This window comes from Penicillium diatomitis (genome assembly GCF_028827545.1).
Source record: "Penicillium diatomitis strain IBT 30728 chromosome Unknown utg000010l_segment0_segment0, whole genome shotgun sequence".
Classification (NCBI taxonomy): domain Eukaryota; kingdom Fungi; phylum Ascomycota; class Eurotiomycetes; order Eurotiales; family Aspergillaceae; genus Penicillium; species Penicillium diatomitis.
Genome location: NW_026623182.1, coordinates 74,274 through 1,163,142, shown reverse-complemented (window position 1 = coordinate 1,163,142; position 1,088,869 = coordinate 74,274). Strand labels below are relative to the sequence as shown.

The following is a 1,088,869-nucleotide window of genomic DNA, read 5'->3' as shown; positions in this document are numbered from 1 at the left end:
GTTTACCAGACGTGGTCATTGACCACATACTGCAACTGTTTCTATTCTCACAATGCGCTCATTCTTCAATAAGCCAGAATGGGCAACAAAAGCAAGTGATCCATCAAATACTGGTTTCTACCGTCGCTCTGGACAGACATTCTCCGATATTGTCGCTGCCAACCGCGAGGCACGTCGGAAGCAGAAGCTTGCGGTCCATTCGTCTGAAAGTGCATCCCCCAGCCCTTCAGATGAATTTCGAGAAGCAAAGCGACCGCGGGGATCAGACGAACATGAGGACAAATCAGAGTCCAAGAACAAGAAGCCAGAGGTGACAGTGGCCGTGGCAGACGAAGCCGACGCCGAAACCGAGGTCGAACCCGAACTTGCGCACACGGCGCAAGAAAGCGAGCCTGAAGCAAAGACGAGAGAACGCACTCCCTCATTTGCACATCCGGACCTCGATAGCCATGTCGGCAGTTTCCAGACCAGTGATGGGATCTCTCGGCCTGCAAGCCCTCAGCGTCCCATTTACATTGACGATTCCGCAGACGAACAGTTGACTCCACCCATGTCCCATCATACCACAGACATCAAAACAACAAGTGTTGATAGCCCTAGAGCGCAAGGACAGAAGGATCATAAGTCGAGCGATTCCTCCACGCTCTCCACAATGACGACTACCAACACCACTCCACTACCCCTACCGACGCCCCCTCCAGTCGACGATCCACGTGTGCATATCCTTATCACATCAGAAATCCCAAATACAAACCCCCTGATCATCCAGCGCAAGATGTCGCAGGCGCTGAAAGATGCCCGACTAGCCTGGTGTGAACGACAAGGGTTCACCAACCAAGAAAAGTCAACAGTCTATCTGACTTGGCAAGGTCGCCGAGTGTTTGACGTGACAACCTGTCGCAGTCTTAATATCAAACAAGAGAAAATGTCTCTTTTGGACATAGATGACGAATTTGATGACGAGGAACCTCCGTCTGAGCTCCAGATTCATATGGTGGCGGTCACCCAGAATCCAACGCTGTTGAACCGTCGCGGTCCTTCTCCCGATGCTGGCGCTGGCGCTGGCGCTGGTGCACGTGGACAAGATGCATCGCCAAATACCCAAAATGATGCAGAGGATGCGCCCATGAAGCTCTTACTAAGAAGTCCCGGTCTGACTGACTTCAAAATCAAGGCGAGACCCTCGACCACAGTGGCCAAGATTGTAGCGGCATTTCGAGAAAAGCAGAACATATCTAGAGATAAGAGCGTGGATCTCATATTTGACGGTGATCGGCTTGAGTCTGACTCCTGTCTCGGTGACCATGATGTATCTGACTTGGACATGCTCGAGGTCTTGATTAAATAATTCTCAGTTGCATGAAGGCTTGGGGTTTTCTCCGGGCTGTTCTTGATACACTTGATCTTTCGTTTTTCCTTGTTTTCAAGGCGTTTTTCACTTTTGAAGCGTTTCTCGGCCTTCTTTTTTTGGAATTCCAGCCCGCTTCATTTGGAGTGTCTACACTTTACTGAATAACGCTTTAGTTATGTGGTCTCTCAAAATGCTTCCAACCTGGCTCTTCTCTTATCTTGACGGGGCTCACATGGATCAATTGCATACTATCATCTATAGTGACATGGCCTCGCGGATATAGATGTGGATCTTATCGATAACAAATCACCTGACGTGGGGCTCCGCGGGTATTTTTTTCTTCTCGCGGCACATTCACTTTGATATCGCAGAGATAAGAGCCAGTCGAAAGAGCGATTATTCGACCTCGAAACGCAAATTCCAAGCTTCCACCGTCAACACAGCTTTTCCGCTCCTATTCACGACCTCCAACTTCAAATAGCATCAAACCAATCGCAACATCTACCCAACAACAACAACTACAACCTCCTCCTCCTCCATTACACCCACCATGAAAGTCATCACAGCCAACTTCGTCACCTGCGCCGTCAAGGAATGCAAAACCTCCGCGGCCTCTTTCCCCCTTCACTTCCAAGACGCCGAGCTCGAACAATTAGAATTGGACCTGCAGCCGGAATTCATCCGCAATGTTCTTCCCCGCGTAGACTGGGACAGTCTGCGAATCACAGCTACAGAGGTATGTCGATTTTCCGATCCTGCCCACCCCCGGAGTCCAGGGTGTCAGCACTTCCCATGGAGTTCTGGACGAGGGAAATCAACCAGAAAATAAAAGACTGATTCCTCGGTGTTTATTTGTGTGGTTTTACACAGCTCGGATTCCCTGCTCTTCCTGAAACAAAGCCCGAAGGCGACGCATTGAACGACGAACAGACACTCAAGGATCTACACCGACTACTGCTGGAGACCTCGGTCGTGGAGGGAAAGTTGGTCTGTGGGAATTGTGGACATCAGTATGTGATCAAGGAGGGAATTGCCAACTTCCTTCTACCGAGTCACCTGGGTAAGTCACTTTCTTGCTTCTAGCCTTCTACTGCACCTTTGATGTGCTGGTTGGCATTTTCATGTTCGACTTGACCTTATAACATGGAATGACTGACTTTGATTGCGCCTGGCTTTGCCAGTCTGAGGCAACGACGTTGAATTCATGTCTCAATTCATCAATTATATACGGCTAGGGCTCATACATCCGGGAGACCACGATTCTTCGACCTCGGTGATTCGAGTCGGCCATTATCTTTCTTTCTTGCTGGACATTCTTGTCTCCGGCTTTTCTAGCTTTTTTTTTTCCGAACTCAATAATACCCAATTCGCTTCGCGGAAAGGACGTCGGTTCTGCATCTCGTATGGGACCTATAAGTCTAGGGACAAGCGCGACGAGACACCCATCCGTTGGTCTACAGCCATCATGTACATCCCGGAGCGCGGTCCCACAGATCAGAATCATAAAGTGTTCGAGGCAGGCCTCATTATGGCAAAGTCTTGTGGAATTCTCTTTTGCATATTGTACATCAAGGATGCCGCCCTTGAACTCAGGATATCCCAACCATATAGGCCCTCGAATGCTCCCAGCCTTCAAATAGAAAAGAACGCCGAAGCAGCTTCCCAACGCCGGTCCGGTGATATGAGTGTGTTAAACAATAGGGAGAAATAAAAATCCAAGAGGATTAGATGTTTGTTGAATAAAAAGCCCGCCATGCAGATGTTAGCTAGAAAACCCAGGGCGAATTGGGGGGGGGGGGGGGGGGGGGCGATAGATGAAATCGTTAAAACAGAGGCGATTGGTGATTAGGTCACTCAGTTGAGGAAACCCTTGCATCCCGTGGAACCACAGAGACATGGGATGCGATCGTCACTGTCCCATTCACGTTCGAACTTGTAATCATAAGTGAGCTCTTCGTCTGTGAGATGATGGGCAGTTAGCTCAAATGTTCATAGTTCAAAGGTCAAATTGCACAAGTCCCGGTTCGTTTCGCGCAGTTCTAGAATCTTAGCCTCTGGTCTCGCGTCACACGTACCTCTTTCGATGTCCCGGAGCGCATAAATGACGATGCGCTTACTACCATCGACCTTGATGATCTTGGCCGTGCAATTCGGCGTGCAGCTGTGGTTGATGAAGCGCGCGATACCGCCACGTTTCGTGGCATCAATGACCGTATTCTCATCAATTCGGAACAGGTAACTGCTACCAATCCCACTCTTGAGATACCGGCGTTCGCGCATATCGGCCACCTGCTGCCGAACTTTTTCACCAACGTATTCAATGATCATGTCGTTGGCAGTGATATTTTCTTCGGCGTAAAGCCCCCAGTTGTGAATGGCGGATCGAGCAAATCGCACAGGCTTCTTCCGCTTCTTAAGCTGGTTGAAGCGCAGGACGTCGCCGTCACCACTGGATGTGGGCAAAGCTTGTTTCTGAGCGTTGATGTCGGCAATGAGCCGGCGATTGTTGACCCGATTTGATCGGGACGAGGACTTGGAAATAACCTTGGCGGCCGCCACTCGCGCGGCCTCTGCAGCGGCAGCCTGCGGATCGGCCTTGGCCAGCGCCTCTCGCTCCTCGCGGGCCTTCTGGACCTTGATACGATGGGGGAGGTACTTGGATTTTTCAGCTTCCATGATCCTCTTTCGTCCTTCTGTTCTGGCCGCGCCAGTAACGTTGGGCACATAGTAACCAGGAATCCTAATCACATCACGAGTGGGACCACTGGGTTCTGTGGAGTTGAGAGCCTTGATCTCCTTCTGGCGCCAGGCCCAGGCGCTTGGATCCCCAAGCTTGGAGGCAGAGTGGTCGACCAAAGCTTCACGGAGGAATTGAAAGTCCTCGTCATCCTTGACCAGCTGTTGCCAGCCATCTAGGTCGAGGATGATGCCATCATCGTCTTCCACGGTAGCTCGCGGCTCATGCTTGGACACGCCCCAGTTGATCTCACTCTTGGGCTTGCCCTCAACTTCTGTCTCCGGAGGCTCGGTAGCTGCGACTTCATCAGCCACAACGGGTTTGCTATCGCCAATGTGAGACGAATGATCTTCGAGTAGCTTGTCCGAAATTGACAGCTCGTCCTGGGCATCAAGGGTCTTTGATTTGGTCTCCAGTAGATCCTCAGTAACAGCAGCCGGAGTCTCTGGGTGTTCATCCTCAAGCGTGTCTTCTGAGGGACCGACGCTAAAGAGCTCTTCATCTTGCCGCTGCCGTTTTCGAGAATCATCTTCCCCTGGCATACGCTTCCTCTTCCGCGAAGTGGGTGAAAGTACATCATCCTCCAGTAATGGATCATCACCGGTCGCAGCTCCGCCTTCGTCGAAAATGTCAGAGGGGTATTCCTCATCCTGCTCTGACGCCGAGGAAACGGACGTTGCGCGACTTGGAGGCCGACTGCTCCGGTCCTCTGTGTAGCGCGTGAGAGGGGTCCTTTGGTCCTCATCAGAATCGTCGTCATCGTGCAACTCTTGCAGGCGATGGTACAGAGGGCGCACTTCCCTCGGCCGAAGAGGTTGCCGGCGGCGCTCGTCCACGAAGGCCGCGCCTGAACGGTCCAGCCCGTGAGCTTTGCGTATACGCGGCAGAGCAAGGACATCGAGTCTGGCAGATCGCGAATCCTCCCGAACATTTGAAGCTTCAGATCGAGAATCTGGGGTGGCCGCTGAGCTACTCATACCAATTCGGAAAGTTGGCCGTTTTGAGCCTTCAGGGCTAGCGATCCCCAATCGTTCCCGGCGAGCTGCATGGCGTTTGGGATCAAGGTAATCGTACAAGGTTGGTGCGGCGATGCGAGATTTGACATCTTCGAGCAGCTTGTCTCGAAGATCCCGAATGATGACCGCCAACACCTCCCGACACGGGTCCAGGTCCAGCGCGCGTTGTTTCTTCTCCTCCTCCACATCGAGCTCGGCCTCTCTTTTCGCCCGGTCGCGGGCAGCCTGTTCCTTTTGTTCGGCGAGTAGACGTTCGGGACTCGGACTGCGCACGTAGTTGGGGTTTCCGTAGGGCTGACTTTCCATGTTCATGATGTAGGTGAAGAGCGGTTGCATATGGCAAAGTCGGAAGCATCTGTCGGTTTCCTGCTCACCAGCTCGGGAGTTGTGGAAGATTACGTAGTAACCTGTTCTATCGCATCGGATAGCTTTGTAATCGAATAGTTTGAGTCGCTTCTTGAGATGGGGGACAGTAGTGCTGAGGACGGGGACGTAGCAATGGGCGATGAAAATGTAGGGTTCGCGTTTAATTTGACTGAGAATCGGAGTTTCCTCGACCAGAGATGGGACTGTCGGTGGTCGAAGGCCTGCGCGAGGCCCTTCCGGAATGATCATTCCTGGTCGCATCGCAGATCGACCGGAGGGGCCTTTCGGGGCAGTTGGAGGTGGTTCATTCTTCTTTAATGGGACTTCAGCCGGCTTGGATTCGCTGATCGGTACGGTAGGGGGGCAGTCTTGGAGGCGAGTCGCTGCGACTCAATTGCGCGCGAGGCCATGCGCTCCGAAACTGCGCCATCTCGATCTAGGTCAACTCTGATCCGGCGGGTACCAATGCGCTGCTCTTTTTTGCATTCCATGTAAGCACGCCGCGCTGCGGCGGCCGCTGGAAGTGGCCCAGTGCCTCGGAATGAGACGCTGTCCTTGTATCGTATTGAGCAGATTCCTAGAAATCGGCCAGTTATCGGATCCGTCCGGTTGTTGATCTCCGCGATCTCGCCAAAGCTAGAAAAGATTACGCTGATAGACGCAACGGGTGTCAGTGGATCAAAGCCGGTCACAACTACCTGCGAGGGAGGGCCTGGTCCAATGCTTGTTGCGCGATCGTATGGCCATGGTTTCAAGGTGTAGGGCATCGGTCGATATTTTGTCTTTTGCTTGCAGCCTGACCCACGCGTGTAATTGGGGATCGCCAATCGAGGATCTGCAGCCTTGTTTTGAGGATCTGCGACAATCTCAGCATATTCGGGCTTGCGACGCTTCTCTTTGGATGGTCGTTTGTCCAAGTCCGGATCATATGTGATCTTACGCCCTTTGATCACCATTTCCGGGCGCGTTTGTGATTGAGGGGTTGGCGGAGTGTGAACAGGTGTCACTGAGGGTTTTGTTGAATCTGTCTTGCTTCGACGGCTTGAAGATTGGTCCGCCGCCTTGGGCGAAGCCGCGGCCTTACGCGGCGAAGACGATTCTGTGTTAGTGAAGGGGGTCAACGTGTCGGTTTGAGATGGGGCATGAGGGTCGGCGATGGCTGGTGAACAGAATCCATTAAGCTCTGCATGAACATCCGACCTTTTCGTTGGCGCTTCCGATGAGCATTGAGCGATATCTGTCTTCTCAGCCGGTTCGTCATTGAACGATGCCCCGCCCGTCGCGGCTGAGCCGGGCACGGTGGACGTTGGAAAGTCGAAAGGCAAGATCTCGTCATCGCAACTCTTGCCTCGGCGATCTCTGACCTTGCCACGCTTCTGCGAGAGGACTGATGGCGCGGTGGGGAAGAAATCCGCAAACCCGGCCGAGGCGCGTGACATGCTGTGAGATATGGCTACACGCCCGGGACGGCCTCGCGACGACTTGGCAGCATCCTTGACCACGGGTCTTTTTTGCGAGCGCAAAAGACTTGGGGCGCAGAATGCCCTGGCGAATTCAAAGGGGACTGAGGAATCCGTATGAGCAAGACGTCGGAAGGGAGATGGTGTTTTTGCAGAAAGGGACTGGAGCAGCACGATAAAATTGACCTGGCCCAGCAACCCGTGAAAGGGTCAATTAATTTCAACGCGAAAGCGAGTTTTGCAGGGAAGCCAGCCCATCAAAGAGGTAGGCGGTATGCGGGATCACCGGTGGGCGGTCAGTTGGGGGTGGGGGAGGCTCGGCTCTTCTTTGTTCCAGCTGCGGAGCAGACTGATGGATGGATCTTGAGAGACTTCACGAGAAAGAAGTCCAAATTTGAAGGTTCAAATTCAATCTCATACCTTACCACTCAGATGTCTCTGAATCTATGGTCCTATAATTTCGTGAGTCTATTGCAATGATAACGCTACCGTGTCTTCCTCATCTTCGACTTGGGGCGCATTTATCACTCTACTACCATGTCGGTAAACTTGGAGAACCTGTCTCTTGAATCTATCCATCTTCAACTGAATACCTTACTATATCCTACCCTTTTCGGTAGAATTATTCTTCTGAGGGATCGTTGCCTGAAGTGCAAGCTCTGCGGATGTCACAACACGACATCTGAACAAGGGCCAAAGTAAAGTAGTAGCGGGCTCGATTGAGAAGTACATCGAACCAAAAACACGAGTTGCCTATTTGGGACTCCTTCTCTTGAAGCTCTGGGGGCACCCCAGGTAATTCGACTGTAGATACGATATGTCTGACTCATCGTGCCGTATGATTGAGGTACTGGCTTTTAATGCCTATACGAGCCCAGGTAACTAGATGTCTGATGCGGAGTTTGGAGATTCAGCCTGGAACCACGACGCCTCAAGAATAGGATCTGCTTGACAATCATTTTGAACGATTCGCTGGCGAGCGAAGTTCCAATTCGTAGGTAGATCGGAAATTGTGCTTATCTTCCATGCTTCTTCCGGGATTCTGTCTTTACCAGTATACGTGAAGTGCGACGGTACAACGAGGCATTGTCATAGACTCATTAGGTAGTAGATATTCGATAACTACTACTAGAGGGCCAGAATGTCACAGTCCGCCTGTCCAGACAAGGGGTCCCACAGGCCACCAGAGATGTGGCTGTGTAGCAGCCACACCGACTCCCGCCTCACGTGGTTGAGAGACGGAGAAGAACCACTAGGTTCATTACATGGTAGTCAAGTCTAAGTTATAGGTCTTGTTAAAATGAGAAGGACGCCCAGTACCAACGCCGCAGCTTAAACCTCGTACTGATAAGGCTCGAGCCGTCGGCAGTGAGGTCACGACTACGGCAGTCGGGGTACAGCAAGACAGATAGGACTAAAATAGAATAGAGTCTGATCCCCGGTTTTAAATCAACATGTTGTCAAGGAAAGATTGTCCGGGCAAGAAAAGTGGATCACCGTTCGCCAGCTCCATCCACTGTCGTGGGCTTTCATCCTCATCCTCATTGATAATGATAAGCCCATGTACTTCTCTACCAAGTCCCCGGGTGACCTAAGGAAGCTATTGTGGTTCGGCAGGTTTTGCGAAAGACGAGGGGCCTGAAGAATTTTGGAGTACCACAAGGCGTTCTGATATGATTAAGGAACAAGTTCAGACTAGCAGTTGGTGCAGGATGTCTATTGACTCCCGTCCACTCCACCTCCCATAGCCTCCCTGCAGGGATCACCAGTGCGATAAACAAGGAATAGGCTTTCTTAGTGCATCGCCACTAGCTTCCCAGAAGGTGATAACGCCACTGGACAGGTACGATATCCGCGACATTAAAGAATTTAGAGACCCCCAGATGGGCGCAAATTTCCTCGCTCACTGGACCGGGGCCATTGACAGACTGACAGTCCGTGTGGTGCTTCCGTTCGCCGCAGGGGCAGGTCCGGGTATGCGCGAAGGTGGAGGTCTCGCTTTGAATCTCATGAGTATGGGATCATGAATGATTGTTCCATTCTTGTTGGCTCCTTGATTGGAAGAACAGGATCCCTTTTGCAATCCACGCATGCACGTTGGAGTCTTGACTTTGACAGATGGTCTGCTGTGGTCGGTCATCCAGGGAAGACATACCACCAAGCGTGCTACTAGGTAGGTTTAAGCGGCCAATGCTCGAGTCTGATGGAGAATCATCAATCGTCCTTGCAGACAAGCAGGCGATCATCCAAAGTCAATTTGAACGAGCTGTTGTATGACACCAATGCTGGGTACCGTGGTGACAAGTGCTGGAACCTGTCGATTGTTTACTTGTTCATTCGGTAGATACGTAGGTGCCAAGTGGTGTATTGGCAATTGAACTCTGACTGGGCCAGATGTAGTAATCCAGCATCAGTACTATCCCCAACAGTCGAGTCGCAATGTGGTGATGACGACACGGGCGGCGCAGTTGTTCTGGAGACGGGAAGTAGAGTGGGGATAGCACAGACTACACCATGACCTAGTGTTCTGTGGTGCCCTGCAGGTAGTCTCTTCCAATGCCGGTGGCTAATGGCTGTGTATCGGATTTGGTTGTCGACTTCTGGGATGTCCACGACTCCTTGGTCTCACAGGGCGAGGAGCCGATCAGGCCGACTGCCAGGACAGGACTGCCAGAGAGACCGGGCAGACAGGAACTCAACCATGCCGCGATGGAATATTTTTATTTTTAAATCCAGCGTGGCCAAGACAGGCCTGGGTGGAGAGCGCCATGGACTGCTCGTCAACCCAATTGGCCTGGCCCTGGACCAGGTCGCCCCTCTCCGTTGAATCTCCAGCGAGCTCAGCCATGGACGAAGAAGCCGAGCTGAGACATGATCGGTGACGGCAACGATGCGTGGGCCCAGAAAACCAAAATACAGCCGCCTGTGGAAGTGGATTCGAACTGGAAAAAGGAGGAGAAAGGGTGGACAAGAAAGGAAAACAACAACAACGACCCTCACACACACTAGCCCGGATGTCAACCATGGGACCACCTTGGCCGTTGACAATTCGGAAACGACATAGCCGATGCACATGACCTTGGAGCCGATCTTGGGTGCGATTCATTTGGGTCCATTGGGTCTGATGTGCAGTCCTTACTGCAGAAGACTAGAATGTAGATAGTACTGTAGAGTGTAGACTGGTAGTATAGTACTCAGGGAGATCCCCAGAGCTTGGCTGAATGGCCTGGGAGATGCTGGGTGAGGGTCCATGACTCGCCCATTGATGGTGATCTTTAACCGACCTAAACATGTCAAAGTGCTGGATAGGCTACTATTTGCACCAAAAAAAAAAGAGAAGAGAAAAGTGCAAGTCCTTGGGAAAGTGCGATAGGATCATCATCACCACATCGGCGCTGAACTCACTGATCCACTCTCACCATGTCAAACTGGCCGAGTATGACCTGTCGGACCGTCGGCTGGGATAAGAGCTCTGACCATCGGAGCTCCTGTATGGTGGTGGTGGACAATGCAGTAATGCACATCCGAGCAAGAAGAAGCGACTTGAGAGAGAGATTAAATAGGCGGTGGAGTGCATGTGGGAGTGGACTGGAACGCTACTGGAACCGGTGGAATCGGGCTGCAGAAAAGTACCCGCAGGCTGAGGTGTACACAAAGAGCAAGTCTCGTCAACGGCGACAGGTGGTACACAAGTACACGACGATTACACTCTTACAAGATACTCAATCGTGAAGAGGGAATACTAGGTACTACTGGCAGTTCGTTGATGGTGTATTTGGTAATACTTTCGAGTCGAGAGAGCTTCCGAACTCGTTTCTTGTGCCAAGAAATAGCCCACAGCAGAGTGAAGCTCATATTGTCAACATTATGAGACTTGATAAAAGTCGTCGGGGTGTGGCTTGCAACAGTCATCCGCAAGCCTCAGTGCTGCGTGGGCGACAGTGGTAATGGACTACCTTAACTACCTTCGTACTTCTGCTAACTGTCCGAATTGTCGAGTGTAGAATGGATGGGACTAGGATGGGAGACTAGTCCTGAAAAGGACCTTGCGGTGGGGTTGTTTCGCATTTATTTTTATTTTGGTTCGTCTTTTCTTATTTTGAGATCGGAGCTGATTCACCACCGCCCCTCCCTTCCCTGCAGCTGTGCCCTTTCCCCTCTATAAATACGATTTCCAGACATCGCTCGCTACTTCCTGCATTTCTGTGACTTCTCCTCCTTGCTCCTCCTTGCTCCTTCTCTCTCGCTTTCTGACCATTGACCCTTCTCCTTTCCTATCTCTCTTGAAGCAAACTCCCACCACCAATTTCATCAGCGTCCATCTTTCGGCCTCCATTGACCTTCAATCGCTTTCTCATCCCCGCCTCTCTTTTGTTACCCCGTCAACATGTGGTACGTGGTGGCTGAAATCCAACCCTCCCCCCCCCCCCCCCCCCCCAGAACCAACCCCTCCTTCATGCTCTCTAGCGCTCGGTGAGCCTGCAACGGCGTGGTGCCTATACTGACTGGCAATCCCAGTGGAATCTTCGGTTACATCAACTACCTGGTCGAGCGTGACCGCCAGTTCATTATTGACACACTCCTCAATGGTGAGTCCCCAACCTGCTCTGGGCCCAGATTGTTGACAGACACGGTTGGTGCTGATCCGGGAACAATGACTTTTTAGGCCTGTCAAGATTGGAGTACCGTGGTTACGACTCAGCTGGTATGGCCGTCGATGGCGACAAGAAGAACGAAGTCCAGGCGTTCAAGGAAGTTGGCAAAGTCGCCAAGCTGCGCGAACTCATTGCCGAGACCCAGCCCGACATGACCAAGACCTTTGAGTCTCATGCCGGTATCTCTCACACCCGTTGGGCCACCCACGGCACCCCTTCCCGCCAGAACTGTCACCCCCACCGGTAAGTCATGCATCACCCTGCACTCCCGTAGAATCGGTTGAGTCCATTCCAGTATCTCTGACCTGGTTGCTGCGGTATGTCCTTACCAGATCTGACCCCTCCTGGGAGTTCTCTGTCGTCCACAATGGAATCATCACCAACTACAAAGAATTGAAGGCGCTGTTGGAGACCAAGGGCTTCCGCTTCGAGACCGAGACCGATACCGAGTGCATTGCCAAGCTGGCCAAGTACTTGTACGACCAGCACCCCGATATCGAGTTCACTGTCCTGGCCAAGGCGGTCATCAAGGAGCTGGAGGGCGCTTTCGGTCTACTCCTCAAGTCCGTCCACTACCCCCATGAGGTCATTGCGGCTCGCAAGGGTTCTCCCTTGGTCGTCGGTGTGCGCACCACCAAGAAGATGAAGGTCGACTTTGTCGATGTCGAATTCTCCGAGGATGGTCCTCTTCCCGCCGAGCAGGCCTCCCAGAATGTCGCCCTCAAGAAGTCGGCGGCCAGCCTCCTCGCCCCTCCCGACAAGTCCCTGCTGCACCGCTCTCAGTCTCGTGCTTTCCTCTCCGATGACGGCATCCCCCAGCCCGCGGAATTCTTCCTGTCCTCCGATCCCTCCGCCATCGTCGAGCACACCAAGAAGGTTCTGTACTTGGAAGACGACGACATTGCCCACATCCACGATGGACAGCTCAACATTCACAGACTCACCAAGGATGACGGCACCTCCAACGTGCGTGCCATCCAGACCATTGAGCTGGAGCTCCAGGAGATCATGAAGGGCAAGTTCGACCACTTCATGCAGAAGGAAATCTTCGAGCAACCCGAGTCCGTCGTCAACACCATGCGTGGTCGTTTGGACGTCGCCAACCAGATGGTCACCCTGGGTGGCCTGCGCCAATACATCTCCACCATTCGCCGCTGCCGTCGTCTGATCTTCATTGCCTGTGGTACCAGCTACCACTCCTGCATGGCTGTGCGTGGTGTGTTTGAGGAGCTGACTGAGATTCCTATTGCCGTGGAGCTGGCCTCCGACTTCTTGGATCGTCAGGCTCCCGTTTTCCGTGACGACACTTGCGTGTTCGTCTCCCAGTCGGGTGAGACCGCGGACTCCCTGATGGCTCTCCGCTACTGCCTGGAGCGTGGCGCCCTGACCGTCGGTGTCGTCAACGTCGTCGGTTCCTCCATCTCGCTCCTGACCCACTGCGGTGTCCACATCAACGCTGGTCCCGAAATCGGTGTCGCCTCCACCAAGGCTTACACCTCTCAATTCGTCGCCATGGTCATGTTTGCGCTCTCCCTGAGCGAGGACCGCGCCTCAAAGCAGAAGCGCCGCGAGGAGATCATCGAGGGTCTCGGCAAGGTCTCGGATCAGTTCCGCGAAATCCTCAAGCTGAACGAGCCCATCAAGGAGATGTGCGCCAAGTTCTTCAAGGACCAGAAGAGTCTGCTCCTGTTGGGCCGTGGTGCTCAATACCCCACCGCTCTCGAGGGTCAGTTGTTTCTCGTGTCGGCCCCAGCCATTCCACTCGCATTGTGATACTAATACGTCGGTTGCTTTGCAGGTGCCCTTAAGATCAAGGAGATCTCATACCTTCACTGCGAGGCTGTCATGTCTGGTGAATTAAAGCACGGTGTCTTGGCCCTGGTTGACGAGAACCTGCCCATCATCATGATCCTTACCCGTGACAACCTATTCACCAAGTCCCTGAACGCCTACCAACAGGGTAAGTGGCTCGCTATCGTTTTCCCATTCTGTCTTCTTGTTTCGTTCACCCCAGCTGACAAGTCTTTGTTTGGTAGTCATCGCCCGTGGTGGTCGCCCCATTGTCATCTGCAACGAGGACGATCCCGAGTTCTCCTCGGCCCAGACGGAGAAGATTGTTGTCCCCAAGACCGTGGACTGCCTCCAGGGTCTTCTGAACGTCATCCCTCTGCAGTTGATCTCCTACTGGTTGGCTGTCGGTGAGGGTCTGAACGTCGACTTCCCCCGTAACTTGGCCAAGTCCGTCACGGTGGAGTAAACGGACACGCATCATAAAAAGCGTTGGGAGGGAGTGAGTGATTCCCTGGGAGGGATTCAATTAGACGACTGCAATGATCTCGTTTTTTGTTCGTCGCTTGGTGTTATTGGCCATGTTTTGATAAGGCTTGTTTTGCATACTATAGTCTACATACTTTTTTTATGGTCTACCTCCCTGGCCACAATCTAGGATTTCATTACTCTTCATCACTTGGTTGGCCGTTTCGATCTTCACTGTTCAGTAAGGATAATGAAGCCGACGCAGTCCCAAAGACACAGTACATGTGGGGAGTTTGTACTGTGTACGTTCTGCACCGCTCGTTCCGCTCATCGTTGGAAGGCTTCAGATGCTCTTATTCCCGTGTCTGGCCATTCATTGACTGAGCACTCCGCCCTGCCCCGCCTCGGCTCGAATGCGGGACCCCATCCCTTTGATGTTTGCGTAGAGTTTCATGACCGTAAACTTCACCAGACACCCCCCGCCAATCCTGAGCTTTACGCATCTCTCACTCTCGTCTAAGCCCTTGCCAAATACTTTCACTCCATCCACCATGACCAGCATCAAGGGACCCGGTGCGCCAGAGACCTTCGACGGTGAGTCTACACCCTCACGTGTGTCAAACACTCGCCAGGCACGGCGCGGCGCTCTCGGAATTCCAGCTCAGGAAAAGCTGGTCTGACCCAAACCTTGGCCCTCCGATCAATGAGCGACCGACTAATTGATGGATAGGCTCTGATCTGCGCATTGCTATTGTGCACGCTCGTTGGAACACCAAGATCATCGAGAGCTTGGTAGCCGGCGCCAAGAAGAGCTTGTTCGCTGCTGGTGTCAAGGAGGAGAATATCACCGTCCAGACTGTTCCGGGCAGCTACGAGTTGCCAATTGGTGTGCAACGGTGAGTCCACAGACAGATCCCTCTCCTATCTCGAGCAAGTCCAGGGGGGAATGGAAGCGTGGGAGAAGGAAGATAGCAATCGAGAGGCATTTTCCAGCTCCCGACTCCCCTCCTCCTTCAGCAAAGACTTTGATTTCCAACGAGACCAATGGAGGACTAACCGATGCACGCTATCACTCTGTCTCTTTCCCTCTCCCAGCCTCTACGCCGCCTCCCAAGTGCAAGCCAGTCAGACCGGCGAAGGCCCCAGCGCCACAGACCTTCTCTCCGGCTCGACCTCCGATCTCAGCAAGACCGCCACCAGCCCCGCGACGACTCCCAAGAAGCCCTTTGACGCGATCATCGCCATCGGCGTCCTGATCAAGGGTGCCACCATGCACTTTGAGTACATTGCCGATGCGGTCAGCCATGGGCTGATGCGGGTGCAGTTGGATTCGGGGGTTCCTGTGATCTTTGGTCTGTTGACGGTGTTGACGGAGGAGCAGGGGTTGGAGAGAGCTGGGTTGGGGAATGGGGGTATGCATAATCACGGTGAGGATTGGGGGAGTGCGGCGGTGGAGTTGGGTGTGAAGCGTCGGGATTGGTCTGAGGGGAAGATTCTGTAGAATCTTTCTGGTTTTTTTTTTTTTTCGTTTCTAAAGAGGACTCTCTCAGTGTTCTGGGGTTGGAGACAAGAGGAATGATGGGACGTCGGGTGAATTGATAGTGCGCATCTCCAAGGTGGTGGCCTTATTGAGGAAAGAAGAGCTCACCGAGCTTCCTGGTACTCTGAATTTACTCTTGTGTCCCACACTCAGACGGCAGTAAATGACAAGGCCTACTCGGTCGAACAGTTCCAGAACATCCACAATATTGGAAATATCGTGGAACATGGGGGGGGGGGGGGGGGTGCAAGAGGTAGGTAGGATCTGTAATTTGTATCTATTGCGCAAGAGTATCACCGCTCAACACACAGAAGGTTTACTCCTCCATCTGCTCTCCGGAAGGCTTATCTGCTTCTTCCTCCTCATCATCGTCTAACGCCCGTCGTGCGGCTTTCTCGGCTTCCTCGAGAATCTCCCTGGGCACCTCCTCATGACGGCCCTTGGTTGGGCCGTCCATGGAGCTAATCCATGACATTTCCAATTCAAAGTCCTTGTCCTTGCTGTCCTCATGGGCCACGTAGATGATACGAGCCGCCTCCTTGACACCCTCCATCAACGACATCTTCCCCGAACTGAGATCCAACTTCTCCAATTCGGCCTTGGCCGCTTGTCGTCCCTTGCCGGTCGCAGCGCCATAGTATCCCTGTAGGAAGCCGTCGGAGTTAGTCACCGAAACTCATCCAGAAAAAACAAACACTTCAGCGGATTCGTTGCTGGGGTCCAAATCAAACATACCCAGTACAATCCACTGGGTTCGACCATGTACAGACCAGGCCCGCCAGCCTTTGCGTCCTGAACCTTGCCGCCGGCTCCTGATTTGGGGCCCGAGCCCACCTGGCCATCGACCGGCAACTCGGCCTCACTATCCCACCCGGCAATAATGGATGTCACGCCAAATGGCCGTACACTGGAGTACAAGGTGTATGCTTGCGCGTAGCCACCGAGACGGTTCGCAAGTGCGGACGTGGGAATGGGACCCTTGTACGTGCTTCTCCACGAGGAGGCTTCGTCGCGGGCACGGGAGACAAAGTGACGACCATCGGGGATCAAACCCGCCGATACCTAGAACGTAGAAGAAAGGACCAGCAATTAGTATCGGGATGTTTTCCTTACATCCAATCGACATTGGTGGATTGAGGCCAGGGTGACTTCTCATCAAGAAGCTCGGTGCAGCCTAAGCTTTTGGAGGAAGCACCATGGTGGGAAAGTGAAGGAGATTGACGGGACGTTTCGCTTACAATGCCGACGTGACGATCAACAGTTGCGATTCTCTTGTTCGCCCCGGGCTTGAGGAGCTTGCTGCTGATGATCTTCTCCACAGCCAAGACGACACCGTCCTTGCATCGAATACCAATCGCTGTGCTGCCATTCTCAACCGCCTTTACAGCATATTCGACCTATATGGCGAGACAAGATGATCAATGTCAGACCCACACGTCTTCAGAGAGCTTGGGAAAGATTTCAGGTCCCCAAATGTATATGTTGCTCTCGGGGTCAAGGGATCGGTACCTGGAAGTTACGGCCATCTGGTGAAAAGACCGAGTTGGAAAGATCGTAACCCGTTCCGATTGATGTCTGTCCGTTCGCTTATGAGATTAGCTTGCTGGTTGATTGTTCGTTGGGGGGAAAGGATGACAATGTTCAATGTCTCTCGGGGAATGATACCATGATGATATGTGATTTTGATCCTGTTTGGGAGCTCCTCTCAAGGACAGGCTGCTAGCAGATTGGGGGAAGAGAAGTTGATGGGGAGACAAGCCGAAGCGGGTAACTGTGGACGCGATGGAGGGAGAGCTTCCTCATCGGAGCTGAAGCTGCGTCACGGGGGCAGTTGCCTGGGTCACATGATCTACATCAACATGGGCGGACTGGAGTGACAAAATCAGTGAGAGGCGAAAGTAGTCAAGGTACTACTAGGTACTCTACTACTATCAAGTTTAATGAGTGTCATTTCTTTTAAGTTGATCTGAAATAGATAGTAATTCCCACTACTAATTGATTCAAGGTAGGGAACTCCAGAATACTGGATAATTTTCAGAATCATTCTTTGATGCACTCTGCTTAGCAGTAAGGTCCTCGGCACCGTATCATTGCTGCAGAGAGTATCCCACTTGCCTCGGAGCAAATACTCAATGGTAGCTTCAACCCTCGTGCTGGGCGTTTCAGTAGAGAATTAGTCGATCATTTCCACTCGATTTGACCGTAAATATAGAAAGTCCATCTTATAGAGCACTGACTGATGTACATGATCTTGATCTACAGCCTGCGGCGTCCAGCGACTGCAGCCCAGGTGATACCTACCTGTTCCCATGGGCCAAGCTTATGACCCGATCGAGTATGAATATATGGATACTTCCATCTCATTCAGGTAGTGGAATGTCCATCTTTGCGCATGACGTATCAGAGACGGGCTCATTTTTCTATATTGAAGCACTTTGTACCACTTCCAAATGTTTACTACTTACATGGTTCCTCTTCGATAAATAGACAACTCTGTTCGCTTGCATGTGACTGGAAACTGGAGCTCAGAATCCGTTCTCTTTATCCATGGGAATTCCGTCGAGATCGTCTATAAGTCTTTTCGAGACAAGACTGAGCGTGCATGGAAATCAACGAGAGATTTGAAAATTTCTGATGGTTTAGTGTCATTCAAAAGTTTATACTCCGACACTTGTAGGCTATCTGATGAGAACCAAAACAAGAAAGTGCTGTAGAATAATAAGGAAGATGGAATAGAAAATGATTAAGATAGGACTTCAATATGCTAACCCCCTGGATCGCATACAGTCCACCAATATAATAGTCCAGAAAAGATTCGCAGTCCCGCACCTCTACCACATAGGTAGTAAAGTCATAAGAATGAGTCCAAAACACCTGCGGTGCGGCCCAACTGATCTCTAAAATTTCTTGTTTGGGCATCGCGGGGTCAGGTGCACCACTTTTGGTGAGAGAAGGGGGGGGGGAAGGCAAATGATTAAACATTCTGTTCTCGATCCGCCCTGTCTCTCTCCATTTACTCTTGCACTGAATACACTGCTTTTTACTCTTCTTTCTCTCTTCTTGAAGCATTCTATAATACAAAGTGTTGCTTTGCCGGAGCTCATTGCTTTCTTCCACTTCGAATCGCGGTCTTGCCGATCTGCTCTCAGAAACCCGATCCCAAATCCACTCCTACTCCCCGCTCCCCGCATACTATCGACGAGCTGGTCCCCTCCTTCTGCTTTTGCGAAAGTTGTGGACAATATTCTCTCTCTCAGGGGTTGTACAATTGTTGCCTGGATTATAAAGACCTATTACTCTCTTGTCTGGACCGTGAATATCTAAAAAATCCCAAGAACAAGCACAAGATGTCATCATCAATCCTTCACCAGTGCTCCCTCTGCGGCCATGTCTCGGACATTTCGCTCTCGTTGGCCGCTTTCATCGAGAATCCTCACTGTGTTCAGGTAAAGAAACACCGTGTACTGCGCTCACTTTGACTCACATTGTTTCTTGTATATCCTGGGTTTCCATCGAGGTTGGCCATACGCATAATGCGTTCCGACTAACTTCGGGATGTTCCTGTCAATTATAGTGCGGTCTGTCTGTCCAGGAAAGCAATACCAAGATGCAAGATGAACTTTCCTCTCTCTTCGATCGCCAGATGTCCATGAACCAACAAACCACCTATACGCCTGCCCAACCTCAGACTCAGCACCAGCTTCAGGTGAACCAAATGATCAGCCCGGAGCCTGAGCCAGTCCCGCAGCCTCAGATCACCTACAGCATCACCCAGCACTACCACCACTCAGCCCACGTCGCGCAGCCCACCGCACCCGCCAGCAGTCCATCGCAAGCAAAAACCCAGCGGTTACGCGGCCTCCTCCTTGCGCATGGCATCGATCCGTCCACCTTGTCCGCGGCTCAATGCGAGCTCATCCAGAATGCTGATCTCGCGCAGCAGCAACGCCTGCTGCAGACATGGCAGGTCTACGCTGAGCACGGACTGGCTCAGAGCGGATCTCCAGACACTGCGATGGAAGACTCAATGGACGAGGACTCGGTGTCTGCGGTGGAGCCGTACATGGCCATTGGATATAGGTCTCCGAACATGACCCATTCCGCCGATGGCATGCCGACGGAGCCCTCGACCGGTGAGCCGTATGCCAAGTCGACTGATTCGGTGTACAACCGCCAGTTGAGTCAGTGGTGGGAAGTCGGTTCAGCACCGGTCGAGTCGCAGTACGGCTTCTTCGAGGGCACGAGCCGGCGGGCGGCCATGCCTAACTGCGCGGGGATTCAGATGCCGCAGTGACTGTGAGGTGGGAGAAGGCCTGATCAATTTGAATCGTGTTCTTTCGGGAGGAGTCAGGCGTTGGAAATGATGCTTTGGCGGAATTGGTCGGCGCGGGTTGCTCTTTCTTCTTGCATAGTCCCGAGAACCCCGCGCAGTATGCATTATAAGGCGCCAATTCAAAAGATGTGCTTTCTTTCAACATGCTCTGCATACTGCAGTGGGACTGACAGGAGCAGTTCAATTCATAGTAGTACGTTTGAGTCCCCGTAGTATTGGGAAAAGCGAGCATCTGCTCATTCGAAGTGAGAGTCTCGGTAATTTCCCTCGATTGAGTGATGCATCGTTGCCTGGCCGTGATATCGCCTCATACACTAGAACTTCGGAAGTAAGAAACGACAAAGTCAAGGGATTCAACAAATGTCTATTGAGATAACTTGCCAAGGGCGGGGGAACATCGTGAGCTAAATAGAAAGAAAGATAATACATAATTGAGAACTCTTCTCATCATCCCAGATGCTGTTGCAGTTTATTGCACAGGCGGAGTGATGAAGAATAAAAGCCCCCAGTCGTAGCGGTCAGGTATAGAACAGATGATGAGGTTCAAATTTACAGAGAAGACTCCATCTTGTCCAGGACAGCACGAGTGAACTCGTGGGTGGTAGCCTGACCACCCATGTCGCGAGTGCGAGTCTTACTGTGGCTAAGGGTCAGTAAAACTCAAAGAAGAGTTACAGGAAAGAAGTCAGATGGAAGAAGCACTTACCCCTCGCCAATAACATCGTAGACAGCCTTGGAAATGCGGTTGGCGTGGTCATCGAGACCGAGGTGGCGCAGCAGCATGGAGCCGGACAGGATCAGGGCGCTGGGGTTGGCCTGGTCCTTGCCCTTGATGTCGAGACCGACGTGACGGCAGCCGGGCTCGAAGACGGCGACGTCACGACCCATGTTGCAGCCGGGAACGACACCGGGGCCACCGACGAGAGCAGCGGCAATGTTGGAGAGGATACCACCGTACAAGTTGGGCATGACCATGACGTCGAACTGCTGGGGGCGGGAAACAGCCTGCATGGAGGCGTTGTCGACAATCATGTCATTGACCTCGAGGGTAGGGTAGTCCTCAGCGACCTTGTGGAAGGTGCTGCGGAAGAGACCGTCGGCAAGCTTCATGATGTTGGCCTTGTGGATACAGGTGATCTTCTTGCGGTTGTTGGCGAGAGCGAAGCTGAAGGCGAACTTGGCGATACGCTCGGACTTGGCGCGGGTGATGATCTTGAGAGACTCGACGACACCCTGGACGGACTGGTGCTCGAGACCGGAGTACTCACCCTCGGTGTTCTCACGGATGATGCAGAGATCGACATTCTTGTGGCGGGTCTCGTAGCCGGGGATGTTCTTGATCAGAGAGATGGAGGCGTAGATGTCGAGCTCCTGACGGAGAGCGACGTTGAACGACTGGTGGCCGGAGCGCTCAATGGGGGTGTGGAGGATACCCTTGAGACCGAGCTTGTTGCGCTTGAGGGAGGCCAGGGACTCGCGGAAGAGCTCCTCGGAGTGCTTGTTGCCAGTGTCGACACCGCTCACGTCGACCTGCTCCCACTCAATGGGAACGTTGTCGGCCTTGAAGATGGTCTTGACCGACTCAGCCACCTCAGCACCGATACCGTCACCTGAAAGGCCAGATTAGTTCCAATTCGATTCGCTCGGCATCGTCGGCACGAAAGAGGAGACGCCGGATAAATGGGCCGATCGAGGAGGATTGGCGACAGAGAGCATACCGGGAATCAGAGTGACCGTGTACTTGCCGCCATACTTGGTGGGCTTGAAGATGTCGGACTGAACGGTCGCGAAAGCTAGATGCGCCAAAGAAAGTCCGAGTCAGCGATCTCAATCCATGTTATGCTCAAGCGAGTCTCAGAAAGCAACCAAGACACCGCTTCCATGCTTGACAGGGGGTCAATTGAGACATACTTCTCGCGGGGATGGAGCGAGGGAAGGAGGAAGCCACGGAGGCGCTGCGAAGCAGAGTCTGAATTCGGTTAGCCAAGGAACATGCGCCCACGAGGCACGGGGAGATGCAGCTGGGGGATTGCGTACCCGGGCAGGCTGGGCCGTGCGAGCGAGCATGTTGACGGAATTCTTTGACACGGTGAGGAGGAGGGAGAAGGACGAGAGGGGGTTGAGGAAGTATCGGGAACCGGGGACAGACGAGAGGCTGGAGACCGAAAAATTCGGGGAAGAAGAGGGGGGGGGGTGGAGGTTTTGGGCGGTGGAAAGGAACGCGAGGTAGAGACCGAATGGGTAACGGCTGGAAAAAACGGGAGAAAAAAGCACGGGCGGGAGGGAGATTGCTGGCGGATGGGCTCGGCATCTGCGGTATGCATACCGTAACGGCGTAACCCTTTTGGGGCAGTTTCTGGCTTGTGTACCAGCTTGGCATTGGCATTTGCGGTAGCGTCGCCAGCGAGCCCATTGTCACGGTCGTTGCGGTACCCACTGCAGTCGGGCACTCTCGACTCACGGGTCACCATAGTATATTAGAACTCGACCTTGACGCTGTAGACAAATATACATAACCGCGCTGCAGCCTCCACACTCCTAGGAACCTAGGTCAGCAGATGACGTAGTCCCGAAGCTGTAATAACGCGCCCTACTTTCCTAACGTCGATTGACTCGATTCTTTGAATCTTGCCTAAGAATGTGAAAATACCTCGTCCCCACGTACTCTTCCACTTACTCTCTTAATGCTAGTTTGAATGACAAACACTGTGAAGTCGTCGCGGTCCTCGCAAGACATGTACAAAACAGCTTTTGGCAGACCGATCAAACGCGCTGGCTTGTCAAATGTATCGTCGAATTCGGCGACACTGTGAAAATCTTCCAAATCATATGAGATCAGCAAGCTCTGCGCAAGCGGGCGAGTGCTTAGCTGTTTGTTATCACCGAGGAAAACCCGGCGATAGTTGGTATTGGAGACTGGGAAATCCTCGAGCACGATATCGTCGATTGACGGTACGGTGTTCTTGTGCTGGTCGATGAGCTGCGCTAGGATGTTGGAGATGGCATTGAGGACGGTCGATTGGACGAACGTCACCGTCACTTGGGAGGGAATGCTCAGTTCTTAGTGCATGGGAATATTCATTGACCCCTGGCCCCTCCTCTTCTCTAGAGGTGAGCTGAGAGTGAACCCTTTGCAAGAAGGTGGAAGTCGAGAATGGAGACGGTCGAGATCGGCGACTGCCAAGACGCGTCGTGACCACTTTGGGACCGACTATCATATACTTTATTCTGTTTTGGCATTCATCTATGAGGTAGATGAGTCGTATGAAAATACTCGTCTTGTTATAACTACTGGTCCTCTCCAAGATCTACAGTCTTGGGGAGACCGGAAGACTCCATCGAGTGCAGTCTTTGTATTGCTAGCCAATGTTCAGAGAGGAATAGGTGTGATTTATTTCTGACAGCTCTTATCGAAAAGACCCCATTCAAAAGTTCAGTCCTCAGGCCCAGACAAGTCACCTTTATGTCCAGTCTCTCTAGCGCGCGGATCTCCAGGAGCAAAGCTTGTACTGGAGGCCTGGCCACTCCTCTGACCGGTCTCTCTGGCTCGGGAGTTCACCAGCTTCGAAGCTGGTCACTGGATGCGTGGCCGCCTTGGGATGGCGATATCCCGCTGCCGGGTTGATTAGCTATGTCTCGCATACGTACGCTCGAGATGTTGCAGGCCTGCTTTTGGGCGTCCATACTGGCAAAGCCGTCCTGGTAGTACTTGGTTTACTTGCATGAATACTATATGGGACAATGTCTAAGGCACTAGAAGGCTGATTAAAATAAGAGAGTACCATCTTATTAGCATACCTAGCCTCTAGGATAGTCAAATGTGAATCTATCTATCTATCCTCCATAGACTCGCGAAGTTCACTTCTAAAGAGCTCAACTATGACTATCCTCCTAACCTAACAAGAGAAACTGGCCGCTAAATGGGCTATAGTTAGATGCTGAAATTGCTTCTCAATTGCGCCTCCAGTAGAGGTCTTATAATAGTTTAAACCAACCAGGTATTCTAGGCGTGCCAGCAAAGTAGCCGCTCTAGCAAGAACTGCAAGGTAGAGCTTTTAGTCACTAAAAGCGGAGATACAATATTAGCTTTACAAGATAATATGTCCACTTAGGAATCAAGCGCAGTTGAGGTATTTGCCTATGATCTGGTTAATTTGTGTTGAGAGAGCCACAGACTCGGTGAATATTTTTTGAGAAAGCCCTAATTGTAGCGAAAGAGAGACGTCATTCTCACGTAAATGCGAGGACCACTGAACACTCACTTCTTGATCACATAGCGCATCACCTCTTGATCACATCTATCAGCATTTCAAAGCTCATCTTCTCGAGGAGTGCAAGGCAGGCTAGAAGGGCGAGCAGGACTCGTTTTGGGCGCCGCTTTTCGTGCCCAGCAGCTGGACCTTGTGCTAGGAGACTCCCGGGGTGCCTTGCCGCCGTATCGTGGCTACTTGCGACAACCCGATTTTGTCATGGAGACTAGTTCGGACGTAGCCAAGATCGTGGGAGAAGGCAAGACCCACTGGATAGATGAGCATGACCTTGACAATGCACTTTGGAACTTTGAGGCTGGTCTCGATGGGAGACTCTTTCGGCACCAACTAGGTCAGACTTAAGCCACCATGTTTGATTCTCGTGCTCACACATATATAGGCCAAATTGCTGAATACATGTTTGACATGCGTCTCAAGTATGGGTTCATGACAACGTACAGCCAAACAATATTCCTTCGAAAGGTCGATGTCGGTCGTGCATGGGGGCTAGAGTATTCTCCTGTAATCCTTCACAGCGCGGTAGGGAATACCACGGGCCAGCAGGTGTCCGTTTGTTAGAGCTTTTTCCATGTCGGGCTCTTGGCCCTAGCAAATTCGGATTTTGATACGAGTTCGGGTATACGGACGCAGAGGTGGACAGAGAGATTCTCTCGAGAGGCTAGACTCGTTCATCAAGCAAATATGCAATATTGATCAATCAATCGTCTCTTATTGAGACCAGTCTGAATGAAGTGATCCTCAGTCAGAGCTCGACGGCGTGGAAAATAATGTTCACCTTTGTAGAATGGGAGCAAAGAGATGCAAAAAAATATCCATTTACATACGCACCTGAAACCCGTGTATTTGATCTCTGCTCACATCCGTAGCAATACATTTCCCCAATACGAGACCGTTAAGCAGCTCGGCGCACTCAAGCATTCGATCGATTCATCACTGAACTCAATATGCGCCTTAGTCACAGCCTAAGCACCATTGCCAGCAACCGACTTATAGTCTCCTCGTTCTCATGATCAATGCATTTGCGAGGGAATCGTCGATACGTCACGTCAAAATCTTTTGTCATAATTAGTGACAGCTTTGGTCAATAGTTGTCGTTGATGTCTTCGAGACTCCGTCTGCTGTTACACACTGAGCTTTAGGCCTGAGAGTGGGCAGTGAACGCTTGATTTTGCTCACCTTTTCCTGGATAGAGGAAGCAGAGGATAAAAAGAAGACTGTGTTGTTGACTATTAAAACAGTCCCTGGTCCGTACACAACATCAAGAGCGTGCTGTTATATAATGATCCGTTCGAATACCACGGCTGGGTTTCTTCTGTTTTATCCTTGCTCGATAAGAGTACCTATTGATAGCGCCTGAGGCACACTGCCAGGGCCAAGGGACACAATAGGAGCTCGGCTTTTCTGTTGCTTTGTGCTTTCTCCTCTGGTACGCTTCGACCTGTCTGCTTTGTCAGACTACTTCGAGCATACCGAGCCTCCCGCTTTAGAAAAGCAGACAGGTCGAAGCGTACCGGTTGGCCAGCTAGGGCATCAGTAAGGTGATGAACGTAACTGCCGTGGCTAATAGTTGCGTTTCTTGTATCTCGGTGTGTTGTGCTGGACTGCTTCAGCCGTGGCTTGCGTGACTGAAGGGAGAAGTACAAACATAACAAACACTCTTAATGTGTCGGAAACAACGAAGGAGTGGATATATGCCTCAACCAATGGAATCACAAAAAGGTTTGAATTGTTATGAAGCCACTAGAAGTGGCAATTTATGGGGGCAAGCTTGACGGGATCGAGGAGATCCCAGGAGAGGGAGGAAGCTGGAGAAGCCAAAGCAGCGATCTAGAAAACTACTGTGTAGTACGGGGAAAGCGGAAACCGAAGGAAAAAGCTGATCATGAAGCTATCCCAAAGGAAGCAGAAACAAAAGCAAGAACAGAAGGGGGAGCACCTGCATGGGTGCCCGAGGCACCTAAGAAAACTGCGGGATTTCGGTCTGAGGCATCAATCACGAAGCTGACTAACTACAAAACAAGGCAACAAGGCATAAATCGAAGCTTAAGCTTTGGGATCCACAACCTAAATTCCGACACCATGAATGAGGTGCAAATTAGACTTTCAGCCAGCAGTTCCCCACCTACAGCAACCTAGTCTAGGAAATAATACCTACTTCTCCTGCCACCTTCTGTTTCTTCCTTTCACCTCTTTATTCATTCGCCGTCTCTAACTCAGGACTATTCCTACCGCAACATTCTCTTTCTTCAACTTTCTCTTCAACCTTCTTACAGCAATGTCGTCCCCATCCTCGGGCTGGTTCCCCCAAGGAACAGACCCTGGCACAATCATCACCCTCGATCAACCTGTCCCTTCGCAGTAGAAGATCCTCGAGAAGCTCAATGAGCGTAACTTCCAGGCTAGTGAAGAAATTCGTCGTCGCCATGGCCACTACTCTTACGCTACAGCTAAACTCCTCTGTTGCGACCCAAAGAAGCCCTACAGGAGAGCCTTTATGCGAGTTTATCTTCAGGTTCCTTTTAAGGACACTGAGATACAAGATCCAAAGACCAGATCCCGCCAGGCCACAACATACGCACCCCTAGAGTTAACTTCCTACCAGAAGTTTACTCAGCAGGATTTCAGCAATGTACCAAAGCTCCTAGGATACAAGGTCAGCACTCAAGATAAGTCAGGGCTGGTCCCAAATGGGTTTGCGACCTGGCTGGCGTGGGAAATGGTCCCAGGTCTACGCCTCGGTGACAAGTTTGGGAATGATCCCTACTGGACTTTGTCCGCTGTTGAGAGGGAACATGTCTGTATGGCCTTTATGAAGGCTCTTCCGTATGTCGATCCTCCCGTTTCCCGATCATGCTAACGGTAAAGTTTAGTCAGGCGCTCGAGAAAGGATATGGACCTTATACGCCCAGTCTACTTAAGCTAGTCTGGTACAGTTAAACAGGCACCCTGTATGTTATTACATGTTGCGAATTATGTCAAATAAGTGGACCTACATTTTCCGGTCTCTTCAGTTACTTCATCGGTTACTTCTACGGCATCAATGACGAACCTAAAGACCGGAGATACATCAAGATCAGTCTTGAGGCCCTTGCGCGCTATGGCCTCGCGAAACCCTCTTCAAATGAATGGCGCAACAAAAATTGGAACGGGGATACCACAGGCTGGAAAATGTAGCTCATACAGAGGGGGAGTCCATCTAGCACATCCCTTTCCAGCTTCATCATTGCTCATTATAAAGTTACTTCTTGAATCTAATGTGAATATGGTTTGCCAGTACCTGTAGTGACTATTGCATAGAGGACAATACCTTTCTCCGGTTGCTGGCGACGCCGTCGATAATACTCGGGGCTGCGGATTTGCTTCTTCTTTGAAGCAGGATAGTTCAAAATAGACATGCCTCAGGAAATAATATGTTCGGCTGAAGATCATGGGCAAGTATTGACGCCGCAGAAGAAGAACTCAATGACGAGAACAAAACTGTAAAGACTGGAGTTCAGAAGGACCCAGAGAGCAGTAAGTCACTTCTCTCTCTTTTGATGCAGGCCATCGAGCAGTGTATACTGCTTAATGTATATACTAAAAGTGGGTCGTGTTGGATCACGTGTATTATGGTGACTAAGATTCTTCGTAAATGGACGGGATGGACGCTCAAAGTGGCGTCAGAAGTAACCATTTTCAACGCCCAATTTACCGTCACCTAGCGTTGTGCTGGAAGTTTCAAGTGACACGGTTTCCAAATGGGTGGAAGCACGATCATGAACGTCGTTCGGAGCATGTACTTGATTTGACTAAGCACCATCCGATGAGCCCAATGCCAAATGCCAATAGCCCCGAATTATGTACAGACTACAATTACTGTAGTTGTACAAGTGTACATCCGCAAACCAGTTGACCTTCCGACACATTACCGTACGGCGTACATATCAAGTCCTGCCGCTGTCTGCGGTCCGATCTTATCGCAGACATACCAATCTAGTCATCCTGAACAGCGAACCCGATAGCACCGAAACATCTTAGTCTGGCCATAGCCATATGCATGTGGCCTCCACCTGCTCGTGCGTTGCAGGTACTTCCAAGTACTGACTCCTGAAGATTTGGCTGCAGCAATTATCTCCCCTGTAGTCATGCTAGCCGACAGCAAAATGGTACCAAATCAATATGACTATGGAGCGAGTCACGAGACAAACACATGCGCGGGCTCCATCCCCATCTCCAGCGCTCCACAGCCACCAGTCCCCTATTGAACACCCTTTTGGGAAATCGGTCCCGCGCTTGCCCCACAATTGAGTTGGTGGCGTTTCCTATTCAACCATCTTTTAGGAAATAAACAGTAGCCTCACACCATGTGGAAGCACCATGGACCCTGCAAACAAGGAATACTTAACCTCGAGGATCGCCGGGCTCTCTGGTCCGATTGGTTCCTTGGTGATCTATACGCCGCCTCAAGATCAACTACACACACAGCAAGCCTTGTTTGATGCCCACTTGAAGCGCACATCGAGGACCATCGAAGACAGTCTAGATGGTAGACTCAGCCAACATTACCATCGCCTCGTATCTGCCTGACTCAATGACAAAGACTATCCATTGCGGAGACGACCTCGAAGTCCGCCGGGGACACAGGCTATCCTGGCCAGGATTTCCCGATTAGGGTTTGAATAGAGTGCCCCCAGCCTACAGAGTTCTCGACGGCAACCAAGAGTAGCCTCAACTTTGACAAGGGACAACATCGTCCTGGGATGACCGTGAATGAGTATTTAAATGCTCTTCTTCCCTCGATCAATCTGCTCTTCATCACGACCATCATCGATCGATCTTCGTCTTCACTGTCAATCTCCGGCCTCCAGCCTCCAGCCCAAACCAAACATCTTCATTCACTTTCCACTCTTCAATTCCCCAACCTTCCCCTCGCAAACCGCTTCTCAAAATGAAGTTCGTCTCCATTGCCCTCGCCCTCATGGCAGCCACTGCTGTCTCGGCCGCTCCTGGTCGTACCATGCAGAAGTGGTGCGGCCACCCCGGTCAGGGTTGCGTCAAGCGCTCTGCTGAGCCAGCTCCTGTTGCCGTCGCTGAGCCTGCCCCCGTTGCCGTCGCTGAGGCCGCGCCTGTTCCTGAGGCCGGCCGTACCATGCAAAAGTGGTGTGGTCACCCCGGCCAGGGCTGTGCCAAGCGCTCTGCTGAGCCTGAGCCCGTCCCTGCTCCTGGTCGTACCATGCAGAAGTGGTGTGGCCACCCCGGTCAGGGCTGCTACATGATGAAGCGCACTGCCGACGTCACCTTCGAGGTCAAGCGCTCTGCTGAGGCCCTCGCCGAGGCCATGGCCGAGGCTCACCCTGCCGCCCTTCAGAAGTGGTGTGCCCACCCCGGTCAGGGCTGCCAGAAGGTCAAGCGTACCGCCGATGCCGTTGAGGAGGTCAAGCGCTCCGCTGCTGCCCTTGAGGAGGCCATCGCCTCCATGGAGGATGAGGAGTAGAGGTGAGGATTTTCTTTTTCTTTTTCCGCGAAAGAGTCCTACTTGATGATGTACTAACTTTATGGCCGACAGTATCTGCGATGCTCTCTCCTGCGCAATGGTGCTGAGAACACACCCAGTCAATTCAATGAGTTGACGGTGACAGCATTGAGATGTCCACTTGTGGAGATCTCCTAGCTTGAAGCTGGATGAGGATCTGAATTGCTGATTGCTGTCTATGGCGGACACTCCTTCATCATTTTGGCCATAGCAAGCGTTTCTGTCTGCTTTGATCTTTTTATACACCCCCCAAAAAAACCCCAACGACACCATCTATCCTTAATCTGGAGGCTGGCCACTCTTTACATCTAGATGAATACAATTCAGCATTATTGTGCTTCGCAGCATGGTCTTGCTTTTTGGACTTGAGGATCTCCAAGGCTTCAGCTGTATCATTATTTTTAACTGACATTATCATCTGCAGTATGAGATTAGCTGAAGTGCGAAATTGAGTTCTGTAATGCTGACCGGTTCTCATTAAGTTACCATGTAATCCTTTCGCCTCAGAGTATCAAACTTTTGGAACGATGAGACTCCTCGATGAATACAACATCCCTACACCTCTGGAGTTACTGCCAGAGAGTAGGCTGATCCTTATACATCTATTTCGAATCTTGCAGCTCTCTTGCTCAGTCCTGTCTTGCTTGCTTCCAATAGGAACGATGAGGTTCAGTCGAGAAGCTGGAATGAGGGCACAATTACAGTGTTTTCGGGAGAACGAAAAAGCCTGTTCAATACGCATAGCTGCGGACGAATCTTTATCGCCTTCATCCCACATGGTCCAGCGGTCAGGATCACCCGCTTTCACCGGGTAGGCCCGAGTTCGACTCTCGGTGTGGGAGCTTACGTTTTGCTTCCATTGCAAATTTCACTCTTTTTGCTGTATGAATGAATCTATTGGGCGACAATTGTGGTCGTTGACTATCAACTTGTTCATCGTACTTTATGTCTCCATGACAGTTTGTTTGAGCACGTGAGTGAATTTCATTTCCTCTCGTTCCGTATATCCGCCGCAGTGTTAGGCATTATCATAGTCCTTCTAACAAGGAGTAACTAGGGCTTCTTCGGAGGTGTTGTATGTCGGATAGCGGAGCCGCCGGAGCGCCACTAACCAAAAGCTCCTCGTACAAAATGGTCCAGTAGGTTTTGTACCCATGTTCATGGCGCAGATGCTCTATTAGTTCTTCCGTGCCAGATAGGTTGACACGCAAACGAGGGGCATTGACTCGAGTTCGCAAAGTGAATACCGTTCTGTGAAAATGAATATATACATACACCAACCAATAAGTTTTCTTAGTATTTCAAGCCTTCGACGCTTTTGAGATAGGGAACTGCGCACGCCGTTTGCGCCTCACTTTGCTCTTTGTATGGTAGGGGCTGGTTCACTACAAGAAAAACAAAAATGAAACCTCCCACACCGAGAGTCGAACTCGGGCCTACCCGGTGAAAGCGGGTGATCCTGACCGCTGGACCATGTGGGATTTGCATACAAATCTTTCGTCTTTCTGCCAATATATACAAATTTTGTTGGTAGATTCGAATCTCATGACCCAGTTGATTTAGACAGGGGCTTAATATGCAGCCAATTCCCATACGTTTTGATCTACCTCAAAACTATCTAGAGATCTATGACGATGACAGTAGATTACGAGGTTGACAGGTACTGACGAGCCATGACGCATCTACCGTCCGGCCTAGCAAAGTTATTACAAAGTGCAATGGACATCAACACTTTCAAGTTGTAGCTCTACTGTGAGATATCGTGAAGCTTCGTTTATTCAAAGAGCAATGTCATCACTGTCCCTTTCCAACACGGCAGGCCATTTTCTGAGTGGCCTGACCGACAAGTCAAGGTGCTCACGGACCAGCCAATAAATCTTTCGATTCGAGGTGACGATTTGAATGGCCCGATGGCTCGATGAATATCACCGCTACCGAATGAAAAACGATTGGGGCCCATCTGCTCCAGGGAACGACCAGAAGAGCTTGCTCAACCAAGGGTGTCTCGAGCGTGCAGAGCACGGTTTGCTGGGAGATGGAGTACTCCAAGGCCTAAGGTAACCACCAACCTCTCGCTCGCGGGTGCAGTATGTGAGATTCTCGTCATTGAACCGGGGGTAGGGGGTATCATTAATAACGTTCATGTGATGTAGTCATGCATGGGAAGTGGCCATGGCTGACTGAGCTGGATTGATCAAGGCAATCGCAGTGAGAAGGGGGAGGAGAAACAAGGTTCGAAATGCACAAGGCACAGACGGATCAGAATGCAATGCGTCGCTTGCGCCCAGTATACTTGGAGTTAGCCTTGACAACCTTGCCCTTCTTCTGCATCTGTTCCTTCTTCTTCATGATCCACTCCTTATCGCCCTTTCTTGGTGTACCGCGCGCCTTGTTCATTTCCTGGGCCTTCCTCCGCGCGTCCAGAACATTCACGCCGTCCATACCGTTGACGACACCGGTGATATCGCCTGAAAGACCACCACCACCTACCGTCAGAACCAGGTAGAGCTTGCTGTTCTTGGTACCAGGGTCATCCTCCAGCATACCAGCGCCGAATCCAGCCTTGATCGCCGCACCGCTGATCATGCTGCGCTGGATGTCGTTCTTAGGATAGAACTGGCAGACGGCACGCCCACCACGTCGGAGACTGGCGTACAGGCCCTCGAAGAAGCGCTTCAGGCGGCCTTCGGGACTGACATCGCTGGTCTCGGCGTTGCACAGCCATTGAATAGCACTGATACTGATGGCAGCATCAAATGTACCTGGACGGAAAGGCACGCCTTGTCCAATATCTGCGAGAAACAAATCACCCTCGACTTCGCGCTGGAGGGCGACATCCAGCATGCTGGGTGCAATGTCCATGCCCACCCATGTGTGTGGTCCACCATCTTCGGGAGATACTTCGGACAACATTTCGCCAGACAGTCCTGAGCCGCAGCCGAGATCGAGGATGAGTGATGGAGACTTGAGATCGAGCAATTCGAGGGCACGTTGGGTCATATCGGCCTGGATATTCCGAATACGGGAGGACGTGGTATATTTGCGGGACTCATTGTCGTTGTAGAAGAGATCAGGCGGGCTTTATAATTTGTATTAGCAAGAGGCTTGCCGAGTGATTGAGACATTGGATAAGGTCACTCTTTGAACATACAGAATATCTTCAGGGCGCGACATGGTGGGCTTTGGGTTCAGTGGTCGTCAAATTATCCCAAAAAGAAACGACGATAAGAAGTAAACGCGGAAGCGGAAGATCAATTAATTTTTTGAAGAGCGGGGTGGACACCTGAGAAATCTGGCCTCCATAAGTTCGCCGGGAGCGTCATCTGGGTCTAATTTTGGTACTACCCACTCACGCCTTATGTGGCTGTCGCCAGCTCTCCGCAGCTCTACATCTTCTTCATCTTTCCTCGCACATTCAGTGGTCGCAGCCCTCTTGTCAAAATGTGGATATTACCTCTTGTAGGCTATCTGGGGGTGATTGTCGGATTCTGCTTCCTGACACTTGCAATCGGTGAGTTACGTTGCGTCAAACCTCGCCATTGTTTGCGATCCTCTCAAGGTGGACAAAACATGGAAATACGCCTCTCACACCACTTTTAGCATCCGGCTTGTACTACCTCTCCGAACTAGTAGAAGAGCACACTGTCTTTGCCCGCAAACTCCTCAGCCGACTCATCTACTCCATTATTTGCATCCAAATCCTCCTCGTTCTAATTGATCGGTTCCCCCTCTCGCTATCCCTCCTCAGCATCATCTCGCACCTCGTCTACGCCAGCAATCTCCGTCGCTTCCCGCTCGTCAAGCTGACCGACCCGCTCTTCATTCTTTCCTGTGTGCTGGTCATTCTCAACCACTGGCTCTGGTTCCGCCACTTCTCGAAGCCACTCCCCGCGACGAGAGCGAACCAGGGCAATTGGCGCCAGCCTTACCAATTGGACTACAGTGATGTACCCTCCTTCTCGGAGGTTGCTTCATACTTTGGACTATGCGTGTGGCTGGTGCCCTTTGCGTTGTTTGTCAGTCTGAGCGCGGGGGATAATGTCCTTCCGACTATGGGCACAGAGTACGCGGGTGGTGCACAGTCTGGCCACGCCCGCAACGTATCCGACAGCAAGGCCAAGAACAAAGGAATGGCGAAGGCCTTGGTGGACAATGTACGGGAATGGGCCGGGGAGACTGGGGAGCTTATGGGATTCTGGCGCGGCGACCGGACAAGGCGGTTCTGAGAAGTAGAGAAGTATGAGAAGCGTGTATGGCAAGGTGTGAATTCCTTCCCCTACGTTAAATCATGATTAGTTGTCCGGAATCAAATGCTTCTCCTGATAGAGGCCAACTAGTGATTGTACGATATAAGTTCATCGCGATCAGAAAATTCGTCATCTTTATCAGCAGGTAGAGGCAAAACCGCAGCTCAATACTAGTGTGTAATATCAAAAGAATGGTTAAGAGACATTGGAATAACAAAGCATTTCGTATGTGAGGAATCGAAGTGCGACGGGGCAAAAGTGACAAAAGTTTAGCCATGGCTAATGTGAAATGGAAAAAAAGTTGAAATAGAAAGAAAAGAGGGGGTATAATGGTAGATCGGTACCAGAATCGATTAGTACACATGAAGAAAAAGGAAGAAAGGTAGAAAAGTCGTTCGGGAGAAATGCGCGCTCGGCCCAAAGGCAAAGAAAAAGAGAATGGCGCAAGCGCTGGAGTCCCCATCCTGATTACCATTATCATTAGATAGCATCTCCGCAGAATTTCGGTGGTGATAAGTGGGTGGTCCAAGTCGTCGTTCCGCGTGCAAATCGTAATCAGTGAAAGAGACGTTCAGAGGAAGGATAATTGAAAGTGAAGGCGTGATGGCAGTTGAACAGTGACGCTGACTGCGTGACTGGGTATCGAATCAGATTTGACCAGGTGGAGCGGAGAAATCGCCGGGAGCTAGATGATCAGGGAGTCAATTGATGTTCGCCCCAATTAAGTAAAACGAATTTCACGTACTACTTTCCATGTAAAGCATGGAGCTCTCTCGTCGCTTCGCCTTGGCGGAACGAGAATCATTCGAAGTTGGGTTAAGCATGTCATTCATTGAATGGTATTGACTCGAGTTCCCCGGCATTGCGCTGTAAGTCTCGCTCTTATACGTTGGCTGTTCATAGGACGGCTGCATAGGGATGAAGCCTGTGTCGTAATTATGAACGGGTTCTGTAGAGCCCGAGCCGCTATTTGATCCATTGAAAGCAGTTTTGTTGTATGACGGAGTGGGGATATCCGAGAACATTTGATGGCGTGGTGAGCGGACATCGTCAGGAGAAAGACTGTTCTCCACCGTGAGCTCCACGGTAGGCACAACGGCCTCAGCATCGCCAAAGATGCTATCAAAATCGGTCAAGAACATCGAGAAGACAGGAGCTGGAATGTTCAAGGTCGGCGCGAAGACGATTCCCACGTTCCGGACCGTCATCTTGTTGACATCTGAATTGTTCACGATCTCGATCAAGAAGAGCGAGAGCGCTCGTAGAAGAGAAAGGTTCGGCTTGGGTAATTGATGCACAAGCGAGTTGAATGCAGTCAATTTCTTCTGCTTGTCATCGAGTTCTATGTCCAAGTGAGTTAGTTGTGATCGAAACAAAACGCACAAGGATATCAAACGCCGATGCTAATTAGCGGCCACGAAAACTCACCCAGAACCCGGAGGAAATCCAAATGGAGCTCTCGAGTGAGAACGGTTGTCGGAAGTTCACGAAGATACTGTTTGAAGAGAGAGGCGACAGCATGAACATCATAGTACTGGTCGCCGGTCAAGAAGTCAACATCTCCTTCGTTATTGAAGCGCTCCTTGAGCGCTTTGATCACCACGTTCGAACCACTCAAGCGGAAGATCCCCTCTTCCAGGGCTGCGTCTTTCGAGTGTAAATATTCGATGCAACGGTACACGACAGCAGGGAGATCGGCCTCCACTCCGTGTGGGCCACAGTCTTTCACAGCTTCTGCCAGAGGAATTCCAAAGACAGGCTTGACATTTTCCCTCCGCTCAACTGGTGCAACAGAGGAATCGTTAGCTGACCCGGCGAGGTCGAAGGAAGAGCGCGTTCTGAACCCCCAAATACTGCGCTTTTTCTCCTTGACCGAGGTAGTAGTCGTGGGTTTGTTACCCCATGCCCCGGCATCTTGAATCACCGCTCCATTGGTGGGCGCCGAGATAAACTTTGGCGACTGCGAGGCTGGGTCGACATGATGGTGCTGATGATATTCACGTATCTCGTTTGCCAAAGCTTGAGGGATACGTGGGGATCTAGAAGCATACTCAAGAGAGGAACCGATGATAGGAGGCTCCTCTGCGATTGTATCATCAAAGCGAATGCCTGTCACGGAGCTCCTACCATCTTGATCAGGGCTATCAATCCCCCGGCCAGTGCGCTTGCTCCCACTGTGAGACAATTTTGTCGCCTTGGAGCTGGTTCCAGAGGACCTCGACTGACCTTGTTGGTGCTGGGTCTTGGATAACGTGCCGCGGCTATCTGCGTCTGAAGAAGAAGGCTCCACGTACTCCATCAGCGCATCGACCCATTGGTCGCGCTCCTCATCACTTTCGGCGCACAAGACATGGCGAACAAGGGCAGACGAGTCTTTCTTCTTGGGCTCTAGAATCAAGAATGCGTGTCGATATTGGTTATCATAGTCTTCCTCTGAAGCTGGCGGCGAATTGGCGTTCTGGGACTGCTTGCCAATCTGCGCGTGGAGAAGCTTGATATTTCCCATATGGGCGCCACCGGGCGACTCAAAATACCTCAGCTCAGGCCCGTGGAGTACGAAATAGCGAGCTTTCCAGCCACCGAAGTTCTTGCCGCGCTTGGTCAGGTAGCCTTCCTTCCTGGGCTTGCCATCAGGACCCCGCGGCATCTCGTGTTTCGTATGGGCCGATCCCTTCAACAGGCTGGTCTCATCGTCCCTTGGCTCAATTGCATCATCAGTGAGGAATTGACAGAGCACCAATGCCGCTCGTTCGTCCATCTGGATATCAAGAAGACTATCGAAGTACATGTTGAGCGCGGCACGACGCGCATCCACTTTTGCCGGCGAATGACCGCTGAAAATGCTGCGATCCGGCAACTTGCCTGGAAGAGTGACTGACTGTCGAAGTTGCTGGTCTAGAGTGGGTAAAGCTCCAATGACCTTCTCAATACGCCAAAGCTCCGCCATTTGTGAACGAGAGATCACGCTCAATGTGAATACCGGCTCTTCGTCCAAAGGCCTAGAGGCCATATAACTGTTCCTTGACGGACGCAGACGGGAGGAGGATACACGAACTTGAATCAGTGGCAAAGCGTTCGGTGGTAGAAGAAGGCCGGGGTACTCGTCAGATACCAGGCCTTCGTAGATACTCGTTTCCGCGAACTGGGGGGACTGTGGGCTGTCAATCTTGACGTTGGGATCAATTGAAGGGATCTGGCCGCCATGTCTGCCGCTGGTCGATTGTGATTCCGTATTTGGGAATCCGACGGGGGGCCTCCCCGCCCTCGGAGAGGTGGGAAGACCGCTGGCAACCAGTCCTGTTTGAGCTGCAAGGTCACGAGGCATTCGAGGAAGAGGGGATCCAAGAGGTCGATCTTCGGGTCTGGGACTCATCGGCAGACCGGGGCTCTTCGGCATCGAGGCAATTGACCGATTGTTTGGCGCCAAGATGGTGGAGCGGGAGTTGAGCATCGAGCCCAGAGACTCAGTGGCGCCAACATTTGGCGGCGATCGCGTCACGAGCTCACGAGGCAGCTCAGCTGGAGTCCCACCAGGAGACACAATGGTAGTGGGTGCTCCATAGGGTGAGCCATTCACGTCTGCGCTGTCAGCACCAGGCGCCTCGATTCCTTGATGTAGTGCGTTTTCACGATCGCGATCATCCTCTTCTCTGGTCTTTCTTCTTCCTCGACCCAAACTGGAGCTTTCGTCCGCATCAGCCTGATCACCGTAGTCGGAGTCGGAATCGGCATCGACTATGTCCTCACTGACATGATCGAACTGCTGCAAATTCAAGGGGGCGGGTGGTGGCTTGCGGACCGGATGAGGAAGCTTGCGCTGGCCTGGACTAGTAGGCGAGGAGAAACTCCCTGCAGAAGCAAGGTCAGATGCTGTGCCACGAGGGAGGCCTGAGGTCGTGATCGAGGGAAGAGCTGCCCGCTGTGGTGCTTCTGGCTTTTCATCGTCGCGACTAGGCATCACTGTCGATTCACTGCTGGCCGGCTCTGCGTCGTCCAGGAAGGTTTGCGAGACAGAGGGATCGACCGGAGGAACGGGAGGAGTCGCGTCTTGTAAATCCTTAAGCTTCTTCTTGTATTTTTCCTTCTCTTTGAAGGCGCGATCCAGATCTTTATTGAGCCCTAGGATGAGGGTGCGCTGCTTGTCAACCAACTTCCATAGCTGGGAGTTCTGCGAGGCCGCATGATGCTTCTCCTTCAACAAATGTACTATAACTGCCTCCGCCGACCCTGCCGCGTTGACGAGGTTACTGATATCGGCCTGGCTTATGGATTTGACGTCGAAGTTGGATTTTTGAGAGGCGGAGGATAGGGAAGAAATCGCAGAATCTATAGACGATGTGCGAGGCATTGCACGGGGTGTTGGACGGTCTCCGGATACCGACAGATCAGAGTTGGCAGGGGATGATGTCGGCCGATCGGGTTCGTAGCTCCCGGTCGGTTTGGTAACGCTGCCTCCCTCGTGTCTGGAAGCCATCTCTCGTTCGTCTGCACTCGTCGTGTCGGTGGACTGGTACATGGGACGCACCGTGTTCGAGGGAGGCACCGGGAATGCCGCATTGGCTACACGGGACGCAGGCGATCGGCTCTGGGTAGGGGACTGGTTCGCACTCGTCTTGGGGGAAAGCGGGCTTTGCGTGACTGGAGAGCCTTCGGATCGATAAGACAGCGGAAGTGACTTCGTGAAAAGAGGTGAAGGCTGATTGAGCTGACTTCCAGGAGGCCCCGGGCGCGCAGCCATGTCTGATCGCGCCCCGAGATAGTCTCGAGGAATGAGCCCCGTATTGAGAGGAGGGTGTGCCGAGGGCTGAGGCTGATTCCTGGAGAAACCTGACGGATCCTCTTCATGTGCTCGCTGATGCGACATGGTTCCGAGATCAGCAACGGAGAGCTCTCAGGGAGGAGAGAGTCTCGGTCGAGCAAAGGCCCAGGAGGGGGAGGCGTGACCCTGAAGCGTGACCTGTGAGGCGTGAGCGGCGGGATGGCGGGTCCTCCCAAGGAGCCGAAGCTTTGGGCTGGGATGGCCACCAGAGGAGGGAGAAAAAAAATTAATTCCAAAATCGAAATTAAGAGCCAAGAAAGGGGGCATGTCTCGGCCAACAGAGCCACCAGATTAGCCAAACATTGAGATCAGTTGGTGGAGCAATGCGAGGAACTTAAAATTGGAGATACAGAAACGGCGTGAAAAAGGGGTAATCCAATCTTATGAGCATTCATGCTGTAAGGTGTTACTGTACTAGGGTAAGGTACTGGTCGTTTGTAGTTTGTACCAAATTGGCAGAGAGGCCGTTCAAGGACTGGCGCTTTCGTCGGAAGAAGATTATCTGATGACTACATCGTGATATCCCTGAAGGATGGGGTTGGACCGTGACAGAAGCACGTTCCCTGGTGGAGACTGGAGCCACCGCTGACGATTGCGATCATGATGAGGACATGACTGCCTCAGCCAAAAGCCTTATGGCGAACACCCGAATAGGAACGACCAAATCGGCAGAGAACAATCCTTGTCGCCGCCTTAAACCTGCTTGGGCTAAATAGGTCTTGACTAGGGGAGGCAAAGGCCCGAACAGTGCGCTAATCGGTCTGAAGGAGCAAACCGAGGTAAACTTTTAAGTGACGATGTCTCCGAGAACCGTAGTCCGTACTAAGTACATAGTGGAGAAAAGAAACTATAACTTGTGAAGAGATCTGGGTATCCACGTGATCTCTCTTGGGCGACTTGAGGCCCCCTCCAGCTCCCGTGTTTATGAGGCGGAAGACGATGTGAAAATTCATCTTTGCTCGTGGCATGCTTGTATTGCTCACGTTGTGGATCGTTGATTGATGTCTCAGTTGTACCAGGGATGAAGAGGGGAGCGAGCGTTTGCCCATGCTCGAGGACGTGGCTCCTCGAGCCAACAAAACATGGCTCATGAACTGGAAAATAATACACGAGAGGAGGGAAATCTATAATAGGTTGCGCCAGACCCCAGATAATGCAATAGACTGTCGTGATACACTGGAAACCCGTCAACGCCTTGATGACTGCATGTTTTTTTTTGCACCAGATGCGGAAAAAGAGTCGTGAGTGATCGGAGAAGATGGTGGAAATGTACAAGGTTATGCAATGTTACCGGCCATGCCCATAAAGATGGCCTGGGCGGCCAATTGGAGGGACCAGAACCCTACTTTCTTGAAACGTCGCTTGCGCGCTTCGTCATCAACAATGTCGCGCGAGAATGCGTCGTAGGTCTATATGGAGCGTCAGTACGATATCGGGGAGCACAAGAATCCAGAGATAAGCAGAAGTCTTACCGCAGCGGACAGATCATCCATGAGACCACTGTCAAATATCGTCCAGCTTCCGTCAAAGTCGCTGGCGCGCTTGACCAGACGGCAATTGATGGGAATGAAAGTGCGCTTGGAGTTGATATATGCGACGATCGGTCGAATGAGCGCGTTGTTGATGTAAGAAAGATCGCGGGTGAAGATCGGGACGGCAGCCCGAACGTTGTTGAGATGAACGCGCAAATCCATAGCAATGAAGCGCTTGTTGGCTTCAGATAAGGAGGAAGGATCGCCACTAGACTCAACAGGCATCGACTCGGAGTACTTGTTCGTCGTAACGGTAGCCTCCAAACGATCATAGAAGTCTGCCATCACTTTCGCGATGCTCTCGTCGTTCTCCGCGGGGAGCATAATGTCCGCAACGATATCGACGGTACCTTCATGGATCCATGAGAAGGGACCCTGAACGCCACGATTGAGATGATCTATATTTAGACCATCCACTCGAATCCGATTATGTTTTTTCCATGGACTAGGCTTGCCATCTCCATCTCCCCCCTCATCCCATCGAGCGCCAACGAAGCCATGACTTTGGCGCGGATGAATGGTGAAGAGCGAGTTGTCAAATGATCCCGACATCATGTTCGCGGACAAGAAATCGTAGAAAAGCCATTGCTTTCTCAACTGAGGAAGATCGCATGAGAATATGCTGACCGAAAAGGGTCGGAAATTGTCCGGCTGGTAGATGGAGACCAGGACATCATGCATTTTGAACGAGTCAATCTCGAAGTCACCAGGGTTGTGCTCATGACGATAAGACTTCGGGTCGAGATCTTCGGCCGGCCAATGAACATGACGGCGGTCGACGACACCGCGGATTCCTCGAACTTCAACATCTCTGAGCGGGCCCTTACCATTGAGCCATTTAGCAAAAGACAAGGTCACGTTGACGGTCTCGATAGAAAGGTCAAATTGAGTGTAGTTGGTATCTTCCTCCTCGGCCATGGAAGCCTCTGTTGCTTGTTCACCTCGAGCCGCGGCGGCCGCGGCGGCCGCCGCAGTCGTGGGTGAGCCTTTGCTAACATGACCCGTTCCCTGACCGGGTCGCCGTGAGACAAAGACATTTTTGAAAGTGATTACGCCGCCTCTCCATTTCGGGACGATGGCGGATTCGAAGACTACCTTGACCCCAGATGATTTGGTCAGGTAATTGCCAACCCATCCAGCCAGCGTTTCTGTCACTTGTGAGCCTAGATCCTCAAATGCGAGGGGAGAGGGGCGAAATCAGATGTCATACCTTGGGCGAAGACTGTGTTGATGGCGAGGATCAAAAGCGAGAAGAAGGTTGTAGTTCCCACAACAACCCAGACAACGTGGCCTAGAAACACCCACGAAAACAGAGCTGCGATTTCATCCAAGTTAAATGGTCGCACGCTTCGAATGGAAAACCACTTGAACCGAACTTTGAGGCGGGACCAGAAACCAGTAGCCGCTGAAAGAAGCTCTTCCTTTGTCGGCCGGTGTAAATGCGGCATGTGAGGCAAACGATCCATCAAGTGGTGGCGATGGGGAGGGGTGAAGTAAGACGATGACTGTTGGGAAGGGTCTGAAATTTTCGTGGATGGTGTCTGAGTACATGCGCCGTTAGGCTTCGCAGTCGAGGTCGGCTGCACATGTTCGTCACTCTGTGATGGTTGGGGGCGGCTAGAGGGGGTGACATCGTGTTGAGCATCGTTCGACGAGTGCAACGCTCGCTTCCAGATGTATTGAGCCGTGAGTTTTTTATTGGAGATAATGCAAGCAGCACCGGTTTCTGCCGCTGTTGAGCTCTGAGAGGCAAAGACAAGAAGGCCACCAGAAGCGAAGCGTCGTGTTAGTTGATTTGATTTGAATGTGCCTGATGATAGACGTCTCCGGCTGGATATAGCTGAATCGAACGTGTTTCGGGAAAAGCAATCGAGGCGGGATGTGCGATGTTGTCGTATGCGGCCAAGGAAAGGATGTGCGAAATCCCAGATCTCGGCATAAAGCCGACGTCCGAAGTTTGCGGACATTTCGATCCTTCACATCCTGTGTAATGGCGAAGAAAGCAGAATGCGAATCTAAGATGAGGGCGAGAGGTCGAGGCGCGGGCGGCCAAAGCTTAGGAACGGGGACATGAAATCATCAGAAGTTTGTCTCGTTTGCACCGAAAAATCCATCCGCCCACACTTTCTTTTTGGTCGAGGGGTCCGCCACTGATAAATTCTGCGATAACAGATTATTATCATTAACACCACCCGTTGAAACCGACAATTTTTCCTCTCCGCTTGGCGATCTGCAAAGAAAAACTGGACAACCTCTCACAATGCCTGCCCCAACTGCTCTTCGCCAGCCAGTGGAGGACTCTGTTCCTCAACAGATCGACACTCCCATGGGTTCGTGCAGCGTCAACGCTTTGTGGGATTGATGGAGGACAAACGAGGCGCTAACCCATTTTCCAGATCAGGATGATGAGATCTTGATCGATGCCCACGGAACTACGCAGCCAGATGTCGCCAACCCTGTCACAGAAGCCGCGGAGGATGCTGAGATGCGCGTGGACGAGGAAGGTCGACCAGTCTTCACGCCAGCAAAGGTGACAAGCAACGCTCTGCGCATTGAAAGCCGCAAGGTGCCTGTTCCTCCGCATCGCATGACACCTCTCAAGGCGAACTGGGCCAAGATCTGCCCGCCGATCGTCGAACATCTTAAGCTCCAAGTGCGCATGAACATCAAGAGCCGTGCAGTCGAGCTGCGGACGTCGAAATTCACCACCGATACTGGCGCTCTCCAGAAGGGTGCTGATTTCGTCAAAGCTTTCACTCTCGGCTTCGACATTGACGATGCTATTGCTCTGCTTCGATTGGATGATCTGTATATCGAGACTTTCGAGATCAAGGATGTGAAGACGCTGAACGGAGAGCATCTCGGACGTGCTATCGGCCGTATTGCTGGCAAGGACGGCAAGACCAAATTCGCCATTGAAAATGCTAGCCGCACTCGTGTTGTGTTGGCTGACCAGAAAATCCACATTCTGGGTGGATTCAAGAACATCCACATCGCCCGTGAGGCCATTGTCAGCCTCATTCTTGGCAGCCCTCCTGTAAGTCTTGCTTCAAAGGATTCCCGGCTTATATTCTCATGCCAATTTTCTAACAACACATAGGGCAAGGTCTATGGCAACCTTCGAACAGTTGCCTCTCGGATGAAAGAACGATTCTGATTTATGCACCCCTCTATATCGATTCCCGGCATGGTAACGGCGTTCAGGAGCACCTCAACATCTGAGGGTATTCTTTCATGGTAATTTGATATGCGTGATGACATCAAGATCCGTAGAATCTTGATTTGAAACCTTTTGTTCCACAATACCCTACTTTATCTGCACAGCTTGCTCTACCTTCTTAACCTAGAACAGTAGAATGCTTCCATTAAAGACTATCGTAGCCGGAGCGATCTTCCATCATCTAGTCCTTCTTCAGAGGATGGAAAGTCTCCTGGATCCCATCCTTGGTGATGATAAGCATTTGCAAATTGTCACCAACCTCAATGTGTCGCTCGACCGCGCTTGTGAAAGCATCCCGTACGAGACCCTTGACAGTCTCTAATGGAAGAGGCTCGGGCTTTCTGGCCACGAGAGCGTGTCCCTCTCCGCTCCCGGGGATGTATTGATTCTTGAAATTGACCTGGTTGTCCAAGAAAGGCATGATCAAACTGGAAGCGGCACCGGCAGCGCGACATTGCTCTCTCTCATATGAGCCCACCGGGTCGTAGCTGTACAATGCTCCCTTGCCCTCCTCATCCAAACCAGCCAAAATCGCGTGGACATAGTAGGGGAAGAAGCGCTTCTCGTATAAGATTGTCGACAATCGCTGGGCGCAGGCGGCAACAGACATGGGTTTCCCGTGCTTGTACTTGTACATTTTCACCATGGCATCGAGTCGTTCTTTCAGGGCTGTGCCATCTGCCGCGAATCCGACCACAGAGAGCATGATTCTGGCGCCCTCACCAGTCTCTTCATCACCACCAATCTTGAAGACCTTGGGGACCATCCGTGAGTTGATGTTGTAACCAGAGGTGGAGCGAGTGTCCCCGGCTAGGATAGCGAAGTCAGATCCTGTGATGCCCAGGGTTGAACCGCCATTGTCTGTGTATCTAGCAACCGAAAGCTTGGTCAGCTGAATTTCCTGAACTTTGGTCTCACTGGAGTCCATACGGGTAGAATCCATGTTGCTTAGCACCAGCAGCTGTAGCCTCTGAGAAGGAGAATCCAACAGTCTCCCGAGCGGAGTGATCCACAAGGGACGTCATTTTGATGATTGTTGATGGTTTTCGGGAGGTAAGAGTCTGGGAGAACTTCAGGCAGATGTAGTAGACAAGGAGGGGAGAATGAATTGAAGAGCACTTCAAGTTGATAGAGGTGGATGGTGATAGGCGGCTGTCGGTGTCTGACGCGATGCTGTAGCTGCCTCGCTTATGTAATACCGCGGCCGCGGGAGCTAGTTATGGATTTAGCATTGGATGGAGGTACCCAGTAGACGCCGCCTGCCCTCCCGAATTTGTACCATTCCTTACGTGGGCTGCTAACTACGTAGCCAAGCGGAGCTCGATCGGTCGAGTGCCATTGTCCTACAAACGGCCTGCGCAGCATTGGCAGGAGCCTGAAACTCAGTGGAGGGTAGACTGTGAGGCAAAATCACCTCCGGACTATTCCGAGAAATTTTCAATCTCAAACTCGAAGCCGCGCTCAGCCTGCCGGCCCGCTAGCGACATGCTCGGCCTCGGCGCATATGAAAGCAGTAGCGAGGATGAGGACAGGGTGAGATCCTCGCCCGAGCGATCATCAGCGGTACGTACGCCTCGATCATGGATGCAGTCTATCTACTGAAACTTGATCTGCAGACCGAGAGGCGGCCAATTGCCCCACGATCGCCAATTCAACATCAAAGTCAGTGACACGATTGCGACTTTCTCAAGCACCCCTAAAGAAAGATTCAAGAAGACTAATGAATCAAAGACATTACGCATAGAGCTTCGAAAGACGAATCGATCCCGGCACAGGCTGATTCGACGATCTCTGAGCCCCCCAATGGCCCTGTTCTTGGGCCCGAATCTGGTCCTGTGCCGATGAACGATACACAATCGCCTGGAGGTCGTTCAGCAAGTGGACGTTCCTCGCCTTTCTCATCGACAAGGGCTTTGGTGCACGATCTGACATTGCCTCCAGTTCCCAATCTGAACATCCCACCGTCTCCCCCTGGGTCACCGAACGCAGCTCTGAACGCCAAATTCGAGCACTTCCTCGCGCTCAAGAAGCAGGGCGTTCATTTCAATGCCAAGTTAGCATGCTCCTCCTCCTTGAGGAATCCCAGCCTGCTTAAGAAGATGATGGAACACGCCGGAATCAAGGAACACGAGCAATACAATACATCTTTGCCGTCGGATATCTGGGATGTGTCTAACTTGCCCCAATGGGCTTTCAAAGACGAACTTCTCAAGACACAACAAGAAGTTCGGCAGAGCCGAGAAGAGAAGAATGCGACTGGTCAACGCTCATCCATTGATTTTGTATCCACAGCCGCCACAAACAAATGATAAAGTTCTCGCGATCAGGAAAATTATCGTTAGGGTTCTCCCTGAGAGGTGCATTTCGCACAGGGCAAGCATCTTGAACACCGGAAGAGAGGACTATGGGGCTGGATTGATACCATCTTCTTCGACGACGATTCAATCAACAGAGCAGACGCTTGTGGTCGTACCCAGGATACCCATCCAGTCGTCATGAATCAAGTGCTGATTACGACCCAATCTGGCCGGATGACAGGCTCAGCCCACGGATCGCTTATGGCTGACTTGCCCAAAGGCCCTGGCGATGAGCGCCTTCATGGTGCCCACCGCGACATTATTCTACGCTCATCGATAGACAGAAAGTACATCACTTTATATTGCTCGGGCTTTGTGCAACCTTTCCGCTGTCGGCATGCAAGTCATACAAGCTTCAATGTCAGGGAAGCTCGAGCTTTCAACGCTGGTTTCAAGAGACGGCTGTTCCCAAGAACAGAAGATGCGAAAACTGCTAACCAGTTGTGGCGATGAGATGCGCAAACGTCTGTTCTCCTGCCTGAAGCCTACAGCAGCTGATAACTCCAGCTGTAGTCTCTGCGTCGCATTGGAAAATTCGGATGCCATGCCTGACCTCGCTGCTTTGTCCGATGCTCTCATACCTATCCATTAGCGCCGACCCGTCTCTTTTCTGTTCAGCATTTACTTATTTGCATATATGCTTTACGCAGAAGACTTTGCCTCATTGTGAGCCGTTCCGTTTTAGTCCTTTGCATGGGGATGGGTATTTGATCTCGATAATTAAATTTTCAACGCTGGAGGTCCCTCCATAGTCCATAAGTTAGGTAGTTACTATGGCCCAGGGACAGGTAAGTCAGAGCCGGGCGGCGCGGGCGCATTTGGAGGCTGAGTCAGCAAGAGCTCCCGCCCGCGTCAGCTCGCCTGCCTGGTGAGCTCTCCAGATTCCGGCGTCTCGTCATTGCTCAAGTCCAACATCTGCGGCGCTTCTTTTATCCTCCAACGCATTATCCATCTCCAAGCCGTCAGATTCTTCATCGCATCTAGTCAATCATGGATCACTTTCCTGGTACCTGGGGCCGAGTAAGATCCCTTCTGTGAGCAGATTCAACCGTGTCGATGCACCTTGCTAATATTGCTTCTACAGCCCCGAAACGATGTCTACGGAGCCTACGACCCATCATACCTCCAGAGCACTGGACCCAAGACACATACATCGTCTCCTGCTGTGACTGGTACATCAGTGGTGGGGGTCGTATTCAATGGCGGTGTCGTGATAGCTACCGACAATTTGGGTATGTAGATGTGATTCCGATACGATTGATCTTTCTAGCAAGTCTGACACCGTCCTTCTTGCTTCCTCTACGTACAGCTTCATACGGTTCCTTGGCACGATTCACGGACACGAAGCGACTGCGGGTTTTCGGCGACCAGGCCGTGGTGGGCTTTGGCGGTGATGTGTCCGATATGCAATACATTGACCGGCTCCTTGAATCGATCGACATTCGTGAGAACTACTCTTCTCACGGCAACACATTGAACGCCAAAAACCTGCACACGTACCTCGCCAAGGTCTTCTACAAAAGACGATCCGAGTTCAACCCTCTATGGAACCACGTGCTGGTAGCCGGATTTGACAGCGCCGGCAAGCCATTCCTTAGCTCTGCGGACCTTCTTGGCACCACCTTCTCTGCACCCCATCTGGCGACCGGATTCGGTGCTCATTTGGCTGTGCCTATTCTTCGTCGCTTGTTCCCCGAGGAGAGACCTGTGGAGGAGATTAGCCAGGAAGAGGCGGTGGAGGCGCTCAAGCAGTGTATGAAGGTTCTCTTCTACCGCGATGCACGGAGTACGGACAAGTACTCGATAGCCGTGATTACAAAGGACAAGATCGACCTGAAGGAGGACGAACAACTGGAGAAGCAGAGCTGGGCCTTTGCTGAGAAGATCAAGGGATATGGACGCCAGACGGTCTAGACTTTTTACAGGCACATCTGCAAGCTCGGTTCAAGTATACTTGGTTTCTTCTCTATGCAACTGGTCAATGGAATAAGTCAATGAATATTTCTCTCTATATAGACGGTATGCGAAATATCCTGTTTAGAAGTCGGATGACCACAACAGTGCTTCATTACTTGTTTGGTGACGCACGCCATGTATCTCTTCAGACATCGGCCGGACCGAGCTGGGTCTTGCAAATTTGTATATACGACGCTTGGCTCGCGCGATACCGCGCACCTCAGCATTAGAGCTTGGATGTGGCCTTGTCAAAGACCACACGGTTGCTGATTGTTCCCACGCCCTCCAAGGAGATATCGACTTGATCGCCATCTTTGAGCCACAGGGCAGGCTTTCGGCCCATGCCCACACCTTCTGGCCTATGATGAAGTTAGCCACCAGAAATCTCGACAAGCCACTGTACACATTTCCAACTCACGTTCCAGTAAAGATCAGATCTCCGGGAAGCAGCGTAGTGCCCTGCGACAAAAACGCAATCGTCTTGGCCACATTGAAAATCATGTCCTTGGTCGAAGAAGACTGCACCACCTTGCCATTCAGCTTGGTCCCGATATGCAACGCATTCGGATCCCGAATCGACTTGGCCGACACAATTCCCGGCCCAAACGGCGCCCACCCATCAAACCCCTTCCCCAACCCCCATTGCCCTCCTCCCCGCTTGATCTGCCAGTCCCGATGCGAAACGTCATTGCCCACCGCATAGCCCAGCACATAATCGAGCGCCGAGCTCTCCGGCACATTCCGCGCCTCTTTACCCATTACAATGACCAGCTCGCATTCGTAGTCGAGTCCCTCGCCTTCCTGGGCGATTGGCGCCACGGGGATATCGTCCTGGGGACCTGCGATGGCTGTGACGGGCTTGTAGAAGAGCACGGGGTATTTGGGGATGGGCAGGTTGGACTCCTTGGCGTGTTGTTCATAGTTGAGGCCGAGGCAGCGCACGGTGCCGATGTCCTTGCGCGCGAGCGGAGAGAGCAGCATGCGCACGTCGGCGACTTGATCGGTCACTCGGTGTTGGCCGAAGAGGTCGCCGTGGATGACGCGGGCTTGCGCGGCTTTGGCTAGGTCGGTGATGCCGTTGGGGAGGAGGGCATCGCCGTAGTAGACGTGCCCGTCTTTGGCAAGGAATCGGATGAGACGCTTTGGAGGAGGGATTTTGAGGTGAGTAATTAACTTGAAGATTTTGGAGGCTTTTCGGATTACCTCTGGATTTGGATAGGAAGACCAAGTGGGCTGTGTCATTGTCTAGGGGAACTGGTCTTGAGACGTACCGTGAACGAGGCCATTCTTAGTGAGGTCCTCTTCTGGAATTATCAAATTGTCAATGGCTGGTGTCCAGTATCAATACAGGTAGATAATTGCGAGCTGCGGGCACCTGGGGTATTGTCTACTGTAGGCTGATTGTGAAGTTGGAGAGACTTAGGTTGGTATGGGGGTAAGAATATGGGTCGAAAGGGGAGGGGGATATTGAAAGCAATATATGTTGTCCGTTGAGGAGAAGGTGGAACGGAGAGCAGATGGAATATCTGGGGCTGAGCGGGGATGAACCGGAGAAATACAAAGGCTTGAGTGCGGTGTTTGAGAAGCTGACGGCGATCCATTACCAAGATGAATAGCTTGAAAGACCATTGAGTTCTCATGAACTTGGGGTAGTTCCATACCCATGAGGGAGTAGTTCTTCTCCAGGAGAGCGGCGCTTTCTCCCCGAAGTTGGACCGGATCTCGATCTTGACACCCAATTGAGATGTGTCCAGGTACCGATACCTGAGAGCAAGCATCCCAGTGTGCAGTGCCTTGAGTCAAGGTACCTCGAGAGCCGCGCTCCCGCCGCCCACTCGGCCGGGAAAATGACGACACTTGTGCTCCGGCGGAAAACGGAACTTTCTCACTCCAAGTCAACCCTTCCATCAACGCTCGATACTAAGAACTACCACCAAACGGCTCAAGCCAAAGGGTACTGATCAGACCAACATCAAGTCACGGTCATATTCGATTGCTTGGCTCCGAACACTGCAGCAGCTTAGGACAACGCTCAGATCGCGGATCTTCGAAAAAGGCCCGTCTGAGCGTGCTGCGTTCTCGGCTATTCGTCCCGTCAAGCTCAATCATCGCTTGTCTTGTACCTGTCGGTTCCTATGGCACGGCTCTCGGGTCTACAGCGAGATGTGCTCTCTCTATACAGACAGTGTCTCCGGGAGATTCGCAAGAAACCTATTGTAAGTTTAGATAGTCCAGTCTCTTCTCAGTTTATCACACCATATCCCAGCCTAAGCGCAAAAGACAAGTGCTACCAGAAACAGGGTTGAGCACCCTACCATAGCCACGTATTGTCCGCAAGGATCTCAATTCCTGGGTTTCTTTCCTCCCCTTGAATTCGACAGTGATCATTCTCATCGCTTAATTCGTTCATTCAACAGGAATCACAACCCAATTTCAAAACTTATGCCCGGTATGTCTTGTACCCTGCACGCTTCATTCCTGCTCATCCTTGGGCCATCGGAAGCCTCCGACTAACCGGCAGACGTGGGCGGCGAAGCGCGGAATTCCAAAAGCACCTCTCGGTGAATAAGAAAGACTTTAGTGCGATAGAGTATCTCTTGCGAAAGGGCAATCGTCAGCTCGAGATGTATGCTTCACCGGGAATTCGCAATATCCGATGAGCTTCGACCTGTGGGACAAGAGCCGGTCTCTTGGTCGAGAATATCATTCGTCTCCATGTTCGTCTTTCGGGGCCCTTTTTTGACAGGGCCCATGGTGACAGAGTGAACTTGTCCTCTGTGATGGTGCGTTTCCGACCAAACTCAAGTGCGCGTGCTTCTTTTTATGACCAGGTTTATTTGCGCGTCCCGGTAGACTGACCTCATCGTTGCGACTAGTCACTCTACAGGCTAGTTCTATAGGGTGAGGTGGGAGAGATGATAGTGGAAGGGGATGGCCGTGTGAGTCTACTAAGATTCACTCCGTTGTACTACTAGTGTATAATACATCGATTTCTCTTCTCAAATCGTAGACCCGATTCATGGAGAACGGTAGATGCTTCAACACGCCTACAGGACAAGTACATGAGGTACTTTGGATGGCGGGTGGTGGACGGGAAATTAGCCACGTCTTTGCACACCAAGTCCTCGACAATGCTCAAACAGTGCTAGTAGGCATTGACGAGTTGACCCGGATCCCCTCGTAAGCAACCATCTCTCCTCACACATTGAGAGCAAGCAGTAGATACCCTGTTGAAAATTGAGTAGTGCTACCCTTCGGTGGTATTGCTATTGCGTAGAAGGCGGGCGATTTGGAAGCGACTGGCTTACATAGCAAAGGGTGGACCACAGTGCACTAGAAGCAGCTCGAGTCGGCCGCTTGGATGTGTAAGCCAAGGCCGACAGACATGATCAAGCAAGTTCACCAGGGACGAAATGCATCAAATTGGTCAGGACTGTCTGGGTACCTGACAAATTGACCGTCATGTCTCGTCAATGACCCGTTGGGTGTGCAGCTTTCCATCTTCGGGTGGCTGGAGGATTGGAGAAGCTGCCAGAATCGCCTTGCCGTTTCGGGAACTTGCCGCCCCACCCGTGCGCGCTCGTCCATCACCAAGTATATATAACAAGCCTCACAAGCAGACAACTGTGGACCATTCTTATTCTCATTCTCAGATCAGATCAGACCCTTGGCTACAATCGCAATCTCAAAATACTTTCCAAGCCTCATCTATTCCTCGCAGAAAAACCTCCCAAAACTCAACCACAGTCAAGCATCATGGCATTCCTCTCCTACGGCTCCGACTTCACTCCACTCTTCCGACTGCTGGACGACTACGAGACCCACCGGTCCCGAGCCGCACCGTCTCCACAGTCTACATCCGCTGTTTCGAAGTGTACGAAATCCACAAACACCGGATCTACTACACCTTCAACCCCCACTCGCCGCACCTACTTCTCTCCCGCCTTCGATGTGCGCGAGCTCAACGATGCCTACTACCTTGATGGCGAGCTGCCGGGAGTCGACCAGAGCAACATTGAGATTGAATTCACTGAACCCCAGACCCTCGTGGTGAAGGGTCACACAGAGCGCAACTACTCCTCACTCAATGCTCCCGCGACTGGCCTCACAGAAGAACACCGATCCAACGCGCCCGACGACACGACTCCCAGCTCCAGCCGAGCGAATTCTCCACACCGCTGGCACCAGCCCACCGTGGAAGATGACGACGAGGATATGGACGGTCACCAGTCCGATACTCGATCCACCACAAGCCACCACTCTGGTGCGACGCCTTCAGCGGCAACCGTGCAGAAGAAGCAGCCTGCCACGAGGTCGGTGGTGAAGACTGGCAACAATGACAGCTCCTCATCTGCATCCTCCAAGACTAAATTCCACTACTGGGCCTCAGAGCGATCAATCGGTGAATTCCAACGGACATTCACCTTCCCGGTTCGCGTGGATCAGGACAACGTGCGCGCTTCCTTGAAGAATGGCATCTTGTCCGTCATTGTGCCCAAGGAAGCTGCCCCCAAGACGAAGAAGATTCGCATCTGCTGAAGATAAGAAATGAAGAGTGAGGGATCCGATCATATATTCGCTCGATATGATTTCTTCTTCTTCTTTTTATTTGTTCCACGGGTGAAACTGTCTTTTCTGGTTTCTTGGCTTATGAGGGACTTCCCAACGACCTCGAGAAATCTATGATATTTTGCTATGATTTTTGCATTATGGGTCTTGTTTTGGCGCGGAATATTCGGGGCATCATGGCAATCATCACCCACTATATGGTAAAGGGTCAATTGGGTCTGCGTATGTATTTCAATCTAACTTTTGAGACTTTCATCAATACATTGAGTTTATGAAGATCGATCACATTATTCAACAACACCCTAGTAATTGAGACTCCCGGTCACTTTCATAACTTTCACTCTCCACACCGTAAATATCGCAAATTGACAAATCAAAACTTTAGATTGCTTACTTAAACCTCGACAGGTCCCTAGGCACCTACCTAGTACTTTCTCACTGTGACTCCAGGGTTTACCAGACTTGTTACTAAGACGAAGCCACTGGAGGGATATTCCGTCGTGTTACACATAACTAGCGAATCGTAAGGTAAAAAGGACCTTTGAACATGAACCTGCCTTAAGTACCTAGTAGATGACTAGATAGTAGATACAGAAACCTACCTAAATCTTGGTACGAACACGCCCGCTGACGATATACCCTCGCCAACCTAACGCACAACTCCCGATACAATAATCGATCGCCGCCCGGACCTCTACAACTCTATAGTAGGTACTAGGTAGTAGGTACTAGGCTGAGGTAGTCGGTCCTCCTACTCGGTAGTCGATATTCGGTAACCCCCAATCCCATGATCCATCTTCTCGTCCCTTTCCAGCCTCACCCTCACCCTCACTCTCACCCTCACCCCAATATCATGAGCTTTTACCCGAGACCGGGCCAGACGAAGCTGCTCTGCTGTGCCCCTGATACCCCTGTTCCTCCCTTGCGTCACAACACTCAGCCCAAGCGACGCGATGCATACACTAGGACCTGGACAACGGAGCTAACCTACCGTATCCGCATGAGCTCCCAATGCACCAACGGACTAATGACAGATCGTGTAACAGTGCTAGCTTCGTATAAGCGAGGTCTTGAGAGTTCCTGCGGTCTGCACTCTGCGGGCTGCGGGCTGCGGGCGAAAAAAAAAAAGGCCTGGAATTTCCAATTAAACGTGGATCGAAGCTACGTTGTTGGATTTGAAGGGTGTCAGTGTGACCGAGTAAATTTCATCGTTGTGCCGTGCTTCAGAACCCCGACATGAAAGGAGGCCTTGCGGTGAGTCGAAAGATGTAGAGGGACCGGAGGGAAACGCTCAATCGAGACTAGACCCTTTGAAGCCCGAGGATGTTCCGACTTTTCTGGAAAGGTAAGAGAGCAGATAGAATCCACATGGTTTTACAACGTCCTTCCAGCCCTTCGGTCCCAATGGTCTGGGCTCTGGACTCTAGACCCCACGATTAGGCCGATCTCGTCTTTGCTTGCTGGGAGCGGTCTGATGTGGATTATATTTGCGGGCGATACAGCAACGTACCTACCCAGGAATGAAGTCAAGTGTCAAGTCCAGGGAAAAATTCAAGACGAGAACCATCCAATCTGATTTGATTCGCATGAACGAAATATGCATTCATTGTGACCAAGTAGATGACATGGGAGCTGAACCTCGAGCCAGGCAGTTGCTTCGCCCAGTCACTCGCAAGCTTCATTGCCAAATGGAGGCAGATATCAAGGATTGGAAAGTAAAACGAAGGCGGAAAACACCCCCCCCCAAAAAAACAAAACACACAGAGTATTGAAAATGAATGACAATGTATGACGCCCAGCAGGTTGATAAAATGAGGGTATATCTTGATAAATTCAAACAACTCCTGACCCCACGCATGTCAGGTTCACGCATTCAAAAAAAATGGACAGGCCGGGGAAATGATGGGATAGATCCCTACTAGACCAAAGGATAGTCAAAGTGCACAGACTGCAATCCGGCCACAAGCAACGCCGAGATCACCAGACTTTTTTTCCGCCAAGGCGAGGGGTGTTTAGACATTAAAATTCCTCCTGGAATGCAGCCAAGCCTGACTTCATAACTGAAAATGAAAACCTCAAGAAATAAATGTAAGGCGTTGATGGAAACAAGAAGGAAAGAACGAAGATCGACGGATGGGGAAGAAATGGTAACGACGGTATGACCGCCCTGGCTAACCGCAGAGCATAAGCCTCGAGAACACTCAGCGTTCTAGTCAAGAAGACCTTCAGGCCTGAATCTCATTTTGAGAAGTCTTGGTGAGCTTGCGACGGCGTAGGTCTTGACTGCGACTTCGGGGCCGACCACGTGCAGCCTCGTCAATACAGCACTCGCCAGCCGATTCTCCATTCTCGAATAAGGAATCAGTCGACTTGCTTGAAGGCAGAGGCGGGGCCTCAATTCCGGGCGTTTGGCTCCAATTCCGACCACCATGTCCGCTGCGAGACCGTGCGCGATGCGCCATGAGCTCATGCTTCGCGCCGAGTTCAGGACACCGCCCCGAGGTTGATCGATGCACATGGGTCTGAACCCGCTCAGTGCTAATACACAGCTGCTGCAAGCTTGGCGGCGATTGTACGCCGGGCGCAGTTTCCGGGTTGATCACGTCAGAGACGGTAAGCACACCTGTGGTCAAATAGCGGTCCACCTGCAAAGACCCTCGAGACGATGAGCCCCGTGGCTCGTGGCAACCAGCCGCCCATGAAGGTGAGGCGGTTCCTGCGGATACGAGGTCAAACTTCTGCATCTGGTACTCGCTATAACGAGGAGCACAGAGCGTTGACCGACGAGTGCGCGGGGCAGCAAGGGATGACGATTGGGGGGCTGGACCCATCGTATCGTACCAGCGGTCAAATTGAGGATGCAGCTGCGAAAAGTTACCCATATAGGCGGTCGCATCACGCAGACCCACAGGATGCTGCTGGATACCCTCGTTTGGGAGCTCAATCGGAGGGTGGTCATTGGCGACTCGACCTTTTCGCGCGTGATTGTCGACTGCGGAGAAGGAATCCGAAGCTTGCGAGTCAAATGAAGCGCGCGTCCGGCTGCGGTGATGAGACGCGACAGATGCTGCAGAGCTGTAACCGCTGTCGGACTTGTTGAGTGAGCAGGAAGTACTTTGATCAGCACCAGAATCGAAGGTTTTCTTGTCCGACTGGCAAGCATTGTCATCGTCGAGGGCAATCCCTTCGTCTTCTACCCCAGCCCCCTCAGCTGGAAACAGAGACCGGGAGGAGGCTGGATAAAACCCCATAGGGGATTTCTCAAAGGAGAATGGGCTATCTGGATGATCGTCAGGCTCAGTGAGACTGGAGATCGCGGAGATCTTCAAGGTTGACTGGACGCGGTCGGTCGTAGTGTCAATATGACTCAAGCCTAGACCAGGCGATTCCAAGGGGATACGATCACTAGAGCAAGGCGAGGTAGAACCATTCACGACCCGTAGAGAACCGAGTTTCAAGGCCCCCAACTGCGTATAGCGACTGTCGGGAGGGCTCAAGGGCCGCGTCACCCGCGTATCTTGATGGACAGATCCTGGGCGCGACAGTAGCGGCCATTGCAATGTCCCAAAATCGACTAGATCGTCAAATGAGTCCTCCGCCAGAGCAGGAGGCTCGCCGATTGGGGAAGGCGCCCGTCGTCCGGATCTAGTCGATCGTCGTGTGGCTACACCCGGCCGAGTAAGCAACGAGCGCCGCCGAGTCAATGAGAAGCGCTGATTGTCGACCATGAAGTGGGTGTTGGAGGCTGTGGCGCCCTCATAAGCATCCTCGTAGATCGTGCTGCTCTGTCGGGTCAGATTGGTCTGCATTGAATTGGCTCTTCTGGGAGGCTCTATCACTCGGGTGCGTTGCGAGGAACCATAGGTGCCCGGTTGATAAGACGCTCTGCGCACCGAGCGACTTGTCAGCACCCGACTAAACACCGGCAGTTGCTGGTCGGTGTCTTCCGCCGTGGGCGCGGGGGCCGCATGGGCGGTTTCATTCTGTCGTGTGGGCGCTGAGCGTGAATCAGTCGCGAAGACGATTGGAGGAATCTCCCTCGCTTTCGACCGGACGCTCCTGGCGTCCGATGCGAGGCTCGATCCCACCCACGGATTCTGCCACCCGATCAACCCTGAATTGAGTTCCTGACCTTCAGTCTCGTGGCGGGAAGACCTGGACGAGCGGGTCGAGACGGTTGATCTTCTCGACAGTGGCTTGGAAAGGGGCTTGGAGAGTCGATTCGCTCGGTGTGTATCCTCCTTGGTCGAGCTTGACTGTAGATTACCTATCGCCTCGCATAGTGCCGGCCAGCGCCAAGGCGGCATGGTGGCTGTTCCAAAAAAAAAGAAGCTAGATCAATTTGGTAGGAAAAGGGTCACAGCAGGTGTCGGGGAAACAGGAGCTTGAAGGACGCCCAGGAGAAGGAAAAGATATACTCGACCAGCGAGAGAGCGCGACGACTTTTAACGGCGTGAAGGACGGAGCTCTGAGCGACCTCGAGCTCGCTTGTCACAGCTCGCTGGAGGAAGTGCTCGAATGGGACACCTCAGAGGAGGAGCAAAGTGTTGACGTCAACCCACGCTGGGATTGCTGAGCCGTCAATCCGGGCGCTCCAGAACTTGTGCACCAGGCGAATTTTCAATTGGACGCGCGATTGGCGGCTGAAAGTGAACCGTGCGGAGGTACTGGAGATGAGCCGGGTTTCAGATTGGAGGAGAGCGTCGGCCACGGTTGGACGAGCGAACAACGTGTGAGAGTGAGGGGAAGAAAGATGCAGATAGCGGGGAAAGTTGACGTTCTCAACCCCAGGGCAAATGGGAGGATGAGGATATTCACAGTATCACGAAAGAGGATACCTGACCGAGTGATTTCTGGAGTTGAGCAAAGCATAAGACACCCTTTCCACCCAGAACAAACAGAGGTCACGCAAAGGTGGTCTCGCGGTCACAATTCAGCTGTCTTCTGCGTTGAGGTTGACTCTCGTGGCTGTGCAGATGTCCGTTCATCGACGTCGTTGAAAGCGTTGTTGACCCCGAAAACTTCGGGGAAATTGGACCCGAGGCGAGCAATTAGATCCCAAGAACCCGATTTCAAATCGGAATGACCGGTGACTTTGTTGAGGACCAGGTGAACAGACCCAATGCACTGGTGGAAAGGAAACAAAATCTGGAAAATGAGGACTGGAAATTGGACAGGGGGGATACACTTCTCCGACCTGCACTGATTTTCTTGCACAGAGGAGTGGACACTCGAGCCACTCCGTCGCGACAGGGTCAAGGTCCAGGGAATCGCGGAGGAGGTAGGGCGGACACACGACGGATATCGATTAGAACCCTGTGGAGAGAGAGAGCGAGGGAGAGAAGGAGGGAGGGAAAGAGGGGGAGGACACAAGGACGGTTGCAGGTGAGGACAATTATTATGGCATCAGGCCATGACCGCGGCGGATGCTTGATACAGTAGACAACAGACAGGACTGACGAAAGCATGATGGACGCCACCCACCGGAGGTGCCCTGATGGTCGCAGCCTCTTTGCTGTTTTGTGGGTTCCTTCACTTTGTCCCTGTGGTTCCAGGCTTTCAGATCAGGGTGGGCCGTAATCGAGAAGAGGCTCGAGTCCCCTCTCCGACCATGCAAACAAGCGATCAGGACATGACACTACTTGCCGCACACGGTGCATGCGCAATTGCTGGCCCGTCTCGATGAAAGAGGAGACAAGCGAGACAGGACAGCGAGTGGCCATAGGACCCGCCGTGATAGGCTGTTTAGCAGACGGAAGGAGCTGCAAGCGGAACAGGACAGGGTTGAGCTCTGATACTGGCGTGGACGGTGGACACCTGGAGTGGGAATAATCATTGTGGAGAGAGAGAGAGAGAGAGAGAGAGAAGAGGGAAGGAAAGGAAGTGGATCGTGGGTGGGGGGAGAAGGAACATGGAACATGGAAACATGGAAACATGGGAAAAAGGGAAATTACTGAAAATCGGCAAAATAGTACATAGGAAGTTACTACTAAGTCAGTTGGTACTACTGTACTCCAGTAGTACATTAATATTGCTCAAACTACCTGGGGGCAGGCACGTCTCTTCTTCACTAGCTTATTGCAAGACTGCATCGCTTTGTGAGTGGTGCAGGACTATAGAGACTAGAGATCATAGAAAGCAGCTTTCTCTTCTTGCCTTGCCAGAATCATGAGCTCCTCCGAAGCTCCTGAATCAAGCCATAGCTCCTCACAGGAACCGGGCCTCGAAGGCAGCTAACCAAGGATGGCGGTCATGACGACCAAAAGTACTGCTCAGGTACTTCTGCCTACCGTGGTTGACTCCATGGCACGACCAGTCCTCAAAAGGTACCCGTCCTCTGTGGAATACCAGTCGTGCTCTTGTTACTCGGAACTCCTTAAGTTCCCACCTAAACGCCGAGGCGCTTTCGCCCGCTTGCGGCACTAAAGGAGGACCCGCCCGGCATTCCAACAATGAAGGTCCTCAACGGTCCAACCGATTATGTCTACGATAATACTCAAGTAGTCAAGTTCTGTCGTGCCGACCTGCCTATGACAAAAAAAAACTGGAAAATCATCGGTGGCTTTCTTCGTTCATGTTCGGCTGGTCCTCAGGGATTGAGCTTTCAGGCGTCATGGCGTGTATTTATCGAGTTCTATTTCACAATGCAGCTGTACTCAGTACTGATTACTTCGATCTCTTTAGTCTCTTACTAAACCTGTTGTTAGGATGTCGCGAACGGTTCTGCAACCCCCATCCTTGTCCAATAATTCAGCCAAGGTGGTGAGTGTCCCGAGTCCCGAGTCCAGTGAGTTGGTATACTGTATCAGTGAATTTGATTCTGATCCCTGGTGTACAGGTGACAGGTGTACACCGTACAGTATTACCCCAGATTATCACCTGGAGAAAAGTGCCAGCTCCCGGAGACAACCCCTGACTGGGAGCTCTCTTTTACTTCAGCATCCTCAAAATGTCACCTAGAGGAGGCACTGTCACTTGCATTTCTATCTTGTACCTACTGAATCAGTCCGATCATGTTGTTCTCCACGAGCTCTCGAATTTCCATATAGTATGAGTATCGATGTCCAGAGCATGTGAATGATTTAAAAAATCATGAACTTCGACCTGATGAGTAGCAGAAGTCATCCCCTGTAGATCCCCCCCGGCAAATAAAGCTGATGTGACGTGACTGATCCACTTCTACTACCGAATCCAACACAACTGCATTGTTCTAAGGTTCGACTTGACCAAAGTATATCCTCGTCTCGTCCATCATTGGAATATTTAATCTATTTTCCAATATTGACAGTCCTTCCACCCCCGCCTTCGGCAATCCTCACCCTCTCGAGACCAAAATGCCACACCTCTCTATTGGCTGTCCCTGCATCTCTCACCGCGTCTATTGTCATTGATCGATCGGATCGACATGACCTGATCGACGGATCGCTTTGGAACTGTCAAGTGATCCCAAAGCAGCAGGGTGACAGCCAGACCGGCCAGACCAGCCGTCACGGCTGAACCGCCTTTTGCTCCACAGAGTCCACTCAGGTGGAATGATCAATGGTCAGGCTGTGGCTGACTGGCGAACTGAACCTCAAGGTTGGTCCATCGGGCAGTAAGGTTTCTGCGCCACCAATTTCTCTAGATCGTCGAGACGGATAGTTTGTGGCGGTAGGCGGTGGGCGGTGGGCGGTCGACAAAGTTACAGCTCGCCATTTCGGTTCGTGATGCTGCGATCGAGTGGAGACGAGATGGAAAACGGGAGGGATTGCCAAATCCGGTTGACAGGACACTGACAGTAGGAGTGACTGTGGTGTGCAACTATGCATCAACTGGGGACCTTTGAATTTGAGTGGCTGCGAACCGTGTCGAGTTTCAATGGTCTAACAATAATGGTCTCATTGTACTTCCCTTCGGATATACATTAATCGTTGCAGCGGTTGGGGAACAATAGCTGTACTTCCAACTGCTAATGGAGAGTCTGTCAGTCTAGAGACTGTAATCACTATTCAATATAAAGTGAAACTACCAACTCATCAAGTACAAGTGGCTAGAGATCTCATTTTCCGAACCGTTCCGTGGCCGGACAACTCGGGGGGTCCAAGTAGACGAAACGACCGGGTCCTGCCTGGCACAGGACCCAGGTAAAGCTACCAAAGGTATCTGTTTCCTTCCCCAGCCTCGTCGGAGATAAAGTAAGCCACCTCATATATCCCAACACAGACTGGTCATCCATCCACACTCACTCCCACATCCACACCACCTCATGATGCTCAACTGCGATGCAGTCAAAAGTTCCGCCTCCCCGCTGTCCGCTTTTCCCTTCCTCACAGCGGAAGAGTTCAATTGCGCCTGTCACAAATTTGCCGAGCGAGCGCGCAGCTGCACGGCCGCCCAAGAGGATGGAGGATGGTCGTCGGTGCGACTGATCACACAGGTAGATCCCTGCGGCTGTTGTTGTTTCACCGATGAGGGGAGAGAATATTGACTTTGATCCTCCAAAGATCTTTGCTTTTTGATTTTTTGATTTTTTTTTTTCAATTTTTGGGATAAATTTCCCCCCAATCTATGAAGATACTACTGAGGAATGGCACTGACCCTTACCCGTGGGGATGGATGTCCATGGTGGTGGCACCCTGGCCAGGCCATCCCCGTTCGGTTGTGTGTTTTCTTTAGAACCATGACCTTTTCAGCCTCAGAGTGACCAAACATGTCGAGGTCCAAGCTCCTGCATCGGAGGATGCAGATCTACGCGAACTGTCGAGACCTACTGTGCCAGCTACGTCTCGGTCTATGACTGCATCGACGCAGACAGATGTACAAGTTCGCGATGCACAAGACGCGGACGAAGAACCCGAAGAAGAGGAAGCAAAAGATCCGGTCTGTAGCCCATTGTAGGGAGAACTTTCGAAAAAGGCAGGCATCCAATGCCGAGTGGAAGGGGGATCCAGAGGGCGGACACGCGGGCACACAGCACATGCAATGAATATACGGAAAAGAAGGTCTAATTCTTTGAATCGAATACCGCAGGAAGCATTGATTCGCACCAATCTTCGACCGACTCTGCAGCTGGATTATGACATTGTGTTATCCCAAACGTATCAAGTTCCCGTCTTGTATTTCACGCTCCGATGGCACAATGACTCCAGCCCCGTGGGTCTCGACACGGTCTATCAGTATGTCGTTCCGCAGCAGTACAGACAGCAGTTGCAGAGTGTCGGTGTCATGGGAGGAATCAGTCTCGGGGTAGGTGCATATCATGATTCATTGCCCCACGCTTCTCTTCATTTCACTTCCTCTCTTTCTCGTAAACTTTTCGAGACAAGGAGGGAGACAAGCTGCTATTGTGACTTTCTTTTCTTTTTTGCTGCTGTTCTCAAAAGATGCTCATTAATGGTTTCGTAGTATCATCCAGAGTCTGGGGCCCCGGCTTTTTTCGTCCACCCGTGCAACACCGCAGACGCCATGACACATGTGGCAGATGAACGGCTCATCACGGGCGAGACATATCTTCTCGTCTGGCTCGGCCTCGTAGGTCAATCCGTGAACCTGCACGTTCCCCGCGAGATCGCGCTTGGGAATGGGGCCAGCTCAAGCTAAGAGAAGAAGCAATGGGGTGGTGAGTCCTGCCTTGCAGGACTCGAAACGATGATTCTGAAGATCAAAAACTCTCTTCTTTCTCGTGCTTTTTCTCCATCGCAAGCGACCCAATCTTGGCCGCACCTTGGTGCGCATCTAATCTTCATCGGAAGATGCTTCCATGGACACATCGCTGTCCTCTTCCATCGGGGCTTCTTCCTCGTCGCTCTCATCTTGACGTGGGCGCTTGGTGCCGTGCGCTTCCCCATTCGTCTCCCCAGCAGGTCGAGGCGGGATCGCACCGGGTGGGCCATTGAAGATTGACTTTTGGAGATCTGTTGAGGCGCCAACAGGCGCAGCACCGAGAGTCGGAGGATTGTACGTGCCACGAAGCTTGGCCAGAATGTCGGAGGAGCCCTTAGCATAGACGATTTTCTACAAGGAAACGGCAATATTCATCAGTCGCAGCTCCACTTTGATAGATGAGGAAATACTGGCATGCAGAGTACTCGGGCGAGGAAAGGTCGTGAACTCACCATCTCTTTCCCGAAAAAGTTAAAGCCTTGCAAGGCGCGCATTGCTTGCGTGCTAGCTTGAATATCCTTAAACACGATATGAGCCTGACCGCGCATCTTGCTCGTCTTCATGGCCACGACATCGAGGACGGCCCCGTAGGTGGCGAACAAGGAATAAAGGGAAGTGCGGAGATCGTGCTTGCTGATCTTGTCGGGGAGATTAGTGCAGTATAATCTACAGCACTGTCAGTACGCGAGAAAACATCCAATGGCATGTGCAGGTTCAATCAAGCTCACGTTTGATTGGGATGCCCTGTGGCCTTGAGATCAGGCCGGGAAGCGGTGGTGGTTTTGGATGCCATTTAGACGGTTGCGAAAGAGGAAAGGGAAGGATGGTAGTTTCGCAGTTGTGGAGTGGGTAGAGAAATGCAGGTTCGCTGGTGGACAGGAGCTTTGGTGAATACGACGCCGCCTCGGGGGCCATCGCGAGTTCGCGAGAAAAGAGAGTCTTCACGTGACTTTGTCCCCGGGCTTGGGTGCTGGCGGTCTGCGTGCGAGATGTGGGAGACTGCGGGTATTGGCCAACCCAGCCGTCAACCGTGGGGAGCATCGTCACTTGCAAGAGACGCAGGATATTTCAAGACTGACATGGTAGAAACTAGAAAGATATGAAGTAGAGCACCGTGAAAGGCCGAAGCTTTTACCGAACTTCAAAGTACTGATATCAGCTTTGGTACAGGCTCGAAGAAGGGGAACAGCTCACCTTTATAAGGTTTCTATATCGATTGTCGATCCCAGCCATTCTAATGTGTACCAATTTGCTACTAGATTGACTCGAGATGTGTATTGGACAAGACTATATTTTCAAGGTTCAACATTCTCTCATCCGGTCGAACTAAGATCGGACGGGAGGGATTGGGCTTGGATATGTAACTGAGACCAATCTGGAGTCTTGGTGACCCCCCGGCCTCAGTTCACCATCGAAAGGACATACGGTCTGTCCTGCAACGCTTCGTCCCTGAACTCCGGGAGTGCGGTGGACGACGGTAGACCCAGTTACCTCCATTGCGGCGTCGAGTGAATTGGAGACTTAAGGTATGCCTGGCGGGTCTTAAACACAATGTTCCTCTCCAATGCTTTGTTGCTGACTAGCACTGATTGTTCGAGCTTATAGCGGATCGTCACTCTGTTGGATTAAGGGTACTATGATAAGGTACTAGAGAGTGTATTCATAGAGAAAGAGCCATGGAAGATTCAATATTGCCAATTCGAGTTCCAAATCTTGTAGGACTCTGAAAGTTAAGCACCTAATGAAGAAACGAGGCAGTGCGGGTAGCAACAGTTCAGTATTCATGATACTCGTGCTCATAAGCCCCGGGCAGCGTCATCGCCAAGACACCCGCCTAAAAGTAGCTTTCCCCGTCTCCCGCTCGCAATTTCCCCCTCATTCATCGCCCACAAGCCCACCCACCCCCCCCCTATTGACTAACCCCCCACTCATCTGCTTGACAGTAGAGAGCTCCTCCTGTCAAACACCTCGATCATGGCCGTTCCTCAAGTGCACCACCTGTTCCACGCTCCAATTGCCGATCACTCCTTCTCGTCGGACCGCCAGACCCTCGCAGTCGCGCGCGACAACAATGTGGAGCTCTACCAATCATCCGGCAACAAGTTCACCTTGAGCGACGAGCTCAAGGGCCATGATAAGACTGTCACGAGCGTCGACATTGCCCCCAACAGCGGCCGTATCGTCACTTGTTCCCAAGGTCGGTGAACACTCCCTTCGAGAACGATTCCATGTGCCGGCCACATAACTGACCAATGTTTGTTTCCTTACCCGAAGATCGCAATGCCTACGTCTGGGAAAAAACCGCATCAGGTTGGAAGCCTACACTCGTCCTCCTTCGTATCAACCGCGCTGCAACATTTGTGCGCTGGTCGCCCTCTGAGCAAAAGTTCGCGGTCGGCTCCGGAGCCCGCGTGATTGCGGTCTGCTACTTCGAGGAAGAAAACGACTGGTGGATTTCGAAGCATCTGAAGAAGCCAATCCGCAGTACCATCACCACCTTGGCCTGGCACCCCAACTCTGTCCTCTTGGCCGCCGGTTCCACCGACTCGCATGCTCGCGTCTTCTCCAGCTTCATCAAGGGTATCGATCAGCGGCCCGAGCCCAGCGCCTGGGGAGAGCGTCTTCCCTTCAACACCATCTGTGGTGAATTCCTCAACGACACTGCCGGCTGGATTCACGGTGTTTCATTCTCTCCCAGCGGAAATGCTCTAGCATTCACTGGACATGATAGCAGCGTGACTGTGGTGTACCCCAGTGCACCGGAGCAGCCCCCTCGCGCTATGCTGAATATTTCCACTCGTCTGCTGCCGTTGAACAGCTTGATCTGGAATGGCGAGAACGAGATCATCGCTGCTGGACATGTATGTCACCCCAACCCCCCCCCCCCCCCCCCCCGCCCGCACGTAGCCATTCTGAGTTCATCGAACAAAAAACACGTGCTAAGTAACAACTCGCGCAGGACTGCGAGCCCTTCCGTTTCCAAGGGGACGAGAATGGCTGGCAGCTGACCGGCTCCATGGAGAAACAAGGTGGTGCCGGAGCCGCCGGAGCTCGCGAGGAGTCCGCCTTGAACATGTTCCGTCAGATGGATCTCAAGGGCCAGAGCTCCGTGGACACCAAGCTCAAGTCCACTCACCAGAACACTGTGAACACAGTTCGTGTGTTTGAAGAATCGAACGGACAAGTTCGCTCTTTCAGCAGTAAGTTTTGAGTGTATCCCTGCATAGCGTCAAATTGGTGCAGGAAAGCTGAGCTAAACTATTTAATTGCAGCGAGCGGCGTTGACGGACGTGTTGTAGTCTGGTCTACTTAGATTCTACCACGGGTCGCATATACAACAGTCAGATTCGTGATGGTCCTTCGGTCTGCATCGACACGAACTACAGTCGTCTTTTGTGTCTCGATCGAGGGATAGCGTTGATAGGAAACCAGCGACAAAGACTTTCACGTGCAATTGAGTATCGGAGTGAAGTTTATGCATGTGTGTCTTCGCCCCATCGAATATTAGTGACAAATCGTAGCAAATCACTCGCGTAAACTGCACATTCAGGCCAAGCTCTTGCTTTCCGAGTTCGAACACTTGGACTAGTCGAAAATTTTTACAGATCATCATTGAGAAAGAAAAGCCAAGACTTGTCTGTGTCATTGCATTGAATTATAGTCATTATCCAACATTGTCCAGTCATCTTCCAGAAGTCAATTTGATCACGCGTGATCTCACCTTCGAGGAGGTCCAGCCTCCAACAACGCAAGGCTCGAAACCCTTCACTCATTCCCACCTAGCCTTGCGCTAGCAATGACTCTGGAAGATACCGCATCATATCCATGAAAAGCCCAAGATTTCAGAGGGGAGACGAGATGTATGTGCTCGGCCAGCCGTGACCCTGAGAATTGATGCTGCCTCTCCCATGTGGGTTGGGGTTTGGGATATCATCAAGCGGTCAGTGGCCTCGGGTCACATTCATCTCCACGAACTCATGGTGATCTCATTCTGAATAGATCATCGTATGTTCTTGGGAATTAGGGTTCTCCATCATTGACAGATTGCTTCAAACAATCTCCTATCTGTCTTGCTTCATACTTCTCCAGTCGACCTCGCCGATCACGGATTCATATGCTATAGCCTGAAATTCGATCCCATCCCAAGTCTGTAATGACCCGACGAGAGACATCGGGCGAGGCGACTTTTTGCTGTCGTGATGGTGGAGTGGCACGCTGAAAATCATCATAACCTGATGTGTCAAGGATACGTTTGCAAAGGGCACCGAAGAGCGGCCAGGAGAAGCGTGTTTTTTCTCGGTTCTCAGTTCGGAGCCAAAAGAAAACAAAATAAAGGGGGTTGGAATGCCAATTATCGTGTATGGATTGGCATTCAATCACCCGCAGGGGCAGCTGGGAGATCGGTCAGGTCGCGACCGCGCCGCCGAAGTGATCCAGAATTTCATAGTATCTAGGGCCATTGTCAGAGATGCAGCGTGTGGTTTTTCGAAAGGAGATCTTACACAAGGGTCTTCCACGTTTCGAGACTATGGTCGACGTCCAAGCTCGCCCAGTCAAACGGGTCTCGTGCTATCGGCTCATCCGCCGGGTCGTGGTAAGCACTGAGGTATGGGTGGAGCAGAGCTGCATCAGCTTTGATCCGTTTCACAGGATCCCACACTAGCAGCTGCTCCAGCATATCCAGAGCTGGAGATAGAAAGTCAATAGGTTGGCTCGCATTTTCTTTCGGCAAGGAAAACAAACGTACCATCGGGAAAAGCTTGCTTTATCTTCTTCTGAAAGGGAATTTTCTCTCGCTCCGGCAGACCATCAATATAATCGGAGGTCTAGGCAGTCTTATCAGCATCGGCAGCTAGTGGTGAATTCTCAACGCTGTCAGACTCACACTTTTAGAGCAAATGGTCTTGATCACCTCGGATGGGATGGATCCCAAAAGATCCGCAATGATCAAGAACTGATCCGTGTGGTTGCGGCCCGGAAAGAGAGGCGATCCTTCAATCATCTCGGCCAAGATGCAGCCGGCACTCCACATGTCAATTTCCACATTGTACTTTTGCCATGTGAGCATGGTCTCTGGGGCACGGTAGAATCTCGTTGTGACATAGCCAGTCATTTTGCGGTCTACTGTTCGAGCGAGACCAAAGTCACAAATCTTGAGATCGCAGTTGTTGTCGATCAGGATATTACTCGGTTTGAGATCCCGATGTACCACGCCTGCGGAGTGGATATACTTGAGAGCACGCTGCAAGAGCATGAATGTGTTAGAAGATCGCTTAGTTGGCCCGAGAAGCCCGAGAAGCCCGATAAGACTTTAGGGTCCATCGCATCACAGGCAGGAATGAACACACCATAATTTGATAGAAGAAGTACTGCACAAACTGATTCTCCATAGGCTTCGCGCGAATGATATGCGCAAGGTCCGTGGAGAGAAGCTCAGTGACCAGGTATCTGTCATCGATCCCGTCAGCCGCCGTCCTGCGCTGACAGCAGTATCTGCTGACGATGCACGTACATGTCGTTCAGCGGCGAGACAAAAATATCTCTCAAAGAGATGATCTATGAGACCATTTTGATTAGCCGTCTTCGTGGCAGATGTAGATGTTTTCAAATCGCACAGCCGAGTCCCTCACATACGTTGTCATGAGAGAGACTTCGTAAAAGTTTGACCTCTCTGATGGTTCGTTTGGCTTCAATGGCCGACTGAAACGGCCTGGGGATTTTCTTCACGGCGACCCCTTCTTTCGCGAGCAAATCTGTGCAAGCGCTGTATTCATCGAGCGCCCGGGTCAGATGAGCTGCTTGTCTATAACACACCTTCTATGGCTTTCTCTCTTATGGAGCAGGGGTCCCCAGAAAGACTTACCAAACGATTCCATGTGTGCCAATTCCGAGGATTCGCGGTTCCGAGTATCTGGGAGCGCCCAGTTAGTATTGCCCCATTCTGCGCGCACGCGCGGCCGTGCAATGGGGACTGGAAAGTGGCGTGGCCAACCACATACCTTCCGGTCAAATCAAAAGTACAGGCCCCGACGTGATGGGTGCGGATCTCAAACTCGGCCATGACCGCAAGCACATCTGGGGAAGCTGAAGCAGGACGGATGATGAGAGAAGCATGAGTGATCCGCTCTAGGATTTTTTCACGGCTCTCCCTGCGGCTGCCGCGTTGTGTGTATAAGCGCTGGCATAGCTGTTTTGGCGAGATGTGGTCCAAAGCACTGATATCAGGAGAGGGGGGCCAGAACTACCCCACCGGGCTGGCGGCAATCGGTGGATGAGCGAGATCGAGCCCTTCAGGGCACATCAAAACAGGTTTCCGTGGATGCTCCAACATTGCGGCCAATCGTGCTACCCGGCTGAACTGCCCCGGCGCCCTGGCCAAAAGCGAAACCCAAGTGATTCGTCCATTTGGTGGACGCGCTGCCTTTTGCTGAAGATCAGCGTGCAGTCCACTCCATTCCTGCTCCCTGCCCGGGTTGCGCTGGTTCGTCGGTACTTTGGAAATTTGAATGCACGAGGATCGTGGGTTGAGCAACCTAATCTGCTGCTTGAGGATGCCTCTCTCTCTATCTCTCTCTCCCCCTCTCTCAGTTTGCCTGTTCCCGCGGCCTTTGTGGACACAATCAATGCAAGAGAGTGAAGCAGATCCCGAGCCGCAGATGGAAGAACGGAGCTCCGCTGACGTCATCGACTCCGTGACCCCCGAGCCGCGGAAGGGATTTGGCGCAGAATAGTGGACTCGCCCACCTACACTACACCAGCGTGTTTCGTTGAGCTACCAAAAGACGAAGAGGAAGGAAGCCTGACCGAGACCACGAACGGTCATCCTTGCAGGATCTAGTCCATTCCTGCTGCACTTGGCATGACAATGGCCGTTGGGCGTCCGACGAGTCGCAAAATCCAGCGACATGCTTGACATGGAATAAGAGCTTAGCGAGCGCGAGGGCTGATCCTGTGTCCCTTTGATTGGAGCTGCGAGCGTTGCCCTTGGTTACAGTCGGGTCCCCGGATTGCTGCCATAGACTGCCATGGAAAATGGAAGATCCATGGGCATGGCGATGGTTTGATAGCGTACGAGTGGACTGGCGCAAATGATCCTGGTCGAAGCCGCCATATTCTGTCGCCGGCAGCACCAGACGAGCGGAGAGCGTGGCACGGTCGCCATACCAAATTGGGTGGCCAGTCGCCACTATCACACCCTTCCACGAGGAGACCCCGTTTCAAGCCTCGCCCGCGCAAAGGAAATCAACGTGATTTCGAATATCGAAATCCATTCAGGAACGAAAGCCGTTGCGCGTCTGTCGCTTAAACGACAAGACGTTGGTGGAGCCCTTGTCTGCACTCTGCTCAGCCTTGTTGCTTGACTCCATTGCCGATTCTCATCGCGATCGGGAACAGGCCAATCATCGACCTCGAATCGGTGCCGGTACAGCATTTCTTTTCACCACCGTCCCGATCCGCTGGACCGCTGCACAGACATGTGGCGCCCAAGGTGATACTCACATTTAAGATTTTCCAGAAGTATGGAGAAGGCTCAGGAATTGAATGAAGCCTAAACTTGATAGCCTGACAGGACCATTCTCCACCGGTGGGACGCCTGCATGGGAAATATAAACGTCACCTCACCCCGCAGCCACCGCCGTCCCCTCCCCCAGCATCACCAGACAGGTACCAGTGAACGACCGACGATTGATGTTTGTTAGTGTTCAAAGCGAGTAAAAACAGACCAATCTAGTGTACTTGTGATCCACGCTCAACCATTACACTGTGTTCTTCGTCCAGGACGTCACGAGGTCGCTCTACAGGAGCTCTGCCGTTGTAGTGCATACGAGGTCTTTTCCCTTCAAAAATTAGTCCGGACCGCACCGCGTACAGGCAAGCGGGTATGTGAGTAACCCTACAGCCTTCGGTGCCTCCGTCACTTTCGTCTGAAAGCGGACATACATGGGCAGAAGGAATCCCTCGAGACGTACCGACCGGTTGGATGCGACCGACGAGCCCGTCAAAGAGGCGTCCCAACTGGTGTTGCCCCGGCAAATGGACACGACAAGCTCCTCGTCGAGTCCATACTCAGCGATCGAAAACAGCCTGCCGACTCCTCGCTCAGAGGAATCACCATCTGCGGAGTCGGGATCGGCTCAAAGTCGTCGGGTCTCCATTACTCACCCAGGCGCTCCAAATGCCAAGATCGCCATTCCGCGCGACGTGGGCAGTATCGGTGCATTGACGACAGGACGGGTCTCACGAGCGTGCAGCTCCTGCCGAGCCCGTAAAGTCAAGTGTAGTGGTGAACAGCCTGTGTGTCGGCAATGTCGTGATCTACACTTGCACTGTCACTATCCCCTTGGGTGGAATGAACGAATGAAAAAGTAAGCTCCTCTCTGACCGACTTGTTGAAGCAGGAGCCAGACAGAGAGACTAATGAAGCACACAGGGAAACACACGATCTCACGGCTCTGTTACAAGAGTATCGGAGTCTTGTCAAAGATCTCGTCGGCAGCGACAGCCAACCACGCCGCCCATGTGGCTCGGCGTTGATACATAATGTGAGTACTGAAAGGAAAAAAAAATAAATCAAATTTAACGGCCAGAACTTAGTTACTCGGAGGGCGATAATTCTCTTGGCTGACAACATATGACAGTATCCGTTGTTGAAGGATGATCTGGGTGATTCGATCCCAGCACTGGAAGCTCCTCAAGACTCAACCTCCTCAAGGCCATCAGCTCCATCTGTCGGCCAGACCAGTCAGTCGTATCTGCCCGCGGACATTCTATCTCAATTCGTTAATATGGCTTACGAGGTTCCAGGTGTTTCAGGCCAGGGAGGGAGTGCCGAGAGGCCCTTGGTCACAGACGACATGCAAATGGACACGGCTGAGCAGCCCGTCAACACATTGTCATGGGACATACCGCAGCCGATCGACAAGCATGGTCTACCAACACGCGAGTTGGCGGATTATCTGTTTGAACAGTATTGGTGCAACGTGCACCCGTTCTTCCCCATGATTAACCGACCGCTTTTCCGTGTCCAATACCAGAATTTCTGGGATCAAGGCCAGCAGCCAGGAGGCAAGTGGCGTGCTATCCTCAACGTTATTTTCGCCATTGCAGCCAAGTACACGCACATGATTCAAGCACCTTCGCGAGGTCCAGAAAACGATCACGTTGTTTATTTCAACCGAGCGCGGTTGCTGAGCCTGAACGGGGAAGAGCTATTCAGCCCGCCCAATCTCCAACAGGTGCAGCTTGAGGGACTGGTCGCATTTTATTTGTTGGCAACTGACCAAATCGGCAGGTAGGTTTGGACGAACCATCTCATACACTTTCCGTATCTCCGGATCTCAGACTGATGCACTAGTTGTCTTCGCCAGAGCTTGGAGGATATCTGCCCTGGCTGCTCGTTCCGCCATCACGCTGAGTGTCAACCGCAGCCATTCCAAAAAGCTTCCCGCAAGATTAAGAGAGGCTCGCTTCCGCCTCTGGTGGTGCTTGCACACCCTTGAGCAGACGCTGAGTCTGATCTCCGGTCACATTACTTCGATCCCAAAGGATCGACACGCACCGCCTTTGCCGATCCCGTTCGAAGAGGAGGAGTTTGAGACGAACTCGTCGGCGTCGGCCCTTCTTCAGCACCCGAGCGTCCGAATTCAATGGCTTCAAACTCTGATGCCAAGTTCCAGAAGCTGGCCAAGCGATGGTGACGGCCGACCTGCTCAAGAAGAAACCAGACCCAGAGATGAAGCCTGGCTCAAGAGGCTTGAACCAAACGCTGGCCTTTTCTATCTATTCTATTGCGACCTGGCGGTGATTATCGAAGAGATCATCAACCAGCTCCATGTTTCCAATATCTGGATTGATAAGGAGAGAAGGCTTGACGACCTCCAATCTCGACTTGAGTATTGGAAGAATAGTCTTCCGTCTTCCTTGGATATTACCTCCATCGATCCACAGTGTCCAGTGGAGCAGATTCGATACAAACTCGGCCTCGCATTACACTACCAAAGCGCGCGGATAGTACTTGGGCGTCTCTGGTTTTGTCGACGGGATGAGCTTGGGCCCGACAATTCGCTAGTCTTGAATCAGTCAATGGCGACGATGACACTCGACGCTGCCAAGCAGATTCTCGACTTGATTCCCGACCAACTCGATACGACCCAACTATACAAGATGTTCCCATGGTGGAGTGTGCTATACTACATCTCGCAAGCAGCCAGAATCATCCTGTTCGAGCTGTCGACGGGATGTGTACACATGCAGGACAGCACCGCACACCTGATCTTGCTATCTCAAAAAGCCCTGCGCTGGCTGCACGCCATGTCCACACGCAGTCCTGGTGCAGAACGAGCATGGCACTCATGTGATACTTTCTATCGCAAAGCATCCGAGCAGAGAGGATACAATACGGACAGCATTCCCCTGCGAGACGTCAAGGCAGAGAGCATGTCTTTCGTGGGGCCTCAAGATAATGGCTCGATGAGTGATCTTGAAAAATTCGATTTTCAAATTGACGAATTTGAGTTGACGGACTGGATACCATGATTTGTTTCTTCTTTGTTTCTTTCTTGTTTGTTCTTTTTGATTGGGCTTGAGTACCTTCATACATACGAGAGATGCTGCTTATGAATGATGTATCATGAACATTGCTCGATGTTGATGGGTCATTGGTGAGGGGATAGACAGGATCGCGTTTTCATATTTTAATTCACCCAATCAACACTAATGTTTATACCTTACTATCTGTCTTCCATCCATTCCCAGTTACACCAAGGCTCTCTTTTTCTTGAAATTTCAAGATAGGTCAAGGTGTCAACACGAAAAAGTCTAATATTCATTCAGAGCTTAAACCAGGAAGATCCCATTCATGGAAAATAAGTCCTCGATGGACCCCCCCCCCCCCCTAAGCTCAAGGCCACCAAATCCCCAGCCTTTTCATCACAGACTCTACCGCGCCCATATTTTCCGCGCTGTCTTCATAGATCGCCGCCAAAACAGCCTCCATAGCATCCGCCACCGGACCCGGTTGAGGACACCCATTCTGACCTGGCGTGACTCGAATACACGCAGCCAGACCAGTTGAATACCCCCGCTGACTCAGATGCGCATTCGAAGCCGTTTTGAGAACCTGATTGATTCTCCCTGCCAGCTCATCAGCGTTCCAGTCAGATCATTTGGGGTTGATCGTTCGTGGCGTTCGCGCGCGCGCGTTTGCTTTCGGGGGCCCTCCCATGCTCAACTTACCTCTCGACGCGTGGCGATGTAGACCCTCTTTTACGAGGATATGTTGGATCAGCGCGTCCCCATGGAGAGCAAGGGACTTGTCGGCGCTCAGCGCCTTGTGAAGGGTAGAAGGCTTGTGGAAGTGATATCCGAGAATTTGTTGGGCTTTTGCCGGATGGGCCTCGCGGGTTGCGGATGGGCGGTGGCGAGGCATCGTGCTTGACCTTGATGACTTGCTGACTTGATTTCTCTACCGTCCCATCCCAGATTTTGAAGTCCTTGTACGATGCGGAATCCAAACTTGACGTCCTGGACCGAATTGCGTTACTGACTTTGTGGGGGACGCGATTAGATTCCACTTGTCATCCTCGTTTTCTTTTAGGGGTTCCCGAGGAGCCATTTACATAGCTCTTATATGAGGCAATGGCAAATTCAACACGTGGTGTTGAGGTCATCCCGACGCCCCATATCAGGTGTTTTCCTTGGGTATGCTTTTAGAGGTTATCTTCCATGGGCTGAAGATGTGGTTCAGCGGAGCTCCCTGATGCCGATATGGATACTGTCAGGGTTTCATTACCTGAAAAATTTGAACCCGACAGAATCCGCATCGGGACTGTGGTGGCAGACGACCATTTTGAGGTCATGAGATGCAGCTCGCTATTTCAAATCGGTTGGTCAAGGAGCATACATGGAAAAAAGCGTGAAGGTAGCTTTACCGATGTGATACGACCCGGCACCTGCGGGAATCTGCGATGCTGCATGTGGTGGAAGACCAGAAAATATGCCAGTATCATACATGATTAAGAACTATTGACAAACTGATGAACGAATGTGCAGATTTACACGGTAGGTATAAGTTCCCCAAAAAAAACACATTTCCGCCGTTCCAATGTGAATATGACGGCCGCCTGATAAGAGGTCGCATCCGACTTTTGAAGGACCGCTCTCACTGGGCACGCTGTCCAAGGGTAGAAACATCATACCCATGAGCTTCCAAGTATTCACGGAACTCACGATCATGCTTGCTGATTGTATCCTGGAGAAGAATGTATAAGCCTCGAAACACGACCAAGTAAGGAGAGCCGACCGATTGGAGGTCGGCGAACAGACGCCGGATGGAACTTTACCTGTCCGATATGAGGAAGCCCGAACCAGACAATCGCAGACGCAAAAATGCATAGCGAGCTGGCAACGAAGAATGGATTCTGGCCAGCGGCGATCGGGTCGGGGTTGTTCTGAAGGATAGGGAACACGTAGGTGCCGACGAATGCACCGATTTTTCCAATAGCTGCCGCGATGGCGTAGTATTGACCTCGAACGGCAGTGGCGCTGGTCTTGGATGCCAGAAGACCGATGTTGTCGCCGGGGCCGAGCTCGCCCAACGAGAGGAAGATACTAAGGTACAGACGTGGTGTTAGTAAACGATTGGCTTCTTGATCTGGAAGATCCAGCGGTTGCTGGTGATGCAAACTTACCCGTAAACGACAACAAATGCGGCCACGTTCTGAGGCAATCTCAGGTACGCGTAGCAGCCTGACATGATGAAACCCACGACGGCCTGGGCGGTCATCCCGTAGACCAGACACTTGCGGGGACCAATCCAGTCACTGATGAATGCTCCGGCCATTGACCCGGGCAAGTAGAAGAGATTGACGACCACGTTCCAGCCAAAGGTGTGCCACAGGGGGGCTGATTTGCCAAGGATTGTCGACAGCCAGACAGAAGAGTAAGTGCCGAACGCGAAGACGGAGAAATCATAGATGAACCAGACGAGGGAGACGATCAGCTATGGATATGTTAGCGTTGTTCCTCAACAGCCCGCCCCTCCCCGTACGGAGTCGGGAGGGGTATCCGTTGCCAAGGTAGGGGAGATATGGCGTAACTCACGAGGTTTTTCCAGTGATACCTTGGTGAAAGTTCATGTTAGCCCCCAGAAGACGGTCGTTGGGTATTCAGTCGCAGTGTGAGAGACTTACTTGATGATCAGACCGTAAGGGAAACGACGCATACGCTCCTGGGTGAACTCCTCCGGCTCTTCCAGTTTCAGACGCAGGTAAACCAAGCTCAACGGCGGCAAGACACCCAGCCCAAGCGCAATGCGCCAGGGTGCCTCGAGGCGATCTTCACCAAAGATCAGGACCAGGACCATTGGCACGAACGCGGCCACCACGAATCCAAAGTCGATGATGAAGTCGGTGAAAAAGATGAACCAACGGTTACGGTGACCCTCCTTGAGTTCGTTTGTACTTTCAGCTGCCGCGACAGAGCCCGCGGGGTATTCACCCCCAATGCCGATGCCCATCAGGAAGCGATACGCGGTCAGCGCGGCAAAGAGACCGTTGGGGCTGCCGTTGGCACCGTACGAGCCAGCACTGAGCGCAGCGAAGAGAATGACAATGACGGTCGAGGCCATCAGAGACCATTTCCGCGAGAAATAGTCACTGGTGATGCCAAAGATCAACATGCCGACGACTTCGCCGACAAAGACGAGGGAGGAGACATTGCGGAGCGCGGGGGAATTTTTGTAGCTAGTGGGGTAGATCCGCGATAGCATCGTGTCGACGGAGCCGATGACCTGTTTTTCATCAGCATCGTGTCAGCCACTTGTGGGATGTCTGGGCTGTCCAAGGATAGACTGCGCGCAAGTTGGGTCAGTCGAAGTGTCGAGAGGGCAAACGTACGCCATTCAGATACCCATCGGAAAAGAGGCCAGCACCACACGCAATGATAGGCCAACTGCGCTCCCATCGCCCTTTTTGGACGACTTGCAGTTCTTCCTCGACTGGGGAAGTCTCCTTCCCGGGCTTTTCAACTTGAACTGCATCCATTTTCTTCGGGAGATGGCTGCAAGTCACCACGGAGTTGTTGAGCTACCTGGCACGAAGTACAAAGGGAAGAGAGTGACTGAGGTGAAGCCCGGGGGCTACGGGCAGGATTAATATAATCGATTGATCCTACTCCAGCATCCTTTCGCACCGTTGGCCACGAAATGCAATCTTCAACGCCACAGGGTCTGATCGCGCGGACACGAGTCCAATGCTGGGCTCCAAAGTTTGACCTCCACCACAGGCAGCTTTCCCTGCGGGCAGTTGAAGAGCGGCAATCAAGTTGTCTCGTGGGATTCCACGCATGGCGTGGACTTGTGGAGACTGGAGAACCCCCGACTGTTCGCCGACTCCAATGCGACGGTGGAGTACCTTTTGAAGCTTGGCGTTCCTTTCGCGGTTGAGCAGCCTCTCCGGGCGGTCCTGGATGCTGAGGCCTCCACCGGATGGGCCATGGAAGGTACGACGAGGAAGACAGCAGAATCATTGCGACGACCAGCGTATGGAAAGATCCGGGAGGTGGCGAGCTCCAGCAGGGCGACAAATCCCCAGGCACACGGCATGTCGACCTCTCACCACGTGCCTCTCGAGACTAACCAGGATTGGTGCTTGATCAAGCGTGGGAAGACTTGAGGTTCGGCTACTCCATCCAAACTTCTGGTTTGGGATTGACGTACTGTCGAGTCACTAGAGTGTAGTAGTGATGTAGTGATGTAGTGATGTAGTGATGTAGTGATGTAGTGATGTAGTGATGTTACTCCCTTACTACTCTGTAGTCTCTAGTCTCTAGTCTGTACTCTGTACCACTACCTCGGTCCGCGCAGTGGCTTGTCTCGTTGTGTGCTGACAACGACTTTTCATGTCCAATTCAACCAGACGATGCACATCACCTTGCTTTATGTGGCAGGCTTTACTACTACCGGGTGGCCGCACATTGGTGTTGCTGCATCCTTCCTCAAGAAGTGCGACTTGAAGAGTCTGCTGCGCCGGAGATCAAGATCAGAGCGACCGATCAGGTGCAAATCTGTGACGGCTGATTCGAAGTTGAAGTGGGGTTCCGAAGTTCCGAGTGACATTTTACCGTCGTCGGTCGAAGTACACTACGACACTTCCAGTAGTTAGTAGTGTACCTCTACTGAGTCTGTATTTCCTCGCGAGCACGTGGCCCACGGCAGAGGGAGACCTCCGTATGGAAGATGGTCGAAACCCGAGTCTCTCGTCACACGTGCCCTTGAAGTCTTTGCAGTTTGCACACGGCTTACGACGCACCCTGGACAGGACCACACCAACAGAAAAAGGGACCGACCCAAGAAGATCGAAGGAAAACAAGATATGCCGCCAATCAGTCCGTTGGGTTTGAGGATTGCCTTGTCCCAAGATAAGCTTTGCTTTTCCTCGCGTCAAGCTTTGATGGAACCGAAGAGGGCTGCACACGAGCTGAGGATGGACCCCGCTTTCACCCGGATGGGTGTGGCCAATCCCTGGCTGGGAAATGTCTCAGCCGAGGGCACGGGTTGGGGCCACCTTCCCAATCGGACTTCACGTGCTTCTTTCGCGCAAGCCTGATGGGATTCCGATCATCTCACCGGCCCACCGCGGTACCAACGGTCACGCCGAGAACCGACACAAAGCGCGTCTCACCTGGCCGAGAGGCTGAATCCTTTGGTCGTGGATTAACCCCTTCCGGGCGAAGGCGCCGGCGATACTCTGAACTTGGGAAGCTGGGACGGATCCCATTCTCGGCGGTCAACAGTGCAATCAGGGGCTGGAAATATGACCCTCGAGAAATCTAGCGTTCCAAGTACCACTGTGGCACTACTGTCAAGGAAGGAACCCCCTCCGTGGCTATTGAGTTCATCTAGAAGCCATGTGGAAATTTGCATTGACCCGTCTGAAAAGCGGACTGTTCTGGATAGAGAAACCTAAAGTCTGATGAATCGGCGATGAACGTGGCCTGGAGACTCAGGAATCTCGAGATTCATGACGAATCACACTGCATGCGTGGTTCCATTCGCCCAAGTTGAGGCTCACAAGTGTCAGCTCTGCAAACGACATCATCATCTGAAGTTATGAACTACCAATCGATACCCTCGTCTCGATCCTGGTGCAAAAAAAAAAAGTCCGACTTCACAACCCCCTTCCTCTTCAAGCCCAGACTCGTTCGATGGGTCAACCTTACAGGCATTGAGAATACCATTCTGTCCATCGAAAAAGAAGATTCCCAACGTCAGTACTCTATCCAATTAGGGAGATCGCAGGGCAAGGCAGGTCAAATCGAGGCACACTACTTAGTACTTACGGTTCTGTGAATGGCAGGTCGCCGGCGGTACACATGCCGTGGGTCCGGTCCAACCCTGACCGCCGCATTGGCCATACTGAGTCTGTTGAGGACCCTGACCTCCCGCCGTGGTCGTCGTGCCGGCTTGAGTGGTTGTGGCCGTGGTCTTGGCGGTGGTGGTGGTCGAGTCTCCCACGGCGCGAAGGCGGAACATTCGACAGCCCAGGGCCGGGACGGACTGAGAGATGGACCCGGTGGCGCCGGAGACGGTCCCCACCGCGGTGCCCAAAAGCTTGGAGTCTGCCTTCTCCAGTCCGGTCTTGTAGCTTTGCTGACTAGCATTGTACAACCACGACGAGTGAGCGGCAGCACCGTCGTTGAGGACAGCCTGGGCTTGGCTGCTGCTGAGTCGGGATCCCCAGAGATCACGAATCTCAAACTTGCCATTCGGCACGTTGGAAGAGCCGAAGATGTCGGCCAGACTGGCAGATGCGGTGGTACTCGAGCCGCCGTTGTTGTAGAGAACGACCACCATGTCATCGACTGAACTACCGGTGGTAGAGGCCAGAGGGCCACTCCACAGCTGCACGTTGTTGTGCGTCCATCGGTAGAGGGCGGCTTTGCCCAGCGGATCTTGATTGACCGCAATCACTGCAGGGTTGGCCAGGATCGACCAGTCACTGGCCTTTAACTTTCGCATGTCGTTGCCCATGATGAGGGGGCTCTTGGCGGCGGACCCTGCAAAGCAACACACAGAGGAAACGGGTAAGTCTTGGCCGTGGAACTGCGGACATGAGACGCGGCCTTCAAAACTTACACATGCTGAAATGCGCCACATATTCATCGTCCGTCATACCCCCGTTGCCAACCTCGAGCATGTCCAAGTCGTTCCAGCCACCGGGACCGGAGTAGGATGCAATCTGGGCTTGTTTGGACAATATCTGGGTAACGGAGCAACCATATCCACCAGAGTTGGGACTAGATGTGTGGTCAATTCAGAGGCACCTGGGAATCCGGCGTCGGCGAGCAGGAGTCAAATGGAACTTACACGGGGCAAGTCGAAGACTGAGTGTTGAAGCGATCGGTGATATCACCGGTGATTCTCCAGGAATTTCCAACCGAGGGACCCCAGATCCAAGGAGAGTCTTCACCCCAATTACACAGGGAATAGAGAATCTTGCGACCAGTTGCTGCGAGTGCCTTTTCCATGGCATCGTATCTGTGCCATGAGTGAGACAGATCAGCAAAGCTCCCTACCCGGCAATGAGGGTCTCGAGATTGCACTTACCGAGCGGAACTGACGGCTTGGCTCCCTGACTCGCCTTGGTTGTTGCAGTTGTCATATTTCAGATAATCCACCCCCAGCTGGCGAAGGTGTTGGCGTCGGTTGTCTCCCTGCCGAGACTGGCGGGATAACCAGCGCACTATTGGAACTCACGTGTGAGAAAAGAAGTAAGGGGAAAAGCGGAAAATCCAGCAAAAGAAAAAGGAAAAAAAAAAGAAAGAAAGAAAAGAGCGCCCATCAGGGAGACGCCAGCAACACGATACAGAGCAGTGGAAGTGGTCATACCGTCTTGGTACCAGCGCTCGAGTACATTCCAAAGCCAAAGCCGCTGGCATGAAGCTGGTCACCCACGTACTTCATCCCATTGGGAAACTTCTTCGCATCGGCAACGAGCTGTCCGCTCGAGGAGCGTCCAGAGGACCAGCAATCGTCCAGAATGACGTAGTGGTAGCCCAAATCTCTCAGCCCGGTGTTCTTGATCACATCGGCTGTGGCGAGGATTAACTGCTCGTCCAGATTGCACTGAAACGCATTCCAGTCGTCTACAAATTGCTCACATTAGCATCGACTGGTCACCCATATGTCATGTAACGGAGCTGTGAACACAGTCCAGACTCCTGTCGATCCATTGAATATTATTGTGTCTCGTATTGGTAAACACACTTACTCCAACCCATTTGAGGTGTCACAGCAAGGCCATTGTTTAATGCCGAAACAACATAGGCGAGGGAGATCGCACTCCCCAGCACCTTGGAAAAGACAGCCATGATTCGGTGCAGATTTACCCCAGGCTCAAGGAAATAGAAGAGTGCCACGAGCAGTTCCTTCGAGAGACCACGGATCTTCTGCCAAGTATATACTGTAGGTTCTTCAGCGGCCCCGCGATGCTTGATCGACTCTGAAACATAGCTCCGGTGGAGACGGGATGTGTCTTCTGAGGAATGCGGAGGCAGTCCAATGTGGCGTTTGATCAAACATTGTGCCAGAGGAGATCAAGCCAAGCACAATGCTACACGGTGTCGGAGATTTACCCGATTAGGGATGGACTCTAAGTTGTCTGATACTGCGGAGTGTGGCGACCCCGCCGACTAGGAAGAAAAGATCATCATGTTCCCAGGGGGGGGGGGGAGGATACATATACTGAATTCATATTTTCTTGGGACGAGGTGCGTACTTTGTTGAAACGAGCACATCGCAAACATGCTAACATCCATACCTTACAGAATGCTATCAATCGATCCCATGGAAACAGATGGAAAAGAAACGATAAGTGATGGCCTATCGTCGAGTCCGACAGCTTCCAAACGATGGTTTCAACGTTGCTTCACCTTCAAAAGGTTATGCTTGCACAAGATTACGAAGGAGTCGGAAGGACCCCCTTTCAATGTTCTGACCCGCCGAGATCTCCACATCACGGCCCGTTGAGCCTAAATACCGAGCAAGGCTAAATCAGGACATAATGATCCTTGCATGAAATTCTCCCGAGACATCTATGCGGAGTTCTCCGGTCCATTCTTGTTCCCCGAATGGAGAAGATAGTAAGACACCGGTTCATCATGAACTGATCAAGTGCGATCTCGGAATCAAAAGTACCACAATAAAGATCAGCTTTCTTCACGCCTCGGACTTGGAAGTCAAAGGGACAGAGGTACGAATTCAAAGACCTAATCCCCACACCAGAGTGTCAGCAAGCTTTTTAGAAGTCTGCTGTCGACGAAACGTCGCATTGTAGACCTGATCAGTTGCCTGACTGTGACACAGGTATATACACGCATTGACGGTAGTAAGCGTACGTTACAGGCCTCTCAAATGGGCCGGGCGAGTTTTTACTATAGAGGTAGTACCTCAACCTTTGCCTTTCTCAATCTGGGACGATTCCCTTTTGATTTGAGAGAAAGCAATCACGCTGTTAGTAAAATAAGGGTTGAAGATCGATTTCGGCTCATTATACTCGACGATAGCCATCAAATGCCTGGTCATGGTGTCATGTCACTGTGAGCGTGGGGTCTTCCCACCTAGAATAGCGAGAAGGGAGAGACGCTGACGCCCGTATCTCTCTCTCTCTCTCTCTCTCTCTCTCTCTCTCTCTCTCTCTCTCTCTCTGGACGAGTCGTTTCTGTCCGTTATGTCTCGTGAGTGGTTCAGGAAACTGATCAATGAAAACCATCACAACTCGGAATAGCAAATGAGTCAGAATTCCCCATTCATGATGTCGATTCGAGAGCTACTACTTTGCCATCGTGGAAGAGCTCAGTAGCCTTATATGACACAGGTCTGTTTCACATGATCCGAGCCCAGTAAGCCCTGTAAATTCATGTTTATGTGTAGGCTATCAGGTTCAGCAGCGCAGGTGGACGATGATCGCTGACTACCACGTCCATTCAGGGTACCTTAGGTAGGCAGAAGGTTCTTGAGACTGAACCTTGTACCGCTGAGTTGGATTTGGTCTCTTTGTTTATCGACTCTTTCTCCAAGCTCCAATCCAGGACGATTATCGTCATCGAATCAACATTCGTTCATCACTCTCGTGAAGCGCGAAATATATGAACGGACACATCGAGTCATCACTGTTCTGGAACCCACGTGGAGTCAATGGCGACTTGACCTTGCTGTGCAGATGAGATGATTTAGGAATTGAAACTGAACCCTTGGCTCATCGATACAATATTCACTGAGATTCTTCAATCGCAAGTAAAGAGGTTCAGCGCAATGCACAACTAACAGTAGACACAGGGTTGTCTCGTGCCCTGGTCTCCGAAGGCCTTGACTGATGATGTCAATCTGATGTGGTGGAGCCGCAGGTCACGGCTGCACCTTGACCCCAGATCCACATGACGCATTATGTAACTGTTACTGGGGTCATCAACCTTACCACACCGTCTGTGAACAGTCTCCTCACAGAACGGGACGTGCATCCGTGTCGGCGTGTACAGGTGAACGAAACATGTGGATTGCCCTCCCTCATCTTCCTCAAATCCACTCCAGTAGTACAGTACACATTTAAGAGTCCTTGATTTGACCAGCACCTAGCGACCAGCATCCCCCTCGACACAGTCCATGCCACGATGGTCCACCTGCAGAGCCCCCGGCTCGCACTCGGTTGGATCGCAACGTTAATGCTATGGGCCGCGTCCCTCGGCGCAGCAGAGCACGAAACTACACCCGTCTCAAGTGAACTCTTTAACTCTCTCGAGGAGTTATCACGACTTGTGGATATATCCTACTGTGTGGGGACGACGGGCGTGAAAAAGCCATTTCAGTGTCTAAGTCACTGCGCCGAATTTCCAAATCTGGAACTCATCGAGGTTAGTTCTTCAAGCGTGAAGCATGGCGGCTGCGCTTACGCTCACGCTCACGCTCACGCTCACGCTCATTGTACTCTGACCACTGACTCTTTTCTCGCGACTCGTTCGACTATCAGACGTGGAACACGGGTATCTTACTCTCCGATTCCTGCGGCTACGTCGCCCTGTCACATTCACCGGGTCCCAAGCGCATCGTCGTCGCTTTTCGAGGAACGTACTCGATCACAAACACCATCATCGATCTTTCCGCATACCCTCAATCCTACATTCCTTACAACGGACAGGAAGACGACCATAATCAAGACGAGAATCTCAATACTGGCCACAAAGACCATACCGACGGGCACGACTCCACACCAACAACCATTCCCCAGTCCCTTCGCTGCGACAACTGCACTGTCCACGCCGGCTTCATGAAATCATGGCTCCACACCCGCCCCATCATCCTCCCCATTGTCTTCGGCGCTCTCCAAACCCACCCAGACTACGAAATCGTCCTCGTAGGCCACTCCCTCGGCGGGGCCGTCGCCACACTCGCCGGTCTAGAAATGCGACTGAAAGGCTGGGATCCACTCGTGACGACCTTTGGCGCGCCGATGGTGGGGAATGCGCAATTCGCACGATTCCTCGACGCAACGTTTCAGATTGGGAACTATAGCGACAACGGCAACGACAACGACGTCGGCGACGTCAATGTTGAGAAGAGTCGGATTCGGCGTGTGACGCACGTGGATGATCCGGTGCCTTTGCTCCCATTGCAGGAGTGGGGTTATGCACCGCACGCTGCGGAGATCTATATCGCCAAGTCTGGACTGCCGCCGAGTGTAGAAGATGTGCGAATTTGCAAGGGCGACGAGGACAGGAGGTGTATCGCAGGAGCCGGAGCCGGAGCCGGAGCCAAATCGCCCGTGGATTCGTTGAAAACGGACCTCCATGACATAGACATATCTCTCTCGAACGACCTCAACGCAGATGATTGTTCCTCTTCGCCGACCAGCCACGAGAACCCGAACGAGAATCACCAAGCAGGCGAACCACCCAAACAAGCGATCCTCGGAAAGCAAAAGCTCCGCAGAGTCTCACATTGCCGAACACCCTCACAAGACACATCCGCCCCGTTATACCCGCGATCCTGGAACTGGAATGTTGTCCCCGCGCGGTATCGGTTATGGGAGCTTTTCTTTGCTCATCGAGATTATTTCTGGCGCATTGGGCTTTGTGTTCCCAGTGGAGACCTTTTTAGTTTCGATTAGATTGGATTGAATCGGATCGGATCGTGGGAGTGGGAGCGGGATGTTGATGGTTATTTTACGGCGTTGGAGGGATGGTTCAGAGTTATACTGATGGAGCGGGGTGGGTAGGCTCTGCTTTTTTGTTGTTGTTGTTTTTTTTTTTTTTTTTTAATTTTGAGCGTGTTCTGAGTTCGCGCGTGTATATAACAACTTGGTTCTGCATGGGGAGAGCTGCTTAGCTTTTATACCTGATTATTTCGCTTATCGAGTACATCAAGTCCTACACAGGACTTTTGCGTGACGCTTAAGAGATGACATCCATTACCTTAGGATTGAAGGATTTTAGAGACGGGAGAACAGTGATATTTCCAGAGGACGGAGTCCATGGCCTAATTGAAGGGCCAGAGAGAAAGGCACGGATTTCAGAAAATCAAGAGATCGGCAGGAAGCCGAGTCCCATCGTACCAGACGTCCAAAACCCTGATGTCGAGGAAAATTCAGTTGACCCAGAATGGAAAAAGTAAGGTATTTACCAAGATAAGATATCGAAATAACGCAGACGCATTCGTGAAAAGGCCCTCGCTCCAACGATGACGATAACAAGAGCAACAACAACAACAGCAAAATGAGGCACGCATCCTTTCCTAATAATAATAAGCACCCTTGCCACCCTTCACGTCTATTGACCCTCCTCCAAACTAGGCACAATGACCGGCCCGAACTTGACCACATTTGCATAGGCACCATCACCCTGGACCATGAAATCTGCCGCCAGACTCAGCTTGGCCTTTTGCGCACTGAAGGCTTGATGCTGCATTCCAAATGCAGGGGTGGAGACAACATCAGGATCATACGCCACGATGGCGACATAGTTGCGACGGGCCATCAATTTCTTATGCTCACGCGCTTGTCCGTTAACATCCGTCTGAAAGATCTCCATCATGTCTTCTTTGGTGTCTGTGGGTTGATTGGTGGAGCGATGACCATTTGCGGGCACGTAGAGGGGCTTGGAGCTGCCGTGGAGGATCTTGACAATATATGATGGGGGCGGGTTGTTGACCACGGGCGAGGCGATGAGCTGGTACATGGTTTTGTGATTGGATGGGTTTGATGGGTCATGAACGAGGCCTGCACCACAGACGTTGACGGCGCCAGAGAGGAAGGTCATTCGGATGGATTTTTGATGGGCGATTCCTTGGAGTGTGCGAATCAGATATGTTCGCTCCAGGTCCTGCGCATTGAGAATGTTAGCACCATCCAACATCGCAACAACATAATAAAGCTCTTGGAATAAAGAGCTGAAAGTGTCTAGATTGGTTACTGACCTTAGACTCATGCGTCCACTGATCACGCAATTCATCCATGAGGTCAAACTCTCCAAATGGGCTCAGAATACCTCCCATCAATCCGGACTTTCCAACAGCACGCTTGACAGAGTCAAAGCCTGATCCAACAAAGTCCTTTGCTCCCACAACGCCTGCCACAGAGCTGGTCACTTTACCCAACACATTGTATGCGCCGGTCACGGCCCTCTTTCCGGTCGCGACAGTTTGCGCAACGTGCTCTGCCGTCACCAATCGGGGGTAGATCAATGGCATAGAAATCATCCACAGGCAATGCTGCACGCTGGGGGTAACATGGCAACTTTGGGGAACAGTCCTTGGTACGTAGGCCCAGCCATGACTTGGTGCGGATTGCGCTCCGAGCGACAGTCGGGTCCGACGACAACAACACCAGGTCCGAGGAACTTGACAAAGTGCCACCCTGTACCCGTGATGGTGAACAGGTCTGTGTCGTTATTGACATTACGCAAGATGTCGAGCGTCGTGTGATGCTGGAAGAGAAGATACATCTCGATGCCGATCCGGCCAATGTTCTTGAACATGTTTGAGAACTGCATGTGCTCGGGGTATGAGCCAAACCCGTCGAAGCTGGAAGTCGGAGGGAAACCAGAATGTCAGCTCCATTCAAAGATCCAAAGACTTTCGTGGATTCGGGGTCTCTCGTTTCGAAAACTCACATATCATGATCGTCAATTTGACAGATGTAAGGAATCTGAGCAAAGCTTTCCCGCAAATGTGGCTGATCAAAATGACTCGTGTAATAATGAAAATACGCGTGCGAAACATCCTGCTGATTAGCCGCTGTCCATGGCGCGTTTTTTCTGGCATCTTTGCCACTCATCGCAAGCCACTGCTTGAGACATGGAATTTCCTTCCACATACGATCAGCGTAGATCTGGCCTCCCAGGCAAAGTTGTGCGTGGAAACCACCAATCTCGTTGTGCTTCTGCATAATATCCTTCCACATGAAGCCCACCCCACCGAGGCGAGCGCGCTCGTTCGCATTCACACTCAGTGAGAAATCGTTGCCGGAGGTCGCAATGAAGCGCCAATTGGTCTCGTGGCGACCGGCGACTAGGAACTCGTATCGTGTGCAGCCAAGGTGGGAGGTGATGGCATACGTCCACTTGGCAGGACCTGCATCATCCATTTGCAGGTCAATCTCGTACTTGTAGAAGGTCCATCGTTGGTGAGCCGCGATGTTCATCGGCTTGAGCTGTCGCGGGTTTGGAGAGAGATCCACACTTTGATGAAGATGGATCGTGGGCGGCTGAGCGGCATCGGTCACGAGGAGAATAGAACCAAGCCAGAGGCCGCGCTCGATGTCCATATTGGTGTATCTCAGATAAGGTCCAAAGTACACTCCGTTAGTGGGGGCAGTCTTGTACAAGTCCATACCACTGCTGGGTGGAGGGCCCGAGAAACCTGCCAAAGGCGATTGAAGACTCTCAAACCCGGGTGTTAAAGGCACACCAGGAGATGCCAATGGTTTCCCAAATGCGGAGAGACCGGGGGATGACAAGGGGTGACTACTGTATACACTCCCGACGGGCGAAAGAGGTGTCTCATTCAAGTTTAACGGAGTTGGACCCTTGGGGAACTCCCATTGCGTTGACTGTGTGGCCAAGTGAATGTAGTAGTACTGTCCAGAATTTGGGTCCAAATGCGCGATCCATCCTTCGGGCAAAGGTGGCGGAGATGCAGGAGGTGGCCCCGAAGGCGCCGGGGAAGCAACCTGGCCCGGGTGCTGTTGCTGAAGTGGTTGAACATGCATTTGTGTCTGCTGCGGTTGGAATTGGGAATGCCCATTTGTAACTGCACTCTGCGGTGACTGACCTGCACCCGACTGCTGTCGAGGATCGTTTGCAAAAGCCGGATGTCCTTCGGTCGAGGTGGTAGGTGCAGGAGATGATGCGGAGGCCATGGCAGGATGGCCCTGGTTTGCAACAGCGGGATGACCGGCCATCCCAACGGCGGCAGCAGCTGCCGCACCAGTGGCAGCAGCCGCTGCTGCAGAGCCTGGTTTCTCGTTGCGATACCCATTGGCACCATTTGGACCTGAAACGCTGGAGTACGCAGGAGGAGGCTCATCACTTATACGCATGCGATCCATGTCATTCTCCAAGGCATTGGAAGGAATCCTGCCCGGCTGCTCGGATGACCCTGGTTGTGCCTGCTGCTGGAGCTGGGGCGCAGGACTACCGTATTGACCAGGGTGCTGAGACTGAGGACTGCCATACTGACTGGTCTGAGAAGGCTGAGGGGAACCATATTGACCAGGATGCTGTGGCGGAGGGCTACCATATTGACCAGGATGCTGTGGCGGAGGGCTACCATACTGGCCAGGGTGTTGTTGTTGTTGTTGTTGTTGTTGTTGTTGTTGGACAGCAGGACTGGCATATGGCACTGAATGTTGTTGTATCGGAGGGCTTCCATAACGACCAGGATGCTGCTGTGCAGCATGACCAGCATATTGCGCTGGTTGCTGCTGCTGTGCTCCACTCACCACTTCCGCACCTTGATAGACGGTTGGAGGACCATGTGGCTGGGTGCCTGGTAATTCTGTCGGTGTCCAAGGTCGCTGGGAATCTTGTTGAGCAAACGTCGGCTGCTGGCCCATATACTGCTCTGCTCTCCTCTGAGCGGCCGAGCTCTGCGACTGTATGCCCGCAAGGGTACCGGTTCCCGCAATTCCCGCGGCCGCATAGCGAGCCTCGATATCGGACCCTGGCTGCTGGCCGGGACCCACGACGGGTGTTTCCGGCGGTGGAGGTGATCCCCGCTGTGCGCGGGTCGTCGATGTCGACGCCGTCGAGCTGATGCGATTAATCCCCGATGACGAGGGCGCTGCCAGACTTGAACCCGACCGAGTGGGCCGGGAAGTCGAGCTGACCGGTGGTGGATAGTACTGCTGGCGATTGTCGTAGCGAGCTTCGATCGTGTCGCTGGGGGCTGCGTTCGTCGGCGGACGAGGATACGTCCGCGCCGCGAGCGCCGCAGCATCGGGCGCATCGGGCCCCGGTGACTCGGGGAGCGGCTTGGGTGCCGCACCGCGACGCTCTGCCAGGGTTGCTACCCGTGGCTCGCGGCCATCTCGGGGACGCAGTGCGAGCGGATAGTCTGCGGGACTTACTGACCCCGAGCCTGATCCCGCACTGGCAGGCGGCGGTGAATTGTACCGCAACGCCGCCTCTGCCGGGTGCACATCTTGAGAGCTCGACGTACGCAGCTGCCCGGGCCGCGGACGATCTTCGGGATATGGAAGTGGGATGTTGGGTGGACTTGTTGCTGAGTGCGGGCTGGCCGAGTCTCTCTTGTTGATGCGTAACGGTTCAACCATCTTCGATGCGCCGGGCCTGCCGGAGGTGGTCTCTGGATGAAAGTTGTTGGTATTGATGTTGGGATTGTTGATGGAACTATTACCAAGGAAGAGTTCCCCCTCCGGATGAATAGCACGGCTCTCGCCAGGATTCATGGTGTACACAAGATGACGCCGGGGGGCTTCTAGGGAGAAAGAGGAAGGGAATGGTCCTTTTGCGGAGATGCAGATCTCTCAACAGGCAGAAGAGAAAAGTTGCAGGATGATACTACTCCTGCACCGCCGCCACTTCGACTTGGACGACTGCTGCATGCACCCAATCACGGAGCCTGCGACGCGGATCCGTGTGATGGCAGCTTTGGGTGGATTTTGGTGGTCCGAAACTCAGAATGAGGGGCAGAGCGGGCACTAATTAGCCTTGTGGCGGGTATCATCAGGTGGAGGAGACCGTGGGAGGAAAAGGGGAAGCGGAGGAGGGGGAAAGAACGAGGCTCTAGTCAGTTGCACAGACCACCGAAAGATAGATGAAGGTTCAAGGTACCGCAAGAGATCGAAAGAAATCCAAGCCCCGGAGAGTATTAAGAGAAAGATGAGATTCGCAAAGGGCCGAGAAGAAGAAGAAGAAGAAGAAGAAGAAGATGTCGCCAGTATGCAAAACGTTCCGCGGCTAGTGAATTCGGGAGAGAAGGGAGGAGGAGGAGGAGGAGGAGGAGGAGGAGGAGGAGGAGGAGGAGGAGGAGGAGGAGGAGGAGAAGGGGGTAGCTAGATATGGATGTCACCTCTTGGGCAACATGAACGGACCTCCAGGGCTGAAGATCTCAACGAGATGCACTGGGCAGCACACGGTCTCCAGTATTCATTAGGCGCAATGCAACAGTCCTGTCCTGCCAGGCTGCCACCTGTCAAAAGACGAGACAGACCCAAGACCGAGAAGACACTTGGCGTCCTAATGTTTCTCGGATGGACTCCCAGTCTCACGCTCGTGATAAGCGCCTGGGCGGAGCCCACGCGCCCCGCAGGTGATGAGAAGGCAGCTCAGGAAAAGACTCCGACTGAGCGTCTCAAGGGATCCACAGAACACAGTGATCAGGGGAGTGTAGACTACTGTAGACGCTTGGTAGAAGGAATAGAGGAGGAGGAAACAAGTATCCTCTTGGGAGTACACCGTGAAACACAGTCCGATAGGTGGAGATACTACTACTTACTACCTTGGTACCACACTACCTTGTGCCTGACTAAGAGTCCATTGGTCCCCGTCTACTTGATAAGTAGTTCAGACTGTTATACTCGGTCTGTATAGATGCGGGAAACCATGGATCCTCTCGGAACAGTTCCACCTAGGATCATCCTGCCAGCGGTGCTGCCAGTCCTGCACCCCTCGACGATGATCCTGAGATCATTGTCATCTTGTCGGATTCGGCATGCAACGAATCTCCGTAAAGACACGACTCTCAATGGAGTTTCTATAATCATTGCAAATACTGCAAAATCCTCGCCAAGTACGAAACGAAAATCGCTGATTGGTGGGAATCAGACAAGGAAGAATTATTAACAGTCGTGTTCGTGTCTATACATACACCGATCCAATCCGTCGTCACTCATGCCCATGGTACAACGCCCTGCTTTCCCGAATGCCGAAATGAAGAACAAAACCGAATCAAACCACGCGAAGAAGAAGAAGTCAGTGGAAAGAGACAGCGAGAATCGGAAAAGGGGAAAAGAGCCAGCTCGAGAAGTAAATCAAACAGAGAAGTGAAATGAAAACATGAAACCTTCCCAGACAGAAACAGGTGAAAAGATCAAGATCCCAAGCACATACAACGCAACAACGCTCAATACGATCCAAACAGCACAGGATCCTGGAGATGGTAAGCTGGGGAAAACATGATTAAAATAGAACCAACAAGAAACGGAAAGACTGGATGGGTGACCACAGGCCCGCCAGTCACGACTTGATATAGACCCGGCTGAGGATCGAGGGCCGAGTCTTGGGAGCCGTCTTAGAATCCAAAGTTGACCATTTGTAGGCCCTGCTGCGTCATAAACTCGGACCAGTCCACATCGAGAGTATGACCCATCCGCATCAGAGAGTCCATTTGTCGCTCATAGATCGTCTGCAGAATCGCTCGAGTAGTGGCAGTGTTGCGTCCCATTCCATCTTCGTCATCTTCCATGCCGGTCATCAACTCCATGGCCATCATCTTCAGGCCACTGTCCGATGCTGTGGCACCGGCTAGAAAGAGCGGAAACACCAAGAAGTGACGGTCGGCACGGCGATTGTGCGTGGTTTCCTCCACGATGCGGAGGATTTCGCTAGCGTGGTGGTCGATTTCACTGGCCGAGTCAAAGTCGGCTTTCAATCGCTGATGGGGGAACATGCTACTGTAGGAGAACAAGTGGCTGAGATGGTACAAGGTGGCCGACTAAAAATCGGTCAGGACTGTTTCCTTGAAGATCAAAATGACAAAGAAAAAAGCTCACCTGCTGCAAGATCTCTTGCGATCGCTGCGGAAGACTTTCCCGGTGCTGAGACCAATAAGCCACATCGGATGCCTCCCATAGTCGTGCGAGGGTCCGTCGAAGTTCAGCAATCTCTTCGGTATGAGGATGGAACTCCGAGCGTGCAGGAGAGTGCTTTTCCCGCCGCAGGCGAGCGCCGAGAAAGCCAATTTGGGCGGTCACAGCGAAGCTGTTGGCGTAGAGGCGCATTAGAGCCGGAAGACTATCGTGCTCGTCGGAGTAAATCACGCTATATCCCTCGGTCCCAGACGGGTATAGCAGACTCTGCCAATCTGGAAGCATCCGGTGGTCCATGAGGGTGCGCACAAACTCTCCCTGTCCGGCACCGCTCAACAAAGCGTAGAGGTCAATATGGCAGATCCACCACAGGATGAATGGATGTGGCTCCCGTCCGAACTTGGCGTGACGGAGGAGCGCAATGTGTAGAAGACGAGAGATGTGATGAGACCACAAGTTGGATCCGTGGGGCTCGGCGGCGGCCACCTGGAAGAGATGAGCCCAGAGAAGTCAGCATGCCATTCTTTCGGGTGTAGCCTCCAACAGGATACGGATGGCGAATCATGTGATGCGTACCTCGTAAATCAGCAAGAGGAAGTGAGTGAGGAAGAGTCCATCCGACACCAGGTCATCGTTGTTGCGAAGACTGATCTGAAGAGATGGGAATGCCTGCTGGTAGTATTGAAGTGCGTCGACCTTCTGCCCAGTACCACTATGAGAGAGACTGAGGGCCGATACCGTCATGATTGCATGGGAGAGCTTCTCACTCGTCAGCATCTGCATGTTTTGGGAGTAGAAATCCAGCCGGGGACGGAACGCGAGCAGCAGCTTACAGGTGGAAAACGCGCCGCCTCTCTCTCTAGGAAGTCGACACTCAAGGTCATGCCATTGCGATCGAATCCATAAGTGTCATCCATGTCACGGTCATGGGGGAACAGTTGTTTCCAGACCACGTGTCGAAAATGTGCAAATAGCGTCAACTCCTGTTGCTTCTGTAGATCCTGATGGGTCATCTGCGGCTCTAGACGGAAAGAAGACGACCCCTGAGCCTCGCCCGGCACGGGAGACGGAAAGGCATCCATCGCAGGAGAGAGCGACAGGGAGCAGAAGGGATCTGAGATCTCCGATGTAGGTGAGATACGGGAGATACGACCCGTTGAGACGGAGCGTCGAGTCGTATCCTCAAAAGTTCGCAGAATGACTACATTGGGATCCTCCGTGGCATCGCTCTCACTTCGGGTTGTTCTGACGGGGCTCGCAGTCGCAGAGTGTGAAAAGTCACCGGTGAATCTGGAGTCATCAGTCTCTTCGGCATACTCTGGGAGCGAGCTGAAGCTCTCCGGTACCATGACCACATGGTAGGTTCCGGGGGTCGAGCTCTCTGCTTTCTTCTCGCGGTCCTCGTCAGAGGTCAACAGTGAAAAGTCCGGGAGCTCCTCGGACAAGGAGAAGTAGTCGCCGCCGGTCCGACTCCCGGTCGAGCCCGGGGAGGAGACTAACACTGTCATTAGCTTTCCATCACGCGGTGCGGGTGGATGCAAGTATGCATCGAGAGGAATGCTCACGGTCCCAGACCACATTGCCCTCGGTCTTGACGTCGGCCATGCGGCCCATAATTCGTGGCGTGTCATCCCGAAAGGCTAGACGTGGTCGATAGTCGCAAGTATGACCCAGTCGCGTACATTGCTAAGTGTGGGGGAGAGGACAAAGGTCAGCTGGAGGTCGTTTGCCCATCGGCCATGAAGGACCCGCGGAGCCGTGCCGCAGCGGAAGAATGAGCCCTACATTACACTGTGGGTGGCCCTCATCGCATTTTACTGCAGGAATGCCGAGTCAGTCAAGGGCGCCCATGCACCAGACAAGGGATTTTTTGGGGGAAGGGGGGGGGGGGGGGGTGGTGGACTCACCTTTTCGACTCTGCATGCAGACACGGAGAGAAGAAGTCAATTGGACCGAACTTGGAAAGCCTGGAACGGTCTTATTCTGAGGGATCACTCACCCGACAAGTCCTATATCACGGAGGTCAGAATTTGTCAGTCTCGGCGAATTCTCACCATTTTGGGGAGTCGTCTCTCATCGATTGATGGCTCGAGGAGGGTGGAAGCACTTCAGGCAAGGAGGGAGATCAGGAGACGTACCAACATCCCGTCCGCGATCGCGGTGGTAGCCGAATGCGCGGCGAAGAACCTGGGATTTTGTCCAACCTGCCTTCCAGAACCTCTTCCTTGGGAGCAATCATGGGAAGATGGAGGGTGCCTTTGGCGGAGGCATGGCCGCGGCGGTTTTGCATCACCAAACTTGTGACCGTCATGAGGCGAGCTCGACGGATGGAGAATCACTGGACTGGGGGACCATTGATTTGAATGTTAGATCAGACTGATGAAAGGCGTGAAAACATGGGAAGATTCTGTTTCGTACCGAAATGCTGGTTGAAGGGCACAGTTGGGAGATAGTCCCACCCTTTCTTTGACGACCGAACTTGCGCGGGGGTTCAAATGGAAGATGTGGGCAATTGCGATGCTGCTGCTGATGATGATATGTCGATATTCTTCGAGATTCCGTCGAGGTTTTGGAGGGGGAGGACACTGTTGAAGAGGAGCAAGAATCGACGGCCTTGAGCGTTGTCTGGGTGTATGGTATATAGTGTCGATCACTATCCGTGATCGAATGATCAGCGACGGAAGGACGCGGGGGTGGAGAGAAGAGAAGTATAAACGACAAATAAACTTTCAGGCCTAGAACTCGAGCGCCCGGGACGAGAGAGTCGAACACGACGGTCCTGACGGTCTGGGAATCTCGGGGAAATGAAAGGCTTGAGGGAGGCCTGCGGGCAGGGAATGTAGGAAGCGCAGGCGGAGAATGAAGCAGGAGAGGGCGAAAGTGGGTAATGTATGGAATCGAGATGGGGTGGGCGGATGAGTGTAATGGGGGATTGACTGGCGATGGTCTAGATCGCTGGCGACCACAACCTTAAAGAACCACGGCCGGTGAAGAGCGGAGACCGCAGACGTGATGTACTGTCCTTGTCGATTTCACATCATCGGCAGGGAGGGGAGGGGGAGAAAGAGAGGGGACCGTCGATGCCACATTCGGGGCATCCACTTTTTTTTTTTTTTTCTTTTTCTTTGGTGCTCGATCAGAGAAGGGGACCCGGTGGCCTGGAGAGGCGCAGCCCTGTTTGATTCTGGCTCGACGGGTGGCGGAAATCTGGGATCGATGGAGGAAGCTCGGATGCGACGACAAGGCAGCGACAGGAGACACACGAGGATGAGGAATGATGGGATCATGGGACCCTGTGGACGGGAGAGGAGAGACTTTCCATCCCCGTCGACCAGCGAAAGGTACCGTCCCAGGCATTCTCGAATTTCTCTGATTTCTACGGCGAAGCGACACGGACACGGAATGCAAGTGTCGAGCTTCGAATTCCAGGGAAGATTTCACAAATTGGAGGATAGATAGGTTGAGGGGAGAAGAAATTTAAAAAAAAAATAAAAATAAAAAAAAGCAATGACACAGAGACCCTGCGGACCTCTCCCATTGCGCTGTACAGGATTCGAGATGCACTAATTGGTCCGAAGGAAGCGATGCAGACTGCAGAGTGCAGAGGACAGACAATGCAGACTCCAGACTCCAGACTCCAGACCAGACTAGTAGTAGACCAGTCGTAGACGACAGAAACGAGAGCCCTGGAGAGGCAAAAGAAAAATAGATTTCCAAATTCAAATTCACGGACGAACAGGTCAGATCGGATGACGCTGACTGGCTAACCGAGTGAAGAAGCTACCACAGTAGGGAGACTAGGCCGATTTAGGGATAGACAATCGGGACCACCAACGAGGAGGATGTCCGTTCTACACTGACACAGAACACAACTTGTGACCGTAGTATCTCGATAACCCAGCAGAGACAGCACACATGGAGTGTACTACCTGAGTTTGATACACGCATCTTCTTTGACACCGATCGAAACGGTGTCCATGCGTCACGCACAAAAAGACACGGGCAGCCAAAAGCTGAGCGGAGAGGCGGAAGACCAGACAGAAATGACATCCAGCCCGAAACACCCTTCTTGGGACGGTCTGGGAGTGGGGGACGCTCAGACGGGACTAGCAGCTCGGGTTGGGGCCTCGGGGTCCAGGAGTGCGCCGAAAAGAGGGACGATCCGCGATTGAGAGACAGCCCGGAGCAGCTGAACCAGATCATGTCATTGATGATGGAGAGCAAGACCGCAAGTCCATCCCTCTTCCAATGGGTCCCAAGATAGAGGTGGAAGAAGTCATGGATGGCCCCGCGTAAAAGCTTCGTGCCTCCGAGACTGCGGGCCAAAAAGAAGAAAAAAGAGGAACAAAAAGAGGAAAAACAAGAGGAAAAAAAAGAGAGAAAAAAAAGAAAGAAAAAAAAAGGGAAGAAACGGAAGGGAAAGCGGAAAAAGTGGACAAAAAGGGAAGAAAGAGATAGAACACAAGTGAAAAACAAAAAAAAAGCACGGAGCAAAGGACGAACAAGTCCGGTCTCATACCTGGAAAGGAGATGGCGCGATGCGCACGCAGCCCAGTTTACGCAGCCGGACCTTGGATCGAGTCTCCAGCGGTCCACTCAGTCACTAGAGACCTACCGACCGTACCGGTACTTGGTCTGAACTTTGGCAAACCCTAAAATACTGTAAAGAGGCCCAAACCTCGGATGGCATGCAGGTGCCAACCATGTGGCCTTGAGGTGGATTGCTATTCTTACCTACTTTACCCACTTCCCAAAGAGGGCCGGGTACCACTCGAGAGAGAGAGAGAGAGAGAGAGAGAGAGAGAGAGAGAGAGAGAGAGCTCAGAGCACTGACCGGCTCATTTTCAGGCCCTAGTACTCGCGAGAAAATGGACACCGGAGTGCCCCGGTGGAGGGGAGTGCCATCCGTCGGTTAATTGATGGGGGATGGCGCAGAGGAGAGAGAGCGGACTATCATCTTATCCCAGCCTCGAAAAATACTCATTAGAATGGATCACGGCTGTGACACGAGGCAGAATAAAAGGAATCCAAAGAATCACGTGAGTATCAGGTCAGCATAGAACAACTTTTCAAATTCCAACATCCAGCATCCAGCATCCAGCAATGACCTCATTTATCGATCAAGCACCCTAGATTGAGGGGTCTGTACATTCAAACATTGTGCAGGAGGCCTACCCTGGGCCTCAGGACTCCCAGGGTCCTGTACAGCCGGCCCCGCCATCATTTTGACCCAGCAAGTGCAGTTGCAGATGCAATCCGTCCTGCCTCAGGACCAGACTGTCGGGTAACCAATCTGCACGACCCGGTGACACAAAGTGTGGAAAAACACGCCTTGGTGAGACCGGGGCCACCTGCCCGTTTTCCATCCTCGAGGCTCGTCACATGATACTTGTCCTTTGGACTCCAGTATCGAGTTTACAGGTACGAAGATAGTGATAGTCGTATCACTATCAATTTATCAAGATCCACGATGATCTGCACTTCTACAGTGCTGATGCCACAGTTCGATTGCCAAAGCCCTGCCTGAAGGCCAAGCTTTTCAAAGTCCCTTGCACTGGAGCAAAGGAGCCCAGAGGACAAGCAGCAGCCAGTACCGGCACTGCTATTGCTATTGCTACTGCTACTGCTACCGCTACTGCTACAGCCCTGAGCCTACTAGCCTACTAGCCTACTAGTACTGCCCACTCTCATACAGTCCCTGCGATAAGTAGGTACTAGGTACTCATGGTCCAACAACGCCAAGTCCACAATCCACATAGTACCGTATGTAGTGCGTCATGTCGCGATAATAACCTTTTTCTCCCACCCCCCCCCCCCCCCGCCTTCACCCGTTCGTCATTCACTTTCTCATGATCTACGGGATTAACTCGTCTGGGCGAATGACCAGATCCGACAGGCCTTGAGATCGCTCGTCTGACCATTCCCGCCTAACGCGGGCCCCTTTCTCCGGGGACACAGGGCTGGCTGAAGGATACGTCGAACTCGACGACTTCACACGGGGATTGGGTTGGTGGAGGGGTCCATTCAACAGTCCCACGCCACATTCATTCCCGCTGGGGGCGCAGGGCCGGCTCCGGTGAGATAGAAAGTCAAGCCTCCATGAGTCTTAGCGTCGGGTTTGGGGGGGGGGGGGGGGAAGCCACAGGGGAAGAGAGGACTGGGCTGATGCGTGACGGGACCAGGAAACATATCTCTTTTGGAGCAGCTCGAGGTTGGAAGTATAGTAGATACTAGAGAAGACCCAAATTTCTGTAGCTGCACTAGTGGAATGTGTGGAAATCACATGACACGGTCTACACTCTACAGTCTCCGAGTCTACACACTAGACCGGATTGTACTGAAAACAACGGCTGAACTGAACCAGCAACTATATTGGACATATTTCAGACATTTCTCTTTTCTTTTTTTTCCCGGACTGTGTCAAAGGAGCATCAACCTGAATCAATAGTTCCTTTTCGACTCTCTTGACTGGGGCGTTTAGTCTGCGGTGTCAACATGCAAACGCCGAAAGAAGGGGGAAATCGACAAACAGACCTAGTAGTCTACTGTCTCGTTCTACAAGTCTATTAGTCCTCGCCCACCAGCCTTAGTTGAGTGATCAACCCAGAGAGATCCGCCACACTCCTCGGAGCCGAAACACGGCATGGGCGCAGCACTGCCTCAGTGCATCATAGCTGGGGGGAAAAAAGCAATCCATGGGCCACACCATTTCTTCGCACACAGAAGAACCGGCGAAATCGGACCAACCTGAAAGGGCATCGATTGTATGCGCAGCCAGCGGTTGTTGGGGGCTCTGGTCGATCGGCCCGCCCAGGCCCGTGTGGACTTGTTCGGTTGGGGGAACGTGAGATCGCTGGATCGTTGAACGGAATGTCGGGTCAGTTGCTGCATGACTGCATGAGTCGACGGTCGGCGGGAATTTGAAAGTAAGCTACGAATATTTTTTTTATCATGCATGTATGCATTGCACAGTATGCGTATACCAGGAAGGATTGAGGATAAGGAAAGCACCACCTCATCATACAAGACATCGCCGATGTGGGAGATGCTCGATCTTAAACTACTGGGGCCAGCTACATCCATCATGATGAGGATCAAAGGTCCGGCCTTGCAAGGCCTAAAAAAAGAAAAAACAAAAACAAAAAAAACAAAAAACATCGTGTCCCCGAGCTCCAATCCTCGTCTGTCGTGAGGACCTGTCGAAAGTCTAGATAGCTGAGAAAAGGAAGAGGAGACTCGGTGATTTATCGATGGATCCGAACAAGGACACATCCAACGAGCCTCCCAGTCGGAACGGGTGCGGGCACGGGTTCTTTCCCAAGTGTCGGGTCCAGTCTGATGATCTGATCACTCATCTACAGTTCCACACATCCACCCGTCGGCTTTTGCAGATTGAAGTTTGCAGGCGGGTGGTCGATTGTTCTTTCCTTCCTGTTCGGGAATATAGTACGGTACATCCAGATATTATCATCATGCATCGGCTTCTGCAGTTAGTCGACCGGTACAGGATCGCTGCAGACTTTTCCGCTGGGCTGATGCGCGGGAGTCCCATTTGGGTCAAAGGTACATGTCCACTCGACGTGGGCATTGGGAATGGGACGATGATGTGATCTCGATGTAGCAGCTAAGCAGGTATCATCAGGGAGAAGGGATGATCTGTGTTGTTGTTTCGTGTTGACTTTGGAGCAAGTAGGATAGTACAAGTCGTGTTTGAGCTGACACTTCACAGCTTACACGGTTTGGTGCGTAGTGTTTACTGGCAAGTCTATGATGTGTCGCGATATCTACTAGGCTAATCTCATCTTATCTCACCAGCACAACCACCACACATATACGGTCTATGTTCATTCCTGGTGCTTACTGCTTACTTATCGGCTGTCCTGAAAAGGTAACAACCGAGGTAGTCTGGAAATCGTCTTCTTTTCGGTCGCTGGTCGACCGCCGATCCTCGAAGATAGCATCATCATCGAAAGGTGAGCATCCATCCTGCATGGCCCCGATTAGGAGTCCGGAATTCGAGCGTAGAGTACCATAGAGAGGAAAGGGTGTTCAACCAACTATCACGCTTCCGGACAGAAAAAGGAAAGGCAGTTAGTAGTGAGAGACTGAGAGAGGACTTCATTCTCCACCGGCAAAAGTACCTACAATCCATGATTCTATACTCTCCCTCTGTCCTGGGTACTCTATCCGTCTATCGGTCTAGTCGATCCAATCCAGGTCAAACCCAGCCCGAGCCACAGCCCAACCTGTCGCTCAACCTCCCAAGACTACTGGAACCACCCTGTCCAGTCTCCCCGAGGAAAAGGCAGGTCAAAGGGTGGAAAGCCACCATCCGCCCCGGGCGCATCCTCCTCACGGACATGACCGATGCTTAAGCGAGTGGCGTTTCACTAGCGTGTCGTTTGCAGAAACCGCCGCCTCTCTGACCTATTCCCAATCCTCAGGCCCCGGCCAGAAACCTCGTCGAGTTGGTCCCTAGCGACGTCGGATTTGTGAGGCCAGTGCCTTCATGCTGCAGTGGCCTCATCCGCTGCCCATGCTAGGCCATGGTGGATATAGGGAACCAGAGCGCTAGCTTCTGCCCAGAACCTCCTGGTTTCGGGCTCGCGGTTTGAAGTCATTTACAGTAAGGGCAGGACGTAGTTCTGGAGAACCCTGCGGACCATTTCCCTTTCCCCTCCCCCACTCCTTTGACGAGCGAGAAGCGATCCTCGCCAGTCCGGAGATCCGAGACACGGACCATAGCTTTGGCTGGGACCGCCCTACAGTACTGCTTCTGCTTTGCTTCCAGATGTAATGGGCTATGCGTGTACTTTGTGCGCTAATTGTTTTTTTTTCCCCCCCTTTTTCCTACCTGGTATTGATCTTCCAAACGAGATTGGAACATGTAGATGGGTTGGAATTATAGTACTGATGTAGGTCACAGTATGTCTAACGTCTCTGCGACGATGCATTTTGGTCGCATGGCCCGACACTCACCATATCGAATACGCTGCTCTGCGTTCCTACAGTACAACAGCGACATCACTACTCTTCCACCCCCTTCCAAACAGAGCAGACTCTCCCCCGAAGACAGAAAGAAATGATACTCCCGTGGACCCCTCCACGCGACGCCACGATCGAGGCCATTCGAATCAGGGAACCCACCTCTGGAGGGTTGCCACTCCCACTAGCACCTCGACCATCCCGAAATCGGGCGCCGTTAATTCGGTGACTTTTTTTTGGTTCCTTGGGAACCCATTCTTTTCCCAAATTAACCCATCCCACACAATCCGTTCTCTGAGCCAAACAGATTCCCAAAAGTGCACCAGAAAAAGAATGGACCCATGTCGATCAGCCACGTGGTCAGGAATCCGTCCTGATTTGGAACAATCCCGTCCCAGCAGGGAAAATAAAACACACAAAAAACAAAACACAAAAAAAAAGAAAAACAGAGAGAGAGAGAGAGAGAGAGAGAGAGAGATGTGGATGGCGATGAGACCAAGTCGTCCCCGTAGAATAATACCCGAACTTGAATGTTCTGCTGGAAAAGGCCCCGACTACTTGAGCACCACTGCTCCAGTCTAACCTGTTTTTCATTCCTAACTCTGTCTTGCCTCGCTGACTTCCACATACAGTATGGTAGTGAGGTACCACACTTCTCAAGTCATCAGCTAAACTGCCCCCTCACCAGAGGGTGTCTTCCAGTGATGACCTGGAACTCTCGATCCGCTGCAGGTCAGTTGTACAAGTCAAAGAGGCCAGCCCGAATGGATCATTGGATACACCCTTGATCCCCTACATTGCACATGCAGGGGGACATTGTCCCTTTCGCGGTCTGAAACACCAGCCTGTGGATGAGATTCATGGGAGTTCAATAGATTAGTATTTGAACGGCTTCAACTTTTTGCTCACAGTCACATCCCCTCCGGCGGTCCTGTAGGACGCTGCTCCCCAATGGCATCGAGGATTGCTTATTGGTAGACGTATCCCAGCTGGGAAGGTGACCCAGTAGCTAGACCGATCCCTCGGAAAGCAGAGAAAAAGGGGTTCCTCTGGGTTGAAGCTGGCGAGTTGCATCATTGCAGGATATTCTCCATGGCTCATGTCAGCATCATCGTACAGTACGAGGGCGGACGGGCTGCAGTGGCCAGTCAGGGCTGTGGATCTCATCTTCCTTCCACTTCCTCCAAGCTCCGGAAGCTTCACGGTCAAGATTTCCAAATGCCCGAGGTCAGTCCAGGACTTATCGAGGATGTAGCTGCGCACTTACAATTCGCTCAAGTGCACACTCGTCTACTGTACAGTGTACACTGCACGACCATCTTCTTCATCCAATCGCCCACCCAAACATCCAAGTCTCACCGAGCAGTCCCGTCTAGCGTTCTCCTTCGCCGCTTCGCTTTCGAATCCATTGCCCAAAGTTGTCGCAGTGCTCAGTGCCCTGTGCCCACTGCCCAGTGCCCACGATTCAGAGCCGTTTCTCCTCCTCCATCCAGTCCTCGTCCCCGTCTGCGCATTAAGCTTTCTTGGTCTCGTTCGTCTCGTTCATCGGCCCTCATCTAGTAGTATCTACCTTACCCTATCTCCTATCCTGGCATGGTACCGAGATTCCTGCACAACGGGAGACACGCATGAACTGCGTCAAGGCACTACTAGTAGACTAGCCTTAGTCTAAGCGTTCGCTTAGATTCAAGTCGGGTCCGCTTAGAACGAGCTATATTCGGTCCTTGACTCATAGGGCGTGGTCGGTCACTGCTGATTGCCCGCTGGACTACCCAAGTCTTTTTTGGACGGTCGGAGAAAGGGTCGCCTGCCCGGGCGGCATGAATGGGGAGATGGGAGGAAGAGGAAGGTTTTCGGTCTTGCCGATACGCGGGGGGGGGGGCGTTGTTCTTTCGTGGGATCAGTGGACAACTGGACACCGGACAAACGTAGAATGGAATCCCGGTGGATTGGAAATGGGGAGAGTTCACGGTTCTACTCATGGGTAAGGTGTTTTAGAACCATGTGGGTGTTGGTGTTCGTGCGCATAAGATGGGATTGTTCTATGTGATCGATCATTGCTCTGCTTCACTTGCAGGTGCTTAGTCTACCACTGCAATGAGTATACACCCAAATGGCCCCCAGGACGCCGCTTCATTTTTTGAAAGTGTGCCGAGTCGCTGGAATACAGATGTCTGTACCTTTCTAAAGGCGAATGGAACAACTATCTCAATCCACCCAAACCAGGGCATCGATACGATGGCGCTGCAAACAGCGGCCCCAGACAATGACATACTCCAAACATGAGGTTCATGAGTAGTAACTTGACTACCCTGAGTACCCTCCAGTGAACGAGGTACTTCATTTCGACTAGCAGTGCTATAAGTACAAGCAAGCACGAGTAACTTACTACTGGATGAAGTCATGACAAGTGGGACGATCAGTAGTCACCTTTCTAAAAGCCGAAATCTCTTTCCAGCCCTGTCTTCTTTATCCAACGCACAGGGGACAAAGTAAAATCTCTAGTGGCTGGAAAACCTCAGCTGGCCAATGTCAACGCCTCGTCCAACAATCGTTGCACCGCATTCGATCGCTCATTCGTCCTCCACCCCTGCAGCGACTGTTTCAGCCGCGCCTCAGGCAAGCCACGAACTTCCGGCCGAACCTTCAGATACGCCAAAATGGCCTCTGCGCGAGCCTTGCGAACCATCTCCACTGCGTCACCCTCGCGCAGGAGCACGGCCGCCATCGATCGCATGGGCGCTGCCAGCGCAGCGTCCGACTCGGGCGCGACTGCACTTGCAGACCGGGGTGCAGTCGTCCCCAGTCCGTCCGACCCCTCGTTCAGTCGTGTGAACAACGCTTGGAGCTCCCGATAGACCGTGCTGACGAGCTGGCGAGCCCCATGTGTCACAGCCTGTTCCAACGGACGGATCACCTCTTGCATGTATTCTCCCAACACTGTGGTTAAACTTAGCAGGTGAACGGACGCTAAGGGGGCTCCCGCAGGAAGAAACGACCTAATCCGGCTCACTTTTCCTTCTCTTCTTCTCTTCCTATCTTCTCTCGCCAACTCGTCTACCAATTCCTTCGGCCTTCCGCATCTCCGGCAAGGTTCTTCTTCTACCCGAGATGGTCCGAGATTCCCGAGGAGAAAAGGCACCAAGAAAAGGGGAGAGAAGATAGAGAAGGACGAGATAGAAAGGAGCAAAAGGTGGACGGAGAGGGGCATCCAGAGACTAGAAAAAAAAAACACAACGATAGCAAAGTAAAGTGAACTCACCTTTTGATTCTGTCGTGGCTGGGTTGAGACACTGCAACAAACATTCGATGCCTGCAGCCAACGTTTCGGATGAATCCGATCCTTTGCCGTCAATGTCCATTTTGTCTCCATCTTTGTCGTCATCCTCTACGATCTCATCGATCACAGGAATTACAATTGCGAGAGCGCTCGGCATCAGGTCTACTTTGCGTGCTTGGGCGATCTGGCCCAAAGCCCTCAGCCCATGGGGTCGATAGGTTGCATTATTGCGTTTCGCTTCACGCACCGCAATATTCTAGTAGAGGAAGAAAATGAAAGCAGGGTTAGTCTGAGTCTCACCCCTCTTCGAACAGGTTCGGAGTGTTCACGACCGCGATCATATGACGGCGAAGGAAGCCGGGGCAAGTAGATGATACGTACCCTGAGCAAGTCAGCCAAAGCTGTTTGTGATTCCCACAGCACCCGACCGGAGCTCGCGAACTTCACAAGCGCCGTCAACACCACTTCTTTGCCTTCCCAGGTTTTGCCCGCAAGAGCTTTCTCCAGAACCGGCCATACCAGCTGGGCCGTGGGGAGATCCAGCTCTCCTTCCAAGGATAGTACGGCCTGAGCAATCCCTCGTGCCGCCGTGTGTTTGATTGCCCAGCGCGCAGAGTCGATGTTCTCAGCAACAAGATCAACAATCTCCCTCAGGTAGAGCGATACAGCCCGATTGCCACCCACGTTATCTTGCCAGACCTTTTCAAACTCTTCTTTCACGTGGTCATCCGCGTCATGTTTGCACATAAAGACGAAGGGAAGTGCGGCAGTGGCAAATGCCATGAAGCGATCGTTGGAGAGCTTGGAAGCCGAGTAAAGGATCTCCGCCGCAATGTTTCGAGATGTAGCGTCTTCCCCGTTGAGATAGAGATTCTTGGCATGTTCAATCGTCTTCAGCACCTGTTCATCAGATGCCAGTCGTAAGAGATAACCCATTGACGTGCAGTAGGAGGCGCTGACGGTCTCATTTCGGTCCACCACGTATTTACTCAAAAGCTGGATGAAACGATCGGCGTAAGGGCGGAAAAGCAGTGTCTTCATACTAAGCAGCACTAACACTCGGCTGCAACCAACTTTCGAAGGGAGACCGACAGCAGTGCGAAGGGTATTCTCGAGCTTGGGCGACAGATCCTTGACGTTGTTCTCGTCGAGATGGTCAATCAAGTGTCGCTCAATCACTTCCATCATCGGGGAGGTTCGAATACTTGACAAGCGCATCTTGTCGATATCTTGGCCAGTCAGACCATATTTCTCAGCGTTCAAATGAACATAGTTAACTGCTTGAGGTTCCAAAGAGCTAAGAGAGCTGAGGAATTTCTCTAGAATACTTGGCACGAATGGATGCAATAGTGTACCCGGACTCTTCTTGATGATCTGAACGAGTGCACCGATGGCGTACCCGCGGACTTCTTCAACACTAGAATCGAGGCCCTTGTCGCTGAGCAGGAAGGGAACGGCACTGCCGAGAAGGACTATTGCTCGTTTGTCGGAGCCATCGGTCTCCAGCGTACGGATCACCGAGTTGGTAACGGTTTGACACAGTTTAAGTGCAGCCGTTCGCACAGACTCTTTGATATCATCCAAAAGCTTAAACGCTCGACTGTAGATCTCGTCAAGATGCTGGGCGTATTTCTCAGGTCGCTGTCCGGAAACGAGGTCGGCCACAGCGGCGCAACTTGCCTGGCGTACACGCCACTCGCGCCCCGAAAGCATGCTCTTGAGCAAGTCTTCCATGATTTGATCAAAGTGCGTATCAACCACCACTGTCGGATCTTTGACGAGAGCCTGCCAGATTGAATTCATTGATCGCTGAACATTGGGGTTCGGATCGAATCGGTAGCGGAAGAGCTTTGGATAGATTTTGGGGTTCTTGGCCAAATATCCGTCGACGCTGGAATCGGAAAAAATGGTACTAATGCCAAATCGACCGAATGCGGCACGGTTTGTCCAGAGTGCATTGTTCGATGCCATTGACATGAATCTGTAAACAAGTGTTGGATCACCGGCCTCCGCAGCTAAATTCATGATGTCCTTGTAGGTGTTGACTGAGGATCCTTCACCAGTCGGCAGAGCTCCTGGTTCAAATAGTTGAGTATCCCCAGTGACATTACCACCGCCGAGATTTGAGCCTGTTGCGGTGAAGCTGTCCACCAAATCCCGTACGAGATCATCCTTCAAAGATTGGTCGCCAATCTCGTAGACGAGGCTCAGGCCGTGGGCGCCCGTCTCTTGTACAACCTCATCCCTGCCGCTCAACAAGCTGGAGAAAGTGGCTTGACACTGACGCAGACGTTCCTGCATCTCCGGAAGATGTCCACAATTTTTGACGAGAGAGAGGAGCCAGATAGCCGACGCCTTGCGGAGGGACGGCTTAGAGGTACGACAATCCTTGATAAGTTTATCACACACCTCAACAAATACTGAACGGGGCACGTCTGAGCCTGGGAATTCTGCATCCACGTCGAACTCCTGGATCAAAGCCCGTGAATCCCATCCAGCGGCCACATTACTCAAAGCGTCGCCAATTGTGAACTGAACTTCTGGACTTTTAATCTCATGAAGCTTGTATAGCGACTCGATAAAATCGCCGAACAAGGCAGAATTTGGCTGGGCCCGAGAAAATGTAAGTGTCAAAAGGCCAAGCGCAGAGATAGGTGTGCTGTTCTCGGTCTTGGCATCGGTTGCCAACTTCATCAAAAGTCCTTTCCAGCCATCCTCATCCAGCGTCTCGATTGACAGAAGGCCCGATAGACTGAGTTGACCGAGGGCAGTTTCAGCCGTTCGCTTAAGTAGAGTATCCCGTGAATTACTGATGATGTCAATCATTGTGTCAACGTAGCTCTTAAGAGTTGAGTCTGGAACCCGACGAGAGGACTTTCGATAGGAAAGGCGGCTAAAGATATAGGACAAGGCCATGATTGCGCCGCGCACACGAAGTGCTGCTCCTCCAACAGCTGATTTCCAGCCGTCAACCGTGTCCTTCATATCAGTGTAGACACCTAGCAACTTAGTTTCATCAAAGGATGGGTGGGACGCGAGGATCCCCAGAGCTCTAGCAGCAAATTCTTGAACGTCCTGATTGTGGCCCAAGACAGGTTGCATGAGAGTGGGAGCAAGGACAAGGAGCTTCTCGACTGCATCGTTCGGCGACAAGGCACAAATCTCAACGAAACTTGAACCGCTTTGCCGTAATCCCGTGAGTGACTCTTTGGCGAGCCCCCGGAGGATCGCAGACAAAAGCATGACCACGGGCTCCTTCGCAGAGTCGCAAATATACTGTCGCACGGCAGATCGTGCCTCGTTGCTGCTTGAGAGCTCAACTTCCAGCTTGTAGTCCCAGTCCTGCTCAAGCTCCGTGGACATGCTAGCGGCATGAAGCGACTCTGCAAGGAGAGTGTTCCGTAGAAAAGCCACAGCAGGGACGAGGGCTCCTTCATACGGACCTAATAAAAGCTGGGGCTGTTCAATGCCTGGGACGCTGGAAGCTCCCTTGCTGTCGCCCATTCCCAGGAGAAATTGAGCCGCATGAGCGAACTTGGGAAATTCGAACCACGCGTCCACAGTTTGTTTTGCATTTTCCCGATCGATTTCCCACTTCTTGTCTTTGGCGGGGTTGAGCAACCGGAACCAGTACGGGTGAAGACCTTTTGTTCCTTCTTCAACAATTTCATGTTGTCTCTCTGATCCATGTGCCACTGCCATCAGATCAACCCAGCGCGCCACAACATCGCTATACGGAAGGAATCTGTTCGCAAGTCGGACTGCCGCATACTGTACGCTCCGGGTGATGTCAAACCCAGTATCAGGGTCAGTGTCCCCCGGAGTCAATCGCATCTGGCTCACCAGGAAAGGGCGCAGTTGAGCCTGGAACTCTTCATTGTAGTTGTCGAGGGAAGAGTTCAGGATACTGCCCAGGGCTTGGTCAATGCTCACAAAGATCTGCGGGCTAGAATCATCAGAGGCAAGAGATGTGAACAGCCATCGGATGAGGTCGAATTCGAAATTCTCTCCGGTCTCGTCACGAAGTTGAAAATCAACTTTGGGTACCAAGATACCGATGCTCTCGTATGCAAGACCCCGTAAGCTTAGATCTGTTGCGGGCAGTCTCTGCCCACTCGCCCCGGGGCTCGGCCAGCCCTGAGACTGGATAAAATCTCTCAAGCCAGCAATCAACTTTGGAGCAATCTGTTTGAGATTCGATGGTAAGCCCATTCGCACTACCCATGTCGTGAAAGTAAAAATTTGCGTTCTCAGCTTCGATGCTTGCAGTCCATGCGCCGACCTGGCGGCATCAGAAAGCAGCCCTTCTTCGATGAGTCGGTAAATTCGTTGCGTATTCTCTGTCGCCTTGATGGATTTCCCCAGGAACGTCAAGATTTTGATCTGCAAAGCCGGGCGCACTGGTAGAGTGCCTTGTGCTTCCCCCGCACCGAAATAGAGATCGTAGAGTTGCTCTACCATGAAAGAGTCTTCAAGATCAACAGCGAATCGCTTGAGGGTCTCATCGCCCAGATCAGCCAACCGTGAATTGGCGTCTGCCGTGGCAATTAATGAAGGCAAGAATCGCTGGGAGTCCTCAAAGGCGCCGCTCCCAAGAAATCGAAGAGCAGTGACTTTCGTCTCAGTCAAATTCAACCCTCCTTGGGATGCGGGATTCCACGTCTCGGTGACAGGCGCATCTTTGGTCAGAAATTTGTACTCGTCCACCGACAAGCCTGGACATGTCTGAGCATTGCCTGCTGCAGGCGAGAAAAGGAGGAGCCTTGTCAGCCAGAAGACAAGAAAACGACTATCCTCATTCGAAAGACTCAGAGTTTCCTTCAGCTTCTGGTCGGCCTCGCTGCCCTTTGGTGGGATCTTGAACAGTGGCAGCAGTCGTAGGACGAGGTTGAACACAATGGCACCCTGCGATGGCGAGGTGCCAATCTGCGCAATGCCTTGTAGCAGAGGGAGCAAGATATCAATTCTCGCGTCAGCCCCCAGACGATCTATTCCTTGCTGAGCGTATATGAGGTCAAAGTGACGAATGAGCTGTGACTTCTGTTCCTTGAACTGCTTCAACAGGGCCGCAACGGGCAGTTGAATGGAGGGGTTCTTGACACGTGTGTTGACATGCTGGCAGACTGAGATGACTTTGTTGCGAACCGCGACACTGTCTGATGACAGTTTCAGCAGCAAAGGAGGGAGATATGTCATCAGCAAGGACTCCAGTTTTTCGTCTGAATCAGCCATGGCGATTCGAAACTCAACCTTGCCTACGAGGCTCAGTTCGCGAGCCTCGAGGCTCGGTGAGTCTGACGCCATAGTGTGGGCTGTGGACTGCGTAATTTCAGTGCAGAGGGGACATGGAGCGGTGGAAGATATGATTATGCTTCACGAATCTTAAGAGGTCAAGTATTTAATTAAATCCTGCAGGCTCCCTCGCTACACGTAACCGTAGCCAGTCAGCGGATGTCTAAGTGTTTAGGTTGGATGCCCGGCGATTCGCCGCACTCCCAGAGGGCGTCCTCCACCTCGGCCGGCAGGTCAGCGGGCGGAGTCCGGGCACCGTCTTTGCTTAGTAACACGGATCGAAGTCGGGTGAATTGCTGCCTGAGGCCGTCACTTAGAATGTCGAGCATCGAGTGAAGAAGACCTCAGCATCTGAGCACACCGTGCTGATGTAGTGAGATGTGAGGAATATTACACACAAGTAGGTTCTTGCTCAACAGCGTGGTTCTAACTGTACTGGATACTCCGGAGAATTGCATATACTACCTCCGCGTGTATTTTATCATTTTTACACAGCCAAACAGTACTAGGAGTAGGAACTGGTACTACATAATTGAGGAAGGGAAGATAAGGTACGCTTTTATCATAATCACGTATGCACTACTACGGAATGGATTAAGTTTAACATCACAAGGCAAGATCGCCGCGATCGTGCTCGTGGTGGGGTTGTTGTCATAATCTACCAAATTCGCAGATGTCAGTCTCCCCTTCTCTTCAGTTTCTACGTTGAAGCCTAGAAGCTACCTATCAGCTAAGGCTACATGAAAGGAATTCTCGCATAGACTTCTAGGGTCTAACCAAGTACTGAGATCCAGGACTGATTGATCTGCTGGATATCACCTGACTGAGCGACCTTCGTGGAGTCCTCAATACTCCAATGATGTCCGGTCTTCACGAGCTCATTCACAGGCAGCGACCAGGACCATGGCAGAAATTCTGGTCTCAGCCGTTTGTCTATCTTGCACGAACGCTATATGCTTGGCACAAACCTCTCATAGCCATGCCGCTTCGAGAACCGGTCGAAATTGTCTGTATTTCCGATACACATAATGCCCAACCTCTGATTCCCGACGGTGATATCCTCATACATGCTGGGGATCTAACACAGTCTGGCTCTTTTGAGGAGATTCAAACCACACTCAACTGGCTACGCTCCCTGTCTCACCCCGTCAAGATAGTAGTAGCAGGAAACCATGACTTGCTGCTTCATTCCATGCCGGACCGCCCACGTCAATCTGCGTTTCAGAGGGCTCAGCTCGAATGGGGCGATATCATTTACTTGGAGAACAACGAGATAACAGTTTCGTGCCCGGGAACCAGTCGCCAGCTTCGAATTTTTGGAAGTCCCTACTCTCTAAAGCATGGAAATTGGGCCTTCCAATACCCCCGAAACCAGGATGTATGGACCAGCTTGGTTCCCGAAGGAATTGACGTTCTGATTACACATGGCCCACCACTCGCGCACCTGGATTTGCAATGGGGATGCCCTTATCTTTTGCAGACGCTGTGGAGAGTCCGCCCCAAACTACACGTATTTGGCCATATTCATGAAGGCTCAGGAACCGACGCCTTGTCATTCAACAGACTTCAGAAGGCATACGAGCGTACAATCGTTTCTAAAGGAGACTGCAAGTCCCTTTTATTGACGGCATGGGAACTGGCTAAAGCTTGTCTTCGCCCAGCTGTGGAAGCAAAATGCTTACTTGTTAATCCTTCTATTCTTGGCGGCTTACGAGACGACGAGCGGAGACAGCCTATCAAAGTTGTCATTTGAACCGGATCAGCTGATAAGTTCAAACTGGTCAGCTACGTCGAGACTTTGAATCTTGCCGTGGTCGGAGCTATGGCTGTCAATTTCATAACAGCCTTAGAGCACGAGACTTACTGTGTATCTGGCTACAGTACCAGCAATTTGAAGGCCGTTTTAATCTTCATGGTCATTATAGGCCTGCTAATCCATGAAACATGTTCAAGAACGGGCCAATGTTGACGGAGATGCTCAGCAAATGCATCGGCTTTCAAATTGCTCTCTCATCTCGCCTTTGTTCAGCAGCTTCGCCGCGCAAGAACCGGCTGACTTCCCTTTCTGCATCTGTTGAAAGGCCACGGTTCTGTTTCCCAGCAGTTGCTCCAAAGAGGCACTGCCACAAGTCGTCCTTTTTGACTAGTTCGCCGCCTGCTGTTCCACTCGTCATCAGGTTGTTCAGGGTCGCGCCCTCCATCTCCAATGAGTTGGCGGAGTCAATTGCGGTTTCCGTGAGATCATTGATCAAAGACTCATTTCCATGACCCAGATCAACATTCTCCTTTTTCACTTGTTTTTCTTTCTCAAGTATGTGGGCAAGGCGGCGAGTCACCGATAATTCATATATAGATTCTTCAACGGTTCCCGATATGAGGTACATCCAGACAGTCGTAGGGCGATGCTGACCGATTCGGTGCACTCGCGCAATAGCTTGAAGCTCAATGGCAGTGTTGATAAGCGGCTCACACAAGAACACATGGGTTGCATTGACCAAAGTGAGGCCCGAGGATTGTGCCTTGCCATGTAGCAAGAAGCATTCGATCTGAGTTGCCGAATTAACTCCAAGGTCAATCAAGAAAATAATATGACGTTCTTCACTTACCGCTGGGTTTTTCTTGAATTGCTCAATTCCACCAGGGGTATCGACGCTGCTACTAACGATGCCGAACCGCTCAAAGGCTTGTTTGAGGACAGTCAAAAAGTTTCGATATTGCGAGAAGACAATCGCTTTGGACCCAGGATCGTGCTCGCGGAGCCATAACAAATGCCGTGCCAGGGTATCGACTTTCGTGCCGAAAGATCCATCGAGACTGATAGTATCAATCTCTTTCAAGAGTCCAGAACTGATGTCTGTGTAGATCGCGTTTTTGGAATGTTTTCCATGCTCAAATTTGAGTGGTGTCTCCTCCTCCTGTGCAATGATTTCTTGCGGTTTGTACGTAATCTGGTGAAAATCCTTCAGTTTGAGAGGCTTCTTGCAGACAGGGCAGGTTCGGTGTTCGCGCCACCACAGCCGAAGGCAGTCCGAACAGTATTTATGACCACAGACGGTCAACAGGCCTGATCGAGCGTTAATTAGCATGGGGATGCAGGGGCCTGAAAGCAAAGCGTCGCTAAATCGTACCTGTTTCAAAGTTTGACTGACAGATGATGCATATCCGAGCACCATCTTCTTCTCCCGACTCGTCTCGTAGATGGATCAAATATCGCCTTTTGGACTTCAAAGAAGAGATCTTGGAGTATATCTTTTCTTCTTGTTCTAGTTTGGACTCGAACAAATTCTGGTCCAACGGCTTACCCGCGCTTTCCTCATCGTACGGCGCGACTGTGTCGGAAATCTGCTGGAGGTGACGATAATATTCCAATCGATTGTTCATTGTGTCGCGAAACAATTCCACTTCCCTCTCGATCTTAGAGCAAGTCCTCAACTGCTCTGTGAGAATCTGGCCAGCATTCTTTAAGACCAAAGTCACCATCTCAAGTTCGGCACCCGCGCGCGAGCTGCCTCCTGAGGCTTGCCAGTCCAGTGAACCAACAAGACTGCGGAGTTCACTGACTATTCCGCGGAGCGATCCGAGCTCAGGTTTCGGCATCAACTCACTCCGAGTGTTCATAATGGAGAGAAACAATTCCGGGGAAGGACCCTCCCCCTTTTTCGCTTGTGAAATGCCAGCCCTGGTTTCGTGCGAAATGAGGATGTTCTTCTGCCCTGTAAGAGCATCGTGGCGATCGGCATACATGGCGCGGAGAGCTTCCATGTATACATACATTTCGTCCTGGTGCTTCGTCGAACGCTCATACTCATTACCTTCTAACTCGGCATCCTCCTCTTGGTCAATGAGTGACTGGGAGATTAGGCGAGTCATGGCCTCTCGCCAGACTGTGTACTGTTCTGCATGCTGGTTCAAAGCAGCACAAAGGTCTTCGAACTTGTTGAGAAGCCTATAGGACTCGATTCCTCTGCTGTAAAGGTAAGGCTTCATGGTCGGGATGCGGACAAAGTCATCGTTGCGAGCCTTTTCCCGGATTCTTTTCAAGTACTGCTCAACCTTCCGGGAGATGTCCCGTAACATTTCTTTTCGAATCAGCTTCGCTGCCTCGTATGCTTCTTCCTCCTTCTTCTCCAATGCCTTGTATTCCTCAGAATCTGGCGCGGTCAATTCAGGGTCGCTTTTTATTTGGTAGTACGCGTTGGCAGTGAAGAAGACTGCAATGTGTTGCACTTCCAAGGACGCGCGAAGTCTGAGACGACATTTTCCGATTCGACTGTTTTTGTCAACTTCCCCTTCGCTTTCGTCGTCAGTCAGGTCGGCAGATATCCCCGCCGTGGCTATGGTGCCATTTAGTTGGCCAGCTGCCCCTTGGATTTTTACCCTCTCCAGGCGCAGTTGCTCGCGACTCTCGGTTGCAAGCTTTGAAGCATGGTCCAACACGCTCTGCCAGAGGGCTAGAGCTTCTTTCTTGCGCTTCGCGTTCTCCAGTAGCTGACCACGGCGAAGCTGCGTAAGGAGCAATGTGCGTTCTTCAGCTCGAATGGCGCTGTCGTTTGTCTCAATCATAACCTCCAGTACCTCATCAACTGTTCTCAAGGGACCATTCCCTGCGCCCAAAGCTCGTCGATTACTTCCACTCACTTCTGGATGAAGACATGTTTGGCGGAGTCTTGTCAACCAAGCACGCATCCTCTCGATAATGACTGGATCTTCTGGGTTCCAGTCTCCAGTAAGAGGCGCACCGAGAGTATCAAGGCCACATTGGTCGCACATCTCTTCGAAAAGTTGACCATAGTGCTGCTCTTCAATGGGTGTAAAGGGAACCGTTATGACGATCCTTTTTTGAGGCGGTAATCGCAGTTCGTCACGAACTTTGTCTTTACTGTGCCGAAGCGCAATGGAATTTATAATGCTGATCAGAACAGGACCAAAACGCGAGTAGAGTCGCTTCCAAAGGGAGCTCGAATCACAAAATGGCCTGTACTGGAGAAAGAGCAATAGACCAAATAGGTCGTCTATGTTCTTCCGCAAGGGCGTGCCAGTCACAGCCCAGGCATTTCGCCGAGGTATCAGGCGAGCGACTTTTGCCGCATTGCTGACACCGCTCTCAATCATCTGCGCCTCATCCAGGCAGACTCGCCACCAGGCAATTCGGACCAAAGGTGTTTTGCGAGGTTCGAATCGTTTCTCATGACGGAGGCTCCGTCCCGGTGTAGCGCCTGCATAGTGAATTTCTCGCGAGATGACGTTATAAGTTGTGAGGACAATATCAAAATCAGCAATCTCCTCGACCATCAAATCGTCTGACTGCTCCTGGCTACGTTTGATGCCCGTATAGTGGTAGACACGCAATTTTGGGGCATGCTGCTGGATTTCTTCCTTCCACTGCTCCAAAATTGCCGGAGGAGTAATGATTAATGTGGCTCCAGATATTCGTAGACCATTGTGATCTGGTTTCAATGAGTCTTTTGCAGGCCGTCGATTCAAGTCAATAAGCGCAATCATCTCAACTGTCTTTCCGAGGCCCATCTCTTCCGCAAGGATACCCCCATGTATCGAATTTGCAGTATCGCCCCAATCATATAAATCAGTAGTCACTGTCATGAAAAGATGGCTGAAATAATAAATCTTCCCGTATACGTCAGTCATTTTCCTGAATGAGGCTGAGATGCCATTCGGTGACTGAGAAGCTACCGTGCCTATACTTCCGTCCTGCTGGATCTGGAAGCCCTCCCTCCATAGTAGCCATCGAACTGCGCGCCGCTGGAACGGAAACAGGTCGCATTCGAGGTTAGGGGATTTAATGATGGCAGAGGACTCTTCTGTTTTTCGAGGAACGTGCACGTTTTCGTAGAACTCACGCGGTGACCAATCACGTGAAAATCCCAGAAGTTGTTCACGTCGCTGACGCTGTGACTCTGCTTCAAACGTCGCATCTTCCTCATGCAAAGCGTACTTCCAGAAGAACTCCAACGCAGAGTCTGGCAGATGATTGAGATCGGGGATATCGAGCGAGTCTGTCCACAGCCCAAGCACCTCAAGAAGTACACAATTATCTTCCATCAGCAGCTGTACACTAGCTTGGTAGCAAGCTGTCGGAGGACAATTGTAGTACCGATCGGCAGGGACAAGAGAAGTCACTTGTCGAGCATGGCTGATGAATTCGCATTGTTGTGTATAATCGAAAGAGCAAGATAGCAATGGCTCTTGATCTTCGTCGGTCGTACTTAAGTGTACGGTATATTCGAGCTGCTCGCGAGCACATCCATCGATATTGTCGGCGTGATTCAAGCTTGGCGATTGCGCGCTCTGCAACGCGACAAGAACAGGCAATCTTCCCGAGTACGTCACCAAACCGTCGCTATTGAGGGGTTTGGCATAGATCTGCACGAAGGGGCAAAATTTAATGCAATTTCCACGACACGACAGAGTATGGTATTCGCTTACCAGTCGCAATGACAATTTGGCCAGCGGAATATAACCGATAGGCACATCATTTGAATCGCATCCAAATTCGTATCTCACACTGGAAGTACGGCGCGATTTCGCGCCTCTGTGCCGTTTCCTGGGACGTTCGTCTCCATCAGCTGAATCAACTTGCGCGAATGCGGAGATAAGATTCTTGGGAATCTGCCCTAGAAAACGGTTTAAGAGTCAGTACGTTTTCTCTCGCCATCTTCCAGCCATTTGTTCAAGATCTGTACGTACCAGAAATAGAGCATGTCTCTGTGACTACACTCATGCTTTAAACGAGCGTCAATCATCAGATTGGTCTTGTGCCGCCACACTAGTGTCAGATTGCAAACGTCCCAGATAATGCGCCCGGACTTAGGTTCTGGTAAGCTACGAGGCCGCGGAGGTCTCTTATCGATAACGTCACGTGGCAATTTGTATCAAGATCCACATGTTAAGCTCAACACGTGTTGGGAGGTGGCAGACGGGTCCCACTGACCCGCCGAGTGCTATTCAGAAATATGTCTTCAGCCGCAACTTTGTTCACCTGTACTTCTCCAAATCGTCTTGACGTACTCGCAAGAGTCGGGTCTATCGCGCACACCGAGGTCGCTTCGCCATCGGTCACTCGCAGAGACCAAATATGGGATAGTCTCCTCTAATGAAAATGCTCTAGGACCATGCGAGCGCCGTCATTGCAGATTCTGGAGTTGCACAATTGCGGTGCTTGGCATTCCGACTGACATGGTAGTAAGGGCTTTGATATGGAGCTTGAGGTCTGGCATCGGGTCTTACAATGTCAAGCAACACTTGATATCATTGCAAGTCAATGACTGTCTCCGAATCGCTCAGTCCCTTATTATAAAGACGAATTCTAGCTTGGAGGATTTCCTGGTCCTCTTCCCAGCATGCTCCGGATATTTCCTCGGCCCAACCCTTTCTGAATACCTCCGGGGGCAGCAGATCTCACAGATCCAGGCTCTGAATCACTGACCACAGTTCCATTCACAGCTTCCACACGTCGCGAGTAAGCCACTCCAGCTGAAATGCTTGAGAATTCATCACTCGTAGAACCATAGGAAAATGAACCTGAGCCTGTGACTGACTTGTAGTGTGCTGAGCCAGACTGCGAGGTGTGAAGCTCAGATGGACCTGAGACAAAGGTGTAGGTCGATATGCCAGGTCCCCCAGAGGACTTGATATCCAGGCCTCGTGTCATCCAAGCGTCTATTGACAAAGAATTTGGTGTGATGCCATAGGTCGCATTGACTAGGAGAGGATAGTCGAAGCTGGTCGAATTTACCTGATGGCCATGTCCAAGCTTGGTGATTCTGTTCACTCCCGACGTTTTTTGATCGTTGACTTGACTGTAGCCTTGCTGGTTTAGGTAACCAAAGTTGGAAAACGAAAGTCTTTGCGACCACGTATAATCCGGGGATGATACGGTAAGTGTGCGCTCTGCGGTGACAGAGTAAGACAATGTGTCGTTGCCTCCGGTTTTGTTCTGTGCCAAGTGTCGCTTAACAGAGAATATCGGAGCTGGTGTAACAACGTGTGGAACAGACCCGCGACTTTTATCCTTGCTCTGCGAGCGAGCCTGCTGACCATTGAAAAGAAAGATGTTGCCGGTGACAACCCAGTATGAGCCAACGCTTTGAGTCAGGACGGCAGTTCCACCTGCAGTGATGGCCACACCAGCCACTCGAATCTCGAATGAATGCTGCCGGCCGTCCTGTAACATGGGGAGAAATGGTGAAATGTCGATTTCAGACTGTCGCAGATCGAAGGCATCGATACCAACAATGGGACGCCAAAACCCAGGTGCTACCCCCCCAGTGAAGATAATAGGAAAGGGCCAGACAACTCCAGCCAATATACCATCGATGTAAAGCTGAATCTCTCGGAATGGCGAGTATCCATACAGTTCCCCAACCGTACTGTCGAAGTCATGCGTATCTTCTGTGAATACATTGGACCACCAGAATTCCTCTTGAGACTGGCCGCAAGCTGAGATTGCCACGACGGCCTGCTTGACAGTGTTTGGAATACCGTAGGTAACGGTGGTGTTATCTGATGGCACCGTAAAAGCACTGGCTGAGTTTGCTGCAGATCTTCTGGCGGAAATTGGAAGGATAATGTCCGCACTTGGTGCTTTCTCGGTTTTCGAGAAATGTGCGGTCAATCTGACATTGAAAGGACCCGTGTACACATCATTGATGATATTACCCAAGTCGAAAAGAAGTTTCTGTGGTGCCTGCCAGAGCGCATTGTACTGAGACATCTCTTTAATGTATGTCCATGCAATCCCAGTGGAAGTCGGCTCAGCTGTGGAGGTGCGAAACACCTCTGCATCGCCAAGGTACATCAGCGCCAGTCGATCATATTGACGGCCACTTGAGGTCACAGTCATGTTGATCCGAACGGTGTCGAAGCTGCAGCTCGGTGGTACGTAGTCCCCTGTTGATTTGTAGTCAGACTCAACCCTTAAAGACACAATTGGGAATTCACGGTGATTAGGTCATGTCCTACCGACGAAGGGCTGACCATAGCTCTCGGCGAAGACATGGTACATCAGCAGGACGTTTAGGTCACAGTTGTTGACACTTCCTGGCTGGTAATTCACGGGTTGATAGACTTGGAAAACATCGAGTATACCGCCAGGTGATGCTGATCCATCGACCAGTCTCGGTTGCCCCAGAATGGCAAGTGCGACTAGAATTGGCACAAACATGATAGTAACGACTGTTTCGTCAAGCGCTCAACCACCTGGAAGAACAGCACAGGCGCTCGTGTGGTCGATTCTACTCGAGTAGATAATGATCAGGGCCAGAGACGCCCCGTGGAGTGCTAGCACGCTTTTTGAGACGGAAGTATAAGGATGATCGGCTTGACTGAACCCAGTTCCACTGACCTACAACACAGGGCAGGTAAAGCTATACAGCTGCACAGACATTTGCTGACGAGAAGCCATTCTTATGGTCGTAGTCAAGTACGCTGGGACCTCACAGAGTCATGTGTGATTGGGACAGCGCCTTCATAGCTTTGATTACTTCGCTGCTAACGGGTGTTTATTCAAGCGCTAAGCATGAAAACTGTAACCCTGAGTGTCGATCAGCCAGTAGGTATATCAGGTACACACCACCCACTTGCACCCCCTCAGATAAGCATTCTGAAATAGCCCGGCTGGACCAAGAACACCGCGCAGGTGTTGTATGAGCACCTCTTATAGTCACCTCCTTTTTGAGGCTATTGACTGAAATATCCTCCAGAGAATTGGGGGCGAATTCAGTCCCGATTGCTTATTGGTATACATGGCAGTGACCATGTCGTTGAGAAACTCCCAAGGATGGCAAAACCGTGATTGCTCTGCTGGAGAGAGGTTTGCCGAGAGCCGACTGTCACAATCACGCAGACACGCACCGCATCAGCTCGACTCGACTAGCGTTGAATGAGGTAGTCACCGACGGCCTCCGGGATTTACACCACCAATGGCTTGTATCGTATTTGTCCGCTATCAGCAGTCGCACAATGGCAACGAATAATGAGCCTTGACAACGTTGTTCTGCAGAAACATGAAACTTCTGAAACTTCTGCAAGGTGATATTACTTCCAAGACTATCGTGGCTGAGACGGTCTAGATTGAAGTCGCTCCTCATTGCCTTATAAACCTCTGTTTGTTGGTCTATCATCAGGCCTTTGTTCCGAGGTAGACTCGAAACACTCTAGTCCACGGTCCACTTTCTACCGGGCTGATCGGCAGAGTATTCCCCATCCTGTCGATATATTTTGAGCCATACATAATAATGGCCAACGTAAGCTGTATTTGATATAAGTATTGTGCCCTCCCACTGTAATCATGTTTGAATGACGAGCAGCTTCGTGTAGAGATTCAAACATTCATGGGGCAGGCTAGAACAGTGAATGATAGATTTATACAGATCAGTAAAGACTCGTCTTGAGAAGAACCCCCAGCGAGCAAGTAGAGATTAATGATACAAAAGACACTCCCAGCCCGGCTATGCACACTTTACAAAGGTCACGACAACACAAATCACATGAAAAGACGCCAAGCACCAAGAATCAAAGCAGCGGTACCAGTGCATACACCCCTAGAAGCAGAAGAAAAGTTAGCAACAATCCCAGGAAGACTTGATCGGGTTCGAAATGCATACATCAGCCACTGCAGCGTTGAAAACTTGACAGCTTCGACACGCTCCCGCAAGCCAGCAACTTCTTGCTCAATACGTGTCTCGGTCTCCTTGATTCGCATCTCCTGGCCATTGGCCTCTTCACGGATTCTGCCTTTCTCGAGGTTCAGATCTAGTCGCACAGATGCCTGCGTGCGACCGATTTCGTCACGCATGCGAGAATTAAGCTTTGCAATATCCGCCGCGATCTTTTCGTGCGATGAACGCGTGAGCTGTGCTTCGGTGGAGTCGGCGTTCAAAAGTTCAGAGCGCAATTTAGCGAAGTCGACTTTTTGTGTGTAGATCGATCGTTCCGAATCTGTAAAACCGAAGCTTGATCAGAAATGCGCGTTCCGCGACCACATCGAACTCTGGCTGAAGTTGTATGTCACTCACCCTCGCGAAGTACCATTGTCCGTGTCAAATTCTGAATCGACTCTTGGATGATATCGTTGAGGACGCGCATCATGGCCACGGCCTGCTCTTCGCTGAACCCCTCGGCTTGAAGTCGCTTCACGAAGCGGAGGGTGTCGAAATGATGCTCTCGGGGCCGAGAAGGGGTTGCGTGAAATGCGCGCTGGGCAGGCTTAAAGGCTGCGACATAAACTCCATTGTGTCTGACTGGACTAGTGACGGTTTGCTGTGGTGTCAGGGTTGTTTGAGCAGGGACCGAAGGTTGACGGAGACCGGCAGAGCCACGTCGTGAATTTTGTACGGCCGTTGAAAAGGCTCGGTATTGAGCTTCGATCTCGTTTCTGTGCGTCTGGCATGAGAAGGACGAGCGGGCTTGAGCATAGTGGTCGTATGATGGCCGTTTCGCGATCGCGGCACAATGTGAGGGTGTGACAGCTGGGCGAGACGAGGAGCTATTCCAAGTCAGGCGGGGGAGTATGCTCCGTGGAATTTCCACGAGAGTCTTCTGAGGCGCCATGACTGGCTTCGTGACTGCGATCGTCGGTGCTGTGGTGCTGTTTGTGTACTTTCCCCTGTGCGATTGTTTGAGATTCACCCTCAAAGTTGATTGCAGCTGGTGACGCACGCAAAGCCCGACCACCGCCGATGACTAAAGGTGGACCGGGAAACTTTCCATACAACGTTGGAAGATTAGACAGGCCCTGGCCGTTTCCCCGAGGCGCCCCGCAAATTTCCGGGAAACCTCGTCCCTCATCAATTCTAGTGCACTCAACCACACCGCCACAACGCCACACTGCCACACTGCCACATATCCACCGTGGACGTTATCGTCAATTTGTCACTATGTATGTAAATCAGAGAGACATGGGTACATCATTAAAGAGGGATCATCTTCCGGGCGAAATCACGGCTATTCCATGTGGGTAGAGGGGATTCAATTAGTCTCAAGATCTTGTTATTTATAGGGGCCTCGATTGGTCCATTATTTTTCGCTCTCAATATGCAGACGCTGTATCGCAACACTATAAAACTCCCTCGACAACTCTTCGTCTGAGGTGGTTATGATCTAAAGATCGAAGATCTCCTTCAATTGCTTCATGGTGTCTTCCGGTCCCTCGACGGCATGGCCAATAGTGCGGGAATCCATGTAAATCTCGTAATCGTTACCACCGGGGAAGCACTTGTCACCAAAGAAGTGGATGGTCTTATACTCGACACCAGTGATGTCCTTCTCAGCCTCAACGTGCTGCAAACAGTAGGTCTTGTCCCAGCCGGTAGGGAAGACATCGAAAGAGATCTGGCCTCCAATGGAGTAGCTAATCACCGCGAGGGTCTTGTTAGATGGACGCATGAAATAGAAGCTTCTACTAGGTTGGAGTCACTCACCTGAGACCATAGTCGGGGAATTCCTTCTTCAACGCCTCAACCATATCCCGGCGAATGTTGTGAATCTTGTCGAATCTGAAGTTGTCTCGTCAACTTGCGTTCAATCATATCTGATGCGCCCCTCGCCTCATGGAAAGAGGTGTCGGGAGACTTACGCCTCGAATTCGTTGCGCTCTTCCACGCTGGCGTTACGTCCAACGGGGCTCACGTTGATCATGCCATTGCGAAACTCGACAAAGGTACCACGCTTGCGGGGCAACTTGACGTTGGAAATGTAGCGAAGACAGAAGTCCGCAAGCGCCTGGTACTTGTCCTCACCAAGCCACTGGATGAAGCTGTTGCTCTGGAGGGGCTTGCCGAGACGCCATGCGACTAGACCATTCTCGGAGAAGCAAAAGTCAAACAGACTGGTAACTTCAGTTGTGGCATTACCCAGCTGCTCTTGTTGTTTCACGTAGTTGGAGCCGCCAACCTAAATCATGCACTCAAGTCAGGACTTGGACACAGAACAGAAATATCGCGGGGCTAGGGACGAACGTAGCCGATGGCGCACTTGTGTCGCAGTCGTGAGAGCAATTCGTGCATCTCAGGGGTGGCAGACTAGATTTAAAAATGGTCAGACCAGCTCATGCTCCGTTTCAGGGGGCACTGCCGTCGCAACTTACACGCCGAGCCTTGCTCAAGGTCTCGTCGACATCGAAGAGGACAATTGTGTCTTTGAGAGGGCGATCCTCCAGGGTGGGGTAGACAGCAGTAGCGGTAGTCATGGTGAAATAATGGACAAGCGATTCAATTGACAAGACGAAAGATGTGATCAGAGATTCGCTCGGCAAGAACAAATATACATAAGTGCAAGGTAGCCCTCGAAATGGAGGGGTGTTCTTTTCAACCGCAAGCGGTGAGTACATAAGGGGGTGGGGAGAACGGACACAGCACGAAGTTTATCTACATTCTGAAGTACCTTGTTGAACCCTCAAGAGCACGGCCTTCTGACAATTCCAGACACTGATCAAAATACATTATGGTTCAGTGATTTCATGAGACTCCTCGAGTGCATTTTTCATTAATCTGATGCCTATCATAGTCTGGAAGCTTGTCAAGTCATCACAAAAAGCCAGATGCATCTGGAGGCAGAGCTTCTGGTGCCAAAAATAAGCACCGTTATCGATAAGCAAGTGGAAACGTGCCTGGTCCCAGCGGGGGCACTCTGATCACATGTTTCATGGTTAAGAGACTACTATGACCAGTCATTTGTACACGACATTCAATATTCCCTCGCTCGGGGCCTTGCATTGAGTCCTTCTAAGATATAGATCTTTATACTAACAGACTAAATACTTAAATCATACAGAAAAGTGATTGTCTTGCTTCTGCGCCCGTGTCCCTCGAACATGACTAGCATTATTGAACTGAAGAGATCTGTCCCAACCTTTCTTCCCCCGTCAAGCCCGTCTACCTTCCCATGGTAGTCTGGAAGACCTTGGCTGCGAGCTCACTCAACAGGCGCGCTCGATCCGGCTGCGGTAAGTCCAAGAAGACCTCATAGACGCTCTTTCCCTTCGCATCACGGACTGCACCGAGTCGATTTCCAGCCACCGCTCCAGCCAAGGCCCCGGGAACATTACCAACAATGAAGCCCAGTGCTCCTCCGCTAACTCCACCAACGATCGCCCAGAACCGCCCAGTGGGTTGAGTCCGTCGGTTACCGTTGTCGCCCGTTTCTTCGGCCAGGCCCTCCTCGCGCAACATCTCCTCGAAAACAGACCCAAATTGATCATCGTCTCGCTCCTCGCGGCTGCCGAAGCCGAAGGCAGACCAAGGGAAGCCACGACCGCCTGTGGGGATCTCTTCATCTGCTTCATCCTCGGCTTGTTCAAAGGCGCGGGTTTGATCGTATTCTCGGCGGCGAGTGGGATCCGATAGAGTGTAGTAGGCGTCGTTGATCTCTTGGAACTTCTTGGTCCGCGCAGGCCGCTCGGGGGAGTCGGCAGGTACACGGTCGGGATGCGATTTTAGCGATTCCCTGGGAACCACTCGGTCAGTAATCCATGACGCTTGGACCGGGAACTCTGCTGCTTCACTGAAGTGTCATTCAGCATGTGTTGATCGCACCTCTTGTATGCGCTGCGAATCTGCGGCTGTGTCGCATCGCTAGATACGCCCAGGATTTTATCTACGAACACAGTTAGTGGGGAGTGCGCCTAGTGTTCGGTGGTGAGATAAGTACTAACAATAGTCTGGAGTTTCTGCATCATGGAACGGGTTAATTTTAAGTGACCAAGCCTTTTTGAATAATAAACTCACTGGTCATCTTGGCGGTTCTGAAGTGACTTAAGTGCCGATCAAAAGTGAAATGTACTATCAGCCTTGAAACTTGGGAAGCGATTATGAACGGCTCGAGTATAAGAACCACGGCTTGACGCCAGTGACGTCGTTCAGCCAGTCTACAATGCCTCAGGCAACAAGATTTCCAGCATCATGATCCTACAAATCGAGGTACTGCTATTTTCAGGTGTCGAGGCTTGCAAATCTTCGGTTCGGGAGTCCGGGCTAGCGGGGTCACAGGCTCACAGCTCATGGGGTGGTACTCATACAAAATAGTACAACATCCGACCTGACACGCGTCCCCACACATGAGTATTGCGAGCTGGAATCGAACCGCGCTGGGCACTGGTGCATATCTGGTACACTGCAGACAGAATAGTGCGACAAGTGACTCGGCTACCTGCTATCTCCGGAAAGTTGAGCCGTGTACTCGGGATTGAATCAGTACTAAGTTTGAGTAGATTCGTACATTGTATGTAGCCAGGTACATGAGCTCTGGGTCAGCCCATTCGCCATTCGCTCTCCAGCCACCAGCTTCGTTTCGCCAGGGGCAAAGTTCTCAATTGACCCCTCTCGAAGCTCGATCTGTTCCACATCCCTTCCCCTTGGATCTAGAGGTGTACCACATCTGTTTATATATCGCTATTGGCAATCGCGAACTAATACGAAAGTGCCAGCACACAGAATCCGTCTCTTGCACATGCACGACAAACCCACCCTAGTGGAGTCATTGAAGTACAGCGCGGCCTAGACCAGACAAAGTACCGCATCGCCGCAGCATCTAGCGGCTTTGACCTGCGCTGTCTGCTTTCGCCTGCGTCCAACCCTTGCCACACACTGCTCGGCTTCCTGCAGCATATGCGAGTCTGAGGGGACAGAGCAGAAAACAAAATCTTCTTCTTCATCGTTTGCAGATTCTGCACCTGCAAAGCATTGTGCCATCCTTGAAAGTCAATTTACACGACCGCGAGAGTCCGAAGAGCTCTTTGGCTTTCCGCAATCAATATCGATCGCAACAATCTCCTCATTTAAAATTGTGGTGATCGGAAACGCCGCGAAAGGCCCCATTCAGGAGCTCCACTTGCGAAGGTCCTTGGAACAAATCGATATCTTTACTCGATCGCACACGCCCAGACAGTAGATACTCGGCGCGGGTTACTTCAAAATCATTCACACTCATTCTTTTCGTCCAACCCAACCGCAAACATGGGCTGGTTTGAAGCGCCTTCTTCGAACAGCAAGTCCTCATCCTCAGGAGGAGGGTACTATGTCCGCCGCCGCGGCTCTCCCACGCGCAGCCACAAGGGCCACTCATCGTCCTCCAGCCACAAAGGCTTCTCAACTTACCATGCACGCCATTCTGCGCCGTCGATCTTCGGCTTCGGCCGGTCGACCACTGGCCGATCCACGAGCCCTTCTGTGTTCTCATCCTACTCATCTTCATCTCGACGTGCCCGGCCACGCGAAGGATTCGTCCAGCGCATGATTTACTCTGCAAAGAAGCTGCTGCGGGATATCTGGCGCTATATGCGCCAACACCCTGTCAAGGTGTTTTTCATGGTGATTGTCCCACTGCTGACCAGTGGAGTCTTGCCAAAGCTCTTGGCGATGGTGGGATTGAGACTCCCTCACGGGGTCGCAAGTGCGTTAGGTGCTTCTTCTGCAGGACACGGCTACGGGGGCATGAGTGGGGGTGCTGGAGGTGGTCTGTCGGAGGGTATGAATGGGCTGCTGAGTTTGGCGAAGATGTTCGCTTAAGCGACACACTGGAGGTAACAGCGACCCTGAGCATCGAGTGACATTGGGAACAATATCCCAGCACTCATTTTCTCTTATTTCCGAACAAAAAAAGCGGGCGTCAATGGCTGCGAGTTTTTCACTCGGAGGACCCGAATCCAGTGTCGGATCTTAAGAGCGATATTTTCCTTGGTGTTGGTCTAGTCCCATCTGTCCCCTGTTTTCCACTTATTATGACCCCTGATGAATAGCCTGTTCTCAGTCAAGGGATCCCGACTTGACGAACCTTTGCCTTGAAGCCCTCTCTCAATGTTGCGCTCAACGATTCATGATACTCATACTCACCGCGTTGCTTTTGTCTCTGTGTTGACACTTTACTCCTGGGTGGCCTTTTGCAAAGTGCAGACAATAAACAATAGACTTCCAAATCCCTCTCGAGATCAGGCCCAAAGTAATGGTGGACAAGTAAATTCGAATCGAAGACCATAATGAGACGTGACTAACATTGGTGTCTCTTCACTCTGTAGGCTGTACTTTTTACAAAGTACAAACCCACTGGCCAGTGGCCACCATCAACTGGAATCCACGGGGTATGCAATGGGCGTCAAGGAAAAGTAAGAGCCCGGCAGTTGGCCGAAAGTCCTCTATTTAAGACTGTGTGATACCCTCTGCCAGTGAAGTGGACCATGTTGGTGCCCAAAGTGGGTATTGATTGTGCTCTGGCAGATTCGTGGTCGACTATCACTGGATAATGATATATGCCCGCGGATCATGTATATGACAGGCATGGGAGTATAGTTAGGACTTTGCGTAGCGTTTATGGCATTCCAATCAAGGCGATGGAATTCCAGTCGAATTTCCTTGCGAGGATTCGCGTGTCCGAGGCGAGTTCTGCGAGAGAGCTTGCTGATGCAACACCACATCGGCCTCATCAATGTCGCTCAAATAGTTTCAAGTGTGAACGGACACGGAAAGAAAAGAGAAAAAAGTCTATTCTAGATTATTCTCTGCGCTTTTGCAGCATTTATCATAGCATAAGGAGTTGTACAGATTCACCACCATCTCATGTTTTTTGTGTGACCGTCACTGACCCCCAGTTCTCAAACACGAGGCACAATTTATGACCGCTGATTGCGCTTACCGCGACGACGTGCAGATGACTTGGTCTTCGCAGTGGTCTCGGCAGTATCCTCGACAATTGCCTCGGCAGCAGACACTTCCTCCTCTTCCTCGAGAGTCTCTGTAGAGCCAAACAGGCGACCAACGACCTTGTTGTAGGCCCAAACGGGCAGCTTGCACACGATGGTGTCCCGCACAGAGGGACGTTGAATCTCCTCGATATCCAGCAGGAATTCTTGCTTCTCACCTTCCTCATTCTGTTCCTCGAGGAAGACATTACCAATTGAGTCCACGATCAGAACCTTGCCATTCTCGGCAACCACGCGCTTGCGCTCGCCGACGGACGTGGGCTGCTCGGTCGGGGTCGAGGTACCAGAGGCCGGGGCGGAGCTAGTAACGCCACGTCCGTTCGCCCGGCCAGTCTTCTTCTCCTTGCGATTCTCCTTGTCCATCATGCGCTTCTGGCGGCGGTTCATGGCCATGGCGCCTCCCTCGGGGGTCTCAGGAGCCGGGGCAGGAGCCGGAGCGGGGGCAGAGACCACCCCGGGAATTCCGCGCACACCCAACTCGTCACCCCAAGCAGCACGGCGTGCGTGACGAATATACCGGTCGACAAACTCACGCTGACGCTTCCAGCCCAAGTATAAGGCACCATAGTGGGCCGCGCCACCAAAGACCAGGAAGAGTCCCAGCAGGACCGATCCCAGACCGGGGCGGAAGCGATCGTAGTAGTAGCCGGTACCCTTCCAAAGCGGAAAACCATTCTTCAGGAAGTGATCGTAACGCTCACGACCGGGTCCCTTGAGCACATTGGCGACGAGGTTCAGTCGTGCCGAGCGAGCATTGGCCGCCTTGACAGCAGCGTCCACCTCCCGCTTCGAGGGGCCTTTGTTCACGTTGACACCGTTGGCGGACTTGGCCTTGGACTTGTCCTTGGAGTAGTTGGCAATGAAGGTGCGGCGAACCTTGTCAGGGTGCAGGTTTCGCGACTTTTGGCGATGGGCCTTGATGATTTGATCTTGATTGGCATTGGGACGAATCTCGAGGAAGTCTGGTCATGGTCACCAACAAGGCAATTGCGTCAGTCTGTTGTGCTTCTCCCCAGGACTCGACACACACAATTCTGAAAGAAGAAGTACACGGAGCGCATCGTGCGAAACGACAGACGTTGCTCCAGCTCAGGGGGAATTTAGGAGAGGGAGGGACCGGGGTAGTCTCGTACCATAAAAGGTCACGTTGGCACCTTCAGCAGTGACCAGCTCATCGCGGAGTCGGAAGATTTCATAATCTGCAGAGAAAGGAAGAGTCAATGGTCTGCTTCGGCAAGCATCAGACTGGAGCGCAATTTCCCATGAATGCGACAGCAGTACTCGAGCCACGGGGGTAATCAGCTGAAGTGGACACCTTACCTTCTTTCGACCAAGCCGCCGCGAGACCAACAAAGACCAGCAGGAACAAGGAGAAGAGGGCAGTCTTCATGATTGCCAATGAGAGCGGTCAATCCCGCAAAGACACAAAGGCGATGCAAAGAAGAAAAGACAAGAGGAAAGATAGTGTCCAAGGAAGGTGGGCAAGGGTTATGTGCTGGTGGGGCTCATTGGAAAAAAGATCGAAGCTCTCCGTGAAGTGGACAACTGGGCTTTAGTTTTTCTCGGGATGGAGATACTCAAAATTGTGGGGGAGATTTTCCCAGTCTGAAACAGTCGCGCATCACACCCGAAACCCATTTCCCTCGGCCTTGAGGATAACTGTGTGAGTACTCAGTATTCACTATTCAGTACTTTGACTAATTTCTACGTACTTAGTCCTTTACTACTTACGACCCACTTAGTACTTACTGTTATCTGGAGTGGGGGAGTGTATCACTGCGAACTATTCACGTGCTCTAGAGTTCAGGCTTTAGAGGCGTTCATCATTGTAAACTCGGATCATCTTGTAGGGATGACTGAAGTGTCAGCGATATCACACCAAGGGCCCGGGACCTGTGGAAAGGCCACGCAGGTACACAAGTCGAGTGCAAAAGCTCGCAAGGAGTACTCTTCAGTCTTAAGGAGTTCGTACTCCGTACCCACGATTGCGGAGAATGGACAAACGCGATCGGGACCAAGTCGAATGCGTCTCTACCACTAAATGTAGCGCTGAAAAAGGTCCACTGCAGTGCTGAATAGACTCCATAGACCGGACGGTCCATACACGGTCCCTCGACGTGGTCCAATGGATCTTGAACCCTTATGCAGTGAGTGCAGGCTGCAGTGGCAACCGAAGTGATGACTCTCATGTATGTGACCGCCATTTCGACGTATCAAGAAGACTCTTCAACATGACGGTCAACCTCGAAAGTCTTTCGGTACCTGATAGGCATTGATGGACCGCAGTTACAGTATGATCATATGATGAGTATATAGCCTCTGTGACGCCCGTTTCGAAGAAGTCTCACCCTCCCATCTCAGACCTTCACCTCGATTGATGGCCCTGATAGCCATTGACGGGTGGACAGTCCATACTTCCTAGTTCCTCCCACTCGCAGATCAAGGGCGCAGTCCCATATACGCCTGGTATTACCGACCGCTGGCACTTTCCTCCTTTTTGGTTCATCGCATGTGGTGATTCAAAACGCCAAAAGCCCAGCTCGCCTCCAGACCTGTTTCCAGGCGGACACCACCACACATCTTCGAACGGCTCTATTGAAGGTGTGGCTGAGTCGTCTGAATAAGCGGCTCAGGTACAGAGCTGGCATTCAGTCATTCATTCGTGCTGTTTCCGAATATAGCAAATCCCAGATCCACTTCAGGCCCACGGAGTCGACCACCGTCCGACCGAACGACAGGTCAACAAACCTGGCCGCAATATTGAAATAGGGCTGCCTCTCTGCGCACCGCAGCAGGTGATCAGAGGGGGAAGAGAAAACACGACTCTCGCGGATTGGGAATACTACCGCATGAAGAATCACTGCGGGCCTGAGCTGCTAGGGTGGGTCATCTCAAGGTTGAAGTCCTCCGCCGACTTGGTATGAGGAGGAGTGGAAAAGTGACTGCCTGTGAACTTCCGCCCTGGCCCAAGTGCCCCGAAGCGGCCCGCCACACGCCTGCGCTTTGCCCCCTTTCAGCAGACTGAGAACTCTTCACCCGTTGTGGCTTCGTGTTATCGTGTCTGCCCCGTCCTTGCATTAAATCCCCATCTTCAAACCTTGTCAATTGCTCAACTCTCCCTCTCCCTCTTCCTCTCCCTCTTGACCCGCGTCAGTCTCTTTTGAGCTTCTTTTGTTTTCCTTCTCTGTGCCCTCCTTCTTTGCACGTTCATCCATTCAGTCCTTCTTGTACCTTTGACTCCGTCCCTCCTGTCACAATGGCGATCCAAATTCCTATCGAGGTCATCACCTCGCGATTCGGCGACCGTTTCAACAGCCTTCGCAGCCAGTCCATGGGCTCCCGCTTCGCCAATCTGCGTCCCATCTCTGAATTCTTCGATCTCAAGCGTTTGTCCAAGCCAGCCAATATTGGGGAAGTGCAGAGCCGTGTCAACTACAACCTGGGCTATTTCTCCAGCAATTATGCCGTGGTCTTTGTGATGCTGAGCATCTACAGTCTGTTGACCAACTGGCCGCTGATGTTTCTGATCATGCTGGTTGCTGTTGGTCTCTGGGGAATCGGCAGGCTCAACGGTCGTGATCTGGACCTTGGCTTCCGTCGCTTCAACACCTCTCAGCTGTACACGATCATGGTCTGCATCGCGGTCCCCTTGTTCTTCTGGGCCTCCCCGATCGGCACCTTCATGTGGCTGATTGGTGCGACCGGTGTCACCGTCTTTGGCCACGCCGCCATGATGGACAAACCAATCGAGAATGCTTTTTCCGAGGAGGCGGTCTAGGTGGTCGGCCGCGAGCTCCTTATGATATGCCCCGATGGGGAAGACCACCTGGGGCACGAATGGGGAGACCAAACCGGGGAGGGCGCGCTCCGTGGGACGAGTCCAGGCGCGTCGAGGAGATTGAGAGTGAGGAAGAGGAACAGCAGGAGGAGAGTGCATATGGGCGGCAGCTGGTGCGCAAGGCTCGCGTCGGATATGAACGGCAGTTGCAGTATGACAGGCGCGGGCGATACGACTATGAGGACCCATTCGACGAGACTGAATCGATAGAGGGAGGGGAATATGATTTGTACGACCATGAAGACAGCACGGTGGCCTACGCGGTGCAGTTGGCGATGCGGGACAAGGAAGATCATTTGGTGGATCAAGCGTTGGAGCGTATCCGTCGGGCACAATTGTTAGGCAGGAAGAACGTTCGGCTTTCCCAGCGTGAATTGGATGCTCTAGAGCGAAGACGACAACAAACGGACGAGGGCAGGTCGAGCGGCGCACGACGCTCCAGGCAGAATGGTGCGGGGACGGCCTCGCGGCCAGTCTCTCGCCGCAAAGACGCTGCGGTCCCGGAGCAACAACTGCCTCCATACCCTTCATTCGACCCCGAACCTCAGTGGAATCCCACGATACACGGTCGGTCCGGCAACTCGTCCGCTGCGCGTCCGCGAACCCCAACCACACAATCCTTACGGCCCCAACAGTCTGCGTCCCCTATCCGGCCAAGGTCTTCTTCCCATTATATGAATCTCGATCCGAGCGGTCATCCCCAGCCATTACAACAGCCACCGTATCCACGACCGCTACCAGACGACCCCCAGTGGGCCCCGTCATCATACTACAACCCCATGCAGATGGTTCACTATGGTTCTGGCCAGTTCCCGATTGATCGATCGATGCCGCCTGACACGGGCGTAAGCTCTCAATACCGTGGAGATTATTCCGCCGGTATGCCGATGCCTTATGGCCCATCTCGGCCGTCAATGATGGAGCATCGTCAGTCCCTGGACCCGTCCTCGACGCGAGCGCCTCGTCCAGGTCGAGCGGAGTCTCCCGCACGAAGCGCCAGCGACGAGGAGAGAACGCGGGTGGAAATCAGTGACGATGATGAGGATGAGGATGATGATGTGCAGATTGTGAAGGTGGTCGAGCGAACCACTCCTACGGGCTTCCAGCGCAAACGGGTGCCCGGCACGCAACGAAGCAGTCGAGCTAGTCGGACGCGGAAAAATCGTTAATCATGGTCATGACCGGCGTGTGGCTACATATACATTCTCTTCTTCTCTTTCTCTCCAAAAGCTTCCTATTTGCCTCTTATCTTTTAGGCTTCGTTCTAATTAATGGTGGTGTTGTATGCGTACCTGATCATTTTCTTTCCATTGTTGCTCCTGTTGTGCGCGAGTCCTATCAATCTCCTCGTAGACTTGACCACTTGCTTCGGACGAGAAGTGCTCTCTCATTTCGGTGGTGGGTAAGAGTTGGATTTATTGGGTGTGAATGGAGATCGTGGTACATATGCGGCAGGCGACATGCAAAATCTCCATTCCCAGCCCTCACTTTTCCGTTTGATCCAGATCCCTACTATAGAATCTGGATGCGTCTTCAATCTTGGCAACTACACATCATTAACCCACCACGAGGCCCCGACGATTTTGAAGTGGAGTGTGGCCATTCGGCCATCAGCCACATGGCGGAGTATTGATCGGTACTATGCATGTTGATGACTACCGCCATGTCGGGGGGAGGCTGCCGTTTTACTATGGTATATACTATGATACTAAATATAACTACTACCTACGTAGTACATAAGTTACTGAATATACAACCCTACTTGGTATCTTCCTCAATATTGAGACCACAAAGTCTTCACATCCAGCGTTGGTCTCGTCCTACTGTGGTCAGTCGGGGTATCGTACCCTCTGCGCTTACGCTTCTGCATTAGGATAGTCTTTCAGGTCTCCAGCAGGCAGCAGTATCAAGTCCGCTTCATTCCAACTTTTATGCACATGGTTCCTTACTAGTAAGTCACAGCCACTAGTTCGTGATCGGAGTAGTGCTACTGTAATAGCGGAATGCTTAATCGCCCAAGGCCCATCTTTCAAGGCTCGGAAACCTGCACTGGCACCCCTTTTCATTCGTACATGTATTGGATCTATCGCATCACTGCATGATCTCGAGAAGAATCGAGACTTGGCTCCCATGGTCAACGTCATATCCAAGCCCCAGTGGGTCTCGATCTCACTCGACATTACAACGGAGGACTTACGCAGCGCTCGTCACGACTTGCTAAAGTCTGTTGCGGCAATCGATCAATGGATCATCCTCAGGTCGATGCGGCGCAATCGTGTCTCCATTTTTGGTTCGGCTCGATGACGTCGGCCGACGATCCCTACGTCTTTTGTTCCCTTTCTATTTGCATGGCTCACCCCCAGCCCTTATACATCCTCCCATCTACTCTTTCCCCTACTTGACACTGATCTTTAAAAGGTGTAGCTCTGGTTGAGAGTGTACACGCGATCATTTTGGAAGCCCAGTCTGACGCTTTCCCATCGCCTTTGTCAGCTTACCTTCTCACCCGGTCTTGACCCTCTGTGCACTGCTCTCGATTGATAATCACTTCCCGAGGACAGAGTCTCCCAGAGAACCCGGCGTCCCGAACTACCCGCAAACGCCAACGTGAGAGCGGGCTTGGGCTTGCGCCTCTTCCGTGTGAAAGTGGAATTCCCGTAGTAGCCCTTCCTTGGTTGCTGAAAACGCCACCACGCGAGATCGAATTCGAAGCGTTCATTGACGCTCTGCATCGACGCGCGGAATTATTGATATACGCCGCCAGTCTCTACGTCGAGGTTGCACGGTCGACCATTTGACGACTGAGAGACTTTTGCTCCAGCCTGAACGCAACACGGCTTGGTCTCGATCAATCACTATCACGGGTGAGTTTGCGCGATGTCACGAATGATGAAATGCGGCTTTCGCGATCTAGCGAACGTGGCTTGCGGCTCATCAACCAGGTCCCTGGTCTGGGTTGAAGGAATTCACAGTTGCTGACCAATTCAAATCGTGCAGCCTCAGAACAGTATTCAGTATCTACTTTCTGGCAGATACTTATTCCAACACACTCCATCATTTGCTCATTTGCAGTCTTGTGCGAAATTTCATCCCCTTCTACATCACGCCTGAGAGTTGAAGTGACACGATGTGGATTATCTCATTCTGGGTGTTTCCTCTCATTTCAGCTGGCATGTGGGTTGGTAAGTACTGCTCTGTCTCCTCTCCTGTCATTTGTGAAGAGACAAACCGTATTAACAATAATCCAGCCATGCTGATCGCGATGCTCGGGACTTGGGTGCACGATGGGAAACCAGTCTACCCGAGTATGGACCAAGGTCAGACCATTGCGTAAGTCAAGCTCACTTTTTACCTTTCATCTATCAGGCGACCTGCCTCTTTGTCAACTCCCGTGCGATCCAATACAGCATACTCAACTTTCTTCATAGATACATCTCCGATGTGGGCGCATTTGGTCTCAAACCTCTCTTCATCACCGGCAGCGTCATCACTGTCGTCTTTCTGGATCTCGCATTCCTATCCGAGCGATGGCTGCGTCACGCGGGTCAATTGGTCCCAAACAAGGGCCTCTTTGATAAGCTCTGTGCTATTGGATCCATCATCTTCTCGATCGCCGGTGCCGCGGGCTTGATCTTGCTTTCGATCTTTGATACCTATCGCCATCCACATCTGCACGATGGATTCCTGATCCTGTTCCTGTGAGTGATTGGCTCCCTCTTCAACTCCTCCCTCCAAGTTCCGCGCAAACGTCGCGCACTAGACGTGCATCGTGCACAGCATCCCAACTGACACAATCTTCTTCCTTACTCTCCTAGTGGCGGATACATCGTCAGCGCAATTCTCATCTGCGCCGAATACCTCCGTCTCGGACTCTCCTACCGCCGCCAGCACCGCATTCTCCTCGCCAGTTTCGTCGTGAAAGTGACCTTTGCCATTATCGAAATCGGTCTGGCCATCGCCTTTGGTATCTGCACTAAGAGCCAGTCCTCCAGCAAGAAGAACACCGGTGCCATCCTCGAGTGGACCATTGCCTTTATCTTCACGGGCTATGTCCTCTCCTTTATAATTGATCTGTTGCCATCTGTTCGTACTCGCAAGCATGTGCCTCAAGGCGAGAAGCAAGCGAGTATGATGAGTACTCCGCACGACAGCATGGATATTCCTCACCACCATGCCTCCCTCGAGGAGCCCTTGACGACGGACTCGACTGGACCGAATTATTATCGCGGTCAGCGAGTTCAAGTCTAAGAGAGAAAAGAAAAACAATCATCATGCATGGCAAAGCGGTTCATCATGCGGAACGGAGAGATAAGTCGGTGAACCGAGCGGAAGAGCGTGAGAGGTCAAGAAATCATGAAATATACCCTGGTATTGGTGGTGCTCTACTCATTGCATTTGTATATATTTAATTACGACTTTATGGACTGCTAATTACTGGCGAGTTTGCTTGGTGAATTCTTTTTTTTTTTCTTTTCTCGTTTCTCTTCGATTCGTTGGTCTGTGTTGCTTTGCTTTGCCTGGCCTTGTACCATTACATACAACTGCGCGAGCCCAACAAGGAAAGTGTATAATTTGAAGTACGCAACACCAATGCAGTTCCTTCCTAATTCATTCGACCTCTCGTCCTCTGGCAACAAGCACAACTTGATCGAGTGATTGAAATATCTGAGGTACAATCTGGTCGGGCCATACCCCAACCTCTAGGGATCCTACTAAGTTACGACCGGATAAGAGGTAAATGCCTCCCTCTTCCCTCAAATAGGTATTTAGCTTACCTACTAAAGTATTAAGGGAAATTGGATGTAGGATTCAACACCAACCTCGTAGACCTAGACACTCTCTATATGCCGTTACATATCCATTGATAGAAAGGGGGAATGCAAGCATGACCCATTGCATATCGAACGGCCTCCGCGATCAAATCTACCATTTGTGATACCGCACATTATTCTTAAGGAATCGCTATGTAGTGAATGGGTACTGGTCCTCAGTAGGTGAGAAAACGGTAGGTAACATGATCCATGAATGACGGAAGCTGACGACAAGCTGGAAGATTAGGTCCTGTCTGTTCTACGTCCACGTCCGCTCGCTCTTTCTGGGCTTCCGTCGTCTATTTTTAGGGCTCTTTCGATTCGAACCTACATGAGTAGTATCACACGAGACAGATACTTGAGGGTTCAGTGTTGTACATCGAGGTACCGCAGGCATTGCAAAAAGGACATTTTCAATTCATGTCAATTCTCAAAAGAGCCCGACATTACGGAGGGAGGAAAGCGAATCCTCCGAAATGAAGGCGGAATCATGAAAAAAATAGCAATGGGAATCATAGACAAATCAAGCCACAAAGGTTCCAAGTAAGGTGTACGGTAGTAGAATACGAGATGTGAGAGCGAAAAGGTCGATGAACGGAGACAGCTTGTATGCTAAAGGACAAGGAGCAGAGGGAGAGAGAGAAGAAAAAGAAGAAGAAAAACAGACAAGAATGAAAAGGGGAGAAAGAGAAGACATCTCCGAAAAGAAAGAAAAAAAAATAAAAACCACCCCAAGCTCCAAGACTACTGTGCCTGTCCTGTCCGTCGTTTGGGAAGATTTCAAACCTGATTCATCAATTTCTGTCGTATCAATTCTTGCGTCACGCTATCAATCCCAATCTTCTCCAAGTACCCTTTCACGCCCCCGTACTTCTTTTCCAAGAATGCAATCATTTCAGGCACGTAATTCGGCGGACACCTCGTGTATTCCTCGCCCAACCCCAGCACTCGAATCTCTCGCATCCGTTCTTCGAATTCCGGCACGAGCTCGAGTTCCGACCGGCCGTAGTCGTCGGCGACTGCGTCCATGCGCACCCCGACAAGAAGCAGGAGCAATAAGATGATGATTCCGGTCCGGTCTTTGCCTTGTGTACAGTGGATGAGGACAGGGTATGCGGCGGAGGTGGCGAGGGTGGTGAAGATGGTGCGGAGTTCGGACATGCTGGACTCGAGAGAGTCTTGGGCCAGACCGATCAGCCCGCGGGGCTGCATGACGGTCTCGCCGATGATACGCACGGCATCGGTGCGATAGCCGGTCAATGCGAGGGTGATCACTCGGCTGTTGATTGTTGGTGGTGATGGTGTTAGCAAGTCACTGCGTCAGATGGCAACGCGGACATCCATTGATAAGACAAGGAAATGCTGAGGGGTCTCAAAAGAGGGGGGAAAAAGCAAAACAAGCCAAGCGACTGATAACACGGTCTATGCAGATTGAAAGGGACCTCGGTGAAGATCAAGCTGGAAAAAAGAAGCACTCGAGTTTTTTGCAGAGGAAGAGGCAAATGCTCCGCGGGTACGGCGCAAGCGCAACCGCATCCACGGCGATGTCTGCAGTCCAAGGTAATAATAGATGGGTGCGATGCATCGCATTTCCAATGACGCAAGGGTGTCCAGCGCCGGGCTCACTTACAGATAGCTCATCCAGTCGAGTCTGCTGAGGAGTGCTCGTTCAAAGGATTTGCCCGTCAGGCTAATAAACATATGTTGCGATTCAGGGATCTTGCAAATATGCTCGTCCGGGTCATTAGGTACGGGGATTTTGGTCAAGTCGGCTTCTTGCGAGGTTGCGCCAGCGCTGACCAGTTCTGTGCGCCGTTTTCGCGTCGCCATTTGGTGTTCTGTTCTGTCATGATAATGAATGTATGAGCTTTGGGGGCAGGAAATCACAGACGAGCAGGTGCTTCACCGTGCCTTCAAGCGCACATGTCAGGGACAGGTCAGGTCACATACTGTGATCGTAGGTCGATGACGGTAGCGATGTGGAGCTCATCGGCGAGACGCCGTTTGTCGCGTTCTGATGCATCATCGGGCTAAATGTGTTATGGCAATCCAGCAGTCAGTGTCATCGTTTCTGGACATTGCCGTTGTGGTATAGCGCGTTTGTTCGGTCACCACGCGAGCTTCCCAGTTCGGGTCGTGTCTTTCTTTTTTGGCGCTCGAGCTCGGAGCTTCGACCACGGCTCCGCCGGCTGGCTCGAGCGGCCGGGGGAAGGACAGAGGATTCTCTCACCCTCGCACTACGGTACAGGACGCCTTCTTTTAGGATTCTAGGATTTTTTGTCAAAATTAGCACAAGCTCTTGGAGGTTCAGAGGTAGTTGGAGCATGCTTGAGCTCCAAGCACCAAATAAGCCTGTCGGTATACCTACTCGGAACCACAGAAATGATTGATTGTCCGGCCGACATCTCGGAAGTTGATGATGTTATCGAACGGGCGATCGGGCGAATCTAGATCGATACTGGATTGGCGACCCATGACTGACGCGGTCGGACGACCAGAAGGTTCACCAGATTCTGGAGATACTGGAGCAGCCGAGGTAAAGCGCCCACGAGCTTGGGGAAAAGAATCTCCTGGCGACAGACGGCGGCGAAGATGAAGAAAGATTGAGTATGCGATGGTCGATGAACAACGATGCAGCGCTAAGATAGGGAGAGAGAGAGTGAGGAAAAAGAGAGAGAGTTTTCACAGGAGGAGGAAAGGAAAAGATCAAGACCAAAGAGAGATCTGAGAAAGCAAGAAAGCATGAAAAGGTGAGCGAAACGCGAGTCAAGCCAGAAGTAGTCCAGAAACAGTAGTCTTGCCAGTCTTGCCAGTCTTGGTCCAAGTCTAATCGGTCTCTTGCCCAAAGCATAAGAAACCAAAAAAAAAAAAAAAAAAAAAAAAAAAAACACCACATCCCCACGACCAAACAAAGTCGGTGCCCGTCAAAGGGCAAATCCACGCCGCGAGACTCAAGTGGATCCGCCGACGGACCTCGTTCCAACCGGTGCGCAAGTGGGTAAAATGTCATTAACTACTGTCATGATCATTTAACTTGTGGACAGTGCCCAGAACAGAACCAAATCCAAAGAAAAAGTGGGCATCGGGGAATGGAGTATTCATGCTTGACCGGCATCCGACCCAACAGGGCTGGAAGCACGCCGCGCGATGATGTCGGAGGACTTCTGGAGGACTGCCGACCCTGGTCGATGATGGAGGGACGCCCCCGCCAGGGAAGGAGTCGGTTGCAAGTCGTCTGGAGGTAGACAGTACACATTGCTCGATCAACACTGGCCAGAGGGAAGCAGTAGTTCCTCTCGGAGGCCAGGGAATGCAGTGCAGCAGATGAATTCAGGTACACGCAACACCACATACCCTCCGCCTCCCCCAAAAGAGCCGCCAAAGCACCCGTCCCGTGAGGATCGTGCTCCAGCATCCCAGATTGGCCGAGCAAGTGACAGATACCGTAGGCTCCATCGGGTGGAGATGCAGAAAGTCAGAATCCATGCAGACGACAGTACAACAGCACGGTACGTGCAAAGCATGGGGCCCGACCTAGAGCGCGCAAAGACCAGTTGACCCTCTCCAGCCGATCAGTGCCGGAATGGCAGTCGTGTTTTCGTGTCTCGGCCATGGAGGAGGAAGGTGGAACGAATCAGACTGCAGATCGATGGCTCCAAATGTCTAAACCAAACTGCAGTGTGTTGTTCAACAAGCGTAATCGGTGGGACTCTGGCAAGTGTGTCAGCCGAGTGAGGACGTCAGAGTTGGCAAAACAAGTAGCGGTGGAGGTTGGGCAGGAAACAGGAAAAAACAGTCGTCAAACCCAAGCAGAGAAGGTCCAGTGGAAGAGACGGGCCGGTCGTCAACTGCCAGATAGGAATTAATCATAAATAATTGACTGAGTACTATGCAATCAATGATGGGATGCCAGCAGGAAGTACGGAGCAAGAGTGACCTAATTGAGAGACCAGCCTAGCACCACTACCTTAGTAAGTTAGTACAGTCATGTTCCATAAGTTTTTAACCCCCTGCCCCACACACCCTTAATTACATAATATACTGCCGGTCGCAAAACCTCCACCAAAACTCCATAATATTGATAATTCTACCAAATAACTAGCTAACGCACCCCCATATGCCCTAATATGGCGTATACCACCCCTGCGATTCAATGATTGCTTCAACCCTGTTAGGCATAGTCTCTGAAAGGTGTTCTAGGTGCCGCATATCAATGTTTTGCTATGCAATTTGCGCAGTTTCGACCAAGATTCGCTTAGTCTCATCGTTGTTCTTCATATGCAGAAGATCAGGCCGAATCTTATAGATTTCTGCCTTTAATAGGGCCTATAGGTTCTCAATTGGGTTAAGGTCAGGCGAATAAGGCGGCCAAACTATCACCTCGATCTCCATATCTGCTAAAGCATCGCGCACAACGTACGCAGTATACGTAGGTACGTTATCGTGCATAAAAATCCCATCTTTAGTAGGTAGTAACGTAGGTAGAACCCGGCGATATAATTCCTCGATAACGAAACGATTGACACCGCTACGCTCTGACTCAGGATCGCTAAATAGAGGTATTAAGCCCGTACGACGCGAGGCCGAGAAAGCAGCCCAGAACATCTGCTTAACCTGCTTTCCACGCTATGGTAAACCCTGGCATTGACCCTCGCGTGCTTGGTCCCGAGGGCGTATAAAAGTCTATTCACGACGTACACCAATTCCTCGCTTAACAGTATATTCATCAGACTAATAAACACGGGCCTAATTATCAGGTGTAAATAAGCGATATTTGAGAGCCTATTAAAGTCGTTTTACCGCGTGAATTTCTTCAAGGTAAGGTCGCCAGCTACAGCGCCATTTGCGTATATTCTTAGCGTTGAGTAGTCGTCGAATTGAGGTATATTTCACTTTATGGTCGACCTTAGTAAGTAGATCTTCCTATGTAACGCGAGGGTTCTCATGAATAACCTGGATAATTCGGTCTTTGTCGGCCTTAGTGAGCTTCTTTGGCCGGCCTTTGCGTGGCTTCGAGACACCATCTTGTCTTTCTCGCTCTTTAATGATCGTATATCGAATTGTTGAGAGAGGAATCTAGGGGTAACGCTTATAAATACGCTTATAGCCCCAGTTGATTGTATGTAGTTCGCATATACGCGCGCGTAGCGTAGGTGTAAGCTCCTTCGATCGAGCCATATCAATACAGTAGATAGTAGAGCGTGTAGAATATATGTAGATGTGTGTAGGATTAGTATAAATCTATCTACGTGGGAAATTTTGCGTAAAATAGTAGCTGTCTCGCGACGCGCTGGTTTTAGCGTGTTCTCTAGTAGCGCGTATAGGGTAGGCGGTAGGCTAACCTAGTAGGCGGTAAGAAAAGTGGGTCAGCAGGGGGTTAAAAACTTATGGAACGTCACTGTACTACTACTGCGGTACGAAAGTTCCAGTTTCATACAACCAACTACTACTACTACTACTACTACTACTACTACTACTACTACTACTACTACTACTACTACTACTACTACTACTACTACTACTACTACTACTACTACTACTACTACTACTACTACTACTACTACTACTACTACTACTACTACTACTACTACTACTACTACTACTACTACTACTACTACTACTACTACTACTACTACTACTACTACTACTACTACTACTACTACTACTACTACTACTACTACTACTACTACTACTACTACAAGAACATGTTTCCCACGCAAGATGAACCATCATCTTCCCCAACTTCCACTCCCGGTTGAGCAAGTCGATCCCATCTGCTCACGATCTGATCGTGACGATGATCGAACCTCAAGGGCCCCTTGGGTGAACATCACGAGGACACTTGATGACATTCTTCAGAGCTGTCCAAGTCATCTAGGGATGATCAAGCCTGAACCGAAGTGATTCGATGAAATTTACAATCGATGGAGGTATAACTTACTTGTACAATCATACAATGACAGGTCAATGACAGTAGTTTAATAAATCGAGTATAACCGTCACACACACTCTTTCTCTCTCTGCCTCTCTCTCTTTCTCTCGGGCAGAATTCACTAACGAAGTTCAGACCAGTGTGCTTGATTCCTTTCAAGGTTCATGACTCGATCACTCCGTCGTACATGTGCTGGACTCGAGCGATCTCTGAAGGGACACAGTCGAGGGGGGGGGGGAACTTATTACCAGCAGTTATTGACAGGTGACCCTACCTACTACCTACTACCTACTTTACTTCGTATTCAGATAGTTTTGGTTTCTAGTCTTCTACTATCGACAGTATAATACGCGAGTCTCGTTGATCATCTTACCACTAGTAGTATAGTTACTGACTGGTAAGTACTAATCATATCCAGTTGTAGTGTCACAGTGCCCATGTACTAGTAGTAGACTAGTTATAATAAGCAGGGACTCACGTGTACCTTTTAGGCTTGGACAAGGTTATCTGCATCTCTCACCATGGCCTTTCGACTCGACACAAGCCACTGGAGATAGCACACCTCTACTGCGATTACCACTCCTACTGGAAACCCCGATTTTCATTAGAACAGACTTCTTCCGTGATCCTTCTCCACTTCCACGGCCACTACAATCGCACTACAGACGATAGAGACCTAGTGTATGTATTTTGTCTCAGCGGTATCCCCGGAATGTATCCACTCGTCCACCGCTTCTCTCTGATGGCTCCAGTCGAGACCATTCCATGAAGCTGTCGCTCTCTCTATCATCTCCACCCCTCAAAGATTTGATGTGCTTCATCTGGCATCCCCACACGATGCTTGCCCTCCACCCACCTCTGACCCTCCCAGCATCGCCAAATACGGAAACGACGCTACCCCTCTCGTCTTGCTCGTCCACCGCTACTGTAATGGGTCCATCAAGGGGACTGGACGGGACAAACACAGACCCAAGTCCAACTCAAGGCCATATCATCCATCCCTCATGGATTGTATGCTATGGAGGTATGAGCACCTCCAACTCTACCGTGGACCTCTATACATACAACCCCCGATCATCCTTCCATCGCGGCTGCAGGTACGACCAATCCTGATTGAAATCAAAGCCCGTCCGATATGCCCCATACGCAACCAATTCCACCCGATCCAGCGCCGCTCCCCGGTCTGTCAACGCCCACAGACTGATCGCCAACGTATTCTCCCCGCGATTGTTGAGAATGCCCGGCGGAAATGGGAACAGCGTCTGAGGTCCTATATGGGGCAAGTAATGACCAAACTGGTACCCATTCATAAAGATCTGCACCACCGCCGCCGTGTTCGCCGCAGCCCCCAGTTGCAGTCCGATCGGCACGTCCAGATCCTCGTCCAGATGGAGCTTGAACGTGGTCGTGTAGAATCGGCCCGCCGCCCCGGACACCCCGTCGAGTGGAGATGAGGGGTCCGCTTGCTTGGGCGGCGTGTAGCCCGGGAGATGCCAGCCCATGCGTTCGCCGAAGAGGCCTCCTTCGTTCATCGGCCCGCGGACGGGGTCGATGTTGGCTTCGCCGCCGGCATTGCCTTGGAGGCGCCAGGATGAGAAGGTGCCTCCGCCGAGGAGGATCGCGCCCAGGATGCCGCGCGGGTTCTGGGCTCCCGCCGGTCGGACATTGTCCTCGTCGTGGCCGGTGTAGTCGGTCACGATGGTGAGGACGTTGTCAGTCTCGCGGAGGGAAGATTGGTTGAAGAGGAGCTCTGCCGAGGTCGACGCCGCGCTGGGCGATCCCAGAGCGCCGCCGACATAGGCGCCGTTCAACCAGGCGGTCCAGCCTGCGACAACGCCATTCTGAACCGTCACGTTGGCTCCGGTGGCATTCCGACCGTCGAATCGACCACGGTAGATCTTGATTCCTGCGTGATAGCCGTAGTCCCCAGAGTACAGAACGGGCAGAGAGAGCGGCTTGACCGAGTTGACCGAGCTGCTCTTGTTGCAGACGGTCCAGCGCGAGTCGTCGTACTTGGGCTGAATCTCCGGAAGCGTATCCTGAGACTTCCACGAAGTCAAGGAGGGCAGAGAGATGTGAGCATCTTCGGCGCCGGGAACAGTCCCGATCAGACTCCCGTAGGGTGTCACTTTGGTGGGGATGTTCTTTCCATTCCACCTGATCTTGCGGGCTTTGGAAGATCCAGTGTATACCCTGTAAGGGAAAAGGATGTGTTAGCAGACGCACATCCTGGCAGGAAATGGCTTCTAATGTCCAAACACTTACTCCACAGTCGTGGACTTTGCATTATCGCCAGTCAGAGCCACGCGGTCATGCGTCAGTTCCGCCTCTCGAACCAGGTACGGCCCAATAGCAAGGATTTGCTTGCTGGGAGACACAATTGGGTTGGACGTCGTTGGGACGGCAAAAAAGTTCCACGCGGTTTCTTTATTCAGCAGGTAGAGAAGGACACCGTTGGAGAATTGCACTACCGTCGTCCCTTGTCCCTGGACGTATGAATACTGAGTCTCCTTGGTCGTCGTCACCGTGGAAGTGAGGTTCGAGTTGCCGAATGTTTTAAAGGTCAGTTTTGCAGTGGGATTCTTGAAGGCAAATACACCCTTTTGCCCAATGTTCAGGTAAAACACAATCACATCCACGTCCAGCGTCGCATATGTCGCAATCTCGGCTGAAGAATACAGCAAGCTCGAGGTTTTGCCGACCTCGTAGTCTGTAACGATGATCTTACTTTGGCGTCCGGCCAATTCAATATCGGGGATCGTCATTGAACCTGCCAAAGAAGCAATGGCCGAGTCAGTCAACAACCTCGAGCTCCATTCGCGCGCGGAGGAACGCTGAGTGTATCAGCAATTGGGTTCATACCGGCAGATGTCCGTACATTCAAATCAAAAGTCGTCACATCACGAGATTGACTCGAGTCGTGAGCCAGCACATAGAACCCAGCTTGAGTTTCAGGATTGCGCAACGCCCAGGTGTAGATGCTTTTATCGCTCGTATACCCAGTCCCGTTGCCTTCCATCTCCGTCTGCAAAAGACCCGACGAGACTCGCGTAAACAACCCAATCAACTTGGTCTGTTTGAGCTTATCCTGGATCTCGCGAGTCTCGCGCAACGGCGCCGAATAGTCGTACGAGGTATACACCACCGGCGCCGCGGAATGGCCCCAATTGGTGCCGCCAAAAGCCATGTAGAGACTCTGCAGCGTGATCCTCGATCCGATATTATTCTTGTAGTAGACGTCGGCAAATTCAGGCGAATGTTCCGCGGCACACTGATCGTAGAAATACCCACCCCAGGGCTGGAACCAGCCCCCCTCGAACTCGGGGATAAACTCAGGCTGCGTGTATGAAAAGTTCTGGAACCATTCGTAATACGTCCTGACCAGACGGAAGCCAGAGTCCGGGTTCGTGCACGACAATCCACCAGGATACGAGTCCAACCCGTACACATTCACCGCACCGCCCACGTCCTTATAATCCGTGGACCAGCTCTGCGAACGCATCCCCTTCTCGTTGTGCGTGCTGGGTACCACGATCCCGGCCTCGTCAAAGGCTGCGGTAATTTGCTCCATGTATTTGACCACAGTGTTCTCCGGGTCGTGGTAGTTCTCCTGGAGTTCATTCTCGTGCTGGTTGAGGATCACGGGTCCTCCCTTGGTGATTTGATTCTCGGCGATAATGGCCCCAACCTTTTGAATCCATGGGTACCATGCCGCGTAGTATCTGGGGTCGCTGGTGCGCTCGGAGCCCATCTGTCCATTTGCTGCCCAGAGAGCAAAGCCCCCGGCTGAGGCCTCGGCGTTGACATAGGGTCCGGCGCGGGCGATCACGTATAACCCGGCTTGTTTGGCGTAGTCGAAGACTTTCTGGATATCGTGGGCGCCATTCTCAAAGTCAAAAGTGTCCTTGGAGGCGGAGTGGAAGTTCCAGAAGAAGTAAACTGAAAAGACGAGTTAGTCACGTTTCACTTCGCCAGAACTTAACTGCTTGTATTCCACAGGCCCGCATCGACTTGCTGGCTATCCCCCCCCCTACATCACAACCATTTAACCCGAAGTGCCAATAGAAAAAAATAACATGAACTCACGAGACACGGCATTAAACCCATTCGACCTAAGTTTCTGAAAAACATCCAACCACAACTCTGGCACCGGCAAACGCAAATAGTGAAATTCGCCCGCAAACACAAACAACCTCTCCCCCTTCACAGACAAACTATACTTATCCCACGTCACATCAGTCGTCTTGCCATTGTCCGTTGCCGAAACCGAGACCAGACTCGACAAGGCTCCCCACAGAAGTAGAGGGAGATGAGCGAAGAACCGCATTTCGACTCAGAGTGCGATCCGATGAGATGCGGAGCTTCCAATTACACAGGGAAATTCGGGCTTGACCAACTGCTTTTAAGAAGACATTTGATTTCATTCAGGCACTGGTCTCACATGAATCTTTGTCCTGTCGACCTTCGGTGCTCGCGGTAGTGATACCCCGTTCAGATACTGGGATTGGTGGATGTTTTGAAGGCGGCTGTTGGACTATTTAGGCAATTCTCCTGCAGATTGCGGGGGCCATTTCAATCCAATGTGCATGTTTTGGTGCTGGTGGAGGGGTCTGCAATCTAGAGTGCGGGGATTGAGCTCCAAATTATCCTCGGTCGTCAGTCGATCGAGTCGGCCAGAGGTCTGTGAGACTGTGACTGCTGCATCACATCGTGGTCGACCTGCATGTGGTGGTCATCGCATCAGAATAGCGAGGTCCGGTCTATGCCTCTTATGGACGGCGGACTCACATGAGATGCACCTTATGCTTTTGGGCATAGAGGTACTAGTATGCAGTTCTCGCCGGCTTACGGGCTTTGAAGTCGAGGGAGGATTTTGATAATATAAGTGTGAACAGAATTCATCAAATAAAGTTCCTTGTGAAATCATAGTAATTAATCAAGATATTATTAGAGATCCGTGTGCGATCAAGAGGAACATCAACATGAACATCAACTGCGTAAATCAAAGTTCATCAAACCGGGCCCAAAAATCATTCCTCCAATCCATGCGCCCTGCACAAACAATCCATCCGCGAACATGAGAGCGCGTATAAATCACAAGTATTCGAACAAAGGCCTCCAAGGAAAGATGAATAAAAAAGCGCAGAGGAAGATGGAAATCGTACAAAAGAACAGAAAATCAAAGTACGGAAAGAACGGGCCGTCATCAAAACTGTTATGTCATGAGTAGATCTAAAGATCTTCGGAAAATCGAGACTCTCGGTGACTGTGAGAATCACTCAAGACTGGAGGCACGGGTAGACCCTGTCCGGCAGCACTGTCGCGGAGGTTCTGTAAATCAGCATTGTACTCGCCATTGCCATCATCACGCTTGTTAAGAGAACCGTTCGTCTTGCCATCCTGAGAGCCCCGAGTGAGGGTGTTCTTTAAGCTCTGGCGAAAGCGAGACTTTTTGGCTGCAGTACCATTCTTGCCATTTTGATCGATTTCCTCTGTAGATGACAGTCCCTCTCCACCTTGCTCCGTCGCCAGGTGTTCATCACCGACAGACTGAGACCGGGGGATGCCAGCACTGGTCTCGAATCTTCCGGCCAGGGCGGCACCACCGCTGAATCCAGCCTCCCCATCTGAGCTATACTCTGGTCCGGGCTGGTGAGGGTAAAGAGGCTGGGGCTCGCTTGTACGACGCAACAACCTGTCGCGGAACCAGGTCTTCAGCTTGGAATCCGCGCGAGGGCTGGCGACGGGCTGCGATTCTTGCGCAGAAGATGAGCCCCCAGTAGCCGCGGCATCTCGCAACTGGGAATGACCAGGCTGAGCACCACCCGGGCTAAGATCAGCGGGCCCATGTGAGATGCTAACAGGAGGTGAGATGGGGGCGGCGTTGTCAACCTTTGTGCGAGACGCGTCAGGGCTTGGGGCAACGGGCTCGGTTATAGTCACTGGCTCATTTGACGTGACAGGCTCTAGAGAACCGACAGTATTGTCGACTGCAGCATAGGGCGTGGTTTCGTGGTCTAAAACCTGCCCTCCGCGTTCAGAGGCAACAGACTCCCGTCGGTACAAGTCATCTTCGTCCGCTGGGCTTGCTGCAGCTTCATTCTGACCGTTCATGTCGTCGTCACCTGCATAGTCCTCTGTCTGCTGCTGCTGCTGCTGCTGCTGCTGCTGCTGCTGCTTGCTCTTCCTCTTCCACATGAAGAGCTTCAGACCTTTGCTCCCGCGTTTCTCGTTATTTGCTGTTCATCGAAAGGTCAGCACGCCGTTGAAATGCATCAAATTCAGGTGACCTAACCACTCACCCCTGTCAAAGTCTTGTTTCTGAGCACGAGTCAGACTGGCCTCACGTTGACGCTGGAGGTTGGCCTGTCGCTGCCTCTCCTCGGCGTCGAGACGACGTTCCAATTCATCTGCTCGCCTACGCTCAGCCTGATCTGTCATCTCATCGAAAGTGGGTTGCAGGCGGGATCGTGCAAGGGCTTCGACATCAGCCATGTCCATGTACCGCGAAGACCCGATGTTGACCTGCTCGGTCGGGTGACGCTGCGACTCCGCTGCCTCGGCCTCTTGACGAACACGCTCCTGTGCGACCTCGTCCCACTGCCTCTGGGTGGCAGGCGGTGCGCGGCCGGTATCAGCCTGTATTTGCATATCCATATTCCGCATTCGCGCATCGACATTCCGACGTGCTGCCTCCATCAGCGAGTCCCGGTCCTTCTGTCGACCCTCGTCCACCTCGTTGAGTTTGTTTCGCAAACTGAACATCTGGTTGCGAATTTGGCGTGACTGTTCAGCGTCCACCTGCTGTGCATCTGCGTCACTTGTAGCTCTCTTTCGTCGAGAACCCAGCAGCGAGCGCGATTGAGTCTGAGGTGCGGTTCCGTAGTACTGTTGCATATCCGCGTGCTCGTCACGCATTCTCGCCAGCTTCTCGGCAGCGCGTCGTTGCGCTTCCTCCTGCAGATTGACCGCCTGTCTGCCGGTCGTTCCATGGGTGCCGCTGACGCTCTTCGATGCTCTCAGTTGATTGTGTCCATTTCGAGCGGCAGCAAGCGCCGGACTCATGTCTTTGGTCTCGCCAGTTGGTCCGGTCAAGTCATACATGTCCCGCGCCATCACTAACGCTGCTGCGTGCAGTGAGTTTCTGCGGTTGCGATCCTGAGACTCCAGGTCGACCGAGGGCGTGGAGGTGACTTGACGGGCGTTCAGGTTCGCATGCTTGATCCGGCTCGCTTCCATAGCCTTGTCAAGATGATCCAGCGGATCTTCGTTCTCCGGTCTGGTGCGGTGGGAGGCTTCGGCTGCCGAAAGCGCCCAATTCGAGTCTGAGCCGATGTTCGGTTCACTGGGTGCTGAATCTGCCCGCTGGCGTTGTCGAGCACCGAATGCGCCCGTTGCGGCGTGGCGTGCTTTAGTTTGGAGATCATTCGCCCCGGTATTTTCTGGCTTCAGAGGAGACTGCTGGCCTGACGACCGAACAGCAGCAGCTCTTTGTTCTCGCACTGCCAGGGTAGCTGCCTCGAGACCCCAGGCACTGACCCCCGTGTTGGGCACGAGGCTCTCGGGGGAGGGGACATCTTTTGCATGATATGCTGCCTTTTCGGCGTCGGCGAGTCTGCCCGGGCGCCAGAGTTCAAAAGGTTTCTGGTTGGCATGCGCAAGGGCGGAGGCCGCTGAGGCGTGACTCAAATCACGGGTCGCGCGGGTCGCTGGAGTATCTATAGACATCGGAAGGTTTGATGAGCATGCCAAGTCATACAGCCAGATCTCTTGCTGGTCGATGCAGGGAGATGCTTGTCATCGGGGGGTCAACTTACTCCACGACTGAGATTCGGCGGCAGGGGCCTCTCGTGGACGGCTTGCGCCGAGGCTGCGTCGCATAGAGTGCAGCGGTCGCAGCTATAGTAGGCAAGCCTCATCATGTTAGCCATGGGCACTTTTGCGCTTGAAGTGTGGGCGTTCTTGTCGCACGATCCACCAGCAGATTGGAGCTTACCGTCGTCGGCTAGCCGACCCGACCGGGGGCCCGCAGGCATTTGCTGCGCCGTTGCCATTCCGGAAGATTGTGCAGATACTCGGAGGACAGACCGATCAGTCTCTACTCCGTAAAGCAGTGGGTTGTATGTCTTTTCTCGATCTTTGTGAGCTGCTGCGTTTCACCGTCCTGGAAAAGGTCAATGAGGAAGGGAGGGAGAGGGGTTTCGTGGTAAATGGTGGACATGGGATGGAAGGCCGGAAGCTTCGCTAGGCGTGACGTCGTGGGCTGCGGAGGGTTCGAGAGCCCAAGTGTCGGACGCATTGCATCATTGGCAGCGAGCCCAAATCGATCGATGAATCAATGAGTTCCGGGCGTAGGCGTATGCGGGGGAAGGCGCACGGGTCCTGGTTGGGGGTACGCTGGGTACTTACTTTGGGAGCGGGCCAGTATGGGGCAGTGAGTACCTTTGGGTACTCGGGCGGATCCGCGCTGGGAGTATTCGGTACCACTACAGCGCACTAGTTCGTCAAGGTTTCGACAATCATCACTCAGACGATCTTCGAGGTCATTCGAATCACAATTCGATGCTCCTACTCGGTCAAAGTTTTGAGATGCTCTGACTGAGAAAGTTTGTATGGAAAAATATCACGGGTCAATGGTCATCCAAGCCGATTTACAGGGACTCGGTATAACCAGCCTGTTGAACAGAGTGTGTTCTTTTCTTGCCCGCTTCCGGAAGACTCGAGCGCGGTCGGTTCAGAGGTCAGCACCAGGCAAGGCCCAGCAGGTAGTGATACTACTACTACTACTACTACTACTACTACTACTCTACCTCTGACACAGTAGGTAGTAGGTACTGACCGCAGTCAGTAGTAGCGTAGTCACCAATTCTTCGACTTGAAAAGTACTCCCCCTACCACGGCGACAGAGTGCTCTCTGTCCTGCGCATCCGTCGTAGGCAGTTGTAGTAGTGACGTGGGGACTCATGACGAGATCTCATTCGATCTTATTTGATCTCAACTTTTCTAAATGCTACTTTCCCAAGTTCCCTCTCCTCGAATCTCTCCACTGAAAGAGAGAGCAGCATCACGAATCAGCTCGCAGGGCTGGCCACACTGGTGAAAGGCTTAAAAAGCGAGTGTGGCTTGAAACTTGGCCGGTTCGAGCTAAGAAGCGAGCGCATGGTTACGTTCTTCTGGTCTCAGCTCGAGTGCAGAGTGGACCCCGAGTGACGATCATGTTCGTCGCCCGCTCTGCTCGGCTTTCATCATTAGTTTGATGGATTTCCATCTTGTCTCGACAATACTACGCAAGGGAATGATGGAATATTCGGCTTCTCTGGAGCGGATCTGTAAAACTCATCCGACTCAAAGTCCAAATTTTCTGGAATGGTGGCTTCGGACGTGATCCTTCTCGTGAACGTATGTAATGACAATGGATCACCCACCTACCACTGAAAATCATGATCCAACCTCCGTGCGCATCCAACAACTTCTTGGAGCAAATTCATTAAATCTAATGATCCATCGACCGGCTGGTCCGAGCTAAGGATTTGATGACCGATCGTGAAGGGATCCGGAATCCGAAGAGGAAAGCTCTGAAAGAGGAAGCAGGCGTGCTCCCTTCATGTACAGGTAGTAATACCTGCTGTCCGCCTCAGCTGGGCCACCGGCTGAGGTCCAGCTACCCACCTGGCTGCAGACCGCCCGTTTGAATAATGGGCAAGTCAATGGGGATACGACTGTAGTTCCAGGTATGAATCAGTGTAGGCCTGTGGAGTTGGCCCCGATGATTGGAACGAGCACCTGCACGGCCTCATTATACCCTAATTCAAGGAATCCTCACTTGAATTCTTTCGATATGGCATCGATTTGTAGGACGAGGACTCTACTGGAGTAGGTAGGAAACCCGACGAGACGTGTGGACCGCTCACTCGCTGCAGAGAGAACCTACGATAGGTAATGAACTCGAATTCGTTGTCTGACCACGCTCAACACCTTTGGTGCAGGTACATTTACCGTGCAAGCAGGAGTCACCGCGGCGCTGGTGCTGGCTTATCCCTTCAATGCCCAGTACCTCCTTGCTTATTTATGATTATGATTAGCTGGGCAATCACTAATCTATTTCTGATATACGACTGCACATTGTACCTAGAGCTACTTACCTGGTACTTTACACTTGATGATCTCAAAGTTAGGTAGAGTTGCCAAGCTATCCATAACTGGAATTGACTTGTGGAACCCATGTCAATCATTCAGTCATGGAGAGCACTACCCCCTTCCCGCCCGTCGCATGCCCAATGCAATACTGTAGGTGGTATACTACGGCTGTCAGTGTCACTTTCACCTGGTCCTGAGCAGCATTGTTCACGGGTACTAGTCGAATATCAATATATGTCGAGTTCCGGTGATTAGAACAGACCATGTTGTAGTCTTGGCATATTGTGCCACATGCTGACAAACATCCTCATCTCCTATGTACTTCTTTAGTAGATAGTCTGGAGTCTAGACATGTCCAGGAAATCTCTTATCTACAAAGCTCGTCAATCATCGGGCCACATCAATGCGTTATACCTTTGATGAGCATAGCAGTCACCGCACAGAAGATAGTCATGTGAATTGTCTTGAACTGCCAGACTATGACTTTAGCCACAGTGCCTGCGAGGTACCCCGTGGGGAAACAAGAGAGACACGACCCACAAGTCTTCGAGATCTGGGGGTGTCCTGGAGGTCCTTTCTTCACCGACGACAAGTACATTTAGACCTCACGAGCCTGACAGAATTCTCGAGACAAAAGTTGTAATTGAGCATATCCCTCGTCATCGCCGTCCAGTCACTGGGCCCAACTCATAGGCCGAAAGCCGGACACCAATCCAAAGGACATAATGGGGTTCGCCCGGTACCATGGCTGAGCCCGTCTATGGATGCCTACAGTACTTGTTCCAGCCTCTTGAAGCATATAGGAGTATCTGCATGGAACTCAGGCTTAGCTATAGGTCAATTCAATCATGACACTGAAACACCCAAGCGACTATAGTGATATAGTCAACTCCAGCACGACTAGCCAATGGCTGGCATGTTCAACACAGTGGGCCTCCAGCAGGTCTTGTCCGAGCGCACGGAATCGACAAACACAAACCGCCAAACCAGATATGACCACATGGTCCCGGGAAAGTCGACGTACCCGAAGCTGACGGGCCAGTCAGTCCCGAGCTCCAAATCAAAATAGCCTGAGAGGCCGCCTCTAAGACGAGCGGCAGTCAACCCACGCGAGGGCCAGTGCGCATAGCATGACGTTTTGAGGAAGGGACCGTGACCATGCACAAAAGCTTGGCGAGGCTGTTTAACGATCCTCGTCAACGGGTTTTCTCCTTCACTTTCAATCTTTTTCAATCATTTCCTTGCTCTTGACTTTCTGTGCTCTTGAGTTTTCATGGACAACAACTATATGAATTGCAACTTCAAAAATCGACCTGCCACTCCGTCACCCATCAATGTCCCGCAATAAGCATTTCTCACCGGATCGGGAACCTCTCTCGCATCATCAACATCATCGTTCCATGTCAGATCCCACGCTCCAACCACACCATGTATCAGGCCCATTTGCCCTCCTGAATCCCACCTCGGCGTACTATACACCAAATACAAAAGTCGATCATCCCAGTCTTCACTCGCACGAAGCGTCTCAAGCCAAAACCAACCAGGAAAAACAAGAAGACGCGCACTCGCCCACCAACACACCTCCCCCGACCCAGGCTGTCGAGCATATTTGGCGCTCGCGCGATAATCGCAAAGGGAGACACGCGATCCGTATCGATTACAATGCTCCGCCAACAGACACCGCGCTCATCGCGCCACATCCCACGACGACAGCCAAGGCCATTGCCCAGGGCATTCTTCGCATGTTCACGCGTGCGCCCGTCTGGGATGTCTCGTGGCTTGTCGCATTCACCTTTGTTGTCGGCTCGATCATCTGGATTGTGAATGCGTTTTTCGTCTGGCTGCCGCTTGTTGATCCGTCGACGGAGTTCTCGGGAGAGGTTTCGAGTGGGGGGAGGGATCACGGGATTCATCGGTGCGACGGTGTTTGAGTTCGGCAGCGTGCTGCTCTTGCTTGAGGCTGTGAATGATAATCAGACGGGTTGTTTTGGATGGGCTTTGGAAAAGGAACTGGGTAAAGTCCATGGGGATGGCGATGCGTCTCGACCGGTGACGAGGTTAGAACCGCGGATCGAGGAGTGCACACATCACCACATCAACCGGCGGAATCTCGTTGGACAGGGATTGAAGAGAACAGCCTCTGATCCCCATCACCATCACCATCACCATCATCATGACTCATTGGATTTCTCCAACGGCTACACGACGACATCCTCGTCCGGAAGCAAGTCCTTTCGCTGGCTCCCGTCCTGGGACGAGCTAAAATCACACTACATCCATGAACTTGGCTTTCTCGCCTCGCTGATCCAATTCCTCGCCGCGACAATCTTCTGGATTGCCGGGTTCACGGGTCTTCCGGGGATAAACAACCATCTCAGCCAGCCCGTGGCGAACGGCGTATACTGGGTGCCGCAGATCGTCGGCGGTGCAGGATTCATCGCCAGTGGATTACTGTTCACGCTGGAGACTCAAGAGAAGTGGTACAAGCCGGCGTTCCATGTGCTCGGCTGGCACGTCGGGGCGTGGAACTTTGTTGGTGGGATTGGCTTCACGCTGTGTGGTGCTCTGGGCCCCGCGAGTAGTAGTCACTCGGGGGTGGAATATCAGACAACGCTGGCGACGTTTTGGGGGTCGTGGGCTTTTATGGTCGGATCGACGTTGCAGTGGTATGAGAGTTTGCAGAAGTATCCTGTGGAAAGGAAACGTGGGACTAGAGGGTCAGCTACGGACAGCAAGGTGTAAAGCTCGGAGGGCTGCAGGTGGAATGGACCAGCGCTATGGTTGGGTCTGGATTGGCACCTAGCGACGTTTCACTTGTGATGCGGAATAGACGGTGGCCATGTACAGTCTGGGAGAAAGGGTGTAATGTATGCATGTGGTCAGTAGGACAATGTCGTATAAGAAAACATTATTGCTTTTTACTATTCGAGGATGAACCATAATTAGACAAGCCAAACAGCGACCTTCCTCCTGCCATCAACGAAGACGACACATCTCCAGAATGTCATGACGCGCAAAGAAAGCGCGGTTCCACTTGCCAAAGACATCTATCAAGCGTGAGATGTGGTTAGCCATGAAGGTCGAGAGCATCAACTGGGAGCGAACCACTTACACATTGGAATACTTAGGCAGCAGATCCCCACCTGGATGCTGCCAAGGATGATCATGGTGTGTTTCGATCCTCCACGAGCCATCCAGTCATAAGCATAGAACGTCAGCACAAAGCTGAACATGTTCTTGAAGATGAGGAGACAGGTGAATGCCTCAATAGCGATTTCACCTGGAAAGTATTTGATCATCGTCAGCATTTCAACCTCAAGGATCATTTCTATTGTCAGGGATTGACGTACGATGAGCGTCCACAATATAGAGAGATGCGGCCACTGCTCCAATGACCATGCCGATGATCAGGAGTGCGAAGAAAACATCGGGCACGACCCAATGATATTTCGTCGTGTCACTGGCTGTGAATCCAAACCCATACAGCCCCATGCACGCGAAGATCAATTGGAAAACAACCAGCACAATGCGGAACTCGGGCTCGTATCGCCCGTGGTTGAGTTTCACCATGGACTTGGTAATCAGATCAGTCAGAAGACCTGCAAGTATGAGGCCGATGAGAGAGCCGATGAAGGCACCGCTGTACAGATAACCGACCTGGTCCACGTGGAACCAGAGTGGTGGACCTTGGAAGACAAGCGCAAGAACCACACCAATCAATACCGTCCAGCCGATAACCACACCTTGAATCAGGCACGCCTGTTACTGATCATTAGTAACTTTGCACCTTGAAACGGATTCAGGACCAATGTATGTCCCGAGCTGTGGTCACTCACCCATAGAATTCCGGGGTGGAAAAACAGCGGAAACGGTCGAAGAAGGAGCTTCCAGAAACTCTCATCCGTTTTTCGTCCGGTGAAGGGTCGAAGGGACCGCAGGAATGAGTCCTTAGGAGGGATAGGAGTCGTGTTGACTTTGGTGTTCTTCGTGCTGGGATCAGCTGACAACTCAGGGTCGAGGGTTTTCGGTTCATTGCGCAGCGCCAGATTGGATTCCGTCGATGCTCCCCTGATTGAATCGCGCTTGAGATCAATGTTCAAATAATCCGGCCGGCGGTACGCTGTCTCGGGAACGAAGAAAATCATCAGCGGCAATGATGCCGCCAAAAAGATGGCGACGAAGTAGAAGGACCACTCCCAGCCGATCGTCGCCGTCATTTTTCCAACAATGACGGGCGTCAGAAACGCAGCGCCAAAGAGTGCGACGTTGGAGACGGCCATCCGCTTGCCACGTTCCTAGAAGATTGCTGATTAGGACCGGGTCGCTCTCACAATCGTTGAGTGCTTCTTCTTACATGGACAAAGTAAAGGTCTCCGACACAGGCATTGACGAGCCCCTCGAAGGGCGCCAGAGCCACGCCTTGGAAAATCCGAGCCCATAGCAAACTTCCATGATTGCTGCCACTGGCGCCGGCCCATACACAGCTGGCAATCATCAAGACATGGCCGAGAAGGAACAGATGGCGTTTGCCCCAGACCCGCGCAGTGGGCACGATGAGGATTCCGGCGACACCAACACCACACAGGTGGTATCCTGTGAGTAACGCAGCGTCGACGTAGGTGATATGCTGGATAGCTGCAATATGGACAGTGTTTGCGGCCAAGATGGAGCTCAGGGTGGTGCATAGGACTGTCACGAAGGAAAGGATGGCGAGGATCATGTCACGCCTCCATAAGGGCCAGTTCTAGCCATCAGCGATCGCAGGGTTAGCCAGTGGAACCATCTTTGGAGCAAGCATACATCTCCCGTCAGGGCCGACTCACCAAAGGGTCATTGGGGTCATCGCTCGGCTGGGGCACGAGAATCGTGGGCTCTTTGGTCGTGAGATCATGTTTCAAGCTTGAGAGATCAACATCGCTTCTGAACGAGGTATCATCGCGTTCGTAGATGTCGGAGGTACCTGGGTGGTCACGCAAGAAGCCAAAAATGTCAGCGAGACTCGAACGCCGAATGGGGCTCATGGACGAGGTCCTCACCGGGCACATGGGCGTCCTTTACGTCTAATACCCCAAGACCCATTGTCACGTAATGTCTCCCCGAGACACTTGGGAATGGCTCGAGGCCAGTGTGAGAGGTCTAGATGATTATTGCGAGAATGTGAAATTCATGCAAGTCGAGAGGGGGACTAAGAATTGATCGGGCGGAGCCCAAGAGCTCAGGAGCTCATGGCCGGGTTCTTGACAATTCAGGTGACCCAGACGGAGAACTTTGCTTACGCAGGCGGGTTTGAGACATCCAGGTGATCTTTCCACTACTTTACTACAGTACGAAGAAAGCTTGTTGTCCAGCACACTTAACTAATTATCATTCCCTGGGCATTGCAGGTATTAGGTCGCCTGTCGCCTAACCCTCACCAGCAATGCGATTAGATCGGGTCCGTTCAAGTCCAAGCCCGCTAGGCCGGGCTGATCATTGTCGTTTTCTGCATAGCCTGGCTGATCCCTCCAGACCGAGCGCTGGTTGAGATATGTGCTGCTCGGCTTCCTGGTCTTTGCCCCCCTCGCCCGTGCCTGCACTTTGACATGTGCTGGACTGGTCTTTCAATAATCCATGAAGGATCCCGTCTGCGCCCGCCGGATTGGCGGAGGCATGTAGATTCGGGGTACCCTTCATCACCACACTTACTACAACTATACGGAAAGGTACAGACACCATGTGATCACATTCGGGATGGCTGCATCTCCAGGGGGTGGATAGAAGATCGACATTCCACTGATTCCAGTGATTGCACCAGGTAGTACTTCTGTGCGACCCTCCCGTTAGCTTGGAGTAATTTCTCGCCATCATCGATCAATGATTGATGATCATCCATCCCAGGATTTGGTAGACTTTGCGCTATGTCACAGGATCAACTGACCAAGTGTGTTCTGGATCGTCTGTCTTGGTAGCACACTCCAGGCGAATACCACCAACCCCCTGGAGAGTTGAAAAGGTGTCCCCATAGAGGCTATATGGATTGTGGTTTGAAGGCCGTCCAGGCCCTCATGAACCTTGAGCTGAGCGGTTCTCCTGTCGCTCTGACTTGACGACTCTGCGCACCCAGTTCCTCTTTTCCAACCTTTTGAGCTGGTGGAGTCCTGCACGCTGCCGTGCACTGGCCGTATTCAGCCGTACTCGGCCATCGATGAGTCGAAGCCTGAATGATCTACTAGTAATAGTCGCCCTCTACTCGCCAATCGCTTCTGCTCACCATGATCATCTAGTACAGTAGTGAGTAGTGAAGTCATCCGGGTGTTGTATTACGTATCTGGCCATCTCTCCTGCTTATTTCTTAGGGGTGAGATTGATGCAACAGCTTCTCCAAAGGGAAGGTGCTCTCTAGTTGACCAGTCGATGACTCGACGAGTTCCAACTATCGCTCATATCTGGGTATCTTGCGGTGGCCATATGCTTTCTAGTGATATATGAATACTGGAAACTCAGACTACTGAATAGTGAATAGTCTATTAGGTATATGGTCAAACGGTTACTCATTGCCGGTCGACCCATGAGCCTAGTGGGGGGACTGGAGAGGCCGAGGAGGCCACAGAATCACGGGACAGTGGGTATACGCAAAGCCTCGGCAACACTGCTGTAGTCGTATGCGAACCCTTTTTGAGTTGACACGAAATTGTGTTTTCGTCGGCTCCAGGAGCTTTGGATTGGAGAAGGCTGAGGTCTCCTGCGAGAGTCCAGAGTCTCCACATCTGGGGAAGGTTCAGCCATCGGTAAGGCTATCTTCTTCGGTACCATTTATGATTCGTCAATGGCGGCGATAGAGACTCGGATCCTGCTGGTTCGAGTGTATATCCCTGCCGCTGCTGATCGGCCGTGGTCATAGTGGCGGAGTAAAGCGATCGATATTGGCACGACCTCCAAACCCTGGGTCCCTCATCCTTCCCGCGCAGCACAATAAGCTGGACAAATGTTGTCCCTACCGTGTCAAAGAGCCTTGACAGTAGTGAATTCCTACGAGCATTAGTGGCTAAGTAAGTAGGTAACTAGACAGTCTACTTACCAAGTTACTACTAGTACTACGTTGGATTTTCGACACAATCACTCTGCAAAAACAGTCTACATTGGAAACATCTCCAACGCACCGTGATCTGCAGTAAAGTTCTGACGATAACCTAAGGTACCTCAGGATTTCAGTAGGTATGTATATCCACACCCTGGTGCTAGATTCCTCCACAGTCGACAATATTACCACCACTCTTCAACACCTTGCCTATATGTTAATCAAACGTATAAGGCTCTTCTGCAGGATTCAAACGATCAAGATCTAAAAGGATCCACTTAATTACCACACGGACTACTACTAAGACCGATAAGCCGGTACCTTCTTGTCTCAGTTATGCAGGATCACTTAGTTACTAACTTACTAGTAGTAGCCTAGTAGGTAGCTTTCCCCACTAGCGGGACCCATAACGCAAGAATAGGAAAGGTCTCAATTTTATGACTATCAGACGGCGGGAACATCTATCGGTGGTCCCCCATCTTATTACAATATTTAGATTGAGGTGAGAAAGTGTCGCTCTACGAGATGTGTCAAGCGTCGCAATGATGATTATTATAGCGAGTTGGAATTGGAAGCTGGAGATGTTTGCCACGTTAAGAAAGGCGACAGGCTAGTATATTTGGTTTAACACTTTGTCGGCATTCTCGCGAAACAGCGTATTGCTTCAGAGTGGATGCTTGATCCTACTAGACCAGACACGGCTGGTGGCCAGGAAGCATCTGGAATAGACAAAATCACAAAAGAGCCTCTGATCGACAGTGATGACTTATGTCTGTTATTAGCCATCATCTGGATATCCTGACGGCCCAGATCCTCTATTGATGAAGAAGTCTTATCTGATGCCGACCTCAGGTACCGGCAACGAGCTGTTCAAATTTGAGGGATGCAGCCATGTACTAGAAGAGACATAATATCAAAGAATTCCGACCATGATACTGTTGGTGGCGGTGCACACAGTGGTATTGTACTACTAAGCGCCAAGACCCGTGATAGGCATTCATTGATACCTAATGAGTCACTGTACATAGGGTCATACAGCTCGTTCATGTGCAGTATAAGTGCAGTGAGTGTGTTGTGGAGTATGGACTGTGCAACTGCACTGACTGCACTGACTGCAGTACTGCACCAGTGCTTCCAGTATAGTTATACTACGCAGCACACACTCACTTAGTATCATTATACTATCTATCTATTTAACACACCCATGAAGTAGACACCTCCTCCTCTCTCCCGCGGACTCAGGTACTCCAACATCTACAAATAATACCCAATCTTGTGACTTCGATAGCGTGGGGTCTCAGGTTGGCACTATGTTTCATCGCCTACTTCGTTCCAGGCTCCACCGGTGCGATGAGCTGGTATCCGGATTCTGGATCCGTTAGACTTTATAATTGGCGAAGGGGTGGAGGATGGTGGAGATGCGCAAACTGTGTTGGCTAAAGACCACGACCTAGACAGGTTTACAGCCACAAGACACCTTGGAGAATAGATGTCCAGAATTGCCACAGTAGTCCCATGAGTCCAGGCCCAGATCTTACAATACGGCATTTACCAGCAGTGCCGAACTTTGGATGTCCCAATGATCATTTGGTTCCATTCCAAGGGAGCTGAGGTGAACGGAATCTCCATAATAAAGTCAAATAATAATCACAATCGACAGCGGCAATAGCTCGATGTATGCTATAGAGGCGTCAACTCAGGCTTCAAGCCCCTTAGTCCGCGGGTCTTCGAGACCCTCACTTGCTTGGGCCTGGATCGTCTGGTGTACAGTGCTCGTTGTGTACCCTCTTTCCCATCGTCGGATCTTCTGTTTAAAAAGGGTGGGGAGGGCTGTTCGCGCCTGCCTTACTCTCTCTCTCTCTCATTCCACATCCTTTAGTGTTTACTTGTCTTGTCCCGCTCTTTACTCTTCATCTTCTTCATCTTCTTCCTTCAATCACTTCAACTTCTTTCTTCAAAGAAATAATCACCTTTTCACACCACAATGAAGTTCACTCACTTCACTCTTGCTGCCGCTCTGCTGGCCACCGTCTCTGCTCAGGGTCTCGACTCTCTGCCTAGCTGCTCCGTAAGAATGCTCTCCCCTCGCTGGAAGACACACTCTTCCAGTTCCCAGACGACACAGCATCACTGACACCTGAGACTTGCCAGAAATCTTGCGCCAACAATGCCATCCCCGCCAGCTGCGGTCTCGACATCAAGTGCATCTGCGCTGACAAGTCCTTCCTGAGCAACATTGCCTGCTGTGTCGCCAACAAGTGCTCCCAGGCTGACCAGGAGAGTAAGCAATGTTCCATCCACCCGACTTTTACAACACCCGCGCGAGCGAGGAGCTGACCCCTTCTCTTCTTACTCTTTTTAGCCACCCTCAAGATTGCCCGCGGTATCTGTGCCAGTGGTGGTGTCACCGACCTCCCCACTGCCATCTCTTGCTCAGCCACCTCCTCCGGCACCATGACTGCCACCTCCACCGGTACCATGACCGGTACCTCCTCCATGACTATGACTGGCAGCGCCATGTCTTCCGCTGCTTCCAGCATGAGCTCCGCCGCCTCTTCTGCCTCGTCTGTCGCGGCTTCCCTGTCCTCGGCTGCCTCTTCCGCCGCCTCCTCTGCTTCTTCTGTTGCGGCTCTCCCCACCAATGCTGCTGTCCTTGGTCAGACCCGTGACACCTCTTTGATTGCTGCTGCCGGTGCTGCTGCCGCCTTCGCCATGTTGGTTTAAGTTTCACCACCCGGGCACAACTTGCTGCAGTGCAGTTGCCGATGTGGAAGATAATGCTAAGGCATGACGGTTTGGAGGTTGTCATTGACGGGCGTTCTATCCATGTAACTATTAGGTCAGAGTTCAAAAAGCTCTTCTGCAACAAGGAAGAATGCAAACTCTATTATTATTCTATTTTTTTTGGATCACTCAGAAGTCCCGAAAAGACCATGTAAGCTCTCTATATAGATAGATGCATGCTCTAGTTAGCCTCCTCTCGCGCATCCTCTAGCATTTTGGACAATCTTTGCTGACGCTCCTCGCGGCACGTGAAGAACACCTAAAAAGACATGAGGTTAGCTATCTCATCCTGACTCGTCAATAAGCCGAATGGGCGAAGACAATGCCCAAGCACCAGACCATCCACCGGCACAGAAACCACATACCCAGAACCACACCATCATCTCCATAAACGCAAAAGTAAAGACCACGCGGGTCTTCAACTGCGCCAAGCCCGTAGGTGCCGCCTTGGAAGCATATGTCGAATCGACCAAGTTTCCTCGAGCCTGATAGATATAGAAAGACAGAGCGCCGTAGAGCGCGAATCGAACCGCGGAGACAGCAATCCAAATGTTCCAATACATCGTCAATGACTTGGTGATATACTCGGGCAATCGCGCCAAAGCTTGCAGATCCTCGGCTGGGAGGTTGGAGTTACGCAGAGGTCGAATGTAAGGCAGGGCATCGTTCAACGCTTCGTGGAAGGGCAGACTTGTGAGAAGGACGAGGTCGACTGCAGCGGCGGTGAAGAGGAGGATGGAGCAAATCACGTAGGGTGAGGTCGTTGGGTTTGTGGATGGGGGGAAATCCTGTATGTCGGTGGAATTGAGTCGTGAATTAGTTCGGTTGAGTTTTTGAGTTGGGCTTCTAGGAAGGTGGGATATGCGTACAATTCGGAGGGCCTCGCCCATCATAAAGACAATGTCGGAGTCGGTGATGGTGGCGGGATTCTTGAGCAGATAACCGGCAATTACCACCAGGAACACCGCATGTGCCTGGATCAGAGTTTTGGACGAAAGGAGCGGCATGGTTTCGGGGAATCGGTAGGGAGTCTCTGGTGAAGAGAGATGTTGATGAGGAAAAAAAAATGATCACTACTTTGAATTCTATTTTCAAAAGATGCAGGGAAGGGAGACTCGACGCTTGCCCGAAGGATCCGCCGCCAAAGTGTCCACTCCAGGCCAAGTGGGGAATCGACTCGAGCTTCCACCGCGGATGTTCCGCTGCGCAGATTAAGGAAAGCAACCCCCGCTAACTGCCCACCACAACATGCTGCCGGTACCACCAAGCTTGTTCATGTCCTCTCTTGAACAGATCTCCTACCTCCAGTGTCACTCCATGTGAAGTCCGGTTCTTCACTACCCCTCGACTTTTCAAGCGGATATTGACCAAACCCCCTGAAACGGCTCTGGATTTCAAACATGGCCGCTCCGATCTTCAACACAGAGCGCCATGTGAAATACTACCTCCGCTGCCTGAAGACATTCCTCCCCTCGGCCTACACATCCAATGACTCGAATCGCATGCTCCTGGCTTACTTGACCCTCGGGGGTCTCGACGTGCTCGGCGTACTTCACAGCAAGACTACTCCCGAGGAGCGGCAAGGGTACATCGACTGGCTCTACCATTGCCAAGTACCCTCGGGGGGATTTCGCGGATTTCCAGGCACAGACTTTGGCGACGAGCGACGAACATCCGAGAATGAAGCCTGGGACCCGGCAAATATCCCTGCGACGTTCTTTGCGCTTGTGAATTTGCTTATGTTGGGCGACGACCTTAGCCGAGTCAAGCGCAAGGAGTGCCTGGAATGGTTGCCAAAACTACAGCGTGCAGATGGCAGTTTTGGAGAGACAATAGGGGTACGAGGTGCTATTGAAGGCAATCGGGATCTACGATACTGCTGTTGCGCGTCGGGCATCCGATACATGCTCCGAGGTCCATACGGAAAAGGCGTGGAGGAAGTGAAGGATATTGATGTGGCAAGGCTAATTTCATTCATCGAGCAATGTCAGGTATGCTAATGTGTCGAGCTGTTTGCTTTCCATGTGGTATCATTCTTGGGGTTCTTCGGGTATTGACTCGTCATTTTCTGAATGAGCAGAACTACGACGGCGGAATGGGCGAGTCACCATTTCGCGAATCCCATAGTTGGTCTTCCGATCGTCCCCTTTGCTGCGCGACACTTTTCTGACCAGGCGATTTAGGTGGCCATACATATTGTGCAGTTGGATCTCTGCACTTTCTGCGTCGGGGAACAGATAAAAGCCGGTCCTCCCTGCTGCTGTGTCCGGGTTCGAAAAGCTTTGAGTCCTTGGTTCACTGGCTGGCATCGCGGCAGACAAACAAGTTGCTTGGGGAGGGCGACGAGGATGAAGTGAACGAGGACGATATTGAGGAGGAGCAGGAGGAGGAGGCGGCGGCGGCGGAGGAGGAAAATATGATCAAATGTGATGAGGAGACACCAGAGTCAGTGGTTGGGATGCAGTCCCACAGGCAAAAGGAGCGACCGGTAGATGAAGGTCACCAAGAGGTCAAGTCAACTTCGAATTCAACAGAGGACGAAATTCGTGGGCTGTCTTATTTGACACCAGAGTCTGGCGAAGGAATGGCGTGTGCAGGATTTAATGGCCGATGCAACAAGTTGGCAGATACATGCTACTCCTTTTGGAACGGAGCAGCACTCATGGTACGTGGATAATAATGAGGGCTGAGCGGTTAGAGCGAGAGGCTTACCACATATATGTAGATGTTGGACCGTTATTCTGTCATTGATGACGTGCGGAACCGACAATACCTTTTAGGAAAGACCCAGCATCTGGTTGGGGGCTTTGGAAAGGGTGTCGGAGACTCTCCAGGTAAGTCGATAAGCTTTTTGTGAGATATCGGAGATCGAGGTTAGAGTTTCGATCGCGGACTGATCTAACAAACATTGAAATCGCGCAGATCTCCTGCATTCGTACTTTGGTCTCGTATCGCTCGCATTTCAGGGCGAAGAGGGTCTCACTCGGGTCGAACCTGCTCTAGTTGCGACCGATCGCACAGTGGCGCATTTGGAGTCCCTGCCATGGTGGTCATTTACCACCGATAAAGTTGAGATCTCTGAGATCTGATCCGACGGCGGGCATCGATGTCGAACTACGTCATGGGATGGATGTCACTCCCCGAGACTCTGCCCGCGCGCACGTGGCGGACTGGAGTGTTCGACCTCAATAGGCATTGTAAAAGAAGATCAACTGCTGTGGAGTACAGTGCAGATAATTCAGATAGCAGTTCTTACGAACGAACGACATTTCACATCGAAAGAGGCATACCTCTGATCTGGGATCGAGTGACATTTGTCTCCGAAACAAGTCGCTGGACTCAGTACAGTGGCGGCAAAGCAGATGGTGGTGTGCAAGGGATCCGTGTGTCCTTGGACTGAGTTCACATTGGAACCCTGCTGCGGCGAGACCAAGGAATCCATTTCCGTCCGTGATCAGTCAATGGGTGATGCTCGATTCCTCGGGACAAATCTCACATGAGAGGCTACTGTGTCCAGCATCATCGGGACTGGGGCTCTGTATCAGAGTTCTGGAGGAGATGTTTCCCCTGTACGATCCATAATGTTATATACGTCGGATATAGGTGTCTAACAGGTGTCGCGCTCTCACTAATATGTATAGATAGCCACAGACCTATGGTAAGCCTTTCCAGGCTTGGTCTTATTGGATGAAACGGGGTCTCGGATTCCGGGTTCACCTATTGATCTCGCTCTGGAGTTGTCCAGGCCTCCATATAAGTACTGAATATGTGCCTGGCCGCCCGGAGAACTAAATAGGCGACATTCCATATGCATCTTTTCAACCTAGTAGCCTCCTGCACGTTATGGCAGTTGGTGAGATAGAATGGTACCTCGCACACACATAACACAGTATTTTCGTGGACCCCACAAACCCTGTTTCCACCCTACCTTTAGATCTCTGTACAAGACCGCGCCCGTGGCCATAGATTCAGAATCCGGCTGGCAGGGTCGGGAGTATCGCAACATCACGCGGGCCCCTAGTTCGTCGTTGGATCTTGGAGGCGATCAATTCAACCACTGACCTGAAACTCTGTCATGGTGCGGTGGTACCAATCCACCACGCCTACTGTGATCGTTCATACCGAGGGTGTCAAGGGTGATGGAGACTCGGATTGAGCTTTGCGGGTTTCAGGCGCAAAGGGGCTCCCAGGGGATTTGCAAACCTGGTCTTGTTGCGAATCATGCTGAAATTCGACTGGGTCCTGTGGTATACCAAAGGGCAGGTCCTAAGGTAGGGTTCGCAATGATCCCTGGATGAGGTCATGCAACGATGCGCAGAGCACGCGAGTCACTCCGTGTTGTTTGGGCTTCAAGTACAACCAAATCGAGACGTACGATTGGAAACAATTCCGTCGCGGGCATAGAGCGCTGGATCTGGGGCAATGATGTTTCACCATCACTCCTCTGCCGATTTGGAAGAAGACTAAACAACTACCTAAAGAAGTGCAAGTGTTGTAAACACGGATGTCCGGAGTATTCACTTCATACTTTACACTTCACACTTCACAGTATACACCAGGTAGATCTATCTCCCTACGACTAGTAACTAGTGTGGGCTTGTAGCTGACAAGCTGCTATGCATCTGCGCCCGCGGCGAGCACTACTTACTTAGTTTGGTAAGCTCCCGTGACGGGCTTGAAGTTGTCTCACATTTCGAAGCAGAGGCGGATGTTCCAGAATCCTCAACACCATCACAGGAGTCCCAAGACCGTTCGAGTTCAAGCCCCCTCGGCCAAACTCCACCGGTCCGCATTGGCACGTTTCCCTTGACGTCCGTCCAAGTTTTGCTGGACGGGAACTCCAGCAAAGTTTAGTGAGACTGGACATCTGCATTTCCCCGTGCTTTCGTCCCCAATTGAGCATCCTCGTCACCTTCACCTTTGCTGTCTCTCCCACCCCCTCGACATTACTCTCCTCCTCATTCTCTCACGTCTGGTCGCTGTTCTTCGCTACGCTTCCCTCGCGGTCCTCCTGAACAGTGCATCCCTGGCCTGCGTTGGCCCGCGCACCCGCCACTCCTCCCGCCCCGGAACTTGTTTCCCCGACAGCCCTGACTTGTGTCTGTTTGAATGGCCAACACCAACACAAAGTCCGCCTCTATCCCCCAGTCTCGCTTTCCGACACCCTCCAGAGATCTCCGTGACCGACGGCAGTCTCGGAGATCGGTCATAACTCATGCCGCCCAGGACAAGAGCGGGAGCGCAGAGCCAGAAACAAAAGGAAAAGGTACGTCGTGGGGAGTCGCGCCGTCGCCGTTGCGACCACCACCAAGAGAAATCCCACCCCCTGACCTGGGCCCGGACCCCCCTTCTGCAGAGGTACCAAAGGCTGACACAAGGATGGACTCGGCTCATAGCTTGTGAATTCATACAATGAACTGTTCGAGTAAGTCTTGCTTGACCTTTCCACTGGGGTACAACCCTCGGCGCCGTTGGTTGACATTGATGTTCTTTGGCAGGGAGTTTTCGTCCAAAGATTTGCGGAGTGTCGGAAACTATACACTGGGAAAATTGATTGGCAAAGGCTCATTTGGCAAGGTCTATTTGGCATCGCATAAACTCACCAATGGCTCCAAGGTACGACTTGACACCCATGAGCGATAGATCGCTCACGGGTGGACGGCGACATCCACTGGAAACCGAAACGGCCAGCGCACTAACCGTTAATCAGGTAGTGCTCAAGTCCTCCAGCAAGGAGGACACCAATCTAGCACGGGAGATTCACCATCACCGCCAATTCTTACACCCACATATTGCGCGCCTGTACGAGGTCATCGTCACAGAGAACCTGGTCTGGTTAGTTCTGGAGTATTGTCCAGGTAGGTGGAGAGGCTACAATCGCGCAGGATGATGAGAAAGTCGCGACCCCGAACTGACCTTCTCAGGTGACGAACTGTACAACTACCTTTTACATCATGGACCCCTCCCGGCCGACAAAGTCAAACGCATATTCACCCAGTTGGTGGGCGCCGTGGCCTACGTTCACAGCAAGTCTTGTGTACATCGCGACTTGAAGCTGGAAAACATTCTACTTGATAAGCACGAGAATGTCAAACTGTGTGACTTTGGCTTTACCAGAGAGTATGAGGGGAAAGCCAGCTATCTTCAGACTTTCTGCGGTACTATCTGCTACAGCGCACCAGAGATGCTAAAGGGAGAGAAATATGCGGGCGAAAAGGTCGATGTCTGGAGTTTGGGTATCATTCTCTATGCGCTGCTGGCTGGAGAGCTTCCGTACGATGACGACGACGACCAGGTGACGAAAAAGCGAATCCTGTCCGAGGACCCCCAATACAACGACAAATTTCCAGAGGACGCCAAGGCTTTGATAAATCTGTTACTTTCGAAGAGACCCCTGATACGACCAAGTCTCAATGATATTCTCGCCCATCCGTTCCTCGCCGAGCACGCCCCGGAACAGCTTGCCATCTTGAAAATTCCCAGGCCGTCCCCATTCACCACACCGCTGGAGAAGACGACCCTGCAACGTATGAAAAGTGCAGGCGTGAACATCGACGAGGTGATTGAGAATGTGCTCGCCCAACGTTGTGATCCTTTGGCGGGATGGTGGGCTTTGTTGATCGAGAAAGAGCAGCGCAAGGAACTGAAGCGTGAGCGGCGCCGCCGGGAGCGGGATGCAGAAGCGAAAAATCTCCGCCGACTGAGTGCGGCCAGCAGCCGGTTGGAGAAGCTGTCATCGGCCCTGGTCGAAGTAGATGAAGAAGGGCATATGCAGACTGGTTCGCTGCAAGACCGTGGGAGACGAGACAGGCGAAGCCTGCCATCTCAGCTAGCGGTGCCGGAGCTTCCTGCCTTGCCTGAACCTTTGCCAGTCCCTTCACCTGATTCGAATTTGCCGCCGACGCCCCTCGAGAATGACTCTACAGCCGCTGACAGACGCTCCATCACATCAGCTTCAACGTCTGTTCGTCGTCGCCCAGTGCCTCCGCCAAAAGATAAGAGAAGGTCGCGCCCCAGCGTGCTACATGCTAGTGCGTCCCAACCAGAACTGACGCAGCACCATGGCATTTTCCGACGCCGCGCGTCGCGCCGTCAGCACCCGATTCTTAGTCAACTCGCCTCCCTGAAGCACTGGTTCCTCGAATCTGCCAAGCGAGCAAAGTCCCCCAGTGCCAAATCTGGCAGCTCGCGCAAATTTCTGTCTGAAAAGTTCAGTCCTGGTAAGAGCCATGATTCTGGGAAAAAGGCTCCCGTGCCCTCTATCACCGGCGACGTCTCTACAGATGTAGCCACGCCCACACAGACCAAACGCTTCTCCAACGCCAGCAGTCTTGCGCCAAGCAGTGCTTCATATCAACAAAATCGACACTCTTATCCACGTCAACCTCGCTCGCTGAATACGGCCCACTCGAGCCATCGCAACTCCCTTTCGCCATCTCCCATCACACCTCGCGGCTCCTATCGGCGGTCATCAGCTGGACTGCGTGGCCGCAAGTCAACTTCATCCTCGGTTTCCTCTATTCGCAGCATCCATCACGCTCGAGCACACTCCAAAGCCTCCTCCATCTCATCTAACAGCATCGACACTGTGGCAACACCTACCGCGCGAATGTCCAAGTCTCCACACTCATCGATCAAGGTGCTGCCGACAACGCCTGGTTCATCTGCACGCTTCCCAAGCAATATCCGTTTAGTGCGCGGGCCCAGTGGGCCCCAGCGCGAACTGCCTGGGAGTGAGGATGATCTCTCGGCGTCTTTCCCGGAAGCTGTTCCAGGTCCCATTCTCTATTCTCCGTCTTCAAATTTGGTTTTTGCTCGCCGAAAGCGATCCGCGTTCAAGGGACCGATGCTGCACACGTCAAATTTGATGACGTCGGGTACCTCGCTCCACTCCCCGATGCCTGGCCAGGCTGTGGAGAGCAGTGAGGCGATGCCTGCCATCAGCCGCTCCACTCATCGTCCTGCGGCTCGTAAGAGTCAAATTATCGAAGAAGAGGAAGACGACGAAGAATTTGAAGAGGACGTGGAAGAAGTGGACGAGTTTGACGCACCGGAAGTAGAGCCACGGACTAAGGGTACGGACGACGATGAAACGCCTCGAGTGTCGGTGGCCATACCGCAAGACACTGGATCTCCATCATCTGACTGCAGGCCAGCACTGGAGCCTGCTCCAGAGCTAGTTTCCAGCCCTGGCAGACCTCCACGGTCGTCCTCGCTGCTTTCTCCGTCTAGCGAGACAGCTGCAGCTCTTGCGGTAGTCACTGCAGAATCGACCACTGCCGGCGGCGACACAAATGCTGAACTAGGCTCTGGAGCAGATACCGAGGACCTTATGAAGCCGGCTCAGACAGAATAGACCAGGAGCGGACGTCTTCTATGGTTACTTTTTTTTCTCCATTTCCGCCTCGACTTTCCTTTACCCATTCTTCCTTTTGTCCATTCATTTGCCCTCTATTTCACTCTTCTGTTCCGTTTCCTTGTTTCTTTGCCGTCGACTGACTGGTCGATGATTGCTTATTTCTTTGGATTGCCCCGGCCATTTAGACGATAGAGGTTGCTTGCATCTGTAACATGCTCCGATTTCTTTTGCATCACCATGTTTGATTTACGCATATACCCCTTCTGTGTTCATCGCGATCTCATGTACGTCATGGGACATTCTTCTTCTTCTTTTTCTTCTTCTTCCGCTCTATCCTTTTATTCCCCACGCTAAGCATCTGTCTTGAAATTATCCATCGCGAACGACGGTCTGTACTCGAACAACGATGCAGATGGCTTGACCCCACACTCTCATTTGTCTCTTTTCTTTGCATCCCTTACTTGACGCAAACTTGGTGAACTTGCTTTCTCCCGGCGCATCAATACCCTTTAGCATCTGCACCGTTGCATCTCTTTCCCAGCTGAAATTCCATGGTCGTCAATCAAAAAGGCCACATTGCAAGTCTTATCGAGTAATCTTATTATGGTGGTTGATCCTCAGTCTTGATCGATGAGTAGTTTCATTTGATTGTCTCATTTGCAAAGCTTCCCGACTTGCTACCGGCAGGGAGTCCACAGAGCGACCGTTTCTGCTTCGAGATAAATGAATGGCGATTTGTTCAGGCGCCGTGGCAGTATGACTATGGATAGCATCTGTCTAGATTCATCAAATGAATTTATGCCATGTCCTTCACCGAGTCAAATAGTCATACCATTGAACCGCCTGTCCATGATACAAAATGGATGTAAAACTCTCAACAAGACCAAATGAACATCACGCACCAAGCATTTTCTCAATTTCCTGGCCTCAATCATCAGCCAAAAACTGAAACGAGACAACGAAGAAAAGCCCCTAAAAAATTTGAGAAAAAAAAATCAAAGGATAACAAGGCACAATCCAAGTAGAAAATTATCTACAACCGCTCAACATGAACCGGACCCGTTCCCTTATCCGCTTCAACCTCCTCAGTCAATATCACCCGCTTTCTCCCTTTTAGCTGGAACCACATGATCCCCTGCGGTCGTGGAAGCAGCTTCTATATCCTTTGCATTTTGATCCTGGAGTCCGACCCGGCTTGCACCGACTTTGTCCACGGTTGATTTGTACGAGGGGACAAAGTTGACTGCCACGGCATAGGTCCATGCGACGACCATGAACTGTGAGATTGTGTAGGAGTTAGTGATCAGTTCTTGCTTCCGAGGGTTATCCATCAGGCCGTTTGGCTTGCAAGAAAGGCTCGCTTTGAGAATATCATATATCATAGTGTCGGGACATTCTTGCCGGCCTTGCCTTGTTTGTTGATGTGGACGGTGGCATAAATCAGGGGAAGGAGGGGGGGGGGGGGGGGGGGGGGTTAGCTTACCATGGTTGGAACGATAAACGCGAAGCCGGTGTTGTTCTTCATGTCTGCTACATGGCCCAGAATCGGGGGAACGACGGCACCACCACAGACACCGCCGATGATCACGCCTGAGCCACGCTTGTAGTGGCGGCCTAGACCTCGAATACCTAGAGCGACGATGGTTGGGAAACAGACGGACTCGAAGAAGAGGACTAGGTAAAGCATTGCTGAGTGAATTGTTAGTTGGGGGCTATTACTCCATTTCAGATGCTTGAGAGCGAAGTTCTTGAGTAGTTTGATGTTTGCTGCATCTCTCCCTCTCCCTCTCCCTCTCCCCCCACCATCTCTCTCTCTCTGTTTTATGAAGAAAGGGACAAATGACCTACCAACACCAGCCTGATTCCTCTGAGTGACAGAGGTGGCCAAAAAAGCCACACAGCACGAAAGATAGATACCAAACACCCAGCGTGCCTTGACATACTTCATGATTCCCGAACCCAGGAACCGGCCTGCGGCAAAGGCACCCTGCGCACCAGCAAGGAGTTTTGCACCCTTGGCACCGGTAGTTCCAGGCCAGGTATCTTCGGCATAGTTGATAAAGTAACCCGCGATAGCGACTATGAGTGAGCAGAAAAGGCAAGATTGGTCAGTACTCCGCATTGCTGTCTTCAGCTGTTGCCCTGCTTGAATGATCCGGCAAGAAGTGAATTGATGGAGCGGAAATACCTTGGGCTCCGGTGTAAGTGAATTGCGCCAGCGCAGCATGGAATAGCTTATATTGCTTCCAGAAGGGCTTCTCCTGTTCATCCACGTGAGTCTCTGCTACCTGGAAAGCCATATCCTCGTCCGTGACTTCAGGGATGCTTGAAACGAAGAAGACAGCAGCGAGACAGAAGACGAAAATTCCGATGGCGAGATAGACCCATTGAACGCGCTGAAGCGCAGTGACGGTATCGTTTGTGCCGGTAAAGAATACATAGGAACCGAGAACAGGTCCGACAACGGTTCCGATGGCGTTGAAAGATTGGGCAAAGTTGATTCGAATCTCTGCATAACGGGGAGGACCGCACACTGTTATGATGTAAGAGAGTAAGTGTTAGTGATTGGTTGCTATGTTTCGATACCTTCGGTCGTCCGTCCTCCTCCTAGCGATGCTTTCCATGAGTGGATCGACGAATGTTCTCTTCCTTCATTCAAACAGAACAAGAAACAAAGCATACCGGTCAAGTATGGATTGGCTGCGGTCTCCAGAGATCCCAGGCCAGACCCAATAACAAATGTCGCACCGCAGAATCCACCAAAGGACTGATTGAGCCCCGCTGGCCACATGCACAAGGCACCGATGCCGTACAAAGTCAGACCAAAGATAAAGACGGTTTTGTATCCATAATGGCGGAGAATCCAGTTGGCGTAGCCGAGCGAGGCCAGTGGGTAGGCGCTACATAGAGCGCTCGTTAGTCGACATGTAAGCGTTACCAATGGAGGACCGATTGGAACGTCAAAGTCTCCTCGCTTGGATGTGAGGCAGTCTATGAGCCATGGATCAGGTGAGCGCATACCCAAAATATGCTGCTTGGAGACCGGCTGATCGTGTGCGATCGATATGTAGCGTATTTTGGAAGTGCTTGTTCAGCGTGTCAAGGAGTCCATATGCAAAACCCTAGCAATGTGTTCAGTACACGTATCAAGCTTGCGGAGCCGACGTTTGACATGTGTCTAAAGCAAAGTCGAGTCACTACATGGATTGCGTACCCATAGAAAGAATAAAATTGTCACGAGACTGAGGGGCCAGAGGCTCTGACGCAAGGTGAGTGTTGAGGCGGACGTTGTCTTACGATTGTCGATCCGTAGACCGGAGCGGTTTCTGAAGACTTCTTTGAAGCCCATCGCGACGTGGACGAAAAAGGTGATCGCCCTCCTTGTGTCCTTGGAATAATGAGCTGAGAATGAATTTCTGAAGTGAATTAAATTGCGCGAAGTTTGTGTTTTCTGAAATCAGTGCACTCGAGTTAAGCGCATGGTTATCAGGTCGAGGGTTGTCTATGACGGATTGAAGGAGACAGATTTGTTCGACATCAGGTAGAACATCGACCGTGTTTTGTACAGGGCGTTGTCCCGAACTTCCAGAAGACTCTGGGAATTGAAGGAGTAATGAACATTCTATACTAAATACCCGCTAGTTAGCTGAGGTTACATTCCATCGATGGCAGTACGTACCTCAGATCAGCAGTAACTCACCCTCAACCGGCGGGTCAACCCCCTCCCCCGCGATACTTGCATTCCTTGGACGAAGAAGTGGGAACAGAGTATCTCCTGCTGTACTCGCTCGCAGGGAAAGAATCAAACCCGTATAATGCCATTCGTCCAGTCGAGTGACAGCCCGAAATAGTATGGGATCTGCATCACATCACATTTCGAAAAGACCCGTCGCATCGCCTGCGCCGCCACTTCTCTGGTCATGGTTCCCCCCATTCTCCTTGAGATCTGAACCCTTTCAGTGTCACTTTTCAAGGAGAGCATCGTCGATTGCCCCGCTTCAACATGATCAATCTTCTCCGCATTCTGTGAGTCGAACGTGGCCTGGGTAGTCACCCCACTTGATCTTCAAATCCGGGGAAATGCCTCCCACCCGCGAGCCAAGCGCGGAGAGACCTTTGTCGATCACTTTCTCTTGGGTTGCCGCGACTTCGGAGGGTTCCATGGTACATTCGGCACAAGGATCACGCCAACAAATGGACCTCGATGAACTTCGCAGTCGGACGTTCACACCCAGTCCCAGTCGCATGCAAAGGAAAGCCATCGTCTTGAATCCTGTCGACACGCGAGCGAGTAGGATAGAGTAGAGAGTAGAGACTGCACTTGAAGTCACGAAGACGGAGAGTTTAGACTTTGTAAAGTCAAAGCCGGAGAAGACTGGAATTTGCGGGGCTGCAGAGCCAGAGCATTGCCGGGAATCAGTTTCATAGACCATCGAAGAGTCGCTGATCTTCAACCACTACTCTACTACACTCCATCCAGTCAGCATCGGCATGCAGCTATTGGAGAAAAATACCCAAACCCTGATTCGCGGGACTATGTGGCGTCTGCCAAGACTGAAGTCGCATCTGGTACGTAGGAAGACGAGGAGAAGAGGAAAACAATTGAAGCAAGTCGGGCCCGTATGTAGCTGTCGGGTAATTGTTTCGGGTATTTTCAGCATTACATGACTGTCGCTCTCGCCATCGAACGCAAATGTTCGATCAAGAAGACAAAGAAGATGGGGGAGTGGGGGGGGGGGGCTGTCGAAAAAGGAGATCTATAGAATTAATCGGATCCTGTCTTGGAATACTAATGGACCAATTCTGGTAATGTTCGACATTGCGGCTGTTTTAGAAGAACCATCACCGAGGTCAACTGGGTCTCTCATGAGCTTTGTCTAGATAGACTTGGGCAAGCCGTGGTGAGGCTGATTAGAAGATCAGACTTTGAGGACCATCATTCCTCGTCTTGGTCGATTCCGCCACGCCAATTCGGCCTCTTCGAAGACCAGGGGAGGAACAGTCATTAGAGTGATGAGGGTTTTCTATTCTGAGTTTTCATCTATAAAAGCCATGCATACTCCAAAAAAGACAAGTGCTCAATCAACACCAACATGTGCCTCGTAGATGGTGCCCAAGGGGCCCCCCAGGGCATCAATCAGCCAACAACACCCGCTGTATTCAAAATCTACAATGACTCCAAGAATTCCTTCCACCCCAAGGTTCATGCTAGACTGCGTCAGTCAATACGTGAAAAGCCCCGTCGGACTCTCCTCTTCAGGCCGTCTTGGGCTTGCCAACACTGCCATTCTGGGCAAGCGGAGCCACGGTGACCTTTTGGTTGTACAATTGACGCTCAATGAATTTGAGGCCCTCATCGATGATACTACAAGCAGACGAGATTAGCTCACAATGTTTCCAAAATTTGCGAATCGCCGCGCGCAAGGAAATTGGGGCGAAGGGCGAGGAACTTACATGACAGGAGCGCTGATCAAAAGAACCGCCTTCCATTCCGTCCAGTCCAAGGGCAGAATCGCAAACAGCGTCTGCAGGAAAGGGATATACAGGATAGCAAAGTGGAGGACCATCGACAAGGTGATGGCGTAGACCAGCATCGGATTGTTGTGGAGGAAGAAGGTGAACAGCGATTCGCTGGAGGACAGAGCGTTCATAGCGTTGAACATCTCAATGACAACCAAGATAGACAGAGAGACCGTCGAGGCGGACTTAGCCATGTCATTGCTGAACATTTCGCAGCCAATCTCTGGGAAAAGCGCAGAGCACTGATGGAAGTGAGACTAGATTGGATCGAACGAGTCAGCATAAAACTTGGTCCTTCTATGGTGTCTTATCATGTCTAATGACTTGGCTTATCGCGCCAGAGAGGGAAATTGAGGATCTGCCGCAATGCAAAACTTACTAGATGATAGTAGGAGATCTGAGGTCCCTCGGGGTTATACATGAACCACCACACGTATCCGAAGACAGTGGCAGCACCAACATAAGTACCAACGACCATGTAACGGAACAGTAGCCAGCCACCGACAAGAGGTTCGTCACGGCGACGGGGAGGACGCTTCATGACATCGTGGTCGGCAGGGTTGAATGAAAGAGCAGTGGCAGGAAGACCGTCGGTAACCAGGTTGACCCACAGAAGTTGCACGGGAACCAAAGCTTCCGGCATACCAAGAGCGGCAGTGAGGAAAATCGATACAACCTCACCGATGTTTGACGAGATCAAGTAGCGAATGAACTGTTGGGTGTTGCTGTAGATCGAGCGACCTTCCTCCACGGCGACGGCGATGGTAGCAAAGTTGTCATCGGCCAAAACCATGTCAGCAGCCAGCCTGGCAACATCGGTACCGGTACCCATGGCGACACCAATGTCGGACTTCTTCAGAGCAGGAGCGTCGTTCACACCGTCGCCAGTCATGGCAACAACGTGGTTCATAGATTGGAGGAGATCAACGAGTTGAGACTTGTGGGTAGGCTCCGTGCGCGAGAAGAGGGATGCAGTCTGGACGGCCTTTATCTTTTCGGACTCGCTCAGGCTGTCAAACTCACGACCAGTGAAGCTCTTACCCGTCAGGTCTTCGTTGGGTCCAAATACACCAATTTGGCGACAAATAGCTTCGGCAGTGTTGCGGTTATCACCAGTAATGACAATGACACGGATGCCAGCATTGTGACACTTCTGGATAGAAGCAGCGACTTCAGGACGAGGGGGGTCCAGCATACCAACCAGACCGATCAGAGTCATGTTCTGCTCAAGCTTGGTGTAATCTTCAGTAGTGGTCGCCCTCTTGAGCAGCTCATTGCCGGAGACATTGTCCACGCTAGCGAGGGCCATGACACGGAGACCACGGTTGCCGTATTCAACAATCTCTTCCGTAATCAATTTGGCGTGACTTGCGGTCATGGAGACACGAGAGCCTTCAGAGCCTTGCAGAATGTGAGAGCAGCGCTCCAGAATTGACTCTGGTGCACCCTTGACGAGGAGCCTTTGGTTGTGGCTTTCACCAACGAGGACAGACATGCTCTTGCGGTCCCGCGAAAATTCATAGGTAGCTTGGAGAGCAGAGCGTGCCTCGTAAAAAGAGGAGGAATTATGGAGACGTTCGGAAGCCGGCTGGCTGAAAATCTTCTGGTTGATAGCCACATCAGGGGTACCGATCTTCTCGACCAAGCAGCGCAAAGCAGCCTCAGTAGGCTCACCAATGTTGGAGAATGTGCCAGTCTTCGCATCACAAGCCAAAGTGGCCGCATTGCAAAGGGCCGAGACCTCTGCAATGCGGGCGACAGTGGACGAAGTTGCAGCGGCATGCTCGATGACCTTACCGTTGCGGGTCAACTTACCCTCCGGCGCAAAGGTAGTGCCCTCGACTTCGATTTCCTCCAGACCGGTACCCAAGCTGTTAACGTAGACGATTTTTGCCACACTCATCTGGTTGGTGGTCAGGGTTCCAGTCTTGTCAGAGCAGATAACACTGCAGCTACCCAAAGTTTCCACAGAGGGCAAGGAGCGAACAACAGCATTCTTTTGGGCCATCTTGCGGGTTCCCAGAGCCAGGCAAGTAGTGATAACAACGGCCAGACCCTCAGGAATGGCAGCAACACCGAGCGAGACGGCAATCTTCAGGTAGTAAATAGCACCCTTGGTCCAGCTGCCACCAAAAGAGGGGTCATTGAAGTGCTCAATATTGATCAGCCAGACGAGGACGCAAATGACGGTGATGACCTTAGCAAGCATGTCGCCGAAGTCATTCAGCTTCTGCTTCAAGGGAGTGGGCTCGGAAATTTGGCTGGTTATGCTATCGTGAATATCGCCGATGGCGGTCGATGCTCCGGTCAACACGACCAGTGCGGTAGCATGGCCAGTGACGACAGTGGTGCCAGAGAAAAGCATATTGATCTGGTCCTGCTTAACAGCCTGGACATCCTGCACAACCTTGGTGTCCTTTCCAACACTTTCACTCTCCCCGGTAAGGATAGCTTGGTCCACGCGGAAGCTGTTGCTGTCAATGGAGATCAAGCGACAATCGGCAGGAATTCGGTCGCCAACAGCGACGATGATCACATCACCAGGTACCAAATCCTCAGCCTTGACCTTCTGAATTGTGCCGTCACGTATAACCTTGGCCTCGTTGGCGGAGTATTCCTGGAGAGCTGCAATGGCTTTCTCGGCGCTGCTCTCCTGGGTCACGCCAACAACCGCGTTGAGGACCAGAATGGTCAGGATCTATGAGCGAGAGGTACTCAGTTAGTCTCCATTGCCAATGTAGTCAAGTTCGAGTCCGGAAGGTATGAACTCACAACGACAGGATCCACGAAGGCAGTCCAGTCATCACCCTCTTCAAAGAGAGCCAAAACAAACGACACAGCTGCCGAGCCAAGCAGTATCAGAACGAGCTGGTCCTTGAATTGCTCCAAAATCAGCTCCCACATCGGAGTAGGCGGTTCCTCGGCGAGTGCTGTCAATCGGCTGTCAGATTTATATTCCATCGCATGCATGCCCGTAGCGTAGTTTGGTAGTTCCGCGTTGCTTACCATTAGGACCGTACTTCTTCCGGGACTCGAGCACGGCATTGGCACTGAGACCATCGTGTTCGGAGACTTTGAAGTACTCCAGCGCCTTCGCTGGAGTCTGCAAGAACGCATTCTCCATGGCTGCGGTCTCACGGCCCGCGAGGGTTGCTGTCGTGTCCAGAGAATATGAGAAGACTGGGGAAAATGCGGGAGAAACGGGGGTAGATCTAAAATGTATTGGTACAAAGAAGGGAATAAAGGAATAAAGAGAGGAAGGACCGAACTAATGACGGCACCTGAAAGTCAGCCGGAAGTCAGCTGCGAACAAGAAACAGCGACGCCGAGAACAAGCGAGGGACAGGGCGTGTTGATATAGGCGGGCCCTTTTTTCGGCAGATAGGATCCAACGAGCGGAGGCACAACGTGTTCTCATCCAGTGGATTCCATAACATCCTCCAGTCTCCTGCTGATTTAGCGGGTACGTGGGTACTTCCAATCGGGGAACAAGCTGACTCATCAAGGGCCCGCGCGGGCAGGGCTGATGGGGGCTGAGTGTCCGTGTCCCGTGACCCAGTCGGCTTCCGGAATCTGCAATCAAGCAGGAGAGCTACGGTGCCTCGGTGTATACCTACGATAAGGCTTCTTTAGGACACTACACTGCGCTGCGTGGTAGCATAGAGGTTCCTCGGACCCGTACGCTGCGCACCTTGATCAGTCGATTTAGATTTACTGGTGATGACATCGTGATTGACGACCTTTACCTAGTCAAGGTCTCTGGAGCTTGACCGCACCGCCAAAAAGAAAACGAAGCACATCCATGATGGAAGCTGCTTGCAACCGGTTATTGTTGTCTTTCTGTCCGGAAAAATCGACGCAAGCTACGGGCCTCTTCTCTAGGCTGCTTTATTTTTAAGCCTATTGCCTACGATGTGTGGAGCTTCTCAGTGCTCTTGGCAAGCAGACTGGACTCCGCCCATACCGCATGGATTGAAAGAGGAGTCCAGTGTCCTCTGGAGAGCTCAGAGTATCTCGTTCCTGATAGGGCTGATGGAGTCAGGTAGGTCTGTCTTGTCAGTGCGTCTCTGCTGATCAATACTCGAGTCTGAGTTCCAGCTCTCTGTCAATCTCCAATGCTTTCCAGCAGAGCTCTCTGGGACTTCGTACTCGCTGCCATCGGTCCCCACCCAGACTCAGCAGTAGTGGCTCAAGCGATCGAAAGTAGGACACATATGCGTGAAGTGATTGAGGTCAGCGCACGATATTTGTCCAGTGGAACGCTCGCATGGGAACATCGAGCTTGTCTAGCGAGGGCGATTCCTCTACTCGATCGGTGCCAAGCTGAGATGGGCACTGGGAATGAGCCAGTATGCACAGGTTTTGACGATTAATCATTTTGCAGCCAGATTCTGCTTTTTGAAAAACAAATAAAGATCTGCTCTCCTCAACAGGCGGCCCTTTGAATGCTGCAGGCTTGACCATGAAGCTTTGGTCCTCTTAGCATGATCTCGTGACTGTAATATAACTGACGATAAAACTGCCATCTCGAGAACTGATCGGCTCCTGTGACCCAAATTGTGTCAATCATCCGGCCGCCCTGAGCAGGAGCGGCTTCCTGAGCTTGTTGACAGGTGCCACGTTGCCGCGTGGTGGTGGATGCAAGTTTCGTATGCTTTGCCATCATACGAATGATAATGAGAAAATGACCAACTTCCTGACAGCTTGCCCATTATGGGGTTAAAAAATTTGAATCCCGAGAAGGACATTCAGACACAAGGATCGATTGAAGGGCCCTTCTTTTCAAAATACGTTGATAACGTGCTAGGGAGTTAAGCACAGCCTCGAGGCCACATCTTGAGCAGTCAGGTCCACCCACTCGTTGGTTGTGTTCTCTCCATCATGAAAAGGTGGTAGCAGGCCGCTATCTATGAGCACAATCCATCACTACACAGACCATCCTGCAGAATAACAATTGTACTTTGGTCTATCAACATCGATATCAATCCTCCATCTAAAGGAAGTAGGAAGTGAGAAGCGACGAACATCTTGAAGAATCCTCAACCTCGCAGGATTGGGTTTCCTTGCTTGACTAAGAAACGTATAATCAGGCGTCAATTCAGGCGACTCGACCAAGTACCCTCCCTGGTGGAGAATCTGTGTCGTAAAAGCGATTTCAAGATAGAGTCCGATTGACAGTACTAGTCTCGAGCGAGTGAGCTTTCCCATCACTCAATAGTACTTCCTGCACATCTTCTAGCACCTTGGCGAAGGCTCGGCAGTAGCCCGACGGCTTCATGGCAACATCACCAGCCCTTTGATACACAGGAATCCCTCATTTCAATTGAGATGATGGAATTTGCCACGTCGCAAAGCACGTGCTCATGTGCGGCATCGACCTCCTTGTCAATGCTGGGTTCACGCATTCTGTGTTATCTGCCAGTACTGTTGGATTATCGCCTCACTCCACTCGCAGAGAGTGCCGTTGCCCGGTAGTTCACCGATGTTTTCGGGGGAATTGGTGGAGGAGCAGGGCACAGAAGTGGCAATAATAGCGTCAGTGGTAATGTCTGCGTCCGGGACCTCTCCCCTGCTATCCGAGTCTAGTCCAGTGTGAGCCGTTTCTGGTCCGAGACGTGGACACAGAGTATCCCCGGGAGATCGAATTCCATGATTTACGACGTATTTACGAGTTTCATCAACAAATGCAGATAATTGAGCGACCGTTGTGGGTTTTGAACAGGGATCAGGCTCTGCTGGCCTCTCCAAAGAAGAATCGGGGCATGTCAGCTCCCTAGCCGTCAACACTTCGCCCCAAAGTTTTTTGACGTGGTGCCAGCGAGAATGATTTGAAGTGTCCATGCCGGTTTTGAGAAGTTCGTAAAGTCGATGTGCTGACTTCCGCAGTGCCCCTCTTGCGTCAATATGATGATTAAGACACAGCTCCAACATGAGGTAGGCTAGGGCATCCATTTCAGCAGAGACCGGAAGTTGCCACTGCCACCGTGCAGTACTCTCAACTTTTCGCAATTCCGTTGCCTTAAGAACGATACGCATGCAAATGTCGTGATAAACAGTTTGCATGTCTGTCAACAACTCACCGTTCGTCCTTGGTTTTGTCACCTCGAGCCTCAGTTGTTCAATAGCAATATCAAAGAAGGCCACAGTGAAATAGCCCAGTGGTCCTTGTCCGTCACATGAACTGAGGTATTGCCTCTCCAATTGTGCTCTGAACTTGTCGATCTCGTCTACCTTTTGTGAAATATCCATGCAAGGATATGAATTGTTCCGACAGAATTGGTCTGAGAATCGGATAGTGCGCGCAAATCTTATAATTTCAAATCGAGCGAGGGTGAATGTCATTTCTGTTCGCCCAGGCCGTGCCTGCGGGGCTTTGTTCATTCCTGGATCAAGCTCCGTGTCGCTAACGTTAGAGGGCAATTGGGTTGTAAAGGTAGAATCCAAAATGGTAGGATCGAGCCCCTGGCACTCGGCAGTAAGAACGTCCAGTACATAAATCTGCCACCAGATTCGTCGTCGCATTTCTATTTCGAATGGAGAGAGGTTCAAGGATGCACCGTCGTCATGAACGCCCATCTTGAGTGCAATTCGAATGGCGACCCCAAGAAATGCGTAAGCATCAGGACCACGAGGGTCTTTTTGACCACAGATCTGTTCTTGTTGGTCAGTGCTTACTTGATTCGAAATGCAAAATGATCCATACCAAGTAGAGAAGGAATGCTTGTAGAACAGTAATATTTGCTGACTTCGGAAAGCCTGCTTGTCCGAAGCCCTTCTCCACCCAGGACCTATAGCTACAAAAAGATCAGCTGGGTTCGTCCGTGAGAGCACTGCTCCCTTACCGGTCAAGCAGTAAGGCCCTGCTCTCTCCCCATTGAAATTCGCACTCGGTTGGCGACAGCGTGGTGATCGCCGCGTAACACACTGCATAGACCAAGCATAACGTAGACGCGTCATGTGCGTATCGCCCACTTAGAATGTGGAAGATGTGCTGCTGGACTGTCGGAACGTGGATTATCTTGAGGACCGGATCTATCCGGCCCAGGTATATCTGCCATAAGAAAGATAATATTGAAGCAGCAGGTTGCGGGAACTCCTGCGGCCGAGCAGAGTCACCCACAAACGCCCAGGACTCCCTTTCACTGGCGACAGATGAACCTCGCTGATCAGTCTATTGAGACACATTCAGCTCGGCCCTCAGGCTTCGTTGTGTGAAATGAGAAGATTCCCCATTCCGAAATGAGATATCAAATACCTACGGACAGATGGCGACGAACTTCAACCAAATCCTCCTTCAGAGATCGAATCTCTGCTTGTAAACGCTTCTCCTGGATTGACATTGTACTATCATTTATGGATCTTGAAGGGGGATACATGCACTGGACGCGAACCCGAGTGCAGTACCCACACGGAAGAGACCGATCACATCTTATCTTGCGGCGACGACATTCCAAGCAAGACCGTCCCGCGGCGATGGCGCGAGGCGACATGAGCGCGCACGAGGCCCACGTGAGGCAGCAAAAAGAGTCGGAGGCCGGTAATAGAGAACAGACTCAGGGTAGTAGTGTCAAAGAATGAGAAAAGGGTGAGATTGCTGGGGGGTGGGGAAGCACCCAGCACTGTGAGTGATGAGAGCGGAGAAAACGGTTGTCTGAATGCGACACATGCCGTGACTCCGATTAGTTAGGGCGGAGGTGCCTCCGCCTCCGCAGCTCCGCCGTGAGCTATACGTGTATAACACCGGATCGATCATGACGATGAAGGTTACCATAGTTGTGCCATCGAATAATGTGATGCTAATTTTTAGCGTCTAGATTACCAACCTGTACGTACACGATTTCTAATCACAGATGATCCAAGCATTGAATAAGCCAAATAGCTGTTATTGCAATTCCCGGGTGAAGTGGTATAAAGACGGGAGCTCTGTCTCTTCACGAATGATTCCTTGATAGGAGCCCAGCTCAACGCATATCTTGCTCAGGAACTATCCCTCAACCCTCATCTACTTCTCTCACATTTTTGCCAATTCCCACAGTTTACCCCTCTCAAGGTCTTGTTCTTGAAAATCTCAGTCGTCACAACAATCAATAAGTGATCCAACAGCGCCTCCCAAATGCCTGCCTACAAGAAAGTTACCATTGCCGGTGTAAGCTCCATTAACGTGCATCCAGTGAGACTGTTTCTCAAGTCATATGATCTAATCAGGGTCGATTAGGCGAGTGGAAGCATTGGCTCGATCATTCTTCGCGGTCTACTCGCCACCGGCGACTTCAGTATTACTGTGCTTTCCCGCAAAGACAGCGCGGCCTCATTCCCCGACGGCGTCGCTGTTCGGAAGACCGACTTTTCTGAGAGTGAGCTAGAGACCATATTCAAAGGGCAGGAAGTTGTGATCTCTGCTCTTGGTGCCACGGGGTTCGGGGAGCAAAAGAAGCTGATTGACGCGGCTCTTCGCAGTGGTGTGCATAGATTCATACCATCTGAATTCTCTGCAAGCAGTCAAAATGAGGCAATTGTCCAGCTGCTGCCACTATTCGGGGCCAAGAAGGAAGTCATTGAGTATTTGAAAGCAAGTGAATCGGCGGGTCTGACCTGGACGGGCATTGCTACCGGACTGTTGTTTGATTGGGTAATTATTCATCCGAATGAAACCTGGGAAAATCTTCCACGGTGGGGACAAATACTCAACTCACGTGTGGTCTAGGGTCTGCTTAACGGCTTTCTTGGATTCGACATCCCCAATCGAAGCGCAACTGTATGGGATGCGGGTGAGGAAAGCTTCACCCTTACGAACGAGTCCCAGCTGGCCAACGCTGTGATCGCCGTCTTGCGGCATCCCGACGGAACCCGTAACAAGTTTCTACACGTCGCGTCGGTGCGGGCGACTCAAAGTCAAATTCTGGCAGCACTGGAGGCGCAGACAGGGGAGAAATGGACGGTGCACAAGACCACTACCGAGCAGGAGTTGAGCGAGTCACGCAAGAAACTCACGGTTGGAGACTTTTCCGGCGCACTTGGTCTCGTTAGGGCTACGAGCTTCGGCAAGATTCCAGGTTTACATGCAGACTATGTAAAGAGTGGCCTTATCGCTAATGATCTTCTGGGCTTGAAACAGGAGTCTGTCGAGGGAACAGTCAGCCGACTTCTGACTGAGCAGGAAACCTTGAAGTAGGACCGCTCACATGTGAACATAATCATCAAGCCTGACTGGCTCTTCATGGACTGGGCTCAAGACCTTAATTGAAATTCATTATTTTGAGGCTTGTCAACTCTCGAGTACCTACAGTTGGGCCATTTGAAACAATTCGTCCAATCCACTGATTGGAATTCATCTTTAATACCATCGTATCCATCGACTGTCCGCATCTGATTGCCCAGATCTCATTCTCTTTAATAGTTTTGGGCTCCATCAGGCTACACAATAGATTTACAACGATTATTTGTCGATTCTCCTATCTTTTTAGGAGAAGTATGCTAAATAGAAGCCACTGTTGACGGGGGCCGAGTCAGTCTTTTTCAGGTATTGGAAGAGTCTACCGCTAAACAGCCTGATAAGTCTATTTATTTGTGTAATTGACGACCACGACCGGATGATATGAACAGACAGACATGATGACGCCTTTGAGGGACTATCCTGAGCATCCTGAAGTGAAGGGCCAGCTTGAGTGCTTAGTGAGCAGTCCATGATCATAGGTATAAGGAGGCAACGGTGACTCGGTGAGCGAAATAACCCACCTGGAATCGTCGTGGGAAATCGATTATTAATGACTGCAAATAAACAATGGGAATGATTCTCTAAATAGCGTCAAAGGTAGCCTTTCTTCAGCGTTGAATTTACTGCTACCTATTATGGTGGTGTTGGTTGAAAAATCATTTCACTGATCTCTTTGGTTTGAGGGTTAGTTTAAATTTTCGTGCTCATGATCTTGCCAATGATCTTGCCAATGCAAAGTTGTCTTCAGTTTTATAGGTAAGATTGAAGTCACTATCATTCCTAGATGCTTCTCTCGGTCGTCGTCTCGATATTGCGCAGATCTACAGCTCTCATCCATTCGCTAGAAAAGTCTGTTAGCCCCTGTCACCCGTTGGCCACCTCATTTGTCGAGGGATGGATTCCTTTCTTGGAGGTTTCTAGGCTTCCATCCATCTTACCAACCGAGGTTCAACTTAGGTCCAAGATTCTATGGTGACGAAAGCTCCGAATCCGATGCATGTAAGGCTGAGCCATGGCCATCAGAATAATGGATAGTATCTAGTAGATACTATCTACCTAGCATATACAGCACTGGGTATGGCTTCTGAAGCTTGATCTTTCATGTACACCCATACTTACTGTATATTGTTTGATAGACGTTACTGTCAAGTACACTTCCTGGAGGGCAGTTGTGTAGATACGGTATCTATGTAGACATTCGTATATCTGACAAGAATTGCGGCCGCGTTTCACGCAGCCTAGCAACTCATTAGAGTGATTATACAAAAACATGCGAGTCTCAAGCCCATGAGTCAGGGATATAAACCAATAACGGAGCCATTTCAATATGGTACGTGGGCTATGTAGGGAGACTTAAGAACAGGATAAGAGCCTATAGGAACTTTAAATTTTGGTAGGGTAATGTAGCAGAACTACCCGTAGGCCGACCGCCCGAAGACCTAATGAGAAGGGAGAATAGACGTTGAAGAATAGTAGACTGAGCAACACACAAGTAAGTATACAATAAGGATTAGGTAGGTACCTCGATCAAGTGTGGTATCAAAGACCAATGGACGCTCCCCGCCTCCGGCTACATTTAGATAATTCATACGGTCGGATCGATCAGATAAGGTACCATCCGTTGATTTATATACATTTAAGCAGCCTCCACCTACCTAGGGGTTTCTGTTTTTTGTAACACCGAGCCGACCACATCCCCTTTTGACGCTACCCAAGTGAACTATATCTGTTAATAAGTCCATGGAGTTGGCCCGAAGTCTTCTGGTAGTAAGGTTACTGTTCACTAAATCCGTTTAGATATTGAAATCCGAAGCGAAGAGACATCGACAGATGAGGGGAGAACGCAGGTTCGGTTCATTTGAAACTAACCCCCGGGGCTGTGGGCTACATACTAGGCAAGTCGCCTAAGAAATTCACGATGAAGAAGTCATACCAATCGATGTAGGTACACTGGACCGTACGACTGCGAGGCAATAAGACTCGGCCATAGGTATCTGACTGCTGGTCGGATTGTTATGTACTTTGGCACTCAGTCTGCGCCGCCCACTAGCTTTCGAACGAGTCAGTCTCCGGGTAGCTGAATCATGTGCTGGTCCTTGATGGTTGACGGCGCCTCTGATGATAGAGGTGCACGCAAGGGTATGTGCACTACATCATCGGCACGCGCCGTGTCAACCTTGCTCGTGCTGGAAGGTTCGATTCCGTCATTGTCGTCTCTCGACTTGGTTCCCCCCTGCATGGACCCAATGACTTCCGCCATGCCGCGGTTACGGTCCTCAGTCACGTCCGACTTCCTCATAATATCATGGCGGTATCAGGGCATATCATCCAATAGAAGAATGGCGAACAACTCACTTGGTCAACTGCGCTGATTGCGAACGGGACCTCGACTTGGCTTCTCAGATCCTGGTAAATTGTCCGTAAACTGACCAGCCAATAGCCAGGCCTAGTGCGCGAGGCTGACTCGGTAATTTGTTTACGTGTGTTGTGTGCCGAAAGGACTGGCCGACGCCGTGGTGGCCGGTCGCAGAAAGAGGTGATTATGCATATGTACATCCCAGGATCTTAGGTCTTGCTCCACAACAGAGCTGATCAGTACCTAATCCCTACTGTGAAATGTTATTTGCACACACTTGCTTGACCTGAGTAGATCGCAGAGTGATGGGCTATAAGACCGTACAGCATTTACCGTCATCAGTGTGGGCATTCATAGATGATACTGATACTACGTCCGTTTGCCTAGTAATCGGGTACACAGTGGACTGAGGCCCGGTTGAGGCCCAGTTTGAACATCGGGATGGCAATCAGGCTGCATGGCTGTAAGCCATGGGAATCTAATAAACGACATTGACGGTAGCACTCTGACTGTCTGCCTGTAAAGTGTAAACATGGAAATCTGTAATGTGCGGTATGGCTGCTATGGCATGTCCTTGATCTAAGTCCCTGAAACATGGCCAGATTACAACAATCAGCACGGGCACACGTGAGGAGAGGAAATAGGAGACAAGTTTTGAGTACCTCGTAAGATTACTCACCTTCCGGTATTGTGGATACAATTGTTTTGACAGCCGTCCTTAAGGTGATACCGAGCGGGCAATAATACACTGGTACAGCGTAGTCTCGGAAGGGTATTATTTGTTATGGTGGTCAACACCCGTTCCCCCTCAGACTCACTCACCACATCGACTCCATCCACAACTCTCTCCCTCTTTCTTTCCCCCCCCCCACTTAGTCTTCATCTAACCCCCATTGCACTTCCTCGCTCCATCCTCCTTTCTTTGAGATCTCCCATTATCTACCTTTTTTCCAACCACCCCCCCCCCCCCCCCGTTTTCAGTCTACAAAACCCCCTCCCATAAATATCAGCCGTCAACATGGGTTCTGAGGTATGTTCTAGTTTAAGGCGTCTCTACCCCTCCATCGGGCGCTGCCTTAGCTGTCACCGCCATCGCAAGTCCATCACGCCTCTCACGGCGTTTTCACTCTCGTGCCTGTCCACAGGTTATGATCAGTCTAAATAGGAAGACATATGCTGACGGATGCCTTTCTTGATTTAGCGTGAGAAGTAAAGATGGCCACCACTTCCCAGCGACTGTATGGTCAACACAACTGACACTGTCAACAGCAAGACATTCCTTGCGAGGCTCTGTGAGCAGGCCGAGCGCTACGATGGTAAGAATTGAAATGGCGATTCTCGATGAGGATGCAATGCTAATATGCTATTATTTGTCCCTGCACAGAGATGGTCAGCTACATGAAGGTCAGTTTTCTAGAGGAGTCGTATTGTCTTGCGAGAAGGGATCTTGATCGCTAACCAACTGAGTAGGAAGTCGCCAACGTAAGCTTCCACATTATATTGCGTCAAGGTCTTTTGTGACTGTCGTCGAGCTTTCTGATTGACATTGCTTCTACTTGCAGATTGGCGGCGAGCTTACCGTCGACGAGCGCAACCTCTTGTCTGTTGCTTACAAGAACGTTGTTGGTACCCGCCGTGCCTCCTGGCGCATCATCTCCTCCATCGAGCAGAAGGAGGAATCCAAGGGATCCGAGGAGCACGTTTCCATCATCCGTGAATACCGTCAGAAGATCGAGACCGAGCTGGAGAAGGTTTGCCAGGATGTCTTGGACGTCTTGGATGAGTCTTTGATCCCCAAGGCCGAGACCGGCGAGTCCAAGGTCTTCTACTACAAGATGTAAGTTGGCCAGAGCGCGCCTCATATCACCACAAGTGTCATTAAGGAATGAGACTGACTTCTACTGCAGGAAGGGCGACTACCACCGTTATCTCGCCGAGTTCGCCTCTGGTAACAAGCGCAAGGTTGCCGCCACCGCTGCCCACGAGGCCTACAAGGTATGTCTTGCTATCCCCTCAGACTCTGCATTCGATAATCATGGCTAATGCTTTGTCCCTTTTCTCCCTCATAGAACGCCACCGACGTCGCTCAGACCGATCTTACTCCTACTCACCCCATCCGCCTCGGTCTGGCCCTGAACTTCTCCGTCTTCTACTATGAGATTCTGAACTCACCCGACCGCGCCTGCCACCTCGCCAAGCAGGCTTTCGACGATGCCATTGCCGAGCTTGACTCTTTGTCTGAGGAGAGCTACCGTGATAGCACCCTCATCATGCAGCTTCTGCGCGACAACCTCACGCTCTGGACCTCTTCCGAAGGCAATGAGGGCGTCGAGGGCGCCGCCCCTAGCCAGGACAAGCCCGAGGAGGAGGCAGCCGCTGCTGCTGCCGCCCCTGCCCCCGCCCCCGCTGCTGAAGAAAAGACCGAGGAGGCCGAGCCTGTCCAGGCTTCCTCTTAAGCTCTGTCCAGGGGACTTCAGCACCGCGCAACGGGTCGCAATCAACCGTTTTGCCAAATTTGTTACGGGGGCGTTCACAAAGTCTTCCCAGACGTGTGGTTTGTTTTAGCAAGTCGCTTGTTCGTTACTGCAGCGTAGCTTGATCGGGACCGGCATCTTCATCATTTGCACGTATTTGGGAAATCGTGTTGGTCGGCCGGCGGAGTTTGATATTCGGTTGAGGGCGAGCGCAGAAAAGGGGCTGAGTGGAAATTTCTCTCTCTCTTTTATTGTCTCTATTCCCACTCTAGCAAGATTCAATGTGTTTATTTTCCAATTTCATTCGGTCCCTTGTCGCAAACTGGTTTGCTTTTGATCTCCTTGTTTTCCTTCAGTAAGATTGCCTTTTTTGACTGGCAAGTCGGTGGATTTTCGGACATCAATCGTACTTAGAGCAGCGACACGATGTCTAGACATGAGCTGCACCATCCGCTCTTGGTGACATTGGGAGCCGTTTTTTGTTGGGCCGCCAGTCTCCTTCCAATTTGAACTATTACAAATTTTCCCTCTGCAAATACGAACATACAGGACCTGCTCCAAGATGAGCACCTACATCTAGCAAAAGCAATGACAGAATGAATCGGGCCCTCTCCTCGAATGGCCAATTTCCCCGATCTCGAAAGCCCCATGACAGAAGGCAGGATATCGGTCAACATCTTTACATCTGCCCGAGTCCGCGCTTGCCTTGCTTGTGATCCGAGGAATCGACCGTACGCCTCTATCTCTTGCAAGCGCCGACCCCCGAGAAAAAGAAAAAAAAAACAAAGTGGGGGGGGGGGGGGATAAGTAGGTATTCCGACCCGAGAAAAGCATTCCATATAAAACAGGTTGAAGAATCGATTGAGGGTGGACGAGTTTCGTCGAAGCGGTGCCATCCATTTGGACATTAGGTAGTCTTTTCGGTCGATGGGGTTCTGTTGAGCTCGTTTAGGGAATCTTTCGAACGAACTTTCCTTGCTTCCTTGGACTGGTTTCAGCACCGTGCAGATCAGGTCCAGTAGTCTTCATTGTACTGCATTGGAACTTCACATTGGGGCATTGGAGAGGAATCGGTGGAGAGGTACCGAACGACCTCGCTTGTCCTTGAGATATTGAGGTCTGTGTTCAACACACGTCCACTGCCCCGGACAAAGTGAGTCTATAAGACTTCCATGGAAGTTCCAGTCACAGGGAGATCAAATAATCGAGGGGGTTTCAGGTGGTGAATGCTTAGGACACCGCGGAAGAAAACAAGTCCAATGGGTGTGCTCGACTATTTCGTGCTTACTGCCTTGGACACGTTCGACGTTCATGAGTGGGTCTCGCGTCTTGATTGATACTTGGAATCATGGAAGTATGAAAAATGATCTGGCTTTGTCTGTAATTGAATTTCTGTGAAGGCGTCTGATGTAAGGGTGCTAGAATCGAAAGAAAGATGTACACGGTGACAGGTCACGAAGCGGATTCCTTGCCAGGAAGAGGGCGCTCTGAAATCATGAAATATGCTCCTCGATATGTCAGAAAAGAAGCATGATTCGATGACGAAATTGTTGCTTAAGAAGATATATATCGAGAGACTTGCGAGTTCCCGAAATACTGTGGGATCGCACAATCAATAGCGAACATATCTGGGAGAGGCTAAATAGAAAATAGGAAGAAGAGGAGGAAGGTTAAAAAGATATATGTCGTCGATTGGTCCATTACATGAAATCATCATCACCAAGACCGTCTTCATCACCGTAGGCAGTGTTGTCAATCTGGCTGTCACGGTTGGCATTGAGAGACACTTTGGTCTTGGCAGCCTTGGTCTTCTTGTTACCCTTGTCGGCGGCACGCTCCTCGCGCATCTTCTCGTTGCTAGCGGTAGTCAGGGCGCTAGCAATCTTCTTGATGTCGGCACTGGGGAGTTCCTTGACGAGCTTGCGGGCGAAGTCCTGCGCCCACAGGGCGTAATGGGGCTTCTTGGACTGAGGAGTGAGCAAGGGGATGAGAACATCAGTCAGGCGCGCAAATTGGTCCTTGGTGGTAGGCTTGAACAGCGGCATGGAGGAGAGGTCGATCGAGTTGGTGGGGTTGGCGCTGTCGGTGATGACGACAGCCTTGGGCGCTCCACGGTTGCGGTTCATATCAATGTCGGCGAACAAATCGGAGGCGTGCTGCATGTCGGCGTCCTTCTCCGTGCGACGCAGACGCTCACGACGCTCGGCCTCGGTCTCGTCCTCGTAACCCTCCTCGTCGCTATCCTCGGCCTCGCGCCGGCGCTGGTCGCGGTGCTCCTCTATCCGTTGAGCCTTAGTCTTCTTGTTGGCAGCGGCGGCAGCCTTGGCCTTGGCCAACGCCTCCTCGGCCTTCTTGGCCTTCTCTCGCTCTGTTTCGGAGTCGTCGGCGGCATCCCAGGAGTCAAGGACCTATGTGGCAGAAAAGGCCTATCAGTGGTGTGGTCTTCATGTCGTGGCGGCATGTTTCTGCGCCTTTGTTTCGCTAGCCTTTGGGACAATGTTTTCTTACCTCTTCCTCCTCTTCGTCGTCAAATCTCCGACGGGCAACGGGCGGAGGCGAGACGCTGTCCTCCTCCTCATCTAGTTAAATTCAAATGATATCAGCCTTGATTTCATGTGGTTCGTCGTGCAAGGAGACTTCAGGCGCATATTGATATAGTGTGGTCACGATAGCGGCTCAAGTATAGAAGGCCTTCCTTACCCCACTTTGATGGCGCCATGTTGGACTAGTGAAAGGCTTATCGGGCGCAACAGAACAAGACAAACAGAAAAAGGTGCGATATACGCAAGACCGAGAACAGAGAAACGAGGGTAAGCTCGACGATTGGATGCTGCTCCGATACCTGTCAATGGAGGGGCGAGGATAAATTTTATGTGGGACAATCAATGCAGGAGGGGCGGTCACGTGCAGGTTCCTTGGTTCCTTGGTGCCCAACACGGACGACCCTGACGTCGAAGGCAATCAAGTCCACGAGTCATTGTTTAGACACATGCCGGAAAAAGGCTTCGGATGAAAGGGGTAAATGAAGGTGAGAGCTTAGATACAGTTTGCTGCTGGATCTGAAGGGGTATTTCCCGTCAGACACTTACTGTTCTTCGGACATTCTTTTTTGAAATAAATTTTTATTAAATTCATAATCATAACTAGTAGCAATTCCGTCACAACAGAATCAGCTATCTATTTTTCCGGCTTCCTTTCACATCTCTGGGTGTACTCATTGGAGAGTTACACTTTACAGGTTGACAGAGGTGCGGAAGTGCTTGCCAGCGTAGATGGCGTTCTCACCGAGCTCCTCCTCGATACGGAGGATCTGGTTGAGCTTGGCGAGACGCTCGGAACGGGCAGGGGCACCGGTCTTGATCTGGCCGGCGCGGAGACCGACAGCGATATCAGCAATGGTAACATCCTCGGTCTCACCGGAGCGGTGGGAGACCATGACACCCCAGTTGTCGGCGTAGGAGTCCTTGGCGGCCTGAATAGACTCGGTCAGGGTACCGATCTGGTTGACCTTAAGGAGGAGAGCATTGCAAGACTTGAGCTCGATGGCCTTCTTGATGCGGATGGGGTTGGTGACAGTCAAGTCATCACCGACAATCTGGAAGTCGGAGGTCTTGTAGAAGTAGCTCCAGGCCTCCCAGTCATCCTCAGCGAAGGGATCCTCGATGGAAACGATGGGGTACTTGGCAGCGAGCTGCTTGTACATATCGGCAAGCTGCTCGTAGGTGATCCACTTGGTGGGGTCGCTGTCGGGGTTCTTGAAGTCGAGATCGTACTTCTTCTCCTCGACCTTGTAGAACTCGCTGGAGGCAACATCCATAGCAATGGACATCTTGCCAGTGTAACCAGCCTCCTCAATGGCATCGGTGATCAGGTCAAGAGCCTCCTCAGCGGTCTGAATATCGGGAGCAACACCACCCTCGTCGCCGACGTTACCAGCGGACTGACCGTAACGCTTCTTGGCGAGAGCCTTGAGCTTCTGGTAAACCTCGGAACCGTGGCGGAGGGCCTCGGAGAAGGAAGGAGCGGAGCTGCCGGTTGCGAGGTGAGATGTTAGCCGGGTCCATCGGGTTGCAATGCAGACTACTTGATGGCAGCCTCAATTGAGACGATTCACATACTCAGGGACAATCATGAACTCCTGGAAGGCCAGACGGCCACCGGCGTGGGAACCACCGTTCAGGACGTTCTGGAAGGGAACGGGGAGAACGTAGGGCTTCTTGGTTCCGGCAAGGTCGGAGATGTGGGCGTAGAGAGGCACACCCTTCTCGGCGGCGGCAGCCTTGGCAACAGCCAGGGAGACACCGAGGATGGCGTTGGCACCAAGGTTACCCTTGTTGGCGGTGCCATCGAGCTTGTTGAGGAATTCGTCGACCTTGGCCTGGTCCTTGACATCGATGTTCTCCTTGATGAGGGCGGGGCCAATGGTCTCGTTGACGTTCTTCACAGCCTTGAGAACACCTATGGTTGACGAGATTTGGGTCAGATCTCTTGCTCTCGTCTGTACACACGACAGTCAGGAGGGGGACCAAGAGAGATGCTCCTTACCCTTGCCAGCCCAGTGGGTCTTATCACCATCACGGAGCTCAACAGCCTCGTGCTGGCCTGGTTGAGAAATTCGGCGTTAGCATCCGTTCGCTGTGGCACCTTGGGAGGATACGAGACAGTCTGATTACGTACCGGTAGAGGCACCGGAGGGGACAATGGCGCGGTGAAGGCCAGTCTCGGTGACAATGTCGACCTCGACGGTGGGGTTACCACGGGAGTCGTAGACGGAACGAGCGTGAACCTTGGAGATAGGCATTTTGAATGTGAGAGATCTGACGGGGAAGAAAGATCAGTGGAAATGAAGGTTGAAAGAAGGAGACTACAAGAAGCAGCGGGCAGTGGCCGGTCGTATATGGCGGCAAAAAAGCCGTGACTAACGGCGGAGGGGAGCAGCTTCACCGATGACCCCAAAAAAGACAGGCCGAACGGGAGCGCAGGATGGGGGGAGGAGGGCGCCGAATTGGACGGAGCTCAGCGAATGTGGATAAATGGGGAGGGGCAATTGGCCACAGCCGTCACCGAAGCTCAGGTTGGGTTGTACCTTCAGATTGTCTAATGCAGATTTGCTGACCGGGGTCGATCAAAGAGGGCGCAAAGTTGTGTGGAATCCAGAGGAGTTGGGTGGGTTGTGACTTGGAGGAATGAGAAAGGAAGCAGAGAGGAGAGGAGGGGAGGGAGGGGCAGATGGCGGGGTGGGGGAATGACCGGATGAAGGTCGAGGGTGAGGTGGGTGGAGTGGCAGCTGGTGTGAGGTCGACTGGTACATCACGTCTTGAGAGGTCCAATCATGACCATTGACTACCAAGAGGAGCGCTTGTTCCTTACAATTTATGCTGCTGGTTCTCTTCTCCGGTTGTCCGTCGAGTACACAAGCGCACGTGAGAACGAAGGTGTAATACAGCAGGTGGAGTGAGATATAGGTAGTTGTCGTAGTAGTGACTCGTGAGAGCTCGATCAATTGATAGAAGAGCTGGATGTCAGACCCTTTGCTTCCAACAAATCCCTCCCATGACGGAAACATCCGATGCTTTAAATAACCTCCACTGCGAACACCCCCCGGGAAACCGTCACAGACGCATGGCTCAATAGTAGTGAATACACTGAATAGTCCTCCGATTCTTTCCAATGCAACAGTGGGGCATGGACGGTCGTCGACGAGACAGCATCCAACCGTGTGCCTCAGTGGATTGGGCCTGAGTTCGATCCGACCCTAAACTCTGACGCTGGGCTTTGCATGTTGCGAGATCTCCCGTCACCCTCGGGATCACCATCAATCGTGCTGGATCCTGATTGCCCGAGGATGCGGAAGTGTGGATTGCCAGATCCGTACAGGTATGGAATTCCAGGGTACAACTGCGCAACGGAGGTCCTCTTTGGAAAGTCCGGGTCCTCTGAGTACGTAATTCCTAAACTTCCAGATCGAAGGGCGCTAAAGCGGCCTTTAACCCTTTAACTCCCGTGCTCGTAACGGCGCTTAGGTCATGTGAGACACTTTGGACCAAGCACTGTGAGTGTCGAGCGTGGGCAGCTATACCTTACCTACCTGCAGGTGGTTCGTCAGGTACATCGTGCCCATGGAGGTGCGACTAGCGGCAATCCAGAATCCCAGATACCACCATTGGCCCAACTGGAAAGATTTCAGAGGCAGACCTGGAATGGATAACAGGACATTTCTTGTTAGCCACAAGGTCCTGGTAGAGAAGCATGGATGGCCGTTCCATCCGTCCTTATCGTCATGGTCGTCGTCGTCTGGTGCTCATGGCAAAGCTTAGAGAATGGGCCCAGATTAGACAATTTGGTATGGACGTCCAGCGACAGCATCGAGTAGCACTGAGCACTGCAGGGTCGCTGCGTATCCATTTTGGAACTGTAAGCTACCTAAGTACTAAGCAATAAGCTTAAACAGCACCCTCGGAGCTGTTCCGCGTGATCCTATCCTATGGTGGGTGGCTCAATGTCCTGCAACATGAATTCATAGTCCATTGCCCTGACCTCCTCGAACCCGATGAGCAGGATGGGTACAGATGAACGCATCTAGGATCACCGAGTAATGGTGCATCAACCTTGGTACATTCGAAGCCGACTGGGCTAGATATCAAACAATTTTTCATCTACAACGAGAGCGTTCCGGGGTCTCTAGCGTGTTCAAAAGACCAGTAAATTGTTTGCATTCGGTACTATAATCAACAGTAACGCACATCGAGTCACTTCCAGAAGTGGGAACTGTCGAGCACAAATTATTTTGAAGGGCCCATTTCACGTCTGGACCATCTGTGATCTCGTCTTATAGATGATCCGAAATGATTCGGGTGCCTGAGGTGGACACTGCGACGGCATCCCGGCGAATGATGCAGATCACATGACTGACGATTACTTTGTCAGGTGACCTTACCAGCAGCTCCTCGACCGGATGCTAGGTAGCTCAACCAGCTTCACTAACTGAGCATTTCCAGTTCTTGCATTAATCTATTATCCGTTCATCACTCGCGCGGCCTTTCTTTTCTTCCCATTTTGACGTCTGGCAATAGTTGACTGTCTCAAAACACTTGGTTCGCGATTCAGCCAATCGACCATCATGAACGGCGGCGTCGACCCGGAGCGCGAGCAAGCGCTTGAGGATTACAAGAACAGCTTGTTGGAGCTACGAGAATGGGAAGCCAAGCTCAAGGGTCTCCGGATGGGGATCAAGGACCTTCAGCATGAATTCGATGTCTCAGAGGACAACATCAAAGCACTTCAAAGTGTTGGTCAGATTATCGGCGAGGTGTTGAAACAGCTGGATGAAGAACGATGTACGTCTCTCATTTCCCGTTGCGGTTGACTCTGCTCGCCACTGTCTAAACCCTGTCATCTGTATGCAGTCATCGTCAAAGCTTCCTCGGGGCCACGATATGTTGTCGGTTGCCGTTCCAAGGTCGACAAAGCGAAGCTGAAGCAAGGCACGCGAGTGGCCTTGGATATGACAACATTGACAATCATGCGAATGCTCCCTCGGGAGGTCGATCCCTTGGTTTACAACATGTCATTGGAGGATCCCGGGTCGGTGAACTTCGCCGGTATTGGTGGTTTGAACGACCAGATCAGAGAACTGCGAGAGGTTATCGAACTACCGTTGAAGAACCCCGAGCTCTTCCAACGGGTGGGAATCAAGCCTCCAAAGGGTGTTTTGCTTTACGGCCCTCCAGGCACGGGTAAAACCCTGTTGGCCCGGGCCGTCGCTAGTTCAATGGAGACGAATTTCTTGAAGGGTGAGTCCCAAGTGTTCCCTTGCGCACAGTGCCCTGTGTTGCGACCGTCTTTCCTAACGAGATTGTCTGAATAGTCGTTTCTTCTGCGATTGTTGACAAGTACATTGGTGAATCTGCGCGATTGATTCGTGAAATGTTCGGATACGCCAAGGAACACGAGCCCTGTATCATCTTCATGGACGAGATCGATGCGATTGGTGGGCGACGTTTCTCAGAAGGCACATCGGCGGATCGTGAAATTCAACGTACGCTGATGGAGTTGCTAAACCAACTGGATGGTTTCGATTACCTTGGCAAGACAAAGATCATCATGGCCACGAACCGACCGGATACTCTCGACCCTGCGCTGCTCCGTGCTGGTCGTCTCGACCGCAAGATCGAGATTCCCTTGCCCAATGAGGTTGGTCGCCTTGAGATTCTCAAGATCCACTCAAGTACGGTGCAACTGGAAGGTGAAATCGATTTTGAGAGCGTGGTCAAGATGAGCGATGGTCTCAACGGTGCCGATCTGCGCAACGTGGTGACGGAAGCGTAAGTTGAATTTGCGCTACTCATTCGTGTGTGTATGTGCCTTGGACTAACAGCAAATACAGGGGTCTTTTCGCAATCAAGGATTATCGGGATGCCATCAACCAGGATGACTTTAACAAGGCCGTACGCAAGGTGGCTGAAGCCAAGAAGTTGGAGGGTAAGCTTGAGTACCAGAAGCTCTAAAGTTTTCAGATGTAAAGAGCGCACGACGGTGAAGCTTGCATCCTTTATGGACGCTTCGATATTTTAGAATACCATGCATCAGAAGTACCGGCAAATATTGCCTGCCCACAGGTGCTGGCAGTCCTCAATCTTTTCCTACTTTGTACTCTATTAGTCCTCAGGAGTCTGATGTACCAGAGAAAATGGATTTGGCTGGCCCGCTACGTAGCGCCCTCGTACAGCATAACTCATCGAGAGCATGTAGAAGAGTTTCCCGTTTTAATCTCTCATCATTCTCTCGATACTGAAGTGGAGGCTGCGGGATAGGGCTTGCGGCGGGCACCATGGTGGAGACTCGGCCCGCGGGCTCAATCCTCGCAGGTACATCCACATCCACGTTCACACTCAGGGCGAACTATCTTTGGCGTGGCACTCGAAAACTGTTTTGTTAACCGGCGATTGCATAGCGCCGGAGTCCCTGTCAAGCCTTACTCGCACAACCAGACTGGGTAGACTGCTTTGGTGCGACAGCGCTAGCGCTAGCGCAATAATACTGGACCTTAAGCACACGTTGGCACCTCGAACCGTGTCTTGTGATTGCGATCTAGCACGACACCGTGAGTCTGCCACGACGCCTACGCCTACAGTTGGTTGTGGTATGAGAACTGGGCTGCTCATGATGACTTGTCTATATCATAGCTGATTTCCCCTTCTTAATCTGATAGCCCTCACTTCACCGAGTCCTTCCCCGCATGACCTGCACGACCTGCACGACTGTCTCCACGCCACGATACTCTCGAACGTACAGCGCGCTAGCAACAGTCTACCAGTCAATGCTTTCTTGAAGTCTGAACCGCCAAGTATTCACACATTCGCCATCGGCGCGTAAAGAGGCATTGATTCGGGGATCATGTCCTATCATGGGAGATCCTTCAACACGAGCCCATTTCCAGAGAACCGTTACCGTTCCAACGAGGGTCTCACTGGACTCGGCCTGTCGACCGGTCCGACCACAGGCGCAGGATTCTTTGAATCAAGAGATCGAACGTTGCCCATGTACAAGGACAAGCCATACTTCACACCGAAGCGAACGGCTCCTCGAAAAAGATGGAGACCGTTGTTCGTGCTCGGGGTTTGTGCGCTGACCTTGTTGTGGTACTACAAGTCATCGATGCCTACGTGGCGGAGTCCGACTGCGTCGCGGGATGTTGGTGTTGAGCTTTGGAAGTGGACGCAAGTCATGGATGACGAAGGCTCGTCAAAAGCAAAGGCAGACTGGAACGAGCGCAGGGACAAAGTCCGCGATGCGTTCCTTGTCAGCTGGCAAGGCTATGAGAAGGATGCCTGGGGTGAGTGTGACCGCTGAACGCATTTCGATGCGAATTGGAGGAAACCAGCTAAAAGTCGAGGTCATTCTAGGTTCGGACGAGTACAACCCAGTCTCAGGCCGGGGTAGGAACATGATCGAGGGTGGCATGGGCTGGATCATCGTTGACGCACTGGACACGATGATTGTCATGAATCTAAGCACTGAAGTGCGACATGCGCGAGAATGGATCTCTACATCGTTGAAGTACACCCAAGATCATGACGTGAGTACCTTTGAGACGACGATTCGCATGTTGGGTGGCCTGCTTTCAGCCCACTACTTGTCGACACAATACCCGACCCTTGCTCCAATCGCGGATGACGACGTCGGCGCTTCTGGGGAGGACCTGTACATCGAGAAGGCGACAGATCTCGGGGACCGCTTACTCGGCGCATTCGAGTCACCGTCTGGAATACCTTACGCTAGCGTGAACCTGAACAAGTCCGAAGGCTTACCGTCCCACGGAGATGGTGGCGCCTCCTCTACCGCTGAGGCTACGTCGGTACAGCTTGAATTCAAGTACTTGGCCAAGCTGACAGGCGAGGCTGAATATTGGAAAGCGGTAGAGAAAGTCATGGAGGTGATTGATGAGCAACACCCTCAAGACGGACTTGTCCCTATTTTCATCGACCCCAGGACGGGCCACTTCCAAGGCCAGAACATTCGTCTAGGGAGTCGTGGAGATTCTTACTACGGTTCGTCAACGGCCAAAAAAAAAAAAGAGGATGCGAACATGAAGACGAGGCTAATATTCCAATCTTGAAATGCTCGCAGAATACCTCATCAAGCAGTACCTTCAAACTTCCGGACAAGAACCCGTATACAAAGAGCTTTGGGATGAGTCTCTACGCGGCGTTCGCAAGCACTTACTCGCATTCTCCAAGCATGCACAATTACTGGTCTTGGGTGAACGCCCTGACGGGCTGCGGGAAAGTCTGAGCCCGAAGATGGACCACCTGGTCTGCTTCCTGCCTGGAACGTATGCTCTGGGTGCAACCGGAGGTCAACCTCTCGCCGAAGCCCGCAAATCGGCAGACTGGTCTCATCAACGCGAAGACGAGATCTTTATCGCCAAGGAATTGATGAAGACCTGCTGGGCCACATACTTGAAGACCGCCACCGGCCTCGCACCCGAAATCTCCCACTTCGTTCTCGATTCCCCGCCCGTCATGATGGAAGACAAATACCCCGATCCCAGTACAGGCCCGGAAAGCACGAAACCGCAAGAGTACAAATCAATCTCAGGACCCCTTTCCCAGTCATCCGATGGCTCGCAAGTCTGGCGCGAGGACATTGAAATTCACAACCTGGACCGTCACAACCTACAACGACCCGAGACCGTCGAATCCCTGTTCTACATGTACCGAATCACCGGCGACGAGACCTACCGAGAATGGGGCTGGGAGATGTTCAAGTCTTTCGTCAAGTACACCGCCGTCGTCGAGGTGGAAGAAAACGAAGTGGTTGACAATACCAACGTGGTCAAACGTATCAAGGGGTTCACGTCTTTATCCAACGCGGATACCCTTCCACCGACTACGCGCGATAACATGGAGAGCTTCTGGATGGCCGAGACTCTCAAGTATTTCTACCTGTTGTTCTCTGACCGGGATTTCATCCCCCTCGAAGAGCATGTGTTCAATACAGAGGCTCATATTCTGCCTCGTTTCAAGCCGACTGGCGAGTTGAAGACTGGTTGGCAGAGGAAGGCCAAGGTTGCAGCTGTTGAGGATGCTGCTCAATAGGTATCTGGCAAGACTTACGGACTTTTGATGGCTTCTGAGCGACACGCTGGCTTTATTTCCATGTATTGTTTTTTTTCCTGGTCCATGAATGACCATCACCGGCAGATGGTAATCTTTACGGCGTTTCTCCTCGTGTCTTGTCTTCTTCCTTGAAACACTGTCTTTTAACTGGAACTACCAAATTCGTGTCTATAGTACTCGAAGGAAAGAAAAAAAATGGAACGAGTGATGGTGGATATGATGTACATTCACAGGGTTCAGTCTCTTCAGTGCCATATTGTATGTACGATATGAGGCTTGGTTTCTGTTCTTCTAATCCCGTTCCAATGCAGCGTCAATGAGCTTTTTGAAACCCTTGACCGCCTCCTTCATGTCGCGGACTGTAAGGGCCTCGTCGTCACCATGAGCCACAAAGATGCTTCCCGGACCGTAGAGGTATCGTTTCACACCGTCCCGCACAGTCAGATTGGGTACGTCGGTGCCGTAGTTCACAGGCATCACCTCGAACCCATCCACGTCTGTATCGAGGTCTTGCGGCGAGTAAGCTTCATTGTGATTGGAAAAGTCAACCTCGACGTCGGCCTCGACTTCGCGCGTCGCATCCTTCACTGCCCGGCGGATGATTTCGCGCGCCTCCTCGGCAGTACCGGCTGCCAGACGAACGGCAACATCCGCACGCGCCGACGCCGGGACAACGTTTGTCGCCACGCCAGCTCGAATGGTTCCGATATTCAGCGTGGTATTTCCATACTTGTCCGAAGAAGGCAATCCACCTTGACTGACTGGGAGGTTACCGAGTTGATCCACGCGGCTCAAAGCGGGTAAGATGGCAGAGACGGCACTCTTGCCCAGCCACGGGTAGCCGGAGTGCGCCGCTTTACCGTGGGCCAGGACCTCGAAGCCCAGCATGCCCTTGTGTCCGGACACAAGCTTGGCCTCGGTAGGTTCACCGAAGATGACGGTGTGGTAGGCGCTCTTGAAGTTGATTTCAGACTCGGAGAAGGTCTTCATACCGTCTCCACCGATCTCTTCGCCGACAACGAAGAGCAGGCCTAGCTTGGCATCTGGGTTGGCCTCTAGAGTCTCCAGGACTGCGTAGACCTGTGCGGCAACGCTACCCTTTGCGTCGACCGAGCCTCGACCAGCAATGACATGGTCGTCAACACTTTCAGATCGTGAGGTCGCCGATTCAGGCTTGTGCACGGAATAAGGGATGAACGGTGGAACGGTATCAATGTGACTCGTGACTAGGATTGAAGGTTGCTCTTGCAGAGATGAAGGATACGCGTAGATATTATATCTTGTCTTGGGTGTCTCGTCATCATTATCCGGGACATCTCCCTTCTTCTTCTTGACCGATGCAACTTTCTGCTTGACGACGGTGAAGTTCTTGGCCCTGAGGAAGTCGGCGACGAAGATGCCGACGTCATGCTCATTGCCGGATATCGACTCAATTGAGACCAAGTCTCGGTGGAAGGACAATAAGGGATCGTGTTGGAGCAAGTCTTCAAGAGACTGGTCGGCTTTCTCACCGACAATGGTCCGGTGAGCCTCTTGCAAGCTTCCCAGGGCCTGTTGCTGGTCCAGTGCGGGGTGCGGAGAAGCATGGGACACAGCAACAACGGCCGCAGCCGCTAGCAAAGAGGTGAGCTTCATTCGGGTTCAATGAGAGAGAGAGAAACACCGGTAAGGAGAGGCGATCATATAGAATCGAGAAACTGTTTCCCCTCGTCAATGTCAGCCAAATCGGACGTGAAGGACTGTCGAGGTTGGTGAGTAACGTAACTGCGCGCTATTGCAGCCGATCACGACCTGCCAGGTCATGGAGCAATGTCACGTGAGATTGTGTCACCTAGCGTCGATGGAAAGCAGTCCTCCTCGCATCGCGATGCAGATCGCGCCAAAGCTTTTGTATAACCAGCAAGGCCAGATGATGGGGAAGTGTCTGATCAGAGATCTTATGGCTCTCTCTCTCTCTCTCTCTCTCTCTCTCTTTCTAGATCTCGTGGGCGTTGACCTGAGTGCTTGTTCAGGGGTACCAGGTGTGTAGGCAGATGGATGTCATGCGCTGTATAACAGTAGCGCTACCAGGCTTCCAACCACTTGGTCCAAGTCGTAAAGCAAGTGGTGAGACTTGATGTGCAGTCCAGGCAATAGATCCTTAGGACTCATCTCTCGAGAATGTGCTTGTCCGATATGGATGCCGTGCAATTGCACAACCTGCAATGGCTGCCGCTGAACCCCCTCTGGAAAATGGCGAAACTTCAATTGCATTCGATGTGGCTCTCCAAAGAAAGAAAGAAAATTATGTGACTTTTCCGAGAGTGCGCATCACCGCTGATTAGCGATAGATTGAGTGTTAGCCGTCTGCGAACATCGCGCGATGGAGACCATTGGTCGCACTCATCGCTAGTTCTCGAGGCTGTTGGCTGTAGCGGAGCAGGGACAAGTAGAAGACTTGAGTTATCAGTTTCACAAATGGGAGGAAACTTCCACCATTTCCCATCAATGGAATGGAACTCCTTCTACATAGCGGGAAATGGTATGTGTCAATGTCTATACTTTATGGTCTATACACAGTATCCGTATGGACAAGAATTATCTAACCATGTCCGCGTCTCTGTACAATGCTGGGTAATCGGCCAGTCCGCTCGTTGGGTCTCATTTCATCTTTGTGCAATCTTCATCCAAATAGGCTGGTTCATGAGATTGAGACCATGTTGCCCGTCGAGCTAAGTATCATATTACTTCGTGGATGAGTCTGGGCTTCGAATAGATTTTGATCCAGCCCGCGCGAGAGTTGAGTCCCGTCACGAAGCCACCTAACCTCTGCCTGATGTGTCCCCACGCCCTACGCATGTTATGTTTGTGCTTGAAAGAGCTTTCCATGACTCATGGATGGAGGGGATGGAGGGGATGGAATGGGGGGTGACTGGTGCTATTGGCAATTGGTCTAATAGACCACGACCCGAGGGGGTAACGGAAGCGAAATACCTAATCAGGTATAAACGTGTAGAAGAAACGGATGCCTAATCGTGGATATGGTCACCATCATAGAATTATAGGCAAGGTCATCCTGAGACTGCCTACCTACCTACTTAGGTAGGAGGAATGCTGTCGCTACTAATTACATGACGATGGCACGCCAGTGGAATGGCTTGGATCCGAGAAAGAATACTGCTTGGTGACATGGTAGGAGCCAGGGCACATGGCCTAGCCACGCGAATGGATGTATGAATGCATCCGAGAAGGAATGGTGTTGACCTTTCAGATATCCGACCCAGCCTAACAACGTGGGCACATTCCCCGACTTTGAAGGGCGCGCTGACCTGTTGACACTCGGAAACCCAGCATTCACCTCGAATATGCGACAAGTAGTGACAACCAAGCATTGTTCTATTGGCTCCGCAATTAAACCTTTGACCCTGAATCGAATGCGAGCCCTGGAACGGAGAGAGGGTGCCACAGATGTCAATGGCAGAGTTTAGAAAAGAAGCGTCTGAGGGTTCCGCTACCACTACCAAGTTCCAACTACCCAACTACCTGGTTTGAACTTTCAAGGTTGGAGACCATCACCCGGCGCGACATCTTGATCTCAGTGACTCTTTAACTTTCTGATTCTCTCAAGGATTGCAAAGTTCGCAATATACTGATCCTTGTAACTCAATATTGATTGATCCGTGCAAACAGACGGTTCTGCTTTGGTTTCCTGCTCGGGTTCTCTTCTCCGAACCAATATTGTCTGATGAGCCGCGATCCACGGGATGGGACTCATTCACGAACCGCCGGATGGATGATCCTCTCGCTTGCACATCCTCACGTAGCAGATGCAATTATAACTGGATGAATTGGCCCAGTAAATATCAGTCGAGGATTTGGGGCCACCAGGTAAGTGTTACTGGACCTGAGCGCGGGACAATAGCAGACCACACAAGTATTCTCGGTGTCCAGCCTGTGGAGGCTCGAGTCTGAAATATGGACAGGTGGATTCGGGGAAGAATTTGACAACGGACTTGCGAACGGTTTTGACGGCGTCTCCACCGACTTCCACAGGCATGACAGGTGAGAAATTGACTGGACTCCGGAGAGATATGTCTAGGTTTGGGATCCTCCGTGACAGGGATGGGCAGTCAAGAGATCGTGAGGTCGAGCTCTCGCGCGACAGACTACATTATTCTGACGTGAGGAGCCACCAGTCGATGGGTAGGATCAGGATGAAGGTCAGTCCTAGTACTGAGTTCTGACTACTGAGTAGTAGTCTTGACTACCGAGTCTACTGACTAGGTGGTACACTTTGGACAAGTCATTTTCGTCACTGTAGAATGGACGGCGACCCAAGCAGAGCTGTCAAGTTGAAACTCGAGCGACGAAGAAGCTTCCAACTGTCCACCGGGATGACACCGGACTTCTTACGTCGGTGAGCCAGTGGAACAGCCCGACCTGACACCCGCATGAACGATCTCTCGCTTCCATGTGTATGTGCATGTTGGCAAGTACAGGATCTTCCTTGGACCACCCTTGGGCCCGGAGAAACTCTACCGGAGTGGTCTCGGAACATTCCATCCCGCCCACCACATCCACTCGGTAGACTCAGTAGTACTGAGTCAGTACTATCATTGAAAAATCAAATCTCAAACTCTTACAGATCAATTCTGCAGTGTACTGGGTGTAGACTGTAGACTGTAGACTGGACTCTACACGAGTCGACCCTCCGGGGGCCAACAACCGCCCAGCCGCGTCCAGTGCACGTACTGTGGACTTGGTACAGTAAATGTCCAGTACCAAACTGGCAACTTGTCCGATTGCCAGATTGCCAAATCTGTTGGTCCAAACAGATAGTCAGCTACTACGAAATGGTGAACACTAAACGTGGGCTGGAGATATGACCAGACTGTGCATTTACTATTTAGTGCATGCCTAGTGCCTAGTACCTACTACCTAGCAGGTAGTACCTACTACTATCATATCATGATCAATTTGATTGCAGACCCTCTTGCTGCACGGTCGACTGGGCGTAGCGAGCCGGTCGGGGGACCAATGCGAAAGTTGGAGGTTCCCCTCTAGGTAGCTTAGTAGGTACTGGGTACATGCTAGCTAGATACCTAGTGAGCGTGTACCAAGGTAGAAGGTACTAACGCAGTACCTAGGTAGCCACCACGTCATCCTGTCGGGTCAACACAACACGCTGGGTTCCTCTTTCTTTCGGCCCTGCGCTGACGAAGGGCGCACCCACGAGGGACCGGAATTCTCGTGAGTTTGTACGATTACAAAGCGTGCACTATTTCTGGCGAACTCGCCTCGCCTACGAGACCAGTCCTGGAGTCGGGAGGGAGGTGTCAAACTGCCAATGGGGCAGTGGTACTGTGGTAGTACCTTCCAGACTCGGTAAGAAGTATCCAGGATTCTAGTGAGTTTACCGAGCTCAAGATCGGCCATGACAAAGGTCATGATGAATTCACGGTGATGAAAAAAAAAATGAAAAATAGGGTTGAGACGGAGTTGCTTGTTGGAGTAAATGAGTGGTAGTAGTGGTTCAATGTGTGAAATAGCAATCTCTTGACTAGTAGCACTTCCTTTTAACAGGTAACTAGTATAGTACTGATTACAGGACTACTGTACAGGTCGGACGTTAAACCGTCGCATTGTAGCAAAGTTTCGTCGCAAGGCGGAGCCTGAGAGGGATCGTTTGTTGAGTTCATCCATGATTTAGGCGAGGTTCTAGACCCGGAATACCTGACAGGGATGTTTGTGAGAATCTCGAAGGAACAGGGATTGATCGGAGGACTGTTCAAGTGTTCACTTGTTCACTTGTTCACTTGTTCACCGGCTGGTGGGGGTCGTGCTGCCTCGGCTTGGTCGGGTGTTCACGTTTAGTTGACATAACTCAGTTAGTCGTAATATACTTGTATACTTGTACACTTGATCAGTTGATATGATGGCATATGCTCAAGGCTGACTTGGATGCATGTGTGTCCGAGGGAGATTTACGATCGCATGGCCCTTCCAGTCCCACCACTCGTACTCCTATCGACCGGACTAGTTTAGCGGCCATCGAGACACGGGCGATATGGTAGCGCCCGTGCTCAACTGTCTCACCTCAATCAATACTTTGGAACGGCATTGCATCATCGGTGTTGGTCAACGGCCAGGACCATCTCCGACCTGATCCAGGCGCCCTGGACGGGACCTTCTGATTGTAGCACGGCACTGAAGCATATTCAGCATATTCCCGCGCAGAATGCAGTAGCGGCGAGCCTTCATCATGTCGTGCGACTGGTCTGACTTTGGGCAATCGGGCAGAATTTTCTCCATGCGTAGTCACTCGGCCTGATTCTTTCCGGGTCCCTGGACTACGACGTTTGACTTTGTCGAGTGTTGTAAACTTTGGACTAGTCCGGATGTCCTATCTGGAAGACTCTTCAATATGTCCTATCTGGAAGACTCTTCAATTGAGTCCACGAGTGTTCAAACAAGTTCACACTGTGTAGTCTCACTAGTCATCACAGTGTCCAACTTGTAGTACTGTTCAGTGTCGAGTGTAGACGGTATCAGGGTAGGGTGTAAAACCCACAACCAAAAGTACAATCTAGGTCGGGCGCTAAAAATCTCAGCGGCTTGAAACTTCCAAACCAAAGTACCGGGTAAGAGGGGTGTGGCTCTCTCGGACACCTCAGAATTGAAGCAACACCAGCAAGCTGTTGGGGAGGGAAGCACAGACGTGTCACAGTTGCAATGACGATGGCCCTTCTTGGCGTGTTCCACGACGATCCTTTCCTCTCTGCCACTCTCCTCTCGAACCCAACATGGAAATCATGATGAGTGAGAGGCCCCAAGCTTGAAATCTTTGTGTACGTGTTCGTCCAATCCCAGCGGGCGGGAGAATCCCCGCCCAGTGGTTCCAGCAGGGAAGAGCATCACATCGTATGGGAGGAGTCGGCGAGGACGATCGCATGAGTTCTTAAATGGGATCGGCCGACTGGGGCTGCGCTGAGCAACGGTCCTCCACCGAGCGACTTGTCGAGTCTAGACGCTGCTGATCTTGCATCTCACCAAAACAATGGCCAAGCGGAGCTTCTGTCAGGGCAACACCCTGATTCCACTCGACCCGCCCGTCGTGCTCGTCTCCACGACACGCGATGAGGTACTGATAGTATTGACTTGACTGAGAGTGAGAGGAGCACCTCGGCATGATCATCATCCTAGTCCGACTACTAGTCTACTATGACTGACTCTCCTACCACGAAACCTACAAAGAATCCGGCCAAGTAGGCGTAGTACAAAGGATCAGTGAGAGACACCAAACTTTGCGGCCGTGGTGCCGCTGCTGTGATGGACGAGTCAACGATGCGAATATCAAATTGATCGGGTGCAGAGATGATCATGGTGGTGGTGGTGGTGGTATCACGGCAGTGTACAACCACCGTACATAGTTGTACTCCATGAACGTTCATGATTGTCCTGACATTGCTGAGTGTCCTGACTCCTCAGTCCTGCCTCCTCAGTAGTCCGTAGACGACTAGACTCAGTAGTCAGTACTGATGTCCTTAGCTCGGCTCTGGAGCGTGTGTGCAAGCCCTAAAGAGCAGGGCTCTCTCCCCTCTTGGGCCTCTTATGGGCCTCCACGAGTCCTCCCGTCATAAGATCAAGACCCTCTCGGTGCTGTGCTCCTCTCCGGCCCTGTCGTCAGAAGATCCACCGTTGACATTCCAGAGTCTTCTGAGTGGCGTTTCCCTGGATCGGGGCTCTCTCGAGGGAGAGGCTTTGTCAGGCTTTGCTGAACCACCGGACCGGGACGGAGGAAGAAGGTTCTTTCAGGCAAGCGACCGAGGATCCGCCTCTCGGTCGCGTGGGAATTTCCGTCGGTCGTGCATCTGGGAAGGAGTCGCCGCAACCACCAGCCGCATTGATTACTCCAGTACAGCTGTATCCTTCTTGCACCCTGTCGTAGTTCCTCCTTCCTCGCTTGAGTGCTCAACGGGTAGATCGGAAGAGCGGGGCGAAAGTCACGAGCATTCGGAAGGCCAAAAGTCTTGATCTGGGGGAAGTATGATCGCAGTTGAGCGTCTCGGCTTCCATCTCGAGGAATCGAGACCTCGACAGTGGAGTGTGGACAGACAGACGGCCGTGACTGGCACTCACACGCTTGACTCTGCACACTAATCACACGTACGTTTCTCACGAGTCCCAAGGCCCCAACGAGACTAGCCCATCGCAATTGGGGTTCGTGAATCATCATTGGGTGCACCACCGACCGAGGTGGAGGTGGTGGGCAGCACAGAAACGAAGCAAGAGTTTCACAAAGGCCCTCTGGACTTCTGGAGAGCCACAACGTTCACTGGTGACTTTCGTCAGAACTCCGACTTGCCCGCTCGGCTCGGTGGATTCTGGGCCCCGGTGGAGCCCCCGGCAAAGAAGAAAGGCAAAAAAGGGCCTCGAGTGTCGAGAAGTCGAGACTCGAAGAATCGGGTTCTCTTTCACGCCCTGAGTCTTCAGTCTACCACTTCCAGTCCCTCCAGTCACGCCCAGGACTGGCTTTTCCCAGTGCCGTCAACCCAGTGGAGAACCTCGATAGACGGAGAAACGCAGTGGACACTGGACACTGGACAATACATTGGCCACGACCAGACCAGAGTGAACATTGCATACCCAACGGTGTGGAACGTGGATCCCGAATCACTCAAAACAAAGGCTGAACCATCGTGACTCGGAAACCACACTTACACAGTCTCGCCTGTCGGGGCCATCTTTTCTCTCTGGCACCTCCTTCCAACACGCATTCACTCGCCCTCCCACTCTCACTTTCACTCTTCACCGATTCCCACGACCAGTCCAGTCAGAGTTTCTGATCCCTCGCGTCACTCCTCTCTCTCTTTCTTTCTCTCTTTCTCTCTCTCTCTCTCTCCGTCTCTCCGGCCAACACGCTGTCTCTCCCGCGCTCGATCTCTCACCTTGGAGTCCTGCCAACTACCTGATAGCCTCGTTCTCTGCATCCTCCAACTTGCTGCACCCGGCCTTCTGCTCACCTGCAGGTTGCACGATAGCGGGGATTCCCTTGTCAGGCACATCACCACTGGCCCGTTTGCTGATTCTCAGTATTGGCGAGTCGTCCTAACCACCCGTCTCGCGGTCGTTCCTGCCCAGCCAGTTGGCAAGCATCGTGCTTGTCTTCCTTTTGAGCTTCGCTCCCTGTCAGGGTCCACGTTGGTTCGATCCGTCCTTTGGTCACTGCTCGCTCTATCCCATTCGACCCGCTTGCCATCTCTCTCTCTCTCTCTCTCTCTCTTTCTTTAAAAAAAAAAAAAAAAAAAAAACACTCGCGCCCATCGGGCTTGTCCCCTCGGTCCACTCATTAGTGGCGCCCTTGTGCTTGGGCTTGTCAGTTCCTGCATCACACCGCCACGTCCCGTCGGGTGCTTATCGTCGATCGACCCTTTGTCATCAGGCAATCACAATCAATCTTGCTCAGGACTCCTTTGCTGCCGCCCCGCGTCCGTCGTCGGCGTGGTCGCTCATCAAGTGAGCGACACCATCACACTCACGGTCCCTGCGTTCCTGTTCAATGCTGTGCAGCGACCTACCACCACCGTTACTCCAGAATCCGCGACGCCCTACGGCCCCGCCTTATATTGCGCGATGCACCAGCTGTCTCAGCACCCCGAGACGCAAAGACCGTCCTCAGACACCATGGACTCTCCTCGCCCCTTCCAGTCTTCATTAAGTATCAACGCCTCATCGCCCGTCTCCCCCGCCCTCTCTCTGTTCTCGGCCATCGGACACAGCCGTGTCTCCAGCTCCGTCTCGTCTCTCGTGCCCCCCGCCGGATTGGGCAACATGGAGAGCTCCAGTCGAAGCCATCTGGCCGGCGTCAAAGAAGAGCTCCCGGCGCGAGACTCGATCGAAGATCAATATTTCCGTATGTGCACCTGCTCATCATAAGCATCCGGCCTTCGGGGCATCGCGTGCTTACGGGCAATGATCATAACACTCGAGGAATTTTGCGGCTGACCATGTGCTGCGTGACTCTTTCTAGAACATTTCGAATGCAGTGTCCCCACGACAGACGAATCCTACTTCCCCATGGACGACTCGGCTGGATACACGATGAGTGACTCGGGGTTGGAGATCTGGGACTCGCCTCCCAAGCGTCGCTCAGATAGCTTGTCCACCAAGTCCATCTCCCGCGTCGGGTCGCACGTCTCGACCGTATCGGCCCGGTGGAAACCCAAGCGTGCTTCGGGGAGCCCGGAACAAGAGGCGCCAGTGGAAGATTCGCGAACGCGCGCAGACTCCGCCGCTTCTATGGCTCTGGCGAGTTCTTTCATCGCCACTCCCATGAGTCGCATCAACTCTCATATCCCTCCATCCCCGGCCCAGACCATCTTCGAGGAGCGCGTCAGTAATTCGGGCGCCCGACCAATCGATATCACTCGCGCAAACAGTATCAGTCAGCAGGAGAATGAGGAAGAGGATCTGCAAGCCACGACCCCTCTGCTTCCACCACTGTTAGGGGATAACCACTCCAGCACAACCACCTCGCGAGTTCAGTCCCCACTTCAGTCGCCGTCAGTCGCCGATGTGAGCGAGAGCACATCCCCAAACATGGGCGCGGAGCCTCGCTTCATGGGCGTGTCCGGTATTCCTTCCCCGCCGCTCTCCTCCAAGCCTTCCTTGGCATCCATCTCCCGAGCTCGCGCGGGCACAATCCGCACCGTCTCCGGCGAGGCCGCCCCCTTCGTTCTCACGGATCCGAACGATGTGTGGGCGGCCAAGCTGGGTCATGCCAATTTCACTATCCAACCTGAACCGTACGTCCCGGAGGTCTTTGATCTGAAGCACTTCCAGCAACTACGTACGGACTGGGATCTCGCGCGGTGCAATTTCGCGAAGCACCTGGTTCGCACCGGCGAGCATTACGGGGTGACCTCCAATATCTACAAATTGACCAGCCTCAAGTGGGAATCGATTGATCGCGAATGGCGCACTCAGCACGAGGCCACTCTCAATGCCCTCGGATCAGCGGACGGCGTCGCATTGGCTCTGACTCACACTGAGCGACGACCCTGCGAACGCGTCTGCGTCCCGCGTCTCCACGATAACGCCAAGTTCCCCGATATGGGGGATGAAGACATTGTCGGACCGATGACTGTCTCCCCCGTGGCGGAAATCGCAGGTCCCTGCCGTCCCAAGTCTTATAAGAAGCGCAACTTTTTCCGTTTCTTCCAAGATTTGGTGGGTCGATCGTGAAAACTGATGCTTCAATCGCCACAGCTGATCATATTACACGCCCCCCCCTCTCTCTCTTCTTTCTTTGACACTTGTTTCTGAGCGATCTTCATTTCCTATCATAATGACCTATAGACATTGCTCGCAGCTCACGCCCCCCAAGTCGTCCTTCGATTCGGTACAGTTCCCTGTGCTGTGGCGGAGCTTGCAGCCTCACGACTTTAACGTCTTTTCCTTTCTGTGTTGCCTTCAGAGTTCTGGATCCTGTTTGATGATTGTCATGACTCACGGCGTCGAGCTGCGACTACTGCTCTCGCAGCCGCGCCATGCCTTTCCTTCGTCTTGTCTCCCCGTCCAAGCCTATCACGGCTTTGAGGTGTTGGGCATTCTCTACCAGAGCTGTCTCATGCCTCTGGGGCTGGGTCGGTGACCCGTTTCATTCCCTTTTTACGATTATACCCATCTGTCTCGTTTACTGTTTGCATACATCAAAACCAGTTGAAAGCGTTTTATAGATTTTGACACTGCGAGACTTAGAGAGCGCCTCTTCCGACTGTACATAGAATATATAGTGTGCTCGAGATAGCGCTACTGCCATGTATCCACAGCAGCTGCGCAAAGCACTCGTGCAATGTGTTCATATTAGACTCGAATCTTGGCTCCAGCATCTAAGCGGCAAAGTAGTGGTGCAAAAGGAAATTGTCCCTGCGCGTAGAATGTCCGGGATATCATCTCCAACCCAGAGACTCTGAGGTGACCTTGAATGTAAAACGTACTTTACCTACCTTCCTAGTTGATCTCTTGCGAACCGCTGTAATTCCATCTTGACCACAACTCCACGTACTGTCCAACTACCTCGAAGTTCCTCAATTCCTACACGAGAACCTTAGTGCATCACCTTGAACGCCAAGGTAAAAACCAGGCGACATGGACAAGGATCCATCCAGACGAGGAAAACAAGACAGAACCGCAAACCAAGCCGTGTTGCCCTCCCCCCCCCCCCCCCCCCCCCTCCCGGCCCGTCAAGCAATGATATGATCTGGGGTGTTCGACACGAGCCTTTCCACCAACTGCAGGTGGATTCATCTTACTTTCCCAAGTGCCAGTTTCAAGCTGAGCTTTGCCCTCGCCCAACAAGGGAGGATGCTTCTTGAGAATTAAGTAGTTGGAGAGTAATCTCGGGCAGTCTTGCACTTGTCGATGGCACATGAGCGGGGTTTGGGGTGGATATCGTGATAAATATCCGGGGTTTCGCCAGGTTGGACTTCATGTCGTCTTTTGACTGGGGGATCTGTGTTCTGCCGTTTTGATTTCGTTCGAAGATATCCGGTATCAACCTTAATAGGCCCGGTGTTGTACTCGCATACGGTCGAGGCTATGAGAGTGCGTCACACAGACGATACGCGCTGCTTATACGCTGTAAGATGGCGAGTCTTGGGTTGTAGAAGAAGGTGCGCGAAGAGTTCCAAAGGCCTTCCAGGCTTGCTGAAGCACTGGTATGATCTGAAACAGATTTGAAATCTCAACAGAACACATCAGTGGGAAACAAACTCGGAGGCTGTCTATCTCTTGACCAAGATTATATCCAGTACTGACTCCATAGCTTTTTCTCTTCTTCTGTTCCCTTGAAGCGGAATTCCACCGGTGTAATGTCCTCGAAACCTTCTTCCAGAGTAGGTGGTTGGTATCTACGCGCGTAGTCTATGAACGCGATGCCGGGGAGTGTTTGTCTAGATTCGGGGTTCTGGTTGATAGTAGACAGTCAATGTGAGCCATGAGATATATAAGTTTCAAGCGTAAGAGAGGGAAGGTGGGAGGGTGTACACGTACAAGTTCCTTGTTGGATGCCCGCGCCGCAGCGTTGTGCTTGCAAAGCTCTGGGGATGCCAGGAAGTGTACACATCGGATGGGGATTTTAAACTCCTTTGCGAGAGCAATCCAGTAGGCTCGCACTTCTTGGGTCGCGTTGGTATTATCTGATCGTGTGACGAGATTTAGTTTCGTGCAGAGTGGTCGAGACTATGCCACAAGTACTGGGAAAGAGATGTGGTTGACTCACCCACAGCGACGGATTTATTGGCCTGCAGAAGCTCCCGCGCGACTTTGAGACATTTAGGACGCTTGGCACAGTCAGTGGTCATATACTGGGAGAGTTGTGATCAGGTGAAACGAACAGATCCTAATATGTCTTGATTGACTCTTTCATACCCAAGCGGCTCAAGATTGTTCCAGAAGAAGGTGGATTTTCCAGCGGCCGGGCTGCCGCAGAATATCACGAGGTCCAAGGGATGCTTGCGGGTAAATGACGGAGTGGCTTCAGGGCACGATCACAGAGTATTAGTACCAGTTGCCAACGCACAGAAAGTTCAAATTCCATCAAGGAATCACACACATTGTAAAGAGACCTCTGGTCCAGAGTCTGCCTCGATGAACCTGGCGGGGTTGAAGATGCCCGCATCTTGAGGCGGCTCTTGCTCTAGGAAAAACTCCTCTGGAGTCTTAAATGCCATGCCGGCATTGACGGCGAAGCCCCTGCGAAATTATTAGAAACCGTGTGATTAAAACCATCAATCACCGGCAAACTCTTACCGATCAACATTGGAATGATCCTGGGGACGCCCAGCAGCATCGCCGACAAAGAAGGACTCTTTGAGATCGATGCCCGATACATCAAGATCATAGTCATCTTGGAACTCACGCCACATGCCCAGTCGTGGTTTGCGATACTCGGTATCGTTGGTGGCTGCGTACACGCTCAGCGGAATATCCAATTGAGCCATGATCGTCGACAGCTTCTCCTTGAAGTTTGATAGACTTTTTGATTCACTTTTGCCATTCTTGATGTCTTTCTGAATTTTGATCATCTTTTGGTTGGAAAAGATGACCACTTGGTAGCTGAAATTAACGGGGGTCAGTGCGATCAGCTACCGATATCATGACTGTTTGCCGGAGTGGTCGAAAACACGTACCCCTGCGAGCTGAGCTCTTTGACTTTTTGAGGGACTGAAGGGTCCCACCATTGCCAATCTTTGGGGTCCTTTGCAAAGACGGCCCCGGAGCGTGTTTTGATCAGCGTAGAATCCTAATGATCATGCATTAGCTCTCGATCACCTTCCATTGTCGTTCTCTAGATCATTTCATAAACCAAAGAAGTTCCATGGAGCCCAGACTGACAAGATCAAAAGAAGCGACTTTTTGCGCCCTTTCCGAAATGCTGTGAGCAACACTCGTCGAGGGGGCATATTTGCCAACGACCAGGCTAGTACCTAGCACTCGCCACGTAATTGCCTCAGGCTTCTTCTGTGAAGCTGGTGTGAAGAAGTTTGCCACGGATTTCTCTACAGATTGCATCAGTCCATTGCTCTGATTGTCTCATTTTCATTACACGAGGTTGATCATAAATCTCGACGTACTGGTTACAGTTGTGACTTTTCGCCGAAGCGGAGGTGGGGAAATTGACCGAGTGGGGGAAACAGCACGCTTCCCTTCCCTTCCGGACATTCTGATGAGCCGATTGAGCGCAATTTTGAAAAAGCTTTCAAGATATCAAGAATGAGGTTGCTGCGATGATCGCTGAAGCTAATGGTGCAGTTGAGGGTCGGGTGTGCTGCCGAGACGAGTGGTCCTCTCGAGCGGTTTGACGCGCTGGACCGCGCGGCAGGCTGCACGAAGTCACATGTTCTATAATTGCCTAATCGGGGGCTTTCTACGTCTGGGCTAGCTTATGTGCATTGTTCAGGTGCCACCACCCAAGGAAACTACAGCTATCAAAATATGTTGTCTATGATGATTTGATGTGCGTATGACAGTAAGGAGCTTGTTCATCGCAAGTACAGGCTAGCAGCAGAATACTGTCAACTTCCACATCAAGCTGAACTGATTTGTGGAGGCTGCCTCTCCGGGTATCCATTGACAGCCAGCACGCGGACATCCGTGCTGAGAAGGGGCTTTTCAGACACCACAGCGAGCATCACTTGGCTCGCGTGTCCAACGACAATCGATCAGCTGGCTCCAACCGGACTGCAGACTTGAGCTGCTCCCGTAGTCCAAGGAGGTGCTGCGATGCCGTCTTCATAGTCTCTTGATTGCTGCCATCTTGAACGGCGATAGACGCCTGAAGTACGTAGCTGCCGGTCTTCTCCAGAGGTGCCATCTTCTTCAAGCTTGGTAGAGATCGCCGAGGCTCTCTCGGTTCTTTCTCATCTGAGGGATAGTGCAGGACGCGATGCAAGAAGATGACGATGTCATTGTGAATGAAGATATCTCCCTCAACGACATACTCTGTCACAAAGCTGCAAGGCGAACGGTCAGTTCTCAATATCTCATGAGTCCGGATTGAGCCTGCATAGTGATACTCACCCATAGCCCCAGGCATTCATGGACGGCTCGATGTTCCCGCGAGGCAGAGCAGCACTGGCCATCACCCGTGTCGTGACGGCTGATCGCGTCGCCGCTTCGGGGATATCTCGAAAGTCCAACTTCCAAGGTTGCCGGTCAAAGTCGTAAGTGGCAGCAGTGTCAGCCTGCACAGAGGCGGATGGGTTGGAGAGCTCCATGCCAGCCATCTGCGTGTCGCTGTCCAGCTCCGACGCGGTCACCTTGACGGGCGCGGCCGCAAAATCCTTTTCCGAGACCGGCCCCACGACTTGGGTGTAGAACATGCCTCCATTCAGCATCTTGTTCACCCGTTGGAGATCGGCCGCATTAGCTTGCTGCAGATCTTGACTACCACCCACGCGACCAGTATTCAATCCAGGCTTGCGAAAGGCCTTGTACACGAGCCGACGCTCGAGGGCGTGGCGAGGTTGCATGGCCGTTAGGCCCGCCAGCTGCTGCAGGAGCTCATGATGCTGATGGACCGGGACCGAGGCGAAGAGGAGAAGCTCGTGCATCGTTATCCAGGGGACTTCAAGGAATGGGCAGGCACCGGTACCAGCCTCAGTATCAGCCCTACCGCGCTGCGCTTGGAGAATAACCTGATGATGAAGACGGGGAGCGGGTAAGTCCGGGACGAGTTAGTCAGGGTCCAAGCTTTTCCCATGTGGTGCCGCCTCCACCGCTTATCAGCTTATCTGAAGTGATCAAGTAATGAGACTGCCGGCAATTGGGTAATGTAGAACTCTTGATGATATGGGTAGTTGGGTACATTGGGTGCCTATTCAAGACAGGTACAGTATTACCCTTCCAGTTTCACATGTGAGATCACGCTTTCTGGCTTCTTATATGTACACACACTGTGACCGATGCCCTACTATACTCGCTGGTTTCTCGGAACAAAAGGATTGTCATACTTCCCCGTGGTAGCTTTGAGAACGAATAACCGGATTAATCAAGGTCATTGCCTAGTAGTATACTAGCGCTCGCAATTATGTCTATGGAAGCGGTGGTGATCATCAGATTCATCACAATATGGTCTGCTCCATTGAGGCACGACTCATGCAATATTGACTGTGACGGCTAGGAGGCAGCGAGGCACTAGGCACTGGGCAGTAGGTAGTAGGCACTGGGCAGTCTCTCCCTTCCCTTGCATATCAAGCGAAGAACAAAATCTGCGCGCCAATTTTCTCACCCACGCTCTAAGATGGGTTATGATACAGTAGCGCTGTTCCGAACCGAGTCTCACAAGAGGCAAGTCGTCGCAGGTCGCTTTACGGGACGCAGCAGAGATCCGACCTATGAGCCTGAACAGGTTAAATTGGCTCAAATTACTGCACAAACCTCAAGTAAGCGGGGGGAGAAAACACCTTTTCATTTGGTCACAAAAACGCGCTTACTCAACCGAGGCTTGGCTTCTGCGTGCCCAACACAGAGTCACAGAGTGATTGGTGTATGATCCTGGTCGCGGGGCTATCGGAGATCGTCCCGGAGTTTGGGGCGACGCATCGCGCACCGGTTGTGCACACTGCACAAAGTACAGTCAAGTTGGGGAAGCTTCACCGAGAATGCCGAAATAGGAAAGGAGGATCAGGAGAGGATGCGGAGAGAAAATGTGTAAGTGAACAGGTAAGATGAGGAGACGTGTCGATGAGGGGATCAATCAGTGAGGAGATGACGAACAGCGTGACTACTACTCGTTACTGTTCTTAGTACTACCTCTACTTCGGGTAGTCTCTAGTCTCTAGTTCTCTTGATGTAAGCAGTGTTTCTTTTTTTTTTTCTTTTTTCTCTTTTTTCTTTTTTCTTTGCGTTGCATGCACTCAGGCTATCACTAGTCTTGCGCTTTAAACGAGCTCAATAGTAACCTGGAATCTGGACAAGGCCATTATCACCTGATGTTGACCACTCGCTAGTCGGGCCCGGCGTCCGGTGATACCTGATTTCATTCTGTATCTCGTCCAGGACGCAGGATCGGATCAGGACAGCAGCAGGGCACTTTCGATGGCGTGATGATGTGTATCCTGTGAGTATGATTCTGTGGACCTGCCAGTGAATAGATGGCGTGACTCGGAGTGAGAGGACATGATTCGGCACATCAGTCCCTGTGAGGAGACTTGGATGCGGACTTGACATGGATCTAGGATTGTTCTTCGCGCCTTCGCGGCCTCGCGGTATTCCTCAGAGTCAAAGGCGATCATTCAGAATCAAGTCCACATGTCTCGCCAGTCTGCAAGACCAATGCGGAGACTCATCTCAGTGCCAGCTACTTGATTATGTACTCCCCAGATCACACCACCTGCATCGAGTCAACTTTGAGTCGGCCGTGGTTCTTACTCCACACTTCCCCAAATGAGGCTCCTGCACCCCACTTGCACAGTTACATTCCCGCTGGACAGTGGAGTGTGGGCACTGGAGTGCAAACTCAGTGCACTGTATAATTACAAGATACATCCTCGTAGGAATGGGAATCGTGTTCAAACCCCTATGCGAGAGACAATACACAAGAAGCGTGGTAAGTCCTCGGAGACGACACATCGAATGCGTATCACAGGCTTGCCAGCCCTGTTCGCATTGTGAATTCAAGATTGTGCCGCACTGCCGCAGTAGGTCATACCATCATACCGGCGGTTGCTCGGGTCCGAACGGACAATACCACCTTGGGTTCCGAGTCCCGACTGCTCTGATTCCGCCGGGTGTGATGGCGGCAGACTCGATGAAGTACTCGGGTGCTCACTCACGACTCACGACTCACGAGTACCTTGCATACATTAGCGCTCCGTGCTCAGTTTCGAGAGATGTTCCTTTGAATATCCTTCTCGATGAACGCACTTCCTATACTTGACTAGTGACAACCACTGACGAGTGTAATCCCCGCCTCCTCCTCAAATTAGGTTCATTCTCGAGGATCAAAGTTCAGGGAAGAATTGCCTAACCAGCTTTAGTCCATCAGGGCACCTCTCATCATTGGCGACGAGATCCGTCGTCGGTGTTGGAGTGTCCACATGCAGTCGGCGCCGGGTGCACTGCCGCCCGTGCTGTCCGCTGTCCGCTGTCCGCCCACTTTCTCCCCTCCGCGGACTTTGGCTGGATTACATGATCACCGGTCACACTCCGACCCGGCCTGGCTACGCGTCCGCTCTTCATATTTCTTTTCTTCCCCCCCCCCCCCCCTCCTTCTTCCCTCGACCTCGTCACACCTTATTCTCTCACTCCCTCAAAATCCCAGCCATCACTCTGTCACTTCCAGCTCGTCACCCACACATTCCACTCACTGTGAAGTCGGTTGCTTCCTTTCCAATTACGTTGCCAATTCACACGCTGCCTGCTTGTCAGTCGGTTCGGATACTTCCGGGCCCGTTGGATTTCGCACACCACACTCGGCCACCGTAACCCTCGATCGGACCACCCCTCTCCAAATTTCAATCTTCGACTGATCATCTCCTGTCACTACACCGACAAAATGCGTGCCTCCATTGCCCTCTTCAATGCCGGCCGGACTCCCCTGATCCGCTTCGTGGGCAAGCGATCCGTCCCCAGTATGTGAACTTCCCTGCGGATGGCTCCCGGATAACTCCCCCTGGATACTTCAATTTCCCTCTCCGAGTCAATCAAGAGTGATGTTCTGATTCCATCTCCAGAGTCAATTGACCACACACCTCGCGTGCATCCGGCCTCCCCCACCGGCTCTCTGCCCGACTCGTTCGCTACATACCGCGCCAAGGCCCAGCAGCACGGCCCTCTCGGCCGTGCTCAGTTCAGCGGTCGCGTCGGAGCCCAGCCTGGCTCCGCGCTGGGTCCCGTTGCACCCAAGGCTGGCGAGTTCTTCGATCGCGCTGAGCTGCCCGCACGTTTCGGTCGCCTGCCCTGGACCGCGGCAGAGATCGAAGCCATCGAGACTGGCGGCGCGAGCATGTACGCATAGACGTACCCGCCATGGCGACCTGATACATATATATTGCATATATTGCCGCATTGATGTCACCTACGCCGTGAACGATGGAGTACGACCACTTTTTTCTTTCTTCGTTTGAGCGAAGCTGGGCCGTGCTCGGATCCCTGATTCGGCACTGCTGGCCGCTCGATTCCATTTATTTCAACCAGAGATGCAGAAGCCTCGATCGAGCCCGTGAGTGTGCGGGAGTAAAATCTCCAGGTTGGACGAGGTTCGGACTGCATTCTTGTCGCATCTCTCGCGTCGGGTTGAAGTTTTTTCGATAGAGGGCCGGATGAACCTCGTCAAGATAACAGAAACAACCGCGCGCCCTAGCAAATGGTGCTGATCACTTGTTCATTACTTCCATACCCCATCTGGTCCGATTGACTCTCGATCTTTTATTTCCAATATTGGCGCTGGTGGTTATATTAGCTGGTGCTGTCCTTTTTTGCCAGCGCAAAAGCACTTGTGGGCTGTTTCCTCGTCGCTTTTCCTTCATGCGCACGGTTGTCCATTGGCCCTGAGAAACGGCAAGACAACTGTCGTGGAACCTGTCGTGGACATATTGTTGGTTGAAAAACTTCGTTCTATAGTCCCTTTCCTCCGGCGGGCTTTGACACCGACTTATATTCAGCTCTGCGAGCTGTCTTTTCAATTAGCATATAAATTCACTGTCTCGGTCAAATCACTGCCTTTGTAGACTGCCGCTGTGTAAAGACAAGATTAGTCTTCCTTCCATTAGGCTCGCCGATACTGCGAAGCAACGTGGTCTTTCTTCCCCGCACGTGCTCTATCGGTTACTCTCAAACCCAACCTCAACCCTGTCGGTACCGGCTAACTAATAGTGACCAAGCACGACTGTGATCCTCATCAACGCATGTTCATCCCCGCACAATGCTATCGGGCATTGACTGTAAGAAGTCGAGACTAATTATATCTGACTCCGGTGAACCGAATAATCGCTTCGTGGCGTACATCTTTCCAGAGAATGACGCGAGCGTCTCATCGGGCAATGCAGGAGGCCGAGTGTATATGAACAGAGTATGTCAGCTGGCTCCTTTCTATATCATTCGAAACGACCAAGACATCGACCTGACTAGAAATTTGAATTCTCCCTTTTTGGCCGTTCATGGACCGGTCGGTCCGCTTGACCATACGTTGGCTTGCCGAGATTGACAACTGTCAGTCTCTGGGAAACGCAATGCTGATTTCATACTCTCGGGGATGACAGAGAAGGACGCCCGAGTGGTCTCTTTGGTCCTTCAGGCCTCTCGTTGTCTACCTTGGCGATGTATTTCTTCCATCGGGATATCCTCAGAGCGTGAGCGAAGACTATTTGCCGTGAGTAGTCGAAGCAGGGGCTTCATTTCTTGAGCACACACCCCTTCTTTTGGACGATCTTCAAGTTCGCCTTGCTAATTGCCCGCTGACAGATACCAAATATTTGTGAGATCCTATCCCCAGAAAACTCGAGACTCACAGTCAGCTCTTTACACTGTTACCTAATGGAGACCTGATGAGGCGGAGAACAAGTCCCTAATCGAATTATGGATAGGACTCACTGCAAGCATTCTGTAGCTCAATAGCCGGTCTTCTCTCATCTCGAGCGGTCTTACAAGGTATGTACCACGGCTTCTACATCTTCCTTACCAGAACAACTCACGTCCAACACTATCTTCCCTCATGTACAGGAGTCGGCGTCGGCAATGCGGATGCCTCCCCAACTTCTGCTCTACTACTGCACATCTTGCAAGATACATCTGGACGCATTGCCACGATTCTGTTCGCCCACCGCGTCAGCACAGCCCTGGAGCCCGAATGCAAAACCTACCGACTCGCCGCGGACGTCTTCAATGATCTCGCAATGGTCCTAGACTGTCTTTCGCCCATGGTGCCCGCTGGCTTCATGCGTGTGTCTGTTCTCAGTACCGCGGGTGTTCTTCGTGCCCTTTGCGGTGTTGCAGGAGGTAGTTCCAAGGCTAGTCTGAGCGCCCACTTTGCCAGATGGGGAAATTTGGCAGAACTCAATGCAGTACGTGTTCAATGGGAGGTTCATCAACATGCCTGTCTCAATGTGGTTGTGATGAACCAGCCATACTGTGGGGCAATAGCTGACACTGTGGTGAATAGAAGGACTCGTCTCAGGAGACTGTCATCTCGTTGATAGGGATGCTGGTAAGCAGATGTTTCTTCCCGGAGCTGAGCAAAGACTGACTCGCTCGTTCCCCTCGTACAGGTTGGTTCCGTTGTTGTGTCGCACGTTACAGGGTTCACGTCCACCTGGATCGCGCTTCTTTGCTTACTCGGTCTACATCTTGGCATGAACTATGCTGCCGTCCGCTCCGTACAAATGACAAGTCTCAACCGACAACGCGCCAACATCGTCTTTTCTGCTCTCTTTGAATCCGACTCCAAATTGAATCAGTCGATAGGCAGGACTCGTTCATTGCGTCATGTATCAACTGGCTTGGACCCCGCTATCAAGTTCAGCCCTTCTCGACACATATCTCAATCCTCGAATTCCCCGATATTCCTCACGCCCGCACAAGCTGCCTCGCAAGAATACATTTTCCCGCGTCAGGACACACTGACATGGACATCCCCTTTCGGTGTCAAGCAAGAGACATGCCTCGGGAGCGCCGACATCGGTCTCTCCCTTTGAATGCTTTCTCAAACAAGCCCGAAGACACGCTTCATCTTTGACAACCCCGACCACAAACCAATCGCCCTCCTCCTTTCACACCACCGTGCCAATGATCCAACTAGCAGAGCTATACGCAGACGAGAAATACCTCATCTACTTATTTCCCCGCACGAAACGATCTCCTCCCTCAACCCAGACATGGCACGCATCGATCCTACTAAAGAAGGACTGCACCATCCCTGACCAGCTGAAGGCCTGGGCCCACGCACTTCTCGCGGCCCGTGTCTTGAACATGGACTGTGAGAAAGGCCGTTTTCCAGGAGGGTACGGGGCTGAGAAGAGCACTGTGTCTGTGTCTGTGTCGAACACCACTGACTTGGTCATGAGTTGTATGGCTGATACTTTGAGCGTGTTGAACGAGGGTGGTCGGTTTGGCGAATATCTGGACGTCATGCGAGCGAATGGGTGGGACGTGGATATCGGGGCCTTGGAGACGAGAGGGGGAGAAGAGTTGAATGTGCGTGAATGACAGGTCGAATGCTGACATAGTGTGCGTTGAGATGTTGTGCTGGGGGTCGAGGGTTCTCGAGGTAGGTTCTATCTTGTAGCACTGCCGCCCAGGGCCCGGGTGCATGGCCATGGAGAGGCTTGAGTGCTAATGATGAGAGGAGATCCAGTATACTCGACCTATTTATGTGCGAGGTCATCGCCGAATGGCTTTTTTTTTTTCTTTATCAAGGATGTACATTGCCTGAAGCTCTCTAGGCAGGCCCCTGCTCCTACTCGAGAAGCCCGATGGAACTGTGTTTGATGTGCCAGAAATCATTATCTGGGATATATTCAATAGCTTTTGCGTGAATCTCACCATCCATGTCCTTTTTTACACTCGAAGCTTGGAGCACCCTATGAGACAAATGAAAGGAAGAAAAAAACGTGGTTGATCGGGGTATCAAGTCTAATTCGTATTTGATCCATGGATAATGAATATCAAAGGACCATCCTATCGTAGCAAGCAATTGACACATTACATCATGCATAAGGCAGACAACAATGTGGCCGAGAGAAGGAGCAGGTGATGATCCACGGGGGTGGGTCCAAAAATGCAGGAGAGAGTCGAGACGCCTTCGTCAGCATTTTTCTGGGGGCGAAACATAAAAAAGAAAGGTCCGACCGAGATGTCTATTTGTGATGATGAGGGAGCAAGAAAGGGAGACTGAGAACATGAAATGTGGGACGAGGATCTTTCTTTCCGTCCGTCGACGCGAATTTGAAAATGAGCGACGTTGGAGGAGACAGAAAGAATGCATTGGGATGCGCAGGACTCGAGTGGGACAGATGCTGTGGGTAAATATCAACAGAACAAGGTGGCATGGTAACTGTAAATGAAAAGGAAAGGAAAACGCCGGTTCGTATGCTTTGTATGCATCATGCTCTCATACACCGCCAATGAACGCTAAAGAAATAGAGTCAAGCCGAGTCGTCTGAGATGCGTTTCAGGAGATATTTCAAGGGGTAGGTGATGAAAGGATGGAGGTGAGGAATCAATTTTGAGGAGAGAAGGTTGTGTGAGGTTGAGGGTCGATGAGGCCCTTGGGGCGGAAACGTTGGATGGATACGCCGCGTCAAGATTCGGAAAATCTGGGAAACGGTTGGATGAAAGGATGGCAGGCTCATTTTAATCATCGATGCTCAAGATTTTCGGATCCCGGGAATTGCCGTTGCTTCCTCCGGATCGTTTCTTGAATCCCAACTTCAGACCCATCTTCTTCCACGGGTTCTCGGTCCGATATTTGGGACTGGAGATAGGCTGGTTGAGATCGCTCGCAGGAGGCGTGGTGGGAGGCGTCATAGGCTCCTCGGTGGTTGGGCTGGACTGGGAGATCGAATCGTCCGTGAGCGACGGCGTGTAGGAATCTCCAGATGGACTTAAGAGAGCCCCCGACGCGCGTTTTCCCAATGCCTGCATCGCGCTGAAGGAACTACTGGAGCGGCCGGCAGTCGTGGACAAGTCCTTTGTGGAAGATTGCGGCGAGATGCGTTTCGTTCGAGAACGGAAATACTTCATGGAGTGATCGTCACAAGATATGTTGGAGAGGTCCATGACGTCGTCGGGGCTGATGGGTGAATCGGCCTGAGCCTCCACGGACGGGGAGACCGCTTGGCTGTTGAGGAAGGGCAAGAAGATCGATTCCTCCATCAAGTCATGGATCCGCTGCACCGCTGAATCGAGGGTTTCGGGAGCCGGTGGGAGGGTGACATTGCCATGTTGAAGTAGAGCGTCCCTAACCTCACTGGACAGATTCACTTCCCGAGGCGCACCGGGCAAGATATAAGCCGTCATCAATCGCTGCCAGAGCATGAGGAGATGTTGTGATTCCCGCGAGTCCGGCCGGGTCAAGACTTCAGGGCCGAAACGCGACGAAAGGGTGTGGTAGGTCTCCCGGTAGCGGCTGGCCTCCATGGTGAACTCCAGTGTTTCGAGACAGTGATTTTGTGACAGGTAGGCCATGAAGGCCGATAACGTATACGGGGGAGCGGCGGTGTTGGCCAGCACTTCTTTGAGGGTGGGACGCATGGGACAAAAAGGCTCCCGCTGAGACGGCCAGGCTGACCGGCCGGGAGCCGGACGATTCCATATCCTCGTCGGAGTCACTGTCCGACGAGGTGGGAGAGAGTTCGGGGGTGGTGGATGGGGAGAAGTTCCAAAAGAAGGCCGGAGCGAGAGATTTCTTTTTGAGCATGGCGCTGAACTTTCGACGAGCACCGTTGAATTGGAAACGTTTTCTCACCAAACCGTTCCGAGGTGCCAGACGAGTCTCCAGATTGAGCCAAGTCCAAGGTGAGCGACGTTATTGCTGGGGGAGACGACGAATGGCGTATGATCTCATGAGCGAGTTGACGTGTTGGGGGGGGAGGAAGTGAAGACGCCAGGAAGGATCGACTTGGAGCGGACTCAGGACGTCTGGTGTGTTGAGCGGCTTGATTGTATATGGGTTGCCGGACGAGTTGAAGAGAGGGAGGTGGTGCAAGTAAGAGAAAGAAGGTAGAATGGCGATCAACGTGGAGACCGCGTAGAAGGAAAGAATGGGACAGGGAAGAAAGGTCGAGTTGATTCAGGTTGGAAGAGTGGAAGTGGAGTGGAGGAGTGAGAGGGAGGAAATGATGGAATCGATATAGTCAGGTCGTCGTCAGGATCAGACACGCAGTACACTGAGGGTACTCTCTCACGGCCAGGGCAAGTGACCAGTCAGGGAGGGGGAGACCTGCCCCCCATCTGTCCCAGACAGGAAAAGGGAGGAAAACGGGGGTAACAGGTACTACTGTACGAGGGTACCTCTGAGTCTGAACCAAGAAAAGAAAATCAAATTGGGAAAAATCCTCAGTGGGGTGGAGATGGGACGGATTGGAATGGAAGCAGAGAACACCCAGAGTGGGAGAAGATAGGAAAAAAAAAAGAAAAAAAAGCAGAGAAAATGGGTGAGTGGAGCAGTCAGCCCCACTCCACAGGCTTGGTGACCCACATTGGCGGGAGCTGTTCTGGAATCATTCGTCGATTGGCCGTCGTCGAAGTTCCAGTGTTTCTGCGCCTTTTTGGGGGGTTTTTCCTTTTTTTCTTTTTCGAGATCATGATTATTATCTGCCTGGTGAATTCACTAGTAGGCGTAAGGCGCAGACGTTATCTCCCGTAGCGGTGGTCTATCGGCGGTTTGCTTCTCCCCCCTTTGACTCGGGGGACATCTCTCCAGGGTGATAAGGTCCGCTTCATATGGAAGTACTGTAGTAGTCACTTCATGGCTTACTTCCACCGCTATCTGGACCAGTCAAGGTCCTCGTTCTTGTTCGACTTTCTGTGTCTGTATCACCAACAGGGACCCCAGTAGAAACACGCGACACAAAGGACACTTAGGACAGTACAGGATCTCAGGTCGTATGGAATCTATATGGATGTCAATACGGAATACTCAAAGTTACAGTATTGAATGCCAATGTAAAGTTCAGGTTTTATACTGGTACAGTAATCTTCGATAAGGCAGACAAGATCACAAGAATATCCCTGCCACCTGGTGTACCCGGTGCTAGAGTACGTCTGGCCGGAGATCTGATTGTGGAATGTAGGCCACATTGTTACAGTAGGGGCATTGTATCGGAGCCTAATCGCGACTCCGAGTCCATGACAATGTGGTATCATTTGAAGTTACAGTCTTCAGCGGATCGACATTCGACACCACCGATATGCAGTCCTCAGTAAGCAACTCATCCGGTGACGTGCGGTGGCGAGATCGACAAAAGGAGCATTAGACTAGACATACTTTTCATCTCGTCCACGATGGAAAAACCTTGACATCGGATGCGTTGATCTTGGTCGTGAGCTTCCAGACGTGGAGCTGAACCTCATGATCGGTCAGGAACAAATGGCTCAGTCGCATCGCTCCTTCGAACTCAAGGAGACGCCATCCGGCCGATTGTAATGGAAAAGGCCTCCAGGCGCTTATCACTCCAGGACCGAGTCCCGACTGAAGAAGTCCGGCAGACCAGGACCGACACACATGTTCAATTCGACCATGGTCCCACCCTCCCGACTCCCACTTGTTCCACGGTACGGTAATTTTGTTTTTTACATCTGTGTCTCGCGGGTGCAATCCATGATACGACTTTTAACGTCTCAGGTGATCGGTTAGTTCCTTTGCAGGTCAGACACAGCATGGAATGTGCGACTCCAAGTGCGCATATTCGAGAGTCCAGAGACTTTGGGCGACGACGATCCCGATCGGCCAACGAGCTCCTGCGCCCTCTTTCCCAAGGCTGCGACTCCTTCCAGGCGCGAATAGTCAGACGCAGTTGGTGGCTTGGTCTTGGTGCATGACTAGTACAGTAGGTACGATCATAGGTTGTTACACATTTGTACAGTACGTCAAGTACGGTCTCATTACCAGCGCTCTTCACAAGTTCCCAAGTTCTCCCTTCTCAGGCTGCAAGTCCCTCACGTCGTGCACGTCGTTGCTCCAGACTCAGGCATGAATGCGGGTCACCTGTTTGCCTGCGTCCTTTCGAGAATGTTTCCCGTCGATTCTGGAAGGGCCAAATGTCGAGGCAGGGATGGGGATCATCCCTGTCCAGTGCAGGGTGCAGAGACAGATTGAACGTTGGACGTACAATGGACTCATCATCTGCGCGTGGCAACCGACACAAGGGCTCTCCTCCTCGTGGCCTCGTTCACGATCTTGGATGCCAAGTCAGTCGAGAGTCTGCACCTAGAATGCAGTGATGCACTCTGCAGCCGATCAGGGAGGAACTGGAGTCAGCTTGGAAAAGGCTATCCCTTCTTCTGCGAATGATGAATGGTCACCCGATTCAGCAATCAACCACATACATATCTAAGCTTACCTCCTACTGTAGTCAGTAGTGTCTCTCGGTCGACCTGTGGCACTGGGTGGTGGTCGACGCCTTTCTGGTACGCCGCGGGCCCCGGGGCCTGTTCTCTCGTAAAAGCCTGCGATTCCCGATGGAATCATAGGATCAACGACGAAGAGGACTACCCGGATCCGCAGAATCAGGATAAGCACAGCGAGGCTCCGAGCCAATCTTGGCTCTCGGCGAATCCACGGGCCCTTCAGCAGCGTCAATGGGCTTGAGGGCTCAGGGCTCAGGCCGACGCTAAAACTCCGCTTGAAGCCGGTGGGAATGCCAGGGAGATGCGGACCCATGGCCTGACGGCGCTCGGCACCCAGTCAGACTCAGCATGGCTCTTGCCCCGCATGCTTTCAGCGCGAATCTCTGCTCCCCTTGCGTTGGCCTGGAGGTGCCAACTGCCCACTGCCAACTGCCCACTGCCCACTGCCCACTGCCCACTGCCCACTGCCAACTGCCAACTGCCAACTGGGAAGACTGCCCTTTCAGCGAGTACGATCTTGCAAGTGGCTGGGCCAGGAGACCTTCTTGAGTGGTCACGTCATTCTCTCGGGCACTGCCACGGTCCCCCCCCCCCCACGCCCCGCGGGACAAGTGTAACCGTACCGTACATGTACATGGCTACATGCTGAATCGTGCAGAGTCAACGCTCAAACACTGGTACAGCAACATCTGGAACGAGTACCGAGGAAAGCTGATCTGCCAACTGGACTCGATGTGGACAACGACTGAGATGATGATGATTGCTCATTGCAGTGCCCAGGATTCAGAACTGTCAAGTCGCGACCGAGAGCTACATCGAGTGAACGGTCAAAGAGATTGAGTTTCATTCTCGTCCGGTGGTAGGAATCACTCGACGGCCTTGAGGTCCCGCTTCTACAAGTGAATCTACAATACTACTAGACTTCGTAGACTACCTACCTGGACAGTACCCAACTACCCATAACTAAGTAGTAGTGAGTAGGACAATAGTACTAGTGTACTTTACTAGGTACTTTGGGTAAAGTTACGAAGTACTAACTTGTAACTACAGTACAACCTCTGGTCTATCATGAAGTTCCATCGACCAACGTTTATTCCATCGAAGCTTCTGATCGACACCCTGTGAACCAAGAATCGCGTGGGTCACGAAGATCCATTGAAGGACTCGCCTCCCGACCATTTCTGCTACGCCAGCTTCTTCAAACCGTCGTCCCTGTCGAAGAGAAGCAGGTACTGTACAATTATATACAGTACACCCGCTGTCCTTTCCAGCACCGCAAGACAATCACAGCGAGTTTATTCACTGTACCGTGTTGTAAAGGCGAAATCTGTGGCGAGCGCGTATCGTCTCAGTCTCCCGCGTATCTGACAGGAGGTGGCGAACTCGGGCGAGAGACCGGGCACTCCAAGATCGTGCAACCTGACAGAGTTTTTCTTCTCGCCTCATAGCTCCCGCCAACTACTACGGTACTACCTAACCTCATCCAATGTGCCCAAGCCCCAAGGACCCCAACCCGGTCCGCCCAGCAGTAGACTGAAGACTCCAAGCGTTGACCGTGCTCGTACCCCAAGACCCTCTCCATTCAGAAGGGCAGCCCACCGAAGAGGAAAGTGAAGCACAGAGAGGCACGTGCCTCGAGGAGAGATGGAACCTCAAGCGCCACGAACACTCTACGAAGGTTCGTATAACAACGAAGTATAGACTACGGACTATGGGGACCCGATGTCTCTCCAGCCATCGGCAAAAGCCGACCGAACAAACGCGCGATCGAGAGATCAACCCAACAAACTGACCAATCACAACACGCTGTGGCACAATCAGGATCACCATTTTCCCTTTCTGGCAAGGAACCGAGGCCCCAAGTCTTTCTCGAAGTCTGTTGGACGAGATTGGAGGACGCCAGTAAGGAACCGGGAAAACAAAAAAAAAAAAAAACTCTGTCCTTCTGATTGTGTATGGTTGTTCACTACGAGAGAATAAGGTCTGATAAGTTGCGGCTGAAATCAACAGAGTTGAAGATATGCGGTTTTCCTTTTCGGGAGCGTGGTCGAGGCATCAATCTCCGATGATTGATCGAGTTTTGGTGTGACCTTGGGAATCAAAGTCCTCTATGCCATCGCACAATACAACTACGCACTAGACACTTCTGGAGTAGTCATGACTACAGTGCGGTTCGCGCTCTTCACAGACCTCCGACCCGGTCAGTCCAATGTTACCCCAGCCGGGAGCGGAAAGAACCACTCCTGCCTTGTGGGATTCTAGAATCTCCGCCGAAGACCGAACTCCATCCTGGCTTGCTCAGGGCTGTTTGTCGCGGTCGCCACAGCCGTTAGTGCTTTACTAGTCTAGACTCCAGGCACTACTATCATCGATTTCTTTCGATCGAGAAGGTGCCTCCTCATGCACACTCTCCCTTTTTGCCGACCATGGACCTAATCGCGATGCCCAGGTATCCTCCGATATGAAGAGTATTGCTCTTCACTGTGGAACAAGGGACATTGACAACTGGACAGTGGCTACGGTAGTGGACTAGTGATACCGATGACCATGATCGTGTAAATGATTGCTGTAGATTTAGAATAGTCAATCTCCCGCTTCCATAGTCTTGGGTCTCTGATCTTCGTGTATACCTAGTCAATTCTCACGAACGGAGACGACTCCACTGACCTGATCATTCATACCTAGTACATGGAGTCATGTACCACGGAAATCCTGCGCAAAGTGATCAGTCTCTGACAGGCCGACACTGCAAGAATGGTCTTGCCGCCCGAGAATTCCCTGAATGAACGGTATGCAGTTGCACGGATGCAGAGTCTGGCCAGGATCGATCAAAAAAAAATGGAATGTGCCCGTTTCACAATCCCTTGTCAAAGGGCAACTCGACCTCGGAAGGATCTCAAAGTGAGACTTTTCGAGGACGAACTAACTCACTACGATCGGGTGAAGAGCCCTTCGAGACTCGGTGTACCTAAGTAGATCCCCCGGGCTACCCACGTCCGTGCCTGACGCGGGCGCTTAAACTCTTTTTTTTAACAAAGGATCCCGCTGGCGAATCGCCGTGCTTCAAGCGAGGAAAAAAACTCAAGCGAGTCAAAAAGATAAACAACAAAAAAAAAAAAACTCTGTCTGGGAGTTTGCCACCACGAGATAGGATTTTCAACGTCCTGTGCTCCCAAAAGTATATCGAGCACTCCACATGCCAGGGCAAACAAGACTGCCTTCCTGTTTTGTTCTATCAGATCGTTTAGCCTATTTATGATTGAGTAGGCAAAATCCCGTGTTTGGCCTAGATGTCTGCGAAAAGTGCACCGATCGGTTGGAATTAGAATGTATCAATGTATTGCCCACTGCTCAGTGCCCGGTGCCCTGTGCCCTGTCAGTCTTGCCGATATCGAAAATGGAACTCCCTGTCTTGGCTCCTTCCAGACCTTGCGCAGAGATTTTTCTTCCTTTCATCTCGTTCAATACTACCATCTTGAGACTAGACCCTTTTTCAGCCTCGTCCAGATCTATCATGACTAGTTAGGAGTCATCCCACAGATGGAGAGGCTTCGGCCTACGGAAGAGAATTGAAAAAAAAAAAAAACCAATCCCGACTCCCGTCAATACGACATTTGTCTTGGCTATTGATCATCATGTTGGTCCTTTTCCGGGTCCGTGGATGTTTCCCGCCCGGAGAGGGATGGACCGGGTTATCCTGTGACTATCAAGATGCGCAATCAAATGCCAATGCCGCACGGCTCTCGGGTGAGATTCACTCGTGGAGTCGTGATAGCCCACCCCGATGACAGCCGGCACCAGCGACGATCGGCCGACCGGTCGGGCTCGGAGGGGTCCCGAATCCAACAAGATTCTTCGGACTGTCGAACAATTCACTCCGAGACCAACTGCTCAAATGCTCCCTTAATCCACCGCACTACCCATAACTGAGTCAGTAGTAGGGTCTGTCAGTCCGATTTCACCCTAGCGCGTAGTCTACCAGTGGATGCCTTTCCTCTTTTTCTCTCTCTTTCTTTTCTCCACTGTTGCGCTGTCGTCAAAAGGCCTACCTATTCTTGAGAGAGCGGACCCTCTCCGTGTCCACTATTTCCACTTGGACTCAAAGACCCAAAGAGCGACACCTGATAAGGAAGTCCGAAAGCGGGACCCCCCAGTCTTGTCCCGTTTCGCAGTATCTGACTCGACTGGTCGAAACGCTGTCAAAAAAAGAAAAAGAAAAAAGAAGGGGAAAAAAAAAACTATCAAGAGGCTATGACTCGTCGAATCATTGATTGACCCGTACAGTCGTGCTGCTTTTGACAGGAGTCAATTTTGGTATGTCCTGTCACTTGTTTTCCATGGATCAGGGACGTACTGTAGGAGTGTAGTCCTCGGCTTCTCGTAGTGATGTACTGTATTAGGACACCGGAGAAAAAGCCCAACGGACCGAGACCGAGTAATGCATATGATGACTCTGGTGGACGACAGACAGGACCCATGATTCATTCCCCCCCCCCCAAAGATGAGCACAGAAAACACCTGCAACCTTAGCACGAGGGGGGGTCGACTACTCTTGGCTTTTGCGTGGGCGAAGTATAGACTTGAACTTGTTGTTACATAATTAATTTGCGGTCTTCATAATTAGTTATCTACCATGTATCCCTTTACTTAATAAAAGTCTGTGTTTAATTGTTTACACAATACACAGTCGTCGTCTGTTAGTCTGTTACACATTCTCGAGACCGTTGTCGTAATGTTAAATATAGTGTCTTACGTCCACATGGATCTACATTCGAAACTCGCGGCTGTCGTACAAGCTAGGTTAGTTACTTAGGACGCCGCTCTATTACATATCGACTTGAGACGCCCTAGGGTTAAAGTGAGGCAATACGGGACACGAAGCTAGATTGTGATAATCCTCCTCGACGGTTTCGGCAATCTGCCACCTGTAACACGGCTGGCTGCCGATCATTCGTCGTCAGTCCAATAATTGATCGAGTGCCATTGCGTACGCTTTACCCCAGATGATCTGACCACGGACCTCTGTAGACGAGCCAAGAGAGAAATCTAGAGTGCCTAGTGAAATCCTGGCCTGGATTTATCTGAACGGTCTCCAATCGTATTGTTCCAAACCCAACGCCTGAATCTGTGAGCTCACTGTCTTGGCTGCATACGAGCAGTAGCAGCACCCGAACCTACTGTTGACGCTAATGCAGCCAGCTTCCAAGATAGCTTCATACAAGCTACCACGCACTGCAGCTAAAGAGAAATCAATGACCTGTCCAGTTTTCAGCATGAACCTGCCCCGACTTTCAAGGTATTGATTTTCAGAGGCCAGGGACTATTGGTACCTATTGACGTACTCTGTAATCTGTACTCTGGAGTCTTTACTGGAACTGGGTAGATTATTACGATCATCGAGCTGTCATGTCCATCAGAGTCAACATTCCTGTTGAGTAATACGGACGACGGAACTCCAATCTCCCCAGTGCGATAAACACAACCCCGGTGCAGCAAGGGGCTCATTCCCTCCCTTGACCATGTACTGTACCCCTCCCACAATCATGCACTCCCTCCAATAACATACCGACAATCATCACGATCACGGTTGACAGCGGGTAGACAACGTCTGGTCTCGAATAGGTGCAGTGCCCAGACCATTTGACCAAAGTCAAAATCTCGGACCACTTTCTCAAACTCAAAATCCTTTGCCTGGCTGTTGACTGCACTTGTCGCGATGTTTACCTGTCGCGACTCGCTAGCGTCACTTTCAAGTGTCTAACTCTACGGTCCTTCAGCACTAAACCCCACATCATCCAACGCATTCTTTCCTTTCCCTAGTCGGTACCCGAGACTTTCGCACAAGGCACCCCCTCCCACGACATCCCTGCTTCTTCTCGCTTCTTCCTACAGGATTTTATTTTTGTTATCCATGCTTCTCCAACACCCCCCATGGCTCATGCAGCCAAGCCAAGCCCCCCTGTCTGGGGGTGTGAGACTTCGGCCCGGGATAGGATTAGTGTCTCTCGTTATCCATGAACGTTCCCCGTTCGATGTCAGATGAGGAAACGCGACGTTTTTAATAGAAATTGTCATAGCAATGTCATCCGCTACTATATGCGAAGGCAGCAAGTGATACCCTGTTCCTCTGCATTATTCGCATGGCTGTGAAGATGGCCCTGACCTTGTAGCAAATTCGCTTGAAAAGAAATTCTTCAACTGCGATCATGTACACAGTTGTAGACACTCAAGGGGAGAGAGACCGGGGAAGATGGGGAAGAGTCCATGCTGGACTCCTGTTTCCCCCAGACAACATCTTCCTGTTTCGGTCATTTCCCCACAATTTCCCCGACCACGGCCGCTTCAGCGAGTCGGCACGCAGCGCACCCGGCTAAGCAGCCGACAAATTACTTTCCCACTTTACAGCAACACCAGTTGTTCCATCCTGCGTATCGTTCGCTCCATGTATTCCCGTGAAACCCCCCCCATCAGTCAGTCAGTCGACCAGGATGAGGTATTATGCCGAAGCTGCAGACTCCAGAGCAAGGGAGGGGGACACAAAAAGTATATTCCTCCGTTTCTCCACATCAAAGAAGCTGCACCTGCCACCTCAGAGCTTTTGGAGCTGGGATCATCGCGCTATGACGGTTTGTTTGAACCTCGCATCCCCGTGGGGGAGGGATGAGTTGACGAATCGTCAGCCACTGGGATTTGAATAGGGATTTGAGGGTGTGACCTGGACGGGGGATTTCCGATCATTAACAAAGTCAAGGAAGTCCAAGGGACTTTTCGAATTCTTCGTGCCGTGCCCGTGTCTTCGCTCATATCTTGACCTGTACGGATGATCTCGTCGTTGCTGGGATAGTAACGATGAGATGTGGATATTTAGTACAGTATTGATGTCTAGTTCGGGGGTATTACACCCAGGCCCCTATGTGTTGATGGAGCGTACTGGTATCAAGGAATTAAACGCCGTTTGGTTGACTATGGTAGTAGAAGTGACTTTGGCCTTTGGCTTATCTCAGTCTCTGTACTCTGTACTCTGTGCCACAAGCTATGATGGGCAGCCAGTAGCCAGTAGCCACTAGCCAGAGCTAAACTTACAGGCACTGGCGTTGGCTGGCTAGCTCGCTAGACTAGGAGCTCTCCGCTCCCAATCACAAAACACAACTGTGAAGAACTCCAGGTTTGTCATGACTCGGTCAGCAATCTCTGGGCATCATTTACGCAACAGAAACTTCTGCTTCATGGCATATCAGTAGAATGTAAATGGGGTGATACTGCATGGCTTAGTCTCTACACAAGACATACTGAACTGAACCCTCTGCAATCTCAACACAGTACAGATAGTGCGCTATGTAACCCCGGATCGCCGATCGTCCACAAGATCATCCTGTGCTCGCAGACACAACACGTCAGCATACCCAGGCTATATTACGTTCAGTAGAGTCGGATATACTGTAGAGTGTAGACTGACGGAAAAGCCCTTGCAATTCCATATCGACCACTGAGTCTTGACAGGCTGCCACTATTGTGTTGAACACCGAAGTGAATATAGGGTTTCCCTCTGCGTAAGTGCGTAGACTCCCTCACAATGACACCGATCTGACGGGAGTCTCGGACGTGACTAACATCTGAAACAGGTTAGTAGTAGTCTCGTCTCGACTCTCGAGACGAACCGCAACAAGCTTTCTGGGGAACGGCACTTGAAAATCGCCCGAGTTGCCGCCAAGAGGTCGACATCCCCATTAAGGATCAATGGTTCATACTAACAATTACCCAAAACACAAGGGAAAGTAATGAAGCATGCCAAACGATGAAGTTCGCCCCCTGCTTGCCTTGCGCTATTGAAAACACACTATGACTGCATTATAAACGGATTCTGCCACACTACATCGCCTCTCTCCTCTCCTGGTAATCGTCATTTACAGCTGCAGATATTGATGCGATACAATCCCTGTCTTCAAGGATCAACAGTATGTACAATTGTATACAGGGGCTAGTCAATTTCGTCGTCGACTTTTCATGCAGAAAATGTATTGACCCAGTGCAGTATTACCGAGACGCACACTGTACGACTTTGTACATTCCTAGGAATTTCCAATCCAACCTTTCCACAAGCCTTCCATTCTTCTTCAGCCTGTATCACAAGAAGCACAAAACTTGCTCCAGCCGTACAGTCCATCCAGTCCATGTACCCACCAATTTCAATTCTGTACGGGTAGAAGATCCACCATTTTCATCATCATCCCTACTGTACTACGGTACTACTGTACTGTACTGCATAGTTGCATCCATGATCCACGATCCAACAGATCTGCAGTGACGACTCAGAAGGACGAAACCACCCTCGTCTCGAATCTTTTTCAACAGAACCATGTCTCTCTAGAGAGGGGCACTCTACTAATTGGCTATCGAGTTGTCGATCGACGTAAGTCTGAACAAGTTGATCATCATTCTTTGTTGGTCCACGGACCAGAACGTTTCACCCGGTGACCCATCGCCTCATCGAGTAAATGATCCACGCGTCCATCACATCATCCGTGCGAGTGGCCCAGTGTTTCTAGTCTGCAACGGTAGATCGTGTGCGACAGCGAAGGGTCTCAGTGTACATGTTTACAATTGTATATATGCCTGTATGGCTATGCCATGGTGTACTATCATAGTCATACAATATTGAATACTATAAAATTCGTAACGTACTGTATGAGGTTGTTGCCGTCACCGGCGGGTCCCTTGCGCATTTTTTCTGGTTGCAATGAAATGCTTCTGAGAATGTTCTACTCGTCCCGGGTATCTCCACCTGCCGATCTTTCCTCGACAGGCCAGAAATCAAACAGTGAGGACTGAGGACATCCAGGCGTACGGAAAAGAACTCATACTATAGTTATGTATGCGGGCAATTCCAAGGCAAATCGCGAACAGCATGGTATCCTACCTTTACGCCGTCTATGAGACTACACATGCAGAAATACCGTGTCAACTCGTCAAGCACCAGACAGGTTGAATCTCGACTCCCTAAGCTTTACTCAACTGAAACCAAATCAAACCCTAACTTCCAACCGTATCCATTCTAAAAAGCAATTCGTAAGATTCGAAAATCCCTCAACCCAATCGCCCCTTAACCCACTCACCAGTCGATCACAGATGGAGCAAAGACGGTACAGCCCGTCGCGAATGACCTCATTCAGACCCACAGCCCCTAGCCAGAATCTTGTTTTCATCACTCTCTGCTAGTGGAGCTGTCGACCAATTTTTGTTTCCTGTGTGAACTTCGCTCTTTGTGCTGAGGGTGCCTTGTCAGTGGAATAATCATGCGATCGGTTTGTTGTTTTTTTGTTTTGTTTTTTTTGGCGGGTGTTTGACGGGAGAAAGTGTCCACACCTTGCTACGTTGTCTAGACCGATTAAGTGGCCCAGATCTGACGGGCGAAGTTGGGCGCAACTAATATGGTGTTGGGATGATTGATCCGGTGGATATTTTCCCCAACACGTGCGACAGTCGACTGATGTAGAGATTCTCGTTATTTCCCCCCCCCCCCCCCACCTTTGTGACTCTAGCCTATATTGGATGGTATGAGGTGTGGATTCTCTGTTGTGGTCAGGATTATGATGCCGTGGGTCGCATTTTTAGGAAAGACACAGAGTTGTTTGTCGTGATGCCTCGCTTATCTGGTAGGATGATCGTCGCTGCATCAATATAGAGTCTAGAATACCGACACAGGGTACCACCTGCTGATATCTGAGGGAGCCACAAACATCGACCTCGTCCACATAGCGTAATACAGCTCCATCAACGACCTCATCAAGGTGAAGAATGTCAGGCAGCTAGGTACCTGGGAAATCTCAATCGGACGCGCTAGATCGTGAACCAAGATCCTGTAGGCCAAGCCGTAACGGGAGTGGCTCAGAGTAGTCAGGGTCGGGCGCTACTCGAAACAGTCTTGGCGCTTCCATTCGAGACTAGCTGGAGAACCTGGAGGGAAAGGCATTCTACTCTGCTTGGTTGCGCATAGTTGGCGTGGGAGTTATTTATTTGATTGTGCAATGCTTGTTTTTCAGTCTGCACCGCGGGTTCCACCCATTTTCTGGCGATGATATCCCTCGAATTCGAAGAACATGGCGTTTACCGGGGCGGGACGTCATGGGAGACGAGAGGGGACTCAGTGCAGAGTCGAGACGGCGAAGAAAACGTGAGTTCCATATAGTACTTGCCAGACCACCTACAGAAGATTCGAACAGTTACATCGTGCAACTAGTCCCGTTCCTCCCGGTAATGTTATCAGTGCTAGGAAGCTGTACGTGAATAATAGCCCGTCGCAGCTAAGAGTAGTCCAGTCTATATCGGCAGCGTCTCTCTCACATGCATCAAGTCGTTAGACTCCATCAACATGCAGATCAAGTCCTCATCAATTCCATCCCCAGGCATCTATCTCTCCTCTCCGATTCCCTCTCTCCAATCGCCCCGCTAAGATGCACGAGCCCCTGAAGGACTCAATTTCCTTACACCCCTTGTCCTGGGTTCTACTTTTGGCTTTCTTTCTTAAATAATTTCCACTCTTCATGCAGACTTTATGCAGACATCAATCCTACCCCCTGTCACGAGCAACTGTCCGCACGAGCCAACGTTGCTCTCGGTCAACACCCTTGCACACCTGCACAACCCTACTACACATATTCATAATGTATATCCGTTGAGACGAAGTTCATCGTATGACCTAGCACGGCGGACCTCAACCATGTCTGGCTGATATATGCAAGAGGACGGGTAAATTCAAAGTCAAAATGACGGCTGGCGGGCTCTAGTGCTCTAGACTCCGCGTGCCTGGGCTCGCCTGGGCACCGGTCCACCTCTATTGTCTTCAGCATCAGCCGTGCCATTCGGTACGCCGGTGCGTAGGGTTGCACCGTAGCTGGAGGTGAACGTACCACAGGAGGCATGGAACGCTCGATGACGTGGTTCGTCCACAGGTAGGTGCAGGTGAGAGCGAGGTCTAGCGACTCGACGCGACTCGACTCGACATGACTCGACACGGAAGAGGCTCCCTGTCCATTTATATACTAGCTCCGGGTCTATTCACCCACACTATTGCAGGTGGACGGGTGAGATCCAATCTGTTTCTTTGGAGATTTCTTGGCATGATGCGCTTTCGGGCTTATTACTTTTTTTTTTTTTTTGGTGGATTGCGTTTCTTCAGCGAGTGTCGGGTCTACATCCATGTAAATGGAATGATGGACAATGTAGAGGTACAAGATGAACATGGTGTGCCCTCGGTCGTGTCCAAAATCGGGAACAATCGTCGAATGACTGATCACACTGCCCTTGTGAAGAAGATGATGAGGATTTGGGGGAGCAGGGTAATATGAGAGATCCTTTGCTTTGGAGGCATGCCTCGGCTACAGGGGGCCTCAGATCTCCATGTCATCTTGTTCTTGTTATCCGATGCATAAGTACCTGTAATAAGTAACTATATACAGTCCACACTCATTGCACTGTGCTGTATCTGTTCAGTAGTTCCGTGTTCCCCGTTCCACGGCCATCCTAGCCTTTCCAGTCCACATCACAGCTTCACTTTTTGGTCCACGCACTCGAATCATAACCGACCATCAACGCCGTATACTCGGGCCCGGCGGCCGCCCAGCCTTTGATACCGCCTTCCAGGATCAAGCTCTCCATAGAGGTATCTTGTTTGAGTGCCAAGTAATCCGCAAACCAATTGGCCGTACGTGGACCCCGTCCATTTGAGGAGCCTACAACCAACACCAGTCCAGGCAGTTAGGCTCGCAGGCTTGATACTCGACGATACAATGGCAACAACTCGGTGGTCGATGGAAAGAAATCCCCACTTTGATGAACGAGAGTACTCACCACAGTACCAGATCACGTGTTTCACCCCGGTCTGGGATAGTAGCGAATATACTGCCGGTAATGTCGGGTAGAGACTCTGGGCGGGGAGGTTGATTGATCCCTGAATGGTGCCTCCCTGTTTGATCATGCAGAGGATTAGCAGACTCTAAATTAAGAGGAATCTCCGGGGGTTTCGGGGTGGGGAGAAAAGGAACGAATTCATGAATTGCGTGTGAGAAGGGCGGCGCATCCAAGCAGCTATCAGTCCAGTGCGTGAAGGGAGTGAGGATCAAGCCTTGCTCCCCCACGGGTGATCATAGTAGTACTCTCCAGATCGCCCGTCACCGCGCCTTCCCGACAAGAGGACACTCATACGGGACTGAACAGGGGGGGATACGAGACGGGAGAGGACTAACCTCGAAATCCGTGCGTCGCACATCGACCAGGACGAAATCCTGGCCGGGTTGTTTCCCAGTCTGGAACCACTGCAGAAGCTCATTGCGGGGTAAGGACCGCACGGCAGACTGCGGAGCGGGATAAGCCGCGTGCCATGGAAGCTCTGCAGACGTCGTGGAAGTGGTGGTCGCGGTAGACTCGGCCATGTTGCCAATGGTCAGGTGCTGTAGGACTAGGGCCTCTTCTGGCGTCGAACCCAAGGGATACCTTATTACCTAGAGTGGCAGGATTGAGCAGCCTGATGCTGGGGATGAGGTTCTCAGATTGGGGAGTGAATGACGGCCAGGAGAGGAATGGGCCAACGTCAGACGCAGGAGGGTACCACTACCACGTATGTGGGATTGTGTACAACTGTACAACTGTACAACTGTGTCGGGTAAAGTGTAAAGAGTAGAGTGTGTCAGTGTAGTGTACAGCGATGGACAGATTAGGTGGTTAGTGCGCGGGACAGGCCTCTAATCCACCATGATATCGTCCAGTCATGTGAGACCAGCGAGCGTTATCGGCTCTGAGGGGCTTATCTTGGCTTGTGCCTCTCCGACCTGCTGATTGGGTCCCCCGCCCTTTTGGCCAGTCTCGGGGGATCCACCGCTGCAGCAGACGGTCACATGGTCGATCGCTGGATGTTGTGGGGGCTGTTCGCGGGACGAGCTGGAAAGTTTGTTCGATCCTGGACCACGTTGGACCGCCTTGGGCCGCCTGACGTCCACATCGGTCAAGAGGCTGGAAAGCATCGTGTCCCAGACGATTGGCTTGTCATGACCCTGCGCTTACGACAGGGCGCCTTTTCCACCGCGTTGGGTCTCTGCTTATCGGACCCGGTGGCCCAGTTGACGATGAGGATCGGCTTCGAGACTTCCAGTCCCGAGCGACCCAGACGGACACAGGCCGCAGTTCATGACCCAAAATGCCTTCACCGTGCAGGGATCGACTGCGGGAAAAAAAAAGCAAATGATGACCCAGTCGCGGGTCTACTTCACTTATCTCCCACTTCAACCACTCGAGAGCAGGCGGGAGACGAAGAGAGGGCGGGCCTGACGACTTGATCTGAATCCCAATGAGGCCAGATCCCATCCTCTTGTCGGCTGGATTCAAGGTTCAGTCAGTGTGGACTGTGGAGAGTGAGACCAGACCGAGAGGAGCCGCGCGCGTGGTCCAGCGCCCCCGATGCTTCGTCGAAGCTGCGCAGGTGCTGGTGGAGTTGAGCATCGGATCAATGTCCGAGTGGGACAACCCAGTGCCTCGGCTTATGGCGATATGATTCCAGTCATGACACTGATGTGTCTCTATCGAGACACGGGGAGGATCCAATCTCTGCCTCGTTCACTGGGAAACGACACCCAATGTGTTATCGTGTGGTCCATTCGCTAGTCTCAACGTCGGCCTTCTTTCGGGCATTGAATTGTCCTCCAAGCGCCACATAGCTAACATTGAGATCGACCAGCCAACGGGATTGGTACCAGCCTATAGCCCCGGATGAGCCAGGAAGTGGAGGAACTGAACCGAGCTTATCCTCATCTCATGACGCGTCGAGATCGTGATCATTCTCCTATCCGCGGAATGAGCATCACATTGAAAGAAAAAAAAAAACGCTCAAAAATTCCACTTCTCCAACCATACGGATTCAGACTCATCCGGTGCGGCCATCAGTCTGGTCCGGCCGGACGATATCTCTGTATCCGAGGAATTTCCTCAAAAATCTGCTGTAGCCTCGCCCACGTCAACGATGACCATGATATCCATGGTAGAGAGGTAGAGAGCAAGGAGAGACGTCTACAAAAAGGGACCAAGAAGGCCCGGTCTCGTTGATTTGTGAGCAAGAGCTATTCTGTCTGCTCACTTGGGAAGGTGGCCTGGCATGGATTCTCTGACCAAGGCTCGATTGATGCCGAAACCAAGAAGATCCTAGCCACCCCCAGCCGCGTGATGAGGGACCCTCTACAACAGGCTGTCGCCCAAGTAAAGCTCAGTAATAGATCAATACTGTGATCCTTCAAGTGGAGTCGAAGTTTCCATTCTTGAATCACCACCCCGGATTGCGGGGAGATCGGCCGTCGGGACTTTGCTCGACACGATCGCCGAGCAAATGGCTCGGGTCTACCATTCGGGGCGTCTTGGTTCGAGGCAAGATAAAGACGGGCGTGGTTCATGGTCTCCTATCAGCCTTTGTCGGCAGCGTTTGGCTGGGAGAAAGAGTTTCTGTTGTGAAACGATTACAAAGCAGCAGTCATGCCCTCTGACATGGCTGCAGATGACCTCGTGACAATGCCTAGCGCTGGACTGGAACTGCAAGAATCACCACCAGAGCCAGCTTGAGGTGTATCCAAGCCCGCCGATGGGAAAGATTCCTCCGACACCGCCAACCCAATGAGAGGTTCAATCAGTTAGGCGGACTGCAGCACATGAGTTGATCGAGTTCTTCTTCAGCCTATTGTCTGCGTACTGAAATCGCCAGGTTCGAGAGCCTAGTTGATGGAGAAAACTGCTCGACGTTGGCGACAACGATATCCAACATATGAAGGGTCACGCAGCGTTCGAAAGATATACTGAAACCTGCGACCATGTCAGAACTAGACCTTAGTTCAAATGTATGTATGCTACAAGCTTTGCTGCCTGGTCCAATCAAAGGCATGAATTCGACGTTATATTTCATCCATGAGCGCATAGACAAAACTTTGCCAATATGTACCTACTTACTATAGTACCTTCTACCTTCTACCTCGTGCGTATCTATCCGCAAGTTTAGAAAGCGAGTAAGATAACAAATGACGACTGTGGCCACAAGCATGGCCTGGTCGCATCTATCTCCCCGCATTTTTATCGCTATCTCATGCAGGAGACATGCACGTTCCTTTCAAGACGATCAGACATCGCGTACTTGGCGTATATCTGTAGCCCAGCCTGACGGTCATATGATGCCTCTCCGCAGATTCGCCACTTCATCCAAACCTTACTTCACCCTACCATCGAACCTAAGTTTGCAGCATGAACCATTCTTGGAAAGAGGAAACTATCAGCCCTAGACAGAGTTTCCGGTTAGGACTCAGAAGAGGTTTAATAAGTTGAAATGAATCTTGAAGCAGACTGCGTTGAACTAGCAGCATCCTTTTCGGCAATTGATCAGAGGTACTGTTTGCAAGTGTTGGCCACCAATCTGGAGCCCCTGTGATCATATTTTTGAGTTGTTGCAGCTGTATCTCCATACATCCTGTATCTCCATATATCCTTATTACTTTGTTAAGTAGTGATCTTCGACCCGTTGTGAAGATTCTGCATCAATGCACAGTGGGATTAGTAGTGCTAGTAAATGGTTCTAAGAGAATCAAGTCCAGCATAGCCATCCATCACCCAGTTCCTATCTGGCCACCTATACCTACTCCTTGAAGTATGGTCACATATCATATAGTCCATTAATAGCATGTAAACACGTGCCAGTATATGTTTGCAGATACTACACAAGTGCCTTGGTACATCTTGTATCTACCTGGTACACAATCATCGCCACAACCTGCTAAACCTCACGAGTAGGTAGTCATGCCAAGTACCTGCGCCACTGTTGCCAAAGCACGTACAAATGTACACAGATAGTACAGACTACTGTATACAAAGCCACGTACATCCAGTCCACAGTCCACAGTCCACACTACTGCAATACAACAGCACTGATACAAATATCTAGTCAACCGTGAAGAGGGAACTATTAAGTAGGAAGCAGTGTTAAGCAGATTCACAGAAACGTCTTTGCCTAGCCACAATCCCCCACACAGTGGAGAAGATCTGCAATTGTATGTTCCAATTTGACTGACGCCAGCGCGGACCAATCTAGGACTTGTACATAGCACATAACTACTAACTTCGTTAGTGACAGTCTACATACTGAATAGTGAATGCCTGGAACCGGGAAGAACTTTGCCCATGGACATTTGATATTCATGTGGCTTGGCTTTTGAGATCAAGTGGGGAGGTAATTGGATCGAGGAGCGGCTTCAATTGGTTCTGGTAAGGTTGAAGGTACGACACGCCGATATATGAAATCGCTCCACGTCCACTCGGACGCAGGGCGCATGGACGAGGCTGCCGTAGAAGCAATGTGAATTTCGCATATCCTGCACGCCCTGATTCTGCCGGACTCAGCGATGCCAATCCCAGCTATAGAGATGTAAAGTGCAGATGCGCTTGACTGGTAGAAATCGATTCGACGTATATCTTTACACTGTGTCGGCCAAGACAATCTATTCTACCGGAGTAATGGCTAACTGCAAGGAAACAAATAGCATTGAAGCTCAGTACGATTGATTCAAGATAGCCCTAGAGTGCTCCGGTGATGCTATAGGCCAGCGGTGAATGTACCGGGCATCATGGAAAAAATTGATGTGGAGATTCGAAGACACCGCATCAAGACTGACGCCATTCAGGTCCATTAACCGTTGGCCTTGGCAAACTCCCAAGAAGCTACCTGAGACGTGACCTGCCTGGAGTAAAGCCCGTATAATCCAATGGCCAAGGCACCATGCTGGCGGCACATAGGACACGCAAAAGTATCATTTTGCATCGCCGTCGCCAATTACCTGCCTACCCTCCATCAAGGAGGAATGCATTGACTTATGCAGAAGCAGCTCCTAAAGCAATCAAGGCATTACATGTAGTGACTTACCGAGTACTACCGATATATTCAAAGGCCACCCTGTATTCTGAACTGATCCCATACAAGAATATGGAGGAAGGCGGAGATAGAAAGAACAATGCTGTCTTAATGCAAGAGGAATATGAATAGGCACGGGAGGTTGGAGACAATCGCTTCTCAGACAACGCAAGCAACACACACGACAGACCAAACACGATTATAGACAGAGCCAATAATTTGAGCGGATCACACCGAAAAAGCAAAGCAAAGCTTACAGAAAAGCATCAAGACAGACACGCAACAAAACGTCAGACAAACCGAAAAGGCCAGCAGAATATATGCAACAATGCAGCCCCTTCCAGAGAGAGCAGATTTATTCGCGTAGCCAATGCAATTAATCAAGAATGCACTTATTTCTCTCACACAAGGATGATGCCCCAAGAGACAACCTCGAGAACCACACCCGAGAGAAATAACAGCCCGTAGAGTAGCACCCAGCCAAAGACATTAGAGAGATTCCATACCGAGCAAACTTGAAGCCGATCAAGATTCACCGAGGTGCTGTTGTACGCCAAAAAGATCGAACATTCATCAGGGCTGATGAGTGCCCGGAGTTCTTGGTCATAGGTTTGCGCTCGATCAACTGGTCCAGCGGGCGGGGGATGGCAACCTTTCTTTCTCTTGACTTCCCATTCTCGTGGACCGGCTATTGCATGTCCACCTATCCACGAGAGAACATCGCGAGAGTTCGAGTCAGCCCGAGAAAGAAGAGGAATGGAACAGCCACGCCCGAGACCGAGCAGAGTCTCGGTGAGAGCTTGAGATTAATTTGTAGATGCAAAATGTCGGACAGGCAAAGAGACGAGATGACAGAAAGACGAACAGGAAAACACAGGAAAGCAAGGACAAAAGATCTTTCAAATTCGCCGTTCCGAGCCGTAGCACCATGAAAAGATTGAGAAGACGTCGCATGAACGAGAGAGATGAAGGGAATGTGCTCCTTCCCACCAGGAATGTGGATGTCGAGGACACCAATGGATAGGAGGAGCAGACGGTGAAAATCGACAGGGGAGGAGGAAAACAACCAGACAAAAGGCCAAGCAGGTCAGGTGGCGGGGAACGACCCGCACCAGTTCGGCCTGCTTTGGGTTCCAGGCAAGCATGGCCTGGATAGGTCAGGCGAGGGAGTGACCTTGCTATCAAATAATTTTAATTTCTTCACTCAATGCTCTGACTCAATCTGGGGAGTCAAAAAGAGCAAAGCCACTGAGAGATGTGGGCATTCAATCCAAGAAGAGAAACGGATCGTAATGACCAACCATGAATGGAGTTTAGCCTGTAGAAAAAAAAGAGAAACGGAGCGAGAGAATAAGCTAAACCACCCAACGCAAGTTGTACGGATGGAGTGGTGGTTGAGGAATCACCTACCGCAGCACAGAGCCTTCATCATTTTTTGGACAAAGGTGGGCTGCGGGTCACTGTTCCCTTGCCCACCAGCTGGCTGACCGGTCATACCAGGATTGCCAGGGCTTCCCATGCGAGCAGGAAGATGAGCATTGGAGTTTTGGAACTGAGCCTGCGTGGACGCGGCCGGGGTATTGCCTTCCAAATTCCCGCTCTGACGTTTGGGTGGCACGCCCGAGGCGCTCTGTCGCTCGCGTTGCTTGCCAGCTCCGGCTTTGTTGGCTGGGGATGGGGGGGGGGCTGCGCCGCGTTAAGACGGTCAGTGGTCACGCCGGGCCGTTGGCTGCTGCGGATCTGACTGCCCTGCAGTTCTCGACCCGAAGAACTTTGGTGCTGGTTGTGGAGGTGAGCCTGAGATGGGTACGACTTGTAGTCCCAGCCACGACCGTTGTTCAGCTTCATCCAGTCATATTCTCCATCCTCCACCTCGCCGGCGTTCTTGAGGGCCTGGGTCAACAGGTCACGCAAGTAGTCGTAGTCGGGTGTATCCTCGAAGCCGAGGTTGCGAACATAGCTCAAATACTTGTTGAATTCCTCTGCATACCGAGAGAAAAAGAACAAAGAGTTAGTGACCATAATGACTTGATTTGGAAGGGTAGAAGATCTGTTTCATACCTGGATATCCTTCACAGAGATCCTTGATGGCAGTTGTTTGCTTCTTCTCGCCGATTTTCTCATACTTCTGCTTGTTAGTGGCAGCTTTCAGACCCTGCCAAGGAAGACCACCCCTCAAAAAGTACATGAAGACGTGTCCGAGGGCTTCCAGATCGTCGCGACGAGATTGTTCACGGCCCAAGTGAGTATTGATACTCATGTACCGAGCAGTACCGGACAGTGACTTCCGCTCACGGTAAGGAATGTGTTGCTTGGTCTTAGGGTCGCGATACTGCTTGGCCATTCCGAAATCGACCACATGAATGACGTTGGCGGCTTTGGTAGACGGACGACCGATAAGGAAGTTGTCCGGCTTGATATCGCGGTAGATCAAGTTCTTCTCATGGATTGTTTGGACGCGCGACAGCTAAATAAGGAGACGCGTTAGCGACCTGAGGAACTGAGGACCCTTTCGTACGTGTTTCCCTCACCATTTGTTTCGCGACCATAACAACGGTTTTGGTAGTGAACCGGCGGTTGCAGTGATCAAAGAGGTCTTCGAGACTGGGGCCCAGAAGGTCGATCACGAGAATGTTGTGCAGGCCCTCCTGGCCAAAGTAGTACACATTGGGAATACCGGCTGAGCAACAGGGTTAGCAGGGACAATGCGGCTCGGTAGAAAGCGGCCTTGAAGGCGCCGTCGCCAAGCACTTACGGCATCCAACCAGAATCTTATACGTCCGGTACTCATCGCGAAGCTGGGGAGCGTCGCTCTTCCGAGGTTCCTGGAAGTTGTCAGTCGATGAAGCCAGGAATAGAAGTGTCAGAGATTGCTAATACGAGAGCCGACGCACAAATTTGATAGCCACTTGCTGGTTGTTCAGGAGGTTGGTGCCCTCAAAGATGACACCAAAAGAACCCTCGCCGATCTTTTTGCCCACGCGGTAGTGGACGCCCACCACGTTCGAGGAGGAAGAAGCCATCGCGACCACGTTTTGAATACGGTAGGTCCAGAGACGAGGCTTTCGATCACAGGGACACTGGTTTCAGGAGCGCAGGCACGTGATATCACACCGTCTAACGGCCCGACGTCAGCACGATCTGAATTACACAAAAGCTATCGACCAACGCAGAATATTCGACATACACCAAACACGATGGAAGGAATGCCAGATGGTGAGAACAAGAGCCGACCGTCGATTCTATCGGGGAATATGGTTTCCTGGGTCGGCGAGTTGACGGATCACGAGAAATGTATCGAATAGGGGATAACCAGTAATTGATCGCGAAGAGGATGGGACTAAATGCTGGAAACCGCGTCGAAGCAGAAGAAGCCAAGCTGCACAGGCTGTTTTGAGGAGAATCGACGACCGAATGGGGTTGAGTCGGTGTCGTGGATGGGCGTTCGGAGCGGACGAATCTGGGCAGATGAGAGTTGAGCAGAACCGGAGGCAATTGCCGAGACACACAGCGGTAGCGAGACGAAACCCAAGTCGTGAATGAACCGCAGAACTCGACTGTGAGGCACGTACAGCCGTACCGGACTATGAAAACCCGTGGTGAGGGAGAAGGAGACGGGCAAGAAAGAGGGGGGAAGGAGACAGGAGAGGAGAGGAAGAGGGAGAAGTTGCGTGCAGACAGGGAGTGGAGAGAAGGGGAGCGGATGAGAGGGAGGAGAGAGAGTATTGGGGGCGTATTTGGTACCCGTGGAGGACGGTCCAAGAAGGGGCAGTGCCGCCGGGACAAGCGGTCACGGATGGTCATAGCCGTGTACTCAGTACCGTATTGAGAAACTTACCAACCGTTGGGCGCTGGCTCGGTCTCGGCTATACGGGGGGGGGGCGCCATCTTGAGACAACAGCAGACCAGCACTTCGTTTACCGCTCATGACAGGTGAAGTGATTGAGTGGTATATATTCTTGCAGCAATTTCAGCTCGTTGGTGCATGGGGTGCTTAGTTGCTTACACCTGCAGACTGCCTATCATCCTTCGACAAAGAGGTGTTATGGCTCACTGGTTGTCAGTAGATGTGGTCAACTCCAGAACTTGGTAGGCATCATCATCACTGCATGCTACGATCTACGATCTACGACGGTTCCCTATCACTAAAGCTACCAGGTCCTTCTTGATTCAAACGAAGACGTCCTTTTGATGATGAATCACAACAATGCAATCTGAGCATCTTCATGGGCCGAGATACTCCCTTTTCGCTCCCAGTTCGAGATCGACCTGTTCATCTCGGGTTGAGGCTTCCAAAGCGCCTAGTGCCCCATCGGGACGAGCTTTGCCCTCATCGACTGTTGACTGTGGTGCCCATAAGCGCCTCCTCTCTCCATCGCATGACCTTCCCAGAAGACGATCGTCCCGTACGCTGCTGCAGGTGCCAGGCACCCCTACGAGGCGAAGAAACCGCCCCATTGACTAGACTCAAAAAGAAAGGAACTAGTCGCTTGACTGGGTCCGAACAGGCCATCTCGGATTAGCCTCATGCAGGCGTGGAGCATCTCGGTGTTGACCCAAACAAGACCGTCTTCGCCGAGTGAAGTGTCCAAAAATTTGTCAAAGAAGGGATCGAAGGGATCCATAATTTCCGCTCCCGCTTGGATTAGTGTTGACGGTCGAGCTTTTACAGTAGCAGATTAGCAGTACTCCGAATGAAGGAGGCTTGTGATTGCACGTCGCATTGATGGAGCTCTCGTCCCGTCATTGAACCGCTTCCCGTCCAGTTGAGGCGGGCGAAACCTTCTGAGATGCCAAGTTTAAGTGGTGGAGTCGACCGTCCGACGATACTACTTCTTGCGAAAACCTTGTCGCTAAGAAGACTGCAGCCACTGCGCTGCCCCGGCTACGGCTAGACATGTCCATGGTACTTGAGGTGCTTGGGATATCTTTTCAGACCATAAGACGCCAATGCAATGCCCTGCGGAGTTTCGTGAATGCCCCGATTTCATAGCTTCAACCTGTACCTTGATCTCATTGCAGGGCTCCATCATCTATCGGTTCTCGGGTGATGCCGCCTTAGCGACCGTTGGCATTGAAGACGAGTTAGGCTAGTAGTGTCTCTGATGGAGTTTTTGCTACTATACCTCGAAATGGCGAGAGGCTCTGGATGTACTCCATCCCGTGATGTAAGCAATCGTTCGCTGGAAAACAATCTTGCAATAGATAGAAGTAGGAATTATTCAAAATCATCAATAATGAGACGCCTTGTCCGAAAAGGTCTCTGTTCTCCGATGAGAAATGCAAACTATAAGGCTAAGCCCGAAGACACACATGTGGATACTAGGACCCAAGAGACGTCCACCTGAACCCTCGTTGACGATGATGATGATGATGCAGTCAAGGAATTCCTCGCGTGCCTTGGAAGCCGTGGATCGGCTTTTCGGAATGAAGACCCTGTGACCCACAGTCACTCAGTCTAGAACGGTTCGAGATCCGAAGATCAACAGTCGCAACCGTTCGAAGACCCTCACCACGCGGGTGCAACGCATAACGAATCCAGAGTCTCATTGACTGACGCAACAACCATATTAGCAGGTCACACAGACCTATTTACTTTGATGAACGGCGACTGGGCCCAGATATCTGTCTACACCACGCCCTTGGGAATGCTTGCGCTTGTAGCGTTTGTATGATCATCTTATGACCTTGGAAGAAGGCGGCAACTCCATCTTCCTGGGAGTTAAAGGGCTAGAAAGAAAGATGTTTTGTTCCTCGCGTGCAATTCTTGCAATTTCACTGCGATACTGGTAGCCTGTCTAGACAGTCGCTCTTAGGTAACAGGCATTGCTTGCAGTGGAAGAGATGTCGCTTTGCAGTACAGAGTCGGTCGGCACATCCGATCAGATTCACTGCTTCTCATGACCAACGTCCTCGGTTTCGCTTCCGAGTTCATGTTTCACCAAATCCCTCTCCCCGTCACTGCCCGCCTCGTCGTTCTCATCAACTCCTTCGTCGTCATCGTCTTCGGAATCTTCTTCGCTGCTGGAACCACTGCCATCACTGCCATCATCACTGCCGGGATCATAGTCCTCTTCATCCTCGTCCTCAAGATCCTCCATTTCTTGCTGAGCCTTCTGCAGCTCACTCTCCTCTTCGCCCGCATCTCCAGCACCAGGAGCGCCATCCTCGCCCTTGTTGCCGCCATTGACGTTGTACTTCTTCGCGCGCCGAGCCTCAGCAAGACTGGCATCTTGGAGGCCATGTCGCTTGATGTAGGCATCGATTCCATCGAAATCCGCCTGGTCGATCATGGAGAATTCGAATTCTTGCGTCTCCCCTTCAGCGTCGCCACTACCACCATTGGGGCGCGCGAGTATATTCAAGTTGAATGTTCGTTGAAGAACGGATGTGTAGGAGACGGAATCAATGGTGTCGAAGGAGAAGAATAGGAGCGGCTTCTTGAATGCGAAGAGAATGCCAGTGGAAAGGAGGAACAGGTAGCCTGGACGATTCATGAGCTCAATGGTCGCGGGACACCCGGGAATTGCGACGCTGGCACGAAGATCACAGTATACATACCTTCTTTGCTGCCCCGGAATGCCTTCACATGATAGGCTTTCTCATTTTTGCGGTGTGCTTCGGACATCGCGCTGACAAACTGCCTCTCGTCAGGCCGTACCACACTAGTGGTAGTCAGATTCTGGTTCAGAATCTTCCGAAGCAGAGCTTCGCCAGAATCGCCGGCCTCGTTTCCCACTTGTTGCCCGGATCCATCGAATGCTGCCTTGGCCGGCCCATCAGGGATCATAAAGACCATCGGTTCAAAGGCAGTCATGCCTTCAGGCGGCGGAGTGACGCCATCGGCAAATTCAGGAACGATGCAAAAGTTGAATTGCTTCTGCGTTTTCTCGGGAACAGGGAGACAAAGGGCATGACCTAGATTAGGCGACAGTAAGCATTAGCATTTCATCTGATAAACCCCGCCCATTCGTAGACCAATGCACTCGAGAGACACAAGTCAGATTCATGACACTTACGAATGCGATTCATTGGCACTCCGAATTCAACCTCTTTGGTGGTTTGATTCCTCGCGCGCAGGTAACTGTATCCAGCAGTCACCTCGAGCGTGAGTTTTTTCCGCTGAGGGATAGCGAATGAGACATCCTGCACATAGAATTGAATGGGCACATCATCCTTGACATTGACTGGCGCCTGCGCCAGTTCCTCTGCCAGTCCATTTTGTATTTTCCGTTTCTTCACTACTGGGCCTTCGCTGGGCGGCGGCACTAGCGGAAGCGACGTGGTTTTCACAGTCCTGGCCAGCAGGGCGGATGTATGACGAGCAAGATCCTCGAAGAGAGGTGTATGCTGTGGTGTAGATCCTGCAGATATTGATACAAAGCAAATATTAGGTCTGGACATCTTTCATCAAATGAATGAGATCATCAAGGTCGCCGATAATGAGAATCAGTAGACCAGATGTTTTGCGGACGTACCGATCGCATCATAAACTCGTTTCTTCAAGGAAGGCTCAGTCGCAAAAGCCTCCTCAATCGCGGGGATGTGCATGACCGCTGAATTGATTGCAGCAAAAGCCATGATGGATAGATTTGCCGGTTTGCAACTGCTGAAATGAAAGTGAAGCAGTGCAAAGTGAGCCTCTGTCACGGGAAGAGAGAGGAAATCAAAGATGAGGTAGAGAATAATAATGATGGTATGGCCCCAGCGGCGGAGCCACCCTCCCCTGGCGGCCCGCTTGACTAGAAGTTTGATAGACCCGATATTTCGCCACCGTCGCTCAAACAGACCATTACATCGTTATTGAAATCGAATTAGGCATCTCTTTCAGACAGCTGGAGGGAAGAATGAACCTGGTCGCATTCGCTCCCAAATACCGGACTAGAATACAGTGTTTATACAAATCGCTATCTTGAAACGAGTAAGAAATAATAATCAACAGCCTTGCCCATGCCCTGTCAATGGTATCTAGGCAGTCACTTTGGCCTTGCCTGTCTTCTTGTTGGGCTTGGGGGCCGCGCTCTGGCTCATAAAGCGTTCAATGAAGTTGGCCGTCTCCGAATCCAAGATCATGTTGCCATTCTCATCCGTCCGTGCCTTTCTGGCTTGGATGTTTTGCTCCACCTTCCATTTCTTCAGTTGACCTGCGGGGGTCAAGAGTGCCTGGCTAGCAAGGAACTCTTGGCGGTATTCGTCCAACACCTTCTCTCGCACGTATTCTTCGTCGTGACGTGTTCGGAAGCGAGAGTATTTGTTTCGCAGTTCATCAATGATGGTGGAAGGGAAGGGAGGGTTGTCCAATGAGGGAACCCAGGTGCTTTCTTCGACTTCCATTCGTGTTGTGTCGAAAGCTCCGTCCTCGAATTGGGGCTCCTCCTCAGTAGGCCAGGGAATTTCGATGTTCAGACCTGCAACATATCGGGTGTATCGAGGCATCTTACTCCAGGTCGGTCGCTCGAGGTAGGGCCTTCCAGCATAGGCGTGTTGAACAATGTAATCCTTTGTCGTGTTCCCGTCGGTCATGGCGAAAACCAGTCGAACATCGTCCATTGGCACGGGCATGCTCTGGGCGAGTACGTCGCTCTTGATGCCCATTGAGGCCTTTGCCCATTCGGGCACATTGATGTCGGCCTTGAGTGAGAGAGAGCCCGTTAGTCCGCCGAAGCCGAGCCAAACCCATGAAACTGAGCAACCGCAGGAGCAAAGGACGCATACATACCTCATGAACATTCTTGATCAGTACAGTCTCGCTCTCCTCATTCACTTGAGCAATTTCCTCAATCTTGCCCTTATCACGACCACGAATCACGCACACTCGATCTCCGGGTGCGAACAGGATGTGCTTTCGGCGAAGGTGTCCCGGCACGCGAGGAGGGTGCATGAGCGAGGCGTTGAGGGCTCCATAGGTTGTAGCTGCGAGTCCGCTGTCGCGTTTGGGGGCGAGTTCGCCCTTTTGCCAATCCTCCCAACGAGCCTGCCGGGCCTCCTTCAATGTGGTACTCAAGGCCTGGTTGTATTCCTTTCGCGTCCGCGCGTTGTCCTTCTTGCTGGACACATCCTCTTTTCGCTTGGCCCGGAACATCTTCTTCTGGGCCTGCTTCCTGGCCGAAGCCGCCCTTTGAATAACCTTCTGCATTTTGTGTGGAGGTGGGCCAGCAATGGCTGATACGCTGCTTCTGGTGATTATGTTGCCGTGCGGACGGAAAATTGCGGCCGCAAGTCAAGGCACGTGACCAAACCCGAGACCCCTGCTCGCGGAGGCCAGCGAAGCTGGCTACGGGACCAAAATTCCCGGCGCTTTTGGAGGGGGAGTTGAGCATAACATTTAGCGATTCTACCACCAACGCAAATTTCGATCGTTTTTGAAGGCAAAAAGCGTCTCTGGCAACTTTGATCAATTCTAAAATGGTTCCAGAGATCTAGGTTCCGGCATTTCTGTCTGAGGAGCCATCAAGGGAAAGTTGTTGTCTATATTGCATTCTCACCGACCGCGTGATCCACAGTAAACTGCTCGTCGCCCAGGATCATCAGGTTATCCCAATATTTCTCGTAAAAGTCAACAAGCCCGCGGGATCCCATCAAGGATGTTTCCATGGTGCTTGGGATTATGTCTTGCCCGAAATAGAATGTTGCATCCATCAAGTCAACGTCTAATGGACTTTGTTCGCTGCTTAGACCTGTCGAAGGTGGTTGATAACCCGCCGACATTGGCAGAAAGGGCGCTGAATTGGCTAGGAGGACTTGTCAGCTGAATGCTGAAAAATATATGTAAGCTGGACAACCTCAGGCTAACTGACTGTAAGATTGGGTAGTGTCTGTTCTGTTGATACTGGTTTGGGACCAGGAGGGCTGCTGCGTCTGCTGAGGCGTCGCCCCATGCTGCAGGTGGTGATTCGTCACGGTGAGCATGATTTGGAGAGCATCAGCGGTCTTTGACGCCTCCTTCGACTGATGTCGCAACTGGTCCCAGATACTGTGAGCTCTTTCGATCTCATTGGACAGATCCTTCCTTTGATCCAAGATTGCCTGACGTTGCTCAGGAGATAAATGCTGTTTAAGATCAAACCGTGACTGGCAAGAGATTTCCAAACAAAGGAGCATGGCAGCTGAGCGAAAATGAACTGCGACTATCGGGGTGAAGAAAAACGAGGCGAAACTCAATTGGCCGCCTGCGCTACCTGCTTCGAAGATGTCTGACTGATGTTGAAGGACTGCCTTTGCGGCAGCAATGCAAACTTTGCGCGAATATTCGTAGGCGGGATCGAGACGGTGTTGAACCAGGTATCGGCGATGCAGGTCACACAAGCTCTTCTGATATATCAGATCGATGTTGTAGCGTTCTGTGATTGTACTCGGACTGTCTGCAATTGCTTCACCCAAAGACCTTATCCTCAACTGGGGAGGAATTGAAGCAGAGATTGCTTGGAGGTGACCATCCATGCGGAGAACTTCATCATAAGGTAAACCTTTGCCAGAGCAATTCTTGCCGATAATCTCCGCATCCGCAACCAAGACTCTTTTGAGGATGATGGGAAACAGAACTGCAGTCTTTTCACTCAGAGGTCTCGATGGTGGCAACACAGTAGCGGTTGGAATCAAGTCATCATCGGTCAAATTTCGAGGTTCCTCGATGTCACATTGATCTCGAATTATTGTTGGGGGTAGGCCCGCCTGGATTGAGACATAATAGTCCAGCAAAGAGAGGTAAGTCCAGACCCGCCGACGCATCTCTCCGTCGAATACTGAAATATTCGCGTAGTACTTTGGATCCCTGTGATACCCAGCCTGAATGGCCAACCGAGTTGCGAGACTTATGAGGACAGACGGGCTGCGGTGGTTTTCTGGACTTCGCAAAATCTCCATCGCTACATTGAGAGTCAGGGTCTCAATCGTGTATCGACCTGGTGAGGTGTAGCCGGACATTTGGAGGCACTGGGATGAGATTTTGTGATATTCTGCAAATGTCTCCGCCAGGTCACCGTTGGATCGACCGGTAGTTGAAAAAAGCTGTAGTCCCGCTCCTGCGGAGAGAATACAAAACAGGTACGCCAACCAGCCAAAAGATTTCTCCTCTGGAGAATGCCAAAACTGAGCATACTTAATAGAGTAAAGACATTCAGCTTGTTGAATGGCAACCGATGGTTAATCTTCACTTACCTCTCTAGTGAAAGTTGGTATGTGCATAAGAACTTTCTGATCAGCTGCAAATCATCTGAAAGCAGGACACTGCGAAGGAGCCTTACTCAGGGTCGATTCTCTCGAATTCAGGTATAGAGACACTAAACGGTCTGCGGACTGCCGGGAAGGCAGAGCAGCAATCAGATCTGACTTGGTGTCAGGGAACGCGTGGCCAAGAAGCAGCTGCGGGCCCGAGTTCGGAAATATGAGTGAATCATCAAGCGGCTCATCGGTGCTGGTATCGGCATCCTCTGTTGCCTGAAGATACTCTTTGACTTCGGCAATCTCCAAGTTCCAGTCAGTATGGCCATTTATTTATCTTGCAAGGGAGGCTCCTTGGATTGGGCGGATCAAGTACCTCATTCAGAATAGATTGCCAATGTGTAGAGTCTGCATATTGCGTTCCATTCTGGTCCACTGTTATGTTTCCTGTCAGTGTAGCGGCGCGTTCTGGCTGTACTGGTTTTGTGTCTAGACTAGCTGCCCCATTTCCAGTGATAATGGCAGAGCCTGACGGGTGTAGAGAGGCATTGATCGCATAGAGTGCTTCAACGCGACTCTGTATTGCGCGAAGCTGGTCTCGAAGTCCATGTGACTGATTTCGTGTCAAGGTATGTGGACCTGAATAAAGGCAATCGTACGCTCTGTGATGCTTGATACAGTTGTCGCATGGTTGTTGACGGTTGCATTTGAGTCTAAATCATGGTGTCAGTGATCAAGTTTCGAAGCTACTTATTCGTCAATTGGCAGTAGAAATGGCGCCCTAGCTATGAGTCCCTCCCAGCTTAGATGAGGAGGGGATCGCAATAGCCAGAATGACATGAAGTGCGCCGTAGCCAGAATGACGTGAAGAATAACAACCTGCTGGCTACTGCAATACTTGAGTCATGTCCAAGTGCGATGATAAGCATGGTCGCGTCAAGTGGGGTACAGACTTCTTCTGCCGGCAGCGAACACAAGATAATTTCGCTCGAGGCTTTCGCTTTTTAGCCGAATGCGCGGTTGAGCTTTGATTCACCTCGTTCTCTGTATACTCCATCTCGACCGGACAAAATCTCTGGGCCGCTGCACATCCCCGGGTGAGAGAGTCTCAGTCCAGTAGTACGTTGAGGGGCCACGCAGTACGAATGTCCTTCCTTGTGCCAAGTTCAACCTGCCGCCTGCTCTAGCCCCCTTGGGTTAGCTTCCAGCTTGCTTGTATGTGCAACGACTCGAGCCTCATCCGCAGGCTCCATTGAACAGGGGCGATGCTGACCCGGCCGCTGCTTAAACATACAACGTTGTGCAGCAGCTACTGCTGGAGATCAAGACTACGGTACCACTTATTTTGTTTTATGAGTATTATTCTAACGTTGTACACAGGAGGAATGGTTATTGCTCAGTCATTTTGGCTGTCAAGTATGTGCGCTAGGGAGAGATAGTGGTAATGTGGTACAGTACTTAGTTCGACACGACAAGATCACGAGCGGCACATGTACCCGCTCCACCCCAAGATACCCGTGGGAGGGGAGCCGGACATTCTGATTAGCGCCGGAGATATTTACGCTAGTCTCGGATTTGACCCCGACGGAAAGTCTTCGAGTTCATGGATCACAGACAATGGTCAAACACCATTGGATTGTTGATGGCCGTGATTCTCTAATGCCGATCGCCGAGATCTTTTGTTCTTAGGGCCCTCAGTCACATCCGAGTATATAGACGGACGCCCGCGTTGAATCTAATCACTTCAATCTTTCTTATCCAGACTTGCGCGGGAAACTTGTGTCAGCAGCAAAGAGGACGAAGCTGAAGCGCGAAGCCTTCATTCGAATACACCCCACCGTCTTGTCATCCGTCATATATCTCTCACTACTCGACCACATGGACTCACATGTTCAGCCCCAAGATCCTCCTTCAGGGCAGATTGCTGCGAAGGACAGTATCAGTCAGCAAATCTGCCATCCAAAAATCAGATCAGATACCATGACCACACCGTCTCACACTCCAGCTTTCGTGTCACGGCAGGCTTGTAATTCCGTTCAACCCAGCACAGCTGATGACATGCTGTCTACACGTTTTGATAGAACGAGCGACAACAATACAGAAGCTTCATCCATGATGTGTCCAGGTCTGGATCTTTCATCGGACACACTGCTTATGGACTCGGCATGGCTAGAAAGTATCGCATTCAGCCTCGAGCAGTTCCCACCCGACGGTCATTTCCTTGGCACAAGCCTGCTACCGAATGGATTCATGCCAGAGACCGGCTCCGAGTATTCCCAAGGCGACTTTTCTGTATATGGCGCCGCCTCTGCCATCAGCGGTGCATACTCGCCAATCAGCCACGGATCGATGTCATCCTTTGACGCTTCGGCCTTTTCTCAGTCAACGAGACCGGGTTCGAATTCCCTGGGCTACCAGACAAAGGTCCCCTCTTTCGATTACAGTGGACCAGGGCTAGCTTCGCGCGATGATCCTCAAGATTTGACACGCCAGACACAAGCCCAGCATTCGAGACTAGTCAGAAGTGACTCGCCTTCTTCGCAAGACTCCGATGAGGGTCGTCTCCAGGAGAAGCGGCGGCGAAACAAAATTGCTGCTCGCAAACTTCGACAGAAGAGGGCAGATCAAGTCAGCGACCTCGAGTCAAAACTGGAAGAGATGCGAAAGGAAAGAGATGATTTAAGAGTCAAAGCTGCCAAGTGGGAAGGAGAAGTAATGATATTGAGGGAACTCCTTGGGAGAGGCAAAGGCACATGAGGCTCAAGGGAAGTAACACAATTGAATAATGTATAGTCTACTTTGCCGTTCTTCACGGAAGTTTCACCGGGAATGTACAATCGGTTGAAGTGTCTCTCAAGTACACATGCCTCTCTGTATGTCTCCGTCCATGATCTTAATGCAGGGCTGCTATTTCAGAAGCTCCATTGCTTTCAAGAGATCGGACAGTATTCCCATTGCTGTAATTTCACCACCACCCCCCCACCCTGCAAGATTAAGGGATGGGCACCGTACCGCTTGGTATAGATGTTCACGATCTGGCTACCTCTGAGATTCGCAATCGCACTGCCAGCTTCGACGAATTGAAGACCCACTTTGATAGCACCGCTGAGTACATCAATACTTCCGGTATAGCGCAAGATTTTGCCTTGCTTTTTAGCCTCTCTTTTAGCCTCCTCCATCACACCATCATATCGAGGTAGCTCCTCCATGAACCTGGCAATCCCAGCCGATGAAGAAGGCAGTCGCGAGAGCTCATCAGGCACAAGAGACTCCACTGGGAAAGAATCATGTCGGCTGACATTCATTCCAATGACCCGAGCGATGATGGTAAGCTTTCGTGCAAAATCAAGACCATTGAGATCATCACGTGGGTCTGGCTCCGTATGTCCGATCTCCTTGGCGTGCGAAACTAAGGAGCTCCAAGACGCTTCTGATGTGCCATTCCCCGGCATGAAGTCACCGAGCAGGAGAGACAAAGTCCCCGATAGAACGCCTTCGACGCGGGTGATCTGATCACCCGTTGCCACAAGATCCCTGAGCGTCGACAGCACCGGGAGCGTTCCGCCTACTGTACACTGGTGGTAGACAGCTGCATTCCCCTGTGCAGCAGAGCTGAAGATCTGATTGAAAAGAGCCATATCTTCTGAGAATCCTTTCTTGTTTGGAGTTACTATCGAGACACCCCGCTCCAGAAACAGTGGATATGCTCGAGCCAGCGTGAGATCCGATGTGTTGTCGACAAGAATCGCCTTCCCTGGCGCAGATGACAAGAAGGCGGCTATCTCAGCTGGTGGTAGTGCATTCGAATGAACCAACTGTGGCAGCTTGACGGCTTCATCCCAAACTGCGAATGGTACACATGGGGAGAATTCTGGTGCTGGGGCGGAAACGGTCTTGGAGGAACGGGCGAGCAGAATCAGTTTCGGTGGGTATGGTAATCTTTCAAGCTGCTCAAGAAAAGCGTTCCCGACAACACCGACTCCTATGGTATATATTGAGCGACATTTTCCAAGCAAGAGAGGGCGAAAGAGGAAGCATAGATGGTCTTTCGCGTACCTATGATCCCAAGAAATACCTGACTCCCTGCTGCCTTTGTCGATTCCATCGTGACGCGACCACGGATCAACAGCGAAGTGGGATAGTCTCAAATGATTGGCAACGCCTTGACCCGATCTCAAATCGAACAGTGACAGGGACACCTCAAACGCTTGGCAAACCCTCTCGATGCACAGCTGCACAGAAGCATGTATAAGTGCCCAAGACTCGATGGTGGACCGCTGAATCACTTAGGCCTCCACCTTGGCTGAAACAACTCTGCCGTTGACAAGGAGAAGCCTCGACATACGCGCCCAGCTCAGCCCTACCCCAACAGATAGCGTAGCATGCGAGACGAAGTGCCACGCCTCAAAAGTTGGCAGGACTCAGGCATCAACCTAACCCAAAGTGGATTAGCCCTCATGAGCCTCGAGGCTCTTTCTCTGCCGTTTCCTATGGGGATCTACCTTTTTTGCTATATTGAAGGTGAGAATACATGGCCTCAACGACCCTTGTAGGTTGGCTTGCAAGTCCAGCTAAGATTTTGTCCTGGGAGTAGTTGCTGTAGTCTGTGTCGAGTGGGAAGTCTCAAGTTTTCAATCATTCCAGTCTTTGACTTCATTGTCAGGGGAAGATCAACAAAACATGGAACGCTACAGAAGTCAAACTTGAGCTGCCTACAGGATATGGCTGAGTTTTAGTCGAGAAAGAAACAAACAGCTGGTGGAAGAGAGGCTCAAAGTCCGTATGCTCATTGGACTAGGGCTGTCGAACAGGGACCTATTACCTTGGCAATTCAAGCTGGTCTTACTCCTCTTAGAGAAGATCATTCTCTTAATACCTATCTCTTTGGAGCTTTCGGACAACAACTTAAAAAGCTACGTCTAGTGGTGTCTCGTGCCCGACATCTCTACTATGTGCGATTCCATGTGAAGTGTGCACTAGTAACTAGGTACAAACTGGTAGGTATTAGGTGGTGACTCACCTTCAAAATTGGTGCAGGTGGATTCCGCTATCTCAGTCCAAATCGTATGATCTTCACTCTATTCGTGCATTTGCGACAAACCCTATCATTATGACTCGAACATAATGCGACCATACAGAATAGGGTGCGGAAATATGCAATAAGTGTCCTTGAAATATCCCCTGACTTTCCACAATCTAAGGTTGAACGACCTCGCCTCTCTGAGCCATTTCATCAGCGAGCGGGCAGTGGAGCTGGAGGTCCAGAAGGGGAATACGCAACGTAGCCCTCTCGTTAAGCTCGAGAAGCTAGAGCAGTAGGACCAAAGTTCTCCAGCGAGCCGAGTTTTCCTGAAGACAAACCTTGGACGTATACCCTTTATTTTTGGATCCTCCCAATTTCATGATGGGAGCAGGCAGAAGAAATGTATACTGTTCAGCTTCTGAGTGTACACGTTATAAGTGGATCTAGAAATCAAGATATTGGTCTGCTAGCACAAAGTATTGGACGAAAGAAAGATTGAAAGGAACTAGGTGGAGACGTGCCATTCTAGAATTGCAATAGTACGGCACGTCCATTCCGGGGTGGAGCTTTGAGGCGCTCAGGCTGACCCCTTTCTGAGGTCGTCGGGAGACGGATAGTCAAAATATCGTGAACAACGTTCTGGAACTACTTGAAAAGTTGGAACTAACAGTATCATTGTCGAATTTCAAAGGAGGTCTAGCCTAATATGAAACATACCGTGATTAGCATCACATCTTTGCGTCATGAAGTCTCCCTTAAGGCATATATACAAACCCTCTTTTACTGGTTCATTATGTAGGTAGTTAGGTACACATTATTCATTATATCCATATCGATGCGGTGAGAGTTGCGAAAATGCTGTCGTGAGGGTACACGCACCTTATCTTCGATCGGCAGACACCTGACTGTCTCTCAAATTTAGGTTGCTGCTTTACACCGTGCTCCCTACGGCAGTACTTCGATGATTGAAAAATGTGAGAGTCTGCGAGTTGGCTGATGGAATCAGTTTTACGGAAAACGAGCCAGTTCAAGTTAAGGATATCTTCCAGCGAGCATCATACATCTATAGAGTCGGCCATGGGGTCTCACCTAGCTCTACCGCTCTTCTTCTAAGTGACTGTCATTACAATGATGCCGGGTCTCATCAATGTACGCCTGAACGTTCATATTGTACCTGGGTGGAAGGTCAATAGAATATAGGTACTACTGTGATGGTGTATTTTAATATGTAGTTATGCACTATGTAGTATGTGCTAAGTAATGTAGGTCCCAAAGGGTGCCTCGAGCGCTGGGCACCGGCCTGTTCACAAAATTGAAAGGGTCACACTCTCCGTCTCATGATTGTCTCATGTGGCAGATCACAGTGGGTAAGACGTGAGATTGGCTTGCATGTCATGATATCGCGACATGGCCTGGTAGCCTGAGAATTATAAGACATTTTGAGTAGCAGGCTCGATGTGGCTTTTGCGAATGGGCTCGAGCTCACAAGTTGCTGTTGTTACAACACTTCGGTTGACCTGTTGGTTAAGAGACCTCATTAAAAGAGACAGTTGAAAATGTACCTGAGTCAGAGAGATGGTCCATCACTCGAGGTCACAGTTAATGCCAAGGTCTTGTATTTAGAGCGCTCGCTTTATCTCCAGAGCCCGACACTAACAGTAAATATGAAGTATGTACTCAGGGTCTTTCGGTGCTCAAGCTCGTCCTTCAAATTGATAGTCTTCTTACGAACTACCGTGGCTATGATAATAAGACTTTGCTAATGCGAATCGATGTGGACCCAGGTGCACTGCCAGTGACGACTCCTCCAGAATACAGGCTTGCTCAGCCACAAGAACCGTACTGTATTGTACTGTATTTTATAACAGCTATGTACTCTGTAAGTATGAGACTACTATACCTACATATAAGTACTTTCAGTTTCCAGTGTAACCACTAGCCGTATCCACCGATGCTATTTCCCATCTCAGAATAAGACTTACACTCTTTACCTGGATAACGAAATCGAGGACTAGAGCGCGGCCTACTCAGTGCGCTGGGCAATCTCCGCCAGACTTTCACAGCTGCATGTGCTTCATAAATAGCGAATCAAACCCGCAGAGGCCAGCGACTGGTTGTATGGTTGTATGACCAAGCATTCAAGCAATCTCCTCATTTCGTGCCAGGAGGTACCGTATCCGTGATTAGCTCAACGGTATGTAATAAAATGACCATACACTGTGAATGAACTGAGGCGTGGCGCATGCTGGAAGTTACGCATCAACAATCGACAGTAATACGTCAGATCAAGAATCGCTGACGGGCAACTTGCGAGAACCGCAATACCAAAACAAATAGTTCGATCGAGGACAAGGAGGCCTCCTACCTACCCGTGTCACCTCACTTCAGCATGACCACAGTTGGCCGGCCATCCCCGCCTACGTATCAATCATGGTATGAGTGCAATAATTGTAGATATACTGTGTAAGTGTACGTATATTTAGTCAGAAGGAAAAATTGGTAGCGTAATTTGAAAGTACAAATACCTTCTCCTCTGTCTTCTATCCTGTCAGGCTGTCACCCATGTTTCATCAATACAGCCCGCACTTTGAACGTCCTTCCTTAGGCTCCCGGCAGCGGAAAGTACCATCGATTACCACGAAGTACCGCCCTTACTGCCACCGCCCAGATCGTCTGGCCTCTGTCTCTCCTCTGCCTCCTCCAGACCATCAGAGATTCTCTTTCATTCTCCATCAAAAGACCCCAGCTTCCACTCTTCATACTTCTAGCTGTTGCATTTTTGCACTAGCTGACCTTGCTTCTGTTACTTGCTTCTTGAACGCACGCACGCCGCCGCGCCCCTTCCCATCATAGTACGCCAGACCCTTTCTCCCTCCCCTCTCTCACTCCCCCCAGCAACCTGAACTTGACCCTTTCTCCAAACCTCCTGACAAAACGTCCGGTCCTCCATTGCAACCCCCTCCCCGCGCTCCTATCCAGTCCTTGCGTGCTGGTCTGCCCTTCACAATATTACCCCATCTCAGCTCACTCCACTACTCGTTTTTGGAACCTACTTTCATATCTCGGCTAACCTCTCTTTGCCTCGTGTCCAGATGGCTGAGATTCGTCGCAAGCTCGTCATCGTTGGCGATGGTGCTTGCGGTAAGACCTGTCTGCTGATGTAGGTTCTCCCACATGGAGACAAGCAATTTGACTTCCATGCCCTTTTGAGCTCCTTACGAACGAATTTCTGACCAACCTCCAGTGTCTTCTCCAAGGGTACTTTCCCTGAGGTGAGCCCTCCTCCTAGGCTTCGATTTCCTCGGACCAGAATATCGTCCTGCATCCTCCTATCGCTCGTCTACAACCTTTGTTGTCGTGGCAAGGGGCCAATGAGCCTCTGTCTAAGTGAATGACGAGCATGCTTGTGTTCACCCGGCATCCGCTGATGCTGACTGTCGTCGCCTTAGGTCTATGTTCCCACTGTTTTCGAGAACTACGTCGCCGATGTCGAGGTTGATGGCAAGCACGTTGAACTCGCTCTCTGGGATACGGCCGGTCAAGAAGATTATGACCGTCTCCGTCCCTTGTCATACCCCGACTCGCATGTCATCCTGATCTGCTTCGCTGTCGACTCGCCCGATTCCCTCGATAACGTTCAGGAGAAGGTTAGTTTGCATCCTCTATTTGCCGTTTTGAAGTGGCCTTTCTTCGAAGGCTTTGCTTGTCTACGGTGACGAAAGACTCACTCAAGATTACAGTGGATTTCCGAGGTCCTCCACTTCTGCCAAGGTCTCCCCATCATCCTGGTCGGCTGCAAAAAGGATTTGCGCCATGACCCGAAGACCATTGAGGAGCTCCACAAGACTTCTCAGAGCCCCGTCACCGCCGAACAGGTATGTCATTGCCAACTTTCTTGTCCAAATACCATGTTTGTCTGGATTAAGAGTGTATGAGTCTGACCCTTCGATGTACAGGGTGAGGAGGTCCGCAAGAAGATCGGTGCTTACAAGTACCTTGAATGCTCCGCCCGTACCAACGAGGGTGTTCGTGAGGTCTTTGAGGCCGCTACCCGTGCCGCTCTACTCAAGGTCGGTAAGACCAAGACCAAGAAGAGCAAAGGTTGCTCGATTCTGTAAACCATCCCTGCCGCTTTCGATGCTCTGGGGCTTGAATGAAACAAATCAACTCAGAGTTTGGGTTTCGAGGTCAACCTGAATGGTCCCATATCATCTTCCTCTGAAGATTGAGCAGGGAGGTTCGGGGGATCGCATGGCTTCTGCAATCCGTATGTGACCATAGTGGATAGCGTCGACTCCGGGCCGAAGGGGCCATGGAACTCTCTGTGTTGTTGGTTTCCCTGCTTTTTGTGTCTTCTCCAAACTCGCAATTCCCATCCCTGCAGAACGTTCCGTCGTTGGTCGCAGACTTGTTGTGTTACCTCTTTTTTCTGCCTTTGATTTTACAGAATTTGTCTGGGGAGGCGTTGTCTCTATCATAACCCTTTGGGCTTTTTTCCCCTTTTCCCGTTGTCCTATCATATCCTTGCCCGTCCCGCAGTCTATTTACCCTCTATTTTCCTATTAGTCCGTCTTCGAGAATTTCGGATCGCAATGATATCGTGCCCAATCCGACGCTTGTGGCAGTATAAATTTTGATTTCGGCTTTTCGGTACAAAAAAGCGCTGGATTTGTAGCATAATGCACAGTAGACGTGGGCAGTCCTAAAGTTGGAACACTCTGGCTGCCGAGTGTGTACGAGCAACAGATGTTCGGTGGTCTTCTGGACGTATTCTCTCCTTTGCTTCATCCATACCTACATGACAGGAGTAAGCCGGAACGTCCTTGTGTAACCAGGCCTCGTGAGGCTGTCGAGCTTCGACTGCATGTAATTTGAAGCCGTCCAAACTCCAAAGGTTTAAGATGGTCACCTGATTTTGGGACAGTGGCAGCTATCGATGGCAGTACACCTCCGTGCCGGGGCTCACATGGGGGGAAATTGTGTCGCATTGAATCTTTACATACTAAAGCATCAAGAATGAGTGACGGCCCCGTGCCACTCGAGCTGGTATTATAGCTGGTCATTGATGTTTCGTTTGATCTGTGTATTACGTACCCTGAAAGGAGGGATGACTGTACATGTACTGTGCCAAGGTAGACGGAAACCTCAACACGATGTTCCCTCTCAAGAGGACTACGGTATTCATCGATTCAAGGACATCAAGCCTTCGATGTAACGGCGTGCATCCATGCCCAACCCCTCTACCAAATTCGAAGGCTTGCTCTCAGCTCTCGACGCTGTCAATTTGGACGACGAGACGCCACCGAGGTCTCGGAAGAATCTTGCACCGCTGCTCATTCGCGCATGGCCTGGCGACGACACATGATCACTTGCTTTGCGGATGACGAAAGCCTCATGAGGCTCTGGATGACTTTCAGAATACGCTGATGTCAAGTGTGGAAGGGGAGAGTCGTTGGTTGGGTCCGGTGGCGTGGTGGATGAGGATGCGGTTGAAATTTGGTTCGACCGGTCAAAATCATTCTTTCTGTGAGGCATACGCATCCAGACAATCCACCATCCTCGGTTCACTTTGTAAGTCCGCTCAAGCTCCTGTGACCTGGAGCGTGTCTCAATGTACGTGGTGAGAAGTCGCTCATGAATCGCCAAGCTTTCGAGGCGAGATAGGGACGGTAGGGTAGGTACTCTGGAAGGCGATGCTGACGGAGACGAAGATGGAGACCTCAGCGCCGCAGAAGTCTGTGGTAAAGCCTCCAGGTCGCCAGAATCAGGGATATTGGGAATCGAGGAGCGGATCGTAAGATTTGATGAGTCGTATATGATCTCGCAGACAGGTTGGTCAGGTGCCGATGACTCATTAGACGGCCTGGCACCAGTCTCGAGGGAAGAGAAGCGCGAGGCAGCGCTTGCAGGCGATGTCGATGAATTGAGAGATTTCTGGAGAGGGCCCAGTTGATGATGAATGCTGGAATAGAGTGAAGGTGACATTAAAGCCGGCGTGTCCGGTTCAAAGAAGAAAGTAAACATGAATGGTTGATGCTGGGAAGTGTTAGTGAACGAAACAATCCTAGCCAAAATCGTAATAGACAGACGAACCACGTATATCACCGCTTGCAGCGTCTTCGATACTCCGTCACTTAGATGCCCCAAGCGGATATGCACCGATCGATGGATAATTCGACTAGTAGACTTTTGACGCTCTGCGGCAGGCTCAGGGCTCCCTTCATCAATACCATCCAGGTCATCCAGATCATCGCGAGGCCCGAGTACAAAACGACCCCAGGTCGTGGGCTTTGTCTTACTTGAAATCTGTTCGGACGGTGGCGTTTGTGAGCCTTGCAAGGAACTAGCATTACCCTGCGACTCATTCTGCCTGGTCTTGCCATTGGCAGTCTCATTGGGATTTGAGAAAGATGTGTCCGGAAAGTGCGGGCCAGCCGATGATAGATTGTCAGGTTTCTTGGAAAAGCTCCACGCGGATCCATACCCTAATGTGAGGTACTTAATGACCGTGTCTGTTGCAGATGTTTGCTCCGCAGTTTCCTGGTCGTCACAGGTCAAGGTGGTCTTCGCTCTCTCGGAGTCATTGCCCTTGTCAATTTCTGGAATGGGCTGCGGTAAGGCCATGATGAGGGGTGGCGGTATGCCGGGCGACCCTGTTCTTTCTGGCGTTACATGCTGCTTCGAGGGGCGTGCCTTGTTTTTCCGTGGGCGCCTTTGGCGTGTTGATGCAGGATCTCGCCCTATCCCGTATGCCGTGTCGCCATATCGGTAGACCCATTCCATCCAGTGAGAAACTCGAGCAAGTGAATGACGGTCTATAGCGCCGATACCAGAGAAGATGACACCGTCTGAAGGTCTCGGAGCTTTATCTGAGCCGAGCCAGGTATCACCAGTAGTATTGTGAGCGATCAGCCGCGGTTCATCAGTATGGTGAGGTGGATCTCCAAATCTTGAGACCAGCACATCCACCAGTCCCTCTGTCCTGCTCACAAAGTCTTCGAGTACTTCTCTCTCTCCGCTGCCCCATTCTTCCTCACCGACTCCTATACCTAGCTCGCCACCGGCAGCGAGTTTGATGCCATTGTACATGTCAACTATTGGGTTTCCTGCCAGCAAGAGCTCCCAGTTCCATGTGAACTTCTGCCAGAATTGTTCTAAGAAGAGCTTGAAGCTGGACTTCTCGAGGCGATTGTAGAGCTCGGCCATTGAGAAATCATGCAGCAACAAGAAAATAGAATGTGCGCGACGGAGCTGTTGAATGAGAAATTGGGGAGGCCCCATTTCTTTGGCTGAATATTGAAACGAAGGAACGTCGGCATCGGAGCTAGACGAAGCTTGGTTTGGACGGGCCGGTAACCGAGTGAGGCATATTGACTGCGGCACGGTGAGTGACAATCAGAATGAGCTTGGAGCGTACAGTGAAACTGACAGCGACGATCCACCAGTCCTTCTCCAGTTCTAAGACGATAGTACGCGCCCTGTCGGTCTCGATGCATTCTAAGGGTTTGCCAGATGAAAAGTTACTGGAAGAATGAGTATGAGCGCAGGTCGCCAGCAGCGGGGAGGAACATTTTCATACTTGGCAAAGCTCACCATCCCCTGCGCCAGACCGATCTGGCGTAGCATTTCATTTTTATCATTCTCAGGCAAGTGACTATCTTGTCTTTCAACGGTTACATCGTGGGAATGTCGGTAGTCACTCGATACCGAGGTGTAGAACACAATCTGCTCCTCCAATGTCTCGTCGGTGGTGCCCAAGGTAGGATTGTATATAGCCAGGTAAGATAGATGCGCGGGCACCACGGCTCCTTCATCTGCTCTTGGCATCGCCTCACGAGCGACCACCATACTCTTTCGTCGATCGCGAGCGGCCGTGGGGTACGAGGTGACTGGGATGGGAGCAATAGCTCGATATCGTTGACGTCACGTGCAGCCCACCCTATCGATCAAAGGGGTGGGTCGTGTGCTGATATCAGATCAGCCAGCCGTGACGGGCGGAAGCGGTCTCCTTCTCAGCGGATCTGATAGCCACTGACAGACCTGAATTGCTCGAGAATGCGCATCGTTAGCCGGAGTCAGAGCTTGGGGCTCTGTAGGACCTTCTCAGGAAGTCGATGGTTGAATAGCCGGTGCTATGCGACGCGCTCGTTCGACCCGCTCCGTATCCTTTTTTGCGGCTCCGACGATTTCAGTATTGCTTCCCTCAAAGCGCTTCATGAGTACAAACTGAAATATCCTACGCAAATATCGTCCATAGATGTTGTCTGTCGGCCGGGAAAGCGAGTGGGAAGGGGGCTGAAGAAGATTCGCGAAAGTCCGTCCTGTGGCACCTTTTGTACAAATGCAGACACCCAGCACTAATGACAGCCTGCTACAGTGCCGATCAAGGAGGCCGCTTCTGCGCTTTCCCTTCCAATCCATGAGATTGACACATTCAGAGGGTGGACGGTAAATACGACGATTCACGTTCAAGGGGTCCTGCTGCTGACCCGTTGACCAGCCTCCAGAGACACCGTACGGCCCGATCAATCTCATCATTGCGGTGTCATTTGGACTTTTTGTCCCTCCGCGACTCCTCAATGCCTCCAAATACGGAGGCTTGAACGTGCATCCATCATTGCTTCCGGAGTAAGCATGCCCGACTTTTGGAGTTCAAAGCGAAAATACTGACAACCACTTAACAGCTTCCGTGGTCCCGCACCCATACATCACACACTCTTGGCCGGAAGAACCAAGACCGGTGTAACACTTCAGACGCTAGATCATAAAAGCTTTGATCACGGCACAATTCTAGCTCAAACACCGGACCCTGGCTTTGATATACCCAATTCTGACACTTGTACTGTGCCTGAGTTGACGAGCTTAGTCTCAGCCAAAGGTGCACAGCTGCTCTTCGACGGTATACAGCAAGGTCTCTTCGTGCCTCCAGTTAAGGATGCTGGATGGGCCAAGGAAAGTGAGACCCGGAGTTTTATCCATGCAGCCAAGATTCAGCCCGAAGATCGCCATATCAATTGGGAGGGCTGGACGTCCGTTGATCTTAACCGACGCAATCGCGTTCTCGGGAATCTATGGAGTAGGGCATTAGTGGCGAGCAAGTCCGCAGAGGAGCCTGTTGTATACCAGCAGAAGCGAGTCATCCTGACCGATGTTGAGCAAGTCGAACCTCCGAAAGGCTCAGAGATCTTCGCCATCGTACCGGGGCTGCCGTTTGCCAATGCCACGTGCCCTGTTGAACCCAGAAAAAGCAGGTCCCTCTTTGTGTTCACTAAAGACGGCAAAGCGCTTTTGATCAAAAGTCTGAAGGTAGAAGGGGAACCTGTTGCAGAAGGCCTTCGTGCCGCGGTCAAGGCTCGCATGTTCGGGAACCGCTCGATTACGTCTGAAGGGTTCGAGTTCACCCCGTTTCGCAACCCCTTGGTATGAGAGGGCAACTGGCACAGTTGAACATCATGGCCATTGGCTATGGAATCTCGACCTGCTCAAGTCCATAGCCCCGGACCGGCTAGGCCTGGTCGTACCGGAGGCAGCACGTTGTTCTCAACGCCGCTTGTCGAATGCATACCGTTCATCATTCTCGTGATGCACAATCTAGATACCCGTCAACAAGATTGGGAATGACCTCATTGAACTTTTCGGTGCATCCACATCTGCGAAGAAAACTTCCACCTTTCCCGTTGAGCTGTTCAAGGCTTACGTTGTAAGGCTATGATTACGCATTCTTCACTTCTAGGCAGGAATGACAGGACCTGGACCGCCGGATATTAGACTCGAAGCCCTCAACTTCGCGAACGGGTCCGCCATTAGAGAAACCACTCGAAATTTTGATATCCATGACCATACTACTAGGAAGCGTAATCAAGCGTGTCAAATGACGACCCAGCCGCAAAAGATGGTGGGCCTCATACCCCACCACGCCCTCAGTCCGGCCAAAGGAGCCCATTGAACCAAAAACCTATCGGCAACTGGAAGCAATATGCGTCCAGACATGCTCAGTCTTCTCACGCGAGCCCAGGACTCAATGTAGACTGTGCGAAGTTTGAGAATCTCGCTGTCAGGATCCTGCGTTCGAGTCCACTTGAAACAAAAAATGAGGAACCGGAGACTTTTTGCTGCAAGCATCATACAAACGGCCACTGCTGGACCGTTTGCAAGGATGATATCTGGGAGCGAGGATTTGTACTCTGCAGGCAATGGATGCTGTTCCGGGTGACGCCCAAGAAGCACCAACAGGCAAGCCCAAAAGCATTGAAGCGTCGAGAATGGTGCGGTCAGATACGATTGGTGTACTCGCCTCGCACGTGGAATTGTGACAACGGTGTAATCGTGGTTTTCCTTCGGCGAGCTGTTCTTTCCAGCCATGAAAGCCTCGAAGTCTACCGCCTTTTGTGCACTGAGCGCATCCCCAGAGCTCACTACGTAGGTGCGGTAAGTGTAGACCGAGAAGTTGAAGTGCCTCTCGAGAATGGCTATCATTTCGGCAGTGTGTCCACCACTGCCAAGCACAACAAGGAGATGTACTGGGGAGCCCCTTCTGCGAGCCTTGGGTAGCTCCGAGGTCTGAGAGATCATCAAAGAAACGATGACGAGCTTCAGTGATAATCGTCAGTCCTTGTTAGGTTGTATATCAATCTCCTACGCTAGTACGCTTCGTTGGGACTCACAGTGAAGAAGAGACAGCCAACCGCAGCTCCATAGCAAAAGGTAGTCACCAAGAGGGCCCCAATGGCCTCTAGCGTGAGAGGCATGACGTCATCCGAGGTAGGATCTCTGGTAAAAGAATATTCGCAGGAAACAGATGTGGCTCTGGCTGCCGTTATTACTTGATCAATGAATATGTAAGGCCAAATAAGGGGCAGTCAGTGTTGGCATGGGGGGTCGATAAGCTTTTGATGGTTTGATTCGCTTTGGGTAAAATTGAAGCTGTCGCGTCCGCGCGACACGTGCCGATAGAGGTCCGTGCGCCCCTGCGGCCTGCGGAATTCTTGTGTTGCACTTCAGGCCGAAGCTTGTTGTTTTTATCCCCTTGCGACCGAACACAAACTTCGCATCTACCACTCGGGGCTTCGAGGTCCAGGACATTGGACATGTCATGGCGCTATTTTCGAAACGTTTGACCTGTTTTTATTGCGGTCGACGGGCTGCCCAACCCTTTGATGGGTCTATCCGCAAATTCCGTTGCCGTCATTGCGAGGCTGATAATTATCTGGACCAGGTACGTTCGGAAAGAGCGAAGCACGCATTCCGTACCAGGGTCTAACCATTTTCATATTGTGCTTCAGAATGGAGATATAACAGACCCTCCAGCGGAAGATATCAACCGCTTCAGCAGCGATGGATCCATCTCTAGTCCTCATGTGGAATCGACCGAGTTCGCCGGATCGAACACTTTCTGTTCCAAGTGTATTCGAAATCAACATCTATTCAGATCGTCGCTCGCCGCATACTTTCCTCCATCTGACGATCCTACCGATGCTGAATACGAGCGTGGCTACGCGCAATTCAAGAAAGGTCTCGAGGAAAGATATCCACAGGTCTGCGAATCATGTGGACCTCGGGTACTGGAAGAAATTCGCAAGAAGGGCTACGAAGCAAAATCTGACCATCTTCGTCGGATGATGGACCGCAGCAGAGCGAGTAAAACCCTTCGGCAGGCCAGAGCCCGAAGTTGGCAAAGCCTGCTCGTGTATGCAGGCGCTTTCGGATACTGGACCAGCATCTTCGGGCAGCTTACGTGGGATCTGACAAACGTTCTGACCCGACAGACAGTAGGGGAAGATTCAAATCTCAGTCCGCAAATCTCTGCTTCGCTATCGTCTTGCTTGGTTCAAACAATGCAATTTGGCCATATCCCCGAAAGATGTTCTGTTGACTTCGCTCCCCATGCTGGATTCGCCCTCATCGTAGGTCTGATGTCGATCTGGTGGAATCCGAAGCTGAGAATGAGGATCGAGGGTCGCACTGGTAGGTTCTCCGGATTCGCAGAGTACTACCACGTGCAGCTCATAACGCTCGTGGCTCGTTGCTTGTTTTGGGAAATTTTGAAAGATCCATCGGCGAGCGCCCTGAGCAAGCAACTGCCCCCAGCCCTTCATTCCTTTATGATTATTTTCACTTTGCTCTCGGTCATCGTGTCTCGTCGGGTTGTCAAGTTCAATACGCAGCCTTTGGTTGACTGGTCCGATAACTCCTGGGAACAGCCCTTGCGGAGTGGTGGAACGTCGCCGAGAATGAAACCAAGCAGCGACCCTGTCACCGCCCCTAGAACAGGTAGCGAATCTATGAGCTACAGATTTCCTGTAGACAAGCTCGCTCCTGTCACTTCTCCATCCCGTGAACCAACGACGTTTCCAACACCACCTCCGGGGGCTGACGAAATGGAGTGGACGCCCTCTGTCGCCAAGCCTGTGCTCCAGCCCAGAATTCACGCCCACCAAGTACAGAATATCTCCCCTGTGAAGGAGCCTTCGCCGTTCAGAGGCAGCTTGCCCCCTGCCCCCAGGCCGCCGGCATGGAACCTCCGTACACAGTCGTCTACGAAGCCCATTGAACAAGTTGTTCAACACAATATTTTCCAACAAGCACCCCCTCGACCTGGTGTCCAGTGGCGGTCAAAAGACAGTGGCCCTGAGACAGTATTCAGGCCCCCCTCATTTTTCCCAAAAAGCGATTTGAATACCGCTACGGGGCTTGAATCTCTCTTTGAGCGCGCTTTCAACATGGACCGTGAAGCCCCGGAAATAACCTGGGCAGAGCAGAACACAAATGCAAGGGCTGGGGCTTCCCTGCCTAAAACCTGGGGGTTCAAGTATCTTAGACTTGCACTGCTTTTAGGCTCACTCTTCGCTTGGATGCTTTCTCAGAATCATCTGCTCTCGATCCCGGGTAATTACATCGAGGCGGGCGCCCTCGGAAATGCCAGTTTGATTGCGGGCTTCGCCCTTCTCGAGGCAGTAAAGTCTCCGCTGATCAACTGGGATGGTATGGAGATCCTCGTCTACATTACGGAGCTTGCAGCAGCTGTCCACCTCGGAGCTCATCTGCCTCGAGCTTCCTTTGAGCGGGAATATTTTGATAGGTACGGGAAATTGCTTCTCGCATTTATGGCTTTGCAAGAAGGATTTGGCATGATCGGGCCTTACAAGAGACTCTTGACCTCTTCGAGTCCTGTGGTAGCCCAGGCCCAAACTTGTGCAGCAGGCGACTCATGTCCAAGCCAACCTGCATCCCCACAGCTGTCTCTACCGGCTTTGAGTGCAACCCCCTGGTCTCCTACTCAATCTTCATTCAACAATTCACCTCCGGCTCCATCAGTTGCTGGGAACTCCGAAGCTCCATCGCTTTCATTTTCATCGACTACCGATGGCTCTAGCTTCTCTTCGGCGCTGTCCTCCGTCTTGCCACCTACTCAGCGCTACCGGATTCTGTCCTCTCAAAGCTACAATACGTTCCCGGCGCCGACGTCGCAAAAGAATCCGCATAGCTTTACGATGAGTGACTTACAAGAAAATGATCCTCCCTCCGACTACGATCGAGACTCAGACACAGAGACCGTGGCTACAACAGCCACGACTCTGACAGATGCCACGGCACGGAACATTCGGTACGGTCGGTTCTCCGAATCTGACTTTGGCTCTGCTTTCTCCCCTCGCCGAAGTGAGCTTGGCCCAGGAATCAGTGGGCTCAGCCTGGAGGACGGACCTGCTCCTCGGCGTGTTACACGGAGTCAAACAAAGCAAGGCCTCGCGGGGCGTAAGTTCCTTGGTCGCACGCTTCGCTGAAATCCATCGACCGCTGATGTCCTCTTTAAACTCTTCAAATGCCCGTTCCTGCTTGATTTATGAACCTGATCCTGCGAAATGCCTTCCTCATATTTTCCAACTTTATTATGTCTAGCCCACAGCAAGAGAGCCTCGCGCTCTTTCCGCAATGCGTCTTTTGTTTCCTCCTCAAATTGTACTAGGCGAAAGCGAGCATCATACCACCCACAGCAGTGGTCATTTTTCATCAGTTTTGTTGTTCATCTTCATTGTTTCTTCTCGTTCCCCTCCTCCAACTTTCCTCCGTTTGATTTCTCCTGCCGTCTCCTCGCATTCAGGCTCGATACTTATGATGTACATGATTTTACGACACAACCCATGTGAATAAAATGCGGCTTGATTGTAACTACCAACTACCCCAAGGTCTTCCGTTGTGGCCACAGGTTCCCTATAGAAATCTAGCCCAAGAGGCGTCCGCCAGTCTGAACACATTTGCAATATTTCCAATTCCAGGCAGGTATCCTAGTAGAATGACGTCCGTTTCCAAGTGCTAATATCGACGGCCGTGCCCAATCTTACGCCCTTTTCTAGAGCTCGCATTTATGCGAATGCACAGGGTAGACGGGAGTTCCCATTACCTGGCGACGGAGTTCAGGCTTTCATGCGCGATGGCTTTCGACGTGCTGCGCACGGTTGACTGCGGGTTTGCTGGAATTTTTGGCGATGACGCTCTGCTCCGCATCGTCAATCTCTTGTTGAGCTAGATTGGTGACACCGAACAAATCGTCCATCTTTTCAAGTGATAATCCTTGGATGATAATCAGTATATGCACGTCAGGTATCGCGATTATCGAATCATACCTTTCGTCTCTGGGATAAAGAACCAGACAAATACAAACATCGAGAAGCAAAAGCACGAGAAGATGATGTACGTTCTGTGCGTTTTCAGATCGACCTCAAGTTAGTTTGAATCGAAGTAGCTCGTGGCTCGTCATCACCGACACACTAGGATCGAAAGCTCACCCATATCCATTAGCACCGACTGTAGTCAGCATCACCGGCACAGCGCGAGCCACCACAAAGTTGAACAGCCACTGGGTTGCAGCTCCGATGGCCACATTGAGCGATCGAAGTCTGGCACTTGGTATTTCGGATATGTAAATCCAGCAAACGGGACCCCAGCCGAATTGGAAGAACGCCGCGAATAAGAAGATGCAGACGAGGGCAAAGTAGCCAGCTGGGATGACTGGACTTCCTTCAACTGGAGGTGCGATACGCACGTATAAGCCGATGTACATCATCGCTAGGCCTTGGGCTATAGATGTCCACAGGAGGGAGCGGCGACGTCCGAGGGAATCGGCGACAAATACAAGGAAGACACCACAGCTGACCATCTTGACGATTCCGTAAACGCCGGTTGCAAAGAGATTGGTTGCTTTGCCCTCAACACCTAGCTAAAGACCGTCAAGATGGGCAAGTTAGTGACCAAACGATGGACTGCTAAGGCGCGCGGCATCAAGGCGCTCAGGAAGCCGAGGTTATGTGCTCACATTTTTGACTGGGTCTCGTTAGTGACAATGCTTGCGACTTCGTCAATCGTATCAAGCGGTAGACTCACAGATCTGAGGACTGTAGTAATTGATTGCATTGGTACCGGTCATTTGCTGGCATATCATTAAGAGCACAGATATGATGGCTCGTTTGCGGTTACCGGGAACAAGCCACATTTCTTTCATCAGGTCCAGAAAGCTTGAACCTCCAATGAGAAGTCGCTCTTGTTCCAATTGCTGAGCGATGCCTTGGAACTCTTCTTCCACATACGGGTGGTCCGCAGGGAGTGCTCGGACTTTGGAAAGAGTGGCGCGCGCTTCTTCCCATCGATCCTGCTTGGCCAACCAGCGGGGCGACTCATTGCACATAAGCATTCCTCCAAGTAGAAGCACAGCAGGAAGTCCTTGCATAGCTAACGGTACGAGATACATCGTAGACCCCGTCAGGTGCAAGAGACTGCCGTAATTGATCCAGAAAGCCAGCATGATTCCCATGGTGATAAAGAGTTGGTATAGGCCGGTCAGACCACCCCGAATCGCGCGTGGCGCATTTTCCGAGACATAGAGAGGATTGATCATTGATGCGGATCCCACACCGAAACCAGTAATTAGACTAATCATACGCAAGAATCTTCGTTAGAGGGCATCGACCCAAAAGAGCGATTGAAGGGCGTGAGATACGAAGAATCACATACCGACCGATATACATCGCTTCCAGGTGACCACTCGCTGCAGTTTGCATGACGACACCGATAATACCAAGCAAAGCAGCCCCAATCAGCGCATACCGTCTTCCATATCGATCAGCCGCTGGTGATGCTAGCAGGGCTCCGAAGAAGCAACCTGCTTGCAGGGTTGACACAATATTGGCGGATAGGTTCGCCTGTTCAGTTTTGTTCAGGCCCGACAAGCCATACTTACTGGAAACGAGAAGGGGAATAGATCAGAATTAAGAAGACAGACGACGGCAAAGACACGGGAAATATGACTCACTCTTCAAAAGGTGTCATTGTGAGGACTCCGCCAATGATACCAGAGTCCATCCCGAAGAGCATGCCACCAAAGCACGCCTACTCAGATGTTAGAATTTTTACTGGATCCCGGACAGAGAAGCCATAGAGTAGAGAGCCACGAACAGAACACGCCAGTGCGTACACTCTCCAACCATAAACCTCCTTAGGATCCGTCTTCATCGCCTCATTGTGAACGATCTTCTGAAGCAACCACGACATCTCGGTGGAATATAGTCTGCAGAACCAATGTCTCAAGTGTAAGTCGAGTCTTCAGGGAGCACAGTTCACCTGTCAGAGCGACGGTTGGATTTTAAGGATCGACTCGTAGGATTTCAATTGCCGTCAGTCACGGTCATGTGTGAGCAACCAGGCTATGGCGCTCTCGGTTTGAAGACATCAGCTGCGCCTAGCGTGGTCTTGGCTGAGTTGCTGGCCTGTATAACACATACCACGCTTGTGAGCAAGCTACACCTTCGAGGGGGAAGGTGCTCACAGCCAAGCGGGAGTCTCAAAATCTGGCTGCTGACAGGATACAGTGCTCGCTGTTGGTCGCGGCCGATGGTTCACACAGGTGGAAAATTCCTGTGAGGCTGGCTTGGCTGTACTGGAGTTCTTTCATCGGCAGGTCTGACGCCGTAAGCTCGCGCGCGGGGTTTCTTGGAATTCTCGAGACGAAAGATGGCCTTGCGGGATGCCCTCAAGAAGGACATGCCGAGTCGCAGACATCGTGAGAGCAGTCGTCGGAACCGGTGTCAGCCAACCACGAACGTCACCAGATATGCCAAAAGTGGGAAGTGTGGCTAAAATCTCACGTCGAAGAGACAAATAAATCGAATCAAATCAGACGGGCATCGAGTTGGGGATGTTACCAGCATGAGTTCTCGGCTAATTGTGATTGATCGGCGTCAGAATGCGGGGGATCGAGACCAGTCAGATCACATACACCCCGACGGGGGGTCCTTGGCATGTTAGAGCTTGCCAGGATTGGAACTTCTGAATGAGGATCAATTGAATCGCTCAACAGGCAGGAAGCTGTCTGGCGTGCTCGTTCGAGGCCAAGTGAGGGAGAGAGCAGCAGTACCACGGCACTACCGCCTGGTCCGGTCAAGCTCGTCTCCCTGACTTCTACATCAATCGAGGTTGCATGAGGGGGTACCAATAGCACCAGATGTCAACTGCTCTGTACGCTTGGAGGACAAGACATCCTAAACACACCAGTCGCGGGTGATGGAAGGGATGTGCTCGCGGAGCAAAAAGTTAGAGAGAATATTCATGAATCCGTATTGACCTCAACTCTGTCCTGAATCAGCTTAGGTGTGAGTGCTCAATTCTATATTTCTCCCCGTTTGTTAAAGCCAAGCTCCCAAGACTCCCAACACGTGATTAGATCGAAGATTGATCATCCAGCAATGACGAAGGAAGGTCCCCGGCATGAAGGAGCATATCGCGCTTCAGCGCGTTGTGAGACCTCGAATATCATGCCCTTGACCACGTCTAGCTAGGTATTCAGGGCTAGCATGTGTGTTTCGGGACCGGGGGCGGCACTGCAGAGATTTACCCATGATGGAGGGCGTCCTGTAGGATGTCGCAAATACCGATAGATCGATTCACTTTAATTGTACATGAAGTGGACAGACACGATTACTCGTGTCCAACAAGCAGGCGTCAGAGCATGATTCTACTGGCCCCCTAGTAGATCGCCCAAGTATTCTGCAAGTTCCTGCAAAAGGGCATCGTCAACGTCACTAAAGTCTGAGAGGCCCTGTCGGAGCATCTCTGTCCAGCGCTCGGTAGTGATTTCATGCAGTTTCTGGCCATTTAATATGTCCTGCATATGGCTTGCCTGATCAGACGCAACTGCACCATCTTCTGACAGAGAGACATTGCTCTCGATGATGGCGCCATGTTTGAGGCGGAGAAAGACGCGAGTCTAGTGCAAAGTCAGCCATTCTAATATCAAAACGGTCAATTCAAGGAAGATGAAGAACCTACTGATGAGGGAAGTGTTGCAGGTAGCGGGGGACGTTCACGCGGATCATCCTCCGTGGGATAAGTGGAGAAGGTGAATTGAGGTGTTTGAGTATACTTCCATTCCAACGACTTGAAACACATTAGCAAAAGCCTGGTCCCAGAGACTCGAAGCCATGATCCCCACTTACCCGCAACTCCGCAATTCCCTTTCGAATGTCAGGCTCTTGCTCGCCGTGGGCATCACTCACTGTACCCATAACCCAGCTGTTGCCAGCATACAGGTCAGGTTCGCCAGCAAGCGCACGACGTGCGCGACGGACAACATCAGCATGTACTTGGTACAGAGAGGCAAACTCTTCGACGATGTTATCCATTACAGTTTGCATGGAAAAGTATGAATCTGCTAGCGCACTCGAAACATTTCCAACAGGCGAGCGGACGCTGTCTACGCCTCGCGCCTGAATGTAGCCACGGGCAGGCGAGCGCAGGAATCGCCCCAGATCGTAGATATTGGGTGAATCGAGGAGGCAGGTGCCGTGATGTAGCGCTCGGTGACGAGTCAGCTTGAAGGCCGACCCAGACACTTTTCGAAACTTCGGTTCGTCGCTCGCTGGACCAGTGGCAGGCGATTTCATCACAATGTCGTGTCGTTCATTGACACTTGTGTTGACTGCGCCAACGCGGTGTAGCGCTCGAACAACCATCTCGGCATGCTTATCGCGAGTGAATGTGGTGCGCGGCGAAATCACGCTATAGTTGAGGTTCCCTTCATCATGGAAAACCGCACCGCCCCCTGATCGTCGCCGAACGTAGACAGCGGCATCGTGGCGGCCCGAATTGAATCGGCGATCATTCTCCAATACGCGCAAATCAGTCTCCAGCCATGGGTTTTGATTGCGACCGATCACCACGCACGGGCGGTTGATATAGAGAAATAGTACGCTTGAGTCGGCAGGCGCGTTCTCCAGCAGAAAGTGCTCGATGGAGAGGTTAACGTACGGATCAGTCGAGAGCGACTGATAGATTTGGTGCTGGGATGACGGCCGGCGGGCGAGATCCGAAAAACGTTCAAGTGGGTAGGAGGAATTGTGGCGTACCTGCCTAACACATCCGCGGAGTGACCAGGCAAGACATGGTCGGAGTAGCATTTGGAGAGAGCGAAGAGGTGATCTGACATCTCTGGAGAATCACCGTAAACCCGCGGAGGGCCGATGGTCGGTGACGCTAGTCCGAGATAGGAAACTGTTGATGAGTCGATTTTTGGGGGCGTCCGGATTCTTTTTCTTTCCTGCTGTGCTTCTTTATCTCATTTCTTCTAATCTAAGTATCTTTCTGGACAACTTACGATTACTCGACATCTGCAATTGGATTTCGTTGCATCTGAATAGCTTCCGTATCCCCCAGAAGACAACCCCTCAGAATCCGCAATAATGTCGACGTGGGGTGAGCATTTCCGTGTCACTACGTAAGATGCCCCTCCAAACAATACTGAAATCACTATGCTGATAACATTCGTTTCAGCTATGGCGAGTCGCACTGCCGCTCTGTCGGTTGTATCGTCGATGGTGTCCCTCCTGGCATGGAGCTCACAGAGGCAGACATTCAGCCTCAAATGACTCGTCGCCGTCCAGGCCAGAGTGCCCTTACCACTCCCCGCGATGAGAAGGATCGCGTTGAGATTCAGTCAGGCACTGAGTTCGGTGTCACGCTAGGCACACCGATTGCCATGATTGTGCGCAACGAGGATCAGCGTCCCAAGGACTACGGTGGCAGCACAATGGATCTCTACCCCCGCCCTAGCCACGCCGATTTCACTTACCTTGAGAAGTACGGTGTGAAGGCCAGCAGCGGTGGCGGCCGTAGCAGTGCCCGCGAAACGATCGGTATGTCTTACAACAAGCCTGGAGAATACCCATCTATAACAATGCAAGGTCACAACTAACACCTATCCTTTCAGGTCGTGTCGCCGCTGGCGCAATCGCCGAAAAGTACCTGAAGCTGTCCCACAACGTCGACATCGTCTCCTTTGTCTCTTCCGTCGGCAACGAGCACCTCTTCCCTCCCACTCCCGAGCATCCTACCGCTTCCACAAACCCCGAATACCTTCAGCTCCTAGAGACCATTGACCGCCCAACGGTGGACAAGTTCATTCCTGTTCGTTGCCCTGACGCTGATGCCTCCGAGCGCATGACCAAGGTGATTGAGAAGTTCCGCGATGCGCACGACAGCATCGGAGGAACCGTCACCTGCGTCATTCGCAATGTTCCCGTCGGCCTCGGCGAGCCCTGCTTCGATAAGCTAGAAGCTAAGCTTGCGCACGCCATGCTGAGCATCCCCGCTACCAAGGGCTTCGAGATTGGCTCCGGCTTCGGCGGCTGTGAGGTGCCTGGCTCCACTCACAACGATCCATTCGTTGTCTCCGATGATGGTCGTCTCAAGACCAAGACCAACAACTCCGGCGGTATTCAGGGCGGTATCTCCAACGGTGCCTCGATCTACTTCCGTGTCGCTTTCAAGCCTCCTGCGACTATTGGCCAAGCCCAGAATACCGCCACTTATGATTTGCAGACGGGTACCTTGGAGGCCAAGGGTCGCCATGACCCATGTGTTGTTCCTCGTGCGGTGCCAATCGTCGAGGCCATGTCTGCATTGGTCATTATGGATGCCCTGATGGCCCAGTACGCGCGCGAGTGCGAGGAACATGCTGCCTACGTTGACCACCACTTTGCCCACCAAGCCTACCACTGCTCCTAAGGAGGCATGAATATCTGGAGTCGAAGTGTTGACTACGCTGTTACAGCGATCGGGTGTTTAACCCGGGAAAAGGGCACGCGAGGGTTGGAAAACCTGTGGGCCTGCACCTGGATCTGTGGCATAAGTGCTCCGGTGCCTCCCTTCCACCCGCAAGACATTACATTTTTTTTTCGGTTGTGAATCTTTGGTTGTGAGACTTGAATGAGCAATGTTTAGAGTGGGCTAAAATCGAAAGTCCCTGAATGAAATGCATGAGCTACGATTAGACTTCTCGTTATTTGCCCAGTCAAGCAGTCTACCGTCTGCCGTTTAATTGAAGACGTAGCAGTATACTGAGCATAAAAGGATGCTCACCATTCAGCAGCAGCTAGCTGACAGAGTCTTTGCTACGGATTAGTTAAACAATCACCTCTAAAAGTGATGAATTCTGTATTCGAAATATCATTTGGCCTATAACTAGACTCCAGCTGGGAATTTGTGCGCCCCAAATTCTTGACAGTAAAGCATCAAATCAGTGATCATCATAGGCGTAAAGGACATCAATCAAGAGCCCACATGGGCCAATTCCAGTGAAGAGAGATCTCCTCACGGAACGAGCTAAACCACAAATTGTACAAAGAAGAGAAACAATCAACACGATGGCGAGAAATCACGGTTTAAGCCGTAGAAAGTACTCCGGTGCGATCAACGGCTTACACGCCGGCTGCTAATCGAGTCGCTGACGCGTCGGAACCCACCGCTAATAGATCGTTCAGAAATACTATCCATATCTCGTGCCGAGGCATTAACGACGCGCAGCTTCTCACGGGGGACTGTGTAAGTCATCTGCACACTTCGACCCTCGGCGGCACCTTCGACGTCCCAGTCGTCGGGATCGTCACATGTGTCGTCGTCACCAAGATAGCCCGGTGCCCCGATGAACAGATCATCGCGTGTGCCACGAGGCATGCTGAAGGGGACTTCGGAAAGGCGTTTCCTTGCGTTCCAGTCTCTGGCGCCTTGCTTGCGGCGAAACAACTCGGCAGAGGCACTTACAGTTCGGCGAGGAGAATTGGAGCTGCTTCCAGTCGGCGCGACGCCCAAGCCGGCGTAAGTGCTATGCTGGTCGATACCGGAAGCTCGATAGGCAGTGCTATCATCTTCACCATCAGCTTGTGAGTACGCGCCACCGCGTCGTGTCAGTGTCAGTGCGCGACGGACAGTATCCATCATCCAATCTGACGCCTTGGGTTTGGATCCCGGGGGTAATTTGGAGGGTGAGGCGCTCCTTGGAGTGATGGGGCTGGTGGAATCGTTGTTGTTGTGAAGAAGACCCTCAATCTCCGCCTGCCGATGGGAGAAGTTTGTCTGAGCAGTGGAATAGGACTCCGTTGAGGATTTCTCCGAAGGAGCAGCGGGTAAATCTCCGTCGCTATGTGGCGTCGATGTGATGAGATTCTCGGCACCATGGCTTCCCAGACTTGAGTGATGTTCCACCAGGACAGGTTTGGCCTGAGGGACTTGTCCAGTCGGCTTGGCTGTGGCCGAGCAGAAGGAGAACCCCGATGAATCAGACAGGTTTGTGGACGTTCTTTCACTTTTCGTTGCCGGTGAAGCTCGACCATCCGAACCAGAGCCGTTATCTTTTCGGCGGGTGTAGAATGGACCGAGGCCCACCCCAAAGATGGTTGGACGAGAAGTAGACAAAGGGTCATCTCTGAACACGTCCTTGGTCTCTTTGTTGACTGTGCCAGGTTCATTACGAACTTCCGACATGAGTCCCTCGCGAGACATTGCTTCATCCTCGTCACACTCGTCGATGGGATGGATTTCGCTCAGCTCGCTGCGGCGATACTCGGCGAAGTTCAAGGGTCGATATGCCCGTGGCTGACTCACTGGGGACGCAGGTTTGGTAGGGCTCGAGGGATCAGCTAGTAGACCTGTTCGTTCGGCGGTTCCATCACGGTGTTCGTCCCAGGAAAGAGGTCGTGAAGCGCTACTGCGAGTCGACGACCAGGGTTGAGTCACAGAGACGAGGTTTTGTCTCTCAGTCATTTGCGAGCTTCTTATGCTGCTTGACTGGTGGCGCTCCTCTCCGGTCCAGAAGTGGGCACGCTCAGCCCCGAGAGCCAGATCGCGTAGTTGTGAGTCACGCCTGTTTCGTATGGCGCGCTTTCGAAGGTATCCGCATGCACAGATAGCACTCACTACAGCCAGGGGCAGACCAAGCCCGATCCCAAGACCGAGGCTCAATTTCTGGGTTGAGGACAAGCCGTGATGGCGAGACGTCGGTGGTGAGATCTTGAAGTTTGGGTTCGAGTAGGAGGTAAGCCAACTGCTCGAGGAAGTGTTGAAGAGATAGACTTGTGAGTTGCGCTCAGTGAGGGATGATGCTCGCTTGGATGACGAAGTCTTTGGGATAATGTAGCCACCGGAAATCATCAAAACGTCTCCCGGAAGCATCACGACTGAATGACCAAATAGCCCTGTTCCCGCCGCAATACCTGTTCCTGTCTGAGAGGGTACTGTCCATGTCCATGGCCCAGTGCCACCATACTCTTCGCCAATGTTCAAGATCGCAAGTTGTGGATCTGCTGGGGTCGACGTATCCCCCACCCAGCCGCCCACAACGAAGACCTTTGTACCGTCTTGTGAAAGGGCTACTGCATGACCAGATCGGGGCTCTACCATGTGTGTATCTCTAATGGCAAGCTCCGTTCTCGCCGTAGGCTCTGAATCCACCGTGACGAACGTCCAACTGTTCTGCGGCACAGAGAAGATTGCCAGCTCGGACATGTTAAGAAAAGCCTGCTGAGTATGACCACCTATCAACAGGAAGTCTTGCTGGGTCTGGGTGCGAGACTTGGTTTCGAGCAGTGCCACAGCGGACATTCCTGCCTCGGGCACGGGGGGTGCACGATTCCCGGTGATCTGAGCAGAGTACTTGGAATCTTGTGTCGGGTCCTGATTGATCATCACCATGGACTGTGAATAGTTGGCTGCTGAGACCCATCGGTCGCCCGTACTGTTAGCAAACGGACACATGCCTCCAAAGGAATAAAAAGTCGGCGCGCCAGACCGGCTGGAAGTGAAAGAGAAGCTGGCCGCCAGGTATTTCGGCTTAAGAAGACGTTCTGTCGACACTACATCAAATTGTGTCCAGGACCCATTTCCGATTGCGCTGGTGTTGTCTGGCTGGAATTGCCAAAGAGTATCGCGTGCCGTCGCCTCATCCTGGCAATTCCCCGCATAGATCGAGATCACACCACTGGCATCGATGACTGGAGTAAATGTCGAGTTTTGTTCGGCGTTTTGAAACGGGACCTTGGGTAGCAAGGTCTCATATTTTGGAGTTTGGACATCAAGGTCTCGGGAGACGTTTAGTGACAAAAACTCAATCCCATGGTCAAGGGTGGTGCTGGGCTGCAATACGTAGACCACAGCATTATCATGGAATGGAGAAAGGAAAGCTGATGAGGGGGTGTAGACGAGGGCAGTGGTGGTCTTGTTGAAAAAAGCGAAGAGAAGTGCGGCGTGCAGAATCGGGCTGCGTTGGCAGCCTCGACGGAGCTTCATCGCGTGTCTGCGAGAGTAGTCTGAGACACCAAATCAAGGATTGCAGGGCATTCCAGAATCGGCGAGCATGGTGCCACGCGGTTGACAGGGGCAAACAGCACGTTCGAGACCGTGGTGGTTGAAGCTCGTATCTCTCCCAGCGACCGCTACTGACTTGTTGAGATCTTTCCAATGGGTTTAGGTACACAGAGCGTTGATACAGACGTAGGTCATGCAATGAAGGAGAGTGGGTGTGTCAGTCACTCGAATGAATATTTTAGATCTCTACTTTTGTGACGCGGCTCCGGAACCCGATGGCGCCCAAGTCATCTGCCTCTCTCAGTTTCTTCCCCACCTGTATTCTCCGTGCCGACCACACCTTTGCGCGTAGGTAAACATACTTTCTCGATCCTCTCGTCTTGACTCCGTAGTCATCGATGCAGATCCGGCCAGATTCGAGCCGAGGTGGATTGTGGGCACTAAATGCGGGTGACTGAGCCAATAAGCCAGCTGTATGATGTGATGGGTGATGTCTACACTGCCCCTCAGCAAAGATTAATAGAGTGCCCGGCGGCGGAAACGGTAAACATTCCATCAGCGGGTGATCACATGTCGGTTACTCAGGCAACGGGCCAGATCACGGCCAGGTGGGTCACGCGTCTCTTTCGCAGATCGGAAGAGATTGAGCCATTGCGATAGAAATAGTCTGCTATTTTGACTCAATGTACACTTCGTCCGAGGTTACTATGAGGAATTGATTTGGAGATAAGGCTTTGACTCTGCAGCATATCGCCAGCCACTCAGTCAGTCACTGAAGTAGAGACTGAATCACTAGACCGTCTGCTCGACAGGAGGACTTCTTTCCAATGCAGTGGAGCGTGACTTAATCTAAGATAAAGTGGGAGGCGTACCAGTAACAAGGCATGTAGCGGGGCTAGATAATTTTAGTGCTCTTTTTGTCTTCCTAGATATCAAGTAACTTTACTCGCGCCGTTTCGCACTTGCCTGCGACTGCGTATTTGTATACCACCTCTCTTATCTTATGCGATTGTGAGCGTCTGCGGAAAAATGCGATTAATTGCGATCGAACATCTACCATACGGGCTCGGGAGTTTATACAAAACGTTCGGCGATTCTAAACAGTCAGGCGATATTGCTAACGCCTGTATGTGATGATTGAATTAAATGGGCCTCCGATACCATCTACGCGTCTGCGTAAAACCTATTTATGCAACTAATTTGCCGGCTACTCCCCTTCGACAGTAGGTCTACTAGGCCGACCGTTACATTGAATACGCTGCAACAGCTGAACATGCCTTACCAGTGGGCAATGGGGGCTACCTTGACAGTATCACCGCGGTCCCGAACGTCCCATTGCCGATCTGCTACTGATTTTCCGATGCACTAAGATCGATCATCCACTTTCGAGGTACTGTAATCACTTTTCTATTTACTCAGCCGAGCGTTGTCAGGAAACAGCAACCTACAGGAGAGCGTACACAGATGCGGAACTCCTACTAATAACCTTCAGTGCTATTCACCGCAAGAATGAGGGAATGATTGTCCTCGTGCCTGAAGCCGAGGCGACTCGTTCATCTTTGCTTGATGTGAATTGAACGACAGATTTCCCACACCCGATAGAAGATGGATCACGCGAGTATATAGCTCATGACCAGTAGTCAGTGACTTACACTTTAATGGAGATCGCCAACCGACCTGCGCCATGCTGGGAACTAAGAGAATTGGAGCGACGTGGATAAACTCGGATGATTTGAGTGATTACTATTCCTGAGCCTCGAGTTGCTGAATCTGAGAGGTGTGCTCATCTCCCATTCACTGAAGGGTAGGACACATTTCTCCCCTTCTTGGAGCTTGCTCGAACCTGAATGTGTTGATGGATAAGAGTTATATCCACCTCCACCTACGGCTGTCATAACTGTTACATGGAAGGTCGTTCGTCCATCATGATCGGCCTTCTCGGTATTCAGCGCTAGCACTTATGGGAATCAGAGGAAACCCCGATCTCAAAGATCTTTTGAGTCTTAAATCTCCTCTGGGAAGCGAGCTCGTCAACGGTGTCGATCTAAGAAGCCTTCACACCCTTGACCACAAGAGCATGAGTGAGTGGCATATGTGCTGATATCGCAGCCCACTCAAGTGTGTTTCTTTGGCGATCATTTAAAGCGCTTGCGAGATTCTTGCCCGTTGTCGGCAATATAGCAGCGTACTCGAGAAAAGTCTTTAATTGCCTTTACAGGGAGCAGAGTCATGATGAACTTCTACATTTGAAGCTCTCATGTTCGGTACAACAGCAATAGTCAGGTCTTCGCATTTGTGTCTACAAATTGATTTTGGGGGCTTATGAATTCAATACCTGGATGGTTCGGCATGTCGGGCTTGGAACACCTGCTCAACTTGGTGCATTCGTCAGTCGGTAGACACATCCTGTCCTCGGGGTACTAATGAAAGCAGGTGCCAGTCATCTCGTTATGATAATTGCGCCCATGATCCCGAATCACATCTGGCGACTGGCTTTTGCTTTTTAAGGACTATGAGGCGTAAGATGAGCAATTACGGTGAACTTGCGGCTCTTCCTTGATATTAGACCCTGGAGGTGCCACCACAAGCTCATTGTCAGCTCCCTACATTCGATGCCTTAACAGACCACGACCAAGCATGAGCCGCTCCCAGACGATTGTCACTAGCTACTTGTGATTGAAAGTAGTCTGTGCACTTTGGGCCTATATCAAATGGAATTCGTCGATACTACCTAAGGCTTGGATTGGGCCTTGAGCTGGGTACTGGACTCTGTCTTGTGGTCGTCAAGCTCCTCAGCCGCAGCGACACGAATCTACACTTATCTTCTTTGTAGCGATGACATCGATAAGTCTCAGTTGTGACTGATTGGGGTTTGTGCAGCAACAGGGCTCGGTTCTATCGATATTCACAACATCAATGATCATTCTGAGAAATGGTTGCCCGCGATGTAAGTGACTACTTTTTCACTGTCCCACTCGTCACTTCTTAGTCAATTATGGCCTCTAGTGGGGACTTTACCGCCCTATGAAACTGGAGGAGACGAGAAGGCAGAGGTGTCTGATGCTTTAAGGCAGACAAGTTCTCCCTTTAGTGACCATATGGACTTTGATCTTGTTACCATCCATTCTGCCCAAAGCTATTCGACGTATGAAGAAGCGTGAAAGTGGACGAAAGTTGAATGTGACTACGAAAACACACTCTTCATACTTTCAACGTAGAGTGTCTATAATGCGGATATAGAGAAGGATGGATTCAAGATGTGGTGCACCAACAGTACAGATGCGATATGCTCTTCTACTACACACCAAAGCAGGCAGACTATATCTCAGCTTGCAAACCAAACAAAATGAGTAGAGAGGACGTTTCTGTCTGCGTCAATAGGCAGTCTCACCAGAAGTATCAACCCCACTCACTTTCATTACTCATGAAAATGCAAGACTTACACCTGCACGACTTGGGGACGGAAACCTTCTTTACCCCTGTTTGGCCTTTTTGAGTCGCAGGCGTCTGTGCACTTAATCGCTTCTTGCACGGTCGTTGGAGAAGCCCCTCGGGATTCAACCTTGGGATCAGACTGGTCTCAGTACGTATCGAACCATGATCCTCAGGAATATTGCCATACGAGTTCCTGTACGAATGTCACTGCGTCTCCTGACCCATCCAGTAGACTATGTACACACCGAATTCTCCAAGGCTCTGCTGATGTGGTTCTACTTTGTCCCCGTGATTTGCTTCGCTTCCATTCCTGACGGATGAATGGAGGCAGTAAAATACCTATTACCTAGTAGATATATACAAACGAATACCAATGTGAGAATTGACCAGTGTTCCAAAGCTAAATGGAAACAAACTAGAGCTGACCTGCATGAAGCGAGTGGGGTAGTCAGTCGAATAAGAAGCCCGCATTCATGGAACTGATCAGTGCCCGTGGGGAGTTTTTTGAGGGACGCTTAGGCCCATCAAATAGTAGTAGTGCAGTATTGTAAGTTCTTCGAGGTTCGAACTCGTATCCATGCAGCCTCGTGTCTGGTGCCAGACGGGAGCCGCCTACATTCACAGCTCATCCCATATTGTGTGGTGATATAGTAGGTCAAGGTCATGTTCCATACCTTTTGTTAGATGATAATGAACCACTAGAACCTTATAGGTAAGATGGGCAAAACACTTTTGCCGAGGACCATGAATCTTGTTATGAGAATCGAACTGTGTGCAGTGTACACTGGTGCATTACCGTCAACGCCCCTGTGAATTGCACACTTGGTGGGCATATTTGGCGAGTATGATATAAATGTCACATGTCCCTGTGCTCAATTCTTATATACATAAAAAGAGGAAGCGATTTGCATGAAATTCATGAATATTCGCGTTATGCATTGCCCATGCTCACTGCTCAGCGGCTGATATGTACATTGTACAATGTACATAGCAAAATCCCCGAGACCAAGTAATTCTCCGCCCCCGCCCGCCGACGCCCATGCCCATTGCCCACAGCCAACAAAGTCTCAGAAATCCATGCCCCCAAGTCCCCCCTCGTGGAATATCTCCGAATAAGCCCACCGTGAAGCCTCGAAGGCTCCAGATGCGCGAGAATTTCTCCGTCTCCACCCTCAAGGCAATCTGTCCAATCTGCCCGTTGGGATCTCGCTCATCTGCACATACATTGTGATTGTACACTTGTACTGTACTGTAAGAACGACTGACCAACTCATTTGACAAGGTTTGCGCTTCCGAATTCTACTGGAATTGAATTGTCTGTGGGGTTGCGGTCCACCCGGCCATAGGCCCGGCGAACCTACCAGAAGTGAGGAGTAACCACGTCGTGATGGGGGATGGGTGGAAGCCCGATGTGGGCCACTGCAGGAGATGGGAAGTACATTAGATCGTGATACTCATGGTCAATGTTGCCGAAATAGGTAGATGTTCAATGGCTTTACTAGATAGTAAACTGGGATGCACTGAATTATACAACTTCGAATGACCTTGTCAGAACAAGAAAGTGTTACAACTTCCAAATATGAAACGGGACGAACAAGCTGCCACCTCATGAGTGCCTGTGGGAAGGTTTGTGGCACCAGTTGTCCCGTGCCTCGGAGAAAGTGTATTCGATGCGCCAATCGCTGAAACAGGTACATGACTGTAGCTACTGTAGCCATGGCCACTACTGACTGACCGAGTACTGAGTCTACTGACTGACTCTACTCTCTACTGAGCAGTGAGTACTGTAGGTTTTCCACGAGGAGGAACCTGCGGGCGAAGACAACCTCAGCAGTGCGCCCATCCGGGAGAGGCTTGAGAGTTTGTGTCTCTGTCGAGCCTACTAGGGCTCTTGGTCCTCGCCGTGGCTGTACACACGGACGTGCAAACGTCCGCTTTGGGAACGAGTTCGTGTTCTGATGCCCTGCCTACTGGCCCGGGACATCTGACCGACTGCCTAATGCGTGTTGGCAAGCCTTTTGCTACAGGAGTACTCAGCGTCGCACACCCTCTACTACTGGATGAGGATGATTTCGTGTGTCTCATGCACATCACTTGAAAGTGTGGCTTTTCATGTCAGGCACCCGTCTGGAATTTGTTTTTTTTTATTTGGGTTGATTTTCAAGGGACACTTCTGCGAGCACGACGGAATACCACTCGCATCGAGTCATGTCTGCGTTCTACTGCTAAACGCCCAGCGCTCAGTCTTTGCTGAAGTTTGAGCCCGGCGGAGACACCACAATAACTGCATCACAGTTCGGCAGGCTGCTCTTAGAACTCTGACACGAAATATGCGCGGTTGATAGTCAAGAACTCAACATTAAACACTCTACAATGGGGAAAGCGAGCACCCGTCAAGTGGCCAAGCGATATCGGCTCGGTGGGCTGAGTTTCAGTGAGTGTGTCATTGACCCTCAGCGAACTACCGAAGTTTAGTAGGATCGATAGTATGTCACTGCTCCGGTGCGCAACGCCGTTAGTCGGTGCGCTTTTCCAGTGCCACTAATGCCACCTGGAGCGATTTGGAGCTGGAGTTGTTGGATGACCCAGAGCTGATCCACCTAAGGTTGATTTCATTGCGTTTCGCCGTTTGTTAGTGATCCCCCGCCCAGAAGAGGATCGTGTTCAGTGAGTAGTATGCCAGTTTCTGGCCCCATGGACATGGACATGTGGTATTAAGGTCTCGCTTCGCAGAGACCTCTCTATATCGACCAGAATGATGAACAGAGAAAGTGGCGTACAATAAGTTACGGCATTATCGGGTCGTCTGTGCCCATTCCCCACACAGAAGCCCCATTGCGCTGCGGGTTCGTTCAATTTGGGGTCAACTTCACATGTCGCCGCAGTGCTCACTGCTCAGTGCTCACTACGTAGTACGTACTTCTAAATGGGATGGTCGTCAGAATATGGATCATCAACTTCAAAGACAGACAGACCCAAGGAATGCCCGTCGGGATAGTCGCGTCTAGATCGTCTCTACTGTTCTGCCTGCATCGACACCGGCTGTGCAGACGACGGGGCGTTGGTCGAATGATCACGGAAATAAGAATTGGCAATGTCCATGGGAAAACGTCGAGTCCGGAGCATCCTCTGCATGGATCACCATGGCCGGAGTGGAAGATAGCCGCAGCAATCCCGGCGCTTACCAAGCCAACTAACATTTTGACTGAATTGTGCCCGCAGCCATGAACCACAAGGTTTGGAGGTACGGTGAAATCAAACGTGCTAAAGTCACTACTCGAGCCAAAAAACGAAGCAACAGAATGCTGATCAGCCTGGGGGCCAGATCTTTTCGATCCATGGAGTGACGTCAATGCTTCCCCATCCGGTGGCCTCCAGTCTGAGCGGACCCCTTTCTTTTTCCTTCTTTTTTTTTCTGCTTTTCGCACGGACGCACGGATGACGCTCGGGCTTTGCAGGCGGCGACAACATCAACGATTATTTGGGCCATGTAGGCATTTTCAATACTCAGTGCTGGCTCTACTACTGAATGCACGGCACCGGACTGACAGGGCCAGGTAACGAGAATCTAAAGAGTCTTCACTTCAAATATTTTGTTCACCGTGACTTGTGACACTAACTACGTATTTTTGAGTAGACCTACTTCTTCTTGACTTCTTACTAGTGCAATTGTCGCAGTGTCCGAGTCGAGTTGATATACACCAATCGGGCAAATACGCCATCGATGGGATGTACCTGCAATGACGGGCCATTCTGGGCAAACGCGATGACGAAATTTGGTGGACGGGCCGTGGTGAGTGGCGATGCACATTCCCGATTCCTCGAAAGGTGCCATGTTACACAAACACTTCCCAATGTCTGTAGTCCTGCACTGTGTATGAATCTCGAGTCCAGTATCTGTCTCCAGACCCAGAAGGAGATTAAAATTCATTACCACGTACGAAAAAGATGTGTAGTACAGAATAACTTATGGTAAGTTTTATGACTTGTCTATGTGTTGATGTTCACGCACGCCGGGTAATTGCCAGCTAAGACTCGAGGAGGAATCACTTTACTTCGGTCCCACTAGACTCAGTCCGCAGTCTATACATGTTGGGTGGTGGCTATAACTACAGCAAAGGAAAGCAGAGAGAGAGTGACACTCCACGAGATGTACGAAAGCTCGACAGCCTACGCTTTTGTACCTCGCCGGGATCGATCAGTGAGACTGGCGACTGAAATACGCAATTGGATCTATTATGCGGCACGCAAAGCGACCGGCGGGTTCCTCTCGCGAATGATCCTTGCTATGTACATTTGGGCGTCCTTCATTTAACTTTTTTTTTCTCCCACCCACGACCTAACGACGGACGAAGGGGTCGCGGCGCTGCTGCCAAGAGCACCCTAGGGCATCGACGGGTTCCCATAGGCTCATCCGTCACGTCAGAGAGCCAAATGAGGGTGAGAGGATGCGTGACGCAAAGCAAGATTGCTTGCTCATATCAGAATCGTCGTTTCATAGTATATGCCTATATGGTCGAATCGATCAACGTACGGTAGAAATTCAGGTAAGTATTGGTGGTCGGGTACTATCCGTACTGAACAGTGAACCCATGGACAGAGGATGTAATATTTGTCCCCTCGCTACCGTGCTAGTACTACTGTAGTACTACGGTGGCTCCAAGGACCATGAACCTAGTCCCGACCAGCAATGCTCGTGGCCCAAAGAGGCACCTGAGCGGATCATCACCTCAACTGAAACAGGGTTGTCGCTGAATTAAAGATTGATCTAACGGACGCAGCGACCACGGTCCTGATGGTCTCGTTGGGGACAGGAGCCGTCCATATAGCAGCTTTAACAGAAAGCAGCCGAAGTAGACTCGTTCCAAAGACGAATGTGCGACCGTCCGATTGGAGCTGTCGATTTGGATATTGTTTAATCTTGTTCACCAATGTCCAAACGTACTCGTAGCGACAGACGCGCAAAAAGCAACCATGCTACTTTCTCTCGGACCGACACGCCGTCGAGAGGGAGAGGCCCGTCCGGGTCAGCTTTGATCTCATTCGTCTTTCGCCCGCGAAGTAACCGAGAGCATGCGCGATGGGACTCTGGTACAGCGGAGGGTGCAAGGGTGCAAGGATGCAAGGATGCAAGGGTGCAGGTACAAGTGTATGTACAAGTGACCAAGCGTACGTGATTGGTCTGCAGGAGGACGACGCAGTCGCACTACCTGACTCGCCGAGGGCAAGTGCGGTTCTGTACATGCGATGGGACCCTCTGGCTACCACATAACCAATGAACCACAGTGAATCGTCGCCAGCACCGAGCAGTAGCGTAGTCATGGATATAGTTCGTAGTTTAGGAATTAGTAGTGTAGCGAGTGGTGAGTCGTGATAACCCGCCGACGCACAACAGCCAGTCAGGCCCGTTCGAGCAACTGGATCATCGGCTGCTTGGCGCTGGGTCAAAATTGCCACTGATAATATGACTATTTCGATGGGACTGCTCCATCACATCGATCGTTGCACTTGGCACTTTGCACGCATGACGAGCGAGTCGTGAGTCGTCAATCCTCATGGAGTGTATGGACTATGGAGTATGGACTGCAAAACTATCATCATCTCACAAGGTCTCCACCCTCTCTCTCCACCTAGACGCCCGGGTAAACTGCACACTGGCCACACTGGCCACACTGCGTGCCTGTCACCGGCTCGATGCTAGGGGAGGTCGTACAGAGTCCACAGGCAGGAGAGTCGATCGCAAGGACCCGACGGCAGAGAAACACGGGTCCGTCGGCGAGTCGGCGAGTCGGCCGAAGCAGCGGGACCTTCGCGCCATGACCGCCTTCTCTGATTCCCAAGAACCTCCAGCTACAGCACGCCGTACGCTGAGTTCGGTTGGGTTGGACACTGTCGAGAGCCGTGGAAGATGCAAAGCTCGGAGGGAGTTGATGATGATCTTGGTCGGGGAGAGAGATTGGCCATTCGGTAGAGTGTATTGGACTGCTCCGATTGGAAAACGACTTAGCAGTTCATCAAGTCCATACTGCGTGAGTACGCTGATGAAGTGGTAGTCATCAAACCCATCCGGCCTACGAAGGGCAGACCAACTGTGGAGTCGGACCCGACAAGTGGACTTGGACCGGGTCCCAGGAAGGACTAGTGGCAGACTGTCTGCAAAGTCAAACCAGATGCACAAGTCATGACCGAGTGTAATGGTAGTACGGTATCTACCGGGTCCGCCACGACTCTGACCAGGCGCTTCTCCGAGAACTTGGTAACAGTACGCCACCAGTTTTCAATACTGGACGAGCCGGACCCACCAGCGCGGATCGCCCAGTCAAACTGGGTATAGTGACTAGCTCGACTGACTAGTGTTGAATCAGAGGGGGCCATCAAGCAAATATTGCCAGAAACAATCCTCGATGATCGGGCACATCTATAGAATTAAGAGGGTCTCCAATATGGACATCTACATTGCATCCTCGAGAGAGATCCGAGACCAAATCTCCAGACCGAAGAAGGATCATTCTCATACGAACAACATCCCCTCCCCCCCCCTCTCTCTCTCTCTCTCTTTCTCTCGTCGGTCGCGCGATCGTGACAACAGATTGGCCGACGTGCATGTCCTAGTACAGTAGTGTTGCCCGCTTGCATTCCCACTAGGCCAGAACGATTACCCCCCTTTTTGCTCAACGCTGGAAGGCGAACATCGATTGCTCCCACGGTCTCGGTGGTTGTCCCTCTGACCGGTTAGGACACGGCGCGGATAACTGGATACGCCCAGCCTGAGATCACCGCGCACTGGGCAGAAAAGCCCTCGGGGCTGTCGGCGCGCTCCATATTGGGCCAACCCGAGTCCCACGAATTCACGTCCCCCCCCCCCAAGTCACTCTACCGGCGGTGGGGACCTCCCCAATTCTTGCGGGCAAACCACTCTTCGACATCGTGACAATATTCCTCCACCCAACCCAACCCAACCTTCGACCTCCCAACCTCCCCTCCCTCCCCCCTCCCTCCCTTGTCGACTCATTCTGGCCTTTCCATCGTCTCGTTGTCGCTCCCAGAGCCTGTGAAGAATCCTGTTCAAGAACCTTGTCATTCTATGTTGGTACATTTCTTCTGAAATTGTTCGCCTATCTCCGATCTCTCCGATTTCGCTACAATCCCTCCCACCAACCCCCCTCTCCCTCTTTCTCTCTCCCCGGACGGGCACGATTCGACCACATCCCTCACGCCTCCCCGCCTATATATAGCAGCCGTCGGCCGGTCGCAGATCACTGGGGAATCTCACCTGCTGTGTCCCACGACGTGCCGAGGGGAAATTCCCGAGTCGCTCGTGCGGTAGCCGGTCTACCTTGATCGCCTCTGCATCATCCCGAGCTCGTTCGACAACTCGAGCCCCTCCCTCCCTCCCTTCGGCGGGCCTGTTGTCCGGTACACACGGCGCCCGCACATCACAGCTATATACCGTTCTGCCCTGCGCTCAGAGTAATGCCGGTTCATTCTTGCGTGCTTCCATGAGCTATCAATCAGCTCCTTCTGAAATCGACGTCCAGACCGACCAAGTTATTCACACATGTGTAAGGAGGACCATGCTCAACTGTAACTTCGGTAAACTCGGCCCGCATCCTTGAAGCTTTCCTTTTCTATCAGAAGGGCGATAAAATTTCCATCCAACAAACACACAACCCTGGGAGGGAAACACCCTGGACTTGGTGATGACAGATCAAACGAGGTTTACGGTACGAGTGGATGAGGCCGATGAGGCGCCGCCTCGGCATAGCGGCGCCAGGGACTCGAAACTCGAAGAGATTCGGCCCATTCAGTCGCAATCAACTGCCGCCACCTGCGCGGCCGACGACAAACCCGGTGTCGGTACGAAGACACACAACGCGCCTTTGCCCTTTACCGCCGCCGACCTGTCCGAAGCCCAGAAGTCCCTGCGCCAAGCATTTCCCCACGTCTATACGACCTCTCGAGCCGCGTCCATTCGCTCATCGTCCAGCTCACTACAGGCACTCAACGAAGATACAGTGGTAGATGCCCGCTCTCATCTGGGCAATCTTGGACGTGTCTCTCGGCGGTCATCACGGCACTCGGATCATCAACCGGAATACCCCGTCTACCCAGATCAGTCTTATGCGTCACTTCAATCCCAAGTTCATCCCACATGGGGGCTGCCACCCCATCTGCGCTCACAAAGTACACACTCGACCCCCGCTTCGGCGGAAGCAGTGCCACGGTTCCCTCGCGCCGCTCGCACGGCCGGCAACACTCCGGTCTCAAGCCCTGGGCTCTTCTCCATGAGGAGCCCGCGCACAACGCCTCTCGGTTCTGATGAGGAGGGTTCGGTGGGTAGTCCCTACCTGCACCCGTCACACTTGCAGCCACCTAAAGAGACCCATACCGCCGAGGTAGACCGGGATTCGAAGACTGGCAATAAACTTATCAACCAGTATGAGATCTTGGAGGAGCTCGGTCGTGGTGAACATGGCAAGGTCAAACTAGGTCAGCATGTGGCTACCAAGCAAAAGGTCGCAATTAAGATTGTGCAGCGATACTCCAAACGCCGTCGCCTGGGGAAGCTCGGCAATCCCGAAGACAAGGTTAAGAAAGAGGTGGCCATCCTCAAGAAGGCACGACATCCAAATGTGGTCAGTCTGTTAGAGGTCATTGATGATCCGAATCGACAAAAAGTCTACATCGTCTTGGAATACGTGGAGAACGGGGAGATCGTATGGCGAAAGAAGGGCCTTCGTGAGATTGTTCACGTGGACAAACTTCGACTCGAGCGAGAGAAAAACGGTGTCCCCGACACGCCAGCCTTCCTCGAGGAAAGCCATCAGTTCATTCGGACCGCGCAGCACCTCCGCCGTCAACGCGAGCGAGCGAGAGAAAGGATTGAAGCGCAAGCCGCCGATGCCCAGCAGGGGCCGATTCCTGCATGGAGTCTAGAACACGGTGCCGAGTCGTCCGATGAGGAGGAGGACGACCTGTTTCTCACTATGAAGAAGACCAGCTCCCGATCCAATCAGTCAAATGCACTCTCTGACGAAAGCTCATCAAATCATCTGTCCGCACAAGACGCCCTTGCTGCGGTTGAAGGAAGCATGTACGGCGCCTATATGGACTACCCCTTTGAGCGGCGCTTTAGCACGGCATCTAGCAGTTTTGGGTACCCTCCTTCGGAACCTGAGTGGTCAACTGACACCGATGACCTTTCCTACGTCCCTTGTCTGACTATCGGGGAGGCGCGTAACGCTTTCCGTGATTCTGTCCTGGGGTTGGAGTATCTTCATTATCAAGGGATCATTCATCGAGATATCAAGCCTGCCAACCTTCTGGTCACCGCTAGTCACCGTGTGAAGATTTCCGACTTCGGCGTCTCTTACTTGGGTCGCCCGATGCGCGATGAAGAGGAGGAACAGGTAGGGGAAACCGACGCCACCGAGCTGGATGATGCGCGGGAGCTGTCCAAAACTGTGGGAACCCCAGCATTCTATGCCCCAGAACTCTGCTATACTGGCGATGATTTCGTCGACAATATCGGGGCTGTACCAAAGATTACGGGCGCTATCGACGTCTGGTCCCTGGGTGTCACCTTGTACGGAATGATCTTTGGCCGTCTGCCTTTTCTATCCGACGATGAGTACAGCATGTTTCAGACTATTGTCAAGAAAGAAGTTTTCGTTCCGAGAAAACGACTTGTGCCCGTCAAGGACGACACCTTTTCCAGTTCAAGTCATCGGTACTACCGGCAAACCGATGAGCTCACGTACGAAGACATTGACGATGAGTTGTACGACCTTCTCCACCGACTTTTGACCAAGGATCCTGTCAAGCGAATCACCCTCAAGGAGATCAAACATCATCCGTGGACTTTGAAGGGACTCCCCAACCCGCAGGCCTGGGTGGAGGAGACCGATCCTGGGTACCAGAGCAAGGGCAAGAAGATCGAGGTCTCCAATGAGGAAGTCACCAGTGCCGTCAGTAAGGTCCCTTTTATTCAGCGTGTGCGATCCAATGTGGCGAAATGGTTCTCTGGCCGGTCCAAGGACAAGGAAGGCCATAAACACGGTTCAAACAATTCCTCCGATACCTTGTCATCCATCTCAAGCACAAGCACTTTTGGAAAGACATCGCGAGAAAGCCGTCGCTCCAGTCTACGGGGTGATGAGGATATCCACCGGTCATTCAAACACATCGCACACGGGGAACACCCTCTCGCTCAGAGTGTTACTGCCAGCCCTGTCGAAGACAACGCACCGTGGGCTTCCTACTTCGATACTCTGCCTGGCGCAGCCAGCAAGCCTAGTACACCCACTACGACAGCACTGCCGACCAGGCCAGGTCCTCCCCGTCGGGCCAAGTCATCCATGTCTACCGCTGAATCGACCAAGACTGTCAAACAGGGCACGATAGATTCCGTGCACTCCCATTCGCGCACAAGCACGCATTCGATCATCGATGCTCTGGGCACTACCAATTTTGGTAGTCTGTTCAGTGGTGCTAGTCGGCGCGTCTTCACATCAAGCCGTAGTAGACGAGGCTCGCCTTCGAGTGACGCGGCCGCTGTGGCTGCCTTGGACACGGAATGTCACGCAGAACCGACACTTGCCTTGAGCAATGCGTCTGCGGTTGGTCAGGTGCGGACCTCGGGACTATGGCATACACCCTCTGAATCCCCGAACGAGAGTTCCGCACCGGCTGGTCATCGACGTAATCAATCTCAGCAACTCGCAGGGAAGACGTCTGCGGAGTCCTTTCACTTGACCCGCGACGCTTTGATTCGCCGTCGAAGGAGTGATGCTCATGCTGGGTTGGACGAGGTCCATCCTTTGGCTCATCGTGTTGACTACGCAATGTATTCAACTGAGTCACTCGCACTTCCTCCCCACATGACCCCCGCCCCTGCTGCTCATGCGGCCCTTCCAGAATCAGTATCCTCTGCCGACGCGGCAAGCACCGTTCTTAATAAGTCGACGCCGTCTGCAGGGACAATCTCATCCTCGTCGGCTGACGACTTCACCAGTGGCATGTCCCAAAGTGCCTCTCATCCGAGTATTCCGTCTGTGGTATCTGGTGCCTCTTCCCTATCAGGCGACGGGCTATATACGGGCTCTCGAGAGAAGGAAGTGGAGGCCAAAAGCCCGATTCCGTCCATCTTGCGAACTGGTGAAACCGTCAAAGCTCGTCCGCTAGGGTCACCGCGCCCTGAAGAGGATGAATCGAGGTACTACTGCGATGATGAGAATGAGACGGATTCAGATGACGAGGTTCTCATCATTGGCCGCAAGAAACCTCTTCCCAAGCCAGAAGCCAAGCCCACAGCTCACTCATGAGCGCGCCTTTGCTATGCACTCGCCTTTCTTCTCCCTCGCCCCCGTCCTGTTCATCATTTCACCTTTCCCTGGCTTCCAGGTTCTCCTCGACAGCACTTGTCTTGTGAGGTCAAATGTACATCATATCTTACCTTTTATCTGGACTCCCTTCCGCCAGTCAATGTTGCCCTATTCATCAGGGTTTAGAGACTATTTTCAGACATCATATTCTTCACGTCTTTGTACATTTACAGACCTGTTCATTCTTCCAAACTTGCACCACCATGGTCCTGACCAATACGTTTATGGTCGGGTTGGTCACAGCTCGGCGTATGACTTACCCGCTTCACTTTTTATCTTTGCCCCCTTCTACTTATATGTAATGTTGTTGAGCTGGAGTTTGACAGAAAGACCTTTACGGACATGCGCTATATTTCTGTGCAGGGGCAGAATTACTGATTGCGTGATACCAGACTGGATTTGGAATTGGCAGAGATCCATGGGCATTCGGCTTTTCTGCTACGATGATCGATATATGATGAATGACACCGGAAGAGAGGATTGATTGTTTTTCAACTTCTTGCCTATGTCCCTGAGTACACTTGATGTTCAGGAAGCTGACTGAATACCTGGATTGTACACTTTTCAATTACTAGAGTTGTATAGTCAACCAGGCCCGAGCCAGACCTGCTTGATGTAGATATTTATGAATACGGGAAGCCACACTTTCTTTCCACACATCCTAAGGTAGCTGTGTGACTGTGCACTATGCACTATGCAGTACCTACCTATCAGTGATGCTTGCTGCTCGAGGCGTGCATGTGTGAGTATAAGGTTACGGGCTGTCTGCAAAGAAATCTCACTACCATCTGACAGTCTCCGTGAAAAGGCACACGTGGAACTAGCGGTCGATACATGGAATCCTTTATACTTTTTCTAACTCGTGCCAGTAGACTCAGGGACAGCAAAGTGAGTCGATCGCAAATTCGTGACGAGCATGTGACCCTAGTATTCGGTCAGATACCAAAGAGTGGAGCGCGCAATTTACTACTATTACTCTGTACTCTGTAGTCATCACTGTTGAGGCTTTTGCCTATGAAGATATTGTGTGCGCCATCAAGAGTCCTTTGCCATACGTCACATGGTCCGCAAAGTCGGCCTCTGTGTTGACTATCTTCCACCAATGGCAATAGGAAGTGTTCCGAATCATGGGCTAGAATGCGGATTGACGACGACATATGAGGGCCCTCGTGGAGTGCTCAGAATGACCATGTGATTATGGCTTGAGATTCACGCGAGGTTGAGTCTTCTGTAGAACGGCGGTGAAAACGACCGACCTCATCATCCCGATTTCTCGGTAGAGTGAGGACTATGTCCTCATCCGCTTGGAGCTGACCCGAGAACATCACAGAAACTATTCGCATACAACAGTCGGAATGCCAGACAGAAACACCAGTCACCCTGTCGAGGAATTCTCTCCTGCGATGATCTTTCTCCGGAAGGAGTCGACTCCAGTGAAAGCCAAAAGGCAACCTGAGGCATATCTCCGGCGGACGGTTTCTTCAGCAATTCTTCAATGACAGGGATTATCCACTCTACCCCGCGGTGCACCGGTTGTTTCACGATGCAGACTAATCCTATCCAGGCCCGTACCTCAATTTCTCTATATTCTGCCGAGAATTATGAGAGGCTCGGTCGCAGTGCAAGCCTAACAGTTCATCCACTATTCCCAAACTGCGCAATTTCGCGGTGGGCACGCGCCGGAGAGCGCTGGAGCAAAATGACCCCATTTCTTGTTCCGGCTTGACCAAACGTGCCAGTTCCACCTATAGAAGTGACTGAGACAATACGGAACACAGGCTACTTGGTGGCCAGGCGAGGTAGATTGGGTGGGGATCTTTTTGACCCTTTCTTTACATCAACGATCAACGGAGTGATAGGGAGAAGAGAGTTTGGGATCCTCTGTCAGTTCTCTCAGTCTGAGCTTTTTCCCTTCCCTTTACACCTGCTCGACCTTGTACATCAAAATGCGGTTGACAACGGTCTTGCTAGCTGCAGCTCAGCTGCTGGCCCCGGTCGCGGCCAAGTTGGCCATCCGCGGTGCGGACATCTCCTCGTTGCTGGTGGAAGAAAGTGCCGGGTACTCGTATAAAAATCTCGGTGGAGCGACGCAGAAGTTGGAGGCCATCGTGGCTGGTGCAGGCATCAACTCGGTCCGTCAGCGAGTGTGGGTGAATCCCAGTGGCGGCACTTATGACTTGGACTACAATGTCAAGCTTGCAAAGAGGGTCCAGGCCCAGGGGATGAGAACTTACTTGGATCTGCACTTGAGTGATACATGGGCTGATCCTAGCCATCAGGTACGCTGTGTGGTTTTTTGCATGGAAAATGAAAAGGGAAAGGCCGAAGACAGTTTGATATATGTGCTAATCTGTCTCATGACATTGCTTTAGGCAACCCCTTCGGGTTGGTCCACGAGCAGTATCGATGACCTGTCATGGCAAGTGTACAACTATACCAAGGAAGTCTGCGACACTTTTGCCGCGAATGGCTTGACGGTTGATATCATCTCCATCGGCAACGAGATCCGCAGCGGTTTGCTCTGGCCTCTTGGCGGTACAAGCAGCTACTACAACATCGGCCGCATCCTGCACTCCGGCGCATGGGGAGTCAAGGACTCAGAGTTGGCCAGCAAACCCAAGATCATGATCCACCTCGACGATGGCTGGTCCTGGTCCCAGCAGCAGTACTTCTACAACTCTGTCCTCAAGAGCGGATCAGACTTTGTTCTCTCCGACTTTGACTACATCGGCGTGTCATACTACCCGTTCTACAACGCGGGCGCGACCCTATCGGCATTGAAGACCAGTCTGACCAACCTTCACTCCACATATGGCAAGGAGGTCCTGGTCGTCGAGACGAACTGGCCTTTCTCATGTCCTTCCCCCGCATACGCGTTCCCATCGGATCTCTCGTCGATCCCGTTCTCGGTCGCTGGGCAGCAAACCTTCCTGCAGAACCTGGCGTCCGTGGTCGCAGCGGTTCCGGGTGGACTGGGAGTGTATTATTGGGAGCCGGCTTGGTTGAACAATGCCGGCTTGGGCAGTAGTTGCGCGGACAATCTCCTGTTCAGCTGGAGTGATAAAGAGGAGCGATCGAGTTTGGTAACGCTTGGATCATTGTAAATCAAGCATTGTCTCTTGGCCGGTTGACTTTGTTCGAATGATGGTTCGTCGAGTCTGACATCATCATGTTTTATTCTTTGTGACCCCTTACTAGGTGTCGAACCTTGGCTGGCCCCTACATAGTTGATCGAATTCAATCTGTAAGGTTGATCCATTGTTGTAGGGAAATACGATGACTTCCTGCGCATGTATTCCAGCTAACAGAGCGTAGATTCGAATTGGATGTAAGATCCTTGAAGGTGTGAAATCTCCCAAGAAAAAGCAATAAAGTCCCGTCATCGATACCATCATGCTACGTTGCACGCGCAAGGCAGCAGCTTTTCCATTGTCTATAATAAGATTAGGCAACGATGTTTGGGAGCAACATAAGATTTGAAACTCTTTTGGATCGGGATTGAAGCTACTTCCATTGCGGTTGAGGCTGAGATCGCGCACTGACGGTAGCTCGAGAAGTACTAGATTTCCTTGCAGGTACTCTACGTTCCACAGCATGTCTACCTCAAGACGGATTTGCGGAAGGCAACAAGATCTTTGATGGCTTGTTGGTCGATCAATGGCATGATCTTCGAGTCAGGTTAGATTGAATGAAGGATACAGGATCCCGATCACGTCCAATTACTGCAAAATTACTATATATACGTAGTGTTACAGCCTACGACCTACGTTACTGGTGGCTATAGACCGCCGTAGCCGTAGCCGTAGCCGTAATGTTATAGAGTACTATGATATCTACCGATGACATCAATATTCTCGACTCTATATATGGGGGAGACCCCCATATACTCCCCTTCGCGGGGGACATCCCCGTGGACCCCAATCAACGTAAGTTAAATCGTACATCTACAACGTGAGTCAATACTATATAAACGCGAGTCACGTGATACGTCATCCGAGAGTCGAGACAGAAGGACCACGTGACATGAGCGGAGATTAAGACTGATCACGTAGTCGGGACAGAAGCAAACATCTTGGATACATCACGTGATGTAGTTTGGGGGCGGTCAATTCTGCCACAGCCAACCAATCAGAGCACAGGAATAAAATTCCAAGCACTTACATGAGAAGCAACTTCTCGTTCCACTCCAATTTGCAATAAGATTGCTCCATAGTTATACTAGCTTCGCTAGTAGAGGGCCAAGTAAGAAGTATATCTTCTGTAGCTATGATCAGTAATTCTTTCAAGTTCGGTACTTCGGTCGACGGTAGGAGATCAGGAATTTGCCGATTCGGAGACTCTTTTAAGTGTTACGACGGATGGCGGACTTGGTAGCTACGCGTAGCCGTAGCTTCCCGTAGCTTCCCGTAGCCGTAACGGTGCGATACTAAGCTACCTGATCCTATCAGGCTATCACAACTATACCTGCCTCACCTCCTCCCTTTTTGCTCCCTAATGCAACTTTCATGCGATTGCTCTCCGAACCCGTTTCTCGGGATCTCGTCGGCGAAGGGGAAGATTCGGGCGCATTTGGCCCGAAGACTCCACTTTACGGATATCACAATCTCGTCGGCAAAGGGAAGATTCGGGCGCATTTGGCCCGAAGACTCTACTTTACGGATATCCCGAAGTCGCTCAGCCATTCGCTTATGAACGAACACTTTGAAGTGGTCTAGAGGCTAAACATGGGAGCTTTACTTCCACATTTCTGGTAGCTGAACTTTGTCCAGTCACTCAATCTGACAACTGTGTTACAAGTTTCAAAGATATATACACCGTTCACAATGCGAGTCACCCGCTGTGGCATTCACGGATTCCATGAAGTCCTCGGTGTCGATACTGATGAGCTGCGCTTCTACTGGGCACTGGAGAGCAGTGTTGAGAATTCTGTTCAAGTCGCTTACCGTATCGTCCTTGCAACAGACTCAAAGCTTCTTGAAGTAGCTGAGCCAGATGTGTCGAACCTTGCATGGGACTCTGGTCGCGTTGAGAGCAATGAGCAGCGCAACATATTGTGCAAGCCTTCTCATGGCTTCAAGTCCACATGCAGCTACTACTGGCAAGTGAGAGTCTGGGACAATGAACAACAAGTACACTATGGCCCCACTCAACACTTCTTTACGGGCTATCCTCGATCCCGTCGGCTGCCTCCGTACAGCATGAACCAAACATACATGCCACACTCCAGTCTCATTTTCCGCACGTGGTTCGAAGATGAGGCAAACAGATGGAAAGCTGTTTGGATTGGCGATGGAGGTGATAAGCCCATCTATCTCCGAAAGTCTTTTCAACTAGCAAAGCAGCCCACGCACGCTATTCTCTTTGCCTCTGGCCTGGGTCACTTCAATATGAGTCTCAATGGTCAACCCGCATCTGATCACCGTCTGGATCCCGGTTGGACCAACTATCACCGAAGAGTTCAATTCACATCTTACGATGTGACTGCCCATCTCAGCTTGGGTGCGAACGCCTTGGGCGCCCACGTAGGCAACGGATTCTATGCCGGCGACCAGGGCGAGGATCGCTTCTTCTGGCCTATGTATGAGGACAACACTTACGTCCGATACGGCAACGAACTCTGCTTCTTCTGTGAACTTCATCTCTTCTACGGGGATGGAAGCCGTGACACACTCATTTCCGATCCCACTTGGCGAGTGCGGAAGAGCGCAACAACCCTGGCCAATATCTATGCGTCGGAGAATCATGATCGTCGACTCTACCCCACCAATTGGGATACGCCATCCTTTGACGACAGCAACTGGGCTTTAGCGAAGCCTCTGACTGGCCCCCGAGGTCACATCTTTTATCAGACACAACCACCAGTAGTGTTACATGAAACCTTTCGTCCTGTCAGAGTCTACAGTCCCAGCAATGGGGTGGTTTGCTTTGATCTCGGTCAGAATGCCTCGACTATGGTTCAGTTGGTACTCGAAGGTACTTCAGGCTCTGAGGTCACTGTCAGATATTCGGAGACGGTCAGTGAAGACGGCACCGTGCTCATGCCCGATCCTCTATTCAAACAGTTTGAGACTGGTGTCTTCTCCCGAATCTATCTTGCTGGTACTGGAAAGCCTGAAACGTGGGAACCCGACTTCAGCTTTACAAGTGCTCGGTATGTCCAGGTCGAGGGGGTATCGTTGACTCCTGGAGAAGGCCTTCCTATTGTTCACTCCGTGGTGGGTCGCCATATTTCTTCTGCTGCCAGACGACTTGGCACGATGAAGACCGACAAGGCGGACGTCAATGCACTTCTCAATGCGTGTTATTGGACTTTCAATAGCAATCTCTTCAGTTATCATACCGATTGCCCACAGATCGAGAAATTCGGCTGGCTGGAAGTCACACATCTTCTCGCACCTGCCACACAATATATTCGCGACATGGAATCTCTTTACACTAAGATCTTGGATGACATCCTTGACACTCAAGAGCCCAACGGTCTCGTGCCAACCATGGCTCCCGAGATCCGCTACATGTGCGGACCACTTCATGACACCATCACCTGGGGCTGTGCGCTCTGCTTCTTGCCCGATATATTACTGAAGTACTATGGTTCCACCCACGTCTTTCCTCAGGTCTATCCCGCTGCAGTGCGCTATATGGAATACATGAGAACAAAGGAACGTCTTGGGGGGTTGATCGAGCACGGTCTAGGTGACTGGGGCCGTGACATTGCCTTTGGTAACCACCAGGCTAACATCGAGACTGCCATCTACTATCGATGCCTCCAATGTGTTGAGATGATGGCTAGAGAGCTCGGCAAGGCAGACGAGGCCGAGAGGTTCCGACGATGGGCATCTCGGATCTACAACGTCTACAATCAGCACCTCCTCGTGACTGATGACCCGTCTCGTCCATATGCGTATTATACTTCCCTAGACAACTACCCTGAACGCGATTGTACTGCCATCAGCCAAGCCATGGCTTTGCAATTCAAGCTTGTTCCTGTCGAACATCAAAAAGATGTCATGGCTGCTTTCGTGAACGATTGCTCTGACGGGAGAATGCGCGCCGGTGAGATCGGCCTGCGCTTCTTGTTCAACACCCTTGCAGATGCCAAGCGGCCCGACCTGGTCCTTCAAATGGCGCGACAAGAAGAGCACCCTTCATACATGCGCTTCCTTCGTCGGGGGAGACAACGCTCTTGGAATTCTGGCAGGATGAGTGTCGCAGCAAGTGCCATGACATGCTAGGTACCATCTATGAGTGGTTTTACGCGGCGATTCTCGGATTGAAGCCCGTGGGCAATGCTTATCGTACCTTTGAGATCGAGCCTCCCTATGAAGCAGAGTTTGACTTTGTCGAAGGCGCTGTGGACAGTCCATATGGTCTGATTGAAGTCAAGTTCCAGCGTGACGCTAAGAAAGTGGTAACTGTCAACCTTCGTGTTCCCTTTGGTACTTCGGCAATCGTAAAGAGGCCCACCAACTCGCAGGTGGAAGTCACCAGAGAAGGATGCACAAAGACTATGATTGGGGATGACACATTGCAAGTGCAACATGGCAATTACCAGATAACCATCCAACCTTCTTCATAGACGATATAGGTACTATAGTCCTGTCATAGGTCAAGCTCTCTACCTTATTGAAACTCATGCATTTGCCCTTGGAGTCCGTTTGTAATTTCAATCCTTGTTGTAGATGTGGGCTTCACCTTTACGCTATCACATTTCGTGCTGTGTCTCTTAGTAGGACCTCGGCAGTTCAGAAACGGCGACCAGGATAATGAAACATCTCAGGCCCGTTTTCGCCGAGTACGACGGCCGTGGCATGGTTATTCTTTCCTCAACACTTCGCCCTTCGCTTCACTTCGGCACTCGCACTCCATGAAGTGCCTGCTGGGGGTGGAGCGAAAACCTCGGCCGTCCAGCTGATCGGGCATATTTGGTGGTTTGAACACAAAAGCAGTCTAATCATGGACTCGACTTGACTCAATTGGCCCGCGCTCACGACCACCGGCAGTCAGATCCTACGGCACCTTCGAGTCCTCGATATGCATCATTCGGGAATCTCGGGATTGATTTACACCGACAGGGGTGGTGTCCGGGTGGAGCCATATTTGCTAAACCTTGTCAACATTGAGCATCAGGCCGTTGGGTCGGGATTTCCGCTTTTCGCACGCAGCCTCGAACTGCGTGACCGCGTGAACCCCAACTGGACGCTAGACTCTGACCTGTCTTGCTTCCGAATCCCCGCTTGATCATGAAATACTGCAGTCGACTGGTGTGGAGTATAAAATATGCCCCGTGGGGAGACAAGTCCGGGGAGATAATCCTCATCCCACGTCTAGTTCATCATCCGCGATTCCAAGTCTACAGGTCATGAAGCTCACTACGTTGCTCTCGGCGGCGTTCCTCGCCATTGGAGGTACATGAATTTCTCGATCATCCCCCTGTCTAAAAGCTTTGCATCATCTTTGACATTATTGCAATTCCTGCAGGTTTCCTGTTCGGCTATGACAGTGGTATCATCACTTCTACCATTGGCCAGCCCGAGTTCATCAAGTACTTTTCCTACCCGAGTGACAATACGACTGGCGGTGTTGTCTCTGCATTCCAAGGTGGCGCTATCTTAGGAACAATCATCAATGTCTTCGCTGGTGATCGTCTGGGACGAAAGCGCTCTGTCTTTGCTGGAGCGTGCATTTCGATCATCGGGTGTGGTCTGCAGGCCGGTGCGGTCGACATGGCCATGCTCATCATTGGTCGATTCATTGCTGGTGCTGCCGTAGGCATGCTCACTTCCGTTGTACCGATGTATGCCGGTGAGATGGCTGAGGCTGCCTCGCGTGGTATGATGTCGGGTCTCTTGCAGTGGATGCTGAGTTGGGGATATCTCGTGGCTCAGTGGCTGGGTTACGGGTGCTCCTTCATTGACACCCCCTTCCAATGTACCAATACCCTACTCCAGAGGTGAAAGGATTTTGTATGGGTTGCCTTTACTGACTACGTTCCCCAGGGCGATTCCCTCTGGCGTTCCAGTGCATCCCTGGTATTGTCCTTGCCTCCGGCGTGTGGTTCCTCAACGAGTCCCCACGCTGGTTGATGGAGAAAGACCGTCATGATGAGGCCCTCGCCACCCTTCACAGACTTCACGGTGATGGTACCCCTGAGAAAGAACAATATATTGAGCTTGAATTCCAGGAGATCCGCGAAACCATTGAGGCAGAGCGTGCATCCACCAAAATCACCTGGTCCTCGATTCTGACTAAACCTACTTGGCGTCGTCGCTTGGTTCTGGGCTGTGCGGTTCAAGCATTTGGTCCTCTCAGCGGCATCAACGTGATCAACTACTATGGAACCCGAATATATGCTTCGTTAGGCTTCGATACGCACACCACTCTCATGATTATCGGTATCTCTGGTGCTCTGTCCATCCTCTACTGCACTGGTGGTCTGTGGGCCCTTGAACGGGTCGGACGAATCAAGCCTCTCATTATTGGGTCCGCTGGTATGGGTCTTGCACTTGTCTGCAATGCCGCCATGTCCCAACACTACGACGAGACCAACTCCAACCAACTGCGTGCCATGGTCGCCATGAACTTTGTCTTCAGCTTCTTTTACACCTTCATCGGCATCATTTCCTGGGTGTACCCGGCGGAAATCTTCCCTGTGGATATCCGAAACCAGGGCAACTCCATCACTACATTCACCAACTGGTCTATCAATCTGGTCTTTGCTCAGTTTTCACCCACTGCTTTGACCAACATCGGCTTCCGGTACTTCTATGTCTTCTTCGTGTTCAACATTATTGCCATGCTCTGCTACTACTTCTTTTTCCCAGAGACTAAGGGTAGGACCCTTGAGGAGATGGACTTGCTCTTCGGAGACGGCCATGTGGTGCCCTCCGGCACAGAGAAGCAGGAGTTAACCCTTGTGGAGCACGTGCAGTGAAGCAGCTATCTAGCTTGTGATGATCTATTCTGAGCAATGGCATTCTCGAAGGACAATCCAGTCGATCAAGTAATCGCATGTTCATATGTCGACAGTTGAAAATTTTGCTCGGCGCTGGGGACAAATGCGTGTCAATATGTAATTGTCTGCAATGGATAATGGGTTATTTTGCTCCTGCAAGGAATACCGACGGAGTTTCCAGCCGCTTGCTTTCGCGGTGGCAGAACCTAGTTCTAAATTGCCGACATAAATACCAACTTTCGCTTAAATACTATGTTTTCGTAGATATTCTACGAGATTCAAACTCGCAGCAATCTTACTGGTATTCCAAACCCTATTCCATTCATGCGGTCTCTATGGCCTAGAGCCCTGGACCTTACCCAACGAGCCGAACGAGCCGAGGATCTCAAGCTCGCACCCGCGTGTTAGGACTATCATGAATGGGTGGTCCGAATCAGATTGAGGTTTCCAAGATGACTCCTCGAAATGATAGAGATAATTGCTAAGTTTGAAGGGATACTAGTGTCCGTGTTTGCTACTTAAGTCCTGCGGCTGCCGCTCCTGCGGTATAGTAGGCGCCTGCTACAACGTGTCCAGTATCATTACGGCGGTCTAAAGGGACCGGGTGAGTAGTGGGTTTGGATCGTAATACGAGTGTCCCGCGGGCTTCCTCCCCCTCGGTAGGAACTTCGGAGTGAAGCAACTGCTATAATTAATCCGTTGACTGCCGTCGCAATGCTTCATGTTCTACGCTGCCCGTGATTGAGAGAGACGCTGGACGTTATGGGCATTAGCAAAGCTGGGGAAATCACATGATTTTAACACGTCTGGACCGCCCCGAACAGCGAATCAGAGGTGGAATCTTCCGCCGGAAGTGAAATTAAGCCCCCCTTGGGTCGGGATATAGTGAAGGCATTTTAGAAGATATGTCACGTGATCGGTCACCTGATTTGAGCACAGCACCACCCTATCAACCAATCAGACAGCTAGGATTTTGCCAGAAGTTTACCGCTGACTCCGATGTACAGTCACGTGATGTTTTCACGACCTTACGCATTAGTACTCTCCAGCCTCAAGTTCTCCACTGCCCAGTTTCACTGGTATTGGTGCTGTTGATGAAAATGAGCGCTTCGCAAATTGACAAGAGTCAAGAACCCAGGAGTCTCCCCTTCTCATCGATACTCCTACATCGTCCAATTACCCTAGTGCGTACATGCTATGTTGGGGCAATTCAAGGCAGAGTCGCCCTGTGGCTCCACGAGTCTGCCTTGTCTCCTCGGCCAGCTTAGCTTTCGTCCGTGGCCACGCAAAAAGCAGCCTCGGGGGCCATGGAATGTCCAACCAAGCCAATGACCACCGCCGACTTGCAAGACCGGAAGACTTGGCTGTGAGGCTGTGCAAACATAAGCTAAAGCCGGCCCCAGTGTTTCTCCCCCACTACTAAATTAGTACGGTCCAGTTCTGTCTACTTGGCTAGTGGTCTCCTCTAAACAAAAAGTGGACTCGTAGATTGTTGATGGATCCACTCCGCTGTAAGTCGAGGACGAGTCGACGATAAACCCTCGTTTTCTTTTGGGACGGAGTTCCACGCTAGGAGTTCCTCGCCTGATGAACTCGGTCGTTCGATGACGATCTTGGTCCGCTTCGGCTGAGAGGAATCTAAAAGTACAGTATGATGCTCCCAAACATTGGTGACTCGTGAGAGTCTGGCCCTTTGGTACTGTTCCCCTGACGTTGGGCACCTCTATGTACTTACACTACTTGGTACTGTACCTTAGTACTGACTACTGAGTCAGTGAACACTGGGTACATGGACACTGGACAGGGGACCCTGAGCACTCTGACAGCAATGGTGGGAAAGAGGGGCTCTGCTTGCTGGATTCCGTAGTCACTCGTACTGGTACAGTAGTGCCCGCCTGCTTTCTGGTAGTCGCACTAGTCGAAGTACATGGAGTCCACCCCAAAGTGGGGTGACCAAGTAAAAGGAAAGACGAAAAGGCATAAATATCTGTCAAGTTTCGACTATCCGGATCAGTAGCAAAATGGCTTGCTAGATTAGAAGCAATTTGCATTCGCCTGGTCTGTAGTAATAGAAATTCTGGTATATTCCTCCTGCTATTTACGAAGTACTACAGTACTATGATGTGCGGTTCCAGCGCCGCACGTCTTGATGCTAAGCACTTATGTAGCATGCATTCTATTAGGTAGGTACCTAAGTAAGTGAAAATCTTGAGTAGATCATATCAGTCAGTCCAAGCTCACTCAATGAGCTCTTTAAACTACACTCCACGGTGCCGTGCATCGATGTAGAGTCGTAAACATCGCATACTTCCAAGTCGGGAAGCCCTAACTTAGTAGCATCGAGGCTGCGTTGCTTGGTACAGTAGTGCAGTCAGGTTGTCAGCACTCAACGAGTCAACACTGAACACTTAACAGTGCTGTTCCAAATTTCAGTTAGCGTCGGTGGAGGCTGACTGACCCGAATACGCGCCCAATGTCCACACTGGACTGTCGCATTTCTCGAGGGTGGACTCCTGGAGTACATCCTGCATTATTATTGTACCAGAACTGCGCACGCTACGTGGTTCTAGTGGGCTTTGCAGGTGCCGATAATTGCAAAAGGGTACAGTTCCTTCTAATCTTGTGTCCACTCTCGAATTCATCGCCCGTCCCTATCGCCAACCCCTCCGAAGGCAACCCAGACGCGATAGATTAAATCATCATTAAAAGCTGAATCCATGTCCAACTTGCCCGTAGGCTTGGAGTATGCTGTATGTAGATACGAATGTTGAGTGTGGTAGGTAAGTGTTCCCCCGTAGTACAAACTACGAATCCGTCGACTGTCCGATCTTATGGTGCTTAGACCGCCTTACGCACGTGCGTTGACCGTTCAGATTGGGGGTTCCTCCACAGTACGGGCTACTATCACCACCCACTCTCCTCCATCGGTACCAACCATTATCAATCTCTCCGTCACATCTCCATTTTCCCCCTGGCATTTGCATCTGCTTCGAGGCTCCTATATGATGCGACCTCCTTGCTGAGTCTGGGCGACTTTTGGATCCACGTGTGTACGCGTTAGCCTCTCTGCTCAGTGCTGTGCCTTCTTGGTGCTCGCAAGTATATTGCGCCCTATTTCGTCGGGTTAGCCGCAGCTTCGATTTCCCCGATCTTTTGTGCTCCGCTTGCGCCGGCCTCCCGTGTCGCGCTCTTCACCGGTCCCAACATTCGTGCGCGTTGGCATACAAAGTTACCCTGCCAATTTTTTCTTCTTAGGTCTACTTGGCTGCTCATTATGGCCTCGCACGACCATAGCCAGGGGCTGGATGCCAACGCGGCGCATGTGAAGACTCGCAGCGTCAGCCCATCGCCCCATGCCCAACCTCACTATCACGACCCAACTTCGGGCCTAGCATTGGACCCCTCCATGTCAGCCAACTTCAACACCAACCCACCCTTCAACCCTCCACAAGGAGACTGTCACATCAGCAACCTCGCGGGTCAGGATCTATATGGATACTCCGCAGATTACTCTTTCGATGCGTCTGCGCCAAATCAAACATTGGCCCCTTCCTCCTCCTCCAGCCAGACCTTCCCACCTCTGTTGGACACAACCAATATGTCTTTACAGCAGACATTCGATCCAAACATGATGACTCGATTCGACCCTGCATCCTCGGACCTGCAATCGGGCCAAGGCACAGAGAACTTTTCCAATTTACTCAATTCCAACCCGGGCGAGCTGGATTTCTCCGCCTACCAAAACAATGGCGCAAACGGCGCAAGCGCAACGGATTACAACTCATCGCTCTTCATTGATACCCAGATGCAGCCGGTACAACAGGCGGTCAACTCCACCATCAGCCCAGCAGATATCGTCAGCCCAATATCCAATCCTTCTGCGTCTTCACACCCATCCACCCACGATCTACAACAGTCTTCCCCCGGTCCTATGTCACCCCCAGGAGGAACTCCAGGAACGTTCTATACTCCTCAGCATTCGCGACATGCATCTCTAGATCCAGCCACCGCTGCATATATGGGTGCTCAGGCGAACGCCGACTGGCCGTCGGTCATGACGAATAACACCGCGTTTCACGGCCATCGTAGAGCTCCGTCGGAAGTCTCCGAGGTCTCATCAGCGACACATTCCCCGTACTTGTCACAAAATGAATTCGATAACATCGACAGTAACGTATCTCCGTCGCTTGCGCCACAAAGTGATCCAGCTTTGTACGACAACGCCTTGGCTATCGAGCAATTCACACTGTCTGAGCAGCATCAACAAGGCTTCAGTCCGGCGCACAGCCCGTACATCTCGCCTCGTCTCATGCCTCAGCAAGGCATTGACATGATCCCCAGCATTCAATATACACCTACCGGCAACCAGTTTCCTCCTGCGCCAACCGAGATGTATGGCTACCCGAGCGATGATTTGATGGCAGCCCGTTCGGGAGGCGACATTGGCCAGGCATCCCAGATGGCGCCTCCTTCAATCAACGTAGAGTTTGCGCCTCCGTCTCGAACCCCTAGCTTCGGACCCTCGAAACCAATGGCCGACTTCGACTCGTTGAGTCCTCCGGCGATGAGTGAGTTGTTCCTTTCCAAAGAAAATCGGCTCGCCTTACCGACGCGTTTTGCTCATTCAAGAATTAGGATCGCGAGGGCGCAGCAAGTCAGATCCTTTCGCACACCCAGCCTCTCGTCCAAGGTCGCCAGCAGCCTCGGCGTCCAGCTTAGAGCCAATCCCACCTACCTCTCCACGATCATTGTCACCTCAGTCGCGTAGTAATCCTGGCTCACGTGACGCTTCTCCGGCTCGGTCGAATCGGCGTCTTTCGACATCATCCATCGAAAGCCGTAACTATATTTTGGACTTGGCTGATCCGGGACGGCCAGGCGCGGCACCGGGCGACTCGAAGCGTGTCCAGAAGCATCCCGCAACTTTCCAATGCACTCTGTGTCCTAAAAGATTCACACGCGCATACAACTTGCGATCTCATCTCCGTACGCATACCGACGAACGTCCGTTTGTATGCACAGTTTGTGGCAAGGCTTTTGCCCGTCAGCATGACCGGAAGCGCCACGAGGGTCTTCATTCTGGCGAGAAGAAATTCGTTTGCCGCGGTGACCTGACGTTGGGCGGCCAATGGGGCTGCGGTCGTCGATTTGCGCGCGCTGATGCTCTGGGCCGCCACTTCAGGTCCGAGGCTGGTCGCATCTGCATTAAACCTCTCCTCGATGAAGAATCACAAGAGCGCGAACGTGTTGCGGCTCAACAACAACAACAGCAGCAGCAGCAGCAGCAGTCCGCCGGTGGTCACCTACAACCTGTTCCCCAGCAGCTCGTCATGCCAGGTATTCCCGGCATGGATGGTCAAGCCTCGGGCACTTTTGTCTTGCCAGCTGCCCTTCTCGCGCAATACCCGGCTCTTCAAAATCTGCAATGGGACCAGCTTGCTGCTGGAAGTGACGACCCGAGTGACATTGGTGGTCGAAGTAGTTTTGACGCCAGCTCTGGAGGAGAATACGGCTTTGATGAGGATGAATCCAGTCTCAGTGGTGTCTCTGGAATGAGTAGCGGATATGCTTCCAATCAAGCCAATCTGTATCCTGATCAGATGCTCAACTTGAATGCAGGAAGTTCCGAATATGCCGATCAAAAATGGCTTTAGTCATGATACGATGCTCCTTCACTCGTTTATACCCCCTTCGTGTTTATGTTGGCAAGAATATCGTGGACCGGAAGAAAGGAATTCAGTCTCCCAACTTGCCACAAGACCAGTCCTTGTTTCGTCTCTATTTTGCCATTTTTGAAGTCTAAACCTTGTGGTTTCTTTTAATGGCTTCTTTTCGATTCTTCGTCATCTTGTTCATTTCGCGGCCGATTATCGGCCTTGTTATTCCCAATTGTCTTTCTCCAGGCAGGATAAAATTTTATAGACTCGGTATTGGCGTTCTGAAATGGTTGATCAACTCACTTTGGAGCCTGAATATTACCTTTTCTGGTGACCGAGGTGAACTGAATAACTCGATTATCGTGAGATCACACTTACTTTCTAGACGATATCCACTCAGCATTAACACACTTATATATGGTTCCTTTGGCTCCCATTGATTGACCTGGTCCTATATTATGGGCTGAATCGCAATTGAATCATCTTCCTGATTATACTTTCCTCAGACTAAATGTGCTGGTAAATTTACGATCAATCTAGCAACGTCGCATCGACGTTCCTAAGCAAATGACCTTAATTGGCAGAGTGTTTTTCTGTCTAGATTTTAGTACACTCAAAATGGCTCATTGAGGTTTCGTGAGCTAAGGCGTCGTTTCGTGGGACCACGACTCTTGTCGCAAAATTGGGTATATCTCCGTGGGCAGGCATAGGTTCTGCTTGTCGTGCCGGTGATTTTATGCTGCTTGTCATTCCATTAGGTAGACGTTCTATCGACCCTCGCCTAGATGCTAGGTCTCTCTGGGCGGTCGTCTATTCCTATCTTCTAATACTAGGTATTAGGTGCAATGCTGAGATAGATATTGGTGGCTGATGCATGTAGACGAGACGATCTTTCTCGACGATGAAGGTGCTCTACTTACTGTCGGTACAGGAGGTGAATACAATCGATACATTGCCTTTCTTTATGCCTTTCAATTTGTCCAATCCTAATTTATCAATATAGACTTAATGTGATGCTGAGCGCCAAAGATAAAATCAAGGGTCACAGCCATTCGTAAAGGAAAGAACGAACACTGCCGTTTATCGCGCGGTGTCGACCAACTTCTGGATCTGTGTCAACCACTTTCGAGAAAATTCCGCCTCTGTGAACCTTTGAGCCGACCGTCTAGCCCGTAGCCGCATTGCAACCTTCTCGGACAGAGGCAATGCCAAAGCTGCCTCAAAGGCAGCTGCAAATTGCTCCTCTGTCTCGGCACGGAAGCCCGTAGCTCCATCGCCGAGATCAACGACAATGTCTTCGCGCGGACCACCGGAGTCGTGAGTCACACAGATCAAGCCAGCGGCCTGGTACTCCACGACACAGATACCAAAGTGCTCGTTCCACATTGCGTTGACGCCAACAGAGGCCGTGCCCAAGTGAGAAAGAACGGCGGGCCAGCTGGCGTCGCAGAGAAATGTGGTGTGGTCGCGTATGCGTAGCTCGTGAGCTAGTAGACGGAGGTTGTAGATGTGAGTCTCGTCCGGGCTGGCATGGCGAACTGATCCTATCAAGACCAGTCGCGGAGATGGAAGGCCCTCGTACGCGGGATTACGCGCACGCTCTTGCAGGAACCTGGCAAAGGAGCGGAGAACAAGTGGATGATTTTTCTCAGGTCGAAACTGGGCAATGTACAACAACGTGGCGTGGCGAGTTCTCTCACTTTCTTCGTCGACGGTAATGGCTGATTCGAGTTCTGCGACGGCCGTAGGTGGAAATACGACTGCTGGTGACGAGGGGTGCCCTCGCCGGCAGCTGATGAATTATTGTTCACATTGTCCTTACCGTTGCCCCAAAGCTTGCGAATATGGGCCGCGGTCCATGAAGAGTTGCACATCACCACGTCAACATGCTGACCAACCCAGCCGTAAAGCCGAGCAAACAGCTGCCAATATCGGCGTTTGAGAGTCCCTTTGAGACCCTTTCCTGCTCCGGCATTCAATCCTTGTATGCCACTTTGATCATCGAGCGAGGCAAGCATATCCGTTGAAATGGTCGGGTAGTGGACATAAGCACCCGTTCGTACCGTAGGGAAAAGCCATTTACAGAAGGCCAATGTAAAAGCATAGCCCATAGTGTCAATAAAGACATCCGGTACAAGTAACGTGAATGCATCGTACGCGACGACCAATGATCCCAGGGACTGCCCCAAGAGTGTCAGGTGTGAATAAGAGCTGGCGACAACATATTTCCGAGTGCTCAGGTACAGCAGCACTACCGTGGGGGCGTGCAATCGAATGTTGAATCTGTTCTCAACTCGTTCGAGCATACTCGTCTTGTTGACCTCGTGATCGCCAGTGTAGATTGCGCAGACCGCCTTAGGCCAACGCTTCTGTGTCGCACGTACTGCTTCCCAAAGCACTCGTTCTCCTCCACCACCAGCATTACTGCGATCGATGTTAGAGTATTGAAATTGACGTGAAACCACACCGACACCCATCAGGTAGATATCCCTTACCAAAAGGGGTGGAAGAAGCCGATGATACCGTCCCAGTCGTCGGGCCTTTGTGTGGAATCACCGCCCGCGCTGTCACTTTTGCCAGACGGTCTGCCTGCGCCTGCGCCCGAGTTACTGTCCACCTGTTCCCAATCCTCATCCTCCGTCGAGCTCCGGGCTGGTGTGGAGGTCAAAACTGATTCACACAGCGTCTTCTGGAGTTCCTCCTCGTCTGATCGCGCCCGCGCAATTACATAGTCACGACGAGATCGAGTTCGTCGGCGGATGAGCCACCCCGCACCGCGCAACAGCAGCCCTAACAAAGTACCGATGAGCCGCGGAAGCAGGAAGGCGGTCGTGGCAGCGATCATGAGCGCCGATATGGCGGTGGTCAACATGGCCATATTTGCGTCTGTCTCTTGAACATCAAGAGCGACACATGGTATCTGGAGTTCTGATGAGGATCTTGGACAGTGCTGACTGGGAGGAGAGGAAGGGTGAGTCAAAAAGGCGGAAGCCGTGTTTCCCATCAATAGATTGATCAACACCCCAAACGGGCTCAGATCACTTGACGTGGTGAGGGTCACTTTCCCATGCACGTGTCACATGATTCGCGGAGAGTCCATCGCCCTCCGCTCGGAGCTTCTTCAAAAACCGTCAGTTGATCTATGAAGCTCCACCCCTGTGAGCTGAGGGAAGAACCTCTGACAATTGCACGAATACCCGATCACCATCGTGACTCTTTCTTGTCGCGAAAGTCATGAACTCGCTTCGATTGAGGACGATACGAATTCCGCGCAGCACGTTAGCGCTGACGTCTCGCTCACATGTTCGAAAGTTCCACCCGACGAAACCTACCCCATGGATCAATGAAGCCCTCGACGCTTCCGCGGTGGTAATACACGGGGTCCACGATATTACTCATCTACCTTGGGTTGCGTCGATACCTCTGACAGCCTTGCTGGTGCGAACTGTGGTCGGCCTACCCTTACAGATTTACACCAAATACAATGCACGTCGTGAACGAGACATTGCGCCGCTAAAACAAGCTTGGGCAACATGGGCAAGTGCCGAGAAGAAAAAACAACTCAGGGGCACATCAGCTCTCACGAAAGCCCTGAGGAATGGCGACATCAACAAACATTTCCGAGAAAGACTCCAGGCCCTCAATCAGGATTGGCGCATCAGTTTATTGTATCGTTACCTGCCTATCGTGCAATTACCCGTATGGATCGTGTTCATGGAAAGCATCCGAGGCATGTCTGGAAACAAGAATGGTTTGCTGCCGTGGCTCCTTTCGCTGGTCGAGGGGGAAACGAGGCCACCAACTCCCTCCATCTCACAGTGGAGCCAACCTTCGCGACCGAGGGGGCACTCTGGTTCCCTGACCTGCTGGTAGGCGACAGCACGGGCATTCTTCCAGCGCTTCTCACTGCTTCTATTCTTCTCAACGTTCAGGCTGGCTGGAAAATGACACCCCGTGCTGATATTGCCGATATGCCTCGACGTGAGATGTTTCAAGCTTTTTCGCGAAATGGACTTCGCGTGTTCATTCAAGTTCTTGCACTTAACGTTGGTTTGTCCAGCTGGTTCTATGACATGCCAGTGGCTTTAATGATCTATTGGATCAGCAGCTCCAACATTGCCACTTTGCAGAACTTCTTCTTAGAAAAGAATTTGTTCACGAAGCCACCCATGCCGCTAGCTTCGCGGCGCTATGTCGAATTCCACAATCCCGATGCTCAAGATCCATTCCACGTTAAGCTGCGCTGAGCTGCTTCAAAGGCCTGTTCAGCAGAGCTCATGTACTTCGCTGTGGCCACTTCTTACCCCTCGCCCGGTACGACAATTGATTCTCAAGAAGGCCGCACCCCAAAATCAACAGCAACTAGCTTACCGCGCGCATTGTCATGCAAAAGGACTAGGATGACAGGGTCTGATTCACAGAGATTTGGACAAAATCCATTGACACGCCCACAAGGGTCGGGTTGAGCATGGCGGCTTCCTGCGCTAGCCTGTCAAAAGGAAGAATGCCAACCCAGTCCCGCATTCCTATTCATGATCTCTTCGAAACAATTGCTTCACCCTTGTAATCGCGTCTTTTGCGGAGAGCATGCGATTAGTTCGCAACACTGAGAGAATAGCGCAGGGATGATGGTCTACACAAACGAGACCGAAAGCACTCAGCACTGCTAGGGCCTCTGCCTTCTCAATGCTCGACCCCAAATCACGCTTTTGGCTTCATATCATACGTTCAAATGAAGAAAAGTTTGCTGTTCGATAGCATTGAACTCTGGTCGGAATTTTTCTGTGTTACCGTGAGAGTAAAGTCTACGGCACCTAGATGCGATTCAATTTACACCACTTTCATAGACATGTATAGCGGTCGCAACCCCAGTCGGGCAGTATGGTACATGGTCAGCTGCATGTAGGCATTCGCTGGCGTCAAATCACTACGATTTGCTGCTGCAACAAGACGACGGGAAATTGTCTCCAGATGAAGGTCATCCAGATATTATCAACATCATAGGATAAGCAACGCAGGCTTCAAGTCTTTGAAGTTTACCAGTCGGTCCTGAGCCAATTGTACCCACTTAAAGTTTGGCTTGAAGGGGCTCCTCGGGTGCCGTGGCCTCCTGGTTGATCTCAACGGTGCCTGACCGAGGGCCTGGACCCTTGCCGAAGAAAATAACCTCAACGGTAATATCATCGCTACGAGCATGGTCAGCAGACGAAGAGAATCAACAAATTGACGAAGAGACAACGTACCGGTATCGACGGGAATATGGGGACGGCAACGTCAACAAAGCGCAGACCATATCCTTGTCTTTGCCACCCATGGCATTGCGAACAAGATGAGTAGCAGCGTTCTTGTCCTCCACGACGAATCGACTCGCTGCGTCAGGAATGTCATACTGGCGTTGGCGGATAGGTTTGCGCTGGCCTTCTGAAGCTTGATCCTTGGCTGGTTCTACAGGTAATTGCTTTTGGGAGCTGAACCAGCTTTGCAGCCAAGCCTTTGAGCCTCCGTTACCAGACTTCTGGTGCTCCAGCCACTCGCCGACTAACCCGACTACTTCTTCATTGCTGAGCATTTCCCAAAGTCCGTCGGTGGCCATGACAATGAAGTCACCTTTCTCGGGGTCGATCTTGGTGGTAGTGATAATAGGTTCGGCGGTGACATATGGAGGAGTCTGGAGAAGAGGATGAGGTGTGCGGCCGAAGAATTGCTGTTTGATCATGTCTTGAGTTCCTCTACTCCACTTGTAGAATGCGTCGCCAAAGGCGCGACTTGGCTCGAGGCCACCCAAGATGCGGCCGTTTCGCGTAACATATGGCTCGCCTGGGTGTTCCTCCTGCAGGCGCTTGATCTCAGAGGGAGTTCCACCCGTCAGATCCTCGGACAACGCGGTAGCGGTCCACTTGCCATTTGCCCCTCGGCGACCCAGGACAGCGCGTGAGTCACCAGCGACGGCGACCTTTAAGTCTTTGGACTTCGAGTCGTAGAAGCTGAGGAGTGCACATGATCCTGATAGAGCGGGGGCAAGGATCTCCGCAGCCATGCGACGAGACTTGGACTTGACGACCTTGTCCACGCTCTCGTAAACAATGTCGTTATCAAGGCGAACAAATCCCTTCTTGATAGCTTGGTCAATTGCTTCAGAAGAAGGCATCATAGGTTTTCCGTCGGCGGCGGCTGCCTTGTAAGTGGAATTCAGCTCTCGCGCCACGTATGAAATGAGCACGTTTCGGAGCTTTGCGGAAGTGGTCCAGCCTCTAATCTCCTGAGGTTAATTAAAGTCAGAGCAGCATTTTCGGCTAGGACAAACTCACGAGTGTCCGTCGAATACCGCCCAAAACATCCAGTCGCTGTTTGGTTCTCCGTCTGTCTGACCCAAGGTAGATGACGATACCTCAACAATCTTCTCCGCGTGATCATCTTCGATTGGAGAGTTACTAGGCACCTGGACTATGTCGTACCGGACGACACCATTTCCCCTGTTGACAAGATACGATTCCTCATTCTTGCGCAGCTTCTCTGTGGCTTGTTCCGGGGTTAACATCTCCAGCCTCCGGCGATCTGAGTCGTCTGTATTCTTCGACAATGGCTCATCCGCTGTCAAAGGTTCGGTGTAGAAATTGTTGTTGCTGACGTGAAGTGCACGTCTGGCCGGACCAGACGGGGATTCAGCATAAGCTGATGAGATCGCGCTTGAGGCGAATCCTCGCACTTGGGTTGCCAATGATTGCACAGTTCCGTCCCCTTGATATGCGTACCAAGCCCCAGAGGCCACCACAGTAGAGATGGCTGCGAGCGAGAACCTGCGAATATGCATGGAGTTTTGAGGAGACGCCGAAATGATTGTCGAGCGTCGACCTCCTGAAAATGACCGCAGGCTTCGGACCGAGTTGTGAGTGTAGGAGAACGAGCACGGCCGCTTACTAGTAAGTTTCCATGCTGGAACACACCGAGCCGCACGACACGTCTGCACAGCCGCCCAACGCATCGGTACGCGACGATAGAAAGCTTCAGGTTAGATTTTGGTATCCCGGTGTTTAATGCCTGAGCTTCACTTCGAGATAATGAAAGCAGAGTTGCACGATAACAACAAAGTCCTTAGAGAATGCGTACGCTATACGACCCGATAAGGAATCACGTGTAGACGTGCCGAGAAGATTACGCTATTCCATATCAGGTCCCCTGTCGTCATTCCCCGCGGGAACTTTTAAAAGCTACCATTCGAGTCTGTGCAGCGCATGACAGGTGCTGTACTTTTCTGACGCACGGAGTACAGAAGGCACAGATTTCAAAATGTCTTCACGTGCTATTCGAAAATTGCAGAAACTGCGAGAGCAAGAATTGCAACAACAGCAAGAGACCGAAAATGCATCAAGCGACGACGAACCCCCACACCCCGCCAAGCCGAAGTTGAATGCTTTTGACCTCCTCAACATGGGCGACGATGACAACGACGATAATAATGATGACGAGACGGAACCAGAAAACCCTATGGAACAATCTATTACGAGCGTGCCTGACTCCGACACTCCGCCCCACGAGACCAAGAACGCGAGGAAGAAAAAGAAGAAGAAGAAGAGCAAAGCCAAAGCCGCAACTTCGATAAAAGTGGCGCAGTCAGATGAAGAGCTCGATGAAATCGATCGAGCTCTGAGAGAGCTTGCTACAGACGGGCAAGCGGGCAATACTGCTAGCGCAGCGCAATCGACAACGGACTCGCTGGACGGTTCGTTCGCGAAAACAACCAGTGAACTCCTAGCGATTGATCCCAAATCCTTGAACGCGACCAACGAGATGAAGCGTCTGTTTGGAAATGTTGTTCTGGAGAATTTCGATCAGCCAGCCGGTACAGGCGCTGGTCGGCGGCGTGATCGTAACCGAGAAACGGTCGATCTCGGTCAAGCTTTAACCGGACGATACAGCCCAGCCAGTCGAGGACAGAGTTTGGCGGGAGTCACACTACGACGGAACATTCTGATGCAAGGAAAAGACGAGTGGCCTCGAGCGCCGAGCGGAGGACTGGGGATGGAATTACAAGAGAAGCTCGCTTCTGGCGTAACTCTGTATCGCATCGTGCACAACACGGGCTACCAAGATGTTCAGAGGCAGTTCGAGCTCTGCGTCGAGTCCATGGATCCTCAGCGCCTAATTCACCACCTTCAATACAATCCCTATCATATCTCAACCCTGCTGCAAGTCTCAGAAATTGCCAAACATCAGAGCGACCACGCAGTCTCAGCCGACCTATTGGAACGTGCGCTCTTCAACATCGGACGATCGGCCCATTCGTCATTCAACGCACGTCTCAGAGAAGGCCTCGCCCGCCTCGACTTCTTGCACATGGAGAATCGCGAATTATGGCTGGTTGGCTGGAGATACATTGCCAATCTGGGCATGAAAGGGACGTGGAGAACTGCATATGAGTGGGCAAAACTCCTTTTGAGTCTGAATGACTCTGATCCCTACTGCATGAAGCTCATGATCGATCATCTTGCATTGCGTGGTCGAGAATACGCTCATTTCGTGGATCTCTGCACGCAAACGCGATTCAGTCGCGATTGGGCCGAGCTTCCAAACATTCAATGCTCGCTGGTAATGGCATACTTGCGCGTTGGTAAGCCTCAGGAGTGTCGCCGTCAGCTTCGTCACGCCATGGCCCGTTGGCCATGGATTTTCAATCGGCTGGCTCAAGAATTGGATCTTCAGCACATCCCGAAGCAGATTTGGGGCAAAATGCCTCCTCCTGGATCGCATGAACTTCTCACAGAGCTGTACATCACACGTGCCAAAGACCTTTGGAACACTCCGGAGGCAGTATCACTCATTGTGGAGGTGGCTGATACGCTGGCGGGTGAACCGCAATCTATCGAGCCTCCGGAGATCACTCTGGACATGGCTCGACATGTCGTTCTGTCGGATATCCCCAAGGTGACCACTCACCTGCCGACGCGGTTTGTTTCCGGCCGCATGTCCGCATCAGATCCCCTTCCACCCTACGAATCGGACGCCTACCGTCAGCAGAGCGATCCGTCGCCGTCCTATCTTGCACAGGTACCACAGGGTGGGCGACCGCAATGGCTGCGCGATCTCATGGGACAGCTGCAGGACGGCGGTGGTATTCGGCTGCCAGAGCTACAAGGTGACGAAATCGCAGACAGCGACGAGGAAGATTATAGAGAAGGCGGCAACACTGACGAAAATGGAACTGGGGATCGGCCATCAGGCGGCCGAGCTCGTCCATTGGCTGGTGATCAGCAAGTCCTTGAGCAATGGCTTGTGCAGGATGGACTTGAAGCCTTGCAGATGTTCTTACACGAGAATGGAGTAGACCGCGGAAACTGGGGGGATGTGGTGGACTACGGCCCACTCACGGATTATCTCGAGGCACTCGAGGAGATTCAGCCTGGGACTGCCCGACAACGTCTTCTGCATGGAATAGTCCAAGAGGTTATTGGTGACATTGCGGTCTCGGTGCTTGAGGATGAGCTAGAGATGATGGCAGACGAGCGGGGTGTTGATTCTGGCAACTAATCCGGTTCTCAGGCGGAGTGGCCCTGTGATTATGTTCCATCATTGTAATTGTAGAATATAGCGAGAATGAAATGATTGGGTCTCCTCGACGAACTGAGATCGGAAACTGCGTTTCGACAGGAAAAGTATGAGAGAATTGGGTTTGTGGGCCAGACTGAGCCTCATCGAGTGTACCGAGTCTGAGTTCTGTTGATTAGAAACACCACAGAGGACTTCCGTCAACGTCAATCATCACCTCAAGTCGAGCTACCTAGATTGGTCCCGTCTCATTGGGGTCAAGACAATGATATCAGTAGCTGCACATTAGCAGTACTGTTGGTGGGGAGGTTTGCAGTGAGTATACGAGTCATGCTGGGTAATAGGTAGAAAGGCAACAGAAAGAGACGTGACAGCCTGGAGCAAATCAAAACTTCCAAGGCGGTGGTCACCTGATTCAAAGTCACGAGTCTGGTTGATCTTGAATAACCTTGTGCTCGGGCATACCTACGGTAGGTCGGTACCTAGGTGTTGGGATGAAATCTTGGATGGAATATGTTGCTCAGGCTGGCAAGGGTGATATGGGTGCTTCCATAGCATTGTGTCGCAATTACAGGAGTCGAGAATGATCCAGAAGGTGCGTGAATGGTAAGGTAATGGATAGGCTTGCGCTAGTAGTCTTTTACTGATGGACGATGAAAATTATATATAGTCTCCTGACCATGGGTATTAACACTAAATAATATAATAATGTATATGGTGGAAACGGTCTTCTATATAGTATATACAGGTAAGATAACCTCCGTCTTCGATTCGGCCCAGACTGGAGTCCTGGACTAATTCGGCTGATGACCGCATCAGTCACATTGCCTCCAGGTTGTTTGGTATCGCAAGTGGTTACAGAAATGTACAGCAATAACAGCTCCAAGTGAATGTACCTGACCGACCCGAGTGGGTTGCTGGGTTGAACGGAGGGGAGGTTGAAACAGTCATGTGACTTTGTTGCAGTAAGTCACTCTTCATTGCCAACTACAGTACAATTCATAATCACATGCTCAAGAAGATTCGACATAAGAAGTTAAAGGTAACTGAGTTAGTTACTAGAAAGCTTGAGATGGGGACTGCGGACTGTGGAGCACATCTACCATCGTCCAAGCTGTGGTGAAGTCGAGCCCCTGATCAAAAGGGTCCAGTGCCCATCTGAGCAAGTCTCTACCCCATGACAGTTCTGGTGATGTCAACCTTCATGCTTCAGGTGGTTGAGAGCTTGAGAGGGACACTTCAGCGGGCTGACTCATGATTTCGAAGTGGGTCGAGCCAGTACAGTAGTAGTTAGAACATACTACTAAAGTAGTAAAGTAGTTCACAGGGAAGCAGTTTTGAGGCAGCTCGAGTGAAGCGGGCTCCGTGCCTTCCCCGATGCAACACTAATTTAGTCTTTTTCGTGGGCTTATCTTTCTCCCATTTGACTTTTCACCCCCATCCCTTCCTTCAACTTGCTCTCGCTCCCTCTTATAACACGATCTTCGCATTGCCATCAATTCAGGAAACTTTACCATCCCAGACTGACTTCCTGATCACTGACCGCGGTATTCATTTACATACCTACCCTGTTGCTCTCGATCCCTTCGGAGGCGCCCGACCCGCCTCGCTCCATTCCGTCATAGGGCATTCTCCGATCGCATTTTTCAGCCTAGCGCAGCCCGCTGCTTATCGTCAAACGTGCCCTGTGCGGAGACTGCACTGGTGCAAGGCACACAATGGTGCTCAATGAGATCGTCAGCAGGATGATGTCGCAGGATGCTGTTCCTCTGACGCCGCGAGAGGCGGCGTCTGGCCTGTTGGGCTCCGTGTCGATGACCTGTTGGATCTTTTTGCTGGTATGACTCGCATCACTCCCCGCAGTGTCATCGGTGTCTCAAGCCCGCGCCTGTGCGGGTGCCAGGGTATCATATGCCTCTTCACGAATGTCGGAAGGGAACAGGGCTCGCACCTCAAGAGGTCGATACCGTTTTGCGACTAAACGTCTGACTCAATTCATCGGCAGGTCCCACAATTGATAGAAAACTACCGCAACGGCAACGCGGAAGCAATCTCTCTGCTGTTCGTCGCTGTCTGGTTCGTTGGCGACATTGCGAATCTCCTCGGTGGCGTGCTGGCAGGCCTGGTCCCCGTTATCGTTGCAATCGCGGTATACTTCTGTATTGCCGACGGTGTCCTCATCTCACAATGTGTGTACTATAAGCTGCGCAATGCGCGTCGCGACAGCCTACTCCGACGACGGCGCTCGTCTACCGAGACCGCAGACCCGACGACTCCACTTCTCGGTCGGCGCTTCAGCGATGCCGTATCCCCGCATACCCGTCGCAGGTCCTCGGCCTCGCAGCGTGGTCATCAGGGAAATGGTCGTCGTGAGAGCCAACCTGAAGATCCATTGGCTAAGATCGTCGAGGAAAACGAATTCGGACGCAAAGCATGGGCCAAGAACGTGATCAGTGTACTGGGTATCTTTGTGGTGGGCATGGTCGGCTGGACAATTGCCTGGCGGACGGGAATGTGGGCGCCAGCTCCCATGGAAAACGCCAAACCCGTCGATATGGCCACCAGTGGTGCTGTGCTGGGATACTTCAGCGCAGTCTGCTATCTAGGGTGAGTGGGACTTGATGAACATCTGAAAACAGGTGATGTGAACTGACAGTTGTTATAGAGCGAGATTGCCCCAGATCTATAAGAATTATCGGGACCAGTCATGCGAAGGTATGTTAATGGGTCTCGACCACTACGCTAGCAACCCATACTGATCGCATCTCTGAAGGTCTCTCACTTCTCTTCTTCATTCTGTCACTCCTTGGTAATCTCACTTATGGCGCCGGGGTGAGTGTCTCCTGACTCCACAGACAACGTAGTTTCGGAAACTCACAAACAACTTCAGATTCTCTGCCATTCGACCAATCGCGAATATGTGGTCACCAATCTGCCCTGGCTGATTGGCTCATTGGGCACTATGGCCGAGGACGTCGCCATTTTCATCCAATTCCGTATGTACGCGGCCCAAGACACCGAAGCGATGATCACCTCATGATCCTCGCGACATGATCTATGTGTACAACTACACAACCCACAAAGCTTGAAACGACCCAACGAATGCCCCAATTGTCCGACTGAAATCAGCCGACGACGAAAAAAGTTTACAGTATAGCAGGCGTTTGTGATTATGTGATTGAATCTCCATGGATTCACGGTTATTGAATGCGTGAGCGTTTGCATCCTCGGTTGCCTTTTTGCTCAACGAGGAGAGGTTGACAGAGAATTCGCCTTCCGGTGGATACGCTCTGCATGTCTCCTGGCGTTTTGCCGTTTCAATTTGTATTTCGTGTTTTGGCTTGTCCTACTGCTATTGCATCGTTTCTGTCCGTGTCTGTATCTTCGGGCTCGTCTCTCGTGCGCACGCACAAAGTTGAGCTCGGTCAGAAACCGCTCTCGTTTACAGGGTAGTTTTTTGCTCTGACCGAGCAGTGCATTGTACATTATCTCACTACATTTCTACACTGTTAAGGCCCGAGCACCATTGCGGTCAGTGACGATATCAGAAGAAGTAGTGGAGAGGAATAGTGATGGAAATCTGCAAGATTCTCACAGCTTTGAAATGATTTCATCTGATCCTGGTCACATCTTGATCGCATGGGAAATAGCGTGAACAGAAGAGACCATCTAGATGCGGAAAACGACTGTCATCAAATTTCCCTGCATACATCTCTACTCGCCGGACCACTCATTTGTGAAATGGCGACCGGGGGACAGCCCAGAGGAAGATAATTTGTGCCAAACGTATTGTCTTCAATTCCCCTATAATCCTGGAAGCAACCATGGTATCGGCATCAAATCGGCAACCGACTGGGTCCAGCCCCGGTCCTGTGCGAATCGGGGCAGGCCCAAGCACCCAGTCTCCATTGAATGTCCATGTCCGTTTGAACCTTTTGCTATTTTCTTTTTTATCTTCCCCGTGATTTAGGTCTTCGTAGCAGGGGTCGTGGAGTATCGAGTACAAGAGAGAATCGTCAAGGGAGCCATGTGGCGGGGGCGGAATGAGAGGTGAGGGAAAGAGAAAAAAGGAAACGACTTTGAATTCGGGACAATTAAAGCGCTTAGTCGAACAGACCGAAGCCCATGTCGTCGTCAGACTCCTCCTTCTCTGTGAGGGAGTTAGCGATTGTATCACGCGGCGCATTGAGCGCATCGCATGTTTCATGAGAGAACTTACCCTCAGCCTTCTCCTCAGCGGGAGCGGCCTCGGCGGCGGCGGCACCACCAGCGGCGGCAGCGGGGCCGGCGGAGGCAGCGGGGCCAGCAGAGCCAACGTTGGTCAGGAGGTCCTTGACATCCTTACCCTCGAGAGCCTGGTGATTCAAAAGTGGTGAGTATTTGGATTCGACAAAGTGGTTGGGTTTAATCAGGCTGCCCGCATGGATCGCAAGCGCAATATCGCAGTCTGAAAGAACTTTGGATTCCAAAGATTTACCTTGGCGAAGATGGAGGCCCAGATGGGCTCAACCTCCTGGACCTTGGCGGCGGTCAGAATGGTCTGGATCTTGTCGGCCTATGAAAACATGAAATATGTCATTAGTCGCGATTCTCCAATCTTTTCCCTCAGACGCGCAGCCGTGCTTCAATTTCGATTGACGGTCATTTTTTTTCCATCGCAATTGCGGTCGAACGCGAGGATGAAAGGCAGAAGTGCGCAAACGAAATATCGGCCTCAATGCAACGAATATCGGGTTGTTGGGTTGGGATATCACGTACAGTGATCTCAATGCCGTCGTCGGCAAGGATCAGAGCGGCGTAGGAGACAGCGAGCTCGGCGGTAGACATTTTGTCGACGGGGTGATGTTGACCGGACTGGGTGTCTTGAAGATGAACAGAGGAAAGAGAAAAGGGAAGAAGTGTATCGTCAAATGCCTATCCGAACAGGGTAACCGGCCCCAGCGGTGTGTGGGAAAAAGCCCTCGCTTAGGGCTTTTCCAGAAGTGGCCTAGCTCACGGTCTGTACCCGGGACTCAGTACCTACCCTGCGCTAGTCCCGCTCAGGACAGGCATGGTCGTTGATGACATAATCGCGGGTCTGGATCACTGGACTCCAATTGTACCGTGCTGGTTTTTCCTTCTGCCAGTGCAACTTCAGTATAGAAACGGTCACTAGAAATGCGCACGAGGAGGGGGACCCTAATGATACGGGTTCTTCTGGTGATCGGGAAGTTTCGAGTTCTTCAAATCAGAGAATCGTGTGCGTTTATTGTTCGCTCGTCTCCCTGGAGCCCGGTAATTTGTTTACATCATTTACTTTTTTATTTTAAGTAATAGCGTAATAATCAGCAACGTTGCAGGTGTATCCAAAATTCAGAATCTGGGTACGATTTATGAAAAGAGTTTTTTTATAAACAAATCGTTGTTCTCAATTTGTTTGGTTCTAAATTGGGTTCACTACTCGACGCTCGTGAATTGTGACTTGTGAGTCGTTCGTAGGTATTAGGTAACTTGTAACTCGTCCATACCTGGTAAGTTTACCTGCCATCGTACAGTCATACCTCGATTAGTAGACCTACTAACCTTATGTATATAACTATGTACTATGTACTTGTAGTAGTCATCTACATTCAGTTCAACACAATCTTCTACGGCTCCATTCTATACAAGCTCTCGGTAACCGACTTCGGGATATCGAAGGTATGGTGGAAGGAGGAGAATGTTTCGAGGGGATTGGGAACTGTCGCGAGAATGGAACAACATTGTGTACTTTCCCTCTATACAATAACCCAGAGGTGGTAGTCAATTCTACGGAAGCTGTGTACCTATCCTCCGATTCTCGTGACTTTACCTTGACTATTTCTTGTGACTTTGAATCTCATGCATCACGTGATGTCTCCGCTCTTGCCGCCAAGTTGCAGCCCGTGTCCGTATCACTGGGCGGGTGGCAGAACGGATATCAATGCTATCGATTCCCAACTGACATCACGACGTGTGGGGTCACAGTACTGATAATCTTTAGCAGCATTCTTCCCTGGTCAAGTACCCAGATCTTTCGGAAATCTTGAGCATCTGCGTCCTAATATTGACTGAACTCGAACCCGAACAAAACTTACTTTGAGATATGGAATCTCCCGCAGTCACAACCCCGCTAGATCCGCGAGAGCAGCCCATTCTCGAGCGCTTGCTCCGGACCCGGGATGCACTTCTTCTGCTGAAACAGGACAAGTCGTCCTATATCAAGTCTCGTGATGTCCTCCCGCTATACGAAGAAGTCGTTGAAGAAGTTGATAAACTCAATGCTGCTCGCAGAGAGACGGACCGTCGCTTGAATCACAATCGATGTGAGGAACAATTCCTTGGCGCGCGGACTGCTCGGCATATTGCTAAATGGTGTCCTTTCTAGTGGACTATGTCCTGGATGACTGCTTCCAATTGATCTCGCTCCTCTTTTTGACCGTGGGCAGAAATAATGAAGCCCCTGCAGTGTAAATTCCCCATTCTTCTTTGGATTGCTTACTTCAAAGCTTACCCGTTGCTCAGGTACTCGCTTGCGGCTACAATTCAGGTATGGTGCTCAAAGTGCGTCTAGATTGGGACTATGTTTAACGAACTCTACGTAGCGCCTTCTTGATCATTTAGGAGAGGCTGGATTCTACAGCTCGAAAGATTTGAAATCGATCACAAAGACCCTAGACTCGATGCGCGAGACACTGGACCGCGGACGCGACACTTATTCACCAGCCCTTCTCACTCTCCTTGAGAGCAGGATGGAGCACTGCAAAATCTCATTGCAGAGATTGGAAGACGGTCTTCGAGTCCTTGATCCGGCTCTTGTGCAAACGCACGAAACGCTTGTCTCTATTCTGCGCTCTACGGCTGCCGTGAACACTCGCTCCAAAGTACGTCATTCACCAACCATCTACTGAACCAACTCGAGACTAATTTCTCTCCCGTTGCACAGTTTTCGGCCACAGAAGTCAACAATCTCCGCGAGCAACTGAAAAGGATCGAAAACACACTGAAGGATGGCAAATTTGTGGATGCCGATGGCAAAGTTCTGGCTGGATCAGATCGCCTGAAGTATCTGATGGATCGATGCTGGAAATGGACTGAGATAGTCCTCGAACGGTAAGCCTTGCAAGTATGGAGCGTTGGAAGGTTTAAGACTGACACCAAGGTAGCGAGGGCAAGATCGACGAACGCTTCCAGGATCAGTATGACCGCCTCCTCGAGATCCGCAACCAGCTCGATCGCCTCTCTGTCACGCAAGCTTGGTCTCTTCGTGAGACGGACTTGTTCGGGTATCAGCGTAAGTTGGACCGAATCGATGAGGGTCGAGTCAACGGAAACTTTGTCGATGCGGAAGGCCAACCGGCAGATCTTCATGCCCAACGTGTAAGACATGTCATTGTTTGATAGTCTCTCGATGGACCCCGCTAACATTATGCCAGACACTACTTTATTTGATCAGACGCAGCTACGCATACATTTACGCTCTCCTGATCTCTTCCGAGCCTGTATCCGAGGCACTTCTGCCCGTCTACAACCAACTTCAGACTCTTCGCAGATGTCTCGTCGAAGTTAAGGAATCCGGAGGCGTCTCCAATTCCCGCGAGCTGTACCCCTACAGTATGAAAGTATGCATCACCTTCCAGCCATATTCTGAAAAAGGGTTCTCGTAATGACTGACCGATCTTTGCAGCTCAATTCGATCGATAATATGCGTGTGGATGGAAAGTTCTACATCGGTCCCGATATTCCTGAGGGTCAAGGCAGTGTAAACTCCCTTCTAGCTGAATGCTACGACCTCGTTTGGGAGCTGCGGGCAGCCGTTGCAGATGATGACACTCAGTCATGAATTCATGGTCTCGAGGCTGGTTCTATTTGGTTCCTCCACATTCAATCCCTTTCGAGCACTGCTCTGGGGACATGTCTTCCTCGAGCCGACCCTTTTCAATTTGTCTGAATTCTCTCTTGTACCTGATGATTTCCGTTCTTAATTTTGTGGTACTGTCGATTACCCCGGGGCGTTACAATATGGAGGTTTTTCGTGAGCTCAAATCATGATCTCAGCATTGAATGGTAGTGGAATGGCTTTGATCTTTTCTTCCCATGGAACTCCTTGAACATCCAATTCAAGGGATGCCTGTCACCAAACACAGATATTTCATACTTTGAATCTTTACCAGGACCGCTTTCAGGATCTGAGGAGTTTCTCCAATCGTGTGGGCTCATACAGTACGACTTGAAATGATGCGCGAGCAGGTCCGCTGCCAAACAGGAGTATTAGGTAGATCGATCGGCACGCTATGCGAAAGGCGGAAACATCACTCTCCGTGGCAATGTCATCAAGTATTGCCCGGAACGTTCGTCCTTGGCTTCTTTTGGCTTATTCATGTTTTGAAAGAGGAAGCGAGATACCAAAATACTCAAAGGAAATGGCGTTTCACCAAAAAGCGTGCATTGTACAATATGCACAACGGAACTGTTTACTTTTGGTGGCCAAGTGGTTTCCCCACACTCTTGGCGATCCCGGTATCGGCAAACGGGCGGGCCAATGGCCAGCCCCGGAAGTGACAAGGTTCGAGTCATCATCCACGCCAGTAACTTTCCTTGTCTCCCTGACCATTTTCTCTTTTCACTTTCTCTCACTTTCCCTAGAAGCAAAGCCTCTTGGAGAATGGTGAGTCAGCTAGTTTGGAAGCAGGCTGCTGCCTCACGTCGGGTAAGTAATTACGTCGTTGAATTGTGGTCCCTTATTTCCCTCCGCACCTGTGAAGCAGAAAGACTGACTCATTTGGTGAAACACAGGTGGCTGCGCGCCTTTCTCCGCACCGGCTCTATCGTGGCCTAGCCACTGAAGCCACCTCATCTCGCATGCCCCCGTATGCGAAGATTGTCCGCAATCTTGAGACAGTGCGCAGAGTGTTAGGATCAGAGCGGTCACTCACGCTCGCTGAGAAGATTCTCTACGCTCATTTGGGTAATGTCGAAGAATCCCTGCTCACCGGTACAAACAATGGTCGTGATATCCGGGGCAAGGCCAACTTGAAACTCAAGCCGGATCGTGTGGCCATGCAGGATGCCTCAGCTCAGATGGCTTTGCTGCAGTTCATGTCCTGTGGTCTGCCCTCGACTGCCGTGCCCGCCAGCATTCATTGTGACCATATGATTGTTGGTGAGCGCGGTGCTGATACAGACTTGCCTGCTTCTATCCAGGGCAATGCCGAGGTCTTTGACTTCCTTGAGAGCGCAGCCAAGCGCTATGGTATCGAGTTCTGGCCACCAGGCGCTGGTATTATTCACCAAAGCGTGCTGGAGAACTATGCCGCCCCTGGTTTGATGATGCTCGGCACCGACAGTCACACTCCGAATGCGGGTGGCCTGGGTGCCATTGCCATTGGAGTTGGTGGTGCCGATGCCGTCGACGCGCTCGTCGACGCTCCTTGGGAACTGAAGGCTCCCAAGATTCTAGGTGTCCGCTTGGAAGGCCAGCTTAGCGGCTGGGCTTCTCCTAAGGATATCATCCTGCACTTGGCGGGTAGGCTGACCGTTCGTGGTGGCACTGGATTCGTGATTGAATATCACGGTCCGGGTGTTGAAACCCTCAGCTGCACGGGTATGGCTACCTGTTGTAACATGGGCGCCGAAGTTGGTGCCACTACCTCTCTTTTCCCCTTCTCGCCAAGCATGGTGCCGTATCTTGAAGCTACACACCGTGGTCACGTCGCTAAGGCGGCTGCTGAGATTGCTGCATCAGGCCCCGGCAATCTTCTGCGAGCAGATGATAAGGCTGAATACGATCAATTGATCACCATCAACCTCTGTGAGCTTGAACCTCATATCAACGGCCCTTTCACGCCCGACCTCTCTGTCCCTCTCTCCAAGTTTGCCGATACTGTGCGGGAAAAGAAGTGGCCCGAGACCTTCGGCGCCGGCCTTATTGGTAGCTGCACAAACTCCTCTTACGAGGATATGACTCGAGCCGAGGACTTGGTCAAGCAGGCATCAGCCGCGGGTCTTAAGCCCAAGGCAGATTTCTTCATCACCCCCGGCAGTGAGCAGATCCGCGCGACTCTTGACCGTGACCAGACTCTCAACACCTTCTCGGAAGCCGGTGGTGTTGTTCTGGCGAATGCCTGCGGACCCTGCATCGGTCAATGGAAACGTACCGACGGCGTTCCCAAGGACGTGGACAATGCCATCTTTACTTCTTATAACCGCAACTTCCCCGGTCGTAACGATGGTAACCGAAAGACCATGAACTTCCTGGCCTCGCCTGAGCTCGTCACCGCCCTCGCGTACTCTGGTAGCACCACCTTCAACCCAATGATCGACACCCTCTCTACCCCCAGCGGCGAGACCTTCAAGTTTCAAGCTCCTAAGGGCTCTGACCTTCCCAGTGCCGGATTTGAGGAGGGCAACCCCAAATTCCTTCCTAGCGCCGCCGTTCCGGACCCCTCCCAGGAGGTCATCGTTTCCCCCACCTCGGACCGCCTTGCCCTCCTCGAGCCTTTCGCTCCTTTTCCCAATGGCGACTTGACCAATCTGAAGGTACTCTACAAGGTCAAGGGTCAGTGCACTACGGACACCATTTCCGCCGCTGGCCCGTGGCTGAAGTACAAGGGCCACTTGCCCAACATCTCTGCCAATACTTTGATCGGGGCGGTTAATGCCGCGACTGGCGAGACCAATGTCGCTTATGACGAGAATGGCAAACAGCACTCGATTCCTGAGCTCGCTGAGCAGTGGAAGCAGCGCGGTATTGAGTGGTTGGTCATCGCTGAGGACAATTACGGTGAGGGCTCTGCCCGCGAACATGCTGCTCTGCAGCCTCGCTACCTGGGTGGTCGTGTGATTGTATCCAAGAGCTTCGCCCGTATTCACGAGACCAACCTCAAGAAGCAAGGTGTGGTCCCCTTGACTTTCGCCAACCGCGAGGACTACGATCGCATTGACGCCTGTGACGTCGTTGACACCGTCGGCCTCTACGATGTTCTCCAGGCCGGTGGCGAGGGCAAGGTCCAGCTACGTGTCACCAAAAAGAAGACCGGCGAGTCCTTCCTGATTCCCGTGCAGCACACCCTGAGCAAGGATCAGTCGGCGTTCATCCTGGCGGGCAGTGCGCTCAACTTGCTGGCCAAGAAGGTCACTGCAGACGGCCAATAGCGGGGATTTCCTCACTATTTTCGTTTTTTTTTTTTGCCAAAAGTTCCCGAAATCTGGGTGGTGATCTGTTGAAAGGGTCAAGTGAAGGGCCAATCGCCCGCCCTTCCTGTCTTGTTGCCTTGATTTGAGTCTTCGGTCCGCACGCATGTATTTGTAGAGTTTTATAGATTTCAGATTCTTCTGTCTTCCTGCTTGGCTAAATGATATCCATTGTGCTTCTTGATTCCGTACTACATATACCAGTCTCTCCTTGATAGTCGGAAGTAAATCGCTAGCGTACTCCATCGCAGTACCCTTCATCCTTAGGCAGTTAAGCGGCTTTGGGTACAATTTACGCATCGGTAGTCGTACTTTAGCAGTGCAGTAGTACCACAGTGTTGAATGCACGCCCTTCCGTTGACATATGCACAAAGAGGCGAGGTGGAGATTGGCCCTTCCAGTCACTGAGCGCTACAGCATTAGCCTGGAGGTCGCCTCGTGGCCCCTGACAAATCCAGCCGCCCCAATTGAAACTCTATAAAGCTTCTTTAGGAAGCGCCTCTACTTCAATCCATAAGAGATCTGAAATTTCGCATCGGGACTTGCTTTTCCGCAAATGTTCAAAATTGCAAAACATGAGTTCTTCAGACAAGAAACCTTGGATTGAGACTCCTCTCATCGAGTCTTCTACGCTCTCCAAGCACGCAGGATGGTAAGAGCTGGAGGCACTCTGGTCTTGGATCGTATCTGATTCCACTTGGCCAAATTCAAGTTCGACATTGCTGACCTGTGCAATTTTGGATTGCAGTCGCATATTTCTAAAGTTGGAGCTTCTACAGCCATCCGGCTCGTTCAAGTCTAGGTGAGTCCAACACAGCGACGAAGGCCATGTCCCCAAGTATGAGCAACGACAATGGCTGCGTCAACATCAATATCCCGCCCTTATCCCCGCAGGCTAACCATTTTTCAAAGGGGAATCGGCAACCTGATCCTCTCGGAGCTCCAGAAGAATAGCAACAAAGGCAAGACCGTCCATTTCTTCAGCTCGTCCGGTGGTAATGCCGGTCTCGCTGCCGTTCACGCCGCCCGCGACCTGGGCTGTCCGTGTACTGTGATTGTTCCACATAGCACGAAACCAATGATGATCGCCAAGTTGCGAGATGCAGGGGCTTCAGATGTGATTCAGCATGGCGCTAGCTGGTTCGAGGCAGATTCGTATCTGAGGCGAGAGTTTATCGAGAATCAGGTCGTTTCCGACTCCGGCTCCGGACAGGAGAGCGCAGATGCGGGTCTACGTCGTGATTCAGTCAATGTTTACGTGCCGCCATTCGATCACCCCTTGATCTGGGAGGGTGCTGCAAGCATGGTAGAGGAGATGGCGAGGCAATTGCCTCCTCGAAGATCCGACAAAGAGGGTGCCTCGTTCCCAGCCGACGTGGTCGTATGTAGTGTCGGGGGAGGCGGCCTATTCAACGGTGTTGTCGAAGGAATCGAGCAGCATCTGAAACGAACCACATCCATGATGTCAGGCGACACTGCTCGCCGACATCAACCAGTGCGCGTGCTGGCCGTCGAAACAAAAGGCGCCGATTCACTGGCATACTCTCTTCGTCAGGGAAAGCTCTCGTCTCTAACCGAAATCACATCTCAAGCGACCTCGCTCGGCGCTCTGCAGGTTGCACAAAAGACGTTCACTAATGCAAGCTCCCCTCCGTATGGCATTGAAGTGATCAGTGTCGTTGGATCTGATGCCGAGGCTGCCAAGGGGTCCTTGCGTTTGGCCGATGAGACGAGACTGCAGGTGGAGTTGGCTTGTGGAATCGGACTGGAAGTGGCGACCGGACAGCGGCTGCGAAAAGCGATTCCCGACTTGAAGCCAGAGACCAGGGTGGTGGTGATTGTTTGTGGCGGAAGTAATATTACTTCGGAAATGTTGGCAGAGTATAGAGCGAAGCTTCAGGGTGGCTGGGAGTGATCTCGGAAGAAGCATAGAAAGAAGTATAGACAATTAGAGACATTCGCATTGGTCCCTTTGCACGAGATACGTTCAGATCATTGTACGCAGAAAGTGAGATTGGTAGGATATTGAACCGCTACCTAAGACCGAGCCTCGAGCAAAGGCTCTCGTTTATGGTCTGAAATTTCATCCCTTTTTATTGACCAGCCTGTCACCGTTTTTCGGGCACTTCAATCGAAGCACTGCGCTCCCGTTTGAGGCTAGAGATGTCGTATAGGTCCTCGAAGGCTCGTCACTCTGTTTCGACTTCAGCGAATGCAACTAATAGATCATTATTTCAAGCACATGCAGAATTCGTAATCACTGTCTCGCCCGCACCGGTCGAATCCTCACTGCAATATCCACTAGTGATCATTGAACAGACGATGCATATACACAATCCACAACCCGAAATCTTGAGCTCACTAGGTTCACGAGCACCTCGATCACATTTCGATGGAAACATTTGGCTTGGTTGCATAAAAAGTACACTCGTAGTCATCATAGCTTCAGGAAGTGGCCAACGTGTCAAGCTCAAGTCTAAGATAGAAGCAGGAACGTGTATAAGTCAGAGGGCAATGTTGGTTGGCAAGGTTGCCAAATGGAAGCAAAGAAGAAGAAGAAAAAAAAAAACAGGCAAACAGGCAAACAACATGCTGGCAGTTCTCAAGAAATTTATGAAACGCCTTGCTTCCTACTATTCGCGAAGTCAAGGCTCACTGACAGAAGGGGACTCTCTCTCTTGTCGCCGATCAATCACTGTCGCTCGCGCTTCCACCATCCGATCCATTGCCATCGTTGTTTTGAATGCCTTCCGCCAAAATATACTCCGCAGACGCAAGCGTTTGCTTGATTGCCGCATTATTATAAACTAGGTCGGCAGGCTTCTGACCGTGTTTGTTGCGAACCCGCGGGTCGCAGCCGGCCTCGCACATCATGGCGATCATCTCGGCACCCAACTCGGGGTCCTTCTCATTGGCGTATCGAACGGCTGTGTGAAGAGGCGTGTCCTTATCGACGCGGGTCAGGGGATCACACTCGAAGAACTGAATATCAAAGAGGGCATCCATCACGTCGTCTGACGTTTCATAGGAAAGTCAGTCATGATTGGGGTAATTCAAGCCGAGGCTACAATGTAGGACAGGCCGGGAACCGACTCAAACCGCCGCGGGGGTTATTAACGTGAACGTACAGCTGCCGTAGGTTGCGCAGATATGTAAGGCGTGGTTGCCCATACTGTCCGTGACTTCGTTGAAGAATTTTGCCACGTCTTCGTTGGATTGATTTTCCATGTCGTGTAGAACTTGTTCGATGAGATGTGGTTGGTCGCGACGGCATGCTTCAACGACAAGCTCGCGGGGAGAGGCACCCTAGATGAAACCAGAAAGATGAGTGAGAAAGAGCCCGTCGGAGAATGTTCATTAAGCTGAGTGATGCCGTACCTCGTCGTCCGCCATGATCGTTGGTATAGAATGTAAACGAGGATGTCGGGGGCGGCTTAGGCGGAAGTATGTTGCGCAAAAGTCAGGGACGACAGTTTGGAGCTTGAAACACTGCACACACGGACGACAGCCCACGAAATAGCAACGCAGATGGGTTGGAAGATGACGGTGGACAAGCTGCAATTTTCAAGCAGCGCGATTTTCACGAATCTCAAACAGGCTCATTCAAACGAATCCACAAGCTTCGAGCAACCACTGACCTCCAAACCCGCCGGGCGCTGCTGTCCCCGGGGGGGCATCCCACATGCTCGGAGGATGTGTTGTTCCGATCACTCCCCCGCCATTGGCGCCGATTAGCCGCGCGCGTAATTGATTCCGCGCATTCGAGGCTCGCGATACCGAACGGCGATTTTTTTTTTCCTCTGGTCGCAAGGGAGGTCCAAGGACGCTGCCCTATTGTCGCGCGGTCTCAAACCTGCCGTGCTGAGGCGTTTACCTACAGAAACAGAGATCGAGGGTATACCGAAACTCACAGGGTAGCCAACATCATGCCACTCGTTTGTACGTATAGCACCAAAATGCATATCTCCAGGTCGCAGAGGAAGCACCGCTCGCGATACCCATCGTACCTGCGATATCCGATGATTGACCATTTGTTTTATGCTGCTCATCTTCTAGTTTGTCCCAACTGTAGCAATGCCTTGACGATTTCCCGCGCCGATGGCACGACGCAATACCCGATGGGTGTCAACCGCTTCGAATGCCGCACTTGCCCGTACGAAGACATCATCGGAGACCGGTCATACTACGAGAAGACGGAGATGAAGCAGAAGGAAGTGGAAGACGTCTTGGGCGGGGCCAACGAGTTTGCCAATGCCGATAGTGTTGCGAGTAAGTGGCCGAGTGGTCTTAGTGGACCTACATTGATCGCTGTCTTTTGGAAGACGTCACTAACGATGCGGTCTTCTTTCTTTTTTTCCTTCTTCTGTTTACAGCTCAATGCCCGGCGGAGAATTGCAACGGCGATCGTGCATACTTCTTCCAGCTGCAGATTCGCAGTGCGGACGAGCCGATGACCACATTTTTAAAGGTTGGTCTCCTCCTCCCTTACATTCTGCTTCCCTCCTGCGTGCATCGGACATGACATGACTGACAGGCGGGGAACAGTGTACTAGCTGTGGTGCTCGGTGGAGAGAGAACTGAGGGGCAGTGCAGCAAGTGCGAATCTGCATGGAGCTTACTCCTGCTGTCGTTCTGCGGTCGAGTTGACTTGTCAGATCATACACAGTATAACATATCTTGAGGCGTTTTTGGTTTTTTTTTTTTTTTTTTTTTTTTTTTTTTTTTGTTGTTGTTGTTTTTGGAGGGGGGAAGGGGGGTCGATCTACCAAAGTGTGTTTTTGGGTCTGTATTCGATCCTGCGGCGTTTTACCCCTCCAGGGCTGAGCTCACGCATCTATTCCATTTTGATTTTTTTTCCCTTCATTCGCTCTCTCATGCTGGGCTGTACTTGAGCAGCTGGGTGATCCTGTCGAGGTGGGACCCTGTCGCGGGTGTCTTCGAGTCTGCTCTTTATATTCAGTCATCACCCTCAGCGGCATTGTGCTAGAGTACATTCAAGTGACATCTGTCAAGATCGAATTCCGTCGAGAATGGCACATTGGCAACTACGTTTTTTTGGGAGATGATCATTGTGGAGTCACTGGGTTCGTTCCAGCGTAACTGAACCCTTTGGAGAACAACACAGGAAAGCTTAAGCTAGTTGAGAGCCTTTGTGGGCACTGGGCACTGGGCACTGGGCACTGGGCATTAGGCTGTGGTACTGAGTAAATAAGTGGACGCTGGATCATGGACACTGGACATTGGACAGTAGATTGCAGGATCTACTATCTAGTATCTACTGTAGGGAGGTAGCTGCCTTGAGTCACTTCAGACTTCCAAGTTGTGAGTTGAGCGATCGATAGATCATAATTGGGAGGAGGGTGCGGCCGATGTCGATCTTGAGACGTCAATCAGCGGGCCCGATGATGAGTGAGACGGAGAGTCGCAGTGGAGGGTTGGGTGCTGTAGTAGTAGTAGTAGTAGTAGTAGTAGTAGTAGTAGTAGTACCAGCCTAGTCTTACCAACTACTAACTCGTAGTAGCCTTAAGCCTACCAGGTAGGACGAGGTACGGTACTCCGACAGAGACACCGCATCATCCAGGCAGATTGAGTTTTTTTTTTTTTTCTCTCTTTTTTGGATCTTGGGGAGATGGCAATAACAAGGTCCTCCTGAGAAGCTCTATTACCACGGAAGTTGACCCGCGGCCGGGTCATCCTGCCTGACCATTCCGACCGTCGGGATCCTGTGGCTGCATTGACTTTTATTCTCTGGACGAAACAGGCTGAAACGACTCCCGTGGTCTATCTACCCTGGACAGTCAAGCTTCATCCACAGTCGTGAGGGTGGTACCCTTTCTCCTGATCATGGTGGGTTCATTGGGTTGTGCGTCGTCCACATTCTCGATGCCCTGTTGATGCAGAGACATGGCTGGCATCAACTTCTTGGGGACCACAAGACTTGAACACACGCCATTGATCTTAGCGCGACAGAGATTTCCACCTGGAGCCCACGCCGCCATGTCTTAGAGTGGCAAAAGGCCGTGGAAGAGAACAACCCGAGAGAGAGAGAGGGGGAGGACAAGCAGAGGCTTGCTCCATCGACACTGCACAACATGTCTGAAGTCATCGATGGTGGGTCCCAATTTGTTTTTCTGCAATTTGTTTGCTTTTTTGGGGGGGGGGGGATTTTTTTATTTCTCACTTGTCGGGCGGTCGTCAGTTTGGCGGTGACGGGGTGCCCCTCGCGGGGTTACTTGGGCCCCTCCATCGGTCATACTCTCTGCAGGAGTGCAGGCGCAGATGGAGGGGGAGAGAGAGAGAAATAGACATTCTGTTCGTATATCGCTTTCACCAGAGTAGTATAGTGTATAGCGTATACTGTATAGTGCATACCAGTACCTGGCCAAAATTGATTTTTGAGAGGATGTGGACCAAGTACAGAGTTAGGTATGATACGATTCATCCTACAGAGGACAGACGACAGAGATAGTGGGACAGAACCAGGCAACCCCTTCCAATGACCTCCAACGTCCAACTACAGGAACGGGGTCGGATGCGTTGCTGCCCAGTCCGAGTCCACCAGCAACAACAGCACCCATGGCGAGGGCGCAGACAGGCCAAGTGGGCTGGGCCGTCGGCGCCTAAGAGTCGGGATGCAGTAAGAGGGCGACGAGAGGCATTCTCTGAGAGCCAACGGACGGAGGGCCGACGATCGTGAGAGGAAAAGACTGGAAGGTGAAAAATTCCACTCAAGTGGAGTCCCCGGCAGAACACAGAACCAGGGAAATGGCCACTGGGGGGACCGTAGGGAATACCCAGACAATACGTGTAGTCGGCAGACTGAGCCAAAGTCTACAGTACAGCCCTCTCTGGTCGTCCGATGAAGATTTTTTTTGGGAGGCCCTTCTTGCAAATGCCCCGCCTGCGGGACGTCGGACAGTTGGACTCGTGTTCTGACTGCCAACCCCCCCACCTGCCCAATGGATGCACAGCGCGGGCAAATCGAAGTCGCACACGCACCAACCACAGGCCACGGCCACTGACCCCACCCAGAGTGGGGTCAGTGGCCCCGAAGCGGAAAGGGCTAACCCAACTCTCGCCTCTGGCCTGGGCTCGCTTGCCCCTCCATATAAGGATTTCCCCCTCCTGCCGCTTCCCACAGAATTTTCTTTCCCCTCCTCGTCCGCATCAGTACGTATAACTTCCCCCCTCCATCCTTTCCCTCTCTCCTTCTTTTCTTCTCTCTAACCCTTCCTTCTTTTTTTTGTTCAGTACCTCTACGCACGCCGTAGTCTCTGAGCAAATTTTCCCTTTGGAATCCTTCTAGTATCTTACAAAGAACTACAAGAATTCATTCTTGATCAACCGTCACCATGGGGTACGTGCTTGCCATTTGGTCGCCCGACGAGGATGACGATGGGCTCCGTCGATGAACAGCGGTGTCTGCCCGGCTGTCTCGTTGACTGGCGTCCTATTCTTCCTCCTCGGGACCGGGACCGGGATTGTGACCGTGACTTGCTCCACTTGAGAACAAGTTGCTTGCTACATCCACGAACATCGCACTGACTTTGTCTCGCAGTAAGGACGACAAGCTCCACATCAACATCGTCGTTATCGGCCACGTCGATTCCGGCAAGTCTACCACCACTGGTCACTTGATCTACAAGTGCGGTGGTATCGACTCTCGTACCATCGAGAAGTTCGAGAAGGAAGCCGCCGAGCTCGGCAAGGGTTCCTTCAAGTACGCCTGGGTTCTTGACAAACTGAAGGCTGAGCGTGAGCGTGGTATCACCATCGATATCGCTCTCTGGAAGTTCCAGACCGCCAAGTATGAGGTCACCGTCATTGGTATGTTCTCACTCGGTTGCCCATGCCCACCATCTCCGTACCTCGTGCTAACAACCTCCCTCCCCAGATGCCCCCGGTCACCGTGACTTCATCAAGAACATGATCACTGGTACCTCCCAGGCCGATTGCGCTATCCTCATCATTGCCTCCGGTACTGGTGAGTTCGAGGCTGGTATCTCCAAGGATGGCCAGACCCGTGAGCACGCTCTGCTTGCCTTCACCCTCGGTGTCCGCCAGCTCATCGTCGCCCTCAACAAGATGGACACTTGCAAGTGGTCCGAGGACCGTTACAACGAGATCGTCAAGGAGACCTCCAACTTCATCAAGAAGGTTGGCTACAACCCCAAGAGCGTCCCCTTCGTCCCCATCTCCGGCTTCAACGGCGACAACATGCTCGAGGTCTCCACCAACTGCCCCTGGTACAAGGGTTGGGAGAAGGAGACCAAGGCCGGCAAGACCACTGGCAAGACCCTCCTTGAGGCCATCGACGCCATTGAGCCCCCTGTCCGTCCCTCCAACAAGCCCCTCCGTCTTCCCCTCCAGGATGTGTACAAGATCTCCGGTATTGGCACAGTTCCCGTCGGCCGTGTCGAGACCGGTATCATCGCTCCCGGCATGGTCGTCACCTTCGCCCCCGCCAACGTCACCACTGAAGTCAAGTCCGTTGAGATGCACCACCAGCAGCTCAAGGAGGGTGTCCCCGGTGACAACGTTGGTTTCAACGTCAAGAACGTCTCCGTCAAGGAGGTTCGTCGTGGTAACGTCGCTTCCGACTCCAAGAACGACCCCGCCGCTGCCGCCGCTTCCTTCAACGCTCAGGTCATCGTCCTGAACCACCCCGGTCAGGTCGGTGCCGGTTACGCGCCCGTTCTCGACTGCCACACTGCCCACATTGCTTGCAAGTTCTCCGAGCTCCTCGAGAAGATCGATCGCCGTACCGGTAAGTCCGTTGAGGACCACCCCAAGTTCATCAAGTCCGGTGATGCCGCCATCGTCAAGATGATCCCCTCCAAGCCCATGTGTGTTGAGGCCTTCACCGACTACCCCCCTCTCGGTCGTTTCGCCGTCCGTGACATGCGTCAGACCGTTGCCGTCGGTGTCATCAAGTCCGTCGACAAGTCTGCCGGTGGTGCCGGTAAGGTCACCAAGGCCGCCCAGAAGGCTGGCAAGAAATAAATGATTTGCGGATGACTTCCCTAAGCGATGCCGTGATGAATTTTTCTCTACCCTTTTTCTTTCACAAACAAAAATGTTTTTTACTGGGATGGGAGCTAGACCTCGCTGTGTAGTTGAGACAATACTACATACAGTTTCGTGACTCATGTCAATTGTTTTTTTTTTTCCTTTCGCTTTGTAGTCCTGTAGTTTTTGTTCGTGTAACGTTCGTCGACATGGTGTCCTTGCGTCAATTCTCTTCCAACCGCTGTCTTTGTAGTGTTGTGTGTGTTCGACCTTGTCGCAGGACCTAGCGATTGCTGAGGTCGTTACGACCAGCACCTAGCGGTCGCTCGGCGTCAGGTAGCCATCAGGGTAGTTATGAGCCACGCTTTCGCGACCGTTCGTCTGGCTTGGTTCGGGATAACAGCTTTTGTGGCCTTCAAGTCCTCGGGACCTGTTGGTCTATGGGACCGGGTTCTCTTCCATGGCCATCACTTATGAAAGTGTATGACATCGACCACTTTAATTTGGACTTCAATCCATGAACCTGAATTCCCCTGCGACTACGAGTAACTTCTCATACGACCCTCTCGTTATTCAGAATTTTCATGACGGGCACCTCATCCGCGCGGGAGAGAGCTGAAGTAGAATATGTACAGGGCTGAGAGCAGTACGTCATGGGCTGGTCCTGGACTCAATGCCATCTGAATGACTTGGACATCTTGTTCTTCCTGTAAAGCTGGGTATTTGTTTCAAGGCTTGTCCCATGTGGTATGGGTACCTGGGGATGTTGATTCCCTGGAGATTGGGGAGGGGGGGGGGAGGGGGGGGGGGAGACTAACATGAAGTAGACTGTACAGTGTATAGTGTATCGTGTACATATGGATGTAGACGGGAAGGGGGAAGTATTAGATAGGTAGACTGCGTGTAGAGAGTTCAGCGCTACTGGTGCCAGGTACGGCGCGATTCGATTGAGTATGGCGGAGATTGAATTGGTTGTAGGTAGCTAGATCTTGTGTGGATGCGAGCACCTCACGTACCGAGGTTCGCTTTTGAGGGCCCTTCTAGTGTTTCTCTGGATGGAGGTCGTGTGTTATCTCCAGTCCAGCGGCGGCCTTGGAGGTGGTCTGGATATATCTTGGTGTTGGGGGGCGCTCCATGGAACGGAGAAACCAGCCCGGGCTTGAGGGCGTCCCTGGAAGGAGCCGATGCGACGCCGTCTTGTTCTCAGGCGCCTCTCGAGGTCGATGGGGGTTTGAATTGTACTATGTACTATGTACTATGTACATCGATTAACTGTTTTGTAATCTACAGACGATTCTCTTTTTCTTTTGAGGGAAGTTTCTTGCGTCTTATTTTCATGCGAATGTCTGAGGGGGGGGGGGGGGGGGGGGGGGTTTGGTTGCTTATCAGTGCCGCCTGGGCGAGCTGGGCGGGAGAAGAGGTATGCATCAATCACTACTACCTAGTACCTACTGCCTAGTATTTAATCCATTGATACGGTGGGATATATATGGCCTCGCTATCAGACAGCACTCTTTACCACGCCTCGAGGCATACATGTGCCAGCAGAGGCTTGAAGTAACGGAGGGTTCGCCACATCCTGAAAGGAAGGGCGCTCTTCTTCACTCGACTTCATGGGGGGTACGCTTTCAATCTATGAGATTGAGCAGTAGACTGGCATCAAAGATGCGGTGCTTGCAGGGAAAAAGAAGAAATGTTTTGTTAAAAAAGAAAACGGTGTCAATCAGTTTCCTCATCCTCATCTTTGATCGAACCGTCCGAGTCATCTGTTTCGTCTTCTTCTTCTTCTTCTTCTTCTTCTTCATCCTCATCCTCTTCTTCATCATCTGACTGCTGTGCCGTTGTGGCCCTCCTTGACGACCGTCGCGGAGCTTCACTTACACGGGTCGTCCGAGCTGCGTCTCGAGTCACCTCTCGAGTAGCCACTCGCTGCGATTGTTGCGGCTGTGATTGCGGTGGCGGCGGCGGCTGCTGCTGCTGCTGCTGCTGGGTTGACCTTGCAGCCTGCCGTTGCTGATCCCCATCTTCATCATCTGCCTGTTGCTCATCGCGCATACTGACAATTCCCAAGCTCGTCCGCAATCTCGATTCGAATTCCGCTCGTGCTTCCCGCTCCGCCTGCGTCAGGTCATCATTATCTGCCCCTCCAGTTCCAGTGCCGGTTCCACGGCCATGCCCGTACACTTCTCGCACCATGCCCGCGACACCCCCACTGCCCACCTCGATCTTGCCTCGCGGCCCAACCATGAACTCGATGATCTCTTCGCCGCCGTCCATCTCCCTGGTCCGGACCAGATATCCCTCCCGACAGAGTCTCGCGAGTAATTTTTCCGTCTTGTCAATGGGTGTGTTCTCATCGGCGTTCATGCGCCGCAGGTACCGGGTGAGTTTTTGTTCACCCAGGGAGCCGCCATTGAGTGCGATGACGGCAATGATGAAGCTGTACAGGGCGGTGTAGGTCCCTTCTGTGTTGGTGGAGGGTGCTCGTGTAGGAGGGAGGATGACCGGAGTGCGATAGGCCGCGGGCAGTGTACTGGTGAGAATCCAAGATTTGGTGCTGGTAGAGGATGGTTTTTCGGTTTTTTGAGCGGCTGTCCAACGACCACAGTCAGATGGGTTATATGATTCGCATGCATCGTATTGCAAAGTGACGGGAACCCGCGAATCACCGTGGCCTTGGCAAAATTCCAAGAATACTCGTCTCTCCAGAGCAGCTGCAGCTACACCCAAGATCCTACAGGACCAACATGCCAACAAGAAAAGGACCGGGCAACTCACCCCGTCGTTGCGAGATAGTCACCTTCTCTCTCGCAGGCAACTCCACCATTTCCATTCCAAACTTATTGCGCAAATGGACCTGCGCCGCCTCGAAGACCGTCTTGAACTGCCGCGCACTCTGTTCCCCAAAGACCTTGGTGCTGATATCGGGGCGGCGAATCGGTAACCGCGCATATTCGCTGGCCAACGCCAATCGCACCATCTTCTTCACCAGGGTTCCAAAATTCGAGGACGAGCCGCCGTTCTCGGTATCGCTGCCGGACATTTCGGGCGATGCGGCGTCGCTGTCGGGACGGGGTCGCTGAGTCTGGCTGGGTGCGATGTCGCCGTCAGGCTGAAGAGGGTGATGGTCAGCGGGGTGTATACGATGACGGGATGAGCCCAGGAAGGTACTGGTGTAGAGATCATAGTACGAGAGAGAGAGAGAGAGAGAGAGAGAGAGAGAGAGGGGGGGCACGTGGACGAGGGGCAGATGGACGAGGGGCGAGTTTCTTCTTCCTTACTGCGCGGCGTTTGCGACCTTGAAACGACATGTCTGTAGATGACATTGAGGAATGTGTCGGGGTGTGGATCGTGTGCGAGGACGTTCTTTGTGCCAGACTGTCTTTGTTCTTTGTGTATGCGCGGTATCTACCTGGTGTTCATAATTCAGGCTCGCATCGATGCGGATGATCATTCAACTCGACTCGACGCGACGCGACAAGATGAGAGACAATCGGCAGTCCGATAAGCCCGACGCAGCGCAAGGTGGTCCGTGCGTGCTCTTATCGATGGGGTGGACCGCCACGAATCTATGCGCTTGGTAGTCTACTGGTAACTTCGGGACCTCCATGTGATGATGCATCATTGAGGAAGGACAACGTGCGGCAGCTCTTTGCAGAGTGGAGATGGATGATTTGCGAGCTGATGAGCGTCGCCGTGAAGCTTACTGAGGGACCCGTAGAGTATGTTCGGGACGATCGTGAATTGTTGCAGAGCGCGTGGTAGACTTGATTGGTGTCGATAAGGAAGGGAAAGGGAGGGTCTGGGCCTGGTGAGCTCGGGCGATGCGCTGGCGGAGGTGAGGGGTTGGATCCAGGCCGTTCGATACCGGGAGACTCGAGGAAGCGGAGGGATGGCGAGAGATACTGCAGTGATGCAGTCATGCAGTGGTATCGGTGTAGTGCTGTCTACTGTCTAGTTCTACTGTCTCTGAATTTATACACCTGCCACTCTTGTGAGAATTCTCCATCAGACTCTAGCTGTTTGTTCTATCGATCAGTTGGATCATCCAAAGGGGCGAGGAATATTGTGAAGGTATCATTTTATCTAAAACGGACAGAATCCACGAGGAGAGAGAAAACTTGGAACTGTCATCCTTTGGCACAGCAATGACAAGAAAAGAGAAAAGAGGAGGAAACCACTCATAAAAAAAAGAGAGAGAGAGAGAGAGAGAGAGAGAGAGTCAAGATCCGGGGAAATAGGTAAAAAGTAGCACACGCTTCCGAAAAAAAGGCCCAGACCCCATCAAGCTCCGTGACTGTTGGCCTTCTCGTTGATCACGTCCTTGCTCTCCTCCTTGGCCTTCTGGAACCAAGTCGTCAGGTAGGTCAGCGACTCGGTGGAGAGCACCAGACTCGTTGTGATCACGGCCTTGCCGGAAGCAACCACGCCGTCCCCACCGCACTTTTTGTATTCCGAGCCATAGGTCTGGAATAGATGCTGCTTGACATCACCAGCGACCCGGATGGGGAGTCCGGCTGTGTCGTAGAGGGTGCCTCGGATCTTCTGGGTATCTTCGCGGATGATGGGGAAGCGCGAGTCAATCTCACTCAAGCCTTTCTCGCCAATGGCGTCGGCACGAGCGAGATAAGGAGCGAGGTAGCTGTAGGGCGTGGAGAAGTAGGGCAGGACCGGCTTGGCAAAGCGCGCATACGCCTGGTCGCTGAGCTGCAGTGACTTGGCAGCGTACGCGTTACTCTTGACGAGGGAGATGGAATCCGAGACCACGGGGTAGGATGTCAGATGCTGGTTCAGGTGGTCAGTGAATTGGGACTCGCGAGGAGGGCTGACCGAGAGCGACCACACGATGAGTCCAGAGTGTGAGATGTCTTACCTCGAGGAATTGAGAATGAGCCTTCTCTCCATTGACCATTGGTTGACCCATCGTGTCTGACTCGGCGTGGGGCATGTGGAAGAGAGGGGAGATACGACCGAGAGGTTAATGGAAAGAGGCAAAGTCTGTGAGCTGTTCAAAAAGTCGATGGAGCGCTGTCGAGCAGACCACACCTCAGTACTTATGATCGAGAGAGTAAAAAGGGAGAATATATAGCCCACAAGAGGAGGCAGCAAAGAAAAAGGCAGGAAATTAATAGAGAGGATGGAGGAGTAGAAGAAGAGGAAAAAAAAATAGTACGGAATGAGACAGGGCGGCCAGTCCAGTCTGGCAGTGTCAACGCGGTCGTTTTCACATGTGATCGCCTGATTGCGCGCGCATTATGCAATTGGCCTCCTCCAACGGCCTCCAAGTCCCTCAAACAGTTGGAAGGTCCCTGCACCATCGCATCATCTGTGCACCAACGATGCACAAACGTCCAGCTTTGAGTACACCCAGTACTCGTGTTTCCCTGCCGAGTCCTTTTGCCATCGCCCGGGGGCGGTTCTCTACTCAGGGATTGAATTTTGGACAGTTCTACAAGCAATCAACGCCGCCTGGAATTGAATTTGGTCTTTGCTTATTCCGTCATGTCGCTGGCCGCCAAGGGCTTTCCCTCCCCCCTCTCTTTTACCCTTTTTCTCGACCATCGATCATATTTTGTTTAGTCTTTCATGATGACGCCTTCTTTCTATTAAATGATCTCGCAATTGCATCTCTCCACTGAAACACATCTTTCCAACTGAGATGCCGGAATTGACTGTGCATCTGCGACTGAGAGCACCGGTGTCCTATTGTCCTAAATTCCCAATTCTGTCCTCGTCGCACGGCAGGGCTTGATAAGAGCAAGAGATTCACATGTGATTGTGGGTCTCCCAATGGCGCCTCGACCGCGTTCATCCGTGAGTTTGCCCCACTCGGGGAAGAAATGCGATGCTCAACGCTGGCTCTTCCTCCTTCCGAAAAGCACAGACTACTGCTACGTTACTACGTTCGAAGTCCTGTGCCCAAGCCTTTGTGTACAGAAGCCGTGATGGTCGATGTATCTGTGCTAATCTCAGACGTACCGTATCTCTGATGCCGTGCTACTACCTGCTTGAGAATACTCCTGTCCCGTCTATCAGGAGCGAGTCAGAACCCGTCGATCGAAGCTACAAACCTCCTACGGAAAGAGAAAAGATCCCCCCCCCCCAACCTTGTAACCCACTAAACCTATTGTACCACTACTTGGCCGCTCGTTCGGCTTCACCACCACCGGCTTCCCGTGGAGGTAGCCGTGATGTTCTCTGTCCACCGCATGGACTCGGCATCACCTGAAAGTGGGAGACAAACGGTGCCACTATCACAAAGTCCAAAGGATGACACTACCTCCATTCTCTGCGCTCCTCGGCTCGTTCGCAGGAGGGTTATCTCCTCGGGGGCTTCTTTTGGCGTTCTCTCGGAATGTGTTTCATCGTGTTCAACACACGAACGCATTGCCCGACCCGGTGATTGGGTCCAGATCCCTGCATCCCCCGTCCCAGCTAGCAGACAAGATTCATGTCCCGCGAGATTCCACGCCCGGATGGTTGGCGCTCAGCTTAGACGGGGACGTTCCGGACCCTTTATCACTGCAGTAGCTTGTCACAGGCTGGCAGTCCTCACTCCTCTGACTCCTCACGGTCTCACACAAGTGTCGCTTCCTCTGTTCATGGAAATGGAGTAAGTACTAAGTAGTGATGCTTAGCTCGAGCCGCCTCTGTCCCAGTGCCATTGTCTCTCTACGATTTGCCCTTCCCATGATGACAACTTGGTCGCAATCTTGATATCTGTTCCCGGTTTCTCCGTCCACTTCCCGGCAACAGGACATGCCAAGAACTGCGGACCATTTGATTACTACCCTTCACAAGTTCACATCCCTTCTATGTCTCCCTCCGCTCGAATGCTTAGATTAGTGTGGCTATAAGCTCTGGGCCTTCGCTCCAAGTCCCCACGGCACTTAAGTACATACGTTGGGAGGTGAGACCAGCTTCTCCCCGCCAGGCCTCGGAAGGCCTTGTCACCATTGTCAGCCCTTGGCACTCGGCGTGCAAGTTGCACGCCGAGTGATTCGCTCCCTACGATGAATCTCCGGTTCTCGGCGCAAAATTGAAGGGTAGATTTTATGCTCAACCACTTCTGTACAGTCACTACAGTGTACAACATAGCTATAGCACTTAGGGACACACGATCATTTGCCCGGTCCTAGTCGTCGCCAAATAATTCGCAGAGCCTGATCATTTCACATGATTTTGCCGCCACGCAGCCCACGCTTCCACCGACTAGTCTCCTACAGAATCTGGCCTATGAGGTCGTGGCAGACTCGCGGAAAGATTCCGTTTGTAGGCATCGCTGAGTTGGTCCGAGGGGCAAAGCATGTAGTAGCAATTAAGCCATTCCAAAGCTGTACGCAAGACGGGATGCTTGAACCGCACGTGATTCTCAGTCGATCTGCCGCGTATTCTCGATCTCGATTAATGTGAGGTGATTCCTAACGTTCGCCCAATCAGCACTAACAAAAGTGCGATGCAAGAAGGCTCAGTCACATGAAAGACAAGACACCGCAACAACCATAAGCACGAATCTTCCCAACACAAACCCGCTCGCGAAGGTCGAATCCCCATGTGGTTTCCTCATAACGTCTCTGTACTTGTAGTCACTGGACCAGTGGACACCAATCCGCTCAGCTCAGGGTTGAACATGACCTCGACAGCTCCCGTCTGTCTACCACATGCAGTTCTCGACCTCAGTATTGGGCAGGTTCAAGGCGCTTTGCAATCAACTAGCATTTGCCGGATCATTGGGGATTTGAACTCGTATCCCAGCTTGGATCACCAGGGTATCTACAAAGCATTATACAGGTTGAAGACTACCTAAGTGAGTGAATGCAGGTGGTGTGAGGTCCCGTGACATCTGAGCATGTGAGCTGTTCCAGCACTATCAGATAATTCAATCGGCGACGCGCGTGGCGGTAACCGAAGCGCCGTGAACAGTCCTCGAGAGCACGACTGTTTGGATGATTCTGCCGCCTCACCACCGAGGGACCCACAACCCATATTAGATAGCCTCACTCTTCCTCCCATCTTCTTTACACCAATCAACTGTGTTTTCTCCTTTTCTCTTTTCCTTCTCGTAGTTCACCTACGAATAGGTTATAAGCCCTATTTTAGCGCGCTAGTAAGGGTATTCGCATATCCTTACCATCCTACAGCGCTGCTTTTCGAATACGCCGCAAAAAGCACGTTATTCGATGCGTTCTCAACGCACTTTAAAAACAGCAAAAGCACAATCGCAAATCCCCAAGACTCCGCGTCTTTTTAGAACAGCTAATCAACGGCTATAACGGACCCAGTATCTAATAGACTCCGCGTCTATTTTTGCAGTTATCTAATAGCTACAAAGGGCTCCGCGCCCGTAGGACTCCGCGTCTAATCACCTTTCGAAGCCTAGGACTATAAGCCTACCGAAGGACTACAGATCCGTAACGGGACTTTAACTAACCGACTCTATCGAATTACCTTTAACGAATTAAATTCACGATTATAACTATTAGTATAAAGGGTTAAGATAATATTAAAACGATCCTTAAGGGGGAGTCTAACTTTACTATTTAGCGAAAGAGCCTTTAATACTTCCTTAAATATTAAGACCCTAAATTATAGCTTATAATAACTAGAGAGGTCCTTCTACTAATAAGTAATTACCTCTAGATCCCTTCTAAGTAGGAAGTCCGTTTTAATATTACTACCGACGAAGGAACTATCCCTAATAAGATATCGCCTAGCTAAATTAAATCTTAGATATATATAAATATCTACGAAAAGAATAAGGCTTTCGCGGACTAGAAGAAGCTAAATAGTAGCTATCTTTACTTCCTACTTAAATCCTTAGATAAGTCTATTAAGATCTTCCTTAATCTATTTAAAATAGCCTTATCTACGTATAATTATATCTACGAAATATAGGGTTAAAAGAATCTATAGCTTTTCTAGTAAAAGTATAATAAATAGAATACCTTCTACTATCGCGAGAGGGGTAACGTAGCTATCTTCGTTATAAAGTAGAAGAATCTCCTATAAGAAGTATAGAAGTTAATACTATATCCTATTTATATTATATAGTAATAGGCTTAATTTATATTTACTATTAAGTAGTATCCTACTACTAAACCTTTAGTAACTCGGCTTTAGTCTAATATAGATAGTAAGCGCGTTTTAGAAGAGGTTATTACTTAATTCCTATTATTTAAATTATCTCGCCGTTACTATTCGGCTATATCCGTCTCTACTAAAAAGGAGGGCTATTTAAAGGATAATAAAAAGAAGGATAATTCGAAATTAAAGGAAAAGGACTTAAAGAGTTATAATAAGTAGTATACTATTTATAAGAAGAAAGGTAATTATACTACTACCGAATACTTTAAGAATCTAAAGGGGAAGAATTATAAGAGTCTATCTAAGAAGGATAAATCCGACGTATCTATATCTACGGCTACGACTAGTACTTTAAAAGACTAGAAAGCCGTTAAAATACCTACCGTATCTACCGTCTTATTTAATAGGGACCGTTTCTTCCTAAATATAGCTTCTATTTAATCTATTTAATCTACCGTAGTAAGCGTCTAAAGTAATAAAAACTAATATATTTAGATAGTTAACTCTAGTACGAGTAATTATATAACTCCTTTTAAATCGTATTTCGTTTCCTTTAAAAGATACTATATTCGCGTTAGTCTACTAGATAGCTCTAAAGTAGTTACAGAGGAATACGGAGATATCTGTTTAAACCTATTAAATACCGAGACTTCTAAGATCTCTAAGGTAGTCCTTCAGAAGATATAGTATATACTATCCTTTACTTATAACCTTATTTTAGCTACGAAGTTAACTAATAATAACGGTATTACCTCTATATTTAGAACCGTTAGATTACTTTATAATACAAAAAATACTATTCTTATATACGCGGAATACCGTCGTAGCTAATATTAGCTTACTACTTATAATAGTAGCGGTTAACTTAATAAGCTTTACGCTTCTATAGTATATATACCTACGATATAGCTATCTTTCGCGCGTTCGAATTCGAATACAGATATAGCTTTAGCTTTAAAGGATTCGAAGGTTAAGCCTATCCCTATAGACCTAGCTTATTGCTACGCCTATTACGTAGGTAAATAAAAAGTATCTAAAATACCGTCCGTTTCTAAAGGAATTACCTTTATTAAAGAGATAGGAATCAAATATCCCTATAGTCCTTATATTTAAGATAAGGGCTATACGCTTCCTTTTAATAAGGGAAATCTAATTACGACTCGACCTAGTAATCGGTTATATATTAATATTTAGGGTCTAATTTCCTACTCCGTAATTAGAGATTATCGGTATTTTATTACTATCACTAATAATATATCCCGCTTCTATTAGATATATCTATTACGGTCTAAGGACTAGATCGTTAAAAAGATTAAGGAAGTTATTTAGTATTTAAAGTACTAATTTAACTATAAAGTAAAATTAATTATAGGCGATAATATAGGCGAGTATACCGGTATCGCTAATTTTTGTAAGACGGCTAGTATTACCTAGGATCCTATTCCCCTATATACTAAGTAGCGTAACGGTCTAGCTAAAGTAAAAAATCGATAGCTTATTAAGCCCCTTATAGCGATTATAACCGAAAATTAGCTACCTAAATACCTTTAGGATAAGCTACTTCTTAGAATTAATTTTATAATAAACTACCTTTAGTATTTAAAAATTAGTATAACTCTATACGAAATATTCTATAGAAAGAAACTAAACGTATTAAAACTATATATACTTAGCTACTAGGTATAGTATTTCGTTCTAAAGGAACTACGCTAGTTAAAGCTTTCTCCTTATATATTAGAAGCTCGTCTTATAGGCTATTCGTAAGCTAGTAATTATCGGCTATATAATATATATTTAAGAAAGATTATTATATCGCGTAATATTATATTTAACGAAACGCCTATTAAGGTACTCCTAAAACCTATATATAACTTAGATACGTTACGTTTTCCCGTAGGAGATACCTAAAGCGCGGCTAATTAATACTACTATATTCTAACCGATTTTTTAGATAAGGATTTTCCGAGTTAACGCGGTCCTTAAGATATACCTCTAAATTATATAAATCTACGTCCGTAGCTAGTAGTTCTAATACTATTTTTAAGTTAAAAGGACCTTCCTCCTTCGGAATATACGAAGCTACCTTAAGTCCCTAGGCTAATACTAAGAAGCGAGGTTAAACGGATCCTTAGTCTAGATAGTAATAGCGTTCTAATCGTTCTAATTACTCTAATCGTTCTAGCCGTTCTAGCTATTCCGACCGTATAGGCTATCCTAAATCTTCCTATAGATTTGAATACTACGTAAGATAACTTATTTTTAAGTTAATCTATTAAGGATATTTAAGTTAATACGTAATATAATATTCTAAGTAATATTCTAGATACTATTTAAAATATAGTCTAAGACGGTAGAGAAGGTTAAGATCTAGAGGAAACTATTCCTCTACTAAGACGCTCTACTCGTATTAAAAAGCCTTCTAGAGCCGCTATTAAATCTTAGCTCTATTTAAGTAGCTACGCGGTTTTAGCCTAAGAGGCTTATAATAGTATAGATATACTATACTATCAAAATATTATTAAAGGATCTTATACGGACCTTCCGCCGAGATAGAACTTAAGTCTCCGAGTTTTTCTCTCGATAATTTCAGAACTCGATAAAATAGTTTCGGAACTAAACCGGATTACTTTTATTAATAGTACTTCTAGGAATACTTTTGTTAATAGTACTTCTAAACTCTTTAACTCCGAGCCGAAGTCTTAGAAGGAAGCTATATCCTATCTAGAAAAAGATAAATAGGAAGCTATAATTAATAAGGAGCTTAAAAAGTAACTAAAAAATAGTATATAGACGGTTATAAGCCTACCTAAGGGTAGAAAGCCTATTCTACTTCGATAGGTCTTTAAAGTTAAATATAATAGGACCTATAAAGCGCGTCTTATAGCTAAAGGCTTTAAATAGCGCGAAGGCGTTAACTATCTCGATATTTATATATTAATAGCTAAGGCTACTAGCTTTAAGCTTTTTATAGTAATTATAGCCGCGCTTAGCTAGAAATATTATACGATTAATTTTATATCTACGTTCTTAAATACGGAATTAAAAGAAGAGATCTATATTAATCTCCCTAAAGGAATCCGCGAAGAGTATCTAGGGATATATAGCCTTCTTATAAAGACGCTCTACGGGTTAAAATAGAGCCCTAGAGAATAGTATAAAGTAGTCTTCGATATATTTACTACGCTTAGATTCGAATAGTCTAAAGTAGATTACTATATCTTCTATTTAATTTAATACCTTAATTAATCTAATTAGCTACCGAAGCGTATCTACGTTTTAATCTACGTTAATAACTATCTTATTATTTCGCCTTCAGAAGACTATATTCTATAGCTAAAGACTATATTATCAAAAATATTTAATCTTACTAATAATAAGATCCCTAATCGATTCCTTATAATCGATATCGTTTAATAGAACGATAATAGTACTATCTTCTTAATATAGGAATCCTATATTAATTAAATCCTTAAAAAGTTTAATATATAAGATATATATACGGTTGATTCGCCCTTCTTTAAAAAGGAAGTCCTAAAGCTATATAATAGTATAGCTTCGGCCGCGGACGTCCTTAATTACCGTAAGAAGATCGGTTCCTTAATTTAGCTAATAGTTAATACTAGACCTAATATCTAATATTTAGTTACTAAACTAGCTAGATATTTATATAATCCTATAAGCCGCTACTTTACTACGTTAAAACGCGTTTTTCGGTATTTAAAAGGTACTAAAAAGCTATATATCTATTACCGCTATAACCTTAAGCCCCTCTACGGCTATATTAATACCGATTAGGTAGGAAGATATATAGATAGCGCGATATCTACGTCCGGCTTCGTTTTTAAGCTAGTAGGAGGACCTATCTTATAGGTTTCCAAAAAGTAATCTTACGTTACGCTTTCTTTAACTAAAAGTGAATATATTACGGCCTTATTAGCTACGTAGGAAGTTATATAGCTATATCTCTTCTTAAAGGAGCTTTAATTTAATATATTTCTAGACCTTCCGACTCGTATTTTCGAGGATAATAATAGTACTATCTGTCTTACGGAGAATCCGGAATTTCACTAGCGTACGAAATATATTAATATAAAATATTATTATATTCGCTATTAAGTCTCTAAGGGTATCTGCAAATTTAAACGCGTTCCTACTAAGGAACAGGCTGCTAACGGCTTCACAAAACCGCTTAGAAAGATTTAATATAGCCGATTTCTTATACTCTTAGGGATATAAGATGCCCCTAGGTAAGGAATCATACTAACATAAGGTGTTTTTACCCTATTAGGTGCTTTCCTTTTCCCACGAGCATAGGTGCTTCCCTTTTTAGGAAGGAGGCATGGTTTGTTAGTCCAGGGGGTGTTTGGATGATTCTGCCGCCTCACCACCGAGGGACCCACAACCCATATTAGATAGCCTCACTCTTCCTCCCATCTTCTTTACACCAATCAACTGTGTTTTCTCCTTTTCTCTTTTCCTTCTCGTAGTTCACCTACGAATAACGACAAGCTTCTCCGCTTGCCACAGGAGTTAAGCATGGGCGTGTGACGAAAAGAATAGACTTTGCATGTATGGCCACTTTCTGGCGATTGGCACGTTTTAGAGGTTTGTAAGTAGTGAAGATATATCGAGGGGATCTGTGATAAATAGAAGTGAATGCTTTATAGACTAGACTGTACCTAGGTAGTAGGTACTAGCTATTGCTCATTGGTCTTTCTGTCGCAAAGTTCAAAATGAAGCAGTTACCTATCATCCGGCATCCACCGGCTTCCGGGTTAAATACTATGATGATACCTGATGCTATCGAGCTGACAGGCTCATACATGTACCTGTCTTCTTGATCTACAGTGCCTCTTTCTTGGAAGATTGGAGTTCACGTCGCACAGGTACAGCGTCGATCATCAACAAAGTTTTATTTGAAGGTATTATTTGACATTGTACATGGCACACGGCAGTAACCGTCCAAAGTCAACCTGCACCACACTTTCCTCAGAACCTAACTAGTCCTACCTATCACTGCTGCATCCGCCATCCGGCCGCGTGGTCTCTTCATCGGACGAATGGTGTTGGCCAAGATAGAACCTCGGAAGCATGTCAGTTCGCCTCTGTCATATGCTGGGTCTCCTCTGCGTGACATTCACATGCAGAGAACCCCGTGGACACGGGCGTTGTCGTTCGTCAAAAGTAGGCTTATGACAGGAAGACGGAGGTGAAGATGTGCAAATACGGTATACCCGAGTGTCGTCGACGCTGTTGAGCATAGACGCATGTGCCATCTTGGCCCAGTTCCTGATAGCCCTGATGGGAAGGCATGGCACCTCTACGTACTCAGCGGCTTGCGTAACGAATCCCATGATTCCCCGAGTCATGTACTACACAGGCACATACTGTAACCCAGGCGCTGCTATGCGTAAGAACTTACAGGATTTATGCTACATTGCAAACTCATCGAGCAGTTGGGAGTGGGATTTCGACACCCCCACGCTGGTTCCATTGCCTTGGGTCTTTGAGAACGCAGACTCTTCGTCTGAGAGCAGACAACCTACAATCAACGAAGATGGCGCATCTTCCACAAAGTCCAAGACCGCTGCTCGTAGCATGCGCGAACCCTCAACAATTGGGCGTCGTGTCTGCATGCGCTGAAGCATTGCGCAATTCATGGCAAAGGACCGGCCGGCTTGACCACATCGTTCATATCGACCGGATCGATCACAAGGACTGGGAATTAAAGATGGACGCGCGCGATTCAAGAAAAAAAAATAAATGTTCATGTTTTGCATTTCATTGAAACGGTCACCATTTCTTTCTGGCACCGTCTTGCAAACTGGACTTCATCGATACATTCCCGATTCTGTTTCCAGCCAAGGTGTATGCCTTCCAATCCATTGCAGGGACCGAATGTGCTCGATGAATTTTTCCCCTCGCCTTGTCCCTTGACCCTTCGCGCTCATAAATGACAAAACGCCCGAGTGAAACCGCTTAGAAACCTGCCCAAACAAGATTATTAGCGAGATTGTTGGTGAAACGAGAGAGAGAGAGACAGAGTTCTGGGTCGTAAGATCCGATCTGAAATCGATCGAATTGCACGGAGTAAAGGACATACGCAGAGGAGTGAAGAACCAGCGGTTCTTGCCGGAGGTGTAGCGGTCCTCAAGAGCCTTCTTGACAGTCTTCTTGGCGTCCTCACGCTGAGAAACCTCCTTGAAAGTGTCGTTGGAAACGGCACCCTTGAGGCCCTCAAGCTCGAGAGTGTAGCGAGTGGGCATCAAGTGGTTGTAGTTGACGACCTTGATGAAGGGCTTGATGCGGCTGCGGCGGTCGACGAGCTTCTTGCCCATACGGCGGGTGACCTTCAGGGGGTAGCGCTCGATACCGGCAACGATGGCGTAAGGGAAGGGGTGCGCCTTGGAGCCAGAGTCGTTAGGCTGGACAATGACGACCTGTGGAATCGAGCAAAAAAAAATCGCAAAGTCAGCCGTTTTGGTCCTTCATTCGCCTCGAAATCGAATATCCGCTATCAATCGTCTTCATAGCCCCCGCAGTCGTTGATTCCGGTCGCAGTTCCCCAATTCTATTCTGGTATCTCTGATTCGGCGCTCGGGTGGAATATTTCTGGTGCTTGGAAAAAAAGACTCGGAATTCGTCGTACCTTCTTACCGGCGTAGCGGCCACGGGTAATGATGGCCACACGGCCAACTTTCATGACTGTCGCACCATCTCGTTAGTGCGAATTCGAATCAAGAGGTCGAATGAATCGGATACGTACACTTCATTGTGAAGGTCCCGGTGGCGGCGAGGTTTTGGCGGGTGGTTTGTCGAGATGCGGAACAGTCGAGATCGAAGTGTTCGTTTTTTCGCGTGGGTGGGCGAAGGGCTCAGGGCAAGCGGCATTTGTGTGATAGGCCGTGATTGGATCTCTTACCGACTATGGGGCACTATGCTTCTTCAGGAACATTTCTCCATTTGGATGGATGACATCCCTTCCCGGCGTATCTTTGATCCGGCCATGGGTCGATCCTGCGTTCCATTAACCCACCGCCTCCGTTGCCGCCCTGGCAGAAAGCGGATACCAGCAGATGATCTTGTTTACATGACGACGGTGTCCGTGCCCGTTGCCCCCCACCGGGTGCTTGTTGCTATGGAGCCATCAACTAGCTCCATGATGTGGTGACCACCGAGTGGTACCCAACCTTGAACTCCACCTCCACTCTTGCTGTTATCAAAAGCAGATCTCCGGTGCTGGCTCTTTCTTACTCACCGTACTTTGCCCTCGTGTTATCTTCATTGTTTTCTGAGCGACGCTGCTGCTATTGATATGACCTGACGACCCTTGATTTTGATACCTACAAGCATTCTACCCTCACATTCCGGCATTGACCGTTGTCAATACCTTTCTGAAACAACTTTTTAAGCTTTTTTGCTACTTTGAGCCACGACAATCCACAAAATGCCTTCGCAAGACCGGGAACTTGTTCGGCATTCTGGGGTGCCTACTGAATCCAGACGACCTTCGATTCCAATGTATGTTCTAGCCACCCAATACTCCCTTGTTTTCTCGAGCCTGTTAAGCTGCTCATGGCTGCTGCAAAAGATTGGAGATTGTCACTAAGACGTCGAAAACACAGGTGGGATAGCTCTGATCCAGAGCGAGCACCTCCTCCTCTGCCACTGAATCCACGCTCCATGAGTCCTGCGACGAGATCCAATGTCTCTCCAAACATTCAAGCTGTAGCGGCCAAGTTCGCAGACAAGGCGAGCGAAACCGCCCCCAGCAATTACACAATCAACCCAATGCCCAACAAGTCCTCCTCTCCGGAGAGATCTCTCGTCAAGGGCTATCACAAGCGTATGCAATCACTTCAACCCGCAGATACAAAGAGTGATGCGCGTTCCGAGTTCCTCAACTATCTCGAAAGCCGGTCTCCTGAACGCCCACTCCGCGCTACTATCCTCGATCCAACCGAAAAGGTGTCCGATGCGAGCATGACCGCAGAGCCAACGAGACCCAAGACGGCGGATCGCGAGATGCCTAGCTTCATGTCGAGTCGGTATCTCTCAAAACCGATTCTTGGAGAGAGCACACCTCCTTCAGCCACCATGTTGGCTCTTCAAAATATGCAGATTCCTGCCGAATTGGATCCCCCATCGCCATCAAAGCCACCGAAAATGATCGCCGATCGACCTGCGGCGGAACAACCGAATCATACGATAAACACTCTCGCATCTCAAATCCACAGCCTGACCGACATCGCGAGCAGTCTGCAGCGCGAGATGGCAAATCTAAGTCGACGAAGTAAAGACAATGCTACCGACTTAATCAGCCTGAAGGCTGCGACAAACGCCAGAGACGAGGATATTCGAAAAAGTCTAAAGGACTTGACTTGTAATTTGACTACTAAGCTGCTGGATGGCGAGCTGACAAGGTTAGATCTCAGCGCACTTCTGAAGCCTGCAGAGGGTCCTAACGCGAGTGAACCGGATAGTTCTCCCAAGTCCAAGAGAAGCTACTCTGCCGCTCGACTGCCGAGCCCAAATCCATTTGCCTTTGATCGTGATCTTTGTGTTTCGCCCACGCCAATTACAGACGGCTCTGCCAGCATTGCTTTGCTTGAGAAGGTCCTCCGTGAAATGGCGACCAAGGAAGGAGAAGAGCGACTTTTGGAGCTTGTTGATGAAATCAAATCACGGCCTGCCGCAAATGATTCCGACAAAGACACCAACTCTAAGATTACGACTATGCTGGAAGAGATCCTGAACTTGGTCAAGGCAGATCCCTCCAAAAACGCGCTTGTTCGATCCTTGTCCGGGCGAGGCACCGCTCAGGGATCTGGCAGTGGTGGTGATGTTGCCCGGTCAGTCTCTACAGGATCTGTTGCTGGCACCCCTGCATCTTCCAAGGCTCTTGATGTCGCCAGAATCGATGGCAGGGTGGCAGCCACTGAGAACATGATGCCTCTCCTCCAAAGCGTCAAGAACAGTGTTATGGAGAGTGGAGGCATGACCAACAGCGTCAAGACACTGGTGCGAGAACTGCGAGGTGAAGTTCTGGGAATGGGTCGCGACATTGCCCGGAAGCTGGAGGCAATCGAAGCCAGTAGAAACACCGAGGACTTTGAAAAGCCGACACCATCTGCGACCCCGGAAGAGGTGGCTGCAGTGGTGAACGACAGTCTCCATGATCTCCGGGATCAGCTCGCTGCCACGATCAATGAGAGCCGCGAACATACTACCGAATTGTCACAACTTCGCGCAGCATTCAACTCCACCGAGATCTATGCTGCTGTGAAAAAGGCGCTGGACGAATTTGAGATTCGACAGTCAGAAATTTCGCAGCCTCGTGGTCCGGTGATGGAGAAGGAGGACATTCTTGAAACCGTTCGTGAAGCCTGGGAAACCTACAAACCAGAGATTGAACTGCAGAACTTTGGCCTGGAGCGTGATGAAATCTTGGAGTGCCTCTCGGAGGGACTGAAGGACTACCAGCCAAAGCACGAACAATCTGTGACCTACGAACAGGTTGTTGGTGCCATTCAAGCCGGCCTTCAGAACTACGTACCCCCTCAAGTCGAGTTGCCCCCCATGATCACGAGGGATGAGATTATTCTGACAATTCGCGAGTGCCTGGAAAAGCCTGATACAACTGCGCGGGCCGCTGAGGATGAGCAATCCCATCAACTCAATACTCTTCGAGAGGATATTCTACAGGCAATCACGGAGCGAACCGCTTTGGAATCTACCCCACGCCAGCTAGACGAAGAGCACCTGCACTACCTCGACACGATGAGGAATGACATTCTTCAAGCAATTGCGGACCGGGCTGTTCCAGAACCCCCAACCGGAAGCGCCGACGAGGAACACACCCAGCATCTCAACATTCTGCGGGACGAGATTATCCAAGCAATCATCGATCGTATGCCAGACAGTGGCCCTCGGGAGGTAGATGAAGAGCAAATCCATCACCTCAATGCCATGCGAGAAGAGATTCTCCAGGCTATCGCAGAGCAAACAGCTCATGACCCTACCTCAGCCCATGTCGAGGATCATATCCAGCAACTCAGCTCCTTGCGAGAGGAAATTCTTCAGGCTATTGCGGATCGCATTCCAGATCCTCATCCACGGGAATTAGATGAGAATCATCTTCATCACCTCGACGCTATGCGAGAGGAGCTTCTCCAGGCTATTGCTGAAAGACCTCTCGCTGATGCTTCTCCGCGGGCAGTGGACGAGGAGCATATCCACCACCTACATGCTGTTCGCGACGAAATCATACAAGCCATTACAGACCGTGTGCCACCTACCCAGAGCCCGCCAGGCCTAAATGAGGAGCAATTGCATCATCTCACTGAGATTCGCGATGAAATTCTGAATGCTCTAGCTGGCTCATTGGCGACGCAAAGCATGGTCAGTAAAGAGTCATATGACTCAGGGCTGGGCCGGGATGAAATCGCTAGCGCGGTATCCGATAGCTTGGAGGCCCATTTCCAAAACTCAAAGAAGTCAGAAGAGCCACGCATCACCCACAAAGACGTTGTAGATGCTGTCAACGATGCCTTCAGCGCTCAGCAGACGGCATTGGCTCTTCCAATGTCGTCTCATATTACCCGTGAAGAGATCATGGCCGCCATAGCCGACGGCATTGAGATGTCCCACAAACCTGATACATCGACCATCTCACGAGAGGACATCATGTCCGCGATTGCTGATGGCATGGAGATGTCACACCCGCTGTCGGAGCCGACCATCACAAAGGCAGATATCATCTCTGCTGTCGCAGAGGGCATTGAACTATCCAACAAGCCTGACGAAACTGCCCTTGTTCCCGCCGTGCAGCCAGTGCTGACACGTGCAGAAATCATCGAGGCTGTCTCCGAGGCCCTGGAAAAGTCGCAACAGGCAGAGAAGACAAGTCTCAGCACCTCTGTGCAAGAGCCAGGCATCACACGTGAAGAACTTTTCCATGCCGTCGTGGATGGAATTGAAAGCGCCAATACAATGACTCGCGAGATCGAGCTGAACAAGGATGATCTCATGGAGGCTATCAGCGCCGGTCTTCAAGAGGCGAACAGCACCGCTAATTCTAACATTGGTGATGAGGTGATGGTCCGTCTTCAGGAGGTGGTCACTGGAATGAAGGAAGAATTCAAGCAGTACTCCGCAGCGAATGGAAAAGATACCGAACAAGTTCTGGATGCTGTGAAGGACGGAATGGAGGTCGTCCGCCGTGAGATCGAGTCTTACGTTGCAACTGCTGCAGAAGCCGCAGGGAAAGACGAGATCATTGTTACCGTAAAGGAAGGATTCCGACTCCTCCAAGCCGACCTAGAGAAGACCATCAATGATGCGTCCGTCAGCAACGCTCCCCTTGGCAATCCTGATACAACAGAGCTTTTGGACGCCATGGAGAAGGAGTTTGAACACTTGCGTGGAACAATCAGCACACTCCTTCTCCGCGACAGCGCGACGAGCGACAAGGATGAGATACTGGATGCAATTCGGGATGTATCTGAACAGCAGAAGGTCCAACCGGGAGAAGTCCAGATTTTGAGTACACTGCGTGCAGAGTTCGAGAGCCTCCGTGAGCGCATGGACATGAGCATCGTCCCCGCTAGCTCTGGAAGTGAAAAGGACGACATCATTGCTGCAGTCCGCGAGCATCTTGATACATTCCGTGAGGAGACAGTGCTGTCTCGAAAAGATGGCGAAGAAAGCACCCTATCCGCAACCAGCGAGCTGTTGGACGCTTTCCATGACAGCATGGACGCCATTCGCGACGACCTTAAGAAGCTAATGGAGCAACCAGCCGCTTTTGATAGCTCTGAAATCGTGGACACCCTAAAGGAAGGCCTTTCCGACGTCAAAAATCAGATCGAGTCAATCCGGGTCGCCCAAAAGGAAAATGATGACGCGGAAACCGTTCGTGGAAACGAATTGATGCTCGCCAAAGAGGCCTCCCTTGGCAACGAAATGGACAGCCTGAAAACCCTGATGACTGAACTTCAAGCCAAGATTGAATCTATCGACTCCACTCCACGTATGGCCGAGCTTCCTGCGGATGCTCTGAAGCAAAGTCATTTTGATGAGCTACTCACCGCCGTACACGAGGTTCAAGTAGCTATGGGTGCACTCGGTGATCTGGGATCATCACCTGATCTACACGAGGCCGCAGCTCGCAAGGAAGATACGGATGCCATTCAAGAACTTCTAATGAGCACCAAGGCCCAGATGGATGAGATGAAATTCCCATCCCCAGACGAGTTGGCGTCCGCACAGCACATCGCAGCACTCGAAGCGACCGTCAAAGAGGCTAAAGATGGCATTACGGAACTGTCCTCCCGTTTCGAAGCGGATGGCCCTACCAAGGCCGAGATTGGCGCCCTGGAAGGTCTGATCAAGGATGTCTGGGTGACTTTGGAGGACCTCAAAGCCAAAACACTGGAAAAGGAACAAGAAGACCCAGAGGCTGACACTGATAAGCTGATGAAATCGGACCTTCAGACAGTTGAGGCCATGATCTTCGAAGTCAAGACTCAAATCGATGAACTTAAGTTGCCTGACGTGGAAACTATTCCTTCTAAAGAGGAAATCAGTGACCTTGCAGCCCTTGTCTCCGATTTTCGCGAGAAGATGGAGGCTAACAACGAACTGACGGCTCAAGGCTTCGAAGCTCGCAAGGTCGAGCACGGTGGGCTTGCTGAGAAGATTGAGGAGGCAAAACTCGTTGTTGGTGAACTCGGAGACGAGCTCAAAAGCAAGCTCGACGGCAGTGCCGAAGGCTTGACCGAGCTCAAGCAACTTCTCGAAGGTCTCGCACTCACTGCTGAAAGCTTCAGCACTGTGGAGAGCATCAGGGAACTTACAGAGCTCATTAATCGCGAGTTCGAACGTGCTCGTGGTGAAGAGGATGCCGGCAAACTCGAGAAGGAAGAGCGCGATGCGGCTACTTTGGTCAAGCATGACGAGACTCGTGCAGCGATCATTGTTGAACTCGGTACGAAAATTGATGAAAAAATCGCCGAGGTCCTCGCCAAGTATGAGGACGCACATGCCTCTCTCCACGCAAAGCTCTCTGAAGGTGAAGAGCGGGACTTGGCTCATACTGAAGCGGTGACCAGTACCAAGGGTCTCGCCGAAGAAATCAAGCTTGTTATAGGAGAAATGGGTTCAAGTGTCACCGAGACTTGCGAGCGGATCGGCATTGACACCAAGGCTCTCTTTGAGAAGGTGGACGAGTCATACAGCCGAATGGAAGAGATGCAGAGTCAAGTCAAATCCCAACACGAACAGTCTCGAGGCGAGACTGAGCGAGCTACTGCCGCCACTGAGCGCGTGGAGAGTAAGCTTCTGGAATTCCATCCTCAGATTCTCGAGGCAGTGAACGAAATTCTCAGCGTTGTCAACCGCCACTTCGACCACTCACAGAAATCCAGCGAAGAATTCAAATCTGAGCTATCCGCATTGCCGAGCACTATACCTACCATGCTGCCCGCTCTGCCCCCTGCAGAATCTGATGACCCTGTTCAATCTAAGCTCAACGACATCTTGGAACAGACTAAGAATAGCCAGGTCCAAGAGGTTCTCAACACACTCCTCGATCATTCGAAGAACGACCAGCTCCACGCCAAGCTTGATCGACTCCTGCAACGGGGCTCGGGCAATGAAGAGATCTATGACAAGCTGAACCAGCTTCTTGACCATGTCACGAACGGTAACAACTCGGTTCATGACAAGCTTGATGCCCTGCTCGAGCGTCCTGCTCCTGTGTCGAACTCAGAGGACTCCGTTACGCAGATGATGAAACTGGACGAAATGCACAAGGACATTATGGAGAACACTCGTCGCATGAACGAAATGTTTGCCATCCAGTCAGCACTGGTCGCGGAGGACACTGAGCGAAAACGTCGCGAAGCAGAAGATGCTGCGATTGCCCTGGAGCGTCGTACTACCCAGCGAGAGCAGGTAGAAGCCGAGATCATCGGTTTGCACGAGGAGAAGGACTCCCTTTTGAAGATGATCCATACTCTTAAAGCCGAGAAGGATGAGCTCGTCAAACAGCACACCAAGCTCAACAAGGAGGTGTCTGGTCTTGAGACTGCTTTGGAAATTCGTCACGAGGAGATGCAACAGATCATGGGGCAAGCTGACGAATTGGAGAAACGCATTCTTGAGGGTGTTCTCGATCACGCTCGGTCTGTTCTGTTGAGTCGGTCTAATTCGGGACAAACCATGGGCCTTCGACGCAATCGAAGCGCGCGGTCCTCTCGTGCTCGTGCCCGCAGCCCTAGCGTGATCAGTATTACCAGCACTGCTCGTGACTCCCGAGATGCACGCAGTCTCCTCGGAAACGGCGTCGGCATGGCTTTGAAACGCCGGACCCCCGCCACTTCCCAAGTCGGACAGGCTCCTACTCAGCCCAACATTGGTAAAGAGCGCCGCATTCTTAGTCTCAGCCATGTCATGGGAAATCGCGGGCCTGATCGTCAAGTCAGTGCCAACAGCGGAATCACTAGTCTGAAGCGCAGCCACTCCGTCAAATCTAACTTCTCGCTTCGAAAGACCTCCATGCCCACTCGCACCTCTGTTTCCAACAAAGAAAACGAGGCTTTCCCGGAAGAGGATGAAATTGACGGTGATCTGGAGAGCCATGCTAGGACGGAGCGCCGATCAAGCTATGCACCGACAGATCGCAAGACCTCCTACGCTGAGACTTGTACTGACAGCATGTGCAGCGGACCCACTGGAAGTGTCATTTCACGAGAAAGGCGCCCGAGCGGAATGAGTGTGAACAGCGCCGATGTCAGTACGGTCGACGGACATGACGACCATGGCCCAAGTTTCATTGCTGGGGATGACCAAGACTACATATCTGGCAGTTTGGTGGAGTCAGATGATGGAGAAGATGCAAAAACTGCTCGTGAAGGGGACGGTGATGAGGAGGAAGAGCGGGAACTGGATGAAGGGTTGAGTGTTGATCAATCTAAGATACATGTCGAGGCGCCAGGTGTCACTCAGCAAGCAGACTTGGAGGCTGAAGTCATGGGGATGCTCAATCCTGCCGGGGACAATACACCAGCTGCCGGGCCACCTGTCAGCGTCGCATAATTTTTCATTTGTTATTCTTACGACTATGTTTATGAGCCCTTGCGTGTGTTTCAATTGTATGTTACTCCTCTGCTGGCCTTGATTTTGATTTCCTATTCAATGCACTCGATACCAGAGCGTTCTTTTTCTATTAGTTGTGTTCTGTTGGTGCATACATGCCTCAACAAGAACCGATGTTCGATGCCTTACTTAATCAATTCAACACAATTGAACATATGCACCATATTTAACTGCCTGCTCACACCATTCCTTTCTTAGGGCTAAAGAGACTTGCATCTGCCAGCGGCCCAGCATACTTCCTCAATCAAGTGACACATGAACTCGTAGTAATAGTCTCTTGAGATCGTGCTGGTCACCAGAAGCAGGCCATGCTTGGTCTCGTGATGGACCAAGTCATGTGCGCTGATCCCTAAATAATTTCTGCTGCCTGAGGCCGGACCGAGGCCGCATCGCCTCGGTTGAAGCTCCGCTTCTATTTAGTCTTTCCCTTTTGTCTATCCGTCCACTTTGACAGGTGCTGTGCTCTTGCTCGTTCGGTGAGCCAGACAGCCTCCTCGAGCTGCAAAGTGTCTGTCAGTATTTTGAAAGATCCTTGTCGCTATACTCAGAACCGCCTGTGGCCACTTTGACCTTCCATTTCCAACTGCAGTGTCGGAGCTCCCCGCATCGATAAGATCTCACCAAAAGGGGGGCGCCCATCCAAATCGTGAATATGCTGGACCCTTTGGGTGCACCTCCAGCCTGGCTCAGGGTGCTAGCTGAGCCGTACGCACTCGCCTTGAAAAGTCCGACATTATCAGAGCACGTTCACGAGGTCATTGGCAGCTTCTTGTTCTACCAATTTATCCACTCTGTGGTCTCACCTTGGTTGTCGCCAATCCTCTGTCCCCGCTCCTACCCGGCTCTGAGTCCTCGGACCAAGTTGAACTGGGACATCCATGTAGTCTCACTCGTTCAGAGCGTCGTGATCAATGCCGCCGCCCTCTGGGTCATGTACTCCGACGAGGAGCGGCAATCTATGTCATCGGGAGAGCGTATCTACGGATATACCGGTGCATGTGGCATGATTCAAGCGCTTGCTGTTGGATACTTCATCTACGACCTCATTGTCAGTGTGCAGCACCTTAAAATGTTCGGCATTGGGATGTTGTTTCATGCTGTCAGCGCACTCTGGGTATTCAGTCTCGGATTTGTACGTGTCGCACCCGACCCCAATCCCTGCATCATCTATTTAGATCCCAGTGACTCGTGCATTTATTTACACTGACAACATTTAACGTGCCACAGAGGCCCTTTTTGAATTACTATGCGCCTGTTTTCATTCTTTATGAGCTTTCCAGCCCGTTCCTCAATATACACTGGTTCCTTGACAAAGTCAACATGACCGGAAGTCGGGCCCAGTGGTATAATGGCATGATGCTTCTTGGTGTGTTCTTTTGCTGCCGCTTGGTCTGGGGAACCTGGCAATCAGTCATTGTGTATCAGGATATGTGGAACGCCCTTCAACACAAGTGGTCTGCCGCCTCATCGTCTCCCCTTGACACACCCGTGAATATCGGAGCCCATGTGTTTGCGATTCGAGACGGTGACATGTGCGTGGACGAGACATGTGCTCGCGCCAATGCCGAAATTTCTCGCTTCAAGGATTTCACCGCTGGTGGGGTACCGACTTGGTTGGTTCTGACATATGTGACCTCCAATATCATCCTGAACTTCCTAAACTATTTCTGGTTTTCAAAAATGGTCGACACGGTTTTGAAGCGTTTTCGTGGCCCGCCTGCTGACTCTGCCGAAGCTAAGAAGATTGATCGAAAACCCGCGAACTTTGACAAGCTTGCCCATGATGCTGTTCTTGACGCCGCATCAACACTCAAAGACAATGAGGATGCTGCGTTGCAGGGAGAGAAAGTTTCGTCTGCTCTCGATGCCGAAGTGGCAGATGATTTGCGTCGCCGGCGCGGCGATCTGGTCGCTGACTTGCCGGGTCCAGGATCATGATTCGCGGTCAATTTTCAAGCCACATAACCGAAACCAATGTTCTCTCCGCACATCTTTGTGCGAATAATTGGAATCGTCCCTGGCTTTCTCAAGTTCCCTTAAATTGGAGCGCCCTTTCCGTGACCATGCTGGCATTGGTCTCTGCACCAAAGCTAATGGGAGCTCTTTTGACGGTGATTTTACATTTTGTGTCAGCCTGAAACCAAGACATAATATTTCAATAATGTACAAGGCACGATTGACTCAGACGTCTGAATCTCTCACACGCCTGGTGCTATAGTCTGTTTGTCTTTCTTGTAGGAATTTGTTTGCCTCCAGCCCACTGTAGCAAGTGCCTCCAAATCTGGAAGCTGTTTCTAGGTGCACCGTAAGTAGATTTCGTTCGGAGGCAGAATTGCGCCGCACTTTCAAGCACACATTGAAGCTCTATCCTACTGTTCTTGCCTGGTTGTCTTAGCAAAGAACTAATTACAAGCAAAAAAGCATTACCACGATGGAGATGAGGAAGGGTTGCATCTCCATCCTAGTCATGACCAGGCCACGTTACGAAAGCTGACATTATATGCCTACCCTTTGCTAGCCGTAGGAGGCCTGAGGAAGTAATGCAAAACATTGGAAGAAGAATAGAAACTTGGAATGTCCTGGATAAAACATCGACGCGAATATTGAGCCCATCTGAGATCCTTGCTAGCCAGACCAAACACCTCGGAAGCGCCCCAAGCAAAAAGTCCCAGCATATTAACCATCGCTACCCAATATAAATCACAGGACAATGGAATCAACGCGGTGCAGCAGCCTCGGGTTTGGCCAACATGTAGCGTACTGCCTCCTTCGCAACGGGAGTCTCCCACGCGCTTTCCGGGCCCCCACGACGGAACTCAGGACCACTGCCATCACCCACACCATTGGCGTCGCCGATGATCATCTCAAGATCCCGGCGCTGAGAGTTGGTCCAGCGGCGGAGGAAAGTAGCAGGATCGTTGCCGAGAGCCTTGTAGAAGGCGTGGCGCGCACGCGAATGGGTGAGAGCCTGGATGATTAGTGCAACCTGGTCATCCAAAGCGGCAATTTGTCGGAGACCAGCTGTGTATTGGGGATTTTGGGTAAGAGCCATCATTTTCTGGCGCAGGGGGTCTTCAACGGCGACCTGAATATCATAGATGGTGGGAGTAGGGGATTTGTGAAAGTCTTCATCGACGCGAATGGTGTAAGGTAATTTGATTGGGTCCATAGGGCTAGTGTGAGGCCCTATGCTTTCGGGAATCTGAGGAAAGAACATTTGATCGCGACCGAAGATCTGGCGGCAATCGAATTAGCTCGAGCGATCACACAATGACCAATCTTCGTGTAAATGACGAGCAGCTTTGACTTACAGCTCGAAGGCGATGGTCACAGCGGACTTGTCGCTTCTCCTCATCCTCCTGAAGTCCCATAGCACGGATATAATCCCAGATGCCAAGTACGATCCCGCTTCGAGTCTCTTCTTCCACGTCCAGAACTTCGGAAAGCTCCTTGCTCAACTTGTATCGCTCGGGTGTCTCGTCCCGCACCAGACTGATGGTGACATTAACATTTTCTTGCGAGCTGCGCGAGAATTGGATGCTGTCGAATTCGGCATTTGACGGTGTCGTCGAATTACCGGATGCCTGGGGCTTATTCCATGCGACAGGCTTGACCTCACCGGCATTATTTGCCGATTTATCGAAATCGACAGTGATGGATTTAAAGAAGTGTGACAGTCGCTGTGAGGGTTTCCTGGCCCCGGCTTGTGAGGAACCGCCTTGACTATCCCTAACCCCATCCTCGTTGTCGCCCTTTGATGACTCATCTTCATCCTCTGGCACAGTAGGGTCATTGTGATCATCTAGTAGCCGACCCTCAATGCGCACCTTGAAGCGCCCAGAACCAGGGTTGCCACTTGCTCCTTGCCAAGGTTGATTTTCGACAGTGTTCGTAATCCACACCCGAAGAGTCCGATATTTCTTCACAGTTTTGCTGATGGAGTCTTGAATATCCAAGCGCTTTCGAACGATCGCCGCATCCAATCGCTTTTCCAGATCACGAAGGTTATTGTATTGCCCGACACCGTCGCCAATGACTATCTCGTCAAGACCCTCGGGCATGTTCTTGTCAGTTGGTTTGCGGCTACGGCGAAGAGCCGCGTCATTTGGATGGGGGATTGTGCGCTGCGCGGCCAAGTACTGTGGGTTCATCGCATGCTGAGGCATTGGGACTGGCATTGCGCCAGCTACTTTGCGGTTAGTGAGGCCTAGATGGAGCTGTTCCCAAAGAGACGAACCTGGACCAGCGGCGCGACGTGTCGCGGCAGGAGACTTCATAGACCCCTGGGGGTAGCCTCGCGCGTAATTAGGCTGCATTTAAGCGGTGGTTGGAGAAACTGCCCGAATCGGATTCTGCAGACCGTCGTATAGATAGGAGGACAAACAGGGCGGGCTGGGAGTCGCGATTCTTCTGCCGCTCAGCCTAACCCGATTTGGAAAGTTGCGCATGACACTGTCCTACTTCTCAGCGCTTTCGCTACAGTACTCTCAAAACAATCAATTTTATGTCTACACAATATGACTTGAGAAAAGAAGTCAGGAGTCGCTTGTTCTTATTTCCCATGAATAAACATGTTCGCATCGCTAAGAGACCAGTGGATTCATGTCTATTCACTCCAGAAGCGATGCCTGATTAGTGTACAATCCTTCCACCACGTTACTGAGTTTCTCAATAGTCTCCAGTGCGGCATCGTAAGCCTGATCACGTTCTGTTTCATCGTACACAATCAAACAGCCTGATCCTTGATCAAGGACCCCAATGATCACCTTATCCAGGATCATCTGTGAAAGTTTCCGCTCCACCTGCTGGGTGTCCAGACCGACCATCTTGGCAATGTGTTCCAGCTCCACGCGACTGAATGGTTCGATGACCTTGATCAGATTCTGCTCCAGCATGGCATCATAGAGCCGTCGCAGGTGGTTCCGAATAAAGGTGTCGCTTCCGAGCTCGTAACGATAGTCTGAAAGGGCCTTTTCGTATTGCTCGAGGGACCGGTTGGCATGGGCTCGTGCAACTGCCTTCATAGCTTCCAGACGAGGGCTTGCATACTTCTGAGCCTGTTTGGAACCCAGAAGCTGAGTGACATCATCCACCAAGTTGAGCATGATCTTACAGAGCAACATGTACTGTAGGGAGGCAGTTGCCAGCTCACTCTCATCGAGCGAGCTGTACCCTTCAAGTGCTTCGATGAAGTACGAGAACGCGGTGGTGAAGTCCTTGTCCTCGGCATGCAACATTCCGCTCTGCATATCCAAACCTGCCTGCAAATTGGGTGGCGTGTAAACAGATGCCGCGGACGTCCGGGCGGCTGTCAAGGCGGCCCGGCCTTTGGCCTGGTTGCCCAATGCATGATAAGTCCGCGATTCGAGCAGTTGCACCTCAACCAGCATGAGCTTGTCGTCCAAACGCTTCAACTCGCGAAGAAGAGAGTTGATGAGAGTAAGAGCATCGTAGTAGCTCTGCTTCTGCATGTAGATTGCAACCAGGCGCGCCTGGAGGTTTTGTCGAAGGAACGATCGGCGCTCCGCGATTGCCCATTCTATGCATGACTGAATGACGGCGATTTGGAGGTCCAGGGTGTTGGGGATTTCACTAATGAGGTCCAGGAGCTGGCGAACTGTCATTCAAGTCAGGGTGAAGCTCTCTGCACTCAATTGCTGGCTACTCACCCAGTTTGGCTGTCTTTGCCTTGGCAAATGACGAGAAGGTGTCCCGGCTTGTCTTGATAAGATCTGCGATGTCCTGAGGCTTCTTCGCATCACGATACAGCTCCCCAAGACCTATGAGCGCCTGCTCATAGTCTCGTGATGATGCTTCTGTTGACCCTGGACCTTCCGAAAGGATCTTCTGGTAAGTGTTGGCTGCGGCGGAAGGGTCCTGCTTGGCCCGGTCACGGACTTCCTGTATCCGTGGGGAGACCTGCAGTGTGGCAGCCATGACGAGCGGTCAAGAGGGAGTTCAAGAGCAGTTTATAAATGTAAGAAAGAAGAAAATCCGTTGATGAGACAGGAAGGACTGGGTAAGGTGAGATGACGACGTGACGGTTGGGTTAAACTCACGCTTAGCCGGCGGACAGTCGGGGAGCTTGAAGCTGGCAGCTATGGATCTCACCGCCCGGGCGACGAATCTGCCCGCCAACAGAAAAAAAAGTTCTAGTCGCCGCCTTAGCCCAATCTCTCCGCCACAATCATATCGTCAACATGGTAAGTTCAAAGATGTCTCTTTCCACATATTGCGAAGGAGATGGCTCACTCGAAGTCAGAAAATCAAAGCGCTTTCTCGCCCAACTGCGTCACAGCAGGCGCCTGGGTCATCCACTGTGCGCCAGGCTCGAAACCTAGACCCATCCCAGCACCCGTTTGAGCGGGCGCGTGAGTATACCCGTGCTCTCAATGCTGTGAAGATGGAACGCATGTTTGCCGCTCCGTTTCTGGGTCAAATGGGAGACGGTCATGTTGACGGTGTCTACACAATGGCAAAGGATCCTGGTTCGCTCGAAAGATTTGCCAGCGGTAGCGGTGACGGTGTGGTGAAGGTTTGGGATTTGACCACCCGCGAGGAAGTTTGGAACACACAAGGGCACGAGAACATTATCAAGGGCCTCTGCTGGACACAGGAGAGGAAACTTCTGTCTTGCGCAAGTGATAAGACTATCAAACTTTGGGATCCCTACAACTCTACACCGGAGGCTCCCCCTCTGGCAAGTTACCTCGGCTCAAGCGCCTTTACTGGTCTCTCGCAACACCGAAGTATTCCTTCCTTCGCAGCCTCTTCCTCGGTCATTTCAATCTACGATCTTTCTCGACCTTCATCCACGCCTTCTCAGACGCTGCACTGGCCGACCAGCGTTGACACCATCACGTCGATAGCATTCAACCAGACTGAGACATCTATCCTTGCCTCAACTGCCATCGATCGCTCAATCATCATGTACGATTTGCGTACTTCGTCACCTGTTCAGAAACTCGTCTTGAACCTAGCGTCGAATGCTATTGCCTGGAACCCCATGGAAGCCTTCAACTTTGCCGTGGCCAACGAAGACCACAACGCCTATATCTTTGATATGAGGAAGATGGACCGGGCCCTCAACGTTCTGAAGGATCATGTTGCTGCTGTGATGGATGTGGAGTTTAGCCCCACAGGTGAAGACCTAGTCACCGCATCTTATGATCGCACCGTCCGCTTGTGGAAGAGGAATCGTGGTCACTCGCGCGATATTTATCACACCAAGCGAATGCAACGGTATGTACAATTCAACCCAAGAAACTCTTTCAGAATCATTGCTCGAGTGCTAACGGTCTCGATAGTGTCTTTTCTGCCAAGTTTACACCTGACAACAAATATGTTTTGTCTGGGTCTGACGATGGTAACGTTCGCTTGTGGCGTGCCAACGCTTCTGACCGCAGCGGTATTCAAAGTGCTCGCCAGAGGACTAAGCTGGAGTACGACCAAGCATTGATCAAGCGATATGGGCACATGCCCGAGATTCGCCGTATCAAACGCCAACGTCATCTGCCTAAGCCTATCAAGAAGGCCGGTGAGATCAAGCGTGAGGAGCTCGGCGCGATCAAACGACGCGAGGAGAATGTGAGAAAGCACACCGCCAAGGCCAACCTCAAGGGAAGAAAGAGCGAGCGCGAGAAGATGATCCTGGCTCGCGAGCAATAAATTTGCACTTCCGCTGGCGCGTTCAAGTCAGCGCCAAAAGCGCTCTGCTTTCACAATTTTCATTCCACATGATTCCTCGCGTTGGTGTTTTTAAATCACACGCCTTTAAAAATAATGGATCTCTCATGGCCACACAAGCACAACGTTCTTCGCCCATACTGTTTTTCTTCTCAGTCTACCTTCTTTTCGGTCTGCTGTGAGATTCTAGTCTCTCTTCTCTCAGTTTGCGGGGTAGCCGAAGCGACGGCGTTGTCAATGCGACTCAGGTATCGTGCGATAAGCTGTATTGCCCCAGGCAACACAGCGTACCAACTGACAAGTGTCGCAAATGTGGGCAACCTCACAACACCACCGCGGCCGCTGTCTACGGCATCCACAATTTCGCGAGCAACCTCGAGTGGGTCCAGCACAGGTGCAAAGAAATGGCTTGGAGTACGGATCCAACCAAAGAGCGGCGTGGCCATCTGTCCCGTCTCAACAAGCAAGAATTTGATGTGCTCTTCTCCTCGAAGTTCTGCTTCCATTGTCCGGTGCAGCGCGCTGAGCCCTGCCTTGCTTGCTGAGTAGTCTGACAGCCCTGCTGGAGATAATTGTCCCAGCACTGAGCTGACTGTCACGATGGTACCTCCGTTTTCGGTCTCCGTCATCATATTAGGAACAAATGTCTGATATAGGGAGAAGGCGGCCATCAAGTTCGTTCGGACAGTCTTCTCAAAGTCTTGCGCAGGCAAGTGCAAAAGAGGCCTGCCGTGGATACCGGCTGCAGCACAGTTGATGATGATAGACGGAGGGCCCAGCTGTAGTATAAATATCAGCCTCCATAAATTCATGACCAGAGACACCGTTTCACGACCTCACATCTTTCTGTAACCTACCTGCTGTTCGACTTCTTCTTTGGCGCTCTCCAAAGCACGGCGATCGCCCACGTCGCATGTAATATAGTGCACATTCTCACCAAACACCTCATCTTGCTCCTTGTCACTCATTTTCCTGATGTCCATGACTGCCACACTTGTTCCCTTCATAGCATATATCTGCGCAATCAGAAGCCCAAGCCCGCTGGCGCCGCCGGTCACCAATACCACCTCATTCGCCGGGTCAACCTGGCGTGGAACCCCGTAGGCGATACGCTGGTTGATAACTCGCGCAACAAGGAGTATAGTCAGTGTGGTAGCATATATCACAGACAAAATGAATGCAGTGTCTGTTACTGGTGTGACTTGGGCGCGGAGACAAAGGACGATGACCCAGCCGATGAATGGGCTGAAGATTGTCTTGCCGCAGACCTTGAGAAGAGTATCGAGCGTGAGATGATAATTCCACGGCTTTGGAGCCGTTAGAACTGGCAGCGTACTCCTCGATGAGACTTTCGGCAGTGACTCCATTGTCGACATAGACTTATTTGATTTCAATTACCTCTGCGGTCTTTGTAAACTCGGGCGGTTGGTAGGGACTTAATGGTCAGGAGAGGCGCCGTGATCTCACATTTCAAGAATTATTGAATTGAAAGAACGAAGTCAGCGTATGGCCGTCTTTTCTCAGGATTTGCCAATGGAGACGTGGCAGGTGCTAGTACTAGGCTTTCTCCATGTGAGTGGGAAGCTCCTGAAGTGTTTACCGAGTTGGAATCGCTCGTGAAGCACATGCAAGTGCCCGCCTCATATGGGGCCGATAAGATAACAGGTAGCAGACAGCCCGCCTGTGTCTGGGTACGAGTATGACTCTGCTGGGGATAGTAAAGTTATTTTCCAATTTTCTATGTTTCATGGGTCTTGAATTGATTTCGGAAAATAATCTATTATTTCCCGGAAACGTAAGTAGAGCCTGATCCACAATTGATTTCAAATTTACGGTATTATACAAGAATAGATTATACTGTAAAGAAAAATACAGAGCTAAGTTATGTAAGACTTCTAAGTACTAACGTAATTCCCGGTTAAGCCGGACACCCGGTTAAACCGGACACCCACCACCATTAGGAATTTTGAATCAAGATAATTCGACCAAAACAATATTAATTCACCTCAAATTAGCGCTTATTACATCGGTTTATCTTATGGCCTAAATCTCCACACCCACTATACCTTGCTAGAGCCCTTTTGCGTGGCAAATCTGCCTAATTCGCCGATTCGCCCGCCTCATACGATACTACCTAGTCCTCTTCTACTAGCTACTCTGGCTGCTGAGCTAGCTATAGGCCCTCTGCGATAGTTAGGCCTTCTTCGTGAGCTATCTACCGATACAAGCGTATACGTTTCTAGCGTTTCTTCTTATTCGCGCGGCGTAAATCGGCGTTCTCCTACGCTAATATCGCAGTGTTATATATTGATAAATAAGTACCTTTGATAATCTGGTCCATAGTAGTTTTTAAGGGCGACGGAGGGCTATTTAACCGCTGTTTTAATAGATTCTTAAGTAAGGTAGCCTACCTTTATAGCTAAATTACTATTTTAGGCGTTTTTGGTATAAATTAGCTAGATCTACTACTTAGCCGGCTAGCTAGTAGTATTAGCGTATTTAGCGAGATATTTAACTTAGCTAGTATACGCTCTAGCTTAAACGGTGTAATACTAGTAGTAGCGAAGCTAGTCTAGATAGTCTATAGTTTAAAGGCCTTAGCTCGCGCGCGAGGATAGACTACGAGAAAGTCGAACTTATCGATATAGTTATAGCTATATCGGGCGAGGTCGCTTACGAAGCGACCGTATATACGCTTAAGCGGCGCAAAATATATAATATTAAGCGGTTAGAGTAGATGTGAAGAATACGAAGGTATACAGAGAGGTATAATATCATTCTTAGCGTAGACTCGGTCGAATTAAGGCGTAAGGTAGCTACCGTGGCTATCAAGAATTAATAGCCGATATCAACCTCGTACGCGCGAATTTATATATAGGATAAAGTACTTTTATAGCTAGCGAAGGCCTATCTCATCGGTAGTCTAACCGTTATTCGAGACCTTAATTCGCTAATCGCTCGGTAGATTTAATTCAAACTAACTAGCGATATAAACTTTACCTTGAAATATCACGTATAGCGGGAGCGAGTAGCTATCAGCACAGATAGCTTCGATAGTAGTAACCTATTCGCGGTTTCCTAGCTATAGGATAGAGCGCCGACCGTAGTATTTAGCTCGAGTAACTACCTTCTGTAACGATATAAGGCCTATCGCAAAGCTAGTCTTATTAAAGTTGTAAATATCCTCCGCGAGGATACCGTTCTCTTCCACCACGCGCTTTACGCTCTTAAACCACGTACGAATCGATCGGGGATCCTCGTTTAGGGCGCGCTAGTAGTCGTATCGTCTTAAGAACCGCGTACGAATCTTATCGCGGCGTTGAATAAAGGTTGATAGCTAATTCTTGCTAACGGTAGTTGGGGGTATCTCGCTACGCGCCGTAAGCAGAATATTCGCTATTTCTCGTACGGTAGACGGCCGCGGCGCTACTCCACGCGAATCTATAGAGATAATCTACTTAGTAAGCGAATCCTCTTTAAGCTAAGTCAATTTTTACCGGTAGTGGTATTTATCCACGCGTAAGGATACGCCTACGGCGCGGTTATGTAGTGTAGAGAGCGGTATTTTGTATAGCGTGGCCGCTGCGCGTAGAGATTTGATATTGCCCTTCTGAAGATCCTGAATAGCTAGAAGGATCTTGCCCTCCTGCTTAGCAGATTTTTGCTAGGATTCAGAGCGTTTTGGCGGCATATTTGCTGGTTGAAGCGGAGCGTGTAGAGAGAGAGACGCGATTTTGGTTGGGTGTCCGGTTTAACCGGGTGTCCGGCTTAACCGGGAATTACGTTACCGTATATCAGACTGTTAGTTAACTAAGAGACCCCGCACTAGCGTACACAAAATTATTTTAAAATTCAAATTGCATTTACTATTTATAATCTCGCCAGGTACCTCGCTTACTCTATACTTAATTCCTATATTTTAGAATTCGTTCTCTAGCTAGATAAGTCGCTCTTACTCGAAAAGATCCTCCTTTATTTCTGTTACAGTAATAATATCATTATGTTCTCAAGGTTTATCATCTGTACTAACTACCCGGTGATTCATACAAATAAAAACTAACTTATTTATCTTGTCCGGGTGTAGTGAGTCACGACCTTTGGACCTAACAAAGTTCATTACAGAGAATGATCGCTCAGCTACGACAGAATTCGCTGTTGTGTTATACAATCGGATGGCGAGAGCTACAAGCTCGGGCGCAAAGCGGGACTAAGGATATGAGTTAGCTTAAGACTTGAGAATTGAATCTTTTAGACTTGTGAACAGTTACCGCTCGTATCCAGAAAGTCTCTGGTGTATGCTCAGTCGAGATTCCTGCCTTGCTAACATCGTAGAACTCTTTATGTTGGCCCCGGAAAAGTAAGAACTGAGTCTCATTACTAAGTTACTACTTAACTTAGTACATAGTACTTACATCTCTTTTGAGGACACATGTACAGTTCATACGGATTCAAACACTTGCAAGTCAACTTGACTGAAATTTTATAGCAATTGCGCACAAATATTTATCACGGCAATTTGAATTTGAAAATCCGTGGTGGTCTCGTAAGCTCATTTCCAGACCTCGGGAGGGTAGACCTGTCCAAGCGTGGTGGATTTTTTCGCGCAAAGCCATCGGTCTCAGGAGTCCCCTTGGGACGTGATGATGCTCGCATCTAGTTGAGACCCTGCCAGACTGGTGGGGGACGTCCGGCATCTTGCGCCATCTTCGCTGGACCGTGGAGTTCATGGCTGAAAGTTTGTGAATGAGAGCTCTCAGTAAGAAGTTTCATATCACCAGAGTCCAACATGGGCATAAAACCATTTCCAGCGTCAGGATACAGACGGTGGTCTTCAACAGCGTCCTCGTAGATCTCATCTTCGTTTTGGGGTTCAGGGCTGACGGATGGAGTATCTTGCAAGCTGAATGATACCCGTCTGGTTTGCGCTTTTCTGGCAGCGGGTGTACTGGATCCATTCACTGGGCTGGAATTGGCCGACGTGGTAAGCCCACCAGGTACGGCAGCCATGGAAGCACTCGAATCTCCTGCAATACTTTCACCAGGAGCGGAGGAAGCATTGTTCAATGAGAGCTCCGTCGATGTCGAAGTGCGACGCTTCTTAGCAGAATTGCTATTGGGTGTGGCGTCAGAGACATCGGATTCAGAGCGACTTCTCTTCGCTGACCTCTGTTTTGACTCAAGCGTGGTGGTTTGGTGATTGGTCGGTTCCGGAGTGTTGGGTCGTAAGAAGAACTGTGATGCCGGCAACTGCTTCAAATTGACTGGGAACATCGGGACCGTTGGGTTTCTGCTTGAGACATTGACCAGGAGCTCAACCAGCTGAGCATGTGAGAGACCGGAGAGGTAGGCGCGTCTCTCGTCAGGAGTAAATTGCTCACCCCCAACTTCAAGTTGAGGAGCCGCTTGTAGTCGAGGATGCAGTGTTCGAGTCGCCTTCTTCGTCTTGGCAGTCTTCGTCCTGGCTGCTTTGGGGCGACCCACGGGCTTGCACTTGATGCAATGCCACTCCATGTCCTTCATCAAAATGACACGGTTGTCAATTGATGGATTATGGCACTTCTGATGCCATGTATTGTTGCATCCATCGCAGAATACGATGGCGTTGGAGGCTGGGCTGTGGCCTCTGTTGCAATGTATGCACACTACGTTAGATTCCTTCTTGCGGGAGACGCCCTTTCGTTTGCCCGTAGTGGCTACTGTTGGAGGTGGGACAAAGGCTGTCGGGGCCTTGATCACTCGGCCAGTCCTGCTGGTTCGAGTGTCCATGTTGGTGCTTGTTACCACGGCGCCTGTGGGGTGTGCTGCCATGGTCCTAGCGAGCGATGTTTTGCCTAGGGCCAATGTCTTGGGCGCCATGGGAAATCGAAATCAGGTTGCCAATGACCGACTCTCAAAAACAAAAGAGAAGAGAGAGCAACGTGGGGACTGGGGAGTATCTCAATCCAAAGTTGAATTGAGAGGCTGCAGAATGATGAGTAAGAGAAATGTTGGGCAGACGGAATGGAGAAGGGTGGTTGCGAGTGGAAAGGCCGGGGGAAGTTGCTGCTTTTTATACAACCCACTCCAGAGACCAGACACCAGACTCTACGTAGCTCTGGCTCGTCTGCCTAAGGGTTGCCTGGTCGTGTTTGATGAAGAACATGGTCACTGTCGCCAGTGCCATGGAAAATGCAAATTCCGGAAATGGGCAACTGCGGTACCTGTATACTCTCACGTGACAACGGCATGTGTCCCATCCATTACCTACTTCGGGGAGGCGGGTACCAGCTCTTACAGTCACTGAATTTACATCACAAAAGGAAGGTTGGATTCAGAGATCACCTCTGGAGAATTTCTATCTTATTCAATAGAAATTTTTTGCTGTTGCCTGATTTGAAACTTATATACACTTGTACAGTAATGATGAAATTCTGACCACCCGTTTTCTTCACATTCAAGATACCACACCATCCGTCTTTAATTGAGCGATATCGGTAATGCTATAATTCAACATTGTTGCGAGCACTTCATTGGTATGTTGACCCAGCGTTGGAGGAGGTGTACGCACACCAGGCTTCGCCTCGGAATATTTGATGGGTGTATTGACCAGCTTAATGAGACCGCAAGCAGGGTGATCTACTTCAGTGACCATGTTTCGCGCGAGGACTAAGAAAATTGTGTGAGCAGGATACGTCATTTGGGACGTTGGAACGCAAAGAGCTGAAAGCGTACCATGTTCATGATTCAATGTCCCTTGGATATCATTCACCGCTGCATATGGCATACCACTGCCTTCGAAAATATCAAGCCATTCTTTCGTCGTCTTCTGTTGGGTTGTGTTCTCAATCAAGCCATCAATGTCTTCTCTATGTTTCACACGATCACTGTTTGTGACAAAACGAGCGTCATTCTTCCATGCAGGAAAGCCAAGACGGTCACAAAGAACACCAAATAGGCGGTCATTGCCTCCTCCAAAGAGAATATCACCGTCCTTTGTCTTGTAGCTTCGGTATGGCACAATTGACGCTAGGAGCAATCTTCAGTATTAGTAGCATTCAATGCATGGCTCCTTTTTTTTCCACTTACGATGAGCGGTTCCCCAACGCCCTGAATCTTTCTGCCCGCTGATCAACGCAGAGCTCGCCAGGTTAGACAAGGTAGCGACCTGACAATCACTCAAGCAAGCGTCAATATGTTGGCCCTTGCCCGTTCTCATCCTTCCTAACAAAGCAGCCATGATTGCATTGGAAGTATACAATCCAGTGGTCAAATCAGTGACTGCGACGCCGACTTTGACAGGAGGACCGTCACGCGATCCGGTGATGTGCATCAATCCCATCTCTGCCTCTACCATGACATCGTACCCAGCCCTGTTGCTGTATGGCCCAGTCTGGCCATAGCCTGTAATACTGGCATAAATCAATTGGGGATTGATTTTGTGAAGCGTCTCAAAGTCCAATCCATATTTCTTCAGTGCTCCTGGGACGTAATTTTCGACGAAGACATCGCATTCCTTGGCGAGCTTGTGTAGAATCTCGACGCCAGCCTTATGCTGGAATGATAGAGCGAGTGACTTTTTGTTGCGATTGACCTAATCGACGATAAGGCTTTGCAATCGACAAGCGCTTACTGGGGGGAGTCTTCTCATACCGCTAAATAGTATGCGCTTTCACCTGGGCCTTGTCTGGACGCATCCTCATACTTTGCGTATGGTGGGCCCCAGGCTCTGGTATCATCACCCCTAACGGGATGCTCGACCTTAATCACATCTGCACTATGAATGACAAGTTAAAATGTCAGTAATGAAGGCCAGTGATCCTGCTTGCTGCGCAATTGACATCCAGATCAGTGATCTAGTAGTAGGGTTAGGCTCTCACCCTAGATCACCTAGTATTTGGGTGCAATATGGCTGTGGTTTATGGACAGGTCAGTCAATATCGCAATGACCTAGGGACGAAACAAAACACTCACCCCAGCTAGTACCCGTGTCATGTCAAGTACACGAATTCCTTTCAAAGGAAGTGTGCCATCTACAGGCGAAGCGGTTGCGGAATAGCTCCGCATGGGCCGCATTGCTACAATGCGCGATGAGGCATTGCCTGGTCGGTAGGGCTTTAAACGGCACAGAAGTGAGAGAGACATGCTTCATAACAAATGCTATAGATCAGCTCCCAAAGAAACGGAAAATGGAGCAAGGAACCAAAAGGAATGGAAATTTGACGAGAATCAATCAACTCCAACTTCTTAAATGGGAGTCTGGGGTAAATGGAAACTCCGCCAAAACGCCGACGACGACACCGCTCGGAGTGGGGCCAAAAGCCGAGGTCGACGGGCGCCTTCTCCAATTGTGTCATCCTGCAGCTTCGTCCAGTATCACCGCAAACATGTTTACTGGCCTGGTTGAGACCATCGGAAGTAGGTCTGTCGTGGTCTACCAATATATTCAACATGAACTGACATCCCTTGCTTGTATAGCTGTCACAGCTCTAGAGCCTCTCGACACCACGTCAAGTGGGGGCGGGGGTACTTCGCTGACTATCTCCGACTGTGAAGAGATCCTTACCGATGCTCATCTGGGGGACAGTATCGCCGTCAATGGTATGAGCTCTGCAAGGGAATATACAGCGATTTATGACGCTATACTGATGGTGTCTTTCATTCTCTAGGGACATGCCTGACTGTCACCGCTTTTGAGAAAGGCTGGTTCAAGGTCGGCTGTGCGCCGGAAACACTGCGAAGAACAAATCTTGGATCTCTGAAGGCTGGGTCCAAAGTGAACCTCGAGCGCGCAGTCTCTGCCGATACTCGAATGGGTGGTCACTTTGTTCAAGGTCACGTTGACACCGTCGCGACGATCCTATCCGTGACGCCAGATGGCAACGCCCTGGTGTTCCGCCTGCAGCCGCGTGACAAGGATGTGCTGCGCTACGTCGTCGAAAAGGGATACGTCACTCTTGACGGCGCTAGTCTGACGGTCACAAAAGTAGTCGACGGAGCTGAGGGATACTGGGAGGTGATGCTGATTGCCTATACGCAAGAGAAGATCGTCACTGCGAGCAAGAAGCCTGGCGAGGAAGTGAATGTGGAAATTGATATCGTCGGGAAATATGTCGAGAAGAGCGTTCAAGGTTACTTTGCCGGCACATCCGGTGGAGATTTCGCCATATTGGAGAAGATGGTGTCCCGTCTCGTTGACGAGAAGTTGAAACGCTGAGCTGGATGGTCTACGGACGCATCCACATGCAAGAATCTAAGCTTTTCTCCGATCTATACAATTCCTTACTTCATAGGTCATCGATCTGCAATTGAGCATGCAACAGTCCGTTCATTTTATATGCTGAAGAGGAATCCAGTGATTTGGTGGAATCTTTAGGTAAGGCTCTGTAAAATCAACGACACTAATCCTGACGCACACCCCTTGCTATTGGAGAAAGCCGCATGTTCCTACAGAAATCTCATGCCACGATGTTTTCCTATCCTGCCTACCATAACCTCTGGCAAGTGCACTAGGGTAAATAGACCAGCTAATTCACTGTTACTGGCCTCAGTAACTGATCAATGAAACTGTAACTGTTTCTTGACAGGAATCATAATGTGAAGGTCCCCGGAAAGGCCCTAGGTCCTTATGGCCATGGCTCGATATCATGCATTTGATTCTTACCGCAGATTCCAGTCAAAAGACTACGACCTCACGACTCGCCTTAGAACAACAAGTTAAATCAACTACGCTCTCGACTCGGCTTGGCGATATCTTTGGACAATTGAATAGCTCACGTTGCTTCTTTCCATGACAATAAGAACGTAGAGTAATATGACATGGCGCGCTCAGACAATGCAGAAAGTGCAATGGGCAGCTCGGAATATTGTATTAGAACAGTGTATGTTTGTTGAGAACACCCATGGATGGATCTTCAGAGCCCAACGCTAGGTGTATCGAACGAGACCAAGAACATGGAAAGAAGAGTGAGGGCTGAGAAGCCTTGCCCCCAAGTACAACAACTTTTGATCTGCATACGCTCATGAAATAAAACAGACCACCATAAAGCTCGTGGGTATAATGTATGGATCGGCGATCCAGTAATGTACAGGACCAGTTGCCGACTGAACCACTCGGGTCTGTGGAATGACTCAAGACCTGGCAGGCGTGCGGGCGACTCGAACCACCATAATGCGATCGATGCGTTCAAAAGCCTTGCTGAACATGGAGAGAAATAACGTCAAAAATTCTCCATTTTCAAGCGCTCACTCCTGCATGGAGTCATCAGAATCGGCTTCGGGTTCCTCGTCATTATCATCGTCATCGTAGTCACTGAGCCATTCGCCATCCTCCTCGTCCATCTCATCCATGTCCTCATCCTCATCCTCGTCAACTTCCTCCCCATTGGCCTTAGCTTTGGCCTTTTCTGCCTTCTTTCTTTCAACATTCTCCTTCTGCTGCTTCTTGCGCTGTTCCTTCTCCTTGCGACGCTTTTCCCAGCTCTTGTCCAAGGACTTCACTTCCGCCGCAGACTTGGTAATGAAGTCGTGCCACATGATCTTGCCCTCGCAAACGCCGTCCTCGACCTTCATCAGACGGAGTTTCATGCGTGGACCCAACTCGACCAACTTGACCGCGCGTTTCTCAACTCCAGGCGTGTCCACCTTCTTCTGAGCCTTGTCGCCAGCCTTTTGGCGTTGCGCCTCTCGTTTGTTGAGAATCTTGCGGGTTGTGCTTTCCGCAACTTCGACTTCCGCGTCGGTGTCGAGTTCGGTTTCACTCGCAGAGGTGTATCCGGCGGCCGATGGATCCAGTAGATAATCAGCAGCATCTTCTAGCTTGCCCAAGTTGGGCACGGCTGCCTTCTTCTTTTCCCGATTGCGAATCTCCTTGGGGTCCAAGCGGCGGATACGTTTTGAGACACCCGTCTTCTTTGTTGCAATTGCGTAGTGTCGTAGGTGAAGAACGTACGAGCCGTCGTCAGATTCACTGGGTTCTCTGTTTAAGAGCATAACGCGGCGAATCGAGGAGAGAGGTTGGGCTTGCGGGTTGATTGGAGGAAAAAGAGACTGGAAGATGGTGGTCGTAAGGGACTCGAGACGCTTGGGTACTTTTGAGTCTTCGGTAGCGTGAGGAGAATTGAAGTTGTTCATCACAAGCAAAGGGGGAGTCTTGTGATCTTGTCCACCGCTACGTGGACGCTTCAATGAACGCTCGACGTCCTTGCAAAGCGAATAGTTCTCAACTTGGAAATGAAGAGTCGGTCCACGGGGAGTCACAGCGAGTCGCATATTTGTGTTTCCTGTTTTGGATTTGGAGAAAAGCATCAAGTGAGTGACACCGAGGGGGCCGGCCATCACGGTATAGTCGCGAAGTCGGTTAGATTTCCGTTCCTAAGTAACAGCGTTAGATACGAGTTCGCGGCGACAATTCCGAGCAAAATCCACCAACCTTCAATCGCACGGCAGTATCAGGCTCCATCATTCGGCGAACATCCTTGACCAGCTGCGTCACGCTGGTGCCGACTTGAGAAGCGCCCACTCGGATGACCATAGACTTGGGGGCCTTGGTCATCGACGACGCTGAACCTTTGCCAGCCGCAGCTGCAGAGGCATTTTGCGCCCGAAGATGGGTGCGCTTCTTCACACGAGCCTTCGCCATATCGAATGTAATACAGTTGTCGACGACTTTCTTTATAGGAGATAATAGATTGTCCACGAGGAAGTTCGGACAAAGTACTGCCCGGCTTTTACTGATAAGCTGGAAGTTTTTTTTGTCTCCAAAATTCCAGGGCGGAGCCAATGCGGATCATTGATGTTGCGGACCCACCCAAAATTATCTCGAAGATCTCGAACGGTAATTACTTTTTTTCGGGCTAGAATATTCTTCAAGTCATAACGAAAAGATGTCTGCGATCAAAAAAAGAAAGGTCTCAGGCGAGAAGCCTACGTCTATATCTCAGGAAGAAAATGATGCTAATTCCGTGAGCTCACAATCTGGCGACGAGACTACAAATTCAGACGCCCCGGATGCCGATGCGAAGGCGTCGAGCGCTCCACAGACATTCAAGGAACTCGGAGTGATCGATTCTATCTGCGAAGCATGTGAAAGTTTGGGATACAAGAAACCTACGGCGATTCAAGCCGAAGCGATACCTTTGGCTTTACAAAACCGAGACCTCATCGGTCTTGCTGAAACAGGTTCGGGAAAGACCGCGGCTTTTGCAATCCCAATCCTGCAAGACCTCATGAGCCGACCTCAAGCGTTCCACGGGCTTGTCATCGCACCCACGAGAGAGTTGGCATACCAAATTGGAAAATCTTTCGATTCACTCGGCTCGACTATCAGTGTCCGAACGACAGTCATTGTCGGAGGCATGGACATGGTGCCCCAGTCTATCGCACTGGGCAAGAAGCCGCATATCATCGTCGCTACGCCTGGTCGTTTGCTTGATCACCTCGAAAACACAAAGGGCTTCAGTCTGCGCTCTTTGAAATACCTCGTCATGGATGAAGCCGATCGCTTGCTGGACATGGACTTCGGACCACTCCTCGACAAGATTCTCAAAGTCCTGCCTAGGGAGCGTCGCACATTCTTGTTCTCCGCGACTCTGAGCAACAAGGTCGAATCTTTACAGCGCGCCTCTCTCTCCAACCCTCTGCGCGTATCCGTGTCTTCCAGCAAGTACCAGACAGTCTCGACTCTTCAACAATACTTCCTGCTGCGTCCCCACAAGCACAAGGATATCTACTTGATCTATCTCCTGAACGAATTTGCTGGCCAGTCAGCAATTGTGTTCACGAGGACAGTACACGAGACACAACGCGTTGCTTTCCTTCTTCGTGCGCTTGGGTTCGGTGCCATTCCTCTCCACGGTCAACTGTCACAGTCTGCTCGGTTGGGTGCTCTGGGTAAATTCCGTTCACGCTCGCGGGATATTCTCGTTGCTACCGATGTTGCCGCTCGTGGTCTTGATATTCCATCCGTCGACGTAGTCCTGAACTTCGATCTTCCCACCGATAGCAAAACATATATCCATCGTGTCGGTCGTACCGCTCGTGCTGGAAAGTCTGGTGTTGCGATTAGTTTCTGCACTCAATACGATGTGGAAATTTGGCAAAGGATTGAGGCTGCTCTTGGCAAGCAACTTCCCGAGTACGAGGTCGCCAAAGATGAGGTGATGGTCCTTGCCGAGCGAGTGGGCGAAGCTCAACGGCAAGCGATTATGGAAATGAAGAACTTTGACGAGAAGAAAGGAACCCGAGGCAAGAAGTTTGGCAAGGGCAAGCGTTCTCGGGATGACATGGATCAAGAAGAAGGTTAAAATGGAAAATATCCAATCTTAGAATTACATGCCCACCTGGGGACTTCCTAGCATTATATCTTGAAAGCACATGTTGGCAGCTACAAATATCTTGACAAATACTGTAGCAGTGCTTGTCAGCGCTCGGTGTCGAATGTCATCTGTATGACGTTGCAAAAGCAGCTAAACCACCTTTCGACGGGCTTTTTTCGTCTGTACACACAACAGAACTGAGAATTTCTTTCTTTTCCATTAGCGCGACCTAGCCTTCAGATGTCTTCAAATGAAATAACATATCTCTTCCAAGTCGACCACTATGGGCCTCTTGCCGTTGCTTCAAAAGCGTGCTGTATCGAATCTATCTCTAACGGGTTGTATTGTTTATAGTCTCCATTCGGCGTCCACTGAAATTCCAAGGGAAGTCGCGGAACGAGGTTATCACCATAGGAGCTGAGGCTAAGTACCAGGCGGATGGATTCATTCGAGGGCGAATCGTAGAGACAAGGTCATGGGAATTAAATCCGAGGAAGAAAAGGGGAAGAGGGAGATAATGATATTGAAACGACATTAAGTCGTGATTGGGGTGTGAGAATTAAACATAAATTCCCATGTTGGTATCCTTCTTTTTCGCCTGCACCTCAGCAATAGCGTCGACATAGTTTTCGTGGCCGACCTTGCTCATTCCCTTGCGCAGGGCAATCATACCAGCCTCAACGCAAACTGCCTTCAGCTGTGCACCACCGAACTCGTCAGTGCTGCGCGCTAACTCGGCCCAGTTCACCGAGTCCTCAACAGACATTTTACGTGAGTGAATTTGGAGAATGTTGGCACGAGCCTCCTCGTTGGGCAGCGGGAATTCGATCTTGCGGTCCAGACGACCAGATCGGAGGAGTGCTGGATCCAGCACATCCACACGGTTAGTCGCGGCCAGGACCTTGATCCGATCGTCGGAAGCAAAACCATCCAACTGATTCAGCAATTCCAGCATGGTTCGTTGCACCTCACGATCACCGGACTTTTCTGAGTCGAAACGCTTGGTACCCACGGCATCAAGTTCGTCAATGAAAATGATTGATGGCGCCTTCTCTTTAGCGAGAGCAAAGCAGTCACGGACTAGCTTGGCACCATCACCAATAAACATCTGCACCAGTTGAGGACCAGCAAGCTTGAGGAAAGTCGCATTTGTCTCGGCAGCACAAGCTCGTGCAAGAAGTGTCTTACCGGTACCCGGTGGTCCGTACATGAGAGCACCTGCGGTAGAAATAGAAAAATGTTAGATCCCTTATGGTCCGCCTTTGTAAACGGGGTGCAGAAACACCTACCCTTTGGCGCCTTAATACCGATCTTACTGAAGCGTTCAGCCTCCTTCATTGGCCACACAATAGCCTCCACAATCTCTTCAATCTGCTTGTCCAACCCACCGATATCGGTGTACTTCTCTGTGGGCTTCTCGTCGACCTCCATGGCCTTCACCCGGTTGTCGTATTCTGCGGGGAGTGTATCAAGAACCAGGTATGAATCCTTGTTGACACCAATCAGATCAGCGGGCTTCAATTTCTCGTGATCAACAAGGCCAATGAGAGGGAGGAAGATCGTCTGTCGGGTCGATGTTTTGATGACGGCCGACTTGCCAACGCGGGTGGCATCCAAATCGATGTTGGCCCCTTCCTCGGCAGCCTCAGCTTCGACATCAAGATCCAACAACTCAACAACATTTCCCACAAGATAAGGTAATTGTCTTTATGACGAAGAAATAACGTTAGCCACTAGAACTGAGCGCATGGTTCCTGAGATGAACGCCCAACAATCGTGTGATGGGGGAGCGTCTCCAAGACAGTCTCCCAAAGCAGTTGATGGCTCCATACCTGTTGTTTTCGATCTTCTCGTGGTTGTCCTTGACCTTCTCCCGCATCGTACTTTGCTCGTGTGTAAGCCGTTGGAATTCGCTCTTCATGATGCGCATCTCGTTCTCTAGCATTCGCCGCCTCTTGACGATATCCGCTGTGCTTGAGTGCAAGATCTCATCATCAAGGAGCTCCTCCTCATCATCCTTCTTTTCGGCATCCTGCATTTCGGCATCTCCGTCGTGACTAGGCTTCTTGCCATCTCCGTCACTATTTTCCTGCTTCTTGTCTCTGTTCTCGCGTTCGAGATCGTCGAGATCTTCGAGGGTGGACATTTTCGGAAGCTTGCAAAGGGCCGGTAAGTTGTTTCAAATCAATGATGGAAGCTGGAGATGTAGTGATTGTAGGCTGTGAGAAAGTGCGGTGGTTGATTCAGCAAGGTGTAGACGGGAAGAGCTGCTGATGACCGAGCTCCGACAACGTCAGCCAAATCACGTGAGGAACTGGACAGTAGCAGACGCACGGTCCAGTGGTCCACGCTTCACGCTATGGGCTTAATTGTAGTTTTCCTTAAGAGCATAAATCTATCTTGGGGCTCATTTTCACACACAAATTTTCGAGTACAAGCTCTACAACAGTTAAAGATATCTGGACTTGGAGACCCTCTTCAATAGCATCTATTGCGATCGATGTAAACATACCTCCTCTGCGCAATGCATTCTAATAGATCGAGTAAGGGCTGTCGGGCCTTTTGAACTGGTTAATGTTCCCAAGGTTATCCAACACCTTCTGTCGGCCAAACTTCAGAAGTCGGAAACGAGAAACAAAGTCGTCGTTGTTGACTAGGTAGTCACTCGTGTCAGCATGCAATCTGCGCCCGAACTTCAGCTCAAACGTACCGTAGCCACCACACATACGACGCTTGCCAGTAAACTCAGATCGCCCGTGCAACATTCTCCAATTATCAAAAACTGTCGCAACATTAGCTGGAAGCCGGAAGTTCCGCGGTTGCAGATGGGCCCACTTACTCAACGCTGTTCCTGGTTGCAGCTGGGTCCAGATCTCATTCGATGAGTCGGTCAGAATGTTGTTATACACTCTGGCAGCTTCGTACCACTCCTTTTGCTCATTGATGTGCCAGTTGGCCTTCGGAGCTCGATCATAATTATTCCATCGAATCTGGTAGACCGCTTTTGTGTCATCGTGAACGGAAAAGACCGGCGCAGTCGAGGAGGGTTGTATACACACGTCTTCGTTTCCGCTTGCATGCCACGGATGGCGTGAGGTGGAAAGGATCTTGTATGATTGAGGGCTCGTCTTAGCCAGCTTCTTAGCTGCTGCAAAACCATCAACCAGCAAGCTTTCTCCTCCTTTACCATCTGTGTGCGACAGCAGGTGGAAGAGCTGCAGCCTCGCGGGATCACTGAAGTAGGTGTTGTCCGTGTGAGCTCCAAGCCACTCATTCGTGTAGGCTGTGTCCTTGTATGTCAGATCCGCAGTGAAATCCCAGAATCCGCCTATGGATATGGTCAGCTTCTTTATCCGCAATTGGTCTTTGGGTGGAGGAACATCACTGACCATAGTGTGTATGTCTTATGAATGCAATTCTCTCAATTAGAGCTTTTGTCGACTGCGGATCAACAGGCACGCCTTGAACAAATGAGAACCCCCACTTCCACTAATTCGGAGTGAGCATTTGTCCATAAGGCCGTGGAATGGGGTGCTGGATATCAATGGTGACACAATACTGACAATATTCTCTAGCCATTCTAAGACTGCTTTGTCTTCGGACATGACCGCGTCGTACGCCACCTCCGGATATGGATTCCCGTCTCGTTGTTCGTAGACCTCGAATGGTCTAAATAAGTTGGTTAGCATGCTTCAAGCTGCCACACGTTCTGGACATACCGTGGCAATCTGATCGCATCTGCTGCTGCCGACTTGGCAGCAGGTTTAGTATTTCCGCGATGCGCCGCAAGCCAATTCCATGAATATGTGCTTTCATGTCCGTCATTCCCTAAGTCCGGGTAAGCAATGTGAAAGCTGGAATCTTGGAGTCAATGTTACTTCTTACATTTCACGCGCACATTCTCGGCATCCACGCTGCGGACAGACTTCGGTCTGACTTTCGGTGAAATCTGGTAACGAAATCTTGAGTGTTAGTTCAGGGGAAGTCAAATGGTAGTGAGTGGTAGACATACCGAAAACGTGTCGACAATCCTTTGTTTGGTATCCGGGTGGACACACTTTGGACATTGACAATTTTCCCTGGTATCAGTCCGATTTAGCAAGCATCCTATCTCCGGGTCTTGCTAGGAGCGAAATACCTCATGAATAAAGATCCGCTATCGATTCCATCTTAGTTTCGACATCAGAAGAGTTTGGCGACCATTTCAAACTTACAACTGCCAGAAAGGACCTTCCTCTGGACGGTTGGTTTTCACCACAGTATTGCCGTAGCTTTGAGCTAACCGGAACGCCTTCTGGACTTTCGCATCCTTGAAATCATTCTTGGCACTCTCAACCTTGGGAGCTTCACTGCCACTTTGGGTAGAAGTGGACTGAGGGCGTCTGCTCCCGTATAGCCAGAGTGCATGGCGAGTTCTACCATTGCATGCCCTACTGGCCTACATGTGAACCTCAAATAAGCATGTTAGCTCAACAAGCCTCACTTTGGAGCCACATAGCAACCAGACGAATTTCCACCCACCGATACGCAACTCTTGAAGACGCTCGACGGTGAACAGGAAGCTCTAAGCACGCATGTTAGCGTCAAGAACGTTCCGGATATCTGGCCTAGGTTCACCTATGTAGTGCCCACGAGGCTGTTCCTCTCAGAGAGATCAAACGAGTACCGCTCATATTTTCGAGTATGCGAACATGCGTTTCTTGTCGCGGCCACGGCAAAGTGCACGCAATAGGTACTTTCTGGGGAAATGGCCCGAGCGAGGTAGCTTGTTAACGGCCGAGGTTAAATTCACGTGACTAACTATACTGAGTCCGCTCTTTGGCGCCGCTTCGAAGCCGACAATAAGAAACTGCCTACGGGATTGGTGGACAGGCTTCCGAGTAAAAACAAGTGGGTTTAAAATTTGTGATGATGCTTATATGCCCAACAACAATTGAGGTAGGCTCAAGTCAGCCGTGTCAGCTCAAATGCATATCTCAAGCTGCCGTCTTAAACTAGTACGACCAAGATCCAAGTCCCTAAAGCTTGCTTTTTTCTCCGACAACTTTGACCAGTGCACGGCCGTTGCTAAGAACAACTTTTCCGGACTGATTCTTGGTCACAAAGCGAACCTCCTCGAAGCCATCCGACTGCTTGTCACCCATTCGCCAGATTTCCGTAGTGAGCTGGTCGCCCGGGCGAACAGGCGAAGCGAAACGCGCCTGGAATTCCTTGAGGTTGTCAGGGTTGCTCCCACCGAGCTCGCGAAGAACGCCGTGCGCGGTAGTATTCCAGCTGAAGAGACCGTGGATGATGGTACCGCCGAAGCCCATCTTCTGACCTGGCTCAGGCGTAGCATGAAGCGGATTGTAGTCTCCATTCAGGCTAGAGGTCATCAGCGCTGGCTTTCGGGTAATATGACGTGAACAAGGGTCTTACCGATACAGATGAGCTGTTTCCATATTTGTCTGAACAACGTGAGTAGCATCGGGCTTCTTCTCTGCAGGGGGAGGGAAGTTGACCGTAGCGGGACCTATACGCTCTGTCAATTAGAGTCATCGGCGAACAGATATGGGATTGAACGATAAACGAACCTTTGGGACCACCCCATCCACCCTGGCCAACTAGGAAGCCGCTACTCAAGACCTTGGAATACACCTCGCCGGTCTTTGCATCAACAATGGATTGCTCGGTCTCAACGACCGTGCCCGGCTTGCCCTTGTCATAGACCCCAATAACTTTATTTCGCAGCTCAAACTTCTTTCCGGCGCTTGTCGGAGGTAGAGGCTTCAGTACTGTGATCTTTCGCTGACCGTCAACACCGTGGCGGTGATCCAAATCAGGGACGCCTGGAATCTTGACAGCCTTTTGGCGGGCATAGAAGTCAACGACCTCCTGATCGGTGAGCTTGAATGCTAAACAATGGCGAGTCAGCGTGTCACAAAAGCTCTATCGGTTAGACTGAGGGATTGAGTGCGATGCATACGGAGAATGAGCGGGTAAGTGGGAAAAACAGAGAAGCTTGGATGCAATTCCTGTAACGAAATGTTAGAGTCAGGAGCTCATCATGGCAATTGGTTGGTACAATCGTACGTAGAGGAAATGCAATTCGTCGGCCTTTACACCAATACTGTTGGCAAAGAGTAAGACATCTCGCTTCTGCCAAGAAACTTCTTGGGAAGGAAATTCATGGCCGGCTCCTGGGGCAGTCATGATGTGTATGTACCAGCAATCGAAGTAAGAATTCAACAAGAAAACTAAGTGGAAGATGCGCGGATTGAGAGCAAGAAATAGCGGAGAGGAGACAAGCTAAAGCTGGAGTAATTGCGGGGCGGCGATGAGCCGAGGATCTGATAGAAAGTTGCCGATGCCGAGAAAACGCCCTTCCCTGCCGTCAACTTCTCCCTGGACCTCTTGCCAAACCAAGGCGCGTGTAGCCGTGTACGTATTGACAGAAATTCTAGTTCTATACTGGTTTTCTTCCAAGAATGAATTTGCTTTCTTTGACCAAGAACGATGAGATATGAGAAAGAGCGCCGGAGTTGCTAGACTAAGCATCGACTCGGGGTATCTACTTGGAAATTCGAGGAGCTTCACAATCACCTCTCCGTATCGCGCCATGTAGTAGTGCCTTTTACCTGCCACCCAAATAAATCCAAAAATTTAACGCCGAAAGGTGGAAACCCAGAAAAAGAGGCCGGAGTCACATCGGATCACTCTGTGCAAAGCCTGAGTTGCCTATGCTGATGTGCAGTGCATCGACTGGAAGATGCCAAGATCGTGTGGAAATTCATCGAAAAATCGAAAAGGACGTGGGGTTCGGTATAAGTTTAGCACCTATATCAGGTCAGTCATTTGTCGCTCTTGCGAGTACGCAATTGGAAGGGTGACGCACATGCGATAGAAGCAGCTGCCCTCTGCGAAGCGAGTAGGATCCTCCACATCGAATTTGTAGGAGATGTTAATATCCAGATCACGCTTGTTCTTGTCGTTAGGGCGGTTCTCGAGGACACCAGAAACGGTCTCACCCTCCTCCACGGTGAGGACGTCACGAAGATAGAACACGGTCTGCTTCCAGTGAGTGTATTTGGCGTGAGGACCGGTGGAGAAGTGGATGGGCTTGTGGCAAGCGCTGAAGTCAATGTCGAACCAGGCAATAAGGGCGTGGATGAAGTCGGAGCGTTGCGCAGTCAGCTTGTAAGGGACCTTGAAGGCGAGATCGGCGGTTGTGACAGTGTTGAGGTCAAAAGTGATGATCTCACAGGGCTCAGTGACCAGAGCCTTCATCTCAACGGTGTCGACGAGAGGCTCAGTAAGAGCGATCTCCTTCATAGGGCTGTAGTTGAAGCCGTAGACATTGTCCCAGACTATTGATAACAGAGTCAGAAATCGGCGTCTCGAATAGATGGCTGCTGGAATACCCACATCCAATCTTGTCATCCTTGTACTCGCCGTCCTCGATAGCAGCGACATACATGGTCGCCTTGTCGGGGAAGATCTTGCCATCAGCAGCGAGATAGGTATCACGGGCATAGAGGACGGTGTCCAGCATGGACTCGTAGAGTAGGAAGTAACCCATCCACTCAGAGATGATGATGTCAACCTTGGGGAACGGGAGATGAACCTCCTCCATCTTGCCTTGAAGAAGGGTAATCTTGTCACTGAGCCCATTGACGGCAACAATTTCCCGAGCCTTCACAATGATGGAGGACATGTCGACACCAATCACATGCTTGGCACCGGCGCGAGCGGCGAACCTATATTCCCAAGTCAATCTCTAGGACAAGTGCCATACTTTCGGGGAATCGTACATGCTCAGGATACCAGTTCCACAGCCAACATCAAGGACGACCTTGTCCTTGAAAATGTGGCGGTTCTGGTAGATAGAGTCGCGGTAAGAACGAGTGCGCACGTCATCTTTCTGCAGGAAGAAAGAGGATCCTGTTAGCAAAGCCCTCAATTGGTTGTGAGATGAGTCCACATGGATGGAAGAAATTCTCACCAGCATCTCCTCGTGAATTCCTGCCATGGTTAGATAGAGACATTAGCTAATGCTGCTAGCGAAAAACCTTCTGTCCGGTGAAGAATTGAGATGATGGGTCTTATTTGATTACCGTGGTGGTCGTAGCTGTTTAACAATTAGTACAACAGACAATCATGAGAGTCAAGCGAATCAAATAGTCTTACCTGGTAAAGTAGCGCACTTCAGCGTGCTCAGCGCCGACCATGCGTTCGGCGCTGCTGGCAATAACACCGGAGGCATTGGCGGCATCTGCTTCACTCATGTTGACTGTAATACAAGAATGATCTTGAAGGGGAGAATTTGTGAGAATGGGATGAGGAGACTGCGACAACGAAGCAGAAAAGCTAGACGCGAAATAACCACGGCCTTATCTTTCGCCTCCCAAACTTTTTTTTCCTCAGCACCTCCCAATGCCAAGCATGAACTCCAAAACGTCCCCGCCAGCGCTAGGCCATTTTCAGCCAATCACATGCCACTTTCAGCCCTAAAGCTTCTAGGGCTAATCGATGGTAACGGTCTGGCAGTCACCCTCAATGGATCTGCAGCCCCCTGGTCTCACCACTTATTTCACCGCCCATCGAAAGCCTTATTTGTCTGGGGGGCTTCGGCCGGCAGACAGATTGGGTCGGCCGTGGTGGGGTGCTACCAATGATCGTTGTCACTAGTTAACTAATAATGACAAGTTGACAACTCACAAGAGTGCTTGTAGTCGTGGCAGAGTATAGTACTTCATCAAGTATTGTGCTGGTGAAATTCAAATGATTCCACACAGAAAATATAGATCTACACAGATGATATAGACCGTTTTGAAGTCTTGAGAGAGATATGACAGGCAACTTCCAATTTAGCTAAGAAGGACTTTGAGCACCTCTTCTTGAGTCGATCTTTACTTATCAGGTAAACTACCTACTCTGATGGCATTTTTAGGCTAAGCATAGCAGTTAAGAAGGAGCCCGGTCGGCGAAACGAAATCTCTGGAACGCTCACAGAACGGAATATCAGCAAGTGAAGCTCGCTTGACTACCTTCCGAGTACCGGACTGCTTATTAGTCATGTACCTGCTGACTACCTAGGTATTTCGGACGGGCCCTTGGATAGTTGTGTGTTTGGCATTGCATTATTGGGTAGACTTGGTGTTGACATGACATATATGTCCATGAAGCAAAAGTTTGGAGTTCATACATCAAGCTATCCGCATGTCGCGCTCGTGTCAAGGTGAAGGGTGTACTGGAACGAAATGTGTGACCTAAGTACTGGTCGCGTCATAGTGTGCGTGCTCTGAACCTCATGAACTATATAGATATCGCTTCTGATGCTCTTGAAATAATCTCTGCAGACCTAGTGAGACGAGTCCATCCTACCTTAGAAAGCTCCATTAGTCAGCGAGGAGAGGATCACTGGCGACCCATGTACCTACCTTGACAGATTGACGCGGTGCCAATCGAGATCTTAAACAGCCCTGAGTACATCATCTCAATCATGCAGGGACGTCTCAGACTGAAGTTGGGGTCATATTGTGGGTCAAAAGGACTGCAAATAGTCAGAACACCGATGTGTAACTTCTAGAGCATTCAACTCGCACTGTCGTCATGAACCTGGTAAATCTGCCTGATGACAACGAAGCTTAGCTGGAGACGTATATGCCAAGACCGCCCGGGGAAATGCCGCCCCATTGAGTCCGCTGGGTTCGTCATGTTCAGCTTCTTGACACCAATGCAGTTTTACAGGGCCTGGGTCTCTGACTGATCACCATGTTCCTGCGCCCAAGACAGTCGATCTCCTTGAGCCTGGTGGTGATTGCTGTGTTGGCTTTGCTTGTCAATCCCTCCTCAGCGTCTCTGGGTGACCATCTTCCGGACTTCAAGGAATGCGTCCAGGTAGAATCCCCTGCCCGAGTCTGGAGTGACGCACATGGACTCACTTCCATCTTCGCAGGTTTGCAAAACTGAGAACTGTCAGAATGGCAATTCAGTGCTCCGTGAGTCACTCATTTCTTAATCATACCTGTTATTTGGAGCAAGTTCCAAAGCTAATCAACGTCTCTCTTGTATAGCGCTGCACCTCCGCTTGCTATTTTGGACCTGCCCAGCCGAGTGCGATTACACTTGCCAACATGTCATTACCGACCGTCGAGTCTCGCGTGATCCGCCAATGCTGAGTCCCGTGGTGCAATTCCACGGCAAGTGGCCATTCCGCAGGATGCTGGGCATGCAGGAGCCCTTTTCCGTGCTCTTCTCCTTCCTCAACTTCGCCGCTCACTGGCACGGCATGTCGCGTGTTCAAGAATCGATTCCGGACTGGTATTCGATGCGCAAATACTACATGATGTTTGGGTATATTGGATTGACTAGCTGGACGTTCAGCATGATCTTCCACACACGGGACTTCAATATCACGGAAAAGCTGGACTACTGGGCGGCAGGCGCCAGCGTCCTGTACAGTTTGTATATGGCGTTGATTCGGATCATGCGCCTGGACTTGGAGAGTCCGCCGTATCGCCCCACACTGCGGCGTCTGTGGACGGCGATTTGCATCCTGCTGTACACGATGCATGTGTGCTATCTGACGTTCTGGTCCTGGAATTACACATATAATATGGCAGCAAATGTAGTGGTGGGCGTTATCGGAAACTTGCTGTGGACGACATTTAGCATCGTACGATACCGGCAGCAGATGAAGTCATGGACAGCATGGCCTGGTATGATTGTCGCGTGGATCATACTCGCGATGAGCTTGGAGCTCTTTGACTTCCCGCCATGGCAGGGCATGATTGATGCACACAGTCTGTGGCATTTGGGCACTGTGGTGCCTACCGCATGGTGGTACTCGTAAGCGATTTTCCTCTCTTTGATACCCATTGCCGTCTTCGGGTTCGGGTCGAACGGTGACTTACAGCCATGTTTCTTAGGTTCCTCATCAGAGATGCGCAGGATGATATTGCTGGAATCCGCCTGAAAGCATGAGGTGAGCGTCACAGCTCACTCGGCATCTATTGAGAGTCCGGTCTCGAGCTTCAGAATTGCCGGGATATACTAGATATTTAGAGTTCAGTCTTTTGCGGAGATTGGATAATGAATTTGACGCCACAAGGTGACTCTATACATATACTGGACAGCTCTCTGGTGCAAAGTTGTCAAATATCTCAGTAGTCAGGGCTATTCCCCGCAATTTATCAACACGAAGAGCATATAGACCCGGAGTCCAACGTGGTGCTCTCAAACAGTGACACCAAATGGAGCTTACCCTATATACCTCCTACGACGTTGGAAATCAGGCACGTTTGGTAGCGGGTCTGACCCCGGATACCTAATCTCGGTCACTGTGAGACCTAAGGCAGGGATAACATCCATATCTAAGTTAGTATTTAACTAGTATCTAGGTATCAAGGTGGAAAACCTTCTTCAGAAATCTTAAGGGAAGAAGAAATTCAGAATGAGGGAAACATCATGCAAGCTGTCGCTGCATGCCATTAGGAGAGTGGTTGTGTGGACAAACCAAATTGTTTTTGATATTTATACAAGGCCGCTGAAGTCTGACCAGCCAAGCGGCCGGTAGCTGCTACATGCCGTGGCTCGTGTGATTTTCAGAGGTACACAACGAACTAGCACCTGGATTTAGAACGGTACGTATCTGATTAATATGTGTTTAGTACTTCCAGTATCAGGTGTCCTACTAAACTTAGACTGAAACAGCTACATCCACCAGGTAAATGAAACCAGGCCAGCCCCTAGTAGTTTGGCGATTAGATACACGGATCTTGGGACAAGTGCCAGTGCCAGGTCTAGCTAGTATGTCGATTCTTTAAGGGTGGCTCTCTTCAACTGGTAGGGTACCTGGCAATATGAACTGTAGTCTCCATGCTCAATGAATATTTTTACGGTCTACAAGTGCTATACCTGGTCTTGTACTTTCGAGGAGAACAAAAAGTCTTGTTCCTTGGAAAATACTTTGGATTGATCAGAAGATCTATTCGCACGGCCCTTTATGTGGCTCAGCTTTTAATGCCACCCCAAACAATCAGGGTGGACTGCCAACTTCCCCGCCATTGGTTCACCGCTAAACAAGGACGGGCCGTCGCAATAAGCCGTGTTTCACTCGCAGCCCCTCGTCCTTTTTTTGATGTTTCCCATATTTTCCCTCGCATTCTTCTCGACAACTCCGGATTTCCTCGTTCATTATTTGCCCCCTTAGCGTGTGAAGCCGTTCGAATCATTGCTCTCTTCCTTCCAGCCTCAAAGACAGCCCATTGTGCCGCCATGGCCTCCCAGGCTATTCACAAAGCTATTTCAGATGCAGCTCTCCAGTACGAGAAGCCCGAGGGCAAGGTCTTCGAGTACGGAACTGCAGGGGTAGGTCCAAGAAGACTCTTCCCAAGTCTCTATGTCAGAACTGTCAATTGACATCGTCGTTGCGCTTGTAGTTTCGTATGAAGGCGTAAGTGTTTGATGCCGATCAATTCAGCCCCGCATCCACGTCAACAGCGCCCCTCACCCGCTTCTGTTTACCCGTCAAGGATGAAGCTTACTGATGAGCCACGTCGGATAGTGACCTCCTCAACACTGTCGTCTTCGCTGTCGGTCTACTCGCCGGTCTTCGCTCAAAGAAGCTCAGTGGACAATGGATCGGTGTTATGGTGACCGCTAGTCACAACCCCGCCGAGGATAATGGCGTCAAGCTGATTGACCCCATGGTACGTAAAGCCTGCGCGTCGAGGACCGTCTGCTTTGCTTTCTCCCATCGTGATGGAAACTCTCTAACCCCTATAACTGCTCACAGGGTGAAATGTTGGAGGTATGCAAAGCTTCTTCTACACGACGAACAAATTTGAAATGCCCGCGTTAGACTCACATTGGATGTGGACAGGCCGAGTGGGAACAATATGCGACCAAGCTGGCGAATGCGCCCCTCGACAAAATTGCCGATGTATACAATGAGCTGGTCAAGGAGATCGACGTCAACATGGCCAACCCCGCGCGTGTGGTCTTCGCTCGTGACACTCGTGCTTCTGGATCTCGTCTGGTGGGTGTCCTCAACGCCGCTCTGACTGCGACCGAGGTCGAGTTCATCGACTTCAAGTACATGACAACCCCCCAGCTTCACTATGTCGTGCGCTGCAAAAACACCTTGGGTACGCAATACGAGTACGGCGAGCCTACGGAACAGGGCTACTACGAGAAACTCGCCGCATCTTTCAAGAAGGTCATGAAGGGTGCCAAGGTCCAGGGCTCTTTGACCGTGGACTGCGCCAATGGCGTCGGCGGCCCCAAGCTGCGGGATCTGATCAAGTATCTGAATTCTGTGATTGACATCAAAGTGGTCAATGATGACGTGATCAACCCTGACAGTCTGAACTTTGACGTAAGTCGCAAGTCAAGACTACCCAGTGATGCTCACCTACAGGACACAGCGCTGATAGTCACAGTGTGGTGCCGACTACGTCAAGACGAAACAGCGTGCCCCTCCCTCGTCAAAGGCTGCCCCCCTCGATCGCTGCGCCTCTCTCGACGGCGATGCGGATCGTTTGGTCTACTACTTTGTTGACGATAGCAACGTCTTCCGCCTCCTGGACGGTGACCGCATCGCAACCCTCGCGGCCTCTTTCATTGGGGACCTCGCTCGTAATGCCGGCATTGCTCAAAAACTGAAGATTGGAGTTGTCCAGACCGCCTATGCAAACGGTGCGAGCACCGACTACATCGAGAAGGTGCTGAAACTTCCAATCATCTGCACAAACACCGGCGTCAAGCATCTCCACCATGCGGCTCTCCGCTTCGACGTCGGTGTCTACTTTGAGGCCAACGGCCACGGCACAGTCACCTTCTCTGAGAATGCGCTAAAGGTGATCAAGAACACCGAGCCTCAGTCTCCTGCTCAGCAGCACGCCCTGGAGTGCCTCCAGGCTCTCACCGACCTCATCAACCAGGCAGTCGGTGATGCCCTTTCGGACATGCTTCTCGTCGAGGCCATTCTCGCGCACAAGGGCTGGTCTCCCAAGGAATGGCTCGGAACCTACACCGATCTCCCATCCCGTCTTGTTCGCGTCGAAGTAAACGACCGCTCCATCTTCAAGGCATACGACGCGGAGCGCAAGCTGGAGTCCCCAGCCGGTCTTCAGGATCAGATCGAGTCTCTGCAGTCTCGCTACAACAAGGGTCGCAGCTTCGCTCGCGCTAGCGGTACCGAGGATGCCGTTCGTGTCTACGCCGAAGCCGCCAGCCGCTCCGAAGCCGATGATCTCGCTACTCGCGTGGCAAATGCTGTTCGTGAGGCAGGCTCCGAGTCCCAGTAAATCTAGACTCATATCCGTCAATTCTTCCCCATTCCAAGGAAAAAGGAACCACAATTAACCAAGCCGACCCGAACAGTCACTTTTGACGTCTAACCAACCCTATCTCACATGAATGTGGTCTCTGGTCATATCTCTTATCACTTGGCATTGGGATCGAAACAACTAAAAGTGAATGTGCCCTTCTCTGATCCAGCCCCCTTCCGCGTGCTCCATGTCGACAGAAGGAGCAAAAGGACCCTTATGACTCGATAACGTATTTTCGATATTTCTAAAATTGATGCAGTAATGAAATGAGGTGCAAAACCATTTATTTGCATGACATGATGGGTTGCTTTTCCGTTTAAATTCTGTTCAGCTAGAAGAAAGGCATACTATGCCTTTGGCAGACCATTTGGCAACGATCAAATAGGTCAGGTGGAGTTTTGTTGCACTTGGCGGCTTTCTCACTCTCTCGTTATCGAGTAATAGTATTTGGCGAATGGCTTGAGTACGTCGCTTTGAAGAAAGGAATATCACATCGCGCTGGGAATCATGGACATGAGCTTTCTGGAGCAGACTTGCCAAGGCTGGAGCTTTTGATCGGTTTGTTCAAAGGAATCATGGGAACACTAGTAGACTCGAACCGAAAGGCTGATGGGATGATCGATGGATTAGAAAGAGAGAGAGAGAGAGAGAGAGAGAGAGAGAGAGAGAGAGAGAGAAAAGCACGGTCATAGACATTGACGATGCAAAATGCTTATCATAAGTTCCATATCAACATGATTTTCTTTTATGGGATTCCACATCTACCAGGTTCATTTCCCAACGCGAGACGACGCTCAGTCGACAGCCGTGGCCTCTTTTCTCCTCGAATAACAACCCCGATGTCCCGAGGCGAAGACACAACAAGAGTTCACTTTCCAAGGGGGTCGCTCTTTCAAGATGCTCGCTTAATTCTTACCCTGGGTATCCTTGAGTGTGACAATGCGATTCAAAATAACCTTATCGGCCGTTGACTCGCGATCGACCGCAAAGTAAGCAATGCGCATACCCTGGAACCGAACACAATGCAGATTCGACTCGACATCTGTCTCACCGGCGGCCTTGGGCCAAGGCGCCGTGCGACGAATCTCATTAAATCCAGTCTCGATCATCGCGTCCTTGAAAATCTCCTCGGAGTTGGGGTTGATATCGGCAAGGAAGCCGTCCGGGTGAGCCGAGGGATCCTCGGAGTTGAACAGGGAGTTGAAGGCGCGGATTTCGGCGCGAACAGGGCTGTTGTGTTTGGCGGACTCGCCGACCCAGTGGATGAAGGTCTTGGGGCGGGGCGCGGTCTCGCCCTCGGCGGGCTTGTCGTATTTGGCGTGAACGACGCTGACGGCGCCGGTGGCGGGGTCTTTCTCAAAGGAGGTGGCGGTGATGGGATAGGGGACCTTGAGAAGGCCGACGGTTTTGCCGGGGGCGAGACGGAAGTAGTCGGGGGAGTCGACTTCGCGGAAGTCGGAGCGTTCGATATAGACGGTCTTGGTGAAGGGGACGGTATGTGTGCCGAAGGAGGCGTCCTTGCCGAAGGGGACCTCGACCATCTCCTCGTAGTCGTCGGGGAGGTCGTCAATGATCACCTTCAGAGGTTCCGTGACGACCATCAGACGGGGGACGGTCGTCTCGAGGAAGACGCGCACGCTCTGGTCGAATCGGTGCATCTGCACGTTTGTCACGGCCTTGGTCACGCCGAGCTCGTTGACAAAGGAGAGGATTGCACCGGGGGGCACACCACGGCGACGCAGGGCGATCAAGGTGTACAAGCGCGGATCATCCCAGTCACGGACATGACCATCCTTGACCAGCTTGATGATCTTACGCTTGGAGAGAACAGTGCCCGTGATATTCAATCGGCCGTACTCGCGCTGCATCGGGCGATATACGTCGAGCTTCTCGTTGAGCCAGTCATACGAGACCCGAGACAATTCAAACTCGGTTGTGCAGAGCGAATGCGTGATCCCCTCAATACTATCGCACAGGCAGTGCGCAAAGTCATAGGTCGGGTAGATCTTCCACTTGCCGCCACTGCGGTGATGCTGAGCCTTCTCCTCACTCTCCGTAATGCGCCAAGCCACCAAATCCCACATCTGCGCTCGAGGATCTTCCAGAAGAGCCTGCTTCATGCGCAGACAGGCCTCGCCAGCCTGGTACTTTCCATCCCGCATCGCCCGGAACTCCTCCAAGGACTTTTCCACGGGCTGGTCGCGATGCGCACAGGCAAAGCGCTCACCGCCACGCTGTCCGCTCTCGCTCTCACCACGGCCAGCCTTGATCTCGGCCTTGGAGCAGTAACACATGTACGCACCATCCCGCTTGATCAATTCCTCCGCATACTCGTAAAGCTTATCGAAGTTGTCACTAGCGCAAGTCTCTCGCACCGGCGTGAATCCCAACCAGTGCACAATGTCCCGAATGGCATTATAATATCGCTCCTCCTCGCCCTCGGGGTTGGTATCGTCGAAACGTAGAATACATTCACCGCCGTGGTACCGCGCAAAGCCAAAGTTGATCGCAATAGCCTTGCTGTGTCCAATGTGCAAGAACCCGTTGGGCTCAGGTGGGAATCGCGTGCGAATCTTAGGATGTGTCTCGGAAATAGGTCGCTCGTTGTAGACGTCGTGCAGGAATCCAACCTTGAACATCTGGTCCGGATCGCGGGTCTCTGTGGTGGCCTTGGGAGCTTTGGCAGGCTTGGGCTTGTTCTCCTTGGGACGGGCGCTGTTCTCCTGCTGGAGAGCCTTCTTTGCGGCCTTTTTGGCTTCCTTCTTTGCCGCGGCTTTGGACTGCTTCGGCTCGGCCTGGGGCTCGGCCTGGGGCTCGGCCTCTTTGGGCCTCTCGGGGAGCTCAACAGGCTTTGCGGGATCCATGATCGGTGGATAGACCGAGACGCGGGGGGATTGTATGAGCAGGAGCGACTGGTTGGGTGGTGGTGGTGGAGGGGGGGAGCAAAGCCTCAGATTAGCTATTATTTTGACTGAGGGGCTACGATGCTTATCAGCTCTAGGCTATCTACCAGTCATGTTTCGCTTGTCGGGCCGATGAAACCCCGGATGAGTCAGGTGAGCAGCGCCCCCCGGCCGGAACCGTGCCCGACTGCCCGCAGCAGGGCGGTCGACGCCTACGTTTAATAGCGGAAGTGCCATGACGTCTCCCCCATAGGCCTCCGCCCCCCGGGCAGATGAAATATAGTGCTCGAAAGGGCAGAGTATTTTCGAAAGTGCAGATGGCTCATGACCCTTTTGAAACATTCAGTTGCCCGTCTCAAAGGGGCTGAGTACCGAAGGTACTCTCACCTTGGCAAAAATTGTGAACTTGCTAAGCTCATTCGCGATCCTACCACTATAGTTCTTGTAGACTGTCCCCCCCCCCCCCGCCAGGGAATAAGTATGCCTCGACTTGGAAATCGTTAAATGTCCGGAGGATGCTGGTGTACATTGTTGCCCAGTCGAAGCAATGCCGGCATGAGGAACACGGTACAGACATGCCTGAGTCTCTCAGTCAGTTCGATGGCAAATAGTCAAGTGCAAGACATTAACATTCACTGATCAGGGCAATGGAATCCCGTCTCAACTATATTGTACAATGATATGATACAAGAGTAGCAGTCGCCAGATTACAGGTGACTGGGTCAATCCTTGAACGCCCGCAACACACTCATCGACCCGCAGAAATCAAAGCAAAGCACTCATGACAAGAAAGAAACATAGACTAGAGGTGGGGTATAGAACACGGTAAAAAAGAATGCAAGGAAATGTGACAAGAGGAGGGCGACGGCGAGGTCGATCATTGCGTACCCAAGGACAGACCAGCCGACGAAGGGTTTAGAAAAGCTGCGAGGCACTGATCAATTCAGTGTTTCCGGGACGGTCCCGCTCCATATGAAACCACCAGTCTCGGCCTGTTTTATGATTCCAAGAGCCAGTGCAGGTGTCTTTGTCCCAGGGCAATGCATGGGATGAGGTGAAGGTCATGGGCGTGATGGGCGTCGTGGGCGTCGTCGGAGCGACAGACGAGCGACTACCCAGACTACCCCAGGCAAATCGCGAGGCGATCGAGGAGGGAGAAGTGAATTCGTCGACGGGGGGTGAGGTGGGTGTGTTTTTCTGGGAATCAAAACACAGAGAGCCACTCCCAGCGGCAAAGGAAAGCGACTGATTACACGAGAGCAGGTGCTTCCACCCGACCAGCCCACCGTCCGATTCCTGCCCCGGGATGTCTGGGCGGAGGAGGAAGTTGGGGATCGAGGCACCCGTGGCGGGATCTCTCAATCCAGAGCGACCCATGAAGGCAGGCATGTGGAACTCATACACCGTCTTCGGGCCGGAGTGCTTCGGAGGTGCATTGCGGTATCGCTCGGCTGCCGCCCAGATACCAAAGTCATCCATCTCCTGTTCTTGGTCGTCTTCGAATGAGGACGCTGCCGCGTTGTCTGGGATGTAGTCGTCCGAGTAATCTTGAATCAACACGGGCATGCCGCTTTCGGAATCCTTGGCTGCCATGTCGATGAAAGTCTGGGCTCGAATGCGAGATGAGGTCAGGTTGTTTCCAGACGGTAGAGCCAGGGGCCGAGTGCTGACGGAACCATGTGAGCTCCGTGGCAGACTCAACCGATCCGGTCGCAGCAGAGCTTGACCTCGGATAATCGGACGACAGGAAGCCTGCAGCACCCCTGGAGGCTCCACATCGTTGGGAGCTCGCAAGGTTTCCAGGCACGGGAATCCGGCGGATAAGATGCTCTGAGCGAGGTGGGAGTTGGGGGTATTGGATTGTTTGAGAGGGTGCTGAAAGGGTCGCGAGTCCAGCTGGGTCAGCGCGGTTCCCGGGTCTGGACAGGCCACATCCCAATGAAGGTATTGCAATGTGGGTGAGGCGAGAATGGGCTGCAACACCATGTCCGAGTCCGGCATGAGGGGGCATTTTTCGGATTGCACGAATTTGAAGCGTCGCAGATCTGTCAGAGAGGACAGGATTTTGGAGATGACCAGCAGCGACTCCACATTCTGTTCCACCAAAACCAAGGACTTGAGGGAGCGGGATTCGGGACGAGAGGTGTATTGCACGAGACCACGGTCTGTGACACCGGGCAGGTTTTCGAGACGAAGAGATTCCAAGGGAGGAAGACACAGCAGGGTGGTGTCCGCAAAGGCATCTTCACTGAATGAGGTAATGCAAAGATGCTTGAGCGCCGGGAGAAGATCCAAGGTGCGCAAAAAGATGCTGGGCTCCAGGGCGCCGTTACCGTCGAGCCCATACAGCATCAAGGTCTCCAGGTTGGTCCATGAAACATGGTAATTAAGAAACTCAAACATCTGAGACGGACCCAGACTACCGGGACACGAGGTGCTACGAGGCGACATTTCTGAAACCTCAGCAGCCTCTCCCAGCACCCAGATATGCTCCTTGAGTCGCTTTCGCGTGGAGAGCGCGTGGGTGAGTCGGTCGAATTCGTGGTGATAGGCAAAGGACAAGCCCAGCAGGCGCTCCAGGTTGGGACAGACCATGACCACCGATGCGACGAGATCCCGATATTCCTGCCAATAGGTACTCTGCTTGGCGTTCGTGAGAAGCAACTCCATCTGGGGCACCCGAAGGTCGCGCACGAGATTGGCGAGCATGAGTCTTTCGCGCAGCGTCCGACGCAGTAGTTTCAGCCGACTGCCCCTTTTGAGACGGTGCTTCTTCAATTGTGCGGGTGAATCATTCCCAACAATGTGGATTCGAGTATAACTGCAGAACAGGCACAGAATCGATCGTTAGTACATCGAGAAGGTGTTGAAACAGAAGTTTCGATTGGAACGTGGTGCATGGGGAATCGGCTCTGTTGGACTCACAGTCTTGGTCTGACTGCGCGCTCCCAGGCGCGGCAGGTCAGGGACAGCGCATGCAAGTCGCGCTGGAAACACGTCGTACAGCCAGTTTGATGTGGGGCTGTGTGCATTATCTCGAGATTTGCTAGAATGACATCGTATACTTCCTGCGGGATTCGACGTTGTACGGGGATGATGCATTCTGAGACCGAGCCAATCGAGTCGAATTGGCGGCACGACGAAGAGGGCGAGGAGGGAGAATAGACCGTGGTGGGTGTTGTGGAGACGGTATAATTGGTCTTGTAGGAGGAGATGGACGAGGTACGCGATGGGATTGAGTCCACAATCACACTCACTTGACCCTTGTCGTTGGAAGCGTCGTGTCGCAATGCATGGTCTGAGAGGACGGGACCCTCAGGTCTTCTGGCGGCGATGCTCATGGTGACCCCCGTCGCGCATTGAAAGTTGGAAGCCGCGGGTGAACAAGTACAAATGAATGGGGGGTTCGAGTGGACTGGACCGGGCTGGTGCGTTTCAGTCTTGAATTGTTCTTGAACCGTCCGAGGCCGGGGAAATAAAGAGTCTGGAATGTACGACAAGAAGGGGTCCGCGAAGAGGGGTCGAGAACGTGACGAGTTTGTGGACCGGTTGGAGGGGATGGCGGGCAAGGGAGGGGAGAGAGGTAGGAGAGAGAGAGAGAGAGGAAGGAGAGCCGCGATTATTGCAGGATGCTCAATGGAGCTGGACCGGGGCCCCAGAAGGAGGGATGACACTTCAATTGCGGTAAGCGGGAGGGGGGCACAGGATCGGTGGTGAGTCGAGGTTGGGGATCAAGAGGATACAAGTAGTAGCTGCTCAGTAGCCTGCTCGTATGGAGGAAGGGATCGAGTCCAGGACGCCAGGTAGGTGCTGAGTGGTGAGTGATGACCAGGGTTCCAGGGAGACCAGGGCGACTCGACGAAAGTTTGATGGGGACGACGGGGGCCCTTTGATTGTGTGGGGGACGAGGGTGTCGAGGGTGTCGAGGGTGTCGAGGGTGTCGAGGGTGTCGAGGGGGATGAGGTGAAGCAGGAGGAGTTGATGGAGAGTTTACAGGACAGGAGTCGGAGGGAGAGACTGGGGGTAGGGCACCGTCAAGAGGGGAAACCCAAACAGAGAGTAGTCGAGTACAGCAGAGTCGAAGTCTATGAAACTACATCCACGTCAACTTCCGCCCCAAAAAAAGGGGATGTTCGACGGGATCGGAGGCAAAGTTGAGGATCCATTGTTGTTCTTCTGCTTTTTCTGCTTTTTCTGCTTTTTGTACTTTTTCTGTATGCGGACCCACGATGGCCCACGATGATCGGTGACGGAACAGACCATCCACAGATTTCCACTCTGGCACGGCTGTTGAACCGCATTCACAGAGCAGACCTCTACACATGATCCAAATACACACCGAGGCATTTCCTCCCTCGAGCTGGTCACTGATCGCTTTGAGAATGGTTGTCGGTTTATCAGCTTACGGTTTCCAGGAATAGGAACATAAACAGTAATTGTACCTTATTAAGGTACAGTAGGAGGCCAGGTAGGACTACTACTACTAGTTTAGTATTGACTATTGACTACTGTCGTAAATCAACAACAAAACTTGAAGTTGCATGGGCCCCTCGCTCTGCACCCCTGGCCGATCTCCTCCCCGCAAGTAACCCTTTGTAAAACTCTACTTGATTTATCTCCTCGTGCTCCTGGAGCCAAGTGACGTGCCGCGAAAAGGAAAGTTCTCGGGACAGAACACGTAATTGGAGCAGACTAAGGTAGTAGTCGTCCTGTATGCACTATCCACAGTATGCAGTAGTCGTGCATGGCGCACAAAACACTCAAACTACCACACCTGAGTCTGACACCACGACTTATACTTTCCTACTTACAGCCTACTTGGAAGAGCCTGAGAGGTAGACACGGCGGAGGGCGCCAACTGGTGGACTCCTGCCAGGTGGTTCCTGCCGACGGCCCACTCAACGCGGGATGGAGCACAGGGGATCCACACTTCAGGGGGGACAGGAAGTGATTGGTCACGGTGGAGAAACATCGTCCCTGCCCTAACTTACTAAGAGACTAGAGAGGACTTCGAAAGCCGAATGGGGAAGAGATCCGTCTGCCGTTCCTTGGAGGGTCATGATTCATGTACGGTTGTACAATGTACAGTGTTAACTGCATCCATAGTAGATGGATGATGGAACATAGGTATGGAATTTACACGATAGATAAATGTCCCGTTTATAGAGAGACCTGACTTAAGACACGATTCATTCCACATCAACCACCACAGTGTGTAACTGTGTACAGTGTACACTGTACACTGTACAGTCCAGTCATTGCTGAGGAGGTGCAAGTGCCAAGGACTACCTATTCTTGCCCAGAGCCATGTCATAAATATACCTCGGGTCCACGGACCATTGCTGTCCTCAATCCTCCAGAGTAGACTACTAGACCGAGGAGTAGGACACTGTTCTCTAGTAGATACCGAGTAATCTATTACCCTTTTCAAAAGAAGTGACGCTTTTCAATTGACAACCTTCTCTTCAGAGGAGAAGCCGGACAAGGATCAAAGACGCCCAAGTGCAACCACACCCGTGCGCCGGTCACATTTGTGAGATAAGTCTATTCTTCAGCCTTCCTCCTACCCCAGCGCAGTCACACTTGATCAGGGACAGACCGAGCATCCCTTGCTCACGACCCGGAGTAAACGGATCAATTTCAACGAGCGGTTCGTGGCTCACAGCACTAGGCTGGAACAGGCATAGTGGGAGCACTCTCGACTCCTCGAGTTGTGGAGACGGGAGCGGGTCCGCATCACTTGCCGTGCACGGATTTCGTTGGCCCCTTTTTGGAGGGGCTCCTCGAAGGTCTTGCTATTGTGTTACTGTGAGTGTGCAGTGTGCACAACTACACACTAACTTGGCCATGACCATATACAAGTCTCGTCGAACATGAAAAGGTTCAATGACAGAGCGTTCACCGTAGGTCCTGTCGGAGAAGACATTGTGAAATCCAGAGATTCTTGTTGATGAACGATGTAGGAATGGAAAACAATCGACTATACCTACGGAGAAAATGGATACTGCTGGTGCGGGTGCAATATGTCTCCATGTGAGTGACACTGACTGGAACCAACCTATAATTATGTATACGTGCGTACAACATGGACGCGTGTCCCACGGCATGGTATCAGCCCCGTACTCAAATCCGCTACTAGTCGCCAAGCGCCCATCCCAGCACAAGACTTGAAGACAGTAGCACACTTGCAAAAAGCCTCCCCTTCAATGTCCTCGAACTAGAAATTCCGCATGCAGGTTCCCCCCCCCCCGAGTCCAACATCCCGGGTGATCGCAACCGCATGTTGATATTAGCCCCATGTTTCAGGTCCATGCGCGTGCGTTCTATCAAAAGTCAATCCTACGCAGCCTGACCCCTGGATAAGGTCGGTGGTGCGTCATTTAAACGGCAATTTCAACCCGGTGCGGACTGCGTGGTACTGGCGCTATACGATCAGCGGGCGCCGGGCAGCGATCTCTGATCTGCGTTAATTGAATGTTATGATTGACGGACCGTCCATGGGGTCTTCACCCTTCTTTGACTTTGTGTTCTTCTTCTTCAAATCTGATTGTCATTGCCTTGTCAAATGATTACTGATGTACGGTTATACCCCCAGGAACTCCCGAACTGGCTCGGGAGTATGTCCCTGCCTCCACTGACTCTTGTCCACTCATGGTATCGTAGAAGATGGAAAAGAAAATAGTAGCTAATACCACAAAGGCAAGCCGGGCTAATATTGTGAAAATGAAACACGGCAAATACTGAATAGTAAAATAAATACTAAATAGGGATACCCATCCGGACAACCTTCCCTCAATCCGAGGATGTAAAGTCGCAGTGGCCCCCGTCGACGAGACATCGCATGTACTGGTATTCCTCAGATCGGATTCCTATGATCAAAAGCCTTGTTCATCAGATGAGACAAGCAATGAGTACAAGGACAACAGATCGGCTTCAATACTGGTCTGAATCGGTGAATAGTGCCCACTGCCCACTGCCCACTGCCCACTGCCTGCTTGACAGGGCAGAAGCTTTGCACATGAGAATAACAACACCCGAGTGTTGAGCAGCTTTATAGCAGTTTCATATGAGACCAGCAGATGAGGGCATTTCCGGACGTGAGGGCCCGAGTGTGGCCCTTCACCATCCAGGTACGGTAGAACGAGAATGTGATGTATCACGTGACCATCCATTTGGTCGCAATCCCGGGGCTCGAATCAGTAGTAACCGCAAGTTTAAGACCCAGTGGGGCAAACTGCTACCGAAATAAGTCACAGATTCGCATAGATTGGAAACAGAATATGTACGGGAAGCAAAAACGCTGATGAAAAGAGAAAATACAAAGCCAGGTTCATCTCAGATTGCATGTATCAAGTCAGGAAAAAGGAGAAATAAAAAGAGACCGCCAGGCCAGGATGGGCAGTCGAAACCATGAGCTAGCGGACCCCCCCCCACCAAGAGCAGATTGAGCAAAAGCCACGCAATGACAATAAATGGTGAATGAGCTAATCCATAATCAGAAGCCACCATCGGATCACGATGGGTGAAAAAAGACACAGTAAAAACGAGCATCACCACTTTCAACGAGGCACACACCAATGTCTCCAGGACCAAAGACAGAAGCATGTCAACCAATAAAGCAAGACAAAGTGGTGAACTAGACGAGACGTCGAAATGGGATGATGTACCCTCAAGATTCTGCGGCGGGCTACCCAGGACATGCATCCAGTAGACATGTACAAGATAAGAACGATGACAATATCGATGCCAAGATCAAGACTCCGTGATCATGCAATGACAGACAACAAAAGAATACGGAAGATATGATGGACCAGGGAGCAAAAATCACGAAGACCAGTCGACAGGTCTGAACAGGGAGGGCGCAAGGAGGCACAGCGAAGTAGCCAAAAAGAAGAATGGAAAACGCGAGAATGGGAATAGAGATACGTGATTACATGTCGAAATTATCGTCAACGTTGAAAATCCCCGTCTCTGGGCCGTCGGTCCTTTGGACACCGCTCATACGTTGATCGTTCGAATGGGTGGCCCGATGGGTGCGCTGCCAGGTTTCTTCATTGAGAGGGTCCTCGTCCATGCGGTCAGCGGGGTCGTGTTTCAGATGATGGTCGATAGAGCTCTCGTTTACAAAAGTGAAGCCCTTGAAGTTGGCTTGCATGCCGGGTGATAGAGGGGTGGACCCGGGCATCAGCCCGTTGGCCAGGGCCGCAGCACGCTCATGGAGAGAGTTGTTTGTCTCCAACGCGGTTGTGAACTCTGGATCGAAGTTGGAGGTGTCGAGATCGGATTGCAACTTGGGCTTGAAAGGGGGGATGACTTGCTTCCGACCCAGCGCCTCCCAATCAATATCATGGAAGAAAGGATGAGCCATCAGCTCCTTGGCATCACCATTCGCACCCAATCGGTGTTTGGGGTTTCGGTTGAGCAGACCCTTGACAAAGTTGCGACCTTCGGTACTGAGCGCATCGCGGGGGAACCGCACTTTGCCGAAAGCGATGTTTTTATACATCTGCTGGTTATCCTCGGCGTAGAAGGGACTCCAACCGCAACACATCTCAAAGACCAAGACTCCCAAAGACCAAAAGTCGACCATCTTCGTGTAACCTTGCTCATCCAAAAGGACCTCGGGAGCCAGGTATTCGGTTGTACCACAAAAGGTGTTGGTAGTGTCATTCTGGCTCAGATTGGCCTTGGAAAGGCCGAAGTCACAGAGGGCGATGTGTCCATTTGCATCCAGCAGGATGTTCTCCGGCTTCAGATCCCGATAGACGATATCGTGGTCATGCAGGTGTTGGAGCGCCAAGATCAACTCGGCAATGTAGAACTTCGCTCGCTCCTCCTGGAAACGGCCCTCACGCTGAAGATGCCAAAACAACTCACCACCAGACATGTAATCCGTTACCAGGTAAAGATCAGTGGGTGTCTGGAAGGAGAACTTCAGGCCAACAATGAATGGGGATGCGGTCATGGCGGTGCGCACGAGAATGTTGCGTTCTCCGAGTGTGTGGATCACCTCCTTCTTTTGGATGATGACCTTCTTGGAGAGTACCTTCATGGCGTAAATGCGTTGCGTGTCTTTCTTCATCACCTGATACACCTGGCCAAAGGTGCCCTTGCCAATGAGTTTCAGGATGGAGAAGTCGTTGGGGCCCACCTGCCGACGCTCCGTCATCTCGAATTGCATCTGCATATGAATTTCGCCCGACACTTGACTATCGCCAGCCGCACGGGCGACCAAAGGGAACCAGCCTTCCAGCCGACTGTGATCCTCTTTCAGGTTGATGGCGAGGCGTACGTGACCGAGGAAGGCCTCCTGGTTGCTGCGATCATAGACCGTCACGTCCACCTCGGATTGGTCTCCTAGAACATCACTAGAAGAGGGAGAATCTATCAGCTCATCATCTTCAAAATTCGGCCAACCCACCGATCGAGCGGGCGGGCGGGCGAGCGACCAGAACAGTGAGATCTTGGAGGACAAGCAGGAATATGGAGGAGGGAATGAACTCACAAGACGGCTTCGTGATCCCAATGAGGATCCGTTACGGCAGTGCGACCTTTGTGATCCTGGCCCTCCACCGCACTGTTATAACTGCTCTGACGACTCTTCATGGGAATCGCCATGGAAACACGGGCGTCCGCATCCGACTGCATCTGCCGCCGTTTCTTCTCCTCCTCGCCTGAGCGAGCCCCCTTGGAAATGTACTCGTTCCACTCGAAAACGCACACGACGTAAGGATCGAAACTGGGGCGCAGCCCGCGCGCCTCGGTGATCTTCACAATCAGCTTGCCTTTGATCGGACCCACGGGCGCTCCATTCTGGGGTACCGAGCTAGATCTGCGGGGGAACGCTTCGTCGAGTTTCTCGGCGATCTCGTCGGCGGAGCTGTCCATGCTATCCGTGGGGGTGGGTTGTTCGGCCGCCGGAATCTCGCTGACCGGCGATTCCTCGGATTCATCTGCGCGGGGAGCGGGTTCGGTGGCCTTGATATTGGCCGATTCATCCTCGTTGGACATGGCCCGAGGAGTCAAGGGCGGGGTGTTCTTGAGACGCGCCACATCGGGCGCGTTTTGAGTCAGCTTGGCCAGGTTCTCGGAAGATACAGAAACAGGTGGCAACTCATGGCCAAGAAGAGGAGCTGCGGAGGGAGTGTAGAGATCTCCGGTGGCGAGACCGGGAGCAGCAGCAGCGGTAGCAAGATCATCAGGAGGAGAAGGTAGCGAAGAAGAAGCAGACGGAACGGATGGGTTGGAAAAGTGCGTGGCAAGGACGGGGTCATCAGAGACACTCGAGACTGGCAGAGAAGTTTGCCGTCGGGAAGGAGGGGTAGATGATGCGGGCGGGGCGAGATATTTCTTCAACATATGAAGCAAGGAGGACCCATCACTGTGGTCGAGACTTGACCCGAGGTCCATCTCGTCCGGCTCCGTTTGGAGCAACGAATGTGGAGGGGTAGGCGGGTTGGCCATGGGCAGCGCCTCTGATTGCTTCCTCTCCTCTCCATAGTTCTGCTCCATCGAGACCGGTGACTCGGAAGCAGTATCCGAGTCACACGTCGTGGTGGCGGGAAGAGAAGCAGTGGCAGTAGCAGTCATCGCTGCAGAGGTATCGGGAGATGTCTCAGGGAGGGCATGTGATGGAGAGGGGTCCACCGAGGAGGGCCTCGAGAGGTATGACCAGAATCGCGGCAAACTCGACTTATCACCAGAGGAAGAACCAACCTGGAAGTAGTTGTGCATAATGGAAGGCAAACGCTTGTCGGCGGGATCAGGCTGGGGGGTCGCGACACCCGTTGGGGTCGACCCGTTCGATCCGATCTGGTCGGAGATGTCGTCTTCAAGGCCGGATCTATTGATAGTTGGGGGTGGCGGATTAGCGATCGCTGCAAATGTAGACTCGGGTAGATAATCATATCGATGAACTTGCAACTCGTCACAGGCATTTCAAGAGTAGAAGCCATGAACGATGACATGCACACGGCCCGTCCAGACTCGGAGGTATCTCACAGTCCCCCACCTGCGACCGGGGGGAAGATAATCTTTAGAGGGTCCCCCCACCCCCTCTTCATGTTCCCGGGCAGCAGTCTGCATGAGGGAATGAGTCTTGACGAGAAGAACCCGAAGTGACCCTCAGCAGCGTCGCATCAGATTTTGGTGCATCAATCGGAAGTTGCACCGCTGAGAGTGCTGGTCTGCAAGGAAGAGTATTGCATGTAATGCAGTGTGAGGGGAGGGGGGGGTTGTTGGCGGACCCTCTTTTTTCTGAGGGGGGGGGGGGGGGGCAACACTCAAAAAAAGGTCCTCATGAATCGGCCTTGAGATTCAGGGCGCTCATCACCGCCAGAATAACACAAAGGATGGTGGATGGTCACAGCAAAGAGGGCAGTGTGATGCACACGAGTCGGCGGAATAACAGCAAGTGCAGCCAGGATTGGTGTTTTAAAGATTGACTCACTTGGGCGATTTCATGTCGTTGCCGGTGTGCAACTCAGTTCCACTCGCAGCAGCCATTGCGTTTCCATCAACAGGGCCTCCACCGGATGACGAGAAGGCGACACGCACGGGGGGACAAATGGCTCTGAGACCTGAAGACTCAAGGATGGACGAGAATAGATTGGGAGGAGTCGGGCGAAGTGGGAGAGGAGAATGGAGGGGGGGATCAGAAAAAGAAGAGTCGAAAGGGCCGATCTAATAATGATGGAGGTGTGTGGTCGAGCCTGGAAAGAAGAAAAAAGAAACTTTGACGCTGCCCGATGATGAGCTAAGGAAGATTGCGGGATGGTGTCCCCGATCGGCTTCGGCTGCGCTCTGCTAAAGGGGGCGGGGAATCGACCCGTTCAGGTTGGCACACACACACTGAGCCGGGAACAAGGTGAAGAACAAGGATGATTGGAAATGGAAGAGAGAGAGAGAGATTGTTGGGTCTTTGGGTCGCGGGTCGGTCAACCCAAAAGACAATCCCACGGAATCGGCGATGAGCAGGGCTGAGTGGCGCTTGGTGCTGGTGCTGGTGCTGGTGCTGGTGCTGGTGCGATGGATAGTTCAATGTCAATGTCGAGCACGCCGGAGAGAGAGAGAGCGAGAGCGAGATGAGAGGGTGTCAGTCTCCTTCAGCCCGTTCGGCACGGATCTGCTGGAGATTGAACTTTTATGGCCTCTTCGAGAGTGACTTCCAAGTGGCTGAATGTCTGGACTTCAGCACTCTCGCCCTTCCACGTGAGTACCTAATGGCGACACGGAGATGGGAGGCGCTCATGGGCTGAAACCGCCATGAGACTATGTACTGCCCAAGTCACTCGATCAGGCGTGGTACATGAGGAACGAGGCGAAAGAAGAGCTGCGAGATACAGTCGTCGCAGTAGTGGTGCCTCCTTGTACAGTCATACAGTCACACTGTTGACTTGACTGCCAATACCCTTGAGCTTTTGGTAGTCTACAGTCTGCACACTGTTTGCGCGGGGATAGAGGTCTTTTTATGATGTTGACGAGGTTCAACTTGAATGACATGTGCAGTCGGCCAACCGATGCAATCATGTCCAGCTAAGAGAAAGATCGTCGTCAACCCTGATGGCTAGGGCGGGCTTTTAGCTTGTGAAGACTGAAGATACTAGTAGTAGATAGGAGTATCACTAGTCGAGGCGATACTGGAAATGATGAAATTCCCGCGATGCACGCCACACTGGAGTCTGAACATAGGCCTCTCAATTTGAAGAACAATGCCGTTGAAAACCATGGACTTCAGTTCTCACTCGTACTTTCTCCTACTTTTCAGGATGAAGTCTTTGGAAGAGACTGCCCATTTCCAAAAAAACCTCTACCGAAAGCAGATGACCATCCGTCGGTTGACGTCGCTGATGGTCTAGAGTTGACATGCGTACTTTACTCCGAATGTGCCGCTTGGTGCATCCCTCGGTGACTTCATCACGGACGGCCATCGTGTGTCCCTGGCCCTGAGATCGATCCCTACGGCCAGCCCCGCCCGGCCGAGAGCACGACCAAGATGGAGTCGGAAGTTGCCTCATTCCAACTCGATCGACCTTACACAGCGTCAGCCTTCCCATGAAAGAGATGCTTGGATGAGGGTGTACCGCAGCATTACAGCAGTATCACAGCAGCATTCCGGACTCGGACTATCAGGGTTTAAACACTACTGCGATCTTACAGACCACGGACCGGAGTAGTTATTCCTGGCGCTCTCTCGGCGTTGTCCGCAGCACATCGGAAGAGGCAAAATAATCTCTCATGTGGAGACACTCACCAGAACACTGCTGCAATCATCTCCTCCACCCATTCCAAGAGAGAGGGGCATCGCTCTCTCGTGATTGCCCAGCGATAGGACCGACTGGGACAGATTCTGTAGCAGGTGGGTTCTCCTGATACCTCGGAACCAATATCTGAGATGGTCAGCGTGGCTCAAGATTGCGGTTCGGTGGCCCCTCCACGCCTGGACTGACGGGACTGACTGGACGCTAGATACGTTATCTTCACTTCTCGAACACGGAGAAGAGAAGCCACCTGCATGCATGTATGCAGTACAATCGTCCAGTGCAATCAGGTTCACAGATACGACCAGACTGTACCAGTCACTACTAACTTGAGTGGTCGCTAGGTACCAAAAGGGACCCGCCGGTCGTTGCAAATTCGATCATGACAACGTCGACTAATCAATTGGAACCCTCTCGAGATTGCACTATTAACGTACCAATTTTGGTCACCGTCTCGTCTGGGCATGCTGCTCCCTATGTAGCCTAATTTGGCGTGGCCTTTGGGGCTCGCAGAGGCTCGCAAGCGGGCTATCAGTTATTCTCGTTGGGCTATCCTGTTCCCTTTCCTGAGGTCGGAACCTAGCGTCTCTTTCGAGGCCCGCTTCAGCCTAGCTATCCCATTCTATATACGAGAATAAGGAGACCAATGCTTTATTTTCTTATGGTATCTGGACTGAACAAGGTATAAGCTCGAGCCCAAAGGCCTTAGATAACGATCCGTCATGGAGTTGCTCCGGGCGCTTTTGCCTGGTTGATGTTCAGCACAAGCCTGGTCAGGTGATAGTTCGAGAAGTTTTGGCCCACCGGCCCTTCAAGGGGGTATCGACCTTTTCCCTTTCCTTATTATTCTCCACTGGCCTACACAACATAATCCCGGTGTATGTAGTCATTGGCAGGTAGGGACTATGTATTGTACAAACGATTTCGGCATCCCATACGGTGGCGTCGTATGAGGACCTGATCGAATGGTCCTTCACTTCGGTTCATTGACGAAGTAGACGAAAATGAGGCGTACGATGACTACTGTACTTGGGGGCGAGTCTTCTCTTGTGCCCTTTTGAAAGTGAAGGCTGTGACGAGTATATTTATGGAAGAAATAAGTAGGGGCCTGTAAGCACTGAATAGGAGAAGTATAAGTATGGCACAAATGTTCAGGACCTAAAAGCTAAGATAAGCATCTCTCCCCCGGCATGTGGCGATGACTGCAACCCTTTGTCTGACTATGATGCGATGTGCATGACCCCAGAAATATCACGAGATGCTAGTCGCCTGTAGTTTTCTGACGTTCTGACTGAAATAGGATTATAATTGGCTTGAAGATAATCGTCTCATGGCCCGTCGAATTCCGAATGCGAAGGTCCATAATGAACCTGACTCTGCGGACTTGCCCGTGGTCTCGCCTCTTGTATGTCCTTCTACCTATAGATCCTCCTAGCGCATGGAACTAGACTATTTGGTCCTAAGTCTTGATGATTAGATCTATAGAGCTCGATCATCGAGACGTCGACCGAAACAAGGACCATTTTCAAATTTCATTCAAAACGCGATTGAATCACCCAGACTCCAGGAAGGCAGAGAAGCTCTTTCTTTTCTCGCACGAGCCACGAATCTGTAGATTATCGATGCATCTCACTCGGTCCGTCCTGAATGTGTTTGTTGTCCCTTCCAAGCCTTCGTCAACGCGCCGAGAGATGACCCCACATTTCTGGATCTTGCGACTACACTTCGATGTACCCTGGTGTGCGGGCGCGGCGCTGTCCCAAATGCCCCAGGGGAGCAGAATCCAAGTGAATGGGCTTCTTGGTCTGCTGAACGATGTGTCTTCACCCACAGGAGGTGGGAGCAATTCTTGGGTATATGCGGCTCTCAAAAGCCGGTCATAATTACTCAGTGGAAGAGTAAGGTAGCCTCTTGATCTCATTTCTCGAAGACCCAGTATATTCTAGGTATTCCAACTGAAGAGTTCTATCTTGAACGGGACCGAGCGAAGTGACGTGAACTGACCCCTGAACCTCTACGAACACTACAATACTCCAGCCCCGAGGTGTTGCGGGGTACTTGCCTATTACATCCCGTGCAGGATTGGATTCTGCCCGTTGACACAATCGGTACTATTCTACCTAATCAGGTAGAATTGATTGACATGCAGAATGACATGGCACGGGGCCAAAGTGGCTGCAGATCACGTCTTAGCGGAACTCAAAAGTTCAGCGGGGATTTTAATCGGGTAGGTTTCGCGATTCAAGTCATTGTACTGCGCGGGAGCGCGGAAGATGGCATGAATCAGTGCTGTTACTGCTGTTGACTCTCACATCACGTACGTATACCCCAGATGATGTAATCACAACACATTTTTAAGTGCTGGTAGCCAGCATTCTTCAGATCAAGCCCCCTTTCGATTGTTTAGGACTGGCAGTGAGTGGCAAGATAGAAAAGTATTGGTCCGACTCAAGTTCGTTTAGCCCGGCGCTCACGAAAGCGGACACTAACTAGTTATGTACAGTAGTTCATTGCTTCCATGTGCTAGACTATTGACAACCTCTTGCGACGTGTAAAGTAATCCGAGCAAAACTGGGACATACTTCAGGGCATCTCAATCTACGGAGCTTCTGAGTCTCACGGATCAGCTATCGCCTCGCTCATCGTCGAGCGTCCTGTGTAGGGTGACTGGGGTATACTGAATCTGCATACTGGGATGTATCGAATTTGCGCAAGAAGCGGCTTATGATGTCATGGCAGAACGCTCAGTAGTATAGGGCTGACCAGCCTCAGGCGGCCAACCCCGACTTTGAATATAGGCACGTGACATGCGATAAGATTAGATCACGTGGGATCGATCCACCGGCTCAATGAATTTCCCGCTCTGCGCAAAACAACTGCGCCATATCGTCGACGGATAACTGGTGGATTGATCGCGATTCCGCATCACGATTACAAATATGCCTCGAAAGCTTCGCGCGGCCGCGCAAGCGGCTGCAAAGCAGTTGAGTAAGTTATAGTTGGAAGAGAGGCATCTCTCAAATCAAACCGGGGCTCTTTTCACGTCAAAACTCCAGACCGTCAACAGAAACACCCCCTTTGCAAGGCACCTCGCTAAGAAGTGGCCGTCTCTATAGAAAATGTGCCAACGCTACCTGACCTCTCCGATGAAGAGATGGTGGACGCGCTGCCATCGCAGCCTTCATCGCCTCCTCCTGAAATTCCAACCTCACCGAATGACGACCCCGACGTCGAGCCTGAGAATGAGGATCAAGACGTCGATGAATCGCGCGCCGAGACGCCTGATGAATCCAATCTGGAGCAAAGCAAGACTGGAAGCCCGGCTGTAGGGGACGCCACACAGATAGATGAGAGCGCCGAGACACCTTCACATGCCATTGGCCGTCCAGCAATCCCACGAAAGCGTCGCCTTGGTCGTCCCCCCAAGAATCGCCCGCCTGACTGGGATGCGCCTGACGGCTCCCAGACTCCCATCCGCGTCACAACACCCGTCAAACGCCGGAGAGGTCGCCCAGCTGCAAGTGGTGGGCGATGGGCTCGAAACCGAGGCCCTGTGCACAACACTCAAGTCCCAATCGACAAGGAAGGAAATATGATGGATGTTGTTGGGGATGAGGTCGCGCTTCCGCCGAATCCTGTGGGAGACACCAAAGTTGACGAAAATGGCCACCTTCTGGGAGGCCGAGAATATCGAGTCCGCACATTCACGATCCTCAACCGCGGCGACAAGCTTTACATGCTGTCAACGGAACCAGCACGTTGCATCGGTTTCCGTGATTCATACCTTTTCTTCCAGAGGCACAAGATGCTCTACAAGATCATCATTGATGATGAGGCTAAGCGCGACCTCATCGAGCGTGATATAATTCCTCACTCTTACAAGGGTCGTGCCATTGGTGTCGTCACTGCGAGGTCTGTGTTCCGGGAGTTTGGCGCAAAGATTGTTGTAGGCGGCAAGAAGGTGACGGACGACTACGACGAGCAAGCTGCTCGGGAGCGCGGCGACGTTGAGGGGGAGCTGGCTGTACCGGAGGATAAACTGCCTGGTCCCGGCGAGACATACAACCGAAACCAGTACGTTGCGTGGCACGGCGCTAGCAGTGTGTACCACACGAATGCGCCGGCCATGCCCTTGGCCGGTGGCAAGCCTCTTGATCCGAAGAAGCGACGGGTCCCTGTCACAGATGAGAATTGGATGCTTGAGCACGCACGTGCTGCAAGGTAAGACCAGTCACATTCCTTATCTTCACCTTACATGCCCTTGAAATCAGAACACTCGCAGACTCTTACTGACACTTCTTCTTTCCCAGCCTATTCAACTCGAGACTTGCCGAGGTTCGTCGTGAAACCATGACTGGCACCTATGACGTGCACACCAACACCATGCATTATCCCAAGATCATGCAACCTACCCACGCCCGCTGGGAGTACGTCCCTTCTTCTGACGCTGGGAGCACCGCCGAGCTCATGTCCACGCTCAGCATCAATGCGCAGAACTCTGCCGAGATGGACACCGCCGTTGAAAAAACCAACGAACAGGCCCCCACCGAGACTTCCTTCCCTCCCGCTCCCTCACACATCTCCAATCGCTATGTTGTTGCTGACACAATATACGAATCGCCACCCTACTCGAACATGGGTCTGCCCGGTCCGGACGGTGATTTGATGAACCCAAGCCCCAATGGTCTGGCCAGCATTGCCCAGCCCAAACACTCGGAGTTCATGACCCCCGAAATCATCGACCTCTTGCCCCCGGACTGCAAGGAGGCCTTTATCGACGCAGCAGCCCGCGAAATCCACTGGAAGTCGAAATGGGGCAGCGAAGCCGAGAGCAAGCTGCGCACGCAGCCCTCTAAGAGCTACGCTTGGTATCCGTGATCGTTGAGTCTCGGACATCATAAAGAGCACATCACTTGGCTCATCTACTCTCGGCTCCCGGTTCACGGTAGTTGGAGTCTCTCTTGAGATCTCGGCGTTTTAATGGAAGAAGGACTTTGTGGCTTTACTTCTTGGTGGGACTGTTTGGTGTTGCGCGGTTCTTACTTGGGTCATACTGCGGTATTGTTTCCCCCGAGGAAATGGCGTTAGGTTTTTGGAGGGTCCCTGGGTGTTAACGCTCGGTGTGGACATTCATTCATGATAGCGCTTTCGAAATACATCAAGTAATGAATGAGGTTGTTGAATTGGCTCCTCGATCGGGGTCGAACTCCTCTAGATAGTATTTGACGTTTTCTTTGCTTTGACATCCACCGAGCTCTAGGTGGGGCATTGACTCGATAGTACGTGCAACGAGAGCAAATGCAAGATTTGCGAAAGTTATATGATGTAGTGCGGCGGGAGTTGTAAGCGCGTGTTGGCACTATCCACCCTACCTACCGAAAAGGACGTTGAGGTCATCGATAAGAATATGGATGTCAGACCTATTATCGGGGCCATCACCTGCAACATTGCACCATCGCCATCACTAATCGCCCACTCCCACTTCACATTTCATCCCTCAACGTCGCACGATGTCTTCAATGACGATGTCAGCCGAAGTGTCTTGGTTTAGACATGGCTCGATGGATCAAGTCATTCAAATCGGCAAGATAATCAGCCTCTCTCACCCGACACCAAGTCGATGAAGGATTGTTGAGATCCATGACGAAATTGACGATCGAAGGCTTCGCAAAACTGACAAAGTTGACTCTCACCCTTCGTTCCTTTTATCTTGTACTGACGTAAAAGCAATAGGAGTTCCCGGAGGACAATCCATGATGAGGGTCCTTATTCAAATTCAGCTAAAGACGCGGAGCATGATCCCTTGGTCGTTCGGGCTCAACAACTTATGAAGAAATTCAGAACAGATGAATTTCGTGCGTTGCAAACATTCAATAAGCGGCCGTCAACGTATACGCCCCTTCTTCTCGGATACCACCAGCATCAGCAAGATTCATTGGGCCCTATTCCTGGTGGCTTCCTTAGCTAGTATGCTTGGGAAGTTGTCCCTGGTATACGGCTTGGCGACGATACTGGGAAGTCAGCCCCGTTCTGGGCATTTGATGAGCAAGGGCGGGCATTTCAAAAGACCTTCGAGTATGTTATACGGATCCCTTCAACGTATATTTCTACAATCACAAAATCTAGGCAAATGGCTCTGATGAGTGCCCGGCCAGACTATGCCTCAGTTGCTAGTTGAGTCTGGGACCCGAGAGCAAAGACGCTGTGAATATGAAATTCGCGGGAGCAATCGGCGCATTGTCAAGTGATGAGCTTGGTTTCTTGATATTCTTTAGCGTCGATGGAGTACATCTGCGAAACTGAACAAGTTACTGGGTAGGCTTCGTGGATGGCAGTCAACAAGTGCCTCGTGAAAGTAAGCCTGTCATGCTCCCGCAGTTTGATCTTGTCGAAGCCCCTGATGATTCCTGGCATTTACTGACACGGGATGATAATCCTTCAATCCTTCAAAGTGGGAGATCCCAGGCTGAGCCGGTGGCGGTGACATCTTTCTAATGGAGAGGTTCTCGGCACTTGAATTGCACTTTGAGCTCTTCCTCGCGTGGCTGTCATTGATATGGGTAGGTCCTTGATCAAATATCATAACCGTGTCATTGAATTTACGTGCAGGCGTTGTCGGGGACGAGTATGAAGTTCAGAGTCGAAACCGTGCCAGGCATGAACGCGATTGCCATGCAGCAGTACCTTGAATGCGTAACAACTACGTACCCAATTGTAAGATTCCGGAATTCGCTACCTGAGTCGTCAAACTCATGAAGCTCTTGTTGTATGAGAGGTCCAGACTCCTTGGATCTCAGAGCAGAAACTCAAGGAGAAGGTATCGCGAGCTTCGTTCCCGGAAAGTGATGAACAACTTCATAAAGCTCTTGGTATGTTGATCAACTTGGTCGGCTTGCTCTAGCGACCGCGTATACTAACACAAGATTCCAGGCCAGATTGCTCTGTACATATACGATCTCGAACCGAACTATAGAATCTTTACGATATACACGCAGACGTTCTTTTCTCCGGTAGGTCGTAGAGAATCGAAAGGGGAGACCGGAGTATTCCCCGGTCAGTCGAAATGCGGATGGCCTTCAGACCCCGGGTCTTTCGTCATGTACCCTGCGAAAGTGTTGCTATCATGTAGCTCTGCTGTCGTTGGAGAATCGGGCTTTGGACAAGAGTGGACTGCAGCGGCAAGCATGGACGGGGGATAGATAGGTCTGCCAGGCTGCTGTATACGAGTGAAGAGCTTTCTACGAAATTTGAATTGAAGAATCGGTTGTTCGAGAGTAGCTTGTCAGGAGATTGTATCAATTGAAGAGTTGATCTTCCTGCATGGGCACTCCACTCACAAGGCGCTTCTCATGCGAACACTATTCCAGCCTTGCAGGAGATTGTGTCATTTATTAAATCGGGCACTTTTCAAGTGTCCGGGGACAGATACTGTAATATCTCTGCCCGGTTTTATCATGAACTTACAAGTCTCTGGACGTTCCACCTCAGTTCCTCAAACGCTCTACATACATCGTGGCTCGAATTCTGTTTGGCAATAAATATCTATCTTCTACTTAAAAGATCCGGAACGCACCTTCGATATATGTACAGTTACCCATGGGAAAGGTTTTTGTATTAATATCTCAACAAAGGCTCTCAACGGCCCGTACATCTGTTATAAACATCCCTAACAAGTCCGGAAACATGCCCACGAGGACTATAGCTACAGTCAAGTAGCGGCTGCAATACATTAGCTCTCTAAGCCTGCCCAGCTGTACAAGCGTATCAAGTACGATACGTTCGTTACTGGGTGCACTCGCATCCTGCCTAGAAACACAGGCGATACAATTGCAAGGCGTCCGCACAGGACAAGTCCTATCCTGAGAAACATATCGTTCAGGATTGTATAGCTCAGCTACCACGACCGGAGTAAATTGTTGACACAGGTTACACATTAATTTACGGAACAACTTTGCAAAGTGACAAGGAAAGGGTGGAGAAATCAATCGAGAACGCGATCTCCCGGGCATTCCTTTGATCGATGAGTTGTATAGAGAGAACGGAGACGAGGAAATCGAAGGAAAGGGACGCCAGGAACACATCATAAAAGAGGTAATAGGGGAACAGGGCTCGCTTGAAGAGGGATAGATAATGGGAGCGGTGAGAGGGGGAAAAGCATCAAATGTATAGGTAGATATTGAGAACTGGAATTGTTCACCCAGGACACCGGGACAAGTAGGAAAAATGGGGAGGAGGGCGCGAACCACGAAGACGGACAGAAGTTTGGCTATCCGGTTCTAGTCAATTCCCGACTTACATGGCCATTTCGGCTCTGAGCTTGGCCAATTCGGCCTCCTCGTCTTCTTCCTCGTTCTTCGCTTGTGGCTTGTTGACTGGCAAAGAGTCAGCATAAGGTTCCAATGTCATCGTGCACCAGACGCGGAGCTTTTGCGGTTCAAACTTACGTTCTGTGGCGCCGGCAGCAGGCAGACCTTCCAACCGACTTCCAACCGGCGTAGGTCCTGTGTTGAGCATACGCTCGTCCATAGCTTCTTGCTCCATTCCTTCCAGCTCGGCCTCCAGCTCTCCCTCGTCCATTTGCTCTCCCAGTGGCATGCTCGTGATCGCGTCGCCAATTTCCTGGCTGAGCATGTGTTGTTCTCGAAGTTTGTCCCTGAACAGTCGTGTCAGCCTGCGCGCACATGTTCACATCGAATTGCATCATGACCTCCAAGTCAACGTTGCGATTAGACTCCAGAAACTCCAATACGTACATTGTCTCATCTACCTGTTCGATACTCATACCGCCGTGAATCTGCTTCATAGCCTCACCGGCGCTCTTCATCGCTTGGAGGGTTTCATGGTTGATGTTGGCGGCTTCGATCGAGTAAATCTGTTGTTCGAGCTGCACAACCTGTGCCGAGGTCTGTTCAAGGTTCTTCTCATGTTGATGCTTCCGTCGCAGTGCAGCTTTCGCAGCTGTAATATTTCAATGAATTTCAAAGTCAGCCTATTTCCTCTCTTTTTGTTCCCACAGATCTTGGCCTCCTGTGTTTTGTTTCTGCTTAGGTTTGGTGTCATGGGGAGATAATCGCACCATTCTTATTCGTAGTAACGTGCTTCCGCGCAGCGGCATCTTGCTCGGCAATTTGATTCTCCAGATGCTTCTCACGCTTCTGGAGCATCTCCAACTGAGCGCGAAGACCAAGAATAGCGTTCTTGGGAGCCTCTTTCCGCTTCTGGGCGGCGGCGCCGCCAAACCAAGACCACATTTTCCACGTACGAGATGGCGATTGCACTTGGGAAAAATATCGGTTGGAGACAGTCGCTCCCTCTAACAACTGGAGACAAGGAGAAGCAGATGCGACGAAGAACGCGCGAGTCGTCTAGGCACCTACGATTTGACGCCGCACTAAACAAGCCGGGCGTCGGAGTAGCGTAAATCGTGCTCCCGACAAAAGATACAGAGCAGGTTCGCAGTGAGAAGAAGTATGCTGTCGGCCGATGTAATGGAAGCACTGCCAGGATATAAGGGTGGGCAAGAGGGACTGTTATTGAACCACGTCCAAGTATCACGAGCAAGCGGGCGTTGTCATCGATGAAGCCGACATGGAGGGGAATCCGTCACTCGCTGGACCCGATGACATACGCCCGATAACGGTCACGTGCCATGACCCACCCCATCCCCATGGCTGGAACTCTCAAGAATAACGGGCCCGTGACTTGGATGGTTGTGAAGTGACCAGCAGCTCGCGGACTTTTAGGCCTGAATCATACAGAATCCGAAATTTGGCCCTCAGCTGGAATTGTGACTGTCTGAGATCTTGGAATGAACGGACCTCGTCCTTCAATACGTGCATTTCTATGTGACCTTCCATCGCTGCGAACTGATACAAAAGTCCGCTTCTTGGGCTGGTACGTGTAGAGCGCTCTAAATCCTTATGCCATGTGTTTACTTCAGGCAAAAGGTGGTCGATATCTGACTTGATATTCAATTTCAGTGTAAGGCATTACGATGTCAATACAGGCCATCTTGTCCTAGAGCACAACTATCCGTGGCAGAAAGAAGGACCTCAATCGGTCTCGGTCGATGTCAACGCGGTGCTGCAGGACCTCTCATCAGAGGAGCTTCGAGTTGGCGCATGGTTGAATGTCATCGGTTACATCCGAGAATCGGCATCGCCGACCCTGTCCTTTACTTCCTCGCAATTGAACTCCTCGCAGCCTCATGATGAACCTGAAGTGGCTTCAGTGCCGACGAGAGTCGCGCCTCGACCAGTGCATGTTGATGCCGTAATGGTGTTTTCTGCGGGCGCCATCGCACTTGGGGAGTATGAGCGTATCCTCCGCAATGCCCAGGATGTTGAACGACGAATGCGTGTGTCTGGATAAAACATCACCAGTTCCTTCAGTGAGTCAAGGAACCCCCGGTGTACGTCATGCTCGGCGGTCCTAGTCAATAGTGATGTCCACGTCACCTTCTGATCGACGTTGCAGAAGGACCAGAGCACAATAAATGGGTCATCAGGACCTGATCTATGTCTCTAAACGCTTCAGACGCGACAGTCCTGCTTTTCCACATCCTCGACCACCATGGTGGATTTAGCGTCCTGAGAAGGGTGCGGTGTCTTCCGCGCCCGTTTCCCTTCCAACTTCTTCTTGTCTTCCTGCATGCGCACAATCAAGGTGCTCTTCATGCGGATCTTGTAGCCATACTTGTAGAAGATGATGGGAATTGGTATAATAGCCACCTCTAGCAATCCCAACAATGTGCCGGACCAGTTTGCACCCAGACTGTTGTACATGTATGGGCCCACCAGCGGTAGAACTCCGCCCAGGACACTCCGGATGACCGAATTTCCGGCCATCGCAGATGCGGCGTACATACCATAACTATGCGTCAGGTAGTTCGACGCATAGATGAAGACACCCGTGTTACCTGCGCCAAAGGGAATGCCCGCGAGCAAAGGCACGATCCAATGAATCGAGGCCGGGGAGCAGGTCCACGCAAACCAAAGCTCACCTATTGGAATGAGCGCAGAGCAAATGCACACAAAGGACACCATGGCTTCGGGTTGAACACTGCCGGTCTCTGGATCTTTGGGATGGCTGTTGATCATCCGACGAACCAGCGGCTCACAGGCGATCGTGATGAGTACTCCAGCACCGATGCCGAGGAACGCGAGACCGGAGAACCCGAGGTCCCACCCACGAATTTGCCTGAAGACGATGGGATACGCGGTGAAACAAAGATACAGAATGGCGTACACAATGGCGATGTAAATGTTCCAAAATATACTGCGATCGGGAGTCAGTTGGATGCCCCCTTGCTATGCGGCATCGCATTGACGAGTCTTACCAGATAGGTTCGGTGACAGCCATCACAAACGGTCTACTCAGGTTGAGAGCTAGTATTTCGAGTAGGGTCGATTTTTGATCGTAGCGGGACCACCATCGCGAATCATTCGTCTCCTTGCGCAGCCGAGCAGCTTTCCGCTGCAAAAGAGTGGGTGCGTATGTTTCCGGAAGAATCAGGGCAAAGGCAAGCGCCACGCAAGAAAGAATTAGCGCGATCCAACACATCCATCGCCAACCCAGATACTGCGTCACGAACCCGCCAATGACGGGTCCCAGTACTGTGTTTCAAACGTTAGGAGATGGAGAGCAACTGAGGATCAAGAGACGAATGACGTACCAGGTCCATTCAGTGGGCCGATACTCCAGATTGAGAAAGCGAGTGCTCGGTGCTCATCATCCACCAGATCAGCGACCATGCCCGGTGCCGTCGAGATCATGACGCTACCAAAGAAAGCACCGAAGAAACGGACCACCAGCAGGGTTGTCACCGATTTCGCAACAGCACATGGAATGATCAGAACGGTGAATAGTGCCAGGCAGACCACACAGACCGGCTTTCGACCATAAACTTCGCTGAGAGGCGCCGTGAACATTGATCCAATCGCGAGTCCAACCAGATAAACAGTCAATCCGAGAGTGACGACAGTAGTGGAAGTATCGAACTCCTTGCTAATTTGCTGCACACCTGAAGTGTAGGAAGTGGAATATAGAACACTGCCGCCCAGTCAGCGGGGTGACTTTTTCTGTAGTGTAACAGCTAAAGCACTCCCTGGTACTCACACAATCAAAGTATTCCATGACAAGAATACCATGCTCATAGACTTGTACCAAAGCTTCCAATTCTTGGGGTTTTGTGGATCGGTTTCACCCTCCCAATCGACCTCGTAGTTCGGATCCGATGTCATGTTGGTCGGAATTGTTGTCACCCGCTCCGCTAGAGACATATGATCAGAGGCTCTACTTGTATGTGCAGTCAGAGCTCTTCCCAATCCTTCTCGATCGCCCTGCGTATCTATCGAAGATGCACATGATACGGAGTCGGAATCACGAAGGGTGGGCGCAGTGGTTTGCGCCCACTTGGACGTGGAATGGCGACTTTCCATAGATGCCCGACGTGGATGTGACATGTTGAGAAATTGAGTTGCTGGCCTGGGTGAAAATTAGCGACTGAGCAGAATGAATGATCAAGTGTGCCGAGGACTGAGCCTAAAGCGACACCCTGGACAAATGTTTGCTTCGCTGACAGCTTGATCGCTGGCAAGCTTGTGTAGATATCTTGGAGTCTGGGCCAAAGCTCATCTGATCGCGGGATCTAGTACGAACGATCAACGGGATCCTCCCTACTGTAGGATGTTTCTGTACCAGAGAGGTTATTAGGTTCCCGGCATGAACATCGGAGGTTGCAGCTTCAAAGAAGAAACAAGGCTCAGTCCGAAGGTAATCTTGTTGACCTGCAATTTACCCCAACTCGAGAATTTTCGGTTTTCTCCAACAATTTCTGTTCATGGTGGGGGCCGACAAAAGCAATCAATGAGCCTCTTATCATTGGAACGGACAGGGGGCCAACGTCTCGTGGTTTACCACGTTAACAGCAGATCGCCATCTGTGTGGATCGTGCGCGATCTGATGGGCCGAGGAGGTTTTGCTGCTCTTCAAGCAAAGGCCGAGGTTGACGCCACTATGCGTCGAGGGGTCTGCAACAAGGAAAGTATCGCCGTCATAGCTCTTTGTGTCGGTTTCGTCGCACCGTGATGCGATGGCTAATGTCGCAGGTTGTGCGAATTAGACTCAACAAAAGCCTTCCCCACGATTTGGACGTCTCCATCTCAGAGGCCACAAATTCCGTATCCAAAGCTGGAGCCCCTGGTCACTCTCCCGAATACCTTAGATTTTCTGGCCCCCTGCGACGGTGGAAACCGTGGTGGAGAGGTCGATGTACCTTACCCTCGTGAGTGGGTTCGCCCGGACTGTGGCCTGGACTCCGTTGTGCCGGTTTGCCGAACAAGTCGGCAGTTGCCCCAGCCTGAAGATGGCCACGGACTTGATAGCTGGCGAGCTATGACCGCGCGCAAGGCCACAGGTCAGGCTTCCGTGGCCAGGATCCTGGTTCTCAGGTTCTGTGCATCAGGTGTCATTCGTCATTTGGGCAGCGGAACCTTTTCGTTGCCCAAGCATTGGAGGACGGGAGGTGACTGCAGTTGACTGATGCGTGGCATTCCGCTGGTTATCATGAATCAGTATCAGGGAGGACCCCCGGGAGGAACTGATTCAGTCTACTTTTGTCCCACAAAATTGGAAGGGTTACAACTTAGGTTAGGTAGTAACTGACTAGTGACAAGTAACAACTAAATACCTCATTCATTGAATGGGAGTCGGTATGATGGAAGATGGAAGGTTTAATTAAGGCTCGTTTATGCCCGATAATTTTGGACAGAAGTGGCACTACTATCGCACCAGCGACCATTTGGCATAGCCCTGGACAAGGAGCCTCGACATGGCCCATAAGTTCGTAAAGACACACGAGGAAGGTTTTACGATCGGCCCTGCTTATTTCTGCACCAGTGCACGCTGGCATACAAGAGCATGTACTCTTCGGATAAGTCAGAGCCTATGAACACCTATTTCCGCGGCTTATTAAATTACGCGTTCGATGTTTTGACCGCTACATAGTACCTACTAGTACCTAGTACCTACTATCTACTACCTAGAAACTCAGATCGCTGAGATTTTTTTCTTTAATGAAAAACTCGGTTCTCTCGAGTCTCTGTGCTTGAAGCATGAGGAGCAATGAAGCCCGGTACTCCATGTCCGAAAGAGACTTTGGCGAGGCAAATCATCAAATGCATGTTCATCCGCTGTACTTAATCTGTGGTGCTGTAAGGTAGTGGCACTGAAACCAAAATAGACTATCTCCTGCGGCTGATGGATCCGATATAGTAGTAGATCTAAATACAGTGAAGATCTTGCCCCACGTCAGTTGGGTGCCAGAGCCTCATTCAGGTCAGTCAGTACGAGAGAGATGGATCGCTAGATCTGATGGGTAAAAGGCACGTTCCGCCGCGGGACGGGAGTATGGATTACACTTTACAGCAGTTGTTGCGATCGAATGTGTTTTGATGCGAACAACCTGGAAAGTTATTTGCCAAGTATGACGAACTACAAGAATTCAAACCTATCTTACCTGCTCGGATACTTCTCTTGAATAATCTAGGTACCTGCTTAATTGGAGACTGGCGAGCAACGGAGTATAGCTTGATAAACGCTCATATCATAGTTCCGGGGCGTAGCCATGACTCCAAGTCTTCTGGTTTTCGTCTTGTCCAGCCTGTCCACCAGAGCAACGAGAGACCGTTGGTGAATCGAAAGGCCGAGAAAGAGACTAGACTGACTGGGCAGCATCACTCGTACACCCACTGCACATGTTGTGCTGACTTGTTGCCTGTACCCTCAAGTAGGTACCACTCGAATGACCAAATCCCGACGAGCCCGCATCCCGTCCTCAAACAATGTTGCACCAGGAGCAATGGGTGAGATGTCAGACTCACAGGCTACAGCAAAGTCGGAGATGCTTAAGACGGTCCTCCAATACGTAAAAATCGTCTTGGAAACAAATGCAAACACAAGAACAGCCCTTCTCCAGGAACTTCGAGGGTCCCCACTGCCCATAGGGACGCAAAGCGTACCAACATTATATAGCACAGCTCAGAAAAATGCTCTTTCGGTACCTGACTCTGTCCCCAAAAGGTAAAAGACCGCGACTTCGGTAGCAGACGATCTCGGAGAAAAAGCAGGACCGTCGACCACTGAAGAGACAGCGGCCCTTCTTCCGTGGGTTGGATCCACCAAAAGACCTTTCGCCGAGGGGAGAAAAAGAACCCATCGTCTAACCGAGTTAAGCTGACGGTCCAAAGATTGACCACAAATCTTCCGGGATCCGGTTCAGCTCGACGCCGTTGAGGGTTTAAGAAGGAACCAGCAAGCGATAAATCGTGGTCTTGGTTTAACTAACGCGCCCCGCATTCCAAGCAAGGCAAGTCACAAAGTCTCGGAGCCATGTGCCACTCTCCAGTATCGTAGCTTCTATTGCGATCTAGCCGCCAAATAGCCATCAATTCAACGGCCAGGTCTGACAGTTCGATCCTATGCAACTAACCATTGACCAGCCACAGTGCTGGCTGTTCCACTCGGCCTACCGGAACGATTACTATCCGTAGACTGTTTCAACTCTTCTGGAAGACTGAATATTTCCAATTTTCATGGCGAGTGGTATCCGACCCGGAGACTTTCCATAGATCTTCACCTCTCTGGCGCATGGTACCACAAACACCTCTCTCGGTCAATATCCACAAAGGTAGAATCACAGATTCTACCGAGGCCAGTTCATCACCCTTCGAGGGCTGATTGAACCCTCCGCATAGAAAGACTTTTGCGCCCAGAGTATGTTTGTCACATTCACTCGCGCATCGTCAGCTTGTTGTCCGATAAGAGGCTTAGGCGTCTGCTGCGATTGCGGAACCGGATTACGAAGGAACAGTCAGGACAGAACAGTGAGGATAGTTCATCAAGATGCTGTACATGATCCTGCTCGCTCTAGGCCTTGCCGCGCTGTACCTGATCCATGTCAATGCCGCAATGAAACGGGTGCCTGAGGAGGCCCACCGAGCTTCACCCACGCGCTGGACCACCGAGGAAGTCAAGGCCACTTACGAGAGGATCCTGAAGAACGACGTCGATGTCGTCAACGATTTGCCGCCGAAACAGTCGCGCCGATACATCGTTGTAGGTGGTTCAGGTACGTCACATGCTCACAAATAGAAGCTATTGCTTCACGTTGCTTTTGTTGGGCCTGCTTTCTGTTTGGTCGACCTAGCCTCGGTACGACTGGGGCCAACGTACACTAGGTAGCCCAACGGAAGGCGATCAGTTATTCTGCACATGATCCTGCAGTTACAGTATCACCTTGCTGATGGAACAATTAACGCAGGTCTCGTGGGTGCTTGGATCGTCTCTCATCTTCTCGCACGAGGTGAAGATCCCGCTTCTCTGCGCATTCTAGACCTCGCCGCACCCACCGCTGAAATCCTGGAACGCGGTGTGGCATACTTCAAGACCGATATCACCGACCAGTCTTCCGTTTCGGCGGCGTTCACGCATCCGTGGCTGGCTCAAGTCGCCCAGAAGCCTCTCACGGTCTTTCACACTGCAGCCATCATCCGCCCCTATGAGCGCCTCGAAAGATATCTGCCCCTGAGCGAGAAAGTCAACGTTCATGGCGCCCGCAATGTACTCCAAGCTGCGAAGGAAAGCAGTGCAAGCTGCTTCATATCCACCTCCTCTGGTTCTGTGAATTTGCACAAGCCCAGCTTTTGGATCACGCCGTGGGAAAGAGTTCCCAGGCGAGCGGTGCAAATCTTGAGTGACCAAGCGCAGCTTCCGCAGCGTCACGACGAATTCTTCAGCAACTATGCTCGGACAAAACTTGAAACGGAACGCTTTGTATGTGCGGCTGATGACCAAACGAGCGGATTCCGCACAGGCTGCATTAGACCTGCAAATGGAATCTATGGTGTCGGAAATGAGACTAGCGGAACCGTCGTCGGACTATACCTGCGCAGCGGTGGTAGCCCAACGTGAGTCTATGTCAAATAAAAAAAAGCTTGAATTTCTCCCTCAAGCGTGGACACAGTTGACTTGAACTGACTTGCCATCCTTCTAGCTGGACCTCCAACATCATCCACAGCTTCATCAACGCAGAAAACGTCTCGGTAGCCCATCTCCTCTATGAACAACGCCTCATCGAGCAATCCCAACCCTCCAGCACTCTGCCCAACATTGGTGGCCAATCCTTTGTGGTCACTGATCCTAATCCAGCGATTTCTTTCGAAGATATCTACACTCTTCTCGTCAATTTCTCCAAGACACCCGTGTCTTTCCCTCGCGTGGAACCCCTTCCGCTCTACATCATCGCCCACCTCGTCGAGGCGTACGTCTACATCCAAGACGCATGGCTCCCGTGGCTTCTACCCAAGATCAAAGGTGATTTATTGCAGCTTCAACCGTCGCTGTTTGCCATTTCGGATGTCTTCTGCATTGCGGATGACTCTCGGGCCCGAAAGGCGCCGGCAGATGGAGGCTTGGGGTATCGGCCGACGATGTCGACGTTGGAAGGGATGTGTAAGGAGCTGGTCAAGTGGAACCAGAAGGCGACGGCAAAAACTGTCAGGGATATACAAGACAAGGTGGCAGATGGACCTGTTGTGGTGGGGCCGGAGGGTATTGAGGTAAAGCTTGTTGCGCCGGAGAAAAGCGTTTGAAAGAAAATATGGCGAGGGCTTTCGTGGAGAAGTCATTGTACATATCATGTAAGTGCTTTTTATCTTTGGCTTATGCTACGTCAGGTGAATGAGAGCCATTCATAGTCCTGAATGATTATCTGGTATTGAGACCACATGACTTAAAATATTTCAAACTGGTTACAAGCTTCCAGAAACTATCTGTGTTTGCCTTGGATCCATTTATAAAATGAATATGACAGCGTGTGCTGTTCACGGTCCCGGTAGTGGATAAAGGGGACGTGTCGAAGCACATTACGAGACGTGGAGACTATTGACGCTTGGGGGCTGCTTGATGCCAAACGTGTTGCTGACGAACCAGGTCTCGGCCTAGTTAGATTGACTTTCAATAGATCCGTGTCATCTGACCTAGTGCATTTCGACAGAAAGCGTTGAGCCCGTGGAAGTCGTCGGAGAAGATCAACCCTGTGGCTTCACACATCACAGTGAAGATAGTGACTTTTTGTGATGGAACAAGCTGGAGATAGATAGACTGAGACACACGGGGTTGGTGTGAAGGGGCATCGTTGGCAAAGTCAGAAAATTACCATAGTGGCCTTAGGTGTGTCCAACACCGCAGAATCGCGAAAAAAAAAGGAAAGCGAGCAGACGACGGACAGCGACGCGGCAACACTTTTGGGTATCATGTATCATTTCTTCGATGGCGAACAAGTCTAACGCTCGTGCTGTTGCGCCGCTGATCTCCTTTGGTCCAGAATCTGCATGCGCAGGGCCTCCGAGGCCAATTCCACATCCAAGACCGCCCCGACACCGCGCTTCCACGTCTCTTCAAGACTGGTCAACTCGCCAACACTGGCATCCTGTGCGATCTTCCGCTGCCTGTTGACCTCTTCCGCCGCACCCTTGGTGTCTGCCAGCTCCTTCTCCATCACCCGTAGAATCTCCTCCAACTGCGAGTTGCCAATGAGCCACGCGTTTTTGCCATGGGCCTCTAGGAGTGAAAGGTTCTCATGCCGCTTGGTGAGATGCGAACTGGAAGTGTAAGCCTTGCGTAGTGTTTCCCTCCATTCGGTCAAATTGGGGGGCTCGGTGTCGGAGTTTCGGGTTGGAGGCTCCGGGGCTTCGTATCGGGTCAGGTCAATGCCGCCGGTCAATGGCGCGCCCGTGGCTTTGCGATCGATTTCTTGTTGGAAGAGAGGGGAGAATTTTTGCTGCGGACTGGCAGGAATTGACGGATGTAAAGTAGAGGAATGTTCGGGGGCCAGTTCAGCATTGATGAGCTGGGCGGCCTTTTGTCGCGCGCTGGCTGAAGGCTCGGCGTCGATGTCTGGTAAATGTTAGTTTGTGAGATGGTCACGTAGCTGTGATACTGGGATAGTGCACTCACAAGGAAGAGAGTCGTGAACTTCGGTGATTAAAGACATTTTGGGTGGCCAGATGTTCTTGTGCCCGTGAAGTGCTTCTTCAAACTTCAAGCCCTGCGACCAAGTGCTCTGCTTGAGCGATGTCATGTGCTAGAAGGACCCACAATGTAGGAGATCAAGATACAGTATTCAATATACTGTAAATTACAAGATTTATGCACAGATGGGTGATTATTTACAGTTTACAATTTACAATACACTCCATCCTTCAATGCGCCAGCTTGAAATTCAAGCTTATTGCCAGCTGCCTCCGCAGCAATCAGAAGAGTATGCAAAGTCGAGGAAGCATGTGGTCATGAATATGCATCTGCTGTGGACTTGACTCTTTCGACTCACGCACTCTTCATACTTCCATCCCTCAAAGCCTTGTCAGCAAATCCTACGGGATCAACTTGTTGTACCGTGATCAAAGTTTGCACGATCAACAACCGTCCGAAGCCACATGACAGACGGCGTGTTGATCACAGGAGAAGAAGGACGGGTGCAACCCCAGACGTTCAACTTTGCGCGAGACCGAATTGATTCTGCGGCATGATCTCTGGTCGAGTTGATCTTGTTATCGTACTTTAACCGGGAGCGACCACTGCAAGCCATGTTCTGCTGGTGGAAGTCCACTGCTTGATCTGGCATCCATCTCCGCTTGTCACCATGCATGGGGTTCGACATCACGGCAGGAGATAGTAGCTTCGAGCGGGGAACAGTGGTAATGCAGGCACGAAGAACAAGGGTCTTGAGAAGTTCTGCACTGATTCAAACCACAGGGTCATGTTGGCCCTTGGTGGCCCAAACCCAATTGGGAGTTGATGGAATGTAAACGAGTTGTCCAGGCAAGAGATGGCAGGATCAGCCTGTTCTCTGGACCCGGTTCCTCGCCAGTTGCCACTCCCTGTCGGGCGTTACACCAATCGCGGACGCAGGACGCCGCTCTCCCCGCCCGGATGCTCATGCAAGTACTTTTATGTCTTTTGCATCTGACGGAGCTGATCCAAGGACTTGCTGCTATCACATCTCTCTAGAGCAGCCGACCCGTGTGCAATCTCACTCGAGCTCGAAGAGGGCCATCTCACGGAGAAGTCGCTTTCATCCGCCATGGGCTACCTGCAGATCGGAAAGCCGACCTGTGTCTGACTGTCTGTACTTCTTAAAGAGTTGTATATGGCCGCATGCTGGAATAATTTCTTCTTCCAGAATCCTCGACCCTCGATGAACGGCGTCTCGTTCAGTACATATTGTGTCACATTTTGTATGGTCAGATTGGCCTGAGAAATCTATAGCAGCTCCCTTGATAGTTCAGGCGACATGGCCAACACACGATACGGTGTTGTGCTTGGCGTGATAGCTGTATCACTTCTGCTCTTTATGCAGTTGATCGCCTTCAAGCAGCCTCCTAATGAAGGGCCATCCTCCAGCTTTGACCCTAAATTCAGTTCCTGGAGAGACAGGGCTGGAGCAGCGACGGATAGCAGCTTGTTCCTGTTGGGCGCAGGCAAAGCAGACGTGACGGGGTAAGTAATCCCTCGAGCTCAACAGCAAGCATGCCATACTAATTTGCCCATACAGACCTGTTGTTGAGGTTGGCTTCAACGGCTATGCCAGCTTGGATCAAAAGGGCACGGGACTACGACAGAGACTCTACTCGCGCGCCTTCATCATGGCTAACCCAGGCAATCCGGAAGATACCTTTATCTACCTCGTGCTTGATACTCAGTCCGGCGACACTGCGATTAGAAATGGCGTTCTGAAAGGACTGGCCTCTTTGGGAGGTGATTATACGCGATATGGCGAGCACAACGTTGCGCTGACGGGAACACATTCCCACTCTGGCCCCGGAGCGTGGATGAACTACCTTCTACCGCAGCTCCCCAACTTGGGCTTCGATAAGCGTAGCTATCAAGCCATCGTGGATGGTACGATCTTATCAATCAAGCGGGCACACGAGAGCCTTACGCCAGGGCGATTGTCCTTTGGGTCAATCGATCTGGAGAATGCAAACATCAATCGCAGTCCATTTTCCTATGACCACAACCCTGAGGAAGAAAAAGCCAAATATTCCGCCAATGTGGATAAGACTTTGACGCTTTTACGTTTCGACCGCGAGTCGGATAACAAGACTGCTGCGGTGCTGACTTGGTTCCCTGTCCACGGCACGTCGCTGTACAACAACAACACCCTCGTGACTGGTGACAATAAAGGCGTTGCGGCCTATCTTTTCGAACGGAGCATTGTGGGTGATTCTCGGTTCGCTCAGGACGCTATCATTGGCTTTTCCCAGGCCAATGTTGGTGATACAAGTCCTAACACCGAAGGTGCTTGGTGCGAAGATGGCTCCAATGTCATGTGCAACTATTCCGACAGTACCTGTGGTGGCTCGTCGGGAGGCACCACCCCGGGGACTAACGAGGCGTGCCATGGGCGAGGTCCCTTTTTCCAGGAGAAAGACAACGGTGCCAAGAGCTGCTTTGAGATTGGAAAACGTCAATATTCCGCAGCCAAGACACTCTATGATCAGATGGATGCAACGCGCACCCCCATTGTCGGCAGCTCGGAAGTACGATCGTTCCACGTCTACCACGACATGAACGGCTACACCTTCCCCTCGCCCTTCAACGGCACCACGTTGAAGACATGCCCCGCTGCATTGGGCTACTCGTTCGCAGCCGGGACGACCGATGGACCGGGCGCATTCGATTTTACCCAGAACGCCAGCAGTCCAGCGACCGAGAATCCACTGTGGAAGGTCGCACGTGCATTCATCCATCAACCCTCCGAAGAGCAAAAAGAATGCCAGGGAGCCAAGGACGTGTTGCTAGATGTGGGCACATTGACCGAGCCGTATGCGTGGGCACCTGACATTGTGGACATTCAAGTTCTCCGAGTTGGTCAGCTATTCATCATCGTGTCCACCAGCGAGGCCACCACCATGTCCGGGCGACGCTGGAAGGCAGCGATTGCTCAAGGTGCCCAAAAGTCGCTCTCTGTTTCAGATCCACTGGTGGTCCTTGGTGCTCCATCCAATAGCTACGCCCATTATGTGGCTACGGAAGAGGAATACAGTGTTCAGCGCTACGAAGGGGCCTCTACTCTATACGGCCCCAGCACTCTTGCCGCGTACATCAATTTGACCCTCACATATCTCCCCTATTTGGGGAGTACCTCTGACATTGCCAAGCTGGCGACTATCCCCGCTGGGCCCAGCCCCCGGTTAACACTGATCGATCCTTGAGCTTCATCACGGGCGTGATCTACGACAACGCCCCGATCGGCAAATCGTTTGGCGATGTTCTGTCCAACCCTGACAAACGCACGTATGGGCCCGGTGACACGGTCAAAACCACCTTTGTTGGCGCCAATCCACGCAATAACTTCCATCAGGAGTCCACCTACGCGGCCGTCCAACGGAAGACTGACTCGGGCAGCTGGGAGGTGGTCCGGAACGATCGTGACTGGAACCTGGTCTTCCTCTGGAAGCGCACGAATGGTGTCCTCGGCTACAGCGAGGTGACCCTGCAGTGGCAGATCGAAGATTCTTATTACAGTGTGGGTAACCCGACTCCTTTGGAAAGTGGAACATATCGTATGCACTACTACGGAGACTCGAAGAATGTGCTTGGGAAGATCAACTCGTTCGAAGGCATTGGAGGGACCTTTACTGTGAAGGTGTAAGCTTTCAAAGAGACACTGCACAAACGGGCGTCTACACGTGGTGCACCTTTCTTGACCCGCCTGTGGCTGATCAGACATCGTCGCCCTTGCTCACAAGGAGGGTCACCCGATGGTAACAATCCTCCCACCCGTCTCTATCTCCGTCTGTAAAGTGAATCATTACTCAATCAGAAACATTTTGAATGGAGTGCAGTGCCAGACATGTCAAGTCAATTCTGTCTCGCTGTAGGTGTGTAGCCAGATCCTATAAACAGGGTTTCTTAAGTTGCCTTCGTAAACATTCAAACATTAACTGGATTTAGTATGACAGTAGAGACGGAGCCAATCACATGGCAGGATAGCCATCCCGAGCGGTGTTTGTGCTCCACTCTGAAGCCCAGCAGCCAATCAAAACTGGAACTGACCATCTCGGCGTCAACTGCAACGGCGCTTTGAATCGCGCGCGCCATCTTCATCCTTTCACACCTTTCGATTCTTTACGTTGATTCCTTTGTGCGATGCTATTCTCATCGCAACTGAAACCACAATGTCCCACTTGGCCCTTGATCTTATGGACATAATCACCTAGAGAAGATGGGGCTGGGCCGGCCCATACTGGCCGGATCATGCGAGTTCATAATCGAGGGCATCTGCACCATCTGCCATGCATTCCCTTTGCTCCTCTTTCGTTGTCGATCATTTTGCACTCTGCCTTCAGCTCTAGACTCTTCTCCTGCAGTCTATCTCTCTGCGTGTGTTTTTACCTCTTTCATTCACTCTTTTCATTCTCATCCAGCGCAATCAGCGTGGCGTCTGCCTCGACCACGTCGCATTCATTTAATAGCAAGCAGCTGCCTAAAACAACATTGCATCGCTACTTCAGTACCCCAGAGGGCTTCAACACACATTCTTTGACCTTTTCTTTCACAATCTGCGTCTATTTTGTCTCCCTCAGTTCATTGATAATCGCCTCTTGCCCTGGTGGCATCATTTCCTTTGATCCTTGAAACCGCCGAGAGCCTGTGTCTTTCTGCTCTTCAGTCCCAAACTCAACATCGTTCCCAGCTCCAGCAGTGAGATCCATACGATCAGACCACTCAAAATGGTGCTCTCTCGTGTGGCTAGTTTGTTGGTATTTGCCTGGTTGTGCTCGGCAGGCCCGATTGCACGCTCTCTTGCACTCGGTCACGAAGTGACATCGTCGAGCGTGGCCCCAGCGATTGATCACGGCTCGTCAACCAGAACTTCAACTATCAGCGAACCGACAGTAGTGCGAAAGGACAGCACTGGCAAGGATGATGATAATGAAGGGTTGACCGTCATTCCTGTCACTCGGACATGGCTGTTAACATCTTCTACGACTGCGCCGGCTGCTTCGGCCCACCCAGAATCCTCATCGTCCCCTCTACCACTAGCACAGACTAGCTCCATGGTATCGACAATCAGCGAGCAGCCAAGCTTTACCTCCGCTGCACCTGCACAGGTGTCGCAGATTTCTGACTCGACCTCAACGACTAGTTCAGCGCTATTCTCGACGTCTCCGACAACTTCAGAGGCGTTGCACGTCTCTTCGCCGAGCCTGACTTCCTCCACTGTATCAATCTCAAGTGCTGCATTATCATCCACAAATGGCGTCCTTGTAACCAGCACTTCTTCGTCATCACTGCAGCCACCACTCGCCAATTCCATCTCGTCATCAAGCAGTGAGCTGCCAAGCTCTGGTACTGCTCTCACGCCAAGTCCTCAACCCCCTGTCTCTTCCACAATATCAAGCGTATCTGCCCCGCTATCTTCGTCACCATCGTCATCAGTGGCCTCTAGCTTGACTTTTGCGATTGTGCCTACGAGCATATCATCGTCAACTCCGTTGCTGTCTTCTTCGGTGAGCTCGTCAACTGCTCCTGTTCCTTCTACGCCGACCTCAACCTCGCCCACCGTTTCGATCGGGCCATCCAGCGCGCCTGCTTTAGAAACCCCTACTTCAGTTTTGTACACAACTCAATCTCTTAATGCCCAATCGTTTTCAGTCTCATCTTCTGGGATTGATACGTCTTCACCAAAAACTGCAACAGCGAGCTCATCCAGTGCAACCCTATCCTCCTCGGCCCTCAATGGACCAGGTTCGACGGCCTCCGTTTTTGTTTCGGCGAGCTCATCCATGAAATCTTCAGTTCCCACCCAGTCCACAAACATGCAGTCTATCACCCCAACGGCATTCTCTGTCACAATGGTCACCGACTCGCGTTTGCATATTCCAATGTACTCGCATACTGAACCTCCTCGTTCCAATCTTGGCGGACTTGTGGCTACACTTGGATCACAGGTGACGAGCTCACACTTTGTCGGCGCGGCGCCGTCGTCCGAGGCGAGCTCGTTACTCCCTATAGCTGAGACGACTCTCGGGTCATCGATGCCTTCTGCAACATCAACCTCGTTTCAAATGACCGACACACTGCCCATCAGCTCAGCATCTTCCAGTGTTCCAGCCATTTCCCCGGCTAGTTCAAGCGAAACCATTGTGCAGTCGACCGAATCATTGCCTCTTACTACAAGTGCCGCGAGCGCCGCGCCTATTGTATTTGGTGCGAGTGGAATATCGACCACTGCCTCAATATCGATGACATCGCCCAGTCCATCTAGCTCGACACCTGCTACTCTGGGGGTGGAGTCAACTTCGTCGTCCAGCGGGCCACTTGCAACAACGCCCTTTCCAGGGCCTGTGGTCACAAAACCGGTCATCGTCTATGTCTCCGAGAGTGCAACAGCTCCATTCTCCACGTCCACCATCGAGCCTACCAGGGTAGTCGCACCGCCTCCCGAGACCAGTGTGGTTGTACAACCTCTTGAGACGACATCTTCGCAGGTCCCAATCGCTCAGACCACGTCAGTTAAGCCAAGCACGACAGCGCCTGAGATCATTCGTACCCATACAGTTCACGCGACCGATACAAAGAGCGTCACCGTAACTCAACCTGCCCAGACTGTGACCGTCACATCGTCTGCACCTATTCCCACGGTTGACACCAGCTCGAAAACCACATCTGACCTCGTAATCAACCCGGTCTCCACGATCGCCGAGCCTAATGTCGCTCACGCTGCACCTACTAATACACAGCCCTTGAGTGTCGCGACCACGACTGCTCCGCACTCCAGCGAGGATTCGGGTCTGTTGACCGTCATTCCGATCACACCTTCTTCGGGCATTTTCGTCATCACCAAGATGGACACTGTAACGTCGTGGAGGGAGACAAAGACCGAGACGGTGACCTCGTGGAAAGCGACCACTACCGAGACTGTGACGGCGACGACGACGGCTATCCGCGTTCAAGTTATCTCGTAGATGGGAATTTTACATCATTAGCACGCTGAGCGATTTCTCGCCTGATTTATTTATGGAGCCTCTTCTGTGTGTTGATCTCTCCCTTGAAAGGTAGAATTCTTGGAGTAATTAATGCGTTCGATCTTTCTAATTATATAGCTAGTAGTGATGTTTGTGTTTTCAGTTATAACCACAAGAGCGAATTAGAGTCGTATCGATTCACGTTCATGTCTACTTCTACTCACCGAGATGGCGGAAACACCAGCTCTACCGCTAAGGTATGAGTCAAATCTTCGACAATGTGGAGTTGTCTTGAAACATGGTAATGGACTGCGGAGTTCCCCGTGACCGAGACGCATTCCATGAGTACGAATCGAGATCCATCTCTAGACCTCTTAGAATAGAAATACACTCATCGCCAGCCTCAACACTTCAGAAGGGGGTCAAAAAAAGAGAGAAAGATTCGTCCCATTCAACCGATGCAATAAGCGCTTCATTCTATCCAAGATATCATTAAATAGAGAGACATAGAACTCAGCCTAGATAATCTATTTCAAAGCTGCGACAGCACGCCCCCGGCCTCTGCAAATTTCTGCTGATACTCCCTGAGATTTGCCCACTGACTGAGCTCCTCCTGATCACGGTCATAATCGCTCTGATAACTCATTGCTCGTCCATTTGTGCGAGGACTAACACCTTCGCAAGTACTTCCGGAATCTGTTGCCGCGGTAGAATGGCCCTCCAGCCGGACGAGGGTATCGATGAATGCATGGAGATAGGATTCTGCTTCGGCTGCTGTGAGGACGTGTAAGCCGGATAGAGAAGCTGTGGGGGTCTTGTCGGGTGGGGGCGCTGCTGAAGAAGAGTCGGCTTGGGTAGAGTCGAGTGGTGAAGGGTGATGGTTGGGCATGTTGAGGAGGGTAGATGCTACTTGGCGGATTTTGGAGGTCTATGGGAGGCGGTATTAGCATTTTTCGGGGGAGGGCTGGGTTCCTGGAGGCTTGATTGGGGGGTCGTAAGACTTGAAAGGAATTGAACGTACAAGACTGGCGCCGTTGGGCTCCATGTTGACTTCGTTGACTGTACGAAGAAGGACAAAAAGGTCCTTGATTACCAGTTTTCGTTCTTCGGCCATCATACGTCCGATGTAATCTGTCTGTGCATGATAGACCGCTGACATTTGTTGAGGTGGCGGAGCCGCGGGCGAATCTTGCGGAGTCTCGACTTTGATATGTGAGTCGGTCACAGTTCCACCCTTCTTCGGCTGGTCTGAGTTGCCATAGTTCCTGTAAATATCGAACAAGTTCCAATACTTGTCAACCAAGTAGGATCTCGTACACAGTTGGCTTGCGTAAATGTTGGCCTTTTGAATTTCATACTGAATCGCGCGTCGCTCTTGGTGAATGTGATCGTCCGGATAGCTGAACACAGATCCGTCCCCGGACATAAAGGCCGGCACATCTTTCTTGGGATGGAGCAGAGACAATTCAGCAGGAGTCTCAAGAAGGGCAGACTTAGTTCTTTGCAAGCAATCCCATAGAGTGGAACGCTGCTGCTCCCAATCAATTACCCGCGAACTACCGAAAGCGGTTTCCCACGCAAGAATAGAATTGTAAGAGCAGTATATCCGCACATTTGCAATGAAGCCGACTAATTGAGATACCCGTCCGGTTGGTTGAGGATTGATATGTGTTGAAAAGATGAACTCGTCATCTACTTCCAGGGGAAGTGGCGGGTAGCGGTCTGTCGGTGTTTCTGGTGCCACCTGGACTCTGAAATCGGAGTTTCCAAGCTGATGTAAAGTCTGATAACCCACGAGAGAGACGTAAAAAAGGCGTCTTCCCAGCTCTTGAGTGATCAGGTCTGCTTGATTGCCTCCCATCAGGCTCGAGCTAGACTGTGGGGACTCAGTGGCGGGATTGCCTCCATTGAGCGTGTCGGTAGCGGGCGAGTCTGTCGGGGCGCGGCATAGGTCGTAGACCTGCAGCATGGTCTGACATTCAGCCAAATAAGTGCGACAGCGCCGAAAGCTGTAGATATAGCCTGAGCAGACGCCGAGGAAATAGCTGATGGCAGCATCGTAGACAGTCGCGTTGCGATCAAGGTATCCAACACCCCGCGCCTGGATCGCTACCTCATGGCACCGTCGCACAAGTGCGATGGAATTGGGAAATGCTGCGCGTTCCGCCTCTGTGTTGAGACGAAGTCTAGGTCTTCGGGGGAACGAGGCCACAAGAAACCCTATCATTGAGGCCAGCAATGCCAAGAATGTATTGTTGGTGGCATCTTCACGGCGTTCAAATGCTGCCCTAAATGATGGCTCATGAGGAACAGGCACCAACGGATGAATGTACGTGAAAAAGTCGTCCAGTAGCAACTGAACAGTGTGTAACGAGCAGATGGCCTCCGCAGATGTTGGAGCATGCGCAACATGCGCGGAGGGAGATAATGGTGAGGTCTTGAGTACACTCTCTGTGGGGCCATCCGCTACGCTACCTGGCGATGCGCCTGCCGAAGAAGTCTCGAGCTTTTGTTTCTTCAGGGCCTCCGCATGACGATTGGGAGGCCCACGGCGTCTGCTTGGCCTCTCATACGTGCATGGAATGTCCAAGCTGGCGCAGGATCGACACGGTGGCCCGCCATTATCGCACTTCACAAGGGCATGGATGATCAATCAGTGGGTGAACGATTTGCGTCATCCGAACGGAGGTTTAGTAGTAGTAACCCACCTTGACTTTGCGAATACTGCAGGCATCGCAGGCCTTGCGCAGCCTCGTTTTTGGGTCCATCTGACAGGGTGGAGCGATCCAAATTTGCAGACATGATCTTCACTTCAGAACAGTCCAGCTGTAGCCATTCTCGACAACTGAGATCGTCTTCTATGATGAGTACTGGGCGTTCTCCAGTTCATGCGCTGCAGTCGTTCGAAACTGGGCTTCGAAAGAAATTGGCGAACTGTACCACAGCTTTCACCAAGACTCGACCTGCAGCACCAATGCGCCGTGAAGAGACGCTCTTGGCAAGTGAAAGGCGTCGGGGATGCTGCCCAGCTGAAACTAGCGCGCCGCTTAGGAAAGATGGCGGTTTCTGGAAAGTGGGTGAGACACCGATGTAGTTTATGCCAGGACTCAAACAAGGTACTGGTGAAACCTTAGCATGTCTTCTCACATGGTCATGAGTAGGATGAGCAATTCTCGCGGTACACGTTGAGATAGTGATGCCGTATTTCTACTCACAGCGGTGCGAAGGTTACTGTAGTTGCTCAAATTATTCCGGGCCAGGAGTCAAGCTACAACTTGGCGTTGGCCGCGGATGGCTGCGCCCAGTCACGTGCTGGTATCCCAAGACGCGCGGAGTGTTGTAATGTCAAAGTCTAAAGCCAAATCGGTCGATTCAGTGCATCCTGGAGTTTTGATTGGTTTGAGCAAGACTGAACCTTATAGATGATCCTGGACCGTATGGTTTTTCAAGCACCGTATTATGTTCGCTGGTGATAAATCCAAACTTAGTTGTGTCCAAGGGTCCAGCACCGTCAAAGTGGATTTCTCCCGCCTGGGGGAAAGCTGAGCCCGATCATCCTTGACTATTGGGGCCCACATACCCACACCATGCACGTTACCTTGATCGCGTGGAGCGAATCGCTGCATTTCAGAAGCGAGGAATGTTGCAAAAGCCGTTGGGTTGCTTTATTTATCATATACAGTATCATATGGATTGTAAATGCCTCAATTGTAGTGATGTATATACTTCCATCTTGGAGGGACTCATGACTCTTTCCGCCCCCTGGTGATGCAAGCGAGACCGGCTGAGTTGATCTCATGCGGGTGCATGATCGCGATATCCTACCCCTGGTCGGGTGGACTGCTGGCGTGCTTCTTGCCGCTTGCGCTCAAGATCTGAGGCCCATAGAGCAGCCCCCGTAGCGGTCGTCATTAAGAAAAACATGGAGAACGGAGGAATTAGCTGCAAAAGAAGGGCGACCGTTCCGAACCTGAAAATCAGTCAGCATGATCTACGAAATATGGTGGTGGGACTGGACAAGTTTGTCAAAACATACGTCGTGTACTGCAACTGTCGGCGTCGCACACTGGCTTTACGTTCTTGCTTGGTCGAGTCCAGCAGCTGGAAGTAGCGCCAATGATGGAAGGGTCCCGCACGATATCCAGTCAAGACGAGGAACATAGGCGTCCCAGCCACAGGAATGAAATTCAGTGGAAGTAGGATGATGAACTCGATGATTTGTCGAAACGAAAACGGAGAGTACACCGCGCTTGTCGTTGGTGTTCCAAGGCGACTGGCCGGGTCGCCCGGTTCAGGATAGATCACTCGGGAGACAAGCACCAGTTGCTCCTGCCCTTCGTTCACGAGCACAGAATCGAAGATGTCGACTAGGGTCTCGTCCACAAAGAAGGCCTCGAACAAAGTCGCCACGATTGCTGCCCCTTCACCGAGGACCAGGAAGGCACCATTGATCCATGCGCCCCAGCCTTGGAAGATGGCAAGGAATGCCACTTGCGGAATGTAGGTAAAGAAAAAGAGGAGGAAGTAGACGAATGTCGACAGAAGCACGATTGGAACCAAGCGAGCTTCGAAAAGAGGCCAGAGAAATCGGTGGGTTGCGAAGTAATAGATACCCTAATCGTCTGTGGTCAGTATACATGTGCCTGCCTAGCAAATACGGAAATGGGACATACTCGAAGTGGATAAAGCCATGCCGCTCGATCTAAATTCCACGCCTGCGCCATATTTCCTACCTTGCGAGAGTTCGTCGGTCGAATGTAGAAGACACTGCGGCGCTCGCGGACCAAGGGTACGTTGATGAGCAACCACAAGTGTGGAGAGCGAACCAAGAGGAGAATCAATGCAGATGCGCCAGAAAGCAGGCACTTTGCTTATCGATAACAGCCGACGTTATGGAAGCTCTCCGTTCAATTATGCTCATCCGCTTGAAACCGCGGTATGGAGTCACGTGAGCTGAACTTTTTGTCATACCAGTTTGCGGCTGATTTGTTACATTTCATCATTACCGAAGTATATATTTATGTACGCCATTACTTATAGTACTTGAGATATGAGGCTGAGTGTATCATGCATGGATCAGTGAGGCCCTTCGCGGTAGCCTTAGAGACGTGGTTGTACATGACGACGTTTGAACCGTGGATCGGGATGACGGAATATCCGGTTCCGTGTCACCTGAATAGGTGACCGGGACCATCACGTGCGCTTAGTCATGCCCTAGCCGCGTGAACCGCTTTTCTACCAGATTTTCATTCTTTCGCGACTTTCCCTTTCTTCTTCCATACATAAACTGAACGTCCTCCCTATTCACTCTGGAATCCACCATGCAATGGGTTCTTCGAGGGGAAATGGGAGGATAGAATAATTGATTGCTGGCTTACCCCAAATTCTTCGTGATACGTGGAGCATTTGGAAATATTTCTTCAGCTGTACATCCCTTTCTGACAGATCTGCTCAATGTTTGCGACTGGTCCTTGCAAGACTGCTTTCAAAACGACGGGGACCTCTGTAATCACGAGCTCTTGATGTGATCGATGATCTGCTCCAGATTGCGTACAATCGCAGAGGGCTGTAAACCAGGCACCGCAGCATCTTGCCAACCGTATCCTGCGCGGTCCACCCAAACGGCATTCAATCCTGCGTGTCGAGCACCCACGATGTCGAACGGGTTACCGCTAATAAGCCAAATCTGATCCATTTCGGACGGCTTCTTGCCCACCACCGCTGCAAGATGTTGATAGGTCACTTGTGCAGGCTTGAAGCGCTGCACGTCGTCCACAGTCACAATGTGCTTGAACGTAGTTCCGTGTGGTGACAAGTCCTTGGAGCTCGAGACCGAATTAGAAATCATTTCCTTCGATCCGTTGGAAAAGATCACAGGCACGATTGATGAATCGGCGGCGATCCGCTGCAGTGTGGATTTGACGTCGGGGAACGCAGATAAATTGTCGTAGGCCTTCATCAAGTCCGAGATATCGCCCTCGGTCAACTGTTCCTGCGCCTCGACGAGCGCATGGTGGAGTGATTGTCGCGTGATTTGAGAGAAGTCCTCGTAGTACTCTGGTTGCTGCTGTGAGTTTCAATGTTCTCACACAAATGTGGCACGAAAATGAGGGCATCTGCTCACCCATGCTATTGAGTCTCCATGTGTATTCCAGCTGGTACTTCCGCCATGAGGCAGCAATTTCCTGGGCCTTCGTTCGTCCAAAATGAGAGGCAAGCTTGCCTGCAATAGACTCAGTAGACAACAGCGTGCCGTACACGTCAAATGCAACGACTGTCTCCTTGTCTGAAGGCATTTTGATGAACTGATGGCCGTTATCAACGTTGGGTGTATTGATCAGCGTTGATGTGTTGAAGCGGAAGGTCAAGTAATGAGCTGGATGTGTTACGTTCCAGACCCTGAGGACGATGTCCTCTCTTCGAGAATAAGCACGGTGGCGACATCAAGCTCCATTTTTCCGGGTCGCCAGGATATCTAGTTTTCGCGCAAAAAGCTTGTTCATAGCGACGCTTTCTTGACATTGGGACTCTGAACTCTGACTAGGAGTGATGTCATTTTACCCGGCTCTTCCAGGATGCGTTGTGGTTGGTGCTAAGGACAAATGTACCCGATTTCCAAAACAGTCCGCGGAGTCGTGTTAAAGGACGTTTTTGCGCTTTGTGAGATATACGTTCTTTCTATTCGCATGACTTAGACCACTAGTTTTGACTTCCAAATGGGTAGGACTAAGCACCAAGTCGCGAACTTGAAGTACACTTCATATACATTATCTCGATGCGGCGTGGATCAGTCTTATTTGCTACAAGGCATTCACACGAGCTCGACTTAGTCATCATTCATTCCGACTGAACAACCGCAACCCTCATGGTATCTAGCAGGTTGGAAGCTGCCTGTGAGTGACGGTAGACATCTCCTTCAAAGGAGTCCGTTGCATCCTTGCCAATGGCCCCTGTGATCATCGCTACACCACCTGGATGCTCTGTCACAAATCCTGAGACATCATGTACTACCCCCCTGATCACCACCAGGTTGCGACCTGTTCTCGCCTGCTGCTGGTACTCCCTCCAACTCATGGTTGGTAAATCTGCGAGAGGAACGCCCCAATTCAGCATCTCGCTTTCCTGGTCGAGACACTGTCGCTTCCGCTGAATTCTCCCTTTTTGTATCTCATTCTGAGGGAATCGTCGCAGATTGCTGGCTAGACCTAACTGCGCGCAAAGCCAGATCACCCATTTGGTGGGATCAAAGTCAAACCAGCGAACCCCATTTCGATAGTCTATGGGAAACTCATGATGAAAGTTGTGATAGCCTTCTCCCAGGGTCAGCAAGCCAGTGAGTGGGTGATCTCTCGGTGTTTTGTCAGCAGCATAAGGCTGTGAACCACACCAGTGGGCCACCGAGTTGACGCAAAAAGTACCTTGTTGCTCGAGGGCAGTGGCGATGCAGCCTGCAAAGATGAAGCCACCGAGATAGTCGCCGAAGCATAACCAACAGAAGAGTGTCGGAGCAAGGTATCCCGCTAAAAGCAGAAGGAGCATATAATGCTTTTGCTGCCACACCACGATCGGATCAGCTTTGAGGTCACTGATGTCCACTCGACCTGTTGTCAGAACACCATGAACCGGGTCACTTTTTTCGAATAGGACCCAGCCAATATGGGCGTGGAAAAAGCCCTTGGATATGCTGTAAGGATCTTTGTCGGTATCAACGTATCGATGGTGCGCCCGATGGTCTCGACACCATTTCTTTATAGAATCCTGACCGGCACCCGCACCGATGATTGCAAAGAGTAGTTTCAGCGGTGTGCTTGCCGAATAGGATCTATGTGCCCAGAGGCGGTGATAGCCTGAAGGAACGGCACTCAGTATGTTATTACAAGCTTGTCTCCATTGTGAGACTCAACTACTGACCAGCAGTGACGGTAAGAGCGCGGAGATATGCATAGATGACTCCGGTCCAGACGGTTCCACGTTGTAAAGAAACCCAACGTAGACTGCAAATGGCAGCCAGAGGGATTCCCACGAGAAATACGGTCTTTGGCCAATTGAGCGAAGCGACTGTGTCCGCTATCACTCTGCCGATGGTTGGGGTCGATGCCATAGTGGAGGCATGGCGGCTCTTGGATCTGGAAGAGGTGTGCCGTTCTGCATTCTCTTCCATCTCGACTGCTGAATCCAGTTAAGATGGCATTGAGCCAAGCGAGCAACATGTGAGCTAGATATTGCAAAGCATCGACGGTAGTCAAAAGACACGCCGTCGCAGTGAGCCCATCACCGTACTTCCGACACCCATGCACATTAATGTGCTGTCAAACCTGCTCGATAATGTCCCTATCATTCATTCGACCGATTCTTCGCTTGACTGGATGTCTCGGAACAAGCCAACTGTTTGGCTCTGGGAGACTTTGGTTTGACCCGATAGCAGTGCGTGACGCAATGGTGGGACGGTTCTATCGCAGAGAACCAAGCGGCGAGGTCAATGCGAGCCCCGAATACATCTGCAGGTAGGAAATTCCCAAAACAGATATCGTGTAGGATCTTGCTAGCCTTGCTCGTGAGAACGTATCGTGGACTGATTGCATGGCGGTCTCGAGGCCTCTGCACGATCTCGAGGTGTTTCCAGTTACAGACCAACTAACTAGTGACCAGCCATCAAGGAATCCACGGACCCCCACTCCCGTCCTTCTCTGATGCGAGGGCTGAATAGAAGCGTGTGCAACGCAAACATTTTGTTGACCTCCCTACTCGAATCTCACAACATGAACGCGCTGCGACATGCGACCAGAGACTGTCATATGTCTTCGGAGATGTTACATGGTCATGATAAACACCAATCAATAATGGGACCTATAAAGTCAACCTGTGACAAGGTTGCCTGTTCTCACTACGGCTCATGAACTTAGACAGGGTCTTGTATGGGTTCCAACATGGCGATTCCTCACGGCGAGAGTTTGATCATCTTCAGATTTCCGCCGTCGAGTTTGTTCACACTTCCTCCCAGTCAATCCTTAAAACCAACAACACGTCTGCCACCTTTGCCCCCTTCGAATGTGTTAGGAGCCTCAATTATACAGAGTATCAGAATCGATCCTCTTCTTTTTCAACTTTCACTGGACCTGAGGTTCGTCATCACTTTTACGGCCCTTTACGTCTCCACGGTCCTCTACTTGAATCGAGTCAATGCCTATCGACAATTCAGACCGTGGAAGTTTAGCAGAACTCCATGGTTCAAACATGTTGTCGTTGCGCATAATGCTATGCTCGCGATCTTTTCAGGATGGACCTTTGTGTCCCTTTTCCACATCTTCCTGCCCCTTTTAGGGCGAGCGAGGGCCGAAGCTGGACCGGATTATGCTTCACATCTAGCAGAGCTTCTTTGTGAAACGGACTCAGGCGCGTATCGTGGTATGACTTCCGGCCGAGCACACAAGCAATGGAGAGATAGAGAGTTACCACCTACCAAGAGATGATCTGACCATGTGATCCGCATTTAGTGCTCTCATTCGGCAGCAGCCTGTGGGAGGCTGGAGGCAGTTATGTGGGCTGGTGGTTTTACATGAGCAAGTTCTACGAGATTGTCGATACATTGATCATTCTCGCTCGAGGGAAGAAGAGCTCCACCTTGCAGACCTACCATCATGCTGGAGTGATCATCTGCGGCTGGGCAACGATCATATATGAATCTCCATTGGGTGCGATCGGCGTCTTCTTGAATTCAGCGATACATACATTAATGGTGAGTCCTTCACTTCCTTCGTGGTAATCCATCACGTCCTATAAACGCAAGCAATTTCCGAGAATGGTCCTATGGCCCAGTCACTGTCTGGTGCCCATGAGGGGTAACAGGAACTTTGGGCTAATTCTATCCATTGCTCAGTATATGTACTTCACGATCCAAACCCTGGGAATTCCCATCCCCGTGAGCTTCAAACGAAATCTCACTAAGCTTCAGCTGGCGCAATTCTTTGTCGGCTGGATCTGGGGATACACCTACCTCTTCATGAGCTACCGGATCCCCTCGAGGCCGAATGCAGGTAAAACAGAACGAGATTTTATACATTCGGACAACCTGACCCGCGTACTGGGGAAAGACTCACCAGCTAGTCTGCAGAAGAAAGCAGATGTCCTTCACGAGTCTGTTGATGCCGTGTCGTGCTTGAGTGACAGTGGAGAGGCCTTTACCATCGTGGTGACAAGTGTCTACATTATTCCGTTGATCTATCTTTTTATTAAGTTCTACTTTCAGTCATACAGAGGAAACGGAAAAGGAATACGAAGTGGGGGTCAGGTGGTGAAGGAACCAAATGGGTTAATTCATTAACTGAGGTCATCAATCAACGTTGAAAAAGTTCGAGTGTGCTATTCACATTTGCCTGCGTGTTGGTCCAAAGAGTAGAAGGGCACCTTTAAAGCGTAAGTTATCCCAGTCTGAAGGCACGACGTCGCGAAATTTGATGATAACAGATTGGAGTCCCTTGCTTACAATGCGCACGAGCTCTCAACTCAGTGATTGCGGTTGTACGATCGGATCGAACAGAGCCCCCAAAACCTGCGGCGCATTCATCGCGATGGGAGAGCTACCGGGCCTGACATCATCTGCATCCGTCGCCGGCCCGTCGGATCAGAGCGAGACTCACCATCCTTTTCCTCCAAAGCTTTCAAATTCCAGAGGCTCATACAGAAAGCTCCACCAAAGCTCCAACTCCGGCATGATTTCCAATGAGCTCTGATGAAAACTACAGCGTCTTCCGAGAATGTCTCTCGAGCGCAATAGTCGCGCGATCCGAAAAGCCCAAGTCCAGCAAACGACGGCCTAAAGCGAAGCGCAATGGCCGCAAAGAAGAGCCATCGGAGATTGATTCGGGACTACCAGACCGCGTAGATCCCGAAGAACTAGTTGACTTTGTGGATGTGCGCAGCCTTAAAATTCATGATCTCCTCCTGTCCCATAGCCTCGGAGAGATTTTTCTCGAGTCGCACGCCCAAGATGAACCGTCAGTGACTAACGCTCAAGAGCCTCGCCGCAGTTCATCGCCGCCGAGACATTCACTTCGTTCCCAGAACCACTCAGAACGCTGAGTTACGCCGCAATTCAGCACGACGAGCAGATCGCATCGCGCTACGTGCCTGCGGACGCCGAAACACCGCTCGATCGACGGGTGCTCGAAGCGCTATGCGCCACCATCCCAGGGACAGTACCCGACACACTCGCGACGTACGGGTTGATCCCCGACGCGAACGATCTTTCCGACTTCTTCTCTCCAATCATCAGTGAGTACGCGACCAGTGTGACTAGTGCGCCGCCAGTCTGGAGTGCGACTCGAACCGACGCCTGCGAAATTTGCGATCGTGACTGGATTCCTCTATCTTATCACCATCTCATTCCGCGATCTGTTCATGCCAAGGTCCTGAAGAGGGGGTGGCATGACGAGTGGACGCTGAATAGCGTCGCGTGGTTGTGTCGCGCATGTCACAGCTTTGTGCATCGGATGACGAGCAATGAGGAGCTTGCCAGGGAGTATTACACAGTCGACCGCATATTGGAACGCGAAGATGTACAGGACTGGGCGAAATGGGTCAGTCGGGTGAGGTGGAAGGCCAAATGAAAGCAGGCCAGCAATGGGATAGATTCAAATAATTCAAGATTACATCAGGTGGATGCTGAGTGAGGTCTGATCCGTCGAGTATGGATGTAAGAAGAGTAGAGCCATAGTCTGCTCGGGGGAAGAATGATTATATCACCATTAGTCCTGTTGAGAGGGGAGTGAGTATTAGTAAACATCATTGCGAATCGGGCATCAGCCCAGCCGACTTGGGTTTCCTGAATCTGATAATCCTAGGTAGCCAATACCTTACCCAGCTTCAAGCGACGCAATGTTGTCCGTAGTCTGTGGTTGACTTGCCTCGAGCGTAACTGCTCTTTTCCTCAGTGAGGACTGAGGTCCGGGCCCCGGCCTCCTTCTCAGACTGTACGAGTAGAGAGACATGTATCCTCTCCGGTTATATGGATATAGTCACATCTCTTCTACACATAAGGTTGAGCTTTCTGACTTTTCATGACGTCCTTGTCCCTAGGGTCAGTCCCAACTGCCATGAACCAAAATATTGGCTCAGTCAGAGACACGAACGCCTGGGCCCTGGATTCGAATCAGGGTCTATTGTGTTTCGATAGGTATCTTGGATCAGAACGAAGTAAGGTATCAAAAAAAAATACAAGTCAGAAATAGGGTTGGATAAATCAAGCGATAAAGATTAGCCGGTAGGCTATTTTAATTTATTTATAAGAAGAGAAATTACAGCCCCCTCGGGTAAGGGAAACTGTGAAAGTCTGTGTGTATTCGGCTCTCCCCTATTACTTTCTATAGTCTATACTCTAGAGGGATTCCTCTTAACCCCCCTATTAATAATCGATCGATCGATCGACTAGCTAGAGCGGTAGGATAAAGATACTAGAGAGGTTCTAAACCTTCGGTTTGAACGTATAGGTCCGGGACCGGGAGCCTAGTAGCCCTAGCTTCTACGAAGCTGCGGGAGGGCCTTAAGCCTGGGTAACCTAAGCATATGGCAAGGTAAAGCTCAAAGATTGCACGAGATTATCTCGCTGCACTTCATTGCATTTAGATGCACAACAGAGATAAGTGGGAAAGGGGTACTTGGAGATCGTTAATGTACATGCAGCACGTGGGCTGCTTTCTATTTCTATGCGTGCATCGATGTGTTTCTCTTTGCTCAAAACATAATCGAGGCAGATTGACTGAACCCCCCAACGCCACAATGCACGACACTCGAAAATGAGGGAGAATTTATATAATACATGATGATGGAACCACAGAATAGGAGAAAGATATGTAAAGGAGAAGAGATGGATGAAGTGTCATGCGGAAAATAGCAGGCCCGATGTTCACATGACTTCAGGATCTCTCCCAAGTTGGTCTGTCTGGACTCTGGAGGGTGACGCTTACAAGTGTCGCTTTTCACGGATCTCTTCATAGCACTGAATATGATCACCGACAGCAAAGTCGGTCCAGCCTTCAAATGCAATACCACATTCTGTGTCTTTGCGCATTTCAGTAACGTCTTTCTTGACGTTCTTCAGCGAGGTCATCGTGCCTAATGATACAACGTCAGCGCCAATTTTTATGGACTCGATCCATTAGATGCGATTTTGCTCTTACCATCATAAACGGTTTCATTCCCGCGAATCACGCGGACCTTCTTAGTCTTGTTGATCAATCCGTTTCGGACACGACAGCCGGCAATGGATGTCTTTTCACGACCCTTGACGGTAATCTCGAAGATCTGACCAATTTCAGCCTCGCCTGTCACACGCTGAGTGATTGTTGGCGCGAGATATTCGCTGAGAACGTCTTTCACGTCATCGATGAGCTTGTAGATAATATTGTGATCCATGATTGTCACGGACATTTGCTCAGCCAGTCGACTCATTGCGGGATCGATTGGCATGTTGAAGGATATGATCTTGCCATCTGCGCTGGCTGCGTGCTCGATATCAAACTCGGTGACTGGACCCACACCCGAACGCACGATATGCGCATACACCTCATTGTTTCCAATGGCGGCCATAGAATTCAAAACGGCTTCCGAAGATCCATTCACATCGGCCTTGATGACAAAGTTCACAGCCTTGGGACCAGACGACTCTGTTTTCGGAGTAGCCGCCTCCTCCGTATCGCCATCCTCCTGTTTGCGTTTCTCTAAAAGCTCTCGTCGCGCCTCATTGATAGCGACCATGTCTTCACCCATTCTCTGGGTCTCGGCCTGATCCTGGCGATATTCTACAACGTCTTTAGCCTTTTGCTCGGTCGACGCCTGCAGAATCTCGCTGCCAGCAACAGGCTGGTCTCTCCAACCGTCAATCTCCACTGGCATACCGGGTGTAGCTTCGTCAACAGACAAACCGGCTTCATTACGAAGAGTTTTGACGCGAGCCCAAGTTTTACCAGCGACAATGACATCGCCGGGTCGAAGAGTACCGCGGCGAATAAGGGCAGAAGCCACCCGACCATAGCTCTTAGTGGTCGCCTCAATAACCCAGCCTTCGACATTACCACCCGTGTCAGCACGGTGATCCTGCAATTCCGAGAGAGCGACAATGGCCTCTTCAAGCTCGACCATGCCTTGGCCGGTCTTGCCGCTCACACCGATTGCTTGGACATCGCCTCCGTAGTCCTCGACATGCACACCGTGGACCGCGAGATCCTGCTTGACACGATCCGGGTTACGGCCTTCTTTGTCGATCTTGCTGATTGCGACGATGATGGGAACATTGGCCTGACTGGCATGCTTGATAGCCTCAATAGTCTGTGGTTTCACACTGTCGTCTGCAGCCACAACAAGGACAACAATATCAGTGACATCGGCGCCGCGCTTGCGCATCTCCAAGAAGGCGGAGTGACCTGGAGTGTCCAGGAAAGTAATAGTCTTTCCTGACGGCATCGCCACAGAGAAGGCGCCAATGTGCTGCGTAATGCCGCCGTGCTCTGTAGCTGCCACTGAAGAGTTTCGGAGCCAATCCAAAATAGTCGTCTTGCCGTGGTCGACGTGGCCCATGATTGTCACGACTGGTGGACGAGGAGGCAGGTGAGATGGGTCCTCTGGTACAGGAGCAGCCTCAAGATCCTCGGCGCCGTCGTCAAAAATCGCTTCATACCCGAATTCGGCAGCGACCAAGCCGGCCGTCTCGGCATCCAAGACATGGTTATAGGTAACATCTTCGAAGCCCATCTCGGTCATTCGAGCTACAAACTCGGCTTGGCGAACACCGATGACATCGGCCAAGTTACTGACACTGATGAAATCAGGGAGATGGAGTGGAATTGCCGCAACCTCTTCTTTCACTTTTCTTTGACGTTTGCGATCTTCGCGGCGACGTTTCCGTTCCTCTGGGTCAAAGTCATTCTCCTCGGACACGTTCCGGTCTCGACGTCCATCTCGTTTCTTGGTCTTCTTCTGCGTCCCCACTGGCTCGTCTTGGTCTTGGATGGAATCCAGTTGCTCCAAGGCCGACATATCCCAAGACCATTGGTCCACCTTCTCAACATCTTTCTCGTTGTCTTTCTTCTTCGGTCGAGCTTCTGATTTGGCCTTTGAGAGCTCGTCCCGTCCGCGGCCTCCCTGCCGTGTTGATCGTGCATCTCGTTCAGATTGATCAAGTGAATCGCCGTCGTTCCGGCGGGGGTGCCGTGTGAAGCCAGAAGTTCCCTCAGAGCTCTCGCCGAGCAAAGCGCGACCTAGATTGCGCAATTTTCCTGTCCGTGCGGAGTTCTCCCCCCAACGGTCAGCTCTCGGAATATGTGCTTCCGAGGTTTGAATATGTGGTTTTGCGGTGGCGCATGAAGAACATGCGTCTCGTTTTCCGAAATTGTGATGTCCGCATTTTGGGCAATCCCAATCTCCTTTCATGCGCTGCTGTTCCTGCCGTGGAGGTCTGGGGATGTCTCGCCGTGGGGCCTGGCAGAAGGGGCATGTCTTGTGCCTGGCGAAGACCAGTCGGTGGCAGTTCTGGCATGTCCATTCACGATTTCCCCGACTATACCGATTGTCGTCCTGACCTTGCTGTCTCGAATGCCGGGCGTGCCGATTGTTTGCGTGGCCATGGTCGACAGACTGGTCATTAGGGCGGACAACGGCATGCCTGCCCTGGCCTTTCATGTAAAACTGCGTCCCGGGTATCCTCTTGTCCCTATGGGAGCTTGTCGACTCTTGCTGCTCTTGAGGAGGCGACGGTGGCTTATTTCTGGCGATCATAGCATCGCGCAGAGCCTGTTCTGCTGGACTCAATCGAACGGGCTTTACGGCTTCTCTGGCACCCCATCTATTTCCGAACTTGGGGGCTGGCGAAGACGAGCCATTTCCAATCTGATCGCCATTAGTTGAGTCGAACAGGATAGCGTGAGATCGGAATGTTCGAGCGAAGGATAAAGTCGTGGAGGAGAATAGGCTTGTTGGTAAGGGTTCAACGCGGCGCGAGAGCTTTAGAGCGAGCCATTAGATCGGATTGTCTTTGAGGACATTGAAACAAGCTGTAGGAGTTGAGACGTACCTTCCAGACCACTCGGCGGTGCATAGCTGTAATTGCGACAAATCTTCCTCATCGGAGTCGCCCGATCAGAAAGTACTTGCCAAAAAAGAACGTGTGTCGTCCTCCAACAAAGCTCAATCAATAATTCCTAGCTCGCGCGGCTCCACTTGTCTCCAAACGGGGATTACTTTTTTCTTCTCCCGGACGGCGTTCAGGCGGTGTCTCCTGCGCGAGCCTGCGATTGTTGTGACTTTCAGCTCGACTGCTGGTGACCGCCAACTGGCCAGCTTACATAAGTTTTCCGACGGCAAACCTCGGCCTTTTCCGTTCCGCAAGTCGGTCGGCGGTATGTGCGAATTGGCGGGCAGTACGCCATTTCTCGATAAGAAGAATGTCTGAAGGTTCCTAGTTCTTCGACCTCAAGATACCCAATTGAGTGCTTTCAAGGGAAATTTGAGTACCGTGCATCTGACAATTAGACTCTGTGAGACTCCGTGAGACCTCAATTGCGTCTCACAAATCCACAAAATGGAGTCTGAAGCATTCGATGACCTGGAGAAGAGCACCGACCCTCTCCGGACGGTCAAGGATTTGGCCGCAGGTGCGGCTGGTGGAATCGCCCAGGTGCTGCTGGGTAAGTGTTTGATCGTAAATCGAACGACAGGGAAAGCAATAGACTTGGGGAAGCGTGTCGGACTGCAGCATATCTGAATCAAGCACGACTTTCGATAATATGTCAAATTGGTTCAAATGGCTAATCGCTTCTCACAACAGGTCAACCCTTTGGTTAGTGACTCACTCTCTGTATAGCTGTACAGAATGCAGAGACTACCCGTAATGTGTTCCGTCTAATGCTGGCCCTCCAGATATTGTGAAAGTCCGACTGCAGACCACCTCGCATTACAAGGGCGCGTTGGACTGCGCAACTCAGATTTTCAAAAAAGAGGGCCCCGCAGCCTTTTACAAGGGCACCTTAACTCCCCTCATTGGAATTGGTGCTTGCGTAAGTTGCTTTTTCTTAGGCTACTATGAAGAGATCAATCTGACTCTTTCCACAGGTCAGTGTACAATTCGGTGCTTTCCATCAGGCGCGCCGGACGCTGGAAGAGCTGAACAAGAAGAAATATGCCGATAGCACCCTGTCTTATGGCCAGTACTGGCTGGCCGGCTCTTTCGCCGGCGTGACTAATTCCGTTCTCTCGGGTCCGATTGAACATGTGCGTATTCGTCTACAGGCCCAGCCTCACGGTGCAGGTCGTCTGTACTCTGGTCCCATCGACTGTGTGAAGAAGCTGGCCGCCCAAGGTGGTGCTGTGCGCGCCTTGTACCGCGGCCAGGCTGTCACTATTATGCGTGAAGCGACAGCCTACGGTACCTGGTTTATGGCCTTTGAGTACATGATGAACATGGATGCCAAGCGTAACAATGTGAAGCGCGAGGACATTTCGGCTGTCAAGGTGGCTACATATGGTGGCCTCGCTGGCGAGGCCCTTTGGCTCGCCAGTTACCCATTCGATGTTGTGAAGAGCAAGATGCAGACAGACGGATTCGGTGCCAGCCAGCAATACGCCAGTATGCGCGATTGCTTCAAGAAGACATATGCCCTCGAGGGCTTTGGTGGGTTCTGGAAGGGTATTGGACCTACCCTGCTGAGAGCCATGCCCGTCTCTGCAGGTACCTTTGTTGTGTAAGTGTTTTTGCTTCTCCCTCCATCTCTTCCCGAGTCTTACAAACGTAGTTGCATTTTACTTGTGGCAGATACTAATTTTTGTGTAGTGTCGAGCTTGCCATGAAGGCTTTGGGTTGAACCAGCGGTTCCATATGTGAAATAAACCGCTTCTTGATCTCCTTTCTGATACCATCTACGAGTTTGATTATGGAGAATTTCATGGTTCCAAGTGTGATTGCAACCTTCGAGGAGCGACGAGGGCTCCAGTCTCTCTCAATTCCTACCCTTGTATCATGCCTAGTAGATTTCCGCGCATGGACGAGAACAACTATCTGCAGGGAAAGTATAGATCACTCAAAACGTCATATCAAGAGGAAGTTTCACATTGCCAATGAAAAATCTCCAAAAAAGTCTTGCATCGCCGTCGGGAAGAAGAACAAATTCAGCCCTGGGAACTCCCACTCAGAAACGAACTGTTCGGGCATAAAACACTGCAAGTCCGCCTGCGCATCGAAGAGTTCCCAGAATGGGGACGTGTTAATAGGACCCTCTGTGGCTGACGGCCGAGACTCTTCCAAGGCACGTTCAAATTTTTCAATGCTGACTTTCAGTATTTGAAGGTAAATATTCCCGCCGTCTGGCTGGTTGCTGCTGGAACTGGCTCCACTGAGCTCTTCAATCAGTTTCTTCCCTTGGTCTAATAGCTCGCGATGCTGCTCATCTCGGTCGGGGAGAAGACGCGACAGCTTGAGTAATAGCAGGAAGGAAAAGGCACATTTGGCCCAAACAAAGTCCATCGCGTATTTGAGTTTTGCGAGGTAGTAGTTTGGCTCGAAGATAATCAGATTCAGGTGTCTTCGGGCGGCAGCTTTGGCGGCGAGAAGTATTTCTTGCTCATTGGGGGTCATCGCTCTGCGATAATCGTGTCAGCTCATCGACCTCATCAGCAAGGAAAGAAGTGCCTAATTAGTAACTACAAAACGAAGAACGTGCTGAACATACGCTACATTTTCCACGCCCATGGCCCGAAGCGCTTTGCAATTCAGCATCATCTCAGCCCAGCACTTTTGGACACGAAGCGCGACAAGAAGATATGGACATTCTTGTTTTGCAGGCTTGCAATTTCCTGGTGAGTATTTAGCAGGAAAGTATCGCCTTTTGCGGGAAGATGGTACGGACCAATTATTCGAAGCCAGTCACTTGAAGATGTCAGTGTCGAAGATAGACTAAAAACAACAGGTATCAACTCACTCAAACCATAAGTCGAGGTCGGTCTTCGTCTCGTGGACAAAGTCTGAAACTTCATGACAACTCAAAGTCGTGTTCGGCGTTAGTGTGTCGTTGATCGTTGCTGAACACAAGATCAGCAACTCTATCATGCACCCCAAGTTGCATCACACAAAGCTCTCGTTCTCACCTCGAAGGATGTTCAGCTGCGAAATGGTCAGTTTTCTTTATCAGATCTAAATGTGAGTGAATGAAATACCTCAACTTGGGAAAAGAGTCGAAGATCCAATATGGTTGATGCGGGATGGCTCAAAAGTATCCGACATCGACGTGCATTGCCAAGAAAGCGGATGCCCGGTGGCTTGCCAGCATCGACACGAAATCTATTTCAGAGCAGTCAGGAGGCTTGGTCAAGATCTATCAACGCTCTGACGAGAGACCGACATGTGCTCTAAGACAAGAAGACCAAACCAGGTCCTTGATTTGCGCATCAGCAGCCGCTCTTCCTGCACATCATGAATTGAACCACTGCGACCATCCTCAATCCAAGCGTCATGGTCATTCCTGATCACCAAGCGATCGGTCAACATTTGAAAGGCTTCATGTAGCCCAAGATCAAGAGCCATGCGTGTGGCAAATGAGAGAATCAAAAGCCTATCTGCTGAGTAGCATGACACCACCAGCATTGCCTGTACCGACTCGAGAGAATTCAGACTTCGGTTCTGAATGATCACGTTTATCCATTTCTTCAACTCCCTGTGAAGTATTTCAGACATAGACCCATCGGGATCTGGATTGGTCTTTTTGTTAGCAAAGGTCTTTAAAACCGCGATAGTCGTAACGCCCACCTGACCTGATCATGCTCCCAATGGTGCATAGAGCGTTGAGTAGGATACTACTTCTGTCACGCACGGAATCGAATGTGTCAAATTCTGGGTCGAAGATTGGAATGTATCTATCCTATATCACCTTGAAAGGTCAATCAGACTCGTCTTTCAACAAAGTCATGCAAGGAGCACATACGCAACCTTCGAAGAATCTAGAAAAGTAGAAAAGTTAGACTAGACCCAGTTCCAAGGGTTCCGGAGACACATACGTATCGAAGTATGCGATGGCGCTATCTTTCGAGATTAACCCTTTCGCAATAAAATCTACAACAGCTTCATCACGTATTTCGAAACAAGATCGCTTTCGCTTTGTATTTTGGCGCTCCGGCGCTGACGAAAATAGCTGTGTCGAGATGTTCCCTGGGCTGGTAGAAGCAGGATTCACGCGCCGCAAGTTGTGCCCATTGACTTCGTTCGTAAACACTCGTCGCTCGTAGCCAACGGAAGCACGACCGATTCCTCCGACATCACGGCTGAGAGGAGGAGTCAAGTCTGAGTTGAGTATCTCTCTGTGGCTTGACCGTGTGGGTGGTTGATACTGCTGAGCAGCGATATTCTGATTTGTAGCTGCTGGCGTGGTCCTGTTCTTTCGAAGATCTTCATGCACCTCCCGCAATTGTGTTCTCAGAGAGGCCAATTCTGACTCCACAGCCTCAAGTCGCCTGGCAAGCTGTCAGTTGATCAGACCACATCTAAACCCCATGAATCCCAACAATGCAATATCTTACTCTGCAACTGGGTCCTTGGGAACCTCGTAAAAGATGCATTGTTTCTCAATCTTCTGACACCTTGAGGAGAATCAATAACTGCAAGGCATCTGTAGCTCTACTTCTCGACACCTCATACCTCCCGCATGGTCGATCTCCGTCACAACGGACCTTGATCAATGTTAGCTGAGAAATACAATTCTTTCAAAGAAATATGACACCTACTTTTGACTGTCGGCAGGCACGGCACGCCTTCTTAAATGGTTGTCAATAGATGGGCGCTTCATATACCCGTATGTTCTTCGGTGCCGGTAGCAGCACGGTCGTCTGGGGTTTGGTTCACGCACAGGAATTCGCTTTTTCCCGGGAGGAGCCGGCACAACGTGCAGAGATTCGTCAGCCTGCATCGAGCTAGTATGATCGAAAAATTGGCTACAATAGCACCTTGATCACGAACACCGACAGCTCCGAGGGTGTCTGAAGATGAGGATGGGGAAATTGCGGGGTTCGGCGGTCTTCTCCGGGGTGGGGGCTAGCCTCATTCGGGACAGTGGAGGATCGCTGCTGTTAATGTTGGTCGACTAGTTGAGTCTGGGGTGGTAGAACACTGCAATTTCACATGCAGGTAAAGTGTAAGTGATGACTAGGCAAGTCTAACAGTGAAATGCGTTCATGCTCTGGTGTAGTTTGAAACCAACGGTTGAACTCATTTGCAAAAGTTGGCTCTCGCTTTCCTGTCAAGTCAGGGCTTGCTTTCGTGTCCAATGGGTACATGATAAAATACCGCCTATATTCTGGAATTTACAAGATAAGTTACGTTCGAATGAATTTGCAACAATTCTTTCGAGTTCCGGGGATAGGAACCCGTTTAGACTAAGAGCACTCAAAAACAACAAGATCACGGCCACTTTATAAACATGATATAGCTCCTCGCAATTGGGACCGAGTGATAATCCCCTAATATACGTAGACAAAATCCTCGTTCTTCCAGTCAGTGAGGTCCATGAACGCATTGTCCTGCGTTACATGTTCCACTGGAACGTCTGCCTTATCCGGGTTGGCAGTTGTGACTTTGTTCATTGAGTGATCCACGACTTTGGCATCCTTACCGGCAGCTACGCGTCGATGCTCATGCTTTCTGTTCAAGATTAATAAGTATCCCATGTTCAGCCTGCGTAGAAATATCTGAGTTAGTGGAAGTTCAACAGATGGAACATGGATGAGAACACTTACCAGATGAGGCAGAACAGCGCAATGAAGAGCGCGAGACTTGTCACGATTAGCTTCAGACCTTCAGGGGTGGTTCAGGGTGTTTCGTACCTTGAAATGAGGCCACGACGATAGAGAGGTGCCTCTTCGGTTGTGTATAAAGTGGGTCCAATAACCTGGGCGCGCATGTTAGTTCGCAACATTTCTTGTTAAAAAAGGTTGCAGATGGAGAAGGTGATCATACATTACCAACGCATTGCCCAACAATCAATATACCAGTTGTTACTTTCTTCTTCGTCTCACCGCCAGTATTTGCAGCAGACCAAGAATATATCAGCGGTGCTACGACGCCATCAGTATATCGAACAAATAGGTCTTCAGACGGGGGCGGGAACTCACTAATACCAGGATACACCGAGACCTATTTTCAAGTACATAGAGATTAGCTTCATCAAGCTTCGAATGGTAGATGTTGACCACGACTTACAAGGTAGTATCCCACGAGTAGTGGTCCTCGGTGAGCCGCATCGTGGGCAATTTGCAGTAGCATGACACATCCCGCAATTGGAGGAAGACACAGTAGCGCAAGCACTGGTCCCTTCCTTTTCCAGTGAGTAGCCAGCCAAGCGCCTCCCATAGTGGCAATTAGCTGAACGGCACCGAACGGAACATTCAGCAAGATGGTATTGAGAGGGTTGAATCCGAATGACTTGACGATCAAAGGCCCAAAGGTCGAGATGCCTCCACTGGGAATGCTGCGAGAGGGTCAGTGGGCGATGTCCATGGGGCCGGACTGAGAACTTGGGAACTTACGAGATGGCCAGTAGCAGAGCGAACCACAGCCATGATTTGAGATCCAAGCAAGACTCCTTCACATGGTCCCATTTCCACTCGTGGCTTTCGATACCCTGCTGGTTCATTCGCAACCTAATGGATTGTTAGCATCGGACCCATTGCTTATCGACGTATGAGTCAGTATGGACCTTTCGATTGCGACTAATTTGTCTTCTTCGTTCAAGAATTTGGCAGTTGTGGGAGAATCGGGCATGAAAAGCCTGTAGTGAGGGAAGTCAGTGGAAGCTCATAGTGAGAAAAATTGTACAATTCATGACATACAGCACAGCGACTGCGACACCGATTGTGATCAGGCCAAAGAACAAGAAGATGATCTATTCCAAAATCAGCAAGTGACTCTCTTCTGGGTCATGCAGTCACAAGGCCTACCTGATATGGCTCGAAAACTGATGAATGAATGTGGCCAAGTCCGTACGTTATGAGACTCCCCACCTGTTTATGCCCGTCAGATTGCCCTAGAACGGCCTTTATTCGACACTAGAAGGACCGAGAACGTACCATGTTGACCACTCCATTCATCGCGTACCAGGAGCCCAGTCGGACAGGCTGCTCCAGTCGACGGTACCACATTTGTGTGACTGCAATGAAGGCCGGGGCTAGTCATATTAGTATCGATGAAGCCATTTCACCCCTCTGACTAGTAGATAGGACTCACCAATGCCTGCTTCACAGAGTCCAAGGAACAGGCGACACACTAGCAAGCCCGCAAAGCTGTTTGCCGCTGTCATGCAAGACAAAGAGATGCCCCATAGCAGGACCGACACTGCCATGAACTTGCCCATGGGTACTTTGACCAGCAGGTACGAAACCAGGGGCTGAACGACCAGCTGAGCTAGGTAGACGACAGAACCCAGCCAGGAGTACATGTCGCCATGAAGATGAGCCGTTTCAACAAGACCGAAGACAGAGGCATAGGCTAGAGTGGACTTGTCGAGCTGTTGTAGGAAGTAAATCGAGAGCAGAATGGGTAAGAGCCGCAAGTCAATTGCGCGTAGCACCCTCTTGTTGTTCTCTGGCGTCAATGTGGTTGAGTAGCCGGCATCTTCGATCAGCTGAACAGCCTGGTCTTGCTTAGGACCACGGTCTATATGCTTTGCTTCCGATACCCTTCCTGCCTCCTCAGCGTGAATCGACTCGACACGCTCCTCTTGCTGAGCCTTTGACGGGGAGATTTCTTCGTGCTGCGACATTTTGAGTCGAGCAGGAGACTTGAAATGGGAACAGAAAGCCAAATGGATTTCAGTGAGTTCGACACAAGATACCGACAAAATGTTCGGGAATCAATGAAGAGATAGTAACGCCTGCAGAAGTCTGCAAAGGCGGAGGAGATGGATGTCCATAGTTATATTCACCCAGGAAAGGATCGACCAGACCTAAGCTCATTCATGGGCTGGATTCATGGGGAGACATGGAACGCGGGTTGTACCCCGTGGGGTAGCGTTGCGTGGGGATCTTCGGAGAATCGCGGGCGAAATCCGAGGGTCACGCTTCCACACCACAACGTCGTCTTCCATTCCCAATTCGAACCATCACTCTACCGGTAACAGCCGAGCCTGCTGCAGTGTCACTCTGTCGAGGAATACTCCATCCTGATCTGCTCAATTGTGAGGTTCAAGCAGTGGATTGAGTAGCCGAAAGCCGACGAGGTTGAGAGCACCCCAATCATAGCTCTTCATTTCCATTGCCGCTGTTTAACAGCGGGCCGCGATATTCACGGCCAATTGCCGAGATGCGGGAGGACAATCGTGAATGAATGTTAGGCTGTCGTCTTTCGGTTGCTCAATCCGATGCGATCAGCGCCGTTTCTGCTTCCTGGGGAGGCTAAAGTTCAGCCGAACGATGGGGGTGGATGCAAGAGGCCCAGATTTCCCCATGCAAACTTGACTTTAGCACCAAACTAGCCGCTGCGGGGCCGAGAAGTAATTCAATGCAAGGGTTGCGGCAGCACATGGACCAAATAGAGAGTGGTGATCCTGGAGGAGATTGAGGTTGGTGAAGCGGAAAGCGACCGAGAGACACTGGGTCGTCTCGGAGATCTGGCCCGAAAACCGACTGTATACTTCGCCCTCGGGCGTGACCTCAGTAACCCGAACGCGGGGTATGGGAACGCAATGGCTGGCAGATGGCGAGGTATGAATAGTGATGATTTAAAGGCCTTCCATCTCGCCTCTGCACTGGAATCAGAAGTATATGTTTTCAACTGCAGAGTTTGCTCCCTCCTCCAGTGCTGAATCGCATCATGCCACAGAAGGAAGTCTGCCCCAAGGGCTACCAGCCGGTAGCCGCCAGTGAGCAAATGGCTTCCACTGTTCAATTGCAAAGCTCATCCGGCGAAACCAAATTCGACTTTTCCTTCGAAGCGGTTCGCCGGAACTTGTTTCGAGTGACATTCTCCTCTGCCGAACGCCCACTCCCACCATATCCCAGCATCACCAGGCCAGAGACCAATTTGCAAGGCCTCGATGTGTCCGCACGAGTAGAAGGCGCCTCGAAGATCATTGACGTGGCCGACGTGACGGCGCAGGTAGAGTGGGAGCACACTCCTGTTGTGACGCTCTCATGGAAGGGTGCGAAGAACGCATTGCACCGTGACTTGCCTCTAAGGTCATATGTTGCTGATGGCCCCGGTGTTGCACACTACTCAGTGTACGATCGAGTAGCGCTCCATGTCGGTCTGGGAGAGAAGGCTGCTCCAATGGATTTGAGTGGACGCGATTTCCAGCTCTCTGCAACCGACTGTTTTGGTTACGATAACCACAAGAGTGACCCTCTCTACAAGCACATCCCATTGTTGATCAAGGCGTCGCCCCAAGGATGCATGGCCCTCTTCTCAACCACTCATGGACGAGGTCTGTGGTCAGTGGGATCTGAGATCGATGGCCTGTGGGGCCACTTCAAGATCTACCGACAGGACTATGGTGGCTTGGAACAGTACATGATTGTTGGTCGAACAATCAAGGAGGTTGTTCACACATACGCCGAGTTAGTCGGGTTCCCCCTGCTGGTACCTCGTTGGGCTTATGGCTATATCTCCGGTGGCTACAAATACACCATGTTGGATGATGCGGACAAAGCTCTCCTGGAATTTGCAGAGAAGCTGAAGAAACACGGAATTCCGTGCTCAGCCCACCAGATGTCTTCTGGATATTCAATTGCACCCGTGGAGCCCAAAGTCCGCAACGTCTTCACCTGGAATAACGAGCGATTCCCAAATCCCCAAGATTGGATTTCAAAAATGCACGAGCATGGAATCCGTCTCATCACTAACATCAAGCCTTTCCTAATAGCCTCGCATCCCGACTTTCAACGCTTGATTGACGGCAATGGCTTCTTCACAGATCCGGAGACAGATAAGCCAGGCTATATGCGTTTGTGGAGCGCTGGAGGAGCCACTGGCGACGATGGATGCCATATCGATTTCACCTCCGAGGCCGCTTTTAAATGGTGGTTCGAGGGAGTCAAGAGCCTCAAGAAGGTCGGCATCGACGGCATGTGGAATGATAACAACGAGTACACGCTGCCTAATGATGACTGGACGCTCGCTCTAGACGAGACAATGGTCAATAAGGAGGCCAAACAGACTACTGCAAACAGTGTTGGCCAGTGGGGTCGCGCTATGCACACCGAATTGATGGGCAAATCTTCCCACGATGCTCTCGTCGATATGGAGCCCGATGTTCGGCCTTTTGTTCTAACTCGAAGTGCTACGCCGGGCACGATGCGCTACTCTGCGAGTACATGGAGTGGCGACAATGTGACGAGCTGGGATAGTATGAAGGGGTCGAATGCACTTTCATTGAACGCTGGCATATCATTGCTCCAGGTAAGACCCTTTAACTTCTGGATCAAGGATGAAGGGGCAAGCCCTTCGAGATCTTGACACCGATGGCGTCGAAAAACAAAGCTAACTGCCCTTTTTTGTAGTGCGAAGGACACGACATCGGCGGGTTCGAGGGACCTCAGCCTTCTCCAGAACTACTCCTTCGGTGGATCCAGCTAGGCTGCATGTCTACTCGATTCGCCATCAACTGCTTCAAGACCTCCCCGGACAACAACTCTGTCGGCGAGGTCATTGAACCCTTCATGTACCCCGAGATCACCCACCTTGTCCGCGACGCGATCAAACGCCGCTACGAGATGCTCCCCTACATCTACTCTCTCGCTCTGGAAAGTCACAAGGATGCTTCACCCGTGCAGCGCTGGATCGGCTGGGGCTATGAGTCCGACCCCGAGGTCTGGAACAATCAGACGCTCAAAGACGGCGAAGAGCAGTTCTGGCTGGGAGACAGCATTGTTGTCGGGGGTGTCTTTAACCCCGGCGTCACCAGCGCAAAGCTCTACCTGCCCCGCAAGAGTGGTGATGGCTTTGACTATGGCTACGTCAACATGAACGCTCCATACAATTACTTCGCATCCGGGCAATGGGTCGAGATTGAGTCCCAGTGGCGCGAGAGCATCCCACTGATTGCCAAGATCGGCGGTGCAATCCCCGTTGGCAAAGATGTTCACACTCGCATTCCCGATGACAAGACAGCCGCCTCTCAGGGCGTGAGCGAGATCGATGATTACCGCGGTGTGGAAATCTTCCCACCTCAGGGGACCTCTCACGGCAGGACCTTCTCCAATACTTGGTACGAGGATGATGGAATTTCTCGACAGCCCAGGACTGCGGTGTACACACTCAGCTATAGCTCGACCGAGGAGAAGGTACTTGTGCATTTTGAGCGTGATGAGTCCGCAGGATTCGTGCCAGCCTGGAAGGAAGTAGACGTTATTCTGCATCACAAGGATACGCGTCGGGTGGTGACCAGCTCCGGTCAGGAAGTTGTGCCCAAGGGTGTTGACGCTCGCGGCCGACTGGTCTTTACGATCAAGGCTTGAAGGGGACCTGGCTGGACAAGACTTTTGAAGAGTGCTGTGAGACGAGGAGGGCCGGCCTGAAACCACGAATGTACATACATCATAGAATCCTAGGCGTAGGTGGCACGTACTAGTCCGAATGTTCGACTCTATCGAGAATAAGCACGACATTTCAAATCCCCTTCCTTTGGTACGCGGGATTGCATTCTTTTCCCACGGGCAAAGATATTGCAGATTGAGGTTGTCTGTATGAGACTTCTGCTCTTAGACTCTCCTTTCACCGTCCGTCAAAACTCGTATATTCAATAGTCACGACAGCTGACCTAGATAGATGACGACCAAGCTTTGAACTTGAAAGATACGCCATAAGGAATTTTCGAAGCAAGACATCGATTGCGCGTAGGGATCTTCGGTGAGCCATCGGTGCTGCAGGCATTGGTCTTGATCCCAGACTGTCCTTCCTCGTCTCATTCCGGTGCTCTTTCACACCGTCGGATGATTTTGATTAGACGTGACACCGTCGAGGGACTTAAGATTAGGAGCACCAATTGCAGTGGACTTTGCGAATCGTCATGTGATATTCAATTGTTGATACATGTTATGTTAACGCCCAGAAAAAAGAAAGCAGTTTATACGATACAAAGCCAGGATCCTGGCACTTGCGCGAAAAGAGACATGCAACCTTATAAGCCGTCGAGCCTAATCGCGCTCACTCTTCTCCAACTCAGAGCCAGGCGGAGGCGTACCCGTGAGAGGATCTAAGCGCAGTTGACGGGCCGTGATAGGCTCGTAAGTGGTCTTCCCTTCCTGTGCCATCTTCAAACGACGTGCCTGGCCAGCTTCACCGGCACGTCCGAGGATGCCCGCAATGAGGTTTGTGCCGCGGAGGGTATCATCGTTGGCGGGGATGGGATAAGTGACCCGGGTAGGATCAGCATCGGTATCAATAATACCAATGGTGGGCACATTGTTCAAGCCGCACTCGTGCAAGAGCACCACGTTCTCGAGGGGATTCAACACAACTACCAAGTCTGGCTTGATGGAAGGACGATCCGCGAGATCAACCCTGAATTTGGACAATTCTTGATCCAAAGCATTGACAACCTTGGTCTTGCAGTGGCCGAGAATCTGCTGACCGTTTGTGAGAGAGCCGGGAATCCACCGCTCGAAGATGTGGTAGCCCTTGGCAAGTTCCGCAGCGCGCACGACGGAGCGCTTCTGTCCTTTGCGGGTACCGGCGAAAAGAATGATGCCACCGCGAGCGGCGACTTCTTCAACGACCTTGGCGGCTCGGCGCAGGTATGCGGCTGTGACGTCTAGGGAGATGATATGGATACCTTCGCGAATACCGAAGATGTATCGCGAGTTTTGCGGGTTCCAGCGCGATGTTGAGTGGCCCATATGTGTGCCGGCGGCAAGAAGCATTTCGAGGGTGACATCGGCGGGCTTGGGAGGATTGCGGAGGACATTTTCGGGATCGTATGACTCCTGGACCTTTGATCCAAGGGTGTTGAACTTGTGTCCTAGGGAGAACGAGTCTTTAGTACATTCAATGCCTATAGCGTATGCTTCGAGGTTGCATTGAGGCTACTCACTCCGCTTCTCCAATGCGTCCCATTGCTTTAGTGGGCGGGGTTCTGGCACAGTGCTTGTGGTCTGAATCCCCTGCTCCACTGGTGATTGAGCAATCTCGGCTGATCCTACAGAGGGTGTCTGGGTTATCGTGTCGCTTGCGACCTCCGTGGACAAGGATCGAGTGAAGACCGGGGCCTGACGGTTCAAGGCGATCAATTGGCGGCCTGGGGTGATGAATCAAGTCAGAGGGGGCTCATGAACAGGAAAAATCTGAACGACCACTTTTTTGACTCACTTTGCCGCATGAACAGGTTCCGTACAATCATTTTCAATTTGGTTGTTGAATGCAGACGCAAGACGGAGCTTGGTGATGGTCTTGTCGGCGCGAACTTTTGTCGGGCTTGGCACAAGACCGCCGAATTGTCACTCGCCTTGGTGCCTGAGGCTTCTGCATCGAGCAGACCCGCACCACTTCAGAGTTCCTGTGAAAAACAGCAGGCACGCTCGAGGCAGACCAAGCGCGAACTACGAACGACATCGCGTCGCTTGAGGCCAGGCTTCTCCTCGCTGCGCTGCATATTGTTGTCATATTTTGACTGTGACGACTGACACGAGACCCGTGATCGACGCATCTTAAAGTCCAGTGCACCCGTCGTCAAGCGGGTATCAATGCCGGCTAAGCTACTGGAGTACTATCACCGAAGCAGCACTCTATTGATGAGCCATGAATGTATGATTTTGGGTGTTGTCAGGGCTCCTGCCTCATGAAGAAGATGGCAAGTAAGCTCCTGCATAATTGCCTAGATCGGGTCCCCTGACAACTCTACCCCTCTGGACGCATTACCATCAACTTGCACTGTGGTCATAGTCATAACAAAACATGTTTCCTTCTTCCAACGCTTTTTCCGTACCGTGTAACATTGCTACGAGGGTGCGTTCTTTATGGTCCTCTCCTCATTTGTGTATCTGTGGAAAGTGACCTCAGAACAATCGGCGTTCTCTTAGGTCTACGGACCATCCTCGGTTTTGATGAAGCAGAGCAAGACAACCATGTCGAGAATCCTATCAATGCTTGTGTCGAACAGAATCAGCTTACTGTAGTACTCAAGACTGAGAAGGCGTTGAAGTTTGATCCTTAACGCTCACAACTGTAGTGGTCAGTGGACGGTTGTAATCAGTACTTCCAAGCAAATGAGAGGACCGCTGACGGGTTCAATTGGAAAGCACGTCTTCAGTAAAATACATGATATAGCGTGAATGAGAAACGAAGAGAGATCGTGATAATGATCGTGATAATGAAAATCGTAATGATAAAGACGCCGTCAATAGAAGATAACCAGCCAAAGACACGTCAAGCTTGCGAGACGGATAGTATCAACGAGTCATCTATTTCTTGAAGAAGCTGCCGAGCTGATCCATCATGCCGCCGCTGCCACCGCTCTGGGAGGGGGGTTGGCCATAAGGACTGCCGCCTTGGTGGTGGCCACCCTGGTGACCACCCTGGTGACCATTGTTGTCGTGGCCCTTCTTCTTCATGGCGTCCTCAGCAAGACTGCCGATGATGGCACCGCCAATTGTGCCAAGAATACCGTGGTTGGCCTTGTGGCCTACGAAGCCACCACCGGCAGCGCCGGCAAGAGCGCCGGCAAGACCACGCTCGCCCTCTTCGCCAGGAGCTTGTTGCTGGTCATGTCTGAAGGGGTGACATTAGCGGATATTCCTTGGAAAAGTATGGAGTATTTGAAAAGAAAGGCATTACACGTACCCAGCGCGGTTGTAGTCCTGACCCTGCTGTCCACCGTACTGGTGCTGAGGCTGACCGTAGCTCTGCTGACCACCGTACTGCTGGTTCTGAGATCCGGAGTTGTAGTAATCGTTGGAGGCAGGCTGGCCGTGCTGCTGGTGCTGGCCATATTGCTGCTGCTGGCCATATTGCTGCTGCTGGCCATATTGCTGCTGCTGGCCGTACTCCTGTCCATAACCACCCTGCTGGTAGCCTTGCTGGGGATATCCCTGTTGACCATAACCCTGACCCTGTTGGCCGTAGCCGCCCTGGTTGTAGCCTTGGTTGTAGTCACCGTAGCCAGACATGATGTGTGATGGAGCCGAGATAGTTGGAAGAAGGTTGTAGAAAGTAGGTTGGGTCGGAACGCGACGGTTGAGAGTGAGGGATGGGAGGTTGATGTATGATGGAAAGTGGGATGAAGATGAGGGGTCATGGGGCTACCTTTAAATAAGTTCGGTCCTGTCCCCCAGGTAATGTACTGGTTTACCTGACTAACTAAGTGATTGCCAAGACAAGATGGGTATCTGGTACATACGCAACACTCCGGCTCTGTGAGTTTCAGCTGCTACGATCGTGCCCGTCAAGCCGCCAGGAAAAAGTGGGGATGAACGGGGATCAAGGCGACCGTCATACCGGCATGCTTCTTGAACCCAATCATTGTACTTGATCACTATGTTTCTATAATTTATGATTCGCGTTCGCTCAGTTGAATGAGGGGACGTTCAGGTTTTACAAAACAGCAATGCTTGCACGTACATCATAGCATGCATAACAATGGGTGTTCTGGGGACGACAGGGCTGAAGGAGCTGCCCCACATCAGCGACCACAATTTCCAGAATACCCGAGGCACAGCCCGACTGAGTCTCCCACCATCGCACTCATGCGGCTTCCAAATATAGCCCGGAAGGGAGCTGCGCCTAGCTGGGTGACACTCGGCAGATCTGAGGTATCGCCGCAGTGGTCATAATTTAGCAGCTCTGATATTGGAGAGGTCTAGTTCCTGCCTGATGTTGCCTCAATGTCAGACACACAATGCATGACAAACTTGTGGCTGTGCAGGACCTGGCCTCTCGGAAACATCCATATATTGAGTCACGCAGCTTGTCGACAGACGCACCGCGACACCATAGCCCGAATGATACCCTGTAGTGTGCCTCCATCCTACCTAGCTTGAGTAAAGTACTGGAGAGTTGGAGAGCCGAACACTCTTTAGGATATCAACTTCAATGCATTTATTATATATTACATGGTTGTGGTTGTTTTGTTTCATACCCAGGAATAGTCACCGTGACAACATAAGAGGAAATACTTTCAGATCTTAGGCCCCTCGAAATAGTAGTGACTAACTGCTGTGAAGCTGGCCCTCACACGGTTCCTTCTGAGTTTCCAAATTAGGCATCATCTACCGCTGGAGAGGATGCATGTCAGGACTCACCGCCACACTTACCGAGTTTCACAGTGTGGCTGAGCTCTCCCCTCTGCACTAACGCTTTGTAGATTGTAACAAGCTTGTCTACATACGGCGATATTACCTATGAATCAATCCTCCTGAGCCTGAATAGCATACTCCTGATGATACCAAGCTTGTTTTCCCTCGCACTGTCTTACGCGGCGTGAGTTTGAGTACGGTATGCATGTAATATCCTGTACAGAGCTGGCGCCAAGATCTTGTCATCCCCACCTGGGCGCATCCTTTGCCAGGCCATTATTGTGGCTGCCTAGCGGTACGCAGTGACGCACTGCGTAGTGCGTACTCTGCCGGAGTGCTCAACCAGCCCAAACCTTCTTGCTCGGTCGGATCTGGTGAGCAATAGAGCAACTTGATCATAGAAAGGCTATATTCAGTCAGACATTTTCATAGGCCCTGGCTTGTATCACATTCAGTTTCTTGAGTATCGAAGCCTGTGTAAGCATGTACTATTATTTTATGAAGATGGAGATGTCCTGGGCTGTCTTGCTACGACTACTTGCCACCTTGAGTTCAGGCCTCGGGAAAGTATCTGTACTGCAGGTACCTACGTCCTACTGTACCTCCTACGCACCGTCATAGTCGGGTTTCAGTACCTCACACCGAGAATCGTGGAAGCGATGGATGGATGCTCTTCTGGGGTATTACGGACATGCCGGATAGTTCTGTCTCACGTGTAGTATGTGCTTCGTACTAGTAGTGTGTACTTAGTTAGTCATTCCATAATCTGTGTAGGTTTGAACTGCAATGCATATAAAGTGTAATACGAGCCACACGGGCCCTTCGACGCTCTTCACAGTTCATACAACCGGTCTGCTAGGCTGCCGATCAGACTTGTAAAAGGCAGTGTTATAGGCTGGAGAATGCTGACATGCCGTAGCATCTGTCTAAGCTTTAGTCCGATCCTCTTTGGATCCTCTTTGACCGTCTTTTTATGGACCGCACCCGCTGGTTGTGGATATGTTATGATAGGCCTGCGGATTCGTCTCTCTCTCTCATTGATCATCCGAATAGCATATCAAAATGAACGATCACGACTAAGCCTGGAAAAGGGGTGAATCAGATATTCTGGAGGCCTAAAGTGATCAATATTGTGCATCCATGCGGCTTGGCTCTACCTTATTATTGAGATTCTTCCCCAACTCGACAGGCTGTAGGTGGTCGCTAGCTAGGCTATGGAAACAGCTGAGCTACCCGTTTACAGTACCGGCTACTGCCAATCCGCCAGCAGATACGGCCATCGATGAATCGTTGATGGGAGGTCTTTTGCATCGAGTATAGCCCATTAGAAGAGATTTAGGTTATGGTAGAGTGCCGCTGCGTCCACATCCCGGCATTCTTACTGTAGTCACACGATGGATCTCTATTCCATCGTGACTAGGCTCACATGAGCAACTTGGGTCAGGCTACATACACACCGGTGCATATCCCATTGTTGTTCTTGCTTCGAGCGTCTGTCTATACAAACAAAAATCGAGTATGATCCCAAGTTGCCTCATTCTGCATGGCCATGTGTACCTTGTGTGATCCAGTATTGAGCTGCTCCTCAAGATCTCTGTCAAGAGACACTTCACTTCATCTCAATGTATGAGGCTTTTTTTGCCGGCCATGCTCGTCTCATGATTTACTTTACAACAGGATAGGAGTCATCTGGATAAATGAACACTCGCCGAATGTATAATACTGTGTATTTTAGAAAGCATATCTTTTTCACAAGATCAGTAACTACTACAGTACCTAGTAGCCTTACCTATGACGTAGTCGGCAGCAGTCAAAGTACACGATGTCGATACCTGGGGGATAGCCCCCCCCCCCCACGTCTGATCTAATCCAGCGCAACCTGCTCATGTACTCAGCTCTTTCTCACCTCATGAGCCAGACTCAGTCCCTCAAGCTATCGGCTGGTCTGCCGACCGAAATCATCATCTCCCTCGGCTACCTGATCATTTTCTATATCCACCTGCTAAGCCATGGATCAACCACGCTCCATGTCTGGGAGTCTGCTGACGACCAGAGCTGTCATTCTCCCCTTTCTTTCCGAAACCTCATAGAAACAGCAAAGTCCATTGGAAGATTTGCAAAATATATTCATCGCTCGAGATACCTCCAAGCAGTAGTATGATAAATGTAGCAAGTCGCCTGCTGGTCCTGTTGCCGCTGATGTATGAAAACGACACAATCCCAATTCGCCGCCCGTCAACTTGACGTCAATGTTGTTTACTTCTAGCACGGGGTTGGGGGTATCAAAACAATTTTCGGTCTTCGACTGACACTGAGACTCATAATAATATCTTTCTTCGAGTCCTCAGAGGGGATGTTTATCTCGGCAGAATGCGTCTACGTCCGATAAACACACTGCTACCTGCTCTCGGCCTAGCCGTACTTATCAGTGGACATCCAGCAACGGTCTACATCATCCGCCACGGGGAAAAACCTCACAACAAGAACGATCACGGCTTGAATCTGGACGGGATCAAAAGATCTCTGTGCTTACCGGGGATTTTTGGGAATTCCTCCGAGTACAACATTGGGCATATAATGGCTCCCACTGTGAGAGAGAGTATGTCACCTTCCAGTCCCAAGCATCAAGACCAAGTTGATCCCATCAGTCTCGTCTCAGATCAAAAGAAAACTTCCAATTGTCTGACTTCTTCTTCAACCATGTAGATGGACAATATCGGCGGTCATACATGACAGTCCTCCCACTCGCCAATCACCTAGGTCTTGAAGTAGACGCCCATTGTTCCCGCGAGGAGACCAGATGCGTAGCCAAGACGATTCGAAAGTACGACGGTCCGGGAAACATCCTGATAGTGTGGAGACACTCGAGTATGAATAAAATATTGGAGCGGCTGGGTGTGTTGAGTACGATATCGTATCCTGAAGACCGGTGAGTTGAGCACCTCTTGACTACAGATTCGCCGTCTTCATGCATGAGATTTGGACAAGGGTTATTGCAGTCCGAGACCGGTCTCTTGTTGTTCTAGTGATGTCATGCTGCCGGAATCGTACGCATGCCATCCAAAACTAGAGCCGAGCATGTCCAACTAAACTTGCTAGATTTGATCTGATCTGGAAGATTCCTTATCCATACGACGAGGTGACGGAAGTCACTAGCGAGCATTGTCCTGGTCTCGATTTCCCCAGTCACGTTTTCGTCACTCGGCACTGAACTGTGAACATACAAATATCGTTCTGCGCCGTTATGCTTCGAACCTATACGACTGTCCTGTTCCCGAATCCTGATGCGAGTATGATGTGAATACGCAGTTCATGGAAAGTTTGATAGAGTGGGGTCTGCATATACAAAGTTCATATAAGATGAATGGCATGACCTGTGAGGACGGTGGTGATGGATAGAGATCTTCTCGGCCAAGGCTGCTAAGCTTACGGTGGAGATCTCGGTGGCCTCTAGCCTTTTACGAAAGTTGATACCATCACACCCGTCATTCGGCGAGTGCGTCTACGAACAGAGCAAGATTGAGATCAAGAGTTCGGACTGTAAAATGAACCACAATATATGTACAAATGCAGATTCGTCTATGGAAGCAGGTCGTCAATGAATGAATAATCAATAAGCCGGCTCTCTCGTCACGGTAATGGTCGTATGCTGATACACCTGAGGAGCTGAAGCCTGGAGCTCGATATCCTCTTTGGGAACAATTGCCTCTGTTGAGCTTCCTCTCTGGAAAGTCGTGCACACCGTAGAAACGAGACCCTGATCATCCGTCTTGGAGTCCATTTGCGGCTTGGTCTTCTTGTGTCCGCTCCTCGACAGATCGTGGTAGCCGTCGTCTCGCTTGGAACGAGTCTCGGAGTCCAAGACCAGACTTTTGCGGGTCAAAGTATACTGAAGAGTATCGCAGAAGCCGGACAGGGTCATCAAGGCGCCTGCCACACAGAAGTAGGCGACGTTAGGACTGTGGCCGCTGACCGAGGCCATTCGACCCGCTGACAGGGGCAGTGTCAAGACGATGTAGACGATCGGGTAGAGGACCATGTATGAAACGACTCGGTTAAGTCGTCGAAGACTTTCAGTATAGCTCTGTCCAAGAATCTTCGATTGCGCCATGCGCCGTCGCAGCTGGACGAACATGATGGCGTATAACACGAGATTGAAGAACTGAGCGGCAAAGATCCAGAAGTAATGAGTCCATAGACGAAGAGTGGGATGTGCGGTGGTCATCCAGCACTAATAGAAGAAACAATTAGCTCAGGTTCGGTGACAATTATCACGTCTGGAGGAAAAGAAAGGTCTACAAGACATACCCAAGCCACAGAAGGCATCCACACGTGCGGTCCAACGATCGCAATAGGAATGATGACCAGGATAACCCCAAACACCCAAAGACTGACGATGATGGCCACAAAGGTTCGATGACTGAGTTGGCGTCCATAGGTGACCTGCAGGAAGGTATGGAGGGCAATCGCCAGGACAAAAAGTCCACTCATGGGATCCCCAATCTGCAACCAAATCCCCTGCAGAAAGCACGCGGGATCCGTCGCATGCAACGAGTCTTTCGCGATCCATCTTAGACTGACGATGAACCCCAAGCCCTGGATGAAATCGGCCAGCGCCAGGTTGTACATGAGCACGACATATTGATTGTAACCGATGTAGCGCTTATAGAATCTCTTCCAGAAGATGAATCGGTAGGTAAAAAAACATAATAGAACGAATGTGGAGAGTAAGGAGATCATAGCCAGGGTCGATACCGCAATCAGGCCCGCTCTTTGTAAGGAAGGTAGCGGATCAATGATCCATGAGCCGGCTGCTGAGTTGGGCGAGTTGGCTGCCACATCCGATTGTTTGTCCCATCGGGGTTGAATTGATGAGCCCGCCAGGTCTCTCGGCGTCAGCAGCCAATTGATCGCAAGAGTCAACATGATGCGTTTGGCGGCTGGCTTGACGTGGTAAGGAAGGACACAAGAGCAGGGCGATTCATCCGAGAGAGATGCCGCAAAGAAGAGAGAGTGGGAAGGTCAGGGTTTTGCGATCCTCTCAGTTATATCACCCGCATGCCTTCTTCCAACCAGGGAGTGATGGTGGTGCAGAAACCCCCCAGAAAACCTACCCTCCACTCGCCCCCTGAGGAGCGCCCGTCATATGCTCATTGCAGCCCCGCTCTCTATGCTCTGTGTCTGGCCGCGATCTCCATTCGCGTTCAATAATGACCGCCGATCCACCTCGTGCGCCTGGAGCCGCAGGAGGGTGCTCAACTTTGAAGAAGCGCAAGAATGGGATCAGGTGTGGGTTGCTGGTTAGAGACCTTTTGCACGGGCGGTTCAGATTTGTAACACGCTCCACACTTCCACAGTGGAACGGATTCGTAGTTGACACTAGCAGCGTGAAAAAGCTTAAGGCCCCAGGTTGGTCGAGTTCCCATCGAATCACTGAGGCAGCATCGGAACATCGAGACTACGGAGGGGACATTCAGCGCGGACGAAGCGACAAATCGCCATTATGTCGGGAAGAGAGACGACTCGAGCGGCCCACACGAGCAGCTCAGATCGCGGCTGTTCGGATGCTTCGTTGGTTCTCCTCGGAGGCTTCCACGGCACATTTCAGAACGCGTGACAAATTGACTTTTTTCTCTTTCTGCACTCCGGGCCGACTACGATCAGGGGAACGGCGCCGTACACTACTACTGACTGGTAGTCTAGTAGACTGGTACAGTACTGGAGGGCCGCATGGTGATCAACTCACATGTAGGACACCACCTCTATGCGAGGAAAATTCGCCGACTGACCCACAACACTGCGGAGATGCATCAATCTCTTCAACGAGATGTATGCAAGTGTGTCTATCTCTCTGGATCTCTCTGGATCTCTCTGAATCTCATAAGGCATGGTTGTGGATCAGCCTTCTCGGTGTTTGACTGTCATGCGAGAGATAGATCATTTGCTGGGGTGTCAATTAAACGTTTAGCGTTTCGGACCTTGCTTGGCGTTCAACGCCACGGCAGAAGAGTGGACAAATACGCAACCAGTTCGATGGGAGGACATCGACTTGAGCAAGTACAGTCGGACGGAACCCACACCAACAAACGGTCTTCGTTGAACGTCCATTGTCCAATGTATGCACAATTGTCCACTAGTCTTTCGCCGTACTGAGGTTGGTCGATGAACTCCGGAGCCGGTGGGTCCGCGACAATCCGTTTATTCCACCGGCCACCCCTTCAGGCTTCCAGTGTCCCCAACTCCAGACGGACGGCCTCCTTAGGGTTTTCTCCTCGGGATGATCGGTCTGCAACGGCGGACAGGGATTCGTACCTTACTATTGTACGAACCGAGTGTGGAACTGTGCTTTGTGGAAGAACCCATACATGTCTACTGTGTCCATGCACGACCGAGACCATGGCCGTAATGTTCCTCTGTACCACCCAATGCACGGATCTTCGAGAAGAATTGTCTTCGATAGCGTGCACAGGAAATGCAGATCTGCAGCGTACAGGTGGCGAGGATCTCTGCGCTTGGGTAGACAGCTGACCGAATGGGGAAAGAGCCCATCCGAGAAAGCTCCACTTGAGCACAGCAGCACCGCGAGGCAAATGATCGACCGACTGTGACGTGCCAAATGACTTGGGCCCTCTTGTCAAAGTGGTCGATCAGGGAGTTCCACTGGCACAAGAGCGGCTCAGCAAGTTTGGAAGTTACTGCTGTGCTGCCTGGAGTGAGGTTCCGCCACGGGACGGTAGTGGAGAAACAAGAATCAGTTCTGGCGATCACTCAGTGGGCAGTCTCATGGCAACGACAGATTCTTCTTGACCGAGGTAACCAATTTTCGAATGTCTGAAAAGATGAAAGACGCGGTCGAACCTGTCACGATGCATGACTTCCCAATCCTTCCCTGGAACGCGGAAAAACCGCACAGGCAGCGACTCATCACATGGATGATGGCATCATGGCCGTGGTAGCACAGACATACACAACAGTATGACCGGCGCTCTCCTCTCCCAAGCCGTAGAAGTCAATTGTGAGAAACGTACCGCGCCTTGACGCTACCCCTGACCCCAGTCACCCCGCAACTCGACGGCCTCGTAGGCTCGTACAAGCTACTAGGGAGTCTAGGGTAGTACCTAAGTACACTAGTACTACGAAGAAGGCGACTCGCAACAAGCTGTTGACCAAAATTTTTGGCAACAAGTAGCAACTTTGACCGATCCCAAAGATCATGTCGAGAGTTCCGTCAACAATAATCAGTTCAACTCCTGGTGAGCCCGACCGTGCAGATGGTTGGTGGTCGCCGGTGGATCGAGTATATCTTTCAGATCTCGGTCTCGGTGGAGGAAATCTGTGAGCACAAGCTTCGGTAGTCCACTACAGAATAGCTACTATCTTGCCGATCTTGATGGATGACGGATGACTTATGTTTTGCTCAGCAGTCCGAAATCGACGCAGTTAGGGAAATGATCTCAGAGGAGCGCGGCTGAACGGGTCCACAGAAGTGAACCCGACCGTTTATCTGGACTCGGCTCACGAAAATTGTTGGCTCTCCGCGGCAATTGATCAACATTATTAGCATCGTCGTCCCGATGAACTGGGGTTCGTTCGGATTGGCGTGGTTACGACCGCCGTGCGTACCGGCATTTCAATAGCGGACGTCCATTAAATGTGTGAGATTTGAACCATTTACAAGCTTCGACTCAAAAATGGGGTTGACTCGCCGGTTCGTGAGGACATGGACCGTGGACAGACTTGCCGACTCCCAGATCTTGCAGCAACCATGGTCGCATGTCGAGCATGCGCATGTAATGCGGGTAGCACGGTAACCGATGCCGCTCCTGTTCTTACGGCGAGATTCATGAGAACATCGAAGACTGTCAAACCCCAGGTGCTCAGGCACTAGGCATTCATGTGATGGTATATTAAAAAGGACTTTCGACATGTTCAACCGCATACTGGCCAGGTTCGACGGCTTCACAGTTCACCGTTCACACAGTACAGCTTGCTGCGAGAGACGGATCCTCTGCTGTGGTCCTGGGGTTGCGAGTCAAAGATCCGTTTTGAGAACGGCCTTGGCGCCGTTGCTTCGAGAACGCTTGCTCGAAGTCAAGAGATCCATTGGCGACTTTCGAGTCCCTGTTGTGAACCAACCCGAATCACTGAGACTGAAGAATTCCCCGCTGTCGCTCCGGATAGCTAACATGGCACACAAGCAATCATTCCAAATGTGTGTGATTCCACTCGAACCCATACTCTTGTGCAAATAGAGCACAGCCAGGACCCCGCTAGGCCGTCCTAACAGCAAAGCTTGATGACCACGGAAGTGCGACTGTACTATCAAACTTTGCTCATTCGGAGGCGTTATTCTCAGCCTCCTTCGGAGCAGCGAGCGCCTGTACGGATCTCTTCTCCTTTTCCACGCCCAGCCGGCGCTGAGCGGTATCGCAGTGCACGAGATTCCCGCATTCACACCCCCCCCTGGTCGAAGCCAGCGATATGTCAAGCTCCAGCGTTTCGTACGCGGCCGCTGCGTCCCGTCCGGCAAAGTATCATTCTTGCGCTTTTTGATGCCATGAGTCCAATGAAGCCTCGACTCTCCCGTCATTTGCATCATGCTTCGAGGGGCCAGGTCAATGTCAACTCGTTCTTCCCCCTTGCGGAATTGCATCACCGCTGGACCCCCAATTGACAGCGCATAGAGTTGGTCATAGGGTCCATGCGCGTCTACATGAGGAGGGATGCCTGCCCCCGGAGGGTAGAATTGCAAACAGACTTGGTCTGGAGGTCGTGACTCCGTCATTGGGATCAGCGGCTGGAGCCAATCGGGGAACTCTTTGTATGGAATGTCCGGATCAATGCCAAAAGTCTTGTAATCGAAGGTATACCCATAATGAAGTGATATACGACCTGGACGATCGGGCCATTCTAGGTCATTCTGGAATATAGAGATGAGTCGCTGCTCGTGCTCTGACGTGATAAAGTCATCTTCCCAAAAAATTCCTTCGGGTGATATGGGCAAAGCTCGGAATGTGCTTCGCCCGGAAGTATGCCTGATAGTATCGGAGGTGGACATATACAGAACGTCAAGAGGAGTGCGTTGTGTCAACCTGAGCGGGCCAGACTGATGCCAGAATCTTTGAGCTCACGTGATGACTTTCCGCTCGACGAGAGTTCTCGAAGCATGTCAGGTGCACGATTCCAGGGAGCTCCCCAATCCCCACAAATATCAAACTCCAGACCCATTTCGATATGCTGGAATGCGCGGGTATGTCAACAAGCGAAAGCAACCGCCCTCTGCCACAATCATGCTCCTTCATTGTGGCGTCTCAAAAACTGATCATCTTTTTTTTTTTTTTTTTTTGGCATACCTTCGAGCGTGATCGTGCGGCCATCTTTCCTTTCGAATGAGCGATACCACTCGTTAGTCGCTACTGCGCTTTGTTGGGCAACGCCCAGACGATCTAAGGTACCGTCCCCATTGAATGACCTGCTTCCTTCCCGGTAGCCGACCGGAGGCTCCCGTCTGAAAGGCCCTAGATGTGGAATGCATCTCGTGCGCCCGTGGGCGAGAGGCAAGTAGATCGCCGGCGTCGAGCAGGATGTGGCAGTGTATATGATGGCCCAAGGACATGTTCCAGGGTCGATTTTGAGGTCGGAGCAGAGTTGTGCACGATCATGAACCAAATTCGTGGCCAAGGATTGGTATCTAGTTGCTCCCTGTTCCGCTGCTCGGTCACTGCAGGGGATAGCGAATGGTGCGTCGAGATAAGCGCCTTTTCGGTCTTACCCCTCTTCTGGGGCAAGCTCGGCTGACTCCCTGCAAAGGACTGTCTTTTAAATCCTGCAAAGTCCCAAGAACTGTGTGTGCGTGGGTGTTCTTACACGCATCACTAGCGTTTGGACCCTCTCGTCCTCGAAATGGTCATTGGTCTTTGTATCACCGGGGTGCGGAGGAGACCCTAATCGAGAATGCTGATCAAATGGATCCCAACGTTATAAGAAGCGTTGTGGCGGCTGTCAAATCTTCACTGCGAGTTTTGAAACGGGCCAGGAAGCTTCTGTTGCGGTTAAAGAGATAACTCCACAATTGACCCGACCGTGCCCGTTCTTTACAACGACGATGACGACTCCCGCAACGGCACCCGGATATGTGGGCAACCTAGATTCGACACAGGAGAAGAGACTCCAAGAGTTATGGATCACATTGATGCAGACATGGGATCGAGAAATATCGGCTTTGGATTGCGATCGTCCGTCTGAAACTTCCCCGAAAGTGAATGGTAAACAAGGTCGACGCATGTTCTCTCTCAGCAAGTCCCCAGCACAGCCTACGGAAACTGAGCTGGCAGCTATTCCTCCCAACCTGCTCTCAACGTTGGAATCTCTTGGTGCCGGGCCAGGGGAACTGAAAGCAGTCGGCTCGCTGCTCATGAAAGTACCAGGAGACAAGCTCCGATCTGCCTTCTTGACGCTCCTGCGACAAGATCATCCAGATGCATTCCTTCTGCGATTCCTTCGGGCAGAACGCTGGAATGTCCCCAAAGCCTGGATCAAGTTTGTCGGCTCGCTGTATTGGCGGGCTTTTGAATACAAAGTCGACGAGCAAGTACTCTCGAGGGGAGAGGAATACAATTTACTCAAGTCACAAGAAGAAGCCAATACCTCGAGCAAAAGGGACGGCGAAGGGTTCATGCATCAATTGAGAATTGGAAAGGGCTACCTGCATGGTTGTGATAGAGCCGGTCGTCCAATTTGCTTTGTGCGAGTCCGAACCCATGCAGCAGACCCGCAGATGCAAAAAGGCCTTTTTGATTATATTATGCAAGGTATCGAAACTGCGCGGTTCTTACAAGTCCCGCCTGTCGAATCAATGGTATGGCTGCATATACCAGGACGGTCGAGTCGTGTCTTGGTCATCACGTTAACAAAAGGATTACTCTCTCAAGGCGATTCTCTTCGATCTGACAGGGTTTGGATTATCGAACTGGGTAAGTAAAAAGATACCGTGCGCTTCAGTCATTGCCCATCGCGCTAATGTATTGAAACCAGGACTTCCCTCCCGTGAGATTCATCATCGAGACTTTTCAAAACTACTATCCAGAGTCATTGGGTGCGATGATATTCTACAATGCCCCCTGGATCTTTTCAGGTTCGTATTAACCGAGGAGATCCTGTTCATGAGAGGGCGATGTCACTGATGAGACACTCTGTGATCTATGTAGGCTTCTGGAAGATCATTAGCGGGATTCTGGATCCAGTAGTTGCGTCCAAAGTTCACTTTATCAGTGGACCCAAGGAGCTGGAGAAACTTGTTCCGAGGTCACAGATCTTAAAGGAATTCGGCGGCGACGAGGATTGGGAATTCAAATACATCGAGCCTCTGCCCAACGAGAATGAAAGACTGAAGGATACAGTGACTCGAGACCTCCTCTTGTCGGAAAGGCGGCAGCTAGGCGACGAACTCTTCTGCTTGACCAACCAATGGATCTCACAAAGCGACGTGAAAACCACCCTTGAACGTCGAGACGAGGTGATTTCGGGTCTGAGAGTGAATTACTGGAAGCTTGACCCTTATGTCCGCGCTCGCAATTACCTTGACCGCACGAGCGTGATCAAAGAGGATGGGACAATAGACTTTTACCCTCACAGAATCTCTGGAAGTGTGGATGAGAAGTCGAGTGGCGCGAAGGAGAGTGTGGAAGAGCAACTCACGGCAGCAACTATAGTCTAAGGTAATTGCGTATTGCTGGAAGTGTGTTTGACGGAGACACGCGCTTACTAATTCATCCGATGCTTGGACATGTGATTTCTGCCTATTGCAAACTATTGCCGGTTCAAACAGAAAGAAGTCCGCGATTTCGTGCCACATCGGCCCTCGCAGCGCCACAATAGTGTACGGCCTCTCCAGTGACATTATTCCTCATTGTTGAGACGATCTTGTTCAAACCACAATCACCAGTAGCCCCGTGACACGCACACGTAGGACCGAAAAGCCACGCCGCACACTATAAAGAAGATCCAGATCACCACCTCATCGCATGATTCACTATCACCAAGCTAGGGTCCAGTTGCGCAGTCTTCACGTCCCCACTTCATCTTCGCCATTCCGGCTACTACGAATTAATGACCGAAGTTCAACCCGCTCAAGTGATGATCTTAACTTGATTTAGAATGGAGGCACAGACCCGGTTTTGAACACTACCATTTCCATCCTCGCGGGGTCTCCACGGTAGCATCAAATGAAGAATCGACTTAGGTCTTTGGCAGATTCATCCTACCTATCATTACTTGGTCGGAAGAGCTTGAAGGTCGACCCCGCCCAGAAGGCGAAGCCTAAAGAGCGATTTTGAAACTCTACTAAAGTGAACCGGTTGAGCTAAGGCTTTTACCGAGGTCCCGCAAAAGAACTTATAATCTCCATAATGGATTTCCAGATGGGAGGCACTTTTGTTGTCGAAAACATTCAGTGCCTGGAAGACATCGATTCAAGATGGCTCCTAGACCTTTACTGCCGGTTCATTTGCCCTCATCGGTGGTGCTACTGATTAGTGCTACGGTCCTTGCGCTTCTCTTCTGGAAGGGCATCCAAGTGATTCGAGGTCAGGATTCATATCCTTGAGTTCGGATCCATGACGGGAAAATTAATGGCATAGTATCTTAGGTTGGCAATATTCCCGCAAGCATGGCTGCAAGCCACCTCTCAACACGATGACACATGGCCCTTTGGGGGTTGGCACGATCAACAAAATGATGTCCGCATCCAAGGAGCATCGGTTCCTGGAATTAATACGCGGATGGCACCAAGCCTATGGCTTCACCTTTGGATCCAGGATGTTGAATCGCCAAGCCGTCTTTACTATCGAGCCGAGAAACGTGCAGACGATTCTGGCTCTCAAGTTCAAAGACTTTGAGCTGGGATATTATCGAAATAAAGCTTTGCGCCCTCTTCTAGGATACGGCATTTTCTCGACGGATGGTAGTAAATGGGAGCATTCGCGTGCACTCATCCGTCCCAACTTCAACCGGAGTCAGGTGCATGACATTAATGTCTATGAGGCGCACGTCAAAGCCTTGATCGACAAAATTCCAAGGGATGGGTCGACAGTTGATATGCAGGATTTGTTCTTCCGAATGGCAAGTATTCCATCTCATGCTTTCTTCTTCCGACGGCCTCCTTTTCGTTGTCTCATGGATGAAGTGGGATGGTTGTTGACAGCTGAATAGACACTGGACTCTGCGACCGAATTCTTGTTCGGGGAATCGGTCAACTCCTTGAAAGACGCCACATCAGCCTCGTCGGCCTCTTTCGCCCAAGACTTCAATACCGCTCAAACCGGACTTTCTCAACGCAGTCGACTCGGTCCTCTGATGGGCCTTCACCACGACACCAACTTTACCAAATCAGTCGTCAATGCGCGCGCCTACGTGGACCGATTCGTGCAGAAGGGGATTGAATACCGCAGAGCGCTCGACAATGGAACTGTGAAGTCTGATGAACTTGACCAGCAATATGTGTTTTTGTATGAGCTGTCCAAGCAGACTGTGGACAAGACCGAGCTCACAGATCAGCTTCTCAACATTCTCCTGGCCGGACGAGACACGACTGCCAGCTTGCTGAGCATTACGTTCTTTGTCATGGCCAGAAAACCGGATATTTGGCATAAACTCCGACAGGAGGTTCTCAAGCTCGACGGCCGGAAACCTTCTTTCCAGGATCTGAAATCCATCTCGTATCTTACTTATGTTCTGAATGAGAGTACGTCCGACCCACACACATACCTATCTCCCTACTTACCGCATGACTATTCTTCCTCTGGCAAAAGCCCAATCTTCTAACCCAACGTCTTCCCTCCAGCTCTACGACTCTACCCCGTCGTCCCCTTCAACGGCCGAATGGCCAACAAAGACACCCACCTCCCCGTCGGAGGTGGCCCCGAAGGAAAAGACCCCATCCACATCTCCAAAGGCCAAGAAGTCATGTACAGCGTCTACGCCATGCACCGCCGCAAGGACATCTTCGGCCCAGACGCAGATGAATACCGGCCCGAGAGATGGGACAAGCTCAAGCCTGGCTGGGCGTATATTCCATTCAACGGCGGACCTCGCATCTGCATTGGCCAGCAGTTTGCGTTGACTGAGGCGGGATATTCGATTGTGCGGATCATGCAGGAATTTGAGAGTCTCGAGAGCAGGGATAGTCGGCCGTTTGAGGAGGCGCTGACGTTGACGTTGGCGAGTTTACACGGGGCGAAAGTTGGGTTGACGCCGGTTCGGGGGTAGAGAGAGCTTGAGTGTGTGTGTCTGTTTGTGTCCTGGTATAAGTAGTGAATTATGTACTTCACGGGCGTAAGGTTGTATGCTTCGAATTATTGGTTCTTTGCTACGCACTTGATGAGACACCCGGCTAGGTAAGCTTCCGGGTCACAGTGGCTAATGAAGGACTTCGCTGGGAGAAACTTATTCTTATCTATCTCATGGAGAAATGGAACTGGCCGGCCGAATTTGAGAGGATTAGCAAGATTATGAGGGAAATTGTTAATACAATACTCTCAAAAGAACCACCAAAACAAAAGGAATGCTCCAAAGAGTGTGGAGAAGTAAATCCCGGAAACATGGAATAGAATTGGCCTGTGATATGACTGAGTACATATAAGACGTTTTGCATGTGAGGTTTTGAAGTCTTGAGTATCTAGGTACGTACCTGATCTACCGATCAGCGAAGAATCTTACTCGTTGTATTATAACAGAGAGACGATCCATGATTATATTAATGATGTACTGCGATAGATTCTACAGAATAGCCCAAACACCGGCAGCATCTGCTCAGATCTAACTATAAAGGCAAGCACCTGGAAGACGGGTAGATGTAGTGTTCATCATTGCGACACCCGAGGGGCCAGGTCACCATCTCATTCCAGCATGGCCGAAAACAAGTCAAACTGCGAATCCGACATGCCAAGCTCGTCCATATCCGACAGCAAGCTCACCCCAATTGACTCCCTCCCAACACTATCACTCGACGAGGAGGAAGATCTCTCTCTGAAACGACATTCATCCGGCCCCGGAACCTCAACCAAACAATCCGTATTGAACGCCAGGTTGCGAATCACACTCAACGCCCACCTCGTCGCCGTATTCGCCTCGCAATATAGATCCCTCAGGCTACCCATCACATCCAAGCACAGCCTGAAATTCAGAATTGCCTCATGCTGCTGACTCGACGACGAAGACGCCTTCTTCATATCCGAGACATGAATGATCAGCGCGACTAGAATGGCGGTGACGCCGATGACGGGCAGGCGGTGCTGGAGATTCAGCTGGTACAATTCTGACGTGATGCGGGAGATTTGGCTGGCAGCGAGTTGGACGCAGGATTGGGAAGAGAGGAAAGGTTGGGATTGATGGAAGACGGCGATGGTGGTGTAGAAGATCATGTGGAGGATGTTGCGGTGGAGGACGACGGTGAGGTCATCCTTGTCGGTGTTGTTGGTGGTGGGTGAGTGCGGTCCTAGAGATGGGAACTGGGGTTGGGCCTGGCAGGGTGGTGGGAGGGTGTTGGCCCAGTCTGCGAGGTCGGTTTGGACCAGAGAGCAAATCTGGCGAGTGTAGTTATCGAGGGTCGTGGGTGTCGTCATGTCGATGCCGGTGGTGCCGGTGGGTGACATGGGCGATGGAACAGCACACATGGATTGCTTTCCTTGTAGGTCCAGAATGCTGTGGATACAGATGCAGAGCCGGGCTGTGGATATGCAGATCTTTGCAAGGTCGAGCTGTGCTTGAACGTTTCTCACCAGTGTACAGCCGCCAGGGAAGTCTGTCGGAGTGTCGAGAGACGGCGAGATATCAGATACTTCGAAGTCTTGCTCGGCGAGTGGAAGATGGCTAAATTCGGCTTGATCGATTGCTGTTCGACACCGAAGTCGCAGTGCGATGATACTGTCTACCATGTAACAGGCCCACGCAATGCGTTTCCACAATTTTGGACTATACCCAACATTGGGTGTCAAGAAGAGCTCATGGAAGAGTCCAATCGATCGAGAAACGGTGATCGCGGCTTTGACCCAATGACGACTATCATGGCCATCTGCAGTGTCGAGTCGTAAAGTCATGAGAAGTAATGTCTGAATGATGGTGATGGGATCCGACTCGTAGTTGGACTTGTAAAGCATCTACAGAGACCAACAGCCGCGAGTCAGCCTACTTTTCCCTTACCATGATCCGGAAGAGTCGGGTCTCACCTTGGTCCTCTGGAAAAAAGCTTCATGGGCCTCCTTGCGACTGTTATATCCAGCTTCCAACAGATGATCCACGTGGACAAAGGTCGTAGCCGAAAACATGACCGCCGAATATAAAAGCAGGCTCACGGTGCCCTGACTTCCACTTTCGTCGTGGATACTCCTGAGAAAGTCCTGCCATTCCAGAATGGGCATCGACGGGAGCACGCTCTCAAAGAATGTCTCCAAGAGCGCATGCTTGAGTCGTTCACTTGGCAAATCAAAGACCCCATTCATTCGCAGAGATTCGATCGAGTTTCTGCTCATGTGTGGTGGAAGTGGATCGAGGAAGCCAGGCAGAGATTGCAGAGGGCCGATATCGCACAATGTGCGGAGTGTTGAGGCGCCCAGGTTGGTGAATGCTTGCCAAAAGTCTTCTTCGTTAAACGCACGCAGTGAGTGGTGCATGGTACGATCTGAGGTCGGACCTGTCGATGAAGAGGGACTGGAGATGCGTGGAGACGGCCTTTGAGCGACGCCGGGCGTTGATTGTGATATTGGTGGTGAAGTGGACATGAACCGACTAATAAGGGGATATCTCGATCAGCATTAGAAATTCCAGCATGTATCTCAATGTGAATCAAGACGGTCTAGGTTACTGAGGGATCTGATTTTACATACGATGCCTGGTTCCTTCTCTTCACGATGCACTGGATGCCTTTGCGGGTACAATTGTGGCAAGGTGTACCCAAGGCGGCATTACATCGGACCTTGGCCGTTTGACAGGACTGACATGCCTTTTGAGCTCGACCTGAGAGGAACATGGACGGTCGTTTCGCCTCGGACATGCTTTTCACTTCCGACATGGTGCGTAGTCCGTCCCGAGGATGAGTTCCTTCGACGGGATACTTTGTACGACAGAGAGATACAAGATCTTCAGTTGGTGGAACAAGGCCAAGTTCCCACCTGCAGTTGGTCAAAAGACTTGATGCAACCGATTGATGTGAGGGAGAAGGTTAACGAAGAAGATCTTGATCCCATCCGAGAATGGAGATTCATCTCATGTCCACATACATGGGGGAGGGGAGGACCCCGTCAACTATATAGTCCGGGGCCCCGCAATCCTCCATCCCAACTCTTTCTCTTAGGTTACGGTTCCATCCGCTTCGCAATGGGCTGTCTTCGTGGAGGCACTCCAGATCTCCAGAATAAGGTATCCAGAGCCGGTCCACATGGCACGGATCCCACCGAAGATCAGCTGCAATCCATCGTCATCGTGTTGGTATGGTCCCAACGGTTATTGATCCCTCTAAGCGACCCAAGATCATATGGGGTTCAAGTTGAGGTCGGTTGGCCATGCATGGAATGTCAGGTCGGGGGGATATTACTGAAAGGGAGGATAAGGTTGTGGGAAGGCTGAGGGAGGAACTGCTGGTACTGGTGGGCTCAGGACCTTTGGAAAAGAGTTCGTCACTCTGCGACTGTGAGACAAGACTGTGCAAGGAAGGGTACTCGGAGATACAATGGGCTGGTATGTTGAAGCAGTGGATCAAAGGAATACCAGGAAGTAGATCTACCTCGTGCCGCCTCAACCGAATCGTCCCTAGCGCGATTGAGCGACTCCGCATTGAAGTAGACCGAACGGCCTCTCCACACTCCCCACGACGTAATCCGGAACCTTTCTGCTCGATTTGGTCAAGCGCCCTTGCGGGACAGAGTTCGGGAACGGTGGGCCCACGCACGGACCTGACCTCCCGGTCACCACTATTTACCTCTTTTCCGCCCTTTAACTTCATTGTTGATACTGCAAGTCGGAATGGAGCTCACATCCTGCTTTCTAATGTAGGCGCCAACTTTCCACAATGCCTCCATCTCGGAAGTCGGGTCGAGATTGAGCTCAGAGGCGCCAGTGAGACACAGGGACATCATCGTCATCGTCAAGATCCGCGACCCCCCCCCCCCCCCCCCGTGACTTCATACACTGCAAGTTCTCCATTCCAGAGCCGACCCATGTGCGGCCGTATCCTTTCACACATCTCAATAGACACAGGGCATGGGTCTGGACTGAGCCTAGACTTTAGCAGCATGCGCTATTGACTCAAGACTTGGACGGCCGACCGGCCTGACAGGCGGATTTAAGCGCACTGTCAGACCTCCTGCTTTCGAACGCTTACAGCATCAAAGTATATCTGTCACTGCTTCATGATTAGTAGATCCAGGCATTAATCTTCATGATGCTCTTGCATTGAATTGAGATATACATACACATATTCTCATAGTAGTACTGTTACCGATCATACGTACTTATCAGGAACCACGTACAAATGCGGCAGGCATCTTATGGCTCCATTTGCAACATGGAAGATCATGTGAACCGAATCGCGGGGATGGTAATGGAGACCTGGACCTGGACAGGGACAGTAGTAAGTTAGCGCGACTAGGCTTACGAACCTCGATGTGCTCTTAGCTATCATGCTGTATTGTGACCGAGTCGCCAGGCATCAGGGATCCTGAATCTCAGAGGTTCATTCTTCAATGAGACTATATCGTTGGAATTTTTGCACTTACGACCTACTTATTACGAAGTACTTGATCGAACTGGATATCGCTCAAGAATGCAAGGTTTTGTGAGTTTTGAACCACTGCTGCGACATTGACCGCAATTCATCGCATTCTCGAACCAATGGACCATGGTCAGAGCGTCCTGGCAGGCCGATCCCCATTTCAATCCGCTCACACGAAATTGGTTAGTGACTAAGTAAAATACCCCAATGAAAATAGACTCTACGACAAACTGCAGTCGTCTTACACAATCTTATGGTATTCCCAGACATCTACCGTAGCTGATTGATCTAGCAGACAGATATCTACTGTGTGGAGTTCTCCGTATAAGAACCCGTAGCCTCCTGCTACCTCGGTCTCTTCTTACCGTTTTCGGTCGCACCCACTCCCCGTCCCTGAGGGATCTCTCTCCAACGCCACAAGGATCCCAATCATGTGCGGTATGCACAAATTTCCTCGCAAAATGAGATGCCTCTACGATACACTCGACCATTTAGATTCGTGTCTGGGCCCCTGAATAAACCACTCTGCAATTTCGGGATGCATCGGGCCAAAGATTCTCCGCCCAGGACTCGGAAGAATAACTCCTACCGGGCGGTAGAGAACTCCACGGGGTACCAAGCTAGATCTGGGAGCCGAGATGCTAACATGAGATAGGAACGATATCTCCGGTGCTCTTCCCAAGAGAGTAACTCATTGCCCCCGTGTCATTGATGCATTGCGAATCGGATACAGGAATTGCTTGGTTTCCGAATCCGCACTACTGCCGGTCAATTAGTACTGCGCTGATGGGGGATAATGCGAGTCATTTCCTGTATTGGGTCTTTCTTGCCATCTTTTTCCTCCCTGTGGTGTTTATAAGGGACGGATTTATCGCTGGCTTCAAGGACGCTTCTCTCTTTCTCTTTCACCGATACTCTTTTCCCTCTTCTTCCCATGTTTGTCAATCGACTCTTCTGGGCGACCTCGTCTCTTGGCGAGCACTGTAACGCAGATTTTATACACCGTGTCCCTTTTTCTTCCGATTTCTGCTTCCCTTTCTTACATATCTCGCTCCATCAAGGGTCCAGTGCAGCTGACCCAGTGGGGCAAGAAGTTCGATTGAGCGATCATGATCGTGACCACAATCTACTCCTACTCGTGGGAGGGCCTGGGTCGACTTCAATCAGTCTCTGTCAATTCCAAAGGTCCTCTCTTCTCCTCTCTTACTTCCCCATCCCTTCCTCCTGTCTTTCCCCGTGAGGTCTTGACCCGTAATACCCCTTTTTCCTGATGAAAAAAGAAAGACGAGAAGAAAGAGAAGAAAGAGAAGAAAGAGAAGAAAGAGAAGAAAGAGAAGAAAGAGAAGAAAGAGAAGAAAGAGAAGAAAGAGAAGAAAGAGGGAAAGAAAGAGGAAAAGAAAGAAAGAAAGAAAGAAAGATGAGAACAAAAATTCTCTTCAGCTTGACATGATCCGACGACCGGCTCTAGACCTGGAACCCCAACCAGTGTCCTCCTCTCCTTTTCGAACTCTACAAAGCCCGGTCAGGGTTCAAGGTCCATGCCGACACTAACATTGCGCTGCAAGTCGACCAGAGCCCAGCCCTCTATTCTTTTTTTTTTTTTCTCTGACCTTCGCTTATCTACTTCCCCCGCTGGCAAACTGACATGACGGGAGTGGCGCTATCGCCAGCTCTTGCCGCGACGTTCAAGCTTTGCGGTTAGGGTTCTACTGGCGTGGTGCCGCCGGCGTCATATTGCATAATGGGAGTCGAGGCCGAGCGCTCGAGGTCTTCCTCTCGACCGCCCGTTGCTTTCACATCTGAGCACGGATGTCGGATGGTGTGGGCAGAATAACATTTCACTTGATATTAGCGCTAATCCGGGGGATAAATTGACAATGAAAAGGAGAGGGAAAAAGGAGGGGAAAAGAAAAATATGAGAGATGGAAGAGACATGAGTATGTTTCATGAGATTATTGACTCTTTGGAAGGGAAAGAAACGAAAAGAATTTTCTGTGGCATTCACGCGCTGGCGCTCATGGAGGCATGGCAACATCGAGCTGGGTATCGACCAAATCAAACCACAGACCCTCGTACTGACTTTCCCTACAGCCACGAACCTGTTTGATGAATCCTCGCAACCGGGTGGCGCTCGAGCTTTGTACCGCAAAGAGGGAGAGCTGCTCCCAGATCTCTTCGCCGGGTCCTTCAACCTCAATCATGGCCATGGTCAAGGGGAACACGACGGGAAGTGCCGAGGTATGCTGCGCGGCAGACTGGGCAAATTGCGAAATGAGGGCGAAGATACTTTGCGCCAGATCCCGGCCCGTTTCATCCTCGACTCCGAGCGGATATCGAAGTCGGTGGACCACCAGCAAAGCCGCCAGGCGATAGGCATTCGCCTGCGTCATCATCGCCAACACCTCCCATTGACCGTGCTTGGCTAGCAGATCTGACGGCTGGGGAGGTGTCCAGTCGAGAATCATGCGCTCCACGTCGGCCAATTGTTCATAAATCTCCGAGGGTGATTCCCCTACGGCGAGAACACTGGTTCGCATGGTATGGCTACACACACAGAGATCGTACAAGAGAGGCAGGAGGGTCGCACAGACGCCCGCGTAGCGATCCACAATCACCCGCTCGGTGGCAGGCATGCGAATGATGGGCACTTCTCGTCGCACCAAGCATTCCACCGTGTCGATCAACATGGGAGTCATGAGCACGGTGTCCATCATGGGGAAATGTACGAGTCGAGGCACCCAGGCCTTAGTCGACATGAGTGCACTCCGCACGATCGCGTGCGCCGAGGAAGAGTGCGGCGCCGTCAGTACATTGAATACGTACATGGTCTGGCCCAGAAAGAGGGCGCACGCCGCATCGTAATCTTGGGTGATCTTGACGTCTCGTAATCGTTGCAACCCCTTGGCGGCCTTGACCATGTCGGGCTCCTGCTGGCGGAGCACGAGGGATCGTTGATACTGGGTCATCATCCCCAGAAACGCCAGATACCCTTCTGTGAGCGTGGGACCCGAGAGACGTAGGATCTGGTAGACAGTGGTTTGGGACTCGGCGACAAAGCTTGGTCCCAACATGAACGGTAAATGGATGACGGAAAATTGCTCCGGATCTGATACTGTCCGTAATGCATCCGACGCCGTGCGCAAGCTCGTGGAGGATGCCAGCAGCCTCTCCGGCGCGATGATCGGCGTTGGATACCGACAAGAGTCGCGGACTTCTTCGACGGACTCATCCGATGGAGATTTGGATTTGGAGCGGCGCGTGAGCGACGTTCTTCTCGTAGATGCCGTCGATGGGCCTCCGTCACTGGAGATGGAGGCCGGTCGCTGCGGCGTGGGCGGTGGTGGTGGATGCGCCCCGAACGGTTGGTCCGAGTCCACGCTCCAGACCTGCATCTCCCCATGAGGAAAGGCCTTTGCGGCCGGTCGGCGCCCTATGCGTCTGTTACGTCGCGACGTTGAGCATGCGATCTTGAGACGTCGACATCGTGCACACTGCTGATCGTTGCCGGTAAAAGTACATTTCTCCTTACTGGAATAGCATCGATCGCATGCCTTTAGTACCATGTTCGCCGGGTTCCCTGCCTGGTGCGATCTCGCACCCTCACACTCGAACACGCACACGCGCGCACACCGAGAGAGTGTCTGTGGGGTGTATGTCTGAGAAGAGAGGTAAGAAGGGGGGTTTGGCGTATTCCCGGACTTCCGGCCCACACCAGCACCAAGATGTGTGGCGGTCGGCGGTTAGTTTTCACGCAGGAGGAGGTTTAGGAGTAAGGTCGGCAGATGGAGGAGTCGAGTGGTCGAGTGAGTAGTAGTGAGTAGGTGGTTCGACAGATGGCTCGACGAGCTTGGATCGATACACTTCCTTCTTTCCTCCTTCTAGCAATTGACTTCTAGCAATTGACTTCTAGCTTGCTGTCGGTCACGCTCAGGTTTCCGTTTCCCCGTCTTTCGACCTGGCAGTCTCTATAGACCATGCACGGACTCTCGAGGTCGATGCACCCCGAGTGAGGCCGCTGCTTCCCACCAGGGTCGCTGTCTCAACCTGATGTGGATGATGAAGAGGCCCAGACGCTCTCTGTCCTCGATGTGACCGGATGCTGGGCAGATGAGTGGCGTGGGGGAAGATGGAACCACTCGATGGTTCCCTCTTTTAGAGCACAGTCACTAGAATCCAGCCTCGTTGGTCTCCCTCCCGAGTCCAAAGGAATTCCCCTGCACAGTCAGGTCACTGGGAAGTAATTAAGTTCTGGCAAAGTTGGGGAAAGACAGTTGGAGATGAGACTCGAAACAGCCGGACGGGCGGGGCCGAGGACAAAAGAAAATGAAGACAGCCACCGACAGAGAAGCTAAGGTACCCGGAGAGAGAGATGATGATGCAGCCAATTTTGGCTTTTTTTGATCTTAAACAAACAAATGTAGGGAGAAGCAGCAGCAGAAACTCAAATAGTGAGTGTTTCTCAGGTCAAAGCAAAAGAAAGACAAAAGTCGAAATTGCAGGTGATGAAACACGGGTGGAAGAAGCGGAGAAGAAAGCAAGAGTGAAAGAGTAGAAGAGGCAGGCTATCCAGATAGATACCTCCTAGACCCAGGTAGTGTGATACACAACCAATTTCAATTTCGACTTCAAGACTCTCTCTCTCTCTCTCTCTCTCTCTCTCTCTCTCTCTCTCTCTCTCTCTCTTCTCTCGCACCAGTTGAGGGTTCCTTTCTTTTTGTTTTCTCTCCTTCCTACTCCCGCGGTTGCAGTGTTGCTTCTCCCATCCAGCCGCAGGTTCCCCGCTTTCCCCGGGTTTGCTTGTGGATTAGTGCCAGCGGTGGCCCAATAATGACTTTCCTGGAAACCCTCTTGTTCCGTGACATCGCATCTTCGCTCTCGGATCATAACGGGCCAGATTGAGCGAAGAGAGGGAGAAAGGCACGGGCAGCAGGACGAGAACACTCAGGCTGCCCTGCCCTGGTTTACTTCGCCCGGGTTGGTCAGGACCAGACGGGCTCCGACAGAGTGGCATGGACCAGGCATCAACAGAGTCGCTTTGGTCGACACCAGGGTCCGCTCCCTTATTGTTGAGGATGTCTCCATCATCAGAGAAGGGTGGAGTGTGAGACCACGATGCAGTCGATCGTGCATACGCTAAACGTTAGCTGCCTATTGCGCGATTCTTGAGCAAACCAGTTCTTGACGGCGAATTGGGGTCCAGTATCACTGTATATCACTTAGTACTAGGCACTTTGACTGTCGGTACAAAATTCGACGGTACTGACTAGTGACATTGATCTGGGTGGCAAAGCTCTGCCATCGCCTTGGTCGAAGACCTGCCAAAGATGAGTCCCAGATTCCAACAATACCCGTCAGACTTCATTTAGGATGTCACGATGCGCTCAGCCGTTCTTCCCCGCATCTGACTCACGCTCTCACGCTCTCACGCTCCCTCTCACTTGACCTGAGGAGCCCGAGGATGGATGCAAGATCCTCGTCCCACAGCGACGGATCAGCTTTTTCCATATCTGGATCCTGCGAGCCTCCTCCACTCAACCAAAAATAAGGATGATCACCTTGGTGGCGCCTGCAATGCACCAGTCAAGGCCAATGGCGACCTCAACCGAGCCAGGAGCTACCGAGACCAAGTCGTTTGATCAGCACTCTACTAGTGAGAAGCATGCGAGGCCCTTTTGCCCTATCGAACACTGCAGAGCTTTCTCTTTTCGCTCGACAATTGACCAAGTAGTGATTCCCTGTTCGACCACCAGTGGCCCATGCCGGCCGAGGCCAACTTGCTTTGTAAGTCCGATCAAGGCAATTTGCCTCAATCTTGCATGGCCAAGTGAGCATGGAAGGCACATACTGTGGTGTGAATGTACTGTACTACACTATCCCTGCATCCTCTCCATCCCCACTCCGCATCATCCGACTCCCCCTTCCAATACTGGATCGTCTCGAATGCATATCTCAAATCCGAAAATTCGGTCAGCTTTGCTCGAGCAGCCCTGCACCGTCTGCAGTCGATCGGGCGCAGCTGCCTGCGGCCTGCCGCGTCGGAGTTTGGCCTCTGCAGTCTACACTCTACACTCTACAGTAGTAGTGCCACCACTACTAGTGTGGCTATGAAACTTACTTGAAGACTCGGCCGGGAGGTCTACCGCTAGTCCTGCTGCTAGTGCTAAGTTGGTGAGTCCTAGTCAAACAAAATTGAATCCTCACCAACCCACAGCAGCCATAACCTGACACGTCATATTCAGGTCGAGCAGTGTCACAGTGCCGCCATCGTAAACACTTGTCTCTATCACTGCAGAATGCAGACACCTAGGGATCGAGGTACAGTCACAACTTGGTTAGTCTCATGAAGCGACAGAACCCATTGCCAGATTGGTCGGCTACGAGTCTACGACACGTCTTGACCTGCTTCCTTATTCTACGGTACGTGTAGTAGTAGCTTCGTAAAACTCATGCTTCGTATTCATTTCCTCCTGGACCACATCAAATTCACGTTTTTCAACCCCTGAAAAAGGGCGCCTGGTGGGAGATTGAGATGACCAAGCATTGTCAGGACTCAGAATACCCTACTACAGTTGGAGGACCTGGTAGCATACAATTGATGAGGTTGCAGCATTTTCACTCCAACCAAACACCAAGATCCTTCCCGCGCCCGCCTGGGCACAGATTATCGGGCAGGGCTCCTGTACACAAAGTCCCAATTGAGGAGCTTGACTTTGGTCAACGCCCGATCGTCTCAAGGCACCGGTCCTCGACGCATCTTGAAGTTCCGCCAAAGTTTGCTTGATCTCGGGATCGACACAGGGCGGCAGCGCTGATCCCGATCCAGTCAGCTCCCGAGTCACGTCGTGCGTGATCGGACTGCATGGTCGGTGAACGCATGTACGGTACTTCTGAGGACGTTCCTTGGAGCTCGTGGAGTGGGATGTATTCTAATGTACAATTGTACAAGAATAGCCGACGGTCTGATCTAATTTCAACCTGTCGTGGAGAGAGATTCCTGTCCGAAGCAGCCAGATTCTGGCTCGCTTTCGCTGGGAATTTGGTCTAGTTTGAATGGATACTCCCCGCCCAGTTGCCACGATTACAAGGATTGAACACGCGAACTTGACTTGAAAGAAGAATTAACGCGCCCTGTGGCTAAGATTCTCCACTTTTACTCGTCTGAAGCTGTGTTGTGGGTGGTCGACTCTCGAGCTGATTGCAGCTGTACACCTCTTCCACAGAATAGAAGAGCCCGGAGGAAACCACTCTTCATTGGAGACATACTACGTGTCTGACATGGTGTGTCGAAGACCGATGGCCATAGAGATTTTGCCTCGGTAGAGACACTACATATAGCCTATCTCAACCGGCCGACATTCTTCAAAGATCACAGCTACCTAGAGCGCAGCTTCGCTACCTAGGCTACAGGACTGAGTATTGCCCTCGAATGCTTTGGACTCGAGCATACAGGCCAAATTCGTGGCTCGCGAAGTTTCCAACAGAAGCATGTCATTCTAATCAAAAATGTGATGCCTTGAAATCAACTGAGATTGGAAGAGGTGATGAGATACGGCTACGGTAGGGGCAGCAGTATCGATGTGTGAGAGGGATGAGGAGCGAGATTGCGATGGGGGAGAGATTCTACCTAAACTATTGACTGTGGTAAGTGGCAGAATCACATGTCATGCTAACAAGAGGATGTGATCACATCGAGAAAAAAGGCAATAATAGCTGAAAGTACCTATTTACATCCATTATATCCGCCTTTATGAATCCACGGCTGTAACGCGCGTCTTATAGATCAGCCGCAGCGGCTGAGAATTTTCGCCTATTTACCTAGAGATTTTCAGAGACCTCTATATACATGCTTGTTCCCACTCGGTTTTCTCGAAAAGACTCCACGTATTGAGACCCCTTCATCAGCACGAGATTTTCACTTGTAAAGGATCTGGCTAAATCGTGTCCAATGCTTCCCTTCCTTCAAGACAATGGAGCTTGCTCATCTTCTTCGTATGGACGCGACCTATGTCAAACCATATCCCTTAAAGTCACCTATCATTTACGGCATACCCACGTGTATTGTCATGGCGCACACGTTCAATCAACAATAGATATAGTCTTGTAGTACTGCACGTGTAACATTCCAAACATGAGAGTTTAGATATATTCAAAAGCCCGAATGACCACATCGAACCCGTACATCAAGCAATAGGCATACCATTATGTAGATTGTAGATCATCCATTTTCAAATACTGGAAATTTCCAGAGGAAAGCTTCCAATTCAGGAGGTTCTTGATGCTGGTATCCTCCGAAGGTACACAGTGCTCCAATCGGGCTTCCATCCATCCTGGCTTGCAGATAGAGTTCCTTGCCAATGATGCGATATTCGAGAGCCTCGTGTAGATCGATGATGCGGACATGCAGGTGGCCTTTACACGCATCGGCACACAATCCATTGTACTTCCGTCGCGGCGATTCTCCACTGGCACCTCCCTGATAGTGTCAGTCTCTGTAGCGGCTCTGCGGTTGACGCACATACAGTATCGTATCATCGTTAGGCTGTAGTTTGCACCACGAGACTGTTTCCAGATACCTGCTATATTGCCTGTATCATCATCTGCACAATCTCACAGATTTGCTAACGCTGTGAATGTTTGCTGGTCCGATCTTAGCACGTTCTGGAGGAAGGATCTATCTCCCTACATGTAGCTCTTCTCCCTCTTTTGCTTTCTCCTCTTAGCACATTATTCGAACAACCATTTCTTTGGCCGCTCTGTACTCCCATTTCTGCAACACCTCGCCTGCAGTCGCAAGGAAGAGTCCCACATCCTGTTCAACAATCTGCCTAAGCAAGAACCAAAAGCACTTCCCCATTCCCCCATGACGCAACTCGACATCTCCTCTCCTGGCCCATCTCCGGTCTCGAGCTGCCAGTCTCGTGGAGTCTCCACCAGCCCGGCGTCTGGCGACGCTGAATCGTGCACAGACCTTCTCACCGCTGAAATTTATTGTGCGCAGGCGGTGAAGGAGCCGAGCGGAGAACGCCAAGATTTCCTCACCCCCAAATTTTTCATAGCGACTGCTCCGACTTGCCTCGAGAACAGCGTTCGAGATCTTATTCGGCAAAAGATGGACGACATCGAGGTTTGTACGGCCGTTCGACTCCGTGCGATTTCTTGACTAACTCTATCTAGGACAGATTGCGCAGCCACGCGCAGGCTTTTGACGGATTGCTCTCATTGATCCCCGCCAAATATTACTACGCCGACGAGAATTCCAGTGTACGTACACACGCTCTTGTTCCTCCCTGATCAGTTTGACTTCCTGAACCTCGGCGGCTGTTCCTGTGCCATTCTCCCTTGATACTTTTCATGTGCCTCATCTAATCATTTGTCCGCATGATCAGGATCAATGGAAACGGAAAAAACAGACTAAAGAACAAGCCCGTGAAGCCAAGCGAGCCAAACTAGACCCCGAATCCGCTAAAACGGCCAAAGATATCATGGATGAACAAGCTCGCAAGCGGAAGCGTGAGGATGGTACTCTGGAGAGCGACTCTTCCGACGGCGAGTTAGGCTCCGAGGTCCCGGGCGAGGGCCTCAAGCGAGGCGAAAAGGTCAAGAAACAAAAGCAGACCGAGGCGGACGCCTCGAAGCCCAAGTCGGAGGAGGCCGAGGCCCGCAAGAAGGCGAAGGAGGAGAGAAAGGAAAAGAAGAAGGCTGCTCAAAAGGAGAAGAAAAAGGCCAAGGAAAGTGCGAAGAAGGACAAGCAGCAACAGGTCGAGAAATTGTCGACCACAGCGGAGGAGCAACCGAAGCCAAATGAGGACCAGGTCGTTGAGAAGCCCACTTCTGCTGGTGACGACAACGAGGCGGAGAACGACGAAGACGACGTTGAGGATGGAGTCGCCGAGGAAGGATTTTCCGTCGAATTCCACGAGGAACCGGAAGAGCCCTCATCTGCCTCTTCCGCTCGCAACTCACCCAACACCTCCGTTCCCCAATCTGCCACATCTTCCATATCCTCAATTGTGCCTCCTTCTACTTCCACTGGCGCCGATGCCACACCAGCCGAGACCAAGGCGCTCAAGGCCACACCCGAGGAATTGAAGCAGCGTCTGCAAAAGCGACTCGATGAACTTCGCGCAAAGAGACATGCCGACGGTTTCAACGGCAAGCCCGCACGTAACCGCCAAGAATTAATCGACTCACGAAGGCAGAAAGCCGAGCAGCGCAAGGCCCACAAGAAAGAATTGCGCCAAAAGGCCAAGGAGGAGGAGCAGCGCCAGAAGGACGAGGCTATGGCTCGTCGCTTTTCTCCCGGTGGCTCTGGATCCCTGCTCGCTTCTCCTCGTTCCCCTGCTGAATCCGTTGGCTCTGCCAACAACTTCTCATTCGGTCAAGTCATGTTCGCGGATGGCCAAATTGCCGATCACTCCCTTACTGGCGTCCGCGATAGCCACAAGACCCGTGGACCTCGTGACAATGATGCCGCCGCTCAACTGAAGCTCGCTGAGGCGAAAAAGGCTCGCCTCGCCGAGATGGATCCCGAGAAGCGGGCCGAGCTCGAGGAGAAGGATGCCTGGTTGAATGCCAAGAAGCGCGCACACGGCGAACGTGTACGTGACGACACCTCCCTCTTGAAGAAAGCACTCAAGCGTAAGGAGACCGCCAAGAAGCGTTCTGAGCGAGACTGGAAGGAACGAATCGACACAGTATCCCGCATGAAGGAGCAACGTCAAAATAAGCGCGAGGAGAACCTCCGCAAGCGCCGCGAAGAAAAGGGCACCAAGGGCAAGGGCAAGTCAAAGAAGCCCTCTGGTGGCGCCAAGAAGAAGGCTCGTCCCGGCTTCGAAGGCAGCTTCAAGGCCAAGGTCGGCGGCAAGAAGTAACAAAGCAACGCCTTCCCTTTCCCTTTCCCTTTCCTCTTTCTGGAATCTACGGCTACTGGCCCGTAGTCAAAGCTTCCGTTCGTCTCCTTTTCCGCTCCCCATCCAATCCTTCTTTTGCGCCTTGGGAGTTGTTTTTGGCAACAGGCTCAAGAATTATCCACTCTTTTCCCTGTGAAAGAGAGAGAGAGAGAGAGATCCCAAAAAAAGTGCTCTTCAAGATATCGATTTGGGAAATATCCACTGGGGATTCTGGTGTTTTGGTGTTCATGCTGTGTCTCAGCGGCATTCATGTCATGTATCTACGTCAGCATGGGTAGCGTTTCGATTTTTCGATCTGTGAATACAATTCTTCGTTCAAATCTTTTGTTCCACATTCTCTTTCTGAAACATTTTGTCCACCATGAACCCCCCCTCAATACTTCAAACGATGATCAGACGGTCGGGTGTAGCCGAATATAAGATGGGCTGCTTACTGCAGGAAAGACCTGCTCTTTTGCAACTTTTGAGTATTTCGTTTTCTGGACATGAGCTCCATCTCGATACCCGTGGGAATAGAGACTGGGGATTGGAAGAATTCTTGAAAATCGAGAAGCTTTCCATTTCTGAACAAAGGAGATAAGGCCTACCACCGCAGACACGGTTTCGTAACGAGCACATGTTGCTTCGAGTAGCCGACTAATAGAACAAGGAAACACAACGCAGGGTCGAGGGTGGGATATGTACAAATGCGTGCTGAGGGAAAAAGGAGAACTGGAAAAGAGGCACAACGGAAGACAGACCCATATCTAGATTTTGGACGGAACGCGATCTGGCGTGGCCCGAGAAGGTTTGTGAAGGACAGTTTCACGGCTGCAAACAAGTATAATCCGTAACTTGAGTGTAGAGCATCATAATGAATTTAACGATCAGAAAGAGATGACGCGATTCATTCTTTTAACGGTAGGGAGCATCCGCGCGAGCAGCAGCAGCAATCTCAGGCTCCCACTTGTCACCATTGGCAAGGAGCTTCTCCTTGTTGTAGAGCAGCTCTTCACGGGTCTCGGTGGCGTACTCGGCGTTGGAAGCTAAACGCAAGGAAAGGAATTAGTTCAGGTTGATAGGGGTATGTTTCAAGCTTTCGTCGGGTACTGACTCTCAACAATGGCATCGACAGGGCAGCTCTCCTGGCAGTAGCCGCAGTAAATGCACTTGGTCATATCAATATCGTAGCGGGTCGTCCGACGGCTGCCGTCCTCACGCTCCTCGGCCTCAATGGTGATAGCCTGCGCCGGGCAGATGGCCTCACAGAGCTTGCAAGCAATGCAACGCTCCTCGCCTGTGGGATAACGACGTAGAGCGTGTTCACCACGGAAACGGGGAGAGATGGGACCCTTCTCGAAAGGGTAGAAAATGGTGTAACTGAGCGGCCAAACACCTTGATATTAGCTAAAGCCTTGCACTCAGAGGTACTCATGCAGTACGACTTCAATTGAGCCGCTGGTGTCCACGTCGGTAGCTGGGAGTATTGGGGGACTCACGGTGGACGGAAGAACTGCTCCAGCACAACGTACATGCCGCGGAAGATCTCGGCCATGAGGAAGTACTTGCTCGCCTTATCGAGCGAGGACTCGTCGCCCTGGTCCCAGCGCTTCGGCGGGGGCAATCGGAAGCCAGGCTGAGGAGGGCCGGCTGGAGTGGCTGCGCGGGACACGGAGGAAGAGAAGTTTGCGGTCGAGCCGACTGGGACGAAGGGAGACCGGCGGGCGGCGACCAGCCTAGCGACCGCGCGTGAGGTAGCCATTATGAGAGACCTGGGCGAGGCGATTGAGATGTAGGAGGGTTGAGCGGCGGGCTGAGGGTTGGGGTCGAGGAGAGACGGCGGAGCTACAACGAGGTCTGGATTGACATGCGGTTGCAGATGGTGTTTGCAGGCTTGGGGGGGGGGGCTGCGAAGGACATGCTTAGGTCATTCATTTCTGCCGGGTGCTGATTGGCGGGCGGCAGGATTTTGCGCAACAGCATCACGTCCCGACCTTCTCTTCCCTTCCGATCCACGTCCCTTTCTCCATCCACCCGTCCTTTTCTCCCCACCAACTTTTTCTTTCCATATATCAACTCTCGTCATCTCGTCTCCGCGCCCTCGTGCACATTCCTTCATACATCACCATGTTCCGCTCCGCCATTGTTCGCTCCTTGCGGGCCTCCGCCCCCCGTGCCGCCATGAAGACCGCGGCTCCCATTCAGATCCGCAGCTCTCCCATTGCTGTCCAGATGGCTCCTCGTATGGTCTCCCAGAGCATCCGCTTCTACTCCGCTCCTGCTGGTCTGTCTAAGGACGAGATCGAGGGCCGGATAGTCAATCTGCTCAAGAACTTTGACAAGGTGCGTTGCAATATCACGTCGATATCACACCGTTGGACCGGGAGTCGCACATGCATACAATTCTTTCTCCACTTCGGTGATATCATCTTGAATGTCCAGAACATGGAAGCTAATTACCATCTTGCCGATAGGTTTCCGACCCCAGCAAGGTCAGTTGAGAAAGCGCGATCATAACTTACGGGCTTTTGTCGGCTGCCCTCGGGAAACAATTGATGAGACCGGTTGCTCTCGGAATAACATCTAGTCTAATCAATGTGTCGTGTGCAGATCACCGGTGTCTCCCACTTCTCCAACGACCTCGGTCTTGACAGCTTGGACACTGTCGAGGTTGTGATGGCTATTGAGGAGGTGCGTGAAGAGCTCTTCCTTGCTCCAACAAGGTTACCCGCTCGCTCGCAGCTGCTAATTATGTCAATAGGAGTTCAGCATTGAGATCCCCGACAAGGAGGCCGACCAGATCCACAGCAGTAAGTGATTCGCCAAGTCAATCGGAGGCTTGACCCTAAGTTGTGATGAATACTAATGTACGACTTCATGGCCATAGTCGAGAAGGCTGTCGAGTACATCAAGGCTCAGCCCGATGGTAAGCAGTCCGTTCCCACATAACACCATTTGAACCTCCGCTGACGGTCGACAATTAGCTCACTAAATGTTACACACTGAAAATTTCCTTGCGGTCGACTGTTGTTGAAGCCGGATAGAACATGGATCGGGTCGGTGGCGTTAGCCAGGGGGTGTGCTTCCTTCAAGCAAGACTGCCTGGCTGCACCGCGCTGCGTTGTATGTTGTAATACATGCTAGTGCTCTTATCTTTTATTATTGTCCATGTCATGTATATCATTCTGAATGCCTTTCTTGAAGCGGTACGGAACCCCGGATCTCCGCTTCTTCCTTGATGTATGGTCATGTGATCTTCCATGCGTGCTTGGTGATCCTTCCTCGTGTCTCTCCGACTGAGTATTTGCTATGACGAGCTGTGTGCAGCCGCCAAATGCTGACGAGTATACTGGCCATTGCGTATCAAGGACAGGGGACTATAGTCCTGGTCCCAGGCCCAGATCAGTCGCTTAGCAGGAGAATGTAGTGCTGCGACTTTCTGTCTTTATCAGGTGTCTGTCCACGATGTCGAGTTGTCATCCATGAAGGAAATTCTCAAGCTCAACGTCCTACATGAGCACCGGATCACGCTACATTGACCCATGAACAAGATTTGATACACTTACTTAAACCTCCAGTGGAATTCAGCAGTCTTTGACCGATGTAGCTCCGATTCTTGAGCCTCGAGCATCACATCCCAGCTCCCGCAAGAACGCAAGTGCTACTGTGCTCAATGGCGTCAAATATCAATAACTGGGGCAAGGTGGTCACGGTGTATCCCAACCTGGTTTTCTATCCGGGCCGCTGGACCCTCTGGGCTCGGATTCTATATCATGGACATCCAAGTCTCAACAGCAGACAGTAAGTAGTACGCTAGAGAACCGTGTCTCCGAGTCAATGGAAGTAAATTGGGGGCCAACACCTGGTTCATGCCTTATCGGGTTATGGTCCAAGAGAGGAAAGTGACTTTCCTGTCGCTTACTTGTGCTACTACTCAACACAAGTTACTTCCCACCTTCAACGTTGTTCCTCTGTTTTTCTCCCCCTGACAGGCTGTTCCCGACCGGTCCCCACTTTACTTTTAGAAAGCGGCGAACAGCTTCTTTGGTCCAACTGAACTGACTACTCGTGACTTCCTACCATCTTTTCTCCGCGATCCAATTCCAAGAGTCCCACTGCGACCGGCAGGCAGGTTGGCGTTCAAGTGATTGCAGAACAGACTCATTTGACCTTCCCTCCCCTCCCGCTCTCGTGGCTGTATGAGACTGCTTCTCCATCCTTACTGATCAGCCTCCTCCTGTCCTCGACCATTCCATCAGCCCCCCCCCCCCCCCCCTCCCCCCTCCCCCTCCTCCTCAACTGTGGTCGCCATGTCTTCCGGCGGCTTGACTCGACGACGAGGCGGCGGTCGAGGTGCTGGCGCAGATGACCAAGATGATAGTAGCCGGGTCTCATCCCCCGTGCAGAGGAATGGCTCCGCGATGGACAACCGTGGTCCGGAAACATCATACACGAGCGCGGAGAACGGTCACAAGATCGCATTTGATCCGCGCGACCTGAGCGAGACCCAGGAGCGAAACAAGCAACCGAAACTCACATTGATGGAGGAAGTCCTGTTGCTCGGGCTCAAAGATAAGCAGGTGAGCCGGCGAAGTTGAGCAGCTGTCCATCCCGGGACATCGGCCAAAGAAGGCGACGAGGAGTCGTCACTTCTGCTTCTACCTTTGCACCGATTGGGAAATCATGCGTGGCTAATTGGACCTCCGGATTGACTCCGTAGGGCCACCTTTCGTTCTGGAATGAGAATATATCCTATGCTCTACGAGGATGTATTGTGATCGAACTCGCTCTCCGAGGCCGCATTAGCATGCAAAAGGATTCGTCGCGGCGACGTTTCCCTTTGGCCGACCGCATCATCGAGGTCGTTGACGATACATTGACCGGCGAAGTCTTGCTGGACGAGGCGCTGAAGATGATGAAGTCAAGCGAGAAGATGAGTGTCAACTCATGGATTGACTTGATGAGTGGTACGTAATAGCATTCCTAGGGACGACGTGAGCTCCATTCAGTGAGCTCTGTTTAGTGGCCCCCGAACCGAAGCACAGACGAAGGGATGGATGAACTGACAGGATGGAATTGTTTCCTACAGGAGAGACTTGGAACTTGATGAAGATCGGATACCAACTAAAGCAAGTGCGCGAACGTTTGGCCAAGGGTCTTGTGGACAAGGGTATTCTGCGAACAGAGAAGCGCAACTTTTTACTATTTGACATGGCGACGCATCCCCTCGCCGATAATGGAGCTAAAGATGACCTACACAAACGAGTGCGCAACATCTGCACCAACCGCACCGTGATTCTTCCTCCCACTCCCTGGCTGCCCGAGGATGCTGAGTTCCGCTATCTTCGTACGGTAACCATGGTGTGTGCCGCGTATGCGGCCAACGTTTTGGAAAATGCTCTGGTCATGATGGGCCACGAGGCCCGTGAGAGAGCCTTTGCACAGGTGGACGAGCTCCTGGCAGAGTACTCACAATGGCCATTCGGCCGTCGACCTGGTGGCTCACAGGCGATTGGAGCAAACTTGGCGCAGGCGATCAATGAGGAAGTCAACCGAGGCAACAAAGACCGCGAGCTTCAACTGGAGGTTTGTTTCATGGATACTCCCTTCTTTGCTGCCAAAGATTTTCCAATGACGCTGTACTAATTCTCGATCCAGATTGTTGCCGCGTGCCTCAGTGTCTTCACCCGACTCGACTCCTTGCTTTAAACACCAATTCGGCTCATTGCTTCCCTCTCATACACTGCCTTTTTCTCACCTCCCTTCCTCTTCTCTTCACCCGATGATATTGACCCATACTTCTTCCGCCTCGTTACATTATGTCTTGTCTCTGCAAGGAAATAGGCTCAGGTCCTGGTCTTGTTTTCTCTCGGGTCACCCAACACGCATGCAGTCTGTTTTCTATATGGTTTCAACCTCGAGAGAGCGTCTTTTTTTTTTTTTTTTCGCTCTTTGTGTCATCTTGGACTATTTGGTCAAAATTCATTCTTGTATGAAATACTTCATCTCGCACTGCTGCCTTGAGCGTCTTTTGCAGCTCACCAACTATCCCGTGATGGATGGCTTCCATTTATTTTGGCGCTGTCTTCGTCTCATAGCACTGTGCATGGCGATGTCTGCTCAACGAATGCCCAAAGTCCACGATGAACTCTGCCTGGAAATATACTTAGCCGATCCCTGACTAGTGTTCAGCGGGCTGAATTGTGATCTTCTTTTTCGAAGGGTGCAGCTGGCGCTCTGGTAGATACTGAACGATGTTCTGCAAGGCTTTCTCGAGCTGTCGTTGACGTTGAGAATATTGTGGAGGCGCGGTCAACTGCATTCACCCTGTAAAATTGATTGCTATTCTTATTTAGCCTAGGTTTTATAATCCAAACACGTGAGGCTGAAACGAGTCGCATGTCCCCAAGCCCATGAGTAACGTGACATTCTCCCACGTGCTTCGTCAGTTTGGCCGTTTTCAGACGTTGCGTATTTCCGGTCACCTTTAACCTTAACAATTACATGGGGTCAAACGCCATTGATACGAAATTCTCCGGACAGACAATGCATCAGGTGTTTTTCATCACTTCGCCGAGAAATGAAACTCCAAGCCGGAGGTTATTCACCACAGCAGTTGTGTTTGAGGTGGAACCGGCGTCTACTTTCTTGTCTCGTGCAGGCAATGCTCCATGCTCCTCTCCAAGCGAGATCCGTTCGCATGACGCAGCCGGATGACGGATGTCATTTGAGGCGCCTCTTGTTAGGCCTCCACCAAACAACCTAGACAGGATCTCCTGGCCTCCGCACCTGATCCACACAGGCTGAAAGCACAGATCGTTCTTTCTCTGTCTCGTATGGTGGTTGAGGGGCCGAGTTCGATGATAGTCCTCAAAAGGGCAAGCGCAAAACGATGAGATCCGTGTTTGATCATCTGGGCCACCTCACTCAAGGCGGGCTCTGCAAGCACCAACTGGGAAGGAAGTGAACTACTAGTCTCTCGGCGCCCATCCCATATATGATCGACACGGATCCCCCTCCCCAAGTTTGAGATTGAATGTCGAGAGTCAGCATTTGTCTTGATTGTAGCTCTTTGTTTTTGCATCATCGGTGTATATTGTCACTTACTGATTCTGTGTGCACGAGTTTCCTCATATTACATCCAAAACATTCGTCCAGTCCAGATAAACCCTGCGCTATACTCAAGAGAGAGTTATCTGAATTTCGTCATGGCGCAAGAGCAAGCAGCTACATCCCCAACTGCTCAACACGCTCTATCGAGAAGAGCGACCGCAGATTCCCGTGTAACTCTTCGGCGACCCCCATTCTGGTCTCGTCAAGGAACAGCCATTCTGGGGTTCCTCTTCTCCTGGCTGGGCCACTCGAACCCGCTTGTGCATCCTGCAGATCCTCACAAGAACACCGTCTGGCTCTTGGACAATACGGCCTTCCGGTTGCAATCCGACTCCGAGGATTCAAGTGGTACCAGCCAGTCGTGGCAGGCGGAATTCGTCGCCTGCATCTTCGAGACACATGGCCGCAAGGACGTAGGCAAAGTCGTGGCCACGATCGCGGATTACATTGGAATTGACGGGAACCTCGGCTCCGATGGCAGAGCCATGCGCGAACGGATCGAGCAGCGTGTACAACCGTTTCTCAACCAGATCTCGCCCGGGCGGACATTAAAGCTGCAAATCCCGGTTGATGGTGAAACGCAAAGCCACGCACTGGGCGATTCGGACGAAAATGGCATCATCAGTCAGACTGTCGATTTGGGCGCGCTTGGAGTCGCCGATGGAGCGACTATCCGCCCTGCAGCTCAAGGGTTCACTGAGCCGACTGCGGTCATGGAAACTCGATTTGCGGCGCCAGAGGGCTGGATGGTCATTTCGGATATTGACGACACAATCAAGCGTACGATGACACGCGATCCAACGGGAATTTTGCGTACCACTTTCGCAGAGGAACCTGTGGCTATCGCCGGTATGCCGGATCTTTATCGACAAATCCAAAAAGACCTTGACCCGACGTGGTTCTATCTTTCAGCTTCGCCGTACAATTTGTACCCCTTTTTGCATCAATTCGTGCATGAGCACTACGTGCCCGGCACGATCATCCTGCGGGACTATTCGTGGATGGACATTGGGGGGTTGATCAAGTCGTTCACTGAAAAAACACAAGAATACAAAGTTGATCGAATGGAAAAAGTCCACAGCTGGTTCCCGAGACGTCGAGTGCTTTGCATCGGTGATTCGACCCAGTCGGATCCCGAGGCATATGCGGAGATATATGCTCGTTATCCGGGTTGGATCCACGCGATTGCCATCAGAAGAGTGACAGATGTTGAGAACATGGAAGAGAAGAATAAGCCCGAGAGGTTCGAAACGGCCTTTAAAGATGTTCCGTCGTCAGTGTGGACTGTTTTTGAGAAGGCCGACGAGCTGGATCGTGTCATAGCGCATCTGGAATCGACAAATTAGGTCTCGTGCGAGGAAACAACATCTTATATTCAATGCTTTTGGCGTACAGTCTTATGAATACCATCACCAGAATGATAATTTGCGAGTTCTCCAGCTTCTTCGTTACTGCACATCATCGGATGCCGTTGCCGGCCACAATTATGATACAATGATTATCGCTCTTCAAGCACCACAACATAATGATGCAACTCGTGGCAATATGAGCTACTTATCCGTCATGAATCGGTCAAGGCGATCGTCTTTCTCAAAATCTATAATATAGACATTGCATGGCCCGCTGCCCACAGCATACTGTCAGACTTTCTTTCCTATGTTACTCTCGCCAATATCAAGATGGACCGCCGCACATCACGCAACGACTATGTCACCACAGACGATGACAGCAACGAAATAAGCTTAATGCCCGCAGGCGAAGTATCCCCAACCACTGATACAGAGTCCGGACAAGCAGCAGATATTCCCTTGCCAAGCTTCAACATGGAAAGCAAGAAATTCTCAACTGCCGGCCCAACCAAACCATCAACATCGCCCACCATAGACCGGGGCGATCGTAGATCCACGATCATCAGTCCTCAAAACTTCATCCCTCTCTCAATGCGAGCCCTGTTCTACTCCGTCGAGCCCGCCACCGACTCATCAATGGAACCTATTCCCGACGGACCCGCAAGCCCCAAGCCCCGCCGCGTCAGCAATCCCGGCACACGCCTCGTTCTCGATCCCAACTTCCCGAGCCCTCAGCCCTCGCCCCAGGAGTATCTGCTCAAAGTGCAGACGGCGGCGTTCTGTCATGACGAGATGCGTCTTTCGACGGCGCTGAATCCGCAGAAGACGACCCCGCAGATTCCCTTGCATAGTATTTGCGGGACGGTGGTCAGCACGCCGTCACAGGATGATGAGCGGCCAGAGGGACCCATGTTCCAGATCGGAGATACGGTCTGGGGAGTGACGAGTTATGTGCGTGATGGCGGCGCGGCGGACTATGCTTTGGCGACAGAGGCCGAATTGGCTTTGAAACCGGCGAATATTGGCGCACAGGAAGCTGCGGCGTTGGCGCTTCCGGGATTGACGGCCTGGCAGGCGCTATTTAGGCATGCGGAGATTGATCCCAACGTCAGAAGGAATGGCAATGGCAATGGGGACGTTGATGGAAAAGGAAAGGAAGTGCAGGGCATTTCCAAGATGGATGACCACAAGGGTGACACAGATGCTCCTAAATCAAGCATCTTCCCAGGGGGAAATGGCGCGAATGGGAATAGCAATAGCGGTAATGATCAAGGCATGTTCAAGACGAACATTTTCAATGGTCATTCCAACGGTTACACCAACGGTCACACCAACGGCCAGTCCAATGGCAACGGCGAAAAGAAAAGTATCCACGGCAGAGAGTACAGCAATGGGCGGGGCAATGGCTACAGTTGGCTGAGAAAGAGCATGGAAAATATCAACAGCCTAGCCAGAAGTGCAAGCGTGATGACTCTTGGCAACGGAAATTCCAATGGCAACGGTCATCGAAACGGCAATGGAAATGGAAAGGAGAAGCGAAAGAGCAGCGGAAATGGCCATTTATATGGCTTTGGGAGACGAAGGAGCACTTGGCTGCAAGCAAATGGGGGACCCAGACGAAGAAGACGAGGTTCTCAAGAACAATTGCGTATATTGATCACCAATGCCCGAGATAGCGAGGTCGGCCGTATAGCTGTCCAACTCCTTCGAGCAGAGATGATCTTTCCAAGCTCAGAAAGGCCATGGATCTGTGTGACCTGCGCGACTACCGAGGAGGAGATCGTCCGTGGAAGCTGGGACGTGGACGAAGTCATCATCATACCACGGATCCCGGAAGCTGAGGATTGCGAGTTTGAGAAGATTTTCCGCGCCCAGCGATGGCCGCCCGTGGACGTCGTTCTTGATTGTGCAGGAGGAATCGTCTTTCGTCAAGTTCACTCACCGGCTGTTGTCAAGGATGGTGGGGCTGTATTGACAGCGGTCGATCCTTGGCCAGCGCAAGAAACTTCTAACTCAGATCCACAAGATACGCTTGGTCGAAGAAAGCGCGGTCTGAAGACGATGTTTGTACCTGTGAACCCGGATGGTGCTTCACTGGCACGCATTGTAGATCTTGTTGAGCGTAATATGGTGCGAGGTCGACCTGAACAGGTCACTGATCTGGTGCAGGCTGATCGATTGTTAAGAGACCACGCCGTGGCTGCAGGTGCTGCTCGACGCGGTGCCATGATGGTTGTCCGTGTGAATTAGAGCGTAACGGATCAGGCTGTTTCAGGGAAATGGACTGTATTTCGTACCTCCTCACAAATCAAGTCGGACGGGACCACTGAAAGTTCTTTTCAAGTTGATCATGATTTTGATTTTATGTTGCGCTTGTTTTCCAGTTCGTGCTAATATGGTCAGAAGGTAAAGACCTGGAAGCCCGTACCTTCGGGATCTGATTAATTGAACTCTTCAGATTGAATATCCAGCCAAGCCCGCCTATACGATTTAACGATAGAGTATTTGCAGGCTGTACAAATATCACAGGATACTATGAGCCTGCCCCCGGTCATCAGGATCGATCAAGGTCACGAGATGTGGTTGTGAGATCTCAATCGTGGGCCGGTCATCTTGTTCATTTGTACAAACTGTGTCTCATCGAATTTGTGTGCTCATTGTCGTTCGTTTCTAGACTAGCCATGTTTATATGTTTTGCCTCTCTAGCTCAGCCAAAGACGTTGCCAAACAACATTGGTCCTGTTCACCTTGAGGGACATGGAGAAGTGCCCGAAAGAGGTGGTTAGAGCGCCTAACAGCAATGGGCAAGCCCATGAACTCGATTGAGTGAGGTGCGTGACTCCGGGCTTTGGCACAAGCATGCGCAAGAGCATTGCTTCCGACTTGACATCGCGGTATAGCCTGGTCGTAACAGACATCAAACCGAGGAGTTTTCGCAAAAGCAACGGAGAGACAAGGACAATGAGCCAGGCCTAGGCGACTGACAAGACTTTGCTGCGAACGCTGAGACTATGAATCCAGCAGCATCTGTCGCCGATCAGCCTTGTGCGAAGAACGTAGTTTTTGGACCGTGCACCATGTGGTTGAGAGAATTTTGAGATCGAAATTGAATTCGACTCTCACTGCCCGTTGCACAAAGTCTTTTCACTTCACGGTCGCCACAGGTAAACAGAGCGAATTGTGTGGAGTGCGAAATTGTGCGCAAGCTGAACGGAGCTTCAAAGATATGTAAAAAGATTGATGTGAGAGAGGCCATTACAATTTTTGCATTTTTCACCATCTCTTCGGAGCAGAGATTTCGGTACGTGAGAAGGACGCGCTGACGGTTTCTTTACCACGACGCCGTTGGATCTCTTTGATGCCGGTGCGATCTGTCACTGTCGTTGCGTTGATGATGTTGTCGAAATCTTCGTCCTCGCTCCCGGCTGAGCCCGACTCGGCGTCCGAGTCAATGTAGACAGGCTGTTCGGGCTTTGCAATCTTCTCCGGCTGCTCCTTGTCCGGAACAGACGGATTTTGAAATGCTTTGGACTCCAAAATTTTGCGTCGAATCTCAGCCATCTGCTCCTCGTCCTCGGAATCATCTGAAATGGCGAAAGGATCCTTGTCTGCGTCGTCTTCGCTTTCCTCCTCGGCCTCACTGTCCTCTTCGTCGTCGTCGTTCTCATCCTCGTCATTCTCTTTGCCGTTATCCAAAGGCTGACGATTTGTATTGCCCACAGTCCATATATCATCAGCACCCTCCACACGGCTCTCTTCATACTCTTGCTCAATCTTTGCCAGCCATTCCTCTTCCGTTCTCTTGACGTCCTCCTCGCTAGCACAGGCCGCGTAACGATCAAGAAGCTCTGAGTTGATCTCCAGGAAGGCTTCACCATATCTGAAGTTCTTCAAGACATCTTCCGCCCATTCGCGATGACCGCAAATGTAAAAGCATGCTGCCAGCGCCTCAACACAGTTCAGACGCCAAGGCTTTCCGTAGTTGACCGTGTTCGCAGCGATAAGGTAGGGAACTGCAGGTTTATATAGTTGGTCAATACTAGTCTCCCTTCACGACCATTCCCGACAAGAGCCAGCACTCACGCAAGCGCTCGCATTTTCCACCGATCCGCGACCAAGGAACTTCCTTGACTCGGACCCAAGAGCATTCCACCACTGCCGCACCATGTTGCTCCATCAACTCTCGATCGGCGGGTGAAACGACTTTCTTCGCATTGGGTCTGGTAAAGCAGCTGTCAGTCGTCATTCGTGACGAATGGGAACCGGCGGGGTAGGCGCATACGAAACAATAACGCCTGGGAATCGCTGTCCAATATGAAGCTCTCGCATTAGACCCAACTTCATAAGACGCTTCCCAGAGCACCGCTTGGGGTCGCAGTGTCCCATATCCCAGCAGGCGGCCCTGAAAGCGGGACGCGAAGAGGGCGCGGCATCATCGCCATCACCGCGGGGCACTGGTCGAGAGCGGGGGTTTGATGGTTTCTTTCCTCCTCGCGAGAAGTTATCTTTCTTATGGCGGACCATGACCGTGAATTCACACTAAAATATCGTTATGTTCATGTACTGTACCGAGTGGCTGGCTCAGGTGGAGGAAGTTGGGCGTTGAATATGTCGGGAAGTGGTTCGAGTGACAAAATTTCCCTTGGAGAAGAAGCGCAAGCGCCACACGTGCAGGGCACTCCGCCCGCGCATCAACTAGCCAGCTTCCACTACTGCGGGGGAAAGTGGTTCGCGGCCGGTTCATCTCTCCCACATCAAAGGTGTCCACCAGGAGCTGGTCGAAGCAATCTCCTTGCACTCTTGTTGGAATTGCACAGCTCTGCTGATCATATACCAACCGTCATCCTGGAGGCTGCTTCCGCACGCATGGCGGCTAGGGACCGCTTCGGTGCCTACGCTGAGCCGGGGTTAACACCGCTTCAGCGGGCAATTCGTAAGTCAAGTCCTACATCGAGCTTGACTCACAATTGGGTCTAGTCAGTCTCCTAAACTATATTATATTCTAGGGAATGCCTGCGATCCCCAGAACTATGAGCCGAACCTCGCCCTGAATCTCGAAGTTGCAGACCTGATCAATTCCAAAAAGGGCAATGCGTGAGTCGCAAACGACATGACCTATCAATCATACGCAAGACAAAATCTCACGGACATCACAATAGGCCGCGAGAAGCTGCAGTGGAGATTGTGCAATTGATCAATGCTCGTAATCAAAACATCGCCCTGTTGGCGTTGGCGGTATGTCAAGGCAATCTGAGTGCGCCGAATATGACGGATTATGCAGGATCCAAGCTGACGGCTCCTTTCTTGTTTCTTTAGCTTCTCGATATTTGCGTGAAGAACTGCGGCTACCCTTTCCACCTGCAGATCAGCACAAAGGAGTTTCTCAACGAGCTAGTTCGAAGGTTTCCCGAGCGTCCGCCGATGCGCGCCTCGCGTGTACAACATCGCATTTTGGAGTCTATTGAAGAATGGCGCCAAACTATTTGCCAAACATCACGCTACAAGGAGGATCTAGGCTTTATCCGGGACATGCACCGTCTTCTTCTCTACAAAGGCTATGCATTCCCAGAGGTTCGCCGCGAAGATGCGGCCGTATTGAACCCCAGTGACGTAAGCGCGTGACCTCTCGAACATATATATGCCTGATTCATATTGTATTGACAATGTTGAACCAGAACCTTCGCTCGGCTGAAGAGATGGAGGAGGAGGAGAAGGAAGCGCAATCGGCCAAGCTCCAAGAGCTCATTCGACGCGGTACGCCTGCAGATCTGCAAGAAGCGAACCGTCTGATGAAGGTGATGGCTGGATATGACAATAGACACAAGACAGATTATCGTGCCAAGGCTGCGGAGGAAGTTTCAAAGGTCCAGCAGAAGGCCAAGATATTGGAGGAGATGCTGCAAAGCCGTCAGTCGGGCGACGATACTCCCGAGGGCGATGTATTTGAGGTGAGTGGCCTTTCAACTCGGGTCATCGCACGCAGGGATATTGACGACAGTGCCTTTTAGGAACTGGCCAACGCGCTACAAAGTGCGCATCCTAAAATACAAAGAATGTGCGAGGAGGAATCGGATGATCCAGAAGCTGTTCGCAAGCTCCTTGAGATCAATGACAGCATCCACCGCACGATTGAGCGGTATAAGCTTGTCCGCAAAGGCGACTTCGACGCGGCATCGAAAATTCCCAAGGGAACTCTGGGAACCACAACCGGAGTCTCGAAGAATGCCAACAACGAGCTTTCGCTTATCGATTTCGATCCCGAGCCAGCCCCAAGTTCCAACGGACAGGCTGGGTCGTCCAGTCAGGGAAATGCGTTGGAGAACGATCTTCTCGGACTCTCCCTCGACGAAGAGGTACCAGCTCTGGGAAGTGGGATCTCGTTGGGGGCATCAAGCAGTGAGTCGAGGCCTTGCTACGGGCAGGTGCAAATGCTGACCTTTCGTACCAGTGGGCTTCCCTCCAGTGCAATCTGGGTCCGCTACAATGACGACCTCCTCGCCAGCCACCCAGCAGATCACTACTCCGCCTAAACCCAACTACGATATACTGGCATCCATGAACTCTTCTCAGCCCGGATCTCGATCATCTACGCCGGGCCACAGTGTCTTAGCTCAGACCCGTTCGACTGCAAGCTCTCCGCAGGTTGCGGATCCCTTTGCGGCGTTGATGTCCGTCAACGCTCGGCCGAAACCTGGACCCTCCCAACCTCCGACAGGTCAGATTCGAGCCGAGGGCGCTGCCTCGGCGGCGTTACTTGACTTGGCAGATGGTGTTTCTCCCCCTCCTCCGTCTCAGCCCACGGCGTCACTGGGCACAGCCGAAGATGACGAATGGAATTTCGCATCATCGCTGCCTCAAAGCAATGCTCTGCCGTCAACCAACAAAATTGTCGTCCTCGACTCGCAGCTTCGGATCGATTTTGTGGCTCGGCGCGTGCCAAGTGCGCCTCGCCAGATCTTCATCCAAGCTGTGTTCTCCAACACCACCACTCAGCCCATCGGAGAATTACATTTCCAGGTAGCGGTGGAGAAGGTAAACAACTTCCGTGTTCTCTGTGAACCCCCCACTTTGTGAACCAAACAAGCTAATGGGCCTCTAGTCCTACACACTTCAACTCCGCCCGCAATCTGGACGCGAAGTCGCTCCGCAGCAACAGTTCGGGGTGAAACAGGAGATGGTTCTCGACGGAGTCGACAGCGGAAAGGGAAATCTAGTCAAGATTCGCTTCAAGGTCTCCTACAAACTCGGTGCCGAGTCTCGTGAAGAGCAAGGCATGGTGCCTGCCTTGGGAGTTGCATGAATGCGGGTTGCCGACCGTTCGTTCTGATGATCTGTCGCGCTATATCATTGGGCCACTTAGCCGACAAGGCTGGATGTCTACCCTCCTACCAGTCTCCTCGCGCCGATTGGGCTGACCAGTCGATGGGCATTGTTCCGAGCCCAGTCGCTTTGCGTGAGACCTCCAGGACGCTCTCTTCTTCTTCTTCTTCTTCTTCTTCTTCTTCTTGTTTTCTCTGTCAATTGAAGCCTGGAATGTTCCCTCGCAGGATGTTCGATGCGTAGTCCCCCTGCTTGTGACGCTGTGATTTCAGTCTCGTTTCTGCGACGTCCCCCATTGCTGCCCTTCTGCTCTTCTTCTGTTGTTCCCCCACTTAGAATTGCCCATGCCGCCGCTGTGCCTTATCTTCATCTTTGACATTGCGGTCTTGGGCCGATTGAAATTTAGCGATCATATTTCTGCTGTCCTTGATTGTTTTCTTGAATATGCCTTAGTAGTCCGTTCTGCAGCCGCGGGAGAGCTGCATCCAGATCTACCGGATCTAAGTGATCTACCAGATCTACCGAGTGCCTGAGCTGTGCATCGTCTGAACCGGTGGGGGTTCCCCATTGGCGATGTTTGACGGTTCGGGGCCTGGAAGCGACAGAAACCGGACTCCCTTCGTAGACGTGAGTCTTGTGTTGCGTTCGTCCAGCGGTTGAGCCCTTTTGAGACTCGTCGTGACCCTGCATTTTCATTTCCCAAAACGGAGACATTCCGCTCGCACTGGCTGATGGGGGTCCATTCTCGATTGTGACCAGAGACACATAGCAAGGTGGACAGACCACGCCCGGGTTGCTCTGAGAAGGACCGTATTTCGAGAGACCAGCACGATCCGCATGGACTTTCACCATCGTGTTGAACCTTGTCGTGGGGTCGACCGCGCTCTCGTCCTGCGGGGGGTGCTTTCCCCGAAGATCGACCTCCGTAACCGGGTCTGGCCATGTCTGGAAGGTTCAGTACGGGTACTACGGTGTCGATCACTGCCGATCCATCGGACGGTTATGTCAGCGGAGCTCCCCCGTCGACCTTCTCCACGACCCTTCGACCGCTCGATCCTACAGCGGTTACTATGACTATGCGGTCGAGGGCATCCCATTGGAAATCTCCAAGTGGAGCACCAGGCATGACATAAGGATTGCAATAGTCGACACCCGTGGATACAGAAGCATCTGTGCGATTTCAGGATCCGTGGAAGAGGGTTCTGCCAGCATACCCCAATATTCCCCCTCCCCTTCCCCCTTCTCAACTTGAGCCAAAACGTCCATCACGAGAGTCGAAGACGCTAAGGAATTTTGGATTTCTGCTCCGACGGCACTAGTGCCTTGTTTCATGCGCTCAGTCGATCAGTTTCGTAATTGTGTTTGCGCTAACGAAGTATAAGTGCCCTTCTTCCTGGACGAGAGGGAGGTCGGGCCGAGACTGTCCGGTAAAGCCTTCTTGCGCGTTGCATTTTGCTTTCTGACTTTTGTCGTTCAGGACTTCAGACAATAAGCACTTTCTCAGCATATTGATACTGGACCCCTGCACCCTGCGTTCTACACCTCTCTGCATCGTCACATCGCGCAAGAAGAATTCCAGAACAACCCGAAATCACCTTGGCATCGATCGACACTAACTACTTAGGTACATAGTACATACAGTAGTAGTCACTAGTCAGAGATGTGACCCTTCCTCGCCCATCGCTCTATGGTTCCGGCATCCGCACAAGTCGATCGATTCGCTGTGGAGCTCACCCACTATTTGAAGTGATCCTACCTACTCTCTACCGTTAGTCTCTCGGTCTCCTCCTGACTCGATCATACAGCGTATGCTTCAGTATAACTACACTCTCAGACTCTCTTCAGTCTTCAGACTCTCCGGGCTCTACTGAGTCGGTGGAGTGACGCCAGAGTTTCCATAAGCGTGGGACTCTCCGGTTGAGGTTCTGAGACTGGAGTTTAGTCCTTGCCAGTAGACAGTAGACAGTAGACAGTAGACAGTAGACAGTAGACAGTAGACAGTAGACAGTAGACAGTAGACAGTAGACAGTAGACAGTAGACAGTAGACAGTAGACACTAGACACTAGACACTAGACACTAGACAGTAGACAGTAGACAGTAGACAGTAGACAGTAGACAGTAGACAGTAGACAGTAGACAGTAGACAGTAGACAGTAGACAGTAGACACTAGACACTAGACACTAGACACTAGACACTAGACACTAGACACCCTTCAGTTGCATCAAGAATTGTTCAGTCTCAATCCTCAAACACCTCATCCGGAGATTTAGAAGCGAGAAAGAAAAAAGAAAAAGCCAATGTCATGATAGACAGTCTATTAGTCGAGCAGGACGATGGCAGGGCCCAGCGTCGAAATTTTGCGTCAGGATCGACATCTTGATTGCAATCTCTTCGCGGTAGTACCAGTGTTTCCTCTGGCCAGAGGCTCAAAGCCAAGCCTCTTAGGTTCTGCAGAGTGCATCCCTTCCAAATCTTGGCGGAGTCTCCTACCCTAAAGGGCAATTCCTGCATGGCAGCAATGAACAACGCGCATTTTTCTTTATCTGAGAGCAAACTAGAAGACCTCTCCCCCCCCCCAACGCTCGAGAGATCGAATGGGTCCTCACTCCCTTCTCCTTCCTCGGGATCTCAACCTTGGGTAAATGGTAAACGGTAAAACGCTAGGAAGGAAACCTCAAGCCTCTCTCTCCCCCCCCCCCACGCTTAGACCCCTCTACCTATTTCAAGCATAATCTCCAACTTGGTGATGTTGAGCTGCTGGTCTTTCCAGGCAAGTACTGGAAGTGTGCAGTGGCGAAAGACCAAAACCCCAATTCCATACGGTCACTGACTGGCATGGCTGGGCTTGAGGTTGGGCTAACGCGAGACGGAAAACTTCCTTTGGTTCGCCGAGAAATGCGGGCACATCCCATCTTCAACGGTCAGCCGGCCGAAAGGGACTCATCCTCGGCTTACCAGCCCCTTCGGCCAGAGGAAGACCGTGGATGCTTCCGAAAGGAGTGGCGACACTGGCGAGAATGAGGGTCGCGCCGCCCAGGGACCACGGGGAAGTGGTCCAGCACCCTGAGCGTACAATAGCGGAAGACTTGTTGGAGTGTCACTGTGGTTCAAGGAGGAGAAGTTTTGATAGCTAGTGGCCTTCCTCTTTGGTACTGTTCCCGCTGCTGTGGGCGCTGAGGCATCTGCGAGGCTGTCCCCCTCCACACCTTTGGGATCCAAACGAAGCTGAAAACTGAGATGGGGTGACCCGAGGCTGTGAAAGGTTGAACAATCAGACACTGTTATTGACAGATTCTTGAAAAGAGAGAAAGCTAAACGGGATCGGCCAGAGTTTTCCGAAAGCAATCAGCGCGGGGCGCGGGGCGCCTTGAGGTTATTCACGGATCAGTGTTTTTTGGGAGTTTGAAGTTTGGGATTTGGGACATTGTTTTAGTACCTTTGTACACCTTTGAGAGAGACTAAGATCAAGTCTGCTTACTTTCCTTTCTCCTCCTCTCTCCCCTCTTCCCCCTCTTACCTTTCCTTTGGGTTCACGATTGCTATCCTGCGCATGGCGATAGGACGCGCAAGAGTTTGGCACTCGAAAGGTTAAAGCAGGGCAGGTAGGCCAATCCGGCACAGTGTCCTCCTGTTTCCGGACGATGATTCTTTGCACAGTACTAGTACTTACTAACTACCTCACTTACCTCGATAGTTTCTTGCATCCTGATAGTTACTCGGTAGTCAGTAGACTTAGTACGCACCTAACCGGTACGCACCTAGTACAGTAAGATAGTGAACTTACGGACTATCTTAGGACTCGTGTAGTAGTCGTTCTTCAACTGATCTTCCCTCTCCTCTCCTTTCCTCTTCTCTCCTTCCCTCGTATCCCGAGTGGTCGATGGGGCGTGACGGGACGGTCGGACAGCAGGGTTTTTCAACTGTTGTTACCAAGTGAATGGGTGCATAGATGCCATCCGATAGGTGCAGCAAAGGTTTTGGTTCAATCTGCTTCTAAACGCTCCGGACTAGCGAGTCAGCCACCACGCTCTGATCTCCCCCCCCCCCTCTTCCTCGTTGTTCCTCGTTGATCGTTCTTTTTCGCCATTCTCCGGTCCCATCAGGCCATCGAGATGGGCTGACGCCGTGGGCTGAGGCTATGGTCGCCCCGCTGACGGTGGCCTTTCTTCCGATACGAATGGCGTTGTTGTGGGCTGAAGATACTACGGAGGAGATGAGGTAGAACTGTAGAAAGTCGACTTTTTCAAGTGATACGATACCAGATAAGAAGGGAGATATGGACTTTGGTCTCGATTGAGGTCGTTTGGAGGGGAACTAGGTGCCTGGCACCTAGTTAGTCTCTACTTTACTACTCATACCTACTACCTACCTCCCGATCTGTAAGACAAGAGCACCTATTTACCTTATGTGCAACGGTACCTAACAACGCGAAAAGAAGAATCAAGGGGATGACGATGCGTGAGGCCGATCCCCTTTGTTTTTTTTTGTTTTTTCACGGATTTTCCTGGCTTTTGAAATCCATTGACGAGGGTCCCTGAACTGCCTTCCACGTTGATCTTTGCTCGATCGACGCGGGAAGCAGGAAATGTTCCGGTATCAAGCGTCCGTGCGAGAGAGAGGAAGAGAAAGGCAGCTTCCACGCAGAGAAAGAAAGAGGGAGAGACTGGAAACATAATTCCTCGAAGAGACCCGTGCGACACGGGGCTGCAGGAACCGGATCACCAGCATGGTCGGCCCTTAGACATAAGGCCGGGGACCGTGAGCTGTGGTCGACCAGCAAAGAAGAGCCAGGACGACCGCAACAGATAACGTTCTACGATGGGCGTCATCCCTCCAGACGTTTCCTTAGCATGAACTTTGTCAAGAAAGAGGGGGGGGGGGACAGGCATTGGGAATGCATGACTGAATCTGATAGCCGAGTCCGACTCGTACACCTCCAGCATTGGATAAGTGGATAGTAGGAGTAACTTGGAGATGGCATCTTGGGTACTCCGTACTGGAGGGGTTGTATGATCAGAAGTACTGCCCCCAGGGTTCCGTTGGCCTTCTCCACTCAAGGCTGGGCGGACTGCCGGATTCGGTCACGTGGGATCTCGACTGGACCTTCTCAGTCTCATCACGTTACTCTCGAGTCTCGAGTCTTGGCCCACACCCTCTTGCATCTGGTCGTCTCTAACCACAACCATCACCATGACCAAACCTGTATTTGTCCTCGTAAATGAGAATCCCACCCCATCTGTGGTCGGGTCGATCACTTCGACCATGTCAGTTTTTCCTGGGTGCGCCCGCATCGGGACGATCTACAAGAGGGCACATCCAAGTCCTAAGTTATCTACAGTCTACACTTCTACACAGTCGTATCGCTGGGGGGAACCCAGACAAGGTGACTGTTCTCCACTCTCAGTGATACCAATGCCGGTCTAGGCCTCTCTGCTCTCCTGCTCTTGTTCCTTCGCAGCCCGTCGGCAGGATGTCATCCAGCCGAATTTGGGCGATCTGTGAGATTTGGCTGGGTGAAATTCAGACACTGTAGTACACTCAACACTGAGCATGCTCAACAACAATCTCGTCCGGATAGAATCCGTCCTGGCCGGCGCGGCATCGGCGCAACGGTCCCAGCTGTATACTGAATACTCTGTGAGGATTCAGTGACTCTCAAAAGGAGCTGCCGCACCGACCACTCAGTGACCCATCAATCACCCACCGGCAAGCAGTTTGCAATTTTTCTTTCTTTTTTCTTTCTTTTTTCTTTCTTTTTTCTTTCTTTTTTCTTTTTTTGAGAATGGTCTCTTCTCTACCGCTCTCTCTGTCTCTCTCTCTCTATTGTCAGCCTCATGTCGCATGCATAATATGATGATCCATTGTTTGTCTCATCCAGCCAACCGACACGAAATGAGGAACCTGTGGCGCCATCGAACGGGCTCGCCGTGCAAATAACACGCCCGCTCGAGGAAACCCGGGCAGGCCCAACTGGCGGCCAAGATGGAGCCAATGGACCGTGGCCCGGCGCTTCCATGGATCGACCCCCGAGGAGACTTTTCGCTAGAGTGCCAGCTGCGATCGCCTGGGGGTCCCATGGATCCGGTCTCGCGAGCTCCTCTGAGATGGCCCTCGTCCTACTCCTGAGTCCTGACAGCTTTCGCCCGCCGCTGCGTTGGAGGGCCGCCCCTCCTTCGGGCAAAAGTCAAATGAGGAAGCGACCCTCACCAAGGGAAAGAGCACCTGAGAGGAACCCCAGTCCCCCAAACTGGGCTCCGGAGTTTCATATTATTTAATATCTTCCCCCTCCCTGCCTTCGCCCTACGATTCTCGTAGGTGATCCTCTCCCATACACCTTGTCACTGGCATGACTCCAGTCTCCATTACGCTACACGATCCTTCACCGGGACCTTGATCAATACACACTCCTCAGACCCTACCTTCCATTCCCACCCTCGATCGTTCAAAATGGTCTCGCCAGACCTCGATCAAGATATCTCGCCGGTGCCCCGATCTCGTGAGGAGAACCAAGAGCGGTAAGCTTCCTCCTCATTGTCCCCTATTTCCACCGTGTCCATCTATAGCTTCGGAGGAGTGTATTGCTATGTCGGACGCATACGACTTGTCAACCAAAAAGCTGATGTTAGGGGCTTTAGGGCTTTCATCGCGGCGTCGCGGCGTAAGGACCGCAGCCTGGATGCTCGTCTAGAGTCCGCCAACCGGGCGTCAATGCTGCATAAGAAGCGCACCGGTAAAGCCTTTCACATCACGAAAGAGATTGTAGAGAAAGAGGCCATGTACGAGGAGGTCGATGAGCGCTATCAAGAAAAACGCATCCGGATGCTGCAAGCACAGAACATGCAGATCGAGGAGCAGTTCCATCGCCACTTGTTGGCGGCCTTTGCTGCTCGAAGCAACTCTAACTCGACAGCTTCGTCCATCGCCAGTCGGCGCGCAAGTCTGGCACCACACGCTTCTGGGGACGCCATCAACGCTCGGAAGATGAGTCTCGATCTCTCCAACTTACGCTCTCCTTTCCCTGCTGGACCAGGGTCTGCTTCGATGGCCAGTCCAGCCACTACCGGGGACGGTTACTTGCTTTCCCCCTCTGCCACGTCCACCTATGATCCCAATACGCAACAATACCTCGGAAGCTGTGCTGACGGCTCCGCTCACTACCCCACGCACATGGTCACTGTCGCCACTCCATCGGCACAGATCCCAGCATACGCGTTCCAACCCCAGACGCCCACGCCTACTTGGGGTCAGATGAATTGGGCACCATATCAACATCAGGTGCCCACTCCCTCTCAGACGCCAAGTGATGCGCACGCCGTCCGTATGTGGCAACAGCAGATGATGCAACACGCCCAAATGCCTGCGGACGCCGCCGCCGCGATTCAGATGCGACAATTCCGGGATCGCTTGGCTTCAGCGCCAGAGCTATCGGTACAACATCTTGCTCAGCCGAGCCAGCATTCCATGGCGCCTACCGCCTCCATCTCCGGTCCCAGCAGTAGCCACGGTCACGGTCATTCTCGTGGACACTCCCAGCCCAGCAACGACCCTCGCAACAATCTTCAGCTTCTTACTCAAGGCACACACCTCGCCCACTTGACGCCTTCCAACACGAGCTCCCCACAAGTCGAGTCTTTCTCCACAGAGACCCAGTCCACACCCGAGTTCTGCCCCACTCCCAACACACCTCTTTCCCCCACAGCGATGAATACCTTGCACAATGGAGGAATGATCCCCAAGATGGATGGCGATGGCGGTGAAGGACTCATGGTCTCGCATGAGGAATCAGATCCAGATTTCAATGAATTCAGCGAATTTGCGCTCGGTCTTCCCACCGGCTCTGGGTCTTTTTCCGACCGAGAACCTTTTGGTTTTGACGAATTCGTGGCACTGGATGATTTTGGCACCGTTTCTTGCTAACTTCTTGATCACTCTCCTTTGCTGTCTTTGTTTTCTCTTCGCCACTTTTCAGCTTGGCTGGTGGGATATTCTTTCCTCCCTCTATTCTTCCACGCTTTTTTCCGGTCTCATCTGAATGATTCCCCTCCTCCCATATTCTTTTTTTCGATTTTCTTCTACCCTTTGTACATAGGATTCTGGTCTTGGCTTGCACATTGCTTCGTGTATCATACGGTCTTCTACGACACGGCCCTTTTCTGGCTTTTTACTTTTGACCTCATGGAGACTTGCCTCTCTCATTGAACGAATGGATACTCATTTTTCTTTCCCAAACAATCATCTATACGTACAAGACTCGCGGATATTACATTGGTGATCAATTCACAGAACACTTGTGTCTTGCATCATATTTACTTTCCAGTAACGAGCCGCCGAAGGTAACCTTAGGAGAGCGCTACCCTCCCGGTTGACTTTGACCACCCTGAAGCTTCTCACGTGCGTGGACCAATCTCGCTTTCTCTTTCCCTCAGCTTTTCTCTCCGCACGAAAAATCAAACTCTGCTTCGATGTGTTCGCGGTGTGTGCGTCGGTGTCTAACCCGTCTCAGTGACCCGTCATGAAAGCACCCATGGCCTAGGTGTCACTCGTCAGGAACTGCAATTGCACGGTTACATTTGCCACCAAAAACGACGTGCAAACTTCCCAATCCGGCGACTTTGACATCTTCCAATGCTCAGCTAGAAACTACGATCTGCTTTCCCTCTCCTTCATTCTCAGCCGGCTAGGCCAGAGATCGAATTTCCCCCCCCCCCCCCCCCCCTCAATCTCTGTCCATGGGAACAGGTTTAACATTGTCGGTCGCGACCTTTCAGCGCCGCCGATTCAGGAAGATCCCAGCTCCACAATCAATGATTCACTCGCGATCCGCTCCAATTCCAAATCTCAACTCGCGCAACTCGCTTGATTCGCTCGATTGGCGATGGGCGATGGGCGATTGGCTTTGCCTGCCATGGTGCTCTTGACATCCGTCCTCGCCCTCTGGCGCGATGATTTGACTCGGAGGGAGAATGATTCCCGGGACACAGTGTGAACCCTGGGCCAAGTCTGCGGGAGAGTCTCCATCGCACTGAGCCGCAAAAGTGTGCTGTAGTAGCCGATGCGAGACTTGCCTGTTCCAGGAGCGGTTTTCGACTCAGCTAGGCTTTGGAAGCAGCACGAGGACATGATTCCCAACGACGATGGACCGTTCCGTTCTTTGATCGTGATCGGCTATGCTACAGCACAGGGGTTTCCTGTCAGTACTTGATGAGATTGAGTACCTATGCTGTTTTTTGTAGTAGGGTCTTGCGCCTTGGAACCATACTGGGGGGCTGGAAAAGAGCTTCAGGTTGGCAAGGGGGTGACGTACCTGATCTTAGAAACCGTTCAATAGTGTGAGCGCTCAGCGGTGGTCCCCCGCGAGATCTTGATCTTGATCTTGATCATTTACATTTCTGGCCGGAAGTTGAATGATCACTCTCCTTCTCTTTCCTTGCATGTTCAATCTGCTACCTGCCATCGAACTAATGGCTTGTCGCTCCTTCCGCCGTTTACAAATTGAGGGACGGACAATTGGAAGTTCACGATCAAACCTCTGTGCGATTGTATTGTCTGACACTCTCATGGCCGTCAACAACCGCAATGCTCCAACACAGCGACACCATGGACGTTATTGGAAAGACTCGTGAACGGCCCGAGAGTCAATGACTGTGTGTCAGCACGAAGCCGGAGCTCGTGATCGTGATTAATCATCGATGCTCTACGTAAGCGATCTTACTCTTGCAGACCCATCACCGTATATATTTCCTCCCCATTCTAAGCCACTCCAGCCTCGAGCTGCCCTGTGCTTTTCGGAGGAAGGGAGGGAACCCAGAATGGGCGGGGGGGGGGGGCAAAATGACTCGGGCGCACACGATTGGCCCAGCTCGACCTAGTCATGAGCTTATTACATACAAGCGGGCGTTTCCCGACAACCTGGATCAGATGTGAGAGCTACTGAATGTAGAGAAAGGGAGGGGGTCTTTGCGCCCAGGAGCATTGACCGTACGAATGGTATGCCTAGCGTGGCCGTGAGGATAGTACGGAATCGATATCGCTTGCAGAGAACGAACAAGAAAATGCCCCGACATGGTTCTAATTGGACAGTCACGTATCCGACTTGACGGTAGGTTAGTTGCCTGTGTTTTCTATTGGATTTTCGCCTCTCTTGACTGGGTCTCGGCACTAAGCGGACGATTGGTCTTTGGTCTTTGGTTTTTTTTTTTTTTTTTTTTTTTTTTCGATTTCGTGACAAAATTGCGATTTTTGGGGGAACGACTGCCTATGTCGAAAGGACGCCTTGAGTCAGCCTTGTTACAGGTTCAACTACTCCCATTTCCCATTTTCTTATTTCTCCCTCAGATCTCGCCGGACTTTCCTTGGCTCTGACCAGAAAATTGGGGAAGAGGAGATCTTAAGAGCTCAATGCATATCGCACGTGTCTTGTCGTCTCGATCCACAGCACAAGTATGATCGAGCAATTTGTTCGGGAGTTGCAAAACAAGCAAAGTTATACTGGATGATGTACAAATATGTGCATACTCATCCTGCATAGTGCATAGTGCATACCCCATCCATGACCCCAATTGACGATCGGTCACGAGGACCAAGAGCGGGGCCCATCTACCTTGGGTGGAGAGCTCCGAGAGGTTACTGGTTTGTGAGACCCGACTCTCCTCATCGAAGAATGCGTCCGACCTCCGTAGATTACCTGTGACTGTGACTTTGACTGTGAATGTCGGTCCTTCAGATCAGCGGAGATGTGTAAATTGAGATTGAAAGAGGGGCAGTGGCTGGGGCCACCTGCAGCATCTCGTCATCGCTACATGGAGATGGGATCTTCAATTCATCATCGCAATACGAACGACCAAAACCCGTTGCCGGAGGGATGGCATCATCTGTCGATTGTCCGGGGACTTTGTAATAAGCTAATAATCTATGTATGCGCCATGATAGTCCTTTCTCAATTTTAGAGCACTATGTTTTACTTTTTTTTATTCTTTTTTTTTTAAACCAAAGTGCTGGGTGTCTGTGCGGACTGCGGAGTACTGCTCCAGGTTTTGATGTGTTTGGGTGTTTTTAACGGATGGATCTGCGAGGTTTTGTAGATTCTCTTGTTCGCGTTGGCAAATCTGCGCCCAAGACTCCTGGGGTAACCGATCCTTCGAGAATTTGAATACCTTGCCTTGCTCTTTAGCTTCTCACTCGAGAGAATTAGTGTGCCAGCGTGGAATCAGCTCGCCCTCTAGAGAGTCCAGTCGAGTTGGTAGTTTACTATTGAGTCAGTACTAGTAGTAACTATGGTACTGTTCACGGTGGGCTTATTCGAGGATATTCCAGTACTTTAGTACTTACTCTCCCACTCGATCAAACGGGAAGAGGGGCCGGGACCGGGGCCGGGGCCGAAGCCGGGGACGGGGACGGGGACGGGGACGGGGGGTTCAGCTCACAATTACGGGGTTAAAGTTGCAGCTTGCCTCCTCCCCGCCCGCACAGACCGTCGTCAATATGCGATCGGACCAACAAGCTTCAACCACGGTTTTTGATGGCGCCGTTTACGCTGGGTGAAAGTCGACTTTGAGGTAGTTTGTGGAAATTAGTTCTTTCTTTTTCTTTTTCAAGTGCACAGTGATGCGCTGTTGTAGGCGATGCGGAGATATGGATTTGGTCATGAGGGAAGACTTGGGTGAAACCCACCTAATTTGAAAAACAGTACTTGGTAAATACTAAAATACGACTTTTTTCAAAGCTCCACTTGTACTCGGGTCTAGACTGGTCGGCGCAGCTCGCTGGTGGAACGGGATCCGAGCGGGATCTTCACCCGTGGATCATCAATCCATGAACACAACCTGGCCAAGGGAGGAATATGCATCGTAGTACTTCGGTGATTGCAGGACTGCCCAGCTTAGGGGATGTATATAGTATAGTATAGTGTATAGTATAGTACATAGTATAGTACATAGTATAGTACATACCTTCTGCTGCCTGTCAAGACCCATAAATTTGACAATCTCGGATCCACGGATAGCGTCGGCGCGTGCGTGCTGAAAGGTCCCGCCATTGGGTGTGTTCAAGTGTTGTGTCCTTATCTCCGTCTCCGTCTCTGGGGCAAGGGGAGGTGGACAGTAGGACAAGTCTATCCTTCGATACTATCAGCTCACGCACGAGATCCTGAGAGTCGGAGTCATGCTTGAGATGGTGGTAGGGCACTTTCGAGCGATCATGAATCGAAGAGCTTTGGTCCTGACTCGGGGGGTTCACTACTGTCTGGGAGGATTCCCAACGACTTATCTACAATGTACTCTTCCTTTGTGCGATGGGTGAGAGTGGAAGTATTCTGGAGATACAGGAGAGACGAGCCCACAAGGTAAGGCCGGGATGATATCAGAGGACTTGATTCGATTCGGTTCGAGTATGCTGACCGAGTTGGAAAGATTTCAAGTGTATTGACGGTCTTTTCGCAGGGCTTTTCCATTGACGGTCTTTTCGTCGGGCTTTTCCATTGACGGTCTTTTCGCAGGGCTTTTCCTTGACGGTCTTTTCGCAGGGTCTTTTCAACCAACATGAATCTTCTCGTGACCTGGCTACAAGCATTCTCGACGGGTAACGCCTTCAGCCATCAAGTCACCAAGAAAAGTCCTGACGACGTGGGACAAATTGCCTCTCCAACAGGAGACCAATTGATCTACTCCAGAAAAATAGCCAACCTACCCACGTGGAATGGAAATCCATGGGAAACCGACCATCCACGAGACGTTTCTCGACTGCAACGGTCCTCGACATGGAATAGTCAGGGGCCAGGCCGGCCGATATCTGTGCATGCTTAGCTGGGCATCTGCTTCTGCTGCTCGTCTTTGGGTATCAGGGTTCTTTTCTCATCAGGAAAAAAGCCACGGGAGACAGGAGATCAGAAGTGCTCTTGAGTAAGGCCAGACGAGCGTGCTTCACTGATCAACTGGAAGGATCTGGACCGGTCGCTGGACTCGACCCTTCTTCATCTAACCGTCTTCAGACCCATTGTCGTCTTGAAGAAATCGAGAACAAAAATAACCACCTCAGCAACGATCGAAGGTGACGTTGACCCAACGAGTAGTCGAGGTACACTTCAAGGTGGACATTTTTTCTCTTACTCAACGTCGTGTAAACTAAACAATCGCCACACCTTTGACATGTCCATATCAAGCCACACAGCCCACTCACACGACCATCGTTTGGAGTCCAGCCACAGTGCCGACCGAGTATCTCGTATCTCTTCATGCACATCTCGATCAGCGAATCAAAGCATTCAACACCCGATCGATTGACACCATCCTCTTCCCAACCGCCTAAGCAGATTCATCTCCACGTACCCATGGAGAAGCATCTGCATGCTATAGCGCGGGTACATGGTGGAGACTGGACACCCGAGACTAGAGACCCGAGAAGCGAAACCCTTTCTACCTGGATGCAGGCCTCGATCCCAATTCCTCAACATCATCAAGACACGAACGCAAGTCCCAAGTCGACCACGGTACTTTGAGCGGGTGATCCCCTTGAAGATGACCCTAATCGGGTTGCTCTTCAAGATGGATCCCTCGTCTCGTGGAGAAGTCTTCTTCTTATCGTCCAGTCGATAAGGAAGTGGTATAGTGGCATTTTGTTCGGCCCTCAAGCCGACGAGTCTAGACACACTCGCCTTCGAAGACTGCGCCTTCCGGCTGGACTCGTTTCGACCATGTCCCGGTGCTGGGGAGGGAACGAGGCTCGCGAGGCGTTTGGGCGTGGGGTGGGTAGTGGCTGCGACTGAACCATGTTATACGATCACGCAATATTCGCCTTTGGCTGTCTGTTATAAGATATGGTTGTGTAGTAGACTGTGGTACATACTACTACATAGTACACACTTCTACATAGTACACACTAACCTACACACTATATGCATGCGTCAGTTTTGTGAGTACCGGGCAACCTCTGGCCCTCGACGATGATCAGCAAATTGGTTCCTATCCACGGCGCTGGTGCAAAGCCATTGTCTGCGATGATGACTACATCATACAAAAACGTCTACACTATCTATACAGTCCGCTTACAGAGTTAGCCTCAGCCAGGTAAGGCGGCTGTGACCCTTCCTTCCCTCGAAGAGTGAATAGATATAATCTCAAACAGTGATCTTGACGCGAGTGGACCTTGCACGCTACCTGCAAGTCTCTCGATCTATTTGCTTGCCGGATCTGAGCCGGACAGCCCAGCCCGCAAGGGAACGGAACCCCCATGAGGCTCAATGATATACAACGGCCGTGCATGTATGATACTTCAGGTATGGATGGAGTTATTAGGACTAGGAACGTATCTTGTAGACTTGTACTGGTGCCACTGCTATACACTTCTGTACCTGAGGGTCCTGCTCTTACCAACAACTGTAGTACTGTAGTATTGTAGTACTGTAGTACTGTAGTACTCTAGTGTATTGTCCAAATTCCCCATCGCTTTTAGGCGATCTCCAAACTCCGATCGAGTACCGCCAACCAAGTTCCTTCCGCGAGAGGTGGGCTTCATTTCCCGAGAGTAGCGGCTCCACCAGTCTAGTTCTACTGTTCTACTATGCCCTGATTCAGTATGGCCTTGGCCATGCCGTGATGCACGAGGGATGCACTAGTAACCCAGCGGAGTGGGACCCGCCGCGAAACTCTAATCGTTCAACCAACGTCAGATGCATCATGCGTGTCCACTGTCCACTGTCCACTGTCCAGTGGTCGACTGGTCCAAACTGCAGAAACACTCGCTTCGATGCACCACGGGGCTTTTTTTTTTGGCTGCTGATTATTCAACAGGACGTGATCCGTCAGTAGACGGAGAACTGGAAATGGTGCATATCACGACTGATAAAGGAAACTTGATGGATGGCTCACCTATGGCAGGGTTATCGCCCAGTCGAAGCATCGGATCTTTTCTATTTCATGAACCTCTGACTCGTGATGCGGAGTAGCAGATTCAAACGATTTTCCAAATATGGTTCTAGTCCTACAGGTCTCCTGGGCCTTCCCACCAAGTAGACAGCTCGCAATGTAGTGTATTTATCCTTTTGACACCACAGAGACGTGGAATCTGGACAGAGGACGCCGGGACGGGGAATAGAAGGGTCGAATTGCGGGTTCGGTGCCTCAGCAAGTACAATGAGCGTCTGAATGACGTATTCCTTGTCAAGGAGATGCAAGACTTAAGATGGTCAGAAATGAACTGAGAAACAAGCTCCATTGACAATCAAGCCGAACTGTGTGGGAATCGCCATATGGCAATAAGAATAAGACGTAACCGAAAACCAGAAAGAGTCATACTGAAACCTGTTAAAGTAAGAAGAGTGATTCCTCCGGACCCAGTCAACTCGGAACCTCCAGAATACATAGAACTCAAACACGCTATGTTGAGAGAATGAAAATGTAAATAGAAAGACGACGCAGCTTGTGCGAGATCCCCAGTACGCCAGGAAAGAACTTAGAGCGTCTTACAAGGAGACTGTCAACCCCTAGACGCCACCGCGGCTGAACATTTCACGGCCCATCTCCGCACTCCGACGTACACTGACACTCGACGAGCTGCTACGCCGTCGACGCCGGGATTCATCGGGATCCGCCGGGTTCAACCCACTTGCACGAGCATGTAAATTCAAAATGTCGGTCAAGCTAACGACACCCACCAGGCGCCCAGATAACCGAGCCCCGGGCAGAGCTGAGGCAGGAATTGAGGGTGCCACGGGCTGTACCGTCACGCTGGACGAGACTGATGGGAAAGGCGCCGTGGGACCAGAGGATGGGAATGGCGTGGGAAGATGCGGTGTGAACGGAGCTGAGGCCTGCGATGATGGGTTGCTTGACGCTGCCGGGGCTTGCGATTGAGTTCCTTGGGCGCCCGTCGTCGCTGATGTGGCCGGTGCAGCCAATGGAACATGCGCAGTTGAATGAGACGGAGTGGGTGGTCCGGAAGACATTGGGGATGCTGGATCAGTCACCCAGAGACTGCAGTTGATCGCCAATTAGCGACCATGCAACGGCGAGAATTCTTATGTTTGTACCTACCGATGCGATCGCGTCGCCACAAGCTTGGCGACGGTATGTGCAAGCGTCGAAGTCGGGTGGACATGAAAGACGGGAAACGAGTCTTTGCCCTCAATCAAGCCACGAGTGGAAAGAATCACAGAGATGAAATGGGTGCAAGTATTTTGCAGAAGCGGTAAAGACGACGACCGAGTGAGAAGCTAAGATATTGATCAGACACATCGCCCCAAAACAATTGAACGAGCAACGATGCCAGCAGAGGGGCGTGTACTTACCTTGACGTCTGTAGTGGAAATGTTTCCAATTACATTCCAATGATTGTCAACTACAACAAGAGAGGAGATACCTTCAGAATCCATCAACTGAAGTGCCTCGCTCAGAGGCTTGTCACCACTGCAAAGCAGAACCCCACGGTCAGAAATCGGATGTCAAATGTCACAACAGGCCAACCCTTCCTCAATGCTGAAAGTGCTCTTACTTGATGGAAATGACGTTGTGAGATCCGAGACGCAGCAAATTTAGAGCTTGTGGATAGAGCTCCTCAAGCACAGGGAAGCTTCGACCATTCTCCCAGAGAAACTTGACGAGGCGGAATTGACTGAAGATGCCGACCACCTCCTCGTCGTTCGGCTCCTTGGTCACGACGACGCGATGAATCCCACCTCCAAAGACTTCAATGGCCCTGAGTACGTTCGCAGACGCTGGTAGGGTGACCAGCGGCTCTTTTTCCATACCCAATGCCTTGACATCCTTGAGGGGAATCTTCTCCCCATCTCGAGCTTTTTTCGCGAGCTCCTCGAATGAGCTTCGATTCAATTCTTCTGGTGCGGTGAGCCCGGCGGCTAACAGAAGATATGTGTTCAGGTCGGAGTAGTCGAATGTCGCAACGGCAGATTTCTGCTCGGCCGTTTCACGGATCAGGAGAACGGGGGCACAAGAATCAATCAAAATCTAGTAGCAAGAGGATTAGCTTCCGAGGTGTGCGAATAGTGAGAAAACAATCTCCCGGCGACCACCGACATTTGTTGCCTCCTCAACACCTGTATCCAACTCCACAAATTGCAGATCGCCCGGGCTTACGAGTTCCCCAATGGAGATTTCGCGCCAATCCCGGTCGATGAACGCTGGATCAGGATTCTTGGGCGGGGGAGGATTGTCGATTAAGCTCTGAATAGCGGACTGTGTGAGAGAGGGCTGTCGTCGGCTTCTGGGAGAGCTCGGTGGTCCGCGTAGTGTTTCACTCAAGCTCTGGCGATGTTGGTGATTCGCTGCCGGCATGTGTGTCACGCGTAGTTGGCTTTGATTGCGAGAGGACCGGCTGTCGGTGCTCGAACGAGACGATGCTACACTCGAAGCATTCTCAATCTCTGAAGGACCTTTGGGAGAGGTATCACCTCCTTCCAGAGTCGGCTGGTTATCTGCCATTTGTCGCAGTATTTTCGCGCTGTCAACCCGATATGATAAACTTATAAGAGGGGCGACTTGGAGGTCGTCTAGCAATCGCAGGTGACGCGGGGGTTGAGGTGAGTGGAGCCAATGAGCGAGTCGGGATTCCTGACATCATGCGCTTCCGACTTCAATTGACTGCCTCCCCACATCACGTGGATCTGGCTCTCTTATGTAAGCCGCCGCTTCAGCCGTGCACCCGGTGACCCTTCACGTTAACTAGTACTTCACTACTAACTACCTACCTTACACGGTTACAGTATAGTTATACTCACTATACTGAAGTACAGTATCATCATGCATTGCTATCGAAGTACCAGGAGGGAAAAAAGGGCGGCACTCATGAACGCACTCAGGTTTTATTCACCGACTATGCCGATGTAGATGTAGACCGTCATTGCGGTAGAGTCCCAAAGATGAAATGCGAACCCAGCTCTGAACCGGAAAACTCCTGGCTTCGGCACATACTATTCCCATCTGAGAGGCTGGACCTTCATTTCGTATCAGAGGCTTACATTGCCAGGAAATCATTGAGTACATCCATCGCATTCTTTGAGCCTTGCTGCCTCATGACTCGTTTACCACGGTCTCGCGGCTGTCGTTCTTCGACCGGAGCTTGTCTCTTGGGATGACTTTCTCCTGACCTGGTCACAATGAAGATCGATTTGGCTGCATACCTTGCCCTTCTTGAGATCTTGTCTGAGTCAGCGTAATCCAGATGAGGGATTGCAAACTCGAGAACAGGGCATCTGGGAGACGGGGGCGTCTGGGTCGGATGTGCACCTTGCCCATCAGAGCGTCCACAGTTTTTGAGTGTTCGGTACATGGAGAAGAGTGGTCCCAAGTGTCTGACAATGCATTCTTCCTGCGTCCCACTAGGTAGATGATCGAATCTTCGAATGAGCCAGCCATTCTGCAGCAGAGCACGCTTAGAGCCTCCGAGCTTTTGATTCAGGCACCTTGTGATCTCTTCACACCGGTACAACACAACGACTTTCAACTGCGGAAATCTTTCCAGCATCCAAAATACTTTGCTTGTGAGGCCTTTTTGCTCATAGAGCCGCAAGACCTGGAGTCTTTGAAATTGCCCTGAAGATTGAACACCTTGAAGCCAAGAGTGAACCAGGCTGTCGTCCATACCTGTGGAGGTGTGTTCTTGGAAAGCGATCGTATTTTTGTTCACGGGTGTTTCATTGTTAATCTCGAGTGCGACCAGATCCGTGATCTGGGCCATATTCACAAGGTCGGCGGTGCTAGCGTATGCCGTAGAGAAAGACAGCACCGCGTTCCAACTATGAGACCGGCTGTGCATCATTTTGAGGTAGGGTCCTATTGAAGATGAAGGAACTTTGACTCTCAAGGTATATGATGGACTGAGTTGATGAAAGTCATGTGGATAGCAACTGCACATGATCTGCCACATCAACAATGTTTGCTTGCTTCTATTGGACATGATACCCATGTAAGCTACAATCCATACCACAACAGCAAGCCCAGTGTCATACCTCGTTCGGAGAAACTCCCATATCTCTTGCGCTATCTTCCAAGGCACATGCTCAAATAACTCAGACTTGATCATGGATTGATCCGCGAACAAGCCTTTCAAGGCAGAGGCCTTCAAGGAAGGTGCACCAAGTTGCGTATTCCTCGGGTCCCTGTAGGGGAGAAAGGGGCTCTCGTGAAGCCAGTATGATCCCCGCTTGAAATCAGTCTGAACAGATTGCGATTCGTGTATGATAGACATTGCGGATGGTTCATCAGCCACTCAAGCTACTGCACAGTAAAAAGGTGACCTTTGGTCTGGTGACCAAGTAAAGCTGGGCAAATTAAATTACCCCAAAGATCTGATTGATGTTGAGTTCGTATGCGACATGGTCTACAGCGAGCTTATAGTGATTTGCATGACGCGACCTGCGCGTAGGGAGGGAACGCGTCAGGCTTGAGGCTTTGCCGATTAGACATGCCTACAGTTGATATTCACGTGATACGATACCTCGCCAACAGGTCAGCAGTCAACAAGCACCTTCTCTAGGCATGGCCTTTTGAGTCATTTGATAATAATACAGTTGCAGTGTTAGTTAGAATCATTGCTCATTAATTTGGCCAAAAAATCAAAGTGGAGAGTTGTGTGCGCTTCTCGGTGACAGACTTGTGAAAATTTGTTGTCCATATGGTAACCGGAAGCTGCAGCCGTCATCGACTTGGAAGCTGGAATATGCATCCTTCCTTGCGCGGTTAAAGTGGATGTTCGAAGCCCTACTTGAGAGATTACCACCTTTCTGCCCGGGTTGCTATTATATTCCCACCTCGGGTCATCAGATTCCAGACCTATGAGGCGGTCTTGTACGTCTACGATCCTGAATTTGGCGAGTCTCCAATGGACCCGGCCGTCTACATGTACTCATGAGCTTCGAAGACGGAAGATTCGAACCAAGCATACATGAATAAACTACGCAGTAATGTTCAACATTCATATTTTCAATAAGGTGGGGCCGCCATCGACGGTTCATACTCGACCTATCAGTCCCAATCCAACAAACAGCCATGGACACCGGAGAATGAAACATAGTACTGCAAAGGTGTCAATCGCTAAATACCAGCAAAACGACAGAGACATGGAGCAGTCAGAAGTGAGAAAAATATGTCCAATTAATTATGGGGACTTCACATCACATAGAGAAGGTTCGTGTCTGTGGAAAAAAGTTAGCATCCATGAGATCAACGGAAGATTGGCGACCAGTGGGCTTGCACAATAAACATCAAACCTACCGATAGGGTGGCTGCAACTCAGCTGCGGCTTTTGGGTGTATTTAGTTGAAAGCTCGTCTCGAATACTGTTGAGTAGCTGGACGTAACTCTGCTGGGGATTCTTCCGCAAGGCGGCGATAAAGGCCCAGGACATGGCGCCTGTAGCCTGGCCCTCAATTTGAGCGTCCTGGCTGGTTTGGTCATCCTTACTGCCGGACCACATAATCACGTCTGCCGGGCTCGTCTTCGTCTGCTTGTTGCGCTCATACACTTCGTCACCTTTCGTGGCTTTTTTGAGGAAGCCCATCGCAGTGGACATCATGCCTCCCATGTCACCACGCGCGTATGCTGAGACAACACTCAGAAGACCCTGACCAGCTTCCTTGGCCAAATTGGGCTCCTTGAGAATTCCGGCTGTGGAATAGATGTAAGGAAGATCCAGCGCAGACCCCGAGTGGCAGGAATCGAAAATGGCCGTCAGTCGCACACCGGGTTGGAGTGATTGGACCATAATCCGGTGCATCTCATCATCAACAATGTGACCTGCAACTCTGAAATCAACAGGATAGATGACCTCGTCGTATCCGTCGTCTTCGTCGCCGTCCAGATCTGGTGTTTGACCACCATGTCCTATATAAACATACAAGGTTAGCGGATGAAATCTGAATGAAGATGCAATTGCCAAAAGGATTTGACTGTCACCTACCCGAGTAGTGGAAGAAGAGTGAATCGTTGGGCTGCGCGTCTTTGACCAGCCAGTGCATTGCACGCAGTATGTTCGCCTTGGTGGGCTGGCTCATGGGATTCTGTTGATCGTCGGTGAGGAGGACCATGTCCTCACGGGCATAGCCAAAGTTTTGATTGAGGTACGTCGACATATTCTTCACGTCATTGATACATCCTCGAAGCTGACCCTTCTGTCCAAAGTAGTTGATTCCAATGAGCAGCGCCTTTCTCTTGCCGGTACAGCGCGAATACTGGAAGCTGTATCCCTGAGGAGCACCGTGGCCGAACGACACGGGGGCACTGGGAGGAGGGGGTGGGCCGCCACCTGGCGGGGGGCCATAGCTCCCTGATAATCCAAGTCAACACATGTCGTTCATTCAACAGAAAGAGCTCTGTGATTTGTCTTCTACCATCGCGAGTTGAGAAGACGGCACTAACCTGGTTGACGACCATGCATAGGCGGACCAGGAGGCGGCTGCTGATAGCCCGATGGAGGTCCCTGCTGGATTTCAACAAGCTAATGTCAGGATTGTGCTTCATGAGCTTGAAAAAAAAAGTTGCCTGGAAACATACGTGGTGTCCTTGAGGCGGAGCAGGCGATCCGTAAGGCTGAGGCGGCTGCTGCGAGTGACTGTATCCGTAGGGATTCGGCTGCTGTGGTGGCGGCTGGTGGTGGGGATAAGATTGGCCGGGATAGCCACCATATTGCTGCTGTTGCTGATGCATTCCACTATGAAACAACAACGATCGTGTCAGCGCTGATATGGACACCTGAGGTCAACTTGGCGGAAGCGCATACGGATATTGCTGTTGCGGGGGGTAGGCTTGCTGAGGTGGGGGATAGCCCGGGGCGCCCTGGTAGGGCGGGTACCAAGACATCCTGCTGGAATGAATTCGAGATCCTTCAAAGGCGGAAGGGTCTCGGAGGAACACCACAAGGACAAAGAGAGCAAGCAAAAGATATCGGCGGCAAGTGGAAGAAAAAATATGTGTAAGAAAGAAAGCTGATGGAGTTGGGCTGGATGTGGAGAAGGCCGATCTATTGCCGCGCTCGATCGGAGGCACGGGACGGCGCGCCAAGGCCCAGCGGGACCGTTCATGATAACTTGACGATGACACTACCACAAAATTTCGGGTTTCTGAATGAATGAGATTCCACAGTGGTGGTAAGATTTATCTAATCGAATCATTCTACTCCGTCGCTCCATGAATCGTTCAACTATAACTCCACGAGCCTTGAGAATGCGAAGCTCTTCGAAGATTCAATCGGCCATTCATTTGTGTCAGAGACAGAGCATCCTAATCTTGCAAGGAATACAAAAAAATGAGCGACTGGACCAGGCCACAGCCTCACGCAGACCCTCCGGTATATGTTGGCATACATTGACAGACATGATATGGTATAAGCAGAGGCAAGATGCACCTGATCCTGTCCCTGTGCCCGCCGCGCGAGACACTTTATCCTGAGATCTTCGGTAGACGACAACCCTCTGCCCCGACGGTCTCACATTATGGCACTCTTGGTTGGTACTGTAGGTATCGATGCAGCCGAAAACGAGTTCACATTTCACACAGCATAAAGCTTGGTCTATACTCTATCCATTATTCGATTCGGGACTGAGTTCAGGTACATACCGCATCGGTGAAGTGGTCACGTACTAAACCAAGAACCAACTATACTGAATCTGTTTTGACTTTTTTTCGGCACCTCCGAACGGGCTGGCCTCGTTGTCACGAACGTGGCCCCGCCAAGCATACTCAAGCGACGGTCAGATCCAATAGACATCGATGGCATTGTGCTCAAAGCACGAGATGGCCAATACGTGGATCAGCCACGAATGCAAATACGCGCCGCATCTGGTCTGTCGCTCCATAATCTATTACGCTAGAGATTGACTAGCTAGAATATGGGTAGGCCTAAATGTGTTGTGAGTCCGTGACATGAGCGACGTAGTTAGACTCAAGTCCTCCCCTGTCAGCCGATCTAGCAAGAGGCTAGTCTGGAAGCAGCCCAGCCCTTGCGACCTCAATCTCCGCTTCCGAAGTACCCGAAAGTTAGTAGTAGTGGTGCATCTTCCTCGGAAAAGTGCCACAGTCTGTACTCTGTAGTCTGTAGTCTGTACTGATTCAGTACTACTAGTGCCATTTTGGTCCAGATGCCAGCCTCAAGTCAGCCCCCTGATTCAGGTACAAGGGTGGGTATCTCACCTTTCTCACATGTAGCCATGTTCCAAATCCCGGGTGGGATCCCAAGTTGCGTTTGGTGTCTTCTGCTAGGCTCTGTCCATCGTCATTTCGAACGTCAGCCCAACGTGCGCATGTAACGAGCACCCGATCGTGCTTTGGATTATCTCCCCGTATCAAGTTTAGAGAGAAGCTCAGCGGGCAAGGTTTGTTCATAGTCAGTGACACCTATAATCCTCCCGGGAGGTGGGCGGCAATAGTCAGAAGATCGTCCTCGCATTGTATTATGTACTTGTGGGAAGCTGCGGGTGACATTGAGGTGACGATAGTGAGGGTTCGACTATGTATCCACACATTCCACCCTTATCTTCTTCAATCATTTCCCTGTATCGCACATCTACTTCGCCTTGGTATATTGGTAAACATCAAAGCAATGATCGTCATGTATCCAGTGAGGTGGAAAAAGTCATCCCCGAGGCTTCTCGCCTTCCCCTTCAGAGCCATCTCCCACTGACATTGGATCCGACGACCTCGCATTTTTTTTATTGTGGTCTGCTACCTGATCATGGCATTAAATCATACTCTAACGACGAGGCATTCCGCGACCACGACCACGGAGAGCGCGCTGGGCGGCGCCGGGAGGAAGACCTCCGGCGGGAGCACCGGGCTGAGCAGACTCCTCGTTCTCTGTGGGTTCCCACGTCAGTGCTTGCGGTCTTCTAAATCTAAACGGAGTAGGGGTGACTTACTGATCGTCTCGTCCACGCTCAGAATCAAGCAAGCAGCCTCCACGGCGGCTTGGATCGCATTGACCTTGACCAAGCTAGGCTCCCAAACAAAGGCGGCCATGTTGTCCCGAACGCCCTCGTTGTCAAAGTCCACACCAGCCCAGAGATTGTTCTTTCGGTGCTCCACACGCAACCGGTTGAGGATATCTGTAGCATCGAAGCCAGCGTTGTCGCAAAGCTGGCGGGGAATGACCTCGAGGGCCTTAGCGAAGGCCTTGACGACGGCCTGCTGCTTGTGAGGTACATTGCGATCAGCATAGCCATGCAGATAGCTTGACAACTCCATCTCGGTCGCGCCACCGCCGGCAACGATCGTGGTGTTGCGCAGAGCACGCTTCACAATCATGATCGCGTCGTGCAGACTTCGGTCAACCTCGGCGATGAACTGCTCAGCACCACCACGCAGGATAAGAGTACACGTCTTAGCAGCCGGGCACTCGGAGAACAAATTGAAGCGCTCTCCACCAATCTGACGCTCCTCGAATGCACCACAAGTACCGAGGTGACGATCCTGGATGTCACTGCAAGTGGATTGGGTAGCAGCACCAGTGGCCTGGCAGACACGGTCCATATCGTCAGAAGCCACACGGCCAGCACAGAAGATGTCGCGGTCCGCAAAGTATCTGAGGTCGTGAAAGGTAATACGTTAGCAATTGCAAAGCAAATCGACGCAGGACATCAAAGGAAACTAAAGAACTGAGGTACTCACTGGGTAGCAAGATCACCAATGGGCAGCTTGCTCAGAACGACCTTGGCTCCAGTCTTGTAGATAGCTTCCAGCTTGTTGAAAATGATCTTCCACTCGGCATCGACGATAGCCTGGTATTCCGAAACTTGCTCAACGCGAACTTCCGCATTGTCTTTCTCGCTCTTCAGCTCCAGCTCCACATTAAGACACACAATCTTTGGGTCCTTGAAGTACTTGGGCTGCTGCTCAAATCCAGCGTAAGAGAATGTCTTCTTGAACGCCACACCGTTCACGAAGAGAGAGTCCTGCAGACCACCACCGGTAACCTTCTTCACGCCAATCAACTTCTCATTCAGATCATCCTGGTCCAATGAGAGGACTGCATCCACGACCACTAGAAGAATCGCACAAACACATTGTTAGCCGCTACATCGAGAAAAGCAGAGGCGGGTTTCAGGGCCAGTATCTTACTCTTTGTGAAGAAATCCGAGTTGCGCTTGATCAGCTTGCTGTTCATCGCGGTCGCCGCCAATCGTCGGAGAGTCTCAATCTTCTTCTCCTCGCTTCCTGCCGAGTCCAGTATATCCACCGCGATCTCCTTGACCTTGTTCACGGCCATGGAACCTGCGCGCCGAAGACCCTTGATGATGGTCTGCGAGCTGACGCCCTGCTCGACCAAGTCACGAACCTCCTTGAGAATCTCACCGGCGAGGACAACCACGGAGGTTGTTCCATCACCAACCTCGGCGTCTTGAGATCGGGCAATGTCTGTAAGAATGCGGGCGGCGGGGTGTACGATGTCGAGCAACTGTTGCGAACGTCGCTAGTGTTAGTCTCATTTTCGTAGCACTCCACTGTCTGCGCGGTTCAGAATTATTTCGCACCTTCATGACGGTTGCGCCATCGTTGGTAATCGTCTGTTTGCCATTGCTATCCACAAGCAGGAGGTCACCGCCATAGGGACCCAAAGTGCTCTTGACTGTAGATTGCACAGCAACGCAAGCGTTGATATTGGAGATGATCTGGCCCTTGCCCTGAGAAGCGTCGGTGCCTGTTCGATTCGATTGACAACAATTAGCATATTTGAGGATTATCCCACCAAAATGGCCGTTCGGGGGGTAGATTGAAGACACGAACCTTCCTTCAGCACGACAATCGTTGGTGTTTGGCCGTTGAAGGCCATGATGTGAGTTATATGTAAACCGAGACGGTTTCAGAGGGAGGAAAAAAGGGATTGTATGAGAGGATTGTACTTTGGTCCTGGTCGGTACACAGGAGTCGGAGGGGTTTGCTGATCGATCACGGCCAAAATTTCCCAAAGCTTCCATTCTCCCCTCAGAAGCCCCGAAGGCCCAGAAGGCGGTGACCAGCCCGCACACTCTAAAGGTGCTAACTCAAAGGTAACCAACGACCAACTTTATGAACAACAGGGTCAGGGCTAATGAGTGAAAAACACACGTACAGAAAAAATTCATAAAACCTGACTATATAGGTACACACCAGACCAGAATTTAAGACTTGGATTGGAATTCACAATTTCATTGAATAGGACTTTTTATATCAGTCAGTCAATTTCAAGTTCTCAACAGAAGTCCCCCGATATACCTCGTAACGACCTAAACGACCTTCTGGTCTCCAGACTCATGAATATCACCAAGTGGTCCCGTCGCGTTGAGGTCAACAAGCTCTGTGGTAGGATGATACTTTTCAAGTCACACTGTACATTGATTTTCCATTCGCAGAGGCCCTGGACATGATCGAGTTCAGAGCAAAGTTGGAAGAGCCCGGCATTCATCACCAGGTTTGATTCTATGACTCGTAGATTAGTCAATGTCAACGCTATCGGGCCACTTGACGAGGTTCCGCATTTTCCACCTCACGGCTTTCAGGTCGAAGCGTGGAGCTCGGGTCCTTAAGCAGGCAGGTTGTGATTAAGTTGTATTAGGCCGTGAGGTAAGCCTCGGTCTGACTACCGCAACAGACTACGATCATCATGTGGTGTGATTGAAGCACACCCTTCCCAAAGCTACCAAGGTAGATGTCTCCTGAGCCGTATCATGGGACTACTCTGCAATTCTATCTTGCCTCCGTCATGATGGAAGTTTTCAGGTTCACTTGGCGTCAAAGCTTAGAAACAGTGCTAATGTGTAGTGGGTATCCCTTTCGAGTCCGACGAGAAATGAGGTGATGATCCCCGAAATGATGTCTTAACATTGATCAGAAAATTCGACTTCGACGCCAACGGCGATTTCCTGTTAAACTCAGTAATTCCCAAGGTGCATGAACGTCCCCAACGCCCGAGTCCAGCTCAGGTAAAGTCGTAGTTCGCATCAGAAGGGTTACCGTATTCATACTTTGAGAGCAACTCGGCGTCATGTTGCAAGTCTTGATGAGATGAATGATTCATCATACCAAGTACTTCTTGCCGGAAAGGATCAGAGCCATCGTCGACCATCATCTGATAAGCATTACTGGCAGTATGAAAGCGCATAGCATCGTCGAAATTTGACATGTTCATGTGTTGGGGTCCGGGTGCAAAAGCGCCCGCCATGGCATTTTGATGCTGATATCGACGCAGCTGTTGCTGCAGCTGCATTATCTGGGGATCCAGTGGCATGGGACTGAAGCCTGTCATAGGGTGCACAGTTTGCGGAATATTTGCAGGGACGGATGCGTGGATGAATGGATCATTACTTGAAGAGTCGTCCGGTGCTTCGTCCATGGCTTGTGTTATGTCGTTTTGAATTTCAGAATGCACATCAGAGGGCTCTGGTTGTCCGTGGTCGTTAAGGTCCTCCATGTCCATTTCCGCATTTTCGGCAGACGCAGACCGGTCGTCATCCTTGGCGTCTGAGTTCGGTGGTGCTTTGAGAGTCTCCTTGCACTGTGGACAGTCTCGAATCACTCGGTTCACTGTCTCCTTGATTCGCACCCAATGAAACTTTACTGCGATGGCGGCCGTCGTCTTGTTGATCCCCGCATGCTGTTTCATATGGACTTCTTTGGCAATCTCATACTGCTGTTGTGGATCAGAGACAACTTCTTTGTCTTTCAACATCAGTTTCTCGGGTTCGCCGTCGTCGCCGCCAAGTAGCTTGTAGTGGGTGGCAGCACTGCGAAGTCGGCTCTTCTCAGCTCGGTCCGCTCCCCTGGGGTATTTCGAGTGCTTCAGATAGTATCTGATCTTTTCGAACCGATCCTGTGAGACAGAGTCCTCGCCATCCAGACTCAGGCCACGGCCATAGATAATGGCATCGACGAATTCTCCAGGTTGAGACTTAAGCTGACCTCCGCCGGGGACTCGACCAATGCGCTTGAACCCTAACGAATCCCAGAGTCGGCATGAGGCCACGTTAGTCTCGTAAACCAGGTTGAAAACCGCATATGTGTACCCCTGTCAAATATGTTGGTGTGAGACAGTTGAGCGAAAGGCAAAGTCGCTTCCAGGTATGGCGTTACTCACCAAGCGAGGCGCCCATTCGAGATATGCTTCTCCCATCAGCCGACCTACACCTTTATTTCGAGCGGCGTCTGTGACTATGAAGGTTCCGTTACAGACGTGGCTGCTGCGGCCAGGGTAGTTAGGTCGGATATGGAAGCCACCTAGACAGATCTTGGTCCAATTTGCGCCGGCGCGGTCCATCGTATGGGTTTGCTGAACATTCTGGATATCACCCAGCAGCATCACAACACCAAAGTTGGAGAACCAGTATCGTCCAAACTGCGCCAAAGGAATCGGTTCCGTCATGGCATATGTATCTCCCTTCTCAATTTCTTTGTTGAATTGATCAGAGAGATATTTCAGTAATGGTCGAGGAACATCGTCCGCCGAGGCGAACGGCAGAAGCGTTGCGACAGTCACACGATCTCTGAGTGTGACCTGTCTTGGATTCAACGCCAGAGGATAATCCATTTGTCCAAGCCTCGTCACAACGGGCTCGGCATCACCATGGACTTCGGACATGTTGGTATAGTAGTCCGACGATGCTGGTCACGGGACTCTCTGCCATACTAGTCAGGACACACTCTCACACTCTCTCGTCCCCAACAGTTTCCAGGGTGCCCCCAAGAAAGGGGTGGAATAAGAGATAATGGATGGTGTACAGCTGCCGACCAAGAGAAAATCATCGCCACAGACTGCACGGAATTCTCTTCTGCGACTGACTGTAAGACAATCCAAAGATCCCAGTCACTGACCTTCCCTATTGCTTCTAGAAGCTTGTTATTCGCACTTCGAGGACCGCGTGGGTATTCTCGAGTCCGGAATGGCTACAACGCAAGTTACAGAAGCCGTGGTCCTTGCTGACTCATTTCCCTGGCCTCAGGCCATTCATCGTGACCGCACTTCATATCTGAGCCCGGCCCGGTCCCAATAACTGGAAGAACATCTTGTTGAGTTGATTAATAACTATCACTAGTGCTTGGTACAGGTCTCTTTGTCATACGCACATTCATTTCTAATTCCTTATTTTTCACACTGAGGAAGACATGTTATTGGGCAGCTCATGTGCTCACCCCAAATCATGAGACAAACGGCTGGCTGTCGTGAGGGTCTTCAGTAGTAGCGACCAGGACATCAGCACCTCCGAGCGACCGGTCACATGTATGAGCTAGTGCGGTGCAGTACTAGATATCATCTGCCGGCTGAGGTAATGACTTCACCGCGGCGGCGAAGGATTCAATCGCTATCACAATTTGGGCTTTGACCGTCGTTTGCTCAGCTCAAGCCTTCCAAGGCTACCAAGCTGCTCAGTGGCCATGATCGATTAGCGAACGACGATCCCCCGCCTAGCACATAGGTTGAGCGTTATATAAATGATTCTTCGCGGCCTTACTTGCGAATAAATCATCCCATCCAATATCAGCTGAAATCCATATTGACTACTCATTCCAATTGATCACCGCGATGATTATCTCACAACGGCCACGATTCTACGAAAACAAATTAGTGCCGGTGGAAATCAATCCAGTGTCGCTCATCGACAGTCTGCGTCAGCTTCGCATGGCCGTGCACAATGGTGCGGACAAATTGAACGCGAATGAGCCACTTCATGATAAATGGAACCATGGGGGAATGTTCCTTACATTTTCAGGTATCTCTCACGCGCAGATTGATTTCCTTTAAACGCCCCCAACGAGCTTGCTGTGCTATTCAGATTGGGCTTTAGGGATCTCTCTAGCTTTCTTGCGTCTCGACTATCAGAATCCAGTACTGTCTAGTGGCAATGCAACTGCCTCGTCATTCCTGAAAGATGCACTGGCAAGAATTCCATGTGGGCTTCCGGATGTGCCTTTGATCCCATCACGATTATCCCCGGCAGGGTCATTCTCGCCATTGGCCGCTGTTACTCTACGCATTCTCGCGGAAGTTGCAAAGAGCGGATGGGGCGCCGGTGAGAGGCCCAGTATTGCTCCGGAACTCATTAAATGCCTAGAAGATGCTGTCAATCTGGCACTCGAAAATCCATGGATTCTGCCTCATGGCGAACATCGAATGGGTGGAGATGAGATTCTTTACGGTCGTGCCGGCCTGCTTTGGCTGCTTTTGAATGTTCGAGCTCACCAGTATGATGAGTCGACTACTAAGCTTCTTTCTCCTGTCCTTGCTAAACTCCCTAACTTGATCGGTGTAATCATCGACGCCGGCCGCGAGGGCTCCAAGCACTATCGACAGGAGCACAGTGATGAAGATGCGCATCCACTCATGTATGCTTGGATGGAGGGTCATTATGGATTTGGCGCGTGGGTATCTTCTCCATATCAGCTACTTCAGGGCCAGCTTGCTAACTCTCGTGAAAAATCGACAGTGCTCATGGAGCTAGTAAGTGAGATCCAGGGAAAATAGACCAACGCATCGCCAAGCTAATCAATAGATCATAGCGGGTATTCTCTCTGTTCTACTCTCCTGTGCGACAGAAGAGATATCGGAATATATCTCGGAGATCGGTGAGACCATCACAGCACTATGCAAATTTTGTGTGGCTCACAGTGGCCATCTGCCAAAGGCTCTCCCGCCTCGAGATTCAAATGAGCCATCCGAGCTTGTGCAATTCTGTCATGGTTCCCCTGCAATCTTGTTATTGTTGGGCGTGGCCTTCAACAATGAGCAGCTCACACAAGGCTATTGGCATCCAGCATGGGACCAGGCGTTGTACCAGGCGACCTGCCGCGTGTGGGAAGAGGGCCTTCTTTCGAAGGGAGGTAGCTTGTGCCATGGTGTTTCTGGGAATGCGTGGCCATGGCTACTTTTACACGACGCATTCGAGTACAAGGCTGATGTGATCAATGGTGCCAGGAGCAGATTCTTCCAGAACAGTGCTGGATTGGAATCACTGGACGAAAGTCTCCCTTCCAGGCTGACCCCAGACTTCTTTCTGTCGCGAGCATTGGCCTTCATGTTGCATTCATTTGAGACACGTCCGTACAGGGATGATCAAGTTCCCTCGGAGTACGACTATTGCATGCCTGACGAGCCAAACTCACTGTTCAATGGACTGGCAGGAAACCTTGTCGCCTGGGCTGAAACTTGCGCAGTCGTGCAAGCCCGACTGCGTAGGATGATGCTCTCTGAGGACAGGGGTAGTCTTAAGAATGATCATGCTTTCCAGGAAGCGCTTCGATGTCGGTTGGGTTTTCCAATGATTGGTGGCAACGGTGCCCGGGGTGCTCTTTGAGTCTCCAGCTATATCGTGCCTCCGTGAAAGTCGAAAAGCTTACAGGCCACTTTCATCAAGAGTTGGAGACGCCGGATTTAATGACATTGTGTTGCTTCGGGCTTGTACACAGGAAGAGATCTGTTATGCTCCGTTCAAAATCCTCAATTCGCTTCTATCACCTCCGGGCAGTTCAAGCCCGTATAGGTTATATGATAATCAATGAGTGCATTTGAAACAAAGCGATGTGGTATTACTTTAGAACTATGGACCACCTAACTGTGAATACTCATGGAGAAGTCATGGAGAAGGCGTGCTTGAAACTTTTACCTGCGAAGTCCACATGAATCGGGCTGCCCGTACCCGACGTAGCCAGGGCAGGCCTGGCGAAGCCCAAAAGATAAGGTATCCCGGAATATATATCTGGAACCCTTTCGAATGGGGTAGCTGGTTGGAAGATCCTGCCCGTCCTGGTGTCGAATTCTCGGTCATTCCACACAGGCACACACAGTGTTATCGAGTGAACCGATCATATGAAGCGAAAGATCCAAGTAGCGAGGACGACGTCACCTGCCTCCTTATAGTGTCATAAAAATCTGCCGTTTTCTGATCTCGTGCATTCCCAAGGAGTTGGCAAAAACACATGCCCTCGTCCAGGTTCGAACTGGAGACCTTCGGATTACCACCCTGTTAGAGCAGGGTCGTCATATGATCCGTATGAGACCGACGTCATAACCAACTAGACCACGAAGGCAGCTGCGATATGTGCAAAGTTATGGCTTTATCAACCTCTTCTTTATTGCCTCTTTCACAAGTTCAGGCCCAGTTGAGTACGCCTGGGTTTTAAGACTTGACAGCACAGCAAGTGCCCTTAAGGAGGGCCACACAATGCAGACAAGATTATCTCCAAGATGGTCCATCTGCTAAAAATGCCATGAATTGCCCTTTCCAAACTACCGTGATGTTTCAAACATCATTCAAGCCCTCCTCTATTACAACCGAGAGAGACGGGCTGGAACACACTATTCTCCTTTCAGTTCCGAGAGGCATCAGCAGACCACATCGGCAGGCAAAAAAAGAGGGCTCTCCGCCTTCTCAGCCTATTCGGGGCCATCTCGGGGTCACGACTTTTCTGATTTTCTAGGATCTTGAAGCATCTCCAGTGATCGATGACTCTCCTGCCATCTCCACTCGCCCAGTCCACCTTGGGCGAAAAGTGCGCAGTCTATTTGGATCACGTCAGCGACCAACTTCCCTTGTTCCTGCACTCCCTTCGCCCTCGGCTCGATCCTTATTTGACCTCTTCGGCCTCGACACTCCGATCGGTCGCGCAGGCGCTGCCATTCGAAGTCGACGAACAAATTCTTGCTGTCACTGCTACAGTTCTCATCCTTGTTTCGAGTGTGATCGCCATGAGTTGGGGAAACCCTTTCAACAATCTCTGGCGGCGCTCGCCCAATTACGCCAATGCCCCGCAAGTTCGCGATGATGACTATAGCTACATCACCCCGGGCGATATCGTCGACCCTTCTGCACAGCCGGCCCGATACGGTAATCGGTATGACGCCGGCTCCGCCGAGAATGAGCCAGATATCATCTGTCTCAAGCACCGGGGAACGACCTACCCGTTGCATTTCCGACCCTACGCCATCGACGATGGGTTGTTGACTGTGGGAGATCTACGCCACACGGCTGCCGCGAAGATGGGTGCCAGCCACCCTAATCAGATTCGACTGCTGTACAAAGGCAACCTTTTAAAGGATGATCACCGAAGTTGCAAGGCAGAGGGTTTGAAGCAACATTCTCAGGTCTTTTGTGTCGTTTCTGAAGCCGGATCCTTGACACCAAGCGACGTTTCTGACCCCGACAATGCGTCTGCTCAAGAAGTCACCATCGATACCGACGAAGTGCTTGGGCCAGTTAACTCCTCTGGCAAGAAGAAGAGCAACAAGAAGAAAAAGAAGAAGGCGGGGAAGCGTAGCGAGGAGGCTTCTGCGTCAGACTTCCTCTCGCCGTCGCCTTCCTCTGTGCCGCCCAGGCCCACCTCTGCTGGCGCAGGCACTCCGGCCCCTTCCCCTAACATAAAGATTCTCAAGACCCCACTCGAACAAGTCAACGCCTTGACCGCGTATCTCCAACAGGTGTTGGTTCCGCTATGTGAAGAATATCTCGCGAACCCACCAACAGATACGAAGAAGCGAGAGTTCGAATATCGGAAACTGAGTGAGACAATTCTGGCACAAGTGATGTTGAAGGCCGATGGCATTGAACCCGACGGAAACGAGGTCGTTCGCAATGCCCGCAAAGCTTTGATTAAAGAAGCACAAAGCTGCCTAAACCGGTTGGATGAAGTCGGCAAAGAGCAATCCTAGCCAAACCCTTCAATCTTGACCATTGATAAATCCTTCTTGGAATGAACCATGTCGTTGGAGCTTTGTCCACGAGCTCGGCAGGCACTATAAAGCTTGGGACCTGATGACCAGAAAGTAGGGCTAGTATATCAATAGCCCCCGGTGCAGCGATCTACTATACGTCTGCCAAAGTCGTTCGCTTCTCGGCCATTGCCGTCTATAGCGCGAATTGATCCACAGCTCTCTAGGCTCCATCGCATCCACGCATTGTCGGGCCATGAGGTCACGCCGAGCTTACGGGAATCTGAGAAAACATAGATCCCTGACGGGAAATCACTTTCCTTCTATCTTGTAGCCAGGCTCAAATTACGTGCTCAAATTATAGACAACCCTTATAATGACATTTGATGGATAGCTGCGAGAATGATTGGGTTATGTTTCATACTCACGACAAGCTTGTTCATACTTCATGGGTCAATCTTGTGTTTCGGCTCACATTCATGACGGTACATACTACATAGATCCATTAACAATGCGTCAGGCAAGCTCAAGGCGGAATGGACGTTAGTGTCCCAGCGCAGATGTTGGCATGATAAGCGCCTCGTAAGATGTACCCTTACCATGCCTTGATGCACGACCTTATCCCAGGCTTAGTTTTCAAACATATTTCGATCATTACCGGGCCTTATCAAAATTGGCTGTTATAACATCCACTTTAATACCGAACAAGATGGCACGCCTGATATCGCTGGGGGTAGTGTGGCTGAGGATCGCTTATGAAACCTCCTCAATCCAGATTGGCCCCCAACCTCACATTATTTACCACAAAGGCCCTGCGGCGGATGGCGTGGTATTGTTCGTGGACTCAATGAATTTCCCACAGTCTCTCCCTTTCTCCTCATTGTCGACGGCGTAACTGCCTCGCAATGACCCAAGATGAGTGACATTTCCAGTACAGGGCGGTTGTTAAAAGGCTCTGCGAGAACGTGCCAGAATTGTGCCCGGGCCAAGATTCGATGCGTACGCTCTTCCCCGGGGGGCAGCTGCGATCGGTGAGCTACCGGCTTCCGCAATTATTGCATAGCCAAGTGCTGACTCTTGTGAAGGTGTGGCCGCTTAGGGAAGGCCTGTCACTTTCAGCCGGGGAGACGACCAAATGGCACTGCCAACCCTAACACCAGCCGAGAGGACAAGATCAATGCGCTGGAAGCTAAACTGGACCGGCTTCTTGCTCAGTCAGTCGACACAGAGCCGCCTGCAGTGGTCGTCGATGGTCAAGAACCGTCAGAAGCTCCAGCAGCACAATCTAGAGATGTCATCGATCAGGGCTATCTGACCCTCGAGGCGGCAGACCGGCTGCTTCATGACTACAAGACTACCATGATGCCTTATTGTCCCTTCGTGCCAATTCCATCAGACGCGACCGCCGCGTCTTTGCGTAAAGACAAACCATTTCTGTTTCTCACTATTCTCACCACAGCATTGCATGATAATATGCCTTTGCAACGGAAATTAGAAGTGCAAGTCAAACGGGCAATCGGCCATTCTATGATCCATGACGGGCCTGTCACATGTGAGATGCTTCAGGGCATTTTAGTCCATTTAGCCTGGTGAGACAAATTTGACCTAATCCCTCTGAGATTCATTCTTTCCAAAAGCTCAACCAGCAAAACAGGTGTCAATATCATGCACGGCCACGACGCGTGACTCAGTACCTGCATCTGGGGATCAGTATCATTACGGATCTGCAGCTTGACCGTGACCCTGCCGATCGATTCTGGAAACAACGAGTCGGGTTCGATCGTGCAGATTCGCGAGGAGCCGTCTCCTGGGGCAACGAGGAGAGAAGAGCCGTGATAGGTTATTTCTGGTTCTCATCATGGTGAGGAAGAACCGCGAATCATGTACCTGGGCAAGCTGACATTCTCCATAGTGTCTCACAGATCTTGCAAAAACGCTCCTCGTTTCCATGGGTGCCGTATCTCGAGGCATCGTGTGAATTTTTGGCCTCGAATCCAGAGTATGAGTGCGATCGGATTCTATCACATATTGTCGAGCTCCAACGCTTGTATGAGAGAGTCGCACAGGTATCTTCGCTACACAAGCCCGACACTCATCACACAGATGAGCTGGAATACGACTACCGTCAAATCCGAACACAGCTGGATCTGTTTCGGAGTCGACTACCATTTGTGTTGAATGACAATGGTGAGATCTCATCTGTCTTGTTCACGTAGCCTTTTCTCACGCTCGTTCTCCCAACCTGCAGAAATTCTTTTCATGCAATTCTACGCGATGGAACTCTACATATGTCAAATCCTTTTGTTCGATGTAAAGCCGGATTCTCAGCATCCACGACATAACTCCCCGTTCCAAGTGGAGATCCTTCGAATGGGCCTTGCTGCGGCGCGCACTATGCTAGAATTCTGGACGTCATTGCCCCTGCGCCGTGAGGTGATATTCAACAATACATCTTGGACACAGCTTGGATTCGCCGTCACGCTAGCTTGTAAGCTTGTGGTAGCAGCGTCAGAACCGCCAGTTCGACCACTCACCGCTGACCTGATTGCCGCATTGAATCTGTCCAACACGCTCAGCCGATGTATTCTGCGCATGCAAGCGCTAGTGACGGCCCAGATGGACGCCAAAGGAGACCGTGACGTCTTTTATCATTATGAGAAACGTCTCAAACAAGCGCAGTGGTGGTTTGAGAGCCGTGCTCTATCTCAGTCGGAACAGGATCAAAGCCCCGCAAACACAATGGACGAACCATCAAGCCTCAGTATCCCTCAGATGTCATCGCAAGATGGGCTTCAGACTTACTACGGCAAACTTGGGGATGACTTCAATTTTCAATGGCCCGGATTTTTCCCAACTCGCGTATTTGAAGAATACTTCGCTGGATGGCCAGAGCAGGAGTCGATGACGTACGAAGAGACATTTTTATAGAAGGGAATCGATCTGTGTTTGCTTCGCCAATCTTGTGGCACCACACGACAGCTCGTATGCTACTCTGCGAATTGGGAAATACTATACAAGGAAAGCTTGCATTCTCTGGATACTCTTCCTGTCTCTAAATATTGGTGTCTTTGTGACGCCATAGATACACAAACCCATGATAAGCAAAGACAGAGCTGCCCCCAGCCTTCCAGTCCGACTTTTCACAAATTGTGATATGACCTCAACCTCACCTCCTCGAGCCTCCGTACTTTTGAATCAAGTAAAGAACGCACCTTTGCCACCACCAATGAAATGAGACGACGGCAGGATGGCAAGTAAAGTCCGCGAGGTACCAGAATATTGGAGCCAGACATCCAGCGTACGACTGATAAAAGCGGATCCCGAATCGAATCTGAAAGGGCCGGGAGAAGACTCAGTAAAGCTGGCCATTGATGTACTTAGGTTAGATTTCAATGCGAGCTCAATGAGAAACGGATGGCCAGGCGTATTGGCCATCGGCTCACTGCCAATGCTATACGGCCGGTGCTGAAGCAAGAGAGCTTCATTATGATGGCGAGATATGTCTGCACTCTCGAATCGCAGCAGCGAGTCTAACGGTCGAAGACAGCCAACTCGCGGGTCGATTTCTCGACCTCCATAGTGCCACAGGAAGAAAGGGCAAAGTATATCAATACGCTGCACAGGTAGAAGATAATTGGCATATGTTGAAAGGTACCATGGATAATTCGTGCCGATGAATTGGCGCGCTGTTTCCACTTCGGTACAGGTGTATTGCGGGCAGCTTGGGTTCTGGTCATGACAAAACGCAACTGCCTTGCTCCAATGCTGTGGTATCGTCGTGGTGTGCCGCATGCGATGAATCACCTGTAGAAACTCACCAACGGAGGGAGTGATTGGCACTGAATGGTTTTTTCGATAAGGTGGTGCCCATTCAACTGTATGATTGGATTGCGTCTGATGAAACTTTGTGCTCGGGCGTGCGATATAGTTCGAGTCATCCACCGTGACGAGGTAAGAGTTTAAGTTTGCTCGTAATTGGAGACACGAGTCGAGCCGTAATAAGCCGGTGATCAGCAAGGATATTGTTAGACATGCTTTGATTGAACCTTGGAAAGCCCAGATTTTGACGACCCTCAGCTTGGGAAAAGGCGAGATGGAGGATGTAAAGGAGCCGCAATCCACTGCGCCGTCGTTTCGAAAAGAGCATTAATTATGCTGCATCTTGGTGACCCAGCTCTGGAGCACACATTCGGCCTGAATTCTACGAATCAGAATCTGCGAGACCTAGGTTATACGAAGTTCTGAAAGTCATCGAACGGAATGAGTATGAGTAAAATTCAATTGTATACACCGGCATTGCATCCAATCACCCCCTAATCAGCCATATTCGCCAAGATGTAGACCCATACGATGTTGTTTAAATCGATTCCGCATTCTCGCCGTGAGACAATACTGGTCTGAAATCTGCTGAGTACTGCCTGGCAACGACTAATAGGTGAATAGGCACTGCAGTCGATAAGGTAGTCATCATAATTGTGGTCCACAATAGTACGAATGTCGGACGGACAGCCTCACAATCCCGTGTCCGTGTCCTTGTCCGTCTCCGAGTCCGCATCTTCCAATCTCAAAAGAACGATCAGCTATATCTGATTGCCTACTAATACACTGCAGTAGAGACTTGGCAATAATAATCTGGCATATTCAAGGCTTGCTGACCCGTGCCCGTGCCGTCTTTGTCCTTGGATCCTGGCCCGAGACCGAGCGTACACAGATCCAGCGACGTCCGATCAAACCGAAGATGCAGGCCAAACCAGAGATTAGGCCTCTGTACGGCCAAAGAGCTATGCAAGCATCCCTGACTCAGTCTGGGCGCTTTGCTCAGCCTCAAATCTGTAATGCGCCAAGGTCGAGCTAAGCTTTCATACTGTCTGCATTCATAGCATGTCAGCACGGACAAGGAATGCCGTGGTGGCCGAAGTGTTTGACACACAGCAGAATATAGCTAAGACGCAAAAAGTCCAGACTATCAGATGAGCGATCGTATGGATACATCTAGTCATAAATACCCTCGACTCGCAGACATGGAATCATCACAGATTGCAAGGACACCAACAGTAAACCGGGTTGCACACCCGATAAACCGCCAAGATGCCCAACTCAACAAACCCTTCGGATTATTGTACCTTGGGTACATGTCCCCTCTCCGAAGCACACGTCAATTATGTTCCCTCTTTGCCGGGAAATGCATTCTTTCTCGCCCTTTTCGCGGTCTTGTTGGCTGCTCAAGTGGTACTCGTCATTCGATATCGAACTTGGGGTTACTTTGCAGGCCTCTTCGGCGGACTCGTTCTGGAAGTGATTGGATACGCCGGACGATTACAGATGCACAACAATCCTTTTCGCTTTAATCCTTTCCTCGAGTAAGCTTCACATGCTCGAATTGTCCTTTTTGATCACAGTCTCTTTAGCCCGATGGAGATGATGCTGATCAGCCTACCAGGTACCTTGTCTGCTTGACTATTGCCCCAGCCTTCCTCAGTGGCTCGATTTACATCTGCCTGGGTCGCATAGTTACCATCTACGGCGAGAACATCTCCCGACTGCAGCCCAAGACCTATACAATCGTCTTTGTGACTTGTGATCTCGTGTCTCTCATCCTCCAGGCTGCAGGCGGAGCTATCACTTCCATGGCGAAGTCGAATCAGAATGGCCTGGCGCAGAACGGTATCAATATCATGATAGCTGGTCTGTCTTTTCAAGTTGCTTCTCTAGCCCTTTTCATGGGGCTCTGTCTTGACTTTGCATGGAAAGTGAGGAAACACCACCACGATCTCAATCCCAATATTCGCATGCGAGAAGTTCGTGAAAGCGTCCTCTGGAAAGCGTTCTTGGTTGGTACGTTCGACGATCACACTTGCCTACCCGGAATATAACACACGAGGGGTAGGACGTCTTTGGACTCGACTCAGACTAATGGAAGATCGACCACCAGGTCTTGCCCTCACTACATTGACGATTTTCGTGCGATCTACCTTTCGGGTTGCCGAGCTTCAAGGGGGATTCCACAGTGCGCTTGCCAATAATCAGGTGATGTTTATGATTCTCGAAGGTGCGATGATTGCTATCGCTACCATCTGCATGACCGTCCTCCATCCCGGCCTATGCTTCAACGGGCTCTGGGATGCAACCAAGTGGACTTTTCGCCGATCCCGCAAGGGCGAGCAGGATACAGTTGAAATGGGCGACAACCGAAAGGCTAGCCCTAGCCCAACTCTTGCCTAAAATGGATGAGGATGGGAGGCTGTGGATTCCTCAGCCGACCTGATCGATGGGTCTTGTCTCTTTTCATGGGGACTGAGCTTTGTTATTCGATGTGTGACTCTTTTTCTCTCTCTCTCTCTCTCTTTCTCACCTTTTCCCCCGAGGGCATTGCGACCGTAGTATCTTTGAAGTTGAGGATGTATGCAGCTCATTACTCTGAAATGTCATCTTGTTTGAGTTATTAGTCAATCGAGATCGCCACCTGATGCACTAACTTGCGATCGCACTTCTACACCGCTGCTGGCTCGCCTCCAGACTGAAATGATAGATAACCACCAGTTGAACGGGCGACATGACTCGTTGCTTTGCATTGTCAAAGCCCCGGTGTCAATGCTCCCCTATGCATCTCGGAGTCCGTGCCGACGGATTTCCAAGATAGGAGGATTTGTCAGTATCCGGTAGTTTGCAGATCTGGGTGAGAGCATTGGAATTGAGCGAATCATTGGCATTCAGCAGGAGAATATAGCATAAAGTCAAGAGAGAAATCAGTAACTAATGTAATAGATGGTGAAGAGCAGACCGACCTGTGTAGACTGTATTGATTTCCTGACTATTTTGGGGAACTGGCAAGCTGTGGGAAACAACCTCGGGCTTGTTCAACTCAGGTCAGACGCGACATAAGAAAAAAGCTACAAATATTCCTGGCGAGTATGGTGGACTGAGTTATTGAAGTGAGGATCATGGACGTTCGCTGCTCTGTCGATGAACCGCTGCGGACATGATGCTTGTGCATGTACAGTAGATCTCGTTGGCATTGAGGCCCAGGGATAATTCGAGCCTCATACGTCGTGGGGTTCAATAGCTCAACGGCCCGGGACAAAGTTTTGGGTTCAGGGGTCGAGTTCCTGGGTCCACTCTTACAGTCTAGACTTGAGAGTTGAGTCCATAATCCATATCTTGGGGCGTTCGTGGAAGACAACACAAGAGACGAGGCTAGATAGGGGCAAGGGTTCCAGTTTGATCTCAAGTAACAGAGCAGCGGACGTACATACTACTACATGGGGGTACAACTACAAACGGAGCATCACTGCGAGACCCCCAACGTAGAGGTTTGTAGTTGTGTACTTTGAGAGAGGGTCGCCAGACCCGCAGCATGGGGTTGACGCATCTGCTGGACTGTAAGAATTTGACGGATTATTTTGTTGTTTCGCGGGTTCTCCTTGTCCTTTGGCGACAGAATGAAGACTCCCGACCGGAACCGCTTTTTTTTTTCCATTCTTTTTTCCATTTTTTCGACATTGGGTCAAGCTAGTATGTGCCTCTCAACTTCTCAAGTGGGTGCTCCCGTCGGACATGCTTATCTCCTTCTAGGCTTCTACTACGGTATTTGAAGTTATCTTGACTCCTGCGCGTGCATGTACTGTCCCTACATGATCCGTACTCTAGATGGGTTACAATTCTCAGTGAGAGACATCAAGTTGGAGAGCTAGCATCTTGGCACAACGACGCATCTCATTTCCCGGGGGCACACTTAAAAGTGCGAGCTACTGCAAGACTCTCCTTCCAGAGTAGACAGGGAAACTCTGATTCAGTCCTTAGTCTCTATCGAGTTCCCATCATCTCCAGGCCCAGTTTCAGGCCCAGCGTTTTCATTTGACTGAAACTACTGGAACGACTCTTCAGCATCTTAGGGCTCGTACCGTTTTCTCTCCATTCGACACGTCTTCTTCCAGTCAATCCTGAGGGTCTTGCTTTCGTCGGATCTTCCGTTTGTAATTACTCACACCGATGCAGAACTCGCCTCCTGAGCCGGATGAGCTTTAGTCTGCTTTCCTGCTTTAGCCCGGCACTATGTACTATCCCGTACTAGTGATCCTTTGTTGGCGGGGCCTATTTAGGGTGTCTCTCTCTGGGTGGAACCCAATTATCGTCGTCTGAATTGCAGCGGTGCGATGCATGACATTTGCAGCTTCAGTAGTAGTAGTAGTAGTAGTAGTAGTAGTAGTAGTAGTAGTAGTAGTAGTAGTAGTAGTAATCATCCTGGGGGATAGGGGCTTTGTTAGTCACTCCACAAGTGACACCCAGCGGTCCTGGTCTCGCAATCTCTTCCTTCATACTTCTGGAAGGTGAGCTGGTTGTGCAGAGGTTGACTTGTCAGTACTCAGTAGTATGCTACTATGCTCTGCTGTAGATTCAGTTGTTGATAGTTAGTGGTGATACTCTTTCCAATTACTTAAGTTCTCAGTGGCTCTCACCAGTGACAAGGAGGGATAGGACCAAGTACTACTACTTTCAGAGTCTCTGCAGCATACCGCAGCACTACTGTTGAGTCTCTACGTCGAACCCTTTACACTTTTGCATCTCTTCATTCCCCTCTCTATCTTGCCTTGATTCTATTCTTCTATCGACTCTCCTTTTCCACCTCTCCCTCCCCTCCTTGCCTCTCCGCTCCGCCCCCCCAGCGGCGACCGGTCCCATCTCACTGACTTTCCCACTGTCTTCCCTTTCCGATCCTGTGATCCCGTTGCCATTGCCTACCCTCACAGCTGCTGTAGTGAGTAGTCTAACCTGGTGAACTCTCCACTCCCGACCCAGTCAAACTCAAAATCTCTTAGAAGCTTGGGACCTGCTCCAGCTTGACTTCAGCGTCACCACCACGACTGTAGAACCAGCAAGACAATTCACGTCCCCAGTCTCCACTGCCCAGTGCCGAGGCCGCAACGGAACCTGCGCCCCGTGACTCTCGCCCACTATTGAACGGCCCGCGAGGATTTGACTGGCGCCTCAGTTCCTTCTCTTCAACTGCTCCCGTGGATCCCCCAGTGAAGCTCCCGCGCCAGCTACAGCAACACTCGATCTGTATCGTCTTGAGAGACAGAGAGAGTGAAAGAGAGAGAGAGAGAGAGAGAGAGAGAGAGAGGGACCGCGGGTTGAGGAACAGCGGAGAAACTTGGTAGTTGAGCCCACCCCCAAAGAATCAAGATCTACCGTCCGTGATCATACACCACACGCTTTCTTCACGTCACTTTGTTCCAACTTCCCAGACCCAAAGTGGCTCACTAGTCTGCTGGCGGTGGTCTCGGCCAGCGGTTGACTCTGTCCCCACCAGGTTTGGAAAGCAGCCTCCGCTTTCTTCCCCCCCCTGCAGAGAGCACTACTCTTCGGTCTTCACTCTACGATCGCTGGCCTCCTTTGCCTCTCCTTCTCCCCACTGTGGGCTATTCGAACCCCCCTCCATCCTTGCACGCTCACATTGGGTGTCATCCACAGCGTCTGAACGGGGATCCAAATACAGTCAATTAATACATCGGTCATTCTGCGACCACACCATTGCCTACCTTTCAGCATCCACCCTCTCCTCTGACAGGCCTTCAGGCGAGGCACGGGTATGGAGTGAGTGGGACGCACTGCCCTCAAATTTTCTGGCCGTCATCAAAAGCAGACCCGGCTCCCTCTTTTGCCGTGTCCACCGTGCTTCTCTCGATCGGGATCCAGCTGGACTGGCATCTCTCTCCCCATCGCTCTTTGCAAAGAGGGAAAAATAACTCCCCCTCCCTCCTTAATACCAACACAACAACAACAGCAATTCCTACGTTCATTCGACCGGTTACCCAGTATACAACTTCGCGAATCGGGTGGGAATGGCGGGCATAGCGACTGCGTATTCTTCTGAAGCCTTGACCCCAGCTGGAGGCCTGGACAACGAAAAATGGGAATTCGCAGTCCCGATCGGAAATGAGGTATGTTTTACGTTGGATGGAAAGCCTCTACATCGTTCCTCGGCAGCAAATGATCAGGGAGTGGTCCACAGTGAGCGCGGGTTTGCCAAATAGATCTCCCCCATCACATGGAAATGAAGAATGATGTCGCTCGGACATTGACGAGACAGCACGAGAACCCGCCACTGACATGCATTCTTCCATTCCTTCTGCAGGGCCCCCGGCATTCCTCAAGACCTCGAAATTCTCATGACTCGAACCCCGCTCGTTCAAGATCCGCCAAGCAACGCAACTCCAATGGCTCGCGAAGCTCATCGATTTCGCGCGCGGTGCAATCGCACGATACATCGCACTTGAGCTCGGTTCGAGGTCGGAGGGATCACAGCCTGCATCGGCATGGCAATGACTACGGCGTTGCCTCGGCTACGGACTCGGTTGGCCACCGCGAGGACGAGAGATCGGAGTTTCAGGATGGCCACGTGGCTGCGCAGCCAGAGGAGATCAATGAAAATTGGATCCACCGAGACAAATTAGCGAAGATCGAGAGCGAGGAGCTTCAACAGGCGGCGATTCTCTTCCACAGGCGAATGCGCGCGGGGAGCAAATCGAGCGCCGGGCCAGGCAGGGGCTACGATGCCAGTTCAGGTGGCGCGTATGGCTCAACGCAGCCCACATCGCCAACCGGGAATCACTCGGAGCCGTGGCCGGAGCTGCATGAGCAACACGGCAGACCGCTCAGTGTGGGTGATGATCCGGAAGAAGGGCAAAATTCGTGGGATCTCCGTCGCCCAGAGGAAATCGCTTCGCAGGAAACGACGCCCAGTCTTTACAGTAACCCCGGTCTCCGCAAAAGCTCCTCCAGAATTCCCATTTCGACTGCGAGCCCTGTCCCGATTGGTCGTCGAAGCCGTGCAACTACGGGCGAATTCGACGACGAGGAATGGGGCCGTGGTCGTCGCGCGAGCGAGCCCATGATGGTCGAACCGGAGACTTCGACCCCATCGTCCGGAAGCCGTCCGGCGAGCCGCGGCTTCAGCACCACGCAAAATACCCCGGCCAAGAAAACACCTCCAAAGAGCACCGGTACACCGGGGTCGAGCACCCGCAAAACCTCGGCGCCTGCGGGCAACCGAAAACCTTCCGGGGCAAGGTCCCGGACAGTCTCCGGCAACACTTCGCAGCGACCCGTGACCCGTGGAGGAGAAGCTCGGCCTCCCAATGCGATCAATCGACCCGAAGGCGATCCGCCATGGTTGGCAACGATGTACAAGCCTGATCCTCGTCTCCCCCCTGATCAGCAATTGCTGCCGACCATCGCCCGCAAGATGCAGCAAGAACAGTGGGAAAAGGAAGGGCGCGCCCCGACGACCTATGACCGACACTTTGCACCGCTCGCTGTCCATTCGGATGAGCAGCCGCCTGTTCCGCCCAAGGTCGAGGAACCCGCCCCAGAAGTGAAGCCCGAAGAAAAGGTCGAGGAGCCAGCCAGATCGGTCAAGAGCCCTGAGCCCCCCGGCCAAACACAAGCACCGGCTATAGCACAATGCCAAAGGTGCAGGACACTCCACAAGTGGGCCTCACGCCAAACCCCAACTGGAACCCCCCGTGGTGACCGCAGAGCAGCCCTTTAAGAAGGGGAAAAGTTGCGGCTGTTGTGTCGTCATGTAGACCTTTGAGTCGATTCAGCTTGATTCTCCCTTTTCCTTTGATTTCCATCGGACGTCGGCGTCCCCCACAAACCTCGAACGTCGTTGCCTGCGTCTTTCTGTGGGCTGTTGTTTCCAAAACATCCGTTTCTCGGCCCATAGGAGGGTCTGCTTCCATTTTTTTCTGATCACCAGCGGCATGACCAGCGTCTCTTTCCTTTGATTCTCCCGTTTTCTGTCCATCCACGTTTCAACTTCGGATCGAAAGTAAGGCCGGACATCTGGCTTTTCTCGGCGTTGCCCACCAAGAAGCGGGCCAGGCAAAAATCCTCGTTGCTCATCCTGGGAATCAACTCGCGCCTTTCTTTCTCTTGATTTTGGTCCTGCATGTCCCCTTGTTTGACCTTTTCATTTCTCACACCCTTTCTCCTCGATAATTGCATGCTTGCTACCCACGATGGCTGTGGCATTCGTTGCTCTTGCGTGATGATGCATCCGAGCAGAGACACAATTTTCAAAGCGTCGAGGAATCGAAACCTCAACCATTCCTATCTTGCAAACTCGACTATCCGTCTTCCATATTTGCCTTCCCTAATAGATTATCCATCTTTCCTTTCCTCTTCATGTTTCCTCGGACATCACCGTCCTTGACACTACGGGCATACTTCTCCTTGAACATTTTCCCTCTTGTCCATTATGCACGGCGCCGACTTTTAGGCGCTAGAAATTTCCGCTGCGTTGTCTTGCCATATTCCCATGTTCTGTTACAAGCGTTTCTGCGATGTGGTTCCCGTGTTGATCTATCTCGTTTTTGATCTGTCCCAAGCCGTTCTCCGGGTGTTCATCTCTGTCGTCATTTAATTTCTTCTTTTTGTTGATCCTTGGAGCCATTGGAAGGGGAAACAGAAGCCAGTAACATTATTCTTGAATCAAAATTAGCATACTACGCAATGTGGATAGTATCATGTTATGGAGGTAGACAGCTGACTGACAAATGCCCCCTTCGCGGTCACCTTTCGAGTTCTTGTTGGTCGAATATGGCGGTCTCCGGTCGCCTCGCTCATATTTGGCACAGCCGAGAGATGTTGGCGAATGTATACACTTCTCAAGAATGCACCTGCGATATACTACTAGTAAGTAGTTACTGGTTGGCACTAACTTAACTAACTGAACGTCTGGATGGCTGAAGCCCTGGTAGGTGCTGACAAAGAGCGCGCGGGGCTGCTTAGGTGAACTTACTCCAGGAACAACTTAACCTGTCGGGCCCGCTCCCCTTTGCTTACGTAACCCCCATTGACATCACGGCAGTTCACGTCCCGCCCGATCCCTCGCCGCAACGATTTACCCGCACCGGATTTCGATCGCGCAATCGCTTTCTCTTTTTCTCCCCTCAACTCACAACGCTCAACTTTCATTTCCATTCACCCACTCCCACACATCATAAAAGAAACCAATTCTCTGCGGTTTCTTTTTCCCACCACAACTCGCCCATCATTTCCTTCATCTTCCAGCGTCTGTTCGGCTCCTTCGCCGGCCCTTCTCCCGCCGCGATGTCCGCCGCCAAAGCCAAGGCCCAGAGCCTGATCAACGAGAACGCCGTCATCGTCTTTTCCAAGTCTTATTGCCCGTACTGCAAGTCTAGCAAGGATTTGCTGAACAAGATCGGTGCCAAGTATAAGTTGCTGGAGCTTGATGAGTTGGGTGAGTTGGTTTTGAGATTGAGAGTCTTTTGCTTTGGGATCTTGTGTTTCTGGGGAGCGTGAAGCTCTGTTTTTTTTTTGTTTTTGTTTTTGAAACCCCTCCTCCTCTCCTCCTCCTCCTTGGGTTGTTCGGCATCCATGGATCCCGCGCGTGTTGACGGATGAGGCCGTGTTGCGGCTATCATTTCCGCATTCACGTAGCTTGCTCCTGCCACGAAACACAGCGACCATCGAAGCATCCCCATGAGAAAAAGAAAAGACTAACGGGAAATTGTCCACCTACAGAGGACGGCGCCGATATCCAAAGGGCGCTCGAGGAGATTTCCAACCAGCGCACCGTGCCCAACATCTTTATCAAGCAGAAGCACATTGGTGGAAACTCGGACCTGCAGGCTATTGCCAGCAAGCTTCCTGAGATGTTGAAGGATGCTGGTGCTGTTTGAGTGTGCGGTTACTGGGGGTTGCCGCCTCTGGTCGCATATATTAGATCATCTGGGATATTATAAAAATATATCTTGTTATTTCTACTTCTTCCTGCTGTTTGCTTTGCTGAGGCCTCTGGTGTAGGCTTGGTTTGGGACGGAGGAATTTCATTGTTGATTTACTAAGGTAGGAAGTAGGATCTCGGTGTTGTTGGAGGTTCATGATGGACTCCTGGGACGAACTGAATTGTCGAAAAAAGACATCTCGATATAGACAGAAATATTGTACAAAGAAAGGGCCGAGACAAGGGAAGCTGGGACGGCAGTGCCAGTCGCAAGTGCGGCAACCGTTTCACACCGATAGGTGAGAGGGGAATCGTCGCCAAAAAAAGATATCTGTTCTTGTCTTGTTCTCTCCTGTTTATCTTCTCATACAACACGCTGCACCACGGTTCCCACAGGCCGCTCCACTACCTTCATCAACCCATCCACAATGCTGCGTCTTGCACCCTCACTCGACACAGTCTTGCCAGCCAAGTAGTTCAACCACACCAATCGACTCACCCGCTCGTCATTCACCCGTCCCATCCACTGCATCGGCTTGGTCGCATCGGGTTGGAACAGCGCATCCAAGGCACCCTGAGCACCACGGAGCAACACGAGGGTCTGACCCTTGGGCACGTTCTTGCGCTGACCACCTCCAAACACGGCCTTGAAATCGTTCATGGACGTCCCGAACTGAGCGTCCTGGAACTCACCAGGCGCAGCAGCTCCCGGCAGAGTCTTCTTCTGCTGTGCGCGCGCAGTGATGCCCCGGACCCATCCATCGCGCAGATGCATGAAATCCGTATTGCGAGTGGGCACGATGCGGAACGCAGTGCGAATGCCATTCTCCTTGAGGAGCGCAGTCCAGGCGGCGTCGCCGCGCTCCGCATCAAGAAGGAGATCCTTGAGCTGCTGACGCTCAGGCGGAACGAGAGATGTAGCGGCGTCGACCCCGACGCCCGAAACGGCGTGGACATCGTCCGTGGGTGGGTGAATCGCCGTGTCGATCAGGCGCCGTTGCAGCTCGGTGATGTCGGCCTTGGCAACGTACAGGCCAACGACGTAGACTTGGATGGAAAGGAAGGAGACGGTGCGAATGCCGAGACCGAGAAGTTGATACTCGTCTCCGCCGGCCGTGGAGAGATCATCGCCTGCTGTCTTGCGCTCGAGCTCCGAAGTCGCGGGCAGTCGAATCGTTGTAGGGAAATAAGGAATCGTGCTTGTGCCAGTCTCGACCTGTTCGACATTCTCTTGACCATTTAGTGTGATGACAGAGGGTCCACCTGTGCTGGGAAACCCGGGCGGTCCGTCCATCTTCAACGCGCCGCTCGAAACTCGCGATACCTCTGTCGTTTCCTCGGTCCTGGATGCCTTGTTCTCTAGTGCATCCAGTCCGAATACATCGAGTTTGATGACGCCGTACATGGCAGCACCGCATGCGATCATCCCCGCTGCTGAAAGCTTGATCGAGCGCTTGGACTTTGCATACTCTTGTTCACTCTTTGGTCGTCCCACCGAGCGGAGAGGATTGGTGCCGCCGTTGTTTGCGGTCCGTAGAGGCCCCGTGGTCGCGAAGTACCGGGGAGCATTGTGACAATGCGACAGTCGCTGTCGTGCAAGGCTTTGATATGCACGCCAGGGATTTGCTCGAATGTGGGACGACATGATAGCGGTGCACTCAGTGTAGTGTGTATTGTATAAACCGTGGATTAGTTCATCTGCGGAGCGAGGCTCGTGTCGGAGTCGGAGTCGGATTGCTCGGGGTTGTGGGGTTCCACGTGACAAGCGCCGAACTATGGGAAGGCTCAAACCCCGTCTAGTACATTCACAGGTGTGTATATAAAGATTTCAATGCTCATGTTTTATAAAAAGTGCATTTGACAGCTGGTATGATTGCGAGAGACTTGTAGCGAGTGGTAGAAAACCGTCAAGGCGGTAATCACATCATTCATGGGAATTAATCCGCCAGTCGCGTACCCAGTAAGCCAAGCCAAGCCATTGCCTGTTGCTGTGATGCAATTCGAGCGCACGCAACAAGGAGCTCCAAACCTACGGGAAATGCAGTGGTTGACTCAGCACATTTCGTCCACCAAGTTTAGTTTAATAGTAATGGTCTATCTTGTAGGAATCTGACATGATGCGTTCGTAGTTGGATTCGTAGGACCTCAAAGATCGGCAGTTCTCGTCATGGCATCACTCCGGTCTCATTGCGATTTGAAATTCAACATGCGCTCCATTTCCAATCGAGCCTACGCAGGGTGCGATCCCAAGTCCTTGCACAAATGACTCCCTCTCAAGCATCTTCAATCATGCCGTCTGTCGAGTAATGCACCAAATCGTTTGGCGGAACTCGGATGAGGAGGGGGGAAAAAAGAGACAAAGCTGCATTTGGAAGAGGAAAAGGATATTTTCATTTTTCATTCATCGCAATGCACCTGGGGTCAGAAACATTGATCCTGAGAATGGTATGTTGGAATCGTCCCTTATTCTGTGGGAGTCCCTTCAATACACCCGCGCCGTTAAACCCGTCATTGCAATATGAACTTCAAAACCCGCACACACAAGACACCACTTAAGCCGACTTGTTCTTGCGAGCCTCACGGCCCTTGGCCTTGCGGGCCAGGATCTCCTCACGGTCCTTGTCGAGCTTGAGCTTGCTGATGACGACGTTGGAGGGGTGGATGGGGATGGGGACGGATTGACCGTTGGTCTTCTCGCGGACGACACGCTACAGAGAGAAAAGAGAAAGCGAGTTAGTGACTGGTCAAATTGCCGAGGCGATGCGTAGACGGCCGAATGGCGGAGCGGAAATGTACCTCAACGTGGACACAGAACTTCAGACGGTAGACGGTGGTGATGCGACCCTCACGACCCTTGTTGGTACCGGTGACGATGGTGACTGTAGGCGATAAAAACACTCAGTTTTTGCACATGAATTGCGGAAATTTGGGGTTGGTTTTCGAGATCTTACCCTCATCATCCTTGCGGATAGGGATAGAGCGGACCTGTTGCGATCGACGTTAGTTTCGCCTGTTCCTTTAGCTCTTCCATGTTTGGTCTCTTTTGCTTGTCCCGACTCGCTTTCCGTTATCGAACAGAGATTTTCGACAACAAGCAGATTCGTGCAAGTTCCAGGTCCCAAAGATCCTCCCCCCATGAAATTCGATTGGTTTCAACGTACACCGTACTTCTCGCGGAGCTCCTTGGACAGGGGAGCGCTCATGAGAATGCGGCGCTCCGAGGAGGGGGCCTGGAAGTAGGCCTTGCGGCTCTTGGAGCGGGAGGAAGCCAGTGCTGCAGACGTTCGTCAGTAATTATTTGCGAATATGGTTGCGTAGCGTCGATTGTTCGAGACATGTGTTTGCGGTCATTGAGAGATGAGGACGAAGGGCGAGACGATACGCACCGGTGTTGCGGACAGCCATTTTGACGGAGCGACTGGGTGGTGTCGTGAATGGCTTCAAGGGCACGGGTTTGTCGTTAGTCGAGGATGAAGGTCACTTCTGTGAGGTGAAAATTGAACGCGGGTGGGTTGTGCGTCACATGACACGCCGCTTATCTGGGTAGGGCTCGGCCGTGGCTGCTTATTGGACAGAGATCGTGACTAAGCGGGCGCCGAGTCCCGACTCTAAATCCATGCGCTCTGCCGTTCAGGTGGAGCCTCCGAGACAAACTACCTAGTACCTACTACAGTACTCTCATACAAGCAGATGCATTGGACACTCTGGTCTTCGCATATCTGCTCATTGACCATGGAATGGCACATTTCTCGGGATGATAAAATGATATTGGAAAATTTTACGGACGAAAACAATCGTGGCGTTGTCGTTCAGAAATTCGTGGAATTGCCCCTGGTCTCCTTGCTCTGCCGGTGGTTGAGCGCGTGTACCTACTGCCTAGAGTATATGCCGAGTCCGGAGATGCATCCTTCATGTTTTTTGTTCCAAATATACTGACCGAGGACGGGTCGCAGAAGAGACACCCATGCTATGATATGTATGGTGAATTTTAACCCTATGGCAGCAGTAGGTACTCTTTTTAGGCCGTGGCCGCAGCCACATGTTGCAAATTTCTATTTGTGTCGTGCACATGATGACTGTCCCTTGAAACCATCGTTGCGTCAAAAGAAGCATTTCTATATGAACGACTAAGACTTGACGAAGACACTTAAATGTGTCCAAGTATCCTGATCGTCAGATTGTTGCCAATTGAATCTTTGTGGCAGTATCATGGTCATTTAACCATGATTTTGAAGGAGCCTCCCTGATTGACATCAAAGGAAACGGTATCGTACTCGACCTTCAATCCGGTACGAATCTGGCGATTGTTGACGGTGATTGAAGGCTCCATGCCCTCATGGGCAAAAGGTAAAGTTACAGTCCCCCGGGTACCCTTGGGAACCGAAAGCTTCACATCATACCCGTACCCCTTCAATCTCCAACTCGCCTGAAACTTTCCCAAGGATGTAGAGAAGCCTGCCTCGGCATATTGGAGGTCCGCAAACTGCGGAGCAAAACTCCACGTCTTGCCCAGTGGTGAAGTGACATCAAGACCCACGATGAAATTGGTTAATGCAGACGTCGGTCCAGAGGACCAGCCATGCGCATGTGAGACGTACGAATCGTCATAACCATATCCGCGACTACTTCTGTATCCGAATGTTCCATTCGCAAGATAGCCTTCGATAACGGTACTCTCGGTGCCGTTTGGGTTGTTCATGTACCAGCCCCAACTGCGACGGATCAAATCGAGGGCGCGAGAAGACCGACCAACTTTGAAGTGACTCTGAATCTCAAAAGAAGAGATGAATGAGGCGATGTTCTCCGGGAGCTCGGGTGCAACAGCACCGATTGGGGTCCAATTGAGAAGCAGCTTGTCAGAGATCCGAGCCGCGCGGTCTGCGTCCACGACTCCAAACAGGATGGCCATGCTGTTGGCATCTTGTGGGTGGAGCGTGGTGTCGGTGGCATTGTCTTTGAAAGCCCCGAATGAATAATCCCAGCAGTGCATGTTGATCGCCGCTCTGAGATCCTTGGCTCTTGAAGTCCATGTTTGAGTGAGATTGGCCTCCTCCATCCAGGTGGCTAATGAACTTCCCGTTTGTAGCGTATGGTAGAGACTACCGTCTGTTAGTCGGATTCCCTTGGGAAGAGCAACATCGAGCAGGGGAAGCCTTTGATAAGACGTACATCATCTGAGCCTCAGAATTGTTGTAGCCTTGTTGCCAACGTGCCCAATCACGCAGACCTGTCACATTCATCAGGCCGCTTGGATAGGTGACCTTGCCGTAGATGAAGTTCATAGCGGCAAGATACTTGTCCCAATTCCTCGACAAGAAGACTGTGTCGTTGGTATATAGCACGTAATTGTAGGTACCAATCATCGACCACATATGATAAGTGTCCGATCCCTTCTGACTCAATGGAGGACCAGACTCATCGAACGCGCCACTCGAAGCCTACTCAAAAAGAAATGAGTCCCCAAGCATGATTTCTTTGGGGCGAACAATATCTTTCAAGCTTACCTGAGTATCGTACATGATCTGCAGCGCATTCTTCACACTTTCCAGGTTGCCTAGACTCACGAACGCCGAGGGCACCGCAATACCCATGTCTCCTGGCCAAACAGCTCGATCTCGCTTGGCGCCGTCGACAATGATGGTGTCTCCGGGTCCCAGAGTGCCGTTATTGAGCCATCCAGACTTTAGTCCATGCGTAATGCGCCCTGTATTGACTGGCACTTCGTTGGCCTGGAGGGTGTATGCGCCACTATACCAAATACGATTGAGTAGTTCATCGCTGCAATGGAAATACCCTTGATAAGCGCGAAGATCAGACCATGTCGGCTGAAAGCTGATTTCCACATTGATGTCCTTGAGTTCTACCTCTGCATGATTGTCGGTGAGGAGGAAGAGCGTGAGATACCGGAAGCCGCCTCGAAGATGTTGATCCGGCATGACATACTTATGGCTTCCTGCGGCAGAGAAATTCGTATACAGCGCACCGTCATGATACAGACTGTTGGAGGAGTCAGACCATTCTCCGATCCAATTCTTGGCTTCGGTAAATGCGAGTCCGATGGCACCTTGGCCCGTTGACTCGTAGTCCATGTGAACGATACCACCGACTTCGATGCCAAAATCAAAGACCACGAGTGATCCATTTCCCTGCAAAGTCGCCGTCGCTGGGCGTTGGAAGTTCGTGATAGCACTTTTCTTCAACTCTGGAAGCGTCGACTCTGGACGCACAGTTCGTGAGTCAGGCGCGTAGATGTTCTTGTCCCAGGGGCCATTGAACATTGCTCGTGTTGGTCCTGTGCATGTCACATCTCGCCAGCAGGATTTGGTTTCGGTCGCGAGAACGAGAGGGATTACCCCCAACACAAGTAGACTTGCCCAATCGATCAGGCCCATGTTGAAAGAGAAGGTGCAGACTTTCCAGTGAAGAGCGCATTCAATGCATCTGATACATTCATACGCTTGCAGGATACTGAATCAGCCAGATCGGTGTATCTTGACTGAGTACATCCGAGTCCATGTTTGGCCTTTATTTTAGGAAATATGCGGGTAAAGGGTCCTCGAACAATGGAGTACTCCGCGGTTCTTGTCAAGCTTCGGGCGACAATAACACGAGTTCCGTTTCGCATGACTTTTCTGGGAGATTGCACAACAGAACACAATCGGTTCTCTGTGGACGATTGGTGGAAATTTCAAAATCAGCTCCTCATCTAGTCGTGGCGCTTGTCCAGGACAAGAGCAATGATCGGCAACACAAGCAACCCTGTGGCGTTTTGAGGTCCCCTCATTCTTACTTCCAACGAGTAAGGAGGCTTAGTGTTCATACCAGTCGCCATTTTAAATGGAGGATTTACCTCTCGCCGGCTTACCTGCAACAGTCAATTGCTTTGTCCTGTCATAGCCACCCCCGCAGAGGCCTTTCAATTGACTCCGCATTTCCGACACTGGAGATCATCCGGGGTGTAAAGCTGGCTCGGCGTAAGAGAGACCGGGAGAGATCTGCCAGTGATTTTTTAAATCATCCACCACTTGAAGCCAGACAAACAGAGGAATCAATAGAAACAGCCAAGTCTCTCACTTTATCTTCATAGTAGAAATCAATCCTCTTGCCCGCAACGACAATGCGTCTCATTGATTTGAGCTCAGTTGCACTCCCGTTGATTTTGGCCCTCTCATCAGTGCCAGATATCGTGGATGCTTCGAAAAATGGCCGTCCGGTCTGCACCGTCAAAGCAAAAGGGCACCAGAAAGATGATGTTCCGGAAATACTGAACGCCTTTGAGAAATGTGGCCACGGCGGCACCGTCATATTCCCTGAAGATCAGTCATATTGGATTGCAACGAGGCTGAATCCCATCGTCAACGACGTGATCATTGAATGGAGAGGCAAATGGACGGTCAGTGCTTTTTGGTGCTCTCTTGATTCTGCAGCAGTCATCTCATTCCCCTCTCAACTTTCATGACTGACATTATTCCAGTTCTCTGACGATCTGGCCTATTGGCGTAACAACTCATACCCCATTGCATTCCAAAATCACGCTGCGGGATTTGTCATCTCGGGCGATGATATCCAGATCGACGGATACGGCACTGGAGGCATTGATGGCAACGGGAATGCCTGGTACACAGCTGAAAAGGGAACCACTCAGCCTGGACGACCGATGCCCTTTGTCTTTTGGAATGTATCCGACGTTCGTGTAAGCGACTTCTACGTCAAGGATCCGCCATTGTGGAGCTTGAATATCATGAATGGCACCAACATGCGTTTCAACAATATCAAGTGCAATGCAACGGCGGTGGATGCGCCATATGGTCAGAATTGGGTGCAGAATACAGATGGATTCGGTATGTCAACGCATGGCCGCTGGCGGGCCAAAAGCTGCTAGAGGTATATCACCACCTTGTCATGAGGCCAGGGACTGACCACTCTTCTCTTGTGTCTCATGATCTAGACACCATGGATGTCGACAACGTCCAATTGACCAATTTCATCTACCAAGGCGGCGACGACTGCGTCGCCATCAAGCCGAGGTCATACAACGTTGAGGTCCGAAATGTTACCTGCCGCGGTGGGAACGGCATTGCAATCGGCAGTCTCGGCCAATATCTCGAAGATTCCAGTGTCCGTAATGTACTGGTAGACAACGTCAAGATCATCCGATACAACGAGGATATGCACAACAGCGCATATATCAAGACGTGGATTGGAGCTCAAGTTCCCCAAAAAGGCTACGAAAGTGCAGGCCTTCCTCGAGGAGGGGGCTGGGGCGGTGTGTCCAACATTCTCTTCTCCAACTTTGATATTCAAGGTGCCAACTCAGGCCCCGCGATCACACAGGACAGCGGTAATAATGGATCTTTCTCGGGATCCAGCCTCATGAGTATCTCGAATGTGGCCTTTGTCAATTTCACCGGCAACATTGCGACGACTAAAAGCAGGACATCTTCCGTGTCGTGTTCTAAGGTGCATCCATGCTACAATATTGATTTTGACCATGTGGCACTGTATCCAACCAACTCGACCACTGTTGGAACAGGTTCCTGCAAGTACACGGCAGATGGAGGAGTTCATGGGCTCAGTGGTTGTTGATGCTAGGCCCGAAGCTAGCTTTGCTTTTGTAAGCGGAGTTGTCAAGATCTTTCTATAGGGTCGACTGGCCGGTGGAATCGATGCTATTGTCAATGCAATCAATTCGACCGGGATTTTACTTAGGTCGGCCGGTCCGAATTGACAAAATCATCAGAATGAATGTTTGCGCTAAGTGGACTTGCATGCATCATGATAGGCGGATAGTAGTACGTAGACGAGATTCAGAATGGATGCTTCCTCCGAAAACTATAGCTTATCGACACAACGTCTGCGCTGTCGCATTTCCCGTCTCTCGCATGTGATCATCGTCTTCATCTGATACAGTGTACTACACTAGCGATATACCATCCTGTCAACCGTAGCAAGGTAACCACTGCCGAAACCCATCCAAATGAGAAAGCTCACCACGTTCGTTAAGAACCCCCACATGGTCCGTCATTTCCGTCCCGCAAACCGGAAGCTTATTCTCTCGCTAGCGATGATATCACCTCTCTTGCTCTCAAACGCATCTTCGTCGTCCAATCCATTGAGATAGAGAAGCGAGTGCATGCTAGAGTAACTTAAAGAGTTCTCCTCCCGTGATACGCCATGAACGAGACTGTCCGACCAGCATTTGCAGACCGAGGGCGTCCTCTGCTGAGCTATGGAATTGCTTTCCCCGCGGCGGCAGCCCGGCATGTCGCCGAGACCTTTGGCGCTTCACGAGTATATGTCATCTGCTCTGGATCACTTTCACGCAATACAGACGCATTAGCTCGATTGACAGCCGCACTGGGTCCTGATAAAGTGGTGGGCCGGCGTCTCGGGATGCAGAGTCACACTTTGTGGTCTGAAGTCTTGGAGATTGTCGAGGAGGCGCGAAAGGTGGAAGCTGATCTTTTGTTGACGCTGGGAGCTGGTAGCTTGACGGACGGCGCTAAAATCATTGCCCTGGTGAGTCTGTGCTCATACTTCATTCTTCCCAAGTCCAGTCCTGCGAAGATTGTTGAAAGAGCCCCCGTACGCGCTCCGTCCATGACTCTCCTCGGGAACTAGAAATATTCAAGCTCATGTGCCGGTGTCTCTCCCCTGATCAATTATTGACTGGCTGATCCTCATTTGAATTGATACAGGCTCTCGCCAATGGGGTACACACGCCCGCCGATCTCGAAACTCTAGCTGAGGGTCCCAGGAAGCGGTCCCAGATCAATGCGCCCACCATCCCGATCATTTCAGTTCCAACTTCTCTATCCGCTGGTGAATATTCAAACTTCGCCGGTGGGACGGAAGACCGCTCTCATCGCAAGTACAGCTTCCAGGCACCATTGCGTGGACCCCAGCTCGTCATTCTGGACCCAGAGCTGGCAAGGACCACCCCAGACGCTATCTGGCTGAGCACGGGAATCCGCGCAGTTGATCACTGCGTAGAGACTCTGTGCGCCATCGAGGGAACGTCGCCCGAGTCGGACCAATTGGCGGAGCATGCGCTGAGCATGCTCGTTCCGGGTCTTTTGAAATGTAAAAGGAATCGCAAGGATCGTGAGGCTCACCTCCAATGTCAATTGGGCTCGGTGGGTGCCATGGCTGCATGTTCAAGTGGAGCAGTCCAACTGGGAGCAAGTCATGGCATTGGCCATCAGGTAAGCTGGCCTTCTATGGAACGCCATTGTCAAATTGTCAATGCACTCTGGGCAGTCTTACTGACAATCAAATGACTAGCTTGGTCCATTGGGCGTAGGTCACGGCGAAACAAGTTGCATCTTGCTCCCCGCCGTGTGCAAGTATAATGCACGGCACAATGCAAACTGCGAAAGACAGGCTCGTGTACGAGACGTTCTTCTCGACGATTCAGTCATCACGGAGGTGTTACAAATTCATTCGGTGAGCAGGGATGGATTGGATCTGGGTGATGTGCTGGATATTGTGATTCGAGAATTAGGCATGCCGCGCTCTCTGGGTGACGTGGGTGTCGGCCGCGATAAACTAGATGGTCTTGCCGAGAACAGTCTTCACGACCGGTGGTGTCGAACAAACCCCGTGCCTTTGACGGAAAAATCTCAAGTCTTGGAGATTCTGGAGATGGTCGTCTGACATTGAAAGGAATTACTCTGTCATTAAATGAAACTTTCACGACGGGGCAGCCCCCATGTGTGATTTCGACAAACGGCCATTCTCCCCCTGTCAAATTACATCATTTGGGTGGGCGATAAGAGAGAGAGAGAGAGAGAGAGAGAGAGAGAGAGAGTGCAGCCAATTTATTAGAGTAGCGGACATGTTGCTTGCTACACAATACAAACCAAGCACCACGTATATCCTGAATTTCTGGAGAAGAGATTGCCAGCACGAAAAACCTGGGTTACCTCAGCTGTCTAAACTGGACGAAATCGACCAACAGGAAGAAGTTGCTTGTCTCGTGGGATTTTGCATGGAAGGTAAGGACGAGATGCTAAAAAGACTAGGGATTATTGGGAATCAAAAGGTAAACATTTCGGGTCTTAACTAGAATCGGATTCACATGGCCCATGAAGGCTTGGTTGGCAGCTGGAGAAGGAGACGAGACAACCAACCCACAGGCAGAAAGATGGAGCAGGTAGATACTGCGGATATTAAACAAGAAAAAGCATCTACTGGAAGAACTTGCGGACGCGCTCCTGGTTGTCCGGGTTCACACCAGCAAGGATGGATTCGGCATTCAAATTGGTTGCCGTCACCAGCTGCTTGGCGGCCTGGGCGACACGGGCAGCCGTTTGGCCCTGCACAGTGCCAGCGTCGAGGGCTTGAACGATGTAGCCAAAGACACGATCAGCTTTCGTGATGACTGCGGGGTTTTGTCTGGAAAGGAAGAGAAAATGTCAGCAACGACCTCACGAAATTTCACGAGGATCAAAATGAAGTCGCAAAGATGTAAAAATACTTACTGCTCAATCAACTGGACGATGAAAGAGTAGGCATATGGGGCAGCCTCTTCGTCATTTATGATGGGCAAAGTATCAATCCAGCTGTTCACGATCTCCTGGGCGTTCTGGACTTTGGATGAGTTGAAGTGCAAGATCTTCGCAATGCTGGCAGAGGCATTCTCAGTGGCAAAGACGTGCTCTTCAGTGCGGTTTTGCGGGTGCTGAGTCACTTGGAACAGGCTTGGGATGCTGGCACCCACGAAGTCGGCCCAAACAGCTCCACCTTTCTGTGCAGCAACACCCACACCGTAAGCGGCAGCCTGGCGATTAGCGGCATTCTCATCTTGCAAGCCAGCAGCGAGGGGCTGCATGATGTGGTCCTTGTAGGCCCAGGATTCAGCCGAACAGAATTCCAGAACATCATCCATGATGCATAGAGCCCATTGCCGCTGAGTGGGATCTTGACTGGTGATGAAATTGTCGTAGAATTGCATCAACTGTTGCCAAGCAGGCAGGAATGTAGTACCCTGGTTTTTGAAAATGGTGTGGAATGCCTTGTTCATGTCACTGAGCAAATTCTGGTCATCCTCGATAGCATACTCGTAGTCGAGATTCTCTTCATCGCCATCCTCGAGTTCGGCCTGCTCCTCTAATCGCTGCTTCACACGCATCTGATAATCCTCAAGGGTGGACTTGGCGGATTCGATGAACGCCTGCATGTGCTGTGGGGTAAGACTGTTGGCGCCCACGACTTCGACAGACTCATAGAAGCATTGATACATCTCCGCCAGGGTATCGACAGTGGGCTCAGCGCTCAACACTTCAATGATCTTCTCGGCAACCTTGTTCCACATCTCGGCGAAGCCAGCGGAGGTGCCTCCGTGAGCCTTCTTGAACGAATTCAGGAGTTGGGGGATCAGCTTCGCAGCAGAAACACGAACAGGGTCATGGAAGAAGAATGCCAATCCAGGGATCGCGATCTTTTCCATGGTCTCAAGGACGTAAGGCTCAAAGGCCTCCTCGAGGATCTGAGCATAAATGGTGATAAGCTCAATGGCAGTGTTCTTATCCTCCAAGGCGCTGGTCTTAATACCAATCACCTTGCCCTTCAGCGGCACCAACTCCCAGCCCTCATCCTGCTCAACTGCCTCAATCTGGTCCTCATCATCAAGCAGCTGAATATCAGCCTTCGCAGCCGCTACTGTCAGAAGAGGGGGCATAACACCGGGAAGGTAAGGCACGAAGTCACGGCCAAGGACACGACACATGCGGCCCCAACAGTGAAGGAGATACTGCGACTGCGGGTCGTCAGCGTCAACGATATTCTGTTGAATGTGTCCAAGGATATTGACAAGGTTCAAAGCATCGGCACCCATCTTCTCCTTGCCAACGGCCAAGGCAATCAAGGTCGCACACTCCATAGCCTTGGCACGAAGCAAGCGGTACTCCTTGCCTTGCTCCTGTTTGAGCACGTTAAGGAGCAGTGGCATGAGAGTGTCGTAATACTGGCCGAACGCGGTTTCGGCAGAATCGGCAATTGTGGCAATGGTAGATAAAGCCTGTTCCTGGAGATAGCGCTTGGGGCTGCGCAGGAGTTCCAGAAGGCGGCTCAGGAGGTCGCCGAGATAAGGCTCCAGAATACTACGCTCCGCCTCTTCACAGAAGTTGACAAGAGCAGCAGCAGCATGAGACTGGACACGAGGTTCTGTTGAGCTGAGCACGGGGATGATATTGTTGAGAACAATGCCGTGGTATTTCTCCTGCATGATACCAGCGAAGTCGGTGCTCATTTGACCAAGGGCGTTGCATCCGGCATAGCGAACACGGGGATGCGGGTCACGCAGAGCTGGGACGACAAGAGCAAGCACCTGGTCAAGCTCATTAATCATCAGCTCGCGGCAACCTTCCGAGATGGCAGAGATTGCCATCAGAGCAGCGTGACGATCGCGCCACGCGGACGAAGACATCATGCGGGGAATCCATGAGAAGGCAGGTTGGAGGATAGCTTGGCCGCCAAGCTTGTTAGCCAGGCGATCCATGCACTGTTCACCAGCGATGTGGTTGAGGTCACTCTCCTCCGGTTCGAGCTGTGACATACAAATCAGTAAGTTACCCGCCAATGGTAACACAGTAAACAACGAAATAACTCACATCTTCAGAGGCATTCCACTCCTCTGCATCATCGTCATCAGCACCCACGTCAGTCATCAAGCTCAGACATTGAGTAACCATCTCTTTCGCGAAGTTTGGCTCCTTCTTGCACATGTTTGGTGCGTAATCAGCAAAAGTCGCCATTAACTCCAGCGCGTTCTGGCGGACTTGGTCGCTGAGCTCCTTGTCGGCAATGACGCTGATGCTGAATTTGACGAGGTCGCTGAATGAAGACTTGAACATCCGGGGGCTGATTTCGGCAAGCTCAATAAGAGCTAGAAAGGCTGAGGAGAGCTCTTCACTCTCGCTTGATTCCTTGAGAGGGGGGAGGATGTTGAGAAGAGCGGGCATGAGGGAGAAGAATTTGGCTTGTGATTTCTTGTCGATGGATCGGAACAACGAGGCAAATGCATCCATAGCAGCAATCCGCACCTGATCGCAAGGTTAGAAGACCCTCGCGTAAGATAGAGATGTCTCAGAACAGAGCTTACGGAAATATTCTCATCCTCAAAGCCCTTGGTGAAGACAGCGACGACGGCTTCCTCGTGCTGCTTTTCGATGATTCCAGGAGTAGTTGTGAAAATGCGGAACGCAGTCTCTCGAAGACCAGCCTCGGGGGACTGGCTAGCCTGGAAGAGAACACTTAAGAGTTCGGGCCATTGCTCGCCTATTGCCAAATCGAAGCCAGTCAGAACCGTCTGCCATGATCCAGGCCCTCGAAAGAAAAAAGAGCCGCAAGCGACAGGCAAAAGTGCGTACCGTTATCGGTGTATTGGCGGGCAACCTCAGCCACTGCGTCTCCAACCTTCTTGCGCACATCAGTGACCGATTCGGTGGTCAGACATGTCACCAGTTTTTCGCGGATGGCGATGCGTTGTTCGTTAGGTAGGCTTAGGAACACCTCTTTGACGTCGCCAGAGATAGGGTCTTTGCGGGTCTTGGTAGAAATTCTTCGGAAAAGCACAGCGGAGAAAGCACGGGTCTGGCGAACATTTCAATCATAGTCAGCATGTGTCTGTTGAAGCACTCGGTAGTCGTTCTCGCCAGCAGGGGGCCACCAGCGTGCATTAAATAGGTACAAGAAAGAATCGAGTGACATTTGACTCGCATGTCCGTTCGCTACACAGTAGGAATAAAGGGAGAGCACCCACTAATGTATCCTCGGCCCCAGCAATTTGCTCCGCCAGTCCCATCAACAGAATGTCGGGCTTATTCTGTACCCAGTCATTGTTCAACTGCTCCTCGGCCTGGGATCGAACAGCATTGTCGGGGGTACTCAGTGCGCGCAGCAGCTGGGATAGCGCGGTGTGGACCTCTTGGGGCAGCATAGACATGTTGGGTGCGTCTGATCCCAAGATCCAACAGACAAGAATGACCCAGTTTGTTGGAAGCCCTCGAAACGAGATTGATCACAGAAATGAATCTGGAGGAGGGGGTGGTTCGAAGGCGATGAAGGAGGGGGAAGTTTTGTTTTTGGTGGGGCGGAGAAGGAAGGAAAAAAAGATTGATGATTACGGAGTCAGGGCCACCCAAGGGTTGATATGCGAAGAGTGCCGAGAGGCGTCGAGTTTGTCGACCTTGCAGACAATGGACAATCTCAGTGATCCGTGATGCTCACGTCAATGGCAGATTGAGAAAAAACATTGATTCATGTTTTCGAAAAAAAGTCTCATTGCAAACCATGCTACTTGGTTGACCGCGCACTTCAATTTTGCTGCGGCCTCTAAGTTACTATACTATGTACATGAGCGGAAAGTTACCTAGTCTGGCATCACATGGTGGTTGCCATAGATCTATTGCTAAAGTAATACCCACTCACAAATCTAACAGTGGAATTCTAAACTCATCTATTCTCGAAAAGTATACAAGCGCTATCCAGTTCAAACGTCATCTTGCACAACCATCCCGCTGAATTGTCAACTACTCGCACATAATGACCTTCGAATGCTTGATCGATGTTGATTATATGTATTGCAAGCGACCCATCAGCCGTGTGAATTTGACTTTGAAACAATTGTGTCTTGGAGCGGCACAAGTGACTAAGTATTAAATAGGAGGGGATGTATGTCCGCGACAGAAACACACAAGAGGACTTCGTGAGGCAAGACATGTAAAGAAACAGGAGGGAGAATGGGCGAGTGTGAACAAAGAAGGCATGTTTACAAAGAACGTCAGGCGAAGAAACAATTTAACGACCGCTCGGTCGGCTGAGAATGAAGACGCCCGCAATCACAGCAGCCAAGGTTACAATGGCTCCAGGAAGAAGAAGATCATTGGGAACCCCTGCAATAAGTTGCTCCTCAGCGCGGTGGGTTGCAGGGAAAGCTGGACGGGGCTTGCTCAACAATGGTTCCTCCGACGTCGAATCTGCAGCAACGCTCTTGGGCTCCTCGGCAGCTGGGGACAGGGGCTTGGAGGGCTGAGGATCAATTGTGGCAGGAATTGGAGGCTGGGAGGGATCGTGGACAAAGAGATCAACCTTGTCGCGTCGGGCGCGGCGTGCGAGGTCGATCGCATCCAACATGTCCTGATCAGTTGTAATTGACACTGTGTCGCCTTCGTTGTCCATGTAGCTCAGAGCATAGCCAGTGTTACTCAGGCGACCCTCTTCAACATTGGCCTCGCCGCCCACGGCTTCCAACTCAGCACCAAGCTTAGCAGTCACCTGAGTGACCAAATCAGCAACACCAGAAGAGCTCAGGACATTTACGCGGTGAACTCGGCCACTGGGAGCCTTGAACTTGAATGGGAATGGCACATTCTCGGTCGGGGGCTGGTGGTGCTGAGACGCAACTTCGGAGTGCTCCTCACCTCCGTGATGAGAAGCAGACTCGTTCGGTAGCACGCTGTTGTCATACTGAGACCGTCCGAGCTCAGGGCTCAGGACGGAACGGTGGGGCTGGCTTCCTGAGACCATAGAATCTGACTCGTGGTCCATTGAGAGCCAGAACTTGTTCCACGCCGGACCTTCGTCGTCTTGGGTAGACATAGTATTGATCTGCAAGATAAGTCAGTGTCGTGTCTAAGAATTTGGACAACGCTATGAATCCAAGGACTGACCTGTTCAAGTGTAGCATAAGTCAATTTCAGCACATCCACCATACCGACAATTTCACCACCTTCGTTCATCACAGGAAGGTTCAGATAATGACCGTCTATGTTCACAAAGTCAGCTTCGCAGGCATAGTATCGTGGATTGTGTGATGGGCTTACCGTGCATTTTGCGCAGCGCGGCCTGAATACTCATGTCGGAGGGAGCAAAGTCGGGGTGAGGAGTCATCACACGAACGACGCTGCAAGTTGCAGGGTCAAGGCCGGGTGCAATAACACGAAGAACGATATCCTTGCTGGTGAAGATACCGGTAATGGATCCTTGATCTTGAACGAGCAGAGCTGTGGTGTGGTGCTCTTTCATCAATGCTGCGGCATCTTTGACAGTGGTCCGAACCGAGACAGTCACGGGAGGCAAACCATCCAGTACACTCTCGAGGGTAGGACCGGACATTTTGGACCGCAGTGCCTCGACATATTGAATGACCTGCTGCGGCTGGCTCGATCCTAATTCGGTCTGAACGCCCTCCAATGCATCGTAAAGCTTGCGTGACGAACTGTAGGCGCGTTCCAACTTCTCCATCGCATCATAGAAGCACTTAGTGATGTCCAGGACACCGGAGATATCTTGGTTCTCGTCCATGACGGGCAAGTGTCTGAATCCCTTCCGGACCATGAGGTCCAGTGCGTCTGTTGCGCTCGTGTCCGTTCGTGCGCAAAGTGGATTTTTGGTCATGATCTCGGCCACGCTGACCTCTCGTGCTTTGAGGCCAGCGCCGACCACGCGAAACGCCAGATCCTTAGCAGTAAAGATACCAGCAATGCGATCATCTTCATCAGTAACCAGGACACAATCCTCCCGCTTTGCAGCCATCAGCTGAGCAGCCTCGGCAATGCTGAGGGAAGGCTTGATCTGAAGAGCTTGGCTTGGCTTCAGAGCAAGCACCGTACCGGGAGGTGCTTTGCGAGAATTCCTCGCCTTGGTGGGGTTGTGTTTCTTCTTGTTGAGGTCGGCCTCCATCTTGCGGCGAATTGCCTATAGACTCAGAACTACATGGTTAGCTGCCGTGTATTGATATCCAAACAACAACTCCAGCACGGCTGGCGGGACGGAGTTTTAGAGCTCCGCAAGCACCCACCTCATCACGCTTTGACTGGTTCTGTCGCTGTCTGCTACTGGCGGCGCTCATGGTGCCGGTTCCGAGGTCACTTGAAGGGGTGTTGGTGGTCGAGGCGACAGAGGATTCCGCACGGTCTGTACGAGGTCGGGGGATGTGGGAGGCGCTCGAGCTCTCGAAGTCGGGCATCCTTCCTCTCCCGATGGTCTTATTGGGCGTCCCCCTAAAAGTACCCGTATGCGACATTATCACGCCTGAGAGGGGAAATCACACAACGTGAACACAGAAGCGAAGGAGACAAGGAGAGTGGAGCTTGGGACAAGGAATGAGACACCGGTATGAACAAGTACCCAGAAGAAGAAGACAATCAGTAAGGGTGATTTATTCAGTTTGACAAAAAGGAAAATGACGGTCAATAGTCGATCTGGACAGGGGTGTTTGGATTGTTTGGCCGCCTTCTCACGCTAAGTCGAGCTATCACCCACTTGGGGTGTGTAAACATGGGGCTTATGTAACTGGTTCTGAAGCCGTGACCGTGACCCGGGACCCGACGGTACGATCCGGGCGCTATTCCCCTCTTGGCTTGGAGCGTACAACCACCGGTCCTATCACCACGTGACTGATAAGGCTCCGGTGGTAAGATTTGTGCCTTTCTGCCTTAGACTGATGCAGACTTAGTGCCTGATTTATTAGGTTAAAGTATTGAGGCATTCACGGGCGCCGACCGCCGTCACTGGATCTCGCTTAAGGGCTTAGGGCTTCCCACAACACAATCAACCATCCATTCCGGCAGCCAGTCTGTGAGAGCGTGCTTCGACAATCCACCCCCGACAAGACACCCGTACGTTTCCCCCTCCAATATCAACTTTTAAACCTCGAATCGACTTTCTGACGCTCCGCAGAGCAATCCGTCAAAATGGTCAAGAAGCGGGCGAACAAGTAAGGCTCGATTCCTTCTCCACACAATCGCAAGTCGAGTCTCCAATCCGATATGAATATCCGCAATGTCGCCGATTACTTCGACACAAACCCACTATGAATAAACGCGAATTATTGAATCGGTCTTCTCATCTCCAAAAACAGTCGACGCACATTGCAGGGGCTTTCATGATTGGTTGGAGACTGGATATCGCGAAATGGTCACCATCACAGTGCGACATGAACGCTAACGCAATTCTTCAGCGGTCGTAACAAGAATGGCCGCGGCCACGTCAAGCCCGTGCGCTGCTCCAACTGCGCTCGCTGCACCCCCAAGGACAAGGCCATCAAGCGCTTCACCATCCGCAACATGGTCGAGTCTGCTGCCATCCGTACGTGACCCCTCACTGCACGTCCTGTTCTCTCCGAACCGCCTATCTATCCGCGAAAAGAATATGATGGCCAAGGCCATTTGAACCAATAATGGGGAATGGCTATCAGACAACTTCAAGCACCATACACATCAAGCCTTTTGCGCATCACACAAAATCGGAATACCTGTGTATATTAACATTCACTCCTCTATAGGTGATATCTCCGATGCCTCCGTCTTCGCCGAGTACACCGTCCCCAAGATGTACCTGAAGCTGCAGTACTGCGTTTCCTGCGCTATCCACGGCAAGATCGTTCGGTATGCAACACAACACCTCTTCGACTACGACCTGTCACGTTCGAATACTAATACTTTTCCCCTCTAGCGTTCGTTCCCGCGAAGGCCGCCGCAACCGTGCTCCTCCCCCACGGATTCGCTTCAACAAGGATGGCAAGAAGCTGAACCCTCCTCAGGCCGCCAAGGCTTTGTAAGGGAGAGATGAAAGCCATTCAACGCAACAAAATAAAAATGGAACTAGTCTGAAATGAATCTTTTTATTTTGTTTTCTTTTTCCGCTGTGGTGCTCTTGAACGACGGACATCGGGTTGCACCCTGAGCTGAACAGTCTCAGGTGCTGCGGTGAAAATGTGGAGGAAAATGGCACTGGTTATACGACGGAACTCCTCTGATCTGGCACTACAACTTGGCGCATGTGAGGATTGACGAAAGTCGAGTTGCTATGCTCGTATCGACGTGCTGTTTTTGGTCCGTGTCCCAGTCCTCGGCGCCTTTGACAGGTGACTGAGCTTGAAAGTCGCATGCATAGTTGGAAGACCGAGTTGGTCTACGACGGTATGGTTGCAAGCTAGGAAAATACCAAAAATCTTTCAAAACAGTTGTTTTTCAACGTACTTCCGTATCCAGTGCTCGTTATTGTGCCGTAGTCTTGTGATGTGGTTGTAATCAACCTAAAATAAGGGCCTGAAGAATCTCTTGACTACGTTACTCGTGTGCTATTGCTGTCTCTGTCATCGACCTGCGAACTGATGATATCACTTGTGCATATGTAGATCGACTGACCTATGGATAAAGGTACCCCTTCTCAAAATAATTACCATACATATCCACCATGCCACTTCGCATCTGACTGGCCTTCGGATTCCGTACGACCTTGACTTCCCCTTTCCAATGACCTTCAACAAAGTGCGCCATCGCCAGCTGAGGTGTCATCACAGCGGGCAATACAGGTGTCCGAATGCCGCTGCTCAAACTCTCTCCTCGCAGTTCACGCACACGATTCTGGTATTCTGTTTTCTTAGCCCGTCGAAAAGCAGCGAGTTCTGAAACGAGATCGATATCTTGAGCTATCTCAGATTGGGACGTCACGTTCGAAGACGGGAATAACCCAGGTTTAATTATGCGCGCCCCTTTCTGAATCGTTGCACTGCTTGATGATCTTGATCTGGGACTTGCTATTGTAGAGGCCTCGTCCTCCGGCATCAGAGAGATCTTCTCATTCAGCGCGGCCATCGGAAAATACTTGCCACGATCATTTTGCGGAATCCCGCACTCCATATTGTCGAAGAAGCTAAAGTCGTCTGCAGCTGCCGCCCACAACGCTTCGGAGTCTCTGTCTCCTGTACTCGAGGCTTGAGCACCGGCTTTCCATGTGGAGGTTCTCTGGGTGCGGTCCGTGGGTGCGATCTCGAGCACTATGCGCCGGAGACGGAACAGGGCGCGGGCACGCTGCTGTTCTGCTAGAGCGCGGGCTCGTCCGGGTGGTAAAGAGTAATCAGTTCCAGCCTGTAAGGTTGCTAGCAGAGCCTCATTGGAGCAGGCCGTAATGAATCTAATCAAAGACTCGAGAATGGAGGATTCAGCCGGTATACGTGATGGCACATCTGTAAGGACTAGAACCTCGAGATTGGGCATGTGGGAGGGGTGCAAATATGGGATCAGGCATTCTTTGCCGTTTCGGAGTGGCAGGGTTTGACTTCGAGGACGTTTCGACATCAACTCTCTGATTCTTCTAGCTTGGGGGTCTTCCGGTGGTAGAGGGGAATTGTTTCGTGCGGGTATGGATGACCACGTCTCATCTGCCACTTGAAGCGTCGATTCTGACAGATATGGAGCTCGATTACCTGGCTGGCTCTGGGGCATCCGCTGGACTTGCTGCTGTCCGGCCGTGTATGACTCGTCAGTCGGCTGTACCACAACTTCTGGTGCGAAGACTGAACCGCGGCGAGGAATGGACGACGGGTCATCTGTATAGCGGCTCGATGAGCTCATTGCGACAGGGATGACAGTGTCACTCCCTGGTGTCTTTGTGGACGTATCTGGCAGCTCGCTAACAGGGTAGTATTCACCGGCAGGCAGCTCGTGGATTTCCTGGAATGCGTCAAGCTCGGCTGGGGGGATCATCTCCCTACTGGAAGGAAGCTCGGGCAGTAGTTCTGCTACGGATACCGAGTTTTTGTCAGGGGCCTCAGCCGTGATTACTGCGTGATGAATGCGAAGCATTGCGAGTGCGTCTCCAGCGACGTTTGCTAGGATCGGCACAAGCTTCTCGGCCCCTGGGTACTTGCCATGTCCTAAACTTGTATTGTTGAGAACGTCTGCAGTATTAACCGTTCCCACATCGAGGGCGTGAAGTCGACCCGACGTCAACAAACCCGCAACACCTTCAAATGTGATAGGATTTTCTGCAATGCAAAGATGCGTAATTCCGGTACGCGGAAGATCCTCGATCCAGTGATAACTCGACTTTGGCTGGACAAGGTGTTTTGCATATTGATCGTCCAGTTTCGGAGATCTGAGGAATTCCTTGTAGAGGGAACCTGCATGAATCGCTCGTGGTTCCCGCTGGGTTGAGACACCAAAGCTCCTTATCCCTATCCTCTGCATTGGTTCATCTGGAGGAAGGAACGACACTTGCAGGATCGAGCGGATTGCTGCATCCGTGAGGAAGTTCTGTCGCAAATCTAGGAAGCGAACTCGAGTTCCAATGGCATTAGCCAGGAACTGTGCATCGGCGTCATTCAATCCGAGACCGCGCAGCTTAAGCACATGTAGATTCTCCATTTGTGATAGGCACGATAGAACGCTGTGGTCACGCGCGGGCGTTGTATGGGAAAGATCCAGATATATCAGGCGCGGGAAACGGACCAATGTCCCAGCCAATCCGGCAGAGGTTGCGTTGGGCTCGCTTTCCGCAAGAAGCAGACGAATGTTGTATTCTCTTAAGGTCGAGTCCTCCTTAGTCAGAGCAATCATTGCATTATGATCAAAGAATGGTAATTTGGAGACCATCAAGCACTGGAGGCACGGTAGATACTCCAGGATCTCTTTCAGCCAGTCGGGCCTGGGTCCGTCGTAGATCTCTGAGAGCGCTGGAGGCAAGTGAAGTGTATGGGTGAGTGACCTGACCTCTAGTCTCGCATATTTCAAGCATCGGCGGAACCGAGTGAGGGCCACTGGTGTTCATCGATGTCAGTTTGGCCCTCCATGTCGAGTTCAGCCTCGTGCATGTTCATCTTACCGTAAACGGCATCATTCTCGGTGCCAAAGTGTGAGGCAGGGTCTCCCCATAGCAGTGGCATGAATAAGTCATGCCATCGATGACACACAAGCGAAGTGGCGCACAGGTCGCTCGAGGGAATGTATGAGGCGATGATAGACCATGCATCACGGTCTGTGGCGGACTTGTATGACGGCGGAATCGCATCCATGCCTATTGTCAACTGCCCCACTTGACGGCCGGGTGGTGCTGCCAGTTCGACTTATGTCTTTAATAGAGTAGGATTAAACTGACACGTGCCGTGTGTGAATTCTAGTATGAAGTCTGGCTTCATTACGAGGTGAAGCGTTCGTCTGGTTCGGGATCTTGAGTACAGGATGCCTGAATATTTGATAGCGCAACAATGGGGGTCCTGTCTACCTCAGATCCGATGCGGGGATATATACGCTACTAAGCCTCGAGGCCTTGGCACTCAACCACTTGCGGAATAGGGCACCTGCGAAAGTCCCATGGAACCTTTGACCTAGCATGAGTCAGTTGGAGCCCTGACGTTCCTGCAAGGTATTTATTTCAACGTTCAATCCGCAGCAGAGTACTGTGGTTAATTTCATTTGTTCCTCACCAGTCGTGCTCGGTACGCAGATCGCCTTTGAGTGTATATTCAAGCTACACGGTTGTAGCGTCGCATTGTGAGCAATGAGCATCACCTCGGTCGCTGGCACTAGAGCCGATGCTAGCTAGGCAAATAATATCCAGCGAGACGGTTTTCATGGCCCTTTTTAAGCACTCGGAGATTGGAAAAGGCAATGAGAGGACTTGCGACATGATATGACCATCCTTTCAGAGCCCAACACTGGAGAATTTATCGATTAGACGACCTCGGGCCAAATCACAGTCTTCGCTTGTCAAATACATTCTGACTGTCTCGGATGCAGGCTCCTACTGTACCATAAGTAAGGAACATCGGCGTGTCGACCTTGATCTCGAGTCCACCCGAGTCACGTCGTGCACAGGGCGTTAAAGTGTTGAAACGCGCGCCTTAGTGTCTCTTGTTGCTCCATATATCATCAAGCGCGCCTTTCAACCAATCGCCTTCGTGGTCTAGTTGGTTATGACGTCGGTCTCATATGGACTTTATGACGACCCTGCGTTAACAGGGTGGTAATCCGAAGGTCTCCAGTTCGAACCTGGACGAGGGCATCGCTTTTTGTTTCCTTTTTTGTTGACTTGATCCATCGATATATACAGATAGCCCTGCGTCGTTCGACATGTGAACGTGAAGAGGTTTTCTCCTTCACTTTTTCGGGGTGCCGATGGGATGCGATTGAAATGCGTGGATGAAGCGAGCAATCCATGGGCTATTGAAGGTACAGGTTCTCTAGATTGGAGGCTTCGTGCTTTATCATCTACATTTCTACTACAATGCTACTGCAACTGGACAACTGGTTGCTCGGTTTTCCACGTGCGACATCAGGTACCGGGTCTGGTTGACCGGACCATATCTGTGTAGTGTATCAGGTATGCACGGTCCGAAGGTGTGGACCTCATTCTAGACCTAAGTCAGGTACACGGCTCTTACTCCGTTGTCGCGTGACGGTTCATTCGGTCATACAGTGTCGCTCAAAAGGATAGTTGAAAGTACCAGAATTTTCGAGTATGTCTTGAATCATCGCTGTCTTGTCACAGACCGGCCATGTGAATCCACAACGGAAGCCTTTTGGGTGGCCAGGAGGGGTTGAAGACCATCGCTACATCATCTTCACCTGGAAACAATACTGACCGGTGGACGTTCTCCTTTCTTTGGAAAGGGGACGGAGCAAAGAATGAACAGAGGCTTATTATATACATCAAGAAGAGGGTCCAGAACTAGAGCACTGCCCAGCAGCTGGAGAGCAAGAATAGAAAGAGAGCCACAGACAAAGACCCAAACACCATCTTATGCAACCGGGGCGAATTCCAACTATATCAACATCGGTCGACCAAAGAGTCGAAAGAACCGGACCCTAACCGAGACGCAATCGGCCGGGAACAGCTCGACCTCCGAATAATCGCGTAACGCCACCTTCCTCTGTGGTGTTATTATCCCCAGACATCCAGCGAGGCAAACGGAAGGGCTCCCCTTGAAGCCAGTCTGGTTTATTGGTAGTCTCAAATGTATTTCGTACTCGATGGGCAAAGGACTGAAAGAAGTTCTCCTCTTCCTCTTCTCCATCCACCACCGTCGGTGCGGTGACAGGTCGTTGAGTGGCACGAGGGGATCGCGATGCTTCGGCGGCAGCGACGCGCAGCCGGGAAGAACCCAGGGATTCCTCATCGCTGCGATCTGATGCCCACGTAGACCGTCCACCGCGAGAGGACACTGCGAGGGAGCCGAATCCATTTAATTCGCGCTCAATGAGGTCACGACCCTCACGCCAGCCACCCACGCCGTAACCCGCCGGGTTGTTCTCCACGTCATGCAAATCGTCATCCTCTGCCAACCCAAATCCGCATATGTTCTTGATCCGTCCATAAAGATTGAACAAAGTGGCACACACTGGAAGGAGGATGAAAATTGGGAAAATGAAATCAAAGCCCTTGCCAAGGTGGGTGAGGTTGATGAGTCGACCGAGGAAGTCGTAGAAAGTAGTCGAGCGGCGGAAATCCTTGGGTAAAAAGGTCAAGAAGTTGTAGGCGATAGGAACGGTCAAACGAGCCACCAGACTGGCGTACCAACAAGCGCTTTCTCCGTAGGTATTGCGCCGCACCAAGGCCCTGTTGCCCCACACCTTGACTTCACTGATTCCGACTAGCGCTGCAGAGCACATGTAGAGCAACCAGAGAGAGGCGATCAGCTGGCTGCCAAAGCCAAGAGGTCGTTCGTCTTTCCAATTGGGGGCGACAGTCAAAGTAATAGCAGAGAATTGAGGGGCCAGTGACTTAATCAACTCAGACCAGACGATACAGACCGAGGCAACTGCGAAAATTGCACCAAACACCAAGCGGAAAGCTGGTAAGACGTTGGAGTACAGGTAATAGCGCAGGTAGGGATTCAGAAGTTTGACCCTGGGCAGGCAAGACGACCGGCGCCGAGTCGAGCCAAATTCGAGCTTCTTGGACGCTGTTGAGTTCATGATAGCCTGCAGGTCGGCCGCTAACGTGACGGTACGGTCCCACTCGTCCACAAAACGTGCCTTCATATGGCGTGCGCGCTGGAGACGCCTCGTTAAGTCTGCCAAATAACGCTCCGTGATGACCGAGGGGATCGAGCCGGATGCCTCGGGTCGTTCGAGAATCGGGACTCGCACGTCGCCTGACTCGGCGCCGGGCCCCTCGGACAGGTCCTCAATCCATTCCTGGAAGTCCCGCGCGGTGCCAGTTTTGCGCTGCTGGAGCTGAGCGACCTGCGAGTTGAGAGTTTCGAGCTGGTTCACGGCGTCCATGAGACGATCGTGAACCCGAGGGGCGTGCGCTTGAACACGCTTCAAACGACCGCTAACACTTGCATTGCGGAACAGATTCCTTGGAATTGAGACGAGGCCGTGTCCCATCAAATAGATGGCAAGCACCAGACCCCAGACGTATGCCAGTGCCATGACGGTACCCTTGATGGAAGTGGGATCGAAGCCGATCGAGACCGAGATATAGACAAGGCCGACCACCGCACAACTCAGCACAATTAACTGATATCGCGCATTTGAGCGGAGCGAGTAGAAAATTCGGGCTTTAGGTTCGCGGTATCCCGAGTCAATATAATCGCCAAGCAGTGGAAGTATCGCCCTGGGGATTATGAGCCAATGTCAGCGATATGCGCCCGAGTGTAGCGAGCGACCGATGGCTTTTTGTCCAGCTGTACAGAGAGCATACGAACCAGGTCAACATGAAAATGAGCCAATACGCAATTCGCCAACAGACCAAGACCATGCGGTCCGGCAGCCAGATTGCCTTCGGACCGGTACCATTGCGTGCGCTAGATGCTAGATCAATGGGGACAAGAAGCACAACGCTCGCGGGCAAGGCGAGCGCCAGGAATATCGGCACTAGGAGGTAGGCCGGTGTGGCACGGAGCGTGAGGTACCGACGCAGCAGAAGCAAAACGAGGGCTGAGATCGCGCACAGGGCCAAGGCGAAGAAGACATTGGAGCCCACGGAGATGGGTGAGACGGAGAGCGAGAACATGGCGAGAAAAGTGGGTAGACGAGCGACAGCGGTTAATCAAGCTCTCCTCATGACTGAAGTCTTGGCTACCCGGACGGTGAGAAGATTCCCGGCGGTAAGGGATCGTGAGCGGAGTGATATGGGCGTTTCTAGCAAGCAACGACGAGGATGAGATGAACGTGCGATCGAGACTCGAGAAGTCAAAAGGTTGGCAGCGTAGCAGCTATTGGCATTTCCAGGGGAGCGTGAGCGTGGCTGACTTAAGCTCGGGGGATCGAGTCGTCTCTGCACCCGACAGGTGCACCTACACTGCTACAGTACCACAAGGCACAAGGCTACGCAATCAGTTGGGGCACACGGGACCGCGAGTGGGGAGGCGATCGACAGTACGTAAGACCACTCGGTGACAGTCGACGACTGAGGCTCTCAGGCTACTGCTTTGGTATACTCGCTTTGGTCTAGCTCTAATACTCCATTAGTCTATTACTACTCTATTCACTAATTGTGCTGTTGTGCTGTACAATTTGCAGTACTGTATTATTTGAGCAGGATAAAATGTCTTTCAGTATTGTATTTATTGTGTGACCGTATTGTCTCATTGACGAGAATCGGTGTCTTGTCTGTCGACAAGCCTGCCTGCGATCTGAGCATCTTCATCTCAGCCTTCTCGTACTGAGCATCCGGATTCTTGTTGATCGTCTGTCAAAGGCAGATATGGTCGTGTACTGACCGAAGAAAGTTGAGTTTCATTGCTCCAACTTTCAAGGCCCGCATCAGGCGGGCCCCGTCGGATGCCAATGGCTCGCTTACTTTGGGGTTGTGTCAGACGGCAGACCCGTCCTTCAACCTTGGACTGATAATACGACACACTTACAGTACCTCTCGGTGACTGAGGGTTTAGACATTCGATTACGGTAGGACAATTGGACTACTGTAACCTTGTTGTAAATCTGGAAGCCTCTTACAAGTTACCAGTAGTACTTTACAGTCGTGAGAGACTGAGAGCTATCTCGCAACACGTACATTGCAAAGCGTACATACATATAGTAAGTTAGGTACATCAGAGTACTGGCTACTGCTAGTGTCTACAATTGTGATTGTCCCCCAGGAAATCACAAACAATAGACTTGTGCGTTGTGGTTGTGACAATGATAGATATTGCTCTATATGACTCGATGGTGATCCCTGTAAATCCGTCGATACTTTTTCATGTCTTGTATCAAGAATCACCGTCTCTTATGCTGCGGCTGCACCAGACCTTACGGCAGAGCTATACGGCTTGACCACCCCGAACTTGGTGCCCTGAACCTGTGGAAGCCCATTCCGCACAGGACGAGATAGGTAAAGTCGCTGAAGCAGTGGATATTTGGCAAGGCACCGTCGAATGCGAGGTTGCTCGCAGTCCCGTGACCTTGCTACAGTAAGAAACTCCTAGAGTACTGAGTACCTAGGTACTGACCAGTGACCAGTGACTAGTAGTACTGACCATCGTCTCGAATCGCCGCGGTCAGGGTTTCATTATTATCTTCGAGCTGGCCTACACTCTGCATGAGACGCAGGCACAAAATTGTCGACGCATTTCAATCGACTCCCATACCGATCCAGCGAATACTTCACTAGCGATCGCATGGTGACAATGCATCTGCAAGGTGTGGATCAGAAATTTCTCCGCTCCTATGCAGCAGCTTCCCACTGTTCTCAATAAAACTTGACAAAATTCTGGATATACTCTCTGTCCAAGTATTAAACCCCTATTCGAGCGCCGCTCAAGCTACTAAAGGTACATACGTTATGTAAATTGTGTGATGAAACAAAGTTTGCCACTGGCGCCCGCCCCCAGAGCTTAAACCTAAAGGTGGAAAATACCTAGCGACCAAGTTCAATCTCCCAGGGACGCACGATAGCGATGATTGAAAATTGAAGTCCTTTCCCAAGCTCATTTTCGACATGTGTATGCTCTCAGAAAGAATAAAAATTGACGAGGCACACAGATGGACGTCCATCCAAACCCCCAGCGCAAGAGCGTCCGGCTCACCGAAGCAACTTTGCACTTGTCTCTGAGACGATGATATAGGCATGAGACGTTTCATATCTGACCGTCTTCCCACCCCGACCCACCTCACCCACTCACGATGGACTGGAGGCTCTTGTGTTGCCTGCGGGACCTGCTTTGATCAACAGGAGGGTTGCCAAATAATCTAAGCCTTGAGCCTTTACTGTTCGTACCGAAGGTTGGCGAGCGATGAACCGCACATCAATCTAGATGTTAGCTGTGGAGTGAGCGGTCATCACTCTTTCGCCCGTTGTTGGAACCGTTCATGAAAGAGACAAAAGCCCCATCAAGCAAGCGACGCCTCTTAGGAACAGTGGCAGGAAGGGAAGCCAGGGGTTGGTTGCAAATGTTTCAAAGGTGCACGGATCTCTCCACGGAGGGCGGTAGATCATCATGTTGGTTATTCGAAGACGATGGACGGGGTGGGGCGAGGCAAGAGACGAACTAGGCGACCACCTTGGCACTTACGGAAGTGCCATAAAGTGGGATGGTGGATGGAGGATTGCGATCACAGGCGAAGCCAGCATCCATACCGGTAGTCAACCCAGGCGTTGCGAGCCTCATATAGCAGCAAGACTGGTGGTCGTAGGAATGAATTCCTGCACTTATAGTCAGTCGCTTTGCGGCAGGGTCACCTACTGACGAGCAGGAGTCGTATGAATTGGTTTCTCAAATGCATTGACCGTGTCGGCGTTGGACCTTTTGTAGCAAGTTCAAAGCGAAGACTGATAGGTCAGCAGCCAAAAAAGGGTACCGGACCTCTGCTCACATATACCATTGGATTCATCCTGTTCCTGGTGTCTAGACCAAAACTGCTCCATCATTGGATGGCAGCGGCCAGATGTTCCTAGGAACAATATAAACGAGAGTGAAAAACAGATGACCCAATACAGGAAATGGTCAAGGGCAAGGAGATGGTCAACGGACCGATGAATACTCGAGAATTGACAATCGACGGGCGGAGGAGGATCACTTGGCGGGACGATCATCATCTCGTTCGTTTACACCAAGACGCCCGTTCCGGCCCTTGAGTGGGACTGACCGACTGACGGATGACAGCTCGTAACGCGAAAGCTCGTGTGGCTTTTCACGAAGGTTGCTGAGACTTTGCAGATTGCTCGTTGTCTGATACCCGGCACCTCTAATCCGATCTTGTCAGATTTAATACGGTGGTGACTGGAGAGGTAAATCATAAGATGCAGGGCGGCGATCATTGCTTGTAAGATCAAGACTGACACCGTCAATCTTCCAGCCATGATCGTGAGGCTTCAGAAGCCCGTCGTTAGTAGTCCAGACTCCAGACACTCGATATCACAGATAGATCCTCAGTCTGTTGTTGGATTGTAGTTGGCAGAAAATGGTCGTGAGCCCTCAGCCCTGAACCCTTCAGACGTTCCCAAGACGGCCACATGATCGTGGGTTGGGCCCAGCCTCAGCCTGGCAGAACGTCCAAAATGGTGTAGATTTGTTTTGCTGCTCCCATCCTCTCGCTCTTTTTCTCTCTTCCTCAACCTCTTCGTCCGTTTTTCTTCCACCCTTTTCCCTCCACACGTTTCCCTTGCAACTTTCGTTATTCCATCTGCCTCCCAAACCATTTCATTCAACTCCATAGTCTCCCCCTTCCTTCTCGGCTGCGTCAGCCGGCGCGCGCGTCACGGCACCAGAGTGTCAACGGCCGGTGCCCAAAACGCCTTGCGCCCCTCATCCTGGGTTGTGCGGGAATCGTTGAGACACTACACTGGTAGCTCGCAGTCTAGCCTCGCCTGTGGCTTTGGTCTCCTCCTTTCGCTTCTCACATCGTAGTCGACCTTTCTCTCCTGCCCACATTATCGTCCTCACATTGGATTTCCTCCTCTACCCGCTCGTCTTCCTCGGCCGGTCTCCTACCTACCGGGAACCATACGCCCAACTCCATCCCCACTCGCCCTGATCGACTCGCACCCAGTGCAGGGCTCCACACCAGCAACCCGGCTTTCTTCTTTTTCCATCCACCCTCCTACCAACACTCCTACGAACTGACCCTGCGACCACACCCGTTCACTGGTTCAATTTTGTTCCCCTGACCATCCGCTCTTTGCCATACTCCTCTCCTCACTCATTCCTAACACATCCTCGTTCACGTCATCCTCCGTCGGTCTGCCACGCGAGTCCCGGCTGATCTTCGTTCCGTCCTGCGCGCCAAGTGTCTCCGATCTTGTCCCCAAGTCACTCACACTCGTGCCACTAGCGAATGCTGACGGTCCATTCATCTTTGCTCGGATTTATCCCGTGCCCTCACTGACGGGGCTTCCGTCATGAATCCCGCTGCGTTCTCCAATCCTGGAGGGGGATGCCCGGTGCGGGAATGCCGCCGCAGCAAATGCAACAACAGCAGGCGCCGCAGTCGCAGGCGCCGCATCAGCGCATGGATAATACCCAGATCGTCATGAGTCAAGTCGCCCACGAGCTTCAACAGCAGCCTCCACTCGGCGGTTGGAAGGATGAGGTTCCCATCAAAGTTCGAGCAATGAACGTCTACCAGATGTAAGTGCACCGTGAACATGGCCTCTGACTTTCTAGCGAATGTCTCCTCATCCGTTCTGCGTGCGCCCTACTGCGGTGCGAGTTGAGATTGATGGCCCCCTTCGTCCCACCCCCGTTCTCGTCATGAAGCTGACATCATTTTCGGCTTAGGATAACTTCACTCCGATTGATCCAACCTCGAATTGATCTGAAGCAAGCGGCCACCGCTGCTATCTCATTCGAGACCAATGCCTTCAAAAAGGCCAACGCACGGGTTCGTTGCCTCGTTTCGTTTATTTCACATTGTTTTCGATGTCCCAGCTTCCGCGGGCTTTCACCTTCCATGGACTTCACTTCCCCAGTTCCACGAGAAAAAATCCACCATGTTGTGTTACCCCCGCACTTCCCCTTCCTCGCTGTCGTTTCCGATACGCTTCTCACACGTGTAGACTGACATTGACTTTCTACCAGAGCGACTACGAAAAAGATTGCGCCGAGAAACTAAACCACATCAAGGACACTCGCCAGAGACAAGCTGCTGCACTTCAGTCTGGAATGACACCTCAAGTGGGACCAACAATGCAGGGTCAGATGCAGGGACAGATGCCTGGACAGATGCCGGGCCAAATGCAGGGCCCGATGCAGGGCCCGATGTCAGGGCAAATGTCGAACCAGATGCCTGGCCAGATGGTGGGCGGTTTCATGCCACACATGAATGGAAACATCCAAAACTCTCCCGTTTCCCAGGCGCATCCTCAGATGGCAATGGCCCTGGATGGTCCCAATCAGCAAGCTGCAATGCAGCAACGTCACCAAATGCAGCAGCGTCAGCAAATGCATCAGCGTCAGCAAATGCATCAGCAACAGCAGCAGCAGCAGCATGCTATGCTTCAGCAGCAGCAGCAACAACAGCAGCAGCAGCAGCAGCAGCAGCAACAGCATCAACAACAACAACAGCAGCAGCAGCAGCAGCAGCAGCAGCGACTCCAACAACGCCCTTCCGAGGATATTCCCGGAGTCAATGATGATGCCTCTGGTTTCCAATACTTGAATTCTGAACACGTCACTCAGCTTGCAATGCAGATGCAGCGACGGTACACCGAGGAAGATTTTGTCAAAATCAGGAGAAATATGGCTACCAACCTGAGTGACAATCAGAAAATGTTCCTCCAGCAGCGCGGGATTGACCCAATCCAGTACTTTTTTCGTAGCCAGGCAGCGTTGAACCTGCGACGCCGTATGTCACGTCCGGCAAACGCCCAGGCTGGCCAACCTGGCATTTCCGCGAACAGTGTCGGCCCAGCTAATGACGGATTGAGTCAACAAGCAATGGTGCAGAACATGATGAATCTACAGCGCAGCAACACGGCGTTCCCGAACAATGCACAGGCCCAGGATTCGAACACGTTCTTCGGCAGCGTTGAAAACATTCAGGGTCAACAAGCCGATGGTGTCCGATCACAGGAGGCGGGCCAATTAGTTGTGCCCGCCAGCTCGTCTCAAATGGGCCAGGCGTCTCTCAACAACCAGCAGAACCAGTTTGCTCAGCAGCCTGGACCCAATGGTCACGCTAAAGACATGATCAATCCCGTTGGAATGAATACTCAGATGTTCCCACCGCACAACATGCAACAGCAGCAAGTGATGGTGCAGAATGCCCGAGCGCAAGCCGCTCACAACGCACAGATCGCGATGTCCGGTCAAGTTAACCCGCAACCTCCGGCTCAGTTCAACCAGCAGCAGATGTCCATGCTCAACCAAGGCATGTCCCCTAACCAGACTTCTCCGGTTCCTGGGGCTGCTCAAGTTCGGCCACCGTCTCGTCCCGCGCCTATGGGGCAAGTTCCCGGTGGTCTGCCAGGTGCACGTCAAGGTGTCCAGGGCCGACCCATGATACCTTCAACCCTCCCTCAAGCAGTTCGAGACCAACTGAACTCAATGTCTGATCAGCAGCTTCGAGATTTCTTCGAAAATCAGCGACGCAATCTTGCTCACAACCAACCCCGGGGAAATGGATCACATCCTCTAGCCCAGCCGCAGCAGCAACCTTCGCAGGCTGCGCTCCCTCAAGAAGCTCGAAACCAATTCTTTGGCGGCCCGCTGAACAATAACATGAGGAATTCTATGAACCTACATGCTTCCACGAATCCATCAGCTGCTATGAATCTTGGAGGTGGCGTCAATCAGAATCAACCTCCGGCCAACACAACGGTCATGACTCCGCAGCAACAAGCGGCTTTCTTGCAACGTCAGCAAGAGCTATTCCGATTGAACGCTCTTCGTCAGCAGAGTAACGGCAATGAGATGACTGCTGAACAGTTGCAGGAAATGGACCGGGTCCAGTTCCCGCAACCTATGATCGCCAATTACCCTCAGGTTCCCCAACACATTAAGACTTGGGCGCAGCTAAAGGCTTGGTCAAAAGGTAACCCCCTGAACAACCAGGGGTTGGATCCTGCTCGGCTTTCGAACATGCAAAAGCTTCATTTTGCCCACATAGCGAACTCAAAACGTGCACAGCAAACTCAGCATGGTCAGCCGAACCAGCTAGGGCAACAGATGCCTCCTTCGCAGCCAAGTCACCAGCACTTGCAGAATCAGCATCAATCCAACCAAGCGCAGCAGGTCTTTCAAGGTCCAATCGCGGGTCAAATCCCTCAAGGCACCCAAAATCCCCCAAGCCAGCCATCCCCTATGGTCCTGCGGCCCATCGTGCAACAGGATATCGACCATGCGCGCGAGAAATTGGGAAGCAAAGGGCCCAACTTCACAGACGACCAAATTCGTGAACTCCTGAAAAAGCGACAGCGGCTGATCTACGAGCAGACTAATAATGCTCTACAAGCCCAGCAAAATATGTTCATGGTGACTCAACCAGGACCGCATCCAGCAGGCGTCGTGCCCCACAACCCGGTACAGACTCAGCCACTGCCGGTACTGCAACAACCTCCACCAGGGTCAGTTGACGTGCAGCATTCGAATCCGCGCCTGCAGCAAGTGACCAATGCCACCTCGAAGAGTGGAACTGCCTCAGTCTCCAGCAACCAGAAATCGAGAAAGAGACCTAGTCCGGACGATGGATTTGACACAACGGTTCAGGGGAACTCTAACGCTTCCCAGCAGAATCAAAGTCTCACGGCCCCTGCTGTTCCTGCCCCTTCGAGCGTGGTAGCAAATGTGCCCACTTCGCAGGAGGCTCCTTCCGCCCACGTTTCTCAGAACCTTGGACCCGACGTGGCTGCCAGACGACCTCCCCCTCAGACCTTCTTCCGTGGTCAATACCTTGATCGAGCTGTGGCCGAGCACAATTGGAACACCAACATTTCTCCTGAACTTCTGGAGAATTACCGAGAAATTGGCAAGACTGCCCCGCCCTCAGGCGCCCTGGATCTGGCACCGGAGGTTAAGGAACAAATGAAGCAGTCCATGATTGATGCTCTGGAGCTTTTGTCTCGACTGGATGTGGCTGTGCGCGCTTACATGGGAGCACCCAATCCTGAACGCAATCTGAGAAAGCTGTTCGCTGTGCGACACCAATTGTGGCGTCAATTCAAGAATCAACACGACTGGACTGTTACCGATCAGTTCACCGTCGCGCCCGACTACCTCTCTGGCGCTTTGATGTACATTCGCAAACTTTTCCAGATGGTACTTCTTCGCATCCAACAAGACAGACGGGCTCTTACTGAGCAGGGCACCGCTTCGACTGAATCAGAACAGCCTCCTCAGACATCCGCTTTGACCCCTGCAAATCTCCAGCAATTGCAGCAGCAAGAGGAAGCTCTGCAGCGCGCTGCCCGCGCCCCTAGCCAGTCTGCAAATGTTCCCGCAGCACCTCTCGCTGCTCCTTCGCCCCAGGGCGTTCCGGCCTATGGCCCCGGCGCGTTGGCTCCCGAAAACCTCAAGCTTCCACCACCGAAGAGGCGCAAGGTCTCAGAAGCCGGGCCTGTCGCGGTCCCCAAGACTCCAGTAGTTGCTGACACGGAATCAAGCTACAAGAACGCCACCGTGGACGTCAAGCAAGCGACTGCGCCTGCGAGTGGCCCATTCAAGTGCTCCGAACTGGATTGTCCAAACCATTACAAGGGATTCCCCACCTTGGACGCCATGAATAAGCACATTGAGGAAAATCACAAGCCTGAGACCGAGGAGGTCACTGGAGACGTTTGCGATTACTTCCGAGAGAGTGTCAAAATAGGCCTAGGACTTGCTCCTGGCTCTAAAAAGGAACCCTGGCCAGTCGTTAAAGAACGTCTTCGCACAGCCTTCAAACCAATTGTTGACCACATTCGTCGTCAGGATGGTACAGATGTGATTCGTGCCATTACCGCTGAATTCCTAGCGGACGAGGAGCGAAGACGCAGACGCTGGGCTAAAAAGGGCGACACTACTGGTGATGCTACTCGTGACACTACTGATGACACTACCCGTGAAGATTCTACTGAGGAAACTCCCGAATCAGACGGGCTGGACGACTTCCCCGAGGACAATGATGACAATCCATTAGGCTCGAATGAACCGGTTGAATGGGATTCGTGGCTCGCAGATTGGGACGAGGAGTCCGTCATGGTTGCTGCGGAATGGATGCGAATTCCGGAGAAATACCAGGACCCAAAGGCTGGTATCAAGAAACCTTTGACAGTCGACTTTGATCGCCTTGAACGTGAGCAGCGAGAGGCTCGGGAGGCCAAGGCGGCCAAGGAAGCCAAGTCTGGCTCCAAGGGACGTGCTGTTCCCATCTCCACTCGTGCATAAGCACCTTCATCTCTCTATTCGCTTCATTTTCTGTGTCAATTTTTGAGATTCCCTGCTGGATCAGCGTTGGCGTTTACGGGCGGGCGGGGAATCGGAACACCCCCAACGGAAAATCAAAGGGGCTCAATGATTCTTTGATACTTTACATGTTCTTCACAGCAGATGACGTCGATGACAAGATAATACCCCAATACATAATCGATCCGTTGCTGTCATATGTGCACCTCGTAAATTCATGAATGTAGCCACACAGCATTGCGGTACTGAGTCCGGCCTACTAACTTACATAGAGGCATCGGAGACGAAGGCAGCTCGCTCATGAATCTTAGAAGAGATGCCCTTGGCACCTTGGCCACTGATCACGACTTGGCCGCGTAGTCTCGTTAAGATTATGATTTGATGATTCCTGCTAATTTCTGAGCTGGCGCTACTACACTGGAGATCCAACCTTGACTTTCCCATCTCCCGAATGCCACTTCAACTTAACAGGCGCAAGTACGGGTACAGCAGTTCACACGGAGCCACACAACTGAGTATTACAAGTACTATCGTAGCTTTCCGTTATTCACAGATAGATAGTAGTCGTCTAGTCGACGCACGGATTGGAGATGCCCCCATGATCCATCCATAAGGTATCTAGTATAGGATTGGATCCAGTGGACCCCCGACCCACCCAAGTTGTGTCAGCTGGTCCGCTCGAGCATGCCGATAAGCGATAAGCCCAGCTATCTCCGCTTTGTTTGACTCCTCCGCTTCTTCTCCTCATCTGTCGCCTCCGGGTCCCTTCGTCTGTCATCACGTTCCAATTTCCTCGAGTCTCCCATATATGAGAGACACAATATGATGGAGAACCGAGGCCTCATACCGATTCTGGTCACGATGATGCTCGTGACCGGTGTCTGCAATACAATCTTGAACAAGTACCAGGTAAGAAGCTAAGCTATATCGAGCCCAGAGTCCCAGCTAACACCGGGTAATAGGACATGCAATGTGTGAGGGATTGCGATGCAGCCAATCCGAAGGATCGGAAGCTCTTCGAGCAACCAGTCATCCAAACGTATGTGAATTCTCTGAGAGCCTATCACACTTAGGACGGGCATATCTTGGGAACGGATCGTGGCTGACTCTAGCTTTCCCGCATGTAGAGCGCAAATGTTCATCGGTGAAATGGCCTGTTGGTTGGTCGTTGGATTATCTGTCCTCTACCAGCAGTTTGTCGTTCCCCGGCTCGGTCGCGAATCGTCCCCGCTCTTTGAGGGTGGATATCAGCCCGTGCACGAGGACGAGGATGAGCGAGAACAAGCCTTGGAAGACGCGCATCCTCGCAGTCCGAGAAAACCAGCACACGACGGAGAAGACAGGATTCGCCTTCGTGGTTGGCGCATTTTCCTCCTCGCTGCTCCGTCTTGCTGCGACATTGCAGGAACGACCTTGATGAACGTCGGCCTTCTCTTTGTTGCCGCAAGTATTTATCAGATGACTCGTGGAGCTCTGGTTCTCTTTGTCGGTCTCTTCAGTGTCATCTTCTTGCGCCGGAAGCTTTTCCTGTATCAATGGAGTGCACTCTTCGTCGTTGTACTGGGTGTTGCTCTCGTTGGTCTCTCCGGTGCCCTGTTTGGAGGCGAAACTGGTCACGAACTCAGCCACGAGACCGGAGTCGACGCTCAGACGACTGCTAGGACTCCTGAAGCAGTACAGACCATCATCGGTGTTTTGTTGATTGCAGCAGCGCAAATATTCACAGCCTCGCAATTCGTGCTTGAAGAGTGGATACTTGAGAATTATGCTATGGACCCGCTCCAAGTTGTGGGCTGGGAAGGAATCTTTGGCTTTTCTGTTACTTTTATCGGCATGATCATTTTGCACTTCGTGGTCGGTAACACTGATGCTGGTCGTTATGGTTATTTCGACATGAAGGAGGGATGGCGCGAGATCACCACGAACCGTGCTGTGGCGATCTCTAGCATCCTTATTATGATCAGTATCGGGTAAGCTCGCAGTCTTCCCCTGGTGTTCCTTTTAGCATGGAGTCCTTACCTGCTAGATGGCTACTTGCGGATCAAGCTAACATCTTCCCTTTCACCTTTCAGTGGCTTCAACTTCTTCGGTCTCTCCGTCACACGCACTGTCTCTGCAACTTCCCGTAGCACCATCGACACGTGTCGTACTCTGTTCATCTGGCTGGTCTCACTTGGTCTGGGCTGGGAATCCTTCAAATGGCTTCAAGTTGCCGGCTTTGGCCTCCTTGTATATGGCACGTTCCTCTTCAACGACATTGTTCGTCCGCCTTTGAAGGCTTGCCTTCCATCCGAGCGCAGAGAGGGCCAGGTCCTGCTCCCCGAGGAACCTATTGAGCACATTTAAATGTCTCATTGACCTGCGATTCTGATCTTTGGCGAGATTCGGGAAGACTATAGCCTGCAGAACGGAGAGTGGCGTCAAATAGCGCCCTCGATGTTTTTTTTTTCTTTTAGCATATCACGCCGGTCGTTCACTATTATTCTTGTTTTGATTTGGTCCAGAGGCTTCGACACTCATCGTGCAGCCTTGAACCATTCTCGAGCCGCGGGGTCTATTGGAGGTTGAATTTACTTGCATGGGTCAATTGCTTATAGACGGTCCACCTCTGGCGACCGCCCAACAATCGGGCGTTGGTGTTGGTCAATACGATATTCCGTATTTGCGTTGTCTTATCAGTCCATGTTATTACCTCCCAATTCAACAATTCCGGTGAATAGCATACAAGTCCTACACAAAGCTGTGGTGGGTAGGGTACGCCATTCGCGATTGAAAGATGCCTCCACAAAGCTACCAGCTCTGTCAGGGACGTAGGTGATAGTGACCACGGTCCCCATCCCTCCCGGTACTAGACTTGGGGCAGTCTCAAATGCTAGGATGTATCGTTGATACATTTGCATCTACCTAGATTCCATTCGTTCTGGGAGTACGACGGGAATGACACGCTGATCTACCATGCAATCACGTGAGGTGCCTTGTCTGTTGACTCCAGATTTGTCACAATAAGCTCATGCGAGAACAGTAAGAATTACTTCCAGCATGTGAGACACCAAGAGGGCATATGAAAGGCGAGCGGGCTCGTTCAGACAGCAGCATATAGGATCTGATATCGCTTTGAATGAAAAAAAAAAGTTTATATACTGCAATGAGTCCCAGTCAAAAGGCGCCTTAGAGTTGAATGACATCAGACGGTGCAAAAAATTTATTTCAGAAACAGGGGAAATTTTGTATAATCTGTTCGGCGCATCAAGTAACAGACCAAGAAGTTTTTCCGTCTCTAAAAGGAGTCTGCCTCGCGGATGCTCCACCCATAATAATGCAAAGGAGTAAATTGGAAGTGGGTACTTCAGGGCTCGGACCAGTCGACTTGATCTGTGACTGCGTTACCATCACGAGTGGATGATACGCGAAGACGGAGACGAAGCTTGGGTGGAAGGGTCTATTGAATGGGAAGATCAGTACTGAATGGGAAAATATAGAACGGGGTTTCAGGAGACATACCCCATTGAGAGCAGCGATGCGAAGAGTCTGAGTGCCTTCCTCGCCGGATTGAAGGTCAGGCTTGTTGATGGCGCTCAGCTGCAAACGCTGGCTCTTCGGTACGGCGGCTTGTAGACCAACATTGGTGAAAGTCTCGAAATTGGAATCGTTGCGGAAACGGGCTAGTAGCTGAGCGTTGGTGCCACTGCGCTGTACTTGTAACGTGAGTACAAGACCATCCTTGCTGAAGACGCTGTGCGCAGGCGTGCTGCTAGATTGGGGAGCAGGCGTGGCGCTGGAGGGCGGCGCAGTCGAACCCATGCCACCACCTCCGAGCAGATCCAATGACGCGGAGCCAACTTGCTGAGTCGGCTGCGGAGATGGCGAGGCGGCACTTGAGCCAAACAAGTCCATGATCGCACTGTTGCTCGTGGCCTGAACACTGGGAGCGGGTCCCGGTGACACTGCGCTCGAGTCTCCTCCGCCAAGAATATCTGCCAGCAGATCAGCGGTATTGGACCCGTTTGATGTCGGGCTCGTGACAGGCGCGTCAGAACCACCCATGAGATCTAGGAGCAAGTCGTGATCGGCAGGCTTTGACAGCTTGGTAGACTTTCCGCGTAGAATCTTGCTTTGGCGTTTCTTGGCGGGTGCACCCAACACACGCTGCTCTTCACGGATCTCGGGCGCAGGCATGCGTTCGAGAACACCGCGACGGATCTGATCAAATCCAAAAAGATTGCTGTACTCAACAGCGCGCTGTTGAATCTCAACACTCAGATCGGCAGTGCGGCTGGTCAGAAGTCGTCGCAGACGCTCAATTTGAGCTGGATCTGAGAGGCGCGTCGTGAGTTTCATGGTAGCGGTGATGATATACTCCACTACAACCTGGTTGGCATATGTGCTGTTCAGAATGTTGGTGAGCAAATCGACAATATCACTCTCGCGAACTTCCTTCACCAGCTCTTCTTCTTCATATTGACCGCCTTGAAGCAAATTGTCGGCATACTCTCCAATAGTCCAAGTGGCAGCTATTGTCAGGCCTTCCTGGGAAATGTCCTCCTTCAGGGAGGCGTAGAGTTTTTGGACAGCGTAGGTTTGTAACTCGGGGGTGGTAGCAATCAAACGAACGAAGGATGAGAGAATCTGCTCCTTAACGTAGTTCCCGGCCAGCTTGAGAACTCGAAGGATGGTGTCCAAATGCCAGCGTTTATTTGGGGCGAAACGATCAGCAGCGATGCCAATTTGCGTGGTCATGACCGGCTTGAACTCATTGTCGGCCACTTCAAGGAAAGCAAGCAGCTCCCGAACAAGCACGCGCACATTGCTTTCGTTAATCAACATGAAGCTGAGATCCAAAGCTCGGCGACGAATACTGATGTCGGGATCCCGCAAGCATTCCAAAATTGTGTTGCGGTGTCTTTGAACCGCGTTGGGTTCAATGGCGACGACTTTGTTGAGGGTGTTCAAAGCGACGTAACGGATGTTGTTGTCCTTGTTCGACAAGAATTTGCCTAGAATGTTCACACCCAACACCCTCAATCCGGAGTCCGCCTCGATGTCCAGAATCGTGAGCACAGCCTCGTACAAGATGGCATTGCCCACATTCTTTGAGGAATCTGTGTTGGTGGCCACCTGCGCCAGGATGTCGTTGATCAATTCACTGGTCGCGGCATCACCTCGTCCGAGAACACGCAAGAACCGAAGAATCTTGACCTGAAGGAATGGATCCGTGATACCCGATACATCGTGCTCCGGTGCATATCCGGACGTGGTCAGACCCTTGAGGGCTCGCACGAGACCACCGGCAAGCGGTCTGAACGTCTCAATGACACCCTCTGGGCCTTCCTCATCTTCCTCCGCCTCACAAAGGTCAATTGCGAAAGTGAGGCCGCACAGCAGGACTCCGTGGTTGCGATCTCCGAGCAGTGTTTTGGCCTTTTCCAGGAAATGTTCATGTAGATCTGGGACTTTCCGACAGATGCGCATAGCACAGATCGCGGCTTTTCGGCGGATGTAGGGGTTCGCCGTGGACATGAGGTTCTCCACTTCGGTGAACAAGTCTCGCGACATCTCTACCGAGGCGATGTTGCCGAGCGCACATAGGGCGAGACCGACGATGTACTGATTGGAATGGCTCAAGTCACTAGTACATCATTAGCACTGCCGCTAAAGCATCTAGTCAATGTGATCTCAGTTGCACAGGAGCTGCTTACTTTTGTAAGGAATTGGTGACCAGGGTCAGCACCTCCTGATTCTCGTCGAGCAGAAGCATTGTCCCCAGATACCCCAATCGTTTGTCGGCAAACCGATGAGACGCAAGAAGTTTCAAGCATTCGATCTGACCAAAATGAGTTCGTTCGCCGAGGGTGAAGAGGTAGAGAAGCTTGGCCACATTGTTCCTCCTAATGCAATATATCAGCACGTTTTTCGTTGAGGGCGCCAGGGAACGATGCGATGCGCATTTGGGTGCACTCACCGGACGCCCGAGTCATGGCTTTCTTCACGAAACGAGGCTCGAATTGCAGCGCTCTCCTTCTGAATGACCGCCCGCTCGTCGGCGATGGTTTTGGCCGATCGAACATTGCGGATGAATTGCTTCACTGTGGACGATGTGGGGTTCAGCGGACTGCAGCACCTTCAGGGGAGACAGTGAGGGGACGGTCGACGGACGACTCACGAGAAGACATGATGGTCCGCAGCCCCTAGCGGGGACAAGATCAGAGCGGCAATGAAAGAACTCTCGAATTCAAGGTCCGCGACAAGTCCTTCCGAGTCGGTCAAGCTGTACGGCCGTTCAGTAGAGAGGCAGCTCGGCGTCTGGTCTGGATCAGCTTGGGTCTTCCAGTATGATCATTCGGGCCCGTGACTTGTGATTTGGGTCGACCTGGCTTCTTGGCGTAGGTGAAACCGAGCTAAGACAGAAAAGGCAACCATTCATGCCTTAAATCATGAGACACCGTGAGCCTCCTGCAGTATGTTACAATGTCGAGAGCCCGTTCTGGTACAGATCTATAATTACGGTAGTAGACCTAACCATCTGTAAGTAGACCAAGAACTATGAGCTACCTTTTGAGGTACTAGTGACTTGAGTTGACGAGGTTAGCCCACATCATGAATGGTCGCGCTCTCGTCTTCCGCGACAACTGACCGCCCCAGGTATGATCCACCTAAATGCAGATGCCTTATCTTCCTGGCAGATATCTTGCCCTCCTGCCCTTCAATGTTATGATCCTCGTTGATATCCTTTGTGTGTAGCTTGACTTTCGAATACTAGCATATCCGAATTCTGGTGTCTGCCTAGAGCGCTCTTTCGCACTTGATCTGTGATGCACGATAACGAGTCGATCAATCCTTCGGTTCCTTCATTTAGTATATACTCCATACTCTACACTCTGCAGTCTACACTATACAGTTATTCACTAGATGCATTATGCCGGACAATCCATATTTGATATTCCGCCTCACGTCGATCAACTAGGCTCCATCCCCGCTACTTGAAAAAGGATGCCCGAGGACGTGCGTGACTATGCGCCTCTGTCATTTCGCCTCTGATCAATTTAGTACAGGTGAGAAAGGGGCTAGCCATTCCGCCTCAGACGTAATTGGAGACCATCATTCTTTGACCTCCTCCGCCTTGGCATCTCCGGATCATGATTCATGCGACATTTGATGTGTGCGACGTAATTGTAAGATCTCCAGTTCATTCCAGGTGGGGAGAGCCAGGGGCTAGCCTGCCCGTGAATGCTAGTTGGGAACCGTTGTAGGGAGTAGAGATATCCCGAAATCGGCGGGGGTGATGATCGATTGAGCCCAAGGTTGGCTCTTTCAGGCAGGATGGATGTCTTGATTGTCTTCCGCAAACCCGGTAGAGACCAAGACCTCCACTGTCCCGGGCGTGGAGGCTTACATAAGTCTCTGTACCAGACTCGCTGGCACTTGGCAGTGCATCGGACATCCGGCATCGCAGTAGATTAATTGTTCTACAATCTACAGTTCTACACTACTACTAACTATTGCAGTACTTGACTTAATAATGATAGTCGTGCTCGACTACTACAGTAGTATGCTCTCGCTCTCCCTTTGTCTCAATGGCGGGCCTGCTGAATCCCGTATTGCTCGTATGTTGCGTGTCTTGATTCGGACTCTCCGAGTAAAAATACGGCGGTGCCTGCTTTCATGCGTATTCGTACTACACCTTGTATTGGGTAAGGCCCCTCGACTGACGTAGTGGGTGATCTGCCGAGCTGTTGTTAATTGTTCTGTCGGCATCCGTCCGATAGAACTTCCTCATCAACTGAAACTTAGTCAACATCATTTCAATGCCGTCCTATTGAGTCCGCCTCTGCTCTCAGAATTGAGATATATTGCTGTCAAAGTGGGAGCCTGTTTCTGTGCGCTCGCTAATCAACAACCACGCGATCGAAGATCCTCTTCGAGTCAGCATGTCCAGCGCGGTCCATAAGGCTGATGCGCCCGTCTTGCGGCCGCGGGCGATACCCGTTCCTTATAGCAGCAAGAACGAGGTCGATAAGTCTCTTGCTGCCCCGGCGATCGACCGATTAAGTTCAGATACCAGGTGAGTAGCCTCTAATATTCACGCAGTCGTCCTTAAATTACATGATCCTCTGACAGCCGGTCTCTCCAGCGGCCGTTCTACTCCTATCCCCGAAGATGCGCCCCCCTCGGCACAATCCATCGCGGTAGCCCGCAAGCAAGTGCGCCTGCGAAACCGCTTGTTCTATACGATCGACTATGTCCCCCGGGTGTCACATTTTGATCCGGACAGCGACTACCATGATTTTCGCGGGTTTTTTACCTTGTTCTGGATCAGCTTGGTGATCATGGTGGTGACAACGGTGCTCCGAAACATCAAAGATACTGGATATCCGTTACGGGTGCGTGTATGGAGTCTGTTGTCGGCCAATGTCTGGGAGCTGGGCTTGTGTGATCTTGCTATGGTGGCTAGCTCGGCATTAGTACTGCCCTTGCATCGCCTCTACCAGAAAGGACCAAAATGGTTGCAATGGGCGCGGGGTGGGATGATCGTACAAAGTCTCGGAGAGGCTGTATGGCTTGCGGTCTGGATCAAGTGAGTGTCGGATCGACCCAACCCACTAAGAGCACGATGAGACGGTAAATGTCCAGATGAACACGCATTGGGGACGGACTGACAACCCTTTCATGACACATAGCTGGCCATTCTTGCGCCTATGGACTTGGACGGCGCAGGTGTTTTTCACCCTTCATCTTCTGACAATTCTTATGAAACTTCACTCGTATGCGTTCTACAATGGCCATCTCAGCGACATGGAACGCCGCCTTGCAGCTTTGGACAAGCCTGGGCCGATCGAGCCGGCGTCTCCATCAGATATCAGATACCCCGAGCCAAAACGCCGCCGCCCATCGTTGAAGCCGACCCATGAAGAGGACGACAACACCGAGCCGCTGGTTCGGCTTCGTGAAGACCTGGCCACTGAATTGACTTCCCCGCTCGGCAACATCTCCTACCCTCAAAATCTAAGCTTTATAAACTACGTCGATTTCCTCTGCTGCCCAACCCTCTGCTATGAATTGGAATACCCCCGTCGAGCGAACCGTCGGTGGGCCGAGATCGCTTGGAAAACCCTTGCTGTTTTCGGATGCATCTTCTTACTCACTCTGACGAGCGAGGAATTCATTGTGCCAGTGCTCAGTGAAGCACACGTCCAACTGGAGGCGCTAGACAGTACAGCTGACAAGGCACTGGTCTTGGCTGAAACCATCAGTATGCTCCTATTTCCCTTCATGGTGACCTTTCTGTTAGTATTTCTTGTCATCTTTGAATACGTCCTGGGCGCATTCGCAGAGCTCACTCGCTTTGCGGATCGACACTTTTATTCCGACTGGTGGAACTCTTGCGACTGGTAAGTCTCAATTCTGTCCTACGCCCTTCCAAGAGGAAAATTATCCCCTCATACATGCAAATTACTGATCTCCCAACCCCAAGGCTGGAATTTTCACGAGAATGGAATGTCCCTGTCCACCACTTCCTCTTTCGCCATGTCTACCTTCCTTCTCGGTCAAAATTCTCTCAGCCCGTTGCCATGTTCATTACATTCCTGGTCAGCTCGATCTTCCACGAGGTAGTCATGAGCTGTATCACCAAGAAACTGCGCGGTTATGGGTTCGGAGCCATGATGCTTCAACTGCCGATTGTGGCAGTACAAAAATCCCGATTCTTCAAGGGCAGAAAGACACTCAACGCAAGTCATTCATTCCCCTACAGGCCTTACCACGTTTAAAAAATCTCATCAATCACTGACTCTTCCACTCTCACAGAATGTATTCTTCTGGTCTTCCATGATTCTGGGTCTTTCAATGGTACGTGCGCCGCTCTCCAGTCGGTAAGGTATGCCGTCAAATTGATCTGCAGCTACTGAACTGTTTTCCATGATCCAGATGTGTGTCTTCTATGTCCTGGTTTAGGTCACTTTGATCGAGCAGTGTTTATAAGCATCTCATATTTGACTCGTCGTTCTTCCGAGTCGGAAAGAATGGGTCTGCGATAGAGGCGGATCGGTTTTGGCCCTGATTGGCTTGCTAATGTTATATAGCGCTTTATAGAGCGATTACTTCTGGGCACGTATATGAGAAAGGTAACTCCCCACGAGGCGGGGGTTATTACATGTATAAAATGTGATCTTCCTCATGACATAGGCACTCCTTCCCGTTATCATAGACCAGGCCAGATGCAAAAGGGAGCAATTAGACCTAACCTAAGTGCTAACTGGCGCGGCCTTGTACGACATATCTCTCGGCACCTCGAGTCCCGTGAATGAGGACGGGAACGCCGACCCAAATGAACACCACTAGGTGGCTAAATTACTTCTATTCAATCCAATCGGTAATGAATAGAGATACAAACCACGCACTACCCCAAAAGACCTAAAGAATGCCAAAACCGTGGACAAGAAGCATTAAAATTCAAAGTTGCGGGCAAACCCCCTTCATGCATTTGATATCTTGTATTGTGATATTTGCTATTCGTTAAGTCTTGAGAACCCAAATACTGAAAATGACAACACCACTGCCTGGATCCAGAAACGCCTCCCAGGGTAAATTCCAGAAACCAAAAAGTCAGAGATGTGAAGACGGAGCGCTCTTCTAGGGGTTAAGATGCCTTATCATGCGTAGGTACCCAACCCAGCAAAAAGCCGCTCCGCTTCAATGCAAGAGGGTGGAGAAGATTGGATCCTGGAATACGCGCGGGATTCAATGTTCCCCATTATCTCGAGAATCGAAAGGAGAGATATGAACGATGCAGACCTAATAGACTCGGTGGACGCCCATTTGGCCAGAAGCCATGTTGTGCCATGGGAGTTTGAGATGCATGGTGATGATGATTGTGGTGGTCGTGACGATTTCCATGTAAGGAGCAGCGACAAGGAGGAGGCATTTCGAGGGGGAGATACGTTAGTGATAATGATGATGGTGGTGGTGGTAGTGATGGCGAAGATGATGACGATGCTCTGCAGTTCTGCTGCCGATCGAGCACGACGGGTTGCAGGGGAGGAAATGAATAATCAGAGCCAGGCGTGTGAATACTAAGTACAGAAGGAACCCCTGATGATGATGAGGAGGGTGATGTTGTTGATGACGTTGATGTGCATGATGATCATGGAAGACCGGTAATGGTCATTGTTCGAGAAGAATAAACCCAGACCGAGTGGAAGAAAAGAGAAATTGAAATGTGTGTGCACGAGCATAAAACTTGTCGTCATTGATATGTTGTCATTCATGCAGCTGTAGATTGTCGTCTCCCAATTGGCGGATTGCGAGCTTCACTGTAGTAATGAGATCGACCGGGCGACATGTAGGCTTCGCTTGGTCGTACCTCACGAGGGTACTTGGTCTCTTGCAGTCGAGTCCGAACGGGGTACTCATCATCATAGGTGCGGCCTGGCCGTGGCCTGCGCACTTCAACTCGAGGCGATTCTTTCTCAACGGTATTGAAAGTGTTGGCTCGTTTGGGAACGATCCGCACAGGAGAATTCGCGCGATACTTGGATGATTTGGGAGGCTCAGTAGTTGTTGGATCTAAAATCTTGTAGCGAGCTGTGGCCTTGGGCGAAGCTCCCCTCGCAGGCATCTCGGGTGTACTTGGACTGGAATAGCCAGAATCGTAGCGTCGTGAAGACCGCACTGGAATTTCTTCTCGAGCCATCTTCTCCAGAGTCGGCTCTTCTCGAGAGGAACCCTCACGTTTCGGCCGAATAAACCCGGCCGAGGTCGTCGCACGGGCTCCAAACAAAGAAGGCCGGATCGAGGATTTGTAAGGCGACGAAGCGGAAGCTGGCATCTTCGGGACCTTGAACTCCTCCTTCTCTCGGCGAGGAGAATCAAGCTTCTCCCAGGAATTATGGCGTGAGGTTGACTCTGGTCGGCGGGAGGACCGCCCCATGCGCCGGCTGCTGCTCATCTCTGGCTCGGCCGATTCGTAACCACGGTGTCGCTGTGGAGACCGGCCCCCCCGCGGACCTTCGTATTTGGAGCGATGGATATGTTCTTCGGCGTCGTGCACCAAGCTATCATGCTTGCGGCTACTGTATCGGCTGGAGGGGACTGCCACGTCCTCGTCTTGGTAGGATCCCGTGCGGCGCTGGCCATGATCTCTTGATCGAGTCCGAGACTCTCTGGCATCCCTGAGAGAATCTCGTACGTCGTAGGAGTCACGAGATGTACGAGTTCGATAAACAGGTCGCTTGACTCGCTCGGAGGATGGATCCGGTCTACTTGTGTCGGTGTCTTCGTCGGACTCGGCGAGTGAGTCGTAGTACTCGTATTTGGCGGATGTTTGGCGACGGCGTTCGCGATCTCGCTGTTTCGCCTGGTCTGCCATCTTTGCCTTGGCCATGTCACGGAGGTCCTTCAGGTTGTCATAGACACTCGTCGGTGTGCGTGCTTTTTTCTTCTCGTCCGTGGTGCGTGTCTTGGTTCGTTGGCCGTATTCCTCGTGCTTTCGCGACATGGACCGCGGCTCCTCCGTAAAGGGCCACACTTCATCCACCAAGATGTCCACCGGCACTCTCTCCTCGAAGATGCGACCTTCTCGCACTTCGCGGGCGTTGGCGCTGGCACTGGCACTGGCGCGGGGCGAGGAAGTCGGGGAGGATTCAGCCGCTCGCCTGCGCTTCTCAAGCACTTCACGCTTCAATTCGGCGAGTTTGGCCTTCTGGTCGTAGCGCATACGGCGTGTTTCATCGGAGAGGGTTTCGTATGCCTGCTGGACACGTTGGAACTCATCTTGGGCGGCACTTCGCAGTGCTTCATCTTGTACCTTGTCGGGATGACATTTCAGCACACGCTTGCGATGGGCGGATCGAATTTCTGCTGTGGTGGCGTCCTTCGACACTCCCAAGACCGCATAGGGATCAGGCTCTAGTGAGGAGTTCATCTTCTGAAGTAAGTGGGGTCTGTGATGCGGGATATATGACAAGTTGGTGACGGCAATCCACCATCAGCCAGATTGTGAGGTCTCCCGCGCAGGGATTGAGGGGAAATCCAACTCCTTCGAGGTCGCTGCTCTGGGATTGAAGAGGTGAATTTAGAGGAGAGAAGAGAGAGGGGAAGAAGGGGCGGTGGAGCAGGAGCGACGTATGAATGGAATGCTCTGGGGACGCCAGATCGAGGACAAATCCACATCCAGAAGATGCTGGCTGGGCCCGGAAATATGGATCAGGAGAAGGCGAAGATGTCAGTCGATGAAATTGGAGTCAGGCGATTGACTGGACAGGCGACCCTCTCATGTCGTGATATCGATTTACCCTTTCTAGACGAAGCGAAGTGCAGGGGGGGGGGGGGCGATTAGAAATAAGGATGGAAGGTCGACGACGGTCGGAGGTGGGTATGACTATGGGTGATACCTCTGGTGACTGCGGGAGTCTGCTAGACTCTGCATATGATGGAAGGGCAGTGTTACTGTTGACTGTTCAGTGTTTGAGTGTACCGCAGGGGCAAAGTCTGAGAGACGGGCGGACGGGTTCGGGACCGTTCCAATGAATGAAAGAGAAGGCTTAGAGGGGAAAGGCCCTAAAATTGAAGAATATCCGTCCCTCCATTATTCTTATTTTTATTAATAATTATCAGCATTATTTATTTCCCGTGCTTCTCCTTTGGGAGTCAGTCAGGAGCCTTTTTAAGTTGGGCCAAACAGAAAAAAGGAAGAGCCACAAATCATCATTTGTACCAGCCTCCTACCAGGCACCTTCCGTACATGCTGTCCCCCTACGTAATTCAAAGCACGGTAAGAGGGCATTCTCACCCAAGGCTGGGCGGGTACTTGATGTACATGGGTAAATAGGTGTGTTCACTGGTAGACACCTCAGTCGGACTGTCTGTCAGCATTAGGCAAGCCGGCCTCTTGGTGGCTGGATACCGAACCAAATGATACATCATGATACTATAGTAGGTACATAACTATATATGTATCCGGTACAATGTACGTTGATGATTGCAGCAGGCAATACGCTGCCCGAATATGGTAAAAGTAGTAAGTTAGAACTCGAGTACCGAATTTTTACTGAGGGTATCTAGTACCTACTAGCCTACCATAGTTCCTTAGCAGCCCAGACATGGAGCAGTATGTAACTATGTACTATATACCGGTAGGTAGTAGTTACCACCTGGCACCTGCTGTGAAGGAAGATCTCAGAGCTTATGAAAAAACAGCGAGTGACGTGGGTCCTGAAGGGCGGTCAAAGTACAAGTACCACTCCACAGGAGCCATACTGCAACAAGCCAACTGCAGTACTGCGTGCGTATTACACATCCCACTTTGTTTGGTCCTACAATAGTTTGCATAGTCACTAGACTCACTACAACAGTACTACTACATGTAGTACATTGTAACTAATATATATATAAATATATATATATACTAATCGAAGGTAGTAGATACTGGTAGTAATAGACTGCTGTAAGCCAAGGGTAATGAATCAGCAGCGCAAACCGAAGCACAGGTAGCCACGAAATTCCGGTGGTGGTCAAATCATTCATACTACGTATATGACAAGGGTAAACTCCTAAGTCTCCTCCATGTAGCACTACGGCTGGGCTGGTGCTTAAGCTCCTAGCTAAACTGGCATGTACTCCGCCACCCTGGCTCTTCGAACTAACTGTGGTACTGTACTACTATATAGTAAGGGGCCACCGAACCGGTGGCGGTAAAAAGGTTCTTGGAATATGGAAACTGGGTAGAACGTGAGAACATGCTACATGTACCCTGTACTGAGTAATGTGCTCAGGTGCTCAGTAGTAGTATGACTATGAGTGCCTAACCAATGCGTTCAGTAACTGAAGTTCACCTACATTTTCCTCTATAATCCAGAGATAGCAAAGTCACAGTTATACAACCAGCGCGGCCCGAGACCAGTCACGGTCGCCTCACTTCAACTTATCTTAGGCCCGGCCTCGGTTTCGCTCTGACGGCCTAAAAACGGCTGCGGTGCTACCCTAAGACCCTTAACCATAGAGCAAGTACATACGTCACCCAGTCAGACTCAAATAGCACGAGGGAACGAGGACGAGCAAGTAATTCTTAAAACTCGCCGAGATCATGTCATCTACTTGAAGAAGATCGCGGTGCCTGGATGACGGGAACAGTCCATCATTGCCATGCCACCCTCGCTGCTCTCCTGCCTTAGTGAGTAGTGAGTACTGAGTACTGAGCAGTCACACTTCCACCGGCCCTTCATCTGCCCGATGACCGCCCTAAGTTAGGACACATGTTTCCCCACGTGGTTTCCGCGTGTTCAAATCGGTCAGAGAAGGCGATGCTTGCCACGACGTCTCGCGATAGCTTCGAGCTTCCTCGATATTTCCCTTTCCGGCTTAAGACAGACGTACACGTATGACTATAGTTGTCCGGACTACGGTGTCATGTCTATGCCTCATCAATTTTCTTCCACCATCACCCCACCGCTGGTTGAGATGGTTTGGTTAAGGCGGTTCATCCACTGCGCTCACTGGCTCTGACCCAGACAGACTTTAAGTAGGTGGGGTGATGTCTTGCGTGCGAAGCCTCACCTTTCTCCTGTTCTCCCTCGAGACGGTTCCTGTAGACGATGAGTGTCTCTCCACCAAGAAAGCAAGACGAGCGAAGTCGAAAAGCACACTGACTCCATTTAACACACACCGGAGCTGCCTTCATCACACGGTGCTTGGGTGGAGCTCTGCGGATTGGACAGCAAAGGCACCATGGCTTGCTTTGTGCAATAGTGTTGTTCCGCAGTTCTGAGTTTTGATCGACTCCAGTATTTGTTCCAAAGTGAGAAGGAGTGGAGGACTACAGGACAGTGGACACAGCGTAGAACAGTAGACTGGCCAAGACATCACCCAGCCCACATGTCCGATTAAAGAGTAGTCCATTCATCATAGGACATCTCTCGGATGCGCTCGTGCGCTATCGCGTAGCCTGTCCGCCGAGGTTGTCCACCAAATGAGCCAGAAAGAGGATCAACGGCTCATCCTGTGATCCGTGGGAGAGAGTGGGGGCCCAAATCGACATCTACCAAGTATCGTGGTCTCAATGATCTCTCTTGAATCTAAATAGGCAGATCATGGGAGGACTGATCATTCTGTGCCGCTTGGACTATGATCACTTTCTCGTCTGGTCCTCAAGATAATATGGCCAGCCAAGGTTGTTCTCGAATGAGATCCTCATCATGGCTTGCACGACGTGGAACCGGTCATCGTAGTCTGCAGATCGTGAGTGTGATGAGAGTAGGTGTGCATTACCCCGCATGGTCAGCCTGGGCCCCCCCTCCTCCTGCGCGCTAACTGCGACGAAGACTTGGACCAGATTGATCTTCAACTGACAGTCTGGCTTGCCTACTTCAGTGGTTGTGGCTACACTGCTATATCCATATTGTAGTGGCTACATGCTACTCGTTGTTCTTGTTCGACGCACAGCTTGATGGTATACCGAGTCGCACCGCTAGATGTCCTGCGCAGTCGATCCCATGGCGAGTATGCAGAAGCGCGGAGACCTGAAGAGGCTAACTGGAGACACCAACCTATTCACAATTTCTCATATCACATACTCAGGCTGTCGGAGGCATGCTGCGACTCGATGACCACCCTGAAACCGACCGCTGACCGCCAAATCTGCCCGTCGATCGACCCGTGTTGACCGAATCATGCACAGACAAGTCAAAGGGGCCGTCTATCGTCTGTCTGCTCACCTTCTGCCACTCTCATTCGACTCAATGAGGGTATTTCAGAGCTGCAGTTCCCGTAAGTCCGCAACAGGTGTTCGGTATCCATGTCAGGAGACCTTGGGCGACATCATCTTCCGACAAGAGATGCTCTACCACTCCAGATGTAATCGATCGGCTAGCTCCAAGGCCGTTCAGTGGGTGGATCGTTAGTGACGGATATCCCAGTTTTTGTCATCTTCATTGGCTCACGATGTATCAACCCAACCTGGTTTTGTTGCCGGGTCTGGCCTCTTGCATTTTGGCGGGGTACTCGGGTAATGTACACCGCTGTATCGCGCTCCTGACTCCGACTCGTCAGAGTCGTCAGTCGTCAGTCGTCAGTGCGTCACTACAGTGCTGTACTATTCCGAAAATATTTCCGGTACACAGCTCTCGAGAAGCGCAATCAATCTGAAATCACATTGCTCAGTGCTCACACCAGACTCGGCATTCTGGTTGGAGATAATGGTCGACTCGCTTGTGCCAATCCTTTCGAATCCGTGTGAGCAAACCACGAACCTGTGTGGCTCATCCAGGTCGCTCTGTGCAAGGGTGCATACGCTATACACTGCACAGGGTGCAGCAGGTCGAAAAATAGGACCAGCTTCGACCGGTATGATCAGCCAATGAGATACCCTGCCCAATGAGGGCCTTTCTGTATTTGCCTTGCATCGGATTCCCTGCCTCTCGAGCCTCACTTGAGTCACTGTATGGCCCCGATTCAAAGGACACGGATATGCACTGTACTGTAGGACAGCTGCGTACAGTTAGGCTCCTCGGACATCCGATTGGATCGACACCGGTGCCTGTCCGTGCCACGGTGCCACCATGCACTGTGCCTATCAAGCCTCGGTCGGCAAATCAGCCTGCAATCCAGCCGGGCCAGCCTTTACAGATTGTTGCTACTTGCTAGTGTACCGCATCATCCGTGGAGACTGGAGAGGGACCCTCGAGACAAACCAGAGCTTTCGTGAGCCACATCTCTGTCTTCGCCACACCCTCCGGTGAAGGTTTCCTGAGGGTTCCTAGTGCTCAACAAAGCTCTTTCCTGTTCCTTGCAACCCCTATATTTACACTCATTGGTAAGTTTCGGGAACCAGTCGAGTCACGAGGGACACGCGGCTTTGACGTGTTCCACAGCCTCGCTCGGTAGACTCGTTAGAGTCGTTATAATCCGTTAGTACTGTACTTGGGAAGTGAGAACAGGTACCCCGAGGATGTGGAGCAAGTCCGTCCCGTGGACACCTTAAATTGTGGCGCAGGTTTAACAGTCCCTCTCTGCCTGAAGAGCGCGACGTGTGGCGCTTACGACGAAAATTTTTGACCCGCTCGTCACGGCGCTCATTGGTCTAGACTTTTGAACCTGATCCTTGATTTTCACTCGCCATCTGATGGCTCTCAGTTCATGGCAGATCATCTGACCGCTGTGATGGGGATCCTTTTCCCGACCGCGGGCTGGACAGTCATCTACCCTATTGCTCAAAGCGAGAGCCAGCGGATGGGCTTCCTCATCATGAAGAGCCCCGTGGTCTAAATCCGCAGATGCGACCGGGACAGTAACTACTTTTACCTGTTTGGGCCGATCTCAAGGTAGTCGAGGGCTCACGTACTGTAGTAGTCCGAAGATGCTACTGTACTGCTGTATCTGTCAGTACCTTCTGGGGTTGGTTGGCATGAGTCAGTGAGGGGATATGGCTTTCAAGAACCAAGCCCGATCCATACTTGACAACTCGATCCCTTCGCAACTCTTTTTCCATGCCCAACTATACAATCTACACTCTACAGTCTACACAATCATATTCCGGTGACTCCATTCACAGTTTTGTCCCCCGCAGTGGAGTCAAGAAAAAAGTCGGTCAAACGCAAAGGAGCCACTCCGCTGCCTCCGTTGTGGAACGCAAGGACAAATTTGACCCCAACTACCGTACAACTTCGAGGACTACTGGGAACTCTACAGGTGACACACATGCACAAATGGTCCTGTGCTGCTATCGACCTAAATGTACTGGACTACAATGGTTCCCAACCAAGGCTATGTCCACCACAGTTCCACTCGGACCCGAGATTCAAAGATAGCGATGCTCGGGACCCATCTTTCAGCCTTGACCATTCTCGATGCGAATCTCCGCTACATCGTGTATCATGGCCAGTTGACTACACCGTCTGCTTGAACCGAGGTCTGTGTGCGCCGGTGCGGTAGGGTGGTCCTCTGAGTTTCCTTTAGGCAGCCTCCGTCAACCCGATCTATACACTGGGCGGCTACATCTGAGCTGTGCAGAAGAGTCAAGCGTGGAGATAATGATCCCAGTCTTTAGGGGAAATTTTGTCGTCAACAAGCCACTACTAGGGGATCAGGGCGCTGAGGTCGAGGCCTGACCGTTATCATTATTCCGAAGGAATCGCTCGCCCATTAGTTGGGAGTTCCTATGCCCAGTGCATATCGGGGGTGCATTTGAAGATGGTACTAACGACTCACGAGTAACGGCAGCATGCAGATATGAAATTCGATCGAAGAGTCGCCATGTCTGAGCGTTAGTTGGCTTCAACCTCAGGCCTATATCATTCTTCGGCCATGGTTAAGAGGCTACAGAAATACACGACTTGACGTCCTCTGGGACCTCGTCCTCGCTAGCACTGGGGAGATGCCGACTCAAAAAGGACCTTGAAGATCGTCGAATTTCCAGTTCAAGGGTTCATGCGAGTCTAATTGGCGCATCTGTACAGCGTCGAGCATCACCAGTCTCCAAAGTTCCCCGAAATAGGCTCAACCCCACGTTCAGAGTGACACAGGTGACACATGGGCTGAAGATTCCCTGTCCACCTGCACTCTGCAGAGCGCCGTCCGATCCTAACCACCGACTGAACCCACCATGCAGCAGCCTTGTAAATACGACCAGCCCTGTTCCTCAGCTAATCCACGCTGCGACCAATGCAGGGCGGGTTGCTGATCTAATAAATTAGCCATGTTTCGACGGGCTGCCTGATAGTCTACCGCTCGGCGTGCCCAATATTAGGAGCACCTGACTGTTTTCTGACTAAGTTGACCAAGTGAACTTAGGGGTCAAACTCCGTCTCGAGGATCCTCACATCGACAGGTCTGCTTGCTACTGGAGAAGGACGAGAGAGCTGAGGAAATGACCAAGATCGCAACCAACAGAATCTGGTCACGCTTTAGTCACTTGCCTCACAACATCTTTCAAACTCTTAGGCTGGACGCAGTGGCTCGCCTTTAAATTTCGTGAGAAGAGAAATAACCATCTATGAGGCTTGACTAGGTAGGCAGTACTTTCATATAGACTGGCGACCTAGTACTATTATGGGTCAAGTAGTACAGCACCTACCTACGTATCGTAGTCTAGATCCCCCCGCCCTACCTAACGGACGCATGTCAGCGACACAGTCATCCATCCGTCCCCTCCCCCCAAAAACCATGTCGTGTTTCGAGAAGCACATGTCCAGATTCTCCAGAACAACACGTGAGAGACGGGACACAAATACGTTACTTCGTGACACGTACGAAAGGGAACAGAAACTCATGACGAGCTCCTTGCCCCCAATCACCGTCCCTCGAGACACTCCTCTCAAACTTGAAGAATGATACATGCATGCTGCTCTGTGATCGGATCTGCGTTGCAGCTCACCAGATCAATTTATCCACATTCAAGGACGGGGAACATGGAACATTCACAGGTGCTAAGGCCTACTTTCTAAGAGGGTGGGAAATGTGATTGGCGTGGGTGTCTCTGCGGGCTTTCTGTTCGGGTAGCCACTAAGATTACCTGTCAAGGCGCCCCGACGTGATGAATTTGATGCTAGAGAAGTTTATGACATGGACGTAGCTGCTGAGTTTGGCAGGGATTGACAACTCATGGCGTATGACTTCAACTTGATATGCCGTGTGCACCGCTGGAGGAATATCGACGTGAGGCTAGAACGAGCGAGGTAGGTTTTTCTTGCCTTTTCTGCTCAAGCATGGACATAAAACTGTCATCCATGGAAGGGTCCACGGGTGCCTCAAGTTCTCAATCAGTATCAGCGGGCGTCAGACAAGATTCTAGCACATCGGTTCTCGCACGGACTCCACTCTTCGATCGGAGTATTACTCTTTTCGAGCAACATGGGAGGGTTGGACCAATGTACAGGCATGTACCGCCTGGTTGAATGATTTCTTTGCGGCTGGGTGAGCCGACATGTTCATGTCGACAGGAGTGTCTGGATATCGTGGCTGAGAGTATGTAACCTCAAGAGCGAAGCTTCCCATCTCATAGTGCACATCTCACGCAACTATACAGCACCATTGCTCTTGTCATACTGCTCACTGACGCAATCGTATAGGTATGTTCGGTTTGTCAATCTTAGCATACACGGATGTCTCAAGTCAGCCTCAAGATTCTCAAGCACCGGAATCAGGTCGTTTAATTGCTTCCATTATGGTACAGTCTACCAAGTCACAACAGTTTGAATCCATGCCGGTTGTAGAATGATCAGAAATCTCCATCAAAGTTGAAGAGATTCAACGGTCCCATTAGCTTGCCAAAGTTTTGTTTCTTTCAGTCCACGAGTAGCTCCAGTTTCACCTCAAACCGGGCATCAGACATATCAAGTAGCCCCCGGGGCCGATCGTTGTCTCTGACGTGTCAATAAATATGCCACTTGAAGTAGATATGGCAGAGTTATGAGCTCTTTCTCCCATATGGGACCTCAACGGAGTCACTGCAAAGAAACGCCTGTTGTATCGCTTGGGTGCAGGAACATACACATGTCACTCCAGTGAAAATTTGAAAACAGAGGACAACAGTAAGATGGATAGGTGACCAATCGAGTTCAGCATCGACTAGCAGGTTGTTCCGAAGCAGAAGAGCATACACGAGTAAAAACCTCATCATTTCTGTTTAAATATGGCAATTCGCCATGCGGAAGATATGGCTGCTCCTCATATTGAACTTGAGACTGCAAAGCTCATCATTCCCAAGCGGTGATGAGTGATTACTAGAAGTCTGACGATTTCTGGTCGACGGTAGATTATCTACATGGCAGGTCCCACCCCTCATATAACATTCTGAATGTCTTGACGCCGGAGCACAAAAGTAAAGACAAGGGCAAAATGTTGACACACTCGAAGGTATTCCATTTTGTCGAGGCCAGGTAACCTTGTTTTCCGTCGCTAGAGCTGTCGAGTCTGGGATATTGAGTTGGAAAGATATATAACATTGAAAGGTACTTGAAGCGAAGTCTCAATAGCACGCTTTATGTCAAAAATTCATGATTCAATTGACATCTGGGCTTTGTAGCTTTGCGAGGGTGCTTGACAAGTAACTGTCATATCTGTATTGATTGCTAAGTGTTGGTAGAAATTCGCGCCTTCTCTCCAGTAAGTCCTCCCCGATATTTATGCACTGCGCACAGTCGATTCATCATCCAAAGGTTGCATTTAGGCGTACCCATCTTTGTATGTATCTTACTAAGCTCACGTCGAAGATCCTGGTAACCCTATCAATAATGAGTCGAATTTGAGATCAAGTACAGGGAAAGTGATAGAATGAAAAGACTACGTGATAGAAGGGCCCATGGGGACAAAGACAGAATGGATATACAGATGTGGGCGAAAGGCTTTGGCCTTGAAGTAGGTACTACCAGACCTGGCAAAGTTACTGTATCATGTGGTGATAAGCCCAGATATCAAACACCCAGGAGCCTCTCACGCTAAATTCAAAGGCTCACCTGGCAAGAGACAGAGCTGGCAAAATTCTCAATTGGCGAAGATGGAAAGCAAGTTCGCGAACTAACTATGCCATGTTGCTTGGAGGTTTACTGTCAATTTGCAAGATTGAGTGATTGATACTATCAGTGAGATAGAAGGTCACTGGTAGGTTCAAAGCGTAACGATCTACTTTGATCCGTCACAGAACGAAACCCTGCGTGGCCAGCTGAACATGGACTGACGTATTGATATCCGTGAGCCCGCTATCTGGGCATGTACACCAACTTTTTGCAAAGCAGTACTCAAATTGTCTTCTAAGTTATGTCACGATAGCCAGCCTCTACGATGTCAGACCACATGTCTGTTTGTTACCTGGAAAGTGAGCTCGCTCATGACAATTCGCGCAGCCTTTGTCGAAAGCCGTGCTCCGAGGGATCCGCCCCTCACGTAGCTATGAATATTCATGCGAGACATGGATCTGGAGGCTTATTGATGACGGATATACCGAGCCACTGACAGAACATATTATACAACGATTCTTTTTGTTCCGCAGAACTCTACATTAGCTAACAGAAACTTGTACCTAACAAGATTACTCGGACCAACCAGTTTTCAAACAAACACTATAGCCAAACATACACCACATTCGTCCCTTCGATAGGTCTAGTCTCACCTGCGCGTCCCGTCCTCTTTGAACAGCCAGATAAGCCTACTCTTCGAACATATGATCAGTTTGAACAGTGTGTGTTGAATAATGCAGTATACAGCCATTACGAATTACCGTATTTGTGAGTTTAGCGACACGTTTGCAAGGTGTTTCGTGGAGCCAAAATTGCCTGATATAGACACCAAGCTATGTGAGAGCTCTGCTATCCACAACGGACTTGACACGGTACATTTGTTCGCCGTGAGGAATTGTCTCTATTGTGATCGAGAACCGGTCGTAGGACGGTGGCTAGGAGTCCTTTCGTCGTCACTGTCGTCGATAAGAGGTCCCCACTACTCAGGATTCTAGGACAACAGGTTGAGTGGGATTGACCCAAGCCGAGACAAGGGGGCTGTCTTGAGCAATCTAGAGTATGCCCATTGTCTTCAGCTTTCATTGAAGCAGTTGGGACAAGAGATCGCTCTTGTGGAAATACAAAAAGGAGTCTGCCAACTTGAGTCAAAATTGTAATTACGGTCATGCCTGTCCTTGCGGCACGACCGAGGAAATCGAGCCACTCTTACGATGAGATCATGGTGTTCTTCAATAGAGTAACATCGTTTTTGGCGCATAATGTCAAGGCCAGGGTGTTTGATTGCCAGTCAGCAGAGATAGATATGTACACATACACGAATATGCATGTTTTCAACTTCTGATGGTATCTGCACTCTACAGCGCAAGTAGCAGTCTACAGTTCTCATTCGATCATGGCTGTTGCCCTAGCGGCTTGCCCTAATGATGTCGAACCATCATGAACGTAATTCTGGAAAGCCTGGGCAATCACAGGTCAGTCACTTAGTGATTGCTGGGTCCCGCCTTTAGCCCCGGAAAGAGGTGATGACATAATCAACGCCTTCGGGGACGGCAATTACAGGCATGGATGTTGTGAGACACGTGACTTAATGACCCCATGATTGGCCCGTCTTAGGGCTGCCGCCCTCTCCTGGTCATCCACACACAGCCGTGCAGTCGGGGCTCGCTTAACCTCCTTCGCCTGCGATCCATCCGACTTCGTTGTGTGCGTTGAACTCGACTCCAACGACAACAACCGCCGACAACATCCAACCTTCCTTTACACAAAGGTGACAGCAGGATGTCCTCTTTCGAACCAGTGGTGCGTCCCCCGATAAAATCCAGCGCGTGAACTATCACACCCGACATAGCCCGCGACACCCCAAATCTCTGAATCGCGAATCTTCGAGATCGTCAATTTTCGCAATGAGTGATACAAGGTCGATCTTGAACTTTGGCTGATCGTTCTGGAAATCTAGGTCGTCATCGACGGCAAGGGACACCTCCTTGGTCGCCTGGCCAGCACTGTCGCTAAGCAGCTGCTTAACGGCCAGAAGATCGTCGTTGTGAGATGTGAGGCCCTCAACATCTCTGGCGAGTTCTTCCGTGCGAAGCGTACGTTCCAACTCTCCGATTCCAACAATTCTATGCGAACCCCGAGAAGATTCGGTTGCGACAGGTCTCTAGGAGACTTCCGATCTTTACTGCGACTTCAGCTCCTGGGCCGCCCTTTGTGCACCAGGCTTGAAAATGTTCTTTGCTAACACGGGATATTATTCGACCTGCAGTGAAGTACCACGCCTACCTGCGCAAGATGACCCGTTTCAACCCCACTCGCGGTGGTCCCTTCCACTTCCGCGCTCCCTCCCGCATCTTCTACAAGGCTGTCCGCGGCATGATTCCCCACAAGACCGCCCGTGGTGCCGCCGCCCTTGAGCGCCTGAAGGTCTTCGAGGGTGTTCCCCCTCCCTACGACAAGAAGAAGCGCGTTGTCGTTCCCCAGGCTCTCCGTGTCCTGCGTCTGCGCCCCGGTCGCAAGTACTGCACCGTTGGCCGTCTCAGCCACGAGGTTGGCTGGAAGTACCAGGATGTCGTTTCTCGGTATGTTACAACCCACCATTATCAAAGCAGGCTGCCCTTCAATGTACACGATACTAACCCATTAACTGCAGTCTTGAGGAGCGTCGCAAGGTTAAGAGCAAGGCCTACTACGAGCGCAAGAAGGCTGCTCGCCGCAACCTTGCCAAGGCGGAGTCGGGTGCCAACGTTGACAGCAACACCAAGAGCCAGCTCGCTCAGCTCGGCTACTAGATACCTCAAAGAGCGGCTGGTTGGAGTGAGTGATGGGATTGGGATCGCGAACGGTTTTGTTACAGCGAACTTGAACGGCAAGCCGAGATCGACCTTTTTCCGATAAACCTGGACCCCGCCCTTGTTATCTTGCCTCCCATGTTCGTTAGAACCACTGCCCTTGAATGGGTCGTGATGGACCCGAATAGGGAGAAAGGATCTGGCGTGGCATGTACCGGGTTCCTTCGGAAATTCTCAAAAGCAGAAAAAACGGAGTCGCGGGATCAAAGGTTGTCTAAAATAGCTGGCTGTTGTCTCGCGCCGTGGCGGTTTAATGCAAAACAAATTTTCAAACAGTTCACAAAGAGTTCAACATGATATTATGACGATGCAGGTTTCATGTCTTTTCTTACGCTGGGCACATATTATCAATAGAACGTCTCCGATTATTCGTCTGCCTTACCACTGTCTTGGTCATTTCGAGTCCTTGTTTCAAGCGACTGATTCGAGGTCAACAATCACCCTGGTGGGTTTCCAATTCCTTGATATTAGCCCATTGTCCTGATGCGACGTGTCTGTGACCTCGAGTCTCCTGTTATCCTCACATCTTCGACAAATTATCCACCTTGCAATCTTGTGTCCACGGCTATATTCCTGAGCCCTCTTATCAGACTAAAGGTATCTCTTCCGTGCAGTCTGTCTACGTGACCTCCACACAAGCTCAGAGGACAGGTACCATCACGGATCCACTCAAGAGAAGCAGCCCTTAGCTATTGTGCTGCAGTTGCGGATATAACAGGTGCTGACCGCACATATATATATACTCCAGGTCATCATTAGATGTTCCATGATCAATCTCCGAACAAGGGCTCGAGCTTTGCGAGAGTTGATGAAGACTGTTCAATGTAAATGGACTCGGTGTATATCACTTACCTCCAGGCGGATAGTTAAGGTATCGGTAGGTAGGTAGGTGGTAGGTACGAAGTGCCACGTTGGTATCAGTTACCAATTCGGAACTTAAACGCTCCAGGTAAATGAGTCAAATACATGCCATTTTGACGATCGCCATGGATCAGCGACAGATCTAGAATAACTCCAGTTGATACCTCGTAGCGACTCGAATTAGCGGGGAACCTGCGCTGCTAGCCCAGAGTGGATCATTTTTGGACTGTTCCCAATGAAATTCAGTATGTGTGAGTACCCTAAGATGCCTGACGATTCTTCGGTGAACTGCTCAGTCAAACAGGACCCACATTTCTCCAAATGTCAGTCGCGCAGTGAGGTCACTCTTGTCCCAGGTCCTTGATTCTCAAACGCAATCTCTTCACATCTTCTCATCAAGCTACAAGCCTGAGATTAAAAGAGAAGCTTTGGGATCCCTCACCTCATACTCGAACATCTGAGCATTTGCAGATATGGCGGCTTCCCGAAGACTTCGGCTCGGCATCATCGGGGCTGGTGTACGTGCCTAACACTGCAAATGCACTTCGCATACACAACATGGAACAGGTCGCTAAGATACGAACAAATTGCAGGAAGTTTTCCAAGTCTGCCACGGGCCATGTCTGATGCTCATGCCTCACCTTTTTCAAGTTGAATCGATCTGCGACTTATCACCAAGTACCGTCGAGCAGTGCGCAGCCAAGTTCAACATCCCTCACCAAACAACTACCCCTCAGGAGGTGATTGATCATCCCAATGTTGAGGCTGTCTTTGTTCTCACCTCTGATGAGAGTCATGCGCCGTTGGTGATCGCCGCTCTCAACGCCGGGAAGAGCGTCTTCGTTGAGAAGCCCGTCTCGCTCTCTATAGCCTCTGTGCAGTCGATCATCGAAGCAGAGCAGAATGCACCATCTGGTGCCCGAGTCTTTGTCGGTTACATGCGCCGATACGCGCCGAGCTTCCTGCAGGCTTTCAAGCGAGAGATTGCCTCGATTCCCAAGATTCTGTACGCGCGCGTGCGTGATTTCAGTGGTCCGAATGCACAATTCGTTGGTCAGAGTGGTACCTTCCCGGTGAAGAACTCTGATTACCCAGTCACGGCAACGGAAGAGCGTGACTTGCGCCTGGAAAGCCTCTTCAGGGAAGCCTTTCCAGGCCAGGAGATTACCGATGAGAAGCGTAAATTCTGCCGTTTCCTCGGCAGTCTGGGCTCACATGATATCTCACTTATGCGTGAAGCTCTTGGCTCCCCCGAGAAAGTCCTCGGAGTGTCCGCGAATGATCCCTTCTACAGCGCGATCCTAAAGATGCGCAACAAAGACGGCTCAACATACTCGACCACCTACGAGAGTGGCATTGACGGTGTACCCGTGTTTGATGCGCACATTGCTGTTTATGGTGCCTCCAAGCGTGTAACAATCAAGGTACGCTTTCATAATGGCCTCCGGAGGGGGTTTCATTCGTATTCCACCACGACCAGTTACTGACTCTACCTATAGTACGACAGTCCTTATGTCAAAGGACTGCCCATTCATGTGGAGGTCGAAGAGCCCAATGAGCACGGTGAGATTCAGAAGCGAACTATCATGTCATCATACGAAGATGCCTATACCGCCGAGCTCCAAGAGATGTATAAATCCTTTGTCGATGGCCGCGACATCAAGACTTCAGTCCAGGACGCTAGGAAAGACCTGGAGATTTACGATCTCATGTATCAAGCATGGCTAGCGAACGAGTCATGTTGAACTGCATATCAACAGACCTGGCTCAATTTTGAGTCCAAGATGTCCCTGGGATCCTAGGCCCACCGTTTTGAACATTTTCCGACAACCATATACAGAACTCTTATCTGCGATATCTTCAATCCTGTTTGTTCTTTGCATACTTGAGCAGTCCTTGATCGAGTCACGAAATTCACACAATTATCGCGTAATGGGTGCCGCAGTTGATAGTAGAAACATGCCTGGGACATGCCTGGGCTGTGACATTGAGTCGGTGATCGCGGGCTAAAGGAACAAACTCGGTTATCACTCGGGCGGCACTCCGCAACAGCCGCCGAGGACCCGCCCTTCACTGGAGCAGATCGGCGCCAGTCCTGCGGTCCCGAGGTTAAGTTAGCGGTGACTCGTGAGCTGCTTAGTTGCTTACCCGCCTGACGAAGGGATCGACCCACGCAGGGCGAATTCGCCCGCGCTGGACAATCGACCTTATTTAGTTCCGTTCAAGTTGCTTCCCCGCATTGTCTCCAACAATAATCACCCACATTCCGCTCGGCGAAGCACCATTCCATTTTGTAAAGCAAACTTCTCCCTCCCTTCACGCTCCGGAGCACCTCGTCTTACAAGCTTGATTTCTGAAAAGTAACGCGAACCAATATCGACACAATATGTCTGGAGTGACAGCTCGGCTATCCGGCCTACTGAGCCAATTGTCTGGTTCGCCGACGCAAACCGCATTCGAGCATCGCATCAATCACCACGCACTTTCACCAACATTCTTCCTGCCTCGAGCAGCAGCAATTGAGCCCAATGTACGTTGTGGCATGAGCCGCAAAGCATGACCGTGTTGCAGACTACATGACCAAACTCTGGTATATGAACGAAGCAGACAAGCCTCTGACCTGAATTTTCCCACACAGGCCGAGGCAATCTACCACATCACTGCGAACAATAAGACCCTGCGCCGAAGCTATAGCGAGGCTGCGGACCGTGCCCGAGGATTAGCCTATTACCTCAAAAAGAATGGATTCCGCCGAGTCGGCATACTTTGCCCTAATACGCCGGCCTTTTTGGAATCCATATTCGGAATCGCCGCGGCCGGGGCTGTCAACCTAGGTAGGTCTATCCACGACGATTAGTTTGTGAAGAGCGCAGGAGGATCTCTTTTTCTCACTGTTTTTTGGGGATATCACCAGCTGTCAACTATCGTCTGAAAGAAGAGGACATTGCCTATATCTTCGACCACGGTGACGCGGACGTCATCATCGTGGACCAAGAGTTCTTGCCTCTGCTCGGCCTGTACCGAGCGCAACACCCCAAGATTCCAATCATCGTGGACACTGACACCGACGCCACCGAGGGTGAGCTGACGGGTCCTTTTGATAATGCCGTGCTCGAGGGCTTGAGGTACGATACAGAGCTTGGCTCCCACGGATGGGATGGCCTCGAGGCTCAAGCGGCCGACGAAGAGTCCTTGATTGCACTGGCCTATACTAGCGGTACAACTGCCAGACCAAAAGGTGTGGAATATACTCACCGTGGCTGCTACTTGGCGGCGCTGGCGAATGTCATAGAGTCGGGGTTGAATTCGGACCGAGGCCGGGCCAAGTACCTTTGGACATTGCCAATGTTTCATGCAATGGGTTCGTAGAGCTCCTTGGACGTATTGCGGAAGCATCATAGCTGTCAAAAAGACTAACATACTGGGTAGGATGGACGTTTCCATGGGCCGTTACGGCTGTTCGTGGCACCCACTACTGCTTGCGCAAGATCGACTACCCGGAAATTTGGCGTTTGCTGAAGCAAGAACATATCACCCATTTCAATGCGGCACCGACTGTGAATACATTGTTGTGCAACGCCAAGGAGGCCGAACGACTACCCGAACCTGTCCGTGTCACTGTGGCAGCAAGCCCCCCCACGCCTCACCTTTTCGAGCAGATGACGGACTTGAATCTCCATCCAGTCCACGTCTATGGAATGACAGAGACGTACGGCCCAATCACAAAGGGGTATCACTTACCCGAGTGGAATTCCATTCCGCTCAAGGAGAAATATCAGAAAATGGCTCGGCAAGGCCATGGCTTCATTACTAGTCTGCCTGTCAGGGTGATTCGTACCGAGGTCCCCGAAGGAGCTGTTGAAGAGGTGAAGCGTGATGGCAAAGAAATCGGCGAAATAGTGTTCTACGGCAACATTTGTTCAAGAGGATATTACAAGGACCCAGAGGCAACCCGCAAGCTTTTTGCCGGCGGAGTACTTCATTCAGGTGATCTCGCTGTCTGGCATCCCGATGGCGCAATTCAGATTCTTGATCGCTCGAAAGACATCATTATCAGTGGTAAGTCTTCGATCCTTGCCAAGATCACATTTTCCGTGAAACTTATACACTGTCCAGGCGGCGAGAATATTTCCTCAGTCGCTCTAGAATCGATGCTCGCAACGCATCCTGATATTTTGGAAGCTGGCGTGGTTTCTGTTCCAGACAGCCACTGGGGCGAGCGACCGAAGGCCTTCATCACCGTCAAAGAGGGAAAGCACTTAGAAGGGGCCGATGTGATTAACTGGGCTCGTACGGCGAGTGGCATCAGCAAGTTCATGGTTCCGCGTGAAGTCGAGGTGGTCCCAGAACTTCCCAAGACCAGCACCGGCAAGATTCGAAAGAATGTGTTACGTGATTGGGTCAAGGGTGCGGACCGAAGTCTTGTCAATTGAAATTGATCTTCTAGATGATAGATACGGGAGACAAGGAGAGGGTGGTGCCTTGTGATGCTTCTTCAAAACTACTTAACGAATGGAGATACATCAAGAACTCAGATCCCACCTTGTGCCTTTCTCATTCGCATGTCTACACACCTGTCACATATCCTTTGCAAAGAACCTTAGAGAACCTTACTCGCCTTTGAGCAAGATTTTCAATACAGCCGAAGCTTGTTGTCAGGGAGGCCAAGGTGGAATAGAGGAATTTGATACTGGAGACTCGATCAGTCTGGGTCCGCCACTAGGTCGCGCAGCGCACGAGAAGCCCTGGAGAAAATAATTATCCTTTCACAACGCATATGCTTCTTGCAACATGCCCAGCCCTCGCAAAGGGACGTGAACAAAAGGGTTAGCAGGGCTTAAAGAGTGACAAGTGCACTCTACTGACACATGAGGTTGCCTGGGATGGGTGTTGAATTAATCAGCACTTGCCCCCTTCACGGAGGTGGGTTCTAGATCGTGACATAGTGGTGGTAGGAAGGTACATCCACTAGAAGTACCATTAACCCACTCGAGCGGGAGGCACAATGCCCAGGCACATCAGCTGCCTGCGGAGAGTGGTAGCAGCAGGTACGTACTTTCTCCGGGAGGCGGGTCACTTGTAGTAGTATTACGTACTCTCAGGTACTATAGTAGTGGGCAGTGTCAGACTGGGTACCACGAACCCCAAGTCATTGCGTAGAGTGACTTGCTTATCGAGGCGATAAGCCAGTCTCGTTCGGCGACTGTCTATCCGCGCGCTCGTGAGACCAACCCCATTTGCCTCGCTGCTCCCCCTCCATTGCCGCCTGCGTTCCTTTTACGCACGCTCGCCCTGCATTCAACCCTGATTTGTGTTGGAACTTTCCAGGGCTCCCTCAGACCATGCGTTAAGCACCTCCTTGTGGTGTCTAGTATCTGTGACACTGTTGGTCCCTCTGCGCTCAGTCCTTTCGCACCTTGAGTAGCACTCTGTGGTCATAGCCGCCCGAGTCCTCACCTCTGAACCCAAGATTCGCGTTCTTACCTTTTCTGTCCTCTGTCTAGTCCTCGCTCGCGTCGGTAACCCTTGAAAGTCTGCACGCAACGATCGGCAGATCACATACACACTCAGATCAATCATCCTGCAGTCTACCGGCTCGTATCGCGCCCGACGAGCCCGTGCAGGCCTAGACAACCTCCCTCCAGTCGTCGCCCTATCTCATCAACACCACCCGAATACCACTCCATCCTTCCTGCTCATGCAGTCGACGCTACCCACGATATTACGAGGGATACAATAAACGGCGATCTTACCATAATCTCGAGGGTTGAACTTGAAATCCAGCTGTTTCCAAAAGCCCAAGATGGCGCCACGCCCTCGTCCCTCCACTCGGCTTTCGAGTGAAGCGCCCTCCGAGACATCAGGCTCGACGTCACCGGAACGTGCGGCAGACGATGATACCGACTTCTTTATGGCCCAGGCCAACGACTCAGAGTCGTCGATCGGGGTTGCTACCTTCCGTGATCTTCACATGAGCAACACTCTGTCTGCCCCGTTGCCACCTATTGGCCGATTGCCGCCCGAGATCTTAATCGCCATATTTTCCAAACTCGCGGCGCCCAAGGACATGCTGAGCAGCATGTTAGTCTGTCGGAGCTGGGCCGCAAACTGTGTGGGGATCTTGTGGCATCGTCCTTCCTGCAATAATTGGGACAACCTTAAGAGTGTCGCGTCATCTGTGGGCAAGCCAGATAGTTTGTTCGCGTATGCGGAGTTGATAAAGCGGCTCAATCTATCTGCCCTGACCGAAGATGTCAGCGATGGTACCGTGGTGCCTTTCGCGCAATGCAAGCGCATCGAAAGGTTGACCCTAACTAATTGCTCGAAACTCACAGATAAGGGTGTGTCGGATTTGGTGGAGGGCAATCGACATCTTCAAGCTCTGGATGTTTCTGACCTTGCATCGTTGACCGACCACACTCTGTACACCGTTGCACGCAACTGCCCACGACTACAGGGTCTCAACATCACGGGTTGCTCCAACGTAACGGACGACTCACTCCTGATTGTCTCGCAAAACTGCCGGCAGATCAAGAGGCTCAAGTTGAACGGTGTCTCCAATGTCACCGACCGCTCAATCCAATCATTCGCGGAGAACTGTCCCGCGATTCTAGAGATTGACTTGCACGATTGCAAGTTGGTGACCAGTCCCTCCGTGACTGCACTTCTCACTACCCTGCGCCATCTTCGAGAGCTACGACTTGCGCATTGCTTGGAGATTACCGACTCCGCGTTCCTCAAACTGCCCGAGCGTATGACTTTCGATAGCATGCGGATTCTCGATTTGACCGCGTGTGACCAAGTCAAAGACGACGCAATCGAGCGCATCATCAGCGCTGCCCCTCGTTTGCGGAACCTTGTCCTGGCCAAATGTCGCTTCATCACCGATCGCTCTGTGTCAGCCATCTGCAAGTTGGGTAAAAACCTACACTATGTTCACCTCGGTCACTGCTCTCAAATCACCGACAGCGCGGTGATTCAGTTGATCAAGACCTGTAATCGGATCCGCTACATTGATTTGGCCTGCTGCAACCGCTTGACCGACACTAGTGTTCAGCAACTGGCTACTTTGCCCAAACTCCGTCGCATTGGCTTGGTCAAGTGCCAGTCAATTACCAATCAAAGTATTTTGGCCCTCGCTCATCCGCCGCGGGCTAGCCACCCGATGGTGAGCAACTTAGAACGAGTCCATCTAAGTTATTGTGTCAACTTGGACATGCTGGTAAGCTCTGACAGAGCCGAAGACGACTTTGGCTGCCATCTCTTTATTGTTGCCTACCGTGACGCTAACCAATTGCCACCAGGGTATCCGACCTCTAATCAACAATTGCCCGCGTTTGACCCATCTGAGCTTGACCGGTGTCCCTGCGTTCCTGCGAGATAATCTCACGGCATTCTGTCGAGAAGCCCCACCAGAGTTTACTCCCCAACAAAGAGAGGTGTTCTGCGTCTTCAGTGGTGAGGGTGTAACCCGGCTTCGGGAGTATTTGAACCGAAATATGGGCCCTCACCTCGACGAGACCGAAGCCACGATGTACGATGACGACGAGGAACTAGACGAAGACGATGGCCATGTGGCTGGCCTCATGCATGCAACTGGCATCAACGACGAGGACTACATGGACGTACCCCCTCAATGATAAGATACCCACTTACAGCTTACATTCCGTTTCCTGTTCTGTTTCGCATGCGCAGTCCTTGTGTCTGCTGCGCCTCCACTTCTCATCCTATCTGGCATCGCTCTCGCGTTTTTTCATCCATGTGCCGGGGCCTCACATATCATTAACCCATTCTGGCTTGACTGCAACCGCCGTTTGGCATTTCTTCCATCACATCTCAGCGAGCACATTCTTCAGCCCCGTCATCCCTACGCGACAAGTTTTATGAATTAGAAAATGCATTCCGTGGTACCGACCATCACTCTAGTTTCAAGGCAATGGCCATGTGCAATGCCTAGATAATGCTTTGGCTGTAAGTATGCGCGCGGTGACAGGTCTAGTAAACTCGATAAGGTCTGTGGGTCGTGCATGTTGATTAAGGCTGCGGTGACGTCGGGAAGCATAAGGCTGCAACCGCACAGTGCAGTACTACTGAGTGGGTATTACACACGACTGGACGCTGTCCGACCGAGCTCTCCCCGCATTCCGTTTCCCTTCTCCAACCTCACCTGTTGTCTCAGCATAGGCTTCAGCCCTTCGGTCGAGTCAACTCAGCGACTCCGACTCCTCGCCAGGAGATGGCTTCAAAAAGCAGAAATCCACTAGCGTTCACGCCGTGGCCAGTGACCATCATCACGACTGCGGTGTATCTTGCCTTGATCATTCCGCTACTGGTCATTCATTTGAACGTTCCCACGGCGCCCCGCGCCAGTCCCTCAGATGGCTGGAATCTCACCGAGGCATGGCACGATCTTCAGGCACTCACCAGAGGCTTTCACCCGTACAACTCTCGCGAGAACGACCATGTGCATGCATGGCTCCTTGAGCGCATCGATGAGATCGTAAACGCCGCACCATCCGACGAAGCTTATCAACCCGCAGATAAGAAGCCCGAGGTCATCGTATTCGACGACCTCACCTCAAACTTGACCTTCTTCGACAGAAAAAGTGGAGTCTATTTCGAAGGCACCAACATCCTGGTCTATATTCGCGGGTCGGAAGATCAAAAGGATAAATGGTGGGAGACGCCAGCCAAGCTCCCTTCTGGGAAGGGCGGAGTGCTTGTCAATGCACACTACGACAGTGTCTCCACGGGATACGGTGCGACAGATGATGGCGTTGGTGTCATCACAGGCCTGCAGTTGGTCAAGTACTTCCTGACTCCAGGACACGCTCCGCGCCGCGGCCTGGTGGTGCTCTTCAACAACGGCGAGGAGGACTATCTTAACGGCGCTCGCGCGTTCAGCCAGCACCCCATGTCAAAGTTTGTCCACACGTTTTTGAACTTGGAAGGAGCTGGTGCGGGTGGTCGCGCGACACTCTTCCGCAGTACCGATACCGAGGTCACCCACGCTTACGCCAGATCCCAGCATCCTTTTGGATCGATTGTCAGCGCCAATGGCTTTGAGTTGGTTGGAAGTCAGACTGACTACGTCGTCTTCGATGGGGACTTGGGTCTACGTGGGCTTGATGTTGCCTTTTACGAACCGCGTGCTCGATACCACACTGAACAGGACGATGCGCGCCATACCAGTGTGGATTCGCTTTGGCACATGCTGTCCGCGGCAGTGGCTACGACCGAGGGACTCGTTTTCGACGATTCCGATCAGTTTGATGGTCCCGCACGAGTTGAAGGGAATGTGCCTAATGGTCAGGGCACAAAGGCGGTTTGGTTCGACCTTTTCGGCAGCGCATTTGCAGTCTTTCGCCTACACACCCTGTTTGCGCTCTCGGTCACTCTACTCATTGTAGCGCCGTTGGCCCTGATTGTGACGAGTATTGGTCTCTCGCATGCCGATAAGATGTATTTGTTCCGTTCAAACACACGGGCCGAGTTTAGCGATGAGAAGATCCCGCTGCAAGGTCTGAGGGGATTCTTCCGATTTCCTTTCCTGCTTGGAGTCCCCACCGCTGTGTGCATTGGATTCGCTTTCCTGCTAGCAAAGGTCAATCCCATGATTCTGCACAGTGGCAATTGGGCTGTTTGGAGTATGATGATCTCGGGCTGGGTGTTCATGGCATGGTTCGTTTCGTGTGTTGCTGACTTTGCTCGACCATCTGCCTTTCATCGAGTGTACAGTTTCACGTGGATGTTTGTGATCTCTTGGGTGCTACTGGTCCTTGCCACTGTTTTGGAGAACGACCAGGGGCTTGGTGGAGGGTACTTCACCCTGTTTTACTTTGCGAGCATATTCTTGGCGACTTGGATCTCATACCTAGAACTCTTCTTCCTTCCACGAAAGTCTGAATACGTCAGTAAAATGACTCGAGACTCACGACAGCCAAGCAGCCATGGCAGTCGTCTCGGCACTGGTCACAGCAATGATGTCGATGATGACAACGAAGAAGCAGTCCAGGAGGAGGCGACTGAGTCCACGTCTCTTCTACGGGGTCAACAACGCACGACGTTTGCGAACTATGTCAGCATGCCCGGCAACCATTCCGATGACCCTGAGGATGACACCGAACCGGATGATCCTAATGTTTATGGCAACGAACAAGCTTGGAGCGCGTCTTTACCCAGCTGGACCTGGTTGCCTCAGCTGCTTCTCACCATTCCAATCAATGTCGTGATTCTAGTACCGCTGGCTTTGATCACGACCAGTGCTTTGAATCAGATTGGCCAAGATGGCGATCCCACGCTAGTCGTGTACCTGCTGATGGCATTCTTCATCACCATGATCTTTATGCCGGTCTTGCCGTATATTCACCGCTACACTTACCACATTCCAGTATTCCTCTTCCTTGTCCTCATCGGCACCCTGATCTACAACCTGGTTGCGTTCCCTTTCTCGCATACCAACCGCGTGAAACTTTACTTTTCGCAGCAGGTCGATCTGGATCGGGGTAACTCATCCGCCTACCTAGCAGGTGTCAGCCCGTTTGTCGAAGATGTCGTTCGCGGCCTACCCAGTGCGGGAGGACATACAGAGTGTCACCGTATCTTTCGACACGGACAACTTCTGCAATGCTCTTGGCCCGGTGTAGAGCCCCACGTTGTCCCCAGTCTGAACGCCTCCTCGCCCTCACCAGGTCCATCAGCAGATTGGGTGTCCTCTAAAATCACCCCCTCCGAGTCAAGCAGCCCTTCAGCCCGATTCGAGCTATCCGGACTGAACACCCGAGCATGCCGCATCACTATGCAGCACCCCTCAATCAAGACCTTCAGCGTCGCAGGATCATCCGTGCAAGACAAGCGGTTCATCAAACCCGCTTCGGAAGGGATGTCGGAGATTCGACTCTGGAGCCGCACCTGGGACGGGTCATGGACAGTGGACGTAGATTTCAAAGAGCACGCAGAGTCACTCCGGGGACTTGTGTCGTGTCTTTGGAGCGACGATAACAACCCGGAGTTGATCCCCGCGCTTACTGAAGCGCGGAAGTACGTGCCTGCCTGGGTTGCGCTGACCAAATTGGCGGATGGTCTGGTGGAAGGGTACCGGGAGTTTGAAATTGTCAAAGATGAATCTGGGAGATGGGTACAGAAACAGAAGGGTTAAGGGTTGGGGGGGGGGGGGTGGAAGGAGGGAAACCTCATTGATTTTTATGTGAAATATTCCCTTCTCCATATGTGAGAAACCTGTTCGTAATGAGACGCGGATTTGTTGAAAGTCAAGTTGAGTAATTTTTGGGGGGGGGGGGGCGGTCTAGGTAGTAGTGTACCCTCCAACTATTCACTGTATTGAGTGACCTTCAAGTAATCGGGCATTAGTGCCACTCGTATTCTGACAGAGGTGAGTGTCGAGTTACGTTTCACCCGCATCAAGTCCAGCTCAGCAAGACCCAACAGCATTGGCGCTGAAAGACGTGAAGAGAGCAATGTCATATCTTCTTGGCAAAAAATCCCTCCAAGTCATTTGTACATGTTCCCAGCAAATACTCAAATTTTTACGATCACACACTACCTAGGTCCACTATGTGAAGAGGGTTGTACACTTTCATGACGTGAGTCAAGCATGCTCGATTCCAGGACCAGCGAGCGAGCGTGTACATTTAGACAAGGGGATATACCGAGCAGTAGCCGTCGGTTCGAGTCCCTCCTAAGCTCTGGAAGCCCTACTTGTAATTCTCGCTCCTGGTCACGGCCAGGAAAGCCAAAGACCAAAGTTGTCGAATGTCGGATTCTGGCAAAGAAGAAGGTCAATAAGAGAAAAGCAAGATACAAAACGAAGAGGGCCAAAAGACGACCAAGAGAGACTTACCAGTCTGAGAACCTCCGCCGGGTGGCGGGATCACTCCCAAGGGCGTGACCTGGAAACCACCATCTCGATAGGTCCACGACCACACTTCTCCCGAAAGCTGACTCTTGTTCTTTTCAATGACGTCCCAGAGCTCGTTGTATGCAGCCTTGACGTTTTCCCACACCGAGTCGTCTCCGCAGAATTCGGGGATTGGCGCGACGGGCGTCTTGTTCGTAGGACACGACGCGCTGTTTTCGGAATGATGCTTCTGCTGGTCCGTGACAGAAAAGTTCGCGCTGAGTTGGCACCGACCCATCTGGAGCTCGAGTCCCTTGGCCATCATAGCGAGTTGCCAGGACCAAATGACTGTTCCGTGATACGCGCCTGTGGTCCAGTTTTGGGCGTAGACAGGGTTCCCGCCGAATGCGGGATTTGCGACGATCATGCCTGCCGAGGTCATTAGACCTGCGGGGAAGGTGCGACGGATGTTCGTGGCGGAGTTGTTAAGGAACGGGGTTAATTGAGCATCGTTGGTAGTGTTGAGGAGAAAGTGGCGGAAACAGTCGTCGGTGTTCATCACTTCCACCTTGCTGAGGTTGTTGTTCCCATCCAGGGCGAGAGCGTGGAAGACCACGTCGTCGTTGATCTAGCCAGCTTGATCAGGTCCGGCAAATGAGGACTCGTTCTTGTAGGACGCGACGAGATCCTTGGCCTCGCACTCGGGAATGGTCACCTTGAAGAAGTCGAGGGACTTGTCCTCCCAGACCTGTGCGTAGCGATCGGCCATGTGAGACCATTGCTTGTGCTTGGGGTAAAGACCTTGGCGAGCAAGAATAGCAATTGAACGCAGAGCTGCTGGAACCAAGGCTGTGTTGACATCATAAGGGATCCGTCCTCCGCCAATGCCTTTGATATGGTTGCGCATCAGCAGTGGCCCCCAATTCGTCTCCATCTTCGTCTTTTCTAGGAGTCATATCATGAGCCGAACATACCATATTCGCTGTCTCGCCACTCTCCCACGATTTGACCTTTCTTGAGATGAACAAAGTTCTCCTTGACGGGCTTCTCGGCAAAGGGACGAGCAAGTCGCATGATACGCTCTGCGCTGATCAGGGCGAGATCGCCCCATGTCAAATTTTGATTGTGGGCGTCGATTGCTCCCGCAGGAGTGCTTTGGAACATGTTAGTAAATTTACCCATAAGCCGCGAAAGACACCGTCTGGACCAACCTAAGGAAGGATGCTGCTCGCTTCTGACCGACGGGGTTGTTGACAAAGTACTTCTGCATAAGAACAGGCAAGTAGTAGTCCGAATCAATCTAGATGGTCTCCAGGCGTGAGTGCTTATCATTCCCCGGAATGAGGACGGTCACCACATGATTAACCACGTACCATCTTATAGTCACAGAGCATGGCGCTACTGCTGATATTATTCTGCAAATTGAGCCATGTGGCATAATCACTGGTCCAATGTTAGCGCCACGTTTTGCAATCATCAAGTGAAGCCGTTCACTTACCCAATGGTTTCCTCATGACAGACACTACCATCTGTACGGTTGACTCGCTCCAAAACAGCTCCGATGACCGCTTCCATCGCGCTGCCATTCCCGGAGCTGAGAACCGGCTCCAGAAGTAGTGCCGAGATCATCGAATCTCGACCAAAGTAGGTCAGAAAGCGCCAAGCACCGGCGAGCAACTTCTCTGAATACGACAGGAACGAAAGCGCAGCCACCTGATCTGCGTTTGTGGTCTTGAGTTCTCGATACGCATTGTTGAGGACCATGGCGGGCTTCAGCGCGGTGAGCTGCGGATAATCCATCGACGCAGAGACAAGATAGTCTCCTGCCTCAAAGTTCAATGTCCGGTTCGAGACTGAGACTTTCCCTTTCACGGTGTTGTTTGCGAATGGCGCGAAGCTCAGCGTCGTGGAAGTAACATTGTCCAGCCATGTTCGCTGAAGCGACGCCGAACCGTCTTCGTTCGACATGAATCGAATCGCATCCTGAATTTGAGGTTGGAGAAGACTCGGGCCCTCCACGAAATCACGAATTGTACGAATACTTCCCAAGATCGGAAGAGTCAGAGTCGCCGAAGTATTAAAGCGAAGCACGCCCTGAAGACCAACGCTCGGAGGCGCAGAAGCGTTGGAACCCGTCGAGTACACCGGACTGAGGGGATGTCCGACGGTGGAATTGACCATTTCGATGGCCAGAGTGCCATTGGGACCACTCTGGGGCGCGAAGTAGGCGCAAATCCCACTGTCTCCGGCTGGCCATGCCACGATCAAACGAGGCCCGATGAGGGTCAAATCGCTATCTGGCAGCGGGCTGGTGACCACCGCCTGTGCGGCCACATTGCAGTCCGAATAGAAGTAATTTGAGTATGGTGGATCACTCAACGCCAACGTGGATGCGGTGCCATTGCAGATTGGAGCGCTAGACCGCGCCAGTAGTCTATGGTGCTGTGGGTAAGGAAACTAGTGAGCCGGGGAATGATGCTCAAGATGGGGACGGGTATGTGGCGCCACTGACAATATCATTGTCTGGAGACGCTGCGGCCACGACACAGCCCAGCCACGACAGTTGGAGCAGAGATTTCATCGCGCCCATCTTATTGATAATCAAGTGTTGTCCCTGTGCATTTCTTTCCGTAGAGACAGGAGAGTCTCCTGGTATTTATACAGCGGACAAGGTGGCATTGAAGCGATCACCTTCCAGAAGAAGAGACGATTACCGTGGAGAGCATCAGAGGAGGAGGAGTGGGTCGAGTGTACCTCCGCGTGTTGCGGGGACGGTTGCCAACGAGGCCGTCGACGGGGAGCTGCCGAAAGCAGGAACCCCATCGAACATCAACTTGGGGGATTCTCAACGAGGAAATGCAACATCATCGGCAGCTCAATAAGACAAACTTTGACTGCTTCCGACGATTCTCCGCTTCCCAGTTGCAATTACGTGTGGGGGTAATATGGACACGTCTTCCTACCGACTACAGCTGCTGGGAGCATGGACATTTCAATAAACAGTCTTCTTCCTAATGACGCTGCAGGTGAACCTAGATACTCTCACATTGGAAGCTTCCGCACGTCAGTCGATGCGTCGAGAGACTTCCCAGGGAATTCTTCTGAAGGGTAGCAGATTGACTTCCAAAGACACGCCTGGTGGACGTCATTCTCTCCAGAAATGGCCTCGTGCCGGGTGTCTAGGTAAGTGAGTACACGCCCCCAGTCTGCACAGTCCGCGCTGTTGATGGCAGAGCACCGGTCCGGGGAACAGGGCATGACAAGCGTCACCCCGCTAACTCTGCTTCCATGTCATGATCAGATTTCAATTACACCCGACAATTTCCCATGGTATCGCGCCGGACAAAGCGTTGGCGAAGCCGTCGATCCCGCCGGTGAACCAAGATTGATCGTGTATGGCAGGTTCTTTCCGACGCCTCAACGAGGGACTGCGCGTGGTTGCGGAGGTCTGAGCGCCGATTTTGCTCATGAAGCTCCGAGCTCGAGCGGCTTTCAGAGAGGAATCGTCATCGCGCATGGCGGTGTCGCATCAGCCGATGTGGAGAAATCTCGGTCAAAGCGAGAAAGGAGAGATATAAGGTATGTTTCTGACACAGTGGAAACTCGTCCGTCATCCTGGTTTTTCTATCTTCGCACTGTCATGTGTGCCCTTTGGTTGTTGGCGCTCCTGTTGCTGGGGCTGATTATGTTCCTTACGTTCCGGATGAAAGGGGTTGGAAAAGTCGATGGCCCGTGACGCGCCGTTGAATTGCGTCTCACTGTGCCAGACCTTGGCCTTGGTCGAAGCCATCATTTGCGCCTCGGAAGGCGGCATATGCTCGAACATGGCGATGGAAATATCATCCTCCAGCCATGCTCGCATGGGGCGAGCGTCGACGGGAGCCGCCCGAGTGAGGTCCGAGGTCACGCGCGACGCATCGACAAAATCAGGTAGCGCGCGCGGACTGGAGAATGACTCGGGTTTCCACACTGGGTTCTGAACGACTTCGACCAGTTTCCCGAGGACCGCGAATTCAAGCTTCAATTTGATGCTGTAAAAAGTGCCGCGTAACATGGTCTCCATGATATAGTAGTTGTGGAACTCGGCGATCAAAAGTCCCACGTTCATGACGATAATCAGCAAATTGACGAGCAGCAGCTGATACAGGATCTTGCGCTTGCCCTGATCGACGTCGGTTCGAAGCAGACGCATGGTTTCGCGCAGATAGAGTCCCGAGATGATGAACTCTTGGATGGAGAACCCAGTCATCTGAATCTTCTCCATCACATCGTATGCCCTCTTGTAGTTGGCCAATGACGTGCTCGGCGGCGTGAGGTTGGCTCCATATGCCAAGACGGTGGATGGGACCAGCAGCAGTACGGCATTGACCAGGATCATCAAGAGGACGCGCTGCAGCACGCGCTGATTGTCGAGCACCAGATGCAGGCGGGAGTAGAGGACCAAGGACTGGCCGGTGACCAGGGCCCACCAGCCGACGGTCAGCAGCGTGATCGGTAGCCAGGTCACTGTGGTCAAGTGGAGGAATTTGAGAAGAAAGCCGAGGGAGTAAGGGATCAAGCCGACCGCGGAGGAGATGAGCAGACTCCAGAAGTAGAGGCCGTGGTAGGGTGCAAAATTGACCAAGATCAGGATGATGAGCTCGAAGGCGTTATACCAAGTGACACCAGCCAGTGTTGCGATTGTGATCTTCATCGTCAGGGACTGGCCCTGATAGCCGCCCGTGATTCCATCGCTGGGCAGAATGATGGTGGCCATGGCGAAGGGGGTCAATTATTACGCAGTCAACACATGATCGAGAACCGAGCTAGTCTATGAAGCACAAGGGGGTTGAAGAAGAGGAAAGAAGAGCCAACGCAAGCTGCGCGACGAACAGAGCAAAGGCGACGATGGAGAGAGAAGAATGGGGGGGGGGGGGGGGGGGGGGGGAATGTCAAGGCAAACCAATCCAGCCGAAGATCGGTGCTTGACAAGTTGACACTAGTAGATCAAGATGAGCCCACAAGCGTGGCGGGCCCCAGAAACTGGGGGACTGAACACTGGGGAAACTCGCTCGAGGGTAACGGGACTGCGAACCGCTGAGCTAAAAGGGGGGCAGAGAGAGAGAGAGAGAGAGAGAGAGAGAGAGAGAGAGAGAGACAAGGTGGGCTTGGGTGTGGATGGCAACGGGGCCGAACGGATCAGGTGATGGGCCGTCGGTGAAGTTGAGAAGCGCCACCAAAAACGAGGACCACCTCTTCGCGGGCGTGCAGAGTGCAGACGACTGGCGGTGTTTGAGAATTGGCGCTGGAAACAGGGTGTAAAGTTTGGATTGCTTTCCCAGGAGGGTGAGAGAAAGAAGCCAGATGAGATGACCTTTTGACTCTGACAGCTCTTTCCTCCAGATCTGGAGGTCTGTGACCTTGGAGGGAGACCCGCTGGATTCTGAGTTAACCTCTCTCTCTCTCTCTCTCTCTCTCTCTCTCTCTCTCTCTCTCTCTCTCTCTTTTGGGAGAAAGGTCGGGGGGAGTCGTTGCGCACCTGCAGCCGCAGCAGCTGAATATTGCGGGGGAGGAAAGATGGGGCGGACCTCTAGTGATGATACGATACTTGACTGTGATCGTGATGGATATGACTGTAATGTACAGGCTACAGTGTATGGTATCACTCTCAGGTATTGTGGATCCCGTGTACTTGGATTTGTGGTGGAAGTGGAATTCGATGCTCACACTCGGTCACTCATACAACTCTGGGAGGCAACGGATGTGCCTCCAATCAATGCAGTGGGCACAAAAAGTCTTGAGGGGAACACAATCTCAATGTCTTGAGTCATGGACGTGGACGGGGGCTTGTGTTGACAGGAAATGACAATCAGCGTCAACAGAGTCAACGGACAGCTCACTCGACCCGGTCCGATTGTCGAGGACAACAAATCAGCGGCGGTGGTGGCTTGATATGGGCTTGCGATCTGACCAAGAGTCCAACCCCAGGAATGGCCGGGGATTCAACACGGTTTTGGTCCAGCACGAGTCCCCTCTCGTCCGGCCGATGCACAACCCTGAAGCATGCGTCAGTCCGCAAGTAGCACCTTGAGTCGTGACTCTCCAAGTCTCTGCGGGAAGTTCTATTGACAAGTGACCGATTCTTCCATCTATCCATCAAGGTCTACAACCGGAACAGAGTCCAAGAGCCGATGTAGACCACAACTAGATATATTCGAAGCAACCCTCGCACAGGCTTGGATAGACGTTGACCCTATATGTACATGATACCAAGTCCCGGGAGCAGCACTTGGATCCGCACGCGATGACGAAGACACGGGTGATCTTGAGCCCACCAGAGTCATACGGCATCCGGGCATACCTACTCTACTTCTCATCTAAGTCGAACCCATCATTCCATGATCCCGACCGGTCGCAACTTCGCAAGAGTCGCGGTGAATGGTTTCAACCGGTCAAGACTCCAAAGTCAAAACTTACAGTACGACCTCGGACCTCCAGCCCATACGTTATGTACTGTTCATACAAGCGGTCTTTTACTGTATTACATGAGCAAGCACGTGTCCACTGGGTCACCATCCAAGCTCCCCACTCGAGCAGTCCACAATCCGCAATCCACAAACTCTCGTCTCACCACTCACAGAACCCAAAGTCACAACAACCCACCAACGATCCCCCAGATCAATCATGCAAGAACATCTTAAGCGATCAACAGACCCACCATCTGGGTCCGCACCTCCTATCGTTCCCCATGTAGTGCCACTTCTGTCCTCATCACTTAGAGTGAACCATTAGCATGAAGCACATCCAGAGCTTCGTAAGCTTCGTAAGCCTAGTAGACGCGGGGACTCGCTGTCAGTTGGGTGGGACGGTGGGTTCCTGAGATGTTTCCTTGTGGATTTTTGCGGGGAACACCTCCTAGCTTGCTTGAGAGTCTCAGTCTGCAGATCGGCTGCGAAAGTCGGAATGGCGGGGGCAGTACTCCTGAAGATCTTCTGAGAGGGAGAATCTGGTCTAAACCATCTCCAGATTACGAGATAATGTTCCCCTTGAGTTTCAACTTCCTACTGCATCTTACAGTACTTCTCATCCCGAGGCAATGCGATATCACGTGAGAGATGTTGGACTGCATGTACATACCTACTGACTAGTAACAGGTACTGACCTTCAATCAATAATGTATAGACTATAGAGTAATATCCTGAATCAAACGCAATGCTCCCATCTACGCCTTGCCAAAGAATTGTAGAGTTTGACATCTCTAAATGCTTTCGTTGCTATATTGGTGCTGTAGCTACTAGCTACTAGCTGGGAGCTCCATGTCATTTACTACGCCATGATCCTATTACCGGACATCCTGTTCCAATTCCAAACGCAGTAAGGGGAGGAGTTCTTATTGTCCGACCACTCCGATCAAATCGATTTTAGTAAGCGTTTCGTATGCCTTGCCCGCTCTCTCCCGTAGAAGTCCAGAGAAAGCCAGGTAAATGAGGTAGGGTAGGCAAGGTAAGACCAATCACTCTCTGTGTACTCTTAGCTGCACCAAGACATGTGGCGAGAACGCTTTTGAATGTTGGATAATAAGCAAGAAGGTGGATCAGAGGCTGAATCGTGCGACAGATGACTACGTGTGCAGAATTTTGACGTTGTTTCCAAAGACTAATCAGCCTTTTTCGACGAGTCGAGAGACGGTGAGAATCCGGTACTAACAGACTTGAATCGATAATCGGAACAAAACCTGTGATTGGCCTGCAAAGCGTCATCTTATTTAAATTGCGATAGACTGCTACCTGGAGACGTTGGCTGACGCGCAAAGCGCATGGCTTCGGAGGCCGACCGTGCCCAGCCGGGGTACCAGAGGTCTTGGAGCAGGGATCTCTCAGCGATCTGCTACCCATCCCAGCTGACATATCGGCACCTTGCGCGTGATCTCAGGAGTCCAGTGCGAGTCACTCGGAGGAAATCATTTGTTCGATCCCGATTTCACATCCTCCCTCGGCTTATAGATTGTTATGCTCTCAGGGGTCAAGTCTCCGTGTTGGATGGTCTCATGATCCAACAATCGACCTTTCTTTTCAACTCATGTTGAACTCCGGCCTTGGCGCAACTTCGGGTACCGTATCTTGTAACAAATTGAACACGCCTGTCAAATCTTTGACGGGGGAGAGCGGCAACCGAACACAGCTTCAAGGTGGCGCCAACAATCCTTGTGCACCCAGTCACCGTGCATACCATGCCAAGTCGAATCAAGGTCTAATGTACCCAGCTGATGACCACCAAGGGCAGCGAAATCGAAAGAAGCGAAATGTTAGTGTTGGTAATGCATCCCTCCTGTTTCACTTCGATGCACCATCGGCATGACCCGGAGCATCCCCGTCCGTAGCACCACCCGTCATGGCCATGACCCGATCCACCTCCGCGCGACATTCGGGCATGGCGCTGCGCATCTCCCGGGCCAACACATCTCGAAAGTCGGCAAAAGCCTCTCGTTTTCCTTTTAGATCCTGGTTGCCGCGCTGGACTAGTTCCACGAATTCACGGGTGTAGATATCCGGATTGCGCGCCGCATCGACGTACTCGATAATCTCGGGTGGCAGTTGAATGCTAGCGAGAGGAGGATTGGAAGGGTCGGCGGTATTGGGGGCTGCGGTCTCGGCGGCGTTGGGAGGCAGTTCGGTATGTGTGTGGAGCGTTTTGAGAGCAATGGTGAGGTTCTTTCTGTGTGATGCAAAAAGGTCAGCTTAAATCGAGATGCATTGAAATACAACATCGATAGCTCCTGTGACTGAGCAATAGGGTCCTTTTGATGGCAAAGGGTGCTATGGTAACCAGATATGGATTCACATACATTTTGTGCACGAGCTCTTGCTGTGTTTCGGGCCCCAGATAGCCATGGACAGCTGATTGAATCTCGAAAAGGTGCTGAACGACATCGCGAATGTCGTCTATGTTAGATAGAGGATTAGCAGGCAGTATGAACAACAATCGGAGTCACGAGCTTACCATCGACGGTTTTGAGCAAGACAGGGGCCATCTTGAATCGCTTGGGAGCTCGTCGATGCTGCAGGGTTCTCAAATCGCCATCGCGGTCGAGATGAGAGACGGAGGAGATGCGGAAGAGACGCGGCGGGGAAAAGGCGGTAAAGTTGGGGGAGCTCTTAGAGCCGCGATGGACGGGCGGAATTGGAGACGGCACGGATGAGGCCTCCGCCTCAACTTGAAGTACAAGGACATTCTTGTCATTTTTAAGGTGGAGGACCGAATTTTCTAGGTTGGGAAATATGCTGGACCATGTCAACGCCCAGATCAGCTGGCTCGACTTGCTGTTCGCTTGTCCGTTGTCTTTCTTTATCTTTCAATGAAAATCTCAGAGCCATTGACTGAAAAGATTTGAGCATGAGGACCGATCGAAGTCTACAGTTCTAGACTCGGTCCGATCGATATGCTTTGGACAAGTCAATCAGTGGGATGGTCAACAACACCGCTGTCCTAGTTGGTGCATCGTCATTCAAGCAAATTCCTAATTCGGAGCGATAGGGTCCACACACTACTCCTGATGTCAGGTCCCTTTGTTGCACGGTGTACCTGTGAGTCCGAGATGTCGCCCGACGGAAAGATAAGGTACATCTGTCACCCCACGATCAGCAACACAGTCGGGCCAACCTTAACGCCGATTCAACTCTCAACAAGTGCTATTGCTGGAACGCAGAGCCAGTCAGACCAAGAGCAAGACTCGGCACTCGGGACAAATATTCCAAGCGATTTCCCTGCAGCCACGATATCAGGCGTCCTGAGACAACTCGGGGCGTCCGCACGATCGAAGGACAAGCAGTTCCGGCCGGTTTTTAAGCATTCAGACATACCGATCGAGGACTTGACACGGAATCGCCGTCGTGAATCGATGACGCAAGAGACACACGTGGTTCGTGATCGGGAAGATAGAACGACCTTTTCCAAGAAGCATCTTGGTGTTGTATGGTTGAAAGTTGCAGATAAATAGTATTCTTGAGCCCAAGGCCATGCAGGTGGTCAACACACCAGTAAATACCATCGCCAGTGTGCAGGCCAACCGCGCGCTCCCAGGTACTTTACCCATCAACATTCGAAACAGCATCAACTCCGTATCAGATCTTGGCAAAAGCTCAGGTCTACGAGTGACCCACTCCAAATATGGTCAACCTCTCGACAGTTCAAGCATCCAATGCATCCTTGCCCAAGACCTTGTTCACCCGCAACGGTCCCGTCGGGGTCTTCGTCGGCGCAACTAACGGAATTGGACGAGCATCTCTCTTGGCATTCGCAAAGTACACCCAACAACCTCGACTGTATTTCATCGGCCGTTCGCAAACGGCTGCCGATGAGGTCCTGGGCCAGTTGAAGGATGTCAATGCTGGCGGTCAATATGAGTTCGTCAAAGCGGATGCGAGTCTACTTCGCAATGTAGATGAGATATGTCAGTCAATACAAGCCAAAGAGACCAGACTCGATATCTTGTTTCAGAGCCAGGGCACGCTGGACTTCTCTTCAGGTATGTGGACAACACCTTCATCGCCCGAGAAAACTATTTGGTGACGGGGCAATGCTTGAGGCAAGGGGTTCAAGGACGCTGACCATCTTGTCAATCTTCAACAATGCTAGAAACCTCGGAGAAACTTCCTCTCATCATGGCCCTTGGCTACTATTCCAAAATGCGATTCATCGCAAATCTCCTCCCCCTGCTGCAACGTTCCTCCACCCCTCGCGTGGTGGTCGTCTTGGCCGGTACCAAAGAAGGACCCGTCAATCCCAACGACATCCCCGGCAAGAAAGTCAAACCTTGGCAAGCTCGCGGACATCTCTGTTCCATGATGACCCTCACCATGGAACGCTTCGCACAGTCGGCTCCAAGCGTGAGCTTTGTGCATAGCTACCCCGGCTTTGTACGGACATCTCTCGATCAGTCAATCAAGGGTGTTACCGGGGTGGTCATGAGGTCGATCTTCTCGATTGTGAACATGTTTGCGACTCATAATTGGATATCACTCGAGGAGACGGGTGACAGGCATGTCTTCTTGTCGACTGCGCCTCGATACGCGGCGAAGGAGCGGTCCGCTGGTCTGTCGAGTGAAGGGGGCGGAGTGGACGGACCCAAGGCTGTTGTCGCTAGTAATGGTCAGATCGGAGCAGGTGTCTACACGGTGGATGAGTTTTGTGAGAGCGGAGATGCCTCGGTGCAGCAAGTTCTACAGAGGCTAAGAGAGAATCGGACGGATCAGAAGATTTGGGAGCACTTGAACGATGTGTTCAAGCGAGTGACTGGAAAATCTTCTATACATTGAGGCAAGTTGGTTGGGCGCTTGCCGTCAATCCCTCAATATGCGTCTTCGGCGGAGGATTGAACTAGAACGTATGCTTAATTGCATCCACCACTCCCCCCTCGGCGCGGATATGCTTTGCGTGTAGTCTCAGCTAGGACGGTGTTGACACACAATGTGCACTGTAAGTTGTCAAAATTGGCATATCTTCACAGATCAAGCTCGTATGTCTTTGCTATCTCCATGTTTGTCCACAGGACATCATACATTCTACAACGAAAATGATCTTGTTTGAAACAGAAGACTCAACCAGTGAAAGGCACTAAAGACTCGAAGAAGACAAATCACGCTAATTTATCGCAACACTGGAAAGACAACCTGTTCATCCAGACGATAGTGAAACACGCTTTCCGGCTAAACCTCCCGGGTTCGGAGCTTGGAATAGTGCGGGACCGTAATTTCAGTCTCCATCTCCAGTCCTGACAAGCTTGGGAACCGTCGACTGAAATTCTCCTCCCAATCCTCTCCTGGGCTTGCAGGAGAGGCTGCAGCATGGCCTGTGCCAGGCCGGGAAGTGTCTTGTCCTCCCATACGCAGGCTTTTTGGCTTCGGCGGAGCTGCTGGACGCGATGCAGGCTTGGGACTTGATGTTTCTGATGGTCTGGTGAGAGTGGCGGGAGACGATCGTGTGGCAGGGCCAGGAGCTCCTTCGCGAGCACCGTAAATTGGACCAGGGGCACGAGATATGGGGGCCTGTCCTGAGGATGTGATCGATCCGTTCTGATCAACTGGCTTCGCCTGCAAAGCATCGGAATCGGTATACTTGCCATACCCGGTCGCGGTCTTCGGCGCCACTTGTGGCTTGTTAGACTCGCCGAGGAAGTTTTGCATTCGATTCATGATGGCCCGAGAGCGAGGCTGGCCACCTCCGTCGCCGCCCTCAGCAACGCGCCGCCGGTACTCTGCTGCGGCATTGGCCACACGCTTCTCTTCCTGCGAAAGTCGCCGACGTTCCAACTCACGTCGCATTTCCGGAGATATATCTTCACGGTCCAGATCGTCGAGAAGATCACCTGTATCAAAGGCAGCTCGTTCATTAGGAGGTGAATCAAGCGGAGACACGTCACTCCCAAGACCCTTTTGCTGCTGTGAATAGTCTTCGGCCGTAGGTGAGGAGGTTTTCTCGCCATTCGTGCTTTCAAAGCGACGGAAGGCTTCCCCGAAACGGCCAGCAAAGAGTGTCTTGCTTCCGGAGAGTGACAAAGATTGCAAGCTACCTCGCTTGGCATGTTTAGCGCCACTACTACTCCGCTTCTCTCGCTTTCGGAGACTCTCTTCCTCCTCCTTTGCCCGAAGATAATCCATGTCTGAGGTGATGTTGGCTCGTTCGGGCTCCCGATCGAGCTCGGTTCGCACTGAACGTAATGGTGCTCCGCCCTCGTATTGTATCTGCGACAGATCCAAAGATGAGCGCGAAGTCTCCGGCTCACGTGAGTAGTCGTAGCGCATTGAAGCTTGAACTGAGACTGGTCGCACTTTTGAGATTGCAGACTTGGATCGGCTGACAGGTTCGGTGACTTCCAGGCCTGATGGCCGTCGAATTCCTTCGAGGGACGGCCGAGCCGAGTGACTTTGATTGGACAATCGGTCAGATGATAAACGATGACTGGGCTCTGGTCTCACACTGGCTGAAGGGGGCGATGGAGCTTTGGGTCCATTGATCTGGTGGTCATCAGCAGCTCGAACTTGGCTAGATGGACGGCGCTCGCTATCAGCAGCCGGGAAGCGGTAGATTGGCCGGCTGGTAGGGCTCGACTCTGACAGACGAGGTGTTTGCGACGGAGATGTCATCGTGCCCGTAGAGACCATCTGTGGTCGCTGGGGCTTGGGCTGATACAGCGGCGCTTGTTGCCGAGTGACTGTCTCCTGGGGCGTTCCTGATCGCACCGGGGATACCTGCGATCTGCGATTTGTAGGAGGAGGCTGTCGCTCCGGAGACGAGCGTTGCCCGAAAGCGTCATCGGCCAGCGCATTGGTCAATCTTTGCGAGAGATCTTCGTCTCCGGATTTGGACTCCTTCGAACTAGGCTCAAATGCAAACGTATCCCCCTTCTCGTGGAGAATGTCGAATTGATCCAACGTTGGGAACCGATTTGACAGCTCATCCGCATGTTGCCTCGCATTGCCATCTAGAGCCGCGAAGGGATCATGCAACGAATGTTTCGACCCATCACGAAGAGGAGACGGACTCGGTTTGGCCGAGCTGCGGGCTGAAGGCTGAGATTTTCCAGGTCGGCCTCTCCGCATGGGCGCAATTTCTGGGATGATCTGGGTCTCTTGAATCGGAGGCGAGAAAGTCGCGCCGACGGCGGGTGCTTCTACTGGAGGTGATGGCAATTCAGGATTACGAGGTGCTTCAGAGGCGGTTCGGTGCGAGTAGATCTAGTGACATTATCTGTCTTAGCAAGCGGCAGATCACGAGGGTGGATGACCGGAGGACTCACATCGCGAATGGGGACCTTTTTCGCTTGCATATCGCAAATCTCCTTCACCACTTCATATATGTTGGGACGTTTTTGAGGATTCTCCATGAGCATCGTTGCTATCCGGAAATGCACGTTAGTCGGACAAATCGGATCCTATAATGAGGAGGGATGCCGAGACTCGAACAGCGGAGAGCCTCACCAATCAACATCTTTAATCGGTCTGAAAATTGAGGATAGGCAGGGAATTTGTAGCTCGCGTTGAGAATGGCCATCTGCCCAACTTCCTCGAAAGGGGTTGTATAGTAGCACAACTTGTACAAGAAGACCCCCAGTGCCCAAATATCGCTCTTCTCGTCGATTGGCTGCTTTCGATAGACATCTATCATTTCCGGACTCCGGTACTGAATTGTCGTGTGGCGTTGTACATCATCCTCAATCAACCGACCTTCAGCCGCCGAGGTCGCCGCGGGCCGAGGAGCCGCTGCAGATCCAAAGTCGCATAATTTGTAGATCGTCGAGCCCGAGGCACGCGAGATAAGGACATTTTCCACCTTCAGATCCCGGTGGAGCAAAGGTGGCTTGAGGTAATGCATGCAAGCGACTCCCTCTGCGACGTCAGAAAAGATCTTGACGATCTCGGGCTCGGTCAATCGGTTCTGGAGCCGTGTGTTCATGAAATCAATCAGACCGCCGCCCGCGCAGTACTCCATGAGCAAGAAAACTTCGTATCCACCGCCCTGTAATTGGGAGGCATGGGAGTCAATGTATCGGACAATGTGTTTGTGACCCTTGAGCTTTTTCATGGTCTCCACCTCGGTGCGCATGCTGGCCAGCGCGGCTTTGTCGGGGACGGCCACTCGTTTCAAGACGGCGTTATCGGTGCCATTGACCGGCTTGGGCAGCCGCACGACATAGACATGGGCGAAGCCTCCCTCGGATAGATATTTCTCGACCACCACACGATGACCGCCGACCTGCACCTTGGTGCCAGGCAGGAATGTGCCCGCGGGGGCGTTCGTCGCGGCGACCGGGTTGAACGCGGGGAACTGACGCGGTACTGCAGCGTGGCCCTGCTGGACGGGCGGAGGGGATTGATAGGCAGCCATGACGGATCAGCACAGTGCCCTGGCCGAGGCGGACGGAGGATGGGTGAGGGTGGAAGGGACGGAGACGAGGGAGCTCGGAAAGAGGAGAGGTGGAACGTCAGGTTGGGCAGGCTATCGATGCGGCACAGGAGACTTGGCGGACGACCTTGAAATCGGTGCCTGGGATTGGGGCCGAGTGGAATCAGTGGATGGGGGGAAATGGGTGGGGAGGGGATTCAGGGAGAGCGGAGGAGGCCCTGTTGACGATCAGCTCAGGGGCCGGTTCCTGACGACCGCACGGGACAAGGCGCAGACAGGAATTGACACTGTCCGCCGACTCGCTCTTGTTGAAGATACAACCAGCGAGTCCGAATGTTGTTCGCACGGGGCAGAATGAGCGATGGGGAAGCAATCACGATGGACAAGACCGTCCGATGATCCAATCATGGGTGGTGGGTCACGTTCCCCTCGTTGAAGGGTGTACGTCTTCTGGGGGCGCAACACCTTTTCTGTTTTCGTAAACCCACTGATAGAGGCACGTCCACGTCGTGTGGACTATAACACAGACTGTGTATAGTTACATGTTCTGTTTACGGGACCTGCGCTCAAGCACGAATGCATGGCAACCAGTCACCACATCGAAATCTGACCGTTGTCTTGGTTAGATGGGCATACGGCTTGCAATCACTCACTCCGACACCTGGTGAGACTCGGCATGCTGACTCGATGAAGGACTTGACTTGATTCTAACTTCCCGCTTGATCAGATGAAGGCTTGTAGTTCGTATTGATGATCAGAGAAGTGATCAGTGATGATCCTATGACTCTATAGCAACATGAGGTACGAACCTTAACTGTCACTAGACTCACTACAAGTCCAATCTAGCAAAGTAGTTAGTTGCCTTCGAATACTCCAGCTTCCATACGGCGTCTCAGTCGTAGCATCACTTGCAGGCTCTGGTCATAGGACCGCATCGAGTGTACCTCTCAGTGGCTTGATCTCCGACACTCTGACCGGGGCAACCGTCAAGGGACTGAGATGACTGACACGATCTAGTTTGACCTGTCCCGTACGCCCGATAACAGCCATGTGCCTGCACGACAGTAGCAGAACTCGCAGCGCCAACCTTACTGTGCTTTCACCCGGACACTCGAGCCTCGGAAATCATTGCGATTCATCGCTAATCCAACACTCCTCACCAAACAATTAGTATTGAGCATTAGTCCGACGACTACTGAGTACAGTGAGTACTCAGTCACTACTTAGTACTGAGTGCTCAGTGGCTCACTGCTCACTACTCTCTGCCACGACTATGATATGACGATGGGACCCACTACCGCCCCAACCGCTTGACCGCAATCTCGCAGTCGCAATATCCATGGGCTGTGGTTGGTATACTTCTACCATCCACAGCAATTGCCGACTCGTGTCGAAATATAGCCTGCATAAAGGCTTGAATATATCTCCGCGCGTAGTCTCATCTTTTCGGATGCTTTTTTTGCGGGACTGAGGCGCAGTGATATTGGAACGACTATGCCACGAGGGAAAGATGCACACTTGTTCAATGCCGATCCCAGATTTCCGGATTATCTCTGTCGAAAGGGCTTGTCCAAGCGCAATGAAATCAGATAGCCAGACAGTGGTCCGCGACGTACTCGGTTTGGTCACTAGACTCACTAGTGTCATACTATGTAGCAAATGAATGTGCTGCCTGAGGCTTTCAATGTAGAATTGGTGAGGCTGTGAGGCTGCCAGCCGGCTTTCTGAAAGTAAAATTCGCGCCTTCCCCGAAATGGCAAAACCACAACAAATACCGGACAGAGATCTGCAAGAAACTCTTGTGCGCTCTTCAGTGGTACATCTGAGCAATCCATCATGCCCACCGACAGAAGCCCGGTATTTGCTGTGGAAAAGAAATGGCTAGAGATACAGACATGATATTTGGCGGAGAGGAAGCACTGTACAACTCTTAAACTGAGCAGTGCGATTCCCCCACCCCGAGGAATGTGGTTCGACGTTGAGCATCGACCAGTGAGTGGTACTACTAGGGCCCGATACATTCCTCTCGAGACTTGGTACAGTGTGTGCCACAACCATCCAAAAATAAATTAAATCCATCGAGTCCGGCGTACATCTTGCGACTCGGACGTCGTAGCCCCTCATTGCAGCAATCCCTCTTGAATGACTATCCTGCCCGCATCACGATGGTCAGCTTCTTGGTTTCGTTTAAGCTCTTTGTATACGGCATGTCGATGTGATGGCCACGTCTACACTGCATGAATCTGCCGCCCAGTCCTTAGCGGCTCCCGTCCTCTCCTCAGCAACCCACTTGACCCCAGAACAACCACTTCTCAACTCTTCTTCCTCCACTACCTCGTCGCAATCGGTGGAGCACTTCATTGCCGCTTGATCGCTTGATTTCACGAAGAGCTGATTGATTGCAGACGGCGCAGTCTCAGCTGAACGTCCACCTGAATTCTCGAGCACTGCGTGGCCTGGTGCCTCAGTGCAACAACCATCTTCAGTCTCGATCATGTTCTTCTATTCACCGACGCGCGCTCGCACGTTCATCCGATCGACTTAGAGGGTCCCCGCCGATCTACTCTTCTCGGCGCAAGACCACAACCCTCCCTTGACGCTTCCTATCTCTTTTGATCGAATCGCATACAGACCAAGGAGCGCAGGATTGGCACGGCGCTCGTGTTTTTCAGAGTGTAAATATAGAGGCTTTGTGGACATAAACAGCACAGATCATACTTGCAATCAGTCAAGCCGGCAATTGAACCGGTCGCATCACCACAATAGCTGAAAGCAAGACAGAGCAGCGAGCAAAAATAGATAAGAATGGATGGACCGCCGCCCCCACCGCCGCCTCATGGCGAGAATCCTCATACCACGGAGGGGGAATACCGCAAAGCTTCCGATCTACCACCGGGAAACTACGACATCTTCATCGTGCCGCCGCACTCTGCGGGTGCTGGTTTCGTCTATCTCCCGTCCTTACAATGCAATCGAAACAGCTTCCTTGCGGGCGTGGCCAGCACCCTCGCAGTGGTATATGTTTGGTCAATGGTGGCACCAACACTGAAGACGTGGTGGGTCGCGACAGTGTCCAGTCAGAGCAACAAAGGCGTGGTGGTGGTTGCACTCGTGATCGCGGTCGCTGGCTGGGCCTTTGGAATGTCACAGTCAGGATACTTCAAGGGAAGCTCTGAGGGTCCTGACGGGAAGAGACCGCCCGGCGGCGGTTTCGGTGGTTTCGGTTCCTTTGGAGGCTCCAGCGGCCAGAGCTCTCAAGGTCGTTCATCGGGCCCCGGGCATGGCAACGGCCATCAGAACCACGAGCGCGGTGGAAGCACCGGCTCAAATCATCAACAAAGGCAACATGGTGGAAACTACGGTGGTGGATCAAATCATGGTCAACAGTATGCTGGCAACCAACGTGCCGGCGGCGCACCAGAGGCGGACACAGCACCACCACCGCCTCCTCCTCCTCCCAAGCCCGAGCCATCGAATCATGGCCCGAACGGAGATGAGTGGGAGAAGGCGCGAGAAGAAACCAGGCGCAAGGAGGAACTCCGTCGCAAGATGGAGGAGTTCAAACGCAAACGAGAGGCTGAAGCAAAGGAGAAAGAGAGGAAACGAGAACGAGAGGCAATGGAAAAGGAGTTGAGAGAGCGACGCGAACAGCTCGAGCGCGAAATGGCCGCCGCTCGAGAGAAGGCGGAGAGAGAAGCACGCGAGAAGGCCGAGATGGAAGCCAAATTGGCGCGCGAGAAAGCCGAAAAAGAAGCCAAGGAGATGCGCGAAAAGGCAGAAAAAGAGGCAAAGGAGGCACGTTTGCGTGCAGCAAGAGAATTGTCTGAGGCCCGCGCCAAAGCAGCAAAAGCAGCCGCGGAGGCCAAGGCCGAAGCTGAGCGCCTCGAGGCTGAAGCCAAAGCTGAAAAGGCACGCCGTGAAGCCGAAGCTGCAAAACTTGAGGCAGAGGCCAAGGAGAAAGCTGCGAAAGAAGCGGCCGAGAAGGCTGCCGCAGAGAAGGCTGCCGCACAAAAGGAAGCCATGGCCAAGTTTGCTGCGCTCAAAGAAGCAGCAGCAAAAAGATACGCCGAGAAGAAAGCCCAAGAAAGCCAGAAGGAGACACCAACCGCGTCCAAAGCCGGAAGCACCAAAAGTGCACAAACCGCACCCCGGACACCGTCGCCGAAGAAACCACCGTTCCCAATAGCCAAGACAACGTTGGACGACGACGCCTATTCGTTTCGGCCGTATGATCGCCCACGGCGACCATACGGACAAGCCTCTGGGTCATCCGCTTATTCCGAGTCTTCTTATGCACCGTCGCAATCTACAGCACGGACTACACCTCCTCCATCACACCGGGTCTCATACTCCACAAAAGACCCCGACAAGATCGTCATTCTTGGTGTTTATCAATTCACCAATGCGTTCATGAAAACACCAGTTGCGCAGCTGGTTTCCGGCCAGGGGATGGTCACCGATGGACTCGTATTGCGAATCACCACCGAAGGTCTTTTTGTGGATGATGACCTTCGGGGGGTCGGACAGCGAGAATGGGATGTCAAGGCATGGACTCTGAAATTGACTGAGGTGTGGTGCCCTCAAATGGCAACTTCTTCAAGTCCCAAGCAGCCGGCATCTACCAATCCTTTCTATTTCCGCCGCTCAACCCACTCCGTACCCACGAGCGAAGAATCCGATGCTTTCATTACCAACCTACTCAAAGTCTGCAAGAACACCTGTCGCCTAGCGGCCCCCGCTGCAGGGGCTGTCTCTCGCGGTCTCCACGTTCTGCGCGCTAGCCTACGTGACCAAGAAGGCAAGAGATACGTCTTTGTCCTCCAAGACACCGAGGCATGGAAAGTTGCTATTGGTCTCGAACGCCTGCGTGGCGGTGCACTTGTTCGAGCTTTGGGAGCTACTGCCATGGCGGCTTCAGATTGCAAGACCATACTAAACAATCTGGGCTTCACTTGAGTGATCAGATGTCCAGGCTGCGCGAGAACACCACCGTCGTATCCATTGTTCTGCCAAGGAAATATTCCACATAACGAATTGGCTTGACCTTGCTCCAGGGGATGTGATCTGTTTGGAGATCTTATCTAATACCTGGTCGTGAAGTCTGCATTGCAAGCCGAAAGGATCCATTGGACGCTGAAATTGCAAACATGATGCGACAGCGTTCAGAAGCGTCCCAATTTCTCACTGCTATCCCCCGCAAAACTCAGCTCAAATCAACTTTCACATTCCACGAAGTCTCACCTCATCTGCACCTCTACTGTGTTTCCCCCTTCACACACCCTGATGCTTCATCTCCTCGGTCATCAGCGCCGGAGTTTGTTATGTCCATATGATGCTTGTGATTTCCATCATCCTTCAATCCCTCACTATTAGTATATTTATCCCTTCCACAGCGTTGATGTTGCCCCCATCCCCTCTCTTGATTCGTATATATTATGAAGATTCCCCCCCTCTCGATGATTGTTTTTTGAACTGTTCACCTGGTAATGCGTTGCCAAGCTGTATCTTCCTTTCTCTGACAGTATGAGTTTAATATCAAGACAAGTACATACAATCCTGAATCCACCCCAACCCGTACTTGTATCTGCCACTCATAGTGCCAGAAGACGAAGGTAATCAGGTCAGTCCGGCAAAGACTCCATGGTCCATCTCATCGACAAGGTTGATCACAGTATCAGCTGTACTCCCTTAGTCCCTGCTCAGCACGAAGGGTACATGGAGGAATATCCTCTCGGTCTCTGTTATATCAGCATTCAACCATACTTAGGTTCTATGTTCGAAGGAGGAACAATTTCAAAGCAGCGAAGCGGAGTTCTGTATATCGGGTAGCTACCAGGAACTCAAATTCTCTTGTCTCTGAGAATAGCCACCTGAGATGTGGAACGAGGGGGGTTTTTTTCTTTCACTGCATGGTAAAACTTCACTAGACAGACCTACGTATGGCTTTACCTTATCCCTTGTGGATTCCGAATGCTGCAGGCCTGTGCATCTTACATCTACGTCTACGTCCATTTACTACCTGTTAGGTGAATCGGTCTGAGTTACAGGAGAATCTCGATAACCAAGTCCATGGGGTCAAGCATATTCCTTGAATTCCTACAATTCCACCATGTCCATTCCAAATACCATGGTAAGGGTGATCCATCAGATAGTAGTCAGTACTTGAAGCAAAGCTCGTATCATCCATCAGGTAAGAGCAGCAGACCAATCCCTCGATTGAAATTTCGCGCCACGTCTGTTGAAAAACGACGACGCTTCAAGAGCTTAGGCTGTGAGTAACTCGAGAATCACAGTACGAGGGAAGGTTGGTTTCACTTGGATTGCAGAGGTATATGTATATATGAATGCAGGCTGTCTTGTAAACAACCAAATGTTTTCATACCTTCACCGGCATTTATCGTAGTAATTCGCCATATATGTAGGATGTCGTGACGAAAGCACAGATTATGCCTCGTAAAATCAACAAGAACTTCATGCGATGGAACAAATCGGAACCAAGAAAGAATTTGTGAAATTCCAGATGCCACAAAAGGACACAAAGAAAAGAAAGGGAAATCAGTGTAGACTGGGAGAGTGTCATAGGAAAACATGAATAAAGGTCTATCAATCGTATGGGAATCATCATATTCTCCGTAATGGTATGCGCAGAATCCAGACTATAATAGTCGCGGGGGGCGGCGTGGGTAGCACATGCAGCCGCGACGTAGCCGCAACGAAAAAGAAATAAAGAAAACAAAAAAAAACACACGCCTTTTGAGAATGAAGATGTGTCACCACAGTGACACCACTGAATGACAACAGGCTGTCTTGGGGGCATCAGGCATGAGGCCCAGAAGCTGAGACCAATTTAAGGCACTCGTTCTGTGAATGCCTCGGAAGCGGACATGGGGAGGTTAACCTGCAGGGTTAATCGCACCGGTGCTTTCAGGCCAAGCCAATGAAAAGTCACGCCATGCAATTCAACACATGGCTTCTGACATCGCATCGCCGAAGTGAAGCGAAATGACAGGCGCAGTGAGGTGAAACGAAGAGTCACGAAGCGACTCGAAGCGACTCGACTCTTCTAGAACGGGAACCCGCCAGGGAATCCACCCGCACCCCCGCGAGCTTGGCCTCCGAATGGGTTGCCGCCAGCAGAGGAGAAGCCACCACCGCCGCCATTCATCATGTTGAACAGAATGTTCGGGTCGATGTTGATGTGGCTGCCGTTCATTCCGCCCATTCCACCCATGCCGCCCATACCACCCATGCCACCCATGCCGCCGAAGCCACCACCGCCGAACATGTCAGCTGGGTCGATGAGATCGTCGCCGTTATCGTACGCAGCACGCTTCCTAAATTGGGGGAAAAATTATCACGTCAGCACAAGCCATTCCAGGTGGAAAGTTGGGAAATGAATAGTGAGGGCCAAAGACGTACTGAGGATCGCTCAAAGTTTCGTAAGCCTCGCCGATCTCCTTGAACTTCTCATCGCCGTGCTCCTTATCCGGGTTCTTGTCGGGGTGATATTGGATGGCCATCTTGCGATAAGCCTTCTTGATCTCATTGTCTGATGCATCCTTGCCGACACCCAGGATCTTGTAGTAGTCCTTGCGTTGGCTCTTCTTAAGCTCAAACTCAGCCCGGCGGATCTCTTCTTGGATACCCTTCTCTCCCGGGTTGCTCTCCGCAACGCTCTTGTATTCGCGAACGGCATCCTCCCATCGTTCAGCACCGCCATAGGCCTTGGCACGCATCTTCATAGCTTTGACATAGCCGGGGTCGAGACGCAGGGCCTCAGTGCAGTCCTCGATAGCCGAGTCGTACTCCTTGAGGTTGATGTAGGCTTGAGCTCGGTTTTGCAAAATCTTGGCGTTCATATCCTTGTTGGTAGGATCGACCTCAAGAGCTTGACCCCAAAGATCAATAGCACGGCGGTAGTCCTTGGCCTTGAAGGCATTGTTGCCTTCTTCTTTGGTGCGGCTGAGCTTCTGCACAATGCGGAGGAGTTTGATAGCCTGCTTCATGTCTGGGTCCAGCCCGAGACACATCTTCAGGAGCTTCAATGCTTGGTCAGTCTCACCAGAGGCGTAGAAGGCGCGGGCACGGATCATCAGCGCGTCGGGATCTTGGCTGTTTTCACGCAGCAGATTGATGGCAAGATCTTGCGCCTTGCCCAAGGAGTTGCTGTTGTTCATCTTGAGCTGCGCCTCAGCACTCAGCAGGGTCCACTTGCGTGGCTCCTTCACACCTTGGCCGAGACCTTGACGGGCCTGGTCCAGACAGAAGATGGCCATGGAACCACCCCGATCCTCGGCCAGCGTCTCTTCGGCCTGCTTCACAAATCGTTGCATCTTCTCGGCGGGGGCTCGATCAGTCGCGGTCGCGTCGGGGACTTGAGACAGAACGTTCAAAGCCTCTGTGGGTCGACCCAAGTTGGTCAAGATCTTGGCCATGCGGTGCATGATCTTGGTGTTGGAGGGATCAAGCTCATGAGCTTGCTCGATGTCTGCCAAGGCACTCACGTACTCCTTCGCAGACATGTAGGCAGCAGCGCGGTTAGACAAGTAGGCGGATGACTTGGGATTGATTTCGATCGCTATACACGGCACGAGACGAGTTGATTGTTAACCCTCGCAGTCCACATGAAGCACACGTAAAACATACAGCTTGCTCCGAAAACCGACAGATAGGACTCATGTGAGGCGGTACATACCCTTGTTGTACTCTTCAATGGCGCGCCGGTAGTTGCCATCCTTGAAGAACTTGTTACCCGCCAACTTGTAAGAATCGGCCTCATCGGTGGACCCAGACGATGTGTGCGGCGGAGGTGTCGGGCTACGGTCTTCGGTCCCGTTGGCTCCATTCTGTTGTGGTTGGGGCTCTTGGGGATCAATGTCCATGGAGCTTCGCTGGTTATCTTGGGAGGCGGCCATGGCGGAGAGTCGACGGCGGAGCTCGTCGGGGGGAAGGTTCAGCGGATGGAGATCCTGGTCTTTCGAAGACCGGGAGAATTTGAAGGGGGAGCTAGTGTGGACGGAGGCCGACGAGGATGAGCGGCTGTGCGAAAAGCGATTCTTGCTGGGGGACTTGGACGGAGATTTGGAAGGCGACTTGGAGTGCGACTTGGATTTGGTGGGTGGTTTGGAGAAAGATGGTCGCGGGGAGAGGGGAGACTCGATGCGGTCGTCGGCGGTCGAGAGTGAACGGGTTGGGGTTGAGGTCGTGGTCGTGGTCGTGGTCGTGGTCGTGGTCGCGGTCGCGGTCGCGGTGGAGGAAGAGGTGGTGGGGGAAAAGGGAGGAAAAGACTGCGAGGGTTCAGGTTTCTCTTTCTCCCGATGTTTGTCCTTGTCTTTCTTGAAGATGTGGGCGAGTTGGACCATGAGTGGAACTTCCGTGGACCTATTTTTTTTTTTTTCGCTCTGGAGGGGGATCGAAGGACGACGAAGGCGGTAGAAACGCGGGAATCGGGATGAGCTCAACCACGGTTTGAATCTGGAGGACTCGCCTCAAAACGGAGTTCCGGCAGTGCGGGTAAAAGTTGGATGTCAAGTCTGACGTGATGATGGAAGCGACATGCGCAGTACTGGAACCAATTCGATTGAAAGCTGGAGGGGAAGGCGAAGTGAAGAAGATAATGCAAATGAGGAGAATGGAATGATGGGAGGGGGGAGAACCTGAAATGGGTTTTTGGAGGGGGAAAAGGGAAAGCGCAGAAAAAAAAATCATACTAATACGTCCTTCCTGGTTTTCGGTGGTTCGGTCAAGTTCATGTCAGTTCCTCGAGTATTACTTATCGGTCATATAGTTCTACTCCTAGCCGCCAGGGGTGGCATTTATTACTGATCTAGTCCGAGTCCATGGTGCCGACAAGCTGGATGACGACAATTCGTCCGTAAAAAGGAGGTGCCACTAGTCAGTATATCCATCAATACAGGAAAGGAAAGATAGACAATTCATCTCTTCTTCTCGGGGGCGGGGGAGGAAGATGAAGACGATCGAAAGAGCCAAAGCACAACATGGCTATTCCCTTCCCCTTTGGGTACTTTGGGACCATTCGATCAAGCAGCATAAGGACAGCCTGTCTGCAAGTCCAATGGGTCGTGTGTCCACGCCATGTTCAGTCTGCACTCTGGCCAAGTCCCTGGGGCCAGGTGGTGGAGACAGAAGGTAGAGAGGTCGCTTGAATGGACGCTGAAGAAATGAAGAGGCTGGAGATAGGCTACCTGATACCTTGTTGTTAGCGCGCCGATGTCACATCCAATGTTGTCAGATACGTTGACCCATCAAAATGCAATGGCTGGGTGGCCGATTTCGCAGACCTTCCAGCTCTTGCATGTCTGGCTCACGAGAAACACCAGGGTTTCTTCGCCTGTCACGCGGGGCCCTATTTCACTCATTCTGCGCGTGATTCGATTCTGTTTCAAAGATCGAGTCGAGAGGAGTGAATCGGAGACGCAGAGAGGTTTCGGTGTGTGTGGCCAGTGGCCACACACAGAACAACCAGAATCTGGGAGATCCGACAGGTCCAAGAGGAGAGTGAGTGGTGACTGGGATGTGGAGAGGTGGATCCGGCAGCTTGGAGAACGACACACGGACACCGGGGCTCATCCACTTAGTACCGTATACCCTGCGCAGTGTGTACACTGTATAGCATGCGAGTCAGAGGCCAAAAGAGTCCCGGGATGCCAAGGATTCACGTTATCGATGCATCGCACGCATCAAGTCTTGACAGTGGGCGAAACACAAGTCTCCGATGGCGCTGTCGCCACCCTGTGCCCGTGATGGTTACCTCTTTCTACGGCAGGCGGACTGCACGTCTGCGATGCGAAAGTCCACGAATTGCCCGTCCTCATTCAAGCCTCACAGTCTTGCTCGCCGGGGACGCGATTACAGGTAGATTCGAGTATTGACAGGGTACCTAGCCTCCAGGATTGTTCCAGTCAGAGACGCCGACGCCTTAAAGTAACCGATTTTTCAATATGACACAAGACATCAATCGATCTTCCGCAAGCATCTTCCGCAAGCCAATCGATGTGACAACAGTTTAAGTCCCTCATGTCTACATAGATGGCAACGTCTGAATCAGGGTGAGCTTGACTCGGAACGGGGATACATGCCGAGTGACCACTTTCCTGCTAGGCATGTTTTGCTCGATTTTCGAATGCACCGTTGCGAGTCCGACTTGGTCGAGCTGTTGGAGAGAACAAAAAGGCGACGAAACCCTCCACGAGATCAATGTCTTCCTCCCCACAGATTTCGTCATCGAACTCCTCCAGATACATGCTCCGAGAAATGTAGACATATTGTAATCACAGAGACGGGTGATGGCCGCTCATACTTCTACGACTCGCTTCCCGCATTCTATCGCAGCCGCGGGCCAAACCGAGACTGGTCCCAACGATCACAATCAAAGTCGTGACTCTCATACGGCGGGGGCGGGGAGACTAGATCATAATCTCGGACAGAACGTTCCTCCTCCGAGTCGCTGACAGTGTATATCTCAAGTTGCGGCGGGCGAGTCAGCCGCGCGGACGAGTCTCTCACCAATGCCGGTTGCTGGGGCATCCAAAGCTGCCCATGTTCCTGCCAAGGGAGCGGCGTACTGTGAGTTCGCGTTGCTCCCCGTGGTCCAACAACTTGAAGATGTGTGTCCATCGAAGGTGGTGATGTGCGATGAGTGGATCCGCCTGGACCTGACGCGGTCATCTCACGCAATACAGGGCCAGAAGGACCAGGACCAGAAGGACCAGAGCCCTGTTGACGTTGACGGACAGGTGCACGACCTAACTGGGTGCTGTGCTGCGACTGCGAGGATCCAGCCTCGTGATCACGTCTGCGAAAATTGACGTTGACGCGCACCGGGGACAGCCCCCGCCTCGGGGTTGCTGGATCTGCCGATGCGGGTCTTGGGGGTAACGGCTTGTTATAAAGGGTGTGAAGGTTGACAGACTGCCTTGCATGTGCCGATTGATTCAAGCGGCTGATGCCTGGAGTATGCATGGAGTGACTGGATCTCGGATCTTCGAAAGGAGGACCCTCCAGCGTGGAGAGATCGATGGAAGGAATAGCTGGACCTCGTTCCAGGCGCTGGCGGCTCCTACTTCGCTCGGTGTTGTGAATGAGAGAGCCCGGTAGTGCACCGGGAGGCATGACTGATGTGGACTGCAGCTCGTCAGATTCGACGGTGTACCTGATCAGTAAAGTGATGCTTCCTGGACGAGGATTTCGTGTACGACAATGCACCCTGGGGCACCCATGGAGATTGGTGATTCTGAGCCGGAATTTGTTCCTTTAGCATGAATTCTTCCATCATGAGGCCAATGTTGAGAATTTGAAAGTACCTATCAGGATAACTTATTAGAGAAATCTCGTTACTGGAAATGAAAATCAAGCTCAAAATGGCCTTGTGATCATGAGGTGGCACCGGTAAACCTAACTTCAGGGAGGGACCACAGGTTAGGCGTTCAAGAGGCTGTGCGGACACATGCTCGTCTTATAGGTCTACAAGGTGCCCCGTTCTCTCTCTATCTCCACGTTGGCGAATCTGGTCTTCTTCCAAGTCTCTTGAGATCGCAGCATGAGATTTCAATGGGGCCAGAAAGGATCCCGGTCGAATTTGGCCTGCGCCCTGACTAGATCGAAAGAAAAGAATCCGATTGCACTCGAGTCAATAGGCATATTAGTGCTTGACCAAAGACCCAACACTGCGAAACAAATCCAAGTTGTGGTGAAACCAAGGAGAGATCAAAGGGGATCTGAGCCCGAGTCCATCATACTATTCCGGGTCTTGCGACACATGGCGCTCGAGGTGTTGCTTCTTTCGGGCGTATGGTGGGGAATGGCTCGGGGATTTTTTTCTCTGAATTGATCTGCCTGGTTGATACAGGACGTGAGATTTGTATTTACGACACGGTAAGCATCCATCTCGTCTCGAGTTGCAGTCGGAAAAGGTCATCCACTTCAGAATTCTCCATGGCATTGTGAATGCGAAAATTGCCGTGGTCTGACTTGATATCCAAGAATCGATAGTCGGTAAATTCCTCAATGACAGGCCTCTGTCATTACCTGAGAATCCATCCGGACTCGACACTGAGGTTGCCACACGAAAAATGGGCCGTATCGGTCCATGTTGCCGTGAGAGATGGAGACCCAGGGACGATTGTCTATTTTTGGTAAGCTTACGGGGGCCAAGCATCTCTCGACCGTAAGCTTCGGTCCGGGGGTTCGATGGCTTCCAAGAATGCAGGTAAGCTGCAGGGTGGAGCGCGGAAGATGTCCACATTCCTGTCAAATCTGATCAGAGAAGAGAACTCTGTCGTCATAAGAGGATTTTGACGTTTTGATAAGACGGCAGGTAACGGGGTCTGTGAAAAACTGACTGGACCCTTCGATGAGACGGAGAGCTTTGCCGCATAAGTAACGAAGCATACCTAAACCAAGCACTCAGCCGACAGGTTGGAAGCGTCCCGCTTCTATCCCGTCAGGCCCCGCGCTACCAGGTGATGTCTTTGAGCAGGGAACGCACTCGATGTTAAGCAACCGCCGCTACAAGTCCGCACAAGATGTGAAGGGTAACGAAAAGTACCCTATAGCACGAGGAATCCGGAATATTAAAGCATACGACAATGTTTAATCACCTGATCCTGACCTGACACGCTTCGGCAACCTTATCCCTTCAAGACGGCCAGTCCTGTATAAAGGTGTCAAGCGCAACGGAGTGCACCGCTGTGTTACAATGTACATGCATCCCGCACATGGTCGGATCATGGTCGAATCTTGGTCTTTAGCCGCAATACCTCGTGAGCAACCTTGGTCGAAACATAACTAAGCACGATATCACTAGCAGTACGGGAGCTATCACGCTTCAATACTAGCGGCTCAACCTAATACAGTCACTCGGTATTGCTTGACAACAAACGCACAATGTGGAGACACACAAAAAGCTTGGTCTATTTAGGCTGATGGTTCTAAGTTACAGTGCCACTGAGCTCAAGGGCAGTGGGCGTCGGAGCAGTCAAGATAGTGGAAAGCCTTAAGCGACGAAGAGAGGAAGAAGGGCTTATAGAGAAGAAAAAAGATATGAATATATCCAAGGAGAAGCAAATAACAGAATCGAGTAAGTCGTAAATTACAACAAACCCAGATGAAAGGGGGGTTATATCACAAGAACATTTCAAAATCACGCTCGAATCCACGTTGCTCAGGGCTGCATCACGACTTTCAACCTCCCTTGAGAGGGATGACGCACATCAATCAGCCAGTGACGGATTAGGTCATTTAAGCAAGGAAGAAAGCGGCAACGGCGGCAGCACCAGCGAAGCCGAGGGAGCCAGAGAGAGCACCGGCACCGTTGAAGGCGGGGGCGCTGGTGGTGGCAGCAGCAGCAGGGACGGTGGGAGCAGCGGTGCTGTAGAAGAGTCGCACGGTTAGTGTTCTGATGGTCCAAGAGAAAGAGGACAGAGTCGACTCGAGATCTAACTTACTGGACGGGGGCAACGCTGGAGGGCATGTGGGGAACAACGCTGCTGGGGACGCTGGGGTGACCAGTGGCGGTGGGGACACCGACGGTGGACCAGGAGGTCACAGCGGCGCAGGTGGTGTAGACAACGGGGACCACAGAGACGGAGGGAGCAGAGGGCATGGTGTTGGCGGAGGAAGCGGAGTGAGCATCAGCACCGCTGGGCATGCCGGGGGCGGTGGTAGCGGAGGAGACAGCGGAGACACCGCCGGCGGGGACGGAGGTGACAACGGCGGCGGTGGTCTGGACGGAGCTCACGGAAGCGACACCAGTCTGACTAGCACGGCCGGGGCAGTTGGTGACGGTGGGAGCGCACGAGATGACGGTGACCTCCTCGGTCTGGTAGACGGTGGACTCAGCGCCGTTAGGGAGGGCGGCAGCCAGGCCGGCGAAAAGGGCAACGGTGACAGCGGTGAAACGCATTTTGATGGGTTTGAGGTGATATGGTAAAAAAACCGTTCGAGTGATTAGAAAAGCGATTTGAAAAAAGCGAAGGCTTTTTAAAAAGGCAAAGAGTGTAATAGTAGTTGGAAAAGAGTGGATGACCGGAGTCGGAGAGAGTGACTGATGCGATTGCAACGAAGATTGGACTTGGAGAAGAAAGAAAGAGTGAAAGAGAGCACGGGGGGATCAGGGGCCCTTTGTATGAACGGGGAGATTGCCTGCTGGATCGGCGGGTCCAGCAGCCCTCTCCGCTCTCTTTCCCCTCCCCCTGAAATTAAAAAAGATTTACAAAACAAACATCAAAAAAGGGGGGGGGGGAAATGAACATCGTGGATGGGGGTGTGGCTCGAGGTGGGAAGTTCTGGAACGCCCACGGACCAGGGGCCACCGGCACGCTCTGGAGCCTTTCAAGCTAGCGGTCTGGTTGCATTGACTTTCAGCGTTCAGTGCAGAGTGGGGGGAGGTATCATGGACTGGCTGTCCTCATGCTCAACCCCATGGACGCCGAGGTCATTGGTACTCGAAAGCATCCAGCTAGTAGCTCCGAGTAGTAACAGGCTAACAGCCTAACAGGTACTAAAGTTACAACTCAACTACCACTCACTCTCATACCGTACCTGCATCGCCCGTGTAAAATAAACTATATTCATGCTTCCCGTCTCTCTGTACCTGATTTTCTCCCTCAGTGGTCCCGTGCAGGTGGTCTGATTGATCCCCGTTCCTCGAGCCACAGGCACCACGCACTCCTAATTGGTCTCATCGAGCATCTAACGGGCATCCGTCTTGCCCATGATAATTGAGCCCGTGGTGACTTGGAGAGCCGCTAGTATGTTTAGCGCCCACGCCTGTTCTCGTGGAGGAAACCCCCTATAGCGAGTGTGCCATCTGACTGGTGGGGTCCCGAGAGAGTCACAAAGGTCGGTGGAGGATGGTGGAGTCACCTGAGGTTAGGAGATTGTGTGAGACACGACCTGTACAAATAATACGTACTGTACTCAGTGTGTACTCAGTGTACTGTACCATTCAACCAGACTCCAGGACTGCGGCGACTCGTGATCGAAGTCGTGGACCCGTAAGTCCGAAAGTCGTGACTCGTGGGTATTTCAGTGTCAGAAGCATACGCCGTACACTCACAGCGCCGACTGCAGAGTGCAGACCCCAGGGAGATCTTCTTGTGCGGCTGTGCAGAACTACAGATACTCCGGTGCAGCTAGCCAGTTACGGCAGATATGCACGTAGTCGTAGAGTACTAGAGTATGCGCGCTGCACGCCCCTTGATTATCGTATCTGAGACTTTGGCGGCACTCGAACAAGGTCTCTGATGATCTGATGAATTACATTGGACTTTCTTGCACTTGGAACCTTGAGACTGCGGTTCTTTGTATCCGATGCCTTCAAATGACCGACAGCTCAGTCTGAGTGAAAGGATTGCTTCTCATAGAGTTTGCTTCATGTCACGCGCCCGAAGCTTGGCCAAATCCTGCACGGGCATCGGTTCAGGGCAATAGTGCTTTCAGCTTTGTATTTTATTTTGGAGTACATGGGTCATGGGGAGAATCCTGTACATAGATACGACTACTTCGTAGAAGTTTGTACTGTCCAATCTCATGCGCAATGACCCCGGGGTGAGACCTTTGACTCTAGGAGCAGATTACTCATTACACGACCCATAACTCCATTGTCAACATGTCAAGGAGAGAAAGGAACATGATCAAATTAGCGAGTTTCAGCCCGCGTCACTGTGCCGCTGTCCACCAATCTTCCATGCTCTCGAGACGATCCACTACCCGTTCCTGGCGACCGACCCCCGCGCCTGCACCATTCATGGCCCGATGGGCCCGTCGCCATCTCCACTTTTGCCCCTGAACCGTCCATGCACTCACCACTCACCACTCACCACTCACCACCCGAGACCCCACCACAACACACACAGATCCCTCGCCGTAAACACCACGGCGACTGAACATCACCGCGCAAGGGTGAGAGTGGCTAGAACACCAGCGACGGTCACCCGCAGACCCGTCCTCCTTCGTGTCAAGACTATTGACTGTCAGGTGTAGGGCCTCACTGGGGTTCTGGTTGATTCAAAGAGAAATTGCCCCTTGTCCATCGCTACTACTTGTACCCCCGGACCCCGTGCGCTGCCCACTGCCCACTGCCCACTGGCCGCCGAGTCGAGTACGGTAACGTTACTCTTGATAACGATCCAGTATCTCCAGAAAGATCATCGATCACCCTACGAGTCTGGGAACATGTGTTCGTCATCTGCTGGCAATACCATCACACCCGTGACCCGTCCATGACTTCCATGAGTCCATGACTCCATACATCCATCGTCATACTACCAACGGGGACGATCAGCAAGGTGCATCGTGGCTCAATTTCATGGAGTAACGGGAGAGTACTCTCCAACTGTCCCACCATCAAGGGAAGTGGATGCGAGTCATATATTGATCTCGGTTGCAACTCAGCCCACTTTCTGTCTTTCATTGATCCAAAAATGCCGCTCAGCAACAAGCGCCACAAAGCCACGGGCATTATTATATGGAGGTTCCACTGTTACTCGCCCGCTCGATATGGTAAGTACTAAGTAGTAAGCATTGTACCTGAGCCTGTGCGTGACAAGGTGACACTAGCAAGGAAGCCGTTTTCTATGCATGTGTTGAGTGTTCATCCTTTACTGTGCTGATGTGCTCTAGGCTTTACCTGTTCTGGTCTGAACTGGGCTAGTCAGTGAGAGACCGTTCATGTTCATGATGGTTGCTGAAGCCGAATAAGGGGGACTAGAGCCTGGACCAAAGAATCATGTGGATAGTAAATACAGCGGCCGCTGTGGAAATCGATCGACTTTGATCCAGGTTCATTGACGGACTTGTGCCTGGTAACTAGTAACTACTGCCTCCATCGATGCTTCGGAAATCGGGCAACAATTATACCACTGACCGCTACCTAATCGGCCCGAGCTTGTGCGCTTCAATGTGACAGTGACTGCTTCTCCCATTACCGACCCCATTGACGTTCTTCTTTGCTGTCCACACTTCACAGTCTAAATAGACGAACATCATAATTGAAATGGAGCTTGTGAGCCTTGGTTTAGAAAGGTGACCTCATAATGTCGAATCTCTGTTTGGAAGGTCTTCGGCCCCTGGGCTTGGCTGATAAAACAATATGAGCCTCGAACGTGCCGATCAAACTTGCCGATCAATATTCTTGCGCGGTGCACACTAAAAACGTTGCTGATCGTCTACGCATTAATTTGCTGCGGCAGAATATCGTCAGTTTGGACCAAAAGTATTAGTGAATGGACCGCAATTCAGATTATCACATACACAATCATGATTCTGCTAAGGATTCTCTCTCCACGTGCTGTGCCGAGTCTACCCGTCCCCGGACCGGGCAATTTATTGTCATACTGTAGAGTGTAGACTGCGAGAGACTTTGTGGATTACCATAGTTCACCAAAGGATAAGATAAATCGGGTTGGAAGGACGGGAGTCCATGGCCCAAGCATGTTCCATTGCATGATCTATGAAAACGCGACCCATTTTTGCGTAGCTGCAATCAATCTTACCCACGGCTTACCATCGTGTCCCTGCCCAAAGTATAATCGCGCGCTATTGAGTTCCAAATATAGCGAAACCTAACCTGGTCGCTCTATCGTACGCCGCTGCCGGAAGTCGAGTATGCTTGACTTACTCTTTCTCCACTGCTCCTGGACATGACCATGGAAGGATAGGGTGAAATTCCACATGCGGGACCTACTAAATACTTTGATATACACATCTTATCAAGTAGTCTTACTCCCCACAAGCCTTTTCGAATGACACGGATGCGGATTCGGAGTATTGCAGAATTTCGCCCCATCTCATCTCCAGTGTCGTTGTCGTGAGAACTATTCGTGATCTTCCGCCCATCCCAGAGTTCGGCAAATGTAGTTTTCAACTCTAGCACTCTGAAAAGTGTCAAATCGAGATCCATGCAGCCCATCAAGTCTCTAGGCATTTCCACCTCGATTTTTAAACAAGTGATTTATAGGCGGGTCAAAAATCTCGGGCCATGATGAATCTCTCGTTGACTCATGAAGCCTCGTGATGCTCGACCAAGTACCTTCACCAGACCTGGAGAAGGTCGAAATCTCCGAGCGGAGAGGGTATCCGGCGGTACCTCGGCAGTGGCTGCACATTTGGCAGATCGATCACACTGCGGCGGCGAAGCACTCATAACCTGAGCCAGGACACTAACATGGGTACTTGCAACGATCGTAAATCAAGCCAGCGCTAATCCTTCTGGCCGTGTTCACGATGATGCACTAGACGGACTTGTCATCACGCACAGTCCCCATGTTCATGATCTCAGCAAACCTTGCCGCACCTCCATCTATGACGCGTCAGCCAGCACCCTTAAACCGACCCGTCAAGGGCGGCCCACACTCTACAGGGCCCGGTGCACCCTCCCAGGGTCTGCTGTACGATGACTACATCGTGGTATTTTGGATCAGCTATCGAGGAGCCTGCACTACAGCTGGCCTTTACGTAGCTGACAACGGCACGTCTGGACATTGATTTCGTGATTCGATCACGACTTCCAAGTTCCAGGCACCAAGATAAGTTCGCGTCTAACCTGACCTAGTGATTCCCGCTCATGGACTTTCGGACATTTTGGGCACTTCTCATGCCTGATCGGTCTGTGTCATTGCTCTATTTTCCTCAGGACTGATACACAAAAGTCCGGTTCCAGCATTCACGGTCCATGGTGATGTCGACGAGGCGCCACTGATTTACTTATAGAGCGTCGCCCGCTATAGTGGTTGGCCCTTGTTGACGGCAGTGGAGCCGAGATGAAAGGGTGGTGCATCCGAAGGCAGCCATGAATCTGATTGTAACCTGCATCGGGGATGAATGAGATATTGAAACCCGCCTAGTCAACGGGCGAAAGGAAGACACCAAGGTCTATGCATCACTGACTATGTGCAATTCTCAGCCCTGTCGACATCAACCCACTGAAGCTTTCGTAAGGTGATCCACTTCACGCTACGTGGCTAAATGCATGTCGTTTTGTGTACTTATATTATATGATTGTAGTGCTATACACTTGTACAGGGTGACTGTTCACTATTGTACAGTCAACAGTGTACACCATCGAGGGCATCTTAGCCAGTACGATTCTCAATATCGCCGTAAGCGCACTTGACTCTCGGAAGAACGTACTTCTTGTGTTGGTTGTATATCTCACGAGGCCCAGAGAGGCAAGCATGTTTACGTATGTCTTCATTGCTGATTTGTCAAAAGGTCACTTACTGTGATCCATTCAGTGCAAGTTCGCAGCCAGGGAGGCAACATATCGTCGTGGTGATGTCCAATAACACTTACACATCCCATACAAGAGCGGATAAGCGGCTTTTGCCTGTGGCCTGAGGCGACCGAGCTAAGTTCATGACTGACGCTAACTCCCCCCGTCTTTCACCGTGTACAAGTCCTCACATCCGGATTACTAGCGAGGTCGATCTCCATGAGAAATGCATTCTTGACCCGTCGGATTGTCCTGTCTTTTTGACGAACAGCTTTCCATAGGCATAGAGTCCTATGCTCAGGGGTTGTATATGCTCTACTGTCAACCGTCACAAGCACAACTTCGGAGATGCAAAGACGTCGGATACAGTATGTGATCGCCGTGTTTCAGCGGAGGCGCCTAACATCCGAAACACGCCCCACCGCCCGTACGCTCCGATCCTCAGAATGTTTTCACAAGTGCCCACGTCCCACTCGGCGGCTGAGTCAGTAAGGCTTGTGGTTGCTTTCCACGAAGAGGTACGGTCCTACTACTACTGTCGTCAGTCGTGCTTGGTGGGACATGACGACAATGGATGCTCTTGGGCCGCTGCGTCAGGACCCGAGTAATGAAAGAGTCAGACGGACTTCGATTGATCGAGGGAAAACCCGCCTCACCAAGGATCGCCTACCGCTGCTCACCCTGTTGAACAGGACTACTCCCGTAATCGTACATCTCAGTTGGACCTGGACCTGGTCGAAGAGAGGCTTTCCATCTTCCGTGATATATTTTTCCCACCTACATGGTTGCCGGGTAGAGGTGGAACCCCCGTGCCATCGTACAATTGATCCTGGGTGGTCACCTGCTCTGCTCCTCTTCTCCTCCACCTTATCACCACCAACTCCTCCTTTCACAATATTTGAATCGGTCGTCCCACTGTCACTTCTCCCATCACCATCTCCTCAACAACCCATTCTCTCTTTTCCGCCTTTTTGTCACCCGTCCACTCGCTTTTTCATGCAACCATCGATTCCGATCGTATTTTGTGCGAATTCTCACTCACGCTGATAATACCGGGTCCACGACTCGCTGATACCCCTCACGATCCCCCCTCCCGCGGTAGACCCACGCCAACGACACTCTGGCGAAGTTGGCTGATCCAAACGAGTTGTTCTTGCCCGGTGATCGGCAAAACAGTCTCAACATGTCAACTTCTTCAGTGCCTCTGCTGCGACCGCCCGTGCCAGGTAATCGTAGCAATACCAGCAGTCCTCGCGCCCCGAGACTCACCTTGGGTATCCCCCCATCACCGAATGCAAAACCTGTCAATGGTGGCGGCCAACCGGCCCTCTCTGTCCCCGCTCCCGGGACGCAGACACCGCAACCGCAATTGCAAAGACCCCAGGCGGGCTCCCGGCCATCGTTACCCCGCCTTCAGTTGGCGACACCCATGGGCAGTAGCCAGAGTGTTCCCCAGGAGACAAGCTACAGAACAAACGGTCGGCCTGCTCCACCTTCGCTCACCACGAATCTGAACCCGCCGAATGGCATAGATAACAAGACCGGTGGTCTGACCTCGGCCAACTCCTCCTACTCGGCGCTTTCCTTTGCCATGGGCCTCCGTCAGCCGGCCGGCGGCAATTCAGATCCCTCCTCGGCAATCAGTTCGGTCTACTCGGATCGGGAGGGTGGTGTGCAGATGGAAGGGGAGAGCAGTGTGAATGGCCTGTTACCGGACCTGGACAAGCTGAGCTTGGAAAAGGGTCGACCGCTCGACGTGGAGGATTTGGACGATGAAGGGTGGCATGCCGCAAGTGAGCAGAAAAAAATAGTGGAATTGGGAAGTCTCGGCGAGGGCGCTGGCGGCGCAGTCACACGATGCAAGCTGAAAGACGGAAAGACCGTGTTCGCATTAAAAGTGAGTTGTCTTCCTATCACATACCAGCCTTGTTCCTCCGAGACTCTGTCACTGACTGTGTAAACCTGCGCAATAGATCATCACGACAGATCCCAACCCCGATGTGAAGAAGCAGATTGTTCGCGAACTCAATTTCAACAAAGACTGCGCATCGGATCATATCTGTCGATACTACGGTGCCTTTATGGACAAATCCACCGGCACAATCTCCATTGCCATGGAATTCTGCGAGGGAGGGAGCTTGGATAGTATCTACAGAGAGGTCAAGAAACTCGGAGGACGCACCGGGGAGAAGGTCCTCGGTAAAGTTGCAGAGGGAGTGCTGAATGGTTTGACTTATCTGCATGGCCGGAAAATCATTCACAGAGGTAGGCGACTTGCTGCATAATTCAGACACGGTACAACGACTAACATGATGTGGCGGCAGATATCAAACCTTCGAATATCCTTCTGTGTCGAAATGGTCAGGTCAAGCTTTGCGATTTTGGAGTTAGTGGCGAATTTGGCACAAAAGGTGATGCCAACACCTTCATCGGAACCTCCTATTACATGGCTCCAGAGCGCATCACCGGACAGTCATACACCATTACCTCCGATGTCTGGTCGTTGGGTGTGACGCTGCTGGAAGTCGCGCAGCATCGATTCCCATTCCCCGCGGATGGAACAGAGATGCAACCCCGCGCTGGTCTCATCGATCTTCTCACATACATCGTTCGACAACCGATTCCGAAGCTGAAAGATGAGCCTCAGAACAATATCCGCTGGTCAGATAATTTCAAGTACTTTATTGAATGCTGGTGAGTTCCTTTACCCGTGGGGCGTTTAGCTCTGATCTTTCTTGCATTTTCTCATTCAACCTGCGACAGTCTTGAGAAAGAGCCTCCCAGACGTGCGACTCCATGGCGAATGCTCGAGCATCCTTGGATGTTGGACATGAAAACTAAGAAAGTCAACATGGCCAACTTTGTGAGACAAGTCTGGGATTGGAAAGATTGATCGGATGATGTGTCATACATGGCAAGATCAACATCATCGTCGACCCACCCAGGCTTGGTCCTTTGCTTGACCTCAGTAGGCGCAAGAATGGAGCTTGGACGTGTTTGAAGTTGCAAATGGCTGGCCCTCCCAAAGATTGACCTGGTTGTCAATGCGACTCAAACGGACAGACTTCGACGACTTTGCGTACTCTCGCGACACGTCCCTTTCGTCGATGTTGCTCCCGAAATTGAATGGCGCTACTTTCTTGTCGTGATGCTTGTCGTTCCTCCTGGGCCGGCACTCGGTTGAACGCAGCAGTGTCTTTTCCTTATCATACCCTCTCATTCGAAGTTCCAATTTTCTAGCGATCATGTCATGGACTCCGCACTGCGCTCAAGCCTACGATCTCTTACGGCCTTTGTTTTCCCTCAAGAACCACGCGTTCCACGGCATACATGCATATTGTCTCTCATTCTCCACGACAAACATCTTTGCGTAAATCCGTTGACCTCCTGACATCTTTCGATTCTCTTGGGTCCCTTTTCGCGTCACTTGCTGTTTCTGCAGCCTGCGCACATTTGTAGCTAGCGCCTGAGCTGCGTGTTTTACCAACTGTGGGTGATCCTCATTGCCGAGTCTGGACCGCAACTGGCTTGGACATGGTATCTCTCAGCACTCTTTGGACGAAATCAAAAATCTTACAATTCGAGAGAAAAGCATACCAATGTAGCGAAGTATTGTCAAGGCTATACCAGAGAGCCAGCCGAATGCAGAATACGCCTTGACTTGGCGTCGGGGACGACTAGAAGCATCATATACAGAAAGTGAAAGTAAGTACGTATTATGCTCAAGACAGCCAGCGCACACATTGCGTAGTGCGTACTAGATCATTATTGTTGGTATCGTAACTTGTCATTAATAGAGCCATGTGAAACAGGGATACCAGGAGGTAGATATGAGCGCCAACTGGTCCCTTTCCTACCTCTTGACTGGATCCGCGCCTAAAACCCATCCGATACCACTTGCCAATCCACCCGTGACCATATTGCTCACCATATCTCTCTTTCGGACCCGGCCTTCGCCCTGATCAGGCGACATGGAGCGGTCGGCATCGTCGGACCTTGCGCTGGCAGACGGTCGGGATGCGTCCGCATTCCCGCGGAGAGGGAAAGCATTCTTATGCAGGGCCATTGCCGCACCGCGCGCAACTTCGAATAATCCCATGGGGGCCTCGTGCGGGTGGCTGCGTGGCAGTGCTGAGCGAGCGCGTGCTCGTCGAGCGGCGCGTTGCTGGGCTGTATCAAAGGCATCGCGTTCGGAGTCGGAGGGACCAAAGCCGCCTGGGACAGTGGACAGGTTGTCGCCTTTTGCATCCCAGACATCTTCTTCTTGTTGCTCTTGCGCGCGGAGCGAAGTCATTTCTTCGTCGCAGCGGCGCCAGGCACCGAGGATCTCGGGGAGAGGGTCTGGCGAAGGGACAAGAATCAGGGCAAGAGAGAGGAGCTCCATCCGTTGGGATAGATGAGTGATTTGGGACTGCAGAGAAGCGGATGGGGTTGGTGATGCGGAGCGGAAACGGCCTGCATTGTACACTGCTCGCCAGGAGATATCGTCTGGAAGAGCGGGGCTAGAAAGTAGAGGGGAGGATGTTGGCAACATGGACGGGGGTGTTAGTCGGGTAAGAATATATGAATATGCTGTACCAAAGTCGCTGGAGGCGAGCGCGGACGATATTGCGAGAGAGGTGATGCGCCGCTCAGCTGTGACGAGTGCATCTTCCTCTGAAACCTGGGCTTGCTCGGAGTCTTGATCACTTGATGGTGTGCCTGTTGGAAGTCCGGCTTTGACGAGATTGCGACCAATTGACAGAAGGTCGTCCAGTTTAGTGTAACTGTTCTTGTTTTGTTCGAGCACCTTTTCAATCAGGCAAAGAGGGTCGGGATGTACGCGAATGCTGACGGGCTCGAAAGGAACACCGTGCTGTAAAGTAAGAGAGTAATAAGATAGGGCATGCGTGGCGGCGATAAGCGCTTTGATTTGCTTGAGATGTGTGGATGCTGCGAAATGAGGCTCGAATGCATGTAGTCTGTGCAAAATATCAGTTATCTTCATTCAACTGGCCTCGAAAATGCATTGGACGCACAGATCGTTCGCTTTCCTCATGCCACCTCGATTTCGGTTGCCGTTACTTGCGTTGTCATAAGCTGTAAATATGGACTGCACCACAGTCGCCTCCACTTGTTCGGCACTAAGAGGTGATCCTTGCCGAAGGTAGATGTCCATGACCAGTTGATATTCTGGTAGTAAGGTCAGCTTTTCATGGACGCAGCTAATTGAAGTCAGTGTTGGTTACGCTTACCCTTGGCTTCTAGCAGAGCCTTCAAGACTTCCACCTCGATCGTGTATCGCGAAATTTTCCAGAATAAACCATGGTGGGGATTATACGGCTTTTCATCGCTTTCAGAGTGGTGTCCTTGCCAATTCCGGAGCCAGAGAAGCTGCTGCCGGACAATTTGCCAGCTTTCTCTGTTCCGTGGTTGCTTAACAGCGGATGAAATGACACTTCTTATCTCTGCCATTTGAGCTTCTTCGCTGCCATGCAAACACATAGTCGCTGCAGTCCGGCACGGCACGAGATGACCAAGTTGTGTCATAATTCTCAGAGAAAGCAGCAAGGCAGACAAGAAAGCTATTGAGTGTTTGGATGGCTGGGTCAAGAAGTTGGTTCGCGTGAGAAGGGCATTTTGGAATAGCGAGGCCCGCGATGTCGAGGCTATATGATCGGCATCAAAGTGAATTGACGGAAGGGACGTATCACTGGCATTCAAGTAAGAGAACTGCTCGAGTTCTAAGAGACTTGCGACTCGATCTACAACCTGGGTTGACCGATCCAATGCAAGTTGTGACGAGTCTGCATGCGCGTAGACTACAGATAGCCCAGCTTGAGCATAGCGGTTGAGAAGCTCTGTCTTCTTTTCGAGCGACATTTGAGCTTCTGGATCGTCATAGCCCCCCAAGTCAACATCAGTAGGTCCTCTCCACCGGGTGAAGGCACCAACCACACTGCCGTAATCAGTGAGGCTTCTAGATACCAACCACTCGTTCACATACTCCCAGCCAGCCAAGTGATCTAGAGCAGGTTTGGAGGTTCCCTGAATGAAAGAAACAGAATTTTGAGACGCACTCTCGTTCAATCTGCGTCTCTTGGCTCGACTGCTCCCATACAGCCACGGGCCGATTAACCCCCTCAGATTGTTGACCAAGTCCATCTCGTTGCCTTTGGAGCTTGTGATGGATAATAGCACATTAACCGCAGTCTGATCATCCATCGACTCCAGAACTGCCAGTGATATAGTCTCGTCACGATCTGGATAGAATTCGTAGTTCAGTCGCAAGGCTGGAAGAAGGCTTGAGATTAACCATGTTCGAAGGATGGGACGACTCTCATAAAACGGCAAAGCAAGGCTCAGAATGAGAGACTGAAGAGCAGTCTCAGTGTCGATCAAGTGCGCTCGATGGATAATGAACTGTGTCAACTGATCTGCGGACTGAATCTCCTGTTCCTCGTCATCACGCAGCAACGGTGCAAGGCGGAGCTTTTGCACCCGTTTTCGCGCAGTCTTCTCGCTCAAATTTTTGACAGCAGAGATGTCAATGTCAAAAAGTCCAGTCTCAGCTGCGTTGGGCTCAGCCAATTGTTGTAGAAGTGGAATGTATGCGCCGGGTTCTGTGCTCTCGGGGAGGTAGGTTAAGATAATGCGTAGGAAGCGCTCTAGTGGGAAGCAATGAGGAAAGGAGGCCTTCAGAGCAGATAAGGCAGCTGTGTCACCCGTCGCACAGAGATGCGTGGCCAGCAGAATGACATGGGCATCAGACAGCCCGTCTACAGGCGACATGACGATGTGTCGCAAGGAAGATAGGAAGATGAGGTGTCCTTATACTAACTGGCGACGTCAACCCGCAAGGTGCATCCGGCGGGGCGCACGGACCACATTGCCATCTCGGAAACGACAGGGAAAGCATCGCATCTTCCGGTTAACTCACTTGATCCTTGCCCGCGCCTCCGCCAACGAACGCTGCCAATCCTTCAATTGATCCCCGAAAATGGCTTCCGGACACGGTCTTCACGGTGGTATGTGCCAGAACACGTTTGATCCAGGGTTGAGTGCCCGAGCGCGGGTGGTTGCTGCCCGCAATCCCGCCTGGGACCCTTCTCTGGAAGACCCTCGATCTTCGGACTCTCACTGACTCGATTCTCTCATGATCTAGGTCCCTCCCGCTGCTACCCCTTCTGGCAAGAGGTCCTTGGATGCTATGTTGTGAACTCTGTGGACGGCGAGGCTGGCAAGAAGAAGTGCGCTCCCGCGCTCGACGATTACTACGAGTGCCTCCACCACCGGAAAGAGGCATGTCTTGTCGATTCCTCCTTCCCAGTCGTACTTGCTGTAGAGCCCAGCTAACAATGGACAATGCTTTCAACCATAGGCTCTCCGCACGATGAAGATGCAGGCTGCTTACCGCAAGGCAGAGGCTGCTCACCCCCGTGAGAATGCACCCAAGGCTGAACAGATCCGCAGCCTTGGTCTACTAGGAAAGGAAGACGAGGCCAAGTCCGTGCTTGCTGCTCAACGGTCATAGGGGAGTGCTGGTTAACTTTTAACATGCAATGATTTTTCGCTCTCAAGGATATGCCTGGTCCTTGTTTTTGCCTCCTGGGAAAAATCCCCAGGAGCTTGTGAATGTATAGAAAGATCGCAGATCCAGTCGATCTTGCGTTTGAAATGATACTCTATTGTTCCATGATCATGCGCCCCTTTGGTTTTGGGGGCTGTGATTGCCCGCTAGCCCAGGAGTCGCAGGTAGCAGATTTCTAACGCCTTCAAAGCTCACCACGTTGCTTGCATTGGGTGAAGTACCTACTTGCAGGCTAGGTGGACTATGAGTGCCTCGCATAGGCCACACTCAACTGACGGCCTTTATCGGATATACGATTCTTCAACGATGATGTTTTCCTTGATGGACTACTTGCGTACAGTGGCTTGGGGTAGGCCGGGTCGAAACTTGTCCCATAGAATTAATTATCCGTGATTCAGGACAGTCGTAACCGAGTGTACAAGATTCTGACCTGTGCTCTCTCAGAGCTTGTTTTACCGACGTGAGTAGCACTTATCCACGCCTGTCGCGAAGGAGAGCGATGGAACCCTGCATACATACATGCAGCGAAATGACAAGCGTACGCCGATCTATGCCTAGGCCCGGTACAGAGATCTGCTCATCTTACCCCTCGCAGGTAAAGCCTGGTGGACAGAGCGGCTTGCAGAATTACAGACAGCCTTGGAAAGAATGGAGGAGGAGCATGAGATTAATTTGATTTCAAACAGTCGTATTGATGGAAGTAGATATCCCCACGTCCTGAGGCATTCCAGTCGTCGACCAGGAACCTCATTTGTGAGACCGTAAAACGTCCAAACTGCTCCATCACAGCGCAATATGAAACTCGGCTAGAAACGAGACTATACGCTGACTGAAGAGAGCTATTCATTTCCTTTCAAACTGTCGCCTGTATCTGGAGCCTCACCGCGCCGGGACATCTTATCCATGTCAAGTATGTGTAGCATGATCCCTAAGCCCCATACGGCCATCTGGCATGTCTTGGCATTGTCCGGTGGAGAGCCAACCTTGCCTTACACGGGAGAACTAAGCAGGCCTTATTCATCTACTCTATGGGCCTAAATTTGTAGGTTTGTATGCTGCTAGAGTAGCTTGTGACGAGATTGCGCAGGTACCATAGTGTGGATCACTGGAGTGCACTAGATAGTGTGTGAAAAGTAAGTGTATAACTCAGAAGCTACTTACAAGTTACCACTGCACAGCTGCTAAAGGGTGAACCTAAACTAGTGTCAAGTCCGCAGCGGTTTGGTGTGGCGTTCCGATGATGACATAGGTTGGAAGTTGATGCTCCTCTAGTATATAGATGGAAGCTGAAGTCACTAGTTGACAGACCCCAACTCTGAAGAACAGGTGGAGATCTTGATGTACTTCCCAAAGTCAGATCAATGATGATGCGCAACTTGTCTAACGGACACGGAAGCATCTCTCGGAGATCGTGGATCATCGAACGCGCGCTGCACGTGATCTGAGAAAAAACCTGAGAGTGGAGGCCCAACCACCGCTAGGCCCAATGCGGGCTAGTGGCACACATTCAAACATGGACCAGCGCGCCGGGCAGAAGCCCCCAATGATATAAACCCAGCTGCGTGACCTCGAATCTGCTCGCTGTACTGAAATCTAATCCTCCCTGCTGACTCAGCCTTCGTGGGCCTTTCTGGTGTTCAGGCGTTCCTCTGCTTTCTATTGGTTCTTCACGAGAGTCACGCAAGTCTTCTCATCCCATGCATCACCTGGGCTCACTCGGTCACTCTTTTATCTGATGAATCGCTCTTTGGCCGTTTATTCTTGACCGAGAACATCTGATTCACTGGTGGTGTTGGTCACTCGGCGTCAGAGTGACGGGTCGCCATGACTTCCCGGTAAGTGCATCGCGCCCAATCATGACGCGTCAATCACATGATACTAACCCAACCGCGGGCAGCCTCGACCGATTAGTCACGTAAGTCACAAATGCTCCACGTCACATGACCGCTGATCGCAGGTGATCGCAGGTGATCGCGGGTGTCTCGATGGAAAAAAGTCCCCACTGTGGCTCACCAATGATTCTTCTAGGCTCCTGGAGACCGGTAGTACACAGTTGATCCGGAATACAGCTGCCCAACAACTGGCAGATGTTCAGAAGCAGCATCCAGATGAGCTGTTCAACCTCCTAGGCCGGATTCTACCATATCTACGGTCAAAATCCTGGGATACCCGCACTGCTGCTGCTCGGGCGATCGGCTTGATTGTCGCGAATGCGGACGTCTACGACCCGAACGAGGACGATGGCTTACAGATCAAATCGGGCATTGACAATGAGGACGATGTAGAAATTAAGTCGGAGGTCAAGTCAGAGACTGCCAATGTGGGGTCGATCGACTGCTTGAACCTCGAGACCCTCGACATTGCCTCGGTGTTAACGTTTGGTAAACGCCTGCTGGGCAGTGGCAGCAAGGAGTATGAGTACTCCCTAGCAGCACTGGACCCAGCGTCACGTCTCGCACAGCAGAAAAAGACACTTGCTGCGCGTTTGGGCTTTGAAGGTGAATGCTTGGACGAGGACCTCGATATCGGTGAATCCATCGTGTCCAAGCCAGTTACACCGGCCGCCAAGCAAGAGTCTACCTTTCGAGAAAACAGTCTCCAAGATGCTGCATCTCGCTGGCCTTCGTCACCCAGTGAACCCGTGAAAGGAGAGGAGTCCGGGCTCAGCAAGCGACAGTTGAACCAACTGAAGCGCAAGAATAAACACAGCGCAAAGATGGGGGCAAACAAGGTGCGCGTAGTAGACTTATCTACACGCCGTACCTCCGATACCGTCACCACTCCTATTGCAGCGACGCCACATCCTATCAAAGCTGAGAATGGCGATGAACAGAATGGAGAAACTAAAGCCGATTACTTCTCCTTGGATCGGTCCGGTGGGGATGATGATTCGAAGATCGTATCCGAGTTCAAGGGAGAAGTTGCGCCCGAGAAACCCATCATTCAGCCAGCATTTGTCGACCAGGGCGCAGGCTGGCCTCTGGAGTGCATGTGTGAATTTTTATCAGTTGATATCTTCGATCCGAATTGGGAGGTTCGCCACGGGGCAGCAATGGCTCTACGAGAGGTCATTAGGGTGCAAGGCGCTGGAGCCGGTCGCTTGGAAGGCAAAAGTCGCCATGAGAACGACGCTCTCAACCGTCGGTGGTTGGATGATCTGGCATGCCGCTTGATCTGTGTCCTTATGTTGGATCGCTTTGGTGATTACATTTCAGACAATGTTGTGGCGCCAATTCGCGAGACTGTGGGCCAGACCCTCGGAGCGCTTCTTTCCCACCTGTCTCCCAAGTCGGTGCAACTGGTCTACAAGTGCCTGTATCGTATCATCATGCAGAAAGACCTGGACCTAGATCGCCCAGTGTGGGAGGTCTGTCACGGTGGTATGATTGGTCTGCGCTACTTGGTCGCAATTCGCAAAGACGTTCTCCTCAAGTATCCGACATTGATGGATGGTGTTCTGGAGGCCGTCATGAAAGGCTTAGCGGACTTTGACGACGACGTGCGAGCTGTTAGCGCTGCTACCCTGGTCCCTCTCGCCGAGGAATTTGTCACCTCTCGGACTGGCACACTCGGGACACTCATGAACATTGTTTGGGAGTGCTTGTCCAACCTTCAAGATGACCTCAGCGCTAGTACAGGGTCCGTCATGGATCTTCTAGCCAAGCTCTGTACTTTCCCGGAGGTACTAGAAGCGATGAAGACCAATGCAGCTGAAGATTCGGGAGCGTCATTTGGAAATCTCGTCCCGCGCTTGTACCCGTTCCTGCGCCACACCATCACAAGTGTGCGATCCGCCGTCCTGCGGGCTCTCATGACTTTCCTGAAGCTCGAAGGAGAAGGCAGTACGGATTGGGTCGATGGCAAGGCGCTCCGGTTGGTCTTCCAAAATCTTCTTGTGGAGCGCAACGAGGGTGTTCTCAGGTTCTCTTTGCAAGTGTGGTCAGAGCTTCTCAAGGTTATCAACGCTCGGGGCTTGTTCAACCAAGCGAGCGAGCTGTCGGGATCAGTTGAGCCGCTCGTGGCTTTGACTCTGGGACCATTCGGCGTGCCTCGATACCCCATTCCTATCAATGCATGTCTATTCATTAAGCCCTCTGGCATGCCGTTATCAATCGCGGCTCCTCTTCCAACGAAGGCTTCATCGCCAGGGAGCGCAACACCAGGTGGTGGTGAAGCCAAGCCAGGCCGCAGGCGGAAGTCGGAGAAGAAAGAAGCTCCTCCACCTTCGGCACACAACGTCGACGGGCATATGTTGTCGGGTGACATTGATCTCGTCGGCGCCGACACCATGCTCAGATCCAAGATTTACGCCGCCAGAGCTCTTGGTGAGCTGCTCTCGTTCTGGGATAGACATCAATTGCCATCCTTCTGGAAAACCATACTTAATGGCTTCAATCACCAAGCTTCAACGACACAACTCGCAAGCGCTATGGTTATTGAAGAATATGCACGATTTTCCGGAGCTCAAAGCAAATACACCGAGGCCTTGTGTGAGTGTCTTCGTCCAATCGTCGAAGGTGACCGCCCGCCCTGGTATTCTGACATCGCTTGCTATCTTCATGTCGCTCGCGCACAATGCCACTCCTTGCTCAATGCCTTCAGGGATCACGCCCACGTATCTCCTTCTCGATTGCCGACGCTGGCAGTTGTTGTTCAAGGCGATCCTGAAGCTGGGCCGAATGCATTCTCTCTGGCTGACGCCGAAAAGATCATTGGGCCGGACTTTGACCGACTGAAGAAGAATCTTACACCGGCTCAACGCATCACAGCCGTTGTGGTGCTGAACGATACTCGTAGGACGGCACAAACTGCGGTTGAAGAGGCGCGGGCTATGAGAGAACAAAGGGACATGCGTGTGTTGGCAGCAGCGGCAGGTGCTTTGGTTGCCCTTCGTGATATCCCGAAGAAGCCTGGCCATATCATCAAAAGCATGATGGACAGCGTGAAAACCGAGGAGAATTTCGAGCTTCAACAACGCTCCGCGAGAGCAGTTGCAAGTTTGATCGAGCACTACACCGCCGCGACCAAGCGCGGCCCTGTTGACAAAATCATTGGGAACCTGGTCAAGTACTGCTGCGTGGATACCTCGGAAACACCAGAGTTCCTTCACAACGCTCAACTCGAAACATCGATCTTGTCTCTTCGAAAGGAAGAAGATCGTCGTGATCACCCGGACGCTGCGAAGTTCGAGCGGGAAGCAAGGGAAGCTCGAATTATGCGACGAGGTGCCAAGGATGCTCTTGAGCAGCTGACTGTCAAATTTGGTGCACAGCTCATGGAGAAGATTCCCAATCTAGCATCCCTGGTTCAGCGTCCTTTGAAAGATGCGTTAGAGGGCGAGCTTCCAGAGTCTATCGTCGACACCGGAAATGAACTCGGCCAAGAGGTTGTGGACGGACTGTCGACGCTTCGCGCCCTCCTACCGAAGTTTGATACTGGTCTCTACCCATGGGTGATAGGCTTGATGCCGCTCATTGCCAAAGCTTTGCAGTGCCGCCTTTCTGTCATTCGTTATGCTGCTGCCAAATGTTTTGCGACAATTTGCAGTGTCATCACTGTCGAAGGAATGACAATGTTGGTTGAGAAGGTTCTTCCAACAATCAACAATGCCCTGGATGTGCACCATCGCCAAGGTGCCATTGAATGCATCTACCATCTCATCCATGTGATGGAGGATGGTATTCTGCCCTATGTGATATTCCTCGTTGTCCCCGTCCTCGGTCGCATGAGTGACTCGGACAACGACACACGCTTGCTGGCAACAACCTCCTTTGCAACGTTGGTCAAGCTGGTTCCTCTGGAGGCAGGTATCCCTGACCCTCCTGGATTGTCCGAGGAACTGCTGAAAGGTCGCGACCGTGAACGTAAATTTATGTCTCAGATGCTGGACGCGAAAAAGGTCGAGCCGTTCCAGATCCCTGTCGCCATCAAAGCGGAGCTTCGATCGTATCAACAAGATGGTGTCAATTGGCTCGCTTTCCTCAACCGCTACAATCTTCACGGTATTCTTTGTGATGACATGGGTCTGGGCAAAACTCTCCAGACCATTTGTATCGTTGCGAGTGACCACCACATGCGGGCCGAAGAGTATGCCAAAAGCCAATCCTTAGACTCTCGCAAACTTCCCAGCTTGATTGTTTGCCCACCCTCGCTGTCCGGTCATTGGCAGCAGGAAGTGAGGCAATATGCTCCGTTCTTGAAGTGTATCGCCTACGTCGGACCTCCAACGGAGCGCGCTAGAATTCAGCCCTCGCTAGCACAGGCAGACGTTGTGGTAACATCCTATGACGTGTGTCGCAACGACAACGAGTTGCTTGGGGCCATCAGCTGGAACTATTGTGTCCTTGACGAGGGTCATCTGATCAAGAACCCAAAGGCCAAGATTACCGTCTCCGTGAAAAAGCTGATGAGCAACCACCGCCTGATTCTCTCTGGCACACCAATTCAAAACAACGTGCTTGAGCTCTGGTCGCTGTTCGACTTTTTGATGCCCGGATTCCTGGGCACAGAGAAGGTCTTTTTGGATAGATTTGCCAAGCCTATCGCAGCCAGTCGTTTCAGCAAGTCTTCTTCCAAGGAACAGGAAGCTGGTGCTCTCGCAATCGAGGCCTTGCACAAGCAGGTTCTACCATTCCTTCTCCGTCGTCTGAAGGAAGAAGTACTCAATGATTTGCCTCCAAAGATTATTCAGAATTACTACTGTGACCCGAGTGAGCTGCAAAAGAAGCTCTTCGAGGACTTCTCCAAGAAAGAGCAGAAGGAGATTCAAGAGAAGGTTGGCAGTACTGATCGTTCTGACAAGGAGCACATCTTCCAGGCTCTTCAGTACATGCGTCGACTTTGCAATTCACCCGCTTTGGTGGTTAAGGAGGGCCACAAACAGTACAACGAAGTGCAGTCTTACCTATCCAACAAGCGCTCAAGCATTCGAGATGTGGCGCATGCACCGAAACTCTCCGCTTTGCGTGACCTGCTAGTTGACTGCGGCATTGGTCTTGATCATTCTGCCGAGGGAGAGTTGGACACTGGCGCAAGCTACGTTAGCCCACACCGTGCTTTGATCTTCTGCCAGATGAAGGAGATGCTTGACATTGTTCAAAACGATGTTCTGAAGAAGTTGCTCCCCTCGGTCCAGTACCTTCGTCTCGATGGAGGCGTTGAAGCCACGAAGCGTCAAGACATAGTCAATCGCTTCAATACAGATCCCAGTTACGATGTCCTACTTCTGACTACCAGTGTCGGTGGTCTGGGACTCAACCTCACTGGAGCTGATACTGTCATCTTCGTTGAGCATGATTGGAACCCCCAGAAGGATATTCAGGCCATGGATCGCGCTCATCGTATCGGCCAGAAGAAGGTTGTCAATGTCTATCGATTGATCACCCGTGGTACACTGGAGGAGAAGATCTTGAAGTGAGTATTCCGACAGCGTTCCCCCGTTTCCACCAGTAAGCCTTGTACTAATTGCTCGTCCTTGTTAGTCTCCAACGTTTCAAGATTGACGTCGCCTCCACAGTGGTAAATCAACAAAACGCCGGCCTTGGCACAATGGACACGGATCAACTCCTGGATCTATTCAGTCTTGGCGAAACCGCCGAAACCGCCGAGAAACCAAGTGAACCCTCCGGTAATGAAGTCGACATGGTCGATATCGACGGCGAAGTCAAAGAAAAGGGCAAGAAGGGTTGGCTCGACGATCTTGGAGAACTCTGGGATGATCGCCAGTACCAAGAAGAGTACAATCTGGATTCCTTCCTGGCTACGATGAAAAATTGATCCCGACCTCGAGTCATCTGAAATTCCATTCTTAGGGTTCTATAACCTGTCTTCCACGCACCCATCCTTTTATCAACCTTGCACCACGATCGTCATGTCCCCCTATTATCCCCCTAAAATTCTTAGCTTTGATGCATTCTAGCGCTTATTGTGTTCTTGTTTTATTTATCAATACATGATATCGGCGGGTTTCTTTTGCGGGGATAGTGCATTTATTCTCTTACTTGCAGCTGCGATGATCACGGAACTTTCCTCTTTTATCCTTCTTTGTATTTCTACCGTCTTCAACAATTTTCTCTTCCACCGCATGGGAAGTCTTTGCATGTATGTATATAGAAACGGCGGATAATGGCTCTTATCGATGGTTCTACATTTTCCTCAACGCAGCGGGCGCTCATTTCTTCGCTGAATAGAAAGCTCCTTGTAGCGAGGTAATTCACGTCGCTCATTTTGTGTGAGCCCACATGAGGTCTACAATCTATATACGGTCAAGTTGTAGTCCAAAAAAAAAAGCGACTTCATAATTCATCAACTGCATTATTAACAACAAAATTTGACAAGGTCAAGGTAGCCTAGCGCTTGTTGACTGCGCAGCACGACCGTGTCCTGATCCTGGACACCTGCAATCTGTAAGGGAGTCAAGTGCCCTGCGCACGACGGAACGAGGGATGAAGAGATAGGAAAAAAAACCACAGGCAATAGAAAGGCGGGTTGGGAAACCAGGAATCGATGTAGAAAAAGTTAAATGACCGTGAACGCCAGGTCATGGATCTTTCTTGCCCGAAAGATATGATGTATGCCAGATGTCGAATAATACTACCGGTACTCCACAGTAAGCCCAAGGGCATAAGATAAAAAACCAAGAGTACTGACAAGCCTTGAACAAATTAACGTTGAAAAATATCACGCTTTTGAAACAAAACAGGCAGTTTCAAAAGAGACTAGGTCGAGTGCTGATGGCCTTAAAGCCTCGAAGAAGTTCGGAATTTTTTGTGCCTGAAGGTTTTCTGTACCTGAAGGTTTTCTGTACCTGAAGGTTTTCTGTAATCTGAAAGAAAAACCACGGCATTTCATGGTCTAGCCTTGGGCTTGGCCAACATATTCAGGCGGCTGAGACTGAGTGACCCGCGCGACTTCTGCTTAGCACTGGCAGACACACTCCGCGGAGATCCTGCACGTACACTTGAGACTCGAGAAGGTGTTTTGACCACTCGTGACTTGGTCGGGGTCGAGACAACAGGCGCTGACTTCTTGAGCCTCTTTGCACTACGACTGCCAGTTGCCAAATCGAACGGAGGCACGTTCTCGGAGTTTTCCATAGTCGGCACACCATCCTCGTCCACGTCATCCCGATGTCTCTTCTTATTAGCAAGGCCGTGCGCAATTCCATGGGCGACGACCGGGAGCTCGGGATATCGGGATTCATCCTCCGCCACAACCGACTTGCGCACGTGGCGAACAGTAGGTGACAGTACGACGTCTGATTCTGCCTCTTCCTGCACCGCAGCAATCTGTTCAGGCGTGAGAGCGGGCAGAGAGGGGTAGCTGATATCCGAAGGATTCAGACGAGCCGGAGTGGTAGAAGTCTTGGACCGTAATGGCGATTCATGAATCAACACATGGCGCGATTTGACGCTTGGTGTGAACTCAACATGCTTCTTTGGAGATGGCGAGGGAACAGTGTGCGCCTCTTCCTTCTTGATGCCGAGGAGCAGGTCCGATTTGAAATCGGGCGCAGCTACATGCGTTCCGGCGGCAATCTTTGCGGGATCACGGGAGAACAATGGCTGACGCTTGCGAAGAATTGACTTCAGGTTATTCAGGGTCGGAAGGCTACTCTTGAATCGTGGGTTGAACTCTGTGCGTGGGGTGCGAGGGGAGGCAAGACCTTTGGTCGATGGCGATCGTGCCAAGGAAGGGATCAAGGATGTTTTTGGGGCTTTGAGACTGATAGGTCCAGCACGCGCCATTGAAGCTCGGGTTGGAGTCATGATTGAGCTCGTCATTCGAGGTCGAGGGCGTGGGCCAGCAGGTTTTGGCGTTGGTGTGCCTTTGTCTTCTGGCTGATGGCGAGCCTCCGAAGATGATGGATTCGGTTTGGCTCGCTTGGCGATAGGAGTTGTAACGTTGGAGATGTCTTCACTCGGGGCCGTGGCTGGGGCTTTGGAAGGAGACCCGTCCTCCAGGCCGTTTTCGTTGAGCTCTGCCTTTGATTTGGTACGTTTGAGGGACTTTGTCACAGGCTGGAAGCGACCTTGCGCGGTTCGGAATGCGGAAGGATGTGCTGCGATGGAGTCCATCTTTTTGAACTCCGCCATGTGAACGTCGCTGAAACGACTCGTCTTGCTTTTGGGCTTCGCGATCTTTCTCTGGCCATGCATGGTATCCGATTCATGCTCTCGACGTGCCTGATGGGTCTTGTCCTGGATCATCTGTCCTTTGATTCGGGCAACCTCTTCACGAACACTGTCCATCAGCTGCTTGGCCTCCTCGCTGAGCTGAGATTCTTCTCCGCGTTTGAATTCATAGCCGGGAGTACCGAACAAGGTGGGTGCGGGTGAAGCCGTTAATTTCGAGGGGGTATTCTGGATGGCGGTGTTCCTGATAATCTTCCCATCGGCGTCTTTCTGAACAGGATTGAATCCGAGGATCATCCCAGTGTCGACACGTTTTGTAGTGCTTTTCTGTGCTTTGCTAGGGTGCATCTCCTCGAGGGATGGCCGAGCGGCGGGGACTGAAGTCGGAGTTCTGGTTTCCACCTTCTTGCTGTGCGAATGCGCATTTGGCGTTCTTTGGTGTGATCGTTTAGTCACCGGAGTATTGACTGCAGCGTGATCGACTTCCTGAATCTCAGCGCGTTCTTCAACGGTGGCCAATTGCTGCTGGACTTGACGTCCATTTGCCGCATCGTGAGACTGCTTGGATAACATTGAATCAGTTTGGCTCCATTTGGCTCCACTTTGTTCTGTTTGACAGCTTTTATGTGTCAAATAGCGGGCGTTGCCAGGGCACACTGACCTCGGGAGCGGGAGAGGGCTGGGCGCTAACACTGCGCAATCGCGCAGAGCGGCGCACCGCCATGATCTGCACTGGAAGAAATTTTATCGAGCTGTAAGCTATTTGAGATATTGATCTTCTGTGCAATGGGTTATGCAAGCGAGGTAGGGGAATGTGGAATCGTAGGGCGAAGGGGTTGCGTCGATGGAAAGGGTGGTTTGAGGTTCAAGGAGGAGAATCCAACATGTTTCGAACGTAAACAGAGCGCGTCGGGTTTGACGTCACATGACTAATCACAGCGGTCAGCGACCCGGACAGTCTGTGCCTCTGTGGTACCTGACAGCTTGATTGTTGTTTCCTGGTTATTCAGGCGCCTTACAATCATCCCCGTCAAGTCAATGGGATTCCACTATGTATATTCAATATGTGTAGCATGGTTCTGTATCACGGGCAATGGATGAGCATCCTGATTGTTAGCAACTTGTAAGATGCAGTCATCTTGTGAGTTTTGAGCGACTCATGCATCGATTCCTCTGCATCATGGGACCGTGACTAGCTCTGTATTTTCGGGGCTTCAGTTCTGGCGTGATATCAAAGTTCTAAATCAATGAATTTTCTTCAAGAGAGCGCGAGCGAGAGAGAGGGAGAGAGGCAGAGAGAAAGGGCTAATATGTCAAGCGCTGCTGCCGTCACGATCAAAACTCCTCCAGCAACAGTCTCCTCGTCAATAGGACCTCCAAAAACTCTCAAAAATCACAGTCATATTTTCTTTTGCCGGCTCTTTGTTTCAGTTGTGATTTTTTGTGAAATGATACTTGGCTTATGCTATATCATGCAGATTTGATCTCGACCTTGAAAATACAGAGAGAGTGGACTTCCCTTCACCACTTGTCCATAATCCGAGAGAGGAACACACCCACACAGCCATCTTTCTGCATGGACGTTGGAAGCACTGGGTTAGAATTCTGTGAGGATCTGTTCTCATCAGTCACTCCAGACCTGAAATCTTTGCCGGACGCCCTGCCAAGTTGGCGCTGGGTCTTTCCCACCTCGGAGATCCGATACTCTTCGAGGTTTCAGGAGGATGAGTCCGCGTGGTTCGAAATTTGGTCCCTCGAGTATCCCGACGAGCAGCCCGAGCTTGCTCTCGAAGGCCTGCGGGAATCTGTGTCCCATATTCTGACCATCCCAATGAATGAGATTGAATGGGTGGGTGGGAATGCAAGTCGGGTCTTTCTTTGTGGTATAAGCCAGGGCTTGGTGACTGCTTTGTGGACATTCTTCTGCGTGATCGGACAGATCAATCAACCTCTTGGAGGTCTGATAGGCTTCTGTGGTTGGCTTCCCTTTGCTCAGCGAGCGGAGGATTTGATGCGCAAGCAACACGCCATGGCATTGCTTCCAGCAGGGATGAGGGGTTCCTCATTCGCTGGATTAGGTCGGCTTGACGATACTCGCGCCATTCTGCAGTTGTTTCGCGATGTTCTTGGTCTCTCCGGTCTAGCAAAGCTTGATCCGTCCACGGATATCTCTTTGCTCTCCACACCGGCGATTCTGAATCATGGATCAGACGATCCAGTGGTACCCATCCGGTTAGGTCGTCAAGCGGCCAGAGTCTTACAATCCCTCACGGTGCCGACGGAGTGGACCTACTTCAGCGGCGCCCAGGCAAATGGGCACTGAATCAAGGAGCCCCAGGGCTTTCACCAGATTGTCAGCTTCATGCAAAGGCAGTTGGATCCTCAGCCTTAGAAATATCACAATCCATGTCAAATTCGAGCGTCATGGACCTGGTCCGAAAATTATTTCTCTCAATGTTGAACGGGATAGTTTGAGTAAGCTCTTCATTCGGTTGTTTCTACTGAAAACTTCGCGAAAGGTGTTCAGCCATCGCGAGACGTCTGACTTGGTTGACGATGTGCTATTGCAATGACAGCTTATCACATCGGCAAAAATCCGCCGGGTTGTTGAGCGAAGGGCTAACGCTATGATTCTTGTACTTTGCAACTTCTACTTATGGAACACGGTGGCAATTACCCTGGGCATGCACGCGCACTTACTCGGCCATGTGAACATTAGTAGGTACTAGGTACTAGGTACTCAGGTACTAGGTACTCAGGTACTAGGTACTCAGGTACTAGGTACTCAGGTACTACTAGGTAGTGGGTAATCGGTACGCACCGAGTCTGACGGGGAAGGTGTGTCTGAGATCTGGTCGGCAAGTACGACGATAAGAAGGTATGCAAAGGCAAGCTAATTCCGACTCGATCGAGCTTTCCCCGCGCACTTTCTGGTGCTTCGTATTGACAATGACTTGCTTCGTTAAAGAGACGGAAAAAGCAAAGACAGTGGGGCTGCGTCTTCCCCCGCAGTTTGACTAGGAAGGTTGAGTATCGAATCGAATGGAGTCGTGTGAACGATGTCCAGTTCAATCTGTACCACGATGGATTACCTCGGCGGATGCAGACGACAGATTTGGTCAGGCCTTCGAAGTCCCGGTCATTAGAGGGCACCCTTGTGGCCAAGGAAGTGAGTGGATCAAAGTCCGTCTTACTGGATTTCCTGTCAAGCCACGACCCAATGTCGAAGGTCTGTCTTTCATCGGCTATAAGACCTCGCGTTTTCTCACGGAAGCGGAGCTACTTCTTCGTTCGAGGAAGCAGACCCCGCAATCTCTTGTCTGTATCGAAGACTTAGATCATTGACTTTCACCGGCTATCCTACAGCACAGTTCTCAGTCGGCCATGCACTTCTCGCGGTCAATCACGGTCGTTGGCTGCCATGCTGAAGGCGAGGTGGGCGACGTGATCACTGGTGGCGTGCTAGATGTGCCCGGTAAGACCATGTTTGACAAGCTGGTCCACATGGAGACCAAGAACGATAGCCTGCGGCAGCTTCTTCTCAATGAACCTCGGGGCCGCTCGTCGATGAACACCAACTTGTTACTGCCCCCGTGTGATCCACGTGCGGATGCAGGCTTCCTCATTATGGAAAGCGATGATTATGCGCCCATGTCTGGATCGAACATCATCTGCACCACAACGGTACTGTTGGAGACTGGGATGCTGGCCATGAAAGAGCCATCCACCAAGGTAACTCTGGACACCGCCGCTGGATTAGTCACTGTCACTGCAGAGTGCAAGGCGGGAAAATGTCTCAGCGTGGAGTTCGAAAATGTCCCTGCGTTTGTCTTGGAACTGGACTACCTTGTCAATGTGCCAGGGATCGGTCAAATCTCGGTTGACATTGCATACGGGGGGATGATGTATGTCCTAGTCGACGCCGCGTCTCTCGGATTGAAGATTGATAACCAACATGCTCGTCAACTTGTGGAGATTGGAGAGAAGATCAAACGCGCGACGGAAGCCGTCTACACACCCGTGCACCCCGAGAATCCAGGCATCAAGGGATTCAGCGTGTTGGAGTTCACTGGGCCCGTTACGGAAGAGAAAGGTGCTAAAGTAGCCACTAATGTTGTGATTGTTTCGCCTGGGCGCTTCGACCGTAGTCCTTGTGGCTCAGGGACCTGTGCCCGGCTGGCAGTGATGCACTGCAAGGGAGAAATCGGGGTGGGCGAAGACTTCACGCATCGCAGCATTCTAGGAACTGAATTCCACAGTCAGATTCGAGGCACTACGACCGTTGGAAAACATTCGGCTATCCTGCCGACTGTGAAAGGTCGTGCATGGATAACAAGCTTTAAACAGATTGTTCTGGACCCAAATGATCCGTTTCCAGAGGGATTTCGAGTCGCGGATCAGTGGCACATGCCGCATAACTGACAGAGTACGATCGACTGTACAATTACACCGTGCTCCTGGTCGAATCCTCCCTAGGTTCAATTTTGCTCGTTCACCACGAACTATATCCGCTTCCCGTATCACATAGAAATCAGATGGTGCAACTCTGATGAGATTCTTGAAACTATTGACCTCTAATCAAAGACACTTGTGCTGTACCAAGGTTAATCACATGTTCACCAAAAAGACTCGGCATCAGCAGGACTTGGAAACTGACTTCTTTCTCCCACACCAGTCAAGGGGGGCGTCATTCCACTTCTCGAGATATAGTATTAGCTAGCTGAGACTCACACATCTTACAAGGCATCTGGCCCACATCCCTATCCATATCGGATCCCTATCCCATTTCTGAGTCTCGCAGTCTCAAGAGGCCCGAAGGTAGCTATTGTGTTTCTCATTGCCGTGATCTACGCTGGCACGTGATGCACATGTGGTGGACGGGAAGCCAAGATCTCTGATTAGTAAAGCCAAGTTTCCCTCAGGCTCACATGGAAGGAAAAAAAAATCTCGGAGTGGATCGCCGATCTCGGATCAGATAATTCATCATGTACAAATTGCACAATTGCACAGAGCCGTAGCACTTAAGTCACCACTTCCAACCTACCCAGGAAGGAGTGGCTCTGGTATGGACTCGTCGCATTGGAAGTGCATTGGAAGTGCAGATGAGCTTGAGCTGGGGCACGACTCTTCTGTCCAACTACACGAATGCACGACTTGAGGCAACTTCTAGAAAGTAGTTCGTCATACCGACCTCATTTCGAGATGTCGAAAACTTCTACGGCCTAGCCCGCGCTCGGCACAGACTTACTTCAAATCTTCTGGCGCGTCGGCGTTGCAGGATGCCAATCGGCCCGATAGTCCTCCAAATGATCGACTTGGCAGCATTCAAGGGGGCAGGTTGTGACTCAGGGCCACTTGGAGAATCGCCATAGCTGGATCCCCCCAATTAGTGCCCAGCCAATGGACCCGGTCTTGTCAGTGGAACAGGAGCCTCATGACGCCAATCACGGGCACTGACGTCGGGCTGTGGATCTATACAAATCCGCGGCGCGGATCATGCAAATTTCAGTTTCGTGATCGAAATTCAGGGACCCGCCACGATGCACAAGACAGGGACCGAAGGCGCTCCTCGAGTCCTTCGGGGCTGCAAAAGTTCTAGAAGTTCAACGATCGCGGATTCTATCTTGTTTTGCAGACACAGAGACGATTCTACCGCCGTATATCCCTAGAGATTCGTTTCTTACTACGTTCCCTCGGTCGCATTTCATTGGCTGTTTGCAGGCTGGAAATAAACTTCCCGCCGTTTGATCATACTTCCGAAAAGATCATCGGAGTCCAGAAAAAGCTTATTGAAGTCCGGATTTGGATCGAGATAGAGGCAAGTTGAATCACAACTACTGTCGACCACTGTCAAGTGTCAACACTCTCAGGGTTCATCCTCGACCTCAGACCACAGGACTTCATCTGTGTCAGTCTGCCATCACCGCTACTGGATGGTGACTGGGGCTATCGCGCATCATGAGTGACCTTACGAACGCAACAGCACATGTTGCGGTGGATGAGTCAGTAGCGGGAGCAAGGTCGAAAAAGTCTCTTGAGACAAGCGATGGACCGCCGCCGCCGTTGCCAGCTTCTGATTTTGACATGAAAGAGTACGACCTTGACGAGGCAGAGCAACGAATCGCTGCGGCTGGTGAAGCCAAGTACAATCGTCTGTCCTGGAAGCAGCTCACGCTACTATTGATCGTGGACGCCGTTGCACTGGGTGCCTTGTCAATTCCCCATGCGTTTGCGACTCTGGGTATGATCGCAGGTGTCGTGTGCTGTGTCGGTATTGGGTTGATCGCCGTTTACACCTCGTGGATCATCGGCAAGGTAAAACTGGCCTTCCCATCCGTGCAACACTATGGAGATGCCGGCGGTCTCCTCATGGGCCGCTTTGGTTACGAATTTGTGTCTGCTGTTTTCGTGATCCAGCTCGTCTTCGTGGTGGGCTCACATTGCCTCACTGGCACAATTGCCTTTGCGAATATTACCGAAAGCACCATCTGTTCACTGATCTTTGGTGTTGCCTCGATGATCATCCTCTTTTTATTTACAATCCCCTCATCCTTTGCCGATATCACCTTTCTTGGATACATCGATTTTGTCTCCATCCTCGGAGCGATCGGTATCACCATGATTGCCACGGGTATCCAGAGTAGCAATGCTCCAGGGGGTCTTTCAGCCGTTCCTTGGTCGGCTTATCCCAAAGAGAACATCACCTTCACAGAGGCTTATGTGGCTATTGGCGATATAGTCTTTGCTTATTCATTCGCCGCCTGTCAATTCTCTTTCATGGGAGAGATGCACACCCCAGAGGATTATACTAAATCAATTACGGTACTCGGGTTGATCGAAATTATGATCTATACCCTCACCGGTGCCATCATCTACGCCTTCGTTGGGCCAACCGTTCAATCTCCAGCCCTTCTGTCGGCCGGCACGACCGTTAGTCGAATCGCCTTTGGCGTGGCCCTACCTGTGATTTTCATCTCAGGCTCAATCAATTGTATCGTGGTTGGGCGTTTAGTTCATGCTCGCGTCTACAAGAACAGCATGATTCGATACATTAACACGGCGCAGGGCTGGATGACATGGATTCTCTTCGTCGCCATCATCACCGTCATTGCCTGGGTCATTGCAGAGGCCATTCCATTCTTCACAGACTTATTGTCGATCATCTCGGCACTTTTCACGTCTGGATTCTCCTTTTACCTTCCCCCCGTTATGTGGTTCTTTTTACTTTGCAAAGGGAAATGGTACTCGAGAGAGAACCTGCCCACTGCCATTATTAATTTCTTGGTTTTCCTCATGGGAGTCGCAGTCTTGGTCTGTGGTCTCTATTCGAGTATCGATGATATTGTAAGTCCTTCATATAATAGAGCCATTCTTGAGCCATCTGCTAATTCAACATGCAGCGCAACTCCTACCGTACAGGGAAGGTCAGAAGTCCTTTCACCTGCGCCTAGACGTGAGCTTCTGAAGCCGTCGAGCGAGCGCAGACAAAGGTTCCCTCGGTGTTAATCTTACAACTAGGCCACCGGAAAAATGTATAGTAGACTGCAAAAATGTCATGGTCTCCCATTGTCGAGCATTGTTTCTGGCGTTAGGAAGTTATTGCTTCTGTCCATGCTTCCTTGAATGTGCGTGATTTTTGCGTGTGTTTTAATTGTATAACATAGAGTTGACTGGTTCTAAAGAACAGTCTTTGATCGGTAGCCATTAACGATGAGCTTCAATATCAGTATTTCAAAACAGACGTTCTTAACACATGTTCTAGAGAAAAAGGGCTGCAGAGGTACATGTGGTTTTACCTTTTCATGGAAGAGGTACCAACTACGTGATCGTCCGGCAACACGCCTAACGTTAAGTCAAGTTCACATTAGACCCGGACTCACAAACGCACATAAAGTCGAATTCTAGGGTAATTTCACTAATACCAAAACTTCTCTGACCCCTGCGAGCTCTTTAGAGGTGTCCTGGAGTAGGCACGTAAGATGAAAAGCCCACAAGAATTCTCAGAGACCGAAGGGATAAGTCTCCTCCTTTCCAAGCGGCGTAACGGGCTGAATGACCTCGAGAGGCTGCACAGCTTTAGTGCGATCAAACCAGATATACCCGTCAAACTGCTTGTGGATCTGGGCCTTGGAATAGTGCGACAACTTTTCGGTTTCAGGCCGGTAGATTACACCGATGAATCTTTGCAGACGATGTTCTCGGGCGATCGCAGCTCTCAGGTTGGGGTCGATATGCTCACGTCTCAGGTCCAAGACGAAGCTCGGTATTCCAGTATTGTGGGCAATGATCTCCCAGCTGTCATCTCTCGACGGATTCACGGTCATCACTTCCATGTCATCGTCCCACTCATGCGCCGCCGCCACAGTGCCTGTATGGGTCCCACAGCCAAGAATAGCTACGTTCTCACGGCCAAAGCGCTCTCGGCACAGCTGGCCGATGTTGACTTCGTTGCGCCGGGTGCCCATACTGGTGAATCGTGCATCACCGACGTGTGAGTTGTGGGCCCATACAATGGCCTTGTTCTCGGGTGGTGGACGATGCTGCAGAATCCGTTGCAGAGTGTCGACCATGTGGGTATCTCGAAGGGTCCACGATGTCGCAGAGCTCCAGTACATCGCTTTGTAGTACTGTTCTGCGTCCCGGGCCACAAACGCGTTTTGCGAAGAACTATGGAATTCTTCGCCGTCATAAGGGTCGGTCTCGAGGTATTTCAACCGGTTAGCCAGGAGATCCTGCAGAATCCGCAGGACTTGGGGCTCACAGTCCTCCAATCCTCGAATAGCGGCCAATCCATAGGCCGAGGGATCCTCGATCCAACGGTCCAGACAGCCGTAGCGTTTTCTCGCGGCCTTGCCTGCGTGGGGGTCCACGCGGTCAAGATATTCGATAACAGCACGAATCGAAGAGCCCATACTGTACAGATCCAGACCATATAAGCCTGCTCGCTTCTCGGGTGGCTGTGTGCTGTTCCAGTCACGCATCCATTCGACGAATTCTTGCATTTCCCGATTGCGCCACATCCAGGTCGGAAATCTCTTGAAGGGTTCGAACCCCTTCGCCTTGCCGCCGATTTGGGCTTTGGGCCCGGTTCTAAGACGAACGTATCTGTCGATGGCTTCGACATCTGGCCAGTCTGCTTCGATGGCAACGATCGTGAAGCCATGCTCTTTGATCATCCGCTTCGTGATTTCCGCGCGCGCACGATAGAACTCAGATGTGCCATGGCTGCCATCGCCAAGGAGCATCATTTGTTTGTCTGAAAAGCCATCAAAGTACGACGCAAATGACGGATTGTCAATCTCCGGAAGAGGCTTTACGGCCTGGTTGAAAAGTTCCTGAAATTGTGCCATGGCGGTTGAGAGAGATCGTGTAGAAACAATTCGCGTAGGTAGAGACATTCGAGAAGCGTAGAAAATTTGCTGTAAATTCCCACTCGTTTTGTCCTGTCAATGTTCCATCATGGCTCCCCCTGTTCGATGAGTTCCGTGAAGAGAGCAAAATGAGATCATTCTCGTGTAAATGCACAGTCAGGATTACTTCATGGCCCGGCGCCCGTCGCGAACACTCTCCGTGAGGAACTCTCATTGCTTGAGATTCAGAGCTGGACGAGCACGAGCACGAGCACGAGCACTCAAGCACTTCCATTTTCGAAGATAAGATCGGGCTTACCACATTCGCTCTCACAGTGCATCCAATATCATTGAGAAGAAGACCCTCTTCGTATCGATTCAGCCAAAGAGTCTTGTTCAAGATGGCCCTACCCTATTGCAGTCCATCTCCCAAAGTTGGCCGATTCCAACAAGCAATGGAGTCCGTGTACGGTGACTTCTGCGACATAAGCAGTCCGAAGGACTGGACTCCACCTCCGGCATCAGGAGGTCATCGAGGACGGTACCTCTGGACGGATGCGTTTGGGGTCATCAATCTGCTGACCATGCACAAAGAGTACAATCGCGCAGGAGGTGTCCACATGCAAGATGATCGGTACTTGACACTGGCACAAAGACTAATCGAAACCGTCCATCAGGTGCTGGGACGGACTCGAGATGGCCGCTCTCCGCTCCCTGGGGCTACAGAGCACAATCCTCTAGGGGGAGGATTACGCATTGGAAAGACTGACGAAGATGGGCCAGATTGCGACGGACAGTATCATCACTATCTCACGATATGGATGTTCGCACTTAACCGCATGGCAGTTGCATCGGGCAACATGCGCTATAATGACCAAGCTATACAGCTGGCTCGAGCCATTCATCCCAGGTTTTTCCTTGATCGCAAGACGGCGCGACCGCGTATGGTCTGGAAGATGTCAATGGACTTATCGAGGCCCTTGGTTAGCTCAGAGGGTAACTTGGATCCGATTGATGGGTTCGTCATCTTTCGTTTGCTCCAGGCAACGGCAGCAACGACGGGAGATGCGCACGTCTTGGACGAAGAGATTGCCGATTATAGACGAGTGATGGACCGTAAGGGACAACATTTTGTCTCCAAGGATCCATTGGACCTGGGTATGACTCTGTGGACAGCTCACTGGTTCGCTGAGACCGAGAAATGGGCTTCAAGTCTGGTAGCCAGATGTTTCGAGCAACTGTGTAAGTAGAGCCCAAGTTTGTCTACAGGTTACTAAGAAATAGGCATTCACCTGCAGTGGTGATGATGTCTTGATCAAGCGCTGATTCCAGCACTCACAGATGACCTCTTCGAACTCCAAAGATACCTTGAACGCAGAATCAGTTCTCGCTTGGCATTTCGAGAATTCGGAACAAGCCTGGGACTTCAATGCGAATCCGAGCAGTCCGGAGACAGGAAACGAGCTACGGACTTCAAGAATTGGGCGGATGCCATCATTGTCGCATGGGATCCATACATGGAATTATCAGCTCCTGCAGCAGTAACGCCGGCAGACCTTCGGCCAATTACTCGCGTGATGTACGCCTCGGCTCTGATACCTGGAGGTAAATTTCTTCCTGCTTGGATTTTTGCATTGGGATTTGCGATCGTGTTCTATCACATTCAAGCAAATGGCTGACTTCGCGTCACTGCAGCATTCTGCTCCGGGTATTTTGGCCCGGAGTCAACATCCCAGAAGGGCTCCGGAGTTGTATAAGGACGAGCTTGAAAGACAGGACACAAAGTGGCAAAATTGTCGGGTCTAAAGCGACGTTGAATACAGTGAATGGGGCCTTTGCTGGTTGTCTACTTCAGCGTCTGATTTGAGGTGGACATTTTGAACGGAGAAATTATCAAAGATTGAACATTATTTCCAGCGCTACTTGTTCTCAGTGGCGAGGTCTTGTTATGTACAGGGGCTCGAGCGCGTGGTCTTTCTTTCATCTATAGACCGGGGACTCCAACAATCTCCCTCCACGCTGGCAGCCTCCTTGGCATTAGGTAGAGCGCATAGATTGCGCTGAGTGCGATTGCCAGGCCGGACCACTATCAACGCAAATTTGAGTTAGTCACTTGCAGGAGCGGTGTGGTTTTCTTCCAAAGACATCGTATAGAGTTAATCCTCGCGAAAGGTTGGGTTGACATACTTTCTCCAGCCAGGTGTGGAACCAAATGGCAGTCATAAACAACATCCACCAGCCCAGAATGATGACGCCCCAGACTAGGCGAAGCGAGAATTTCCTTGCAAGGCCATCGCCGTCCTGGTCTCCGATCGTTCCAGGAACTGCGGCGTCACTGGTCTTGCGTTCCCGCGACGCCTCTCCGTTCGCCCGAGAGACTGAGGGTGCAGAGAACGCTTTCACGCCCACGGCCTCGTAGGCGAGCGAGGCAGTTGCCAATACAAGCATGAAGACATGCCCACTGATGTCATGACCGCCTTTCCATGCCCCACCCGCGGCTTTACAGGCAGCTGCAGAGAAGAGGTCCAATTGAGCGGACGGGCTGTCATCGGAATCAACCCTGCTTGCGCGATCGATCACTTCCTCGCATTTTCCGCCCGTAAAGACAAAGCTGCGGTCAATTATTGCCGGCCCGAAGAACCACTGTGTCATCAGATACCATATTGTGGTAGCGATCGCATATCGGAGGCAGGCTTGAATCACACGTCGGGTGCGTATTTGTTGTTGTGCCGGAGAAGACGAGGAGGAGACGCGGTACGCAGGTTGGAAGAAAATAATCGACGCAAAGGCTGCTGTCGTCCATAGCCATCCGATCTTCACGAAGTAGATATTGAAGATGTTGTTTTTGCGGGCAAAGTAGTTGACAGGGCTCTCTGCAAGATGAAGATCGGCGGCGATAGATGGTGCCAAGGGGGAGGATGGTCGAGGCAGGTGCGAGGTTAATTTCCTCGTCGCGTGAGCGACTGGTGATATGACAGAGAACAGTGACCCTAAGAGCAATGTAGCGGGGTATATAAGAAGGGCTGTTGGGGACGGCGCTGGATGATTTGACACGGCCATGATTGATGGTAGTATGGAGGGTTCAATGCAAGTTGTGGTTAGCAGGGCAAATTGTATAAGTTGAGTATTTTCAGCCTAGACTCTGTGTCAAAGAAAAAGCCATGAGCACATGTCTATTGTGAAGTCGAGTTTAAGGTGAAAGGTTGGTAGAAGAAAACATCATTCCTCCAGCTGGGCAGTTCCAAGAATGACATCAATTTCGCCGGCCGAGGCATCCAGATCTATGCCTTGATATTAAGGCATCATATCTAGCAACTGAAGATCGCATTCGGCACCGTCAAACAAAACAGACTATGTGAATACTCAATAGTACAGTCTGAGCCATCACCTTCACAGTGGAATTAGCCATACTCTACGTCCTTTATATTTATCTCACTGAGCATTGTTCATTGAGTATCAGTTCCTTCAAGATGTGTCTACGTGACTGCTTTTACAACCACACCTTGGAGAGCTTGACATCTGTTCCGCTCAACGAAACAATAGCAAACTCGACATTCTGTCTTTGTTTTCATTGGTCTATTATGCTAGCGGGTTACAAAGGCTGTTTCTTTCGAGGCAGAATTTGGCAAAATTGTAATGTTCCATGGCAGTCTTGGAGGTCCAATCCTGCCCAGAGGTAACTGAGGCCGATCCATTGCCTTTCGGTTGGAACAGATGCGTCACTGATGTGCAGCATCCACTTGCTTTGAGTTCAGCCGCTGATGTACATCTACCCGCGATCCACAGAGGCCTTGGCCGCGCAACAACATTATGTATGGGGATTATTTTCAACTTTTTCAGTTGAGGATAGATTCATGGCAGTAAATAAAGCGATGGACTCCCGACGGTCGCAGACTGTAGGTGGTTTTCCAAGCATGCGCTTGTTTACTGACTGGATTCAAGTACCACTCGAGGCTCATTACAAGATGACTAAGAATGAGAATGGCAGCGCGGCCGCGTACTGTACTCTCATAACAAGTACTGCTCTCGAAAGATCAGGGTTTCTTCTCCAATGTGATTCTCGCGACGCTCTATCTGTAATTGACATTTTACGGATGATCAGCGTGGGATCTACCCGTTGCAATAAAGAGGATGTCAAAATTGCTCCCTCTGTTTGTCTGCTTTCAATCGACGACTGCCAAGAGTTCCTTCTCGCCAGTTCATAAAGAGCGTGGTCGAAGGAGTCAAGTAAGGTACAATGAAATGTTCACCCGAAAGCCGCTGTCACAAAGCTCCCCAATGTGATCGGCGCAGGATCAGCGCCGCCGCCCGCACGGTCTCAGACAGCGGGCTGTTGCTTGTGGCTCCATGGCTGATAATTTCCAGTTCTAGTAAGCTTCCAAGGTCTTTCAAGATACAATAGCCTGGGAGCCGAGACAACATCAAGCAAGTTTTGTATGGGCGGACGCCAAAAGCCTTCACTGTCTCCGCGAGAAGCGAGGGCCAATTTCCCCGCCAGACTTGAGTCTGGACAGTCTGCCTTCGTGTTATGGAACCACGGAGCTTGTTGCCTTGACCCCGGTGGCCACCTGCTGGGGCGACATGAGTCACAGAACTCAACTTTGTTTTCGACAAGTAGATTGCTCGATCATGATCTCAGAATCCCGGGCTTTTTGGGGGATTGGGTCAAACGATTCATCGTGCGACTCTCAAGAATCGCTGGATCTCATGGCGGAGGTACAGTTGTGAGCATCCGCGATAGATATTTCTGGAAGCGGCTGCACATTTCGCATTGAAACGTCAGCAACTCCGCATGGCAGCTCAGCAATGATCGGCAAAGCCTTTCTAGGAATCCTCGGCGCCGTGGAGGAACGCCCAGACGACAGTGTTACTTTGTCCGGCGAGGGACTGGCTGCTGACAGGGTGGTAGTAGCGCATTCTTGGTCCACGTCAGGAAGCTCCGCCACAAGGCTTGTTGCCCCAAAATCCGCTGGCATCTCAACGGCGCCTGTTGGTATTGGCGGCTGCGCTGGAGAAGCCGGCGGCATCTCTGGCATCTCGGACATGCCAGAGATCTCCGCAGTAGTAAGACTTTGCGGCTCTGAAGGGAGCTCCCAGACTGTGCTTTCTACTTTCGCTACCGCTGGCATCTCAGCAGCGTCGGGTAGAACCACGTCTGTGATTGGGATCACCTGTGGCAACTTGAGTTTCGTTAGGTGCTGGTAGACTTGATCGAGTCGGCAATGATAGCGGATCAAGCGAGCCTGTCGTTCTTCTGCGCGCTCACGGTTGCGAACCTTCCACTGCTTTCGATTGGCAGAGCTAATCTTCCCTTTTCCTTTACGCTTCGCCATGTCTTGTTTGCAAGGTTCAAGGATCTCGGCTAGCTCCTGCGCTGAGTCGACAGCATCGGTAATAGTCGAATGAATCCAATTATGTTCAACCTGGCCCAGGAGCGTCGACTTTGTATCCCGCAATTGTCGCGTGGTTTGAGCTTGAGCAAGAACGTGATCGGTGTAATTGAGTAGGTCGCGCACTTGCTCGTCTGGTCGTCGTTTCTCGACTGAGAGATCTACTGCGAGTGGCGAGAATGCTTTGGCGTCGATACCGGTCCCCCTTGGGAATGTCTTGGAAGACACTGATGGCGAGGACATGGAAGACACGGTGGATAGGTCTGTCAATGGCGATGATAAGGAGGAATTCGTTCGTCCGGCTTGAGATGCTTTCGGACGGTCCGGGATGCTTTTCTTATCCTGACTGGTCCCGTGTGTTTGTGTCGACATCGTCTTGCTTTCCGTAGCAGATTCCTTGCCGGATTTCACGGGTTGCTCGCTGGGAGGTCTTGTCCTTGATGCTTCTCTGGGTGTGATGGCATGGTCTTCTTTCGCGAGATGCATCGAGCTTTGATTATTTGTCTCTGAGGAGACCACGGGGTTCTTATGTTGTTGATCGACGGCCACCTTTGAATTATCTCTAGAGCCTGATGACCTTTGCCATGTTTCTACGGTAGCCTGGTGGAATAGATCCTTTGAGCCGAACCATGAAGAGACCGACCGACGCCATAGTCTGGATGTTGATTGCTGCCATCTCACAGTGGATGACTGTAAGCTGACTGATGAGCTATTGGGCTGACCGGTGCCGTCGAGAAACCTCATTCTGGATGTCTGATTCATGGCGAGCTTGCGCAGAAGGTCGTGTCAACCGAAACGAGGAGGGAAGACGTGCGGAACACACAGTCGAGAAGTTGACCGTCTGGTTTGCATCTGCACCAGGGTGCGTGCCGTGAAAGGAATAATGCACTGGGCTTCTTGGGACTAGAGGCCAAGCACCTCAGACAGGACTGTCGACACGATGCAGAGACGGACTGAAAGTAGGAGTCTGGAGTAGCAGTCTTCATCGATTTCAAGCTACCCCCCCCCCCCCCCCCCGGGAGTGTCCCCCTTAGGCTGTCCATCTGAGCGGGGTTGGCATGGTTCTTTGGCCAGCCTGGGCGCAGTTTGGTCCCAACCTTGGTGACATGGAATGTTGATCCCAGACAGGAGTAGTAACCGACGTTCTTGACACTCGGACTGGCCGAATGAGATCGATCACCGACTGGGGGTGAACTGGGATGGTGCAGCTCCTAAAACCCTAGTGCTGACGCAACGTCAGCTTTGGTCTCGCCCTAGCGGCTGATCCCCGCTCAAGGAGGCATCGTTTACCCGGGGCAACTGGATCGAGCAAGCCACCACCTCAGGTTCTGGGCCTTTTCAGGAATGCCAGCAATACTAGAGTGTCTGGAGCTTGCTCGTTGAATTCCAGCCGAGTTGATGCTATGGGCATCAGTTCCGCAGTTTCGAGCCAACTGTGAGTCATGACTCATGAGCAGTTGCCGCTGACACGGCGGTCGGTAATATGAGACCTTGTCTGCCAACTGGTCAGCTTTTGTGTCTTGACCGTCTTCGCCCGAACAATTGGCCAGATCAATGATCATCTCATCTACTGAGAAGTGATGTCTCAGTATAGCTATCTGAGGTCCGCACAGCACACGGGATTGTTTTCTCTGTACACCGCCTGTACAAAAGAGCCATCCATCCATCTCGAAGACAGGGTTCAAAGTTGCCCCATGAGATTGAGCCGTCGGCCGCCCGGTACTGACTGGACCAGGATGTCTGAGAATCGATGTACCTGGTTAGTTGACCAAGATTCCCAGAATGGCGTCCAAATTCGGTCTGTGCTATTGTGGCTTGGGCGAGCTATACCCGAATCTGCGATTGCTTACCCAAGCATCGCACGATGTTGCGATTTCTCTTTCAGAACTGTGCAATGCAAATCCTGGGCTGGAAATTCAGTCTCGCCTGCCTCTTTCAACTAAGCATTCCTTGATCTTCATCCTGCTCAGCACGAAGATCTGACGACAAGCCTGACAGATGGCTCTTCCCACCTGATCCAATGATTGAGCTGGCACAATCAGTGCCTTGACGAAGTGTGTCTTGCTAGACTTATATCATGCGAATACTTACAACGCTGACTAAACATGCTATGCGAAGGTTGGACATGGCCGCACGTGAGATCATCTCATGTGTTTTCGTGCCACGTGCATGATGTGTTGATTTTGGGCGCGAAAGATGTCATAATGCAGTAATTGATCAACTGCAAGGGCTGCTTCGGAACCTCTCCATGCCGGTTTTCGTACGGGTCTTGCATTACTCTCTATCATGCCAGACTGGTACACTTCTTACAGCTAAAGGAACAACTTCAAGGTTACAATAGTGGATTCGTTGGGTACTTTTGATCGCTGGAAAAATAACTCACCGGATCTATCGAGGGTAATCAAGCGCAGAGATGGACCGGGTAATATTGCGGATTATCACTTACAATATCCTGACATCTACAATCTCGGAAAAGTGCCGGGATAGCTTATATAGCTCCTGGACCGGAGCTTCGTCAATGCTTCCCCCATGAGGAATGTCTTCAGAGGATCCACAGCCCTTCCACCTTATCTTCCATCTAACACAACTTGAGCATTCACCACGATGACTGGAAGAGAAGAGAGAAGCGAACATATTCCCGGTGGCTTTGTTCAATATATTATTTGGGAAAAGGTCCATAGACTGTCCCTGATACAGCGAAAATTTCAGAGCTTGGCTTGCCTCAACTAAGCGTGACGATATCCGCGCTGGGTTTTGCGCTGCTTTCGAGTAAGTACAGGAAGCCCAGACAAGCCGATAAACAAAGACCTAATCGAACTATCAGAGATCTTCTTCGACGCAAGGTGGTTCTACAGATGTCAAGGATCTCGAAAATAATCTATGATCAGGCTACTGGGGCTGCGTACGCTGTAGGGCCCTCTTTGTTCCAGAGAAATTCACCAATACTACCTCGTCGAAACTCAGGCTTTCATGTGGGATGGCCAATTCTAGACGATGTCTTGAAATGGTCAGAGACTATTTACGTCGGCTACCGCCTCGCGTTCCAGAAGGACTTTCGGGCATGGACCGATCACCCTGACAACTGGGTAAAGTGACCGCGTGTCACTCCGAATGAGCCTATGTCATCCAACAGACCATCCAACAGACCATCCAAAAGACCATCCAACAGACCATCCAAAAGACCATCCAAAAGACCATCCAAAAGACCATCCAAAAGACCATCCAAAAGACCATCCAAAAGACCATCCAAAAGACCATCCAAAAATACTACTCAAACAATCTCAATGCAGAATGTTAACCTTTACATCACTTACTGGCTCGCGGGACCACTCACACCCTTTAATCAAACTGTCCAAGGGAGCCCAGACTGTCGTCGACGTCCTCCAAATAGTCGTAAAACGTCGCTCGTGGACCAGCACCAGGCACGACCAGGGCGTATATCGAGCTCGCTGCGACAGGATCTGCTAGACCCGCGCATGGACCCCAGCGGTGCTCAACGGTCGGCATGAAATCCGGAACCTGGGACAACAATTTGACAATGGAAGTCGCCGACCGTGAATATAGCACAGAAAAGCTCCGCGACTTGGCGCGTCTGTACTGCGAGCAATGGCCGTTGACATGACTTTCTTCTGTGCTCTTGTCTTGGTCTGGTGGTCGGTCGTAAATGAGCGTTCGAGGATAATCCAACGTCATCCTTCTGCCAGGCGATTTATATTAATCAGAAAACCAACGAAACATCATAGAATGCATGAGATTTTTATCCTTTGGGAGTTTATGGCAGAAACAGCTTCGAGGCGTTTCCCCAACATTCGTTGGTGGGTGGAAGACCACGAGTCAAGCGTTCTCGCCATCATCGATTGGACTGTGGACAAGCCTCAGTCTCACTGTTGATCAACGGCACAACGAAAGCGACACTCCCATTGTCGGCTTAATTCATTGGTACACGGAAATTCGACAGATTCGTCTGAATGAGCGAGCCCTCCATCAGCTTCCGCATCAGCAGAGAGACCATGGTGGTTTTCCTCGCTTCGATCACTCACGGTTCCTGCAATATCGACTGGTCGTGTATGATGCGATTTGGTATATAGAGGCAGTTGAAAATTAAGGTTGTTAACTCGAACGTTATCAGCGCGGATTTCTGATCCTCTTTGTCGGTACACGCAATGTGCCAGAAATGCCTCGTCAGCCACCAAAGTCTAATCGAGATTAATAATGTGTAGGCTTCAAAATGCGAAATCCACAGAGATTCCATTTCATGTATCGTACGCATCGACCGCCCACTTCCAGAACCTTTTCAGAGAGCAGCACTGTTGACTTACGGCCCTCGGTCTGTCCAGCATGATGCTCATGCTTCGTTATTGAACTCACTTTGAAATAATTGTGTGGCGCACGTCAGAAGAGGACTTGGGCGTTAAGCCGTCATGCAACGCACGGCTTTCCCAATCGAGCTGTCTTTCCCCAGGTTCTGCATGAATCAAAACAATGAGATCATCCGCTAGCCCAACAATGGAACGCAAAATGACCCTGGTATTTACCGGTGGTCGACAGTTCGATAATGCAAGGAGCTTTGGCGGCCGAATCATTACGAGGAGTGAATTGACAGCCGTGCGGAGAGAGCTTGGCCTCCGTGACAACTAACTTTGGTTGCTCTTTCCCTTTACATCAGCAGCCTCGTGCTACCTGACATCAATCTGTCCTTTCTGAACCCTTCTTTCGCTGCAAAGATGCCCCATCGCTGTTGACCGAGCAGCTTCATCTCAAGATCAGATGACCCGGGAGAATAGTCCAAGAACAACTGACAATGCCTGTCCTCAATGGCCAGTCGCTGTTGTGCCCAGTTGCAGATGATGACCGCTTCGGCCCATTTGTCGCCCGCAGTTGCGGAGATGACATGGATTTTACACTGCTTTTTGAGGAGACCATTTTCACCATGCTTCCCATCCTGATATTCGGAATTTTGAGTGCATTGCGGATATGCTACCTACTGCGAGCCTCGCAAAAAGTAAAACGGTCATGGTTGTATACGGCGAAAGAAGTATGTATTTTGTTCGCTTACTCTCGACATGGGTGAACATGCAAGCCAATTCAAAGAACAGACAGCCTGGGCAATCTACATAGCCTTAAATTTCGCTCTCCTTATTCTATCGAGCAACCCTTCAATCTCCAGGACAAGAATGTCGCTCCCGACAGCTCTCGTGGGATTTGCGATCTCACTTTCAATGCCATATTTGTCGCATTTGGAACATACGCGGTCACTTCGGCCATCTACGATCATCTGCCTGTTCATGAGCATGACGCTGGTGCTTGATATTTTCCGTCTGCGGACTTTCTGCCTTCTGCCCGATAATCGGTTGGTCACATGCTTATTTGCCTCGGTGTATATGAGCAAGACAGCTATTTTGATCGTGGAGTCCATTGAGAAACAGCAACTGCTCGGACCAGGAAGCCAGTCACTTCCGCCAGAGGCTACGGCAAATGTTTTCAACCGCTACCTTTTCTGGTGGACTAATGGGGTGCTGTGGCTTGGTCTCAAGAGAGCACTGACTGCGGATAGTCTTCCTTGCATTGATGATGCCATCGGGGCAGCTTGCGTGCCAAAGATGCTGACAGAAGCGTTGGAAAAGGGTAAATTTCTCAAGATTATCATCAGGATTAGAGGACAAGGCTAACGGGGTGGGACAGCCGATCCTTACCGATCAAATGCGCTCATCTGGGCATTTGCATTCCTTGATAAATGGGAGCTCATAAGCGGGAGCTTAGCTCGCCTGGTCTGCACTGGATTGACCTTCTGTCAGCCTGTGTTGATCCTGCAGCTTCTGGAGTCGGTCGACGGGTCGGACCGTACGCACGCGACAACTCGAAGTGCTGTCTTGCTTGCAGCCTACGTAGTGGTTTATGTTGGTCTGGCAGTGAGTTCGTTATGTCTGATGGACGTGTCAGTAGGAGATTCCGTATTGGCGCACTGCTTGCTGATGGTACTACCTTTAACAGATCTCGTTTGCTGCGTATGAGCATAGAATGTGTCGCTTTGCGATCACCTCTAGAAAGAAGTTCGCAGCGGTAGTCCTCAATAGAACCATGAACTGCAGGCAAGATTCGTCAGATGATCTCAAGAGTGTCTGTGAGATCCACCGTGACATTGAGCGCACTTGCAATGCATTTCAACATATCCATGACTTGCCATTCACTTTCATGGAGGCTTTGGTAGCTGTTTGGCTCTTGGCACGGCTACTGGGTCTTGCCAGTATTGCGTCCGTTGTGGTTAACGTGGGTATGTTCTCAATCGTCTTATCCAGTCTCTCCAACATTGTGGAACTGACGCAGATCCGCAGCCTGTTTGATTGCTGGGAGTACACTAGCAATTGTATCGGACCGTGCTCGAGACAGATGGCTCAAAGCTACGGAGCTACGTCTGGACATGACATCGAAAATTCTGACCGTCATGAAAGCTATCAAAATAACTGGTCTAGGGAAGCACATGCTGGCTGATCTGCGAGAAGCAAGATTGGATGAAAGCAAAGCCTCCTTTCCATTTCGCGTCTACACGGTCCTCCTTCTTACATGCTGTCAGTCCCCCTGGTATGCGATACTGCTATCCTTCGTTTCTGAGATGTAATTCTAGCCTATGTGTCAACAGCACTCACCCCGGTCCTTGGACTTGGTTTTTATGTCATCCTCGCCAGAGTTCACGACTCAGGCACCCTCACAAGTAGCACCGCTTTCCCGGCATTGACTCTTTACTTCTTCCTGGACCAACGCATTGTCACTTTGATTGATGGATCGAATGAAATCAACGCGGTGACCCAATCATTGCAGCGACTCCAAAGACACACATTGATCTCTGAACATGCCGACAGCCGTGAGATTGTTAACGCGAGCTTTACAACATTCGGCGAGGTCACATCATCATCACATCAACAGATAGATCGAACTTCTTACTGTGCGATCGCTGAGGGTTTGACTGCGGGCTGGTCCCTAGATACCGAGGCGGCTCTGAAGAGTGCAACATTCGGAATAAGGACCGGCGTGTTGACGATGATCGTGGGGCCCCGCTGTTGCGGAAAGTCGACAATGCTGAAGGCTTTGCTTGGCGAGGTGCCAATTATCTCGGGAAGGATTCTGACTATCTTCAAAAATGCTGCGTTCTGCAGTCAAGTCCCGTGGCTTGGTCATGGCACAATTCGTCAAACTATCGTAGTTGGCTCAGCCTGGGACAGCGACTGGTACAGCACCATCGTTCGAGCATGTTGTCTGCAGGCAGATTTTGACCAACTCCCACTAGGTGATCAGACATTACTTGGTTTGAGCACGAAATATTTGAGTGAAAGCCAACAGAAGCGAGTGGTGAGTGACCCTTAAAAATTTCAGGGTGTTGAATGAATGCGTGCTGATGCAATCAATACTCGCAGGCATTGGCGCGAGCACTTTATGCACGGGAGTCTGTTCACGTTTTCGATGATCCACTCCAGGGCCTTGATGAAACAATTGAAAGAGAGATCCTCGATCAAGTATTCTCAACGAGTGGGCTTCTCAAAAGAGCCGGCCAGACTGTCATTATGGCAACCAATTCAGGTTTGAGCACATACACCCCGATCAAGTCGACTCATCTTGCTAACAATCTCAAAGCTCACCATCTTCTTTACGCTGACAGTGTAATCTATTTGAATGAAAATGGACAAACTATTCAGCAGGACTCGTACGAAGCTCCAGCAATCAGACATTGCCAAAACAGTCCTGGCATGAAACCCAAAGACCATCAAGCCACGAATGGTGTGACTAGCGCATCACTTCAGAGACCTACAGTATCTCCGGACGTTCAATGGGAAAGAGGACACAAGCCTGAGACAGGTGACCTTGAGGCGTGCCTTCTTTACATAAGAAGTGTGGGAATGCCAGTTTTGCTTTTGCTGCTTGTGTGCACAATCTCTTTCGTGCTTTCGTTCATTCTTCAACGTGGGTACTCGGTTACCTAGTTGTCTTATTAGTGCGATGCTAACTTTCTCTGAAGAGGTCTGGCTCAATTGGTGGACTTTATCAAACAAAGCTCGACCGAATCAAGATATTGGATTTTGGCTCGGGATTTACGGGGCGCTGGGCTGCTTCGCCCTATTTCTGACCTTTTTGGTGCACTGGTATGTCAAGACAAATCTTGCAGTCGCTCAGTCTCTAACACATTGCAGGCTTTTCAGCGTCATCCTCGCTCCCAGAACAGCTCATAGGTTTTGTGAGAATCTTCTAGAGGCATTGCTAAGGTATGCACATTGCAGGCTCAACTCCCGTGAGATATCAAGTTCTAAACAGGACGATCACAGCACGACTCCTGGACTTACATGTCCTCTCGAAAGAGAAAATGCCATGAACAGGTGGGACTCTCTTCACACTCACAAGTGAAGCAGCAGGCTAACTTCTTTTCTTTGCCCTTATGACCTCACAGGCTGAATCAGGACTTGGGACTGATCGATGGCGCGCTTCCCGAAACTTTCGAGCTCACCCTCTATACAATATTGAGTGTACTGGGAGAGTCAATTTTGATTTTCATCGGCTCCTCTTTCATACTCGCAACGGTGGTACCAGTGGTCCTGCTATACGTCTTTTACATTGGCAAATGTTATGTCAGGACGGCGCGTCAGCTCAGGATCCTTGACAACCAGGCAAAGGCGGATCTTCTCTCACACCACGAAGATCTAGTGAGCGGTAATATGATCATTCGCGCCTATGGGTGGCTCAAACATTATCAATGTCAGAGTACTCTTGCTCTGAATGCATCCCAGCGTGTTCTCTACACACTCGGCTGCACACAGCGTTGGTTGAGTGTCACCCTTGACTTGACTGTTGCAGGCATTGCAACTCTTATTGTTGCCGTCGCACTTCTAAGTACAGATGGTCAAGGTTCAAGAATGCTAGGTGTTTCGTTATTCAATCTGGTCGGCTTCAGCGGTACTCTTCACGTCTTCATCAAACAGTGGAACACTCTTGATGCCAATATTGGAGCTGTGTCCCGAATCTGGACTTACGTGCGCGATACAAAGGCCGACAACTTAGGTGTGGACGCGCAGACTATCTCACCACTCTGGCCAAGCAGAGGTGTTATACATATCAGCAGCGTTACAGCTTCATGGGTGTGAGTCTTCATTTGCACTAGATGCCCGGGACCTCGCAGGCTCTAATCTTCTTAGTCATTCGATAAATCCCGTCCTCCACGATATAAGTCTCACGATCTGCGCTGGTGAAAAGGTGGCTCTATGCGGTGAAGCGGGCAGGTGTGTTGCAAATTAAATGAGCATTTTTGGCCAGTATTGAGACCCCTTCTAGCGGTAAATCGTCGCTCCTTTCGGCGATACTACAAGTCCTGGATCTCAACCAAGGCTTCATTGAGATTGACGGTATAGACAGCTCCAGACTCTCTCGCGAAGTATTGAGGTCTCGGCTTAATACAATCCCTTGCGACACTGTCTGGCTTCGTGGGACCTGGCGTCGAAATACGAATCCTGAAGGCAATGCCTCAGACGAGACAATCGTTGCTGCGCTGAATGCCGTGGGACTCTGGTCAATCATCACGTCTCAAGGCGGCCTGGACGCCTGTGTAGAGGAAAATATCTTCTCGGTCGGTCAGCAGCGCTTATTCCGTGTAGCACGGGCTTTGTGTCGTCCAAGTAACATCATTCTCATCGACGAGTCGCCAAGCAGGTAAGATAGGGAACTCGTGGATCCGGCCCCAATCCTGAACCTAGATAACTTGAACACCTACTAACAAACCTTCAGCACGGACGTCGAAACCGACGCCATCGTTCTGGACACTATTCGCACCTATTTCGAAGGACGAACCGTGCTCGCGGTCGCGTACAACGTCGACAATATTCTGGACTTTGATAAGATTGCTTTCATGGCTCACGGACGCATCATAGAGTTCGATACTCCAAAGGCACTCTTGTCGAGAGAGGGTGGCGCTTTCAGAAGCATGTTCGAGACGATCCGCCGTCGGCCGTTGTGAAGTAAATCGAGACAACGTCAGCGAGGATGATCCTTTCAAGAATGGAAATGACGGGAGTCGCCTTGCGACAGAAAAAGTTTTGTATTGTCGTGCTTTTTTGTCTTTCTTAGCGTGTTTAGTGAATATGTTGTGTCTTTACCGCAAATCGCCGTGCAGTGTTTGAAAGTTAACAGGTCGACTACACTCATACACTGACTCGAAAGCCCGCGTAACCTGGCGCTTCGAGGTTAATTCGTATTCACACCTAGCGATTAATTCCCTCAAAGCACTACCTGATCAGGGTCATTGATTTCATTTGCTCGGCAAGCGAGTCAATCAACGATGTAAAACTGTGAATTGCTAATATTGTCCCTCTCGGCGAGAATGCTCAGAGAAATCTCTTCAGGGTTGTTCAAAACAGATTCACATGCTTAGATTACCCTTTATCTGCATTACTGGACAGACCCGATAGAGATTGTTCGTTCTACTCAGGTCAATTATACCTGATTGGAAGAAGAGATCATCAAAAGAATGGTCATGATTCAGATCTTCATAAAGAGGCCAAATTATGTGCAATATGCAATGCCCAAAAGAAGCGGCTTCCCAAGGCTCAGACGCTTGAATGCTCAAACGCTCAGGACTAAGCCCTTGCGTGTTGGCAGCAGAAAAAATCCCCCTAAGGGATCGACAACGACGAAGAACAAAAGATAGAAATCCTCCCTGTATTTCAGCATCTACTGCACCTTGGGCAAGTCGGCCGAAAGAGGCAGCTTGCGCGAAGAGTTGCCAACGTACACCTTCTTCTGGGCGTCGGAAATGACCCAGTTCTGAGATGGAACGTCCCAGTTGGACAGGTCACGGCGAGTCAGGGTTGCGGTCCAAAGGAGCTTCTGGCCAGGGGCAATGCTGACTCGGTCGAAGGCACGCAGAACCTTGACGGGGTCGTCGGCGCCGCCGAGAGAGACGTACTGCAGAAGTTAAGGTTAGCACGAAGATTCGTCGCCATGCTTTTTGGGGAAGAGAGTGGGAAAGCGGCCTGGGTCGGTAAAATACTTACAAGCTGGGGGACCTCATCACCGGCGACGGAGCCGGTGTTAGTGATTGTGGCGGTCACCTCAATGAGGTCCTCGAACAAGCCAGGGTTGCCGCCTGAAGGACCGCTGGCGGGGAGAAGCTCTTGTGGGCAGCTGTCGGTGGCATGAGGAGGGATGTAATCCGTGGCGTTCATACCATAGTCGGGGTCATTGGCAGATGCCTTCAGATCGGTTGAGTTAAGGTAAGGGTAGAGATACTGGCGGACACGCTTGATGTCGTTGGGGAAAACGTATTCAGAAGCATTGCCGGGCCTGCCCAGCGAGGGAGCGGGCTTGGTCTGGCCTGTTGTAGCAGTGTAATTGCCAGCGTTCAGAGTCTTGACCTGAATGTCGGAGAACTCGAACTTGGTGTAACTCAGACCGAAGCCGAACTCGAAGATTGGCTCCGTGCCATCCTTGTCGAATCGGCGGTAATCAATCAGACCATCGGTGAAGTCATCCTGCGGAGCACCGTGACCGTTGTTGGGCTCAGTCAGGATAGGAGGTCCCCACTCCTTGCGCTCCTTGCCCCAGGTGAAGGGGGTCTTGCCACCAGGGTTGACACGGCCGTAGAGAACGTCGACCAAGCTGCGACCACTCTCCTGGCCAGGCATACCAGCCCAAAGAATGGCAGTGATGTTCTCGTTGTCGTACCATGAGTCGACCAGGACTGCGTTGGGGGTGTGCATGATCACAATGGTGTTGTTGCAGTTGGCGGAGGCGGTCTTGATCAGCTCCTCGCCATTCTTCCACAAAGTCATGTTCTTGCGGTCACCCTCGTTGCCGTCGACGCTGATGTAGCCCTCACCAGAGTCGGCGTTCACAAACACCAAGGCAACACTGGCGGTGGAGGCAACAGCAGCCATCTGAGAGAGGGCGCCGTTGTCTGTAACCGCGAAAACGTTGGCATCGCCGTTGCCGTAGTTAAGGACTTCGTTCTGAATAGCCTGCTCGGGAGTGATCAGGTAGGGGAAATTGGCCGTTCCACTGCCCCAGCCCATAGCCAAGGTTCCATTGTCACAGCCTCGGTCACTGCAGCCGTTGGCGCCGTAGGGATTGGATCCAGCATCCTCGCCGAGGATAGCCACCAGTTGTTCCCTGTGAGTCAAAGGAAGACCGCCCTTGTTCTTAAGCAGCACGATACTATCGGAACCAATCCTGCGGATTATATTGGCATGGTCGCGTTGAACATTGACTCGATCGTTCAGCTTGATCTGGTTCTCCTGGACGATGAAGTGCTCATAGCCATACTCATCGCGGGTCCAGGAGCTGAAGTTGGGAGGTGTCCGGTGACGATCTCTGCCGACTTTGTAGTACGCGGCCATGATACGGACGGCCATGTCATCAAGACGCCATTCCGGGATAGTGCTGTTCAGAACAGAGACAGTCAAGTTGGTGCCCCAGAAGGAGTAAGGGCTACCCAGAATCACGTCACCAGGCATGGACATATCGAGGCCGGCCAGAGCATCACCGACACCGCTGTGGTGCGCACCCCAGTCGCTCATAACGAAACCCTGGAAGCCGAGCTCTCCCTTGAGCAGCTTGTTGAGGGTATAGCTGTTGGAGCAACCGTAGCTGTTGTTGATCTGGTTGTACGAACACATGACAGAGCCCACACCAGCTCGCACAGAGTCCACGAATGGCCACAGGTACAGCTCGTGCATGGTCTTGTCGTCGATGTTAGAGCTGATGCTCTGGGAGATGTTGTATCCGTAACCCTGAGCCTCACCAGCTTGGCGGAAGTGCTCCTGCTCGTTGAGGATGAAGTGCTTGGCGCAAGCAATGACACCAGCATCTTGAATACCCTTGATAGTCTCAGCTATCATGACACCAGTCAAGACTGGGTCAGGGGCGAATCCTTCCCAAACACGACCGCCATCGGGGTTCTTGCCCAGGGGACCAGCGACTGGGCCGAGCTGAACATCGACACCCTTGTCGCGATGCTCCTCGCCCATTGCCTGTCCACGCTGGTAGGCGAGTCTTCGGTCCCAGGTGGCCGCCACATTGACACCCGCGGGGAAAGCAGAGTTGTAGTCGGCTACAATTGTGAGTGATCAGTCCTTGTCCATGAGGAATGTTTCATCAAAGGTACTGAATTGGTCTTACCGTCACGAATACCAAGAGGAGAATCTTGCATGCACATTCCCCACATTCCAAGTCTATTGCAATGCTTCCGCGTTAGTATGGCTCCCGCCATGTGCTTCGTCTTTCAAAATTGTAGAGGCCAGAACTGAATCGTACCTGGGCACACCACCTGTCTCACCAACACATCGCTCTTGCTGCCATCTAGACAGATCGTCAGTCAATCATCCCGTGCAGATTGTGATTGCATTGAGCGGGTCCACTCACCCGGCACCAGTAGTGATGTTGACCTTCTCGGCCAGAGTCAACCCAGAAACAAAGTCTACGGCTTTCCTGTAGGCCTCGGCCCAGTCGCCCTCACCGGTTGCCCATGGAGAAGGATAGAATGGGGGAGAGTAAGCTAGTTCCTATGCGTTGAGATACTTTCTGTTAGATCCCATCGATGAACAAAGCTCAAGTTTCGTGCTCATTGAAAGTCAAATCCTCAATAACGAGTCAACGCACCTTTGCGCTGGCAACCGTAGCGGCCGCAAGCACTGTGGCTTCCAACCACTCGAGCTTCATGATTGCAGGTCAATGGCGGGGATTCGAAGGTGAGTTCAGAAACTCTCCACAAGGCTGAATCGGCCGAACCCGTCCACAATCTCTATTTGGGTGAAGGGTGAAGCTGAGATTCAACTTTGAACTGGAGAATCACGGGTAAAGAAAAGTTTGGAGGGGAAGAGGAGAGATTGGATTGTATTTAAAGTGATGAAAGGGGTATCGATCATCAAGTCCGAGTCAGTGGAGGATGATTGGCGTTGCCCGTAATTTCCCTTTTTTGAACTCAGGAACTGAACTCTGACCATCGGACTCCTCACCTCGTCCTTTTCCTTGCGGGGAAGAGAGAGAGAGAGAGACCAGCAGCAGAAGATGTGGGGAACAAACAAGAGAAACGGCAAGGATCGTCAACGCCCCGAATACTGGGCCGGACTGGACGAGGATTCGGAGAATCAACAGATCGAGGTGGCTGGGCGCCTCAGTCTCAGAACAATTTGCGTGGTAGTGCCGATGAACTACTCTGCTGGAGCTTCGTGCTGGAGCTGTGTCGGATTCGATTCTTGTAAATTCGGGAGTAGAAGTGGGTGAGCTGCTGCTGCTACCGTCGTAGTATGGCAGGCACATGATGTCCTGCATCAGCTAACATGCCTTATACTACGCTACCTGGCAGGCTACTTCATGCACAGTGACACCATTCCTGCATCCTGTTCTCCTGCAGAGAGTACGACTGCCAGTCCGGTTGACAGACCTGACTATGGACCTTAAGAGAGCAACCATCCGAGTCGGTTTCAAGAGGTAGCCCTCTTCCCCCATCTCACTTGTTGACATTGATCCATGTTGACACTGGATGCCGAGGCCCCTCTCTTCCATCTCTCCTTTCACACCGCAAATCAAAGTACAATCTTGGTCCTGGTCCTCCCCGAGGCCGCCGAGATGGGCAGGACCTTCCTCTGTTGAGGCGAGCGAGAGGCCGAGTGTCCACTGCCGAAAGCTGAGATTCCAGAATCATTCTACCGATTCGACAGAAGCAGCGTGGGGAAACCCCATCGCGGCACAATCATCCTGCAGTGCTAGGCCAGATCGATTGGGGTAAACTTCGGCAGTACGCCTCTCGACCGCGACTTGCCGTGATTGTTCTTCGCTTTCGTTCTTCAATCCCGTTAATTCCCCGGCCGGCTGCCTAAAGAACCAGGATTGACTGCGACACCGTTGCATAGTTTGCACACCGTTGGATCAGATGACAGGTCTGACCGACTGCACGTCAGGTCGATAATAATGAGGGGACTAAACTCCACATCATTATCAGTGAATGCGATCCCCCACACTGCTACTCGCAAAAACTCTCTCGCTTGGGCCTCCCAGTGAATTGGTCGAGCTGCGAGACATACTACTGTACTGCCAACCTTCACGACGCCCCTTGTTACAGGACAATTCACGTGAACCTGGCGATCGCGCCGAAAGATGTTGCGAGCAGTCATAATCTACAGTGCAAGCAAGTCGAGACTCATGCGAAGGACCTAGGAACAACACTGGACAGTGGACAGTGGACACAGTAAACACTCAACGAGTCAACAGACTCAACACAGTCACACAACTTGGTACTTACAACACTAGCCATGGTCAAAGCTCGTCCACAAGCCACGACAACCCCACACACTATGTCCGATGGAGAAACTCCTCGAAGACTGCCGTTGTTTCTTCGAATCTGCTGTACACCTATAGGCTTGCATTCCGGTGCTTCCGTTAAGCTTCCAGGACACCGACTCACTTGCCATCTAGGCACAGTCACCTTCCCGGTGTGGTACCTGGCGAATCCCCTGCCGCGTCTGAACTCTGGCTCGTGGTCCGTGGGGCAGCAAAGAAGACGGGGGAAGTTGGTAGATGAGACCTTCAGACCGTGGAAGCTACCCGATGGACCCAGTTTCTGCGCCAAGGATTGTCTGATTTGTTGACACGCACCCACATGGCTTAGGCTTAGTATGGGCTTTGCGCAATGCAGCGGAGAGACAGTCAGTCCAGTGCCACCGCTGAGAAGTCGTCATAGGCCATTGACGACTGGAACAACTCCAGCAGAGCTGCCAAGATGGTGATTTTCGGCATGCGTTTTGTCAGCAAAACACTATCGTGGCCGACTCCACAGTTAATATAGAGACTCGGCCCGGCTGGATCTCACACCGTGACCACCGGGAAGTATCTACTCCCTTGGCGTGGCTATGGGAATACTCTTGTTGTTGTGGGTGTCAATGTTCGCCAACAAAATTGTTATGATATGAGACATCCGATCGGCGGATGGTCAGGTCCGCCTGATTTATCAGCATGAAATCAAATGGGCCATGCTACATTCACACAACTCATCATCTACTGTAGCTATGAGCCGGTCTTCTTTCGACTAACGACGAGCAGCATGATGTAATGGGCTGTGCTCTGGCGCCTCTCCAGAATGGCGCCTCTTCGCTTCAGCGCCGGCTGCCGTGGAGACGCTCAGTCGGGGAATCTCCCCCAGAGTGCGGGGCTCCAGGCTTTGGAAAAACTTTACAGAAGCCGATTACAGCAGGGATCTCCCAGGGAATTTTCTCGGGACAAGACATGCGGCCTGGTGGACACGGCATGCTGCCACTGCACCCTTGAGAAGCCAAGGTCATCATCCATCGGGCATGACCTGTTTTCCCTGTCTGTCTCGGCTGTCCTCTGTTTACATGCAGTATATACCTCGGGCCCTCGCTAGTGCAGACTTTTACCCCGTCCCAGGCTTAGCTTGCGAGCGATCCGAATAGTAGCTCATATGGAGGCGCTCCCCTTTGCCCAATTTGGGATAGAGCATGACGCTATGAAATCTTCATGCTATCTCGAAAATAGAGAAAGCATCAGACCAGTTTCAATCTACTGAAATCTCACCGGTCGACTACTCGAGGATGTAGTATGGAAGCAGTATCGACTTGGGGGTCTAGACATGCCATGGCAGAATGGTGAGCTGCACATCCTGCAGGAACAGATCGATCGCTACTTTTTACCCCATCAATGAACCCAAAAGTGTGCTCCCTCACTTTCTCTAGAGTTCTAAACACTGTTTGTTAGTGGAGAACCCAGAGAAGTAAATAATCCCGCCCTGGGGTCTCCACCGCTGCAGCTCGCGTACCAGCTGATCTTGGGAAGACACCGCGCAATCGCATGCCCTCTTCTAGGCGTTTCCATATCGGCAAGACCACTGCCATCTTCTTCTCGGCTTTGACTCTTGGTTCCTTGATCATCGGATGCAAGCCGGCTTCACAGAGCAACCGACTGCACGCCGTGGGTCGGCATCGGGGCTCCACATGGGGATTACTTCCGTGTCCGAAAGGGCTGGAATGATGTCGCTGCGCGGGGACGGTAGATGAGCCATAACAGCTTTTGCCCTGAAGCCCATTTAACCGAGGATGTGACAAACATGCTATACGAATTCAGCAGGTATAGTTCAGCTGGAGAGGAGAGGAACCAAGGAATAGACGCGCTACTAACGTGAGTATCCGGGGCAAATCTCCGGGCTTACGCGAGCGGGAAGCTGCCCCCGGCCTCGCGCTGCAGCGGCAGGCTGAGTTTTCCGTAGGCGGGGATAACCATAACAGTGACCTTTTTTTTCCCTTAGCATTGTTCCTGGTCAAACCTCTCCCTGTGGTTTCTCTGTCCTTGTCATGCAATCTATTTCACACTCTATCCAAATTTGACAGACATTGTCGCTGTCGGAGACTCCAGGTCATACTGCTACCCAGAGTGACATGAAATCTCAAATTTTTGGCACTGGAGATAATCCTACCTCTGAGAGTTACGAATGTCTGAAGAACAAGTTCAGAAGATAGAGCTCTGAATGGGCAGACTCTGAAAACCAATGATGACTTGCGCGCCGCCAGGGTATCACGGTTATTCACATACTTCTAAGGATGCTTCTCATTTCTCACAGGGCATGTGCACTGTTGCTATCAATGTCAACCTCAAGTTCTCAACCGAGGTTCGACGCCGATTTCAGGCATGCAAATGTTCAAGTCCATTGTCCTTCCCTACACACGGTCGATACACTCTCCAAAAATCAGTCTAACTTTAGGTCTTCATCACTTCCTTCCAAAACACCTACTCACGTTACAAATGATGAAACCATCTCCTCCATGTCCAAAGTCTCTTATCAATGCTTGCATCGGATCAGATAAGAAGCCGTACTATTGTAGTGACGATCACGTGTCCCGGCACAGCATCCCTGCCAAAATGTCACACCGAGTCATTTATTGATCCAGAAGACTCATCCAAAAAGTCATTCGGAATGGATCAAGGATGATGACAAAGAGGAGGCAAAGGGATGCATACTTGTCGATTCAACTTCTAGATTCCTGAACATCCAACCATATCCTGAATCGAATCTTCGACAATGGCAGATCTGGAGGCCAACAAGGAGACAGTGAATTTACACAATCGCAATCGTCCAGACGTGAACCCCAGCGAACAGGATGGTCCAGTCTCGGACCCAGATCGCTGCATCGATACCAGTGGCTCCATAGAAGAGAATAAGCATTTATCCATCTTCCACCAGCTCGGTCTTCTAGATCGCTTTTTGGCAGTATGGATTTTTCTCGCGATGCTGATCGGCATTCTACTGGGCAACTTTGTTCCTAGCACGGGGCCGGCATTACAGAAGGGAAATTTTGTAGGAGTATCGGTGCCTATTGGTATAGTCTCCTATAATTTTTTTTTTTTTCAAGTTTCAGATTTTGAAGAGGCGGCTGGTTTTGTAAAGCTGTCAGTGGCAAGATGCAGAAGATGCTAACACTTCGGTTGTAGCCGTCGGCCTTTTAGTCATGACGTACCCCATTCTATGCAAAGTGCGCTATGAGTCGCTGCATCGCACGCTTCGCCAAAAGGCGCTTTGGGTCCAAATTGAGTTCAGTTTGATCGTCAATTGGATCATCGCCCCTCTCTTCATGGTATGTTAAATTCTCATCGGTAATGAATATTCTCTGTGAGCTCCAATTCGGTAAGCTGACACTCTTACTCAATAGTTGGCCCTCGCGTGGGCGTTTCTGCCCGATGAGAAAGGTCTGAGAGAGGGATTAATCCTGGTTGGAATTGCGAGATGTATTGCGATGGTGCGTCTTGATTTAAATCTTGAAGATCGTCGGATGACTCTGAGACTGACCTTCCATTGTTAAAGGTGCTCATTTGGACCGGTCTCGCGGGTGGTGACACTGAATATTGCGCTATTCTTGTGGCCATCAACTCGGTTCTGCAGATGGTTCTGTTTGCGCCTTTGGCCATCTTTTTCATTCGGGTAATGAGTGGCGACCAAATTCACTTGCAATACTCCCTGGCGGCGAGAAGCGTGGGCGTGTTCCTCGGCATTCCCCTTGGTGCTGCAATTGTGACGCGGTTCGGACTGCGCAGCCTCGTCGGAGAGCAATGGTACGAGAGAAAATTTCTCAATTGGATCAGCCCCCTATCGCTCATCGGGCTGCTCTTCACAATCGTTGTTCTGTTCGCCTCTCAGGGCCGGCATGTGGTACATCAGATCGTGTCAGTTGTCAGGGTGGCTGCGCCTTTGGTCGTATACTTTGCTGTCATCTTTCTGGCCACTCTGCTTGTAACGAGGCGTTGTGGCTTTGGATATGAGTTGTCGTGCACCCAAAGCTTCACAGCTGCGAGCAATAACTTCGAGTTGGCCATCGCGGTGGCAATTGCCACCTTCGGGGTTGACAGCGACCAAGCATTGGCAGCGACTGTCGGTCCTCTTGTTGAGGTCCCGGTCTTGTTGGGGTTGGTATATGTCGTCAGGTGAGCGCAACAGATGGTAGCTCGGGCTCTTTGACCACGATTGTACATAGTAATCCTTCAATCTGTTTCTCCTGTCCAGACTATGATCATATGCCGTTGCTGATTTCGTCCAAAACCTGAAAGAGCACTTGATTTTCTACACGGCAGCCATCTCCTGTTGCTCCGGCTTTGAAGCCAGCCCAGAGCATCTTGCGAATCTCGTCAATGTCAATACCAACTGTATTGTACTGGTTGATGAGCTCCTCGGCCATACCGCACAGAGTCGTATTGAGCAAGTCACCCTCGCCCGCGGGCAAATCATCTCCGGGGCCGCATTGGCAGAAAGATGGATTGTTTTCCTTCCGCTGCTGCTCTGCTGGATGTGACAGGCCCTCGGGCTGCTTTTGCAGAAGCAGAGGTCGCAATTGCGTCTCTTGCTGTGACTGCTGCTCTTGTTGCGAAGGCGGCTCTAGTTGTGATTCGGCTGCTTGCGGGTATGGATATGGCTGCTGCTGCTGCTGCTGTTGTTGTTGTTGTTGTTGTTGTTGTTGTTGTTGTTGTTGTTGTTGTTGTTGTTGTTGTTGTTGTTGTTGTTGTTGTTGTTGTTGTTGTTGTTGTTGTTGTTGTTGTTGTTGTTGTTGTTGTTGTTGTTGTTGTTGTTGTTGTTGTTGTTGTTTTTGCGGTTGCAGATGGTGTGTCTGTTGTAAAACTACTGGGCCCTGGAACGGCTCTTGCGAGCGCAGAGTTTTTTGATAATCGGATCTCGTAGGCTCGCAACTGCTGGAAGCGCAGCTAATAGGAGCGCAGCTAGCAGGAGCGCAGCTTGAGGGCGCGCAGCTTGAAGGCGCGCAAGCAGTAGAGACGGGAGTCATGCAACCGGATTTTGGCTGGTCATCAGGTACAGCCGTATATATCGTGGTAGAATAAGAGCTGTGCCTTGGGGTACTTGATGCACTAGAGACATTCGACACACTGGTGCGCTTGGAATCAATTCGTCGATCGGTCTCTGACAACCCCGACGGTGAAGGAGCTCTCGGTTCTGTCGGTCTCTGCATCGCGGGAATGGCAACTTTCTGATTGAAAGCCATACCTCGATGCGCAAGCTGAAGGTATTGCTGAATCGATTCAGCTGAGATTCCGAGGGATCCGAGCAGCGCCTTCAGTTGGCGGTTTTCTGCCTCCAATTTCTGGGTAGCCAGGCGATGCTGGATGTCCTTCTGTTGCGCATCATTCTTGTACGATAACAGGCGCTGTTCCAACTCTCGCACGTATTCCTGCTTTCGTGCCCGACTTTTACGTTGATTTTCGCGGATTCGCGCTAGGCGGTCGACATTCTTCAGCAATAATTAGACTCTAAGCCTTGAGCATCGCCTAGGCGAATGAATGACCATGAGTAGGCGACGCACCTTCTGGCTGCTTTCAACGTCCATGGCGGCTCGTTCTGCAGGTATGAGCCTGGACTGTCAGATTCGAGCTTTTGGAATTCAGTGATGTCGAGTCATAGCGTTTTCAGTACTGAGATCTTCTTCTTCAACGATCGGAACTGGGAAGCCTGTTCCAACTTCCAGGTGGCTGAAAAATCATGTGACCACGGCCTCCACGCCTGAAATTTTTGGTGTCTAGACCTTCACGTGCAAGGGAGCTAACTTCATTCAGGCCTAGCTCGTCCAGACAATTATGAGGGTCTCTATGACAAGACAACAGTCCTCTTGCTTCCATGCATTTTAAAGCCGGCCCAACAAGTACAAAGCTGTAGAGAGAACAGCGTGCAAGGGGCCTTGGGCTTGTCGGCGGCCTCATCGTTCCCGGTGGGTTCATCCCGTCCTCGCCGGAATGCTGGCTATAGATATTCTCTTCAAAAAAAAACATTGTTCTAGTTGGGGCTAGGTCAGATCTACTCCCGCCACGGAAGGCGATGATTCTACTCGCTTAGTACGTACTACGAGTACGTAGATGTACCATGTGAAAGACCGAGAGACGGTGCAAGAACCATGGCGAGTCTCGGAAAAAGATTGTATGAAGTAGACCTGGCATGTATATTAACCTTATCTATGTAGGAGCTCTGCGAATTTCCCGACAGAATGTTCTCGGGTGCTGTAATGCAGCAACGATGGAAAGGCGGGAGATCAACTTCAAGCTTACAATCTTAGTAACATTACTACAAAGCGGTAACATCGTCAGATGAAGCTAATGTAGGTGAGAAGAACTTTAAACCCAGTCTTAACGGGGAGGTGAGTTCATGCAGTAATAAGGTGGATGTCCAACCAATCAAGATGATGCATCGCTCTACAACTTTCTCGATCTGAGATTTGAAGTTCCCCGCATATTAGCAAGCACCAACGTCATAGGTAAGTTGCCTGTTGCACTGGCTTCATACTTCTCCAACCATAAGAAGCTGTTATCACGAGTTAAGACAACATAGCCTTTCTTTTAGGCTAGGCAAGTTGTTTTGTTCCATTTCTCACAAAGTGTGTGCCTCAACTAGGTCGCGCAGTTTCTTACACCCACCTTTAGAAGAGTAACCTACTTGAGACTTCCCGCAACAGCACCGTGGGCATTTTGCGATCTGTCATCTCCGGCCGCTCTTCACCGACTACGATCGCGTGTCTCTACTTCAGACTCTACGACTCAGATAATTTCAGTCCTGTCAGGAGCCCACTTAGCCATCATGGTCTCAACCCGACAGCATCCCAGCGAATTTCCTTCTCCGGAGGACGCTGCCAAACAATTTGCCAAGTCGTCGCCGGCGCCAACCACCGACGGAACGGCGCGAAAATGGGTCCATACACCATCGGTCGCGCTGACCATCTGGCTTGTCATATCAGTTCCTCTGGTGATCTGGGATACTGGCTATATTCTGTTGCGACCGCATAGCATGCCGGGAGGAAGCCTGCACTCACCCTTCTGGAAGCCATACGCGCTCTATGGATCAGTGGACTACGTTTATGGCTGGCCTGCATGGAACGCGCGAAATGGCTTTACGGCTGCACAAGGCATGATGAATGTGATAGAGACCTTGGGCTATCTCTACTATCTTTCGGTTGTCTACCGTCATGGTGCAACGGTCGCGGCCAGCCGAGGAAACAAGAAAACCACCAAGGGTCTACTCTGGCTCTTGACTGGAGAGAAGGTCGTCGCTGGAAGGACTGGTGCCGTGGCACTTCTCGTTGCTTTCATGGCATCGGTCATGACTTTGAGCAAGACCATGCTTTACTGTGGGCTTATAACACTTGACCTCGGAGGAATGTGATGCTGACTTTGGTATAGTGCTCAATGAGTATTTCTCAGACTTTGCCAATATCGGACACAACACGGCATGGGACACCATTTTCTTGTGGATCATTCCAAAGTATGACTATCGCTGGTTCCAATCTATGACAACTGCTATCCTCTTCGGGACTCCCTTTTCTGACCAGGTTCTATATTCTAGTGGTCTTTGGATTGTTTTCCCAGCCTACAGCGTCGTTGTTCTTGGCGAAGAGATACTGAGTGCCCTTGAACAGGCTCCACCACAATGGCCAGGGCGAACCAAGTCTTCCTAAAGACAACTCTTGTCCGTTCTTATTGGACGTGGATGTCAACAGCTGGAAAGCCTTTACTATTCTTATGTCTTGGGTACGAGTGACATTGACTCGATCTCTCGATTGCTGATTCCTTGGGCTTTTTACTGACTCGAGGAATCTGAAAGTCCTGGTGCAAAGCTTCACAAGGTATGCAGTTCACTTGATACTTTGCCTGAAGGGGTAAATCCACCTAGTGACCTCGAAGCTTATACTACTGTTAGTTGTAAGGCCTAAATATTGTATGAATACATGGCAGCAGGCAACGTCTGGTCGTTTCCCCACTGTAATCGGTGGCCTGGAAGATTCCATCCTGCCTAGAATGAAATTTAATCCTGCATGTTTTCTCACTTGAAGCAATAGCTACTTAAAATATGTTATCAGTAAAGCCCATGTTTCTTGGAGTTGACTGGAATGGAGAGGTTCGTAGTGCGAGAGTGACGTGCGACCGGCAGATAGAATGCCAAGCCGCCATCCGCCGTTTCCCCATACTGGACTCGCAACGTTCTCAGTTCTCCTCACTTCTCCTCCGCGCTAGCTTTCAATTGTCCGTGCCAATTTCCTTCTGCGCGCGCAATCACTCACGACCTCACCTTGGGAGCGAGCTGACATTCAAAGCGAGATTGTTAGTACAGCACGCGCTTAGTTTCGCGACGTTGTTTCAAGTAACCGAGTCACGTCGACAGCACCGAATGATGCTCCAGGGCCGGGTCCTGCGGTATCCGCACCCGTCATGATTCCTCCCGAGTCCGCTGACTCGCCGTTGAGAGCCGCGGGTTCAAGGCCTAGCTTAGGCAGAGAGGATTCCATTCTTGGTCCAGACGATTTCGAAACACAAAGCCATGCAAGCTCCCGCGGCCATGGTAGTACACAGTTGCACGACCCCGCCGCGGCGGCTGACCACGATGGACTCGACCCCCACGGCGAGGAGAATACACGAGAAGGAGCAGGCGATGGCCACGACTCGGCGCCTCTCGATAAGGATGGTAGGCCAGCATGGAGCGAAATGAAAACAAAGGCGGGCAAAGAGAGAAAACGATTACCGCTGGCCTGTATAGCCTGTCGTCGGAAAAAGATTCGATGCTCCGGCGAAAAGCCGGCATGCAAGCACTGCACCCGCTCCCGGATACCATGCGTTTATAAAGTGACCACGAGAAAGGCGGCTCCGCGGACAGACTATATGGCGATGCTGGACAAACGGTTGAAACGAATGGAAGACCGCGTGATCAAGACGATCCCAAAGGATGAGACCAGAGACATGCATTCAATTGGGCGGTCGGTTGTCAAGCCTTCTGCGCAAGCCCCAACCTCCAAGGCTCAGAAAAAAAGAAGTGCGGATGAGGCTTTTGCAGTTGAAATCGAGAGCTGGGCGCAAGAAGACCGCCGCCCGTTGCATGAGACGTTCCCAATGAACCGAGAAGCGAAATCCAACGATGGCACCGGGCTTTTGACGGAAGGGGCCGAGTACCTACCTTCTTTGGAGATCCAGGAACATTTGGCAGAGGTCTTCTTCGACTGCGTCTACGGACAATCATATCTTCTGCTTCACAAACCCAGCTTCATGCGTCGTCTGAAGGCCGGCTCGGTCCCTCCTGTCCTCATTCTGGCCGTCTGCGCTGTCTCGGCGCGGTTTTCCACGCATCCGCAGCTGAACTCCGATCCGCCTTTCCTTCGAGGTGAAAACTGGGCCAATCCCGCTGCTGTCATTGCTTTGAGCAGACATGACGAGCCGAACATCACCATTCTCACTGTTTTCCTTCTTCTCGGGCTCCATGAGTTCGGCACGTGCCATGGTGGACGAAGCTGGTCCTTTGGAGGTCAGGCATTGAGGATGGCATATGCACTTCAACTACATCAAGAGCTCGAGAGTGATCCACTTTTGGGTAAAGGCAACGGTGCCGGCTCGCAATTGAGTTTCACGGATCGCGAGATTCGACGGCGTACCATGTGGGCTTGCTATTTGATGGACCGATACAATTCTTCAGGCAGCCAGCGGCCGCCGATCGGCAATGACAGATTTCTGCAGATTCAGCTGCCAATAAAGGAGTCACATTTCCAGATGGAGATTCCAGGGCCGACGGAAGATTTGGATGGGGAGGTGCTGAATCCAGTCCCCGACGATTCTGGGCAAATATCCAACGCCAGAGAGAACATGGGCGTATCAGCCTATATCATCCGAGCCATCGTCATTTGGGGTCGCATCGTTGATTATCTGAACCTTGGCGGGAAAAGAAAAGATCCTCATCCCTTGTGGCATCCGAGTTCGGTATATATGCAATTGAAACGGCAAATCGAGGAGTTTTCGGCTTCACTTCCCGGCGTCCTAGCATTCAACTACGAGAACCTTCAGATTCATGCCGCTGAAAAGATCGCAAATCAATTCATCTTCCTTCACATTATCACTCACCAGAATATGCTGTTCTTGAACCAATTCGCTATCCCTCTGGCTCCCGGCGGCCGTCCGCCCCGCGGCATGCCCAAACCATTCCTGAGCAACGCTGGTCGAGCTGCTGTGGAAGCGGCCCATCACATCTCAGTGCTCTTCGATCGGGCATCTGCCTATCCACTCACTGTGCCTTTTGCTGGGTACTGCGCCTATACGGCCAGCACGGTTCATATCTGGGGAATTTTCTCAAAAAATGCGCAATTAGAGGCTCGATCCAAGGAGAATTTGCGCCATACGTATCGCTATCTCAACAAAATGAAGAAGTACTGGGGCATGTTCCACTACATGGTGGAAAGTGCAAAAGATCGGTATCGGCAATTCGCCGACGCTGCTATTAGAGGATCTGGGTCGGCTCAAGACGGTAGCTCCCTGGCTCCCATGTTTCAGTACGGAGACTGGTTTGACAAATATCCTCACGGCGTGTCGAGAGTCCACTGGGAAGATCCCGGTACACGGCAAAAGGAGTCGGGTGAGGATGCAGTCATGGGTCAGAAGCCCGATCTTCAGAGTGTGGAGGATTTCTTTGCCAGCCTTTCCCCGACACCGCGACCCAGTATTCCTCGTCGCTCTCGTCCACGCAAGAATAGCAGATTCTCCGATGGCACCTCGAACTCAAATATGGAGCAGTCGCCATCCCAATCTCTGGATCTACCCCTGAGCGGTAACACGGCTAACGTACCAGCAAGCACTTTTCCTCAGCCCTCTCTTTTCCCGCCTGATGCCACTATGTCCTTTGGTCAACCACCCTTTGACTTTAGCATTCCGCCAGACCAGCTGCCGCAGTTGGATCGGCAATTCGTTTACGGCTCCTTTGCCGATTTCGATCCAGCCAATTTTGTCACTTCAAGCAACCCGGCGATACCACCTCCACCACCAATGGGTAAATTCGAGACTCAGGCGCCTGATCAACACCTTTTCACGGGGCACCTTGATCCCGGTGCACCCTCGGGGACGGGCGAGTACTATCAGCCCAGTGCATGGTTCTTGCCTTTTAACCTTGATCCTCTGGGTGGTGGTCCACCGCAATCTGTGGGGGACACTGCCGCCGCCCCTGGGCCTGGTAGCGATTTTCCCGGGTTGGGGAGCGTAGACGTTTCAATGGATGGGTTTGGTCTGTGTTTAGGAAGGTCCACAAGATCGGATTCACGACGATGATTCCCGGGGCTGTCGCTTCTAGATATCCTCTCCACTGCGAGTTCCTATTGCCGAAACTGAATGTCTTGTAATGCTGTCATCGCAGGGAATATACCCTACAAAAGAGTTGCCAGGAAGAGCCTCTTTTTATTGTACAAATTATCGACCTTCATTTCTCCAACTTCAAATGCCCAACAGTGGAACTTTTCCGCGCGCTCGAACTTGTGCTGAGGCCCTTCCCCGTAACACTAATAGCGTGGCGTAGCAACATGAGAATCTTCTGGGGCTGGCGGCTACCTACATACCTAACAATTGCTGCGTCAAAAACTGGATAAGCCAAGAAACGAGTCGTCATACCCACCCTTCGTGCCTTATCATCCAACACTGCGGCCTTGTTGATTTTATAGTCTCTCCCCGACTTAGGTCTCTCTGCGTCTTCCGCCTGTTCCTGGGATCTCTCATGCTCCTACTAGGCAAAAAGGTTATTAACACAGGCGCTCTCCTCGTTTGCATTTCGTCTCCGCGAACCCGAAGGACCTTTCATTCTGTATGGTAGGAAGTCTAGGAAGCAAAAAGAATGTTCTTTGCATCATCCGTGAATCGAACACGGGCCTCGTCGATGGCAACGACGAATTCTACCACTAGACCAATGATGCTGGTTCATGTCATATAACCTTTATTTTGACGTTATGACCATTATTTCCAAGTTCGTCGCTCGGCGCTTTTGGCCGGCACACACCCTGGCGGGTCATCGACGCTATGGAGTGACCTCGAGCGCTACCTCGGGGGTCAGTTTGTCATTGACCGAGTCCATGGGCTGAGTATTATTATGTATTTCTTGGTGCATTAAGTGTGTCGAGATTTGACGTGGTTCGAGTCTTTGTGCTACGGGGAAATTCTTGTAGCTTGACGACCTGTCCGACTTGGGCTAGCTTTCGAGGCTGATCGATAGATGTTGCGGATATATACTTTTGACGTTTCTGAATATCATCACGAAGTGGACGGGACCACCAGGCTCCCCGGCAAGCTCTTGGACGCTCGTCGAAAACAAGGACAGGCGAGTACCTAATATGGGGGTGTCTAGCTTCCAATGGCATTATTGACGATGGATGGACATCAGAACCGATAGGATTTTATCAGATGGCAGGCTCCTCAAACCAGCCCGTACTGCTGTGTGCGAAGTTGGAGTAAAACTACTTTGTTTGTCTAATGTCCCTCGGGCTTGCCGCCTGACCTCCCTACCAAGTGACCTGCGAGAACATCTCAAGACATCGCGATCACTTGTGGCGAAGAATTATATAATAGCAACCAGTCTATTCAAGCACGTAAAAACACCAGACGCAAAGAGAAATACAACATCATGACACTAATCCTCCCACTCTTCATCGAGTTGGTCTATAAGTCGATTCTCGGCATCAACGTCACGACGACTACCAGAGCCAGCAGACCCTCGCCCACCAAATGCGCCCATGATTCCGCTGCGGCCGTCACCGCTGGCACGGGAGTAGTCGCCGCTGGAGGAAGATCGGTTGAGTCGCAGACATCTGCCAAGGGAGGAGAAGAGGATGACAAACATGTCCTAACATGCCACACATTAGCGTGACCGTTACGATTCACGAAGCTGAGTGGTTGTGTACGAGCGAAGCCCACGGCGCCAACAAGAAGGACGGGAACATCGAAGTGGCGGGGGACAAACATGCAGTCAACAATGGCCGTGAAAAGAAGAGGGCAAATACATGACACCAAGAGACAGTAGGAGAGCTCGCAAGCTCATCGCAATACAGAACTTTAGTACAGGAACGGAGAGGCCGCCGGCGAGTCAATCGCACCGTGGCCTACTCCCACCGGACCTCGCTCCGACGTGGTTGAATACAGATGAGAAAGGCGACAGGAATGGACATGAAAGACAATGGGAAGACAATATAGAAATGAAGCTCGACAAGTGCAGATGCGAAGTGTACTTCAGACCAGCTGAAGCCACCCTAATCCAATCGCGATGTAGGCAATCCAGATGCGCTCGAGTCTCCGTATACGTGCGAAGTCGCACCGCCATTTCGACACCCCCGACGAGACCGGCATGGTACCAAAGCCAGGAGACATACCTTGATAAAATCAACCATCCCCGCCCAAAGGCTGAAGTTCGGACACTGACGCCACCCGCGCTGGTGCATGACAGTCCGCTGGTATGCACAGCCACCGATCATATATGCCGCCACGGCAATGAGCACACTGGGGACAAAATTATCAGTCAATACACAGAGGAGTCCCTTCTCCCCGCCGACCCACTCGGTGACTGGAAGGACAAGGTTTTGATGGTCACTTACATGACACCGAAAACACCGCCCGGTCCAAGCCCGCCAGCGCTCGGGTCCGCAGCAACTCCACCACAGGCGGCCGAGCTGCGAACCTCGAAGAAGTATGTGCAAGAGTCCATAGTGCCCACAAAGGACGGCGTGGCCTGATTCGCGGGCGCATCGCGATCACAGAGGAAGGACATAATGGTAGACTTGGTGCGCATCGATGCATTCTTGCCGGCCGATTTCACGTCATCGGAACAAGGGGAGCCATTGGTGTAATTGAGGACAAGTTTGCGACCGCGGAAGAAGGGCTCAGATGCTTGTTCACTGTCAAAAATACCACAATAGGAGATCAGTGATCCAATTGCGCGCGAAGGAAAGCGCAAGCCGCGACACGGAGAGGGAAAGGTGTAAGTGATCACCATAGCACCATGGCTTACCCTATTGAATAGATCTTGCCGGCTTGCTCATAGAACGCGCTAACATTCTTCCATCGCGCCGAGTCGACTCCGACGACGTCCTTGACCCTCTCCACGACAGGCGCACAGATATTGATGGTGAAATTCGCGGGGTAGTCGTGCCCGCGGGCGTGCCAGCTTTCCTCCCGCGCATCCTTGACGGTCTTCTGGCCGTTTTTGGATTCCGGGGGTGTAAGAGAGATGGCATTGAGGTCGAAGAAGAGACCGCTCGTTGGCGACCGAGCCACACATGGTTTGGTCTCGCTGTGATGGGCGCTTTTGTCCGAGGCAGCCGCCGCGAAAGCTGATGCGGCAGATCCGGCGAGGAGAAGGAGTGAGCCGGTAGCGGAAATGAACCACTTCATCACGAAAGGAGGGTTATGAAAGTCCAGTGAATTGAAGAATTGCAAATCTGGAAGAGAGAAGAAGGAGTGACTGAGATGCTGTTTTGTGAAAGACGAGGTGGGTTGGGGGATCGATGACGTGAATTCGTCCAAGAGGCCAGCTCTCCTCGGGATAATGTCAGTAGGAGGTTTGGTAAAGCCGACGGCGGACCGGTTCGACGTGGGCACTGCTGCACAGACACGTTTCTCCACGTCAGTCACGACCTCGTTCGGTGAAGCAGACAGCCTTACGGGAGGGGCCGCACACCCACCAGCTGGCGCCGCAGCTCCGAGACGGGGCATCCGAGATGGTTAAAGGTGGAGCCCCCAGTGGGCTGCCAGGTCACCCAGCCTCCAGGTGCAATTGACACGGACCTCCACCCGAGGACGATTGACTACTTCAAGAATGTAATAGTGTGATGCCAATAGTAGGCTACTCGATGGTGATATGGCGTCTTCTGGTAACTGGATACAGTGCACAGTGCATACTTATCTCTGGTCTCTCAGAGCTTCCGTCGCAATCGCGGCGCCAAACCTGCAAGCCAACACGATCAATGTCCGGTAGTAAATAATCTGATGCATGCTTTTGCTCGACGACTACAAGATTGCGATTATCACCTCATCTTTTAAACCTACACAAACTAAGAGGCGTACAAAATATACCTTTTGAATGGTTTCTCCCTGATGCTCCAAAATGAAAGTAAAGGAACCTTCCAACTTCAACATGTCGCACCTTCTAGAAAAGTAAAATCGTTAACCCCCATTCTTACCAGAGCTCGGTTTTGCCTACAAATTTTGTATTCTGGCACAGGTCATTTAGCCGACTTCATGACTTCAGGGTTTGAAGATATTTCTGATACATATATAAGGTACTTGCGACTCTGGGGCATCGAGCAGATGATTTTAGGTCATGGACCACGATATGGCTCATTTTATTCGACAATCATGTCAACATATCGTACATAAGTGCACCCATAAATGGATGGAGTATCGAGAGGCTAAATTTGGAAGAACCTCTTTGAATAGAGTCTGAAAGCTCGATCAAAAGGGGCAGGCAGTAGGGTTAGGGGGTTAACATTGGATCCAAGCTGAGTGTCATCAGTGTGTACTTGACTGAAACAAGCCTCTCCGCCATGGCGTGGTACATTACACGATGGATGCCATAAACTACACTATTCTGAATGCCTGTCTAGTAACTCTACAGGAAAGACTATGAGATTGCTGTGCGATTTGTGGACTCTGTAGGACGCGTGTCTGTCCATCTGGCAGGAGACGAAGCGATGTTGGTCGTTGTGGTGCCCTCCAGGTTGGCTACAATCTACAGATAGGGGTACTGAGGATGACAGGGTTGATTTGCATGTATTCTATTACACGCAGGATGATTCTGTGCCTGTCAGGGTAGGGACAATTGATGGAGGGGCTCAAAAAGAGAACAGAGCCGATGGAGGAGGCCGTCACCAGTAGAGGCAAAAAGGTCGTGCCCGGGATCGAACCGGGATTGCCAGAATCAGAATCTGGAGTGATGACCATTACACTACACAACCAATTAATGGGATTAACGGCAAATTTTGATACTATGAATCAACAAAAATTCCATGAACAAAACAAAGACTCCAGAGACGCTAGTCGCTCCTAGAGCCATGGCTATCAGCCCCAAGCCGAACCCGGGCCCGAGCCCGAGCCCGAAACTACCATACGGCACGTGGCATTGCCGATGCGTCATCTCGGCAAGTCTCAGGTTATTGCTGTACTTGATGGTGTAACAAGAGGACTCTCGTTCAATTTTCCGCCTGAGGGACATACCAGCCAAATCTCGAAGAGAAGTGAAGTCAAAACATAGAGACACCCTGGGACAAAAAGAAAAACGAAAACAAAGAGGTCGTACCCGGGATCGAACCGGGATTGCCAGAATCAGAATCTGGAGTGATGACCATTACACTATACAACCGAACTTGACAGAAAGTGTACAAAAATTTAATTAGATGACCCATCATATTCTGTTTGCGCTTCGATCTTTCATATGATCGTTTGATTCAATGCCCACAGCACATTTTAACCATCAGTCACATGGTGTGGCCACATTGTTTGGACTTGCCTGCTTCACTTCGGCCTCACGAAGCCCGTTATCAAGTATCTGCAAGGAGGGGTATGCACTGCTCGAACGGGAAGGTAGGGCTTAGGGTGTGGGGTGTAGGGCATCGATCGGTGCTGGAGTCCCGCATCTCCAACGTTTGTGTAGGCAGCATGCGACTGGCGAGACTGGCATCATCCACGTCTTCGAAGTATTTCCATTATCGCCCAAATCATGCGCTGAAGTGAAGGTCTGCGCATGTGCCTTTTGTGCTATTTCTAGGCCTTGCGACTCCGCCCGCTCAGAGCGACCGAGCGCGCGTCATTCGCCATGCACGCAGCGGAGATTGTCAAGGCGATCGAGCCTCTCAAAGGCAGCGTGGTGGCGATCAAGACCGTACAAGAGACTCGACCTATAGAAGACTTTGGTGAGACTTGCAAAGTCGTATTCTGTTCATTCGCAAGATGTCACTGTGCTAATTTCCCCGTGCCAGCTGATGCGTTCATTGCGGAGATCAATGTCAAGTCCGCTTCAAAAGTCATCAAGTCAGTCCAAACAAAAGCCATGACAACTGCCGCGAGATTGTCTGACACGCAACAGAGCTCTCGACTCCGCTTTTCCCCGCGATGAGAGCCTTCCGATGAGCCATCTGCGCCGATTCGCAAAGCGCAACATGATCCCGCAGGAACTGCTTGCCGCTATCGAGGCTGTGAGCCCTCCAGACTTGCATGATGGCCAGACTTTGTTCGTCATGATCCCACCCCCTTTACCTGACGCAGAAGCTCTGCGAAAGCTGCTCGCGCAATTTGCTCCGCAACCTCGCCGCCGTAACTCTTCAACGCCCCCTCGTCCTGATCTGGCTACTTTACAACCCGAAGCTGCACTGTCCGATTCGCCCTCGGCAGCTCAAGCTTCCACAAGCTCGACCTCCCCCGAACCCCAGATTCCTCAAATCAGTCTTGTTAAGACGCGAGTTCCTATTTACCCGCCTTTCAACATCTCACAAGCCGACCAATGGACGAAGACAATGTGGCCCGTGGTGTTCAATCCTGCTGCACCCCGCTCGAATGTCTCGCCTCCCCCACAGATATTGAGTCGCACCCGCGAAGCCATCGAGCCAAGAGCAGGTCACTTCTTGGCACTAGCGCGCAAAGTCGCCGAAGAAGCTCACACGTCCGGTCGCGGTCGGGCTGTAGGCGCCGTTGTCGTGGATCCGGCCATCGAAAGCGAGCTTGAGAGCATAGCATGGGACAAAGACAGTGATCCAACCGAGCACTGGATGGACGCTGTGGTTGCTGTTGCTGGCGATGTCCGATATGCTCGCCCAGAAGCCGCCCACAAATTCAGTGAAACAAACAAAACTCTAGGCGACGAGACCTCCCAAACAACATCCGGCTACAACCCCGACACTGAAGGAGGGCCGGATTTGCATGCCTTGATGCGCGCAGCGGAGTTTATTGCCCGCCGACGCCGCCAACAAGATGAAGAATTAGCTGAGACACCGGAACCAGCACTTCCTGTGGTGTTGACAGACCCACAGCTGTCTAATCAGCTCAGCCCACTTGAGTCCTACTTCCTCAACGAAACCAGCAGACTCACCCAGGGCCCAGAGCCAGATCAATGGCCAACCTCAAACTTGTCGCCCAAAAAGCGTAAGCACGGCGATTCAGGCGCAGGATGGGCAGACGAGCCACAGGTTTCATCTTGCTCAACTGCACCTTCCACCGCCCCCTCTGGCGAGAAAAATCTCTCGGCCCGCACCGAAGATGGCTCATGCTCAGCTGTCGACTACAACGAAGACGGACCTTCATCCCCCGGCTCACGCATCCGCACCCGCTCTGAGGGCGGATATCTGTGCACAGGGCTAGATATTTATCTTACCCACGAGCCGTGCGTGTGCTGCTCAATGGGCATACTTCTATCTCGCTTCCGTGCCGTGATTTATCCTCGTACTGGCCGTCTCCCGAGCGGCGGCATTGCCTCCGAGCCCATCGTCAGGCCCACTCGCGATGAGCATGCTTCTAAAGAAGAGAAAGAAGAGCACCATGGTGAGGACCGCGAGTACTACGGGCTTCATTGGCGCAAAGAGCTCAATTGGCGTGCGCTGGGCTACGAATTCGTCGAGACTGAGCTTAACGAGGCGGGCGAAGGAGCCACAGCTTTGACCAAAGATGGCAGCCAGGAGGATGTTATTTTCCATGCTTGAGGAGTCGACGAAATTCTCATGCCTATCATGGAAAAAGACCACAACACCATACAGGTACAGAGTACCCCTGTACTATTAGTTCTTATTATTGACCAGCAGATGTATCAAGCGACGAGCATATTTACCGCTTATCCGCCTACCCAAAATAAATGAATCTTATGCTTTAGCTCAAACTCGTGTAAATTCGAGAGACTCCAGTTTCCGAAAACATGCTTTTATTGGGCCATGCGCTCAATGCGTTTTCACAACTACACTAGAACTAACATTATAGTTCGAACGCATTGTCGCTGATCAAATGCAAAACACATTCCGTTCGCTTCGATTTCAAAACAGGCTCCAACTTGGTTGCAGTTGAACAAGCTTCACCATTGTGACTGTATCAATTTCAAATTCACGAAAGGCAAAGACTCTGAACCATGTCGCAGTAGCTACCCCCGCTTTTCCTCCAATATCGAGCCAGACCAGGGAATCCTGGTTCAACTTCTGTAACAAAGCAGTAAGGATATGTAAGAAAAAGGCAACTTCTGCCGTCATCACAAAAGCTCTCTTGCACACTGCACCTCGTGACACTCCAAGAGAAATATGGGCAACAGGTGAAGAATCCAAACCAAGTTTTGGGAGAGTGGTGGTATCGTGGATCGGAAAGAAAGGCCGGCTTCTGATTCACCTCGTAAATGCAAGAACCGTTAGAGTCGCTAAGTAGTGGGTCGATCCATCATTGAACAAGAAAAGGCATGAACCGAGCCCCAGGCCCAAAAATGTAGTCCAAGAAACGGAGTACCCAAGATTACAATGTAGGCGAACGTGAACTGACCCCTCGGAGGCCTTTTGAAGGATATTTTGTACGAGAAATTGAATGCGAAAAATGACAAGACGAGCGCATGATGCATGTGAAGGCAGTCATAGATAGAGGGACCCCGTGAGAAGGGGAGTTGTTGAAGAATTCACATGGGCGGGAGCTGGGACAAGGACACCTTCCCATGTTCGATGACGCGGCTTGAATTCATTCAGGACCCGTCTTCGTCGCGCCGCGCGCATGACTGGTACGTTTGAACGCCCAACAAGTGACAAACGCCCACACAGATATGTGTGAGCCATCGGGCCGAAGTCCATAGGTTGTGTGAGGCCAGTGGACTCAGCCGATTGCGACAGGGCTCATCAATACCCCGCGGACAATAAGCAGGGTTTTCAACGTGTTGCGCGATGGTTCAGTGATGAAAGAACATAGCGCCACCCGGGTACTAATGAGAGGTGGACGAACTGGTGCATCAGAGCAGACATTGAGATAGCGCAATGCACGTCCGGGCTGTCCGAAGTGTCTTTCGCTCAAAGACATTTCAGCAAAGTCCACAGTTAGTTTCACCGTCGTAGTGTCGAGCTACTTAGGCGACACGCTGATAGAACAACAGGTAGGCAACACGGTTGTCACGCGAGCCATATCGACCAAGCGGAGTCCGCACCCCAGAAGATGAATTGGAGGCGGGTGCGATACCATTGATGGACTTCTTGCTCGAATGCCCAGAAGACCCGTTGACCTGGCTCCAGCCTTTGTCACTTTCAGCGGATTCTAAATCGTCCTGATCGATGTTCTCAAAGATATTGGAGCGAGGGACCTTATCGTTGCGGTGTTGCTCAAGAGCAGCCGCAAGCACCTTCGGGTCTTCTTCACCACCCGCCTCTGCGACATCCTCGCTTCGCACACGACGGATCACCGTGTCATCCATACGAATCCATTCACGACCGTCTTGGCGTCGCACGTCAACAGTATAGTGACCACCGCTCGCATTCTTTCCGTGATGATAGATGACTCCCATGAGACGGTACTTAGGCAACCCGCCCTGGGCTGCGAGGGCATTGCGCCTGTGGGCTGGGAATACTTCACGAGGAATTTCCAGGTCGAGGGGATAGCCAACCTTCTTCCAAATTTTCTGCGTGGCGCCGGTGACGCTGTCATACTGGAACCGCTTGAGATGGAGAATGAGAACAGGAGGTAGCGTTTCGATGAACATCTGCTTGGTAGCGGTGACATTCGGGCCCCGGGATGAGTTGAAGTCACCTTGGATGCTTTCAGGCTTGGTGAGCCCCTTCAACGCATCAATGATGTTGTGGACATCAGGGGCTCCAATATCAAGCTGCAGAGGCTGATAGGGCTCCATTGTGACAGATGTCTTGTTTCCTGGTACCTTGAACTCTGAACGTAGTTTTCCACCGAAGATTCGTGTGATCGGAGACTCTGCAGCAATCGCGCCTGACAGCTGAGTCACGGCTGCTTTCTGTTTGTGGCCAACCTCAAGCCACTCACCATCACCAGCCGCTTCATGGAATGACTCATGGCCATCTACCCCCAAGGCATTCTGTGACTTAGAGATGCGCTTAGAAGCACGGTCACATTCCTCATGCAGTTCCTCAAGAAGGAAACCGAGGAACTCCTGAGCGTCCTGCTGATGACCCCGCCGCATATCACGGAAACGGGGAAGCTGGCGGATCATCTCATAGACGAATTCTGGAACGAAGGCTTCCCCATATTGTTCAAGTTCGTTCGGTTTCAGGCGAAGCCGAAGCTGCTCCTCAGATGACGCAGCGTCGATGACGTTGAACTCGCGCATGAACATTATCATTGCATCAATCAACGGCATATCACTATGAAAGCTATGGGCCGCACGCCGGCCAACAAGGTCGAGGAATTGGTGGAATGGAACGCATGACACCAGTATTTGAAGGACAGAATTCATGTAGCACATGTTGCCAGTATTCACCAAGCCTCGGGGCTCCAGGAAAGCAATCTTATCACTGTACTGGGAGACATCTTCGCTCAAGCTGCTCAGGACATCGGCAAGGGACTCGTTCTTCTGGACGGCCAACGGATTTGTCTCTGGCGCAACACTGCCCGCGGAACGAGCAGCATTTTTGTTCCGAACCAAGTCAGCCCACGACTTCGGCGCGGACTGAACAGGTGAAGTGGGAACAGTCGTGTTCTCGGTAGCGGATGTCGACGGAATTGACTCCGCAATGGGCCCCGTTGCGTCCGATGCCTCGGGACTGGGTTTAAAGCTGTCCTTGGGATCACGGCGTGGCGCGACAGGTGTAGTTGGGACCACTGGGACAATTGGAACTGCGGGCTTAGCTTCCTTTCTCTTAACCTGCTGACTGGGAGTAGATGAAGGATCAGCAGACGATGGTGTAGTTGCTTGAGTAGATGGGCCATCTGAGAAAGGAACCGACGTGGTCGGCGTCTGAGGCTCTGATGGGACTATAGCTGTTGCTTGGGCTTGCTTGGGCTTCACATATTTGCCTTTGAAGGGACCGATGATCCAGCGTCCATCCTTGGGAGGGAACTGGACTTCTTCTGGCATAGGCCGGACATTTCTGCGGGAGAACGAGGCCGTTGGAAAGTCGACGTCAGTTGTTGACACCCACGGTACCTGAGCCAGTGTTAGTTACGGCCGTAACGAAGGTATATCATGACTTTATTTGAATTGACTTACTGGCGGAGTGAAGACGGGCTCGGGCTGCGACACGACTGGCTTTGGCTCCCAGTGTGGTGGCGAGGAGACCAGCGGGTACATTTGCTGGGACTGAATAGGCATCATGCTATGAGGCTCGTGCATTTCTGCTTGGAGCGGGGGCGGGGCTGACAGCGAAGGTGACATGGTGGACTGCATAGGAGTCGCCGCTCGTGGTTGCATGGGGAGTGAGTGATGGGGCATGTGGCTTGGCGCCATGATCGGCTGAGCTTGTGGGTATGAGGACACGATCATCGGCCCATATGGGGTTTGATATGGACGGGGAGGCATTTGCTGCATGTGGCCGTAAGGAGGATACCATGGAGGAAACTGCTGCGGCGAGTAGGCAGGAGGCAAATGACCATTCATGTGGGGTGGATAGCCCATGTACGCCGGAGCGCGCATGTTAGGAGGAGCCGGATTGTAGTAGTCTTGCTGTCTGCGCGGGGGCCCCATGGGTGGCTGCCCATGGGGCATTGCTGGCAGATGGGGATTCATCTCGACAAGGCGTAAAGGGACGTGTTGCCTCTCTGGTATATCCACACGCGCTGCCTCAAAGGGAGCCACCCGGTGGATCAGGGTTTCACTTTCGTCGAGGCACTGAGAGAAGAACCTGAAGCATCAGATCACCTTTATGCAGCCATTATTGCCAGGTGGGAAAAATCGAAATTTCAGTTGGAATCACAGAGAAAGTAGCAGAAATCGGTTAACAGTGAAAGTACTAAAAGCAGACAAATGATAAGTAATTTGGAACCTAAAGAATTGGACGCCGGGGCAAGGAAAGCTTTACCTTGTGGGCGCTACCCGACTACTATCAAGGGAAGTAGCAGATTGATTGCTGATATGGTATGTGTAGCTGGAGTTGAGGACGGGCAAAAGAAGGTGGTGGTTCACTACGTTTCGTCGAAGCGAAGCTGGGCTCCCGCAAGTTGCTGGCTTGGGTTCCAGTGGGCAGCCCGAGCCCGGACCGTCGCTGATTCAGCAAAGGCTGAGTCATTGAGCACGTGCCAACGATGTCATCCATGCCTGGCGCCCCTCCTCGACTACAATTCTAGATATCTTATCAGCGTGCCTCTCTGGACGCTTTGTCTGTCTTTAGATGGCCTTTCGAGGCAAATTCTTTGATCTTTTCTCACTAACTGGCCTCGAATGTTGTTTGACATTCGCTGGGTAGTCACATAGTGGTGAGCCTGATCCAGATCGAGGGTATATCTTATCCACGCCAACTTATTGCTGAGCTGGACGAGCATCTATCCCATCAAGCTGAGCTGGACTTTTTGTCTGAGTGTCTGCACATAAAGAAGATCGTCCATCGCTTCTTTGTGCTTGAGCTTGGACATGTCGGCTGCTGGACCAAGCCAGACTGCCTCCAAAGCAGTGAACACCCCAAACACGTCGACTCCGTCGTCAAGCTTCCATTCCACCGGCTCAACCGAGCATAGCGGCCACCGCCGCTCCGGGGCCCCGGCTGCATTTGGGAGCAACTCATCGTCGAAAGCACTCGGCACTGCAAGGAACAATCAGGCACGGAAGGGTCAGCATAAGCGACAAAGAAAGCCCCGGTTGCTGGACGATGATGAGTTCAGTGAATCAGTAGGTGGTTCAGATCGGGTTGCAGGCGACTACGATGTCTAATCATGCTCCTTGGAAAATTTTAGGCCGTCATGAGATCAGCAAGCAGCCGCAAAGGACAAACGTCCATTACCCATTTGATGAACTTTTCTTTGCCACCTCGACCGCAATATCAGCCACCTCCCCGTAATGCTCGACGATATCAGTCATGGGGAGCAGGATCGGGATACCACGCCGCCGACAAAGCCCGTTATGTCCATGCCAATTATAGATTCATTGTGTCGCCAGACCAGAATTACCATGCCCAAGCGGCCAATGCCGATGTGCACTTGGATTGGGCTTCGGTGCTCCAGGTCTTAGTATCTGCTCAAACCCAGGCCGCCAGCTGCCCCATTTGCCTCTCGACACCGGTTGCACCACGCATGGCTCGTTGTGGTCATATTTTCTGTCTGCCTTGTCTGATACGTTACATGCATTCGTCTGACGACGAAACACATCATGTTCCCGAAAGAAAACCGCGATGGAAGAAGTGTCCCATCTGCTGGGATTCGATTTATGCATCTGACGCGCGACCAGTCCGGTGGTTCCGTGGTCAAGAAGGAGATCTTCCCGTTGAGGGCGGTGATGTGATTCTGCGTCTGGTAAAGCGAGAGCCTGGTAGCACACTCGCTCTTCCTCGGGATGGCGCAGAGACCCTGACTGCTGGAGATGATATTCCGTGGTTTCATGTGGCAGAGGTTGCCGATTACTCTAGGATCATGAAGGGTGGACAGGATTACATGGTGTCCCAGTATGATGCTGAGATTGAAGACCTTCGCCAACAGGAGATTGAGGACGAACTGATGTTCGGAGATGAGAACACGTGGACGCGCAAGGCTATCGGCGCCATCAACGAGGCCAAAGAGAAACTCCGTGGAATCGGAAATCCTCCGGATATTTCTCGCCAGCCTCCCGCAAGTAAAGGAGGAAAAATCTCTGTCAGTGAGCCTCACAAGTTTGATACTGCGGTGTCAAATAATGTGGAACGCTCTGGCGCCATTCTTCCCGACGAACGAGACACTACGTCCACCGTGAATGTTACACCGGCAGCGCTCGCGGAAGCTGAAGGCGCATCATCTGCTCCCAATGGCCCGATAGAACTCACGGATGCGATGAATGAGATCCACCTCTCCTCGAAGCTGCGTTCTGAAACGCCGAACAAGCAAGCCAAGGACTCACATGGCGCCCACCCCGCTGACCAGCCTTACTATTTTTACCAGGCGTTGCCTCAGTTCTACCTGTCGCCGCTCGATATTCGTATTCTCAAGGCAGCTTTTGGCGATTACGCTTCATTCCCTGCAACAATTCTGCCTCGTGTCGAGCATATCTCCACGGGACACATTGTTGACGATGAATTGCGCAAACGCGTGAAATACTTGGGTCATTTGCCTCATGGTTGTGAAGTGAATTTTTTGGAATGCGACTGGAGAGACGTGGTGGTGCCGGAAGTCTTGAGCCGCTTCCGAACCGAGACTGAAAAGCGTCGCAAGCGGAACCGGGACAAAGAGGCCCGTGAAGAGAAAGATCGTATCAGGGCGGAAAAGAAGGAGGAGGAGGAAAGGTGGGCTGCCGCTCGTCGCAAGCGACCAAGCTTCGGGAGCGCCAGTGAGGCTCCATTCTCCACGGATGACTTTCAACCTCTTACAAGTCATGGTCTCACCCCTCCGTTTGACCCCGATTCGGCTTCAGCCTCGCCTCCTCGAGTTGCCACTCAATTCGGCGCACTTGCGTCTCCCTCTTCTAGTCCTCCGGGTTCTCGCACTGTCTGGGGCACCACGGCCATTGCCCCCACTACTCCACTCGGCGACATTCAACGTGCGATGCCTCATGACGGATGGCTTCAGGGTTGGGAGGATGAGCTCTTTGCACGGCAAGAATCTGAGATCATGGCCCAGAGTGCTCAAGAAAGCCAGACCACGGCTGGACCTTCATCGTCCCAAGGCGGTCCCGGTAACGGTGCCGGTGGCAAGAAGAAAAAGAAGAACAAGATTACGTTAATGTCGACCAACAGTCACAGAGCAGCATGAATATAGTAGCACGGTTGTCAGATCGGAGACATGTCAGTCTACTCGACGAGGACCCTCTCCGTCGATTGTCTATTTGCGCACATTTTCGTTTTGTTCATTCTACCAGACTTTCCTCATTAAATCAATACAACATGCCCCTTTTCTGAGCATGCGAGCTTGTCCTTGATCACAATTTTGGGGGATCGCTGTTGACTTTGTTATGGTCTTGATGTCACATAAATAAGCCAATCACAGAGTCTGACCGAACCCTAGTGACTTGAAAGCATCAACCACGCATGAGATGGATGTGAACTCCAGGGCGAACGACCGTGTCAAACTTGCTTGATGGTAGTGTGACCAGAGTATATCCCCAACGAGAGCCCAAATCAAGCAAAACAGCGTCAGTGGATCGCGAGAACCCTTTGGCGTAAACCGGATAGTTGATGGTGTGCCTCACTGCCTAGAAAGCTGGGAGTACCCAACAGCCTCGCTTTGGCATATTGACACATTAAGAGATCTGGGGTTCTTTGCCAGTTCGCGCAGGGCAAGAGAGAGCGAGGATACCCACTCAGCCTGGAGCGATTAGTCTCCGTTGCCGCCACATGGCTCCATGAAGGGTGGCCAAGCAGCGCGGGAGTGAAGACGAGAACTCCAGATCTGCTGGAAAGATCGCAAGTAGTTTCGCGGTCAACTGCCAAGTATGGTGTTGTAGTAACGGGATACTGAGGATAGACTTCCATCGGAAGGCGATTGCCGATGAAGTATTGAAATCATGTGGGGGAGCCCGACAGGCGGAACAAGCATGCGCCGGGTGTATGCTTGTGGTAAGGGACGGCCAGGGTACGTGAGCAGCGTCTCCATGATTGGATTGTGTGGAAAAAGGGGGGCCACTCACGTATGCTTGGCAGTACGCGCCGTACGCTGGCGCATGCAAGGTACGGCGGTAGTGGTACGGTACCTCGAACCACTCGGGCTATTTTTCTTCCCTGCTACTGCGACGTCGTGGCCCCTTCTCTTCTTTGCCTTCGTGTGCTTTCCGGCCCGTTGCCTTTGTGCTCTTGATCTTCGGATATCGGGACATCCGTCCAGGCAATCATGACTTTGACCCGCTCTCAAACGGGGAAGACCCCCAAGTAAGTGCTAGTCCTCTCGAACATGGTTCCCTTCGATGGTGGTGGGCACTGGGCACTGGGCACTGGGCAAAGACTCTCCCCTGCGGAGAAGCACCACCTTTAAAGGCAATGAAGGCCTCCGCCGCGCCGCGTCGCGCACACTTCTCTTCTTATTCTGATCGTGCTGACAACTGTCTGGACCTGTCAGAAAGATGGAGCGTCCTGGTTACATCGAAACTCCCGGTCGTCGGTCCACTAGAAGGACCCCGGCTCTGGACATGAGCGAACGAGAGGACTCCGCAACGCCCTCGGAGACGGCATCCACCAAATCCTCTGCGCGTCGACGCACTACTACCAAGGTGACCTCGGAGGATGAGCGGGAGGAGAGCCCTGCCGTGAAGATTGAGAGCAAGGACGAAACCACAAACGGTGCGGTCAAGCCTGAATCGCGCATCGTCGACGGCTGGGTGGAGGGGTTGGACCCCAAAGTCGACTACAGCGGGCATTACGAGTTCGGGGGCTCACCTGGAGTCCTCGCCATGATGATTGGTTTCCCCATTCTCATGTACTACATGTGGATTGGCGCGACGTACTACGATGGCAAATTCCCCCGCCGGGCGGAGGGGCAGACTTATAGCCAGTTCTTCTCTCACATGGTGAATCTCGTCTACACTGGCGCATACCCTTCGCTGAAGGCTTGGACGATCTACTGGGTGTTTTTCATCTTCGAGGGTGCCTGCTACGTTCTCCTGCCTGGTGTCACTGTCTCTGGACGCCCGCTGCCCCACGCGGGAGGAAAGCAACTTCCGTACTATTGCTCCGGCGTCTGGTCATTCTACACGAGCATTGCGGTGGCGCTTTTCCTGCACTTCACTGGACTGTTCAAGCTCTACACCATCATTGATGAGTTCGGTCCCCTGTTGAGTGTCGCCATTCTGTCGGGCTACCTGGTGTCTTTTGCGGCCTACTTTTCGGCCCTTTACCGTGGAGCGCAACACCGCATGACTGGTTCGCCAATCTACGATTTCTTCATGGGAGCTGAGCTCAACCCTCGTATGTTTGGTATCCTGGATTTCAAAATGTTTTTCGAGGTTCGCCTGCCTTGGTATATTTTGCTGGGTCTGTCAATGGGTGCCGCGGCTCGTCAATATGAGAACTACGGCTATGTCTCTGGAGAGGTCATGTTCCTCGTTATGGCCCACTTTCTCTACGCCAACGCCTGTTCCAAGGGCGAGGAGTGCATCGTGTCTACCTGGTAAGAGCCCCATGGCTGGAGTGACGCGTCGAGCGGAAGTGACTAACGGCGTGTATGATAGGGATATGTACTATGAGAAGTGGGGTTTCATGCTCATCTTCTGGAATTTGGCTGGTGTGCCCTTGAGCTACTGCCATTGCACCATCTACTTGGCGAACCACGACCCTTCTGAATATCACTGGAACCGATTCTTCCTCGCCTTTTTGTATATTGCCTACCTTTTCGTCTACTGGGTTTGGGACACCACCAATAGCCAGAAAAACCGATTCCGCCAGCAGGAGCGTGGCACCATGGTGAACCGGAAGTCTTTCCCTCAGCTTCCCTGGCAGACTGTGGAGAACCCTAAGACTCTGACTGCCGCCGATGGCTCGAAGATTCTCATTGACGGGTGGTGTAAGTTGCAATTGTCTGCGCCAAGACTTACCAGAAGCTGATATCGATTCGATTGATAGATGGCAAGGCCCGCAAGATCCACTACACGTGCGACCTCTACTTCGCGCTCAACTGGGGTTTGATTACCGGTTTCTCCAGCCCCTTCCCTTGGTTCTACCCCGTCTTCTTTGCTTGCATGATCTCTCATCGTGCTTTGCGAGACATCCAGCGTTGCCGGATCAAGTACGGTGAGACTTGGACTGAGTACGAGAAGCGCGTGCCTTACCTCTTCGTTCCTGTAAGTTTCGCTATGCCCTCCTTATGTGATTCTTAACCTCTGCTGACGGAATTCACCAACAGTATGTCTTTTGAGTGACGTTTCACGACATGAGTTTCTGTTGCCCTAGTACGCCGGGTGTATGATGGATCGGCCGTGTGAGTGAGCCCAAGTCACTCTCTTTGGTCCTTGGATTCGGTTCCCAAAATTTCTATATGATCTGTTCTAGGCTCTTGGTGACATTCGCTTGATATATATTTTGTTATAATACCTTCCGCTGGCCGTCTTGTCTCGGTTGATTTGATCGTGGTCTTCCAGCGGTACGCTTCGTGTACATTATTCACCATTTGTTTTCGAATGCTTCTTCTTGCTCTTCCGCATGTTGTACATTCTCAGAGAGATTCGTGTACTACTACTCAGTATATGAAAATTGCGCCCAACATTTTAACCCGACAGATTGTGCAAGTACTTAGATTGCGGCATACTTCATTCATGGTTCTGCGGCCCCAACCTTAGACATAGCTGCCCTCGACGTCGTGCAATATTAGTCGGGCAGCTCCACTTCGACGTAAGCGCCCCGCGCTCTTATCGATAAATTCGGTCTGGCGAGCTGCGGGCATCGACTCCCGACGAGCCTGTCATCCATACATCTTCAATCTGCCCGCCCAAAAGCTTGAAGAAGTTTCGAAATAAAGACAAGATAATTCTCATAATGCTTATTCAGGAGTCTCATGTGGATGTTCCCACAACGGCCGATGGCCAGGGAAAAATGCGTCAGTACCCATATCCCAGGAACTTTATGACCTGGCGTCGCGCCGAAGCTCCCCCACTACGCGAAGGCATGAATTGATGCCACTCAATGCTGTCGCTTAAGAGCTGAAACAATAATCTTTTATGCCGTTCCTGAGACGGGGAGTGCTTACCAATTTCTCAGGCATTTACATCTTCCACCCCACGATTCCGGGCTATCCAAATGCCCGATTCCCCGGAGTAGTTGTTTTCAGTGAAATCTACCAAGGTTAGAATGACCATGCCGAGAGATAGGCAATGAGAGCGAAGATATGGGGTGCAAATCCTCGCTTAACACGAGATTCGTACTAATCTGGGCTTCATTCGTTGCGCGTGGCAGTCACCGGCCCTGTGGCCCGATTTGCCCGCCAGATTGCTGGACAGGGCTACATCTGCGCCGCTCCATCAAGCTACCATGAATTCACGGGCCCGGAGCCGCTCAAGTACGATGTTGAGGACACGGATAATGGCAACAAGTGGAAGATTACCAAGGTCTGTATCACTTCCTGGGTTCTTCTCCTTCGATGATTTGAATTGTTTCAACATTACCTCAATGTTGTTGCTGAAGGCCATCTGGGTTGACTCTTGGTTATTACCACGCTAACAAGCAACGCGCCACAGAAATTGGCAGCCTATGACGAGGACGCTCGTCTCTCGGTTGACTATCTGCTCTCACTGTCAACCTGCAATGGCCGCGTCGGGGCCACGGGAATGTGTCTGGGAGGCCATCTAGCCTATCGCTGCGCCCTGGACAGCCGTGTCAAGGCTGCCGTGTGCTACTTTGCTACTGATATTCACAGCAAGACGCTTGCTCAAGGCAAGAATGACGACAGTCTGGAGCGAGCAGGAGACATCCAAGGAGAATTGCTGATGGTTCGTTATTTTTCTTTTGTTCACCGCGAGCATCTGTATCCTGTGCAACTCACACGCTCCCGATGATGGCTCCGAAGTCGCGATTGGGCATTGTGGGTTCACAGGTGTCCAAGATGGTCAGCTGACGGCTCAATGTTCAACCAGATCTTCGGTAAGAACGACAACCACGTCCCACCCGAGGGTCGCGACTTGATCCGCAAGACGCTGCACGACAAGGGTGTTCTATTCGGGTTCTATGAAGTTGCCTGGGCCCAGCGTAAGTCATTGTGCTTGCACTATTCATTCAACCTTGCCAACACCAATGAGCCTGAGGGTTCAATGCGATGTTGATGGAAGTGCCAGACTGACACTCACTCAGACGCTTTCATTCGAGACGAGCTCAGCAAAGGCCGATACGACCCTGCTATCACCAAGGTCTGCTTCGAAATGCTGGTGGAGCTGTTCGGACGCACATTGAAGCTTGACCTTGGCGAGCATGATGGGAAGAAGCAGGTGATTGAGGATGTGTGCTAGACAGGTGGATGTGATGTGGCACACTCCTCGGTGAAATGATTATCATGGAATGAAATGTTTTAGTATAGTCGCTCCTCGGTCTTTGACTATACCCTGAGAAAATCAAGATGATCTCCCAAAAGGCAAGTTGTTATGAGAATACGACACCCGGACAATCAGGGTTGGAAACGATTAGATTTACGAATTTGCGATGTGCAGCACAGCAATAAGACAAGGTATATATATATACGTTATACGTAGAGATCGTGGCCGTAGTCTCGATGTGACGAACACTAACGTCAGGATATGGAAATGAAGGCACGGAGTAGTCTCAAAAACCTAGCCTCACACCCGCTCTGCGGGTCCTGAGATTGCAAATGTTTCGTCTGACTCCCGATCAGGCCTCATTATGACATCTACGCAGAATTGAACACCCAGTGGAAGAAGAAATCCGCCTTCCGTAGGCGAGTCCACGAAGAATGAGAAATGACGAAAGTGGGATTCCTCTTTCGTTCATCGAAGTGGCGCCAAGACTGACGCTACGAACGTATGGTGCATGGTCGCCAGGCCGACGCGATCGGGTACCACTTTCATGGGTGAGTCGAGATCCTGCTCAAGCCTGGCGTCTTCAGCCACAAACTCATGTAGCTTACTAGCAGAAGCACACTACTACTTGCGTACTAAGTACTAGGCAAGTGTGCAGCAGTGCTAGTATTGCAAGATTTCATGTGATGACTGAGGAGAGAAAACAACATGGCCGCTCGTAGAGCAGACAAGCGGGGGTGGCTGGTCGGAACCGTGGAAGAGGTAAACATCCATTTCAGAATCGATGGACTCGTTTGATTGTTTGTATTGGCTTTGTGCTTGTGCTTGATGACTGCTGGTGAGAAGTCAGTAGAGAAAGAAAGCAGTGCTATCATGCTATGAATATTGTGACGAAGACATCCTGACGGGTTTCTGCTTTCAAAGGTGTCCGACGAAACAGTCGAGAGCGACACCATCGTCAGATTTGTGTCTGGCGGAGTCATCACTCCGAGACATTCGTTATTTCAGACGGACTGAGTTCTGGGCAATGGTTTGTTTCATCTATGCTCGAGTATGGTCGGTCGCACTATTCTGCCTTGACAGCTTGCTCGTTATCTGAAAAGGGTCCTCAGTTATACCTATACTTCTACTTTGTACTATCTGCTGTGACCGCAAGGCCAACTATCTTCAGGAGTACACTGCCTTTCGAGGCCATGCGACGATGACCTCGAAAGGCTTGTACTATTCTTAGTCGACCAGGCCAGGCTCACCCATGGACAGGTACCCGCCGTGTCTACGGGTACAAGTGTGGAACCTGACGAGCCGATCCCTGGCCGAACGATGATTGCGCAGGACTAGCGTATTTATGGATTGTACTGTACTGCAGCATGGGACTCTTTTGCCACATTCAAGTGTATAGTTGTAGGGCGCTTTCAGTAGAATGAAGAAGGGGAGAGGGGAGGGGGAGAAGAAACAATACGTCCACATCACCACATGCAGACCTGGCCAACCCTCACAGACGACAGTCACGGCACATATATTGAGCCTGATAGGCCCAAGATTTAATTAAAAGCTTCAGGTCCGAGTGCTGGACCAGCGACGAAAGAGGCTAGCAGCTGTCAGCTAGCGTGGTTGATTCCCTGCTCGACCTTCCATCCTCTTGCTTTTTCCCCCGTTGGCCTGAGAACTGAGGTGTGGTCAAGGTACCACCACTTCACGAGAGCGCCAGCACGGTCTCCAAGACTACCAGAGCCAAAAGCCAAACGTCAAGCCAGTGTTCCACGCTTCCCTCGTCTCCACCCCCAGCGACCCGTTGCAACTTCCCTCATCTTCTCGCCCAAGTCGCTACCCTGACGATTTTGTTACGGTCGCGCTCTCTCCACGCCGAATTCGACCCTCTCCATAGTCATACACCCGCCCCCCCCCCCCCCCCCCGGATCATCCTTGCGGTCACGGCCGCTACCTCATCGACGGGTCAGGGGAGTTAGCGCGATCTCCAGGACCCTCCCCCAGAACAGACTTGAGATCCGCCAGCAATTCGCGACTCTCGCGCACTCGCCCACGGCTCGTGACTAGCGGTCGTGCGCTCCAGGATTCGCCATGGGTTCAACGCAATTTGGGAACTTCCATGTGAGTTGCATGCGATCTTGCGCCGGAGAATGGCACTGGGCTGCTTCTGGCCCAATCGGCGGCCCGGGCTGCCTACAGCGGAGAGCTACGAGAGGCGGCACGGACGAATATATGCCCAGGAAGCAATGGAAAAGAGCCAAGTCAACGGATGCTGACCATTGGGAAATTCGATTTCACTAGGACTTCTGTCGCGATTCGACGTTACCCGTCTGCAATGTTCGTGAGACCTTTTGAGATTCCTACGAAACAGCGCCATTCATGACAGAATGCTGCGCCCACCGAAATCGAAACTGACCAGGACTCTCTCTCTTGTCGTATCTAGCTTTTCAAAGCCAACCAACCGCCGGGGATCAATTACGGAGGATGTGTTCTGACAGGTATTCCCTTAAGCGGGGATCGCCATCTCGCTAATCTGGGTGCGTATACATGTTTACATGCGACTCGTGGCGCCAAGTTGCAGCCGAGTCTGGGCTTTGGCTAATTGCAGGACAGGTTCAATCATTCTGGCCTTCATTGCCATCCTAGTCACAATTGCGCTGCTCTGGAGGTCGGATCGGAAGCATGCAGCGGTGGGACGCCGGTATGTTCAGTCAAGGGGAGGACAAGGTTGATTGCGTCGGAAAGTCGATGATTCGCTGATGCCGGTCTGTAGAGAAATTCAACTCTTCTTACTCGGATACCTCGTGATTGAGATTTGTGAGATCTTCACCGTCGGTGGGTTTCCACTCGCGGAAAGTGTGCGGAAGGTATGTCATTCACGCGAAACGGAATCTCGTTTCGGTTGGAGGTGGCGCTGATGGGTTGGACAGGGGTTTACAGCGGTCCATCTGGCGGCGATCACTGCCACCATCTGGATCCTCTTGATGAATGCGTTGGTGGGCTTCCAACTGATTGATGACGGCACACCCGCCTCCATCGGCCTCATCTCCGCATCCGCTCTCGCTCTCTTCATCGGCACCGGATACATTGCTCTCGACACCGGATTTTCATGGACGGGTCATTTTGATTCCAGTCTGGGCAACGGCAATAATCGCAATATCGGGCTCTACGTGCTGTATCAGCTATTCCCGTTGGTGTGCCTGGTCTTGTTCTTCTTGCTGGAGACCGTTCTCGTGCTGCGCGTACTTGGCGAAGTCCGTCCGATGCGTACGTTGCCTTTTCTCCTCCTCGAAATGCAGACTGAACCGTGGATACTGATGCGATATAGTCTACTTGGTGGGTGCGGCCTTGTTGTTTGCAATCGGTCAAATTTTCCAGTATGTGATCAGTACACATCTGTGCCAAGCCACATCCGGAAAAATCGACGGCGCTCTTTTTGAAACCTTATTCACCCTGCTCTCGGTCATTTCCATCTGGGGATTCTGGAGTAGCATTACCGAGGATGATTGGCCGTTGCCAGTCGGCAGTGGTTATAATTAAAGAGACATCACCGTCGAGATCTCAATTATAACAAAACAAAAAGAAAAGAAAAGCCCGGCCGAACAAGGCACACCTTTTGAAGCCGATGGCATTTGACGTCTCTTAATTGCGTGCAGCCCCATCACTCTCATTTACGTCCTTTGCCTTTTCCTCCGCCACATGCATGAGCTCCATCTTCTACGAGCACCCGAAGTATTCTTCGTCTTCCTCGTGACAATCTCTCAGCGTCACCACCAAGTGGAGGGAAAAGCGCTTTCCGTTGACGTTGTGAGACGAGGTCATGTTTCACGATCATTTGCGACTACTGCTTGTTTTCAGCCTGCTTTGTCCTTGTTACTCTGCCCACGTATCTATGAATTCTTTACCGGAGACGCTGTATGTCTTGTTGTTCTGAATATTTGTTATCACCTTCTTGTCTGTGTCATGAGCCTTCAGACCTACCTATCTCTATCACCTCGGTCTTGACTTGATGCGTACTGCGCATTCACGTGCAGGCTCGCGACTGATCCTGATTCCGCCCTCGGCGGTGCTACCATGCGTCCCATCACTGCTTTGATCTGTCAGATACCTCTTCGTCATGTATTTAGCTAATAATTGATGTTTCATATTGACTTATGATCTTTCCCCGCATTGGAGGTAGAGATTTCCCGGACATTCCATTCGCCATGCGGACATGGGTGTGGTGATATAGTATCATGTTGATTGAATGCGCCCAAAGCTTGCAGAACGCACAAGGCAATAGCCTTCGTCCATACGCACCTATCAGACTACAAGATATTGGCGAAGTTGGACAAAGTGTCCCCATCATGCATCGTACAAGACGTTAGCGGCGGGGAAAATCTGTACAACTCTCGGAAGAAGATTGAGGTATATCGATATATGCAAAAGCGATGACATCCAACAAAACTGCCACCCAAGCTACTTTTGGATCCTCTGGCCCGACCCTCTGTTAGTCGAGTACAATCTTCCAACACCAGCTTTCCTCCATATCAAGTCCAACCATCATTGCACTAGTACAGCCGTGTCACCCTTTTCCCAGATGTTGCATGCCCATGCATTCGTCATCCGTCCGTGTCTCGGACTGTCCGGGTCGTATTGAAGCTATCATTCCGGCTGGATTCGTCATGTTTGTTCGTTGAGAGGGGGAGTCGGGGGGCTAGTGTCACTGTGCGAGCACGATGCAACAACCGGGAGTGGTCATTGAGTATGCCACCTCGCTGGCAATTGGCATGACATCAACTCAGCAAAGAAGACGTCCACTTGGCTTCATTCTCATTTGTCAAAGGTCAAACTGAGATCGGTCCCACGAGTCCTCGTGGCTGTATAAGAAGGAAGAAGCTGTCCATCGCTCTATGTTCTTCCCGACTACTCGTTGACTCTTAGACCCAACTATCATTCGAGTGATTCGAGACCCCTGCCGAATAGTCCTCTGAAAAAGGATTTGGTCAACATGCAGATCCTCTCGAGTATCCTCCTCGCAGCCGGTCTGGCAACCAGCGTCCTGTGTCTGGACACGCCTGTCCCTTCTGCACAGACGGGCCCTGCACCTTCGGCAGTTACTCCAGCCGCTCAGTGTCAACGAGTGGGGAGTGCGAACCCGAGTTGTAAGATATCACGGAGCATCTCTTTCTCTTGTTTCATTGAGCAAGACCCGAGCTCTGTAGCCTCGCTTATATGATTTCAGGATCTGTCCCCGTCTAACTTCTTTCCTTGACCACCAGTGTTCGAAAAGAACCGCGAAGCCGCTGCTCTCCTCCCTCCCAATTGCGATCTACAAGCCTGTCTCAACGTAGGCCCTGTCCTCACATGCATCGTTAAAGCCCTGCAGAACGGCAACCTGATCGACCTTGCCGGATGTTTGACCACGGGCATTCAAGAGGTGTGTGCTCGAATCACTTGCAAGCTTTCTTTTCATCCTCCATGACCGACAACTACAGCCCTACCACTAAAGTTGTCGACCGATGATCACCCACCTGTCCTGCTTGCTCGGTTGAAAACTATAGTTGCAGGACTGTAGAAGAAATTTTCTCTGTTCCAAGACATACAAAGTGTAAGTACTGTGGCTAATACATGGCAAACCCCCCGCCACAGATCTGCGCTTGCGGAGTATGCATCCCCATCCTGGGAAGCCTGCTGAGTGGTATATGTTCGTCGACCACGGTGAAATCTCGCAAGACAGCTTTCTTGCCAGGGGCCACTCCTCTATCTTCTGCTTTGACTTCCAAGCAGCTTGTATACGTGGACAATGTGACTTTGAAAGCGGTTCCGAGTCCGACTTCGACCCCCCATCCCACACATGTTTGACTGGGTTTATTGGGACTGTGGGAGGGCAGGCGAGTTTGGTGAGTCCAGATTGGACCAACTGGAATGAGTAGCCAGTTTCAGGCATAGGATGGATTTACTGTTGATCGAGGGACAAATTGGTTCGGTAGCTGTCTTTTTAGGGCCAAATTGACGAAAAGTATGGTGATTCCATTATTGGGAAGGGTTCTGTCTGGTCCAGTCATAGGTCAAGGAAGCGTCGAAGCTGCCCTTTTTGATTTTAGTAGCACCCTGGTGATGTCAAACATTCGCATGAGTCATCGTGTATGAGCCTACGAGGCCGAGCAGGCAACTCTATCTTCAGATTTGGTTTACAATTGCAATGATTGCAAGCAAAAGTGCCTGAAGCCGGTGCCGACATTGAGTAAGTAGGTTGGGAGGCTCGAGAGGAATCTGAGCCCTTTGAAGTACACCACTTTTGCGTCGGCCATGTTCAGCATCCTTTCCCTTGGGACAGCACACTGGCAGTACTCGACATGGCGAATAGGCAAGTTCTTCAAAGGAGAGGAAGTAACCGTGAACAGGCCATGGACATGGTTTCAAGTGTTCTCCCTTCTCTTTTTTCCATCATAGCCGCACCTTCACATCTACACAGGGCAGAGTCCACTCGCGACGGCCCGTCAGGCTACGTAGCCATTCCAAACCCACACCTGTCCACTCCTCTGGTCCCTCCACGCCCAGACGTTGTTGTGCACCTTCGAGTGCGGCGCCGGCCAGCGCCTTGGCGGTAGAGTTCAATGTATCAAAGACAAATTCAGCCATTCCATCCCCAGCCATTGGTGTCTCTGTTGTGGCGTTGCTCGGGACGTAGGACTCAGCAGGCGTGGAGCTGTACCGGGGCGCAAACCAGTTGCTGCGTAGGTCGAATATACATCTATCAGACCAGTGGCAGGATGATGCAAAGAGAATCAAGAGCAGGGCGGAGCAGTAAATGCATGGCCGGTGGATGATGTAGGTAAGCGCAATGAAGGAGATGATGAATAGTGGTGAGGCGTTGGTGGGGATGAACAGTAAGGGCAGCCAGCTAGAGTCATGTCAGTATCAGAGTCACTGCTCTTTGTGTGCCCCCTATTTGGCCTGGCTTGGTCTTTGAAGAGTCAGGCGCATGTGCTCGCTCACTTACCTGCGGAGACAGAACATGGTGGATGACGCCAGTCCGCGGCGGGGGACTGGGCCGAAGGGGGTGGATGGATAGGGTAGTGATAGAACTGTGAGGGTTGCTTTTAAGTGAAGCAGGGAGAAGGTTCGGCCACAGGCCCAGATAAAAGCTGAATGTGAGAGACTCTTAGATGGTTTCAATACTGATCGGAATTCAGCGATCACCGTTATCCCACAATCTGCATCCACAATACTTGCGCCTGACTGGCTCCTGTATCGGGCATCCTGCAGAAGTGACGTGACGCACCGCCCGGTAAATACCGTTACATACAGTGGTTTTAGCCACCGCACTAGCCACAATACTGTTCTGCGCTTCTCTCCAAATTGGCCATCTCCTCTCTCTCTCTCTCTTTCTCTTCAGGCTCGCACAATCTTTGTCTTCTCTCATCTTCATCTTCGTCCCACTTTCGCCCATCTCGTTACAACCACATCAATTTCATTTACCATTGCTTCAATTTCATCTTGGCTGGGGGTTTTCACTCCTTGACTGCTCGAAGGAGAGCTCTTTGAAAGCTTGCATAGCTTGGAATTCGTGCGGAGGTCGCCTGACTTTCACGGCGCGCGGCAGAAATGTCCACCCCAAACGATCTCCAGGCCCTGCTGGCTAGCATTCGTCCTCGGCCAAACGGTGCCAGCCAGCAAAATGGTGCTAGCCAGGAAAACCTGCATTACCCGAGGCCCCAACAGGCACAGCAGCATCCTTATCCCCATGGCATGTTTCCGCCGCATCCTCAGCAGCAGCCCCAGCCCTATGATGGCCAGAGCTTGCCCCATCCTCAGTTGCACGGTTATCGCCATCCCTCGGTCTCTTCTGCTCTGCAAAGCCCTTCTCCTGCGAATACCCCACCTCATCATGGTTCCGATATTCTCAGCCCCAATCTGCCGACTCCCCGAGCCGATTGGCAACATCAGCAGCAGCAGCAACACTATCAGCAGCAGCAGCAGCAGCAGCAGCAGCAGCAGCCATACCCGTCGCCGACTTCCCGTCAGCCAAGCAACCAGGACAGTGCCGCCAGCTTGCTCAATTTGCTGAGGTTCAGTCAGGGCTCGGGAGCTTCTCCCCAGCCTGCCACGATGACTCCCGAGCAAGCTCGATCGCCTGTCCCAGAGCATCCCTCGTCGCACCCCTCGTCGCACGGACGAAATATTTCCGCGTCTGACTTGGTGGCATCTCTCTTTGGCCAGAAGCCTGTTCCCGCAGAGCCCATGAACGGGCCTGCTGCCGCACCGGCACCAGCCTTTGTGCAGCCAACTGAGCCAGAGGGTCCGAGCGAAAACACCCAGGACATGTTGCTGCGTCTTCTCAATCGAGCCCAGCCCAGCTCTGCTGCGACACAGGCACCCGAGTTGGTCCCCAGTGTTCAGTCCCCTCCTTCGCAACGTGGTTCCGATGGGCCCGTGTCGCGCAGTGGTCGCGACAGTATTCTCATGGAGATTGTGGATGCCTCCCCTGCCGAGATTGCAGTGACGGAGACTGTCGCGTCTCCCGTGAAGGATTCCAAATTCACCTATGTCAATCCCTTTGACCAGCTCGCCGCGATGTCGCCGCGCAACAGCTCCCCACAGCCCAAGTCCGATAATGAAGGTCCGTCTGTGGAGGTGACGAAGAAGGAAAAAGTCAACATCTCAGCTACCATTGAGCCTACTGTTACTGTTCCCGCTCCTCGACCCTCGATGGCTCGTCCCAAGCGCCCTAAGTCTCCAATTTTGCTCCCCGAGCAGCGCGAGGCTATGAACGACGTCGTCAGCCGTCTGGTTGATGAAATTGGGCGAAGCATCCACGGTACTGGAACGGCTGACCAGGAAGCTGTGGTAGATGTTGAAATCCCATCTACCCAGCAAAATGGATCCAATGACCTGATGGCAGCTCTGCGCAACCATATGCGTGACACTGTCTCTCGTGCTGAGGAACTTCGTGCTGAGGTTGAGGCCCAAGCTGCTGAAGCGCCCATGGAGCCTGACACTGCTCCTGAGCCTACCAAGGCCGTCGAGACCGAACCGGAAGCTGTTTCGACTCCAGCTGTAAAGCTTAACAACGAAACTGCCGAGGCCCTTCTTGACAGCTGGGAAAGTGCCGAGGACAGTGCTGAGAAGGAGGAAGAACGTGTTGTCACTGTTCACAACTTCCCTCTGAAGCCTTTCATTTCCATCACCGTGAAATCCTCAGTTGGCAAACTTGTAGACTTCCGCGATGATGGAATCATGGATATTGCCCGGCTCAAGAAGGAATTCGATCAGCTGGATCGTTCGCTGACCGCTGCCACTTCGGATTACATCGTTTATGCTCTGGCGAAAACCGGAGGTATTCGAATTATCCGCCAAGACGACGGTAGTGACCGGCAGGTGTTCCGTGCCACTCGTGATCGGGTCTTCAACGTCGCCCTTTGCACAAACCATGCGACTTCTGGCCAATCTGACGTTCAAGCCATTCTTGGTATTGCTGTCAGCGGCACTGTTTACTGGGCTCTGATCTCTCGTGCGGGCAAGGATCTGTTCGAGCTCGATGCTCTGGAGAGCGAAAGCTTGATTTTCCCCCCTTTCCCAGCCTCTGATGAGAACACTTCTGGCGGCCAGCTGAAAACGCGCGCCAAGCGAAGCTCTCGTCACCCCGACCTCTTCGCCATTGGTCGTGGGAAAAATATCTATGTGATCTCCCCCAAGGCGGCCATGTCCCCCGCCTACGGTGTGTCTGGCTCTCAGCGCACTGTCAACACCGAGAAGTTTTTTAAGGAGCGCTCTCTGAAGATCTCGACTGGCAAGGCTGGAAAGGACTTTGCCTTCAGTGACGATGACACCGTCATTGCTTCTCTCGACAAGACCGGCCGTCTTCGCTTCTGGGACATCACCGATATTGCTGAGAATCCTTCTCTGCTCGAGAGTCAAGCTCCCTCGGAGGTCCGAGTCCCTCTAAACACCTTCGTGACTGGCTCGCCAGCGGAAAAGTCGTGGCCGACCTCGGTCTTGTTCCTCGACAAGCTCCGTCCGTACTCGCGAGCAACTGCGCTGCGGTACATACTAGTTGGCCTCAAGCAGAACCACACCTTGCAGCTCTGGGATATTGGGCTTGGTCAGGCTGTGGAGGAGGTCAAATTCCCGCACGAAAATGAGTCGGACGCGATCTGTAGCGTTGTCTACCATCCTTCGTCGGGCATCATCGTTATCGGACACCCCACCCGCAATTCGATCTATTTCCTTCATCTCTCGGCGCCGAGGTACAATCTGCCTCCCATGTCCCAAGCAGCCTTCATCAAGGCTGCCACCGAGAAGGAGAGTTTTACGAAGCCTGAATCAACCGCCTGTCTTAGTGGGATCAGAGAGATCTCGCTCGAGTCCAAGGGTCAGCTTCGAAGCTTGGAGCTTTTGCCGATCACCAAGTCTGCTGCTGACAAGCGTGGCGCCGAGGAAACCGGATTGTTCGAGCTCTACGTTATGCACTCGCGTGGCGTGACTTGCCTGAACATCAAGAAGGAGGACTTGGGCTGGTCTGAGGATAACAAAATTATCCGCGCCGTCGACGGTGTGGAAGCGGGCACTGTCTCAATTTCTGAGCTTCAGACCTTCCCTAGTTACATCGCCGACGAACCATCAATCAACGGCGACGCTGCATCAATCCAGTCACGCTCGGCCAAGGAGACTGTGACCAAGACGACAGACACTGCCGAGACTACTGCGGGTATCAGTCAGCCACGCAATGCCTCGCCGACTAAGCTCGCCAGCAAGAAGAAGGCTGTCGACAAGGTCGTCGAAGAGACCACTAAGGATTCAATCGATACCGTCGGTGGCGCTGAGAAGGCGGACAAGAAAAAGAAAAAGAAGTCTGCTCCCGCTGTCACAGAGACCCCTGAAAAGGGCAAGGAATCAGTTGGCATGGGTGCTGTGGAGCCCGCGGGTACCAAGGACCACAAAACTGTTGTATCATCTGCCGTATTGAGACCTTCGGTGGAGGGCCTTGAGGCCAATATCAAATCTGGTCTATCCAATGGTGCTAGCCCCGATGAAGTGTCCAACACATCTCTTAGCAGCATTCAAAACGCTGTTTCTCTTGAGATTAACAAGAGTCTGAGCAGTCACTTCGAAGCTCTGAATCGCCGGATCAACGACGAACGACGCGGTTGGGACACTGCCTCATCTGCGAAGCTGGAGAAAGTGCTTCGCCTAGTATCCACCACGCTATCGGAAGGCGTTGAGAAGACTATGGCCAGTATCATGTCCACCAGTATTCAAACCGATGTTATTCCCACTCTTAGCCAGGCTGCTACTGCCGCTGTTGAAAGGCAGCTTGGCTCTGCTGTTGAAAAGCAGCTTGGAGGCGCACTCAACGATGGCCTGCGCCAAGCTTTGCCCAAGGCTGTGAACGCGGCCATTCTGCAGCCTGCTGTCATGAAAACCATCTCCGATTCTGTCATTCAGAAATTGTCATCCAACATTGACGCCGCTGTTCAAGCTGCTATCTCGCCTCTGACTGACAAGGTCACTCGCGACCATCAGAAGGTCGAAGCTGAGTTGGAGAGACATTTCAGCGCTCAATTACAGCATTTTGAGGCTCAACGCCAGACCGATCACGCGAAGATTGAGCAGCTGTCGACGGCGCTGCAGGATCTTTCTGGAAAGGTGACAGCACTTTTGGAACAACGATCTACCAGTCAGCCTTCAGGTGACGATGAGATGACTGCTATCATGAGACTTTTCTTTGTAGAAGGCAACATTGAAGCTGCGACACTCAAGGTATGTTTGGATCCATCCCCAGCAAACGACCATATCAATGCTGAATTCTGACAACTGCTGCAGTGGATTGAATCTTCTCATCAAGCCGATCTATTCGATAGTGTGTTTGTCCGTGTGGACCCAGAATACATGCTGAACCTCAGTGTCATGTTGAACCTCTCGGTTGCTGTGGCCGTCACGGTCTCATTGGACACGAACGTTGGCAAGCGTCTCAAGTGGTTGGAAACGACACTGACCGCAGTTGATCTCGAATCTCCACAGGTGAGCGGTATACCGCCCCGGCTTACAGTTTCCATTATTTGCTAACGAATTTTTTTTTCTTTTCTTCGCACAGAATGCCCATTTGCGCATGTCTCTTGTTAGAAACGAAGATTTGCGCCAAGTCGTACCGTTGGCGATGAACAAGCTCGGCCAACGCCTGCATGCCTTTTACATGACCGCTACCCAGGACAATCCCAACAGTCCAAGCCCTGCTCTCATTGATTGGCTTGTTCGCCTGATGCACTTCACACGCAAGATCATGAGTCAATACGCGGCTCCCGCTTAAAGGATCCAGGGGAAACCCCTGAACCGTACATTGGTTGACCTTTGTGCTTTCCAAAATCACTCTGCATATGTGCTGCTGGAGTCGATTACACTTTTTGCATGATTTTGACACGATCTACGACGGTTGGAAACCTATGCTCCATATGTATTTGACGCGAACGGAGATGATGCATTTGAACGGTCATGGGCGTGGTAACTGAATATGAGCGTCATTTGCAAGACACACTCACTTTTTTTGAGTGCTGCATTTCGTGGACGTTTATCTCCACATACTGCTATTTCTCCCCCATCGATTCGTGGAATCTTGATGGGTTCGGGGATCCTCATTATTGCGCGTCATTTATTTCAACTGTTTAATTTTTCAACAATTCTATAGCTATTTTATGAATGGGGTGGTTTCTGAATGATTCAGGTGAACATCTCTCGCTGTGTCTCCTATAATAATCCTGACAGATACTCTTCTCCAGCACGGATAGTCATTTCGTAGAGAGCATGTGGAAAAGGAAACTGGAGCGTCAAACTCATGAAGAGGAAAAGAAGTAATATCTCGGAGAAGGGATAAGGTAGGAGTCAACTACCTGCAGCTCCCGTCCTACCAGGTGACAGGCAAAGCCTGATATCAAACCTTGGAAGGAAGAGGTCCAAGCTTGAAACAAAGACTTGGAAATTGCATGATGCTTTCGCGTAAGTTATAAATCAAGACCACATATTCGCAGATGAGGTAAAAAGCTCAGGATTATTTCTGTTCCACAGGCCCTTGGACAGGATTTCTTTTGATCATACGGTCTGTTGACCAGAGACTTACGGAAGTAGATCAGGAGTGTCCGAATATGACAGTGCCGTTTACCAGTACCCTGAGAAAAAGAGACTCCGCTCATTACTTCGAAAAAGTTCCTTATCCTTCTTTGCGTGATGGCCGACGGGCTCGTCCCGGAGTGTAAGAGCCTCAGCTAGACGCATGGTCTTATCAGCAGAGCTGGTCCAATCTGGTTGTTAAGGTTGCACGTTGCGCGTTGAGTAGATTCGAAAAATGTGAATCAAACAGAGAGCCACGGTTAAGAATCGTGCGTGGCTAGACTTGGTCACGTCTTGAAGCTGCAGAGGGCTCATCCGTCGTTGGTAGGCGATGGGTGACACGATCATACGCTCCGAGGGCAACTTGACTGTTCCGAATTTCCACTCGTTGCCAGGAAAAAGAGAGAGAGAGAGGAGAGCAGTGCATGGTTTTCGAACCGGAAGAGCAGGCTTAGATATGGCACGTCTCATGGGGCATTTGGCCCGGTTGGTTCCTCAGTCTCGTCTTCATTGTTATCGTCATCGTCGGTTTCGCTGTGTGACCATGCGTCTGTATGGTCATGAACCTGGGTTTGGCTTTCTTTGGTGCATCTTTGTTGAAAGTCCACTGGGATATCCTTCGACGCATTCCCGGGGCCTATTTATAGGGTGTGGGCGGTAATGTGTTCGTTTGCGTTTCTCTTAGTGCGCCATGCCTCGCCAGGTTAGAACTGCGCCTCGGAATCTAGGTCGATGCTCTGAAGGCGGACAAGGACCTGAAGACCCGACTCTCGATTTTGTGATGCAGTATTAGATCATAGAAGTTATGATCGTCGCCCTTACAAGGGGGCAATTCCCTCGCTCACTCAGGAAATCGGGCCTTCCACTCAATCTCGTAGGTACGGATTCAGATTAGCTTTCTTGCACAAACCACACACACACACACACACTGTAGTAGACACTTGGCCGCCCACTGCGTACCAGGATGTGGTTCTATTGTCGAATACTGTCTGAGATCACAGTCTCAATTGGAGTGTACACTTCTTGACTTTTGAGACGAAGGTCTGTTGATATAATAAGCGATCTGTCCATCGGTTGAACAAGGAGGACGGGTGAATTCTTGATAGATTGTCGAGCCTTGTCTTGGAACTCATTTAAGCAGCAATTCGGGTTATTTCATAACCACCCGTGGTCGTCATTGCGTGCCATCAGCCTCAGGAAGGCTTGCAGAGTTTGAGCACGGTTGTGCTTGACCCAATTCTGGTATTACACGAGAGATGAGAAGAATAGGGCCGTCACTGTGGTTGTCGAGGAAATGAGGGGGGAAAGGACTGAGGAAGGCAGGGGTTGGCGGGGTTGACTTGCACACGACTGCTCCCGTTTGCTGCAGTGCAGACCCAGCAGTCATGTGATATCGGGGTGACAGATAATCAAATCTTCATTCTTCCGTCTTTGCTTTGCTTCTCTTGCGCATGGGCCTAGCCCGGGGTCAAAAGTCCATAGACTGACTGTACGTGGACGGTTGGACAGGGCGACACTAGGATAGGACGCGAGTCCTGAGACCTAGGCACTACGGTACTTCCTGTGTCCTGTAGTATTGTCTCATCCGTACCTTCTCTACCAGGTATAGCGCGTCTCATCATTGTGATGGTTTTTCATTCCTCCATTTGTCATGACAAGGTGCCAGGTGGATGGTCTCTGTGCAAGTCCTTCTTCACTTTTGCCGGGTAAAGCAGTCAGCATGACCACAAGGTGTCATGAGGGCAGAATAGGGGAAAACCGACGGAGCAAGGCCCTTTCTCTCCACAGTCGTGCTTGCTTGATCATTTGCCCGCTGTGCTTGGCATGTCTTGATCCTCTGCTCGAATAGTCAATTTTCCGGGGTATTACGAGGAGCCCTGTCGCCTTGGCACTGCGGGGGTTATGTCATGGTGAAAGATGGATCGTCTTCGCAGGTTGTCTGAGGGCTGTATGTCGGGGGTCAATCCTTTCCACCTCGGAGGTTAAACAGCATCATTGCCTAAAAGAGCTGGAGGTTGTGAAGAAAAGACAAGTGGTCTCTGCGAGATGCCATCATGTAAGTACTGCCGTAGTGTCCTCATCTCGTGTGTTCTGCAATCTATTTTCATCACTGCGAAGTTTTTAATTCTTGCTTATTCGTTCACTAGGAAGGCGACTATTTGTCTTGGCAGGCTGTTCCCATCCCTGCATGGTAGTAGTGAGTCAGTGACGAGTGACTGATCTTCTTCAAGTAGATATCCTTGTTTGTCTTTGATTCAGTGGCGATTTGCTCAAGGGGTCGGGTTGTTCTGCCTGTGGAGTGGTCTGACACGTGACAGTGCCGGAGATTTACCGGAATCGGGGGTTCATGGTGATGATCACTTGTAGCAGATCTTGATGGCAAATTCCTCAGGGCAAATTCTACGTACTTTCCGTTCTATTGAGGATCTTACACCGTCGGACCATTCATAGTTCATAATTTATACTGACGGGGATTTCTGCGGTTGACTTTGATATTTCTCGGCTTAACAATGAAGATCCACGGTCAAGTCAAATTCCATCCAAATTAGGGTTACTACTGGTATCTACTGCTCAGAATGGCAGGATGAGCGACCATCTTGACATATCTACTCCCAAGTCGTATGGTCGTGGACTATCGACATGAGATATCGACCTCTACAAGGTGACTAATTATGAGGAACTCCCGCTGTCAGGTATGTTCCTGTCCTACTGCGCTGCTATTCCTGTCCAGTCTCGAATGCGATCACGACCCCTTCTCACGTACTGGCCTCTCGACCCTCTGTACTGCAATGGCCTAGAATTATCTGCTCAATCTATTCTGCCGTCTCCACCCCTAAGAAGCATCTGGAATTAGAGATAGCCTCGGTCTGTTCTGAAGTAGACTACTATGCTCTCCCCACTCGCGTTGCTTTTCCGGCGAGAAAAAGTGGAAAATCATTGATAGCCAAAGGCAGTTGGACCAGATAGTAAGGATATACTTGGGAGTTAGGACCCTACCTGGGTTAGGGCACAGAGAACGGGGAAACTTCGGCTGTGCCGCAGGCGATTTGCCGATAAAGGGTTGTTTTACCGTGAAACACACTACTTTCTGCCAATCGGCACCGAGTCGGCTGAAACAGCCAAAAAAGACTAGTGGAGTGGGACCCCGTTTTTTCTCCTCAGACATCATGCATCTTGTTCTCCTGAAGAATGATGGACCCTGGAACCCTAACGGAGGGTCAAGGTTTCGGGCAGAGGGGGCACCTTGGTTGAGAGAGAGGTATCGTCTCCATTGCGTTCTCAAACAAGCTATCTCATGTCGGTTCAAGTACACTATGGCCATAGCCAAAGCTGCAGCCAGACACGGTAGTTCATACTTTACGACCATAGTTGCACGAGCTAACAGTGGGATTAGAAGATACCTGATTCATGTGGACTACAATGAAGTCGCTCATAGTCGGAGTACTCCCAATTTCTCTGTCAACCACTACATAACCATTTCGGTATATATCCCATGTGTTTCACCATTCACCCATGCATCCTCTGCCCATAGACAGTTCGACAGTTCGACAGTTCGACACACCCTGGAATCTCCACCACGAAGGAGAGACCCCCCGGCGGGATCCACCGAGACGGAGCTGCTCCTCCACTTCAGTAATGAAGGGTTCTTGGCACTCGGCTGGGCATCACCACCCGCCGGGGCTCAAACGGCTCAAACGTGTTAGCTGCTCGTCAAACAGGCCCGGCCAGGGTCTTTCGGTCAGGGTCTTTCGGTCAGGGTCTTACAGGGGTCTCGCGCAAGGTCGAGATGTCATCCGGCTAAAATAGAGCTCATTGCACGCGCCACCACACGACCAATCAATTGGTTGCTCCTGGCCTGCCAAAGCCACTGGCGGAGATCAACTTCGGATTGGGAAGGGGGCAGTAGAGGAACGAGGAGGAGGAATTCGGTTTGAATCTCGTTGACGGTCTAGACGGAGACGCAGGATGGGGCGTCCGCTCTTCAATGGGGAGGGATGGTCGTTCCAGTTTGAGAGCTCCGGAGAAGAAAGACATGGTTCCAATTGCGATTATTCAATTTCGTGTTTACTGGAGTCTCCTTCCAGAACGACAATAGGCGTGAGATCTCTCGTGGGTAGTTTTTGGGTTAGCGGTGACTAGTCAACAGGGACTATCAGGATGGGTCTAGAAACTTATACCGTCGATTGAATCTCAGTATATAAAAATGAAGCCCATCCCGACCAAATACTTCCTTCTCTTTTTTTTTCCCCTTCATCCAAGTTCGTTTCATTCCTTTCTCTTCCCAACCTACAGTTCATACTTCACTTTCTACCCTCCTTTTCATCTATCCCCTTCTTTTTCAAAACTTTCCTCCCATTTATACCCATCATCCTTTCAAAATGGTTCACATCAAGGCTGCCGCTGTTGCACTGATCTTCGCTGGTTCGGCGATCGCTGCTCCCGCCGCCGACATTGAATGTCGCCAGGCCTCCACCAGCGTCGATGCCAAGTTCAAGGCTCATGGCAAGAAGTACTTTGGTAACATTGCCGACCAGTACACCTTGACCAAGAGCCCCAAGCCCGCGGCTATCATCAAGGCCGACTTTGGTCAACTCACTCCGGAGAACAGCATGAAGTGGGATGCCACTGAGCGTGAGTGACCATTACTTTCTGCCCATGTGGCATGGCAGTTCGAGTATATACTGACCGTTGCATGGATTGCAGCTTCCCGTGGCAAGTTCAACTTTGGTGGCTCTGACTACCTGGTAAGTCGAATAGCTTCGTCTTCAAGACGGTTCAACCATATACTGATATTTCTTCCAGGTCAACTTCGCCACGCAGAACAACAAGATGATCCGTGGCCACACTCTCGGTAAGTCGTTCTCTCTGGCAAACATCGATATCAATGTCAGAGCTCGACCAAACTAATCTCTCGTCCCCCAGTCTGGCACTCCCAGCTCCCCCAGTGGGTCCAGAACATCGGTGACCGCAACACCCTCACCCAGGTCCTCAAGGATCACATCACCAACGTGATGGGCCGCTACAAGGGCAAGATCTACGCCTGGGACGTCGTCAACGAGATCTTCAACGAGGACGGTACCATGCGCAACAGCGTCTTCTACCGTGTTCTCGGCGAGGACTTTGTCCGTATCGCTTTCGAGACTGCTCGCTCCGTTGACCCCAACGCTAAGTTGTACATTAACGACTACAAGTGAGTGTGGCCCGCCGTACACATAAAGCATTTCCCAGCTCCCTTGATCCAACGAACTGATTCGATGCTTTTTCCAGCCTGGACAACGCCAACGGCTCCAAGCTGAAGGGTATGGTCAGCCACGTCAAGAAGTGGATCTCTCAGGGTATCCCCATCGACGGTATTGGTAAGTTCATGTCTTCTATGAAGAATCACATACAGACTTTTTGGTTGTTGTTGTTTTTTTCCTTCATGAAAAAAACACCAAGATATAAAAAAGTAACACCTTGCTTATTCCCCCAATAGGTTCCCAGAGCCACTTGGAGGCCGGTATGGGTGCCGGTGTCCCTGCCGCCATCAACGCCCTCGCCAGCGCCGGTACCAAGGAGCTTGCCATCACCGAGCTCGACATTGCCGGTGCCGGTTCCACCGACTACGTCAACGTGAGTCTTGACCCTCTGTTTAAAACGTCCTTGATAGTTGATATACTAACCCTTCCTTTTCTCCTGATAGGTTGTCAAGGCTTGCCTCAACCAGCCCAAGTGTGTTGGTATCACCGTCTGGGGTGTCTCTGACAATGTAAGATACTGACAACCCTAACCCAATCTCTCTCTACTCTAAAAGACGAGCCAAACTAACTCGGATGTTTACTCCAGGACTCGTGGCGCTCTAACAAGTCCCCCTGCCTCTTCGACAGCAACTACAACGTCAAGCCCGCATACAACGCCATCACCGCTGCTCTCTAAGTGAAGCAAAGCAGCGCATCTCGCATGCCATGACATCTAGACCGTGTCTGAGAAAGGCCCCGCTACAATTCTCCTGCCTTGGCCTTCTTGTTTTTTTTCTGGCCCCCGAACCAGGGTATATCCGGACTGGTTTCCGGATAGAAACGAGGCGCAAAGAACGAAATGCGCCGAGAAGGGAGAGAAACGTAGGGGGATTTTTTTCTGACTTGGTGAAAATTAGACGCGTCTTGACGGTCTCTGGTTCGCGATGCGCGATGTGCAATTTGCGATTTGTATCTCACTTGGCAATCTGTCCATGTCGATATCTTTACATCTCATTGCTTTGTTGCTGGTCTTTGACATGGACGGGATGTCTTTGTTGCGAGCTAGGTTTCAATTGAACTTGTATAAAACTTGGAATTGATGATACGTACTGTAATCTATAGTGTAGTGTGTAGGTCTGAGTCCGTTTCGTTGCTACAAGATTGCTTTGCGACCTGATCGATTTGGAGACTGGACACTGGAACGGGTCAAGTCAAGGTAAGGTAAACGTTCTTCCAATAGATAAACAATATGCGAGATTCTCGAGGCACAGCATGTTACATTCAGCGCCCCGAACTGATACACATACACTGTAGTCTATAGTCTATAGTCTATACACTATAGTGACTACACTACTTGGAAGCCAGGTACTTATCCCCCCAAACATCTCGTCTTACGAGGAATTTCGAGGCAAAAGGGACCACGCACGCCACGCCTTAGGTTGTCTAGCATTCGAGTCCGCGTGGGCTGTAATTAAAAATGAGGGTTGTGATCACTTGGTGTGCAGACGTGCACGACTGCGCAGAGTTGAATAGATCTGACTGGGGCTGGGCAAGCTCTAGTAGCTGGTGATCGGCCGGCTTGTCCTGTCCGGGTGTGAGGTGCTTAGTAGGGGCATGGTAGAGCCAGAGGACTTTGGAGGGGGAATGTTTCTAATCCTGTTATGTAAGATGGGAATTGACTACTAGTTCGTATACGGATTATGGATAGATGTACAGAGTATAGACTATAGAGCACGTCTCGTGTACCGGGTGAGGGCATGTATCCAGGTAATGGAGTGGAGTAGACTGTAGAACACATAATAAGTTCATTATATTCACGCCACAAACTCTCCTTTGTACATCTTGATCTGATCGGACTCCGATCATTGCGCATCACAACTCACGGGTCACAATCACAATCATGATCACAGCCACAATAACATTCGCAAACGATGTTATCGCTATGCAAAACTATTCACAGATCCAAAACAAAAAAAAAATGACAGACAGATCAAAGGTTTCTATGGACATCTCAAATTCATCAGAAGCCTCAGTGGGTGGGGCGGAGGACTTTCGATCATGATTGGGGGAGGGAACATCGGACATCACGTGTGTTCATGAATATTGGGTGGTGAAATATCGGAAGGATGCAATGGCCAAATGGTGAGAACGCAGAGATGCGGCATGGTGGACCACGCAGGTTGTGTCCGCAAAAAGCAGATTCAGACGATGCAGAGGACGAATCGCTTTTTTTGTCCCTTCTTTTTTGCGACTTTGCATCAACAAGGCATTCGTCAATACACGCCAGGTTGAAAAGATGTTGAGGGTCAAAACTCCCTGCGCACATTGAGGGATATACAACACACGCATGGCACTCTCGCGGTCCGCAATGAGACGATGTCAGAGATACTTCGACCAGCTGACAAAACATCACATATGGATCGAAGGACTCTCTAGGTATTCATCATACAGGACTCGGAGAGTCGCGCTCCCGTGAATGCACACCACTCACCGGCTCCTGGTGAACAAGATTCACAGGGCGGGCGGGCTCATCGTGTGACTCGGCGCCAATCTGCTCGTCTTGCGACCTAGCGTGAACGACTGGCCGACCGATACGGAACACAGGAGGATTGGGCGACGTCTCCTGATTCTCACGCTTGCGGGAGCGGTGACGCGAAATGCTAAACTTCATACCCCGAGGCATGGCCGTGCTGTGAGTGTGGCGAGAGTTGGAGATGGGCACTGGATCAGGGTCGTCCACAGTACTGGTGCTGATGGCGCTGGAAATGGTCCGCGGCAGATGGTATCCTGCTTTGCCGACAGGGACGGAGAGACCGTGAACAATCTGAAATTTGGGTATTAGATGAAGTCGACAGTGAGATGACTGAGGTTGTGAACGTGGACGGAAAAGAAAAAAGAAAAGAAACTTACGATACTACAAATCACCAAGAACCAGACGACAACATTGACCGTGTCGTAGACCTGCTGAGCATCCGCCCGCATTTTTCCGTCGACGGTGATTTCGCGCAAGTATTCACGACAGATGGAAAGGTAGAAGATGGCACCGACGCCAATTGGGCCAAAGAAACCAACGAATCCCGCATGGCGCACATGCTCGATTTGGTGGATCCACTTATGCATCACCAGAACAATGGGTAGGCGGCGGAGCAGCAAGATCAAAACACCCAAGAAAATCAGGCGATAGATCGGGATCACGTCGTTGTGCAGGAAGGACGACCACGGACAGACAGCACCAAACCACATGAACACCGCCAAGTTGAGGAGCATATCGATGGTCGGCTGGAGCGAATCATCCATGGTTTCAAGACGGAACCAGTCACTGTTGAGCATCGTTAGTAAATCCCGTAGCTCCATCTCGAAATGATCACGGCCCATGAGCTTACTCTTGAGTGAATACATTTCCTGCAATGAAACAGGCAAGCAGATCGTCAGTGCCAATCAGTCCGCAGGTGCCTACAATGAAGAGCTAAGAGCCAGGGGTTAGCAAAGAGCTGGTCTTGAAGAATCATCGAATCAAACGGGCAAGAAGAAATTCAAGAACAACTTACGGCGAGGGCAATGGCGAAAACCAGGAAACTCTCCCGATCCACATAACGCTTCTCCTCGGCCCAGTGGAGAAGCTTCCGAGACAACCAACCCACAGCGATGCCATATGCGATACTCAGAATGATGACATACACCCACGTCTCAAGGAACCACTGGCCCATGGCCTTGCTCGCACCGCCCGGATGCCCCTCGCCACCCATGCCGATGTACTGCAGCAGATAGAGGGCGAAGAACAGGAACGGATAACCAAGACCGTCGTTTGCGCCGGACTCGGCAATGATGATTCGTTGCAGAGGTCGCGGCACATTCTTGTCTGCAAATTTGCCTTTGACAATCGAGTTGGACAAGACCGGATCTGTGGGCGTGACACAGGATGCGACAACCAGGGCGTGGAGGAAACTGAAGTTGGGCACCATGGCCCACACCACCAGGCTACTGCAAATCCACATGGCACCCATGCCGGGGCCGAGCAGGAGCGCCAAGCTCCGCCATTCGACCTGCAGATACCGCTTGGGGAGCTGAACGCCTGCCAAGAACAGCTGCACGCCTAGAACGAGGCGGGTAAAGTGCAAGGTAATCTCCTCAAGGTTGAGCTCGTTGTGCAATGCATAATCTTTTGGGCGTATGAAATTCGCTGCATGGGGAGAAAACACAATTCCGGCAAGAAGCGAGATGACTATATCAGAAAGGTCAGGCAGTTGCTCCGTGTTGAACTCGATCTTTCCGAGGGAGCTAGGAAGCTTGCATCACTTACGTGCTTCGGAGAGGTAGAATCGCTCCTTGCACAGGTATGACACCAGGCCGAAGAGAGAGATGAAGCCTCCCAGCGTCGCACAGACGATATTGAAATTGATCAGGGCAAGAGTCGGCATCTTTGCTCCAACGTTGTCTCAGATGCCTGCTGTGTTCACGGTGTTTGGCTCTCTGAGCGGCGGGAAGGATGATCACGGGTCACGCACGGTGGTGACTCCAGAACACCGCAATCCCCACGGATGCTTCTCGGATCGACTCAGTGATGCGCGAAAAGGTCGGGGGAATTTCGCTGCTGAAGTCGGTTGGAGCTTTCCGGTCTTCTGTGTTCGTGTTCCACACAGGATCAGGGGACGTTCTACGGCAGATCACCAGGGATCCTCAGCGGACCTGCTTCGAGCTGCCACAAACAAGCAAGAACGGGACAGCGGGGGGATGCAAGTAAATGTTAGGCAATCATAGTAGACGACGAGGGTTCCTGGCAATGACGCAAGACGCTCATATGGCACGATGCTAAGGAATCGCGAAATGGGCGAGGCAAAAGCTTGAGTGGTCTCAGCGAATAGTTCCAAGCACTTGGTGCGGTCACAAACAGTTGCGAGGGTGGGGAGGGGGTGTTGAAGGGTTGGAGAGGAGGAAAAGCCCAGAGGGACAAGAACGACCAAGAAATGGAAGAGGGGGTTGAGTGGAAAAAGGGAAAATTAAGAAAAAAAAAAAAAGAGGGAACAGGCCCACGTTGAAGAGGCACGCGAAACGGTCGCAGTTCAGGTTCCCCACGAGAATTTCTAGGCGGTCTTGGTGATTCTTGGCGTGGATGTTCCGGAGATGGACGAGAGATGCGCCTGCAATGTACCACTAATCGAGATCGGGAAGGAATGACAAGAGGAGGGATGTCCTTAAGAAGATGTGTGCACCGAACAGAAAGACTTGGGTCTACCCGTGCGCAGATGATCCGAGCCAGGTTTGAGAGATTTACTGTACTGTAAGAGACCGGCAGGCTTGCGATTCACGAGGCACTCAAACTTTGTCTCCAAACTTTGCCGTTCTCCGCATTCGGTCATGCCGAGTGGAGCCTGGAGAAGCGCAGTACTGACTCACTACTGAGTGGCGCAAGAAGTACGATACGCCCGACCCTCCTCGTGGAAACGTGATATGACGAGGTTGGGCCCTTTAAATGGCCATGGGACAGGTCGTGGAATGCTTGATTCCCATCATCACATTGCCATGACAAGATGATCATAGACGATCTGACGATCCTTATCGGACTCTTTGCATTCATGATCAGTGATGATATCCTGTGCTTCTTACCGGCTCTCCGGATCGCCGCACGTGGTGAAGATGTTCCTGGCATTCATTCTCCGTCTCCAGAACCCCCTTGCCGCCAACCCTTCCACTTACATCGTGTTGAATCCGGCTCCGTCAGCCCCGCGCGCACCAGTGTTGATCTCTCCCCCTTCGGATATTTGTATCTGTTTGGGTGGTTTGGAAACGGTCGGGGGATCTCCTCCGTCGCCAAGAATCGTATGCTGACCGCAATCCCCCCCCCCCCCCGCCCCGGACCAGGTCGGTGGCACCTGAATGCAGATGCAGTTCTACAGTTCGGCCTCGCATGAAGGCCTGAATCTTCGCGTAGATGCCCCCCGTTCACAATGTGGGGCCGGCAGTTTTTTTACAGGTGGAGGACTCAGAACACAATCTGATCCAAGTGTTTCATTGGGTTGTCATGCAAAGCACCAAGCCCGTCCGAGCGTGGTCAAAAAAGCTCCTCCTCCAGCCCGACGGCGGGCGCTCGACGACTCACTTCGAGTGCTTCGGCCTTTTGCCGGACACCCTCATGGGCCCCGTTCACCGCTAGTCGGTCGGCTGCCTCATTCCCCGGATCGCGGTTGTGCCCTTTGATCCATTGAAACAGCGTCTTCACTTCAAGCTCGTTGCGCTCTTCGATCTTGACCAGGATGGACTCGATCAGGTCGCGATTTTCCACCGGTTTGCCATCCTTGGTCACCCAGTGATTTCGCCGCCAATTTACAAACCACACAGTCACGCAGTCGATCGAGTACCGGCTGTCTGTGTAGATGGTCACGTCCCGATGACGAGGAGCGATATCGATGGCGCGTAGAATGGCCGTCAGTTCGGCCCGCTGGTTGGTCTGTCGGCTGCCTTTGAGGGGCTCAGAGACATTTCTGCTGGTGGACGAAAGGTCAGTAAGCGACAACCCATCTCGAGACCAGGGCATGCCGTGGTCTCTTCCATTTCCCTAGACCTGTTCTTCCGTCTTTTCCGCGCCTTCTTCCTCTCCTCCTCGGTACACGTGCGAGGCAATAGCATGAATTCTACGAACCTTGAATCTCCCGGTCCAAAGTATACACCCACTCCAGCAGAGGCGAGCTTGGTTCCATTGCGCAGCGAGCTCCCGTCCGTGTAAATGCGCAGCATCCCTGGAATTCCCGTCGCTCGCGTCTTCGTCCCGGTCTTTTTCGCAACTGCTTTATAGACCATCTTGCCGGTGGCCGGGTCGAGCAATACATTAGGGTCGAACCCATCCTCCGCTCCCGCAGGCAAAGGTCCGTCTCCCGGCGCATACTCAACCCCGTCTGCATCCTTGGGATTCTCATTGGTCAAGCCAGGGGCTCCAGATGCATGTGACGACAAAGCTCCCTCCTTCCCAGCATCGACGAACTCTTCGGCCTCTTCTCGCGTCGCAAACTTCCGGTAGGATGGCCGCGTGAACCCACAGATCTGTTGCTGTGCCACCGTCCAATCGGTGTACACTCCGGGCACACGCCCTCGTTGTACTCCGTAGAAACGTGTATTTTCACCCCCGTTGGCAGAGGCAGTGGCAGACGGTATCTTCGCGCCGGACAGGAAGGCGTTGGCGTCTTCGAACGTGAGGAAGGATTGAACTAGAATGAGACAGCACGTCGCCCGCTACGTTAGTGTCCACTCTGGAAACACACCAGCTTTTGAATGATACGAGACAGGGCCGAAGGAAAGCTCTACGCGCAAAGGCCTCCTCAGTCAGACCAGCTAAACGTACAGATAGCTCCTTTGAAACCAGTAATTTGCGCCAGGCAGTCAGGCCAGCTGTAGTAAATGCCCGGCTTGTTTCCTTTCTTCACCGCATATAATTTGTTTCCGGTCGTTCGTTTGCGCTTCATCCCTGCGGTGGGAGATGGAGACGATTTGGATCGTGAGGAAGCTTTTGTGCCTGACCCGGGGCTCAGCGAGGGCGTGGTACCGTTCATCGCGTCCGGCTCGTCCTGGTCGTCGAGGAAGGGCAGTGAATTCCAAGAAAACGAAGCGAAAGATAAGCGCGATGGAAAGGGGACAAGCGCAAGTCCTGAAAGTCGCGAGCCCGAGATCGGTGAATCGCGATGGAAAGGGAGTTTGGCCGGGTGAAATCTCCCTCGGTGCGGAGTGACTCGCAGAGGCCTTGAAAGGGCGAGCAAGGGCCCCAGGGTAGGGGTTTGAGAGCAGACGTATCTGCTTTGTGTAAATGAACACACGACGAAGGAACTTCGCGGGTGGGTTGCTTCAAGAGAGTGTCAAAGGCAGGCTGTGGTTCCAAAGTTGAAGAAACGATGGGAGGAGGGAGGGGTGGCCGATGGGATTTCGAAAATGGGAGGGGGGAGATCCTGTCTGATTGGGGCCCTCCGCACTCCGCAGCCACTTTGCTGATAAGTACAGGCGCGATCAACACTCTACAGCAGTGGTTTACCAACCTCTTCCGACGAGTGTACGCTTGACGCTGTAATCGTGTTTGACTCTGCCGATGAACCTGAGGATGGGGGACAAAAAATCTCACGGTGGCTTGTAAATAGCAAAGTATCTCCAGCTCCACCCACATTCATTTTCGCAACCTGCGTTTCGAGGCCGTCGACGATATATCCGGGAAGCTGCACCGGGGCCATACTCCGACCTGTGCTTGTTTCTCATCGTCCGCCAGTTTGAAGTATCAAGAACTAACGATACAATGTCAGAGTGATAGGTAGCGGGGAACAAGAAGCTTCTTGATGGGAGCTGCATGTGTTTGACCATCGCGCTTTCATTTCAAATCGATGCGCTCAGGAGCATGTTGATGCATCGCTACAAGTGGATAGGTCATGTCCACGTCTAGCAATCATGCCTCTGGGGCTTCCATCCCTACGGACTTCCCGCAGGACGGACTTCTCTCCTAGAATTTCACCTTCTAGGCTATCTGAATCTCCCCCCGGCGTCATAGGCACCTCCTCCAGCCTCGGTAGCCACGTCAACCCCAACCTCGTACGAAACTAGTCGCCCATCTACTACATCAACCGTCGCCACAGCCTCTAGTTTGTCACTTCCGAGGGCCTGCTCTACATGGGTCATCGAAAAGCTCTCAGAGGGAGCAGCGCCCCTCGCATTAGACCAAGTTCAGAAGGGGATAGGGAGGCCCAAGACAGTTGGTATATTCCTATGTCACCGAGAGGAGGATCCGGCTCAGTGAGCCTTTATACGAATCTACTATCAGATCCCTATCACTGGAACTGAGTGGTTAGCTCCGGATACAAGATCCCAGCAGGCGTATCTGGATTCTTATGAGACCCTTGGTGAACTAGAAGCGTTTAAGCTCGTGATGCGTCAAGGCTGCATCTCCGCTCCGCGTCTCCTTGGCTACATCGAGACGGAACAAGGGAGAGAGGAAGCTGTTCCTGGTGGCTTTATTAAATACCTCGTTTGAGAAAAGGTCCCGGGGGAGTCCCTCACACAGGAATTGTTTTGGAGCTTAGATTGCCCCACGCGTGACGATATCCGCGCTAGGTGTCGCGTTGCTTTAAAGTAAGTAGAAGGAATGTAGAGGATCGAATGGGAACAAATACTAATTAAACAACCAGAGAGGTTCTTTGCTGCCATGTAGTGCCGCAGATGTCTGCTATTCCAAAGATGATCTATGAGCAATTCACGGGTAATGTGTACGTTAAGCGAAGGGTTCTCGACATGCCAGAAAGATTTACTGATAATTTCCAGTCGAATTTCGGGGATTCGAATGGCATGGCTAATTCGGATACATTTTTGAATGGTCAGAGACTTACTATGTCGCACCCTGACTTGCTAAGCCCCGGGACGGAGATTTCTGAGGTTGTTGACAGGTTAAATATGATCTGAGCCAGCTCCGCCAACCCTGATAAGTATGTCATGGATCACATTATAATACGCTTTGAGGATAACCGCGTCAATTTCCAAATCAAAAAATAAAAACAGAGTCCTATCGCGTTATTCGCCAAGCTACTGAATTCATCTTCGCAGGTCTCAAAGTCATGAATGATGACGCATTATTGCAGCGAGCTCAATTAACGGTCCGAAGCGATGAAGGATCCTAATTCGTCAACACTTAACTCTGAGAGAATCTAGATTCGGCTCCGAGGCGCGAGACAGGCATTAGACCGCTAGACCAAAAATGTTCTATGTGCGGCAACCTTATTCTTTACGTTATGTATCTGTATTTTTGTTTGGTCGCGCTACCTATATATCGTTAGACAGGGTTGCCTGACCGGGGTGTCTCCAGGAACACAGAGCCCCCCGCCGCTTCGCGACCTGTATTACACTTGCTAACAGCTGAATATTGCTGACCGAAGGGCATCTCGGGGCATGGAATCACCCGTGCCGTTGCTCACATGGTATTCCCATTAGACCAAAAGGTCTATGCCAAACCATTCGATATCCCCCATCGATTTCACTAATAGTGAAAGAGCAAGCGCACGATCCCACTTCCTGACATCGAAACGAACGTGATTTATCTCATCACGGACAACATATATGACGGCCGGATTGGAAACAGAGCGCAATGAAGCAGATGCATATTCAATTACTGTGGTCTGAATCGGTGGCATTGATAGAGTCGCGGCCTTGGCGTCCAAACATTTCCAGCTTTTCACATAATGGTCCACAGTAGTTGATTAACGTGTGGGCTTTCAAGAATAATGTGTGCGCCCATATGATTTCACCTTGCTTCTCACCCTGTCTATTCTATACTTACTCGCCCTCCTCACCTCCAGTCGCTCGGCTTGATCGAGACACAACACTCAAAAACGATTGTAGGGTATATTGCTTCTCTACTTCAATTCAAGCACATACGACCACAGGGTGTGGAGAACAGGGCTTCCCGTCCGCTCAGCCGTACTTAAGCCACACGCCGGTCAGTTAGTAGTATGGTGGGTGACCACATGCGAATCCTGACTGTTGTATGTTTTCCTTTTTTGCATGGTTATTAATGTTTTTATCAGACATTCTGATTAGTTGTATTATGTCTCAAGCCTTTTATTCATGCGCTAAATATTCCTCGTCTAATAATCATTAAATCCTATAGGATGCTCCTAGTATTACTCCAATTTATAGAGCAACCGCCTAGTGATGATAGTTTTGGTTTGACAAGATCATCATGATTCAGGATTTGAATTTGAGCCAGATCAACTACATACGACCATAGGGTGTGGAAAATAGGGCTTCCCGTCCGCTCAGCCGTACTCAAGCCACACGCCGGTCAGTTAGTAGTATGGTGGGTGACCACATGCGAATCCTGACTGTTGTATGTTTTTTCCTTTTTATCATTTTTTTGCTCCCCCAATCTTGAGGCTGTTTGATACTTCAGTCCCCTTCAAGCCAATTCACCTGAACCTCTGAAGCGCTGACGTGCCACACTGCTCAAGCCCCAAACCTTCTTTTTGCTTCTAGGACGAAGGACCTGTTGATCGGCCGTCATCTTTTTGAAAACGAGTCATACCGTTTGGTTTCCTAGAGAAGAGCTACTGGGGCCCAACCTTAGCGATAAACCCACACAATGAAAGACCAGACCAGCACAAATCAACAACTTACAATTCCCTTTCTCGGGTGTGGTCGGCCCATGAAAATAGTCAGATGTTCAAGATGGGCGATATTGACAAGCTAATAGGGCATTTGCTCAATAAATGGTTCTTTGTCGTCGCCAATCTTTCTTGGGAAAGTGCTACTAGATGTTGTGTTGCAATGGAAGAGATCTTTGATGTCTGAGCACGATATCTGAGCCGTGCTTGTGTCCACGGCGTGGACATTCACCTTACGCTGGTCAAGCCAATAGGTGAAAATGTCGCCGATCAATCTTGCCTCAAAAGACATGCTCGACTAAAAACGTCAGCAGCATATTCCTTTCAATTCCCCCCCGTCTCGCCACCACTCAATATGTAGTTTTTTACTGAGCTGTCTACATCATGCTTTCAAGAGGTTTCAGAAGAGAGGATCCCACCCACACTTCAATCGCTGAGGTGTTTTCAATAACAGCCCAACTGGTGCAGGACGCCAAACTGTTTCCCCAATAGCCCAAGATCGAATGCCACCTGCCCTTCTCGATGTCATTCCAGGGATTTTGCGCATCAACGGGCAAGGCAGAGTATCTCATCTCCGTCAGTCCGTCACTTATAATCGTGGCATACAGTGAAGTCGAATTTCACAGTGCCTTTGACGAAACTCCCTCGGCCTGCCCAACTATCTAGTCATCCTCCAACGGTCTGGCCAACCGGGTCCAGTTTGATTATCCCGCTTGCAGATGAAACACGGACAGACTGAATATTGGGTGTCGAGCTCCAACCAACCCATCAGCAGCATCCTACCGACGCCTCAACTTCGACTGCATAGGGGTCTCTACACCGTCTCGCATCTAGACAGGCATGGTCTCGACCTTTCATCGGTTCGACAGGGTTATTACCGGCCGTGGATGCTATGATATTGCCAATTCAAACGGTGTTCCATGGGTGTCATTATATGCCTGGTATCGAGCAGTGAAATCCGATTGTTCTGGACTACAAGCCAATGAGGAAATTTGCGTGGGTGTGAAGTCTACTTTCATTTCGGCTGTTGTAATTGCGACCAACTTTGTATCTAGTGTCTCGACTCCGCCTCCGATCCAGATAGACATGTTTCCCACCTGTGATACCTTTTACGAAATTCGTTCCGGTGATTCTTGTTATGACATTGCTGCTACCCACGATGTTTCGCTGGATTCTTTCTATGCTTGGAACCCAGCCGTCAACGCACACTGCTTCCGGTTACAGGCAAGCGGGTATGCCTATTTCGGCGGATCTTTCTTATGAAGGGAACCATTGCTAGAATGAAGTGTCAATGTACGATTGGGTATTTTTTACTGTATTAAATTGATACACCCAACGCCCTCGGATGGACGAATGGGTATCGATGACAATACAAGGTTTTAAGGATACCATATCGGATGAAGCATCTGCGCCGTCAAGGATCATTCCCCTCCCTGCACCTAGATGATCACTGGGACCTTTCGCGAAATGGTAGTCGTAGTACAGCATGCGACGCAGGATGCACCGTAGGGCAGCCGAGACCGAATTTGTTATGCACCCTCGTGGTTGCGGTCCGGCAGGCCGGAACTAATGCAAGTAATACTACACCTGTGAGTGTACTTGCCCCTGCCACTGCAGTACTCCTCACAATTACATCAGCAACTGGTCTTACCGGAACTTGCCACGGTGATTCCTTTCCCAGCTGAAAATCATCGCAATTACATCTGAACTTCCTCAGACAACCGCGATGATCTTTTTAGCAACTGAGAACCCTGACAAGCGGCCTCTTACGAATCTGTTCACGGTTGCGAAGATGGCTTCCTCCAGTACCTCTACCATCACTTCTGTGGCGACCTCGCCTATTTAAGTCACAAGTGATAGCCTCCGCTCTGCCACCAGTAAGTAGAGGCCGACACCTCGTTGATTTGGGCATGACGCCTGAGGCTTACCAGTTCACCATCGCCCCGGGCTGGACCGCGGATTCACATCCTGATTTTCGGGAATGGAGCAGCGGATAAAGTGCTTGGTGACTTGCTAGCACCATATACGCTATAGCCATAACCCCCCCCCCCCCCCCCCCCCCCTCCAGCCTGGTTGCTGTAGTCCTATCCCCTGTTCAGAGCTAGAATCTGGGACCTGGAACTTGGAGTCTTCAGAATCGGTGTAGAGTGAAATAATTAAATTCTGTCAGTGACTTATGTCAGAGAACAATATATTTATCCTGGAGACCCGAATGCTCTACTGAGCACCCAGCTCAACAATACGACATCGTTTCCAAGCAGTCAAGGGAACATTCTCCCAATCTATTCCCTTGAATATGTCGGGTATACAAGTACAGGTATGGAATAAGTAACAGAGGTGGAAGCGAGCAACTTGCAATATCATGACGTGAATTGCTTTTGTTCTTATTCGATTGGAAGTTTGTAGAAACCCTATTTAGATGCATAATCCTGGCCCATATCATACAACAGGCCGGATGGTGTAGTTGGTTATCACGTATCGTTAACACCGATAAGGTCCTGGGATCGAGCCCCAGTCTGGTCATTGTTTTTGTCTATGAGTACTCACCAGTAAATGATACGGGTTCCAATTTATAGTGTTAATAATAGTGAGGAATTTTCTTTGTGCGATCCTTTGGTAGTTTTGTGAATTGCGCAGTCGTGGTGTGGAAACTTACCGAGCGAGACTATATGCGGCTAACCCTTTTCCAGTAGCATTCGAACGAGACTAGGCCGGAAAGAAGATTTGGGTTCCGCTTCCCGCGTGGCTCGGTGGGTCTCAGCAGTTGGTAGTAGACTCGTGCATGTAATTGGATAGGACATTGGCAACCCGGGAAATTTATCACATTAGGACGGAAATTGAGTGAAATAAACTAGTATCAATGGCGGAGGTTAAGGCAATGTCAAACAGCCTACATAACAAAATAGGCATTATCAACACCCATCTATCTTGGATTCGAGACTAAGGTAGCCAAGAAAAGAAGGAATGAAGACTTCACCAGCCGCTGAGTTTCCTAGGTCGCTCACATGCAGTTTCTGGGCTTTCGGATCATTCGTATCCGTCTTTGGATCCTCGGCTCTCAAGCAGCATTGACGTTTCGGCAGCCTGTACTTTCCATGGGACACCAAGACAATAGCCCGGGTGGAACACCGTCAAAGCGACAGTTGTGATCACAATCATTGCTCCCTCAAGGATCATGAAGAGCGCCTCGTTGCCAGCCAGTTTCCCTTGGAACCCTTCCCGAAGCTCGGCGACTCGATATACCGAACGAACAAAAATTGCAATTGCAGCAACCCCGAGGCCTATCAAATGATCAGCCCTGCGCATTTGGAACGTATGAAATCACAAACACCACTTACTTGTCAAAAATGCATACCAAAGTCCACGTTTGACTGTAGTCGCCTTAGGCTCAGAATATCTGCGACGCATAGACCAAAGGTAGTAAGCTGCGCAGCTAAGAAATGCCAAGAGTGAAATGACTTGGAAAACGAGACCAGCGATCATGATATTAATGCCCATATCCCCTTGGGCCCGGGCCTCCCTGCTTGTACCATTTGACAGCGATGCAATGGCCCCTCCCGCGGCTTGTAGGATCAGACAGATGATATCACAGCAAATGAAGATAATCGCAAGTATGCGAGGTTTGAGCCCGAAGAGAGATTGGCCGTATATTATGGTGACACGGTAGAAACAAATATAGATCACGGCGCTGATAAAGGCGGGTGCCACCGTCAAGCAGACGAGATATCTAGACAGCGAAGGGTTAGAAGCTTCTCTTGATCATTGACCTTAGTAAAGATTTCTACCGCTAGGTAGTCCCGTTAGTGCCCATTACTTACATCACGAAGTTGTTGAAATTGAAGGGATTATAGTGAAGCATGATGCGACCAACATAGCCCACTATCTCAAGTAGCAGACCCCCTGTCATCCCGACCAAATGGGTCCATGTCCGATATTTTATACTCGACCATATTTGAACGGCCAGTGCTAGTGCAAAGATGACAAGGAAAGTAGCATTGGCGCCCAGATTTGGCTGATAAGGAATCGTTGCCATAGACAGAGGGCATGTTTGAAGTGTGCAGGGAACATAGACTTGGGTATTGTTTGACGCCATGGCGACTGAAAGATAGTCGACGGAGACTTGTGTGCCTGAAAATTGAGTAGATGATACTGTGTGTCTTGGGGACGAATAACTCAGCGGGTAGGACAGTCTTTTATAGGCCCTCTTTAATCGCTGAACGCATGTAGAGTAATAGCTGCGCTACTACATGCATACTTTTGCAGCCAGGCAACGACTTTGAACCTTCGTGACTAGACATGACTCTAGAGATCTGATACCACGAATAGACATTGCAACGCTTGATTGTTTCCCTATTCGGCATGGCGCGATCTTTTACCAAGCGCGGGTGAGTTCCAATGCGATGGCAGGTGGGGCCCCCGGCGTCGGGTCATTCTCAGACTAAAGTTGCTTGCTTCCATTGGATCCTTCGTATACCCTCACGTAATCGCGTAAACTGATGAAAGGAGACTTTCTTTGAGATAAAAGAATCTTGGAATGATCTAGTGTCCTTGGTAGATGTTCAAACTCATCCAAATATTGTGGGTGTTTCTTGATATTAAATGTTTTGGTAAGCTAGACTTCAGGAGGAAGAAATCCAATTGCACCCACAAGCTAAATCTGGCAGTGGACTGGAATCAACAGCCGTTGATGAGGCTAAAGGAAAGTACAACCCGGCGAAGAGAGTCTTCAGCCAAGCTTCTGTCCCCATGTATACAGAGCTGGAAGTCCAGACTCCAAGACTTCGATCTGTCACGTAGGCTTCCAAGTTTCAAAACACCTAGTGCTTACCTGTTAGGCTGTTCTCAGCTTTTGAAATAACGTTCTCGCCCGGGGGCCGTAAGCCCGGGTTAACGCTTGCGCCACCTTCCCCAGGCTCAGCATGAGAATGACTTACTGGTTCCTGGCGAAGATGGCAGTGTGGCACTATATGGCCCTTCTTGGTGATTTAAGCCCCATCTGCTGGGTTCTCAACGCTTTGTGAACCAGATTGCCTAACGGGTGGCTAATTCTAAAGTTGGAGGGTGAGTACACCCAGGGAATAAGATTCTCATCATAATCTTCTCGTTCGACTCTCATGTTCCGGTGCTTGAGGTACTGATGTCATGTCATTATCTATATCCTATCTAATCCTGAGTCTGCGATACATGTACGTGAACACTCTTGATGATAGCCGAAGGCTTAAAGAGTACTCCATGGCGATACCTCTGTATGCGCCAACGAACAGCATGCGTATGACTCCTCAAGTGAAACGGCAGTCAAACCTGAGACTGGTTTAACAAACAACTCAGCTAAACGACGCATCCCCACTTACGTTGTCGCATAGATAAGATTGATTTCGCACGGCCGTTAGCAGTGGAAAGAAAAACAAAAAGAGACTGACCAGACTGGGGCTCGATCCCAGGACCTTATCGGTGTTAACGATACGTGATAACCAACTACACCATCCGGCCAATTATATATTAGAATCCCCAGAAAAAAATAATATAAATCGCATACGTTCCTCACACTATGAAGAAATTCCTATAATTGTGCCAGAAAGCAATGAAAAATGTGTGCATCCAACGAAGGTAGAAAAGCGCAGTGACAAGAAAGCCGGAGTTTTTCAAGTTTTTTCTTAGGGGAAAAAACCGAGCGAAACTCTGTAGCTGTCAAATACCATTCCATCAAGCATTTGTATTTCATTCACACCGACTCTCTTCCTGTAGCATGCATACGACCGAGTCCGTCGAAACTGAGATCCAGTCGGGTGACGGTCTACACTCTACAGTCTGCACTACCCAGGACGGCTGGTCAATTTCTACGATATTGCCACATAAAGGGGGTTATATAGCGTACTAGCCAAACCTCGGTCGCTTTTTGTCTAGTATTCAGAGACATCTCGGAACTAGGATATCCAAGAGCTATCTACTACGTCTCGGGAGCTAAGTGGTTTGTGCGCATTCATATATATACCCAACCGGGTGTCGCTGGGTCCAGACTAATGAACCCTGGATACCACTTAGGTAGTTATGGGACAGGTATGTATATTGTAGACTGCCACACAAGAACGACTAATGAAAAATAGAAACAGAATCTACTGGGGGGGATACGAGGCTGTTAAGAAAATTGACGTCTACCTCTCTGGATGTAAAAGTTAAGATCCGCCGCCAAGGATTTTCTAGATAGCGGTCTATGAAATATCACTTTGATTGGTCTGCACTGCTTGCGCATACTATCGCGCGCATACCAGTTGTTGATAACAACGGCTTATTGGTACGTGATGGCTCGTTTTGCGTCTGTCGCAGATTATCTCCAATCTAGTGCTGTCTTGATCAGCCTTGAATCATCACCAAAGTCACCGTGCTTACGGGCAGAACCTACGTACCTTGCTTATCGGCGTCATTTACGTTGTAGTAGGCACTATTGTCACCAAGTTGCTGAAATTCACCTGCAACTTAAGTCGCTGTTCCTTAATTAAGATTAAGTAGTGTCGAATTGTAACTTGGCCTCGATACATCGCAGTACACCGACTACGCAGGACACACTTCTAGTATCCCGATCGACCGTTCGTTCTCCCGCAGATCTCTGTCTCACGGTCCGCATATGAGGCTTACCGCCCTCTTCTCTTTCTGAGGGTCAACATTGCCAACATGGAATGCCAATCCGAACGCAAGTCTGATAATTGACCGAGGTGAAGACACGGTCAATTCATAGGTAAGAACAGCTAGGAGATATTCAATCGGTGTTCACGTATGGATTGGTATTCGATGGCCAGAGGCAGATGAAGGGCAAATACCTCAAAAACCTCCACGGTGCATTTCCCGACGTTGCATTGACATTCGCGTATAATCATCTCCTCTACACTAATATAGCTACGTCTTAAAAACCATCAGTCTCGAATGTTCAATTTTGACGTTCTGACGCGTTTATAGGAGCATTCAATGCTATATAGTGACTCCTCAGCAGACAAGAGACACGTGAGACGCGGAACCGTCACTTCCAAGAAGCTTCTCTCCCTGCTTCTTTTGATTTTTGGTCTGCAGCCTCAGCTTAAGGGGACCGATTCCTCGCGTACGTAGCCACGTTTCGTCAGCCTCATCCCTCTCCTCATGAAGCCAGATGCTGCATTCCCCACCGTCTTCAACTGGACGCCCGAGCGAAAACACGTGGCCAGCATTCGCTTCAGCTTTTTGTGGTTGTGATCCCAAAAAGTTCGTAAGCAGGGTCAAATAGTTCGCCATGTGCGATGACGGCGCGACCACTTCGATCTGGCTCATACCGATCGCACCACATGAATGTGTTGTCCTAGCAGGATCGTCAAAGCGTAGCCTTGTGTTTCTGCGGGTTCCATCGTAACACAGGAATGGGGCGTCTAAACGCCCGGTTGGAGAGAACTCATCGTCGAGACTTTCCCGTGATGAGTGGAATACCGGATTCGTTCGTGTCCAGTGGAGCTTGGTGCCTTGGGGGTTGAATTAGCAAGGGTCAAATACAACATCCCGTATTCTCCTTCAAGCCTCGCTTCTTTGAAAGTCAAAAAGAAACAGCTATTATCTTATGATGCAACCGGCGCTACAAGAAAAAGGCATGACCTCTGTTGCTAGGCGTACCTTGTCAACGGAAGGTAGGAATTGGCCTAGGCGTGAAATCGTGCCGCCGGGCGAAGATAGACGAGTATTTCTGGTAGATTGACATTTGCCATCTGCAAAGGATATTTGACATACGTTACTTCGGCCAGCCCTATCAGGTAGGTCTTAGCTATGAATCTAGCGGTAAAGAGCCCACAAGCTCAACCTTATTTGCGGTCTGTCGTTCCAAGGCGCCGATCCTCACCTAACATCCTGCAGAATCGCGTATGAGTGGGCTCTTTTATGGTTCTATGAAATATGTGCATACGTAGGAGCTGTTCCCAACGAAGAATACCTGCGGTTTTAGACACCTTGCCAGATCGGGGGATATCCGTGCCCATTGACCTGGCCCGCCCATGGCTTCTAGGAAGCGTTTCGGGTGCGACCGAGGCACAAAGTTACATATGGAATAGCACTTCTACGACTCCCGGGTGGTAAAAAGTCTTTCGACGAGGATCCACTGCCCACGGCTCCCACACTTCATAGTTAGTATGGGTAGTTGCATGGCCATGGCCATGCAGTGGTTTATTAGCTTTTGCACATCGGTATCACAACACAATCTTCATCACAGTGCATTGCATGAATACTACATCTCTCTTCCGATCAAACGAAATACCGACTGGGATGTCATACCGGAGGTGGCCTGCCTAACTTTCAGTCCCCTCTTCGACCTCGTCGATAAAACCTCAACATTTGCCGATCTGGCAAGCGGCATTTCAGGCGTGCTTGGGTTATAAAATACGGAAAAGACTTCCAGAGAAGAATACAGTATGGCCAGAACGCCGCCGGAGATCCTTGACTTTGTCGAAGGGGGGAACTCAAATCTTGACGACTATGAAAGTCTCTACAAGCAACTCCATTCAAACCCAGAACTATCTCATCAGGAGTTCAGTACAGCCAGTATCATCGCCGCAAAATTGCGGACCTTTCCGGGCTTGGAGGTATATGAAAAGATCGGCGGTACCGGTGTCGCGGCTGTTCTGCATAATGGGCCCGGAAAGACAGTTCTCTTGCGCTCCGAGATGGACGCTTTGATCTTGGAAGAGACCAATCTTCCCTACTCTAGCAAGAAGACGACACGAGACGAGGCTGATGGTCTTACAAAGCCTGTCATGCATGCTTGTGGGCATGATATGCATATGGCGTGTTTACTTGTTGCGATTGACGACCTCGTGAAGAGAAGGCAGTGTTGGTTAGGCACACTTGTCGCTGTGTTTCAGCCGGCTGAGGAACGCGGTGAAGGCGCCAAAAGAATGATCGACGGAGGGCTATACGACCTGGTGCCTATTCCCGATGTTCTTCTGGCACAGCATGTGGTGGGCAAGAAAGCTGGAATCATTGGAATGCGTACTGGGGTCATGATGAGCGCGGCAGACTCGATCAAGTTGACGTTCCGCGGCAAGGGCGGGCACGCATCCATGCCTGAAACTACCGTTGACCCTGTCATCATGGCTGCCAGCACGATTATGCGATTGCAGACTATTGTGAGCAGACAGATCAGCCCCAGTCAAGACTTTGCTGTCGTGACCGTTGGCAAGCTGAGCACTGGGCAAGCCCCCAATATCATTCCCCAGCAAGCTGAAATGCAAATAAATGTGAGAACAGCGGACGAGAATACTCGAGAAAAGATCCTGAACTCGATTGGAAAGATTGCCCGTGCGGAAAGCATGGTGAGTGGTGCAGAAGAGGGACCACTGATAGAAACAATGACGAGGTTTCCACTCACAAGAAACGATACGACAATCACAGAAAATGTGCAGAAGACATTTGAAGCGGTTTTCGCTGGCGGACTCGATGCCAGTTGGCTGCGGAGCAACGCCAGTGAAGACTTTACAGATATTGGGACGGTAGTCAGAAAGCCCTGTTGTTTCTGGTTCTTTGGAGGCATCGACAAGGACACCTGGGACGAAGCTGAACGGAAAGGAAGGACCACCCAGGATATTCCGGACAACCACTCGCCCTTGTTCGCTCCAGCAATTCAGCCGACTCTCACGATTGGTAGAAATGCTTTGATCGCCGGCGCACTGACATTTCTATCCAAGGCTTAGTGAGGCACAACCTCCTGATGATGTGATACGGCTACGGTAGGGGCAGCAGTATCGATGTGTGAGAGGGATGAGGAGTGAGATTGCCGAGGGGGAGAGATTCTACCTAAGCTATGGACTGCGGTGAGGCGGCAGTATCACATGCCATACGAACACCTGACATTTCCTACCGTCAGAAGAAGCTACACGTACGTAACGGAAGGGTTGAGATTTTGCATTTCGATGAGGCTGATTGTCATCGATAATAATCTGGAGCCGACGCCGTATGACCAGGGGAAACTGGAACTCAAGAACAGAAGGAGATTCATGTATCATCTGGAAAACCAGATTTTGCAGTCGGGTGAGCAGCAATTGAGTGTTTGGTCATGTCACCTAGTAGATTGGGTGATGAAGGCCAATTTGGATCCAGTGAAATGTTGTGGCAAAATATCAATCCGACAAAATGGCGATCAAAATGTGCGGTGTATCTTCAGTTCAGCACCAGCTTGGCAACACAAGACTGCGAGCTGTTTCTCCTCATGTCATCACACCATTCACCATAATTCAAGTGGCAAATCACCTGAGAAACACCCTGATGTCTTGGATTGCAAGTTTTGTAATCCTTCATCCAGGATTGAATAAGGCCAAATACGGGTTGATCTGTCCAACCCCACTCCAGCAAGTGTGGTATACACATTCTATTCACGTTTTGGTGCCTCGAGTCGTACATGAGGGTGACAGATTCAAACATTGCGACTCGAGGGGGACAAATTCAACATTCTTCGGAACCATTCTCTGGAGTCGCTTTGTTGAGTCTTGGATGATTTTCACTAGAAATGCCAACGGGATTTGAAGCCTTGTGAGTATATTCAAACTAGCCAAACTATGCAGTGAGCCCTCTGCCTGACTCTGAAATGCAGGCTGAGTCTGATTGCCGTCCTTCCAGGGTAATCATGGCGAAAACCGTTGATTCCTACAGCGTTCCCCGTACCTGACGTATCGCATCACCAGGGCCATCATGATCGATGATCGTGCCCTGTTCAACAAAAGTGGATTCAAGATGCAAGTGTCTCAGGCTTGATAGCTGTGCTAATGGAAGAGCTGCCAAAGCATCTGTTAAACGTTGAGACAATGCATCTGTTCATGATTTAGTGAAGCGCACACCAATTTCTCGAAACAAAAGGAATGGATTTGTCTGTCTCAGCGCTAGAGACAGGGACACTTTGAAATCATTGCGGTGCCTCGCGCCGAGGCACGAAGCCTTGCCTTTGAGTTGGAGGTTTGTGATACGACCTGACAGCTGATGCCTGGAAGAGACTGTCTGCAAGAATTCTCTGATCGACGGAGGAGACTCGGACTCGTGCCATTTCCACTTGATGTTCGAGTAGAGACCTGGCTCAGCGTGCGCACGAATGCAGTTGCTCACGAGACTCAGTCCACGGAGATCGGACTTCGGAGTGTGAGAGGGAGTCAGTCTTCATACGAATGATGTCCGCCGGAACAGTATCCGGGCAGGATGGCGGTTTATTTCCTCTAGTTCCATTAGCCACATGTTCGGGATTTTGATTGCTGAACACAGACTGTTCTCATCACCGGTGATTGCCTTGGTGCAGACTCAAGTCTTGACTTTGGTCTTGTATTCTGTGAAAGTCAATAGGTTATTCGGGGGCTGTGTTGTTCTTGACTATCCGGGTAGAATGATTTGGGAGGTATGAGAATGATACAAAAGCAAGCTAGTACGACTCACTATTGAGGTACTGCGCTATCCGGCTGGTTCTATGGAAAGACGCCTAGCGAGTCAGATGAAATGCTATCTATCTGGACACTATTTGGCTGATTATATGGGAAGACGCTTCAGGTGTGAGATTTTGACTGTCAGGTAATATACCGAATCATCAAATCAGTAGATCAACCGGAACGGCAGTCCATTATGTGAGTGACCGCTGTCATCAGCTATCAATGAAGCGTTGAGTATTTTTTTTTTGAACATCTCAGGAACCGTGGAATCCATGCCTCAAAAGGAGAGCCGCCGCCATTATCACCCATCGTCTACCGGAGCATCATTTTGCAAGCATGGGTACTGATTCGGAGGATTGCTGATAGTCATGACTGAAAGTCTCCGCGCCGATCAGGAGGTGAGCCTAGACATTCAACGAGGTTGAGAAGGGGGAGTATTGGTGAGAAACACCGTCCATTGCATGTCCACACTAACCCTCTTAGCTGAACTCTGGTATAATATCGTTGGTGCAGATTGACCTTCATGGAATCTCTGTCTCTTAGCGCAAAAACGAGACTCTTGACTGTCGCCTGACATCTAGTCAATATTAGGCAGCTATTTACGCGCCGTTGGTGATTACGTGCTCCGTATCCCAGAAAGGTTACTGTAGACGCTCTAGCCGACTAGGTGACTCAAAATAAAGTTCAGGACCGAGAAAGCGGGCAGGCGTTGCCTCCCAATTCAGAGCTGAGCATCTATTAGTTTTCCAGATTTTAGTTTAATTTCCAATGTAGCGGTTTGAAAAGGGCCGTGCCGCCCGCCCTTGCAATCCACCGGCGCCAGTGGGAAGCTACAGACTCACCATTCGGAAAATGGATAACTACTCATTATTCAAAATTCTCAAAGACCCGTTGGCACCATTGGCGCTGATGCTATCACCCTGTAGGCGCCAACTGTTTGGCGCCACAGTTTGCCGATGGGCCACTGAGAGCCAACCGAATCCCCAGGAAGTACGCAATTGCCCATTCGCTTGCTCCACAAGAAAACGGGCATGTGCCCGTTCTTATGGAAGAATTTGGCACGATATGTCTCAGCAAAGAGCTCTCAAAAGATAAATTGTAGAGTCTCCTCCACGAGGTAAGTACTGCGAGTTGTTGAACCTAGTACAATCGCACATAGGATAATCTAATTCTGTAACGTATGTTTGAAACACATTTGGTGGCTCAAGTCTCCTTTGTGGTGAAAGCGACCCAGTAGAGTCACAAGAGCGTGAAAACGCTGACGGTACACCTCTCATTCCCGCACAGGTGAGGCAAGCGACGATGTCTTGGGGGAAGCTCCCAGCCAATGGTCACGTTTAGTATGAGTAGGTGCCCGACTGACACGTAATGATGCATGGCATGGAGTGTAATTGTTGGGTGCTAGGTCTCGGATCAGATTGAGGCTTCTGTCATGACTTGTCGTCGCAGAGATACTATGTCGGAAGGGGGCCCGACCTCCATCCACTATGTTGTATTTTAATACCGACTTGAAGCCCCTAGAAGAAAAGTCTTGAAGGAATTGCTCGCGCAATCTTTTCAAGCTTTTCCAATAACAAATTCAGGGAACCATGGACGTCAGAGCCCTAATGTCGCAATTCTCTGAGTTGTGTACGGTTGAAGAAAAGAAGAACATCCTGGTCAAGGTAGGTGGTTCAAACCGAAGAAGCCCAAATCTACTACGGCGTCAGGCAATTGCGCTCTTCTCTTACAATATTCCATTCAAAGGAAGCTTTTCGAATAATTGAAATGCACGAGGAGCGAATCAAAGACCTTAAGCTTGAACTTGAGAGCGAGAGGACCTCTCGACGCACATTCCAGGTGGAAAATATAGAAGCCAAAGCAGAAGTTAGGAGGTTAAATGATATCAATGTGGGTGATTTTCTCAATTATAAATCACCGAAGTGAAGCTCACATTTCTTAGAATAGGCATCCCTTCATAGTTGTGCTAGTTGATGGCGATGGCGCCAAGTTCCTAGACACTTTGCTATCGAGTCCAGACGGCGCTGCTGAAGCCTCCAGGAGGCTTACAAAGGCAGTCAGAACTTTTCTGCAGGACAGTCCATACAGCAGCGAGGACGTGCCTATCCTTGTTCGAATCTATGCAAATCTGAAGGATTTGGCGACGGCATTGCAGAAAAACAAAGTAATACCGTTCGAAAGGGATTTGCATCGCTTTGCAGAACAATTCACCAACAGTCGTGCTGAGTTTGAGTTTATCAATGTTGGTCCGGGCAAAGAAAACGCGGACTCTAAAATGACCAGTAAGACTTGATTACCTATTTTTGTGCTCTACTCATAATTAATCAGGGATGCTCAATCACTTCTATCGAAATTTCCAGTGCAAAAAAGTGTTTTTTGCTGCTTGTCATGATCAAGGCTACGTACACCAGCTGCGTGATTTTATCGGAGATAATATGGGTGAAAAGCGGATTATTCTCGTCGAGACGACCCCTGCAAAGACACTCTTTAAGACTCTAGGATTTGAAATAACCCGTTTCAATGACGTCTTCCGATGTGAGCATCTTCCAAGTGAACAGGAACCCAGTCGTCTTGGCTTCCAAAGACCTTCAGTGACTACCGCCGATGAAAGAAACGGCACATCCTCGTTGTTTCGGGATTCAGGTGCAAATTCCAATGGAGAGTTCTCTCAAGCGATCACTCCCCGTAGCCCTGCACTTGCCACGCCTTTGATCCATGGATCAGCGATGGATTCTAATATTGATGTCTCGGGAAATGGTGGGATTTCTGTGAGATATCCTTCGACATATGCGACAATTGGAGGATCCAATCATCATCAAAATCTCACAATCAAAAAACGCGAGACCAAAGAAAAAAAAACAATCGAATACAATGGATACAAACAACGATTAGATCCACCGATCCGCCCCCCTCTGATGCCGCTGCCAAAGACTCCTATTACAAGAAACTACACCAGATAGCACCCAGAGGATTCTGCAATGACCATTATCTTCTGGGACGCTGCGACCGGCTCAGATGTAAAATGGAGCATGACGATAAGTTGAACGCTAAGGAGATCATCATACAAAAGTACAAAGCAAGACAGGGTCAATGTCTGGATGCCCCTGGTTGCACGGATTATGACTGCTACTTCAGCCACCATTGTCCCTTGGGCAAAAAGTGTCATCACTCTCCATGCAAGTTTTCCTTACATATATCTGAGAGTGACCACAAGGTAGTGTGAGTAAATACCCATCTGTTCTGCTGTTGAGGGCAATGTACTGATTATCATAGAGAACGATGGGTCGAAGGCGAAAGCAGACCGGAAATATTGGAGACATGAAAGGCATGACATTTGTTCGAGGATTTTTAGTGAAGGTTGGTGTATTCAACATCCATCATGCCTTTTGCCTCTGTCAGGTTCGTTTGAACTATCTCATCAACTGTAGGTATAATTCCATCCCAGGTAAAGTGCTCAACGGTATCAACTATTCATTAGCAAATCCACTCAGTATGTGCTTAAGTGTATTTATGACGTTAGCCTGAGTGATCTTTAGTAGATTACCCTCTATTTAACGCCCATTTCCTCTTCTCCTCTCTTATTCTTTTTTGAGCCGCTCCCTGCTTCATTCCGTCTCCAGGCCTCACAGTTTCACAGCCGCGAAAACCACCGCCCCAGCAGATAGTGCAAAAACGCCAGCCTTACAAGCAGCACCAAACGGATTCATCGCAGTGAGAACCACATCTACTGTAGCAGCTGGTGAACCAGTAGCGCCCAGTCCCACTCCGACTTTGACCCTTGTAAGAGCAACGCCGTGACAAATAGTTGCAGTCGCCCCGGAATAGCCCCTACCCGCTGACCCTGCACCAAAATTGCTGCTTGAAGAACTGTACCGAAACCCCTTTTAGATATAACACGAAGAGGGGGCTCGTGCTTCAGCTTTGAGCTACCCGAAGGGGTAGGTGCAATTGGGTATTCCGCTTTGTCGTACTTGGCACTTGCGGAGAGAAGCTGATTGCTGGTGGTGTCTTCTAGAATGGATGAAAGTCCCAAAGCCTGGACGCTGTCACTGATATCCACTATGGGTTGAGGAGTTGAGAATGCAAAAAGTGTGGCCTGGAGATCGGCGCGGGCCCTCTAGGAACGAAGAACCATCGGCCATCTGTAGCTTTTACAAGAATTTCGGAGTGATGCAAGTTGACAGGTCTAATTTCCATATTATTCAATGCTCGCTCACATCCATAGACGCGGTCGATCTTGGCCTCCAGTGTCTTCTGTAAAGCCTTCAAATAAGCAATATGTAGAGTAGCAGATTCTACACACCGTACCTCATGCTTTGTCGGCTCATGCACTTCTACGTGGGGAACCAGACTGTTCAGGTGTTCTGCGAGTGACCAAGCAATGTTCGAAATCTATATCATTAGTACCTTCAAACAGAGGCTCTTAGGAGTAGCGCACATCCTGGCTCCTCCATAGGTTCGAGAAGAGTAGGACACTTCTTCTGACTCCTTGAGAACTGGCAGAGATCAATATGCACTCTTCCGTTAGGATAGGTCGAATTATCCAGAGGGAGCTGAAGGATGGAGGAGGGCCTTTTCAAAGTATCCCCCAGATCAACAAGGCACACCGGTTACCTGTCTTGGCACCAAACGCTATTGGCACGCGTAGATTTAAACTGAACCACTTAAATCACGGTGTTACTGAATCTTCGATACCGGAAGATATCACTGGATTCCGACCTCTTGAAACCTCATAGAAAATACACCACAAACTTGCTGACCATGGCCACCCTCAGATTGCTATATCAGGGGTATACAGTCGGAAACTAATACACTAAGGGCTTAAAGCTCTAGATCGTCGTATATAGGTGATATAGTCCGCGCAGAAATAGGTATCGGCTCAACGTCTATACCCCCGCTTTCAGGGTCAGAGCAGCTTTTATCGATCAAATTCTCCCAGAATTCTAGTATAGTCATTATTTTAGTGTCGGTATCAAAATCGGGCTTACCCCCTTCGCCGTAACATCATCCCTCGTCAACATTAATCACGATAGGATTAAATACCGAGCCTAGCGGAGCAGACTCATCTCTAATAACTATGGGATTAACCTCTGTGCCTAGCCGTAGATAGCTTTTGGTATCGCGAATGACCACTTTGGGCCATTCGTATAGCTTAGGAGGGATTAATACCTTGTAATATACGTTAGTAAAGTTTTAAGTAATATTTCCGGCTAATCTCTAGCCGTCGGCTTCCCCCGATATAGTTGCAAAAGAGCTAATAATAACTATAGCGGATAGAACGACGGAAAGAATAACCTAGGGTAAGACTTAGATGAAATAACTAACTGGATTCTTAGACTATCTTCACGGAGGAAAATGTACGAGGAGTATGTCCATATATCTTTCGTTTGACCGATTACGCCTTGTTACCACAGGCTAAGGCGGCCAAGCATAGCAAGATTATATTCAGACGAGATCTATCTGCTTATCGTATCTAAGCCTAATAGGTAGTACAGAGAACTATCGCGCGAATGACCCCCCTACTCATCTATTAATCCTAATTACCTGCCGTAAAACGCTATTGCTATTTCAGGGGGGCTATACGTCTGTATATCGTCTGCGCTAGTATCATCGCTAGCGACTTGATCAAGCTCTGCTTGCTAGTCGTTCTATATCTAGGAGAGAAGACGAAACGCGCGGGATAGACTAACACGATAACAGTGTCCTATATTACCTCCGTCCGCATGACCTTGTGCTGTAGGAGTAGGTCCAGTCTCCTAACTATCTATCATATCCTCTTTGCTAATCAATCGTGAAGACAACGAGGATACCGGCGACAAGACATAGTTAGTGATAAGGGTCGAAACTCCGTAGATACTCAGAATGCGAACCGGCCGCACGAAATTTTAGCGAAGGTCGAGGAAAAACGGGATGTTTGTACGTGATCAGAGGACTCGCCTTACAGCGTTCCAGAAGGACGTCGTTTTGGAATCTCGGCATAGCCGGCGTAAAGTTTTCTTATTCATAGGACAAGAATGAAGCTCACTATATTTATCTTTGTCCTAGAGTCCTCGTGGGCTTAGCAACAACTAGCCAGAGGGAATACAAACACCATCAGCGACGATTGACAGGGACCTCACTAAGTCTGTACATCTGCAAGGCAAACTTGAAGCTCCGCTGCGTAGGGGTGCTTGTCTCGAAAGAGCAGGGGGCGAAAGCCTCGAGATGCTCGAAGGAGGACAGTTCACTAACCGATCGTCATGTAGCGGCGACGGATGTGCAGGTCGGCGCAGCGCACCAAAGGCAAATTTTCCCCATACCGAGCGTCGTGATGAGAGCTAAGAGGGGAACAGGCTAGGCCGAGCGAAGGCAGCGCGGATAGGTATTCGAGGCATCGTGGAGGAGCCGACGAGTCGCACCAGGCACCGGGGGGTGGCTAGCGAAAGTCAAAGATCAGGATGAATGGCACAATGGCCTCACTAGCCGTGCGTGCGTGGGAAATGGGGTTAAAAAAAGATCAGGAGGTTGGAAAAACCGTGTAAAGTCGAAGCGGTGATGGAGAGAACTATATAGCAAACACGCACTGGGGACGGGAGGTCAGCTGGTCACATTAAACCGCAAGGGGTACGCTAAACAGCATGGCTTAATTCATAGGCAGCACCGGATACGTGATAACCAACTACTAAGTACACCATGATCACCATCCGGCCCGATTTATGTTTATCCTGTATTTATCTGACGTTATGATGCTCTGAGCCTTCTCAGCCGAATGCGAGTTGCAGTACTTATTGCAAGTTGGCCACTTTCTCCTTTTTGAATGATTTCATATCTATATCCCCAAGAATGCAGCGTACTGTACACTCTTGCTACCTTGATGATCTTGCGAGTTCGATCGTGTATCTTGGATACCTGATAGGATTGTGAATGGTTCCCGGCGGAGACACAAAGCTTATTTATATTATCAACAGAGTTTCTCTACATATGTTCGCCGAAGTTTATGTTTCGACATGTTTCCAGTCTTCTTTCGAGAAGGTCCTTTCATGAATATTACATGCCTAGTGAGGCAGTTGCTGGCCTCTCTGGAAGCTCGGGCTTTTCTCAGCTTGAGTTATAGCGCCCATAATTTTCCAATCTCAAGAAGCGATCGTGTTCTTTGCTTCCGTGCTTACGATCACCTCTTTACCTTCGATTTACAAAGATTGTCAGTCTTGACCGACATCTTCAGCTAGGAGTAAGCAAGGCTCAAGAACATTAAAAGGTCATTAGAAGCCGGGTTTCAAGTCATGTAGGCAGAATTCAGCGGGGTTAATAAAGGCATACCTACTGGCAGGTCTTTTATGAGGGTGTAGATTTCAGACACTAGACACTAGGCTGTATAGCTAAAGACGGCGATCGTTGTGACTCGAGTTCGATTCGTGAAGAGCTACCTTACGTTTAACGACAAAGATTACTTCATGATAACATATTATTGTCTCAGTGGATATAGTTCAATGCGCGAGATACCTACTTTAATGCTGCCGGTGCTTAGCTGGCGCTCTCTCGTGGTGTCTTTTGACATCCTTACTTAATCGCATAGTGCCACAGCCCTCAGTAACTTAAAAAAATAGTCGGGAGTGTGTAATCATGCTCATGCCTTATATATCACCGTCTTTAGGTCTAAACGTTCTATATCGCAAAGTCCTTCTCATGAAACCAGGAACATCACCTTGTGCCGCAAAGTGCCTTGTCCGACCCATAGCCTCTTATCCCAGTTCAGCCCAAGGTTGCCGCCTACCAGGCGTTCTAACCCATCTGAATTCTTACCATCTTGGACCGCATTCCCAATCTGTGCCAACCACCTGCAACCCCTGAACTTGATGGCCAACCCAGAGCGTCGCTACTGACCAGAAATATATCACCCTTGAGGTGACCCGGCCTCACTTCTATTCCTCTCCATCAACATTCCTCACAATTCAAAGTTTCCAGTCACAATAACCACTTGATCAAGGCCCACAATATGGCTGGGGGTGACTGTGCATATTGCAAGGCCAGCATCACCCCGGCCACAGGGCCTTGACCGTCTAACAAAAAGCAACTAAAGTCGTAGATGGCGATGGGGTTGATTGGATAGTGTAAAGTGTAAAGCGGCTTCTCAAGATCAAAGGCGACCCAGCCGAGCACTTTCTCTTTGGGTAGCCTTGGAGGTCTTTCTTTTATAGATATGTTTATGTTCTTGGATTAGATCAGTAACTAGACAGGATCTTGATGCGTGGGGTTTCGGGGGTTATGTTCTCGACAAGGATATCGAAAGCTTTACCTGCTTCCGATAAGGACTGATTACGCCGGAAGTCTTACAATGTTCAATGTATTAGAGATTAGAAGTAGAAGATCATGTTTTCGGTTCTGGAGATATAGCGAAACGAATGCATAAGGAGCATCATGGTGTAATATGGATCTTCAGGAGGGATAATTAGGCCATTTTTCAGAATTTAATAAACAGAGTCTCTTCTATAATAGCATCCAGCCGCGGTATAGCCTTGACTACATACTCCGTACAGGCATTCGAGTCTTGAAACACTTTATGGTTGCCAGACTTCATAGGAGCACAGACGTCATTCCCTTTCAATTCAACAACCCATGTTCATTAGCATGGGAGACTCCATCCCAAGATGATAGGTTCCCTCGTCTCAATCTTTTGTTCGGGTTTAGACGAAGAGGGACACTGATGATGCCACATCTACTAGACTATGTGAACTCAATGAAGTCTTCTCTGTCTGCAGGGTTCGGGATGAGTGAGATCTGTTTCTTTAAAGTGTGAGTGTGAGTGGTAGACTTAGAATGAGGACGATGGGGATTGTCAGTCACCAGGTGCTTGGAGTGTCTGGTACTCCATGTCCATGTCCTTTGGTTACAACTCCTAAGAACACTCCAGTTGACGAACGGTGGGCAATTAATAAGTGAGACCAGCCCATCACTAGATGATAGGTAGCGCCGAGGTACCTTGTTTCCCGCAGCCTGGGTATCTCAGTTCAGTTTGTTTGCTTCAACAGACCAGACCCAACAACACCAGATCAGAAAAGAAAAGATCAAGACTACTCCTGGGGTTGAACCCGAGACCTCCATTCTGCCGTGGTACATGTTCGAAGTTCCTCGGATGCTCGGGTACTTCTATGTGCAGAATATCTTCATCCCCAAACGATGTTCACTCTCTAGCGCGTAGCAAAAACTACCACATTATTCCATGACAAGATGAAAAAGATGATAAGTCACGTTACAAGAGCAAGTTATCTTCTTTCCCAATTCGTCTCAGAGGCCTCATTCAACCCGATGTTATCCATAATAAAAAAAGAAAAACAAAACAAAAGAAAAAAAATTATCCGCAGCTTAACATCAGAGATGCTTCAGCTGACGCCCACCCACCCAGCCTGCCTGGCCCCTTACTCAGTAAGACTAGGTGTCTTCGGCGTGCTTGTCCCTGGACACAAGAGTGACTTGGAGAGACTGCTCGCATACGATGGGAGGGGTCACCCCCGGGACCCCTCTACCATCTGCACCACCGGCCAGGCTGCTTGAAGGTATATACCTGGAACTTGATGATAAACGAGCAAATCAGGGATTCTGCCACACCGAGATGGTCCGCCGGCACGATATTGAGATTCTCAGGGAATGTATGGTGGGACTCGATGGTCGTTGAGCGAGGTTTTGTTCAATGGGCCTTTTTCCACACATCGAATTATTTTCATCAATGCTCAAGATCGGCCCTGGACAGGCTGGTAACGCCAATCAGCATCGACACGACCAACTGCCCAACTCCATCTCGTTTGATTACTCGTCCTACAAATCAAACCAGGTATGTTACATCTGGACGTCCGAGAGCGACATCTGCTCGACGACCCATGCCGGAAGAGATCGATCGAACGAATGGCTTCGCGCTTAGGGCGGCCGCAGAGAGCAGGATATCTTTAAAAGAAGTGGCAAATGGCAAGCTACTCGATATCATTTGAACCTCTGCCAAGCATGAACTACAATTAGTTTGCTGACTGGATTACTCGGCAGGTCGACTCGTTCACGGTGCGGCGCTCGCGACGCGCAGGACCATGTAATCAACGTGGCAACCTCGCACGTATAGGTTGTGAAGATCTCCAATACAACAACTTGGACGCTCGAACACTTCACGAGGCTGGGGCCAGGATGAGTTGTTGAATAAGGTACAATCTTGCAGTCCCCATGGGCGACGTCCGGGGGCTCACCCATGCAACAACCTTCATCCATCTACCTGCAGGTCCCCGTCGACGCCGCTCAATACTATTAATTGGTCATCTCATTTTCGGCGACCCGCCTCGGCTATCATCGAGCTGGTTGCTGGGGCTTGTCGATATGCAGGTGTCATCGAAGACCACGGATACCGCCTATGTTACCTCTGTGGTGAGGACTCTGAAAGTGAACTTGAATCCGGCACACAGGTTGGAACTTCTACGAGCCGGTACTCTTGCGGTCTTGCCACTCGAAAGCTTGCATGCACTTCGAATGCTTGCTTAGTGCATGCGTCGACTGCGATCGGTGAGCGTTCGCCGTCGCCGTCTCACTACGAACAATTTGATGGAGAAACCGGCAATTTGAGCCATGAAGAAAGCCTCTATTGTCTTGTCTCCGCACTAGATGGAGTCCAGCCCATCTTCCGCGAGCAATGAATTCATATGATTTACACCACACATCGCCCCTTCATACCGCTATCCTAAAATCAAAAACTTGTCATGAGCGGCTTCTTCGCCGAAGTGTACCTCGTGAACAACATGATCATCAGAAAGGCATCCCGTAGCGGGAGTGAAGAAGACTTGTAGCCAATAATCCGCGAAGCAACTATATACAGTCTTCTGCATGACCACCCTCGCATTGCCGAATGCATCTGCCGAGGAAGAATGGACTTCATCGACATCACTATCCGCATGGTGACCTCTTGAGTTTCCGCAGAATCAAGGTATCCCGGACCTCAAGTCGAAGTGATTTGCACAAGTGCTGAAGGTGGTGGCGGTCGGTCAATTCTACGACATCATCCATTCAGATTTGGTATTGCGGCGAACTTTTTGTTGACGATGACTTTGACATTCGCCTCAGCGATTTCGACTCGTCACACTATCCAGGGTATGAAAATGCAACGCACTTCTTGCCGACATATTGTAAGCTGCCTGACACTGTACGCTCATATCTTTTTGTTCGATAGGCGCTCATGATTGGCAAACCTCCACACAGTGACCTATATCCTGTTTAGTTCGAGGACATTGTTCATGGAAGGCGGGACCCACAGCTCGTAGTTGCACGGTTTTCGCGGGAACAGGCCGCCGATCCGAAAGTTCAACAGCGGTACGAGAACCATGCATTTCACGAAGTGTACCGGCTATTCCGCGGTGACATGAGGTTAGGTCTATGGAAGGGGGGGGGGGGATTACTTCCGCAGAATAGGCACTCCAATTGACATGCAAGTCCACAGCAGATTGCAAGTGAAGGGATACCAGTGAGGTCGTTGAAGATCATTGAAAGAGAAAGTGATGAGATGGTGTAATCTCGGCGAGACTCACATCTGGTAGACTTGATAGTTTCAAGATGCTGCTAGCTAGCAATGGTCGATTGAAGGTAGTTCAACGGGCCCTTCCGTGGAATGCAGTCCTTGAAGATGAGAGTGACAGAGAGAAGATTCAATAAAGACACAATGTGCTCGAAGCGAGAAAAACCATCGAACATGCTAGGTACAGGATCAGGTTTGTAATCAATCATTCTCCACGTTATACACACCTCGTGACTCTTCACTCAGACCGGCCTGTTCTTGAAATATCTTCTCCCCACGGATATGTCGTATCGGTGTACTGTCGCATCTTCCGCAAGAAGTTCTCTAGCTCGAGCTTGTTTTTGAGCAGCACAATACGCCTAGAGAACATTAGATCAACACTGCTGCTTATCATTATATCGTCTGCCGAGTAGCTGGATTTGACTCACTTGGCCCCCTTAATATTGGCGACACGGTAGAGCTCATGGCTGAACTCTCCCCGTACAGGTCCAGTGTGCTCCTCCTTATCAACATCGATGATGACATGGAACCGTTGATTCGGATAATCTGGATTGGCAGGCTGATAGTGCCAATGATGCTTGTGTACCAGTTCCTCTACCGGTTCCTCGGGGCGTCCGTCGAGAGCGAGATATAAGTTGACACAGTCAATGATATCAGAGTAAATAAAGTCCGGGAAATCATTGTCTCGCAGTCGGAGGATAACTCTTTTCGGCGGCATGAGGATCTGGGTTCAGGCAGTGTGGTGGGTGGATGTGAGGAAGGCGAAAGATGCAGGCGGCAACCCAATCAGCCGGAGGATGTAAAACACGCTTTGCATTTATAGTTCCGTACCCCCCGCCGCAGCGAGTCATTGATCATTGAAAGGGCTGGACTAAAGTACTTTAGGCGAGCTTTGCGGCTATGCCGCATTCTGTGCTCTTCACCACTCAGAGCATGGTATCTGATGGCTATGATTTACCTGTGTTGGGCCATTCAAGAAGCAATATCATTTCATGTTCTGCTGGGAAACTTGGTCAACTTGCTATGAATACTTCGTCTGTTCATTTTATCTTTGATCCAGCAATCTCATTCAACTTTTCGTACCTTACATGATCCGTAACTGTCGACGCGTGTGCACCCATTTTAGCGAACTGGCAGGCAGGCAGCCAGGGCCCGGTATGGGCGTTTCTTACAGCCAAAGCCAAGTGACTGGCGAATAGAATTAAAAATTGGAAAAATCCCGGCCGCGGAGTTGACCTGTGCAATGTCCCCATGCACTATTGCTCGCAGTGTTGGGTTATACGGCAACCGGGGTTCTGAAATGCTGGCTATGATGCAGTCCACCACTGCAGTGTGAGTGCAGCACCTTCTCAGAACGGGCCTGTTCGGCGGCGATACTGGAAACATGAAGAGATGAGTGTGGCGTCGTGGTGTTAGTATCTTGATGTCGGAAAGGAAAAGCTTTGATATGCTCGTAGCATTATCGGTAATGGAGCGAGGTCACTAAGATTTCTTGTTTTCGTTCAGCGTGTAATGCGGCGTCGAGGCCGAGATTGATTAGATGTGGAGCCAGTGGGAAGATGGAGATCGAAACTTTGATTGTCGTAGTTGTGAAGAGGCTGATTTTCTTACGACAAGACAGAAGTGCTCAAGAAGGAAGAGAGATATTGACTTGATCACAGTATTTTATTTCTAGACGTCACGCTCATGTATGGCAAGGATCGGGGGGTGCCATACTGGCATACTCGGGTCTGGTGACGGAGGATGACCTTGATTCAACTGTTGTGAGGGCCAAAAGGTCTTTTGATACCAGTCTCCAGACACATTCACCCACTGTAATCCTCAGATCATTGAGAAGTCAGGTCATCATTGGAGTGGGTGAGTGCTGTCGAAGCGCTCAGTACTGGGGACAGAGAAAGTAATTCAGTACCTCCCTGTTTTTCTTCTTGTGGAAGAGAGGGGGGTTGCTAGTTTGGGGAGGGGGAGGTTGCGCCTCTCAGAGTCGGGTTCTCATTCATTTCGAATTTTAGCTCATCATCGAGGGCTGATCGGAGAATTCCACACACTCGAGTGGATTGAACACCATCACGACAAGCCAGCGTGTGTGGGTATCTGGTTGAGGTTTGGTGCACGCTGATCTTCTGTCGGGAGGAAATGGGGGCCATGTTGAATATTCCGTGCCCTTGCAGTCGATTGGGCACCGTCGCGACAACTCAGCGTGTGGATATCTGGTTGAGGTTTGGTGCACACTGATCTTCTGCTGGGAGGAGAATTGAGGCCATGTTGAATATTCCGTACCCCTCCAGTCGATTGGGCACCGTCACGACAAGCCAGCGTGTAAGGATCTGGCTCAGGTGCGGTGTATGAATTCACTCTCGACGGGAAAGAGAGGCCAAGGTTCTTCTCGGACACTGCAACATGCAATGTCCTCACCGAAGAGAGTGAGTCCAGCCGAAGATTCTTCTCGGAAAATGCAAGTCGCACGATCCTCACCGAAGAACTTGACTCTTCGGCAAAAGACCACTGGTGGTTCCGACATGTCACTCCGAGTCCGTTGGCGTAGCATCGAACCCATCATAGAGACGAAGTCAGGCGTGCTACAGACCCGTTGTAGCAAAAAGCCCACAAAGCCAAGCAGTCAGATCCGGCTGAAGATTCTTCTCGGACAGTGCAAGACGCAAGACCCTCACCGAAGAATATGACTCTCCAGCAGGAGATCGCTGATGGCTCCCACGCGTCTCTCAAAGTCCTCTGCCGTAGCAGCAGACATTTCATCGAGACAAGACATTCATGGCTCGCTACAGACTCGTTATAGCTCATCGCCGTAAAGCCCGCAATCCAGGTTTGGCAAAAGTGCAAGAGCCAATCTTCCCGTCGAAGAAAACGATTCTTCAATAAGATATCACTCATCGTTTCTACACACTTTCTCCAGTCCAGACTCGTCAGCCCAAAGCACAGCGCGCACCGAGGTATGAATGGGTGAAGTAGGCCTTTCTTATGATATGATCAAGCCAGAGTTGAAGTGAAGAGAATGACTCCATAAAGGGCATCATCGTCCATGCCTCTCGGGGTGCATTTGCCCGTTATCATCGTGAAGGCTGTATCAGCAGGTAGGGGCAAGGGAAGGGCATGCTTCACTTTGTGTGTGTGTGTGTGTGTGTGTGTGCGCCTCTCAGGGTGCGTTTGCACATTGTCATCATATAAGGCCAAAGCAGCAGACGAGGAAGGACAGATGTTTAATTCACTTTGTTTATGCGTCTCAGGGTGCGATTGCACGTTATCATCATCGAAGCCAAAGTGGGGAATGAATGGGTAGGGGGAGAGATCGTGCACAAAGCTCACCTTCATCCGTAGCACCTTGAGGCCTGATGCATGCTCAGAGCAGGGTTCACAAGCGAAAAAGGCCAGAAGAGCATGCAGAGATCGGTGAGAGCAGTCTCGGATCCCAAAGTGCAGTGAGAGGGGAAAGGGAACTACGAGTTGTGCTGTGGCGTGGTGTGAGGGACGGGGGAGAGGGCAGAATGGGGGGAAGGAGAAAAAGAGAAAGAAGAACGGTGTGGATGGAGAGTAAAGAAAAGTGAGAAGGACAAGGAGGGAAGAAAGAGAAAGAGAGGGAGAAGCAGGGGAAGAGAGACCTTTTATACCCCCCAAGATGTCGTATGTTGACTAGTGCGTGTCTGTTTTGGGGCGACGTGACGAAAGAGCAAACATTTTGCCTATGCTGCCTAGAGGCCACAGGCATCAGACACAACAACGCGTAGAAAGTTATGGAGTCTCAAAGGCAGCAAACATTTGAGACCAAACAATCGAGCCATGCTGTGGTGGAGGGTACGAAGAAGGTCGTTTCAGCAAAGTAGTGCTGCCGGTCATTAACTGCCTTTATGAACATGTCTGAGTCGCAAAAAGAAAGGTTAGTGATCAGCATGCATTCAGAATGCTCGATCTTATGAAGAATGAGTTCATAAGGAGTGGGTCGACATAATAGTGTGAAAGGAGATGAAGACCAAGGTGACGGATATCCTGATTCCTGAGCCTTGAGTTGACCGTACTGTAAGTTTCATTTGTTTACTTTTTGCTACATTTGCGGCTTGCTCAGCTCACTTAGTGAATGCCACAGGTCAAATGAATGGGGCATATGTTTTTGATAGATCTCTTTGGCTGCTAATTGACTGCTACTGCTAAGCTTGTCCGAGGCCTCCTGTGAGCATCTGTACTGCGAGGTGCGCCTCGCCATGTATGCTCTCGATGGTCTGGGTCGACTCTGTTCAGATCCCTTCACACAAGTGCTCAGTATACGTGAAGTCTTACCTCAAGTAAGCTTTTCTCCTGCTTCTGCGAGTTGGACGACGACTTCCCAGCCACGAAACAGCCGCGAATAAGCTTACATGCCCTGCTCTAGTTGGGTCACCTGGTTATATCTTTATCGTGAAAGCGCTGCTCGGCATGGGGAGAGTAGGTACATTGAGTTTTTTTTTGTTTCTTTCCATTACAATATGAGGCAAGCGCTATGGAAACCATTCTTTGGCTTCGTCGTCCTCAGCGCCATTTGTCCAGATGCTCATCCTCGGCTGACCACTGTCATCTACCCAGGCTCGGTACATTCCCGCACAGTTGTAGTCCATCAACAACACAGATTTGGTCCCTACCACTTCGCCGCTCTTGTCCCGTAATATCATGCTCTCAATGCCGATCATTCCTCCTTCGCCTTCTCCAGTCTTGCTCCATCGATCACCGGCATTTTGTTGAAGTATCCCGTCCGCACCAGCTACATACTTGAGAGCATTGGTGCCCGTCTCGGGTTTCCACTGGGCTAGACCGAGGACACCCTGCGCAGCAGCGGTTCGCACAAAGGAGTCGCCGGTTCCGGTGCCGGAAAGGCCGATTGATCTTATGGAAGTGACCCCTTGTGACCATTCACTCGGCTCTTTCGACCTGGTCCAGAGTCGTGAAATAGGCAACGAGATCTGCCAGAGGCCGGGTGATGATGTACTCATCCTCTCGTGGGAAATCAGCCCCGTGGAGCTTTGAGGTAGTTGATTCCAGACTGAACGAGTGACAGACGGGCTGCTCTCATCCCACTGACCTGCCCAAAAGCCCGCGCCGGGAATCGGAGTGTCACCAATTCGGCCGGAGATCTTATTTGTGAGACCGCCGGTGCTTGTTGCTGCACAAATAGCTCCGTGCTCGTCCATGGCGACGGCACCGCAAGTTCCTTGCGGCAGATATTCCTCAGGATCCCAGGTGGCGAGACTCTCTCCTCTTTTCTCCTTGTCCAGCGCTTGAATGTGCTCATTCCATCGCTTCTGAGTGAAGTAGTAGCTTGGTGGAACAAGTTCACACCCATATCTTGACGCAAGAATCTCTGCAGCTTCTCCGCGAATGAGGGTATGACCCTGTGCGAATGGAACATCAAGTGGCTTTTTGGTCAACGGGGACGGCCGGGCTGGACCACCTTGGTCGTTATGCGAGGTAGTACGGGGCTCAAGCTCGTTCTCAACTTCAAGATCTTGTTCTCCGTGCTCCAAGATCTTCCGCGCCAGGATGACGGGATTCTTGACGTTTCGCACCCCCATGACTCCCACGCATCGCTTTTTGAGCCCGTCAGAGGCCATGACTGAGGCCTCGAGCTCATTGGTTCCATCGCGTGTGAAGACTGATCCATGGCCGCTGTTGAACAACGGGTGGTCTTCAAGGAGGGTGACGGCGTATGTAGCAATATCGAGTGCAGACGGACGTCTGTCTCCGGTCGAGGGTTGACATGAATCACCTTCGCCAGGCAGTATCTGCGTCACGTATTTATTTGTCTTGGAGACCTGCGTCGAAAAGGTCAGCGACTCGTCAGCATCTCACTCAGGAATGCTGACATACGATTGACAGCAGGGCGGTTCTATATTGCTCATATTCTTCTTTTTGAAAGTCTTGACGCAGGATGTTGCCAGCACCGCCATGAATGACCACGCGAGGCTTGAAGAGTCGCTTCGTCATGACTGTGTCTTGAAGTTGGTATGCTTTCCAAATAAATTGGCAAGCTTCTCTCCTTTACCACAGTTTACCCCGTACTGTGTACACGACCTCGCCGCCCCGTTTTATAGCGACGGACCATCTCCGAGATACTCCTACTTGACACTCCTCCGAGACTTGAGTCATTACAAAGTCTAAGGAATCGATCATCCTGTTGTTCCTTCCTGGAAAGTAAGCCCGCTCTGTTTCCGCCTGGCATTGGGGGTTCCAGGATAGCACCTTCCTTAGGGATCCATGTGGTCCAGCACACCTGAGTCGAGATGAGCAGCTGGACTGCACATCTCAACCGGAAGCGGACAAATATCGGGGACCATAGCGTGTGGCGATAAGGTCAACCCCGCGCGAGCTCGGAGCTCTGTTGACAGCAAGGTATCAAAGCACTTCAGGGACGAGAGACCAGAATAGTATGGGGAGGCCAAATATAAGAGGGAGGTGGCTGCGAGCCTCAGGATAGATTGTGCCGGATGGTTTCCGGAGCTTGATGAAGTTGGCATCCTGACCTGGATTTGCAAGATGTCGCTCTCCCAGCCTGCAGTGGCTTACCAGCCCAATAGATCGGGATCCAGAAAGGTCAGCGAGGATGTGGCAGTCCATGGCACCGTCGACGCAGGACACACCAAAGAATACGGCGATGATGTTGAGGGTGGAGTGATTGAGGACCAGTTGCGCCGAGCACTCTCAGCACGTCAAGTGCAGATGATCGCCATCGGCGGTACCATTGGAACAGGTCTGTTCCTGGGATCTGGCGGTGCACTCGCAACTGGCGGTCCGGCCTCATTGCTTCTTTGCTATACCATCATTGGTGTCATCGTCTATTTCACCATGCTGGCTCTGGGTGAAATGGCGACTTTTATACCTGTTGCGGGTAGTTTCTGCACATTTTCCAAGTCAGTATTTCTCCTCGAGGGAGGCCCCCCTGGATACCATAGTTGAGAAATGGACACTGACATGCTCCCGTCTCATGGATCAGTCGATTCATTGACCAGGCTTACGGGTTTGCACTTTCGTGGAACTACTGGTTTGGAGACGCGGTCACCGTGGGCTCGGACCTGGTTGCCTTGCAGCTTCTGTTGAAGTACTGGACCGACAATTTTCCAGGCTGGGGCCTCAGTCTGATCTTTTGGGTGCTTTTGATCGCCATGAATCTGATGAGTGTCAAAGTATACGGAGAGGTCAGTGGAAGATACAGAAGCACCGACTCGATGAGACATGAGTGGCTAATATTGTCTACAAATAGCCCGAATACTGGCTCAGTATTCTCAAAATTGTCACTATGCTGGTGTGTATCCATCTTTGCGCCGAGATAGCATCAGTCTTGAATGCGTTCACTCATCGTGTGATTCCCAGGTCTTCATCATTCTTGGTATCGTGGTCAATTGCGGCGCAAACACCTCTGGCCACTATATCGGCGGCGAGAACTGGCACATCCCCGGAGCGCCATTCGTGGATGGGATTGGAGGCTTTGCTTCTGTCTTTGTGACGGCTTCTTGTGCTCGTAGGTGCTCTTTATCGTTTATGACGGTCACCTCAGTATGCTAACCCAATATCAGATGGCGGGACTGAGTCAATCGCCATTACCGCCGGTGAGACCAGGAATCCCACTCGAAACATCCCCCGTGTTGTGAAAAACGTGTTCTGGCGAATTTTGCTCTTCTAGTAAGTTGGTCATTCATTGTGTTGAGAACCCTACCCCCTCTCGGGGTTTCACATTGGATCTGACTCTGAACTGCTCTCATCCAGCTTCTTGAGCGTCATAATCATCGGTCTCAACGTCCCATACAACTACCCCGGGCTCGAAGGCCGATCCTCACGAACCTCCCCGTTCACCATCGTCTTCCAAATGACAGGAGCCAAGGCAGCCGGCAGCGTGATCAACGCCGTCATCGTCACCAGTGTCCTGTCTGCAGGAAATCATGCCCTCTTTGCCGGAGCCAGACTCTTATACTCGATGGGCGTGAATGAACATGCCCCCAAGATCCTGGGCCGACTCAACAAGCAACAAGTTCCCTGGGTCGCAGTCCTCGCCACGGCCTTTATTGCTGGATTATGCTTTGCATCAAGCTTTGTTGGTGCAGGACAACTTTGGACCTGGCTTCAAAAGTATCCCCCCCCCCCCCCCCCCCCCTTCCTCCCATCCCCCTTGAAAGGTATCTCTACCATACTACCTTTCAAAACCACGCACTAACACACCCTCCCCTCCCCAGCCTAGTCGGCGTCTCCAACATGATAACCTGGATGTCCATCGGAATCGCCTCGCTCCAGTTCCGCGCCGCCCTCACGGCACAAGGCAAAACCCACCTCCTGCCCTTCAAAAACTGGTCCTACCCCTACGGACCCTGGTTCGTCGTCATCGCCAACATCTTCCTGATCCTCGTCCAGGGCTGGAGCTGCTTCAGCCCCGTGTTTGATCCAACGCTCTTTGTGAGCTACTACGTGGAGTTGCCGCTGATGGTCCCCATGTACTTGGGCTGGAAGTACGTGAAGAAGAGCAAATTCCAAAGGTTGGAGACGATCGATCTGGTCACGGATATATATACGGCTGAGCATGCGGGCGACGATAGGAGGAGTTGGAGGGAGAGGATGAAGAGGGGATGGGCTCTGGTGTGTTGATTTCAACGTGCTTTCCTCCTTTGGGTTATGAGAGTTGTTGTAGGTGTCTAGGCAGGTATTAGTAGTTGGTGTTAAGCGAGACTAGGGTAGTTTCCATTTACCTGTGCTTTCATTAGGATTTACCTACTTGACCTAGCTCTTTACCAGGTAACTGGGGGGAATGAAATAAAACAGGATCACAGCGAGCTGACGTAACTTGGAGTACTGTCTATTTCATGAATGGATTCTCCCTTGAAACCTATGAATGCATTTGTCTCCCATGCCCTGGAAGGAGATAGGGACCTAGTGCTGAGGTACAGCATAGAACTTTGACAGCCATCCAAGCGATCAAGGTGGTTGATCAGGGCATATACTACTTGAATGATGAAGGTGTATTTTCATCCCAAATACTACGCACGGGTCCTTCACTACAGGTGATGTTGAATATTCCTTTGTGGCGGAAGCCCACATTCAGCTTTACAAAGACGACAGAGCCGATCATCTACAACTAGAATCCGCTGGACAACGAGCTACGTTTTGGGCTACGTTTGTTGGAAATAATAAGTAGGGAATAGTGGATGTGATCATTCGTTTGGGACTAGCGATGATAGCCAAAACCGGCCGAATCGAGGAGAAAGGCACATAACTGGATAGCCACGATTCATCGATTCATCATCAAGGGGCATCACAGAACAAAGCAATCCAGTGGATGGGAAAATGGGAATCTCTTCTAGTCATGACGCTCAACTGCGGGCACACAGAGCAAAATACCCGCCTGAACGCCATCCCATGCAAAACGCCAGTGGTACAGAAGCAACGGCACACAAGAAGCAAAAGTATCGTGATAAAACATAGGGGGGGGGGGGGGGGGGGGGTAATCAGAGGAAGGAGGAGACGAATAGAGACATAAGACATAGACCATTCGACGCACCAACAATGCTTGCAGGGCCTGGGAAAACAAAGACACGGAAAGGCACAGTATGGGAATGCAGGATGGAATCGTGAGCCCGTAAGGAATTCAAGCAATTGTGGCCAGGGCCTCCTTGCGCCAGTGGATTGTCGTGTGACATGGAGGACGACCACAAGACCGAATGGATGAGATAATGTTGTGAGTGACAATATGGAATCTGTGCAAAACCGCTTGTCTTCAACGGTCATGCCAGACGAAGCATCCCGTTTGTATGGCTTCAAGCACCGACTTGGTGCAGCTCATAATCAGGCACCTCATCGAACCAGTCACTGTCAGGGTTGTACTGGTAAGCCTTGAAGTCAACACCGTAGGGCTTGGGCTCCAGCATGTACAGCATGCCCATAGGAACATCCAGATCGGCAACCATGTCTCGCTTCAGGCCACGGAAGTAAGAGAGCAGCACACGAGCATGAGATCGATGACTGACCAGGAGAACATGATCAGTCGTACGCTCAACCTCCACGATCACAGCGCGCAGTCGGTTGATGATATCCAGGTAACTCTCTCCGCCCGGGCCCGGATACCGGTAGAAGAGTTTGTCCTTCTTACGGTGGGCATATTCCTCTGGATACTGCTGCTGGATCTCTTTGTAGGTCATGCCCTCCATCTTTCCTGCGTGAAGGTCGTCCAGCATACGCATCTGCTTGACGTCGTAGTCGTCGTCATTAAAGTACTCCACGGTCTGGACCGCGCGCTTCATCATCGACGACCAGACACAGAAGTTGCGTGGACGATCACGGGGGATGTACGAAGGATTGGGAGGGGTGCTGTCACCAGGACGCGGCGGGAAGTGCTTGATCAGGTTCTTTTGTCGCTGGTAGAGCTCCCACTTCTTCCGCTGGTGATCAATGAACTTGGCCAGCGCCTTGGCATAGCGTTGCCCGTTCTCGCTCAGATCCGAGTCACCACCCAGACGACCCGCTTGATCATCCACACTTTCGCCGTGACGGGTAATCCAGATCTGGCGCGGTGAAAGGTTGAAGTTGAGCAAATAGTAAACGACCTGTGAGGAGAGAAAGCCGTGCGTTTGATGTGACACGATCTTGCGTCCCACGTCAATCATCTGAATGTAGGCCATGTCGTTTTTCTCCTCGTACTCGCCGAGAGGAACGTAAGACTTCTCATACAAGGCAACGCGCTTCTTGAAGTCCTCCAGCGCGGTGGTGGGGTCTTGGCCCTTGTAGTCCGGGCCGGAAAGCTTCAGCCGCATATTGGCTTCCAAGAGATCCTTATCGACGCAGCTGCTCTCGAGGAACAGGATCCCCAGCTCGGGGCCAGCACGGTTACGGATATGGTCGACAAGGGCCTTGCGACGCTCCATGGTGCTGTTTGTCGCGTCGAGGATACCAACACTGCCGCCTTCTTCCAGGATGTACTCAAGAAGTTCATCCAGAGTGTCCAGAGCCACCTGCTCACGCAGCTTCAACGCGATCTGGTTAGAAGGATCGAAGAAGTTGGCACTCTGATCCATGGGCTCTGGGGAAGCCTCAGTGACAGCATCGGCAGGAATGTCGACAGAGGTCTGATTAGCCTCGTTGGGAGGAACCACAGTGCTGCCATGGTGGGAGATGGACGATCCAGGCTCTTCACCATTGATGAGGATCTTCGCTGGAATGACAGGAGGGGGAAGCGAGGTGTCATTTGGAGGCGATGATGCCTCCTCGGGAGGCGAAGTAGCATCCTTGTTGGCAGTGCCGACGCTTACGCTGAGTCGACGCACAGAGTCGACGAGATCCTTGTGGATACTGCTTGTACGCTTATCCATTGGCCGTGCGGCGGGGGAGGGTGACTTGCCCGCAGCGACACGACGACGCTCGCCAACATTGAAGATCTCTGTGTCGTGTTGAAGCCAGTTCAGGTAGCGAGCGAGCTTCTTGGTGATGTAACTCTTGCCTCGTGCGGGCAGGCCAACCATGATGATGACCAGCTTTGAGCCGACATCTCGGGAGGCGATGCGTCCATCTGGGGACACTTTAGATCTAGTCAGACCCGGGATATCAAGGGTTGTGGCTCGCACTCGGCTTGGAGTGCTAGCAGCAGAGAGACCATTGCTGTGAAGGAAGCGATGAGTCAGTCCAGGGTCAGAGAACAGATAAGCGTGATGGAAGTAAAACCAAAAAAAAGAAAAAAAAAAAAAAAAAGGCAAGAACGAGATCCAGTCAGGCACTAGCCACGACAGCTCCGGAACCAATTACACCGTGCAGAGGACGTATAGCGGTCAGGCACAAGCTTTACGTCGGAGACCAGCTTCCAGATCCGTACTCGACGGCGAGTGGATTGACCCGAGGCACATCGCAGCATACCTGGCTCAAGGTTTGTGCCCCTCGCGCTCATAGGCTCCCTCATGGATTAAGCAGTCACATCCAGTGGGACAGGGTCATGGATTCACAGAAGGTCCAGACTCTTCAAAGACACGCGAGAGGCTGAAAGCACCAAAATGGACGACTCAGAGAGGCAAGACTTACATCTGTGGGGAGGGAGGTGCGGTAGAAATCGGAGTGTCCGTCAAAGCGGTTCCGACTCCGCCCAGCGATCCTCTGTGGGCATCGGAATGCAAGTCGCTTCCTAGCGCTCTGCTCACTACGGTCTTCGGGCCAGGAGGCATCAACGCTCCTTCTTTACCCGAGCCGCTGTTAGCTCCGTTTGATGGGACACCGTTGGACCGTAGGTTCTCAAGTGCCTGATCGCCCTGCTTCGCAACATCGGGCGATTTGGCCGACGTCATGATAGCCGACCGCGCGATGGAGGAGTGTTGCGCCATTACAGCGCAGGGAAGTCACAAGTTCCCGGGCAAGGTGCGGGTGGAAGGTGCCTGTGGCGCCTGGAGACTGCACTGCTTGTTCTAGAAGTGGTGCGCTCGTGAAGACGTGGTTGCCTCTGATGGCAAAATCCTGATGGAGAGCTCTGAAAAAAGCGAGGCGGAGGCGGAGAAAGTGAGAGCGGGAGAGGCGGATGACTCAACTCCGATAAACGTCACTTTCGACCGTGTGCTTCACTCTGGGGATCTGGTTGGTGAGAATCTTCAACAACGCACTCTCCCAGAGTGACACGAGGAGTGGTGAGGAAGGGGCTGAGGGTCAGAGAACAAAGAGAGGGATGTTTGGGGATGTGTGGAAAGATGAATTTGGGCAACGGGGTGCAAGCGTTGATGGTGCAAGTTGCAACCCAGCGACAGTGAGATGGAAGTTAGGACGGGCAGAGAGGTTGGAGAAGGGAAAAGAGATGAAGGGAGATGAAGGGCCAGGGAGAGAATAAGTACTGGATGCTGTGTGTGTGATGGAACGACGCGTCAAGGATGTTTGCTTTGAGGAAGGCCGTCGACGAATATGGACGCGGAGATAGCAAACAGGCAGGTGCCGTCGTGCTCTCTGAGGGTTGTGTTCGAGAAAGGAAGTACTGGGTGCCCCCAAAGTGACCAGCTATTGCCTAATATGGCAGCGGGCCTGGAGGAGAGCAATGAAGTCACTGTACTGTCACCTCTCATTGAGTGTCAGAGCATATACGGTGGATCTCAGGGCGATATGAGCAGCCTCAGTATAATGATGTCAACCTTTTCAAAAAAAGCCATACAGGAAGATTGTTGAAGATCCAGGTCAACTGCTCTAGCCATAAACACGGGGATCTACAAAGTAGCTAAAAAGTGTATAACGGAGATCAACTTAAATAATGCTGCCCTTGTCGCACGATAGGGAAAATGTTCCGAGCTGATGGGCTCGGAACTATCAAATCTGCTATAATAACACAGAATGCTTGGCTATGGAAATCGGCCAGCCTTGGCCCTTGATGAACTCCATATGACTTTATCCCTATCTTCATGTCTCTTGCCTCACAGCAACTCGACTGTGCCTGCAGAGCGGTCGGGCGGTCGAGACCAACTATGACTGCCTGTCCACTCGGGCGCTGCGGCGTAGTCAGAGCTGAGGCTGCAGGGGTCTGAGATCGACCCGGAACAAAAGCTCAAGGTGCACCCCCGCCGACCGATTTAAAATCAGACAGACTTGGAGTCGTCAAGGCTGGAGGCTTTACAGTCGCACGCACATCACCGCTTGACGTTGGTTGGGCGTTCATTCTAGCATACTTGCTTCCCCTTGGCGCGAACCCTCGATGCCCGCCACAAGTTAATCGGGCTCCGACCAACCGGAATGCACGAGATGCCCAGGAGAGATCTGCTCCGCTGCATGTACCCGCACAACAATATGATGATAAGGTCGCTCGGGGTGGCAGTGGCACATCATTCTTGGCGCTTGGCGGTAACGCAAGGGAGGGGGGGGGGCCAATGCCGACAGGGTGAGGCATCAGCGGAGCGTGACACTGTGTGCGCGGAAGAGGTGATCTCGCAGGCGATCACTCTGACTCAGACAAGATAGGCGGAAGGACTGTCTGATAAAGTGGCAGACCAGTCGTGTCGAGTTATTTGCCAAGGTGCAGAGTAAGGCCAATCAAGCAGGCATATGCGGCGATACTCAGCGCAGTCAGGACCACGACCGCATTCCCACTGGTTCGAAACTTGTGTCGATGGACGCCGTCATCCCCCATCACAGAAAAGAATTGTCGGTTGCCTTGAGAGCGCCGGAAGAGACCAATTATCAAGACCCCGGTGCCGTAGATTGCGAACAGCGCACCGATGCTGTAGAACTCGGCGGTGAAGATTTTGAGAACGACCAGCGCAAAGGAGAACTGGGACAAGGCAGTTCGGACGTAGGCGCCCTCAAAAGTTCGCTGGGCAGCGCGCACTTCGACAATCTCATCGTTGGTGAGGACTGCGGAGCGAGCCCGGTGCATCCGTAGGCGATATCGGTCGGCCGCTCGTCGCTGGACCTGTCAGTGTGGGGAGGACGCAAGGGATGAGGAATAGGCTTCACGCACCTCAAACATGATGAGATTTGATTAATTCCTATCTGTCTTTTGGGGGAGGGGGGCCAGATGTTTTTGGTCGGAGGAGTGATTCCTGGTGGCAGTGATCGAGGAGGGGTGAAAGCGCCTGGGCGAAGACGAAAACAGCCCGCACGATCGATGCTCACGTGGACTGCATCATTTCCCCGACCGATCACGAGCTTGACGGATTTCGTCGAAGCAGCACTTTACTTTTAGACATGACCTTGTATATTCGAGAGCGTGACATATTGCTGGTCTTGGAATATCATCATTGATCCAATGCCACAATGTCTCTAGATGGCTAGGGATTTTCCAGCAATATTCCACTGTGCAACATAACATGGCTTTGAGATTGTGTCACTGTCCACTGTCCAGCGTCCAGCCTAGAACGCCGAATCGTGCAAAAACAGCCCGGACAAATTTCCCCATCAATGACGTGGGGGCGGTTATGAGACTCTCGAAAGTGTGTCAAGACTCAAGAGTCAAGACGGTCGGCAATCGAAGTTACCCAACGAGGACGACAATCGCCGGGATTTCCCCCAGAGTTGGAACCCCCACACGACCAGCTTCGGCGGGTCGGGATCATCTCCGAATGAGCGTGCCTTTTTGTCTTGACCTTCCTTGACCATTGACCGTGCCGTTCTCCCTTTCTCATGACCTTTGTGAGCGCGTACGTTGAACAAGCGCTCACATAGCAGATCAAAATGGCGAAAGTTTTGGACGCCGCAGAGGGTAAGTCTCAAATACCTCCACGCGGCGACTCGACTCGGTCAAGTGAAGCTGGCCCGCCGTTTGATGTCTGTGGGGTAATACTGACCAAATTGCACAGTCGCCAAGCACAACACCGCAGAGAGCTGCTGGGTGATATTGTACGGCAAGGTCTATGATGTATGAAAGTGAAGCAAAACGGTGTCCAGATCTGATACTAAGTAGGACATGGTCGCTGATACCACCGAATGATATTAGGTGACAGACTTCTTACCTAGTCATCCTGGCGGCGCGAACATAATTCTGAAACTCTCGGGGAAAGACGCTACGGAAGAATATGACCCGATTCACCCCCGGGGACTCTGGATGAATTGAAGCCAGAGGCCTGTCTAGGCACGGTGGACGAGAGCACCTTGCCCAAGGACGACAAACCGGCACCGGCACCGGAAAAGGCCACAGGCCCGCCTCCGATGCAAACCCTCCTCAACCTAGATGAGATTGAAGAGGTCGCGACGAAACAAGTCAGCCAGAAAGCGTGGGCCTACTACTACTCAGCATCGGATGACAAGGTCTCCAAACGGTTTAACAATGAAGTTTACCGCTCCATTCTTCTGCGTCCCCGAGTCTTCGTCGACTGTACGAACTGTGACCTGAGCACATCGGCGCTAGGTCATAAGCTGGGGATGCCAATCTACGTGTCACCTGCGGCCATGGCTCGTCTGGGCCACCCCTCCGGCGAGGCAGGTATCGCCGAGGCCTGTCGCAGCTTCGGTGCTATGCAGGTCATCTCCAACAATGCGTCGATGACACCGGAGCAGATTGTCCAGGATGCGGCGCCGGACCAAGTCTTTGGCTGGCAACTCTACGTCCAAGTCGACCGCAAGAAGAGCGAAGCCATGTTGGCTCGGATCAATAAATTGAAAGCCATCAAATTCATCGTTCTGACCTTGGACGCTCCGGTACCGGGCAAGCGCGAAGAAGACGAGCGCAACAGTCTGGTTGGTGTCTCACAGCCGGTTTCAAGTGGCGTCAAAGCTGCGGAGCGTGCTGCGGATGGTACTCCGGATGTCAACGGTCCCGGCGGCTCCGGGGGAGTCGGTCAGCAGCTTTTTGCTGGCACAGATCCATCATTGACATGGCAAAAGACACTACCCTGGCTGGCCCAGCACACCAACCTCCCCATCATTTTGAAAGGATTGCAAACGTATGAAGATGCGTATATTGCATCTCTCCACGCGCCCCGGGTCAAGGGTATCATCCTCTCTAATCACGGAGGACGCGCACTAGACACTGCGCCACCTGCTGTGCATACTCTCTTGGAGATTCGAAAATACTGCCCCGAAGTGTTCGATAAGCTGGAAGTGCATGTTGACGGCGGTATTCGCCGTGGCACCGACGTGGTGAAGGCATTGTGCCTCGGAGCCAAGGCGGTTGGAGTTGGGCGGGCAGCGCTCTGGGGGCTGGCTGCCGGTGGTCCCGATGGAGTCCGAAGGACTTTGCAAAGTGCGTATTGCTGTCGTTGTTTTATGAAACTGGACACTGGACACTGGATACTAACTATTTGGGGATAGTACTTGCGGACGAAACCAAAACGTGCATGCGCCTGCTCGGCGTGCAAACTGTCGATGCCCTTGGCCCTCAACATGTAACGTCTCCTCATCCCTTTGAGCCATGTTGGCGATGTGCTTGCTCGAAAAGCTGACTCGTATAGATCAACACCCGCATGGTTGAGCAACAGATTTACGACGGACCGTCCGCTCTCGACTCGCTACGACGCACCTTCCGGGCGAAGCTTTGAGTGCCTTGGAGGAATGTGACTATGCGTGTCACATTTAGTCCTGAAGAGTTCTAAATTACAAGAAGTCGGTACATGCACCCATTGGCTCTCTGTGCTCTTCCAATTGAAAGATCCCATGTATATATCATCCTGGAGCTTCATGCTTAGGACGTCTTATGTAATTGACGTAAACATAAGTTTGGCCCCGCCTTGGCCCTACAGCGTTACCACAACAGGATCAAGTCCGCAAGGAGTAATCCCCCCCCCCCCAAATCAAGCCTTCTCATCCTCCTTCACCCGCTCAAACACCTCCAAGAAGGTCTCCGGCGCATCCGCCCCCTCCACTGCATACTTGCCTTGGATCGTAAAGTACGGCACCCCAGTGACCAACCGCATCGACGCCATCTTGGCCTCAGCATCCACCTGCGCACCCCCCTCATCCGAACCCAACAACTTCTTCACCGCACCCTCATCCAACCCAGCCTCCACACCCGCCTCCAGCAAGACCGCCGGATCCGTGATATTCTTCTCATCCTCAAAATACGCCCGGAACAACTTCTCCGCCACCCGCGACTGCACACCCCCAATCACCGCCGTGGCGCCCTCCGTCCCCGTCCCCGTCCCCGTCCCCCGCTTCGCATGCTCCAATTGGCCCGCGTACCAGAGCAAGCGGTGCGAATCGCGCGTCTTGCCCGTGTTGCCGCCGAAATTGAACTTGATGCCTTCGCCCTCGCCGACGGCGGCGAGACGTGCGAAGATGGCGGCTGTGCGCTCGTGGCCGAATTTCAGCCCGTAGGCTTGCGCCTTGTTGACGCCGGGGTATTCGGGGGAGGAAGGGTTGAGGTAGAAGGCGTGCCAGTCGAGGGTGAATGTGTCGGTGGGGTGTTGGCCTTGGTGGGCGAGGATGGCGCGCGAGAGGCGGCGGTACCCGACGTAGCACCACTGTGTTTGTGGTGATGATGTTAGTATTTCAGTTGTATGGGTGGGGGTTGTGCCTTGTGCTTGTGAGAGATGTGAAGAGGAGGAGGAGGGGAATGGCATTGAGGTTGAGGTTGAGGTTGAGGTTGAGGTTGAGGTTTTGGTTTCTGGGGATGGGATGGGATGGGACCTCAACGTCCACGTACCGGACAGATGGTGTCGGAAATGATCTGGATGTTGAAATTCGTCATATTGAAAGATTGGAGGATGTAGACTGGGTAGGTAAGGCTTCCACGAAGTAGTAAGTGTGAGGAATCCCCCACCAAAAAAAAATGGTCGTAATTGAGACTAAACTCGAGACAGTGACACAGATACAGTCAAGAGAAGAGGAAGTAATATGTAGAGACAAGGGGTCGGACTCGGTGAGGATAAAGGACAAACCTCCAACGAAAGAAACCAAGGTATGATGTCAAGAGGGCCTTTTAAACTTTATGGACTTCCCCCCGCCGAGTTTTGGGACTAAAAACACGACGTGCCGGTGCAAAAAGCCTCGTGGCTTATAGATCGCCGAGGTTTAACTTAACTAAGCGGCGGTTAATTTGTCAGCAGCGCTTCGATTCCGCCCATCGCTCAAGTACCAACCTCAGGACCGCTAACTTACCATTAACTTACCAAGTACTTGTAGTGGAGTCGCGAATCGGCAGGCGGATGAACCTTTGCAGTCGAAGTGGAGATGGCCGAAGAATCGATGTGATATGGTGGGCCTGCCCAGGACCCTAACGCTGTACGTGATAGTGCAACTGCAATGTGCAGCGGTAGTGTACAAATTGGTCTGGTTCGAGTATAGTATGACCATGTTGTAGGTTACTACTTATGTACAGGTATGTAGTAAGTTATGTGCGCTGTACACTGTACACTGTGCAGTAAGAGGTATGGAGGAGAGCTTCATGCTGGATGGATGTGTAACTGAGCCTATCGGATCTATGAATCTCGAATGCGCTCATGTAGTACTTTGAGATTTTTTTCCTTCTTACCATCCAAATAGGCAGATGATAATGTCTGGACCCCCATTCGGGCGAAAAGGACCTCGGCAGGTGGTCCATCCCGGCATGGATCGTCATCAAGCACAGAGAAAAAGAGTCGGAAAAATGGTTGAAGCCCTCTTGATATAACAGATTCAGGATCCCTCGACTCGGAACTCCGAGGTCAACCCAGCCAGCGAGTGTTGTCAGACCTGACCGTAATCGCTCGACCAAGACAGTCAAGTCAACAAAAGGAGGAAAGGAGAATCTGCAAGAGTCTCTAATCGACCTTCACCTGCAGCGAGGGCGATTTCAACAACGCAAAGACCACCAGCGCAACCCCGGACATGGCCATTCCACCAACAGTATACGCCGCCTCACGTCCCGCCCACCAGAACAAGGAACAGAACAAGATCGGTCCAGCCGCGCGTCCCGCTTGTCCCCACCCACGAAGTCTCCCCATGACCGCTCCCCGGTCGGCCTCGCGAGCTTCAAGACTGCCCAGACTATTCAAGCCAGTGACGACCGTTGCGCTGGTGATGGCCAATAAACCGCCCGCGGCATAGAGACCGGATGGAGATGAGACGTGCGCCAGACAGAAGAATGACAGCGCGCAGGCGACGACGCCGGCTCGAACGGTGACGAGCGGTGGGAGGCGGCGGACGACCGTGCCTTGGAGAAGGGATGCGATTAGTCCCATGAGAGAGAGAAGGCGGCCGTTCAGTGCCGCGGGGCTGGCGGTTGAGGTGCCGGCGTAGAGGGTCGCGGTCAGGAAAGGCAGGGAGAATTCCAGTCCGGAGAAAGGTAAGAGGAACAGGAAGTGGATCGCGTTCAGCAGGGCTGGGCGATTGGTGTGCTGATGAGCAGCGCTCTTTGCAAGCCCGGCTTGGGATGCAGGATGTTTGTTAGACGCTTCGGCCTTGTTGCTGCCAGTTGACCCCTCTTGCTGCAAAGTCGTCAGCCGAGGATGAGTCTCTGGTAAACAAGCCCAGAGATATGTCGTTTCGAGTACGACAAGAACTAGCGAGACCAGGGCCGCTGTCATGAACGGATTGGCCGCGACAATGTCGACGGTACTCAGCGCGGCACCCATCATCGGTCCAAAGGTAAACGCAATGCTGAAGCAGGCGCCCACCAACGCCATCGACGCACCGCGGCGCGTTTCATCCGTGACATCGGCGACAATGGCATTGGCAAGCTGGACATTTGCCTCACTGAGACCACCGACGACTCGACTGGCGAGAAAGGTCCGAAAGTCTCTTGCTGACACCCAGAGTGCCACACTACATATATTTCCGACCATTGCGGTCAACAAGGCGCGGCGTCGGCCATGGCGATCCGAGAGACGACCGATCACAGGTGCCGCGAAGGCTTGGAGAAGAGAGAAAAGAGAGCCGAGAGCTCCGCCGAGGAGAACAATGTCATAGCGAGAGTCGATCGGGCGCGCAAAGGCGTTCTTGTAAGCGTTGAGGTAGTGGAAGATGCGGTTCAGGAGGGAGTCGGGGGATGGATCTTGGGCGCGGTAGAATGAAAGTAGAGACGGGAAGAGCGGTAGAATGAAGGTAAATGAGATCTCCAGGGCGATGCATCAGGTTAGCGCAATTCGACTCGAGCTGTAAAGCGAGGCACAACGGGGAAGCTTTGCAGCCGGAGCTTACCAGGTCCAGCAGCAGTGAGATCATCAAGACCTTGAGGACCTGTTTGCGCTGGGCGCCAGCAATGGCCATGTTCGCAGCCGCCGCCAGTAAATCGTATACGGGATGTGGTTTCCAAGTTGCCCTCGAGAAAGATAATACCGTGCTGGGAAGAGTCCGCAACTAGTTGTTGAGAAACACCTGTTGCGAGCTCCGAGTAAGTTCCGAACTTCAGTGTGCACACCAAGGCGCACACGACAGCTGGCAGCAAAGTCGGGAGAGCCTCCACCGCAGTGGAGCCGGCCATGCGGGATTGACATGTCAATGCAAGGAGGACCTGCCCTTGGCAAACTTGGCAGATGAGAGGTAGATTAGTCACTAGATATTATACGTACACATCAGTAGGAATGTATGTCTTGTGATATTACAATGATTCCGCCCAAGGACCGTCTCGGTGCTGGAGATTGTGGCGAACGCTCACGTATCCCGACTCGGTCCAGAATTACTCTTGTTGGCAAGGGAAACCCTCAAAAACAAGACTGCGCGGCGCAACAAAGCCCAAAGCAGTGCTTCAGGGCCATCGACACTTATACATGTATCACTTTCCTCGAGTCAAACCCATCCTTGGGCTCCTTCGAGTCATCGCTGGTAAACTTGTACCCGCGCTGATTTGCAATGATCCGAACACCTCGTTCTTTCACATCCGTACAGTAATGCGTGTGTCCAAAAACCCACGCTTTGACGCCAGTCAACTCCGACATCCGCGCAACAACATCGGTCGCGAACGCAGATCTCCACGGACTATACTGGTACTGCGGATGAGACGTCCGCTGGATTGACGGCGCATGATGCGTGACGACCAGAACCACTCGTCTCTCGTCCATCGGCTTCTGCCTGTTCGAGGCCTGAATCGCGTCGATCTCGTGTGATAACCACGTCAGGTCCGACACGTGAGATTGGTTGTGGTCCTCGGCTGTCCAGCCCTCAATCTGCTTGAAATCTTGAATGGTCGATGTCACTACGCCCTTTTGATCTTCGGGAATGTGAGACCACAGGGGACAGCCCAGGATTGTGACAAGGGAGTCGGGCATGTCATAGCGCGTCTGATGGAGGAGGATCAATCGGCCCTCGAAACAAGCTTCTTGCGCCATCGCACGAGCGCTCTCCAGTGCTGATGCGAAGCTTTGGCTGTAGAATTCGTGGTTTCCAAGAACTAGAAACACCTGTTGGAAGCGATCTGTCTGGTATTGTAGAAAGTCGCGGTATTTTTCATAGTCGCACAGACGTCCAATGTCTCCAGCGAGGATGAGGTTGGGTGCACATGTCGGCACTTCATACGTCTGGTACTGCTGGTTGACTTCGAGATGGAGATCGGACAGAACCTGGAACGCTGTTCCGTGCTTGTTGAAAATGGCGTTGAATCGCTTCAACATGGTGTTCCAGGTTTCGAGTCGCAATGTTTGAATTGTTGGATCTTTATTGTTTATATTTTGTGAGTGTGGGCAGGGTCGTCAATCTGCAAGACTCAGGAGAAGGGGGAGCTTGTTGGTTTAGATGGCATGAAAGAAAGACTTTCGGCACTATTTACTTTTCTCCAGTCAGCCCACTAGAGAGACACCCGACACTTGAAGTCCACCGTCCACAGAGGCGAGAGAGCGCACCCGTGATGCGGTTGAATTGAACATTGTCGACTCTTCGTCCGAGTCCTTTTTTTTTTCTTTTTGATGAGATCGACCCACAATGTTACTGCATACAGACGTGAGCTGAGACATAGTCTTGGGGCGGCTGTCACCAATTTCGAATCCTCAACGACAGACTGGACATCCGCACATGAACAACAAACGCTCGAAGAACCAAGCCTAGTTCCGTCTTGCATGTAGAATCAAATCCAGTATTTTAAATGCGAAGCTTTTCGTCGCATGATCAACCTAAGTAGACTTCTCCGGAACTTCCTCAATTCTCCGATATCCGCGTCGTGGAAGTAAATTCAGACCTTAATTGACAGGGGATGTCAGGCCTGGCTTCATTTCTGACCAACTCATCGAAACTTAAACTGCCAACCCGCCATTGCGCTTCTGCCCATCCCATCATCACCAGAACATTTTCTTTTAAACATCAAATAGAATACATGAAGAAACAATTATCCTGATCAGGGTAATATGCACGCTCGAAAAAGGCAACAAATAGGGGGGGGGGAGAGTCAGCTGATCTTGGCAGGGGATATCAAGGAGCCATGTCCATTCCGGCCTGAAAGCTGCCCCCCCTCCCCAAAAACAGAACAAGAAAATTCGTTGCGTTCATCATCATCCATAACACCAGGCTAAGAGGTAACAGAAAACAACAGTAGGGAATTGGCAGTATTGCGGCGAGGGGTGAAGATTGCGAACTGAAGAGGAAATGCAAAAGCTCGGTGTAATGGAGGACCCCCGAGGGAGAGTCCTTGGGGTCTTCGCCACGTCGAAAGATGCACTTATTCCCGAGGCGTGGCAGCCGCGACGGGAGCACCACCAGCCTGACCACGACCACGGCCTCCACGGCCACGGCCACGGTATTCGCCTCGTCCACCACGACCCCGAGCTCCATCACCACCACGGGGGCGACGATAGCCACGGCCACCACGGCCACCGCGACCCTCATGCTGTCCCTTGGCGGGGACCGCAGCACCCTCGGCAGGGGTAGCAGCAGAGGCGGAGGTAGCAGAAGTGTTATCCACGGCGGCAGGGGTCGCGTTCAAACCGGTCTCAGTCTCGGCAGGATCACGGGGCACCTCGACCCAACCATCACCAACCGCGGAGGCGCCTTGGCTGTATGTATCGGCAACCTGGTTTGCAGCATCCGAAGTCAAGGTCTGTGCAGGAGGAGCGATCTGGTCGGCCTGGACGGAAGCGCTCGCAGTCTGAGCATTGGCGGATTCCGCATTCATAGGGGGGTCTTGAACCTCGGTCAGGCCAGCGTTGGCGACGGTGGGGTCAGACTCAGCAACGGGCTCGCTGGCGACTTCGGTCTCTTCGGCGGGGGCAAACTTGTTGGACGCGACTTTCACATCGCCATCTGCAGGGTAGAAAACAGTGTCAGCTCATGCTGATCAACCAGTCCAAAGCACGGACTTGATACTCACAGGTCAGCTCCAAAGCTTCACCCTCAACACCAATCACCTTCTCGCTCGCGCCATTCACCAGCTTGACCATTGAGTCAACAGCCTTCTTGTTACCACCGTATACCTGGAACAAAACACCCTCGAAGGCTTGGCTTTCAAGAGACTCGGTCTCGCCCGAGTGACGCATGTTGGCTGCAGCGCACAAGAACTTGGTGAGAGTGAGCAGCTGCTCACGCAGGACACGAGAAGAGCTCTCGGTAGCGTCGGCGATGGCATTGGCGCGCACTGCTTCCAACTCCTCCTGGTGAGTCTTCTCCAAAGTAGCCTTTTGGCTCTCAATGCGCGCCTCGTATTGAGCCGCAAACTGCTTGTAGTGGCCGATCTGTTCCTCGAGCTGGGTGATCGAGGCCTGCAGAGTAGGCTTCTTCAGCACCTGCGCCTTTTGGTCGGCATTGATTTTCTTTTCGTTGACCAGGTCATCCAGTGATTTCCCTGAGTTCTCAGCGATGATCGCATCGGTCTTTGCGGTAGCGTTCTGCATTCGAGAGATTATGGTCAGATTTGGAAAAGAAAGAATGGAAATCCAGGATGAGTTGTCTTCGGTAGAGGGAACCATTCAAACACATACCAGTTTCTTGACAGCATTGCGCAAGCTCCTGTTGGCGCATTCAAGTTAGCTTCGTAGCCCCAGGCTGTAGTTAGTCCAGATGCACATACTTCTGAAGCTCCTTAAGGTATGTGGGCTCAGCACCATTGACTTCAGACGCTGGGCTTTCCGATTCAGGCTGGCGAGTGCTCGAGGCCTGGGAAGTCTGTCGCTTGGCCTTGGCGTGGGATCGCTGAGCGGTAGTGGAGGCGGGAGCCATGATGGAATGTAGGTGACAAGTGTTGGAGCTTCAGAAAAGGTTTCAAAGCTAATGAAAAAAGGACAGAGCCAAAGCTGAGTGTGTCAGATAGAAGCACTGCGCAAAGGAAAGCAGATGAAAGTGGGGGGGGGGGGGATGGATTTGCAAGGATATTGAGAAAGATGAAAGAAAGGAAGGGGAGTGGTTCTGTTTGAAGATCCACAGAATCGACGTGGGTGGAAGTCGTCCGAACCCTTGCCTGATCGGTGGGCTGCCCACATTTCAGCCGCCACTATGTACATTCAAACATTGTACACTGCCCCGACGAGCGCCGTTGACAAACAATCACGAAACACACTTACACTGATATCACGTAGCAGCAGATTAGAGGTACATTGCTCCAGTACTTTATGGAAATTGAAGGGGACTCTTGAGTTTAAGGTACTGTAATAGCTAATATCTGGGGGTATCATCCAACTCTGCGCATCATGAAGCACTCTCATAATCCAAGACCAGGCGCCAGAAAAACTCCTATTCCAAAACGTCCCTACGCCTTTGTTCTCCGTACCATGTCTTCTCAAATCAATATCAATGGGTATAGGGCGCCGTATACGCTTATCCCTGGAACTTTCGAAGGGTTTTCTAGAGAAGTGAACAGTCCATCAGTGATACTAGCACGAGACAGTGACAGCACAGGCGGCCATTGCTAAGCCCGTTCAAAACATACCTCGGTGACTTTGCGAACAGAGTTTGCACTGATATTCTTCTCGCCAGACTTGCGCGACCGAATGGAAGCCTCGCGCATCAGTCTGAGCAGAAAAGGTTAGCTTAAGCACTTCGGCGAGCCAATGGATTCCAGCTTTGAGGGAGATTGGAGAAAGCAGAATCATCGGCGATAGATTCGAGGCACCGGAGCCAGGGTATCCCACTCTTGCATGAACAGCATATAGTCAAGGAAGATCTGAAGATTCATGGATGTCACTACTTAGACACGATTCTGCATGTCGACAAGCCCCAGTATTGAGTGCCACATACCAGAATGTCTGCGTTCTTGCTGACACTTCGATTGGAGTGAGCCTTCACAATGCGCTTGACTGTCCCACGAGGGTACAGCTTCTGGGTTGCGACCATGACGCGGTCTGTAGCGCTTGGGCAATGGCGGCGGGGATGGATTGTTTACTTGCGGAGTCGGAGACGGACGCAACGCCAGCAACGACGGGAGACGCAACTTGGCTGGTGTCGGAAATTGTGGGGAAAGCCCAAGCGGTCGCGGGCGGTGACGGGCGAGTCATTTCTTGGCCCGAAAGTAATTTACCTTATGTAATCACGCGGTCCGCGTCGGGTCGGACGAGGTATGGAAAAGGGTGATCCGGTAGTTAGTGATGATGGAGAATCAGCTCTGACGAGTGCATACATTAGAATCATATACAGAGAATTCAAGTCATACTTGAGGCTTCCATGTTTTTGCAGGTCAGGGCGAGACACATGGCCGAGCTTGGAACGTGGACCGATGCAGGGATTGTGTGTGGATTGCGGAATATGTTCGGCTGGGCCGAAGGTCGAGTGTAGAGTGCCGTGTGTGCTTTGATGGGTTCAAGGTAGAATGCTCCAATATGAGAGTAATAGTATGTACAAACATGGTCCTTCAAGTCACAGACGCATGTCCCATATGTCAATCACCTTCTTCGCAGATAGCGCCAAGCTGTCCATGCTGCCGCAGAACCCAGAGTCATGCGCCAGGCAAGGAACACCCAGATGGCCACCCGCAGTCGTTGGTAATACCCACGCAACATGATTCCCACAGCGTATGAGCTGCCCTCCCCCTGACGGTCAGTAGGTCCGTAGTAGCGGCCTACCCCCAGGCCTCCAATACCCACCGCATTTGGGTCGTGGTTAGCATCATCATCGCCCCGCGTCACGCGCAGTGCCGAGGTCTCGCTGTCGACCGCAGTGTCGGGGGACCGATAGCCGAATCTCACCTCTTGCGCATTGTACTTCCGCAAGGGACTCGTTAAAATACTGACAATCAGCCGCAAGTCAGGTGCTGTGAACGTAGGATATTCCCAAAGTGCAACCGCATTGTGGGGCGGCAGCATGTCGAGGAAGTCGGCCAATACTCCGAGCGTGAGACCCCAAAGGAGTAGGGGCCGACTTGGGTCACCAGAGTCTGCTTGGTTGCTTAATATCCAGGCCTTGAATCGCGACCAAAGCGATACAGGACCCCTGAAGCTGTCGTAAGTGAAGCCCATCGTGGACGCGGACAGGTGTGATTCTGAAGGGAGGAGTCGAACGGCCGAGAATTGCATCCAACCCATGAGCGATCGAACAACTAGACGAGAAAAGTACCCGCCTTGTCTCGTGAATCGTTGGGACATATCCACGTATTCTTTGGACCTCAGTGAAGGGGATAGAAGAGCTCGAAGAGGAACCCAATGAACTGCAGCCACCTCCGTAGGCTGAAGATTCAGAGTAATGCAGTCGCTGCGCGTTGTCAAGAAAATGTACGGACAAAGGACCATGATTCTGCCAGAGAGAGCGAGCGAGAGAGGCGCGCCATGGTCAGTGGTTGGGCATGCTGATGGTTCGTCAAACTATCAAACACTTACGGCTCTGCTCCCCAACTGGTGGTAATGACTCGCTCAGGCAGATTGCCGACGCTGATCACATCGTCGGTCGTCAAGTCAAGACCAATTTCCTCCGCGGTCTCTCTGATGGCCACCGTGAAGTCGTTCAGATCTTCCGGGTCTCTTTTCCCTCCCGGCAATGCCACATGGCCATTCCACCGATCTCCTTCGCGAGAGGCACGTTTGATGAACAGCACTTCTGGATCTCCATGTTGAACCCACGACTGGGAGAAAAAGCTTTGCAGCTGCTCCTCCACCGAGAGCGATTGATCAACAGCAAGCCGACTTGACTCGGGTTGGTCCTGATAAGTCGGTTTGACCCGCAGGATCAGAGCAACTGACGCTCGCCTACTGCAGCGCGGTGGGTTGGGGACATGCGGATACGGCCGGCGATGCAATTCGGCTAGGACATCGTGCAGGTGAGGAGACAGGCCAGGAGTCTCGGGGACCTCATGGTTGTGGAGAGGCTTTGACATTGAGGTTCGAGCCTAGCCAGGACTAGGTGGTTTCGTAAAGGATTCAATGCGGTGATGGATGATCTCATCGAAGCCTGTGTTTTAACGGATCAGGAACACTAACGAGCGTTCCCCAGTTGGAGGGTTGATGAGGAGGACCCAGCTAGTGGATCACATCCCCCGGCAGACGACCCGACTGCCGAGCGCCGCCGACCTCCTCAAGTCGTTGTGTCAGACTCGGGCTACGTATCTTACCTAAACGTACGAACTTACCTCTAGAGTACTAGTTGAGTGAAGTGTCCAGTGCTGAAAGCGGAACGGCCGCAACACATGGCTGACTAATGGGGTTTGACCGGCGGGAGTGTCTACTGTCTAGTCCTGGACAGATGCATTAGAGCAGTAGTGCAGTAGTAGTGCAGTATTAATGCAGCCTCTGTGCCTAGTCAGCCTACTACTGCCACTGTTCAGCGCCCTCGCGCCTCGGCCTGCAGAATGCGGGTGACGGTGAAATGCCGAGGGCACGCGACCAGGACCTTTTTGGTGGCTTCACTCCGGTTTATGAAGTCAGCACCTTATAGGGACTCAGGGAGAGGATGTAACTAGTACCTACATGTTTCTGCCAAATCAATACATCCTAGTCGAAGATCGTTAGTAGCTAGAAGAATCTCGACGCCAATAATTCATACCCCTTCCACGTAGACAAGAGCTCTCATGCCGGCTATCGCATTCAAAGTCTAGATATAAGGCGATAATGATAATCCTCGTGTCCGTAACCTCGCTGGACATCAGCAAGTCCTTGGGTAGTATATACCCAGGACATTCCTTTCCATGCTACTTATCTCGAACAACAAATCAGCAAATAGAGACACTAGCTATCGCTAGAAGCCGATGATGATGAGAAAGGCTGTTTGCTGACACACTGCATTCTGCTAGAGCATCATCCCTGATACTGCGTTCTAGCACAAGGACCCATGCCGTATCTTTCATTGCTTGCCCCCCTGCATTCGACTTGAATTTATCAAGGGGTTTATTCACCATACATCTCCCGAAGCTACAAGTTCGCCGTCGCAGATCGGCCTTCCCAGGTGAACCATCATCGTAGTGACACTTCACCCGACTGTCATTGGCTCTGACCGACAGGCTACAGCGTGAGAAAAGAATTTTCCATGATGGACCCAAGACACCGCGTGTATCACAGCAGATGAGAGTCTGGTATTGAATATCAGGAATTGCATTCTCGCCTTAGCAGGAGAGTACTGGTGTTGAGACCGCGAGACCACGACACCAAATAGGTACCTGCATGATCTGAGCATCGCTGATATGTGGAGGACGTACCGTACATGTACACCACACACGTCCCACGGTCCCACGGTCCCAGTAGTTAGTATACAGCTTGCAGTTCGAAGAGAAACAAGCACAAGAGGAGCTTTGACTTGGAGGTTGTACGGTGGGGGCATCGGGTAGGGTTGACTTCCCGTTGGAATAATAATATGGACCCTTTACTTCTATCAGATCACCAGACACACGCGCAGCCTCTTGTCTCTTCGAACGCCCGGAGTTCAAGCAATCTGATAAATCTGTCATCGGCATATCAGACCCTTTTATGTGATCGCTCACAAGCCTTCTCGACAGGGCCTGTTCGTGACTTCGTTCCCTTGTCCGTTTCCATCTTTGTTCTATCCACGTTTCTGCGACATAAAAAGTCCGTCGCCACTTGACCTCGCTTCGAGAGAGCAAGACGCCGGTCTACCACGACAAGAGGCATTGTGATGTCGTGGGCCAGGTCTCGGCCCAGAGATACAACGCCAGGGCTTCATTTGCAGTCCTCAGTCCCCAGTCCCCACGGGCCAAAGTTAGCCACTGAGGCCAGCGGCCTGGACTTAGCCGTCGGAGGATCCAGGGCGGCACTACTCTACCGGATCCGGTTTAGCCCCGAGTCATCGTTCGGGTTAGTCCGAACTCCGAAGAGCCCAACTGGAGCTGCGGCTTCGAGCTAATTCAATTGCCCCGGGTGATTGGCTACCAGTCTGCAAGCGGTGGAAGAAAGCTAGCCACTGCAGGGAGCACGTGCAGTCGACCTTGACGCCATCCCATCAGGTTACCGTCGCATGTCTTTCGTTCGGTCGGAAAATCTTCTCGAAAGGCCGACTCCCAGTTCCTCCTCTATACACGCGAAGAGCTTCGGTATCCGGTCACCGCGGGGGATCTTCAAATTTCACAGTGTTGTCCTGAGATCTGGAAGTGCGGGTAAATCGTCCCGACTGATCTTGTTGGAGTGCGCATCGGTCACACGGCGGACACACGCTACACAAAGTGGTCAACAACTCAACAGTCCCAACTAGGTCAATACGCCCAGGAAGTGAAGACCGAGCAAGATGAGGTTCGGTAAAACGCTGCGAAACGCCGTCTATCCCCCCTGGAAGGGCAAGTATATCGACTATGCCAAGCTGAAGTCGCTTTTGCGCGAGCATGATGTCACCCCCGAGGACGCCAGCGATTCGGATGAGGGTCAATGGACCGAGCAGGACGAAGAGGCCTTTGTGCAAGAACTGTTGAACGTGCAGCTCGACAAGGTGACGGGGTTCCAGTCAGAGACCTCGCAGCAGCTCCGCGAGCGTACAACGGCGTGCGAGGCCAAGCTTCGCCCTCTGGCCCCACCTGCGGACCAGGATGAGTCCACCCTGAGCAAGGAAGAGAAGCGCAAGGTGGCTGCGGAGGTTCTGCAGGAGCTCGACAACATCACAAAGGAGGTCAGCGAATTGGAAAAGTACAGCCGCATCAACTTCACAGGTTTCCTCAAGGCTGCCAAGAAGCACGATCGCAAGCGTGGTGCTCGCTACCGCGTCCGGCCTCTGTTGCAGGTCCGTCTGTCTCAGACGCCGTTCAACTCGGAGGACTACTCTCCTCTGGTTCACCGTCTGTCGGTGATGTACTCATTCGTACACGAGACCTTGAGCCAGGATGATGTGCAACAGAAGGAGGCGGAACGTGGCTTCGGACGTGATGCTTATTCGTCATACAAATTCTGGGTGCACGTTGATAACGTGCTGGAGGTCAAGACATTCATCCTGCGTCGTCTCCCAACCCTTATTTATAACCCCGGGAGTGCGAAGACCCTGGATGGTCTGTCTGACGACCCAGCAATCACCTCTCTTTATTTCGACAACGCTCAGTTCGATCTTTACAATCAGAAGGTTGCTCGCGCTCCTGAAGCAGGCTCGTTGAGACTACGCTGGACTGGTCAACTCAAGGACAAGCCGCCAATTTACCTGGAGAAGAAGGTCGTGACCGAAGCCGATGATAGTCGGGAGATCAGAGTGCAGCTGAAGGAGAAACATATCAAAGAGTTCTTAAATGACGAGTATCATTTAGACAAGCAGGTTCACCGGATGGAGGATCTGAACGAGGGGAGGGGCTCGAATGAGGCCCAGACCCTCAAGAATCATGTGGAGGAGTTGCAGTCATTCATCAAGGAGCACAACTTGCAGCCAATGCTGCGAGCCAACTACACGCGCACAGCATTCCAAATTCCCGGCGATGATCGCATCCGCATTTCCCTCGACACCAATCTGGCCCTGATCCGCGAAGACGCTCTTGACAGCGAGCGGCCCTGCCGTGAACCTTCTGAGTGGCACCGTACAGATCTAGACGATGCTCGCATGTCATATCCCTTCGATGCCATCCGCACCGGAGAGATTGTCCGCTTCCCCCACGCTTTGCTGGAGATCAAGCTCCGCGGAAAGGCTCACGATGTCGAGTGGGTGAATGAGCTGATGGCCTCGCACTTGGTCAAGGACGCCCCTCGCTTCTCCAAGTTTGTCCACGGTGTTGCCCAACTCTTTGAGGACCACGTCAACAGCTTCCCCTTCTGGCTGGGCGAGCTTGAGAACGACATTCGCCGTGATCCGGAGACCGCGTTCCAAGAGGAGCAAGAACGCTTGGCCAAACGCGCGGAAGATGATATCGCCGTGGGTAGCTTCATGGGCGGGGCCGGCAGCCCTGCAGGTCCCCTTTCCGCGCCGGCCTTTGGCCGCTGGGGAGAATCCGGCAGCCGCTCCGCGCTGCGTCGACCTTCGGCTCTCAGCATGGGCAACAGGTCATCTGAACGCCGCATATCCACGGCTGCACCTCTGCCACATCGGGAGCCTGCGACGATTCCCGCAACCACCGAGGAAGAACTTGAGCAGCCCGACGAATCTGCCATGTCGGGAGCGGCGTCATCAAGCTTTGCTGCCGTCATGAAAACCCTGGGAGTCAAATCTAAGAACTGGACTGGTCGGGAAGTAGTCACTCTGCCACCGGGAGTCCGCCACCCTGGCTTTTGGATCAAGGATCAAGGCCCCGTTCGCGTAGAGAGCAAGGTATGGCTTGCCAATCAGCGTACCTTTATCAAGTGGCTGCACGTGAGCATTTTGCTGTCCACTTTGTCCTTGGGTCTGTACAATGCTGCCGGTAAGCACAACCGTGTGGCTATCGTCCTGGCATATGTCTACACCTTCTTCGCCATCTTCTCTGCCGCCTGGGGCTGGTATATGTACGAAAAGCGAGCTCGCCTCATCCGCCAGCGCAGTGGAAAGGATCTCGACAACCTATTCGGTCCTCTCGTGGTTTGCGTTGGTCTCGCTGTTGCTCTCGTCCTCAACTTTGTCTTTAAGGTTTGTGCCTCGTCTTATTCTGACATTGATCCATCTTGGACATGGATGTTGACTCTCTTATCTTCACAGTACAACTCCGCCTTGAACCACGGTCGCGACAACAGCTCGCATGACCAATTGAATGCTACCATCATGAGTAGCGTGAATGCTGCCGCGTGGAACCATGGGGGTGCCCATGGTCTCAACCCGCAGCAAGTGCTTTAGATGCTGTTCAAAGCATGGGAATAAGCGGCCAGTGATTGCATTATGTTGCAAGTTTCAGTGAGATGGCAACTGTTTGTGTATATTTTGCCTCGGGGCTCCAATGAGGCGTTTCAATTGTTGGATGATTCGGTTACTCCTCCCGATGTCGGTGATCAATCCAGCGTCGGTCTTATGATGAGCGTTTTTACCTTGTGAAATTTCATTACGAATGCCATTGAATGTTTAAACTCTTTTGAATGCTGCTCTCATACCTGTGGTAACTTTGCCCTTAGTGTCCTCTTTCCCGACTACGCAGTTGCGTTCCACATAGTGTGCCACTGTTGATTCGATCAGATAGACGTAAAGGGAGTATGACTCCTTCTACAACGAGTTCAACCTAGGCTTGAGCTAACTAGACTGATGCAATGTACGAAAATAAAAGCAACAGAACGAGAAGACCCAGTTAACTAATCTATGCAGGACTGCATCTCTGAATGTTCCGTTGCAGCGGCTTCCAAGACCCGGTCCGCTTCCCGGGTCGCTTAGATGCCGTTGCATGGATCTTTGACCCGCAGAGATGCAGTCACCAAACGCCGTGACCCCGGAGCCGAGGGAGGATCTTCGGAACAACTACTAAGGAATGTGTCTCTGTGTCCTCATTTAATTGACGCGAGTCAGCCATGAGGAAATTGTTCAGGTTGACCTGTTACGATGCTATATTTAAGACCTTAATTACAGTCAACACTTCGCTGAACTGCCCGGACCTCGAGCATAGAACAGTACATTCACTACATTCAACGATCGGCCGGTCTGGCAAAGTATATCACCACGTGACCGGCTCCGCGGTTCACGGGCCGGCAGATGCGAGCGCGCGGAGTGGCTCATGACGAGCCAAGATAGCCTCGTATAGTTTTAGTTGGTCAACTTGGAATGGAGCCATGCGTATAAAGGATCCCACCTTGGCCCTGACCAAGAGGGAGGGGGGAGGGGGACATCACAACATCCAATTTCTTTTCCCTTGTACCAAGTCCTACGGACCCTACTCTGGGCGTATCCCCATTCTACCTTGCATCTTCAGACTTGACGCTGGGCTTCCCACCACACGACTATAAGCGTTGATTCCACAAACTCAGCATGTCTCCCCAGCCCGCCAAGTCCAAATCCTACATCATCATCGGCGCCGGTGTCTTCGGCGTCTCCACCGCCTACCATCTCATCCAGAAATACCCCAATGCCTCCGTGACGCTAGTCGACCGAGACGCATACGACGCCGAGTCCCGGGTCGCCGCCTCATGGGACTGGAACAAAGTAGTACGCGCCGACTACGACGACAAAATCTACTGTAAACTGGCCCTCGAAGCGCAGGACATCTTCAAGTCCGACCCGTTATGGCAGCCGTATTTCCACCAAACAGGCGTCTACTGGAACTGCCGCAGCGACTATGCGCAAAACGTGATCAATCACCACAAGGAGCTTGGTCGGAACGACGACATTGTCGCGCTCCCTGTGTCTGAAGCGCGGAAGTTATACGGTGGTCTGTTTGATAATGCGGACTATACGGGAGTCAAGGAGGTGCTTGTTAACAAGGCTAGTGGCTGGGCTGCGGCCGGGGATGTTCTTCGTGCGGTCACGAAGCGCTGCCTGGAGCTCGGGGTCAAGTATGTCACTGCGGAGGTGGCCACGCTGCAGTTTGATGGGAGGGGCTCCTGCACTGGGGTCAAGACGAAGGATGGAAGGGTATTGTCTGCTTCGAGTGTGATTGTCTCGACGGGCGCTTTTACCCCGACTTTGTTGGAGTGGAGTGCGGCGGAGAGTGGCAATGCGGGGATTGGTGCCGGCGAGCGGATTCTGGCTGCGGGCATCACGACGGGGATGGCACAGCTGAAGAAGGAGGATCATGAGAAGTTCAAGAATATGCCAGTGGGGTTCCAGGGATATACACCCGAGCACGGTGAGAACAATCCCCTTTCAGGATCTTAAATGGGCGACAGAGTGGTGGACCAGGTTGAGGTTGGCTCGAAGCTAAGAAGCTAATATGGGATGATCTACGGCAGGCAAGCCATTCATCGGCAGTCTCCCACCGACCAAAGATGGGGAGCTCAAGTGGTGGGGATCCAAGATCTTCACCAACACCCGCGAGGTCCTGCCCGGGCGCTACATCTCCTCGCCACCCCCTTCCCACGATTATAATCAGTGGAAGGTCCCCGGTCCCCTCAAGCAGGATATCGTCGAGGCCCGGAATCTCTGGTACGGACCGGCCAGTGCGGAGTGGGAGATGACCAAACACCGAATCTGCTGGTATGTGATTGACACCTGCCTACCGTGACAAGACGCCCTATTCTTGAACTAGAAGAAAGAATGGGATGTCAAAGAAGCATACAAAAAAAAAAAACAAAACTAACTCTTCTACCTGCTAGGGACGCCTTCACAACATCATCCGATTTCATCATTTCACCACACTCGGCCTCCAAGAACCTGTACGTCGCAACCTGCGGTTCTTTCCACGGGTTCAAATTCTTCCCTGTCCTAGGCAAGTACATTGTGCAGATGCTGGACGGAGACCTAGAGCCTGAATTAGTGGAAAAGTGGGCGTGGGATCGTCAACGTCCTGACTCTTCTCAGAATGTCGAGTATCCAAACTCGGAGATGAGGCATCTGTTGGGTCCTGCGGCAAGACTCTGACTCTTGTCTGGGTCGGATATTCTTTGAAAGCATTTCAGAAATGAATGATCAGTATGAAGAATTGATGTTTTATTGACTCGTTCTATATGAGTAGGTTGCTTACCATGTGATGCACGTGCCTCTTCACCTATCTACCCTGCTGATAGATTGACTGCCCGGCGCAATACTTCCTAGAAGATATGTAGGAGAGGGGGAATGCGGGGTACAGCAGTGCCATGTTCAAGGTCCCCATGGTTTAGGCACCTTGGCTGGAGTAGATTTTTCGACAAGAGATGAAATATTGTAGTTCTAGCGTGCTGACAGAAACATCGACAGTCCAGATGAGAAGAAGGACAATGCGGCCCAACTGGGTTGAGGTTGATCTTGAGAACAACGCGATCATCGTGGAGTGCGGGGATGAACGCCGCGAGTGCGGAGTACGTTCCGAGTCGGACTTACTCCGACAGAACTTGCAGCTGGAGGTGGTACTAACAGAACGACCTACGTGGTGATCACGCCATCTGTACAACAAATGAGATATACAACAATACATCTCCGTCACTACTAAGTCAAAGTAGAAAGCGAAGCTCTGCAAGTCATTGAATTGAAAAAAGGTCCATGACATTAAAATCTGATGCAACATGGCCAACTATGAGCAAGAACAACCCCCAGAACTCGGAAATGGAGACTACGATCTGACCCAACCCATCGCATCAACCTCGGGGCTACGTCAAGGCCTCACATCCTACGGTGATGCCCACTTTTCTCTATTTCTTCGAAAGGTATTCATCAAGGCTTTGGGATACTCCGAAGATGCTCTCTCCCGACCCATCGTTGGGATCATTAACACCTTCTCGGGCTTCAACCCTTGCCATGCGAATGTGCCGCAACTCATCGAGGCCGCAAAACGTGGCGTTCATTTAAACGGAGGGCTTGCGGTGGAATTTCCTACCATTAGTGTCCATGAGTCGTTCTCGCACCCGACGAGCATGTTTCTGAGAAATTTGATGAGTATGGATACGGAGGAGATGATTAAAGCGCAGCCGTTGGATGCGTGTATTATGATTGGAGGTGAGTGTTAGCGTGATGGTACAGACTTGCAAGCTCGGTCCGTAGCATGACCGTTGACTATAAAAGTTTGATAGGTTGCGACAAGACCGTGCCTGCTCAATTGATGGGTGGAATCTCGGCGAATAAGCCTGTTCTGCCCTTAATCACTGGTCCAATGCTGCCAGGAAGTCATCGTGGTCAAAGACTCGGGGCTTGCACCGATTGTCGCAATAACTGGGCCGCATTTCGAGCTGGGGATATTGATGTTGAGGAGATTGCAGAGATCAACGAAGAACTAGCACCTACGGTATTGTTCCTTTAAAACTGGATGTGGGATTGTTTCGTTTCGTTCTCAAGACTCACAGCTCTCAACAGATCGGCACCTGTGGAGTCATGGGAACGGCAAGCACGATGGCATGTATCACTGCGGCACTCGGAATGATGCCTCTGAAGGGCGCATCTGCACCGGCTATGTCATCGACTCGATTGAGGCTCGCCGAAGAGACTGGGGCCAATGCGGTGGCAGTTGCAAAGGTGCAGAGAAAGCCACAGGAACTTCTCAGCAAAGTGTCCTTCTTGAATGCTATCACCGTCTTGCAGGCCATCGGCGGTTCCACTAATGCTGTGGTTCACCTTCTGGCGATTGCCAACAGACACCCGACTGTGCAAGGCACGATCACCTTACAGACTATCGAGGAAATTGGCAAGAGAACTCCGCTGCTGGTTGATCTCAAACCGAGCGGAGATAATTATATGAACGATTTCCATTATGCAGGCGGCATGCTGGCACTTCTCTTGGTCCTACGGCCGTTACTGCATTTGTCCGCAAGAACGATAAGTGGCGAGACACTCGGGGAGATTCTAGATGCAGCGTCTTCGAAACGAGTCTATCGTGACTCGCGAATCATTCGGTCATTGTCAGAACCACTATACCCGTCCTCCTCGTTGGCCGTCTTGCACGGAAATCTTGCACCTAATGGAGCGGTCATTAAGGCGTCTGCATCCAAATACCGGCATCTGTTATCTCACACCGGTCCAGCGGTGGTGTTTGAAAATTCCGCTGACTTGGCTCGTCGGGTCGACGATCCAGGCCTACCGGTCACAAAGGACAGTGTCCTGGTTCTGAAGGGCATCGGGCCAATTGGTAACCCGGGAATGCCCGAAGCAGGAATGATTCCCATCCCCAGAAAGCTGGCGGCTGCAGGCGTGAAAGACATGCTGCGATTGTCTGACGGACGAATGTCTGGAACAGCTGGCGGCACGATCATTCTACATATTTCCCCCGAGGCAGCTCTGGCCGAATCGCCCTTTGGCATTGTGCAGACAGGAGACATGATCACCTGCGACTTGGACGGTCGTAGACTTCATCTTGAAATTTCTGACGAGACCTTGGAAGCTCGGATATCGCAGCGTCGGGCACGCCTCGAAGGTGAAGACGGACCTATCCGGGCGAGACAGCAGACAAGGGGGTATCGAGGTTTGTATGAGCGGTCGGTCAATCAAGCACATCAAGGTACCGATTTTGATTTTCTTACTGCCAGAGGTCCTTAGAGTTGTCAGACTCGTGATAAGACAACAAACACCAGCTTCACTTTAATATATAACATCGAGCACTCTATCAAGAGAATCGATTGTTCGGGGTCGTACTGTAGCTTTCCAACGGTCTAGAGCGGGTGACGTGCCCTGAACCCTACTTTCCCAAGACAGTTAAATCCCTTGCGCGCGCGTGTCGCGGACGCGTCTCCATCGGACAAGTCCATATCCAAAGTTGCAAGATACTGCTGCTGCAAGACAGCGATAAGGCTCAAGTTGAACCTCATTACCTGATTCGGATTCGACCTGTCTCTTGAAATTGATTCGCCCTTGTCAGGGGGCCACTACAACATGAGCTTCGATCCTCTCCGTCCGCGGGGTCGGCCAGCCCGTAAGTCGCTCAAATGCATTCGACATTCCGGAGAGCATACTCCTGACCAAGTCATTACCCAGATACCCCGGGAACGACGGTGCTCGCATACACCCCCGATGGCCGTCGCATTATCACCGGAGGCTCAAACTCCGCCATTCGAATCTATACCGTTGACCAGGACGATGAGCCCAAGACGGTGGATGGAAGTATTGATGGACATTTCGCGATCGGTGCTACGGTAGGGCAGAACGCATCACGCTACAAGTGGAAGATCGCAAGCTAATTGTTGTGGGGTAGAACGAGGTCGTTCTCTTAGGTGCGGAGGATGGAACCGTTTGGTCCTACGATGCTGCTTCTGGGAAGATGGGAGGTCTGCTTGTCCGATGCGCATTGCCTGTGAGAGACATTGCAGTGTCACATGATGGCAAGTGGGCGGCAGTTGCGAGCGAGTGCGTATTGGACTGTTCCTGAAGAGTTTGGACTACATGGACTACATTGCTCGGGCTAACAGATGGCACCTTCAGCGAACTCACCGTGAAGATCGTTAAAATCGAAGACATGACACAGATGAAGTACCTACGCGAACAAAGCAAAGGGACGAAACACGTCTCATTCGACCCCAATGGTCGATATGCGACCGTCTCTGGAACCGATGGCATCTTGTATGTCTACTCCATGACCGAGGAAGAGCCGGAGTCTCTCCGCAAATTGGACGGCGTGATTCGAAGGCTTGAGCCAGATGCGGAGGCTACGGCAAAGGCTGTCTGGCATCCCGATGGTACTGCATTCGCTGTTGCCGAGGCCACCAGGGATATTGCTATCTATTCGGTCTCAGAATGGAAGAAAGAGAAGATCTTCTCTGGCGGTCACACGGGCGACATCACGGCTTTGAGTTGGGCACCCAATGGGGCTATGCTTGCGTCCGCAGGTTCTGATGGCCAGATCGTGCTTTGGGAGACGAAGACGCAACAGGTCCTCCAGCGGTATGAGTTTGGCAACGTTTTAAATATAGCGTGGCATCCGAAGAAGAACTCTGTCTCCTTCACAACCTCGGATGGTGAATTGTTCATCTACGACAATTTCGTCCCCAAAGACCACGAGTCTCAACTGAAGAAGACTCTTCAAGCTGCGCCAATCTTTCCAGGTCCATTGACAGAGATCTCGCACAATGTGTCAAAAACACTTGCGGAGCGCTCCAAAGTACCACCTCAACGTTCCGCCCGCGCGGCCTCGCTCGACTCCCTAGACGATATTCTGGGCGAAGATGAAGACATGCAAGATTTTGTGGAGGATGATGACGGGGCTGGCTATGCAGATGAACAACGAGGCTACTACGGTAAACGTCCAATTGACGACGAGGACGATATGGGTGAACCCAGTAACAAGCGGGTTTACATGGGCCCTTCTCAGCCCAAGACCCATTCGCTTCTTCAGCCAGGAAGCACGCCATGGGCGGGCAACCGAAGATATTTGTGTAAGCACTGCCGCTTGAACAATCGCATGATCTCTGCTAATGTCTCTAGGCTTGAATTTGACCGGTGCCGTATGGACTGTTGATCAAGAAACGCACCACACTGTGACTGTAGAGTTTTATGATCGAGAGCTTCATCGGGACTTTCACTTCACTGATCCTTACAAGTACGATAAAGCGTGTCTGAGTAAGTTGAGCGCAAGGCCTTGGCTGATGAGTTCCCGGCTGACTAGCTACAGATGAGAATGGTACGCTCTTCTCCAATAACCCGTCAGACGGCAGCCCGGCGACGATATTCTACCGACCGCATGAAATATGGACCACTCGAGCAGACTGGCGCACTCAATTGCCACGAGGAGAGATGATCCGAGGTACGATGATCATTTGATGATGTTTTACGCAGTTGAGCTTTGCTGACTTCAATCGACAGCACTGGCTCTGAGCGAGTCATACATCGTGGCAGTCACTACGGAAGACTATGTCCGTGTGTACACACTCTTTGGCACCCCCGTCCGAGTTTACCGGCAAAAGAGTCAGGCGGTGACATGCGCTGCCTGGCGAGATTACATTATGACTGTTGGAAATGGTTCCGTTGGGCCAGATGGTCGACACACAACGTTGAGATACACTGTTGAGAACGTCAAGCGTGACGAGATCTGCCAGAACGAGGATGTGGTTGCTCTTCCTACCGGCGCACAACTGCAAAGCGTCTTCTTCTCGGACACGGGTGTAAGTGGTGTTTCCTCGCCGCGACCCACTGTATACTATGCTAACAATTGTGAGCAGGATCCGTGTGTTTACGACTCTACAGGCGTTCTCGTAGTGCTTCAGCACTGGCGCACGCCCGGTCAGGCACGTTGGGTGCCACTTCTCGACACGAAGCAGCTTTCTCGACTAGCGGGCGGGCGCAAAGAGGAGTCATACTGGCCTGTTGCAGTTGCACAAGAGAAATTCCATTGTATTATTCTGAAGGGTGGAGAAAAGCATCCTTACTTCCCACGGCCTCTGCTCAGTGAATTCGACTTCCAGATCCCACTATCCAGCCAAACGCCCAAGGACACCAGTGAGGCCGAAGACGCGGGCAACACCGACGGATCGCGCTTTGAAGAGACCTTTGTACGCGGTAACGTTCTTCTCTCGCTGTTCCGAGACCTCCTCTCTTCTACGAATGCTACTGCCAGTCAACGTGCCGAGCTGGCGCGCAAGGAATTGGAGATCGACAAGACCCTTCTGCAGATGCTGGCCATCGAATGCAGAGAAGGGGAGGAGCGTGGTATGAAGGCATTAGAGCTGGTGACCATGATGCATGACCGCAATGGCAAGATGATGGAGGCTGCTGCCAAGGTTGCCCAGCGATATAGTCGTGGTGTTCTCGAGGATAAGATTCGAGACTTGGCCGAGCGACGAGTCCTGGGTATGGGTGATGATGACGAATTGGCCTGAGTTGGCTTAATTTGGCTTGAGTTTGAGTTTGAGCCTGAAACTTGATCGACGTTAGTATACCATGAGCACATAATGATGCACTTCTATACCTTATGTGAACTTCAGTCGAGAATCTCCGAGACACTAATAGAAGGATTCTTTTGCCATGTTCGCTGTTCTGCAATGGATGAATGGCCCTTTGCAAGTCGCCACGATCTCTCATAGTTAGTCTTCGTAAATCAAAAGCATAATCAGAGCGATGCCGCCGCTGTGCTTTTCGTATGTACAAAGGCAAAACCATTGCGATTGATTGGTCCATGAGATCCCGATGGTAACCCGGGAAGATCTCGGAGCTCTCGCCCGCCGCATCACCTTAACTTCTTCCACTCCTCCACTCGGTGCACCTTTTCTCACACCTGAATGAAAGTGAGGCAGCAGACCCGATTCCTCATGGCATGATCATAAAATCACACATTATTGCTCATCGCAAGGCAGCATGCCGAAGCTGTCATCGCATTCGCGCTCCCTCCGCCTGGCGCTGCAGCCACCTACCTCATCCTTATCTAGACGTTGGACGGGCCGGCCAGTCACTTCCTCGTCGCGGAGAGCCCTCGCTTTTCCGCGCCATGGAATCTTGAATGACCCATGCATTCCCACGCCATCAGTGGTAGCGCCGCGAACGGCTTTCTTCTCACCCTCGCGCGCTCGAAAAAATGTGAATGGGCTGGGGGAAGGTCCCAGTCAAAATGACCATCAACCGCCTGAGGAGCGGGTTGTGAAGCTGGGCAAAAGTGAGTAATCCGATAATATCTAACGACTGCTGAGAATTGGACCGCTCACCAGGTTCTTCTTTTACACAGCTCTGCGGATTCTTTCTCCCCTCCTCCCGACAATTCTCTACAACACCCTCCCGGCCGAGATCCTTGCGCCCAGTGTTAGTCTTCACCTGTTTCCTTCGACGCATCCACACCTGCCTACTGTGAAAGGTCGCACCCTGTATCGGGCGGCGCTCTGGACCGTGCCCGTTGCCTGGAGTAGCGTCCCCCTGGTTGGGAATGTGAAGCTCAAGATCTTGAGTGAGCGTATTGTGCGTGCGGGCACTATTCTCGATCCAACGAATCAGGATCGCCATGATTGCGGCGACGAGCGGTTGGTCGTGCGTTGGCAGACAGAACCACGAACGGACAGCAAGCCGTTTCACGAAGGAGTCAAAAGCGTGTCCAGCCCTCAAGGTGACGGCGCATCGACCTCTCGATTCTTCAATTCCGATGTAGGCTTGAAGCCCGGGCAGAGCCAGCTCTCGTCCTCGTCGTCGGGTAATGGGACAAATCGAGGACTGAGTGTGTTGCTAGGCGGAGAGGAACCAATGTTCAAGCTCTCCAAAGAAGGACAGTTCACTGGGCTCTTCATTTTTTCCTTTGACGAGAAGGGCCGGATTCTCACGCACACCATTGAACACGCGGATGAAGCCAATGGCTGGGACCGGACATCCAAGTTTGTCACGTTGACGGACTGGCTGATTGGGAAGGCACGAGAGTCTTTGGATCCCTCACCAACCCCCGGCCTGGCTATTTCCTGCGGGAAGCACGGCTTATCATACCATCGACGGGGTCAATGGTTTCGCCATTCAAGCGCATAGAACGAACAGTGCTTTACGCCTGACGTGACGATTGGACGTCGCTTTCAATGGCAGTAGGCAGACGTCCATTGTTTCCCCATCTCCAACAGGGCATATCACCTCTTCATCGCAACCTCATTCCCATGTATCACCATTTCCAAGACCAGCCATACCTTGGTCATAGATCAAGGCTGTTCTTCTTTTCTGTACAGTTACAGACATGCCCAAGTGCTTCATCTCAGTTGACGCCTCCCGACCTTTTGATTGTACTATACCCTTATGTCTGGCATTTCGCTTCTTTTACCTGCATTATATTCTTTTACTCAACATTCGGGCTCGGCAAAGCTTTCTCTGACCAGCGGAAATCCTTGTAAAGATGTTTGATTATGACCGAGAAATGAATTCTGAAATATGATACGAGTCCAATCATATCAACTTTTATATGACTAGGTATATAACCTATGCCTACCTTCTCAACTCTTCTCTCAATTGGATCTTGACGTTGACATCCTTGGCCGGCCGCAAAGTTCCCCATGTTTCACAATTGTCCGGCACCCTCAACTCTATTCCATCAACAGCCGTAATATCCCACATCGACACAATACTCGCAGCAAACGCCAAAACAGCCCTTTCTGTAAAAGCATTATGCTTTGAGCCATGAAGCCCCTCCGAAAAGGGCTCCAGACTCGCAGCACAAGCCCTTTTCAACCCCGAATCCTCATCCGTCACAATGAACCGCAACGGATCAAACTGGTCTGGATTCGAAAAGCGCTGCGGATCCCGATTGACAAGGCCATGCGGCATCATGACCGTCTCGCCCTTGTGGAGCTCGTACGTGCGCGGTTGAACCGCGTCTTCCGTGGACTCGGTTACCCTCATGTCTGCTTTGAGTTTGCGGAGCGAGATCCCCGCGGTATGCAGGCGGACTGATTCGTAGTAACATGCGCGCAGGAGCTGGCAGCTTTCAAGCATATTCTCAATATCGATCTCGAGTTGGGGCGGCTCTGGGAATGGTAAGCCTGTTTGGCTTGGTCGACTCGATCTGACGGTTTCGGAGGCTTCCGCTCGGATGTCCTTTAGTAGCGCGCTGTCGGCGGAGATGTGTGCGACCATCCAGAATGTCAGTTTGGCGCTGTATTCGATCAAGTCCCAGAATAGAGACAATTGGTCTGATGCGCTTGCACTGGGTGGCATTTCCAATCTGTGGAATGTCCTCATGCGGATTTTGAATAATTCAGAAACGTTGTCGAGATCCCACCATGTGACGTCGTGAGGATCGAACCCGTCCTGGAAGGCATTAAATGCGCGATGGAATACAGACAAGGTATGGAGAAGACGATCGCGTGCTGGAAAGGCCGCGGAAACATTCGGCGTCGTGGGAATCCATCGACGCAAACCAGTGAACAGTGGGACAAAGTTCTCGTCTAATGTCCAGAGGTCTGTCAGAAACAGAGGGAAGTTGTCAAAAAAAGCGTCGCTCATCAACAAGATGGTTAGATTATGACCCACAAAGGCCCTAATGAGCGCGAAAAGCTTGGTCTCACTGGTCGACTGGTTTCCTTCGGTTGTTGAGACTTCGGCATCGCGTTCCCATTGATATTGATCCACAGGACTTCGGCCGAAGCTCACAAAATTTTGGACTTCACGCCTCAAAATTTTCTCAATTGACTTGGATGCGTCGCTAATGAAGGGCTTGTGGGCGATCGTGCTTGATACGTCGAGATCGAGCTCTTCGTGCTGGACGATACGTGTAATGTGCCTTGAACTGCGGTTGCCAAAAACATTACGAAGAGCTTTATCTACAAGAGGGCTCCTCGTTGTTTCTTGAGAGGAACAGACATTCCTCATGATCGACGGTGAAGCCACGACCTGGAAAGTTTCGCCGCTAAGATAGATTCCGAAGACGGACTCCTTCGCCGAAACCCTATGAACATATCAGTGCTGGGTCTGAAGAAGGGCTCGCTTTTGATAAAGCTACCACTTACCGAAGGGCCTCCAAAAGACTCAAATGATTCCATAAGAACGGCACACTGTGACCTAGCCAAGGGAACCAGTATGGTGTTGTTCTGGGACACTGGGCCTTTTTGCCTTCTTGCGCAGGTGTAGTCCGTCGGCTTTGCACGCCTGAGACGAAACGAGTCACAAGACATAAACACACGTACACGGCTATTCCAGTTACCCATGTGAAGTTCGACCACAGATATTCCAGCGCCTGGATCAGGTCAAAAGCCACCATAGCGTTGGCCGAGCGTGGGTGTAATGTGTATGGAGCTGCTAATTGCAAGAGAACGAGCAGATCATAAGCCGGTCCGGTCCACTGTAGTAGTAGTGTAAGCCTTGTTAGGTAGCTCTCCGTGCGGGAACGACAACGCGGTGGTCCTTTTTAAAGAACAACGCCAATTGGTACAACTCAATCATGAAACGGCAGAGAAGCTGCCTGAACAAATTACCCGTTGCCCTTCTTTTTGCCCTTCTCTGTTGTGGTCCGTGAGAGTTGTCGTTCGCCTTGAAAATATGTATCTCAAGTAAGGTATTGAGGTGGAATAACAATGTTGGAGAGCATCGGAGGACTCGAGGAGGCCGCTTATCTTATCAGCAGTGATTCTCGGGCACACGCATGGACAGTCCAGAGTTCAGGTACACATCTCTGTTAGTGACGTCAAGGTTGGTTGATCGAATTGAAGTGAACATGAAAGATGTTATATGTGTCTCGAGGGGTGGACGAGCTTACCTCGGATTTTTTTGACCTGTTTTTCAAGATGCGGCTAATATGGGAATGTCAAAGGGTACCTGACCAGCCTGAGTCGGATCGAGTTGAGCTGATTCAAGGTTGCCGTCCATTTCATCTGGAGATCTACATACGTCTAGCTCGTGTTTCTGGGCTCTGTTGTGCTGTTCAGTCGCACAATTTGCGTCGACCGTTTTCTACTGTCAAGACGACTGTGGGTGCCACAGCACGTTGACACCATAAAATAGAAATCCAGGGTCATTGAATGTGGGGACATGTGTGTAAATAGACATTATGCTTATGATACAAAGTCTTGACCATGTACCTAAAACGATGTGGAAAGACCACGTTCCCAGATTATTGCTCCATGGAGCACCTTCTCACTTCTCATGTTGTAGCGCCTTCGAAAGGGCTGCACTATCTGCCTCGTATTTCAAGACCTTGGACTGCGATCCCTGGATCTTATGCAGAAGCCATTCAACACGAGACGTCAACTCCCGAGGTTGCTTGGGCAGTGACCCAATTAGCTGCAACTCTTGCTCATACTTGCTAATGCTCTGATTCTCTTGACCGATCAGTTTGCCGAGAATGGACAAGTCAAGGCGGCCTTCCAACGTCTTGTTCTCGATGAGGCGTTGGAAAGCAGCTTGGTAGACAGGCTTCCCAGGTTTGATGTACTTTGGGAATCCACTGACAGAAGTGACCGAGATGAGCTCCGCTTGCTCCAGAGCACGTACAGTAGCCTCGCCGTTCTCTTTGAACATGTCTGACAGAATGATCTTGTTGTACAGCAAGGAGCCATCCTTGGCGTGGGCAAGAGATTTGATCAAGTGCCAAGCTTGCTCACGAGTCCACTGCGGGGTGACAGAGTCGCTTCCCATAATGAAGATCTTCATGATCTCCGAAGCCGATTGATCGACGATGCGGTCCACCGCGGCTGTCAAGGTCAGTTAGTTGCATGGTTCCAGATAACCTTGCGCTCGTCAACGTACCTTTTGGCGTTTCACCAGCCTCAATGCGATGGGCCATGAACTCAAGATCGGTGATACGCCCTCCCAAGACCTTGATACAATCATCGAGACCGGTCAAGTTGCGTGATGGCTTGTGGACTGAAGCCTCGTCGTGACTGTCTCCCTCCGTATCGAGGTGGCTCATCACGAAGCGTCGGCCAACTTCAGGGGAACAATCGCCAAGACCAATGGCGCGGAAGACTTGATTAGGCAGTGCCTTGCTCAAAGGTTTCGAGTAGGACGAGTCAGTGGTGAGGAAAATGACATGGGCAATGTTGGAGGTCGTCAGCCCTGCGGCCCATTCCGTGAGCTTGTCAAGAACGATGTCACCTTGTGCATCGTACGTGAAGTTGTCAATAATCACGACAGGTCTCTTCTCCGGGTGAGCTTCCAGATACTCGTCGTCGCTAATGTTCGCGTCTTTATCGTTCTTGCTTCGACCCTCGAGCGCGACCCGTTTCATAGCGACAGCCGTGTTCTGCCAGATCTTGCTGAGCTGAGCATCTAGGGTCTCGCTGAAACCGGCCTTGGTGCCAATCATTCCTTGCGCGGCCAAGTCAATCCAGCTACTGATGCTGTTCATCCATGAGAAAATAGGACGATATCCGACTTGAGCTGCTGCCCGAGATATCTTTGCGGTATCTCCTCGGGCGTCTTGCAGTTGCTTGCAGTCAATCACCACCTTGTATTTGTGATCTTTTAGAGCCTGGTCAAAGACGAGCTCTCGTTTGCCAGATCCGCGGGGGCCGTGAATGACAATGAAGGTCTCGATAGTCTCCGTCAACCATGCTCGCAGCTGCGAGATGTCGTTCTGGCGGTCTTCCCAGATGGCTGCTAGGCCCCTGGGGTCGGTTCGCCGATTTCCAAAGTATATGCGATTTGCCTTGCTCACTTGTCTGCGAATCCACTGGATCACCGCATTGTCCTCGGTATGGTGAGAGGCCTTTATTTTGAGCGTAATGAAAAATGTGCGGATCGGATCGAAAATGATGACTGTAAGAGTGGCAAGCAAAGCCGCGAAGGCTGGAATAACAATGCGAGGATGGTTCATGACCCAGTCTTTGATGACAGAGAATTTGATCTTCCGGTCATAGTTGATCTTGAAGCGGGTGCCTGATTTACCACCCCCTTCGGCTTCATTGAGGACAAATCCGTGCATGCAATTCCGGGCCATGACCGCGAAACGTGGCCGGCTAAATCGCACAAGGGCAAATCTCGGTTCGACCTTGGAGTCTGAGGGCTGGGACTGGATGGTTAGAAGCTTGCCAAATGGACGGAAAAGGGTATAGAGGGTCTCTTGGGTGAGTTCCACTCCTTTCCCTTCCGCAGAATCTGGCAGGAACTCGACCCGTAAGGTCTGACTGGGGATTCTGGCCATGTCTTCGATCCAGGGTCGTCCTTGAACGCGGTCAACCTCTGAGCTCTGCAATGGACTGTACCATGGCCTGATTGGATTTTGCTTCAAGTGTTCTTGGACGGTTGCTCGAACTTCTTCGTCGCTTGTGTTGGGCTTTCGAGCATACTTGATGAATGCTCCGCCTTCCTTGTACCTGGGGATCACTTCCTTGACTTCGAGGCCCAGATTCTTGGGGCAAGCCAATCGTGCGATCGATTCTGGAGCGGAAGCTGCGATATCGGGTCGGTTGATCTTTTTCATGATTCCCGCAAGAGGTTGAACATGGCTAAGGGGACCTCGCAGGAACCATTGCAAGCGCTGTGGAAAGATGTCTTGATTTACAAAGTCAGCCACAGACCAGCCCAGAAAAATCACTTTCTTTGCTCACTATTCAAGTAAAGGATCCCCTCATTTGGCTCGAGCTTGATGTGCCCTGAATGTACAGACGACGCATAGCGTATGCTGATTGGCGGGATGCGTCGCAGAGGAGCAGCTCTTCCCTTCATAGAGGAGTAACTGACCCGTCCACTCGCATTCCATAAAGGAACTCTTCCCATCGGGTGAGCCCCCATCATACATGTAGGACTCATATCATGGGAAAAGAAACTTTTCAGTCAGGGTGGTGCGTAAGAGGAGAACAAGGTTTGGCCGTCAAGAGTGATGCTCGACTATGACGTCGTGCGATACTTATCGATACCGGTACCTCATCCTTATCGCTGTGACACGTGACATAATTCTTTCTCCCCGAAAGGTGTGTTCTAGGCGCAATTAGGTTGTTGATCAACAATTTGAGTCAGAAAACAAACAGACGACCACAATGGGTTGGCTATGGAACTCAAACATCTCGGAAGAGACGCCTAAGGTGACGACTGGCGCAGCGACGAGCATCCCCGAGTCAAGATTACCCTCCTCCACTCCACCGAAACAATTATCGCCGGACGAACAAGCCGATTTGGAGTTCAAGCAAATTATCGCAGAGCTTCAGCAAGCAGATGCCGAGCTCAACTCGAATCAACGACGAGGCCCCGACTCATACAATGGGACTACAACAGCGCCCGCCAACCCAGACACTAGCGCACCTCTTGCGCAACCCGCATCCTCCATTGCGCCCGAGTCTCTCTATGCCGATACGATGTCCTGCCGGACCGCGTTTGACTACGCCTTCTTCTGCCAATCCTTCGGTGGACAATTCGTCAATGTCTATCGTTATGGTGAATTGAGATCCTGCAGTGAACACTGGGACAACTTCTGGCTCTGTATGAAGACTCGTGGATGGTCAGACGAGTTGAAGAGGAAAGCGATTCGTGCGCATAACCAGAAGAAAGCGATCAAGTATAGAACTGGCCCAAGCAGCGAGGATGTTTGGGACGTCAGACTGGAACCGGCCTCGGACTCCTTCAAGGGCGACTTTGCAGCTCTTGAGAAGGAGATGAAAGCCGAGGAGGAGATGAAGCAAAAGGCTGCATCAACGTGAGATGACACTGCATTTAATAGCCCATCTTCAACTTTCTGTGGAAATATACTATGCTCGTGCAATTCCTGCGCACACAGAGATCTCATGTCTGATACGGCATCTGTACTATACTTGATATCCGGGAAATTCAACACAATTCTCCCCTTTTCCCAAAGTCCAGGCAGTTCTTGATCGAACATCTGGCGAGCTCTGGTGCTGGCTTCAAGTCATACTGTCATTGAATGTGCTTTGGTGTCAAAACCGCAAGTATGCCTCATCGAAGCGGTATTTTACACCGCACTATAGTGAATTGATCTCAATGATGTCGGGTCGCCGTCGAGCCATCACTGTCGCCTTTCATCGAATACGGCTAAGATTCGGTTACAAGGTAAGCCTTGCAAAGGCCGAATGCTTAAGTGAGTGGCTCTGGTAGCTTGTGCAATAGCAGTCAAATTGCCATGGACTCTCACTCTCACTTTGAATTCCAAGGTCATTCTCGCCTTCGCGACTGATTTAATCTGGAGGATCTTGGGTGCAATGCACGGACGACAAGCTTTGGATAGGAAGGAGTTCGATGATGCTTGTTTCTTCAATTACTCACAACCATATTACGCACGGTACCAACTCTAGCTGAATGTGGAGATATCCAGTCATCCTGCTTTGGAACTCGAAATTGGCCATTCTGAAACGGTAAACAGATGCGCACGGGAAGGCTCGTAGGAATGCCGATAATCGGCCGAGGGCTTCCAATCGACTCGGGACCACACGAGTACTATATACGCCTCAATTGATGTGCAGTGGTCAGAAGTCCTAAATAAGAAGCATACATAGCATAAGTTGAGCCTAACTACCGCATTCAGAGCTGTACTTCTGAAGCTTTCCTAATGCAAATTTACCGCTTAAATCTAAGAGGTTGTCTCTTTTGCGGTACCGTGGTATCAGCTTCGTATTGTATTCATCGCATTCTTCCACTCAATACAGCGATCCTGGTCTTCACAAGTTCACGTAGTCCAGCATCAGGATGATCATCATCAGATGAACCGAACCACTTGGCAAGTGACAGGGGATGAAGACTCCGAAAAATCCCGAAATTAACTCCGCCCGTGCTGTCAGCGCTGTTGCATGTTCGGTGAACCTAAAGCGGACTGAAGGCCCCGGGTGAACCCGGGAAGGCTGTGCGGGAGTTCTGAACGGTCGTCCAAACTCCAAAGGGATACTCGATCGCAGACGCTGTCCTGTCATGGATTTTCCTCTTTCTCTATTGGACTGGTCAAATATGGGGACTTTTAACTGATCACCTACTGTAAGTAGTAAGTAATGGGTAAAGCTTCTATTACACGGGTTGTTCTCCGAGTCTCATGTATGTTTGATACTGTCATAAATATTCAGTGTACGAGGGACTAAGCCTTGAATCAGTCGGCTCGATCTAAGTATCTGAATCACGAAGTATATTCATGCACAGTTGAACAAAAATAGGTTTCTGTGTACCTCATGTCGTCTACTTACCTACAGTAATTGATCTGTTTTCTTTTTGATGATGGCTAGGTACCTACATACTACCTAGTACCTATCGCTCCCGTCTCTACTATGAGTGAAGAAAACATCCATAGAGTCGGGTCGACATTAATACTTTTACATTGATCTGAGACGTAGTCTAAGGTTGGCAAAACGCATATGAAGTAGCTAGCAGATGCTCATCCCTGCATGGTCATATTCCTGTGGCTAGAATGCTACGAGTGTGCGATAAATGGCGGTCCACACTGCACACTGCAGTCTGTACTAGAGAGTAGAGACTGGAGTCAAGAGCATAAGTACCGAGTAGAGACTGGAGTCAAGAGTATAAGTACTGAGTAGATCGTAAAATGTCGAGCGTTACCCAGAATAACCAATCGTAGATCATTGAGCGCTTATCCTGGCTATGGTAAAGGCACTCCAGCTTCTTTCTATTGGTGATTCGAAAGTGCTTATGTATTCTGATCGTCTAAGGGTTTCCAACACTTTACCGTATGCACGGGCAATAGCTAGCGAATTCTTTCTCGACCACAGTCAAGTCCGGGGCTTCTTCACATGTCAAAGTGCCATGTGTTCCATTCAATTTAGCCGAAATATTAACTGTCTGGGGTTATTTCTAGTTTTCTACTGTGCTACGTGTGCCTGGATAGCGACGGCCGAGTAAATGGATGAAATCTGTCGTCAGAGCACGGTCAATGGAGAGCATCGAGTCATAAAGACTTTCCGATCACAAGATGCTCAGTTCTTGGGATGTTGAGGACACCCGCGTGTTCGCGATAGAGTATGATGGGGGTAACTATAGCAAACGGGAATGTGTGTAATTATGTATCCTTTTATTTAAGCCGCGATAAGAAATTCGTCTGATCTCCCCAGGGACGAGCCTGAACAGGACTCATAGACTAATATGTTGACTAGACTAGACTGGGAGTAGACACCGCCAATCTAAATGCCGACCTGACATGCTGACATGCTGACATGCACCACCTCACAACTTACCAGAGTGTGTGCGGGAGAAGTGGCCGATCTCGGGGGCGGGGAGAGGGGGGATGAGGAGAAGAACACGATCACCTCCCAAACCTCGGAACGGGAGTTTCTGCCGTTGCTCTGGCGTATGTCGTATGCCGTACGGCGTATGCACTATGGAACGAGTGACCTCTTACGAGTCACGACTCACCACTGCACCAGTACGCATTTGGGACTGATTGGGTCAAACACTGAGACGACCCTGCTAAGTGGATGTAACCAGATTGGTCCCTGGAAAAAGAAGTTGGAGATGGGTGTTGTGGTAGACCTAGAAAGATACCCCGGGCGGCTACTAGGCCGTTGTCGGCATGGTTCAGTCACTAGTTGAGTCGCTAGTGAGATAGGCATGTGCGTCGGATTGAGTCCTGGGAGATGCAGCATCGGTTCGGTTCAAGGTTGCACCATGCAAGCAGCCTGGGCGGAAGGGGCGGAGAGGAGGCTCGGAGTCGGGGGGAGGAACGGCAGAATTACAGGTATATTTACATGTACTGTACAGGACTGTATGGCTCTGTACAGTACTAGTCTACTGTATGATTGAAATGGCACTTGACCTCTTCAAGACAAGTTGTCCACGCCAGACAAGTGAGGGTTCTAATCGAGTGCACTGCATTGTATGATTGTACTTTGACTGTGACACTCACGAGTATCACCTATACCCATGGACGACCCTTAATAAAACCTTGGTCCATGGGAAGGTCTGTTCCGAAGTCTGGCACGACCCAGCATGATTTTCAGAACACCGTATTGTTCCAAGCTGATGTGCAATTCAAAGAGACTAGTAGGGAATCGAAAGTTAAATGTCTATATGACTGTGTAAGTATGTATAGTAGTATATACTAAGCGTCGTGTCTATGTGTATACTGTGCAAGTGTACAGCATGTAGATTTGAAGACTGGTGAACTGTACAAGTATGATTCGACAAACACCCAACGCAGCCAAGACGCTTCCTTGCGAGCAGCCGGCTGTTCTGCTCTTGGCAATTATTTGGTCCGTGCCTGCCAAGGTAATATGATCGGCCTGTATGACGCTTAGAGCAAGCCCAAAGGGAGATATTGGCTCTGGCTACTCCAGATTAGGTAACTGAGCCCTGTAGAAAAAGTCATCCATGCCTTCTTTATATTCATTTGAACTATCACCCTTGATTAGTGATAGAGCCCTCAACTTATGTGCCGCGCGATGGCTGAGGTGTCGAGGCAGAATAGGTTTGGATTAAGCACCGCATCCTTGCCAGATGCCCCACCACATGCCCAGCCATTCGGGTCCGCAACGGGAGGGGTAACAAAGCACGGAGCTTCCGCCGGATTGGGGCAACCAAAAAGGGGAAAATTGATGGGCGTGCGAAAGTGAAAATGGAAAAAGAAAGGTCATTTTTCCTGATCATACTTCTGCGTATCATATACTGACATTACTTACAAGTTATAGAATTTCGAGCTCCCGAATCAAGCTCAATCAATAAACTTATCTAATCATGCTATAGAAGGTCCTAGGTCCACATGTCTAATATATGGTCCATACTCCATAGGCAGTCCAAAGGCCCTCGAATGGCTTCTTCACTCGCTTCTGTCTCTTTCTTTTTAGCGGGGCAAAATCTCATGCACAAAACAAGGCTGGACCGGATGGATCTAGCCTTCTCCTTGATCTCCTGCCTGGTTGCGGCCAAAGGCCAATAGGACAAACGGTATTGTCATGGGCCCACCAGCCGAACAGGTTAATGAGCGAGAAGCCATCGGCGGCTCGGGTTTACCCTGAATGACAGTACTGTATTAATGAATCCTTAGTTGAGTTTTCAGTAGAAGCCAAGTGCTATATTCGAAATGCACCTGAAACTGTGTCGTAGGATCAAAGTGAGATCCTTAGCGGTTCCAATAATTTCAAAGTCTGGAAAGAAAGCAGGCATCGTCGGGCGTCAGATTGAAATATAAGCGTTGAGACAGTGCTGCACTGCTATAGCCTGTGTCGTATGATGTATATCACTGTCTCAGTGTTTTCAACTGTCTTGTCACGGGCGTAACAAACCTGACTCTTGGGTCTTGACTGCTGGAATTCACGCCCGGGCGGACTAGCGGGCTCGGGCTCACTGGGCTCGAGATAAGATTAAGTAGAGTGTAAAGTTGTAAACTGCAAAGTGTAACGTGGGTAGTAAAATTACTAGGTTTTGTATTGTAATGGCGACAAAAGTACGTACAGTACCAGCTGACTAAGTGCATCTGATCTCCACCAAGGGATCTTTGACGTAGGCGAAAGCTAATCGTTAGGGTGCTTGGGTTGCAAAGCAGCCCGTCTCATTGGCTCTCAGGTGCTTATCTTTGAGGAATTGCTTGCCGTAATCATAATGATTATCATTACTTTGGCCATTAGTCGCCTGAACTCATCGAGTCCTGTGAAAGCTCTCTTTCGCTCTCCTCCTCGGGTCTAATTGTCTAGTGTCTAATTCTACACGGCATATGAGAACATACATATGTGATTATGCTATACGCTGTGCCTACTGTCGTAATGATTTGTTCCATCGCTCAGTCGAAGGCAACTGTCATGGAATGTCGCCCGGCCCGTCCACCTTTCCTCTTCGGACTCGAGGCGACGCATTCGTCCATTCGTTCGTTCACTGGAGGGGTCAATGGATCTGAGGAACGATGGTATCGATCGTATTGATCTGGAGCTTTGTACAGATCTTCAGTGTCCTTGTTATTGCGCCTGGAATCGGACTCTGTTCACGGATGTACAAATGTTCAGACTCATGGCATTAATATGCGACAGAACACCATTCAAGTCCGATCAACCTTCTCTCAATGCTCTCGTAGAACTACAGCAGGACTACTTTTCAAGATGGCTGAAAGTAAACACATGCCAAACTCATCGGTCGAGATCATCAGAGATCCATTTGCCACGTTCAACCCCACAGCCCGTAATTTTCCCGTTTCCATTCCCCTTTGGGGTCCATCGGAGGTTTAGCCTACAATCCCCGGACCTACTGTACTTGCGCTGCCCGCCGTAATCGCTGCCCATCTTTCTTTTTTTAATTCCACCCCTCCATTACTTCTCTGTAACCCTCTCACTCTCCTCGTCTTTTCCCTCCTGTCATCCTCTTCCTCTTCACCTTACCCACCCCCTACCAGCAGCTGTTGAGCTCATCTTCCACACCCACCCACTCTCTCTGCATCATCCGCGCTGCCCATCGCGCTCTGACGATCCGGCTCCGTCGATCTCCGTCCCGCCTCAACTGACTCGGCGGAGAATCCCCCCCTCTGAAGGCATCTCCTCTCTCCAACTTTCCCTCTTATTCTGTGTCTTTCCATTCTCTGTCGGCCCTCGACGGAAGAATGGGTCTTACTTTGGAGGATATCTATGGCAAAGATCTAAGTGAAGAGCAGGCCCCTCAAGAGTATTCGGAGTACCAGCCGAAGGAGGGCTACGGCTGGGCCAATGCCTTGCCCAAGAAGCAGGGTCTCTATGACCCCGAGTACGAGAAGGATGCCTGTGGTGTCGGTTTTGCTGCGTGAGTTGACCCCCTCTCCTTCCGCCGAAGAGGCCCCGGTGAGCCCCAACTAACAGATCGGGATCTCCTATAGCCACATTAAGGGTAAACCGAGTCACAAAATTGTGAGCGATGGTAAGTCGGTCAATTTCTCGTTCTATTTTGCTTCCTTGAGCTCGGTAGGGTGGTTGCAATGGCCTCCACGACCGTCCCATGACAACGGACGTGTTGCGCTGACGTCGGAGTGTCTGTCTAGCTCGCAACTTGCTCTGCAACATGACCCACCGTGGAGCCGTGGGCTCGGATGCGCGAGACGGTGACGGCGCTGGTGTAATGACCAGTATTCCTCACAAGTTCTTCATCAAGAACTTCGCGCGCGAGGTTGGCGTGGAGCTGCCTCCATTGGGTCAGTATGCGGTCGGCAACCTTTTCTTCAAGCCCGACGAGGTTTCACTGCAAGAGTCCAAGACCACTTTCGAAGAGCTGGCAACATCTTTGGGCCTTAGGGTTCTAGGTTGGCGTGAGGTGCCCCGCGACTCGACCATTCTCGGCCCCGCCGCCCTGTCACGAGAGCCGATTATTCTGCAACCCTTTGTGGTGCTCAAGTCCGCCTACGGCGAGGGCAACAAGCCCGAGATCACGGATGTCAAACAATTCGATGATCGAACTTTCGAGCTGCAGCTGTTTGTGCTGCGCAAGCGCGCCACGCACGTTATCGGCCTCGGCAACTGGTTCTACCTGTGCTCGCTGAGCAACCGCAACATCGTCTACAAGGGTCAACTCTCCCCCGTCCAGGTCTACACATATTATCATGATCTGGTCAACGTGGACTACGAAGGTCACTTTGCGCTCGTTCACTCTCGATTCTCCACCAACACATTCCCTTCCTGGGACCGCGCACAGCCCTTGCGATGGGCCGCTCACAATGGTGAAATCAACACCTTGCGAGGAAACAAAAATTGGATGCGTGCCCGTGAGGGAGTGCTCCGGTCGGAGGTCTTTGGGGATGAGCTGGACCTGCTCTACCCCATCGTCGAGGATGGCGGTTCCGACTCTGCCGCTTTCGACAATGTGCTCGAGTTGCTCATGATCAACGGCGTGCTCTCTCTTCCCGAGGCCGTCATGATCATGATCCCCGAGGCTTGGCAGGACAACCCTGCAATGGACCCGTCCAAGGCGGCCTTTTACGAGTGGGCTGCCTGCCAGATGGAGCCCTGGGATGGACCTGCGCTGTTCACCTTCTCCGACGGCCGGTACTGTGGTGCCAACCTCGACCGTAACGGTCTTCGTCCCTGCCGTTTCTACGTCATGGATGATGATCGCATTGTCTGTGCCTCTGAGGTCGGTGCAATCGACATTGACCCCGAGCGCGTCGTGCAGAAGGGCCGTCTGCAGCCTGGTAAGATGCTGCTCGTCGACACCGTGGCCGGCCGCATCATCGACGACGCCGAGCTGAAGCAGACCGTCGCCAAGCGTCAGAACTTTGCCAGCTGGCTGGATAAGGAACTCCTGAAGCTGCCCGCGATCAACCAGACTTTGCTTGACAGCAACGTCGATCTCTCGTTCAAACTCGACAGCGACTCCGTGCAAAATGACCCCCGGCTGCGCGCCTTTGGCTACTCGTTCGAGCAAGTGAGTTTGCTGCTCGGTCCCATGGGAGCCGACTCCAAGGAAGCCCTGGGCTCGATGGGCAACGATGCTCCTTTGGCCTGTATCGCCCCTCAGCCGCGCTTGCTCTACGAGTATTTCCGACAGCTGTTCGCTCAGGTTACCAACCCGCCCATTGATCCCATTCGTGAAGCCGTCGTCATGTCTTTGGAATGCTACGTCGGCCCTCAGGGCAACTTGCTCGAAATGGATCCCACACAGTGCAATCGTTTGCTTCTGAAGTCACCCATCCTGAGCATTCCTGAGTTCAACACCCTGAAGAACATTAGCAAGGCTCACAGTGACTGGACTGTCCGCACCATCGACATCACCTTTGAGAAGAAGAAGGGCACTGCCGGTTACATTGATGCCTTGGATGCCATCTGTGATGCGACCACCGAGGCCATCGAGAACGGCGACAAGATCATCATTCTCTCCGATCGCGCCACCTCCGCCGACCGCGTTCCCGTTTCCGCTCTGTTGGCGACCGGACTCGTCCACCACCACCTGGTCCGCAACAAGTGGCGTTCGCTCGCGGCGTTGGTGGTTGAGACTGCCGAGGCTCGTGAGGTTCACCACCACTGTGTCTTGTTGGGCTACGGTGCCGACGCCATCAACCCTTACCTTGCTCTCGAGTGTCTGCTCAAGATGAACCGCGAGAAGCTGATCCGTAAGAGTCTGCCTGATGAGAAGGTCATTGAAAACTACAAGGCCTCTTGCGATGGTGGTATTCTCAAGGTCATGAGTAAGATGGGTATCTCCACTCTGCAATCTTACAAGGGTGCTCAGATTTTCGAGGCTCTCGGTATCGACGACAGTGTCATTGACCGCTGCTTCGCTGGTACTGCCAGTCGGATTCGCGGCATCACCTTCGATTTAATCGCTCAGGACGCTTTTGCTTTCCACGAGCGTGGTTTCCCATCGCGTGATATCGTTGAGATTCCTGGTCTCGCTGAGACCGGCGAGTACCACTGGCGTGATGGCGGTGAGCCCCATATCAACGATCCCGTCAGCATTGCCAACATTCAGGACGCTGTGCGCACGAAGAATGACAAGTCCTACGAGGCCTATGCCAAGGCTGAGCACGAGCAAATCAAAAACTGCACTCTGCGTGGTATGCTCGAATTCGACTTTGAGCAGCGTACCCCTATTCCCATCGATCAAGTTGAGCCTTGGACCGAGATCGTGCGCCGCTTCGTCACTGGAGCCATGTCGTACGGCTCCATCTCTATGGAATCCCACTCCACCCTTGCCGTGGCTATGAACCGCCTTGGTGGCAAGTCCAACACCGGTGAAGGTGGTGAGGATCCCGAGCGCAGTAAGCGTATGGAGAATGGTGATACCATGCGGTCGGCCATCAAGCAGATCGCTTCGGGTCGTTTTGGCGTCACCTCGCACTATCTGGCAGACGCCGACGAACTTCAAATCAAGATGGCCCAGGGTGCCAAGCCCGGTGAGGGTGGTGAGCTGCCTGGCCACAAGGTCGTGGGTCCCATCGCCCGCACCAGACACTCCACCCCCGGTGTCGGTCTGATCTCGCCGCCTCCTCACCACGACATTTACTCCATTGAGGATTTGAAGCAGCTTATCTATGACCTCAAGTGCTCTAACCCTCGGGCTCGCGTCTCCGTCAAGCTCGTCTCCGAGGTGGGCGTTGGTATTGTTGCTTCAGGTGTGGCCAAGGCCAAGGCCGACCACATCTTGATCTCAGGTCACGATGGTGGTACCGGTGCTTCCCGTTGGACTGGTATCAAGTACGCTGGTCTCCCATGGGAGCTTGGTCTTGCTGAGACTCATCAGACTCTGGTGCTCAACGATCTCCGTGGTCGTGTTGTTGTTCAGACCGACGGTCAACTCCGCACTGGACGTGACCTGGCTATGGCCTGTCTGCTAGGAGCCGAGGAGTTCGGCTTTGCTACGACTCCATTGATCGCAATGGGTTGCATTATGATGAGGTATGTATTGATGCTCTTCGCTTGTCGGTTTCTAGACCGTTACTGACTATTGCTCACTTAGAAAATGCCATCTCAACACCTGTCCAGTCGGTATTGCCACTCAGGACCCTGAGCTTCGCAAGAAGTTCCAGGGCTCGCCTGAGCACGTCATCAACTTCTTCTACTATGTCGCCAACGAGATGCGTGCTATTATGGCCAAACTTGGAGTTCGAAATGTTAACGAGATGGTTGGTCGCGCCGAACTGCTCAAGGTCCGCGACGATCTGCGCAACCAGAAGCAGGAGCGTGTTGACCTGTCCTTGATTCTGACCCCTGCTCACTCTCTCCGCCCCGGTGTCGCGACCTACAACGTCCGCAAACAGGACCACAAGTTGCACACTCGTCTTGACAACAAACTCATCTTCGAGTCTGAACTTGCTCTTGAGAAGGGTCTTCCTTGCCGCATCGAGTGCGACGTGGTCAACACTGACCGTGGTCTTGGTGCAACTCTCTCCTACCAGATCAGTCGCCGTTACGGAGAAGCTGGTCTGCCCCAGGACACCATTCACGCTAACATCAAGGGCTCTGCTGGTCAATCCTTCGGTGCTTACCTGGCTCCGGGTGTCACTTTGGAGCTTGAGGGTGATGCCAACGATTATGTCGGTAAGGGTCTGTCCGGTGGTCGTCTCATTGTATACCCCCCTCGCGGCGCTGCCTTCAAGGCCGAAGAGAATGTGATCATTGGTAATACCTGCTTGTACGGTGCTACCCGTGGTACTTGCTACTTCCGTGGTGTTGCCGCCGAGCGTTTCGCTGTGCGTAACTCCGGTGCTACTGCTGTCGTGGAGGGCTGCGGTGACCATGGTGCCGAGTACATGACCGGTGGTCGTATTCTTATCCTCGGACCTACTGGCCGTAACTTTGCTGCCGGTATGTCTGGAGGTATTGCCTACGTCCTGGACAAGGACCAGGACTTCCACTCCAAGGTCAATATGGAGATGGTTGAGGTTTCGAACATTGATGATCCCGCCGAGATTGCCTTTGTGCGTGGTTTGATTGAGGACCACCACCACTACACTGGTTCTGAGCTTGCTGCTCGCATTCTTCTCGATTTCACTCGCGCCCTTCCGCATATCCTGAAGGTCTTGCCCACTGACTACAAACGCGTCATGGAAGAGGAGGATGCCAAGGCTGCCGCTGCGAAGAAGGCTGAATTCTCTCTGCCTCAGCTGCCGAGCACTCCCGTGCCCGCCGAGAAGCCGAAGGCTCATGCAGATGAGAAGAAAGCCGATCTGCTTGATATTGAGGACAGTATCAGCAACGAAAAGGCCGAGAAGAAGCGATCTGCGCTGATTCTCGACAAGACTCGCGGTTTCATGAAGTACAGCCGCCGTAGCGAAAAGTACCGCAACCCTGCCACTCGCATTCGCGACTGGGCAGAGCTGTCTGGCCGACTCAGCGAGGATGAGCTGAAGTACCAGTCTGCTCGTTGCATGGACTGCGGTGTGCCCTTCTGTCAGTCCGACACTGGTTGTCCCATTTCCAATATTATTCCCAAGTGGAACGAATTGGTCTTGTAAGTTTCATATTTGCTACTTTACGATAAAACCTCGGTGTTCATGCATACTAACTGTGAATGATGTAGCCAAAACCAATGGCAGGATGCTCTGAACCGCCTGCTCATGACCAACAACTTCCCCGAGTTCACTGGTCGTGTCTGTCCTGCTCCTTGTGAGGGTGCCTGTGTCTTGGGCATCAACGAAGACCCCGTTGGTATCAAGTCGATTGAGTGCGCCATCATCGACCGCGGTTTCGAGATGGGTTGGATGGTGCCACGTCCTCCTAAGACCCGCACGGGCAAGACCGTTGCAGTCATTGGTTCTGGTCCTGCCGGTATGGCTGCTGCTGACCAGCTCAACCGCGCGGGTCACTCCGTCACTGTCTACGAGCGTGCTGATCGCATTGGTGGTCTGCTCATGTATGGTATTCCCAACATGAAGCTCGACAAGAAGGTTGTCCAGCGCCGTGTGGATCTCATGGCTGCCGAGGGTATTCAGTTTGTCACCAACACCGCCGTCGGTCCCGACAGCGATGTCTCTTTGCAATCTCTCCGCGAGTCCAATGACGCTGTTATCATCGCTACCGGTGCCACCGTCGCGCGGGATCTCAAGGTTCCTGGCCGCGAGCTGGAGGGTGTTCACTTTGCTATGCAGTTCTTGCACAAGAACACCAAGTCTCTACTTGACTCTGGCCTGTCGGACGGCGAGTACATCTCGGCCAAGGACAAGCACGTTGTCGTCATTGGTGGTGGTGATACCGGTAACGATTGTATTGGTACCTCTGTGCGTCACGGTGCCAAATCAGTCACCAACTTTGAGCTGCTTCCCCAGCCTCCACCAGAGCGTGCTGGTGATAACCCCTGGCCCCAATGGCCTCGTATCTACCGTGTGGACTATGGCCATTCAGAGGTCAAGACTCACATGGGCAAGGACCCTCGCGAGTACTGTGTCATGTCTACGGAGTTTGTTGACGATGGCAGCGGCCGTGTCAAGGGCATCAACACCGTTCGTGTGGAGTGGACCAAGAGTGCTACTGGTGGCTGGGACATGAAGACCGTTGAAGGCAGTGAGCAATTCTTCCCTGCCGACCTTGTTCTCTTGTCCATGGGTTTCCTGGGTCCTGAGGACCGTCTTCTCGGTAGCGAGATTGAGCGTGACCCTCGCAAGAACGTCAAGACCCCCCTGGCCACTACTCGACCAACATCCCCGGCGTCTTTGCGGCTGGTGATTGTCGTCGTGGACAGTCTTTGATTGTCTGGGGTATCAACGAGGGTCGCCAGGCTGCCCGTGAAGTTGATACTTTCCTGAGTGGCACCAGCTCCCAGCTCCCGGTCACTGGCGGTATTGTTCGTCGCCCAGCGATCGACTCTGTTCCTCAGCCTGTCGCCACCGAGGTGATCGCTTGAATCTGAGCTTTCTCATATCCGTGGGGAAGACTCACTATCAAGACATCAAGACAAACAACCAAATTTCCGGGAAAGCTTACTTGCAACGGTTTCTTGGATCCGCGCTTCGCTTCGCTCGAATGAAGCACAGCCCAAAACACTTTTCTATTTTTCTGGGCTACATGTCCTGCATGACCCCACCGACTTGATGGAAACCGATCCATCGTTGTGGAGTGTGAAAATCGGTTGGCTGGTCCTCTTTTCTTTCTTTCTCTCTTACTTGACCATTTGACAGAAGGCCCAAATGAAATGATGACTATTCGTCACCTCATTGCTTCTGGGTCCACACGACTGAATGATTTTTTGTCGGTGACCATGCTTTTGATGTTTCTTTGATGAGAATATTCTTGAATGCTTCGCTTCTGGCTATGTACGAGCAGCGTGTATTTTGTCGTGTTGAGCGTCTCTCTCTGTTGGGTATCTTTGCTTTTATTCGTTTTTTCCAGTGTTGTACATACCTCCCACGCTTGTCTGTTTTCGATGAATGAATTTTTTTATCCGAGTATATGGTGTTTTCCCTCTGAAAAGCCCCCAGTACAATTATGCACGTCTATTGATCTTCTGCTGGAGTTCATGAAAATGGGCATCAAACCCTCGAGCATCGATTGCTCGAAGCCTATCGTACACGATCAGTATATTCGAGCATTGTAACGAGTCCCTTGAGGTTCTTTGGATCCCAGAAGACAAGCTTTGTTCTTGCATAAAGCACATTGTTCTCTTTGCCTCGGGCTCCCCTGCTCCCGACTTAGAACAAAGCCCCCTGACCACCGCATTGAACAAGCGCATTGTTCTACCACGCAAACTAAACCCGACAAGGACCTTTTAGTTCAAGCCCTTGTCTTGAATCATTCATGGTCATTGCTCCGCTCAATGAACACCACGGTAAGTAGCTAGACTTTGACCCAAGTCCAAGGTCCCAGTCCCTTTTAAAAACGGTTCTCCTTCTCCGGTTAACGCCATAGACAGCCAGATCTCTTCGCGTGTATCGAACAGGGTCCGGTGCGTGGACTGGTTTACTCGGAGACTCGAGACTATATCCGGGGGAGGTTGTACTTTGTACATTGACTGGACAAAAACGTCTAGTTAACTCGATCTTGAGAACTATTTGATTGTTGAAGCCTGAGCTATCAAGCTCGGTCTCTACTGCGATTGCCTTGTACACCCTACCCAGTCATCTCACGGCTAAGGCCATACAATCTTTGAAGCTACAACAGACCCGCCACGCCCGACTAATACCAGACCAACCACGGACCTTTCCACCCTATATCTGCTGGGTAACGAAGGGACGAGAACCTCGCGATGACTGACGAAGTCCAATTCCTGCTCTTCGTCTTCATCGCGCTGCAGGTCCAGATTGTGCGCCATGGTCCGCTACCACTGTACTCGCTTGCTTATGCGCTTGGGATCCTGGAGGATCCGAAGTGGTTGGTTGAGTGTGGGCGGAGGTATGGGTATGGGTATGGGTATGAGGGGGAGGATAGGAGCGAGAGCGAGAGTGAAGATGTAGAGGTAGAGTTGACGATGGAGTATGCTGGGACTGAGACGGGGGGAGATCCGCGCAAGCTTGGAGAGGGAGATTGGGACAGGACGATGAGCTTGCATGTGAGGAGGGAGGATATGGAGAGAGGAGGGTCGACGTTGGAGTCGACTTGTGGCGAGGATTGGGGTGGTGGTTGTGTGGACGATGAGAGGCGGAGTCGTGAATACGTGTTGATTGAAGAGGGGGAGGGCGAGGTTCAGAGTGAAAGGGGGTCGGAGAGGATAGCCGACTCGGTCGTGGTGGGCGATGATGTCGATGCGATATGTGAAACAGTATCTCGTGCGGGCGACAAGATGTCACAGACGCAGACTAGAGATGAGTATGTTGCACGCCAAACAGATCCGACTGACCGGCCTATTGATTTACAAGTCGATGAGCAACAGGTCGGACTCGACGCCGAACTTGATCCCAAGCCCAAGTATGAAGCCGCACTCCAACATCTCAAGTCAATGTCATCTTGGTTCACATTCCGCTCGAACAACCACAACATATCTATGAGCCCCAAGAGAATCGCTACACAACACCGTCAACACACAGACAATCCACCCTTTCTCAACGCATACACATACCGTCCCCAACAAGACCAGCCAACCCTCCCATCAGACTCCCACCACCCCGATTCCCACTCCCATAAAGAACAACAGAGCCGCACCGATCACCAGCACCAGCACCAGCAACACACCAATCCATCAACCTTTCAATTCACCCCCAAATACCAAAGACCTCCTCCTGCCTGCCCCTCCTCACCCATCCCGGACCCCGACGAAGCCCTCCCCTTCGCCAACTACTTCTTCGGCAGAAAGGGACTCCAATACTATCTGGACCTGGACCGCGACTCCGACGAAGACGCGTATAGTCCGCTGAATTGGGTGATCCCCGAATATGCCCGCGGTAGATCCACGAGGCGCTCGCTGGAGGATATCGAGCCGATTCTGGATCGAAAGGCCAAGTTGCCGCTTGGTAGGAGGGATGCGCCTGTTTTGACGACGGGGACGAGGCTGGTGGGGTTGGAGGGTGCGAGTGAGTGAGGTATGGGGGTTCAGTGTGGTGCTGATGGTGATGCGGTGTCTGTGTGGTATCTGTATGAATGTGGACCTAATACTATAGGTCATGGGTTTTTGGGATGAAGCTCAGGTCGGATGTCGAGCTTGTATCTGTGGCGTGGTGGGTTCTTATGAGTTATTGACTTGGTGAGGAGTGAGATTACAGTGCGGAATGTGCGCCCAGGAGAAGTGTTGAAGATATCCTGATGTGGAAGCTCGAGTGTTGAATAAAAGATTTGAGAATTCTGATTAGAATAGCTACAATATTAAATTCTAGGATATGTACTTCGTCCAGAGTGAGTATAAACAACACAGATCGATCAGTTCCGATCAAGTTCACAGGTATAGAAGAGCGAGCCAAATACAAGCGAAAGAGGCAACAGCCGGCATCCAGCTCGTGCGGCTAATGATGGGGTCGGCACCGGAGAACAAGGGCGTCGTCGTCTGAGAAACCGCTGTTGTCGTCGAAGGAACGAGAGACGGCGTTGCGGTGGTCAGCATACCCTGGCCGTGGGCAGTGGAGGCGCTCGCTTGTTGGTGGCCCACGCCCAGGGGAGGACTGTTCATGCTCACTGGAGAGACGGCAACAGATCCGTGGAGCGGCGTAGACGCCGTGCTAGGGGCAAGCGACCCGGAAGAGCTCGTGGGAAAAGTGTACGTGGACTGGCCGACGAGGATGGTCTCCGTCGTGGTCTGCGTGGTCATGGCAGTGGCTGGACAACTGGTCAGGCCCGTTGGGCACGCTTTGGTTGTGGCAGTTCGGGTGCTGAAGACTGGAGATACAGAGACCACGGGTGCAATTGAGGTCGTTTGAGACGCCTGTGCTGCAGCTGTGCCAGTCCCGATCGATGAAATGGATGCAGTGATGGGACACACAGTGGTGGATACGAGCACGGTTTCCGTAACAACTGAAGTAGTCTTGGCCGAGGCAGGGCAGTTCTTCACGTGAGAAGGACAGGCCGTCACCGTTGCAGTGCGGGTCGAGAAGATTGTGGAAGTGGTGAATTGCTGGCCTGGCTGAGAAGATCCCGCGGAGAAACCAACTGGAACGTTGGTCGCGGTGGCAGTGCTAGCATGAGCACCGGTCACGGTGGCAGACACAGGGCAGACCGTTGTGGAGAGATAAATTGTTTCCGTAGTGACGTAGGTAGTCCGAGACCGCGCAGGGCAATCAGTTACGGTCGAAGGGCAAGCAGTGATAGTGGCTGTACGTGTGGTATACACGGTTGAAGTCGTCACTGCCACGCCGGTGCTAGTGACCGTAGTGTCCACACTGCTAGCTGAACCGCCGGCTGGAGACGAAGCTGGCACGCTCAAAGATCCACTGCTAAAAGACACTGAGCCTTGACTGGTCGAAATCACGCCTGTGGAAGTGGAAGTGGAAGTAGTCTGTTGAACACTTGTACCGGAAGTGATACCACTGGCAGAAGCAGAAGTTGCTGAAGCTGACGTAACTACTGAAGAGCTGGAAGCATTCGGGATGCTAGACGATCCCGAGTCGCTCGACACAGTCACTGTATTTGCGATGGGGGAGCTAGAGGTGGTGATGATGCTTGAGGAAGCATGCACAGAGGACGGCAAAGGAGAGGGCGACGAGACTGAAGGAGAGACTGAGATGATTGGTGTGGTGGGGACCGCAGAAGTACTGGCGGTAATCGGTGAGCTAGACGCGATAGGGATGCTGGAAGCAACAGAGGTGCGGGAAGTAATAGGAGTACTCGAGGCAATAGGGGTACTGGATGCAATGGGAGTGCTGGAAGCAATAGGAGCAATAGGCGTGCTGGAAGCGATAGGAGTGCTCGAGGCAATAGGAATGCTCGAGGCAATAGGAATGCTGGATGCAACAGGAGTGCTTGAGGCAATAGGAGTGCTTGAGGCAATAGGAGTGCTTGAGGCAATAGGAGTGCTGGAAGCGATAGGAGTGCTGGAAGCGATAGGAGTGCTGGAAGCGATAGGAGTGCTGGAAGCGATAGGAGTGCTGGAGGCGATAGGAGCAATAGGCGTGCTGGAAGCGACAGGAGTGCTAGAAGCAATAGGAGTGCTTGAGGCAATAGGCGTGCTGGAAGCAATAGGAGCAACGGGACTGCGGGAAGCGACAGGAGTGCTAGAAGCAATAGGAGTGCTAAAAGCAATAGGCGTGCTGGAAGCAACAGAAGTGCTCGAGGCAATAGGAATGCTGGATGCAATAGGAGTGCTGGAAGAAATTACAACAGGAGTTGATGAAGGTGATGGCGTAGGTGAAGGAGTGGATGATGGCGAGACCGGCAGCGGACTCGTCACCGAGGTGCTTGAAGCTGGCGATGTGACTGAGGTGGTAGTGAGGACTGGCACCGATGAAGGCGTGCTAGTCGTAGTGATCGCAGTAGTTGGAGTCGCGGTTGATGTCGGAGTCACTGTGGTGCAGGATTGAGTGGTGGTTGGAGGACCGATCAACTTAGCATTGTCCAGATACACATTGAAGATGACGGGGTTGCGATATGGGGTGCAGGAGATGTAAAATCCAAAGAGATCAATGCTGGAGCTCGCGGTGTACAATCCTTCAACCGTGAGCCATTGGTTCGTTGCTCTACTGAACGATTGGACGTTACGGGCTATCAAATTGTCCGTATTCAGGCTTGTGTGAAAGAGATAGTAGGCGCATTGCTCGGTCACGGCGTAGTTGGGGCTCACGACTCCCTGGATGTCGATGGACACGGTGTATTGAGAGCCGGGCACAAGACCGTACACGGTCTGCGACACCATGTTGTATGAATATTGGCTGTACGGATTTCTACAGTAGATTTCGTGTCGAAAATCAGGGTTGAACTCGGTCATTCTCCATGATTGGGGTCACGTACAGAGATTTAGATCCGTCACTCACGGGCGACGTTGCCAATGAAACAGGCACAACATATGACCATGCTCCTGTTCCATCTTCCCACGAAGGATTGACGAACAGATTGGGAGAATCGACTACCACATCGGTGCAAGTCACACCATCACTGGATACCGAGGTAGGAATTGCTCGCGCAAGCTGGGCACCAACGGCGACTGTGAGCCACCAGGGGGAGGGCGTCATGACACAATGTGAGGAAAAGAACGAGTGAAAAGATTCCGGACTCAATGGGCGTGTCAAAGATTAACGACTGACTGTGGAGCTCCGTAGAGATTAAATCAAAATCAAGGCCTGAGCCAGCAATCAAAACTGGGAACACTCGATTATATCAACTCTCATAGGCGATCAGCCGAAGTTAATACGAGGAACCACTGCGCAAAGCCGACTTTTCGGACTCCTCCCGTGGCGCACGCCACTCATCGAGTCCGTATAGATTGGTCGGCAAGCAAGTCTGCTCTTCATGATTTCCACTTCCCGCTTTTTTTGCCAAGACCAAGCTCGCATCGAATGTCTCTTTCCTGGGGGTCGGAAAGGTAGACAGAGTCTCGGGTCGGTTACTTAGGCCACGCGAGTTGGGCAAAAGTGGAGTCTGGCCAGGCTTGTCAGCCGTGGCGTTTCGATAGTTCATCGGGATGCCCGAGATGGTTTGTTTTTCACTTGCGATCAGTTAGTCGAGACCAAGGCCTTGAAATGGGAGACTTGTGGGCCATTGGACAAAAAGGAGATCAGACATCTCGCGGGGTCCGTTGATGAGACCCGAGTGGCGCACCGGTCACACAGATCCAGATCTAGTTTAGATGGCGAGATCTGCGCCCTGACAGTCGCTTCAAAGATGCAAATTCATTGCGGTGGCCCCTGTCTGAGAAGCTCCGGAGTTGATAACCTAAAGAGACAATGCACTGAATGCAGTACTCTTGTATCAATTCTGGGCTCAAACGGATGGATATCCCAGACTTCGAGAGTTGAAGATCTCTCAAACCCCAGATAGCAAGACTGAGTTCATTGTCGAGTTTCCTCAGCCTGAAGGTCAAGGAAGAGAGGGTCGAGAGTCCAGATCACAGGCACGGACCAGTTGCCACGTCGAACGTGGTGCAAGGAAATCCTGCACTTGTGCATGGCCTTGCCCAGTTGAACTTTGAGCAGATAGACCGTCAGTCATCAATGGAGACGAGCAAACGGCCACATGGTCAGTGGGTCAATTACAGCACCTGAGCACAGTCATATAACGAGGCCGGGAAGTGCTCGCCAGCTATGAATGTAACTTGGAGCATGTGATCGAACACATGACCAAGAGTGGTGACTTGTGCAGCTACGAGATTTGGCTATGATGAGCTACATAGATTGCTAGACTCGTAATGCCCAAAGAGACAAGTTGCTCTGAGACAGATTTTAATACTTCGCTTTTCTCCAAGAACCTAAATGCTAAGAAGTAAGACGTATAGTAATTTCACCTATTCTCGGATAAGTAGTGGTTAGACTTCATCACAGATTCCCTACTTGGGTCTACCACCGCCTAGAATTCCACGATTCAGGCCGCGGAGCTTTCCCACCTTCTCCGCCCTGCTGCACCAACTGCCCCATCAAAGTCGAATTCCAATATCGCCAACTAGCATCGAGGACCAGCTGTCCCCGACATATACTCGAATACAAAAGATCGTATAATATCACCTTACTTCAATTGTACGACAACTCTTGCGCAACCCAAACCTTCGCTGAGCTTCTTTATGCACAAGCTCTCCACACCCCGATCGTGATCACCGCGGGAACCGTGCTTTTTTGCGCGCAGCTCCGTGCGTCCACAAATGCGCTGGATTGCATCTCCACGCTCTTGACTGCGGCGCGCTTTACCTTTCGACTTTGAAACAGGATTTTTTCCACCGCGTCTAAGCTGCGCCTGTGTCATACACGAGTATCTTCAGATCAAGGACTCGAGGCTAGAACTCACTCGATCACTCGCAAGTTCGCAACAATGCTTTCACTGCCGTTTCTTGCGCCGCAAGATGTGAGTCTCGCGGAACATGCTGATACTTCCTGCTCTTTACTTGAACTCCTCTCCGAGTCATGAGACACATTCATTGACCTTCTCACTCATCAGTCCCACGAACTTTGGTTCGGTCCCTCGAATCCCTACCGCTCCTCCTCTCAACATCCGAGCTCCGAAGCACATCTCAACCACCCACATCGCCGCACCAATGCCCAAACAACAACCTCCTCCTCATCCTCCAACCCGCTCCGCCGTAGCGAAGCTTTCCACGCCTTTCGCACCTCCGATCTAACTCTCTCCACGCTCCAGACCGAAGAGCGCAACCTCCGCGCCCGCAAAACCACCATTGCCTGCTTCGGGTCCTCCTGGATCCGCCCGGCGGGATGTGCCAAGACCATGCTCGGCATGAAAGAAGAAGAAGCCGAGCGCGAAGAGGCGCTCGCTGCATTGGCCGCGGAGCAGGAAGCTGCGGCGATGGCGGCGGCGGCGGAGGGTATGACGATGGGGGAAGGGGAGGAGGGCGGGGATGAAGAAGGCATGGAGAGAGATTTGGATGATGAGATTCCGGATGCGGATGCGGAGGAAGGGTTGGTGGAGGAGGGCGAGGAAGGCTTGGAGGAGGATGAGGAGGGGTATATGGAACGGGATCTGGACGACGAGATTCCAGAGGGGTATCCGAATGATGGCTATGGGGATGAGTCGGGATTATATGCGGAGGAGGTTGATGAGGATTTTGATAATCAGCCTGATTTGGACGCGGATGTTCCTGAAGCGGAGGACGAGGATGAGGACGAGGACGAGGAGGGAAGCGAGCTGGATGAGTATGAAGACGCGGTGGAGGAGGGTGATATCACCCGCGATCTGGACGACGAGATCCCCGATGCAGATGCAGATGAGGAAGAAGAAGAGGAGGGTGAATGGCAGCACACAGACACAGAGGATGAATACGAGGACGAAGAGAACGAAGAGAACGAAGGACAAAACATCAGTTCTTCTGGTCCAGGAAGCATCACACGTCCTCGCACGGGCAATTTCCGAACCAGCACGCCAAATAGACATGGCCTGCCGACACCGCCGTTCATGCGTCGTCCCCGTCCTAGCGGCGCAGGTGAGACGGAGGCACAACGGCGATTCATCAATCGCTGGAGTGGTGGTGGTGATGCCTTTGATTCAAGCAGTATGCTCTATGAAGAGGATGATCTGCGCGCATCGATGACCAGTCAAGGGAGTGGTCGACCGAGTGGATTTGGCCGACGGTATCCTCGTCGTATTGGTGGTCCGCGGGATAGCCTTAATTGAGGTGGTGTATTCCCATCGTTCCTGGTGCCTTTCTTTTGTGTCGTTCGTTTCTTTCGGCGATGTCATCGGTTTGCGGCGTTTTCAAAAAGGTGGAGGCGGGTTATCGGAAAACATCAAGGTCGCGTGTCCCAGCCCTTGGCTTCATTCATGAGGCCTGATTTGCCTTCGCTATGGTCGAATCAGTTCCCCATGTGCCGTCAACGCTGCAAGTTCTTCGCAAATCACATTCAAGTTATCCCATCGCGCCCTGAGCCCGTAAAGAGTTGTAAAGCCGTAACACTCCCACGATAAGAATACTTGCATTGTCGTCAAAAGAAAGTGAGAGCAAAAGCGCTATGTACAAAGAGGAATTATTAGGTATATCGACGTTTCCCAGCCCAGGGGCCCCCTCAAGCTTGTTCGTGCCGGCTACTGGACGCTATGCAGTATACACAGGTCGAATGGCCGGGCATCTTATATAGAATGTGCCGTACTCTGATGTTGGGGAAAGGGGAGTCACGAGACCTGGCCGATTCACCGCGGACGAAACGAAAACTCGTGCAAAGACCCAGAGCCAGGCTGGCGGGCCCTGAGACTGAGCCTACATCAGTCGCACCTTCGACGGACACGATTTCGAATGCAGACATCGACATTACAAAGTGCCAGAGACTTGCGTCTCATTCACGCTCCATCGAATTCTGTCCGAAGCGGAGAACATGATTCTCCGCCGTCAAGACCGCACCATGTCCATATACACTCGTCACTGGACTCGGCCTGCAAAGACCAAGGAGTCAAGGCAAAAACCACGGGAACCGGCAGAATGTGTGGTGTGTCGGCGTTTTCAGAACAACCACACGTAGAAGAAAAGCAGGAACACGGCAAAGAAGAAGGCCAGCCAGACTTTCCAGCTGATGCCAGTTCGCTCGGCCATGCGAAGCATCCGAGTCATGTTCCCACGTAATCGGACGCGAGTGCTTTCGAAAGAATTTTCGAGTGTGTTGATGTAGGAGGTGTCGCGGATTTCATCGCCGATTGCTATCGTCATCTGAGCAGTTCATATGAATGTTAGTCCTAGTCTTCCCGCAACTTTAACCTCTCGTTGCTCTCGAGATCGGTCAACAGACAGGGACAGAGAATTGCTGCTGCTGATCGAGCATGCGTGAATCATGTATAGCCAACACTTACATCCTTCAACATCTTCACTTTGGCCGTAATTCCTTCAACTTCGGCATCATTCTGCGATTCGAGCGACGAGAGAACCGCGTCGGAGTAATGGCCCCTAACCCTCAGCGCGACAATCATTAGCACTGCGCTTGTCAAGATACTTCCGAAGTGTGTGGGAATCTCCTCGTGCGGGACCTCGTTCTATCTTTGTCCCGCCAGCAAACGAACATACTTCTTATCAGGTGTCACACTGCGAAATCCAGCATTTCCATTCGTATTAGGGTACGCAGTCGCTGCTGGTCCCGCGTAGCCTCCATATCCGTATCCACCTACCGAGGCAGGAGATCTGCTCGCGGGTCGGGAACTGGCACCGCCGCCATAGGAGTCGAAAAGGGAGGATGACGGGCGCGGGTCTCGTTGACGTGGGAATCTATGCGCCGGAGCAAACGATCACGATGTCAGTCCGGCGTGCCGAGAGAGCAAAACAAAACCCAGGATGATGCGCTCGCACGAATCTCTGCGTCGCGTGCGTGCGCCGGGTAACTCCTAGTCCCAAAAGCAAGGGAAACAAACAGGAGAGACACCAGGGAAAGCAAGACTAACCGTGAAGCCATCGACACTCGAGATAGACCGACCTCTCAAAGGTCGGGGGGATAGTGATGGTCCAAGGGAAACCGTCCCTTAAGGATATCTCTCTGGGCCAGGACAGACAGCAAAGGACAGGACAGGACAGGGCAATTTATTTCATATCAGTATCAATATCAATATCAATGTGAGTGGGGGTGGTTTCTTTTCTAGTTTTAGCGTCGAGGCAGGACCATTGCCTTGCTTTTCAAGGGTGGACGTTCTGGTGGGAGGGTTAGGTAGTGGTGGTGGTGGACACTGGACACTGGACACTGGGGTGGAACGAGCTAAAAGGAGCTTAGTTAGTCCTCCTTTCCAGTGCGAGGGAGTTGCTATTTCCGAGCGGCTCCAGTTTTTTTGTTTTTGTTTATGGGATGCGGGTTGGCCTTTTTGAATGTTTGCGGAGACGCGGTGCTGTAGTGAGTAGTGACACCATCGCCCACGGGAGAAGCAAAGGTGGCCTGTGCGCTTTGTCTTGTTGCTGGTCGAGACCGAGACGGGACATTGAGGGTTATTGCACGTGATGGGGTCAGTGGCAAGCTACGCTGTCTCTGAAGTACGGTAGTGTCACTGTCAACGTATCCACTTGTCAAGTATTTAGTATGATATGTGGTATGTGGCATGTGGCTATGTTCACTGTTTAGCTATCTCTCACACTTGACTCTAATATGGTATGCTTCCAGCAGGTATATATACTGAACTCAATTTCGTCTTCTGTCCTGCCCGTCATGATGACAGAGTCCCTCACAGACATCAAGCAAGTTGCTTGCTGTACTCCAATTCTAGATACCCATCTAACATCCATTCCCGGTGCTTTCCAGCCTCTTTGCGTGAAGCAGACGAGTTCGATTTTGTACCTTCGCTGATAAATAGTAAGCAGATGACCAGGATGGTAGCAATGCTTCCAATAGATTTGTAGATCTCTTGTTCTGAATCCGAGTAATACGCCCTGTTATCAGATTCATTGCCATTCAAGGAGTGCCCGGCTCGAGGTCTTGTACCGTATTACGCCATGACAGGTGACAGATTCACCAGTTCTCACCCAGAAGCTAGCCTGGATCAAACTGTAGATCAAACCCCAGATCATCATCTATGCACGAAGTGATCGCAGACGTACTCAGTAGCGCAGTCCATGGGACAATAGCTCGACAACGAAGTGTAAGAGAACATGTTTCAAAAGAGGATAGAAAGAGGCAAAGTCATTTATTTTTCAATTCGGTTCATGTCCCATTTTCATTTTCATCAACAAGTCCCGACTCAGAGCTCGGGCTCGGGTCCAGAGGCTAAGCCTAGTTGGCACAGGCATAAGCCTCGTCGAGAACTCAGAAACTCAAAAGTCACATCTCATTACCCAATCTCCCAGTCTTCAGAGACTCCAGGGAGCCTAGTCGCGCATCTGGTCCTCATCAGCACCACCCTGGTAGTCCTCATCGTCATCCTCTTCGTCGTCCATGTCATCCGAGGTCTTGCGCACTTCCTCCCAGTCGATCTTCTTGCCGCGGGTGCGACGACCGCCGTTGATAATGTTCGTTTCGGAGATAGGTTCCAGGTCATCGTTGGCTTCTTCCTCGTCAACTAAACCAAGCGAGGGGGTGAAATTAGCGATAGAGACTCGTCAAGAAAGGGGTCGCGAGCTGGAGCAGGGATGGGCGATGCGGCGGTCTTGTATGCGAATGTGGAGAAGGGGGTGCAGGTGGCTGTGTGGTGAGGAACGAGTGAGGGCGCGCGCGAGTCGAGCTCTTGCACGAATCGCGATGCATGCCGTGGACGACAGACGGCGGAGGTGCTATACTAAGAAAGTACCGTAACGGGCATTCACGTACCAGTCTCGACCTATGGAAAACTGTCAGTTCTGATACCCAATGCTCTTCAAAGTCCCTTCCACAGGTGCAGACAAAAAGGTCCCCGGCGCACCGCACAGCACAATCAGGATATTCGCAAACAGCGCATTCTCAACCTACCATTTCTTCACCATTGTCCGATTCCGAGTCACTGTCATCCTCCATGCTCATGTCAGGGTCCTGAGCCTTGCCCTTGCCCTTGTCCGCAAGGGCGGCCTCGGTGGTGGAGGAGGAGGGGTTGTTGGTAGTAGCGTGGTCACCCATTATGGAGGCGATGTGAGAATGGAGTGGTGATGAAGAGAAGAGCGTGGAAGCCAAAGGTTGCAACCGGTGGAGAGACCGCGGTGCGGAAAGAAAAGAAGAGGAGAGAGAGAGAGAGAAAGTAATGTGGAAGACAGTGAAGTGATGCTGAGAAAATGGGAAAGAGACGGTCTGCAAAAGGTTGTTTGTAGCTTTCCAACCCAAACAACCCGGCGACAGCAAGGGACGGGCTCTGTGAGTTGGGGGTGTGATTCGTTGTGGTGGGGCCAGACCCTCAGGCCGCTCTGATCGGCGGGCTGTCTGGAACTTGCTGGCGCCCGTGACGTTTTGCATCTTTTCTCCAGTGCAAACCTGGCCTTTCGAAGCACGCCGGAATGGACACTAAACTTGGACGGGGCAGTTGTCCGTTGAGATAGAATCCTCTACGTTGTTTCTGCTTCTGACTCGACCAGATCCAGTCTACGGTCAGAGATGGGTAACAGCAATCCTATCCGAATCATTAATCGTATTCAGTCATGGTAAACCAGTGATGCTACTGAGATAGCAATGCATCGTTTCAATCGTCATCGACATCAAACTCATCCATCAACCCTTGTTCAACGCAAAGCATCGCTCAACGGACTCCCCATTGTTGCCCCACCACCCGGGCATAGACACTTTCTTGCCGGCCCCGAAGAACAAGAAGATCAGCAGCATATTCAAGTTGAACCCAGCATCAAACGCCGCCGCAACCAGATAGTTATACCGCTTCCACACTTCAAAATGCTTGCGATACGCCCAGTACATCACAATCCACCCTCCAATGAGGGCGGACGTGTAGCCGGTGCTGACATTGCCGTAGAACACGGCCAGTCCCCCGAAGAAGATACTGACGTTCCACAAATCAATCCGCAGGCGCGGGAACATGCGGTGGAAAATGTACAAGATGGGAGGGATCACGGCGCCCACCAGGAACGACCAAGGCAGCGCCGCCATCTGAGATTCAGCAAAGAGACGCTTGGGACCGAGAATGGCATACTGGACACCCATCGTGTTGGAGTTGCGGAGGCTTTGACCCGTCCACTGGTTAAGAGGGTCAACCTTCTGTCCCGTGATATACTCGCCCTTGGTGTCCATGATCCACCGGATGACCCCGTAGTTGATCGGCACTCCCATGCAGGTGCCGAAGATCTGAGAAAAGAAGATCTCGCGAGGCGGAATGTGCATGTAGTGGCCGATCTTCTGGTCCTGTAACATGTACTGCGCGCGATACCACGCATCGCCGGCGATGGCGCCGTACACCGAGGGTCCACAAGGATGCTGATGATTCGAGCCCGCCTTGGTGTGTACCATGTATCCATACATAAGCTCATTGAAGGATCCAGTCGACAGTTGGTAATTCGAGATCGCATAGAGCCATGCAAAAGGGATGATGAAAATGGCAGCGCTGGCCAAGGCGACGAAGAGAGTCCAGATGGGGATGAACAGGTATCCGCACGCCAGACACGCAATTAGCGTGACAAAGCCAGCCAGAAACAGCACGAGATACCACCAGTGAGGAATTTCCTTGTATTGCCGCTGAATCACGTTCAGTCGGTCATGGTAGGCGTAATGAATACCCTGTCCTTGGCCGTTGGAAGCGGCTCCAGCGGCCTTGGCAGCCTTGGTCGCCTTGCGGTTTTCCTGGACCTTGCGCAGGTTGGCCCGGATTTGAGAGAAGCCAAAAGTGGCAATCCAGGTAACGGCAGCGGGGAGCTTGGCATAATCAAAGAAGGTCGCCCAGATATTTTGGACTCCCATATGCATAGGTCCATACTGCTCAAAGGCAGTCTGGTTGAGGTGGTAATCGGACGTGAGCACTTTGGTGGTCGGATAAGTCGTGCCGTTACCCAGCATAAGAGAGTTGCTCATGATCCCATGCTTGAAGGAGCCGAGGTTGCCCCATTTCGCTGCAGGAATGAGGACCCAGCAGTTGAAAGCAAAGGCCAGGAACAGTATCACTTGAGTCCAGAAGGGAGTCAACATGATCGAAGACCCGTTCCAGTTGATGTTCGACCAGTCCAAACTCAGATTGAGGAATCCCATGCCACCGAGGCCGGATCCAATAAAATTGGCCACGGGGTTGTGAGGCGCGACCCAGCAGAGAAACGCGAGCGACGAGGTGAAGGGAAAGACATATTCAGGGAGGAACTGCCACAGGGTCATGCCGAGGAGAGCGAAGAAAAACACCTTCATTTGGCGTCGGGCCAGCCGTGAGGAGTTGTCCGTCTTGCGGAAGGTCTCAAAGAGAGTGGTCTGCATCAAGGCTTGAGGCCAGATGTACTCCGGATCAGGGAGTAGAATACTGCGAGCCAGAGCCGCAAAGGCATATCCGATCCACACGATGGCGAGCATGAAGAAGATGGCCACGGCGGGAGGCATTCGGTACCCGTACCACAGCTCTGCCAGAACAATGGGAGTATATCCCAGATTATAGGTCGCTCCCGACGCCGCGGTCACGGTGACCAGGACGTGCTCCTTGATGCTCCACGCGCCCGGATTCAAGCTGAATCCCCAGCTGGTGCCGGGGACGCGAACCTTCCATGCCGGTAGCGTCCGTGCCAGGAAGTGGCCGGCATAGTGACAAGCAATCTGGACGAAGAAGACGGAGTATGGCGCCTTGGTGGTTCGGAAATAGCTCATCTGCGACAGGAAAGCACCGGGGATGACGAACAAGGCCGACAAGACAAAGTACCGGAAAGTGATGGTTGGAAGGGTGGGATCGTCGGTCAGGTTAATCAACTGGCGCACTTGCAGGGGCAGTGCAGCGATCTCCGGGTTCTCGTGACTCTCCTGTTCAATCGCCCCAGTCTCGCCCAGGACTTTCACCTTCTCTTCGTCGATCGTGGTACCCTCCAGTTTACCGGTCGAGGGCACGGGTACTTCGACATGGTCCTCCGTGACGATCACTGTCGTACGCTCCTCTGATCCTGCGATTCCTGCCTCATGGCGGCCTCCCCGCTTGAAGATATCGGTGATTGCCATGATTGACAACGATCACTGAGGTAGAGACTGTTTCAAGTCTCGAAACCTCTGATACGCAGTTCTGGCGGCGAGTTGTACGCGTGGGCACAAGCGGTGGAAGAGACAACCAAGAAGAAGATGGTGAAGCGAAAGAGGAGAAGGAAACAGCCATAGAGAGATAATATATCATTTCTATTGAATTCATGGTTGATCTCCGCGTGTCTCACTTCTGCAGCGTAGTCGTACAAGATGGGGTGCGACTGCGAACCCCATTTTCGCGACGCCATCATGAGAAACAGCGAAGAATGCCCGAACGGCAGGTCCGAGGACTCCTTCTGAAATCTCACTAAAACCACTTGACCGCATCCACGGTTGCATTCCAATCGGATTGGAGCAAGAATTCGGCCCACAGACGCTTTTTCCCTGCAATTGCTCGCTGCGCAAGCACGGCATCGACAGAATCGATCAGATGGCGACCGAGTCACCACCGGTCGAAAGCTTGAAGAGCTTAAACTGGATAAACTGGATGGGTCCGAATTAGAGTTTATCGGCCAGTGAGGAGAGGTGCCGATGGCGTTATCAGGCCGGCGCGCCCACTGTCTCCACTGCCTTTCAAGTAGGGAATTCCGGTCCGATCTTTGAGATTTACGATCCAGCATCGTGAGGTTTTGGTGTGTCACTTCTCCGTTGGATTTGTCACCTTCTAGCGACAGGATGGAAGGTGTCGTCGATTCCTTGCATTGCCTCATGACTGACCCGTTACACCCGCAGGGAGGTTTCTGAAGATTCATCAAGACACCCTGTGCTGGAGGAATACATATCTGCAAGCTACGGATTACTTGCTGCAAAGTATACCCGTGTATATACGAATATTGGATTCGAGGATCTGGTAGATGCATGATTCGTGTAACTCGGGATTACTCACCCGCTGACACACGGCACATTTTCGGGGAGCAACCGTGGTCGAAGCAGCCGGTCTATCCTTTATCTTTTCTTATCTTCCCTTCGTGCTTCGCTATGGTTGAACAACAATATAACAGGATTTGTTCACTAGATCCTTAGCGTCCCGGTAAGTTCTGTAGTAGTACGAGTCGGGGTTCGATATGAAACTCTGATAAGGTGTCCGGGCATCCGTCGATTCTGGACCGACGGGAATGTTCCGAACCATGTGGGTACCCACGCAGCGCAGCGCGGAACGATTATCTTCCCATTTGTGAGCGCTCTGCAGTCTGCAGTCTCATGTATCGAGTGTTGGCAGTTGGCACATGGCCCAAAGCGCTTCCAAACTCCAGGCCTCGACTCCCCTCACCTCAAGGAAGGTATGGAAGTCCCATTTGACCAACAAGAACCGAAAAGATCAGGTATGAGTATGCTGCTAGGAATAGGATCTACCCGTTGTCCCATACCGTTCTACCTAACATGTAGGGTGTTCCTCTTCACTGACATCCACATTGACTGTACCCGTCATCTCGATATTCTGATCATGCCCGGCGAATGTCAAACTAGGCACTACTGACATAGGAGGGGCTTGAGGAGAATTTCAGCAGTGGCGAGTTATAGAGCCCTTGACATTTTCAATCCAGTCCCCCTCGTGTCAGGAAGTTCAGTTCCCCACGGTGCACGGCCGAACGTGATGATAGATTGATGTATGTTGTGCTGCGATTGATTGCCCGCATTCCTAGGCACTATCTAATTCGGTAAGCGCGGGTATAACTTTAGTGACAGTCTATATTTATAACCTTGTTCGCTCGCGATCCGTGGGCGGGCGCTTCCCGGGCTCCCTACATAGCAATCTTAATGGACTTCTCCTGTATAGTCTTGCAAACTAAGACTCCGACCCGTTGCTTCAATTCTTTAAAGTTAATGTACATCAGCTTATGACCTATATCATTCGCTACACGTCAACCTCGGCCTTGTTACTCACGCTTCACAGAGGCGGCGTGGTGCTTGGAGCAGCAATCCGAGGCAATTGTCTGTTGCAAGACTCGATCGGCAGAGCAATCTATCGCCCAGAGCAAGCCAACGTCTCCTGGTGTTGAGGCAGGCTGCAGGCACATAAAGCAGAGACCAGGGTCAACTTGTGTGGCTTGAAATCACTCGTCACCGGACATGGGGTACACTCGCTACCCTTGATTTGCACATACGCTAGCTAGATGCATTCGCTAAATAGACAGGTTATCCAGGTGCTGATATTTTAGCCAGGATTCTCATCGAATGCCTCGTTGCGGTGAGGAGGGGGCCAAGTCAACATCGACGGAATCCGAGGTACTTTTGATGGCCCCCAAATTGCAGTTGTCACGAGTACATGGACCATTGATGTCGATTGGAAATCGTGCCACACCTCGCCCAGAATGTCTATTTTGAACCAAAGTTGAAGACCTCCAGGCCTGTCCCTTTGGGAGAAAATAACATCGTTCTCGACAGGCACGTCATAATCCCTCTCCAACAACAAGACCTAGAATTTAAATGAGCCAAATACTCCTGAGGGGGCAAAAAAAGCAAATTTACTCGCGCAGCTGCAAGTGAAATGGCTCTAGGCGCTAAGCCACTATCCATGAGGGGCGGAGACCGAAACACGCCCGAATGCAGGCATCTTAGTCTCGGCGTGTAAAGCTGAAATGCGGACTCGAGAAGTTGAGAGGATTCAAATCATGCAATTCCCCCTTGCAATGCCTATAATTGCTGGATGAAATATGGCATCCTTATGTTGAACCCAACAGTATAATATCATGACCTCCAACCGTACATCGAACTATACTACTGGCTGGGTCGACGAGCCTGACCGAAGAGGAACATGGACCATTCTCTCAACTTGCGTCTTAACCATCATCCTCTGTTGCTGGTCATCAGTATATCCAAATGTGCCTCCCAGATCGGCAAATGCATTCAAGAAACAGATGGGCAAGATCAATCTTTTCTTGATCGGTCTTCTCGGGCCCGAATTTTTACTACCCATTGCTCTTGGCCAATGGTCATCGGCTCGCGCTTCAGTCAAGGTGTGCCTCAATGCCAAAAAAAACACGAGTTGAATATGCCTAACATTTCGAGTAGAGATTTCGAAAGGCCGGATACGAGCATTGGACCTTAACACATACATACTTTGCGGATATGGGCGGTTTTCTTCTGCAATCTCCTGGAAGCGACATGTTTCCCATTGACGCGACACAGCTTTTCTGTTTGGTTCAAGATGGGTTCATAGTCTATCCGGAATGTGATGTCGAGGACATCCAGGATAAATGTAAATCTGGAGACATGTCAAGGTCAGTCATTCTCTTCTCCCGTACTTGCAATTTATCGGATGGTCGACAGGTTGCTTCGGCCACGAGGCCCTCTCTACCTCTCAACCTTGCCCTCAACCTTTTTGGTTTTTGTATAGCTTCCAAACAATCCGTTTCTCACACCATATTAGAGTTATCGCAGTATTGCAAGCACTTTGGTTCTTGATCAACTGTATCATTCGCCTAGCCCAGCGTCTCTTTTTGACCACTTTTGAACTTACAACACTATCTTTCATTCTGATCTTCTTCGTCACCTCATTCTGCTGGAAAGACAAACCCAAGGACGTCTCTCGAGCTATCATCCTAACGACGGATACGCCCATTGATACGATTCGCTCTAAATACCACCCATTCCCGGAAGAGACATGGTATCAGACACCACTCGCTTTTCTTTCACGCGAGGAAAGGGTCTCCAGTCGCCTGTGGCGGTATTACGTTCAAATCCTCCACTACCTATACATTCCCATTTTCGCAAGACCATGCACTAAGCCCTACGATCACTTCCCTTCCGACACCTCCCTGCCCACGGACAGGACTGCAGAGATCATCGGTGCACCGATCATCCTGTTCTTCACATGTATATTCACATTCGCCTGGCACTTCGAGTTTCCGACTCCCGCAGAGAAGCTTCTTTGGCGCATCGCAGCCGTCTATCAAATTATCTTTGGGTTGGTCGGCGGCCTTGGTGTTATCTATGCAGATACAATCGTTCTGCCTCATACTCGAGAAAAGTCTGTGTCTTTTGATTACTCTCCCACAGGGCGTCTTGCTTGGCTTGCCTGGAAATTGAGGAATATTCACCCGGACCGAGATCCAGACTTGACCATTCCCTTGAAGGCACTCTTGCCATTTACCCTGCTTTGTATCGGATATTGTTTTTCACGGACCTATATCTTGATGGAAGATTTGGTGGGGCTACGAAGGTTACCGGAGAGTGCGTTCCAGGTTGGAAGCTGGACGATGTATATTCCTCATTGGTTATAGCCCCAGTTCCAGTGTGTAAAGATTGATCGGAATTGAACATCTCGTCCCTTGAATATATCGATCGATGGGCTCTTAGCATTTGGAACTTTTTTCCACATCAGCTCTCTGCAGTCTGTACATGTAGAAATAAAGCTCTGCAACGTATGATGCTCCCAGCAGTGTTGATTGACGCATCTGGTTACGTGGTACATAGGGGATGAATAAGACGAAGTGGTAACAAACGTGTTGTCCTTGCAGAATCACTCGATTCTGCGCTGCAGGACTATTGCGGTAGGAAGTAGGAACAGTCATCAAACAATTTCCGCTGCGGAAACACGTGAGTCCTGCACGTGGGCTCAGGCGGAAATGCACCTCACGCACAGGGTCTGAGGGTAACATTGTTGGATGTACCTCGGGGGCAAACCCAGAGATCAGGTGACCTAAGCCCTCACCAGACACGAGATGAGTGAAAGAGATGAACCGACTGGAGTCCATGAGTCCATGACTCCATGGGTGGAATCATGATGACGCTGCCCAGCCAGGATTACTGTAATGATACCAGCTCCTCGTCTCGCCTCCTATCTTCTGTACCGGTGGAGTGGGTGCCATCGTCAGAGGGTCTGTAATTTTACAATGGCATGACACGTTCTCTCACCCGCACAATCATACAATGGTCTCAGAGGGCAAAATTAGGCCTCCCCATCATCCCACCATCGATTACATCATCTCCTGCCCCGCCAAAAATTCCATCTCAGCAGCAACCATCATGCAAAAAAAAAAAAAAACGAACGGTAGCTTCCAGATTGCATTGAACCGTTTTGCGTATGATCTCAAAGCATCCAGTAGCTTGTAGCTATGAAAGGTATCCACTAGATCCATCTGGAAGGGCCGGGTAGTCTCCTGAAAGGCTCAATGTGTCAGTTGCTGGGGCAAAGAAGATCATGGAACCAGATGGATGCCCGTGGAAGCTCTCCTGCTAGAAGCTTCTGAGCAATACACCGCTCAGTATATAGGAGGAATTCGCTGCCCAGGCTCCTGTGCATTCTTTTTTTCTTCCTCCCAGATTTCAAACAAGTTTCTAATTCTTCCTCTCCCAACTACTTTCTCCTGTACCACTATCCATACAGAGAGATCCTTTTCACGAGTTTCCTTCCTGATTGACGAATCCCCTCCAAAAGTTTCCTTTTCCTCTTTCTACACCCTTTCACACACACACATTCACAATGGCCCCCGCCGTCGGTATTGATTTGGGTACCACCTACTCCTGTGTGGGTGTGTTCCGTGATGACCGTATTGAGATCATTGCCAACGACCAGGGTAACCGCACCACTCCCTCCTTCGTTGCCTTCACCGATACCGAGCGTCTCATCGGTGATGCCGCCAAGAACCAGGTTGCCATGAACCCTCACAACACTGTCTTCGATGCCAAGCGTCTTATTGGTCGTCGTTTTGAGGATGCTGAGGTCCAGGCCGATATGAAGCACTGGCCCTTCAAGGTCGTTGAGAAGGCCACCAAGCCCATCATCGAGGTTGAGTTCAAGGGTGAGAACAAGCAGTTCACTCCCGAGGAGATCTCTGCCATGATCCTCGTCAAGATGCGTGAGACTGCCGAGGCCTACCTCGGTGGCACCGTCAACAACGCTGTCATCACTGTCCCTGCCTACTTCAACGACTCCCAGCGTCAGGCTACCAAGGACGCCGGTCTGATTGCCGGTCTCAACGTTCTCCGTATCATCAACGAGCCTACTGCTGCCGCCATTGCCTACGGTCTTGACAAGAAGGTTGAGGGTGAGCGTAACGTCCTTATCTTCGATCTTGGTGGTGGTACCTTCGATGTGTCTCTCCTGACCATTGAGGAGGGTATCTTCGAGGTCAAGTCCACTGCCGGTGATACTCACTTGGGTGGTGAGGACTTCGACAACCGTCTGGTCAACCACTTCGTCAACGAGTTCAAGCGTAAGCACAAGAAGGACCTCACCTCCAACGCTCGTGCCCTCCGTCGTCTCCGCACTGCTTGTGAGCGTGCCAAGCGCACCCTGTCCTCTGCTGCCCAGACCTCCATTGAGATCGACTCGCTCTTCGAGGGTATTGACTTCTACACCTCCATCACCCGTGCCCGTTTCGAGGAGCTTTGCCAGGACCTCTTCCGCTCCACCATGGAGCCCGTTGAGCGTGTCCTCCGTGACGCTAAGATCGACAAGGCCTCCGTCCACGAGATTGTCCTCGTCGGTGGTTCTACCCGTATCCCCAAGATCCAGAAGCTCGTCTCCGACTTCTTCAACAAGGACGCCAACAAGTCTATCAACCCCGATGAGGCTGTTGCCTACGGTGCCGCCGTCCAGGCTGCTATCCTGTCCGGTGACACTTCCTCCAAGTCCACCAACGAGATCCTGCTTCTCGATGTTGCCCCTCTCTCCCTCGGTATCGAGACCGCCGGTGGTGTCATGACCCCTCTGATTAAGCGTAACACCACCATCCCCACCAAGAAGTCCGAGACCTTCTCTACCTACTCCGACAACCAGCCCGGTGTCCTGATCCAGGTCTTCGAGGGTGAGCGTGCCCGCACCAAGGACAACAACCTGCTCGGCAAGTTCGAGCTCACTGGTATCCCTCCCGCGCCCCGTGGTGTTCCCCAGATTGAGGTCGTCTTCGATCTCGATGCCAACGGAATCATGAACGTCTCTGCCGTTGAGAAGGGTACCGGCAAGACCAACAAGATTACCATCACCAACGACAAGGGTCGTCTGTCTAAGGAGGAGATCGAGCGTATGCTGTCCGAGGCCGAGAAGTACAAGGCCGAGGATGAGGCTGAGGCGGGCCGTATCCAGGCCAAGAACGGTCTCGAGTCCTACGCTTACTCCCTCAAGAACACTCTTTCCGAGGGTAAGCTGCAGATCTCCGAGGATGACAAGAAGAAGGTTGAGGACAAGATCAACGAGGTCATCTCTTGGCTCGACAACAACCAGACCGCCGAGAAGGACGAGTACGAGTCTCAGCAGAAGGAGCTCGAGGGTGTTGCCAACCCCATCATCTCCGCCGCCTACGGTGGTGCCGCTCCCGGTGGCGCCCCCGGCGGTGCTGCTCCCCGCCCCGCTGACGATGTCGAGGAGAAGCCCGAAGAGCTTGACTAAATGTCTCGCTCTGAGAGTGTTTTTCCCAATCATCAAAGCACTCTTGTGTCTTTGACCCTTTTGCAACACTCCTGAGAGTTTTAATTAATTCTACGTTGTCTTTGGGGGATTTGGCTCTGGGCTCTGATAATTCTTTTTTTTTTCTACATTCATCTTCATGCCTTGTTTTACGACTTATGGGATATCGCGTTTTCTTTATTTTACCCACCTGCGTTTTTCTTTTTTGATCAGTGATTGCATTAGATACAAAGATATCTGAACTGGCGAATGAATGCCGGTGCCAATCAAAAATTATTAATTCAACTGTTCTCCCTTTTACGTAGCTTCAAGTAGAACCTCCTGTGCGACACAAGCGATTCACCCCTTGTTGAACGAGATTGCCCGGCCGCTTTGAAGTTCTAGTCTCCCGTGAACCACCAAGCAATGTAACCAGTATAGACCTCGCCGGAAGTCGCAGGTCTCTGTCCACTGTCCACTGTCTACCTTGGTAGTTTTCAGGCTGGAATCTGTAGGCACCTTTTTGCCAAAGTTGAACTGGATCAATTTGCGGGCACCCACACCACCAGGTCAAGCAGAAACTAGAAAGCAACCTTGAACTGGAACCTTGCAGGCATGGTTCATGATCAGAAGCTCAGCAGCGAACTACACAGTACACACCCCCGACGAAATTAAAGGAAGAATCTCCCCCTCAGACACGCCGACCAGAACTCTTCAATGCGCAACATCACATCGATACATCGCATTCCCCTTGGCCAACATTCCAAAAATACAAAATACAATTCCACCACGAACCCCAAGTAAACAAGGTCCCATCGAACTCCCATTTCGCCAAGGCCAAGTCCAAGTGCAAGACCACTTCCAAATCCCAAATCCCAAGCCCTCCACACCCGCTCGCGTCTCAATGGCAAACTTGTCATATTATGGGTGTTTGTGTCTGTGTCTGTGTCTGTGTCTGTACCCATCCTACACATTCTGGAAATCCCCCTCCACCAACGCTGTATCCGGCGCTGACCCAGCTGTACGACGGTGCCGTATCCGATGTCAGAGGCCCGCTCCGGGTGTTTTTCGACTTGTTCGCGGCGGATGCGGGAGAATGCGGCTGCGATGCCCATGGTCAAGGCGAAGATGGGATCTGCGGCTCTGTGGGAGAGAGAGAGAGAGGGGGGGGGGGAAAGCATGTTAGTCAGGTTTATCGAATACTGATATTTCCGGGGTCATGAGTGATGCGTCAAGGTGGGAGGAGGTCAGGTGCAGCAGCTGGTGCTGTCCGGGGAAAAGCAAAGTCGGGGGGGGGGGGGGGGGGGGGGTTGTGGTTTGGGCCAAAACGGAACGAAATCCAATGCGCGACGGGAGGAAGTTTTCAAAATCTGGTCTGGGGGTCGCGCTTCTTACTTGGATAGGAGGTAGACGGCCATTTCGACGGACCTTGGGTGCGTGCCTGTAGTCGACCAGGTTGGGGATCACAGGTGGTAGTGTTGTTGTGTCTGCTTGGTGGAGGGCGGAGGAAGGGATCACGTGGTATGATGCGGATGCGGATGCGGAGAAGATTGCCTTTGCGGAGGGAGCGATCAACATGCGTGTTGGAGTTGGGGATGGTTGATCATCATAGAATCGAGGACTCTATGGAGTTATATGTTTCCAGAGCTGGACGCAAATACTCGGCTTATGTGAGGTCTCTTCATAGATAGGGGCTTGGTACTTTTGTCAAAGACAATCGCTCTGTTTCTTCGTTCATCCCAAGGAAACGTCCCAGATAGACTATATCTAACGAGATTAAAAAGGAGGAGAAATACACAAGCAGTCCAAGGCAAAGGCGGGCTATGAAAAATCACAAAATGACCACACCTGAAACGAAGACGCCAAAGAAGGATGAAAAGGAGGCGCTTTGTAGGCCATGCCACAAAGCTGGTAAGGGGAGGGAGTATTTCCAAAAAAAAAAAAAAAAAACATTGAACGCCACGGCTGCTGAGTGAGAAGAAAATGGAAGAAGAGAAGGGAGACTTTCGTCAGACATCTTTGACCCCCATCTAATCGAGATTAGTTTATTCCCCTTTTTAGAAAATCATCAGGGCTTTTGTTTTCTTCCCTCTCCTTTCTTCAAACAACCTGACCAAAGGCAGGGATCAAAGTCTGGGCAAGCCAGAAGCTGAAGACCAGCTTGGGACCGGTCATCAGAAGCTTGGGAGTGAGACCCTTGAAGAAGGAGGGGAAGCCCTCGTTCTTCATCATGTTGGACACGATACGGAAGCCGGACTCGGGGTTCTCGAAGTTGCGGTTCTGGATACGGGTCTTGATCACGTCGAGGGGAGCGGAGACGACCAGGGAGGCACTGGCACCACAGACGGAGGCGACAAAGTTCTGGGACCAGCTGGCCTTGTTGTAGTCCTTAAGGCTGTAGATGTACTCCTTGGCGAAAGCGGAACCACCGAAGAGCTGGGAAGTCATCGCCGTTAGTGGCATGCGCGATTGGAATCATGTCGGAACCATGGGGTGGCTAGACTTACAGCGAAAGATCCAGGGGCGTTACGGGCGGCAGTCCAGCCAGCACCGCGGTAGAGACCCATACCCTCATCGGAGATAATCTTGAAGAGACCACGGCCGCGGAAGGCCTCGGGGTTGGTCTGACGCTTGATCTTCAGAACGTCGAGGGGGAGGAGAACGATCTCTCCGATACCGATCAAACTAGCAGTCACGATTAGCGCGAAAAGTCCCCTCGTGATGAAACTTCAAAAATGTTCCCGGGTGTGTATGACTCACCTGCCAGCAGTCGCGTGCATGATGGCCTTGCCATTACCCTTGCCGAAAGCGTTGTCGAAGGCCTGACCGTGGTGCTGAGCCAGGTAGTCGCGGGCAAAGGGCTGACCACCATACTTGTAGATACGCTGGAGGACCTGTTCCAGACAAACAAACCCAAGTTAGTGCCGGATTCGAATTAATGGGCGTCTAGATTTGGGAGATGCCATCGAGGTCAACTAGAACTGCGTACCTTGTATCCAGCGGCGTATCCCAGACCGGGGAACAGAGAGGTGAACTTGCGGCCAACAGCAGCATCGGAGTACTCCCGGAAGACAACCTTGTTGAACTCGGCGGCAGATGAGATCTACAACCAAATGAAAATCAGCCACCGTCTCCAACAGGCCGATCTGCTACTCTTGTCGGAGACCGAAACTTACTCGGGTCTGGTTGCTCATCAAACGCTTCGCGGTAGTGTCAACCTGTACATATTCCACAACTTGTTAGTTGCGTGCCGACTCGATGATGCTCGGGGAAATCAATTGAGTCATACGGGATGGAAGACCATCAACTCGGCGATACCAGCACAGCCTAAAGATTGGAAAAACTGTTAGCAACTGCCCATTGCGCATCCCAGGGCTTCGATCATTCCAATTTCCCTGTCCTCTTCATCCCTTTGCCATCTCTGCGCTCCGAGGGACAGAGCTCATATCACAATCTTACCAGAACCAAGCAGACGAGCGGTCGCAGACTCCTTCTTGACGTCCTTGGAGGCGGCGCCAGCACCGGCTTGAGCGATAGCAGGAGACATTGTCCTTTTTTGTTGTGATGGGAAAAGGTGGGAGAAAGGGTTCAACGAGGAGGAGCAGACACCAACGACGCAAAAGACAGTCGACACCGAGCAAGAAACACGAAGATCTCCCCAGGAACAGAGGGAAACATGTGCCTGTAAATTTTATCGGAACGACTCGGGTGGGCCGCTAGTCTCGATTGGGATCCGGCGTCGGAGCTCAACCGTCGATGCTCCAAGGTGCCCAAAGTACTTTTGCATAGTTTATTCGCCCTAAAGGTACCTCAAGTTTTGATTGTCTGATAAGCTCAGTCATGAGTGCACCTGATAGCGGAAAACGTTCCAACGGGCTTAAACTCTTTTCTCTCGTCCGAGCAGACTGACTCAAGGAACTGGACTGTAAGTTCAATACGGCACTGATGTCCAAGTCGAATGATCGGTGTTATGATACCTCGAGGTTACTGAGAACAGACTCTGTCGAGTCGTTGACAGATCAAGCTACAACAATGTTCACCAGAACATGTGCAAACATAGGTTCTTTCTTCGACTCGATCGTCTTACTGAGCGCTAGCGGGTGCTCACCCGCTGCACAGTGAGCAATGGATTGATCAGTCGAATATTTGTTGCGTATCTTGGATTCTCCGGTCAGCAGTAGAGATTAGAGAACTAGAGATACAAGTAACTCCTACGAGTCACGACTCATGACACCTCCCATCTCTGCACCAGCCTCATCGCCACATCTAGCCCCCAACACTAGCCTCAATGCTTCTAGCCACCACGACTTCCAAGCCAAGACTCAATCATCACCAGTCCAGACATGGCAATTTCATCATCTCCCCTCCATGAAATATATGATTCAGGCAAAAGTATCCACTGAAGCACATGAATTAAATTCCACATACTTCATCAGTTTCCTCCAGTCAAACACCGTCCAACAACCTCGACAGCCACACTTCATGTTCCGTCACCACCCAATCCCTCCACCCGTTAGACTTTGGAATAGATTAACTCGCTTCGCACATCCCGGCAACAACGATGTCATGAATCGTTCAACAATCTCATTCGAGAGAAGATGGCACCCGTACAGCGCAACGTAGGGTCTTCGTCGTCACCCATGCCACCGACGTCATAAGCCACACCTGGCTGATGATCCATCTTTCTACTTCATGTATAGAGCAAAAGTGTATATGTGTATATGAATCGATGGACACGGCCACATGAGCTACATTTTTGATCTATTATCAAAGTTCTTTGCGCTATCTTGACTACCTTCATTGATTCTCATTCGCAATACCTACACATTAATACGTTCTTATCAACTGACTATCTTCCACCATGAGTTCCTCCTCTTCATCAACCAACTTCAACCCCCTTGCGGGCAACAAAAAGTCCGAGGAGGAGCAGCAACGGCAGACATACACCGAATGGGCCAAGGAGACATACAACGGCCAATACGAGAAATGGATGCCCTGGATGGAGGACCAATATCTCAAGTGGTTCGGAAAGGGTGACAACAAGGCTTCCTACGCCACAAAGGGTACGTGGACCATGACCCCCGACTTCAGCCCTACCTACTACTTACCTTCCCTTCCCTGCCTATCTGTGAAGGAGACATCCATTTTGCCGAGAACTCTGCGAACCCCAAACTAACACTCGGGCCCAATCCGCACCAAACAGACACCCTCTCCAACACCAAGGTCACCGGCATCGACCAAGTCGACAAACTCCAAGACGACACCAACAACCTGGTGGGCAACCAGCTCGGCAACAACGGCCTCCTAAGACCCGTCGGCCAGTTCTCCTCCAAAGAAGGCATCAACCGCGCCGAGCGCAACGGGAAGGATGAATCGGGCTCCTATGGCGGTCCGGCCTCTGGAGCGTTGGAAAAGAGCAAGGAGGGTGCCGGCAGTGTTGGCTCGGGTCTTGCCTCGGGGGCCGAGTCCGTGTCTAATGCCACGATAGGCAATATCCCTGGCGTAAAGGGGATGATGGGTGGTGGTGAGAAGAAGTGAGCGCCGGAGTGGACGGGGATTGGCAACTGAAGCTGAGAAGTTCAATTAATGATACTGGCTGGGTTGTCGGGTGCACTGCCGGCTTGGGTATGATCACGATATGACCTACCTAATGTCTTGTGTGTCTTTGTCGATGAGAGAGCTCGTTTCTGGGTCTTTTTTTCACCGTAATAATTCTTGTATATTTCTGCTTTATCAGCAGACATGTGAACCTAATCCAATATGAATGATCACGACGATTCTAGGTTTCCAATACTGTCTTTGTATCATGCTATCCATCTCCTTGGCGATGCTCTATTCGGTTTTCTCGAGATCGTTCACATCGACCACTTACGTAGCTAGCGGACTATATAAGACGCAGAGGAATAACGTATTCGGCAAATAGTTGGAATGGCTCTTTGCGAACGGATTACCAATCCGAGGGGTACAAGGCTTTGCTTGCGCCCCCGGACCAGGTACGTCAAGCACGGGAATAAGTGGCTGGATCAGAAATGCGCCGGGTAAGGATAAGCCTGACAGAAGTTGCAGCTTTCCTGAAAGTCAACACTGACGCAGAGAATACGCCACTATAGAAACAAGTCGTTCTCGACATTGCAGGTTCGACGTGAAACAAGAGGTGGCTGTAAGCGAAAAGCGTATACAGGTTTGTGGCCATCATGGAGATATACTTCCAGCAGGCTTCTTCTCAGGGAGAGAAAAGCTGGCATTCGGGGTCCAAGCTCTGACACGTGGACCAGCAGCATATGTAGCTATCGAGGCATTTCACAAGAGACCGTTCGACCGGAATGAGCTGGTCCCGGCCAGGCAGACTTATAGAGCAAAATTCGAATTTGGAGCTATCAAGAACTGATTCCCGGGGTCTCCAATTTCCATCAAGTTTCGTTGGTAAAATAAGCCCTAATCCACCTAAACACATATAAGAATGAAGCAGAAAATCGAGAAGACTCCAAAAGAACGCCCCGTGCCCGAATTGAAGCGAAAGACAATATCCACGTCCTGGAAGTGAGGGAAGCTTATTCGACCGAGCTGTATGGCGCTACCAGAATAGTACGTGCTTCCATCACGGTATCAAGATACGAAAACCAATTTGAGATTTGACGAGAAGACACATCGAATGCTGTGAATTCTCAAAGGTCCCCGAACGTGTTCTCACCCGAGTATCTGTCGAGACAAAATCAAGTCAGTACAGCATATTCTTCCGAGCAATAGGACAAGAGGCGGAATCAGCCGGAGAGCGAAAGGCCACAAGCGACATACGTGATGTAAAGGAACCCATCCTCGTCTTTGTGTTCTTCGTAGATGCTGCTCATCAGTGCAGCCGTTGGTGGTAGAACCTCATCTACGAAGATGAAAATAGCCTTCTCTGGAGACAGCTTGATGCGCTTCCGAATCACGTAAACGAACTGGCCGACAGTCAAGTCTGCGGGGACAAGGTACTTCTTCTTGTCGATAGTTGCGATATCAGACTTCTCGACCTTCTCGCAGATCACCTGTGGGAGGTACGAAGGGCGGTTAGTTACCGGAAGGAGCGGTGAGGGGAAAGATAAGGCAGCAGGCAAGCCTGCTTGCGTGCAGCTCAACGACAATGGCCGCGAGGCCATCCTCCCCGTAGAGGCATCATCACCCACTCAGTGGGAACTTACTGGAATACGGTCGGCATATTTCTGGCGGATGCGCTCGGCCTCAGCCTTGCGCTTCTCAAAGGGGTGCTCGTCCTTGAACTTGGAACGCATGGTGATAGATTGATAAGCTGATAAGTAAAGCGGGTCTTGGATGCGGAGCGCTGGTGAGGAGAAAAGAGCGGAGGTGCTGTGATGGACGGATGGAGCTTCAAGAGCGTTGAGGAGTGATGGAGATCGTGGCCTCTGGATCGAAGTCAATATTCTGGCGACAGGAACCGATGATCGATGGAGGAGTGAAGTCGTACGATAGGTAAAGAGGGGAAGAAGGGGAGGATGACAAAAAGGCAACCCCCCGCTGACGTTACCGTATGGATACAATCACACGAGGCGGTGAGTCACGAGCTTGGTTCACGTGGAACGGGTCACTTGCTACAAGGGTGGGAGATGCGAGCTTGAGTGGACACAGTGATAAGAGTGATTTGAAATGTTGGAGCAAGCTTTTGCATAGATGAAACTATCCCGAAATTATCTTCTGTCCATGTGCTGTCTAATTTCCCACTCTGACCGACTCTGACCAAAGACAAAATGTGAGGAGCTGTCGGACTCATTTCGCCGCATCTTCCGCTTGCCCCATTCTTCGACTACGCCGAGTCCTAGGTACTACCGTACCTGAGATTGGCACTCGGCTGGAGAGTCATAGCGATAGCTGCGATGAGCTGAAAGTAGCACATGTAATCAGGATAAGCAGCACTCAATTACAGCCATTTCCCAGCTGCATCACGTGTCTCCAGTCGGTTCGATCGCTCGACTCCAGATCTGACATATAGTAATAGTAGTCACTGGGGCTTGATCGACATCTAGTGATTACCGAGTCTCCACCCCCTTGTGAACCGAGTGCAGAGAGTTGACCGATGTGAGTCTCGGCTAAGGTTGTCGCGGATTGCACCTTAGTCACAACCAGGTCAAGGTCAGTTGAGCCTCATCTTATTGTACCTTACCAGGCATCCCTACTAGCTCGTGCGAAGGTTGAAAGCTCGATGCTTGGCGGGAAGTATATGTATCTATCGAAGAAAGTCTATGAGTAGTATGGGTAGCTGTCATCTATTGCCCAACGGCACGGTGGCTCAGTCCGACGATCTTCATGGACGAAGCCGGGGTATGCTTTTGTGCTTTACTGGATCTAGAATCAGGTGATTTCCGGACGTGTCCGGGAGACAGAACGGAGCTATACAAGTCCGGCTATGACATGTGCGGCGTCCGAGTCATTCCCGTTCCCGTTCAGGCTACTGCAGCAGTACAACATCAAGCGTCCAGAAACCCTCAAATTCGCTTCATGGTTGGTCGATTACTTAGCTGCGCAAGCTTATCTATACATGCTGGTGCATCTTCAAGGTTGCCATCAAGACATCGGCAGGCTCAGGCAATTATCGTTGTTCATCTGGTAATGAGTAGGTATTGATAAGGTATGTTGATCTTAATATTTTTACTAAACGCCTCTTGAGGACTCACGCGCGCAATGCCTTGGACATTTAAAATGCATCATCCTCTAAGTAGTAAGGTTCCTGCAAATCGACGCCAAGCTGGAGGTCTTTCGAACCCAGGTTCCTTGATGGAACAACTCCTACCTGTCCATACTTTATGTCTGACCTGGAAAGGAAACATGGATTGGGTCTTTTCTTCACTAAACTGGCAAGTCTCAGCTAAACAGGCGGCTGATTTACACTTTGGCTAATTGTTCCCGTTCTTGCCTTCGCATATGCCGCAACGAAAATCCCCGAAAACCCTAATTTAGTCTGTATATGTGATTAACAACTTGAATAAGAGCTTCAAAGGAATGTATTTAACGAGTCTCGCAATTCGCAGATCTTTCAACACAAAAAAATAGAGTGGTCTGATGTGTGGGACTAGGATCTGCTTCCAGGCGACCTCATGAGGCACTCTGGCTGTTAGTACTGCCCGTGGCTTTAGGTAGGCAGGTATATGCTGCGTGCTCTGTATTCATGCGAATTGGCTTCGAGTGGCATACAAGAACCACTCAAGACCTGGAAGCTCTGCAGAGTGCAGACCTGCCACCACTTCATAAAACACACCTGAGTCTGAGAAATAGGCTTGTACGTGATCCCAGGATTATTGAATGTTCATCTTCTCGATCAGGACATGACTCATAGCTCAACCCGAGTCCCCTAGCTCTCCGTGCCAAGCGATCCAAGTCACATGCTCGGAGTGGAGTCTGCTTGCCTTTGTGTGAATACTTCTCCCACGCTAAGATGGCCACCAATCCTCCAGTGAAGCGTGCTAGGTTTCAACCAAGCTTCTCTCACAGCCACGACAAACTCTCATCCCCGCTACGGCCCTGCTGCTGGATTGGGGCCTCAAATCGTTCATCTCCCGATGAATAGATGTCTGTCCGGTGTGTCTACTGTCCAGTTACTGGCCACTTCGCCGCGACTCACAAGGGTGACTAGCGACTTTCAAATGTGAGACACTGGGGATCTCTCAGCCGTTCTAGATGATTGGTAACATCGGTGATTTGGTAAGACCCCGACTCATTTACGCATGCAAGGTTAAAGTATCCGGAGAAGCTGACAGGCGGACAGCTTCCCGCCTGACTCGTTCGGCAGTCTATCGCGAGTCGTTCTCCACCGGCTTGCCGAAAGCCTCGTCTCTGCGTGTCTTTCACAGCGCACATCATCATGATGTGTTCAAATGTCTTGGACGGTCTGAAGATCCTACAGCTTCACAGGACGGCAACAAATGCCCCTGCTACATGGGGAATTCCGGACTCTTTTCTCCGAAAGAGCACCGAAGTTGGAGGCTCTACAAAGGGGACTTCTTTTGAAGGCATTCCGGGAGCCTGGTAACGCAGTGGGCAATGTGGGGGTTCGCGCAACGGAAATTTGTAGGAGCATCGAGGGGCAGAGTTTTCACTACTGTCCAAAATTGACTGCTGCAGCTCTACTCTTCATCAAATGAACCCGCCAATGAACGCCGGACAAGGACTGTGCTCTTACTCTGGACCGTTTGGGTTGCCAACCCACCAATCAGTCTGTTGTCAACCGCGGCTGCTCCCGTTGTTGTCCAGACAGTCAATCTAAATTGGGTGATGCCCATGCCTCTATACAAAAGGGTGCAGTACTGCCATATGAATCCTGCTTCCATTCGCATTGACTCGAACCGACCGACTTTTTATTCTTCCGTCGTGGATCCTGGATGGAAGCTCCCGTGTCCGACCACCCAGAAAGGATGAGCGATGTGGAAGGCAGTCTCCACTCCGTCAACTGCGGTACCGGGAGATCCTAAAGCAAAGGAATGAGTTGCCGTACAGGCCCGCTGCGTCGTGGAGGACCCTCGACCGTTCTTGTCTATCTACCAGCGGTACAAGGACGCGCATGGCGTGCCTGTCACCATCTCGCGGCTGTCGCAGTCGTCTATACCGACGGCTTCCATACCAAGGGGTTAGAAAGCCCGCGAGGTGAATCTCGGCCAAGAACCCGGGGCCCATTTGATGGAGCAGAGAACTATTTGTATAGCGGGGCAATTTGCTTAAACGAGCCCTGGGAATTGGGTGATAGCCCGGATGTTATCCCCTTTGGTGATCATTCTGGAGTGCGTACTGTGTAAGGTGTCGCGATCGCATGCCCAGGAGACCCGTTCATTATCCGTGTCTGGTCGCCCTTGCATCGCGCACATTGTACCGCTGAACACCTGGCTCGAGCATTGGGTGCAGTATGTTTTGCGCTTTGGCGACCCGCGTCGCTCTGCTGGCCTGTCTCGTGAGTTCGACCGGTTGTTTTTGGATCGGGCTTTCAAAGAGTGGAAACCCATCCTATCGGTGTCCTCCCCCATGGATACTAAACCCGACCTTAAACCGACCCAGAAAAAAAGAGATTGAGAGCCGGCTCTCCCAATCTAAAGAATCTAAAGATCTCCCAGTGGAGGAGGAGAACCGAGTCCAGCGGATGGCTGAAGAGCACGTTGACCATGGTCGTCAGCTTTTCTTCTCTTCTCTTTCCCTTTTGGTTCTTTCTCTATTTTTTTTTCCATTCGGGGGTTTCAATCATATTTTTTTCCTCTCATTGATCGTTTCCTTCTTTCCAGTCCGATTCAATTTCCCCTTCCCCGGGACCCCGAGATCTCCCATTCACTCTCCTTCTCTCTTTCCTTTGACCCAGCCCGAGGTGGCTTTTTGGGTTACGGTTTGCATTTAGGGCTCCCGATCCCCACCAGGTCAGCGCATCTACACATCACGGCCTGTCATTGGCGGCATCTCAAACCGAAGCAAAAAGAAATGTCGCCCTCGCAGGGCATCGTCGATATGCTTCAACACCTTCGTAGAAGGGGTCTTCGTAGAAGTCAACTCTTGCTAGAATCGATATCGACACATTTGCGTCCATGAGCGGCAAAAAACCAGCAACATCATCATCCAAAGTAACGGGGGAGAGTGCATCTGGCCTCAATGAAACATCGACGTCGCGGGCCACGGAGCCGCATACTGCCCCTGCCACACCGCAGCGGCCGTCCATCCAAGACCGGGCGACAACGTGGGGAGCAACCAGCTCGACCAGGCCAAGCAACTCAACACCCTTGCTGTCAGCATCCCAGAAGAGACCAAATGCGGCGTCTAATGCAAAAGTCGCCATTCCTCGACAACCGCCTAATAGCTACGCACCGCGCTACAACCGCCGGGTTCCGCGAGCATGTGAGTCGTGTAGGCAACGAAAGACGAAATGCAGCGGCGATACGCCCATCTGTCGCCAGTGTCGTGAATTGAGAGTCAATTGTCATTATCCCGTGGGATGGAGGGAAAAAATGAAAAAGTGGGCGCCTTCGAAACCAATTCCGTCGATTCTGAGGACATTGATACCGATCAAGTCATTTCAGAAGAGACACATCCAGAGTCATCAAGACAAACGCATATGATCTGATCAAGAACCTCCATCAAATCCGGACCTGATGAACAAGGATAAGGATGGTTCTATCAAATATGCAAAAAATAAGATTGTGCAATGGGTGAACTAATGGCGTGTGTCTCTTCCTTCGGAATAGGGATGTGGACAAGCTGAATGCTGAGATTCAAGACTATGAAAACTTCGTCAATGCCCTTCGCAGTACGGCTGAGCCTCGCACGGCAGATTGGATCAAAAACTTGCTGGACAAGGTGTGTCTGCTTTTTTTCCGCCCTTCTTTTCTTCCTCTATCCCCTTTCTAGTGCAGTCAAAGTAGAAATTGACTTACAACTGGCACGGGGAGATCCTGCATTGAGGGTTTGACGAGAATCACCTACTGACCCTTTGATTCCGCTTGGCTCGATTTGCTTCAATGCCAAAAGTTTGGACTCAAAGGCGATCAACCATTTGAGAGTACTCCATCCCGCCTCAGCACTCCACAGAACGAAATGGATGCCGATGAACGGTCCCCTCTCTCGTCGATAGGCTCCTTGGAGGCTATTGATCGAGTCGAGGAGGATCTGAATCGAACTGAACATACGCGCGCGACAGGATTCATGGGCAAAAGCTCCGAAATCTCGTGGATGCAACGAGTTCAGCGTGAAACCGAGCAGCGAGCTCGAGGGTACGCTGGCATTGTCGAATCTAACCCGGAGAAGAGCGGAGACACTCGAGACGGATTCGCCTTGCATGCACTTAACTATCACCTAGACGATTTGGATATCTCTGTCCCCGAACCGGTCGAGCGATACGACGTGCCCCCACGACATCTAGCTGATCGACTCTTCGACGATTATCTCGATACAGTACACCCCTTTTTCCCCATCATCAGCAAGCCGCTCTTTCGTGCTCAATATCAGACCTTCTTTGACAGTTTCAGACGACCGAATGCCCCACGGCCCGGCGATAAGTGGCTGGCCATCTTGAACACCATCTTTGCCATTGCGGCCAAACATGCCCATCTGGTCGATGCGCCATGGCGCGGTGCAGTTGATGATCATCTGGTGTATATGACTCGTGCGAGACTGTTGAGCCTCAACTCCGAGGTGTTGTTCAGCCACCCGGACCTTCAGCAAGTGCAGGTGGAGAGTTTGGTGGCATTCTACCTGCTGGCATCAGATCAGATCAATCGGTTCGTACTCGATATCCTTGGAAAGCAGCGACCTGTTTTCCATCCATCCACAGCGGCACTCTCACGCCCGAGTCCTTGGTCTCTAATTTTTGTGCTTATACAGGGCGTGGCGAATATCTGCTCTTGCGGTGAGATCTGCTATCACACTCGGCATCAACCTGAAAAACATTAGTTCTGTTACACCCAACATCTCCAAAGAGGCTCGATATCGTGTCTGGTGGTGTCTCTACTCTTTCGAGCACATGCTTGGAATTATGACTGGACGAGCAATATACACCCTCGATGGCGGCTACGCCACACCTCTTCCACTTCCGTTTGAGGAAGAGCAATTACAAGAAGATCCGACGGCCATTGAACTGCTCAACAGTCCCACGCTGCGCGACGAGTTGGTCAACAATGTCATGGCCAGTGCTGTGATTCGACCAGCCAGCGGTCGGGAGGATATGCAGAAGAATCGGTCTCGAGATCAGTCGTGGCTGAAAAAGATGCCCTCCAACTTTGGGCTGTGCTATCTGTATCACTGTGACTTGACCATCATCACCCAGGAAATCGTCAACAAGGTCTATTCCACCAACTGTGTGAATCTGTCATGGTCCGAAATCGAAGCTCGTCTGGATGAACTGCGGGCTCGCATCGATGCCTGGCAGACCAGCCTTCCCCTGGTGCTCGACTTTACCAATGAAGAAGGCGACGACACGCCCGATCAACTACGTTGTAAGCTGATGCTCGCCTTCCACTACTACAGCGCCCGCATCACTCTTGGTCGTCCGTGTCTCTGTCGACGCGATGCGCGCCAGCAAAACTCCCAACAAACTTTCAGCCACATGATGGCCCTCATCACCATCGACTCCGCCTGCCGATTACTGGGTCTGCTTCCCGACCAGCCCGACGTCCTTCAACTGTTCCGAATCTGCCCCTGGTGGGCCGTCCTCCGGTACCTCATGCAGGCGACCACCGTTATTCTTCTTGAACTCTCTTTTGGTAGCGTTCATGTCCCGGAAGACGAGGATCGGTTCGTCAACCTGGCCAAGAAGTCCATCCGCTGGTTCCACGCCATGTCCGACCGTAGTATTGGCTCCCGACGCGCCTGGAAACTATGTGATTCGACATTTCGCAAATTAGCCAGCGGCATGAAATATGCCACCGACGATTTACCCGTTCAACCTCGATCTCCGCCGCGATTCTCCGCGGAGCAGTTTCCTCCCCACATGCCTCCGTCCTCCTTCCATCCTCACAATCCCCATCCCCACCATCAGCAACATCACGAGGGTCCTGCTCTCAATACCAACGATTATTTCACTCTTCGACAGGAAGATATGAATGCCTTCCTTCCTCGCCCGGCTACCGCACAACCAGCCGAGGGAGATGTGTGGACTAGCTATTTTAACCTCCCCACCCCCGACATGGTTTGGCCACCTGCCGGAGCGGGTGAGATCACCGAGGACTCTTATTTCCCTTACGACCCGCTCAGCGAAGAGTTTATCCGATCTTTTTTCCCTTCTTCGGATGAGGAGAATCGCGGACCACGCTAGAGTAGTGAACGAAGTGAACCAGGGGGGATAAAGATCTCATGGGCATGTTTTCCCATCTCCCGCTACTGTCATTGCTCTCTCAGTGGCTTGGTCTGCACGGATTCATGGATGGAAGGCTGGAAAATGTTCCCTCGTGGCAAAAATGCGACTGGTAGCATTCGGATCATTTCTCATCGACGTCAAAATTAGTCTCATATATCCTCAGCGTTCCCTTCTCTGTGTTGCAATGTTCTTGTTCTTATGAAATCCCGGGGGAAAAAAGTCACATTTAGCGCATTAGACGAGTGTTTGCAAAAGAACGACGGTCGAGGGGACTTGCATTTGCATTAGCCATGTTTGCATTTGAGCGCAGAAGCAGTGACAATTGAATGAGATGCTCAATTTTTCCAACGCGATTTCATCCGGTTTGATAATTTTCCACTAGCTGTAGACTGGAATCAACCCTCAAGGTTGGATTATCTGATGGCATTGTTGCTGCAAATGAAGATACTCAATTTTTATAGAGTCCCCTGCACCAATCACCGCCCTTGCTTTGAGGCGGCTCGGGCTTATCGTCGGCAAACTCTCTTCCCAGGGATGCAAACAGTACAAACATCCAAGCTCCGATCGCATGACGGGACCAAACGTCGTGCCACTGACTCCGAAAGCTGCTGCGGAAATCACCATATGGTCTCATACTCGGAAGAGATCGGACTCACTTTCTTCATTTCCACAACCCATTCCGTCCCCTAATATCTGCGCCGGAGCTCCAACTGACCCGATTGTCTCTCATTAACTACAAGTTCTGCGGGTTCGGTTCGTAAAGGGCCCTTTCGCAACAATCGTTTTACCTTGTATAGCCGACTTGGACAATGGCTTCGCGAACATTCATGCCTCTGCGGAGGTCAATTGCTCAGCTCTCGGCTCGGATGGGTCGCGTTACAGGTCAGAATGCGGGGAGGTCTCTGCGTGGATATGCTACGGAGAAATCTTCGCGACAGAAGCAGCAGTTTACGGTTTGGAGACCGTATCTGCGGTTGGCGGTTGGGGTTCCGTTTATTGGAATGATTATCTATTCGATGGTAAGGATGGCCTGGCTCGAATGCACAGATGTATAGAAGGGGACAGCAGACTGAAGTGTCCTCCGTTCAAGTGGTCTTTCATGTCCAGAATGAAAGGAGAAACGGAGAGAAGAATCAAGCAAATTGACTGACACACTGATCCATTATACAGGCCACCGGCGAGATCACCGACCTCGACGCCCCGTCGATCGCCGAGCTCGACGCAGCTCTTAAACAATCCTCCGAAATCACCGAGTCTTCCCCTATGCGCCTCCGCATGGAGAAATTAATTAAAGACCACCAACAAAAGATCATCGCCGAGCTCGCCAGGATAGACGGCAAGGAATTCAAGCAAGACAGCTGGACTCGACCCAACGGCGGTGGCGGAATCTCATGCGTCCTGCAAGACGGCAATGTCTTTGAAAAAGCCGGCGTCAACGTCTCGGTCGTATATGGCGAATTACCTCGCCCTGCGATCGAGAAGATGCGCGCCGACCACAAGTCCTTCGTTGGCGCGGACGTGGACTCGCTGAGCTTCTTCGCGGCGGGTCTCTCGCTTGTTCTGCACCCGCATAACCCCATGGCGCCAACTGTGCACTTGAACTACCGATACTTCGAGACGTCTGATCCCAAGGATCCCTTGAACGGCGACAAGAACTGGTGGTTCGGCGGTGGTACCGACCTGACACCCTCGTATCTCTTCCCAGAAGACGCGCAACACTTCCATAAAACGATCAAAGATACCTGCGACCGCCACGACCCAACCTACTACCCCAAATTCAAAGCCTGGTGCGACAAGTACTTCTTCATCCCCCACCGCGGCGAATGCCGCGGCGTCGGCGGCATCTTCTTCGACGACCTAGACGCCAATTTCCTCCAAAGCTCATCGAGCTCGTCTTCCAACCCGCAAGAAACTCTCTTCTCATTCGTCTCTGACGGTCTCGCATCCTTCCTCCCATCCTATGTCCCCATCATCGAAAAGCGCAAAGACATGCTGTACACCCCGGAGCAGAAACAATGGCAACAGCTACGTCGCGGCCGCTACGTCGAGTTCAACCTTGTGTACGATCGCGGCACGAGTTTCGGGCTGAGGACGCCGAATGCGCGCGTCGAAAGTATCCTGATGAGTTTGCCCCGGACAGCGAGCTGGGCGTACATGGATCCTGTCTCGGGGACGAGGACGGAGAGTATGCTCGTTGATGAGGAGGATTTGGGCGAGGATAAGGTGAAGGAGAAGGAGATCATGGATGTGTTGAAGCACCCTCGTCAGTGGGCTTGAGCCATTTGCCTCTACCTTATAGTATGAGGCTTTTGTATGAATAAGGGATGGGAGTCCATCCACTGGGTTGTGTGTCATTGCAGCTCTTTCTATGCACGGCTGTCAAACCGTGTTTTCTTGATGGGACATATATGCACTTAGATAGAGGGAACGGGTGCTGATGGTTTGATATCTTTGTATAGTAATTGAGAAAACATAGATGTCACATTGAGAACATTCTTGGTAATTCACAGCGTCATTTTCCACCCATCGAGTTCGGCACGGATCTCCCGCTAACAAAAAACAAAAGCAATCAGTATGGATCTTACCAAATCCAGTACGCTAAAAAGTAACCAATTGACTATCAAGACAAGGTGCTCGAATCGATACAAAGCTGAATCAAATCGGGGAAAAAAACAATGTATTAAATATGTATTGTCTGAGAATTGAGATGGATCGAGAATTAGCAGCAGAGCGTCGAGAGCAGAAAAGCTAGACCGGCACATCAATTCGAATCGAAAGAATGACTTGGGGTATGTGTGGAAGAATCAAAAATTGACATGAACACAAACGAAAGAAAAAGCTTCTATATGCATAGCAGATGGGAGAAACAGGTCCCGAAGCAAATCGCAAATGCAATCTATTGTGTCACAAGAAGGTAGGTAAATAGAAAAAAAAAATCAAAACAAAGAGATAATGATAAGGAGTGAGACGCATCGACACGAAATTAAGAAGATGACAAGAAGGAAAAAATCAAGGCCAAGCTTATGTATTGACACGACAATGCAACTTCTCGTACGAGACGCAAGCAGGGCGCACTTCTTCTCGTGGATGCCCGTCAAAAAAAATACAAAAAAAAATAATGATCAACCAGCGATCATATTTCGCTGCTTGGCTAACCAGCCTCGCGGATCGGTCATATTCGCACCTTGTCGATAGCGAGAGACGGTCATGTTGTTGTTCTGCCATCGACTCTGGAGGTGATACCAGGCCGAGCTCACGAGGTCAAGTTCACGGGCTTGGTCTTCGATAATTCTCTGGAGCTCCATCTGGCGACGAGAATTAGCAAAATTATTTGGTAGCAAGGTAAGATCACGAGTAAGTCCATAAATTCAGCAGCAGGTGGTGATGGTGATGGTGGTAATGGTGAACGCACTTCACGTTCTCGGGAAATTCCATCGTCCAGATTGTCTTCGTAGTTTTTCATGCTTTCCCGTAGGGATTTGATGAGCTCATTTTGTTGTTGAATATACTGCGAAGGGTAGACAAAAGCTGTTAGCTTCTGGTCTTGGTCTTCGAAGAAGTCGGTAGGCGGAATAAAGAGGATGTTTTACCTCGGCGCGTTGAGCAAGTCGCTCGATATTTTTCTCCAGAACACCCGCGCATTGCTTCAAAAGGTCAAAGCTCGACTTTTGCTGCGTTTCGCCGTCTTCGCTATTCACGATTTCAAACTCGCCCAGCAGCGTCTGCATCTCTTTCATCACTTCCTGATCCTCAGCGCTGACCTCGTTCTGCTTGACCTCAAGCATTTTGCGCAATTCTTCCCGCTCCGAACAGACTTCTCGCACCAGGGTTTGACTTGCATCAACCTCTGCCTCCAAATGATGGATATTCTGGGTGAGATTCTCCCATTCGCTACGGAGCTTGGCCAGTTCTGCTGAATTGTGCTCTTCAAGTTCTCCGAGAAGGTCGGACTTTTCTGTCGAGAATAGTGAAACTTTTGAGGTGAAAAATTAGCTTGATATGAGACGCAGTCATGTTGAGGGTTGCCGCTTACTCTGAGTTTGTGCGTCTGCAAGCTCCTTCTTCGTGCTATCGAGAGTGTCCTGGAGCTCTGCGATCTTCTTGAGTGATGTCGTGTAAGTTTCGTATAGCTTCCAATATTCGTCGCTGCTTCCTAGTCAGTACAGGGAGAAAGCAAACAAAGCAAAGACCCCGCATCAATGATGAGTCCTGGCCTACGGATAAAGTACCTCTGTGTGGAGTTGGCTCGAGCCAGTTCGACCGAAGCATTGAAGTTTTCCGAAAACATCCCCTCAGGCTGGATCGGGTTATTAGCTGGGACTCATATAGTCAAGCGCCAGGAATCGTATACTTACAACAGCCAATGATCCTTTTCCGGACTTTGAGTCGTCGTGTTCGGCTTTTCTGGTGTAGGTGTTAGTTGAGCGATGCCATTTGGCTTGTCGTCTGGCCATGCATTAAAAACGTACAGCTGCGACTCCCCAACACCGATCGCCTCGAAATCCTTGCTCAGGGTGCCCTGCAGCTTAGGCGTTTCTGATCCGGGAGACTGGCTACCGGGCAAACCATCCAGCTCTCCTAGCCGCTCGCGCAGCTCACTGATCAGCGCATCGTCTCTTTCGTGCTGCTCATCGGCACTCTGAAGACGCTCAGTAAGTGCATGGTTGTTGAATTCAAGCTGCTTCTTGAGATTTTGAATTTCATTGCACTCTTGTTCAATCCGAGGCAACAGTTTTCGATACTCCTCAAGCTCGACTTCACGCTCGGCAGACCAGCGTTGCTGAGAATCCGCCTCCTTGAGTTGCTGCTGAATGTCTTTGATCTGGTTCTTCAGCACTTGGTTCTCCTTCTCAAAGTCTTGGCTGGCTTGAAGCTTCTGTCGGTATTTCTCTGCCGCGTTGGCCTTGCGTGCCAATTGCTCCTTTTCGGTGCGTAGCTCATCGTAGTCATCCTGGAGTTTCTGGTATCGCTGATTCTTCACCTTTAATGATTCCACGGTCATGCGGAGACTGTCAATCTCGTCTTGCGCGGCACTCAGCTTCGCCTCTTGTGAGGCAATCAGATCGTCCTGCTGACGCGTTTTGCTCTCAAGTGCCTTGGCGTTGAAGCCCAGATCGCCCTTGCCGGACTTGAGAGTGACCAGTCGATCCTCAGTAGACGCCAATCGGGTCTGAAGCGTGTCGTTGTTCTCCTGCAAACGCGCCAGGCGATTGTGCAGGTCTTCCAGAGCTTTCCCGAGCTCCTTCTTCTCATGGGTCAGACGGTCATTCTCCGCAATCACCTTGCCGACGCGCTCCTCAAATTGTAACTCCAGATCCACGGGGTGGTCTGCCTTGGCAGGCTCCTCGGGGGTATCGTCCACGCCGTCGAGGGGTTCGTGCTGCCCATTGTGCGCCTCCTCAATGATCTCCTTCAATCCCTCCTGCGTCGAGGTTGTCAAAGACTGAAGGGTTTGCACGTAGGTGCCCGCGTTCGGGGAGCTGATGGCGGCAATCAGGAGTAATTTGAGCATTTTGTTCGTTTCCTTGATGGAAGCCTTCTCTGCAACGGCTTCAAGGTCGGGCGATGGATCAAGTCCGGAAGGAAGGGTCTCATCGTTCTGGTGTCGGATGTAATTGAGTAAGAGCTTGTGAATGTGTTTGAGATTTTGCCATTTGGCGACCCAGTGGTCGGCGGGCTCGCGTTCGGGAATCTCGTCGAGGAAATATTGCGGGTCGACATCCTGTAGAATCTCCCACAGGATGATGCCGTCGGTCAATTCGTCCGTGCTGCGGAGAGTTTTGCCTAAGGAGAAGCTGTTGATCCATTCCAGGAGGACCTTGGTCACGTTATGTTCCTGGGCCATGGCGAAAGGAGTGTGAGTTCAATGGAGCGAGAGGAGGGATAGGGGATGGGAGCGCTGCAACAAGATCATTGCCTGGACTGCGCAAGCACGATTAGAAGCACAGACACAAGACCACTTTCTGTCAAGAAGGAGAAGAAGAGGTCAGAGCTGTCGGGTCCACGCGATCGTGATTCCGGGATTTTGGGGGGGCAAGTGACCGACTGCTTAGCGGGGCGATCGCCCACGCCCGGTGCTTATGCATACTCATAGCGCATCTGGGGACCCTCATATTCTCATAGTATGCAATAATGCATGGCTCTTACTATGAGCAGACCTACCACGAGGCACGAAAGGGCGCTATAAACTAGACTTCTTTGGAGTTGTTGCACGTCTCGGTCAAAGATCAAACCATTTCCATATCATGTTTGTTGTTTCCAAGCATACTCCATTATCGTACAACGAAATTCCAACGAGAGTATAGCATGCACATTCGACATCTACTAAGCCGAGGTCCCAACTACACGTCGACCAGCCAAATGTGAGCGCATGCGACATGAAACCAGAAACCGCAAACTCCAAGTCCAGGTCCAACGCCCGATCACGCTTCCGGAAAGGAACAATAAAGAGTAGAATCAAATGTCCTGCGCCTTGTGGTTCAGATCAATCATGGATGGTCGTTCGTAAATTACGTTTACCTCGGCCGTTTCCAGAAACGGCTGCGGCAGACGGGAATGGCATCCTGCATGAGGCGGGCAATTGCTGAAGGATGATGAGTCCCTCAGAAGTTGGTCTCGCCGGCGTATTCACCATTCGCTGTGACAATCTTGTCGACCTCAATGTTGGGTTTGTAGGTTGCATCTTGAGTCGAGAGAGTTTGAAGTGTATTCACTGGAGCCTCGGCCGAGAATCCACTGTATCCCTTTGTTAGCTTTCAACGGTCGGAACATATGCGTACTGGGACGAAGCATGACGCTTACGGGAAGAGATCTATCGAAGGAGATGATTAGCCTCTAGCACTCAGTAGTCGGTACGAAGCAAGTATTCAGACACGGGCTCCAATTGGTACTTACGATATTCATGAGTGATCACACCACCCTGTATATGTGGACGTTGTCAGCGAAACTGATCAAGCTCACTCCAGATTGATATGTTAGAGCTTACGCTAGCCACGATCGCATCCTTTGCCTTATCAACCACACTCGACGGCGTGCCCTTGGGGAAAGAAATGACGACGGACTTGAGGGATTTGGCGGCGAGAGCCACCGGGAGGAGAGAGAGCATTGCGATTAGGAAGAACTTCATATTGTATTGAAAACTGTGTTTTGGTCTTGCGAGAAGGGGTGGGTGTCAGCGACGGATGTGAGAGATATGGTAGACGTATTGACAGTGAGTTAAGTATGTATTACTCTTGTGTACGAGCAAAAGAGCAAAGTACGAAGCAGGAGATTCAAGAGGCGGAGCCACCAGTTGGCACTGCGTCATCGCGAGGGTCATGTGACACGGTGTGTTTGCGGACTGTCCGCAATCCCTTCCGTTCTCACCACTTGGACTGCCATGTGGTGTATCTTTCACATCTCGCCGTTCTTACACTCTCCTTCTTTTTTTTATTTTTCTTGGTAGTAAGCTTGCGTCTTTCCAACTTGGGTTTCATCTCTCGCTTCTCGCGACGGCGTTTTTCGCGGCCTTCCTCAAGTGTGACGACTCTGCCCGCCTGAGAAACGTCTGGGTCGAACTAGGACCGGTCTACCTTCAGCACTTCTCCCACCTCGGAAATCACGTCGACGCGACGGTAAAAGACACAAGGGAGGTGGAGTTGCAGGAAGTTGCAGGATCGAAGGACAGGCGCGTGTGTTGTTGTCTTCAATTCTTTGCAAGAGATAGCTAGCAAGCATTTTACAAGTTTCGACTTCTTTTTCCCTCCATCTCGCGTGAGCCTTGGAAATTTTGAGGGCGCAGACTAAGAAGGAAGAAAGGATCAAGAAGAAAAGAAAAAAGAGAGAGAAAGAGAGAAGAAAAAACAAAATCAAGAAGGAATACAGAGTCCAGAGGAACGAGGGGAAAAAACCAGCAGGCCTTCTGTGATAGCAAGCGGGAATTGAAACTCATAGGCATCAGCCTAGAGCGAGACGAAGGAAACAGAAAAGAAGAAGAGAGCAGAGATAACAAGAACAACAGAACAGTACAACCACAACTCGCAAGACCCGTCCTCAAAGATCAGACCTCATTGACTCCAAAAACAGTTGATCACTCTCTGTCTCGGCGCGCGCGTGTGCTATCGTCGTTTGCTTAAGCCATTCTGCTTACAGCGCATCACTCTTCCTCCAACTCCTTTACTTTGTCTCACTCACTCACCCAACTCCCTCACTCTGATCGTGACTCGCGCAAGCCTTCCCGACTCTCGAACGGAGTGAACCGTGAACTTTTGACGACTCCGATCCAACCATCACCTTTCCACCATGTCCGGACTCGCTTCCGAGGAGGTCGCTGAGGACTACAAGAGTTCCCTCGAGGATCTCACAGGAAATGATCGATTCCAAATCAGCAACCTGACGGTGATCGCCAAGGAGAACACGGAACATGCAATGGCCATTTCCCGAGTCCTGGAGAACCATATTCGAACAGTAGGTGCTTCCTTTCCTGTCACCTCCCATTGATGTCCTCTTCTACTCCTTGCTTTGGACTTTGCGGCTGGTCTATCGTCGCTCTCGACGTATTCGCTCGCTCTCGTAGAATGGGAACACTCTAACCGTCTCTGTAGACTCCGCCGCAGCACAAGCTGCCTGCCCTGTATGTAGTCGACTCGATCGTCAAGAACGTGGGGACACCCTACACCTTGTTCTTGGGGCGGAACATGTATCAGACGTTTATGAATGCGTACACTCTGGTGGATGCCCAGACTCGTCGCAAGCTGGATGAGATGTTGAAGACATGGAAGGAGCCCGTGCCCGGTTCCCTCGACACTCGACCCGTCTTCCCCCCGGATATCACTCGCAGTATTGAAAGTGCGCTCATCAAAGCTCGAACGGCGGCATTGCAACAGGAGCAAGCCCGCAGCAATCTGCTCCAACGCGGTCGAGGGGGAGGTACTCCTCCGGCGATGGCTCGGCCGGGTGTCAGCCATCACGGCGTGAATGGACAGAGTCATCGGACCTTGGTAAGTCTCTATTGGTTTTTTGTAGCGCACAGGCTCGTGTCCCTTACGTTCCTTTGGAAGTAAAGCTCCATCTGATTCCTGTGGTGAATTTTCATTAGACCCCACCTTCTGGTCACCGTCCAGGCAATGAACTGGATGCCCTCAATCGCGACTTGGAGAGTTGTATCCTCGCGGCTCGCAATGACTTTGCCAGCGCTCCCTTTGATCCCACCACACAACAACGATTGAAAGCGCTGCTTGATTTGCAAACCATCATGCGTAATCAACAACTCACTCCCGACCAACTCCGGCTCGTTCGAGACCAAATCTCCGCCTTTCGACCACAGACTTCAACGACGCATCCCGGTCCCAGTGCTGTGGCAGCTCCGCCTCAGGCCCCTCAGGCCCAAATATCAACACCTCCAGCGGCTGCACCTATCGTCCCTGTGGCTGCGACGCCGACACCTGCTCAGCAACCTGTCTCGCAGTCGCTCCAAAATCTTTTGAATTCGAGAACTCTGGCCGAGCTCATTAAGAATACCGCAATCCGCCAACAGCCCACTCCACCGCCTCCCGTACCGCAGATGGCCCCCGTGGCCCCTATGGCTACGATGCATCCTCAGATGTCGGCAACTGGCAGCAGTACGCCTCAGCCGGATAATCCTCTCATCGCAGCTCTTCGATCTCGAGGTATCCTTCCTCCCGCTTCGGCACCACCTGCGATGGGCCAAGCTCCTTCGGGGACTGGCGAGGCGTTGCCATTTCTCATTCCTGGGGGAATGCGGCCTACATCCTCGGTTCCCACTCCGCCTGTGTCGATGACCGCGTCGTCAGTGGTTCCGGCGACCACTGCCTCTATGAAAATGTAATTCACTTACCCCCTTTACCCCCTTTGCAAGATGCGCAAACTGCCCCTCTGTTTGCTGGTCGTGCTAATGCTTTTCCGGTTTATGCAGTCCTCGTGTCGCGCTTGTGGTTTCGCTCTATGAGGCGAAATCGAACCGATGTGGTACTTGCGGACGCCGTTTCCCGGCGACGCAAGAGGGTAAAGAGAAAAAGGCCCGCCATCTGGACTGGCACTTTAAGACGAACCAGCGCATGTCTGAGGCCGCCAAGCGTGCTCAGACTCGCAGCTGGTACGTCGATGAACGGGTATGTAACAGCGATCTTTCTCCGAATCTTTTTGGTGTTTGCATTGGACTGACGAGCAACTTTCTTTTGATTACGTGTAGGATTGGATCAAATCTCGTGAAGTCGATGACGATCAGCCAGCGGGCGATGGCGATGATCACGCCGACGGAGAGTCTGGTCCCGAAGGTGCCAACTCCAAAACCGGACCCCCCGGCATGGATTCGAGCCCCCAACGATGCCGCTCGTCGAAACACTCCTTGTCCCATCTGTCAGGAGAAATTCGAATCGACATGGTCGGAAGATGTGCAGGATTGGATCTGGCAAGATGCCATTCAAGTGGGTACTCGCGTGTACCATGCCAGTTGTTACGCCGAGGTCACCAAGGGTGGACCCGTTCCGCGAAGCTCCACGCCCCAGGCCCAGGTCCAGGCGCGAACCAGTACGCCCGACTCTGTGCTGGGTAAGCGCAAGGCCGAGACTAGCAATTCTCCGGGCAAAACACGCATCAAGACGGAGGTTTGAGCCTGAGCCGTGAGCATTAGCACGGAGCCTGGGATCTTCAGTCCTGTTGTACACACTACACATACTCCATACTATACATTCAGCGAATAGGCACGCCACATCAGGAAAGCGCCTCCACTTGCACTGCTTCCGTTTTCTTTTCTCTCTTGTGATTAGGGCCAATTGATCCGTACTATGTATTTATATCTAGAGACGTCCACAGATTCTCTCTAATATCTTCCATCGGGCGTCTCAGTGTAGTGTCACATGACCCATCCGGACGTGAGATGGCGCTAACTAGTTGAAGTAACTACCCCACTGTGTTGGAGAACCCAAGCCTCCCGTTTCACTGGCGGTCCCTTGGGGTAGCCTGGTACTTTCACTCCCTATTTCTACTGGTAGTAGGTTATGTACCTACCAGGTATAGGTACCGTAGCTAACCCCTCCCCGCCCCGTGGGGGTATGGTCACTTCCCCTCATCGGATATATTGGGAAGGTGACTTTCCCAGTTTCTCATCGAAGATGAGGCGAAGTGGAGGAGTAGCGTACTGGTGCTTAGTGCTCGCACGGGGGAATTGCTTTGTATGATTGTAAGGAAACAAGACCAGAGGAGCTCAAACGATGACTGCCTATGATGTAACTGAGAATCTGCTTCAACACGCTTCGAACTCTGTTCCACTTATCTGGCAAGTTTCGAGTCTGAGTAGCTAGGTACAGAGCACTGGGAGTAGGAAGTAGGAACAGTAGTATTTAGGTAGTATTTACCATGCTGACGTCCCCACTTTGTTTTCTTCTTCCGTTGGGCTTGTTTATCATCTTTCATCCTCTCTCTCTCTCTCTCCCTCTCTCTCCACTCGATAGTCTTTGGCATCGTACGTCTTGCAATAAGCATCAACAGTACCTCTACCGATCAATCATCATGGCATACACTGTGCGATGGGGTATTATGGGTAAGTGACATTACAATGAAGCTCAAAGTTTCTGTACACCCGCCACTACCGAGAGCATGATTCATGTCCATAACATCCCAAGAATTAAGCTGACTTACTCGATTGATTCTCCATAGCGACGGGCTGGATCGCCGAGAGTACGTGCTTTCTCCAATCGTTCACTCACGACACGCCCACACATCCTCCCCAATAGTGTCGTAGGAGCGGCAGAACAATCTAACTAGAACTTCTCCACGATCAGCCTTCGTCCGCGATCTGCTCAAAGACCCCAAAGCCCGCGATGCCGCCGACGTCGCCCACCAAATCACCGCCGTCGCATCCTCCTCCTCCAAGGACAAAGCCACCCAATTCATCCAAGCCAACAGCATCCCCAGCTCGTCCTGCACCGCCTACGGCGACTACGAATCCCTCGTCAACGACCCCAACGTCGACGTCATCTACGTGGCCACCCCGCACTCCCACCACTACCAGAATGTGATGCTGGCCTTGAACGCCGGGAAACATGTCCTGTGTGAAAAGGCGTTCACCGTCAATGCAGCACAGACCAAGATTCTGTGCGAGACCGCCCAGAAGAAGGGCCTCTTCTTGATGGAGGCAGTCTGGACGCGCTACTTCCCACTGAGTATTCAGGTCCGTGAGATGATTCAGAACGGCGAGATTGGGGAGGTGTTGCGCACGATGGCGGATACGAGTTTCGGAGGGGATGTCGAGGGCAAATGGGGCAAGACTCATCGTATGGTGAATCCGGATTTGGCTGGAGGTGCCTTGTTGGATTGTAAGTTGAGAAAAATCGGGGGGGGGGGGGGCAACTAACTTTGTCCTTCTCCTTCTCCTCCTTCTTCTATATACGCGAGCAAGACCCCAAAAAAAATCATTGCTAACAGTGTTTTCAGTGGGCATCTACTCCCTCACCTGGGTCTTCCAAACCCTCTATCACACCCTCCCCAAAGATCAACGCAAACCACCCACCGTCACCTCCTCCATGACCCCCTACCACCTGACCGGCGCCGACGAATCCACCACCATCATCCTCAACTTCCCTACCAGCACCCCCAGCAACTCCTCCCCTCCACGCCGCTCCCACGGCATCGCCATGACCAACATCCGCGTGGGCGCCGACCCAGACCAAAAGGGGTCCGCAGGCCCCGTGATTCGCATCCAGGGCACCAAGGGCGAGATCCAAATCCTGGGCATGCCCTTCCGACCTACCGGATATCGCGTCATCCCTGCTGCGGATGCAGATGGCAAAGCGGGAGAGGTCCGCGAGGTGCAGTGTCCGTTCCCGGACGGCGGACATGGTATGTTCTGGGAGGCGGATGAAGTTGCGCGGTGCCTGCGGGATGGAAAGTTGGAGAGTGAGGGCCTGCCGTGGGAGGAGAGCATTGTGATCATGGAGGTCATGGATGAGGTGAGACGACAGGGTGGATTGAAATATCCGGCCAAGATCGAGTCGACGGAGTACCCGTTGGAGTTGTAGTCGTTTCGCCGAGAGATGAACTTGGAAAGGCGAAACCCTTGACAATGGGTCATAAACGAGCTGGTGGCCGTGCTGAACCCAGCGCCTAACCACTCGGGATGGAAAGTCGATTGTGCAGCCCAGACAATCTTTGGGAAAAGACTCATCCAAAATATGTATATAGTCGGTCTATACAAGTCCATATTATAAACAGCGATATCAATCGTACATACCTCCCTCGTCAGTCCATATCTGCGAACATACATGGACAATGGACCGGTATATGAGTGTGGTGTATACTGTGTAGTATTTACCACTACCCAAACCACCCACCCTTTATATTTCAAACATCCTATCCCAAAACACCATCCTGTCCAAAGTCCAACCCAAACCAAACCCACGACCCCAAGTCGGCACTAGGAAACTTCCACATCAAAGATCAAAATGGCAAATCCCCGAAGAATCACATACACAAAGAAACAGCCGAATCCGGTCAATCTATTCCCGCTCGACAGACCTGCAGTACATGGGCACAGCGGCGGGGGGAGGGGGGGGAGACTCGGTCTTACGTCGACGTAGGCGTGAGGTTGGAATGTAGATTGGAAGAGTACATGGGCATGGAGAGGAGAGGTGACGTGACGAGATACCGAAAGTGAGCTATCAAACGGGGCACTGGCCTCGGTCCTATGTTGGGTGACCTGGTTTATTTGACATGGCAGTGTTTGCGATGCACGCATGTTTCGAGACGGGATGCGCATGTCGAGTTCATTGGCTTACGTTGTAGTATGCTTTAATGCCCGAGACACTGCCGAGGCCATCTCATGCGCGAGGTTATCGTCGAGCGGGCGACATATCTAGCAAAGCAGGGGTCTCATACGATGTAGAGAATGTCAGGACAAGTATACACAATTCTCGTCATACTATACATGACCTTTGGAAGGACGATACACGTCTGGGTCGGTCTATATGCGGACATGACCGAACATCAGCAAGCATTGAACGATTTCGCTTTGCTCACTCATACACCATCACAGAAACGTGGACGCTTTCCTTCCCCCGTGCGAGGATGGATCGTAAAAGCACATGACAGCATCGATAGAGAGTACTGCCGAGTAAGCTGACAAAGGTCGTTCACAGCCCGATCCAGGGCTAAAACTTCAAAACAGATTCACAATGGCCGCGCTTTGTGTGTCAACGGGCGCGAGACTTTGCTTTTTCGTCTTTCTCCTTCTTCCTCCCATTGCGAATATTCATTCAAAACATTCTCAATTGGAGACAATTGATCCCACTCCTTCTTGGCCCCGCGGGTTCGTCCCTGAATTGAATTTACTGGGTCTTGTGGAAGACACCGAGGATGCTCTTCCAGACCTGACCAGGCTCTTGGCTGGCGTCAATTCCGCGCCAGATACCGGTCTTCTTGTAGTACGCGCAGACGGGGGTGGTCTGGGCGTGGTAAGTGGCCAGACGCTTGGTGAGGGTCTCGGCGTTGTCGTCAGATCGCTGGATCAAAGGCTCGCCAGTAACGTCGTCGATCATCTCCTTCTTGGGGGGGTTGAAGACCTTGTGGTAAGAGCGGCCCGAGGCAGGATGCACCAAACGGCCAGTGATACGCGCCACAAGCAGGGCGTCGTCGATCTGCAGCTCAATGGCGTGCTGGAGGGGAGCTTGCGCGCAGCAAGCATCTCATCCAGACGCTCGGCTTGAGCGACGGTACGAGGGAAGCCGTCCAGGATGAAGCTGTAGTGGAAGAGTCAGTCTCTCGCCCCTAAAATAACCGCTTGGTCCTTCTTCCGAGCGGCGCAGGTTGGTTCAAACTGGAATGGCGAAATCTTACCCGTTCTTGCACTCGGTGTTGTTATCCAGCTCGCTCTTGATCATGTTGACCATGATCTCGTCGCTGACCAAACCACCCTGGTCCATGATCTTCTTGGCCTCCTTGCCAAGCTCGGTCTTCTTCGCGACCTGGGACCGCAGCATGTCTCCAGTGGCCTATGAGGGTTGTAAGTCCATGACTTCGAATAGTCGAGCGCACACGCCTCATGAGTGTGCGATACTGCAAGGAGTGTGTGCGCGTGTAAAGACATATAAATGCAGGGTATTTCGGTACTGACCAAGTGGCATGCGCAGTACTTGTCCTTGATGTTGGGGGCCTGAGTACCCTTGCCTATTGTGAACAAATCATTAACCTCAGATCAACAATACCCAACACCTTTTTTCTCTCTGGCCCAATTGACATCGTTCACTATTACTCCGAGGACAAAAGAAAGAAAACATACCAGCACCAGGAGGACCCATCAGAATAACACGGATCTGTTCCGACACGGACATGGGCTTGCTGCTGCTAGCGCCAGTCAAGCGGCCCTCGAGCTCGACAACGCGAGCCTCGAGCTTGCCAATGGTGTCCTTCAGACCGGACACGACATCGTCGGTGATAGGTGCCATTGTGAGAGACAAAGGGATCTGAGGGGAGAGGGAAGAATGGGTGCGAAACGTCAAGATCAAGAAAGATGCAAGTGCAGGACAAGAGCGGACGGGAAAGACGTGCGAGGAACGGATAAACGGGCAAATGGAAGGCAAGGGATTCTTGGCGCCCGAGGTTCGGAGTCGGCCAGTTGCCAAAGCGACTTTTTGGGGGGTTCGGAATCACATCTGACGGACGGTCCAAGCGATGTCATCGTCTTCCTATGAGCTGGGCTGTCTCGATGGAGCAGGACAGAGATTGGAAAGACGTAATGTGTAGTCAATGGATACAATACGTGATATAGACTCCGCGCGTCCACCGAGCAATTGCTTGATACCAAGGATCTCCAAATATTCCACGCTTCTTATTTATTTTCATGCTCTTCAACCAAATACGGCACATTCAACAGCTCCAAAGCCGCCCGGATCAGGGAAAATCGGGAGGTACCACCGTGGCCTGAGGCAGGATTTCCACCGGAATCACGGCTGCATAACCGCACGTGACTCGGAGCTCGGGCACAATTTATGTAAGTGTTCAGCCTCATGGCGTGGCTGGTGAGGTGTGGCACATGCTGGAAGCTCTCCGAGCATCATCGTAGTCCAGGATTCCCCCAAAAGCTGATGTTAGCAGCAACTGTCAACCCAACCTTCCAGCTTCCAACCTATCACTCCGAACACTCGATTTTGTCCACTGTCAAAGCTCAATTTTGACATTTCTGATCTACTAGAGAAAATTCTTCCGATCGATCCCCGGCATCCATCCATTCCATCATCATGCCTGCCACAACGGCGGACACGCTATCCCTCGTCAACCGCTCCGTCACGGTTGCTCCATTAGTCCTCCTCTCCGTTGCGGATCACTACGGGCGCACAGCCAAGGGCACCCGGAAACGTGTGGTGGGTGTCCTGCTGGGTGAGAACTCGGGGAACAATGTGCGCGTTTCCAACAGTTTCGCAGGTAGGTCTTGAGCTTTCGATGTTGATGTCTCTTCTGGGGGTTTGGGTGATGCAATTGGCAATCAATCAGGCTCTCGGTGCGGAACCCCAGAGCTAATTCTTTGCTGTCCTTTTGCTGTGCAGTGCCCTTCGAGGAGGATGAAAAGGACCCGTCGGTCTGGTTCCTGGATCACAATTTTGTCGAGTCGATGAGGGATATGTTCAAGAAGATCAACGCTCGCGAGAAGCTGGTGGGCTGGTATCACTCCGGACCGAAGTTGCGTGCCTCTGATCTGGAGATCAACGAGCTTTTCAAGAAATATACTCCCAATCCGTTGTTGGTGATTGTCGATGTACAGCCCAAGGAGGTCGGCGTACCAACAGATGCCTACTTTGCTGTGGATGAGATCAAGGACGTAAGTGAACTGGAGGAATTTCGTTCATCCTTCCTTTCTTTTTTTGTTTCTTCTGTTCGGCCTGCGACTCTTTGATTATGTGTCTCCGCCAGAACAAACTGGTGGACTGTAAACCCAAGCAAGTGTCAAACTGACGTCTCATCTGATTCTAAACACTAGGATGGCACCACAACCTCAAGGACCTTTGTACACACACCCTCGATGATCGAGGCGGAGGAAGCCGAAGAGATTGGCGTGGAGCACCTCCTCCGCGATATCAGAGACGTTGCCGTCGGAACACTCTCGACCCGCATCACGTCACAGCTGCAGTCATTGCAGGGACTACACCTCCGATTGCGCGATATCGGCCAATACCTCCAAAAGGTTCTCGACCACGAACTCCCCGTCAACCACGCCATTCTGGGCAACCTTCAGGACGTCTTCAACCTCCTGCCTAACCTGTCGACCCCCTCCAACACACAACGCATCAGCGGTCAGGAAACACAGACGGAGAACAGTGAATTGGCGCGGGCGATGAGCGTCAAGACCAACGACCAGTTGATGGCGATCTACATCAGCAGTCTGATCCGTGCGATCACGGCTTTCCACGACCTGATTGAGAACAAGATTCAGAACCGTCAGCAACAGGAGGAGAACGACTCCAAGCGTGAGCAGGAGGCCAATGGCGTCACGGGGGACAAGGACGGAAAGAAGGAGGGTACCTCGGCCGGTGGCGAGCAAAAGGAGGAGCAGGATAGCTCTGACAAGAGCAAGAAGAAGAGCTAGATTTTGGGTTGATCAATGATACGAGCTGAGCGCTTCTTACCCCCATGGAGCTCTTCACCATTTACATTCCTTCGCCTTCGGTGGTCTTTGATATTTAGACTGACAGGTCTTCCCGGCGAAGGCAAGGCTGACTTTTCTAGTCTACGAAACGAGACCAAGAATTCTACTCATTACCGTCTCTCGTAGATCATTTGGTGGAGTAAGATCAGTGTTCAATCGTATTATGATGAGCCGTGGCTAGTCCATGTCACCTCATCTCTCCGATCCACAACCTCCAGTGACGCTCTGGCTGGCTCCACGAGAGTTCCACCCACCCGCTGCAGTTTAGTTGAACCCATACCCATTAGCTTATACCACACCTTTTCTCGAAGGTTCAAAATCGGAACCAAAGAGCAAATCATCCGCCCCAACCAGCACACCACCCCGCCAATTCCTCCCTCGAGACCCTCAAATCCATAAACCCCCCATCCCGAAACAACCCCGGACATCGCACAAACAGTAGACATGCAAGGAGATGCTTACACACAGGCGGCGTCTCCCGATCCACAAGTGACGTGAGCGTTCCGCCAAAAGGATACCCTGTTGCAGATGCGAATCGTAGCTCCTTCTCCACGTCGTCCTGGCCGTGGCTGTGGACTCGAGCAGGTCTGGGTGAAGTTGTCTTTGTATTTGGGTCTGCAATTGATTGACGGGAGGGTAGATTGCGGAATGCAGATAGAATGAAGGTCGCGCATGTGCAGTTCCAGGCTTGTAGACGGACTTCGTAGACTTGCGAGGGTGGTGGGTGTGAGTGGATGGATGGTGTTGGGGTTGGATTTCGAAGTGGTGTTTTGGGGGAGGGGGTTGATGTTGGGAATAGGGTCGAGGGTTGTTGTGGTGCTGGTGCTGCTGCTGCTGAAGATGTAGATGTCACCAGGAAGACGGATCCTCGTCTTTCACGTCCTCGATGTGGAGCAGGGGCATGAACATGAACATCAGGCTGGGGGTGATCTTGTTCTCCGACGCCCTGTGGCGTATGCAAAGTCCGAGGATCTGGAATGGAACATGTCGCTGTATCCGAAACCTCGAGTTGCGGCTCGTCAAGTGACTGCTGCTGCTGCTGCTGCTGCTGCTGCGGAACTCGCACAGATCCAGATTGTTCATCATTCGGGGGATGAACAACACGCTCAACCTCCTCTCCTCCAGAGGTCCGATCCACACCAACCCGCTGCACAAGCCCGCGATCCAAAATGTCCAGCGCAGGAAGGACATCATTCGGAAACACACAGTGCAGGGTTAGCAATAAAGGTTTGACTTTTGCCGCATGGGTGGGAGACAGGCGAGAGAGAGCATTTTGTGCTCGTGTTTGTGATAAAGACGTTGAGGATCTGAGCTGGTGCTGGTGGACTTGTGTTTGTGTCTGTGGCGAGGCGAGTGGATCGGGTTGAATGCTGGAGAGTTCGTGGATGAGTTGATCGATGAAGGTTGGACCTGTTGGGAGGTCCGGGGTTGATGGAGCTAGATCCATGACTGTGATTGATTTGATATTTTCTTTGTTTTGTGGGTGTGGATGTTAGAAAAGATGTTGATGCCGGAGGAGGGGTTTGGGAGATGTATGTTTTGTTCAAGGTGTAGTTCGGGTGAAAGGGTGCAGGTGGATATCAAGTGATGCTTCTACAAAAGGGTTGAAGGATAGGTGACAATGTACATACTTGGTGAAGAGCTGGCAACGGGAGTTGGCACTCATGGATACGATTGATGAGTGGTTTGAGGTTAGTTTGAGTATATTACTGCGTGGACTCGGTTGACTTTTAAGCAAAGAAGCAGCAAGACATGAACGTATTGTTCTTCAAGCAAGATGTCGAGTCCGATCTCGAGTCCAAGACGGCAGAGACAACAGACCCAGGGTGACTTTCAGCAATATGACAATTTGCAACAAGCAAACAACAAAGTGCAGTTCAAAGAATCCATCATCAAATCAACTACGCACTTGAGCAAGGCAGGGAAGAAATAACAAAGGAAAAAAAAACAACAACAACAACAACAACAAAACATCTAAGCGAGGAACCGCCCGAGAGAACCTTCACTCGTCTCCAACATACCCGTCATCCCAGGACCCAGCGAGTCCGGATTCGCGCAACGTCGCAACCAAATCTCAGATTCACGAGTGGACGCACTTCACACCGTCTTATGCCCTATGACCCGCAATTTTATCTGCGTGCTCTCCTCCCGGACTTTTCCTCGTCGTCTTCCCTCTCTTCAGCCTCCGACAAGACCGGATCCTCAATCTCCGTGTTGTCCTCCCCAACTTCGGTTCCACTCTCTGCCTCTTTGATCACTCGACGTCGCTTGCGAGGGATAGAGACGGCCTTGTAGGCCCGTTTTCTGCGCAGAGTGGCCACACTGGAAGGACGTTTTTTCCCTTGCGCCATTCGAGTCGTCCTGATCAGAGCAGCCTTTTTCGGGACCGCCTGCACCTGGGCGACCGGCTGTTGGGCCCTCTGCCTCTGAGCCGCATGCCACTCATGCGCATTCTTATCAGTCAGTCGAGCCAGATGCAACGGCAGCGGGGCACCATGAGTCTTCAGCCAGTCAAGCCTGTCTTGTCTTAGCTTTGCATTCAGTCGATCAGGCCTCATGGTAGGCGGAGGTATCTCCTTGAGACCATCCCACATCATTCCTCTCATAAACACCTGCATTTTGATATGGCCATTGTGGTCCCGATGGGTGATTTCAAGCAAACCTCTGTCTTTATGCGCACAAAGGATCTCTCTGTCACTGTCCGGGACCTTGTAATCAATGTGCGGCCGATCATACCAACCTCTTTCTGGCTGAGAAGGCTGGGGAGGCTCAGGCTTTGTAACAGACGAGGGGGGCAGGACTTGCGGGATTTGTGTCTGTTGATTCACAGTTGTCTTTGTGGCACCAGACGGAGGTTGATTGGGGATATTGAATGCCGGAGGGCGGCTTTTCGAGCCCTGGATCAAAGCAGATTGTTGATTGATGACTGCTTGTTTTTGTTCTTCCAAGTACTGACGGAATTTGGCGGCGTGGACTTCCACTTCAGCCTGGGTCATTCCAGTGTTCTGAAGGACTTCTGGTGGAAGACCTGGGCCCTGGCGGGTGATCTTGACTCCATGATGTATTTGCTGCGAAATACCGTCTGGAGGGCGACAGGTCCTTGCTACTCCACCGAATGAAAAAGAGGGACTGAGAGGATCAGAGCGGCGGTTCTGTCTCTTTTTTGAAACCGCGGTGGCTGCCTCGAAGCTATACTCTTGCTGGGTCAAAGAGGCTGCCAGGCTGACATCCGGACCTCTGGTGATTAGGGGATGGCGCTGGAATGCAAGGATATAAGCCTCGCTGCGGAATGGCTTTGAGTTGGCCATCTGGTCAAAGGAGCTGTACTGGGAGATGATGGTGTCGTTGGCATAAGTCCAGCTGCCATCTGTTTCCTTGACCGCCGCAGTGTAGTGGCCCTCGGTTGTCAAGGTGCCGCGGTGCATCTGCACGGCCAAAAGTTCATAAGGGATATCCGCTCGGGCGAAGCCGATGCGTGGATCAAGCCAAGCTTTCTTGATGATCAATTGCGAGGGGACGAGGAGCTCTTTGTTGAGTTTACTGGTTTTGAATTCGCCCTTGTCAAGCGTATATTGGACGCGGTTGACTCGAACGAAGAGCACTTCAGGTGCCTGTTTGATAGTGAATTCGACCTTTGTAGTCTTGGCTTGGCAGACACTGCATTTCTTGTCGATCGTACGTCTGGCGAACTCGTTCTCAACCAGTGTCGCGAGAGATTCAAAGCCAGCTTCTTTGGGCTTGGTGAAGTGGACGTCCACATATTGATGGGTCGATTCAGTCACCTTGCTACACCCACACCCGTCGACCCCGTCACACATGTGCAATTCATTGTCGACAAGCGAGAAGATATTATCGAGTAGTCTCAAGCTATATTGGCAGAGAGAGGTCGGTCAGCTCATGTGATTCCAAATTACAATCAGGCAGCAAAAAAGAAAAAAAAAGATAGGGGTGGACATGGGAGCAAGACGATTTGATCTGGCGAGAAGGGGGAAAATCCAGCCTCGTCACTTACTGAATTCTCGGGAGGCTTTGCCCAAGCTGACTGAGAACCTCCTGCATAAAGTCTGCAGTATCCTCCTGACCCTCTTGCTTGTCTTCCGGCTGCTTCTTGGCCATCCAGTCATCCATGACCGAGCCCCAGAACTTGGTCATGTGGCGTGTCAAGTCATTCTGAGCGCAGTCCGGTTGCCAGAATGCCTCATACAGGTTGAACAACAGGCATATTTTGCATGGGCGGAGAATGACTCCATCGTTGTTTTTGCGCACACGGAAGCACTCTCCGTCGGGGTTGACGTGCGACGAGACGCACACCTGGATCCAATTGACGAAGACGGGCAGATGGAAGAGGACTTGCAGGATCACATTGCGATAGCAGGTCAGATTGTCCTCGTTTGTGAAACCAAGACGAGTTTTGAGCGTTCTTGTGTAATCCAGTCGCTCTGGACCAGGGACGCCGCTCTTGAGGGAGGTTTTATCAGCCTGTGTTTTGGTCACAAGACCAGGGGAGTTGGATTCAGAGTGCTGAAGGGAAGACGAAGCATACCGTGATGGTGATCCTGGGCGCTTCCCCCAGCGACATTACAGACATTGTGGGATAGCCAGAATGTGAGATGTGAGATGGAGTGGACCGGATTTTGATAGACACATGAATTGGTGTCGTAGGAGGGAATGGATGTGGAAAAGATTTGAAAATGACTTGCATTGTGATACTGGGCGAGGCATTGATTTATCTCCGAATCACTTGACTAGACGAAGTTGAGTTGTTCACTAGCCATGTCGTGAGCCGAGTTCTTTGTTCGCATCCAACATGGTGGAATTTGTCGATTCCACATTCCACTTGCGGAGATTCCAGGGTTAACTTCTTTGCGTTGTTCCAACCCCGGGAACTTGGGGCGCTACATCCATCAAAGAAACGAGCGTCCGAAAATAGAACTTGGTCTGTCAAATGATCGGATAGTCTGCCATCTGCATTACTCTTGGAAAGAAGAGCATCGGCCCAGAAAACGGACCTTGGGTCAAGAGAGAGAGAGAGAGAGAGAGAGAGAGAGAGAGAGAGAGAGAGAGGCTGCGAGAGCGAAATTAAGGAGACGCGGAGTTCTCGATGGAGAAGACGAGCCGATTGAGGCCCAGCGGAGGGAGGCAGAAAAAGAGCGAGGAAATGATGCTCTGCATGTTAGACAGCATGCCCCAGGCACTATGGCGATCGAGAGTTCTTTGCTGTCTGTTGATGTAGACTACCTTGATTCAAATGTATGCGCTGGCTCGATTATGCTTACAACCCTTCGACTTGCTTGGAATCACTCTTGCAACGTTGTAGGCCAGGGCACTTGGAAGTTGTATATCATGTCATTCTCGTCTTCGAAGCGACTCTCCCACAAGGACCACGCCTCGAGCATGATCGTAGACGATCCCAGGCCGATCGCTATTGAAAAGGTGATCCTCGTCTTCAAACCACGCAAGGATCTACCATTCCTTGATTCAAGAGCAAGGATAAGCTCTTTGAATCAATCTACCGGGTATTTCTTCTCACATTTTCTTCCTTGTCCTCTTCGATATTTGACGCCCCCTCGTGGTGTATCATTTCTGGCAGACCAGATAATTGATTCAGAGTTTCAACAAACAACACCATGGTACACTTGGCCATTTCTTTGTCCAGCAGAGGCGGACGTCGTCTGCCGAAAGCATCGAGATTGCGCGTTTCCCTCCGGTCCCTTTGTGTTATTTGGAGCTTACTCGCATTGACTTGATTCTACCTTCTTTGTTTTCTTTCCTTGAGGCGATGACTGTCTACACTCTGATTCGATCGAAATCAACTGTAGCTGTGATTGTGTTCGCCTTGGGTCGACCCGTCCGAATGATCGCCTCGTCCGGATTGTTCGACTCTGGCAGACTGTTGTATTCTAATGTTGACTGGACCAGATGAGACAAAGGATAAGTCCAGGATATTGGCTTGGTCCAATTGCTCTCTTCCCGCGAGCAACTCACATCTCCAGCCTTCTAGGGCTTACACACGCCGTCTTCTTTGCTGCTGTACCACCAATCTGTCTGGATTGTCTCTCGCCAGCTCACCTGACTACTGACTGACTCATGTGCGTCCAAATCCCGTCCAACCCTCTAGTCAAACCGTCACCGTCCACCGCCTCCGCAACGGGTTCAGCAGCCCACTTTGACACCAGACCCTCTCCCCTGATCCACTGTACCATTGAGGATCCGCCAGTCCACCCGACTTCGGCATTTCACTCGACCCTGAAAAAGGAAGAAATGGAAAAAAAAAAAGAAAAGAAAAGTAGGATATTCACGTTCTCCAAATGAAACAGTCTAGACTCTAGACTGATCAGTTCTTCCCGTCCGTCGCAGCATGTCAAAGGCCGATCATGATTCGTTTATGATGTGTGGTCCGATCGGTCGATTGGGAAGGTGACAAAGAAGAAGAAAATCGAAACACCACCACTCCCGTCCGGTCTCCGAGCCTTGTCTTTTTTTTTTAAGATTTTTTTGAGGACTTTCTCCACTGATGTACAGATTCTTTCCACTTTCGGAGATAACCGTTGAAAGCGTTCGACTTGGCCGTTGTCAGCGCCACATGTTGATTTAGTCGGGCGTACTGTAGTATTCTGGCTTTGCCTCGCAAGTCCCTGGACTCGGTTTTTCTGTTTCTCTGATTTTTTTTTGGCTATTTTGCTACCTACGCTTCTGTTCGCCGCCCATTGCCTTGACAGGGATACGACGGTACTACTACCAAGTTACCAGCTGACAGCTACCTGACTGACCTTCCAAAGGGGCTGAGATGTGCGGTGGCTGATGACTGACGCAGCCAAGTGAAGCATCTGGTGTCGGGACTTGGGACTCGGGACTCGGAAGTCCTACGGTCGTCCACTTTGTGACGACTACATTCGTGATTATTGCAGTAATTGAACTATTCTGGTGAATCTAGTCAGAATGCCATCCATCGAATCTAATATCATGACGAGCTTGGCGTTGATCACCGTGACAATTGGGTTTCATTCTCGCAGAGTTTGATTTCTTCAACAGGGATGTACACTCTGACTAGTGGTGAAAGTCCATGGCACATTTAAGATCGAAGATATGTTCCGCTTTCGCAGAGGTTTGTGATACCACCACTGGTGGTCAGTTGACAGTTCTACTGGTAGTCCGGTACAATAAGTACACTACCTACTCCTAGTACCTACTCCTAGTCCCTACTCCTACTCTCTTCGCACCGATTACTGCACGAATCTTCCATCACAGCCACGGCCCGTCACTCCACCAGGCTGCTGATGAGTTTCAAACAGTATGCACTATGCACTATGCGGAGTGGTCGATCAACTGTGATTGACCGGATTGCGTGGAGTCGTGGACACTCGATTGTATTAGAGCACTCTGGTGCACCCGTTTTTGCCAGTATGAACGAGCGAATCCTTTTGCGCATCGTGAATGCTTGCCACAGCGCGCCGTGTCTCATTGCCCGGTAAAGTGTAAGGACGGGGACCTTGACACGTTCCCCCATGAGAGAACGCCTTGCAACACTTGGACCCTGCAAAGGCACAAATGAAACACGGCACAGACTCTACATGTACGGAGTCAGTCCGCGAGCACGAGCGCGTGTGTCAACTTTGTCAAACATGATACATCAGATTAGGTGTTTCAGGTGTGTCTGGTGCCCGAGGCCAAGAGCGAAGCACACGGATCATCACGCTCACAGTCAACAGTTCGCCGTTGTATGGTTTTGTACATAATCGACGCCCAAGTTGGTCAAGATCCCGCGCCGGACTCGTTGCCGAGTATATAGGTTGCAGGGTCACAGGGGTCTCGGTGCCCCTTATGTTGAGGGTATTGACTGGTACAACTATACTGTAGTTAGTAGTTTACTAGTTACTAGTTCGTAATACTAACTTGGTAGTATTGTTCTGCATCGAGTGAATCAGTGTATCAGTGGATCTCACACAGCCGTCCTTGTCCCTCATGGACCGGTCCTCGATCTGGTCTAGTGGCTTGACCTATCTGATCATTGATGCCCATCTCCACACACCGCTGCATACGTGCAGTCCTTCGTCTGACACTAGACTCTGCAGTTTCGGACAGGCATGTCAGATGGGGTTGATTGGTGTTCGCAGCGGGGAACTCTCAAGTGCGAGATCCGGCCGAGCTCATATCCGAGGGGGAGTACACGCGATCTTACAGCGTGTTTGGGGTATTGATTCTCCCGGGGAGACTCTGGTGTTGTTAGGGGGCGAGATCTTGGAACGACGATAGTGGAGATGGTGTATAGCACGGAGTCGGGCTTTGCCATGGTCTTTGACAGGGGTTTGACAAGTTTATCCAGGTTCCCTATGCGGATTACAGAGCTACGGACTAGGCTGGTCTACTGGACAGGAACCCTGTAAGGCATCATGAGTGCGGATACTTCAGGGTAGATCCATGAAGCTTGAATTGGAATCTGCTTCGCAAGTTCGGATCCCCCTGCCCCCGGCTTCAGGGCCTATCCTCGGAGATTGCGTTCTCAAAGATCACATCTCCTCGACGCACAGTCTCTTTGACTGAGATTATTATGCTGTGATTGTGACCGAGATTGCAAATCTTGGTGTCGAGTACCACGCTTGACCTCTCGTTTTTATCGATCCGCTTCTATCCTGTGTGACGTATGCTGCGAGATCACGAGGTAGCTCGACTCACTACGCTAGAGGGATGCAGAATTGAGCCGAGAACTGTACGCTGGATAATATGCAGACCAAACTTGTAGGTCATTGTTTAACTAGAGATTGTTCTTTCCTTGGAGTCAAGACGGTGTAGGGGGACATGATTGATCATCGCAATTTACGATTTCCAGGCCTGACTGAACCCTTCGTAGCCTTGGCTGGGGCAGGACGGCCCAGCTCCACCATATCTACCTTTCTATGACCTTCTCAATAGACGTAGACCATTACATCAGAGACTGAACAGATACTCATCAGCATCATTTTGCCGTTCGATCTTCACTCAGCTTTTACTGACTGCTGAAATCATCCTTTCCCCGCGCCGATCTCTCTTTGGATACTCCGTACATCACACTTTACGACACGCCCCGAGACCCACTCTGATTGCACTCCACGAGTCCACCAGCACTCGATCACAATCCGCACTCCCACTGACACGATCTCACGGAACCCTGTATTCTCAGTCTCACCATTCCATCCGAAGGTCCCACGTGCGCAAGTTCAAAGGGAAACCGAAACACTGCAAGCTCCATGCTCCATGCTCCATGCTCCCTGTCCTTCCCCTCTCACCGCGTCCAGTCCAGGCCTCCAATGTGGTGCATTGACGATCATCAACGGACGGCAAAAGACTAAACGGCACTAACGGGTGTTTCAGTTCCCGCCCCGCTCGCGGATCAACTTCCTCATGAACGGCAGTCTACGGCGTCGGGAGATGGGTTCCCTGTTGATGATCTGTCATCAGTCATCACTGACTAAACTGTCAAGTGGAGCGAGATTGACGGGGGAATGACTGACTTGAGTCGAGACCTGCAGGATATGAAAGAGAGGGGAGTTTTGCATCGAGGTACTCGGATATCTTGGTAGGGTACATGTCCATCTATATGGATTCATTGTGCAAAACATGAGGTACGATACCTAGTACTATACAGGATCCACTATACAGTCTACCATGTGGCATGAACAGTCGCAGTGAGTAGCTCATCTGGAGATTAACTACCCGTGCGACTTGGGACGAAAGCCCGTCATCTGTGTCAACTGTCAACTACCCACTCAACTTGAACTCCAGATGTATATCCGATTGAACAAAATCAAATTACTCACAACTTTACAATCGCCAAGTCTCCATAACTCAAGGCGCCTTGATCGGTGAACGCGTGTTCGAACTACGGTTTACATCATCACAGGAGTAGGGCCGGAGAGTTCCCAAGGTACCAGCGCCCTGACCTGGAACCTAGCCGACTTCTTCCAGCGAATCTCGCCTGCCACCTGCAGGCTGTACTGGACTTTTGCGTCTTGCAGGCCCGTGGGTTCCAACTTCCCAGGAATGTGCCGATCTTGAACCTCGGGAGGTCGTGACAGGGATAGGTCCAGCCCAAATGCATGGTCACGTCTGGATCTATCACAATCAAAAAGGGACAGAACAGTGTGTGTCACTGTCCAGTGTCCAGTGTCCAGCATGCACTCTTGTTCTCCTTTTCTTGACCCTCTTACACGCCACGGCCCAGGAAATGTCCCGGGCGTGTACCGTGTACCGTGAACATCGTGATGAAGATGGTTTGTCGCTCGCACGAGACGGGATCACGGATCAACCAAGCAGACTTCGGTGGCGGTGCAATTTGCCACTTGCGGCTTTGCTCCGGCTCTACCGGTCATGCATTAGCCCAATCATGGCCCGCGGAGAATTTCATTCTGAGGGTTGGTACTGTACATCCTTGGTGGTCCCTGTTCAGCCACGAGTTTTGCAAGACATTTGCATGAACACGTAAGTCATATGTGTCATGTTTTCCGACGGCAAATCAAACCTTGATATCCAGGTTAAACCGAGAAAAATCATACAGTAGTGAGTAGAACTAGACAGTAGACAGACACTCGGCGCGAGGTAATATCGGAATAAGTTTCCGCCCCTATGGATTATGTATGTACTTGCTTTGGGCAGGTCGCCACGAAACACGCCACGACCACGATGACACGGTCGCGAAGGGCGCACCGTTACAGTATGCAGGTATGTAGGTGTGTAATGATTGGAACGTAGCGGTTATGCCACACATTCACATCGTTCCTTTCGTGAATGCTGTGCTGCTGTGCTCTTTTCGCCTCAGCCGTTATCCGAGCAATAGTCACGAACCATGGGTTTCATCTGTGCCTCTTCAAGGACCGAGCTCTAGGCCCAGTCCACTTCTACTCGGGTGTGCCTGATAGTCAAGCAATGAATCCTTTGGACCTTGTCCGAGTAGACGGGTACCTGAATTGATTTCGCTAGGTGATTTGTACACTGTACAGTGACTATTTATTGTTCGCCACAGGCGATACATAGTAAAAGAATCAACGTGCTGAATGTTCCTAAATACAACTAGCATGAGTTGAATAGTATTGTTCCCGAGGGAGCTTACTATAACTGCACAAGAAGAACACACTTTGTATATCAGTAATCCAGAATAAGTCCAAATCCAAATCTGTAGTAAACTAATTGGACGTCAGTTCCATCCATCACGGCATAAAGCCACATCCCCTTAGGCCTGGGCCTACGACTACAGTACAGATTTGCGCAGCTGCCGTACCACATACCAAACTCCCACCATCATCATCATCAATTTCAATCTCAATTTCAATTCATCAAAATCTCTGAGCTACTTGTTACTTGATTACACTTATATTACTCAAACACTCAAACTACCTATACAATAACTTACCTCTCATTTTACTTTTTACTATATCCATGTGAAGTGGGCATCCCCCTGACCCCCCACCTCATCCAGCTACCTCGCAGAAAACACGCCAGCACGGTAGTCCCCCCACCAGACCCTTTCATTCTCAAGTCCAGCGGGGACAAGTTACCTCTCCGAGAAGGTAATCTCCTTTCCCGAGGCTGACGGGGACTGTTCCACCATGCACACGCGGCGCCCCGTCGTTCTCTCGGCCACAGGTCTGGTTCGGTAGATATGCCTGTTTCTGACGAGGACATATGTGATTCAGGTTCAACCGTCCAGTCTATATTGTGATGGGGTTGGTGGGTGGATCGGATCGGCGACTGCATTGTTGTGAACTTGTGATTCTAGAATCTAGACTCGTAGTGATGAACGGGGGTTGGATGGGGTTGTGGAAATTAAGTTACTGATGACTTGTGAGATAATTAGTGGTATTCGGTGAAAATAATAAAACAAGATCGACGTGAGGTTGAGTTGATAGAGACAAGAGTTGAATATTGATGGCACGGATATTACCTCTGTGAGAAGGATCCACGTTCCATCTCAACTTTGATCGAGCCATCTTCTAAATTCTACAAGCTTAACAATTTTCTATATTTGAGAAAATATCTAGGGTACCGATCAGCCAGACTGTCATAGTATAATCCCTTCGGAAGCAATGCCGTGCTCACTGCCCAGTGAGGTCAAAAGAACGTACATAGACTCAAGCTCTCAACTCAGTCGACATTAATATGATCGTACACAATCCCTGTCAAGCGCCGCCCTGCGGAAATTAGAGATATGGGATGGGCCCGCGATCGGGTCAATCTGAGACCTTAGCGTGAAGTTTGGGTAATGAACACGGAGCTCCACGAACATCAACCTGCACAAAAATGCAAGGACACGTCGTTTAGTGCTCGCTCAAGCCTGAAGCCTCGTATATAGAGTCAAAGTGGAATCATGTGCCAAGTGGTCTATTACGCTTGCGGAATAAGAGTGAGTCCAAGTCGTGGTTGCGTAGTCTTGTATGTATGAATTTCGATGTCGGTCGCTGGGCATTTATGTAGATTGAGGCGGTATGACTTGTGTGGATTTGATTTTGGCAGGTTTCGGAGTGAAGTACTACAGCACGGTCAATAAACATTCTTTGATACTGGACTGGAAAAGACTCTCCCCATTATGAGCGAGATCAACAACATGAATTCTGCATCTGGTTTTCTTAGTTCATACCTGCTGAACGGAGCGCGAAACCTGTTGGTTTATAGTCTAAGATATGAGATCTGATCGATCGAACGGGTCAGGTCCCTTAAAGCTGATCTTGCAGGGATCACCTGGACATTCAAAACGTCGGTAAAGCCCATGGGGATAACACTAAACACACAGACCTACCGCGACCGGGGAGGAGAGGCAGTCTGTTGAAACTCTATCAAAGTGGCGGATGATTCAGGGAAGGGTTGAATCTTGTGAGCTCTCGCATATCATTTACAAGAAAGTACAGTACAGTGCTGGCGCTATTTTCTGATGATGGAGGCATCTATTTCCAAGCATTGTTGGTAATTGCTTGTAGATTGAACATCTTCAATTTTGAAAATTCGCTGGGGTGGCCGTCTCTGACCAGGACAATTAGTTCCATGTTCGGACATCCCATTCGGGTACATTGTTTTCCGTTGCACAGCATGATCTGGATGGACATGGACATGAAAACAGGCAACAACTGATCATAGACACCGCTAGCTACACTCGTGAATTGCTACTCTGAAGTTAGACTCGTACCAAGCACAGACTATGACTGTCACCGTCACCGTCATAGACATTGCTCGTGCAAGTAGTACTAGCGAAATCGATTTTGCTATACATGCTCCAGCGTACTATGAACCCACGCCTCAAAACTCGACCTCCGGTCTACTGGCCAGTGACCATCAGTAGATGTCCTCGGCGATATACATACGCCTTGGCACAAATAGTAAGCGTGAGCAAGAACAAGAAAAAACTCAAAAGTGACCGGAATTTGAGGCGTTCAGCTTGAGCCTGGGCCTCCAGTTCCGACCCGGGAAGAGGGGCCAGAGACCCAGAAGACGGGCCAAAAAAAATCCCCGACTGGCTCGCTTGTGTCGCACGGGGATCTTGAGGCTGCAAACTGTTTTTTTTTTTTTTTTTTTTTTTTACTTTCTCGGGAAGAGGTTGGAAGCGATGCAGATGTAGATGCAGATGCAGATGCAACTGCGGTCGAGGATTTTTCCGACCCCGTTGTGGCTATTAACAAATCAGAGATAGGACGGGATGGGCACGAGAAGCTATGGCGAGCTGAAGATGAAGTACCGGTGGTCACGCGGATGGTAGGTACTAGCCCACTAGGTAGTACGACCTGGATACTGGGTGAGTTGACTATGTGCTACGTTGTACCCGAGCGGTTTTTGCGGGTTAGGTACAGTGTGTTTGCTTTTGTTTCTTCTCCTTTATGGTCGTGACGGTTGCCGATGAACTGCGGATCTTGTCAATTTGACCTTGAGTGAAATGAAATTGGGGCTGAAAATGGGTAAATCCCCACATTGTGGAAGCTCCGGTGTGTTGCTTGGACAGCTGGAAAGAGTATAGTAGTAGAGAGCAGGTAAGAGGTTTCTTTACTATGGTGCTGAGTGCTCAGAGAGTCGGTGCGGTGCCATGATAAGTAGATTACTAGATTCACAATGGAGACTCCTGTCCGGATACGGTGTGCGAGGACAAGAGAAACTGTACTTTGTCCGGGTCAACTGTCGATAACTAGAGGAGAATAGAGAGACTGCTCATCGAAGAAAGAACCCCCACTCTTAGCATAGTACCTGTGTTGTATATAAACTACCATATCGCAGGTACTGGCCATCATTCGAGTGAAGCTCACCACATCATGATTCATGACAGTGTACCACTACCAGCGGATCGAGGCAACACATCTCATCTCAGCAATGAGCATGTTTGTGTATGAGATTCGAGTTCCGGCTGATTTACCCATTTCCACCCCGAGTGGATCACCCCATCTGCTGATTGCCAACAGCCGGTTCCGACCGCGAGTCATGACACCCTCTCGAGTGATGCGAACATGATGAGGAGTGGACTTGTAGGAGGGGCAAGAGGGGAAAGCTCTTCGCTCGGCACTTCAACCCGTTCCGAGTCCGACGTCCACCGCCTCAATTTCGGAATGCGCTAGAGCTGAACACGTTCAGAGAAAAGGAAATCACCAAAAAAAAAAATCACATAGCACTGCAGCAGTATACATTTATACAACCACTCTACGTTACTAGTCAAGGATGGTAGTGCTGCATTTGAGCTGCTGTGAGATCGGCCCTCCGGATGAGTGAAAGCCAAACAAGCGCCGGCTAACCGGGGCTGGATAGCTTGTTTTGGACAGGAGATGGGGGTTTTGTGTTTGGCGTTGCTCAATGACTTTGCTGAATGTCGACGCTTAGTGTCTGTTCAATACTCTCTGGTCTATACTGATGTACTCCATAGTAACACAGACCCAGCTACATTGTTTATATCTTCTTTTTCGATTATCAAGTCATCTACGATAGGCTTGGTTTGTAGCGATGCATGTATGTATCCGAGGCAGATCTGACTCTCTCCGCTCCTGTATCTCCCTACACCAGGTCTATGATACGCGAGTCGCTCTCATTCAAATGAGATCAGCCTCATGAGTACATACTTACATAGTACATCCTACCATAAGGCTTGAAGGTATAGTCTTCCACAACACCCAGCCATCTCCACCAGGCACAACACAGTGCCACGACAGCCAAATCCTCTGCCCGGGGCAAGCTCTCCTATTTAGTCCTAGTCGCAACGGCAGGGCACCACACTCATCAAACGGGGGCTTGAGGAAGAGCGGGCTGCTCCGGTCCAAAAGCTAATCCGCCCGTCCTCATCTCCCCCTCCCCGGTGTATCTCACTGGTCTGTGCGGAACTAGACTTGGACGGGGACTTGATTGCGGAGAGGCGGCGGGAGGTTCGGAGGTTCAGAGGTTCAGAGTGTAGAGACTAGGGACTACCGGAGCAAGATCACATCGCACAGTTGTACAGCTTTGCTATTCTGTTCTCATCTCCCTTCAGGGCAGGGCGAGTTGGGTCTCAGATGGCGGGAGATTATCCCAGAGCCGGAGGGAAGAGTGTGCGGTAGTACTGAGTGAGCACAAGACTGGAAGCATGTTCGTCGGCTCTTGCCCGGATTCGCATGAAGGTTATCTAGTCTTTGGTTTTACACTGGCAATGGACTGGTGAGGCTGGTATATCACTTGCTGCTTATGAGGTACTATACACGAGACAGATCTGATGGAGTTTCAGAAAGCATCCATGATGGGGCAATGATTGGGACCACGGTAATCGGCTCATGTCTTTCAAGCCGTTTTCGCGATGAGAAACTGTTCGTGAAGACTGAAGGGTATATTCGGATATTGTAGTACATACTATATCGTATATAGATTATATACTATATTAACATGACCGAGACAATCGCATTCCAAATGAAATCAAGTGCATCATCATCTATTAGACCTGATCTGATCGATTCAACTCTTCATTTCTTCACTGCTTCACATACGACGCCTAGCTTAGAATCGCCAAGCGCAACTCTCGGGCTTTGCACTGGCTGGCACATAAGCTACTCAGCTTGGAAATCTACGAGAAGCTCACTAGTCTCGGAAAGACTAGTCAGACTGCTACTACTGCATCGGTGCATCGATGCATCCTGTCTCGGTGAGCTTAACAAGTCAGATGCTCACCGGACTCGGCTCAATCTCGTCCTCGACTCGGCGTATCTCACGTCCAAACTTCAGACCAGCTAGAGGTGGATAGGTCTATTCCTGCTGCCTTCAAAGACAGTACATCTCCCTGATCTCACTGCACCAATGCATCTGCACTGCAGTGTACATTGTACATGACCTCGACTTGGAGTGATCGCTCTGTCCTTCTATCGACCTTGAAACCCTTGTCCACCATCTCATATGACAGATCCTCCGCCGAACGGGTCTTAGTCTCGCAGTAGTTGCAGTAGTTGCAGTAGTGGATGGCTAGTTTGGCTCCAGTCTCAGTTTGAGGTCGACGAGGACCGATCTCCGGCAGCCGATTGGTGGTGCTAGCGCAGTGATGCTACGAATCAAGAGTCTTGGGAGAGAGAGAGAGACCGAACCGGGAGGTTGACGGCAGTAGCGTTGCGAAGCGGGAGGTCAGAGTCGCGGATTGAAGAGCGAGGCGAGGGTTTCGAGACGGTGCTGGTGCAGGGGGTCTTGAACAAGTTGCTGCATGGCCGTGTACTGCGTCCTTGTGGTGCGTGACTGCGTACTACCGTCCTGAGGAGTCAGTCTAAGTACTGACTACTCAAAGTCAGGCGTCAGTACTATGAGCCTATGAGGTACCAGAGTTCTATTCGAACCTTGAGTACCTCCGTAGGTACCTCACCGTTCTTCAGACGGAATGCTCCACTCCTTCAGCCGCCTTGGTCCGTGAGGGACATGAGCGTTCAGAACGGTCCATGTGTTTCAGGCATGGAACTGGACGTGACGCACCGAATGTCTGACCGAGCAAGATGTTCGAATCTTGTGCCCAGTCACGACTTAGGGCTTTTACTACGTTAGGACTTACAGGTAGTTAGTTCGTGGATCTAGTTCCACTCCCTGCCACCTGGACACGAAAGACACGCGACATGATGGGATGAGGGACAACATGGGCAAGCGTTGCGGCTAGAGTGGTCAGATATAAGGTATGGTGGATGGGGAGGCGTGGAAAAGGGTGGAGATTGAAGGGGAATACTCATCTCTGTAGTGACCGCCACGGTCGCGAACTCGCAAACTCGATGAGCTTGAAGGGGGTCGGAAGGGTCGTCACCTCGATTTGAGAAGGTTTTCGTATGCTCTGGCTCGTCTATAATCTTATACGGCGCTCTATCGATTACTCATTGGGTTACAGTTGTACGACTACACTGTAGTCTGTAGTCTGTACAGTGTATACTGTATAGTGTATAGCTATATAGTATATCATTTCATTCCCGCTCTCAGCTGAGGCTCGAGACAATTTCCTCTTTCGGAGTTCCACCGGGACGAAATCGGTCACGATGATGGTCGTGATGATTGACAATCGTAGCCCACAGCCACAGCCACATACTGTTGTCCTACTCCTGTTCAGACTGGACTCGACATCTGAGGTTCGGGTTCATCCTTTCAGAGAATGACAGGACCCATCTAGTGATCTAGTCCCTGGTACCTGGTCCCTCACGTCGGAGACTCGAGGCCTTATGAAGTGATCAATCAAAAGTACCTCCAGTCATCCACTGCAGTAGAATTTCCATCTCCAGTGCAGTAGTGCACTGGAAAAGGAACACAAAAGAAGAAAAGAGGAAAAAAACACACAAAAAGAGGGGCGGAGACTGTGGACGACAGTGGGTGGAGTGGATTCAGCCCGTGGGTCCAGAGGCAAATGAGCAGACCCAAAACTTTGACCGCCTCGCTCGAGAACCCGGCACCTTTAATTTACACCGGGCGCGCTGACTGGCTCGGAGATATTCTCGTGCGTTTTAGGGCACCTCTGTTCCCTTTCCCCCCCTGGAGTGGAGACCGGTGCGCCGCCTGAGAAATGTTTGGTCTTCGAGTTCCAGTTTCAGGTGATGACAGGATGATGGACGGGGCATTTGACTTTCTGGGCTGGCAACGTGTCTGTGTGAGAACCGAGATGGCTGGGGGACGAGGCTTTGCCGTGCACTCTTTGACAGTCTTGACTCTGCTTGACTGTACCGTACTACCTGGTACTGGTACCTACGAGTGAGGGAGATAGGCTGGGTCATTGTCATTGCCGGGATGTGACGATGTGTTGAGTGGTGTTCAAGTACCTCATACCAGGGTTGTGTAGTGTGTACACTGGACCACGACCTCAGGCCTCAGGTATCTTTTATGACTACTGCAGTGGCTGACCCCGACCCAAGGATACTGTACGTGACTACTTGACCACTTCTCATTGCAAAGAACACGCGGTCAAGTTCCTGACCTCCACTTGGAGAACCACCCCGAGAGCCACATTCCCAGGCTGAGGTTGTCCAAGAGGCAAAAAGAGGGTCGCGACCAGAACGGTTTCCTCTTTGGGGGTCATTGGATGATTGACGTTTTCGATTTTTGGTTTCTTTTTTTTTTTTTACCTTGACGAGATTCGCTTTTTAATGCGAGGTTGACTTGAACACAGTACACACGCAAATATAAGAGGAGGAATAGCGAAAAGAAAGGCAACGGTTCTTCATGAGGTATCTGCTCAGACTGCTCCCCACTAGGTTGAGTCACTGCGGTTTACTCTATAGAGGCGTAGTCCTTTCTTAAGTTTCTAGGTCCTACTTCCTAGTCCAGTTCCTCCTTCCTCCTCCTATACAAAATGATGGTCATCTCCCAAACCCGTCAGTCGTCCCTCGGGTTCCGCTCGGTGCGGCCCTACGGTCGAGTGATGTTCCACTCTAAGGAGTCGGGACAAATCAGCACGACCCAAGTCTCTCGGCGACCAACCCCAGCTGGAGGGCCTCAGGATGTGTGTTGCTTGGTCATGGTGCGCACGTTGAAGCCACGGCCCAGACCAAGAGTCATCATTTCCACTGTAATTTCCATCATCATGAAGACGGCCTGGCACACTGGGCTCATTCTAGGCCCTGTCCGCCGATGCACACCTCTGGGTTCTCGAAGATCTTCAACGGGTCAACATGAAGCCGTGCTCTGGACTCTGGACTGTAAACCCTGGACTGTAAACCCTGGACTGTAAACCCTGGACTGTAAACCTTGGACTGTAAACCTTGGACTGTAAACTCTGGACACTGGACTCTAACCTCTGGACTCTAACCTCTGGACTCTAACCTCTGGACTCTAACCTCTGGACTCTCAACTCTAAACTCTCAACTCTAAACTCTCAACTCTCAACTCTGGTCACAGCTTGATCCGAGTTGATGGTGTCCCGGGTTGGTTCCTGGATCTCTACCGGTTGTGCAGAGACGTGTTGTACGACCTCGGACCCAGTCCCGACTCACGACTCACGACTGGTCGTGGCCGTGGACGCCTGTAACGGTGGTCACTTTATCGTACACCGGCGCACACCCGGATCGAGGCAAAGCATTGATACTGGCCTCCTGAAACGGCCCGGATTAGCATCCTCGATCGTGGAGGACCCTTCTCCCGCGACTAGAAGAATCCTTTTGGGTACCAATCCTCCGTGCGAACTGCTGCCGGGATTTTAATCTGGACGAAGCTCGTCCAGGGCTTTCCGGTTGAGGCGCAAAGAGAGCAAGCCGGTATCGAGCATTGATCCTCCTGAGCGATGTGCTGGACGCCAACAGGAGTGGTAGGTCTACTATAGTAGGTAAGTTACTAGGTAGTAGGCAGGACCTTACGTAGTAAGGTAGTTAGTAGGTCAATCCCTTACTGAGTTGGTTGTTTGTACCCGACCTCTCTTGGTGTCAGGTTCGCCGGACAAAGGTCCTCGTGAACCTCGACCAGGACCACGATGCTTAAATTCGAGATTGAACTCAAGACTTTCGCACTTCCGCGCGAGCTTATTCCTTCATCGGGACCGAAGGTGGATCGGGATTGGATCATGTCAAAGAGGGTCCTGGGGTCCTGCCTCTTGGGTTGAGTCTCCATCGACTTCCATTGTGTCTCCATTCGGGTCTTAGAACTTCTCCGGCTCATCCCAGATCCTGCCGGACTGGATCAACTCGTGGTTCTGGCTGCTTTCTCCGGGTGTCTGGGTATGAGGAGGTGTTTCTTGCTTGCTTCCGCACATTCTTTCCGGTCGATGTCCGTTATAGGAGTAGTCGTAACTAGTAGTGACTAACTACTCCTCCTACTAACTAACTAGTGGGAGTCGTGATGGTGCCCACTTTGCTTGTCAACGTCGATCGTTTTGAGTTTCATCGCTGGGGGTTCTGGACCGTTCCTGGAATTGCCATTTAAATTGGAAACCCCCCAAGAAAAAGGAATTAAATCATTTTAAAATGCAAAAGAGGAGCGGCAATCCTATTCATCTTAATATCTCCCACCAAAAACCATCCGAATTAATTGTTCGCATTGATTGCCCATTCCACCGTCCCCCAGCTCGACTCATCTCCTGTCTTGATCTGGGCTGCAAGCTCTGGACTCTGGACTCTTGGACGTTCGGCTCTCGACGACCAAGCTACACTTGTCTGGTTGGAACAGCTCTGCGTCGGCTCTAGTTCATCTACCACCGTCCCTCCCACCCTTCTTCTCCTCTCCCACACCGTCGCCTCGTCGGGATTCGCTCTTCTCCTACTGCGTGGTGCGTACTGACTGGACACCCTCTCGCGTCACGTTGTCTCTCTCGTCCCTCGTGGTCTCCCACTATCGCTGCGGATTCCGCTCCTCTTCTTCTTCTTCCCTTCTTCTCTTCTTCTCTTCGTCTTTCTTCCCCTCCCTCTTCTCATTTCCGGACTTGTCCATTCTTTCTTCTGGTTTTGGGAGGGCATTCTGGTTCATTTCTGATCGTTCGCATCTCTTCTTTCATCCTTGGTGTGTTGGTTTGGTGCTCGCCCGCTCCCATCCCGCTGGCGAGTGTTGGACGACTCTTGTGTAAGACGCCGGTTGCCAACGTCTCTTCCCACGGATCGCCGTACCTGGTACCACGCTTTCTGCCAAACCCTTCGCTCGCTGGACTCCGATCATACCACTGGAGGGTAAAGGTCACCTCTCCCACTCCGCAAGGCCTTCTCGTGATCCATCTCATCTCGCATCTCGGGATTCTTTGAGATTCTGACCTTCTCCCCTTCCCCTTCCCCTTCCCCTTCCCCTTTCACCTTGGTTCCGGCTGGTCTGACGACGCTGCGGGGTGACCATCTGCAAAGGCAATCAAGACTCACCCAAACTGCGAACCCTGGACGCCAACCTCGAAAAAAGTCTCGAGAAAGGGACCGCAATACAGCATACCAACTTGACGGACTTTCGGTCATCCACACCATCTGAGCGATCAGTGACCTGCGGCCTGACCGTTTCCACCAAACCTTATAGTTTGCCCGTGGATCCTGGCTGATCCATTGTTACTGCGGGATCGTCGATTGTCGTCATTGCCAAAAACGAAAAGCCGTTTGAAGATCCACGAAGCCCGAAGTATCCCAAAAAAAAAAACCAAAAAAAAACCTAAAGAGAGGAAGATTAACCTTCTTGCCTTTGGATCATATCTATATTCCTACACCACTCATCCTCAACCCCATCCACCTATTCATCCTTCCCTCTTTTTTTTTTTTTTTCCCTCCGGACTATCCTACCCACACTGATCATTTCTTCGCGACTTGACCTTGGTGCCTGGACCCTTCTCTTTCCTTTCCTCTTCACGGCGGAACCTTCCACATCTCACGAGGAAGGTCCATGCCCTCTTCTCCCATCAAACCTTGCATCTTCCACCAACCCGCTTCTAGTCCATCGCGCATATGATTGCGTTACAGAATCGGCCCATCTTGCCGCCCGCCAAAGTGGATATCTCACTGCTCCTCAAGCCTCAAGATGAGGATGATGCCCCGAGGAATCCCACATCGATCTATTCCTCCCGAACGGGCTTTGCGGTTCCCCCTCCCGTTCCAGCCGCCCCGGTCTTGACCACCGGTCCCCCCGTCGTGGGCCCCTCGTTAATCAAAACCGGTCCCGGTCTACCTGCAAAGCGTCTGCAACCCGCCCATACCGCCGAGTCCCCCGCGAAGAAACAGTCCAAGTGGTCGCCGGAAGAAGATGCCTTGATCATTGAGCTGCGGGGCAGTGGAATGAAATGGGAGGATATCAGCAAACGACTGCCGGGTCGCAGTGCGATCAGCTGTCGTCTTCATTACCAAAACTATCTGGAACGTCGCAGTGAATGGGATGAGGATAAGAAGAATAAATTGGCTCGACTATATGAACGGTAAGCGAGGGCCATTGACGTGTGAAAAGGGTTTGCAGAAGGATTGACGATCTCCCCCGATCTCATTCGACTGGATAGAATCCCCAAGACCGACACGATCCCCAAGTCACATCTCTCCCGGGGCAATGACTGACAAGATCGAGCAGGTTCAAAGCTGAAATGTGGTCCAAAGTCGCCGAAGAGATGGCTATCCCGTGGCGTGCCGCCGAGGCCATGCACTGGCAACTAGGAGAACAAGAGATGGCCCGCCGCGCCGGCGTGGTGCCCTTCTCTCTATCGAGTGCCGCCATCGATCCTCCCATGACTCGGACTCGCCGGGCCAGCACATCCCTCGCTCGACCACGGAAGAGTTCCACCTCCCGCGCAATCCCAGGCCATCTGCCCGGCCTGCCCACACAGTTGCCCTCTCTCGAAGAACTAGCTGCAGGCGTGCCCGCATATGCGCCACCTGCCCCGCCCCCACCACGAGAATACTATACTCTCGCTCGACCACCCGACATGGGTCTTGCTCCTCATGCTCCTCCGCCTCATCCTCCATCGCATCAAATGCCTTCTGCCCCACCAGGTTTGATGCCACCGCACATGGGAATGCCGCCACGCACCCTACCTTAGTGGCCACTCGGTGCAAGGTCCAGGAAATTTTGGTTTTTGGCAGTGCTGTCTTGGTTTGCATAGCGTCTCGGGAAGAGTGAGCTGGGAGATTGAGATTTGGAACGGAGAAAGTTTCGACGATGCGCCTCGTGATGGGCAGAAATATCGATGATCTCTGTTGCTTCTGCTCGCCACAGCAGAACCGCAGAACGACTTCTTCCATTCGATGCATGATGGCCAAGATGGACTGAACAGACGAATGGGCGACCACTTTCATCTCTGGAGGCATCCGCATCAGATCAGTCCTCAACTTGAACCTTTCGAGCTCCGTCTCTTGAGTTTCTTTCCCACCAGCGCAGAATCCCTTCTCACCCCTCACATCCCCTGTCATGTCTTTACGCGAGTTTATGGCCAAGAGACAATCGTTTTCTGGCGCATATTCTCCATGAGGCTGGTCCTCATATTGAAACGAATTCCATTGCCATTGTCATTGTGCCTCGTCATCATCAGCATCTTCGTCATGCCTCATATCATGAAGTGGGGCGAGGTGTCGCAATCGCCCACCAGTTATCCTTTTCATATCCCGATTCCACCACCAACCCTCCCGCCTGTTCGATATCCCGTTCCAGCTCCCCACTTTCATAAAGATGATAGTACCGGTGGAACGTCTGGTCCTCTTCACCCGACCCTGGCTTGGCCTTGCGCACCCACGGGACCATCAAATCTTGCGAGTCCCCCTTGTCCCAGCCGCGGCGGCTATTTTTCTGCTCTAGAGCCCATGCATAGACCAGGAGTTGTCCACCCGGCGCGGTTGCAGATCCGCACTTGATGGTTCGCAAGATCTCGGCAATTGCTTGCACTCGTCGTGCCGGAGTGGACATATGGTGCACCACGGCAATGCAGACGGCAAAGTCAAAGGATGCGTCCCGATGTGGGAGATGGAGAATGTCAGCCACCACCGTTGAATGGGGGTGGTGCTGAAGAGCAATTTTGGCGAGATTCTCCGATCTGTGATGGACTTGTTAGTCAAATGCAGCAAGATGGAGCGTGTCGTGGAAGACAAGTCCGAAAGTTCATCATCTGTGGCAGTTGATAACCCGAGCGTGGAGGAAAATCACCCTCCAAGACTTGTCGCGCGCCCGAAACGAAGGGAGTGATTGATGGAAAAATCCAATCGAAAAAGAAAAAACAACAACAAACACATAACAGCAACGACCAAACAAATCCCAAAAAAGCAAACCAAAAAAATCAACAAGGCCCCAGAACAATGACAATCAAAGATACGAATTCATGAAATCCATCTCTCCATCCAGCGCTGTAGTAAGACTCTCTTCCGATATAAGGAAAGGCCGACACTCGCAGAACACAAAAGACCCTGCCCAATCTTAAAGACAAAAAGGAAAGTAAATAGAACCTCCCACCTCCAAAAAAACCCCCCATAAGAAAATCGGAAACCCAGACAAGCCAAAGAGAAAAGAGTAAAAAGAAAAGAAAAGAAAAGACGTCAACATACCGATCAGACCCAACAATAAACACATCCCGATTCACCTGTAAATTCTTCCCATTCCCACAACCAACATCCAATCCCACCGAGCCCGGCGAAAGGCCCAGCAGGAATTTCTCCACAATTGGCCATGGCTATCCAGACAGACGATCATAGAACTCGAGATCAGCACATGCTCTGCTCATGCAAATGCAGGGCCCAAGCTCTATCTTTTCTTTTGTCTTTTGTGGCGTGGACGGAGTTTACGCCGGGCTTGGACTCACTTTATATCGTGTCGCGGAGAAGTGGCCCGCGATCTGTTGATACACTTTGTGCACGTTTTGTTCTTCGTATGTTTCTGGTTCTGGGCCTGTACCTGGACCTGGACTCATGATGTTGACTGGAAATCGGATCACAAGGGGGGATGATGTTATAAGAGAGGGAAAAGCTTCAAATGAGTTTGGATAAGACGTGGAGGGTGGTTCCCAAGTGGAGTTGGTGGTTCTTGGGGAGTTTGTGTCTGAGATTGAACGGGTTAGGGTGGTGCGTGTGTGTGTGTGTGTGTGTGTGTAACCCAGATACCTATCCCGCCTTTGCAGGTCGTAGACTCAATCTGTCAATGCCTGACTTGCTTTACGGAGCCGCTTTTCTCACTTCGTTGAAGATGTTGCCGTTGGAAATGGTGTGTCACGTGATGCTTTGATGGATGGGCGGGTCTTGATTTGGGCACCGAGGGTACCTAGTGACCTACCTAGTACCTTACCTTAGTGCGCTGGTAGAGTGCATGCACATGCACCATGCCTACGCTCTACAGTAGATGATCAATTGATTCGATTGCGAGAAAGAGGAAATTGTCAAGAATGCGCCAGGGGGATCAGTCTTGTCTGAAACCAGTTGATGTATTTAGTAGCTGAGTATCTAATTGGCGAACACCAAGACGCATATGCTAATTGTGTGGCATCATTAGCACTCTTACTATAGCAGATGTACAATAGTATCACTAGTCAAACAGATCCTCAGCGAGACACGACGGTATCTGGATACTTCTCATCGGCTTTTTGGCTTATATTTCTCCCGGATTTGGTGGAACTTTTTTCTCTTTTGGATTTAGTTCTTCGCATGTTTTACGTCCGGCGAGTCTCGCATCGATTGATCTTGTCACCGATCTCGCGACAGCCACAAACATTTTTGTGCATATCTTGATTTGCGTACGGATTTCAGTCCAGCAGACGCAGATTTCCTGAGGCTCCCTTTTGCTTTGTAGACTGGCGCAGTGAGCCAAGGTCTTCATCACCAAGCTCATCAACGAGCCCGGCTGCCCGTCTTCTCAGTCAACGAGCTCGTCCTGCTCCCATCTTCCTAAAAAGCCAGCAAGCGTTTCAACCGAGCATTCGCCTCGAGGATATCTTCGTGCGCTTTCGGCGCGGAATACATATCTCGATGAGAATTCAACGCGGGCGATGATTGTGGATCCTGCCGCGGTCGACTGAACCTCCCGACGGTTGGAACTCGGAAGATATACCTCTCTACCTTAGCTGCCCCTGCCCGTGCCCGAGGGCAATTGCAAGCTGACTAAGCACTCCTTTTTGGACTGGACGCCGCGGGCTAAATTAGGCACACGATGGGAGATTTAGCGATACTCGATCTCAGCTTCATCTTCTCTACATCACTGGATCCGTGTAAGTCACAGCCCCGGTTGAAATCTTGTATGATTTGGTTGAAATGTGGTCACTGGTCGCATATGAAATCGCTTGTTATTTGAGAGCAGGCGAGAAAAATATTTGGTATTGCCATCATCGTCACTTTGAATGAGCTATTGCGAGGTTTACTTTGTACACTTGGCCATTCCTCGATGTATCTGCAATCTGCACGACTGGCTGCTTGCAATTTCAATTGCCTCGGTCGTTGCCTTTGATTCTTAGCTCTTGCGCTCGGCTTCATGTCGTTCTTTTGAAGTTTTGATTCCAAATGTGCAGATATATGGCTATCACAGACTAACCACTATACCAGAGACGGGAGATCAGTCTTGCACACGTGGAAGCTCCAAACTCGGACTTCTTCGATCAAGTCGCTCAAATTCGAAAGCCGTGAACAAGCTCACCTTTGAGACTCTACTTGCTCGCAAGTCAAACATCAGAGTGGAAATCCCAAATCTTCTCCTCCCTGAGTCACTGGTTTCATCCAAGCCGTCTTCCCTCTCCTCACGATGGCCTTCCAGTCGACCCCAACTGATGTTTCCGTGATCATCACCGCGGCGTCGGTGGCCCGTCCGGGAGCCGATTCAGAGCCGAGGTTCCTGAACGAGCGCCGCATCACACCGACGTGGACGGTCGAGCAGGTCAAGAGTAAACTCGAGACCATGACCGGTATTCCTCCCGGTAGTCAGCGCCTACGCGTCAAGGTGCTTGGTCGACCGGATGTCTGGGCTACTAGTGATGCCCAGCTGATTGGGGATTTTGGCATTGCCAAGGGCTCTGAAATTGAGGTATGTAAAGGTTGTGCATTTTATGTCCCAGTCATGGAGTCGTCATGGTATATGGCACTCCATCTCCCATATGAGACAGACGACCTGTCACCCTTGATCATGCCTGGATCCTACACAGCTTAGAATATCGGAGGATCAATTTCGACCTTCGCTGACCGCGTGATCCGTTCTAGATCCACGACTCCCGGCCGCAAACTATGCGTCCTAATTTCACTGATTTGTCTTCGGTGGAAAAGTACGAAATGAAGCCCGAAACCTACGAGACTCGCTCGGACTCGGTTCTGGCGTGGAAACGTAACCAGAAGCTTGGCCGTTTTGATCCTAATGCTCTCGCTCCAGAAGAATCTCTTCGCAAGCAAGCTGAGCAGGATCGGGCCGAGATTACAAGCAAGGGTAAGTAGCTTGTGTCAGCATGTGGTTGATGTGTTTCTTGCGCTTACCCGAATACAACGTACCCATACTTTACCTTGACTGTTTTCCCCTTCAGTATTGATTTCCCATCTTGTCTTTGGTCCAACCGTCTAACATTCATATACAGGTATTGCCGTCACAAAGAGAGCAATCATCCTCCCTTCATCCCCACCACACATCCGTCGGGGCACGATTCGCTTTGTGGGCCCCGTCCCGACCATCCCCCTCAGCGGGCCTGCACGAGAGCTCGAGAAGAGCGGCGAAACGATCCCGGCCGAGCTGCAGCCCCTGTGGGTCGGCATTGAACTGGATGAGCCGACGGGGAAGAATGACGGCAGTGTTGGTGGACAGCGTTACTTTGAGTGTCCGCAAAAGTGCGGAGCCTTTGTGAAGCCGGAGAAAGTCCAAGTTGGTGATTTCCCGCCCTTGGGACTGGATGATGAGTTGGATGATCTGATGGAGGAAATCTGAGGGGATACACCTCCTTTTTTCTTATTTTTTTTTGGCTCGGTATCTGTTTACCTCAAGACATTGAAAACAACTCGGCCATGATCGTTGACTCGTAAGAATTATTCATTTTGTACTCGAGGCAATGTCTTTCCTGGTTTAGTTCTGTACGCGAGTCCAGATTTGGCTTTTCTTCACACGGATGAGAAACTTTTCCAGTGAGGTCTGGATCGGTCTTATTCATGACACTCCTACATGTGCATTTGGCAGACTATCGACCTTGGTACCATCTGTGCTTGGCCGAGAATCACAACAAACATGGTTCCAGGCTTGATTGAATGCTCGAGAAATTTCTTTTTCTCACTGCGCATGGCCTTCCTTCTCGCCGACTTTGCAAGCTCATCGAGACTACAAAGCACAATCCAAGACAAGTCTCGAACGGCAAGCTAGAGGGAGGTTCTCTCGTGTCATGTTAAAGTCCACTTCACAGGTCAACTCTTTGCTTGATGTTTCCCCGCTCCCCGGCGGTTTCTTGGGTGAAGATCGAATCTGGGATTCGCTTGTGGCTATGAAGATACGAACATCATTTGCGAGTTTGTGCATTGAAACGCTGTCAAATATCTGGAACTAAGAGACCAGGCTGTTATCAAGCGAGATCGGCTGGCGAAATATAGGTAGCGATCTTCTTGCTATGCTACGCTGTAGTTCTGCCTGGAATACCTTACATTGCGTCAACCTTCTTTGCTTTTCTACTCATCACTCCGGGGTCTCTCAAATCCGCTGAATCAAACAACTGGCCCAGATATTCAATCAATCTCACGTCTCCATTTGTATCAGCTCCTTGCAACATTCCGATATCACTCGGCACTGGCTGCTCGTCATCGAACCAAGTCTCCGGCTGAGCTATATATGAACAGATACCACATTTTGCGTCATCGTGCTGTGAAAATCGCCATTCTGGATTCGCAGCATTGACTTGTGTGAGATTTGTTTCCTTCACGAAGTGGACGTCCGTCCTCGATATAGCTCGGGATCTTGCCATCTTCTCTGTAGTTTTACATCGACCAAGGTGTCCCGAACCCGGCAGCGACTGCTTTCCAGCTGGTGCTCTGCCAGACAGTAGCTACATCTCTCAGACACGAGGATCTCTTGGCGGCGATCAGGCCTGAATCTACCCCTCCGCTGGATCAGAGCGTATAAAGCTTACGGCGAGCGAACCGCCTAGTCATACAACATACAAACCCTTCGAGTCGCACGTACGCGACGCCGCCGCCTCACCACTTCTTCAACACCATTCGCCTTGAATGTGAATCCCCAGATGGTATGAGCTCTGGAATCAAGCGCATCTGACGAGACCTCGATTGTGGCCGTGCTGAATCTTCATATCGGTGGGTACAACCGCACTTAGTCCCGGAATCGACGAATATCTGGATTCTATGTCATTTACCAGGCCGGTAGTGATGGCGGGTTCTGAAAGTAAAGAAATGTCTTGTCTAGTATATCGCGACCTTCCAACAATCAGCCTCTCAGGTTTCGTCTCTGAGTGACGAGCGGGTTCTTCTTAGTTATGGCAGAGTTGTAGTGCTCTACAATTCCGGTGACCTTTACTCTTCGCTTAACTCGACCTTGCGTTTATCTACTGGAATCACACGGCTCAGGGACGCCTAGAAATCGACCTCGGATAACTTGCGCTTCTCGTTTCGGCTCTACGTCCCGCTGAGGTACTGTTTACATTAGTATAGCTCATGGAGTAGTTGAAGCTCTATACCAACTTCCTCCCGTGCCTTACCAGCTTCTGATCACCGACACCGAGGACAATTCGATCGGGCAAGTCAGCTATTCGAGACTCAAACGTTACCTTGGGAAGTCTTTTCAGACGACAAAATTCAACACTGAACTCTATGACTTGCCCCGATTATTGCAAGTCGGCCAGGAAATCATGACGATACAAAAGGTGGGTAGCATGGGGCGAAAAGCCAATTATAGAATCTCTAACCATTGAGGAGAATAGCATGGTTGCTTTTTACACATGTTCCTACACTTTAAATGACGAGAGGCTTGATTTCACTCTGATAGAGCGTGATATTGTGTACTGCGTCCAGGAGAGAAACAATGCTCTCGTTTTCGAGGCCGAGTGCTCTCAAGATCTAGGAGCATTATACGTCTGGTCCAGATACCAGGCGTGCCATGAAGTGCAAGTTGAGACTGTGTGCCCTATATCACACGATAGCTATCGACATCGTGGGCCTGTCATAAGCGACGACGATTTCCTCTGTTTTGTCAATAGAGAAGACAAGCTGATCTGGAGGATGGATGGTCCTAAGGCTGACGGCGATAGGGCCGATCAGACGGTAACAAAGCTCGCTTGGCCAAGATGAAACGCGAATACAGATTCGGACGATACTTGCTCCCACCGCACGACCACGGGCTTTCCTGCAAATGGCGCTGATTGATTCAAAAGACACAGTGTGTGTATTCTACTCCCCCGATAAACGAGACTTCACACCTGGTCATCCGTCTACCTGGCAGACGTACAAGCCAGATGATGGTGAGATTGGCAACGACGGATGAGCTACAAGTAGTAGGTGAGTGTCGACCTAAACTGCAGGCTAGCTGTCACTAAATCAGGTGGTAATGAGCTTAGAACTCGACAATCTTCAATGTGGCCGTGACTCGGGCTGCGTGTACATCATGCCGATATAATGGTTGAGTACTGAGATACATAAGGTAGTTCAAGTTGGAAAGATTGGGTGTGGCTAGGCAAGGTATATCTCCGGCTTGCCGCCGAGCTATCCACGAAGTGCTTCGTGGATGAGATGGAACCTTGGATCTGAGCCTTTGATACAAGCACTCTGAAATCAAAACATTATTGAAATCAAGGAATGGACGAGTTTTATTTGCACAGGTTGGTTTGCTGCAGAAAAAAGGAGATCATAGGTAATATTGCAAGCCTAGCTGTAGTATATTTGGGACTTTTCATGTTGCAATTCCGAGTTATCATATGAGACTGTACCCTAAAGACTTCGTGCTATTTCCTAGTATCTATTAGCGACAATAAGCATCAGGGCGTGTCTTTAGCACGCACTGTGCTGGTATCTGTAACCGAGTAACAGCATTTTCTATCATCTTGGACTTCCTTATCACACAAATTACTTGTACTTGACTTTGGGACTTACCAATTTGGCTCATGGGAAGAAGCTCTACGCAACCACTCGCTCCCCAGCCAAGATGACTTATCTCGAAAGACTTTCTCACGTAACTCTGGTTACCCGACTAGCATGGCAGCTGTCGTCGATATAGTTCGAGAGTATCTGTCTCTGCATAAGCATTCTCTTGACATCCTCATCAATAACCCCGGCCAGTCCCTGGTACATCCGGCGCTGAACATCTCGATCAATGAGGCCAAATCCTCAAAGGGAATCGCCTGAGGGGGACTGGGTCGTATGGCTCCCCCCTTAAGCGTGTATCCTAAGAAAGTTAGCCTGAACTATTGAGACACAACAACGGTTGAAGGCTGGACACACAAGTCACCCTTTCTTCGTTGCGTCTCCATGCTTCATGCTATGAGGGCCTCGGGCGTGGGATAGGCACAGCCTCGAAGATCTCCAGGTGATGAATACTGACGATAGAGAGAGAACAACTTTGCGCTTGGATACTCTGCTGTCGTCGACTGGTACATTTCCGAATCCGAGCACGCATGGTATCAGCTTCACCTGCCCGTGGTGTTAAAGTGGTTGGTCTACATTCTGACGAGGTTGCAGTCGGGCTCGACATTGGTTATGATGGTGAAAAAACCGACGAGGCCTTGAACAATGGCACCGTTGGTACATACTCCGGTCATGGTGAGCGAAGGTCTGAAGACAGCAGTCGAGAAGCTGGCAATGTATATGGATGTAAACTAGGAGACATCCACCGGGCGCGTTTTTCAGCCTTTTCCCAACTGGATTGCGATCCAGGATCGCTACGTATGGAAACACGTTCGAGTGAAAGGTTCACCAAACTCTGCTCAAAACCAAGCAGCAGTGACTTCAAAGTATCGAAATAGATATCAAGCTCGACATGATTGGAAAGACCCTCTGACATGGACAGTCCTCTCACTTCATCCAGACTTTCGCTTGTCACAACGAAATGAATAGTACGGAAGAAGGTCTTCGCAAAAGTCTCCCGCGAAAGATATTCAATGCGCAACCTGATACTCTCAGCGCCATGAATTGTTGGAGATCCAAATGGCGACATATCTCTAATATCAATTCCGCTGGAAGAGCCGCAATGGACATGTTGGATCTTGACTGCATGAATGGCCTTCGAAATCCAGAAGATGGCGATTATCAGAGGGCTCAATCTTCAATCAGCAATAACCAGTCTCCATGTGAGATTGCTGGCCCTCTGTGACGTGGAGACGAGAGCAGGGGATTTATGGAATGCTGCGCAGAGAGAGACAATAATTAAAAAGCTGTGCTGTAGTGCTGGAGCGGACTGCCGCTTCCTCCTCGGGCAAGAAGAGTAGTCCTACCGTATGCGGCGTGCCTTCGTGTATGCGAATCGCAAAGGGCAAGGCGCACAGGTCTCAGAACTGAAATTCGCAAATCGCCTGCTATCGTGCAGAGAAGCATACCCGGTCTCCAACTCACCCACGCTGGTCATCCCCAGTCGAGCGACGGAAGACGCGTGAACGGAGAAAGGCATGATTGACTCTTTACTATTGTCATTGTATGCATGGATCCCACAATGACATTAACATGATCCGGCCGACTGCCGAATGTCTCTGGTCATTGAGTACGAAGACAAAGACTACATACGTATGTGGTCCAAAGATCCCAATGGAAGGATGACTTCGATGATTCAGTATTATGCCGCAACGGCAGAGACATGGTATTCAAGACCTCTGCGATGACGAAAGACGTCTCGCTAGAATGGGACAAAAGATAACAGAAGAGGTATCATAGCAACATTGAATTACCAGGTCCAGCTGGATGAGAGCAATCCTCAAGACAAATACGTGGAAGAGAGAAATATGACCTAAACATCGGCAGTCTTCTATTTCGCCTTTTGTTTGCCCTTGGGACGGCCTCGTGGTTTCGCAGCCGGGGGTTCAGAGACTGCATTATCGTGTTCAGACTCACTCGGTGTCGTGTCTGTCGTTGTCATGGTTGTCGGGGGAGGTGGCGCGGCTTCAGTCTGGTCGGTCTGCACAGGCCCCTCACTCCCTTCTGGAAGACAACATTGGGTAAAGAAGAGACGGGCGTTTCTATTTCGAGAATTTTGAAAACTGTAGTAATTGCCTGCCGATTGTTGTGTCAGTGACAAGAGGAAAGAGGATCAATGTACAGCCTGGTAATTATATCAACATACCTCGTGGAATCTGGAACACAGATCCTTTGCCGGCACTGAATTGGACACCACTGATATCAACCTGTACTCGACCATAACAGACGTAGAAGACCATGTGCATTCGCTTTGAATTTTTCGGCTTTTTCACACCGTCGGGTGGCAGTTCCACTACACCAGACCCGATAAATGAGGAGCTGAGAAGCTTTGCGAAGCGGAACGAAGCTCCTTTGACTTCTCTGGTCTCGAAGCCAGAAGGTGCATAGGCAATATCTGTCAAAAGATGTGAGTCACAATGTTTGGAAACCGTAACAGGGACTTGATCGTCAATCGTACCTATCACTTCCTCTTCCGATGTGCTTGTTTGTGCAACCGGATCCCACTTCGAGACGTAGCCGTGAAGGACACCGGTCTCCTTCTCCCAAAGATCGGCATCGTCGTCAATCTCATCATCGTCTGAGGAATCATCCTTTGACTTTTTGGACTTGCCCTTGCGGCCTTTCTTGCTCCTTTTCGGTCGATCTGGCTCAAGCTCTTCCGTACGAATGACCTCTTTGATGGTCGAAAGAGGGTATCGTTGGCCTTCGACCGCTTCACCGTCTCCATATACGCATCGCTCATTGCGCCAATACGCCAAGGGTCGAACCGATACTCGTCCGGAGCGAGTGTGTGTGGTCTCATTGCTGCTGGGGTCCTCACGCTTGAGGATATACAGGCTGCGACCTTTCAAGGGACCAGATCGCTGGGCGTAATTCTCAACGACACGATCCAGTTCAGGATCCAGCGGCTCTCGTGATACGCGACTTGGCTCGGGCGCGGACTTCTTTTGTTTTTTAGCGGGGTGAGGTTCGGTGGTTTCTTCCTCATCGGCAGGTTGTCGATTCTTTGGAGGACGACCGCGTTTCCCGGCGGGTTTCGTGGCGGTCTTGGCCGCCTTGCTCTGCTTGTCTGCTGCGGCTTTTGAGGTTACTTTTGACTTCGATGCGCCAGACTTGCTCTGTATCGCAATTTCCGGCTCCGGAGATCCTTGCTCTTCATCATCCTCTTCACCATTCACCTCCTGTGCGGGTTCATCCGCAGGTTCATCGTCCGGCGGCATGACAGTCTCATTCCGCTCGTCGTACTCGTCGCTGTAATCGTCCTGTCCGGCGGCAAAAGCGTCGCCGTTCTCATCACCCTCTCCATCGTCGTCTGAAAATTCCGCCGCTTCCGTCGAGATTAATCGGGATTTCCCAAGGTCTCGCGCCGCTTTGTTGTTCGCCGTGCCGGCGTTTACTGAACGATTGGTCAGCGGGGTTGGATCCCCGCGCGCAGATGATAAACGCCTGCCATCTGATGGGCTTGAGGCTACAAGATCCTCTCTGTCATCTGGAGAGGAGCGCAAAAAAGGCGACCTTCGGGAATTCTTCGCTGGTGACCGAGACACGGAAGCTCGGGAATTGTTGCGCGCATTGTTAGATGCGCTAAGGAAATCCATTGGTCCTGGCGCATTGTCTGTCCGAGGGAAAAAGGTTTCATGTTAGCCATTGACTGAGACTATAGACAAGGCGCTTGATCTATGCCGGACCATACCATCTTCAATAGACATTTCTGAACCAGTGTCATCCGCATCAGAGAATCCATTCTGTTGCGCTGGCGACTTTTCAGGTGAAGAGAACAGTCCGTCCACTTCTTCCATTCCGTATTCATCGCGCTGTCTCTCCTCCATAGTGAGGCCCGTCCGCCTATGCGCGCGATCAGTGTTAATAGGTTACGCTCTCTCTCTCTCTCTCTCTCGGACAGGTACCAGTCTCAATCGCGACTTACCTCCCAAGAGTTCCGACATTGGAGAAGTCTAGATCACGGGGCTTCGTAGAGCCACGCGCCATTTTGGAAGAAAGAATCAAGTCTAACCACCAAAGTATTTATGGAATCAAATTGGTTGTTGGCCTTCCCGAAGAAGGATATACCAAACTGAAGAGAAAGTTGGCTCGCGCCGCGCAGGTGGGTGAGGGGGAAAGTGGAATGATGCAGCGGAATTTGGGGAGACGACGCGCGCCGCAAGCGCTAAGCCCGAACGGTCGACGCGTCGCCATACTTTGGCGTCTGCTTTCATGTCACTTGAACATTTTATCTTCAATTCATCTCCACTCGTACCTCACGCACTCAGATAAAGTACACCGGCCAAAATGGGCAAGGATACCAAGCTTGATATTGCCGAGGACGCCATGTCCTTTGTTCCTCCGAGTATCGACAGAGCCCGTCTGCTCACGGGAGATTCCTACGCCTACTATACGCCATGCCCGGCCGGAATCACACCATTTGACAAGAGTTCATCGACGCCGCAATCAACAAAGGCGACACCATGTGTACTCGGGGTTGATGAGGCCGGCCGTGGGCCTGTTCTAGGCCCTATGGTCTACGGCGCCTTCTATCTTCCTCTGGAGTTGCATCACTCTCTCCTGGCGACAGAACACAGCTTCGACGACAGCAAAGTTCTAACACCCGCAGTGCGTGCCAATCTGATGCGATTGATCAACACACCCGGAGAAAACCTTTACGAATTATGCGGATATGCGATCAAGGTACTTTCGGCGCGTGACATTGGTTCCGGGATGATGAAGCCAGGCGCTGCAGTGTACAACCTGAATGCGCAAGCCATGGACGCAACAATCGAAATTATCCGAGGAGTTTTGCAAGACCATGCGGTAAATGTGCAAGAGATTTATATCGATACTATTGGGAATCCGGCAACCTACCAAGCCAAGCTTGAGCGCATCTTCCCGTCCATCAAGATCACCGTGGCCAAAAAGGCCGACTCGTTGTATCCGTGCGTCAGTGCGGCGAGCGTAGCCGCGAAAGTGACCCGAGATGTTGCTTTAGAGGTCTTGTACGAACACGTGCTCAGGGCTCAGCAGCTTGACGAGAACGCCACTCCCCTCGAGGGGTGGGGAAGCGGTTATCCTTCCGACTCCAAATGTGTTGGCTGGCTTCGGCGTAACATGGATCCTGTGTTTGGCTGGGGCAGTGAATGCCGCTTCAGTTGGGGTACAGCCAAGGAAATGTTGGAACAGAAGGGTGGCGTGCGCGTCGACTGGCCAGCCGATGAAGATGAAGGTAGCGGCATGCTCAGCGATTTCTTGCTCACATCCGGACCTGGCAAGACTACAAGTAAGGACGGCCTGAAAGAATGGTTTGGACAACGTCAAGCAGAGATTTTTTGATCTGATATAATGGCATGGCGTGGGCCCGCATGGGAGTTATGGAGTTGGCAATCGTATGTATTATAATGGTGATACCCAATGTGGCATATTCGAAGTAAAGCAATACATTATAAAGGAGCGTTTGGTACAAATTCTCGGGTCCTCCAACGTCATGTTCGTAGGCCAAATGGACAGAGGAAAAATGGGGTATCATGGGAAAAGGTCATAAGACAATCGGCGGCCCAGCACGGAGTGAGGTTAAAGCGTGGCAGTCGAGAAGTAGTAGTTGTCCCAAAGATACTCATAGTCCTCAACGACGCTTCCTACCAGGTCCAAAAGTGGCTTCCCCTTCATCTTGCCAGTGAGGCTTCGTATCCAGGATCTGGTCTTGGTTAGCCCAAAGGTTCGAAAAAAAGGCACGTCGAATCGGGATCAGTAAACTTACTTGGTGATGTTTTCGTAAAAGGCGCCACGCATCATCCACCAACCCATAGACCATCCACGTTTTCGCAGTTCTTCACGCTCAAGACCAGTTAAGCCACGAAGGCCACCGGCCACGCGTTCCCGGAAATCGCGCTTGGCGAGCTGTCGACAGCCATATTCCATGCCGAATCCAATGAGCCACGGCCGCCAGCTACGCCGGTCTCCACTCCAACGCTGCATTGCCAACGTATATACAACGGGCCGCAAAATGTACATGACCTCCGCCAACTGGCCCTGACCGGTGACACGATGCAACAGTGCCTTCGGGGGTTTGATATCATCCGCTGTGAGCACCTTCGAGATGAGGTAGTTCGATACATCGTTCACGTCGGGTAGAGACGGCATCGAGAGTCCAGTGCGGGGCATTGTCCAACTGATGTCAGTGGAACGCTCGCTTGTAGGAGTATCCATCCCATTCCAGTCACTCTGCTCCTCCTCCACAACTTGTGTCGACCGAGGGTCAACCTCTCGCTCTGGCAGTGGAGGGCTGACTAGCGGTCGGGAATTGGTAAGCCGAAGCAAAAGCAGGCGACAGATTGCTTTGGCAATTTCGAGAAAGACGATTACACGCCATCGGGTCTTTTGTCCGCGCCGCCGGGCTGTCATTTCCCACAGCAGTTCCGTGTACCGTAACATTTGCAGCGCCACGGCGACGCGATGATACAGCGACGATCGCGATGTCCAGTACTTTGTATATCGCGCGTGCGGGGAAGGTGGCGGTCTCGGGACAGTTGATGGAAGTCGAGATATGACTTTTGACACAAGGGAGTCATGATAGAGTGAAAGCAGTTGAACTCCAGAATGGACTAGGGACAATGGTCAGCTGCTTGACGCTCCTGTCGCAGAACAAGTGGGTGTTCTACTCACCACATTCTGACGCAACTTCAGATTCGCGGTATCTCCCTACAAAATGCAAGTAAGAAGTCGTCAGTCCTGTCGATTTCCCACTGCAGTTCTCCAAGGTAGTACCCACCAGGGATGATATAGGTCAATGAGCTCAACGCGGACTCTACGGAGCCTACGGAGCTGGAGTTCTTCGCGACAAAGTCTTCATACATGGAAAGCCATTTTGAAGGCTGCATCACCTCCCTGGGAATGGGATTCTGAATCTTGCGCACAGCCTCCATGACGCTGCAGTAAGAGGCTGTTCGATGTGGAGAGTTCACGAAATCCGGGGGAGATTGGAAGCAGCAAGTAAGGGAGGTCACGCGGCCGTGCCAAGCCTTTTTTGCCGAGGCTGTTTTATGCAAGATCCACCCAGCAGCACCCGTCGAGAAATTGGAATGCTGCATCATCGTCTCACGTCAACACAGTTGATTTGAACAAAGCATGATGGAGATTGTGTATCCTCAGGTTAACCCATGAATCTTGTTATAACAGATACAACGCTCGTCTTAAATCAACTCTTTACTTGAATAATCGAGATCGTTGAATACATTGAGAGAAGAATGGTGGCACTGGAATAACTGCTCAGTCAAGTTTATCGAAAGACCAATCGCTTATCGTAACATGTCAACGGGGATGGTACACGATTTAAAATCATTCATCAGCCCATAACCAGCGTCCTCCGGGGCGCATCGCCTCTCGGTATCGATCTTCGACTTTCTCTCGCTCCATCTTCCGCGCGGCTTCTCGATCAGCTTCAATTTCCTGCGTGGACGGCATTTCTGTGCGCCAAAATCCAGGCGGGCTTCGAGCGCGCTCATGCGTGTGTCGATGCCTTCCGTATTGATTGGCATAATGACGGGTAAAAGCCTCCACTAGCAAATCGTCACATTGCTCTTCGGTCATTTCCCGCGCATTGACTCCATTCTCACCGAGGTAATCTCTGATGATCCGCTGCTCCGTTTCAATCTGCTCCGCTGTCTTGTTGTCGCTGTGAACAGCCATCCGAGCCATAGCGCGAAACCGGTCTCCACAGCACCCCGAACGTGTACAACCGGACATGCACTTCCGTTCATCTTTTCTGCGGATCACATCGCTATAAGCGAAATCGAGACCTGCGTTCACAGCTGGGTTGATTTTGAAGTGATGAAGGCCTAACCGATGTAAAGGACGTGACCGAAATGGTTCGTCTTCTGGCCGCAGCTCGAGGCCACACTGCGCTGCAGGGCCTTGGTGCGCTGCCTGTGGACGTGGAGACGCAGATGTATTCGTCTTTGCTTTGGACTTCTTCAAGCGAGAACTCGGACTCGGTATATGGCCTGGTGCTCTTATTGGAGATTGCAGCGGCGACTTGGAAGGCGGCAGCCCTTCAAGAAGACTGTGAAGGCGACTACTTCCGTCCTGTCTAGCCTTGGGTGTTGCACCGTTGATGGGGGTCTTGGCACGCTTTCTTCCGGCACAATCCTGAACGTCGCCGGAGTCACCGTCTTCTGCCATCATCAGAGCAGCGACTGTTGAAGGACGGGGCTTTTTAGCATTGGAGCCTCGCATGTGGATCCTAGACGCTCTCGCATTCCCATCCACAGGCTGCAAGATACCAACCGTCTTGGCTGAGTGTGTGGGAGTGGATACTGGTGGATTTCCTGCAGAGACTTCTTTTTCTCCATGTTGTGGGATGTCCTTGAAAGGCTGCTTCTTGGTGGGGGTCTGCACAGTGCCACCAATTTCATCGAGGTCTTGGGTGCTTGGGAAGTGCGTCAGGGTGCAATGCGTCACAACGTCTTGACGGGCAGGACTTGATGATAATATCTCGGATTTGATTAGTACTGGCTTTTCGGGTGCACCAGGTCTTGGCTCCTCTTCGTCAGATGCGTGAATCCGCTTTCGTTTCCTCGTCTGGAGGTTGGGTGGAAGGTCAGAACTTGATTCGGAAGAGAGTCCGTCGCTTGTCAATGTCTCCTCGGTGGATGTGACCATAGAGGAACTGGCTGGATTTTTATCCTTGTCGTTCTGTAAGTGTTCCCTCGGTCGAGGCCCACATGCTGTCGCCGGCTTCGGGTTGTGAAGGTGCTCACCACGGTCGACCCGTTGAATTTGAGGGCGACTCTGCGCTGGATATGAGCTGTCGTCCGCGCTACCAATTTGCATGGACAACTGCGTAGGTCTGTCATTTGTGTCTCCTTCGTGGTTCTTGGATCTCGTGAAAGTGACCAGGCTGTTGTCCACGGTGACACTGAAAGATTTGCGCTTCAGCTGCCGCTCCCAATTTTGCAATTTCTTCTTATGCTGCAGAGTCACTGCTTTGAGGCCACTCCAGCTTTGGACGAATTCTCGAAGGCCATCATAGAGCATTGTGTATTTCGTCTTCAGGATTTCATGCAGTTGACTCGAATCAAGTTCTCGCTCCTTCCAGACACTGCTTGGCGCATAATCTTTCTCGAGATTGCGTACATTTTTGGGGGGCTCCAGCTCTCGCGGGTCGATGTTGTAGGTGCCAAGCTCCCTTTTCAGCACGCCTACGTGACGTTGAAGCTCGTTAACCCTTTCCTCGGCGGCTCTCTGGGCCTCAACAGCGGCTGACTTGCACCTCTCAGCTTCCTCCAGGCGTGTTTTGTAAGCGGCTATCGTCGTTTCAATCTGTTTTTGAGCATGGCTAACTGAGACTGTACATGCTTGGGCTAAAGCCGCCTGAAGATCCTCGAATACCTCCATGTGTTTCAGGCGACGGAGCTCCTACGCGGCGTCAATTAATGAGCTGACGCGACTGGACGTATACCGCGTAAAGCTGGCAAAACCTCACCGTGTTGTAGACCGCTTCTGTAACCGCAATCTTATCTGCTGCCGATAAGATGTAGTCCGACGAAGCGCCGTAGCTTTGACTTTGGCGTTGCTATTCTGCTTCATGTCTTTTATGAATCATGTCAAATACGCATGATTAAGGATCTTGCATCCAAGTATGCCCAAACGTCATTTGAATGATGAACTCGTCACGCAACCCCCAAGTAAACGGCGGCGGGATCTGAAAAGCACCCCGCCTGATCGGTTGTCGTCTCTTAGTGACGAGCTGCTTCTCCAGATCCTTTCATTTCTGCCCATCTCCTCGTTGAACATCTGCCAAAGGTAGGAGCTATTCGACTCTAAAAAGTAATAGGGTGTACTATAATGTACTGACGACTCTCATTCTAGGCTTTCGCGTCGTTTCCATACGCTTGCTGGAGACCCTGAGCTATGGAAAAGACAATACTATGTGCAATGGGTTCGTCCCCGAGCTCGGCGGCTGGCCAATGTGACTCGCTCGACTCTTCCATCGAAAACCTCCGCAGCTCGAGTGGACTATTCGCCGAAAGTCTCGACCTGGCTTGATCACGGTCACTTGACTGCAGACGGAAAGATTACGAATTGGAAGGGTCAATACCGGCTTCGGCACAACTGGTCCACAGGAGTCTGTCGAGTGTCTGAAGTCAAATTCACTGAGTCTCAAACGCCGCCAATATTGGCGCAGCTTTGTGCTGGTGTTGTCTTCACTGCCGATACCGTGCACGGCCTGAGGGCTTGGGCGGCCAAGGACCCTGCACACTGCTTCGCGGAGATCAGCTTTTCGGATTCCGTGGAAACCCCTTCTATCAATCCGACTGCTCTTGCGGTGAGTCATTTTGTGGATGAGCGTGAAGTTGTAGTCGGTTTTGACGATGGTCAAGCATGTCGCTATCTGTTCAATGTCCGAACTGCCCGGCTGCAGCTCGTCTCCCGACACACGGGACTAGCTGATGGAGCGATCACTGCCATGGCTCTATCTTCTGCCTATTTGATGGTTGTTTCTGAGAACAAAAATCTGTCCCTCTACCATTTTCAAGGATCGGCTCGATCGTCAAGGTCCGCCAAGCTGCAGAAATTGACTTCCCTGAGCGCAGCCAACATGGTCGCGCCTATGACACTCTCTATGCGCAGATCCGGTGTGAATATTGTGGCTACCATTGTGTATAGCTTCTTTCATATCAGCTGTGGCTGGTCTTTGGGGATTCAAGAACTGCGATTTGACCGAACCGGTCAGCAAGTGGAATCCCGGCTGACGAGTACGGTAGAGTCTCAGCATGGAACTTTGTCAGAACGAGGCCGGCCAGAATCGCGAAATCAACGGGATTCGGTGACGTTGGAGATAGATGTGGACAGAATTGCACCTGACTCGGGCGAGCCACTTATTGTTCATCTTCATCCGCCAACATCCATATCCTACTCCCACCCGTACCTGCTCACCTCTCATGCGGACAACACTTTGACGATGTACCTTGTCGTATCGGATAATCAGCGGCTGTTTGTTCGAGGCGGGCAACGACTTTGGGGCCATACCTCGTCCGTCTCTGCCGTGCAGGTAACAAACCGAGGCAAGGCCATCTCTGTGAGTGGACGGGGAGATGAAATCCGCATCTGGGAACTCGAACCCGCAGTACGCTCTCTCGGTAGCCGACCACTATTGCAGGACGAGAGCAGCATCAAAGTCCATCCAGAGCATCCCGATCATGATGAGGCAGACTTGGACTCTGCACCCACCGGCTCCCCGGGAGACATTCCGGAGGAACATGAAGTGCCAGATGGTTGGTCCATCATACAGGGATGTGTTGGCTTCGATGAGGAACGGGTCCTTTTGCTACGGGAAAAAGCCGTTGGTACGCAACTTCTAGAATGCTACGATTTTACGTAGCCTACTTGAAATGCCTGCCACTCCTGCAAGGTCGGGAAGTGATCTTCTGCCTCGAGCAATCGAATATCGAGGCTTTTGACACAATTTTCCTAGAAGCGCTTTATAGGACCCTGGCACAAAATTGCGCCTCCGAAATCGGTTCCCAAGGTCCCTGTTCCGGCTCCGCTCTTTGAGGACCTTGGGCAGCATCCACTGGGTTCATAAATGAGAATTGGGCCCGAATTACTTTGCATCCTTCTCTTGACAAGTCATTGCAACGTCTTAAACGATTAATGCGTTGATCAATGCAGGGTATTCTCACACGAATTCAGAGTGCAGTTGGATGTCACTGTGATCCATTGCATGTTCAATCCTATCTCAGGGACAACGTGTCTACATCCAGCAACAATACTGTCTCTGATTGACCACGACCTATCTCTACAAGCGAAGCATTTGTGGAAGACGTCCGGCTGCAACCAATACGTGCGCTGATGGAAGATCTTCTGTGTCGCCGGCGGTTCGGAAGCTGTATAGCCTGCAAGGGGGAATCGTGACCACGATCTCCGCCCGACATGAGACACCACTTTCGTCACCACGCCTTGTCGCATTCAAATAACTAACCTACAGGAGAAAGAATGTCAATTCGAAGGAGTCTGTGTGATGGTGGGGAAGTTGCTGAAGCGTGGATCATTTGGATGGCCAGAATGTATGCAGTGAGAAGCACAAAATGAAGATTGAGATGCTGCCTTGTTGGATTTCACATGCCATACCATGGCGAAGCTTATCCGAGACAATCGCGCTGTTGGAGTCACTCTGCTCTGGTCTCTACTTGAGACTCAACGTAGCAGCTCAGCTCTTTTGTGCGGGTTTCGCGAACGGGTGTATGTCCTCCAGGTCTTCTTTTACGAACACGACAGACCTTGGTGCCTGATAATGATGTCTGATTATGATGCCTGATTCATCGGGCCACCATGCTATGTGGCGGATGCCTGAAGTTTGAACACCGCAACGCCTGCAGAGTCAGACATTCTCCCGCGGCGGACGATTATTACACCCGCGTACAGTACAGTCAGTACTGGAGCGCCCCCGCACTACAAAATTTCCTCGCCTACTCTGCCATGCCGCTTTTCGACCCAAGGAAAAAAAAATAGTACCCTAAGAAAAAACCTTCCTCCCCTCATCCGCTCCTGATCCTCCCTCAACCGAAAACATCCTTCTTTCTTCCAAGTCAACCTCTTCTCTCTTCCAACCGTCAATCAACATCTTCACAATGGACTCCCGTTCTCGTGCTTGCTACAACTGTACGTCTTCCTGCAATCTCTGTGAGCCTGGCTTGGCCTCATCTGTGACTCGCACACTGCTTCGCAGAATTGAGGGGTACATCGTCTCTGTTGGCCCTTGAAAATCTGTGACTCTGGTCCCTGCTGTGACATACGCCTTCTTCCTTGACTTGACTATAAGAGTGTCATGCCGTGCAGTGTGCATGGCAGATTTTTTATGGTCATGGAACACTACTCCGTCGCTGCGATTCACTCGCATTCCGCCTTTTGATGATTCTCGTGTTTTGGGGGCTGACTTGTACTCTTCTTTGCAATAGGCGGTGACGCCTCTCACCAGGTAATTACCTCTCGAAACTCCCGATGAAGCCTTGCATCCACGGCACGATCCGTCAGGTCTCTCTATGACCTTGCTGTCGTGGCACAATTGAAATCCCACTCTGAATACTTTCAGTCGGCGAAGACATCCATGAACCTTGACTAACCATCCATAACAATATCCAGGCTAAGGACTGCCCCAAGAAGGGTACCCCCACTTGGTAAGTCACTGGCCCCTCTGTTGACCAATACCACATGTCGAACGTACTGGCTAACCTTCCCGTCCATAGCTACAACTGCGGTGGTGAGGGCCACGTCAGTGAGTAATCCCGGACGACAAGCCACGAGAATTGTGATTGCCCATCAACGGACGGGCATTCTCGTACATCATCATCCATCCGCTAATCTCCGTCTTCCTCAGACCGCGAGTGCCCCGAGCCTCCCAAGGAGCGCACCTGCTACCGCTGCGGCCAGACCGGTCACTTGTCTCGCGAGTGCCCCCAGGGTGGCAACAGCTACGGCGGTGCTTCCGGCGGCAGCCAGGAGTGCTACAAGTGCGGTCAGGTCGGCCACATTGCCCGCAACTGCTCCCAGGGCGGTGGTAACTACGGTGGTAACGGTGGCTACAACTCCTACGGCAGCCGCCCCCAGACCTGCTACTCTTGCGGCGGTTTCGGCCACATGGCCCGTGACTGCACTCAGGGTCAGAAGTGCTACAACTGTATGTATCCATGCAAATCCTCTGGTTGACGTGAGAGAGTGTATCATCGATGGCTCGAACATCGAGGTCTCCCTTTTATTCTATCGACCCTTCACGACCAGTTACTGACCCCTTCTTTTTTTCTTCTATCACAGGCGGTGAGGTCGGCCACGTTTCCCGTGACTGCTCTACCGAGGCCCGCGGTGAGCGTGTCTGCTACAAGTGCAAGCAGCCCGGTCACGTCCAGGCCGCTTGCCCCAACTAAAATGTTTCATTTTCCGGCTTTGGAACAGGGGATGTCACCTTTCTTCTTCCTTTTTGGTCTCCTCGGAACATAGGAGTTCAGGAATTTAAAAATACAAGTGGGATGGTTTCTCTTTTCAATTCACCTTTGATCGCCTCCTCACTCCGGTCTTTCCCCCCTCGACCTATTCTCCCTCTCCCTCTCTCTCTCGACTCTGATTTTTGTCTTCTCATCTTTTTCCTTTTTTACATTTTACATGCGCCACGATTTGAGATGTCTATTCCCCTCGGGCTTCCTCGACTTTGTATGATCACTCACGGCTGGAATCACGACCATGGGTCTTTCTCTTTATGATTTCCCCCTTTTTGCATTTTTATACTGTGGGCTTGATTTCTCTACCTGCCCTGACTGTCTGACGGCTGAATGTGGTATCGTCGAGGTATAAAAGCACTGGAAGAGTTGGCTTTGAACAATCTCGGGCTGTCTCTCCTCTGTTCATGTTTCCTCGACTTTGATACGGACGAGATTCTCGCTTTCCCTTTTCCATGTCCACCGAGTTCTCCTCGCGTGGAAAGGGAGGTGCGTTGAGAATCTGCAACGGTGGTGATTTTTTGTTCCCGAAAGTTTGAACAAGGAACGGGAAGGCATGGAATTATCATGATGATCTCTTCTGGGCAATTACTTGATATGCATGGGGGAAATGCATGGCTATGTCTCTCTTTCACTTGTGCATTGTAGGCTGTAAATGGCGGAACCAATGGAGTTTTGCAACTCGGGTAACCAGTCGGCATATCCGTTGCTGTACATCTTTTCCTTGAGCAGAGGTATGAAAGACTGGAGGCTCCAGGTCCCAAGTTGTTTATGATGAGGCCTGTCAACTTGCCGCTTTGTATCTGGCAACCTGTTGTCCATAGAGACGTCACCTTGGCGGCTTCAAATGGCCTGGAAATAGAGACTCACGCCTCCGTGAAGGAAGACATGTACATCACACGATAGTCCTTATGGCACTGTACAGTGTACACTGAATCAGTGGATACTACGATATTGAGTATACACCCAGCCCCTAGGAACTGCAACTACACATCATCGCTCTCTTATACTTGGGTACGTCGCCACAGAACCGATCTTCCTCCGCCCTGTCAAGGCCCCATTCCTCGTTGAACGGGTTCAGCGCCATCTGCATGACGCGTCCGAGGATCTCGCGATCACCCTTTTTCTCCACGCGGTCGATGACTTCGTCGAGGATCCAGCCTCGGGGGATGAACTGTGGGGCAGAAGGGTATGTGGTTAGGTATTGGGCTCTATGAGAGGAGAGGCGCTTCTAAGGACGGGGGGGGGGGGGGGGGGGGGGGGGGGGAAGTCAGATACTCACGTTTGGATTTACGGACTTCATGACTGTCTGCCTTTCTTGATCTTGGGGCTCATCGCTGCCCCAATCCTCAATGACACGTTTTCGCCAAGCATCAAGCCATTTGGAAATGCGTGACTTGGCCGATTCCTCGGTCGTTCCGACACCGCCGAATCCTTCGGCATGGGCGAAGCTCGTCGCGGCGGCCAGTCGTTTCTCCTCCGTGTCTACGTCCGAGAGTGAAAGGCTGGACAGGCGGCGGAAGAAATGGTTGAAATCGAGCTCGAGGGCCTCCATGGTGTCGAGGATCTCAGAATAGAGGGTCTGGAAATCGGATTCTTGCTGAGTCTTGAGGCCTAGACGCTGAGTCATGAGTCGTTTGTATTCGTGCAGGAAGACAGCGCGGAATTCCTCGCCAGTGCGCTCGATGATCTTCTCGGCGCGTTGGATGAGTTCGGTTTCCTGGGTCTTGTCGGTGACGCCGTCTTTGACGAAGGACTCGTCGTCGACGTGTTTGCCTGCGCCGAGGAGTTCGCCCAGCGACTCGCCGAGGCGGACGAGGTTCCACCAGATGATGCTCGGTTGGTTGCGGTAGGAGTACCGGAGCATGTGATCGTCGTGGTTGGGCGTGTATGTCGGATCGAAATTGTCCATGAATGCGAAGGGGCCAAAGTCAAGCGAGAGTCCGTAGATGGAGGTGTTGTCGGTGTTGAGCACCCCGTTCATGAATCCGTAGGCCTGCCATGCGGCGACCGTTTTGGCATTGCGTCGGGCGATTTCGCGGTACAGCCGGGCGAAGCGATTCTCGTCAATCTCGTTGCTGGTTTGAATTTCGTCGCGGGCTACTCCGCGCGCGGGGTTGTCGACGACTTGGGTGTCCTTGGGGAGCGATCGATTGTCATCGAAGGTCAGGGCGCCGGGGAGGGTCTCCCAGCCGCCAAATACATCTTCGGCGATGAATGTGGAGAGTTGGCGGGTGAGAGCGCGTTCACCGCGTGCACGGAGGAGATCAAAGGTGCCGATTCGAAGCCAGCTCTCGGCGAATCGGGCGACGATGGCGCCTGGTTCGAGACGCTCGCGGAGAACCTTGGACTTGGGAAGCAGAGTGAGAGAAAGGGCGCGGGTGGTGGGGATGTTCAAAGCATTGAGGGCTGCGAAATGAAGTATTATGTTAAATCCTTGGACAGGTCACTCTTTAGGGGGGGGCCCGGAATTGAACAACTTACCTTCGGAGACGACGTATTCTCGGATACTGGATCGAAGGACAGCCTTGCCGTCTGCGAATCGAGAATACGGGGTTCGACCTGCGCCTTTCAATTGCAGTTCATACCGCCTGTGAGTTTGGGGGTTGGTGACTTCGAAGAGGCTGATAGCACGCTGACGAAACAATCAGTTGATTAGCCGATGCGATCATGTTCGAAAACTTTGAGGGATATCGCAAGCGAAGAATACGTACTCCATCGCCGAGCTGCCCAGCCCAGGAGCCACTGTAAAGCTTGTTAGAATATGTGATACTTTCACCGCATGTCAATAAGAAAAGACAACGAAAGAGAACCCATACAATTGCCATCCTAGAAAATGCGAAGGGGTTAGTTCTCCAATTCTCCGCTTGGCGATGTCCACTTGATGCAGTCTCTTTTTCAACAAAACTGACCTCCATAACACTGTGCCCAGGGATAAACACCTCCATCTGTCTCTGTCCATGCAATCTCATTCCCTGCCACCACTGCCTGAAACGACGCGTTCTCTTCTTCCCCCGGTTCTAGCCCCAAATCGGCCATTGCCCGAGGACTCACACCCAGTAGCTCCGTGTCCTCGGCTGGTTCAGGCCGCACATAGGTGAATAGTGCGCCTTTCACCATTCGTGGCCCGAGTGCTTCCCGGGGTGCGTGGTGGGAAATCTCGGGCGATTCGAATGCCGGGTCGGCGGGGAGTTTGCTTGTGAAGACATTGGACTTGGGCAAGTCGTGGAGAGACATTGTGCCTGGGCCTGTGGCCTGGTTGGCGGGCGAGGCTGTGCCTGTGAAGAGTTGGGCGGCCATTTGACTGATACGGGCGTGACTGGGTTTATAGCTGGGAGACTGTCGGGAGCTTCCCGTTGATGATGGTACTAGTAGTCGTCGTGATGGCGGGGACATGTGCAGGGATCGGAATCGGAATCGAGGGTATACTCGGAGCATTCGTGCCGGGACGACGGGCATGGAGATGGGGGATCAGTCTTGCCGGATTGCGTTGGATTCTAGTGAAATTCCCGCATGTGTTGTTCTCCTTGGTGTGATCTCCTTCTTTTCGCTTCTCTCGTCTTCCTGATAATTGGGTCTAAGAGGTTGTAGAATAGAGCACAACTTCTGACTCGAGACTTTTGCCTCGGGAATAGTCTTTATCGGTGATTCTTTCTTATCGCCCGCCGAGCTCAGCAAAACAGCCGCGAGTCAGCGAGTGACATCATACTATGCACTCATGATGAAGAGCCAACTGGTCAGAACTGGTCCGCAAACTGGAGGAAATTGACACGGCCAGTTTCTTGTCTGAAGATGAAGCATAATACACAACTCAGAGTGACTCATGTCTGACGTGGAACATGCGGTTGACTACTAGACATAGAGATGGTCGCCTCTTTCATTGTACCTACAACATAAGTATAACTGTTCCAGATCAAGGACTTGACATATACTCTCATTATTGAGTGCTGACTATAGTCAACTGTGCGTACATGCCTCTGCGTTGCCCTGTCAAAACTGACTACTATGTACATAGGTGTAGTAGGTATACTAATACTAGTCAATCACCACGATTGTGCCGAAAGAAGCACTTTGGCAATACCAGGTCAAGTGACGGACTTGGCGCGAGTAAGTTAGTTTTTGCCAGTTGAACACAGATGCTCTCGACCACAATTACGACGTTATCGAGACACTTTCTTTTCATTCTCCTCTTTGCACTCTACAAGCAAGGCGTCATTCTCTCCGCTGTCAGCGCCATGGTGAGCAGAGTGAGCCCAGATCATACGTCCGTGCAGCAGCTCTCGACCTAAACATCATGTCCTCTAACTTGCTGGACCGGAACCCTGGAATCCTTTTCCACCACGTCAATTTCCCCCGCGGAATCGCCCCGCGCTGTACAAGACGTACGCACCCCAAAAACTGGAAAATGCGGGATGTGTGGACGTGTCAAAACGAGAAGAGGAAGCCAGTATGACTGGATTCACCCAAAACAAGAGAGGAGGAGACCAGATGAGAAACCCACCTTCAAGGCAGCCACTGCGGTGGGTCATCTCCGATAGCCATGTCGATGACAATGACAATGTTTGGGTCCCGATCGTCTCAATCCTCGTGGCTTTAAAAAGGCTGCAGTATGTCCCACTTTCTTCTCCGGTGCCATTGATTTTCCTTCGCGTTGAGAAAATTACCTTTCCCTTGCACTGAAAGCCCCACCAAGTCCTTGTGAGGATTGTCCATTTAGTGTTTACGTCACCGCAATGGCTTTGTCGCAGACCATCCCATCAACAAAGTTGAATGATGGGTCGGAGATGCCCATGGTGAGTGCAGGAACGCGGGAGGTAGCAGCTGTGACTATATTGAGTATCGACCACAGATCCATGCTGACCCTTGTTCGGTGACTTTCTTCCTCCGATAAAACAGCTCGGATATGGCACAGGCACGGCGTGGTTCAAAAAAAGTGAATCCATCCTCGGTAGTCTCGACTCGAACCTCGTCGAGGCGACCAAGACGGCCGTCGGTTTAGGGTACCATCACCTCGACGGCGCCGAAGTGTATCGGACCGAGCCAGAGTTGGGCAAGGCGATTGCCGAGTGTGAGGTGCCACGAGAGAAGCTCTTCGTCACCACCAAGGTCAATCAGAATGTGTCTGATATTCCCGCTGCATTGGATGCCAGTTTGCAGAAATTGAATTTGGAATATGTGGATCTGTATGTTTTGACATGGCCCGGTTCCGGCCGTACGAGTTGACGAGGATCACGAATCAAAGACCAAGTGACTGACTGTCTCCTCAATTACTTCCTCTGTCTGCAGATACTTGATCCACCAGCCATTCTTTGCACAGACCAAAGAACAGCTACAACAAGCGTGGGCCGCCATGGAGCAAGTCAAGGCTTCGGGCAAAGCCCGCTCCATCGGCGTCTCCAACTTTCTGCAGAGCCATCTGGAAATCATTCTCGAGACTGCCACCGTGATTCCCTCGGTCAACCAGATCGAGTATCACCCTTACCTGCAGCATGGCAACCTCGTTCCTTGGCAGCAAAGTAAGGGCATCACGACGGTCAGCTACGGGGGCCTCACGCCTACCACTCGGGCGGCGGGCGGTCCCGTAGACGAACTGCTGGCGAGTCTGGCCAAGAAGTATGCCGTCTCGGCCGGGGAAATTCTGCTGCGCTGGTGCTTGGACCAGGGCGTGGTCTCGATTACGACGAGCAGTAAAGAGTCTCGATTGGTGAGTTATTTGCGGGCGTTGACGTTTCAATTGACTCCCAAGGAGATTCAGAACATTTCAGAGCTCGGTCAGACACACCACTACCGGGCATTCTGGAAGGATAAGTTTGCAGAGGATGATCGGTCCTGACCATCAAGCTGAATCAACGATGTGTAAATAAACCACACGGGATTGAGTGTGAGAAACCCGCGTGAGGGAAGGTGAAGGACATGCATGGCTCTAGCATAGACCGGGTCACATATAGTCAAGGTGCAAATAAGGGTCGTATAGGATTTCTTGTCCAGGCGCGTGCGCAGTACCTTTGGTATATAGTCTTATCTTGACACTTGCCTCCAGAAGACGGGATCGCATTTCGAGCAAAACTTATGAAACACGGCCGACGGTTTCTTCGGCGTCTAAGTGTTGATACATGATCTAGACTTGATTCTCAACTTGGGAATCTTGTTCTATCCGAATCAGTACTGCCGGGGAAATGTATGCCAATAGAGGCTCGCAGGCTTGACAATCCACTTCCTTGTCCCACCAGATAGTCGACGCATGGTCTATCTAGAATTCACAATATATCCAAAGTAGCTGCATCGGTATATACCCTCTCCCTTGCATGGCATGACAATTGTTTTTTTTGATGCGGTTGTGGTTGTGGTTGCAATGACCGCTCATTGTTGTCATCAAGAGTTGGTACCTACCATAATAGTACAGTAGTCCATGTCCATCTACTGAGTCCTGGACTCCTGACTAGTTAGTGACCTACCTTAGTAGTACGGTTACTCACTTACTCACTATTCACTACTCAGTCTCACCCCTTCTTATTTCCGAGGTATTGTGGCCCGACTCATCAGGTACCCGATATGGACCAAACTATACCTTGCATGACTCGTCGCAACAGAAGCGCCTGACCTACTCGAGGTCAGTGAAGTCACTCACGGAACGAGTATACTTGCCGTTTCCTCGCCATTTGGCTATCGAAATGATCATTTTGGAGACTCTTTCCACTTCCCTTTGCTTGATCCATTGTTCTTGTATATAATATCAATTCTCTGACATAAGACACAACTCCGTTTCAAAGTCAATCCACCCTTAGAATAAAGCCTCAGCTTACTCGTGAATCGCTCTGTCGGGACTTTTTGGAATTCAAGACGGGCCCTCACTTGATCTAATCACGCGGAATGTTCTGCCCTTCAACGCTCTCCCCACCACTCCATTTCTCTCCAACTTGCATCTCTTTACCCTCCAAACCTTCATCATTCACCTGGTATAAACCACCACCTCTAGAACGATGCCATAAAGAGCCTCTTCCGCGGCTGGTGAGCAATCGACCCACTCTAGGCCTTTTTGACCATCGCTTTCCCCCTCTCCCCTTCAACTCCTCTCACGAGGCACTACTACACTGAACTCCCATCTCCTGTACTACGGCGGTCCTCTCCTCCTCTTTCTCCAGTCCGGCCCGGTGGTGTTTCATTGCTCACTCGCTTTCACGCGCCGATGGGTTGGGACCCGCTCTCCCCAATTCCACTTCTTCTCTCCGGCGCATACTTTCTTCCCTGCTGATCCATACCCCGAATTGAGTCCCTCCACCCGACCCAAAGGGAAAAAGCAACAGCCCCAAACGACATTACCCGCGCGACTTGACAACAGTGAGCATCCACATCACTCTCCGATCTGGACCCGAGGCTTGACAGCTCCGTTGCTCAAACCGTTTGGACCTGTTCACCACCCACTCGGTGTTGTTTCTCTCGTCTTCTGACTTCTTCCTGGAACTGCCCGTTGCGGCGCGTGCCTCTTAATGAACTGATGATCCATGGTTCACGACTCGTCTTCTTAACTCCCCGCGGACTGCGATGTCGGTGAACAATCAAACCCCCTCCGCGGACACTTCATTCTCCCAACCCGCCGACCAAGCGTGTGCAGCGGATTTCGAACACCTGAATCACCGATTGAAACGATTGTCCGACCAGGTCCTCCCCCTGCATCCATACTTGCTGACCCTCCCCACGAATGCGCCGTATCGCCTCCGCTCTGCCAACACCAATTGGGCCGTGGGACCGGGTCGGCCCTTCAGCCCGGACGAGGAGGACCTTCAGTACATGACCTTTCTCACCCATCACAACACCGATTCTCTGTTGGTCGCCGTGGGCGACTGGTCCGACGACTCGGGTCGCATGATGCTTGATCAACCCGCGGTGTCGAGGTCCACCGCCGAACTGCAGCCACCGCGAGAGAACGCGGTCAAGAAAAAGAAGAAGATCAGCTTGAACGATTACAAGTCCCAAAAGACCACAGGGGGGCGGTCCCATCTCCTTCCCCCGCAGTGCAGGATCAGAGGAGTCGCGAACATTCCAACGTCGACCGGCGCGACGTTACAGCGCGCGCTCCCAGAGCCGACCCGATCAAGAAGAATCTCGAAGTTCCCATGAAGCCCGACAAGCCTGAACCACGTCCGTCGAACTCCTCCAATCCCTCCAAACCCACCCCATTGGAGCCTCCCCCGCCGGCGAAGACGGCGAAGAAGCGGCCTCCAACGTCGGAGCCCGAGCCACAGACGACCGAGACCAACAAGGAACCCAACATGCAGACCTCCAAAAAGCCGCGATTATCACCCGAGAAAGGATCGCGCAAAGACACCCTCCCGACTAAAACATTACCAACCCTCCTCTCTCCCACACTTCCACCGTCACCGGCGCCGGACCCCGGATTTGCGCCGCGACTGCCTCGGTTACTTTCTCCGACTTTGCCTCCCGAGATTGAAAAGGAGCTCGCCCAGCTCAAGGAAAATTCTCCCGGTGACATTTCTCCCAAGTGTGAGGTTCCGGCCACGAAGACAAAACGCGATGAGCTTACTCACGCGCAAACACCTACATCGTTGGTCAGCAGTAGCAATTCCACGACGCAGAGCAGCCGTGCGAATAGGACAATTAAAGATATAGATCGTGGCTCGGGGCGGTCGTCGGCCATAGTGAAATTGCGCTATGGACGGCTCAATCGAAAACGAGTGGACAGTCTGCTCAGACTTTCTGGTAAAAGGAAAGCACAGCGTGTCAACTCGCCCTCGGCTCACGATGCCGATGCTGACGAGGCCCGTCAGGCGGAGAGGACGAAGGCTCCGGAACCTGCCCGCGGAGGAGGAGCAGGAGGAGGAGCAGGAGGAGGAGCAGGAGGAGGAGCAGCTCCAGCCGAACGAACAAAATCCAAAATCAAGCACGAAGCAGACGAGCCGACGCCGAGCTCCACGAGCGTGCATGCTGCTCGCACAAAGGAAACGAAGCAATCAATTGAGAGGCCCCACTTGTCGGTGCCGGATAGGTCCAGGGTGACCTCTTCTACTACAGTGAAAGATACAAAGGCAGCTCCCGCAAGCCGTCGGAATGAATTGCTCGATGTTGCCGACAACAAGACGCCTGCGACGCAGGTTTCACGGCGACCTTCAACCGATCCAGCGATAAAGGGATCTCCCGCTCAACCAGACCGTTCACGAAACCATGAGCGACGAGAGCAAGAGCGACGAGGATGGCAGGAAGATTTCAAGACGTTCACGAAAATGGGCCGGGAACTGAAACACGCCGCTGATCGATTCAACAGTGGACCCTCAACGGCGGATGAGAAACTGGCTGTTGTTACTGCCATTGAAGCCGTCATGTGTTTTGTTCTCGCTTTCGTCGCCGATGACCAAGGCAAGGCGCTTTTCCGGCAAAGCGTAGATTCGTCCACATGGCGATCCATCATTGCATATTGGCGCGTTGTCTACAAGAACAGCTCCTCCTTCCCGGTGCTACAAAGTCTATGCCAACTTCTAGGCGCAGTTTCCTATGACACCATCCACGCCTTGGACTTGGAACGTCTTGCCGTGACTCCAATCCCAGGAGAACAAGAGCCCGTTCCCACACCTGGCAGTGACGGAAATGGAGTCTTGACTGACGACAGCGCCAGCAAAAAGAGCTATAAAGAATTTGTCGAATTGAAGGCTCGTCTTCCTGAATACTTTCGAGAATCACAGAAGCTTTGGCTGGACGCGTCTCGAGGTCTTTCAGAAGACATGCTGAGTCGGGACTTTCCATTAACTTGGGCTCGTCGCTGTCATCGGCATGCGGAACGCGGGAAGACCTCGTTCCGCGCGGGCCACTACTCCGGAGATTATTACCTACCCTTTGGAGCGGTCACGCCTCCTATAGAAGTTGTTCGATTCGGCTCGATTCTTTTGAAAGAATGGTGTACACGTGAAGGAGTCGACTGGCAAGGTCGACTGAAACTTTGAGCTATATTTGCTTGAACGGACGGGCATCTGTTCCATTTCTCACATGAAGTGAGAACTATCCCCGATTCGTTTTTTGTTTTTCAATTACGAGTGAAAACTTGTTTTTACAGTTCTGCTTGTCTTTGCATGATACCTCATCTCTTGCAATTCATTTTTATGTGATTTTCTCTTCACTTGTGATTTTGGCGAAAAGATTCCCATTTGAAGTGGCTGTCTGCTTCTTAAGCCTTTCTGTCATCCTTTCTTTTCTTCATTTTTACTTCGTTTCTCTTTTCTTTCTTGTCCTTTCCTCTCCGAATGAAGCGATATGATTTTGCACATCGGGTGTGGTTTTTTTTTTGGGAATGATATGATACCTTCACGGATGAGTACTTGGTACCCTCTGCAATTGAATTCTTCTTCTCTCTTCCTTCCAGCTTTCAGATACCTTCCGGTCCTTATATTCGACTCCGTCCTCCCTCCATATCCTCGAAGGGACGTCAAGAGCGGCCTGGATCTTACCCGATGTCACTTCGATCGGAGGTTATCGCGAACCCTTTTGCAACCTTTTCACTCGGGTTGAATATCGCTTTCAAGTACATCTCCTTCACCCTGACGTTTTCCTTGTTACTATCGTTCGCCCCCATCTCCGGCCCTAACGTTCCCCCGATTACTCCCTCCTCCACTTGGCTCCGTGCCCTCAACTCACACTGACACTCTACCTTTCCGTTCTTCAACCGTCATGATACCAATGAGTCTCTCAATGACGATTCGCCCCTTTTTGTTCTTCCCAGTTTTCCTACATTCTCGTTATACTATTATAACATGACATAATAATTCTAATCGAATGATTATCATCGCAATCCGACGGCAGTAGGATCTTCTTTTGCGCCCGCCCTTGTCCGAGGGAATGAGTACTTACGGACATAGTATGTCTTGTTTCGAGGAGGTAGGTAGGTATGCTCCACGGTATGGTCCAAGATCCCCTGCCGGATGCTATAGGTAGTCGTGTTCAACAGGATGCGCCGCGCTTGATGTGTACTTTGGCCTGGAGATCTCGTCGTCTCTCGTTAGGTTGGGCTGATAATGCATGGCGAGCAATCCTTGTTAGATAGCGAGAAGATTTTGGTTGGAAGCTTGAGGGTAGACGTCATGTAAGTAGAAATAAAGACGAATATATAGTATTCCAAAAACTAATCAGATCAAAGTATATAGGGACCCTTGTCCTCGCTTTAGAAAAATCATGAGGAAAAAAAGAAGCGCAATTGCCCAGTTAAAACACCAGAAGCAAAAACCAAGATAATTATGTCTGCAACTGCACCTGCACCCGCACCTGCGCCTGAACATCCAGAGGGTGGAAAAGATGTGCGAAACGGGATAATGGGGAAATCTGGCTCCGCGACTCCGAGTACCGAAAATGAAAGTAGAAAATAATTGCCGCGCTCGTTGACGCCAAAGCTCAGAGTCGTAGGGGTTGATTGGTTTGTTGATCTAGAATGGAAACAAGAAGAAGCAGGAAACGGGGATGAAGAGAGGCAAAAGAGCACACATAGAGACAAAAGCCCACTGCTCCTTCCATATTCCGCTCACAACTGAACCGCCTAACGCAATGCCACCTCCCGCACAGTCGGAAGTTGCACGCTGCGTGAATGATATAGAAATGGATCAGACATTCTCGGGGCCGTAGTCACGACGAAAGTCTGAATTCGAATCCCCGAACAACCATCCCGCCTCGCGACAATACCGAGCCTCTCGGCCATATACCCCCACCTCACTGGCCCAGCATATGACAGCTGCGTCCACGATGTCGGCAATCACGCTTTCGGTCGCACCCAGGATACTCCATCCGATGGTTGCGGCGATCAGACCGACCACGTAGGCGTATACGCTACCCCGAAAGGTCCCCGCCGTGTCCAAGCTTCGTGCGGTAGTCACCCATCCGCCAAAACCAAGGGCAAGAGACATCATGAAACGGGTGGCATGTAGAATAAGTTTGGAGAGACGGTAGGAAATAAGTGAGGGGGAAGGTCCCAGGGAATGCGAGTAAGCGCGTGGATGGAACGAGGTTGTTGTCGAGGCGGTGGCAGAGGGAGCGAGAAGTGTCATTTGGCTGAGACCACGAGCAGATGCGCCCAGAGCTTCGGAGTGGATAGCGGCATATGTGAGGGATAAAGGGTTGGTGAGATATGCAATGGGCGAGGGCACAAGGGAGTATGCGAACAGGCTAATAATGGACGATAATCGACTAGGCAGGATGATGAGAGGGAGGCGAATAAGAAGACTCAATAGCCGTGATAGACTGATTGTTCCAAACAGAGTGGTCGTAGCATGCACGATAGCTGCTTGGACGATTTGTCGCGAGGTGGGTGCCGGGCTTGCAAGACGGTGAAAGTACCATTGACTCACAGTGGCTGCTGTCACTGCGCGCTGAACGCCAGCGATAACACCGATGGACCAGAGATAGATGAGTACGAAGAACGCGCCAAGCCACCAACTGCTGAGATCAATGATAAAGGACCTCGACCCTGACAGATGTCCACCCAGAAATACCCGAGTGAACATGAGCATCCAGATCCATGTCCAGGACACCACGCAGGCGAGAATGACAAGACCCAGAGCCAAGAGCTCTGGGTTCGCAGCGAGGATCCGGCAGGCGAATTCCAGTATTCCGACTGCTTTGCCAATGGACTGTCGCCCCCGGAGCACGTTGTATATCCATAGACTCGCCAGTACAAACGGCACCAATGAGCCCCATCGCATGACTTTATCTTGAAGGCCTTCCCCGTGCCATGCGCCCTTGAAGCTCGAGATGAATGGGTATAATGAAGATGAGTAGAGAATGACAGGCACCGCAATCACAATCAAGTAGACCAAAGCTCGCACATATGATCGCAACAGTGCCAGCCAGACTAGGGAAACGAAAACCGACACTAGCGTATAGACACCGAGCAAAAAGTACGACCCTTGCACGGTGAAATAGATGGTGTCTCCCCATTTCGACTTGTCTCCGTTTGACGGAGTAGACGTATGCAGCCATACCAAGAATGCAGTCGCCAACAGGCCGGCCAGTGCAATCAGGAATAGTTGACCCCAGAATGCATCATGCACGATCGTCTCAGACATAAGCGGGGGTAACGAAGCTGGCACCGAGCTTTGGGAACTCGCCCGTCGAGGATCTTGCGCTTGCGATGTCAAAAATGGTTGAGTAGGACTCCCCGGATCATCGAAGCCGTACGAAGAATCATCATTAGCAGTAGATCTTCGTTCGCGAAACCGTTGAATGGGCGGCTCATTCCCGCCCATCTCAGATGGCGCCCGGTCAGTATCAGCAAGGCCACTTTGAACCGAATCATCCAGCCCGACATCTACCAAGTGACCTCGAGGTCTACTACCCCTGCTTCCAGCCCGGGATGTGTATTCCTCAGGTACATCACCCTCATCGGCCTCGTCCACAGTTCCTATTCGAGAATGCTTAGGAGCAGGTATACTCTTCTCTCCGCGCCAGGAACTTTTTATCCCTTTCCCATTGCCGGGCCGCTCGTCATATCGAGAGTGACCCTCTTCGAGTTCTGCAGACTGAGCCGAATCCTCGTCATTCTCTGACGACTCCCTCAAGAGGCTGTCACCGAAATGTCGCCTTGATCGTTGCAACGCATAGAAATCCGCGATTTCACGCTCCCGTTCGGTCTCGTCGTCCTCTTCTCGAAATTCATCTGTCGCGCTGAAGAACAGAGGCGCCGGTTGGGCGGAAGCTCGAGAAGCAAATGGGAAATTGGAGACTTGTGAAGCGCCCGATCGATATGGGTCACCGCTCCTTAGATACGAGCGCGAGGATGGGTGTCGTGTGCTACCTTGCCGCTGGCTCGGAGGAGCCCTTCCTGTTCTTTGGAGCTCGTCTGGTCGGGAAACTAGTCGCGACTGTGACTGAGCGAGAAATCGAGATGCATCTGTAGGATGCCGAGAAGATGGTAGAGAGCAACGGTTAGTCGAGCTTCAAGATACACCTGAAGAGTGGTGATTTTGCGGTTGCGGAGACGGATTTTGCGGGCTTGAGTGTGGATGTCGGTGTGGGTATTTTGGGGGGGAAGAGCCCTTAAGTCTATACTTACACTCCGAGAACATGGCCCACTTTCGGGATAAATGAGCTCTAGATAGCGGAGGGGGGGGGGGGGGGGGGGGGGTTCTTATGGGTAGGCGGAGATCAGAGGAATTGTGATAGAGTGCGACATTCGTAAGATGTTATTTTGGAAAAGCACGGAGACAAAGGAGACCGAGTTACGCTGGCCAAGGTAGGGGGGGGCAAAGGAGTCTTGCACCGGAGGACGTGATAATCTCAGAAAATAAGTTTCGAAGAGAAGAGCAGTCGAATGGGATCTTCAGGTGATGCAAGCGTCATCTGCACAGGTCAGGCTCCCGTCTTCACCATACGGCAGGTCCAATGGATGACTCAGCAGCCAGCTGATAAGAGCTTCCCCGATCCTGGCGGTGGGCCGATAACAGACTCCCGCCGATAAGCAACTGTAAGGTTGTCCGTGATCACGTTCCACACCCCAGTCGGTGATCAACCTTGAATGTTGATTACCCACTCCCCATAACTTTCGTCTCCATGTCACAGCCATGGGATTACATTGCGAAGCTTGTCTGCATCGGTGATTCGGGCACGGGCAAGTCCAGTGTGAGTCTTATAAGAAACCCCCAAAACTCACCCGAGAGACTATCCGAAACATACGTTCCTTTCCTGGGAGGGCGGAACGCACGACCGCCCATGACTGTGATGACCTCACCTGGCTGACTGGACGACCTGCGCACTGTCGCACGTGCAAACTATAGCTCACGATTCGTCTCTGTGAGGGTCGATTCTCACCGACCCACGATGTCACCATCGGCGTCGAATTCGGATCCCGAATCGTCCCCGTAGGACCTCCTGCCTCGCATGAGCTCGGACTCGACGACGACGGCCACAGGAACAGCAATAAGAATAAAGCAGCCGCGGCAGAAGACCCGACACGGCCATCCTCCTCATCGTCTACTTCAGCCGGCAGCGGCGGCGGTGGCGGTCTCCCAACACCACCGCGGAAAAAGCCCCAGGACAAAGAAGCTCCAGTTCAAAAGCGAATGAAATTGTCCCTATGGGACACCGCCGGCCAAGAAACATACAAGTCGATCACGCGATCGTATTTCCGCGGCGCTTCAGGAGCGCTTCTCGTCTTCGACATTTCCCGCCGAGCCACCTTTGTATCCTGCACACAGTGGTTGCAAGATCTGCAACAGATTGCCGAGGATGGGATCGTGGTGATTCTTGTCGGAAACAAGACCGATCTTGCAGATTCCAGCTCAAGCGCCAATCAAAGACAGGTGACACAGGAGGAAGCCGAGGAATGGTGTCGATTAAACAATGTCGTTCGATACGTTGAGACGAGCGCTAAATCCGGCAACGGTGTGGAACGGGCGTTCTTGGAAGTCGCTGAGCGGATTTATCGGAATATTGAAGCCGGGAGATACGATCTGAACGACCGACGGAGTGGAGTTAAAGGGTATGGGGCCTCGGGAGGCGGTGGTGCTCACGCGGGTATACCTCGGACGGTCACGTTGGGAATGGATGATGCGATGCGTAAAGGCAGCGGATGGAGTGGTAATTGCTGTTGAGGACTAACAAGTCCTTCCTCTCAAATATCGCGAAGCGGATCAGGGCCCCCCGATGAGTGGTCATGTGCTTCACTGTCCGAACACCAACCTACGCATTCTTGATGTAAGAAAATTGTACATAATTTGAAATGCTTTGCGGACCAAGAAGCAGCAGTGATGCGAGAGAGGATCTTTAATCTAATGATTTTTACAAGGACATAAGACCATGAGGGGAGGAAAGCAACAGATGCGTCTTTTCTGGGAATCATGTACCATCTGTCTTGATTCCGTCAACGCACCATCGAGCTATAACATTTTGGCAGAGGGCCTCGAGGTGATACAGCAACAAAATGACTCAAACAAAGCTCAAATGACACCTCAATATGATAGCTGAAACCTCCAAAACATGAGACAAGTTTCCCTTCACCTGAGGTGGCGCCCCTAGTTGGAGATCTTCCATCCAGGCAGCCAGCGCAGATGAGCCCACTGTGAGCTATCTCCTTCCATACCGAAGACGATAGCACGGAAATAAACGAAAAGACCGATAGTGACGGCATAGAGGAGGCCATACACGGCCGCGGAAACCATGTGGTTGATCCGACGGGTCACCCAGTCGACGCAGAATCCAAAGACGATGATCGCGTAATAGAGGGCGGGGTAGTAGTGGTGGACGTAGGTTACGCGGGCCATGACAATGAAAGGAATGTAGTGCAACACCCAACCGATGGCTGGGTAGATGCCAGAGTAATGGATGTGGTCAATGTCCTGCTGGCTCAGCTCGGTGTATCCACGCTGCCAGCGGAGAAGATACCAGACAAAGAGCAGGCCGAAAGAAACGAGACCAGCAGTACTTCCCCAGTAGACAAGAGGGTTACCGAGGAGGTAGTACTTGACAACGCCATCATCCCAAGAACACATGCGAAGACCGACGTTGAGAATCGGCCATTGCCAGAACTGGGAAGCCAGATCGTCCTGCTTGTCAGGATCGGGGACAAGAGCGTTGTTGGATGTCATCATGGCAACGTTGAGGTGGATGAAGTCCTTGAAGAAGGGCGACTTGTAGGAACCAGGATCACCAGGGGGCACTTGAAATGACAGGTCAGTTTTGAATGAAGTAACAAGACGCGGAAATTGCGCCAAAAAAGAAAAAAGAAAAAAGAAACTTACAGCGCTCGTTGGTGTGCGACTCGACGTTCCAATGGGTGTACACATCCCGAGGCTTGTTCTCCTTAACACAGGTAGTCTCGATCTGCTTGAAACCCCACTGCGGCAAGTTGACATTCCCGGCTCGCAGATAGCAGCCCAGGGCTGGGTGACGGAGACGGAAAGCGGTGGTCAGAGTACGAATTTTGGAACGATCGCGAGAAGCCGCGTCGTTAACGACCTCCACCTGCCAGTGGTCCTTGTCATCGCCAACGGTGATGTTACCGTAGCAGGAGACTTCCCAGTGAGACTTGGTGACAGGAGCAGCAACAGCGTGAGAATGGAGATTACGACCGGTTGAGCCATGAATCAGGCGAATGACATCGCCGTCACCAACGTACTTCAATTCGCCCTCGGGGTTAAACTCGGGCTCATTGCGGTTAGGGTAGATAAACCAGTCGTTGTTGGCATCCTTGTGGTGGTAGCAGGTGACCTGCTGCTGGTTGGATCCCTCGGGGTAGGTCTGGACGTGGGAGTGCAACAGGCCACCACCGTAGCCCATATTTTTGATAGTCACACGAGATCCGTGAACCAGCTCAAGAGGGCTGTCTCTGCCAACTTCGGTACCACCCAGATTTGCCTGGAAGAGCGAGCTCATCTGGGCATCACCGGGACCAGTGTTTGACAGGACAGTGAAATGCAGGTAGAAAGAGAACATATAAACCAGCACAGGAATCACGATCAAGCCCCCAACGCGGGCGAAAAGGTGCTTGGCCAGCAGGGTCTATAGTCGTATCAATTAGCGGCTGCATTACATGCCTATACTGTATGGATTGTTTCCGAGGGTATGACACTTACGGGTGGCATTTTCACATCGCCAAACTTGTTCCAGAGATCCTCAGCGGTGTAAAGTCCCACAACAGCAGTGCAGAAGAAGCCAACCCACTTCACACTGCAGACACAGCCAATGCTGAATCCAGTCAGGCACAGCCAGAGCCACCACTCCGGGGAGAAGCTGACCCGCTGCAGGCGGTGGAATCGAGCCCAACACAACATCGTGGTGAATGTGAAGCAGAGCAGCATCGAGTCCAGGAGGATGAAGCGGGAGATAGTCGCGTAAGAGTTCTCGCACAGCACCATCAAAGTGATCAGCCAGACGGTAGCCCGGCGGAAATTCAGCTCGCGAGCGGTATAATAGGCAAGAGGCACACACACAACGCCAAACATAGCATTGAAGGCGCGCATAAAGGTGTAATCAACATCTTCCGGGTACTTCTCACCGGACTTGAACTCAAAGGAGCCATTGTATCCGGCGAGATAGCCGGAGAGGCCGACGAGCATCTTTCCGAGAGGCGGGTGGACATCGAAGTAGAATTCGCGCTTGAGGTAATGGGATCCAAATTTTCCGAAGCTATACACAATATACAGTCAGTCTCTGGCTTGGAGCGCAATTACATGCGCACAACTCGTTGGATGTCCATACTGAGCTTCATCCCAAGTGACGATATTTGAGCGACCAATCTGATACAACCGCGTGAACAAGGCCAAGGCTGTAAAGATGACAGGGGCAATGATCGGTTCCCAGCTGCAGAGGACATGGAGCAAAGATGGAGACTGAATGTTTCGCAAGATCGCCCGTTAGTATAGCTCCCAAGTCCTTCACTGGTCCGTGGGGCGCGGATCGGCTGCTGACGTACCTGGCTCTGCTTTTTGTTCTTCTTCACGTCAGGTTCGACCGTGAACAAAGTGGTTGTGGAGTCTTTGCTAGAGTTAGGGACGTTTCGCCGACGCAGATCGGCGTCGAGCTTGGCGCCCGTGCTGGTAGCAGCGTCCATATCGAACTGCAAGACCCGAACGGGCTCGGGGAGAAGTGAAGAAGAAAAAGAAGAAGAAGGGAGGGAAGTGTCAAGAGGGTCAATTGTCAAAGACGAGAATGATGGATCGGCGCTTTATCCGGCGGGTGGATGGCGATCGGTGGTCGGTGGTTGTTCCCAAAGTCGATTGGTAAAGGTACAGACCAACGTGGTCGGATGTCGTAACGAGAGTGAGCGGAGGGACAAGGGGGTTTAAAAATTCATAGCGACCTGAAGTCGTTGGGGAGAGAAAACAGCTCAATCACTGATATCAAAAGTTACTTGAATAAAGGACAAAATGGAACAAAGCCGACACGAGTTTCAGAAAGGAAAGAAGAAGAAGAGTAGTACGAAGGATACGGGGGTGCCGCAAGTCAAGAAGGCGAGCTGGCCAGATGTCCAGGAGGAGTTCCAACTTCCCGTACTTTGAGTAAACAGACAGATGACCCACTCGTCCGTTTTGGCCCCCTCTCATCCCTCCAGACCCGAGGAGCCGTTTTCGGGTGCGCTTTCAGATCGTGATGGAAGGCCCTTCAAGAAGAATAGCTTGTCGGAGATTATGAGCGCTCGAAGATTGAAAGATGATGTTTCTCTGCAACATCCAATGGGTTAGTGATTGACGCTGGTGGTATCGGTACCTACTACGAGACTCGCTTGCTCCAGTACTTGGTTCGCTCAGCTTGCGCGTGTCGGCATCTGCAAAACAGCAATACACAAGTTAATAGTAGACTGTGAGTACATTTAACCTCGCAAGAAGTATTCTCCAACCACAGGGATTCGATGACTAGCTATCAGATCTAACAACGAATCAATCCTATCACTTGTCTGCAGCGACTCAGCCAGACCATCATCGACTACAACTTCCCCCAAGGTCTGTTCCAAAGACACAAGCGTGGCAAATCGCGGCCCCTTCTATACCCAACGAGAATGGAAACATGTACGAGGTATCACAAAATGCCTAGCCACACCCTTCAAGGTGAACAGTGTATACAATCAACATGCAAGAAGGGATTGGATCAACATATATACACCTGCTAGGAAACGCGGAGACGGGAAACGAAAAAAAGAACAAAATGGGCAAACAATCGAACTAGTAAAGACAAAAAGGAGACAAAAGAAGCATCAGAGACGTTATGACGCAAGGGTGTGTATCAGGAGGAACGCAAAGGAGAACACCAGAATGAAAGCAGAGAATCGGGGAGAGAGCAAGGGACGGGACCAGGGACGGCTTGAAATGAAGTGAAACAGGCACCGCAGGACCTGGCGACTCAATCCCGATCCCCTTGTGTTCAATTCTGATGGTTTTACTCATCGTCGGCTTGGTCCAAACGACGATACTGGCTCGGATTGTTCGAGCTGGTACTGCCTCCGCGATGGCGGTTGACCATGTTGGAGATCCAGCCTCCAATGCCCTCCCCACGATGGCTCCCGGCCTGCGATCCGGCTCGGCCAGACTTGTTGTAGCCATCGCCACTCATGGTGGGGGGATCGATATCCAACCCGGGAATAGCACTGTCGGCGCCAAGTTGGCCATAAGGCCGGCGGATGTCGAGCGAGGGGACGGGTGAGCCACCGCCGATCAACGAGCCTCGCTCAGCATCGGTGACGGGCGTAGGCATGGCGGTGGTAGCATCACCGAACAGAACATTCATGTCTTCAAGACGAACACCGCTCGTCTCGGGGTAAAGGAAGTAAACTGTGGAGAACAAATCAGGTACGGTTCTTCCGATGCAAGTATAAAAGTCTACGGGCTTTCATTGGGAGAGTGCAAGTGACAGAAATGCTTACCGACAACGAAACTGCACGCGCAGAAGAAGGCGTGGAGCAGATACAATCGCCATCCGATCAGACCTTGCAGGATCGGAGTCAATTCTCCAACGAGCCAGTTGAAGGCCCAGTTGCTGGCGGTACTAAGACTGGCACCCTTGGCGCGAATGCTCAGAGGGAGAATCTCGGGAGGGTAGAGCCAGGGAATCGGTCCCCATGACGCACCAAAAGCGGCATTATAGACCATCACGAAGATCACGGTCAATGTCGGCGTGGCCTTGATATCAATGTGGATGAAGTAGGAGATCAGAGACAGGGAAATCATCATAGCCACTGCACCGGAAAGCAGGATAGGCCGACGACCCCATTTATCCACCAAGTACCACGGCGGCACTGTCGACAGCAGGTAGCTGATTCCGTTGATACCGGTCATCAAGATAGCCGACCGGCCTTCCCACCCAGCCGATTCGAAGACCAACGGCGCATAGTACGAGATGACATTGATACCGTTCAATTGAGCCAAAGCCTGTGCCGACATAGCAATGAAGACGCGCTTCGAGTACCGCTTGAACATGTCACTGTAGGATCGTTCACCCTCTTGTCGCTGCAAAAGCACGTTCATCTTGATCTCGCGGTATTCTTGCCGCGCCTTGTCGTTGTGAATATCACCCTCACCGTAAAGGTTGGCAATGACGACCATGCCTTCTTCGTCATGGTCATTATCGAGAAGCCATCTACATTGGGCCGAACGATAGGACGATGTCAGCCAATGGCCCAAGTGTTTTCCAACTAAGTCAATGCAGACGTGAGGTTCCAGTGTACTTACCGAGGAGATTCGCAAATGATCAGGCTACCGAGGCCCAACAAAGCGCCCATGATACATTGGCACAGTAAGGGCAGACGCCATGAAATGTCCGACTCGATGAAACTGCAAAAGTAGTCGACCCAGACACTGGTCGCGTATCCGGCGATGTTTCCAGTGAATTCAATACAGGCCAATTTTCCACGATTATGGGGAGGCTGGTGGGAGTCCCAATGCGTTAGCAGTAGGCCAGAAAGGCACAATTCGCGGGGTCTGAGGTTGCACAAAAGTTCCATACCGAGATTTCCGACTGATACACAGGCACAATGGTGGACAGCGCACCGACGCCGAGACCAGCCACGACCCGGCCCGCCATCATCATGGGCATGTTCAAAGCAAAGGTCTGCAAGCCGCCGCCAACGAAGAACACGGCGGAGCCATAGAGAATTGTCCGGCGACGACCGATGACATCACCGATGCGGCCTACTAACAAAGAAGAGATAAAGGCACCGACTTCGAGGATAGCCACGACAGTGCCAATTGTGGCTCGCGACGGTTGATCAAAGTAGTCTCGGAAATAATGTCCCCTGCCACGGAGGTTTCAGTTTTCATTGCACAATGATTGAAGGTCCGGGTATTTGGCGGCAGAGGCAAGGGTAAGGGCGCGGTGGGCAACTAACGTGATAATTCCGGACATAACACCTTGGTCATAGCCAAAGAGAAAGACGCCTAGTGATACGAATACACTCGTGAAGTACCTACAAGACGCAACGGCCGGTCGAGTTAGTCAATTGGGGCTCCATGGAACTCCTTGTCGCATCAGGGTGAACGAGAGGAGCGTGAAAAGCAGAGATAGATTCAGGCACCGGTCACGGCTGTCCTTTTCGTTCGCTCTCTCTCTTTCTTTCTCTCTCTCTCTTCCTCCCTGCGTGAGTGTGTGGTGGAGAACACGCCTACTTACAACAACGGTTTACCCACTAGCCCCCGGTCGAGGATTGGGCATTTTGCCCATTGCGAGGCGACATGATGGCCGCTAAGATACGCTCGGCCTTGGGGACCCGACGAGGCGGCGGGTTGGGGATGGGAATCTGCTCCTTTTCCGGGTCGAGGGAATGACGAGTAAATTCAGCGTCGGGCGCGTAGTGCACTCTCTTGGAGGGGTTCCCTCTCCCTCGTCGAACCCGATGCTCGAGTGACTGGCGAAATGAGCCCTTTAATGGATCCTCCTCGGCGAGCTGTTCGGCGAGATCTCCCGTATCTGACCAGATCGAGAAACCAGACTCGCCGGAGCGAGTTGAAGAGTGCGAGCGACGACTATCCTTTTCACTGGCCGAGTCCAGCGCCGTGACCTGGGATGAAGAGTTGCCGAGGGTTCGGAGGGGTATGGCGCGTGGGGAGGTTGATGAAGGAATGTTGGCGGTGGGCGGGCTGATGATACCAGCCCTCGGGAACCCCAGATCGACCGTCCTCTTCTTGTTGGGGGATGGTTTTTACCTCTGATGAATTCTTCTTGGTCACACCTTGCTTGATTCCTTTTCTTTTTTTTCTCTTTTTTTTCTTCCTTTTGGTGCTCTCTGGGTGTACTGCCCTTTTCGCTATTGGGGGTAGAGTAAATTAAAAGAAAATGTAAATTATGGTGGTTTGCTCAACATGCGCGAATCAGCATGCAGACTCGAGGGGGACAGAGAATGGATATTGAGAAGCACGAGTGACGCCCTCACAGGTCGTGTCTCTTTTTTCTCGCTCTCTCTCTCTCTGTCGCGCTCCGTCTTGGGCCTCAATCAGGAGTCGGGACGCGGAATCGAGGAGAGTGTCAGCCAGGGTGAGGACAAGTGGACTGGTCCAGTACTCAGCCTGAGTCCACCGTATAGTCGTCTCACTGGTAGTCCAGGCAGTTCGTCGCTCGGTCGAGGAGTCAGGTAGGACAAGTCAAGGAGGAGCTCTCTCCCCAGCGTCACCGGGTCGGATCAACCAGAAGTGGGAACCTGCCACGACCCCCTTTCAGCCAAAAGAAAGTCTGACTAGCGACGCCACGCGCACGCTGCAAAGCGGTCACGGCAGGCAATTGAGGTGCTAGTCACGCGCGATCGACGCAAGATGACGGCACGTCTGCAGGAGAGGAATGGGGGACTGGAGTATGGCAGGTGGTTGGAGAACGGATGATGGAGGCGGTGGTGGTGGTTGGGAGACGAAGGGTGAAAGCGGAGCACTTAGATGGTCAGGTGGAAGAAAGCGGAGGGGAGACGACTTTTAGATAGTAGCACTCGCGAGGAAGATAGGCCAGCGGGACAATTGCGCGTTACCAACTTGTGTACAAAAATGACACGCAGGGACCGCGTCGTCATGGGTCAGTCGTAGCTGGGGGATTTGGCTGGTGATGAAGAGAAATGGTCAGGGATGAAAGAGGAGTTGCTCGGCGTGGTTTTACAGTAGCAATATTGAATGAATGGGGTCTACAATCTCGTGGATCTACTAGGTGAGGAGGACCTAGGTACCTGCCTGCGATATTACGACCGTGCCAGAAAAACGGTACCAGGGAACATACGAATGGGGCCAGATGGAAATGGAAGTTGGGCAGCCGCCGCGGAAGAGACTTGGTTGGATGGAGAGAGAATGGGGGAGGCGTGATGGATGAGGCTAAAAAGCCCGGATTGAGAGTACCGAGAGAGACCGCATGTGGTCGAGGTCAAGGCGGCTACTCGTAGGTACCTAGTAAAGTACGTAAGAGGAGGGTACCTCAGCTGACTCGAAAAGTGCACCGAGTTACCAACCACATGGGATTCCTCACTGGGGAGTACAAGCTGATCTTGTCACTCTAGGACGATCAAAGGAGTACTCCTACGGCACCAGGTCAAATCAGGTAGCTAACAACCTACTGGTACGGTAGAACCTCCCTCTAACCTACTAGGTTAGTAGGTACTCCTACTACTACGGCTATGGCAGATTCAGGGCCAGCTCATGGCAAGTGCACAGGGTTGACAAGCGTCTCCATAGTAGTCATACTACCTGCTCCCGCACTGAATGCCAATTGTTCACAAACAATCGCTGCCAGCACCAGCTACCGACCACCTACCTGGTGTTCACTACAAGACAAGAAGTCAACTGCTCACGTCGACTTGTCCAAGATGGTAGCTCGATCAGGTGATTGGATCTCCGGGGGAAAGCTTGGAGTCCACTGCGGAGCTGCTCCACACCAGCCAGAGGCCTCAGCGCCGCCCGTTGATGACGAAGGCGGATGACGGATGACGGATGAGCTCTAATGAAGGAGGACACCCAATGGAGTCGATGATTGCATTGCAAAGACTTCCTCCACTTGAGCTCAGCGGAGGGAGGGTGACGGGATGCTTACATGACATCTTGACATTTGTTGATTACCTAACTAGTTCCTGCGACGGCTGAGGAGTTACCGTACGCAGGGTCAATTATATCTAAGTACAAGACATGCTCATGAAGGCTTATTAACTTCCTGTAGATGTACGTATGCATATCAAATTGTTTTGGAACGAAGATAACTTTCCGGCTCGTATTCCATTCCGAGCCGTGCGGGTACAGCACGTGTCTGACTCTGCGTAGTGTGCGCATAGCCGCATGCTGTGCTACCCGGAGAACTCGAAGTAGACGGAGCAATCGATCTTATACCACAGTACCATACGAGTGTTCCTAGGGGTCCCTCCCCCTCGGAAGGGACTACGGAGTGAAGCAACTGCTATAATCAATCTGTTGACTGCCGTCGCAATGCTTGATGTTCTACGCTGCCCGTAATTGACGGGAATGCCGGACGTTATGGGCATTGGCAAAGCCGAGAAAGTCACCTGATTTTAGCAGATCACATGATTCAACACATCTCGACCGCCACGAACAGCGAATCAGAGGAGGAATATTCTGCCGGAAGTGAAATGAAGCGAATAGTAACGTCGCTTCAAAATAAAAGCCACGTGATCAATCACCTGATATCCACACAACACCGCCCCCACCACCCAATCAGACAGCAATGATTCTGCCGGAAGTGAGATTCGGCCCTATTATTATTGTAGCGTCGCTTCGCTCCGCAATCGCAGTACATTTAGTGCAATAATTGTACAACTCGATCTCACGGTGGTCTCACCTTTACGTTCAACCCCGCCGGCCCTCCCCCGGCGCCAAGTTTAGCCCTCGGATGCCGGCAATCTCCCCCGTGGATCACGTTGGCATTACATAAACAACATCATCTGCCGCGGCCCGGGGGGTTCATGTCAACCTTGGACAAGGATGAGACTCTCGCGTGGCCTCGACTTGCCCGATCGAGCATAGTACTTGAACGCTTGGCTCGAGGCGGGAAGTCTGTTCCAGGGCCAAGAAAGAACTTGAACATCGACTAAGCCTCGTGGTGCGCGACATGGACACGCGAGAGAAAATAAAGACGTGTATGATGGGGAATAGTACTCTGCTTGGACTCGTGCAGTATATGGAACCGTCTATGTGGATATTGGCAAATAGAATATCGCTCAAGTCTATACATGGAAAATACAACAACGAATGACCGGTGACAGGGAACAATGTATGTTCGAACTCACAACAAACACCGATCAAAGTCATGCCCAAGATGTGCCCAGCTTCCTCCGTAGGTCAGATGAAGGAAGATGATGATCGCTGAAACAAGGGATATCAAAGCGCAAGTCATGCAAATCCGCAAAGACTAATTCAACAAAATGTCATATCCGTCTTTCTGGATATGGACCGCGTCCGCCAGGCTCGCGTATCGACGACGCACCAACTCAAAGATCACCAGGCCCGCGCTGGTGCTGGGTACTTGGCGCAGTGCACTCCCCGCAAAGCCCCGGTAGAGCCATGCGCGCAACCCGCCGGCCCGTGCAGCCTTGCGCCGGATGCGTTTGAATGTCTCTTGGTACGCGTGATAGTAGATCCGCAGCATCTGCCGCCGCGAGGGATCCATGCTCGCTTGAGAATCCAGGTACTCCAGTCGGCCCAGGTGCAAATCCTGAACCCGGCCAATCGGATGCTGGATCGTCTGCTGAGCCACCGAGGCGAAGACGCCTGCCATCATGAGGAAGCATGGTTCCAAGGCGTAGTGCGGCTTGATGAGAGGCACGCCGCGATCACTTGATCCGGGGGAGGGAAGCCGATCCACCGTCTCTGCACGCAGCGCACCGTAATACCAGGTGACAAAGGAATAGTAAGACTGTGACTTGACATATTCAAACGTGGAGAAGAAGATGGCATAGCCGAACGAGTCTCGTAGGAACGATAGACTCCATCCGGCGAAGATTCCTCGTACACCGATCTGTTTAAGCTTCTGGTGTCCGTAGTGCCACATGCTGCGGTATTGTCCACTCAACATGTCACTGGTTTGAAGTCGAACCTGCAATGCGTCTAGCGGAGCAGCAATGATGGACTGAATGGTGCCGGCTGTGAAACCGGCGGCAAACGTCGCAGAGGGGGAGCAGGTGGCCAGACTCGTTTAGCACCTTGCGAAACTGGTTCATGCAAAGCACCAAGAACTTGCAGGTAGGATGTGTATAGGACTGCACCGACTCTAGAGATGCGAACCGGGAAAAAAACAATCGAGAACCCATCAATTAGCCATGCGCGCCGGACGAACCACAACGTAGATTGAGCCGCTCGTAACTCACCCTGCATTTGCCATCAACGGCGGCAAGACTTGATTGGGAATGAACTGCCAGCCATAGGTTCTCACAGCATGCAGTAACAGCCCCGGTGTTGTGGTATGTAATGACCACTTTCCTTCTGCCACGCGAGGGTTCACAGCTCTAGCAAATGCCTAGGATTCGAACGACCCAGCGAGGGTCATAAATTAGCGACATAGTTCACGGACGCTACCATGGTAAAGGATCTCGCGATACCATATAACTAGGGGAAAGGTTAGTATAAGAAAACCGTGAGGCCTCTTGAGAAGGTCGATACTTTCGCGCATCTTGACTTACTCAACACGGGTGCGAAAGAACGCCTTGATCGGAGCCCGAAAGTAAAAAGCTACCATTTGCGCACTGAGTGCGCGAACACTGCCGGCGGAGACTCCGGTCGCCGCATCATTTCGCGGCTTGCGTCGAGTGGTTCCAGGATCACCAAGATGTGGTTCCAAAATGATCGAACTCATTCTATCGCTCGTTCAATGAACTGTGTTTCTCGCTTCGTTATCCTTCTGCTGGCCACCATCGGAAACGGCTGTCGCTCTTGATGTATATAGCACCCGCGGATGTTGTTGATCAATAATAAGCTCCGGTCACAGGTGGAAGCTGTCGGCGTGAAGGATAACCGGAGATCTCAGCGGGTACATAGTGAGTGAGAATATGGCCTGTCGCAGATGATGAAGCGATGAGAGCCGTAGCAAGCAAGAAGCCTAGCACAGTAAACACATGGACAAAAAGATGCGCCCAATGGCTCTAAATCATCTGAATGTCTAAATGAAGAATTGCGCTCAATATTCGGAGGCCGCCGCGCTAGTCCCAAAAGGGCAAAAGTCAAAAACGCGTTTTCGCGTCCGCCTCTCCTCTTCTCCAAAGGGCTTGACATCACCAGCGATCTCCCTTTTTCTTCTTACATATCCTCTCTTTCCTCCAACCACCCCCGGCGCATACGGTATCTCCAAACACTCGGTTCTCGAATCGCTAAACTTCATCCATTAGCACCGAAGTTTAATTCATCTGTCTCCGGCGCTCGGTCTCGCGATCACTGTGAGCAAGCTTTGCTTGCATCGAACTGCCAAAATGGCTGACAAGATTTCGATCGACAAAAAGACCTTCTTCAACCATCTTTCAAGCTTTTACGCATCATGGAAGGCTGACAAGCGATCTGGAAATGCGCTTTACGGTGGCGCTGAGTCGATCGTCATTCTGATGGGCAAGACTAAGAGCGACGAGAGCTCCTTCCAGAAGAACAATGCTATGCATGTAAGTTGAGGACGCACGCATCAGCATTCCTCACTTCCTCTGGATGTATCGCGCGGTTCGAATGGAGAATGGACATCGTCAAGCTGACACTTGTGACCTTCTACTAGTTCTGGCTCATGGGATATGAGTTTCCTGCAACGCTCTTCGTCTTGACAACCGAGGCCATCTACGTGGTCACTACGGCTAAGAAAGGTACTATTGCGCGCCTTTTACATCATACTCGGCGACAAGCTAATGAATGCGCTACGTAGCCGAGCTTCTCGAACCCTTGAAGAACGGAAAAATCCCGGTCGAGCTCCTGGTGACAACGAAGGACCCGGAAACGAAAACAAAGGCCTTTGAGAAGTGTATCGATGTTATCAAGGGCGCTGGAGTGAGTTCTGGCCATCAAGTTACATCGATCGGGAACCTGTAGACACAGATGACAGCTAACCATGATTTGCCGATCATAGACGAAAGTCGGCACGTTGCCCAAGGACACCACAACCGGCCCCTTTGCCGACGATTGGAAGCGAGCGTTTTCAGAGATTTCCAAGGATGTGGAGGAAGTCGACATCACACCCGCACTTTCCAGCGCCTTTGCGATTAAGGATCCGGAAGAGCTTGTATGTCATGCTTTTGCCGTCGTCTTCCCAATTTTCACGCGGCGATTGTAGCTTTGCTGACTTTGCGCCTAGATTGCCATCCGCAACGCCTCCCGGGCTTGCAGTGGTCTGATGTCTGAATACTTCGTGGACGAGATGTCACGACTGCTCGACGAAGAAAAGCAAATCACTCACAAGGCCCTGGCAGCGAAAGTGGACGCCAAAATCGACGATGCCAAGTTCTTCAACAAACTCCCTCGTCTCCCGTCTGAATTTGATCCAGAACAAATTGATTGGGCTTATGGGCCAGTAGTCCAGAGCGGAGGCGCCTACGACCTGAAACTCACCGCGACCTCCGATGGCAACCACCTGAAGCCCGGCATCATCCTCTCTAGCTTCGGAATTCGATACAAGACCTACAACTCACTCATCGCACGTACCTATCTTGTCGATCCTAGCAAGTCGCAGGAGGCCAATTATGCGTTCCTCCTCAATCTCCACGACACGATCATGAAGGAGGTTCGGGATGGTGTTGTGGCCAAGGAGCTCTACAACAAGGCTCTCGCCCTGGTCCGGTCCAAGAAACCCGAATTGGAGAATCATCTGACCAAGAACGTCGGTGCCGCCATTGGTATTGAACTCCGTGATTCCAACATGATCCTTAACGCCAAGAACAACCGGGTCCTGAAGAACGGTATGACCCTGGCCATTACCGTTGGCCTGACCGATGTGAAAGACACCGATTCCAAGTCCAAGGGCAACGATGTGTATTCTATGGTCATCACAGACACTGTGCGTGTCGGCGAGAGTGGACCGCATATCTTCACCAAGGACGCTGGAATTGACATGGACTCGGTCTCGTTCTACTTTGGGGACGAGGAAGAGCCCGAAAAGCCTGTCAAGGAAAAAAAGGAGGCCAAATCCAGTGCTATCGCAAGTCGAAATGTCACACGCACCAAATTGCGTGCCGAGCGGCCGACTCAAATCAACGAAGGTGCCGAGGCCCGTCGCCGGGAGCATCAGAAGGAGCTCGCCAATAAGAAGACCAAGGAAGGTCTGGACAGATTTGCGGGCACTACTGGAGACGAGAATGGTGTCGCAAAGAAGACGTTCAAGCGCTTTGAGTCTTACAAGCGTGATAACCAGCTACCCCCCAAGGTCAAGGATCTGATCATCTACGTTGATCACAAAGCCTCAACGGTCATCGTTCCGATTATGGGCAGACCAGTTCCCTTCCACATTAACACCATCAAGAACGCGAGCAAGAGCGACGAGGGTGAGTATGCATACCTTCGCATCAACTTCCTCTCTCCTGGACAGGGTGTTGGTCGTAAGGATGACCAGCCTTTCGAAGATCCTTCTGCACACTTTGTCCGCAATTTGACCTTGCGATCCAAGGACAATGACCGCCTTGCCCAAGTGGCACAAGACATTACCGAACTGCGCAAGAATGCATTGAGAAGGGAACAGGAGAAGAAGGAGCTGGAGGACGTGGTTGAGCAGGATAAGCTGATTGAAATTAGAAGTAAGTCAACTAAACTGCGTCCAGCGAAGAGAATTCATATAGACAAAACAGGATTAACCCTTTTGAATCAGATCGACGACCCGTCAAGCTTCCTGATGTTTACCTGCGTCCACCATTGGACGGAAAGCGTGTTCCTGGAGAGGTTGAAATTCATCAAAATGGTCTTCGATACATTTCACCGTTCCGCAGCGAACACGTGGACGTACTTTTCAGCAATGTGAAGCATCTTTTCTTCCAGCCTTGCGCTCACGAATTGATCGTTCTCATTCATGTACATCTTAAGACCCCGATTATGATCGGCAAGCGAAAGACGCGGGATGTGCAATTCTACCGCGAAGCTACCGAGATGCAGTTCGATGAAACCGGCAACCGCCGCCGCAAGCACCGATATGGTGATGAGGAGGAGTTCGAGGCTGAGCAGGAAGAACGACGACGCCGAGCTGCGCTGGACCGTGAGTTCAAGGCATTCGCCGAGAAGATCGCGGATGCTGGCAAGGACGAAGGCGTGGATGTCGATATTCCTTTCCGAGAGATTGGATTCACGGGTGTGCCCAACCGTTCCAATGTGCTGATCCAGCCCACTACGGATGCTCTTGTCCAGCTCACGGAGCCACCATTCATGGTAATCACACTCAATGAGATTGAGATTGCTCACTTGGAGCGAGTGCAGGTAAGTCTACAAGTATCCATCATTTCGTCTCCTTTGGAGGCAAATGGCACTGTCTGGTACGGCATACGCTTCGTTGCTAACTTGACCAATTACAGTTCGGTCTTAAAAATTTCGATCTCGTCTTTGTCTTCAAGGATTTCCACCGAGCCCCGGTCCATGTCAACACCATTCCCGTCGAGGCTTTGGAAGGTGTCAAGGACTGGTTGGACTCGGTTGACATTGCCTACACCGAGGGTCCGCTGAACCTGAACTGGACCACGATCATGAAGACTGTGGTCAGCGACCCATACGGTTTCTACGCCGATGGAGGCTGGTCATTCCTGGCTGCTGAATCGGACTCCGAGGGTTCCGACGAAGAGGAGGAGTCAGCCTTTGAGCTCTCCGAATCCGAGCTTGCCGCTGATGAGAGTTCCGAGGAAGATAGCGAGTACGATGAGGATGCTAGCGCCGACGGCAGTGAAGAGGATTTCAGTGGCGAGGACGAAGAAAGCGGCGAGGATTGGGATGAGTTGGAGAAGAAGGCAAAGCGCCAGGATAAAGAGGCGCGTATGGAAGAAGATGACCGTGGTACCAAGCGAAAGCGCTAGTAGATACGGTGCATAGTTATGGTAATGATTGGTGCGATACTTGAATCTACTCTTGAGCTCTCGCAAGGAGAGAGGACTGCTCCTACTTTTTTTTAATTTCTCTTTTTTTTCACGGCCTTCGTTCGGCCTGTCATGTCTTGATACAATCCTTTTTTTTTCCCTCTTGCGAACCTTTATCATTCACGCGAGAGCTTCATCGCCATCCTCGTCAAAACAGGTTGAGAGAATGTAACACATATAAGAAGATTGTTTTCTCCTTGAATCAACATTCAGTATCACGGGCTCGTCATCCATGACAACCTAACTGGACTAAGTGATTGTCACATGCTTGGACCTGGGCGGTCGACAAAGCAGGTACTGACTCACGGATATATTCCAGTGGAGTGATCAAACCCGATGATGGAGCGTCGATGGGATAACACGCGTCTTTCAGAAATAATGCATTTTGGAATAAAAAAAAAACGGCAAAAAGAAAAGAAAGAAAGAAAATGAATAAAAAGGAGGGTGAACTTGACTTACTTAGGAGCCGCGGGACTTGAACGGAAACACGTTCGATCATGGACAAGATCATAGGTATCAAACCCTAAGAATAGTGGAAGTCGGCCGATGACATCGGGGTTATCTTTTCCAGTAAACCTAACCTTTCTTTACCGACTTGCAGACCAACCGTACTGTAAATATCTCTATTCAGTATTTACACTAGGTTTGCCTTATAACCGTGCGTTGCCAGAGACCTAATTGATGAGCCCGGATGTATTCTTTTACCTCACCCGCGGACATCAACCTTGAACTTGCAAAGGGACAGACGAGTCGAACCAGTCGTGACATTTCGGGCTGCAAGTACCTATGTAACAGGAATATCTTTCTTGTTCTCACATCAGACCACGCAACTTATGCTTGTAGTAGAGAGACTGGGGCTTCAGACCGGTCATCTCATGTCTGTTCCACTTGATAGGGTGAGAAAGACCTGTCTTCGAAGGGATCCTGGGCTGTAGCTCCCAGAGGAGGAAGGGTGAGATTACGATCATGGTATCTGATATATCTATCCCTCGAATCTTGAGGATTCGAGTCCAGATTCGTAATGTTTACTGTCACTTTGTAAGCTTCGAGGTGTTCGGGAGTGGATAATGATTAGGCAGGCGGATACAGTTGGGTTGGGTGTTACTGATGTATAATGACTGTGTCACTGTAGTCTGTACTTATGACCCAGATGAGATACTTTTAGTCTTACGTGACCTGTCGAAGAGATTCTATTCCATGGATCCAGGATAAATCTCTGTGCTCTTCACGGGCTGGATAGAGACTGAGATACACGGGCAAAGTGCAAGGAGATACCAAGACGAGATACTGTATAGATTCTTCATCATGGTTGTATAAGCAGCATAGGTCCATTTACTAGTTGGAAGATCGAAACCTTTGTGTATTACACGAATTAAGCACCAGTGAACACTTTTAAGAATCCCCAATCCCCTTATAAATGAAAATAAGTGAAGTATACAGAAAGAACAATACATAAATAGATTATCCAGCCCCCAAGAAGGGACAACAACAGGCCCAGCCCGTCATTACCCGGCAAGCTAGAGCACAATATATCCAGCCCGTTATTACCTCCCTTCACCCCATGAGTCAAACAGACTGGATTCCACTCCATTTCGATAATCCAGCTCAAGCTCCCTCTCACTTCCCCTCCCTCATACTCCCCCACATACTCCTCATCCTCTCATTCTGCCCCGCCGTAAAACTCTCATAACACACATCCGACGAATAATCCATAAAATCGTGAATCGGGTCCGCACCCGGCAAATCCGGACACGAGTCCCTCGACGCCGGACATCCGCTTGTCGGTGAGGACTGCTGCGGCGTGTCAGATATGTAATCGCCCGGATCGTTCGGGTCGCACGTCTCGCCCTGGAACGTGTGCAGTAGTCCGTTCCAGTGGCCGATCTCGTGGATCGCCGTGCCGCCGCGGTTATACTGGTCCAGCGAGCCGCCGGACATGGCGGCCGCGAGGATGTTGCAGCCGTCTTTGATGTAGGCGGATCGCGGGCTTGTGGAGTTGATGTTTGGGTCCGGGAGGGTGCAGAAGCCGAGAACGCTGACGGCGAGGTCTTTTTTCTTGGAGGTGGAGGGTGATGGTGAGTTGGATGAGCCGCGCTGCTGCTTCTGCGGGGATTGTTGATGCTGGTGGGTTTTGGAGGAAAGTATGCGTGTGACTTGGCTGGGGGTGGCGTGGAGATCGGTTTGGAAGTAGACGTTGAGTGTGGAGTATGTGCCCTTTCGAAGAGCCTTTTTCATGCCCAGCTCGTCGTCGTTGCGAGCCCAGGCATCGTTGACATTGCGGGTGACTCCTTGGAGTCGATATGAGATTTGCGCATCTTGATATGCGGTCTGGAGAATGGCCAGCTGAGGCAAGGAGAGTATGGTTGTCAGCTTGTTGGTTCTGTCTCGTTTCATTTGCTTGTTTCTCACGAGAATGGAAACAGGTTCATGCAAATTGGGATCCTTACCTGAGCATCAACCATATCATCCGTCACCTGGTCACGCGCCGCAGAACTACTGACGATATGAAACCACGTATCGATTTCAATAGGGCCATCTCGTGCCGGAGACCCTTGATTCTTCACTTCATTGGTATGCACGCGCTGCACTGCGTTCAGAAACGAGGGTTCGGGGTCCTCTGTCGCGCAGATTCCACGCGTCTGAACATCCAGAGGTTTGCATTGTCCTTGAAGGAAGAATAGTGCTGCTGTGACGATGACAAGCAGGTAAGAGGAGTGAAAGACCATCTTTCTTTTTTGTTGGTCAATGAAATGACGAAAAAGAGTAGAATAAATAAACCTGAATCTTCGATGATACAATCCTGTTTGAATGACTGTATAGTTTCCGCTCTTTTAATGGCCGATGATCAAGTGAGGTTTGGATCTGTCGCATCAAGCCCCGTGAAGACCTTCTAAGGAATCAAACGAACGTATTTGATGAAAAGAGTGAATAAACGATTGGATATAATGAGTGACTGAATGGCTGGGATGAAAGCACATCTAATGGGCGAAAGTTAAAAGGCGAACGACCGGACCGAGTTGCGCTTCCACTTACGCGACAGCGCCAGCTCTTATTTGAACCTCGCATGTCCCCTGACATGGTCGAATCATGTCCCGAATCTACCATGATGGGCATGGTAGGTATGGACACGGTATGAGGGAGTATGCATGTGCGGATCTGAGGAATGTTGCACGTACTAGCGGAATGCATGTCAACGAGCAAGGGGGTAATGTCAAAACAAGTGCGTGCCCGTCTTGGGGATTGAAACCATGGGCACTGCGGCGTTTTGGAGGGAAGAGGCTCGAGACCGAGGATCCGAGTGTCGAGACGACGGCGCCCAGAGCAGGACCGAGTCTTCGGGGATCTAGTCAAAAGGAGGACATGCAATCGTCCGCGGCAAGTCTTCGAATGAGATCAAGTGAAGATGAGGTAATTTTTCCGCGTAGTGGACACAGTCAGGTTGGAAAGAATGCTCGTTGTTATGACACACGCATAAATACACTCAGAACTCCTTAATGAACACCGGACCCGCAGTAACCCATTTATTCACACTCTCACATTGCAGGAAGACGTAGTTGAAGCACCACAGAGTATTTGAAAACGTGAAAACCCACAGAAGAAGGAATAGTTATAAAGGATAATGGAAGGAAGTCCTCAAAGCGACTGAAGCCGCTCGACGGCCAGAGAAGACAAAGTTCAGACTCAGAACGAAGCAGCCGGACAAGAAAGAAAGAGAGCAAAAAACAATGGGATTCGTATATATGTCACGTCTGTTCTAGGCGTTCGCACGCATTCGATCGTCGCGCCCTGAAGCCACAGCAGAAGCTGGCTGATTGGTCGCGTCCCACGTCAGATACGTATGGTCTCCCAATTTTCTAGGACACAGACTGTGTTAGTCGCTATGGTCCAGATTCAACGACAAGGTGCTTAATGTGGCAGGCAAGCCGAGGGAGTGAAGATGCGGATCCCAAGTGAGATGACCTGCACACGAAATTGAACATACCGAGGACGAATCAAGTAGGCAACCGTAAATAAGGCTCCTAGAAGAACACAGACTCCGCCGACAACGACGTACGCAATACCCATGAAGGGGTTTTTACCGCCCATGACCGTGCGCGTGGAAATCAAGATTGACTTGGTTCCATCGTACTCGGTGACGGGGAATCCTGGAGGAACCAAAGTGTCAGTTTCATCATGGTCACTGCGTGTACAGCACAAGCACCAAGAAAACACAATTCACTGCAATGTCAAATGCTGGGCCTGTTGGAGCCTGAACATGACAAAATACTTACGATCAATGATATCCAGACGGTAATCGCCCGCCTCCATCGCGGTGGTGTCGTTTCTGCGAGACATTTTGCTAAAGTTGGGCAGCCCCGCTGTGCGCATCCAGACCATCAGGTCCTGATCCTCCTGCAAGTTGGGAATGCCAGTCTTCTCATAGGTGCCATTATACGAGCTCCAGTTGGGTGGTGGGACCACCTCCCCGGGCTTGTACTCGGTCTTCTTGACCAGCTCCTTGTCGCTGTTCCAGGCAATTCCCTGCTTCGTCATCACATAGGTGTGGTTGTTCTCCGCGAGACGCACCGGGGTGTTGATCGTGTCGTTAAACACCGAGTTGGCAATCAGACCGCAGGGATAGTACGGGATGCCCGCGGAGTTGACATCCAGCGGGGAACATGTGCCGCCCTTGATGGTGTCACTGGAGACCGCCTTCCCCTTTAATTGATCCAGATCGAGCGACTGCACATAGCGACGGTGGTTCTGGTAGAAGTTGGTGAGGCGGTAGTACATGTACACGGGAGGGCCCATCGCTTCCGGGATCGTAAAGAATAGAGAGCACATGGTGCCGTTCTCGGTTTGTGATCGTTGCCAGTAGTATTTGCTGTTGGCGGTTGAGCTTTTGAACGTGGCAGACACCTTGTCGGAGATGTCGGCTCGTGTTGTCACAGGTGCGTCTGTGCTACACCGTGAATAATCGATGACGATTTCCTGTATCTATAGAGGGAGATTGCCAGTTAGATCCGCCCTGCCATATCGCGTTCAGTCAGGCGAGGAGGCACCCGACCCCAATTGACGACGTACCTGGGAGTTGGCCCAGAGCAAAACTCCACCGATGGGCGCAAAGACGATGCCAACGATGAAGAAGAGTGGCAGGACACTCTTCGGTGTTAAGATCGGTCTATTCGGCACGGCATTCTGGTCAGTCTTGGGCAAGTCAGAGGGGGGGCCGCGGGTGACGCGGCATCCAGAGACGAAGCTTACTGCCATGCCTTCAGTCGTTGTTGTCGGAATGCCGTGTCTAGCGACGCCGTTCAGTCAGTCAACGAAAAGAGGAGGCCGGTTATCACGGAGATAGTGGGGGATAATTCGAGGTCTATACAAGTCGACCACTTGGGAAAGGTAGAAGAAGGGGGGATGTCAATGCGTACTGGCGGGCTTTCGTGATTTGGTTTTCTTGTCGCCTTCAGCGGCGCGGGCGCGCTCCTGCTCGTCGATGGACTCGGGACGGGGCTCCTCGGTCGGCGACATGGCGGAGAGGGGAGGGGAGCGGATCGCGCAAGGCAGACGAGAGACAGAGGCAGCGGAAAAGGTGTTTGCGACTGGAAGAGAAGGCTTGGATAGAAGGGCGGATGAGCGCGAGTGGTCAACTCGGTCGAAAAAGAGAACAGGCAACGAAGGAGACGTCAGCAAAAGGTGGCGCCGGGGCGGAGCCAGATCGTGTTCAGGTGGAGAGAAAAGAGCCACGAGGAACCAATGGCAGGGTCACGGCAGCTTCTCTCCACTCGGTCGCATTGTAAATCAACGTTGGAAACAGAGTTTGTGACTTTGACCTATCGTGCGGGACTTTGCATGGCCGATTTGGTGTAATCGATGTAAGGGAATCGTGGTCATTATTTATAGAAACATGGCTGTTTTGCTACTTGCGACGGCTTGAGGAAATGGATGCGCTGTCGATCACTGGAAGTTGCGACAGGGAACAAAACATGATTAGTCAGGATTTTAAGCTTGCCAGCCCAACCTCAAGAGTGAAGATGATGTGAGACACTACAAACGGTACGGTTACTGGAATGTTTCTTGACGTCTGTTATTCATCTACAGCGAAAGGGCAAGTCTTGCGCAATTGCAATTGATGTGTTATTCAAGATTATTGTATCTCAGTCGAGCAGGGTATCACACCATCCCCGTGCGCTCTCCTAGCCAGAGGAGCTGCGTCGAGCATGGGAAACAGACGTGGAGTGACCAGCAAACTTAGCACACATGACAGAAGAAGGGAACCGATTATTTCGGATCAACGAAATCCAAAGAGCCGGAGAGAGGGAGTGAGAAATGCAACATGTGATCATGACCAATTTGTGGAGGAAGAAGCAGGCATAGTGCGGACCGGAACGCCAGCCACAAGAGTAAATATCGTCGAGGAGTGGGGTATGAGAAAATGCAGCAAGACCATGATGGGAGTAGTGAGCAATAGCTCCCCAAGACGCATGAAGCAACGGCGTGGATCGGAAAGACAAAAAACAATGGAGCCATGTGCTCGAGGGGGTATCGGGAGAAGACAAAATCGAATCATCAAGGCGTGACAGGACATGAATGGGAGAGGTGGAGCAACAGGACGGAGATCCAAAAAAAGAAACAAAAGAGGCTACGCAGTTGTTGAAGGGGCGAGCGTGTCGACATGCAACACCAGATGGTGCAGGTCAGTGCCGTGTGCGCAGTTCCGAGAGTATGTGGATGTGAGGTATGGAAGTCACGTAGGACCACGCATCGAAAAGCGGAACATGAACTTGGGGCTCTCCGCCAATTGACACAAGTATGGCGAAGAAGTGACCAGACTTCGTGGACATTGAAATGTTGGAGATAGGTCTGTGATGAGTGCCGGATACAAGCAAGCGTTGGACGGATTCGGGATGTTGTGGACTTGGGAGTGATATGGACAAGCAGTGGTCGTCTCCTCGCAGCACTGACTGAGAACGATGAGTTTACTTCAAGTGGTTGAAGTACTCGGCCTTGAACCAGCCGACTCGGTCGTAGGCGGTCCACAATTTGCTCGCCTTGTTGACATCGATCTTGCAAGCCTGCTGCGCATCGGTCTTGCGGAACTCCTTGCCCACACGGAGGGCACGGACACGAGCCTCAAAGATGCGACGCTTGCTGCACAGGTAAGTTGCGCAAGACAAGCGAAGGGTGGAAGCCAGATTGAGCTCGGCCGGTCCGAGCAGGGGTCTGTCCGGGTCATTACTCAGATCCAACATCTGACCCTTCCAGTCTGCCTTGAGGGCCTTGGCATTGCCACCCAGGGTGGCCACAGGAGGCGAGAAGTCAGGCAGGGCATTGAAATCGGTGTCATCGCGATTGGTGCCGATGGCACGAGGCTTGCTCGCCGAGGAAGGAGAGGAGGAGGATGCCTCGAAATTGTCCATGGTCTGCTGCTTGGGGGTCGACTTGGGGGTGGACTTGGGGGTTCGCTTGGCGCGAGGACGAGGCGCACGAGGAGTCCCTCCAGTCACCTTCTTCGCGGGGGCCGGGGCGAGCTTCTTCAGCTTGACCTCGGTCTCACCCTCAGGACGGTGACGGTTCATCAGGACCAGTTGACGCTCTAGAGTCTCTCGCTCCTCGCGGGCCCATGCCAGAGGATTGCGATTGAAATGGGATGAGACGACGGGGACACATGACAGTGCCAGGAGATATTCCTCACGGGTGGGCTTGTTGAGCTTGTTCTCGAAACGCGCCATGTGGGAGTTGATATGCTGATCCACCAGCGCCTCCGCCGCGGGAGGGGCAATGGGTCCAAAGAGGGGAGGCTCCTCGCGAGCAATGGAGTCATGACGAGGGAAGAGGACTGGATCCCGCGATGCGTGGACCTCGACATCAACTTCAATCTGCTCAGCGGTCTCGGAGCGTCGCTTCTTGTTGGCACCAGTGTACGGGGTTACCGGAGGCGAGGGAAGATCCATCTCGGACTGAGTGCGCTTGCGGTCAGCAGAAATAGGAGGCAGCTTCATGCCATCGCTCATCGTGGGCATCATCGATGCGAATTCAGGCTTGTTGAATGGAGAAGTGGGGTGGAAGCTATCCATGGGCTTCGTCTCAGGGGGCGACATGAGACTGGATACGGGGAGGCGATGCATGGTGGAAGAGTAAGGAGGAGATTGCGTGGGGGGTTTGGGTTGATGGGAGAGTTGCGATTGCAGTGGTGAGCGTAGACCCGAAGTGGGAAACATTGCGAGCGTGTGAGTGAGATGGCAAAAATGTTTTGGTTCTGAGATGCGCGCCTCAGAGAAAACACACGGCGGGGATGGGGGAGCAAGCAATGCTGTCAAGTTCCACCGATGAGGAGGAGAACTCGTCTGGTGGACAATATCAATCTGCGCTTGGAAAGTGCTTGTGCCTTGATTGTCGGTACTGACTTCAGAACTTCTGGAGCAGGGGAGGTTGATTCACGCGTGTACAACTGGCGATTGAAGAATAGGTATGAGGGTGTTGGCAGGAGGAAGAGAGTTGTAGGAGGAGAAAACACCACCGGTGGTGAACCTGGTAGTAGTGGTGCCTGCGCCTGGGGAGCGCGTCCAGGCGAGAGTGGGCGTGAGAGACAGAAGCAGGAGGCAAATGATCACGGCACGAAATCTAGAACGGTAGAGAGACGATCCGAGCTTTGTTTGGTAAGAAAATTGGGGGTTTCGATTTGATGTAAGTTATTGAATTTGTCTCCTCTTTCTGTCTCGAATTATTTGATTGCTTTTCTTTTCCTGGACTTTCTCAATGGATCTGACCCGAATACGACGAGGGTGGAAGTCAATGGAAGTGCATGTCCAACACCCAAGTGATTTGTCAGGCAGCAGTGGCGATAAATCCGGGTTTAAGGCCGGGCTCAGAATGAGTCAAGACGAGTCAGCGACTAGCGGACCATAGGCAACGCTCGGGGGACGGATGGAGCCAAGGCCAGAATCGCCGAGGACAGTCAAAGATGGGGGGGGGGGGGGGGGGGTGAGCAAGGGGAGGCGAACAGGCAGGAGAATGACCAGTGCTTGTGGTCGGGATGGGATGGGAGCCTACTTAAACCTGTTGGGAGGAGGAGGAGGAAGCAGAAGAGGATGAGATGAAACGGGGACCGAGACGGCCGAGAGAAAGAGGCAACTGGGGACTGACTCAAAGAGGCGAAGTCGTGGATCAAGCGGGTATCGGGTGGGGGTGTGGGGCCACGGGATGGTGTAAGATTGCGGTCAGATGGTGTATGGTATTGATCCTCTGGTAAGATGGGTACCAATCAAACGGACCATTCCGATTAATACCGATTAATGGAAGAGGCGGTTTACCCCATCCGGTCAACTGCACTGCCTCCGTGGAACGGGCTCACAGCTGGAGTAGTGAGTCGCTGTATACCTAGACTATTAGATCGGTCATCGGACGACTCGTGCGAGAGATGAGGAACCATTTGAATTTACAAACGAGTGACAATGCGTATCACGATGAGCGTGTTGGATCGTTTCTGCCTAGAGGGAGACTTCCTCGAGTCCTCCTCTGCAATTAAGACTATAGAGCTTATCGAAAAGCGAGGTGTAATCCAAGGATTTGCTAAGACAGCAAGAGCGCAGTGACATCTTCAAGGTACTGCATGTATTCCTCTATTTTGCCAATTCCTATATTGTGATAGGGGGGCTGATAACAATAGGTCAGCAGACTGACTGCGAAGGTAATTGTGACCTCCAATCGCTTTGCAGTATTGAATACGACAAGACATTCATTGCGATTTGCTACACTGACAACTACAGTCCAATTAGTCAAATACAATCAATATCAGGTGACGTGCATCAATCTCCGAGTCTCCGACACCCTTCGTCTCCCGTCTTCACCTATGTAATCTATCATTATATCATTATCTATATAATACATAATTACATACTGATGCTGTGGTACTGTACCAAATTACCAATTCGAATCCATAATCCAATGAATTCATAGATCGGTCGGCGGGTACAGTCCCATCTCTGGTCAGGCGTCAATTGATCTTTGACCCACCAATCAGATGGGTCAATGCTTGTGCGCTTTCATGATTGTCTTCTGATCCAAGATGGACGGTGGAGAGAGGAACGGTCTAGATAGGATGCCACCGCAGGAATGGGGAATGCCGTCACTTGTTCCAAGCAGGATTCGGGTCAATGAATTGACCGATTCACTATTGTTCAGAGGAGAAATTGGAATGTCGGGCAATCGGTACAGTAGCAGTATCGAGACTACAATTACAGTGTGTAGTATGTACTGCTATGTGGTGATGTACAAGACTACAAGTCACTTGCCCGTCAATGCAGTGGTATACTGCTACGGCCGTGCTGTAGGACACCGGGAATGCCGATGATCGAACTATTGCAGTACTCAAGGTACATGGTACGTCGCCCCTTGTAGGCTTGTAGCCTTGTACCACTCCAGAGTCCAGATAGTGTTGCCCCCCTCGCTCTGGCATGGTCCACTCACACGCTCGGTCTTCCAGCTGATCGTGAATCCCGATCGACGCCTGACTACTTAGTACTCACCGTTTGATGAATGAATGAATGAATGTTGACATGTTCCTCAATCAAGACTTCGACCATTCGTTCGAGTCATAAGCACTCCATTGATCAATCAATTCCCCTCTTTTCTTTTACCTTCATCTACCAAAAATTGGCGTGACGTAGAATGCTACACCACCAGGGAATATACTATTACTTACATACCTATTCTTGCTACCAGTGAAGGTATCCATTGTCTAGCGGAGACCGTAAGTGCACTCGACCATACCCTCAATTACTTGGTTACAATCTCCGAAGTCCGGATCAACGGGGGATAAGACCCTCGGAAACCGTCGGTATGACTCAATCGCACTGCCCAACTGCGGTCTGTGAGTCAAGTCATCAGCTCCCTCTCGCCCTTTTCGTTTTCGAGAAGGAGGGGTACAGGGGGGCGGGCACGCAATCAGATTCTCGCAGTCCAATCAAGGAGATCAATTGGCACGAGATCACGGTCTCATTCGCCAATAGGACGGATGGTGGTGACAGAGAAGTTGAACAAATACATTGCAGGCAGAGCAAGGAATCGACGACCAGGAAATCAGGAGATGACTCGATGTGTGGGCGAGTCATGATGAAAGGACAGGAAACTTACCCTCGAAGAAGACTGTGACCGAAAAGTGCGGGGTGGGAATGGAGACCGCGAGGTCATCTGGCTGGCATTTTGGCTGCCTGAGCGGCAAAGAATGGAGGATGCGGCTGTTGGTGGTATGGTAAGGGGATTACATTGGTTATCAACGATACGGTTTGCAATCGAAGGACGGTATTGTTTTGTAAGATTGGCGAAGTTGGAGTTCACATGGCGAGTCGGCGTCGCGGCGACAGTATGAGCAAGTGACAGTACTTGGCTACTTACTCTTTCCACTGGACGGCCTCCGTGGGCGATCATCAAGTTGCAGATGATGATGGATCATGGATCTGCGCCCGCCCTGAAGATTGCAATCCTTCCCGGTCGAAACTTAGAATAATCAGCGCTATCGGGGAATTGGGTTTGCGGGCCCTGCTCCATTGAGGAATAGCATCACCCGGGGCACATGCAGATTGCAGAGTATGCGAATAATACTAATGCATGTGGAATTACTAGATTCAGCAGCGGGAGAGAGGTATCCGGATGCATTTTGCATGATAACCAAAAGAGTTCAGTATTCAGTCCTGCCTAGTCAGTCCACGTTTCATTTGACCCGAGACCGTGTCAATGCCATTGAGTCGAATGAGACTGGGCAATTGAGCAATGCACTGGGGTGCTCTTCGGTTCGGGTACTAATTTACTACTACATAGTAGTATTACATAACTACATACTAAGTTACTTACTAAATAGTAATACTACTGTGCCATTGAACATTTAACATGTAATCCTGTACAGTACCACGCAAGGACATGAGAACAATAGATTGCGAAGCTTGTGACTACTCTACCCCTCAACCCACCACTTCTATACGGACTATCCTCGGTCGGCTCGTGACCGGCGATAAATAGTCCCCGCCAAGGAAAAGACACCAAAGCCAAGCCAAGATGGATTGGAGAACGTGCATGACGGGGACGACGCCTCTTTTTGGATAACGACTTGGATCACCTACTGTATCGATCACCTCTCAATCAGGCATACCTTTCGATGACCTCAGTATGAGCCGTCAATTAATCACACAAGAATCAACTACTTCGTCAATTGAAGCTTCCAAAATTGTATCGCTTATCAATCTTAATATTGTACTACTCGACATCAACTGACCCGATCATTTCATCCTGCTGATCATCCTGATAAAGGACGAGAATGCACGTCTCCCAAAACAGTTTCAGACAGAGTCCTGTGTAGACTTACCAGTGGTCAGTGCCCGCGGGGAAATTGCATTGAAACCACAATTCGAGGTCCTTGCGTTCAGCTCTCCTCGACTTTCACGTAGTCGGTTGAAGTACTAAAAGGAGGATGTTTAGTGTGCACGGTGTAGTATCATAAATGTGTAGTATGTATAGTGTAGATGAATCGCAGCCCCTATTTATGAGTGGTATAAGTACTGAAAAAATTAGCGATCACTAATGCATATGCAGTACTCTAGATGGTGACCTTTCTTGACCGTGCTGTGCTAATGTACACTTATACAGTACTACAGTACACATCCTCAGGTTATCATTTCCGCCGAGGGCCCAAGCTACGGCCAGGGTTAGTGGCGTTGACTCCTCAGTCTGGTCGTGTGGTTCATCTGGATGATGTGAAGAAGGCCAGAGGAGCGCATGACAGCATCGCATGCACCAAACCGCACTCGGGCCCCTTGATGTCGGAGGTTTCGCCTTTCATGTTACTGGATTCGTAGAGGGGTTGATATTCGGTCTTGACGAATCACCATGCAATCTTGATGCACTGCACTTGTGGCGGGTGGGAGGACTGGTACCGTTGTCGAGTCGAGGCTGGAGAAGATGAAAGGCACAGTTTTGTATGGTCATTTGACATACTGTATATTCAATATTGTACATTAATCCTGTCGACACTGAGTAGAGAGTATCTAGTAACTGAACTGTCTTGCCTTCACTTTCAAGTATCCAGAAACTCCAAATTCCTTTCAAGGCTTCAAGCAGTGTTGCTTCATGTAACAATGAGTCATTCCACTCGAGTTTAATTCAAGGTCAAGTCCAGTCAACGACTCGACATTAACAGTATGCCGTATGGTGATTCGTGAATGGTCCGATGTATCTGACCATACAGACACCATACATACATCTCCTTACTATATTAAGAATCGTGGATCAATCATCAATGTGACTCCGCTTTCATGCTGCAGTGTCTGAGTGTGATCCCCCACTTGCTCGAAGATCAAGGCGTGGTATTTAAAAGATCCGCTCGTGCCACCCCCGCGCACGCAGCGTGATCTTGTCGATCCTCCGTGAATTGCATCGGCTCACTGCTCCATGGTCGACTTTCTAGTTCCTACTAGGAATTTTAGTGGCTGACCACTCTACAGTGAACAGATGCATCACCATCTTCGGGATTGGCCTCAGGATACAAAGCGATTCGGGTCGTTCACAGTTGAATATCATTCCATCGTCGACTACTTCAGTACCACGGTAATTAGAGCCTCATATGATCGAATGACCGATTTGTCTGCGAGGGCTGATCGGAAGATGGATGTGGTCGCATGACGGATCAGGCTGGGCGGTAACCAGTCTCGTCGCATCCTTGAATCAGTTACCTCGGCTTATCTCGCACATTGTTGTTTCTTGTCTTTTCGCCAGCATTCAGGCCCGGACCAGCTGACCACGATTTGAAAGTTCAGTGTTGAATCGTGTGTTCAATTTCAAGCCATAGCATAATCATATAGGAGACCAATTTGTACATCACAGCAGTACGCGTGGCTCAGGCTGCACTCATCTCTCACAAAAACAATTGTCGATGTGCGGGTAATGTGCCTGCCGTTTCTTCGGATAGAACTTCAACAGTGACATAGTGACCCCGAAGGTTATATTCTTGTAAATTGTAATCTAGACTCCGGGTGATTCTGTGCGGTGTATGTGCCGGTAGACGCGTTCTACTCTGCTCATGTTTCCGTTCTCCTTCATGTGCAGAAGTCACCGGTCGTCGTCATCTTTCCCGCGTGTGCGCGAATACTAGTACTAGGCGGGGATGACCCGGGCCTTTTCTGCTCACGTGGCGGGCCTGATCCGACTGACTGTCTCACCGTGAGTACAGACCCCGCCTGGTCTAATTTGGAATATTCTGGTTTCGCGTATTAACTTACTGCTTGACTCGGTCTGCAACTGCTCACTTTTTTGTGAAAAGCAGTCCTACTTTCAAGCGTACTTGTTCGTGGCACTAGTACTGGGAAATTACCTGATTCCGATGATGCAATGGCATGAGGACGATGTAGTGAAGATCGAGACAATCGGAGCATGATGGATGCATTGCATTGAATACTATTGTACAGAGACCTTATATATGAGATAGTACTGTGTCACCTAGTCGGAGTAAGCCTCATGCACGAAGGAATACGGTCATCGGTCTGTCTGGAAATATGTCAGCCTGTGACCGGTCGTCAGCCGCAGCAGCACGTACTCAAAAAGCTACCCAGTGAGTCAGATTAGGCATATAATACCTAATGTGTGAGCCTCATTCAAGCGCTCACCGGGCGCTACCCGAAGCTGAAGACAAGAGATTGGGACCGGAGCTTTGGGCACACGATGACTAAGAGCTGCCAATTACGAGCACCTAATTTGGATGGGTTTACCAAGTGTATCTACATGAGGGATTGACTTAGGCATCGCCATGAACACAATGCCCCCACAACGATATTCCACGCTTCCTGTTTGAGCCTGGCTCGCGCTTGTTATTTGACTGAGGATCTTACGAAGGAAAACCCTTGAAGGTGAAAAACACTCGACGTTGACTAGGAGAGGAGGAAGAAGGAAGCTAAGCTAGACTACTAAGGTTAGTAGTCCCAGGTGGTAAGGGCGTAGCCTATATATATACTAGGCAGTATAGTAGGCCTTACCATAAATACCCCCCTAGACCGCTAAATTCTCAAAGAAATCGCTAAAATCCATACTGTTGTGCCTTATATACGTTCCTCTAAGTTAAAAATACCTTTAGTTAATAATTTCGAGATTACTTCGTAGGAAGCTATTATATCCCTAGAAGATTAATAAATCTCTTATACTATATTTTTGTAAGTAGCTTGGTAAGACTATCTGCTACCTACTCTACTATAGGAATCTGTTTCAATTTACAGACCCCTTTCGTAACTTAATACCTAATATAGTAGAATTTTATATTAATATACTTAGTTCTTTAGTAAAACTTAGGATTTTCCGTGAGGTATATAGTACCTTAGTTATCCTTATAAATAAGCGTAGGAAGCTCGAGGAGAAAGTCAAATTATAGCTCTCTTAGGAAAAGTTAGAGCTAAACTACCTCTTATATAGCTAGAGATATAGCGATATATTCGCTCTCTATTAATAATAGTATAACGTAGGTTTACTTCTTCGAGACCTACGATATTAAGGGGTCTGTATCATAGGATAGAGAACCTATTAGCTAGGCAGAGAGTCTAAGTCTATAGGGTCTGATTTTAAAGACTAAATCTTAGAGTCCGGTTAGACTCTACTAGTTACTATAATATATATATAGGGTTCCCGTGTACCGAGTCCCTATACCCCTATATAATATCTCGAGGGTTATTACCCTAAGGCGATATAGGGTCGATTCGTTCGTGAATCGTCTTAAGTTACTATATATGACTCGCGCCGTAATAACTATTCCCTCCTTCTATACTAGTCGTCCCGACTAGGGATATTTTTATCTAGGGATACTATGACTCGGACTTTGTCGTGGTATTAGGATAACAAATCGTAGGTATATTATATACGGAACGCTATATCCTTAAATTTAGGAGATATAGGTATAAATAAAGGATTCCTATATTAAGTAGCCGCGCTTTTCTATTACTATTAGCGATACTATTTAAAAGGGATCGCGATAGGGCGTTCGATCCCCGTTCGACGGATTAGTATCGGTCGGGGATGTTATACGCGAGAATGGAAAAGCTTTAGAAGGGCTTATAAACTTTTATTCTAACTTATCTACGTGGTGTCAAGAATCTTAAAGGCTAGAGAGGAGAAAAAGAAAAGAGAAGAGACTATAGTTCATCCTGAGTTTTAAGACGGTACGCGTAGTACGCGTAGCACACGTGATAGGCGTGGTATATATATCCCCTATCCTCCCTTCTTATCCTGAGTCAGTCCTATTATATATTATGAGTATAACAGGACTGACTCAGGATAAGAAGGAGGATAGGGGATATGTGTGCCACGCCTACCACGTGTGCCACGCGTACCACGCGCACCGTCTTAAAACTTAGGATGAACTATAGTCTCTTCTCTTTTCTTTTTCTCCTCTCTAGCCTTTAAGATTCTTAATACCACGTAGATAAGTTAGAATAAAAGTTTATAAGCCCTTCTGAAGCTTTTCTATTCTCGCGTATAATATTATCTTAAAGGCTCTCCCTTTTTCTTTCTATAACCTTTTTTTAAAGTATTAGCTAGGTAGTAAGATACTATACCCTCTAGCTACCCTAATAACTTTACTAAAACCGAACCGATATAACTAGTACCGAAGCTACGATAGTATAATTACGCGAGCGAACCTCCTCTGTAGAATAAACTCCTTATAGAACCTTCTTAAATTTTAGCTACGAAGATACTAAATACAAACTCGAAACTATAGAATAGCTACTTAAGTAGATTTCTAGTAATACTCGAGTAGTCTTCTAAGTCTTAAAGTAGGAGGTGGAAAAGAACGAATATCTTACTAAGTAGGTCGAATAGTTAACCGAGGAAAACGAGATATTAAAGTCTCTGAATACTATAGAATAGACTCCGGAAATCTAGTATATAGAAGAAGCTTACGCTAGTCTTCGCGCCGACTATAATAAGACTACTAAAGAACGCGATATACTAGTAACTATAATACGATTTATATAGGTAGATTATAATACTAGTAGAGGAATTAGTTTAAGTTATACTATATCTAAGACTAAAGGACTCTATCGTAAATTAACTAAGATCTCTAATCCTCTAATACTTAGCGATAATAAGGAAGTTAAGTTTAAAGATTAGGAATTAAATATCCTTAAAAAACTTAAACTAAATCACGATTACTATCCGACTAAGAAGTACTATATTATATACGCTAAGAGTCGATATAAAGAAAAAGTACTAATATATATTAATCCTTATATATATATAGATACTACTAACTAATATAAGAAGCTTAAAGAGATACTAAAGTATCTAGGAAGTATCTTTAATAATCCGGACCGTAAGAGACTCGCGCGTAATAAGTATATAAATCTAAAGATAGATATTAAGACTAATTTTACTAATTTCCTAGTAGACTTTAACTAGTTAGTAGAAGAGGCTAGTTAATCTATAGATCTATAAAAATAGGATCTATATTAGAAGATCCTACTACTAATATAAAACTAAGTAATAATAGATATAGATAACAACGAAGTATCTCTCGATTAATTTATACGCTAATACTAGAAAGCCGCTAGGAGAATCTCTTAGTAAATTATAGCTCGTGGCCTACGCGAGTTACGCCTAAGCGTAGGCTCGCGTAATAGTCGTACTTAGAGTAATACTATAGCTCTGTTAGGGGGTCTGTATCGTAGGACAGAGAACCTGTTAGCTAGGCAGAGAGTCTAAGTCTATGGTTATAATTATTAAAGACTAAATCTTAGGGTATGGTAGACTTCACTAGTTCATATAATATATATATAGGGGTTCCGTATACCGAGTCCCTATAGCCCTATATAGAGCCTTTAGGGTTATTACCCTAAGGCGACGCGGGGTCGATTTAATCGTGAATCGTCCTAAGTCACTACGTATAACTACGCCGTGATAACTATTACCCCCTTCTATACTAGTCGTCCCGACTAGGGATATTCTTATCTAGGGAATACTATAGTCCGGACTTTATCGTAGTACTAAGGGAAGGAATCGTAGGTATATCGTATACGGAACGCTATATCCTTAAATTTAGGAGATATAGGTATAAATAAAGGATTACTATATTACGTAGCTATAACTTCCTACTACTATTAGCGATACCGTTTAAAAGAAATCGCGGTAGGGCGCTTAATCCCTATTTATCTAATTAACGTCGGTCGGGGAGCTAGGAATCTGTCCGCGATAGGATATTTCGTTAACGATTCGTCCCCGAAGATTTATAGAATCGATTTTCCCTATAGATAAGGAGATTTTTAATTTTAACCTACTTCTCTTATTTAAGCTTAGTTCCAGAATACCCCGTCGTTATCGGAATCGTTATCGCTACGAGGCTACTAGCGAAATAGGCTATATATCTCCTACGCTAAACTTCGTGACCGTAAGCCCCGATTTTCTCTAGTATCTAAAGTATTTCGGTAGGGCTAAGATAGAGTATAACTATCTAGTTATAATAGTCCCTTTCGCTATAGAGTACGAGTTTAATCGCTTAGGGTCGGTACTCTATAATAGCTATAAGGGTAACTATAATATATACGAGACTATAAGTTTTCTACTCTTTTCCGAAATACTTCCGAATCACTAACGGGTCGTAAGACTCCCGTATTAATAATCTAGGATATATAGGTATTCTATTTTCTTTTAAAGATTTACTAGGTAATCTTTAATAGTACCTAGGAGATTACTATAGCGCCTAGGCTATTATATATTCTAGTTTAGCCGGTCGGTATTTATTCCGATCTATTCTAGATAAGTAAGGATCTTGCTATAACTTTCTTAGGGATTATACGGGCCTATAAGAAAGAGTATATATTCGAAGATCCGAAGTATATATAAAAGGTATAGATCGCCTGTGATTCTTTAACGATTCGTTCTAATAAATTCTCTTTATAGAGATACTGTCGTTTCTATTCAGAAAAGATAGCGTTATATCGCTAGAACCTAATTACGGCTTTCGGTCCTCCCTTAATATATACAGACTAGTATCTCGGTCTTAAAGAAGGGGATACTAGGTTTATATTATAGTAGACTAGGCTAGTTAACTTTACCGAGCGCTTAGAGACTATAATAACTACGAATAGTATACTTAGGGTAGAAGCGACCGCGATAAAGAATATAGTATTAGAGTTTATAGAGTATTTCTAAGGTAAATTATAGTAGGTTTAGTCTAGTTTCGTCTTATATATTTCTATATATTTTCAAACTTCGCGATAGATTATTTTATATTTTATATATTCTCTTTAGGTACCTATTCGTTATATTTAGAGGGCTAGTCCTTCTATTTAACTAGGAAATAAAGTTATCCGTTAATCTTCGCCTTCCCTTTAACTTCTTCGACTTTATATTCTTAGTTATCTTCGATAAGATTAGGAAGCGGGAGTATTCTAGGAGCGCTTCGCGATAGATTATTATACTATTTTTCTAGAAGGGAGATATAGAAAATATTATAAAGACGTATATACTTTTAGGATAGTACTAGTCTATACGCCTAAGTTCCGATTACTTATAGGATTCGGAATAGGCTAATTCTCCTAGGAGTAAGCTTCCTAGACTCTTTAATTCGTAAGTTTTACGTAGAAAGTATTATAAGATTATTACGCTTAAATATAATAGGGGTTCTTTTTATATTATAGTATTTTATTATCGATTCGTTAGTCTTTCGCTAATAAGTCGTTAACTTCTTACGTAAACTCTATAGTTTCTCGATCCTAGCTTATACTCCTAATAGCCTTTCTTTTTCTACAGCGGCCTCGTCGTATATATAGAAGGATATATTATATCCGAATAGTACTTCGTAGGGGCTAAATTTTATTATATTATTTTAGTATAGATTATAACAGAATTCTACTATCCGTAGTAAATTTAGCTATACGGTTTATTCTTCTCCTATAAAGTATCTTAGGTAATATTCGAGGGTTTAGTTTATTCGTTCCGTTTAGCTATCGGTTTATAGGTAAAACGTAGTTAAAAACCTAAGCTTTATTTTTAAGATATTAAATAGCGAAAGCTAGAATTTACTAGTAAATACCGGACCCCGGTCGGATACGATTTCTTCTTATAGTCCGTAGACTAATTCGATCTTATTATAATATAGCTTAGCTAGTTATACGGCGTTAATTATTATATATACTAGGAAAAATTTCACGAATTTAGTAAATCTATCTACGACGACTAGGATCGAGTCGACCTCGTTTCCCTTATAAATCGTAGATAGGAGGCCTATAATAAAGTCTATCGAGGTTTCTTACTACGGTCGGGTTAGAATTAGAAGAGGCTTTAATAAGCCGTACTTCTTATACCTCGGTAGTATAGCTCTTTAGTATATAGGATAGAACTTTATATATTCGTCTACTTATTCGTAGAGATTTTTCTAGTAGAATTTTCGACTAATCGATTTAATCGTTTATAACCGGCTAAAATAGCCCCCTATTACTAGATTATTATAATATAGCTTTATTAGCTTTTGCTTTAGTTTCTTATTAGTTAGAATATATAGTTGTCCTTTAAACCGTACTAATTTATTAGGATCGACTAACTAGTACCCTAATATCGGGATATTCTAGTTAATTAATAAACGAATCTTCCCTATATCGGGGTCGTCTCGCTAGGCCTCGAGGATTATACTTCGTAGGTTACTAGTTATATTCGAGATATAGGTATATTACCTAAGATAATAAGCTACTACTTTTTTATAGTAGGAGTAATAGGCGCGATCTAGCTTTTACCTCTAGGTATCTAAGGTACTATCTAGCTCTTAAACCCCCGAATCTAGTAATAATTCCTTTTTAAATTAATATAGGTCGGTTAGTACTAACTATACTACCGCCTAGCTCCGTTCCGATATCTCTTCGGTTACTATTCGGGCCTATAATAGATTTAATAGAGTAGTATTTAAGGCGTTCCTCGAAGCTAGCTCTATTATTCTTAAGAGTATATCCGCTAGGTTTTTCTTCCCTACGCGGTATAAAATTATAAAATTAAATATAGAGAGGATTATATACTATCGTACTTAACGCCCTTATAATTATAGGTTTTATATAAAGGATCTTAAGTTATTATAGTCCGAAAAGACTTCGATTCGGTACCGAGACCCTTTAAGGTAATACCGCTAAATCTTAAAACTATATATAATCGCGTATAGCTCTTAATCTCTAGTAGTATAGCGGGATTCGGTATTAGAGAACTTATAAGACTAAAATATAATCGGGTACTAGATTCCTTCGTCGTTAGGTTAGGATAGTATTCTAGCTATTCCCTATTATAAGATATCCGTTTCTAGTCGGATAGTATAATTAGGATCGAAATATTATAGAATCGGTACCGACTCGAAAGTATAGAGTAAATTATAAAAAGCCTAGGTCGTATAGGTACTAAGTTTAATCCTACCTAGTCGTTTTCCTTTTTCGAGGCCTTTCGTAAGGTCTATAAGGAGTTTTACGATAGTCGAGTAGTTATAGATAAAGTAGTAGTAGAAGTTATAAAATCTAAGAAAGGATTAGACCTCCTTAATCGTAGATAGTAGTAGCTATTCTCGGATTAACTTAACCTATAAAGGATCTATCGATATTCTAGTAGTAGTAACGATATAGCTAAGGAATTCTACTTAGTCTTAGTAGAAGAAGTATTTATCGGGGTTAATATAGAGTTCGTATTACCGGAGTCTTTCGAGGATAAGTCGGACGTATTTCGTATATAATTCGACGTCCTCCGAGAAGATTAGAATATTATCTAGATAGGCTACGTAGAAAAGATCTAGATATCCTTATAGTATAACGTAGATATAGTTCTAGAACGTAGCTAGGGCGTTAGTAAGACTAAAAGGTATAACTATATACTTATAGTAGCTATATCGCGTTCGGAATACGGTCTTCTACTCGTCGCCCTCCTTAATACTAATACGGTAATAAGCCTCTCGGATATCGATCTTAGAGAACTTCTTAGCGCGTAAGAGGTAATCGAGGATTTCGGAGATAAGTAGAAGAGGATAGCGATTCTTTACCGAAACGTAATTAAGTCCTCGGTAGTCTATACAGAGTCGTAACCCGCTATCCTTTTTAGGTATAAAAAGGATAGGTACGCCTATAGGACTCTTCGATAGGCGGATTCGGCCGTTCTCTATATTTACGCGAATATACTCCCTAAGTTCCTAAAGCTCGGCGCGAGAGAGAGGGTAGATAGGCCTATAGGATAGAGTAGCCCCCGGAATAAGATCGATTATATAATTAGTCTCCTTACGCTAGGATAAGATCCTTATCTTCTCTGCTAAGTATAAATCTTCGAAGTTATAAAGTTCTTTAGGCTAACTAGCGATTCCGGTATAATTTATAGTCCTTTCGGGGTTCCTTCGGATATTAGTAAGCGGGAGCGAACTATCGAAGAGCGAATTATCGAGAGTATCGAGATCTATCTCTAGGTTAATCTAATAGGGTACTACTATAAAGATATATATCTTATTACGTATATATTTCGCGAATTAATAGGAGATAAGCAGATCGAGGTTTCGATAGTTAACCCTAAAGTACTAATAATACGTACCTATATCGATAACGATTCCTTATATATATAACCCGGGTATCCCTAGTAGTATAGGGGGTCCCGTCTTCCGGTTAATAGTATAGCACTCTACTATCTAGGTCTTTATAATTCCTCGTTAATCGGTTACTATAATTAGGACGCGGAAAGTACCCTTAGTATTACTATATTAATCCTAGAAGTTATAGAGCTCGGGTATTTAGAGAGCGGCTTATTATAGTTTATAAGATCTTACGAGTTTATAGTTAATAACGCTTATACTTATACCTATATCTAGGCTAATTTTAATAGTAGTATTCTTAATATATATAACGGTTTTAATTATCGGAAGGATCTCTATAAGTAGCTACTAAGTCGGGGCTATAGAGTTTACTCCGACTCGCTAGCGTTTCCCTATTCTTTTATAGCTTCGTCGTCGGCGATAATTTCGTTAATATATATATTTAGATATCCTTAGCTAGGTCTTACCCGGGAATAGTCAGAAGTATAATACCCCTTTTTTCTATATATATAATAGATAACCGAAGATAGATCCCTATTTCCGTAGAACTAACGATAGGGTAAGACGGGAGTATTTCGATTAGGGTTCGTAGTCTCTCGTCCGTAGAAAGAGGGTCGGTACTTCTTAGTATTTTCCTATTATCCCTTTTAGTCCTAGTCTTCCTAGTATCGCTTCTTCGGATTTATTCTAGATAGAGGGGGATTCCGACGTCCTATACCTCGACTATCCTATATATAGATCGCGGCCGAAACTATATCGGTATAATTCTCCGGGAGATCGTTCTAGTATAGTACTTTAAGTTTATTTTTAAGGACTAGGCGTAGTTTTACGTAGTAGCTAAGAGTACGCTCTTTCTCCTAAATATTTATATAGTTTTCGATAGATTAGAGATAGTTATAAAACGCGCGTAGGTCTTAGTCCTCGAGCTAGTAAGCGCTATAGTATTTTTCCGTAATATTAGCCTCCGTAAATCGACCCCCTCGGATAAATTCGAGTATCTAGTTAACAAAATCATCCTAGGTAGGCCGTTAGGCTATAAACTCGGTCTTTTTATAATTCGTCTACTAGGCCTATTAGGTCGGTTCTAATATAAAGAATCTAATAGGAATCTTATATAAATTACTTACGTATCGGTCGGGACTAGCTTCGAAGATATATTCTAATTTATCGAGCTACTAGATACGTTACTCTAGGGTTAAGGTAGAGCTTAAGCGGTACGAGATATTATTAATTTTAATCTCTACGCCTCGGGATCGATAGGGAAGAGAAGGCGCGGGTTAAGATTCGGGGGTATCTCGTCGCCGAATCGTAGCTTTATATTCGAGTTACTAGATCCGCGCTAGGAGGCGATCGAGGGTATTTTATTCGTTTAACTCGGCCTATTTAGGAGATTATACCTCGAAACTAGACCTATCTTCTAGGTCCCGAGGAGTTAGGCTAAGTTTACTTAAGGGTTACCTAAGCCCCTTACTAACTCGTCGGGATTATTCCGCTACTATAAGACGGACGGATCGTTAATAGGTCGTCGGTATAGATATTTCTTCTCTGGGTAGCTAAATAGGAAGATTTAGTAATTATTAGGGGGTCTGTATCGTAGGACAGAGAACCTATTAGCTAGGCAGAGAGTCTAAGTCTATAATTATAATTATCAAAGACTAAATCTTAGGGTATAGTAGACTTCACCAGTTCACACAATATATATATAGGGGTTCCGTGTACCGAGTCCCTATAGCCCCACACAGAGCCTTTAGGGTTATTACCCTAAGGCGACGCGGGGTCGATTCGATCGTAAATCGTCCTAAGTCACCACGTATAACTACGCCGTAACAAGCTCGAAATACTACCTTAAACTCGAATATAACTAGAGCCTCTTCGATCTTCGTTAAAGATCTAGCTAAGAAAGTATAACTTATAAAGGAAGGAAAGTACTTTATCTACGAGAAAAAAGGTTATCTCTCCTATAACTATCCTAAGAAGAAATTAGCTACCGTCGTAATAACTACTACTAGATTATTAGTTAAGAAAGCCGATAAAGTAAACCTCGTCGAACTCGAGGGATCTAACTCCGACTTAAATATAGGAAAAGTCTAATCCTAGGAAAAGTCTCTATCCCGGGGGATATATCTAAGCTAAACTTATATAAATTACTATCGCCTATAAGTAGTATAACTATTAACGCTTAGCTAGCTATTAATAAAAGAATAGTTTAAATTAAATATTTAGCGGATACTAGAGTAGATAGATATCTCTATATTTATTCGAATATAGTTAGACTACTAGTATCTCTTAGGATAAAGACCCTTAAGCTCCTAACTACTTATCTGGTTATAGATTATAATAGTAGATTAAGAGAATCTATTATCTATATAACTAAGTTAACCCTTATAATCGACGGCTATATATAGCTTAAGTAACTAATACTAATTACTAAGCTTAGTAGGAATAATATAATCTTAGAAAGAGTATAGTTTATAAAGTATAATATCTTACTAGACTATAAGAATTAGAGATTAGTATAGCTAGATTAGTCTATCCTAAGAGAGGAAGTTTAATAAGCTATATAGAAAGAGGTCCCTTATATTATCCTATAGAGACCGAAGATTACGGATATCTTATAATATTAGAAGGATATAGAATAGAGAGATTAATACTTCGAGAAATAGGAAGAGAAGACTAAGAAGGTTTTTAGTTACGAACCTTAAATTAATAAATATAAGAAGATAGAGCAGAAAACTTCGGACTTTAGTCTTAATATCGCTACTATTAGCAGACTAGGATTCTACCGCTATATATAATTAGTAGGAATATAATCCTTTATTATATCGCTAGCTTAAATCGATAAGATTATTAACTCTAAAGTAATAGAAGTAACTATATCTAAGATACTAGATATAAAGAAAATTATACCGAAGGAATACCACGAGTTTATAGATATATTCTCTAAGATCGCCTCGGATATACTACTACTATTAAGAGGAATACCGGACTACCGGATCGAGCTTAAAAATAATTCCTTTAAGTAGCTTAACTATCTACTTTATAAAATAACAGAAGAGGAGCTACACTTCGTAAAGTAGTATATACTATAGAATCTAGTAAAAGGTTTTATCGTGCCTTCTTTAGTACTATACGCGTTACTAATTTTAATAGCGGTTAAGCCTAGTAGTAGACTAAGATTCTACGTTAATTACTATAAGTTAAATACTTTAATAAAGAAGAACCGATACCCCTTATCTTTAATCGATAAACTACTTTAATAGATTAGTAAGGCTAAGTAGTTTACTAAACTTAATATTTAATAAGGATTTTATAGGATTTATATATATCTAGACTTAGAGGACCTTACGATCTTTAAGTTAAGATATAGGTTATATAAATATAAGGTCTTACTATTTAGATTAACTAACAGACCGGCTATATTCTAATATTATATTAACTAGGCTTTAGGAGATTATCTTAATAATTTCTATACTATATTTATAGATAATATTCTAATCTATACCGAGAGCGACTTAAGGTAGTACTAAGTATATATAAAGATAGTATTATAATAGTTATATAAAGTAGGCTTATAAGTAGTACTATATAAATACGAATTTTATATATAAGAGACTAAATTCCTTAGTTTTATTATTAGTATATAGGAGATCAGAGTTAACCTAGTAAAGGTAGATACGATTATAGTATAGATAGCTCCGGAGACTATCAGAGGAGTATAATCTTTCTTAGATATATATAACTTCTACCGGAGATTTATTAGAGATTATAGCTATATCGCGAAAGTACTCTACTATCTTACTAGGAAGGAAACGCCTTTTATATAGAACTAGGACTACTAATCTATATTCGAAACGTTAAAAATAAGTTTAAGTTCTACTCTAGTATTAAACTACTATAATCCGAATATATCTATATACCTAGAGATAGATACTTCTGATAGTTACTTAGGTATAGTACTATCCTAGGAAACTAATAGAATATAGTATCTAGTAGCTTTCTTTTCGAAGACTATAGATTAAGGTTAACGAAAATACGATATATATAATAAGGAGATATTAGCTATTATTAAAGTACTTAAGGAATAGCGGGCGGAACTAGAAGGTCTATAACGAGTTTAACCCTTCGAAATCTAGATAGATTATTACTTCTTATAATACTTTATAATAGGTAAGAAGCTTAATACTCGCTAAGTACGTTAGGCCGAGATACTATCGTAATACTATTTTATTATTAAATATCGTAATAGTAGGAGTAACGTAGTTATAGATATACTATTAAGAAAAGAGAAGATATTAAAGATAAAGGACTAGCCCGAATAGATTATAATCCTAAGAGAGAAACTCGAGGGAGGAGTCTATCCTATAGTCTTATCGGTTAATATAGTCTAAAATAATATTATCGAATAAATTCTTTAAGCGAATAAGAATTATAAAGCCTCGAATAGTATTAGGAGAACGCGAAAGATAATTTAAGTAAGTAGTTATTAAGATAAGATTATCTCCTCTAGGAGGGAACTCGATTTATAGTTCCCGAGGATAGTAATTTACGTATAAGACTCCTCGATAAGATTTACTATTAACTATTAATAGCTTACCCGGGATAAGATAAGATATATCGAATAGCTACTTTATAATACTATTAGCTAGAGCTCCGCTAGGATATAAGATAGTACGTTAATAACTATTAATTATATAAGCGAACTAAAGTATAGAAGGATAAGATACCTAGCGAGTTAAAACTATTTCCGATCCCTAGCTAGCTATAGTAGTATATTACTATAGATTATCGCTCCTTCCCTCGAGATAAGTACGGCTATAATATAGTTATAGTCTTTATTAACCGACTAACGAATCGACTAATCTTTATCCCCTACTATAAGGATATCGACGGAAAAAGGACTATATAGATCTTTATTAACTATATTTATCGCTAGACTAGGATACCGGATTCGATTATCTTAGATCGCGGAGGCTAGTTTATATCTGAATTTTAGATAGAATTCTATAGAATCCTCGATATTAAGAAGAAACTATTAATAGTATACTATCTATAAACCAATAGTTAAAGTAAGATTACGAATCGGTATATAACTTAATATCTATAGTCCTTTATAAATTATTATTAAGATAACTAGTCCGACTATCTCGTGATAGTAGATTTCGCTACTATAGTACTACTATAGGAGATAACTAGTATCTTATCCTTTTATATAGAATAAGGTTATAAACCTAGAGTATTATTTAACTAGAAGACGCTAAAGGAGCTAGATTAGTAGTAATATATTTAATCTCGACTTTATTAAGGAGATCCTTTAGAGGAAGTTTAAGTAGTATAAGACTATATAAGTAACCTAGAAGAGATTTAGGAATAAGTCTAATAATAAGTAACTACGGCTTAGGGATAGTATAAGAAATACGCTAATCGATATCGTAGACCTAAAGATTTCGGTATTAGAGATATAGTCTATATAACTTCGAAAAATTAGAAAACTCCTTAACCTAGCTATAAATTAGCTTACTAGGCGTATAGACCCTTTAAGATTCTTAAGAAGATAGGAAATATATATAAGATCGAACTACCGGACTCTATAAAGGTATATCCGATATTCTTACTAGATAAGCTACGAAAAGTATTAAAATCGGAACCGCTATAAGGCTAACTACTAGATCCGGAACTACCGCTAGAGATTATTAAAGGCGAGTAGGAATAGGAAGTCGAGAAGATCCTCGTAGTATAGCTACAGTACCGAAAGTTATAGTATTAAGTAAAGTAGAAAGGATATAAATATAATAATACCTAGTATCCCGCGAGGAATTTTAAAAATTTACTAGAAAGGATTATAGAATTCTATAGGGAGTATCCTAATTAGCCGGGACTACCGAAGAGGCTATAAAATTAGGCTAAGGCGACGCTAAAGGATAAAATTAATAACGACTATAAGAACGACGATAAGTAGGCTAATTAAACGATATAGAACTAACGCTACTAGTACTAGAGTTTAAAGACCTAGAGGGCTAGGTCCTTTAAAGGAGAGGGTAATATTATAAGTATAATAGGACTAACTTAGGATAAGAAGGGAGGATAGAGGATATATATACTACGCCTACTATATATACTACGCGTATTATATATACTATCTTAAAACTTAGGATAAACTATAGTCTCTTCTCTTTTCTTTTTCTTCTCTTTAGCCTTTAAGATTCTTAATATCACGTAGATAAGTTAGAATAAAAGTTTATAAGCCCTTCTAAAGCTTTTCTATTCTTACGTATAATATTATACTTATAATATTACTCCCTCCTTTAAAGGACCTAGCCCTCTAGGTCTTTAAATTCTAGTACTAGTAGCGTTAGTTCTATATTATTTAATTAGCTTACTTATTATTATCCTTATAGTCGTTATTAATTTTATCCTTTAGCGCTACCTTAGCCTAATTTTATAGCCTCTTCGGTAGTCCTAGCTAATTAGAATACTCCCTATAGAATTCTATAATCCTTTCTAGTAAATTTTTAAAATTCCTCGCGGGATACTAGATATTATTATATTTATATCCTTTCTACTTTACTTAATACTATAACTTTCGGTACTATAGCCGTACTACGAGGATCTTCTCGACTTCCTATTCCTACTCGCCTTTAATAATCTCTAGCGGTAGTTCTAGATCTACTAGTTAGTCTTATAGTAGTTCCGAGTTTAATACTCTTCGTAGCTTATCTAGTAAGAATATCAGATATATCTTTATAGAGTCCGGTAGTTCGATCTTATATATATTTCCTACCTTCTCGAGAATCTTAAAGGGTCCGTACGCCTAGTAAGCTAATTTATAGCTAGATTAAGGAGTTTTCTAATTTTTCGAAGTTACGTAGACTATATCTCCGATACCGAAATCTTTAGGTCTACGATATCGATTAGCGTATTTCTTATACTATTCCTAAGCTATAGTTACTTATTATTAGACTCGTTCCTAAATCTCTTTTAGATTACTTATATAGTCTCGCGCTACTTAAACTTCCTCTAAAGGATTCTCTTAATAAAGTCGAGATTAAATATATTACTACTAATTAAGCTCCTTTAGCGTCTCCTAGTCGAATAATACTCTAGGTTTATAACCTTATTCTATATAAAAGGACGAGATACTAGTTATTCCCTATAGTAGTACTATAGTAGCGAAATCTACTATTATAAGATAGTTAGACTAGTTATCTTAATAATAACTTATAAAGGGCTATAGATATTAAGCTATATATTAATTTATAATCTTACTTTAACTATTAGTTTATAGATAGTATACTATTAATAGTTTCTTCTTAATATTAAGGATTCTATAGAATTCCGTCTAAAATTCGGATATAAACTAGCCTCCGCGGTCTAAGATAATCGAATCTAGTATCCTAGTCTAGCGATAAATATAGTTAATAAAGATCTATATAGTCCTTTTTACGTCGATATCCTTATAATAGAAGATAGAGATTAGTCGCTTCGTTAGTCGATTAATAAAGACTATAACTATATTATAGCTATACTTATCTCGAGGGAAGGAGCGGTAATCTATAGTAATATACTACTATAGCTAGCCGGGGATCGGAAGTAGTTTTAACTCGCTAGATATCTTATCCTTCTATACTTTAGTTCGCTTATATAATTAATAGTTATTAATATACTATCTTATATCCTAGCGGAGCTCCGGCTAATAGTATTATAAAGTAGCTATTCGATATATCTTATCTTATCCCGGGTAAGCTATAACTAGTTAATAGTAAATCTTATCGAGGAGTCTTATACGTAAATTACTATCCTTAGGAACTATAAGTTAAGTTCCTCCCTAGAGAATATAATCTTATTTTAATAACTACTTACTTAAATTATCTTTCGCGTCCTCCTAATACTATTCGAGGCTTTTATAATTCTTATTTACTTAAAGAATTTATTCGATAATATTATTTTAGACTATATTAACTAATAAGACTATAGGATAGACTCCTCCCTCGAGTTTCTCTCTTAGGATTATAATTTATTTAGACTAGTCCTTTATCTTTAATATCTTCTCTTTTCTTAATAGTATATCCGTAACTATATTACTTCTACTATTACGATATTTAATAATAAAATAGTATTATAATAGTATCTCGGCCTAATATACTTAATAAGTATTAAGCTTCTTACCTATTATAAAATATTATAAGAAGGAATAATCTTTCTAGATTTTAAAGGGTTAAACTTATTATAGACCCTCTAGTTCCGCCCGCTATTCCTTAAGTACTTTAATAATAGCTAATATTTCCTTATTATATATATTATATTTTTATTAACCTTAATCTATAGTCTTCGAGAAGAAAGCTACTAGATACTATATTCTATTAGTTTCCTAGGATAGTACTATACCTAAGTAACTATCGGAAGTATCTATCTCTAGGTATATAGATATATTCGGATTATAGTAGTTTAATACTAGAGTAGAACTTAAACTTATTTTTAATATTTCGAACGTAGATTAGTAGTCCTAGTTATATATAAAAGACGTTTCCTTCCTAGTAAGATAGTAGAGTAGTTTCGTAATATAGCTATAATCTCTAATAAATCTCCGGTAGAAGTTATATATATCTAAGAAAGATTATACTCCTCTAATAGTCTCCGGAGCTATCTATACTATAATTATATCTATCTTTACTAGATTAACTCTAATCTCCTATATACTAATAATAAAGCTAAGGAATTTAGTCTCTTACGTATAAAATTTATATTTATATAGTACTACTTATAAGCCTACTTTTCGTAACTATTATAATACTATCTTTATATATACTTAGTACTATCTTAAGTCGCTCTCGGTATAGATTAGAATATTATCTATAAATATAGTATAGAAATTATTAAGATAATCTCCTAAAGCCTAGTTAATATAATATTAGAACGTAGCTAGTCCGTTAGTTAATCTAAATAGTAAGATCTTATATTTATATAATCTATATCTTAACTTAAAGATCGTAAGGTCCTCTAAGTCTAGATATATATAAATCCTATAAAATCCTTATTTAATATTAAGTTTAGTAAACTACTTAGTCTTACTAATCTGTTAAAGTAGTTTATCGATTAAAGATAAGGGGTATCGGTCCTTCTTTATTAAAGTATTTAACTTACGGTAATTAATATAGAATCTTAGTCTACTACCGGGCTTAACCGCTATTAAAATTAGTAACGCGTATAGTACTAAAGAGGGTATAATAAAATCTTTTACTAGATTCTATAGTATATACCACTTTACGAAGTATAGCTCCTCTTCTATTATTTTATAAAGTAGGTAGTTAAGCTACTTAAAGGAATTATTTTTAAGCTCGATCCGGTAGTCCGGTATTCCTCTTAATAGTAGTAATATATCCGAGGCGATCTTAGAGAATATATCTATAAATTCGTAGTATTCCTTCGGTATAATTTTCTTTATATCTAGTACCTTAGATATAGTTACTTCTATTATTTTAGAGTTAATAATCTTATCGATTTAAGCTAGCGATATAACGAAGGATTATATTCCTACCGATTATATATAGCGGTAGAATCCTAGTCTGCTAATAGTAGCGATATTAAGACTAAAGTCCGAAGTTTTCTACTCTATCTTCTTATATTTATTAATTTAAGGTTCGTGACTTAAAACCTTCTTAGTCTTCTCTTCCTATTTCTCGAAGTATTAATCTCTCTATTCTATATCTCTATCCTATATCCTTCTAATATTATAAGATATCCGTAATCTTCGGTCTCTATAGGATAATATAAGGGACCTCTTTCTATATAGCTTATTAAACTTCCTCTCTTAGGATAGGCTAATCTAGCTATACTAACCTCTGATTCTTATAGTCTAGTAGGATATTATACTCTATAAACTATACTCTTCCTAAGATTATATTATTTCTACTAAGCTCGGTAATTAATATTAGTTACTTAAGCTATATATAGCCGTCGATTATAAGGGTTAACTTAGTTATATAGGTAATAGGTTCTCTTAATCTACTATTATAATCTATAACCGGATAAGTAGTTAGAAGCTTAAGGGTCTTTACCCTAAGAGATACTAGTAGTCTAACTATATTCGAATAAATATAGAGATATCTATCTACTCTAGTATCCGCTAAATATTTAATTTAAACTATTCTTCTATTAATAGCTATCTAAGCGTTAATAGTTATACTACTTATAGGTAATAGTAATTTATATAAGTTTAGCTTAGATACGCCTCCCGGGATAGAGACTTTTCCTAGGATTAGGCTTTTCCTATATTTAAGTCGAAGTTAGATCTCTTAAGTTTAATAAGATTTACTTTATTAGCTTCCTTAACTAATAATCTAGTAGTAGTTACTATAATAGTAGCTAATTTCTTCTTAGGATAGTTATAGGAGAGATAACCTTTTTCCTCGTAGATAAAGTACTTTCCTTTCTTTATAAGTTATACTTTCTTAGCGGGGTCTTTAATAAAGATCAAAGGAGCTCTACTTATATTCGAGTTTAAGATAGTATTTCGAGCTATAGTATTACTCTAAGTATAACTACTACGCGAATCTATACTTAGGCGTAACTTATATAGGCCACGAGCTACGATCTACTACGAGATTCTCCTAGCGGCTTTCTAGTATCGGCGTATAAATTAATCGAGAGATACTTCGTTATTATCTACGTCTATTATTACTTAGTTTTATATTAGTAGTAGGATCTTCTAATATAGATCCTATTTTTATAGATCTATAGGTTAACTAGCCTCTTCTACTAACTAGTTAAAGTCCGCTAGGAAATTAGTAAAATTAGTCTTAACGTCTATTTTTAGGTTTATATACTTATTATATATAAGTCTCTTACGATCTAGGTTATTAAAGATACTTCTTAGATACTTTAGTATCTCTTTAAGCTTCTTATACTAGTTAGTAGTATTTATATATATATAAGGATTAATATATATTAGTACTTTTCCTTTATATTAACTCTTAGCGTATATAATATAGTACTTCTTAGTCGGATAGTAGTCGTGATTTAGTTTAAGTTTTTTAAGAATATTCGATTCCTAATCTTTAAACTTTACTTCCTTACTATCGCTAAGTATCGGAGGATTAGGGATCTTAGTTAATTTATAGTAGAGTCCTTTAGTCTTAGATATAGTATAACTTAAACTAATTCCTCTACTAGTATTATAATCTATCTATATAAATTATATCGCGGTTACTAGTATATCGTATTCTTTAGTAGTCTTATTATAGTCGGCGCGAAGACTAGTATAAGCTTCTTCTATATACTAGATTTCTAGAGTCTATTCTATAGTATTTAGAGACTTTAATATCTTATTTTCCTTAGTTAACTATTTAACCTACTTAGTAAGATATTCGTTCTTTTCCGCCTCCTACTTTAAGACTTAGAAGGCTACTCGAGTATTACTAGAAATCTACTTAAGTAGCTATTCTAGGGTTTCGAGTTCGTATTTAGTATCTTCGTAGCTAAAATTCAAGGAGGTTCTATATAGAGTTCGTTCTACTAAGGAGGTTCGCTCGCGTAATCGCGCTATCGTGGCTTTAGTATAGTTTATTTCTGTTCGGTCGTTTCGGTTTAGTTTACGTAGGAAGATATTAGGGTAGCTAGAGGATATAGTACCTCGCTACCCGGCTAATACTTCTAAAAAAGGTTATAAAAAGAAAAAGGGAGAGCTTTTAAGATAATATTATACACGAGAATAGAAAAGCTTTAGAAGGACTCAGAAACTTTTATTTAACTTAGCTACGTAGTATCAAGAATCTTAAAGGCTAGAGAGGAGAAAAAGAAAAGAGAAGAGGCTATAGTTCATCCTAAGTTTTAAGATAGTACGCGTGGTACGCGTGGTATATATAGTAGGCGTGGTATATATATCCCCTATCCTCCCTTCTTATCCTAAGTCAGTCCTATCATACTTATAATATACGAGATTATTCTAGTATAATACTTTAAGTTCGTTTTTAAGGACTAGATATAGCTTTACGTAGTAACCGAGGGTACGCTCTTTCTCCTAAATATTTATATAATTTTCGATAGATTAGAGGTAGTTATAAAACGCGCGTAGATCTTAGTCCTCGAGCTAGTAGACGCTATAGTATTTTTCTATAATATCGGCCTCGGTAAATTAACTACCCTAGATAAATACGAGTATCTAGTTAACGAAATTATTCTAGGTAGATTATTAGGCTATAAATTCGGTCTTCTTATAATTTATCTACTAGGCCTATTAGGTCGGTTCTAATATAAAGAATCCGATAGGAATCTTATATAAATTAATTATATATCGGTCGGAACTCGCTTCGAAGATATACTCTAATTTATCGAGCTACTAGATATATTACTCTAAGATTAATATAGAGCTTAGTCAGTATAAGATATTATTGATTTTAATCTTAACGCCTCGGGGTCAATAGGGAGAAGGAGACACAGGTTACGGTTCGGGGATATCTCGTTACTAAATCGTAGCTTTATATTCAAGTTACTAGATCCGCGCTAGAAGGCGATTAAGGGTATTTTGTTCGTTTAACTTAGCCTATTCGGAAGACTATACCTCGTAACTAGATCTATCTTCTAGGTCCCGAGGAGTTAGGCTAAGTTTACTTAAGGGTTACCTAAGTCTCTTACTAACTCGTCGGGATCGTTCCGCTACTATAAGACGGGCGGATTATTAACGGGTCGTCGGTATAGATATTTCTTCTCTAGGTAGCTAAATAGGAAGATTTAGTAATTCCTAAGGGGTCTATATTATAGGACAGAGAACCTATTAGCTAGGCAGAGAGTCTAAGTCTATAGGGTCTGATTTTAAAGACTAAATCTTAGAGTCCGGTTAGACTCTACTAGTTACTATAATATATATATAGGGTTCCCGTGTACCGAGTCCCTATAACCCTATATAATATCTCGAGGGTTATTACCCTAAGGCGACGCGGGGTCGATTCGTTCGTGAATCGTCTTAAGTCACTACATATAACTCGCGCCGTGACATACGAGACTAGCCCCCCTCTAAGCTTAAATACGAAGCCGGAGGTTAATATAGTATTATTAGCGTAGTAACCTACCTAATCTGTATCTATATAGCTATAAAGAGGGTCTAAATTCCGTCTATAATAGATTAAGAGACCCTTAGTATCTTTAAGATAACGAAATACTCCCTTAAGAGCTATAAAGTACAGTTTAGAAGGATTATAAGAGTAGCGTATGAGTTTAGTAATAGCGTATTAAATATTAGGTCTAGAGTTAACTATAAGCTATATTAAGGAACTAACTTTCTTACGGAATTCTAATACTTCCTCTATAGTTATAGTACTGTTATAAGATTATAGGACCTCTTGGTTAAAGAAGGGTAAAGATACGGGATAGTAATCCTACAAGTTAAAATCTATAAGGATCTTCTTAATATATACTTATTAGCTTAAAAAGATTATATTATTATATTATATAATATTAATCGCTAAGAAACGTCTAGGGACCTTATTATTAGTAAGATCGAATATTTTAGAGAGTATTTACTTTAGTTATATAATATCCTTATCAGAAGGAGATATAATCAGGTAGTTATTAATATAAATTAGTATATAAATACAGCGGTTAGCTTAGGCCGTTAAGGTAACTATATAAAAGACGTAGTAATCTGCTTCAGATCGTATCCGAGTACTATAAATATATTATATACTACGTTATACTATTCCCTTAGGCTCTATTTAAGGCTATATAAGCTCTTTATAAGTAGACCGTATTTCGAAGGACTATACTATTTACGGATTCCTTTAGGAAGATTAATATAGATCTCCTCGGTTAATTTAGCGTTTAGGAAAGTAGATATAAAATTAATCGAATAATAGTACTATCTAAGAGCTATAGTAATAGCTATAAATAGCTTAAAGCTTATTACTTTAGCTATTAATATATAGATATTAAGGTAATCGACTTCCTACCGTTATTTAAAACCTTTTATAATAAGATAAGCTTTATAAGTACTATTATATTTAATCTTAAATACCTATCGAATCGGAATAGGCCTTTTATTCTTAGGGTACTTAATAACTTTCTAGGTACCGTTCTTTAACTACTTTTTAAGCTCCTTATCTACTATAATTTACTATTTTTCCTTATTAGGATATACTATAGCTTCTTTATAAGATACTAGTTTAGTTATATTCTTTACGATAGATTTAACTATACTAATAGTAATAGACGAGGAGTCTAATCTTAATATAGTAAGAAAGATACTTATATCGAGTCTTAAGGATATAGATAGTAAATCTATATTAGATCCCTCTACTATATTTTAGTAGTAAAGAGTATTAACGCTATCGTCTATAGTTTAAGTAGCGGCTACGAAACCTATAAGATATTACTAAGATTTAAGTATAGCGCGTAATAGCTTTTTAATATACTTTAATTATCTTATTAGAGGAGAAGAATCCTCTAGAACTTAATAATTAGAATTAATAGGACGGTTAATACTAATAATTTAGTTATTCTTATCCGCGTCTAAGAAGGCCTCGACAGGGCCTAGAAGGACTTCTAACAGGCCTGAAAAGGCTTCGGTTAGGCTTAAAAAGTTCTTATCTTACCTAAGTATAAGAATCGCTTCTCGCTAATATTTCCTTACGATAAAGGTTAATTAAGGAAGCTTCGCTCGCTCTAATAGCGGTAGATTACTCTAAGTAATAAATAGAGTTAGAATAATAGGCTAAGAACGTATATAGTCTAGCTAAAAAGACTACGAATCGCGCTAAAGAGAGATTTCTGTATCTAAGAAGTCTATAGGAATATAGCGTCTGTAATCGATAGATATAGTACTAGGCTACTAAGACAGAGTATCGAGATCGTAGACTAGCTTAGGTAGCTTATCTAGCAGAATCTTATTAAAAACTATATTCCTTAATATAATAATCTTACGAGAATAAATATTATATAAGCGATAATTACCGGCTTAAGAGTAGGTAACTAGGCGAGATTCCGCTATATAAGGCGATAGTTTAGAATAACGAAGTTCCTTTAGAATAAAATACTAAGCTTAATAGCCTAGAGTATATAGACTAGATATATTAGGTTACTTCCTATAGAATATTTTATAGGGAGTTATACTAATCTTTAAATACTAGAGCTAATTTATAGTAAAGTTAACTCTAAGGAGTAGCTTATCCTAGAGGTATTTTAGTAGCTAATTCTTAGTTAGAATAGCTACTAACGGCTTAATAAGCTAATAATTCTTTATCTCTATAAGACTATTACGCTATTTAGTATAGGATAGTACTAGATTCTAAGTAATACCGGAGATCTTATAATAATCTATAATTCTAATATATTCGCCGGTATTATTATCTATAATAGATTTAACTATATATTTAAACTAAGTCTTAAGGTAGATAATCGTCTCTTTAACTCGATTAACGATCTTATCCTTAGATTTAAGTAGGAAGACCTAATAGAAGCGAGATATATTATTAGTAATAGTCACGAAATAATGATAACTACCGAGAGCTATATAGGAGATTAGTCCCTAGATATCGATATATAATCGATCGCTAGGTCGAGTCTTAATAGGATTACCCTTATTATATAGGAGTATATAGCCTTTTCCTTAGATATAAGGCGCGTAGGAATATTTAATTCTAGTCTCTTTAATAAAGCTAATACTATCTAAAACTAATAGTATTTTAGTTACTTTTTACTTATCTATATAATAAGTATAGTAATATAGAAGATCTATATAGATCGGTTTCGGTTCCTTAGTAACTATATCTACGCGAATATAAGAGAGGGTTATTTTAGAGGATATAGCAGATATAGTATAAAGCTTTAAAAGCTACTCCTTACTATTATAGGCTATAAGCTAATATTAGCTATATTACTATTCTGTAAATATAATAATCGTATTATCCTTATTATATAAAGAGCTATAAGATTTACTAAAAGTTAAAGATAGATCGTTATCGTCTATAAGCTTAGCTATAGAGATTAAGTTATATATAAAAGATAGAATATACTATATCTTCTTAAGTAAAATCTTAGTTATCTTAAATATTTTAGAGTTACGAAGATTAAGGCTAATATCGCTATATCCCTCCGTTATAATATTATAACTATCTAGTAAGGAAACGCGAATACGGTAGGTTAAATATATAATAAAGGCGGCTTTAAATAGTATTATATAATTACTTATACTAGAGTCGAGTATCTAAATATACTAATTATTATTAGCGTTAATACTCGCGACTAAGAGCTAAGAGGTTATATACGCGGACGCTATACTTAGGAAGAATTAGTCGGCTTAGAATAATATAGCCGATATAGCTAGTAACTTCTAGACCTCCTTCTTATCCTTATCCTTAGACAATAAGGAAGTTACGGTAGCTACAGTACTACTAGACTTATTCTAATCCTTAGATCTCTTATAATTCTTACTCTTAGGATTCTAGAAGTAGTCTTAAGTACTATATTTACCGTAACGTTTATAAAAGTAGTACTATTTTAGATCCGAGCTTAAATCTTTCGAGTTTAAATCCTTCGAGTCGTTACCGTCCTTTTTACCGTTCTTCTTAGACTTCTTATTTAACTTAGTAGTAGCTATAGCCTAATAGTAGTATCTCGATAACTCGAAGGAAAGGAATTCTATAAATATATCTTATATTAAGCGAGGACTATCTATATCTGGATTATAGTATATAATAAGTAGCTTAGTAGATAGATATAAGCGAATAGCTTTAATAAACTAACCGTACTAAATCGTCTCTAGGAGGATAAATTTCTTAATTACTTCCTATAGCTCTTAGAAGGTTTTCTACTACTTCGTAATAAAGATACTAGCGTTATCCTTCTAACGGTAGTAATAAGTCGCCTATTCGCTATATTTCTATTAGAAGGATTAGGCGCTTACTTAACCGAAAGTTAAACTAAGAGCTTTAAAGGCCTATAGTAAAGATTCGTATTACTAAATAAAGATTTTAATAGAATTATTAAGAGATATAGATAGGAAGTATAGGTATACTATATTAGTCTTTCGATAGAACTACTAATTCCTTATTCTTTTTAAGGATATAAGTCTATATCTAAACCCGAACTTCCGTATCGGTAATATTTTAAGGGTTAATACCTTACTTATTAGCTAAGATATTTCGTACTTCGGACTAATAAGGAAGGTTAAGAGAAATATTAATAGGCGGATAGTAAAGACCGGTAATAATAGGCTAATAGTTAAGATCCTTATAGTTAAGGAATCTCTTAAACTCTGTCTTCTAAATATCGAAATTAGAATCGCTCTTTAGTCTAGGGATATAATCTTAAATCTTTTCTATGTTAATAGTATATATATATAAGAGCTTTAACCTATAATAAGGTCTTCGAGAAGCCTTCGAAGTAGCTCGGAGCTACAGAGGGAGATAGCGTAGAGCCTAGGAATCGGCGCGGAGCCGTGAGGTTAGCGTAGAGCCTAAGAATCGGCGCGGAGCCAGGAAGTTGGCGTAGAGCCTAAGAATCAGCGCGGAGCTAAAGGAGTTATAAAGTTACTAGTATCGCGACGTAAGTATTAAGCTATAGCGTATGTAGGACAGAAAGGTTGGTGTTAATAACCTCACTAGCGCGCTAAGCAGGGCTCATAACCTATTTAACTGAGGATCTTACGAAGGAAAACCCTTAAAGGTAAAAAACACTCGACGTTAACTAGGAGAGGAGGAAGAAGGAAGCTAAGCTAGACTACTAAGGTTGGTGGTCCTAGGTAGTAGGGGCGTAGCCCATATATATGCCAGGCAGTATGGCAGGCCTCACCACAAACACTTATATCGCGAGCGGCCAAGCCCCCGGATCCGTTTGAGCCTCCTATACATGACTACCGGCGAGGGGGAGTGTTTGGCCCAACACTATTCCAACTGCCTTTTGTCTGAGAGACAAACCTTGCCATCTATGTTGAACTAAGTTCACAGTACTTGTTGGGAGGTTGCAGAAGGTGCTGCATCACCATATGAGAGAGGGATGAGTGTGAGATTGACTGGCCAGGAGAGATTCTATATAGGCTATGGACTGCGGTGAGATGGCAGTATCACATGCCATACGAAAAATACCCATACTAGATGAGAATCTGTCATTCCAGTCCAACAGACATCCAGGGCTGAGTTCATCTTACGCCGCGGCATCGAGGTCGGTGTATCAATGTTAGGATGACGTGGCTCTACGCTGACAAAAACAACGACAGATAGATTGCATAAACTCAAGACGGGAATAGTCCAACGCTTGAACTGTGACTCCTTTGCTCCTGCGACACCCCCAAAACGTAAAGCCAAATCAGAGTGCAGATGAGGTCGTCAGAGAGCGTGCTTCTAAGGCCTCGTTTAAAATCTCTGTCGACCCTCGAACGGAAGCTGATAGAATTCGCATTGCGCGCTTGTCTTACACCAGACATATGCTTGAATGTTTGTCGTTCTATCCTGCTTGTGCGGTGAGCATAGCGATTTGACCGTCCATCCGCTCGATAAGGGCTGTTGTGTCCCTGTGCGATGTGGCTTTTGCCGCCGTGTCTCGTAAGAGCCGCATATCGCTAAGATAAGCATAAACAGGATGCTTTTGTGCCCTGGTGCCAGGCCTTGATGATTCGACATGTCTTCGAGCCTTGGACAGCTCTGCAGCGTTAATACCGCGTTGGCATGTCCAAGAGCACAAACCCGCACACACGTTGCGCAACGCTAACGGTGCAAGATCGACCAGAGAATGATGCACTCCATCTTCGTCGCGGATGGCGTGCAAGTCGATCCAGTGGCAGATAGCTACCATGTCATGCAAAGCACGCAAGCTTTCGTATTCCACGCGCGTCATGGTCATCTCTGCAACCAAGGTGCCGCTCTTGTGGAGACCGTATTCTGCAACTAAGCACTCAACGTGCATCAGACAGTTGATCTCAAGTGCCCACAGCACCGCTCGGTGAAGGTGAATGTATTTGTCTGGTTGTGGCTCTCGTTGATCCTCACTCGAAGACTGAGGTGACACTGTCCCCGGATCTGTATTCTGTCGCCTCAAATGTGGGGGGCAGGTGTGAGCTCTCCATCGATCAATCAGTGCATACACATCGTGTACATCTTGAGCTTCAATCCCACGACGTTTGGCTGAGTTGTTACCCAGCCGCCGCATAAGACTTCGAGAGACGACTGCAAGTTCAAGAACCGCGTCGGCAAAGTCACTGGCCTCAAGCCGAGGGAACCTGCTCGTATCGCCTGCATCCTTGTTGGAGATCAGAGATATTTGCTTCCGATCCAAGCACTGAAAGGCGTCGAGACCATAGACATGCCAGTACAGTAGCATGCGTCGCTCTGGTCCGCGCGATACTGTCACTGTTGAGTGTGCTTCTGCACAGCTGCGATCGGTGACACGATAATGAAGCAGCATCATGACAAGCGATTCGTGCTTCAAGAAAAGTCTCCCGAGGTTCGACAGAAGCGGTGGGTTGCCCGTGTCTGTATACTCGAAATTTGCCATGAGAGCCAGTGCCTCCAGATCATCAACTCTGACTGTGTTCTCGTTGGACGTGGCGCTTTGCGTTTCAAGGAACGCTTCCCGAAATTCGCATGCAAACCGCTGTTGAAGGTCCCATTTGTTCGAAAGGGTTGTGAAAGGCATACCCCGACAAGCTATGGCAGATACCAAAGCACGACTGCAGAGATTCCTGCGGTAATCGTGCCAGAAAGCGTCTTCAAGGATGACCGGCAGCCATGGCGCTGCAAATTGAAAGTAGCAATGCAAGGCGAGATTGATAAAAGTCGCTGAATTATCAAAACTATTCAACCAAGGATATTGTTGGTTAATATCTGCTGCATCTGGAGCTTGCATATCGTTGTCATTCGGCTGTGCATCGGTGGGGTTATGGGCCTGGGCGTCTTGACTTGCAACCATTTCCTGACCCAGCCATTCTGTTGATCCGATTCCTCCTTCCATGAAGACTTGATCGAGAAAGACAAGGTTTTCGTGACTCAGTCCAAGAAGCGTGCCGTCAGCGAATATATCGGCGGGGAAGACGTCGCCTTCATGGTGACTGAGATTATCCGCAAGCACAGTAGAATTAGGGGCCATCGGAAGATCGGAACTGGGTTGCGCGGACCCTACAATACTTGGAGCCGTTGATAATGTGACAACATCCGACGGCCCTTCCATGTTGGCCTCCTGCGTGATTCTGCGACTACTTCGTCTTTTTGGTGGATTGGAGGCATCACTCATGAGACACGATCTCTGGCGCATAGAACACTGTGTACAGGACGGAACACCCTGCTTTGCGTGCATAGAGCGATCGCATTTCACCTTACGCCGGTAGCAGAAATCGCACGATTCTCGTGGCAGACCTCGCTTGATCGGCATTTTCCCTTATTGCGAGATTGTTTATTATTGATAATGCTGGAAGTAAAGGCTTGCGGCGGATTGTCTAGTCTCCGTCGCGGAGGTTCCGTGACGGAGGCTCCGCTCCCCTTTGAATTGGCCATTACATAACAACTTCCGCGGGGGCTTGACGGCGATTGTGTGCCACATTGAGAATTTCCTTTCAATATGATGCTTGAGAGACGATCCGCCGTGCTTGTCATTTTCCAATTGTCTTGCAAAGGGCGGCTGGAAGGTGGGTTGAAAGTGTTGGACTGACATGAATGCTTTTGTTCAATCCAGTGACCGAGCAAATGTTCGAAGACACCCACGAGAAATCCCCTGCCGTTGTCAATGTGGCCGCCGACAGAATCACACCTTTTATCAAGACTGGATAGGAGGTAAACAGCCATGAAGATGCCTCGCATAGTTATTCTGGTACACAATCACTTTGCAGGTGTTCTATTCTACGCAGTCACAACCTCGATGTATCATGTGAGCGGAAAAAATGTTACGGAGGTTCCGCGGAGACTCACGCCTCCGGCCGCTCGAAGACATCGAGGAACTTCCTCAGAACTACTTTAAAGTGAAAGCTCAAAGAAAAGATGAATCCGTTTGTTCCGTCTGGAAACTATTTAATTGATTTCGACTGGTGTCAGTCTGACTTTGATTGAACGCAGTGTAATAACAGCATCTTCCAGCTTCAGAATGTCCGCTTCAACAGATCAGTATGGCTATTTGCCAAGCACGCCGCCAGCCTTGTTTGCTATTGTTTATTTTGGCATTGCGGTGATTGCAATTGTCACGCAGACTATCTTTGGGAAGTACACGCACTACTGGATATTCACCCTTGCCCTCACACCCGCGGGTGAGGCTATTGGTTGAGGGGCACGATATTGGGCTCACTCCAATGTATGTTTCTCCTGCTGACAGAAATGTGAAATGGTGATTGTTTGTATAGGTTCTTGATTTCAATTTAGCCAGTTGATTGGATGCCATATGTGATTCAATTGTGCAGTCTCATCGTATGCCCGGTCTTCCTTTCTGCAACAAACTATATCCTGTTTTGCAAGATGTGAGCTGCCTGCTGCCCTGCGAGTCCTCGCTGTTCTCTCGTGACGAAGCTTTGCTCACTCGAGATTCAGTGCTGAGAAGACTGGACCAAAGCTCTTCCTTATCCCGAATCGGATCTACTGGATTCTATTTGTGATCCTGGACATCATTTCTCTCACCATTCAGACGATCGGGGGAGTCATGACATCGAACGCAGAAAACTTTGCCGACCTTGACTACGGTTCCAACGTGATGCTAAATGGAATTATTTCCCAATTCAGCTGCACGGTCTTCTTCGTGGTCTTGGTTGCAGGGATGATTTTCAGGTCTCGCGCAAAGGGCATAACCCTGGTCTCCGTCGCGGGTTGGCCAATCATGATAACATTGTGGCTATCGGCTGTTATGATCTTGATCCGCAATGGGTATCGGATTGCCGAGCTACATGACGGATGGAAGGGGCATTTGATTCGAACAGAATGGTATCTCATTGCTTTTGACATGGCGCCTATGGCGGTGGCGGTGGCAGCATATATTGTGATCAGTCCATCCCACTGTCTTTCGAATGACAAGAAGGTGGAAGAACACAAAAGGGCTCGATTGTCGGATTGCATTCCCCATTGTTGATATGAATCACACGGGTGTATGATCTTGCGAATAACTATATGCGCCACAATTTACTCTTCAATTGCTTAATCGAGACCAATACCGAAGTTGAGAGTATAAGTCTTGAGGACCCTTGACTAGCATATTAGTAGCACACCCCGTGTGTCAATTCAGCCACATATGGTATATGAGTATACAGAGGATGATCTTATTGCATTTATATACCCAACAAGTGCCGTAAACCGGCATTCAGGCCCTCCCAGCAAAGGACTACATTCTTACTTTTTGCTCTCCGGTGAATCCCCGCCGCGCCGTCGATTAGGGTGTGAATTGACAGTTCTACTATAATTCGCTTGCCGCAACTAATAAAGCAGCCCTTTCTGAAGCTTCAGGTTAGTCCGGATCTATGATCTGCGCAGACTTGCCCCTACCTTCTTCCCAGGCACTAAGATACGGATTTGTTACCTTGATAGCGTCTATTCTAAGGATCGACGGTACTATCATTCTCTCTCTCTCAATACTGGAGCCTAAGAATCTCGAAGCAATATGAGCTGATTGAATAATTTCCGCATCTCGTCGGTATCTAGTCTAAGGCCCTTTACGAATTTAACACGTCCTTCACTCTGCGCTTAGGAATCAATTGCACAATCTTCACAACGTGTCAGCGACGAACCTCTTCTCTTGACAGCAAGTTGAAGACCAAAGCGGTGATTGAGAGGCAGCTGAAGAGCGCCACCGTCCGCGCCGTCCTTATTTCCATCGTGCACGATGTATGGGTGCTCGTCAAAATCAAAGCTGTGGCTAGTGATCCCACGGACTGGAAACGTGTTCATCACTCATGGTGCGGCGAATGTTGGATGCCGAATGGGATGCGATTACGCTGGCGTTGTGGATGAAGTGGGGAGCGAAATCTCCAATTGTTTTGCCAAAGGCAATGTATTGCGGATTGGTTTCATGGCTCGTCAGTGAAAAGAGCCCAGTCTTTATTCCAGGCGCTCTTGTCTCCTGCTCTAACAGGTAATCATGGGATAGGAGCCGAGCGAATCATGAATCGGGTTTCTTTGGCGAGTATGCCATTGCGAAAGCTGCTCACCTCACAACTTTGACTTGTTCAAGAGCCTTGGCGCTGCTGAGATCAAGGAACTCACCAAAAGCTGGATGAATTATGCATGGGACTGCACGGGAGAAGAGTGCAGCAATCTGCGCGCAAGCCATGTCGGACATCAAGCCAGACACCTACGACACTACAATGCCCGCCGATGAGAAATCGTTGAAAGTCTTGAACGCCAATGTCCACGGCCAGAACATGTTTTGCGGGTACGATGCCATGGGGCGAGAAGTATTATCGGATCGGCCAGACGCCAGTCACGCCCAAAGCAGAACAAATGCAGATTTAGCAAATGTCCTTGTCGCTCCAGGCCCAGCCACTTTTGGCAAATGGAAGCATCAAGCCCCTTCTGGCGACCGTGAAGATTTGAGGCAGTGGACTGGACGGGGTGCTGAAATGTCCTGAAAGAGCCGCAGCGGGCAGTGTTAGCGGGCATAACCTAGTTTACACACTTGAATAGTGTGAATATAGAAGCCTTCCTCGAGAGAGAGCTATTTGGCAAGGAATAGCCATCTAATGCATTCTTTCCAGTCACTTCCTCGTATCCAGAAAGGTATTTCACTGATGTACACCACGCAGGATGGCTCTGTTTGTATATCTTGCACGTGGGCATGGTACCTTTCCTTGGAGGGTCTGGCCATGCTACTCATAGTTGGTGCTCAGCGCAACATCCTCCTGTAAACTCAACTCGCCCGCCCATTTGTCGCAGCTTTTCTTCATTCTTGCATATGCATCACTTCCGAGAACAAGTCGAGTGACCTTACCCATGAGAGGTCCAGCCATTCCAGTACCCGTGACGGCCTCAAAGATACGCTCAACTCCCTTTTGGGGATCGCCAGGCTGCTTTTGGTGGACCGTGAGGAATTTGCGCATAACCATGCCCACCGGATCATCGTAGTGTGGAGGAACCGAAGCCGGGTCAGGGCTGGCTTCAGCCAACTGTGAGACCAATGAGTTAGCACGAAAGTACTATGTTCAAAGAGCCAGTTAGGACGACGTCCGCAAAACTTACGGCGCCCACAAAGTTTGTGCGAAAATTGCCAGGCTCAACGATCAGCACCTGGATGTTGTGAGGTGCGACCTCTTTCGAAAGCCCCTCGGATGCAGCCTCCAACGCGGCTTTGGAAGCACTGTACAGAGAGCAGGCCGGCAGAGGGTCGCGGGCGGCACCACTGGAAATGTTGACAATGGTCCCAGACTTTTGGGCACGCATCACTGGCAGGACCGCCTGCATGGTGTACAGCGGACCGAAGAAATTGGTGGTCATTTGAAGGGTGGCATCGTTGTCACTGGGTCAAGTTAGATTGATGATTCTTGTCCGTCTTTCTGTTGGTAGGCTCACAACATACGTGATCACCTCACAGGCGGCCAAGATGCTGTAGCCGGCAACATTAACTAGATAGTCGATACGGCCAAGGGCGCTGATTTTTTCTGTAATGCTTGACTGGGACTCTGTCATGTCCAACTCGATCACCGAGCCTCCTGCCTGATTGATCTGCTCAACCGCAGGGGCGGCCTTGGTCTTGTTGCGAACAGATCCAATCACCTGATGACCTGCCCGCAGGACGTGAAGACACATGGCCAGGCCAAAGCCATTGGAGGCCCCCGTTATGAGCCATACCGGAGATGACATTCTGTACTGACTAGAGGAATATGATAGAGTCAGTTGCGGTGTTGGATGATGTACACCCTGTCAGTGTAGATATTAGAGAAATTATGCAGAGGAAAAGACTCCGCCGTGTTGCTCACAGGGGTTCTGCGTCGATTTACATAAGGTCTCGACACGCGCGGTCTGTGCCTCAAGGCAGGATTGCCGAGTCCGGGGGGTCTGTCATTCAGGTAGTAAGTAAGCTAAGACGGCCAGGTCATTTTTGAGCCGCTAAGAATATTAGCAGCATGAGGGGTAAACAATTGGCAACTGCACATCCTAGTAGTGAACAAGCAAGGTACAGCAAAGCCTCGATCTTCTACTTCTCCCTTCACATGTACGTGTACATAATTCTTTGGACCACTGGCCAACGGCAGTCTGCAGTCTGCACAGCCTTCGCGTAGGTTTTCTAATCTGATGGGCGGAGTTAACACTTTCAGGATGTACTATCACCGGCATCTGGATCTTATCTCCGCCCTCGGCATGCTTGCCGTGCCATGTAGGGTTGACCCCGACGGCGTGTCATAATAAAACAAAGTGATTTTGTCAAGGGCTGATACGCTTACTGGTTGAATTACAGCTTGTGCTCATTCTACTGTAATCTCTCTGTACTTCGTACGACACAAACGTCTTTCCTCATTACTTCATCATGTCGACATGTCTTATTTGATCTTTTCGCTCGCATCTCCATGTAGATCAAGGCCCGACCCCAGCTGACAGCAAAACTGCTAGCTAAGGGCTTACACAGACTCTCTAACAAATCTCTAGGTCCACGAGCTATTCAACAGACCTGCTTAGGGGGTCAGGGCTTTATGAGTATGACTACTAATCTCCATCTTAGAACTTCGGAAGCACGTGATCACAATGATTGTTCCGCGGAACACGCCGCCTAACCCCGGCTACCCCAGACCCACCCGGCAAATAATTGTTCCTGACCGGGTCACCTAAATCATATCTTCATCTTGTCGGCTAACTGCATACTAACTTCCAATCGGCCTGCGACGTGATATCACTTACTCCGCCTTCCAGATCCTCAACATGCTTCCAGACTTCTTGCAGAGTAGCTATGCACGCTACAAAGCAGATACTAGTACATTTGCGACTTGGCTTCTGGAGACAGCCCACCAATGCGGCTATCAACCACCGTTTCTCGCCGATGCCCTCCCCCAGGCCAGTAAGGGCAAAGGAAGAAGCAGAAAGAAAGGCAACCAAAGAGCCAAGCAAGGAGGCAAAAAAACGAACAAAGTCAAGCCCAGCATCGGCGATTCAGATGCAAATCCGATTCAATATAGCGCAACCACTAAAGACCTGCAAAAACTCGCCGAAGTGATAGCGGGTTCTTCTCTCGCGGTACCCAGATCAATTCTCACAATTGCGAAACGCGCCATCAAATTGAGGAAGACAGTCACTTCTTGGTTTTTGGGCAGGGGTAACTCTGCATATACCAATCAGCATGCTCATTTCATCACGGTGCTGGAACAAATCTGCGAGGTTCTGGAATGGAAGACTTCCAAGACCTCAAAGCAAGACGCCAAGCAACCACCGCCACCGAAATCTGAGGAGGAACTTGATGATGCCAATAGCGACAGTTTTTTGAACAGATTCGCTGTGCTCACAGTCGAGGAACCTCAGGAGACCACCGAGACCCAAGCGACACCCGTCGAAACCAAGAAGATAGTCAAGGTCAATGATGTTGAAGAGGACGAAGACGAGGAAGCAGACTCATTACTCGGTCAATTGCTTTTCAAGTCTCTCTGCCTGCTTCAAGATTTGAGCAACATAAGGAAATTTATTTCTATAACCTGGGCGGAGTATCGGGATCAAAAGATTGACCTCATGAATGCCGCTATCGTGACTGATAGTGCTTTGAAACTTGCTAGAGATCTCTCGCGGGAGGTTGAAGCTGACTGGCGCGCTACTCTTCCGAAGAGGCGGGAAGGTTTCCAGGACATTATCTATAAAATCGCTGTCTTCAACCGCGGCATCTCCGGTGGTCCATCGGCCGAGATTGGCTTACCATACAATAAGCATATAGCTAACGAGGCCGAGTGGTGCTATATACCAACGAAGATTCTGCTGGATTCCTTCACAGACGTTCTCGAGGATGGTTATCTACCAGTTTTCAAGAAAGGTCACTTTGGCCACTATGATCCGCAAGCGGACCGAGAGCGAATGTCGCTCAGACAGAAGTTCAACGAGGACAAGATTCTCCTTTGCTCGATCTTGCCAGACTTTTGCATGATGGAGCCACTCAAAATTCATTTACCCACCGAGGATGCAATCACGCAAGGCCTTACCGAATATGCTCGAACTAAAAGGGTTACTTTATGGCTTTCATTTACCTCTCAGAGCTTCCTTGATATACATCATATTATACGGCACACCCCTTCGGGTGCCTTTAGAGACCTCCAGATATCTAGGATACGCATCAACGAAACTATCGAGGACTATTTCCAGCTCGCCAAAACGCACCCCAGTCCCAAGTTCTAGCCAAGAGAGGGTAACAGGGAAATTCGAAGTATTGGATTAGCTATGAAGTCATGGATCATTAGGGATCGTATCCAAGAACTTCGATCTCGATCCAAAATCGGCGGAGTTAGCGTACCGCCCGAAAAACACGAATTTTTCATACAGCATTCTATTCTATATAGCTTGTTCCTATTCAATCTCAATATGAGAATGAAGTCAATCGGCCAGCAGCTCGTTACACAGTGGTACGACGTCCAGCAACTGGCCTATTTACACAACCTGGTCATCAAATCTCCAACGTACCAAAATTTAAGGTGGCCTAATATAGATGCATTCCTCAAAATCCATGGCGAGTCTCACATTTTCATTGGTTCACGGCCAAAGAACGCCAGAGAATCGCTGAACCGGCTTGAGTTGGCCACGGGTATCTCGTCCGCTACAAACTTTGCTCGTGACTCCCGGAGTCAGAGATCTCACAAGCCCAACAGCAAGAATACTCGCGTGCTAAAGTCTACTACTACAGTCGCAGATTTGTTCTTCGCCTCGTATATCGGGGGTCCCGAGGAGGATAGGGGTATTGCAAATATCCACAGGATTCTTGACGAGCTTTCACGACACTCGAACATCCAGTCACCCAGCAAGGCGCTTAAGAAATCCAACCCCGAACTGATCATTACCCGCAAGTGGTCCAATACCCACAACATTAACCCGCTGTAGCTTCTCGCCTTCCTGAAGACCAAGCTATTCGAAGAAGAGCCTGTCATCCTATACAACTACATTAGCATGTATATACGCTCAATTGAGTTGCTCAGGCTGATTCGGGACAAAGAGAACGACAAATTTGTTCAATACTTCACGCCAGAGTACATGCCTGATGAGTCTCTTATCTCAAATATCGTCATCCTGATTCATCACGTTGCGGAAGGCTCGGCCCAACAGGCGCGTGAGCTCGGCCTTGTTTCTGACGAGGCCGGGGCAGTCAGCCGTATTGTGGTGAGTGCTGGCGACGTGATGCGGGAATACTTGGAAAAGAATGGCGATGTTGCATGCAAAGAGCTGAGGACCTTCTGCAAGAACAAAAAGCCCATTCAAGATGATGTCGCTCATGACAACGACAAATCAAACGAGCTAGTGTATTCTTGGCTTAGCCTTGAAGACGTTCTGGGTGCCAAGGGCGTAGTCTCTCTCATGACTGGCATTCCGATAGCTTAGACGCACGGACTCAGTGCCTGCTTGATATCAAAGGGCGTTTTAACGCTGTTGAATCTACTTCAACTTCTACCTGTTATAGACCATATATTATTATCACGGAAAGTTCAATCTTTCCTACTAAAGTTAAACCATTAATCTGCGCGCCCGCCGTTATCTAGGCGTTTTTTAATATCCAGTCGTCGTGGTCTAACGAAGGTAGCTACAGCGTTTCTTACTCTCAATTTTTGGGACCCTGAATAAGGCGAGGTTCTCACCCTTCTATAGAAATTCATTAATGCCATCATAAGTATTAACGTAATAACCGAGTGAGCGCTACACCCAAGCGGGCGATACAGCTGCATCAACGCATCAACTTTGAATTCAATTTGCGCAACCAAAATTCAGAATTATTTACATTTGACGATTGGGGCATCGATTAACCTTATGGCCAATCTCCCTACAGCCACTACACCTCTGCGGACCCCTTGGTGCGCGCGTGGTAGGCGTTCCTGCCTGCTGATCATGCGGCTGCATCTCTGCACCTTCAACCCTCTCTGGCTGATTTCTCGCGTCCAATAGATCAAGAGCCTCCTGAATTGATAGTCCTCCTTCGTGTAGGAATTAGCGCCTTGATCTTGATGCTTTTTGCGTCTTTCTGGCGTTAGTTACGAGTAGAGCCGCCTTTTCTTTCTGATTAATATATCCTTAAATTATCGCCTTATTATATCCTTTTGTAAGCTTATCTACTACCCTTTTAATCGGAGTAGTAGGTTAAAGCCGATTAATAATACGAAGCTACCTCTTAACCTAATCAGTCGTTCTAGGCGTTTCTAGCTCTATCTAACTGAATCTAGTACCTAGTATTAATTCTAGCTACGGTATCGGGGTAGGCGTACAGACTATATTCGTATCAGCTATAACCGATATATTCAAATTTTTAAGGACCTAGCTAGGGTCTAGAGCCGTAATTCCTACGGCTCTAAAGGCTAATTTAACTATATCGGACTTAAACGCCTCCTTACGCGCTATAGGGTATTAAACTAAGAATTTAACCTTATCGATATAACCGAAATTAATATACTATAGATCACTAATTATACGGCTATATACGCATTTAAGTAGTATAAAGTAGACTATATTAAGTAGCTATAATAGATATAATAAGTACGTAGGTATATAGATTAGTATAATCTTATATAATTCGTAGGCTTAATTAAATTTAGGTATAAGATAGCTACTATAGCCGTCTAAGATTAGTAATATAAATTAACTATAGCGGCGATACTAGATTACGGGTATAAAGTAGTCTTTAAGCTATCGGAGACTAATCTTATTAGTAGTCTAGCTATTACGCGAAATTTTAATACGCTAATCGCGTAGTATCGGATGGTTATAAAACTATACCTCTTAGTAGACCTTTACGGCGAAGATAACATAAGACGGAAGCGTATAGCTATTAGCATATATAGCTTTAATTATAGTAACCTACTCGCGATTACTAGACTATAATACCGATCGGCGGCTATAGTATTTGGATCTAGTAATTATCTTCGCGCTTATAGTCTAGCCTATTATAAAGCCGGTCTTATTAAAGTTATAGATATCTTCCGGTACGATACCGTTTTCGGTAATAACGCGTTTAATATTCTGAGAACTAGGCGTTAAGGGTCTCTGGATTCTTATTTTAAGCCCTTTTATAATCGTATCGCCTAGATTATATAAGACGAAGCTCTAGATACTATTAAATAAATCTTAAAGGCTAATCTCTACTAATCTAATCGGTAGGCTAATTAGTAGACCGGCTATATACCGTAAGCAGTAGATTCGCTATATCGCGCAGCTAATTAAGCCTAGGTATAGCACCGCGAGAGTTAAGAGAGAGAGCCTGTTTTAGAAGTATACCCTCCTTATTTTCAGTTATTTTAAGCGAATTTACGCGTAAATCAACACGCGTAGGCCTACCCTTAAGACACTTACTTAAGGTAGTATACGATACTTAAAGGTACCTTATAGCTATACGAATTAATAAGATTTAGCCGTTTCGGTAGGCTCTAGCTACGAGTAGAACCCTACCCTCTTACTCTACTAACTTTAAGCGATTTACCTACCGATTTAAAGATATAGTAGGTAGTTGAAGTTAGAAGGTTGAATCTCTTAGCGCGTTTTAACGCGACTATATCGCCCGCTTACGTATAGCGCTCACTCGTTTATTACGTTAAGTCCTATCAACCTTCTTTATGCGAATCTCTAGATAACTACTATAGCGTTGACCGACCTGTGGATGATATTATATTACTTAATAAGTTCTTCCTCTATAAATAAATAATCAAGAAACCCCTCCTAGCTAACTATAGTATTACACCCTAATATAACTACTTAGGACTATCAAAAATATATCTCTTTGATATCCGTAAGCTAGGACTAAGGAGTCAAGATACTATAACTCCTAGGTAGTATAGCTACGGGAACCTTCGTATAGAAGAAGGAAGGTAAAGTAACTATATCCTATATAACGAAGAAACTAAGACGAAGGGGAAAAAGGAAAGGAAGAAATAAGAAAGACGAAGTACTATCTTAAATACCTATTATAGGTAGGACTATAGTGTTATACGCGAGAATGGAAAAGCTTTAGAAGGACTCAGAAACTTTTATTTAACTTAGCTACGTGGTATCAAGAATCTCAAAGGCTAGAGAGGAGAAAAAGAAAAAGGAAGCGGCTATAGTCCATCCTGAGTTTTGAGATAGTACGTATAGTATACGTGGCATACGTGATAGGCGTGGTATACGTCCTCTATCCTCCTATATCCTATCCTCTCTTTATATCCTAGGTTAGTACTACTATACTTATAATATTACCCCCTTCTTTAAAGGACCTAGTCCTCTAGGTCTTTGAATTCTAGTACTAGTAGCGTTAGTATTATATTATTCTTAAGTAACCGGTTTATTGTTATCTTCGTGGTCGTTATTAACTTTATCCTTTAGTACCGCTTTAGCCTAATTCTATAGCCTTTTCGGTAGTCCTAGCTAATTAGGGTATTCCTTATAGAATTCTATAACCCTCTCTAGTAAATTCTTAAAGTTCCTTATAGGATACTAGTTATTATTATATTTATATCCTTTCTACTTTACTTAGTACTATAACTTTCGGTAATATAGCTATACTACGAGAATCTTCTTAACTTCCTATTCCTACTTATCTTTAATAATCTCTAGTAGTAGTTCCGGATCCGGTAGTTAGTCTTATAGCGGTTCCGATTTTAATACTTTTTATAGCTTATCTAGTAAGAATATTAGATATATCTTTATAGAGTCCGGTAGTTCGATCTTATATATATTTCCTACTTTTTCGAGAATCTTAAAGGATCTGTACGCCTAGTAAGCTAATTTATAGCTAGGCTAAGGAGTTTTCTAATTTTTCGAAGTTATATAGACTATATCTCTAATACCGAAATCCTTAGGTTTATAATATTAATTAGTATATTCCTTATAGTATCCCTATACTATAGTCGCTTACTATTAGACTTACTCCTAAATCTCTTTTAAGTTACTAGTATAGTCTTATACTATATAAACTTCTCCCGAAGGGTCCTCTTAATAAAGTCGAGATTAAATATATTACTACTAATTAAGCTCTTTTAGTATCTCCTAGTCGAATAATACTCTAGATTTATAATCCTATTCTATATAAAAGGACGAGATACTAGTTATCTCCTATAGTAGTACTATAATAGTAAAATCTACTATTATAAGATAGTCGGACTAGTTATCTTAATAATAACTTATAAAGGACTATAGATATTAAGCTATATATTAATTCGTAATCTTACTTTAACTATTAGTTTATAGATAGTATACTATTAATAATTTCTTCTTAATATTAAGGATTCTATAGAATTCCGTCTAAAATTCGGATATAAACTAACCTCCGCGGTCTAAGATAATCGAATCCGGTATCCTAGTCTAGTAATAAATATAGTTAATAAAGATCTATATAGTCCTTTTTATATCGATATCCTTATAGTAGGAGATAGAGATTAGTCGCTTTATTAGTTAATTAATAAAGACTATAACTATATTATAGCTATACTTATCTCGAGGAAAGGAGCGGTAATCTATAGTAATATACTACTATAGCTAGCTAGAGATCAGAAGTAGCTTTAGCTCGCTAGGTATCTTATTCTTCTATACTTTAGTTTACTTATATAATTAATAGTTATTAATATACTATCTTATATCCTAGCAGAGCTCTAGCTAATAGTATTATAAAGTAGCTATTTAGTATATCTTATCTTATCCCGGGTAAGCTATTAATAGTTAATAGTAAATCTTATCGAGGAGTCTTACCTATAAATTACTATTATCGGGAACTATAAGTTAAGTTCTCTCCTAGAAGAGATAACCTTATTTTAATAACTACTTACTTAAATTATTATTTACTTCCTTTCGATATTATTCGAGGCTTTTATAATTCTTATTTACTTAGAGGATTTACTCGATAATACTATTTTAAGCTATATTAACTAATAAGACTATAGGATAGACCCCTTCCTCGAGTTTCTCTCTTAGGATTATAATCTATTTAGGCTAATCCTTTATCTTTAGTATCTTCTCTTTTCTTAATAGTATATCAGTAATAATATTACTTCTACTATTACGGTATTTAATAATAAAATAGTACCGTAATAGTACCTCGGTCTAATATACTTAACGAGTATTAAGCTTCTTACCTATTATAAAGTATTATAAGAAATAATAATCTATCTAGATTTCGAAGGATTAAACTTATTATAGATCCTCTAGTTTAGCCCGCTATTCCTCGAGTACTTTAATAATAGCTAATATTTCCTTATTATATATATCGTATTTTCGTTAATCTTAATCTATAGTCTTCGAAAAGAAAGCTACCGGATACTATATCCTATTAGTTTCCTAGGATAGTACTATATCTAAGTAACTATCGGAAGTATCTATCTCTAGGCGTATAGGTATATTCGGATTATAGTAGCTTAATACTAGAGTAGAACTTAAACTTATTTTTAACGTTTCGAATATAGATTAGTAGTCCTAGTTCTATATAAAAGGCGTTTCCTTCCTAGTAAGATAGTAGAGTAGCTTCGCGATATAGCTATAATCTCTAATAAATCTCCGGTAGAAGTTATATATATCTAAGAAAGATTATACTCCTCTAATAGTCCCTAGGGCTATCTATACTATAATTATATCTATCTTTACCGGATTAACTCTAATTCCCTATATACTAATAATAAAGCTAAGGAATTTAGTCGCTTATATATAACATTCGTATTTATATAGTACCGCTTATAAGCCTACTTTTCGTAACTATTATAATACTATCTTTATATATACTTAGTACTATCTTAAGTCGCTCTCGGTATAGATTAGGTTATTATCTATAAATATAGTATAGAAATTATTAAGATAATCTCCTAAAGCCTAGTTAATATAATATTAGAATATAGCTAGTCTATTAGTTAATCTAAATAGTAAGATCTTATATTTATATAACCTATATCTTAACTTAAAGGTCGTAAGATCCTCTAAGTCTAGATATATATAAATCCTATAAAATCCTTATTAAATATTAAGTTTAGTAAACTACTTAGTCTTACTAATCTATTAAAGTAGTTTATCGATTAAAGATAAGAGATATCGGTCCTTCTTTATTAATATATTTAACTTATAATAATTAACGTAGAATCTTAGTCTACTACCGGGCTTAACTACTATTAGAATTAATAATATATATAGTACTAAAGAGGGTACGATAAAATCTTTTACTAGATTCTATAGTATATACTACTTTATAAAGCGTAGCTCCTCTTCTATTATTTTATAAAGTAGGTAGTTAAGCTATTTAAAGGAATTATTTTTAAGCTCGATCCGGTAGTCCGGTATTCCTCTTAATAGTAGTAGTATATCTAAGATAATCTTAGAGAATATATCTATAAACTCGTAGTATTCCTTCGGTATAATCTTTTTTATATCTAGTACCTTAGATATAGTTATCTCTATTACTTTAGAGTTAATAATCTTATCGATTTAAGCTAGTAATATAATAAAGAATTATATTCCTACTAATTATATATAGTAATAGAATCCTAGTCTACTAATAGTAGCGATATTAAGACTAAAGTCCGAAGTTTTCCGCTCTATCTTCTTATATTTATTAATTTAAGATTTATAACTTAAAACCTTCTTAGTCTTCTCTTCCTATTTCTCGAAGCATTAATCTCTCTATTCTATATCCTTCTAATATTATAAGATATCCGTAATCTTTAGTCTCTATAGGATAATATAAGAGACCTTCTTCTATATAGCTTATTAAACCTCCTCTCTTAGGATAAACTAATCTAGCTATACTAATCTCTAATTCTTATAGTCTAGTAAGATATTATACTCTATAAACTATACTCTTTCTAAGATTATATTATTTCTACTAAGCTTAGTAATTAGTATTAGTTACTTAAGCTATATATAGCTATCGATTATAAGGATTAACTTAGTTATATAGATAATAGATTCTCTTAATCCGCTATTATAATCTATAACTAGATAAGTAGTTAGAAGCTTAAGAGTCTTTATCCTAAGAGGTACTAGTAGTCTAACTATATTCGAATAAATATAGAGATATCTGTCTACTCTAGTATCTACTAAATATTTAATTTAAACCGTTCTTCTATTAATAGCTATCTAAGTATTAATAGTTATACTACTTATAGATAATAGTAATTTATATAAGTTTAGCTTAGATATACCCCCCGGGATAGAGACTTTTCCTAGGGTTAGACTTTTCCTATATTTAAGTTAGAGTCCGATCTCTCGAGTTCGACGAGGTTTACTTTATCGGCTTTCTTAACTAATAATCTAGTAGTAGTTACTACGATAGTAGCTAATTTTTTCTTAGGATAGTTACGGGAGAGATAACCTTTCTCCTCGTAGATAAAGTACTTTCCTTCCTTTATAAGTTATACTTTCTTAGCCGGATCTTTAATAAAGGCCGAAGGGGTTCTAGTTATATTTAAATTCGAGGAATTATTCCGAGTTATAGTATTATCTTAGGTATAACTACTACGTAAAACTATATTTTAGTATAGTTATAGGCTACGAGCTATAATCTACTATAAGATTCTTCTAGTAGCTTTCTAATATCGGCGTATAAATTAATTAAGAGATACTTTATTATTATTAATATCTATTATAACCTAGTTTTATATTAGTAGGAGAATCTTCTAATATAAATCCTATTTTTATAGATCTATAGGTTAACTAGCTTTCTCTACTAGCTAGTTAAAGTCTACTAGGAAATCGATAAAATCAGTCTTAATATCTATCTTTAGATTTATATATTTATTACGTATAAGTCTCTTATAGTCTAGGTTATTAAAGATACTTCCTAGATACTTTAGTATCTCTTTAAGCTTCTTATACTAGTTAGTAGTATCTATATATATATAAGAATTAATATATATTAGTATTTTTTCTTTATATTAACTCTTAGTATATATAATATAATACTTCTTAGTTAGATAGTAGTCGTAATTTAGTTTAAGCTTTTTAAGGATATTCGATTCTTAATCTTTAAACTTAACTTCCTTACTATTACTAAGTATTAGAGAATTAGGGATCTTAGTTAATTTATAATAGAGTCCTTTAGTCTTAGATATAGTATAACTTAAACTAATTCCTTTACTAGTATTATAACCTATCTATATAAATTATATTACGGTCGCTAGTATATTATATTCTTTAGTAGTCTTATTATAGTCGGCGCGAAGACTAGTATAAGCTTCTTCTATATACTAGATTTCTAGAGTCTATTCTATAGTATTTAGAGACTTTAATATCTCGTTTTCCTCGGTTAACTATTCGATCTACTTAGTAAGATATTTATTCTTTTTAAGAAGCTATTAGTTTATTTCCGCCTCCTACTTTAAGACTTAGAAGACTACTCGAGTATTACTAGAAATCTACTTAAGTAGCTATTCTAGGGTTTCGAGTTTATATTTAGCGTCTTCGTAGCTAAAATTCAAGAAGGTTCTATAAGGAGTTCGTTCTATAGAGGAGGTTTACTTATATAATCGTACTATCGTAGCTTCGGTACTAGTTATATCGGTTCGGTCTTAGTAAAGTTATTAGGGTAGCTAGAGGATATAGTATCTTACTACCTAGCTAATACTTTAAAAAAGGTTATAAAAAGAAAAAGGAAGAGCCTTTAAGATAATATTATACACGAGAATAGAAAAGCTTTAGAAGGACTTATAAACTATTATTCTAACTTAACTATATAATATCAAGAATCTTAAAGGCTAGAGAGGAGAAAAAGAAAAGAGAAGAGGCTATAGTTTATCCTAAGTTTTAAGACGGTAGACGTGATACGTATAGCGTACGTGGTAGGCGTAGTATACGTCCTCTATCCTCCTATATCCTATCCTCTCTTCTTATCCTAGATCAGTACTACTATACTTATAATATCAGAAACTTTTATTTAACTTAGCTACGTGGTATTAAGAATCTTAAAGGCTAGAGAGAAGAAAAAGAAAAAGGAAGAGGCTATAGTCTATCCTGAGTTTTGAGATAGTACGCGTGGTATATATGGTACACGTGGTAGGCGTGGTATACGTCCTCTATCCTCCTATATCCTATCCTCTCTTCTTATCCTGGGTTAGTACTACTATGCTTATAATATATAGCGAGATAGTAGAATCCTTATAGAAAGTCCTAGATAGGAGATTCCCCTATAGAAGTAAATAGAAAGGTAAATAATCCTTAGGCTCTAGTATATATATATATAAGACTCCTATTAATAATATATAGATAAATATCTAATCTTATAAACGTAAATATTAATTATATAATCTCCTTCTTAATTCCCTAAGTCTATCTCTATTAACTAGCTAACCGATCTAATAGTTAATACTAACTTACTAGTTAGCTAAATACTTATTAGTTAACTAACTAACTAATTAGTAAACTTACTAGTTTATAGTAACTAACTAGTTAACTAACTAACTAGCTAGTAAACTTACTAGTTTATAGTAACTAACTAGTTAACTTCTCTAACTAACTCTATTCTCTAAGTCTATCTATAAACTAGTTAATTAACTAATTAGTTAACTCTTAACTTATTATCTATATATTATATTATCTCTTATTTAGATTTATAACTATTTTTAGATATAGTAATATTATAGTATATTATTATCTAGATATACTAATAACTTTTTATTAAGAGCTTTATATTCTAATTAATAGTTAAGATTTACTAGAGATCTAGGATAGAATAGATAGATTTTATAATATTCCTAGTTTTAAAGCTATAGTCTAAAAGTTACTAGTATTATACTATATTATATTATTCTTAAATCTAATCTATTTTACTTAATATTAAAACTTTAACTAGTTAATTCGCGAACTAAGAATTATCTTTATATTGTATTCCGGCTTCGGTATAACTTATATAGCTAGTTTAGAGATAGATTATCCTAGAAGTAGATCTATATTTATTGTATAGTATAATTTCTCTAGATTAAAGATATTATATTATAATAATTCTTCTAGTAGCTATAGTTAAAAGATATATTCTATCTTCTTAATAATCCGGAAAGATTTCTCTATCTTTAGATAGAGTTTATCTAATAGCTCTTCTATAATCTACTAATTATCTTTTATTATAATTATAATAAAATTCCTAATATTAAAGTTTAGTTCTCTATAATATTAATTTATCTAGATATACTAATATTCTTATATTTTAGCTATACTATCCTATATAAGTTTATAAACTAAGTAAATCTTATCTACTTAGTCTTAAGCTATCTCCTAGTCTAATCTATAAAGATTCTAGCTACTATTACTAAATTATAAATTAATTATTATTCTTAGCTTATATCTATATTCGGTATAGTATAGTAAGACTCTAGTTAATTTATAAGATAAAATTATCTAGATAAAGTCTATTATTAATAATAGACTAGACTAGTTATTAGTAAATTTATCTATAAAGATCTCTAGTTATTAAGATAAGAATAAGATTATATTTTCTAACTATCTATCTATTTAAGAATAATATAGAGTAGATAACTTCTATTTAAAATTATAAGTATAGTAGTACTAACCTAGGATAAGAAGAGAGGATAGGATATAGGAGGATAGAGGATATATACTATATCTACCACGTATACCACGCGTATTATACCTACCGTCTTAAAACTTAGGATAAACTATAGCCTCTTCTCTTTTCTTTTTCTCCTCTCTAGTCTTTAAGATTCTTAATACTACGTAGATAAGTTAAAATAAAAGTTTATAAGTCCTTCTAAAGCTTTTATATTCTCGTATATAATATTATCTTAAAGGCTCTCCCTTTTTCTTTTTATAACCTTTTTTAAAGTATTAGCTAGGTAGTAAGGTACTATACGCTCTAGCTACCCTAATAACTTTACTAAGACTAAACTAATATAACTAGTACCGAAGCTACGATAGTATAATTACGTAAGCGAACCTCCTTTATAGAATAAACTCCTCGCAGAACCTTCTTAAATTTTAGCTATAAAGACGCTAAATATAAACTCGAAACCCTAGAATAGCTACTTAAGTAGATTTCTAGTAATACTCGAGTAGTCTTCTAAGTCTTAAAGTAGGAGACGGAAATAAACTAATAGCTTCTTAAAAAGAATAAATATCTTACTAAGTAGATCGAATAGTTAACCGAGGAAAATAAGATATTAAAGTCTCTAAATACTATAGAATAGACTCTAGAAATCTAGTATATAGAAGAAGCTTATACTAGTCTTCGCGCCGACTATAATAAGACTACTAAAGAATATAATATACTAGCGACCGTAATATAATTTATATAGATAGGTTATAATACTAGTAAAGGAATTAGTTTAAGTTATACTATATCTAAGACTAAAGGACTCTATTATAAATTAACTAAGATCCCTAATTCTCTAATACTTAGTAATAGTAAGGAAGTTAAGTTTAAAGATTAAGAATCGAATATCCTTAAAAAGCTTAAACTAAATTACGACTACTATCTAACTAAGAAGTATTATATTATATACGCTAAGAGTTAATATAAAGAAAAAATACTAATATATATTAATCCTTATATATATATAAATACTACTAATTAATATAAGAAGCTTAAAGAGATACTAAAGTATCTAGGAAGTATCTTTAATAACCCGGACTATAAGAGACTTATATATAATAAGTATATAAACCTAAAGATAGATATTAAGACTAATTTTACTAATTTCCTAGCGGACTTTAACTAGCTAGCAGAGGAAGCTAGTTAACCTATAGATCTACAAAAATAGGATTTATATCAGAAGATTTCCCTACTAATATAAAACTAGGTTATAATAGATATTAATAATAATAAAGTATCTCTCGATTAATTTATATACTAATATTAGAAAGCTACCGGAAGAATCTTATAGTAGATTATAGCTCGTAGCCTATAATTATACTAAAGTATAGTTTTATATAGCGGTCGTACCTAAGATAACGCTATAACTCGGAATAATTCCTCGAATTTAAATATAACTAGAACCCCTTCGGCCTTTATTAAAGACCTAGCTAAGAAAGTATAACTTATAAAAGAAGGAAAGTACTTTATCTATAAGAAGAAAGGTTATCTCTCCCGTAACTATCCTAAGAAAAAATTAGCTACCGTCGTAGTAACTACTACTAGATTATTAGTTAAGGAAGCCGATAAAGTAAATCTTATCGAACTCGAGGGATCAGACTCCGACTTAAATACGGGAAAAGTCTAATCCTAGGAAAAGTCTCTATCCTAGAGGGTATATCTAAGCTAAACTTATATAAATTACTATTACCTATAAGTAGTATAACTATTAATACTTAGATAGCTATTAATAGAAGAATAGTTTAAATTAAATATTTAGCGGATACTAGAGTAGACGGATACTTCTATATTTATTCGAATATAGTTAGACTACTAGTACCTTTTAGGATAAAGACTCTTAAGCTCCTAACTATTTATCTAGTTATAGATTACGATAGCAGATTAAGAGAACCTATTACCTATATAACTAAGTTAACCCTTATAATCGATAGCTATATATAGCTTAAGTAACTAATACTAATTACTAAGCTTAGTAGAAATAATATAATCTTAGGAAGAGTATAGTTTATAGAGTATAATATCTTACTAGACTATAAAAATTAGAGATTAGTATAGCTAGACTAGTCTATCCTAAGAGAGGAGGTTTAATAAGCTATATAGAAGGAGATCTCTTATATTATCCTATAGAGACCGAAGACTACGGATATCTTATAATATTAGAAGGATATAGAATAGAGAGATTAATACTTTAAGAAATAGAAAGAGAAGACTAAGAAGATTTTAAGTTATAAACCTTAAATTAATAAATATAAGAAGATAGAGCAGAAAACTTTAGACTTTAGTCTTAATATCGCTACTATTAGTAGACTAGGATTCTACTACTATATATAATCGGTAAAAATATAATCCTTTATTATATTACTAGCTTAAATCGATAAGATTATTAACTCTAAAGTAATAGAGATAACTATATCTAAGGTACTAGATATAAAAAAGATTATACCGAAGGAATACTACGAGTTTATAGATATATTCTCTAAGATTATCTTAGATATACTACTACTATTAAGAGGAATACCGGACTACCGGATCGAGCTTAAAAATAATTCCTTTAAATAGCTTAACTACCTACTTTATAAAATAATAGAAGAGGAGCTACGCTTTATAAAGTAGTATATACTATAGAATCTAGTAAAAGATTTTATCGTACCCTCTTTAGTACTATATATATTATTAATTCTAATAGTAGTTAAGCCCGGTAGTAGACTAAGATTCTACGTTAATTATTATAAGTTAAATATATTAATAAAGAAGGACCGATATCTCTTATCTTTAATCGATAAACTACTTTAATAGATTAGTAAGACTAAGTAGTTTACTAAACTTAATATTTAATAAGGATTTTATAGGATTTATATATATCTAGACTTAGAGGATCTTACGACCTTTAAGTTAAGATATAGGTTATATAAATATAAGATTTTACTATTTAGATTAACTAATAGACTAGCTATATTCTAATATTATATTAACTAGGCTTTAGGAGATTATCTTAATAATTTCTATACTATATTTATAGATAATATTCTAATCTATACCAAGAGCGACTTAAGATAGTACTAAGTATATATATAGATAGTATTCTAATAGTTATAAAAAGTAGGCTTATAAGTAGTACTATATAAATATAAATTTTATACGTAAGAGACTAAATTCCTTAGCTCTATTATTAGCGTATAGGGAATCAGAATTAATATAGTAAAGGTAGATATAATTATAGTATAGATAGCCCTAGGGACTATTAGGGGAGTATAATCTTTCTTAGGTATATATAACTTCTACTAGAGATTTATTAGAGATTATAGCTATATCGCGAAACTACTCTACTATCTTACTAGGAAGGAAATACCTTTTATATAGAACTAGGACTACTAATCTACGTTCGAAACGTTAAAAATAAGTTTAAGTTCTACTCTAGTATTAAGCTACTATAATCCGAATATACCTATACGCCTAGAGATAGATACTTCCGATAGTTACTTAGATATAGTACTATCCTAGGAAACTAATAGGGTATAGTATCCGGTAGCTTTCTTTTTAAAGACTATAGATTAAGGTTAACGAAAATATAATATATATAATAAGGAAATATTAGCTATTATTAAAGTACTTAAGGAATAGCGGGCTAAACTAGAGAGTCTATAACGAGTTTAACCCTTCGAAATCTAGATAGATTATTACTCCTTATAATACTTTATAATAGATAAGAAGCTTAATACTTATTAAGTATATTAGGCCGAGGTACTATCGCGGTACTATTTTATTATTAAATACTATAATAGTAGAAGTAATATTATTACTAATATACTATTAAGAAAAAAGAAGATACTAAAGATAAAGGATTAGCCTAAATAGATTATAATCCTAAGAGAGAAACTCGAGGAAGAGGTCTACCCTATAGTCTTATTAGTTAATATAGCTTAAAATAGTATTATCGAGCGAATCCTCTAAGTAAATAAGAATTATAGAAGTCTTAAATTATATCGAAAGGAAATAAATAATAATTTAAGTAAGTAATTATTAAGATAAGGTTATCTCCTCTAGAAGGGAACTCGACTTATAATTCCCGATAATAGTAATTTATAGATAAGACTCCTTAATAAGATTTACCGTTAACTATTAATAGCTTACCCGGGATAAGATAAGATATACTAAATAGCTACTTTATAATACTATTAGCCGGAGCTCCGCTAGGATATAAGATAGTATATTAATAACTATTAATTATATAAGCGAACTAAAGTATAGAAAGATAAGATATCCGGCGAGCTAAAACTACTTCCGATCCCTAGCTAGCTATAGTAGTATATTACTATAGATTACCGCTCCTTCCCTCGAGATAAGTATAGCTATAATATAGTTATAGTCTTTATTAATCGACTAATAAAGCGACTAATCTCTATCCTCTACTATAAGGATATCGACGTAAAAAGGACTATATAGATCTTTACTAACTATATTTATTACTAGACTAGGATACCGGATTCGATTATCTTAGACCGCGGAGGCTAGTTTATATCCGAATTTTAGACGGAACTCTATAGAATCCTCGATATTAAGAAGAGACTATTAATAGTATACTATCTATAAACCGATAGTTAAAGTAAGATTATAAATTAATATATAGCTTAATATCTATAGCCCTTTATAAGTTATTATTAAGATAACTAGTCCGACTATCTTATAATAGTAGATTTTACTACTATAGTACTACTATAGGAGATAACTAGTATCTTACTCTTTTATATAGAACGAGATTATAAATCTAGAGTATTATTCGACTAGGAGATACTAAAGAAGCTTAATTAGTAGTAATATATTTAATCTTAACTTTATTAAGGAGACTTTTTAGAGGAAGTTTAAGTAGCGTAAGACTATATAAGTAACCTAAAAGAGATTTAGGAATAAGTCTAATAATAAGTAACTATAGCTTAGGAATACTATAAGAAATATACTAATCGATATTATAGACCTAAAGATTTCGGTATCAGAGATATAGTCTATATAACTTCGAAAAATTAGAAAACTCCTTAACCTAGCTATAAATTAGCTTACTAGATATATAGACCCTTTAAGATTCTCGAGAAGATAGGAAATATATATAAGATCGAACTACCGGACTCTATTAAGATATATCCGATATTCTTACTAGATAAGCTACGAAAAGTATTAAAATCAGAACCGCTATAAGACTAAATACCGGATCCGGAACTACCGCTAGAGATTATTAAAGACGAGTAGGAATAGGAAGTTAAGAAGATCCTCGTAGTACGGCTATATTACCGAAAGTTATAGTACTAAGTAAAGTAGAAAGGATATAAATATAACGATAACTAGTATCCCGTAAGGAACTTTAAGAATTTACAAGAAAGGGTTATAGAATTCTATAGGGAATACCCTAATTAGCTAGGACTACCGAAAAGGCTATAGAATTAGGCTAAAGCGGTACTAAAGGATAAAGTTAATAACGACCATAAAGATAACAATAAACCGGTTACTTAAGAATAATATAATACTAACGCTACTAATACTAGAATTCAAAGACCTAGAGGGCTAGGTCCTTTAAAGGAGGGGGTAATATTATAAGTATAGTAGTACTAACCTAGGATAAGAAGAGAGGATAGGATATAGGAGGATAGAGGACGTGTACCACGCCTACCACGTATACCACGCGTATCACGCCTACCGTCTTAAAACTCAGGATGGACTATAGCCTCTTCTCTTTTCTTTTTCTCCTCTCTAGCCTTTGAGATTCTTAATACTATATAGATAAGTTAGAATAAAAGTTTATAAGTCCTTCTAAAGCTTTTATATTCTCGCGTATAATATTTAATTCCTATTAATTTATATAGAATTTTCTAAAATAATATAATAAATTATAGTCTTCTATTTAATATAATAGAGTCTAAAAGTCCTATCTACTAATAATAGTATATTAACTATAACTTTACTAGATCTCTAGTTATAGTATTCTTAAATAAAAATATATAAACTATTGAAGAGGGGAAAGCTTAAGGCAGTCTGATCTCTCCAGACAGGTCGAGTCATAGAGGAACTAAACTAAAACCATAAGTAAACAAGTCTCGGACTCCTCTAAGATGATCGCGTAGTCCGATATCAGGAACCATAGGCAGGAATCAAAAAGAGTATAATATTATAAGTATAAAGAATCTGACTATAAAGACCGTCTAGATACTAACTATTTTTCCGACCGAGATATTGTTGATCCTAAGGATCCCGTAGCCTAGGTCCTAGATAACCTCCCTAGGCGGTAAGGCTATTAGGCATCTTTTACAATCTATTATCTACCTTTAAGTATATATAACTGAATTCCCTACTATATAACCTCCCTCCCCTATAATTTATCGTCCCTTAGTTAATTTCCTGTACCCCTCGATAGTAGCGCTAGACCTCCTAAAGACCCTTAGGCTAACTTATTAGGTTATATAAAATTTAGTAAAACTAATAGGCCCTTCTCCTTTCGTAGAAAATATAAGTATACACTAAATTACTACCGTTCGGCCTTTATCGTTATCTTAAAATATAATAGGTAGGCCCGTCTCGCCCGGTTATACTACTCCTAGATTAATCTATACGCTCGCTACTAATTCCGGCTAAAAAGAATATCTAATTCTTCGATAACTATAGGGGAATCCTATCTTTCGCGACCGATTAGCGTATCTCCGATCGGACTTAATTCTAGTAACCGAATTAATATAGAAAAAGGATATATAAGCCGACTACTATACTTCTAACTAGACTAACCTAAGGAAGTCTTTTTAGGCGATAAAAAATCGCGATAGTATACCGAAAGTTTAGACTAAGTACCGGATTTAGGACTATCTAGGATCTTATCATCCTCCCTAATACCTATAAACTAAGGTAGAACTGTTCTCCGGAGACTAGTCGTAGGACTAGTTAATCTATAAGGTAGATACGGCTTCGAAATATATACCTCGCCTTACTTATATATAACTTTCTCCTAAGAGAGACCGAATTTCTCTTAGTTAGTAGCTATCTATATCGTAGATAAAACTTTATAAATTAAACTATCCTTTTAATAGCTACGATTACGTAGATCCTACTACTACTCTATAAGATAGTTCTATATTCTAAGTAATATTTTAGTATAATTTCGCGAATCCTTATTAGTTAGGGAGACTATTCCTTAGATTATATTTACTATCTATTAAGATTCGAGGAGATCTATTTTATTTATATCTAGATATCGAATAGTAGTCTATTTACTAGGATATATACTCTTCGCGTAGTAAGGGAATGAAATTAGTCGATACTAATAATTAGATTAGAGTAGTATATAGAATAGATAGTAGATATAGTTACGCTATACTAGTTACTAGATACTACTATACTATATATTTTTAGCCTATCCGATTTATAGAGTATATTTACGTAACTAGTAATACTAGTTATATATATTAAATTCCTCCTCGATTATCTCTATTAAACCGCGAGGATAGTAGCTATCCTAATCATTATATAGTTATATAAAAATTAGTACTACTATATTTCCTTCTATATTCTAGTCCTTCTCTAGCTTCTTCCTAAAACTTATAGGAATTCTTCTAAAATAGCGAAAACTTATATCCTAAAGGGTTAGATATAGTAGTTTCTTAAAATCCGATACTAGTAGTATTTATATCTTCGGAGAGAATCGAAAATAGCTTCTAAGCTCTTTCCCGGATAATAGCTTAAACTAGGCTTCGAACTCCTTTTTAGTACTATTCTAGTTACTAAGATAGCTATAGAGATAGTATAGATATTATACTAGTATTATATAATTTATACTATTAGTATAAATATATAGTAGATAAGCTAGCTAAGTATTATACTTCTCGTAAATCGATTCCGGACTAAGCTTAGTCGCTTTTTCGCGAATCGATCTCCTAATAAGCCTAAAAATTAGCAAAGCTTCGTGCTTACTCTCTATATCTAGCTTTACTTTTCGGAATTAATTTTATTAGCCGAGAAGAATCGATCTTATATTTATAGGATACTAATTTTAGTAGATTTTATAATTCTCTTAGTTTCTTAGTTATAGGCCCTTCTAATACTACCGGTAGCTAGGAATTCTACGAACTTTCGTTAAGTTCCGAATTCTATTTATATAGCCGAATTTCTTCTATAGAAGAAATCTAACTCCTTTATAAGTCCTAGGAAGGCGACTAATTTTTCGACTAATTTTCTTCTATAGAAGAAACCTATATCTCTTCGCTATCCGAGACTAGACTCTAATCCTTAGCTATATCTTCCTCTAAGATTCGCGGTATTAGTCGATATTTATATTAAAAGCTATCCTTATCTACCGAAAGATAGTATCTAGCTAGCTATTCTATTATTAATTCTGTTAAATCGGGCGATTTATAGGTATTATTAAGATCGCCTTATATAACCTCTTTAGCTCTATAAATCTCTTATCTATATATCGCTCTCTTAAGACGCTAAAGGAGCACTTTATTAACTCTAAGCTATATTTCTTCGAAACTAATCCTACTCTATCTTAGCTTACTAATCTTTTTAGCGAAAGTCTTCGTTTTAACCCTAACTATAATCTTTTTAGCGTTACTATTCTAAGCCTATAGTACTATATATATTACCTATTAGATATAATTCCGGTTATATTCGCGGCGATTAATTACTTTCTTTACTACTATCTAGCTATCTTCGAAATCCTCCTAAGTCTTATATCCTCTCTAGAGTTCGCTATTCTTTATAAAAGAATAAAGTTCGATTATAACGGAGTCTAGAAATTCCTATTCTTTCTCGTAGATCTTATATAGATAGAGCTTAGTAGTCTTATAGACCTAGTCCGTAGGTAATACGCGTAATTCTTCGATATTTTAACCGGGGGAAATAACCGATACTAGATAATTATTTAGTATCGAAGGTATAATATTAAGGTACTAATTCGCGCCCGATATTATAGTTTATTAAGCTATATTATTAACTCTTCTATAGAAGAAAAATAAAATCCTAAAGCTAGAAATAACGATAAAATCGTAAGACTTCTTATAGTATCGTTACCGATCGATATCTTCTATAGAAGAACTTAGCGGAATTTAGCGAAAATTATCTATACTTAAGCTCTCTCTAGAGATCCTAGATCCTCTCTATCTTAAACTCTTAATATCCCTAGTAAGTTACCTTTTTAGTCCTATATTAATAACGTAGTTATTAAAGAAATTATAAATATTTAAATAAAGCTAAAATATACACGATTTAAGCTAGAAAACTTATTAAAACTTATAATTAATTAAAATTTAGTAAATAATAAAGGAAATTAGCTTAAAGCTAACTTAACCTTATCCCTACTAAGGTAGCCGTCCTCTTCTATATCTTTATATAGTAGATAAGTATTTATTCTTAGCTACGATTCTTTTATTTTTATCTAGGTCCCTTTTATCCTAAAGAGCCTAGTAATAAAATCTTTTTAATCTACTACTATTTATACTAGTACTCGCCTTATTTATTTACCGGTAGAGAGTATTATCTAATTCTTCGATTTCGTATATACTATTATAAATATAATAGGACTAACCAGACTTAGGATAAGAGGGAGGATAGGATATAGGAGGATAGGAGACGCGAGAGCCACGCCTACTACGTATGCTACGCGTATAATACGTACTATCTCAAAACCTAGGATAAACTGTAGTCCTATCTCTTTTCTTTTTCTTCTCTTTAGCCTTTAAGATCCTCGAATACTACGTAGATAGTTAAATAAAAGTTTATAAGTCCTTCTAAAGCTTTTCTATTCTAGTATATAATATTATCTTAAAGGCTCTCCTCTTTTATAACCTTTTTCCGAAGTATTAGCTAGGCAGTAAGACACTATATCCTCTAGCTACCCTAATATCTTTATATATATATAAACTAAACCGAAACAAACCGTACTAAAGCTACGATAGCACGATTACGCGAGCGAACCTCCTCTATAGAACGAACTCCTCGTAGAACCTCTTTAAATTTTAGCTACGAAGATACTAAATACGAACTCGAAACCCTAGAATAGCTACTAGAGTAGATTTCTAGTAATACTCGAGTAGCCTTCTAAGCCTTAAAGTAGGAGACGGAGAAGAACGAATATCTTACTAAGCAGATCGAATAGTTAACCGAGGAAAACGAGATATTAAAGTCTCTAAATACTATAGAATAGACTCCGGAAATTTAGTATATAGAAGAAGCTTACGCTAGTCTTCGCGCTAACTATAATAAGACTACTAAAGAACGCGATATACTAGTAACTATAATACGATTTATATAGGTAGATTATAATACTAGTAGAGGAATTAGTTTAAGCTATACTATATCTAAGGCTAAAGGACTCTACCGTAAATTAACTAAGATCCCTAATCCTCCGATACTTAGTAATAGTAAGGAAGTTAAGTTTAAAGATTAGGAATTAAATATCCTTAAAAAACTTAAACTAAATTATAATTACTATCTAACTAAGAAGTACTATATTATATATACTAAGAGTCGATATAAAGGAAAAGTACTAATATATATTAATCCTTATACGTATATAGATACTACTAACTAGTATAAGAAGCTTAAAGAGATACTAAAGTATCTAGAAAGTATCTTTAATAACCCGGACTATAAGAGACTCGCGCGTAATAAGTATACAAATATAAAGATAGACGTTAAGACTAATTTTACTAATTTCCTAGTAGACTTTAACTAGCTAGTAGAGGAAGCTAGCTAATCTATAGATCTATAAAAGTAGGATCTATATTAAAAGATTCCCCCGCTAATATAAAACTAGGTAATAATAGATATTAATAATAATAAGATATCTCTTAACTAATTCGTATACTAATACTAGAAAGCCGCCGGAAGAATCTCTTAGTAGATCGTAGCTCGTAGTCTACGCGAGTTACGCCTAAGTATAGGCTCGTATAATAGTCGCGCCTAGAGTAATACTATAGCTCGAAATACTATCTTAACCTCGAATATAACTAGAGCTCCTTCGATCTTCGTTAAAGATCCGGCTAAGAAAACGTAACTTATAAAGGAAGAAAAGTACTTTATCTATAAGGAAAAAGGTTACCTCTCCTATAACTATCCTAAGAAGAAATTAGCTACCGTCGTAGTAACTACTACTAGATTATTAGTTAAGGAAGCTAATAAAGTAAATCTCGTCGAACTCGAGGGATCTAACTCCGACTCGAATACGGGAAAAGTCTAACCCTAGGAAAAGTCTCTATCCTAGGGGGCGTATCTAAGCTAAACTTATATAAATTACTATCGCCTATAAGTAGTATAACTATTAACGCTTAGATAGCTATTAATAGAAGAACGGTTTAAATTAAATATTTAGCGGATACTAGAGTAGATAGATATCTCTATATTTATTCGAATATAGTTAGACTACTAGTACCCCTTAGGGTAAAGATCCTTAAGCTCCTAACCGCTTATCCGGTTATAGGTTACGATAGCGGATTAAGGAAACCTATTATCTATATAACTAAGCTAACCCTTATAATCGACGGCTATATATAGCTTAAATAACTAATACTAATTACCGAGCTTAGTAGAAATAATATAATCTTAGGAAGAGTATAGTTTATAGAGTATAATATCTTACTAGACTATAAGAATTAGAGATTAGTATAGCTAGATTAGCCTATCCTAAGAGAGGAAGTTTAATAAGCTATATAGAAGGAGATCCCTTATATTATCCTATAGAGACCGAAGATTACGGATACTTTATAGTATTAGAAGGATATAGAACGGAGAGACTAACGCTTCGAGAAATAAGAAGAGAAGACTAAGAAGGTTTTAAGTTACGAATCCTAAATTAACAAACGTAGGAAGAAGATAAAGTAGAATATTTCGGACTCTAGTCTTAATATCGCTACTATTAGCGGGCTAGGATTCTACCGCTATATATAATTAGTAGGAATATAATCCTTTATTATATCGCTAGCTTAAATCGATAAGATTATTAATTCTAAAGTAATAGAAGTAACTATATCTAAAGTACTAGATATTAAGAAAATTATACTAAAGGAATACCACGAGTTTATAGATATATTCTCTAAGATCGCCTTAGATATACTACTACTATTAAGAGGAATACCGGACTACCGGATCGAGCTTAAAAATAATTCCTTTAAGTAGCTTAACTATCTACTTTATAAAATAATAGAAAAGGAGCTACGCTTTGTAAAGTAGTATATACTATAGAATCTAGCGAAAGGTTTTATTATACCCTCTTTAGTACTATATATATTACTAATTTTAATAGTAGTTAAGCTAGGCGGTAGACTAAGATTCTGTGTTAATTACCGTAAGTTAAATACTTTAACGAAGAAGGACTAATACCCTTTATCTTTAATCGATAAACTACTCTAATAGATTAGTAAGACTAAGTAGTTTACTAAACTTAATATCTAATAAGGATTCTATAGGATTTATATATATCCTAACTTAGAGGATCTTACGACCTTTAAATTAAGATATAGGTTATATAAATATAAGGTCTTACTATTTAGATTAACTAACAGACTAGCTATATTCTAGTATTATATTAACTATACGTTAGGAGATTATCTTAATAATTTCTATACTATATTTATAGATAATATCCTAATCTATACCGAGAGCGACTTAAAGTAGTACTAAGTATATATAAAGATAGTATTATAATAGTTAAGGGAAGTAGGCTTATAAGTAGCCTTATATAAATACGAATTTTATACGTAAGAGACTAAATTCCTTAGCTTTATTATTAGCGTATAGGAAATCAGAGTTAATCTAGTAAAGATAGATATAATTATAGTATAGATAGCCCCGGAGACTATCAGAGGAGTATAATCTTTCTTAGGTATATATAACTTCTACCGGAGATTTATTAGAGATTATAGTTATATCGTAAAACTACTCTACTATCTTACTAGGAAAGAAGCGCCTTTTATATAGGACTAGGACTACTAATCTACGTTTAAAATATTAAAAATAAGTTTAAGCTCTACTCTAGTACTAAATTACTATAATCCGAACGTAACTATATACCTAGAGATAGATACTTCTGATAGTTATTTAGGTATAGTACTATCCTAGGAAACTAATAGGATATAATATCCGATAGCTTTCTTTTCGAAGACTATAGACTAAGATTAATAAAAATACGATACGTATAATAAGGAAATACTAGCTATTATTAAAGTACTCGAGAAGTAGCGGACGGAACTAGAAGGTTTATAATAAGCCTAACCCTTCGAAATCTAGATAGACTATTACTCCCTATAATACTTTATAATAGATAAGAAGCTTAATACTTATTAAGTACGGTAGGCCGAGGTACTATTACGATACTATTTTATTATTAAATATCGTAATAGTAGGAGTAACGTAATCGTAGATATACTATTAAGGAAAGAAAAGATACTAAAGATAAAGGACTAGCCCGAATAGATTATAATTCTAAGGAAGAAACTCAAGAGAGGAGTCTATCCTATAGTCTTATTAGTTAATATAATTTAAAACGATATTATCGAGCGAATCCTTTAAGTAAATAAGAATTATAAAACCCTCGAATAATATCGGAAGGAAGTAAAAGATAATTTAAGTAAGTAATCGTTAAAATAAGATTACCTCCTCTAGGAAAGAACTCGACTTATAGTTCCCGATAATAGTAATTTATATATAAGACTCCTCGATAAGATCTACCGTTAACTATTAACTACCTATCTAGGCTAAGATAAAATATATCGAATAACCGCTTTACGATACTACTAGCCGGAACTCCGTTAGGATATAAGGCGATATATTAATAACTACTAATTATATAAGAGGACTAAAGTATAGGAGGATAAGATACCCGGCGAGTTAAAACTACTTCCGATCCCTAGCCGACTATAGTAGTATATTACTATAGATTACCGTTCCTTCCCGAAAGATAAGTATAGTTATAATATAGTCGTAGTCTTCGTTAATCGACTTACTAAGCGACTAATCTTAATTCCTTATAATAAGGATATCGATACGAAGAAAACCGTATAAATCTTTATTAACCACGTTTATTATTAGACTAGAATACTAGATTCGATTATATTAGATCGTAGCGGCTAGTTCGTATCCGAATTTTAGATAGAATTCTATAGAGCCCTCGATATTAAGAAGAAACTATTAACGGTATACTACCTATAAACTAACGGTTAAAGTAAGATCGCGAATTAGTATATAGCTTAACGTCTACGGCCCTTTATAAGTTATTATCAAGACGACTAGTTAGACTATCTCGCGATAGTAGATTTCGCTACTATAGTACTACTATAGGGGATAACTAGTATCTCGCCCTTTTATATAGAAAGAGATTATAAACCTAGAGTATTATTCGACTAGGAGATACCGAAGGAGCTTAATTAGTAGTAATATATTCGACCTCGACTTCGCTAAGAGATCCCTTTAGAGGAAGTTTAAGTAGTATAAGATTATACTAGTACCCTAAGGAAGATCTAGGAGCGAGTCTAATAGAAGGTAACCGTAGCTTAAGAACGCTATAAAGAGTACGCTAACCGATATCGTAGACCTAAAGATTTCGGTATTAGAGATATAGTCTATATAACCTTAAAAAATTAGAAGACTATATAACCTAGTCGTAAACTCGTATACTAAGCTTATAGACTATTTAAAATTCTAGAAAAAGTAGGAAATATATACAAAATTAAGCTACCGGACTCTATAAAGATATATCTAATATTTTCACCGGATAAACTACAGAAAGCTTCAAAGTCTAAACTATTATAAGGTTAACTACTAGATCCGGAACTACTAATTAAGATTATTAAAGGAGAACAGGAATAGGAGATTAAAAAGATCCTTATAGTCCGACTATAGCGCCGAAAGTTATAGTATTAAGTTAAGTATAAGGGTTACGAATATAATAATAACTAGTATCCCGTAAGGAACTTTAAGAATTTATTAGAGAGAGTTATAGAATTCTATAGGGAATACCCTAATTAGCTAGGGCCACCGAAAAGACTATAAGATTAGACTAAAGCGGTACTAAAGGATAAAGTGAACGAAGACCACGAGGATAACGATAAACCGGTTAATTAAGGACGACGTGATACTAACGCTACTAGCGCTAGAATTTAAAGACCTAGGGGCTAGGTCCTTTAAAGAAGGGGGTAATATTGTGAATATAATAGGACTAACTAGACTTAGGATAAGAGGGAGGATAGGATATAGGAGGATAGGAGACGCGAGAGCCACGCCTACCACGTGTACTACGCGTATAATACGTACTATCTCAAAACCTAGGATGAACTATAGTCCCTTCTCTTTTTTTTTTCTTCTCTTTAGCCTTTAAGATCCTCGAATACCACGCAGATAGTTGAATAAAAGTTTATAAGTCCTTCTAAAGCTTTTCTATTCTAGCGTATAATATATACTATTTTTTAGATCCCTTCTAACTCGGTATAGTCCTATCTATCTAAATCGTAGCTTATTTTTAGATATTATATTATCTTCTAGCCTAGTATTATATAGGAGGATAAGATCCTTTTCTTTTAGAGACGTACGCTATAGATTTCGGTATGAGTTATAATATTCTTTATTTTAGGTCCTTAATCAGTTTAATTATAGTATTACTTCTACTATATCCTAGTCGCGTCTCTTAATTTATTTTACGTATATCGTAATTAGATCTACGTACGTCTTAACTTTATCCTAAGATAATATTATCTAAGTTAGGATATCTAATTCTATCGGTAGAACTATATCTTATCTATAAATAAATCTAAAAGGAGAGATACTAGTATACGTATATAAAGTAGCTCTATCTATAAGTATCGCGATCGGTAGTTTCTATAACTAACTCGGCTCGACTCCCTCTAACGGCTTATATCTATTCGTTATCTTAGACAGAGCGTCTTTTAGTATCTATATTACTCTCTTAATCACGCTATTCGCCTACGGATTATATATAGAGGTCCGAAATCGTATTTACGTAGTAAGATTTTAGGAAATTTTATAGCTTTATATATATTTTAGGCCTAAAATTAATTATAATTTTATATAGTACTTTATACCTATAAATAATATCTTCCTAGATAAATCTTATAGCGCTCTTATCGTCTATTTTCTAGAGGATTCTTATCTCTAGCTAGCTACTTACGGAATCTCTTACCTAAATAACTCCCTTTCTTCCTTCCTTATTAGATAGCGGAGTAGTATTAATATACTACTTTTCCTAGATTCGTATTAGTCTCGTGCTTCCGGTAGGTTTATATAGCCTAACGGGATCGCGCGCCTAGTATATAGAATACGCGCGTATAAATCTTATAATCTTATTATATATTCCTAGCTAGTAATATCGTATAGCTAGTAGGTTATAGATAGCTTCGCGTTCTTTATAGCCTAATTCCTTATATAATCGGTGTAGTATCTCTTTTTGTAGATTAATATCATCTAAAACCCTCTATATAATTAGATCCCTACTATATCCCTTATAGAATAGATACCGATCTTAGATAGCGAATTTTAAGGCCTTCTTCTTAAAGATACTAAATTCTATCCTAGATATCTTAGGTAGTCTACGAAATATCGTTAAAAATCTTACGATCTACTAAGACTTATCTAAATAGGGTCTATCTAGAATCTCTCTATCCGCCCTAATTTCTTCTATAGAAGAAATATAGCTCTAGGCTAGCTAGTCTTCCGGTAGGTTTTCTTCTACAGAAGAAATATCCCGAGACCTCGGAACCTTAATAGAAACTATTATCTCTATAGAAGAGATAGTAACGCGAAGATAAGATATTTTTGCTATAATAAACTTATTAATATCCCTCTCCTTCTCTTACTCCTCTACCTCTTTGAGCGTAGCAGATTTCCGAGATAGGCTATTAGCTATACTATTCTTCGTACTAGAAATATACTTTATATCGAAATTAAAAAGCCGAATCTAAGTTAGCTATTATATTACTAAAGTATTAGATAAGTCTAAAGCTAGCCGATTTAACTACGTAACTAATATGTTAGTATTAGTTTCTAGCGTAAACCTTATATTATATAACTAGTAGCGTAGCTTCTTAAAAGCTTTTATTACTCCGCGATACTCTAATTTTCTAGTATTATAGATCTACTCCGCTTTAGACTATATCCTAGACTTATACTACGTAACCTATCGTAATCTATCTCTTTTCTGTATTAAAACCGTCTCCTATCTAACTTTAGAGGTATCTACTATAATAATTAAATCTAATAGATCCTAGCTAAACTAGTATAATAGTAGGAAAACTATATAAAATCTCTTTAATTTTATTAAAGATATACTATTTACTTTCCTTCTAGTCGAATTTCGTATCTTTTCGTAGAACTATATATAAAGATACTATAATATATTAGAAATCTTTTACTAGGATCCGAAAGTAGACTATAAGTCTAACGAAAGAGTGTACTTTATCGCGATTTCTAGGAACTAGCTAATCTACTAATTTAGAAATCTTCCTCTTATTAGGCCTACGCCTGTTAGTATTTTATATCTAGCTAATAATTTTAAGACCTAATATCGTAAGCTACGATTTTTTTAGTAGAGACTCTAGCTCTAGTAAGCTCTAAGAGATACAGAGTTTTATTTAGATTTTATATATATTCTAAGATAAATTTCCGAATTCCTAGCTTTATAAACTCCTTATTATATCGAGTCTTCGGCCCTTTAACCGGAATATTATCTATAAAAGGCTTAGTAATATATAGGACTCTAGCTAAAATCTAGGCTACTATCCTTTAGAATTATAGTACCGAGTTAGACGCTCCCTATAGTAAGATAGTCTATCTTAATAAGCCGATCAGAGTCTAAATCGTAGTTATATTCCGGTTACGGCTATCTAGGACTATCTAATTATATCTAGAAAATAAGTTAATAGTAGATAATATAGCTATTCCTAAAAATTCTTTAACGAATTTATCTATATTAGGCGGTATATTCGTATCGCGTACTATTATCTTATTAATATATATTATAGCGTTAACTATACGATATTTACTATTCTTCTTTCTTACTAAGAACTAAGGAATCCGGTAAGAACCGTTATAGTACTTAAGGACGCCTTTCTATAGTCTTTCCCATAATATTTCCTTAACTATACCCTTTAGCGTAAGCAGAATTCGAAATCTAGGATACTTATCACGGCGCGAGTCACATACGGTGACTCAAGACGATTCACGATCGAATCGACCCCGCGTCGGCTTAGGGTAACAACCCTCGAGACATTATGTGGGGTTGTAGGGACTCGGTACACGGGAACCCCATGTATATATTATGGTAACTAGTGGAGTCTAACCGGACTCCAAGATTCAGTCTTTGAAATCGGACCCCATAGACTTGGACTCTCTGCCTAGCCAACAGGTTCTCTGTCCTGCGATACAGACCCCTTAACAATACTACTAGGCTTTATACAGAATTATCTTAATATATTAAGGCGGTATTACTTTAGGAAAAATTAACGATATATAGGACTATTCCTATATAAAGTAGCCTTCTCTTTTAAATAGTATCTTATATAGTGGATCCCGTTCCTTTAGTAGAAGATCCTTTCTAATTAATATCTTCTCTTCTCTCTTAGGCGTTAGGCGCGCGCCTCTTATAATCGTAGAGATTCGCGGAATTAGTAGATTATTAAACTTAGTTTTAGTATCGGGGACACGATATTTAGTAAAATATTTCTTTTCGTAGATTTCCTTCTAATTCGCAAAACTAGTAGATACTAACCTATCGTTTTCGGTTATATTAACTAACTTAATCTTATCTACCGCTCTCTTAAATAAGATATAAATAGGGATACTCCTAGCTAGTCTAAACCGCGAATATATATTTAAAAGACGTCTCGGCTATAAGAATCTTAAAGTAATATCCTACGGCTATCTCCGCGGGATTTTATATTCGTAGCTAAACCTTAAATCGTCTATAATCTTATCTATAACTATAGATATTTTTCCTTTTCTTATATTTTCGGATATTTTTAGTGTTTTTGTAGTATTCTCAGAAGCCGTAGTTAAAATATATAGTAGATTATAAACCGGTATCGGTATCTTATTCCCTATAGCGGAAGTATCGCCGATTATACTTCTAGATATCCTAAAAAATCTATATATATAGCTATAGATCCTACGAAGTCTTTAGGCTATAGTTAATATTCCTAAACCGAAGTCTTCTTACTTAGGGAGTATACCCTAAAAACTAATTTTCGAGTTCGATCTTCCGAAAAGATAGCTATTTCGATAGACCTATTAGCTCTTTTAGTAGTAGAGGCTATTATATCCCGTAGCTAGATCTATCCTAGAAGGATCTCTACCGTATAATCTTTCGTAACTATATAGTAGGAATATATTATAATATTACTAATTAAGATAGATAGATCCTCTATAACCCTATAGAAAGGATACGTTCGGCTATTAACTAGTACTATATAAAGCTTCGGATCTTTCCGAATACTAAGGTCTAATATCTATATAGTTTCTAGAGATATAAGATTAACCGACGATTCCTAATTAATCGTAGTATTATAGGGTCTGTATCGTAGGACAGAGAACCTGTTAGCTAGGCAGAGAGTCCAAGTCTATAGGGTCTGATTTCAAAGACTAAATCTTGGAGTCCGGTTAGACTCTACTAGTAACTATAATATATATATAGGGTTCCCGTGTACCGAGTCCCTATAACCCTATATAATGTCTCGAGGGTTATTACCCTAAGGCGACGCGGGGTCGATTCGATCGTGAATCGTCTTGATACGGATATAAATAAAGGATTCCCGTATTACGTAGCCGTACTTTCCTACTACTATCGGCGATACCGTTTAAAAGAAATCGCGATAGGGTGTTCGATCCCTATTCGACGGATTAGCGTTAGTCGGGGAGCTAAGAATTTATCCGCGGCGGAGTACTTCGTTAACGATTCGCTCCCGAAGACTTATAGTATCGATATTCCCGCGGATAAGGATATTTCGACTTTTAATCTATTTCTCTTATTTAAGCTTAGTTTTAGAATACCCCGTCGTTATCGGAATCGTCGTCGCTACGAGACTACTAGCGGGATAGGTCGTATATCTCCTGCGCTAAACTTCGTAGCTATAAGCCCTGATTTTCTCTAGTATTTAAAGTATTTTAGTAAAGCTAAGATAGAGTATAACTATCTAGTTATAATAGTCCCTTTCGCGGTAGAGTACGAGTTTAACTACTTAGGATTAGTACTCTATAATAACTATAAGAGTAACTATAATATATAAAAGACTATAAGTTTTATACTCTCTCCGAATTACTTCCGAATTACTAATAAGTCGTAAGACTTCTATATTAATAATCTAGGATATATAGATATTCTATTTTCTTTTAAAGATTTATTAGGTAATCTTTAATAGTACTTAGGAGATCGTAATTACGCCTAGGCTATTATATATTCCGGTTTAGCTAGTTAGTATCTATTCCGATCTATTTTAGATAAGTAAGGATCTTATTATAACTTTCTTAGGGATCGTACGGGCCTATAAGAAGAAGTATATTTTTAAAGGTCCGAAGTATATATAAAGGATACGGATCGCCTATAATTCCTTAATAAATCTTTCTAATAAATTTTCTCTATAGAGATACTATTATTTTTATTCGGAAAAGATAGTATTATATCGCTAGAACCTAATTATAGCTTTCGGCCCTCTCTTAATATATATAGACTAGTATCTCGGTCTTAAAAAAGGGGATACTAGGTTTATATTATAGTAGACTAGGCTAGTTAACTTTACCGAGCGCTTAGAGACTATAATAATAGTAAATAGTATACTTATAGTAGAAGCGACTATAATAAAAAATATAGTATTAGAGTTTATAGAGTATTTCTAAGATAAATTATAGCGGATTCGATCTAGTTTTATCTAGTATATTTCTATATATTTTTAAACTTCGCGATAGATTATTTTATATTTTATATATTCTCTTTAGGTACCTATTTATTATATTTAGAGGACTAGTCTTTCTATTTAACTAGGAAATAGAGTTATCTATTAATCTTTATCTTCCCTTTAACTTCTTCGATTTTATATTCTTAGTCGTCTTTAATAAGATTAGGAAGCGGGAGTATTTTCCGAGCGCTTCGCGATAGATTATTATACTATCTTTCTAGAAGGAAGACGTAGAAAATATTATAGAGGCGTATATACTTCTAGAATAATACTAGTCTATATACCTAAGTCCTAATTAGTTATAGGATTCGGAATAGGCTAATTCTCCTAGGAGCGAGCTTCCTAGATTCTTTAATTTATAAGTTTTATATAGAAAGTATTATAAGAT

At 50.3% G+C, this 1,088,869-nt stretch overlaps 332 protein-coding genes across 332 annotated transcripts; 157 read left to right on the top strand and 175 right to left on the bottom strand.

Moving 5' to 3' along the window:
* Positions 1-52: 52 nt before the first annotated feature.
* On the top strand, positions 53-1,348 carry N7539_007415 (small ubiquitin-related modifier domain-containing protein; the record flags this gene model as incomplete). Its single annotated transcript, XM_056937016.1, has 1 exon — positions 53-1,348. One exon carries the CDS (start codon positions 53-55, stop codon positions 1,346-1,348), a length of 1,296 nt encoding a protein of 431 aa, XP_056787815.1.
* A 553-nt stretch (positions 1,349-1,901) lies between these two features.
* On the top strand, positions 1,902-2,537 carry N7539_007414 (RNA methylation protein TRM112; the record flags this gene model as incomplete). The annotated part of the gene is made up of 3 exons (XM_056937015.1): positions 1,902-2,087; positions 2,222-2,411; positions 2,533-2,537. The coding sequence occupies 3 exons, from the start codon at positions 1,902-1,904 to the stop codon at positions 2,535-2,537; spliced, it is 381 nt and encodes a 126-aa protein (XP_056787814.1).
* A 668-nt stretch (positions 2,538-3,205) lies between these two features.
* N7539_007413 (Histone-lysine N-methyltransferaseH3 lysine-4 specific) lies at positions 3,206-5,731 on the bottom strand (the record flags this gene model as incomplete). Its single annotated transcript, XM_056937014.1, has 2 exons — positions 3,206-3,309; positions 3,427-5,731. 2 exons carry the CDS (start codon positions 5,729-5,731, stop codon positions 3,206-3,208), a joined length of 2,409 nt encoding a protein of 802 aa, XP_056787813.1.
* Positions 5,732-5,784: 53 nt separating this feature from the next.
* On the bottom strand, positions 5,785-6,909 carry N7539_007412 (Histone-lysine N-methyltransferaseH3 lysine-4 specific; the record flags this gene model as incomplete). The annotated part of the gene is made up of 1 exon (XM_056937013.1): positions 5,785-6,909. One exon carries the CDS (start codon positions 6,907-6,909, stop codon positions 5,785-5,787), a length of 1,125 nt encoding a protein of 374 aa, XP_056787812.1.
* Positions 6,910-9,625: 2,716 nt separating this feature from the next.
* Positions 9,626-10,005, bottom strand: N7539_007411 (uncharacterized protein; the record flags this gene model as incomplete). The annotated part of the gene is made up of 2 exons (XM_056937012.1): positions 9,626-9,872; positions 9,935-10,005. The coding sequence occupies 2 exons, from the start codon at positions 10,003-10,005 to the stop codon at positions 9,626-9,628; spliced, it is 318 nt and encodes a 105-aa protein (XP_056787811.1).
* Positions 10,006-11,317: 1,312 nt separating this feature from the next.
* gfa1 (glutamine--fructose-6-phosphate transaminase (isomerizing) GFA1) lies at positions 11,318-13,842 on the top strand (the record flags this gene model as incomplete). The annotated part of the gene is made up of 6 exons (XM_056937011.1): positions 11,318-11,322; positions 11,449-11,519; positions 11,597-11,828; positions 11,918-13,311; positions 13,384-13,545; positions 13,622-13,842. The coding sequence occupies 6 exons, from the start codon at positions 11,318-11,320 to the stop codon at positions 13,840-13,842; spliced, it is 2,085 nt and encodes a 694-aa protein (XP_056787810.1).
* Positions 13,843-14,392: 550 nt separating this feature from the next.
* Positions 14,393-15,342, top strand: N7539_007409 (lumazine synthase RIB4; the record flags this gene model as incomplete). The annotated part of the gene is made up of 3 exons (XM_056937010.1): positions 14,393-14,435; positions 14,572-14,737; positions 14,937-15,342. The coding sequence occupies 3 exons, from the start codon at positions 14,393-14,395 to the stop codon at positions 15,340-15,342; spliced, it is 615 nt and encodes a 204-aa protein (XP_056787809.1).
* A 355-nt stretch (positions 15,343-15,697) lies between these two features.
* Positions 15,698-16,956, bottom strand: N7539_007408 (proteasome core particle subunit alpha 7; the record flags this gene model as incomplete). The annotated part of the gene is made up of 4 exons (XM_056937009.1): positions 15,698-16,024; positions 16,117-16,443; positions 16,620-16,778; positions 16,891-16,956. Coding segments are annotated over 4 exons (879 nt in total), but the record flags the coding sequence as incomplete, so codon positions are not given.
* A 1,772-nt stretch (positions 16,957-18,728) lies between these two features.
* Positions 18,729-19,675, top strand: N7539_007407 (uncharacterized protein; the record flags this gene model as incomplete). Its single annotated transcript, XM_056937008.1, has 2 exons — positions 18,729-18,827; positions 18,956-19,675. 2 exons carry the CDS (start codon positions 18,729-18,731, stop codon positions 19,673-19,675), a joined length of 819 nt encoding a protein of 272 aa, XP_056787807.1.
* A 588-nt stretch (positions 19,676-20,263) lies between these two features.
* N7539_007406 (isocitrate dehydrogenase (NAD(+)) IDH1) lies at positions 20,264-22,185 on the bottom strand (the record flags this gene model as incomplete). Its single annotated transcript, XM_056937007.1, has 3 exons — positions 20,264-20,351; positions 20,421-21,324; positions 22,041-22,185. The coding sequence occupies 3 exons, from the start codon at positions 22,183-22,185 to the stop codon at positions 20,264-20,266; spliced, it is 1,137 nt and encodes a 378-aa protein (XP_056787806.1).
* A 1,005-nt stretch (positions 22,186-23,190) lies between these two features.
* On the bottom strand, positions 23,191-23,398 carry N7539_007405 (uncharacterized protein; the record flags this gene model as incomplete). The annotated part of the gene is given in 2 exon segments (XM_056937006.1): positions 23,191-23,343; positions 23,363-23,398. 2 exon segments carry the CDS (start codon positions 23,396-23,398, stop codon positions 23,191-23,193), a joined length of 189 nt encoding a protein of 62 aa, XP_056787805.1.
* Positions 23,399-26,260: 2,862 nt separating this feature from the next.
* N7539_007404 (uncharacterized protein) lies at positions 26,261-27,159 on the top strand (the record flags this gene model as incomplete). The annotated part of the gene is made up of 4 exons (XM_056937005.1): positions 26,261-26,343; positions 26,389-26,808; positions 26,856-26,912; positions 26,997-27,159. The coding sequence occupies 4 exons, from the start codon at positions 26,261-26,263 to the stop codon at positions 27,157-27,159; spliced, it is 723 nt and encodes a 240-aa protein (XP_056787804.1).
* A 1,753-nt stretch (positions 27,160-28,912) lies between these two features.
* Positions 28,913-29,458, top strand: N7539_007403 (mating alpha-pheromone PpgA; the record flags this gene model as incomplete). Its single annotated transcript, XM_056937004.1, has 1 exon — positions 28,913-29,458. The coding sequence occupies one exon, from the start codon at positions 28,913-28,915 to the stop codon at positions 29,456-29,458; it is 546 nt and encodes a 181-aa protein (XP_056787803.1).
* Positions 29,459-31,756: 2,298 nt separating this feature from the next.
* N7539_007402 (18S rRNA methyltransferase BUD23) lies at positions 31,757-32,671 on the bottom strand (the record flags this gene model as incomplete). Its single annotated transcript, XM_056937003.1, has 2 exons — positions 31,757-32,576; positions 32,649-32,671. The coding sequence occupies 2 exons, from the start codon at positions 32,669-32,671 to the stop codon at positions 31,757-31,759; spliced, it is 843 nt and encodes a 280-aa protein (XP_056787802.1).
* A 267-nt stretch (positions 32,672-32,938) lies between these two features.
* N7539_007401 (uncharacterized protein) lies at positions 32,939-33,723 on the top strand (the record flags this gene model as incomplete). The annotated part of the gene is made up of 2 exons (XM_056937002.1): positions 32,939-33,008; positions 33,098-33,723. 2 exons carry the CDS (start codon positions 32,939-32,941, stop codon positions 33,721-33,723), a joined length of 696 nt encoding a protein of 231 aa, XP_056787801.1.
* Positions 33,724-34,391: 668 nt separating this feature from the next.
* On the bottom strand, positions 34,392-38,608 carry N7539_007400 (GTPase-activating protein BEM3; the record flags this gene model as incomplete). The annotated part of the gene is made up of 3 exons (XM_056937001.1): positions 34,392-34,429; positions 34,490-35,086; positions 35,173-38,608. The coding sequence occupies 3 exons, from the start codon at positions 38,606-38,608 to the stop codon at positions 34,392-34,394; spliced, it is 4,071 nt and encodes a 1,356-aa protein (XP_056787800.1).
* A 1,232-nt stretch (positions 38,609-39,840) lies between these two features.
* On the bottom strand, positions 39,841-42,062 carry N7539_007399 (mitochondrial distribution and morphology protein; the record flags this gene model as incomplete). Its single annotated transcript, XM_056937000.1, has 3 exons — positions 39,841-39,972; positions 40,036-41,243; positions 41,306-42,062. The coding sequence occupies 3 exons, from the start codon at positions 42,060-42,062 to the stop codon at positions 39,841-39,843; spliced, it is 2,097 nt and encodes a 698-aa protein (XP_056787799.1).
* A 293-nt stretch (positions 42,063-42,355) lies between these two features.
* N7539_007398 (pre-rRNA-processing protein PNO1) lies at positions 42,356-43,252 on the top strand (the record flags this gene model as incomplete). Its single annotated transcript, XM_056936999.1, has 3 exons — positions 42,356-42,425; positions 42,492-43,132; positions 43,196-43,252. 3 exons carry the CDS (start codon positions 42,356-42,358, stop codon positions 43,250-43,252), a joined length of 768 nt encoding a protein of 255 aa, XP_056787798.1.
* Positions 43,253-43,496: 244 nt separating this feature from the next.
* prs3 (proteasome core particle subunit beta 6) lies at positions 43,497-44,340 on the bottom strand (the record flags this gene model as incomplete). The annotated part of the gene is made up of 2 exons (XM_056936998.1): positions 43,497-44,184; positions 44,246-44,340. 2 exons carry the CDS (start codon positions 44,338-44,340, stop codon positions 43,497-43,499), a joined length of 783 nt encoding a protein of 260 aa, XP_056787797.1.
* A 460-nt stretch (positions 44,341-44,800) lies between these two features.
* N7539_007396 (HCNGP domain-containing protein) lies at positions 44,801-45,624 on the top strand (the record flags this gene model as incomplete). Its single annotated transcript, XM_056936997.1, has 2 exons — positions 44,801-44,878; positions 45,112-45,624. 2 exons carry the CDS (start codon positions 44,801-44,803, stop codon positions 45,622-45,624), a joined length of 591 nt encoding a protein of 196 aa, XP_056787796.1.
* Positions 45,625-46,662: 1,038 nt separating this feature from the next.
* On the top strand, positions 46,663-47,586 carry pre4 (proteasome core particle subunit beta 7; the record flags this gene model as incomplete). The annotated part of the gene is made up of 3 exons (XM_056936996.1): positions 46,663-46,692; positions 46,757-46,904; positions 46,943-47,586. 3 exons carry the CDS (start codon positions 46,663-46,665, stop codon positions 47,584-47,586), a joined length of 822 nt encoding a protein of 273 aa, XP_056787795.1.
* Positions 47,587-47,854: 268 nt separating this feature from the next.
* On the bottom strand, positions 47,855-48,914 carry N7539_007394 (fumarylacetoacetate hydrolase family protein; the record flags this gene model as incomplete). The annotated part of the gene is made up of 3 exons (XM_056936995.1): positions 47,855-47,987; positions 48,047-48,768; positions 48,900-48,914. The coding sequence occupies 3 exons, from the start codon at positions 48,912-48,914 to the stop codon at positions 47,855-47,857; spliced, it is 870 nt and encodes a 289-aa protein (XP_056787794.1).
* An 849-nt stretch (positions 48,915-49,763) lies between these two features.
* N7539_007393 (succinate dehydrogenase assembly factor 1) lies at positions 49,764-50,288 on the top strand (the record flags this gene model as incomplete). The annotated part of the gene is made up of 2 exons (XM_056936994.1): positions 49,764-49,844; positions 50,046-50,288. 2 exons carry the CDS (start codon positions 49,764-49,766, stop codon positions 50,286-50,288), a joined length of 324 nt encoding a protein of 107 aa, XP_056787793.1.
* Positions 50,289-51,384: 1,096 nt separating this feature from the next.
* On the top strand, positions 51,385-52,167 carry N7539_007392 (Hsp20/alpha crystallin family protein; the record flags this gene model as incomplete). Its single annotated transcript, XM_056936993.1, has 1 exon — positions 51,385-52,167. One exon carries the CDS (start codon positions 51,385-51,387, stop codon positions 52,165-52,167), a length of 783 nt encoding a protein of 260 aa, XP_056787792.1.
* Positions 52,168-54,422: 2,255 nt separating this feature from the next.
* On the bottom strand, positions 54,423-56,504 carry N7539_007391 (uncharacterized protein; the record flags this gene model as incomplete). Its single annotated transcript, XM_056936992.1, has 1 exon — positions 54,423-56,504. One exon carries the CDS (start codon positions 56,502-56,504, stop codon positions 54,423-54,425), a length of 2,082 nt encoding a protein of 693 aa, XP_056787791.1.
* Positions 56,505-60,442: 3,938 nt separating this feature from the next.
* Positions 60,443-61,776, top strand: N7539_007390 (ATG3/ATG10 family protein; the record flags this gene model as incomplete). Its single annotated transcript, XM_056936991.1, has 4 exons — positions 60,443-60,595; positions 60,853-61,056; positions 61,207-61,422; positions 61,582-61,776. 4 exons carry the CDS (start codon positions 60,443-60,445, stop codon positions 61,774-61,776), a joined length of 768 nt encoding a protein of 255 aa, XP_056787790.1.
* Positions 61,777-61,911: 135 nt separating this feature from the next.
* N7539_007389 (U2 snRNP complex subunit MSL1) lies at positions 61,912-62,632 on the bottom strand (the record flags this gene model as incomplete). Its single annotated transcript, XM_056936990.1, has 3 exons — positions 61,912-62,190; positions 62,292-62,505; positions 62,568-62,632. The coding sequence occupies 3 exons, from the start codon at positions 62,630-62,632 to the stop codon at positions 61,912-61,914; spliced, it is 558 nt and encodes a 185-aa protein (XP_056787789.1).
* A 1,181-nt stretch (positions 62,633-63,813) lies between these two features.
* Positions 63,814-65,152, top strand: N7539_007388 (WD40 repeat domain-containing protein; the record flags this gene model as incomplete). The annotated part of the gene is made up of 4 exons (XM_056936989.1): positions 63,814-64,036; positions 64,114-64,700; positions 64,799-65,039; positions 65,112-65,152. 4 exons carry the CDS (start codon positions 63,814-63,816, stop codon positions 65,150-65,152), a joined length of 1,092 nt encoding a protein of 363 aa, XP_056787788.1.
* A 1,091-nt stretch (positions 65,153-66,243) lies between these two features.
* On the bottom strand, positions 66,244-67,900 carry N7539_007387 (Mitogen-activated protein kinase HOG1; the record flags this gene model as incomplete). Its single annotated transcript, XM_056936988.1, is given in 7 exon segments — positions 66,244-66,289; positions 66,342-66,505; positions 66,725-67,081; positions 67,188-67,319; positions 67,474-67,642; positions 67,654-67,810; positions 67,861-67,900. 7 exon segments carry the CDS (start codon positions 67,898-67,900, stop codon positions 66,244-66,246), a joined length of 1,065 nt encoding a protein of 354 aa, XP_056787787.1.
* Positions 67,901-69,780: 1,880 nt separating this feature from the next.
* Positions 69,781-72,375, top strand: N7539_007386 (Zn(II)2Cys6 transcription factor; the record flags this gene model as incomplete). Its single annotated transcript, XM_056936987.1, has 4 exons — positions 69,781-70,205; positions 70,271-70,382; positions 70,479-71,131; positions 71,208-72,375. 4 exons carry the CDS (start codon positions 69,781-69,783, stop codon positions 72,373-72,375), a joined length of 2,358 nt encoding a protein of 785 aa, XP_056787786.1.
* Positions 72,376-72,739: 364 nt separating this feature from the next.
* On the bottom strand, positions 72,740-73,267 carry N7539_007385 (RNAse III; the record flags this gene model as incomplete). Its single annotated transcript, XM_056936986.1, has 2 exons — positions 72,740-72,972; positions 73,075-73,267. The coding sequence occupies 2 exons, from the start codon at positions 73,265-73,267 to the stop codon at positions 72,740-72,742; spliced, it is 426 nt and encodes a 141-aa protein (XP_056787785.1).
* Positions 73,268-73,999: 732 nt separating this feature from the next.
* Positions 74,000-75,881, bottom strand: N7539_007384 (Glycerophosphodiester transporter GIT2; the record flags this gene model as incomplete). Its single annotated transcript, XM_056936985.1, has 6 exons — positions 74,000-74,089; positions 74,181-74,448; positions 74,529-74,839; positions 74,941-74,959; positions 75,030-75,628; positions 75,735-75,881. 6 exons carry the CDS (start codon positions 75,879-75,881, stop codon positions 74,000-74,002), a joined length of 1,434 nt encoding a protein of 477 aa, XP_056787784.1.
* Positions 75,882-76,007: 126 nt separating this feature from the next.
* N7539_007383 (uncharacterized protein) lies at positions 76,008-76,441 on the bottom strand (the record flags this gene model as incomplete). Its single annotated transcript, XM_056936984.1, has 2 exons — positions 76,008-76,301; positions 76,343-76,441. The coding sequence occupies 2 exons, from the start codon at positions 76,439-76,441 to the stop codon at positions 76,008-76,010; spliced, it is 393 nt and encodes a 130-aa protein (XP_056787783.1).
* Positions 76,442-78,166: 1,725 nt separating this feature from the next.
* On the bottom strand, positions 78,167-80,208 carry N7539_007382 (Alpha-galactosidase 6; the record flags this gene model as incomplete). Its single annotated transcript, XM_056936983.1, has 6 exons — positions 78,167-78,894; positions 78,974-79,134; positions 79,205-79,375; positions 79,445-79,560; positions 79,727-79,983; positions 80,109-80,208. 6 exons carry the CDS (start codon positions 80,206-80,208, stop codon positions 78,167-78,169), a joined length of 1,533 nt encoding a protein of 510 aa, XP_056787782.1.
* Positions 80,209-82,506: 2,298 nt separating this feature from the next.
* Positions 82,507-83,999, top strand: N7539_007381 (lipase family protein; the record flags this gene model as incomplete). Its single annotated transcript, XM_056936982.1, has 2 exons — positions 82,507-82,746; positions 82,863-83,999. 2 exons carry the CDS (start codon positions 82,507-82,509, stop codon positions 83,997-83,999), a joined length of 1,377 nt encoding a protein of 458 aa, XP_056787781.1.
* A 658-nt stretch (positions 84,000-84,657) lies between these two features.
* On the bottom strand, positions 84,658-88,796 carry N7539_007380 (WW domain protein; the record flags this gene model as incomplete). The annotated part of the gene is made up of 4 exons (XM_056936981.1): positions 84,658-85,209; positions 85,304-85,604; positions 85,646-85,909; positions 85,999-88,796. 4 exons carry the CDS (start codon positions 88,794-88,796, stop codon positions 84,658-84,660), a joined length of 3,915 nt encoding a protein of 1,304 aa, XP_056787780.1.
* A 433-nt stretch (positions 88,797-89,229) lies between these two features.
* N7539_007379 (uncharacterized protein) lies at positions 89,230-89,503 on the top strand (the record flags this gene model as incomplete). Its single annotated transcript, XM_056936980.1, is given in 2 exon segments — positions 89,230-89,310; positions 89,324-89,503. The coding sequence occupies 2 exon segments, from the start codon at positions 89,230-89,232 to the stop codon at positions 89,501-89,503; spliced, it is 261 nt and encodes an 86-aa protein (XP_056787779.1).
* Positions 89,504-90,640: 1,137 nt separating this feature from the next.
* N7539_007378 (uncharacterized protein) lies at positions 90,641-93,468 on the bottom strand (the record flags this gene model as incomplete). The annotated part of the gene is made up of 7 exons (XM_056936979.1): positions 90,641-91,063; positions 91,122-91,643; positions 91,734-91,934; positions 91,991-92,652; positions 92,723-92,797; positions 93,157-93,166; positions 93,292-93,468. The coding sequence occupies 7 exons, from the start codon at positions 93,466-93,468 to the stop codon at positions 90,641-90,643; spliced, it is 2,070 nt and encodes a 689-aa protein (XP_056787778.1).
* A 7,766-nt stretch (positions 93,469-101,234) lies between these two features.
* On the top strand, positions 101,235-101,702 carry N7539_007377 (uncharacterized protein; the record flags this gene model as incomplete). The annotated part of the gene is made up of 1 exon (XM_056936978.1): positions 101,235-101,702. The coding sequence occupies one exon, from the start codon at positions 101,235-101,237 to the stop codon at positions 101,700-101,702; it is 468 nt and encodes a 155-aa protein (XP_056787777.1).
* A 958-nt stretch (positions 101,703-102,660) lies between these two features.
* On the bottom strand, positions 102,661-108,726 carry N7539_007376 (ECM29 family proteasome component; the record flags this gene model as incomplete). Its single annotated transcript, XM_056936977.1, has 3 exons — positions 102,661-103,082; positions 103,405-103,678; positions 103,804-108,726. The coding sequence occupies 3 exons, from the start codon at positions 108,724-108,726 to the stop codon at positions 102,661-102,663; spliced, it is 5,619 nt and encodes a 1,872-aa protein (XP_056787776.1).
* Positions 108,727-109,570: 844 nt separating this feature from the next.
* N7539_007375 (metallophosphatase domain-containing protein) lies at positions 109,571-110,467 on the top strand (the record flags this gene model as incomplete). Its single annotated transcript, XM_056936976.1, has 1 exon — positions 109,571-110,467. One exon carries the CDS (start codon positions 109,571-109,573, stop codon positions 110,465-110,467), a length of 897 nt encoding a protein of 298 aa, XP_056787775.1.
* Positions 110,468-110,711: 244 nt separating this feature from the next.
* Positions 110,712-115,453, bottom strand: N7539_007374 (uncharacterized protein; the record flags this gene model as incomplete). Its single annotated transcript, XM_056936975.1, has 5 exons — positions 110,712-111,260; positions 111,321-111,778; positions 111,843-115,095; positions 115,159-115,346; positions 115,420-115,453. The coding sequence occupies 5 exons, from the start codon at positions 115,451-115,453 to the stop codon at positions 110,712-110,714; spliced, it is 4,482 nt and encodes a 1,493-aa protein (XP_056787774.1).
* A 585-nt stretch (positions 115,454-116,038) lies between these two features.
* N7539_007373 (uncharacterized protein) lies at positions 116,039-117,574 on the bottom strand (the record flags this gene model as incomplete). The annotated part of the gene is made up of 1 exon (XM_056936974.1): positions 116,039-117,574. The coding sequence occupies one exon, from the start codon at positions 117,572-117,574 to the stop codon at positions 116,039-116,041; it is 1,536 nt and encodes a 511-aa protein (XP_056787773.1).
* A 1,641-nt stretch (positions 117,575-119,215) lies between these two features.
* On the bottom strand, positions 119,216-120,282 carry N7539_007372 (CCDC90 family protein; the record flags this gene model as incomplete). The annotated part of the gene is made up of 3 exons (XM_056936973.1): positions 119,216-119,273; positions 119,337-119,670; positions 119,748-120,282. The coding sequence occupies 3 exons, from the start codon at positions 120,280-120,282 to the stop codon at positions 119,216-119,218; spliced, it is 927 nt and encodes a 308-aa protein (XP_056787772.1).
* Positions 120,283-120,831: 549 nt separating this feature from the next.
* On the bottom strand, positions 120,832-121,918 carry sec53 (phosphomannomutase SEC53; the record flags this gene model as incomplete). Its single annotated transcript, XM_056936972.1, has 5 exons — positions 120,832-121,081; positions 121,152-121,226; positions 121,307-121,623; positions 121,689-121,751; positions 121,817-121,918. 5 exons carry the CDS (start codon positions 121,916-121,918, stop codon positions 120,832-120,834), a joined length of 807 nt encoding a protein of 268 aa, XP_056787771.1.
* Positions 121,919-122,603: 685 nt separating this feature from the next.
* N7539_007370 (putative DnaJ chaperone (Caj1)) lies at positions 122,604-123,462 on the bottom strand (the record flags this gene model as incomplete). Its single annotated transcript, XM_056936971.1, has 4 exons — positions 122,604-123,174; positions 123,264-123,324; positions 123,383-123,397; positions 123,456-123,462. The coding sequence occupies 4 exons, from the start codon at positions 123,460-123,462 to the stop codon at positions 122,604-122,606; spliced, it is 654 nt and encodes a 217-aa protein (XP_056787770.1).
* Positions 123,463-124,682: 1,220 nt separating this feature from the next.
* On the top strand, positions 124,683-125,234 carry N7539_007369 (uncharacterized protein; the record flags this gene model as incomplete). The annotated part of the gene is made up of 1 exon (XM_056936970.1): positions 124,683-125,234. One exon carries the CDS (start codon positions 124,683-124,685, stop codon positions 125,232-125,234), a length of 552 nt encoding a protein of 183 aa, XP_056787769.1.
* Positions 125,235-126,331: 1,097 nt separating this feature from the next.
* Positions 126,332-127,811, bottom strand: N7539_007368 (uncharacterized protein; the record flags this gene model as incomplete). The annotated part of the gene is made up of 3 exons (XM_056936969.1): positions 126,332-127,383; positions 127,555-127,620; positions 127,742-127,811. 3 exons carry the CDS (start codon positions 127,809-127,811, stop codon positions 126,332-126,334), a joined length of 1,188 nt encoding a protein of 395 aa, XP_056787768.1.
* A 1,866-nt stretch (positions 127,812-129,677) lies between these two features.
* On the top strand, positions 129,678-130,199 carry N7539_007367 (putative COPII vesicles protein Yip3; the record flags this gene model as incomplete). The annotated part of the gene is made up of 1 exon (XM_056936968.1): positions 129,678-130,199. The coding sequence occupies one exon, from the start codon at positions 129,678-129,680 to the stop codon at positions 130,197-130,199; it is 522 nt and encodes a 173-aa protein (XP_056787767.1).
* Positions 130,200-130,225: 26 nt separating this feature from the next.
* Positions 130,226-131,428, top strand: N7539_007366 (uncharacterized protein; the record flags this gene model as incomplete). Its single annotated transcript, XM_056936967.1, has 1 exon — positions 130,226-131,428. The coding sequence occupies one exon, from the start codon at positions 130,226-130,228 to the stop codon at positions 131,426-131,428; it is 1,203 nt and encodes a 400-aa protein (XP_056787766.1).
* Positions 131,429-133,386: 1,958 nt separating this feature from the next.
* Positions 133,387-134,507, top strand: N7539_007365 (Frag1/DRAM/Sfk1 family protein; the record flags this gene model as incomplete). Its single annotated transcript, XM_056936966.1, has 4 exons — positions 133,387-133,441; positions 133,508-133,589; positions 133,688-133,957; positions 134,075-134,507. 4 exons carry the CDS (start codon positions 133,387-133,389, stop codon positions 134,505-134,507), a joined length of 840 nt encoding a protein of 279 aa, XP_056787765.1.
* Positions 134,508-135,850: 1,343 nt separating this feature from the next.
* N7539_007364 (tyrosine-protein phosphatase) lies at positions 135,851-137,545 on the bottom strand (the record flags this gene model as incomplete). Its single annotated transcript, XM_056936965.1, has 5 exons — positions 135,851-136,385; positions 136,701-136,913; positions 137,021-137,100; positions 137,301-137,337; positions 137,439-137,545. 5 exons carry the CDS (start codon positions 137,543-137,545, stop codon positions 135,851-135,853), a joined length of 972 nt encoding a protein of 323 aa, XP_056787764.1.
* Positions 137,546-140,457: 2,912 nt separating this feature from the next.
* Positions 140,458-140,829, top strand: N7539_007363 (uncharacterized protein; the record flags this gene model as incomplete). The annotated part of the gene is made up of 1 exon (XM_056936964.1): positions 140,458-140,829. The coding sequence occupies one exon, from the start codon at positions 140,458-140,460 to the stop codon at positions 140,827-140,829; it is 372 nt and encodes a 123-aa protein (XP_056787763.1).
* Positions 140,830-142,057: 1,228 nt separating this feature from the next.
* On the bottom strand, positions 142,058-145,329 carry N7539_007362 (glycoside hydrolase family 35 protein; the record flags this gene model as incomplete). The annotated part of the gene is made up of 4 exons (XM_056936963.1): positions 142,058-143,195; positions 143,268-143,772; positions 143,865-144,941; positions 145,218-145,329. 4 exons carry the CDS (start codon positions 145,327-145,329, stop codon positions 142,058-142,060), a joined length of 2,832 nt encoding a protein of 943 aa, XP_056787762.1.
* Positions 145,330-146,234: 905 nt separating this feature from the next.
* N7539_007361 (uncharacterized protein) lies at positions 146,235-149,056 on the bottom strand (the record flags this gene model as incomplete). The annotated part of the gene is made up of 3 exons (XM_056936962.1): positions 146,235-147,241; positions 147,305-148,775; positions 148,820-149,056. 3 exons carry the CDS (start codon positions 149,054-149,056, stop codon positions 146,235-146,237), a joined length of 2,715 nt encoding a protein of 904 aa, XP_056787761.1.
* Positions 149,057-152,473: 3,417 nt separating this feature from the next.
* N7539_007360 (uncharacterized protein) lies at positions 152,474-153,881 on the top strand (the record flags this gene model as incomplete). Its single annotated transcript, XM_056936961.1, has 2 exons — positions 152,474-153,064; positions 153,117-153,881. 2 exons carry the CDS (start codon positions 152,474-152,476, stop codon positions 153,879-153,881), a joined length of 1,356 nt encoding a protein of 451 aa, XP_056787760.1.
* Positions 153,882-154,115: 234 nt separating this feature from the next.
* On the bottom strand, positions 154,116-156,218 carry N7539_007359 (putative MFS transporter; the record flags this gene model as incomplete). Its single annotated transcript, XM_056936960.1, has 7 exons — positions 154,116-154,186; positions 154,252-154,419; positions 154,490-154,898; positions 154,976-155,434; positions 155,494-155,883; positions 155,963-156,099; positions 156,176-156,218. The coding sequence occupies 7 exons, from the start codon at positions 156,216-156,218 to the stop codon at positions 154,116-154,118; spliced, it is 1,677 nt and encodes a 558-aa protein (XP_056787759.1).
* Positions 156,219-160,180: 3,962 nt separating this feature from the next.
* N7539_007358 (CFEM domain-containing protein) lies at positions 160,181-160,920 on the top strand (the record flags this gene model as incomplete). The annotated part of the gene is made up of 3 exons (XM_056936959.1): positions 160,181-160,264; positions 160,348-160,477; positions 160,559-160,920. The coding sequence occupies 3 exons, from the start codon at positions 160,181-160,183 to the stop codon at positions 160,918-160,920; spliced, it is 576 nt and encodes a 191-aa protein (XP_056787758.1).
* A 241-nt stretch (positions 160,921-161,161) lies between these two features.
* N7539_007357 (uncharacterized protein) lies at positions 161,162-161,987 on the bottom strand (the record flags this gene model as incomplete). The annotated part of the gene is made up of 3 exons (XM_056936958.1): positions 161,162-161,239; positions 161,346-161,768; positions 161,850-161,987. 3 exons carry the CDS (start codon positions 161,985-161,987, stop codon positions 161,162-161,164), a joined length of 639 nt encoding a protein of 212 aa, XP_056787757.1.
* A 393-nt stretch (positions 161,988-162,380) lies between these two features.
* cdc43 (protein geranylgeranyltransferase type I subunit CDC43) lies at positions 162,381-164,069 on the top strand (the record flags this gene model as incomplete). The annotated part of the gene is made up of 5 exons (XM_056936957.1): positions 162,381-162,971; positions 163,061-163,106; positions 163,155-163,645; positions 163,706-163,814; positions 163,903-164,069. 5 exons carry the CDS (start codon positions 162,381-162,383, stop codon positions 164,067-164,069), a joined length of 1,404 nt encoding a protein of 467 aa, XP_056787756.1.
* Positions 164,070-166,195: 2,126 nt separating this feature from the next.
* N7539_007355 (non-specific serine/threonine protein kinase) lies at positions 166,196-169,336 on the top strand (the record flags this gene model as incomplete). The annotated part of the gene is made up of 5 exons (XM_056936956.1): positions 166,196-166,246; positions 166,377-166,405; positions 166,479-166,596; positions 166,691-166,838; positions 166,905-169,336. 5 exons carry the CDS (start codon positions 166,196-166,198, stop codon positions 169,334-169,336), a joined length of 2,778 nt encoding a protein of 925 aa, XP_056787755.1.
* Positions 169,337-170,424: 1,088 nt separating this feature from the next.
* On the bottom strand, positions 170,425-172,688 carry N7539_007354 (putative l-fucose permease; the record flags this gene model as incomplete). The annotated part of the gene is made up of 7 exons (XM_056936955.1): positions 170,425-170,616; positions 170,823-171,028; positions 171,188-171,418; positions 171,528-171,872; positions 172,022-172,239; positions 172,361-172,461; positions 172,554-172,688. 7 exons carry the CDS (start codon positions 172,686-172,688, stop codon positions 170,425-170,427), a joined length of 1,428 nt encoding a protein of 475 aa, XP_056787754.1.
* A 1,907-nt stretch (positions 172,689-174,595) lies between these two features.
* On the bottom strand, positions 174,596-177,983 carry N7539_007353 (calcium-transporting ATPase; the record flags this gene model as incomplete). Its single annotated transcript, XM_056936954.1, has 5 exons — positions 174,596-174,704; positions 174,794-175,116; positions 175,239-177,557; positions 177,632-177,789; positions 177,866-177,983. The coding sequence occupies 5 exons, from the start codon at positions 177,981-177,983 to the stop codon at positions 174,596-174,598; spliced, it is 3,027 nt and encodes a 1,008-aa protein (XP_056787753.1).
* A 2,273-nt stretch (positions 177,984-180,256) lies between these two features.
* On the bottom strand, positions 180,257-182,199 carry N7539_007352 (fungal specific transcription factor domain-containing protein; the record flags this gene model as incomplete). The annotated part of the gene is made up of 4 exons (XM_056936953.1): positions 180,257-181,510; positions 181,563-181,653; positions 181,702-182,030; positions 182,119-182,199. The coding sequence occupies 4 exons, from the start codon at positions 182,197-182,199 to the stop codon at positions 180,257-180,259; spliced, it is 1,755 nt and encodes a 584-aa protein (XP_056787752.1).
* A 773-nt stretch (positions 182,200-182,972) lies between these two features.
* On the top strand, positions 182,973-184,031 carry N7539_007351 (aromatic alcohol reductase; the record flags this gene model as incomplete). The annotated part of the gene is made up of 3 exons (XM_056936952.1): positions 182,973-183,005; positions 183,075-183,488; positions 183,564-184,031. 3 exons carry the CDS (start codon positions 182,973-182,975, stop codon positions 184,029-184,031), a joined length of 915 nt encoding a protein of 304 aa, XP_056787751.1.
* Positions 184,032-186,135: 2,104 nt separating this feature from the next.
* N7539_007350 (uncharacterized protein) lies at positions 186,136-186,372 on the bottom strand (the record flags this gene model as incomplete). Its single annotated transcript, XM_056936951.1, has 1 exon — positions 186,136-186,372. One exon carries the CDS (start codon positions 186,370-186,372, stop codon positions 186,136-186,138), a length of 237 nt encoding a protein of 78 aa, XP_056787750.1.
* Positions 186,373-187,669: 1,297 nt separating this feature from the next.
* Positions 187,670-188,885, top strand: N7539_007349 (14-3-3 adaptor artA-like protein; the record flags this gene model as incomplete). The annotated part of the gene is made up of 6 exons (XM_056936950.1): positions 187,670-187,745; positions 187,814-187,833; positions 187,900-187,911; positions 187,992-188,266; positions 188,337-188,424; positions 188,499-188,885. The coding sequence occupies 6 exons, from the start codon at positions 187,670-187,672 to the stop codon at positions 188,883-188,885; spliced, it is 858 nt and encodes a 285-aa protein (XP_056787749.1).
* Positions 188,886-190,603: 1,718 nt separating this feature from the next.
* Positions 190,604-191,622, bottom strand: N7539_007348 (eukaryotic translation initiation factor 3 subunit J; the record flags this gene model as incomplete). The annotated part of the gene is made up of 3 exons (XM_056936949.1): positions 190,604-191,311; positions 191,412-191,482; positions 191,604-191,622. 3 exons carry the CDS (start codon positions 191,620-191,622, stop codon positions 190,604-190,606), a joined length of 798 nt encoding a protein of 265 aa, XP_056787748.1.
* A 513-nt stretch (positions 191,623-192,135) lies between these two features.
* On the bottom strand, positions 192,136-193,704 carry aspf22 (enolase acuN; the record flags this gene model as incomplete). Its single annotated transcript, XM_056936948.1, has 4 exons — positions 192,136-192,931; positions 193,022-193,361; positions 193,449-193,505; positions 193,581-193,704. The coding sequence occupies 4 exons, from the start codon at positions 193,702-193,704 to the stop codon at positions 192,136-192,138; spliced, it is 1,317 nt and encodes a 438-aa protein (XP_056787747.1).
* A 2,319-nt stretch (positions 193,705-196,023) lies between these two features.
* On the top strand, positions 196,024-197,410 carry rpt4 (proteasome regulatory particle base subunit RPT4; the record flags this gene model as incomplete). Its single annotated transcript, XM_056936947.1, has 4 exons — positions 196,024-196,240; positions 196,310-196,696; positions 196,771-197,227; positions 197,290-197,410. 4 exons carry the CDS (start codon positions 196,024-196,026, stop codon positions 197,408-197,410), a joined length of 1,182 nt encoding a protein of 393 aa, XP_056787746.1.
* Positions 197,411-198,299: 889 nt separating this feature from the next.
* On the top strand, positions 198,300-200,503 carry N7539_007345 (glycoside hydrolase family 47 protein; the record flags this gene model as incomplete). Its single annotated transcript, XM_056936946.1, has 3 exons — positions 198,300-198,738; positions 198,809-199,453; positions 199,533-200,503. 3 exons carry the CDS (start codon positions 198,300-198,302, stop codon positions 200,501-200,503), a joined length of 2,055 nt encoding a protein of 684 aa, XP_056787745.1.
* A 312-nt stretch (positions 200,504-200,815) lies between these two features.
* Positions 200,816-202,159, bottom strand: N7539_007344 (M20 family metallopeptidase; the record flags this gene model as incomplete). The annotated part of the gene is made up of 1 exon (XM_056936945.1): positions 200,816-202,159. One exon carries the CDS (start codon positions 202,157-202,159, stop codon positions 200,816-200,818), a length of 1,344 nt encoding a protein of 447 aa, XP_056787744.1.
* A 5,302-nt stretch (positions 202,160-207,461) lies between these two features.
* Positions 207,462-207,885, bottom strand: N7539_007343 (uncharacterized protein; the record flags this gene model as incomplete). Its single annotated transcript, XM_056936944.1, has 2 exons — positions 207,462-207,647; positions 207,754-207,885. 2 exons carry the CDS (start codon positions 207,883-207,885, stop codon positions 207,462-207,464), a joined length of 318 nt encoding a protein of 105 aa, XP_056787743.1.
* Positions 207,886-210,136: 2,251 nt separating this feature from the next.
* Positions 210,137-211,747, top strand: N7539_007342 (uncharacterized protein; the record flags this gene model as incomplete). The annotated part of the gene is made up of 2 exons (XM_056936943.1): positions 210,137-210,416; positions 210,534-211,747. The coding sequence occupies 2 exons, from the start codon at positions 210,137-210,139 to the stop codon at positions 211,745-211,747; spliced, it is 1,494 nt and encodes a 497-aa protein (XP_056787742.1).
* A 1,136-nt stretch (positions 211,748-212,883) lies between these two features.
* On the bottom strand, positions 212,884-215,227 carry N7539_007341 (putative DNA 3'-phosphatase Tpp1; the record flags this gene model as incomplete). The annotated part of the gene is made up of 10 exons (XM_056936942.1): positions 212,884-213,101; positions 213,323-213,470; positions 213,557-213,702; positions 213,786-213,846; positions 213,901-214,040; positions 214,119-214,258; positions 214,316-214,621; positions 214,696-214,808; positions 214,901-215,064; positions 215,140-215,227. 10 exons carry the CDS (start codon positions 215,225-215,227, stop codon positions 212,884-212,886), a joined length of 1,524 nt encoding a protein of 507 aa, XP_056787741.1.
* A 469-nt stretch (positions 215,228-215,696) lies between these two features.
* On the bottom strand, positions 215,697-216,618 carry N7539_007340 (mediator of RNA polymerase II transcription subunit 18; the record flags this gene model as incomplete). Its single annotated transcript, XM_056936941.1, has 2 exons — positions 215,697-216,018; positions 216,086-216,618. 2 exons carry the CDS (start codon positions 216,616-216,618, stop codon positions 215,697-215,699), a joined length of 855 nt encoding a protein of 284 aa, XP_056787740.1.
* A 2,945-nt stretch (positions 216,619-219,563) lies between these two features.
* Positions 219,564-220,025, top strand: N7539_007339 (alpha-ketoglutarate dehydrogenase subunit KGD4; the record flags this gene model as incomplete). The annotated part of the gene is made up of 2 exons (XM_056936940.1): positions 219,564-219,639; positions 219,742-220,025. 2 exons carry the CDS (start codon positions 219,564-219,566, stop codon positions 220,023-220,025), a joined length of 360 nt encoding a protein of 119 aa, XP_056787739.1.
* Positions 220,026-221,261: 1,236 nt separating this feature from the next.
* On the top strand, positions 221,262-223,210 carry N7539_007338 (RUS1 family protein; the record flags this gene model as incomplete). The annotated part of the gene is given in 6 exon segments (XM_056936939.1): positions 221,262-221,358; positions 221,729-221,951; positions 221,964-222,069; positions 222,168-222,212; positions 222,274-222,648; positions 222,659-223,210. The coding sequence occupies 6 exon segments, from the start codon at positions 221,262-221,264 to the stop codon at positions 223,208-223,210; spliced, it is 1,398 nt and encodes a 465-aa protein (XP_056787738.1).
* Positions 223,211-224,356: 1,146 nt separating this feature from the next.
* On the bottom strand, positions 224,357-225,422 carry N7539_007337 (regulator of G-protein signaling domain-containing protein; the record flags this gene model as incomplete). The annotated part of the gene is given in 2 exon segments (XM_056936938.1): positions 224,357-225,274; positions 225,294-225,422. The coding sequence occupies 2 exon segments, from the start codon at positions 225,420-225,422 to the stop codon at positions 224,357-224,359; spliced, it is 1,047 nt and encodes a 348-aa protein (XP_056787737.1).
* A 2,268-nt stretch (positions 225,423-227,690) lies between these two features.
* N7539_007336 (uncharacterized protein) lies at positions 227,691-228,386 on the bottom strand (the record flags this gene model as incomplete). The annotated part of the gene is made up of 2 exons (XM_056936937.1): positions 227,691-227,751; positions 228,067-228,386. The coding sequence occupies 2 exons, from the start codon at positions 228,384-228,386 to the stop codon at positions 227,691-227,693; spliced, it is 381 nt and encodes a 126-aa protein (XP_056787736.1).
* An 11,234-nt stretch (positions 228,387-239,620) lies between these two features.
* Positions 239,621-240,501, bottom strand: N7539_007335 (putative arsenate reductase (Arc2); the record flags this gene model as incomplete). The annotated part of the gene is made up of 3 exons (XM_056936936.1): positions 239,621-239,802; positions 239,921-240,035; positions 240,316-240,501. 3 exons carry the CDS (start codon positions 240,499-240,501, stop codon positions 239,621-239,623), a joined length of 483 nt encoding a protein of 160 aa, XP_056787735.1.
* Positions 240,502-240,963: 462 nt separating this feature from the next.
* N7539_007334 (uncharacterized protein) lies at positions 240,964-241,401 on the top strand (the record flags this gene model as incomplete). Its single annotated transcript, XM_056936935.1, has 1 exon — positions 240,964-241,401. The coding sequence occupies one exon, from the start codon at positions 240,964-240,966 to the stop codon at positions 241,399-241,401; it is 438 nt and encodes a 145-aa protein (XP_056787734.1).
* Positions 241,402-246,399: 4,998 nt separating this feature from the next.
* N7539_007333 (casein kinase I) lies at positions 246,400-248,020 on the bottom strand (the record flags this gene model as incomplete). The annotated part of the gene is made up of 6 exons (XM_056936934.1): positions 246,400-246,683; positions 246,743-246,979; positions 247,059-247,464; positions 247,529-247,677; positions 247,753-247,822; positions 247,892-248,020. The coding sequence occupies 6 exons, from the start codon at positions 248,018-248,020 to the stop codon at positions 246,400-246,402; spliced, it is 1,275 nt and encodes a 424-aa protein (XP_056787733.1).
* Positions 248,021-248,337: 317 nt separating this feature from the next.
* N7539_007332 (uncharacterized protein) lies at positions 248,338-248,885 on the bottom strand (the record flags this gene model as incomplete). The annotated part of the gene is made up of 2 exons (XM_056936933.1): positions 248,338-248,554; positions 248,836-248,885. The coding sequence occupies 2 exons, from the start codon at positions 248,883-248,885 to the stop codon at positions 248,338-248,340; spliced, it is 267 nt and encodes an 88-aa protein (XP_056787732.1).
* A 2,000-nt stretch (positions 248,886-250,885) lies between these two features.
* On the bottom strand, positions 250,886-252,578 carry rtt106 (putative negative regulator of DNA transposition (Rtt106); the record flags this gene model as incomplete). The annotated part of the gene is made up of 4 exons (XM_056936932.1): positions 250,886-251,481; positions 251,559-251,915; positions 252,017-252,361; positions 252,476-252,578. The coding sequence occupies 4 exons, from the start codon at positions 252,576-252,578 to the stop codon at positions 250,886-250,888; spliced, it is 1,401 nt and encodes a 466-aa protein (XP_056787731.1).
* A 387-nt stretch (positions 252,579-252,965) lies between these two features.
* N7539_007330 (mitochondrial 54S ribosomal protein uL24m) lies at positions 252,966-254,133 on the bottom strand (the record flags this gene model as incomplete). The annotated part of the gene is made up of 2 exons (XM_056936931.1): positions 252,966-253,628; positions 253,717-254,133. 2 exons carry the CDS (start codon positions 254,131-254,133, stop codon positions 252,966-252,968), a joined length of 1,080 nt encoding a protein of 359 aa, XP_056787730.1.
* Positions 254,134-254,780: 647 nt separating this feature from the next.
* Positions 254,781-255,920, bottom strand: N7539_007329 (fungal specific transcription factor domain-containing protein; the record flags this gene model as incomplete). Its single annotated transcript, XM_056936930.1, has 1 exon — positions 254,781-255,920. The coding sequence occupies one exon, from the start codon at positions 255,918-255,920 to the stop codon at positions 254,781-254,783; it is 1,140 nt and encodes a 379-aa protein (XP_056787729.1).
* Positions 255,921-258,035: 2,115 nt separating this feature from the next.
* Positions 258,036-258,914, top strand: N7539_007328 (bZIP transcription factor; the record flags this gene model as incomplete). Its single annotated transcript, XM_056936929.1, has 1 exon — positions 258,036-258,914. One exon carries the CDS (start codon positions 258,036-258,038, stop codon positions 258,912-258,914), a length of 879 nt encoding a protein of 292 aa, XP_056787728.1.
* A 173-nt stretch (positions 258,915-259,087) lies between these two features.
* N7539_007327 (Homoserine dehydrogenase) lies at positions 259,088-260,262 on the bottom strand (the record flags this gene model as incomplete). Its single annotated transcript, XM_056936928.1, has 2 exons — positions 259,088-260,139; positions 260,214-260,262. 2 exons carry the CDS (start codon positions 260,260-260,262, stop codon positions 259,088-259,090), a joined length of 1,101 nt encoding a protein of 366 aa, XP_056787727.1.
* Positions 260,263-264,272: 4,010 nt separating this feature from the next.
* rho1 (Rho family GTPase RHO1) lies at positions 264,273-265,298 on the top strand (the record flags this gene model as incomplete). The annotated part of the gene is made up of 5 exons (XM_056936927.1): positions 264,273-264,340; positions 264,425-264,452; positions 264,630-264,827; positions 264,921-265,055; positions 265,137-265,298. 5 exons carry the CDS (start codon positions 264,273-264,275, stop codon positions 265,296-265,298), a joined length of 591 nt encoding a protein of 196 aa, XP_056787726.1.
* Positions 265,299-266,361: 1,063 nt separating this feature from the next.
* On the bottom strand, positions 266,362-269,028 carry N7539_007325 (uncharacterized protein; the record flags this gene model as incomplete). Its single annotated transcript, XM_056936926.1, has 4 exons — positions 266,362-267,216; positions 267,274-268,554; positions 268,598-268,703; positions 268,760-269,028. The coding sequence occupies 4 exons, from the start codon at positions 269,026-269,028 to the stop codon at positions 266,362-266,364; spliced, it is 2,511 nt and encodes an 836-aa protein (XP_056787725.1).
* A 207-nt stretch (positions 269,029-269,235) lies between these two features.
* Positions 269,236-270,606, top strand: N7539_007324 (methionyl-tRNA formyltransferase; the record flags this gene model as incomplete). Its single annotated transcript, XM_056936925.1, has 4 exons — positions 269,236-269,494; positions 269,558-269,628; positions 269,681-269,808; positions 269,865-270,606. 4 exons carry the CDS (start codon positions 269,236-269,238, stop codon positions 270,604-270,606), a joined length of 1,200 nt encoding a protein of 399 aa, XP_056787724.1.
* Positions 270,607-271,047: 441 nt separating this feature from the next.
* N7539_007323 (glycosyltransferase family protein) lies at positions 271,048-271,928 on the bottom strand (the record flags this gene model as incomplete). Its single annotated transcript, XM_056936924.1, has 2 exons — positions 271,048-271,770; positions 271,845-271,928. The coding sequence occupies 2 exons, from the start codon at positions 271,926-271,928 to the stop codon at positions 271,048-271,050; spliced, it is 807 nt and encodes a 268-aa protein (XP_056787723.1).
* A 254-nt stretch (positions 271,929-272,182) lies between these two features.
* N7539_007322 (uncharacterized protein) lies at positions 272,183-274,961 on the top strand (the record flags this gene model as incomplete). The annotated part of the gene is made up of 2 exons (XM_056936923.1): positions 272,183-272,395; positions 272,463-274,961. Coding segments are annotated over 2 exons (2,712 nt in total), but the record flags the coding sequence as incomplete, so codon positions are not given.
* Positions 274,962-275,599: 638 nt separating this feature from the next.
* Positions 275,600-277,722, bottom strand: N7539_007321 (sugar porter family MFS transporter; the record flags this gene model as incomplete). The annotated part of the gene is made up of 8 exons (XM_056936922.1): positions 275,600-275,748; positions 275,802-275,875; positions 275,964-276,394; positions 276,491-276,498; positions 276,559-277,103; positions 277,186-277,410; positions 277,484-277,560; positions 277,627-277,722. 8 exons carry the CDS (start codon positions 277,720-277,722, stop codon positions 275,600-275,602), a joined length of 1,605 nt encoding a protein of 534 aa, XP_056787721.1.
* A 1,459-nt stretch (positions 277,723-279,181) lies between these two features.
* On the bottom strand, positions 279,182-280,622 carry N7539_007320 (putative lipoate--protein ligase; the record flags this gene model as incomplete). The annotated part of the gene is made up of 3 exons (XM_056936921.1): positions 279,182-279,433; positions 279,496-279,603; positions 279,663-280,622. 3 exons carry the CDS (start codon positions 280,620-280,622, stop codon positions 279,182-279,184), a joined length of 1,320 nt encoding a protein of 439 aa, XP_056787720.1.
* Positions 280,623-280,904: 282 nt separating this feature from the next.
* On the top strand, positions 280,905-282,228 carry N7539_007319 (bifunctional chorismate synthase/riboflavin reductase [NAD(P)H] ARO2; the record flags this gene model as incomplete). The annotated part of the gene is made up of 3 exons (XM_056936920.1): positions 280,905-280,939; positions 280,996-281,357; positions 281,432-282,228. 3 exons carry the CDS (start codon positions 280,905-280,907, stop codon positions 282,226-282,228), a joined length of 1,194 nt encoding a protein of 397 aa, XP_056787719.1.
* Positions 282,229-282,912: 684 nt separating this feature from the next.
* On the bottom strand, positions 282,913-285,783 carry N7539_007318 (uncharacterized protein; the record flags this gene model as incomplete). Its single annotated transcript, XM_056936919.1, has 1 exon — positions 282,913-285,783. One exon carries the CDS (start codon positions 285,781-285,783, stop codon positions 282,913-282,915), a length of 2,871 nt encoding a protein of 956 aa, XP_056787718.1.
* An 11,153-nt stretch (positions 285,784-296,936) lies between these two features.
* Positions 296,937-300,560, top strand: N7539_007317 (putative serine/threonine protein kinase; the record flags this gene model as incomplete). The annotated part of the gene is made up of 1 exon (XM_056936918.1): positions 296,937-300,560. One exon carries the CDS (start codon positions 296,937-296,939, stop codon positions 300,558-300,560), a length of 3,624 nt encoding a protein of 1,207 aa, XP_056787717.1.
* A 2,006-nt stretch (positions 300,561-302,566) lies between these two features.
* N7539_007316 (uncharacterized protein) lies at positions 302,567-303,724 on the top strand (the record flags this gene model as incomplete). The annotated part of the gene is made up of 2 exons (XM_056936917.1): positions 302,567-302,899; positions 302,993-303,724. 2 exons carry the CDS (start codon positions 302,567-302,569, stop codon positions 303,722-303,724), a joined length of 1,065 nt encoding a protein of 354 aa, XP_056787716.1.
* A 1,254-nt stretch (positions 303,725-304,978) lies between these two features.
* N7539_007315 (uncharacterized protein) lies at positions 304,979-308,196 on the top strand (the record flags this gene model as incomplete). Its single annotated transcript, XM_056936916.1, has 4 exons — positions 304,979-304,990; positions 305,069-305,329; positions 305,390-307,784; positions 307,853-308,196. The coding sequence occupies 4 exons, from the start codon at positions 304,979-304,981 to the stop codon at positions 308,194-308,196; spliced, it is 3,012 nt and encodes a 1,003-aa protein (XP_056787715.1).
* Positions 308,197-308,979: 783 nt separating this feature from the next.
* N7539_007314 (sugar porter family MFS transporter) lies at positions 308,980-310,551 on the top strand (the record flags this gene model as incomplete). Its single annotated transcript, XM_056936915.1, has 3 exons — positions 308,980-309,025; positions 309,099-309,548; positions 309,617-310,551. 3 exons carry the CDS (start codon positions 308,980-308,982, stop codon positions 310,549-310,551), a joined length of 1,431 nt encoding a protein of 476 aa, XP_056787714.1.
* Positions 310,552-313,846: 3,295 nt separating this feature from the next.
* On the top strand, positions 313,847-316,226 carry crzA (putative C2H2 transcription factor Crz1; the record flags this gene model as incomplete). The annotated part of the gene is made up of 2 exons (XM_056936914.1): positions 313,847-315,140; positions 315,208-316,226. 2 exons carry the CDS (start codon positions 313,847-313,849, stop codon positions 316,224-316,226), a joined length of 2,313 nt encoding a protein of 770 aa, XP_056787713.1.
* Positions 316,227-317,309: 1,083 nt separating this feature from the next.
* On the bottom strand, positions 317,310-319,107 carry N7539_007312 (alpha-1,2-mannosyltransferase ALG11; the record flags this gene model as incomplete). Its single annotated transcript, XM_056936913.1, has 3 exons — positions 317,310-317,962; positions 318,052-318,653; positions 318,725-319,107. 3 exons carry the CDS (start codon positions 319,105-319,107, stop codon positions 317,310-317,312), a joined length of 1,638 nt encoding a protein of 545 aa, XP_056787712.1.
* Positions 319,108-319,463: 356 nt separating this feature from the next.
* N7539_007311 (putative mitochondrial export translocase Oxa2) lies at positions 319,464-320,476 on the top strand (the record flags this gene model as incomplete). Its single annotated transcript, XM_056936912.1, has 2 exons — positions 319,464-319,980; positions 320,049-320,476. 2 exons carry the CDS (start codon positions 319,464-319,466, stop codon positions 320,474-320,476), a joined length of 945 nt encoding a protein of 314 aa, XP_056787711.1.
* Positions 320,477-321,297: 821 nt separating this feature from the next.
* Positions 321,298-323,211, bottom strand: ptcF (type 2C protein phosphatase ptcF; the record flags this gene model as incomplete). The annotated part of the gene is made up of 3 exons (XM_056936911.1): positions 321,298-321,415; positions 321,473-322,480; positions 322,538-323,211. The coding sequence occupies 3 exons, from the start codon at positions 323,209-323,211 to the stop codon at positions 321,298-321,300; spliced, it is 1,800 nt and encodes a 599-aa protein (XP_056787710.1).
* Positions 323,212-323,516: 305 nt separating this feature from the next.
* Positions 323,517-325,754, top strand: N7539_007309 (transcriptional repressor TCF25 family protein; the record flags this gene model as incomplete). Its single annotated transcript, XM_056936910.1, has 1 exon — positions 323,517-325,754. One exon carries the CDS (start codon positions 323,517-323,519, stop codon positions 325,752-325,754), a length of 2,238 nt encoding a protein of 745 aa, XP_056787709.1.
* Positions 325,755-327,490: 1,736 nt separating this feature from the next.
* N7539_007308 (PQ-loop repeat-containing protein) lies at positions 327,491-328,812 on the top strand (the record flags this gene model as incomplete). The annotated part of the gene is made up of 5 exons (XM_056936909.1): positions 327,491-327,610; positions 327,778-328,379; positions 328,438-328,487; positions 328,546-328,604; positions 328,663-328,812. 5 exons carry the CDS (start codon positions 327,491-327,493, stop codon positions 328,810-328,812), a joined length of 981 nt encoding a protein of 326 aa, XP_056787708.1.
* Positions 328,813-329,875: 1,063 nt separating this feature from the next.
* rpp1 (ribosomal protein P1) lies at positions 329,876-330,599 on the bottom strand (the record flags this gene model as incomplete). The annotated part of the gene is made up of 4 exons (XM_056936908.1): positions 329,876-329,922; positions 329,992-330,127; positions 330,250-330,327; positions 330,531-330,599. 4 exons carry the CDS (start codon positions 330,597-330,599, stop codon positions 329,876-329,878), a joined length of 330 nt encoding a protein of 109 aa, XP_056787707.1.
* Positions 330,600-331,875: 1,276 nt separating this feature from the next.
* Positions 331,876-333,612, top strand: N7539_007306 (uncharacterized protein; the record flags this gene model as incomplete). Its single annotated transcript, XM_056936907.1, has 8 exons — positions 331,876-332,095; positions 332,158-332,239; positions 332,295-332,319; positions 332,375-332,653; positions 332,716-332,882; positions 332,936-333,149; positions 333,206-333,391; positions 333,457-333,612. The coding sequence occupies 8 exons, from the start codon at positions 331,876-331,878 to the stop codon at positions 333,610-333,612; spliced, it is 1,329 nt and encodes a 442-aa protein (XP_056787706.1).
* An 822-nt stretch (positions 333,613-334,434) lies between these two features.
* Positions 334,435-336,923, top strand: N7539_007305 (aconitate hydratase ACO2; the record flags this gene model as incomplete). The annotated part of the gene is made up of 2 exons (XM_056936906.1): positions 334,435-334,479; positions 334,566-336,923. 2 exons carry the CDS (start codon positions 334,435-334,437, stop codon positions 336,921-336,923), a joined length of 2,403 nt encoding a protein of 800 aa, XP_056787705.1.
* A 614-nt stretch (positions 336,924-337,537) lies between these two features.
* N7539_007304 (putative L-serine dehydratase) lies at positions 337,538-338,877 on the top strand (the record flags this gene model as incomplete). Its single annotated transcript, XM_056936905.1, has 3 exons — positions 337,538-337,614; positions 337,711-337,764; positions 337,875-338,877. The coding sequence occupies 3 exons, from the start codon at positions 337,538-337,540 to the stop codon at positions 338,875-338,877; spliced, it is 1,134 nt and encodes a 377-aa protein (XP_056787704.1).
* Positions 338,878-339,650: 773 nt separating this feature from the next.
* Positions 339,651-340,355, bottom strand: N7539_007303 (ankyrin repeat-containing protein ANK1; the record flags this gene model as incomplete). The annotated part of the gene is made up of 3 exons (XM_056936904.1): positions 339,651-339,976; positions 340,091-340,268; positions 340,341-340,355. 3 exons carry the CDS (start codon positions 340,353-340,355, stop codon positions 339,651-339,653), a joined length of 519 nt encoding a protein of 172 aa, XP_056787703.1.
* A 563-nt stretch (positions 340,356-340,918) lies between these two features.
* On the top strand, positions 340,919-341,543 carry N7539_007302 (DNA-directed RNA polymerase III core subunit RPC11; the record flags this gene model as incomplete). Its single annotated transcript, XM_056936903.1, has 3 exons — positions 340,919-341,224; positions 341,353-341,430; positions 341,508-341,543. The coding sequence occupies 3 exons, from the start codon at positions 340,919-340,921 to the stop codon at positions 341,541-341,543; spliced, it is 420 nt and encodes a 139-aa protein (XP_056787702.1).
* A 1,217-nt stretch (positions 341,544-342,760) lies between these two features.
* On the bottom strand, positions 342,761-342,961 carry N7539_007301 (uncharacterized protein; the record flags this gene model as incomplete). Its single annotated transcript, XM_056936902.1, has 1 exon — positions 342,761-342,961. One exon carries the CDS (start codon positions 342,959-342,961, stop codon positions 342,761-342,763), a length of 201 nt encoding a protein of 66 aa, XP_056787701.1.
* Positions 342,962-343,925: 964 nt separating this feature from the next.
* N7539_007300 (uncharacterized protein) lies at positions 343,926-344,240 on the top strand (the record flags this gene model as incomplete). The annotated part of the gene is made up of 2 exons (XM_056936901.1): positions 343,926-344,132; positions 344,214-344,240. 2 exons carry the CDS (start codon positions 343,926-343,928, stop codon positions 344,238-344,240), a joined length of 234 nt encoding a protein of 77 aa, XP_056787700.1.
* Positions 344,241-344,314: 74 nt separating this feature from the next.
* On the top strand, positions 344,315-345,965 carry N7539_007299 (elongation factor 1-alpha; the record flags this gene model as incomplete). The annotated part of the gene is made up of 3 exons (XM_056936900.1): positions 344,315-344,319; positions 344,521-344,789; positions 344,857-345,965. 3 exons carry the CDS (start codon positions 344,315-344,317, stop codon positions 345,963-345,965), a joined length of 1,383 nt encoding a protein of 460 aa, XP_056787699.1.
* Positions 345,966-347,690: 1,725 nt separating this feature from the next.
* Positions 347,691-349,282, bottom strand: N7539_007298 (MAGE domain-containing protein; the record flags this gene model as incomplete). The annotated part of the gene is made up of 3 exons (XM_056936899.1): positions 347,691-348,562; positions 348,750-349,083; positions 349,253-349,282. The coding sequence occupies 3 exons, from the start codon at positions 349,280-349,282 to the stop codon at positions 347,691-347,693; spliced, it is 1,236 nt and encodes a 411-aa protein (XP_056787698.1).
* A 973-nt stretch (positions 349,283-350,255) lies between these two features.
* Positions 350,256-350,919, bottom strand: N7539_007297 (putative pathogenesis associated protein Cap20; the record flags this gene model as incomplete). The annotated part of the gene is made up of 2 exons (XM_056936898.1): positions 350,256-350,756; positions 350,845-350,919. The coding sequence occupies 2 exons, from the start codon at positions 350,917-350,919 to the stop codon at positions 350,256-350,258; spliced, it is 576 nt and encodes a 191-aa protein (XP_056787697.1).
* Positions 350,920-360,487: 9,568 nt separating this feature from the next.
* Positions 360,488-360,703, bottom strand: N7539_007296 (uncharacterized protein; the record flags this gene model as incomplete). Its single annotated transcript, XM_056936897.1, has 1 exon — positions 360,488-360,703. One exon carries the CDS (start codon positions 360,701-360,703, stop codon positions 360,488-360,490), a length of 216 nt encoding a protein of 71 aa, XP_056787696.1.
* An 8-nt stretch (positions 360,704-360,711) lies between these two features.
* N7539_007295 (60S ribosomal eL27 domain-containing protein) lies at positions 360,712-361,828 on the bottom strand (the record flags this gene model as incomplete). The annotated part of the gene is made up of 4 exons (XM_056936896.1): positions 360,712-360,773; positions 361,159-361,495; positions 361,705-361,760; positions 361,822-361,828. The coding sequence occupies 4 exons, from the start codon at positions 361,826-361,828 to the stop codon at positions 360,712-360,714; spliced, it is 462 nt and encodes a 153-aa protein (XP_056787695.1).
* Positions 361,829-362,502: 674 nt separating this feature from the next.
* Positions 362,503-370,154, top strand: N7539_007294 (uncharacterized protein; the record flags this gene model as incomplete). Its single annotated transcript, XM_056936895.1, has 2 exons — positions 362,503-362,576; positions 362,681-370,154. The coding sequence occupies 2 exons, from the start codon at positions 362,503-362,505 to the stop codon at positions 370,152-370,154; spliced, it is 7,548 nt and encodes a 2,515-aa protein (XP_056787694.1).
* Positions 370,155-370,866: 712 nt separating this feature from the next.
* Positions 370,867-372,152, top strand: N7539_007293 (TLC domain-containing protein; the record flags this gene model as incomplete). The annotated part of the gene is made up of 2 exons (XM_056936894.1): positions 370,867-371,346; positions 371,442-372,152. 2 exons carry the CDS (start codon positions 370,867-370,869, stop codon positions 372,150-372,152), a joined length of 1,191 nt encoding a protein of 396 aa, XP_056787693.1.
* Positions 372,153-372,930: 778 nt separating this feature from the next.
* N7539_007292 (SWIB/MDM2 domain-containing protein) lies at positions 372,931-374,530 on the bottom strand (the record flags this gene model as incomplete). The annotated part of the gene is made up of 3 exons (XM_056936893.1): positions 372,931-373,449; positions 373,526-374,400; positions 374,452-374,530. The coding sequence occupies 3 exons, from the start codon at positions 374,528-374,530 to the stop codon at positions 372,931-372,933; spliced, it is 1,473 nt and encodes a 490-aa protein (XP_056787692.1).
* A 294-nt stretch (positions 374,531-374,824) lies between these two features.
* On the bottom strand, positions 374,825-376,151 carry N7539_007291 (proteasome regulatory particle lid subunit RPN6; the record flags this gene model as incomplete). The annotated part of the gene is made up of 2 exons (XM_056936892.1): positions 374,825-375,831; positions 375,884-376,151. 2 exons carry the CDS (start codon positions 376,149-376,151, stop codon positions 374,825-374,827), a joined length of 1,275 nt encoding a protein of 424 aa, XP_056787691.1.
* Positions 376,152-376,414: 263 nt separating this feature from the next.
* N7539_007290 (rRNA-processing protein SOF1) lies at positions 376,415-377,882 on the top strand (the record flags this gene model as incomplete). The annotated part of the gene is made up of 3 exons (XM_056936891.1): positions 376,415-376,417; positions 376,477-377,456; positions 377,522-377,882. 3 exons carry the CDS (start codon positions 376,415-376,417, stop codon positions 377,880-377,882), a joined length of 1,344 nt encoding a protein of 447 aa, XP_056787690.1.
* Positions 377,883-378,052: 170 nt separating this feature from the next.
* On the bottom strand, positions 378,053-379,267 carry N7539_007289 (uncharacterized protein; the record flags this gene model as incomplete). Its single annotated transcript, XM_056936890.1, has 2 exons — positions 378,053-378,679; positions 378,758-379,267. 2 exons carry the CDS (start codon positions 379,265-379,267, stop codon positions 378,053-378,055), a joined length of 1,137 nt encoding a protein of 378 aa, XP_056787689.1.
* A 3,286-nt stretch (positions 379,268-382,553) lies between these two features.
* On the bottom strand, positions 382,554-383,756 carry N7539_007288 (phf1/phf2 family PHD finger domain-containing protein; the record flags this gene model as incomplete). Its single annotated transcript, XM_056936889.1, has 1 exon — positions 382,554-383,756. One exon carries the CDS (start codon positions 383,754-383,756, stop codon positions 382,554-382,556), a length of 1,203 nt encoding a protein of 400 aa, XP_056787688.1.
* A 577-nt stretch (positions 383,757-384,333) lies between these two features.
* On the bottom strand, positions 384,334-385,952 carry N7539_007287 (CaiB/BaiF CoA transferase family protein; the record flags this gene model as incomplete). The annotated part of the gene is made up of 6 exons (XM_056936888.1): positions 384,334-384,545; positions 384,612-384,905; positions 384,966-385,470; positions 385,530-385,653; positions 385,757-385,788; positions 385,851-385,952. 6 exons carry the CDS (start codon positions 385,950-385,952, stop codon positions 384,334-384,336), a joined length of 1,269 nt encoding a protein of 422 aa, XP_056787687.1.
* Positions 385,953-386,263: 311 nt separating this feature from the next.
* On the top strand, positions 386,264-387,093 carry N7539_007286 (riboflavin synthase; the record flags this gene model as incomplete). The annotated part of the gene is made up of 2 exons (XM_056936887.1): positions 386,264-386,477; positions 386,546-387,093. 2 exons carry the CDS (start codon positions 386,264-386,266, stop codon positions 387,091-387,093), a joined length of 762 nt encoding a protein of 253 aa, XP_056787686.1.
* A 1,028-nt stretch (positions 387,094-388,121) lies between these two features.
* N7539_007285 (Brix domain-containing protein) lies at positions 388,122-389,517 on the bottom strand (the record flags this gene model as incomplete). Its single annotated transcript, XM_056936886.1, has 2 exons — positions 388,122-389,249; positions 389,308-389,517. The coding sequence occupies 2 exons, from the start codon at positions 389,515-389,517 to the stop codon at positions 388,122-388,124; spliced, it is 1,338 nt and encodes a 445-aa protein (XP_056787685.1).
* A 244-nt stretch (positions 389,518-389,761) lies between these two features.
* Positions 389,762-391,180, top strand: rrp3 (RNA-dependent ATPase RRP3; the record flags this gene model as incomplete). Its single annotated transcript, XM_056936885.1, has 1 exon — positions 389,762-391,180. One exon carries the CDS (start codon positions 389,762-389,764, stop codon positions 391,178-391,180), a length of 1,419 nt encoding a protein of 472 aa, XP_056787684.1.
* Positions 391,181-391,751: 571 nt separating this feature from the next.
* On the bottom strand, positions 391,752-393,338 carry N7539_007283 (proteasome regulatory particle base subunit RPT5; the record flags this gene model as incomplete). Its single annotated transcript, XM_056936884.1, has 3 exons — positions 391,752-392,410; positions 392,482-392,897; positions 393,025-393,338. The coding sequence occupies 3 exons, from the start codon at positions 393,336-393,338 to the stop codon at positions 391,752-391,754; spliced, it is 1,389 nt and encodes a 462-aa protein (XP_056787683.1).
* A 385-nt stretch (positions 393,339-393,723) lies between these two features.
* N7539_007282 (putative trimethyllysine dioxygenase TmlH) lies at positions 393,724-395,756 on the bottom strand (the record flags this gene model as incomplete). Its single annotated transcript, XM_056936883.1, has 10 exons — positions 393,724-393,845; positions 393,903-393,974; positions 394,032-394,520; positions 394,582-394,681; positions 394,756-394,861; positions 394,912-395,020; positions 395,078-395,141; positions 395,205-395,271; positions 395,407-395,574; positions 395,635-395,756. Coding segments are annotated over 10 exons (1,419 nt in total), but the record flags the coding sequence as incomplete, so codon positions are not given.
* A 454-nt stretch (positions 395,757-396,210) lies between these two features.
* On the bottom strand, positions 396,211-397,384 carry N7539_007281 (putative peroxisomal dehydratase; the record flags this gene model as incomplete). Its single annotated transcript, XM_056936882.1, has 5 exons — positions 396,211-396,556; positions 396,611-396,704; positions 396,766-397,086; positions 397,158-397,206; positions 397,265-397,384. 5 exons carry the CDS (start codon positions 397,382-397,384, stop codon positions 396,211-396,213), a joined length of 930 nt encoding a protein of 309 aa, XP_056787681.1.
* Positions 397,385-398,008: 624 nt separating this feature from the next.
* rmtA (protein-arginine omega-N methyltransferase HMT1) lies at positions 398,009-399,456 on the bottom strand (the record flags this gene model as incomplete). Its single annotated transcript, XM_056936881.1, has 5 exons — positions 398,009-398,538; positions 398,597-398,928; positions 398,983-399,193; positions 399,286-399,299; positions 399,359-399,456. 5 exons carry the CDS (start codon positions 399,454-399,456, stop codon positions 398,009-398,011), a joined length of 1,185 nt encoding a protein of 394 aa, XP_056787680.1.
* A 1,489-nt stretch (positions 399,457-400,945) lies between these two features.
* Positions 400,946-402,157, top strand: N7539_007279 (PGAP3/PER1 family protein; the record flags this gene model as incomplete). Its single annotated transcript, XM_056936880.1, has 4 exons — positions 400,946-401,071; positions 401,130-401,172; positions 401,248-402,022; positions 402,103-402,157. The coding sequence occupies 4 exons, from the start codon at positions 400,946-400,948 to the stop codon at positions 402,155-402,157; spliced, it is 999 nt and encodes a 332-aa protein (XP_056787679.1).
* Positions 402,158-403,450: 1,293 nt separating this feature from the next.
* Positions 403,451-405,483, top strand: agm1 (phosphoacetylglucosamine mutase PCM1; the record flags this gene model as incomplete). Its single annotated transcript, XM_056936879.1, has 6 exons — positions 403,451-403,543; positions 403,615-403,628; positions 403,740-403,884; positions 403,971-403,985; positions 404,058-404,552; positions 404,617-405,483. The coding sequence occupies 6 exons, from the start codon at positions 403,451-403,453 to the stop codon at positions 405,481-405,483; spliced, it is 1,629 nt and encodes a 542-aa protein (XP_056787678.1).
* Positions 405,484-406,412: 929 nt separating this feature from the next.
* N7539_007277 (glutamine--tRNA ligase) lies at positions 406,413-408,371 on the bottom strand (the record flags this gene model as incomplete). Its single annotated transcript, XM_056936878.1, has 1 exon — positions 406,413-408,371. One exon carries the CDS (start codon positions 408,369-408,371, stop codon positions 406,413-406,415), a length of 1,959 nt encoding a protein of 652 aa, XP_056787677.1.
* Positions 408,372-409,325: 954 nt separating this feature from the next.
* Positions 409,326-411,751, bottom strand: N7539_007276 (uncharacterized protein; the record flags this gene model as incomplete). The annotated part of the gene is made up of 2 exons (XM_056936877.1): positions 409,326-411,231; positions 411,336-411,751. 2 exons carry the CDS (start codon positions 411,749-411,751, stop codon positions 409,326-409,328), a joined length of 2,322 nt encoding a protein of 773 aa, XP_056787676.1.
* A 4,589-nt stretch (positions 411,752-416,340) lies between these two features.
* On the bottom strand, positions 416,341-416,565 carry N7539_007275 (Serine/threonine-protein kinase SCH9; the record flags this gene model as incomplete). The annotated part of the gene is made up of 1 exon (XM_056936876.1): positions 416,341-416,565. One exon carries the CDS (start codon positions 416,563-416,565, stop codon positions 416,341-416,343), a length of 225 nt encoding a protein of 74 aa, XP_056787675.1.
* A 1,168-nt stretch (positions 416,566-417,733) lies between these two features.
* Positions 417,734-419,365, bottom strand: schA (serine/threonine protein kinase SCH9; the record flags this gene model as incomplete). The annotated part of the gene is given in 3 exon segments (XM_056936875.1): positions 417,734-417,767; positions 417,916-419,287; positions 419,302-419,365. The coding sequence occupies 3 exon segments, from the start codon at positions 419,363-419,365 to the stop codon at positions 417,734-417,736; spliced, it is 1,470 nt and encodes a 489-aa protein (XP_056787674.1).
* A 5,243-nt stretch (positions 419,366-424,608) lies between these two features.
* Positions 424,609-426,547, top strand: N7539_007273 (chromatin structure-remodeling complex subunit RSC7; the record flags this gene model as incomplete). Its single annotated transcript, XM_056936874.1, has 3 exons — positions 424,609-424,657; positions 424,786-425,890; positions 425,980-426,547. 3 exons carry the CDS (start codon positions 424,609-424,611, stop codon positions 426,545-426,547), a joined length of 1,722 nt encoding a protein of 573 aa, XP_056787673.1.
* A 3,414-nt stretch (positions 426,548-429,961) lies between these two features.
* N7539_007272 (ESCRT-III subunit protein SNF7) lies at positions 429,962-430,920 on the bottom strand (the record flags this gene model as incomplete). The annotated part of the gene is made up of 4 exons (XM_056936873.1): positions 429,962-430,041; positions 430,114-430,322; positions 430,423-430,627; positions 430,746-430,920. 4 exons carry the CDS (start codon positions 430,918-430,920, stop codon positions 429,962-429,964), a joined length of 669 nt encoding a protein of 222 aa, XP_056787672.1.
* A 557-nt stretch (positions 430,921-431,477) lies between these two features.
* N7539_007271 (nuclear telomere cap complex subunit Ten1) lies at positions 431,478-432,040 on the top strand (the record flags this gene model as incomplete). Its single annotated transcript, XM_056936872.1, has 2 exons — positions 431,478-431,563; positions 431,650-432,040. The coding sequence occupies 2 exons, from the start codon at positions 431,478-431,480 to the stop codon at positions 432,038-432,040; spliced, it is 477 nt and encodes a 158-aa protein (XP_056787671.1).
* A 161-nt stretch (positions 432,041-432,201) lies between these two features.
* N7539_007270 (MFS transporter) lies at positions 432,202-434,154 on the bottom strand (the record flags this gene model as incomplete). Its single annotated transcript, XM_056936871.1, has 4 exons — positions 432,202-432,946; positions 433,008-433,284; positions 433,344-433,720; positions 433,787-434,154. Coding segments are annotated over 4 exons (1,767 nt in total), but the record flags the coding sequence as incomplete, so codon positions are not given.
* Positions 434,155-437,572: 3,418 nt separating this feature from the next.
* On the top strand, positions 437,573-439,320 carry N7539_007269 (putative 3-beta hydroxysteroid dehydrogenase/isomerase family protein; the record flags this gene model as incomplete). Its single annotated transcript, XM_056936870.1, has 3 exons — positions 437,573-437,798; positions 437,991-438,636; positions 438,723-439,320. 3 exons carry the CDS (start codon positions 437,573-437,575, stop codon positions 439,318-439,320), a joined length of 1,470 nt encoding a protein of 489 aa, XP_056787669.1.
* Positions 439,321-440,012: 692 nt separating this feature from the next.
* Positions 440,013-440,723, bottom strand: N7539_007268 (pre-mRNA-splicing factor SPF27 family protein; the record flags this gene model as incomplete). The annotated part of the gene is made up of 2 exons (XM_056936869.1): positions 440,013-440,626; positions 440,687-440,723. The coding sequence occupies 2 exons, from the start codon at positions 440,721-440,723 to the stop codon at positions 440,013-440,015; spliced, it is 651 nt and encodes a 216-aa protein (XP_056787668.1).
* Positions 440,724-441,110: 387 nt separating this feature from the next.
* Positions 441,111-441,389, bottom strand: N7539_007267 (uncharacterized protein; the record flags this gene model as incomplete). Its single annotated transcript, XM_056936868.1, has 1 exon — positions 441,111-441,389. One exon carries the CDS (start codon positions 441,387-441,389, stop codon positions 441,111-441,113), a length of 279 nt encoding a protein of 92 aa, XP_056787667.1.
* Positions 441,390-442,022: 633 nt separating this feature from the next.
* Positions 442,023-444,386, top strand: N7539_007266 (neutral/alkaline ceramidase; the record flags this gene model as incomplete). The annotated part of the gene is made up of 3 exons (XM_056936867.1): positions 442,023-442,228; positions 442,284-443,924; positions 443,948-444,386. The coding sequence occupies 3 exons, from the start codon at positions 442,023-442,025 to the stop codon at positions 444,384-444,386; spliced, it is 2,286 nt and encodes a 761-aa protein (XP_056787666.1).
* A 1,081-nt stretch (positions 444,387-445,467) lies between these two features.
* Positions 445,468-447,705, top strand: N7539_007265 (uncharacterized protein; the record flags this gene model as incomplete). The annotated part of the gene is made up of 1 exon (XM_056936866.1): positions 445,468-447,705. The coding sequence occupies one exon, from the start codon at positions 445,468-445,470 to the stop codon at positions 447,703-447,705; it is 2,238 nt and encodes a 745-aa protein (XP_056787665.1).
* A 532-nt stretch (positions 447,706-448,237) lies between these two features.
* Positions 448,238-450,473, bottom strand: N7539_007264 (uncharacterized protein; the record flags this gene model as incomplete). The annotated part of the gene is made up of 3 exons (XM_056936865.1): positions 448,238-448,633; positions 448,727-450,334; positions 450,414-450,473. The coding sequence occupies 3 exons, from the start codon at positions 450,471-450,473 to the stop codon at positions 448,238-448,240; spliced, it is 2,064 nt and encodes a 687-aa protein (XP_056787664.1).
* A 1,027-nt stretch (positions 450,474-451,500) lies between these two features.
* Positions 451,501-452,429, bottom strand: N7539_007263 (EI24 domain-containing protein; the record flags this gene model as incomplete). Its single annotated transcript, XM_056936864.1, has 3 exons — positions 451,501-451,675; positions 451,742-452,319; positions 452,379-452,429. The coding sequence occupies 3 exons, from the start codon at positions 452,427-452,429 to the stop codon at positions 451,501-451,503; spliced, it is 804 nt and encodes a 267-aa protein (XP_056787663.1).
* A 785-nt stretch (positions 452,430-453,214) lies between these two features.
* Positions 453,215-454,001, bottom strand: N7539_007262 (haloacid dehalogenase, type II; the record flags this gene model as incomplete). Its single annotated transcript, XM_056936863.1, has 2 exons — positions 453,215-453,762; positions 453,830-454,001. 2 exons carry the CDS (start codon positions 453,999-454,001, stop codon positions 453,215-453,217), a joined length of 720 nt encoding a protein of 239 aa, XP_056787662.1.
* Positions 454,002-454,542: 541 nt separating this feature from the next.
* N7539_007261 (acyl-CoA desaturase) lies at positions 454,543-455,806 on the bottom strand (the record flags this gene model as incomplete). Its single annotated transcript, XM_056936862.1, has 2 exons — positions 454,543-455,552; positions 455,617-455,806. 2 exons carry the CDS (start codon positions 455,804-455,806, stop codon positions 454,543-454,545), a joined length of 1,200 nt encoding a protein of 399 aa, XP_056787661.1.
* An 814-nt stretch (positions 455,807-456,620) lies between these two features.
* N7539_007260 (elongation of very long chain fatty acids protein) lies at positions 456,621-458,026 on the top strand (the record flags this gene model as incomplete). Its single annotated transcript, XM_056936861.1, has 3 exons — positions 456,621-457,110; positions 457,200-457,441; positions 457,583-458,026. The coding sequence occupies 3 exons, from the start codon at positions 456,621-456,623 to the stop codon at positions 458,024-458,026; spliced, it is 1,176 nt and encodes a 391-aa protein (XP_056787660.1).
* A 398-nt stretch (positions 458,027-458,424) lies between these two features.
* On the top strand, positions 458,425-459,311 carry N7539_007259 (HNH endonuclease; the record flags this gene model as incomplete). The annotated part of the gene is made up of 2 exons (XM_056936860.1): positions 458,425-458,648; positions 458,720-459,311. 2 exons carry the CDS (start codon positions 458,425-458,427, stop codon positions 459,309-459,311), a joined length of 816 nt encoding a protein of 271 aa, XP_056787659.1.
* Positions 459,312-460,663: 1,352 nt separating this feature from the next.
* Positions 460,664-463,792, bottom strand: N7539_007258 (translation initiation factor 2; the record flags this gene model as incomplete). Its single annotated transcript, XM_056936859.1, has 3 exons — positions 460,664-460,815; positions 460,881-463,698; positions 463,769-463,792. 3 exons carry the CDS (start codon positions 463,790-463,792, stop codon positions 460,664-460,666), a joined length of 2,994 nt encoding a protein of 997 aa, XP_056787658.1.
* Positions 463,793-464,275: 483 nt separating this feature from the next.
* N7539_007257 (uncharacterized protein) lies at positions 464,276-465,554 on the top strand (the record flags this gene model as incomplete). Its single annotated transcript, XM_056936858.1, has 5 exons — positions 464,276-464,381; positions 464,522-464,533; positions 464,614-464,750; positions 464,806-465,434; positions 465,524-465,554. The coding sequence occupies 5 exons, from the start codon at positions 464,276-464,278 to the stop codon at positions 465,552-465,554; spliced, it is 915 nt and encodes a 304-aa protein (XP_056787657.1).
* Positions 465,555-465,796: 242 nt separating this feature from the next.
* Positions 465,797-468,385, bottom strand: N7539_007256 (uncharacterized protein; the record flags this gene model as incomplete). The annotated part of the gene is made up of 12 exons (XM_056936857.1): positions 465,797-466,328; positions 466,419-466,542; positions 466,596-466,615; positions 466,668-466,767; positions 466,834-466,849; positions 466,903-467,026; positions 467,088-467,433; positions 467,492-467,603; positions 467,667-467,682; positions 467,740-468,192; positions 468,259-468,311; positions 468,377-468,385. The coding sequence occupies 12 exons, from the start codon at positions 468,383-468,385 to the stop codon at positions 465,797-465,799; spliced, it is 1,905 nt and encodes a 634-aa protein (XP_056787656.1).
* Positions 468,386-469,194: 809 nt separating this feature from the next.
* On the bottom strand, positions 469,195-471,491 carry N7539_007255 (uncharacterized protein; the record flags this gene model as incomplete). The annotated part of the gene is made up of 12 exons (XM_056936856.1): positions 469,195-469,408; positions 469,471-469,506; positions 469,558-469,622; positions 469,691-469,788; positions 469,846-469,867; positions 469,934-470,201; positions 470,260-470,373; positions 470,430-470,501; positions 470,563-470,615; positions 470,671-470,733; positions 470,800-470,897; positions 470,957-471,491. The coding sequence occupies 12 exons, from the start codon at positions 471,489-471,491 to the stop codon at positions 469,195-469,197; spliced, it is 1,638 nt and encodes a 545-aa protein (XP_056787655.1).
* A 1,049-nt stretch (positions 471,492-472,540) lies between these two features.
* On the top strand, positions 472,541-475,182 carry N7539_007254 (putative alpha-glucosidase; the record flags this gene model as incomplete). Its single annotated transcript, XM_056936855.1, has 2 exons — positions 472,541-474,124; positions 474,226-475,182. 2 exons carry the CDS (start codon positions 472,541-472,543, stop codon positions 475,180-475,182), a joined length of 2,541 nt encoding a protein of 846 aa, XP_056787654.1.
* A 678-nt stretch (positions 475,183-475,860) lies between these two features.
* N7539_007253 (mitochondrial 37S ribosomal protein uS2m) lies at positions 475,861-477,062 on the bottom strand (the record flags this gene model as incomplete). Its single annotated transcript, XM_056936854.1, has 3 exons — positions 475,861-476,684; positions 476,757-476,960; positions 477,032-477,062. The coding sequence occupies 3 exons, from the start codon at positions 477,060-477,062 to the stop codon at positions 475,861-475,863; spliced, it is 1,059 nt and encodes a 352-aa protein (XP_056787653.1).
* A 1,060-nt stretch (positions 477,063-478,122) lies between these two features.
* On the bottom strand, positions 478,123-478,827 carry hel10 (putative high expression lethality protein Hel10; the record flags this gene model as incomplete). Its single annotated transcript, XM_056936853.1, has 2 exons — positions 478,123-478,429; positions 478,502-478,827. 2 exons carry the CDS (start codon positions 478,825-478,827, stop codon positions 478,123-478,125), a joined length of 633 nt encoding a protein of 210 aa, XP_056787652.1.
* Positions 478,828-482,322: 3,495 nt separating this feature from the next.
* N7539_007251 (putative phosphoglycerate mutase family protein) lies at positions 482,323-483,163 on the top strand (the record flags this gene model as incomplete). Its single annotated transcript, XM_056936852.1, has 3 exons — positions 482,323-482,632; positions 482,659-482,881; positions 483,052-483,163. 3 exons carry the CDS (start codon positions 482,323-482,325, stop codon positions 483,161-483,163), a joined length of 645 nt encoding a protein of 214 aa, XP_056787651.1.
* Positions 483,164-483,562: 399 nt separating this feature from the next.
* Positions 483,563-484,878, bottom strand: N7539_007250 (uncharacterized protein; the record flags this gene model as incomplete). Its single annotated transcript, XM_056936851.1, has 2 exons — positions 483,563-484,183; positions 484,261-484,878. The coding sequence occupies 2 exons, from the start codon at positions 484,876-484,878 to the stop codon at positions 483,563-483,565; spliced, it is 1,239 nt and encodes a 412-aa protein (XP_056787650.1).
* Positions 484,879-487,984: 3,106 nt separating this feature from the next.
* Positions 487,985-489,010, bottom strand: N7539_007249 (uncharacterized protein; the record flags this gene model as incomplete). Its single annotated transcript, XM_056936850.1, has 1 exon — positions 487,985-489,010. The coding sequence occupies one exon, from the start codon at positions 489,008-489,010 to the stop codon at positions 487,985-487,987; it is 1,026 nt and encodes a 341-aa protein (XP_056787649.1).
* A 1,047-nt stretch (positions 489,011-490,057) lies between these two features.
* N7539_007248 (CRAL-TRIO domain-containing protein) lies at positions 490,058-491,668 on the top strand (the record flags this gene model as incomplete). Its single annotated transcript, XM_056936849.1, has 4 exons — positions 490,058-490,810; positions 490,869-490,925; positions 490,987-491,086; positions 491,160-491,668. The coding sequence occupies 4 exons, from the start codon at positions 490,058-490,060 to the stop codon at positions 491,666-491,668; spliced, it is 1,419 nt and encodes a 472-aa protein (XP_056787648.1).
* A 759-nt stretch (positions 491,669-492,427) lies between these two features.
* N7539_007247 (cytochrome P450) lies at positions 492,428-494,217 on the top strand (the record flags this gene model as incomplete). Its single annotated transcript, XM_056936848.1, has 4 exons — positions 492,428-492,536; positions 492,599-493,071; positions 493,162-493,693; positions 493,793-494,217. The coding sequence occupies 4 exons, from the start codon at positions 492,428-492,430 to the stop codon at positions 494,215-494,217; spliced, it is 1,539 nt and encodes a 512-aa protein (XP_056787647.1).
* Positions 494,218-494,846: 629 nt separating this feature from the next.
* N7539_007246 (Zn(II)2Cys6 transcription factor) lies at positions 494,847-497,017 on the bottom strand (the record flags this gene model as incomplete). The annotated part of the gene is made up of 3 exons (XM_056936847.1): positions 494,847-496,106; positions 496,176-496,734; positions 496,833-497,017. The coding sequence occupies 3 exons, from the start codon at positions 497,015-497,017 to the stop codon at positions 494,847-494,849; spliced, it is 2,004 nt and encodes a 667-aa protein (XP_056787646.1).
* A 2,807-nt stretch (positions 497,018-499,824) lies between these two features.
* Positions 499,825-500,136, top strand: N7539_007245 (uncharacterized protein; the record flags this gene model as incomplete). The annotated part of the gene is made up of 2 exons (XM_056936846.1): positions 499,825-499,887; positions 499,996-500,136. 2 exons carry the CDS (start codon positions 499,825-499,827, stop codon positions 500,134-500,136), a joined length of 204 nt encoding a protein of 67 aa, XP_056787645.1.
* Positions 500,137-500,730: 594 nt separating this feature from the next.
* On the bottom strand, positions 500,731-502,278 carry N7539_007244 (Zn(II)2Cys6 transcription factor; the record flags this gene model as incomplete). Its single annotated transcript, XM_056936845.1, has 1 exon — positions 500,731-502,278. One exon carries the CDS (start codon positions 502,276-502,278, stop codon positions 500,731-500,733), a length of 1,548 nt encoding a protein of 515 aa, XP_056787644.1.
* Positions 502,279-507,575: 5,297 nt separating this feature from the next.
* On the top strand, positions 507,576-509,586 carry N7539_007243 (putative 60S ribosome biogenesis protein Rrp14; the record flags this gene model as incomplete). Its single annotated transcript, XM_056936844.1, has 3 exons — positions 507,576-507,839; positions 507,890-507,976; positions 508,102-509,586. The coding sequence occupies 3 exons, from the start codon at positions 507,576-507,578 to the stop codon at positions 509,584-509,586; spliced, it is 1,836 nt and encodes a 611-aa protein (XP_056787643.1).
* Positions 509,587-510,519: 933 nt separating this feature from the next.
* On the bottom strand, positions 510,520-511,366 carry N7539_007242 (NuoI/complex I 23 kDa subunit family protein; the record flags this gene model as incomplete). Its single annotated transcript, XM_056936843.1, has 3 exons — positions 510,520-510,650; positions 510,719-510,984; positions 511,104-511,366. The coding sequence occupies 3 exons, from the start codon at positions 511,364-511,366 to the stop codon at positions 510,520-510,522; spliced, it is 660 nt and encodes a 219-aa protein (XP_056787642.1).
* A 365-nt stretch (positions 511,367-511,731) lies between these two features.
* On the top strand, positions 511,732-512,596 carry acpA (acyl carrier protein; the record flags this gene model as incomplete). The annotated part of the gene is made up of 6 exons (XM_056936842.1): positions 511,732-511,947; positions 512,079-512,096; positions 512,215-512,295; positions 512,366-512,414; positions 512,492-512,530; positions 512,589-512,596. 6 exons carry the CDS (start codon positions 511,732-511,734, stop codon positions 512,594-512,596), a joined length of 411 nt encoding a protein of 136 aa, XP_056787641.1.
* A 1,318-nt stretch (positions 512,597-513,914) lies between these two features.
* N7539_007240 (GOLPH3/VPS74 family protein) lies at positions 513,915-515,313 on the top strand (the record flags this gene model as incomplete). Its single annotated transcript, XM_056936841.1, has 4 exons — positions 513,915-514,184; positions 514,325-514,571; positions 514,694-515,190; positions 515,263-515,313. 4 exons carry the CDS (start codon positions 513,915-513,917, stop codon positions 515,311-515,313), a joined length of 1,065 nt encoding a protein of 354 aa, XP_056787640.1.
* Positions 515,314-516,812: 1,499 nt separating this feature from the next.
* On the top strand, positions 516,813-518,063 carry N7539_007239 (phosphatidate phosphatase App1 family protein; the record flags this gene model as incomplete). The annotated part of the gene is made up of 1 exon (XM_056936840.1): positions 516,813-518,063. The coding sequence occupies one exon, from the start codon at positions 516,813-516,815 to the stop codon at positions 518,061-518,063; it is 1,251 nt and encodes a 416-aa protein (XP_056787639.1).
* A 333-nt stretch (positions 518,064-518,396) lies between these two features.
* On the top strand, positions 518,397-520,316 carry N7539_007238 (uncharacterized protein; the record flags this gene model as incomplete). Its single annotated transcript, XM_056936839.1, has 1 exon — positions 518,397-520,316. The coding sequence occupies one exon, from the start codon at positions 518,397-518,399 to the stop codon at positions 520,314-520,316; it is 1,920 nt and encodes a 639-aa protein (XP_056787638.1).
* Positions 520,317-521,339: 1,023 nt separating this feature from the next.
* Positions 521,340-522,590, bottom strand: N7539_007237 (ribosome biogenesis TSR3 family protein; the record flags this gene model as incomplete). Its single annotated transcript, XM_056936838.1, has 3 exons — positions 521,340-522,079; positions 522,150-522,286; positions 522,349-522,590. The coding sequence occupies 3 exons, from the start codon at positions 522,588-522,590 to the stop codon at positions 521,340-521,342; spliced, it is 1,119 nt and encodes a 372-aa protein (XP_056787637.1).
* A 342-nt stretch (positions 522,591-522,932) lies between these two features.
* Positions 522,933-525,366, top strand: N7539_007236 (VHS domain protein; the record flags this gene model as incomplete). Its single annotated transcript, XM_056936837.1, has 8 exons — positions 522,933-522,999; positions 523,073-523,160; positions 523,226-523,301; positions 523,383-523,676; positions 523,742-524,014; positions 524,075-524,462; positions 524,515-525,098; positions 525,166-525,366. 8 exons carry the CDS (start codon positions 522,933-522,935, stop codon positions 525,364-525,366), a joined length of 1,971 nt encoding a protein of 656 aa, XP_056787636.1.
* Positions 525,367-525,788: 422 nt separating this feature from the next.
* Positions 525,789-526,718, bottom strand: N7539_007235 (uncharacterized protein; the record flags this gene model as incomplete). The annotated part of the gene is made up of 3 exons (XM_056936836.1): positions 525,789-526,331; positions 526,456-526,556; positions 526,601-526,718. The coding sequence occupies 3 exons, from the start codon at positions 526,716-526,718 to the stop codon at positions 525,789-525,791; spliced, it is 762 nt and encodes a 253-aa protein (XP_056787635.1).
* Positions 526,719-528,328: 1,610 nt separating this feature from the next.
* On the bottom strand, positions 528,329-529,092 carry N7539_007234 (uncharacterized protein; the record flags this gene model as incomplete). Its single annotated transcript, XM_056936835.1, has 2 exons — positions 528,329-528,613; positions 529,075-529,092. 2 exons carry the CDS (start codon positions 529,090-529,092, stop codon positions 528,329-528,331), a joined length of 303 nt encoding a protein of 100 aa, XP_056787634.1.
* Positions 529,093-531,835: 2,743 nt separating this feature from the next.
* On the top strand, positions 531,836-533,305 carry N7539_007233 (uncharacterized protein; the record flags this gene model as incomplete). Its single annotated transcript, XM_056936834.1, has 2 exons — positions 531,836-531,903; positions 532,024-533,305. 2 exons carry the CDS (start codon positions 531,836-531,838, stop codon positions 533,303-533,305), a joined length of 1,350 nt encoding a protein of 449 aa, XP_056787633.1.
* Positions 533,306-540,863: 7,558 nt separating this feature from the next.
* N7539_007232 (CBS domain-containing protein) lies at positions 540,864-542,817 on the bottom strand (the record flags this gene model as incomplete). The annotated part of the gene is made up of 5 exons (XM_056936833.1): positions 540,864-541,353; positions 541,414-541,592; positions 541,668-541,785; positions 541,871-542,343; positions 542,413-542,817. 5 exons carry the CDS (start codon positions 542,815-542,817, stop codon positions 540,864-540,866), a joined length of 1,665 nt encoding a protein of 554 aa, XP_056787632.1.
* A 532-nt stretch (positions 542,818-543,349) lies between these two features.
* N7539_007231 (uncharacterized protein) lies at positions 543,350-544,153 on the bottom strand (the record flags this gene model as incomplete). The annotated part of the gene is made up of 1 exon (XM_056936832.1): positions 543,350-544,153. One exon carries the CDS (start codon positions 544,151-544,153, stop codon positions 543,350-543,352), a length of 804 nt encoding a protein of 267 aa, XP_056787631.1.
* A 1,349-nt stretch (positions 544,154-545,502) lies between these two features.
* N7539_007230 (caspase family protein) lies at positions 545,503-547,191 on the bottom strand (the record flags this gene model as incomplete). The annotated part of the gene is made up of 6 exons (XM_056936831.1): positions 545,503-545,528; positions 545,608-546,216; positions 546,293-546,658; positions 546,751-546,814; positions 546,886-547,042; positions 547,112-547,191. The coding sequence occupies 6 exons, from the start codon at positions 547,189-547,191 to the stop codon at positions 545,503-545,505; spliced, it is 1,302 nt and encodes a 433-aa protein (XP_056787630.1).
* Positions 547,192-549,079: 1,888 nt separating this feature from the next.
* Positions 549,080-551,155, bottom strand: N7539_007229 (chaperonin-containing T-complex subunit CCT7; the record flags this gene model as incomplete). The annotated part of the gene is made up of 6 exons (XM_056936830.1): positions 549,080-549,183; positions 549,246-549,907; positions 549,994-550,366; positions 550,444-550,780; positions 550,857-551,023; positions 551,110-551,155. The coding sequence occupies 6 exons, from the start codon at positions 551,153-551,155 to the stop codon at positions 549,080-549,082; spliced, it is 1,689 nt and encodes a 562-aa protein (XP_056787629.1).
* A 1,125-nt stretch (positions 551,156-552,280) lies between these two features.
* N7539_007228 (putative histone acetyltransferase Spt10) lies at positions 552,281-553,936 on the bottom strand (the record flags this gene model as incomplete). Its single annotated transcript, XM_056936829.1, has 2 exons — positions 552,281-553,366; positions 553,436-553,936. 2 exons carry the CDS (start codon positions 553,934-553,936, stop codon positions 552,281-552,283), a joined length of 1,587 nt encoding a protein of 528 aa, XP_056787628.1.
* A 942-nt stretch (positions 553,937-554,878) lies between these two features.
* Positions 554,879-556,646, top strand: N7539_007227 (lanthionine synthetase C family protein; the record flags this gene model as incomplete). The annotated part of the gene is made up of 4 exons (XM_056936828.1): positions 554,879-555,065; positions 555,141-555,714; positions 555,780-555,793; positions 555,853-556,646. The coding sequence occupies 4 exons, from the start codon at positions 554,879-554,881 to the stop codon at positions 556,644-556,646; spliced, it is 1,569 nt and encodes a 522-aa protein (XP_056787627.1).
* A 1,148-nt stretch (positions 556,647-557,794) lies between these two features.
* N7539_007226 (uncharacterized protein) lies at positions 557,795-558,997 on the top strand (the record flags this gene model as incomplete). The annotated part of the gene is made up of 1 exon (XM_056936827.1): positions 557,795-558,997. One exon carries the CDS (start codon positions 557,795-557,797, stop codon positions 558,995-558,997), a length of 1,203 nt encoding a protein of 400 aa, XP_056787626.1.
* Positions 558,998-559,912: 915 nt separating this feature from the next.
* On the top strand, positions 559,913-561,925 carry N7539_007225 (fungal specific transcription factor domain-containing protein; the record flags this gene model as incomplete). The annotated part of the gene is made up of 5 exons (XM_056936826.1): positions 559,913-560,028; positions 560,083-560,586; positions 560,652-560,858; positions 560,910-561,184; positions 561,246-561,925. The coding sequence occupies 5 exons, from the start codon at positions 559,913-559,915 to the stop codon at positions 561,923-561,925; spliced, it is 1,782 nt and encodes a 593-aa protein (XP_056787625.1).
* A 2,160-nt stretch (positions 561,926-564,085) lies between these two features.
* N7539_007224 (RTA1 domain-containing protein) lies at positions 564,086-565,219 on the top strand (the record flags this gene model as incomplete). The annotated part of the gene is made up of 3 exons (XM_056936825.1): positions 564,086-564,357; positions 564,438-564,832; positions 564,885-565,219. The coding sequence occupies 3 exons, from the start codon at positions 564,086-564,088 to the stop codon at positions 565,217-565,219; spliced, it is 1,002 nt and encodes a 333-aa protein (XP_056787624.1).
* A 3,620-nt stretch (positions 565,220-568,839) lies between these two features.
* On the top strand, positions 568,840-570,548 carry N7539_007223 (uncharacterized protein; the record flags this gene model as incomplete). Its single annotated transcript, XM_056936824.1, has 2 exons — positions 568,840-568,938; positions 569,088-570,548. The coding sequence occupies 2 exons, from the start codon at positions 568,840-568,842 to the stop codon at positions 570,546-570,548; spliced, it is 1,560 nt and encodes a 519-aa protein (XP_056787623.1).
* Positions 570,549-572,113: 1,565 nt separating this feature from the next.
* On the top strand, positions 572,114-572,706 carry N7539_007222 (glutaredoxin; the record flags this gene model as incomplete). The annotated part of the gene is made up of 2 exons (XM_056936823.1): positions 572,114-572,264; positions 572,549-572,706. The coding sequence occupies 2 exons, from the start codon at positions 572,114-572,116 to the stop codon at positions 572,704-572,706; spliced, it is 309 nt and encodes a 102-aa protein (XP_056787622.1).
* A 408-nt stretch (positions 572,707-573,114) lies between these two features.
* On the bottom strand, positions 573,115-574,395 carry N7539_007221 (chalcone isomerase domain-containing protein; the record flags this gene model as incomplete). The annotated part of the gene is made up of 1 exon (XM_056936822.1): positions 573,115-574,395. The coding sequence occupies one exon, from the start codon at positions 574,393-574,395 to the stop codon at positions 573,115-573,117; it is 1,281 nt and encodes a 426-aa protein (XP_056787621.1).
* A 907-nt stretch (positions 574,396-575,302) lies between these two features.
* N7539_007220 (60S ribosomal protein uL24) lies at positions 575,303-576,155 on the bottom strand (the record flags this gene model as incomplete). The annotated part of the gene is made up of 5 exons (XM_056936821.1): positions 575,303-575,458; positions 575,547-575,629; positions 575,702-575,735; positions 575,912-576,024; positions 576,137-576,155. 5 exons carry the CDS (start codon positions 576,153-576,155, stop codon positions 575,303-575,305), a joined length of 405 nt encoding a protein of 134 aa, XP_056787620.1.
* An 808-nt stretch (positions 576,156-576,963) lies between these two features.
* N7539_007219 (putative alpha-L-rhamnosidase B) lies at positions 576,964-579,142 on the bottom strand (the record flags this gene model as incomplete). The annotated part of the gene is made up of 3 exons (XM_056936820.1): positions 576,964-577,849; positions 577,920-578,188; positions 578,255-579,142. The coding sequence occupies 3 exons, from the start codon at positions 579,140-579,142 to the stop codon at positions 576,964-576,966; spliced, it is 2,043 nt and encodes a 680-aa protein (XP_056787619.1).
* A 725-nt stretch (positions 579,143-579,867) lies between these two features.
* Positions 579,868-581,336, top strand: N7539_007218 (putative extracellular exo-polygalacturonase; the record flags this gene model as incomplete). Its single annotated transcript, XM_056936819.1, has 3 exons — positions 579,868-580,143; positions 580,225-580,591; positions 580,699-581,336. 3 exons carry the CDS (start codon positions 579,868-579,870, stop codon positions 581,334-581,336), a joined length of 1,281 nt encoding a protein of 426 aa, XP_056787618.1.
* Positions 581,337-581,924: 588 nt separating this feature from the next.
* Positions 581,925-583,406, top strand: N7539_007217 (iron-containing alcohol dehydrogenase; the record flags this gene model as incomplete). The annotated part of the gene is made up of 3 exons (XM_056936818.1): positions 581,925-582,269; positions 582,449-582,955; positions 583,035-583,406. 3 exons carry the CDS (start codon positions 581,925-581,927, stop codon positions 583,404-583,406), a joined length of 1,224 nt encoding a protein of 407 aa, XP_056787617.1.
* A 533-nt stretch (positions 583,407-583,939) lies between these two features.
* N7539_007216 (nuclear import receptor PSE1) lies at positions 583,940-587,697 on the bottom strand (the record flags this gene model as incomplete). The annotated part of the gene is made up of 6 exons (XM_056936817.1): positions 583,940-584,147; positions 584,234-586,299; positions 586,364-586,795; positions 586,855-587,030; positions 587,123-587,345; positions 587,515-587,697. The coding sequence occupies 6 exons, from the start codon at positions 587,695-587,697 to the stop codon at positions 583,940-583,942; spliced, it is 3,288 nt and encodes a 1,095-aa protein (XP_056787616.1).
* Positions 587,698-588,551: 854 nt separating this feature from the next.
* On the bottom strand, positions 588,552-590,778 carry N7539_007215 (CBS and PB1 domain protein; the record flags this gene model as incomplete). Its single annotated transcript, XM_056936816.1, has 4 exons — positions 588,552-589,361; positions 589,424-589,518; positions 589,577-590,450; positions 590,554-590,778. 4 exons carry the CDS (start codon positions 590,776-590,778, stop codon positions 588,552-588,554), a joined length of 2,004 nt encoding a protein of 667 aa, XP_056787615.1.
* A 670-nt stretch (positions 590,779-591,448) lies between these two features.
* N7539_007214 (40S ribosomal protein eS26) lies at positions 591,449-592,314 on the top strand (the record flags this gene model as incomplete). The annotated part of the gene is made up of 4 exons (XM_056936815.1): positions 591,449-591,471; positions 591,715-591,842; positions 592,039-592,141; positions 592,209-592,314. The coding sequence occupies 4 exons, from the start codon at positions 591,449-591,451 to the stop codon at positions 592,312-592,314; spliced, it is 360 nt and encodes a 119-aa protein (XP_056787614.1).
* A 589-nt stretch (positions 592,315-592,903) lies between these two features.
* On the bottom strand, positions 592,904-595,551 carry N7539_007213 (F-box protein; the record flags this gene model as incomplete). Its single annotated transcript, XM_056936814.1, has 2 exons — positions 592,904-595,296; positions 595,362-595,551. 2 exons carry the CDS (start codon positions 595,549-595,551, stop codon positions 592,904-592,906), a joined length of 2,583 nt encoding a protein of 860 aa, XP_056787613.1.
* A 1,792-nt stretch (positions 595,552-597,343) lies between these two features.
* N7539_007212 (LMBR1 domain-containing protein) lies at positions 597,344-599,498 on the bottom strand (the record flags this gene model as incomplete). The annotated part of the gene is made up of 2 exons (XM_056936813.1): positions 597,344-599,099; positions 599,191-599,498. 2 exons carry the CDS (start codon positions 599,496-599,498, stop codon positions 597,344-597,346), a joined length of 2,064 nt encoding a protein of 687 aa, XP_056787612.1.
* A 4,361-nt stretch (positions 599,499-603,859) lies between these two features.
* On the top strand, positions 603,860-608,787 carry N7539_007211 (uncharacterized protein; the record flags this gene model as incomplete). Its single annotated transcript, XM_056936812.1, has 3 exons — positions 603,860-604,053; positions 604,204-604,306; positions 604,504-608,787. 3 exons carry the CDS (start codon positions 603,860-603,862, stop codon positions 608,785-608,787), a joined length of 4,581 nt encoding a protein of 1,526 aa, XP_056787611.1.
* An 840-nt stretch (positions 608,788-609,627) lies between these two features.
* N7539_007210 (putative nucleotide-sugar transporter) lies at positions 609,628-611,151 on the top strand (the record flags this gene model as incomplete). The annotated part of the gene is made up of 4 exons (XM_056936811.1): positions 609,628-609,714; positions 609,768-609,844; positions 609,933-610,775; positions 610,878-611,151. 4 exons carry the CDS (start codon positions 609,628-609,630, stop codon positions 611,149-611,151), a joined length of 1,281 nt encoding a protein of 426 aa, XP_056787610.1.
* Positions 611,152-612,151: 1,000 nt separating this feature from the next.
* On the bottom strand, positions 612,152-614,975 carry N7539_007209 (AP-1 complex subunit gamma; the record flags this gene model as incomplete). Its single annotated transcript, XM_056936810.1, has 5 exons — positions 612,152-612,244; positions 612,307-614,431; positions 614,502-614,690; positions 614,765-614,888; positions 614,966-614,975. 5 exons carry the CDS (start codon positions 614,973-614,975, stop codon positions 612,152-612,154), a joined length of 2,541 nt encoding a protein of 846 aa, XP_056787609.1.
* A 1,755-nt stretch (positions 614,976-616,730) lies between these two features.
* Positions 616,731-618,753, top strand: N7539_007208 (putative sterol o-acyltransferase (APE2); the record flags this gene model as incomplete). Its single annotated transcript, XM_056936809.1, has 6 exons — positions 616,731-616,864; positions 616,934-617,377; positions 617,481-618,191; positions 618,275-618,530; positions 618,607-618,648; positions 618,727-618,753. 6 exons carry the CDS (start codon positions 616,731-616,733, stop codon positions 618,751-618,753), a joined length of 1,614 nt encoding a protein of 537 aa, XP_056787608.1.
* A 1,309-nt stretch (positions 618,754-620,062) lies between these two features.
* Positions 620,063-621,721, bottom strand: N7539_007207 (J domain-containing protein; the record flags this gene model as incomplete). Its single annotated transcript, XM_056936808.1, has 1 exon — positions 620,063-621,721. The coding sequence occupies one exon, from the start codon at positions 621,719-621,721 to the stop codon at positions 620,063-620,065; it is 1,659 nt and encodes a 552-aa protein (XP_056787607.1).
* An 11,302-nt stretch (positions 621,722-633,023) lies between these two features.
* Positions 633,024-634,033, top strand: N7539_007206 (60S ribosomal protein uL13; the record flags this gene model as incomplete). Its single annotated transcript, XM_056936807.1, has 4 exons — positions 633,024-633,044; positions 633,202-633,337; positions 633,511-633,823; positions 633,895-634,033. The coding sequence occupies 4 exons, from the start codon at positions 633,024-633,026 to the stop codon at positions 634,031-634,033; spliced, it is 609 nt and encodes a 202-aa protein (XP_056787606.1).
* A 1,394-nt stretch (positions 634,034-635,427) lies between these two features.
* Positions 635,428-636,699, top strand: N7539_007205 (Gfo/Idh/MocA family protein; the record flags this gene model as incomplete). The annotated part of the gene is made up of 3 exons (XM_056936806.1): positions 635,428-635,472; positions 635,548-636,378; positions 636,454-636,699. The coding sequence occupies 3 exons, from the start codon at positions 635,428-635,430 to the stop codon at positions 636,697-636,699; spliced, it is 1,122 nt and encodes a 373-aa protein (XP_056787605.1).
* A 641-nt stretch (positions 636,700-637,340) lies between these two features.
* Positions 637,341-639,387, top strand: N7539_007204 (putative AMP-binding domain protein; the record flags this gene model as incomplete). The annotated part of the gene is made up of 5 exons (XM_056936805.1): positions 637,341-637,484; positions 637,593-637,788; positions 637,869-638,315; positions 638,384-639,013; positions 639,071-639,387. The coding sequence occupies 5 exons, from the start codon at positions 637,341-637,343 to the stop codon at positions 639,385-639,387; spliced, it is 1,734 nt and encodes a 577-aa protein (XP_056787604.1).
* Positions 639,388-640,757: 1,370 nt separating this feature from the next.
* On the top strand, positions 640,758-642,594 carry N7539_007203 (putative ubiquitin ligase complex F-box protein GRR1; the record flags this gene model as incomplete). Its single annotated transcript, XM_056936804.1, has 2 exons — positions 640,758-642,176; positions 642,259-642,594. The coding sequence occupies 2 exons, from the start codon at positions 640,758-640,760 to the stop codon at positions 642,592-642,594; spliced, it is 1,755 nt and encodes a 584-aa protein (XP_056787603.1).
* Positions 642,595-643,190: 596 nt separating this feature from the next.
* On the top strand, positions 643,191-646,112 carry N7539_007202 (M28 family metallopeptidase; the record flags this gene model as incomplete). The annotated part of the gene is made up of 1 exon (XM_056936803.1): positions 643,191-646,112. One exon carries the CDS (start codon positions 643,191-643,193, stop codon positions 646,110-646,112), a length of 2,922 nt encoding a protein of 973 aa, XP_056787602.1.
* A 556-nt stretch (positions 646,113-646,668) lies between these two features.
* Positions 646,669-649,401, bottom strand: N7539_007201 (uncharacterized protein; the record flags this gene model as incomplete). Its single annotated transcript, XM_056936802.1, has 8 exons — positions 646,669-646,736; positions 646,815-647,439; positions 647,494-647,699; positions 647,786-647,964; positions 648,023-648,111; positions 648,185-648,254; positions 648,310-649,253; positions 649,324-649,401. 8 exons carry the CDS (start codon positions 649,399-649,401, stop codon positions 646,669-646,671), a joined length of 2,259 nt encoding a protein of 752 aa, XP_056787601.1.
* Positions 649,402-650,115: 714 nt separating this feature from the next.
* Positions 650,116-650,328, bottom strand: N7539_007200 (uncharacterized protein; the record flags this gene model as incomplete). The annotated part of the gene is made up of 1 exon (XM_056936801.1): positions 650,116-650,328. The coding sequence occupies one exon, from the start codon at positions 650,326-650,328 to the stop codon at positions 650,116-650,118; it is 213 nt and encodes a 70-aa protein (XP_056787600.1).
* A 93-nt stretch (positions 650,329-650,421) lies between these two features.
* On the bottom strand, positions 650,422-651,567 carry N7539_007199 (uncharacterized protein; the record flags this gene model as incomplete). The annotated part of the gene is made up of 1 exon (XM_056936800.1): positions 650,422-651,567. The coding sequence occupies one exon, from the start codon at positions 651,565-651,567 to the stop codon at positions 650,422-650,424; it is 1,146 nt and encodes a 381-aa protein (XP_056787599.1).
* A 3,556-nt stretch (positions 651,568-655,123) lies between these two features.
* nut2 (mediator complex subunit NUT2) lies at positions 655,124-655,821 on the bottom strand (the record flags this gene model as incomplete). The annotated part of the gene is made up of 3 exons (XM_056936799.1): positions 655,124-655,505; positions 655,636-655,732; positions 655,791-655,821. 3 exons carry the CDS (start codon positions 655,819-655,821, stop codon positions 655,124-655,126), a joined length of 510 nt encoding a protein of 169 aa, XP_056787598.1.
* Positions 655,822-656,957: 1,136 nt separating this feature from the next.
* Positions 656,958-658,105, top strand: N7539_007197 (Oxidoreductase andH; the record flags this gene model as incomplete). The annotated part of the gene is made up of 2 exons (XM_056936798.1): positions 656,958-657,315; positions 657,426-658,105. The coding sequence occupies 2 exons, from the start codon at positions 656,958-656,960 to the stop codon at positions 658,103-658,105; spliced, it is 1,038 nt and encodes a 345-aa protein (XP_056787597.1).
* A 390-nt stretch (positions 658,106-658,495) lies between these two features.
* Positions 658,496-661,673, bottom strand: N7539_007196 (putative serine/threonine protein kinase; the record flags this gene model as incomplete). The annotated part of the gene is made up of 3 exons (XM_056936797.1): positions 658,496-660,523; positions 660,586-660,683; positions 660,767-661,673. 3 exons carry the CDS (start codon positions 661,671-661,673, stop codon positions 658,496-658,498), a joined length of 3,033 nt encoding a protein of 1,010 aa, XP_056787596.1.
* A 2,823-nt stretch (positions 661,674-664,496) lies between these two features.
* On the top strand, positions 664,497-666,647 carry N7539_007195 (uncharacterized protein; the record flags this gene model as incomplete). Its single annotated transcript, XM_056936796.1, has 1 exon — positions 664,497-666,647. One exon carries the CDS (start codon positions 664,497-664,499, stop codon positions 666,645-666,647), a length of 2,151 nt encoding a protein of 716 aa, XP_056787595.1.
* Positions 666,648-668,754: 2,107 nt separating this feature from the next.
* Positions 668,755-671,053, bottom strand: N7539_007194 (DnaJ and TPR domain protein; the record flags this gene model as incomplete). The annotated part of the gene is made up of 3 exons (XM_056936795.1): positions 668,755-669,025; positions 669,111-670,269; positions 670,387-671,053. The coding sequence occupies 3 exons, from the start codon at positions 671,051-671,053 to the stop codon at positions 668,755-668,757; spliced, it is 2,097 nt and encodes a 698-aa protein (XP_056787594.1).
* A 1,981-nt stretch (positions 671,054-673,034) lies between these two features.
* N7539_007193 (uncharacterized protein) lies at positions 673,035-673,823 on the bottom strand (the record flags this gene model as incomplete). The annotated part of the gene is made up of 1 exon (XM_056936794.1): positions 673,035-673,823. One exon carries the CDS (start codon positions 673,821-673,823, stop codon positions 673,035-673,037), a length of 789 nt encoding a protein of 262 aa, XP_056787593.1.
* A 2,127-nt stretch (positions 673,824-675,950) lies between these two features.
* N7539_007192 (GPI anchored serine-rich protein) lies at positions 675,951-676,614 on the bottom strand (the record flags this gene model as incomplete). Its single annotated transcript, XM_056936793.1, has 2 exons — positions 675,951-676,080; positions 676,157-676,614. The coding sequence occupies 2 exons, from the start codon at positions 676,612-676,614 to the stop codon at positions 675,951-675,953; spliced, it is 588 nt and encodes a 195-aa protein (XP_056787592.1).
* A 1,757-nt stretch (positions 676,615-678,371) lies between these two features.
* On the bottom strand, positions 678,372-678,602 carry N7539_007191 (uncharacterized protein; the record flags this gene model as incomplete). Its single annotated transcript, XM_056936792.1, has 2 exons — positions 678,372-678,497; positions 678,540-678,602. The coding sequence occupies 2 exons, from the start codon at positions 678,600-678,602 to the stop codon at positions 678,372-678,374; spliced, it is 189 nt and encodes a 62-aa protein (XP_056787591.1).
* Positions 678,603-680,975: 2,373 nt separating this feature from the next.
* On the top strand, positions 680,976-681,197 carry N7539_007190 (uncharacterized protein; the record flags this gene model as incomplete). Its single annotated transcript, XM_056936791.1, has 1 exon — positions 680,976-681,197. The coding sequence occupies one exon, from the start codon at positions 680,976-680,978 to the stop codon at positions 681,195-681,197; it is 222 nt and encodes a 73-aa protein (XP_056787590.1).
* A 1,910-nt stretch (positions 681,198-683,107) lies between these two features.
* On the top strand, positions 683,108-684,817 carry N7539_007189 (dual-specificity mitogen-activated protein kinase kinase; the record flags this gene model as incomplete). The annotated part of the gene is made up of 4 exons (XM_056936790.1): positions 683,108-683,821; positions 683,898-684,189; positions 684,249-684,618; positions 684,688-684,817. 4 exons carry the CDS (start codon positions 683,108-683,110, stop codon positions 684,815-684,817), a joined length of 1,506 nt encoding a protein of 501 aa, XP_056787589.1.
* A 960-nt stretch (positions 684,818-685,777) lies between these two features.
* Positions 685,778-688,695, bottom strand: N7539_007188 (secretory pathway Sec39 family protein; the record flags this gene model as incomplete). Its single annotated transcript, XM_056936789.1, has 3 exons — positions 685,778-686,885; positions 686,943-687,096; positions 687,159-688,695. 3 exons carry the CDS (start codon positions 688,693-688,695, stop codon positions 685,778-685,780), a joined length of 2,799 nt encoding a protein of 932 aa, XP_056787588.1.
* Positions 688,696-688,903: 208 nt separating this feature from the next.
* On the top strand, positions 688,904-689,437 carry N7539_007187 (uncharacterized protein; the record flags this gene model as incomplete). Its single annotated transcript, XM_056936788.1, has 3 exons — positions 688,904-688,931; positions 689,069-689,205; positions 689,285-689,437. 3 exons carry the CDS (start codon positions 688,904-688,906, stop codon positions 689,435-689,437), a joined length of 318 nt encoding a protein of 105 aa, XP_056787587.1.
* A 1,881-nt stretch (positions 689,438-691,318) lies between these two features.
* On the top strand, positions 691,319-697,270 carry N7539_007186 (DNA-binding ATPase; the record flags this gene model as incomplete). The annotated part of the gene is made up of 3 exons (XM_056936787.1): positions 691,319-691,329; positions 691,523-696,907; positions 696,976-697,270. The coding sequence occupies 3 exons, from the start codon at positions 691,319-691,321 to the stop codon at positions 697,268-697,270; spliced, it is 5,691 nt and encodes a 1,896-aa protein (XP_056787586.1).
* A 1,070-nt stretch (positions 697,271-698,340) lies between these two features.
* Positions 698,341-700,351, bottom strand: N7539_007185 (uncharacterized protein; the record flags this gene model as incomplete). The annotated part of the gene is made up of 2 exons (XM_056936786.1): positions 698,341-700,185; positions 700,289-700,351. The coding sequence occupies 2 exons, from the start codon at positions 700,349-700,351 to the stop codon at positions 698,341-698,343; spliced, it is 1,908 nt and encodes a 635-aa protein (XP_056787585.1).
* An 852-nt stretch (positions 700,352-701,203) lies between these two features.
* On the top strand, positions 701,204-701,950 carry N7539_007184 (uncharacterized protein; the record flags this gene model as incomplete). The annotated part of the gene is made up of 1 exon (XM_056936785.1): positions 701,204-701,950. The coding sequence occupies one exon, from the start codon at positions 701,204-701,206 to the stop codon at positions 701,948-701,950; it is 747 nt and encodes a 248-aa protein (XP_056787584.1).
* A 1,061-nt stretch (positions 701,951-703,011) lies between these two features.
* Positions 703,012-704,049, top strand: N7539_007183 (putative proline racemase; the record flags this gene model as incomplete). The annotated part of the gene is made up of 1 exon (XM_056936784.1): positions 703,012-704,049. The coding sequence occupies one exon, from the start codon at positions 703,012-703,014 to the stop codon at positions 704,047-704,049; it is 1,038 nt and encodes a 345-aa protein (XP_056787583.1).
* A 1,536-nt stretch (positions 704,050-705,585) lies between these two features.
* N7539_007182 (N amino acid transport system protein) lies at positions 705,586-707,078 on the top strand (the record flags this gene model as incomplete). Its single annotated transcript, XM_056936783.1, has 2 exons — positions 705,586-706,971; positions 707,028-707,078. The coding sequence occupies 2 exons, from the start codon at positions 705,586-705,588 to the stop codon at positions 707,076-707,078; spliced, it is 1,437 nt and encodes a 478-aa protein (XP_056787582.1).
* A 549-nt stretch (positions 707,079-707,627) lies between these two features.
* On the bottom strand, positions 707,628-708,977 carry N7539_007181 (putative erythromycin esterase; the record flags this gene model as incomplete). The annotated part of the gene is made up of 1 exon (XM_056936782.1): positions 707,628-708,977. The coding sequence occupies one exon, from the start codon at positions 708,975-708,977 to the stop codon at positions 707,628-707,630; it is 1,350 nt and encodes a 449-aa protein (XP_056787581.1).
* Positions 708,978-709,378: 401 nt separating this feature from the next.
* On the top strand, positions 709,379-710,656 carry N7539_007180 (uncharacterized protein; the record flags this gene model as incomplete). Its single annotated transcript, XM_056936781.1, has 2 exons — positions 709,379-710,219; positions 710,310-710,656. The coding sequence occupies 2 exons, from the start codon at positions 709,379-709,381 to the stop codon at positions 710,654-710,656; spliced, it is 1,188 nt and encodes a 395-aa protein (XP_056787580.1).
* Positions 710,657-711,086: 430 nt separating this feature from the next.
* N7539_007179 (putative inositol phospholipid biosynthesis protein Scs3) lies at positions 711,087-712,037 on the bottom strand (the record flags this gene model as incomplete). Its single annotated transcript, XM_056936780.1, has 1 exon — positions 711,087-712,037. One exon carries the CDS (start codon positions 712,035-712,037, stop codon positions 711,087-711,089), a length of 951 nt encoding a protein of 316 aa, XP_056787579.1.
* A 1,628-nt stretch (positions 712,038-713,665) lies between these two features.
* N7539_007178 (uncharacterized protein) lies at positions 713,666-715,111 on the bottom strand (the record flags this gene model as incomplete). Its single annotated transcript, XM_056936779.1, has 1 exon — positions 713,666-715,111. The coding sequence occupies one exon, from the start codon at positions 715,109-715,111 to the stop codon at positions 713,666-713,668; it is 1,446 nt and encodes a 481-aa protein (XP_056787578.1).
* Positions 715,112-717,437: 2,326 nt separating this feature from the next.
* N7539_007177 (uncharacterized protein) lies at positions 717,438-718,060 on the bottom strand (the record flags this gene model as incomplete). Its single annotated transcript, XM_056936778.1, has 2 exons — positions 717,438-717,634; positions 717,736-718,060. The coding sequence occupies 2 exons, from the start codon at positions 718,058-718,060 to the stop codon at positions 717,438-717,440; spliced, it is 522 nt and encodes a 173-aa protein (XP_056787577.1).
* Positions 718,061-719,430: 1,370 nt separating this feature from the next.
* N7539_007176 (uncharacterized protein) lies at positions 719,431-724,358 on the top strand (the record flags this gene model as incomplete). Its single annotated transcript, XM_056936777.1, has 12 exons — positions 719,431-719,992; positions 720,050-720,276; positions 720,359-720,638; positions 720,700-720,933; positions 720,990-721,711; positions 721,777-722,320; positions 722,376-722,499; positions 722,548-722,754; positions 722,802-723,488; positions 723,544-723,627; positions 723,680-724,054; positions 724,130-724,358. The coding sequence occupies 12 exons, from the start codon at positions 719,431-719,433 to the stop codon at positions 724,356-724,358; spliced, it is 4,275 nt and encodes a 1,424-aa protein (XP_056787576.1).
* Positions 724,359-725,071: 713 nt separating this feature from the next.
* N7539_007175 (beta-glucosidase) lies at positions 725,072-728,056 on the bottom strand (the record flags this gene model as incomplete). The annotated part of the gene is made up of 6 exons (XM_056936776.1): positions 725,072-725,305; positions 725,395-727,448; positions 727,517-727,569; positions 727,652-727,696; positions 727,760-727,899; positions 727,997-728,056. 6 exons carry the CDS (start codon positions 728,054-728,056, stop codon positions 725,072-725,074), a joined length of 2,586 nt encoding a protein of 861 aa, XP_056787575.1.
* Positions 728,057-732,425: 4,369 nt separating this feature from the next.
* On the top strand, positions 732,426-733,826 carry N7539_007174 (arsenic resistance protein; the record flags this gene model as incomplete). The annotated part of the gene is made up of 4 exons (XM_056936775.1): positions 732,426-732,723; positions 732,836-732,978; positions 733,054-733,140; positions 733,206-733,826. The coding sequence occupies 4 exons, from the start codon at positions 732,426-732,428 to the stop codon at positions 733,824-733,826; spliced, it is 1,149 nt and encodes a 382-aa protein (XP_056787574.1).
* Positions 733,827-733,908: 82 nt separating this feature from the next.
* N7539_007173 (bZIP transcription factor) lies at positions 733,909-735,231 on the bottom strand (the record flags this gene model as incomplete). Its single annotated transcript, XM_056936774.1, has 3 exons — positions 733,909-734,322; positions 734,764-735,135; positions 735,208-735,231. 3 exons carry the CDS (start codon positions 735,229-735,231, stop codon positions 733,909-733,911), a joined length of 810 nt encoding a protein of 269 aa, XP_056787573.1.
* A 1,238-nt stretch (positions 735,232-736,469) lies between these two features.
* N7539_007172 (uncharacterized protein) lies at positions 736,470-737,343 on the top strand (the record flags this gene model as incomplete). The annotated part of the gene is made up of 2 exons (XM_056936773.1): positions 736,470-737,016; positions 737,069-737,343. 2 exons carry the CDS (start codon positions 736,470-736,472, stop codon positions 737,341-737,343), a joined length of 822 nt encoding a protein of 273 aa, XP_056787572.1.
* Positions 737,344-738,094: 751 nt separating this feature from the next.
* N7539_007171 (putative C6 transcription factor) lies at positions 738,095-740,962 on the top strand (the record flags this gene model as incomplete). The annotated part of the gene is made up of 1 exon (XM_056936772.1): positions 738,095-740,962. One exon carries the CDS (start codon positions 738,095-738,097, stop codon positions 740,960-740,962), a length of 2,868 nt encoding a protein of 955 aa, XP_056787571.1.
* Positions 740,963-742,307: 1,345 nt separating this feature from the next.
* On the bottom strand, positions 742,308-744,382 carry N7539_007170 (uncharacterized protein; the record flags this gene model as incomplete). The annotated part of the gene is made up of 4 exons (XM_056936771.1): positions 742,308-742,520; positions 743,044-743,170; positions 743,266-743,565; positions 743,679-744,382. The coding sequence occupies 4 exons, from the start codon at positions 744,380-744,382 to the stop codon at positions 742,308-742,310; spliced, it is 1,344 nt and encodes a 447-aa protein (XP_056787570.1).
* Positions 744,383-746,480: 2,098 nt separating this feature from the next.
* On the top strand, positions 746,481-748,356 carry N7539_007169 (putative tRNA-specific adenosine-34 deaminase subunit Tad3; the record flags this gene model as incomplete). The annotated part of the gene is made up of 3 exons (XM_056936770.1): positions 746,481-746,577; positions 746,644-746,695; positions 746,751-748,356. 3 exons carry the CDS (start codon positions 746,481-746,483, stop codon positions 748,354-748,356), a joined length of 1,755 nt encoding a protein of 584 aa, XP_056787569.1.
* Positions 748,357-749,738: 1,382 nt separating this feature from the next.
* Positions 749,739-752,336, bottom strand: N7539_007168 (mRNA-binding ubiquitin-specific protease UBP3; the record flags this gene model as incomplete). The annotated part of the gene is made up of 2 exons (XM_056936769.1): positions 749,739-751,778; positions 751,842-752,336. The coding sequence occupies 2 exons, from the start codon at positions 752,334-752,336 to the stop codon at positions 749,739-749,741; spliced, it is 2,535 nt and encodes an 844-aa protein (XP_056787568.1).
* An 861-nt stretch (positions 752,337-753,197) lies between these two features.
* Positions 753,198-755,497, top strand: N7539_007167 (RING-type E3 ubiquitin transferase MAG2; the record flags this gene model as incomplete). The annotated part of the gene is made up of 2 exons (XM_056936768.1): positions 753,198-753,452; positions 753,518-755,497. The coding sequence occupies 2 exons, from the start codon at positions 753,198-753,200 to the stop codon at positions 755,495-755,497; spliced, it is 2,235 nt and encodes a 744-aa protein (XP_056787567.1).
* Positions 755,498-756,800: 1,303 nt separating this feature from the next.
* On the top strand, positions 756,801-760,667 carry N7539_007166 (C-24(28) sterol reductase; the record flags this gene model as incomplete). Its single annotated transcript, XM_056936767.1, has 8 exons — positions 756,801-757,843; positions 757,905-758,236; positions 758,296-758,513; positions 758,623-758,650; positions 759,622-759,773; positions 759,903-760,154; positions 760,299-760,410; positions 760,513-760,667. The coding sequence occupies 8 exons, from the start codon at positions 756,801-756,803 to the stop codon at positions 760,665-760,667; spliced, it is 2,292 nt and encodes a 763-aa protein (XP_056787566.1).
* Positions 760,668-762,770: 2,103 nt separating this feature from the next.
* Positions 762,771-764,219, top strand: N7539_007165 (chitin synthase export chaperone; the record flags this gene model as incomplete). The annotated part of the gene is made up of 7 exons (XM_056936766.1): positions 762,771-762,800; positions 762,981-763,016; positions 763,123-763,216; positions 763,293-763,380; positions 763,453-763,546; positions 763,610-763,946; positions 764,008-764,219. 7 exons carry the CDS (start codon positions 762,771-762,773, stop codon positions 764,217-764,219), a joined length of 891 nt encoding a protein of 296 aa, XP_056787565.1.
* A 1,450-nt stretch (positions 764,220-765,669) lies between these two features.
* On the top strand, positions 765,670-766,168 carry N7539_007164 (uncharacterized protein; the record flags this gene model as incomplete). The annotated part of the gene is made up of 3 exons (XM_056936765.1): positions 765,670-765,823; positions 765,941-766,098; positions 766,157-766,168. The coding sequence occupies 3 exons, from the start codon at positions 765,670-765,672 to the stop codon at positions 766,166-766,168; spliced, it is 324 nt and encodes a 107-aa protein (XP_056787564.1).
* A 940-nt stretch (positions 766,169-767,108) lies between these two features.
* On the bottom strand, positions 767,109-767,681 carry N7539_007163 (uncharacterized protein; the record flags this gene model as incomplete). Its single annotated transcript, XM_056936764.1, has 2 exons — positions 767,109-767,565; positions 767,665-767,681. The coding sequence occupies 2 exons, from the start codon at positions 767,679-767,681 to the stop codon at positions 767,109-767,111; spliced, it is 474 nt and encodes a 157-aa protein (XP_056787563.1).
* Positions 767,682-768,269: 588 nt separating this feature from the next.
* Positions 768,270-772,971, top strand: N7539_007162 (uncharacterized protein; the record flags this gene model as incomplete). Its single annotated transcript, XM_056936763.1, has 3 exons — positions 768,270-772,424; positions 772,488-772,685; positions 772,759-772,971. The coding sequence occupies 3 exons, from the start codon at positions 768,270-768,272 to the stop codon at positions 772,969-772,971; spliced, it is 4,566 nt and encodes a 1,521-aa protein (XP_056787562.1).
* Positions 772,972-778,144: 5,173 nt separating this feature from the next.
* On the top strand, positions 778,145-779,681 carry N7539_007161 (endo-1,4-beta-xylanase; the record flags this gene model as incomplete). The annotated part of the gene is made up of 8 exons (XM_056936762.1): positions 778,145-778,397; positions 778,470-778,510; positions 778,569-778,617; positions 778,689-778,956; positions 779,034-779,122; positions 779,242-779,378; positions 779,449-779,514; positions 779,592-779,681. 8 exons carry the CDS (start codon positions 778,145-778,147, stop codon positions 779,679-779,681), a joined length of 993 nt encoding a protein of 330 aa, XP_056787561.1.
* Positions 779,682-781,427: 1,746 nt separating this feature from the next.
* On the bottom strand, positions 781,428-783,402 carry N7539_007160 (putative Na/H antiporter; the record flags this gene model as incomplete). The annotated part of the gene is made up of 5 exons (XM_056936761.1): positions 781,428-781,808; positions 781,895-782,303; positions 782,368-782,450; positions 782,533-783,206; positions 783,285-783,402. 5 exons carry the CDS (start codon positions 783,400-783,402, stop codon positions 781,428-781,430), a joined length of 1,665 nt encoding a protein of 554 aa, XP_056787560.1.
* A 1,110-nt stretch (positions 783,403-784,512) lies between these two features.
* On the top strand, positions 784,513-784,893 carry N7539_007159 (uncharacterized protein; the record flags this gene model as incomplete). The annotated part of the gene is made up of 1 exon (XM_056936760.1): positions 784,513-784,893. One exon carries the CDS (start codon positions 784,513-784,515, stop codon positions 784,891-784,893), a length of 381 nt encoding a protein of 126 aa, XP_056787559.1.
* Positions 784,894-785,033: 140 nt separating this feature from the next.
* N7539_007158 (RNA-DNA hybrid ribonuclease) lies at positions 785,034-786,525 on the bottom strand (the record flags this gene model as incomplete). The annotated part of the gene is made up of 3 exons (XM_056936759.1): positions 785,034-785,463; positions 785,622-786,183; positions 786,318-786,525. 3 exons carry the CDS (start codon positions 786,523-786,525, stop codon positions 785,034-785,036), a joined length of 1,200 nt encoding a protein of 399 aa, XP_056787558.1.
* A 977-nt stretch (positions 786,526-787,502) lies between these two features.
* Positions 787,503-788,407, top strand: N7539_007157 (uncharacterized protein; the record flags this gene model as incomplete). The annotated part of the gene is given in 4 exon segments (XM_056936758.1): positions 787,503-787,703; positions 787,773-787,976; positions 787,989-788,080; positions 788,137-788,407. Coding segments are annotated over 4 exon segments (768 nt in total), but the record flags the coding sequence as incomplete, so codon positions are not given.
* Positions 788,408-793,128: 4,721 nt separating this feature from the next.
* Positions 793,129-794,194, bottom strand: N7539_007156 (RTA1 domain-containing protein; the record flags this gene model as incomplete). Its single annotated transcript, XM_056936757.1, has 3 exons — positions 793,129-793,382; positions 793,440-793,828; positions 793,920-794,194. 3 exons carry the CDS (start codon positions 794,192-794,194, stop codon positions 793,129-793,131), a joined length of 918 nt encoding a protein of 305 aa, XP_056787556.1.
* Positions 794,195-794,460: 266 nt separating this feature from the next.
* Positions 794,461-794,898, top strand: N7539_007155 (uncharacterized protein; the record flags this gene model as incomplete). Its single annotated transcript, XM_056936756.1, has 2 exons — positions 794,461-794,486; positions 794,718-794,898. 2 exons carry the CDS (start codon positions 794,461-794,463, stop codon positions 794,896-794,898), a joined length of 207 nt encoding a protein of 68 aa, XP_056787555.1.
* A 3,620-nt stretch (positions 794,899-798,518) lies between these two features.
* On the top strand, positions 798,519-799,796 carry N7539_007154 (Amidohydrolase; the record flags this gene model as incomplete). The annotated part of the gene is made up of 1 exon (XM_056936755.1): positions 798,519-799,796. One exon carries the CDS (start codon positions 798,519-798,521, stop codon positions 799,794-799,796), a length of 1,278 nt encoding a protein of 425 aa, XP_056787554.1.
* Positions 799,797-803,276: 3,480 nt separating this feature from the next.
* N7539_007153 (uncharacterized protein) lies at positions 803,277-803,802 on the top strand (the record flags this gene model as incomplete). The annotated part of the gene is made up of 2 exons (XM_056936754.1): positions 803,277-803,403; positions 803,471-803,802. The coding sequence occupies 2 exons, from the start codon at positions 803,277-803,279 to the stop codon at positions 803,800-803,802; spliced, it is 459 nt and encodes a 152-aa protein (XP_056787553.1).
* Positions 803,803-812,221: 8,419 nt separating this feature from the next.
* On the top strand, positions 812,222-812,940 carry N7539_007152 (kinase-like protein; the record flags this gene model as incomplete). Its single annotated transcript, XM_056936753.1, has 4 exons — positions 812,222-812,304; positions 812,338-812,416; positions 812,530-812,661; positions 812,737-812,940. 4 exons carry the CDS (start codon positions 812,222-812,224, stop codon positions 812,938-812,940), a joined length of 498 nt encoding a protein of 165 aa, XP_056787552.1.
* Positions 812,941-813,268: 328 nt separating this feature from the next.
* N7539_007151 (uncharacterized protein) lies at positions 813,269-813,748 on the bottom strand (the record flags this gene model as incomplete). Its single annotated transcript, XM_056936752.1, has 2 exons — positions 813,269-813,389; positions 813,459-813,748. 2 exons carry the CDS (start codon positions 813,746-813,748, stop codon positions 813,269-813,271), a joined length of 411 nt encoding a protein of 136 aa, XP_056787551.1.
* A 3,766-nt stretch (positions 813,749-817,514) lies between these two features.
* On the bottom strand, positions 817,515-818,994 carry N7539_007150 (isoaspartyl peptidase/L-asparaginase; the record flags this gene model as incomplete). The annotated part of the gene is made up of 2 exons (XM_056936751.1): positions 817,515-818,822; positions 818,878-818,994. The coding sequence occupies 2 exons, from the start codon at positions 818,992-818,994 to the stop codon at positions 817,515-817,517; spliced, it is 1,425 nt and encodes a 474-aa protein (XP_056787550.1).
* A 549-nt stretch (positions 818,995-819,543) lies between these two features.
* Positions 819,544-821,631, top strand: N7539_007149 (amino acid permease; the record flags this gene model as incomplete). Its single annotated transcript, XM_056936750.1, has 7 exons — positions 819,544-819,917; positions 820,001-820,202; positions 820,268-820,309; positions 820,378-820,525; positions 820,581-820,686; positions 820,771-821,130; positions 821,235-821,631. Coding segments are annotated over 7 exons (1,629 nt in total), but the record flags the coding sequence as incomplete, so codon positions are not given.
* A 1,175-nt stretch (positions 821,632-822,806) lies between these two features.
* On the bottom strand, positions 822,807-825,350 carry N7539_007148 (6-phosphofructo-2-kinase PFK26; the record flags this gene model as incomplete). Its single annotated transcript, XM_056936749.1, has 2 exons — positions 822,807-824,640; positions 825,055-825,350. 2 exons carry the CDS (start codon positions 825,348-825,350, stop codon positions 822,807-822,809), a joined length of 2,130 nt encoding a protein of 709 aa, XP_056787548.1.
* A 1,649-nt stretch (positions 825,351-826,999) lies between these two features.
* Positions 827,000-827,464, bottom strand: N7539_007147 (uncharacterized protein; the record flags this gene model as incomplete). The annotated part of the gene is made up of 2 exons (XM_056936748.1): positions 827,000-827,401; positions 827,456-827,464. The coding sequence occupies 2 exons, from the start codon at positions 827,462-827,464 to the stop codon at positions 827,000-827,002; spliced, it is 411 nt and encodes a 136-aa protein (XP_056787547.1).
* A 704-nt stretch (positions 827,465-828,168) lies between these two features.
* On the top strand, positions 828,169-829,970 carry N7539_007146 (uncharacterized protein; the record flags this gene model as incomplete). The annotated part of the gene is made up of 5 exons (XM_056936747.1): positions 828,169-828,196; positions 828,294-828,352; positions 828,550-829,675; positions 829,744-829,817; positions 829,884-829,970. The coding sequence occupies 5 exons, from the start codon at positions 828,169-828,171 to the stop codon at positions 829,968-829,970; spliced, it is 1,374 nt and encodes a 457-aa protein (XP_056787546.1).
* A 252-nt stretch (positions 829,971-830,222) lies between these two features.
* On the bottom strand, positions 830,223-831,118 carry N7539_007145 (DsbA family oxidoreductase; the record flags this gene model as incomplete). The annotated part of the gene is made up of 2 exons (XM_056936746.1): positions 830,223-830,891; positions 831,074-831,118. 2 exons carry the CDS (start codon positions 831,116-831,118, stop codon positions 830,223-830,225), a joined length of 714 nt encoding a protein of 237 aa, XP_056787545.1.
* Positions 831,119-832,169: 1,051 nt separating this feature from the next.
* Positions 832,170-833,616, bottom strand: N7539_007144 (putative tetracycline transporter; the record flags this gene model as incomplete). The annotated part of the gene is made up of 2 exons (XM_056936745.1): positions 832,170-833,462; positions 833,548-833,616. 2 exons carry the CDS (start codon positions 833,614-833,616, stop codon positions 832,170-832,172), a joined length of 1,362 nt encoding a protein of 453 aa, XP_056787544.1.
* A 494-nt stretch (positions 833,617-834,110) lies between these two features.
* N7539_007143 (Ser/Thr protein phosphatase superfamily) lies at positions 834,111-834,956 on the bottom strand (the record flags this gene model as incomplete). Its single annotated transcript, XM_056936744.1, has 1 exon — positions 834,111-834,956. One exon carries the CDS (start codon positions 834,954-834,956, stop codon positions 834,111-834,113), a length of 846 nt encoding a protein of 281 aa, XP_056787543.1.
* A 1,037-nt stretch (positions 834,957-835,993) lies between these two features.
* Positions 835,994-837,486, bottom strand: N7539_007142 (uncharacterized protein; the record flags this gene model as incomplete). The annotated part of the gene is made up of 4 exons (XM_056936743.1): positions 835,994-836,574; positions 836,642-837,155; positions 837,249-837,276; positions 837,338-837,486. 4 exons carry the CDS (start codon positions 837,484-837,486, stop codon positions 835,994-835,996), a joined length of 1,272 nt encoding a protein of 423 aa, XP_056787542.1.
* A 594-nt stretch (positions 837,487-838,080) lies between these two features.
* On the bottom strand, positions 838,081-838,596 carry N7539_007141 (uncharacterized protein; the record flags this gene model as incomplete). The annotated part of the gene is made up of 4 exons (XM_056936742.1): positions 838,081-838,107; positions 838,193-838,274; positions 838,395-838,426; positions 838,501-838,596. 4 exons carry the CDS (start codon positions 838,594-838,596, stop codon positions 838,081-838,083), a joined length of 237 nt encoding a protein of 78 aa, XP_056787541.1.
* A 545-nt stretch (positions 838,597-839,141) lies between these two features.
* N7539_007140 (NUDIX hydrolase) lies at positions 839,142-840,565 on the bottom strand (the record flags this gene model as incomplete). Its single annotated transcript, XM_056936741.1, has 2 exons — positions 839,142-839,988; positions 840,072-840,565. 2 exons carry the CDS (start codon positions 840,563-840,565, stop codon positions 839,142-839,144), a joined length of 1,341 nt encoding a protein of 446 aa, XP_056787540.1.
* A 2,354-nt stretch (positions 840,566-842,919) lies between these two features.
* On the top strand, positions 842,920-845,403 carry N7539_007139 (SPX domain protein; the record flags this gene model as incomplete). Its single annotated transcript, XM_056936740.1, has 1 exon — positions 842,920-845,403. One exon carries the CDS (start codon positions 842,920-842,922, stop codon positions 845,401-845,403), a length of 2,484 nt encoding a protein of 827 aa, XP_056787539.1.
* Positions 845,404-846,516: 1,113 nt separating this feature from the next.
* On the top strand, positions 846,517-848,064 carry N7539_007138 (NAD(P)/FAD-dependent oxidoreductase; the record flags this gene model as incomplete). Its single annotated transcript, XM_056936739.1, has 3 exons — positions 846,517-847,333; positions 847,437-847,680; positions 847,800-848,064. 3 exons carry the CDS (start codon positions 846,517-846,519, stop codon positions 848,062-848,064), a joined length of 1,326 nt encoding a protein of 441 aa, XP_056787538.1.
* A 620-nt stretch (positions 848,065-848,684) lies between these two features.
* On the top strand, positions 848,685-853,913 carry N7539_007137 (uncharacterized protein; the record flags this gene model as incomplete). Its single annotated transcript, XM_056936738.1, has 11 exons — positions 848,685-849,114; positions 849,189-849,400; positions 849,469-850,570; positions 850,964-851,017; positions 851,080-851,237; positions 851,297-851,448; positions 851,524-852,473; positions 852,523-852,657; positions 852,710-852,841; positions 852,901-853,199; positions 853,257-853,913. 11 exons carry the CDS (start codon positions 848,685-848,687, stop codon positions 853,911-853,913), a joined length of 4,281 nt encoding a protein of 1,426 aa, XP_056787537.1.
* Positions 853,914-854,388: 475 nt separating this feature from the next.
* On the top strand, positions 854,389-855,531 carry N7539_007136 (uncharacterized protein; the record flags this gene model as incomplete). Its single annotated transcript, XM_056936737.1, has 2 exons — positions 854,389-854,683; positions 854,753-855,531. The coding sequence occupies 2 exons, from the start codon at positions 854,389-854,391 to the stop codon at positions 855,529-855,531; spliced, it is 1,074 nt and encodes a 357-aa protein (XP_056787536.1).
* A 444-nt stretch (positions 855,532-855,975) lies between these two features.
* Positions 855,976-857,746, bottom strand: N7539_007135 (uncharacterized protein; the record flags this gene model as incomplete). The annotated part of the gene is made up of 2 exons (XM_056936736.1): positions 855,976-857,434; positions 857,496-857,746. The coding sequence occupies 2 exons, from the start codon at positions 857,744-857,746 to the stop codon at positions 855,976-855,978; spliced, it is 1,710 nt and encodes a 569-aa protein (XP_056787535.1).
* Positions 857,747-858,618: 872 nt separating this feature from the next.
* Positions 858,619-861,234, bottom strand: yme2 (uncharacterized protein; the record flags this gene model as incomplete). Its single annotated transcript, XM_056936735.1, has 3 exons — positions 858,619-859,175; positions 859,231-860,976; positions 861,033-861,234. The coding sequence occupies 3 exons, from the start codon at positions 861,232-861,234 to the stop codon at positions 858,619-858,621; spliced, it is 2,505 nt and encodes an 834-aa protein (XP_056787534.1).
* A 227-nt stretch (positions 861,235-861,461) lies between these two features.
* N7539_007133 (EMI1 family protein) lies at positions 861,462-862,118 on the top strand (the record flags this gene model as incomplete). The annotated part of the gene is made up of 1 exon (XM_056936734.1): positions 861,462-862,118. The coding sequence occupies one exon, from the start codon at positions 861,462-861,464 to the stop codon at positions 862,116-862,118; it is 657 nt and encodes a 218-aa protein (XP_056787533.1).
* Positions 862,119-867,949: 5,831 nt separating this feature from the next.
* N7539_007132 (glutamate synthase (NADH)) lies at positions 867,950-874,650 on the top strand (the record flags this gene model as incomplete). The annotated part of the gene is made up of 5 exons (XM_056936733.1): positions 867,950-868,115; positions 868,361-871,706; positions 871,768-873,261; positions 873,331-874,468; positions 874,489-874,650. 5 exons carry the CDS (start codon positions 867,950-867,952, stop codon positions 874,648-874,650), a joined length of 6,306 nt encoding a protein of 2,101 aa, XP_056787532.1.
* Positions 874,651-875,988: 1,338 nt separating this feature from the next.
* N7539_007131 (uncharacterized protein) lies at positions 875,989-877,257 on the top strand (the record flags this gene model as incomplete). Its single annotated transcript, XM_056936732.1, has 1 exon — positions 875,989-877,257. One exon carries the CDS (start codon positions 875,989-875,991, stop codon positions 877,255-877,257), a length of 1,269 nt encoding a protein of 422 aa, XP_056787531.1.
* A 351-nt stretch (positions 877,258-877,608) lies between these two features.
* Positions 877,609-880,330, bottom strand: N7539_007130 (Endochitinase A1; the record flags this gene model as incomplete). The annotated part of the gene is made up of 2 exons (XM_056936731.1): positions 877,609-880,087; positions 880,110-880,330. The coding sequence occupies 2 exons, from the start codon at positions 880,328-880,330 to the stop codon at positions 877,609-877,611; spliced, it is 2,700 nt and encodes an 899-aa protein (XP_056787530.1).
* A 1,786-nt stretch (positions 880,331-882,116) lies between these two features.
* Positions 882,117-883,430, top strand: N7539_007129 (uncharacterized protein; the record flags this gene model as incomplete). Its single annotated transcript, XM_056936730.1, has 2 exons — positions 882,117-882,149; positions 882,243-883,430. 2 exons carry the CDS (start codon positions 882,117-882,119, stop codon positions 883,428-883,430), a joined length of 1,221 nt encoding a protein of 406 aa, XP_056787529.1.
* Positions 883,431-884,250: 820 nt separating this feature from the next.
* N7539_007128 (SNARE domain- containing protein) lies at positions 884,251-885,002 on the bottom strand (the record flags this gene model as incomplete). The annotated part of the gene is made up of 3 exons (XM_056936729.1): positions 884,251-884,454; positions 884,595-884,688; positions 884,806-885,002. Coding segments are annotated over 3 exons (495 nt in total), but the record flags the coding sequence as incomplete, so codon positions are not given.
* Positions 885,003-886,581: 1,579 nt separating this feature from the next.
* Positions 886,582-887,302, bottom strand: N7539_007127 (histone H2A.Z-specific chaperone CHZ1; the record flags this gene model as incomplete). Its single annotated transcript, XM_056936728.1, has 2 exons — positions 886,582-886,764; positions 887,159-887,302. The coding sequence occupies 2 exons, from the start codon at positions 887,300-887,302 to the stop codon at positions 886,582-886,584; spliced, it is 327 nt and encodes a 108-aa protein (XP_056787527.1).
* Positions 887,303-887,884: 582 nt separating this feature from the next.
* On the bottom strand, positions 887,885-890,302 carry N7539_007126 (OPT family oligopeptide transporter; the record flags this gene model as incomplete). The annotated part of the gene is made up of 1 exon (XM_056936727.1): positions 887,885-890,302. The coding sequence occupies one exon, from the start codon at positions 890,300-890,302 to the stop codon at positions 887,885-887,887; it is 2,418 nt and encodes an 805-aa protein (XP_056787526.1).
* A 2,876-nt stretch (positions 890,303-893,178) lies between these two features.
* Positions 893,179-894,543, top strand: N7539_007125 (uncharacterized protein; the record flags this gene model as incomplete). Its single annotated transcript, XM_056936726.1, has 3 exons — positions 893,179-893,277; positions 893,333-893,541; positions 893,658-894,543. The coding sequence occupies 3 exons, from the start codon at positions 893,179-893,181 to the stop codon at positions 894,541-894,543; spliced, it is 1,194 nt and encodes a 397-aa protein (XP_056787525.1).
* A 1,202-nt stretch (positions 894,544-895,745) lies between these two features.
* Positions 895,746-897,653, top strand: hsp70 (molecular chaperone Hsp70; the record flags this gene model as incomplete). The annotated part of the gene is made up of 1 exon (XM_056936725.1): positions 895,746-897,653. One exon carries the CDS (start codon positions 895,746-895,748, stop codon positions 897,651-897,653), a length of 1,908 nt encoding a protein of 635 aa, XP_056787524.1.
* Positions 897,654-898,321: 668 nt separating this feature from the next.
* Positions 898,322-899,068, bottom strand: N7539_007123 (uncharacterized protein; the record flags this gene model as incomplete). Its single annotated transcript, XM_056936724.1, has 2 exons — positions 898,322-898,793; positions 899,046-899,068. The coding sequence occupies 2 exons, from the start codon at positions 899,066-899,068 to the stop codon at positions 898,322-898,324; spliced, it is 495 nt and encodes a 164-aa protein (XP_056787523.1).
* A 682-nt stretch (positions 899,069-899,750) lies between these two features.
* Positions 899,751-901,197, bottom strand: N7539_007122 (putative mitochondrial GTP/GDP transporter Ggc1; the record flags this gene model as incomplete). Its single annotated transcript, XM_056936723.1, has 7 exons — positions 899,751-900,086; positions 900,158-900,335; positions 900,411-900,544; positions 900,640-900,753; positions 900,827-900,868; positions 900,940-900,977; positions 901,110-901,197. The coding sequence occupies 7 exons, from the start codon at positions 901,195-901,197 to the stop codon at positions 899,751-899,753; spliced, it is 930 nt and encodes a 309-aa protein (XP_056787522.1).
* A 1,314-nt stretch (positions 901,198-902,511) lies between these two features.
* On the top strand, positions 902,512-903,188 carry N7539_007121 (uncharacterized protein; the record flags this gene model as incomplete). Its single annotated transcript, XM_056936722.1, has 2 exons — positions 902,512-902,713; positions 902,785-903,188. 2 exons carry the CDS (start codon positions 902,512-902,514, stop codon positions 903,186-903,188), a joined length of 606 nt encoding a protein of 201 aa, XP_056787521.1.
* Positions 903,189-904,315: 1,127 nt separating this feature from the next.
* Positions 904,316-904,921, bottom strand: N7539_007120 (autophagy-related protein 8; the record flags this gene model as incomplete). The annotated part of the gene is made up of 3 exons (XM_056936721.1): positions 904,316-904,349; positions 904,446-904,678; positions 904,832-904,921. 3 exons carry the CDS (start codon positions 904,919-904,921, stop codon positions 904,316-904,318), a joined length of 357 nt encoding a protein of 118 aa, XP_056787520.1.
* Positions 904,922-909,202: 4,281 nt separating this feature from the next.
* Positions 909,203-912,420, top strand: N7539_007119 (Zn(II)2Cys6 transcription factor; the record flags this gene model as incomplete). The annotated part of the gene is made up of 4 exons (XM_056936720.1): positions 909,203-909,681; positions 909,857-909,968; positions 910,140-910,888; positions 910,992-912,420. 4 exons carry the CDS (start codon positions 909,203-909,205, stop codon positions 912,418-912,420), a joined length of 2,769 nt encoding a protein of 922 aa, XP_056787519.1.
* An 851-nt stretch (positions 912,421-913,271) lies between these two features.
* On the top strand, positions 913,272-914,739 carry hem13 (coproporphyrinogen oxidase; the record flags this gene model as incomplete). Its single annotated transcript, XM_056936719.1, has 2 exons — positions 913,272-913,481; positions 913,633-914,739. The coding sequence occupies 2 exons, from the start codon at positions 913,272-913,274 to the stop codon at positions 914,737-914,739; spliced, it is 1,317 nt and encodes a 438-aa protein (XP_056787518.1).
* Positions 914,740-915,584: 845 nt separating this feature from the next.
* N7539_007117 (putative microtubule binding protein HOOK3) lies at positions 915,585-918,307 on the bottom strand (the record flags this gene model as incomplete). The annotated part of the gene is made up of 7 exons (XM_056936718.1): positions 915,585-915,767; positions 915,875-915,970; positions 916,053-916,435; positions 916,496-916,608; positions 916,692-916,759; positions 916,818-916,866; positions 916,932-918,307. The coding sequence occupies 7 exons, from the start codon at positions 918,305-918,307 to the stop codon at positions 915,585-915,587; spliced, it is 2,268 nt and encodes a 755-aa protein (XP_056787517.1).
* Positions 918,308-919,064: 757 nt separating this feature from the next.
* N7539_007116 (uncharacterized protein) lies at positions 919,065-919,588 on the bottom strand (the record flags this gene model as incomplete). Its single annotated transcript, XM_056936717.1, has 4 exons — positions 919,065-919,197; positions 919,264-919,273; positions 919,357-919,381; positions 919,448-919,588. 4 exons carry the CDS (start codon positions 919,586-919,588, stop codon positions 919,065-919,067), a joined length of 309 nt encoding a protein of 102 aa, XP_056787516.1.
* Positions 919,589-920,742: 1,154 nt separating this feature from the next.
* N7539_007115 (putative mRNA cleavage factor complex component Pcf11) lies at positions 920,743-923,072 on the top strand (the record flags this gene model as incomplete). The annotated part of the gene is made up of 4 exons (XM_056936716.1): positions 920,743-920,907; positions 921,045-921,440; positions 921,539-922,284; positions 922,376-923,072. 4 exons carry the CDS (start codon positions 920,743-920,745, stop codon positions 923,070-923,072), a joined length of 2,004 nt encoding a protein of 667 aa, XP_056787515.1.
* Positions 923,073-923,970: 898 nt separating this feature from the next.
* On the top strand, positions 923,971-925,478 carry N7539_007114 (Gfo/Idh/MocA family protein; the record flags this gene model as incomplete). Its single annotated transcript, XM_056936715.1, has 4 exons — positions 923,971-924,001; positions 924,118-924,138; positions 924,243-924,776; positions 924,895-925,478. 4 exons carry the CDS (start codon positions 923,971-923,973, stop codon positions 925,476-925,478), a joined length of 1,170 nt encoding a protein of 389 aa, XP_056787514.1.
* Positions 925,479-926,783: 1,305 nt separating this feature from the next.
* Positions 926,784-927,899, bottom strand: adk1 (adenylate kinase ADK1; the record flags this gene model as incomplete). Its single annotated transcript, XM_056936714.1, has 5 exons — positions 926,784-927,121; positions 927,172-927,194; positions 927,292-927,446; positions 927,569-927,621; positions 927,734-927,899. 5 exons carry the CDS (start codon positions 927,897-927,899, stop codon positions 926,784-926,786), a joined length of 735 nt encoding a protein of 244 aa, XP_056787513.1.
* A 792-nt stretch (positions 927,900-928,691) lies between these two features.
* On the top strand, positions 928,692-930,034 carry rpn8 (proteasome regulatory particle lid subunit RPN8; the record flags this gene model as incomplete). Its single annotated transcript, XM_056936713.1, has 3 exons — positions 928,692-928,875; positions 928,998-929,269; positions 929,429-930,034. 3 exons carry the CDS (start codon positions 928,692-928,694, stop codon positions 930,032-930,034), a joined length of 1,062 nt encoding a protein of 353 aa, XP_056787512.1.
* A 397-nt stretch (positions 930,035-930,431) lies between these two features.
* Positions 930,432-931,541, bottom strand: N7539_007111 (uncharacterized protein; the record flags this gene model as incomplete). Its single annotated transcript, XM_056936712.1, has 1 exon — positions 930,432-931,541. The coding sequence occupies one exon, from the start codon at positions 931,539-931,541 to the stop codon at positions 930,432-930,434; it is 1,110 nt and encodes a 369-aa protein (XP_056787511.1).
* Positions 931,542-932,223: 682 nt separating this feature from the next.
* Positions 932,224-934,682, bottom strand: N7539_007110 (ubiquitin carboxyl-terminal hydrolase; the record flags this gene model as incomplete). Its single annotated transcript, XM_056936711.1, has 3 exons — positions 932,224-933,961; positions 934,107-934,552; positions 934,638-934,682. The coding sequence occupies 3 exons, from the start codon at positions 934,680-934,682 to the stop codon at positions 932,224-932,226; spliced, it is 2,229 nt and encodes a 742-aa protein (XP_056787510.1).
* Positions 934,683-951,900: 17,218 nt separating this feature from the next.
* On the top strand, positions 951,901-952,976 carry N7539_007109 (MYB DNA-binding domain protein; the record flags this gene model as incomplete). Its single annotated transcript, XM_056936710.1, has 2 exons — positions 951,901-952,364; positions 952,511-952,976. 2 exons carry the CDS (start codon positions 951,901-951,903, stop codon positions 952,974-952,976), a joined length of 930 nt encoding a protein of 309 aa, XP_056787509.1.
* A 509-nt stretch (positions 952,977-953,485) lies between these two features.
* On the bottom strand, positions 953,486-954,830 carry N7539_007108 (tRNA (carboxymethyluridine(34)-5-O)-methyltransferase; the record flags this gene model as incomplete). Its single annotated transcript, XM_056936709.1, has 3 exons — positions 953,486-953,963; positions 954,469-954,593; positions 954,723-954,830. 3 exons carry the CDS (start codon positions 954,828-954,830, stop codon positions 953,486-953,488), a joined length of 711 nt encoding a protein of 236 aa, XP_056787508.1.
* Positions 954,831-956,644: 1,814 nt separating this feature from the next.
* Positions 956,645-957,805, top strand: N7539_007107 (TBCB family protein; the record flags this gene model as incomplete). The annotated part of the gene is made up of 3 exons (XM_056936708.1): positions 956,645-956,923; positions 957,097-957,316; positions 957,462-957,805. 3 exons carry the CDS (start codon positions 956,645-956,647, stop codon positions 957,803-957,805), a joined length of 843 nt encoding a protein of 280 aa, XP_056787507.1.
* A 5,013-nt stretch (positions 957,806-962,818) lies between these two features.
* On the bottom strand, positions 962,819-964,977 carry N7539_007106 (Cupin domain protein; the record flags this gene model as incomplete). The annotated part of the gene is made up of 5 exons (XM_056936707.1): positions 962,819-963,063; positions 963,134-963,382; positions 963,446-964,603; positions 964,682-964,833; positions 964,916-964,977. 5 exons carry the CDS (start codon positions 964,975-964,977, stop codon positions 962,819-962,821), a joined length of 1,866 nt encoding a protein of 621 aa, XP_056787506.1.
* Positions 964,978-965,277: 300 nt separating this feature from the next.
* On the top strand, positions 965,278-966,312 carry N7539_007105 (ribonuclease H2 catalytic subunit RNH201; the record flags this gene model as incomplete). Its single annotated transcript, XM_056936706.1, has 1 exon — positions 965,278-966,312. One exon carries the CDS (start codon positions 965,278-965,280, stop codon positions 966,310-966,312), a length of 1,035 nt encoding a protein of 344 aa, XP_056787505.1.
* Positions 966,313-966,549: 237 nt separating this feature from the next.
* N7539_007104 (peroxisomal membrane protein PEX16) lies at positions 966,550-967,901 on the bottom strand (the record flags this gene model as incomplete). Its single annotated transcript, XM_056936705.1, has 4 exons — positions 966,550-966,673; positions 966,737-967,580; positions 967,642-967,677; positions 967,748-967,901. 4 exons carry the CDS (start codon positions 967,899-967,901, stop codon positions 966,550-966,552), a joined length of 1,158 nt encoding a protein of 385 aa, XP_056787504.1.
* Positions 967,902-968,313: 412 nt separating this feature from the next.
* Positions 968,314-970,371, bottom strand: N7539_007103 (SAE2 C-terminal domain-containing protein; the record flags this gene model as incomplete). Its single annotated transcript, XM_056936704.1, has 1 exon — positions 968,314-970,371. The coding sequence occupies one exon, from the start codon at positions 970,369-970,371 to the stop codon at positions 968,314-968,316; it is 2,058 nt and encodes a 685-aa protein (XP_056787503.1).
* A 244-nt stretch (positions 970,372-970,615) lies between these two features.
* N7539_007102 (WD domain protein) lies at positions 970,616-972,358 on the top strand (the record flags this gene model as incomplete). Its single annotated transcript, XM_056936703.1, has 2 exons — positions 970,616-970,779; positions 970,846-972,358. 2 exons carry the CDS (start codon positions 970,616-970,618, stop codon positions 972,356-972,358), a joined length of 1,677 nt encoding a protein of 558 aa, XP_056787502.1.
* Positions 972,359-973,607: 1,249 nt separating this feature from the next.
* Positions 973,608-974,897, top strand: N7539_007101 (uncharacterized protein; the record flags this gene model as incomplete). Its single annotated transcript, XM_056936702.1, has 6 exons — positions 973,608-973,638; positions 973,935-973,954; positions 974,119-974,153; positions 974,223-974,251; positions 974,354-974,653; positions 974,788-974,897. 6 exons carry the CDS (start codon positions 973,608-973,610, stop codon positions 974,895-974,897), a joined length of 525 nt encoding a protein of 174 aa, XP_056787501.1.
* A 1,042-nt stretch (positions 974,898-975,939) lies between these two features.
* On the bottom strand, positions 975,940-978,266 carry N7539_007100 (uncharacterized protein; the record flags this gene model as incomplete). Its single annotated transcript, XM_056936701.1, has 6 exons — positions 975,940-976,197; positions 976,249-977,375; positions 977,451-977,601; positions 977,681-977,711; positions 977,786-977,795; positions 977,879-978,266. 6 exons carry the CDS (start codon positions 978,264-978,266, stop codon positions 975,940-975,942), a joined length of 1,965 nt encoding a protein of 654 aa, XP_056787500.1.
* A 1,433-nt stretch (positions 978,267-979,699) lies between these two features.
* Positions 979,700-980,799, top strand: N7539_007099 (aldo/keto reductase; the record flags this gene model as incomplete). The annotated part of the gene is made up of 3 exons (XM_056936700.1): positions 979,700-979,759; positions 979,863-980,149; positions 980,253-980,799. The coding sequence occupies 3 exons, from the start codon at positions 979,700-979,702 to the stop codon at positions 980,797-980,799; spliced, it is 894 nt and encodes a 297-aa protein (XP_056787499.1).
* A 1,709-nt stretch (positions 980,800-982,508) lies between these two features.
* Positions 982,509-984,919, top strand: N7539_007098 (uncharacterized protein; the record flags this gene model as incomplete). The annotated part of the gene is given in 2 exon segments (XM_056936699.1): positions 982,509-982,933; positions 982,951-984,919. 2 exon segments carry the CDS (start codon positions 982,509-982,511, stop codon positions 984,917-984,919), a joined length of 2,394 nt encoding a protein of 797 aa, XP_056787498.1.
* Positions 984,920-986,563: 1,644 nt separating this feature from the next.
* Positions 986,564-989,020, bottom strand: N7539_007097 (uncharacterized protein; the record flags this gene model as incomplete). Its single annotated transcript, XM_056936698.1, has 2 exons — positions 986,564-988,845; positions 989,008-989,020. The coding sequence occupies 2 exons, from the start codon at positions 989,018-989,020 to the stop codon at positions 986,564-986,566; spliced, it is 2,295 nt and encodes a 764-aa protein (XP_056787497.1).
* A 484-nt stretch (positions 989,021-989,504) lies between these two features.
* N7539_007096 (Rab family GTPase) lies at positions 989,505-990,544 on the top strand (the record flags this gene model as incomplete). Its single annotated transcript, XM_056936697.1, has 2 exons — positions 989,505-989,573; positions 989,729-990,544. 2 exons carry the CDS (start codon positions 989,505-989,507, stop codon positions 990,542-990,544), a joined length of 885 nt encoding a protein of 294 aa, XP_056787496.1.
* A 420-nt stretch (positions 990,545-990,964) lies between these two features.
* pmt2 (uncharacterized protein) lies at positions 990,965-993,501 on the bottom strand (the record flags this gene model as incomplete). Its single annotated transcript, XM_056936696.1, has 5 exons — positions 990,965-991,608; positions 991,691-992,450; positions 992,525-993,077; positions 993,150-993,280; positions 993,364-993,501. The coding sequence occupies 5 exons, from the start codon at positions 993,499-993,501 to the stop codon at positions 990,965-990,967; spliced, it is 2,226 nt and encodes a 741-aa protein (XP_056787495.1).
* A 1,322-nt stretch (positions 993,502-994,823) lies between these two features.
* Positions 994,824-1,002,203, bottom strand: N7539_007094 (putative MFS monosaccharide transporter; the record flags this gene model as incomplete). Its single annotated transcript, XM_056936695.1, has 9 exons — positions 994,824-995,195; positions 995,312-996,020; positions 996,113-996,306; positions 996,387-996,675; positions 996,769-996,834; positions 997,067-997,437; positions 1,000,806-1,001,541; positions 1,001,719-1,001,856; positions 1,002,031-1,002,203. The coding sequence occupies 9 exons, from the start codon at positions 1,002,201-1,002,203 to the stop codon at positions 994,824-994,826; spliced, it is 3,048 nt and encodes a 1,015-aa protein (XP_056787494.1).
* Positions 1,002,204-1,002,813: 610 nt separating this feature from the next.
* On the top strand, positions 1,002,814-1,006,362 carry spt16 (chromatin-remodeling protein SPT16; the record flags this gene model as incomplete). Its single annotated transcript, XM_056936694.1, has 7 exons — positions 1,002,814-1,002,996; positions 1,003,104-1,003,188; positions 1,003,248-1,003,369; positions 1,003,449-1,003,601; positions 1,003,674-1,005,105; positions 1,005,177-1,005,775; positions 1,005,871-1,006,362. 7 exons carry the CDS (start codon positions 1,002,814-1,002,816, stop codon positions 1,006,360-1,006,362), a joined length of 3,066 nt encoding a protein of 1,021 aa, XP_056787493.1.
* Positions 1,006,363-1,008,039: 1,677 nt separating this feature from the next.
* On the bottom strand, positions 1,008,040-1,009,148 carry N7539_007092 (zinc metalloprotease; the record flags this gene model as incomplete). Its single annotated transcript, XM_056936693.1, has 2 exons — positions 1,008,040-1,008,765; positions 1,008,870-1,009,148. The coding sequence occupies 2 exons, from the start codon at positions 1,009,146-1,009,148 to the stop codon at positions 1,008,040-1,008,042; spliced, it is 1,005 nt and encodes a 334-aa protein (XP_056787492.1).
* Positions 1,009,149-1,010,176: 1,028 nt separating this feature from the next.
* On the bottom strand, positions 1,010,177-1,011,933 carry N7539_007091 (CDC50/LEM3 family protein; the record flags this gene model as incomplete). Its single annotated transcript, XM_056936692.1, has 5 exons — positions 1,010,177-1,010,276; positions 1,010,405-1,010,567; positions 1,010,694-1,011,399; positions 1,011,487-1,011,665; positions 1,011,834-1,011,933. 5 exons carry the CDS (start codon positions 1,011,931-1,011,933, stop codon positions 1,010,177-1,010,179), a joined length of 1,248 nt encoding a protein of 415 aa, XP_056787491.1.
* A 1,448-nt stretch (positions 1,011,934-1,013,381) lies between these two features.
* On the bottom strand, positions 1,013,382-1,014,530 carry N7539_007090 (SWIRM domain-containing protein; the record flags this gene model as incomplete). Its single annotated transcript, XM_056936691.1, has 1 exon — positions 1,013,382-1,014,530. One exon carries the CDS (start codon positions 1,014,528-1,014,530, stop codon positions 1,013,382-1,013,384), a length of 1,149 nt encoding a protein of 382 aa, XP_056787490.1.
* Positions 1,014,531-1,047,394: 32,864 nt separating this feature from the next.
* N7539_007089 (fungal specific transcription factor domain-containing protein) lies at positions 1,047,395-1,049,113 on the bottom strand (the record flags this gene model as incomplete). The annotated part of the gene is made up of 1 exon (XM_056936690.1): positions 1,047,395-1,049,113. The coding sequence occupies one exon, from the start codon at positions 1,049,111-1,049,113 to the stop codon at positions 1,047,395-1,047,397; it is 1,719 nt and encodes a 572-aa protein (XP_056787489.1).
* Positions 1,049,114-1,051,768: 2,655 nt separating this feature from the next.
* Positions 1,051,769-1,052,182, bottom strand: N7539_007088 (uncharacterized protein; the record flags this gene model as incomplete). Its single annotated transcript, XM_056936689.1, has 2 exons — positions 1,051,769-1,051,925; positions 1,052,061-1,052,182. The coding sequence occupies 2 exons, from the start codon at positions 1,052,180-1,052,182 to the stop codon at positions 1,051,769-1,051,771; spliced, it is 279 nt and encodes a 92-aa protein (XP_056787488.1).
* On the top strand, positions 1,052,181-1,052,480 carry N7539_007087 (alcohol dehydrogenase; the record flags this gene model as incomplete). Its single annotated transcript, XM_056936688.1, has 1 exon — positions 1,052,181-1,052,480. One exon carries the CDS (start codon positions 1,052,181-1,052,183, stop codon positions 1,052,478-1,052,480), a length of 300 nt encoding a protein of 99 aa, XP_056787487.1.
* Positions 1,052,481-1,052,717: 237 nt separating this feature from the next.
* N7539_007086 (putative short chain oxidoreductase/dehydrogenase) lies at positions 1,052,718-1,053,708 on the bottom strand (the record flags this gene model as incomplete). Its single annotated transcript, XM_056936687.1, has 3 exons — positions 1,052,718-1,053,014; positions 1,053,088-1,053,364; positions 1,053,425-1,053,708. 3 exons carry the CDS (start codon positions 1,053,706-1,053,708, stop codon positions 1,052,718-1,052,720), a joined length of 858 nt encoding a protein of 285 aa, XP_056787486.1.
* Positions 1,053,709-1,054,761: 1,053 nt separating this feature from the next.
* Positions 1,054,762-1,056,213, top strand: N7539_007085 (uncharacterized protein; the record flags this gene model as incomplete). The annotated part of the gene is made up of 1 exon (XM_056936686.1): positions 1,054,762-1,056,213. The coding sequence occupies one exon, from the start codon at positions 1,054,762-1,054,764 to the stop codon at positions 1,056,211-1,056,213; it is 1,452 nt and encodes a 483-aa protein (XP_056787485.1).
* A 183-nt stretch (positions 1,056,214-1,056,396) lies between these two features.
* Positions 1,056,397-1,057,404, top strand: N7539_007084 (uncharacterized protein; the record flags this gene model as incomplete). Its single annotated transcript, XM_056936685.1, has 2 exons — positions 1,056,397-1,056,905; positions 1,056,975-1,057,404. 2 exons carry the CDS (start codon positions 1,056,397-1,056,399, stop codon positions 1,057,402-1,057,404), a joined length of 939 nt encoding a protein of 312 aa, XP_056787484.1.
* Between the last annotated feature and the right edge of the window lie 31,465 nt (positions 1,057,405-1,088,869).